General features: G+C 42.8%; 6 protein-coding genes and 2 long non-coding RNA genes across 31 annotated transcripts; all 8 read left to right on the top strand.

Annotated features, from left to right (window-relative positions):
* The first annotated feature begins 40,012 nt into the window (after positions 1-40,012).
* On the top strand, positions 40,013-131,716 carry SLC13A1 (solute carrier family 13 member 1). The gene is made up of 16 exons (XM_073341450.2): positions 40,013-40,103; positions 63,396-63,529; positions 79,794-79,922; positions 82,812-82,948; positions 86,534-86,721; positions 86,828-86,885; positions 86,974-87,022; positions 89,637-89,797; positions 93,791-93,910; positions 115,394-115,492; positions 115,588-115,689; positions 122,348-122,451; positions 124,326-124,435; positions 126,619-126,780; positions 128,162-128,299; positions 128,448-131,716. The coding sequence occupies exons 1-16, from the start codon at positions 40,013-40,015 to the stop codon at positions 128,589-128,591; spliced, it is 1,926 nt and encodes a 641-aa protein (XP_073197551.2). The 3' UTR covers positions 128,592-131,716.
* A 35,105-nt stretch (positions 131,717-166,821) lies between these two features.
* Positions 166,822-169,198, top strand: LOC144930119 (uncharacterized). Its single transcript, XR_013635210.1, has 2 exons — positions 166,822-167,374; positions 168,677-169,198. It is a non-coding gene; the product is annotated as an uncharacterized LOC144930119 (long non-coding RNA).
* Positions 169,199-173,230: 4,032 nt separating this feature from the next.
* LOC140905259 (uncharacterized) lies at positions 173,231-256,512 on the top strand. Its single transcript, XR_012156807.1, has 4 exons — positions 173,231-173,374; positions 178,384-178,899; positions 245,035-245,111; positions 256,384-256,512. It is a non-coding gene; the product is annotated as an uncharacterized LOC140905259 (long non-coding RNA).
* A 49,416-nt stretch (positions 256,513-305,928) lies between these two features.
* On the top strand, positions 305,929-899,845 carry CADPS2 (calcium dependent secretion activator 2). Of its 22 annotated transcripts, none has more exons than XM_073328206.2 (32): positions 305,933-306,623; positions 423,864-423,977; positions 491,020-491,352; positions 533,475-533,555; positions 558,519-558,755; positions 569,413-569,534; positions 616,975-617,086; positions 644,949-645,088; positions 706,918-706,984; positions 719,850-719,958; positions 720,887-721,090; positions 725,963-726,099; positions 730,164-730,351; positions 752,061-752,162; positions 759,950-760,013; positions 762,222-762,345; positions 765,389-765,409; positions 798,443-798,546; positions 800,089-800,097; positions 802,485-802,641; positions 827,380-827,521; positions 827,640-827,759; positions 834,227-834,382; positions 839,104-839,251; positions 840,350-840,364; positions 847,991-848,065; positions 855,355-855,438; positions 855,536-855,568; positions 871,042-871,149; positions 877,862-877,909; positions 892,745-892,849; positions 898,895-899,845. In XM_073328206.2, the coding sequence occupies exons 1-32, from the start codon at positions 306,273-306,275 to the stop codon at positions 899,063-899,065; spliced, it is 3,981 nt and encodes a 1,326-aa protein (XP_073184307.1). In that variant the 5' UTR covers positions 305,933-306,272; the 3' UTR covers positions 899,066-899,845. The 22 variants fall into 22 exon arrangements, with proteins under 22 accessions (XP_073184328.1, XP_073184326.1, XP_073184317.1 ...); XM_073328228.2 differs by lacking the exon at positions 305,933-306,623 and adding an exon at positions 328,386-328,403; XM_073328214.2 differs by lacking the exon at positions 533,475-533,555.
* Positions 473,568-474,758, top strand: RNF148 (ring finger protein 148). The gene has a single exon (XM_073342966.2). The coding sequence runs from the start codon at positions 473,646-473,648 to the stop codon at positions 474,756-474,758; it is 1,113 nt and encodes a 370-aa protein (XP_073199067.1). The 5' UTR covers positions 473,568-473,645.
* Positions 649,059-653,975, top strand: LOC144930118 (uncharacterized). Its single transcript, XM_078851146.1, has 2 exons — positions 649,059-649,330; positions 651,554-653,975. Exons 1-2 carry the CDS (start codon positions 649,073-649,075, stop codon positions 651,722-651,724), a joined length of 429 nt encoding a protein of 142 aa, XP_078707272.1. The 5' UTR covers positions 649,059-649,072; the 3' UTR covers positions 651,725-653,975.
* A 19,302-nt stretch (positions 899,846-919,147) lies between the features above and the next one.
* On the top strand, positions 919,148-921,644 carry FEZF1 (FEZ family zinc finger 1). Of its 2 annotated transcripts, XM_073331696.1 has the most exons (5): positions 919,148-919,570; positions 919,721-919,942; positions 920,069-920,203; positions 920,458-920,590; positions 921,205-921,644. In XM_073331696.1, exons 1-5 carry the CDS (start codon positions 919,148-919,150, stop codon positions 921,501-921,503), a joined length of 1,212 nt encoding a protein of 403 aa, XP_073187797.1. In that variant the 3' UTR covers positions 921,504-921,644. The 2 variants fall into 2 exon arrangements, with proteins under 2 accessions (XP_073187797.1, XP_073187788.1); XM_073331687.1 differs by having other exon boundaries at positions 919,148-919,942.
* A 72,285-nt stretch (positions 921,645-993,929) lies between these two features.
* On the top strand, positions 993,930-1,045,061 carry AASS (aminoadipate-semialdehyde synthase). Of its 2 annotated transcripts, XM_073328204.1 has the most exons (24): positions 993,930-994,067; positions 996,931-997,151; positions 1,002,648-1,002,824; positions 1,005,552-1,005,636; positions 1,006,358-1,006,425; positions 1,006,526-1,006,672; positions 1,012,209-1,012,287; positions 1,012,382-1,012,509; positions 1,012,690-1,012,838; positions 1,015,470-1,015,592; positions 1,015,740-1,015,851; positions 1,016,301-1,016,360; positions 1,016,455-1,016,522; positions 1,020,269-1,020,387; positions 1,023,937-1,024,066; positions 1,025,192-1,025,302; positions 1,026,501-1,026,609; positions 1,028,865-1,029,005; positions 1,030,803-1,030,970; positions 1,033,451-1,033,546; positions 1,035,847-1,035,962; positions 1,038,560-1,038,648; positions 1,042,649-1,042,825; positions 1,044,564-1,045,061. In XM_073328204.1, exons 2-24 carry the CDS (start codon positions 996,939-996,941, stop codon positions 1,044,680-1,044,682), a joined length of 2,784 nt encoding a protein of 927 aa, XP_073184305.1. In that variant the 5' UTR covers positions 993,930-994,067; positions 996,931-996,938; the 3' UTR covers positions 1,044,683-1,045,061. The 2 variants fall into 2 exon arrangements, with proteins under 2 accessions (XP_073184305.1, XP_073184306.1); XM_073328205.2 differs by lacking the exon at positions 1,033,451-1,033,546.
* The last annotated feature ends 9,527 nt before the right edge of the window (positions 1,045,062-1,054,588 follow it).

Below are 1,054,588 nucleotides of genomic sequence, written 5' to 3'. Positions count from 1 at the left end.
CAAATCTGGACAATGAAATACTTCCTGAGAAAGGGAACCTTACTCCTGGCAACACTGATAATTCTGACAGCTGTTACCCATTTGTTCACAGTTTTCTGAGTTAGTCTACACTGAGATTAAAAAGCCACTGGCATCGAGTCTCAGAGCCCAGGTCAGCTGACTCAGGCTTGCAGGGCTCAGGGTGAGGGGCTAAAAGTTGCAGTGTAGATGATTGGGTAGGTGATTGGACGTGGGGCAGGATCCCAGGCTCTGCAAGGTGGGTCTCAGCCCAGGCTCCAGCCCAAGCCCCAATGTCTACACTGCAGTTTTATAGCCTTGTAGCCCAAGACCCATGAGCCCGAGGCAGCTAACCCAGGCAAGCCACGGTTCTTTCATCCCACTGTACATGTACCCTTAGAGGCCTGAGGTGAAGCCAATGGCAGTCATGATTCTAGCCAGCCATTAGAAAGAACAGTAAGAACTTTCAGCAGATTCATTATTCTTGGGGAGAGGAGGAGGTTGGGTGCTTGTTTTTGTTTTTTTTAAAAAGACATTTCCATGGTATTTTGGAGATAATCTTAGAAAACAAAGGGTTTATTGAGAAATTGTCTATTGAAACTTCTCAAGTCTCCTTTAAAGTTTTTTCCCTTAAGTATAGAGAATATCACAAAAAAGATATTAATTACGCAAGAGGCAAAAAGGTGAAGTTTTTGATGACAATTGACATGTATTTTATTTTGGCAGTGTGAGTAACAGCTGGGAAAGTGGTAGAGATACATAAATGAAGTGGAAGCATGTTTTGAAAATGTTTACATTTTTAAAAAAGACAGCATTATTCAGACTACCCTTCAGAGATGGCAGGAGCTTTACAGAAACGCAACTTCTGAATTATTGCTAGAAACTAAAGTTAAATGGGAATGGAATATTTAAAAATGAATATTGGAAACGGAGATTAAAATAACGTTACCCTGTCATCTGCAAAATATGCTTTTTGTCATATTTGAAGAAAAAAATTAGTTTGGGGTTGGTAAAAGCCAATGAGAGTTTGGTGCCTGATTCCCATTTCAATTTTAATGGGATTTGGCTGCCTAACTCCCTTAAACGCCTTTGAAAATTCCAGCCTTAAAAGAGACCTGCAAAGGATTTGTTGAAAATTGAAAACCTATTTGTAGGGTTCCAAAAGGGGAATCTTTCTTGCTGTTGTTCAGAAATATGTCAAGCCATTTATTGTAGAAAAATGCAAATGTGTGTATCTCTGAGGATTCCTAGATAGTCTCTTTGGTTTCAAAAACAGATCTCTTAGGAGAACCTTCAGCATATAGTGAAAAACTGTGGGATCATTACATACATCGGCATTACCAAATGCAGTTAGCACCTGGTTGAAGGTGCAACATAATCACTCTAGATCAATTGTGTCTTGTTAGCAGACTTCTCCTGAGAAAACCAGACAAGTATACACTAAATAAATAATAGACTAAGGCCATGTCTACACTGCACTTTCGTCGTTAAAACTTCCATAGCTCAGGGGTATGAAAATAACCCTCCCCTGCATGACGTAAGTTTTAACGATGAAAAGCACCAGTGTGGACAGCGCATTGTCACTGGGAGATGCTCTCCTGGTGATGAAGCTACCACCCCTCGTTCGACTACATTGTACACCTTACAATGGCGCGGCTACAGCTCTAAGGTGCGCAATGTAGACATAACCTAAATCAAGTGACCTTGGAAAGTTTTTCAAAATCTAATGTTATATAATGTTGTATCACAATGAATAGTGGTGGTCTAGGGCTAGTCTTTACTAGAAAATTAGATCTTGTTAGAATGCCAACCCTGAATGTTAAACTCAACACAATGTTAAACTCAACCTTGCAGTCAGTGTAGACAGTACCAGTTATGTTTAACATTGACTCAGCTGGCTGCAAGTAACTTCCTTAACATTCTCCCTTTTGAGCTGTCAAGTTGTAGCATTGCAGTGACTATGAAAATGAGATAACATTATGTTAATGCTGTAGTTTGTCTACATGAGGAGGCTCTTGTGAAGTAAGCTGGGGTGTGAATTTAAAGCCCAAGAGCTATTCTACACTAGCTCCTCTGTTGACACTCTTAAACCAAATTGAGTACCTTTTAGTGAATTCACTTAATCCACTTCCAAAATAAGTGGATTAAGACTGAGCTGAATGCTTGTACAATTCATAAAGATATTGTGCCTTCTCTCCAGGTGTGGTAAATGAAGGGGGTGGGGAGTAGCTCCCTTTTATGGACCCAGCCAGCCAGTTAGCTATAAAATTCCTCTTAATAGCTGTTCTCTACTTGCTTTATCTGTAAAGGGTTAAAAGTCTCACTGCGATGCAGAGGTAAAAAGAAGTGAGTGGGCACCTGGCCAAAAGAGCCAATGGGAAGGCTAGAACTTTTTAAAATTGAAACAAGACTTCCCTTTTGTCTGTCTGTTGTTCTCAGGGAGAAGCAGACACAGAGCAATTATGCTATAAGAAACTTGGGGCCAGGTATGAAAAATCATCAGTATCACATCTAGAAACTACTCATTTAAAATCCCAGATATGTAAGTAGGTTAGGAAATGTCTAGGAAGATGCAAGTAGGTTTATCTCTTTTTATTTCTTTATGGCTTGTGGACTCCTCTGTGCTAACCCCAAATCATAGAATCATAGAATATCAGGGTTGGAAGGGACCTCAGGAGGTCATCTAGTCCAACCCCCTGCTCAAACCAGAACCAATGCTTTTGTTTTGCTTGTAACCTTTAAGCTGGACCTCAAGAACATTATTCTTGATTCTTAATCCTTGTAAGTTTTTTTTAATCTAGCAATAGCCTGAGTTTCCAGATGTTTTCTTTCTTTTTGCTTTTAATAAAATTTACCTTTTTTTAAGAACAGGATTGGATTTTTGTGTCCTAAGAGATTTGTGCACATGTTGCTTAATTAGCTGGTGGCAACAGCTGATTTACTTTGTTTTTCTTTCTCAGCTCTTCCCCAGAGGGGTGAGGGTGAAAGGGCTTGAAGGTATCCCACAGGAAGGAATACCCAAGTGCACCTTCCTGGGTTCTCAAAGGGGTTTTGCACTTGGGTGGTGGCAGCATCTACCCATCCAAGGTCAGAGTAAAGCTGGAACCTTGGAAGTTTAATAAAAGCCCAGAGTGGCCAGTATTAATTTTTAGAATCCTTGCGGGCCCCCACTTCCTGCACTCAAAGTGCCAGAGTGGGGAATCAGCCTTGACACCAGGCAACCTGACTACTGAGTACATTGCTAAATATTACAAAAGCCACTTGTCTTCAGTGAGAACTAATTCCATGGCAAGTTTGATGTCTGAATGCATAACATTTTTAATACTCACATCATACTCTAAAACAGAGCAACTAATTTTCTTGTAACTTTCCACAGAAATATTTGTTTTTGGTCTTAGAATAAACATGGAAAATTATTTGCAATAAAGAATTTTTTAAAGAAAGTTATGATGGTAAAAATAAATTAGTGCATTAACACTTTCATTCTTTTGTGGTGGTTTTGATATTACTTGTGTAACAGAGAATGCACCCCCTGTCATGTGATAGGAGTCTAAACTTTTGTAACCGCGGCCTATGTCATATGACAGGAGCCAGGAAATAAAGAACAGTCTCTTACTAGCAATTCTGTGTTTCACATCTTTATTATATTGAATAAGGAGTAAACTAAATCTCTGGCAAAAGAGTGGAAAATGAATCCTCCTGAATACAAGGAAGGAAAGGTTGCAGTGCTTACAGATTTTCCTAGAAGCAAATGGCATTGCAGAGAAACCGAAGAGGGTGAAATCCTCCACACTGCTTCAAGGGGCAGATCCAGCAGCATTGGAGACCTACATTGAATTCTCACAGGAGCAAAAGGCGACTGCAAATTATCATTTAAAACTTAGAAGTGTAATGTGCTTTTGTCCATACAAGAATATCACTTGAGGATTGCAAGTTTTCTTTGCAAGAAACAGGCTGCTGGGTGACATCACGGAAAATTGGAAGTAACCTTTTTTAAAACAAATTCATATAAATTTGGACTATTTAGAGACAAAATTATTGGTGGTATAACTGATAAGCAGGGTAGAGCAAGATAATTATGAAAAACTGACTTTGCTGTGAAAACAAGTTTGTCATGTTTTTTACTTAAAACCAACAAGAGGTTGGAACAGACTTTGCTCTGTACAGGCTCGGTTATTATGGGGCCCTACACAGCAGTGTAGGGAAATGAGAGTGTAAGCTCTTTCCCTACCTTACCGTCACCAGCAAAGCATAATAGGCTTGCCCAGAGTGGAGCCTGGGACTGGGGACAGAGCAGACTCCCAGATCGGTGCCTAACAGTCACAGTTCCTTGGAACGTCTCCTAGGCTGGCACTGTTAATAAGGAAATTCCAGCAACATAGTATATCTGATGGCAACATTAATACACGAGGGGACAACTTTTTTGCCAAGTAACATTCATGTCGATAAAGTGGCAGGTATATCAGGTGCATCCCAGGCCTACATATTTCTGGTTGCATAAAACAGCTTAGCGCCAATTCATACTGTTTCCACTTACTTGTGAAAACATGCCCATTTTGGCATGCCTCCAGTAAAAGAAAAGTTTAGACTTATCTGGAGGACAGGAGCTCCTGAATCTGATCCAAAGCTCATTGAAATCAATGGAAGATTTTTCTGTTGACTTTAATAGGCACTAGATCAAATCCTTAGAAAGTTTGTGTATATAGATAGTTATAGATATGGGGGGGGTGTATAAACAGGTATCTTTTAAAAAATAATAGAAGTTAGAAGTTTTTCTTTAAAATATATAAATAGTTGAAGGTTTAAGTAAAAAATAATAGAAATCAGCAGAGATTAAAATAGTTATTTTAAATTATTAAAAAAAAAGAAAATTACAATAACCCAATTTAAAAAAATCATACAGAATCAAAAACAGGCAAAGATCAAAAAATAAAAATATTAAGGGGGAGGCAATGTGTCCTAAGGGCTAGAGCACTGTACTGAGACTCAGGAGAACTACATTCTATTCTTGGCTCTGCCACTGGCCTGCTGGGTGACCTTGGGCAAGACACTTCACTTCTCTAGCTTGGTTTTCCCATCTGTAAAATGGGAATAATGATACTGACCTCTTTTGAGATCCACTGGTGACAAATGCTATATTTATGATTAAAAATAAAACAAAGAAATAGAAATAGATAGTTTAAAATTTTAAACATAGCAATTGAAAGTGGGGAAAGTCCCCAGGCCCAATGACTTCCACTGCTGAATTATATAGATGCTTCCTTGCCCTCTGTCTGACAAGAGTCTTGAAATGTTGGAGTCGCTTGTGGAGATCAACCTTCCTTTTATGCTCAGGGAAGGCCTAACATCAGTTAAACCAGGAAGATATACCACACCATGTTCCAATTACAGGCCAATTTCACATTAATAGTGATGTCAGATTACTGGCAGAAGTTCTGGCAATGAGACTGGAGAAGGCTTTGAGCTCTATCCTGCATCCTGGTCAAGCTAGGTTTGATAGAGGCCATTGTGATTCCAGTAGCCTTTGACAACTTATTGATAGTGTAGCAGTCAAATATGATCATCCCAAACCAACAGGCCGTTTTAGCATTGGCTAGAAAAGGCTTTGGATAGTGTAGACTGGAGGTATATGTGTTACCCTACAAAATGTAGGTTTACCCTACAAAAATTTGGATTTGGACCCAACTTCAGACCCTGGATCCTCTCATATTACAGCCAACCTCTCATATTACAGCCAACCATGTGACCATGGAAACCTTCAGGGATACTAAGCAAGACTGCCTGCTGTCTCCATTACATTTTGATTTGGCTCTTGAGCCCCTGGCAATAGCAAAACTGGTTCATCCAGATATCTGAGGCATATATGTTGGTTCCACAGAGTATGAAGTGAGGGCCAGATGCCCTTTTGTATATTTCCAAACCAGAAACCGATATTGCAGCCCTCCTATCACTATTTCAAAAATCTGGAGCAATATCTGATTACAAAATAAATTGGGAAAAATTGGAACTGTTGGAAATCTCCCAGTTGTCAGGTAGTGGGGCTTTTTCTCAGTGGAATTTCTATATGAAAATTTATGTTATTAAGTACCTAGGCATAAAAGTACCAAGAAACATTACCAAACTAGTGAACTTAGATCCTGTACTCTCCCAAATAATTAGTGATACAAATAAGTGGAATCTTCTCATCCTGAGCCTGTGGGGAAGGGATAATACAATAAAAATGAATTTTCTGCCTAGGCTCCTCTATATTCTAAGCAGCCTACCTCTATATGTCTCTCCTTATTTTAGAAAATGTAATAACATTATTAGAGCCTTTCTGTTGGGGCCTGGTCAGTGCCCACAAGTATCACTTAAAATATAGCTCCCTATAGCCAAGGGGAGCTTTGGGTTCCCAGACCTATAAAATTACTGTTATGCTTTTAGCATGTCACACATGTAAAATTGGTTTCAGCATGCTAACACTCTTATTCCCACCTGGGTAGAAAATGGATACATATGAATGTATCCAAGTCTCCCTAAAGCTCTGATCAATTCCTCTTTTTTTCCAGTTGAGAAAAATAAGGTGCCTACAGCAGTGGGTCTGCAAAGGATCTAGACTGTCTGAGCAAAAAGGGACAAATTTCATCCTTGCCATCATGCAGAAGCACCTAGTTGGGGTAACCCAGACTTGTAAAATGGGGGCGGGGGGGGGAGGAATCTATAATTTGGAAGAAATGTCTGAACAAGGGCATCATATGGATTTCCCAATTAGTCAAGGATGAAGTCTCTTTTCTAATACTAAAGCAACGATATAACCTGCCACCCTCATGGAGTAGTAGTATATACAACTAAGACACTTGCTAATGTATCAGTTTGGTCTGGATGCCTTAGGACTTCCAGAGGCCCCAGAGCTACTGGGAAGCTTGGAAATGCTTCATAAACTCCCCAGGCCCATGTCCACTATGTGTGCTTTAGTAAGAACTCTATGGGTTTGGAGTTCTTCATTAAAGCATTGGAAGGGGAATTATCAGAGCCTTTGAAAGAACCCCAACGGCAGAGCATATTATAGAATGTTAACTAACCATGCTTCTGTGGATCTCAGGCTATGCCTGACACAGCAAAAGAGTCTATTGAAAATGAATTGGATGACACAGAAGTTGTACGAGATGTGGGCCTGAAAATAGTGCTTGACTTCAAGCAATCAAATCTCAGCTGAAAATTATATCCTAGGTTATGTACCTACTACTATGGATTCACCTCCATCACAAAGACTAGGGTTTCTGCAGGATGCAATGATTACCAAGCATGTGATTTTACAAAAATGGAGGAGCACGCTTATGCTAAGAATAGAACAGTGGTATTCTGACCTGTCTGAGTTAGCAGCAAAAGAAAGAATAGCATATCACCATAGAGAGCAATTATGTCAATTTGAAGAAATTTGGACCCCATTTCTTGATACATTTGGCTAAATAATGCTGACATAGCTCAACTAATGCCAGACTTCTCTTCCACATGACTTCTCTGCTTTTTCCCGCCTTCCCTCTTCCTCCTCGTCTCCTCTTCCCTTTTTTGACTATTTGTGTATGCCTTTTGTTTGCTTGCTTGCTTGTTTTTAGCCCCACCTTAACATGTTATGTCTGTGTAATACTGTCTGATTTTGTAGTTTCTGGTCTTGCAGCTTTGATGAGCTGTAAAGTTGTAATGCATAATCTTATTGGCTAGCCTGTGAAATGTGGGATATTGGGAAACTATTATGAGGTGTCGACCCACACAAGAGGCAAATTAGGCCAGTTAACCTATAGGCAGAATTTGGAGGAAAACCAGGGAGTGGTAAGGCCTAACTCGCTAATGAAGTCCGGCTGTGGGGGGCAGAGCTAGACTGTGTTTATGAAGCCAGGAAGCTGGCAACAGAAAAGGGGCTACAGGGAAGTCATCTGCTGTCACTCTCTGAGAGATGTATTTGAGGCTACAGGGTTCAGTAGTCTGTAGTTATTCCCTGGGAGGAGGGAGTTTGAGCTGGTACACCTGGGAGGGAACCAGAAGCTGTAAGAAGGAGTCCAGGGAAGGAGCACCAGGGTCTGAGGGAAAGCAGATCACAGTTGCCAGGTAGAGGGTCCCTGGACAGGAACCCAGAAGTGGTGGGCAGGCCCAGGTTCCCCTATTGACCACTGGGGAAATGGCACGATCAGTGCAGTGCTGGAGACTACCTGAGACTGTTTGTGCAAAAGGACTTTGGTGCCCCCTGGAAGGGGAAACCACATAGTGACCTGGCGGTAGGCTAAGTCACAAAGAAGAAGCTGCAGTTGCTGGAACAAGAGAGGGGCTGCAGAGAGAGGAAGAGATAGAGTATAACTGCATCCACAGAAAGGGTCATAGGCCTGGCAGATCTAATCCCCAGAACTGCCAGAAGGTGGCGCAGTCCTAGCAGTGAGTAGAGTCCCCTCTCACAGTAACACAGACAAGCTGTAAGTCACTTACCGTTTTTGCACTTTTTGTTGTTTTTCTTATGAAAATCAGTAAACAATCACAAATAATAACAATTGCGTGGGATTACTCACATGCTTAAAGTTAAGCAGATGCTAAAGGAAGATCTGCCGGCTCATCAGCTTCCCATCCTTTCTGCCAGGAGAAGAGGAGTCTGATTGCAGCTGTAAGTTCCCCTTTTCCCTCTGGGTAGAGTGTGAGATAAATAATACCGTAATGAACTAGCTAGCTCATCACTGGGCACCAATGCAACATCCATAATCTTTCCAGGACAGGCAAAATAGACTCTCAGGTCAGTAGGAGACCGAGGCTGTGTGAGAACAGGAGTAGCAGATTGGAGGCAGCTACCTGGAAGCCAGTTGCTAGGCGAAGGTCAGGCACTGAGGAGCTGTAACAGGACAGCCGAGAGATGGACAGAGACAACCTTCAGGTTGCTGACAAGAGGCCAGCAGTCGCCTCAGTGAGAGGATACAGGGCTGCAGCTTGCATGAAGATGGTCAGTGTTACTTAGAATGTAGTTCTCTGGGGGCAGAGACTGTCTTTGTTCTGTGTTTGTACAGTCCCTAGCACAATGGGGTCCTGGTCCAAGACTGGGGCTCATAGGTGCTATGATAATACAAATAACAAATAATAATAAGTGTCTAGGGAGTACACATGAGACTCTGTTACCTTCAAACCCCTACCTTCAAACCCCTGGACTGGACTGCCCTTAGGCAGGAACCACCCTAGCTATTTTGCCAGACAGGACAGAAAATGTTTTCAGGGTCCCCCTGGAGCTGTTGAACCAAAAGAAAAAAAAAAGCCCCCAAACAAAAAATATAGACAGCCAATTATACAAGAGCAGAGCAAAACAAAACAAGGTGGGCGGGCGGGGGGAAGCTCGGTATGGTGCTCCCTGGAAGTTGCCATGGCCTCCCACCCCGAACCAGCCCTATCTCTTGGGGCCTCATTGGGAGCTAGTGGGTTTCTCCTCATTGTTGAAGCCTCTGAACAACTGAGCCTCTGTGTTTAGGGTGTTTGCACCTTTATTTCTGGCAGCCCTAGTAAAAGAGTTCTGTTACGTGCTTGGACTAGGTGGGTGTTCATAGGCCGTAGTCTGTAGAGCCTCATGCTTAGAGAGCGTATTGTACTGACCTCCAAACTTTTGGGACACAGAGCACACATTGTAAATCCCTGGCATGTCACAGTCCTCACAGCCACACTTTGCAGTGGGCTCTGCGATTACAATGCAAACTAGATTTCATGCAACTTCTTTCTTGGAATGGCTTAAAACTAGAGCTGACTGAAAAACAGAACACATTTTTGTGGAAAATGCGGTGTTCTTTTTTTGTCAATAAACTTGAAAATGTTTCAACCAGCTAAACTGATTGCCCGTGGTGTTTCAAAATCTTCTAAGGAAGGAACCCAGACCCCTTTGTTATTATACTGATAACGATTCTCCATTCAGAACAATTCATTCCACACTAGAACCTGCTACTAACATGGGCAGAGATGAAAGGGATAATTCTTTAGAACTGAGATTTCGTAAAATGAAAAGCCTGAAAAAATTACCAGAAAAGAGTTGCAAGACATTGCCAAGAGGTGGTTCCCTACTGTTCTGGTATGTAAGTGCAGTCTCTCTCACTTTACCTGTTTGGGCCCATTGCTTTCTTAATATCCGTCCTGCGTGGGTAGAAGGAGATTTTACTTCAGGCACAGTCCAAGAAAGAAGCACCTGCTCTTGATTTCCTGTTGATAAAGTTACTTGAAGCTTAGAGCCCATACATATATGCTGGGATTTTACAACTTCACTGAGACTTTCCATCTGCTTGCTGTTTGAATATAGGTTCCTAACTCTTGATTGGATGGACATCTCTATGGATCCAGTTTCTGGTATGTTTTTGAATTCTCATTATTGAAAGTAGTTGGAGTTTTAAGAACTCACATAGACCCAATCAATTTTATTATTTGTCAAAAATTATTTACCTGAATTCTTATCTTTTTTTCCCTTTTGCAAAGCTGTACCTAGCAATGTGGGAGCCCAGTGGAAGCAAGCTAAACCAATTTCCAGCCTGCTTTAATACTCCTTTAACTAAACAAAAAACAGCCACATTGATTAACAGCATAATGCTAATGTTGCCCTTGAACTACCTGTGCAATTCCCATTGACATAAATGGGAATTCAGTGAGCAGCATAAACACTTATGTAAAATACTTTTGTAAAGGAAGGGAGAATTAAATATATATGCATTTTTCTTATGCAATAATAATAATGCTTAATCCTTATATACTGTTTTTCATTAATAGCTCTCAAAGCAATACATAAGCATCATTGTTTCTATTCTATTGACGAGGTAACTGAGTCACAAAAATTGGTTAAGTGACTCGCCCAGGGTCACACAGCAAGGCGTAGAACCAGGAACAGAACCTAACTCCTACTTCAGCATCCTTTCTTCTGACTTCTTGAACATCATACTTAACAATACCTTCAAAGCGGATCTTGATGGAACAAAGACTTCGGATTCAGAATGTTTAGACTCTACATGACTAGAATACATTTCTGTTGCCTATGTCATTTAGAGCAGCCTCAAAGTTGCTCTAATTTATGCTTGGCTGCAAAGACCCTTGTGAGCCCTTCACATCTGAGATGATCCAGAGGGTAATGCACTCAAGCCATGGCCCTCTCCCACCCCCAGCATACCCTTATGCCATGTGCTGCAAGAAATTGGGGCAACATAGATCCATGTTTTCAGGGTTTTCAACCCTCTTATACTCCTAAAGCAGTGTAAAGGGGCTGGGATACAACCAGGATGAGATTAAGGCAATCCAGGTCTCTAAGGACACTGATATTCCCTGGGTCCCACGGCTTTACTCTCCAGCTTATTATGATAGTGACAGGGGGTCCCATCCCCTGAGAGTGGCAGAGTTGTCAGCATTTGTAATCCCTTTCTTCCCAGGAGGGGAGCAAGAGCCCACTCCCTTCATGGTAACATCTGGAGGGTCTCTCTCCCTTACTAGAAAGGCAAATGTGGCAGTAAATGAGTAAGGGGTCTTGGGTCTCACTCCAGTGAGCTAGATAGGGAAACTTGCACCTCTTAGAGCTATTGTTTCAGGTTGTCTGCAGATGTCACTGCATTGGTTACATGGAGGTGTGACCAAAAGCACCCCTATATTCACACGCTACACATTATTGTAATAATCTTTGTGCAAAATACGCCTTGTGAGATATCATCTAAAACTAGCAACACACTGATTATTAATATTCTTGTGAAATGCATATTAAGAGTTATGGAACGTAAACTGAAATTATGATTACATTGTGTTTACCAGACAAATCTGGGGAGTGAGTAAACCAGTTTCTCAAAGACAAAGGACAAGGTGATGCCTTTAGCCAGGTGTCATCAAAGGTAATTGGCAATTACATGTCAATTGGCCACTATTTGGCAAGGACGAGGGGCAGGAACAGATTGATCTGCATTTTAGCAAACAACAGCATGGAACCTCTTTCACCTGGAGACTTCATGTCTCCTTTCTCACAGCTGGAATGAACTTCATTTAGGGCAATCCACAGGAAAATCCATTTCAAACGGTAACTAAGTTATAAAAGCGAGAGGGCAAAACCCTCCTAATTCATCTCTCTTTCACCTAAGAAGGCAAAGGAACCTGCCCTTTGACTTTGGGGAAGATCCTGACCTGGGAATTTGGTTAGCCATGTTGCTGGGAATGTGTGGTAAGGATTTTACCTTCAACCAAGTCTAGATTGTTAAGTTTTAGCTGCTAGAAAGCATTTTATCATTTTCTCTTGTAACTGTTTCTGACTTTAATACCTGTACCCACTTAAGATCTCTCTCTCTTTTTAGTTAAACTGTTTTGTTTTTAATCTAAACAGGGGTTCTCAAACTGGGAGTTGGGACCCCTCAGGGGGTCATGAGATTATTACATGGGGGGTCACAAACTGTCAGCCTTTAACCCAAGCCCCTCTTTGCCTCCAGCATTTATAATGGTATTAAATATATTAAAAAGTGGTTTTAATTTAAAAGGGGGGGGTCACACTCAAAGGCTTGTTATGTGAAAGGGTTCACCAGTACAAAAGTTTGAGAACCACTGATCTAAATAATCCAGTGTGGTGTTTAAACTGAACCACTTGGTAATTCCAAATAAAGTAGCAAACTGTTGCATATTGACTGTTTACAAGAGCAACACACCTTTAATATCTAAACTGTCCAGGGGAGGGCTGGAGAGTGCAGAACACATGTTTCTGGGAAAATTCGGGACTGGGGAGAGTGTAGCGTCACCTTACCAGTGGTTAACCAAGGCTGGTAGAGACCAGTGGAAGTCTGGTATTGCAGGCAGGCTCCTGAATCCAAAGCATTGAACCAGGGCTGTCTGTACATACCAAAGGTGGGCAAACTATGGCCTGCGGGCCACATCCGGCCCATGGGACCGTCCTGCCTGGCCCCTGAGCTCCTGGCCCAGGAGGCTGTCCCCTCTCTCCCGCAGCCAGGCCGCCGCACGGCGCAATGCTCTGGGCGGCGGGGCTGCAGAGCCCAGCCTGACCCAGTGCTCTGTCCTGATGCAGCCGTGCTGCCAGACACCGGCGCTCCAGGCAGTGCGGTAAGGAGGCAGGGGGCGGGGGTTGGATAGAGGGCAGGGGATTTCGGGGCGTGGTCAGGTGCATGGATAGGGGTTGGGGCGGTCAGAGGGCGGGGAACCAGGGTTGAATGGGGGCATGTGTCCCAGGGGGGCAGTCAGGAAGGAGAGGAGGGGTTGTATGGGGCGGTGAGGGGTGGTCAGGGGACAGGGAGAAGGGGGAGTGGATGGGGCAGTCAGGAAGGGGGGGGGTTGAATGGGGTGGTGTGGGGCAGTTAGGGGCGAGGGGTCTGGGGGCGGTCAGGCAGAAAGGGGGGTTGAATGGGGTGGTGTGGGGCAGTTAGGGGCGAGGGGTCCAGGGGCGGTCAGGGAGAAAGGGTGGTTGGATGGGGCAGGGGTCCCAGGGGGGCAGTCAGGAAGGAGCGGGGGTTGATGGGGCGTCCGGGGACAGTTGGGGCAGGAAGTCCGGGGGCAGTAAGGGGACCGAGAGCGCGGGGGGGTGAATGTAGCAGGGGTCCCCAGGGGGCCGTCAGGGAACAGGGGGGGTTGGATGGGGCAGGAGTCCCGGGGGGGCTGTCAGGGGGTGAGAAGTGGGGGGGTCAGATGGGACCGGGGGCCGGGCCTTGTCTGGCTGTTAGGGGAGGCACAGCCTCCCCTAACTGGGCCTCCATACAATTTCAGAAACCCAATGCAGCCCTCAGGCCAAAAAGTTTGCCCGTTCCTGATATAGACATTAAGGGCATGCTTATTGCTGCCCATGGACAGCCTAAGCAGAGAGTGTCAGTGGTGAGACATCATAAGGCACTCAGGGTTACAGGGTAAAAGGTGACGTAACTCTTTACCAGTCTGAGTTGCCCCCCAGAACTTTGCAGCAGGTCAGGGTTTTTAAACGCTCTCTAGCTCTCACAATTATGAGTGAAGTGTCAGAGTTTGCACTGACTTGCACTGACTTTTTGCTAGAAGCTGGGAATGAGTGACAGGGGATGGATCACTTGATGATTACCTGTTCTGTTCATTCCCTTTGGGGCACCTGGCATTGGCCACTGTCAGAAGACAGGATACTGGGCTAGATGGAACTTTGCTCTGACCCAGTATGGCCGTTCTTAAGTACATCCCCACTGACTTCCCTGGGGATGCTTTGGGTGTATGTGAGGGCAAAATTTAGCCCTTAATGTTTTATTGCCTTCTATTGACTTACATACTGCGCTTGCAGCTAAATATTGAGATATAGATACTTAAAGGGAGAAAATGCTTTTTTTAAAATAGAGAGAGGGACATTATTGTACCAGGTTTGTCTGGGAACAGAAAGCTTCCACCTGTTGCAATATTAGTCTGGGCCTGATTCTGCTCTAGGTGCATGTGCAGATCTCCCACTGAAGTCAAAGGAAACTTTGAGTGGGGGTTGATAGCAGGACTAAGCATAGTTTGGATAAGAACTACAGAATGACTATTCAGATTTCCCATTGCAGGACACTTAAACTTCTTCCTAGATTAAGAGATCACATAAATCACAGTGTGTGGATTACAAGAGAGACTAATGCATGTGCATGTGCCATGAGAAGTCTCCCTGCTGCTTGTTGTAAAGCCACTGATTAATTCCCAGGAGCTAATTACTCTTATCACAATATCAGACAAGTTAAGGACACCCGTTAGTCACATTGCTGTCTTTATCTGAGATAGACAAAGGCTTCACTTCAAGGATTAGGCATGACTGTGCATGTTGTTCATTAAGCAAAATTTGTATCTTATCTAATAAGCAATGCACATACCACAACACTAGGACTGAATTCCACTGCTATGCTACTTGATTGTCATTTGGAAAACTTCTTATTGCAACACCAACACTGTGAAGAGAAAGCATATGACCATCAAAATTACTGGCAAAAATGTAAGCCAAAAATGATATTATAGTATATTGGGTCCAAATCAGAGGACCTTGCTACAGATCTTCATCTGAGTTCTAATTGTATGGTTATAAATTACATATAGGTATGCAAGGGCGTTAAGAACATAGAGGAGGAATGAAGTCCGCATGTTAGAGTTCTAAGCAAAAATATTCTATTATTATTACTTATTTGTTAAGCAGCAACAATGCTTAACAAATTTGTTGCTGCACAAGACATGAGAAGATCCAGTCTCCACCCTGCGGTGCTTTCAGTTTAACCAACCATCTTAAATACATTTAATGTTATGAAACAAAAATATACTTATGTAGGAACTCCGTATCTTGATATATTGTTGAGTGAGATGGCAATTGTGACATGATACCTTCCATTAATACAGGGCCTTTCATCCATAAAGATTCCAAAAAACTTTGCAAACCATAGATGGTGAAATCACTTCAGCTGTCACTGGAGTGCAGCTACTTCTTGGGCAGAACATAACATATTGTTTATCAGCATGCAGTAACACTAGGCAGTAGTTTACGACATAGGGTGAATACAGAATGCTGCTGAGACCATATTGGGAATACAGGCAGGAAGAATTTGGCCAAGATACTAGGGCTAACACTTTCGAAAATGCCATAGTTTTTCTGTGAGAAGAATTTTGGTTATGTCTGCAGCTCAGTGGTTCAGCAATGACTCAGGGAGAAGTGCCAGTCCCCAGCACACCTTCCTACAGCAGCTACTTGTTTTTTAGAGATATGCCATGAAATCACTAACCAAACCCAACTCTGCTTAACTTGTAAATTCACAGCTGCAGCTGGTATGGCGGGAGACCATGAAGTCAGGGCCTAACTTTAGTCTTTTAGGCTCACCACATAAGGAAGCTCTTGTAACCACTGCTTATTTGTCAACAATTTAGCAGTGTAACTGAAGGGAGGAGTGGCTGGATATAGCCCTAGTTTTTTGTGTTATGGAAATTGCTGTGCCTCTTATTTGTATGCATTGTAGAGGAATTCTGATACTGAAAAGTGAGCACAATTCCAACTTCCTTTTACCCAGGTAGGTGTGGTTTGAAAATCAGAAACAGGAAAACTGTGCAATATGCAGGGAAGAATGGCTGTGTTTGATCTTCATTTTACATGCAAAATGCTAAGAAAGTGTGTTTTAAAAAACAACAGCTTCCAGTGAAAAAAAGGAAATGCAGTAATCATTTATTTCTTCCCCTTTTCCGTTCCCTTTCTATAGGAGCATAGAAGCTGTCTGCTTTTCAGCCCAAATAAATCAGGAAAATGTAGCTATTTTCAAACACCGGGAATGGTTCTGGCCTTGAAAACTTAAATCTGTATGGCTGAGTTTGGTGTTAAATGGAGCATAAGAATAAAGTCAAGCTTTTTAAACAGCTCGTTTTTGTTCTTCATAAAGCATCTACTTTCACAGGAAAGTGATCAAGGTAGTGTTTGTTCTTGGGAAACAGTTATCTTTGTCTCACCATGAGGAATCAGTGATGTCCCACCTTGCATTTATCTTGCTGCTCACGTTCCTGGGGAACAAGGTGCACACCCGTGCAGTTGCAGATCCAGCAGTTGCGGCACGGTAGCCATTTGCTCAAATGTTGTGACTCCTAAGTAAACACTTACAATGACACTCTCCTCTTTAGAGGGGGTGGGGCCCACCCTGTTTCACACTAGACAAGAGAGCTGGTCCTGTGGCTGGGTGTGGAGCATACTCATGCTTCACTTTGACCCCTTCTGCACATGAAGGCCACAACCACGTCCTAAGGCTCAGATTCTGCCCCTCTTCTTTAGTGATTCCAATGTGACAACTACTCGGCATGTGTTGGGTGTGGCAGAATCGGGCTCCAAATGACTGCAATGGCCAAAACTCCAACTTCTTTGTATACAATAAGGCTGCACCTTCAAGCTTGTCCTTCCTGTTTGTTTACAAGCTAACCACATTGCTCAGAGCAGTTGGAAAATGGAGAGCAGATCTGAGAGCAGCCTAAGTACCATTTCCAGTCCCTTTGCACAGGGAAAAGCAGCTTATTTGTTTGGGAAATAGAGGTCATAATGCTTAACTTGTGATATTTCAGTCATTTCTATGGCAACAGACTCTGATAACAAACAGGACTTCACTGCACGATCAAATAATAGCTTGCAAAATGGAAAATACAATTCAAAAAGTTACCAGGGACACTATGAAGTTCCTCTTTAAAATGTGCTTATTGCTGTAGCTCTTAACATTCGGATTTTGTCTCTGTTAATTAACTATGTTAATGTCTTCAGTGAAGTAATTGTTGCTCTGGTGAGTGATTACAAACAAATCAGCACAGATTTCTTGCAGTTCCCAATGCAAACGAGCTGCACACATATTATATGATTACAGAGACTGTCCAGGCACTGCTTCCCGCCCTCTCATCCCCCAGCATAACATCATCCAAAGAGGAGCCAAAATGTTTGATACCTCAAACACAAGGACTGTACAGAGACCAGTATACAAAGTGGGTATTTTGAATCACATCATTCCTTTAGGTGATACTGCAAAAGCAAAACTTCTGCGAAAGAGATCATAGAACAGACAAGACTTTTTCTGGCCAGCATTACTGCATTGTTTGCAAAAGATCTGCCTCTTGGAGGCTGAGTATCCTAGAGGCTGTAGCCTAGCATGGCTACAGGCAAGGTTGCTATTTGTGAGGCACAATATGTAAAATAAAGTCAATGTTTCAAACTTCTAACTCCCCATACGCACCATGTCCCCTCCTAAGGTGAGCATCTCTGTTGCTACCATCATAAGTGGCATCATGGCACCCACATCATGCTGTGCCTAGGGAAACTGAAATCTCAACATTTTGCTTTGTTCAGAAAGAAAATTATTCCAATGTTTGTGTGCGTGAAATTGGTATTTGTGGGGTTGGTTTTTTTGTTTTGTTTTTGCCCAGCTGTGTTAACAATTAATGCTACATGTAACAACTCGCTGGAGCTACAGTCAGTGCATATTCCAGCAGTCAGCGTCCATGACAACAAAACGAAAAGAGATAGGAATTCCACCTGGGTGATCTCCCTTCAATATTTGAAAAGGTCTCTAGTCCAAAGAGGATTTTCATGTGTTAGGCGTCTTTGAGCATGCAGAATTAGCTGCGGGCAGGTGAACGTGGTAAACGGATGCATTGTGACATCGTGCATATAGGGGGAAAGCAGTACTTCTTGCAGCCATGGGCCTGGTCCAAAACGAATTCATGTCAATGGGAATCTTTCCATTGACTTCCATGGGTTCTGGATCAGGTCTATATAAGAAAAGTAGCATAGCACATTGCAGGACAGACTGAGCTGTGGGTTGCAAAATACACAGCCCATTAACAATCCTCTGAACGCTGCTCTGGTTAAAGGTACACTTCTCACATTCTCTCTGAACTAGGTCTTATGTTTGGTTTTACTCTTTCCAAAATGGCCAGGGGGCAGGGCGAGACGCTAATTTACACCTCAGAGTTTTGTTATGCTCTGTGTGTGCCTTTTTCTGTTTCACTAGCTCACTCAGGTATGCAGAGAAAAGGGAAACTTGGACCAGATGTCTAAATCCCTCCAGTCCTTCAAGTCCTGTAAAAGAAAGCTGGATGGAGCTAAAGTGAGGCTGCTTCCCTGGAAACAAATGGTTCTTCTGATTCATTTTCTTTTCTCACCATCTCTCTAATTAGCCAGAAATTTTCTCCAACACTATCGGCAACAAAATATGCTAAAGGAAGGAAAATTGATTTCCATTTTAAAGTGCAAACAGCTTGCAAATGGCAGAACAGTGAGTGAATTTTCAGTGCAGCCAACTGGGCAAGCAGCTCAGTGAAAGGAAGCTGATCTTTTTAAAGTTTAACGAAGTGCATTGCTAGAAAAGGAGGACTTGTGGCACATTAGAGACTAACACATTTATTTGAGCATGAGCTTTCATGAGCTACAGCTCACTTCATCGGATGCACGATGTAGCTCACGAAAGCTTATGCTCAAATAAATTGGTCAGTCTCTAAGGTGCCACAAGTCCTCCTCTTCTTTTTGCAAATACAGACTAACACGGCTGCTACTCTGAAATATTGCTAGAAGTGCATCACATAGGCTTATCAATTATTACTACTTGGAAAGTATTTTTCCTATCCTCTGCTGCCATAACCCTCACCCCAGTGGATAGTGAATGGCTAACCAGATCTATTCATCTTTTTTCATTTTATATTTTGTCTCTTACTTTCAGTATGTCTCTGTCCATTTCTAAGCCTGCTAGTGAAAATGAATGAAATTACCCTTCTGTGTGTCTGTTCTCATTAGGCAAGTCTGGAGCACATTAATAGAAGCTCTTTCGTTCTCTCCCTCATTCAATGGCTGCAGCACATTGAAAGGGCTGATAATGAGACATTTCAGCTCCCTCATTTGTGCTAGTGTACATTCTCCCACTAATCCCTCAGATAGCTCTGCATTCCCCTTCCTTGGGCTTCAATCCTAATCCTGGTCCAGAGTGGCTGCGGAAATATGGAAATGAACTTGCTGCTGTTCATCACTATAATTGTGCCTAAGTATGCAATCTCATTCTCTGTTTTGAGTAGCCACAATTTATACAGTAGGTGACACAATGGAAGTATGGGAGAGGCTTTAATCTCATTTTCAGTGCTGGGGTATTGTAGAAATCGGTACAATAATTGTAATAAGTTTTCTCCACACTGGTTGGCCCAGTGTGGAGATAGGTGTCACTGTCTCATATTCATATCTCCGTGTTTTATGTGTTTTTCCTTTACATTATTATTGTTGCTGTTTTAATTTACTGTATGCATGAATCCGTGTTGACCAAGAACAAAAAATGCACCTAGGCTTTTTCACCTCTGTTAAGGAAAAGTTAGCACATGTGACTCCATTTTGGTTTGGGGCCCACCATTGTCTAAAAGCAAGCACATCATGCACCAGGAGGAGTGTTCCTTAGATACTGCATTCCTGTGAAAATCCTCCTCCTTGTCTCCAGCTTGCCTTGACTCCTGGTATCTGTTCTTTGTCTGTCTCTAACTCCCTATCTCCTGGCCTTTGACGTGAGGCCTCCCATCCTGATAATAAAAGTTACTGATGCATGGCTTTAGGACCATGCTGTGTAATTAACATACTAGTTTAGCATGAGGAATGCACCAAGCAGGGATAGGTGATAGATAAGAAAAGGGTTTGTTTATTGGCTAAGGTTTCAGATGCACAAGGGCAACATGCTTTGCTAAAAGGTATATAACCTTTGTATAATCTGTATTCGGGATCCCCTCCTGGCTAGTAGGGGGTCACCATGCTCGAGCATAATAAACTTAGTGTTTTTTGGGAACTCTGCAGTTGTGGACTTTATGTGCCTCAGCCTAGATTTGAACTGTGCGTGACCTACCAGGTATAGTTCGCGGCAGTTGTGTGCGTGTCCTACCAGGTATAATTCGCAGCAGGACAAGGAGGAGGATTTTCACAGGAATGCAGTATCTAAGGAACACTCCTCCTGGTGCATGATGTGCTTGCTTTTAGACAATGGTGGGCCCCAAACCAAAATGGAGTCACATGTGCTAACTTTTCCTTAACAGTCCTCCCTTTTTTTTTTTTGTACGTCAGTAAGCTATATCGGGGCTGAGTAACCGCGATGCAGGGTTAGCAGTTGCCGATAGCACATACCACAACATTGTAGGCATACAAAAAATAACACAAAAGCAATAACAGCCAAAAGGATGAAATACAAAATACACCGTCCCCAAGCCCCCACATCTGGTAGCCATGAGGTGAGCCAGTTCCAGACCTCCTGGAACCCAGTGCTGGTATTGTTGAGGCTGGCATGGTGGAATAGGGCTGCCTGCTGCATGAGGATGTGGATATTAGTTTTCACCCTGTGCTGCTGATTTACAAATACACAACAGCTTGAGTTAACTAGAGCACAAACTGGTTTGCAAAGAGATAATTCAGGGCTAGGTGGTTTTGCAATGTAGTTTGGGAAGGCTGAGTTACTTCAATTTGAAAGGCAGATAAGGCATCTGCAGTTGCATTTGCCATTAATTTTAAAGCAGCTGAAATGTTAACTATAGCTTTCTCTAGCTCGCTTACTTCTAACCATGGCAGAAACCATCACGCAAAGGAGTGAAAGCCTCTGGGCCGTTGAGAAAGGGGGTTTAAAGGAATACTTCCTCGGTCCCTTCATACTAGATTGCGGATCTCTCCCTGGGTCAGGGTCTGGTGTACTGTCACGGCGGGTACTATAGCCCCTAAGGTACATGTACAACACCAGTTTGCTGGGAGAACTTTATAGGCTGGGTGATTGCATAACCAATACCAACCAGACCCCTCGGGGACTGGCCATGGGGTCCTGGAGTAGGTGGAGGGGCCTCCCGCACCAGAGCTGATTTGGGTGGTGTCCTTGCACCCCACAAAATTTCTTACAAAAACTGTGTTTTTTATGCCCTTACGTCGTGACACATAAAGCATAATTACCCTGGGCCACCATATCAATAGACCATATTTGGATTGTAACATTCCAGTTAAATGTAGTGTTTGCCCATAGCTTAGTTTGGAGTGTTCGATTAAGGGGAATAGGTACCCCTACCAACGGGACATCCTGACCCAAATATGTGGGGGTATGAATACAAATTCAACACTGCGTTTGATTTACACCCTGTTTGATAGCGCGGGTTAAATTCAAGAAGCTATTGCCCTCCCATCCTTGTACCAGACTTGGGAATAGGGAGAAGAACCCCCCAGGCAAACCATAGCAATGTCGGCATTCTCCTCTATACCATACAAAAAACAACACCACCAATGTTAGTCCGATAAACAGGAACACAAGAAGTCCTGGTGGGCTGTAAAGGTTCCAATAGCTGGAAAGCTTAGTCCATGGGTTGGTCGTGGTGTTCATTTGTGAAGTGGCTTGTCCAATGGCTTGTCAGGGTTAGGTGGGGTCCCAGCGCCAACTTAACGTAGCTATGATGGATACAGGAACCTTTACTTGCAAAGGAGTGGTGGCAGATGGTGGGAGTAATGTTCATGGCAGTAAGGCGTTTTTGGTATTTATACTTGCCCACAAGCACAGATTCCAGCCCCTGGAATAAACCCACCCCACCACTTCACTCCACATTCCCAAGAATACATTCTGCAACTCCCTTCCTGCCAATGTACAATGCTCCGTCTTTGCCACCAAGGCCAATTTTCAGTGCCTTTTGCAGTCAGGAATCCTTGGATCTTGGTGGTTTCAGCAGAGCAGGCGTTCCTTCTTTTCTCTTGGAACAGTCATGGTTTTGCATTATACAGGGGAGAGGTTACTAGCACGTCACCCTGTAGTGCTTTGGTTTCTTTAGCAAATACTGAATGCAGGTTAGCTCTGTCAGTGGACAAGGGAGAGGTTACTAGCACTTCACCTTCTCCTTTTCTTTGCTGTCCAAAAGGAAGAAAGAAAAAAAAAAACCAGAAGGAGGCACAGGCTGATTAGTAGTCAAAGTGAAGTCATCTTGAGGTGGAGGGGTCTTTTTTGCAGTAAGAAGCATGGGTTCAGGCAGTCAATTCTTGGCACTTTACAGCGGTGTTGGTAGTTAGCAGGACTTAATAAGGGCCTTTCCAGCATGGGGCCAGAGTAATCTTTTGTTGATGGACCTTTATGTAGACCCAGTTACTTGGTTTTAACAAATGGCAGGTTTGCTCAGGATTCTTGAAGCAGGACTCTTTTCATCTGTAAATACAGAGACCTAACACATTTCATTAATGTCTGGCAATGTGTTGCAGATCTCACAGCTGCTTGGGCACATTCAAGCCCCCCTCTTTCTTGGCTGTTAGCCAAATCCTAGCTGTGAGTAGTGTCCTTGGGCAGGCCAGCATCTTGTCTTTGGACCAAGCCTGCCAGCTACAGCGTTGAATTAGCTCGTCCTCTGTTTTATTTCTCTTCCCCTTCTTGGCTTTTATTAACCTGCAAAGGAAACTTTCACTTTCCACTCACACACCTTTGTTTAAAAATGAACACATGTACATTGCTTATTATACAGCACTTTAGTCTTATTGTTTAATGTATGCCACATACACCCTTGTAGGAAAATGACTTTATTACAGAGCTTTGGAGCAACAAGCCAGGACAAGCACACCCACTTTTGAGGAGTCCACTTGGTACAACCTCTGGTGTCCAATAGCTTTCCTCCCTTCCCAGCCCTCTGGCTAGAAATTTGAGGTAGCCAGAAGGATCTCATGTATAATATGGGGAGTGGGTTAATCTTTCATGTCATTGCTTTCAAAGACTGATGGTGTGTGAATTTTAACAACAATTTTTTTCAATTAAAAGATCTGGCCAATGACATTTTTTTTAAACTTTTAAACTTACTTAAACTTTAGTATATCACATTTTTCTGATATTATCCAAACACTTTGTATTCCAAGTTGAATAAAACAAATATCTGCATTTTGATTTAACCCTTTTATTTAGTTTTAAACTAAACTGTCCTATGAAAAATTAAACACAGCAATTCTGGCCACAAGACAAACACCACAAGACAGGACACATAGAACTCAGAACAGAATTCCTATTGTACCAGTAAATTTATGATATGTTGAATTGCTTTTTAGCTGGCATCAGTTTTCTTTGATTTTCTGAAAGACAAAAAGAACATAGATCTACCCCTTCTGGGCAGTTAGTCATTGCTTAAAATATTTTCTTTTTATACAAATACCCTTGTTAATTGCAGGCAAAACAGAGGAATTACGCATATTTTCTTGTATTTGTTTCATAGGCAGCCCAGGTTTTAGCGGCTTCTACCTTATTAGTTAGGCAATTTACATTAAAACAAATGCTTTCTGGCTTGCCTTTGGATTCACAGCTTAAAGATTCTTACTTTAAAAAGGGCACAATAAACTTTGACAGCAGGAGTTAAAAGTAAAAGGCAATCAAAAGTCTGGTAAACACACAGTGACCTGAAAAGGAAGACTCCACCTACTGTAGCCTCTTGAAGCCTAACAAGATATTAATTAAGTAGCACTGTATAATTGCATTCCCTTGGAAAAGGGTCCATTTTCCTCAAAATGGCTGCAAAGAAACCAAGAATTGTTTTTTCCCAGTATTTCACAAAGTTTAACTGCTTAATTTTTTTCAGCAACTACAGAGTTAACTTCTCACTTTTCTTTCTTAAATCACTTGCTTATCTCCCAGAACGACACCCAGATAACTTAGATTTTACCATTCCAAGTATTATTCCCGGATTTACGTTTCCCATTCCTGTAATTATTTACTCCTCCTTTTTCACTATGACCTCCAAGTTTTTAACCTGTTTTCCAATCTCTCTATCTGTTGCCTGCCTGCTTGGGCCCGATCCTGTTTTTTTTCTCTGAACTGTCCCTTCCATGAGCACCAGCTTTGTTTCACTACGAGTTTAACAAGGAGGGTGGGCTACTTAACTAGCCCCCCAGCCCTCCTGGTCTCTTCTCTTAAATATTCTCACTCACAAGGGCTACCCGAGTGCTCCCCCGTGAGGCTTGTCACCTGGACAGAACACACGGCCAATTGGCAAGTAAGGAGGTGACGGGCATAAGTCAGAAAGCGGAGGGTAAGCCGGAGGAGGAGCAGAAGCAGGCGTAGCACAGAGCGGGGCTGGAGACCCCTGAGATGAATAAGAAAAGGAGGAGGAAAGAGGACGTCCTTTCGCATGCGCATAAGCCCAGTTGTCCCACACATACCAATAATGCATCTGGGCTGGAGCTTTGTTCTCCAGCCTTTTCCTAAGCACTGTTAATTTTTCCCCAGCAAAGGAACCATCCAGTGGCCATTCGAAAGGTGTTTGAGTTGTTAGTGCTGGCCACTCAACCTTGAACAAGATTACAGCTTCTTTTTTTTTAACCTAATGCATGGGTACCAGAAATATTCCCCCAATTCTCGAGAATTTCAGCCAAAGGGGTCCCCTTACTTACACTCTGCCCAGAACCCATATTGGGCTACCAAAAGGACACCAAATGTGCCACCTTATCGCCTAAGCGACGGCTCACACCCCTCCTCCTTGGAGTTTTCAAAGGTGAACTCACCCTATGCCGGCTGGAGCTGTCCGAGAGGAGGAGTGTAGTCTGGATTGTTGGGGCAAGCCTAGAGTCCCTTCGTGGTCGCCAAAACTGTTACAAATTACACCTGGTAGGACATGCACACAAATGCTACGAATTACACCTGGTAGGTCACGCACAGTTCGAATCTAGGCTGAGGCACATAAACAAAGTCCACAACTGCAGAGTTCCCAAAAAACACCAAGTTTATTATGCTCGAGCATGGTGACCCCCTACTAGCCAGGAGGGGACCCCGAATACAGATTATACAAAGGTTATATACCTTTTAGCAAAGCATGTTGCCCTTGTGCATCGGAAACCTTAGCCAATAAACAAACCCTTTTCTTATCTATCACCTATCCCTGCTTGGTGCATTCCTCGTGCTAAACTAGTATGTTAATTACAAAGCATAGTCCTAAAGCCATGCATCAGTAACTTTTATTATCAGGATGGGAGGCCTCACGTCAAAGGCCAGGAGATAGGGAGTTAGAGACAGACAAAGAACAGATACCAGGAGTCAAGGCAGGCTGGAGACAAGGAGGAGGATTTTCACAGGAATGCAGTATCTAAGGAACACTCCTCCTGGTGCATGATGTGCTTGCTTTTAGACAGTGGTGGGCCCCAAACCAAAATGGAGTCACATGTGCTAACTTTTCCTTAACACCTCTCAAAAAGTTAGTTTCTTAGGTTTTCAAAATAACAAGAATTTGAGAACACCAGGGTCATGTGAGACAGGGGAAAGAGTATTATCTGAAAGTTAGAACTGGAGTCAGGAGATCAGGATTACATTCACTACAAATGATCTACTGTGTGATCTTGGGAAAGTCACTTAGGATCAAATTTTCAAGAGGCCTCTAATTTTGGGTACAGTTTTCAACACCTAGAGCAGGCCTTCACAACTCATAAAGCGACGAGGGCCATATTACTCCAAAGAAAAGAGCTGAGGTCCGAAACCCCCCAGCCCCGCTGAAACCCCCCCATCCCAGCGCCGCCTGGCCCCACCGAAACAACCCCCTGCCCCCGCGCCACCTGCCCTGTGGAAACAAACCCTCCTTCCTCAGCACCGCCCTGCCGAAACAGCTGTGGGCCGAAAAGGAAGGTCGGGGGAGGGGTAATACTTTAAGAATTTTTCAATTAAAGCAAACAGTTTTTTTAATTTTAATTTTTTTAATGAATCATGGAAAAATGAAAAACACCTGTTCCGTTGAAAGAAAACATTTGTACTTTTCATAATTACCTTGCAAACTTAATGAGAGATGGTACATCTCTCTTCGGCAACAAGCTTGTCGTATTTGGGGGTCATATTTGAAGTGGATATTTTCATAATGTCTTCCAAATGGTCGTCAGTCAGAGAAGAACTTTGCTTGTTTTTATTCATGTTCATGATGGAAAATGCTTGTTCACATGTGTAAATGCTTCCAAAAATGCTGAACGTTTGCAGTGCAACTTGATAAGATTCTTGTATTTTTCATTGTCCAGACTTTTGTAGAAGTCTTGCAGGCTGCTTTCTCTGTGCTTATTTCGGTAAGCTGCCGAACATTGAAGTTCAATAACCTCCAACTGCAAATCTAGTGGCACTTCCTCTGGATCCACAGAAAAGGGATATTCAATCAGCTTCAACTGGATGTCGTCTTCTTTAGACAAAGTAAGTCTTCTGTCAAATTCTTCAATCAAAAGATTAATGTGCTTTGCGTATTTTTTTTCTTCTAACGGCGTGTTTGTGCTGAGGGATATGCTATGCACAAGTGGTAAAGTGACACATTTCGCCTTTTGGCAGCTGACTTCTGAAAAGTTTCAGTTTCATTTTGAAAGCTTTCACTGCTGCACACATTTGAAATATAAGTTGATTTTTTTCCCTGAAGTTGAATGTTGAGATAATTCAGGTGTGCTGTAATATCACAAAAGAAAAAGAGATCTTGATTCCAGGGACTCATTTTCAAGCTCTGGGAGTTTTATTGGCCTATTTTCTAGGAATTTTGCTACCTCGTCTTTCAAAGCAATGAAACACTGGAGCACTCTTCCTCGACTCAACCACCTCACTTCCATACAGTAGATAAAGTTGCTGCACTCGGGGTCTACCCCTTCAAGAAAAGCTCAAAATGTCCTATGTTTTAATCCTCTAGAACGGATGTAGTTTACAATGGAAACTACCACTGACATTACATGCTCAAATTTTAAGACTTTGCTACACAAAGCCTGCTGATATATAATGCAGTGATGTTTGGTGATTTGTCTCCCAAAAATTCTTCAAGAAGAGTAACTGCTCCAACATTTTTTCTGCACATATCTGAAGCACCATCCGTACAAATGACCACCAAGTTTGTGAAATCTAATCTCTATTTATCATTCATACACTTTATCACTTTACTGGAGATTTCTTTTCCAGTTGTGCGACCTGTCATAGAGCACATGTTCTTCAGTAATTTCAAAGTTTTTATCAATACCTCTAATAAAAATAAGAATTTGAGCAGTGTCTTTTAAATCGCTGCTTTCATCCATAGCTAGGGAGTAAAAGCAGAATTCACTGACTCTCTGCTTTAACTGGTCACTTAGATTGGTGGAAAAGTCAGCTATTCTTCTCTGTACAGTCATGCGTGATAGACTGACATTCTCAAATATTCCCCTCTTCTCTGGACATAACTCAGATACAGCCATCGATACTTTTTTAAAAACTCGCCTTCTGTGAAGCATTTCTCAGCAGCAGCAATTTCCTTAGAAATTTGAAAGCTTACTTTAGTAATCGTATCGTTCTCAGTGCTCACTTTCTAGAAAATTTGCTGTTCTTCACAAAGGTTTTTCGCTAAATTGGCTGCTTTAATTATTTTTCATTTGGGTTCAATTTGGCGAGATTGGGATGTTTAGTTTCAAAGTTCCGCCAAAGGTTGTATTCTTTTGGAACAGCTAATGTTTCGCTACACACGAGGCACAGTATTTTGTCTTTGGAAACAGTACATAAGTATTTATTCGTCCATTCAGTGTTAAAAACTCTGTGCTCTGATTCTATTTTTCTCTTTTTCTTTTCTCTCATAGTATCCATTATGAAGCTCTAGATTGTATTGAATAAATTCACACACAAGGGAAACACTCTCAGTCACACACAAAGAGAAGAGAGATCTTACGGCACATGGCACACTAACAAGGCACTGATGGTGTGTGTAAGCCTGTAGAGGGGGAAAGAAACGGCGTGCATAGGGTGACCAGATCACAGCAGTAAAATAGGACCCCCCCCCATCCTCGCTCAGCCCCACCATCACACCCCTCTTCACCCCCTAGCCCCTGCTGGCTTGCTGCGTCCCTCCTAGTCAATCCCCCACCCACCACTCGCCTCCTTTCATCTCCTCCCTCCCCTGCCAGAAACCTGCATGCCCGCCCCTAGATCCCCTGCTGGCTCACTGCTTGCCCTTTTCGCCCACCCGCCACTTGCCCACCCGCTTGCCCCCAGCTCGCCGCTCGCCCCCTCGCCTTCCCCAAGTATAAAGCCTCATTCAAAGACCCAAGGGTCACTTTATTCCTGCACACAGCAATCAATCCAATGCACTTGTAGATAAATCTCTGCATTATGCATTTTTGTATAACTTTTATATGACTTTGTATTGAACCTTGGTACTATGTTATAGCAGGCCCCTAAGGTAGTATAATTAAGGTAAAAGAAAAATGTATTCTAGAAGTAGAATAAGATCTCCCCTTCCCCCCTCCCCACTTTATAATCAATTGCCCTGTTGAATGAATGAGGTGTGAATGAGGAAGGCGTGGAAGGCAGGCACCTCCAGACAGCTGCAACCCTTGGAGAGCAAAAGTGGATGGGAATCTGGGAGGCAGTGACCATGAGTTGGTTGAGTTCAGGATCCTGACACAGGGAAGAAAGGTAAGCAGCAGAATACGGACCCTGGACTTCAGGAAAGCAGACTTCGACTCCCTCAGGGAACTGATGGGTAGGATCCCCTGGGGGAATAACATGAAGGGGAAAGGAGTCCAGGAGAGCTGGCTGTATTTCAAGGAATCCCTATTGAGGTTACAGAGACAAACCATCCCGATGTGTAGAAAGAATAGTAAATATGTCAGGCGACCAGCTTCGTTTAACGGTGAAATCCTTGCGGATCTTAAACATAAAAAAGAAGCTTACAAGAAGTGGAAGATTGGACAAATGACCAGGGAAGAGTATAAAAATACTGCTCGGGCATGTAGGAATGAAATCAGGAGGGCCAAATCACACCTGGAGCTGCAGCTAGCAAGAGATGTTAAGAGAAATAAGAAGGGTTTCTTCAGGTATGTTGGCAACAAGAAGAAAGCCAAGGAAAGTGTGGGCCCCTTACTAAATGAGGGAGGCAATATCCTAGTGACAGAGGATGTGGAAAAAGCTAATGTACTCAATACTTTTTTTGCCTCTGTCTTCACGAACAAGGTCAGCTCCCAGACTGCTGCGCTGGGCATCACAGCATGGGGAGTAGGTGGCCAGCCCTCTGTGGAGAAAGAGGTGGTTAGGGACTATTTAGAAAAGCTGGACGTGCACAAGTCCATGGGGCCGGACGCATTGCATCCGAGAGTGCTGAAGGAATTGGCGGCTGTGATTGCAGAGCCCTTGGCCATTATCTTTGAAAACTCGTGGCGAACCGGGGAAGTCCCGGATGACTGGAAAAAGGCTATTGTAGTGCCAATCTTTAAAAAAGGGAAGAAAGAGGATACTGGGAACTACAGGCCAGTCAGCCTCACCTCAGTCCCTGGAAAAATCATGGAGCAGGTCCTCAAAGAATCAATCCTGGAGCACTTACACGAGAGAAAAGTGATCAGGAACAGTCAGCATGGATTCACCAAGGGAAGGTCATGCCTGACTAATCTAATCGCCTTCTATGATGAGATTACTGGTTCTGTGGATGAAGGGAAAGCAGTGGATGTATTGTTTCTTGACTTTAGCAAAGCTTTTGACACTGTCTCCCACAGTATTCTTGTCAGCAAGTTAAAGAAGTATGGGCTGGATGAATGCACTATAAGGTGGGTAGAAAGTTGGCTAGATTGTCGGGCTCAACGGGTAGTGATCAATGGCTCCATGTCTAGTTGGCAGCCGGTATCAAGTGGAGTGCCCTAAGGGTCGGTCCTGGGGCCGGTTTTGTTCAATATCTTCATTAATGATCTGGAGGATGGTGTGGATTGCACTCTCAGCAAATTTGTGGATGATACTAAACTAGGAGCAGTGGTAGATATGCTGGAGGGCAGGGATAGGATACAGAGGGACCTAGACAAATTGGAGGATTGGGCCAAAAGAAATCTGATGAGGTTCAACAAGGATAAGTGCAGGGTCCTGCACTTAGGATGGAAGAACCCAATGCACCGTTACAGACTAGGGACCGAATGGCTAGGCAGCAGTTCTGCGGAAAAGGACCTAGGGGTGACAGTGGACGAGAAGCTGGATATGAGTCAACAGTGTGCCCTTGTTGCCAAGAAGGCCAATGGCATTTTGGGATGTATAAGTAGGGGCATAGCCAGCAGATCGAGGAACGTGATCGTCCCCCTGTATTGGACATTGGTGAGGCCTCATCTGGAGTACTGTGTCCAGTTTTGGACCCCGCACTGCAAGAAGGATGTGGATAAATTGGAGAGAGTCCAGTGAAGGGCAACAAAAATGATTAGGGGTCTGGAACACATGAGTTATGAGGAGAGGCTGAGGGAACTGGGATTGTTTAGTCTGCAGAAGAGAAGAATGAGGGGGGATTTGATAGCTGCTTTCAACTACCTGAGAGATGGTTCCAAGAGGATGGTTCTAGACTATTCTCAGTGGTAGAAGAGGACAGGACAAGGAGTCTCAAGTTGCAGTGGGGGAGGTTTAGGTTGTATATTAGGAAAAACTTTTTCACTAGGAGGGTGGTGAAACACTGGAATGCGTTACCTAGGGAGGTAGTAGAATCTCCTTCCTTAGAAGTTTTTAAGGTCAGGCTTGACAAAGCCCTGGCTGGGATGATTTAATTGGGGATTGGCCCTGATTTGAGCAGGGGGTTGGACTAGATGACCTCCTGAGGTCCCTTCCAACCGTGATATTCTATGATTCTATGAGAGGTGATGGGAGCCAAGGACAATCAAACTTGTCAAGGACAACCTAGCACAATCAAACTTGTCAAGTGGGCTGACTAGAGAAGAGCAGACATACTGACCGCCTCGGGGGTTAGAAGCAAGCACTTTCCTTTGGCAACACCCTCTTTGCAGCATTGGGACAACCCCCAGCCCACACCAACACACACAGTCCCAGATTTTGAATCTGGGAGATTTGCATAAGAGGGAAGCTGCTATAAAAGTGAAGTGTCTTGCAAAGAACCCTAGGTTTCATCTTGTCAACATCGGAGCATCGATCTGGATCGGCAGAAGCCCGGCTCCACCCCTCCCCCATCTAACTCACCTGGCCGATGAAGTTAAGGGGAGCAACTCGTTGGTAACAACAGCAAGACGGAGTGTGTTTGTGTGTGTGTATGTGAGTGCATGAGTGTGATATTTATATCATATGCACATGATAGTGTTCATTATTACATGTAGTACTAATAAATGTGGCGTTTTGCCTTATTCCCCCTGAAAAGATCCTGTACAGTACTTTAAGTACAACACAGTAACAAAAATTAAAATACTGAAAATGGATGCCCCCTCCAGCCACCAACTCGCCGCTTGCCGCCTCAGCCCCCCACCTACCCCCCAGCCACTGGCCTCTTCACCACCCCACCCGCCGGCTGGGTGTGGAGTGCTTACCTGGGGAAGCTCCTGTTTGGTGCTCAGGATTGGGGTGGGGATGTGGGGAGGTGCAGGGGTCAGGGCAGGGGGCTGGGGGTGTGTGAGGGGGTGCAGAGGACTGGGGGGTGTGAGGGGGGTTCAGAAGTCAGGGCAGGGGGCTGGGGAGGTGTGAGGGGGTTCAGGGGTCAGGTCAGGGCAGGGGGCTTGGGGTGTGTGAGGGGGGCGCAGGGGGCTGGGGTCGTGGGGTGCTCACGGCAGGGGCTGGAGGGGGTATACCCCGATTCCAGCCCCTCCCCCAAGGCCATGCTCTCTCCTCCTCCTCCTCCCCCTCCCCAGAGCAGCAAGCATGCTGAGGGTCCGCTCTTCCCCCTCCCTCCTGCCGGCAAGCAGCGGCAGGGAGAGGGGGAGGGGAGGGAATGTAGCATGCTGGGTAAGAGGCGGGGGAGGAGCTTGGCTGCCAGCAGAGCCCGGCCGCAGCAGGAGCCCCAGCTGCCGGCAGCATCAAGCTTCTGCCCCCACAGGAGAGAGGAGGGGGACAGAGAAGAGCGGACCAGGCTGGGGCCCCTTTGTACCCGTGGGCCTGGCACCAGTGGCACCATGGTAAATCCGATATTGCCGCCACTGCCCGCCCTGCTCGGCTCGCCAGCCCCCCACCTCCACCTCGCCTCCCGCCGCTGGCTTGCCTCCTCAGTCCCCCTCCCCCGCCGCCAGCTCACCTGCCCCCTGCCACTGGCCTCTTCACCACCAGCCATTGGCTTGCCCCACCCTGCTGCTTGCCTACACCCCCCGCGGGCCGCACAGTGAGCCCACGGGGGCCGCATGTTGGGCTTAGAGCTTGATTCTAGGAAGTGCTGCGTACCCGCCAACCCCGTGGAAGTCTAGAAGAAGTGCAGACGCTCAGCTCCTTTGACAAGCAGGCTGCTTGGGCTTGACTTTTCTTGACTTAGGCACTCCAGTTTCACTCGGCTTCAGTAGGAGTTGTGGATGCAGAGTCCCTCTGAAAATCAAGTCCTAGATAGTCCTCACACGGGGCAGCAGTTGCTTTAGCACGGTTGTTTGAGCATTGGCCTGCTAAATCCAGGGTTGTGGAGTTCAATCCTTGAGGGGGCCATTTAGTGATCTGGGGCAAAAATTGGGGATTGGTCCTGCTTTGAGCAGGGGGTTGGACTAGATGACCTCCTGAGGTCCCTTCCAACCCTGCTATTCTATTATATCTAGTGTTGGTAGTGTGGCCAACTTTTGAATGTGTGAAGACCGGACACTGAGCACTGGAATAGAGTGACCAGATGTCCCAATTTTATAGGGACAGTCCTGATTTTTGGGTCTTTTTCTTATATAGGCTCCTATTACCTCCCCATCCCAATTTTTTACATTTGCTGTCTGGTCACCCTATGCTGGAACCTCTCCTGCCTGCTCTGGCTCTTTCCATCGAGGCCCCGCCTCTTGCTTCTCTTCCCACCCCCACTGTCACTTGTTGCTTGCTCCACCTCCCTCCCCCGGCCAACTGAGCAGAGATGAGGGGGTGAGTGGGGCAGGGGAGCAGGAGCCGTGCTTGGGGTAAGAAAGGGAAGCCATCAGCACCCCTACCACTGGATCCATTCCTAAATGCTCCTCCAGGCTCCAGCAGCAGCTGCTGCTCTTCCTGCCCCCCAGTGGCAAAGGCCAGTTACTGCAGGTAACCAGACTTCTCGTGTCCAGTCAGCACTGCTGACTGGACACTGTCAGGGTCCATTTTTTATTGGACTTTCCAGTCAAAAACCAGACACCTGGCAACCCGTATTGGGCACCCAAAAGTTGAGGCACCCACAATTACAAGCCAATTTTGAAAATTTGGACCCTCCTCTCTCTCTTTCTGCCACAGGGTATATCTGTACTTGTAGCTGGGGGTGTGCTTCCCAGTTTGAGGAGACCTCCTTGTGCTAGCTCTCATCAAGCTAGCACCCCAAAAATAGTAGTGCGTCCACAGTAGCATAGACAGTGGTGAGGGGCTAGCTGCTCTGAGTACAAACCTGTCAGGACCCTGTGGATATGTACTCAAGTTTCTAGCCCATGCCACTATTGCTAGTGTCAGTGTTACCAGAGCTACAATGCTATTTTTAGTGTGCTAGCTTGATGAGCGCTAGCATGAGTATGTCTCCTCAAGCTGGGAATCACACCCGAAGCTCGAAGTGTAGACATACTTCTGTGACCACATCAGTATAATGGAAGCAGTGGCACTTAACCATTTCTGGGAAGCACCTGGAGATAGGTGAATAATGCTAAAGAACTGCAAAGTATTTTATGCTGTCATTTGATAACTGAACATCCACTTTTCTGAGCCAGAAGTTCTTTCTGTTTGTGCTATTGGCACAGATGTTGCTTTAGAGTTAAATTGAAAACTGCAGCTGAAGTCTAGGTCAAATGTTGCTTAAACCCTTTTTCTTTTGGATACAAAGGGTTGTCCTAATACACTGTTCATACTGGTGCCAAACTGGGAGTACTTTAGTTGAAGTTGATGGAATTACATTCTTGTAAAACTGGTTGGAGTGAGAGGAGTGTCACGCCTGAGATGCCCAGTTTTGCTGCACCTCCAGCAATGTGTGGTGGATTGCAGATGCCTAGTACAGGGGAGATACAATTTCAGTTGGAATTTTTAAGCGCTACGTAATTCATGGAAGGGGAAAAAATGGGAAAGTAGTCAACTCAAAAGTAACAGGGTCAAATCTTCTGTGCCTGACTCAAGTGAATGACTTCAGTGGGACTGCAGATGTGAGTATGAGGAGCAGGATTTGATCCTTACGGCTTCAAATGGACAGCACGCTAGGCATGAATTTGCAATGTGGTACACAGCAGCCAAAAGGCCAATGTAACTTTGGGCTATAGACACTGAAGCACCAAATCACAGAAGAGGCAGATGTAAGCCCCTCTCTTTACAGTTCAGGTGAAACTGCACCAATAGTTAAGAGGTACCTAAAGATACCAGAACAGCTTTTAGTAGGAGTAGGTAAAATTTTTCTAGAAACAGCTTACAGTACTCTAAATGGCTCATGTAAAAATGAATTTATTTGAAATTGTTCTCTGCATTCACTCACTTTTGCATAATGACAGGCATGCTGTTCCTATCACTTCCATATAATTATGGTGAAAATTTACAAAGCAGAGCATAGGATTTAGATACCCATATATTGTCATACAGTTATAAGTCTGTTAAGCATTTCTCTGCTAGGAAGAGCTCTTGCAACTTGTCCATTGATGCCATGCTAGTAAAAATTAAACAGCTGGAAAATAACATTTGTTTTCTTTTCCAAAATCCAGGTTATTTAGGAGAAAGCAGTGTCCTTATGGGCGGCGGGTTCATTTGCATGAAAAAATGTTAAGGTATTTGGGAGTGATAAATCTACAGCGTTATTTATTTTTGGCTGCTCTTGAGAAAACCTAAGTGAACCTCGCAAGTTCTTCGTAAGGTTAATTTTTTGTGTGACTTTATTTGCTGAAGGTTCCACATGGCTCCATCTGTGAAGCATCTGGAAAAGGCAGGTGCCCTGCCATTTAAAATGGTTGGCAAAGTACTGGCATTTTAGCATCTTAGCTTGTCACTTCATCACTTTGCATAATGGCAGCAGCATGATGATAGGCACCCAAAGGACAAATTGCCAGATTTCTTTTACAAAGAGGTATTGAAAGTTAGACTCCCAAGTCCATATTCAGGCATCTAAATAAATGGCCTGTTTAATCTCTAGAAAGCGTGTTAATGTGCAATAACAAGCAATGAGCAATTTTTCATCTCAAGAGCAGGTATGAATTTCCTTGCTTTCAACATATTTTCACTTCAGTAAACCAGTTTATTGAAGAATCTGAGGGCAAACTCCTAACAAAAGAGCTTGTTCCCATCAACAATACTGATTTAAGAGCTGTGAATAATGTTACATTTCTTTTAAGACAGACGACTGATAATTACCAATATGTTTTAGGTTCCACATGTGAGATCACTCTTTAAACATCCACAATACCTTTATTAAAACAATACAATAAAAATACAGAATAACTACTTGATCTTTTAATACTTCCTTTAAAAACAGGCATGCAGTGCCAATTTCAGATCCAGAGCTAGGGCACCCCAAATTTTAGGGATCCACAGAGATTCTATTTGAAAAATTTGAGTTTGGATTTTAAAAAGCCTGAAAATCCAATTTGTTCACATCCTTTCTGTAGTGGGGGGCCCAAAACTGGACGCAATACTCCAGATGTGGCCTCACCGGTGCTGAACAGAGAGGAATAATCACTTCCCTCGATCTGCTGGCAATGCTCCTACTAATGCAGCCCAGTATGCCACTAGCCTTCTTGGCAACAAGGGCACACTGCTGACTTATATCCAGCTTCTCATCCACTGTAATCCCCAAATCCTTTTCTGCAGAACTGCTGCTTAGCCAGGCAGTCCCCAGCCTGTAACAGAGCATGGGATTCTTCCGTCCTCAGTGAAGGACTCTGTACTTGTCCTTGTTGAACCTCATCAGATTTCTTTTGGCCCAACCTTCCAATTTGTCTAGGTCACTCTGGACCCTATCCCTACCCTCCAGTGCATCTACCTCTCCCCCCCATCTTGTGTCATCCGCGAACTTGCTGAGGGTGCAATTCATGCCATCCTCCAGATCATTAATGAAGATGTTGAACAAAATCATCCCCAGAACCGACCCCTGGTGCACTCCGCTTGATACCGGCTGCTAAGTAGACATTGAGCCGTTGATCACTATTCATTGAACCCAACAATCTAGCCAGCTTTCTGTCCACCATTAATCCAATCCCTACTTTTTTAACTTGCTAGCAAGAATACTGCGGGAAACCATATGAAAAGCTTTGCTAAAGTCAAGACATATCACATCCACCCTTTTCCCCATATCCACAGTGCCAGTTATCTCATCATAGAAGACGATCTGGTTGGTCAGGCATGACTTGCCCTTGGTGAATCCATGTTGACTGTTCCTCATCACCTTCCTCTCCTCCAAGTGGTTCAAAATGGTTTCCTTGAGGACCTGCTCCATGATTTTTCCAGGGACTGAGGTGAGGCTGACTGGTCTGTTTCTTTGCTTCCTCCTCTCAAGAGTTACACTCAGCTCCTTCCCCTGGTTTTCTCTGCCTCCAGCACACACACAGCCTGCCACCAACAGCTTAGCCCCTGATTTTACAACCAGAGAAACTCCTGAGTCCACATGGCTTAGCTCTGACCTGACCCATGGTCTAATGCCTCAAGTGGTAGCCACACAGCCCTCAGCTATTTCTGCCACAGAAGGGGCTTGATTGCCCCTTCTGGTGAATCTGAAATAGAGTGCTTAAGTACACCCAGGAGGTCTGTGATTGTCTTTGGATCCAAGACCCACTACTGGCAGCCATTCACTCTTTTCTGCATAACAATATTAAATGGTGTAGTTTGAAAAACATGAAATCTCAATGTCAAAGAGTAGCAAATGTACCCAGATAGGGACAAAGCAGCATCACTTGCCCCATAACCTCAGCCATGCGGAACGCAATGCCATCCACAGCCTCAGAAACAACTCTGACATCATAATCAAAAAGGCTGACAAAGGAGGTGCTGTTGTCGTCATGAATAGGTCGGAATATGAACAAGAGGCTGCTCGGCAGCTCTCCAACACGAGTTTCTACAAGCCATTACCCTCTGATCCCACTGAGAGTTACCAAAAGCAACTACAGCATTTGCTCAAGAAACTTCCTGAAAAAGCACAAGATCAAATCCGCACAGACACACCCCTGGAACCCCGACCTGGGATATTCTATCTACTACCCAAGATCCATAAACCTGGAAATCCTGGGCGCCCCATCATCTCAGGCATTGGCACCCTGACAGCAGGATTGTCTGGCTATGTAGACTCCCTCCTCAGGCCCTACGCTACCAGCACTCCCAGCTACCTTCGAGACACCACTGACTTCCTGAGGAAACTACAATCCATCGGTGATCTTCCTGATAACACCATCCTGGCCACTATGGATGTAGAAGCCCTCTACACCAACATTCCACACAAAGATGGACTACAAGCCGTCAAGAACACTATCCCCGATAATGTCACGGCTAACCTGGTGGCTGAACTTTGTGACTTTGTCCTTACCCATAACTACTTCACATTTGGGGACAATGTATACCTTCAGATCAGCGGCACTGCTATGGGTACCCGCATGGCCCCACAGTATGCCAACATTTTTATGGCTGATTTAGAACAACGCTTCCTCAGCTCTCGTCCCCTAAAGCCCCTACTCTACTTGCGCTATATTGATGACATCTTCATCATCTGGACCCATGGAAAAGAAGCCCTTGAGGAATTCCACCATGATTTCAACAATTTCCATCCCACCACCAACCTCAGCCTGGTCCAGTCCACACAAGAGATCCACTTCCTGGACACTACAGTGCTAATAAACAATGGTCACATAAACACCACCCTATACCGGAAACCTACTGACCGCTATTCCTACCTGCATGCCTCCAGCTTTCACCCTGACCACACCACACGATCCATCGTCTACAGCCAAGCTCTGCGATACAACCGCATTTGCTCCAACCCCTCAGACAGAGACAAACACCTACAAGATCTCTGTCAAGCTTTCTTACAACTACAATACCCACCTGCAGAAGTAAAGAAACAGATTGATAGAGCCAGAAGAGTTCCCAGAAGTTACCTACTACAGGACAGGCCTAACAAAGAAAATAACAGAACGCCACTAGCCGTCACCTTCAGCCCCCAACTAAAACCCCTCCAACGCATTATTAAGGATCTACAACCTATCCTAAAGGATGACCCAACACTCTCACAAATCTTGGGAGACAGGCCAGTCCTTGCCTACAGACAGCCCCGCAACCTGAAGCAAATACTCACCAACAACCACATACCACACAACAGAACCACTAACCCAGGAACTTATCCTTGCAACAAAGCCCGTTGCCAACTGTGCCCACATATCTATTCAGGGGACACCATCACAGGGCCTAATAACATCAGCCACACTATCAGAGGCTCGTTCACCTGCACATCCACCAATGTGATATATGCCATCATGTGCCAGCAATGCCCCTCTGCCATGTACATTGGTCAAACTGGACAGTCTCTACGTAAAAGAATAAATGGACACAAATCAGATGTCAAGAATTATAACATTCATAAACCAGTCGGAGAACACTTCAATCTCTCTGGTCACACGATCACAGACATGAAGGTCGCTATCTTAAAACAAAAAAACTTCAAATCCAGACTCCAGCGAGAAACTGCTGAATTGGAATTCATTTGCAAATTGGATACTATTAATTTAGGCTTAAATAGAGACTTGGAGTGGCTAAGTCATTATGCAAGGTAGCCTGTTTCCTCTTGTTTTTTCCTACCCCCCCCCCCCAGATGTTCTGGTTTAACTTGGATTTTAACTTGAAGAGTGGTCAGTTTGGATGAGCTGTTACCAGCAGGAGAGTGAGTTTGTGTGTGTATGGGGGTGGGGGGGATGTGAGAACCTGGATTTATGCAGGAAATAGCCCAGCTTAATTGTCATGCACATTGTGTAAAGAGTTATCACTTTGGATGGGCTATCACCAGCAGGAGAGTGAATTTGTGTGGGGGGGTGGAGGGTGAGAAAACCTGGATTTGTGCTGGAAATCACTTTAGATAAGCTATTACCAGGAGGACAGTGGGGTGGGAATAGGTATTGTTTCATATTCTCTGTGTATATATAAAGCCTGCTGCAGTTTCCACGATATGCATCTGAAGAAGTGAGCTGTAGCTCACGAAAGCTTATGCTCTAATAAATTGGTTAGTCTCTAAGGTGCCACAAGTCCTCCTTTTCTCTCTGCTGTTAGTTAATCTGGCTACAAATGCTGGCACAGTAGTTGTTTGTGCTGTCCAAAACCAAGTGTAAGAAGATTAACCAAATTAGTTCCAACAATAAAGGGCACGTTGACCAGACTCATTTTACTATGTTCTGGGAGAACAACGGGGTCTAATGTCAAGATTTTCACAGAGGAAAGCCAATAGTAGTACTTTAAATGTCACCACACTGCAGTAGGATAATACCTATTTGAATTTACTTTCAATAGATTGTCAACACACTTATACCTCTCACATTAGCACAGCACTGCACTGAAGTTAATCCTTCCTTCAGTATCTCTATCACTTTTTACTGAGTGTGTCTGTGACCCATTAACCCGTTAATGTCTACTGGCAAGGGGGTTACAAGAATATCTGAATGCTCATATGTACATTCTGGGTCACCAAAGAATGTCACGGGAGGGAGGTCTTAAATGAAAGCAAGCGTCACACTGGTCATTGTGATATCACTGTGAAATGTGCGTACAGATACTATGTAAGAAGTTCCGAATGTATACTGAAAATGGGTCTTAGATTCTTTATCACAGAAGAGGTGGAGAAACAGGTTTCCTGTCAGACAAAAGATGTTTATTCACCTGTCTCACCATCGGCAGGTAAATTAAGCATTGTAAGCCAACATAATGGTGGCACATTTACATAGAAAGTTTAGGTCAACAAGGAAGAGCACACTGTGGGACAGGAGAACTTTATCTTGAGATACACTTCAGTGGTTTGCTGTTTGGGGAACAGAGAAGACACACTGTCATCTGCACTTAAGTAGTAAATGGTCAGCATGTTTACATTCATGAAAATGGGCTCTCTGCCTACCTTGGTGGAAGATGCTGCAAAAGACTTTGGTGAGATACTGACTGCTCTAGTTTGGTGACTGCTTTAGACAGTAGGTTGGCCTGTTAAGTTTAATCTCTAGAAAGCGTGTTATGATTTTGTTTTATACATAACCCTTCCCCCATCCTTTATCCTAGCTCACCATCTTTTGAATCATTGTTAATAAACGTATTGCTGTTTACACTATTATAATGATGTGCTGTGATATTACGTGCTGCTGATCCTGAGTGGAATCAGACAAGCTGGTGAGTACATTGTTCCTTTGGGACAGCAGACCTGGTATTTCTGTGAGTGTTCAGTAGATAAAGGGCTGAACACTATTTGGGGGAAAGTTTCAAGGGGATTTGGGGTTTACGTATTGTTAACCTGCAAGGCAAAGTATGGGCTGGCACAGTGTAGAGGAGACTGCTTGTGTGGCTAACACGCGGTTGGTGTCAGATCTAACACCCAATTAAGCACAAGCAAGTCCCCCTTTTGCTGGAGGCACGGGGGGAGGGGGGGTTACAAGGTGACTAACAGTCCTGGGTATTCCAAGACTGTCACAGTGTCCTACCTGCCTTTCCATGCAATACACATAATCCCTTACTAATTTTTCTCATTTTATGATTCAAATGTCCCTCCTGATTGAAAGTCTTTAAGTCTATTGATAATTCAACCACCTCTTAAGTAAAACAGATGCATATAGAAAACACAATTCAATTTCCAACTCTGCCACTGACTATGCAGACCTTGTGCAAGCCATTTAATTTCACTGTGCCTCAGTTGTTCATGTGTAAAATGGAGATAATAAACCCCACCCTTTGATTGTCTTGTGTATAAGCTCTTTGAGACATTTAATGTTTTTAGTAGGTGTATTAAAAGCACCCACAAAAATGGGCCCCCATCTCAGCTGGGGACGATTGTAATAATTGGAGCCATGCAGGCCTACTTTAATTGTTAGCCTAACTGGTGAAAAGTGGGTAACATTTCATTAAATTAATACACCAGGCCTCCAGGCCATACCATAATACAAATAATAAATATTAGTATCCATCTTAAGATGAGTGTGTTATGTGTGACAGTATGGTGACCACATCCGTCTCAGTTATTTTTCCTACTTTCTTACGTGGCATATACATCTCCTTTGGTTGTAATGTAAGAAACTATAATGGGATAGATAGCTTGAGTCAGATCTTGGGCCTTTCTTGCACCCCTTTAACCTGCCATTTTGGAATTTCTCTGGCATAGTGGGCCATGCCCCTGCATTCCCCGTTACTCTCCCATCAAGGTGTGAGCAAAGCAGAAGTGTCAGGATAATCTCTGACTGCAGACAGCTTCTTTGTGACTGTTTGTAACCCAGTCTAATTTAGGGTAGCCCTGAGGCTGCTTTACATTATGCCAAAGGCTGCCTTGGCCCCAGCCAGCCCCAGGTTGGGGAAAAGCTAAAGTGTCTTAAACCTACCTTCTCCCCTCCTGAGCTGAGTCAAGGAGTAGCTGGTGGCGATTGTTGTGATTTTAGAAACCTAACTACGCAAAATGTTCACAACAGAACTTGAAACCACATAAAACTTGTCTAGTTTTGTGACAAAACTCAGACCAGGTACACTGAAATTCACTGAAATTCACAATTTTCTTTTTCTTGAGCAGCAGTGAAGCGACTGTACCCTGCATGAGGAAAGTTGAAGAAGTGAAGAAGGTGTTGCTCCAGTGGTTTAGTCAGACAGAAAGCTGGCAAGTGCCCATCATTGTAAAAATCCAGCAATTCAGCAGGAGTTAGGGCTTTCAGATTCAATAAAACTAAGAATCCATGTTGTACTGAGACTAGAAAGACAATCGTGGCACAATTGTGTGGCCTATACAGATGATGTGGAAATGGTATTTCCTACTTAGAAAACACAGAGCCAGCTAATGGACTAGGGTATCATGGTTTATTTTAAGAATTTTAATGACTCCCTTGTCCTTCATTGTGTCATGAGCATTTTAGATGCAGACAGTGATGAACAAGCAGTTACGCTGGCAAAGACTTTGACCCCACTTGACTTGATGCACCTGAAAAAGAAGACATGGAGCCATAGGAACAACAGCCACAACTGCCAAATGTTACACGCTGTCAGCTTTCACAGTTCTTTGTCATATGTCAAAATCTGGAAAAGACAGATTTCTGATAAAAGGTATTTACGTTCCTCAGATTTCAACCTTTATGTAGACATTCAGTATCAGCACTTACCCCAATGTCAAAAGGAGGAAATGGATTCAGAATTGTGTGCGCCAAGTGGAAAACAGAAAAGTTTCAGATGAAGGACACAAAGGTGATTGACGTCACAGCAGTGAATCAAACTCTTCAAATCAAACACACCCCAGGCTACTCAAGGCTGTAAGATTAATCACATGCATAAATGTTTTCAGGATTAGAGCCTAGGTTTCCTCTTGGCTTTATGCAGTTTAAATGGCTTAGATGGGTTGCAATCTTATAACATTTTCTATCAAATCTAAATGGTCATTTGTGTGAAGAGTGTGTGAAAATAGGCACACAAATCCATGTCTATTTTTGCATACTGTTAAAAAAAATTAGGCCCATAATGTTTAATTGCTCTCTAACTCACAGTTCCCCTTGTGTGGTTGCCTAATGATTAAATATATTAACCTTCACTATAAAACATGTAGGAATATTGATCTATCAGCGTGTCTTTGGTCATACATTGTAGTAAGGCTCCATTTATAAATATTTAATCAAGACTTGCTGATTAATAGATGTGATAAGCATGAGTAGTATGTGTTATAGATGTTTATAAACACATCAGTAGAAGATGTTATTGATTGTTGTAAACCAGTGATATTCTGACTCAGCCTCACGAGCGCAAATGGCTCTTTAATGGTTCTCCTGTGGCTCTTTGCTATACATGGTATTAAAACACTGTGATTTATTATTAACCAGTCAGGATGCTTTCACTATATGATTAACCATTTGTAGTTAATAAGAATAATACTTGGTCAGTCATTTTGCTGTGAGAATAACATACATATGTACATGAAAACTAAATATTTCCTCTGTCATACTGTTTAAATATAAATATGTAATACTATAATAAATGAAACAATGAATTCACACTAATGTGGCTCATTTAGTGTTGATGGCTAATTTGGCTCCTGAACCACTGAGGTCTGAGTATCACTGTTATAAACCAAGCTATTGGACACTAACAATCTATAAACAATTCATTAAAACATCATCATTAACCCTTTATAAAACTATTTATAAAATGGAACCTTAATAGCAGGACTGAATCTTCTATAGCAACACATCACCAAAGTATCTCAAATGCTTTATATAAAAAATCGTGTTTGTACCTAAATTATCACACCTTTTGCTCTTTCTGTATTTTCACATCAAATAAAAATATACAGTAGTTCCCTGCTCATAAATTTGCCAGGTCTGGTAGTGAAACTGTTTCAGGTTCTGTGAGCAAGGCACTATTGATAGGAAAGGTTCAGTTCAACTGACCCAGGGCCAGGAAACTGAACATAACTGAAAACGAGAGGGATTACTATTGTGAATCTCCATTCTAACTTTTAAATGAATTTGCTGGTTTGTGATGCTTGTTTGATGTATTTGTGCCTCCTTTGTGTTTGCTATTCGTGAATAGGCTAGTGAATGTGTTTATATAGAAATGTTTGTGAAAACAGCAAACAATGGAAAATATCTGCAGAAAGTGAGTTATAAATTAGCAAATGCTCGTATTTGCAACCTCTGTACAAATTCAGAGGAAACAGGTAACAGAAGCAGACCATTGTAACACATGTATCTATTCACAGCTAACCACACACTTTGAATTTCAAATATCAAATGCTCACAACAAACTGCTTGCAAACTACACATCAAAATTGTCTGCTAAGGGAGACTTAAGCAGTGTTAAAGCAGCAATTAACTGAGGCTAAACTATTTTTCCATTTGCCATCATTATTGCATTTTGTTTTCATTACATTTAGCATCTGTATTGGAATGAATGGAGCTTAGGGAGAATGGTGATTCGCAAATAAAATGATTATCACCATGACTGTGACTTATTACCATCCTGAATAAATAAATAAAGTTCAGATACAGATATGAGTGTCTTCCCCAACCACAAAGAGCTGCTGCAGATGGACATGGGCTTTCCCAAAGTGTGGGGGTGTGATTCAGGCCCAGGATTTTATTTCAGCTCCTCCCTATTCTTATTGGCTCCCTTGGAATTTCAGTCTGCAGGAGAATACTGAATCGTATACATGTGAGCAGAGCACACATGCAGGCAGCCATGTGCTCTGCCTCTGTGGGTCTGAAGTGAATTACCACCCAGAATCCTGTATCCTGTTCCCTACTCCGTACCTCCTCCCACTGCTGCAAGCCCTCAGGACCCACTGAAGCCAAGTGTACTGCAACCTCCAGGAGCTAGAGGAGCTTCAACTCCATGAGCAATCCCCAGTGACAGCTGGAGGTACAGCACTATACAGGCTACAGCACATAGCTGATAGTTGTAGTGTGACTGTTTCGCCTTTAATGATCAACCTCCCCTGGGTTTCAATGAGAACACCTCTCTGTATCTCTGGCATGAAAATATTTAGGAAAAAAATAGACTAAGGGTCAGCACCCTGAACCCCTTTAATTTAATGGCAAAATCTTATTGGTTTCAATTTGACCACAATTTAACTCTAAGGCTCCAATCCTGCCGCATTCAAGTCAATGGGAGTTTTCCCATTGATTTCAAAATGATATAGAACCAGGGACTAACTTGCTTGTTGAAAGGGGCTGGAAAGCAGAACCTGGTCAGTGATGTGCTCTGGCATAAGAACAGTATGACTTTCCCTGATGTCAAAGTAACCTAACGGCTCTCTAGTGAAGGACAGAGCTTCTGATGTTTACTGTCCCAAACAGTTCACAGCAAAACTGGTGTAACTTATTCAGGCTACTCAGTACTGGAGTACACCAAACCCCTATGGTGCCAGGTGCATCGCACCTTGGAGGCAATCACTGTAGATGCTCTAGCAGGCAGGCCTTGTAGGTTCTAGCCCGGGTGGGACCCAATAACCACTCAGATGCATGGCTAAGGGAAAGGGCATTTTACTAGGCCTGTCAGGAAAGGAAGGGTAGCAAATACCTTAGGTACAGAGACTTTAAACAGTTACAGTTCACAGTGAGTAAGGGCAATTGCTGTTTAATTCCCTGGGGGGGGAGGTCCAGGAGAGACCGAGGGCTCTTCAGGCCTTGTGCCTCGGTCTCTAGTCAAGCAAATAAGAGTTTGTGGGTTTCCAGTTAAGGGCTCAGTTAATGTTTCTCTTTGTGGCCCCTCTGCACTGGCTCTCTGCCTTGCTGCTGCTGCTCCCCCATAAGTCCCTCACACACCTTCCTCCAACTGTGATGTCCGGCAGTCACAGCCTGTTCCACATAAGGCTCTGCCTACAGTTCCTGGAGAATCTACTCTGTATCCAGCTTATGGCTTGCCATGTAGCTGCCACTCTCAAACTCAGTCCAGCCACTTCCTGGTTCGGGACCTTTCTCTTTACCTGGCCAGGAACAAGGTGTGTGCAATTGGGAGAGGGCTGATGGGAGTTGTAGCCCCCTGCTTAGCAGCTCCATTACACTGGAACTCATTTTAGGATTTTGTACAATTGTGCAATTGCATTGCAGACTCTCAGGCAGTTTCACAAACACCTCAGCCATTTTGCCATCCTTCTGCAAGCCTGGCAACAAAGGTCACAAAATGCCCTGATTTTTTCCCCCAGTTTTGCAAAGTAGAAATAAAATAAATAACCATCTCTTGCTTGAGACAAAAACTCTTCAAACTGAAGTGAGGATGAATGATTTAGGGTTTTTTTTGCACAATGCCAAAATAAACTCAGTTCTCTTTATGTACAAAATATATGCCTAGTTGTGCTGTACCTTTGCTATTACAAAAACATAGCTAGTCCTCTAGCCAAATATGACTTGGATCTCATAACTCAATGCACCTTATGTAATACTTTTGAGACCCAAAGCCTGTAATGGGACAGGACCGATGCTGAAGACCTTTTACTCACTATTCTCTTTCTATTTTTTAAATTCACCTGATTTCAAATTATTAGTTAAAGCACCTTTTTGTATTTCCTGTAGTGAGGCACACTAAAAGAAATCCGTTCACTTTCTAATTGTTTTTGGCATTCTAAATTAATACTACTTTAGCAAAATTGTACACAGAGACCAGTACAATACGTTATGTTCATTCATTGTGACAGCAACAAAAACAACTAAGCCGCAAACAAGATGATACTATATGGATCACGGCTTTCAATATGCCTAATCCAGAATATTTCCTTATAGTGACAGTTTGTTTGCACAATAGCTTAGATTGGTTCAGACGACACATTATATTTCTCATATCACCAGTCTCATAGAAATCCAAAATTAGAAACAGACCTCTAATCTGGTGGTGGTATAAGAATTGCCATTATTCTTTGACATGTTTTCCCAACCAGGGAAAGCTGTGATTTCTAAAAAATGGTTTTGAAATCAAGGGCACCATAGCATTTTCTCACCTCCTTCAACACTGGCTGTACAGCAGAGATTGGTCAATTGTAACAATCAAGACACACTCATAACAATACTTTTATCCCAGGTTCCTAAGGCACTTTATCAAGCTAAGCATTATTATCCCCATTTTATACATGGGGGGAAACGAGATACAGGCTGGTTAAGTGACTTGCCCTAAATCACACAATTAATGACAGGCTGTTTTTTTATTCTATTTTTAAGTAAAATTTATGAGCAGGGAACTACTGTATATTTTTATTTGATGTGAAAATACAGAAAGAGCAAAAGGTGTGATAACTTAGGTACAAACACGATTTTTTATATAAAGCATTTGAGATACTTTGGTGATGTGTTGCTATAGAAGATTCAGTCTTGCTATTAAGGTTCCATTTTATAAATAGTTTTATAAAGGGTTAATGATGATGTTTTAATGAATTGTTTATAGATTGTTAGTGTCCAATTGCTTGGTTTATAACAGTGATACTCAGACCTCAGTGGTTCAGGAGCCAAATTAGCCATCAACACTAAATGAGCCACATTAGTGTGAATTCATTGTTTCATTTATTATAGTATTACATATTTATATTTAAACAGTATGACAGAGGAAATATTTAGTTTTCATGTACATACGTATGTTATTCTCACAGCAAAATGACTGACCAAGTATTATTTTTATTAACTACAAATGGTTAATTATATAGTGAAAGCATCCTGACTGGTTAATAATAAATCACAGTGTTTTAATACCATATATAGCAAAGAGCCACAGGAGAACCATTAAAGAGCCATTTGCGCTCGTGAGGCTGAGTCAGAATATCACTGGTTTACAACAATCAATAACATCTTCTACTGATGTGTTTATAACCATCTATAGCACATACTACTCATGCTTATCACATCTGTTAATCAGCAAGTCTTGATTGACTATTTAGAAAAGCTGGACGTGCACAAGTCCATGGGGCTGGACGAGTTGCATCCGAGAGTGCTGAAGGAATTGGCGGCTGTGATTGCAGAGCCATTGGCCATTATCTTTGAAAACTCGTGGCGAACGGGGGAAGTCCCGGATGACTGGAAAAAGGCTAATGTAGTGCCAATCTTTAAAAAAGGGAAGAAGGAGGATCCTGGGAACTACAGGCCAGTCAGCCTCACCTCAGTCCCTGGAAAAATCATGGAGCAGGTCCTCAAAGAATCAATCCTGAAGCACTTGCATGAGAGGAAGGTGATCAGGAACAGCCAGCATGGATTCACCAAGGGAAGGTCATGCCTGACTAATCTAATCGCCTTTTATGATGAGATTACTGGTTCTGTGGATGAAGGGAAAGCAGTGGATGTATTGTTTCTTGACTTTCGCAAAGCTTTTGACACGGTCTCCCACAATATTCTTGTCAGCAAGTTAAGGAAGTATGGGCTGGATGAATGCACTATAAGGTGGGTAGAAAGCTGGCTAGATTGTCGGGCTCAACGGGTAGTGATCAATGGCTCCATGTCTAGTTGGCAGCCGGTGTCAAGTGGAGTGCCCCAGGGGTCGGTCCTGGGGCCGGTTTTGTTCAATATCTTCATAAATGATCTGGAGGATGGTGTAGATTGCACTCTCAGCAAATTTGCGGATGATACTAAACTGGGAGGAGTGGTAGATACGCTGGAGGGGAGGGATAGGATACAGAAGGACCTAGACAAATTGGAGGATTGGGCCAAAAGAAATCTGATGAGGTTCAATAAGGATAAGTGCAGGGTCCTGCACTTAGGACGGAAGAATCCAATGCACCGCTACAGACTAGGGGCCGAATGGCTAGGCAGCAGTTCTGCGGAAAAGGACCTAGGGGTGACAGTGGACGAGAAGCTGGATATTAGTCAGCAGTGTGCCCTTGTTGCCAAGAAGGCCAATGGCATTTTGGGATGTATAAGTAGGGGCATAGCGAGCAGATCGAGGGACGTGATCGTTCCCCTCTATTCGACATTGGTGAGGCCTCATCTGGAGTACTGTGTCCAGTTTTGGGCCCCACACTACAAGAAGGATGTGGATAAATTGGAGAGAGTCCAGCGAAGGGCAACAAAAATGATTAGGGGTCTAGAACACATGACTTATGAGGAGAGGCTGAGGGAGCTGGGATTGTTTAGTCTGCAGAAGAGAAGAATGAGGGGGGATTTGATAGCTGCTTTCAACTACCTGAAAGGGGGTTCCAAAGAGGATGGCTCTAGACTGTTCTCAATGGTAGCAGATGACAGAACGAGGAGTAATGGTCTCAAGTTGCAGTGGGGGAGGTTTAGATTGGATATTAGGAAAAACTTTTTCACAATGAGGGTGGTGAAACACTGGAATGCGTTACTTAGGGAGGTGGTAGAATCTCCTTCCTTAGAGGTTTTTAAGGTCAGGCTTGACAAAGCCCTGGCTGGGATGATTTAACTGGGAATTGGTCCTGCTTCGAGCAGGGGGTTGGACTAGATGACTTCTGGGGTCCCTTCCAAACCCTGATATTCTATGATTCTATGATTCTATGATTAAATATTTATAAATGGAGCCTTACTACAATGTATGACCAAAGACACGCTGATAGATCAATATTCCTACATGGTTTATAGTGAAGGTTAATATATTTAATCATTAGGCAACCACACAAGGGGAATTGTGAGTTAGAGAGCAATTAAACATTATGGGCCTAATTTTTTTTAACAGTATGCAAAAATAGACATGGATTTGTGTGCCTATTTTCACACACCCTTCACACAAATGACCATTTAGATTTGATAGAAAATGTTATAAGATTGCAACCCATCTAAGCCATTTAAACTGCATAAAGCCAAGAGGAAACCTAGGCTCTAATCCTGAAAACATTTATGCATGTGATTAATCTTACAGCCTTGAGTAGCCTGGGGTGTGTTTGATTTGAAGAGTTTGATTCACTGCTGTGACGTCAATCACCTTTGTGTCCTTCATCTGAAACTTTTCTGTTTTCCACTTGGCGCACACAATTCTGAATCCATTTCCTCCTTTTGACATTGGGGTAAGTGCTGATACTGAATGTCTACATAAAGGTTGAAATCTGAGGAACGTAAATACCTTTTATCAGAAATCTGTCTTTTCCAGATTTTGACATATGACAAAGAACTGTGAAAGCTGACAGCGTGTAACATTTGGCAGTTGTGGCTGTTGTTCCTATGGCTCCATGCCTTCTTTTTCAGGTGCATCAAGTCAAGTGGGGTCAAAGTCTTTGCCAGCGTAACTGCTTGTTCATCACTGTCTGCATCTAAAATGCTCATGACACAATGAAGGACAAGGGAGTCATTACAATTCTTAAAATAAACCATGATACCCTAGTCCATTAGCTAGCTCTGTGTTTTCTAAGTAGGAAATACCATTTCCACATCATCTGTATAGGCCACACAATTGTGCCACGATTGTCTTTCTAGTCTCAGTACAACATGGATTCTTAGTTTTATTGAATCTGAAAGCCCTAACTCCTGCTGAATTGCTGGATTTTTACAATGATGGGCACTTGCCAGCTTTCTGTCTGACTAAACCACTGGAGCAACACCTTCTTCACTTCTTCAACTTTCCTCATGCAGGGTACAGTCGCTTCACTGCTGCTCAAGAAAAAGAAAATTGTGAATTTCAGTGAATTTCAGTGTACCTGGTCTGAGTTTTGTCACAAAACTAGACAAGTTTTATGTGGTTTCAAGTTCTGTTGTGAACATTTTGCGTAGTTAGGTTTCTAAAATCACAACAATCGCCACCAGCTACTCCTTGACTCAGCTCAGGAGGGGAGAAGGTAGGTTTAAGACACTTTAGCTTTTCCCCAACCTGGGGCTGGCTGGGGCCAAGGCAGCCTTTGGCATAATGTAAAGCAGCCTCAGGGCTACCCTAAATTAGACTGGGTTACAAACAGTCACAAAGAAGCTGTCTGCAGTCAGAGATTATCCTGACACTTCTGCTTTGCTCACACCTCGATGGGAGAGTAACGGGGAATGCAGGGGCATGGCCCACTATGCCAGAGAAATTCCAAAATGGCAGGTTAAAGGGGTGTAAGAAAGGCCCAAGATCTGACTCAAGCTATCTATCCCATTATAATTTCTTACATTACAACCAAAGGAGATGTATATGCCACGTAAGAAAGTAGGAAAAATAACTGAGACGGATGTGGTCACCATACTGTCACACATAACACACTCATCTTAAGATGGATACTAATATTTATTATTTGTATTATGGTATGGCCTGGAGGCCTGGTGTATTAATTTAATGAAATGTTACCCACTTTTCACCAGTTAGGCTAACAATTAAAGTAGGCCTGCATGACTCCAATTATTACAATCGTCCCCAGCTGAGATGGGGGCCCATTTTTGTGGGTGCTTTTAATACACCTACTAAAAACATTAAATGTCTCAAAGAGCTTATACACAAGACAATCAAAGGGTGGGGTTTATTATCTCCATTTTACACATGAACAACTGAGGCACAGTGAAATTAAATGGCTTGCACAAGGTCTGCATAGTCAGTGGCAGAGTTGGAAATTGAATTGTGTTTTCTATATGCATCTGTTTTACTTAAGAGGTGGTTGAATTATCAATAGACTTAAAGACTTTCAATCAGGAGGGACATTTGAATCATAAAATGAGAAAAATTAGTAAGGGATTATGTGTATTGCATGGAAAGGCAGGTAGGACACTGTGACAGTCTTGGAATACCCAGGACTGTTAGTCACCTTGTAACCCCCCCTCCCCCCATGCCTCCAGCAAAAGGGGGACTTGCTTGTGCTTAATTGGGTGTTAGATCTGACACCACCCGCGTGTTAGCCACACAAGCAGTCTCCTCTACACTGTGCCAGCCCATACTTTGCCTTGCAGGTTAACAATACGTAAACCCCAAATCCCCTTGAAACTTTCCCCCAAATAGTGTTCAGCCCTTTATCTACTGAACACTCACAGAAATACCAGGTCTGCTGTCCCAAAGGAACAATGTACTCACCAGCTTGTCTGATTCCACTCAGGATCAGCAGCACGTAATATCACAGCACATCGTTATAATAGTGTAAACAGCAATACGTTTATTAACAATGATTCAAAAGATGGTGAGCTAGGATAAAGGATGGGGGAAGGGTTATGTATAAAACAAAATCATAACACGCTTTCTAGAGATTAAACTTAACAGGCCAACCTACTGTCTAAAGCAGTCGTATCTCACCAAAGTCTTTTGCAGCATCTTCCACCAAGGTAGGCAGAGAGCCCATTTTCATGAATGTAAACATGCTGACCATTTACTACTTAAGTGCAGATGACAGGGTGTCTTCTCTGTTCCCCAAACAGCAAACCACTGAAGTGTATCTCAAGATAAAGTTCTCCTGTCCCACAGTGTGCTCTTCCTTGTTGACCTAAACTTTCTATGTAAATGTGCCACCATTATGTTGGCTTACAATGCTTAATTTACCTGCCGATGGTGAGACAGGTGAATAAACATATTTTGTCTGACAGGAAACCTGTTTCTCCACCTCTTCTGTGATAAAGAATCTAAGACCCATTTTCAGTATACATTCGGAACTTCTTACATAGTATCTGTACGCACGATTTCACAGTGATATCACAATGACCAGTGTGACGCTTGCTTTCATTTAAGACCTCCCTCCCGTGACATTCTTTGGTGACCCAGAATGTACATATGAGCATTCAGATATTCTTGTAACCCCCTTGCCAGTAGACATTAACGGGTTAATGGGTCACAGACACACTCAGTAAAAAGTGATAGAGATACTGAAGGAAGGATTAACTTCAGTGCAGTGCTGTGCTAATGTGAGAGGTATAAGTGTGTTGACAATCTATTGAAAGTAAATTCAAATAGGTATTATCCTACTGCAGTGTGGTGACATTTAAAGTACTACTATTGGCTTTCCTCTGTGAAAATCTTGACATTAGACCCCGTTGTTCTCCCAGAACATAGTAAAATGAGTCTGGTCAACGTGCCCTTTATTGTTGGAACTAATTTGGTTAATCTTCTTACACTTGGTTTTGGACAGCACAAACAACTACTGTGCCAGCATTTGTAGCCAGATTAACTAACAGCAGAGAATGTCCCTATCTGGGTACATTTGCTTCTCTTTGACATTGAGATTTCATGTTTTTCAAACTACACCATTTAATATTGTTATGCAGAAAAGAGTGAATGGCTGCCAGTAGTGGGTCTTGGATCCAAAGACAATCACAGACCTCCTGGGTGTACTTAAGCACTCTATTTCAGATTCACCAGAAGGGGCAATCAAGCCCCTTCCGTGGCAGAAATAGCTGAGGGCTGTGTGGCTACCACTTGAGGCATTAGACCATGGGTCAGGTCAGAGCTAAGCCATGTGGACTCAGGAGTTTCTCTGGTTGTAAAATCAGGGGCTAAGCTGTTGGTGGCAGGCTGTGTGTGTGCTGGAGGCAGAGAAAACCAGGGGAAGGAGCTGAGTGTAACTCTTGAGAGGAGGAAGCAAAGAAACAGACCGGTCAGCCTCACCTCAGTCCCTGGAAAAATCATGGAGCAGGTCCTCAAGGAAACCATTTTGAACCACTTGGAGGAGAGGAAGGTGATGAGGAACAGTCAACATGGATTCACCAAGGGCAAGTCATGCCTGACCAACCAGATTGTCTTCTATGATGAGATAACTGGCACTGTGGATATGGGGAAAAGGGTGGATGTGATATGTCTTGACTTTAGCAAAGCTTTTCATATGGTTTCCCGCAGTATTCTTGCTAGCAAGTTAAAAAAGTAGGGATTGGATTAATGGTGGACAGAAAGCTGGCTAGATTGTTGGGTTCAATGAATAGTGATCAATGGCTCAATGTCTACTTAGCAGCCGGTATCAAGCGGAGTGCCCCATGGGTCGGTTCTGGGGATGATTTTGTTCAACATCTTCATTAATGATCTGGAGGATGGCATGAATTGCACCCTCAGCAAGTTCGCGGATGACACAAGATGGGGGGGAGAGGTAGATGCACTGGAGGGTAGGGATAGGGTCCAGAGTGACCTAGACAAATTGGAAGGTTGGGCCAAAAGAAATCTGATGAGGTTCAACAAGGACAAGTACAGAGTCCTTCACTTAGGACGGAAGAATCCCATGCTCTGTTACAGGCTGGGGACTGCCTGGCTAAGCAGCAGTTCTGCAGAAAAGGATTTGGGGATTACAGTGGATGAGAAGCTGGATATAAGTCAGCAGTGTGCCCTTGTTGCCAAGAAGGCTAGTGGCATACTGGGCTGCATTAGTAGGAGCATTGCCAGCAGATCGAGGGAAGTGATTATTCCTCTCTGTTCAGCACCGGTGAGGCCACATCTGGAGTATTGCGTCCAGTTTTGGGCCCCCCACTACAGAAAGGATGTGAACAAATTGGATTTTCAGGCTTTTTAAAATCCAAACTCAAATTTTTCAAATAGAATCTCTGTGGATCCCTAAAATTTGGGGTGCCCTAGCTCTGGATCTGAAATTGGCACTGCATGCCTGTTTTTAAAGGAAGTATTAAAAGATCAAGTAGTTATTCTGTATTTTTATTGTATTGTTTTAATAAATGTATTGTGGATGTTTAAAGAGTGATCTCACATGTGGAACCTAAAACATATTGGTAATTATCAGTCGTCTGTCTTAAAAGAAATGTAACATTATTCACAGCTCTTAAATCAGTATTGTTGATGGGAACAAGCTCTTTTGTTAGGAGTTTGCCCTCAGATTCTTCAATAAACTGGTTTACTGAAGTGAAAATATGTTGAAAGCAAGGAAATTCATACCTGCTCTTGAGATGAAAAATTGCTCATTGCTTGTTATTGCACATTAAGGGGTTTGCTCCAGAAGCTGGTGAGACTTCTTGTAAGGTGACTGGTTACAAATATTCTAGTCATGCAAATGAAACTATTTGTTAATAAGTCTGCTTTAACTCTATGAACACTAGACCATTTTACATTGGCTGATTTTCATCACTTAAGTATCAGCAATTTTGAAAAGTATTTCTCAAGAGTTCCCCCCCCCCCCCGGCACTTGACCTCTCCTTCAAGTTCTTTTTGTGGAAGTTTGAAACTATAATCTCCTTCAAAATCCAGTTTCTCGCTCAACTAGTGTGGCAGGAGACTTCAGTGCTGACCATAAAAGCCACAACTTGCTATGTATTAATAATTTGGTAACTTTCAAAAATATCAGAGTTAATTCCTCCAGTAACAGGTTTCAAACTTCCTACCAGGGACCTTGGAATTCTGAATGTTCCAAAGAAATTTTATTAACAATGTAACTACTCCTAAATAATTTTTTAATTGGCACACACACACTCACACACACATTGAAATTTGACTAGAAGATTTCAGCCACACAATTCCCATTAATTTCAATAGGAGTTGTGTGAATAGATCCCCTCGTATAAGTTTGAAAATTTCCAACAGTAATTTAAAGTTGAACTACCAATGTCTTGGTGGTTACTAATTTACCCACCAAGAAAGATATAATGAGACTCATTTGCTGAAACTTTTTGAATAATTTGTTTATTGATTCAATGTTGTTAACTTGATTCAATTTTGCTGTTTGACTAAGATCAATTGAGTATTCTTCCTCAATATTCTTTATCCCCATGGGTTTCTGAGAGAGGAAGCTGATTAACTGATTGTGCTGAATATTAATCATTCCAAGGTATTAGCTCAGAGTTGTGTCCAATTAATATTGTACCCTGATATAATATAAATTGATCTAACAACTCAGATAAAGCCAGTATGGATATATTTGAATTAATCATGAACCTTATTTTGTCATTAAGATGCAATTGATGCTGCCTAAAAGTATGGCTTATGCTGCCTAAATTAACTATGATCACTTGAAATAATTGCAGTGGTTAAGTGCTCTAACACTAATATGAACCAATGATGAGCTGCTGTAAATAGTTCCCCTTTCTGGTGACTCGTCTCAACAGAAATTGATCCAATATAATGCTACCGACTCATATTCTTGTTGATGGATGACTGTACAAAACAGATTTCATTTTAATGAAGGAGATCCCCTCTGGAATAAATAGTGCCATATTACATAATCAGAAGCTTTTTCTGCCATCCAATAAGATTGTAGCTGTAAGTGAATTCAAAGGGTGCACTCACTTTGAGATTACAGAATGATGCCGATTTTAAAGGAAGCCTAGGGCAGCAGAGAAACCTGTTAAAAGATTCTTCAATGCAGCCCCTAGAAGGTGGGCTGTGGAGAATGCTGCACCCAGGGCAGCCTGGAAGGAAGGCTGTAGGGATGCCTGCTGACCAGGAAAGGAATAGGTGGTACCTGGAAGAGCCAACCAAGAATAATGGAATCTCACAGTGCTGAATCACAGCATAGGGCATGCGGGCACACACTTTTTAACAACACTGTAAAGCACCTCACAACTTTATAAAAGGAGACTTGTAAAAAACAAACAAAATCATAAAGGTCTAAAAGCAGCGTTCTTTACTAATGTAAAACATCTACTGAATTCAGTGGGAGTTGTGTGAATAAGGTGAGGAGGATTTGGCTATAAAGGATAAGTGCATCCAGGGGAATCTGGGCAACCACCTGGCAATAAGAACACAATTAGGTACATATCACACAGGAAGAGAAACAGTGTTAAGGATTTAATCTAAAAAAATGAGGAAAAGCCGGGTTAGGATTATCAGTGTTTGTCAGCTGTAGCCTACGGTGCCTGGGCATTGTAGTGCATGCAATAAGTAACACCATGCAATCTTAAACTGGTGTAGTCATGAAGGACGTTGGCTGATATATAATAGTTTAGGAATACTTGATCTGTATTAATTCAGAGACTGTATGTGACTGGGTCAGGGGAAATGTTTACTGTGTGACTATTTAGAGATGTACTGTATGGAATGGTTATTTTAATGGCAGGACTGTTACTGAAGCAGGAGGACCACACAGGCTAGGTCTGTGCTGATGCACACACTTGAGTCCTGGACCACGTACATGCTCACGCACACTCCCCTTCCCCACCGCAAGTGTCCATCTTATGCTGTGCTGGACATGGGTTTTACACTGTGCATACACGTATATCTGCATCCACTCTGCCACTGTTGTTATCACCCCTGAAATTGTATGGTGTAGCCCAGGGTTCTGTGCAGACAGGGAGACATTCTAGGAACCACTTTCCTATGCAGTATTGATGCTGACCCTCTCAATCAAATATTTACGATGGCAGTTCCTGATGACTTTGCCCCTCACTGTAATTCCCTGCTAAACTGGGTGGAAGAAATGCAGAAATAGGATGGTGCTCTGTTTCCCCAATTGCTTCTTATCATGGGACAAATGGTTATACAGTGGAGTATGTGGATAGCATTTGGGCTGAATTTTCTGACATGTTGAAGATGGATAACCAGGAGGGTCAATGACAACTCATTCAGTTCACATGGAACAGATATGGCGAATCCCACTGTATGCCCATGGTTGGACCATCGCTTCTGGTGCAGGAGAACCAGATGGGTTCACCTCAGTCTGGAAACCTGGGATGAGTAGCAGGGGTGTCAGAACTTCCCAGTGAGGAAACAGAGCTTCGTAGTGTGGTGAAGTCCTGGTGGGCTTGCTGAGTAATCACAGTTGGTGGACAGGGGGCCTGTAGCCCAGTACCCTGGTCTAAAGGTGGGAGAATCACATGATTCCAATGCAGAGATGTGAACGCTCAAGGCCTGAGCCCTGAGAGGGGTGCACTCCGACTTATAAAGGGGGTCAGAGATACTTCTAACCCCCAACCATGACCATAGCATCCAGGCATGAGAGGAATTCCATGCCTGAGAAAATTAAAAAGGAGCTTTCACACAGTCTGGAGTGGCTCACAACTGTGAGTGCCTACCTCAGGGCAGACTGTCAGAGGGCAGAGACCCCAAACTGGTGATGTGTTCTATAATTAGATTTCACCAAGCCAGTAACAAATGTGAACTCCTGGATCACTCTAAGACTTACCGTGGAGTCACAGACAGTCCTCTTAGCCTCTCCAGTCTATCTTGCCACCCAGACAAACTGGACTTTGTGATAAAAGGTCACTTAAACCAAAAATCAAATCAGATTTAAGTTTCTTTCGGTCCCAAGATACCAGTCACTTACCCCAAGACAATGCTGGCAGCCAATGTTGTCGTAAACTCACTAAAGGTTTATTAGCTAAGCAAAGGAAAGGAGAGTTATTGAGAAGTTAAAGGAGGTAAAATATATATACAGGTGAGTCTCAGTTTATAATTCCAAATAATAGCAGAGATGTAATAATCTGCCAGTTTCCCAAAACTGTCTCAGGAGTACCCAGAATAACTCTGGGGATGGGCTCTAATGTGGACTTTTCCTTTGCATGTGGAATGCACGTTGAGTCTCTGACCTCAGGTCATCACAATAGTCATTTGCTTTGGACTTAGCACCTTTTTTGATAAAGTCCTTCATTAGCATTCCCCAAGGCTTCTTTGATGTCTGAGTTATTTAGTTACAGGGGTATTTACAATGTGCATGTTTGGTATTACATTATGACGGCAACAGATAAGTGAAAACAACTCACGGAACATCCCATTAGTTTTATTGGAATGTCTGCGAGGGGAGGGCTCCTGCCTCATACTGGGAATGAGGGGCGATCAACAGGTTATCTCAAGTGCTTATATACAAATGCACAAAGCCTTGGAAACAAGCAGGGAGAACTGGAGGTCCTGGTGATGTCAAGGAACTATGACGTGATTGGAATAACAGAGACTTGGTGGGATAACTCACATGACTGGAGTACTGTTATGGATGGTTATAAACTGTTCAGGAAGCACAGGCAGGGCAGAAAAGGTGAGGGAGTAGCACTGTATGTAAGGGAGCAGTATGACTGCTCAGAGCTCCGGTACGAAACTGCAGAAAAACCTGAGTGTCTCTGGATTAAGTTTAGAAGTGCGTGCAACAAGAGTGATGTAGTGGTGGGAGTCTGCTATAGACCACCGGACCAGGGGGATGAGGTAGATGAGGCTTTCTTCCGGCAGCTCACGGAAGCTACTAGATCGCATGCCCTGATTCTCATGGGTGACTTTAATTTTCCTGATATCTGCTGGGAGAGCAATACAGCGGTGCAAAGACAATCCAGGAAGTTTTTGGAAAGCGTAGGGGACAATTTACTGGCGCAAGTGCTAGAGGAGCCAACTAGGGGGGGCGCTTTTCTTGACCTGCTGCTCACAAACCGGGTAGAATTAGTGGGGGAAGCAAAAGTGGATGGGAATCTGGGAGGCAGTGACCATGAGTTGGTTGAGTTCAGGATCCTGACGCAGGGAAGAAAGGTAAGCAGCAGGATACGGACCCTGGAGTTCAGAAAAGCAGACTTTGACTCCCTCAGGGAACTGATGGCCAGGATCCCCTGGGGGACTAACTTGAAGGGGAAAGGAGTCCAGGAGAGCTGGCTGTATTTCAAGGAATCCCTGTTGAGGTTACAGGGACAAACCATCCCGATGAGTCGAAAGAATAGTAAATATGGCAGGCGACCAGCTTGGCTTAATGGTGAAATCCTAGCGGATCTTAAACATAAAAAAGAAGCTTACAAGAAGTGTAAGGTTGGACATATGACCAGGGAAGAGTATAAAAATATTGCTCGGGCATGTAGGAATGATATCAGGAGGGCCAAATCGCACCTGGAGCTGCAGCTAGCCAGAGATGTCAAGAGTAACAAGAAGGGTTTCTTCAGGTATGTTGGCAACAAGAAGAAAGCCAAGGAAAGTGTGGGCCCCTTACTGAATGAGGGAGGTAACCTAGTGACAGAGGATGTGGAAAAAGCTAATGTACTCAATGCTTTTTTTGCCTCTGTTTTCACTAACAAGGTCAGCTCCCAGACTGCTGCGCTGGGCATCACAAAATGGGGAAGAGATGGCCAGCCCTCTGTGGAGATAAAGGTAGTTAGGGACTATTTAGAAAAGTTGGACGTGCACAAGTCCATGGGGCCGGACGAGTTGCATCCGAGAGTGCTGAAGGAATTGGCGGCTGTGATTGCAGAGCCATTGGCCATTATCTTTGAAAACTCGTGGCGAACCGGGGAAGTCCCGGATGACTGGAAAAAGGCTAATGTAGTGCCAATCTTTAAAAAAGGGAAGAAGGAGGATCCTGGGAACTACAGGCCAGTCAGCCTCACCTCAGTCCCTGGAAAAATCATGGAGCAGGTCCTCAAAGAATCAATCCTGAAGCACTTGCATGAGAGGAAAGTGATCAGGAACAGCCAGCATGGATTCAGCAAGGGAAGGTCATGCCTGACTAATCTAATCGCCTTTTATGATGAGATTACTGGTTCTGTGGATGAAGGGAAAGCAGTGGATGTATTGTTTCTTGACTTTTGCAAAGCTTTTGACACGGTCTCCCACAGTATTCTTGTCAGCAAGTTAAGGAAGTATGGGCTGGATGAATGCACTATAAGGTGGGTAGAAAGCTGGCTAGATTGTCGGGCTCAACGGGTAGTGATCAATGGCTCCATGTCTAGTTGGCAGCCGGTATCAAGTGGAGTGCCCCAAGGGTCGGTCCTGGGGCCGGTTTTGTTCAATATCTTCATAAATGATCTGGAGGATGGTGTAGATTGCACTCTCAGCAAATTTGCGGATGATACTAAACTGGGAGGAGTGGTAGATACGCTGGAGGGGAGGGATAGGATACAGAAGGACCTAGACAAATTGGAGGATTGGGCCAAAAGAAATCTGATGAGGTTCAATAAGGATAAGTGCAGGGTCCTGCACTTAGGACGGAAGAACCCAATGCACAGCTACAGACTAGGGACCGAATGGCTAGGCAGCAGTTCTGCGGAAAAGGACCTAGGGGTGACAGTGGACGAGAAGCTGGATATGAGTCAGCAGTGTGCCCTTGTTGCCAAAAAGGCCAATGGCATTTTGGGATGTATAAGTAGGGGCATAGCGAGCAGATCTAGGGACGTGATCGTTCCCCTCTATTCGACATTGGTGAGGCCTCATCTGGAGTACCGTGTCCAGTTTTGGGCCCCACACTACAAGAAGGATGTGGATAAATTGGAGAGAGTCCAGCGAAGGGCAACAAAAATGATTAGGGGTCTGGAACACATGACTTATGAGGAGAGGCTGAGGGAGCTGGGATTGTTTAGCCTGCAGAAGAGAAGAATGAGGGGGGATTTGATAGCTGCTTTCGACTACCTGAAAGGGGGTTCCAAAGAGGATGGCTCTAGACTGTTCTCAATGGTAGCAGATGACAGAACGAGGAGTAATGGTCTCAAGTTGCAGTGGGGGAGGTTTAGATTGGATATTAGGAAAAACTTTTTCACTAAGAGGGTGGTGAAATACTGGAATGCATTACCTAGGGAGGTGGTAGAATCTCCTTCCTTAGAGGTTTTTAAGGTCAGGCTTGACAAAGCCCTGGCTGGGATGATTTAACTGGGAATTGGTCCTGCTTCGAGCAGGGGGTTGGACTAGATGACCTTCTGGGGTCCCTTCCAACCCTGATATTCTATGATTCTATGATTCTATGATTATTAAGTTTAAACACGCAAAACACTAATTGCTTTGATCTATACTTATACACAAGGGAATTGACCTGAGTACACTCTGACATGACCTGGTCACCCAGCTTCACAGGAGCCATAAAATGTATTGTAATCAATAGCTCACAAAGCTTCCAATTTTCTTCTTACTGTAAGATTTTTAAAATGCAAAATGTTTTGTTAATGAACTATGCTACAAGAACACTGTTCTGGAATATATTGGATGCAAGCCAACTATTTTACAGTCAGCAATAGAGGTCATAGCTAAGCATAAAATATAAGTGTTTTCCCCCCACTCTATGGAGAAGTGGACCACAGGGTCACATGAAGAAAGTGGAGCTTCATGTGGTTTCTGTGAGCTGCTTCTTCAAAGGCTGCCAATGGACTCTCCTATGCTGCTATCTCTTTCCCAGTTGCTTTGCAGCTCTTGAATGTAAGTTCAGTCACAGAAGTCCTAGAATAGCTGGAAGGGAAAATAGAAAATTACAATCCACTAGCAGCCCTAAGAAAATCAAGCTAAAGAGATCATAGGAACCTGTACAAACTAAATGTTTTTAGTGGCACCTCTGCCGAGACCTAAACCCATGTTTTCTTGTCCAGATTCCTAAATCACATTTCATTAAAATCTTATAGAGTTGTTTCTTCCGGTTGTTCTGCATGTTGGTTTTTATTTTTATTTATTGATTTAATTTTATTGTTTTGCAATCTAATTACATTCTCCATGATGGAATTCTGCTGGGGTCAGAAGTGATTATTCATCAGGAGGGAATCAGAAAAAGGGAAAACGATAAACGTGTAGGTTTAAAGTGTATCAGATTGCATCCCCCTTAGTAGGTATGTGCATACATATGTATTAAATCCTGCAGCTGGCCAGAGAGTCATTTCTCACCCCATGTTGCTTATGAGTTCAGAAAGGGGAGCTCTTGAATACATGGAAAGAAAAGTGGATAGTCCTGTCTGCCACTACAGTGGCTATATCCTAGAGATGCCATGGCCTTTGTCCAATATCCATTGCTTCTGACCCTCCCTTTGTTATTCAGAGAACTGACTCCTCATCAAGGCCCAGCACATTGCCATCTCCTCTTCACATTACCTCTAATTTGATGGGAGGCATCATGGGCATCAATGAAGCGGGAGACATCCTGGCTCTGCTACTTGTCTGCTGTGCAGCCTCAAACGAGTCCCTCTAATTCTCTGTTTCCTCCTCTGTAAAAGGGAGATAATGATATTTACCTTCCTTGGTGATCTATGGATGAAAAGTGCTATTTAAGGGCTGAATATTATTAAATTCCAGCTGTCAATCACTCTGCGCAGCAAGTCGAGGAAATGAAAATGGATCGGTGGCAGTGGGAGCCTGGCAAAGCTTTTCTGAGCTGAGTGCATCTCTCACAGCACATACGAGGCCATGGGCCATTACAGTCAGAGATCTGACTCTCACTCCATTCTACTTTACATTTTGTAGGCATTTATTTTCAATTATGTCTTTCAAAAATGCCAGCTGATGTCCTGTTCATGCTAATGAACCCTGTTTTTTCATTAACAGTAAAGCTGTATTAGAAGTGCCATTGGTAGGTAAACAATTTTCTTCTTCCAGATCACACGTTTTCTGTGGTTCTTGTTAATTCCTGGGCTCCCTTTAAAACAGAGCAGGCTAGGCTTGAGCTTAACATAAATAAAATGTCAAGCATAGAATATAACCTGTCCTTGCAAGGGGCCACTCCTATAAGAGTGGGAGTATTCAGTTTCTATTCAGGTCAATGGTAGTTAAGAGCTTTCTCAACACCTTGCAGGATCTAGCTCTCTATTCCCTATTCCACTTATAGGAATATGTTACGGGTGGGGGCAGATAGTAATAAGAAAACTACTAAGCCTTAAACGCAGAGCACATTTGAAGCCTGAGGTTTACTGATGAACACCAGTCTTATCTTCCTAGTGTTAGTAAAGACACTAAAACAATAAAGAGCAAGATTTATTTTTAACTCAGCTTGACTAATCAGTCTGTTGCAAAGGCTAAAGGTGATAGTTTAGACAGAGAAATATTAATCAGTCAACTATTTATAGGCCATCTGATTTTTTTTTTTTTTGGTAGTTTCTACCAGAAAACTGAGCCGCCAGCTCTCAGCAATGAAAATTTTCAGTCAGCTTTGGGTCTACCGAAGGTTCCTACTGATTCTCTTCACTCCACTGCTTTTACTTCCATTACCACTCATCATTCGAACCAAAGTAAGTGAACTGATGCTATAGGCAATTATTATATACTGTATGTCTGTGTGAGTTTCCCACATCCTTTCAGAATGGCCAGATTCTCAAATATGCTTGCATCAGGGATTATTTTCTTCACATTGCAGTGTTTTTACAGAAATATATAAAACAGAACAAGTTTAATGTAAAAAGCAAAGTGAAAATTATTTCTGAAACCGTTTATATCTATTTTCTCTGCTTAAGCTGAGCTGGCTAAGAGATTTCTCACTAACATTGGGAACTGGACATCCAAATCACATTGCCTGTTCGGAAAATTCCACCCTGTTTGGTTTGTTTTAATTTTGGACACAATGAAGTTGCCCAATCTATTTGCAATATATTATACAATATAGATGAACTAAAAAGAGGGAAACATGGGGTTTTGCCCTTTATTTTGTTTCTTCCTGATGTATAAAGAAGATCTCTGTGTTTCATTTTTTAAAAAGGAAAGTTCTGCTTCTTCTTTACCTTAGAAATATCAGAAGTATCAATTTTCTTGTCTAACCTGGAGGTCTCTTTTGAAGACTGGAGAACTGGAGTAGGAGCTGTTGCATTCCTTATTTGAATAGGATGGACTGGTGAAAAAATGTTTCACAGGCCTGTCCCAAAATGTTAAGTACAGATCTGAGCTATTCCACAAAATCTGCAGCAGACCATGCTCATCAGTCCCTCCTTACTGCACTCATAGGCCTGCCCCTAAGCCCATGTTCCTGGAGCCCAATGAAGAGGTTTGCTACAGAGCAAGTGCCCCTGCTCCACTTGACAGGTTTCACTGGCTCATATGTGTAGAAAGAAGAAAAGGGAAGAATTTGGTCTTAGACCTAGGCAGGCTGGACATGTCTTCCTATAAAAGTGGAATTCCTTATGTTTGTCCATTACTGTAGTTACCTTTAACCTTTAACTTTTCCCTTCAACTGGTATCTTTTCCCCTGTTCTGCACTTGTTCTCAAGTGTGTCTGCCTGAATCTTTCAGATAAAATTTGCAGCAAGTATTTTTAAAGGGAAAAAATGCTTTGTATGATCTAACAGCAAAAGCCAAATTTACATTTAAGAAAATGTCTAATTGTTGCACATAAGATCAGTGCTTTAGATTACAGTCCTTGCATTTACTGAGCATCTAGGACACAACTGAATTTGTCCCTGGCCATTCTTGTGTAATCAAGACATTTGTTAGAAGTCAAAAATAATGTCAATAAAAAGATTTTTCCCTGAGCAGTAAAGTGATCTGAATTTTATGGGTATGCTAAATGTATTTTTAATCAGTCCATCTATCACTAATCAAAGCAGGAATGTATTGATTTGAATTGTTTCTTGTTCTCCATCAAAGGAAGGAAAGTATGTCTTTCAAGGTTAAAAATGTATAAACTGAGACACTGCTTTTAAAATGAAAGAGATAGCAATAGATAAATGGGGCCAACTTCTCTGCTGATATAAACTGGCACAGATCCAATTACTTCTCTGCTGGTGCAAGTGAGTGCTGCTCCATTGAATTTGGCCCATGGCCCAAACCACTGGATCCAATTCAAACCAATGGAAATGCCAGTGGAACAACACTGGGTTAAATTAAGAATCTGAGTTTGAATATGTCAGTATTAAAAGTGAGATCATGGCTGGCCCTGTGCAAAGGCACGAGTGTAAAAGGGGGCACCAAACCTTCTGTGCTTGTGCACACTTGCCCAGAGGCCAGTGGCAATGTGTCTGGGGAATGCAGAGAGTGCAGGTGGGTAGCACGGCCAGCCAGAGGCACTGGAACTAGGGGTGCTGAAGATGCGGCAGCAGCCGAATGCATGGCTTCCTTCACATACAGGGTTTACAGTTTTGTTCAATGGCTTTTAGCATCCCCATTATAAAAAATCCTCCAGTGTCTCCACTGCCAGCAGTATTGCTATGCAAGAGGGATGAGGAGGGGGCAGGAGTGTCCAAAGTCCATATTCTCTCCCCACCACCCAGCTGAGCTGGCCAGTTGCTGTCGGGACTTAAAGCGTCTAATGGTGGTTGAAATGATAGCAATGTGCTAGCAACCACTTTTAAAGTTTTTTAAAAACCCACCTCACTGTATTTCAGCTAATCTTAACTGCAAGAGCTGAGATCTATATTAAAGAAAACATCTAATTGTTGTGTCATCACTGCTGATGCTAATGGGCATCCTTCCTGACAGGCTGTTTTAGGAAGCCAAAGTTTGCCTGGACATGCACACTCAGCCAGCTTTCCTTCTCTGACATAGGGCTCAATGTTAGGAATGGAGCACACTGGTAGGGCAATGTGCTGCTGCCCGTGCTGTACCTGTTTGGTGGGTCAAAAGTAGGGCTTCAAGCAACAGGACTGACAATCCAGGACACTTTTATTTTTAATGACAGGTTTCAGAGTAACAGCCATGTTAGTCTGTATCCACAAAAAGAACAGGAGTACTTGTGGCACCTTAGAGACAAACAAATTTATTAGAGCATAAGCTTTCGTGGGCTACAGCCCACTTCATCGGATTCATAGATTGGAACATATAGTAAGAAGATAGATAGATATAGATATAGATGATCTATATACATAGAAGTTGGAAGTTGCCATACAAACTGTGAGAGGCTAATTAGTTAAGATAAGCTATTATCAGCAGGAGAAAAAAACTTTTGTAGTGATAATCAAGATGGCCCTTTAGACAGTTGACAAGAAGGTGTGAGGATACTTAATTTAAGGAAATAGATTCAATCTGTGTAATGACCCAGCCACTCCCAGTCTCTATTCAAATCCAAGTTAATGGTTATCTAGTTTGCATATTAATTCAAGCTCAGCAGTTTCTCGTTGGAGTCTGTTTTTGAAGCTTTTCTGTTGCAAAATTGCCACCCTTAAATCTTTCACTGAGAGGCCAGAGAGGTTGAAGCGTTCTCCTACAGATTTTTGAATGTTATGATTCCTGATGTCAGATTTGTGTCCATTTATTCTTTTGCATAGAGACTGTCCGGTTTGGCCAATGAATATGGCAGAGGGACATTGCTGGCACATGATGGCAAATATCACATTGGTAGATGTGCAGGTGAACGAGCCCATGATGCCGTGGCTAATGTGATTAGGTCCTATGATGGTCCTGCTTTGAGCAGGGGGTTGGACTAGATGGCCTCCTGAGGTCCCTTCCAACCCTGATATTCTATGATTCTATGGTGTCACTTGAATAAATATGTGGGCAGAGTTGGCATCGGGCTTTGTTGCAAGGATAGGTTCCTGGGTTAGTGTTTTTGTTGTGTGGTGTGTGGTTGCTGGAGAATATTTGCTTCAGGCTGTCTGTGTTACGAATTATACCTGATAGGACACGCACACAACAGCTGCGAATTACACCTGGTAGGACACGCACACAAATGCTATGAATTACACCTGGTAGGACATGCACACAAATGCTACGAATTATACCTGATAGGTCACGCATAGTTCGAATCTAGGCTGAGGCACATAAACAAAGTCCACAACTGCAGAGTTCCCAAAAAACACCAAGTTTATTATGCTCGAGCATGGTGACCCCCTGCTAGCCAGGAGGGGACCCCGAATACAGATTATACAAAGGTTATATACCTTTTAGCAAAGCATGTTGCCCTCGTGCATCGGAAACCTTAGCCAATAAACAAACCCTTTTCTTATCTACCACCTATCCCTGCTTGGTGCATTCCTCGTGCTAAACTAGTATGTTAATTACACAGCATGGTCCTAAAGCGATGCATCAGTAACTTTTATTATCATATCAAAGGCCAGGAGACAGGGAGTTAGGGACAGACAAAGAACAGATACCAGGAGTCAAGGCAGGCTGGAGACAAGGAGGAGGATTTTCACAGGAATGCAGTATCTAAAGAACACTCCTCCTGGAGCATGATGTGTTTGCTTTTAGACAATGGCCCCAAACCAAAATGGAGTCACATGTGCTAACTTTTCCTTAACATCTGTAAGCGAAGACTGGTCTGTCTCCCAAGATTTGTGAGAGTGAGGGCTCATTTTTCAGGATAGGCTGTAAATCTTTGATGATGTGCTGGAGAGGTTTAAATTGGGGGCTGAAGGTGACATCTAATGGCGTTCTGTTATTTTCTTTGTTGGGCCTGCCCTGTAGTAGGTGACTTCTGGGTACTCTTCTGGCTCTGTCAATCTGTTTCTTCACTTCAGCAGATGGGTATTGTAGTTTTAAAAGTGCTTGATAGAGATCTTGTAGGTGTTTGTCTCTGTCTGAGGGGTTGGAGCAAATGCGGTTGTATCTTTGAGCTTGGCTGTAAACAATGGATCGTGTGGTGTGTCCTGGATGGAAGCTGGAGGCATGTAGGTAAGTATAGCGGTCAGTAGGTTTCCAGTATAGGGTGGTGTTTATGTGACCATCGCTTATTACCACAGAAGTGTCCAAGAAATGGACCGCTTGTGTGGATTGGTCTAGGCTGAGGTTGACGGTGGGATGGAAATCGTTGAAATCATGGTGGAATTCCTCAAGGGCTTCTTTTCCATGGGTCCAGATGATGAAGATGTCATCAGTGTAGTGCAAGTAGAGTAGGGACATTAGGGGATGAGAGCTGAGGAAGCGTTTTTCTAAGTCAGCCATAAAAATGTTAGCATACTGTGGGGCCATGCAGGTACCCATAGCAATGCCGCTGACTTGAAGGTATACATTGTCCCCAAATGTGAAATAGTTGTGGGTGAGGACAAAGTCACAAAGGTCAGCCACCAGGTTTGCCGTGACATTATCAGGGATACTGTTCCTGATAGCTTGTAGTCCATCTTTGTGTGGAATGTTGGTGTAGAGGGCTTCTACAGGATGGTGTTTTCACAACTAAAACCTCTCCAGCGCGTCATCAAAGATTTACAACCTATCCTGAAAAATGATCCCTCACTCTCACAGATCTTTGGTACTGGTGCAACCGCTGCTGGAATACTGTGTCCAATTCTGGTGCTCACAATTCAAGAATGATGTTGATAAGCTGGAGAGGGTTTAGAGAAGAGCCAGGAGAATGATTAAAGGATTAGAAAACATGCCTTATTAGATAGACTCAAGGAGTTCAGTCTATACAGTGTAACAAAGAGAGAGCTGAGACGTAACTTGATTAGAGTCTATAAGTACCTGCATGGGGAATAAATATTTAATAATGGGCTCTTCAATCTAGCAGAGAAAGTTATGACACGATCCAATGGCTGGAAGTTAAAACTAGACAAATTCAGATGAGAAATAAGGTATAAATTTTTAACTGTGAAAGTAATTAATCATTGGAACAATTTACCAAGGGTCATGGTGGATCCTTCATCACTGGCCCTTTTTAAATCAGGACTGGATGTTTTCCTAAAAAAATATGCTCCAGGAATTTTCTGGGGGAAGTGCTATGGCTCATGCTAAACAGGAGGTCAGACTAGATAATGTGACAGGGTCGAACGGGATGGCTACAGGTGAGTAATAGAAGGTGGATATGTTAGCCCCAGGTTAAGTAGGTCCCTTTTCCCTGGGTAAGGTAACAGGGAAGGGTCCAGAACAATCAGGAACCTTCTGGAGACAATTAAGGCAGGCTAATCAGGGCATCTGGGTTTAAAAAGGAGCTCACTTCAGTTTGTAGTGCGCGTGTAAGGAGTGGGGAGCAAGAGGCGCAAGGAGCTGAGAGTGAGAATGCATAATGTTGGAGGACTGAGGAGTACAAGCATTATCAGACACCAGGAGGAAGGTCCTATGGTGAGGATAAAGAATGTTTTGGGAGGAAGCCATGGGGAAGTAGCCCAGGGAGTTGTAGCTGTCGCACAACTGTTCCAGGAGGCACTCTAGACAGCTGCATTCCACAGGGCCCTGGGCTGGAACCCGGAGTAGAGGGCAGGCCCAGGTTCCCCCCAAACCTCCCAACTCCTGGTCAGACACAGGAGGAGTTGACCTGGACTGTGGGTTCACGAAAATGGCCAAACTGAGGGCTGCCGTGGCGAGCAAATCCGCCAATAAGTGCAAGACCCACCAAGGTAGAGGAGGAACTTTGTCACAATAATAATTTCTGGCCTTGGAATTTATGAATCTATGAAGTCTCAACTCTGAAGTCTCATAATAAGTGTTAATATTGGTAATGCTTGCACCGCTGATCGTTTTAGCAGAATAATCCAGGTGGTCCCTCTGTATTGTTGTTGGATGAAGTAAGGTGTAGTTTTGTAGGGGTGGCAAATGAAGAATTCAACCCTGCATCCACTCCCAAATTTAGGCCCCTATTCAGCAAAGTACTTATGAGTGTGCTGAACTTCGTGAGTAGGCTCATTGATTGCAATGAGTTAATTTAAGCATGCGCTCAATTATCTTACTGAATCAGGATTTTAAAGAGCAGATGCACCCGCTCACCAGTATCAAAGGCTTCAGTTCCTTTGTAGCTACAAAAACAAAACCTTCCCACATCTCCCTGAGTGTCAGAAGCCTCAGCAATCACCTCTCCTGGTGTCAAAACCCCTAGATTCCAAGCAGCACTTTTGATAATGTTGTCATGCATTTTTTCAATAAAAAAATCTGTAGGATGTAGATAGATGCCTAGGATTACCTTCAGCCAATTATTATTACCCCATAGTGTTTGGCATAACTTTACAGGATGTTAATTTCTTGATATTTCTCTTTCTGCCTGCTAATAGACTAAAAAGCAAACTATTCTTGTGTGTAAGACTGAAGTTCAGAGCAAATGCTAAATCACTTCCCTTGTTGAACATATGAGAATTTTAGGACAAAATCCTGTCCTTATCTGAGGGAGCTGAGGTGAGGAAGCAGAGCAGTATTGATCATAATACATCCAATACAAAAGCTACCCTGCAGTTGCCAGGCAGGTTGGCTCAATGGGGACTATCATTTGCCTCCTTTTGCTGCTGCCGTCATTGTCCTCTAGGCACCATGGCCTACCTCTGCTTGTCTAACTCAAAGTGAGTTCTCTGGAACGTCGCTTCACTGGTACTACTTATGTAAGGGGAGTTAGCCCTATGTGTTTGAGCTGTTATGCTTTCTGTTCACTTGTCTGAACTATGCTGTAAGCTCTTCAAGGAAGGGACTGTGTCTTCACTACATTGATGTAGCACATGTACATTTCTGGCACTAGTACGAATAATAATAATAATAGTAATAAAAGAAGAATGTGTTGCAATATCTGCAAGTACTTTTGCATGGTGTAAAGAAGCCTGACCTAGTCTTGTATCCAAGTGTCGGGCCAAGTCTAGACCAGGGTATGTAGACTCTGAGTCTGATTCTCATTTACAATAAGGCCCCTTTACACCACTCCGACTGTGTAAATAGAATATAAAGTGGGGAGTAAAATATAATGATTCAAAATATTTGTATAGCAGTGAGTGGCAGATCTTACGACAGTCCTGGCTTTTGCGGGACTATCCCACTTTGACCCCCACCCCCAGACTCTCTGTCCTGGCTGAAGTGAAACATTCCTATATTCAGAATCACCTGAGATTGGGGCGGAAGGAGGAAATGGGGCAATTTGCTCTGGGACCCACTGTGACATTCTATACCTTGGGGGATAAGGGGGATCCTGGAACCCCCTTATTCCTCTTTTTTATATAATTGTGATCTTACACATAAAGCATGCCTTGTAAGGTATCAGGTTATGATCTGAGGTTATGATCTGCTGAAAGTCATTTCTCTATTCATATATGTGTATCATGAATACATATGAAGTTATGAGAAATGTGTTGTATGGTGGTCTCTAAAACATGCTGTAAGTTCGGGAATCAGCCAGATATTAGATCCCCAAAGGCAACAGCAAGGAAAGTAGCTAACACCCAGGTGCAGCGTCAATCAACCCACCAACAGCCATTGTCTTGCAAGGGAGCTACAATGCAATGACTCACCTGCATAAGGCCACACCAGGGGAATTGCTCAACCTTGCCTGGAGACTCAGCAATGCCCACCAGACATGCCTGGACTTGTGATCTATAAGCACATGGGACTGAGTATATAAAAGAGACACAGTGGTCACATGCTGGGCCTTTCTCCATCACCCACCTACGTTGCAAGCAACAAGGACACTCTGAAGGCTCCAACTGAGGGGACTGGCCCAGATTGCAAGGGTGAAATCTGTATATTAAGGACTGCAATATCCAGTGGGGTGAGAAAAACTGCTTAGTCTAGTTGTTACTCAGCCTAATAGGTTTGAGAGTTTAGACTGTGTGATTATATTTTATTTCTTTTGTTAACTGACTCTGACTTTTTGCCTATCACTTAATATCACTTAAAATCTATGTTTTATAGTCAATAAACTTCTTTAGCTTTTTATCTTTACCTGTGAGTTTGTCTGAAGTGTGTGGCAAATCGGCTCAGGTTTTGCAAAGGCTGGTGTATATCCACTTTCCATTGATGAAGTGGTAAACCAATTGATAAATTTTCACTGCTCATCTTGAGCAGTGCAAGACGGTAAATTCCTGAGGTACAAGGCTGGGAGCTGGGGGGATTTGGCTGGTGCCTTTCTCTGTGTGATTCATGAGTGGCTCTAGGAACATTCATGCAATCTAGCTGGGTGTGGGGGCTCCACATGCTGTTGTGCTGAGTGATCACAGCTCCTGGAGGGGTTTGCTGCTGGTCACTAGCAAAGCACTGTGAGATACAGCCCAGACTGGAGAGAGTTCAGGGGGCACAGTAGTCTCACAGTCCCAGGCTGCACCCCAGGGATTCTGTCACACCCCCATTAAAGATGGCCCCCAAACGAAGTGGCATTGTGACCTGGCACACAGGGTAGCAGCGCCACTCAGGTTTGGCCCAGCGGCCCTTCCATTGCTATCTACGGTGAAGTAGACGGGGCAAATCTGAGTGGCGCTGCATCTTGCTTTAGCCCCTTGAAATGTTGGGAAGTATGCAATAGTGACAAGGTGCCCGCCTCATGGGCCACAGCCCCATTATGCTAGGCACATAACAAGAAAAAACTCCCTGCCCTGAAGAGTTTTCAATCTAAGCAACAATCTACATTTACAGTCTCAGTAAATGTAATTTTTACCCACTTTAAGGGCCCTTTGTACTTCCTGTGTAGGGCAAAGGGGCCTAAGTGTAAACAAGAATCAGGGGCTCTGACTTCAATGGTAAAAAATGTTATCATATTAAATAAAATCTTGCTCTGACATGACCCATGTCTTCAATTTCAGGTCAGGTTACCTACATTTTAGTATAAATAAATATAATATAAAGATACCATATCAAGATCACAAGGTGACCTACAAATATAGTGAAAGATTATAGCAGGGATCATTTTTGATTTTTTACTTATGTGACAGGGTTGGGCCAAATGGCTAGAGGAGAGTAACAGAAGGCAGATATATTAGCCCCAGGTTAAGTAGGTCCCTTTTCCCTGGGTAAGGTAACAGGGAAGGGTCCAGAACAATCAGGAACCTTCTGGAGACAATTAAGACAGACAGGCTGATTAGAACACCTGCAGCCAATCAAGAAGCTGCTAGAATCAATTAAGGCAGGCTAATCAGGGCACCTGGGTTTAAAAAGGAGCTCACTTCAGTTTGTGGTGTGCATGTAAGGAGCTGGGAGCAAGAGGCACTAGGAGATGAGGGTGAGAACGCATACTGTTAGAGGACTGTGGAGTACAAGCATTATCAGACACCAGGAGGAAGGTCCTATGGTGAGGATAAAGAATGTGTTGGGTGGAGGCCAAGGGGAAGTAGCCCAGGGAGTTGTAGCTGTCGCACAACTGTTCCAGGAGGCACTCTAGACAGCTGCATTCCACAGGGCCCTGGGCTGGAACCCGGAGTAGAGGGCAGGCCCAGGTTCCCCCCAAACCTCCCAACTCGTGGTCAGACACAAGAGGAGTTGACCTGGACTGTGAGTTCACGAAAATAGCCAAACTGAGGGCTGCCGTGAAGCTCCAAAGCGAGCAAATCTGCCAATAAGCGCAAGACCCACCAAGGTAGAGGAGGACCTTTGTCACAACTGGTATCAGTGGTGGGATTTGGTGTACACAGCGTGGCGGAAGAAGGAGGGTGTTTGGGGGAAAAAAAAAGGGGAGAGGGTCTATTTTTATTTTTTTTCACCACAATGGAGGAGGTAGTGCGGGCACTGATACAAGCCACGGCTGCCCAGCAGGAGTCTACCCGTGTCCAGGCAGTTGCCCAACAGGAGGCAGTACGGCTGCAGCAAGAGACTAATCGCTTGCTGATGGACCAGGCTGCTCAAGACTGGGCTATGTTGTGGGAACTGGTAAACCAGGTAAAGGCCCTTACAGAGCTGAACTGTGGCTATGATGGGACGCAGATCATGCGGGCCAGCAATTGGCTGCAGAAAATGACACAGCAGGATGATGTAGAGGCATACCTCCTGGCCTTTCAGAAGACAGCCCTGTGGGAGGCTTGGCCCTGAGGACAGTGGTCTGGCATCCTCGCTCCATTCCTGTGTGGGGAGGCCCCAAAGGCCTACTATGATTTGCCTGAAGAGGCTGCGGCAGAGTACCCCCAGCTAAAAGCAGAAATCCAGATCTGGGTGTTGGATCATATTAAAGAAGTTCTGTATTAAAATCACAAATGAATTTGATTCCCCATAGTTTAAATTCCAGGGTATTACTAATTAAGAGGTCTCTTGGTGTTTGGTACTGTTTCTCTCCCTCTATGTGTGAAACCTGCAAGCTGCTAATTGTGTTAGTACATTCTAAGACAGAGTCTGTTCTCAAAGCAATTCTTTGTAACGACAACTACTCACACAGAGAGAGACTCAAAGCAATACTCTGTAACAGAAACAGCACCCAGAGACTCCCCGCCCTTTTGTTGTATTCATCTTGCTTTGTTAACAATTGTGATTAAAATAGAGATAGAGGATGTATGTGGATGGATGCTCGGTGTGGATAATAACTGAATGATCAGGGAGGTGCCAGCCTAAGAATCCAGTGTCCATCGGCTGAAGAAGGCGTCAAGTGGAAATAACCAGAGGACCCCCGGAGGGCAGACTGGAATCCACCCAACAGCCTCAAGAATGGGAGAACCAAAGAACAAGATAACATCTGGCAGCACGGAGCCATCAGGAATGTGCCATCTGCTGATTGATTCGGCAACAGCATGATGAAGCAATTCCCATAGACTGGCATAGGAAGAAATTCCTATAAAAATGGACTCTAGAAAGTGAGAACTTTGGGGTCTGATTCTGCAAACCAACTTCCAGGAGCATCAGATGAGCATCTGACAAGGTCCTGCTCCCTCTTCATGTCCAGGCCACCTGGGCAGTGGCTTGGCATGAGCAACTCTAAGGCTGGCAACTATGATAACAACCTTGCAGAACCTGTGTGTGTGTGTGTGTGTGTGTGTGTATGAATGAATGTGTGAATAAATATGAAATTGAATGGAATGTTATAGCTATAACTAACTGCTTACTATGATTCTTTCTGTATTCACAATAAATGTGGCATTTTGCCTTTTTCCCTTTAATAAGATGCTGCTGGTTTTTATTTTATTGGTATAACATGGGGTAATGACCTCAGTGCAGGCCCAGCGATATCATGAGTGGAGGTACCAGGAAAACAAAACCCCACGGTCCCAATTATATGACCTCATCCATCTCACACGAAAGTGGTTACGAACTGAGTCCCAGAGTCCGGAGGAAATACTAGAGGTTCTGGTCATCGACTGGTACATGAGAGGACTACCGCCAGACCTTCGTGCCTGGGTAAGCCAGAGGGTCGCTCTCGTAGGTAGGTGGACCCGAGCAGCTGAGAAGGATGTTACCCAGGAGGGAGAAGCACCCGAGTCTGACCCACACCCTAACGCCTCAGAACCAGTAGAGGCAACAGAGACTGGCCCCCTAGATCTCGGGCAGAGTAGCCCCGGGAGAGGAAATTTTGGATGGGACTAGGCTGAAGACCCAAGGTATGACAACATTAGGAAGGAGGTGACCGAAATAGATGGGGTCCCTGTGGAAGGGAAAACCCAGAGACCAGGACCCTACTTCATAATGAAGAAGAATCTCTTATACCGGGTTGCACCAGTACAGGGGCAGAAGGTACAGAAGATCCTAGTACCTCAAAAACACCAGAATGCTGTTTTAAGTCTGGCCTATAGTCATCTTTGGGGGGGGGCATTTGGGGGTAGAGAAGACCCTGGCTCGGGTCCTGCGACTATTCTTCTGGCCTGGAGTACATGAAGAAGTGCAGAGGTACTGTGCATCCTGCCCGGAGTGTCAGCTGCACAGTCCCCGTCCCCACTTGAGGGCACCTTTAGAACCCCTTCCCATCATAGAGGTCCCCTTTGAGAGAATATCCATGGACCTAGTGGGACCCCTGGAGAAGACAGTCCTGGCCACCAATATATGTTTGTCGTTCTGGATTATGCTACTCACTACCCAGAAGCCGTCCTCCTGCGGAACACGACCTCTAAAACGATAGCTAAAGAGTTGGTGGGGATCTTTGCCCGAGTGGGGCTACCAAAGGAGATATTAACAGACCAAGGTACCCCATTTATGTCGAAGCTAATGAAGGACCTGTGTATGCTGCTCCATATATATACCCTGAGAATTTCAGTCTATCATCTGCAGACTGATGGGCTGGTAGAAAGGTTTAACCGAACCCTCAAGGCAATGATAAGGAAAGTGGTAAGTCAGGATGGGAAGGATTGGGACACCCTACTACCCTACCTTATCTTTGCAATCTGGGAGGTACCTCAGGCCTCAACTGGGTTTTCCCCCTTTGAATTATTATACGGACGCCACCCCCGTGGTATACTAGATATCGCAAAAGAAATCTGGGAAGAGGAACCCAATGAGGGGAGAAATATAATTGACCATGTTTTGCAGATGCGAGAACGGATAGCCTGGGTCATTCCTATTGTACAGGAACATTTGGAAAAGGCGCAGGAGGCCCAGTGAACCCATTACAATCACCAGGCAAAAGTCCGACAGTTCCAACCAGGGGATCGGGTGATGGTGTTGGTACCCACGGCAGAAAGCAAGCTTTTGGCCCAATGGCAGGGACCCTATGAGGTGGTTGAACCCATGGGGGAAGTAACCTACAAGGTGCGGCAGCCAGGACTCCAGAAACAAGAACAAATTTATCACATTAACCTCTTAAAGCCTTGGCACCAACGAGAGGTGTGTGTAGTGGCCCAAGAGACCCCGATCCAGGGAAATAATATGCAGGAGCAGATCAGGATATCCACTGATCTGATGCCAAACCAGGAGAAGGAGGTAACTGAGATGATCAACCGATACCAGGATGTGTTTTCAATCAAACCAGGTCGGACCACCGAAGCATATCACCACATTATCACAGACCCTTTAAGGTAACTTTAAGACCCTATTGGGTCCCAGCGGCAAAAAGGGAGATCAAGGCAGAGCTAAAAAGGACGTTGGAGCTGGGATTCATTGAAGAGTCCCATAGTCAGTGGTCAAGCCCGATTGTGTTGCTGCCCAAACCCGATGGCACCACTAGATTTTGTAATGACTTTCGCCGGCTGAATGAGATATCCAGATTCGATGCATACCCCGTATCGACGAGTTAGTTGACCGCCTGGGCAATGCCAGATTTTTGACCACCCTTGATTTAACAAAGGGATACTGGCAGATTCCCCTTGCCAAAGATGTGAAAGAAAAGATGACATTCTCTACACCAGAGGGTCTGTTTCAATATACTGTCCTTCCTTTTGGACTGCATGGGGCACCTGCCACCTTCCAGTGTCTTATGGAAAAGCTCCTATGGCCCCATACCAGTTATGCAGCGGCATACCTGGATGATGTGATTATTCACACCCCCGACTGGGAAACCCACTTAGAAAAGGTGGAAGTGATTCTGGACATGCTAAGATGGGCTGGCCTCACAGCCAACCCAGCAGAGGCTAAATACCTTGGCTACATTGTAGGAAGGGACATGATCAAGCCCCAACTAAACAAACTAGAGGCTACCCAAAATTGTCCCCGGCTGAATCAGAAAAAGCAGGTCCGGGTATTCCTGGGGGTGGTGGGGTACTACCGACGATTTAATCCCATTTTCCTACCAGAGCGAGTCCCCTGACAGACCTGATAAAAACCCGGGGTCCAGACATAGTGAAGTGGAAAGATGCCACAGAGAAAGTATTCATAAATGATCTGGAGGATGGTGTGGATTGCACTCTCAGCAAATTTGCGGATGATACTAAACTGGGAGGAGTGGTAGATACGCTGGAGGGCAGGGATAGGATACAGAGGGACCTAGACAAATTGGAGGATTGGGCCAAAAGAAATCTGATGAGGTTCAACAAGGATAAGTGCAGGGTCCTGCACTTAGGACGGAAGAACCCAATGCACAGCTACAGACTAGGGACCGAATGGCTAGGCAGCAGTTCTGCGGAAAAGGACCTAGGGGTGACAGTGGACGAGAAGCTGGATATGAGTCAGCAGTGTGCCCTTGTTGCCAAGAAGGCCAATGGCATTTTGGGATGTATAAGTAGGGGCATAGCGAGCAGATCTAGGGACGTGATCGTCCCCCTGTATTCGACATTGGTGAGGCCTCATCTGGAGTACTGTGTCCAGTTTTGGGCCCCACACTACAAGAAGGATGTGGATAAATTGGAGAGAGTCCAGCGAAGGGCAACAAAAATGATTAGAGGTCTGGAACACATGACTTATGAGGAGAGGCTGAGGGAACTGGGATTGTTTAGTCTGCAGAAGAGAAGAATGAGGGGGGATTTGATAGCTGCTTTCAACTACCTGAGAGGTGGTTCCAGAGAGGATGGTTCTAGACTATTCTCAGTGGTAGAAGAGGACAGGACAAGGAGTAATGGTCTCAAGTTGCAGTGGGGGAGGTTTAGGTTGGATATTAGGAAAAGCTTTTTCACTAGGAGGGTGGTGAGACACTGGAATGCATTACCTAGGGAGGTGGTAGAATCTCCTTCCTTAGAAGTTTTTAAGGTCAGGCTTGACAAAGCCCTGGCTGGGATGATTTAATTGAGGATTGGTCCTGCTTTGAGCAGGGGGTTGGACTAGATGACCTCCTGAGGTCCCTTCCAATCCTGATATTCTATGATTCTATTCACGGATCTACAGAGAGCCCTCTGCAGTAACCCCATGCTTATAGCCCCAGACTTCAACAAAGAATTCATTTTACAAACAGATGCATCTGAAGTAGGATTGGGAGCTGTCCTATCGCAGACAGTCGGAGATGAAGAACACCCAATCCTCTATCTCAGCAGGAAACTCCTCCCAAGAGAGCAGAAGTTTGCTGTGGTTGAAAGAGTGCCTCGCTGTGAAATGGGCCATGGACACACTACGTTATTACCTTCTCGGACGACAGTTTACCCTTGTGACCGACCATGCACCCCTGCAGTGGATACAGCGAAATAAAGAGAGGAATGCAATGGTGACCAGATGGTTCCTGTCCCTACAACCTTTCCAATTCACCATACAACACCAGGCTGGAAGCCACCTTAGCAATGCAGATGGCTTGTCACGATTACACTACCTGACGTCTCAAGTTGCCTAACCCCAAAGTGTTGAGCGGCGGGGGGGGGGGGGGAGAAATATGTGACAGGGTTGGGGCAGATGGCTACAGGAGAGTAATAGAAGGCAGATATATTAGCCCCAGGTTAAGTAGGTCCCTTTTCCCTGGGTAAGGTAACAGGGAATGGTCCAGAACAATCAGGAACCTTCTGGAGACAATTAAGACAGACGGGCTGATTAGAACACCTGCAGCCAATCAAGAAGCTGCTAGAATCAATTAAGGCAGGCTAATCAGGGCACCTGGGTTTAAAAAGAAGCTCACTTCTCTTTGTGGTGTGCGTGTAAGGAGCAGGGAGTAAGAGGTGCTAGGAGCTGAGAGTGAGAACGCGGACTGTTAGAGGACTGAGGAGTACAAGCATTATCAGACACCAGGAGGAAGGTCCTATGGTGAGGATAAAGAATGTGTTGGGTGGAGGCCATGGGAAAGTAGCCCAGGGAGTTGTAGCTGTCGCACAGCTGTTCCAGGAGGCACTCTAGACAGCTGCATTCCACAGGGCCCTGGGCTGGAACCCGGAGTAGAGCGTGGGCCCGGTTTCCTCCCAACTCGTGGTCAGACACAGGAGGAGTTGACCTGGACTGTGGGTTCATGAAAACGGCCAAACTAAGGGCTGCTGTGAAGCTGCAAGGCGAGCAAATCCGCCAATAAGCGCAAGACCCACCAAGGTAGAGGAAGAACTTTGTCACACTTAAACTAAATGTATGAAGTAATTTCAGGCCAGCAACTTCTGAGGCTTGAATGGCTCTATTGACTTCAGTGGGCTTTGGATTGGTCCCCTATACAACTGTAGGATTGTTTGCCAGATGAAGCCAATCTTGTTTTTAATGATGTCTTGTGTATTCTAGGAAGCAGAATGTGCATACACGCTGTTTGTGGTTGCGATCTTTTGGCTCACAGAAGTTCTGCCACTGGCTGTTTCAGCTTTACTTCCTGCCTTAATGTTCCCATTGTTTGGTATTATGGCATCCAAGGAGGTAACCTTCCTCTTCTTCCCCATCTTCTTACGCTTCACATATTATATAGCCATAAACTGTGGAATCCCCAAAGAAAGAACTGGCGTAATGCTGCAATTTCATCAGCTGTTTTTACTATGTGTTTCTGCAGCATCTATCACAATGGGACCTCAAGCTCAGGACTACTCGCATGCTCAAAGTTAAGCACACAGCTTAAGTGTTTTTCTGGACCGAGATATATTCAATTGGTTCCATCTCATGCTCAAACCTGCAGCAGAAGCCAGCACAAATTATTGCAGGCATCATCTCCTAGCCAAAGTTGTCTCATCTGTGAAATGGGGATAATAAAATGTATCTCCCTTTGCAAAGTGCTTTGAGATCAATAGATGAAAAAGTGCTATGGACATGCAAAGTGTTATTAATGTTACACTACATTACATCAGAAATATGACATGCTAAGAGCCCAATAACGCCTACCTTGATATCAGTGGGAATAGATACCAGTTGATTTCAAACCAGAAAAATATTTAAACATGTGAACAGTCCTGAGCTTGAGGCACCATTGTGACAGGCACTGTAGGATCATGTCCTAAATCCTTATATCTCAAAGTGTTTGCTATGGAGAGGTAGCTGGATGAATTAAAGATCAAATGGACTAATGCAGCAGGTTTTCACCTTTAGCTTAGTTCATATGTGAAATGTGCTTGATGATCTTAGGCTGCTTACATCATTAACCTTATTATTACGACTGTCAAACGATTAAAAAAATTAATCGCGATTAATTGCGTGATTAAAAAAATTAATCATGATTAATCACAGGATTAATCGTGCTGTTAAACAATAATAGAATACCATTTATTTAAATATTTTGGATGTTTTCTACATTTTCAAATATATTGATTTCAGTTACAATACAGAATACAAAGTGTACAGTGCTCACTTTATATTTATTTTTTATTACAAATATTTGCACTGTGAAAAATAAAAGAAATAGTAAAAAGAAAAGGAGTACTTGTGGCACCTTAGAGACTAACAAATTTATCTGAGCATAAGCTTTCGTGAGCTACAGCTCACTTCGAAAGCTTGTGCTCAAATAAATTTGTTAGTCTCTAAGATGCCACAAGTACTCCTTTTCTTTTTGAGAACACAGACTAACACGGCTGCTATTCTGAAACCTGTCAAAAGAAATAGTATTTTTCAGTTCACCTAATACTGTACTGTAGTGCAATCTCTTTATCATGAAAGTTGAATTTACAAATGTAGAATTATGTACGAAAAATAACTGCATTCAAATGTAAAACTTTAGAGCCTACAAGTCCACTCAGTCCTACTTCTTGTTCAGCCAATCACTCAGACAAACAAGTCTGGTTACAATTTGAAGGAGATAATGCTGCCCAATTCTTGTTTACAATGTCACCTGAAAGTGAAAACAGGCATTTGCATGGCACTGTTGTAGCTGGTGCCGGAAGATATTTTTGTGCCAGATGCACTAAAGATTCATATATCCTTTCATGCTTCAACCACCATTCCAGAGGGCATGCGTCCATGATAATGATGGGTTCTGCTTGATAACTATCGAAAGCAGTGCAGACCAACGCATGTTCACTTTCATTATCTGAGTCAGATGCAACCAGCAGAAGGTTGATTTTCTTTTTTGGTGGTTCGAGTTCTGTAGTTTCTGCATCTGAGTGTTGCTCTTTTAAGACTTCTGAAAGCATGCTCCACACCTCGTCCCTCCCAGATTTTGGATACCACTTCAGATTCTTGTCAAGTGCTGTAACTATTTTTAGAAATCTCACATTGGTACCTTCTTTGCACTTTGTGAAATCTGCTGTGAAAGTGTTATTAAAACGAACATGTGCTGGGTCACCAACCAAGACTTCTATAATATGAAATATATGGCAGAATGTAGGTAAAACAGAACAGAAGAGTTCAGTCACAAATTTCTCCCCCAAGGAGTTCAGTCACAAATTTAATTAGCATATTCTTTTTTTAACAAGCATCATCAGCATGGAAGCATGTCTTCTCGAATGGTGGCCGAAGCATGAAGGGGCATATGAATATTTAGCATATCTGGCATGTAAATACCTTGCAACACTGGCTACAAAAGTGCCATGCGAACACCCTGTTCTCACTTTCAGGTGACATTGTAAACAAGAAGTGGTCAGCATTATCTCCTTCAAATTGTAACCAAACTTGTTTGTCTGAGTGATTGGCTGAACAAGAAGTAGGACTGAGTGGACTTGTAGGCTCTAAAGTTTTACATTTGAATGCAGTTATTTTTCGTACATTTCGTACATTTCGTACACTGTTTTGTTTTTAGTGCAGTTATGTAACAAAAAAAATCTACATTTGTAAGTTACACTTTCACAATAAAGAGATTGCACTACAGTACTTGCAGGAGGTAAATTGAAAAATACTATTTCTTTTGTTTACCATTTTTACAGTGCAAATATTTGTAATAAAAATAATATAAAATGAGCATTGTACACTTTGAATTCTGTCTGGTAACAGAAATCAATATGTTTGAAAATGTAGAAAAACCTCCAAAAATATTTAATACATTTCAATTGGTATTCTATTGTTTAACGGTGAGATTAATCTTGGTTAATTTTTTAAATCGTGATTAATTTTTTTGAGTTAATCGCCTGAGTTAAATGCAATTAATTGACAGCCTTACTTATCCTCTTTCTTCCATTGTTTCACACCTATTTAACTCCATGTACCCAGTGATTCACATGGATTTAAGCGATAACACTGACCTAATTAAAACAAAATGGGACCTTTCCAGCACATTTTTCAATGCATGCCTTAACTTGTTTCTACTGAGGCTGATATTTTTTATTTGGTCATATTAAAAATGATAGCTAAAAAGCACCTGTTTCATTAAGAAATTGTTTTTGATTTCAGGTGGCGTCTGCTTATTTCAAAGATTTTCATTTGCTATTAACTGGAGTAATTTGTTTGGCCACATCAATAGAAAAATGGAATTTGCACAAGAGAATTGCTTTGAAAATGGTGATGATGGTGGGTGTGAACCCTGCATGGTATGTACTAAATACTACATTGGAATATGGTAATGCTCATGAAAAACTTGGTAGTACAGAAATAATTGCCTACAGAGGGGTAGTGTTTTGTTCCAGGCACCTTTTGCTGCTGAAATAAAATGAAAATATGTGAAATGCTTTGATTGAACTATAGTAGGTGAAACATTATTCTTTTGCTGAAATTCTAATTATAGGGATAGGTAGGGTATGAATGAGTTCTATTTCTAATGCCTCTGATATTCACAATAACTAGTAATATTCAGAACAAATATATTATGAATTTGTGAATGTATTTAAGACTCATATTTCTTAATGATTGATTGTAAAGCCCACAACTGAAGAGTCATGTAACATGCTTATTATTAGTAATTTGTATTTCAGAAGTACTTGCAGTGTTCTGGGCACTTTCAAAATCTACTGTAAGACAGTCCTCAACCCTAATAGTTCACAGTTTAAGGTAGGGAGGACAATAAGAAAGGTGGAGGAGAAGGGGGAAAACATACAAAAAGAAAATTGAGAGCCTCAGCTCTCTAGACCGAGCCTCCTCTTTGCCATTATCTGTGAAGAAAGCAGGTACCAAACAGAACTGAACTTCTCCAACTCAGGCTATGTCTACACTACTGTACCACTGCAGCTGCACCATTGTAAGGTCTCCTGTGTAGCCGCTCTATGCCAGCATGAGAGAGCTCTTCCACTGGCATAATTAGACCATCCCCAATGAGTGGCAATAGCTACATCAGCGGGAGATGCTCTTCCACTGACATAGCACTGTCTACACTAGCACTTTTGTCAGTGTAAATTTTGTTGGTCAGGGGTGTGGGGTTTTTGTTGGTCAGGGGTGTGGGTGTAGTCATAGCCTCAGAATGGTCAGATGATGCGGTGAAGGAACTGAAAATACTCATCACACATTCATCTCTTGATAATGAGCTAGCGATATCATATGAAGTGAATACGCTACCCTTGGCTTCTGAACAAGAAGGCTCTGGGTGAAGTAGAGGCCTCCATCAGCATCTCAGTAAGACTGGACAGGAAATGTGCTGTGTCAGTCTGGCTCCCCAGAATATGAGATTCTCATAATCTTACTTTAAGAAACAGACGTTAAAAGCTAGACGTTAAAAGGCCAGACAAAAAGAAGTCAGATATTAGTGGTGGAAAATGCCTATTAGATCATCTAATCTCTCCTTCTGGCAGTGCAGAATTATCCCTATTCTCCAATGCTTTGTCTGCCTTAGTTTTCAATAATTTCTTAAATGGGCCTTCCACCACTTCCTTTAATAACTATTCTCTTCCCTGACAGGTTTTATTATTAGAAAAATCTTCCTGCTATTCTACATTTTACTGTGTTCAGTTTTCTCCCATTACTCTTAACTACCCTCCTTGAGCCCCCTCAAGAATTCTATTCCTTCCTTGATGTTCATGCCCTTCAAATATTTGTACCGAGCTTTTGTATCTTCCCCTCCTCATTGGTTAGCCAAGCTTTGCACATTAGCTATTTTAATCTTTCCTAATCACTCACACTCGCCAGTCCTTTCATCTTGGCTGAAGTCTAGTAACCTGGCAGATGACCTGAATGCTGTGCTGAGGACTCGGCTGGGTAGCCCCCTGTGCAGTTATGGAGAAAGGAATCCTGCCCTCAAGCTGGAGGTAGACATTCCACAGGCAATACTGAAACCGTGAGGATTGCAGCAGTTCTGCCCTGACCCCACCCCACCGCTAAACCACCACCTCCTCTTGAGAAAGTTCTAAGTAGTGGAGGTTCCTCGAGCCTCACCTTCAGCCCCATCCAGCTCATGCCCAACTCTCACATGCCTTCTGCAAACTACCAGGCACAAGCTTTCTGTGCTGAGCTCTCTGTTCCTCTGAGCAGCAGCCTGCACCCGAGCCCTGCCCTTGCATATAGGAACCACAGCAGTTTCTCTGACAGGGAAGACTATAAAGCCACAGAAGTGAAAGCTGTGTTTGCCCATTTTTTCTTCTTCCCTAAATCCCCTCCAGTTTTGTACTATGTATTTTGCATTTCAAATACAGCTTTTTAGATGCAGTGTCACAAGTAAAATACAGAGAAGCCTACAACCTTGATAGTTTGAGATGTAGTACCACCACTTCGTATGCAGGCCAAAATCATACAGGGTGGAGATGCTTTCTTAGTCAACCAGGCTAGCTGTTTAAATGATCAGTTGTGACATCTGTGCACCATCTGACCTGGAGTTCAGGTTAGAACTGTGCCCTAGACCTCAACACAGACGAGAGGTGAAATCCTGGTCTCATTTAAGTCAATGGGAGTTTTGGCATTGACTTCAATGGAGCCAGGATTTCATTCAAGAATTCAACAGACAGTAGGCTCCATCCTCAGGTCTGGCCAAGCTGCACTGTGCTTTGGTTTTCTTGGCATCCAGAAAGGCCCCTGAGGGCCATGAACAGCTTCGCATGGCATACCTTAGAATAGCCTTGAGGCTACTCTAAATTACACTCATGACTGGGCCACTCCCTTGTTGGCCCCAAGATTAGTAAAAAAACACAGAGATCGCATAGAGTAACCTTTGCACCTCACCACCTCACCACCAATTGCACCGTATTTCACTTCCAGCTGAGGATGTAGCCCACAGGGACGAATTGCGTGAGTAAGGCAAACAGGGTTTTCCTCTCATTGTTATATGGCAAAAGGGTATTAGCTTTATTATTCGTTATAAATGAAGCCGTCATCCAAGATTTCATACAAAACCTCACTTGAAATACTGCGGCTGGAACAGATTAGGAAAAATTGAGGTTGAACAGGTTAGGACATGCTCTGTTATTTTTTAGATCAGTGAATCATCAGCTCTTAATCACTGGAACTACTGGGAATAGGTTAATTCTCCAATGTATTGAATGATCCTTTGAACATCTGACCATCAAATGTATTAAGTTAATAAGAAATTGTTTCAAAGCAGCTGTCAGTGAATGTCTTCTTTTTCTTTATTTCTTACAGTTGCTGCTAGCTCTGTTAAGGTTGTATGTTTTTCCAGTATAAAAAAAATCTGTTACCAGAGCTTTTGGTCTTCCTCAAAGCCACTCCTCTTCCCCCATTCAAATGCCTCCTGGTCCTGGAGACCCACTTCTCACACAACTCCTACAAGAGACTAACTGAAGATCTAATCCAAAGCCCTGTGAGGTCCATGAGTGTCATTCTAGTGTTTGGGATTAGACTGTAAATTAGCAAGTTCTACAGTCAAAAAAGTACAACTCTGTATTATCACAGCTATTAAAAATGGGCAGAAATACAAGCAGAGAGAGCATCTACTTGTCCAGGGCCGGAATTTAGCCCACTCATTTTTTTTTGTGTCTCTATCATGAAAAAGGACTTCTATTTTTAAATGAAAATGTTGCCTTTAGTCATTAGGGAGAGCAATTTGTGTGAATAACTCTTCTTTAATATATTAAAAAAATCACAATCAAATCAACAGCCCTTAACACTGGTGTTTTTTATCGTCCCAATTTTTATGCCGAAAAAGTTATGCTTTTGTATTGAATTGGATGCTGATAGCAGAGGTTAATGGAACAGTAATAGACTGGAACAGTCAAAGACTGAAGTATTTCTCATTTCAGGCTTACGCTGGGTTTCATGATTAGCTGTGGCTTCTTGTCTATGTGGCTTAGCAACACCTCTACTGCTGCTATGGTGATGCCAATTGTAGAGGCTGTAGCTCAGCAGATCATGGGTGCCGAAGCAGAAGTCGATGCCTTGGAGATGAATTATGCAACTGGATCCACCAATGAGGCATTGGAACTTGATGGTGTGCATAGATACAGTTTTGATATTCATCCACCCTCATTCTTCAGTTTGAAAGTGACCAGCTAAATTGCAGTATTTATCTTTCTAATTCCACTAATATTTTACAGAAAGTGTTAATGACTGTGAAGATAGTGACTGGAAAGAGAAAACAAAAGAAGTTCATGGGTACAATTTATGGATTTCATCATTCATATTTTAAGAATTTGTTTAAGCAAAATAGTTCTTTTATTACAGTAAGGAATTTTTTTTCCAGATACAACAATGGTGAGGGTCACACTGTGTGCAAGATTGAAAAGGAAAAGGTATTTAAGATGCGATTATTTTGAGAAAAAAAATCATGCAGTTAGTACATGCTAATTAACATAATTTTAACCTAGCCATCTAATCTAGTTTTTACATAGCACCTCTCACTGTTATCTAAATGTTTATATTTTTATATGTACACATATATACGTAGATATTTAAATACACATTACATGCACATAAGAAGTGGAAGACTGGACTTTTGAAATGACCAGGGAGAAGTATAAAAACATTGCTCGGGCATGCAGGAGTGAAATCAGGAAGGCCAAATCACACTTGGAGTTGCAGGTAGCAAGAGATGCTAAGAGTAACAAGAAGGATCTCTTCAGGTATGTTAGCAACAAGAAGAAAGTCAAGGAAAGTGTGGGCCCCTTACTGAATGATGGAGGCAACCTAATGACAGAGGATGCGGAAAAAGCTAATGTACTCAGTGTTTTTTTTTGCCTGTGTCTTCACAAACAAGGTCAGCTCCCAGACTGCTGCACTGGGCAGCACAGCTTGGGGAGGAGGTGATGAGCCCTCTGTGGAGAAAGAAGTGGTTCAGGACTATTTAGAAAAGCTGGACGAACACAAGTCCATGGGGCTGGATGCGCTGCATCCGAGGGTGCTAAAGGAGTTGGTGTTTGTGGTTGCAGATCCATTGGCCATTATCTCTGAAAACTCATGGTGATTGGGGGAGGTCCTGGAAGACTGGAAAAAGGCTAATGTAGTGCCCATCTTTAACAAAGGGAAGAAGGAGTCCAATCAGCCTCACCTCAGTCCCTGGAAAAATCAAGGAGCAGGTCCTCAAGGAATCAATTTTGAAGCACTTAGAGGAGAGGAAAGTGATCAGGAACAGTCAGCATGGATTCACCAAGGGCAAGGCATGCCTGACTAATCTAATTGCCTTCTATGATGCGATAACTGGCTCTGTGGATGAGGGGAAAGCAGTGGACGTGTTATTCCTTGACTTTAGCAAAGCTTTTGACATGGTCTCCCACAGTATTCTTGCCAGCAAGTTAAAGAAGTATGGGCTGGATAAATGGACTATAAGGTGGATAGAAAGCTGGCTAGATCATTGGGCTCAATGGGTAGTGATCAATGGCTCCATGTCTAGTTGGCAGCTGGTGTCAAGTGGAGTGCTGCAAGGGTCGGTCCTTGGGCCGGTTTTGTTCAATATCTTCATTAATGATCTGGAGGGTGGTGTGGATTGCACCCTCAGCAAGTTTGCAGATGACACTAAACTGGGAGGAGAGGTAGATACGCTGGAGGGGAGGGATAGGATACAGAGGGCCCTAGACAAATTAGAGGATTGGGCCAAAAGAAATCTGATGAGGTTCAATAAGGACAAGTGCAGAGTCCTGCACTTAGGACGGAAGAATCCCATGCACCGCTACCGACTAGGGACCGAATGGCTAGGCAGCAGTTCTAAGGAGGAATTTTAGCTCCACCCACAATAGAATAAATTAGTACATTCCACCAAAAGGCAACCAGTGCACATCACCATCCAGTCAGGATTTCCCAGAATTTGAAATGTCTGTGGGCCAAATCCTGAAGTTATTAATCAGTTATTACTCATCCTTGTTCTGGACTATTAATTTCAGTGGGAATTTTACCTGTGTAAGGACTGAGAAAAACTAGAGAAAAACTCTTCTCTGTAATATTTCTATTACCATAGTTAGAGCCCTACCAAATTCATGGCCATGAAAAAAAAAAAGTCATGGACCATTAAATCTGGTCTCCCCCTGTGAAATCTGGTCTTTTTGTGTGCTTGTACCCGATACTATACCGATTTCACAGGGGAGACCAGAGCTTCTCAAATTGGAGGTCCTGACTCAAAAGGGGGTTGAAAGGTTATTTTTGGGAGGATTGTGATATTGCCACCCTTTCATCTGCACTGCTGGCTTCAGAGCTGGGTCGCTGGAGAGCAGGGACTATTGGCCAGGCACCCAGCTCTGAAGGCAGTGCCCTGCCAGCAGCAGCACAGAAGAGTGACAATACCCCATCCCATGCCACCCTTACTTCTGCGCTGCTGCCTTCAGAGCTAGACGGCTGGAGAGTGGCAGCTGCTAACTGAGGGCCCAGTTCTGCAGGCAGTAGCACAGAAATAAGGGTGGCAATACCATACAATCCTTACTTCTGCACTGCTGCTGGGGGTGGCTCTGCCGTCAGAGCTGGGATCCTGGCCCCTGACTGCCGCTCTCCAGCTGCCCAGCTCTGAAGGCAGCGCCGCTACTTGCAGCAGTGCAGAAGTAAGGATAGTGATATCGCAGCCCCCCCTACAATAACCTGGCAACCCCACCCCCAACTCCTTTTTGGGTCAGGACCCCTACAATTACAACACCATGAAATTTCAGATTTAAATAGCTGAAATCATGAAATTTACTATTTTTAAAATCCCATGACTGTGAAATTGACCAAAATGGATGGTAAATTTGGTAGGGCCCTAACCATAGTCCTAGGCACCAACAAATGCTGCATATGACAATACTCCTAGCAAATGAAAGAGCCCTGTGGAATGCTGGGAAATACTGAAAGCTGGTTGCTTCTTAAAGACACTGTTTTTTATGTAGAGTTTATGATGTCAGATGAACCTTTCTCATACATTAATCAATGTGTATTCTTATTGAGCAGAATCTGCCCCCAGCTGAGACAGGAAGGAAATACAGAAACCAGAAAGACCAGATGATGTGCAAAATGATGTGCTTGTGTATTGCTTATTCTTCTACCATTGGAGGGTTGACTACAATCACAGGAACATCAACAAATTTGATTTTTGCTGAGCAGTTCAATACGTAAGAGATACCAAGTTATTTCTGTACCTGTTACCCAGAAGTCCAGATACTACTTTTTGTACTCTTAGCTGGTTCCCCCCAAGTGTGTTATAGTCTGCAGTTTTATACTATGACTTGGCAATGCCTGGCATCATGATTTTGTTGTTTTCCCATAAGACATACAATGAAATTCCATGATGATATCTGATTTGCATACATGCAGTTGCACTAGGGAAGGTAGCAAGGACTCATTCTACAAATGCAAAATGACAGCCAGACTTCTGTCATCCTTCCTCAAATTGAATAATACTTTACTCTTTGAATTTTCCCATTGAAACAAGTGGGTTTATTTGAGGAGTTAGGTACCACTCCGTGTAAATACTGATAACCAATGGCACAATTTCTGGCCCTAAGAGACGTTTGCTCATTCCTAAATAGAATTGGAGCTAAGTTTTTATTGCCTTTTAATTCCAAAGCAGCTGTGACAGCACCATTTTATCTCCCTGATACTAATTTGGGATCTCTTTGAGTGATATCAATGATAATTTTGTCAGTTTCACTTTGTGTCCCAAATGTCTCTAATGGGCTAATGTGATTTCTAAGTAGTAGGAATAATGTCTGACTGCCCCCTATGTTTTGTTAAAACTGGCATAATTGAAAATTGAGCTTTTACAGAACTTTTACCGTCATTTAGATTAAAAAAAACAACAGACAAACAAACCAAAACAGCTAAGGCTCCAGCTAAGGTCTATTTCCTCGTCTCCATCATCACAATGGGACTTAAAATCAGTTTTATATTTGGACACGGCACATTCTGCTGCTGTGAGGGAACCACCTGCTTTCTCAGCCTCTAGGATAGAAAGAAACATGTTGGAGTGGAGCCAAAGTGCACTGCCCTTTTTTGCTCCTGTGCCAACTGTTCCAATTAGCATAATTTAGAGCAGACCTGTGGCTACTCTAACTTGTACTATGGGGTAGTTTGGTCCCCAGCTCGTCCTAGGTAGATCACAGCCAATTCCTGCTCTTGCTCACAGCTGAGGATTCAGCCCTAATGCTGATTTTCCATTCATTTGCACCAGTCTGAAGACAGTGTTTTCAAACCCTAAAACCTGTTTAATAGATTGTAAAATCAAATCTGTAGCACACAGTGGAAGTCATAAATAGTCTAAGAGTTTTCATCTAAAAGCTCCTTTTTCATTTGTATAAAACTTTTCTCAAACTTTAATCTTTTAAGACTGAAATTTTCTGGGTCTGCTCTCTGACCAAGCATGTGTATTTTTTAGTTTGGACATTTTGAGGAAAAAAGTCCAACCATTTTCAAGAAGAGTTTGGGAAAGAATATGGTTGACACTACTAAAAATAAATTAATGAAAAAAAATTGTACAATGTTTTATGAGCAGCTCTGGCACCAAAGCAGGAGGGTAGGTAGGTAGATTTGGCATGGAGACACTCTGAACATGTGACTTTCATTCTTCATTGTTCCAACAGCATGAATCATACTCCACATATGTGTACTATTTTTCTAACAATAAGAGTTTGATAAATAATGATCTCCTGTCATTGTAATGGCTTTGAAAGTGGGTATAAGTAAGCTGTGTGGAATATGAGATTTGACTAAAACATTTGAAACCCTTCTCATTCAGAACCAGTGTGTGACCCTTGCTGCATACTCAGGCAGGGAAGTAAGGAGGCGTAAACATTCTTTTCATTCCCCTGTGCTTGCTACTTGTAACACTCATAGCAATGCGGAGACGAGAGCAGCCACTGATGGGTTGCTGCTACCCTTCCAGTGCCAGTGATCAGGGATGGGAGGTGGGGAGTGGAGAGTTGGCTCTTACCCCACAATACACTGGCCACCACAGCTGAACTGGTACGGGAAGGAGGGGGAGAAGCAAACTGCACTAGGAAAAGGTCTGGTGCAGATCACTTCTCCCATGGAGCAGTGGGGAAAGTAGGAACCAAATTATAACACAGAGTCTGCTTGTGGGGCAACACAATGACATGCTGCCCCTTTTGCAGAGTAGATTGAGATTGCAGTGTAGCCCTTAATGCACAGGGCTGTCTGAATGAGACTGAGCCCTGCAGGAAGGACCTTTGTAAGTCTGTAGGGGTTCCTGCAAATTTCCAGAAATCTGTAGCAACAGCTAAGTGCTCATGCATTTAATGTACAATCACTTAACTGATTCTGCTAGGAACCAGTTTCTTCCAGCAGCCTAGGAGGTCCCCAAGACACTGGGAGTTAGGGACAGGCATTGCCATCTTTCATCTCCTTCAGGTGGAAGGAAACTGGCTCAAAGCCTATCTTCCAACTCCCCTAGACTTGAGCAGTCTTTCCAAGTGTGTGTAAGCAGCGTTGTTCCCCATCCATCCTAGGAAAACAGTATAGATACACATCATCCAGTTTTACATCCTTCAGTGCATTTACTAATCATAAATCTCAAGCTTTATTTCTCCTCAACCTTAGCTTGGCTGTTCCCAGGGTTTTCACTGCATACTTTTTTTTGTCTAAATGCTTAGTTTCCTCTGCTCCAAGAGAGGCTCCAAACCCATTTATATCCTGATGGAAGTTAACTGAATTGCCCCACTAGTATGACCTGTCTACAGATCTTTGCACTATACTGTCATGGACAATTCGAAAACCTGATAACAGGATGATTCTGCAAAGGAGCCTTTCATCCTTATGCAGGGTTCTAGAGTTGGCCACTTTGTTACAGTACAGTTAAAATAGCATTGTGGCGTTTCATATTCATTGTGTCTCAGTGATTTCAATATCAAATGCAAGTTGAGTTTGTAAGTAAAGAGAGTCTTTCAGCTGGTGGTTGTCCCAAGACCCACTTTTAAGGCAGATTACCAAATGCAGAGGAAAGCCACAGAAAGGGTGATGAAGCCTTAAATTTCATTAACTTTTTGTAGGCTTGGGTTGATGTGCTACCCACAGATTACTCCTTATCCAACTACAAATGCCTGGTCCCAGGGAGGGGCATCTGGAGATGGTGCCACAGAGGAGGTTGACTCCTGCCCCTACAGCTCAACAGGGATGATCCTGCAGAGGGGAACCTCTGTTTTCCTTCTGTTTGGCCCACTGAAAATTCCCTAGATTATTGCAAACATAGTCAGGTAATTGACTTTGACCCGTCCATAAACTCCACAAGGAAGAGTCAGGCCGTATCCAGAATTAATCATATAAATGCTTAAGAATGTTCTAAAAATAATAAAAACACATTAGTAAGTGTTGGTCCCAGTTGGTCTCCATCTCCTGCAACAGCCAGTCCTTTTCTTTCAGAAAATCCCACAACAACTCTACTTTCCTTAGAGGTCTGCAGGTGGGGGGTCTTTGTGGCTGGGTGGCCCTTTGACTTGAAAACCTGCATGGTGGGTTCAGATTATATGGGGCCACAATGAGATCGCAGGGCTCCACCCACTTGTCCCACAGGTTCCAACCCAGCAAATGTTCTTGGACATTTTATGAGCAATTATATTGTTATTAAATGTGCACTGGCCCTTTCCCTCCAATTCTTGCCTTCCCATCTCCATTGCCCATCTTAGAGCCGTAAGGCCCTATCTTCCTCCACCACTACCCCTTCTCAGAGAAAGGCCCTTCCTTCTCTTCCTCCCATCTCCTCTTGCCCCAGAGTCCTAATGGCCCTTCCTCCTTCACCGCCATCCCCATGAGGAGCCTTTACCACAGAGTAGATATTTAATTCTTTCAATCCAGTGAGCAATGGAGTCTTCTGTTGCTGCTCTGATATTCAGTGCTCATGGCATGAGGGTTGGACACAGAGGTATGAGCAGCCCAGTTACTTTAATGGCCATTATCATCATGGGACAGGATGGGAGAGTGAGGTGAGAGCAGGCCATTGACAGTCTCTGGCTGAAGATTCCTGCTTCACTGGAGGCAGCTGATAGCAGCAGCCTTCCCCAAGTATTCCTGCTGCAGCAGAGCCTGATGGCATTTTACATATGGTTTGATTACTCTTGCAATGCCTAATTTAAGCCTATTTTATTTTCATTCAGACGCTACCCAGGTTGCCAGTGCATCAATTTTGGGTCCTGGTTTGTACTTTGCATCCCCATCACTACTATCATGATGTTGCTCTCCTGGGTCTGGCTCCAATGGCTTTTCCTTGGTTTCAAGTGAGTAAATGTTAAAAGATATTCTATACAGATCAAAAAGAATATCATATCTATATCTAATGCACACACTGTAGAATGGTGACCATTTATTGTCCTTTCAGTGTCAAATAGCACAAATGAGTTCTCTGGAAGTGCTGGGAATTCACACTGCCAGTCGTTGTGGCTTCTCTGAACTGTCCAACAGGACACCACAGGAAAACTTATTCAAGGATCCATTTTGTAAAATATGTTGTACATTTCTATAGAATATACACACACCATTAGTAGAGAGTATCTGAGAGAAGAATTCAGATTTTACAGTTTGTGGTCCAAATCTTGATGATATTGAAATAACAGTACTTTCCTGGCTGATTTCAATGAGGCCAGCATTTGACCCTATGTTTGAACAATGTTTATCTAACAAACTTGATGAGCAGACTGATATATTATATTTAGAGAAAAATACAATAGTTCCTGTTCACAGATATTCCTGTTTGTGTTTTTTGAGTGGGTTTGCTTCACTCCTGAGTTTTGTGCTTCAAGTTTTTGGATAGAATGACAGTTCTTTGGGCCCAATTCTCAATTGCCTTGCACTCTGGATACTTATTTACAGCTGTATGAAGTAGGTGTTCAAAAGTATGAAAAATGGAGCCAGGCTAATTTAGTGTGAAATGCTTCCCATATAGCATTTGCTTTCCACGGGTATAAATGGCTGCTTAAGGTGCAGACAGTGGAAAATTTGGCCCTCTATATTTAATGTTAAATAGAAGCATCTTAAGTTTCCTTCTCACTCCACTGATAGTTTAAACTTTAACATTTCATTTTTCTAGACCATTTTGACAGTGTTCTTATTAACACTGTGGAGTAGCTCACCGCAAAAGAGTGTGAATTGAAAGCCAAAATTGTTAATCTTGTCCCCTGTGAAAGATGCTACAGAACACCCTGATTAATGTGCTGGCTAGTTACACAGTAAAAACTTTCCCATTAGAAAAGAAGGCAATGTATTAACAGGAGAGAGTCTGATTCAGCAAAGACATAGATGACTTCCCTTAATTAGATGGATACATTGTGTGCTTAATTTGTTCCTTTGTGTAAGTACTGCCCTTCCTGGGCAAACAAGCCAATTTGACTTTTCAGGCCTTTGTTCTTTCTGATAGAAATACTATGATGAATAATACTGTACAGTCATAAGGATGATTGTCTAAAACATGAACTTCCCATGTTCTGACATGAGGTGGCTCTTAGCTATAGATATTTATTGGTAGACACACCAGTACTCCAGTCTTATGTGCCTTTTGTTGTTATTAATATCATTTCTTTGATGGCAGAGCCTAGAGCCCTACTTATGCTGGGTTCTGCATAAGCATATAGCAAGACACAGTGCCCGCCTCAAGTAGTTTACAATCTAAATAGAATAACAAAGAGTGGGATGGGACAGAGAGAGGCAGAAGTAAAGTGACTTGCCTAAGGCCATATCTTGGCCCACATCTTGTTATATTTGGAACCAGCAGAAAAGGAGATAGACATAGGCACAGAGATTTGACTGAACCAGCGATCTCTGTTGTGCTGGCTCTCTTGTTCAGGCTGCAAAACTGAAACTAACATGAAAGTGAGGCTTTGCACTGGGGTGGGGAGAATGCTCAAGCATTTCAAGGGACAGGACATCACATTCTTCCAACCTACTATAAAAACTTTCCAAACACACATGCATTATCATTCACATGACTAAAAATAAGCACTATATTACCTGACTAAGAGTTGTGGGTGGACTACAGCAGACTCTTAAAATGCAAGGGATTATTCTGTCCTGGAATAGCAACTCACTAACTGAACAGGTTAAGTGGTTTTCTCACTCTCCTGGGACAATGTGGTGATGGTGGTGCAGCAGAGTTCTGAATAACAGGAGCAGTCGGTGGCAAGGGATCAGCTGCATCTAGTATGGAATCAGCTGGATCGGGTACCACATTTTTTTTTCTGATGAGTCATCAAAACTAAGAGTTGCAAGAGAAGGAGGCTCAGTTAGAGGAACAAAAAGTCCTACTGGAACATCCCTGGACTCTGGTACTCATCAGGACTGAAACTGGTCCATGTTATTTCCATAAAATACTACTGGATAGTCCTACCATGAACAAAACAGGTCCTGTGCATTTTACAAGTTCTCCAACTGTAATTGCAATTCTACACTAAGGGTAAGTCTACACTATACAATTAGGTCGAATTTATAGAAGTCGATTTTTTAGCAAGCGATTTTATACAGTCAATTGTGTGTGTCCCCGCTAAGCGCGTTAAGTTGGCCGAGTGCTTCCACAGTACCGTGGCTAGCGTCGACTCACAGAGCGGTGCACTATGGGTAGCTATCCCACACTTCCCACAGTCTCCGCCGCCCATTGAAATTCTGGGTTGACCTCCCAATGCCTGATGGGGCAAAAACGTTGTCATGCGTGGTTTTGGGTACATGTCGTCAGTTGCCCCTCCCTCCGTGAAAGCAACAGCAGACAATCATTTTGCGCCTTTTTTCCGTGCGGGCGCCATACTGCTTTCAGCAGACGGTGCAGTAGGACTGCTAACCATCATTGAATGACTGCTTTTGCTGCCACTCTGCTCTCCTGATGCTATGAATCCACCTCGCAGCTCCTCTATATGACTGTCATCATCCACCACTTCCACTGCCACTCTGCTCTCCTGGTGGTCTCGCAGGGCCGCTTCTGCTGCCTCTCTGCTCAGCTGCTCCTGTCTTGCCATAACACAGCAAACATGCAGCCCACTCGTCTGTTGTGGCCTGGCAGCAGACGTTGCAGTAGGTCTGCAAAACTGGTCATCCAACCACCGCTTCCCCTGCAACTCTGCTCTCCTGCAGATGCCATACCACGGCAAGCCTGGAGCCCACTCAGATCACCACGGCAGTTATGAGCATTGTGAACACCTCACGCATTATCATGCAGGATATGCAGAACCAGAACCTGCAAAAGCAGGTGAGGAGGCGATGGCAGCACAGTGACAAAAGTGATGAGGACATGCACACAGACTTCTCTCAAAGCACGGGCCCCGGCAATTTGGCCATCCTGGTGGCAATGGGTCAGGCTCATGCCATGGAACGCTGATTCTGGGCCCGGGAAACAAGCACAGACTGGTGGGACTGCATAATCTTGCAGGTATGGGATGATTCCCAGTGGCTGCGAAACTTTTGCATGCGTAAGGGCACTTTCATGGAACTTTGACTTGCTTTCCCCTGCCCTGAAGTGCAAGAATACCAAGATGAGAGCAGCCCTCACAGTTCACAAGCGAGTGGTGATAGCCCTCTGGAAGCTTGCAACGCCAGACAGCTCCCGTCAGTTGGGAATCAATTTGGAGTGAGCGAATCTACTGTGGGGGCTGCTGTGATCCAAGTAGCCAACGCAATCACTGAGCTGCTGCTATCAACAGTAGTGACTCTGGGAAATGTGCAGGTCATAGTGGATGGCTTTGCTGCAATGGGATTCCCTAACTGTGGTGGGGCAATAGACGCAATGCATATCCTTATCTTGGGACTGGGCCACCAAGGCAGCCAGTACATAAACCTCAAGGGGTACTTTTCAATGGTGCTGCAAGCTCTGGTGAATCACAAGTGACGTTTCACCAGCATCAACGTGGGATGGCCGGGAAAGTACATGACGCTCGAATCTTCAGGAACTCTGGTCTGTTTGAACAGCTGCATCAAGGGACTTACTTTCCAGACCAGAAAATAACATTGGGGATGTTGAAATGCCGATAGTTATCCTTGGGGACGCAGCCTACCCTTTAGTGCCATGGCTCATGAAGCCGTACACAGGCACCCTGGATAGTAGTCAGGAGCTGTTCAACTACAGGCTGAGCAAGTGCAGAATGGTGGTAGAATGTGCATTTGGACATTTAAAAGAGCACTGGTGCAGCTTACTGACTCGGTTAGACCTCAGCGAAACTAATATTCCCACTGTTGTTACTGCTTGCTGTGTGCTCCACAATATCTGTGAGAGTAAGGGGGAGACGTTTATGGCGGGGTGGGAGGTTGAGGCAAATCGCCTGGCCACTGATTACGTGCAGCCAGACACCAGGACGGTTAGAAGAGCAGAGCAGGGTGTGCTGCGCATCAGAGAGGCTTTAAAAACCAGTTTCGTGGCTGACCAGGCTACAGTGTGACAGTTCTGTTTGTTTCTCCTTGATGAAAACCCGCCCCCTTGGTTCACTCTGCTTCCTTGTAAGCCAACCGCCCTCCTCTCCCCCTTTCGATCACTGCTTTCAGAGGCAATAAAGTCATTGTTGTTTCAAATTCATGCATTCTTTATTAATTAGTCACACAAATAGGGGGATAACTACCAAGGTAGCCCGGGAGGGGTGGGGGAGGAGGAAAACACTGGGTGGGGTGGGGGAGGAGGGAAGGACAAGGCTGCACTGCACTTCAAATCTTATTGAATGCCATCCTTCTGTTGCTTGTGCAGTCCTCTGGGGTGGAGTAGTTGGGTACCCAGAGGGAGCCCCCTCCCCCCCGCGTTTTTGGGCATATGGGTGAGGAGGCTATGGAACTTGGGGAGGAGGGCGGTTGGTTACACAGGGGCTGCAGTGGCGGTCTGTGCCTTTCCTGCACCTCAACCATACACCAGAGCATATCAGTTTGAATCTCCAGTAGCTTCAGCATTGCATCCTGCCTCCTTTCATCATGTTGCCGCCACCTTTCCTCTTGATCCCGCCACCTCTCCTGTTGCTCCCACCACTTGTCCTCTCATGCATCCCTCCTGTCCTCGTGTTCATTTTGTGCTTTCCTGGACTCTGCCGTTGTCTGCCACCATGCATTGTGGTGGGCTCTTTCAGTTTGGGTGGACTGCATGAGCTCAGAGAACATTTCATCGCAAGTGCGTTTTTTTCGCCTTCTTATCTGTGCTAGCCTCAGGGATGGAGATGCTAGTCACAGTGTTGAAACATTTGCAGCTGCAGGAGGAAAAAAAGGGAGATTAAAATTGAAAAAGACACATTGGCCATTTAAAAGGAGAGGCTGATGTTTTCGGGTTAACGTGCAGCATAAACCCAACTAAACTCCCACACACACCCAATTCTCTGGGATGATCGCTTCACCCCTCCCCCCACCGCATGGCTAACAGCAGGGATGACTTCTTTTCAGCCACAGGCAAACAACCCAGCAGGAACAGCTACCTCTGAATGTCCCCTTAATAAAATTCCCCTATTTCAACCAGGTGACCATGAATGATATCACTTTCCTGAGGATAACACGGAGAGATAAAGAATGGATGTTGCTTGAATGACAGCAAACACTGGGACCACACGCTGCCATGCTTTGTTATGCAATGATTCCAGAATACGTGCTACTGGCCTGCTGTGGTAAAGTGTCCTACCATGGAGGACGCAATGAGGCTGCCCTCCCCAGAAACTTTTTGCAAAGGCTTTGGGAGTACCTCCAGGACAGCTTCATTGAGATGTCCCTGGAGGATTTCTGCTCCATCCCCAGACACGTTAACAGACTTTTCCAGTCCTGTACTGGCCACGAACGCATCCCAATTCTTCAGGGCAAATTAATCACTAAACACGCTTGCTTTTAAACCGTATATTATATTTACAAAGGTACACTCACCAGAGGTGCCTTCTCCACCTTCAAGGTACAGGAGCCCGGGTTGGGAGGGTACTGTCTCCAGGGTGATAAACAGTTCCTGGCTGTTGGGGAGAATGGTTTCTCTGCTTGCCTGGTGTGCACTATCTTCAACCTCCCCCTCCTCATCATCTTCCTCATCCCCAAAATCCTCATCTCTTTTGCATGAGACTCCTTTGCAGGAGTTCACATACAAGTGTGGGGTAGTTGTAAGGGCACCCCCAGGAATTACATGCAGCTCATCATAGAAGCAGCATGTCTGGGGCTCTGACCCTGAGCGAGCATTTGCATCTTGGGTTTTTTGGTAGGCTTGCCTGAGCTCCTTAAGTTTCACATGGCACTGCTGCTGGTCCCCGTTATGGCCTCTGTCCTTCATGCCCTTGGAGATTTTTTCAAATATTTTGGCATTTTGTCTTTGGAATGGAGTTCTGATAGCACAGATTCATCTCCCCATACAGCGATCAGATCCAGTACCTCCCGTTCGGGCCATGCTGGAGCTCTTTTGCGATTCTGGGACTCCATGGTCACCTCTGCTGATGAGATCTGCATGGTCACCTGTGCTGATCAGCTTGCCATGCTGGCCAAACAGGAAATGAAATTCAAAAGTTTGCGGGGCTTTTCCTGTCTACATGGCCAGTGCATCCGAGTTGTCAGTGCTGTCGAGAATGGTCACAATGGAGCACTGTGGGATAGCTCCTGGAGGTCAATACCGTCAAATTGCATCCACACTAACCCAAATTCGACCCAGCGATTTCGATTTCAGCTGTAATCCTGTCGTTGGGGAGGAGTACAGAAATCGATTTTAAGAGCCCATTAAGTTGACAAAAATGGCTTCATTGTGTGGACAGGTGCAGGGTTAAATCGATCTAACGCTGCTAAATTCGACCTAAACTTGTAGTGTAGTCCAGGGCTAAGTCTCCAACTTGAAAACAGTGGTGACGAGTCTCATATGATTGATCAATTTGCATAGTTTGGAATTTGGCTACACATGAAGCAATTTCAGGACGTAGCAGGTTCCAACAGGTACACAAATATTGCTTCAAGAAAAGAGGTGCAGGTGATTCCTGGGTAGTAGCATGTGGAGGGTTCCTGGAGAGAAGCTAGAAATTGTCCAATTTCTGCTGATGACTTAAAATAGATTTGTTAGCTTTTAAGGCATTCTTAAGTATTTACCTAAAGCATTCTGCTAGTCGATTTGTAGCAGGATAGTATGGTGCAGAGCATATGTGCTGAATTTTAATTGAAGCTAGGAACCTGTGAAATTCTTCAGAACAGAACTGAGGTTCAATGTCACTCACCAACTGTACCAGTAAACTAAACTTGCTAAACAAACTACAGATATGTCCAATGGTCTTAGTGACTGTTGTAGAAGTCATTCTGAAAACTTCTGGCCATTTTGAACATGCAATCTTCTAAAGGTCCAGCAAAGTCCACATGAATATATATTCAAGAAGTCTGAGGCCACGACCAAGGCTGTAGATGAGATGGGTCAGGATCATGCTGAATTTGCTTACACATAGTACAGCACTTTACATTCCTCTCAATAGCTTTGTCAGTCCCCAGCCACCAGATATGACTCCAGACTATGGTCTTCATCCATACAATGCCAAAATCACCTTCATTAAGAGCTTTCAAAACCTGACCCTGAAGTGCTTTTGGAACATTCACTCACATTCTCCATAAAATGCAACTATGATTCACAGATAATTCATATTGACGTGATATGAATTGTATAAACTGGGGATTATTTTGATCCAATGCCATACCCTGTAGTACCATTCCCTTCATAAGCAAAAACACATTATCCTTAGCAGTTTCTTTGTGGATGTCTGTGCTAGTGATGAGTAACCTATCCTTCAAATTGAGATAGAACACTTCATCTGAGGATACTGGTCTGCATGTAAAACTGGATTCAGCATTGCGTTGAGATCTCCACAAATTTGGACTGAGCCTTCCTTCTTGAACACTGGTACAATAGATGTAGCCCACGCACTGTGTGAAACCAATAACAAGACTCCAATGTTCACTAAACAGTCCAAATCAGCTTCTACTAGAGGCTTCAGAGCATAAGACATAACTCTGGGGTTGCAATATTATGGTTGGCTGTCAGACTTAACAGTGAGCTTCACTGACATGTTGCTTTGTCCAAAGATTTTGAAACAGAGCTTGAAGTGTCTGTCCAGTATTTCTTGAAGATTTTGAAGTGCTTTGGTGATCGCCTTGATATCAGTTCAATTCACTTTGAGCATCTCAAGCCAAGATCTGCTAAATAATGGTGGATACTTTTGTTCAGTCACATACAAGGGTAAAACAACTGATAGTCCATATAATTGAACTTTTACCTGGAGTATCCCTTTTAGGACTAACATTTCAAAACCATGGATGTTTCTTCTTGTGGAACTTGTGACAAAGTCTGGTGATAGGTGGATGCAGAAATCAATGAGACAGCAGCTCCCCCGTATTAAGCTGAATTCTTGTAGGAACTCCTTCTATCAAGGGTGTGACCCAGATCCCATCTTTGACTCCATCTTCAGATAACACATGCAGTGCTAGGCCTTGATCAGTGTCACTACAGCTCTTGTCTTTTTCTACATTATGAATTCCCAACTTCCATCCTTTCTTAGGTTCAGTTGTCACAGGTGTCTTTTATGTATGTTTACTCTGTTACTAGTTGTTGAACTGTGCGACAGATCATGTTGATGTGTCCCTCCTTCTGCAAGTGACTTGGTGTGCCCAGCAGTCCTTTTCAGCAAGCACAGTTTGTGCAAACTGCCACATGGAAATTCCTTATGCTTCTGTGGTCCTCTGTCTTGCTGATTCAGGAGATGAACTTTTCAGTGCAGGCTAAATTGCAGAGTGAAGGAACAGAATATGGACACCGTGTAGAATCAAGCACGTGGGTTTATTATGCACAGCACTGGCGGAGTGTCACCTTGCTTATTAGGCTCAGAGACACTGCCAAACAATTGATTACAATACATTCTATGGATTTTCCATGGGTGGAGGGAAATGACTTGGTAGGCAGTCCCAGACCCCTGGATAGGTCCAACAGCAAGACAAGATAAGCACACTAGCCAATAGTCAAAGATTACATAATGTTTTCGCCCATGGTTTCAGGTTAACACATGACACTTAATTAGTACACAGGTAAAGCAAAAGGACAAATTAAAAGTATATAGCAATAAAGATTGTCTTTTAGTTGTTCATTTGTATTTCTAAGGTAGGCACTGGCAATGGCTTGGAGGAGAGGTGCACATCTGTGAGAGGGAGGATATCATATCTCATACTGACATGTTTGAACCTCTTCCATAAACTCAAGGCTGGTGTGTAGGAAGGCACTTCTTCTACAGAAGAAACAGGGCCCCCTTTCATTCCTTTGGTCTGTTTGCAACTTTGAGATAAAGCCCCCAATTATAATTTCCACCTGGCTTCTTGCTGACCAAGCTTATCTTAGCAAAAAGCAAGGTTGTCCTTTGTTTGTTCTGCTTCTTAGCTAATATTGTTCACTATTTGCTAGACCTCTGTCTTCTTGAGCAAACTCTGGATTTTGCGCCTGTATGGGCCATCACCTGAGATGGCACTGACCATAATCATCGCTTTAACCTCCACTGCCTGGTTTCATGCCTTCGAGTACTTCAAATTGGTCTGATCCACAGTTTCCTCTATCAGGTTGTATCTCAGACAGCCTTCCTCAATATGCCTCTGGGTCTCAGCCACCAACTCCTTGATCTTCGCCTGCAGGGCCTGTAGACCTTCCTCTAGACACTTACTGCCATAGTGCCATTCCGGATCCCATGTTAGGTTACCCGTCATTGGCGGAGTACTGTGGAGCCGCGTCCCATCAACGGTCAGGGTCGCCCTTCGGGGTACTGTCATGCACACCGATGGATGTCTCGAGGGGCAGGGCTTTCCATTTAGCTCGATGGAGTGGTTCTGGGCAGTCACACACCAATAGGTACTGTTCATTTGGACCAGCTCCGTGTGCACCAGTTTCTCAGTGATGGCCACTTCGAACCTAGACAGATTCGTTAGAATATTATATGGGCTTGTACACAGAATTTCCTTATCAGAGTGGGTGCAACATTCACTAGGATACAATGCTCTCCCAGTGACCTCGGAGTATGCAACGCCTTCTATCTTAATAACATGACCCCTCCTCCATACTGGCAAGGAGGTCACCATCCTGGCTCGCTGGAAATTAGGGATGCCCAGAGGTACCAGAAGGTTAAAGAGTATACTGTGACCTGTCCAAACTGGTCTTTGGACTCTCATTGATTCTCTGTTTCCCCATGCCCACGGAGGGGTACTGGGGAGATAGGGTCCCACCACTTCCATAAGGGCTGGGTGGATCCAGCCATCAAGGAGATCGTGTGGTGATGGCCAAAGTTTGTCCTGCTCTCCAACAACTCTCTTCCAGTGCCTTTATTTTGGTACCATTTATCAGCAGGGTGGTGACTTCTTTACCCAGGTATTTTGTTATATCTAATGAGGTGGACAGAGGTTGACAGATACAGAGGTTGACAGATCCTTTAAACTGTCTAGGATCAATCGACTGGCCTTATTAGTATCCAGTCCTCCCCAGGCATTAGAGATTACAGCATCTGCCAACCTTGACTCAAGTTGATCCCTCTTCTCAGCTTTGCGTGCTATGTTATAGGTGTTGCCAAAAGAATTACCTGCACCAACGCATCCTGCAATGGTATCTAGTAACCCCCTTTTCTGTCTAGTTAAGCGGTCACCAATTTGGTTTGTTAGGCTAGTAATATTTCTACTCATTTGAGGCCTGACCTTTGCACACTGTCTGTTCGCTTCCTCTAATGGAATATGCCCCTCGACCCTGTAGGTGTGGAATACTACCGAGGTGAGGACCGGTAGTGCTGGTCCTATCATTACCAATCCTGGTTCTGGAACAGGGATTTGTTCAGGGCATGACACACAGTCAGGTGGTTCCACTCTGTATCTGATAACTTGGTTGTTACCAGTCATGGACATTCTAATTTGGGCCATCGTTTAACGACGTTTGCCATGCCTTTGGGGTTACCTCGGTCCATGCTTTAAGTGGTAAGCCCTATCCTGAATCAGCAGGCCCAACCTTCACAGGTACCATGTCAGTATAATTGGCACATGATCTTTCATGAGTGTTTGGTTTCTTTTGCACAAAATCCCGCACAAATTCCAGTACCGAGGTCTATGTGTTTCCTCCCAAGCCATCGTGGCAATATGCCATGTAATTGTGTTCAAATGAGGGATAGCCCAGGACTTTGAGTCCCCTTCACTAGTAGTATGCAGCTGTCCCCCTTTAAAGGTGATCCGGACACTGGTTGCATTAAGTATAGACACTGTCCCTCTAAGAGGGCTACAACATCATCTAAGGCTGTCACCCTGCTCAAAGGGGTAGCTCATGCACTTCCATGATTCCTTCCAAATGCCTCCATAAAACTCCATAATCTCTGGCACCTGCCACCAGCGAATAACTGGGCAGTCAGCTGTTATTAAAATTGTGATGTTACTAGTCTTCCTATTGTTATGAGCATCAGTGTATGATTTTATTTGGACCTTTTTACGTCCCACTGTGTGCTCATGTCCTAACCATAGTGCCACCTTTACCTCTGGCCAGAGCTGTTTATTGACCACTGCACGTGTTTTGCAAAAGCTAAGTGTTTCCTTAGCGTGGCAGTTGAAGCGAAGCAAACTCGGAGGACTGGGGTTAGTGACCCACTCCCCGTCCTCCTTTTCACATGGCACACTATTTGCGTCCTTCCTCATGCACCACAGGGACAGCAGAAGCCACAGCAGGAGCCTCCCCATGGTCACTCTGGTTGCCCTGGTCACCCTTCAGTCCTTCCTCTTCCACTTCCTCTTGTTCACCTGTGGAGACACCTGTGGAAACATTGTTAATATTGACAGTTGCTGTTTGAAACAATTTTAACTGATTTTGGTGCCTCCAAAAAGTTCCCAATTTGTCCCCAACCTTTGCATGTGTATTAGTAGTCAGAAGGACCCTCATAGGGCCTTGCCACCTTGGCTTTAAAATTCCTTTAACTTCTGGGTAAATACAGCACCTTACCAAAACCCCAACTTCAAATGCAGGTTTGTCCAAACTGCTGTTAACATCCAGCTGGGTTTGATTTTCTTTCACTTGGTTGTATAAATCCTTTAACTCTCTTTCCAGTGCCCTGATGTAATTCTACAGCCTGTCTGCAAAAAGCCCCAACCCCTCCCGCAGGGAGGATCACATTACTAGGCATTCTCATTGCTCTTCCTGTCATTAGCTCAAAGGGTGTCAGCTGAGTCAGCCTGTTTGGGCTTCCTCTGAGCCGATACAATTCAGCAGGGAGCATACAAGCCCACCTGTTCCCTGTGTCCAGTACTGCTTTTGTTAAGGCTGCTTTTATTGTTCTATTCATTCTTTCCACCATTCCTGAGCTTTCAGGGTGGTATGGTATATGGAATCCTTGCTTTATTTCTAGTGCCTTACATGCCTTTTTCATTACTCACCCTGTAAAGTGAGTTCCTTGGTCAGATTCTATTGACAATGGCAGACCCCATCTGGGTGTTATTTTTTCTGCTAGGATCTGAGCCACTGTTGTGGCAGTACAGTTCTTAGTGGGGAATGCCTCTACCCATCGGGTAAAAGTGTCAATAATTACCAAGATATAAGTGAACCCCCTGCTTTGTGGCAAGGGTCCAGTAAAATCAATTTGCAGATTTGCAGAGGCAGGTCCCTCTGGCCGTGGCTGGTGATTCAAGGGTACTTTTTTCCTTCTCCCCACATTAACTTGTGTGCATCACACATCTTTTGAGAAATTGTTCCAGGGCAGCCCTCATTTGTCTCCACCCCAGATGAGCTGGAGAGTGGATGGCACGGAGCAGCAGAGCCTATATGCACTCTGGGGCTACCAGCTTCCCCCTGCCCCCCCCTCCCCCTCGGCCCATATCAGAGGTGATTTTTATACACACAGCCTTGTTCTTCCAATTTACTTTTCTCTTCTGGGCTTACGGTTGCATATAGTTTTTTTTAAATTCAACTCTTCCTCTGGTACTGTAGCTGCACAGACCTTAATAGGACTTGCATGTGCAACTTCTTTAGCACATTTATCTGCCCAGTAATTTCCTTTTTGTTCCTCACTTGAGATTTTATGTGCTTTTATCTTTACTACTGCCAGTTCTGATGGTAGTTTGACAGCTTCTGCTAGTCTTTGAACTGCCTCCATATTATTGATGGGCTTGCAGGTTGTTGTTATAAAACCTCTTCGTGACCACTCATCCATGTAATCATGCACTACTCCGAATGCATATCTGCTGTCTGTATACACAGTGAGCCTTTTGCCCTCCCCCACTCTCAGAGCTTCAGCGAGAGCTGTCAGCTCTGCCTCTTGTGCTGACTTGGATCCATCCAGCTGTCCTGACGCTGTCACTGTTCCGTCACCAAGCTCCACTGCCCATCCGGTGTGTGGCACTCCATTTTCATACTTTCTTGATCCATCTACATACAAAACTATATCTGGATTCTCTAATGGTCCTTCCTTAACTTTTCCCAAAACTTCATCTGCCCTATCTATGAGACACTCGTGGAGGGATAGCTCAATGGTTTGAGTATTGGCCTGCTAAACGCAGGGTTGTGAGTTCAGTCCTTGAGGGGGCCATTTAGGGATCTGGGGCAGAAATTGGGGATTGGTCCTGCTTTGAGCAGGGGGTTGGACTAGATGACCTCCTGAGGTCCCTTCCAAGCCAGGTTTCAGAGTAACAGCCGTGTTAGTCTGTATTCGCAAAAAGAAAAGGAGTACTTGTGGCACCTTAGAGACTAACCAATTTATTTGAGCATGAGCTTTCGTGAGCTACAGCTCACTTCATCGGATGCATACCGTGGAAACTGCAGCAGACTTTATATACACACAGAGAATATGAAACAATACCTCCTCCCACCCCACTGTCCTGCTGGTAATAGCTTATCTAAAGTGATCATCAGGTTGGGCCATTTCCAGCACAAATCCAGGTTTTCTCACCCTCCAACCCCCCACACAAATTCACTCTCCTGCTGGTGATAGCCCATCCAAAGTGACAACTCTTTACACAATGTGCATGATAATCAAGTTGGGCCATTTCCTGCACAAATCCAGGTTCTCTCACCCCCTCACCCCCCTCCCAAAAACCACACACACAAACTCACTATCCTGCTGGTAATAGCTCATCCAAAGTGACCACTCTCCCTACAATGTGCATGATAATCAAGGTGGGCCATTTCCAGCACAAATCCAGGTTTTCTCACACACCCCCCCACCCCCATACACACACAAACTCACTCTCCTGCTGGTAATAGCTCATCCAAACTGACCACTCTCCAAGTTTAAATCCAAGTTAAACCAGAACATCTGGGGGGGGGGGGGTAGGAAAAAACAAAGGGAAATAGGCTACCTTGCATAATGACTTAGCCACTCCCAGTCTCTATTTAAGCCTAAATTAATAGTATCCAATTTGCAAATGAATTCCAATTCAGCAGTTTCTCGCTGGAGTCTGGATTTGAAGTTTTTTTGTTTTAAGATAGCGACCTTCATGTCTGTGATTGCATGACCAGAGAGATTGAAGTGTTCTCCGACTGGTTTATGAATGTTATAATTCTTGACATCTGATTTGTGTCCATTTATTCTTTTACGTAAAGACTGTCCAGTTTGACCAATGTAAATGGCAGAGGGGCATTGCTGGCACATGATGGCATATATCACATTGGTGGATGTGCAGGTGAACGAGCCTCTGATAGTGTGGCTGATGTTATTAGGCCCTGTGATGGTGTCCCCTGAATAGATATGTGGGCACAATTGGCAACGGGCTTTGTTGCAAGGATAAGTTCCTGGGTTATTATTATGGATCATTATGCAAGGTAGCCTATTTCCCCTTGTTTTTTCCTACCACCCCCCCCCCCCCCAGATGTTCTGGTTTAACTTGGATTTAAACTTGGAGAGTGGTCAGTTTGGATGAGCTATTACCAGCAGGAGAGTGAGTTTGTGTGTGTATGGGGGTGGGGGGTGTGTGTGAGAAAACCTGGATTTGTGCTGGAAATGGCCCACCTTGATTATCATACACATTGTAGGGAGAGTGGTCACTTTGGATGAGCTATTACCAGCAGGATAGTGAGTTTGTGTGTGTGGTTTTTGGGAGGGGGGTGGGGGGGATGTGAGAAAACCTGGATTTGTGCAGGAAATGGCCCAACTTGATTATCATGCACATTGTGTAAAGAGTTGTCACTTTGGATGGGCTATCACCAGCAGGAGAGTGAATTTGTGTGCGGGGGGGTGGAGGGTGAGAAAACCTGGATTTGTGCTGGAAATGGCCCAACCTGATAATCACTTTAGATAAGCTATTACCAGCAGGACAGTGGGGTGGGAGGAGGTATTGTTTCATATTCTCTGTGTGTATATAAAGTCTGCTGCAGTTTCCACGGCATGCATCCGATGAAGTGAGCTGTAGCTCACGAAAGCTCATGCTCAAATAAATTGGTTAGTCTCTAAGGTGCCACAAGTACTCCTTTCCTTCCAAGCCAGATATTCTATGATCTATGACCTCTCCTTCTATGTTCAGGTATTCAGCTACATTTATTCCCTTGTCCCTTACTATAGAGAAGTTGGGGTTTTGCAAACACAATATGGATTCCCACTGACTCCTCCGGGCAACTGTTACAGATCTTAGCCACCCTGTATTAAGGAGATCAGTAAGTGTGTATGTAGCACTAATTTCCCCGTGAGGGTGTATGATTCACAAGCTTTTACCGCGCACAGTAGAACAATCCAGAGCTGCTACACACTCCCTAGTCCCTGGGATACAGGGGGTCTTAAGGTAGATAGGTATGGACTGCTTGTCACCTGTCTCAGTACAGCTGAGTATTGAGCCTCCCTGCAGCTGCAGTAAAGGTGGAACGGCTTTCCCATATCAGGTAAGCCCAGGCTGGGGGTGGAGGCTAAAGCCTGTTTTATCTTTATAAATGCCTTCTCTTGTTCTGTGCCGCATATTACTGACTCATTTTCAGGCTTTCCCCCTCTAGTGAGGTTTTGAATCAGTTCCGCCATCTCTGAGTACTCCAGTATATATCTTCTACAGTAATTAAGGAGTCCCAATACCTTCCAGACTTCCTTAACTGTCCGTGGTCTTTTTAACTCTCGAATTGCCTTTTTTCTAACTCCCTGTGCTATGTCATGCCCTAGATATAAAACATGCTGCTGCTGCTGTAACTGAGCTTTCCTCGCGCTTAATTTAAATCCAACCTCACTCATCCAGTCTGTTTAGGGTTTTTAAATGGTCCTTTTCATTTGAACTGGCAATTAGCAAGTCATCTACATGCTACAGGATCACTGTGTCCCCCTCCAAGGGTACTTGTGCTATTATTTCTGCCATTGCCGTGTGGAAGATGGAGGGAGAATTATGGAACCCCGGAGGTACTCGGGTCCAAGTGTACTGCTGGTCTCCCACTGCAAATTTCTCCTGACTCTCCTTTGCAAGGAGAATACTCCAGAATCCATTAGCTATATCCAGGACTGAGAATACTGAGTGTCCTGGTTTTAGCAAATTAAGGATGGTGGCAGGGCTTGCCACAATAGGATATGCCTTTGGAGTCACCCGGTTGAGGTGGGTGTAGGCTATAGTTAACCTCCAGGTCCCGCCTGGCTTCCGGATGGGCCAAATTGGGGAGTTAGTTGTGGAGGTGTTTTTTTAATTACCCCTCTAGATTCCAAATTAGTGATTATATTTTGAACTGCCTCTAAGGCTTCTGGTATAATTGGGTACTGCCTGTGGACTTTATGAGTTGGTCCTTTTACAGTTACAGGCTTCATGTTTACTAGCCCACAATCTTGTTTATTTGTTGCCCACACTTCAGGGTGAAGGGAACACAGTGTTTTTACTGGACTCCCCCCTCCCCCCCCCCACTCTGGTATTATTGCTTTACTACTGGCAACCATGGCTATATTTTGAGATAATCTCTCCTGTTTGGATCCTCCAGCCCTTTCAGTGCAGCTAGCTCTGGGGTTGATTACTCCCCTGAGCTCCTTAAGGAGATCTAAGCCGCAAATTGTCTCCCTGCTCGGGGCAAACCCAGATTTGACTGACTGTGACCATATCTTCAAATTCTATTTCTACTGGCTGTCTTAGGGTTGCTTTTAATCTTCCCCCTCCCGCCACTTCAATCCATATGGATCCAAGGTGAAGGGGAGATCTTGGCTGGTTATCAATACCGAGGCTCCTGTGTCTATTAACATACTGCATGGTTGGCCCCCCCACTGGGGTCGTCTTCAGTTCCAGCCCCAGAGGCCACTGATACCTATTTGCTAACCAGGAATTTGAGCAACTCCTGCATATGTTTATCCTTTTCCTGTTCTTGGGTGCTAGTTGTATCAGTTTTATTCTGCTTGTTCAGCCACTGACTTTTCTCACCCGCCCCCCCCACCCGGGGGGGAGGGGTGGAAGCAGCTTTCTTTTAGGTAGCCGCTCCTTTTACAATTACTGCATGTTTTGATTTTTTTATCTTTACGGTCACGTGCCAAATGTCCAGGCTTATTGCAAGTGAAGCAGATGGTGGTTCTGACTGCATGAACTGTTGCAACTTCCTCAGAGGGGATGGTTGTTGCTACCTTTCTTTTTTTCCTGTTATCTACTTCTGTGGCCCATTTCATTACTGCTGAGTATGTCTGTCCCACTGAGATGCCTAATGCCAGGACTGCTTGTTGGTCTGCAGACAGCCCTTCCTTTAGAATTTAGCATCATGGTCTCGGGATGTTAAATTCTCAAGACCTGAAAAAGCTCGAAATGCATTTCATTTCTTTTCAGCATAGGACATGGCAGACTCCCCTTTCTGCTGAACCACTGATTGCAAAGCCCCCCAGTTACTGGTCTGGGCTCCTAGAGCAGCAGTGAATTCCTGAATTCTATTACAGTGCCTGCATCTGGGTTTGGAATTCCTGCTGGTTCTTCAGCCAATCCCCTCCCGCAGGGCTGGGGCTATGATCTTCAGCCCAGTGCCCCGTCTTCCATTTATCGTCTAAGTTGTCCCACACATCCCTGGGGCATTTGACTTGACCAGGATGTGAACATCCTTCCTATGGAGGCCGTGTATTTCAGTAAGGCCATCCAGCTTGTCCCAGAACTCAGTGTTTTTGTTATCGCTTTTGAGTTTGGGTAAATCAGACAACAGTGCCTGTTTTTCCTGGGGGGGGGGGGGGGGGTGAAGGGATGGTAGATTTCAGTAGTTTCTGTCCTGAGTCCCCTTACTTGTTCACCCTCCACCTTAACATTTCTGAACCTTCTTAGCTGTGTTTTGATTCGAGCCATACACTGTACTTGCTGGGGCAATTAATCCTTGTGGTGCCCCTTCATTAGCTCTCTGGGGGCTTAAATTTGGCCTTTCACATGAAATAATGTATGGAGGGGGGTTCTGTTCCTCCCCTTTGTCTTGTGCTGCTGAGTTTTCCCACAGAGAGTTAATCAGTGGCGCCCTTGTTGGGCTTGGCTGACAAATGCCGGGAGTGGGCTCTCCCCCTTCTGCTCTGGGCGTGTGTCCCAGGCATGGTGAATGTAGTTCTTTTGTTCTGGGATCTTTCCAATTTCCTGCCAATTACATGGTTTAAAGCACAAACTCTTATCCTTCACAACCTGATTCTCAGATTTTAAAGTTGCAATTTCTCTTTCTTTTAGGTTGAGTATATCCAATATCACTATTACTGCCTTGTCTGTTTTGTTACTTTTCTGATTATTCCACCAAGTAACCAGATCTGCCTTTGGTCCGGCAGTGGAATAGTTTGGTTTTTTAGCTGCTGTTTGTCGGGTTTTGACATGTTTACACTCCAAATATTCTCGAGGGCTGATTATCGCCTCTCCTTTTGATGCCATGGGCTTTTACTCACCCTGGCTGCTGACCTTGTTTGGAATGTACATCTTCCCTCTTATTTCTGTGGTCTCAATCTCCACAAATGTCAGCCTTAATGGGGATTTATGTTTCCCCTTTTGAATACTGTGGTCTAAATCTCCACACTGACAGCTTTGATGGGGATGTACCTTGCCGGCCTTATTGGAGACTTGTGCTATTCGAAGGCATGTACATCACATGCCGAGGGTTGGGGGAGGCACTCCCCTAGGGCTTGCAATGTTATGTGCAATGAGGAAATGGGACCACCAGTTTGTACTGCCTACCGCTCGCGTACCCAGCCAGTCCTGGGCTTAACTCATAGCCAATCGCTTGCTGGTGGTTTGTCCAAGTCCTCTGTAACACACCCCTTAATTTAAACAGTACATAACCCTCTTGCACATGTCTCCCCTCCCAACTGGTACCTTTATTAACCCCTCTGTTTATACTACCCGTGTCTAGGTTCCTTTGCACTTAAATTTAAAAAGTGAGAACAAGATGTGTCTGAAAGGGGATAAGAGACTTCTATCCCTGGCCTAATGAAGTGGTAAATTAAACATACTCACCTCGTTTGGGATTTCAGTCTCAGTTCCTCAATCAGTTCACAAGCTTGCATCCCGGATGAGCCCCCATCTGAAGGAACAGAATATGGACACCGTGTAGAATCAAGCATGTGGGTTTATTACGCACAGTGCTGGCGGAGTGTCACCTTGCTTATTAGGCTCAGAGACACTGCCAAACAATTGATTAAATACATTCTATGGATTTTCCATGGGCGGAGGGAAATGACAGGGTAGGCATCCCAGACCCCTGGATAGGTCCAACAGCAAGACAAGATAAGCACAGTAGCCAATAGTCAAAGATTACATAATGTTTTCGCCCATGGTTTCAGGTTAACACATGACACTTAATTAGTACAGAGGTGTTTTCCTTTAAACAATATATAGAGTATGTTAGTATAAAATATATATGTTGAATTCTGATTTGGGATCCATAGGAATGAAGTAGCTCCCCTGATTGTCCGACAGGTACACACCTAGGAGTTAAAGCAAAAGGACAAATGAAAAATATATAGCAATAAAGATTGTCTTTTAGTTGTTCATTTGTGTTTCTAAGGTAGGCACTGGCAATGGCTTGGAGGAGAGGTGCACATCTGTGAGAGGGAGGATATCATATCTCATACTGACATGTCTGAACCTCTTCCATAAACTCAAGGCTGGTGTGTAGGAAGGCACCACTTCTACAGAAGAAACAGGGCCCCTTTCTTTCCTTTGGTCTGTTTGCAACTTTGAGATAAAGCCCCCAATTATAATTTCCACCTGGCTTCTTGCTGACCAAGCTTATCTTAGCAAAAAGCAAGGTTGTCCTTTGTTTCTTCTGTTCTTAGCTAATATTGTTCACTATTTGCTAGGCCTCTGTCTTCTTGACCAAGCTCTGGATTTGGGGCCTGTAAAAAGAGCTGACACAGTCTATATAGCAGGTTGTAACATAAACAGCATATGGATTTTATCCCTTCACAGAGAATCCCATCTCTGTGGTTTCCATTGCAACTGCTACATCAACAGCCTTTCTGAATGTAACCTCTGTTACAGCCAGTAACTTCATTCTAATGTGGTCATTGTGTAACCCAGAAACTAACTGGTCATGCAGGGCATCACTTAATGTTTCTCCAAACTGACAATGCTCTGACAACTTCCTGAGAGCGGCAACAAACTGTGCTACTGACTGTCCACTTCCCTGATGTCACTGATGAAACCACTATCATTCAGCTATCATCAATGGGATAGAAGAAAAATATTCCTGCATTGCTGCAGTAATTGCAGCATACATGGCAGTTCTGGGCATAGTTGGAGACACAGCAGTCCATATGGCGTCACTGTCAGTAAGGTTGAAATTCTTTGTCCATCTGGAATGGTGTTGCAGGTTACAAATTGCTCAGAATGTTTGAGGTACATCACCCATTATTCACCAATATTGCCCATAAAAGCTGCCTTTTTACTGCTCTCCTGTAGAACTTCGCACCTCCTGGACTTCTCTTCCATGGGGAAATTCTTTCTTTACCTTTTCCCCCCGCCCCCAATCGTACACTATCTTCTCTGGATCACCCTCTGCTGGCTGTGTTCTTATACTGCAAAATTCAAAATTCTTCCTTTGGCTGCATTTGGGCTCCCTCTGCTGATTATAGACGCTGTAGTGCAGGCTAAAGGCTGTTTGCCTGCCTGCTTGCACCTGGTCAACAAAGATGGCTGCTTGCTTCTACTTCACTGTCTTGTTTGAACAGCTCCTTTGTTCTGCTTCTAATTGCCTACTTCCCCCTCTGTAGCTAACTAGTTCCCAGGAACAAAAGTCTGTTACCCTGTGCCTCTAGGTGAACTTTGTTCCCCTTTCACAGTATTATCTGCTCACTCTTTCTCTTTGTTGTTCAGGTAATGGGAGCACTGGACGCTCATGGGATATAAATCCTGTGTGACCAATGTTATATTTCTGGACCCAGCAGAGAAGGAGAGAGTCACAGACACAGAGGGAACTGATAGAAAGACAGCTGTTTGCTGTGCTGTCAAAACTGAAACTAACACAAAAGTGAGGTTTTCCACTGCAGAGAGCAGAGTGCTCAAACATTTAAAGGGACAGTACATTACAGGAATAGTTCCCAGGGCTCTTCATTTCCCAGTCCAGTGCCTTAGCCACTAGACCACGATGCATCCTTATAGAACCTAGTGATGTAGGTTGCCTCCTCTCCCTTAATGACAAGCCTGAGTGTTGGGGTATATTTTGCTACTGCTTCTGCCAAGCTCCCATGCATTTGTGTAGACTCCAATCTGCTCAGGTTACTCCAAATCAGTATTGTAAAGTTCAGACTATGCACAATGAAATAGGAGATAATGAGCACTGGCTGGTAGAACTGAAATCTTAGCCTAGTAAATTGGTACAATTAGCTGGACAGGTTGGGATCTGTGACTATCCTGTAAGAATAACACTCCATTATTGTTGACTTACATTCCAGTTTCAAAGAAATGTTCCGATGTGGCAAGGAAAAAACAGCCAGAGAACAGGCCTCAGCACAGGTGATTAAAGAGGAGTATACAAAGCTTGGGCCAATAAGGTAACAGAGACGGCAAAACACCAGGCCATTTCAAAACAAGCACAGATTTAAATTTAAGGAAATCCAGACACTAACAAATTGTGCTTTTGCTGCAGCTACCCAGAAATCACTACCCTTGTCCTGTTCATTTTAATGGCCCTCTTGTGGTTTACCAGAGAACCTGGATTCATCCCTGGATGGTTTTCTCTTTTTCCTCAGTAAGTAAAACAGCTGAAATACCAACAATGACTGTACTGTATTTAATTAAGAGTATGTCTTCACCACCCGCCAGATCGGTGGGCAGCGATCGATCCAGCGGGGATCGATTTATCGCGTCTAGTCTAGATGCGATAAATCGACCCCCCGAGCGCTCTCCCGTCAACTCCTGTACTCCAGCGCAGGCGGAGTCGACGGGGGAGTAACAGCAGTCGACTCACGGCGGCGAAGACACCACGGTAAGTCAATCTAAGTACGTCGACATCAGCTACGTTATTCATATAGCTGAAGTTGCGTAACTCAGATCAATCCCCCTCCCCCCGCAATGTAGACCAGGGCTAAGTGTTTGCATTTTCTTCCAGATTTAAAGTGAACTTTAGTAGTTGGAAAGGCCGTAGACTGACAGCAGTGGAAATCTGTGTTTATCTACAAAATGGGTACAGCACAGGCACCAATATTATTTCTTTATACCGTATTGAAAATGTAAAAAGAAAAGGAGTACTTGTGGCACCTTAGAGACTAACCAATTTATTTGAGCATGAGCTTTCGTGAGCTACAGCTCACTTCATCAGATGACAACTAGTACTAAAATGGACTAATTTTACAGAACAAATTCAAGGACATGGTGGACATTTGAGGCGCTTCAGTCTACTTTCAGATATGCCCAGTGAGTGAGACTGACTAAGGGGATGGGGATTTTGTAGTTAACTGAGAAATGAGATTAGTTATGAGTGGACACATCTTGGTGGTTCTTTTGAGTATGTAAAAATGTGCTTTGTTTACATTAACTCGCTGCTTATCAGCAATGCAGAGAAATGGGGTTTTAGGGTGGATTCGAATGCAGAGAGGGGTTGTGATTTGGTGAATAACCAATGAGATGACCAAACCCAAACAAGTACAGCAAGCTTCTCCAGACTCTTCCCACCTTCCAGCTGAACCTGGAGGAAATACCTCCAGGAGGAAAAGGTATTTCAGTTTCCATGTTCTTTCAGTCCTTAGCCTCTCTGCTGAAACTCCAAACAGTGGTGTCAGATGTGATGTAGACAACCACCTACTAGGAATTCAATTGAAAGCACCACCTTATTTCAGTCAAAACAGAAAACAAACCTCTTGAACCATCATGACCAGTGTGTTACTTAAATGGAATAACTACATGTACATAAGACCTGTGCCCCTTTCTCACCTTCCCCTTCCTTTTTGCCTGCATGCAGTGTTATTTTAGTCATGTCAATCCCAGGATATTAGAGAGTCAAGGTGGGTAAGGTAATATCTGTTACTGGACCAACTTCTGTTGGTGAGAGAGAAACTTTCAAGCTTACACAGTGTTCTTCTTCAGATCTGGGAAACTAACTCAGGGCAGGTCTACACGGTGCAGCTGTACCACTGTAGCACTTAAGTGAAGTCTCTCCTGTTGGCATAATTAATCCACCTCCCTAAGAGGCAGCAGCAATGTCGATAGTAGAAGCTCTCCTTTCGTCACAGCACTGTCTACGCAGAGGGGTAGGCAGTTAGGTCAGTATAATTACATCACTCAGGGGTATAGATTTTTCACGCTCTAAGCGACATAATTATACCCATATAAGTCTGTAATGTAGACCTGGCCACAGAATGTCACAGCTGAAAACAAGGTGGAACAAATTGTTTACCACCTGTAGTTAGTACATTTCGAGGGACCATTCATGGTGAAGTGGCCCATTAACACCTCGCCAGTTGGGGAGGGGGCTGTTTATGGCTTATTACAACAATCTATAATCCACTAACAACTCCCCTGAGCTGCTTTACCTTCCCCCCTCCCCATTTCTTTTCTCCCTCTGACTGGAGGGGTGTTAATGGGCCACTTTAACCACCTTGTTTTTCTTTTTGCTGGTTATGTCTTCCATTTGGATTCGAAGGTGTTGGGGGCAAGGATCTGTCCTTTTGAAGTTTTTCTGTGAAGCAACTAGCATACTTGTGTGTGTCATAAAATAATAAATATCAATAACTTCATGCAGACCATAATGCAGCCACCAAATAGTGCATCTTTTGGTTATTTCTGGGCTTGGAAGGAATCCATCTGGCAATCTACATTAAAATGTCCTATAACACTTTACCTGATGCCCTCCATCCACTCCTCCCTGTCCTACCTCACTCTTACATCGACTCCATAGTTTCCACACACAACTCTATCTTTTCATCCATTCTCAGGTATTGTTGCACTTCTCTCAAACAGCTGTATTTATCCCACACATGCCCAGGCTTGGCTCACTCCTTGCATCTTCTTTGTCTGCTGCTGCTTGTGTGTCCTGAATGACTCTTGAGAAAATCCAGAAACTAGTTCTGCATGATTCCTCCACACAAGTGCATTCTCTGCTTTCAACGCCCTCCTCAACCTGCAATATCTGACTCACTTCTTCTTCCAAAAAAAAAATCAATGTGAGCTGGTGTAAAACAATCCCCCTCTCTCTGCCCCATTTCCCACAGCCTGCCATTTTCTCCTCCTTTAGCATGATCTCTGGTTCTAAAGTGTCCAACCTCCTCTCATTTGCATGTCCTTCAATCCAGTTCTGTCTCCTGATCTTCTCAACTCCTCCCTTTTCATCACCCTTCATCTCATTCTCTCAAAAAGCCTGTATTGACCCCACTTGCTTATCCAGGTATCACCCCATCTTCCTCTTCTTCTTTTTTTAAATTTCTTGGGCACTTCATCAATAACTCAACTCCATTCTTACCCTTCTTGGTCTGTCAGCTGCCTTTGACATTTTGATCACTTCACTATACTGAAAACTCTCCTCCCCAAGCTCACTATTTTCTCATCTCTTCTGGTTCTATTCCTACCTCCCTAACCAATTCTTCTGCATATCCTCTTGTAGCTCCTCCTCCTCCTCCTCTTCGACTCTCCAGATGTCTGTTGTTGTTCCCCCTGGAGCCTGTCCTTGGCCCCACTCTTCTCTCTCTATATATATCCTCTCCTTGGGCAAACCTCACTCTGCTAGCTTTAAATACTATCTATAATGACGCCCAGATCTATATCTCTATCTCAGCTGGGATAGTAAGTTCTCTCATTACTGTCTATAAATACACACACACACACACACTCAGTCACTTGCTTTCCCAAAACATACACCGGGAGGGTATCATAAGGAATAATTAGTTAATGGTTGTAACTCTTTGAAAAAGTAAAGTGTTAAGTAGAGTTATTTTGTGACACCCAAAGAAAGATCATCAGTTTATCCTGATCGGTATAAAGCATCTTGGAGTTTTAAAATTGTTTTTTTATCTTTTAAACATATTTCTTCAAACAGTAGCAAAAATGCAAAAAAAAAAAAAAAAAAAACCTATCCCCACAGCAACGATAGAAGAGCTTCTGATCTTGCTCTTGCTCTTGAAGCAACATCTTTTTAAAGAAGATTTTAAAGTGCTGAGCTAATCAAGCACTCAGCCAATCAAGCAATCAAGCTGCCTTGACCATGCCTACCTGCTTTAAAATAGCATGTAATGTTCATATAGCACCACTGAATGACCTATCCCTGATACTAAAAAAGCAATTGTAAACAGCTTGTTAAAGGTGCACACACTGATATGTTCCTATATTATCTTCTCTGTTTGTTGTTTATCAAACTATCTTGATCTTAAAAAGAGATAAGTGGAGTGTAACTATACTATTCACTATTTACAGGTACTGCACAAGTGTGTTACTTGCGGCTGTCCTTTAATGTTTTCATTTGGAATAGAATGCAAACATGTGTCATTTCACATTAGGCTAAATCATGATCTCTGTGTGTATATAATATCTGCTGCAGTTTCCACGGTGTGCATCTGATGAAGTGAGCTGTAGCTCACGAAAGCTCATGCTCAAATAAATTGGTTAGTCTCTAAGGTGCCACAAGTACTCCTTTTCTTTTTGTGAATACAGACTAACACGGCTGTTACTCTGAAACCTGTCATTGTATTGTATGATAGCTGAACTAACCTGCTGAAATACAAAGCCTGTACTTCTTTACAATGAAAGCATAAGAAATAACATGTCTTGCTATTCAGTATTCTTCTTGTTATAATTAATTAATTGTGTAATAATTTCCATAAAAATGAGCAGTTATATTCTTATTCTTACAGTCCTCCTTAGATTTATCATAAATATAGTTTTGTCCAAGTTTTGTACATTGCAGTTTCAGAAGGGAGTTGAGAATTTGTTCAGGGGGTTGAATTACTTTCTTTTTAATATAATAATGTACTGTGGAGTGTGTGCAAGGATGACATATATTGATTATATTTTATTATTCAGTTCTAATATTAGGCCATCTACATGCATTTCTGGAAGGTGTTCAGAGACCACAGTGATGAATGTGGGACAAGAACCTGAATAGAATCATTCACATTAGGTTGCCACTGGGCCTATTTCCCAGAATTGCTTCAGATCAGCCCATTGTGAGATTTCCTTACAGGACAGTACTGAGCTGATATATGGGGCAATTATTTTTATAGGACCTCATGCTGATACATATTTTGTATCCAGGTATCACAAGTCAGACAAATAGGTGCTTAAAAATCCTATATTTCAATACACAGTGATCTTTGGAAAACTACAATTAGAGAGACACCCATGCCCATCAGGCCAAACAGCAGTGACAGCTGCCATTTTTTAATTCCAGTTCAGGTATTGTTCTCCTTTTAAATCCATTTCTGTGTATGCAATATTGTCCCAAGAGCAGATTTTCCAGGAATAATGCAATTGCATCAGAAAATCTAATTCTGTAACCTCACTATTGTTCACAGATGTGTCTGCTTCCTGGACATGGTAGTTGTAGGCATTATATCATTACAAGCCGAATCCTACATTCCAGTACAACTCCCAGTGAGTTCATACCAGAGTGCAGAATAGGATCCTCCTATAAATTTCTGCTTGGAATACCAGGGAGTATGTGGCTGTGTCAGGGGTGAAAGTAACTTAAAGGACTTACCGGTACTCCAGAGTCCTGAGCAGGGGTGTGTGGCCTCGACCGGAAGAGGTGTGGCCTCAACAGGAGGAGGCGGGACTGGGCCCTTTAAATCAAGATTTAAAGGCCCCAGGGCTCCGGCTGCGGCTGGGAGCCCTGGGGCCTTTAAATCACCCCCAGAGCTATCAGCTGCAGAGGCGGCTGGGAACCCCGGGGCTCAGGGGTGATTTAAAGGGCCCCGGGCTCCGGCCACCGCTGCAGCAGAGCTCCGGGCCCTTTAAATCACTGCCGGAGCCCTGCCGCCGCTACCCCAGGGGCTCGGACGGCAGTTTAAAGGGGCTGGGGAAGCTGGTCCGGTCCGGCTTACTTTCTCCTCTGGGCTGTGCTAGGAACTGATGAAGCTACTGGGAAAGCTGAGCAATATTGTCACATGAGTATTGTACATGCGGCCATAAGGATATTGCAGTAGCAGGGGCATTAATGTGTCCTACATATTTCTAAAAATAATAGCTTGCAAAAACAAATCTTTTCCGCGGTAGCAGACAACAGAACAAAAATATGTTTAAAGCACACTCCCAGCATTTATGGACCATTCCTTTTTTTACATCCTTAAGAAGCTAGCTAGCAACATTCCTTTCACATGAGAGTTCGTGGGACAAAATTAGTTTTAGAAGAGCTATGAGGTGGCTTCAGTGCAATATTCATATTAAAATGTCTTTGAGTTTCACTCAGCACTGTTAATAAATCTAGGATTCCCTAGGTTGCCCTGTTGGATTATACAATGTTATAAAGTGTAAGAAAGTGTGATGTTTTATTCCAAGGAAATAGCTAACATAATATAAAACCTAAGGGCCAAATTATTTCTGGAACATACTAAATCAGGATAGGATCAGAAATATGTGGAAATGTGGCATGATGCTGCAAGGAAAAATACTCTGTATCAATCCAAAAATAAGGAGATCCCAGGGGCCCTTCACAAAAAAAAAAAAAAAAAAAAAAAACCACTAACAAGACATTGGCTCGGATCCTTCTCGCTCAAGCAAAATTCTCATTCTACTTAATGGGAGTTTTAGCTGAGTAAGAAGTGCAGAATTGTACACAATCGACTAGATCTTTGCCTGTGCCTGAGAAGCACACAGCATAAATTGGGTGAGTATTTGTGTGTTAAGGTGGTATAAAGTTCACCTTTTATTCCTCTGATCCTGAGCCTGCTCTGTGCTGAGCTGATCCCCTGTAGTAAACAGAGCAGTGTAAGGGCTACTCTGATTTGCACCACTTGTAGACAGTTCCAAGGAGCTGAAAATGCACCAAGAGATAAGTGCGGCATAGGGGCACCCCACACTCTATGGTTATGCCTCCTACGGTGGCAGCAGAGAGAGGTTGTCATAAAAGGCTCCATGTCATCTCTAGATCATGAGAGGATCCCCCTTTGGGCAGGAATGATCTTCCTGGGACAAGTTACATTGGCTCTATTGCTAGATTCTACCACTGGGAGAAGTGCAAAGCAACTATATTACACCCAAGAATCTGGCCATTTTTTGTGTGGAAATGGGAATCTTTAAGTACCATATAACTACAGATTTGTAAACTTGATAGAATGCGACAAATTACTGTACAGTCACATGCAGACTAAAAGGTTTAGTATTTATAATATTGTTATATAATATTTCTACAGAATATTTATTTTTCCTGGAGCTGTATATCCTTTATTCTTTCTTTACTAAATATGCATTTAATCTCTCCTTAGATACCCAGGTTTTGCTACAGATTCAACAGCTGCCTTAATAATTGGCCTCCTCTTCTTCATTATTCCAGCAAAAACTTTGTCTAAGACTTCAAATGGAGAAAACAGTTGGGTATATTTTTATTGGAGCTTTGCTAGAGCAAGGACTGTAGGTGACCCTATGTGAATATAATTCAGTGTTTGGTCTAGGAAATCTATCAGGTATTTAAGCCCAACAGGTACAGATTTTGTTAAATAAAAAGAAAAGTGTATAGAGGGTGGGAGTTGTTAGAAAAACTTGATAGAAATAGAAAAATGTTCATGATATCAATTCAAATAGTTTTTGTTCCCATTTAAACTTCCCCCTGCAGTGCTAGAAACCATAACACAAGAGCACTGAGTTAACTCCTGAGATCTAGGGCTTGTCTTCACTACTGGGGTAATTCAGCCTAAATTACGCTACTCCATCTATGTGAATAACGTATCTGGAGTCGACGTAGTGTAGGTTGACTTACCTCGGAGTCTTCACTGCACTGCATCAACGGGAGACCCTCTCTGGTCGACTTCCCTTATTCTTCTCGAGGAGCTGGAGTACCAGAGTTGACCGGAGAGCGCTCTGCCGTTGATTTAGCATGTCTTCACTAGACCTGCTAAATTGACACCCATTGCATCGATTGCAGCAGTGTCAATCTCCCTGGTAATGATGACAAACCTTCAGAAAGCAAAATTGACCTATGAAGAGAAAGTGATACTGAGCTTCATTTCAGTGTCCAAAGCGAGTGAAAACCAAATAGAACAAATTAAAAATAGCTGGATAAGTGGCGAGAAGTACATTTGATTGTTAAAATTCTTTGGGCCAGATTTTGTTCAGTTTCACTCATGTAAATCCAGATTAACTCCATGTAACACTGAATGTTACTTTACATATTATTGTTGCTATGGTACATAAACTAGCTACATGTGTTCATAAAAAGGGTTCACTGATATGTGCATATATGGGCCGGATTCTCATTTACAATAAGGTGGCTTTACATAGCTTTGGCAGTGGAAAGAGGTTTTTAAAAGGACATATTGGAAAGGGGCCTTGAAATTTACACTTGCTTTAAGGCTCACTTACACTGGTAGAGTTGTGTAAAGTCTCTGTAGCGTAAATGAGAATCAGAATTGTATATATATACTTTTTCCTAGGTAAAAAGTGGGGGATTTTTTTGTGGGAGTGTTATTGGTTTGCGGGGGGGTTTTCTTTTCTCACTAGGGGACTAATTCTGCCACCATCACAATGAGTAGTACCTTAGCAGAAAATTAATTCCTTGCCAAGGAAATCAAGTGATAATACTTGCAGAGTAAGAACAGACTCAGTGTAAGGGCAGCAGAAGTTCACTCTAAGTAGGATCACTCTTAGTGATCCAAAGCCCATTGAATTCAGTGGAAAGCTTTCCATTGACTTCAGTGGGCTTTGGATTAGACACTAAAGTTTGTTTTTTAACAAAATATTTTCAGCTGTTATTTAGATTAACCTTAGGAAAATATAAAATGGTGAATGAGTCTATTTTCATTCCCTTCTTCTGTTTTAGAAAGTAATTTACCTAGATTAGAATATGACCTGAGTTTAAATTCTGTATGTACTCAAAACTCCTACTATATCAGTAGATTTTTTAGATGAACAAGGAATACAAGATCAGACCTTAAATGTGTCTCAGTGAAGCCCAGAATTTACACTGCAATCTGTTTAAATAGAGTAGCCATCTTGCTGCATTAGTCTCATCAATAGCTATCTTTCATAAGGGGGCAGCCTCTCAGCTGGTGTAAAGTATCATGGCTCCACTGAAGTCAATGGCGTAATGACAATTCACAGCTGCAAAGGGTCTGCCCCAGAAAGTTCAAGATGATCAGAAGAAAAGCCTTCCTAATTTGATGATAAAGATTAGTCTTTAAATATTTCACTTGTGTATCTGGAGAAAAGCTGTATCAAGAGGTCTTTTAAAAACTTTTTTTCCCCTAGCTGTTTTTGATTACACTCCGCTGATTACTTGGAAGGAATTTCAGTCATGCATGCCCTGGGAGATAATGATTCTTGTTGGTGGAGGTTTTGCACTGGCAGAGGGCTGTGAGGTAATGCAATTTCTACAAGATTCTGAACAATTAACATGACCTGTGCCAAGACAAACACAGACTAATGGCATATTCAAGTTTCAGAGTGATAGCTGTGTTAGTCTGTATCAGCAAAAACAACGAGAAGTCCTTGTGGCACCTTAGAGACTAACAAATTTATTTGGGCATAAGCTTTCATGGGCTAACACCCACCTCATCAGATGCATGGAGTGGAAAACACAGTAGGGAGGTATAAATACACAGCATATGAAAAGATGGGAGTTGCCTTACCAAGTGGCGGGTCAGTACTAACAGGTCAATTCAATTAAGGTGGAGGTGGGCTATTCTCAACAGTTGACAAGAAGGGGTGGAAATCACTTTTCTCGTGCTAATGAGGCCAGTGTAATCAAGGTGGACCATTTCAAACAGTTGACAAGAAGGTGTGACTATCATCAGGGGGAAATTAGTTTTTGTAGTGACCCATCCACTCCCAGTCTTTATTCAGGCCTAATTTGATGGTGTCCAGTTTGCAAATTAATTCCTGTTCTGCAGTTTCTCACTGGAGTCTGTTTTTGAAGGGTTTTTTTGAAGAATTGCCACTTTTAAGTCTGTTATTGAGGTTATTCAAGGTTATGATGTCATTTTACCAGTGTATCTTGCTAACGATTAAACCTGAAACATGGAAATGCAGAGAAGATTCAAGAATATTCAGATAGGACACTAAAAAAAACAGAGTCAAGCCTCAATTAACAGACTTCATAAATTATATGCATGAAGCTAGTAACATCTAAGTCTTTGTGCACAGAAGTTTGACATAAAGACTTACTTGCTGAATTTCACTGTATATAAATGACTCCCAGTTAATCCAAAACCTTTGTTATCTGAACAGTTGTATTTTTCTGCTGTTGAGGGAAAAAAATCTAAAGGCAAGCAATGAACTGGAGAAAAAATACAAATATTTTGGTCAGTGAAGTCATTTCAAAATCTTTTAATCCTGTCGCAGATTTGTATTACTTGTTGTTGTTACTGTGGTAGCCATTAGGGATCCAAAGAGGGATTTAGTACATCTTCCCATTGTACTACAAACTATACAAACAAATAACATGACTCCAGAAAGAAGATTTGAATTTTGGTCTCCCACATCCAAGGTTTGGCAAGAAACTGTGAGTGAGACAGACTCTGTGGCTGTTAGGGTACTCATTTTGGATGAGAGAGGCCCAAGTTCAAGCCCTACTCCACTGGTTAGTTAATTAATTATACATAATAGAACAGCTTCAACAGGAGAGATTGAGAGGTACCCATCCCAGTATAGCTCAGTGGCTAAGGCAGTCTCCCTATAGTATAGGCTAGAGCTGAGTTTAAATTCTTCTCAACATCAGGTAGAGAGGAGAACTGAACCTGGGTCACCTAAAGCCTGAGTGAGTGCCCCAACCACCAGGCTAAAAGTTATGAGAGCTCTGACTCCAGCCCAAAAAACTGAAAGGTTTCTCAGTTGAAACTATACAGTGAAAACACAAATTCACAGATAGTGTCGGGTTGCCCAAAACTGCATTTTTCAGTGAATAAACTATTTGCCAAAAAAATTCTCCCATCTTTATTCTGCATGGGTGGAGCTCCCATGTAGAGCAGCACTGATTTATCCCATAACTAAGGGGAGCGGGATTTGGTCCTAGAGCTTGTCCAGGAACATAAGAACGGCCATACTGGGTCAAACCCGAGGTCCATCTAGCCCAGTATCCTGTCTTCCAACAGCAGCCAATGCCAGGTGTCCCAGAGGGAATGAACAGAACAGGTAATCATCAAGTGATCCATCCCCTGTTACCCATTCCCAGCTTCTAGCAAACAGGGGCTAGGGACACCATCCCTGCTCATCCTGGCTAATAACCATTGAGTGACCTATACTCCATGAATTTATCTAGTTCTTTTTTGAGCAGACTAAAAACATTTGAGGTTGTCTCTGTAAACATCTGTGAGGTATAAACATTGCAGTATAGTTTCTCATTTCTTCTCATAAGCCAATGTCTTGATATGAGAGCACTGCAATAAAAACACATGGTAGGATGAAGTATATTTTATAATCTGTTATCTCTAACTATACAAATATGCCACATATTAATAAGTGAATAAACTTCATTAATACTGTGTTGGTTACATTTTTCATTCAATAATTGTTGTGTCATAATAATATCCTATTCCTTATTCAGGTTTCAAAACTATCAGCTTGGATAGGAAGTAAAATAACCCCTCTGGGATCATTACCAATTTGGTTGATCATCCTAATATCGTGTCTGATTGTCACCTCAGTAACAGAAGTGGCCAGCAATCCAGCTACCATCACTATATTCTTGCCTATATTAGCACCTTTGGTGAGTACCCTATCTAGGTCTGTTTTAACCTTCATGTTCCTTGCTCTATGCAAGAAAAATACACTATATAATTGTAATGTGTCTATAAACTCACACACACACCATGCAGCTGCCAATAATGGAAGCAGGCACCCACAGCTGCAACCAGTAGAGAAAACAAAGCCTGCTATAAAGGGGAGAGTACAGAGCCAGAAGGGGAGGTAGAAAGTCCTGGGTTAGCAAAGGGGTGACAGTCCTGTGCCAGGCTGCCTTCAAGAAAAGGTAAGGAGACTATAAGGCCTAAAATTGAGGGACTGGTAGACCTAATTGAAGGTGAGGGTCCAGGAACTGACCTGACTGAGAAACAAAGTAAGGTGGTCAGTCAGGAGAAGCTGAGACCCCTCAAGAGACTACCCCAAGAAACAGTGACAATGATATATAATAGACTTTCAAAGCATGGGTGCCATCAGTGTAAAAACTGAGCTGGTCAAAGAAATAGTTAAAACAAACAAAAAACATGATTTTTAATTTTTTTTCAAAATTTTGATGGACTTTTGAATGCTTTGAAATCAAAAAATCCCCAACAATCTCTATATCTTGTTTTTTAAAAAGGAAGCGTTTCAAAGAAAATTTCTGGAAGAGGGTTCTATCACAATTGAAATTTTTGAGAAAACGTTTTGTTGAAAAATCAAAAGTCAAAATCTTTGACAAGTTCAATCTGAAAAACAGTAGTAAGCCAACTGAGAGTTCCTGAATATGTATTTCCCACTTCCTCAATCACTTCTCCCACTGTCAATCACTGTCCTCCTGATCAAGTACTGGGGGAATGGCATAAAGTTCATCCTCTCCTTCCTTTTACCATCTGCACCCTCTCTGTTCTCTACTCTTCCTCCTCCTATGTAACCTACTATGTTCAGCTCCCCCTCTTCTCATCTTGCCTGGCTCCCCCATCCTCTATAATTATCTTCTTCTCCCACTGCCCCAGTCACGTTACTTAACTTCCTGAATCCCTTCACTAGCTTCCTGTCTTTTACCACATTCAAATTCAAGTTCATCACGCTCTCTTTCAAAGCTCTTCCTGCAACTGTTGCATTGTATCTGCTAGAATGCAAACACTCTGATGCAGGGGCCCTTGTTTTAGTCTGTGGTTCATAAAACACTGTGTATTTTCTATGCTAATGTTTAATTATAATTACAAGAAGTATTATAATATAATCATGCTGCAATTATAATATTTTGTTACACAATATAAACAAATAAGTTGTTCTTTAGAAGATTGTTCCTTTGTATTTGAACAAGTTATTCAGTTCATTCATGCACTTGTATTATTGTAGCAAGTAAGTATTTGTAGGTACGTGTCCCTGGAAATCTGTTATTTCTCATTATCTTTACCATCTGGCAGGCTGAAGCTATTCATGTGAATCCACTTTATATTTTGATACCTGCTACACTGTGTACTTCATTTGCATTCCTGCTTCCGGTAGCAAATCCACCCAATGCCATTGTATTTTCATATGGTCATTTGAACGTTATTGAAATGGTGAGTTATTAACAAAAATTCCATAACATCCAGTGTTGCTCTCTGATAATCACACTAATGCTGCTGTCTGATTTTGCCATTTTGGAAATTTTCTTCAAAAGTGCTTAGTTTTCCTGATACCAACTTTTGATTTTTATTATTACTCTAGGTGAAGGCTGGTTTGGGTGTTAATGTCATCGGAGTTGCTGTAGTTATGCTTGCAGTCACAACATGGGCAGTGCCCCTGTTAGATCTTCACACATATCCAAGTTGGGCACCAGATCTTTCCACTGTGAATAACACAGGGCCGTAAAAACTGTCTGGCAAGGTTTTTGTGGGGTTTTTTACTATTATTTGGTGAGTTAGTAGTAATGCAAAATACACCACAATAATGATAGTGATCTATATTTCCCAGTCCCAGGGACTGATGATCTGCTGATCCTAATCAGGAATAATGTTATCCAAATATGGACCTTGCAAGCACCATCAAGCTTCAATGTGTTTCTTATCCAGGTCATCTTATTCAGATTTTACTTGTACATGTTGTCGAGTACCATCTATAAATGTGCACATTATTTATAATTGCCAAATTGGCCCTGTTCTTGGGGTCATAAAATAACAGGAGCTATCTATTTTAACATTTTAAATGTTGTAGGAACATTTGCTGCTGGTCTGTAGAACACACTGTATATTTTTTTCCAAGTCATAAAATTTTTGATGATGATGATTACAAATGAAAGGTCAGGTTGGGGATTGTCTGAACAATCCATTCACGGCCCTGTCCATACATCTGATCTTGTAGGAAAAGTACAACCCGTGGAGAGCTGCCTGGGCATTTATACTACCCGCTTTTCTGTCAATGTTTCTCTGGCCATCCCCTCACTATCTGCAAGGAGAATCATTCAGACCCCAGTTCTGGAAAGCAATGAAGCATTTATTTAAATCTATCCCTGTCCAGGACTGCACTTAAGCCAGGGGTTCTCACAACATATTTTTTGGTGGCCTCAGAGTGCAGCTGGTGGCTGCAACTCTTGCTGGTGGCCACACTGACACTTTTCCCTAAAATACTTAATTAATTTTAGGAAAAACAAATAAATATGCATGTATACACATCCAGATCATGCAATTTATTTACGTAGGATTTTTTTTTCAGACTCAATAAAAATAATGCTGTGTAAAGTGATATTTGTGTGTTTGTTAATATCACTTTTCACAGAAAGTCCTGGCAAGTTAAGACCTGGATGGAGGGCTGGGGGATGAGGCAGCAGAGGCCAGTGGCGATGGATGGGGGGGCCCCACCACCGCGTGGTTGGAGGTGTGGGTCAGCACCTGGGGCTGGGGGTCAGTGCCCTGGCCCAGCACCCACTGGAGCCCAGGGTCATTGCTCGCAGTTGCATGGCTAGGGCCAGGGATTGGCGCCCAGGGCCAGGGATTAGCACCCACTGCCATGCAGCTGGGGGTTGGCACCTGCTGCTGTGCGACCAGGGCTGTGGGTCGGCACCCAGGGTCAGCGTTTGGGGTCCGTGCCCACTGCTGCACAGAGGGGGCTAGGAGTCAGTGTCCTGGGCCAACACCCACTGGAGCCAGCTGCTGTGCAATGGGGACTGGAGGTTGATATCTAGGGCCAGCACCTGCCAGAGCCTGGGGTTGGTGTCTGCTGCTGCGTGACCAGGGCTGGGGATTTGCACTAGGGGCTGGGGATCGGTCGCCATGGCCAGCACCTGCCGGAACCCAGGATCGACGTCCAGGAGCAGTGCAGGGGTCAGCAGCCAGGGCTGGGGGTCAGAGCGCACAGCCAGGGTTTGACTGCCAGCAGGTTTGGAACTGGCACTTGGGGTCTGCACCTGCTGTCGCACTGGGGATCTGTACCCAGGGCCGGCAACTGCTGGAGCTCAGGGTCATCATGACTTAAGCATTTGCTTAAAGTTAAGGACATACGTTAGAGTTGTCCTAGATAGAGATGCTCTCCTGAATTGGAGCCTATAAGAGTGAAGAATAAACCCTATCAGAATAATTCTCTGCTCAGTACCTGTCAAAACAATAGATGCATTCTTTAGATTAATACACAGTATATAGTCCTGGAGAGTTAAAATTCAACTCTCTTTAACAAGTTAATATCCCCTTCGGGATAGGTATAATTTTAAGCTTCCTAGACTGTATTAATGTTAGAAACCTTAAAAAAGCCCATGTGATTGAAGAGGAAGTTTACAGTTAAAAGCTGTTTAGAGATAATTTACATTGTTATAGTGTGTTTTGCAGATTAAGAGCTATGACATTCTCCTCTTACAGTAGTTACTGAGTTATGTGTACCATCATCCAAGTGTTAGACTCAAGTCTGCATGCCTGAGATCAGGTCCACCTTTGTGGCTGCCTTACAAACAGTGTAAACCCTAGTGGGAAGGGACGATAGGAGTGTTTTCCCCCTGGGGAACCTCACAAAAATAAGATTGGTGTCTCTTCAGGCAATCCCAGGGAGCAAAATTTTACAAAGATATTTTCTTGGCAAGTTTGAAGAAAGAGGACATATTTTCTTCTGCTATGGAAAACATGAAGTAAGCAAACCTCTTGTGCCTTTGCCACAATGAATGTGATATCCTTAGTTATCCAGTCTTTGCAATCCCAAGGATATCTATTGTCTTATTTCTGGGGCATCTAAATATTGCCCAACCAAGGCAATTTGCTTATTGCTTACAACCCAGTGTTGTAATGTTGATACAGCAGCACTGATTGAAATTGTCATCTTGAATATGGCATTGTGGCCCACTGAGTTTTAGTCCCAGCAAGCAATTATCGAATCAGAATGGAGCTCCTGGAGCTTGCATGCTCGGGTACCTGTATTCTCCCCATCTTTATTAAAGAAAATGCTGACTAGTTATATTTTGCCAGCCCCTTAACAGTTAATACAACTGTTTCATTATAAAACTGAGGTTTAGTTTGTACAGTAGAACTGTCAGTTAGCTTTACTGCTGTTTTATTTAGAGGCTTTTAATGATCCCATTGACAGCATAAAAAAAGCATCCAAGTAAACTGGAGACAAGTTTAAACATTTCAGGAAAGGATGTACTCTTAAAAGTTATTTTTTATGAACAGATTGCACTTGAAGTGAATAGTTTGCAGGGGGCAGGAGGGAGAAGTGAGAGTTGTACAGAAAATATAAACTGCAGTGATTTGTTCTATTTTTGGATATTTTAAAGTGTGTTGCAGAGGACACTTCCCAATGCCTCCTGACATGCATTCCTCCTACTCTACCATGTTCTGATTCTGGCCTGAAAGGGCCTTCAGAGAGTTCATGTTCTTTATGATTAGGCTTGGAAGGATTAGATTTTTACTGGCAAATGTCAGTAAATATCGATTTCACTGTACACACACAAACTGAAGAAAAAATATTTCCATCAATGATGATTGAAATTTACTGATAGCAAAGTAACAAAAATGCTGCTTGAGAACTTATTTGTTTGATTTAAAGATATTTACCTTGTATATTTTGTCATGTGATGTCAACAATTTGTGTGTTAATGGTTATAAAGCTTTAACTTTTTGAATCTCAGTGTCTAATTTCATTAAATGTCTGACCCCCCCCCCTATTTTCTGATCCCCCTAAAATTTCCTGCAGGTGGGAAAATTTAAATAAACATTACAAAAACTTAACCCATAATTTTGAGCAACTGAAAATTTAAATTGAAAAAAAATGCTTACAAATTAATAGATTTTGTCAAAATTATAAAAAAAAATCAAATTCTGCCAAACTTATTTAATATAAGGTATTTCTCTACATGATCACTAACCATAAGGGAATATCATACTTTGGATGATATGGAGGAGGTATTGGGTGTATTACAAAATATAGTCCTAATTTAAACTTATAAAAATAGTAATATTTGCTATAAATTTTCATAGAATCATAGACTATCAGGGTTGGAAGGGACCTCAGGAGGTCATCTAGGCCAACCCCCTGCTCAAAGCAGTACCAATCCCCAATTAAATCATCCCAGTCAGGGCTTTTGTCAAGCCTGACCTTAAAAACTTCTAAGGAAGGAGATTCTACCACCTCCCTAGGTAACGCATTCCAGTGTTTCACCACCCTCCTAGTGAAAAAGTTTTTCCTAATATCCAACCTAAACCTCCCCCACTGCAACTTGAGACTCCTTGTCCTGTCCTCTTCTACCACTGAGAATAGTCTAGAACCATCCTCTTTGGAACCACCGCTCAGGTAGCTGAAAGCAGCTATCAAATCCCCCCCTTATTCTTCTCTTCTGCAGACTAAACAATCCCAGTTCCCTCAGCCTCTCCTCATAAGTCATGTGTTCCAGACCCCTAATCATTTTTGTTACCCTTCGCTGGACTCTCTCCAATTTTTCCACATCCTTCTTGTAGTGTGGGGCCCAAAACTGCACACAGTACTCCAGGTGAGGCCTCACCAATGTCGAATAGAGGGGAATGATCACGTCCCTCGATCTGCTGGCTATGCCCCTACTTATACATCCCAAAATGCCATTGGCCTTCCTGGCAACAAGGGCACACTGTTGACTCATATCCAGCTTCTCGTCCACTGTTACCCCTAGGTCCTTTTCCGCAGAACTGCTGCCTAGCCATTCGGTCCCTAGTCTGTAGCGGTGCATTGGATTCTTCCGTCCTAAGTGCAGGACCATGCACTTATCCTTGTTGAACCTCATCAAATTTCTTTTGGCCCAATTCTCCAATTTGTCTAGATCCCTCTGTATCCTATCCCTACCTGCCACCGTATCTACCACTCCTCCTAGTTTAGTATCATCTGCAAATTTACTGAGAGTGCAATCCACACCATCCTCCAGATCATTTATGAAGATATTGAACAAAACCGGACCCAGGACTGACCCTTGGGGCACTCCACTTGATACCGGCTGCCATCTAGACATGGAGCCATTGATCACTACCTGTTGAGCCCAACAATCTAGCCAACTTTCTACCCACCTTATAGTGCATTCATCCAGCCCATACTTCTTTAACTTGCTGACAAGAATACTGTGGGAGACCATGTCAAAAGCTTTGCTAAAGTCAAGAAACAATACATCCACTGCTTTCCCTTCATCCACAGAACCAGTAATCTCATCATAGAAGGTGATTAGATTAGTCAGGCATGACCTTCCCTTGGTGAATCCATGTTGACTGTTCCTGATCACTTTCCTCTCCTCTAAGTGCTTCAGAATTGATTCCTTGAGGACCTGCTCCATGATTTTTCCGGGGACTGAGGTGAGGCTGACTGCCCTGTAGTTCCCAGAATCCTCCTTCTTCCCTTTTTTAAAGATGGGCACAACATTAGCCTTTTTCCAGTCGTCCGGGACTTCGCCCGATTGCCATGAGTTTTCAAAGATAATGGCCAATGGCTCTGCAATCACAGCCGCCAACGCCTTTAGCACTATTTTCAAAATGAAATGCAATGCTGTGAGTGGGTTGATTTTTATTCTTATCAATATTTTAATTATTGTATCACATGACAGTAGTGACAGCTAAAATGAGCACAATTTTCATTAAAAGAATGTTATCCTTTCATGAGTAAAGGAGTGGGTGGTTGAGTGAATGTGGGATTCCTGTGACTGAACCACTGTTAAACTTTTTTTAAAAAACTAAGGAAATTAGCAGACAAACCAGCTTTGTTAACTTTCAGACATAACATTAACGTTTTTTTGAAAAATCTTTTAAAGAATATTTCAGTTAAAATATATCAGCATATGCGCAATGTGCCCAGCCATTTGATGGCGTCATCATCAGCTAGGTGGAGCACTGGTAGCCCGCTGTTGAAATAAGTCAGTGGGCACTCCTCAAGGATATGCAACATAGTCTGAAATTGACCACAGCTGCATCGTGAGTCATTAGAAAAACCCCATTTAAAGAGATTGGCTGCACAGTTGCCCTGTCCTGTTCGAAACCAGGTCAGAGATGACCACAAGGTTTTGATCTACCAAGGCACCTGTAGACAGATAGTTGGGTCAATGATCATAGAATCATAAAATATCAGGGTTTGAAGGGACCTCAGGAGGTCATCTAGTCCAACCCTCTGCTCAAAGCAGGACCAATCTGCAACTAAACGATGAGAGAGTGATTAACAACACTCATCGCTGATAGCTCGTTGAGCCAAGCACATTCCACTGTCCTGTCATGTGGTGGCATAAATGACCATAAAGGCATCTAGAAGACAGGCAAGTTGGTGGGTGGTTAAAAAGGTCTGCCTATAAAGGCAGGTCGCTATTCTCATGGATCTTGGCCAGCAGAATAACAGAGGCCTTCTCATGGCGAATATGGGACAGTGCTGTGTTATTAAGGATCAGTAGCCATTGCAATGGCAGCATTGTCTGTAAAGTCCTGGTAACAATATGCATAGCTTTGTTAAGCTTTATCTCAGCCAGTCTTGTGTGAGGCAAGCAACACCAGACAGGAGCACAGTACTCTGCTGTTGAATAGCAGGGAGCAAGGGCTGGTGTTCTAAGCATCCAGGCCAGTGGTTCTCAACCCGAGGGCTGCTTGCAGCCCAAACACCACACAGCTGCAGTCCATGTGACATCCTCAGGGCCATACATGTAGTATATGTATTGTGTGGATGCAACCCACATAACACAGAGAGAGCTGCCTATGTGGTCCATAAAGGTAAATAGGTTGAAAACCACTGGTCCAGGTGCTCACACTCCAGATTGAACTGACCAATTTTCTGAGCAGGTTATTCCAAGTGCTGACTTTGGCTACCATCTGTCTCAAGTGGTTGTGGTCCATTAATGATCAATGTCACACTGAGGTAAACCAGGTTTGGATCATGCTGCAGGTATTGGCCATTGAGGAAAACATTTAACTTGTGGCTTGCACTTGCATTATGCAGATGAAATACACTAGAAACTGTCTTGGAAAATCTTGGCTGCAGGCCAATAGTCTGCCATGAGCTTCATATCATCATGATAGTTAGTTGTCAGTTAAAATGACACATGCTTAAATGCATGGAAATTCAAAAATGTTTTACACTAAAACCAAAACCTCAGTAACAATAGAGAAGCATAATTAGGATTATCCTAGCAATCTGGACTACGCCTCCCTCTAATCTAACATTTGGAAAAGAAACTGGATAGTTTGCAGATGTAGAACTGATAATGTTAACCACAAAGTATTGGTTCTAAAGGGTTAAGAATAGAGGGAAAATAGAAATACAAAATGTTAGGCTCCACAGGTTGGGTTGATTCATCTCTGACAGGCTGCATGGGGCACTATTCCAATTGCCAAAGGAAAATGTCCTCTTTATTTGTCACTTGTGCATTAGTTATTTATGGCTTTATCCAGAGGATGTATACGGTTTGGCAAATGGTCAAAATTATTCTTAACAATTGACCAATATGATGAATATATTAAATATTTTTAATGCTTCAGGCATAAATGAATATAAAAATGAATGTGTTTTCGTTTTCCATTAATGTGTATAAGTAGAATGTTTTAGCAAATAAGTAACATTTAGGATATGTAATATAATTACTATTTACTAGTGGCCCCAATCCTACACCTGAGGAATTCAGTGGGAATTTTGCTTTTTACTTCAATAGGCGTAGGGTCAGGCCTTTGTTTTGCTATTTTTATTGATGTTCAGTATTTAATTTATCCTTCCCTCACTTTATTTCTTGGAGGTATGTGTTCAAATGATCAGAAAATACAAATCAAATACTTCAAGGAACTTCAGCTCATCTTGCCTGCACACCCACCTAATGCATACCCTGAGCTGCAGCTAAGGAGCACTCAGCACAGTGGCTCAAAACAGAGAGAGGGTGCAAAACCACCTTTATGTTCCCTCAGTCTTTTGAGAATCCAAATGCCAAGCTGACCCTAGTGTCAAGTACAACAGTCTGAAGGCTGCTGCAACTTATGCCCAATTGCCAACGGCCCCTGGATACCATTACAACAGTTGGTGACAGCTGGAGTGCATGGTCTCTCACCACCCTCGTGTTTCCTTTTCCACCCTCTTGCACTAGTAGCCAGGAGTAGAGAGTGTAGCAATCACTATAGCAGCTCTAGACCACAGAAGAATTCCCCCATGTAGGGGAAATCCTTCAGTGGCCAGATCTGCCAGGTTTGGAGCTTCTTTGTGCCGTTGGAGCAGCACTAAGAAGCCCCAAAGTACTGAAGCATCAGGAAAATCATACAATATTAATGATTGAGGGAAATACCACAATAAATTATCCACCTGTGTGTGTAAAGTTGACTAAATATTTAGTCTCTTTTTGACCAATATACATAGAATTGCTTTTTAGTGCTATCTTTTCCCCCACTGTTCTTGGAAGTTATTGTATGTTTTCAGTTTACCTGTGTAATGTACAATTACTGTATGACAGTGCTATACCTTCACATGGTTAAATCTTACTTGTAAAAGTAATATTTGCCAAATGTTGTACAGAGAAACCTATGTTAAGTGTTCATTTAATGGGTCCTGATCTGTGAAGGAAGGCAGTCTTTTGACAAAGGTGACTGAGAATTTAAAATACCTTCTATTGTCATAATATTTCAGAATCAATGCAGGAAAGGACCATCATGGATAAAGCTAAAGGAAATCTCATTAGGGAATAAATTATAGGTATTTAACAACAACAAAAGCCCTGCTTAGCTTATAAAATACTTTCAGACGCAAATGCTGAAGTACTCATATTTTTATTGTTAGTGAAATGTAAATACTTAACAAAAAAAGTTTTTAAAATATATATAAAGTCACTTGTAGCTGAAACACTTGTCTTTCTACTAGGCATCTTGTTGAGAGGTGAAATAAAGATGGAACGCTTTTCCATCATCTGCAGTCGGGGGTTCAGTATAAAAGGTTAAAGCAATCCATATATCTACATGAAATGCAATCTCCGGTACACTGGGTACCTTTCCAGTGCCCACTAAAGTCAGGGAGAATCTTTCCAGAGACTTCAGCAGACATTGGTTTGGGTGGCAGCTCCTGGATTAAGCCCACTCTGTGCCATGGGTGCATGGAAGTCCAAGTCAGTTCACCTGGTCTCTTAGGAACTACTATATCTGGGCCCAGTTCTGAATCGCTTTAGAGGGCTTGTCTATATAAGTAGCTTAATATACATACCCCTAAACAGTCAATCCACCGCTGAACCCAAGAGACAGATTCCAGGTTAGTGAATTTCCTATTATAAGAATACAAATTTTAGACAAGAAAAAAAGTCTATAGTAAAGTATGTGGGGTGATCGCTTAAGACAGGTGGATTTTAAAACAGGTTTCAAAGTAATTTATCACCCTGAGGAACTCTTTCTTCAGTATACAAGGCATCTCCAAGGTTCATGGGGGCTTTTTACAAGGAATATTTATACTACTTATACTTATAACTGTTTGAATCCGCAGTAGTGGAATAAGAACAGGAGTACTTGTGGCACCTTAGAGACTAACCAATTTATTTGAGCATAGCTTTCGTGAGCTACCCGAAAACTTATGCTCAAATAAATTGGTTACTCTCTAAGGTGCCACAGGTACTCCTTTTCTTTTTTCAGAGTAGCAGCCTCGTTAGTCTGTATCCACAAAAAGAACACGAGTACTTGTGGCACCTTAGAGACTAACAAATTTATTAGAGCACAAGCTTTCGTGGGCTACAGCCCACTTCATTGGATGCATAGAATGGAACATATAGTAAGATAGATATATACATACAGATAAGTTGGAAGTTACCATACAAACTGTGAGAGGCTAATTAGTTAAGATGAGCTATTATCAGCAGGAGAAAAAAACTTTTGTACTGATAATCAAGATGGCCCATTTAGACAGTTGACAAGAAGGTGTGAGGACACTTAACTTAAGGAAATAGATTCAATATGTGTAATGACCCAGCCACTCCCAGTCTCTGTTCAAACCCAGGTTAATGGTATCTAGTTTGCATATTAATTCAAGTTATTTCTCCCCCTACTGTTCTTCACATGTTCTTGTCAACTGCTGGAAATGGCCCACCTTGATTATCACTGCAAAAGGAAAAAGAAAAGGAGTACTAGTGGCACCTTAGAGACAAACCAATTTATTTGAGCATAAGCTTTCGTGAGCTACAAGTGAGCTGTAGCTCACGAAAGGTTATTCTCAAATAAATTGGTTCGTCTCTAAGGTGCCACTAGTACTCCTTTTCTTTTTGCGAATACAGACTAACACGGCTGTTACTCTGAACACTACAAAAGGGTTTTTTCCCCCTCCCCCCTCACCTGCTGGTAATAGCTCACCTTACCTCATCACTCTTGTTACAGTGGGTATGGTAACACCCATTGTTTCTTGTTCTCTGCGTATATAAAATCTCCCCTCTGTATTTTCTACTGAATGCATCCGATGAAGTGAGCTGTAGCTCACGAAAGCTTATGATCAAATAAATTTGTTAGTCTCTAAGGTGCCACTAGTCCTCCTTTTCTTTTTTACATATAAAAGTGTGTGCAAAGAGTTCCTGCTCTCCTAAATAAGCTGTCTGAATAATTGGCTTTTATCCTCTATAGCATCTTGCAAGAATCTACTTGTTACTGCCATACACTTAAAGCATTTAGAAAGGTTTGATAAGCTAAAGCCGGCAGTTTGAAGCTTTGTTGTCCTCTAAAAATGGCAGTGATCCAGATACAAGATTGAGACCCCTTTTGTTGACATCCTTGATTGACTTGAAAAGATTGGTTTGCATAGCACTAGAAAAGCCACATGCTTGTCTCTTTCTTTTTTCAGATGTCACGTGCTTTGTTCAGGTGCTATGATAACGTATCAAAGGAGGAGAAAATGGGTGGCATAGAAAATACTATAATTTGCAATGTTCGTACTGCAAAAGCAGGTGGAGCTGTGTGCATGTTGTGAACCATTCATCCATTCCAACCAAGTGTTAACCCTTTCCTGTTTGCATTGTACAGTCCCAGGGAAGCAGTTATAGTTTGCACAACACTGGCTTATGATTCCTTCCAATATTTCATGAGTAATTGTCGCGGGGTAGTCACCCACTCCAGAAAGGGTTACAGCCAGCCCTGGGAGAGGGCTGGGGCTGTGAGCCAAAGGCTAGGCTGATGGGGAAGGCAGCCACAGCTGGGGCCACACCCCAATAGGCCTCAGCTGGCCCTAAAGAAGGCTGTAAGCCAGGAGCTCAGAAAGTCTCTCTCTAGTTGTGAAGAGAGAAGGGCCTGGCTGCTTGGGAGCTCACCAGGGTACCTAGAGTGAAGCAGGGCTGGGGAGCTCCAGGCTGGAAAACCCCCAGCCTGCAGGCCTTGCTGAAGGCCTAAAGCAGGTGCTGGAGTTGCAGAGGGGCAGCCCAAGGTTAGGCAAAGGCAGCAGGTCCCAAACCCTCCTTGCCGATGATGAGTGGTACAGACTGGAGTCCGCCCCAGTGTACGGTAACTAGATGAGGACTGGCAGTAGCTGCTGAGGCAAGGTAGGGATAGAGGGTGTGGATTCCCCGGGGAGGGGAGACCCAGACTGTGGGAGTACTGCAAGGGGCAGAACCCTGATGTAGAGGGGCACCAGGGTCCGGGAAGGACACGGGGGGCCTGAAGCAAGCAGGACACCAGCCTGCAGAGGGCGCTCCGGAGGCTAGAGAGCTAATTCCCAGGATGAGCAGTGGGAGGCGCTGCGCCGGTGAGTCACGCCTTGCTACAGTAATATACTGAAAGCACTGACCCCGAAAGAGCTAATTGTGAGGAGCTCTTTGTACAATACTGCCTTATATCCAGTACCTTTTAGTCCAAAGCAGAGCAGCCAATGTCACTACCCCGACAACTGCACTGGCCGTCACTCACAAGTCTTGTTTTACGCTTCCTTCACCATTGCTGCATTGGGGGGGAAATGTAGTGCATGACGCTGACAGAACTCTGTGAGGATCATAATGTGAAGTTGGAGAGAAGCGGAATGTCTCTTCATCACAGCTATGACTGGGACATATGGCAGGTACCCTACTGCCTCTCCTGTTTAATGTGAAACCTCCATATACTATCTACATCCTCTCCCAAGCCAGCACAGCACGGGAGTTTGGGACAGGTGGGAAGCGCATAGTGAATCTTGGGCCATCTAGTGTGTGATCTTGTCTGCAAAGGTGAACAATACAAGCTGCTTTACCAGAAGCTGTGCTTATATCCTTGGATGTACATAACCGTAGAATACATTACTATGAAAGGAGATGTTTCCTGACTCCAGCTGATGTTCATTTTATGCCAAGAATCATGATAGCTCTTCAGATGTTATCTCAGCCAGAGAGACTGCACATTAATAAATGTCTAATCCTATTTGGAAACTACTAGAAATTTTTTACTTCAGGTGGTTAGCAGTAGTGGAAAAGTAAAAATCAATAGTACTATCCACTGCCAGATATTGTAAAGTGCTAGGAAGTATCATAGGAAAGGAAAAGCATTGTATGTGATGGAAACAAATAAGACTAGAAACCGATTATGGACAAAGTAATGGAAGATTTCAACTACTTAGACATAAGCTCAGATATAAAACAAATCCTACTTGTCTTACATGAGTAGTCTCAATAAGCCAATTTCATTCCAGATGTAAGTCCTTTCCATGAGACTATTCAAGATCCTGATCTATATTCTACTGAAACCTATGGCAGTCTTACAACTGACATTAATGGGAAGTGGATCAGGTCAGTGCTGGATTAAGGCACAGACACTACAGAACTGTACATAAGGCCCTGACTTCTGGAGTCATTTGATTACGTCGGAATCTAAGCTTTCATTTCAAAACAGAATAGTATCTAGCCCTCGTGTTTACAAAGAATAGCTTGGAAATGTGATGTATGCCTGAGTCTGCAGACAGCCTGCAGTAATAGCTCGGGTGGGGGGGACGGTGAATAGCCCCATGCATCACAATGAAGTGTTAACTCCAATGTACAATGTACATTGCTCTGGGAGTCCCTGCCACCCCAGCAAAGGGCTCTATGTGTGGCAGGAGGAGAAGAGTGAAGTGGGCTCACTCCACTCAACCAAATGAATACATCCTGGCTGCTGGGGGTAAATACTACGGATTCCCTGCTGCCATCCCTGAAGTGGGAGAGGGGACGCCTGCTGATGCAGCTCCTGAGAGGAGGAACCCTGTTGCCGCTGCTGGGAGAGAAGAAGGAGGGCCCATGCTTGTGTCCCAGCAAGTCAGGAGAGGAGGAGGACATAGAAAAAAGAAAGTACTATCTGGGAGGAGTTATGACGTGACTAGGTTTCCAGGATTGCCTACATTCAGTCCTGGATGAGACATCAAGTGAGTAAGGCAAGTAGCATTTCATTTGTTAAGGGCAATGAATAAATTTTAGGGCTATGAGAAACTTACAAGTTTTTAACCATCATTTCTGAATGTCTGTGGGAGCAAATCCAAACTCATTTCCAAATCTATTGAGAAACAAGAAAAAATGGAAGAGGTGCCATTCATCGAAGTCATTAATCCTAAATAAATTACTAAAAAAACAACACTTTCCTAATCTTGGTGTTTTTTGTTTTTCACTGGGGATAAAACTAACTCCATGCACATCAGGCTCTGTGTTGGTGAAATCTTCAGACTGGAGCCAGGTTGTGGAGCTGTTGTACAGCCTTTCTAGTCTATAGGCCTCTCTGTCATCACCTGTAACTAGAGCGGCTTGAAATTTTTCACATTAAAGGCTTTTCTGCAGACAAAAGATTTTTTCTTAAAGTCACATTTTTTGTGCAAATTGTCAGCACTGAAATTTTCCATTTTTCCTAAAAGTTTGTGATTTTTTTTACCCATTTTTTAAAAATCAAAATTTGTATAAAAATTATTGAACATTTTTGTTTACCAAAAATACAATTTTTGGTAAATGAAACTGTTTGATAAGGATTCTAAAGATAATTTTGATTTTAAAAAGCCATAAGAATGTCAAGGAAACTTTCACAAAACCCAGAAACAGTTTAGAAATGTCCCACAAAACTTTTTCAAACACTTCTACTCATAACATGATATCCCAGTTCCACTTATGCAGGGTTGGCACAAAGACTGTGCTTTTAAAAGTGTTTGATTACACAATTTAGCACCTGTCACAATTTTTGTTTTTGATATTAGCAGGGGTTGAAAAAGTATTGCTCCAAGTGGCAAAAAACTGACTTCAACAGTAATTTGGATGTTACAATTCTAACCTTGGACCTAAGTAACAAGTGGGGAATAGGTGTGTTCCTTAAACTCTCTCCTTCCCTGCTCAGCACAACGTTAATATGGCTGCCACATCTCCTTTCATTATGACATTCCCTGGCAGTCATTATGCCAACAAAAGCAATCAGTGTTCAAATGACTAATGTGAATGGTCACTTTGTATTCAACAAAGGAATGTGGAATGGACAAGGTACATCAAGTATCTGCTCCAAGAGGACATCTATTTTAGCCCAACTTCAGTAGGGTGGCCTGTGATGCTGTACAATCTGTACTAGTGCATCATTGGGTGCAGACCTGCAAACTCCTAAGCATTTTTGCTGAAGTCAATGGGAACTGAAGGCAGGTAGAAAATCTTGGAGGAGCAGGATGAGGTTTGTAAGTCAATGAACTGGTGCAAAAAACATTGAAGAGATGAAGTAATTCAGCCTCCAGAGTTAACTTCTGTTCCTTCAGCAATCAAGAAACAACAAAGGGTAAAATGTTCAGAAGGTCTCGCATGACTTCGGAGCCTAAGTCCCATTTCAGAAAGTGACATAAATACTTACTTAAATAGTCAGTGGGAGAGAGAGAATGAGTGACTCTATAGCCTAGTTGTTTATGTTCTCACCTAGAAGCCGCAGGCCCTGTTCCAAGAAGTTTGTAATTATGTTATACAAAATGGAACAGCTTCAAGAGGAGAGGTAGTGACCCCCCCTTAGAATACACATAGCCCAGTGGTTAGGGCACTCACCTGGGAAATCTGGCTTCAAGTCCCTGCTCCACATCAGGTAGAGGGAGAATTTGAACCATGGTCTCCCACATCCTGGGTGAGTCCTCAAACCACTGGGGTAAAAGGGTGGCCTCTCAATTTTCTGTGAAAAGGAGCTGACCTGGCTTGAACACCTAACTCCAGAAGAGTATTCATACCCATGAATCCTCAGCACAAGGAGTTACCTAACTCCCTTTGGGGGACAGAGCCTAAGCTCCACCCTTCTCCTCATTATTTCCTACTGACTAGTTTAGGTGGCTCCCAACTCAGCATGCTGGTTTCTGTGAATCCCATTCTCATGCACCTAACTTTCCCCATGCATTGTACAGGGAGGTTGGGTGCCTAACTCAGGGCTGTGGATTCCAGTCCGTAGCAGGGCCCTTCTACTTAAGCATTGCAACACTGAGTCTAAAGGCTTATCTCCACAAACATTTAGTTAGCAGCAAGCTGGGATGTGAATCTACCCTGCACTATCCTGCATGCACTAACTGTCGATGTGGACCCAGCTGACACACATTAACAGTATGTTAATGCTCTTTGATTAGTCCCATTTCAATGAGGACAAGATCAAAGTGCATTAACAAACGGTTCATGTGCATCACTGGGGCTAAGTGGACAGTTAGTCCGTGCCAAATGACTGCTACTTCATAACCCAGTTTGCCTCAAACTAACTGCCCATGTAGACAAGCCATAAGTCCCCTTTGTAGATCTAGCCCTTCGAAGCTTAAGCCTAATTGAAAATCAATAGGATTTAGGCTCTGAAGTGGGAAATTAGGCTTCCAAATCAATTAGGTGCTTTTGAAAATGTGACCCTAAATCACAAGTTGGTCTCTGTTTTTATTTACCATTCCCTTTCTATGGATTGTGGCCATATGGCTAAGGTTGTTGCTTTGCCTAACCTGGCTTCCTTTCCTTTGGGCCATCTGCACTGGAGGAATTTTGCTGACAAGAAAACAAAGAGCATGCGTTTACTAAGCACAGATATATGTACATAGGGTTTTTTTATCGCTTCATGCATTTCTGCTTCAGAATGAACCTCTTTATTGTAACGTTTATCTGAGAGAATACAGAGGAAGCCCTTTGAATAGCTGAGCAGAAACTAAAAGGTAATCCACCTAAAATGCAATAACGTGGTAATTTTGTGTATTTTATTTCTGAAGAATTCCACATTTATGCTTGCTTTGGGAGCTTTAATAGAGCTTGATGAAGTGTCCACAGTCTCCAAGAGACAGGCAACAGCATCTAAATTATTTAAGAGAGCATCTGCAGCATTATAATGACTACTAACCCATCTCTGGGAATAAAGGTCAGCAAATGTATTAGGGTCTTTGTGCATTGCTTTACTGACATTTTCCAGTGCCTTCCCCACAGTTTTTTAAAAAAGAGAAACAGAATAAAATGCAAACACTGATTTAATGGCAATCTCTGCCCCAATTTCATGCTTCGAGTTGCTTAGTGATAGTCAAGAATAGTTGGCTCTAAATGATAAGAATGTAATGAAGACTGGTAAACTGGAGAAAGATGTTTTTTAATTTTTTTTAATTTGTCATGGCATTATCTACTCACACTATGCAATTGAAATATGCAACAATATTCAGTTACCCATTAATAAATTAAACTCCAGAACCTACTTATTGAATTATTGGCCAGCTCACACTCAGCCAAAGAGAGAGAGAGAGAGACCATTATCGGCTGTGCAGTCTAGTGGGGAGAGGAAAGGCAGTGAGCAAGGAAACATGGGGTTCTCTTCTCTACCCTATCACTGATTCACTTTGTAAGTCTTTAGGAAAACTAAGGCCGAGGGAATCTATCTGTACCAACTCTGAATCTGATCCTGCTGCCTCTGGTAACAATGGCAAAACTCCCACTCACTTTCTTGTAAGATGATCCTGGAGACTAACAGAAAAAGTTACTAAGTATTATTAGTGTTAGAATTAATATCTTCAAGTCGGTAATGGAAAAAGGAAATCCAGGAGAAAGAATTGTACATTTCTGGGATTTATAAAGCCTTTAGGCAAGTGCCTGAAACCTTCACTGCAAACATTTGTTGAAGTTAGTAACATATATGTCTAATATACATTCTTGGCTGCTGAGATAGGGCAAGTCATGAGCAAATAATTGGTTTTGGTTCAGGGGCCAAACAGAAAATTAAAAAATATGGTCTGGTTCATTCAAATTGAAACAAATATTTTCATCTAATCAAAAAAACACACACACAAAACTATATTTGTCAGCTGACTGAAAAAAAATTTAATTGTTTTTTTCAGTTCAGTCTTTTTGAGTGTTTTTCACCTTCTTTTTTTCAGTTGTCCAAGTTTGTCTTGAAATGGCATTTTAATTTCAAAAACTCAAAGCAAAACATTTCAAAATGAAATGTTTTGAACTGGTTGAAACAAAATGTTTTGACTCTTTTGAACATTTTTCCTATTGCAACTATTTGCCAAATTCAGGAGTTTTGAGAAAACTCCTTCCGCCCCTCCCAAAATGCATTTTTTGGCAAATAAATAAATAAATAAATAAAAAGCAATTTGTAGAAAATTTTTTGCCCAACAGTAGTCATTAGGTCACACCAGCCTCCCGATATGGTGAAGCAATCACTTTACCCACAAATGAAATGCAGCCAATGCCCAGGTGGAACATGGCAGCTTCTTACCAGCAAAGAGTAACACTTACGTAATTGATTAAAGCAGAAAGAAGAATAGCATATCCATTTGAAAATGTAGTGAGACTGTTGGTGGGCAGAGGGTAATTCCTCAAACTGGAACTTGGGCGGGATACTAGAGATGAAAGGCTTATGCCTGCAAGACCTTTGGAAGATGCAAATCATTAGACAATCGCTAAGAGCAGCAAGTGGGGGCTGTGTTACTAATAGGCAGATTGTGGAGATGGTATAATTTCCATGAGGTCAAAGCTGCACACTGTTGGAATTGATTGCATGGTTGTCATGGAATCAATAAATCAAAATACAGGATCCAACAGACACTGTCCAAAAGCCTACACACCCCAGGAATTTTAGGTGTTCAAAATCCAAATCCAGCTCTAAATGTCACGGCTTCAGTCCTTAAATGCCACCATTATTAATCAAAGAACCCTAAAAATGTAGGGCTGGAAAGGACCACGAGAGATCATTTAGTCCATTCTCCTCAGGCAGGAGACAGGACCAAATAAACCTAGCTCATCTTTGACAGAAATTTGTTCAACCTGTTCTTAAAAACCTCCAATGATGGGGATTCCAAAAACTTCCTGGAAGCCTACTCCAGAGCTTAACTATCCTTATAGTTAGAAAGTTTCTCCTAATATCTAATCTAAATCTCCCTTGCTTCAAATTAAGCTGAATACTTCTTGTCCTACCTTTAGGGACATGGAGAACAATTACTCACTGTCCTTTATAACAGCTCTGAAGAGGAAGACTGTCTCCCACTCAGTCTTCTCAAGACTGAACAGTGTTTTTAACCTTTCTTCATAGATCAGGTTTTCTAAACTTTTTATCATTTTTGTTGCTCTCCTCCAATTTGTCCACATCTTTCCTAATTGTGGCGCCCAGAATTGGACATGGTACTTTGGTTGAGGCCTCATCAGAGCTGAGTAAACCAAGAGAATTACCTCCCAGGTTTTATATTCAACACTCCCGTTAATACACCCCAAAACAATATTAGCTTTTATTACACCTGCATCACATTGTTGACTCATGTTCAATTTGTGATCCATTATAACCCACAGATCCTTTTGAACAATACTACTGCCTAGCCAGTTATTCCCCATTTTGTAGTTGTGTATTTGATTTTTCCCTTCTTAAGTGCAGTAACCACACACTATTGAGTATCATTCCAAGAACAAATAACTAATGAGCTTGTTGGGTCAGTGCAGCTGGACATTCCTGCCCCGGCCTAACAGTCTGATAATTTGAATGGGTTTTACATAGAAATAAAAGTGTGAGGCAGCCTATTTAACACACATGGAGTTGCATGCACACAGTGCAAGAGAGTGAGATGGATTCTGTGGTGCTTCTGTATGAATGCTTCTGTACAGAAACACATCATAGTTAGGGCCCTACTAAATTCATGGTCCATTCTGGTCAATTTCACAGTCACAGGATTTTAAAAATTGTAAATTTCATGAGTTCAGCTATTTAAATCAGCAATTTCACAGTGCTGTAATTGTAAGGGTCCTGACCCAAAGAGGCATTGTGGGGGGGTTGCAAGGTTATTATATGTGGGGGGGATTCTGGTAATGCGATCCTTACTTTTTTGCTGCTGCTGGCAGCAGCACTGCCTTCAGAGCTGGGCGGCCAGAGAGTGGTGGCTGCTGGCCGGGAGACCAGCTCTGAAGGCAGAGCTGCCGCCATCAGTTGCGCAGAAGTAAGGTTGGCATGGTATGGTATTTCCACCCTTATTTCTGTGCTACTGCCTGCAGAGCTGGGCCCTGGGTCAGCAGCCACCACTCTCTGGGTGGCGTGGTATGTCATTGCCACCCTTACTTCTGCACTGCTGCTGGCAGGGCACTGCCTTCAGAGTTGGGCATTTGGCCAACAGCCACTGGTCTCTGGCTACCCAGCTCTGAAGGCCGCACAGAAATAAGAGTGGCAATACTGTGACCCCCTTAAAATAATTTTGTGACCCCACCCCCGCAACTCCCTTTTGGATCAGGACACCCAATTTAAGAAACACTTGTCTCCCCTGTGAAATCTGTATAGCATAGAGTAAAAGCACCCAAAAGACCAGTTTTTGTGGGGGGAGACCAGATTTCATGGCTGTGAATTTGGTGGGTCCCTAATCATAGTGGCGTCTGAGTATTCAATCTGTCACTAGCTGAATACTATATTGATTATTTGGACATACTGCCCCAAGGTGAGAATATAGATGCTGCTTGAAGAGCCATCAGTTAAAATATGTTAAGACTCCAGCTGAGAAGTTTGTAGAGAACCTGAACATTTCCTATGATGGGTCCAGCAGCAGTAAAGGCAGTTAAGGGTAACTGTGTACTATATTCTGAATTTATTTCCCTGTGTAAACAATATTCTTCCTTGAGTATGTGTCAGTATGAAGCCCAGGATAAGTGCGTATGCACCTTGTGTGTATGGATCGAAGTCACTGAAACAGTGGTGTCCACATGTGCACATACCCTGTGCCTTCTCATGCTGCTGAGGAAGGGCATAAAGGGCAAAGCAGCCACAACCCTCCCTCGGTTCCCTCTTACTGCCCCATAGCAGCCATGGAACCCCGGGAGTGGCCGACCCGCTACTCTCCTAAGAGACTTCACAGAGGTTTTTCAACAACTTTTTGTGATGAAAATTCATCTTCACACTCATGTTTCCTTAAATATGACATTTTAAAAAAAAAGATTGCCCCAGCTCACTTCTCTGCAGGGATCCCCATTGCGGGGCATGGGCTGAGGCTGGTAGCTGAAATCCGCCCTGGTGTCATGCCAAAGGATCAGATTGGAGTCGGTGAGCTGTGCTGAGTCAAAGGCCCAATGGAGGTTGGGGCAGTGGATCAGTAGCAGGACAAGAGGCCAGAAGTGAGACAGGAGAACTTGGAACCCAGAGCCAGGAGTGTGAGGTATCTGGAAACATAGCGGGGTCTATCTGCAACCATGGGCCAGGACCCACCTAGTTGCACAGACAGCCTCCAGGTATTTCCTCCAGGCCCTAACTATCAGGCCTAAGCCAATCGGGAGACTCAGTAGGCACCACCAATCAGGGCCTCCCCCATGAGTGAAGCATGAGCCCACAGGGCTCCTAGGCTGCTGTTCCTTGTGCTACCAGAGGGGTGGAATGGCAGCATGGAGATGGCAGCCAACTGGGAGCCCGGAGACACGGGTTAAGGAACCGCAGATCCGCACACTTCCTTTATAGTGGGCTGACATGCTTCACACCAACCACCATGTCTAATGGCAGGCATCAGGGTTCAAGTCCTGCCCATCTTGCATATTCTGCCTCAGGGAGACCTACATCCCAGGTAGGTGTTCTGGGTGTACGTCATTCTCCACAAGAGCCTGCAAATCAAGGGAAGCTCAGCTTAAGTTATACCTGCTAGAGCAGGCCACGTGAGTCACTTTGGATCCAGAGGTGATGGTAACTACCAGAGCAGGCCCATAAAATCCATCATTGGCCAGTGTTCCCTCAAGCAGCTAGGGATCAGGCAGTGGAAAGAAGGCAAAAAAGAGGTCAACTAAGCCAACACTGGCAACTTCCACACTGGCCATCTTGTAACCAGGAACCTCAGCAATAAAACCAGTAGCTATTCTCCTGGAAAAGAGCAACATTGAGAGACAGAGAGAGTGCAAACAAGGCTCCAGCCCAGGAGGACAGACCCAGAAAAAGGGCTTGTAACATCATTCTCCCAAGGACAGAGCTTCCACCAAAACAGAGAGGCACAGGGTGAAATGAGACCCAGGACTGATATCCATATCTGAGTCTCACAGAGGGCTGAGATACACCCTGGAGGACTCTATGTCTGCTCTGGAGACACTGTCTGCACTGAAGCAATGACCAGTTCCTGGGCAGATACTGGTATCATATCACAGTGCCACCACTGAAAAAAGAAATCTACTCATCCTCACCTATACCATCCTACTCCTTTTCTCCAGCATCAAGTAGAGACCTGTCTCCTTTAACTTCAGAGCATGACCACGGGGCGGGTAATAGGGGTCCCTCATTTAGAGCTCCACCTCAGCCAGGGCATGAGTGGCACTGGGCCAACCAGCTTCAATCACCCAGAAGCCAGCAACAACCCGGCACACTTCCTGAGCAGACAATCCCTAACCAATCATGAGTGGTTGCTGTGGAGCTCCATTATAAAACTGATATTCCTGCATTGGGTAACCCCTATGATAGACTTATTTGCCACTGACAATGCCAAGTACCAGAAAGTTTGTTACAGAGAGGGTCTAGCTGCACCAATACAAGTCCCTCATGTAGACCAGGCCTAAGCTACACTGGTGCAGCTGGCTACCTGGCAATTAATAGATGGCGACAGGACAAATCACCAGCATAAGCAAGGCTCTAACATCTGAGATAGGGTGACCAGACGTCCCGATAAAATCAGGACTGTCCGATATTTAGTTGTTTGTCCTGCATCCCGACTGATGTACGGTTGAGATGCCATTTGTCCCTATATTTTGCTTCGGTGGCACTCCGGCTTTTTTTTTTTTTGCTCGGGGCGGCAAAAAACCTAGAGCAGGCCTTCGTGGGGGGCGGTGAGCATGTGGCTGCCCCCTATGTGTCCCGACATTTTGTTCTTGTCATCTGGTCACCCTAAGCTGAGAACAGAGCCAATGAAAAAACCAAAAGAATGAGCCTGTGTAGAAGTTACCTAGAATTTAGCAATTTCCTTCACCCCTCCAGATTAGGGAATGACGTCTCAAAACCCTGTCAAAATTCTCTGCAGATCTCTGGCTCTTGGCTAGGAAAAAAGATTTTTTCCTGGATGTTGACATTATGAGGGACAACGTGGGTGAGATAATATCTTTTATTGGACCAACTTCCGTTGGTGAAAGAGATGAGCTTTCGAGCTACACAGATGTCATGGTTAGGGATAGTGTTACAGTGATGTGATAGCAGCATGCGTTTAGCCTGTAAATTTAAAATTACTTAGAACAGCTTTGACTAAGGCCACTGTTTTTTAAAATAGCATTTGCTTGTTTTCATAGCATCAGTTGTTTATTGGAATGTTCTCTCCCATCCCCAAAGAAAGGTTTCTGCGTGTGTCATATGGACCTTTTAGATTCATGTCATTATTCAGGGCTGACGTCTATTGTGTAGAGCACACAATGTGAAAAACGCACACACACAAAGGTGAAACTCTTCTTATGATGGTGTCTGCCCAGGAGCTGAGATTTCCTGGTCAGTCGTGAAGATCTGCTGGATCAGTAATATAATATCCCCAAAGCACATTTTGAAGTCAGGTGTTGCTGGTTATTAACAAAGGCTAAAGTGTCTTTAAAGACCCAATTTGTATATGAAGAAGGAAAGGCAGACACCTTTTTTCTCCGCTCTGTGGAAGAGAGGGGACAGAGCCAGAAGCTCTATAAGCAAATGTTGTTCCTGGAGGGCTCACTCAGAGGAGAATGTATATCAGCTCCTGAGTCTGGTGTTGGTAAGTCTTATGAAGTTTAATTTTTATCTATCCAAAGTGGAGCTTTCCAATACCCCAATTTAATTCTCTAGCTCGGTTTTTGGTAATGCAGTTTCTGTATATTCCATTTTAATTTCTCTTTTGTTTTGCTTCATGACATTGGCCTTGTAAATAGTGGTAAAAACGCCATAGTTAGCATTTGCTTTGGTTGCAACTTATTTAAGAGGTGTCCTCTCAAAGCATCTCTGAGGACATGTCTACACTGCAGCTGCGAGCATGCTTCCCGAACTCGCATGCTAAAAATAGCCATGTAGCTGGGGGCGTCACATCGGCAGTGGCTTGGGCTATTCACCCGAGTACATATGCAGGAGGTATTGGCAGATTTGTACTCAGGTGGCTAGCCCAAGCTGTCGCTCATGCTACCCGTGGCCACGCTTCTATTTTGGTGTGCTAGCTAGTGTGGCTGTCTACCCGAGCAGGGGAGCACACTCCCAGGTGCATGTAGATCCCTTAGAGGCACCTTACCCAGGTGGAACCAGACCATTATGAAAGGGCTGTCCTGAATGACCTCATTAGCTGGGCAGTCAAGAGAGAATTTAAGAAACAAGCCTCAGAATATGGCTTAAGCAATTGGTCCCATTCCAAGACTAACCAAAGGCTTTGCCACAGGGGTGAACCATGGGTTTCTCCTAGAACTCCAGGCTGATTTATACGGGCAAACATTTGATGGAAACAATATCAAGGTATCTCATAGATTTTTTTAAGGCCAGAAGAGATAATTATGATCATCTGCTCCGAAGTCTTGTATAACACAGGCCATAGAATTTCACCCAGCAATATCGGTGACACTGGCAACTCCATCGTCCAGGAAAGAGCTTAAAAAATAGCACTACCCTGGATGAGCACAGAGCCATGGCAAAGGAGGAGCTTCATTATAAATACATTAAAAGTTCTCTTTGTGGGGTATTTTTGTTCCAAGCCATTTAAACTGAAGTTGGGTTGCATAATGACCTTTTACTTCAAAAAGGAAAGGTGGGGGGGTGTGGAATCCTAAATATTAATTGAAAATGGTGGCATTTAGGGGGAGTAAATGGCAGATATGAAAATCAAATAATATTTGTATAATGGGGGAAAAGAACCAATCATATATTCATCACTGGAATTCATCACTAGAGCTTCTTATCTAACAAGATATGGCTGAATTCTTGTAAAAGTAGCAATAAAAGATTGACCTCATAGAGAATGGCCAAAAGATGCATGTTAGTTCTTCTTTTCATTCTCCGCTCCCCTTCTTTATCAAATGCAGCTATTTATTTTTTAAGGAAGAAATGGATTATTACAGGGTTTCTCAAACTGGGGGTTGGGACCCCTCAGGGTGCCATGAGGTTATTACATGGGGGGTCACGATTTGTCAGCCTCTACCCCAAACCCTGCTTTGCCTCCAGCATTTGTAATGGTATTAAATATATAAAAAAGTGTTTTTAATCTATAAAGGGGGTGCACTCAGAGGCTTGCTATGTGAAAGGGGTCACCAGTACAAAAGTTTGAGAATCACTGGATTATTACTTACCTGAATGTTAAACTGTAGAAAGAACAAGAATTTCACTATAAAAATCAGCATTTAAAAGTGGGGGGAAATTGCTGATATCTTTCCTTAAAATATATCGATAAAGTAAATGCTTGTGTTTTAGAATGAATAATGTATGGGTTTCTCTAAGAAGTAGCAGAGTGACAGTATAAGGGATAACATTCCTCTGGAGTCGGACCTACAGCGAGCTAACTGGCTGATTAGCCCCATCTGCTGCACCTGAGAAAAGAGCTGAAAACTTAACTGTCGGGTCCTCATGAAAGAGGGCAGCAGGAAGTGGAGGGTAGAGATTGTCACACTCTCCAGAAAGTAGAGGGGCCAGGAGTTGTGCCTCCATGGACAGGAGCTACAGCAGAGAGGAATTATTCTAGAAACCAAACAGATGGAAGGGAGACAGTGCAAAGTCCTTTATTATGGAGGCTCTGAGGTAAGAGCCAGGAAATTTTGGGATTGCTGGAGTTACTGGTGTGAGAGGCAGACTTGGGGAAGAGTCTGCTCAACCTGCACAGACTTTGAGGGAGGAGTCTGTGTGGCTTTGATTTGTTTTGTTAAGAAGGCTTAAAATAAAAACCAACTAATCCTGTTGGAAACTGGTTCCCGGGATTCTGTGAGAGAGCTACCGACAGAATTACCCCAGGGAGTGAGCTACCGACAGAATTACGCCAGGGAGTGAGCTAGCTCAGTAAGGGCAAAACCAGATCCAGCAGGATGAGGGTGCCAGAAGATAGGCTCCAATCCTTTTCCAATAGGCAGTACTGTATATAGAGTTTGCTGCAGTAGTTATCAAAATGCTAATTATTGGCATCAATCCTACAAGACTCTGGCTCCAGTCCAGTAAACCATGTGCTTAAAATTAAGTCTGTGCTTAAGTGCTTTGCTGGATCTGTTTCTTGCCATCCTCGGGGTGTCTGAGAAAGAAGCCACTTTTGCATAGCAGACAACCAGTTTCTTTTTTTTTTCTTTTTTCTTTTTTTTTTTGAATGTGTAACTTGAAAAAATATTTTTACACTTTATACTGGTAAAACACTAAGGAAAGCCTTTATAAATGATATGTCAAGGTTTAATGAATTGGGTCCACAGGAAACTAAGATTTGTTTCTATTTACTACACCAACTAGCACAAGCTGTACAGAATCTTCAGCACATCCTGTGTCAGAGGACTCGAAAAACACATTTCAGAATTACCAGGAGAGTACATATGAAACCAGAGCTTGAAAGTGGGATGGCCTGACAGGCCCTTCAAAATGGAGATAAGGATGGAAGCGTAAGTTGGTGGTGGGGGATGTGAGCAAATGCCTTTTGCACTGGCGTTCTACATTTTACAAGAATTTAAAGGGCAGGCCTTTTCAGGTCAATCTAAATGTAAATAAACATAAGAGTTCTCCACATGGCTACTAGGGTTCTCAAAGGGACGTTTTAATGAATATTTTTTGTCTGTATTTCAGTAAGTATTGTAAACATATTAAAAGGGGTGAAAATGTGGGCAGGCAGTCTATCAGGAACCCTTCTCTGGGATTCCTTCTGAGATTTATTACCAGTGGTAGCATTACAGCTTTTTACCTGATAAATACTGTCCTTCTTTTACTTTTCTTGACTCCAGCAGCCTCCTATCTAATCTCCACTGGCTCTAGACTTATAGTGAGAGGTCGGCTCCCAACCCTGGATGTTCTGTGATCCTGTGAAAACTTCCCCACAGCCTCATGCTTCCAGAGCCTTTCCTCACTGCCAAAGTCTCCCCCTGTGGCAGGGGAAGGGCACCAATAGTGGGAAGCTGCCAGACCCTTTCTCCGCTGCTGGAGTGTTTCGCTGTGGTGAGGAAAGGCTCCAGCAGCAGGGAGCTGCCAGAACCTGTCCTCAAGGGCTCCCCCTGCAAGAGCCTTTCCCCACTGACGGTCTTTTCCTGCAGCAGAGAAAGGCTCCAGCAGCAGGGAGGCAGCAGGACACTACACAGCTTAAAATAGAAGCATAGTGGGGGAGGCATGTCTTGAGAGATTAGAGAGCCATGTAAGGTAAGTACTCTAGTACATACCCATGCCCTTCAGGCATGCCTTAATTTTATACACCTCACGATCTGCACTGCTATATATATACCTGTGCTACGGGCTACACATGTACATACACCACATGCCACCAAAAGAAGCATATGCGATGGGTACATCTTTTGGCTGTGTCATGTATAAATGCATATAGCCCCAGAGCATGGGCGTATACATATCCGTGTAGACGGTGAGGCCAGGCTTAGGTGAGTAGAGTAAAGACACGCCTGAAGTGCGTGGGTGTGCACTGGAGTGCCTACCCTACACAGCTCTCTACTCGCCCCAGCTGCGCCTCCTCATCTGTGCTGTTATTTTTAGCAGTGCAGTGTCTTACTGCCTCCCTGCAGCTGGAGCCTTTCCCTACCACAGGGAAAGACTCCAGGTTCTTCATTGTATTAGAATCATAGACTTTAAGGTCAGAAGGGACCATCATGATCGTCTAGTCTGACCTCCTACACAATACAGGCCACGGAATCTCACCCACCAACTCCTGTAACAAACCCCTAAATTATGTCTGAGCTATTGAAGTCCTCAAATCATGGTTTAAAGACTTCAAGGTGTGGAGAATCCTCCAGCAAGTGACCCGTGCCCCATGCTGCAGAGGAAGGCGAAAAACCCCAAGGGCCTCTGCCAATCTGCCCTGGGGGAAAATTCCTTCCCGACCCCAAATATGGGGATCAGCTAAACCCTGAACATGTGGGCAAGACTCACCAGCCACAAACCCAGGAAAGAATTCTCTGTAGTAATTCAGATCCCTCCCCATCTAACATCCCATCACAGGCCATTGGGCATATCTTCCGCTAGTAGTAGAAGATCAATTAATTGCCAAAATTAGGCTAGCCCATCATATCATCTCCTCCATAAATTTATCAAGCTTTGTCTTGAAGCCAGATATTTTCCTCCTTCCCCCTGTTCCTCTTTAACAGTCTCTCTGTGTGATTTTCATTTCTACTCCCCCCTGCTCCATTTTTTTTGTCTACTCCTCTTTGTGCGGTTCTCTCCTAGTCACTGAACAAACCCAGTATAATTTCATACTTTCAATTTTATTATTTCATTTCATATACTTGCATAAGCAGTATGTTAAATGAATGTTATTTAAGTTACAAAATCAAATGCTCAAAAGTTACGAAATGCCAGATTTATGGTTGCCTGTGAAACCGTAATTTGGCCTATTTCTGCATTCATCCAATGTGCTGAATGAAGTAGGATCCTAGAGAAAAAGTAGTTTGTGGTGGTGTAATTAAAGACTGTATCATAATGCATATGCATGAAAGTGAAATTGAGGTTGCACCAGCACACAAGTGAGAGAAGGGAGATGGTAACTTTTTTTAATTCTTTACAACTCAGCTAAATGTGAATGGAATTTCACGTGACAAAGAAGAGTCACTTCTGGAGTCTGACGGCTTTTCCTCAGCTGAATATGAAAGGCCTACTGCTAACAATGTAGGTGTTTAATGTTTCTCAGAGAAAAGCTTGCAGGAATCTTTTAAAATGGAAAGTTGTAGGCAATCTAAATAAAGGGTTTCTAACAACTGCTTTCATGATATTATACAAATTACGTTAAAATATTTTAAGGTAGCAAACTTGACAAAATAATACATGATTGTGTAATTATGACTGTACCATAGTATATATGCATAAGGGGGTAGAATTAAGGTTGCACAGATAATCATAATTCTGGTGTTTCCTAACTTTTCACTTTATTTGCACTTTGCAATCTTAATGTTCCTAGAACAGTATTTTGTACTTTCCTAGGCTTAACAAAAAAAGTTCACTGAAAAAACCAGAGATTCCATGATGTGGCATCATATTGGCTCACTACATGGTTCATCAGGAAGGTTGGAACCTTTAGATCCACCACAGAGACTTCTGCCACTTGAGCTAACAGAATAACCAGTAGCCGTTATGGATTGTCATCTTCTATGTGGACCAGCACTAGAGGGAGATGAGAGACTCACTTTGCCATGGACAGGTGTCTGCTGACTGCAATGGAACTGAGTTTTGCTCCAGGCTTTGGAGGGGAGTGTTCCTTAGTGAATACAGACTCTCCTGCCCATTTTCCCCTCCCCTCCCCGCCCCAAGCTTGACTCCTTCTCCCCTACCCCTCCAACCTGTCCACATCCCCAGTCTTGCCTCTTCCCCACCAGTAGCTTCTTGTCCCAGTCCTATTCTCGTTGCCTTCCCAGTCTTCATTTCTCAGTTTTCTCATCCCAGTTCTAGTCTCCTTGCCCATCCAGTTCTATTTACCCACTCCAGGCTTGCTATCCAAACCCCAGCGACCCAGCCAGTCCGAGTTTTCCCCAACCAGCTCCTTGTCCGATCTATCTCTCCACATCCTTCCCACTGGCTGCCAGTCATAGGCTCCCTTCCTGGGCTTCTCACCTTATCTGAATCTTTCTCTCTACTCCTTTCCTGGTCCTTGTCCCAGTCCCTTTGCCAAGTTAGTCCCAGTTCTCCATCTCGTTAGATCTGTTTCCTCTCCTCACTGCCTATGCTTCCCTTCATGCTGGTTCCTAGTCCCACTACCCCTTAGCTCCTCATCCAGTCTTAGTGTCGCCCCTGCTCCCTCCAACCAACTGACTTGGGTCCCCCTTCTTTCTCTCACTGGCTTTCAGACACCCTTGTTTCACTCCTCAACCCCCAACCCCGGCTCCCAGTCCCCTTGCCAAACCAGTCCTGGTTTCTCTTACTCTTTATTACAGTCCGGTCCCATTCCTTGTCCCAATCTACTCTTTTCACGTCTCCCGGTCTGGCTTTTGTCCCCACCGCACTTGACTCAGACAGCATTCTCTTGCACGCTATCTGGGTGACAGCAGGGGGGTCATTGAGCAGACAGGAAACATTGGCCCTACTCTGGCCTAGAGCAGCCATTACAGAGAAAGTTCCTTACTGTGAATTCCCCAGGGGGCATAATGCTGGTAAGTTAGCTCTTACACCTTCTTTTTTCTGCAGCATGCATGTTGTGGATGAGGAGAGTAGGGAGGAGGAGTGGCTGCAGTTCAATGCGCTCTGGCAATTTTCAACTGGCATATGGTCCCTTACAGGGCCATTGCCAGCCAGTGCAAATTAGAGCATCCTGAGCCAGGGATTTACAGAGAATCAGGGAGGCCCTTTGGGAAGCAGCAGACAAAATTATGCCTGTATGTTTGCCTCAACAATGTGGTCCAGTAACTTTGTTCATCTAAGTGATGCATCACAGCCTTCAGTATAGGAAATCTTTTTAGTTTGCTCCAGTTCCAGAAATCAGACATGAGAAATGTAGTGAATGGGCAATATTCAAAACCACATTGTGGCATCTGGTTCTGAACATCACTCAACTGATTCTGATTGGTAAGGGCATTTAAACAGAAGGAGGGAGGAGACTCATTACTAATTGCTCTACAAGTAAAAAAGAAAATAGCTGCTGCAACTGCAGACAAAACACTATGAAATTGTATTTTAATACTTTTGTGACACTAAAGGAGAACATTAAAATGCTTTTATATGAAAGAAACTGTCAGTCTGAGAAATCTCATTTTTTCTTAATACAATTGTGTAACTATCTTGTTTCCCTAATATTTACCCTACAGTTTATTTCACTATAGACATAAATTATGCTGGTAGCTGGAGAGCTCTTAACAAGTGAAAGTGACACAGACAGGAAGACTATCTCATCAGTTCTTTTCTCCCCAGAACTCATGGCTCTCATTTTAAGTCATATCACATTAATTTATTTTTCTTTCACAAATTATTTTTAGTCCAAGTTCCTTCAGATTGATGTGTGAAGTTATAAAACAAGACAGGTGCATGAACTCCATCCCTTACTTTTCGGTGGTATGTCTGAACATTTTACCAGTGGAGAAAACTGCCGGCAGTGAGATTTCTGCAGCAGGATTTTGCAGTACCTCTTAGGAAGGATGTTTGTACGATTAATAATGGTTGTTGGAAATTCAGGATATGAATCAGCCTCTCTATCCTGTTGATTGGCTCTGATTCATTATGCCAAGAAAAACAATGTAGTTTTGAAAATCACTAGTAATGATTTAAAGCCACATTCTTGTGATAGGTAATAACTATAGTCCAAGAGAAAGGAAGCTTCTGTTTGGAGCTGATTAAATATACTAACTGATATCACATGCTAAGGTATTACAGTTCTTTGGACAAGTGACTTCCGCTTCTTATGCCTGAATTAATTTAGCTGTTAAATGACAGGCATAATCACTGGGAATGGAATGTTCCCAATCAGAAAAACCCCTCATTGTGTTGATGTGCAACCTAGTATAAACGCAGAACCCTGTCTGACAAATAGATCCTGCCTTTATGCTGAATTACCTTGAGTCAATAATAGATCTGTGACTGAACTCCACAAAGTAGGTATTTTTTGAGCAGTCTTTGACCACAGCAATTTATGTCTGTTTTCCCCTTGGAAATAAGATTTATTTGGAGTAAAGTAGGATGTAAACATTCCATTAGCCTCCTGACATACAGTTTCATTGTCCCTTTCTCTTACCTTTTTATCCATGGAAACTTTCCTAGTCGTTCTTAGCTACTGACTCCTGTGGCTTCTGCTGCATACACGCTGACTCCTTAATTAAAATTGCATGCCAGGAAGTAACTGCCAGCTGAATCCATCCCTCCTACTGTTGCATTCTGTCAGCTCAGGGATATTTTGGTGGGGGGGAAGGGGAATGTCAGTGGCTGTCTCTGAAACTAAATTTTGGAAACTGGAAAATGTATGTTGTGTGAAGATTAAATCAGGAAAATATCATAGCTTATTACACAACAAAAATGACTATTGTGAAGGTATAGAGTATTTTCTGAATTATGAATATGCAAAAGAACATCAGGGGAAAAATAATAAGATGCTAACCTGATGGCTGATCTTGTGAAATCTTCCCACTAGAAGCAGTACTATCCACTTTGACTCTTTCTATATTCTATCTTTGGACCTCCTGTATATTGGTAGTACCTTAAATATCAGGTGGCCAGCACAGAACACAGAATTCCAGAGGAGAGGATACAGCTAATTTATATAATGGCATTAGGGTATTTTCTATCCTGTTGGGTAGCCATTCTGTCTGTTTCCTCTCCTTTTCTTTTTCTGTGATCATCACGCCACATTGATAGGAGGTTTTTTTCATTTGAGTGTCTATGACTATATTGAGGTCTTAACTGTAGACATTCAGGATAAGTTAGAACTGAGCAATGTGTTTTAAGTAGATCAAAATGACTCCTTCCACTGTGAACTACCTTTCATTCTGCCTCTGTCTCTCGTCTGCATTCCGTTCCCTACATTCCTCCCATTTTGCTCTGTGAATCCATCATGCCCTGTGTTCCCCATTCTGTCTCCCCCCACATTCATCTGGTAGGATAGACAACCGGGGTGGCAGGCTTGTTAATTTTTGGTGATGCCCAGAACGGGTCCAAGTCCTGCCCCCCCCCCCCCACCACCACCACCACACACACACACCTGCCTTGTAAGCTGATAGATATTTTTTTAAATAGTGTAAAAATGGACTGTAAGAATTTAACGGTTTCCCTATATTGCACAATATCACTAAGAATATCAACTTCATTAATACTCTTTTGAATACGGAAACAACCAAGTACTCTTGGATCAATAACCCTCAAAAGCAAATACTTTCTAAAATTAAAACAAAATGTAGCCCCTTCTTTTGCGATGTTCTTCAGGAGGCAGCAAACCCTTTTCATCGTTGTTTGATGGGGCTGCCCCTTCCCCAGAGTGGGGAAGAAGTGGTGACCGCAGGCAAGGGGACAAGACTCCAGGAAGCCCCCTCTGAGTTGTCTCCCGGTGAGTGCTGGGTTGGAGAGCTGCCCCGCCCTCCCTCCACAGGCACAGCAGCCTCCTCAGCCTGTCGCCAGCGCTGCTCCCTTTGTTGTAGCCAGCAGCGGCCAGCAAGGGAGCGCAGCGGAGTGGCAGGGCAGCTGTCCAGGGCACAGGCAGGTATGCTCTGGGGAAGGCGTGTGAGGGCGGCAGGCGGAGCCGGTGGAGAGACCCAGCTGTGAACATTGGTGGAGTTGGGCCCCCAGGCCCTGAATATTGCTGGAGCACGGGCCCAGAGGGCCTAAATGACTCATCGCCCCTGTAGACTAATGGATTCTTCTGTGTCCACCTCCCTGTTCGGCTGGAAGCTCTGATCGTTGGCTTGGGTCTAGATAGAATATGGAGCACTTAATCTGGGAGCATAATGGAGTTAAATCTCATTCCGTGGCTTATACAAGCCTGCCACCCCTGGTTGTCTGTCCTATCAGGTGGATGTAGCCCATTCCCAACAGTTGACAAGAATGGGTGAATATCCCCAGAGGGAAAATTTTATTTTTTGTAGTGACCCTGCCACTCGCAGTCTTTATTCAGGCCTAATAAGATGGTGTCAAGACTGGGAGTGGCTGGGTCACTACAACAAATAATTTTCCCTCTGGGGATATTCACCCATTCTTGTCAACTTTTGAGAATGGGCCACATCCACCCTAATTGAATTGGCCTTGTTAGCACTGACCCCCAACTTGGTAAGGCAACTCACATCTTTTCATGTGCTGTATATTTATACCTGCTTACTGTATTTTCCACTCCATGCATCTGATGGAGTGTAAGCATTTAACAGCTTTATATCCCACAAAAGCTTATGCCCAAATAAACTTGTTAGTCTCTAAGGTGCCACAAGGGTTCCTCATTGTTTTTGCTGATACAGACTAACACGGCTACCAAGCAAGGCACTGAATTGAGCCATATGAAGTGGAAATCCATCAACTTCATGAAAAAACTCATGCAAATACAGACAGACATCATCTTCCTTTCCAAATGCAAACAGATGGACATCATACCAAAAGGACTGAAGGTAAAAAATCCATTACAATCAACATACCACACAGACTATGGTGAGAGATTGTGCCACACACTCTCAAAGAAACTGCAGAACCTCCAGATCAACATCCGATACAGCAAACAGGAAAAGATCAAGAATGAGCTCTCAAAACTGGAGACTCTCATAAAAAAACAACCTTCCACACAAACTTCCTTGTGGCTGGACTTTAAAAAAACTAGACAAGCCATTTACAACTTTGCTTCTCTACAGAGGAAAGGGGACACTAAAGTATCTAAACTCCTACATGCCACAAGGGGCCACAACAGTGGTACCCTTAACTCACCCAAAAATATTGTTTATCTATACTCTTAGGACAGACTCTTCTGCTAGGCTATCTCAGGGCCTCTCCTTCTGCCCCACCATCCCCATGAACATGATACACTTCTGCAGTGACCTGGAATCCTAATTTCTCCATCTCTGACTCAAGGAATATTTCCTCCACACCACTGAACAGCACACTAACCCACAGAAACCTTCTTCATCTTGTAGAGTTGGTTGGGATTCTGCATGGACTCCTCCTGATGGTTGAAACCACAGACTGGACTTCTACATAGTGTTTCCGCTGATGTGCATGAACTGAAACTGTGGAAAAGCAGCATCATTTGCCCCATAACCTCAGCCATGCAGAACACAACTCCATCCACAGCCTCAGAAACCACTCTGACATTATAATCAAAAAGGCTGGTGCTGTAGTCAGGGTATGAACAAGAGGCTGCTAGGCAACTCTCTGACACCACATTCTACAGGCCATTACCCTCTGATCCCACTGCGGGGTACCAAAAGAAACTGCACCATCTTCTCAAGAAACTCCCTGAAGAAGCACAGGAACAAATCTACACAGACACACCCCTAGAGCAGCAACAAGGGGTATTCTATCTGCTACCCAAGGTCCATAAAACTGGGAATCCTGGACACCCCATCGTCTTGGGCATTGACACCCTGACTGCAGGATTGTCTGGCTATGTGGACTCTTTCCTCAGGCCTTACGCTACCAGCACTCCCAGCTATCTTCAAGACACCACTGACTTCCTGAGGAAACTACAATCCATTGATCTTCCAGAAAACACCATCCTAGCCACTATGGATGTAGAAGCCCTCTACACCAACATTCCACACAAAGATGAACTACAGGCTGTTAGGAACGGTATCCCCAATAATGACACAGCAAACCTGTTGGCTGAGCTTTGACTTTGTCCTCACCCACAACTATTTCAGATCTGGGGATTATTTATACCTTCAAGTCAGTGGCACTTCTATGGGTACCTGCATGCCCCCACAGTATGCCAACATTTTTATGGCTGACTTAGAACAATGCTTCCTCAGCTCTCGTCCCCTAGCGCCCCTACTCTACTTGTGCTACATTGATGACATTTTCATCATCTGGACCCATGTGAAGGAAGCCCTTGAGGAATTCCACCAGGATTTCAACAATTCAACCCACCATCAACCTCAGCCTCTTGACCCACACAAGAGATCCACTTCCTGGACACTACAGTGCTAATAAGCAATGGTCACATAAACACCACGGTATACCGGAAACCTACTGACCGCTATACTTACCTACATGCCTCCAGCTTTCATCCAGACCACATCAGATGATCCTTGTCTACAGCCAAGCCCTAAGATACAACCGCATTGTCTCTGTCTGAGGGATTGGAGCAAAACACCTACAGGATCTCTATCAGGCATTCTTAAAACTACAATACCCACCTGGGGAAGTGAAGAAACAGACTGACAGAGCCAGAAGGGTACCCAGAAGTCCCCTACTACAGGACAGGCCCAACAAAGAAAGTAACAGAATGCCACTAGCCGTCACCTACAGCCCCCAACTAAAACCTCTCCAGCACATCATCAAGGATCTACAACCTATCCTGAGGGATGATCCCTCACACTCTCAGACCTTGGGAGACAGGCCACTCCTCGCTTATAGACAGCCCCCCAACCTGAAGCAAATACTCACCAGCAACTACACACAACAAAACAGAAACACTAACCCAGGAACCAACCCCTGCAACAAACCCCTTTGCCAACTCTGTTTACATATCTATTCAAGGGACACCATCATAGGACCCAACCACATCAGCCACACCATCAAGGGCTCATTCACCTGCACATCTACCAATATTGTATGTGCCAGCAATGTCCCTCTGCCATGCACATTGGCCAAACCGGACAGTCTCTATGCAAAAGAATAAATGGACACAAATCAGACATCAAGAATTTTAACATTCAAAAACCAGTAGGAGAGCACTTCAATCTCCCTGGACACTCAATAACGGACTTAAAAGTGGCCATTCGTCAACAAAAAAAAAAACCTCTAAAAACAGACTTCAACAAGAAACTGCAGAACTGGAATTATTTTGCAAATTTGACACCATCAAATTAGGCCTGAATAAAGACTGGAAGTGGCTGGGTCACTACAAAAAATAATTTCCCCTCTGTTGATACTCACCTTTTTGTCAACTGCTGGGAATGAGCCAGATCCACCTTGATTGAATTGACCTTATTAGCACTGACTCCCCACTCGGTAAGGCAACTCCCATCTTTTCATGTGCTGTGTATTTATACCTGCCTACTGTATTTTCCACTCCTGATTAAGTGGGTGTTATCCCATGAAAGCTTAAGCCCAAATAAATTTGTTAGTCTCTAAGGTGCCACAAGAACTCGTAGTTGTTTTTACTGATACAGACTAACATGGCTACCACTCTGAAACCTATCTCCATCCAGGAAAGCACTACTAGACACATTGTCACACTGATCCTTGCCTGTGTCGCAGTCTCACATCGCTGTACAAGGCACGCAGCTAATCAAATACTGGCATGGTGGGGAGCATCTGGTCTTTGTGCACAAGCATTTGATTAACTAAAGGATTGATTCGGGAGCACATGGTACTTCACGCATTCCAAGACCTATCCATGCCCAGTAGGGGAGGGTAGTTTTGGATGTGCACAATCATCCCAGAGCCATTCTATTGCTTAATAATTTGCCCTCTTGACGGTAGATTTAAATGCACGTCTTGGTGGTGGCAATTTTTCTCCAGTTGTCTGCTTTTTGGAGAACATCCACCAACATAGCTCTGCAAGTGTTGTAATGTTGGTCTTCAAATAGTAAACTTGGCATGTGATTGCCTCTAGTGCCTTTATGACACCGTTGGTAACTGTATCAGCCATTCTGGGCACCTTCAGAGTGAGAAGAGAGTCTTTTGACGCTGAATCAAATGCTTTCCAGTAAGATAACTTTGGTCTTTCAGCCAATCTTCCAGTTGTGTCACATCCTGAAAGGGTGTGGAAACCTGGCAGTGCAGTGATATTTTAATAGTCCAAGTAATAGGAATGTATCTCTTAGGAATATACAGCAAAGATGTTCCCCAGCAGCAGGCACAAAAACAGAATCTTGACGAAGTCTTGGGTAGCGTTTCATAGACCGCACTAAAACATCTGTGTCTTGTGCAAAAATCTAGAGTTTAGTAGCTCCTCTCTTTGTGGTATTGATGACATGTAAGATCATTTTAGTGTCATAGAATTATAGAATATCAGGGTTGGAAGGGACTTCAGGAGGTCATCTAGTTCAACCCCCTGCTCAAAGCAGGACCGATCCCCAATTAAATCATCCCAGCCAGGGCTTTGTCAAGCCTGACCTTAAAAACCTCTAAGGAAGGAGATTCTACCACCTCCCTAGGTAACGCATTCCAGTGTTTCACCACCCTCCTAGTGAAAAAGTTTTTCCTAATATCCAATATAAACCTCCCCCACTGCAACTTGAGACCATTACTCCTTGTTCTGTCATCTGCTACCACTGAGAACAGTCTAGAGGCATCCTCTTTGGAACCCCCTTTCAGGTAGTTGAAAGCAGCTATCAAATCCCCCCTCATTCTTCTCTTCCGTAGACTAAACATCCCCAGTTCCCTCAGCCTCTCCTCATAACTCATGTGTTCCAGTCCCCTAATCATTTTTGTTGCCCTCCGCTGGACTCTTTCCAATTTTTCCACATCCTTCTTGTAGTGTGGGGCCCAAAACTGGACACAGTACTCCAGATGAGGCCTCACCAGTGTTGAATAGAGGGGAACGATCACGTCCCTCGATCTACTGGCAATGCCCCTACTTATATGCCATTGGCCTTGGCAACAAGGGCACACTGTTGACTCATATCCAGCTTCTCGTCCACTGTAACCACTAGGTCCTTTTCCACAGAACTGCTGCCGAGCCATTCGGTCCCTAGTCTGTAGGGGTGCATTGGATTCTTCCGTCCTAAGTGCAGAACTCTGCACTTGTCCTTGTTGAACCTCATCAGATTTCTTTTGGCCCAATCCTCCAATTTGTCTAGGTCCCTCTGTATCCTATCCCTACCCGCCAGCGTATCTACCACTCCTCCCAGTTTAGTGTCATCTGCAAACTTGCTGAGGGTGCAATCCACACCATCCTCCAGATCATTAATGAAGATATTGAACAAAACTGGCCCCAGGACCAACCCTTGGGGCACTCCACTTGATACCGGCTGCCAACTAGACATGGAGCCATTGATCAGTACCCATTGAGCCCAACAATCTAGCCAGCTTTCTATCCACCTTATAGTCCATTCATCCAGCCCATACTTCTTTAACTTGCTGGCAAGAATACTGTGGGAGACTGTATCAAAAGCTTTGCTAAAGTCAAGGAACAACACGTCCAGTGCTTTTCCCTCATCCACAGAGCCAGTTATCTCGTCATAGAAGGCAATTAGATTAGTCAAGCATGACTTGCCCTTGGTGAATCCATGCTGACTGTTCCTGATCACTTTCCTCTCCTCTAAGTGCTTCAGAATTGATTCCTTGAGGACCTGCCCCATGATTTTTCCAGGGACTGAAGTGAGGCTGACTGGCCTGAAGTTCCCAGGATCCTCCTTCTCCCCTTTTTTAAAGATGGGCACTACATTAGCCTGACTTAGGGAAACTATGTCAGCTGACTTTGTTACGAATTATACCTGACAGGTCACGCACACAAACTGCTGCGAATTATACCCGATAGGTCACACACAGGAACTGCTACGAATTATACGCAATAGGTCACGCACAGTTCGAGTCTAGGCTGAGGCACACGAACAAAGTCCACAACTAACGAGTTCCGAAAGATACTAAGTTTATTACGCTTGAGCGTGGTGCCCCCCTGCTAATCAGGAGGGGACCCCTAATGCAGGTTATACAGAGATTATATACCTTTTAGCAAAGCATGTTGCCCTCATGCATCGGAAACCTTAGCCAATAGACAAACCCTTCCCTTATTTACCACCTATTTCTGCTACGTTCATTCCTTGTGCTAAACCATTACTTCAACTACACAACATGGTCCTAAAGCAATGCACCAGTAGCCTTTCTTATCAGGATGGGAGGCTCACATCAAGGCCAGGAGGCAGGGAGTTAGGAACAGACAAAGAACAAAAACCGGAGTCACAGACAGGCTGGTAACAAGGGGGCGGGGAGGTTCACAGGAATGCAGTATCTAAGGAACACTCCTCCTGGTGCATGGTGTGCTTGCTTTTAGACAATGGTGGGCCCCAAACCAAAATGGAGTCACATATACTAACTTATCCTTAACAACTTAGGGAAACTATGAAGAAACTCCACTGAACAGTAAGAGGCAACAACTTCATCATGCCCTGCAATGACAAAATTCTTCAAGCAATTTGAATGCTGGAGCATTTTTCCTGCAAGGTATGCATTTAATTCATCCTTTGTGGGAATATGTGACAGTAGCTTCTTCATTATAACATTGGAGATGTCTGTGGAGCCAATGATTTTTGTACTGGACAAGTGCAATACCATAGAGTCTCTTCTTTCTGGTAATATTTTTAATTGAGTCCTGTGCATACCTGTCAGACATTAGGTGACCTTTTTCATAGGTCCAGTATTTTCTCGGTAGCCTCATAATGAAGTGTTCTGCTAAGATTTGGCTGGTGAGTTTCTGATTAGCTAGAGCTTGTACCTCAGCTATACCATCTATGACTGCTGCTCTGAAAGGCCTTGGGCATAAGATACTGGTCACACTGTCAGTAGATACTGGCTTAGGAAGACCAAACAAGATGTGGAATAGTTTGCTTTTCAACTGGCTCATATGCATTGTTCCATTCCATTTGAACATTGATCATGTACCATGGAGAACTCTCATGGAGAGCTCTTACTTTCTCAAAGTCTCACCTTGATCAACATCACACTGAGATCTGGACGCTATCAGGAGACCAGCAAACAATAATCTGTCTGCAGTTACCTCTCTAACAGTCCCTGTCACCTTCACTCTGACTTTCTGCTTTGTATTTGAGCACAGGTTTAGCATGTTCATCTTGACTGCAGCCCATACATTTATGGAGACTGAAATGCATGATTGGTAGTAGGGGAACCCGAGCCCTCCCATTCCTCCTCCTGCTTGCCCAGAAACCAATCAGGTGTGCACCCTGGGCCAGGATGTCACCTACCCTACTTCCTAGGTTACTTCCTACTGCATCCCTGCCTCACCAGAGGCATGATGAAGGCCTGGCCAACAGCCTTCAATGTGTCCCCTCAGAAGGGAGACAGGAGGATCCCCTCCCTCCTAATGAACCGATGTTTTGCTGTCTCTTCTGTGTTGACTAGCAGCTCTGAATTGAAGCTTAGTTTAGGACAGTGCGGGGATCCTACTGGATTTCTGCAGGAACTACAAGGGCAGGTCTGCTCCCTGGTGCTGACTGAGCTGTCCTGTGCTCTTTTAAGCTCCCCCTCCATTTAGAAAACATCCAGAAAATGCAGCTGGGCAGATCCTCCTGTGACCAGACCAGCTCCTCAACCCTCTGTTGCCCAGCTTAAGGTTTGTACACCCCATCATAGGAATTCATCCCACCCATGCTTAATGTTTTGTTTGAAATTCAATGGAGTTCTGGGGCTGTTGCGAAAAACTCGGGAAGAGCATTTGGATGCTGGGTTATGCCCGCCCAGCCACCCACCCACTCCAACAACTTTAACTGCTCTTTTTTTGTGTTCTAGGGCTTCAACTGAACCAAGTGCACAGAAGGGAAATGTTGACCTTTTAACAACCCAATTCCTTTTAGAAATTCTTGCCATGAGTCTGGGTCAGACTTTTCTGTGCCTCTTATTTCTGGGAGGCACTAGGCAATCATCACTGAAGAGTTAGTGAAATACTTTTTTGCTTTAGATTTAACCAAATCTTCAGGTGCTGCAAAGGTTCAAATTCTAATTAGCAGTCCTAACAGATTGAGTAAAGAGCAGCAAAGACTCAACCATCTTCATGCATTGCTGCACCATCCTGAAAGTGGATTTTGTTGCAGATTCAAGCTCATTGAATTGCTTGATCTGTTCTGTGATATTGCAGCTCTCCATTGTAGGCAATTGAGTTGTCTACGAGTTCAGTGAGGGTGGAGTGTACACCGGATGTGTGGAACTGTTCTTTCAAGTCCTGTACTCTTTTTAGGAAATGATTCCAAACACTTCAGTTCGCTGTTCAAAGAAGAAATATTGTGGCATAATAAACAAAGCTGATAACCAATACTGCTGACCTGTTTCTTTTCTGCCAATGATGGCAAATCAGCTTGAGGCACTCCTTCCATGTATAGTAATCTGTGACATTCAAAACATTAATCAGGTTTCGTGTTGTGAGCATTAACTGACACAGTACTGTCAGTTGCAGACCACAATTTAACTTTTGTGAGGGCTGTACGTTACACATGCCTGTGTTTATAATAAAGTTGATTTTTTTTAAACTTTTTATACATTTTTGAATATATAGCAATGTAATTGTTCTAGGTTTGTTGTGTTAGGTACCATGGTGTTTGCAGGAGAAAGGGCTTTCAAATGGTACCAAACTTGACCCTTTTCTGATGACATTATCAACATTTCCTCCAATGGAGAGAACTGGGATTTAGGGGGAAGGGAGGCAGTCCCCACACCAGTCCACAGAAGGTGACACCATTATCATTATGATTCTGTGGATTTTTACAGATCAAATGACACCTGACTTACCTGTATATCACTAATTTGCACACAGAGTTACATATGCTCCCAGACTGAGTGGGAGCAGAGAAAGTAGCAGGCTGGTTTTAATCCAGCAATGTTGAGCCCTGGTAGTGAAGAGGAGGAAGTGAGGGATAACCCTGGTTGCCTGCAGCTTCAGTGGATGCATAAGAATACAGCATGCAAGTGAGCAGGTGTGATGGGGAGGGAGAGTCAATAGCACCAATCTCACATGAGGTGTGTAAAACTTGGCAGCACTGCAGGTCTAGGCAGTGGGAAGAAAGGGACTGGTTGTAGATGTTTACTCTCAGGTAAAACAGTTATGTGTCCCTGAAAATAGGAAAGTCCCAGGGAAGGAGACTAAGAATTCAAATCCTCCACCAGAGAGAGAAGAGGGCAGGCAGACAAAAGCTCCTCCTGTCCTTCCAGGAAACTAGTCAAAATATTTGTATTCCCCAGCTTGTCTGTTTCCCTTTGTAAGTCATGTGCTCTTTGAAAGCTCTCCAGAGAGCTGTGAGGCTCCAAGAGAGGCAGGTACCTTCTGCTCTGAATCCCTTCTGTCTTACTGCTGCCTGTATGGTCCCAAAAGTCATCTTGGGTGAAAAGAAAGCAAGGTATTTCATTAGCTTCTTGGTTGTAAAATGAAGAAAAGAAAAGGGGAGCAGGGGAAGGAAGAGAGATGGGGCTCTTTATTCTCTATATTATATTACGTTTTCTAAATGAACAGGCAGAGGAAGGGCTTTTCTTCAAGGCTGTATAGAGTAGCCTTGATCATGTGAAGACTTTGTTGTCTTGAGGAAAATTGAGTCTCTGAAACCTGTTTAGCCTTGACATGATGAAACCTCATGTTTTATAGCTTCCTATACAATTTCACCATTGATTTATTTTTAAAAAACATTGTTTCCCCTAGGAGGTTTCTTGGGTTTTCTTTTTTTTTACCAAAGCACAGAGAAGCAAAAAAAGCAAAGTTAAGAATCCAGCTCTTCTGAGACAATATTAAATTCAGGTTTCTTATTCAAAACTGCCATGGAGGAATGTAAGACAAATATCATACAATGGTCAAGACTCAGTGCTAATACTGTGACACTTTGGCAGTTCAACCATACCCAGGAAGGGGTTGTGTCCCTGCCTGCCCTGTAACCGTGGGTGCTTCTGTGCTGTGTAGATTTGGCTCAGAGCCCTGCCACCAGCAGCCTGCTTACAGCACAGTGATCTCACCTTGGCTTCCACCAGCCTGGATCTACCTTGCAAGGTGACCTCCAGTCCTGAGTGTATCCAAAATCGCCTCCTCTTCAGTGCTCAGGGCTTTGCACTGTAGCATACTCAAAGCCTTGGCTGCTTCTTTTTCTAGAGGTACACAGCACCAGCCTGTTAGTTTGGCTGAGGATTTTAGTCTTCAGTTTGAAACACTGCCCTGAGATGGTTGTGTAACAAATAAGATTGTTATTAATAAAAAACAGATATTTAAGTAATCTAAAGTAGAAGGAATTGGGATACAAATGGTTACAGACGAACACAAATAAAAATACACTTCTAAGACTAAAACCTAACTTAACACACTAAAGTCTTTTGTTCAGAATAATATTCTCACCACAGTTGTTCTTCCAGCATGGCTGGCCAGTCTTTGGCCAGCATCCACCACAGAGCTCAAAGCATTGGGTTTCTTTGTCTCCTCAAATGAAAGATGCCAAAGGAGCTTTCTCTCTACTTGTATTCTCAATGTTTCTTTGTTTTCAAAGTCAAGATGCCCTCCTAGAGGCTCAGCTTGTCATATCTACTAGGGAGCAGATGCCACGTTAATATTTGCAGTCTGCTCCCCACATCATGATAGTTACGTGGTGTGACACAGGGCCAGAAAGGGTTCCACAACTTGCAGGCTAATTAACCCAGATTAACCTTTAGAGACATATTAGGAGATAATGTTTGTGTTTTTGTGAGTTTACCTATATATGGTTAGAGGTTGATAATATAATCAAACAGTTCCTGTCTATTGCTGTATTCTGGTAATTCAGAGATCAAAAGGAGATATTAACATTTTTAGTGAACTGTGATTGTAGTGATATCAGTATCTTCATTTCTCTTTTGAAGTATATAGCAAACTACCTGTAAATGGCAACAGATGGGCAATTGCCTTATGTTACTCCATAATTACTTGTGTATATGTAACCCTTCTGCCCGTCAGAGTCAGCAGCAACAAGGGCCGGGTTTAGTATCTAGGGGTTCCATTCCAATAACACAATACAAAACTGGCTCGAGCCCCCACCCAGTGACCTGGGACAAATATATACCACCCCCGCTGGGTGTCTCCAAGAGGCAATACTTCCTCTCTCGCAAGCACAGAGTCTGAGTGTAGCAAAAGCCTTTTAATAACAGAGAGAAACAATGTGGCATTATATTGGGGAAACACCACCAACAGGATTCATAACACAACCCATGAACAAAAACCCACCCCAAGCAAATCGGGGCATGTCCTTTCCCTTTGGCTCTTGAGTCCAGCAACCCAAAATCACCCAAAGTCCCAAAAGTCCAACAACCCAAAAGTCTCTGTCCCTGGTCAGGGCAGCCCCAGAGTTCAAAAGTTTATCTGCAGAGTTTTACCTCCCAACCTGGGTGGAGATGGGGGTGGTTAAGGGGCACCTTACATGGTCCAAAGTTGATTGCCCCACCTCTCCATAGGGCTCCTCTCCGCTTTGCTTCACCAGCCGTCCCACAAATCGCTCCGCTCTGCCAGCCACCCCCATGAGCTGCTCCAGTCATCCAACTAACTGCTCTGCTCCACCAGCCGCTCTGCTCTGCCAGTCATCCCGCCAACAGTTCTGCTCCACCAGCCACTCCACTCTGCCAGCCATCCCGCAAACTGCTCTGCCAGTCATCCCGCCAACAGTTCTGCTCCACCAGCCACTCCACTCTGCCAGCCATCCCGCAAACTGCTCCGCAATATATCTTCAGGCTCCCCAGCTACTTAACACAACACTCAGTGATTTCAGCTCTTAGTAAGTTTAGCTCTTTTGTGATTTCAGCTTGTAGTAGGGGTGCCTCACTGTTGGTGTACCATTGGCCCAAAGTGAATTCAACTCAGCAACTAGACTTCTAATGGAATCAAAATTAGCTCTGATATTCCACAGTGAAGAGAGGAGGAAGTGTAATTAGCATGTAAGGCCCTCACCAGGCAGGCCATACCACCAAGTATTAATACCTATCCCTAGCCTCTCTCTCTCTCTTCACTGGGTTTTGGAACCTATGACCCTTGCCTAGCGAATGCTGCTTCGTTGATGGTGAGTCCCTCCATCATAACAAAAGGCCAAGTACAGTTCCACTGTCCTTGATTCACATAATCAGGATAATAACAGTTTATACCTGCCCCAATAACAGAAAAACTGGGGCTCCTGCAGCAGCCAAAGTGACCATCTAGGCAGGGTGGCTGTGCCTATGCAAATGAGATCAGCCCCTGAAGTTCTTTTCCACAACCCATCATGACTCACCACCAGATGTCAGGGTAGAGCTCATCCTGACTCTGCTTACATATACATAGGACATAGGAGGTCTACTTCAAAGCTCTTGAGCAACAAGATTGAGGTATCCAGTTCCATTCTGGATCACCCTGATATTGAACGTTGGGCTGAACCTATGGGACTAATTCTGAAAGAATGCTTCCTCAACTCTGAAGCTCACCATCTCTACTATGAAACTGAACAAAGAACTCTCTTCATGTCCGTATGTATCTTTTAACCAATACAGTCTCTTTTCTTTTTAAATAAATTTTAGTTTAGTTAATAAGAATTGGCTATAAGCATGTATTTGGGTAAGATCTGAAATATTCATTAACATGGAAGGTAATGTGTCTGATCCTTTGGGATTGATAGAACTTTTTATTTGATGAACAAGATTGTCAGTAATCCTCATCCTATTTGATTTGGCTATCTGGGTGGGAGCCCAAAGGCTGGGTTGCTTTAAGGGAATTGTATGTCTGACTTCTAGGTAACTAGTAAGGTATTATAGAAGCTGTTTTGTTGCTGGCTTGGTGAATCTAAGTGTTAGAATAATCACTAGTCTTGGGGATTGTCTGCCCCATTCTTTGCAGTTTGCCCTAATTGAGCAATCTCAGCATGGCGCCCCAGAACCCCAGTCACAGGTGGCTATCTCCCCCACTCACTAATGTGATAGCTTTTTTTACCTTGCATGTATATGTGCTTTTCAATGTTTTAGGTCACACCTGGCTTAATTTACACTGGAGACACAGTCAAGCCTGGGAAACATTTCTTTGTCTAGGGCATGGTGACTTAAGCCCTATTTGCCAAACAGATTAAGAACACATTTCTGGCATGTGACTTTTCATATCTCACCTGTATGTACACCATACAGAAACAGTAATGACCAGTGTGTTACCAGTTTGCATATGACAACTTACGTGATACCTTTTTAGATACAGATTATGACAACAGTGAGTGGGGGTATGATGAGCTGGTCAGGCCAGCTGAGATTCACTGCTAGGTACCAGGGAGCCCCTTGCCATCTGGCTTTGGGGTGTTGTTAGAGCCAACCCACCCTCCTTACAAAGCTGCAGAAGGGCTAGCCCCTCGCTGATCTGTAGGTAACAGGTCAGAATCCTCTTTCCTGGGCAGTGCATCGGCCACCATATTTTCTTCCCCTTTATATGTACAACTTCCACGTCGTATTCTTGAAGTGGTATGATCCATTATACCAGCTTGGGTCTGTGCAGCCAAACCAATGGAGAGTGGTCAGTTGAGACCCTGAATTTCTTGTTTAAAGAGATTGCCCACACTATGGTATAACATTCTTTCTCTACGGCAGTATTTTTTTTTAATCAGTTTCTTGCTTCAGAAAGCAATGGGGTGATTTTTGTTACTTTCCCCTGACTGCATCAGTACAGCATCTAAACCAATGTCTGATGCATCTATATAGAATTCAAATATCTTGTCAGAATCTGAACTGGCCAGAACAGGGTTTAAAATGTATTATCCGTGAGTATCCATAATTCCTCAGAGTATTAGTATTTCACAATGATATTAATCACCAGTTTTATAGTACAGTAATTGTGTAGGCAATCAGTTGATTCAATTGCTTATTCTTTGGGGTTCAGACCCCTGTTCTCCCCTTTCGGGGGGAGGGTCTGGACTCTGTCACACACATCGAAATGCTCTTAATATAGTACCTGCTCTTTGTGTTTGTCAACTTCAAAGTACTATCGAAGCAAATAGATGCAGCTTCAAAGCCACTCGGCTTCTAGGTCCAAGAGTCATCAATATTTAAATGACAAAAGCATCCCTTCAGTTTCATGCTGCTTCAATAAGCAGAAGCAGATATATTGTCAGCAGAGCTCTGATCAGTGAAAATTCTAAAATAAATAGCTCTGTGTTGCAAGCCACTATAAATGCATTTACAGTTGGTTTGAACACCCTGAGATTAAAGGGAACTGAGAACTAGACCTCCCTACTTTCAGGTAATTTCTGATCTACCATCTCCTCTAATCAGGATACCTAAGACATCATCATTTTGCTACTCAGTTTTTTATGCCAAATTCCTGACTCCTAAAGAGAGGTGACACTGTAGTCAAACAGACGGCTGGAGAGCATAGCACTTGCAATTGATGCACTTATCCCCTGTCTCATGTTTCTAGAATAGGAACATCTTTGGATCTATACTCCTATTTCCTCAAACATAGAGTGAAATCCTGACCCCACTGAAGTCAATGGTAAAATTCCCTTTGACGTTCGCAAAGCCAGTACTTCACCTGCATTTTGGTTCTGATTGTCTTTGGTTAATTATTTGTCTAATATTAAAATATGCATGACCATAAAATCAAGACAACCGCACAGCTATATTTTAAACACTCCCCATGTAGATTACATACTATTAATGGTATGAATCCATTAATAGTTCAAATTCACTTAGACCTTCCGTTTTTAAATTAAAACTGAAAAAAGAGCCCTACCACACCCAAAACATGAAAATATAAAATGAATAAAAACAAACATGAAAAATAATCCTAGAACTTGCTTTTGTATTTTTTCCTCAGAGGGCATCCAGGACCATTGGAATGCAAATTCAAAACATACTGGAAACCAATCTGTTTATATGAGCCAGCAACGCTATCTCTGGCTCCTATCTGTATTTTTGCTCTGATTTTTCTATACTTACTGTTTGTTGAATAAAACCGACCATACCTGTTTACAATCTACTTTTTGGGTCCACTCCAAGATCCTTTGTTCAGAAGTTTGACTAGACTCGAACATTCTTTTCTTGAAATTTCAGTGAGGAAAAAGGAGCAGAAAGGGGGGGTGGGAATTCTGCCAAATAACTAAATACATTGTATTTTTAAAAATGTTTTGAAAACTAATCATGGTTGCTAAGTAAAAACAATGTTACTTAGCCTTTTATATCACTGATGAAACTCAAATACGCAAAAACAAGAAAGCGAATAGCTATGGATTTCTGAAAGCCATTGTTTTGTTGTGGGAATTTCCCAGGCCTGTGTGTGAATGTTTGCTGGTTGTTTGGGTTTTTATAACCCCTTTCACTTTTTCTTTTATAAAATTTTAAATGTACGGGCTGGAGAGAATCACTAGCTGATTAAATTAAAGAAGGTGGTGCTGGCCAAATTGATCATGACTGGGACTCAACATCCACATTCACATATGAGCTTTGAAACTGCCAGTGAATACTTACTTTCTACAAGCCTACATCGCCCCTGGGGCCCCTAGACACTCACCAGGCTGCTGTGCTTGGAGCCCAACAGATTTGATCCATGAGCTTTTAAACTTGCTGAGATTGAGCAGAGTTTAGAAATTCCCTCTGGCTTTGAATTTCTAGGCACACTCCTGGGGTGCAGATCCTTCATCTAGCCCCCCGTCCTGCGAGCTGAGACCCTGCAGTCCAGCTGCCTAGACCTTGAGATTAGTACCAGGTCCCCCAATAGTTTAAACACACCCCTCAGAGTTCCTACCCTATTGGTGCTCTGGTTTATAGTCAACCCTTCAAGGGCGTGTGACAGCTGAAATACCTAACACAGAGATTTTGCAAAAGGGATTTATAAAACAATTACTTTTTACTTTATGTAAGGGGACTGTTGGCCCCTTACTTAAACTCAGTGGGGGGGGGAGGGTTTCGGTCGGCTAGCTCCTAGTACCAAAAGGAACGGTCGAGGGGAAATCAGGACCCTGAGACTGACAATCCCCAGGAACACTGCGGAGAGGCCAATGCTGCAGGTCAGCCTGATTGATGACAGGGTGGGCAGGCTAATTAGGGAGTCAGGAGGCTGGGGGGTGGGGGGTCCTGTCCTCTGGGTGAGCTGTAATTGCCTGGGTCAGACAGAGTGGAGCCGAGCTATGGAGAGAGCAAGGGTCCAAACTGAGCTGGGGAGCAGGGCTGTGCCATCCACAGAGAATCAGAGGCACAGCCCAGGGGGAGTAGATCTGTGCTGGGAGTAGAACTGCAGCAACAAGAGCCAGAGAAGCAGCCCAGGGAGCAGGTCAGTGCTGGGAGCAGAGCCACAGAAGCAGCCCTGAGAGCAGAGTTGTTCTGGGAGGAGAACTGCAACAACCAGAGCCAGAGGGGCCAGAAATTGCAGCCCAGGGGGCTGGTGGAAGAGTGGAGCGGGAGCTGGGGCTGGAGGAGTCCAGAGCTAGGTGCGGTGAGCTGCTGGGTAGAGTGAGGGGGGATCCTGGACAGTGGGCCCAGCCAAGGGAGTTGCCCCCAACCAAGAGGACTTGCAGGCCAGACTTGGAGGGGGATCATAACCCCAACGCGGGGCCTGCCACCCAAAGCCTGAGGGTGTGTGGCCACTGCCAGAGCAAATGTCTGACCCGCAGCGTCCCTGCAGCACAGCCAGGGTCTGAGAAGGAGGCCTGGGACTTGTGAGGAACAGACTGTGAACTGCCCTGACATTCCAGAGATGCTGGTTATGGTGTCCCCATGCCACAGAGAGGGGTTATGTGTTTTCCTTTAACCTTTCCCATTTTTTTCCTTATTTTTTTTAATTGATTGCTGTTTAATAAATTGTATTTTCTTTGAACTGTATGTAATGATCAGTGGGTCAGGGAAGTGTCGAGTGCGGAGAGAGCACCCCAGAGTGGGGACACCCTAGCCCCTGCCCTAAGTGACCATGATAAGGTTGGGGGTTGAGTCCCCAGGAATCCTGGGCCCAGCCTTCTTGTGGTTACGAGGACTCTGCCACACAGGAGAGTGGAAGGGGAGCCCTCGAGGTCAGGCAGGCATCTGGGTAAAGGAAGTGGGAGCGAGGACTCGGATCCTTTCACTAGTCCATTTCACCGGGGTAGTGTATAAACCAGGAAATGTCCCCACAGGCCTATTCCCCCGCTTACATTTAGATAGCATGAAAGATATACAGATCAAGACTAAAACACTAGAACACTCATATGTCATCCCTGCCTCAGTTTCCTCATCACTCTGGAGTGTTCTTTGGGACTTGGGAAAGTGGCCTCTAAGGAGTCCAGATCTCCTTCTTCCCCTACCCTAGTTTATATAGTTTCTCCTATGGAACATGGAGTGTCTCTTGTCTCTTCTCCATCTCTCTAAAATGGCTGGTGAGATAATCTATCTATTATAACTTCCAATCCCCTTTGTCAAGTGACCCCCTGATCATCATCATCAGATGATCAAAGTCCCCCACCTGGTAATTCATTGCTTAGTTACTGGATGGACTGATTTTTCTTGATTCTGTCATGGTGCTTCCCTTTTAACAGGAGATATAGCCCTGCATCACGAGCGTTGGAATTTCATCCCAGACTGGAGGTAAAAAGACAACAGAGAAGGGAAACAAGCCCCAGAGTCTAAATGGAGTTTGCAGTGTAAGACTGATACACATAAAGTCTCCAGTATGAAACTGAAGTCGTAAGATCTACATAGACAGATTCCACAGCCTGTGACATAAGTATTTCAAATGCATGCAACACCAGATTTTTGTCTGTGAAAATCTCAGGGTATCACACACCCAAATCCTTGGTTCACAGAGAATTAAGAATTAAATCCCTTACATCAACTATCTCTTTGCCGACCCAGTGAACCCTAAATTCTCCAGCTTTGGTTCACCCTTTTATCAGGACCTTTCCAAGCATGCTTTGTGCTTTTTTCAGCATGGGAGAGACTACAAGTTGCTGTCAAAAAGGTGACAATTTTCCATCTGACTGCTTGCTTTGTCTTTTGCTTTCTATACAAAACTGCTGCAGGACCCCCTCTCCCCTTTTTGTTCCTTTCACCTGGTAAGTTCTTTAGATTCTTTTATGTACTGTCCTGTTTGCCCCCTCTCTCATTCCTGGTGAGGTGGTACACCCTAACTAACAGCTTTCTTCTATAAATTGCCCTGTTAGTTGTTGGCATCAGTAATGTTTGTATATGTTTTTGTTTGGGGAGGAGGCCTTCGGAGATGGGAGTGGAGTGGAGGGAGGAAATATAGGATATGTTGTACAACTCTATGTTACAAGAACCAAAAGTACTTAGTCTTATGATGAAGCTCCCCATGGCTATCCACATGGAAGAGAGTAGTAATCCTGCAGAAAAGGGGTAAACTTCTCAAAGGAATTGAACTAAATCTATGCAGCACTTCCATAAACCATTGGGCTGATCTTCTATGTCAATTCCATATGATTTGAGGCTCTACAGGAATTTGGAAGCTCAGTCAGTCAAAGCTAGGGAGCATGTATAGTTCAGAAACCTATATTGTTTCCAGCACCAAAACCCTTCAAAAGTTATTGACACTCAGACCATCTTAAGCTTCTGATCTAAGGCTTCTGTACCCCTGAGAAGGAGGCTAGTTCAGACCACTGTCTGCAGCAGTGAGGAGAGAGGCTGGCAGTCTCCAGCTGGGAAAGGGATGAACAACCCGAAAAAGCAGCTGTCATCTTTTCAAGTCTTAAACAACTATAAACCAGTACGTTATAATACAGGAGACTCCGGGCTTGTCTACACTTACAGCACTGCAGTGGAACAGCTGTAGCTCTTAGTGAAGATGGTACCTACGCTGATGGGAGAGCTTCTCCCATTGGTATAGGTACATCACCTCGCCAAGAAGTGGTAGCTATGTTGATGGGAGCTATCCCCTTACCATAGCATTGTCTACACTGGGAGTTCAGTGAGGTGGTAGTTCAGAAAATCCACACCCTTGAGTGACACGGTTATAAGTTTGTAGTGTAGACCAGGGCTACCCTGTTCACGAATGCAAAATAATTTAACAATTTCTAAGTAGGACAGGTCTGACTCCTCTCAGACCTCCAACTCAGGTGGTTGCAATGTACACGTCTCCCATAGGCGGAGAAATGATGGAAGTAGAGCTGCTAGGGAATTCAGAATGGGAATTTTTTTTATGTCAGGAATGTTTTTGCAGGAAGGAAAAAACATTTCCCACCCAGCTCTAAATGAAAGCCTGATGGTAGATACCTAGTCTCAAAGATAAGCTAATATAATAATAATGCTATGTATATCTCCAATGCTGTGGCACCATCTTTCTTAAACACTGGGACTCAGTTCTTTCGTTATCTAATGGCTTTGTACTGTAGTGGAAGGTGATTAAAACTGTTCTATTGACCCGGTGCTGTACAGAAATTCACCCTCGGAGTTTAAACCTCTGGAGAAAAATCTGTCTTTTGAAGACTATTTGAAGAGGCGTGCTTGATGAATGTGCGGTGCAACAGGAACCCAGATACTGAACAGTTTGCCTAACCCTCTGTTCAGTAGAATTCTCTCTCTTATCAACTGCTTTGTTTAATCCCAGAGACATATGTTGAGATGATTACATGTAACCTGAAAATGGTGTGACTACTCAGACTGCCCTTCCACACCTACCTCTTTTATCCATAGTGGAGTTCACTACATCAGCCTTTGCAGAGACAGGCAGGCCCTTATGTGCACAGAAATGTAGCTCTGGCTACAATTACTAACAAGTAAAAGTATTTTAATTCTAATAAAACACAAAATGAAATTAACCCAAGATTATCGATGGGAAGCCTTTAAAGTGATTGTGCTCTTCACGTTATCGCTAGCCTTAAAAACACTAAAAGTCAAATTGATTCTGACTGGATTCACAAACAAGAGAGTGATATCAATTTGCTATACACAGCTATATGGGAATTTGGGAGAATGCCAGAGCACAGGTATGTTACTAGATGCCTTCTGTTTAGTAAACATTTTACATTTAAAGCAAAACAGAATTGACATGAAACAGAGACAAAAATGACAGGTTTCAGAGTAACAGCCGTGTTAGTCTGTATTCACAAAAAGAAAAGGAGGACTTGTGGCACCTTAGAGACTAACCAATTTATTTGAGCATAAGCTTTCGTGAGCTACAGCTCACTTCATCGGATGCATACTGTGGAAACTGCAGAAGACATTATATACACAGAGACCATGAAACAATACCTCCTCCCATCCCACTCTCCTGCTGGTAATAGCTTATCTAAAGTGATCACTCTCCTTACAATGTGTATGATAATCAAGTTGGGCCATTTCCAGCACAAATCCAGGTTTTCTCACCCTCCGCTCCCCCCCCTCAAACTCACTCTCCTGCTGGTAACAAAAAAACTTCAAATCCAGACTCCAGCGAGAAACTGCTGAATTGGAATTCATTTGCAAATTGGATACTATTAATTCAGGCTTAAATAGAGACTGGGAGTGGCTAAGTCATTATGCAAGGTAGCCTATTTCCCCTTGTTTTTTCCTACCCCCCCCCCCAGACGTTCTTGTTAAACCCTGGATTTGTGCTGGAAATGGCCCACCTTGATAATCATACACATTGTAAGGAAAGTGGTCAGTTTGGATGAGCTATTACCAGCAGGAGAGCGAGTTTGTGTGTGTGTGTGTGTGGTGGGCGGGGGGGGGGGGGGAGGGTGAGAAAACCTGGATTTGTGCTGGAAATGGCCCACCTTGATTATCATGCACATTGTAGGGAGAGTGGTCACTTTGGATGGGCTATTACCAGCAGGAGAGTGAGTTTGTCTGTGTGGTTTTTGGAGGGGGGGTGGGGGTGAGAAAACCTGGATTTGTGCTGGAAATGGCCCACCTTGATTATCATACACATTGTAAAGAGAGTGGTCACTTTGGATGGGCTATTACCAGCAGGAGAGTGAGTTTGGGGGGGGGGGGGGCAGAGGGTGAGAAAACCTGGATTTGTGCTGGAAATGGCCCAACTTGATTATCATACACATTGTAAGGAGAGTGATCACTTTAGATAAGCTATTACCAGCAGGAGAGTGGGATGGGAGGAGGTATTGTTTCATGGTCTCTGTGTATATAATGTCTTCTGCAGTTTCCACAGTATGCATCCAATGAAGTGAGCTGTAGCTCACGAAAGCTTATGCTCAAATAAATTGGTTAGTCTCTAAGGTGCCACAAGTACTCCTTTTCTTTTTAGAGACAAAAAGGACCATCTGATTTGGTTAATAAAGCAGACAGAAATGTCAAGGGTAACCCTTCAAATTGAATTAGATAATGGACACTTTACTTCAGACCCCAAAGGCATCAGTGAATGAATTTTCCATTATTCTGATTTCTATACACAACTAGCCAAAGCACTGATGGTTCAAGCTCTGAGGTTTTGTTACAATCACTAGATCTTCCGAACGTTGACAGAGAGCTGGCCTTGCAGCTAGAGGGGACCATGGCAAGAAAAAATTCAGGCATTTAAAAATGTATACAAAATAATAAACCACCAGGGCTGGAGGGCTTCCCAAATAATTTTCATTAGAAAATTATCAAGGTTCTAGCTGAGATAATCAGCTTTGCACTACAAGAATTAATCCCACAAGTGCCTACATATAGCACGTATCTCCTTCTCTTCTATTAACCTAATAAAGATCTTTGGAAATGCTTTGCTTACTGGCCTATACATTTCAACTGAGATGTGAAGAGTCTAGCTAAAACTCTCATATATTCTCAATTTGAACCACCCCACCAATCCAGGTTTACTTGTTTTGCAGGTGAGAACATTTAAGATATTTAGGTTTGGCCCTAGGCTCCTGCTGCTACTAGTGTCCAGCTCCTTTCCCGACTCTAGTAATTGGCTTATATCCGTTTATAGTTTTAAGGCTACCTTTACAAGGAAAAGGGCTAGTGAATCACTTTTTTAATCCTAATTTCATTTGTAGTTTCCCCTAAAAGCAGGAGGACCCAAGGCACTGGGCTTCACCAAGCCCAGCAGCCAGCTTTGTGTTTAATTAATGCTTAATTTTATATTGACATGACCGTGATATGGGAAGACATCCTACGCACACTCTTAAGGATAGTTTAATTTTTTTCACTTTTGCCATTTTAGAGTGAGTAACTTGTAGTTCCTTTCAGAAGACAAGTTCAGTTTACCAGAATGATTGTCAGTATCTAGCACCATAGCTGAGGAAAGAGATCAAGGGCACCATGCAGCATGGAAGGGAAGAGAGAGGAGTTGCTATCCAGCGGGGAGTGGGTATGCCACACCGTGTTCCAGATCCAAGTGCATGCCAATCAAATTATTCGTAGTGCACTGAAAAATGTGTGCCCTCAAACACTAGTTTATATCCGTTGCGAAGAAGAGATATTGAATGATACTTCCGTACTACTGAGGGGGGTGGGGGAAAGTCAGTGTATCTACAGAACAACCTTAATCTTTTCCCTTTAATATGTTAGCTTAAATTGCCTTTTGTTACACTTACTACACTGGATCGATTTCTTCTCTATATGTAAACTAAAATGTAGCTCTTTATACATATCTGTAACAGAGGAGGATCCCATATGAGCAGGTATGTCAAATAACATTTGATTTAATTGACAGAGCATCATGGCTATTAGGCAGCTCAAACAGAGGCCAGAGGATGGGGTAGACAGGATGATTTAATCATTTACCCATGGCCTGTCAGAACAGAAGAGAAGCCTTCAGTTCTGTATCCATTAGCATTTCAATAAAGCATGTGACAGCATATTTGCTTCTAAAAACCATAAATGTTAAGGTCTGCCTAAGTCCTTAGAAGACCCCTATAAAGACTTCCACAGTGCAATAGATAAATGAAGGCCCCCATAGAGATTAATGTTTTTTTGCATAAATATGCCCTTTGGCTTTACAAATACCTTTTCAGGATAAATGGCTTTGTACATTTCAATGCATCAAAGTCAAAGGGACTAGTCAGCTCTTCCAAGGAGAAAAATCTTATTCTTTATACTTGAATGCATGAAAAATAAAATTCTGTATTGACTCAAATGTAGTGTGTGATCCAGACTTTTTATTTGCCTCTATTATTGCTAAATAACTAATTATTCCTGATCTAAACCATTTTCTCAAAATAGAAAAGACATCCTTTGATTTGTGGATTCACTGGATAAAGTTAATCTTTCTGTACCCGTGCTGATTCTTTCAGAGGTTTGGGGAGGCTGTTTGTGCTCGTGTATCAATCGATATTTTTCTCTCACAGAAATTTCAATCCAGGTTTAAGTGTGATTAAGTTAAGCTTTGAAACAAGATGCCCAGTGGTATTTTCAGAAGCAGAGGTTGCGTTCATATTCCTAGAAACTACATTACTGTAGCATGTCTTTTGAAAACTTCAAGTAATTTCCTGTCATTTGCTCAATTCAGTACATCATCTCAATTCTCAACTATGATTATCCTTTGAATGTAGGCCTAGCACTCTGCATCCCTGTTTGTCAGGTGTTGAGGTTTGTAAGCAGAGTCTGAATGAGCTCTCCCCTGATATCTAGTGGTGAGCTGTCGAAAAGGACTTCAGGAGCTGATTTTGTTTGCATGGACGTACCCACCCTGCTTAGGTGCTCAGTATGATGGGGTTGCTTGCCCAAATGATCACTTGTTCCTGGTGCTGGATCCCCAGTCTCCTTGTTATTGGGGAAGGAGTAATAAAGAGTTGTTATCCTTGTTGTGTGAACCAAGGGCAGCAGAACTGTACCTGGCATACCCTGATGGAGGTACTCACCCTCAACTCTGGTACTTGCTAGACAGGGGACAAAGCCCAGTGAGAGAAGGTGGGGCTAGGTACTTGTACTTGAAGGTGTGGGCCCTCTTTAAAGGTCCTAGACACCATCTGACCCTTCTCTCTCCAAGGTATAATAAAAGAGCTAATTGAGGGTCTTTTGTGACACACTGCAGAGCTGAAATCACGGATACCTAGGTCTATTAGACTTACTTTGGGATAGTCTTTGGCTCCCCCACTAAAAGCTGAAATCACCGAGAGCTATGTTAAGTGGGGGGCCCTGAAGATATCTTGGAGAGTGGCCAGCAGGGTGGCTGGTGGACAGGTGCAGCAAGTGGCTGGTGGAGAGGTGCAGCCAGCAGGGCGGCTGGTGGAAAGGTGCAGCAAGTGGCCAGCAGGGAGCTCTGGTGGAGAGGCGCGGCAAGTTGCCAGCAGGGTGGCTGGCAGCGAGGGCCAGAGCAGAGCCATGCAGAGAGGCGCAGCAATCTGCCGTTGGGGCGACGAGCAAGTGCCCAAGCAGCGGAGCATGTAAGGTGCTTCCTTACCCCACCCCCTCTTTCCACCCAAGGTGGGAGGTGAACTCCGCGAATGAACCTCTGAACTCTGGGGCTGCACTGGAAAAGGACAGCAACTGTGAGTGGGGTGAAGAGAAGGGATGGGTACATTAAAGGGATTTTTGGGTTGCTGGATTTAAGAACCTGAGGGGAAAAGGACTCTTCCCAACTTACTCGGGGGTGGGTCTTTTGCTCATGGTTTATGTTTATGAACCCTAGTTGTGGTGTTTTCCCAAATTAATGCTGAGTGAATTCCCTCCTTTTATTAAAAGTTTTTGCTACAGAGGTTGTGATTGTGAGAGGGGAAGTATTGCCTCTTAGAGGGCTGGTGTGTAATTGTCCCAGATCACTGGGTGTGGGCTCGAGCCAGTTTTGTGTTGTATTGTTGAAATAGAACCCCTAGATATTGAACCTGGCCCCTCTTGCTGCTAGCTCCACCTGGCAGAAGGGTTACATATGCAAACAGGAGATGTGCGAGACTGGCCACCTTTCTATAAGTATCATCTTTCTGCTTTGACTACCTAAATGTTTTCATATTTTCCTTTTTGTAAATCCTGTATACTCTTTGAGCCAAATTTGCTCTCACTCATACCAACCAAAATCAATGGGGATATGTGGATGAAAAGTGGGGGAGTGAAATTTGGCCCTATGTCCCAATACTGTCAAAGGATTAATAATTAACAGTTGGTGTCAGAATGCCTCTCTGGATCTTATGGGAGCCTATTTGATCCAGTGGGTAGGGCAATAAACTAAGGCTACATCTGTACTTGTAGCAGGTGGTGTGATTCCCAGCTTCAGAAGATATACTTGTGCTTGCTCTCATTGAGCTAGTGGCTAAAAATAATGTAGCCATGGTAACACAGGCAGTGGCAAATGGTGGTATGGGTTAACTGCCATGAGTATTTACCTATGGAGGGTTCGTACCCGGGGCCAGTTAGCCTGTGCCACCTACTGGAGCTACACCACTACTTCTAGTGTACTAGGTCAATGACAGCTAACGTATGTTTACTCAAGCTGGGAATCACACCCCTAGCTCCAAGGGTAGACCTAGCCTAAGAGTTAGGAGATGTGGCTTCTTTTCCTGGCCTTGGGCATGTCACCTCCCTGGGTCTCAGTTTCTGTAAACTGGACATAATACTTATCTTCCTTTGTAAAGCACTTCAGTGCTTTTCATCCATGGATGTCAGAAAGAGCTAAAAAGTCTTTATTGCTGCATCTCATCTTCTTCTCCAAACTGCATTTTATGCTAAACCAAAAACCTAATCAGAAGTTCAGCATTATCCTTGGCCCATCATGTTTCTATGGTTACAAAGTCTGCATCTTTCATCTTCGGAGCCCAGCAAGAATTCACCCATTGTAAGATTGCCTTGCCCTGCCTCCATGACCCACCCTTATCAAGGATTGATTATCACGTTGCTGTTCTGCAAGCCTCATTCTGTCATGCACTGAAATCATTTCTGAATTAGCCTGCCTGCCTTTTGGTCAGAGAATTTGAACACAAAGCAATATTTTTTCAGTAGTAGCCAGAGTTGCCATCATTAATGATAAAAATGTTGGAAGGGATATCAAACCTGGGGCTTCAGAGTTTAAACCAGTCTCTACCTATTAGAGGTCAAGAGGAGGTCTAATGTTAAGGGACAGTTTTTCCCTCATATGCTTTCTGTGGGGTTCTTACACCCCTTCCTAAGTGGGCCACTGTCAGAGACAGGATGATGGATTAGATGGACATTGGATCCAATCCCATATGGAAACTCCTATGTTCCAGTATTACTTAATTATTCTGTACAGTGATGTATGAATCACTAGAAGGCAATAAAGCTGCTCTCTCTCAACCACCGCTGTGAACATCTGTGTTAAAAAGGTCTGGTTAAGGTATTTGTTTAAGATTCACTTAAACTCCCTCGGGTATTGGAATTAGAGCTAGGCAAATTTTTGGGGACATAGTTTATTCTCGGAAAAAATACAGTTTTTGGTCAATGAGAAACTATTTGTGAATTTGACACAAATTCACCGAATACTTCTGACAAAAAGAAATGTGTTCAGCCTAGATTCACAAAGGCACCGCTTACAAAATGAGAAGGGGATGTTTCACCATTTCAGCACACAATGGGCTTTTTGTTGACTTTTCTGATTCAGTGAAAATTCAGAAGATGTTTAGATTTGGTTCACTTCAAACCACTTGGGTTTTTTTGGTTTTTCAGACCTGGCAGCAAACCAGAAGAACAATTATTCCCCCAGCTCTAATAGCAAAGCCCATCGTTTCTGAGTCTGAAATCAGAAGATGGCGGCTATCAAGCCCATTCCCCATCGTCGCCAGAGCTCCTGTGTATTCCTAATTTGCAATTCCTTTCTTTCAAACATCTGGGGATTTTAGCTGTAGTGTCAGTGCAAATTACCACATAATAGCTCAAAGATGGCTTGATGTGTTGATCTACTCACTGTGACTTCCTCACAGCATGCTTAAAGGATGGTAACCTGCACTGCTACTCTGAGAGCTGGTAGCTGTGGCTCTTAGAAGATTGCTATTGCTGTTTTATGATGCTTCCAGCTCTCTTCTGTTTGGGGAGAAAAGCTCTGAGATCCCCATGTTCCAGCGAACTGGGCTGCCTGCTGATCCAGAACTTCTAGACTTTATTCTAAATGTGCCCATTTGGAGTTGTCTAAATGAGAGCCTGCCTACTGTGATCACATCTCTGTGACACAGAATAATTATAGACGGATTCCTTCTTCCTGATTTCTCAGTGATCTTTTTTTTTCTTGACAAAAAAAGTTCTATCTTAAGTATTATTTCTGAGTTTATTTCCAGCATGAGTGCTAGCCACTTTGGGTGATGCACCACAGAGGAGTAAGGTGGTGTAAGGCACCCCCACGTCATTGGTAACAGCATGCAAGAGGAAGGCAGCCTCTGTGAGGCTGCTACTCCCCCTCCTGTGCAGGGGGTGGAAAGTGGGCAGAGAATAGGTTGAGCTGTCACTCCACCTTCTCCTCCCAAAGCCTGTGACAGATGTTAGTCATATCACTTAATGCACTACTAGAAGATGTGATGATGAGGGCTGTGTACAAACCTATATAGAACAAACCTGTCAGAGTATCTGAGCGAGCATGCCAGGGGAAGTAATCCTGAGTAGAAATAGGACTGACTCAGATTGCTTACACACACACACACACACATGCACACACACCCTATCTTCACAGCTTTAGGGGAACCACATTCTTTCTTTGACTATTAAGGTAATAGTTTCAAAAGTACCAAAGTGACTTAGGAGCTGAAGTCCCATTTTTAAAGTAATTTAGGACTAGATTTTCAAAGGCATTTTGTGCCTAAAGATGCAGATAAGCACCTACAGAGATTTTCAGAAGCACCCAAGCTGGGTAGGTGCCTAACTTCCATTTGCTTAGGTGCTTTTGAAAATCCTACAAGACACATATCTGCATCTTTAGACATGTAAATGCCTTTAAAAATCTAGCCCTTGGAAGACTAAATCCCATTTCATAAGTGATTTAGGCACCTAGAAGCCTAATTCTCATTGAAAGTCAAGACCTATTGACTTTCAATGAGAATTAGGGTCATGCATGCATAGATTGTGTTTGAAAATGGGATTTAGGTGCCTGTGTTTTTTAGGCACTTTTTAAACTTTACCCTAAGACAAAACCTGGTTCCAGACCTGCTTCTGGGACAGCATAGCAATGAGCTGTGTTGTGCTCAGAGCTTGTGGTAAAGCCAGCATAGTGCTAAATTTACAAAATCCCCATGATGCGACTTAAAATGTATTTCTTTTTTATTTAGATGGCTATACATAAATGCAAGGGGGATGGGGAACAAACAGGAAGAACTGGAAGTCAGTACACATGCTAACTTTTTACTTTGGCATCACTGTCTGACTGGGTGGGATAAATCTCATTGCTGGAATATTGATATAAAGGGCTATAGTTTGTTCATTAAAGACAGGCAGGGAAAAAAGGGAGAAGTTGTTGCATTATACATCAAGAATATACGTGTTCTGAGGTCCAGAAGGAGATAAGAGCCAGACCACTTGAAAGTCTCCGGGTGAAGCTAAAAGGGGGGAGAATGAGGGATAATGTCATGGTAGGTGTCTACTATAGACCACCAAATCAAGAGGAGGAGGTGGATAAGGCATTTCGAGAACAAATAACGGAAATAGCCAAAACACAAGACCTGGTAGTAATGGAGGACTTTACTTGCCAGATATGCATTGGAAAAGTAATACAGCACAACACAAAACCTCCAGTAAGTTCTTGGACTGTACTGGGGATGACAACTTGTTTCAGAAGATAGAGGAAGAAACTAGTGGGACATCCATTTTGGACTTGATTCTAACTAACGGGGAAATTGGTTGTAAATGTGAAGGTAAAAGGCAATTTGGGTGAAAGTGATCACAAAATGATAGATTTCATGATTCTAAGAAAAGGAAGAAGTGAAAGCAGCAGAATAAAAAGAAGACTTTAACAAATTCAGAGATGTGATAGGAAGAAAATCTAAGGAAAAAAGGAATTCAAGAGAGCTGGCAATTTCTCAGAGGCAATATTAGTGGCACAACAGCATCCTGATGGAAAGGAAAGATAGAATCATAGAATACCAGGGTTGGAAGGGACCCCAGAAGGTCATCTAGTCCAACCCCCTGCTCGAAGCAGGACCAATTCCCAGTTAAATCATCCCAGCCAGGGCTTTGTCAAGCCTGACCTTAAAAACCTCTAAGGAAGGAGATTCTACCACCTCCCTAGGTAACGCATTCCAGTGTTTCACCACCCTCTTAGTGAAAAAGTTTTTCCTAATATCCAATCTAAACCTCCCCCACTGCAACTTGAGACCATTACTCCTCGTTCTGTCATCTGCTACCATTGAGAACAGTCTAGAGCCATCCTCTTTGGAACCCCCTTTCAGGTAGTTGAAAGCAGCTATCAAATCCCCCCTCATTCTTCTCTTCTGCAGGCTAAACAATCCCAGCTCCCTCAGCCTCTCCTCATAACTCATGTGTTCCAGTCCCCTAATCATTTTTGTTGCCCTTCGCTGGACTCTCTCCAATTTATCCACATCCTTCTTGTAGTGTGGGGCCCAAAACTGGACACAGTACTCCAGATGAGGCCTCACCAATGTTGAATAGAGGGGAACGATCACATCCCTCGATCTGCTCGCTATGCCCCTACTTATACATCCCAAAAATGCCATTGGCCTTCTTGGCAACAAGGGCACACTGCTGACTCATATCCAGCTTCTCGTCCACTGTCACCCCTAGGTCCTTTTCCGCAGAACTGCTGCCTAGCAGCAGATAGGAACAGTAGATAGGAAAAATAGGAAGCGTCAATAGGAAGAGGCTGGACCAGGAACTATTTAATCACCTGACAATCAAAAAGGAATCTTTTAGAAAAGTGGAAACATGGACAAATTGCTAAGGATGAGTACAAAAGAATAGCACAAGCACATAGGGGCAAAATCAGAAAGGGTAAGGGCTTCTTTACATGGAGACACTCAGAAAAATTAATCCAAATTAACTACAGGTGTAAATTTAAAGTGGATTAATCAAACTGCATTAAACCCCTGTGTGGACCCTCTCATTCAGAATTAAAGTGGCCTGAATTCGGTGTATCTTAATTCACTGTGGAAGTGAAGACAAGCCCTGTGCATACAAGCCCGAGTAGGCACAAAATGAGTTACATTTAGCAAGGGACATAAATGTTCTATAATAACATTAGGAACAAGAGGAAAAGTGTAGGTGCTACATTATTTAGTGGAGAAGGTGAGCTAATAATGGGTGACATCAAGAAGAGCTGATGTGTGTTTAATGCCTATTTTGCTGCAGTCTTCACTAAAAAAGTTATTTGTGATCAGATTCTTAACACAATCAACATTAACAAGGGGGAAGGAACACAAGCCAGAATGGGAAAAGGAACAGGTTAAAGAATATTTAGATATGTTAGATGTATTCAAGACAGCAGGGCCTGATGAAATTCACCTTAGGGCACTTAAGGAAATTGCTTTTGCTATCTCAGAAAGATTAGCAATTATATTTGAGAACTCATGGAGGATGGGTGAGGTCTCAAAGAGAAGGAAAAGGACAAACATAGTACTATGTTTAGCAAGGGGAACAAAACGGATCTGGGGAATTATAGACCAGCCAGCCTAATCTGATATCTGAAAAGATACTGGAACAAATTAACAATCAGTTTGTAAGCACCTAGAGGATAACAGGGTAAGTAGTAGCCAACATGGATTTGTCAAGAACGAATAATGCCAAACCAACCTAATCACTTTCCTTGACAGGGTTACTGACCTGGTAGATGCGGGGGCGGGAAGTAGTAGATGTGATATATCTTGATTTTAATAAGGTTTTTGACACAGTCCCACATTACATTCTCATAAGCAAGCTAGGGAAATATGGTCTAGAAGAAATTACTAGAAGGTGGGTGCATAACTGGTTGAAAAAATTATACTCGAAGAGTAGTTATCAATGGTTCACCGTCAAACTGGGAGTATGTATCTCATGCTGTCCCGCAGGAGTCTGTCCTGGGTCTGGCACTATTCAATATTATAAATAATGACTTGGATAATGGAGTGGAGAATATGCTTATAAAATTTGCAGATGACACCAAGGTGGGAGGGGTTGCAAGCACTTTCAGAACAGAATTAGAGTTCAAAATGACCTTGACAAATTGGAGAATTGGTCTGAAATCAACAAGATGAAATTCAATAAAGACAAGTGCAAAGTACTATACTTAGGCAGGAAAAATCAAATGCACATATACAAAATAAACAACTGGCTAGGCAGTAATACCGCAGAAAAGTATTTGGGGTTATAGTGGATCACTAATTGAATATGAGCTAACAATGTGATGCAATAGCAAAAAAAGCTATTATCATTCTGGGGTGTATTGACAGCAGTGTCATATGTAAGACACTGAAGGTAATGTCCCCCTCTACTCAGCATCAGTGTGGTGTCAGCAGGAGTATCGTATCCAGTTTTGAGCTCCACACTTTTACAAAAATGAGGGAAAAATTGGAGACAGTCCAGAGCAGAGTAACAAAAATGATAAAAGGTTTAGAAAATCTGACCTAAGAAGGAAGATTTTAAAAATTGGGAATGTTAAGTTTTGAGAAAAGGAGATTGATGGGGGACCTGATAACAGTCTTCAAATATGTTATGAACTGTTATAAACAGGACTGTGAGTAAGTGTTCTCCAAGTATTCACCCAAGAGTTCTGAAGGAACTCAAATGTGAAATTGTAGGACTACTAACTGTCATCTGTAACCTATCATTTAAATCAAATGACTGGAGGATAGCTAATGTGATGCCAATTTTTAAAAGGGGCTCCAGAGGTGACCCCAACAATTACAGGCAGGTAAGCCTGACTTCAGTACTGGGCAAACTGGTTGAAACTATAGTAAAGAACAAAATTGTCACACACATAGATGAACATAATTTGTTGGGGAATAGTCAACCTGGTTTTTGTAAACGGAAATCATGATTCACCACTCTACTAGAATTCTTTGAGGAGGTCAACAAGCATGTGGACAAGGGGATCTAGTGGATATAGTGTATTTAGATTTTCAGAAAGCCATTGACAAGGTCCCTTACCAAAGGCTCTTAAACAAAGTAAGCAGTCATGGGATAAGAGGGAAGGTGCTCTCCTGGACTGGTAACTGGTTAAAAGATAGGAAACTAAGGGTAGGAATAAATGGTCAGTTTTCAGAATGGAGAGGTGTAAATAGTGCTTGGCCCAGTCCTATTTAACATATTCATGAATGATCTGGAAAAAGGGGTAAACAGTGAGGTGGCAAAATTTGCAGATGATACAAAACTACTCAAGATAGTTAAGTCCCAGGCAGACTTTGAAGAGCTACAAAAGGATCTCTCAAAACTGGGTGAGTGGATATCAAATGTTGATAAATGCAAAGTAATGCATGTTAGAAAACATAATTCCAACTATACATATAAAATAATGGGGTCTAAATTAACTGTTACCACTCAAGAAAGAGATCTTGGGGTCATTGTGGATAGTTCTCTGAAAACTTCCACTCAATGTGCAGTGGTAGTCAAAAAGCAAACAGAATGTTGGAAATCATTAAGAAAGGGATAGATAATAAGACAGAAAATGTCAGCCTCTATATAAATCCATGGTACACCCACATCTTGAATACTGTGTGCAGATGTGGTTGCCTCATCTCAAAAAAGATATATTGGACTGGGAAAAAGGTTCAGAAAAGGGCAACAAAAATGATTAGGGGTATGGAACGGCTTCCGTATGAGGAGAGATTAATAAGACCTGGACTTTTCAGCTTGGAAAAGAGACGACGAAGGGGGGATACAATAGAGGTCTGTAAAATCATGACTGGTGTGGAGAAAGTAAATAAGGAAGGGTTATTTACTCCTTCTCATAACACAAGAACTAGGGGCCACCAAATGAAATTAATAGGCAGCAGGTTTAAAACAAACAAAAGGAAGTATTTTTTCACACAATGGACAGTCAACCTGTGGAACTCCTTGCCAGAGGATGTTGTGAAGGCCAAGATTAATACAGGGTTCAAAAAAGAACTAGATAAAATCACGGAGGATAGGTCCATCAATGGCTATTAGCCAGGATGGGCGGGGATGGTGTCCCTAGCCTCTGTTTGCCAGAAGCTCGGAATGGGCGACAGGAGATGGATCTAGAGTGATCAGGTAGTAGATGTGAAAAATTGGGATGGGGTGGGGGGTAAAAGGTGCCTATATAAGAAAAAGCCCCGAATATTGGGACTGTCCCTATAAAATTGGGACATCTGGTCACCCTAGATGGATCACTTGATGATTACCTGTTCTGTTCATTCCCTCTAGGGCACTTAGCATTGTCCACTGTCGGAAGACAGGTTTCAGAGTAGCAGCCATGTTAATCTGTATCCGCAAAAAGAAAAGGAGTACTTGTGGCACCTCAGAGACGAACAAATTTATTTGAGCATAAGCTTTCGTAAGCTACAGCTCACTTCATCGGATGCACTCAGTGGAAAATACAGTGGGGAGATTTATATATACAGAGAACATGAAACAATGGGTGTTACCATACACACTGTAACAAGAGTGATCAGGTAATTACCAGCAGGACAGCGGGGGAGGGGGGGCCTTTTGTAGTGATAATCAAGGTGGGCCATTTCCAGCAGTTGAGAAGAACATCTGAGGAACAGTGTGGGGTGGGGGGGAATAAACGTGGGGAAATACTTTTACTTTGAGTAATGACCCATCCACTCCCAGTCTTTATTCAAACCTAAATTAATTGTATCCAGTTTGCAAATGAATTCCAATTCAACAGTCTCTCATTGGAGTCTGTTTTTGAAGTTTTTTTGTTGAAGAATTGCCACTTTTAGGTCTGTAATCGAGTGACCAAAGAGATTGAAGTGTTCTCCGACTGGTTTTTGAATGTTATAATTCTTGAAGTCTGATTTGTGTCCATTTATTCTTTTACGTAGAGACTGTCCAGTTTGGCCAATGTACATGGCAGAGGGGCATTGCTGGCACATGATGGCATAGATCACATTGGTAGATGTGCAGGTGAACGAGCCTCTGATAGTGTGGCTGATGTGATTAGGCCCTATGATGGTGTCCCCTGAATAGCTATGTGGACACAGTTGGCAACGGGCTTTGTTGCAAGGAGAGGTTCCTGGGTTAGTGGTTCTGTTGTGTGGTGTGTGGTTGCTGGTGAGTATTTGCTTCAGGTTGGGGGGCTGTCTGTAAGCAAGGACTGGCCTGTCTCCCAAGATCTGTCAGAGTGTTGGGTCATCCTTCAGGATAGGTTGTAGACCCTTGATGATGCGTTGGAGAGCTGAAGGTGATGGCTAGTGGTAATCTGTTATTTTCTTTGTTGGCCCTGTCCAGTAGTAGGTAACTTCTGGGTACTCTTCTGGCTCTTTCAATCTGTTTCTTCACTTCAGCAGGTGGGTATTGTAGTTGTAAGAATGCTTGATAGAGATCTTGTAGGTGTTGGTCTCTGTCTGAGGGATTGGAGCAAATGTGGTTGTATCGAAGAGCTTGGCTGTAGACAATGGATCATGTGGTGTGGTCTGGATGAAAGCTGGAGGCATGTAGGTAGGCATAGCGGTCAGTAGGTTTCCGGTATAGGGTGGTGTTTATGTGACCATCGCTTATTAACACCATAGTGTCCAGGAAGTGGATCTCTTGTGTGGACTAGTGTTGGATCATATTAATGAAGTTCTGTATTAAAATCACAAATGAATTTGATTCCCCATAGTTTAAATTCCAGGGTATTACTAATTAAGAGGTCTCTTGGTTTTTGGTACTGTTTCTCTCCCTCTACGTGTGAAACTTGCAAGCTGCTAATTGCGTGAGTACATTCTAAGACAGAGTCTGTTCTCAAAGCTATTCTTTGTAACAACAACTACTCACACAGAGAGAGACTCAAAGCAATACTCTGTAACAATAGAAACAGCACCCAGAGACTCCCCGCCCTTTTGTTGTATTCATCTCGCTTTGTTAACAATTGTGATTAAAATAGAGATAGAGGATGTATGTGGATGGATGCTTGGTGTGGAAAATAACTGAATGATCAGGGAGGGGCCAGCCTAAGAATCCAGTGTCCATCGGCTGAAGAAGGTGTCAAGTGGAAATAACCAGAGGACCCCCGGAGGGCAGACTGGAATCCACCCAACAGCCTCAAGAATGGGAGAACCAAAGAACAAGATAACATCTGGCAGCACGGAGCCATCAGGAATGTGACGTCTGCTGATTGATTCGGCAACGGCATGATGAAGCAATTCCCATAGACTAACATAGGAAGAAATTCCTATAAAAATGGACTCTAGAAAGTGAGAACTTTGGGGTCTGATTCTGCAAACCAACTTCCAGGAGCATCAGATGTGTGTCTGACAAGGCCCTGCTCCCTCCTCATGTCCTGGCCACCTGGCCAGTGGCTTGGCATGAGCAACTCTAAGGCTGGTAACTGTGATAACAACCTTGCAGAACCTGTGTGTGTGTGTTTGTATAATGAATATGTGAATAAATATGAGATTGAATGGAATGTTATAGCTATAACTAACTGCTTACTATGATTCTTTCTGTATTCACAATAAATGTGGTATTTTGCCTTTTCCCCTTTAATAAGATCCTGCTGGTTTTTATTTTATTGGTATAACACTAGTTCAGCCTGAGGTTGATGGCGGGATGGAAATTGTTGATATCATGGTGGAATTCCTCAAGGGTTTCTTTTCCATGGGTCCAGCTCATGAAGATGTCATTAATGTAGCGCAAGTAGAGGAGGGGCATTAGGAGACGAGAGCTGAGGAAGCGTTGTTCTAAGTCAGCCATAAAAATGTTGGCATACTATGGGGCCATGCAGGTACCCATAGCAGTGCCGCTGATTTGAAGGTATACATTGTCCCCAAATGTGAAATAGTTATGGGTGAGGACAAAGTCACAAAGTTCAGCCACCAGGTTTGCCGTGACATTATCGGGGATACTGTTCCTGACGGCTTGTAGTCCATCTTTATGTGGAATGTTGGTGTAGAGGGCTTCTACATCCATAGTGGCTAGGATGGTAGACAGGATACTGGGCTAGATGGACCTTTGGTCTAACCTAGTATGACCGTTCTTATGTTCTTATGTCCACTGAATGCAGGACAAGAAGAAATCCGCTTAATCTTCAGCAAGGGAAATTTAGGTTAGTTATTAGGGAAAACTTTCTATCTGTAAGGGTAGTTAGGCATTTTAGTAAGCTTCCAAGGAAGGTTGTGGAATCCCCCATCAATGGAGGCTTTTTAAAACAGGTTGGACAAACACCTGTCAGGGATAGTTTAGATATATTTGGTCCTGCCACAGCACAGGGGCTAAATTAAATGACTTCTTAAGGTCCCTACCATCCCTACATTTCTTTAATATTTTGGGATATTCCTTCAGTGAAACAATATTAGTGTGAAGAAATTAACAGTGAGGCTTTGGTGAGCTCTAGTTCTGTTGTTAGTGCAAAGGTCTAACTGAACAGAATCTAGCAGAACCAGAATGCCATGAATTCCAGAGGTGGATTAAATAGAACACACATAAGGGAATAGAAGTACCATTCCTGCAAGTACTGCTAAGCTTCAAAACAGCTAGGTGGCCAGAGTGTGAGAGACTCACAATTGTCACTATTAATCATAACAGTGTGATACCAGTTTGCAATGTCAGGAGAGAAAGGAGGAGGGAGGGACATGATAAACTGTTCTCATTATCATAGCGCGGAGAGACAGACCATAGATAATGTGGTACCAGAGTTCACTAACTAGTAAACCAATAGAAAAAATGAGGGAGAATTAATGCTATAGACTGACTCTGCGAGCCCAGAGATGTTATGGTTTTGCTATAGTCTTTACCTGGAAACATAAACACCTTGCTGTGAAAGAAAGCTAAATGAGAGGCCTTCGTTTGTTCTGGCAATAGGGTAGGACAGGAGAGCTGAGGAGTCAGCACTATATCACTCCCCTAAATAGAGTCTCATGAGCTACTGGCACAAAGGTAGCAGCTATACCTGCTCTAATTATCACATATTTAGAGAGCCCTGAAGACCTTAGAAATGCTGCAGGGCCAGGAGAGGAACTCCACTGCTGCACACTTTAAGATGTGTACAGGAATGGAACCTCACTTTCATTGGCTTCCTAGGATCAGCAGGAAAAGAGCTGTCCTCTTGCATGCCTTGGGACAAAGATATGGGGCAGGCATCTGCCAGGTTGTACTCTGAAGTCCCAGCAAAGCTGGAACCTTCCTTCCACACAGTTTGGCTCTACAAGTTCCAGGCACTTTTATTTCTCCATCAAAAGCGCTGACACCCAAAATTTACATCATCACTGTTTTGATGCATAACATGTTAAATTATTTGACAGATGCTGATATCTAACTGTCAGCTTCCCCAGCATAATGAAACTAATTAATTACTTTGTTCTTTTTTTGTATTTAAGCCAGGCTCTGTATGCCTTTGTTTAGCTCTAAGTTTGTCTAAAAGATCAAGTGCTGAAACAAAACTCTCTGAAAGTTATAGGGATCTGAAAAAAAATTAGACACTGGGCCTAAAATTTTATTTAAAAAGAGTCCAGGTGGGTGAGGTAATATCTTTCACTGGACCAAATTCTGTTGCTGAGAGAGACAAGCATTCAATCTTATGCAGAGCTCTTCTTCAGGTCTGGGACATATACTCCATGTCACAGCTAATTGCACAGTGGAACAGATTGTTTCACATAAGACGTTAACTCATATTTTAAGGGACCATACAAGGTGAGACTGAGTTAGTTTCCCAGACCTGAAAAAGAGCTCTGTGTAAGCTCAAAACTTGTCTCTCTCACCAACAGAAATTGGTCCAATAAAAGATATTACTCCAACTACCTTGTCTCTCTAATATCCTGGGACCAGGGCAGTTACAACAACACTGCATGTTTAATAAGAGTCATTTTTAACTCCTTTGGATTCTTGGAGTAGTGAGACATTTTCTCAGAATTTTGCAGAAAAATGTGGGTTACATCTCAACTGGTGTAAGTCAGCACTGTTCTGTTGGCTTGACACTGATTTACACCAGCTGACTTTACCCTCAGAGTCAATGGTGTCATTTTGGTTATGGTTAAGATTTGTTTTTATGCCTTACAAAAGGTTTAAATATGCTTTTAACTGGAAAAACTGAACCCATTTTGACCATGAAGTATTTGCTAATTAACACATTTACTTCATAATTAACACATTCACCAAATATGTCAAGACTGGCTTGTCAGCATTTTGAATTTTCTAAGTACAAAAGAAGGGGATGTAACAGATCATTGCAATTTGCTGAAATGGGCATCCTGTTAAGATTATTGGAAGATGAAGACCCTTGGGGAACCTCAGTCCCACTTAATTCTAAACCTGATAATCAGATAGTTCAACCTTCTTCTAAAGAAATGAATCATCTTAGATGATAAAAATTAATTTAAAATAAAAGTTACTCATTCTGGGAAATGGGCTATTGAAACAACACAGACAAAATCTTTCAAACGTCAGGTCTTCTGTCTTCAAAGAAGCAAATTAATGTCTGATCTGATCACAGCCATTCTTCGGGCCTAATATTCCCCCACTATCCTCTCCCTGAAAATAATCAGGAGACCCAAATATTGGAAGTTGTTCTATGAATGCACCTCTGCGTCTGCACTGAATCCCTTTGGCATCAATGGTCCATCAAGGCAGAATCATTTGCAGGATCTGGGCCATAGCAACTATGTCTTCTCTACTGCCTTGGAAATAGGCAACTGGCAAATGTCACGAAAAACACACAATATGCACAGCTAGAAATTCTAAGGGCTGAATCCTTCTTGCCTTATACACAGGGATAATCATTTGACATTAGGAGTCTCAGAGTCTCTTCCTACTACAGTCTGAAAGTCTTTTGATGCTAATATTTGCATTTATTTGACATTTAATCTAAGTACTTTCTCAAAGTCTCAGGTGTAATTTATTACATCTTCCTTGGAGGTTATTTTTACGTTATACAGTGGTTTGATTTTATTTTTTCATTTAATGCACTAAAAATACAAGCAACAGGTCCTGCGGATATTTCACATCATTGTATGTGGGGCACTTGCAGTGTGAAAATTGATTTTTGGAGTGTGGACCTTCACTAAATCTTGACCAAGAAATTTGGACCTTGACAAAAAATAATTGACTACTACTGGCCTCAGGTTGTATACTAGAGAATTCGTTAAAATCTATTAAGTTTATGGGATAGTCCTGAGATCTTGAAAAATAAAATATTGAATACTTCTCATAATTAAACAACACAACAAATATTTAAACAAAACAAATAGAGAACATCAATATATATTTTTTAAATCAAGGCTTCTAAAAGAAGCTCCTGCAGCTGTCCCATGGAGGTCCCTTCTTGCCAGCTGAAGCCATTGTGTGCACATGTAGTCTGGTATTTAAAATGCTGTCCCAGTATTGCCCACATTTGCAGAATTAAATTGGGTCCTATTTTCAAAATGTTTCCAGACTTTGCTAAAAAAAATGAAAAGCTCCACATCATTCATTTGCTCTTGCTACAGGTCACCTACTTTACATCACTCTGAGTGTAAAACCCACCTGTACAATATCCCTACAAGTTGGGTGGAGTGGCAATGATCAGTGCCCCAGTGCTAGAGAGGTTGGACCCATGTGGTGAGAAGGGATATAATGTTCCTTTGAAAATGGGGTTTGTTTGGTTTTTTTTGGGTTTTTTTGGTTTTTTTTTTTTAACTCAAACATCCAAGCAGATCCGAAGAGGCTCATTCTGCCTGCAGGATTGGCATGGCTCTAGTACAGAGGTTATTTCAAAGGACTTGTCACTTGGAGGCTTATTGGTTCTAAAGAAGGATAACTTGCAACTCACTGTCTGACCCTGGCGAGTCCTTGGATGTCTTTTCTCTGCTGTCAATATAGCTTTATAACTCAGCATATCTTTCATTTATAATAATATAGCATGAGGTGCATCCAAAGGAATGAAGTGAGACCACATTGTCTAAAAATTCCAACAAACTTTCACAACTCTCACACAGCAGCACCTGCCTCTCCTAAAGCTGGCAGCAGGCAACACCATCCTTCAAAACATCTTTGTTTCAGTTCCCATTCCCCAGCATTCCTCCCAAGCCACACCCACCTGCAGTCCAATTAATGAGGGAGAAAATGCCTGTTACAGGATTATTAAAATATTATTTTTGTAATGCAGTAGATAATGAGGATTAAAATAGATGAGAAGACTTAATGTTTGAAATGAGATCTCTTTTTACCTCCTTCCCTGAGCTCTGTATTCCACATCCCTAGCTACGATGCAAGAGACAGGTTGAACTTCCTTTTGATTTTTTTTTAAGTGACTGTAAAAATACAGAACCTTTATTCTCCATAGATCTTTCATTCTGAATATAGTATATATGCTCACTTTGGAGCCAGAAGCAAGTTTTTACTCTGTTTTACTTTCGTTAGCAGTGCAGAACCAGCCCAGCGGTGGGAGAATTAGCTGGATTCTATTCTGACTCTGGTATCAACAACATATTAACTATATTCGAGCTGGAGAGAGAAATTCTGCCCTTGGCTCCCCATTGATGACGCCACAGTGGCAGGAACTATGTAAGCAAATGGATTGAATGGATCGATAAGCCTGTATAACCCTATTACACAGGAAACAGAGTAGAATCTAGCTCACTCTCTCATGCATCAACAGAATTGTTGACTAAATTCCAACAGCAAAAGCTTTATTTTTAGTCATGCATAAACCAGAAGGAACCTAACCTGAATTTCAGAATCCGGACAGAGTTTGTAGGTTTAGCAGTTATCAAAAATGTTAGTTTTTGTATGGAGTTCTGGAGACAATGCCATTTTTTTCAGAGGTAGCACTTCTGTATGTTGGTTGGCACAGTGGAGAGTGGAAAGAGCTGGAAGTGAGCAGTTATTCCTAATCACCAGCCATTAAGAACTTATGTGACTGTATACATATGCATATTTCTATGGACTTTGATCTTTGCAACACCTAGCCCAGGAACTAGTAATCTTCTGGTTAACCCTAAATTTAAATGTCTTGCATTGCTACAGGGGCTGAATATACAACACAGCAAATTGAAGGACTGACATCCTATCAGTAGATGTAGCTTAAGATTACAGTTACCGTTGTATTGAACTGCAAGACACCAGTCTGAGTTGTGGATACACCTTTTTGTTTTGCCCAGGGAACTGGGAATCTGATCTGTATTACCTTAACAACAAATCTCAACTCCATGCTATTACACCATGCAACAGACTACACAAACTAATTGTACTAAATGTTGCTCTTAAACATTAAACAGGATAAAGGAATTTGAGGCGCAAGTGGTGTTCTCGTCCATCCTCCCTGTGGAAGGAAAAGGCCAGGGTAGAGACCGTTGAATTGTGGAAGTCAACGAATGGCTACACAGGGGGTGTCAGAGAGAAGGCTTTGGATTCTTTGACCATGGGATGGTGTTCCAAGAAGGAGGAGTGCTAGGCAGAGGCGGGCTCCACCTAACGAAGAGAGGGAAGAGCATCTTCGCAAGCAGGCTGGTTAACCTAGTGAAGAGGGCTTTAAACTAGGTTCACTGGGGGAAGGACACCAAAGCCCTGAGGTAAGTGGAGAAGTGGGATACTGGGAGGAAGCACAAGCAGGAGAGTGCAAGGGGGAGGGCTCCTGCCTCATACTGAGAAAGCGGAACGATCAGTGAGTTATCTGAAGTGCCTATACACAAATGCAAGAAGCCCCGGGAAACAAGCAGGGAGGACTGGAAGTCCTGGCACAGTCAAGGAATTATGATGTGATTGCAATAACAGAGACTTGGTGGGATAACTCACATGACTGGAGTACTGTCATGGATGGATATAAACTGCTCAGGAAGGACAGACAGGGCAGAAAAGGTGAGGGAGTTGCACTGTATGTAAGAGAGTAGTATGACTGCTCAGAGCTCCAGTATGAAACTGCAGGAAAATCCTTAGATTCTCTGGATTAAGATTAGAAGTGTGAGCAACAAGGGTAATGTTGTGGTGGGAGTCTGCTATAGACCACCAAACCAGGGGGATGAGGTGAACGAGGCTTTCTTCTAGCAACTAACAGAAGTTACTAGATCACAGGCCCTGGTTCTCATGGGAGACTTCAATCATCCTGATATCTGCTGGAAGAGCAATATAGCGGTGCACAGACAATCCAGGAAGTTTTTGGAAAGTGTACGGGACAATTTCCTGGTGCAAGTGCTGGAGGAACCAACTAGGGGCAGAGCTCTTCTTGACCTCCTGCGCACAAACCGGGAAGAATTAGTAGGGGAAGCAAAAGTGGATGGGAACCTGGGAGGCAGTGACCATAAGATGGTCGAGTTCAGGATCAGGAAGAAAGGAGAGCAGCAGAATACGGACCCTAGACTTCAGAAAAGCAGACTTTGACTCCCTCCTGGAACTGATGAGCAGGATCCCCTGGGAGAATAACATGAGGGGGAAAGGAGTCCAAGAGAACTGGCTGTATTTTAAATAATCCTTATTGAGGTTACAGGGACAAACCATCCCGATATGGCAGGCAACCAGCTTGGTTTAACAGTGAAATCCTTGCTGAACTTAAACACAAAAAAGAAGCTTACAAGAAGTGGAAGATTGGACAAATGACCAGGGAGGAGTATAAAAACATTGGTCAGGCATGCAGGAGTGAAATCAGAAATGCCAAACTATACTTGCAGTTGCAGATAGGAAGAGATGTTAAGAGTAACAAGAAGGGTTTCTACAGGTATGTTAGCAATAAGAACAAAGTCAAGGAAAGTGGGGGCCCCTTACTGAATGAAGGAGGTAACCTATTGACAGAGGATGTGGAAAAAGCTAATGCACTCAATGCTTTTTTTGCCTCTGTCTTCACGAACAAGCTCAGCTCCCACTGGACAGCACAGCATGGGGAGGAGGTGACCAGCCCTCTGTGGAGAAAGAAGTGGTTCGGGACTATTTAGAAAAGCTGGACAAACACAAGCCCATGAGGCCGGATGCGCTGCATCCGAGAGTGCTAAAGGAGTTGGCGAATGTGATTGCAGAGCCATTGGCCATTATCTCTGAAAACTCATGACGATCAGGGGAGGTCCCAGACCACTGGAAAAAGGCTAATGTAGTGCCCATCTTTAAAAAAGGGAAGAAGGAGGATCCTGGGAACTACAGGCCAGTCAGCCTCACCTCAGTCCCTGGAAAAATCATGGAGCAGGTCCTCAAGGAATCAATTCTGAAGCACTTACAGGAGAGGAAAGTGATCAGGAATAGTCAGCATGGATTTACCAAGGGCAAGTCATGCCTGACTAATCTAATTGCCTTCTGTGACGAGAAAACTGGCTCTGTGGATGAGGGGAAAGCAGTGATCGTGTTATTCCTTGACTTTAGAAAAGCTTTTGATACAGTCTCCCACAGTATTCTTGCCAGCAAGTTAAAGAAGTATGGGCTGGATGAATGGACTATAAGGTGGATAGAAAGCTGGCTAGATCGTCGGGCTCAATGGGTAGTGATCAAAGGTTCCATGTCTAGTTGGCAGCCGGTATCAAGTGGAGTGCCCCAAGGGTCGGTCTTGGGGCCGGTTTTGTTCAGTATCTTCATTAATGATCTGGAGGATGGCGTGGATTGCACCCTTAGCAAGTTTGCAGATTACACTAAACTGGTAGGAGTGATAGATATGCTGGAGGGTAGGGATAGGATACAGAGGGACCTAGACAAATTAGAGGATTGGGCCAAAAGAAATCTGATGAGGTTCAACAAGGACAAGTGCAGAGTCCTGTACTTAGGACGGAAAAATCCAATGCACCGCTACAGACTAGGGACCGAATGGCTAGGCAGCAGTTCTGCAGAAAAGGACCTAGGGGTTACAGTGGACGAGAATCTGGATATGAGTCAACAGTGTGCCCTTGTTGCCAAGAAGGTTAATGGCATTTTGGGCTGTATAAGTAGGGGCATTGCCAGCAGACCGAGGGATGTGATCATTCCCCTTTATTTGACATTGGTGAGGCCTCATTTGGAGTACTGTGTCCAGTTTTGGGCCCCACACTACAAGAAGGATGCGGAAATATTGGAAAGAGTCCAGCGGAGGGCAACAAAAATAATTAGGGGACTGGAACACATGACTTATGAGGAGAGGCTGAGGGAACTGGGAGTGTTTAGTCTGCAGAAGAGAAGAATGAGGGGGGATTTGATAGCTGCTTTCAACTACCTGAAAGGGGGTTCCAAAGAGGATGGATCTAGACTGTTCTCAGTGGTAGCAGATGACAGAACAAGGAGTAATGGTCTCAAGTTGCAGTGGGGGAGGTTTAGGTTGGATATTAGGAAAAACTTTTTCACTAGGAGGGTGGTGAAGCACTGGAATGCGTTACCTAAGGAGGTGGTGGAATCTCCTTCCTTTGAGGTTTTTAAGGTCAGGCTTGACAAAGCCCTGGCTGGGATGATTTAGTTGGTGTTGGTCCTGCTTTGAGCAGGGGGTTGGACTAAATGACCTCCTGAGGGCCCTTCCAACCCTGATATTCTATGTGACAAAGTTCCTGCTCTACCTTGGTGGGTCTTGCGTTTATTGGCAGATTTGCTCGCCTTGGAGCTTCATGGCAGCCCTCAGCTTGGCCATTTTTCTGAACCCACGGTCCAGGTCGACTCCTCCTGTGTCTGACCAGGAGTTGGGAGGATTGGGGGGGAACCCGAGCCAGCCCTCTACTCCGGGTTCCAGCCCAGGGCCCTGTGGAAGGCAGCTGTCTAGAGTGCCTCCTGGAACAGCTGTGCGACAGCTACAACTCCCTGGGCTACTTCCCCATGGCCTCCTCCCAACACATTCTTTATCCTCACCATAGGACCTTCGTCCTGGTGTCTGATAATGCTTGTACACCTCAGTCCTCCAACAGTCCATGTTCTCACTCTCAGCTCCTGGTGCCTCTTGCTCCCAACTCCTCACACGCACACCACAAACTGAAGTGAGCTCCTTTTGAAAACCCAGGTGCCCTGATTAGCCTTCCTTAATTGATTCTAGTTGCTTCTTGATTGGCTGCCGGTGTTCTAATCTGCCTGTCTTAATTGTCTCCAGAAGGTTCCTGATTGTTCTGGAACCGCCCCTGTTGGGAAACGGAACGTCCTTTGCTTGCTCCTTAGCTATCTGCTTTCTATTCTTTTCTAAAGCCCCCTGGCCTGGATTTTTCTTACTTTTTGAACCTGCCTTAGTTTTCCCCTCCGACCGGGCCAGACACTTTGTTTTGGTTTGATTTTTGTTATTTTTTTCCTTCTTGCCGTTTATGTGCTGGTCGGCCTCCAGCTTGCCGCTAGCACCCCCCCCCACGCCTGCTTTCGGGCGCAGCTATTTGCCTCAGCTGAACCCACCGGAGGAGTGGGGGGAAGATTGCCGATTTTGCTATCCGGAGGGGGGAGTGGAAACCCCCAGACCCAGCCATTTTGCTGGCAGCTCGGACTTTACTTCTTATCTTTCAGCATGCCGGAAGCCTTGGAACACAGCCAACACAGTTGGAGAAGAAGATTTCAGAAGACAGGAGAAATAACCCAGGGAAGCTACAAATTATCGTGAAGGGGGCCGTAAGACTGAGTAATTTTCTGAATTACACTCTCGTGGGGGGGGGAGTTTGACTGTGGTTTACTTGCGTTAGTAGCGGCACAGGGGGTGTGGCGCGGAGCCCCCCCCGATCCATCCGTGCCCCTAACCCCCCCCACCATTACTACGACTGTCACGGCCCCCCCGCCGTCCGTCCCTGCTGGCAACCTGCCATCTGCCTTCGGATCCAGCTGTTCGCTTTGAACTTTGCCTTTCGGACCGGACATAACAGCCGACCAACCAAGACTCTTTGGACAAACATGTGTGGGTCTGCACCCCCTCCCCCCCGGATTGCTTATCCCACAGCTTGCCCCAATTACTGGACCCCGATTTTGTTTTTCCCCCCCTCCCAGTCCAACCCCCTCGGCATTCCCCCACCCTGCCTGCAGCCCAGTGGGGAGGAGCGGTTACTCTGCTTCCCCCTCCCTCCTCCTCCTTCCGGTGTCTCCCCGTCTCTCCCTGCTCACAATGCCGGGGAATGAGAGGGGCAAGGCCCCTCCAACAAAATCAGTTGTCCCTCCCCCACCGCCCCCCCGCCCGACCCCCAAGGTCCCCCCCCACCACTATTGTTAAGATACTTGCCACCCCTCCGCTGGGGCACCAGCGGCAGGAGGCACCAGGGTGATTACTGCTGCTGCTGCGCCCACCACCTCCCCAGATTCTAGGACCCCCCCCAGCTGGCCGGAAGGGCCAGGGCGGGAAGAAAGGAAAGGGCCCAGCTAAAACCACTAAACCCTCCATGGCAGGGGCTCCCCCCACCGCTGTGGCCTCATCTTCGACCGTGGCGCCCCGCCCTGCGTTTCCCTCCCCCAGCTCTGCGATTGTCCCCCGGCCTCCAGGACGTATGCCCGGGCGGTGACGGGCTCCCCCCTGCCTGCCGCCTCATCATCTCGCCCACCCCCTGCCTCCGCTACCATCACCAGCGGCCGGGGCCCTTTCCCCGCCTTCACCAGGAGGCAGGGTGTCCGTTGCCTCCTGGTGCCCGCCTTGCCCCACGTGGAGACATACGTGCAGGCGTTGGCGAAGGTGGTAGGACCCACGGCTATTGTGGCAGCCTCCAAGATGTATGGGAAGGTCGTTTTTTTCTTAGCTTCGGAGGCTGCCGTCCAGGAGGCGGTGGAGAGGGGCCTGGCGGTGGTGGGGGTGTTTGTCCCCCTAGAGCCGCTAGAAGACCTGGGTGTTCGCCTCGTCCTCACCTCCGTTCCTCCCTTCTTACCCAATGTTGCCCTGTTACCCACTCTCTCCACCCTGGGGAAACTTGTCTCTGTCATCAGCCCTCTCCCGTTGGGCTGCAAGGACCCCACCCTCCATCACGTCCTTTCATTCCGCCGGCAAGTGCAGCTTCTACCGCCGGCGGGGGCGCGTGACGGAGAGGCGCTTGAGGGGTCTTTCCTAGTCCCCTACCAGGGAGCCCGCTATCGGGTCTTTTACTCCACTGGAGAGGCCCGGTGCTACCTCTGCCGCTCAGCAGGGCATGTCCGCAGAGACTGCCCTTTGGCCCGGGGGGGAGGGGCACCCGAGACCCCCGAGACCCGGCAGGACATTGGCCCTGTTGTTGCCGACGCCCCTGGCCGCCCAGCACCTGAAACCAACCCTCCTCCTACTCGACCCATCGCTGCTCCCATCCGGGCCCAAGAGATACCTTCCCTACAACGCCCGGGCGAGCAAGGGAGTTCCACCCTTGCTATTACCAATCCAGCAGAGCCTATGGAGGAGGGTGTGGCAAGGATATTACCGGGTACAGGAGAGGGCCTGCCCCAAGGAGAACCCCCCGCCCCTCATGCTGCCTCACCGCTACCCCCCCAAACCCCTGAACCATCGCCTCCGCCCCCCGACACGACCCCTGCTAACCAACCCCCAGATGACACTATGGAGGGCTGGACCCTAGTCCAGGGGAAGCGAGGCAAGCGGAAGGCTCGAGCTCCGCTGCATCCATCCAACGCGGAAGCCCCCCGGAAGACCAGGAAAGGAGGCACTGATATTGAGCCTCCCGCTACGGCCACGAGTGAGATCCATCCGCTGGTGTCGGGAGGGGAAGGCGGACTGACATTGGAGGGCAGAATCCCCCCTCCACAGGAGACCCTCCCCTCCGAGACTCCTGAGGATGCCCCTTCTGCCTGGATACCACCCAAACTCCCTGCGGACCCCGAGGCGACCGTTGAGGCGGGCCCTAGAGGACAGGCCCCCGGGGTAGCAGGAGCTGGCCTCTCCTCCATGTATGCGGAGATTGAGGCCCTAGATTTGACCCCGGTCACCCAGGGAGAGGATGATCTACCACCAGCTGACCTCGAGCTGGGCAACCTTACCCCAGCCCCCCTTTCCCCATGCTCCCTCCCCCTAATTGCCTTCCTGGGCGAGCACCCTGCAGAAGGTGGTCCACCACCTGATGCCATGGCTGCCAAGACCACCACGGAGCCAGCGCCTAGCATTATTGGGAGCCCCCTCCCTTACCCCTTAACCCTTGACTCTGCTCAGGAGGCACTTTCCTTTAGCTGCTTGCCTCCTGAACCCCAGAGCCTTACCCCTGCCCCCACCCCTGTCCCTGCCCAAGTCCCCTCCTCCTGCAATGCTAATGCCGCCCCTGGGGTTATTTCCTTTCCACCTTTCGCAGATTCCCCCCAGGGAGCAGTCTTTGCACTTTCTAGTCGCGACCCATTAGGAGTTGCAATTTTTTCCCTGCCATCCCCCTCCACCCCAAGGCGTGAAATGAATTTAATAACCCCAGCCTGTCAGACGCCCCGTCGGTGGTCCACACCCTGTTTACCCACCTTAGCGGACCACGAGGCTGTATTAAGAGTCCCACCAGGGAACACCCCGGAAATTGTAACCCCACCCCCCCATGAGCTGCGGCATGCACTACAGAAGTTCCTAGAACACACCCGTGGCACCCGCAGTAGGGTACAGCTGGCTCTTCAGCTATGGGGGGACTTTGACCAAATCCTCCAGGCCACAAGGGCCCTTATACAGGAGGGCAGGGGGCAAGGAAGGCGCGGTGCTGCGGCCTACGAGCGAGCCCGCGGCTTCCGACACGATCTACTCATCCACGGGATGGGTCACGGGTTGCTGCGCAACCTGCCGGGGGCCCTGAACAACCCCGCCAACAAGAAACCCCCACCCCCCCAGCCCTCCGCATGACGCCTCTTATTATTGCGACCCTGAATACCAGGGGCTGTAGGATGGCTCTCCGCAGGTCCCAGGTGCTCTCTTACCTTCGGGAAGGGGGGTACTCTGTAGTTTTCCTGCAGGAGACCCATACAGACCCGACCGCCGAGGACAGGTGGCGGCTGGAGAGGGGGGACGGGGTATACTTTAGCAACTTCACGACTTGGCAAGCTGGAGTGGCGACCCTGTTCTCCCCCAACCTACGGCCTGAGGTGCTAGGGGTCAATGAGGCCGTGCCGGGCCACCTGCTGCACCTTCGAGTCTGTATGGAGGGGCTCGTGGTCAATCTTGTTAACATCTATGCCCCGCAACTGAGCTCAAGGCGGCCACAATTCTATCAGCGGGTGTCCGACTTTCTCGACACCCTAGATTCACACGAGTGCCTGGTCCTGGGAGGGGACTTTAACACCACCCTTGAGGAATGGGACCGCTGAGGGGCCGAGCCGAGCCCGGCCGCCGCGAATATTCTCCGAGGGATAGTTGAACATCACTCCCTAGTGGACGTCTGGCATGATCATCACCCAGATGACACTTCCACGTTCACTTTTGTCCGGGTGGAGGCCCATCGGTCACACCACTCTCAGTTGGACCGTATTTACTTATCCCATTTCCATCTTTCACAGGCCCACTCCTCCGCCATTCGGCCAGCCCCATTCTCCGACCATCATTTAGTCACCGTAACGGTCTCCCTCCGTGCAGAGAGACCGGGGCCGGCCTATTGACACTTTAACAACAGCCTGTTGGAGGACGAGAGCTTCGTGATGTCCTTCCGGGAGTTTTGGCTGGCCTGGCGAGAGCAGTGGCGTGCCTTTCCCTCGGTGCGGCGATGTTGGGATCTCGGGAAGGTGCTCACCAAGCTCTTCTGCCGTGACTACACTCGGGGCACCAGCTGATGGCGAAATGCGGCGATAGAGCACATTGGAACGGGAGGTCTTAGAGATGGAGAGGCGCCTGGCCGCCAACCCCGAGGACCCGTCCCTCTGCGGAGCATGCCGGGAGAAGCGGGAGGAGCTCCAGGCCCTCGAGGACCACCGGGCCCAAGGTGCCTTCATTCGGTCCCGCATCCGCCTCCTTCGGGAGATGGACTGCGGCTCCCGCTTCTTCTATGTCCTGGAGAAAACGAGGGGGGGCCAAGAAACACGTCACCTGCCTTCTTGCAGAAGACGGCACCCCCCTCACGGATCCGGAGGAGATGTGTGGGAAGGCCCGTGACTTCTACACAAGCCTTTTCTCCCTGAATCCGACCGATCCTGGCGCTTGCGGGGTGCTCTGGGAGGAACTCCCCACGGTCAGCGTGGGTGACCGAGACCGGCTAGAGCTGCCTCTCACCCTGGCCGAGTTCTCGGAAGCCCTCCGTCGCATGCCCACCAATAAATCTCCGGGCATGGATGGGCTGACCGTGGAGTTTTACCGCACGTTTTGGGACATCCTCGGCCCAGCCCTAGTCACCGTCTGGGCTGAGTCCTTGCAGAGAGGGGTCCTCCCTCTGTCGTGCAGGCGAGCGGTGCTCGCCTTGCTGCCGAAGAAGGGGGACCTCCGCGATTTACGAAAGTGGCGTCCCGTCTCACTCCTTAGCACGGATTACAAAATCGTAGCGAAAGCAATCTCGCTGCGGCTAGGGTCCATGATGGCGGACATGATCCACCCAGACCAGACCTATACTGTCCCGGGTCGCAGCATTTTTGACAACCTATTTCTAGTCTGAGACCTTTTGGAACTCGGGCGGAGAGATGGTCTGTCGTTCGCCCTCCTGTGTCTTGATCAGGAGAAGGCATTCGATAGAGTAGACCATGGGTACTGAGCACTCTGTAGTCTGAGTAGTCTGAGCACTCTGCAGGTGTTTGGATTCAGACCTCAGTTTGTGAGTTTTCTCCGGGTGCTGTATGCCTCCCCGGAGTGTTTGGTTAGGCTCAACTGGACCCTGACTGAACCGGTCAGCTTCGGGCGAGGAGTGCGGCATGGGTGCCCTCTCTCGGGCCAGTTGTACGCTCTGGCGATTGAGCCTTTCCTCTGTCTCCTCCGCAGGAGGATGACAGGGTTGGTGCTGCGGGAGCCGGAGCTGCGGCTGGTCCTGTTGGCATACGCCGATGATGTACTCCTCGTAGTCCAGGACCCGGGCGACTTGGCGCGAGTGGAGGCATGCCAGGCCATCTATTCAGCAGCCTCCTCCGCCCGAGTCAACTGGGTCAAGAGCTCTGGCTTGGCGGTGGGGGACTGGGGGCAGGTAAGCTCCCTCCCACCTGCGCTTCAGACCATCCGGTGGAGTGCGGGTCCACTGCTATATCTCGGCGTTTACCTTTCCGCCATGCACCCTTCCCCGCCGGAGAACTGGCAAAATTTAGAGGGCGGGGTGATAGAGCGGATCCGGAAATGGACGAGGCTACTCCGATGTCTCTCCCTCCGAGGGAGAGCACTGGTGCTTAACCAACTAGTCCTGTCCACGCTCTGGTACCGGCTCAACACCCTGGCCCCGGCCCCGGGTTTCCTGACCCACCTCCGGAGATTGATTGATTCTAGAGTTCTTCTGGTCAGGAATGCACTGGGCCCCTGTTGGAGTTCTTCATCTACCCCTGAAGGAAAGAGGGCAGGACCTGAAGTGTCTGTACACTCAGGTCCACGTTTTCAGCCTCCAGGCCCTGCAGAGGCTCTTTTATAGTGCAAGTAGTTCGGCGTGGAGCATACTGGCGCACACCTTCCTGCGCCGCTTCCAAGGGCTCCGATACAACTGGCAGCTCTTTTATCTTTGTCTGAGAGGTTTTCCGCGAGACCTCCTCCGGACCTGGAAACTGTTTCTAACGACCAGATCCGTGGAGGCCACCGTGGGAGCAGATCTCCTCACGGATCCCCTGCTACACAATCCCCAACTCCGTGTGCAGGTGGCGGAGTCCCGCTCGGTGTGCCAGAGGTTGGTCCTGGAGGAAGTCACGAGGGTCAGAGACCTCCTGGACTACGACCGGAGAGATTGGCTGGATCCCCTGACACTCGCGCGGCGCATGGGGCTCTCCAGCCCTCGTACCCCCCGGAGCGTACTTCAGGAGGTGAAGACCGCCTTGATCCCCGCTGCTCGGGCTTATGTCAACTGAGCCTTGCGTGAGGGCGCACTCCGCCCATCCTCTACCCCAGGCCCACCGGACCCTTCCATTGGGCCCCTACCCTGCCGATACCAACAAACCCCTCACCCTTTCACTGCAAGCCAGCTGCATGAACTGCAGCCGGTCAGTTTTCAAATCGCACCACGGAATTATTTATACACACTCACGCTTCACACCCTTCACGCCCACACCCTGGTGTCTGCCCCGATACAAAGTGGCGGGACTTCCTGCCACCCTTGGAGGGTGAGCAACCTCGGTGGGCCAGCCTGTATTCCACCTTGGTCCTGAGGCCCGTCGGGGACATCAGTTGGTGGCTCCTTCACGGAGCTGTGAGCACGGGCGTGTTTCTGACACGGTTTACCCCCATCCTGGATACTTGCCCTTTTTGTAATGTGAGGGAAACCCTGGTGCACGTATATCTAGAGTGTGCCAGATTGCAGCCCCTTTTCCAGCTCCTCACAAATATTCTATTGCGCTTTTGACTTCATTTCTCCCCTCACCTTTTTATCTATACACTCCCCATTCGTGGCCCCACAAAATCGCGAGACCTCCTGGTTAACCTCCTCCTAGCCTTGGCTAAAACAGCCATTTATAAAACCAGAGAGGGGAGGTTGGCCCATGAAGCGTCCTGCGATTGTAGGGCCTTTTTCCGATCCTCAGTACATTCACGTATCCGGGCAGAGTTCCTCTGGGCGGCGTCCACTGACTCCCTTGATGCCTTCGAGGAGCGGTGGGCGCTATCCGGGGTTCTCTGCTCGGTGACCCCGTCCGGTTCCCTCCGTCTGACCCTTTGATTGAGGGGAAGAGCGAGAGACGCCAGCCCCAGCCGTTGCCGCTGTAGATAGCATCATTACTGTCATCTAGGAGGGGTCCTATAATACATGGGTGTCTACCCCCCCCACCCCACAGCCGTGCCCATCTTGCCGGGCACTCTCAGGAGAGGGATAATCGGTGACACTGGGTGCGGCACTAGGTAACTCGAGGGGGTGGAAGACCACGAGTGTCGAGGAAGCCCCCCCGCTCTAGGCCACCAGGTAACTCAGGAGGGTGGAAGACCACGAGTGTCGAGGAAGATGCCCCTGCTCTGGGCCCAGGCTAGCCTGAACACTTCTCCCTCCTGAAAGCTGCTGTGTTATACCTTCTGTTTGCACTGTTTTGTTGCATAGTTTGTTTTGTTTTCTTTGGTAATTCTTTGTAAGTGTTACAAATAAAATTCTTTTCTGTTTCAAAAAACAAAAAAAAAACCTTCCCTGTTACCTTACCCAGGGAAAAGGGACCTACTTAGCCTGCTCTTCTGCTGCTGCCCTCTGGCCTGGGCTTTCCTTGCTTTTCCCCCTGCTTTCAGCTTCCCTCCCAACCGGGCCAGATGCTCTCCCCCCTTTCTTTTCTTTTTGTTGTTTTTTTTTCTTTCTCCACTGTTGCTAGAGTGCTGGCCAGCTGCCGGCCGGCTGTTAGGCCCTCCCACCCCCCCGTCTGCCCTCAGATGCTGCTGCCACTCCAGCTGAACCCCCCCTCTCCCGAGAGAGGGGGGACCTGCCAGCTCGCTTCCCCGGATGGGGGGAGTGGAAGGACCCAATCCCCAGACCCAGCCGCTTGCTGTTTGTCTGCGGACCCGTCTCCGGCTGAGAGAATTTCTCATCATCCGCTCCAGCATCCCTGGAATACGAAAAAGAAAGCCCGGAACAGACAGAGAAACAGCCGTCTACTGGAGGAACACCGCCCGGGGAATCTACAAATTGCTGTGGAGGGGGCCCAAGACTGAGTAACTTTCTAACTGTGCTCTCGTGTGGGGGGAGGCCTTGACTGTGTCATGACTGTGTTTGTAGGGGGTGTGACACGGAGCTGCCCCCCGATCCATCTGTGTCCTCCCAACCCCAACACTACTATCCTCATCACTGCCCCCTCCATCGTCATTGCTGGCTGTTTAACATCTGCCTCTGGACTCAGCTGCTCGCCCTGATTCCACCGTGTGGGCCAGAAGCACCAGCCAACCAAACAGGACTCTCTGGACAAGCGTACGGTGGTTCATGTGCCCGCCCCCCTAAACTGCCCATCCCACAGCCTGTCCCTTTTTACCTGACCCCAACTCCTGTTAACCACCTTCCACCGCCCCCGCTGGGGCATCGGCAATGGAGACCACCGCCACTGCCATGCCCACCGCCTCCCCAGATTCTAGGGGAGCCCCCCCAGCCGGAGGGAAAGGCCAGCACAAGAAGAAGGGGAAGGGCCCCGCTAAAACCACCAGGCCCTTTGTGGCAGGGGCCACCCCCACTGCTACAGCCCCGTCACCGACTACAGCGTCCCTCCCCACTGACCTCTCCACCGGCTCTGCGGATGTCCCTCCCTCACCTCCCAGGACATATGCCCGGGCGGCGGCAGTCCCCCCGCCTGCCACCTCATCATCTCTCCCGCCCACCGCCTCCGCCACCATTAACAGCGGCCGGGGCCCCTTCCCCACCATGACAAGGAAGCATGGTGTCCGATGCCTCCTGGTGCCCGCCTCGCCCCATGTGGAGACCTACGTGTGGGCATTGGCAAGGGTGGTGGGGCCCTCAGCCATTGTGGTGGCCTCCAAAATGTATGGGAAGGTCATCTTCTTCTTAGCATCAGAGGCTGCTGCCCAGGAGGCAGTGGAGAGGGACCTGGCGGTGGGGGGGGTTGTCCCCCTAGAGCCGCTGGAGGACCTGGGTGTCCGCCTGCTCCTGACCTCTGTCCCTCCTTTTCTTCCCAATGCTGCCCTGTTACCCGCCCTTTCCACCCTGGGGAAACCTGTTTCTGTCATCAGCTGCAAGGACCCCACCCTCCGTTGGGCTGCAAGGACCCCACCCTCCGTCTCATCTTTTCCTTCCGCCGGCAAGTGCAGCTTCTACTGCCGTCGGCGGCGTGTGACGGAGAGGCGCTCGAGGGGTCCTTCCTAGTCCCCCACAAGGGGGCCCATTACCAGGTGTATTTCTCCACTGGGGAAGCCCGGTGCTACCTCTGCTGGGTGTCAGGGCATGTCCGGAGGGACTGCCCCTTAGCCTGGCAAGGAGGGACACCTGGGATCAGGACATCAGCCCCATCATTGCCGACGCCCCTGGCCGCCCGATACCTGAACCCGCGCCCCCTCCTCTTTGGACCACCACTTCTCCCGCTCAGGCCCAAAGGGCACCTCCCCTACAATGCCTAGACGAGCGGGAGAGCCCCGCCCTCACTGCTGACAATCTGGCGGGGCCTATGGAGGAGGGTGTGGCAGAGATACTACCAAGCATGGGAGAAAGCCTGCCCCAGGGAGAATCCTCCCTCCCTTATGCCACCCCACCATCCCCCCACAAGTCCCTGAGCCATCGCCTTTACCCCCTGATACGACCCCTGTTAACCAGCCCCCAGATGATGCCATGGAGGGCTGGGCCCTAGTCCAGGGGAAGCGAGGCAAGCGGAAGGCTCGAGCTCATCTACCTGAGGCGGAGGTCTCCTGGAAGACCAGGAAGGGGGGCACCGATGCCAAACCTTCCGTTTTGTCCATGAGTGCATCCCATTCACCGGTGTCAGCTGGGAAAGACGTGGTAGCACCGGAAGGTAGTGTCTCCCCTCCACGGGAGACCCTCCCCTCCGAGACCCTTGAGGAAGCCCCTTCTGTCCTGACACTACCCGAAGCCCCCGTGAACCCCAAGGCAACCGTTGTGGTGGGTGCCAGCGGGGAGAACCCCGGGGCGACAGAAAGTGTCCTCTCCTCCATGTTCGAGGAGATTGAGGCCCTAGATCTGACCCCGGTCGCCCAGGGGGAGGACGACCTTTTGCCATCAAACCTCGATTTGGGTGACCTCACTCCACCCCTCTTTTCCCCATGCTCCCTCCCGCTAACTGCTGCTTCTGCTCCCACCTCCGGGGAGCCCCTGGACTCCTCCATCAACCCGGCTGCTGATGGCACCCTGCTGACGACCACTGAGCCTGCTCAGGTGACAGCCGGCGCCACGCGGCCGGGACACGAGCCGCCAGGGGCACCCCTCGTTGGTGCGGAGCAATCGATTTCCTTCCCGGGCGGTGGCCCAACAGAAGATAATCCACCTCCTGATGCTGTGGCCGCTAAATCCACCATAGAGCCCACGCCCGGTATCACTGAGAGCTCCCTCCCCACCCCCTTAACCCTCAAGCCTGATTGGGAGGTGCCACCATCCAGCTGCTTGCCTCCTGAAACCCAGAACCTCGCCTCTGCCCCTGCCCCTGCCCCTGCCCCTACCCCTATCCAGTCTACCTCCTGCGATGTTATCGCCGCCACCGGGGCTGTCTCCTTACCTTTTCCAACCGATGACCCCCAGGGAGCAGCCTTTGTGTTTTCCTGCTCCGACCCATTAGGGGCTGTTATTTTCCCTTCACCACCCCCTATCGCCCCAGGGCTTGAGGCAGGCCTAGAAGCTCCAGCCCATCAGGCACCCTGTCGGGGGTCTGCACCCTGCTTGCCCGTTTTAGTGGGCCACGGGGCTGCACCAAGGGCCCCGCCGGAGAACAACCGGGAAACCGTAACCCTACCCCCCCAGGAGCTGCAAGGAGAGCTGCGGAAGTTTTTAGAGGATGTCCGTGGCTCCCGCAACAAGGTACAGCTTGCTCTCCAGAGATGGGGGGATTTTTTTCAAATCCTCTGGGCCACAAGGGCCCTCATGGGGGAAGGTAAAGAGATGGGGAAGCAGGATGCCGCGGCCTCCTGGCGGGTCCGCGTCTTCCGTGACCAATTACTCACCTACGGGATGGGTCAAGGACTGTTGCATGGCCCGCTGGGGGATATGAGCGTCCCTGCCATTGAGGATCCCCTCCGGCCCTCCCCATGACACCTCTCACCATTGCAACGTTGAACACCCAGGGCTGTAGGATGGCTCTCCGCAGGTCCCAGGTGCTCTCCTTCCTTCGGGAGGGAGGATACTGTGTGATTTTCCTGCAGGAGACCCATACGGATCCGACCGCCGAAGATAGTTGGCGGCTGGAGTGGGGGGACAGGGTCTACTTTAGCCATTCCATGATTCGGCAGGCTGGAGTGGCGACCCTGTTCTCCCCCTACCTAGAGCCCAAGGTGCTAGGGGTCGCCGAGGCCATGCAGGGTCTCCTGCTGCATCTCCAGGTCCTGCTGCATCTCCAGGTCGTGGTTAACCTCATTAACGTCTATGCCCTGACATCGGGCCCAGAGCGGCTGCAATTCTATCAGCAGGCGTCCGCCTTCCTCGGCACCTTAGATTCTCACGAGTGCCTGGTCTTGGGGGGGTTTTTAATACCACCCTCGAGGAGTGAGACCGCTCGGGGACCAAGCAGTGTCCGGCCACCGCAGACACCCTCCGGGACATAGTTGAACATCACTCCTTAGTGGACATCTGGTGTGACCACCACCCGGATAACACTTCCACGTTCACCTTTGTCTGGGCGGAAGCCCATTGGTCGAGCCACTCCTGGTTGGACCGCATTTATTTATCACGCTTCCATCTCTCATGAGCCCACTCCTCCAGCATTCAGCTGGCCCCATTTTCTGACCATCACCTAGCCACCGTGACAGCCTCCCTCTGTGCGGAGAGGCCGGGGCCGGCCTACTGGCATTTTTACAACAGCCTGTTGGAGGATGAAAGCTTCGTGACATCCTTCCAGGAATTCTGGCTGGCCTGGCAAGGGCAGTGGCTTGCCTTTCCCTCAGCATGGCGATGGTGGGACCTGGGGAAGGTGCGCACCCGGCTTTTCTGCCACGACTACACCTGGGGCACCAGCCAACGGAGAAATGCGGTGATAGAGCAGTTGGAATGGGAGGTCTTAGAGCTGGAGAGGCATCTGGCCGCCAGCCCCGAAGACCTGTTCCTCTGCAGAGCATGCCGGGAGAAGCGGGAGGAGCTCCGGGCCCTCGAGGACCATCGGGCCCGGGGACCCTTTGTTCGATCCCGCATCCGCCTCCTTCGGGAGATGGATCAGGGCTCCCACTTCTTCTATGCCCTGGAGAAAACGAAGGGGGTCAAGAAACACATCACTTGCCTCCTGGCAGAAGACGGCACCCCCCTCACGGAACCAGCAGAGATGTGCGGGAGGGCCCGAGCCTTCTACGTAAGTCTTTTCTCCCTGGATCCGACCGACCCTAGCGCTTGCAGAGTGCTTTGGGAGGAGCTCCCTTTGGTCAGCGCGAGCAACCAAGACCAGCTAGACTTTCCTCTCACTCTGGCCGAGTTTTCGGAAGCCCTCCATCGTATGCCCACTAATAAGTCTCCAGGCATGGACGGGCTGACCGTGGAGTTCTACTGTGTGTTTTGGGACATCCTCGGCCCAGACCTAGTCACCGTCTGGGCCGAGTCTCTGCAGAGTGGGGTCCTCCCTCTTTCATGCAGGCGAGCTGTGCTCACCTTATTGCCGAAGAAGGGGGACCTCCGCGATTTATGAAATTGGCGTCCCGTCTCGCTCCTCAGCACAGACTACAAAATCGTAGTGAAAGCAATGTCGCTGCTGCTAGGGTCTGTGCTGGTGGACGTGATCCACCCAGACCAGACCTACACCATCCTGGACCTCAGTATCTTTGATAACCTATTTCTGGTTCGGGACCTTTTGGAACTCGGGCGTAGAGATGGTCTGTCGTTCGCTCTCCTGTCCCTAGATCACGAGAAGGCGTTCGATAGCGTGGACCACGGGTGCCTCCTGAGCACTCTGCAGGCATTTGGCTTCGTACTGCAGTTTGTGGGTTTTCTCCGGGTGCTGTATGCTTCCGCAGAGTGTCTGGTTAAGCTCAACTGGACCCTGACCGAACCAGTCAGCTTCAGGCAAGGAGTACGGCGGGGTGCCCCCTCTGGGGCCAGCTGTATGCTCTGGCGATCAAGCTCTTCCTCTGTCTCCTCCGCAGGAGGTTGACAGGGTTGGTGCTGTGGGAGTCAGAGCTGCGGCTGTCCTGTTGGCGTACGCTGATGACGTGCTCCCTGTGATCCAGGACCCCGGCGACTTGGCCTGGGTGGAGGCTTGCCAGACCATCTATTCGGCAGCCTCCTCTGCCCGGGTCAACTGGGTCAAGAGCTCTGGCTTGGCGGTAGGAGACTGGCAGCAGGCAAGCTCCCTCCCACCCGCGCTTCAGACCATCTGGTGGAACGTGGGTCCGCTGCTCTACCTCGGCGTTTACCTTTCTGCCACGCATCCCTCTCCGCCGGAGAACTGGGAAAATTTAGAGGGTGGGGTGATAGAGCGGCTCTGGAAATGGACGGGACTGCTCCAATGTCTCTCCCTGCAAGGGAGAGTGCTGGTGCTTAATCAACTAGTCCTGTCCATGCTCTGGTACTGGCTCAACACCCTGGTCCCGGCCCCGGGTTTCCTGACAAACCTCCGGACATCGATTCTGGGGTTCTTTTGGTGGGGAACACACTGGACTCCTGTAGGGGTTCTTCATCTACCCCTGAAGGAAGGAGGACAGGGCCTGAAGTGTCTGTACACTCAGGTCCATGTCTTCCACATCCAGGCCCTACAGAGGCTCCTCCATGGTGCAGGCAGTTTGGCGTGGAGCACACTGGCGCACGCCATCCTGCGCCGCATCCGAGGGCTCCAATATGACCGGCAGCTCTTTTATCTCCATCTGGGAGGTCTTCCGTGAGACCTCTCGGGGCTGCCGGTCTTCTACCAGGACCTCCTCCGGACTTGGAAACTGTTTTTAATGACCAGGTCCGTGGCGGCCACCGAGGGGGTAGATCTCCTTGCGGAGCCCCTGCTACACAACCCCAGCTCTGTGTGCAGGTGGCGGAGTCCCGCTCGGTGCACCAGAGCTTGATCCTGGCAGAAGTCACGAGAGTTGGAGACCTCCTGGACTACAACCAGGGAGACTGGCTGGATCCCCTGACACTCGCCTGGTGCATGGGGCTCTCCAGACCTCGCACCCCCCGGCTCATACTTCAGGAGGCGAAGGCCGCTTTGCCGCCCGCTGCTCGAGCTTACCTTGACCGGGTCCTGCTCGAGGGCACGCCCCGCCCACCCTCTACCCCAGGCCCGCCGGACCTTTTTAATTGGACCCCTGCCCCGCAGACCCAATCGACCCCCTCACCCCTTCACTGCGAGCCGGCTGCATGAACTGCAGCCAGTACACTTCCAAACCACACCAAGCAAACATCTATACACGCTTGTGCTCCACACCCTTCACGCCCTCACCATAGTGTCCTGCCCCGACACAAAGTGGCGAGACCTTCTGCCACCTTTGGAGGGTGAGCAGCCCCGGTGGGCCAGCCTATATTCCACCTTGGTTCCGAGGCCCGTCGGGGACATCAGTTGGCGGCTCCTTCACGGAGCTGTGAGCACGGGCATGTACTTGGTGCGGTTCACCCCCATCCCAGATACCTGTCCCTTTTGTGGTGTGAGGGAAACCCTGGTGCACGTATATTTGGAGTGTGCCAGGCTGCAGCCCCTGTTCCAGCTCCTCACAAATCTCCTATTATGTTTTTGGTTGCATTTTTCCGCTCACCTTTTTATTTATGCATTCCCCATCCGTGGCCTCACAAAGTCGTGGGATCTCCTAGTTAACCTCCTCCTGGTCCTGGCTAAAATGGCCATCTATAAAACCAGAGAGAGGAGGTTGGCCAATGGAGTTTCCTGTGACTGTGAGGCCGTTTTCCGATCCTCAGTACATTCACGTATCCGGGCGGAGTTCCTCTGAGCGGCGTCCTCCGACTCCCTTGATGCTTTTAAGGAGCGGTGGGCGCTGTCTGAGGTTCTCTGCTTGGTGTCCTCGTCTGGGTCCCTTTGTCTGACCCTTTGATTGGGGGAGAGAGTAAGGGACCCCAGCCGCAGCCATTGCTGCTGCGGACACCACCACCTTAGAAGGGTCCTTTCACACGTGGGTGCATGTGCCTCCCGCCCCCAGACTGTCCACCCCACAGCCTGCCCCTCTTGTTGGGTGCTTTCAGAGGAGGGAATTGTTGGTGACACTCGGGTGTGGCGCCAGGTAACTTGAGGGGGTGGAAGACCACGAGAGTCGAGGAAGCCCCCCGCTCTGGGCCCAGGCAAGCTTGAACACTTCCCTACCCTGAAGCTAATGAGAAAACAATTGTGATTGGTTGCTGTGTTACACATTGCATATGCTGCTGTTTTTACTTTGTAAGTGTGTTATGCAAATAAAAACATCTTTTGCTTCAAAAAATTACTCTCCTATAGCCATCTGGCCTGACCCTGTCACATCTATGATTCTATGAAAAGGAATTGTTGTGCTTAAAAAATGTCTGTGGTAAGCCTTTGAATATTTTCTTAACTTGTTTTATACTGTGTCCAAAATGGCAATGGAAGATAGCATTTTAAATAACAAGGAGATTTTTTGGGGAACTTCTTTAATATGCAAAAAGAAAAGGAGTACTTGTGGCACCTTAGAGACTAACCAATTTATTTGAGCATAAGCTTTTGTGAGCTACAGCTCATTTCATGTAGCTCACGAAAGCTTATGCTCAAATAAATTGGTTAGTCTCTAAGGTGCCACAAGTACTCCTTTTCTTTTTGCGAATACAGACTAACACGGCTGTTACTCTGAAAGCTTTCTTTAATATGCTTGAATTCAATTAACAGCAACAGATACAATCCAACATGACCTTCTGTACCATATTGGGCTCTCATCTGAAAATGGTACACAAATTTGTCATTTGTCTAAAAACTGGACTGGAGGGCTTACAGGTGCAGAAACAGGGGAGAGAGACATTTAATTCCAGGTCATTAGTTAAAATCCTGCCCTTAAGAGGCCAAGAGCCATTGTCATCCCTTGGCTGTTAGTGAAATTAGTTGATTGCGTCAGTCCAGTTGTGAACATATCTGGTATTACTTTGCATCTTTGTTGGCAATTCCAAAAGAAAGGCTAGAGACTGAATGGGTTGGCCTACTGTCATGTCCTTAGCATTACTCCCTTCAAAACAGGGTGGATAGAGACACACTGGCAGTGTGGAGAAATCAACAGAATAGTTACATCACAAAACATTTCACTTCCCCAAGCTGTGAATCTGACTCCTTTATATAAAGCACTAAAATTCACCCCGAAAGACGAAAACTGGGCTTTAAAATAAATGTATTATTTGAAAGAGAAAGTTTTTACCACTCTGTAGCTACAAAATGTTAACCCCTTACTACTGGGTTCTCTTAATCTAGGCAGTTATTTTGTAGGTATAAAAATACATATGTTAACGAGACCTTGGCATCCCATCAGCCACAGAATTACAAACTGGAGCAGTATCAGACATTTCAGCATTTAATGAACTTAAAAAGTTTTAAATCACTGCAGCTGCTTGTAATACAAACATAATCAATAAAAGGGAGACACCCACCAACAATTTGTGTCTATTTTTTAAATTATGTACATGTAATTACCATATTATGCAAAATTAAGTGTGGTACAAATGCTACTTTTTGTAGTTTCATCAAGCAACTTGTCAAGGAATTGATACACTGTGCAGAAAATAGTCCAACAAAACAAATTTATTTATCTGAACACACAATGTCAATTCATATAAATTCAAGAAACTCTAAAACCGTGAATTACTAACTGTTTATGCTTGAGACCTCTGTCACAGCTCATGCAATCTGTAAAGCTTCTGTAATAAATAGTTTTGCCAAATGCTCATTATAACTTTTCCTCTCATCTTAGAAACAGAGCTTTGGTCAACTAGCCCCCAAAGTTTTGGAAAACAGATCCAGAATTTTCAACACTAACATCATTAGACCAATGGTGGACCCTGGAGCTTTGGTGGTCCGTGGAGAGGTGTCTGGTGAAATGGTGCTGGCTTTCTTCTTTGTTTCCAGTTGCTAAATTATACTAAAAGTAGCTAGATATACATTAAATACTTTCCTAATTTAACTTCCTACGTAATTCATGGGCGTAGTTAGCATAGAGGTTATGTCATAGTGACTCAGAGGGGAGATGGTCCAAAAGACACTCCTTATTAAAATGTGGTCTATGCTAGGGAAACACTGGAACATCCTGGTCTTAGACTAATATCATTAGTGTTCTGTGAAAGAGCACTTTAAATATACTGTCCTAACTATCTTTCACAAAATGAGCACATTAATCATTTTTTACAAAGCCTTTGACACAGTTTAATGGGGACTGTCAGAAAAGCAAATGACAGCATTCCCAAAGCAACATTCAGTGATAGATGATAAAGCAAACCTTTATCTTATTGTGGTTTTAATCTTGTGGTAAGATGGGGTATTATTTTCCCACACTGTAATCTTGTGATGAGCTCATCTTCCTCTGATAAGAATAGTATTGGCTTTTTAATGTGTACCACTGTATTGGGAGATCATTAAGGAACACTTCCTGTAGGAGCTATACTCAGTGAGGGTGACAATGAATTGGTACAAAATTAACAGCCTAACTTGGTGTTAGCAGGCATTGTGTTGTTGGAGGTGCTGTTTTTCAGATGTCAAACCAAAGTCATGCTACTTTAAAGACTTTCCTGACACTCTTTGTGGACATGATCCAAACCTCATTGAAGTGAATGGATAGGCTACCATTGCTTGACTTCAATGGGCTTTGTCTCTGGCCCTGAAAGAACAGCAGTGTTAATTCCCTTTTTCTGGCCTAGTTCCATCTTGGACTTCTACCATAGGCGTAGAATAGACATGATATAAGTACCTAAAGAGAGTTTAAATTCAACTGGAAAAAGTGTTCTTCACTTCCTTTCGTAAACTCCATATTGTGTTGCTTGCTGTGCGCTGTTTCATTGGTAATGAAGTGACCATGATTCATACTTTGGGTGAGTTTATTTATAAAATAATCTGGGGTCAAAGGCGCTATACAACTATATATCATTAATAACAGTTCTTGAAGGCAGATATGGGACTCCGCCCTGAGACATGTGGAGCACGCTGGCCTTGATCCAGCAAAGCACTTAAGCAGGTGCTTAAAGTTAAGCGTAAGAGTAATCCTTTTAGCTTCAGCGAAACTACTCAGATGTTTAAAGTTAAGCACATTGTGACGGGTTTCCCCCCAGGGTGCCACCTGGAACTAGGGTGCCACAGAGCCCTCTGACCCACCAGCCCGGACTGCCTCTCACACCGTGCTGGTGTGACAAGTTGCAAAGCCCTCAAAGCTTGCATTTTCAGCAGCATTCACACAGGTAGGGACATACCCAGCTGCAGTTACATGCAGGCTCTCTAACCAGCAGCCTCCCAGCCTAGGACCCCAGAGTGGTACCATCCTGCCCTGGTCAAATCTAGCCAGTATATGGGTTTAACAACGGGTCTGCCTCTTCCTCAATGTGAAGAGGACTATGCACTCTTGTGGTAACCAAGCTGAGATTTTCCCCAGACACCTTAGTCAAACGCTCACTGGTTTGGATTAAAACATAACATAAGTTTATTAACTACAAAGGGATAGATTTTTAGTGATTATAAGTGATAGCAAACAGATCAAAGCAGATTACCTGGTAAATAAACAAAACCACAAACTTTTTGGATCACACACCCCCAGGGCCAGCTCTAGGGAAGCAAAAAGAAAAAAAAAAAAAGAGCGGCCGCTGGTGTGTCATCAAAGATGGAGCGGGGGAGAGCCGAGCTGCCTCCGGCGTGCTGCGGGAGAATCAAAGGTCCAGGAGCGCTGCTGCCACCATGCCAGCAGCGCTCCTTCGGCGGCACTCCTCCTGCCACGCACCCCCAGGGATGGTCTTGCGCGCCCCTGGGGTGCGCATACGCCACTTTGGAGACCACTGCAGTAGATAGGTAGGATATGAATTAGCAAATTCTCGCCCTGAGTGACAAACAGGCTGGCAGATTCTCAAGGCACAAGCTATCTTGGCTTTCCCAGGTTTTCATACACGGGCTAAAAATCCTCTAGCCTGGAACCATCACTTCCTACAGTTCAGTCTTTATTCCTCAGGTGTTTCCAGGTGTAGTGTTGTAGGGCGAATGAGGTATCATCATGATGTCATTGTCCCCCTTTTCAGTCTTCTTCCCACTTGCTGGAAATCTCTTTTGCTGTGACCTGAATCAAACAGTTCCCATTGTATAATGCTATCTCTGAGAGGTTTCTGTTGTACACAGTTCCTGGGGTAATCCTTGTGCTTGCGTGCATTTCCTCAATAAGCCATTAGCATTGTTTGGCCTTTTTACTGTTGTACATGAAAGGCTGCTTGTGGGTGTTTACAATCTCACAACATGTTTCAGTAACACACACATAGCCAAACTTCATAACTTTACATACGACGATAGCACATACAATCCAATGAGATATTAATGTCTATCAGATCAAGAGTTTTAGAATGATACCTCACAAAGCATACTTTGTACAAAACATATCCTAATTATATGACAGTGGTTAATATTGGAGTGCCAGGGTGTCACACACACGTTTAAGTACTTTGCTGGATCAGGACCAGAATGCTCAGAAACATGACGGGTCAAGCCCTTTATGCTTAATTTTCTTTCATTCTAGAACGTTTCCATTTTGGTAGATTCTCCAGACATGGCTATGTCAGAGCAACACTCTCACACTGTTAGGCAGGGACAGCAGCTGTGTTCTGTAGTCCAGAATAAGCATGAGGGCTCCTGTGTCTTCAGTCTGTCATGTTGGCAGGAATGTGCTGGTGTCACGCAGGAATCCTTCCTATCACCTTCAGAATATTGAGGATGGCCAAATGACCACCTGAGTGGAGCATAAACATTAGGGATAAACCACCTTTCTTTCCATGCAACAAAAGATTATTTCAGCTTCTAAGTGTGGCTTGCAAGCTGCTTTATAACTATGAGCTAATTTAAACTTCTTATGTTTTGGCTAAGATTAGCTCATGAAGTGACATTTAAATTTCATTTGCTAGCTGTAATTTTGCTGTGCAGAATGTTGCAGATAAGAGAAAATGGCAGATTATGTAAATAACCATTTATAAAAACAGCAGCTTTTTTCATTCCATTGTCTTGAACATCTTACCCAAATTGCCTTATGCATGTTTTTCATTTTAAATATGCACTACTAATACCAGAGGCTTTGCTGAAACAAATATTTCCAAGTTGCACCCATATACCAAAGAGAAGAGTTGTCTTAAACTAAAAGGCTACAGAAATCCAACCATTTGGCCAGACTCCAAATAAATAATCTTCCCAAATGAAGGACATGAAATACAAAAAACCCATCTGCTATATGTAGCAATAGCATTAAAAAGGTGCAAGAAGTGACATTTGAAGCAAAACTACTGGCCAGCATAGAGCAAGCCACATCAAAAACGTTGCCTATCAGATCATTTTTGAGCCTGCAGAGGGGCAGTTAACCCTGCTCCTGAGGAAAAAGGTAGGCTGATTGAGGAAGCAGCCACAGCTGTGGCCACACCCAATCAGCCCACAATTGGCCCTAATATAAGGGCTAAGGGAGGAGTTGTAGCCACTGTGGCATGGTGGGTTTAGGGGGTTGGAGGTTCCTCTGGGAGGGGAGACCTGGAGTGTGAAGGTACTGCTGGGGACAGAAACCCAAAGTAGAGGGGCACCAGGGTCTGGGAGAAACACGGGGCCTGAGGCAGGAGAGACACTGTCTAGCAGGGGGCGCTTCAAGTGCTGGAATCAAGGTAATTCCTGGACGAACAGCAGGAGGCGCAGGGAGGGTGATTCTGCAATCTGCTACAGAGCCTTTTCAATTTATGGCGGTGAGACCTTGACATGGATTGTCTATCTGAAGCTTCATAAAAGTCCTAGTCCTGTACTCTGCCTCATTCCATACTGCAAGAAATCACAATTTGACTCTTTTTGTGCAAGGACTGTGCTTACATACAAATAAGCATTGTCATTTAGTAAAGCACTATAAGAATTGGAAAAGCATTTGTTCTCTGTCAAGGACAAGGCTTTTCAAATCATGTTTGGAAGAAAAACCTGTGAAGGATAACAAAATATGATTTCCTCCTTGTTAATAAAGTCCTCTGAGGTTTTTTTGTTTGTTTGTTTTTTAAAAAAAAAAGATGGATGTGATGTGGCTGGAAGATGAAGCTGAGGGCCAGAGAGAACATTGGAGAAAAGGGGGGAAAAGATTTAAAGAGGCAGTAACTCAAACCAGTATGTTCAGTAAGGGTGGAGTATCTCCCTGGCTTTAACCCTACTGTTCCATCTCCAGCAGTGGTGGCATTAGGCTTATGTGACCTATTCCAATGCATGGGGCATCACCCTTCCAGGGGCACCCAGGCCATACTTGCATGCTAGCCTGGCCAGGCAGAATGGCATCCCTGACTCTACTTCTGTAGGGCAAGGAAAGTGTTGTTGGCACTGTTGGGGCCTGATCTGGAGTCCAATGAAGTCAACTGGGAGTCTAATTTGATTACAATGGATTTTGGATGAGACCTATTCTACTTGTCTGGCTATTCCAAAGGAAGCTAATGTCAAAGTTTGCATGTCGTAGCAAAGGAAAAATAGATGAGACATGTAAAGGATAAATATGCCCTAATTATATAGGTGGTACATTATATACATATGGTATAAAACAGGACAAAGTTTAGCATCACTGAAAAGAGGAAAATGGAGTGAGATGAATTTGGTTCAAGATGATGTAAGCAGAGTCAGGATGAGCTCTACCCTGACATCTTATGGTGAATTGTGGCAAGTTGCAGAAAAGAACTTCAGGGGCTGATCTTGTTTGCATAGGCACACCCACCCCGCCTAGCATGAGCCCACAGCAGCCCAAATGGTCACTTTGGCTGCTGTGGGATCCCCAGTTTCTCTGTTATTGGGGCAGGAAGAATAAAGTGTTGTTACCCTGATTATGGGAATCAAGGACAGTGGAACTGTTTTATGACAGAGGGATTTGCCATCAACTAAGTAGCACTCGCTAGACAGGGGACATGGGTTCCAATTCCCAGTGAATGGAGAGAGGCTGGGGCAGGCATTTGTACTTGGTGGTGTGGGCCTCTTTTGAGGGCCTGAAACACGAATTAGTACCACCACATATCCTCCTCTCTCCACTGTGGAATATCAGAGCTAATTTTGATTCTATTAGGAGTCTAGTTACAGGCTGCTGAGCTGAATTCGCTTTGGGCCAATGGTGCACCAGCACTGAGGCCCCCCTACTACAAGCTGAAATCACTAAAGAGCTAAAATTACTAAGAGTTGAAATGACTGAGTGCTGTGTTAAGTAGTGGGGGGCCTGAAGATATATTGCTGAGCTGCTGGTGGAGCGGAGCAGCTCGCAGTGGAGGCTGCAGCAGAACCCCATGGAGAGGCGGGGCAGTCGGCCTTGGACGGCATAAGGTGCCCCTTAACACCCCACACACTTCCACCGAGGCTTGGAGGTAAAACTCTGCAGATAAACTTTTGAACTCTGGGACAGAGATTTTTGGGTTGTGGGACTTTGGGTGATTTTTTGGGTTGCGTGACTCAAGAACCAAAGGGAGAGGACACGGCCCAATTTGCTGGGGTGGGTCTTTGCTCATGGTTTGGTTTATGAACCCTCGTTGTGGTGTTTTCCCAATTTAATGCTGATGTTTATCTCATGTTATTAAAGATTTTCTGCTACACCGAGACTCTGTGCTTGCGAGAGGGGAAGTATTGCCTCTTTGAGGCACCCAAGGGGGTGTGTAAGATTTTCCCAGGTAACTGGGTGGGGGCTCAAGCCGGTTTTGCATTGCGTTGCTGAGAGGGAACCCCTATGTACTGAACCCAGCCCTTGCTGCTATCAACTTGGCCTGGCAGAAGGGTTACAATGATATCACTCAAATCCATATATAATTACCATTTATTTTACGCGTTTAACATTTTTTTTATTTTAAATTTTTTCTGCTTGAACACAGTAGATAGTTTGATAGGCCTCTTACAAAAGATATGGGAAGAAGACAAATTCCAGATGAGTAGAAAAGGAGTCATGTCGTGAATCTGCCAAAGAAAGGAAACATCTGGTCAGTGTAAGAACTTGAGGGGCATTCAGTTGCTGTCTATCCCAAGTAAGGTATTATATATATCATTCCAGACAGAATAAAGAAAGCAGTAGATTCAAGGTTCTGACAAGAACAAGCAGAGTGGAGACAGGACAAATCATGTATAGATCAAATAGCAACCCTATATATCATCACAGAACTGCAAATCAACTGACAGTCACTGCTGTATGTGGATTTGTTCTTGTTTTGTTTTTAAGATTTCCAAAGAGCCTTTAATGCAGTGGACAGCACAGTTTATGGAAGTTGCTATGTTATGGTTTCACCCCAGAAATCTGTGAACACCATTCGGAGCTTCTTTGAAAATAGGAGCAAAGTGACTAAGTCATTTGAGGTTACTACAGGCATCTGACAAGGATGTCTTATGTTACTCATGATCTTTTTACTGGTGGTGGATTGGATAATGAGACCACAGAACAACCAACGGGCAATTCTTTCACACAGAATTCTGAGGACCTTGACTTTGCAGATGACATCAACTTGCTATCCCGTACACAAAGACATAGAATCCAAAACAAATGGTCTCCAGGCCTATGCATAATTAGTAAGGTAGAAAATCAGCACTGAGAAAACTAAAGCCCTTAAAATCAACACTCACATTTCCTGCCCTTCTTCTCTCCCCCCTGCCCCCCCATAGGCTTCAGAGCCTGAGCTCCAGCGCAAGCAGCAATCATACACAGCTATTTTTAGTGCAGTAGCATGAGCCCAAGTCTGTCAGTCTGGACTGGGAGGCTCACTGCCATGGTTTGTGTAGATGTACCCAAAGATAAAAGCAGGAGATTTGCAGAGATGGAAGGCAATGGTGAAGGCTCTATATTCCACATGGAATAAAGAGGCATAAGACAGTGAGGGCGAGAGAGAGATTTTAGGCTAGTATCTGAAAGCCCGCGCTGTTGCACATGTGTAATTGGTCAAGTCACATGTATAAAATAAGCCAAAAATGGGGACTCTTGTTTCCATGTGCTGTGTTGTACTGAGCAGTATTGCTGTTTGTACACGTTCAAAGTTTATACACAGAACTGTCCTTGGTTTGAGGCACCAACCACCTCTTAGCTACCCCACACAGCTGTCACTCCCATTGTCTATGATCAACTGTCCCATTCCAACCACAGCTGCCAACTTTCATGTGGTAAATAAGCACCCTGACTTTCACAATAAGCAAAAATCAAGCTAGTCCCATTTCAAAACAAGGCCAAAACAAGCCAATCCCTAAGAACCCCCCACACTCTGTGACTAAATTTCCTCCCGGTGTGCAGTCTGGGACTATGGTGGGCTTGCTGTGCACCCCAACTCTTCCTCCTTCCCCCACCACCTTGCCCCTACTTGCTGGGAGCTGATCAAAAAAAAAGAAGCTACAAGCCAAAAACTAGCCAACAAGCCAATTAATCCAAAACCACACCCAATTTCTGTGGGTCGTTCCCCCCTCCCCCCCACGGGTTTGGCATGTCTCATTCCATTTGCCCTAGAACTTTTGGACTCCAATGTTCCACCTGGTTCTTATAGGACCCAGTGATGGCTGAACTTGGTGCCTCAGGACAGAAAGTGCCTTGGAAAAATTTGCCTGTAACAGAGTGACATTCCTAGAATCTTCTTATACAGATTACATGCAGAGTTTTTCCAAGACACTTTCTGTTCAAAATATTTTCATTAGAGCTAAGATATAGGTAAGTTGATTCTAACACATATTTTATTAGAATTTTGCAGAAACATTGTTTTTTAAATACAAATAAATATGTTTAAATTTTAGATAAAAGTATTTTATAAACACACTATATGCATATAAGGGAAGATGCAGAACACCAAAGTAGCTTAAAGCCAGCATAAAATCCTATGGATGAGTGTTGTACAGCTATCTCCATAACAGACCAATGATGGTGTCTCTGTGCTCTGAAAAATAATTTGATTTGGGCTGTAATCTGTAAATTATGAATATTCATTTAACATGGATATGATGAGCCTGATTAAAGAAGTGTGTGTGTGTGGAGAGAGAGAGAAGGGGTAGAAAGGGTCAGTTTGAGATGCATTAAATTTTATCTGAGATTCATAAAATAAGGATGTGGATGTAGTGTATCCTAGTTTGCATGGAGATGAATATTCTGAAAGGAGCGCACAAGTTTCCTATGGGCAAACATAGATTACTATTAGAATGGGTTCTTACTGTGGTATAAGACAACAAAACGTTGAGTAACTCCCGTTCTAAAAGTATGATCAGGCTCAAGAATGTATGGGCCAAATTCTGGGGCCTTATACGTTCACAGAGTAGAGCTGCGTAGCTGCTTGGACTCTGCAGCTGTTGAAGACCATGTGGATCCTGACTATGGGATTGCCACATATATTACCAGTTTCTTTTGGCACCTCCCAAGCCAGAAAGAAGAAAAGATCTCTGCTGTAAGGAGTTTCCAAACCCAAATTACACTGGATGTAATGAGGAGGAAATAAAACAGTTGGGGGAGGAGAAAATGGAGGTAACATCAATAAGATTGTGATCACGCATTAAGGGCAAGTAAAAGGCACAGTATAGTAAAAGGGATGGACCTCTTCTTTCTTTTGTCAGGGAGGAGGAGATAAATGGCTATCTTAAAGGAAGCTGGTTAGTTTTCAGTAGATGTGGTGGGAGAAATGGGTCTTGTGGGACTGAATGAGAAGGAGGAGCCTTGGTGATCGGCTCATGGAAGGTATTCTAGGTGTCACAGCGTGTGGAGGGGGAAAAAACTCAAACATGTTTGTGAGAGACTTGGTGGAATGGGATATTTAGGCTGGCTTTGTTGATGGAGCACGAGAGACATGGGGCAATGCAGAAAGAGAATGTCAGCTAAATATGGGAAGGCAGAGTTAGGCAGGGTGTTGAAAGTGAGGACAATAAGTTTAAACTTAATGCAGAAGAAAAGGAAGAGACGGTGCAGGGAATCAAAGATGGGGCAATGTTGTCAGCTCGATAGGCAAAGGCATATGATTTCACCATCAGCATTTTGAATGGACTGAAGAAGGCAATGTGGGTGTCGGAGCCAGGAAAGGAGGAGGTTACAGTATTCAGGACAGGAAATGATGAGGACATGATGAGTTTTTCCTGTCTGAATAGGCAGAAATGGTTGGATATTAAAGATGCTGTGGAGGAAGAAGCAGAAGGATTTGGCCACCACCAGGATGTGTGAGATGAATGAAAGAGATGAGCCAATGATATGTTAAATGGTTGAGATATAGAGGAGGAATGACCAACAAGATGGAAGAACCAGGAGAGGACAAAAGCCAAAGAAAGACTGAACTTCTAGAAGAGGAGTGTAATCAGCCATGTAAAAAACAGCTCAGAGAACAAGGAGGATGAGGATGCCATGTAGGTTCTGAGATTTGACCAGGAAGACACCAGTGGAACCCATTATTGAGAGTGGTTTCAGTGGAAAGCACAGAAAGTAGATGGATAGAAGGGGACCTAGGATGGAGTTAGGGCTAGATTTTCAGAAGTGCTGAGCACCCATAATTTTTAATTTAAATAAATGTTCAGCACCTCTGAACATCAGGTCCAAGATGTCTCAAGTCAGGCACCCAAAACTAGTGGTCAGTTTTGAAAATTTGGGCACAGACACCTCCTCAAGGAAGTCTTACTATGACTGAATAAATGGGTAGTGCAGAAAAAAATAGTGAAGAGACTGCATGAAACAGGTGTTTTAAATGGTGCTTTTAGGAGGAAACTGATTTTAAACTTTCGATTTTGGGACTATTTCCTGCATTTCTGTGCACAATACATTAAATAATTTCTGTATCCATATAATGTTACTAGTGCAGCAATCGGCTACAATGTAAAGGAATAAAGATGTATTTATTGTTTAACGATCAACACAAATCTCTTTAAAAGAAGAAAAACCACTACACTTACATTTCTAATTTCTGCTCTTTGCCGTGAGAGTGAGACCCAGCCTGTATGCCAAGGGTCTGATTCTGATCTTACACTGACTTTCCCCCAGAGTAATTCCGTTGTCTTTAGTCCTGATTTACACTCATGTAAATCTGAAAAGAATCATGACCCTTGTCTTTCATCCCACTTCTACATACAAAATGGGGTGACTCATGTCAAGCAACACCAAGCCCTCCAGCCACTGTAAAGTAAGCTCTGAAGGGGAGTCCCATCTCATTAGCTTCTCAACTGGAAGCTATAGAGGTTTCAAGGGTGAGGTCAATAAAATGAAGGAAGGTGGGAATCCTAATAACTCTGACAAAGGTGCAGCGACTGTCTTGCTTACTCTCCACATCTTTCAGATCTAGCAACAGTAAGTTGCTGTGATGGAAGCTGTTAAACAAAGGACTGGTATAAATCAGAGGAAAAGTAAAAGAATTATAATCTTCCTTTGATTGCAGTTTTATTACATTTCACTGAACTGCAGTACAACATAAAGATATCCGAATGGTGTTGGCCTATTAAGTTGTCTAAAATTTGTATATGTCTAGTGCTTTCTTCATTACATATTAACAGTTACAATATTTTAACATAGCAAAGTTGAATCAACATAGAATTTTCTCTGCTGAACATAAATTCTACTGGAAAGCACTTACCTACACATGGATCCATATGGGAATCATTGTGCTGCTTTGCTGTAATAAACAGAGGTGTGCGCCTGCCCACATGTCAGGAATCGCTAATGCAATGGACTCCATGTAATGAAGAATTATAATGGTGACTGCCATTGCTTTAAAAAGCATTCAGATCTCAGGGGGAGGGATATCTCAGTGGTTTGAGCATTAGCCTACTAAACCCAAGGTTGTGAGTTCAATCCTTGAGGGGGCCATTTAGGGATCAGGGCAAAAATTGGGGATTGGTCTTGCTTTGAGCTGGGGGTTGGACTAGATGACCTCCTGAGGTCCCTTCCAACCCTGATATTCTATGATTCTAAAGGAAAATTCAATCCTAAAACATCTCTGAAATGCTTGTGGTGATTCACTGGCATAGCTATAATGGTGCAAGCGATCATGCCAGGGCCCATGAGGTTATGGAGGCCCAAGCAGCAGAGGAGCAGGAAGTGGTTCCCTGCCAGGCTGCTAAGGAAGTGCTCCCAGCTTCTCTCCAGAGGCTCCCTGCCTCCAGCCTGGGTAAGACTGTGGCCATACTCAGGCTCTGCCCAGCCCAGAGCTGCTCTTCACAGCACTGCTGCCCTGGACTCTCACAGCAGCTGATGCTTCAACAGCAAGGGCTTCATGTGGAAAGCTGTGGGGGAAGACTGAGGGATGCAGTGATTGCTGGTGGCTAGGCAGGGTGTGTGGGCTGGGCTGGAATAAGGGTATGCAGTGCGGGGGGCCAGGTGAGCAGTGCCTGAGTCCCATTGTGGCTGAGCTGAATGGCTCCAGGGGAAGTGTTGCAGGTGGTGTGGTCCTCAGCCCTGGGGAGTGAGGAAAAGGGAGCCAGCGGAGGGGTCCCCTAACCTATTCTTGTACCAGGGCCCTCTGGGGCCTTGTTATGCCACTGTGGGTGCCTGTTCACAAATTCATAACAGAGAGCTGACTCAGCCTAATTGCAAAAGGAATTCGAATGTATAAGAAAATGTATGTGAGGCCTAAAGTGATGGATTAATATACAAACTAAAGGCTAGATTTTCATTCTGATATTTTTAGCTCCTGCTAACTGGTTCAGCAGATAGCAAAACATGAACTTGAGTCTCCGGCAGAAGAGCTTGACACTTTGAGGAATGAAAAGTGAGCTAAATAGAGTCATTATAGAAATCCCTCTGGTAAATTTACAGGGGGAAAAAGTTGAAGCCAGATGCTTCTATTAACTGGCTTGTCCAATTTAGAAAGTGAGAACCAGTTCCTGATCTAATTTTCACCCTTGTAAATCCAAAGTTGCCAACATCAGTGAAGTTGCTACAGATTTGCACCGTTGTTACTGAGATCAGACTCTGTCTTCAAGCTTTCAATTGTCTAAAAGGTGAAAAGAAACTTGAATGAACTTAAATTGAATTAGGTGCAGTGACAACAGATTTGATAACATCAATATTTTGTCTGTTGATGTTGTTTTTAATATTCCAGGCAAGCAGGTAGATTTTTATAATGTTCTGTGTGGGTGCCTCCAAAATCTCTCCCTATTTTGCATTCACTGAAAGAGGTGTTGCTTTTACATATCTGCAGATGACGACAGTGCCAGAAAGGATATCAAAGCACCAGGTAAACAGCATTTTACAACAGTATGGTACAATTTCTTCTTTCAGTGTATTGAGACCAAGGTAGAGTGACCATATGTCCCATTCTGGCCGGGGCAGTTCGGTTTTTAAGCCCTGTCCCAGCCATCCCAAAAACTGGGCATGTGTCCCCTTTGCTCTTGACAAATGCCCAGGTTTGCCAAAAAAAGTGGGGTGCGACCTTTAGCAGGGCACAGAGGAACATGCAGGGGGCAACACCAGCCCCATGTGAGGAAAGGGAAGGCTCGGGTCAGCAGCTTGGGCTAGGCAGCCCTGCCCGGGTGGGTTGGCGGGCAGCTCGGGCCGACGGCAAGTGGGCCGAGGGGGATGAGTGGCACAGGTCAACCTGGCATGGTGGGGAGGGGTCAGCAGCACGGGCCAGGAGGATGAACGGCTCAGGCCAGAGCAGTGGAAGAGGAGTCAGTGGCATGAGCCAGGAGGGTGAGCAGCGCGGGCCGGGGAGGGCGGGGGGGGCGAGCGGCTAGAGCCAACCCTACATGTGGGGAGGTGGAGGCCTTTGGCTAGCCCAAGGCAGTGTCCTGTTTTCCCTTTTGGGAAATATGGTCACCCAACATCAAGGCTAGCTTCTCTAGGAGAAGCCCCCAATGCTGAAGCCTAGAATTAGCATGGAATTAGGTGGAGTAGTCTAGTGGTTCTCAGATTTTCTGAAAGCGAGGAACTGTTTTCTAATAAGAAGGCGTGGGGAGGAATATCCATCACATTCTCAGAACTGTATAGGACTTTCTAAAGAAATTGCTCTCAAGCTAAAGGACATTTCTTTGTATAGCAATTTTTCTTGGGGATTTTCTTTGATACTTTTCTTTTCATATTTATATTCTATTCCCTATGGTTTGGGCAAAGGCTGAGATATGTCCTTGTGTGAGTTGACAGTGGCTTTTCTGCTGCCTTCATTTATTGGCTAGCTACAGTAATTTGTTTCCTATAGATTATTTTGATGCCAGTGGGTGGTCACCATTTTGGGCTAGATTGTGCCCTAACTTCTAGGCCAGCATGCAGGCTGGCATGTAACTGCATTGCTTCAGAGGGAGCGATGGGAAAGTATTGTGACTTAAGCAGTATGTGTACACTACAACCAGAGGTGTGACTGCAGCATGTCTAGACATACCCAAGCTAGCTTTGATCTAGCTAGCTTGAGTAACCATAGCAGTGAAGCTGCTGCAGCGTGGACAGCGGCACAGGTGACCTGTCTGAATACATACCCAAGGTCATGGGCAGACCTCACTGCTGTTATTTAAGCTAGTCAAATTAAAACTAGAGCAGGTGTGTCTACAGTCACAGCTCTGATTGCAGTAGACAATTCCTTCCCTAGTTTCTCTATGCTCAGGAGTTAGGGGAGTAGTTACTGCAGTCCTTTACAGAGTGCAGGTTACTTCCTCCACCTTGTGCTGACTCAGTCCTTCCAGGCCAACTTTGATACATTGGGAGTGGAGCCAAGACTCCATCCACTTCCCACGCCTTTCCACTCCCTACATGTTTTAAGCCTCCATACATCCCTGAAAACCCATGTAAAGGCAAGTAGCAATTTTGCCCTATGGGATTTTTAAGCCTAACTTTGAGAGTGCCAAGAACTCTTGTATAGATGTGTTTTAAATATCGTTTACAACTAAAGAAATAATAATAAGCTCCAACGTGCAGTGTCCATTTCAGTGTTGCACAAACATGAACATAAAAATACTTTTTTGTTGTAATAACCAAGGCATGACAATAATTGAAAATGAGTGCAGGAAAAAGTGGGATGAATTCAAGCTAAATATGGGTCAGAGAGATTATTTGCATGTATAGAAGACTGAAAACAGTTACATAATATTGGCATTCATATATTTGCTAAGATACTAAATGGAACAAAGAACAGTATGTTTCTAAACAAAGCAAAATAAAACATAAATTGATTGGCGGTTAAGAAGGATTATAGTTTTGTTGTATTCTAACCTAGTGGAACACTACCCTTGATCACAGTCTGCATGTTGGATTAGTAAACATTTGACAATATTTACATTTACAAATTCCCCTATTGAACTAAACACTAGTAACCTTTATGATATACATCATTATTTCCAAGACTGAATTTCCACAGCAAAGCCTGTGGACATTAACAAGGCCTTTAAACCAATTAAAATACAATTAAAAAAATCCATTGTGCACATCTAGAAAGATTTAAGGGCATGGGCCTGAGATGTGCTGAGCACCCACAACCGTCATTGACTTAATTTCTCAGGATCAGTCGCTAAGAAACTAAATTTTCTTATCTCTAGAACTCCTCAGTGATGTATCCAGTCCATGCACAATAATGCAATAAAATGTTACTTTTAAAAGGCCCAATCCTTCTCCTCATGCAAAATTCCCATTGATTTTAATGGCACAGGATTAGATCCATCTAGCACTTTTTGTCCCAAACTATGTCATAAACAGTGTATAATCAGGGATCACTTTATACACTTTACCTGCAGCCAAGTCTGAAGTACAACCTAGCAACAGTTTAACAGCAAATACAATTACAAAACAGTTGAGGACAAGAAGCAAGACAAATACCATAGCCAATTAAAACGGGAGGGGAAACTTAGGAGTTCAACATATGATTACCCAAACTGAAGCACCGTTGTTAAAATCCTTGCTTTTGAGAAAGTGCCATAGTGTATTTTGTAAAGAGTTGTAAAATATTCTACTCCAGTCCTGAACACATTCACATGATCAGCCTTTGGTTCAAAGCTGACTTCTATTTACGAACCTATTGTGTCCACTACAACCAGAGGTGTGACTGCAGCATGGCTAGGCATACCCAAGCTAGCTTTGATCTAGCTAGCTCGAGTAACCATAGCAGTGAAGCTGCTGCAGCGTGGACAGAAGCACAGGCCACCTGCTTGAGTACACACCCAAGGTCATGGGCAGACTTCACTGCTGTTATTTAAGCTAGTCAAATTAAAACTAGAGCAGGTGTGTCTACACAAACATAGTCAAGTCTGTGAGCTCTTGGTTAAAGCTGAACACACACTTTTTTGCTCTGTCTGAATATCCCTGAACATTCTGAATTTGCTGCTCACCAGTGTATATTTGTGATTATAGTTTTTGGCTGAGAAACGTCCCATGATATAGTATGGCTGCTAGCTCCACTTGCATTCCCTAGTGGAAATACCCCAGATGAGAATTTCCAGTTGGTTGCAACTGGCCAAACTAGGTTATGGAACAAAACCATGATCTATAGTTCTACTGGTTTCTGGAGTTACTCCTCCCCCAGTTTAAACCAGTAGAGACCAGTAGACCACCTGAAAAATTCTAACGGATTTCTGGCAAATAAGCTAACTGATGGGAACACATGGGGAATTGAACTTTGCTGGCTGGTTCACAAGGAGAATGAGGCACTGAAGACCAATTTCATTCAAACCCAAATCTTGGGGACTTGCAAACTGATGTGATTCATACCAGTTCTGACTACAAATGCTTTCAAATCAGACCCTTGAGTCGCACACCTGAAACTTCGGAGAAATTGGAATCTCAACCCAGATCAGGATTCAAATTCCCCATATGCATAATGGGGTCCTATATGTCTAATGGACCCTGAATGTGAACAATCCTCAATTTTGGGGAGATTAATATCCGCCTTTATTATTATTAAATTTGTATTACAGTTGTGCCTCGAGACCTCAGCCAGCCCTGGGCCCAATTGTGCTAGACACTGTACAAACACACGAAGATGTTCCCTATGTTGAAGAGCTCATAATTTAAATAGGCAAGACAAAGGACGGGAGACAGTAAGTGTTATTATCCCCATTACAGATAGAGAACTGAAACGCAGAGAATGACTTCTCTGAGGTCACACAAGAAGTCTGTGGCACAGTCAGGAACTGGAGTCGGGTATCCTGTATCCCAGGACTTCATCCACAAGACAATCCTTCTGCCACTAAGCCTAAAAACTGTAGTTCTGGCATGAAAGAAATGCAGATGTTTCAAACCAGCCCTGGAAGGGCTTGCAGAGCAATAATAGTCAATGCTCACAAGAAATAAAGTCTTTTGCTTAATCTATAATCCAAGAGGCAGCACCTCCAGCAGCATAGTGCCCTTTCATACTATGTTTGGGCACTAGTTCAGGACCAAATCAGAGGGGAGAACACTACCTATTAGATTTCCAGCAGCACTTACAACAACAACTGTGCATTCCTTAGAGCAAGGGTTGGCAACCTTCCAGAAGTGGTGTGCCGAGTCTTCATTTATTCACTCTAATTTAAGGTTTCGCGTGCCAGTAATACATTTTAACATTTTTAGAAGGTCTCTTTCTAGAATTCTTTAATATATAACTAAACTATTGTTGTATGTAAAGTAAATAAGATTTTTAAAATGTTTAGGAAACTTCATTTAAAATTAAATTAAAATGCAGAGCCCCCCGGACCGGTGGCCAGGACCCGGGCAGTGTGAGTGCCACTGAAAATCAGCTCGCGTGCCGCCTTTGGCACGCGTGCCATAGGTTGCCTACCCCTGCCTTAGAGGATCCACATCTAAACCTGACCCTGCTAAACCTGTGAGATCTGATGAGCTCACAGACTGAGGTGGCACCGCAGCAGGAAAAACAAGCAACGTACGATATTACAGAAATAGGAAATGGAACACATTGTAGTCAGATCAGCCGCTAGTTTATAGAGAGTACAAGAGTAAATCAACAATACTTTCTAGTCAGCCTTAAGTCTTTAGGCTTATAATATAAAATATTATTAGATTATTTGCCAACACAGAGAGGAGCAGCTCTTGCTTCGACTCAGATCTGAGCTCACTTCCTTACTTTTGATTATGACTGTCCTCTACCAGAACCAGGATTTTTTTCTGCACTTATAAAACCTTTGTAAGACTCATCCCCTGGACTTTTCTTGGGAAACTGCAACCAAAATATACCCAATAAAAATACCAAATTGATTAGCACCAGAAAAATGCAATTTCTGAATTGTCTTGCTTAGGACTATATGTTTTGCTGTCAGATAAATGAACTTTACCTGCATCTAAAAACAAAATAAATTATTAATACCATTTATATATATTCTGTTATGTTATCTAAGAACTGTATTTGAATGTGAACAACCCTCAAAATATATTTCTAGCTGACACTGTAGAACAAGACTGGGCATATGTGTCATTAAGTTAAGGGCTTAGATTTTTGCAGGTATTTTAGGAATGGAGAAACCACACACGTACTTCCTTCCATCAACACTGACAGCTTTCATTAATGTTAGTGATTTGTTCATAGCCATTCTTTACCCAAGTCCCTGAGGCAAGTGACAGGCTCCACTAAGAAGAATGAGGTCCTTACCAAAAAATGATCCATCACGAAAAGTTAAACACTTAAGGGCCATATCCTCTGCTAAGTGTAAATGGCTGTAGCTCAACTGATATCAATGTAGCTGCACTGATTTACACCAGCTGATGATCTGGCCCCTTAAGAACAAGATACAGAAACTCAGATTTTCTATTGATATGTATAGAGATAGTCTACATGAGCATTTTTTAATCTGTTCCCCTGCATGGTACAGAATGGGATTATCTCGTCAGTTATTACACACATGTTGAGGGGGAAATAGAGGGGTATTTTTAGGGTTTTTTACCCTTTGATTTTAGAGACTCTCTCTCTCTCGTTCCTATTCTATACTAATGAAGAAATATCAGTCTTTAGGGAGATTTAAACTTCTAGGGTCTTACCCTGTAAAGCCCTCCAGACAAGAAATCCCACTGAACTCAATGGGTTCTGCTAGCAACATCAGGTCTTCCGTTTAATTTGATTTTGTATCACAGGCCTTATGAAAAGAGATCTAGTGAGCATTCATCTGCTATGTATGTAAAGTATTTCATTCTCCCACGAACTTCGGTAGTACTTTAAAAATTCTTTTTTCTTTAGCTGCTTTTGTCTCACTGTATCCCAGGGTCTTAACTTGTGCAGAACTGTCAGATCGCTTGCTCCCCATCCCACCTGCTCATCAAACACTCATTCAGGGACTCTCACTGTCTTTAGCCAATTGGCAATTATTAGCTGCCACCCAGTGACCTTCCCATTGTGACATCCCATTCATTAGAAGGAATACTCTAGATTCATGGCTAGCTTGTTAAAAATCTATTTGTTTTAAATAAGCAGCAGTCTATACCCCTTACTGGACTTCAGGAGTCTTGAATGTTAGCAGAGTCTCGGTATTATAACGTAACAGTCTTTAAAGTAACCTCACAATCTCATCCTCAGTGACTTCATTTTCCATGTTTATGACACCCAACTCCTCAGCTGTACATTTTCTTGCCCTCAGCTCTTCTTTAAAGCTGATTCAACTGTCCCACTCACCAAAAGAGCTGTTCACCTGACTTGATGTTCACCAAGCACTGCTCTTTCTCTGAGCTCTCTGTTGATGAATTCCCACTCTCTGACCTTCACCTGGTCACATTCAGCATTGTTGATCAGCCCCTCTCTGTCTCATGGCCTGTCATCACTTGGCCTTTCCATGACCTCCAGTCCATCAACACTAATGACTGCTTGTCTTCTCTCAGTCTTCTCCTCCCTATCCTCTCTTCCCTTTCTTCCATCTTTATGGTTGTAATTCTTTCCTTGCTTCATTCTCCTTCACCCCTGGACATTTTTGACCCTCTTTCCCACTGCAAGGTCTGCCCTACCAACCCCCAGTCCACGCTCACTCCCAACATCTTTTCTGATGTTCCAGGTCTCATGCTGTGGAGTGTCCCTAGTGGAAATCCCATGACCAGGCTGACTTCCTCCATTACAAATTTGTTCTCACCTCCTTCAGTTCTGCCATCTGCCTAGCTAAACAACTCTACTACTCCAACTTAATTGAATCACCTAAGCCATGATCCCAGCCACCTTTTTGACACCTTTGACTCACTCCTCAAACCCTCCCCTCCTCTTGGTTCTGCACATAATCTTACTAATTTCTTCCAAGAGAATATTGACAAAATACGACTAATCTTACCCCTCCCCTGTGCTGGCCTTTACTTCCCCTTTTCCCTCCTATAACTTTATCCCTCCTGCTTCCCTACAAATGCAGAAGTTTCTCATCTGTTCTACTCTTCTAACTCCTCTTTTTGCCCCAGTGACCCAAACCCAACCGATCCCATCTTCTGATCTCCCTCATGCGCACTCTCATCCCTACCCTTATGCTGTTCTTTAACCTCTCACTCTCTTCTGGCTCTTTCCCCTCACAAGACAAAAATTTTTTTAGTCTCTCCCATCTTAAAAAAAACCAACACACTTTGACCCCACTTGCCTCTCCAGCTGCTGCCCCATCTCTCTTCTCCTTTTCATCTATAAGCTCATTGAATATTCTGTCTTCAAACACTCTCTGGAGTTCCTTTCCTCCAATTCCATCCTAGACCCCCTCAGTTATGGCATCCACCCCTTTCACTCCACTGAAAGCGCTTTTGCCAAAGTCTCTAATGACCTCTTCCTAGCCAAAGCTCAGAATTAGTTCTCTATCCTCCATTCTTGACCTGTTAACTGCCTTTACACAGTCAACCATGCTCTTCTTCTTGAAATCTTGTCCTCCCTTGTCTGCTGGAAATCTGGCCTCTCCCAGTTCTCCTCCTGTCACTTTAATCACTCTTTCTGTGGATCCTTGGGAGGATCCTCCTTTCCCTTCTTCAGCTTTCTTTTCAGCTTTCACAGTTCTTTGTCTTTGTTCCCCTTCTCTTTTTCCTCTACACCTTCTGTCAAGGTTCCTCCCCCACTCTGAACTCTAGGGTACAGATGTGGGGACCTGCATGAAAACCTCCTAAGCTTACTTTTACCAGCTTAGGTTAAAACTTCCCCAAGGTACAAATTAATTTTATCTTTTGTCCTTGGAATAACCACTGCCACCACCAAACTCTAACTGGGTTTACTGGGAAATGTAGTTTGGACACATCTTTCCCCCCAAAATCCTCCCAACCCTTGCACCCCACTTCCTGGGAAAGGTTTGGTAAAAATCCTCACCAATTTGCATAGGTGACCACAGACCCAAACCCTTGGATCTGAGAATAATGCAAAAGCATTCAGTTTTCTTACAAGAAGACTTTTAATAGAAATAGAAGTAAATAGGAGTAAAGGAATCACCCCTGTAAAATCAGGATGGTAGGTACCTTACAGGGTAATTAGATTCAAAACATAGAGAATCCCTCTAGGCAAAACCTTAAGTTACAAAAAAGACACACAGATAGAAATAGTCATTCTATTCAGCACAATTCTTTTCTCAGCCATTTAAAGAAATCATAATCTAACGCATACCTAGCCAGATTACTTACTAAAAGTTCTAAGACTCCATTCCTGTTCTATCCCCGGCAAAGGAGCATATCAACAGACCCAGACCCTTTGTTTCTCTCCCTCCTCCCAGCTTTTGAAAGCATCTTGTCTCCTCATTGGTCATTTTGGTCAGGTGCCAGCGAGGTTACCTTTAGCTTCTTAACCCTTTACAGGTGAGAGGATTTTTCCTCTGGCCAGGAGGGATTTTAAAGGGGTTTATCCTTCCCTTTATATTTATGACACCTTCTCTCTGGATAATAAAATCCACAAACACAAATTCAGTTGCCATCTCTATGCTGATGACTCACAGATCTATCTCTCAACCCCAGACCTGTCTCTTTCCATCCAAACTATAATCTCAATCCACCTCTCTGACATCTCCTCATGGAAGTCTAGCTGCTAAATCAAGCTCAACATGACTAAAACAGAGTGCTTAATTTTTCCATCCTAGCCCACCCCCTCTATTCCTTTTTTCAGTCACTATGGACAGCACCACCATCCTGCCTGTCATTCAGGCCCATAACTTGGGCATCATCTTTGGCTCAGACCTCTCTCTAGGTCCTCACATCCAGACTATCTCTAAATCTTGCAGATCTTTCTTCATAAAACCTCTAAGGTATGAACTTTCCTGTCCACCCACACAGCTAAAACTCTTGTCCAGCCTGTCATCATCTCACATCTCAGTTATTACAAAGTCCTTCTCTCTGGCCTTAACAAGTTCAATCTTGCCCTGCTCATATCCACTCAGAATGCTGCTGCAAAGATCATTTTCCTAGCTCACAGCTTTGACCATGTCACCCCTCTCTTCGAATCCCTCTCCTGCCTCAAACATAAGTTGCTTGTATTCACTTTCAAGGCATTCATGGCCTTTCCACACCCTATCTATCCTCTCTAATTCAGTATTGAAAAGCCACCTCCTACTTCCAATCAGTCCATGATGCCATCCTTGTTAAATTTTCAAACAAAAACCTTTGTTCTTTTTCCCATGCTTCCCCTCATGCTTGTGTGAAGCTCCCCATAAACATCCTCCAAACAACCTCAATATCTTCCTTCCAAACCCTCCTGAAAATTTTTCTTTGCTGTTATGCCTACGAAAAACTTGAAAATGCTCCCCACCACCACCACATCTATTGTCTCTTGTTTTATACTGTACTTAGATTATAAACTCTTTGGGGCAGGGATTGTCTTGTTTTGTATTTATGCAGTGCCTAGCAAAATGGGGTCCTGGTCAACAACTAGGGCACCTAGGTTTTATGGTAATACAAATAACAACAACTGTTTAAAGAAATAGGGCTAAATTTGCTCTGTTATACTGTTTAATTTTAGGGTAACACCACTGGCTTCTGTAGAATTACTCTGGATTTACACCAGTGGAAAAGAGAGCAGGATTCAGCCCATGTACGGTAGGTCACTTTTTTACCTGCATAGCATTGTACTGATTAAAATATGGTTTTACACCATGAAAGATGGTTGTAGTAGGTCCCTTTGTTTTCTTAATGTATGTTATTTAACAGAAGAAAAATGAAAAGCTATCAGTTAAGCACAGGTGTCCTTCCTTACTTAAGTGTTCAGATAAAGACCTAATAAAATGAGCTACATCATTTAATGATATAAATAGTTATCTGTGCTGATAACATTAACTCATATGATCCTAGCTGTGTGGCTCTTTCATAGTCTCTTCTATTTTCAACATTTCAGACTTTTTGGAGTTATCAGTGTATCTTTGCTTAGTACGCTTAACAGAGCCCTGTTCTATGGTCTACTAAAGCTTTTATCACAATCATCACTGTATGCTCTTAAACAAAATTACAAAACAAAGTGACAAACTAGGGCAAGAAAACAACATAAGGTTATGTGTGATATAGCGAGATAAATGCAATAGTCTCCAGGTCTATTTTCTGCTCTGGATATAAACAAAACAACGTTAAACATAAAAAATCCTTCACCTGTGCATACAAAGAATATGTGATTTTGCCAGGGATCATTCTTTTGCATTTGAAGAAATGAAATCTGTGCAGTAGGGTCAAGGAGGAAGAGATTCCTTTATACAGACTTTTAAGAGTAAATTTCCATTGTGTTTTGCTGAGTTGCAGCCAGTGACATTGACTGACTGAGTCACATGTTTAAAAGCCTATGTAATGCTTTGTAACTTTAATTCCATTAATGTCATGGTGGACAGGTTTAAGGCCAGCACCTAAGGGTTGAAAAAAAACAAAAACAAATATGGTTTGTCTGAAGCCAGCTCAGTCCTAAAAGAACTGCAATTTGTGACAGATCCTGCATAGGAACAATTTACAACCCCCCAAATCATGAGTCAGGCAACATCAAAAAGATTGCAATATATGTTCATACAACTAGCCCAAGTATGCTATAAAAGATTCATCCAACAGGTTACTAGATGGCACTGTTGCTCAGTACAGCTGCAACAAAGACTAAATTTCCTTGTCAATAAAAGGCCCAAGTCCTCAGCAGGCATTCTGAGTTTGGATCTATCCCTAACAAAAAGTCAATTGTGCCTCTATTTAGAATGCATATAAAAGAAAGGAAAGTTATTTTGAACATGCATTTAAATAAGAGAGACTTTGACTCTTTTCCAAAAGTGTTTTTAATTTTTTTTTAAATATTTTTAGGTAAATATACATGAAAGCTACATAGATAGGCAGACAAGTTTTTGGTGTGGTTTTATGTAAAACCAAGTACCCACCAGTACAAAATTGGTGCATTAGTGCTCAATAACAAAGCAAACTTTTAATGTATTTAAATAGATTCTGTGCCATATTTATTATTCTGATAGCTGTCTTGGAAATGTTCTCATCAGCTAAATGCTCTAATTCATTACAGATTTTGAGCTAAAGCCAAGTTGCAGTAGTGATGACAGTTATATTAAAAATACTTTTTTTCACGTAAATGTCAATTTTTTTAGACAACTGATAAGTTAATTTGAATATGACTGATTGTCCAAGAGAGTGCCATTGGGGTGTCCATGGCTCACAGAAAGATACCAGTCAAATTCCGAGTGTGACAAAAGGTAAACCAATGGATAGTAGGTGCAAACAGATACACCACTAACAAATATTTGATTAGTAAAATGATGAGCTTTTCAGGGACCTGCTTAACCAAGAACAATGCTGTCTGGCAGCAGCATGGCCAGGATTTAGCTCTGCAGTGATAATGACATTGGGTAAGATTCTATGCTACATCTCAAATATGGGCAGCACAGATCTCCCAACCCACATAAGGTACTGAGATGGGTTTAAGACACCTTAGTGCCCTCCCCATCCTGGACTGTTTTGGGGACTGGAGGGACCCCTTCTCTACACTTACCAGAGGATTGATGCATCGGTGATCAATTTAGTGGGTCTAGTGAAGACCAGCTAAACCGACCACCGATCACTCTCCTGTCGACTCCGATACTCACTGGATCAAGAAGAGTAAGGGGAGTCGATGGGAGTGTAAGGCGAGTCTCCCGTTGACATCGCGTAATGTGGACCCTGCAGTAAGTAGATCTAAGCTACATCAATTCATGTAACTCAAACTGTGTAGCTATTCACGTAACTCAAATTGTGTAGCTTAGATCGACTTTTCCTTTTAGTGTAGACAAGGCATTAGACTGTGCTGGGAGCCAGTCCAAGTTACAGCAACCTTTCCCTGAGCTGCGCTCTGGGCTGCAGCACTTTCTGGAATGTCAAAGCACTGCAAGCTGCACTCCTTCCCTGGCACACCCTCTGTGCCAACATTGGGTAAGGTGTCCTCAGAAGGCAGACTTCTGGCTGTCTTTCACAGTTCCTGCGGCAGGGAAATTCTTCCCTGGTCTAATATTGGGCTTTTAGGGCCCTTTTATGCCTTTTCATCCTTTTTACCTGCCATAAGGGGTCAGGGCAGTGGGTGAGTATCTCTCCTTTTGCATTTTTATATATCACTTTCCAGCCAAATAGAGCGAGAAGCACTCTACAACTTTTCCTGAACTGATGCTTAAAGGTCTCCAAATAGTAACCACTTTGTCCCCCACTGAAGCACGGCCAACTCTGAGGATAATTGTGACAGTAGTTTAATAATGTACATCAGCACTACATGAAAATATAGGATAGTTATTGAAGAATAGCATATGCAGTGGAAACTGAAGGTAGGATTTAGGACTAGATTGTAATTACAATACTGAACATGAGATTGTTCGAAGACAGCTGTGTTAACCCTCCCGCGCGCACACACTTTTCTCAAACATAGGATCTGTCATGACAAGTGGTCAGTGTTATGGATTTGGAGCTGTCTGTACTAATTTATGAATACTGTATCTTGACTGGGTTATTGTGATGTTTACTGTATTCATATATTGAGTTCATTTAACAACAGAATTGTCAGGAAGTACACCCAGAAAGGATCCAGATATATGCTTCATAGCAAACACTTGAGTGACAATTCAAGAGCCATTCACTTTGATGCCCTGGCTCTGCCCCCCATAAAGCTCATTAAACTAGTTTTGGGCATGAAGTCCAAGCCCTGGAAACTGAGAAGAAAGAATTTTGGCTGGATTTAAAGACAGGGATTCAAGCGTAAGTGGAGAGAGCATTAAAGAGAAGACTGAGACCCAGCCCCACAGAGGTTGGGGTATAGAGTAAGATAGGCCAATCTAGGACTCTAGGTAAGAGGGACATGCATGAAGACCTTTTGTTGTTTTATAAATCCTTAAGTTACACTTTGTTCCTACTTTTAAAAATATACTGTAGCTATTTTTAAGAAAACTGTTTTGATTAACTGTAATGCACTGGTCACTGAAGGGAATAACTGCAGGTGCCTGAATCCAGTCCAACCTGCAGGATAAGTTCAATACACAGGATGCTATAGCGTAGGACCCAGTCTAAAAGTGGAGAACTGCATTGTTCCACCCCCTATGAAAAGTAATAGCTTGAGGCCTGAGAACAAAGGAAGTGCACTGGAAAGACCAGAGAGGGGTCAGAGGAGTAGCCTGTAACCATGACAGTTAGGACTTGGTTGTATAATCTCCCTGGAAAGGAAGCACCCCTGCACCAGCACAATGCTCAGTATTCCCAACCCCCCAGATCATGAGTCAGGCTCTAAAATCACAAGATTGGCTTAATAATCATGAGATTTTTTTAAAAAATGGATAAATTTTGAGGGGGGTTTTCCCATTTGCTTTTTGAGCTTTTAGAGTGCACTTAGATCATGTTTTCAAGACTTTTTTCTGCAATCAGCAGGGTTAGAAACTTATTCTTTTTAAAAAAAAATGAAATCTGAGATTCTCACTTAATCATGTGAATCTAGACACTATCGCTTTAAGAACACCAAATAGCATGGCACACAATAAAATTATGTGTTGCTAACACTGAGTGTGCTGGTTCAGTACAGATGGGGGGAATGAATGTTACCCTCTGAATTATCAACTCAGCTTTTCTTCTGCCATGGTTTTCTCTAGAGAACTTCTATCCAAGCACTGCTACAGCCCAGCCCTGCCTTGCTTACCAGTTCTGACAAGACCACAGCTTGAGGTGATATGAATTGAGGGGGTTGGACTAGATGACCTTCTGGGGTCCCTTCCAACCCTGATATTCTATGATTCTATGAATGCAGACAATAGACAAAAACAGAGTTGTGGCCATGATGATTGGCTGAAACACCCAGGCCTATAAGTGTCTGATAACAACACAGTACAGTCTTTTCTGCATGGCAGTTCTGTGTTAAGCAAAGTTGTCTCACTGCTCTTGCTCAATAAGAGGCTGTGTGCACAAATCAAAGCAAAGCTGTAGCAAAATTATACAATGAATGCGTAAGCAATTAGGAGGTGCAGAAAGCTTCAGCAGCTAGGAAAGCCGTAGCCATACAAGACATTGCAGCAAAGAAAAATAAGGGTAAAGAAGCCTTGGGGCATTCGCATCCTAAGATCAGACAGAACTCTTAACTTATTCTTCTAGCATTTGCAGAATTTATTGGGGACGATGGAGGCAAATGACTTATACACAACACTTTCTGGCTGATCTTAAAAGCAAGAGATTTTAAAAAAGAGCACCACACGAACTTTCATGTGTGACCTTATATCTGTTGCTCACTTGATTGACTTGTCAGCGAGGGAACACCCCCCCACACACACACACACACAAATACACACATACTGAAAGGACTTTCAAGAGCATATTCAATGGGGTGTACTGATGTCAGTCTCAACATGGCAAATGGCTGGGCATAAACAGAGACCCTGCTCTGCAGAAAGGCTTGATGTGGAGCACCTAATAAGATATCCCTCACTGACTGGAAAAAAAGGAGATTTCATCCCCTTTAAGAACAATGATTGTTCTGGACAAGGTTCTGTGGACCAACTACTACAGAAGCTAATTTTAGCTAAAGCAAGCCCTCTGGATGTTCAGCAGAAATTTCTTAAGGTAGAAGGAAATTAAGGTGGGAAACAGGCTCCCAAGTGCAGCAATTGTATCCATCATGAACACCATGTATGTGTGTGAGATTTGAGATATATAAATTGGACAAGCTGTAGCAGAAAATGACAGTACAGATATAAATGCTATAGACAGAAAAGGTATTCCTTGAGAAACCACCTATCCGCCTTCTGTACTGAAATTTTACAATTGCAACCTTGTAACCTAAGGCAGTATTCACAGCAAATATATAAATTACAGTGCAATACAATTTATTTTATATAGTGTCTTTTCATACAAATGCTCTCCAAAAATGCTTTTCCACACTAAATAACACCATTACAAAGTCAATAGATGAAGTTAGAGAAAACAGAGGGAGTGATTAAGTGATATATGTAAAGAAAGCTTGTCATAAACTATGTGTGGGTAGGAAATGTTGTAAAGGTATGAAACTAATATCCTGACTGAAGATATTATACAGATTCATAGATTTTAATAGCTAACTAAGATGGGAAACCACAGAAGTGGTTAACTGTTACTGTATGCCCTAGCAGCTCACTAATGAGTTGGATTAACAGCTGAGTGCTTGAAGGTATGTAAGTGAAAACAAACAGAGGCTTCAAAACTAGATGAGATTTGATTCCTGGTGGTTGAGAGAGAGGATTACTGAAATCAGATGAGTTTCCTTTTGTAAAGCAAAACAGCTATAGTGAGGGATGGTACCCCTAACATGGATCCTCCAGACAAACCCTCAACCTCAGAGTGTTTTTAATTGGCACATGGATAGGGTGGTAAAAGGGTACATGATTTGGTATGACAACCTAAGCATGTGCCCTTAAGAAATTATTTTAAAATGTATGGAGAGAAGTTAAGACTTAGGGCCTGATCTACAACACCTTGTAGCTTGCGTAGTGATTTATACCTGTGCAAAGTGAATGTATAATAATAAAATCTGAATTCTCCACTAATATACACCTGTATTAATTTTGTGCTGCTTTTTCCCAGACATAAATAACCACACAATGTGTAAGCTAATAGAGAATTAGGACAAGACTCCCTCAGCTGTTGGTACAGGGAAGAATGGAAGAATCAGTCAAAGGAAAATTGGCTGGCTCAGGGTTGAACACAGCTTTAGATTTAGTGTTGTTCTATACTTGTGAGTTATAAATTGCACATTGCTCATACTGTCTAATATCCCTACTCAAGAGTATACCTACTTATCAACCAAATAGCCTAGGATACAGTGTCCTGTATTTTATGGCCATTTATTTTACTTCCAATGAGGAAATAACCCATACCTGAAGTCTCTTGGAAACTGAGGTATGCAAGAAAGAAACAAAAAGGTCAAGATAGACTAGAAGAAATGTGAGGGGGAAATTGCTAGTATGCGTATGTTCCTCTGGTGTTATTACAGTGTCTTCTAAACCCAAATTGAGAACCTCTGCTTTAAATCCTTTGTGTAAACAAATACTAGTCTCTACTTTTATTTATTTATTTTTAAGCTGAAAACATGTTCAGGCTGAATCATAGAATATTAGGATTGGAAGGGACCTCAGGAGGTCATCTAGTCCAACCCCGTGCTCAAAGCAGGACCAATCCTCAATTTATGCCACAAATCCCTAAATGGCCCCCTCAAGGATTGAACTCACAACGCTGGGTTTAGCAGGCCAATGCTCAAACCACTGAGCTATCCCTCCCCAAAGACCTTGGGGATTCCGTAATTGTACAAAACTTTAATAACTTTTCAAAACGTTTTCCGTGTTTCCAAGCCTCTTTGGACACAAATAAAATACAAATCATCATATTCAAAATTCATGCAGCCATGCAAAACATTTGAAATTGGATTCTCCACCTAATTAATGGGCAAAATCTATGTATTTATCATAAGAGATTTTTAGCCTGCATCAGTGTAGATAACTAAGCACTGGTCCAAGTGCTGCACTTAAGCTTATTTCCCTCTAACGTTCTGATTCAGGAAAACACTTAGCATGTGCTTAAATCCATCCCTCTTCAAGACCTCATTTAAGCAAGTGCTTAACTTTAGGTATGTGCTTAAATCCCATTGACTTCAATGGGACATAATTGCATGCCTAAGTGCCATCTGAATAGAGATCAGGGCCTACAATAGTATTTTTCTTGTACGTCTTAACTTCTATAATTGTGTTATATGCACTTAAAGGTCACACAGTCTTTCAAATACAGGTAATCTCATTTTAGCCAAGTTACATAGACAAAACACTGTTTTCAACTACATACCCTTGCAAAATAATGAGTTGTTAATGGCCTTTAATAATAATCTTGCAGATTCAAACTATACCAGCTATTTCCCAATTTTAATAGTAGCCAGAGATGGAGAGATTAAAGTTAGACACCCTGGCAGTGTATGAATCACAGGCCATTCTTATCTAATTCTGCATTAAAAGCCTGACCACCTACAGCCCAATATTAAATCATCAGGCTTGTACTTTCCTTAGCAGAATACATAATGAAATACAATACGTTACCAAAAAGAAAAAGAGTACTTGTGGCACCTTAGAGACTAACCAATTTATTTGAGCATAAGCTTTCGTGAGCTACAGTTCATCATTTCAACAACTAAATCAGATTTTACAATGAAAATGTAATTGTATCTCATAGGTCTCATAGTGGTGAAGTATTACATTTATCAATAGCAGTTGATACGAGATGGTTCAAATTAAATTGGACTGCTGCAAACAATGGGATTCTTCAGAGGTTGTCCGTGACTAAATCTGTTTTCCATTCCAGTTGGACCAAGAGATTATTCATTATATTGCAGAATAATCATCACGTCTGGTGACTTCAAGCAACCTCAGTGATGGGCAGGTTAAATTAAAAAATAACCAACTTAACTGAAATGCATATCTTAATTAAACAAAGAAAAGTTAACACACAAGAAACTTCTGCTGAAGTCAAGGGGCCTGACTGAAAGCCACAGAAGTCAATGACAAGACACCCATTGACTTCATTTGTATTTGGACAGACCCAAGGTCCTACATACTTTGTATAAATGTTAGATAGTTGTCAGAGCAGGGGCTGATCTCACATATCATTATGTATGTGCTGGAAGAGCTAGATACAAAAGGAATGATTTTATGTTAATGACCAAGGGCTAGATGTTGCCTTCCACAGCATAGTGCAGAGGAGAGCAAAGGAAAAGAAATACTAGCAGACAGGAGAAAAACTCGTGAAAGGAGAAGTTCAGAGCATATTGCATATGCGTCCTTTCCCCAGCCTGCACTACTCCATACCCATAAGCATTGTACAGGATTTTGGGCCTGGCAAGGGAGTATCCAGCCTATTTGTAGAAATCCTTATGGATGTTTAGTGAGCTCAGTGCAGTCCCATACCTCTTCCAGCTCAAGGAGAGGATGAGGGCAGTGTGTGGTTAAGACACTGGGAGCACTCTTGAGCTGGCAATGCATATGACCAGCATTGACCATGCATATGACTCTTGAGCTGCTATGCATATGACAAGTAAGCCGCAGAGAGGAAGCACATCATCTGGGGCTCCTGAGAGACACAGGTCTAGGACTTGTATGCAGTGCTGTTGTAGCTGTGTTGGTCCCAGGATATTAGAGAGACAAAGTGGGTGAGGTAATACCTTTTGTTGGACCAACTTCTGTTGGGAAGAGTGACTAGCTTTTGAGCTTACACGGAGCTCTTCTTGAGGTCTTCAGGAAATATTTCCCAGACCTGAAGAAGAGGTCTGTGTAGCTTGAAAGCTTGTCTCTCTCGCCAACAGAAGTTGGTCCAATAAAAGGTATTACCTCACTCCCCACCTTGTCTCTCTCCTGAGTCTTTGCAATTATCCCTCTTCACATGGCTACTAACCCCATCCCTCTTGAAGGAAATGCTGCCATTTCTTCTGTACAGTCAAGCTCACAAAGCTTTTAGTTTGCTTTTTACAGGAGAGGGGGTAATACAGGGCTGAGAGTATCTAACCACTCTCTAGTAAAAACAACAGATACAAGTCAGTGAGATACACAGTAACCATATTACTGTTTTAAATAACTGTTTCATTTAACTTCCAATAATAATTAAAAATAAAACAAGAGACATCTGAATCTGCAATCAATATTATGTGCTTGTAAATTTCTATTCTGTAAGTGTTCTTGGCAAGTTTCGCTGTTTACAACTTTTTAAAAACCCACAATGCTGGGGGGAAAAATACCCAAGATTTTTTTCCTTCTAGAGCTAGACTGCTAGCCAATTCCTCCTTGCAGAGACTTCCAGATGGCTTTGAGCTAGTTCCAAAACCAACTGTCCAATTCCTAGATGCCTCTTTTGACAATGTTGTTTATCTTCATTTGTGTACTTTCAGAGTATTCCTGTGGTGAGATTTATAGCCTAGATCATCCCATCCCATAAGAAAACCTATGTGAGCAAGCAAAGACTGGAGGAAGGAAATTGGAAGTTCACCTCATGGGGTTCCCCCCACTTCTTCACGGGGAGGGGTGAGGTTGGATGGCTGGATGAGGTTTGCCACCCATATGGCAGAAGCAAAGGGATTCAGTTCCCAAGCCCCACAGATCTCCTAAAATAAGAACATCTTAGGATTCATTGGAGGGCAATCCAAGTGAAGCTCTTACCTCTGTCTTGACACCAGGACATAGCCTCCAAGGACTCTCTAGCTTTTGACCATCCTTGGACCTTTCATAATTCCATAGTACAAGAAGGCTCAGCTTAGAAGTTAATATAGTCTCAGGATATGTTAACTTCTGAGCAGATTCCCCACAGAAGTCAGTGGGGGGATGATCTGAGTTCCCAGACCCTCACCCAATTCACCACATAGGAATTCAGGAAACTAGGAAGCGTCAATTGATGCCACAGATGCAGCTGCTTGGAGAGGGACCCTATATTTACTTAAGGAAATAGCAATATATTTATAGTTTTAGGCCAGGCTATTTAAAGTGGGCTTGTCCTGGCCTTCCATTTTTGTGGGTGTATTTGCATCTTCAATTCATACAAGGTGCCGATCCTGGTATTTTTCAGTCTAAAGGCATGTCTACACTGCACACTTTGTACAGCTGCAAATAGAATACACACGCTGCACGTCCACCTAGACTGGCTATAAATCATAGGCGCTGACTCTGTGGGTGCTCTGATGCTCTGGAGCAACCAAAGACAAAAAATAGTGGGTGGTCAGCACTCACCAGCCACAGCCATTTGGCAGCGCTGCCCCCGATCAGCCGTTTGGCAGCGCCGCCCCCCATGAGCTAACTGAGGGCACTGCCAAAGAAGCTGTTTGGCAGCTTGGGGAGAGGGTGGAGAGCGGCGGGCAGGCAGGCGCCTGGGGGTGGGGATGGAGTGGGGGCAGGAAAAGGTGGAGCAAGGGTGGGGGAGGGGGCGGGGCAAGAAGAGGCAGAGCAAGGGAGGGGCCTCGGGGAAAACTAGAAGTCAGCACCTATGGTATAAACAACAGTGCAGATGGTGAGGCACTGCTTTGGTGAGTAAAGAAGCATCTGAAACCTGTGGGGATGTCCCTGCATCACTCTCTACAGGCCTAGCAATGCCTCCCCCCATCTAACCTGCTATTTTTAGCGGTGTAGTGTCCCACTGCTGGAGTCTCTCCCCAGTACAGGCATCTTCATCACAGGGAAAAGGTTCAGCAACAGGGAAAGGCTCTGGCAGTGAGGAAAGGCTCCAGCAGCTCTCCATGGCTGGAGCCTTACCCCACTGCCTCCCATTGGCCAAAGCCTTTTATGGACACATGTAGCTACACACTGCAGTGTGGATGCAGCTTGCTTTTCACTGTGGAGTATAACTGTACATACCCAACATGTTGCTGACACTCTAGACATTGCCTAAGTAACTGATTTGATGGTGTAATCAGGAATTTAGCTAAATGGCAGAATTGTGTCCATAAGTAATTGCAGGTGCTAAATTGGATGCAGAAAAGAAGGAACAGCACTGAAATTCTGTCCCTAATGTAGCTACCATTTTATGGTAGCAATTGTCATGCATCCATTGTCATTTGATTGTATTAGTCCTACAGTCCGAATTCATAATTGACTCCTCAGTAAGAAGAGAGTAGCTAGCTAGGAGGAATGCATACTGGACACTTAAAGCTCCTACAGGCTTTGTGCCTGGCTCAAGCACAATGCCTCTGGGAGCTCCTGATGGGAAAGTGCACCATTACACTTTTTCCTACTGTGCAGCTATGGCTTAAAGCCACAATTTAGCCCGCAAAGTCTATTTTTGATTAAACAGAGGTCCAGAACACACCTAGCCATAATGAAATATTTTTCTTCCTTTTTTTTTTATTTCCCAGGGACACGCGTGAGTCATGCACTGGGCCAGACCTTCAGCTGATGGAAATCAGCATCATTGACTTCAGTGGAGCATCTATTCATTTCCACCAGCTACGGATCTGGCTCAATGTATGCCAAGGTAGAAAATAGGTCACATGGGTCAAACTAAGACCTTTTAAAATGTCTATATACATAAAAGATACCTTAAAAATAAACAACTTCAGTACATGTCCAATTACTTGTTGTGTGTTTTATTTTTTAGGGACAGTCATTTCTTGCTGTGGCCAAAATATCTCAAACATGTGCCCTCTGTGGGAACAGCAGCTTTTCTCTAATTCTCTATCAAATAGAAATGTTGGGCTGGAAGGGATGTCAAGAAAAAGTCGCCAAGTCCAGCCTATTCAGACAATAATAATGTATATCTCTTACAGCATGATTGAATTTTTTTGTTTGTAAAAAATCAAAGTGGATTAATCCAATCTGGAAGAATTAAAGACCTTACTCTTCTTGCTCTTTTTCCTTATACTGCTGATCTATAGGGCTATGGGTATGTTTTAAAAGCCCATCAAGGTAAGTACCTCTCTTATGCAAAGTTTGACGATGGGGAAATGATGGATTGAAAGAACAATTTTACTCTGAAACTTAACTCGCTACCAAAAAAGAAATAAATTTTTAAAAGTGACGTCATGGATTTCCATGATTATTGTGTCTCAATGTCTTCCAAATCAAATTTCTCAGTTTACAAGTAAATAGATGGTTTTTCTAACTGCTAGCCCTGGAAACTCAAGCTGGGATCTGAGAATCAAGCTGTGATCCTTTTCGCTTCTGCCTAATTGCTTAATACTAAAGTTTCTGCAGGCCAAATTCTGACTCAGTTACATCTGTGCAGCTTCAATGGTTTGCAAGAGTGTAGGGAGCAGAAGGGAGAAGATAGAGAAATGAAAGGAGAGATGTAGACGGGGGCAAAGTGATGTAGGGCTTTGTATATGAGGCTCAATTTGATGCAGTAAGGGGCAGCAGGCTACTGTAGGGAATCAGAGGACCATAATGTGTTTGTCATGTCTAGAGATGAAGATGATTTTAGAAGCATAATTTTAGACAGACTGGAGTGTGTATAGAGAGCATCAGGGTGAGAGACAATCTTGCCTTGGGCAAGGGTATTAATAGAGGGTAAAGAGTATATTTTGGTAACACTAAAGAGGAAGAAACTACAGAAATTATAAAGAGGTTTGACTTGGGGGAAAGAGCAGAGCCAGTAATTAGGGAATATGGCCATAATTTGATATAGTACCTGAGGAATATTTGCCCTGAACTCAGATATTATATATTTCATTTGTCATTATATGTCAGCCCTTTCAATTATAGTAATAGGACTGTATGGACTGTCTTTAGTGGTTAATTTAACATTTGAAATAGTTATGTGTTTTTTTTAATCAAAGACTTTCTGTACCTCGTGGATAAAAGTAATTGGCTTGAGCACAGAAGGCAGCAGTTTCATTTTGGTTGCTATGACCCTGGGCGGCCTTCAATGCTAACTGGCAGAGGGCACACCATACCATACCATCAGGCCTGACATACTCATTGCCCCCAACATACTGTTGTCATAATCTGTAGCTAAAAGGGGTCACGTAAAGTGTCAAAATTGTGCAGGCCCTAAAAATCATTGTGTAACATATATACGGGGTGTGTATAAAGAATTATTCATGTGTGCTGGAAAGATGTTTGTAAAATGCATTTGGCAGGCTACACATAAAGCCCAGCCTGCCCTAGACAAAGGAATATGTATTTACTTGTCTGACCAGCTTGATCACAGAGGACAATGAAATGTACATTTATATATGACGTAAACAAAACAATCAAGGTAACAAGTGTGGGAGATGACTGCTTAACCATTATGATGAGGCATGGAGTCTGCACCCCCAGGAAGCCTTTCTGGCTCTTGAAACAGAAACAATGAACTTTGGGAGAATGTAACGGAGGCACAGAGACATTTGAGTCATCCATCACTTAGGGGATTAAGGGGTGCAGCACCTTTTGATTTCATGAAAAGTGGATCTTCTTGACCTGGGAGGCAAAGGAAACTGACTATAAGTGAAAAACCTACTTATACAAAGATTGTAACTTGCTGAAATTAAGTTTTAGTCACTAGAGGACGTTTTGTTTTGTTTACTTGTAACTATACCTGTCTCATTCTAACTTATTATCATTTAAATCTTTGTTCTTTGTTCAAAACTTATTCTTGTATTTTTTATAAAACTATCTCAGTGCTGTGTATTAAACTGGAAAGAGTCCCCAGCTAACCTAACAGACTGATGTACATATTGTCTCTCTGGAGGCAGTGAACTTTATAACTTCTGTGAGTGTTCGGTGACAGGGATTGGACACTGCAGAAAGACATCCTGGGAGAACTCAGGAGTTGGGGTTCACTGGTTGTTACCTGCAAGGCAAGGTTTGAACTGGCAGAGTCCTGTAGATTTTGCTAGCAAGACAGAAAGCTAGTGTGTCTGGGAGCTGACACAGAGCTTAGCAACAGCAAAACTCCCAGTTGCTGAGACTGAGGGGTAGCAATGACTCACAGCTCTGGGTACCCCAAGAGAAGCATCACAGTTGTATCAGGCGTTCATTTAAAATTTGGTTTTCAATGAGACCTACTGATGAAAAGCACTAGATAAGACCTAGCTATTATTGCTATTATCATCATCTCAAAGTGATATGAGTGAATACATGTGGTGTATTCTTTTTTTCATGTGGTGCCAATTATTATAAAGGGAATTAAACATATTTAATGCTGACAAATGCAAGGTAAAACACACTCGAAGGAATAAACTGATCCACTCACCTATACTGCTCGGTTCTAAATTAACTGTAACCATTCAGAAAATAGACTTCAGCATCACCGTGAACAGCTCATTGCAAACTTCTGCTCCGTGTGCAGCAGCAGTTAAAAAAGCAATCAAGATGTTAGGATAAATGAAGAATGGGATAAAAGTGAGACTGCAAGTAGAATCATGTCATTCTCTGAATTGATGGAATAATAGCTATGGTTCTGATCTCCCTATCTGCAAAAAAGATACAGCAGAAACAGAGGAGGTTTAGAGATGGACATTGAGAATGATTAGGAAAAGGGAGGTGGAAAAGATTAGCACTGTTTACAGAAGAGTCAAGTAAAAGAGGACATGGTACAAGTATTCAAAATACTGAATGGTACATTTCTTTTAAAAATGTATTATTTATTTATTTATTCTATACTTACAATAGAAATGCACCCATCCCAGTCTCTCAGCACTCTTCACAATGTCTTTACAATATACACTTCAATGGATTCTAATCTACTTCCTAGATTACAGTGCTGGCAACAGGGAATATGTAACGAAGATAATTTAAACCAATCCTGTGGCAGAATCTCTATCCAAGTCTCTCCTCATTACTCGCACTCTCACCTGCCTCCTGCCCCCTTATGAGCCATTGCCACATAGGTGTAGCTTGGTATAGATGTAATTGAAAATAATGTTTACTAGGAATCTATAAAAGGATTGGTTCATCAAATCAACATGTACTTGCAACCACTAGGTGAACTGATGGCATGGGCATAAGTGCCAGTAATATGCAGATGACATGCAGCTTTACCTATCCTTCAACACATAAAACCATACCACCACCACAAAGATAGCTTAGTGATGGGAGGAGATCAGCTCAGGATGAAGAACCGCTGGCTGAAGCTGAACCCAAGCAAAACAGAGGTGATACTGGTGGACAGAGGAAAGCATTTTGAAGCATTTGCAGTCACAATTCAGTTTCCTTGGTTGAAGGTACACACCAACAATTGGTCAATTCAGGCTGTAGTTTAGGAATGCTCTTGTATTGCTTGCAGACACTAAGATCTTACATAGCAGCACCCACAAATAATGCTTCTACCATCTACAGTTAACAAGGGGACTCGTCATCCTGATGAACAACGACCTGGCAACAATTATTCAAGCCTTTGTAACCTCCCACCTGGACTACAGCAATACAATAAAGCTGGGCATGAAGCCATTAGCTCTTAGGAAATTCCAGTTACTACAGTACATTGCAGTGCATCTTCTCAACAACACAGATTACCATGAGCACATCAAACCTGTTCTCTGCTCTCTACACTGGCTTCCCATATAACATTGAGTCAAGTTCATAGTCTTGGTCCTTATCTTCATGGCATGGGCATGGGCAAGTGGGGGCACAGAACTCCGGCCCCAGGGCTGCGGAGAGAGGGAGGGAGATCCAGCTCTACCAGTACCAGGGCCACAGCGGGGAGAGGCAGCTTCTCTGGCCGCCAGGGGAGAGCCAGCTCCACCGGCCCTGTGGCCGTTATAAGTGGGAGAGCCAGCTCCTCAGCCCCAGGCCAGGGCAGGAGATGATAGTTCCTCTGGCCCTGGGGCCGCGGTGGGAGGGAGAGCCAGCTCCACTGACACTGGGGCCATGATGGGGAAAGGCAGCTCCTCCAGCTGCAGGGGGAGAGGGAGGAAGAGGCAGCTCCTCTGGCCATGGGGGGCACAGAAAGTGCCTCTCCAAAAGCGGCCAGATTTTTATTTCTTTGCACACTGCTGCTTCAAGGCACTCTATAGCCTCAGCCCAGCATATCTAAAAGGTCACCTAAAGTTCCAGGATGAAGACCATGACTAACAACTCCACTTCTCAGGCACAATGGAACTTTTTACCATCAGGTAAGACAGAGCTTTCTCAGGGGCCAGTTCAAGACTATGTAATGAACTCCCACAGGAACTAAGGACCATTGCAAGCCCCACCAACTTCTGCTGTAGGTGCAAGGAGCGCTTCTTTAACTTGCCTTCTCCAACTTACATACATAGCAACATGTACATCAAACAAATGTGAACCTAAACCCAACACCCTATCAAAACAAAACACTATGGTGCAAATGTAATTCTTTCTCTGGGGAGTGGATGATAGAAAGAACAAACCACAAGTGACGGATGTTAGACATGCAGCATTGTTATGGTAATATTGGTCTCAGGATATTAGAAAGACAAGGTAGGTGAGGTATATCTTTTAATCTCAAGTAACACCTGAGGAAGAGCTCTGTGTAGCTCAGAAGCTTGTCTCTCTCACCACCAGAAATTGGGGAGGGCTAAGAAAGCAGCAGAGGGAGTTTGCTGAGAGAGTTGAAGAAGGCTGAATTCCAGCTAGAAAGAGCTGGGAGTGGCTGCTGAATAAAAAGCAAACTGGGACAGAAGAAGAGCTCCAGGACTGGCTGAAGATGCTAGAGCTGAGTATGAGCTTTTGTGTTGTGCTGATGGATTTTATTTTAGGACTTTGAGAATCACTATAAACTGTTATTAAACCAGCCTCAGGCACCAGTGCTGTTAACCACAAGAAAGCTTGGGTGGAGTTTATTAAGGAGCCCTGAGAGAAGAGAAAACTCACAGGCCTCTAAAAAGCCACCTTTGGCCAGCAAGGGGTGTTTCAAGGTGAGCACACCTTTTACAGGGTTATAGAATGACATGTTTTAATGCTAATCCATCTACCAAGTGATGGGAATAAAGATATTTCCTTTACAGCCAAGTTATTAGAAAAATAAAGTGCTGTATGTATACACTACTAAGTTTTTCACAAGGAACTGAGGTGAAGGACTTCAGATTTATACTTGACCCTTTTGTGGGCATAGGCACCAACTCCATGAGTGCTCTGGGGCTCAAGCACCCACCAAAAAAGTAGAGGGTGCTCAACACCCACAGGGCTGCATTAATCTTTTGTGAGCCCTGGTATCTGGACTGTGGCCCTGCCCCATGGCCCTGCCCATGCTCCACCTCAAGGCCGCACTCCTGCTTGGCCTATTCTAACCCCCCCCCCCACACACACACACACTCCCCCGAGGCCCCACCTGCCACTCTCACAGGGGGGAGTGGGTGGAGAGGCGCACCCACCGGCAAAAACAAAAGTCAGTCCCTGTGTGTGGGGGTATGCCTGAGCATGAATCTGGTACGCTAAAAGCCCCAGTGACTTCCAGTTCTTTAGACCAACTTTTGATCTGTTTCATCGTGCCTTTCTGTAGGAGCTAGTTGGCACCCTCTGCCCAAACACCCCCAAGCTTTACCTATACTAAGCCCAGAGAGAGGTTGGATGTGACCTTTTAATTTTTATATTCATTCTTCATACTGCAAAAGAGAAATTATTCACAGGCCCTAGATCCTCTGTACCAGAATAGCATACAGTTTTCTAGTATTTTGACTTTTGACATTTCTAAACTAAATTTCTTCAACCATATCAAAGCTACTAGTCCTTCTTGACTATCATGTCCTGAAAGGCTTACGTTTTTAAAAGAACATGGTTTTGTCTACATGTGCATGGAACAGCTTTTTCACATTAAACTTAAAAAAAACTTCAATGGAGTGTATATAGAGAGAATACTCCACTCTACTGTGAAACATTTTAAATGCTTACCTAGATACCGTGGTATTAGGTTTGCTAGAAATATAGATGGATTGAATGCTCCAACATACCTCATTTTTCTGCAACTTCCTTAAAATCAATTTTGCTCTAAAATTAGTCATGGAAATTTCTTTCTTTAAGTAGTGCTTTTTTTTTTCTTTAAGTATCCCTTTAAACGTCAGTCATAATCAGTCTTCTCACAAAATTTCCAGATGACAGTTTTATCTGAAGCAATCTGCTATCTCAAGTACCTCTCTCTGAAAAGCCCAGTGAGGATCAAGTGCATTTATTACATTCTGATGCAACTTCCAGTGCAAGTTCTATTTACTTTTTATCTAATAGTGTATCAAATATTTTACCTTGTAACTATTGATGCAGTGATTGCAAAACTACTATTCAACAGGGAAAAAAACTAGCTGTTACAAAACAACTGTGGAGTGTTTGACTGTTTTAAGATCTGTCATAATGCTGACAAACTGGCACAATAAATTCTGCGTATGTCTTTACTAACCAGCAATTCAGCAAAGCCACTTTCTGCTGTTTTAGTCGTTTGTCAGGCTAAAGTCCATAAAAAAACAGTTCCCAGTTTGGGTTTCCAATGAAACTCGTGAATATATAAAATAGCAGCCTCCAGTCAGCCCCCCTGCACTATTTCTGGCACTTCATTAACATATGCTAAATGTCACTGAATCGCTCTGTGCTAGTCATACTTTACCTGTCACAGGCCAACCATGACACTGAAAGAAAATGCAGGGGGGGGGAGAGAAATCCTCTTCTCATTAGTTTTCCTTACCAGCAAAAATCTAAGCCCTCTGTAAGCCAGTGGTCCTATGGGATGCAGCTCTTTTGTATTTTGTTCTAATTGTTTGCTTTAGAGTAGTTTTGCTTTAGATACACAGGATCAGATTCTGCCTTCATATATATGCGTGTGAGATGGGGTATACCTGCTCTGCACCGGACAAGAAGGGGTTAACCCCATACTGTGGGCTGAGGAAACCACACCCCCTTGCCTCTGCTAGGGAGGTGCCAGTTGGAACCACAACATAAAAGGGAGCAGCCGAGCTCAGTCTGCCTGGACTGCTGAGAAGAGAGGATGTGCGTTGCAGACTCCTATCCGGGAGCTGTTGGAGCCCTGCGTTGCAGAGGCCAGGCATGCCAAGACCAAGGCTGCAGTGATGAGCAGCCAAAATCTTAACAACCGGTTCCCTATAAAAAGTTCCGGTTTAAGGGATGTGCCCCAGTATGTATTTTTTTACCAGTAGGGTTACCATACGTCCATATTTTCCCATAATTCCTCCTAGACGGCGATTTAAGAACCAAAAAGTATGACATATCTGGGAAAATAGGCTCCTATTACCCCCCACCCCCGTCCTGATTTTTCACACTTGCTGTCTGGTCACCCTAGGGTGTGCACATGCGTGGGTCCCAGCTGCTCCCTGCCCCCCTCATTGAAGCAGGTGTGCAGGGTTACTGTCCTGGGAACTGCAGGGCCCCAGTGGATGTGGGGCCAGCTGCAGACGGTGGCATGGGCCAGGGCTAGCTGGAGGCAGGGGGTGCGGGGCTGGCTGGAGGCAGGGCAGGGGGTTGCGGGGCTGGCTGGAGGCAGGGGTTGCGGGGCTGGCTGCTTCGGGCAGGGCTGCAGGGGGGTGTAGCAGGGGTTGGCTGGAGACGAGGGGTGTGGGGCTGGCTAGATTCGGGCAGGGCAGGGGGGTGCAGCAGGGGCTGACTGCAGGCAGGGCAGGGGGCTGGCTGTTGGCAGGGGCTGGCTGCGGGCACGGGGTGCGGGGCTGGCTGCAGGCAGGGGCTGGCTGCAGGCAGAGGGTGCGGGGGTGGCTGGAGGTGGGGCTGGCTGCAGGCAGGGGGCGCAGGGTGGGCTGGCTGCGGGCAGGGGGCGCGGGGCTGGCTGGCAGCAGACAGGGGCTGGCTGTGGGCAGGGGATGCAGGGGTGGCTGGAGGCAGGGGCTGGCTGCGGGCAGGGGGTGCAGGGGTGGCTGGAGGCAGGGGCTGGCTGCGAGCAGGGGGTGCAGGGGTGGCTGGAGGCAGGGGCTGGTGTGGGCAGGGGGTGGCTGGACACAGGGCAGGGGGCACGGGGCGGGCTGGCTGCGGGCAGGGGCTGGCTGTGGGCAGGGGTGGCTGGACAGAGGGCAGGGGGTGCGGCAGGGGCTGGCTGCGGGCAGAGGGTGCGGGGGGGATGGCTGGAGGCAGGGGCTGGCTGCAGGCAGGGGGTGCGGGGGTGGCTGGAGGCAGGGCAGGGGGTGCAGCAGGGACTGGCTGCAGGCAGGGTGTGCGGGGGGGGGTGGCTGGAGGCAGGGGCTGGCTGCAGGCAGGGTGGTGGGTGCTCACGGGGAGAGCGGCTCGGAGCAGCCTGAGCAGCAGGACACAGCCCAGGTCCAGCAGAGCAGCCGGGGAGCCACCAGGCAGCAGCGGGAGCCCCAGGGCCAGGGGTCAGGGGAGCAGCAGCAGCAACAGGGCTTGTGTCCAGGGCCAGGCGGCAGCCCACATGGCTCCTGCAGCGCAGCGCCCCCGGTGGCCGGAGGAGGAATTACATCACTTCCGGGCCGGAGCCCATCAAAGCCTCCGCGCCCCCTGCAGGGAAGCGGGTTAACAACCGGTTCTAAAACTGCTTCAAAATTTAACAACCAGTTCGTGCGAACCAGTGCGAACTGGCTCCAGCTCACCACTGCCTGGTAGCCATGCTGGCACATGAGAAGGAGTCATCAGAAGCTTCACCTGTTGGCTACCCCAGAGAATCCAAGGACAGAGCAGGAAGACAGGGTTGGAAGTAGCCCAGGGGAACCAGACATTGATCTAGTTGTGGAACTGGCAACAGAGTCAGCATATTTTTGGAGGAATCCCTGCTGACTCAGTAGCAGATACATTTGACACTTCTAGGGCTTTGGGCTGGGACCCGGTGGAGTAGAGAGAGCCTGTCTGCCATCCCACCCCATGCCTGGCACCTATGCCATACTACCCCGATCAGAAGGGCAGTCCTATTAATTTCAGCCCCTTGGGGCAGACCGCCCCATCCCGAAGGGTGGCTCTATTGACTGTGTCCATTAGGCCATGCTGCCCTGCACAGAGGAGCAGCCCTATTGACTCTCGCCACTCAGCCACACCGTCATGCACAGAGGAGGGCAGTCCCATTGGCTCTAGCCACTCAGCCGTACTGTGTTGCACAGAGGAGAGGGTCCCATTGGCTCTAGTCAATTGGCTGTACCACCCTGCATTGACTGGCCATTAGGCCATACTACCCTGAACCTAAAGACAGTCCCTCCTGACCATTAAGCTATGCTGCCCTGAGAGGAGGAGTGGTCCCTTGGACTTGGCCGCAGGGCCATATTGTCCCTATGTGGCAACAGGGTATACTTACCCTGTGACAACATATCATTGAATTCACTAGTGTTACTCTGGATTTAGATTCCTGTAACTTTGGGAAGAATTTGGCCCTCAGGCAATTGTTCAAATGTTGAGAGCAGAATTTGGTTCATATTATTCAAGTATCTCCACTTTATACATCACACTTTACATGTGTCCCGTTCAGCTGAGTCCCACTAATATGCCACTATATTAAATGCTGATGTATTAGTTTCGATGGAATATATGGACCCAAAGAGTGAAAGGTATTAGCATAATCCAGTTGTTGTTTAACACTTAACAGTTTTAAACAAGGTTCAGGGTTTGAGATCTTAGCCTGCTTAATACCATGGCAAACACACCATTAAAAATTCTTTTTACCTCGAAGATACAGAAGGGGAAATAGTAAAAGGATTGAAATATGAAGTGTTAAATGAGGTTTCACGGGCAGCATGGCTCCTACTGTAGCTATACTGACAGGGCAGAGGGGCCAGCAGAACTGCAGCCACACCCCCAGGATGATGACTGTCTCCGTATGGAAGGAAGTTCTCTTAAACCCCTTCATGATCTGGGACCCAGTTACCCAAGTGTATGCCTACACAGCCTGCAGGAGCAAGCCTCCAAGCCTGGGTCGATAGGCTAGCAGGACTCATGCTATCATTTATACAAAGAGCTGTGTTGACAGAGCTTTGAAGTTTTAGCTCAGGCTGGGGCTTATGTTCTGAAACCCACCCAGAGCGCTCGTGCAAGCCGCACTCTCCTGAGTCTGTCAGCCCAGGCTGGGATGCTCATTCCTGCAAGCTACGTAGACGTCCCCTAAGACTCTTAAACTTTGCCTCTCTTTGGGTATGTTTACACTGTATTTTAAAATCCGCAGCAGTGAATCTCAGAGCCCAGACTCTGGCTCATTCTATAGTGCCATAAACATCTGTGTGGATGCTGCACCTCAGGTTGGAACTCAGGCTCTGAAAGCTGGGAAGGGGGGGTGGGTTTCAGAACCTGAGCTCCAGCCCAAGCCATAACGTCCACAGTGCTGTTTTTTAGTATCGTAGCACAAGCCTGAGCACACAGATCCAGGCTCTGAGACTTGCTACAGTGGGTTTTCAAATGCAGTGGAGACATACTGTTTTAGGTCTTGTTACAGGCTTTGAGCTTAGATGAGTCATTTGTGTCAGTAACCATCCTGCCAGGTGGAGTTGGCAGCAACCAAGGCCAGGTTTGGTGGCTAAGGGTTTGCTTAACAACACTCAAGCCCCCACCTAGTAATCTGGGAAAAGTAAACACCACCTTTGGGTGTCTCTAAGAGACAATACTTCCCATTTCACAAGCACTGAGTCCATGTACAACAAAATAAAACCTTTATTAGAAGGGAAAAGGGAACCAGCATTAATTTGGAAAAACACCACAACTCAAAGCCATGGGCACGTAGACAAATACCCTTCCCACAATATGTTGGGCAGTGTCCTTTGCCTCAGTTTCTCACCCCACAGTGGGAAAGTCCAATAAACAAATGTCCCTTTAAGACATCACTCCCCTCTCCCTCTGTTGCACACCCCTCACAATTGCTGTCCTTGGTTAGTGAAGACCCGGAGTTCACAGGTGCATTCATGGGGTTCACCTCCCAACCCTGTGCAGGATAGGGAATTGTGTGACTTTGCATTGGGAATAAGGAGGGAGGCTGTAGCTAGCTAAGTGGGGAGGTTATCACTCTGTGTGGATTTGTAGAGAGGGGCAGAAGAGGGTGCTGGAGGGGGTTGTGTGGGAAAGTTTACTGTCACCAAAGATGACCAGGAGTACCCAAGACTCACTGCAGGACTCCGCTTAGGATTCCTGAACTCTTGAGTCTCTATCCTTGGCCTCTATCCTTTTATATTGTGGTACCACTGGGCCAATGTTGGATGTGACCCTGTTTAACCAATCCCCCTATCTTATCACCCTGTTGTTTTTCTCCATTCATTCCTCTGTAAATAAATATTTCACTTTCTTACATTCATTATACTAATCCAGGGTGTGTGCATGTATTTACACTGGGGGGGGGGGTTTGGAACAGGCCCCCTGGGCTGGGAAGGGAGTTTCCCTGCTGCAGTCCTGTGTCTGCCTTTTCTTGACCGGAGCCACCCGCAGCATGGAGTCTATCTTGGATATGAGGACACTATAGTTACATGAAGATGTATTTATAAATCAGTCCAGTAACTCAGACATTTTAGGATTCTGAAAGAGTTTGTCTCCATATTCATTTCTTAATGGGTCTACTTAGTTTTGAATTATCTAAATCTAACAGTTTGTTAAAATGAAAAACTGAAAGCCAAGGGTATTTTGGCACTGCCAAAGACATAGCTTTTACCCCGGATTCACCCTTGCTACTGAAATGTACCATCTTAAGACATTATGTGAGTACTTTGCTTTGTTGATGTGTTACACCATCTAATATATCAAATAAATGAGGTATCAAGTGGCATTATACTAACACAGTACATCAACAGAGTACTGTCTCTATAATCATGTCTTGCATCACTACACTGAGAAGCAATCAGTGTTACTCAAATGATGGCACTATGAAAAGGAAGAAATTCCAGAAGCCGATTTACAAAAATTTACAGGATTCAAACATAGTGACAGCAGCTCTTATATGATACCAGGTAGAAGTGCTGGCCTTAAATTAGCACACATGTCTTGTCCTGTAACTAGGACATCAGATTAACAACCCTGCACTTCTAGTCTCTTTCTCTCCCGTTCTCTCTTTCTCATACACATTCTCTCTCTCTCTCTCTCTCTCTCTCTCTCTCTCTCTCTCGCTCTTCAATTTATGTCAGTTCTACTGATACAACTAATGTTTCCTTCTTTCCCACCTTGGTATTTTAAATTTCTTACTAAAACAAATTTATTTGGGAAGAGGGACATTGTATCAGCATTTATTATCAACTATGCTTTCTACATCGTTGTTTTTCCTTAACCCCTAAGTAACACTAATAACAATAAAAGTAGAGTTCATGTTTGCACTTTGTATCTCACCAAAAAGAATGAATATTTGCAAGCTGAGGCCCAGACAGTGCCATATGTTGGAAAACCCTACCATGGGGCTAGACGTCTTACCTTGTAGAGTTTCCTATGTATCATCTCGTTAACTGTGGCGCTAACCCTCACGCATGCACAAACTAGTAAGAGGGTTGGCCTTTAAAGGCCGTTCTGGGATGTATTAACAGAAATGTTGTAAACAAAACATGAGAAGTAATTCTTCCATTGTACTCAGCACTGATAAGTCCTCAACTGAAATAGTGTCCAGTTCTGGGTGCCATGGGTCAGAAAAGATGTGAACATATTGGAGAAAGTCCAGAGGAAAGGAACAAAGATGGTTAAATGTCTAGAAAATATGACCTATGAGGAAAGATTAAAAAAAAAATTGGGTTTGTTTAGTCTGGAGAAAAGTGACAGGGGACATGATAACAGTCTTCAAGTACATAAAAGGTTGTTATAAAGAGGAGGGTGATAAATTGCTCTCCCTAACCACTGAGGACAGGACAAGAAGTAATGGGCTTAAATTGCAGCAAGGGAGATTTAGGATAGACATTAGGAAAAACTTCCTGACTGTCAGCATAGTTAAGCACTGGAACAAATTGCCTTGGAAGGTTGTGAAATCTCCATTATTGGAGGATTTTAAGAACAGGTTAGACAAACACCTGTCATAGAGTGACCAGGCAGCAAATGTGAAAAATCGGGACAGCAGGTGGGAGGTAAAAGAAGCCTATATAAGGAAAAGACCCAAAAATCGGGGCTGTCCCTATAAAATCGGGACATCTGGTCACCCTAACCTGTCAGGGATTGTCTAGATAATACTTAGTCCTGTCTCTGTGCAGGGGACTGGACTAGATGACCTAAATTTCTGATTCTGTTATTACTGATATGATATGACAGGGGAGCTATAAATTCCTGATTAGTCAGAGGGAAAACTCACAGGGTTGCAGGGTGAGGGAAACAATTGGTAAGGATTTATCTTACATGGGAAATTGCAGCATCAGAGGGGGATGATGTTGCATAGTGAATGTGGTGTGTTTAGCTATGTAAACGTGGGATGTTATGACTCTCTCTCCTGTACACAGGACCACTTTATCTGATGGTGGCAGTACTCATGTGGCTGTTACATACTAAGCGCTCACTCTTTCTCTCTCTTGCACAGAAGATTATATGCATCCTTTTCTTATTTTCCTTTATCTCACATAAGCTCCACACTGATATAACATGTTTTGCTCTTTGAGAACAGAAAACATATAGCCCCAGCTTCCCCTTCCCCAGCCCCCAAAACAAGCCAGCCCCAAAGCCATGGAGGATGCTTTTGTAGGATTTCAGGGGAGAAGGATGATGCTTTTTATGCATTTCCTTTCCTTGTGTACCAGCTACTATTGACCCATGTATGTTCTGTTCTATGTAGGTTCTTATACTGCACTCATCACTGTACTATCTGAGTGCCTTCCAGTAGTGTGTTAAGCAACATGTCTACACATCTGTCATGCGTTTGTTCTCTCATTCTCTCCTGGGGGAAGAAGCATGTGCAGAGAAGTGCCTTGTTTTGGTAGGTCTTGTTTGTTTTACATTTGTATAAATATGCCTGTTGCTGTGTGTTTGTGTTAGTGAAGATGAGGTCAAAGAAATGCGCCTTGCACTTGGAGCAGAAAGTGGTGAGGTTTGTGATGTTCCATAGTTCTTGGGGAAGTTCATTCCACAGTCTTGGATTGTCCCCCTGAAGAAGGTTCTAGGTCCTACACAGACAAGCTTTACTCTCATTGCTGAGAGAGTGGTTGGGCAGGAAAAGTGAAGTTGTCAACCAAACTCTTCATCCTGGAGCTTTAGATGGTCTTTTAAGTGTCCTCGACCCAGACCTTGGAACACTTTCATGCTAAGAATCAATACCTTGAACTTTATTTGAAATTCTCTGGGAAGCCAGTGTAAAGAGTCGAGGACAGGTGTGATGTGCTCATGGTAGTCTGTGTTGCTGGGGAGATGCATTGCAACATTCTGTACTGGTTGGAATTTTCCCAAACGTTGCAGGCTTCATGGACAAGTATATTGCATTGCTGTTAGAGGTAATGAAGGCATGAATAAATGAATCCAGGCCTTTGTCCATTTTTGTGTTCCTTCCCAGCCATAGGTGCTTCCCAGTGGGATGATTTGGCTCTGACTCGGTTTAAATACTTTCAGAAGTAAATGCATAAGTGAGCTGGATTTTATTGTGACCTGGAGCTTAAGCTGATCTGGGGGAGAGGAAAATGTGTATGGAAAACTGCACTGATAAGTTAGTACATAGCCCCAGGTTATGCTGTAAACATGTTTTTTACAAATGTTTTAGATAAAATATTGACGTTTTGGAAAATGCTGTCTATATTGACAGTTATTGGCATGGCATTCATGCAGATATTAATTAAGATGACACAATGTAAAAAAGCAATGAGAAAGTAGAATATATTTAATTGTGGTAAAAGGGTCGATTTTATGTTAATTAATATAAGGGGCACTATTATAATTGATTATAAAAAGGATAGCATGCTAATTTTAGATTGGGCGTGGCCATCTATCATCCAGGTACCTTTAAAGAAAGGATTATATCCATTCTTCTCATTTAGGGACCGATCACCCCAAATGCATCATTTCATCTTAGAATGTGAGTACCAATGCAGTGTATTTGTTTCACTAACTGTTTCATATTTCATATTAAATATATTTTTTAATTTCATCACTCACTGTGTCATTCACAGTCTTCCACTAAATTAAATTGTCTGTAACTGCCTTGGCGGCTCAAACCTTAAATAAATCAGTTTGGTTTTATTCCTTATTTTGACCATTTAATTGGGAACACATAAATCAAAGGCTACATGGCCCAGAGACAGACAGCTGGGTGCTGTGCCAGTCATGGGGTTGTGAGGGGAGTTAATTACTGATAGATATTCCACTGAAAAATCTACGAGTATCAGAGGCATAATACTGTAATTTGCTGCCCTTTCAACTCCTCCTCTTCTAGTTGCCCTTTCCTCAAAAAATCCCCCAAAGCCACGCGTTAGCTGCACATTACATTTCTGCTGTCTTGGGGGGCGGAAGGGCGGGGTGTTGTGATGATACCTCAGCCGTGTTTCTCTCCCACCTTTTGCACTCCTGAACAGATGTGGCCATTATCTGTGTCACATCCGTTCCTCTGTGCTTCACACCTTTAAGTAAAACCTCTAGGGTGCAATTTTTTCCACTTTGTCAAAGTGAATGACTAGATGATCCTTTAAGACCATCACAAGTCTTTAGCAGAAATAGATGCAGTAAAATTTAACTATGAAAGGGAGCTGCTGCTAGCTCATAGAATGTCAGCTGAAACTAACATTTCAGCTAGTTTTCAGATTTACAGCCATGAACCAAATCTTGAACAAAGATCCTATGACTAATATTCCAATACATGTAAATTAACATATTGGAATGATTTTGAAACCAACATTTGCAATCTGCCTGCCAAAAAAAATGTCACCAACCCTCAGATTATAACAAGAGCATTTAGCTACAAATGCAACATACATTTTATTTTTCAATCCAAATGACTCTGGTCAAATTAAAGATACAGCACCATCTTATGGATATTTCTGTATAAATTAATGAATGTAACAGTTTCTCTATTTGTAAACAAAGTTTAACAGTTTAAGCGTTCTCTGTCCTACAGAATGTAATATACTAGCATTATCAATCACTCGGCACTTTTTAATTATATTAGAAATCTCAATTAACTTCAGGAATGAGAGATGTGGGGGATAGTCTTGAAATTTTTACTCAGGCACATTTCCCATTTGGAGTCATGAAGCACATGGCGATAGTGTCATACAACATACTCAAAAATCATGAAACAAGCCTCAAAAACACATGAGATGGGTTTAGAAATCATGAGGTTTTCTTTTTTTAAATGATAAGGTTTGGGGTTCATTTTATTTTTCTTCTGGTTTCTGGGCTATTTAGGTGCACTTGGGGTCATGTTTCCAAGCTTTTCTCTGTAACCAAAAGGGCTAGAAACTTCCTTTTTATTACATGGAAGTTGAGAGTCTCTCCTAATCACCTAATTCCAGGAGTTGGGGCTTTAAGAAAAACACCAGATATCATGAATCACAATAAAATTGTCAGTGTTGTCATCACCACAATGGGTTTGATTCTCATTTGCATTAAGCGCTGCCCCCACAGGAGGTGTAAATGTAATTTACTTTCACTTTAAAGTCCTTTTAAAAGCCCAAAGTGTTGTAAATGAGAATCAGGCCTACATTGCTTCCTTTTATTGACTGTACTAAAAATGATTTGAGTCAAGCTTGATATTATGTGAATTACTTATAAAATGGTAATTTATTCATACAGCTTCTTGTCTCGCAAACAATATATCAGCTTAGTTTATCTTTGTTTTGCCAAGATGGTTTATAGCATGTCATTTAAAAAAAAAAAAAAAAGCATGACAGACAAGTTAAGGCCCTAATTCTGCAACTGAGTCCTTGTAGGCTGACCCTTACAGTGACATCATATTCAATTAAAGTCAGTGGGGCTCTGCATGAGCTCCAGGGTCTCCCCTTTTCAATCTGATTACAGGGTCAGGTGCTAAGTCCCAAATTCAGGAAAGCATCCATGTTAAGGAAAGCACCTAAGCAGGTGTTTAACTTTAAACTTGTGCTTAAGTCTCAATAAATTCAAAGGCTATTATGGAACATGTTTAAAGGGACGATGTGCGCAAGTGCTTTCCTAAATAGGGATAAACTTACTGAAATGCTTAAGAAAATGTTTTCCTTAGTCTGGACCTAAACAAGTATGTGTGTGTGTGTGTGCATATACATACATAATTAATTTAGATTTAAAATAATAAAAAATACATCTATCCAAGGCTCTAGGGATCCTAACAAACCCATAACAATATAATGAAATCCCAGCATTAAAGTAATCATTTAATTGCAGCCAGATACCTACAGAAACTCCTTTCCTGGCAAGCATACTCTCAGGCCTCTCCAAACAACCTATCAAACATATGTCTTTTGCAGCATGTCTGGGACGTCACTACATTTGGGCTATTCTGGACTAGGGCAGGAGCCATTCTAGAGTCTTGGAACCCTCAGAAAGAACATCCTGCCAGCCAACCCCTCTTTCATAATGACATAGGCTGGTCCCATACATAAAAGTTTAGGACTTTTCAGTCATAACCAACACCTTAAACGCCACTCAGAGATGGATAGGCAGCCAGTGCAGATCCCAGAGCACTGGTGTCATCTGCTCCCAGCCAATAAGTGAGCCACAACTTTCTGCGCCAGCTTCTGTCTCCAAATGGTTTTAAGGAGTAGCTTCATGTAGAGCACATTACAGTAGTCTAATCTTGAGGGAACAAAACCCTGAATAACACTGGCAAGCTCCACATAGAAAAGGAAGGGTTGCAACTTCCTAGCCAAATGCAGATGGTAAAAAGCTGTAATATGATTAAACAGCATCAGTGGGGGAGGGTCTAAAATCACACCTGAGCTGAAAACTCTCAAACAATAGAGGATGTACCCACACAATTAAAGAGGCTGTTATTACCTCCACCATCTCCCCTGGCTGCTTACTCCAACCTGCCATTGCAAAGAAATGAAGAAACAGAAAGTGATCTAAATTAAAGTATTGATTGCAGGATACAGGGCAGTGTGAATAAATAACATTAGTATGTGTTAGTCACATTAGGAATGAGCATAACTCAAATAATTTTATACATTTAATATGAGGAAGCAATGTATTATTAATTATAAGTTAAATATTTCATGTAGTCTTAATAATCCTATATTGAATCAAATGTCCTAATCTTATATTCAACTGACTTCAAATTAGTTGCTGTAAAAATCTTAATAAAATTAAACTTGGTACAGATTTCATTAAAATAATTTGTTTAGTAAATGTTTGGATCAGTTGAAATATCTATTTTACATAAAGGCTTATGAAACGAATATAAAATGTGAACTGTGCTTTTAGCACTGTTTACTTTTGAGGCACATGTACATATTTTTGAACAGATTACAAATCTGGTATATGTTCATAGTTCCCCTTTCAGCATATTGCCCACCAGAATCTCTGCCATTGTCTATGCCTATATTGGAGGTAGAAACCGAGGCTCAGATGTTGAATGGTAATTTAGGCACCTAACTCCCATTGGCTTCAATGGGAGTTAGGCATCTAAACACTGTTAAGGCTCTGGGCCCAAAATCCAAGCTGTCTTTAATAATAAATAAAATAATAATAATATAATATAATACTCAATAGTGTATTGCAGATGTGATTGCAGAGCCATTGGCCATTATCTTTGAAAACTCATGGCGATCGGGGGAATTCCCGGAAGACTGGAAAAAGGCTAATATAGTGCCAATCTTTAAAAAAGGGAAGAAGGAGGATCCTGGGAACTACAGGCCGGTCAGCCTCACCTCAGTCACCGGAAAAATCATGGAGCATGTCCTCAAGGAATCAATTCTGAAGCACTTAGAGGAGAGGAAAGTGATCAGGAACAGTCAGCATGGATTCACCAAGGGAAAGTCATGCCTGAGTAATCTAATTGCCTTCTATGATGAGATAACTGGCTCTGTGGATGAAGGGAAAGCAGTGGACATGTTATTCCTCAACTTTAGCAAAGCTTTTGACACGGTCTCCCACAGTATTCTTCTCAGCAAGTTAAAGAAGTATGGGCTGGATGGATGCACTACAAGGTGGGTAGAAAGTTGGCTAGATTGTCGGGCTCAACGGATAGTAATCAATGGCTCCATGTCTAGTTGGCAGCCAATATCTAGCGGAGTGCCCCAAGGGTCGGTCCTGGGGCCGGTTTTGTTCAATATCTTCATTAATGATCTGGAGGATGGTGTGGATTGCACCTTCAGCAAGTTTGCGGATGACACTAAACTGGGAGGAGTGGTAGATACGCTGGAGGGTAGGGATAGGATACAGAGGGACATAGACAAATTGGAGGATTGGGCCAAAAGAAATCTGATGAGGTTCAACAAGGACAAGTGCAGAGTCCTGCACTTAGGACGGAAGAATCCAATGCACTGCTACAGACTAGGGACCGAATGGCTAGGCAGCAGTTCTGCAGAGAAGGACCTAGGGGTGACAGTGGACGAGAATCTGGATATGAGTCAACAGTGTGTCCTTGTTGCCAAGAAGGCCAATGGCATTTTGGGGTGTATAAGTAGGGGCATTGCCAGCAGATCGAGGGATGTGATCATCCCCTCTATTCAACATTGGTGAGGCCTCATCTGCAGTACTGTGTCCAGTTTTGGGCCCCACACTACAAGAAGGATATGGAGAAATTGGAGACAGTCCAGCGAAGGGCAACAAAAATGATTAGGGGTCTGGAACACATGACTTATGAGGAGAGGCTGAGGGAACTGGGATTGTTTAGTCTATGGAAGAGAAGAATGAGGGGGGATTTGATAGCTGCTTTTAACTACCTGAAAGGTGGATCCAAAGAGGATGGATCTAGACTATTCTCAGTGATAGCAGATGACAGGACAAGGAGTAATTGTCTCAAGTTGCAGTGGGGGAGATTTGGGTTGGATATTAGGAAAAACTTTTTCACAAGGAGGGTGGTGAAACACTGGAATGCGTTACCTAGGGAGGTGGTGGAATCTTCTTCCTTAGAAGTTTTTAAGGTCAGGCTTGACATAGCCCTGGCTGGGATGATTTAGTTAGGACTGGTCCTGCTCTGGGCAGGGGGTTGGACTAGATGACCTCCAGAGGTCCCTTCCAACTCTGATATTCTATGATTCTATGATTTAGGACAAACTCCCTACCAAGTGACTAGGACAGTGCAAAAATACTAGCAGTGGAAAGATCATAAAGGGCTGATGTGGCATTACTGGATAGGGAGATTCCACATGGGACCAAAAGCAGGACTGCCAACCCCGAGTGCTCAAAAATCATGAGTCGGGCTCCCAAAAATCATGAGATTGGCTTCAGAATCATTAGGTTTTTAAAAAATAAATCAATAAATGTTGGACTCTTTGACTTCTGGTTTCTGGGCCATGAGGGTGCCCTTGCTTCATGGTTTCAAGCTTTTCTCTGCAAGTAAGAGGTCTGGAAATTTTGAGGTCTTTTTAAATAAAAGCTGAGATTCTTATGCAATCTATTGATTCTAGGAGCTGGATGCTAAGGAAAACACCAGCTATCATGAGCCTCACGGTAAAATTGCATGGGTTGGCAATGCTGTAGCAGTGGACCATAACCGTCCACTTTTGAAAAAGAGAGGATTTTTTTCAATTGCCTCTTAAAAGTAAATTGAGGGTGGCTGAGATAGTGTGCACAGCAGGAGAGTGAGCTGTACAAACTTAAACGTGATCACCAGTTGACCAAAGGCATGGTGATGAACCCCACAAATGTGGAGGTTGGATACCTACCAGGGCAAGGCTCAAAGTCTTGAATGCCCACTCCATGTAAGTGCTTTACAAACCACTAAGGCCAGTTTAAATAAAACCAGAAGAAAGGTTTGGACCACAGCTGATACAAGTCTTGCCATGAAACGTGTGTGATGGACAATGACTCCAAGGCCCTTAACTTGGTTTGCCACATCTGAAAATGCTCCCTTCAGTAAGTGGGGTGTAAAGGAGAGAAAGCATCATAATAATGATGATTCCAGCCACAAGCCAGGCTTCCCTCTTCCCCAGGCTGAAACTGAGGATAATCTGATATATCCAACCAGTAACTCTGTCCAATGGCCCTGCAGCACAGAGCCTGTTGAGAGAGACTCCTATTGACTTTAGTATCCTTTGGATCCGGTCTGGACAGTTGCAGGATCTACATTCAAAAGATGTACAACTGTGTATCATTAGAATGCTGTAAAAAATAGGCAGGGATAAACTAGATTAGCATATTGTATTTAGTAAGAGCGCTATTCATACATAGTGGATTTCTGCCTGTATCCATATCTTTTATCATCTTTCTTCGGGCACTAGGACAGGTGAGCTGTTTGCACGGTATTCAGCTAGAACAAAATCGATTACAAACCCATCTTGTACGCAAGCATCTGAGCAAGGTTTGAATGACCAACTACTTAAAATGCAGATTTCAAATATGGCCACAGGGATTCCTTTTGTTTTGACCATATGTTGCAAGAGAACTGCCAAAGTGTGTACAATCACTTACATTTCTTTACAAAACAGAAAACGTCATCACGCCTTCAGGGTCAGGAACAAGCTGGCTTCATTGCATACAATGAGAAGGTCTGTTCATATCAGCAGTGCTCTTTTTGTTTCCAGTTCTGATTCTATAAAAGTAGTTGTACATGTTCATCATCCTTGGGTACTGGGCAGGGCCGCCCTTAGTGGTGGGTGGGCTGGGCCACAGCCCAGGGTGCCATGCTCCCACCCACCTGAGCTGCTGACAGCCAGCAAGGCTTATAGGCAGCCAGGCAGCATCCTTTCTAGAGAGATATTGAACCATCCTATAGAATTCTATAACAGGGATATGATTTTCCAATAAATATCACAGAACAGTCCAAAAGCTCAAATTGGTTGTGTCCATGTGTGTTTCGGTTGCTAAGAACTCAGTTAAATAATATTTTATTTTAAAAATCAATACAAATCTTTAAATAAATGTAATTAACAGGTATGTGGTTGTGATGGTGTCCCCAGGGTGCAACCTGGACTGTGGGATCACTGAACCCTCTGTGCCACCAACCTGGGGTATCCCTCTCACGCTGTAATTCTGTGTCAAACCACAAACCTCTGGCAGGTACTGCACTTACACAGACATCCACAGGCAGGGACACACCCAATTAAGTTACATGAATGCTTTCTCAGTCACGCCTGAACCAACAATAGGGAGGATCCAGACAATTCCCCCCCAGTTCCCCAGCCTTGCACCCCACAACTGTACCATCTTGCCCTGGTCAGAAGCCTGGCCAGTGTAAGTTCATTACCCAGTCCGCCCCTCCTCGATGTGGAGAGGACACACACTAGCCTTTGTAAACTGAGCTAAGATTTCCCAAGCACATCAACCAAAACACACTGTTTTAGGTAAAATATAGAACAGATTTATTAACTACAGAAAGATAGATTGTAAATGATTCTACATAGCAGGCATATAAATCAGAGTTGGTTACTTCAGAAACAAGAATAAATTCAGAGTCTCAGCTCTACAAACTAAACAGGATTTGAATCAAGAAGTGTCTTACCCTGATAGATGGTACAAACAGGTCACAGATCCTTGATACACTGGCTGGGACTCTTTTCCCAGCCTGGGACCACCCTCCCTCAGTTCAAAGGCTTTGTCCTCCAGATGTAGAGTTGTGGGGGGATTGAGGCCAAGTGATGATGTCACTTCCCCTCTTTTATAGTTTCTCCCAGCTTGCTGGAAAGATCTTTGCTGTGAGGTGGGTTAGTCACTCCCCATTGGTCAAGCAGTCTCCATTGTCTACAGTTCCTGGGATAGTGGATCCTTTCTTTGATGGGTGTTGATGAGTCATTAACCGCTGTCCGGCTACTCCATTGTTGTACCTTAAAGGTTGGTTGTGGGTGTTCCCAACCTCACAACATATTTCAGTAACACACACATAGCAAAATTTCATAATGTCATATACAAAGATAGCACATACAACCCAACAAAATACTAATGTTCAACAGACCAAGACTTTTAAAATGATACCTCACAAGGTATACTTTGTACAAAACATATCAATGACAGAAGTGAATATGGAGGTTCTAGGGTGCTACTCTGAGGTACAGAGTGTCACAATGGTCACGATGGCCATTATGTAAACTCTTATTTAATAGACTATGGTAAAACAGTAACTGTTACATTTATTTTCCATTTGTGGACTTCGCTAACTCAGCTGCCCATTAATCCATTCTGAGACTAATTCAAAGATTCTCAGTCTCCTTAAAGCTAACTGGACACTAGACCTCTAGGCATTTTCGTAACTCCTTCCAGCCAATTAGGACAGGGAAGGGCTGGCTGAATTGACTGTAGGCTCGTCACCTTGCTTTTGACAGAAATATTTCTAATAGAAATGTGTATTAGAATATTGTTAGACAGTTTTTAAAAAACGCATTAGTGCTACTTTTCCAGTCCCTCCACTGTAACCACGGATTGCTTTAATTATCACAACTCAAGATCCTTAAAGCAACCCAGAATTTCATGCAAGGGATACAAGGAATAGCACCAATCTGTAAGTTTCTAATTTTTCAAAGAAGCCTTTTTTCCCTTGCTATTTGATGGTGTGATGTAAATTTTAATTTGGTCTTTTCGTAATAACCTGTTAATTGCACTGAGGCTCCACTATTTTTGTGTAGCGTAATCATCCTTAATCTGTACCTCTGAAAACTTTATATCGTGACACGTTATTATGCATTCTCTCTTGTATGTATGCGTGTGCACGCATACACACACACACACCCCTGAGCTTCAAAGTTTGGATCTGTGTATAGGGTTGTTTGGATCCTCTTTAATAAATAAAGTCATTTTTCACAGGTACTGCATGGAAGGTGAATTTGGGGCCTAAGAGGTTAGTGATTCTTTAAATATGAGTTACTATGCCACTGGAATACTGAAAGGAAATAATCCCCAAAAAGTTATGAGTGTGGGAGAACAGTCTGTTTGATATCTGGAATCATTTGCAAGATCCAGAAAGGACACAAATCATAAATAGAAAGTATGATTTATTTTCTTGTATTGTGCACAGTATATAGGGACCAAATTCTGCTCTCAGCCGTACTAGTGTAAAATCCACTGAAAGTCAATAGTAGTTGCACCCCATGCAGCTGAAAAAATTGTTTTGGCCTTATATAAGGGCCAAATGCTTTCTTCTAGTGAGTCAAACTTGCAGAACCCAGCTCAGAAGGCATAGGAGGCTTGACAGGAGCAAGTGTTGTCTCCATAGCATTCCCTTGGCTTTGCCCCAACCTTGCAAAAACTATTCTGTAAGGTTCCAGCTGCAACCCTGTGGAATAAAAGTACTCAATTTACTGCATAGGGATATTCCGTTGCAGTGTTCCACAGGAGTGCCCAGAGTTTGCAGCGGTCAGGGAAACACTCGGGAGCATGGCTTCTTTAGGATCATGGCTGTCAGGGTGCAACAGCAGGCAAAAGGTGGGGGATCAGGGGATCATGTGGTGCCAAGGGGCCTCTGCACAAATGTGAATCCCTTGCAATGCAAGGGGTTAGGGACTCAAACCCTTTGCCATTTACTTTGGTGGGGAGGAGAAGGAAATCCCTTCTCTTCAATAGAAGAATTAAGAGAAAGCTCTGTGAATATTTACCCAGGGATTTCTACTCCCTGCAGGGCATTTCTGTGAAGAGGAGCATTGGTCTACAGTTTATTAAGATAAACAGGTGAATAAGGCGACGTGCCATTCTAATCATCAAGGAAAGCTCTTTATTTAATTTATTTATTTATTTGTGTCAAGCACATTGAAGTACCTGCTCCAGCACATTATCCTTTTGTAACCATGACGCTGCCTTGCTGCCAAACCAAGGATGCTAATTCTTTTGCACTGGTCACACCTATTTCTTGACTCCTTTTCATTACCAACAATCCAGCTATTTGATTCTGTACAGAAATACCAAAACCAATTGAAATGTCAATTTCCTATTGTTGGCCAATATATGCTAGCTAGCAAATATATATTTATATAATATAAATATGTATTATCCTCACCATATATATAGTAGTATGATAATCTTGTTTATATGAATGTATCATCTTTGTATCATGAGTTATAAACACGTGTCATATACCTGTACCATGCGTTATAAACATGTGTGATATACCTGTGTTTCTGGATGACACTCCCAGACAGATTGGCATCAGCACTATCCAGCCTTCTTAATGGCCCATTCAAGGGCAATCAGATGTACAATGAACACATTGCCCTGGTCTACACTAGGACTTTAGGTCGAATTTAGCAACGTTAAATCGATTTAAACCTGCACCCGTCCACACAGTGAAGCCCTTTATTTCGACTTAAAGGGCTCTTAAAATCGATTTCCTTACTCCACCCCTGACAAGTGGATTAGCGCTTAAATCGACGTTCCCGGCTCGAATTTGGGGTACTGTGGACACAATTCGATGGTATTGGCCTCCGGGAGCTATCCCAGAGTGCTCCATTCTGACCGCTCTGGACAGCACTCTCAACTCAGATGCACTGGCCAGGTAGACAGGAAAAGAACCGCAAACTTTTGAATCTCATTTCCTGTTTGGCCAGCGTGGCAAGCTGCAGGTGACCATGCAGAGCTCATCAGCACAGGTGACCATGATGGAGTCCCAGAATCGCAAAAGAGCTCCAGCATGGACCGAACGGGAGGTACGGGATCTGATCGCTGTTTGGGGAGAGGAATCCGTGCTATCAGAACTCCGTTCCAGTTTTCGAAATGCCAAAACCTTTGTAAAAATCTCCCAGGGCATGAAGGACAGAGGCCATAACAGGGACCCGAAGCAGTGCCGCGTGAAACTGAAGGAGCTGAGGCAAGCCTACCAGAAAACCAGAGAGGCGAACAGCCGCTCTGGGTCAGAGCCCCAAACATGCCGCTTCTATGATGAGCTGCATGCCATTTTAGGGGGTTCAGCCACCACTACCCCAGCCGTGTTGTTTGACTCCTTCAATGGAGATGGAGGCAATACAGAAGCAGGTTTTGGGGACGAAGAAGATGATGATGAGGAGGAGGTTGTAGATAGCTCACAGCAAGCAAGCAGAGAAACCGGTTTTCCCGATAGCCAGGAACTGTTTCTCACCCTAGACCTGGAGCCAGTACCCCCCGAACCCACCCAAGGCTGCCTCCTGGACCCAGCAGGCGGAGAAGGGACCTCTGGTGAGTGTACCTTTTAAAATGCTATACATGGTTTAAAAGCAAGCATGTGAAAGGATTACTTTGCCCTGGCATTTGCGGTTCTCCTAGATGTAGTCCTAAAGCCTTTGCAAAAGGTTTCTGGGGAGGGCAGCCTTATTTCGTCCTTCATGGTAGGACACTTTACCACTCCAGGCCAGTAACACGTACTCGGGAATCACTGTAGAACAAAGCATTGCAGTGTATGTTTGCTGGCATTCAACCAAAATCCGTTCTTTATCTCTCTGTGTTATCCTCAGGAGAGTGAGATATAATTCATGGTCACCTGGTTGAAATAGAGTGCTTTTCTTCAGGGACACTCAGAGGTGCCCGTTCCTGCTGGGCTGTTTGCCTGTGGCTGAACAGAAATGTTCCCCGCTGTTAGCCACAGGGAGGGGGGAAGGTTGAGGGGGTAGTCACGCGGTGGGAGGAGGCAAAATGCGACCTTGTAACGAAAGCACATGTGCTATGTATGTAATGTTAACAGCAAGGTTTACCCTGAAAGACTGTAGCGACTGTTTTATAAAATGTGTCTTTTTAAATACCGCTGTCCCTTTTTTTTAATCCACCAGCTGCATGTGTTTCAATGATCACAGGATCTTCTCCTTCCCAGAGGCTAGTGAAGCTTAGAAAGAAAAAAAAACGCACTCGTGATGAAATGTTCTCCGAGCTCATGCTGTCCTCCCACACTGACAGAGCACAGACGAATGCGTGGAGGCAAATAATGTCAGAGTGCAGGAAAGCACAAAATGACCGGGAGGAGAGGTGGAGGGCTGAAGAGAGTAAGTGGCGGGCTGAAGAGAGTAAGTGGTGGGCTGAAGACAGGGCTGAAGCTCAAATGTGGCGGCAGCGTGATGAGAGGAGGCAGGATTCAATGCTGAGGCTGCTGCAGGACCAAACCAGAATGCTCCAGTGTATGGTTGAGCTGCAGCAAAGGCAGCTGTAGCACAGACTGCCACTGCTGCCCCTCTGTAACCAACCGCCCTCCTCCCCAAGTTCCATAGCCTCCACAACCAGACGCCCAAGAACGCGGTGGGGGGGCCTCCGGCCAACCAGCCACTCCACCACAGAGGATTGCCCAAAAAAAAGAAGGCTGTCATTCAATAAATTTTAAAGTTGTAAACTTTTAAAGTGCTGTGCTTAAAGTGCTGTGTGGCATTTTCCTTCCCTCCTCCACCACCCCTCCTGGGCTACCTTGGTAGTCATCTCCCTATTTGTGTGATGAATGAATAACGAATGCATGACTGTGAAGCAGCAATGACTTTATTGCCTCTGCAAGCGGTGATTAAAGGGAGGAGGGGAGGGTGGTTAGCTTACAGGGAAGTAGAGTGAACCAAGGGGCGGGGGGTTTCATCAAGGAGAAACAAACAGAACTTTCACAGCGTAGCCTGGCCAGTCATGAAACTGGTTTTCAAAGCTTCTCTGATGCGTACCGCGCCCTCCTGTGCTCTTCTAACCGCCCTGGTGTCTGGCTGCGCGTAACCAGCAGCTAGGCGATTTGCCTCAGCCTCCCACCCCGCCATAAATGTCTCCCCCTTACTCTCACAGATATTGTGGAGCACACAGCAAGCAGTAATAACAGTGGGAATATTGGTTTCGCTGAGGTCTAAGCGAGTCAGTAAACTGCGCCAGCGCGCCTTTAAACGTCCAAATGCACATTCTACCACCATTCTGCACTTGCTCAGCCTGTAGTTGAACAGCTCCTGACTACTGTCCAGGCTGCCTGTGTACGGCTTCATGAGCCATGGCATTAAGGGGTAGGCTGGGTCCCCAAGGATACATATAGGCATTTCAACATCCCCAACAGTTATTTTCTGGTCTGGGAATAAAGTCCCTTCCTGCAGCTTTTGAAACAGACCAGAGTTCCTGAAGATGCGAGCGTCATGCACCTTTCCCGGCCATCCCACGTTGATGTTGGTGAAACGTCCCTTGTGATCCACCAGAGCTTGCAGCACTATCGAAAAGTACCCCTTGCGGTTTATGTACTCGGCGGCTTGGTGCTCCGGTGCCAAGATAGGGATATGGGTTCCGTCTATAGCCCCACCACAGTTAGGGAATCCCATTGCAGCAAAGCCATCCACTATGACCTGCACATTTCCCAGGGTCACTACCCTTGATATCAGCAGATCTTTGATTGCGTGAGCTACTTGCATAACAGCAGCCCCCACAGTAGATTTGCCCACTCCAAATTGATTCCCAACTGACCGGTAGCTGTCTGGCGTTGCAAGCTTCCACAGGGCTATCGCCACTCGCTTCTCAACTGTGAGGGCTGCTCTCATCCTGGTATTCATGCGCTTCAGGGCAGGGGAAAGCAAGTCACAAAGTTCCATGAAAGTGCCCTTACGCATGCGAAAGTTTCGCAGCCACTGGGAATCGTCCCAGACCTGCAACACTATGCGGTCCCACCAGTCTGTGCTTGTTTCCCGAGCCCAGAATCGGCGTTCCACAGCATGAACCTGCCCCATTAGCACCATGATGCATGCATTGTCAGGGCCCATGCTTTCAGAGAAATCTGTGTCCATGTCCTGATCATTCACGGGACCGCGCTGACGTCGCCTCCTCGCCCGGTATCGCGTTGCCATGTTCTGGTGCTGCATATACTGCTGGATAATGCGTGTGGTGGTTGATGTGCTCCTAATTGCCAAAATGAGCTCAGCGGCCTCCATGCTTGCCTTGGTATGGCGTCCGCACAGAAAAAAGGCGCGGAACGATTGTCTGCCGTTGCTCTGACGGAGGGAGGGGCGACTGACGACACGGCTTACAGGGTTGGCTTCAGGGAGCTAAAATCAACAAAGGGTGTGCCTGTACATCAAGGAGTATTTCAGGCAGGACTGCACGGAGGGTTCCAATAAGAAATGGTGCACCAAAGTTATCGTTGTTATTGGAACAAGGAGGTTAGCCTGGCCTCTGATTGATACATGGCTAGATTTACCTCGCTGCGCCTTCTCTGTGAGTGACTGCAGTGTGATCTAGACAGGGGAGGAGGAAAATGAGTACAAAACAAATCTGGTCTATTTCTTGTTCTGACCCACTCCATCTATCTTTTACATCTTTGGCTGGCAGCAGACGGTGCAGAAGGACTGCATGCCATCCACATCTCATGGCTGCTTGGCAGAAGATGGTACAGTACGACTGCTAGCCATCTTCATCTCTTGCCTGCCTGGCATAAGATGGTACAATACGACTGCTAGCAATCCTCATCTCTTGCCTGCCTGGCAGAAGATGGTACAGTACGACTGCTAGCAGTCCGTATCGCCTGCCCGCTCACCATAAGACGGTTCAATAGGACTGCAGGACTAAAGAGAATGACCTGGTCAAGTCACTCCAAATTTAGTCCCTGCGCCCATGTCTGCCCAGGCGCTCCCAGCCGACGTGGCCAGGAGCACCTCGGACACGACGAGGACGACTACCAGTCGTATTGCACCGTCTGCTGCCAGAAGGCAATGGGTTGCTGCTACTGTGCAGCAAAGCCGTACCGCGTCTGCCAGCACCCAGGAGACATAGGGTGACGGTTACCTGAGCTGGCTCCATGCTTGCCGTGGTATGGTGTCTGCACAGGTAACTCATGAAAAAAGGCGCGAAACGATTGTCTGCCCTTGCTTTCACGGAGGGAGGGAGGGAACGGGGGCCTGACGACACGTACCCAGAACCACCCGCGACAATGTTTTAGCCCCATCAGAGTGCTCCATTGTGAGTGCTCTGGACAGCACTCTCAGATGCCCGATTGTTTGCCATTGCTCTGACGCTGGGAGGGGCGCTTACAGGGTTGGCTTCAGGGAGCTAAAATCAACAAAGGGGGTGGCTTTACATCAAGGAGTATTTCAGGCAGGACTTCACAGAGGGTTCCAATAAGAAATGGTGCACCTAAGTTATCGTTGTTATTGGAACAAGGAGGTTAGCCTGGCCTCTGATTGATACATGGCTAGATTTACCTCGCTGCACCTTCTCTGTAAGTGACTGCAGTGTGATCTAGAAGAATGAGTCCCCTAGACAGGGGAGTGGGGGAAGCAAATCTGGTCTATTTCTTGTTTTGATCCACTCCATCTATCTTTTACATCTTTGGCTGGCAGCAGACGGTGCAGAAGGACTGCATGCCATCCACATCTCATGGCTGCTCGGCAGAAGATGGTACAGTACGACTGCTAGCAGTCCGTATCGCCTGCCCGCTCACCATAAGACAGTTCAATAGGACTGACTGCAGGACTAAAGAGAATGACCTGCTCAAGTCACTCCAAATTTAGTCCCTGCGCCCATGTCTGCCCAGGCGCTCCTGATCGACCTCACAGAGGCGACCAGGAGCACCTCAGACATGACGATGACGGCTACCAGTCGTACTGTACCGTCTGCTGCCACAAGGCAAGGGGTTGCTGCTACTGTGTAGCAATGCCGTACCGCGTCTGCCAGCATCCAGGAGACATAGGGTGACGGTTACCTGAGCGGGCTCCATGCTTGCCGTGGTATGGCGTCTGCACAGGTAACTCAGGAAAAAAGGCGCGAAATGATTGTCTGCCCTTGCTTTCACGGGGGGAGGGAGGGTGGGAACGGGGGCCTGACGATATGTACCCAGAACCACCCGCGACAATGTTTTAGCCCCATCAGGCATTGGGATATCAACCCAGAATTCCAATGGGCAGCGGAGACTGCGGGAACTGTGGGATAGCTACCCACAGTGCAACGCTCCGGAAGTCGACGCTTGCCTCGGTACTGTGGAAGCGCTCCGCCGAGTTAATGCACTTAATGCACTTAGAGCATTTTCTGTGGGGACACACACACTCGAATATATAAAACCGATTTAAAAAAAACCGACTTCTATAAATTCGACCTAATTTCGTAGTGTAGACATACCCATTGAGACAAGTTAGCAGTTAAAAGTCATAGTCATTCTGCCTATGAATCAGCGGACATGTCGGGAAATGCCTGTGGACAGAGGTCTCCAAGTGCTTTTCCTTGCCCATGTTCTGTGAGCTTGTGTTTGTGACAGGGGGTGTACAGACCCTAGACTTCAGAAAAGCAGACTTAGTCTCCCTTAGGGAGCTGATGGGCAGGATCCCCTGGGAGACTAATATGAGGAGGGAAAGGAGTCCAGGAGAGTTGACTGTATTTTAAAGAAGTCTTATTGGGGGTGCAGGAACAAACCATACTGATGTGCAAAAAGAACAGCAAATATGGCAGGCGACCAGGTTGGCTTAACAGTGAAATCTTGGGGGAGCTTAAACTCGAAAAGGAAGCTTACAAGAAGTGGAAATTTTGACAGATGACTAGGGAGGAGCACAAAAATATTGCTCGAGCATGCAGGGGAGTAATCAGGAAGGCCAACTCACACCTGTAGTTGCAGCTAGCAAGGGTGGTTAAGAAAGGGTAATAAGAAGGGTTTCTACAGGTATGTTAGCAACAAGAAGAAGGTCAGGGAAAGTGTGGACCCCCTACTGAATGCGGGAGGCAACCTAGTGACAGAGGATGTGGAAAAAGCTAATGTACTCAATGGTTTTTTTGCCTTGGTATTCACAGACAAGGTCAGCTCCCAGACTGCTGCACTGGGCAACACAGTCTGAGGGGAGGAGGTGAGCATCCCTCAGTGATGAAAGAACAGGTTAAGGACTATTTAGAAAAGCTGGACATGCACAAGTCCATGGGTCCAGATCTAATGCACCCGAGGGTGCTGAGGGAGTTGGCTGATGTGATTGCAGACCATTGGCATGATCTTTGAAAACTCGTGGCAATCGGGGGAGGTCCCAAATGATTGGAAAAAGGCAAATATAATGCCCATATTTAAAAAAGGAAAGAGAGAGAACCCGGGGAAACTACAGACCGGTCAGCCTCACCTCAGTCCCTGGAAAAATCATGGAGCATGTCCTCAAGGAATCAATTCTGAAGCACTTAGAGGAGAGGAAAGTGATCAGGGACAGTCAGCATGGATTCACCAAGGGAAAGTTATGCCTGATTAATCTAATTGCCTTCTATGACACGATAACTGGCTCTGTGGATGAGGGGAAAGCAGTGGACTTGTTGTTCCTTGACTTGAGCAAAGCTTTTGACATGGTCTCCCACAGTATTCTTGCCAGCAAGTTAAAGAAGTATGGGCTGGATGAATGGACTATAAGGTGGATAGAAACCTGGCTAGATTGTCGGGCTCAATGGGTAATGATCAATGGCTCCAAGTTGGCAGCCGGTATCAAGTGGAGTGCCCCAAGGGTCGGTCCTTGGGCCGGTTTTGTTCAATATCTTCATTAATGATCTGGAGGATGGTGTGGATTGCACCCTCAGCAAGTTTGCAGATGACACTAAACTGGGAGGAGAGGTAGATATGCTGGAGGGTAGGGATAGGATACAGAGGGACATAGACAAATTAGAGGATTGGGCCAAAAGAAATCTGATGAGGTTCAACAAGGACAAGTGCAGAGTCCTGCACTTAGGACGGAAGAATCCCATGCACCGCTACAGACTAGGGACCAAATGGCTCGGCAGCAGTTCTGCAGAAAAGGACCTAGGGGTTACAGTGGATGAGAAGCTGGATATGACTCAACAGTGTGCCCTTGTTGCCAAGAAGGCCAATGGCACTTTGGGATGTATAAGTAGGGGCATTGCCAGCAGATCGAGGGATGTGATCGTTCCCCTCTGTTCAACATTGGTGAGGCCTCATCTGCAGTACTGTGTCCAGTTTTGGGACCCACACTACAAGAAGGATGTGGAAAAATTGGAAAACGTCCAGCGGAGGGCAACAAAAATGATTAGGGGACTGGAACACATGAGTTATGAGGAGAGGCTGAGGGAACTGGGATTATTTAGTCTGTGGAAGAGAAGAATGAGGGGGGATTTGATAGCTGCTTTCGACTACCTGAAAGGGGGTTCCAAAGAGGATGGATTTAGACTGTTCTCAGTGGTAGCAGATGACAGAACAAGGAGTAATGGTCTCAAGTTTCAGTGGGGGAGGTTTAGGTTGGATATTAGGAAAAACTTTTTCACTAAGAGGGTGGTAAAACACTGGAATGCGTTACCTAGGGAGGTGGTGGAATCTCCTTCCTTAGAAGTTTTTAAGGTCAGGCTTGACAAAGCCCTGGCTGGGATGATTTAGTTGGAGATTGGTCCTGCTTTGAGCAGGGGGTTGGATTAGATGACCTCCTGAGGTACCTTTCAACCCTGATATTCTATGATTCTATGATTAATTGCATCCTCAGCAAGTTCGCAGATGACACTAAGCTGGGGGAAGAGGTAGATATGCTGGAGGGTAGGGACAGGGTCCAGAATGACCTCAACAAATTGGAGGATTGGGCGAAAAGAAATCTGATGAGGTACAACAAGGACAAGTGCAGAGTCCTGCACTTAGGAAGGAAGAATCCCGCTACAGCCTTGGGACTGACTGGCTAAGCAGCAGTTCTGCAGAAAAGGACCTGGGTATTACAGTGGACGAGAAGCTGATATGAGGCTGCAGTGTGCCCTTGTTGCCAAGAAGGCCATATTGGGCTGTATTAGTAGGAACATTGCCAGCAGATCGAGGGAAGTGATTATTCCCCTCTACTCCGCACTGGTGAGGCCACGCCTGGAGTATTGCGTCCAGTTTTGGTCTCCTCCCTCTACGGAAGGGATGTGGACAAATTGGAGAGAGTCCAGCAGAAGGCAACAAAAATTATTAGGGGGCTGGGGCAAATGACTTACGAGGAGAGGCTGAGGGAACTGGTGTTATTTTGTCTCCAGAAGAGAAGAGTGAGGGGAGATTTGACAGCAGCCTTCAACTACCTGAAGGAGGGTTCCAAAGAGGATGAAGCTGTTCTCAGTGGTGGCAGATGACCGAACAAGGAGCAATGGTCTCAAGTTGCAGTGGGGGAGATCTAAGTTGGATATTAGGAAACACTATTTCACTAGGAGGGTGGTGAAGTACTGAAATGGGTTACCTAGGGAGGTGGTGGAATCTCCATCCTTAGAGGTTTAAGGCCCGGCTTGACAAAGCCCTGGCTGGAATGATTTAGTGGGGCTTGGTCCTGCTTTTGAGCAGGGGATTGGACTACATGATCTCTTGAGGTCTCTTCCAACCCTAATATTCTATTATTCTATTCTAAGCCACATGGCAAAGGATTAGGGTTGCCAGGTGTCCGGTTTTCGAATACCTGATCGAAAAGGGACCCTGGTGGCTCCAGTCAGCACCAGTAACCAGGCTGTTAAAAGTCAGGATGGTGGTGCTGGCAGGCTCCCTACCTGGCGCCACACGGCTCCCTGGAAGCAGTGACAAGTCCCTCGGCTCCTAGGAATAAGGGTGGCCAGGGGGCTCAGTGTGCTGTCCCCACCCTGAACGCCATCTCCACAGCTCCCTTTGGCCAGGAACTGCGGCTAATGGGAGCTGTGCAGGTGGCACCTGTGGACGGAGGTATCATGCAGAGCCACCTTGCTATGCTTCCGCATAGGAGCCAAGGGACTTGTCACCACTTCCAGGGAGCCACCTGAGGTAAATGTTGTCTGGACCCCTCACCCCTCATCCCATTCTGCACCCCAATCCCCTGCACCAGCTCTGAGCCCCCTCCAGCACCCAAACACCCACCCAGAGTTCCCACCCCCTGAACCCTCTCCTGCACCTAAACTCTGAGCCTGCACTCCAACTCACTGCCCCAGCCTGGAACCCCCTCCTACACCCTGAAACCCTCATTTCTGGCCCCACCCCAGAGGCGACACCCCTAGCCTAGAGCCCATACACCCTCCCACACCCTACCCCCTGACTTAGCCTGGAGTCCCCACACATACTCTGAATCCCTCAGTCCCCTCCTGCACCCCAAATCCCTCATCCTCGGCCTCACCCTGGAGCCTGCACCCCCAGTCCTGTCAACTTCTCAGTAAGTTTTAAAGTCAGTAGTCTTGCCATGAATATTCACTTTCACTCTCCAGGCAGGCTTTACGTCATCACAAGTGGTAGATCCCAGAAACAATGGCTCTTGACCGTCTGTAATCGGTGTCAATTACCTGACTAATGTGGCAAACAGCTGCAAAATGTCCATATTCCATACATTTATTATACTGTGTGCCTCTGGCTGGACATGCAGCATAATCTCTTGGATATAATTTTTCTACACCTAGTGCATGTAGGGTAGAATTTTTATCCCTCTGAGCCTGGGAGTTCTCTCTCCATGCCTCAGTGGGTTTATGATAATGACTTTTCACTCTCAAAGATTTCAGGTTTTTCAAGTTGCTCTTGTCTTTTGTTCTGTTGTTTGACTAATTCTGACTGCCTTGCTATCTGTATAGCTGTGGCTAGGCTTAAATCTCTCTTCACTTGTAGCTTCTATGAAAGGTTTCTATTTGATAATACAATAACAAACCTCACTCTGATGTTCATGTTTCACATTTCCCATATTACAGTTTTAAGCCAATGTATGCAGAGCTTTTGTAAAACTTTCAACATTTTCCTCTAGTTCCGGAATTCTCTAATGAAAACATGCTCTTTCATAAACCATATTTCTCTGGAGTATAAGCTATGCATCAAACATAGCCATGAACCTTCCATAGTCATCTTTGTGACGGTCTTTAGTAATGTCAAAGGATTTAAAGATATGCTCTGTTTTCTTCCCCATAGCATAAATTAAAGATACCTTCATAGCTTCCATTTTTGTGATGTTTGTTTGCAATAGAAAATCTTGCAAAATATTGTTTCCAATCTGTCTATTCTAAAGATTTATCAATGCTGATGTCCTTTGGGCAATGAAGAGCGGCATGTTGATGAGGTCCTGCAACCTTTATTGCTTTGTCTCTTTTGTCTGCAACCTTTATTGTTGTTTTATTTTTCTACTTCTCTTCTTAGTTTACTCCTGACACCATGTCATATTCTTCTGTGTCAGATGTAGACTGGGCACAGAGTTTGCTTATATACACCAGCTGTGTTCATCATAAGATCCTTTAATGCTCTGCCAGGTATGGCTGAGGCTAGTTTTTAAAAAGGTATTTCATACACAGTGCCACCTGGTGGCTGAACAGTATATACAGTTTAACATTCCATTACAGACAATCCCCAGCTGAAGCAGGAACAAAGGGATCTGTTGCATGGGGAAAGGGCAAGGTTTGGGGAGCTTTTCACAGGTATGCATTAGAGCCACTGGATTTGCAGCTATAAAAATCTGTTGGGCCTTGCCCATCAGAGTAAGGCACAGGAGCTGCAACTTCTGGTTAGTCATGTAAGCAGAGTTGTCATAGCCTTATTGGTCCCAGGATATTAGAAAGATAAGGTGGGTGAAGCAATATCTTTTATTGGACCAAATTCTGTTGTGAGAGAGAGAAGCTTTCCAGGTTTCACAGAGCTCTACTTCAGGTCTGGGAAATGTACTCAGTGTCACAGCTAAATACAAGGTGGAACAGATTATTAGCATAAGTAGTTGACACATATTTCACGGGACCATTCAAGGTGAAGTGAACCATTAAGACGCCTCCAGTCACAGGAGCTGAAGTTTTTCCTTTGCATTCTAAAAGACTTCTTTGATGGGTTATTTAGTTACAGGGATATACACAATGTAAATGTTTGCTATTACAATAGGACACAAGTGAAAACAATGCAAGTAACATTCCACTAATTTTTATGATGTTTAAACACCCAATACATGTATACCTTTAACAATCTCTTTGATCTACACAAGAGTATTGACCTGAATACATTCTGGCATGACCTGGTCAGCCAGTGTCACACAATCCTCAAACCACTCACCACACAAAGGGCCAACTTCCTCCAGGATGCAACTGACTTCCTCCACAAACTCTGCAACATTAACAACTTCCCTCAGAACACCATCCTTGCCACCATAGATGTCACTTCGCCAGTACACAGCAACATCCCTCACAATGATGGCATAGTTGCCTGCCTCAAATGTTTATAAGACAATGGACAATTCTCAGATATCCTCTACAAACACATCACCAAATTCATCCATTTCATCCTTAGCCATAACAATTTACTTTCAACAACACTTCCCCCAACCATGGGAACAGCCATGGATACTAGGATGGCTCCCCAATATTCCAGCCTCTTCATGGGCCACCCTGAAGAAGAATTTCTGAGCAAATGCACCATGAAATCAATGATATACCCAAGATACATTGATGATAGTTTCATCTTCTGGACAGATGACTTAAACTGCCACATACATTTCAACCAAAACTTTAACAACCACCACCCATCCATTAAACTCTCTCTAGGACACTACCACACTAGCGTCAACTTCCTGCACAGCAGAGCCATAACTAGGCATTTTAATGCCCTGGCAAAGCAAGCATATTTGCCCTCCCTAGAGGCAATGTTGGGTGGGGGTTGTGTAACAGTACTGCCATGGTGCCTCCTGCTGGTCGTGCTGGAATTAGCTCTCTTGGACCACCAGGTGCCTTTAACTAGTGGTGTCTCATTCGCCATTACTTCCACTTCCTCCACCGTCTCCACCATCTGGAACCGCATCGCTCCCAGACTGCGATGTCCTCTTTGGGACACAGCCCTCTGGCTGTGCCCTAGCCCACTGTCTTCCCCCATTTCGGGGGACAGCGGTCCTCAGTCCTACCACTTGCCTCAGCAGCCAACTGCAGTCTCTAGTCTAGCCTCTGGCTTCAGGGGCAAACTGCAGTCTGGATTTAGGCCACTCTCCTCATTGGCAAGTAGGGGTAAAGTGAGGGGGGACCCAGGCCCATCCACTACTCTGGGTCCCGGCCCAGGGACCCTATAGCTGGCAGCCACTTACTGCTCCTCCTCCTATTCCCGCTGCCTACTTTCCCTGGGCCACTTCCCCCATAGTCCTAGCACCTTCCCTGCCTCTTGCTTCAGGACCTCAGTCTGGCCATGGTCAGCCAAGAGCTCCCCTATTGCTCTGCGACCGTGCCCAGCACTGCAGTATCCCTAGTGTTCCTCAGTAAATAATCCTTCCCTTTGCCCGCTAGGAATAGACTTCCCCTTGCTCTGCTGAGCAGCCCTTTACATATGGGCTGCTTCAGCAAGCCTTCTCCTGTTTGGCTCTCCCAATAAACCGTTTCCTGATTGGATGGTTTCTGTGCAGCCTCTCCGAGGCTCTCCGAGGTTTGTTGCAGGGGTTGGTTTCTGGGTTAGTGTTTCTGTTGTGTGGTGTGTAGTTGCTGGTGAGTATTTGCTTCAGCTCTCCGAGGCTGCCGTAACCCTTCTCCTGCCTGTGTGGGTCAGCCGCCCCACTACATATCCCTCCCCCCCAGATTTCTGCCTTCCATTTTGCTCAGAGGTTTTCAAACTGTGGCCTACTGCCAGGAGGCAGTGGATTGGAATCTGGAGCCACCCAGCCTGCTCAGGGATGGCATGGCAGCTGGGCTTTGTGGGCAGGGGCTGGATCCAGGAGGTGTTGCTGGCTGGCACCAGGCTCCTTCAAGGGAGAGGCAAGAGTGTGTCAGGGGTGCAGTTCAGAGCTGTGATGCCCGCCCTGCTCGAAGAGCCCCTGGCCATGCAGAGATGGCTTGGCTTGGGGAGTGGGGCAGGGAGGGCTGCTGGGCGGGCAGTCAGCCAGCCAGCCAGCACCCTGACTCCCACAGCACAGAGAGACGTCTGATTGAAACAGATTGACAGAGTCAGAAGAGTACCCAGATGTCACCTACTACAGGACAGGCCAGTTGTTGGGGACACTGGGCATGGCCACTAGGTAACTCGAGGGGATGGAAGACCACGAGTGTCGATGAAGCCCCCTTGCACTAGGCCCAGGTGTCCTTGGCCCCCCCACCTGGAGACACTCGCAGCAGTTATGCTGAGGGTCTGCAACAATATGTTGCAGAGTCAGACTGCCTGAAACTAAACAAGGTCAAACAGGGCAGATATGGAAGAACAATGCTGAATAAAGCAGCTTTATGAATAGTTTAACAAATAATACAGAGAACAAGGGAACTAGCTGGTAACTGGATTGGCTGGCTATATGGATACTTAGGGCAGCTTGCTATTCGATAAGTATGCTGAAGAAAGGATGTATAAAAGCCTGTGTAACTTCCTACTCTGTGTACAGGATTTGAGATTCTAATCTCCCTGTACCTTTTTGAAGCTTCAAATAAACTTTTCTGCTTCTCCACCCCGTTGTGATTATTGAGTGAAGCACACTGGGTAATGAACCCCTGCTGTTGTTTTGCTTCTCAGCACTGGGTGCCGGCAACAGGCCCAACAAAGAAAATAACAGAACGCCACTAGCCGTCACCTTCAGCCCCCAACTAAAACCTCTCCAGCGCATCATCAAGGGTCTACAACCTATCCTGAAGAACAATCCCTCACTCTCACAGATCTTGGGAGACAGGCCAGTCCTTGCTTACAGACAGCTCCCAAAACTGAAGCAAATACTCACCAGCAACTACACACCACACAGCAGAACCACTAACCCAGGAACCTATCCTTGCAACAAAGCCCGTTGCCAACTGTGCCCACATATCTATTCAGGGGACACCATCACAGGGCCTAATCACATCAGCCACACTATCAGAGGCTCGTTCACCTGCACATCCACCAATGTGATATATGCCATCATGTGCCAGCAATGCCCTTCTGCCATGTACATTGGCCAAACTGGACAGTCTCTACATAAAAGAATAAATGGACACAAATCAGATGTTAAGAATTATAACATTCAAAAACCAGTCAGAGAACACTTCAATCTCCCTGGTCACTCGATTACAGACCTAAAAGTGGCAATTCTTCAACACAAAAACTTCAAAAACAGACTCCAATGAGAAACTGCTGAATTGGAATGAATTTGCAAACTGGATACCATTAAATTAGGCTTGAATAAAGACTGGGAGTGGATGGGTCATTGCACAAAGTAAAACTATTTCCCCATGCTTATTTTCCCCCCTACTGTTACTCACAACTTTTTTCAGAGTAGCAGCCGTGTTAGTCTGTATCCACAAAAAGAAAAGGAGGACTTGTGGCACCTTACAGACTAACAAATTTATTTGAGTATAAGCTTTTGTGAGCTACAGCTCACTTCACCGGATGCATGCAGTGGAAAATATAGTGGGGAGATTTTATATACACAGAGAACATGAAACAATGGGTGTTACCATATACACTGTAACGAGAGTGATCAGGTAAGGTGAGCTATTACCAGCAGGGGGGTGGAGGGGAGAAGGAAAAAAAAAACCCTTTAGTAGTGATAATCAAGGTGGACCATTTCCAGCAGTTGACAAGAACGCGTGAGGAACAGTAGGGAGGGAGGAAAATAAACATGGGGAAATAGTTTTACTTTGTGTAATGACACATCCACTCCCAGTCTTTATTCAAACCTACGTTAATTGTGTCCAGTTTGCAAATTAATTGTGTCCAGTTTGCAAAAGACTGGGAGTGGATGTGTCATTACACAAAGTAAAACTATTTCCCCATGTTTATTCCAACCCCCTTACGGTTCCTCACATGTTCTTGTCAACTGCTGGAAATGGCCCACCTTGATTATCACTGCAAAAGGTTTTTTGTTTGTTTGTTTGCTTGTCCCACCCCCCCCCCCTTTGCTGGTAATAGCTCACCTTACCTGATCACTCTTGTTACAGTGTGTATGGTAACACACATTGTTTCATGTTCTCTGTATATATAAAATCTCCCCACTATATTTTCCACTGCATGCATCCGATGAAGTGAGCTGTAGCTCACAAAAGCTTATGCTCAAATAAATTTTTTAGTCTCTAAGGTGCCACAAGTACTCCTTTTCTTTTCACATCTTCTTGTCAACTGTTGGAAATGGGCCATCAGGATTATCACTACAAAAGGTTTTTTTCTCCTGCTGATAATAACTCACCTTAACTGATTACTTTCGTTATAGTTGGTATGGCAACACCCATTTTTTCATATTCTCTGTGTATATATATATACATACATATATATATATATATATATATATATATATATATATATATATATATATATATATATCTTCTTATTGTATTTTCCATTGCATGCATCCGATAAAGTGGGTATTAGCCCACGAAAGCTTATGCTCTAATAAATTTGTTAGTCTCTAAGGTGCCACAAGTACTCCTCGTTGTTTTTGTTGAACTCACGGTATGTATGCTGCTATTCAAGGCCTGCTGCTACATTTCTGTTGTTCCTCCTGTTATGTTTGTTCACAATGTTGCTGATCCAACTGGTTCATGGTTATTACATGCTTTGATTGACAATATACCTGTGTGTACTGCTTCATTTTTTTATTTAGTTTTGGGATTGTGGTTCTGTGGTACATCACAGCATAAGAAGAAACCACAGCCACAAACTCAGATTGTGTACTTTAGGATGGATTTGACCTAAGGCCCAGACCCACAAAGATATTTAGACTCTTAACTTCCACTGATTTCAATGAAAGTTAGGCTCAGATCCACAAAGGTATTTAGGCTAAGTGATTGCCCAATTAAAGTGAAATCCACAATACATGCTGCATCAGCCATTCATGAATATGGTGACTCAATCCTGCAACTTTTGCTCTGATATTAGCAGACTACAATACTATCAACCCTGAGCATTCAAAAATCATGAGTCAGGTCCCCCTAATTATGAGACTGACTTCAAAATTATGAGAATTTAAAAAGAATAAATGTTGAGTTTTTTCTATTTTTCTCTCTCCAATTTTGAGCCTTCTGGGGGCACTTGCTTCATGTTTTCAAACTTTTCTCCACACACATGAGGGCACAACTATACTTTTTGTCTAAAATACAAAAGCTGAGATTCTCATACCATCATTTAATTGTAGCAGCTGGGACTTTAAGAAAAACACCAAATATTACAAGAACTGGCAAGTGGGGTTGTGTGTGTGGTGTTTAGATGTTGCTTGTAATTATTAGAATTGGGAGCACTGGCTGTTGGGAGTCTGAAAGGACAGGAAATAGGGAGGAGGAGGGAGGAGTTGAGAGGCTGGGAGAGAGCTATAGAGGGTGCAGCAGCAGCTTGGTAAAGAGGTTTCCACTTTGAAAATAAAGTCCTGTTGAAGCTTGTTAGTACCTTGCCTGGTTGATACAACAGTGTGCTAGATGGAGGAGCTTGTGATGATATACTCACAATACTAGTAGTTGTGTCCGTATCTTCTGTGTCTGCTTGTCCTGGTCTATGCAATATAACAAGTCCATCTTAAGGACAAAATGGGGGTATAGCCGTGCCCTCAGAGGATCCACCTCTTTGTTGTCTATCACTGCTACCTGTATGAAAACCTGGCTCAAAGTCTCATAATTTCTTTGCTCCACATGGAAATCTGAGAATCCTGTTAGCTTCTCTGGGTCCAGTTGCAGAGGGAGCATTTTATTTGGGCCCATGGAAGGCCCTTCTTTAGTGTCTTCTGTATTGACTACGGAGTCTGTGATTTCCATTATGCCTAAGGAGGGGATCACCTTTCTCACCTTCCTCCACTCTTTTCTTTCTATCCTCTTTTGTCTCTGGAATGTTTTCCTTTTAGCCAGGAAGTAAGTAGGTCGCATTGTTAAAAGGGAACAGGATCCCTAACTTTTCTTCTGGGATGTATACCTTGGGCTCCTGCATTAAAGGAAGTACCTGTAAGAGTTCAGGGAAATACATCCAGTCTCAGCCTGATATCATGGGGTAAGGAAGATCCGGAGACACACAGACTTTCATCCAGTCTTGGTTCCAATCAACAGTCAATTGTATTGTCCTGCAGAGATACTGTAAAATATTTCCATGGATACATTTAAGAGGGATTTCCCCTTTCTTGAGTTACCCTATTGCTGCAATTACCCACACCTAGACAAATCTCTGGTTAGACATGAGTCTAGAAGGGCTAGTGTCTTTTGACTACTCATTTCTACCAGAATTGTGACTTTCCCTGGAACATTTTTGGGGATTTTATTTTCTCCTGTCCAGACTTGCCCAAAATTACTCCTCTATGTAGGGGCAGTAGTAAAACCTGTATCCCTGCTATCCACAGGAGAAACAGGATATCGAATCTGTCCCTTGTCTTCTAGCAGCTGGATCTTCCTCATTCCAAGCTTCACTGGGCCCTTGTTCCTGTTTAGCCTTGGGGTGAAGGGCTGGTGAGGTACTTAATGTCATGGGCCTGCTGTCTTGGGGAAATCTTACCCACAGAACCTGAGTCGGCTACCTGTCACCTAGCCTGCCCACCAACCAGTCAGTTGCCAATATTCCCTTGGGATTTACCCAATATGGGCCACCACCACTGTTGGATACCCAGTCCGTTTCCTTCTCTAATGTATGAGCAGCAGCTACTTCTGCAGCAGATTGAGTGCCCGTGTAGCCCTCCATGAGGTGGGTGGCATCACGTAGGGTTACTGGTTGGTGTCTGCAGACCTACAGATGGAGGGATCTGTACAAACTGCTCCATAACTATGTGTTCTACTATCTGGGGTCCCATTTAAGACTCTGGCTTTAATTAACAAAAGCACACGTCTTTGGACAACCACCCTTGGCCATGCTTTGGTGGGGAACACTCTTGGCAAAAGCGCTGATGGTAGATATCTTTATCCAGACCTAGCCAGTCCAATATGACCACCTTTACTTGTTCCTAGACCTGGACTGCCACATCATCAAGACCTCCCATATGCTACTTAGGCTTCCCCAATGAGGAGTGGAGGAAGCCAGATTGCCCTCTGGGCTGGAGGTCATTGACAGGCTGGGGCCACCCGTTCAAAAGTTACCAAGAAGACTTTGGGTCATCGTCTCTCATCATCTTGCAAAGCATTAGGCTCTAAGTGGTTCCCTGAATTATGGAGGATACATTCTCTTTAGGGGCAGGACCCTGAGGAGTAGCAGCTGGTACTAGTTCCGCCAGCCATTGTAATAACAGTTGCTGATGTGATACCATTGGTTTGAACAGTTGTTGCTGTTTCTTTTTCTGTAATGCTTGTGAGTCATCCAGCTACTTCAGGGGCTGATTCACCTCCACAGCTCTCTTGTGTATATATAAAAGAAAAGGGAAACAAAGTTATGTTTGTTTTTCATTTAAAGCTTCCCTTTTCTGCAGGGACAGTAAAAATCCACCCCACTTCTTGTACCACATCCTCAACTGCTCTTGGAGCAGTCTCTCTAGGGGTCCCAGCTTTTTCCTAACTGGTCCCCTTCAATTTATCTGCCAATTTATTAAACCAGTCCATAAACTCAATTGAGGTTAAGAGTTTATCAGCCCTTAAACTCCAGGACTTGTAGTCTTCTTTTGTCTCCTTGTTGGTTTCTCAGAAGCAGCTCTGCATAGTGCTGTTGCCCCTCTGGTATCCCAACCGCCTCTTATAGCTGGGTGTGGGTGCATATCTCCATGTCTGGTCTGGCGTTCTGGCAACTGCATGGGGGTGTGGTCAGCTGATTGCCTGTAAGCAGGGTAGACTCTGATCTCCCTTCTGCCTGTGCTCAATATGGCATTTGTTAAGGTCATTACAGTCTCATATTGCTGCTCAGTAGATAGAACCAGAACTGTAACTAGTGATAATTCTTTAAAATAAATCACAGTGTAAATTATGAAAATTAGAACATTTAAAGGAGCCGGGGGGTGGGGGGAGGCTACTATTAGATAAACATGACCTGAAAATAAACCTGTGAGGTCAGCAGGAAGTAGAGAACAAAACAGGTTAGGTTAGATTACATTGATAAGGAGTTGCAAAAGTTGTTGCCTTGCCAAGAGCTACTCATGCAGCCTAAGGGAAGATTCACTTCATTTTCTAGGTGTTAAAAAGCATTAAAGAAAACTAAGCTATTTTTCCCCTCACAAAAGATACAGGCAGGAAATAGAACAAAATCAATCCTACTGCTAAACAAGAAGTGTGTTGTAATCCACTGTATGATAATACAGTATGAACAACCTAAGATTAATATGGCAGTAGTTGGTATTATAGATTTAGGACCAAATCCTGCAGTGCTGATGCAAGTAAAACTCCAACTGCAGGATTTGGGCCCTATGTTAAAACGAAAAAACACACCTCAGTAAAATGGAATTCTTGTGGACCTTTGGATGTGCATAATAGCTCCCCTGATGGAAGCAGAATTTGCCTGGAATGGTCATGGTCCACTGAGATGTCATGGTACTCAAAGAGTTAAGAAAACATAACATATCACTGATTTCTACAAACCTGAATGGACTAACTGGAGTATATATACCAGAAATGACTCTTATTTATGACTTTAAAACCTGAAGGTTTCCTACCTGCTATATATACACTGGACTAGTGAAAGATCATAATGTTTCACATAATTTACTTATCTTCTGATGCCCTATGACCTCTTAAGTCAAAGGAAGCAACAAGTTTGGTCCTAAAAGCATAAAGGACCAAAACAGGTTAGATTGTATGCACCTTGGGGCAGGGACCCTCTCATCCTCTCTGTTTAGCACCATGCATGCTGATGGTGCTCAATAAATAAAAAAGGGTTGTGTTCCTGTTCCTTCAGCTCTGAGTCTGTGGAATGCAGTACCTTTTGAGCTGAAAAATGCCTTGGACCAGGAATCTGTTAAAAAGAACTCAAAAGATATTTTTATTTGTAAACACATTTTGCATGGTAGCATGATTTGATTTTCTTTTTAAAATGTCATCGGTGGTAAGTAGAGATGGGACCAAGCTGTGAAGTTCAGATATGAATCCAAATTTTCCCCAAAATTTTTAAATCTAGGCCTTTAATAGAAATAGACCTCAGCCACAACGTTTGAATCCAGACTCTCAAAGCCTAAAGGAGTTCTGGTTTGGGCCCATCTCTGTTTCATAGTAGTACCTGTATTGTCTTTGTGAAGCACTTAGAATGATGGAAATAGGAGCTGATGATGATCTAACTCTAAAGTTGGGTAGGACAGACTTCTGTCAGTTTCTTGGCTCAGGTAAGTAACTAGAATGCCAGCCACCTCAAGGATAGGCCCATGTCAGACATGGGGAACTAAGGTACAGAGAGGTTGTGACTTGCCCAAAGTCACCCAGTAAGTCTATAGCATAACAAGGGCATGAACCCAGTCTCCCATGTATTAGGCTTGTGTCCTAACTACCAGACCATCCTCCCTGTCAGAATGACAGATGTCAGTCACAAAAATGTAAATTACAATAACATATTTTCATGAGACACCTGCAAACCTGAGTATACATATAGTAGTTCCCATGGAGAAAACTGGTGCATACACGAATAAATCTGGTCTTTCAGTACTAATGGTTGTGTTTGTCATGGCCCTGGCTAGGCTGCCCTTGCTGAGATTCTTTTCCAGTCCATGTGCACCCCTTTCAAGTAACTGTCCCAGGCCTCCACTCTTCTTTGGCATGGGATCCCGCAATCTAACCATTCTCTGAGTGACGCTCTGAGTTACACACCCTGGTTGCCAACCATGATACCTAGAAGGCCCAACAGGCTTGGCACCTGCAGGAATTTCCCTTCAGAAGCATGGGTACAGTAGCAGTATACAGTGACACAGAAGCAGCCTTCTTCAAAACAAAGTATGATCTATTTTGCCAAAAGGTGTGTAGCACTCAGACAAATGGATTTAAAACAACAAAGAGGATTTAAACAAATGGATTTAAAACAACAAAGAGACATACACATACTGTCTTACCTATGCTTGGCATCCCCCCCAAGCTACTAAAAGACATAACTTAGTGTAGGTGCCTCCCATTCTCTTGAGGACCACAAGTTACAATTTGCTTGCTGCAGACCCTGACTCTCCATCAGTCTGTGTCAGCCTGCAGCAGCTGACCTCTCTTAGGGCAGATCTCAGTGCCTTGAATTCTGGTCTCCACATTCTCAGCCTTGGCAAAACAGCCATGTAACCAGGATTGGGACCGAGGAGTTGACTCTTCACAGCTGTTAATAGGATGCTCCTTATCTAGGCCATTGTGTTATCTTTCCTGCTTGATTACCCTAACAGCTCCCTGTTGCTCTAACTCCATAGCAAGCAACTCATTATAAACACAGAGAGGCACGACCAATATTTGTAAAAATAATACAAATGTTTCCTAGTTCTCCTCAGATATCTTAACTCTGAACATCTGAGAACAAAAGAGCCTATATCAGTCTATAATAGCTGCAGATGCAGGCCCGGGTTAACCAATGTGCAGTAGGTCACTTACACTGGACCCCCATCTCAGGTCACCAGTTTTTTGTGGGTGGTGATGTGACCTGGCACACGGGGTTGCAACACTGCTCAGGATTGGCTTGGCTGCCCCCTCTGTCATGAGGGGGGCAGCTAGGCTAACTCTGAGTGAATGGCATTGCAACCTAGCACCTGGGGTCACAGTACCACTCAGGACAAATTTGAGAGAAGATGGGAGGCCCCCAATTTCCACAAGCATAGGGCTCCAAAATTCTTTAATCTGGCACTGTGCAGTTGCTTACTGTACTGGTAGCACACTCAAGTTTAATGTAATATGGCAGCTTCTATGTCTATGAATAGGCTAGCTAATCCTGCAAATAATTGCTTAAATATAATCCAGTGTATGCATAGGACCATCAAATAAATGTGGAGTACAAGGGAAATATTACTATCTAACAATAAAACATTTTTAAAAGGACAATAGTATTTACTGACAATTATATATATTCCTTTAAGGGCAACAGGAGTAGTTCAGTCTCCAGGGCCCCTGCAGTTCTTGGTTTCTATACTGAGTTTGTTGATTAGAGCAAAGGAAGGTGCTGAGTTTACAAAGTGGGAGCTGGAATTAAACTGTGGTATACTCATCTCATAGAAGGGCCACCAAACATCCATTTAATAGAAACAACCTTCAGTCCCTACAGTGAAAGGCTGTGTAGTCTATATCAATATCATGTGGCCTCCAGTCCTCCAATAAGTCAATTTAAGAAGGAATCCTTAATGTAGGTTACCTTCAACTCCAAGAGGGGGAAGTCACACACACTTTGCCAAGAGGTTACACACCTATCACTGTTGAGCCACACTGGTAGGTAGGGATCCAAAACAGCAAGTATTCAACGTTTTTGAAGGTGCTATTTGTTCCCCAGAATATAGGCTAAAAAAAGTCTCTATCTGTTAAGGTTGGGAAGAAAACCTCAAAAATGATGAACCTTGATAGAACTCATGCAATAGACCAGTAGTGCTGAGAGGTGTGAACTGCTCCCTTCATGTCAGTGAAATGCTAAGTCAGATTTAAATCATAAATTTAAATGTCACCACTGTTAAATATTTCATTCCTCAGCAAAGAAAGGAGAGGGAGGGTCACAGATCAACACAAGTTACTATGAGGGATGTCTCCTTTTGTTGCCACAACCATGTAGCTCTTTGACAGATTTATTATTCCCCACCCACCCTTTGAGAAGGAGACACTACACACTCAAGGCACCTAGCAAAGCACAAAACCATCATTCAAGCCCCCTAGAAGGGGAGCTAAGCACCAGGAAGCCAGTGGAGCCCTAGCAGCAGCCCAGTGAATGGTATCTTGAACATTGCACAACCCACTGTGAGAGGTATCTCATTTTGGCTGTTTGCCGAGGCAGTTTATTTTATGGGTGTAGTCTAGCGTGCATTTCCCTAATCTGACCCATTTGGCCGCGCTGGGTGTTCAGGAAGCTAAAGAGGAGATGTCATTCACCTGGGAAGTTCAAATGGATTCCTTCACCACCACTAGATCCACACATTTTAAGAAAAAAAACCTCAGTTAAATTTCTGATTATATGCAAATGATCGTATTAACCAACTTGCATATTGTTTCCATGATAGCGATTAAGTTGTTCCCAATTCCCCCCCCCCCCCCCCCGGGAAAGTGGCAACGCTCAACTGGATCCCAGTGCTGGATCCGGGGTTTGGTGGGACTGTTGGGCAAAGATGCATCAGGGCTGGGATTTCGGTTTTGTGGCGGAGCAGGAGCGGCGGTATTCTCTACTCAGACAGCGGACCGGGGGGGAGGCAAAAGTTGGCTGGATCCCTGTTTTGAGGCAGGGTTTTTCGTGGCGCAACCGGAGCGGCGGGACCCAGGTGGCGGCAGCTTTCCTCTGTCTTGGTTTCCCAGCGGGAGCCAGACAGCGCTTGGGCGGGCCAGGGAGGGAGCGAGCGAGCGAGCGAGCGAGCGAGGGAGCGGGCGGGCGGGCGGGCGGCAGGCAGCGGCGCTCCGGGCTAGCGCGGAGGGGAGGCCGGAGCGGAGCGCGCCGAGCCCCATTAACATTCCGTTCCACGTGGTGCTTGTTGTGGGCGCTCCAGGTTCCCCACCGGCGCGCCGTGGCGCCGGCGGGCGGAGCCTGCCCCCGTCGCTCGGGGAGAAGTGACAGGCTGGCCGGGGCTCTGATAGGAGCCGGCCGGAGCAATTCCCAAGGCAACCCAAGCTCGACCCCCTTCCCAGGCCCCGCCCCCTCCCTGGCGGCGGCGGCGGCCGCGGTGGGAACTGGTCGGGGAGTAAAACTCGACGTGTCCGGAAAGGTGCGCGCCGCTTTCCCTTTCGCTCCGCGCCCGCAGGCACCATGCTGGACCCGTCCTCCAGCGAAGAGGAGTCCGACGAGGTGCTGGAAGAGGAGAGGCGGGAGGTGCTGGTGGCGGCGGCCGGGGGCTGCAGCGGCAGCTTGCCGCGAGCCCTGCCGGCTCCCACCCGGGAGCCCCGCGCGAGGGAGCCGGGGCGCCAGGGCAGCGGCCCCGCCAGACCGGCGAGCCCCAGCCCTTCGGTGCTGAGCGAGGGCAGGGAGGAGCGGGAGAGGCTGCAGAAAGAGGAGAGGGAGAAGCGGCTCCGGCTGCAGCTGTATGTGTTCATCGTGAGGTGCATCGCGTACCCGTTCAACGCCAAGCAGCCCACGGACATGGCCCGGAGGCAGCAGAAGGTGAGTCGCCGCAGGCACCGGTCCCACCAGCCGCCCTCCCTCCCCCCTTCCCACTTCCTGCCTGGCCGCTGGGCACTGCCCGCTCCGCCCCTGCTCTGTCTGCGCTTCATGGTCCGCGAGCTTTGGGTTTGTTTTCTGCAATGCGACCCCTATCTCGGTGGCAGCAGCAGCGGCAGCTGATCGGCGCCTGCAGCCTGAGCCCGGCGTGCCTGCTCAGTCCGGGTGCAATCCCCGGGATCCCGCTACACGTCTCTGAAGTGCCATAAAGTATTACAGCGCCCGTAACTTCTTCTGAGCACGCCCGAGACCGGGATTGTGGGCCGTCGGCTGCCCACCTTTCATCCGAGTCTCTGCATTGATCGGTTCAGTAGTGAAGTGTTTTTGTGTCAGTTGGTCACACCGCACTGCTGAGAGTAATTTCCAGCTCACTAGCAGAGCATAGAGAAGCCTGTTCAGACACTACCATATTCTAGGCTGGGCACATCTCTGGTTCCTTCAACAGGTATCTCTTTAATAGGCGTTTGTTTAATGAGCCTCCAAACGTTTGGGAGGAAGAAAATGCAGTCGTTCAACAGAGTGATTGATTTTCACAGATGTTTCTGCAAAGGGAATCAATTTCTTGTATTTTATGTCCATGTTAATAGGATTATCTTTGCAGCAGATACTCCCAAAAGTAGAAAGAAAAGGAGGACTTGTGGCACCTTAGAGACTAACAAATTTACTTGAGCATAAGCTTTTGTGAGCTATAGCTCACTTCATCGGATGCTCCACTGAATGCATCTGATGAAGTGAGCTGTAGCTCACAAAAGCTTATGCTCAAGTAAATTTGTTAGTCTCTGAGGTGTCACAAGTCCTCCTTTTCTTTCTACTTTTGGGAGTAACAAATTTATTTGAGCATAAGCTTTCGTGAGCTACAGCTCACTTCATCAGATGCATTCAGTGGAGCATCCGATGAAGTGAGCTATAGCTCACAAAAGCTTATGCTCAATAAATTTTAGTCTCTAAGGTGCCACAAGTCCTCCTTTTCTTTTTGCGAATACAGACTAACACGGCTGCCACTCTGAAACCTGTCACTAAAGTAGGTTCCACAGTGCATTTTTAAAAGCAGCATGGCACTAGTGGCGTGTAGAAACGAGCAGAAGAAAATTTCTTTACAAATTCTAAGTTTTCAGGGTGACAGTTAAATACACCTGCATTGTCAAATGTGGGCATATAGAATCATTTTACAGAAAAAAAACTAATAATGGAAGACTTGTTAGAAGTACTAATTCAGCAGGGTATGATAGATGTCCTCCTTTGAGAGGCAAAACAGATGTGACAATGACATTAAACTCTGAAAGGTTTTTCATGCAAAAAATAATGTTCTGACCAAATACATCTAAAGATAAATCACGGATCTAATACAAAGGAGAATTGTTTGGTGAATGAGACAATCTGGCTATTTTGTTTCAGTGATTATTACTAAATGCAGACTCAAGATAAGGAGAAACAGTGTCTTAACAACTCAGAGAACCAATAACATGCGGTTGTTTGCTCTACCTTTAATAAAAGGCAAAGTTTCATTTGCTGTGCAATATATTTGGGGCAGGCTCCCAAGAGAGTGTGTTACTCTATGCTTTTAGATTTTTCAGGAGCTCAAAAATACTCAGTTACTGAAAAGTTTATTTTAAAATTTGAAATCTTTTCATTTTGTGCTTGGTTCTGTAAATATCACATAATCAGTTTCTAGAAAGATACTAAACAAACTCCTATTAATGACTTCTCTAGTGGCAAATGCAGAGAATCTTTTTAAATTCAATCTCCAGACAGAATACTTTTGATTCTGACTCTTGATCTTTTTGAGTATGTAAGGGCTATTGGGAAAGAAAATTGTCTGGGTATTGACTTTTACATAGATTCAAATCTTCATATATTTCAGAATGTATTTATTTTTAATTCACAAAATGGTTTGAATTACACTTGGTTTGTTGCTGTGAAGACTAGTAAACTGTTAAAGTGTTTACTGTTTTAGGGACATGTAGGGTGCCAGCATGAATGTGACTGATATAGGTGATGGCAGATTGTCACAAAAATCCAGTAGGCACGAACGTAATGTGAAGATAGTAACAGCAACAACAAAACAGCATATTGTAGTAGTTCTTTTATTACATTTTACTTATTTAAACAGAGAAACCCATGGTCAAGATTTTTCAAAAACAAGTGCCTAAAGTTAGGCTCCTAAATCCATATTTAGGACCTAAATAAGTGGCCTGATTTTTCCAAAATGCTAAGCACCCAGCTGTTGCTATTGGCTACAACCCTTAAATTCACTAAGTATTTTCATGGTAATGATCCAAGGTAGTACCATGTACATGGTGTTAATAAAGGTGTGTGAAAGAGGATCTGGAGGATTTCTGAGGTCAGTATAGGGCACTTATTGGTGTTGCAACCAGTGTAAAAGTGTGACACTTGCTCAATTAATGATTAGCCATTGACCTGTAAATCACCCAAACTGACATCTCCTCTCAAATCAAATGCCACTACCTGCAATTTTCACTTCTAAGTGACACGTGACATTCAGTCGTTAAAATGGGACAAATTTTCATTTGCTTTAAGAATTTAACTGTGGAACTAGAATGATGTTTTATGTTTTTAATCAGGCTGAAAAACCTAGTAAGAAAGAAAAACATGTCATTTTTCAGTGTCCATAACTGTTAGAAGTAAGCAACTATCAGCTGTTGTTGTTGTAATAATCTAGTAAAAGTAACGTTCTTAAAAATACTGTAGATCTGTTAGGCGTCAGCTGCTCAGCTAGAATGTTTTATTTAGCAGGAATTGTCTGAAGTGTAAACACACCTGTTTTCAGTACATGCCTCGTGATCATTTATAGTGCTGTCGGGAAGGTAACAGAAAGCAATATCCCGCTTTGTACCAGGGACGAATTTCAGGTTTAGCCATACACTCTGTAATTTCAAATTGCAAATCTACTTAAATCATTCATTTAATTTATCATTCATTACTTAGATTGCAGTAGGAACTACAGTGTTCTAGGTGTTTTCCAAATATGAAAGTCCTAGACCCTGCCACAAACAAAACCCATAATTTGAAATAATCTGAATTTTTGTCTATTTCAAAATTAGCTTTTTAAAACTTCATATGTATAAACTTTACTCTTTTCATATAATAACTACTCAAAGATTATTTAGCTATATCTTGATGATTTTCTTAGATTTTATTTCTTGCCCACAAAATGTTTAGTTATTTGTGCACTTGACAATTAAACATCTTCTTGAACTCTTTGGATATTGATAACTCGTATATTAATCAGAGCCACTAGACAACTAGGAATGTTATTTTAAAAACAGAGTATTGGATAACCTATATGAAAATTGCATTGATCTACTACATATTTTATTATTTGGATTATATAGTAAATTGGGCTGCTTTTTTATGCGTGAGGCCAGCTACTATAGACAGTTCCTGCTGTATGTGTTCGTTTCTCCTCCTGGTACACAAACTAATTACCCATACTTGTTAACAATAGGTAGGGGTTTGCTTACCTTACTCTTTCTCTACCCCCCTATACCTTCTTCCTACCCATTCTATAACATTCTCCATAATGCGTTAAGTAATCTCTTTAAGGTAAGTTGTCTCAGGAAGCTTCACTTCCAGATGCGTGGCTCTGTCTCACGTTCCCTTGTCACATTTGGAGGATATTCTGACTTCTGGCCTCATAGATCTTAAATAATGGGGTATCTGAAATCAAAAAACATTTTAAAAAGTGAACATCATGCTTATGCAAAGCTCCACAACTGGTATGTTCTGGGTAGCGAGTATGCAAGATCCTGCCAATGTGCCTCAGCCCTGACTAAGAGATTCATAGATTATTTTAAGGTTAGAAGGAACAATTGTAATCAAAACAGGTATCGTGCCCATTTTACAAATGGGCACAGACCATCTAAGTGACATGCCTAAGGTGAAACAGGAAATCTGTGGTGCGGTTGAAAAATGAACCAAGATTTTTCAAGTCCCAGTACAGTTCCTCAACTGCAAGATCGGCCTTCCGCCCTACCACATCTAAGGGTTAAAGTCTCTTATTCACATTTATTTAATCCTTGAACTCTGTTATACAGACGTTTAGTGTTACTTGTAATTATAATTTCTGTGGTCCTGTTCGCAGGGAACTGGACTGAGACCACCTCATTGGGTCGTTTGACACAGACCACTAAATAGTTCATGTGGTGTCCACTGGTGGTCACTAATGATTGGGAAGGATTTGAAATAGTGACCTACATGTGGAAAAACTCAAAATTCCAGCACCATCTCAGTCTTCCCAAAGACCAGATCTCTTGATGCTGTGCATTATCAGTGATGTTTTTGCTTGCAGACTTCTAGCAGTCTTGCTGATAAATTATCTAACCTCTTTTTAGTTTATTAGGCTTTGATCATTTATTTTTTTTCTGCTAATTCAGTATTCATATGTTGCTGAACAAATACTGCAAGATGTGCCAGACTGCTGCTTTTTGTTACGTGGAATATATTATCCAGTAGGGAATGTGATTGAAACCACATATTAAACTACAACCTCAGTCTGAACAGAAACAATATCTGTGAGGAGTTGGCTTATTTTTTTTAAAACCAATGCATTGATCTCTATGATAACCTGAGACCTCAATGCTTAATTTTATAGGCTGAGTTGTATTAATGAATTCAAACGTTTTTTAACTGTGATTTTAGCATTTACTCTACTTTCCCCTTATATTATAAGAAAAGTATCCAGCTCATTTCTGAAGCTCAGAAAACAAGAAATAAAAACAAGTATTAGAGTATTTTATACAAGAATTTCCATATTGGCTCAGATTAGTTGTTCACTTAATCCAGTAACCTGCTTTTGACTATAAATTACTGTAATTTCATCCCTTAATTTTATTTAAGCACAAGATATGTAAGAAAAATAGTTGCTAAATAGACATTAAAATTAATCTACAGGATTATGCATAACTAAAAATGTGTGAAATCTGACCCAAGGTGGAATCCTGCCACCCTATCCTTTTATTGACTTTTCTTTTGCTTGAGACAAAAGTTAAAACAATGGTCAAATGTGCTGAAATGGCTTAAGCATTAAATTGGAGGCTATCTAGCACAGACAGGTAGGAAGTCCTCAAGGGATCAGGGCAGGGGAACACCCTTCTGGGCTCCGTAGATATTTTGTCATGGGAATATACATGCTGAGTGATGAAAAACCTTCCACGTAAACTTCCAGGGTAGATCCACGTTTATTGTGGAAGAGGAAATGAAATAATGAAAAGATGCAGCGGTGGTTGCTGCAATACATTGTTGTCTGTCATCGTACTTAACACCGTTGTAGCATCAAAGCATCTTCAAGTATTTGTGGATTTATACTCCCCTTTGAGAGAGGGTAGGGTTATTACTTTCACTTTACAGATGTGGAACTGAAGAACAGAGAGACTAAGTTATTTTTCTCAAGTTGACACACTAAGTCTTCAGCAGAGTCAGAGTTGAATCTAGGCCTCCTGAGTATCAATGCAGTGCCTTAACCAGAAGACCATCATTCCAGTGGATATTGTGCGAACGTTCAACAACATGCTTCTCCAGATGTCTTGGAATGTTAATGTCACCAGTGTACATAAGTGTACTGAGGGTGGCATTCTATTTTCTATGAGCAATAAAGCCTGGTCTAAAACAAGTTGTGATTTTGTTCTTTGTTCCTGAGAATCCAATGAAGTGTATGCTGGTGTCTTTCTTCTCACCCCCACCCTCCAAAATACAGCTGATTCAATTTATATTTGGAAAGCTCATAGAGTAAAGCGTGTAAACAGAAATGGATTGTTCTGTAAACTGTTTTCACTCTAGAAAGAATTTTGTTTGTGAACATGCACACTCAGTGAGTTAGGGGATTAGATTGTGCCCTGAGGATTACATTCTGAACTACTTGAGTGGTGAAAGGTTGTGACAATTATAGTGCTCAGTTTTATTCATGGACTATATGCCAGAGGAATGCTCTCTATCTGAGTGACACATCAGGAGGAGGGTTCCTAAGTAAATGGAGGATGACAATTCAGTGCCTGAAAGGATATCAAACCACTGCTTTTTTCTTCCATATTTATAATTTTACTTTAATATGTACATACAGTAGAAATCCAAGAATGGGGGAAGAATTGAAAAATAAATCAATAAAAAACCTACCAAAAGAGAAATATTTCTAAGCATGATATGAAGTCATATAACACCAAGATTTAATTAAACTATGCCTTTAACTGATTATAAAGAATGGACACTAAAACTAAAACCAGAACTAAATCGGTCTAACATCTGAATCAGAAGAAGCAAAAAGAAAACTATTTCAAGTAATAAATGACTGACATTTCATATTTTTCACTTGCAAATAGGAGGGTGGGGTATAACCAAACAAACCCACAAATGAGTACATCAGAAACATTACCATTCAAAGCTGAGAATAATGGAATTCAATAATTCATTTTCATATGAATCCTACTAGCTTCCTTTTGCCTGTTTTTTCATTTTTCTAGGATTTTATCAATGGTAGAAAAGTTGATCATAAGTTATAATAATAAAAACCTCCAAGCAACTATCAGGAAAAATTTAGCAAGAAACAAAACCATTGTGTCCATCCCCAGGGAACACACTGTATTGTCATATTTCTTTTCGGCCTGTTTTGCCCAAGCAATATCTGGAAATACATCTGTTTTTCTTCCCCTGTTACAAACTATCTCCTGGATGCTTCTGGGACTCCTTCATATGATGGTCTGACCAAAGTAAAGGTAAATGTGGAAGTACCCCACAAAGCCAATTCTGATGAAGATTCCAGGGGTATTTCAGAAGAAGTAGTACATTGCAAAGAATTCTCACACTCCCTGCCAAGGCAGATCAAACTTAATCAGAAATGGTTTCTATCAAGAGAGGTAAAATGGAACATTGATCTTCTCCCCCCCATACCCTCAAGGAGAGCTAACACTCCCAAATTACAGCTCTTAAAATGATTTTCTACCATGTCTTTTTTTTTTTTTTTTCTGATGAAACTCAGGCTTATCCTTTACAAGCAACCTAAGGCCCTGTCTTGATGGGCAAAGTGTTTGTTTTACTTTCAGTTATCATACATATATCCAGTTAGCATGCCATGATTTGATAAGCCCTTTGAATGCCCAAGATGTGGGCTAACAGAGCTTCACATGTGTTTAAAAGGCTATTCAATTGTGTTCTGCTAACATTATTGAAAAATTCACCCTTTTTGTCCATCAGAAAAGGCTTTGGGGTTTTAGATTTTTTTTTTTTTACCTTAGACTTGTCTGTGCTAGTAAAATTACCCATTGAGGGTGATGGATGTTGGCCATGGCTGAGGTTGAAGAAATATTGAAAGCTGTTTTATAGCAAGTGAAGCCAGTGACAAGCAGTGTCCAGCACTATTTCAGAGAATGGTGATTAAAGCAGTTAAACTGTCAGTTAAAACTGCTGTCTTGTTTATCCAACTCAGCCTCAACCAGATGTGCCTTAGTCAAAAGTTTATAATAGTCTAGTTAGTTAGTACTCATTAGGCCTCTGGCGTTTAAGGCAGCAACGAAGCTTCTCCACTCCTCTATGTTTCTGGCAAGTCTTTCAATGGTTCCCCAGTCTTTCAGTGGTGTCCCAGGTTTTTCAGCTCAGCTTCCTCAGTTCTTCGCCATGTTTTTGGGCAACCTCATTTTCGCTTGCTTTCAGGTGTCCATCTTTTTGCTACTCTGGTGATGGAATCAATTTCCATCCGAAGCAGATGGCCAATCCATCTTCAGCGCCTCCTGGTAATGATGGTGCTCATATTTTTCTTGGCTGCACTATGTGAATAAGTCTAGGTTTGACATCCTTCATATCTTTTGACCCAGAAGAATTTTTCTGAGGCAGATTGTATGAAATAAAGACAGTTTGGACATGTTGTATTTTGTCATTTCCCAGCATTCTGCCCTATAAAGTAGTGTTGAAAGTACTCAGCTCTGATAAATCTTGAGTTTGATTTTGGTGTTATATTTTTATGATTTCTAGACTGTGTATAATAGTCTAAGGTGCTGAAACCTAAGCAATGTATTTGCCTTATCAGATTCAGAGTGGTAGTCCTGGCTAGCTGGAAGATTGGCAACAACTGTATGTTTTACTTGCATGATTGCAAGCTTTTTATTTTGGCCAATTTCTGCCTTTTTATGTTGAATAATACCTTTGTGTTTTTTGTTTACCCCACCCCTGTTTTGGGATAAATCTCATCAGCTCTGTTTGCTTTGCCTAACACTCTGTTCTGAGCGGGGCTGGGGTGGTGGGGAGAGGAGGGAAGAGAACTTCACAGGTTCTCTACAGGTGGCTGATCAGAGCACTGTCAGGAAGACAGCATGGGGAGCCCAGTAACTGTCACAATCTCTGCAGGGCTACTGGGAGGGAATTGGCTAGCTGCTTTGCTCTTTTCCCATATTCAGAAAGTTATTCCTGCCCTTCCATTATTTTGTATGTGGGTGTGCGTGCTTTCTTTCCTGCCACAGCAAGCTACCTGATGCCTGGGGAAGCATGGGTGCTGTGTTCTGTTCTCCTCACCCACTTCCATCCAGTGTTCTTTGACAGGACTTAAAATGTGTTGGGGGATGGGGCGGGAAATACCTGCTATGACACAACCACTCCCACTCCATCCAACCTCTTGCAATTTAAACAACTAAAACATTTGTGTACTGTATTTAGTTGTAGACTGTTGTCAACCAGTGCAGCAAAAATCCATTTGTTGAATGTCATTTGACTAATTTCACTTGTATTTATTGAATGTTATATTAGCTGAATAACATTTGACTAGCTCTTAAAAAAAAAAAAATTGTGACTAATATATTTTGGTGAATACTAGCCAGTCATCCCTCCATCTTCCTGGCTTTTGGTATGTCTTTTTTCCCTTCCTGATTTCACTCCGTTCTTCCATAATAGATGATCGTACTTAAGGTTCTGATTTTTGGTTTTAACTGATAAATGCTGATAAAGCACCCACAATACAGAAAAAATTAAAATTGTTTATCCAGTAAACTTGTATCTAAGGGCTTGTCTACACAGAGCAGTAATGCGGACTACGGAGGGTGATTTCTAAAGCATATTAACGTGTTGCTCATTAATTTGTTGATGTAGGCCCTGGTGGTGTGCACTAAATATTTCCTGGTGTGCTTTAACATAGTGCTGCCTGAAACAGTGCTACGTTAAAGCGCATTAGAGATTACAGTAGTATATATTTCAGAGTAGCAGCCGTGTTGGTCTGTATCTGCAAAAAGAAAAGGAGTACTTGTGGCACCTTAGAGACTAACAAATTTATTAGAGCATAAGCTTTCGTGGGCTACAGCCCACTTTGTCGGATGCATAGAATGGAACATACAGTAAGAAGATATATATATACACACACACACACAAAACATGAAAAGATGGAGTAAGAGGCTAATTATATATAGCTCATCTTAATAGAACAGAGGGAGGGTGCTGGATGCTGTCCTTTGACTCTGTTCTGGAACTCTATTATTCATTAATATGAAGCTCAGGCTCGTGTGTCTAATGGATTTTTAGCCCTCTGCCCAGCTCTGGCTTCTGGGAGAGAAAAGAGTATTCTCTCTCCTCACTCTCTGGTTCCCATATAGTCTCCTGTTGCTAGAAGGGAATGTGGGAGGAGTCTTTGCAATGTGACCCTTCCCAAAGTCTCTTGGTTGCTGTGATGGGCTTGAGTCTACTACTCCAACCTTACCTGGGTTTTCTGGCTATTGTGGGAAGGTGTCTGTGCTGAACTACCCTGACCTTGGTGTGTTTTGGGGACTAGCGCCTGCTTCTGCCTGGAAATGCTAAAAGCATATTGAAATTGACCAAATTCTTGTCATTCTCACTTGTTCCCACAGTGTCCTGAACAACAGCTGTGGAAAAAGGACAGGACTCTTGTCAGTTTCCTCTCTGATGCAGTTTGGGGAGAAGTGTGAGGTGCATCAGAGGCAGTAGAGTTGCTTGCAGTACAACACATTGCATCAGTTTATGCCCAAGTTCACAGTTCGAAGGTTGTTAGTCATAAGGGCTAGAGGCTTAAAAAAAATAGAGATTTTTAGATTCTGTTGAAGTTGATAGCACTTGCCTGAAAGAGCTTATTACATACTCCCGGCAATTTTAAGTTCTGCTATTTGTGTTATAACTGTAAGAGACCCAGTTCAGCACAGAATAAGTGAATGCTTAACTTTAAGCATGTAAGTCCAAGAAGATGTTTAAGTGCTTTGCTGAATTGGGGCCACAATGAGAATTTGTTGGAGGGGGTATGAGAAACAAAACTATATTTACTCAGTTGTAAGTTTGTAATAAATAATGTGTTGGTTTAAAAAAAATCAGAAGGGCAATTGTGCAAAACCTTTTGCACTATTTTGTTTGCATCTTTTTTTCTTGAAAATTTATTGTCTGTATTTGGGAGTCTTTCCATTAAAGCCAATGGAATTTTAATCAGACTCCATGACATTCCCTTTCCAAAAAAGTGAGATCAATGAGTACAGTAATAAACCTTTATCATTATGGTGATTAAGAGATAAGTAGGGTGGGCATAGGTCATGAAAGGCCTTGAAAGTGAAGACAAGCAATTTGCTTGATGTCCTAGAGAATGGGGAAACAGATAGGGATCCAAAGGCTGACATGGTCAAAGTGATGGGTTAGGAAAATGATCCTAGCAGCACTATTCTGAATGGGTATGAACAGGGCAAGGTTGCATTTATCAAGGCCACAGAGAAGGATGTAGCAATAATTGAGATTTGAGATGACAGCCTGGATTAAAGTTTTAGCTGTGTGAATGGATAGGAAAAGTCATGTTTTAAAGATGTTATGCAGACAAAATCTGCAAGATTTGGACCTAGCCTGGATGTGAGGCTCTAGACTAGAGAGATATCTGAGTTGAAGATAATGCCCAAGTTGTGGGCCTGAGTGATAGGCAGATTCTTGTGTTGTGCTCAGTGATCAAGAAAGGAGGAGAGAGGTGGGCCTGGGTGGAAAGATTAGTTTTAGTCATGTTGAACTTGAGCTGATGGCTAGACATCCACTAGATCAGGGGTGGTCAAACTTTTGGCCCAAGGGCCACATCTGGGTATGGAAATTGTATGGCGGGCCATGAATGCTCACGAAATTGGGGTTGGGGTGAGAGTTCCGGCTGGGGGTGCGGGCTCTGGGGTGGGACTGAGGATTAGGAGTGTAGGATGCAGGAGGGTGCTTCGGGCTGGGACTGAGGGGTTTGGAGGGCGGGAAGGGGATCAGGGCTGGGGCAGGGGGTTGGGGCGTGAGAGGAGGTCAGAGGTGCAGGTTCTGGGGGGCACTTACCTCAAGCAGCTCCCAGAAGCAGCGGCATGTCCCCCCTCTGGCTCCTACGCTGAGGCGTGGCCAGGTGGTGCTGTGCGCTGCCCCATCCGCAGCTGCCGCCCCTGCGTATTCTATTGGCCAATGGGGCGGGGCAGGTGCGGAGTCCCCTGACTGCCCCTATGCGTAGGAGCTGGAGGAGGGACGTGTTGCTGTGTCCGGGAGCCGCACGGAGCCATGTCATGCACGAAGCAGGGCAAGTCCCCTGCCAGAGTGGAATAAGCCCCAGACCCCGCTCCCTAGTAGGAGCTCGAGGGCCAGACTGAAACATCTGACATGCTAAACATGGCCTGCAGGCTGTAGCTTGCCCACCCCTGAACTAGATGTAAGGGAGATAAGCCGAGATTTTAATTTGGACAGAAAGACCGTTCTAGAGTACAGAGGTAGATCTGTGTTTCATCAGCATAGATATGGTAGGTTTCAGAGTTTCTTTTTATAGATACGGTAGTTAAATTTGTGCTTATGGATAAAATTACCAGAGAGAGGAAACAGAAGGGGACCCAGGATAGAGCCATGTGAAACACCACTGAAAGTGGGAGGGGGTATAAGGAGGATCCTAAGGAGTCATTAGAGAGGAAGGAGGAGAACCAAGAAAGGACAGAGTCACAGAAGTCAAGGGAGGATGAGATTTCAAGAAGAAGATATGATAGATATGTGTAGCGCCCCCTCTCCACCTGGTTACCTCCTTTAATGCCAATCCGCTTACAGGTTTTGATGGACAGGTCTGGGTTCTTTTGGATCCCGCCACCCACTCCGCGGGGTGTATCTTTTCTTTTTTACCTAGGAAATTATTTGGCGGTGCCTCCACCCCCCTCGCTCCTTCCTGGCAGGGTCACCAGGGCAGCTTGGGCGGAAAATTCTAACTACAGAGTAATCCCCACTTACTTGCCAGATAGTTGGAGACTTCCAAGAAATAACACATAAAAATATATTCAACACAATTATTATTAAACAGGAGACAAATACAACATAACAGGGTAAAACACTATTTTTAGGGTCACTGGTGCCCATGCTGCAAATACCCATGACTTGATGTAGCAAATGTAAAATTACTGTCCTGTTGGTATGCGTACTTTGCTGGGGCCTTTGATGACCTATAACCACAAAATTCTTCTCTGCAGTGGTTTAGCAGCATGGCTGATTGGGTTCAGTACAGCCCAAAGGACTCAAGTGGGAGAAGGTGGTAAATCCATCCACCGGTGTAATGTGCAGCAGGTTTTAAAATCCTCAAATCCTTACTCCCTGGCTTGAGGACACAGTTCAGGGAGTAGGGGGTCCCCAGAATAAATTCTCTAACTAAACGATGGTACACTCACAAACTCCATGAATGATCCTCAGGTTCGAAGATGACTCTGGACTCCTCGGTCACTGCAGAGGGGCTGCTCTCTGCTGGTAGGGATCCTCCTCAGGCAGGAATCAAGCTGTGTCGGTCCCAGGATTTCCCCTCACCACAAAGGGGTGCAGGGCTCAAGGTGTAGGTTACACAACTACACTAACATCCAATCGGTAGCCTCCTAGCCCAGCCTCCAGTCACACACTCAGCAGGCAGCTTCCTTGGACTAGCAAACAGAGCAGAGCTGACTATGTGGTGACTGGTCTCACCTAGGGAGCTGGAGGGTGAACTCAGCCTGGCTGGGAAGTTTCCCAGCAAACTCTACAAATTGGGAATCAGTGGGGAAGGAAAAAACCCAGCTGAGAGATCTGTTGTCAGGTCCCTAGAGGCCTGTTCTCAGGGGGAACCCAGCATGCAGGCCTGGGACTCACCAGCTCCCCACACAGCCAGTCCTGCCCTTTTCCTGGCTGGCTCCAGACTGACTACCAAATGGCTTCTCCCTGGGAGGGCCTCTCACTCCCTGTTGGTTGCTGGGCGGACTCTGAGTCCGCCTTGGCTCCCCCTCCCTACCAGGGACAGCGTGCCTCTCCCTGAGCTGCCAGCAGACAGAGTTCCAGGAATCTATGTAATCTCCTTGGAGATTACATATGATGGTGTCATAAATATGAAGGGAAGGGTAAACACCTTTTAAAATCCCTCCTGGCCAGAGGAAAAACCCTTTCACCTGTAAAGGGTTAAGAAGCTAGGATAACCTTGCTGGCACCTGACCAAAATGACCAATGAGGAAACAACATATTTTCAAAGCTGGGGGGTGGGAGAGACAAAAAGGCTTTCTGTGTCTGTGTGATGCCTTTGCTGGGAACAGAAAAGGAATGGAGTCTTAGAACTTAGTAAGTAATCTAGCTAGATATGCGTTAGATTCTGTTTTGTTTAAATGGCTGATAAAACAGCTGTGCTGAATGGAATGTATATTCCTGTGTTTGTCTTTTTGTAACTTAAGGTTTTGCCTAGAGGGATTCTCTGTGTTTTGAATCTGATTACCCTGTAAGGTATTTACCATCCTGATTTTACAGAGGTGATTCTTTTACTTTTTTTCTTCAATTAAAATTCTTCTTTTAAGAACCTGATTGCTTTTTTCATTGTTCTTAAGATTCAAGTGTTTGGGTCTGTGTTCACCTATACAAATTGGTGAGGATTTTTATCAAGCCTTCCCCAGGAAAGGGGGTGTAGGGTTTGGGGAGGATTCTGGGGGGAAAGATGTTTCCAAGCGGGCTCTTTCTCGGTTATATATCTGTTAGACACTTGGTGGTGGCAGCAATAAAGTCCAAGGGCAAAAGGTGAAATAGTTTGTACCTTGGGGAAGTTTTAACCGAAGCTGGTAAAAATAAGGTTAGGGAGTTTTCATGCAGGTCCCCACATCTGTATCCTAGATTTCAGAGTGGGGAAGGAACCTTGACAGACGGGTTTCAGAGTTTTAGTCTCTAAGGTGCCACAAGTACTCCTTTTCTTTATATGATAGATGGGCTCATAATTGGCTTACAGGTCAAGGGGAATAAGGGAATATTAGTTCTGAGCTTTGGCTAGGAAGAGGTCATTAAAGACTTTGACAGGAGTGGTTTTCAGTGGAGTGGAAGGGAGGTGGGGAAAGCCAGATTGGAGAGGATCTAGCCTAGAATTGGAGGACAGGAACTTTAGATAGTGATTGTAAACAATGTCTTCAATAAGCTTAGAGATGAAAGGTAGGTGGGGTGATAGCTGGAAAGGCAAGTAGGGTCAAGGCTGGGGTTTTTAAGGTGGGAGAGTCTAAAGTATACTTGTATTGTGAAAGGAAAAGAGCCAGAGGATAGTGAGAGATTAAGGAGAAAAGTGAGGGAGTGGATGTGAGGGAGATGGGCTGGAATCACTGGGGCAAGTGGAGGAGTTAGGAGTAAAGTAAATAAGAAACATCCACATCTGTGGTGGGGAAAGGGAAGGGCAGTTGTATTTAGTTAGTGTCCTCTTGGAGAAAATGAGCAAAATCCTCTGTAGAGAAAGAAGTGGAGGTGGGAGGAGGGGAGGGTCCAAGATGTCAAAAAGGCAGCTGGGGTTGCAACCAGGGGATTAGATTAAGTTGGAGTTGTAGGGTAGTTTAGCTAGGAGTATGGCAGAACTGAAAGAAGGAGGCAAGAATGTAATGAAGGAGGTGACTCTGCGTGTAAGGTTTCCAGCAGGTCTGCTCCACAGCATGAGAACTGGAGTGGAGAAAGTGGATGTTGGGGCTGAGCCAGAACTGGGGGTTGGCAGGTGGTTGCAATGGGGAAGACAGGCAAAAGAATCAAGAGAGGAGGAGAGTGAAGCATGAAGAGAATAAACGACCATATCAATGAAAGAGAGGGTAGGGATGAGAGGGCTGAGAACAGACGAGAAGTCGTTAATGCTGATGGACTGGGGTTCATGGAAAGGACAAGCGAAAGGGCTTAAGGAGTAGGGGGTTGGTGAGTGATGCTGAATGAGACCACCAAGTGATGGTTGGAGAGGAGGAGCTCAGCAAGAAAGAGATCAGAGAGACCAGTGCTTGATGAAGACTAAGTCAAGCGGATGGCCCTTTTTGGTGGATGGGACAGTTTAACCAGGGATGCAGAAGGAATAAAGAGGAGGGCGAGGACTCCATGGCCTGATAAACTGAGCCAGCAGAGCAAAAGTTTCCCAGCAGCTGGGGAGGGGTGGGGAGCTGTCAGGCTGGGGCAGGATTTGTGCTTCAGGGAGAAAGGGCAGGGAAGCTGCTGCAGAGAGGGGAGGGAAACAGGGGGCATGTTATGGTGGGATCTTTTCTATCTAGAACTTCCTGGCTAGAGCTTGATGTGGGGGGATCAGCAGCTCCTTCCAGCTGTGTCTGAAACACAGGAATCGAGGAGGATAAGGTGGAGGCAGTTTCCAGACCTAGTGAGATGCCTAGTGACTAAAAGTCCTGCCTCCCTTAATTTGTTGTTTCACACTTCGCATGAAATAGTTTGGATGTCTGGACTTTTTGTACCTTAGAGGTGGTAACCTTAGAGGAGATGTGCGGGTTGGCATGGGTCATCAACATGGAAGTTCAGGTCCCCAAGAATGAGTGTGGGAGACTGGGAGGAGAGGCACATAGTTTTTATGGTACTATAGTGTACTCTTGCAAAATAATGTACCCTTTAACTGCTTGTGTGATAACGGGATGACTTTTGTGCTTTCATTAAAAGTATAAATGAACATCTCCAGGCAACATGTGCCAAATATTTATTTTGAAAGCTGTTGCTCAAGAGAGCCCCCAGCTTGTCCTTAGTTGTTCTCTATCCCTTCATTAATTTTGAATTACATATTCAGAGGCCGCAAAGCAAGGTTCCAGAGGCTGTTTCCTTGTACAAAAATGTCATAATATTGTCTTTCTATTGGAACTGTTTGGCATATCAAATATGCATTGTGTTAAAATATTGGACAGGTCCTTTATTGTGATCTCCTTACAGATGAGTTGCTAGCAAGACAAAGAAACAAAAATAAAAAGCAGACTAGTTTTGGGTGGGTCTGGAACTTGCTGTGTTACTCCACTAAATCTGATCTTGCTTGATTTTAGGTTTTCACTTCATAGAGGAGAGTTTCTCTTCCTCCTGGGTTGGTTTTTCAGAGTAGCAAAGATTGAGAAAATATCTGGAAATCAAAAATAAGCTGTATTTATGAGCTTAGGCCAGATCATGCAGTCCTACTGAGATCAAACTCCTATTGAAATCAGTGGGTGTTTGCCCTGAGTGAAGACTGTAGGAAGTCCTTTATTACTAACTACTAATACAACTCAGTTCTCAGTCTGGTATAGGTTCAGAAAGTCACTGAGATATGATGGCATCAATTATTGTTTGATACAAGGTAAATCTTTCTAGTGTGCTTCACCATTTAAAGCAAAAGTTAATAGAAAGCTGTTATACAGATAATATTGGAGTGTGGAGGAGGGAGGGAAGGTGAGAGAGAGAGAGAGAGTCATGTGCATTCCAGGACAGAGTCTATTTTCAGAAGCATGTAACTTTTAGAAAGATAACAAGCATAAGAAATAGGTACTCTGTCTGAAGATTGTTTCCCCTTCCTCGAAAAACTGCGTTAAATTTCTTGTGTTTTATTATCCAAGCATTTATCAAAGTTTGTATAACAAGGTGTTAATTTTTCCAGCTGCTTATTTTTGTACTCTCTTTAAATCAGGAGCACCTTACATTGTAAAGTTTAAATGTACCATGGACTTTGGCCTCCATTACTTTGACATGTTTGAAGAAATGCCCATTAGGTATAACTAAGCTAGAATTATTTGAAAATCACCTACTGGGCCCTATAATTTCCCGTCATGTTTTTAAGCATCTGCCATCAGGGTAGGAGGTGAAGTGTTCCAGATACACCATAGCATCATTGCTGCAGCTCCCTACGTTGAGAGAGGTGCAGGTGCATTGGTTTAATGAATTGGGCGTTCAAACAAATACACAGCTATACGAATGCCTCTTGATCAGTAGTTCTCAGGCTGCTTGCGGCCCAATGGCACACACTGCAGCCCATGTGACATCTTCTGGGCCATACAGGTAGTATATATATTGTGCGGATGCGGCCCACATAGCACATAAATAGCTGTATATGCAGTCTACAATGGTAAGTAGTTTGAGAACCACTACTCTAGATAGTCATTATATTTAATTTTTATTTTGGCCTTCCATGATGTCTGAGCTCAAAAGGTAGAGAAATATGCCCCTCTGGCCAAAACCTTGAGAGCTAAGGGTTACCAGGTCCAGACACATGCACTGATAGTTGGTGCTTTAGGCGCATGATACCCCAGTAACGAACTAGTGCTGAGAGAATGCGGAATTGGTCAATGCTCGGCTGATGCAGCAACTTATAGTGTCAGACGCCATCAGGTGGTCGAGGGACATCTACACAGAACACATCACTGGACATTGGCAATACCATGAGGGATGAGCTAGAGTGCCAATGAGAAGCACAGTCAGGAAAGTAACAAATACTTTCCTCTTGGATTGTATTTTCTAAATGGACAAGCAACCTAATTCTCAATTACTGAGGGACAGTCTCTACTCATTGATATATTTTGCTTTCCACAACCAAATCTCTGTACAACTTTTCATGAGTGATGTACCCGAGTATTCGGATTCTAATATCTAAACATTTAGGTGAATAGTATTAAATCTATTCACCTAAATTTGGGTTATTGCTGATTATGTACTCTATGTATCATATGACTTTAAAAACAAACTGTATTTGAGGATAATCTAAGCACTATACCCAGATGTGCAGACGCTTTTCCCAGCCTATGTTTTATATAATGTTTTTAACATTAGTTTTAATAAAATTTTTAGTGTTTAAGAAGACTGCTAAGAAGGATCACCCAGTGCTCTTTGTTCGGAACTGATGTCATAAGAGGTTTGCTTTATTTCCCATCTGTATCTGTTGGTAGACAAAGTTATACCCACTTGTCTGGCTGGCATAATTTGAGTTCTTCAAAGTTTTTTTTTTTTAATCAGTTAATAAATTACCATTTACAAGTTTCAGGCTAAAGAGGCTTTCTTTTGACCTGTTCAACCAGACAAAGTGGTGAGATTAGATTCATGTTCAGCAGCCGTACATATCCCCCAAACACGCCCAGTACTAGATGATACTGTGGCAAAAGACCAACAGCTTTTGGCATTATTGTTAATGTGTACCCAGTCATAGCATTGCTGTGAACTTGCTTTGACTGTAATTTTTGTCAGCTAAACTTCCTTGAAAAGTTCAGTTTTGAGTGTTCTAATAAGCCAGAGCTTCCTCTGGCATTCTGCCAGAGATTGTTTGCCAAGTTTCTAAGTGGAGGGTAAGAAGCATCTGTTGGGTCAAGCATTGAATTGACCTCAGGACCATTTAATTTCCAGGACATGCAGATTTTAATATAGAATGCCTTTTGAGTTATGTTTTGTGAATTTTTATTATATTTTTGAGCACTGTTTGAATGGGCCTTCTGCACATAATATATGTAAAAAAAAAGCCATAATTAGGAAAATTAATTGAAAAAAAACCTACAAATATTCCAGATTTTTAACCATTTTTAAAACCTGTATGTGTACATATACATACATTTTACATAATAAAATAATGAAACCTCCGCACTTGTTTACTGTAGTCTTTCTAATCTCTTCTCCCTGAAATTCCCCATGTTTTGTGTGACCTGCTTTTATCTTTGTAATACATCACAACTTCATAACTGTTCAAAATATAACATTGTTATGACTTTAACTTATCTTTATGTCCTGTACTTAACACTTTAATTCAAGTGCCTCACAATTTCTGGAAATTACAAAGGGTTTTATGTTTCCTTCCAGTTTCCAACTGGGAGGGCTTTCTTTTTTTTTAAGTATTATTTATTACTGTAGGAAAGCTAGCTCACAGAAGTGAGTGAGGTCTGTCATTCTGATAGTTGTGGAAGTGATGCCCACAGTTGGGGTACAGGTAGCTGCCAAGAAAGCAATGTCCATGTTCTCCAGAGTCTTAACCATACTGCAATTAAAAGATATAGTGCCAAAAGTGAAATCTCTGCAAGCTGGAAACTTTTTAAAGATACCATAACAGAGGCTCAAACTAAAGATATACCTCGAATTAAAAAACATAGTAAGAGAACCAAAAAAGTGCTATCGTGGCTAAACAACAAAGTAAAAGAAGCAGTGAGAGGCGAAAAGGTATCCCTTAAGAAGTGGAAGTTAAATCCTAGTGAGGAAAATAGAAAGGAGCACAGACCCTGGTGAATGAAGTGTAAAAATATAATTAGGAAGGCCAAAAAGGAATTTGAAGAACAGCTAGCCAAAGACTTAAAAAGTAACAGCAATTTTTTTTTAAGTATATCAGAATCAAGAAGCCCCCTAAACTACCAGTGGGGTGACTGGATGACCAGGGTGCTAAAGGAGCACTCAAGAGTGATAAGACCATTATGGAGAGGCTAAATGAATTATTTGCAAAGATATTCACTGAAGACGATGTGAGGGAGATTCCCAAACCTGAGCCATTCTTTTTAGGTGACAGATCTGAGGAACTGTCCCAGATTGAGGTGTCAATAGAGGAGGCTTTGGAACAAATTGATAAACTAAACAGTAATAAGTCACCAGGACCAGATGGTATTCACCCAAGAGTTCTGAAGGAACTCTAATGTGAAATAGCAGAACTATTAAATGTGGTATGTAACCTATCATTTAAATCCACTTCTGTACCAAATGACTGGAGGATAGCTAATGTGACACCAATTTTTAAAAAGGACTCGAGAGGCGATCTCCGCAATTACAGGCTGGTAAGGCTAACATCAGTACCGGGCAAACTATTTGAAACTATAGTAAAGAACAGAATTATCAGACACATAGCTGTACATGATTTGCTGGGGAAGAGTCAACGTGGTTTTTGTAAAGGGAAATCATGCCTCACCAATTTACTAGAAATCTTTGAGGGCATCAGCAAAAATGTGGACAAGGGTGATCCAGTGCATATAGTGTACGTAGATTTTTAGAAGGCCTTTGACAAGGTCCCTCACCAAAAGCTCTTAAGCAAAGTAAGTTGTCAAGGGATAAAAGGGAAGATGCTCTCATTCATCAGTAACTAGTTAAAAGATAGGAAACAAAGGGTAGGAATAAATGGTAAATAGTGGTGTCCCCTGTGGGTCTGTATTGGGACCAGACTGTTCAGCATATTCATAAACGATCTGGAAAAAGGGGTAAAGAGTGAGGTGGCAAAATTTGCAGATGATTCAAAACTACCCAAGATAGTTACGTCCTAAGCAGACTGTGAAGAGCTACAAAGGGATCTCACAAAACTGGGTGACTGGGCAACAAAGTGGCAGATTAAATTGAATGTTGATGAATACAAAGTAATGCACATTGGAAAACATAATCCCTACTCTATCTATAAAATGATGTGGTCTACATTAGCTGTTATCACCCAAAAAGGACATCTTGGAGTCATTGTGGATAGTTCTCTGAAAACATCCATTCAGTGTGCACTGGCAGTCAAAAAATGTTGGGAATCTTTAGGAAATGGATAGATAAGATAGAAAATATCATGTCTATATAAATCTGTGTTATACCCACATCTTGTGCAGATGTGGTCGCCCCATCTCAAAAAAAGATGTATTGGAAAAGGTACAAAGAGAAGGGCAACAAAAATGATTAGGGGTATGGAACAGCTTCCAGATGAAGTGAGATTAGTAAAACTGGGACTTTTCAGCTTGGGAAAGAGACAGCTAAGGGGGGATATGATGGAGGTCTATAAAATCATGACTGGTGTGGAGAAAGTAATTAAGGAAGTGTTATTTACTCCTTCTCATAACACAAGAACTAGGAGTCACAAAATGAAATTAATAGGCAGCAGGTTTAAAACAAAAGGAAGTACTTCTTCACACAATAGTCAACCTGTGGAACTCTTTGCCAGAGGATGTTGTGAAGGCCAAGACTATAACAGATCTTGGCCTTCACAACAAAAGACCTAGATAAATTCATAGAGGATAGGTCCATCAATGGCTATTGTCTCTAACCTCTGTTTGCCAGAAGCTGGGGATGGGCGACAGGGGATGGATCACTTGATTACCTGTTCTGTTCATTCCCTCTGGGGCATCTGGCATGGGCCACTGTTGGAAGACAGGATATTGGACTAGATGGAACTTTGGTCTGACCCAGTATGGCCGTTCTTATCTCATAACTCATTCACCACCTATCAGACTGTCAGAGGGTGGCCCCAACTGGAATGCTTTCTGTAACAGGCCCTGGCACGCCAGGCACACCTGACTGAGTTTTCCTCCTTCTGAGTGCCCAGAAATAGACCATCTCTCTTGACACAATAATACCTTCCTTTGGCCTGGTTTATTATAAACGTTATTCAAATAGTCTGTCACAATAGTCCCAAAACATAGCCCATATCCCCTCCAGTGCCTGTAGTCCTTATAACCCCTCTCTTCCTAGCTGGAGCCATCACAGCCTCTCTGCTAGGAGCATCCTTGCGTGGTGAGCATCCCTCACTCTCGCTGACCCTCTTGCTGTTCCTCTGGGTCCAGCTCTCAGCCCTGGACATATCAGTGGGTAAGTTCCTCAATTCTCTCTACTGCTACTGCTGCCTTCAGCCTCTCCCGTGTCCCAAACATACATGCTCCTAGCCAATTCCTCCCTCTTCCCAGGGAGGGCAGAAGCTCTCCCCAGAGATGACCACCATCACCTCCTCCAATCGCCTGACTTTTCTTGACTGACATACTAAGTCTCTCTCTCACTGGGCCTCTCCCTGATCTTTTATAGTCCCCTGTTGCTGCCCTGCCCTCTTAATTGGCCCAGTTGGGAGCACTTGCTGTGGCACAGGTGAGTTGGATGTGCCTTAATCACAGGCACCAGCCACCCTGTGACAGACAGTCTGCAAGATCCAATATGCTTGAAATATCTGGCATTTTTGCTGGATCATGCTGTCTGTCTGATGGTACCACAAAGGCAGGCAGTGTCCCTATGAAGGGGGAGAGAGATTATTTTTCTAAATACTCTGTAGCCTAGGGGAAAGTGCCCTGAGCTGGGAGCCAGGAGAATGAGTTCATATCTCAGCTCTGCTGGCTGTTTGTTTTTCCTTGCGCTTCAGAGTCCTTATTACTGACAATGGCCTTTCACCCCAAATGTAAAAGGTGGTCAGGTATTAGCCTCCTTCCCCCATTTTACAAATAAATTTGTAATAAAAACAGAGAAATTGCACCAGATCACTTGAGGCAAAATTGGAAATAGAATGTGGGTCTCTAATATGGTAGACCTAAATGTTATCCACTTAGCAATGCTGTCTTTTTTCACACTGAAGTGCCAAATCTATGTCCTTTGGTTATCCCATATCTAACCACTACTCCATAGACCCGACCCATGGCTATTGATACAACCAAGGAGTCCTGATCTTCAATATTGTACTGCAGCCTAATAAATAGGTGTGTAACCTAAAAGCAAAGTGTGTGTTGACTTCCTCTAAAGTTGCTGGCCTGTAGAGAGGTTAGCAGTTACTCCTTAACCCAAGCGATAAAGGTCTGTGCTGAAGCTCTGAAGAGCCAAGGTTCAAACCCTGCTGTGACCCATGGGCAGGGTTGAACATGACCGAACTACTTTTTCCTGTTTGCTTTTTCCAAAATTGGTTTATTTGCACAGTGAAGAAACATCTTTAAAACGGACATTATAGTTTATAAACCATTATAATCTGTAAATGATGCTGCAATACACAACAAAATACAGGCCTTCTGTCATTCTGTTGTCTGTCACACCTTTTTGATTGCTGATGTCAGGAATTGGTAGGTTAAGAGAGACTCCACCTATGGAAAGAGTTTGTGAGGAGGTTTCAAAATGTCATAAAAATCCTAAACTTCCTTTTTCTAAAGCTGAACACTCAATTTATGTTTAGAAGAATAGATTGCCACAAAGTTTCTGCTGAAATGGTGTCTGAGTCCCACATCTTTATCTCTGGAAGTGATACAATGGCAAATTTCTTTCAGAGCAGATTGGGAGAAAAAGGAAAGTGTGTTTCCATGGACTCATGACAAAGAAAATGTGGGGCATTCATCAGAACGGCTGGGAGTTTTCCTTTTCCCGCTCTCTGTTCCCAACTCTTCCCCCCACCCCTCTGAAAAAAATAGGCACAAGGTGCAGGGTCGGGGAGTGGGAAGGTATTCTCACAAACAAGAAGAATCTTAGACAACCTGGTGTGGGGGATAAGAGAAGAAATACAACAACCTTGAGCTTGTTTGTCTGTCTGTCTGTTTGAAGGACTGTGTGCTGTGGCTGGCAGTTGGAAGCTGTGAGCTTCTAAACAAGAAATCTAGAAGCCTTGAAATCTAGAAGCCTCTGTTCGTTGGCTGAGCCTTAGTCGTGGGCGGAGCTATCAAGAATGCCAGGGCTTTATAAAGCAGTGAGCAAGCGACCAGGGGCTGCTAACAGGAAGTTTTGAGAGGGAGTATGGAAGGGGAGTGGAAAGGGGGTGAGGTACACTTGCCATTCTTTAAATCCGTTAAACTATAATCAGAACGTCTTGATTTAAACAAAAACCCTATGACTAACCTAGGTAGCTGTAGGAGAGAATGCAGGTAGAAGCCCAGCAGCAGAGTGCGGGCTATCCTGTTTATTGCACTCAGCGTAGAATGTACGTTTACCTGTCCTGTGGGTGGGTGGCGTATGTGCGCATTCAGTGCAAGGAGCTCCTGGCCCTCAGAGACCGTGTACGGGCTTTGGAGGCCAGGGTGGCGGAGCTGGAGGAGCTAAGGGAGGCAGAGAGGTATGTTGATGAGGCTTTCTGGAACACAGTAGATTTGTCTCACCTCTGGTCAGACAGCCCCAGCGCCGTTAAGGAGGATGAAAGGCCCAGAGAAGGAGAGCAGTCAATGGGAGAAGAGGGAAACCTGCCCATAGTCGGGACCTCCTTCCAGATGATGTTGGGGAGGGAACTCCAGTCATTAGGAAAAGGCAAGTGTTAGTAATGGGAGATTTGATCATTAGAAACCTAGATAGCTGGGTTTGTGATGACTGGGAGAACCGTATGGTGACTTGTCTGCCTGGTGCGAAGGTTGCGGATCTCTCGAGGCATCTAGATAGACTTGTGTAGTGCTGGGGAGGAGCGGGTGGTCGTGGTACATGTAGTTACCAGTGACATAGGGAAGGGTAGGAGAGACATACTGGAGGCCAAATTTAGGCTGCTCGGAAAGAGACTGAAATCCAGGACCTCTATTGTGGCATTCTCAGAAATGCTTCCAGTTCCACACACAGGGCCAGGTAGGCAGGCAAAGCTTCAGAGTCTCAATGTGTGGATGAGACGATGGTATAGAGAGGAGGGGTTTAGATTTATTAGGAACTGGGGAAACTTTTGGGATAGGGGGTGCCTGTACATGAAGGATGGGCTCCACCTAAACCAAAGGTGGATCCAGACGACTGGCACTTAACATTAAAAAGGTTGCCGAGCAGTTTTTAAACTAAGAGATGGGGGAAAGCCAATTGCTGCAGTGGCGCACGTGGATCAGACAGAGACTTCTCTTCGAGGAGAGTCTATTGATAGAGATTCTCTAGGTTTTAATCAAGAGGAGAGGATGGAAGAGGATAAAGTATGGGCCAGATCAAACGAGAAACATTTACATGAAAAAGAATCTGACATATCAGAAAAGGGCAGACAAATAAACAGTGACAAGTTCTTAAAGTGGTTGTACACAAATGCTAGAAGTCTAAATAATAAGATGAGTGAACTAGTGTGCCCCATGTTAAAGGAGGATATTGATATAACAGGGATCACAGAAACCTGGTGGAGTGAGGACAATCAATGGGACACAATCATTCCGGGGTACAAAATATATTGGAAGGACAGAACAGGTCATGCAGGGGAGTGGCACTATATGTGAAAGAATGTAGAATCAAGTGAAATAAAAATCTTAAATGAATTCACATGTTCCATAGAATCTCTCTGGATAGTAATTCCATGCTCTAATAAGAATATAACGGGAGGGATCTATTATTGACCACATGTCCAGGACAGTGATAGTGACTATGAAATGCTAAGGGAGATTAGAGAGGCTATCAAAATAAAGAACTCAGTAATAGTGGGGGATTTCAATTATCCCCATATTGGCTAGAGACAAAATTTGTCGATATTTTAGATGACTGCTTCTTGGAGCAGCTGGTACAGGAACCCACAAGGGGAGAGGCAACTCTCGATTTAGTCCTGAGTGGAGTGTAGGATCTGGTCCAAGAGGTAACTATTTCCAAGTGGTCCTGTTATAGTGACCATAATATATTAACATTTAACATTCCTGTGGTGGGAAGAACACCTCAACAGCCCAACATAGTGGCATTTAATTTCAGAAAGGGGAACTATGCAAAAGTGAGGAGGTTAGTTAAACAGAAATTAAAAGGTACAGTGACTAGAGTGAAATCCCTGCAAGCTGAATGGACACTTTTAAAGAAGCCATAATGTATACCTGTCAAGGTTCCTCCCCCACTCTGAACTCTAGGGTACAGATGTGGGGACCTGCATGAAAAACCTCCTAAGCTTATCTTTACCAGCTTAGGTCAAAACTTCCCCAAGGTACAAAATATTACCCCCGTTATCCTTGGAATGGCCGCTACCACCACCAAACTAATACTGGTTACTGGGGAAGAGCTGTTTGGACGCGTCCTTCCCCCCAAAATACTTCCCAAAACCTTGCACCCCACTTCCTGGACAAGGTTTGGTAAAAAGCCTCACCAATTCGCCTAGGTGACTACAGACCCAGACCCTTGGATCTTAAGAACAATGAACAATCCTCCCAACACTTGCACTCCCCCTTTCCTGGGAAATGTTGGATAAAAAGCCTCACCAATTTGCATAGGTGACCACAGACCCAAACCCTTGGATCTGAGAACAATGAAAAAGCATTCAGTGTTTTACAAGAAGACTTTTAATAAAAAATAGAAGTAAATAGAAATAAAGAAATCCCCCCTGTAAAATCAGGATGGTAGATATCTTACAGGGTAATTAGATTCAAAAACATAGAGAACCCCTCTAGGCAAAACCTTAAGTTACAAAAAAGATACACAGACAGAAATAGTTATTCTATTCAGCACAATTCTTTTCTCAGCCATTTAAAGAAATCATAATCTAACACATACCTAGCTAGATTACTTACTAAAAGTTCTAAGGCTCCATTCCTGTTCTGTCCCTGGCCAAGACGACTACAGACAGACACACAAACCCTTTGTTTCTCTCCCTCCTCCCAGCTTTTGAAAGTATCTTGTCTCCTCATTGGTCATTTTGGTCAGGTGCCAGCGAGGTTACCTTTAGCTTCTTAACCCTTTACAGGTGAGAGGAGCTTTCCCCTGGCCAGGAGGGATTTCAAAGGGGTTTACCCTTCCCTTTATATTTATGACACGCCCCCCAAATCTCAGCTAGGGTGAAACACTGGCTGGGATTTCTTCCTGGAGCTCTAGGAAAACAGAGTTAATAAGACACATGCATCTCTAAATATACTACCAAGTACATAAAGACTAACAATATTTTCCACATCTCAAGGACGATTTTAACCAGTTGATTCTGGGAAACTTTCACGGGAGAGTGCATCAGTCACTTTGTTAGAAGCTCCTGAGATGTGTTGGATGTCGAAATCAAAATCTTGGAGAGCTAAACTCCACCGAAGAAGTTTTCTGTTAGTTTCTTTGACGGTGTGAAGCCACTTTAGTGCAGCATGGTCGGTTTGCAGGTGGAAACGCCGTCCCCAAACATATGGGCGTAGCTTTTCCAGAGCGTAGACAATGGCATAACATTCTTTTTCAGTGACTGACCAGTTGCTTTCCCTCTCAGACAGTTTTTTGCTGAGAAACACTACAGGGTGGAATTCTTGATCAGGTCCTTTCTGCATTAAAACTGCTCCCACACCACGCTCGGATGCATCTGTGGTTACTAGGAACGGTTTGTCAAAGTCTGGGGCCCTTAGTACAGGGTCAGACATGAGTGTCGCTTTAAGCTTGTTAAAGGCCTTCTGACACCTTCCGGTCCACTGAACAGCATTTGGCTGTTTCTTTTTGGTTAGGTCTGTCAGTGGGGCAGCGATTTGGCTGTAGTGCGGTACAAATCGTCTGTAATAACCGGCCAAGCCTAAGAAGGATTGAACCTGTTTCTTTGACTTTGGGACAGGCCACTTTTGGATAGCATCCACTTTGGCCTGTAGGGGGCTGATAGTTCCTTGACCCACCTGGTGTCCAAGGTAAGTCACTCTGTTTAGGCCTATTTGACACTTCTTAGCCTTAACAGTTAGTCCTGCCTCCCTTATGCGCTCAAGGACTTTTTGTAGATGTTCCAGGTGGTCTGCCCAGGAATCCGAAAATATGGCCACATCGTCAAGGTAGGCGACTGCATATTCTCCTAATCCCACTAGGAGACCATCTACAAGTCTTTGGAAAGTGGCGGGTGCATTTCGCAGCCCGAAAGGGAGTACATTAAATTCATACAGCCCGAGATGTGTGATGAAGGCTGACCTTTCCTTGGCAGATTCATCTAGCGGTACCTGCCAGTACCCCTTGGTTAAGTCCAAGGTAGAGATGAACTGGGCCCTTCCCAGTTTCTCTAATAGTTCATCTGTGCGTGGCATGGGATAGTTGTCTGGGCGAGTTACAGCATTTAGCTTACGGTAGTCCACGCAAAAACGTATTTCCCCATCTGGTTTGGGAACTAGAACCACTGGAGATGCCCATGCACTTTCAGAGGGGCGGATTACACCCATATGTAACATATCCTGGATCTCCCGTTCTATAGCAGTTTTAGCTTGAGGAGACACCCGGTAAGGGTGGACCCTAATTGGGTGAGCATTACCTGTGTCAATGGAGTGGTATGCCCGTTCAGTCAGTCCTGGGGTGGCTGAGAACGTTGGCGCGTAGCTAGTGCACAGCTCCTGGATCTGCTGTCGCTGCATACGCCCAAGGGTCATGGAGAGGTTCACCTCTTCCACACCACCAGCACATTTCCCTTCGTAGTAAACACCTTCAGGCCACTCAGCGTCGTCTCCTCCCTGGGCTGTAAACTGACAAACCTTTAATTCTCTGGAATAAAAGGGCTTTAGAGAATTAATATGGTACACCTTAGGCTTTCGGTTGGAGGTGGGGAATGCTATGAGATAATTAACAGCTCCCAGGCGCTCCTGGACCACGAATGGCCCTTCCCACGATGCTTCCATTTTATGGGCCTGGAGCGCCTTTAAGACCATGACCTGGTCTCCTACTTTGAAGGAACGCTCTCTGGCATTTTTATCATACCAGGCTTTTTGCTCTTTTTGAGCATCCTGTAAGTTTTCTCTAGCAAGGGCTAAAGAGGTTCGGAGGGTGTTTTGTAGGTTGGTTACAAAGTCCAGAATGTTAGTTCCTGGAGAAGGTGTAAATCCCTCCCATTGCTGCTTCACCAACTGCAATGGCCCCTTAACCTCACGGCCATATACAAGTTCAAATGGGGAAAACCCTAAACTGGGATGTGGTACAGCTCTGTAGGCAAAGAGCAACTGCTGCAATACTAGGTCCCAATCATTGGAGTGCTCATTTACGAATTTACGTATCATGGCCCCCAAAGTTCCATTAAACTTCTCCACCATGCCATTTGTTTGATGATGGTAAGGAGTGGCAACCAAGTGATTTACCCCATGAGCTTCCCAAAGGTTTTTCATAGTTCCTGCCAGGAAATTAGTCCCTGCATCTGTGAGGATGTCGGAGGGCCAACCTACCCTGGCAAAAATGTCTGCTAGTGCCTGGCACACACTTTTAGCCCTGGTGTTGCTTAGAGCTACTGCTTCCGGCCATCGGGTGGCAAAATCCATGAAAGTCAGTATGTACTGCTTTCCTCTGGGTGTCTTTTTCGGAAAAGGACCCAGAATATCCACAGCTACTCGCTGAAATGGAACTTCAATGATGGGGAGTGGCTGGAGAGGAGCTTTGACCTGGTCTTGGGGTTTTCCCACTCTTTGGCACACCTCACAAGACTGGACATAGGTAGAAACATCCTTGCCCATTCCCTCCCAGTGGAATGACCCCCCCAAACGGTCTTTGGTCCTGTTCACCCCAGCATGGCCACTAGGGTGATCATGGGCTAAGCTCAAGAGCTTGGCCCGGTATTTAGTTGGAACTACCAACTGTCTCTGAGGATGCCAGTCTTCCTGGTGTCCCCCAGAAAGAGTTTCCTTGTATAAAAGTCCTCTTTCTACAACAAACCTGGATCGATTAGAAGATCTGAGAGGCGGTGGGTTGCTCCGTGCCGCCGTCCAAGCTCTCTGGAGGCTTTCATCTGCTTCCTGTTCGGTCTGGAACTGTTCCCTTGATCCTGGAGACATCAGTTCCTCATGGGATTGTGGACCTAGGCTTGGTCCCTCTGGAAGCGATATAGGGGATGGAGCTGTTTCTGTTGACTGTGAACCGCTCTCCGCTGGTGCACTATGTTGGGATTCAGGCTCCGGCTGAGCCTCTTGTGTAGGGTTATCGGCTGCTGCCAGTTCAGGTTCGGTGGGGCCCTCTGGTGTTGAGGTTGCAAGTACTGGATTCAGTGCTGACACGGGGTCTGGTGTTGGTTGTTCGGCTGGTTCCGGTTCTGGGACTGGTTCCGTCTGGGTCTCTGGGACTGGATCCACTACTGCTGTTGCAGACATTGGCCTGGGGTCCAGGTCCATCACCTCTGACTGGGTCCTGATAGAAGTTTCCGGAACAGAGCTAGGCCTCACGGCTTGTTTAGCCTGGTTGCGGGTGACCATTCCCACCCTCTTGGCCTGCTTCACATGATTGGCCAAGTCTTCCCCCAACAGCATGGGGATGGGATAATCATCATAGACTGCAAAAGTCCACATTCCTGACCAGCCCTTGTACTGGACAGGCAACTTGGCTGTAGGCAAATTGAAAGAGTTGGACTTGAAGGGTTGAATCGTCACTTGGATCTCTGGGTTGATTAAATTGGGGTCCACTAAGGAAGCATGGATAGCTGACACTTGTGCTCCGGTGTCCCTCCACGCGGTGACCTTCTTCCCGCCCACACTCACAGTTTCCCTCCGCTCCAAGGGTATCTGGGAGGTATCTGGGCCTGTGGACCTCTGGTGTGATTCCGGTGCAATGAACTGTAATCTGTTGGGGTTCTTGGGGCAGTTGGCCTTTACATGCCCCAGCTCGTTACACTTAAAACATCGTCCAGCTGACGGGTCACTGGGACGAGGAGGGTTGCTGGAGAACGGGGTGGTGGGACGATAAGGGGTCTGGAGGGTTCTTTGGGAGGTAGGTGGGGCTTTGGGCGGCCCCCGGTAATAGGGTGTGGTCTGGGGTGGTCCCTTCTGGTCTCCGCTCCAACTGCGACCAGTTTTCTTCTTCTCTGCCACCTCCACCCATCTGGCTCCAATCTCTCCTGCCTCGATTACAGTTTTGGGTTTCCCATCTAGGATGTATCTTTCTATTTCCTCAGGAACACCCTCTAAGAATTGTTCCATTTGCATTAGGAAGGGCAAATTTACTGGAGATTCAACACTTGCTCCTGATATCCAGGCATCCCAATGTTTCACAATGTGGTAGGCATGTCGGGTAAATGACATGTCTGGTTTCCACCTTAGGGCTCGGAACCTCCGACGAGACTGCTCGGGTGTTATCCCCATTCTGACTCTCGCCTTGGATTTAAACAGTTCATACTTGTTCATGTGTTCTCTAGGCATTTCAGCTGCCACCTCAGCTAAGGGTCCACTGAGCTGCGGCCTCAGCTCTACCATGTATTGGTCAGTAGAGATGTTGTACCCAAGGCAGGCCCTTTCGAAGTTTTCTAAGAAGGCCTCGGTATCATCACCTGCCTTGTAGGTGGGGAACTTTCTGGGATGGGAAGTGGTACCTGGAGAAGGATTGTTAGGGTTTGTTGGTATGTTCTGCTGGGCCTTTATTCTCTCCATCTCCTCCACATGCTTCCTCGCCTCCATTTCCCTCTTGTGGGCAGCCTCCTGTACCTCCTTCTCCAGCCGCATGAGTTCTATCTGTCTTTCATGTTCCCTTTGTTTTTCCTCAGCCTGAAATTTGGCTAATTCCAGCTGTAGTCGAGCTGAGGATTTGGTCATTCTAACCTCTCTGTTTTTAACTAACTTTACACCCGAGGTTTAGAAATAAACAAACAAAACTTGGCTGTAAAATTTTGCTGTGCTGGAATAGAATACCTATTCTCTGATAGTGATTGTCAGCCTACAGAAAAAGACAATTCCCTTGTCTCTGCTCTGGGCCCAAATTAAAGCAAAAAACCTCCAACTACTTGGAAACCTGCTTACCCAGCCCAAAGAAAAAAAAAATTTCTTTTCAAACCTGTGCTCCTTGTAAAACAAAAAAAAAATCAAAATCCTAAAAAAAACCCTGCCACTTTTGTCTCCAGGCAAATGGGTAGAGCACACACCCCCTATTTACTTTTAGGAAGAAAAGAAAAAAAAAACAAACCTCTGGGTTGGAAGACTGTGAATTTCCCTGCAGGAGTTAAGTACCCTGCCTCCAGGCAAATGAAACCTGCAATTCACAAGATAATCCCCTTTTGTCTCTGCTTGGCCACAAAGCAGAGAGAAACCAAGCTGCTTTCAGTTTCAAAGCTGCCTTCTGGACTTCCTAAAAATTCCTTTTTAAAATCTGTATTTCTAGTTCAAAAAATCTCAACTGGATCTCAAAATGATTTCAGGTTAATCCCACCACTGTGCCACCATGTCAAGGTTCCTCCCCCACTCTGAACTCTAGGGTACAGATGTGGGGACCTGCATGAAAAACCTCCTAAGCTTATCTTTACCAGCTTAGGTCAAAACTTCCCCAAGGTACAAAATATTACCCCCGTTATCCTTGGAATGGCCGCTACCACCACCAAACTAATACTGGTTACTGGGGAAGAGCTGTTTGGACGCGTCCTTCCCCCCAAAATACTTCCCAAAACCTTGCACCCCACTTCCTGGACAAGGTTTGGTAAAAAGCCTCACCAATTCGCCTAGGTGACTACAGACCCAGACCCTTGGATCTTAAGAACAATGAACAATCCTCCCAACACTTGCACTCCCCCTTTCCTGGGAAATGTTGGATAAAAAGCCTCACCAATTTGCATAGGTGACCACAGACCCAAACCCTTGGATCTGAGAACAATGAAAAAGCATTCAGTGTTTTACAAGAAGACTTTTAATAAAAAATAGAAGTAAATAGAAATAAAGAAATCCCCCCTGTAAAATCAGGATGGTAGATATCTTACAGGGTAATTAGATTCAAAAACATAGAGAACCCCTCTAGGCAAAACCTTAAGTTACAAAAAAGATACACAGACAGAAATAGTTATTCTATTCAGCACAATTCTTTTCTCAGCCATTTAAAGAAATCATAATCTAACACATACCTAGCTAGATTACTTACTAAAAGTTCTAAGGCTCCATTCCTGTTCTGTCCCTGGCCAAGACGACTACAGACAGACACACAAACCCTTTGTTTCTCTCCCTCCTCCCAGCTTTTGAAAGTATCTTGTCTCCTCATTGGTCATTTTGGTCAGGTGCCAGCGAGGTTACCTTTAGCTTCTTAACCCTTTACAGGTGAGAGGAGCTTTCCCCTGGCCAGGAGGGATTTCAAAGGGGTTTACCCTTCCCTTTATATTTATGACAATACCCCAAATTAAAAAACACAGTAAAAGAACTAAAAAAGAACTACCATGGCTTAACAACCATGTGAAAGAAGCAGTGAGAGATAAAAAGGCATCTTTTAAAAAGTGGAAGTCAGATCCTAGTGAGGTAAATAGAAAGGAGCATAAACACTGCCAAATTACGCATAAAAATGTAATAAGAAAAGCCAAAAAGGAGTTTGAAGAACATCTAGCCAAAAACTCAAAAGGTAATAACAAAATGTTTAAGTACATCAGAAGCAGGAAGCCTGGTAAACAACCAGTGGGGCCCCTGGACAATCGGGATACAAAAGGAGCACTTAAAGACGATAAAGTCATTGCGGAGAAACTAAATGAGTTCTTTGCTTCAGTCTTCACAGCTGAGGATGTTAGGGAGATTCCAAAACCTGAGCTGTCTTGGGACATGTACCATGGGACCCTGCCCCCTGCTCCAGAGCTTGGCATACAGCCTCCCCTGCCCCCGCTGCTTCTCCTCCCCCCAGCCTGGCCAGCCACGCTGTCCCTCCCACCAGAGCCTGGCACACAGGGTCCCCCCCGAACCTCCAGCACCAACAGGCCCCTGCCTCCCCACCCCGGGGCAGAGCCCCCCCAGGCAGCACATGGAGCCCCCTCCCCGGCAGTCCGAGCCTTGCCCCGCCCCCACAGCTCGGGCACCCAGCGCTCCCCCCGGGAGGAGCCAGGGCTGGGGACGGGGCTGGCACATGCAGAGGGAGAGGCGGGGGGAGAGCAATCAGAGCAGGGGGGCGACCCCAAGCCCGCCTCCGCCCAGCCGCCTCCCATCTGTGAGCTTGTCGCCACTCATCCCGCCGGAACCCTTTTTGGCTCCCCCAAATCTTGGCGCCCTAGGCGGCCGCCTAGTTCACCTAGTGGTTACACTGGCCCTGGGACAAGGGGGATCCAGTGGACATAGTGCACTTAGATGTCCAGAACGTCTTTGACAAGGTTCCTCACCAAAGACTCTTATGTAAATTAAGTTGTCATGGGATAAGAGGGAAGCTCCTATCACGGATTGACATCTGGTTAAAAGACAGGGAACAGAGGGTAGGAATAAATGGTAAATTTTCAGAATGGAGAGGGGTAACCGGTGGTGTTCCCCAAGGGTCAGCCCTAGGACCAATCCTATTCAACTTATTCATAAATGATCTGGAGAAAGGGGTAAACAGTGAGGTGGCAAAGTTTGAAGATGATACTAAACTGCTCAAGATAGTTAAGACTAAAGCAGACTGTGAAGAACTTCAGAAAGATCTCACAAAACTAAGTGATTGGGCAACAAAATGGCAAATGAAATTTAATTTAGATAAATGTAAAGTAATGCAGACTGGAAAAAATAACCTCAACTATACATACAATATGATGGAAGCTAATTTAGCTACAAGTAATCAGGAAAAAGATTTGGGAGTCATCATGGATAGTTCTCTGAAGACATCCACGCAGTGTGCAGCGGCAGTCAAAAAAGCAAATGGGATGTTAAGAATTGTTAAAAAAGGGATAGAGAATAAGATGGAGAATATCTTATTGCCCTTATATAAATCCATGGTACGCCCACATCTTGAATACTGCATACAGATGTGGTCCTCTAATCTCAAAAACGATATACTGGCATTAGAAAAGGTTCAGAAAAGGACAACTAAAATGATTAGGGGTTTGGAACGGGTCCCATATGAGGAGAGGTTAAAGAGGCTAGGACTTTTCAGCTCGGAAAAGAGGAGACTAAGGGGGGATATGATAGAGGTATATAAAATCATGAATGGTGTGGAGAAAGCGAATAAAGAACAAGTAAATAATTTTTTCCCATAATATAAGAACTAGGGACCACCAAATGAAATTAGGGGGCAGCAGGTTTAAAACAAATAAAAGGAAGGTCTTCTTTACACAGCGCACAGTCAACCTATGGAATTCCTTGCCTGAGGAGGTAGTGAAGGCTAGGATTATAATAGGGTTTAAAAGAGAACTGGATAAATTCATGGAGGTTAAGTCCATTAATGGCTATTAGCCAGGATGGGTAAGGAATGGTGTCCCTAGCCTCTGTTTGTCAGAGGGTGGAGATGGATGTCAGGAGAGAGATCACTTGATCATTACCTGTTAGGTTCACTCCCTCTGGGGCACCTGGCATTGGCCACTGTCGGTAGACAGGATACTGGGCTGGATGGACCTTTGGTCTGACAGAGTATGGCCACTCTTATGTTCTTAACCACTCCTTCCATGAGATAGGTAATTTGGTTGAAGACAGGTAGGGCTGGATGGGAGCAGATCTTGTTCCACCTTGTAGTGTTCTAATACAGATACTGAGGAAAGAGTTTTAATCTGAGAAAGAGCCTAAGGATCCTAGAGATCCTTACTGTCCTCCAAATAAAGGACACCAAAAGGCAGAAGATTCTGGGTAAGTGGTGTAAGATGGAGCGTTTGGGTTTTGTGGAACACTGATCTACCTTCTGTGGGGAGAGAGGACTGTATAGTTTGGATGGCCTCCATCTCAGTAGAAGGGGAATCAATCTCTTCAGGATCAGGCTGTTTAGAGTTGTCAGGAGAGTGTTGAACTCATAACAAAACGGGAAGATAAAAAGGGCAAAGATAGGAGCATTCAGTTAGTGTAAAATGGAGATACTGAGGACAAAATTAATCAAGAAACCAGGGGACATGAAGAGAAGAAATTATTGAATTGCCTATATAGCAATGCTAGCAACCTGGGTAACAAACAGGAGAAATTTAATTTATTCTCATAAATGAGAAATTCCTTCTAGTTGGTATTACTACAACGTGGTGGTATGATTCATGTGATTTAGGATGTTAAGATCAATGGTTATAACTTCCTTCGGCAAGATCTAGTGGGCAAAAGGGGAGGTGGAGTGAACTTTGTCAAAAATGACATTACCTTTTTCTGAGTCACTGACAACTCAGAAGAAAATAATCTTTGATCCATAAGCATTCGTGTTCTAACAGAACACGGATCATCTAACACAAGATGGGTTATTAGTTGGTGTTTCTTCTACAGACCACCAAATCACCGGGGCACAGGATGACTGGCTCCATAAGCCCCTATCAGTAATGTGTAGGTAAAAACTGTGTGATCATTGGGGACTTCAGTTTCAGTGACGTATGCTGGAGGTGTCATGCTGCCAGCACTAAAACAGCCTCAGAATTTCTAAATATTATAGATGAGTTTCTTAACTATCAGAGTGATCAGGTAAGGTGAGCTATTACCAGCACCGGGGGGTGGGGGGGATCTTTGGAAGTGATAATCAAGGTGGGCCATAGAAAAGGTTCCCCTCCCCCCCCCTCCACTCTCCTGCTGGTAAAGCTCACCTTACCTGATCACTCTCATTACAGTGTGTATGGTAACACGCATTGTTTCATGTTCTCTGTGTATATAAATCTCCCCACTGTATTTTCCACTGAATGCATCCGATGAAGTGAGCTGTTGCTCATGAAAACTTTTGCTCAAATAAATTTGTTAATCTCTAAGGTGCCACAAGTACTCCTTTTCTTTTTGCGGATACAGACTAACACGGCTGCTACTCTGAAACTTAACTATCAGTGTTTCATCAAACCCAGGGGAAATCTGTATTAGACCTTGTTTTGACAGATAGAATAATTGCTCACCAAACTAAAAATTTATGGTAGGTTAGGTATGGGTGATCATGACTTGATCACAATTGTAAACCAGTAATATATATGCTTGGTGCTTAAGACCTGTTTTCGCCAAGCTGAAAACAATTATGAGCTATTTCAGCTGGGAAGAAAATGTGAATGATGATTGGGAATTGTTTAAGAGCATTTAACTAGATACCCAAAAGCCACAATCAATAAAGAAGTTAAAATACAACCTGGTTTAGATGGGAAATGAAGGCATCTATTTAAAAAAAAGGAAAAAAAAAAGGACATTGATAGTAATAAAAATAAATAAGAGGCTAGGAAATGTAGAAAACAGAGAAGGAAAGCAAACGGATGCAAGGAGAAATCTATGGCAAGCAGAGGTAAGGAAAATAAGAAGGAGATTTTGAAGTACATAAGGAACAAAAAGAATCCTAACAATGGTATTGGTCCATTGCTAAATAGAAATGATAGAATTATTAATAATAATGGAGAAAAGGCAGATGTGTTCAATAAATATTTCTGTTCTATATTTGTGTGTGTGTGTGGGGGGTGGAGAACGATAACGATGTAGTCATATCAGATGATGACACATTCCCATTCCACTAAACAGCAGCTACAAAAGTTAGATATTTTAAATCAGCAGGTCTGGGTAACTTGCATCCAGGTGTTTCAAAAGAGCTGGGTGAGGAGCTCACTGGACTGTTAATGTTGGGTTTTCAATAAGTGCTGGAACACTGGGGAAGTAAGAAAGCTAATGTTATGCCACTATTTAAAAAGGGTGAATGGGATGACCCTGGTAATTATAGGTCTGTCAGTCTGATATTGATCCCTGGCAAGATAATGGAGTGGCTGATATGGGCCTCAATTCCTAAAGAATTAAAGGAAGGTAATATAATTAATGCAATCAACATAGGTTTATAGAAAATAGATCCTGTCCAACTAACTTATCTCTTTTTATGAGATTACAGGCTGTGATGGGGGAAAAACTGTGGGTTTGTTTAATCTTTTCTTCTATCCACTTTAGAGAAATATTGAGTAAGAGGAAGGAAATTTCAAGCATGTATGCTTTTGAGATGAAGGGCTGCCATTTGTTGGCCATGGGGCTAGATGTTAAACAGATCAGATGAACTCCACTCATAGCTTAATATGCTTCCTTTCCCACAGGACTTTTCTCTCCTCATTTTGTGTGTGTGTTTTTCCTTTTGCTCTTGCACTGATTGCCAAGCGGAAGCTGCTCCTCTTTCTCCTGATTCATGTTTGTACAGAGTACGGAAAAGGGTCAGGATGAAGCTTCTCGCTCGGCTATCTTTAGAGGAGGGAGGGAAGTGCCTGATACAAGAGTGTTGTTTCTCTGACTGGATATACTTGCTCCCTGCAAATACAAATTTCTAGGAGTTTCTTTCATGGTAGATTTTAAATAGATGGTGATCATGGTCATTGGGTTTTTTTGGTCTGCTCTCCCCCCACTCCCACTGGGAATCATGGTTCCTCCCCTTCTCTCTCCACAAATCATTTCTCTGTTAACACATTTTTCATGAAGCTTGTCTTTCCTGGCTATTATTTGTGGGATGGGGGGTGGGGGAAAACCCTGGTAGGCTGCTCAGCTGACATCCTTTGTTGTCTTCAAGACATTCAGCATGGTCTCGGCCACCTTTGGCCCTTTATAACCCAATCATAGAATCACATAGGTTTTTCTCTTTTAACACACCTCTTAGGCGCCTGTTCAGCTTTCTTTACTCAGGCAAAACTTTCATTCATTTCAGTGGGAGCTTCCCTGAGTATGTGGTGTATTAAGTACAAATGTGGTGTGGTGATTATGTACCCATGCAGAGAGCCTCTAGCTTTCAGAATATATTCACATTTTAAAAATGTGTGGCCACTTGTCATGTCCTAAGTACAGTAGCTGGGATTTGGAGAGAACTGTTTCACTTTACTGTTGAATTTCACTTTGTGCAAAGCATCTTTTGATCAATTTGTTACTGTTAGCCTTCAGTCTTGAGCATTCTGTCTGAGCTAGTTATTAGTGAATTATATTCTATGATGTGGTCTAATTCCCACTGAATAACTTTTCTGTATTAGCGGCAAAGAGTCCTGTGGCACCTTATAGACTAACAGACATATTGGAGGATAAGCTTTCGTGGGTGAATACTCACTTCGTCGGATGCATGTAGTGGAAATTTCCAGAGGCAGGTATAAATATGCAAGCAAGAATCAAGCTAGGGATAAGGAGGTTAGTTCAGTCAGGGAGGATGAGGCCCTCTTCTAGCAGTTGAGGTGTGAACACCAAGGGAGGAGAAACTGCTTTTGTAGTTGGCGAGCCATTCACAGTCTTTGTTTAATCCTGAGCTGATGGTGTCAAATTTGCAAATGAACTGAAGCTCAACAGTTTCTCTTTGAAGTGTGGTCCTGAAGTTTTTTTTTTGCTGCAGGATGGCTACCTTTAAGTCTGCTATTGTGTGTCCAGGGAGGTTGAGGTGTTCTCCTACAGGTTTTTGTATATTACCATTCCTAATATCTGATTTGTGTCCTGTATTGTTTTCCATTCATGTTTTCCTTCCATTGTCATCCTCTCTCTTTGCGTACTTTAACTTTTACTTTTACTTTATAGCTTTTCAGAATGAATATCTGTGAATCATGCTTTGAAGTGAAATACTGATAATTGCATTATGGTACACTGTGAAATAACTATGTGTGGGGCTGTTGCATGAGCCCTTTACGTGTTAGACTTTCCTGCAAAGAATGATAGCATGCTGCATGTGATCAGGGATAAAAAATAAGGTGCTGAGAAATTTCAACATTTCATTTAAAGGGCTTATTTCTGAATAGGCTTGCCAGTGGCAAGCTAAGGGAGAAAATTGGATCGTTTATTTATTCAAGTGAAATACTAATAATTTAATAAATTGTAGAACTAGAAATTTGATGTAAATTAGTTTTTGCTACATTCACAGATATGAAAAATCAGATGTTAATTTTCAGAGATTTTTATTTCTAGCAGTAGGGAAGTGGCAGTGCTCCCCTGCAGAGCCTGGAGAAGTGACAATGTTGCTAGGGTGTCAGCCTCATAGTATTTAAATAGGTGGTGAAATAAACAATCCTAGAGAATATGTACTATTCCATTCCATTGCAAAATGTCTGACTATTCAGCAGTAAGCAGCAAGAGTTTAAAAAGATTTTGCTGTTTTAAAACATTCAAATATTGTTGAGAGATTAATAATTAAGGCCTGAAAAAACATTCTCAAGCATGGACCATTGTATCTGCTCTGTGACCCATTGACTTCATTGGGACTGCATGCAGGAATAAGAGTCAATGCCGGTAGATTGCCTTATAGATACAGACTTTCAGAGGGGAATAATTCAGTGAAATGAGGGAAGAGAGTGGTGGTTTACATTCTTGTTTGGGAGTCAGGGAAAATGTAATGGTAACTGTTCGCTTAGGACTTGTTTTTCACAATAGCTATATTGTAACTATGGATGATGGAATGCAGCTACTGAGCTTCCCTAAAATGGTTTGCAGCAGTACATTTCTCCCTGCTTTTTAATGAAATAATATCTGTAATGTAATCTAAATATTATAATTTTGGTAATTAGTTTCCAAGAGAAAATTCTTCTCAGCTATGCTTGCTATCAGTGATGAGTAACTAGTCTGGTATCAAATTACTTGCTGAAACTGCTACCTAAACCTTTGAGCATCGTAGGGGCATTTTTAAATACTCCTTGTAGCATGAAAAAGCAGCATTAATATATTATCACTGTGTTAATATTTTATAGTTGGATTGACATTTATATCTGACACTTTTTTATGAGCTATCTGTTTTCTAACACATAATTTGGTAACTGCAGACTGACTCTCTTTTAGTGAGCAATTCATTTTCAGTGACTTTCTGTGGTTTTTAAACATTTTATTACTCAGATGGAACTTGTTCCTGGTCAGTCTAAAGTGCAGTTGGAAGGACCTTGGGAAGGGTTTCCTGTCCACTTGATTAGAGATTGGTAGCTGCAAGGCAGACCTTTTTAGAAACAGGTTTTCAAGGAGGTGGGATGGAGTTTTTGGAGTCTCAATGCAGAAGGGAGAGAAGGAGAGAAATATTTGCTTTGTGCAATGTCCAATAAGTTTTAAAGTGCCTCTGTGTATTTCTTCAACACAGCACCATTTAATTGTTAAATTACATTTGGATTAGCAGACAACAGGGCCCTGTATTTTAATAGTATTTACCAGCTACTGTAAGTGCACATTGCACTTTCATAGATTTTTAAAGCCAGAAGGAACCATTATGATCTGCCAGTCTGATCTCATCAAAAAGACAAGTTACCAGCCCTGAGAAACTCAACATTTAATTCAAACCAATACTCTGTGTAACTTTAGCGACCTCGTGGCCAAGATGGAGTCTGCTCTGCAGGCAGCTCTGGCCAAGAGACAGTGGCGCAGGAATGCAGCAGGAAAAATTCCTTCCACCCTAGGGGTACCTGTTCCAAGCCCCCCAGAGTGAACATGCACACCCACAGGAAAAGTACAATGGTATCATAAAGGGAGATATTTATTTACAGAGGGATGAGAGGAGAAAAACAACAAGGGGAAATGTAGGGGGAGCAGTAGAACAGGGTTGCATCCAAACCAAGGCCCCACAGGTCCAGTGGTAGCACAGTCTGAAAGGGCAGACACTGAGCAATGTGTCTGCACACACAGCTCAGGAGTCCTGAGCAGAGTTCTAGTTCAATGGTGAGTCTTGGGTGCTCCTGGTCATCTTTGGTGCCAGTGAACTTTCCCCAACAAACCCCTCCGGTGCCCTCTTCTGCCGCTCTCTGCAAAGCCACACAGAGCAACAACCTCCACACTTAACTAAGTAGCAGCCTCCCTCCTTATTCCCAATGCAGAGGTACAAGCTCCAGTACTCACAGCTCCATGCAGCTCTGAGCAGCAGTGATACTGGGTCCAGCTCCGGCCTGTCCTTCTCGGGCAATTCCTCCCTGGCACAGTGCTCCTCCTGGCTCCTGTCCTGGGGTGTCCCCGATCGGCCGCCCTGTCCTTCCCAGGCTTCAGGCACGTTCTCTGCTGCTTCACTTTGTCCAGGGCCTCCCAGCTGCAGCCCTTCTCTCCCTGGGCTCCATAGCCACACCCCCAAGTTTCCCTCCTTTCTCTCACTGCTCCCCCTCCCCAATAGGAAAAAGATTTAAAGGGACCATGCTCTCTAAACCCCAAGGGGTTACACTCTTCTCCCCCTCCAAAAAAAGAAATAATCCTTGATGTCCCCATCAGGGTGGGCAGCTCTACACCATGGATCCCCAGCAGGAGACCCAGGGCCCGCATTCGTCAGGAGCATTTCCATTATTCATCCTACAGGACCCCAAGGGGTGGAACAGGTTTCCCATGAGGCAACTCGCCCCTGGTGGCACCCCAGAGATCTGTAGGTCACTGGGTTCCCCTAAATGATCATACATCAGCACACACCTGGGCTTCCCTTCCCTAGAGGAATGTCCAGGCTGGCTGTCGGGTATTGGCTGAGGTGACACCACCTGCAGTACAGGGTTCTCTGCCTGCACCGAACCTTCCTCATCATGTTCTTGGGAGGTCCCCAATCGGCAGCCCTGTCCTTCCCAGGCGTCAGGCAGGTTCTCTCCTTCACTTTGTCCTGGCTGCAGCCCTTCTCTCCCCTGGGCTCCAGAGCCACACCCCGAATCATAGAATCATAGAATATCAGGGTTGGAAGGGACCTCAGGAGGTCATCTAGTCCAACCCCCTGCTCAAAGCAGGACCAATCCCCAATTTTTGACCCAAATGGCCCCCTCAAGGATTGAACCCACAACCCTGGGTTTAGCAGGCCAATGCTCAAACCACTGAGCTATCCCTCCCCCCAAGTTTCCCGAGTTTCCCTTCTTTCTCTCACTGCTCCCTCTCCCCAATAGGAAAAAGCTTTAAAGGGGCCATGCTCTCTAAACTCCAAGGGCTTACATCTGCATAGGACAACAATTCAAATGCACAATATTGTGGAGACATTTTGGTGAGGGGATCCATGGAAAACTGTAGCTCTGTAGATACTAAAACATACTATATTAAAACATGCCTGATTTAAGGTTCTATTTGCAACACCCCCATGAGGTAGGTGGGTATTACTCCCATTTTACAGATGGGTAATTGAAACACAGAAGTGGTAATGACTTATTGAAGAGTGCACAGTTCCATATGGAAATTAGAACTAAAGAGTTCCCATCTCCCAGCTCTGTGTATATGATGCTGCATCTAACTACTTTTTTATCTGAATAGCTATATTAGAGCTAAACCTGGGAACACCATAACAAAAATCTTCATGTAATTTTGTACTGTAAGTGCTCAAACACATCATATTGTGCCTTATCTGCCAAGTGTCTTAAATCGTAGACACATTCAAACCTGTACATTTCTTCAGGTTGGTAGGCCTGTTACAGTTTGTCCATCATGTGGCTCATGCACATGGCATATTGCCATTTTCCCCCTTAAAGCCATTGATAAATAGGTAAAAAGCTGACAGTATTTCTTCACAAGCTGGGGAAGAATCCACCTTGGATAAATGGGTTCTAAAGTCAAGATAAGAGCAAGTTCTTCGATGTTGATAAATGCAAAATAACGTACTCTGGAGGAAAAAATACAATGTACTGGTGTATCTTAAAGGGTTCTAAACTAACTGTAACAACTAGAGAAAGGAACCTGGGCTTCATTGGTGGCAGCTCCATGAAGACCATGGCTCTGTGTGCAGCTACTGTCATAAAAGGTAATAAGATGTTAAGATGCATAGAGAATTGGATGAAGAATAAAACAAAAATAGTATACACATTTATATAAATAAGTGGTGTAGCTGCATCTGGAATACTGTTTGTAGTTCTGGTCACCCCATTCCAAAAAAGGATATTGCATAACTGGAGGGAGTTCAGAGAGAGAATTAGAATGATTAGGAGCATGGAAAACTCTCATATGAGGAAAGTAGAAAGATTTGGATTGTTCACCTTAGGAAGTGACATGATAAGAGTATATCAAATAGAGAAGGTTGATTGAGACCTTAGGTTCTCCCAGTCTCATAATACAAGAACGAGGAGACATTTACTGAAATTAAAAGGTGGGAAATTTAAAACTGATAAAAGGAAAGTCTACTTTATACAAGTATAGTTAAACTGTAGAACTTATTGCCAGGAATGTAACAAGATTCAAAATGGATTGGATATTTATATGGCTATCAAGAGTATCCAGAGTTATAAAAATTAATCAAAAATGTTGGAAGGGCTATTAAACCTCATGCTTCAGGATTTAAATCAATCTCTAACTATTAAATCAGGATGAAACCTATTGTGGAGGCAGACTGCCCACACCTGCCTACACCTTCTTCTGAAGCATCTGGTACTGGCCAGTGTCAGAAATCTGATACTGGACTAGATGGACCACAGGTCTGATCCAGCATATTAGTTCCTATGAATCCGCAGGTGGCCTAGCTGGAGCAGCTAAGAGAGCTTCATGCAGTGCTGTGATGTTCATTTCAGATGCCCATATCTTAGATTAAGTTGTAAAGAAAATAAGTGTAAGTGGTAAAGTAGCAGGCACTGGGGTGTACCTTAAATAGCAAAGGGACAGAAGGTTCTATGTGTAGCAGGAAAGGCACCTAACAAAGGGTCAGATAAGAGTTCCTTTGTGGATTCTAAACAGCAGGACAGTACCTTGAAGCAGATGTGCAATCGAGTGGGAAGGCAGTGCTGAGTTCAGAGCACCAGGGATATGTGCCAGACCTGAAGGGGCACACTTAGGACACAGGCTGTTGTGTGATCCATCAGTTTCCTTCATCTTCAGTCCTAGACATCATCTGTAAAATGTAACGCTGTTCTGCAAAATAATGTTATGCTCGTTGCATACCAGTTACCTGCAAAATTCACAGGATACACTTGCTAGAATATTCTTTGAAGGAAAGAAGATCCTTTGCTTGGAGTGGAAGTGAAGTATCAAGCTTACCTGGTTATTAGCAGACAAAGGTTCAGTTGTCCTTTCCAGGGAATGGTTAGCTAAGATTAGCATTTCCATTTCTGAAGACCGAGATTGGGGTAATGTTCTCTCTCCTTTGCTGTGTGCAGAATAAATGAATGACTGAGTTCAAGTATGAAACCTGTGAATGCAGTCTTCCCCTGCTACTCTTTTCTCTCCCTCGTTCCATCTATGGTTTCATTCATTCCTTTCTCCCTCCCCACTGACACATTTTCATCTTCATCCCATAATGCACACTACTTATTGTCTCCTCTCCATTGCTCCTCCTTTCACTTTCTCTTGCCCTTTCTTCTTCTCTCCATACGCATACCCTCTCCCTCACTTTCACTATTTATGTAGGGGGAGAGAAAGCCAAATGAGAGGAAAAAGACTTGGGGGGTGGGGAGAAGAAAATGGCCAGAAGAAGGGGGAATCTGGTGTCCCCTCCGCTGTGATTCCAGGCACCCTCTGCTAGCAAGGTGTATGGCTTAGAGGGGAGTGAGTGTGTGTGTGTGTGTGGGAGGGTGTCTTAAGAGCTGCTGAACGTAAACACTGACATGAAGGGTTAGTTTGGACCTAGCAAACTCTCATTTATTTTACCCTCTGTTGAAGAGATCCACCAAATTGCATTACATAGCTGATCAGTTAATCATTAAAGACTGTTACTGCATGTGGCAGTAAACTAACTTGGAAGTAACAAAGGACTTAAGTGTGTTCCTTGAGCAAAGTCAGATCCTGGTGAAAGGAAAGCGGTGTACTGAAGACTAGGCATATCACAGATATCAGCCCTAGGCCATATTCTAAAATATAAACTTCTTTCTGTGCTGTGTAGCTGTCTGTCCAGAATTACGTCATCTGTGTAATCAAAATGACTGAAACTGTACATGTATCCTATCCCAGCTGTTCTTGAGGTCTATTTAGATAATTTGTGTTTGGTTATGCTAGGCGTGTACATTTAAAGCCATAGAAATCTCTCCCCCATTCCCACCTGCCTGCTTAGCTTTATGGATGGAGAATAACATTACATGGCTATAAATCAGGTGGGTATAGATAACTTGATTCTTCTCTCTCTTAAACAGATGCATCTCTGACTTCAGGGTGTAAATCGAGTAAAAGATTCTCTTTAAAAATTCATTCTTTACAGCAGTTGGTCACCAAAGCAATACAGTGTGATTAAATATGACTGTGGTGTCTGAAATGCTTGTAGATGGTCATGGTTCAAAATAGGGGGTTAGGAGAGAGAGTGTGTGTGTACACAAATATATAAAGAACAATGACCATGTACACTATGTTTTTAAAGTTTGCTTCATGTTCTTTGCTTAATTGTTTTTGTTGAAGGAGCATTGTTACCTATGTGGTTTTTGTAAACCTCAATAAATGCATTTTTAACAACTTGTCTGACAAAGTTAATTCAGGTATAGCTCATGCCGTTTTTGGGTTAAAAAACGGGGTCCACCACCCCGTTCTATTAATTCATAACAAAATCAAACCAAAATATATTTCCTGGCTTACGGATCTTTCATTAACCGCAGTTACCCCTGGTATCAAAGTAGAAGCACTATTTATCCCTGACCCTCTTCCCTTGACCATTTGGGCACTTTTGCAAGGGCAAAGTCTGTGGTGGCCCACAATTCTGAGAGATAATGTTCCCAGTTCCCGCTCCTATTTCTCCCTTGGCCTCATAGATGTCATGCAAAGTACAGATGGCATTTATCACATGAGGCACCAAATTATGAGACATCTCCATCCTTTTCATAAGGCACTGCCATCTCCCTTTCAGCCTTCCAAAAACACACTCAAGTGACAAACTTTACCCTGAGCAGTTTTAAACTTTTCCTTTCTCTTGGCCAAGGATCCATTGTCAGGCTTCATAAGCCACTAAAGAAGAGGGTAAGCTGAGTCTCCCAGAATGAGAGGAGGAATCCTTAATTCTGTTAATGTCCACAGTGTTCTGAAGAACAAAAGTTCCCTTAGTCATTTCAGCAAACAGGCATGAGCTGCTAAATATCCTTAAATCATGGACCTTTCCAGACCAGCCCACATTAATACTGGCAAGTCTTTTGGCTCATCACTAGGGGCCTTGCAGCACCATGGAAATATCCTGTTCTGTTAATAATTAAGGCTATGTTTTAGTCACAGATATTTTTAGTAAAAGTCATGGACAGGTCACGAGCCGTGAATTTTTGTTTACTGCCCGTGACCTGTCCATGACTTTTACTAAAAATACCTGTGACTAAAATTTGGGTGGGGGACTGTGGGGTAGCGCAGTCCAGGGGTGCCGCAGGTGCTGGGGGAGGTGGCCTGGGACCCCCACTGTGGTTGGCAGGGCTGGCATGGGCTCTCTACCTGTCTCCACGTCCCTGCAGCTCCTAGGTGCCTCGGGCAGCCCCTGAGCCAGCACCAGATGCTGCAGAAGTCACAGAGATCATGGAAAATCATGAAATCCATTACTTTCTGTGACAGACTCACGGTCTTATTGATAATAAATGCTTTGGAGTGAGGGGGGGCAAAGAATAGGCATCTCTGTCCCCTCAGTAGCCCCTGTATAGTTTGGGAGTCCCTTTCATGCAAAGCGGTCAGTACCCTCCTGCGCACAGCCAAGCTTTATGACCTGGCACAGCTGCACCCTCCTCATAGCATTGCCAGCCTCTGACAACAGCCCTGACAGCTGATCTACCAACACCAAACTGGTTAGCCACTGACTGGTAGCAATTGAGGGTGGCGGGGTTCCATATGTTGATGGCCACACACTTCTCCATGTTGAGGGGAATTCTCATGTTAGTCTTCTGATGTTAGTCTTCTGCAGCTAAGGGATGAGTTCTGCACAGATTTGCTTAGTCACCTTGAAGTTCTGCTGCCATTGCTGATCCATCCTGGTTTTGCGTCACTGCCCTTTCTCATCAGCTACTGTTAGTTGGTCAAGCCCAGAGATGGTGCTCCACAGAGTAAAGATGCTCCATGCTGCAGAAGTAACTGTTCAATTTCATCCTTATTCTTCTCCATTAGCTGTATCATAAACATACAGCTAAGAGTAGCATAAAATCCCTCCTGTACCTGTAAATAGTTAAGAAGCTCAGATAACCTGGTTGGCACCTGACCAAGGACCAATAAGGGGAGAAGATACTTTCAAATCTGTGGGGGAAGGTTTTTGTTTTGGCTTTTGTTGTTGTTCTCTTGGGAGACAAAGAGAGAGACCAAGTAAGTAATCCAGCTCTTACTGAATGATACATCTAATATTACAGAAATAGTAAGTACTAGCAAGGAAATGCTTTAGAGTATCTCTTGTTTTTAGCTTGTGAATTTTCCCTATGCTTAGAGGGAGGTTTATCCCTGTTTTTTGTAACTTTAAAATTTCGCCTAGAGGGGAATCCTCTGTGTTTTGAATCTGATTAGCCTGTAAAATTACCTTCCATCCTGGTTTTACAGAGGTGCTTCTTTTACTTTTTTTTCTTTTTAATAAAGTTCTGGGCGTTTTTTAAGAATCTGATTGGCTTTAGTGTCCTAAAAACCCAGGGATTTGGTCTGTGCTCACCTGTACCAATTGGTGAGGATATTATTCTCAAGCCTCCCCAGGAAAGGGGGTGAAGAGGCTTGGGGGGAATATTTTGGGGAACAGGAACTCCAAGTGGTTCTTTTCCTTGCATCTTTGTCTAACTCACTTGGTGGTGGCAGCGAATACCGTCCAAGGACAAGAAGGGATTTGTGCCTTGGGGAAGTTTTAACCGAAGCTGGTAGAAATAAGCTTAGGGGGTCTTTCATGCGGGTCCCCACATCTGTACCCCAGAGTTCAGAGTAGGGAGGGAACCCTGACAATCTGTATCGCTGCAGCATCAACAACCGTATGAAACTGCAGAGCAGCATCCATGCATCTGTGTGACTCAAAATGCATTTGCATTATTCTGTTCATAATAATGACTGTGATGACTACAGCACTCAGTACTGGGTCATCTACACTGCCTCACACCAGTTTGAAAATGGTGCTGGCAACATGAGTGAATGTCAGGAGAGGAATCATGGAAGTTGGTTAGTTTGGCCCCAAGTCCCAGAATTCCTGTGGTTTCCAGTATGCATCCCAAATGCACAGTGCAAAAAAATCAGAGCATACATGTAGAGCATCGCACCATAAGACATCTGGCCAGAATGCTGACGGTAAATTCAAACTAATAGAGCTGCATAAATGCAATGATTAACTGTGAGAAACTGAAGTGTGTACTTTATAATATCGCTTCATTTTAGAGCAAGTAAGTTGAGGCTCATCCGTCCCTCTGATCACTAGCCTGTGCTGCTCATCCACATGGGTACTAATGATACTGCCAGGTAAGACCCTGAGCAGATCAGTAGTTGACTACAAGGTGAAGGAGTCGGGGATGTTGATGGTATCATCACCCATCTTCCCGGTTCAGGGTAAGGCCCTAAGCAGGGACACGCACATTCTGAAGATGAATGCATGGCTGCACAGGAGGGCTTTGGTTTCCTTGACCAAGGGAATGAAGTTTGCTGGGAAGAGATGAGGTGCATCTGACCAAAAAGGGGAAGAAAATCTTCCAATGTAGCGAGGGGGGCTTTAAACTAGGTTCACAGGTTGCAGGTAGCCAAAGCCTACAAGTAGGCATAAAAAAGTGGCCTTGACCAAAGGCTAGGATCTGCAGGGAAAATGGAAGATTACAATAGAGTCGTAGGAGCAGAAAGAGGGAAAACAGTGGGGGAAATCTGCCCAACATCTTAGATATCACTGTACAAATGCAAGGAATCTAGGGGAATAATCAGAAAGAGCTGGAAATTTTAGTACATAAAATAAAACAGGACTTAATTGGCATGATTGAGAGTTGGTGGGATAAATCTCATGTCTGGAATATTGGTTTAGAGGGGATAGCTTGTTCAGGAAGGACGGGCAAGGAAAAAAGGGAGGAGGTGTTGCATTTTACATCAAGAATGTATATGCTTGTTCAAAGGATGTAGGAGGCAAACCAATTGAAAGTTTCTGAATGAAGGAAAAAAAACAGGGGTAACATGGTTGGGGTCTACTATAGGCCACCAAATCACAGAGGGGAGATGGATGAAGCATTTCTAGAAATAATAGAAATAGCCAAAACATAAGTCCTGGTAATAGTGGGGACTTTAACTACCCAGATACCTGTTGGAAGAGTAATACATCAATACACGCACCAATAAGTTCATAGAGTGTATTGGGGACAACTTCTTGTTCCAGAAGATAGAGGAAGTAACTCACAAGACAACCATTTTAGACTTGATTCTGATTAACAGGGAAAAATTGGTTGTGAAGGCAATTTGAGTGCAAGTGATCATAAATTGATGGATTTCATGATTCTAAGTCAAAGAAGGAGTGAGAGCAGCAGAATAAGGATGTTGGACATAACCCTCCTCCCCCCCGTCCCCCAGACTTCAACAACTTGGAGAAGTGTTAGGTAAGGTCCCATGGGAAGAATATCTAAGGGAAAAAGGGCTTCAAGGGAGCTGGCAGTTTCTCAGAGACAATATTAAATAAAGGCACAGCAGCAAGCTGTCCGGATGCAAGGGAAAGACAGGAAGTAAGGGGCCAATATAGCTCCACCAGGAGCTCTTTAATGAGCTGAAAATCAGAGGAATCGCTCACAAGAGGAAACATGGACAAATTGCCAAGGATTAGTACAAAAGATTAGCACAAGTGTGTCAGGACAAAATCAGAAAGACTAAGGATTTGCTTACAGAGGGACACTCAAGAAATTTAATCTGTATTAACTCAAGGTTTAAATTAAAAATGGATAAGTTAAATTGCATTCCACACATGGTGTGGAAACTCTCATTCAGAATTAAAGTGGCCTTAATTTGGTTTATTTTACTTCGCTTTGGAAGTGAAGACAAACCCCATGTAGACAAACCGTATTAGGTGCAAAATGAGTTACACCCAGCAAGGGACATAAAAGGCAATAAGAACAGGAGTACTTTTAGCACCTTAGAGACTAATAAATTTTTTATTAGAGCATAAGCTTTCGTGGGCTACAGCCCGCTTCATTGGATGCATAGAATGGAACATATAGTAAGAAGATATATATATATATATATATATATATATATATATATATATATATATATATATAAATGAGTTTTTTCATGATTTTCATTCCATACAGCTAAATTCAGTGCCTCGCATAATGACAGGTTTCAGAGTAGCAGCCGTGTTAGTCTGTATCCACAAAAAGAAGAGGAGTACTATTTTGCCTTCATTAAAAAGTTCATGGTGACCACATGCTTAACAACTTAATATTAACAACAAGGGGGAAGGAACACAAGCCAGAATAGGGAAAGAACAGGTTAAAGAATATTTAGGGTAAGTTAGATGTCTTCAAGTCAGCAGAACCTGATTAAATTCATCCTAGGAACTTAAGGAACTAGCTGAAACAATTTCAGAATGATTCGCAATTATCTTCGAGAACTCATGGAGGACAGTCCCATAGAACGGGAGAAGAGCAAATATGGTACCTATCTTTTAAAAAGTGGAACATATTGGATCCAGGGAATTACAGACCAGTCAGCATAACTTCAATTCCTGGAAAGATACTGGAACAATTTATTAATAAGTTTGTAAGCACCTAGAGGATAATTGGGTAAAAAGTAGTTGCCAACATGGATTTGTCAAGAATAATTCATGCCAAACCAACCTAATTTCTTTCTTTGGTTACTGGTCTGGTGGCTGGGGAAGCAGTGGATGATTTTAGGAAGGCTTTTGACACAGACTCACATGAGATTCTCATAAGCAAACCAGGGAACTGGGGACTTCATGAAATTGGTGGGGTGCCCAAATGGTTGAAAGGCCATACTTGGAGTATTTATCAGTGGTTTGCTATCAAACTGGGAGGATGCAGCTAATGGGGTCTTATAGGGATCTGTCCTGAGTCCAGTACTAGTCAACATTTTCATTAATGACGTGGCTAGTAGGGTGGAGAATATGCTTATAAAATCTGAAGATGATACCAAGATGGGAGGGGTTGTAAATACTCTGGGTGACAGGATTAAAATTCAAAATGACCTTGATAAATTGGATAATTTTGTTTGAAATCAACATGGTACAATTCAATAAAGACAAATTCAATGCTCTACACTTAAGAAGAAATACTGAAATGCACAAATACAAAATAGGGAATAACTGACTAGGTAGTATAACCGCAGAAATGGATCTCTGCGTTATAGTGGGTTACAAATTGAATATTAGTGAACAATATGATACAATTGTGAAGAGGCTAATTCTGGGGGGTATTAATTAAAATGTCATGGGAGGTGTCACGGTTCCCTTCCCATTCTGAACTCCTTGGATGAGTACTGCTGCCACCATCAAGTGAATTAGACAAAGATTCAGGAAAAGGACCACTTGGAGTTCCTGTTTCCCCAAAATATTCCCCCAAGCCCTCCACTCCCTTTCCTGGGGTGGCTTGAGAATAATCTACCAAAGAGATAGGTAAAGAAGGTGAGCATAGACCAGACCCTTGGGTTTTTAGGACACTAAAACCCCATCAGAGTCTTGAAAAACAGAACTTTATTATAAATTTAAAAAAAAGTAAAAGAAGCATCTCTGTAAAATCAGGATGGAAGGTAATTTTACAGGGTAATAAGATTTAAAACATAGAGGATTCCCCTCTAGGCAAAACTCAGTTACAAAAAACAGGGATAAACCATGACCTGGTCCCCTAGTTGGAAGTAATGCTCTCTGGCATGTTTATCATACCAGACTTTTTGCTCTTCCTGAGCACCTTTTAGGTTTTCTCTAGCAAGGGCTAAAGAGGTTCGGTGGGTGTTTTGTAGGTTGTTTACAAAGTCCAGAATGTTAGTTCCTGGAGAAGGCATAAACCCCTTCCATTGCTGTTTCACCAGCTGTAATGGCCCTTTAACCTCGTGGCCATACACAAGTTCAAATGGTGAAAAACCTAAACTGGGATGTGGTACAGCTCTGTAGGCAAAGAGCAACTGCTGCAACAATAGGTCCCAATCATTGGAGTGCTCATTTACGAATTTACGTACCATGGCCCCCAAAGTTCCATTAAACTTCTTCACCAGGCCATTTGTTTGATGGTGGTAAGCGGTGGAACCAAGTGGTTCACCCCATGAGCTTCCAACAGGCTTTTCATGGTTCCTGCCAGGAAATTAGTTCCTGAATCTGTAAGTATGTCGGAGGGCCAACCTACCCTGGCAAAAATGTCTGTTAATTCCTGGCACACGCTTTTAGCCCTGGTGTTGCTTAGGGCTACTGCTTCTGGCCATTGGGTGGCAAAATCCATGAAAGTAGGTATGTACTACTTTACTCTGGGTGTCTTTTCCAGAAAAGGACCCAGAATATCCACAGCTACTCGCTGAAAGAGAACCTCAATTATACGGAGTGGCTGTAGAGGGGCTTTGACCTGGTCTTGGGGTTTTCCCCACTCTTTGGCACACCTCACAAGATCAGACATTAGTAGAAATGTTGTTGCCCATTCCCTCCCAGTGGAATGACTTCCCCAAGCGGTCTTTGGTCCTGTTCACCCCAGCATGACCACGAGGATGATCGTGGGCTAAACTCAAGAGCTTTACCCGGTACTTAGTTGGAACTACCAACTGTCTTTGAGGATGCCAGTCCTCCTGTGTTACCCAGGATTCTTTCAACCCAAAGCTCTTGGTAACTTTTACTCTGTGCGAGGTGGTGTCAGGAAATAAATCAGGGGAGACACAGCCGTCCAACCGATAGATGCCTGGCACAAACAGGACAACACGAGTGCTTTCACTTAAAGCTAAACTTTACTTCATCTCAAGCACTTATACACACGTCCGCAACAGGTTAGTAGAATACCCCCAACCCTTGATAATTACCAAACCTGAGTGTGGCTCTCGTGTGGCACAGGAGCAGCCCGTCTGCCGGTGGGGAACACAAGATGAATCCGGAGGGAGAGTCCCACCACCTCAAACTTTTTCCCCTTATTTATACATTAGTAATACAATGACATGTCCCTTAAAGCAAACTTGTTAAGTAAGCAGTTTCAATGGTCAAGCGAGAGGTTCCTTCTGATTATCGATGAACCAGGTGTGGGTTTTTCCAGAGTTTTCAGCCTTGAGGCCCCAATAGACATTCCTGGGGCACATCCTGCTCTTCTAAAATGCGTGTATCAGCAACTTCAATACAATTCTTATCAAGAAGGATGCGGGGTCCAGCTGTCCTTTCTCCCAAAACCCTCCCTCCCCTTCTGCCTTTGTTAAACTGAGCCTGCTGACTTGGCTAATTTACAGCCTGCTGACTTGGCTGCTTTTAGCAATAAGCTATAGTGGTTTCAGGCACTTTACTGGTTTGTCAAAGTCTCCCCATATACCTGGTGCCCACCAGAAAGAGTTTTCTTGTATAACAGTCCTCTTTCTACAACAAACCGGGATCAATTAGAAGAGCTGAGAGGCGGTGGGTTGTTCCGTGCTGCCGTTTAAGCTCCCTGGAGGCTTTCATCTGCCTCCTGCTCGGCCTGGAACTGTTCCTTGATGCTGGAGACATCAGTTCCTCACTGGATTGTGAACTTGGCTTTGTCCCTCTGGAAGCGATGGAGGTGATGGGGCTATTTCCGTTGACTGTGAACCGCTCTCCGCTGGTGCACTATGTTGGGGTTCAGGCTCCGGTTGAGCCTCTTGTGTAGGTTTATCTGCTGTTGCCAGGGCAGGCTCGGTGGTGCCCTCTGGCATTGGAGTTGTAGATGGGGTTGCAAGCGCTGGATTCACTGCGGGCAATGGTTCTGGGGCTGGTTGCTCTGCCAGTTCCAGTTCTGGGCCTGACTCTGGCTGGGTCTCTGGTAACACAGATTGGACCCTTGTAGAAGGCTCAGGAACAGAGCTAGGAGTGAAGGTTTGCTTAGCCTGGCTGTGGGTGACCATTCCCACCCTCTTGGCTAGCTTCACATGGTGGGCCAAGTCTTTCCCCAGCAGCATGGGAATGGGATAATCATCATAGACTGCAAAAGTCCGCATTCATGACCAGCCCTTGTACTGGACGGGCACCTTGGCTGTTAGGCAAATCAAAAGAGTTTGACTTGAAGGGTTGAATTGTCACTTGGGCCTCTGGGTTGATGAATTTGGGGTCCACTAATGATTGGTGGATAGCAGACACCTGTGCTCCAATGTCCCGCCACGCGATAACCTTCTTCCCACCCACACTCAGTTTCCCTTCACTCTGAGGGTATCTGGGAGGCATCTGGGCCTGAGGACCTTTGGTGTGACCCCTGTGCAATGAACTGTAGTCTGTTGGGGTTCTTGGGGCAGTTGGCCTTTACATGCCCCAGCTTGTTACATTTAAAACATAGCCCAGCTGACTGGTCATTGGGGCGAGGTGGGTTGCTGGAGAATGGTGTGGTGGGACGCTAAAGTGTCTGGGGTTTTCCTTAGGGTGTAGTTGGGGCCTTGGGCTGCCCCCGGTGTTAGGGTGTGGTCTCTGGGCGGATACAAGAAGGGATACCCTAACTGCGACCAGAGTTGTTCCTCTCTGCTGCCTCCACCCATTTAGTTCCGATTTGCCCTGCCTCTGACGGTCTGGGACTGCTCGTAGTGATCAGCAGAAGAAGCAAGACTTTCTGCTGAGTCCATGTTCTTACCCCATAAACACTGTTTTATATCATCATTGGTCATAGACAGGAATTGCTCCTGTATAAACAAATCACACATCCCTTCAAAGCTAGTTGCACCCCTTCCTTCGACCCATTTATCTAACAGATCCTTCATCTGGTTTACATAAGCCACATTACTTAGTCCAGCCCCTCCCTTAAGGGCTCTAAATTTTTACTTGGTAAGTTTCAGGTGTAATTTGAAATTGTTTCAAAACCAAATCCTTAAATTTACCATAGTCAGAAGCATCCTCAATAGGCGTCTTGTTGAATATGTCTAGAGCTCTTCCAGTCAATTTTGCTACCAATGTGGTCATCTTGTGATCTTCAGGAATTGCATGGAGTGTGCACAATCTCTCAAATGTGATGAAATATTCAGCAATATCACAGGATTCCTCATACTGTGGACATAGTCGCTCCCATTTGTGGATTATTGGGGAAGGATTGTTAGGGTTGTCCGGTAGACCCATTTTAGCCCTTTCCATATCTACAGCTCTAACTCTGTATCGAAGCGTTTCAACTCTGCCTCCAAGCATTTTTGCGTTCATTTCCATCTCCAAGCGTTTTGCCTCTGCCTTCGCTTCCAAGTGCTTTAAGGCCATTCGCCTTTCATGTTCTTTCTGTCTCTCTCCAGCTTCAAATCTGGCTAATTCTAGTTTTTCTCTGGACATCACTTTCTGTCATCCTAGCCTTCCTGCGCTTAGCTAACCCGAGAGCTAGAAAGAAGAAAAAAAAAAGGGGGGGGGGAAAAACCAAAACCAGTTTGTGAATTCCTTGCTGTAACTTAACTCCTCTGCCTTCAGGCAAAGAAAATAAACTCCAGCTGCTCTCAGCTTTAAAAAAAACCAACCAAACAAAAAACAAAATAACCCTCCCTGCTTTCCAAGCAGCCAAAAGAAGAAACAAAGTCCATTTAATATCCTGAGGTTTGTGCTTCTGGTTCCAAATGATCCCACTGCTCTGCCGCCATGCCAGGGTTCCCTCCCCACTCTGAACTCTGGGGTTCAGATGTGGGGACCCGCATGAAAGTCCCCCTAAGCTTATTTCTACCAGCTTAGGTTAAAAACTTCCCCAAGGCACAAATCCTTTCCTGTCCTTGGATGAGTACTGCTGCCACCATCAAGTGAATTAGACAAAGATTCAGGAAAAGGACCACTTGGAGTTCCTGTTTCCCCAAAATATTCCCCCAAGCCCTCCACTCCCTTTCCTGGGGCGGCTTGAGAATAATCTACCAAAGAGGTAGGTAAAGAAGGTGAGCATAGACCAGACCCTTGGGTTTTTAGGACACTAAAACCCCATCAGAGTCTTGAAAAACAGAACTTTATTATAAATTAAAAAAAAGTAAAAGAAGCATCTCTGTAAAATCAGGATGGAAGGTAATTTTACAGGGTAATAAGATTTAAAACATAGAGGATTCCCCTCTAGGCAAAACTCAGTTACAAAAAACAGGGATAAACCTCCCTCTTAGCACAGGCAAAATTCACAAGCTAAAATCTAATGCATTTCCTTCCTATTACTTACAATTTGTAATCTTAGATGCTTAGTTGAGGTATGGCTTTAGGAGATGTATTTTCCCTGCCCTGGTTCCTTGCTGACCCAGAGAGAACACAAAGAAAACACAAAACAAAAACCTTCCCCCACAGATTTGAAAGTATCTTTTCCCCTTTTTGGTCAGATGCCAACCAGGTTATCTAAGCGTCTTAACCCTTCACAGGTAAAGGAGGGATTTTATGCTACCCTTAGCTGTATGTTTATGACAGGAAGTAATTGTCGAAATCTGGTGAGGCCAATTCTGGACACCACACTTTAAGAAAGAGGTGAACAAACTGTAGAGAGTCCAGAGGACAGCAACAAAAATGATAAAAGATTTAGAAAACCTGACCTATGAGGAATGGTTTAAAAAAACTGCATATATTTAGTCTCGAGAAAAGAGTGGCAAGGGACCTGATAACGGTTTTCAGAGATGTTAAGGGCTATTATAAAAAGGACGGTGATTGATTGTTGTCCATGTCCATAGAAGGTAGGACAAGAAGCATACAGCTTGATTTGCAGCAAGGGAGGTTTGGGTTAGATATTAGGAAAAACTTCTTAACTTGAAGGATAGTTAAGTACTGGAATAGGTTTCAAGGAAGTTGTGGAATCCCCATAATTGGAGGTTTCTAAGAACAGGTTAGATAAACACCTGTCAGGTGTGGTCTAGGTTTGCTTGGCCCTGCCTTAGCAGAGAGGACTATAATTAATATCCTTTCGAGGTCCTTTCCAGCTCTATCAGGGGCGGGCAAACTTTTTGGCCTGAGGGTCACTTCGGGTTTCCGAAATTGTATGGAGGGCTGGTTAGGGGAGGCTGTACCTTCCCGAACGCCAGGCATGGCCCCCTCCCGCCCCCAGGACTCCTGCCCCATCTCCCCCCCCCCGCTTCCTGTCCCCTGACCGCCCCTGGACCCCCTCCCCTGACTGCCCCCCGCCACCCCATCCAACCCCCCTCTCATTCCTGACTGCCCCCCCGGAACCCCTGCCCCTGACTGCCACCTGCCGCCACATCTAACCCCCCCCTTCCTGACTACCCCCCTGGGACCCCTGTCCCCATTCAACCCCCCTGTTCCCCACCCTCTGGGCCGTGCCGTCCAGAGCACCAGGACAGGCAGCCGCGCTGCCCGGCTGGAGCCAGCCACGCCACCGCGCAGCACAGAGCACTGAGTCAGGCTGTGGGCTCTGCAGCTGAGCTGCTGCCCAGAGCATTGCGCCAGCAGTGCAATGAGCTGAGGCTGCGGGGGAAGGGGAAAAGCAGGGGAGGGGCCGGGGGCTAGCCTCCCGGGCTAGGATCTCAGGGGCTGGGCAGAAAGGTCCCGTAGGCCGGAGTTTGCCCACCTCTGAGCTATATGATTCTGTGAAACTACATGACTGTAACATCACCATGTAGACATGCCTGAGTGCGTTTGAGACACCTGAGGTTTGTTGGAGATTTTGCTTTTGTGCATACAGAATGGAATACCCTGCCAAATCAAAACTATCTTTCTTGAAAGCAGACCTCATTTTCAGAGGTGTAATGCTTGGGCTTATTGGGGACTGGATGCATCAGATTGTTGCTGGTGATCTACAGAGCTGGTCACCAGTGTAATCCTGTCCAACTCAGCAGAGATTAAAAATTGTCTCCTGTGTAATGGAAGTTTTTTTAGCTCTTTATGAGATATTTAGTGGGTAGTAGTTCCAGGTCGCACATCACACACACACTTCAGTGTGTTGCTCAAACAGAGAACTGTGATCCCTGACAGTCAGGAAAGGCAGCTGGATGGAGGGGGGTGCAAGAGGTTGAAAGTTTTGGTACAGTGTAAAACCAAGAAGATCTCTCTTCCCGCGCACCCTTATCCATTCAGGTCAAGTATTCTCTGTTAACCTCATGAAACACAAATACATTATATAGGCTTATTGTTGTCATTGGTTATGTCTGCATAATAACTAGACACCCATGGCTGGCCTGTGCCAGCTGTCTCAGGCTGTGGGGCTTTTTCATTGCTGTGTAGATGACCTAGAAGTCTACACAGTAATGAAACAGCCCCATGACCACGAGTCGGCTGGCGTGGGCCTGCCACAGGTGTCTGGTTGCTCTGTAGACATACCCAGTTGACACATTTATTTAGTCCTTTACAGTAAATGTAAAGGAGTCATTAATTTTTTGACTTCAGATACGGAGGTTGCCAGCCTGAAAGCACTGAGAAACCCTTCTCTAGACTGTAAGCTCTTCAGGGTAAGGACTGTCTCTCAATATGTTTGTACGGTTACTGATACAATAGAGCCTGTTCTGATTGAGTCCTCTTAGCATACATCTCCTGCAGGAGGGGCCAGAGTTGTATTACTTGTGACAAATTATGAGAGCTGGCAGCACTATAATTATCACACATACATGCTGTAAAAGAAGGTCAGGGGAGTTAGAAATAGTTCCAAAAACATGGCTTAATATCTTTTTTAATCTCATGTTTTTGGAGGAACTTTACCATGATTTTTGAACTTTTGGGGTTGGCATAAGTGGTCCCTGGAGAAGGAAAGTGGATAACTTAATTCTGAAAGGGTCAAACCCAGCTTTCAGGCTAAAGCTTAACAAATTTGATATTGGGGTAATTCCACAAAGAACATCTGACTCCTCCCTAGCCAAAGGGCTTCCACAGTGTTGGTGGAAGGGGTGATAATGCTGTGGAGCTGTCCCTCCTAGTTGGTGCTCCCTCTCTTGTTGGCTTCTTATCCCCTCTGCTTGAGGAAGCAGAAAGCATATCCGCAATGTTGCCAACTCGTGTGATTTTGAGAAAAATCTTGACTCTCTTGAGAAATTTAATGTATTTTGAAGTCCCAGCTCCTGGAGACCAGTGATTATATGAGAATCTCAGCTTTCATTTAAAAAATTTATATTTGGCTGCCTTGTTTTCTGAGCCTTCAGGGTGCACTGGAGTTATGTTCCCATGCTTTTCTCTGCAATCCTAAAACAAACAAGAAGAACCTGAAATTGAATTTCTTTTAATTGCATGATTTTTAATCCAATCTCATGTTTTGTGTGTGTGGGAGGGCTGCCTTGTGATGTTGAACATTTGAACTATACTGTGTAGAAAAGGTAGTTTTTATTTTCTAAAAGATACCTACTGTGAACTGATGTAGTATCTTTTAGAGTGCATCAACAGGGTCTGGAATTAGAGTGCAGCACTTCAGAGCATTCTACAGTTGAGATCCCTGTGGTTTGCATTGCTGCACTGTGTAGACAAGCCCTAAGGGAGGAAGGGGGAATTTCTTTTTATTTCAGTAAAATTACAACCAAGACAACATTTATTTTTATTTCTCAGCCTCTATGTCAGCTTCTCAAGCCAGCTCGCACATTAATAAAGAGCCAGGTTGGATTCCCCACAGTTTGAATTGTCATAATAAGTGGGTGGTCTTCAGTGGATCAGGTTTATTGGTGTCAGGTGATGAATAATTATAGGAGGTAAAAGACAAAGCCAAAACTGTGATCTTACTTTAGAGAGGGGAAATATAAACTGTCAGACTCACATAATAGAATACACCTGGCACCCCATACTTTATTTTAGCAGCTAATTTATTGTTTGTACGAACCATGTCTTGCTGTAGTTGATCCCTTCCTTTCATTGCCAGAGTTGCGACTGCTGTTACTCCATCTGGAACTACTGAAGTACACTGAATCCTATCTTCTGTTGCTCTGAGGACTGTACACATTTTATCACTATTACACAAGTTCTTAATGATTGGGGCTATAATCCCCTGCTTGAATTTCTGGTCACGAAGGCTATGGTTAGGTTTTTGTGCAGAGAGTTCTTGATCTGCTCAGTCCCTGCATATGTAAAAAGCTGACACCCAACTGTTTCAGGCCCTCTGAGAATGTACTTGAGTTTATGTGGGACTTATAATACCTTATACAGCCTGGGGATTTTTAATGTAACCTGTGTTTATCTTCACCATGACTCCTCGTCAAATCCATTACAGGTTGATCATCTGAAGAGGTTAACTTTTGGGGTATAATGTAGAATATTTTTCTTTCTAAGAAGGAATAGAAAATTGCTTTCCTAAAGAACTGGGAAGCCAGTGCTCAAAAAACACAGAAAAGCCTTGCTGAATAAGACTTCTTAATGTACACAACATTTTAAGCATATTAATTTGACTAAAAGAAAGCTGTTACTGATGCTTTTCATGAACCTTGGTTTGTGCAGATCTGTCTCTGTGTGCCTAGTAATTTCCTGTATAAAAAAAAAAAATGTACTTGCTGTGGATAAGTCATTCTGTGATGCTGGGTTTACTACTTCTCTTACCCTTGTATGAAGCCTTTATTGGCTTCTGTTTAGATGGAATATAATAGAGTAGGAGACTACAGAAATTACTACAGTGACCCTGCCAGTCTACATCCACAGTGTGATGCCCTGAAAGCTGAACTGCTTTGGATTCCACCGTAGGATATTGAATTTCATCCGGATTTGAAGCCAAACTTAACCTTTGGGGAGACTGAATTCCAACTTCTATTCTCATTACTAGCAATGGCTCAGTTGGCTCTGACTCCAGCAATAGGCTGTAATTATTTAAACTGGATTCTTGAAAAAGAGTAACAGGCACACAATGGGAATAATGTAAAATTTCTCTTGGTTTGCCACTCCTTTTGTTTGCCTCACATCTGAGACTGAATTTGTGCTGGAGAACATATGAAAGCCTTTCCATCAGTTTTTCCCTCTCATTAAAAAAAAAAAAAAAAAGTAACTATTTTCTGCATGTTGCCTATTAGCACAGACTGCAGCTGTCTTCCATCATAGGAGTCTAATGTAGATAAAAGATGGATGCAGCTTAATCCTTCTTAATCCTGCAGAGATACTTGTGATCAATTAACAGCTCAGAGGGTCAGAAATATTGCCTTGCCCAAAGTCCTATAGTGCAGTGGTTTTCAGACTTTTTTTCTGGGGACCCAGTTGAAGAAAATTGATGCCCGTGACTCTGCGGAGCTGGGGATGAGGGGTTTGGGGTGTGGGAGGGGCTCAGGGCTGGGGTGCAGGGGTGAGGGCTGTGGGGTGGGGCTGGGAATGAGGGGTTCAGGGTGTGGGAGGGGGCTCTGGGTTGGGAGAGGGGGTCAGGGCTCTGGGCTGGGGGTGCAGGCTCTAGGGTGAGGCCGGGATGAGGGGTTTGGGGTACAGGAGGGGCTCTGGGTTTGTGGAGGGGTTCAGGGCTGGGGCAGGGGATTGGGGCATGGGGTTGGGGCACGGACTTATATCGGGTAGCATCCTGTCCGCAGTTTTCTTAATACAATACTACAGATGTCAAATAGATACTCTCCTTGTTACGGATCTACTTCAGGATTAAATTAGGTATTCACTGTAAGAAGGTCCATATATTTCAGTAAGAACTTGACGTTTTGTATACTTTTGGCCCAGTGTTACATGAACAAAGTGCTTATTTTTAAGAAGGGATAGTGCTTAGAAAATGGCAGTGTATTATGTTGGAGGAAAAAAAATTGAATATGTTTATTGGCACTGTGTACACTTTAAACAGGCCTTTTTTCCTTACTGAGGTATTAACTATGGTTTCCTTGTAATCCTGTTAGCTTCATCAGCTTTTTTTTACTTAATGGCTATGCAGTAGTATGCAAATGGAGCATGTAAAAATAGAGACAAAACCTGAACTGATAAATCTGTGTAGTACTTGAAGGATAATCCTAAATATTTCACAAGAAATAAATAGCTAAGTTACCTTTGCCTTTTTATACTATACACTTCTTGTTCCTCCTCCATGCTGCCTGGGCACCAGCAGGGAGGTCATTGAAACGACAGGAGAGTGAGTCTCCTTGCACCCAGTTCCAATGCCCAGCCTGGAACAGCAATTACAAGGCAAGTCTGGTTTCACCCCTGTAGTCCTGGGCTAAATCCTGTTTAGTTGCTTTGTGGGATGGTGCAATGCATGCACAGGCCAGTCACGCACAGAAGCTGTGAGAGGCTGGAACATGCTCAGCATGAATGGAATTTTGGGGGGTTTTAGGTGTTAACATCTAAGAAGTCTCTAAAGAGCACGTGCAAACTAATTTTTTCCCCCCAAAGGCTCTTGGCCAAATTTGGGCAGATTTTACAGGATGGTAAAAGGCACATTGCTGACACACAGGCCAATCCTTGCCAAATTTCAAATCCATGCTTCAAAGCATGTATTGATAGAGCTGTTCAAAAAAAAAAAGGGTTGCCAGAATTTAGCTCAGGCTTTTTTCTTTAGCCTTGTTTGTGTAAGCAGCTGAACCGTTTTGGCTGACTGTTTCCACAACATATTCATGTTTCCACAGAATATCTGCCCAAATGGTCAAAGTTTGGCAAATTTATAAATACCTTTAAACATGATCTTAGAATGCAAAGTGTTAATAATTGTTGCTGCCAGCATTGTGTGTAATACTTTAGCTTTCTATGTATCCTAGTAAAACCTGGAGCATATTTATTTACAGCATGAGTTATGTGTTTTCACAACAGGGTGAATGACTATTCAGCGCTCTCCTTTATATCCACTTGATACGTCAGCGGATAAATAAGTCTTGATAACTCTGTAGGTTGCATTTTTAAACCCCTTCCCCTTCTGTTTTCAAATTTAATTAAGTTTTTGTTTCTATGGGTTTGGGTTAGATTTCTTGACTGAATTTTATACATTTTTATTTTACTGGGAGACAGGTAGGGAGTCAAAGTAGTATTAAATCTGATGCCACAATATTCTTTGTCTTCATTGTCTCTTTTAGAAAACAAACAGACAAGCAGTATAAAAAATGCAGGGGGAAAAGAATACCAGGCTGGAGAGAGGGCGGGATTTTAAATCTTTTATTTTTTTCAACAAAGGCTTGAAACAACATTTTAAAAAAAAAATCATGGGAAGTACGGAATACATTTTGTAATGTATAAAGGTGGTTAGCTTAATATATTGTTACAGTTTTCATGGTTTGTTATGGCTTTGGTGCTGACTACAGCTTGTTTTTCTGATTTTAATATTGGAGAAATTTGAAAAATGGCCAAATCCTGCCTGCTTTACTTATGCATGAGACCTGACCCTGATAAGTGCAGACTTATCCCAGCTCCTGTTAAGCACCTCAGCACCTTGTAGGAACTCAGCCACAAGTAGACTGCTGGTATTTGGCATGGACCTAAGTTTTATGTAAGGGTTAAGAGCAACACCTTCCTTCCTGCTTTCAGACTGGGCGGAGGGGAAGGGGGAACTACAGTGTGTGTCGGCACCCTCCTCCACAACTTTCAGCCACTACCTGGATGGGAGGGAGCAGTTGGAGGCTGCTGTACCAGGTGTCTGTGTCCAGCAGCTGGGTGGGGAGGTGGGGGCTCCTCTATTTCACTGCTGGGCTGGCAGAAGCTTCTGTCTGGCACTCCCCTTGGCTTCCTTTCAGCCTGTCCCTTCCCCACCCTCTCTGAGTACAAAGCAGGGGTGGCTCACAGGGCTGAGCTGGCAGCAGAGACACTGAGCTGCTGATGCCCTGTTCTGCAGTGGTAGCTTTTGCTGCTGCCCCACGTCCTCCCTCTACCTGCCCTTGAACCAGGTTTGGGTGTGAGCTGGTGCCATGAGGAGAGCAGCTTAAGGGAAAGGAATCAGGAACCCAGCCTGGTTGGGGGCGTGTTCAGTGCTCAAGCATAGAAAGAGCCCAGGGAGGGGCGACACCATGGTAAGAGGCAGGGATAACTCTACAGTTGAAGAAATACACTGCTTGAGGCACCTCAGTAGGTGGATGCTGTTTCCTACTGGCTATCATTTTGTGCTCTAGAGAGCCATGGTTCTCAACCAGGAGTATGTAGAGCTCTTCTGGGGGTACATCATATTTAGATATTTGCCTAGTTTTACAAGTGGCTTCATAAAAAGCACTAACGAAGCCAGTACAAACTAAGGCCTTGTCTGCACTGCTGCTTTACAGCACTGAAACTTTCTCGCTTAGGGGTGTGAAAAAACGACTCCCTGAGCAATGCAAGTTTCAGTGCTGTAAAGTGGCAGTGTAGACAGTGCACCAGCGCTGGAAGCTATTCCCCTTGTGTGGGTGGGTTTTTTTGTGTATATATATTTTTTTTACAGCTCTCTCCCTGGGCTGGTGCCATGACTACACAGCCACGTTAAAGCACTGCAGCGACAGCTCTTTAAGTTGGTAGTGAAGACACCCTAAAATTGTACACAGACAGTGACTTGTTTCTACTGTTCTATATACTGTACACTGAGATGTAAGTACAGTATTTATATTCAGGTTGATTTATTTTATAATTTATGGTAAAAATGAGGAAGTAAGCAGTTGTTCAGTAATAGTGTGCTATGACTCCTTTGTATTTTTATGTCTGATTTTTTGTAAACAAGTAGTTTTTAAGTGAGGGGAAACTTGGGGTATGCAAGACAAATCAGACTCCTGAAAAAGGGTACAGTAGTCTGGAAAAATTGGGAACCACGCTCTAGAGACAGGGCTGGATTAAGGCAAACTTGGACCCTAAGCACATCCAAAAAAATTGGAGTTCTCTTATGAAAATGATGGTTTTCCAATGCACATCGCTTCTCACTTGAAGAAAAATATAATCTTTAAATTATGAGTAACTATTTAAAATAATAAGCTATTTTCTTGCATATATTCCAAAACACTTTTAGAAGAGTTTAAATGTTAGAATAATTCCAATTAATTTTCACGAACAGAAACGATTAACTGTATATTCGTTATTTAATGTAGCCACTTATTCCCTCTCTCCTTAATTCTCCCTTTCTCTTCTCCTGTTCATGACTCTGTCTCATTTCACACTGCCCAGTGACTAGAACAGTCACTTCCTAACTGTGAATCAAATAAGCTTCTTTATTCCATCAAGTTCTGTCTCAAAAGTTCCCTATTTCCTGTTAGCTTTCCACTGCTAAGGAAAAGAAAGGAAGTTTGACAAAATTATATCTAGAGTTTTCGATCCTCACATCTCAGAAATAATTGATTCATATCCTTCAGTATTCTCGCAGAAGATTTTTTTTCCTTTTTGTTTCTCTTCCTGTCTTAGGGTTTTGTCATTTCTTATTGTTCACAGTAAACTGGTGCCCTGTCCTACAGCTTTTAGTCCTCTGAGTCAATAGGAGACTCTTATCACTAAGGGTTGAAGGATTAGGTTCCAAGACTCTAAACTCCTTGGAGCTAGCTGGCATTTGGTTCTCTGTCAAGTGTCATGCACATCTGTCATTTTATAAATAAGAGGTGAGCCTGCTACTTGTGATATGAACTTCCCCAAAATTCAAGGTGGTGTAGGTTCTGTCCATTTAAAAATAAATAGTATATTTTTCCCTTGAAAGTTCCTCAGTATTAGTACTTGTAGCATTCCTTGTGTGTGTGTGTGTGTGTGACTCTCTTCAGGTGAATTTATTTTAAACACTGAACATTTGGCTCATCTTTAAAAGTTTGCATATATATGCCGGCTCTGACTTTCATCTTTCAAGCAAGTTGAGTGTAAAGAATACTGATAGAGATAATTAACTGGCACTTCCCTGTAAGATAATAGTTTTTGGGCTTTATAGCTGCTTAATACTGAAACCTGGAAAAATGAAAAGTGATAGGGTCTTAATCCTTTTGTGCTGTTCCTTCCTAATGCATCCATTGTTTGTGCTGGACTTCACATCAGGAAATTGACTACTGGCACCAAGGAGTTTAAGTAACAACTGACCTTCATGAAATCCAAAGACTACAGAAGAGACACAGTAGGCTCTCTGAGATTGCAGTTCTAGTTGTTTAACATCAGTTTGAATCATGGTACAGCATGACAACATGCAATCTGCTACTTCTTTTTAAGTTGCAAAAATAAAATAAAAAGCTTAGTGGAACTAGATCAGATACACTTACATATTGCATGAATTGGGGGCAAGGACTGTTACTTTAAGTTTTTGTACAGTATTTAGTGCAATGGGGTCCTGACATACTTGTTCTTGCACCTCTATCACAATATAAATGTTAGAATTCATGGTTGTGAATGAAATTGTAAACCTCTTGTATCACTACATTTGTGCAACAGTGCTTGAGCAGAATTTCTTTAGCAAAAATATTACAGGGTAGTAAAAAAATTCTATCTCTAAGACCATGGTACATGCAGTGCCAATTCTTGCAAAATTTATTACAAAGCAGCATGATTTTGCCCTGTGCTGCAAGGGCTCTCATGGAAACATCATAACCTTTTGGTTTCATGTAGTTTTGGAGGGGGAGAGGAAAAAAGTGAGGCCAACCAACCACATGTAAACCCTGATCCTTTGTGGAATATGCACTGAGCTGCCAGTCAGGAGACCATGAATTGTAGTCCCAGCTCTTCCACTGAATGTTGTTAATATATCTTAGTTAGAATCCTTTGTATTAACCAAGGCCACATATCATACTTTAGGGGGGTAACTACCATTCACATTTTATAGCTAGAGTAACTGAGAGCTTGCATAAAGTCACTTCAGGCAGAGTTAGGAATAGAACTCAGGTCTCCAATATAACCGATTATTCTCACCTACTTTGCCACAGTGCCTCAGAAAGAACGCTCCAAATTATGTGTGTGTGTAACCTATGCTGATACAGCTTGGTTCTGTCACCATCTAGTCTAATGGCTAGACCTTATGTAAAGGGTTGACTCTTCTGTTTTGTCTCTGCTAACAGACATGATTTTTTTAATTCTTTGATAGAGGCATATGCTTTTACATTCTAGCTTCATTTCCCATAGAAGAGTTAAACAGGGGTGTGTTTTATGCTTGACTGTGTTGTCTGTCACCGTGAGGCTACACTCTGCTCCGAGAAACAGAATCAAGAATTCTGATGCGCAAGATTCAGTGCTGTCCCAAGTTCCACTGCTGCCTCAAAAATACTTTGTGTAACCCACTTGCAAAGTGTATGTGGTGCTGGTAGAGGATAACTTTTCCTGTAGCAGTTACTATCATAACTGCAGTGGAAGAGGTCTGAGCTGTGGATCTGAAGGTTGTGGGCTCAAACCCTGATGAGGATCCAAGTGGTGGTGAAAAAAATTGTGTAAAAGCTAATGCAAGGACTCTGGAGTAATTGTTGGAATGATTTTTACACTCTATTTAGAAGTGGGTTTGACTGTTGTATTAATGTGTTGATCTGTTTTTAGTGTCTGTATATTGGTTAGTGGGATTTGTCCCTTGGCTAGGCTACTTTATTGTTGAATATGTTTTGAGGCTGACAGCAGTGCATAGTGCTCTGTATGTACAGAGAGGGGAAGACCCAGCCAGCGTAAGCATTAGAAGGTCAGAACTTGATGTAATATCCTGATTTTTCCAGAAAGGGAGCTTCATTCTCAAAGATGTAATCTTAACACTTTCTGGGACTACATACCTCAGGACATAGCTAATGAGCTGCAGAACCTTTTATTTAATAGGCAATACATTTGTGAGAGTTGGTAACACTGTAATTGTCTCTACTAACAGCTGCCCCTGTGAAAAGTTGTGGTAGGTCAGCAGTAAGGTTGCACTGAGGCTAATGAAGGGGAAATTACTTATCTTGTATTTCTGCTTTTTGGAAGATATCTTCTTGCAAGACTCTTGGTCACCCATGTGCCTCCCCTCAGTCTGGATATTTTGTTTTGGGGTTGGTGTTTTTTCTGCCTACATAGCTGAATATTTTATCTTTTCCCTTGAAAAAAGGAATGGTCAGTTGACTGCACCGGACAAATGGCTCTTTTGACCTCGCTCCCCTCACTGATTTGCACTCAGAGGGGCTGAATAAGTGTAGCTAAGGGCATTTTTTTAAGACAGTAGGGAGCAAAGAAGAAGAATTTGGCACTGTCAAACAAGAGACTCTCTACCCCACCATAGGTTGTATGGTGGTAGATGTAACACATGCTACATCCTCTGCATTGGTTTCTGATCTGCAGTTTCTGTAGTAATCAAGTAATCATGTTGCTGATGGAGTAGGTCCCACAAAAGGTAACTCTAATGGAAATGATCTGAATAGCATTTTCTGACGAAAGTACACGGCTGCCTTTCTTTCCTGTATGTATGCACACATCTCAGGTCGGTAGCGCTTACTTCACAGTACGCAATCATGACAGATACAGGCTTCGCTAACATTTACCTTTAACACTTCAGCTGGCTATCAAGTATATTAAACTTTCTCACCTCTAAAAATAACCATATAAGTGCCCTCTCTGAGACTCTTGGTTACCCTATGCCTTTTTATGTAATTTGCAGTATGTCTACACGGGCAGAGTTACATCGCCGGCAGTTACAGTGCCGCTCAGAGAGTGCTGAAGGGAAACTGCTGTTGTGTGTTCACACTGTCAGCTGTCTTTGCTTGTGTTCATGCTTGTGGCACTTGCAGCGGTATTCGGAGTGGTGTACTCTGGGCAGCTATCCCACAGAGTATTTCTTCCTCTTCTGCCACTAAGAGTTGTGGGAAGATGGAGGGGGTTCGCAGGGCATCCTGGGTTCTGACCCAATGCCCCATGATGCATTGCTTAGCATCCCAGCAATCCCTGTGCTTCCATCTGCATTTGGCGCCATCTTTCAACGGTTTGTGTACTGCGCGCTCTGCCTCTTCGGTCTGCAGGAATGGATCCTGCACTGTTGACCAGTATGCTGCTTGCTCTCACTAACACATTATGTGTGGCAGTGGAGTTATTTCTTAAACTACAAAAGCAAAAGGAGTTCAACGTTGATCTCGCCATGCATAGTAGCTATGACACGAGATTGCTTGTGGCATTCACGGAGGTGCTGACCACAGTGGGTCACCGCTTTTGGGCTCGGGAAACGAGCACTGAGTGGTGGGATCACATCATGATGCACGTCTGGAATGACGAGCAGTGCCTGCAGAACTGTCAGGTGAGGAAAGTCACATCCATGGGACTGTGTGATGAGCTCGCCCCAGCCCTGTGGTGCAAGGACATGAGAATGAGAGCTGCCCTGTTGTTGGAGAAGCGTGTGGTGATTGCACCATGGAAGCTGGCTACACCAGATGGCTACTGATCGGTCGCTAACCAGTTCGGAGTGGGAAAGGCTACCGTTGGACTCGTGTTGACGGAAGTCTGCAGGTCCATTAATGGCATCCTGCTGCGAAACAGTGACTCTGGGTAACATGCGTGACGTTGTGGATGACTTTGCACAAATGGGCTTCCCTAACTACAGAGGGGTGATAGATGGCACGCATATTCCAATTCTGGCACCAGACCACCTAGCCACTGAGTATGTTAATCGGAAGGGATATTTCTCTATGGTTCTCCAGGTGCTTGTGGATCACCGTGGGTGTTTCATGGACACTAACGCAGGCTGGTCCAGAAAGGTGCATGATGCACACATCTTTCAGAACGCTGGCCTGTTCAGGAAGTTGCAACCAAGGACTTTCTTCCCAGATCAGCAGATCACCGTAGGGGAAGTTGAAATGTCCATTGTGATCCTGGGAGACCCTGCCTACCTCTTAATGCCATGGCTTATGAAGCCGTACATGGGGATCCTTGACCACAGCAAGGAGCGATTCAACAAAAGGATGAGCAAGTGCAGAATAACTGCTGAGTGTGCTTTTGGCTGTTTAAAGGCCCGCTTGTGTGGCCTATATGGGAGGCTGGACCTGGCCGATGACAATATTCCTGTGCTTATAGCCTTGTGCTGTACGCTCCATAATATATGTGAAGGGAAGGGTGAAAGCTTCACTCAGGGCTGGACTGCTGAGGCTCAGTGCCCGGAGGCTGAATTTGAACAGCCAGAGACCAAGGCTATTAGAGGGGCGCAGCACAGGCCCATAAGGATCAGGGATCCCTTGAGGCAGCAATTTGAAGCTGAAAGCCACTAATATTTGTTGCTGTGCTCAGGAGTACCATGCTTGTAATGCTAGGAGGTGACTGTGATTAGTGCAGACAATGCACTATGAAGGTTTAAGAAAATTGCCTGTTGCTTTGCGGGGCTCTGTTTGATTTCAATTAATGGAATAAAGATTGCTTTCAAACCAAAACAATTCTTTTATTAAAAAAACAACCAAGGAGGAGAGAGACAAAAAAAGCCCCACATCAGCACTCTGGGAGATGGGGAAGGGAGGGTCCCAGGAGGCGGTGGTATCCCGGGAGGGTTAAAGATTTGTGTATGTCCAGGTATCATATGCAACCTTGTTCTTTGGAGTACAGTGCTGCGGGTACTGTATTTCAGCAGGGCTAAACTGCAGAGGGACGGGTGTTGAGAGCAGTGAGTCCTGGGACTCCACAGGGCTGGACTGTGATGGGGGAGGAGTAGAATGCAGCGGGTACAGACTGGAGCCAGGAGGTTGATAAGAGTGTGCTGGTGGTGTCTGGGGGGCTGTCATAAATATAAATGGAAGGGTAACCACCTTTCTGTATACAGAACTATAAAATCCCTCCTGGCCAGAGGCAAAACCCTTTCACCTGTAAAGGGTTAAGAAGCTAAGATAACCTTGCTGGCAACTGACCAAAATGACCAATGAGGAGACAAGATACTTTCAAAGCTGGACTGGGGGGACGGACGGATGGACGGACAAAGGGTCTGTCTGTTTGTGTGATGCTTTTGCCGGGAACAGATCAGGAATGCAGCTCAGAACTCCTATCAAAAGTTAGTAAATCTAGCTAGAAATGCGTTAGATTTTCTTTTGTTAAATGGTTGGTAAAATAGGCTGTGCTGAATGGAATGTATATTCCTGTTTTTTGTCTTTTTGTAACTTAAGGTTATGCCTAGAGGGATTCTCTTTGTTTTGAATCTGATTACCCTGTAAGGTATTTACCATCCCGATTTTACAGAGGTGATTCTTTTACCTTTTCTTTAATTAAAATTCTTCTTTTAAGATCCTGATTGCTTTTTCATTGTTCTTGAGATCCAAGTGTTTGGGTCTGTGTTCACCTATGCAAATTGGTGAGGATTTTTATCAAGCCTTCCCCAGGAAAGGGGGTGTAGGGCTTGGGGGGATATTTTGGGGGGGAAGATGTCTCCAAGTGGACTCTTTCCCTGTTCTTTGTTTAACACGCTTGGTGGTGGCAGCATAGGGTTCAAGGACAAGGCAAAGTTTGTTCCTTGAGGAAGTTTTTAACCTAAGCTGGTAAGAATAAGCTTAGGGGGTTTTTCATGCAGGTCCCCACATCTGTACCCTAGAGTTCAGAGTGGGGAAGGAAACTTGACATGGGTGCATGGGAAAGAGTTTTGCGACAGAGGCTGCAGGGGAGGGTGGGCGCAGAGCTGCTCAGTTTGCAGTGATGGTAGCACCTGGAGCATGTCTGCTTGGCACTCTATAACGTTTAAGAGCTGCTCCGTGGCTTTGTTCTGGCATGCTGCATTCTTCTTTCGGTGCCTCTTCTCGCTGTCCCGCCACTCCTTCAATTCTTGTTTTTCGGCCGTGGAGTGCATCATGATATCACACAGAAAGTCCTGTTTAGTTCTTCGTGGCCGCTTTCTAATTCTGCGCAGCTGTTCAGACGGCGATAACAAAGAGGGAGGCTCCCCCCCCCCCCCAGTGATGGCAGAGTGGTGTAGGAAAGCTCCCTTAATGAGGCAAGAAACAAAGCGGTTCTGCCAAAGAACCTGCGGCAGCGGATTGCCCAGTATCTCCATGAGAGTTTCCTGGAGATCTGAGGCAGATTCTCGTGAAATGAGGGAGTCAATCAACACCTTGTTCCGCCGCTCAGACTAGGCATGTGTTGGTACGTGCATCATACAGACACAAGCTTGCTTTCTGCAACCCGCCTGCCCACAACAACTCGCTTCAGCGATTCCGTAAATCAAAGCCACTTACCAGGGGCCTCCTCTCTTGTTTGCGCTTCGCCAAGCTCCGACAGCTGTGACTAGCTAGCCTCCTCCGGGGTAGAGAAGAGCTCCTGGCTGTATGCATCTCTAATCTCCAAGTTGTCTTCTGCTTCTGGGTTACCCTCCCTCTCCACATCCTCGTCCAAGATTTCCTCCTCCTGGCTTTGTCCACTTTTGACTGTCACGCGAGCCACCGAACTATCCACAGTGGCCTTCAAGTGGAGGTGGGTTCGCCACCGAGTATCGCGTCCAGCTCTTTGTAGAACCGGCAGCTCATGGGCACAGCACCAGAGCAGTAGTTTGCCTCACGTGCCTTGTGGTAGGCCATCCTCAGATACTTCACTTTGACCCTGCACTGCAGTGTGTCCCGGTCATGGCCCCTTTCTGTCATGCATCGTGAAATCTGTCTGTAGGTATTCTAATTCCTATGGCTAGAGTGCAGCTGGGACTGGACAGCCTCCTCTCCCCAAATGCTGATGAGGTCCAGCAGCTCGGCAGCTCCAAACCGAGGATTGCCTGGTGCGTGGAGCAGGCATGGTCCCCTGGAAAGATGTGCTGAGACCACTGCATGCCTCACGGAGCAAACGGGAAGGGGGCTTTCAAAATTCCCAAGGAATTTAAGGGGTGGGGCTCGTGGTTGGTCACCTGAGAGCAGAGCAGTGGAGTTCAAATGGATGATCAGAGAGGCGAGAACAGGCGTTTTGGGACACCTCCTGGAGGCCAGTTGCAGCGCTGTAATCGACCAGGGCGTCTACACTGGCACCGTGGCGCTGTAGCCCCTATGCAGAAAGCTGTACGCCTCTCGTTGGGGTGGCTTTTTTTACAGCACTGCAACTGCACAGTTTGTGCACACTAAGTGGCTTGGCAGTGTGTACACCTTGGGAGTTGCACCACAGAAAGCTGCTTTACTGCACAGAAACTTGCAGTGTAGACAAGTCCAGAGATTTGGGGGGTGGGAGGAAGGAAAATTTGTATGTAACATTCCACAATTTGCCCTTCAGGAAGAAAATAAAATTTGAAGTTTCCCAAATACATCAGACTTGGGCTCAATTATCAATATAGTTTTACTTCAGGGGTTATTCTTCCTTCAATAAGCAAATGGAGTTGCATGTGTTTATCGTGGTAGAGCAGAACTGTAATGGTAAATAACATGACAGGTTGCACATACAATATGTAGGGATAGTAACTCTAGGCAATCACCCTGGGGAATAGATGAGGGGAGAGAGGAGCTAGCAGCTAAACCTACTCTGCGGATCAAGAGGAAATAGATATGTTGGTTCATGACAAGACGCACGAATGTTGTGCTAAACCCTAAAATTGGCGGTTGAGAAAGGAACATTAGTAAGCAGAGGAGAAAAAACAACAAAAATAGATTTTAGAAATGATTAAATGAATAATTCTCCAAGGTAGTTGATGAATTATCTCCCCGTTCAGCAGTGCCTGGTAGTACAGTGTAATAAAATCAAGGACATGCAGCAGTTCCTGTGTCCAAATATAATATGTTTCTCCAACAAAGTAAACTAATAACGTGATCTGTTAATGACTGTAGTAAGAGACCCATCACATTACGAATGGACACATTAGCATTTAGCCAGTACAAAAGTAACACAAATCCATATTGAAAAAGGAAAAGAAAAAAATGCACATCAACCACATTTTTATTAGCCTTTTGCATAAGTTTGTACTACTATGTTCCATTTCCCCCTTCCCATCAATGTGCGTGCTTGCAAGCAAGTCCTTCGAGTGGATTATTTTTAAGTAAGAGTATTAATATTGCTTGTCCTTAAGTTAAGACTTTTTTGTTTTTCTGGGAGCTACGTACTCATTAGCATAAACAATTCTACAAAAGTCACAGCAGTGGCCATGGCTGTTAATCTTCAATGTGGTGATCAGCTTCAATAAATCCATGCTGGCAATTTAAAAATATTAATTCTTTGAGCATTGATTCTGTATATTCCTACTTTTGGGATATGCATCTCCTCTAGTCAAAAAGCTTTGGGAACGTCTAGAACAGCAGCAGTTGCTGGGAAGGCCTCGTGGCTCAGGCTTGGTCTACACTAGGAACTTATGTCGATATAATTGTGGCTCAGGGGTGTGGGAAGTCCACACCCTGAGCGACATAGTTTTACTGATCTAACCCTCTGTGTAGACAGGACTTCTCTTGTTGACATAGCTACTGCCTCTCGGGGAGGTGGAGTACTTATGCTGACAGAAGAAGCTCTCCCGTAGGTGTAAGTCTTTGCTAAGCATTCATTCCTGGAGTATTTTGTTTAATTTTTTGCTAAACTTTAATTGTGTTGTGTTGGTTGGTGTATTATTTTGTTGTTAATATTAAAACTGTCATTTAGCATACAGGCTTTTTTAAACGGGTTTCATATGTTTGCACCATAGTCACAAGTTGGTCTCTGCCCCAGGAATGCGATGGCTAAATCAGGATTTTACCACTGACTTTAGCAGGATCAGGATTCCATCCCTAGTTTTTAAGTTATTATTTATTGTTTATATCATCTAGGAGCTCTAATCATGAACGAAGGACCTCTTTTATTTAAGGTAACGGAGGCAGATGATCATTGTTTAATTTTCTTTGGTGAAGGAATTTCCCCCTACAGTGCTCTTCATGCTTTGCTCTTTCACCTTGAGCTTGATGGGACAGGAAGATTTGGCTGCAAACTTTCCTGTTGAGGGAGGCAGTGAAATTTGGATTAGAATCTTATCAAGGTCAAAGAACCAAGTAGGCCTCTGCTAGGACAGATAAGTCTCGTCCTCAGACATGATTCCCTGGGCACCGAAGAATCCAACTCCTTCCAGAATTTCCAGGATCAGAGCATCAATATTGTCCAATTTGCTGTAGGATAAAACCTTACCATAAACAGTATTTTGAGCTCTTGTGTAATAGTGCAGGCCACAAAAACTTGCTGAAGAGATGGAGAGAGGGGAAGAGTTGTAGGGGAGCTTCAGTAAATACTAGTTCTTTAAGCAGAATCTGTTTTGGGGTCCAAATTTTGTCTTAATTTATGTTTGTGCAGCTGAGTTCTGCTTAAGTCAGGGGAGATGTGTATGTTGACTTAGCGGGATCTCTAGGGACTCATCACCTCTGAAAAATCAAGCCACTTATTTAGATGCCTAAATTAAGCACTCAGGGTTGTAAAATATGGCATAATGAACCTCCTGTTACTCAGCTTGGGGTAACTGTATTCTTTGCGAGGTAGTGTTAGGGACAAATCAAAGGGGGGGTGGGGACAGCGCATCTGTCTGATTGAAGATTGGCACAAGCCCCAAGTGTTTTCATCTTAATTTACAATTTTATTAGATCCCAAGCACACACAAATATGCAAAAGGGTTAGAGTGCCCTCAAACAATAGTTACCCATGGATCTCGAGTGGACAAAGTGGCCAGCCATCCCCCTGTGACTGGGGATTCCAAGAGATGTCCAGAAGGTCAAATCCAAAAATCACTCATACCTCTTTCCCTTTTTATGCTCCAAATGTTACATAGCTTGTCAATCACCAATAACCGCTGAACAAGCAGTTTGTTAAGCAAGAAGTTTCAAGCCCTTTGCAAAAACTCATCTGTATAACCGAGTCTGCAGTCTCATGGAACTGACATACATACACCAGAAGTCAAATATAGATAGACTTCCTGTCTTTCCAAGACTGCATACTTCAGCAGTTTGAAAAAAGCAAGACAAGATAGAACAGGATCATGCTCAATTCTTGTGGTCACTCCTCCTCTCCTGGCCTGTCCAGTCAATATGCTAAGGCTGTTACAAAGGCCTTACGGGTGCTTTTAGCTATAGGCATAATAATTGATATTACAGTACTGGCAGTGGCCTAGGCATTCTGTTATGCTCCCAGTGTCTCCTCTAGAGTACATCTAGTCATCTTGCTTCTCTTCCCCTTGAGATTTCATATCTTCTTTTCTAACTCCCCCCACGGCATATTATGTCTCTGCCCTAAACACTGCCAGAATGGTGACCAAAAAAGCAGTGGTAAATTGAAGGTCTGGTGAGAGTTTATGTTCTGGTATGTTGCTAATCATTAGGATGAGAAACAACTATGTACCAATGAAAAGCTGAAACCCCCAGTCTTATAGATTAATTCATTTTTACTTATGTCAGTTTTCAAGATATTGGGCATTAAAATCCTATCTGATCTGATCATCAACTTGCTTTATGTTCCCATTTAAATTCATACTGATTTTAACAGTTGATATACTGTAAACTGCTAAAGTTGGTGATTAATGTTTTACATCTAAGGCTGTCTCTTTTGTGTGTGGGGGGCGGTAGTAACCCTATTTTTCAAGGAGAAAAATGGCAATATATTTTTTGGGCAACATTAACTTTTATATTCACAGTTTTGTAACAAGTATCAACCAACCAATGTTTACATGTTGCTAGAAATCTTTCAGTGTATAAGAGAGAAGCAAAGAAAGCTTATAATTTGGGCTTCTGTTTTTTTTTGTTTTGTTTATTTCATTATTAGGGTTTGATTAGCGATTTGTGAGTTCTATGTAGATGTTCAAAAATAGGGGGATTTGGGAGCCTTCTCTTTATTTATACATGTAGTATGTTTCAAACAGCACTGTAGTAAAGTGCACTAGGGAATCTTTAGTGCGTGCCAGCAGGGTCTACACAGATCAATTAATGTGCAGCATGATAGTGTGCTTTAGAAATCACACTCTTGTAGTCCGCATTGCTTCTCTGTGAGACCAGCCTTTTAGATACAAGCTAGAGAGCAGGGATATCGCCTATATAAATAAACTGCACAAATTGAGTAAATATTTCTGCTGTTTGTTAGATAAATACAGATTTTTTTTTGTATCAAGGTTTTTTTATTGGTGTTTATCAGTTAAAAGCTAAAATCAGAAGCCATACTTATAATATTAAAAAAATGGTGTAGAGGAAGTGAATTCTGCACTGTTTACCCTTTCTCATGGTAAAAGAACCAAGAGGGTGTTCAGCCACTAAAATAATGTCAGAATTCAATTGCGGAGAACAAAAGTAAGATAATGATTGGAATGGAGTTATATCTTATGACATATCAGGGCTAATAGATCTTTGGATGAGTACAGATACCTTCAGAGATAGTAAAGATTTCAAATACTGGGCCTGGACAGGTGACCTTCTCTAATAGTGTATACATGTGGGATTTATAAATGTATAATTCTTGAATTATCCCTAAGCATTCTATTAGAATGATCTGTGTTAAATAATGCACTGGTTTTGTATTACAAATTAAAACTTGCAAACATTTAGGCATGAATAACTTTATATATGTGAATAGTCATCCTGTTGAGTTCATGGGGCTATAAGTGTTTGCGGGATTCGGGCCTCAATTTTTTCAATTCACTTTTGAATTCATATTGTTTTGAGTAGATCTGGAAAGAATTGTTTATTCTGAAGCAAAAGTAAATCAGTTGATGTACTAACTTCTAATATTACCTTTTAGTGATTGGAAGGAGAATAAACACTTTGAGAAAAAGTTTAGATCGTGGACTGAAGTATGTTATGTACTCAAAATTTATATCTGATTAATTCCTTCTCTTAGGGTAACCTCCCTGCACTGTCGGATTGAGGGAATTCATTAACTAATTATTGTAACTGTTTTACAGTTAGCTTAAATACCTTTAATGAGTCTTTTCAAACAAATTGATCGTCAGTGTCTTTTCCTTCTTTTAATGAGGGCCATAATGACTTCAGTTTTCCTCCAATTTCCTGTAAAGAGATTTGTGAAGTGTTCTTGCCATAGCAATCTTAAAAGAAGTGTTTGGGTTAATAACATAGAACTTAAACCACTTAGGTTAGCAGCTAGATCTCTTTTAAGATTGGCTTTTTGTTTGTTTAACCTTTCCCTTGAGACTGAACTTCATTTTGGAAATGTGTAAACAGGGTCACCCCGTTATAAAAGGGAGTAGAACAAATTAGACCAGATTTCTTGCAGTTCTTTAAATGTTTTCTAAACCATGAGAAGAAAAAAAGTACACTCCTGAGTAATTAAACTTCATGGGGTGTGTTTATCACTAATATAATCAGGTTTTGGAACTGAACAACCCACCACTTTTTCGCTTAATAAAGGTTATTGCTGTATTCATTGTATTAGGGTAGCATCCTTGTAAGTTTTATTGACCTAATTAGAACATCTGCTTCCTCTATAACACTTTAGTTGTCTGAATAGGCAACATCTGAAATGTTCTTTAAGCAACTGGGTGTCAGAGTAGCAACCGTGTTAGTCTGTATTCGCAAAAAGAAAAGGAGTACTTGTGGCACCTTAGAGACTAACCAATTTATTTGAGCATAAGCTTTCATGAGCCACGGCTCACTTCATCGGATGCATGTGAGCTGTGGCTCACGAAAGCTTATGCTCAAATAAATTGGTTAGTCTCTAAGGTGCCACAAGTACTCTTTTTCTTTTTGCAACTGGGTGTGTGAACTAGACAAATGCCCAAATGGGTGCATTACAAAGGCCAGCCATAGATAAGGTGCTTTTCTCAGTGTTTGTGATAACTTACTTACATGTTCAGTGTGTGTATATGCAGATTAAAAGAAAGCTACTTGGGTTGCGAAGTCAGGGAGTTGAAAGTTAGACAATGCCAGATTCAAAGTTGCTTGTTCAGCCTGAATGCTGCCCTTTTGAACATCCATCCTGTACACAGAATGAGGCAGGGGTCCTATGGAAAAAGTAGTTTGTGATCGTGTAACTAACGACTATCATAATGCAAATGCACAAGTGGACTGAACTAAGATTGGAACATTAACCTTACATTTTATCATTTCCTGATTTTTGAGTATCTGGCTTTGCAACCTAAATGTTCTTTTAATGTATATTTTTTTAAATATAATTTCCAATTTTTTAATATGAAAATTGTAAAAAAAATTTCTATTTATTATCATTTTAACTCCCCTTCTCTATCATGCATCATCAGCAGGGTTTGAACCCTGAACCTTCCTTGCTGCGTCACAAACTTCTACTGTTTGGGCTTCGGGACTATCTTCATTAGCTGGCAGTAGAAGACTTGCATTCCAGACTGGAGATGGGCCACTAGTGATGTGCAGGATCTGGGATAGTGATTGTAGGAGATAGGGAGTCTGGACAGTCTCTTCTCTCCCAACTTCTCCACCCCCAGCTGCTACAACTCCTCCCTAGGTGTTCCTACTTCATTGTGTGTTGCTGCAGCTGATTTGGCTGTGATCGGGCCTGGTTCTTTAACAAGTTGAAGTCCATGTAATTATTTTGAGAGGGTGCCAAAATTTTCCTGAGCATTGCGTGCAAGGGAAGAGAAACGGCAATTTTTCAAATGCTTATAACTCTGTTAAACTGAATGAAATTAGATAGATCAAGCAAAAGTCATGTCTCCAAACCCTGGGCTGTGTCTTTGATTTTTGAAACCCGGCTGCAAACAGTGGAGGTGTCCAGGAGTTCTGGGGGGAAAAATGGTTTTGTAATGAAAACTTTAGACAACCTAAATACAGGGATCACTGCCAGCTTCCTCTGTACTGATATTGTTCAAAAAGTGTTAAAGATGTTAAAATAATTAATCAGTATAGGTAATATTGGAGATATTCTTTTTCACTATGCAAAGGATTAAAAAAACTGCAGTCCTCCTAGTGCACTATTAAGTTGAATTAATAGTCAGATGGTTCATCACTCAAATGTCGAATCTAGAAAATAGGGACTACGTTGCCTTATCTGCAAGGCAGCTTACAGAACTCAGGAACAGATTCTGATCTCAACTGCAGTTGTTCTGGAAGTAGCAGCAGTATTTAATTTATTAATTTTTGTTATGTACTACAATAATGGGCACCATTTAAGTATCTGAGTACCTCACAATCTTTTAAATGTATTTATCCTCACAACACTGATGTGAGATAGAAAAACATAATCTCTGTTTTTACGGATGGGAAACTGAGGCACGGCAAGGCTTGTTGACTTCTCCGTGGTCACACAGATAGTTCATGGTGGAGCTGGGATTTGAATTTAGGTCTTCCAAGTCCTATGCTGGTGCCCTAACCACCATACCACTCCTCCTGGACAAGCTTACTGCCGAGGGAGATGCAAGAAACCCTGAGAGGGGAAGTTTCTTCTTTACCCTCCTTTTTTGGAGGTTGACTTGTGCCAAGAAGCACAAGAGTTTGTGCGCCTTGAAGCATGATGGTTTACTTTCTGTGAATGGATAATTGTGTTGATTTCTGTAGGTGGTGAAGTAGAAGTGGGGAGTAATTGGAACAGAGCAGTAATATCAGCAGTCAGAGAGTGGCTATAGTGTTTCTGTACCTTAACTTCTTGGCTGGTAGAGTTTTCTGCAAGTGAACTTGGAATTTCAGGTCTAGCAGTCACTACCAATAGTGCTGGATCCTGAGGGCCTTTCCAAGGTGAGTCTCAGTGCTTCTACAACTTTTGTCTCCTTCCTAGCAGCGTAGTAGCTAACAGCACTACCATCTGGAGGCTGCTTTGGTAATTCTGGACATCAGGGCCTCCACCAGCATGAAAACACAAAACTGGGGCTGTGGCCAAAGAAGCCACCACTATCAAAAGCTAGTTTTCATCAAAGAGCACAGGACACTCTGACTCCTGAAGCTTTATTTATTTATCTTCCCTGCTCCTGCATTGGGATTCTGGCCTGGAGAGGCAAGCTTTCTGCCTTTCTATGAAAATAAAATCTACAAAACCATTTCCTAATAATCATTTGTCACTACTGCCTTCTCCTACATGCCAATGATTAGGGAGTTCTGCAGCTGTCTAGGTACCTGGTGTACCACTTATCACCAGCTGATTGCCACCTCCCTCTTTCTTACTTCCCCAATGCAAGTCATAATGGGAAGAAACAAACTAAGGAACACCAATCAGTGCCTGAAAGAAATCACCAGAATGCTTCTTAAAATCCAGTAAAAGCAACAAACAGCTTTCCCATGCAAGGCCAAAAACAGACAAATACCCGGGGGCTTCAGCCTCATGCTGATCTCTGTACGTTCAGTGGTGGTCAGATACTTCACTGTCTTACAGTCTTCCCTCTGATGAATTGCCCATCCTGACTTGCATCACAGAAATTTGGCTGAAGCACAGGCCCGGTGCTTGCTCCCCATTTCCCCTCAAGCTGCTTTCTATGGTACAGAATTGGACTCCAGAAATGCTCTCACAGGGTTGATTGTAGGAAAAGTTCATTTAAAATGAAATCTTTTGTGCATCCACTTACTCCTTGAGTCCAGAGAGAAAAACAGTTTGGCTAATCTGCAAATCTACAGACATCCAAAGCTTTCCAGAGAAGATGGTAGAAATGCAGTCTCATATGGTGACTCAAGTTCCCAAGACTCCATTTTCCTTGGAGACTTGAATGTACATGCAATGCCTCTAATAGAACAACACCAAAACTCCTATTTGATATCTGTCCTAGGATACTCAGAAGGATAGTGGGACAGAAATAACTGGATAATTTGGTTCACTGGTGGTTTCAAAAGAATCCTTTGGCTCAGCTTGAACTGAATTAAAAAAAAATGCTGAAATCCTTTGGCAAATTGAAAGGTCCATTTTGGGTCAAACAAAACTTGTCATTCAACCCAAAATGCTTTGTTTCTGGGCATTTTGAAAGGTGGGGGTGGTAGCAGTGGTGGTGTCTAGCTTAGCTTTTAGCATGGTAGTTGGGGCACTCATCTTGAATGTGAGAGACCCAGATTTAAATCCCCTCTCTTTCTCATGTGGAGCAGGGATTTGAACTTTTGTCTCCCCATCCCTGCTGAGTTTCCCTAACCACTAAGCTAAAAGGTATAAGTTGGGCACCTCCTCCTCCGGCTGTTTTGCGAACTAGCCCCCCCACCCCCCGTGTTTTTTTTTTTCTTTTGCTAAAATTATTCTGTCAATTTATGCCAAATTCTCATATAGTTTCAGGTTGAACAAAACGAAATTTTTTGGCAAATCAGCTATTTGTCTGACAACTTTTGTCCAGCTCTACTCAGAAATTGTCTCCAGACCTGCACTCAACAGGTAACACCCTGGAATGATTCCTCAGCCTGGGTGCAGATATAAACACAAGAACTGCCTCCTTGTTCTGGTCAGAGCTCTTCTTTTGTGTGGAAATCTGAATTCTCCCTGTCACCAGATAAGCAGCAGCTATCAGTCCTCCTCCAAAAACTCCTAGATTCTGCCAAATTCCAACCTTAATCCTGGGCTCTGTTTTCATGATTGCTCAAAAATAAAGATAGGCTGTCATAAATATAAAGGGAAGGGTAAACCCCTTTGAAATCCCTCTTGGCCAGGGGAAAGCTCCTCTCACCTGTAAAGGGTTAAGAAGCTAAAGGTAACCTCGCTGGCACCTGACCAAAATGACCAATGAGGAGACAAGATACTTTCAAAAGCTGGGAGGAGGGAGAGAAACAAAGGGTCTGTGTCTGTCTGTATGCTGGTTTCTGCCAGGGATAGACCAGGAATGGAGCCTTAGAACTTTTAGTAAGTAATCTAGCTAGGTATGTGTTAGATTATGATTTCTTTAAATGGCTGAGAAAAGAATTGTGCTGAATAGAATAACTATTTCTGTCTGTGTATCTCTTTTGTAACTTAAGCTTTTGCCTAGAGGGGTTCTCTATGGTTTTGAATCTAATTACCCTGTAAGATATCTACCATCCTGATTTTACAGGGGGGATTTCTTTATTTCTATTTACTTCTATTTTTTATTAAAAGTCTTCTTGTAAGAAACTGAATGCTTTTTCATTGTTCTCAGATCCAAGGGTTTGGGTCTGTGGTCACCTATGCAAATTCGTGAGGCTTTTTATCCAACATTTCCCAGGAAAGGGGGGGTGCAAGTGTTGGGAGGATTGTTCATCGTTCTTAAGATCCAAGGGTCTGGGTCTGTAGTCACCTAGGCAAATTGGTGAGGCTTTTTACCAAACCTTGTCCAGGAAGTGGGGTGCAGGGTTTTGGGAAGTATTTTGGGGGGAAAGACGCGTCCAAACAGCTCTTCCCCAGTAACCAGTATTAGTTTGGTGGTGGTAGCGGCCAGTCCAAGGACAACGGGGGGAATATTTTGTACCTTGGGGAAGTTTTGACCTAAGCTGGTAAAGATAAGCTTAGGAGGTCTTTTCATGCAGGTCCCCACATCTGTACCCTAGAGTTCAGAGTGGGGGAGGAACCTTGACATAGGCCAAGAGAGAAATGGGCTGAAGACTGAAAGAGAAGTAGGCTAAAAGTGTGTATGGAGATGTATAGGGGGCAAGAGGAAAGGAGTTATGAGAGGTAACACATAAGACTGAAGCTTGTAATTGAGGGGAATGGAGAAATGGGTCATTCTGTCCTATCACGGGCCTCATTTAATGTCTAGAATGAAAACTGCACAGCAGTGTTTATCTTCCTGCCTACTGTTTTTTTTACTGATCTCTAAATCTAATTATTAGGTCCAGTTGTTCCTTAAGGTTAAGTCCTGCTGCTTTCCTGTTGTGTTCAGCCTTTTAATTAAAACTTCTTTGGATGTTGTGAGACTGCAGTTTGGAAGTTGCTACTATCTTTCCTCCTCCTTTTTTTCCTTTGTGTTGAAAAAGACACCACCAAAATATAGGAAAAGTAGTAATGCAGTGCATGTTGTTGAATTAATATGAAAACTAACTTAAAATATATCCCCCGGTTCCCCTCACGGTATCCAACCTGAGCTAGTTTCTGTAGGTATGCTAAGGCCTTTTGCTAAAGGTACTTTGTGGGGGTGAACACCATGTTTTAAGTGCAAAACTGAACTCAACCTAAATTATGGAGTCACCACCCTAATAAGCCCTAGAACACTTAAAAATTCTGTATCTAATAGTTGAATGTTTTGGAGCCACTTAGAATACGTCTATACGGGGATAAAAGACCTGTAGCATGGCAGTGGCTGGCCTGGGTCAATGGACTTTGGCTTGAGCTGTGGTGCTAAAAATTGCTGCGTAGACATTTGGGTTTGGGCTGGAACCCGAGCTCTGGTATCCTCCCCTCCTCACAGAGTCCCAGAGCTCAGGCTCCAGGCTGAGTCTGAACATCTACCCAGCAATTTTTTAACCCCGAGTCAGCTGACCTGGGCCAGTGGTGGGTTTTTTACACCTGTGTAGACACACCCTGACTGTTCCACTACTTGTCTTGAGTGACAGTAGCAATCAATCCGTCTGTACAATTTTGATATACTCACTCCCAACGTGGTTGCCATAATCCTCTCCCCACCCGCAACTCTTTCTGCATTAGTTAGAAACCGTCATGATGTTCACTTACGGTTGTTCATTGTTTGTGTGGGGAAACTTTGCTTCTTGTACAACAAAAAACAGAACTAAAATCCCATGAGATAAAAGCAGTGTGGTGAATATGGAACCCCCTTTTTGATTCATTATACTAGGGCCTGTTTGTGTGCATTGCTCGGCTTATATTGGATGTTTGATGGGAATTGTGAAGAAGGAAACAGGACAGCTTGACTTCTTTGACTTCACCACCACAATCTTTTCTTTTGCTACACCTGGAACTAGACATTTGAACATAAAGGACATTTTTAAAAATAAGGGCTTTCTAGCATGATAGTAATACCTAGCTCTTAAAAATGCAAAGATATGTCTGTTACTAGACAGTCTCCCTTCCAACTCACATAGCTTAGTCCAGCTGAATAGGGCTAGTCAAAATATTTTTGTCAGCTTTTTTGACAGAAAGTCATTTTGAACTAAATGAAAATGTTCACAAAAATAATTAATTTTATTTGAAAACAATTTTCCCTATGAGAAAATCTAAAATGAATCACAAACTTTTTTGTTTTGGCTTTCGAAAACCTGAAAAAGTTCTGGTGTCAACTTTACTTTTCTTTCTTCCTGGGATCCTCAAACCTGATGCTAGGCCATTTTTGTGTATTACTGTGAATACTCAGGATTTCAGAAGTTATGATGGCAACATTTTATATGAAAGAGGGCTCTCACCTGAAACAATAATTTCTGGTATGGGCCTTTACCAAAGACCTAAAGAGAACTTGATAACATTGGTAAATTGAGAAGAGTTCACTGATGATGTTTCTACATTTCATAAATTTAGGCATGAATTTCAACATGACTAAGTGAAAGTGTTCCCAAGGGGGCTTTATTGGGTGTTCAGGGAGAGGAATTAACTAGCTTACCTAGGCAGGATATGACTACTCCCAACCCTAAGGCTGTAATTGCGGGTGCCATCTCTGTGTGTTTCCTGAAATCCTTTGTGTTGCTCTTACCATGCATTTCTCTTTTTTTTTGTGTACCATTCTGGTGTAGAGCTGAGTGCCTCTTTGTCCAGCAGATGCAGAGAAGTGTCATGTGCTTGCTTCACAGCTGCCCATTTCCCGTGCAGTGAAACTGGTTATTCTGGTGCCTTGAGACTTTCTGCTGCCTTTAAGCAGCTGGGTGTGTTTCACTGATGTATAATTTTCCCATGTCTGAAGGCTGAGGTAAAAACTGGTATCTTATCCAAGCAGAAACTGAAAAAAGTAATATGCTGTGTAGAGTGGCTTGCCAGTTTTAGGTGTCATTAGGATCTATTGAATTTGATCAATGGCACGAATGTTTTCCATGATTCATTTGTTCCCACTTGCTCCCCATAAAAAGGTTTTCAGGGATGCATCAGAAGGAAAAACTGGGGAAAAAAATCTTTGTTCTTGAACCCTTTTCCCTTTCATAACTTCTTCTTTCCTTCACCATGAAAGCAAAGAAACAACTAGAATGATGATATGTATGTATGTACAAGTGTGCATACACACTCATGTAATGGAAGCTTCCTATAAAAAGAAGCCACTAGGAAAGGTAAACTACTAGTTTAAAAAGTGAAAAAGTGATTGACTTTTTATAATGTCTTGTAGCTTTCTCCTGGGGACAAGTACAAGAGAAGCATAATTCAAAACACAGCTGGGGAAAAAGGCATTTTTTAATTGGGTCTTCTGTTTTTTTTGTTTTTTTTTGTTTGTGTTTTGAGCCAGAATAAGCATCTTGAAATATAGCTGTCCTGTGCTTTCTCAGCCGTAATTTAAGTAAAATTAATAGCTAATTAGCATCAGAATTGCTTATTGTATCTACAGGAACACAAATATCTTTCAGCAGGTATTTAGTTGTTCTTAGGTAGTCTCTCTCTCTCTATAGATTTTATGCTCCTTCCTTCTGTGTACCATGCAAATGGTACTGTATTCACTGTATTTTCTTTAAATTTCCTACTTTGTATGATACTATGTGCTATTTGCTGTTTTCTGTTATCTAGTTGTTTTTAATTTGAAATGTAACTCTTCTATATTATTTATTTTAATCTTGATTTCACTCGTGTATTTTCCAGTGTACATAGGTTATTAAATGAAAAAAGAAAAGGAGTACTTGTGGCACCTTCGAGACTAACACATTTATTTGAGCCTAAGCTTTCGTGAGCTGGCTCACGAAAGCTTAGGCTCAAATAAATGTGTTAGTCTCGAAGGTGCCACAAGTACTCCTTTTCTTTTTGTGGATACAGACTAACACAGCTGCTACTCTGAAACCTTTACTAAACGAGTGTATCCTGGAGCACTGAATCAACCCAGTTCACTTTTCAAACTTTAATGTAGTCTCTGTGGCAAACTAATTAGGGACTAATTAGGCAACGTATTGATACCAGTACTTGATCTGATTCTTGGCAGTACATTAATCTGAGATAGTTACTAAGTCCTGCTCTGTCCTTTGAATAAAGCGTAAAGTATTTAATTTGTATTATAAAATCTACTGGAACTTTGAGCACAAAGTCCTGCTTTCTGATAGGTTTAGTATGCTGGTCATTAACTGCTAGAAGAAGACTGTTGCTAGTTTAAAAACAAACAAACATCACAACTACCAAATACATCTCAGCTCTGTGTCTTGAAATGTAACAGATGCAGGGAATAATAGGAAATTAATATATTATTATGAGTTGGACATTTCCTGAAAGCTCGAGTGATTGATCTGAGAGTCAATTGACCATTGTGCCTGATCCTGAATGAAGATTGTTACAGTGACACTTCTGCGTCTAGTTGAAGGACCACTATTCCCTTTATCCTTAATGGCTTGGCAGGTGACAAGCTATGACTGTTGCTTACCATGCAAAACATGATGGCTTCATTCATATCATGTCCCTTCCACCTCTGCCCGTCTTTTGTCCATCTGTTGTATCTTTTCTGAAACAAGATTGCACAAGGGGGCCTCATGTTATAATATTTTTTTAAAATTTACAGTCATCCACTTCTTTCCAAAACTTATCCAAATGTTTGTACGCTGGTGTGTATATTTTAATAAGCTGTACATTTGACATGCCAAAGCAGTGGAGAGAGAGAGAGATCTCACAAAAACAGCAAGCTCAAATAAGTCAAAAATGTATGAAATGTGCCCTCTGTGTGGAAAACACTATATAATTTGTTTGGGCATCTCAAAAATGAATGGTGTGCAGACCATATAGATTCCGTTCTTGTTTACGAAAACATACTTGTATTCATGTGAACTAACCTGATATCTCTAACTTAATGTTTTTTGTATTTATAGTTTATGCCTGTGAGAATGCTTTGATATTTTTCTTAAACTAGTGTATAGGCTGCTAAATAAGGGATAAAAAGTAAAACGTTTGTATATATTCTTTTAACTATATTACAAAAGAGATAATATTTTTAGCAGGACTGTAGTCTTTCCAGTAATGTAGCTATGCTACTTTATTGCAGAACAGTTGGATGTACTTTTATTGACTGTATTCTCTTAATCCATAATACAATAAAGATGTAACCCTTTTATTGTCTGTGGTTTGTTCATCTGGTTTGGAGTGTGGGTTAGCAATGCATCTTGCATTGTGCAAAGTCATGTTTGAGTTGGCAGACATTTAATCTGCCTTTCTTTGTGATGATCATTCCTTTTTAGTATTCAGTTCGTGGAAGAAAATGTGATATACGGGAATTGTCTGCTGTCTTACAGACTGATTCAGCCATTTATTTCTGTTTCTTAAGGTATGAAACACTGCAATAAAAGTATTTCCTTTACCAAAAATGATTTTGCATAGAAATGCACATTAATCATAATTGTTCACTTTTTAAAAAACTGGCATATGAAAAATATAGTAAAGGAAAAAATATAAATACTGTATATTAACTGAGCTTCTATTTTATATTTTTAATTTATTCTTCAGAGTACATTTTACTAGTATTTTAAGGCTTTAAAGTTATGCATTAGTGTACTTGCAGAAATGCAAATATAAATTTTATATTTAGCAAGGAGAGATTCTTAATATTGCGAAAATCTCAGTTACAATAGATGTTTTGTGAAAAAAGCTAAATATTTTCATCACTACTTGACATGATGGAAATATTTAAGTAGGAATTAAATGATGCTGTTGAGACCAGAAATTCTTGTGAGATTGGCAGAATGTTTTTTTAAAAGTATGAAGCATTGCTCTCTAGCTGGTGGTCCTGTTCAGTTACACAAGAGAGCTGTATAGGAAATGGGCTTCGAGTATGCAACTGTAAAACTAATTTTAGATTTCAGGGAAACAACAACATTTAAGAAGTTAAAGAATATGGGGCTAAGTCTTATTGAGTCCAGAGAATATGCATGCAAGAGTGTTAAATAACCTAGAAAACAAACTTACTACCTTGTCAATTTTTTTTAAGGTTTCAGAGGAACAGCCGTGTTAGTCTGTATTCGCAAAAAGAAAAGGAGTACTTGTGGCACCTTAGAGACTAACCAATTTATTTGAGCATGAGCTCACGAAAGCTCATGCTCAAATAAATTGGTTAGTCTCTAAGGTGCCACAAGTACTCCTTTTCTTTTTGCGAATTTTTTTTAAGTAATAGAAAACTGAAGTACCTGAATCAGGGGTGCTGGAAAAGAGGGGAGCCAAAGGGCCATGCCCCCCACTTTTAAAAGGTGGGAGGAGTGGTACTAGGTGACCCTAAAGGTGACACTAAACTGGGAGGAGTGGTAGATACGCTGGAGGGTAGGGATAGGATACAGAGGGACCTAGACAAATTAGAGGATTGGGCCAAAAGAAATCTGATGAGGTTCAACAAGGACAAGTGCGCTTAGGATGGAAGAATCCCATGCACTGCTACAGACTAGGGACCGAGTGGCTAGGCAGCAGTTCTGCAGAAAAGGACCTAGGGGTTACAGTGGACGAGAAGTTGGATATGTGTCAACAGTGTGCCCTTGTTGCCAAGAAGGTTAACGGCATTTTGGGCTGTATAAGTAGGAGCATTGCCAGCAGATCGAGGGACGTGATTGTTCCCCTCTATTCGTTTGGAGTACTGTGTCCAGTTTTGGGCCCCACACTACAAGAAGGATGTGAAAAAATTGGAAAGAGTCTAGCGGAGGGCAACAAAAATGATTAGGGGGCTGGAACACATGACTTATGAGGAGAGGTTGGGGGAACTGGGATTGTTTAGTCTGCGGAAGAGAAGAATGAGGGGGGATTTGATAGCTGCTTTCAACTACCTGAACGGGGGTTCTAAAGAGGATGGATCTTGACTGTTCTCAGTGGTAGTAGATGACAGAACAAGGGGTAATGGTCTCAAGTTGCAGTGGGGGAGGTTTAGGTTGGATGGTAGGAAAAACTTTTTTTCATTAGGAGGGTGGTGAAGCACTGGAATGGGTTACCTAGGGAGGTGGTGGAACCTTCTTCCTTAGAGGTTTTTAAGGTCAGGCTTGACAAAGCCCTGGCTGGGATGATTTAATTGGGGATTGGTCCTGCTCTGAGCAGGGGGTTGAGCTAGATGACCTCCTGAGGTCCCTTCCAACCCTGATATTCTATGATTCTAGGACTATGCCCGCCCACTTTTTAACTGTCTGTAAGGACAAGCGATGGAGTGTGGCGTGGGAGTGGGACTCGGGGTGGCGCGGGTGGGTGGGTTCGGGCACCGGTGACCCCTCTACTGTTAGGACGCTTTTGCCGCCCCTGACCTGAATACAGAAGGAAAAGAAAACGTTGCACTCATTTTGGCCGGTACTATCCCATAATTGTCTAACTTCTTTTCCTTATGAAATAATTCAACAAATTACTAATTGGAGAAGGGGGAGAAATCACACAACATTTAGAAGATAGTGGAACCATGATCATTAAGCAACATGAGACAAATTCAGAACCAAAAAGATAGTCTCTGCCTTAGAGTTTACAATCTAAGTAGAAGACAAGAGGTGAATACAACAGACAGGAGCACTAGGTAAATATGAGACCAAACTGGTCACCTTGAAAAGCAGCGGTCACAGCGCACAAACTTCCTAATCACTGTCTGGTATTTTTAAGCATTATGGCAGAGGACTGTCTTTTAAGAAGAGACTTGAAGGAGAACAAAGAGGTGGTTGCTTGTATCTTTATGGGGAATGCTTCCTAGGATTCTGAGTGTGTGTGAAAGTGCTTGTTTGAAATTTTAACAAGTGATGAAGCTTGGCCCCATTGGAAAGTAGAGGCAGGGATCAATTTCTTAATAGTATGTGTAAGGGGACTGTTGCCCCCTTACTAACATTCAGTGGGGGCGTTTTAGTTGTTAGCTCCCAGTACTAAAAGGGGGAAAGGTCGATGGGGAATCAGGACCCTGAGATTGACAGCCCCCAGGAACAATGGGGAGAGGCCAATGCTCCAGGTCAGCCTGAATGACAGGGGGGGCAGGCTAATCAGGGAGTCAGGGGGCCAGGGAGGTACCGTCCTCCGTGTGAGCTGGAATTGCCTGGGTCAGACAGAGTGGGGCCGAGCTAAGGAGAAAGCAGGGGCCTGAGCTGAGCTGAGGTGCAGAGCTGGGCCAGATCCGGAGGGACCAGAAAAGCAGCCCAGAGAGAGTGCAGACCCTGTCCTGGGAGCAGAGCGGCAGCCCCAAAGCCAGAGGCCCAGCCCAGAGAGAGCAGACTTGCCATGGGAGCAGAGCTGCAGCAGCCAGAGCCAGAGGGGCCAGAAAAGCAGCCCAGGAAGCAGGTCAGTGCTGGGAGCAGAGTCACAGAAGCAGCCTGCAGAGCAGACCTGTCCTGGGAGCAGAGCTGCAGCAACCAGAGGCAGAGTGGCCAGAGAAGTAGCCCAGGGAGCTGGAGGCAGAGCAGCAGCAGTGCAGAGACAGAGTGGTGGAGCTGGGCTGGAGCAGTCCGGAGCTGGGTGTGGTGAGCAGCTGGGGAGAGCGAGGGGGACCCTGGGCAGTGGGCCCAGCACAGGGAGACGCCTCAGTCAAGGGGCTCTGCAGGCCAGGCTTGGATCATAACCCCGACAGGGCGGGGGCGATACTGGGAAGAAGGGCCCTACCACTTAGAGCCTGAGAGCGTGTGGCCACCACCAGAGCAAGTGTCCAACCCACAGCATCCCTGCAGCAAAGCCAGGGCCTGAGAAGGCCTGGGACTTACAAGGAACAGACTGTGAACTGCCCTGACGTTCCAGAGACACTGTTTGTGATGTTCCCTGCCACAGAGCAGGGTGATGTTTCCTTTAACTTTCCCATTTTTCCTTATTCTTTTTAAAGCTAATTGTTGATTAAATAACTTGCATTTGCTTTAACTTGTATGTAAGGGTCAGTGGGTCAGAGAATTGCCCAGTGCAGAGAGAGTACCCCGGAGTGGGGACACCCTAGCCCCTGTCCCAGGTGACCACAGCAGGGTTGGAGGTCGAGCCCCCCAGGAATCCTGGGCCCAGCCTTGTTGGGGTTACAAGGACTCTGCCAGACAGGAGAGTGGAAGGGGAGCCCTCAAGGGCAGGGGAGCCACTGGGTAAAGGAACTGGGAGCGAGGACTCAGATCCTTTTGCTAGACCACTTCACCGGGGTAGTGCAGAAGCCAGGGAAGTTCCCCACAATAGCGGGACTAATTCCCTGCTTACATATGTAAAGGATGATAAATAAAGCAGGAATAGGTTGTGAATACAAGTAGTTTGTGTTTTAGACCATAGAGCTCGGGGAGCCAGTGTAGGGCTTCAAAGAGAAAGGTGAAATGGCTGAAGCAACAGTTTGGGAACATGATCTACAGAGCAGTGTATTTAATTGATGGAGGTTGCAGTAGTTGATGTGAGATTTGGGCCTGGATGAGAGATTTGGATGTGTGGCCTGAGAGGAAACGCTGGATTGTAGAGTTGTTCTGCAGGAAGAAGCAGCAAGATTTAGACATTGCTAGATAGGAAGATCTAGAGAGAGGGTTGAGTTGAAGATAAAGCCTAGATTAGGCCTGAGTGACAGGGAGGAGGAATGGTGTCCACGGTAAATGAGGAAGGAGGGAGAGGAGAGATTAAGAGCTCTGTTTTGGCCATGTTGAGTTTAAATTGAAGGCTGGACATCCAGAAGGAGTTGCCTGAATAACAGGCTGAGATTTTAACTTGGACTTGTCTTCTCCTGTGGAAGGTAAATCTGAGATTCATCTGCATAGAGATGTTAGTTGAACTAGTGTTTGTGAATGAGATCCTTCTCTGTATCTCCTCATTGGGGAAAGAGGAGAGGGGGCCGAAGATGGAGCCCTATAGACTCTCCTCCTGTGAGTTGGAGGGAGGATGATAGTGATTAGAGGGGTAGGAGGAGAATCAGGAGAGGACTGAAACATCAAAGTTGGGGGGAAATGAGATTTCAGGAAAAATAGTGTGGTTGATTGTATCAAAGGTTTGAAGAAGATGAGGATGAAATACTGATTTGGCTTTGTCCAAAAGAAGTAATTATAGACCTTAATGAGAGCTATTTACATGGAACTTGGAAGGTGGATTGGAGAGGGCCTAGGGTGGAATTGGAGGAGAGGAACTCCAAACAGAGGTGGAGGTGGCATGCTCAGTGAGCTTAGAGAGACTGCATTAGTAGTAGAGGAAAGTGAGGTCAAGGGTGGGATTTTTATGGTGGGAGAGACTAAGGTATGTTTGTATTTTGAGAGGAAGGAGCTTGTGGAGAGTACAAGGTTGAGGAGAAAGGTAAGGGAAGGAATGAGTGTATGGGTCAGGGGAGATCAGGAGATGCATGGAGTCACTGAGGCACGGGCGTGGGTTGGAGGGGAGAACAAATGTGAAGTTATTCTTTCCTGGCCCTAATGCAGGAGGGACTGAGGGGCATGGACAACGGGGTGGATAAGCAGGGGAATGGGCCCCTCACAGAACTCCTCCCCCTGGACCCAGGACAGGGAGAGTGAGCTCTGTGGCGGGGAGAGCGAGCTCTTCCAGCCTCTTCAAAAGCAGCGAAATTTAAATTTCTGTGCACATCCCTAGGGACTGGTGTAGCAATGGAGGGGAGAAAAGAAAGGGCGAATGATACACCAGACTTATTTGTCAACTTTTTATAATAAAATTACAAAAAGAAGGGAAGGCAGTAGATTCAGTGTTTGCATTTTAGTAAAGTATTGATTGCATCATGAAATCTTACACTCAAAATTAATTCCAATCAGCTGTCAGATGAACAGTTGTGCAATAAAAACAGGTTGAAGATCCGTAACCAAAAGGTTATGAAAAAATGGATGGCTAAGTATCAAATTGCATTTAGGTAGGTGTCTAGCAGGGACCCAGAAAAATCTCTGTTGGATTAATTCTTTAATGAGCTAGAAAAGAGTAAACAATATAGAATGAAATTCACAGTTCATAATTGAGAAGAGCTGTGAACATGAATAACACAAATGGATGTCAAAAGATCAGAAAGAGGGGGAAAAAGGTAGTTTTAAACTTAGTTTAATGTAAACTAATCATATGAGGAAAATATCCAAAATGCAAATTTCTGGACTTTTTCAAGTTTCTTCCTCCCACTGATTATTTGCAGTGTGAAAAGTTACCAGAACAAAGGGAAAAAAAAAAACGCAAAAACCACCCAACCAAACCCCACAACACACACAGCAGCAACTAGAGCCCTTGATAGAATGATTTAGCGGGAAAATATAAAAATCCAAATATTGATGGTTTGGCAAAGAGATGACCAGGTGGGGGGAACATGAGTTCACAAAGCTTTGAAGGATGTGAACATCAAGGAGGGGGAGAAATTAATTAGCAGACTAAAAGGAGACAAACAGAAGTAACAGGGTAAAATTACAGTAAGAAAGTGAAAAGTCAGGCTGAGTGTCGAGAAAATCTTAATAACAATAAGATCTATTAGCTGCAAAATAATCTGCCAGAGTTAGTGGTGGTGTGAATCCCATCGCGTGGCGCATTTAAAATTGGCCTGGCCATGGTTTATATTTGACACATTTTCAGATTTGTTTAATTTTTGTGGGGTTTTTTTGTGGGGGTTTATTCTCTAGGCTCTAAAAGTTAAGTTATTTAAGACAAAAGTTATTTAAGACATAGGGAAATAATAAATTCAATAGCATTAACATAACATTTCTTCTATCATCTCTTAAAATCCTTAAAGTTCTAAGGTTCAGAAATATATCTGGAATGTGACAATTGTATACTTGGAGTTATAAAGACACCATTTCTTTCCATGTTTATAATGTCTTGTAACCTACAGTTCTCTAGTGACATTCATTTTCCTGGAAAGATGGTCCAATTTACAGTGGTTACTAAATATACTTTATCTGTTACTATTCATAAGATATTGTAGGAGATGTCAGCAAGAATTATATGGTGTTTGTGCTGTGTGAAAAGTTTGCATACTAAACTAGCACTTCTACAGAAGAGGAAATAGTAATCATATAATTAATATGACCTAGATGATCCCATGCTAAGTACTTGATCCTATTCTCAGTTATGTGGATGAGCATGGCCACATATCTTGTAAAATTTTGCTATTGTGTCAGTATGCAGTAGCCAGTTACACTGGTATGCCTCACTGTATGTCTGAATCTGAGGATAGGACTGAGTCCTATAAATTTAGACAAGTGACAAAACACACTTGTGTGATTATAACACGTTTTCATAGAATCAAAGAATATCAGGGTTGGAAGGGACCTCAGGAGGTCATCTAGTCCAACCCCCTGCTCAACGCAGGACCAATCCCGAATTTTTGCCCCATATCCCTAAATGGCCCCCTCAAGGATTGAACTCACAACCCTGGGTTTAGCGGGCCAAAGCTCAAACCACTGAGCTATCCCTCCCCCCTACATCATAGACATTCCAAAATAAAAGCACAGATAATTTTGAACTAGTCTTTTTTGTTCAGTTCAAGGAAGGGAAATTTATTGGGAGCATTAATTAAGATTGCAACCAAGTTCTATTGTAAAACCTATTTTTAGGCTCTGTCTTCCCCTGTACTTTTGGTTATGAAAATTATTTAGGCTGGATGAATTCCAGATTTATTCTGCTGCAAAGGCTGAAGAATACTGATTCATATAAGGCCGGAGGGACTGTTATGATCTAGTCTAGTCTTCTGACTAACACAGGCCATAAAAATTCACCCAATAAATTACTGCATCAGGCCCATATTGTCTGAGCTAGAGCATATCCTTTATCAAGACATCCAGTTTTGATTTAAAGATGTCAAGTGAAGGGCTTGACATGGGCACAGGTTTGTACCAGAAGATAGCATTGCAGGGTTGGTGCCTAAATGTGCATATTACATTTGTGTTGGGGGAGTTAAATGATCAGTCTTTTGGAACCTGGGGTCGATGGCAACTACTGGGAAAGTGAACAGGGAAAATATATTGGCATTTTAGTCCACATAAAGAAGGTAGTTGGAGTAGAGGCTTTTCTGTCTCATAATAGAATTGTGGATAAGGTTAGGGTGGTTTTTCAGGGTTAGATATGGCAAATAAGAAGAGCCAGCCATATATGATCTCTTGACCATAGTGAGAAGTTGACCTGAAGAGGGTCAAGTCTATGGTCAGTATATGGAGGGGAGGGACAAAATCACGTGTTTGGGAACATTGACCCTACATCTTTTTGTTCCAGGAGTAAGTTGACTAGTACCCTCCTCCCATTCTTCCCTGTTCTTTTAAAAGGCGTATACCCCTTCATGTCCCCTCACCTTCCTCATGCAGATGCACAACCAGGCCAGTGGCTCCATCCTCACTCTCATTGGTATCAAGTGTGGGACAGAGGGATCTGGTGTCCATCTCACACCCCGAGCCTTGGGGAGGGGAAGTACAACTAGGATGCACTAGGGGTGACAGTGGACGAGAAGCTGGATATGAGTCAGCAGTGTGCCCTTGTTGCCAAGAAGGCCAATGGCATTTTGGGATGTATAAGTAGGGGCATAGCGAGCAGATCGAGGGACGTGATCGTCCCCCTCTATTCGACATTGGTGAGGCCTCACCTGGAGTACTGTGTCCAGTTTTGGGCCCCACACTACAAGAAGGATGTGGATAAATTGGAGAGAGTCCAGCGAAGGGCAACAAAAATGATTAGGGGTCTGGAACACATGAGTTATGAGGCGAGGCTGAGGGAACTGGGATTGTTTAGTCTGCAGAAGAGAAGAATGAGGGGGGATTTGATAGCTGCTTTCAACTACCTGAGAGGTGGTTCCAGAGAGGATGGTTCTAGACTATTCTCAGTGGTAGAAGAGGACAGGTCAAGGAGTAATGGTCTCAAGTTGCAGTGGGGGAGGTTTAGGTTGGATATTAGGAAAAACTTTTTCACTAGGAGGGTGGTGAAACCCTGGAATGCGTTACCTAGGGAGGTGGTAGAATCTCCTTCCTTAGAAGTTTTTAAGGTCAGGCTTGACAAAGCCCTGGCTGGGATGATTTAATTGGTGATTGGTCCTGCTTTGAGCAGGGGGTTGGACTAGATGACCTCCTGAGGTCCCTTCCAACCCTGATATTCTATGATGCTTCCCAGCCCCCTAACCAGATATGGGGACTGTTTAGTTTCACCCAAGGAGGGTGGCAGGACAAGTGTTCTGATTGAGGCTCCTCTTATTTATTTTTTTTCTATTCTAAGGTTGATGTAAGGTGAGCAGAGTATTGATCAGAGCGCCTGCTCTGCATCCAAAGACTGCCTCCTTACCCTCTGCTAAATACATAGTTCCTTCCCTTTGTCATATTCTCCAACCTGAGTCCCCCTAGAGTTGCCACCCCTCCCAGTTTCACTGGGAGTCTCCCGTAATTACGCCCTATCTCCTGGAGGCTACTGAAGCCAAACTGGGAGATTTTAGGTGCTGGAAGTCCCGCGGCACAGTGGGGCTAAGGCAGGCTCCCTGCGTGCCCTGGATCTGCACCATTCCTAAAAGCAGCTGGCACGTCCCTGCGGCCCCTGGGAGGCGGGGCAGGCAGCTCCACGTGCTGCCCCCGCCCCCAGCACCGACTCTGCAGCTCCCATTGGATGAGAACTGTGAGTGTTTTGGTTTGTGTGATTAGACAGTTGGCAACCGTAACTCCCCTGCACTGAATTCTTTCTGCTCCCTCAGATCCTCCCTGCTCGCTCAGCAGCCTGCTGTTCACCAAGGTTGAATTTTCATTTCCCTTGGGCGAACAAATGAGTGGGAGTTTTTTCAACCCTGGGCAAGATTCTGATGTATGGACAATAATGTGATGTTGACCTGGAAAGTGCTGTGTGAGCCACGTAGTGGGTTATGGCCCTTGAAGACTTATCACCCATATTGGAAACATTTAGGGAGAAAAATGTGTGTAAGAGAGTGTTTGATCTATTGGTTGAGATTGGATGGGAATACATGAGGAGAAGTGTCTTTTTATTTTTATTTTTTGAAAGTGCAATAAGATCTTTAAGAGATTATTGAGTCTTGCAGTTCATACAAACACGTCTTCTTCAACTTTGGGTTGCTTTTTGTGTGTGTAGCATCTCTTGGTCCATAGATATCCTTTGTCAAAATCCTTGGACCTAAAAAAGTGAGAATTTGGCCCTTCCCAGGATCATCTTTTTCTGTCTTCCTGGTCACTTCTGGTATCTCTCAGATACTTCTGAGTCACACTTTTACAGGATTTTTTCCCAGCGTGCTGATCTGATAGCAGACAGTTTAGATTTTCTAAACAATATGGCCATGACTTAAGCTAGACGTAACCACATTTATTTAATAGTTTCCTTTTTGTTGTACCACACTGATAGTAACACATACACTGTTGTATAGCTTCTGTGATGTATGTTTAGTATGAGTTTCTATGTTTCCGCCCCTATTCTTTGTGCTGGCAAACAACTTTTTCTTTTTTTGGTAGAGAATGTTTCTGTGTTTAATGTCAATGTATTTTCATAAATCCCAGTTGAAACAATTCTTTATGAAAAATAGTCTAAAGGTCAATGCATGGAAACTGACGTCATAAAGGATTAGGTTAATAGAACTAGTAAATCTGATTCCCTGCGCTCCTAAGTGCCCAGGAGAACTTCTCATATTCATTTTCTGATCTTGCTCTGCAGCAACCAAATGATTTTTGTGCAGGGGACCCCTCTTCTGCTCACTTCTACAGACCAAAAAACAAACTCAGCCATGCTGCCATGAGTCTATGTAGCACTGGCACTGTAATAGTTACAGCAGATAAAGAATATTTAAAAGGACAGCTTTGATATAGTGATGGTACATGATATAGTGACATTCCCAGAAGCATCTCTGTTCTTATTGTAGAAACAAACAAATGCAAGCTAAGATACAACTGTTCCCAAACACCGGGTTCCAGCTTCTGATAACTATTTTTTTTAGCCAAACCCCTAGCCCTTAGAAAGGTGGAAATTTAGCCCTTTCTCACAATTATCCCCCTCCCTCCCGTGACTGTAGTTACACTCACACTCTCACACACCAGTCCTGGAATGGTCAAACAGAATCCAGGCAATTCTTCTTTCAGGAATCTCAGCCCAACACTGATGCCTGATTCCCAGACAGCAATTCTGCCTTGAGAATGTCTCCAATTAGAGATGAAGGCAGAGAGCAAACTCTCCTGCTGCTTGCCACAGTGTGTCTTTTTGAAGACCATTGTCTCTACAATAACCTTACCTAATTCAAAAACACACAGTATTTCTTCCCAAGACTGAACATGGACTCACAACCTAAGAAAAACTGAAGACCATCATACTACACCTATACATTTCCTTAAGTTTTACCTTTCTTATTCATGAGGAGATGGCACATGTGCACAAAAGCTAGTTTCAAGACACTTTCACGACCTCACACTATGAAATCAGCATTTCATTTATGTAGGAGTTTTGCAGGGAGACAAGGAAGAGATTCTTTAAAAATATAAATACCCTATCAAACAACCAGAAAGACCGTTCATATCACGTTCCCTTGAGTTCCTTATTTCCTGGTTGTACCCTTGTCCAGCAGTTGGTAGGGCCTGCTTCTCAGAATGCTTTTTCTCCCTTTGTAAAATCTTAGTTTCTATCCTCCTCATAACCTCCTCTGCTGCCCCCAATGAATATGAATTACCTGGTATTTTATGGCACCTTAGAGACTAACAAGGTGCCAGAAGTACTCCTTTTCTTTTTGCGGATACAGACTAACACGGCTGCTACTCTGAAACCTGGTATTTTATGAGACTGTCTTCATTGCTTTATAAATTGGCTGCTAGAGGGCACTGAAGAAGCAATTCTTTCTCTGCAAGTTCAACTGTTATTACACATACCACTTGTGGCTTCTGCTAACTGCGGAATCTAAAGATCTGTTTAAAAAATAAATAAATAAAAACCTTTGTCTCTACCAGTGGCATTTCTGAGTGCTGCTGTTGAGAATCCTGGGTATATCTCTTGGAGGGTTTGACAAAATGTCTTCCATGTTGTAGAGAGGTGCCCTAGATATGGGATTGAATGTCTAATTATTTGACAGTGGAACAGGGTGGCAGAGCAGTAGGAGAATAGGTGGCACTTCATAGTCATCCATGTTGAATTGTCTGTGGAACAACACTAATGTAAAAACATTTAGATACTCACATTAAACATTAGATCAAGTTGTTAAAATCTAGTATTTCTTTAAAATTTGCTAAATTATTGCATCCTGCATGACTAAATAGATATGTGATGGTGATATTTGACTGGCAGCCTTTAATGTTATTCCAAACCCAATGTTCTTTGAGGTTTTTTTTTTAAACCACAGTTAAAATAGGCACGTGATAGCAATATATTTACCTGTCAAATCATTTACAAAACCTAAGCACTTAAAGCAAGGAAAAGACATAAATCTTATGCTATTATACAGGATGGATTTGTTTTAAATCAAATGGATTTAAATGATGATTTAAATCACTAGTCAGGAAGAATTGATTTAATCACAGATTTCTACATAAAAGTGCATTCTTGTTGGTTGTTATAATCTTAATACATATTATTTTAGGTAGAGGAACTTCATTAAAATATTCCCAAACTGGGTCTCTCTTATGGCCTGCTGCCATTACAGGTTTTCCCTTCTAGTGAGAGAATGGTATCGTAGAGCTCAAATCAGTGAAGGCTACACTCAGAAAGACCTCAAAACTTCTGGAATATGCTGCTCAAACAGTTTCACTTTTGTTTCTACTGCCTGTCCCTCCCATCTCAAATTTATCTCCAGACTTCTCTAGATGAATGTCTAGTTGGCAGCCGGTGTCAAGTGGAGTGCCCCAGGGGTCGGTCCTGGGGCCGGTTTTGTTCAATATCTTCATAAATGATCTGGAGGATGGTGTGGATTGCACTCTCAGCAAATTTGCGGATGATACTAAACTGGGAGGAGTGGTAGATACGCTGGAGGGGAGGGATAGGATACAGAGGGACATAGACAAATTGGAGGATTGGGCCAAAAGAAATCTGATGAGGTTCAATAAGGATAAGTACAGGGTCCTGCACTTAGGACGGAAAAACCCAATGCACAGCTACAGACTAGAGACCGAATGGCTAGGCAGCAGTTCTGCGGAAAAGGACCTAGGGGTGACAGTGGACGAGAAGCTGGGTATGAGTCAGCAGTGTGCCCTTGTTGCCAAGAAGGCCAATGGCATTTTGGGATGTATAAGTAGGGGCATAGCGAGCAGATCGAGGGACGTGATTGTCCTCCTCTATTTGACATTGGTGAGGCCTCATCTGGAGTACTGTGTCCAGTTTTGGGCCCCACACTACAAGAAGGATGTGGATAAATTGGAGAGAGTCTAGCGAAGGGCAACAAAAATGATTAGGGGTCTGGAACACATGAGTTATGAGGCGAGGCTGAGGGAACTGGGATTGTTTAGTCTGCAGAAGAGAAGAATGAGGGGGGATTTGATAGCTGCTTTCAACTACCTGAGAGGTGGTTCCAGAGAGGATGGTTCTAGACTATTCTCAGTGGTAGAAGAGGACAGGTCAAGGAGTAATGGTCTCAAGTTGCAGTGGGGGAGGTTTAGGTTGGATATTAGGAAAAACTTTTTCACTAGGAGGGTGGTGAAACCCTGGAATGCGTTACCTAGGGAGGTGGTAGAATCTTCTTCCTTAGAGGTTTTTAAGGTCAGGCTTGACAAAGCCCTGGCTGGGATGATTTAATTGGTGATTGGTCCTGCTTTGAGCAGGGAGTTGGACTAGATGACTTCCTGAGGTCCCCTCCAACCCTGATATTCTATGATTCTATGGCCTGTTTTTCCTCTTTTTGAAAGGGAGGCTGGCAGGATAGAAGGCAGGAACTCCATGATGGAATGAGTGGGGTAATTCAGGCAATTGTCTGGGAGAGAGGAGTTTCCTGTCTCATTCTCTGAGCAGTAGGTGAAAGAGAGCTAAAGAAACCAGGCAGCAAGCATGGTATTGCCTGTAGGTAGTAGTTGTAGTGAAGTCTTCACTACTTGAACTTGAGGTGATGCCTTTTGTAATCAATCAGCTGGTTTCTGAGTGTGTCTGTATCTTTCCATTAGCACTTTAGGATAATATTTCAAAGAAATACATTTAAAAAATCATGTAAAAAGTAAAGGACAGACATTTTTTTAAAGATCAGAGCATGATTAATATCGGAGTATGATCCTTTGCATGATCACTGCTGAAGTGTGGGACAATGTTCCCTATATTGGTCTGATACAGGAGAGGGAATATTAGATTCCATATACAGTATTCCCCTTAAAATGGTTGTTCCGGGGCATTATCCTGTCCTGCCCTTCAAAATCAGCAGGAGGGTCCCTCCATTCCTTGATTTTAAATTGGAATCAATTAACTCTTTACAAAATAAAGCCAAACAAAACCAAGTTGGAGAAAATAGTTTGTGAGCGTGTAACCGAAGACTGCAGACAAGGAGACTAAATTAAGAGTGCCCAAGCAACCTTAACTCTGGCATTTTTTAACTTTTGAGCGCTTGACTTTCCAACTTCTATGTACTTTTAATGCAGATTTTGTGTGTGCAATTTCCTATGTTTTTCAGGGACCGTATTTGTTCTGTGTTTGTACAGCAACTGGCACAATGGGGTCCTGGTTTGTGACCAATCTTGGGAGCTATTGTAATACAAATAACTGAAAAAAAAATCCATCTTGTTGCAACATCTTGACACTGATGTGGGTCATCACCTCGGTTGGACCCTTTAGATGCCTGACACAAACTTCTGCCGCTTGAGTTGATGGAGTAAGAGATAGCAATAGTAGGTTGTCATCCTCTGTGTGGACCAGCATTAGAGGAGAATGGGAGACCATGCCCGTGGGCTTCAAAGATATTTGCTGGTATCAAAGGAATCATGAGACTTGGTGTCATAAATATAAAGGGAAGGGTAAACCCCTTTAAAATCCCTCCTGGCCAGAGGAAAAATCCTCTCACCTGTAAAGGGTTAAGAAGCTAAAGGTAACCTCGCTGGCACCTGACCAAAATGACCAATGAGGAGACAAGATACTTTCAAAAGCTGGGAGGAGGGAGAGAAACAAAGGGTCTGTGTCTGTCTGTGTGCTGCTTTTGCCGGGGATAGAACAGGAATGGAGTCTTAGAACTTTTAGTAAGTAATCTAGCTAGGTATGTGTTAGATTGATTTCTTTCAATGGCTGAGAAAAGAACTGTGCTGAATAGAATGACTATTCCTGTCTGTGTGTCTTTTTTGTAACTGAAGGTTTTGCCTAGAGGGATTCTCTATGTTTTGAATCTAATTACCCTGTAAGGTATCTACCATCCTGATTTTACAGAGGGGATTCCTTTACTTCTATTAAAAGTTTTCTTGTAAGAAAACTGAATGTTTTTTCATTGTTCTCAGATCCAAGGGTTTGGGTCTGTGGTCACCTATGCAAATTGGTGAGGATTTTTACCAAACCTTCCCCAGGAAGTGGGGTGCAAGGGTTGGGAGGATTTTGGGGGAAAGACGTGTCCAAACTACGTTTCCCAGTAAACCCAGTTAAAGTTTGGTGGTGGCAGTGGAAATTCCAAGGGCAAAGGATAAAATTAATTTGTACCTTGGGGAAGTTTTAACCTAAGCTGGTAAAAGTAAGCTTAGGAGGTTTTCATGCAGGTCCCCACATCTGTACCCTAGAGTTCAGAGTGGGGAAGGAACCTTCACACTTGGGTTCCATTCTAGACTCTGGAAGGGAATGTATTCTAGTGGACAGATTCTTCTGGGCACTCACTCCAAGCTTGACCCTTCTATCCCTATTGTCTCCAGCATGTCCGAGTCTGGTCTCTTCACCTAGCTGGTCTCAATCTACACTCGTTAGGCTTCTCATCCCAGTCTTCTTCCCCAGCAAGTCTTAATCTCATGCCTTCAAATTCCCTGCCCCAGCCTTCCCTCTCCCTCAACATTCTCCCAGTCTTAATGTCTGGCTGTTCCCAATCCCTCTGCACCCTCACATCACATGCTCCTCATTCAATCTGTGTCTCTCCTGCCCTCCACCCCACCCCCCGTCTGCCCTCTGGTAGCCACTTTGCCAATACTCCTCATCCCCACTGGCTCCCAGTAATAATCTTCCTCCCTGGATGCCTTCTCCAGTATCAGTACCCCCACTCCTCCTGACTCCTTGTCCTAGTCTCTTTTCCCAACCATTGCTCGTTCTCTCCCACTTCCCCCAGCTTCTCATCAGATAGGTCTCCTGTTCCTCTTTGCCTCCTTACCCTGCCGCACTGTATCTCAGTTCTAGTCTCATTGCCCAGTTTGTCCGAATCTCCTTCATGACTCCTCATCTGATCTCATATCTGTCCCCACTCCCCACTGTTCCCTGGGACCTGTTTCCCTCCTTGGCTCCCAGATCCCAATCTCCTTGCTCAGTCAGTCTCACCCCTCTGATCTCAACCTGTTCCTTCCCTCCCACCAGCTTCTTGTCCCAATCTACTCTGCCACATCCCTCTACAGGTCCAACCCTTGTCCCCTCTGCATTCACATCAGGCAGGTTCCTCCTTCACCCTGTCTTGGTTCCCTAGAGAAGTATGTGTATATGGGGGTGTCACTGAGAGTACAGGAGAGACTGTCTCCCTCTCTCAGTACAGGTGCCTGGACCAGACATGGTCCACAGCAACCTAGAACTGCCATTGCAAGGAAAGTCCTGCTCAGCCCCAGGTTTGGAGCATCCATAGTGTGGAGGGAATCTTTGGGGGAATTTATCTGCTAAAATCTAAGGCCTGGTCTACAGTACGTGGTTATTTTGGAATTAGCCAAGTTAATTCGAAATAAAACTGATTCTGTGCACATGAATCCAATTCTTAAAGGACTCTTTAATCCGATTTCTGTACTCCACCTCAGCAAGTGGAGTAGCGCTAAAATTGAGATCGCAGTTCGGGTTACAGGTACTGTGGACGCAATTAGACGTTATTGGCCTCCGGGAGCTATCCCAGAATGCTCCCTTGTGACCACTCTGGACAACACTCTCAACTCCGATGCACTAGCCAGGTAGGCAGTAAAAGCCCCGGGAACTTTTGAATTTCATTTCCTGTTTGGTCACCATCAGCACAGGTGACTATCAGCAGACTCCACCATCATAGGTGACCATGCAGAGTCCACCATCACAAGAGACCACGCAGTCCCGGATTCGCAAACAGGCTCCAGCATGGTCCAAATGTGAGGTACTGGATCTCATTGCATGTTGGGGAGACGAATCTGTTATGGCAGAACTACGTTCCAAAAAAAGAAATGCAAATACATACGTTAAAGTTTCCAGGGCCATGACGGAAAGAGGCTACTCCAGAGACACAGAACAGTGTCGTACAAAAATCAAGGAGCTCAGGCAAATGTACCAAAAAGCCAGGGAGGTGAACGGGCGCTCTGGGTCACAGCCCCATACATGCTGCTTCTACCGTGAGCTGCATGCAATTATGGGGAGTGATGCCACCAATACCCCACCACTGTCCATGGACACCTGCAAGGGGGGAGTTGCATCGAACGAGGAGGATGAGTTATTGGAGGATAAAGAGGAAGAGGAGGACAGTGCACAGGCGGCAAGTGGGGGAATCCGTTTTCCCCCCTAGCCAGGAACTATTCTTAACGCTGGACCCAATACCTCCCCCCACTCCCAATGTGAGCTCCCGGACCATGACCCTGGAGAAGGCACTTCTGGTGAGTGAGAGCCTGATCGGAGCCACACAGTGCGGGGGGAGGGGTGAGGGGAAACCCAGCCATGCTGGGCTGTTCGCGTTTAGTTTAAAGGGCGCATCCCTGCTCAGAGCCTCATCAGAGCCATACGATCGGTGTGTGTGGGTGGGGTGGGGTGAGGGTGGGCGGTTGTGAAGCGATCATCCCAGAGAGCCTGCAGGCCCTCCTTTTATATGGCAAACCCACCAGGCATTGCTTGCTATGGGAAAGGGGGCCTGGCAGTTTGAAAGCATTGAAGTGAATGCGGAAGAAGCAGAACCCCACATGCCCCTAAGGCTTACCATGGCTGACTGCAAGCTGAATTCTGTTGCTCGGCCACGTGTGATGGCTTACTCACACTGAAGTGGCAGGCACTACAGTATAAGAGGCAAAATGCGACCTTGTGCAGAAAGAACATGTGCTGTTTACTGTGAATTGCCTGTTTCACTGAGAAAGTGTCCCCTTTGTTCTCTAAAATGTATCTTTTAAAATACTACCCTCCCTTTTTCTCCTCCCGCAGGTGCAAATGTTTCAACATGGCCCCTATCTACTGCGTCCCGGAGGGTGGTCCAGATTAGAAGGCGAAAAAAATGAACTCGGGATGACATGTTTGCCAAGCTCATGCAGTCCTCCCGCACTGATAGGGACCAGCTGAATGTGTGGAGACAAACAGTTGTGGAGTGCCGTAAAGCGTTAAATGAAAATGAAGAGAGGAGGGACTTATGCAATGAGAGCAGGCAGGATGCTGTGGTCAAGCTTATGGGGGAGCAAACTGACATGCTCTGCTGTATGGTGTATCTAATGCAGGAAAGGCAGCAAGACCACAGACTGCCGCTGTAGCCCCTGTATAACTGCCCTCCCTTCTCCCCAAGTTCCATAGCCTCCTCACCTAGACGCCCAAGAACATGGGATGTGGGGGAGGGCTACGGGGACCCACACACTCAACCCCAGAGGATTGCACAAGCAGCAGAAAGCTGGCATATCCGAAATTTTGATTTGGTTTCTGGATTTGTCCGTCCTTCTCTCCTCCTCCACCCTCCTCCCAAGTACACCCTCCTCCCCTGGTCTACCTTCTGATTTCTCTCAATGTGTTGTGCAAGAAATAATAAAGAATGGTTTTTAAACAATTGTGACTTTATTTCCTTTCATATATATAGGGGGCAGGTAACTTTAAGAGAAACAAACACAACTGTCACACTGTACCCTGGCCTGTCATGAAACCGGCTTTCAAAGCTTCTCTGATGCACAGCGCTCCCTGTTGCGCTCTTCTAATGGCCCTGTTGTCTGGTTGTGCGAAATTGGCCACCAGGTAAGTTGCCTTAACCTCCCACCCGCCATAAACGTCTCCCCCTTACTCTCACAGATGTTGAGACACAACAAGCAGCAATTACAACTGGAATATTGATTGTGCTGAGATCTAACCGAGTCAGTAAACTGCGCCAGCACACTTTCAAATGTCCAAAAGCACATTCTACCACCATTCTGTATTTGCTCAGCCGATAGCTGAACTGCTCCTTACTACTGTCCAGGGTGCCTGTGTACGGTTTCATGAGCCGTTGCATTAAGGGGTAGGCTGGGTCCCCGAGGATTACCATTGGCATTTCAACATCCCCAACAGTAATTTTCTGGTCTGGGAAGTAAGTCCCTTCCTGCAGCTCTTCAAACAGACCAGAGTTCCTGAAGATGTGAGCATCATGCACCTTTCCGAGCGATCCCATGTTGATGTTGGTGAAACGTCCCTTGTGATCCACCAGAACTTGCAGCACCATTGAAAGTACCCCTTGCGGTTTATGTACTGGCCGCCCCGGTGTTTTGGAGCCAAGATAGGGATATGCGTTCAGTCTATCACCCCGCCGCAGTTAGGGAACCCCAGCACATTAAAGCTATCCACAATGGTCTGCACATTTCCCAAAGTCACTACCCTTGATAGCAGCTGGTCAATGATTGCGTTGGCTACTTGCAGCACAGCAGCCCACACAGTAGATTTGCCCACTCCAAACTGATTCCTGACTGACCGGTAGCTGTCGGGCGTTGCGAGCTTCCACAGGGCTATGGCCACTCGCTTCTCAGTTGTGAGGGCTGTTCTTATTTTGGTGTCTTTGCGCTTCAGGGCAGGGGACAGCAAGTCACAAAGTTCCATGAAAGTGGCCCTACACATACGAAAGTTTTGCAGCCACTGGGACTCATCCAATACCCGCAACAGTATGCGGTCCCACCAGTCTGTGCTCGTTTCCCGGGCCCAGAATCGGCGTTCCATGGCATGAAACTAGCCCAACACCACTATGATCTCCCAATCGTCGCATGCCATGCTTCTAGTAACGTCTGTGTCCATGTCCTCATCGCTATCGTAATCGCGCTGTCGTCACTTCCTCGCCCAGTTTTGCAGGTACTGCACATGCTGCTGGATAATGCATGAGGTATTTACAATGGTCAAAACTGCAGTGGAGATCTGAGCGGACTCCATGCTTTCCGCGCTATGGCACAGGTAATCCTGGAAAAAGGACACGAAACATAGGAGAGCAGAGTGGCAGCAGAAGAGGTGCGGTTTGGTTCACGATAGCTGAAAAAAGGCGGGAAATGGTTGTCTTCTGTAGCTTTCATGGAGGCGGGAGTCCAGGACAGACAACATGGAGAAGCTCAGTAGCGCGGCAAGAGCGGGAGAGCAGAGTTGGTGGCGGAAGCGGTCGATGAGGAAGAGAAAGAGTAGATAATTATGAGATTACATAGAAAGATGAGAGGAAATGCGAGGTGGATTCATAGTACCAGGAGAGAAGCGGTGCACCCTTTTGCACAGTCTGCTGAAAGCAGTATGGCGTCTGCATGCCAAAAAGGCACAAAACGTTTGTCTTCCGTAGCTTTCATGGTGGGAGGAGTGACTGACGACACACACCCAGAAACACTCGCAAGAATGTTTTTGCCCCATGTTGCACTGGGAGCTTAACCCAGAATTCCAGTGAGCGGCGGGGACTGCAGGAACTGTGGGATAGCTACCCACAGTGCACTGCTCTGACATTCGATGCTTGCCTTGGTACTGTGGATACACTCTGCTGAATTCATGCGCTTTAGTTGGGGAAACACAAGGCTGAATGTATAAAATCGCTTCCGAAAATTCAAATAGAATAATTTCGTACTGTAGACATACCCTAAGTCTCTAGGCATCTGTAAACTGTGTCTTGATTTTTTTTCCCCTAAAGGTTTGGTTAAATTTGGGCTGATTTCCACAGGGTTGGCAAAAGGCATATTCCTGACACAAAGGTCACCCACTGCCAAATTTCAAGTCCCGGATCCAAAGCATGGGGATGGTAAAGCTTTTCAAATAAAAGGTCACCAGAATTTAAAGCTGGCAAAACAATGTCTTTGTTTCCTACTCTAGGTCTTGGAAATGGCTGAACTGTTTGGGCTGAAATTTTTTGGGAAAAAAAAAAATCAGCCTGAGACAGACACTCAACATGGACAACTTCAGCCCAAACATGAATCTATAAGTGACTGAAAAATTGGTTTTCTAATGGGAAGTGTCAAGGAACATAAATAAGTGGTGCTACCAGCCCCACCTATGTTAAAATGTTACAAGAATAGTACACATACTGTAACTATTGAGGAAAGTTGTCTTTTTGCTGTTCTTTTCAGTCAAAATTAAAAAGAAATATTGTCTGTAGCTCTAAATAGAGCAAGAACACACATTTCCATTTATTTTCTTCTGCAAAAATCCATGTGCTAGCGGTGAGAAAATATTCTGATTTTTTTTTTTTACTTGGTGTTTGGGAATGGAGATTAAGTAATACTGTGTGATGATAATACAGGCCACAAATTCATAGACACTTACAAGTTGTATTAAGTACAGTTTTGAGTCTTGCAAATGTATAGTATAATTGCTGTTTCTTTAATATGTCTGTCTAAATTTGCCACAAGATGGCAGTGTTTCAGAAGATTATTTTCATCTTGCCAGGTCTTTGGTTTTCAAAATTTCGGATGTACAGAATTAGCCATAGCATATGTTTATACCATATAATTTTGTGTGTGTACGCGAGCGAGAGAGAGATGGCTAGCATTTTAAAATTCAGAAATCCATATTACTTTTGTGTCAGTTAGTTTTTTGTGCTATGATTTATGCCTTTGGATACCTGCAGCTTCAGCATTTTGGGGGGGATGTATTGATCTGCTCCTCCTACACAGCCAATTAGAAGCAAATCAGAATGTCCAAAAAGAGTTGTTGATATAAACTTAGGGTATGATCCCTCAAAGCCTTACTTTGTAATTTGGTGAAAATGTTGGCAGACATTGGTAACTGGACATGAGGTAGGAATGCCTCAAGGTTTTCAGATACAGAATGATGTTAGATTGTGAAGGCTTTGAAATGGGATGGATAGTTTTAAAATAAATTCTACATTAGAGTATTTGTTTAAACAAATTTAAATTGATTTCTTTATAAAACTGTATTTTAGTAAAGGAGTTTAGTTTATTAAAGAGTTTTTAAAATGTAGCAGCTGAAAACTTTTTACATTTTTTTTAAATAGAAGATGTTATGCAATGAAACTAGCTCTATTTGTACTAACATGTCTATGCAATGTAAAATTAGTAATGTAACTTGGATAAAAAAAGAAAGATGTTCAGCTATGCTTTCTAAAGATGTGTTTTCCTCCCTTGATATTTTCTGACTAAAAGACAAGGTATAAAGAGTAATAATAATCATTTTAAAAAAAGTAAATTGCTCATTTACTGGATATCAAGTTTTACAGCAAAACTTTATATAATAAGAATTAAACTTCAAGGTGGCTAATCCTCTTTCCAGGAAATTTGTTCCTCCCTTATCTTGACTCTGCCTCTTGCAGAATAAATAAACTGAAGCCCAGAATAGCTGGAGTTCAGCTGTGAAGCAGTGGTTACTATTGTTGATTATATGTGTAACATTTACAGTGTGGGCACAGTACAGAGAATCATGACGACAGTCCATTCTTTCAGGATCTTAAAATTGAAGCAGACAGTGTACAACTGAAGCAGGTGGGTGGGATGTGACAAAAACACTGACTCTGAAGTTTATTGCATGTCTCATTAATTCTTGGATTTTTGTTTGGGGGTGTGGGAGTAAAGACTTTTCAATCACCTAGTTTAGTAATTCTGAGTAGAACTACGAACTCAAAAAGAACTGTTTTAAGGTGGAGCGTAAGGGAGCATGGCAGACCAGGTAAAAAGGAGATGGTCCACATGTGAGAGCAAGATTAAGGAGAGGAGTAGGTATGCGGCTTGTGCAGAGTAAAGGGGACAGGGATAACAGAAAGATACCTTTGGGCCAGTTTGTATAAATTCTTGAAAGAAAGGACAGAGGAGCTTAAATTTGCTGTGGAAAGTGAGAGGAAGCCAATGAAGGGGATTGAAGAGGTGGTTGGATGACTTTAAAAGCTGCCTTTTGAAGAGATGGTGACCTCTCCAGAAGTGTACGGGGCATATAGCCACGCTTTGCTACATAGTTCCATCCATCCTCTCCTCCCCTCTGTGCCACTTAAACTGTTGATTGACATGGAACCCCTTTATTCCTTGGGGCAGCAGCCCATGGGACTCTTTGGCAGCAGAGTCTGAGCAGGATCACAGTGCCTCTGGCAGATCTTCCCCAGATTTTCAGTTTTGGGGGGTCAAACATCTTGCCACTCATATGGTTGGAGGAGACCTCACTTTCCTGGCAGAAACTGGAAGAAATCCCCACAAGTTTCAAGCACTGATGTAAAAATAACACATGTAAAGAAGCATCAGGCCATTCATTTATTAAAGTGCAAAGGTTTAAGAGTGCATCTCTATACTGCCTGAGTGAGGGGAAGGATGTAATAAAAACAGCAATAAAACCTTTAATTTTGCTGAATCTCACTTTCACCTTATGTTCCTTTCATTTATCTCTTCCCCCCCTTTGCTGAGTGCTTCTCCTCACCCCCTCTTTCTGTTATAGTTAAAAAAATAATCTTTCGAGTATGTTCATTAGTATATGCTAATGAGGGTCTTCAAAATGAACAACAGAAAAGACAGACGGGGAGGGGGAGCATACAGCAATCTCAGTAGCCTGAGGTGTGTACTGTGACTGAGGAAACCTTCAACAGTATGGGACAATAAAAATGTTTGGTTTTTTTGGCAGCTGGCCCAATTGCATCTCTACAAGTCAAATCAGTTAGATCTATTAAAATATGCTTAACGTGTAGTCATTCTCTGGGTGCTATGTGCAGTCTGTTGTAATTTTCCATTTGAAATTATTTTCTGTCACGTTGGCAGTAGTTTTTTTATTTCCTCAAACCTCAAAATTCCACAGTGAAATGCAAGTAATTTAAGTACAATCTAACAGTCCTCAAATGTTACTCTTCCCTCTCAAACTATTGTCTAGAATATTTATAACTTGCTTTTTTCTATTCATTGTTTAAAAAAATTAAAAGGCAATCCAGTATTTTAAACTAGGAACATCAGAGCTGAGAAAGCCAGAAATAAATTCATGTTGCAGTATTTCATCCATAATTTTCTGGTTGATATGTCGGTAATATACAGGTAAATCACATAGAATACAGTCTGTAAGCAGGAAAAACATTTTCATAATTGCTCTGGCAGACAACCCTCATATTCTAATAGCAGACAGATGAATATTCCCTAGAATGGATTAGCTATTTTCCTAGCAGTGCTACGTTGTCCGACTAGGGAAATGGTTAGTTATCTTTAATCCCCTGCATAATAAATGCATACATTCAGATAAAAACTCACATCATCAGGTGTGCTTTGTATTTTCCGCTGTCTCAGCTTCTTTCAATTTCTGTAGGAAAAACTTTGACCTAAGAAATGCATAACATTAGATGAGGGATGATGGTTGTCTTCCCTAGGAAAGAAATAAAAACCAGGAGGCCTGAATCAGTTAACGTTTGTGAAGTAAAATATAAAGTATTAGGATCAGACACATTTGTCAACTCATGATATGGATATCTTTAGGATGTGGTAGGGAAGAAAGGAAAACAGCAGAATACGGACCCTGGACTTCAGAAAAGCAGAGTTTGACTCTCTCCGGGAACTGATGGGCAGGATCCCCTGGGAGAATAACATGACGGGGAAAGGAGTCCAGGAGAGCTGGCTGTATTTTAAAGAATCCTTATTGTGGTTACAGGGACAAACCATCCCGATGTGTAGAAAGAATAGTAAATATGGCAGGCGACCAGCTTGGCTTAACAGTGAAATCCTTGCTGATCTTAAACACAAAAAAGAGGCTTACAAGAAGTGGAAGCTTGGACAAATGACCAGGGATGAGTATATAAATATTGCTTGGGCATGTAGGAATGAAATCAGGAAGGCTAAATCACACCTGGAGTTGCAGCTAGCGAGGGATGTTAAGAGTAACAAGAAGGGTTTCTTCAGGTATGTTGGCAACAAGAAGAAAGCCAAGGAAAGCGTGGGCCCCTTACTGAATGGGGGAGTCAACCTAGTGACAGAGGATGTGGAAAAAGCTAATGTACTCAATGCTTTTTTTTGCCTCTATCTTCACGAACAAAAGGTCAGCTCCCAGATTACTGCACTGGGCAGCACAGCATGGGGAGGAGGTGGCCAGCCCTCTGTGAAGGAAGAAGTGGTTCGGGACTATTTAGAAAAATTGGACGTGCACAAGTCCATGGGGCCGGATGCGTTGCATCCAAGAGTGCTAAAGGAATTGGCGGATGTGATTGCAGAGCCATTGGCCATCATCTCTGAAAACTCATGGCAATCCGGGGAAGTCCCGGAAGACTGAAAAAGGCTAATGTAGTGCCAATCTTTAAAAAAGGGAAGGAGGAGGATCCTGGGAACTACAGGCCGGTCAGACTCACCTCAGTCCCTGGAAAAATCATGGAGCATGTCCACAAGGAATCAATTCTGAAGCACTTAGAGGAGAGGAAAGTGATCAGGAACAGTCAGCATGGATTCACCAAGGGAAAGTCATGCCTGACTAATCTAATCGCCTTCTATGATGAGATAACTGGCTCTGTGGATGAAGGGAAAGCAATGGACATGTTATTCCTCAACTTTAGCAAAGCTTTTGACATGGTCTCCCACAGTATTCTTGTCAGCAAGTTAAAGAAGTATGGGCTGGATGGATGCACTACAAGGTGGGTAGAAAGTTGGCTAGATTGTCGGGCTCAACGGGTAGTGATCAATGGCTCCATGTCTAGATGGCAGCCGGTATCAAGTGGAGTGCCCCAAGGGTCGGTCCTGGGGCCGGTTTTTTTCAATATCTTCATAAATGATCTGGAGGATGGTGTGGATTGCACCTTCAGCAAGTTTGTGGATGACACTAAACTGGGAGGAGTGGTAGATAACGCTGGAGGGTAGGGATAGGATACAGAGGGACCTAGACAAATTGGAGGATTGGGCCAAAAGAAATCTGATGATGTTCAACAAGGACAAGTGCAGAGTCCTGCACTTAGGACGGAAGAATCCAATGCACCGCTACAGACTAGAGACCGAATGGCTAGGCAGCAGTTCTGCAGAGAAGGACCTAGGGGTGACAGTGGACGAGAAGCTGGATATGAGTCAACAGTGTGCCCTTGTTGCCAAGAAGGCCAATGGCATTTTGGGATGTATATGTAGGGGCATTGCCAGCAGATCGAGGGACGTGATTGTTCCCCTCTATTCGACATTGGTGAGGCCTCACCTGGAGTACTGTGTCCAGTTTTGGGCACCACACTACAAGAAAGATGTGGAGAAATTAGAGAGAGTCCAGCGAAGGGCAACAAAAATTATTAGGGGTCTGGAAAACATGACTTATGAGGAGAGGCTGAGGGAACTGGGATTGTTTAGTCTACGGAAGAGAAGAATGAGGGGGGATTTGATAGCTGCTTTCAACTACCTGAAAGGGGATTCCAAAGAGGATGGATCTAGACTATTCTTAGTGATAGCAGATGACAGGACAAGGAGTAATGGTCTCAAGTTGCATTGGGGGAGATGTAGGTTGGATATTAGGAAAAACTTTTTCACAAGGAGGGTGGTGAAACGCTGGAATGCGTTACCTAGGGAGGTGGTGGAATCCCCTTCCTTAGAAGTTTTTAAGGTCAGGCTTGACAAAGCCGTGGTGGGATGATTTAGTTGGGATTGGTCCTGCTCTGGGCAGGGGTTGGACTAGATGGCCTCCAGAGGTCCCTTCCAACTCTGATATTCTATGATTCTGTGGTACTACAGATATACCAGTGAGTCAAGTGAAACAAATATTTGTATTACTGAGTAGTAGGTGTGATTTGAAACACAGGCTAGAGATATTAAAAACCTGCAAGTATTGTGTTGGGAAGCATGTGAAGCACTGTATAATCACACACACATGTAAATGTGCTGCAAACTTTTCCAAAAGTCTTTGTGGTCTGAGATGAAGCCCCCCTTTCCCTCCCCCCGCCCTTGTTTGCATAGACTTCCACTAAAGTTTATATCCTGCTGCTAATCAGTGAATATTTTTTCTAGCTGTAATCATTGTCAGTTTTCTGTAGTTAGCTTACCCTTTTTTCCAAGTGTGCATCGTTCTCAGCTTTGAATTGGCTCCTCCCTCTTTTCTATATACACTACTCTTTTTTCGGATTTGTTCCATTTAGAAATCAATACAATATTTGCTAAGTTTGTGTTGTCATTTTTTGTTGCAGAACAACAAATAGCTTTTATATATAATTTGGAGGTGAATTTTGTAGTAAATTGCTGCAGGTTTCAGCATACAAGTCATAGAGGCATATGGCTGTTTAAAAGTTTGAGGAATCTTGTCATGCTATAGCTTGTTAAGCCTCATCTCCAGTAAAGGAATTGAAAATTCTCATTTATACTATCTCTGGTAGAAGTTCTTTGTAAAATTCCTTAAATTATACACAACATTAATAAGATGAGCAGAGTTTTGTTCTCTCATTTACACTGTTGCAACTCCAGGGACCTCAGCGGGTATGTCTGTACTGCATTGTAAACCTGGATCTGTAGCACTCAGGCTTGTGAAATCCACACTGAGCTGCTGATGCTGGAGTTAGTGAGTATGTGGTGATGCAGCAATTAATTGGGTATCAATCAAATCACTCTGTGTTGTTCCAGTGTTTTGCAGTTGGTTGCTCTCACTTGAGGTAGGCTAGCTTGAGTGGAGTAACTCGAGTGTACTAACTCAAGCTAACTTTGGCAGTTAAAGGCAAGCCCTAAATGAAACACGCAAAATCTAAATATTGTAATTTTTTTTTGTCTTCTTAGGAAAGTGGTCCAAAATGGAAACCTTTTTTTCCTGCTGAGTATTTTGCCAGTCATTGTTGTTTAGTAATTTCTAGCACTGTCATGTGAGGTTTTGGATATTTCAGTATTGGCTAAACGAGAAGTTGGCAATAGTTAGAAAAAAACTTCTGCAATAAATGATTCTGCGTGACATAAGTGTGGTACACTGCACAGTACATCCATTAGCAAGCATTATCTTTTGGACTACAAAGTATTTGTGTTAGTTACTTAACAAACCATGGCTGCATACTTGCTTAACAAAGCAAGGGTCAAAAGGCTGACTTTCTTTCAGTCAGCAGTGTTTGAATATTTTAATTATGAACTTTGAGTAGAAAGTTAATCACGATTAATCACTGTTTTAATCACACTGTTAATAGAATACCAATTGAAATTTATTAAATATTTTGGATTGTTTTCTACTTTTTCATATGCATTGTATTCTGTGCTGTAATTGCAATTAAAGTGTCTATTTTTTTTACAAATATTTGCACTGTAAAAATGATAAAAGAAATAGTATTTTTCAATTCACCTCATACAAGTACTATTGTGCAATCTTTGTCGTGAAGTGCAATTTACAAATGTAGATTTTTTTTGTTACATAACTGCACTCAAAAACAAAACAATGTAAAATTTCAGAGCCTACAAGTCCACTCCTTGTTCAGCCAATTGCTAAGACAAACAAGTTTGTTTACATTTACAGGAGATAATGCTGCCCACTTCTTAATTACAATGTCACCTGAAAGTGAGAACAGGCATTTGCATGGCACTACCGTTTTGTAGCCAGCGTTGCAAGTTATTCACGTGCCAGATATGCTAAACATTCATATGCCCCTTCATGCTTTGGCCACCATTCCAGAGGACATTCTTCCATGCTGATGACACTCTCTTTAAAAAAAAAAAAAAAAAAAAAAAGCGTTAATTAAATTTGTGACTGAACTCCTTGGGGGAGAATTCTATGTCCTGTGCTCTGTTTTACCTGCATTCTGCCATATATTTCATGTTATAGCAGTCTCGGATGATAACCCAGCACATGTTGTTCGTTTTAAGAAGACTTTCACTGTAGATTTGACAAAACACAAAGAAGGTACCAATGTGAGATTTCTAAAGATAGCTACAGCCCTCAACCCAAGGTTTAAGAATCTGAAGTGGCAAAATCTGCAGATGATACAAAACTACTCAAGATAGTGAAGTCCCAGGCAGACTGCAAAGAGCTACAGAAGGTCACTCAGTTTTCAGCCTTCTTTGAATTCTGAGAGTAAACCAAGGGTTGTTCATTGAGGCAACTGCCATGCTGAGGGTCCAGTTGCTATTGCTGAACTATCGGAACTGCCACAAGGGGAGATTCCCCCCCACCCTCACACGTTCTGACCAACCAGCATCAGTGCATGCACATGAGAGATACACCAGTGCTGGTGGTATCATGCTAAGTCTCTACTTCTGTACTTGGTGAATGTCTGAGAGCTGCTGCAGTTTGCCTATTTCTCCTGTCAGTCCCTGTCTGCTCTGCCTGGACTTCAAAGAACCAGTACTTTGAGGGAGCCCATTTCTATTCTAATCCCTGCCCCAAAAAGGACAGTATTTTGATGTTGGAAAAGATTTTCATGGTGACACTAATTGCGTTTACCTTTTTCTCCCACAGCTCAACAGACAGCAATTACAGATACTTAAGGAGCGTTTCCAGGCCTTCCTGAACGGAGAGACGCAAATTGTAGCAGATGAAGCATTTTGCAATGCAGTGAGAAGTTATTATGAGGCAAGTTGAACACATTGTTTTCTGTGCTGTTTTAAAAGTTTAGTTCACAAGACTGTTCTTTTAAAATAATCCATTTACATGGAAGGAATTGTAAGGTTCCAAGCCTGTGAGCTCGCAAACCTCCTGAAAACATTTTCTATACCACTTTGCAATTTAAAAAATTTAAATCCACTGCCTGGGCATTAGAGATAAACTGAACTGGAAAATGTCCACTTCTTTTGGGAAAACAAAACAAAAAAACCCTGGTGCTAAAAAATCTTTCTGGCAATGGTTGATAAAACTGGGTACTGCTATCTTTATCGCCATATGTCTAAATTACTCCCTTTTAATCAAGGTTTCAGCTGTAAATTACCATCTTGAGATACATGTCCCCTAGCCTTTTAAATTTTTAGGGACAATAGAGAATATCTTAGGGACAGACTGCTCTTTTTTTCTTCGAGAAGGAATAATGCTGCCAACGCAGCTATGCCAAGTCCCTTGAATTCAGCTTGTGACTTCCAAGGGATTCTGTGTGGTTAACACCGCCAGCACCAGTTTTCACATGTGCTCTATAATTGCTTAAGGGAGATGCCCTTTTCTGGGGAAGATAAAAATGTCCCTCTGATATCATAGGTAACACGTAACTGGGGAATATATTCCTTACACTGTGAAGAAAGCAGCCACTGTGAATACAGCGTTTATCTATATAACAAAAAAACTCAAATTTGTTCAGCATATCATCAAGGCTGCACATTTAAACTTGATTTAGTTATTTCTTTAGAGTTGTTTGCTTCCTAATTTCACTGTATTGCTTTGTTCTTTTTCAGATTACTCTCATTTTCTTTTAGCATATTATTCCTTCTTATTTCCTACTGATGTACTTCATTTATTGGGCAAAGACATTTCTTGATGCAGAAAGAATTATATCTGCTAATAGTGTTATGGATTGTTACATTTTGTGCTGAACAACAAATTTAGATTAAGCAGCTTGTCTCCAAAGCTTGGGAAGTGTGTCAGGATTCAGGGTGAGAGGTTCTCCTTTGCACCAAGTCATGGAGAAGAAAGTGTGTTAGCAGTGGAGAGACAGAAAGAGCCCGCATTTGTGAAGAGGTTGGGGAAGGCCATAGTTATCAAGGTTAGAAGCCTGGTTGACAAGGTGGATATTGGGAAGCCTGAAACGTTGTTAACGGTGGTAGGCAAATAGGTAAGGGGAGGCATTTGAGGCAACTAAAAAGTAGATATGATACTGGATAGATGGAGAAGTGAGGAGTAGGAGGCAAGATTTAGGAGCAATTGTGTGTAAGTGATTGATGATCCAATCACCCAATAGCAGGGTGATTTAATAGTACAGTTTTTACCATTTGTTCAGCTCTTATGTTCAAAGTGTTAAGATAAGGCAGGGGTTCTCAAACTGGGGGTTGGGACCCCTCAGGGGGTCGCAAGGTTATTACATGGGGGGGTCATGAGCCTCCACCCCAAACCCCGCTTTGCTCCAAGCATTTATAATGGTGTTAAATATATAAAAAAGTGTTTTTTATGTGTAAGGGGGGTCGCACTCAGAGGCTTGCTGCGTGAAAGGCGTCACTAGTACAAAAGTCTGAGAACCTCTGACATAAGGAGCCCCAGAAGAAAATAGTGAAGGAGTATTTGGGTAAGAAAAGAACCAGAAGAATACACCAACATAGAACCCCAAATAGAAGGCAGCAGATTAAGAAGAATTAGTACTGAAAAGCATTAGACATGGACTGTCTAGTCTTCTACTTCCCTGTGGCATTAAATCAGTCTCTCTAGCTTAGTGGTGGCCAGAAAGAGAGTCATGATGGACTGACAGATTTCTGGTGCTAAAACTGCAATGATAAAATCAAGGGAGAGAATTGTTCATTTTAAGGATTCTTTCTCATCTAGACATTTTTGGTGTTCAGCTAGCAACTAGAATAATTGCATCCTCAAAAGTGGGAAACAATTGCATGCATCCATAAATTTCTGGCATTTTTGATCTCTTGGAAGACTTTTCTTTTCTCGACCTCTTTCACTTATGACAGCTATGCTCTTGAGGAACACTAGAATTGTCTGCTTCCAAAATATGGCTTGTGTATGCCAGAGATGAGGCTTTTTGGGTGGCTGACTGATGACTGTGGAATTAGCATCTGCAAGAATGCAGAGCAAGCATGAATCTGAACTCCTTTAAGACTAATGCAGAGCTGCTTTGACAAAGTCTTCACACGCTGCACAATATTTAAAGAAAAAAATTCACTAAAAGCCTTTTCTGAGATGAAGGAAGAGAACAAAAGTCAAGAATATGTTATATGTCTGAATTGCTTTTTAACTTACTAAGGTGCTAACTTACCTGAATGGGGATCATGATACAAATACCTAATTAGAAAATCTTGACAGTTGATTAAACTTACTTGTTGTTCAGACTATATTGACTCATATAGAAGCTACTCTGCCCTTTCCAAAACTCAGTTTAATATAATGAGGATCATGGCCTAATAAAAATAAGGCCATGTATGGAGTGGAAGATCTCAGTTTTTCAGCTGTGTTACTTAGTATCCTCTCTTAGCTCTGGTAGGATAGCTGGAACATTTGTACACAATGCTCTTTCTCAAACGTTGGAATTTCAAATGACTTCCCTCTAGAGGTGGTCTTGGACCTAATTTTGAAGCCCGGCATGAACCCCAGTAGATTACACCCAATTCTGAGGGTGTGGAGCTGTTTCATACTTGACCTCCTCTGAAAAGCTCCCCAAATAAAATAATCCTAAACATATATGGTTCAAATTAAGGGCTTGTCTACACAAACAATTGATTCATTGCAAGATGGGGGTGAATCTACCCCGCATTAGTCTGTGGTAGACTAACTGTCCTTGAGCACCCTGTTCACGTGGACACTAACAGTTCATAAATGTGCTTTGATCTAGTCCTATTTCAAAAAAGACTATATCAAAGTGCATTAAGGAACAGTTAATGAGCACCAACAGGGTCAATGTGGACAGTTAGTCTGCAGCAGGTTAGTGTGGGGAGATTCACACCCCATCCCAGCTTGCCGCAAGCTGGTGGTTTGTGTAGACAAGCTGAAAGGCACATTCTGAACAACCCCAGTAATGTGCACTTTCTGGTCTGAGTGGCAACACACTTGTGATAGCTAGACTGAGATTATAATTACGATATGGTCAGGGGATACTCTCATTAGCTGTGCTATCATAATGGGGTTGCCCACAGTAAGCAATATTATCCTCTTGGCTTCCAACTCCAAGAAGAAAGGCCTTCCCCAAGGCATATCTTAACTATAATGAGCAAATTTCTTAGCCTTTAGAAACTGCCTTCCATAGAAAAAAAAACAAAAACAGTACAGACTATGGATATAAGCAAAGACAATGGAAAATATATCCTGATAAGTCATCTCAGGTTTTTTCTTCTTCAGCTTTATATTTACTGAGGTTAAAAAAAAAGTATGTGAACAGTCCCCAAGACTCCTCATTTATTAAAAATTGAGATTAATTTAACATTCAAACAGCAAAGTGAATGGTCAACATAAATATTAAACTAAGACAGCAGCCTTTAATAACTATATGATTTCCAGAGATCATGCAGTGTCTATCTTCTTTCAATAATATGTAATCCAAAAAGTCTTTACTGATCTGTGATAAATATAATTTTAGCCTTAGTCAAGTTAAACTGGATAGGTAAAATTATTAAATCCCTCTTAACAGAAGCCAAAATCATTAATAAAAAAGCTGTTCTACAAAATATCATTTAAGAAAAGAACAGAGTCACTGGTTGATGGCTTGAGGACAGGCATCCACTGGGCAATCATCCTTTAAGACAATGCTATTCAAAGTGGTGTCCATCGGCTGACAGTCCGCAGTGCCTGGGACCTGAGGCAGCGCATTCTGCTCGCGCTGGCTCTGCTCTGCTCCCCGTGCACTGCTCCGGCTCATGCTGGCTCAACCCTGGCTGCTGCCACAGCAGCTGCCAGCGACTCTGCCGCGGTCGTTGCCATTGGCCGGGTCGCCCCCCCACACCCTTATGCCGCGGAGAGGGAGAGGCGCTGCTCGAGCTGCAGCGTGTGTGTGTGTGTGTTTCCGGCACGTTGTGCCATCCATTCACGCTGCTCCCTGCCCAGCCCCGAGCAGACAAAGCCCACGGACACAGTAATAAGGAGAAGACTCATTAATCTCTGGCAATTTCTTGGATTTGGCTGCCACCCCCTCTCCCCCCCATCCCCCAAAGGTAGCCCCTTGATGTTGGAAGACAGTTTAGCGCAGGTTTGGGGAGAGGAGGATTAATTATTATTGTTGGTGGTGTTCCGTGAAATTTGACAGCATCTGCACTGATCAGCAGAGCTGGTGGAGGAAAAAGACACTGCAGCAGGTTGTCAGGTGGCAGCAGATAAGCCTCCTAAAAGTCTGCCAACTCTTATTATATTCATTATATTGTTTCCGATAGAAATTAATATGACTACAAATGTTCAAATAATATTTTCTTGGATTGTAAACTAATAAGTCATTTTATACCAGATGCACAGCCTTTCAGTCAGTCTTCAATGTATTTAAATGGGAACATCTCCGCGAGTACGCCACACTCCCATTCCAATTAATATAGTGAAGAATGTTAGTTTTTCTGATCTGATGTGCTATGTGCCTATGCGAATATGATAATAATATGGTACCAGTCCCTGGCACATTGGAAAAAAAATTGCCGGTCTGCCACATCAGATAGTTTGAGAAGCACTGCTTTAAGACACACTGAAGTTCCTCTTGCTGCTGGCAGGCATACATAGCACACTTCTAGCCAACATGGCCAGCGCTGTGTTCCTTCCACCAGTTAGTTCAATGTATCCTGTTCATTTTCCATTGTAGCTGTCTGTGGTGAATACCGCTGTACTTCATCATCTTCTAGTCTATCGCCATCATGTAGATGCTCCCATTCAACAAAGTCATTCAGTGCTTTTATGGCAGCTGTAGGGAGATTTTCAATGTTGCCTTGCTTTACAGGGTCTGCTCTGCCTCCTTTCCGGGCCAGCTCTAGGTTTTTTGCCGCCCCAAGCACAAAAAAAAAAAAAAAAAAAAAAAAAGGCCAGAACGCCGCCCCTTGAAAAGTGCCGCCCCAAGCATGTGCTTGGTTTGCTGGTGCCGAGAGCCGGCCCTGCCTCTTTTGATTAGTCTGCACGCTTTGGAGTTAACTTGGCATTCATTGCATTCAAAATGGATTACATTTAGGCCAGAGAAGTCATTCTATCTTGTGTAGGTCATGTGTTTCCACTTTTTTTTAAATTAGGCACTTATAGTGTCATTGCCGGGGCAATAGCACTGTGAGTGGCTAGTTTAAAAAAAAAAAGTGGAAACACAAGACCTACATAAGACAGCTGCTTGCACTGGAGTATCTGAAGACACTGTGCATATCTTAGGGTAAAGCTTCACTCACATGGGATGATTAACAGACAGACAAAAAGGAAGTTGGATGAGGTCTTTAGGAACAACGTGACAATGTCGTGGCAGTGCACAATGAAAAAAAATGAAAGTAAGGAAGGACTCTTGTTGCAAACAAACACTGTCTTGTTGCAAACAATAGCACTGTAATCAGACCCTGCATCTGTTAAACTCAGAGCTTGTCTACATCAGGTTTTAGTTTGTGGCAAGCTGGGTTCCTACAGCCCCCTTTCAGCAAAGAGCGTCGGCTAGTCTCCGAGAGAATGGCACTGCATACTCTGTCGCTTCAGGTGAGGTGATCGGATCGGTCAGTGGCTCATCAGACCATCCTTAGGCAGTAAAGCGGAAACCAGAGGAAAGAAGTTGAGGGAAACACATTTGTACAAGGAAGATGTACAGAGGATGTCTACGACCCTCTCACAACCTCCTTCAGCAAAGAGCATCAGCTAGTGCCGCATACTCTATCGCATCAGGTGAGATGCAAGACCAGTCAGTGGTCCTAGCCTATGACCTTCCCCACAACCCCCTTTAGCAAAGAGCGTTGGCTAGAGCCGCATACTCTATTGCCTCAGGCGAGATGTAGGATCAGTCAATGGCCAAAAGAATTAGGGTTGTCCAAGGACACAAAATAGGGATACGCATTCCTTGCCTCAGACGGGGCCCATTTTGCCGGTCAAGCCATGCAGAAATGGCCCGTCTTGGCAAGGGCTTTTACCGCCCTTCTCCATTGGGGCCACAGAGCTTGCCTTAGAGACACCTCTGGTATGCATCCGATGAAGTGAGCTGTAGCTCACGAAAGCTCATGCTCAAATAAATTGGTTAGTCTCTAAGGTGCCACAAGTACTCCTTTTCTTAGAGGGCTCTGGGCGTCTTTCTGTGACTCTTGCTTTCACACTGGCACAGAGCTGTTTGACAATAAAGTTCAGATCCAGCACGCAACTCACCCAATTCCAGAGCCTACAGTCAGTTCTCCACCGAAAACCCAATATAGAGATTTAAAAAGGTGTCTTACCTTTCACATGGCACCTTGGGTTCGGAGGGAGATGGCCTGCAGTCCTCTAGTCATGGATGGTATATGGTGGATGCCGGACGAGTCCCCAAATTGTTGTGGAAAACGAGTCACACCATCTGTTTGGTTCAAACAGTCTGAGGCCTTTATTGAATACAAGCTTGCAGGGAGAGGGAGACAGAGATGGTCACACACAGGTGCCACCCTGGTCTCTCTCTGCCCTGCCCCTATAATACCAGTTTTATATAGGTCCAAATCCAAGCATTTCCTTATTAGTTATTTTTCACCACTCAAGCATTATTAATAAAGCCTTATAAGGAGATAATGGAAAGACAGTTTCATAATTAGCACAGTGCTGACACACCTTGTTGTTATCAAGATCTGCGGTTTGCTGTGGCAGCGTTTTGAATAGGGACTTTTGCAGGGTGGAGGGTGCATATAATGGACAGCTAGGGACTCTTCTGGAGGCCCTTTGGTTCTTTTCTAGTTAGAGATTGGCCTAGTCCATTACCTGGGTCAAGTGCCACAGCCCAGCATATGTAAATGCTTTTAGGGATTTCTAGGAAATGCATTAACTCAATTTTTCATTTTATTTATCATACTAATCTACCTTTGTTTTCACCTTTCTTCTAACCCTGTTCTATGTAATTGTGAATCTTTGTGTCTTGGTCTCTGCATAATTAAAATTGTATCCAGGGCTTTATTAGAAGCCTGATCTGATTTTGTCACTTCCACCCTTAATATATCGTTGGATAGAAAAAAAGTGTGTGTTTGTGCACGCGCGCTTACTCTCAGGGCTATAGTAGAATTTTTATGGAAAATTCCATTACATTCATTGAGTCCAGATTCTAGTCTGCTTAGAACATCAGTTGGTGATTTTAGATAAGAAGTAAAAATCAATCATATGGCAATTTATTATGAGTAATTATATTGGACACACTAAGAGTAAAATTTAAGTGGGAAAGTGATTATTGAAATACAGTATTCCTTTGCATATTTTAGTCCAATTAGTTCAGACAAAAGCCAGCTCAGTAAAACAGTAGGCACAGATTCACGCTCTTAAACTTGAGACGTGGTGGTTGGAAAGCATCTAGCATAAGACCTGTATTCAGAGGTCCAGCACAAGACCTATATGCACCACTTAAGCTATATTTTGAAAACTTAAGTGATTCATATAAGCCTTGTGCTAGCGTTCTGCGCAGGAGTAGTTTTTTACTCTTGGTTGTATTTAATCTCAGAAAGAATACATAAATAGGTGACAAGAATGTCTGAAATGTGACATTGAGACTGGTGACTTGAGTCATATTTTCTGGAACTAACTGGTTATTCAGAAGTTCTGGATTGCAGTAAGAACTACTGTAGATGTTGTAGAGATTCAAGGTTTACTACAACCACAGGTTTGTATTATTAATGATATTTTCAAATATTGCCTGGACAGATGTAAAAACAAATGACCCGGAATGTCCTTAGCAGTAGCTAAGAATTTTTAAAAGGCAGAGTTTGTACTGGCTGATTTTTTGTTTATATTCCTTTAAAATAGCCTTTTGCTATTTTTTGAAGTCTGGAGCCCTAAATGTTAATGGTAGTAAAACAACAATGTGATGCTGTAGCTAAGAGGGCTAATGTGATCCTTGGATGTATAAGCAGGGGACTATCTAGTAGGAATAGATAAGTGGTGTTTTTTCTTTCCCTGGCATTAGTGAGGCTATTTATTGGAATAATGTGTCCTCTTATAATGTCCATAGTGGAATATAGCATGTCCCTTTCTGATATCCACACTTCCAAAAAGGATGGTGACAGATTGAAAAGGATTCAGAGAAGAGCTACAAGAATGATTAAAGATCTGGGAAACTTGGCTTATAATGAGCCTGAAAAAGTACAGTATATTTAGTTTATTCAAGAGAAAATTAAGAGGTGGCTTGATCTGTATACAAGTTCCTAAAATGGGGTAGAGATTTCTGATAGTAAAAGGCTCTTTAATTTATCAGAAGTTATAATAAGATGCAGTAGTTGGAAGCTGAAGCTAGACAAATTCAGACTAGAAATAAAGTGCAATTATTTTTAACATGGAAGATAAATAACCTTGGGAATAATTTACCTAGGGTAGATTCTCTATCACTTGAAGTGTTTTAAGATTAGATATCTTTCTAAAAGCTATGCTCTATCTCAAACAGAAGTTATGAGCTTGATGCCAAGAATCACTTGGTGATATTTTATGGCATGTATTATCAAAAGGTCAGACTAGATGATAACAGTGGTCCCTTAAGGCCTTAAAATCCATTAATCTATGTATAAGCTGGGTGATTTTAGTCTTTGTAACTGTCTAGTAAAAAATCTATAACAGATGCAGTAAAATAAATGACAGCAAAGGTTTTTATAATTCATTATAGGAATTTGTATAGATATGCTGAAAAATCTTAAAGCGAAAAAGGTTGATGGCTTGAATTAAACTATTAACTGATTTACCACGTGTGTGGACAAAATCATTACAAGTCTGAAAATTGAATACCGCAGTTCCATTAATTTTTTTCCCAACAAGGTGAAGAAATCTATATTATCAGTCTTACGAAACTGATCATTTGAGTTGATCTCTTCTTTTGTGTGCACAAAAAGGAGAATGTATGTATTAATTTTACATTCTCTGGCAGCAAGAATGCAAGGAAATTTAATGGGAAATGTTTGTCAGAACTTACTCTAAAATTTCTGTGTAATCATGAAACTAAACTCTGCAAGGAATTACTGGAAAATGTGAGTTTTCCTCTAGGTGTATGAGGTGGTTTGTTTAAAAGATTCAGTACTAAATTACCAGAGTTTAATATGTTGGAACTTAGAGATGATCTTGTTAATATTTTTTTTTTAAATTTACCATTATGAAATAACTCAGTCATTCTATTGTGTTAAGGCTTGGAGTCAAATTCAGAATTGGTGGAACATCACTAGAGTTGCATCTGTTTGTGTAAAGTCTGAATTTGGTCTTGAATATCAATTATTGAGCACAATTGTTTTTGACCATTGTATTGTTAACTTTAGGTGTATATTCTTTTGATACCAGAAAGCTTAGAAATTTTGTCTCAAATTGTCCAAGTGCACTAATTTATTGCTATTTGATCATACAAAATTGTTGTATCTAAGCATAAAATTTCAAGTTTTTTCAAATAAATGTACACCCAGTGAGACATTGAACACCTACTGCAGTGTGTGTGCGTGTGTGTGTGTGTGAGAGAGAGAGAGATATGACATAGGTGTGTTTAAGTAGTACACAAGTCATGCTGACCCACTGGACAAGGGTGAATTTTGTGTTATAAGAATTATTCTTTAAAATTGCCAGTGCAAGTAAACTTGACACCGTTTATTGCAATTTATTAGAATCATATTTTCTAGCAATCATTTTCTTTTTCTTAGACTTGATTACTGTTTGTTTTATTTCTAACATTTTACTTCAGTAGTTTAGGAGCCAAAAGGGTGCAGTCAGGCTTCAGGATTGTATCAACACATAATAAGAGAGAGTTTGCTCTGAAGAGTAGACTTTTTTTTTTTAAGTGTGTGTGTCTGTGTGTGCGGGGGGGGGGGGGGGGAGACAACTTTGACTCCAAGTGATGAGGATAATTGCAGATGTACATGTTAGTTCCATTTCTTCCTTACATCTTTCCTTCCTTCCTTTTTAATTAATATTGGATCATATTGCATAAAAACCCTATATTAAAAGATCGTTAAGGTTACAAAGTCAAGAACTCAAACATTAGGAAATACTAGAATTATGGTTACCTGTGCGACTTCAGTTTAAGCCCCTGGTATAATGCATTATGTTAGTCTTTTATGACGTGATCATGTATTATTCCCAGAGGATGCCTGCCTCATTCAGTGCACAGGATGGATAGTGCACACTGAGCAGCTACTTAATAATGGTTTTTATCCTCATCTTTCAGTATGTGCCCCCAGGCTTTATTTACTGTGTGTCCACTGAATAGAGGATTCTGGACTTTTTTCAGAGTACTTAGCATTTTTATAGCACGTCATATGTTCAGATAATTCCCATTGGTTGAGGTTGCTGTTGTGAGTGCTCAGCACATCTACAGCTCTTATGTTGGTAATCCAGAAAATCCAGGAGCTCACAGTAGTCACCTGGGGAAAATTTGGTTTAAGTGATTTGGCAGAGCAGGGGTAGAATCCAGGACTACAATGGGGATTTCCTCTACCTTAATCACAAGACCACCCTTTTTCTTCCTGCACTCCCTTGACTTATTCGTCACACACCTTCCAACTACTGCAGTAAGTAAGGCAAGGGTCCTAAAGGCAACACCCTTCTTCATTACCCAAAACCCTGAATCCTCACTGACATGCTGTGCACTGAATGAGGGAGGGGCCTGTGGGACAGAAGTACATGATCCTGTAATAACAGACCATACCACAATGCATATGCAGAGGAGGCTGAATTAAGGTTGCACAGGCAGTATTCATTCTGGCATTCTTTAACTTTTGAGTGATTGACTTTGCAATCTTAATAATGTTCTTATACCGTAGTGTAATGTAGTTTCTTCAGTGTTTAAAAAATTAAACCAAAAAACTACAAATTCCCTCACATAAAACCATTTTGTTTCCTCACATGCCACTGGCTTATACAATCCCTTGTGGACAACAGGGGAACAGACAATTCACCAAGACTCCTGCGTTCAATTCCATGTTCTGGAGGAGAGTTTCCTTTCTCTTTACTTTCAGTTCCATTTTCTGGTACCATAGCAGCCTCCATCAGCCAAGAAGAGTAATTGCAGGAAAAGTTTTGCTCCACACTGGGCTGGAGAGTGCTCAGTAGAGATGGCATGTAGCAGAGTGAATGCCCCGTTAAGGATAATAAGAACTAGTGGTCAGTTTAATCAAGTTATATGCAGATCACACCAGCTCACTAGGGGCAGGTTAGAGTTGGTAGCTAAACTAGTTGTTTGGTAACTAAATTGTTTAAGGATTCTGAGCATGCTTCAGCCTAGAGCTGCAGGGGCTGAGCAGGACTTTTCCTACAACTGGTGCCCCTAGTGCTGTGGGCCACTGGGCAGCAAAACTGAAAGTAGGGAGATGCTTTTCAGTGTTGCTCCTGCTTTTGCACAGGCAAGCTTAATTCTGGCACTTCCTAAATTTTGGGTGTTTGATTTTGCAAACTTAATGAGCAAGCAAGAGAGAGGGGATGGACTTCTAAAATTATTTATCTTCAAATTTCCTTCCTCTTCTTTCCATTACTAAGTTTCAATAATATTTTAGTACAGATTGTATTGATTTTTTTTCTTTCTATTCCTTTAGATAATATAATTTGGCAACTTGGTAAAGAATATTCAGAGAAAAGTCATGAGATTGAATCTTAGATACATTTATGACTACAGAACAAGTAACTCATAGTATTTATGTATAACTTCACTTCTAGTTGCTCTTACCTTGTTGTTGCATTGTTCATGGAGTCTTTCTGTGGAATGGTGTTAACTCTGAATTTCCCTGTATATTCCACACATCATAACTGGCTAAGGATAACTGGACTCTTTTCTGCTTTCATGGGCTGAATATCCTACCTTAACTCAAATGCATGATGATCCAAGATATTCGGAGATCAGGCTGGAGAATCAAAATCAATTTGCTATATGGTAGTGCAGAGTATGATCACTAGGCTATTAAATCTGTTGAGTCTGTTCTGGCATTGGTGTTTTTCTATTATCATTGTTAAATTGACTGAGAATGTTATACAGCTGCTTTATCCATATTATGGGTATAATTGTAACAAACTTATTTCAAACTTTTAAATGCAGTGGCTGAAATAAACCCATTATTACACTATAACTTTATCTATCCCTGGATTTGCAAGTGATGTGTTCTGGTTGGAAGAGAGCAGGAGAACTTGCTTACTGAATGAAATGAACAATTTCTCCGAATGCTTGTAGTTTAAATTGTTATTTTTCACCTTTTGTACAGGTACTTGCCCTGGCAGAATTTGGAAGTCTCTCACAAATCGGACACGATAGTGTGGAAGTAATTAATTTGCGTAGTCAGATACTTTACTACTTCGTAAGCAATAGAATAAATTGCTCACTTATTCATGACATTAATTCTGCTTGTCTTCTAATCAGAATACACCAGTTACAAACCAAAGAATGGCTCAAAATGTTATGCATCAATGGACTTAATCTTCATGTTTTAAATTATTTTTCTACTTATCCCCTGCTGTTTTGTTGTGGATTTTTCCCCCCAGAAAACCGTTTATCTGGACTTTGGTTTTGCACTGTTAACAATTTGCACTGAGAGACTAGGAATACGCACACTTATTTGTAGTAAATATTTTTCTGGACAATTAAAGTTGATAAGCTTGTATTTTAACCAGCACAATGTTGATATGGGAATATATTAACAAAATATCACTGGGGCAGAAATACTGAAGGCTTCAGAAATATTCTAGGTACTGATTGACTTTTTATTATTAATTGTATTAATGTTCCACCTAGGAGCCCTCATCATGGATTGGAACCCCATTGATTGGAACCCCATTGTGCTAGGCACTGAACAAACTCAGAAAAGATTATAATTCTGAAGCACTGGATGGCCAAAGGCCACATCATTCCCTTCCTCACAGAAAAGGCAGAGGGAGGAGGAATAAATATTCATCTTGCTCAACAAGAATTTTGGCAATATTAAAAATGGTGGTAGCTCTCAACGCCACACTCCCCCCCCCCCCGCTTCCCCCCACTCCCAACGGGAAGGTGGAGTTTGCAGATTTGAAATAATTCTTCAAAGAGCTTTGACATGTATGGTAATATACTCACATCTATCTCATACTCTTCATTTTGAGTCTAGATGATCCTAAAAACCCCCAAAACTATTGGGGAGGAAGGAGGACCATCATCATTCTACTTTGTCCTTTGAGTGATTGTTTATGTGCCCATTCCACTGATAGCATGCATGCGCCTCAGGTGGTGGAGATCAGAGTTTTTGGCCAGCAGAACTAATAGGGTGTGTGTTTGCTCTCCAGGCTTTGTGTTCTGTTCTGAGGGCATATAAGCGTGAACTGAACCCACTGCCATTCAGTTCTTCTCACCACCTCACAGCTTAGAGACAGAATCCAAGATACCACCAGCCTTCCAGATAGCTGCAAAGCTACATATTTAGTGTTAGTAGTTGAATAGTCATTGGTTCGGTTGCCTGTTATAGCCTTTATTGGTTGTTTGCTATGGTGTTTCCTGTTTCACTCAGGTTTAAACACTGCCCCTTGTGTGAGGGAGTTAACTGAGTTTCAGGTGAACACTTTGTGTCTCTATTGTCTGGAAGAGATGCACATACTGAGGAAATGTGCGACTTGTAAATCCTTCAACCCAGAGCTAGGAAGGGCAGGGAGGCCCAACTTCAGGTCTTCCTAATGACAAAATCAATAAGACCAGCTTTCCAGCCAAGCTGTCTTGTACAAGGGCCTTCTGTACCCAAGAGCATCAGTGTGGGCTTTTGACATGGAGAGCTCTGACTTCAATCCTGACTGCAACAATGGTGTCATCATCAGACTGCAGAGAGCTGGAAGTCCCAAGGGTAGGCCGGTCACCAGGGCTTCCTCTAAGAGGAAGATCTCCCTGTGCACTGTACATCATCTTAAACCTCATAGCCCAGAATGGCTCCTGCTGAACCTTAGACCCAAGCTGGCTCCAGCCACATGGCACCGAAACTCAGCACTTCAGGAAAGACTATTGTGACCCAAATATCCCTTAATGCCAACTGACAAGGAGGTTACAAGAATATTCTGATTCTGGTGTGTACATTCAGGTTCACCAAAGAATGTCATGTGAGGTCTTAAATGAAAACTTGGGTCATACTAGTCATTGATATCATTGTGAAATGTATGTACAGATACTATGTAAGAAGTTATGTATGTATACTGAAATATGTTCTTAGATTGTGTCACAGCAGAGGTGGAGAAACAGGTTTTTGTTAGACAAAAGATGTTTGTTCGCCTGTCATTGTCAGATGTAAATTAAGCATTGTAATCTAACACAATGAATGCACATTTCCATATGAAGTTATCAAAGAGATGTAAAGTCAACAGGGAAGAGCACACAGGAAAACAAGCGATGGATGTTTGTGGGAATTATACTGTCTCTGCATACAGAAAGTGAACTCTGTGTGTACTGTAATGACCCGATGACACACCCTAGAAGCTCCTTTTTTAAATAAATCCATGATATTCACTTGTTTACTTGTCTTCTGCCTCTTTCTCATAAAGAAAGATATTGTGACCCACAGAAACTGGTCTGTTGGTTTTCTACACCCTGTCTACTGGGGACATATCGGACAATGCCTGTGTGGCTGTACTGGGGACCGTGATTGGCTCAGTGCATCCCTGGTCCTAGGGAACAGCTCTACTGTCAAAAAAACTGCTTCCTCCATGGCACTATGTGCTCAGGTGCTCCAGCCACCCTTGCTGTTTCTGGCACAGCCAAGGACAGAGGAGGCAGCAATAGAAGAACAAACACTGGAAGGTTATCTGCTTACATCAGTAACCCTTTCCTTCTTGTCCCTGGATGAGCCTGTAGTACCATGTCGTGGGGTAGGCACACCCCGTCACGGGGTGCCAGGTCATGTAGGGTCAGGGTGAAGGCGATTCTGGAGCCTCCGCTAATGACCCTTACTATAACATGGGGTAGTATTACTTAGTAACTAGAGTCAGTAAGCGGCCCTTACTATTAGGGCCACATGCTCCAATGGCCAGGGTAAGTGAGTGGCCCTTCCCATCAGGGCTGCGTGGCCCAATGGCGAGGGTCAGTGAAGTAGCCCACCTTTGTGAGATTGCGTGGCTGGTTGGCCTGTGGTGGGAGCGTCGCCCCAGGTAAGGGGACTCAGGCCTTCCTTGCTCCTCCGAGCCCCAGCCCAGGGCCCTGGCAGTGCTGGGGGTACTCACCACTGAGTCAGTGGGGATCCTCCTGAAACATGCTGACCAGTCCCCTGGTTCACTCACTGGTGGAGAGTTCAAGTCCCCTGGGCTGCTTCTTACCCTTTCCCCCTCATTGAAACTCCCCAGGTTTCTGGGGTCCTCAAATGGCTGGACTCCCACTGGTGCCGTCCTTTCTCTGGGCTCGTCGGGCAGCCTAGAGTCTCCAGTCAGGATCTTTGTGAGTCATAGTCCTGTAGTCAGGATTTGTAGCAACTCCTTGCAGGGAGCTTGCAGCCTGTGTCCTTCCCCGCCAGCAGCCTCCCCAGACTGAGCTGGGCAGCTACCTTTTATATACTGCCTCCAGGCTTAGCATGCTCACAGGGTTGGAGGGGTGAGGCTTTCTCAGCCTGCAAAGCAGAGTTAGCCCTTTCAGGGCTAGTGCGGGGTAGTTATGCCCTGTCACATACCACCCACTACTCCACAAATGAATGATTATAAGGGTTTCCAGAACTTATTAGAAGGATGTCTCTGGCCCTCCAAATTCTTTTTGAGGAGGTCTAAGAACTGGCCCATACATTTGAGGAGCCTTGGAGCACAACCGCCGAAAAGAAGGTTGCCCTCCCAGTTAATGAGGCCATGATGGATCATACTAGAACTGTGTGCAGGCACCTGCCTCAGCACCACCTACATCTCGCTGGGTAGATAGTAAATACCAGGTGCTTTCTAAGGGAGCAAAATTCTTTTATATACACCCTATCCCATTATATGTCACTGCAGCAAATAAAAAGGCAGGACAATTTAGGTCCACATTAAAAGACAGAGAGGAAAGAGATTAGATTTATTTGGCTAAGAAGTCTACTCTCCGGCATGCCTAGAAGCTAATTATCAGGCCTTACTGGCCAGATAAGATGTTTTGTTTTCATTAGAAATTGCTGGCCTTCATGGACAATATTCCCAGTGACGCTCGTGAACAATTTATGTCACTGGTGCTGGCTACAAGTTTTCCCTCAGTAAACAAGTCTCCGAGTGGCACTGAATGCAGTGCATACTGTTGCCAGATCAGCGGCAACGATAATGGCTGTCATATGCGCCTATCCTCGTGGTTTCAGGGATCAGGCTTCCCCAGAGAAGTACAAGCCACGGTGAAAGATCTGACCTTTAAAGAAGCTTAATTGCTCAGCTCTTAAACCAGTGAGGACCTCCACATACTGAAGACCTCATGAGTTACCTTGTGTTCCCTCAGTTTGCGCACCAGTTTCTTAAATAAAAGAAACAAGGCAATATTGTTTACATAGGCTACCCAGTCGTACTTTTGCCAGAGGTATTTAGAGACTGACCCGGCTCACTTCAACCCCCCAAATCTTTGCAGTCCCAGAAACATTCATTTTGATGGAATGGTTGAGAGATGTGTCCTGTCCCCACCAACTCTGGAAACTGATAACCTCTTCTTTGGGAATTGCTTGGCTCATTTCAGACACATTCAGTCACTTATCACTGTAGCCTAATGAGCCATGGATACGATTACAAATGGCTACTTCATCCAGTTTTCTGCAGTGCCTATTCCCAACCTTCCTCCCCATCCCTTTTCAGGGACCCTTCTCAAGAGGTCCTCATGCTTCACTCTCTCAGAGTAATAGAGTAGATCCCTGCGCCTTATAGGGGGAAGGGATTCTACAGTAACTGTTCATTCCAAAGAAAATGGAAGAATGGTGACCCCTCCTAGACTAGTGAAACCCCAACACCTTTGTTCACAAACTGAAGTTCCAGTTGGTCATCCTATTGTTGATAATTCCAACTACTCCAGAGTCAGGAGGCTGGTTCACATCTCAATCTTCAGGATGGATTCTTCCACATCTCCATCATTCCACCCCATAGGAAGTACCTGAGCTTTATAGTACAGCAGAACCATTACCAATAATGAGCTCCACTCTTCACCCTCTCCACAGTGCCAAGAGTATTCACCAGGGTGTTATCAGTAGTGTCATCTTACTTGAAAAGGCACAACATTGCACCAGCTAATCATCAAGATACTGGGGAAAATCTCCTCATCAGGCCTCTGAGGCAGTCTGCATCATGCTTGGTCTTTTCAGGACATTTGAGCTAAAAGTCAACTTTAACTTCAGTTGAAAGGAACGAGTTCATTGAAGTGATCCTAGACTCTACCACATCCAGGCGTTACCTACCGAAGGACAGATTCATGAGTGTCTGCTTTGATTCATACGTTCAGAAAGAAACCCAAACACCGATGTGAGGCCATGCCTTGCCCTAATAGGCCACGTGGTCTCACGCAAATTCATGATACTGCATTCCAGACTCCAGTTCTGATGCTTGCAGGATTAGCTGAAGTCAGTCTCTGCACCCTCCAAACATCTCCTGGATGTATCCCTCACCATCCCAGACACTGTCCTCTTGTCACTGAAATGGTGCAAGGAACTACTGAATGCATGCAGAGGGCTCCCATTCAGAGCACTTCTACCTTCCAAGACCATTGTCATAGAGATATCTCTGCAGGGATGGGGAGCCCACATGGGAGAACTAACAGTTCATGGCAAGTGGTCCCTGACGGAGAGGAGAATGCAAATCAACCTCCTGGAACTCAGAGCCATACAGAAGGGCTGCAAGTCCTGTCTCCATTTAATATCTGGAAAGTCTATCCAAATCGTGACAGGCAACATGACTACAATGCTTCACATCAACAAGCAGGATGGAACCATGTCCTTCTTACTCTGTCAGGAGGTAGCCAAACTCTGAAATTTGATCAAACATCAAATATACCTAGTGGCAATACACTTACCTAGATTGCAGAACATAGTAGCAGGCACTTTCTCCCAAATCATGAGTGAGAGATCAAAGCCAGGATCCTAGTAGACATCCCACAACAGTCCTCTTTGCCTCTAAACCCAACTGCAAATGTCAGAGATTCTGCTCAAGAGGACGGAGGAGTCCGGGATCCATAGCAGATACGTTCCTAATACCATAGTCAGGCAGTCTGATGTACGCTTATCCTTTGTCCTCATTAGTCCCCAAAGTGTTCTGCAAACTCAAACAAGACTCAGCCAAGCTGATCCTTATCTCTCCATCATGGTTGAGACCGTTCTGTTGATTCTGACTCTAACCCTATTTTCAGACCTACTGACATAGAATCAAGGACAGCTTCTATACCAGAATCTAGCATCTCTGTACCTCACTGCATGGAGACTGATGATGGAGCAGACCTGCTCTTCCGCAGTTAGGGAGGTTGTGATAAACAGTAGAAGAGACTCAACAAGACAAAGTTACCCATCAAAATCGACAAGGTTTTCTAGTTGGTGCCAACGAAAATTGTTAATCCCACTTCACTCCCCAGTCCTGCATATTTCTTACTATTTACTAGAACCCCCAAATGGAGAATCTGTCCCTCAGCTTGCAAAGTGCACTTGGCAGTGATCTTGGTTCACCTCCCACCAGTGGAGGATCTCATGGTCTTTGCTCATTTGACGGTGACTAGATTCTTGAAAGTCCTGATAAAATATTCCCACCCATCAAAGAAGAAACTCCCCCATGGGGCTTGAACCTAGTTCTCACAACTCTCGGGGGGCTATCTTTTGAGCCCATGGCCACCTGTTCCCTACTGTACTGGTGAATGAAAATGGCTTTTTGGTAGCTATAACTCCAGCCTGAAGAGTAGAAGAGATTCCAGCATTAATATCTGACCCACCATGTGCAGCTTTCCATGTTGAATAAGGTATCAATGAGAACACAGTCTAAATTCTTTCTGAAGGTAGTTATAGAATTTCTCCTTAACCAACCAATATACTCCCTGGTATTTTCCCAAAACACCCTACATCCAAATCTGAGGCAATGATACATACTTTGGATATGAGGAGAGCTTGGCCTACTACCCGAATAGAACAGAGCCTTTCAAAACATTGCCAGGATTGTTTGTGTCCATTGGGCAAAGAATCAAAAGCTCTGCACTGGCCACAATTAAGACACATTCCACTAGCACTTAAGCAACAGCACTCAAACTTACCAATATCAGGTGTTTGTAAGGCAGCTACTTGGGCACCGATCTACATGTTTTTTCCACATTGTCTTGATGGAGAGCCTCTCAATCTGATGCTGTGTTTAGTAAAGCTGTCCTTCAATCACTATTTAGTTAAGTTACACAGAGCTCCCACTTCCTTAACAGGATAACTGCTTGGGAGACACCATCTCTGGAATGGGCGTATGGACAGTCACTCAAAGGACAAAGGAAAGTTGCATAGTGTGCCTAGTATTCAGAGTTCTTAAATATGTGTTGTCCATATACACATTCCACAGTGACCCTACCATCTCCTCTACCTTGGAGCCCTCTTCTAAGGGGTTCTGCAGTAAGAAGGAACTGAATTGTGGTGCGTATGCCTTGCCCTGATATGCCTTCTCAGTAGAGCACGAGGACTGGAGAGCACATGCATGCGCTATGGGTACTGTTGAGCAAAAAGACTCTGCTGTCCACCACATGAGACATATGTGCACCATCAGTGGAATGTGTATATGGACAACACGTCTCGAAGGATTCTAGTTACTGTACATAAGTAACTGTCTTGCTTTCATCAACCTGCACACTTGGTCCCTTAGGCAGTTTGCTAGCTTCGTATTCTAGTCAGAAGAAAGCATGTGGCACCAAACTAGTAGTACTCTACCTCAGAATAAAGAAGAGGAGGACTGTGGCACCTTAGAGACGAACCAATTTATTCGAGCATGAGCGTTCGTGGGCTACAGCTCGCTTCGAAAGCTCATGCTCTAATAAATTGGTCAGTCTCTAAGGTGCCACAGTCCTCCTTTTCTTTTTACGGATACAGACTAACACGGCTGCTACTCTGATACCTCAGAATAGAAGAACAAGAGAAAATTTCCACTGACATTCTGTGAATTAGCTGCAAGTAGCTGTTAAACTCTGTGAATCCAGATCTTTGCAACCAGTATTTCTGTGAAGGCTGTGGACTTCCATCAGCCCAGATCTTTGGATTCTGAAACCGACCTGGATACGTCAGGAAACCACAGTTGTGCTATTATGATACATTTTAAAAAAATAGTCTTTACCATTCAAGGTGATAAGTAAAAAACAGCTAAGGAGTTTCTTGAGAAAAGAAAGGTGGTGATTTTTCTGTATCATCATACTGGATAATAGTCCATTTTTGGACTGGTATTTATCTTAAGTGTTGTTTCATTCAGTCATAGATTTCTACTTTGGAGAGAAAACAATGTTAATTTACATATTTTGATTGAAATTCTATGATAAAATCTTACTTGGATAGAAAGATTTACCTCTCAAATCCCTAGAGATGTGTGACCTGTCGACCTCTTTTAAACTTTGAAGTAAACTTTGAAAAAACAGATTTTTTTTCCTGGCGAATTGATAATCCCTAAGTAAACCAAGCTATGCAGCATGTGTCAGTAAGGGATAAAAAAGGTCAACAAATTCATAGTTGGAATCCAGACACTAGTAATGTGAAGTGAGGTATTGCATTCACATTGATCTCTCTTGATCAAATTGTATTTGTTTTCTATTATTAACCTTATCAGAGAACAAATTCTTATATCAGAATAGCTGTTCCTCTGTGGTAGAGGAGCCCTGGCAATAATATTGTAAATACTTTCTTTGTGGTTATTTTCAAACTTTGTTACATTTAAATTTCCCATCACTCTGCTGTAAAGAGCAAACTGGGAAATCAGATTCTTCACCAGTTTCTATTCTCTGAAGTAACCATTCTAATGCTATAGAGAGGGTTGTTCCTATTTCATGTTCCCTGTAAAGGCTATTACCACATCCATTGAACAGGAAAGAGCCTTCTTTACTACTAACACTAGGCCTAATGTCCCTGCTCATTTAATTTTATTTTTGTTGAGATATAACTTAAAACCACATAATAAGAGAAAATTAATTATCCAGCCTATTTAAGTTTGTAAATACCATTGCTTAGAGCACCTCTATTTAGTTAGCAATAGCTACTTCATTAAGGAAACTGTCTGACTGTCTGATAGCCCTTGCCATCAGACAGTTTTCTTTAATTTCCTAGTTTAACTTTTCCTTTATTAACTTAAGCTTGTTGCTTAGCTCATTGTTTTCTGTGTAAATAGTATATTTCCTTTCCTTACTTTATTACCCTTTAAGTGTTTATCTGAGGCTATCATGTGCCTACTTACCATGTGAAAAAGGCTTAATACATAAAGTTCCATTAACCTGTCCTACTAAATCATTAATCTCAAGTTTTTATTATTTTGGTTGTCCTCTTTTGAACCTCAATAAAATTTTTTCTCTTTTTCAAGTGAAGGTTTCTAAAATGGCAAAGTAGTACTGATGCGGTTTAACACTTTAACCTATAGAGTTGCATTATATCTTAGAATCATAGAATATCAAGGTTGGAAGGGACCTCAGGAGGTCATCGAGTCCAACCCCCTGCTCCAAGCAGGACCAATCCCCGCTTTTTGTCCCGGATCCCTAAACAGCCCCCTCAAGGATTGAACTCACAACCCTGGGTTTAGCAGGCCAATGTTCAAACCACTGAGCTATTCCTCCCATAGAATCATAGAATATCAGGGTTGGAAGGGACCCCAGAAGGTCATCTAGTTCAACCCCCTGCTCAAAGCAGGACCAATTCCCAGTTAAATCATCCCAGCCAGGGCTTTGTCAAGCCTGACCTTAAAAACCTCTAAGGAAGGAGATTCTACCACCTCCCTAGGTAACGCATTCCAGTGTTTCACCACCCTCTTAGTGAAAAAGTTTTTCCTAATATCCAATCTAAACCTCCCCCACTGCAACTTGAGACCATTACTCCTCGTTCTATCATCTGCTACCATTGAGAACAGTCTAGAGCCATCCTCTTTGGAACCCCCTTTCAGGTAGTTGAAAGCAGCTATCAAATCCCCCCTCATTCTTCTCTTCTGCAGGCTAAACAAGCCCACCTCCCTCAGCCTCTCCTCATAACTCATGTGTTCCAGTCCCCTAATCATTTTTGTTGCCCTTCGCTGGACTCTCTCCAATTTATCCACATCCTTCTTGAAGTGTGGGGCCCAAAACTGGACACAATACTCCAGATGAGGCCTCACCAATGTCGAATAGAGGGGAACGATCACATCCCTCGATCTGCTCGCTATGCCCCTTCTTATACATCCCAAAATGCCATTGGCCTTCTTGGCAACAAGGGCACACTGCTGACTCATATCCAGCTTCTCATCCACTGTCACCCCTAGGTCCTTTTCCGCAGAACTGCTGCCTAGCCATTCGGTCCCTAGTCTGTAGCTGTGCATTGGGTTCTTCCGTCCTAAGTGCAGGACCCTGCACTTATCCTTATTGAACCTCATCAGATTTCTTTTGGCCCAATCCTCCAATTTGTCTAGGTCCTTCTGTATCCTATCCCTCCCCTCCAGCGTATCTACCACTCCTCCCAGTTTAGTATCATCCGCAAATTTGCTGAGAGTGCAATCCACACCATCCTCCAGATCATTTATGAAGATATTGAACAAAACTGGCCCCAGGACCGACCCTTGGGGTACTCCACTTGATACCGGCTGCCAACTAGACATGGAGCCATTGATCACTACCCGTTGAGCCCGACAATCTAGCCAGCTTTCTACCCACCTTGTAGTGCATTCATCCAGCCCATACTTCCTCAACTTGCTGACAAGAATACTGTGGGAGACCGTGTTAAAAGCTTTGCTAAAGTCAAGAAACAATACATCCACTGCTTTCCCTTCATCCACAGAACCAGTAATCTCATCATAAAAGGCGATTAGATTAGTCAGGCATGACCTTCCCTTGGTGAATCCATGCTGGCTGTTCCTGATCACTTTCCTCTCATGCAAGTGCTTCAGGATTGATTCTTTGAGGACCTGCTCCATGATTTTTCCAGGGACTGAAGTGAGGCTGACTGGCCTGTAGTTCCCAGGATCCTCCTTCTTCCCTTTTTTAAAGATTGGCACTACATTAGCCTTTTTCCAGTCATCCGGGACTTCCCCGGTTCGCCACGAGTTTTCAAAGATAATGGCCAATGGCTCTGCAATCACAGCCGCCAATTCCTTCAGCACTCTCGGATGCAACTCGTCTGGCCCCATGGACTTGTGCACGTCCAGCTTTTCTAAATAGTCCCTAACCACCTCTATCTCCACAGAGGGCTGGCCATCTCTTCCCCATACTGTGCTGCCCAGTGCAGTAGTCTGGGAGCTGACCTTGTTCGTGAAGACAGAGGCAAAGAAAGCATTGAGTACATTAGCTCTTTCCACATCCTCTGTCACTAGGTTGCCTCCCTCATTCAGTAAGGGGCCCACACATTCCTTGGCTTTCTTCTTGTTGCCAACATACCTGAAGAAACCCTTCTTGTTACTCTTGACATGTCTGGCTAGCTGCAGCTCCAGGTGCGATTTGGCCCTCCTGATAACATTCCTACATGCCCGAGCAATATTTTTATACTCTTCCCTGGTCATATGTCCAACCTTCCACTTCTTGTAAGCTTCTTTTTTATGTTATCCCCTTATCCTGTAGTTGATCCCTCTGTATAAACATTGGATATTCATTTTTTATTGCTCCTGGGGTAATTCTGCACCACTGCGCATGCACAGAATTCATGGGTCGTACAGAATTTTTTCTTCTGCAGAAAATACATTCTGCCTGAAAGGTGCTACAGTTACACCTTTCATCCATGACGGGCCCTATGGTGCCAGAACAGAGCAGCCGCTCCCGGGCAGCCGCTCTCTGAGCTGTGGTTAGGGAAGAGAAAGAGGCTGCCTTCCTCACAGCACTCCGCCTGTGGGGCCAGGTTAGGAGGAACAGAGTATGAGGGAATAGACAATGTGGGGCAAATGGGGCTGTTGGGGATCACAGACTGGGGTTCAGAAGGACTAGTGGGTGGGGGACAGACTAGGTAGAGGAGGCTGAATGGGAATGGGGGTGCAGGGACACATGCGGAAGAGGGAAGGAAGGGTGGCTGAGTGGGGGTGCAAGGACACGTGGATTGGGGGGTGCAGAGACACATGGGGACAAGGACAGATGTGTCTGACTGAGAAGAGCTAAAGCTCAGCTGGGGTCCGCCAGGGTCTGCATGGTGGAGGCTCTCTGACAATCCCTCCCCATCCAAAAAAACCCTCTGTTCCGTATTTCTCCCACCCACATCCAACAACCCTCCAAGTCCACACTAAGGTTCCTTCCCATCAATGACTTCCCTCTCTCTCAGCTCCTCTGTTATCCCTGATTCCTCCAAACCTTTCTGTGGTTTCTGAAGGGTGCAAGAAATACATTACTGTATTGTAGTTTAAAGGCATTTATTACTCAGAGTTCTGTATTAAAATGCCTAGTAAGAAATCTATTTGTCGGAAACATTTCCTCAATCTTTTTGTTGTCTGTATGGTTACAGACATAGATGCTGATAGATATTTTGAAATAAATTACCAAAATAATTGAAACTGATATAATTATATTGTTGTTTTGACAAATATGCAGAATTTTAAAATATTGTGCACAGAATTTTTAATTTGTTTGGTGCAGAATTCCCCCAGGAGCATTTATGTGTGGACAAAAATAACCCAAGTAGGAGACTGTTCAGTATGGGTATTGAATTGCTGTAAGTACAGTGTGCCTTTGGAACAGTAAGTTATTTCTAAGTGGACCAAAATACTATAGTGCTAGAGATTGCTTTTGGTACTAAGGACTCTTCTACACAAATACTTAGTCCATGGGAAGCTGAGGTGTGAATCTATCCCACAATGGCCTCTTACACTGACTTTCAATGTGGATCCTACTGATGCGCTCTGACAGTTGCTTAGTGCGCTTGAAGTGAACAGTTGGTAAGGGGTATAGCCACACCTTAGTTTGCTGTGGACTAAGGCCTCGTCTACACTACAAAGTTAGGTTGGCTTAACTACATCGCTCAGGGCTGTGAAAAATTTCATGTATAATGTAATTAAGCCAGCGTAAGCCCCAGTGTAGATGCTGCTAGGTTGATGGAAGAGTTCTTCCGTTGACCTAACTGCCACCTCTCGGAGAAGTGAATTTACTACAATGATGGAAGAAATCTCTTCTGTTGCTGTAGTATGTGTCTATACTAGAAATGCTACAGCAGCATTTCTAATGTAGACATACCCTGAATATGTAGAGCTTAATTCTGCACAGCATTGCTTATAGACTGTGTAGATTGAATAAAATGTCCTTTTCTCTCCCCCGCCCCACAAAAAAGGAAAAAGTGACAGGTGAGTGAGGTGTGCATGGCAGCCTGATCCCGCATGAAAGAGCTTTGCTATTTCACTCTGTTATTTCTGTTTAGTAACAGAAGAATGTCCAAAAAGGGGAGTGTGTATCTATGCACTTCCATTTGTATGCTGAAGGTTTCCCAAACATGCATATTCTACATCCACACACCATCTTTCTAGTACAGACTCTTGCTAATAAGGGTGTCACCACATAAAAGGCTTCACTCTTAAAATGTTTAAGGCTTGTCACTCAGTGGGGTAGGCTACATGTAGGCCAGTATTCTCATACTAAAGTGCCAGGTCATCTAAAACTATTTTTAGGTACTCAGGGCTACTGTGTGTCACACATCTTGCAGGACTTTCCCATAAGTGGCAGCCTTGTCATGCCTGCCCACATTCCAGTCCTTTTTTGAGTTTATAATTATTTGAAGCTTTAATTATTGGTTGAGTTTTCTATTCTTCTTGCTTTAAGTTTGTAAATTGGGTTTTCTAAAATGTTTCAGCTTTAGCATCTATTTTCTCAAATTACATGTGTCTGATTTTTTTCTTTCATTTGGTGCTTGTTTTATTGATTGGCATGATTGTTCAAATTTGTCCATGCTCTCTTAAATTCTTTGACTTCTCATAGTCTAATTGTGACAAATATTCACAGTAAATAAAATGTTGTTGTATTCATCATCTACTGGATAGTGATTTGTGTGCATAGTCTTCCAAATTATGCAAAGTAAGTTCTCGTTTTCTTTGTTATGGAGTTAAGTTTTTTTTCAAACCTCATTTTCTTCTTGATTGTTTAAAAAAAACAACCCTAGATATTTTCGAGTGCCTTTCCTACTATATTTTATGCTCTTCCTTTAAACATGCCTTCACCACTTCTTGTCTTAACTATTCTAATTCCTTCTTTGATAGTCTTCCTACATCCCTCTTTTTTTAGCTCCAGGCATTTCAGAATTCTGGAAAAGAAGTATTTTGATACATTGCATGTAGCAATACATTACAAGTATTTTGCATATTACTGCCCCTCATCTTCATTGTTTTCCAAGTCATCGCTGAATCCAGTTCTACCTCTACAACTCAAAATTTTTCCGTAGGTTTGCTCTATATAAATATCTTGTACTATATTAAATCTTTTTTTACTAATGTAACCATCCAGTTCTCCATTGTTGCACTCTCCTTGCAATTGCTGGAATGTATTATGGCATGCACAGAATAATAAAATGTACGGAGATTTACATGTTGTTCCAAGTATGCAGGCTTTACTGTAGATGCTTGTTTTTTTGTTACTCTAGGATTCTTTTTTTCAAATGTTGTTTGCAGTTACTACCTTGGTTTAGTAGTGCATCTATTCCACACTGAGAATACACCCTTCACCTAACTTGAAGCGAATTCTGAAACTTGAACACTTTTTAGTTGATTGCAAAAAAGGACTAACCAATTTTTTAAGGGAAAGCAAGTAAACATCATACTTGCTTAAGTTCAAATACAGCTGACAAGATCTTTCTTTAAGCTACTAAAAAAATCCAAACCAAACAAAAACTATTCATTTTTGAGATAAGACCACACCTGTGAAATTCCCATACAAAAGGACATTGTTGAGAGAACTTGTGACTAAGTAAAATGAACTACAATTGCCTTCTTAAACTTACTACATTGTGATGGCGATTACCAGAATAAAGTGATTGTAAATGTGAAACCAATCGATTAAAACATAACAGAGGAACATAGCAATGTTCAGATACCTGTGCAGCAAATTTTTGCAGGGGCTGACCTTTCTTCAATCTTTTCTTCTAGCATTAAAATGTATATATTGTGTGCTTTTTCTTTGTCCAGAAGTTTATCTCCAAAGCTTTTTCTTTGTGGGGAGGAGGAGAGTTTTAATTAAACTGAAAACTGAGGTTTAGAATGAAAATGTCATTTTTTGCTGCTTTAACAAAGTTATTTGCAGTTACTAACCTTTTCTGCCTCTGCATTTTACTTGTGCTGTGGGGGGAGCAGAAGTGACACCGAATACAAACATCTCTCTTGTGCTCACTGATCCTCTGTTCTAACAAGTATAAACATGTTCAGCTGTCAAAAGACAATCTAAGAAAAAACCCCAGGGTCTTAGTCTCTAAAATAATCTACACAGTTGTTATAATGTGGAATCTTGTTTAAAGAAGATGAAAAAAAAATTCTGGATCTGAGATTTTAAATTTTATTTCTGTTAATTGTAGGTGTTACCTTTCTCCTCCCTCCCATCCCCTCAGTCATGCTTCAGTACTTTATAGATGACGAGGGATTATAATTGAATTTAAAATCACATTCCCTTTATTTCTCTTTCCTTGTAACCCCATTTCCCCTGTTCAAGTACCTTCTTCTCGCCTTGATTGTATGAGGCTTCTCTTCTTCCTTCTTGGGACTTAAGCCTTATGGGAAATAAACCTGTTAATATGATTTTTGTCTCAAGACCCCTTGCACTCTCACTGCCTCCCCAGATGGTTGCTACCACAGTTCATTTTGATGCTTACTTCTCTGTCTTTCCTCCTACGTGGTAATGGAGAACCAGTACCTGGGCACAGCAATTACTTGGGAAGTAAAGAACATACCAGGCAGGTAGTGGGTTGAGTAGTCACAAAGTGGTGAGGACCCCTAATGAGCAGGACAGGGAGAGAAGTCCTCACCCTACTAATCTCTCTGTGGATGTTGTATAAGTGTGGATCCCAGTGTAGGTGCGCATGCATCTCATGTTGTGAGATCAATTTTTGTAATAGTAGTGTCAGAGTGGCACAACAAAATGGTCTTTGTCCATGAGTGTGCCTTTTGTTGATTTTTGGGTGCAAGGCCTACTTGTCCACCTCTCTACAACTCCGGAGGCAAATTATCAGGCGTTCGCAGAATATAATTTAGTTACGTGTGAGTGAGTGACTCTTTCATGCAAAAAATACTACAGGTCTTTAGGGAAAAGTTGAAAGGCACATCCTAAGAAGATCAGATGAGGGCCGGATCAGCCCTGCAGGCATACACAGTTGCCAGCTGTTAGCATCTGGAATACCAAGGAAGATCCAGAACATCATTCACACCTCTCATTGAAGGAAATGGAGCTCTTCAGCAAAAGAACTGACTAAGCATTCTACTCCTTAACAGCCCCCAACTAAAACCTCTCCAACGCATCATCAAGGATCTACAACGTATCCTGAAGGATGACCCATCACTCTCACAGATCTTGGGAGACAGGCCAGTCCTTGCTTACAGACAGCCCGCCAACCCGAAGCAAATACTCACCAGCAAACACACAACAAAAACACTAACCCAGGAACCTATCCTTGCAACAAAGCCCGTTACCAACTGTGTCCACATATCTATTCAGGGGACACCATCATAGGGCCTAATCACATCAGCCACACTGTCAGAGGCTCGTTCACCTGCACATCTACCAATGTGATCTATGCCATCATGTGCCAGCAATGCCCCTCTGCCATGTACATTGGTCAAACTGGACAGTCTCTACGTAAAAGAATAAATGGACACAAATCAGACGTCAAGAATTGTAACATTCAAAAACCAGTCGGAGAACACTTCAGTCTCTCTGGTCACGTGATTACAGACCTAAAAGTGGCAATTCTTCAACAAAAAAACGTCAAAAACAGACTTCAAAAACGAGAGACTGCTGAATTGGAATTAATTTGCAAGCTGGATACAATTAACTTAGGTTTGAATAAAGACTGGGAGTGGATGTGTCATTACACAAAGTAAAACTATTTCCCTTGTTTATTTCCCCTCCTACTGTTCTTGTAAAGTGCTGGAAATGGCCCACCTTGATTATCACTACAAAAGGTTCCCCCCCTCTCCACTGCTCTCCTGCTGGTAATAGCTCACCTTTCCTGTTCACTCTTGTTACAGTCTGTATGGTAACACCCATTGTTTCATGTTCTTTATGTGTATAAAATCTCCCCACTATATTTTCCACTGTATGCATCCGATGAGATGAGCTGTAGTTCATGAAAGTTTATACTCTAATAAATTTGTTAGTTTCTAAGGTGCCACAAGTCCTCCTTTTCTTTTTAAGGCTCACCCTGTGATCACCGTGGATCTGCACACCAACCTTCTACAAGAAGCTCTATAGGTATCAGCCTCAATAGAAACAGTAGGTTCATCCATAGTCTCAGGGTAGACAGCCAGAGTCCCCATTGCAAAAATTATCATGATACTCCAGGAAATACCTGTCATTTGCTTCTCTCACCCACCCAACTCCATCAAGATAGCAGATTTGACTAGAGGTGTCAGGAGCCACACTGAAAATGATCAGAAGCCAGTCTTCAGGAGCTGCCTTGTCCTGTTCCCTTGGCTTGGTATATGTCATGTCACCATGGACATATCTGCCCATGGTTATCCCATTTATTTCTATGGCCTTCTCTGTACTTCTTCAGAGACCCTTCTGACAAAAACCTGTTGCAGAAACTAGCCTTATTGCTTCAACTGAGAGGCATAGAAGAGATTCCTTAGGAGTACAGGGGAAGAGGCTTCCACTCCCAGTATTTCCTTATCCCAAAAAAGAAAAGAGGTTTTCATCCTGTCCTAGATCTGATTTGATTGAAAAAATACATATGCTGCCTCAGATTCAGAATGGTTATGCTTGCCTCCATCATTCTATCTCTTCAGATGCAAGACTGGTTTGTGAGTCTTGCCTTGCAAGACGCATAATTTCACGTAGCTGTGCACCCTCCCCACAGGAAAAGAAATACTTGATATTCACAGTGGGACCAAATCATTACTAGTACAGGGTACTGCCATTTGGACTCTTCACAGCACCAAGGGTATTTATGAAATGCCTAGTAGTGGCAGCAGCACACCTGAGGAGGCAGGGCACCACGTATACCCCTACCAGGACAAATAACTGATCAAAGGCTGATTGCAGTGTGAATTGAGGATGGTGAGCCTTTAGTGCAGGGATGGCCAAACTGTGGCTCGTGAGCCACATGCAGCTCTTTTATCGTTAAAGTGCGGCTCACAGAGCCCCCCCGCCCACTCACATTCTCCACCTCCCAGACTGGAGGTGGGGGAGATTAGGACCTCTGCCTTGTAGCAGAGTGGTGGGGAAGGGGCTTTTGCTCAGTGGGGAGGGGAGTCTTGGGGTTTCAGCCCGATGGGGTGTAGCTGCCGGGGCTTGGGGCTTCAGCAGGAGAGGGGCTGAAGCCCTGAGCCCCGAGAGGTGTGCTCTGGCTCTTGAACTTCTAAAGTTTGTCATATGCAGCTCAGTGGGTCACTAAGTTTGGCCACCCCTGGTCTAGCGTGTTCTATCCCTATTTGCCTGGCTGGGCTTACTAGTGAACTAAAAAAAATAGCCATTCACACCATCTCATATAATACAGTTCATAGGAGCCATGATAGACTCTAGATCAGAAAAGTCATACGTGCCTGAGGACAGATTGCACTTGTAACAAGCACTCGTCCTCCAACTTAATTCAAAACAACTAGGAGAGTAGGGGATTGTCTCACAGTATTAGTCTGCATGTCATTGTGCAAGAATGTGATGCCACTTGACAAACTTCACTTGCAGCCCCTCTAACTCTGGCTCAGGCCAGTCTATTCTGCAGCAAGTCATCAAATAAACAGGAAAATTTCATTTCCCCAGTACATCGTTGTAGAGCTTGCTTGGTTGTTGGACCCCACAAATGCATGATGAAAGGCGCACTTTTCAGTCTTCTCTGACAAACGTGCTAATCATGGACATGTCAGGGACAGCCTGGGGAGCTCACTTGGGTCACTGACAGATTCAAGGAACTTGGTCCCTGCGTGATATGGAGTTGCACAGGAATGTCCTAGAGCTCAGAGTCATCAGAGTGGCCTGTGTAGCATTTCTGCCTGTCCTCTGGAATTCAGTCTTCACAGACGTCATTGCAGCTATACATTTCAGAAACAAACAAGAGGCACCTATTCCTTGCCCTTGTGTGTGAAGGCTATCAAGTTTTGGACTGGTGCGATCAGAACAGTGTGACCCTGAGGGCTCTTCACCTTCCAGGAATCAGAAACAACTTGATGGATTTTTTGAGCAAGTAGACATTGAGTAATCACAATGGTCCTTGCACAGATCTAACAAAGGACCAATATTTCATCATTTGTGCTCCCTATAGGGTATTTTCTTCAGATTAACAGCCGTGTTAGTCTGTATTCGCAAAAAGAAAAGGAGTACTTGTGGCACCTTAGAGACTAACCAATTTATTTGAGCATGAGCGTTCGTGAGCTACAGCTCACTTCATCGGATGCATACCGTGGAAACTGCAGCAGACTTTATATATACACAGAGAATATGAAACAATACCTCCTCCCACCCCACTGTCCTGCTGGTAATAGCTTATCTAAAGTGATCATCAGGTTGGGCCATTTCCAGCACAAATCCAGGTTTTCTCACCCTCCACCCCCCCACACAAATTCACTCTCCTGCTGGTGATAGCCCATCCAAAGTGACAACTCTTTACACAACGTGCATGATAATCAAGTTGGGCCATTTCCTGCACAAATCCAGGTTCTCTCACCCCCTCACCCCCCTCCCAAAAACCCCACACACAAACTCACTATCCTGCTGGTAATAGCTCATCCAAAGTGACCATTCTCCCTACAATGTGCATGATAATCAAGGTGGGCCATTTCCAGCACAAATCCAGGTTTTCTCACATCCCCCCCACCCCCATACACACACAAACTCACTCTCCTGCTGGTAATAGCTCATCCAAACGGACCACTCTCCAAGTTTAAATCCAAGTTAAACCAGAACATGAGGGGGGGAGGAAAAAACAAGAGGAAATAGGCTACCTTGCATAATGACAGCCACTCCCAGTCTCTATTTAAGCCTAAATTAATAGTATCCAATTTGCAAATGAATTCCAATTCAGCAGTTTCTCGCTGGAGTCTGGATTTGAAGTTTTTTTGTTTTAAGATAGCGACCTTCATGTCTGTGATTGCGTGACCAGAGAGATTGAAGTGTTCTCCAACTGGTTTATGAATGTTATAATTCTTGACATCTGATTTGTGTCCATTTATTCTTTTACGTAGAGACTGTCCAGTTTGACCAATGTACATGGCAGAGGGGCATTGCTGGCACATGATGGCATATATCACATTGGTGGATGTGCAGGTGAATGAGCCGATACAGTTCTGTGGTGACCTAGAATCCTATTTTCGACGTCTCCGACTCAAGGAATATTTCCAAAATACCTCTGAACAACATACTAATCCACAGAGGTCTCCCTACCAACACTACAGAAAGAGGGATTCTAGGTGGACTCCTCCTGAAGGTCGAAACAGCAGACTGGACTTCTACATAGAGTGCTTCCGCCGACGTGCACGGGCTGAAATTGTGGAAAAGCAGCATCACTTGCCCCATAACCTCAGCCATGCGGAACGCAATGCCATCCACAGCCTCAGAAACAACTCTGACATCATAATCAAAAAGGCTGACAAAGGAGGTGCTGTTGTCGTCATGAATAGGTCGGAATATGAACAAGAGGCTGCTCGGCAGCTCTCCAACACGAGTTTCTACAAGCCATTACCCTCTGATCCCACTGAGAGTTACCAAAAGCAACTACAGCATTTGCTCAAGAAACTTCCTGAAAAAGCACAAGATCAAATCCGCACAGACACACCCCTGGAACCCCGACCTGGGATATTCTATCTACTACCCAAGATCCATAAACCTGGAAATCCTGGGCGCCCCATCATCTCAGGCATTGGCACCCTGACAGCAGGATTGTCTGGCTATGTAGACTCCCTCCTCAGGCCCTACACTACCAGCACTCCCAGCTACCTTCGAGACACCACTGACTTCCTGAGGAAACTTCAATCCATCGGTGATCTTCCTGATAACACCATCCTGGCCACTATGGATGTAGAAGCCCTCTACACCAACATTCCACACAAAGATGGACTACAAGCCGTCAGGAACACTATCCCCGATAATGTCACGGCTAACCTGGTGGCTGAACTTCGTGACTTTGTCCTTACCCATAACTATTTCACATTTGGGGACAATGCATACCTTCAGATCAGCGGCACTGCTATGGGTACCCGCATGGCCCCACAGTATGCCAACATTTTTATGGCTGATTTAGAACAACGCTTCCTCAGCTCTCATCCCCTAAAGCCCCTACTCTACTTGCGCTATATTGATGACATCTTCATCATCTGGACCCATGGAAAAGAAGCCCTTGAGGAATTCCACCATGATTTCAACAATTTCCACCCCACCACCAACCTCAGCCTGGTCCAGTCCACACAAGAGATCCACTTCCTGGACACTACAGTGCTAATAAACAATGGTCACATAAACACCACCCTATACCGGAAACCTACTGACCGCTATTCCTACCTACATGCCTCCAGCTTTCACCCTGACCACACCACACAATCCATCGTCTACAGCCAAGCTCTGCGATACAACCGCATTTGCTCCAACCCCTCAGACAGAGACAAACACCTACAAGATCTCTGTCAAGCTTTCTTACAACTACAATACCCACCTGCAGAAGTAAAGAAACAGATTGATAGAGCCAGAAGAGTTCCCAGAAGTTACCTACTACAGGACAGGCCTAACAAAGAAAATAACAGAACGCCACTAGCCGTCACCTTCAGCCCCCAACTAAAACCCCTCCAACGCATTATTAAGGATCTACAACCTATCCTAAAGGATGACCCAACACTCTCACAAATCTTGGGAGACAGGCCAGTCCTTGCCTACAGACAGCCCTGCAACCTGAAGCAAATACTCACCAACAACCACATACCACACAACAGAACCACTAACCCAGGAACTTATCCTTGCAACAAAGCCCGTTGCCAATTGTGCCCACATATCTATTCAGGGGACACCATCACAGGGCCTAATAACATCAGCCACACTATCAGAGGCTCGTTCAGCTGCACATCCACCAATGTGATATATGCCATCATGTGCCAGCAATGCCCCTCTGCCATGTACATTGGTCAAACTGGACAGTCTCTACGTAAAAGAATAAATGGACACAAATCAGATGTCAAGAATTATAACATTCATAAACCAGTCGGAGAACACTTCAATCTCTCTGGTCACGCAATCACAGACATGAAGGTCGCTATCTTAAAACAAAAAAACTTCAAATCCAGACTCCAGCGAGAAACTGCTGAATTGGAATTCATTTGCAAATTGGATACTATTAATTTAGGCTTAAATAGAGACTGGGAGTGGCTAAGTCATTATGCAAGGTAGCCTATTTCCTCTTGTTTTTTCCTACCTCCCTCCCCCCCAGATGTTCTGGTTTAACTTGAATTTAAACTTGGAGAGTGTTCAGTTTGGATGAGCTATTACCAGCAGGAGAGTGAGTTTGTGTGTGTGGTTTTTGGGAGGGGGGTGAGGGGGTGAGAGAACCTGGATTTGTGCAGGAAATGGCCCAACTTGATTATCATGCACATTGTGTAAAGAGTTGTCACTTTGGATGGGCTATCACCAGCAGGAGAGTGAATTTGTGTGGGGGGTGGAGGGTGAGAAAACCTGGATTTGTGCTGGAAATGGCCCAACCTGATGATCACTTTAGATAAGCTATTACCAGCAGGACAGTGGGGTGGGAAGAGGTATTGTTTCATATTCTCTGTGTATATATAAAGTCTGCTGCAGTTTCCACGGTATGCATCCGATGAAGTGAGCTGTAGCTCACAAAAGCTCATGCTCAAATAAATTGGTTAGTCTCTAAGGTGCCACAAGTACTCCTTTTCTAGATGGTATTGTTTGTCAAAACTTGATTCATGAGAGAACCGAGTCCAGGGTGGCTGTTTGGAGTAAAGATCACCTGTTCAAAAGAGGTACATGAGGTATTGCTGAACAGTAGAAAGGTGTTGACATATCTGCAGAAGTGGAAGAGCTTTTACACTGGTGTACCCTTTCAGCATTTGTCTTTTGTTGACTCTTCCTTATCTGATGTCTAGGATTACCTTTTGGGTTTGAAGAATTCAGACCTTTCTCTGAGTTGTTAAAGTCCATTTAGCAGCCGTTTCCAGTTGAAGAGCTTTCAGTGTTTACTCACCCCACCATTTCCTGGTTAATCAGGGGATTAGCTAGCCTTTTCCCACATCTAAGGGAACCTACCCCTTCATGGAACTTGAACTTGATCTTCAATTCTCTAGTGAAGCCTCCTTTGAGCCACTAGCTAAATGTTCCCTTCTCCATTTGTCCATGAAAACTGTCTCTAGTGACTATCACCTCTTCTAGAAGAATCAGTGAGCTGGGGCTCTAACAGTGATTTCTTTTATCCACTCTCCTATAGAATGGAAGCTTTAGCTTTTTGGCATCCCATGAGGGAAATTATGGAGCTCTCAGCTAGTTTTAATTAGGAAACAAACCTGGTCCTGACCTTTTTTGATCTTAACTGAAATACGAGGTGGTGTCACTGGGAGAAATGGGAATCCCGTGTCCAGGCTCTCATAAGATTTCAGAGAGATGTCACTGATTTCTTCTTTTGCCCTGGATTTGAAAAATATGTTTGCATTGTTTTTATTACATTTAAAATAAAACTGTTTTACTAAATGGGTTATTTAATAATTGGAGGCTTTATTTTTCATTTCTTTTGTAACACATGGTGTAAATGAAGCAGAAACTGGAGAGTTGAGGCTAAATGTTTTTTAATAGGAGTAGATGAAATATAATGGAACAATCATTTAATGCATACAGAATTTTAATAAACCAAACTTACATAAGCCAGTTTTCATTAAAATAATTTGACCTGGTGAAAGCCAGTGGTCATATTTTACAAAACTGAAGTCTATTTCATGTACTTACTAGACGATGCAAGGAAATCGTGTACCTTTTGTAAACCGTATTTGACAAAGAAACTATAAATGGCTTAAGTAAATCACCACGTACTAATGCAAGTAGCAGCTTATTCATACCAGGGTTAAGGAGAAGAGAGGAATTGCTGATATCGGAGCTAAAAGTTTGATTCAAACTGAAACCAAATGTATTTTGTTTGGATAAGTATCCTGTCTCACTTCTGCTAATTGTTCCCCTACTTTTGCTAAGATTCATCTTGTGATCTAGTCATACCTGATGATGGTCGCCAGGGGCGGAGATGCTTTTGGTTCCATTTTGCCCAGGCTCCTGAGCAGGGCTGACTCTGCTTCCACCACAGGCATGGATGATCTGCTACTGGGGGAAGAGAGCGTGGCTTGGCCCCTTGTTGGTCACTGGCTGTGGGAAGCTGAGCGGCCTAGGCAGTTTTGACCATAGCTGTAGTGCGGGGGCGCCGGAATGGGAGGGCCAAGGGCCCTGCCCTTCCACTTTTTACCTGCCTTAAGGGTGAACGGGCTGGAGGGAGGGGGAAGCACTAGGTTATCAACCTGCTTAGCCTGGGCTACTTCCTACCTGTGTCTTGTGGGCAGGCAGGCAGGCTCTGCTTAGGCTGCAGCTTCCAGCCCCAGCTCCAAGGGCAGCAGATGAGTAGTCCCCTTCTGGGCAGAGGGAGCTCAGCTAGTGGGGGGTGGAGAGGATAGAGTGACAGGGAAAGGGGAGAGGAACGAGTAGGGGCTGGTGCCTCGGGGGAAGAGGCGGAGCAGAGGGAGGTTCTGGCGCTCCTGTAGTAGTGTCCAGTTTTGAGAAATTGGAAAGTTGGCAACCCTACTCTCTTTCCCTCTTCTCTCTTGCTCTGTTTCCCTTCACCCCTTCCCTTCAGTGTCCTCTCTGCTTTCACTTTTTGCTTCATGTAGCTTATCCCCTTAGATAAACCCTCCCCAAAAATAAAATTGTGCAAATAACATGATGTTTGCAGCCATCACATTGTTCATTCTGCTGGTGTGTTATATCCCTTCCCTGGTTCTGTGTCTGTCTTGTCTATTTGGATTGTTTGCTCTTTGAGGCAGGGACTGTCTACTATTGTGTTTGTGCGGGGCCTAGCCCAGTGGGAGCCCTGTTCTTGATTGGTCCTTATGCACTACCGTAATAAACATAATAATAATAATTTTCCAGATCTTTTCTTCCATGTTGGGCAACCTTGTACCAGACTTCCCTTGTGCCTGCAGCAAGTACCTGACTCACTTTACCTTATTCAAATCCCTTCCTTCCAATTATTATTCTGGAACACGTTCCTTGTCTCAATGTTTCTTCTTAGATTCTATTGGCTGAGTAACACTTCGTTCCTTTGTTTATTCCCTGATTTACATCCTGATTTCTAATGACCTGAGTGTGATGAGCTCTTTAGATTACTTTCTCAAGTGGCAATGTTGACTCAATCTGTAAGCTCTGTGCACTGTCAACAACATTGGTTACAAATATCTTGCAGCTGTTTACTAACTAGCCTAATTATTTAATTACAGAAGCATAGATTACAATGTACCCTGCACATTGTAATATATGCTCAAGTATCGTCCGGTTATATTCCATATAGCTATAATGGAAGAGTGAGAAGGAGCCATTTTGATTATAAGGGATCATGATAATAAGGAGGCCTCTGGTTGTGTGTCAAAATTGACACCAAAAAAATCTCATGAGGATTATTTTGGCTTTTCAAGGCAACACATAGAGAAGTGATCTCTATTTAAACATGGCAAAAATAACCCTCACAGTATGACCTATGTGTGTTAGAGGCTAGCAGATGGATGATAAAAAAAAATACTTTCAAATACTCTGGAACAGAATTTAGTTACAATTTATTATAACTACTTAGGTCACTGTTAATCGGATTTTTAGATAAATGGGAAATAACTTTTCAGAGTAGTGTAGAAGAAGCTGTAATAAAAATGAAAAATCTCACACATTAGCTGAAGTACAATTATAAATTGAGTGGAATAATAGAAAATAAAAAGCACTTGAAATTACTCTGGCTATTTAAAGCTTTAGGACAGAGGAAAGGAAACCAGTCTGGGTCAATGACATGAATCTGTTAGAAGGCCCTTTCTCTACAGACGCTTTGCAAAAGCAGCATTGCACCAACTGCCTTCAGCTACCTCCTTATCTCAGCCTGCCTTCATATTCTTCCGCTTCCAGACCCTTTTATTTCAAAATCTGCCTGAATGTACAACATGAAAGGACTAAAAAAGTAGTTTTATTGGTAGGCATGCTTCAAACGATCATGACAATGATGGATCAAAGCTGTTACTATATAGTTTAGCTATAGGGAAGTCTGCAGTAAAGTTATCATCCATGCCATTTGTATGTTTGCCGGTGTCTTGGTGCAGTTAAATTTTTTGGGGAAAATATAATGGCAGGAAAATATAATTGCAGAAATATATTTGTTTTGGAATGATGCATTAAAACATAATTTTGAAAGGTCTAGAACTTACTGTAGTTCAGTGAATTTTTAATATTTTCTAAAAATTTAATAGCTCTAAAGGGAGAGCGAACTATGACTAAGAAGTCTCAAAATTGCTATTAAAGCTATACGAACCTTGACACATAATTGGAAAGCAGAAAAATAGTCTAATTTATAAAAGTTTGCACTTTGCATACTAAAATCTAGAGGGATTAAACTGCAGTCCAAATGTTCATTAATCTTCCCATTGAAGCGTTGCTGTCTGAAGTGCAGCTGGGTTATTATTAAATCTGAAGAAGGATTTAAGATTCAGAATGCATTTTGAAGCTATTATGTATATTATAACTTTTCCACCATCATTTTGAATTGATCACCCTTGTGAAAAATCAATCAAGGAAAATGTGGAGTTGCTTTTTCACACATAAAGATTACTTTTTAGAACAGGGGGAAAAAGGGGTTGTGTGTGTTTGATTAAAAAGTTGACATTTTGAGCAAGTTGTGTTGGAATAACCTTATCCATGCTTTCTGTAATGAAAACTAGCTGTAGGAAGTAGGATTGTAAAACTATTTAAAAAAAAATTAATCATGAGTTTAAAAAAAATTAGTTACGATTAATTGAAGTTTTAATCATACTTTAGCGCCTACAAATCAAAGCATGAAAGGACATGTGAATGTTTAGCATATCTGGCACGTAAATACCTTGCAACACTGACTACAATAGTGCCATGCGAGCTGCTGTTCTCACTTTCAGGCGACCTTGTAAATAAGAAGTGGGCAGCATTATCTACCGTAAATGTTTGTCTTAGCGGTTGACTGAACAAGAAATAGGACTGAGTGAACTTGTAGGTACTGAAGTTTTACATTGTTTTGTTTTTGAGTGCAATTATGTTAAAAAAAAATCTACATTTGTAAATTGCACTTTCACGATAGAAATTGCACTACGGTACTTGTATGAGATGAATTGAAAAAATACTATTTTATCATTTTTACAGCACAAATATATATAATCAAAACTAATAATATAAAGTGAGCACTATACACTTTGTATTCTGTGTTGTAAATTAAATCACTATATTTGAAGATGTGGAAAAACATCCAAAAATATTTATAATTTAAATTGGTTTTCTATTATTGCTTAAAGTGATTAAAACTGTGATTGATTGTGACTATTTTTTAATATAGTTAATTTGTTTTGCATTAATCACATACATTAACAGTAATTAATAGACAGCCCTAGTAGGAAGGAGATGGGGTTCAAGAGGGGGGTGGCAGCCCAGCCCAGGAAAAAAAAAGGCAGGGACGTATTTTCATTTTTGTGTGTGTAATTCTTAACCAAGCCACTATTGATTCAAGACTTCTTGTTCCTTCATCCTGTATTTTCCAGTGCAGTCTCTGTGTCTTTTAGATTTTAAGCTCTTTGAGGTAGGGACTGTCTATAGATCTGTATTTTCTACAGCACCAAGCACACTGTTGGCACTAGACAAATAGTACTAATCAAACTTTCTAATGATATATTATTGATTATAAACTCAGATCAGCTTGCTAGATCTTCAGTCTTCTTTCCCCCTCTAAATTGTTGAACTGTTTTACCATTTTAGAGACTATTTTTCTTTTTAAAGGTATTTTTCTTCTAAAAAGGGTGCATGCAGATAGATGATAATAATTAAAACACTCCTTCCTTATTTGACTTTTATGTTTCTGTGTTTATCTTTTGTCTCTCTTTTCTTCATCAGCCTTTCCCCGTTTGCACTTCCCTATTTCCCGGCCCACTTAGTCTATTTTCCCCTTCCACAACCATTCTACTGCTCTCCTGTCCTCTGCCATCTGCCATTTTGGTCCTCATTGTCTACAAATTCCCCTGCTTGGTGGGGAGTGTGGTCCTCCTGTGTCACCCAGACACTGTTCCTCAGATCAACAGTGGGGAATGGTGCGTAGGGAAGTCATTTCTTTTTTCCTTTGGCATGGGGAATCTTCTATCCTTGGCCTTGTGGATCTTTCCTCCTCTCCCCCACAAACACCCCCATCCAACCCTTCCTCCCAAAAAGAGCCCCAGACCAAAAACCACCACGATCATGTTTCTTGGAATAAAAAAAAAACCCTTCCTTGGTAGGAAGGGGAAGTATCCTTTTATCTTTGACTGTTCCGGCCTTCCGAAACCCAAATTCTCTCTCTTTCTCTCCTCCCCGCCCCACCCATCCTGAGGGTTATGGTAGGAGTGATAATATATTATAGTGAAAAGTGAGAGGCAGCATAGTCTAGTGGATTTCAGGATGTGAGTTCTTATCCAGAGTCTGTCAATTACATTTGGTATGTCCATGGGCAAATCATTCGTAACACTGTAAAGTCTCTGAGAGAAGGACCATGTTCTTCTGTATTTTCTCTGAAGTATCTAGTACTCATGGAAGCTGCAAAAGCAAACCACAGAATATGATCTTTGGAGTACTATTGGAATTGTTAGTGTGGGGTGTTTTTGTTTTTTGTTTAAAAGAACTGATGCAGAAAGAATAAGAGAATTTTTGACCTTGCAGGAAATTTTTTTCATTGGATTGTCACTATTCTTTGTATCCCTTTTGCAAGTAATCTGAAACACATTGGGACTTGTCCTTTGGCCGTATTGTTGCTCTTCATGTGTTGCTTCCTAGAGTATCAGTTATGCATCGTATTGTTTGTCTGTAGAGTATCTTATAACTTTTTAGCCTTAACAGAAATATATTTTCTACAGCAAATGTGCCAAATTCTAATGGGATAACAAATCTGTTGTGGTGTAAAAGTCGTGGCCATTCCAGTGCTCAAGAAGGCTTTCATTTTCATCTCCAAGGGAAACCTAAGAGCAATACGCACCCCAACTTTATCAGAATTGCACTTCAATACAAAACCTTAACAGTGACCTCCATAACGTTAAGGCAAAATAAGTTCCTATAGATATATTGAATATACTTCAATAGCACAGGTATAGGTGTGAGGTTTTTTGCAGGAGTGGTGGGTGAAATTCTGTGGCCTGCGTTGTGCAGGAGGTCAGACTAGATGATCATAATGGTCCCTTCTGACCTAAATATCTATGAATCTATGTGACAGTCAGATGTACTGATCTGTTGATACAAAAGCATATGAGATCACTAATAACATTTTGCATTGGAGTTCGGATTTGATCAACCTGGGATATGTGTTGCTTTTGGGCATCTTTTGGAGATGAAAGCCTTATGGAACACTGGAGTGTGCTGTCGACAGTGTTGTAGGCAGTATGAAGGTAGAAAGGAATGAATTTCCATTGTTTTAAGTGTTGAGGTGGATGAAGTGTATAGCCCCATTAAAGTCAATGGCAAACTGGGATTTCATCCTCTCTGTTTCCAGCGCTCATGTCAGGAAAATGAGAGTAGTGGGCCTATAATACTTCATCTGTCTCAGGGAGGTTTGTGTGCCCTTCATTGGGCTGTGGAGAATGGAAGGAAGCAACCACACTTTTTGGGTTCACATATGCACATACTACTACACCTCTACACCGATATAATGCGGTCCTCGGGAGCCAAAAAATCTGACCGTGTTATAGGTGAAACCGCATTATATCGAACTTGCTGATGATCCACTGGAGTGCGCAACCCCGCCCCCCAGAGTGCCCCTCTTTACCGCATTATATCCGAATTCGTGTTATATCGGGTTGGGTTATATCTGGGTAGAGGTGTATATACACCCAAATACTTAAGTGCACACTGCTTTTTGTGGAGAAATGTTAAAGCATCCTTTATATGCTCTCTGGGTTCCTTTTTGCTATCAATAACAGTGTTGTTCACTTTGGCCTGTAGTGTATAACAATATTAGGTAATTGAGACTATTACAGAGCACGAGTACTTACAAACAACCTTAACAGAATTTCCAGATTCTTCTATGATACTATTAAACTTCACAGCTTTCTTCGTAGTTCTGCAAACTCATTTTTAACAAAAAGTAAGAAATTTCTCCTTCTCCAAAGTAATTACTAAGGTTGAAAGTATATTGGTTGAGCGGTGTGGGGAAGGTTACACGGGGGCTTATGCTAACGTAAATAATGGAATTAAGTCTCCAAGGATTTTAATTTGGCACTTTCCAGGGATGCTAAATTAATTGGGGAAAAAAGACACACCTTTTTCTCTCCACTCCTTTCCCAATAAGCAACACATATTTTCAAAGTACTGGGTTGGGGTTTTTACCTACACAGCTTTCATTAAGCCTAATGAGAGTTGTACAGTGGAAACACAGCATAACTTAGAACATGTATTAATGTTTCAGGGTTTTACTGAACCTTTTTTACTGGTATGAGGAGAGACGGTATTATGGATTAAATTTTTAACGGGGCTTCACTCTGTTTCTCTCTGCCTGCATGATTTTTGAGTGCTCATATACACAGGCTATATAATTTACATGTGCAAAAGCCCTCTGAATAAGTAATGTGTTGAAAATTTTGATCTCTTTTGGTCCTCAAACATCCAAATATGTATGATTTCAAAATAGAGATATAGTAGGGTGTTTTTTCAGACTAATAGCTACTAACCCGCATTGGGGAAAAATAGCTACTGCAAGAGAACTTTGACAACGAAAAAAATACTTGCAGTGAAAGGATCTTTATATTTCAAGCAAAATTAACCCTGTATGACACCATTGACAAATGTGCTGAGACTTGCATGGTTTCCATTTTACACTCGAGTAGAGCAAAAATGAGAACCACAAGTCACTCTGGGGAAACATTTAATGAAGAGGAATAATCTTTTCTCCTACCACAAACTTAACCGTGGTTTTGTTTGGTAAATAACTGTAAAATTTGGGTCCCACATCCAGGGATGGACTATCCTGGGAGATCAGAGTATAAAACACTAATTTTTAACAATCATATTTATTTTGTGCAGAAATGATTTTTTTAAAAGAGCTACTCACCTTCCTGTCCAATGGCAATTAGGGAGCTCCCTTGCAAGTGGAATGAAAATCCTATTGGTTTTAAACAAACTATTTGTTTTAAACAAAATTGCTTTCATTTTAAAAAAAAGATTGTTTCCAGTTATCTGTTGTTGCAGAAATTGCCTTTTGTAGTGTATGGATGTAATGCATTCTTTCTGAGTCTGCCAGATACAGTTTCAGCGTGTTTCAGGGCTGGCTCTAGGTTTTTTGCCGTCCCAAGTGCAAAAAACCACAACCCTCAGAGAGCGCAACTTCTGAAGCAAAAAAAACCCAAAAACAAACAACAACAAAAAAAACCACCCGGAATGCCGCCCCTGGAATTCTGCCACCCCAAGCACATGCTTGGTTTGCTGGTGACTTGAGCCGGTTGTGGCATGTTTTGATGCTCATCACTTTCACAAGTATTAAATATAACATTTAATAAGATTCTGGTCATCTTTAATGCTGATTTTTAGATCCCCGAATAACTTGGAAATAGACCTGATTCTTGTCAACTTGGGAAAGCTGTGAGCACCAGCAGAGAGGCAGTAAACTGGGGCAGTTCAAGGGGACCATAATAACACACCTGCTTCTTAATTTTCTTAGCTCTCCAGCTCTGTTTTAATCAGTAGAACTCAAGGTGCTTTACAAAGGGAGGTCAGTTGCATTACCCATTCTACAGATGGGGAAACCGAGGCACAGGAAGGTGAAATCGCTTGCCCATGGTCACCCAGCAGACCAATCACAGAGCTGGGAATAGAACCCTGGGCTTCTGAGCCTCAGTCTAGTGCTCTGTCCTCTAGGCATACTGAGCTCCCTCATCTTACTCTTGTTTCAAGTACCAGCCATAACACTGGTGGGGGTAGATCAGAAAGCCAGAATAACATACTTCTGAATATCTTTTCTTTGGAATGTTCCACATAATTTTATTCAGATCTCATAAACTAGCATCTCTTTTCATAAATTACATTGATAGCAAGTATTACAAAATTAGAATGGAAAACCATTTGTCTTGGCAGCAGCAACAGGAATATTCACTGTTGGGGAGTAGCATATGTAAAACTAACAGCAAACTGCCTGTGCACTCAAAAAACATCCTTTGATTTCTTGTTTCCTCTTTTTGTTTCCTCATATTTATTTTTCGCTAATTGCTTTTTCCTGGTCTCTCTCTAGCTGTCTGTCTTGTGATTCTCTTTTCCTTTTGAAGTTTTTCTCTCTTTTTCAAATTCCTTCTCCTTTTTCTTCCTTTTTTGGTCTGTCTCATTTTTCTTCCCCCTCTTTCCTTTTAATTTTATTGGAACCCTTTCACTCAATGTGTGAATCCCTCATCTTTCTTACCCTCTTTTCCCCCAGTTTTCCCCTCTCATACTAATCTGGACCCCCATTTTTCCAGTGTCTCTTTGCAGACCTGCTTTTCCCATTATCTCTTTCTATATGCTTTGGTGCATCTCCCCTTGTTTCTTATGTGCTTCCTTTTACTTCCAATTTCCTCGTATGGTTGTGGGGGGCCCTTTGACCAGCCTGTTGCGTTCTCCCCCAGCTCTGTCTCAGTTCACTTCCTAGCTCTGTCTTTTAGTCAGTCTGAGACATCGCTATTGAAGGAAGTTGTCAGGAAGACTTTAGAGGTCAGAGTAGCACACAGAGGAATTGGAGAGACCATCACAAAGCTGATGACTGATGGGGAGGGATTTTTGCCTAAACGTAGGGGAGCACTAGTCCCACAGAGGAGAGATGTTCACTCGTTATTCCTCGGCCCTTGCCAGTGGTAGAACCCAATAGCTTTCCTGTTGAGTTCTTTGTCTTCAATGTTGCTAAGCATTCTTGAGTTAAGTAATAGATTTCCAGATCTTCCAGAGAAATCAGGGTGTAGCATAGTAGTGCTTTCTCTCTCTACAGCCAAGGGAATGTCCTGTGAAAAACGTAATCCAAGCATACTTTTGCAAATGTTTCTTTTCCCAAATAGATGCAGTTGGATCTAATCAGAGGGCAACAAGTATTTCTACAGTTTTGCTCCAGAGGTGGAAGTAGTTTTGGTTCCTTGATAGGGTTGCCAACTTTTTAATTGCACAAAACTGAACACCCTTGCCCCATCTCTACCTGAGGCCCCAACCCTGCCTTCTCTGAGCCCCGCCCCCTGCACACTCTGTCCCCTCCTTCCTCTGTTGCTCACTCTCTCCAACCCTTGCTAATTTTCACAAGGCTGGGGCATATTCCCTCTATTTTTTTCCATCCATATGTGGAATAAATGTTATGTGCACTGAACTGTGTGCCGATGTGCACCACCAGTAGAAACAAAAAAAACTATATATATATTGTGACAGGGTCAGGCCATATGGCTATAGGAGAGTAATAGAAAGCAGACATATTAGCCCAAGGGCAAAGTAGGTCCTTTTTCCCTGGGTAAGGTAATAGGGAAGGTTTCAGAACAATCAGGAACCTTCTGGAGACAATTAAGACAGGCTGATTAGAACACTGCAGCCAATCAAGAAGCTGCTAGAATCAATTAAGGCAGGCTAATCAGGGCATCTGGGTTTTAAAAAGGAGCTCACTTCAGTTTGTGGTGTGCGTGTTTGAGGAGCTGGGAGCAAGAGGCACTAGGAGCTGAGAGTGAGAACGCGGACTGTTGGAGTAGAAGGCGGTCCCAGGTTCCCCGCAAACCTCCCAACTCCTGGTCAGACACAGGAGGAGTTGTCCTGGACTGTGGGTTCATGAAAATGGCCAAACTGAGGGCTGCTGTGAAGCTCCAAGATGAGCAAATCTGCCAGTAAGCACAAGATCCACCAAGGTAGAGGAGGAACTTTGTCTCTCTCTCTCTCTGTTTAAAAACTTACCATAGGGATAATTACTCCAGACAGGACAGGTTAGGCATTTTAGAACTCACTACTCAAAAGAATTAAATTTAAGTGTAAGAGAAATAAAAATTATGAAATGCATAGACCAGTCAAAACACTAAAATAACACACTTTAAAAGAATAAAATTACAGAGAATATATGTGCATTGCAGAAAGTTCAAAGAAGTAACAACAATAATAATACAAGTATGTGTTGGGAGGTGAGTGTGAAAAAGACTGTGTGTGAGAGAGAGAGAGAGAGAGACACACACACAGAGAAACTGTGTGTGTGCTTGCTGCTGGGGAAAGCTGTGCGCTGTCTCTTTAAGACACTCACTGAAAGCTCTCCTGCTCTGTCCTGAGCCCTGTTATCTCCCCTCCCCTGCTCTGTGGAGGTGGGGTACATGGGCGGGGGATGGGGGGGGGAGAGAGAGAGAGAGAGAGACTGTGTGAGGTGGCTGCTGGGGAAATCTCAGAAACAGTGCACTGTCTCTTTAAGAAAGACACTCAGCCACTCACCATTCAGACCTTACACTGTAACAGCTCCCAGTCCTCCTGAGCCAGGCTGTATCTCCTCTGCCCTGCTCTGTGGAGATGGGGTACAGGGGCGGCGGCAGGGGGACACCCTGACATCAGCACTCTCCTCCCACCCCATCCCCTGCTCTGCATATCCAGCAGGAGGGTCCCAGGAGCAGCTGCAGGATGGAGCAATGTGGGGGAAGGGGCACCTGAACACAAATCAGCTGGGAGGCACTTAAATCTCTCCTGCATGGCTGCCCAAGTCTGCAGCTTACAGGGAACACGGCTGGGCAGGAGGTTGGGGTGCAGGCTTTGGGGTGGGTCAGGGATGACGGTTTTGGGGTGTAGGAGAGGGCTCTGGGCTGGGGGATGGAGCCTAGGGGTTCGGTGTGTGGGAAGTGGCTCTGGGCTGAGGCAGGGGGTTGGGGTGTAGAAAGGGTAATGGGCTCTGGGCCAGGGTGCGGGCTCTGGGGTGAGGCCAGAAATGAGGGGTTCAGGGTGTGGGAGGGGGTTCTGGGCTAGGGCAGGGGGTTGGGGTGCAGGTTCTGGGAGGGAGTTTGGGTGCGGGAGGGGGTGTGGATGCAGGAGGGGACTCAGCTGGGTTGCGGGAGGGGGTGTGCAGGAGAGGGTGAGGGATGTGGGCTCACAGCAGCTCTTACCTCAGGGAGCTCCCTGGGAGCAGTGACATGTCCCTCGGCTCCTAGGCGGAGGCGCGGCTAGACAGCTCTGTGTGCTGCCTCAGCCCATGGGCGCTGCCCCCGCAGCTCCCACTGACCGCGTTTCCCAGGCAACGGGAGCGGCAGAGCCAGTGCTCGGGGCAGCACGCGGAGTCCCTCTCTCCTCCGCCTAGGAGACAAGGGACTTGTCGCCTCTTCTGGGGAGCTGTGTGGAACCAAGTAGGGAGCCTGCCAGCCCTGCCAACTGGACTTTTAATAGCCCAGTCCAAGGTGCTGACCAGAGCCATCAGGGTCCCTTTTCGACCGGGTATTCTGGTCGACAGCTGGCAACCCTATTCCTTAACTGTCTTATTACCACTTAGATCTTTACCAAAGGATTTGTATCTGCATTTCCTCTGATACCAGTGGAGTTCCGGGAACTTTAAAGTTCTTCGAGGAGCGTCCCTGTGGGTGCTCCACTTTAGGTGTCTTGGCACATTGCGCTTATAATTGAAGATTTACAGTAGCAGTGTCTCGGTTGGCTGCGCACGCATGGCGTCTCACCACACTCCGAGCGGCTACCTAGCATGCGCAGCCAACCGACCCCCAGTTCCTTCTTTACTGCTCTTGGCTTGAGTCGGAGCAACAGCAGCATCCCTTCTACTTTGTAGAAAGTTTATATTCCTTTCTTTTTATTTTATCTTCTCTCTTCTAGTTAACTTCGGTTACCATTACTTTTAGTTTCTTCCATAATTTAAAAAAAAAATCAGGGTAGTTTTTTCACCTCCCGCCTCTGGCAGGCCTCCACCAATGACTGCTTAAACACGGGCTCCCCAGTTTCTCTCCAGAGCTGGACCTTCCTCAGGCATGCCTGGTTCCCCTGGATTTAAATGCTGCCTGACATGCAGGCTATCTATACCTGTTTCAGATGGCCACGCTCAGTGGGTCCGCCGTCTCAGAGAGACCCATATTCCTCAAAAGTGTCCTCATTGTAAAAAAACTGACTGTCAGGACGCTAAAGGCCAGGGACCACCAGTATTACTCGTGATGGAGAAATCCCTCAGGCCAACCTCCAATCCAGATTCCAGGACGCCTCCTGGCCAATGGTCACCAGCAGCAGCCTCAGACAAGGGCTCTACTACCAAGACTGCTTTGAAGAACCCTATCACTAAAAGGCGACCAAACACCCGTTTCAGTCATTGCTACAGCGAGACCTGCCTAAAAAGAAACTGTCTCCTGGCAAAAATTCTGCCCCGGTACCGATGACACCAAGAGCCTCGGACCGCGAGGCACCGGGAATGTCCGGTACTGAGATTTCCCAAGGAGCCAAGGACCCGGTACGGGCAGGTTCTCAGTCGGGTGAGCTATCTAAAGCCAAGCTCCTTAGCTTGGCACCGACCATGAAGAAGATTGTCTCGGCACCGCCTGCTGTAATGGCGCCACCTGCTGCACATATACAGCTCAGCAAGACCTCGGCACCAACAGTTCTGACCCTCTCCTCTCAGATTGCGCTGCCATTCCTGGCACCGAGCTTCCTGATACTGCAACTTTTCCCTAGATAGGCAGACCTGTCAGTTTCTTCTACACCAGGGACCCCACTATTCGGTACCAATGCTACCGCAGCGAGGCCCGGACCAAGCCAGACCATCACCCCAGGGGCTTCGGTGCCACCTTCTTCCAGTGATGATGTTGAGGAGGATGACCCAGGACTATGTAGAGAACTAAATCAGTATTTTAGTGGTTTTAGCAAGTACAATTACAGGTATGCAAATGAGTTAGTCCTTGTTAATATGTTGGCTCATGAGCATCTGATGTCACAATCCCATTACCTAACAGTGAGCTGTTTATTATTATTTTGAAATCAGCCTTTTAACTTTTTTTTAAAGCTATATTTTCCCTCTTCTGTTTGTAAGAAACACACTAGCAGACTGTCAAAATGCAGGAGACCAGTGGAAGTTATTCTGTTTTTACAGGCTTTTAGTGTTTTATTCTCTTTAACTGTTCTTAACTATGATAATTTTTGTTTTGTTTTACTGGTTATGTAATTTTTTGGCTGAGAAAGGAATGAAGTTGCTTGGGACTAGTGCTTGGAGAAGAGAGGACAAATCGTCCTGGTTGCTGTGTCTTGGTGTCTTTCTGGTGCTGAGTCTGCATGTCTCCCGAGCCAATGCCTTTTGGGTTGCTCATCTGAACATATCATTTCAAATAGGGAACAAGACTGTATGGGAGTTAGCTGACAATGGAGTTTTTGGAAAAAACTCCCCATTGCAGAAGGTGTCTGGAGTGGTGGTGCCACCAGAGGGAATGAACCAAATTGCCTGCAACCCTTTAACAAACTTCAGCAGGCCTGTAAACTCTGAGAGCTGGATAGCCCTCATTAAGAGGGGACACTGTACCTTCACAAAGAAAATAAATGTGGCAGCAGAGAGAGGAGCAGTTGGCGTGATTATCTATAACCATCCAGGTACAGGAAATGGAGTATTTCCTATGATGTACCTGGGTTCAGAAGATATTGTTGCAATTATGATTGGCAATCTGAAAGGTGTGGACATTTTACACTTGATACAGAATGGCATCCAAGTAATAATAGCAATAGAAGTAGGAAAACGCTATGGTTCCTGGATGAATCATTACTGGGGGTCGCTTCTCATCTGCACATGGGTAACGGTGGCCTATTTTACCTTTTACTGTGCTGGAAGGCTAAGGATAGCAAGAACTCATATCAGGAGATGCCAACAATTAACAGATGTCAAGAAAGCTATTGGTCAACTTGAGCTTCGCATATTAAAAGAGAGTGACAAGGAAGCCAAAACAGATGCAGAGAACTGTGTAGTGTGTCTGGAAGTATACAAGCCCAAAGACGTAGTGCGCATTTTAAGATGCAGACATATTTTCCATAGGAAGTGCATTGACCCTTGGCTGCTGAAGCACAGAACATGCCCCGTGTGCAAATATGACATTCTCAAAGCTAGGGAAACTGAGCTGCCTGTTAAAAATGAAGCAGAGTCTTTACAAGCTGTAGTGCCAAATGAAGCTCCTAACACCACTTTACTTAATGAAGAAGATAATCATAATGAATATGTGTTAGTACAAGGTGCAGAGAGACCATCTGTGGATGAATAACTTCCTTCACAGATGGATAATCAAACCATTTCTTTGGTCCTTCATGTTGCTTCACCTTGATCACCTAGTTTGTAAAGGTCAAAATTAAACTTATATTCTTGAAATAAATTCCGAAATTCTGTCAGCATAAATTTTGAACTCTTTTTGCTAATTTCAATAATGCTCTGAAATGTAGAACGGATGAACGTGAATGAACTTGGCAAGTATTTCTATGATAATGAGTACTTTTTATGTGACACTTTTTGGCAACTTAAATGTCACCGTTTATACTTTCTATATAAAAATAGTTAGGAAAACTTTGTCCTGAAAAAGAATTAAATTGTCTCTGTAGCTTATTACATATGAAAAATTTCAGTCTTTACTTTACCGGATGGAGTAGAACACATCTGTGTGTTTTTGTGCAGTAGCCTGGTATGGCAAAGATATACAACTTTTCATTTTAATATATGGATATCACATCCTTTTGGTTAAATTATACCTTCCTAGCTAGGTAAAACACATGATTTTAAAACCAGTTAGGTTTTTTTTTTTTTACATCTGCTACTTTGATTTAAATTGTATTTCCTATTCTCAGTCTTTTTTCTGTTGAGGTAGGGGTTTGGAGGGCACTGCTCAGATGAGGTGGGAGACAGGAGACCAGAGAAGCATTGAGGCAGCATTGGGCAGAGTTATAGTTTCTGTTGGGAGTCTGCTTAGGTTTAAGGAACACTTCTTCCCTTTTTCTCTTCCCCGCTCCCTCCCACCCCCAACTTTTATCCTTCAAAGACTCAGGAGAGAACGAGAGAAACTGATCGTTGATACTGATTTACTTGCTACATATGTAAATTGTCCACACAGCTGATTCTACCATTGTACTAATACAATATATTGTTTCCTTGTCCTCCCTCCCGTGCCCACATGTTTGTGTCTCCATCAGTTACATATTTTCTTGTCTCTTAGAATAGATTGTAAGCTCTCTGGGGGCATGGACTGTAATTTCTTACATTGTACAGAGCCTGCTAGCACAATAGACCCATGGAGCCCTGATGTGATGGAGATCTCTATGTGCTACTGTAACCCATGCCTGGTTGGTGTGGTGCTCTGTCCCCCTTTAGTGGCACCTAGCCCAGCTAGAGATTGATGAGTCTGCTACAGCCTTGGCTAAGAGCCATGTGGCTTTTAGCTCATGCAGTAGAGGCTCGTATGCCAAGCTTCAGAGGTCCCAGGTTTGATGCTGATGACTGGGATCTGTCGGCATTACAGTACAAAGAATAAATAATGAGAATTATGCTGCCACCTTGCCATTTCTTAGAGTACAGGAGGATTAGAGGAAGGAGCCTTTAATTCCCCAGCTTCTTCCACATCTTCTTCCTATGGCTACTGCACTAGCATAATACACTTACTGGTTCCTCACCTGCTCTTTTCACCTAGACACGCATGATGGAGAAAAGGGACAAGCAACCGCATAAGAAAATAAAAATCACCATACTGGAGGAGTCTGGAGGTCCATCTAATCCAGTATCCAGTCTCTGACAATAGTCAGGAGCACATCTCCAGAGGAAGGTGTAAGGATGCTGCAGCAGGCAAATGTGGGATAATCTGCCCCCTCCCCCACATTAAATCTCATCCTAATATCTAAATTGAGATTAGTTTAAACCAAGAAGCATAAGGTTGATATCCTTTCTAAAATGTTGTGTTACTAATTATAACTGGATCGTCTTTATCCATAGAAGTGTACTATTCCTTTTTCAGTCTTGCTAAATTCTTGGTCTCAATGATTTGTTTGGGAATGACTTCCAAAGTCTAATTGCACGTTTTTTGAAAAAGCAGTTATTTTTATTGGCTTTGAATTTGCCGCCTTTTAGTTTCATTAAAGATTGTCTTGTTGCTGTGTTATGAGATAGGGAGAATAAATGTTCCCAATGTAACTTCTCTACACAATTAATTCTTTTCTTTTTAACATATCTCCTCTTGTTCGTCTCCTTTCCATGATAAACAATCCCACTCTTTTTAGTCTGTTTTCCATAATGGGGCCTTTTCAAACAAACAAAAACCATAAGTAAGGGGGAAAATAACTTCAGCTGAATGGCAGACAGTCTAATTTTACATAATTGAACAAGATGCTTAAAATAATATCAAAGATATTTAAGGTAACAAACAATAAAAGTTTGCGTTTGTTTTGCACAAGTCCTAAAGTAATGAGAGAATGGTTCCAGTGTTGTTTGCAAGTTCACTTTCTCAAAATTTATTGCAGGGTTTTTTTTTTTACCTGTTAATAAGGAGTTTGTAAAACACATGGGACGAATTTCAAATGTTTGCATAAGTAAGTGCAACACCAATTGGTCAGGGCTGAATTTGTCTTATTAGGTGATTTGGCTCACTAAGTGGATTGATGTTTGGGTAAGGGAGACCAAAGAAAATGTTTAAAGTCGCAAATGTAGCACTATTACAATTTATCAGCTGTAATACTTTAGTAATACCCTGATCTGAGGAAACTAGTAAATATTGGTATTTTGTAGATACAGTGGGTAGATATTTATCATTAATAGGGTTTAGCTACACAGAAGCCTGCTGGAGGGAGGCCACAATAATACAAAATGGAAGCAGTGAGTTTTTTTTTTTTTTAAAAAAAGTGAAAAGAAAACTTAAATTATAAGTTTACATGATATTGTGGTCTAATGGGTTTTTGTATCTTACAAACTGGTTAAATATTATTGAAATTACAGTTGCTGAAATTGAGATAATGTAAATTAAATTGTTTAGTAAATTGGCTTTCTAATCTTTTAAGTAGAAAAAAGGGTACTTTGTCATCAAAATCTCTTAATGTTCATGCACAGCCATGTGGACTTCATTAAATTCAGTATTAAGTTTAGTGAATACTACAGTGTTTTCATGTTTGAGTGGCAAGTCCTAGGTCCAGTAAAAAACACAAACAAACAAAAAACCTCCCCCCACCACACAACCACTTGTTTGGGTATGTATTTTACATTTTTCAATGCTAGCTTTTCTTAGTCCATAGGAACGTTACTTAAAAGATAAATGTGTTACACAGCTCCATTCTTGTAAGCTGTTTACTCATTCCATTATTTTTTTAATTCAAAAAGTGAATTATTAGATTTTATTTGAAGGATAATTGATAAGAATAATTGATCCAGTGCTATAAGACTACTGTGAAGTGTTCCAAACCTATCATAGCAGCAAGATTAATCCATAAGTTTATTCACAATGATTAGGCTAAAGGAAACTTTTTAAAGGAAATTATTTCAATAGATAAAAAATGGTAATTTCTGCAGCTGTAACAGACGATGCACTTGTGGCCAATTTTACGATAGTTAGGTTAAGCCCATGCTTGAGCCCATCTCATTTAGTGAGGAGGATATGGAAAAGAGTATTGTATCGATAGAAGGTTATTGTCTAAGTTTGTGTGTTGACCCAGGAGTCGTTTCCAGGATTGAGATTGGTGATCCATTTAAATACTTATACATTTTGGTGATTTATGGATTGTAGCAAATGCAAGGGGACTAAACTCAGTAAGGGTTTTTTTTGGAGGGCAAACTCCCAGTGCCCAAAAAAAGGGGAAGGGTCGATGGGAAATCAGGACCCTGAGACTGACAGTCCCCAGGAACAATGGGGAGAAGCAAATGCTCCAGGTCAGCCTGATAGACAGGGTGGGCAGGCTAATCAGGGAGTCAGGAGACCAGGGAAGTCCCGTCCTCCGTGTGAGCTGGAATTGCCTGGGGCAGACAGAGTGGGGCAGAGCTAAGGAGAGAGCAGGGGCCCAAGCTGAGCTGGGGAGCAGAACTGTGCCAGATCCAGAGGGGCCAGAGATGCAGCCCAGGGAGCAGATCCTGTGCTGGGAGCAGAGCTGCAGCCACAGAGACAGAGGGGCCAGAGAAGCAGCCCAAGGGGCTGGAGGCAGAGCCAGTAGCATCATCAGTGCTGAGGCAGAGTGGAGCTGGAGCTAGAGCCAGGTGTGGTGAGCAACTGGGGCCAGCCAAGGGGGGATCCTGGGCAAAAGGTCGAGCGCAGAAAGACCCCCCCCCAGCCAAGGGCTCTTGCATGCCAGACTGGGAGGGGATTTTAACCCGATGGGGGGCTGACGCTGGGAAGAAGGGTCCCACCACCCAAAGCCCAGAAGTGTGTGGCCACCACCAGAGCAAGTGTCCAACCCGCAGCATCCCTGCAGCACAGCCAGGGCCTGAGAAGAAGGCCTGGGACTTACAAGGGACAGACTGTGAATTGCCCTGACATTACAGAAACACTGTTTGTGATGTTGCCTGCCACTGAGCGGGGTGGTCTGTTTTCCTTTAACCTTTCCCATTTTTCCTTACCATTAATTTAATTAGCAATTAACTTAAAAAGAGAATATTTGCTTTAAATTGTATGTAATGATCAGTGGTTCAGGGAAGTGTTCAGTGCACAGAGAGTACCCCAGAGTGGGGACACCCTAGCCCCTGTCCTAGGTGACCACAGCAAGGTTGGAGGTCGAGCCCCCCAGGAATCCTGGGCCCAGCCTTGTTGGGGTTACAAGGACTCTGCCAGACAGGAAAGTGGTAAGGCTGCCCTTGAGGACAGGGAGGCCTCTGGGTAAAGGAAGTGGGAGCAAGGACTCAGATCCTTCTGCTAGCCCACTTCACCAGGGTAGTGCAGAAGCCAGGAAAGTTCCCCACAATAGCGGGACCATTCCCCTGCTTACACAAAGTCAGGAGAGCTCCTCAGGAAAGGAAGCTGGCCTCTTGTCATCAGTCTGTTCCGATTGCATCCTATATGCCAGCCAGGCACTCTGATCTCCCCAGCATCAGATGCTTTGACACCAGCGGTCATGTGGGGTTTTTATGTCTGTGGATGAGGTCCATGTTAGGTCTCCACTGTCCCACTGACTTCAGTCTGACAGCCTATATGCTGAGTGGGTAAATATGGTAGACTGGGATTGTTCTGGGGAAGTGAAAAATGTTTTGGTATAGAACAAGAAATCTTTCACAACAAAGTTCTATGCCCCAACCTGAACAGGCAGAAGGTATCTTAAAAGGCTACTACTGGCTGACCCATCTAGTGCAGTGTTCCATAGAAATAAACTGATCCTTTGTCTTCACCCATTGCTCCTGGAGGGTGGTTTTACTGTACTGGTACAGCTTTGCTGGTGTAGCTGCATCCACATTAGGAGTGCTAGCTGGTATACTGGTAAAGCACTACCACTGAGGTTTCCGTGTTTCACTTAGATTAATCCATGAATGTTTCTTATCTCCAAGCCCTGGTAGCTACCTTGCTAAGGCTAGGTTATGTAGTTTAGCTAGTTAGAACTAAGCCTAGTTTTAAATACAAGAACAATAGGGGGAAAAATCTTCTGTAAACTTACTGTTAAACACATTCTTTAAACCAATGCACTAATTATCAAAATGAACAACCTGATTTAGGGAGAGGATTGGGTTTCATGTATGCCCTAGTCTGCAGGAATGAAAGTGAAGGACTGGGGTGCTTATAACAATGGCTATGGAAATGGGTGCTGGCAAGAAAGTGTATGCAATGAGATCTAAAGTCTATACCTTGTAGAGATGAGTAAAGTATGAACCCAGACCACGGGAGTGCAGAAATTCAGCCAGGAGGCTCCCTGAAGAGTGGCTTGGGTACTGTGGAATGGTGATAGATGGAGTAATGGAACCATTCCAGCTACGATGTCAGTGCTGTCTAACTTCACTGCAGCACAACATCCTTCGGACAGCGGGGTTTACTATAAGATTTCATGAAATTTTTTTTAAGCAAGGAAATCCAGGCACAAAAACTTAACAGGCGCTATAAGTTTCAGGAGAAAAACCGCAACAAACACAATAGAAAGCATGGAATTTTGCATTTAAAGTGAAATGAATCATATGCCTTCAATACAAGGAACAAGAATCTCTTAATGTCTTTTTAATGCATTGCATTGTCATATTTATAGTACATATGGTATATTTCACTCTTAACTGTGAAATTCCCTTCCTTTGTAGTTTTTCTGTCACAAACATAATATTTTGTAAATATAGCCTTTATGTATGAATGTTCCTGGTTTTTTATTCATTTTTATCTTAAGACGGTTTTCTCCAAAGTATGTGATAAGCTGTTTATATTAAGGATGTTGTGATTTATTTATTTTCAATGACTTCTATAGGGAAATTATCATTCATTAAGAGTCTATCCTGAGGCTGGATGGAGGCATTAAAGAAGTCAGATCAGTTCCTTCTCAGTAGATACATATGAACTTTCGATGGTGTGCAAATTGTACCCTGAAGTTTCGTGTCTTTGTAACATCTTTGTAATCCACTCTAATAATGTGTCATGTATTTGCTGAATTAAATACCTTGAAATATTTTGTGTTGTAATATAAATACAACTTATAGTAAAGGTGATTTTAGAGGATAGGGTGTTGATGCATCTTCCTTTCCCTATTAAATTTTCATACAATTAACATTTCAAAAGTTGATATATTCTTTTTTACTGCATAAGCATGTTTACCTTTGTTTAATTTGATTGATAGAAAATAATTTTGAGTTAATCTATAGTCAACATGCTTTATAAAGCATAGGGACAAGCTCCAAAGCAGATTTTATTAATGTACTACTTTTAAACGTTTTACTCCTGGGGGAATTCTGCACAACTGCACATAGGCAGAATTTTGTCCCCCGCAGATTTCTTTGCTTCCCCACAGAAAAATGACTTTCTGACAGGGAAGCAAAGGGAAGCCACAAGAGCGTTCATGTGACCCTCCCCAGCAGCATGTTTCTGGTGTCCAGGGCAGCCGGCAGAGAGGTAAATCAATGTGGAGCAGGGGGCGGGACTGGGGAAGACCCAGCTGGTGGCTCCTACCCTGCGGCATGTTCAGCTGCTAGTCCCCGGCTGGGCTGGGGAGGATGAGACTTCCTCTTCCCCTACAACATACCTGGGGCTGAGTTCGACTCACCCCCAGATTTCTCCCTCGGCTGCAGGAAGCTCTGCAAACTCCCCATGCCACTTCCTGCACCCATTGCTCTTCAGCTGCAGGGGGAGGGATCCCTGTACAGGGATCTGCTCCCCCATCCTCCCAGCCCCCATGCATCCAGATCCCCTCATTCCTGCCAAGCCTCACCCCCACACTGAGAACCTCCCCACAATGACCCCCACTCCTCCTGTACCCGGACCACCTGAACAAGCCACCTGCACCCTCACCCCACAGAGTTGCAACCAGCTGCACCTGGATCCCTTCCACACTAAGCCCCCCAAACCCAGACCCCCGCTGAGCTCTATCGCCCCCCACACCCAGACCCCCCCGCTGAACCCCAACCACCTTCACCCTCCTGCAGAGTCCCATTACTGTTGCACCCAGAACCCTCCCGCAACAAGCCCCTGTGCATCCAGATCCACCCCCATACTGAGCTGCCTGCACCCAGTTTGCCACACACACAAACCTCTCAACCCACACATGGCTCTCCTCACACTAACCCCCTACACACTTGGATCCTGTCTTGCTGAGCCTGCCTGCCCACACCTAGTGCACCTGGCATGGAGGGGCAGTCCCCGGGGTGTTTCTGGGGCAGGCCCGGTCCTTGCACTGTGTCAGGGTAGAGTGTAGCCTCACTGCTGAGTCCGTGTCCCGGGGGGGAGCGGCACAGTGATCTCCCATCTTTTTGCAGCCAGTGGCCTGTGCTCCCCAATGCCATGCTGGAGCCTCCACATTTATTTGACAAATACAATTTGCAGAATTTTAAAATATTGTGTGCAGATTTTTTTTTTGGCACAGAATTTTTAATTTTTTTGGCTCAGAATGCCCTCAGGAGTATAAAATGCACTCTGTTGCTGAAAACTTATGTTGTATCATATGACTGAAAAACAGTGTTTTTGCAGTTATCACAACTCCTTGCTGTCTCACCCAACACGAATGTGACAAAATCTTGCTGAATGATGGCACCATGAATTGCACTATTGCTCCAGTCTCAAGCAGATCAGTGAGTGAAGGTCACAGCAAAGCATTCCAACAGTCTGCTAGAGAATCCAGGATTTACAAACTGCTCTGGAAGTTTACAGATAGAAAAATATAGCCTGTTGCAGAAGCCAAGGAAAGTGCTACATGAATGGTTGACCTGCTCTTTTATTTAACCTGAAATCATGGACTCAAATCATATGCCCCAGATGTTGTGAACAGTGGAGGAGTATCCTCTTTGTCTAGCCAAAGGTTTACCTTCGATCTGCTGCGTGGGAGAGCCCTGGGCTCTATGGAAGACATCAAAGCTAGATTAAAGGGAGGGATGTTTGCTTTTCCCTGTGCAATTGTTCTTTTCTCCTCCAGACTGTATAATAAAATTTCCAAGGTGCTTCATAAACTCAAAGTACTATAAAAACATTTATGCAAGCATTAATCTTCACAGTATACTTCTGAGGTACCTAAGTAGTAGTAGTATCCCCTTTTGCAGCTAGAGCAACTAAAAGCAAGAGGCTAATGGCTTGATTTACAGACCTTCTGAGTACCCGAAAATTTTGTTGAAGTCAGTGGGAGGTGCAGATACATACCATCTTTTGAAAATCACACCCCGTGTGTCTTGCTCAAAGTATGACAGAGCGTAAGTCTCAAAACCAGGATTAGAATTCAGATCTCCTGACTTCCAGGTCTTTGCTTAGTCCAGTATGTCAGTGACCTTAGGCAAGTCACTTACCTTCTTATTGTCTCCAAGTGACTTGGTGTCATAGATCTGGTCAGGATCCCTGCTGGCAGTGGCTCACCAGACTGCTGGGAGGGGACCGAGCCACTGGATCCCATGTGTTTTAGGCCACTGGAGTCTGAACTCAGCCCAGGACTGTCCATATTTTGTGGCCCCAAGGCACATTTTCTGTCTATCATCCCCTTCTCGGAGCTATAACCTTGTGGCCAAGCTGCCTAGCCCCTGGGCTGAGTGCTGGTCCCTCAGAATTCCCTTGTAGTTTAAATATACCCTCTCCCAGAACTCCACCCAAACCTTTTGGTTTACCTCTTCAAGGAGCCATATGGTAGGCCACATTGCTCTTTACTTAATCAAGCAAGATGTACACAGATCTATACAAAAGTAATAACCCCAAGGCACGTTTCCTCACCATTGCAGAGTGTTCTTTGGGCTGGGGTCTGGGTCGTCTTTGAGATGGAGGATCCTTCCCCTGCAGCTGCATTACTTCCCTTCTGTCACATGGAGCCGTTCTCCCTAGGTCTAACCTTAGCCAGTCCATCCACTTCCCCACTCCTGCTCAAACTTCCTTTGTGTTTCTCTGTGAGTCCTTTTATAAACTTTTGTTTTGCTCGCCTGTCTTTGTCCTTTTCTGATAACTTTCCACTGCTCTCCATTCTCCCCCTCCCTTCATGCAGCAAGAGGAAGTATCTTCTCCAAACTCAAGCAGCCCCACTGTCTCAGGGTACTTTACCTTGAATAGATGGTTATTGAGTTCTAAGTATTCACTTCCCGCCCCCTGCCTTGTCCCTGGTTTGGCAGAGACGTGATGTAACCCTTCCTGCTCATGGTGGATACACACTGACAAAAGGGCTTCATGATACATCTGCTTTCGTAATAACTTCATAATATCAAACAGGATTCATGAGTTCACTCCAAATTATCCCACTTGGCTAGGTATTTAAACTTGAGACTTGGAGTCAGGAAATCTGGAGTTCTGATCCTGGTTTTGAGACTGACTTGCTGTGTGATTTTAGACAAGTCACTTAACATCTCTGATCACCAGTTTTGTAGCTGCAAAATGTGGGCAGTGATACTGCTACTCCTTTTGACCCAAACAGTTATCCAGTATTTGGAGTCTGTTGGGTTATTTTAATTGGGAGGAGAAATTGATAATAGTCATGTATTTCTTTGAGATAATCTTGTTTATTTATAAGAACGTACCAAGTCCTGTTTCCCTGAACACAGTAGGAATCGAACACAAGATGGATTCCTTGCTCAATATTCCAAGCCTCTTTTTCCAAACCACACTCTACCCAAAAAGTGCACACTTTCTCTCTTATCTTTCTCTCAGTGTCATGTTACAAATGTTTTGCTGGCTGTTGGTGGCTTTCTGTCTACTTCTGTGGTGTTTCTGCTACTTCTGTCTCTCACACAGTTCCACCAAACAATACCCAGCAAACCCCCTACACCCAAATAGTTCAGTTTCTGACCCACCTTGCATGTGGTTTTGGTCATGGCTCTTGCTTGTCTATCTTACTCGAAAAGGAGCTTAACTGCTCCTCACATTTATCCTGAAGAAGGGGTAGCTATTGCACCCCCCCAGCTTCAGTGAAATTTCACCCAACATAACAAACATTGTGAGGCATTACTAATAACGTTTGCAAAGTACTACAGTGAATTAGTAGGCATAATTAAGGCCACTCAGTGGCAGAAATGAGAATGGAATTTGGAAGTTCCTGATTCATTTACCAGCCTATGATGCTTCTAGAAACAATTGACATGCATTGAGAATTTGCAAGCCAATATTTGATCAAAAAGGTGTTGTTTGACTTTTCAAATGCTTCAGAAAATGTCATCTCAAAATGTTATAATAAAACAAAACATTGGGGTTATGAAATTGTATGGAATAACATGGTAAAATATTTTGCACCATTCCCCTCCCCCCCCATTTCTTCTTCTTCTTATTCCTAGGGGCTCTGTTGAGTTAGGTGCTGTGCAAAGAGAGGAGAAAGGGATAGTTCCTTCCCCAAAGAGTATAGGGTCTAAGTAGACAAGACAGGCAAAGGAGGGGATAGCGTGAAGAGTATGATGATCTACCAATTTTTTTCATTAGTTGTACTTAGCTGCATTGGAAGTAAACAGTGATATGAAACCTTTGATAAGATTGATTCATGGTATGTCACTAGTCCATCTGTGTCTGAATCTATTTTGTAAGCCCTGCATGCTAGTGTGGTGGAAGATCTATTGTTGTGATACAGAATACAAAAGAGAGAAAGTGGAGCATAAGCTACATGAGCCCTTCTTAGTTTCTTAAATAATCATTTGACTACTTTGTTTTCACTGAGGATGCTGTAAGAAATAAATTACATACAGACAGTCCCCGGGTTATGCAAGACCCGATTTATGCAAATTTGCATTTATGGAGAAAGTTCCGTCAGCTAGAAATAGGAGGGTTTTTTTTTCTTTTTGGTTTTGCATAATGTTCAGGTATATGTTTCTGACTTATGCAAAATTCGAGTTACGCAAGGCTTTCCGGAATGGAACGATTGCGTAAGTTTGGGAACATCTGTAGTTTTAATTGCAAAGTATTTTAACAAGAAAACAACAGAATGCACTTGCACCAATTTGTGTTAGTAAAGTTCACTGCATCAGGGAATTTCTGACCATATGTTTTGTTCTGAAATTAGATTCTAATTTTTCTTTTGAACAATGTGTTGAGGAAATTAAACTAGTAAATCATCTATGCCCATGCCAGCTCCTAGTTTTATGCACTAGGAAACGCATCTGATATATATCGATAGCTATAAAAGAAGTGATTAAACAGATAACCCGTTTAATCAAAAATGTAATCCTTAGGTATAGGAAAAAAATCTTTTAACCCAAGTTTTGATCATGGCTCTTTTAGTCCCAGATAATCTACAGGTTACAAGACAGTAAGGGTCATTATGACATTTGGAAGGTTAAATAATTAAATTAATCTTTAAAATATATTGTAGAAGTTGCTCAAATCACTGAGCATCAACACCTCCCTAACACATCCTGCTTGGCCTTCTCTGTTTCTTTTTTCACTCTTCTTTGTTGACATGTACAGTCCAAATTTTTATTTTGCACATGGTATGAAATAATTACGGCTGTCAAGCTATTGAAAAAATTAATCACGATTAATCGCATTGTTAAACAATAACAGAATACCGTTTATTTAAATATTTTGGATGTTTTTTACATTTTACATTTTCAAATATATTAATTTCAATTACAACACAGAATACAAAGTGTACGGTGCTCACTTTATATTTATTTTTGATTTACAAATATTTGCACTGTAAAAAACAAAATAAATAGTATATTTCAATTAATGTAATACAAGTACTGTAGTGCAATCTCTTTGTAATGAAAGTTGAACTTACACATGTAGACTTATGTGCAAAAAATAACGGAATTCAAAAACAAAAAATGTAAACTTTAGAGCCTACAAGTCCACTCAGTCCTACTTCTTGTTCAGCCAAATGCTAACACAGGTTTGTTTACATTTACGGGAGATACTGCTGACTGCTTCTTATTTATAGTGTCACCTGAAAGTGAGAACAGGAGTTTGCATGGTACTGTTGTAGCTGGTGATGCAAGATATTTACGCGCCAGATGCGCTAAAGATTCATATGTCCCTTCATGCTTCAACCTCCATTCCAGAAGTCATGCATCCATGCTGATGACGGGTTCTGCTCGATGATGATCCAAAGCAGAGCAGACCAACGCACGCTCATTTTCATCATCTGAGTCAGATGCCACCAGCAGAAGGTTGATTTTCTTTTTTTGTGGTTCGGGTTCTGTAGTTTCTGCGTTGGAGTGTTGCTCTTTTAAGACTTCTGAAAGCATCCTTCACATTGTCATCCCTCTCAGATTTTGAAATTCAGATTCTTAAACCTTGGGTCGAGTGCTGTATCTATACTTAGAAATCTCACATTGGTACCTTCTTTGCATTTTGTCAAATCTGCAGTGAAAGCGTTCTTAAAATGAACATGTGCTGGGTCATCATCCAAGACTACTATAACATGAAATATATGGCAGAATGCAGGTAAAACAGAACAGGAGACATATAATTCTCCCCCAACGAGTTCAAGTCACAAATTTAATTAATGCATTATTTTTTTAATGAGCATCACCAACATGACCTCTGGAAAGGTGACCGAAGCATGAAGGGGCATACAAAGGTGTTGAGCATATCTGGCCCGTAAATACCTTGCAACGCTGGCTACAAAAGTGCCATGCAAACGCGTGTTCTCACTTTCAGGTGACACTGTAAATAAGAAGCAGTCAGCAGTATCTCCCGTAAATGTAAACAAACTTGTTTGTCTTAGTATTTGGCTGAACAAGAAGTAGGACTGAGAAGACTTGTAGGCTCAAAAGTTTTACATTGTTTTGTTTTTGAGTGAAGTTATGTAACAAACAAAAATCTACATTTGGAAGTTACATTTTCACGATAGAGATTGCACTATAGTACTCGTATGATGCGAATTGAAAAATACTGTTTCTTTTGTTATTTTTTTCAGTGCAAATATTTGTAGTAAAAATAATATAAAGTGAGCAGAGTACACTTTGTATTCTGTGTTGTAATACAAATCAATATATTTGAAAAAGTAGAAAAACATCCAAAAATATTTAATAAATTTCATTTGGTATTCTGTTGTTTTAACAGTGCGATTAATCACGATTCCTTTTTTTAATCACAATTAATTTTTTTTGAGTTAATCGCGTGAGTTAACTGCGATTAATCGACAGCCCAAGAAATAATGTTTTTAAGTTGTTGGATAGATGCACTGTCCTCGTGCATGTGGAGGAAGGTGGAATCTCTAATAACAGCAGGCATGTCTACACTTTGAGTTGGGGATGTGATTCAAGGAGACATACCCGCACTAGTTCTGATTGATCTAGCATACTAAATTAGAGTGTAGCTGGAGCAGCATGAGTGGCAGGAGGGGCCAGCCGCCTGGAGTACCTTCCAGACATCTCAGATGGGTACATACTTGAGGCGGCTAACCCTTCCTGCTACTTGCGCTGCTGCAGTTTCACTCTGTTGTTAGTGTACTAACTTGAGCTGGGAATTACAACCCCAGCTTGAAGTGTAGACATACCCTGTATGTTGTTGTCATCTTTCATTTGTATTCTGATAGTGCTCACAATGTGCTAGGTGCTGTCCAAACACACTGAAAGACAGTTTGTCCTTTAAAAAGCTTCCAGCCTACGTAGGCAAACTATGTTCAAAAGGTGGAGGAGAGGGGTACAATCAAAATGTATGCATTTTCTTTTTTTTCTTAGATATCAGCTATGTCTGAATGCCTCTTTTCCTGTGTGTTACAGTTATTAGTGGGACAATTTCTTGCAGACATGGTGGTAGAAATAAGTCTTAAAGAGAGTTTCTAAAGAGCTGAACAAAAGTAGCCATTCAGATTAATTCCATACATAAGAAGTGGCTTAGAGGAATGTATGAATACCGTTTATTTAAATTTTAAAAACTTATACAACACTAATAAAACTTCATTAATTATTTACTAATATTTGTTTTTGCAGTTACCTTATATTGGCCTCGTATCTTCTAATGTGTTGGACTTTTAAACAGAGAATCTTGCAGTATGTCACCTAAGTTTATGCAACATTAACTCCACTGTTCTCTCTTCTGGTACTCCCAACCATCCTGTGTTAGCACTGATCATCTTATTCCCTTCAGTATTGTTACTTGCCCACCTCATGGTTTTCTCTGATCCTTGGACTTCTTATTGTTATCTGGGAAGATAACTGGAACAAATTATTAAACAATCACTTTGTAAATACCTAGAGCATAACAGGTTTATGAGGAATAACCAGCATGGATCTGTGAAGAACAAATCATGCCAAACCAACCTAATTTCCTGTTTCACAGGTTATTGACTTAGTGGATGGGGGGAAGCAGTAGACATGATGTATCTTGATTTTAGACACATCCCACATGACGTTCTCATAAGCAACACAGAGAAATTCAGTCTAGATTAAATTACTGTAAAGTGGATGAACAACAGGTTGAAAGACTGTACTCAGTGTAATTATCAATGATTCATTGTCAAATGGGAGGGCGTCTCTAGTGGGATCATGCAGGAGTCTGTCTTGGGTCGTAACTATTCAATATTTTCATTAGTGACTTGGATAGTAGAGTGAAGAGTGTGCTTATAAAATTGGTAAGTGACACCAAGCCAAGAGGTGTTGGAAGCACTTTTGGAGACAGGATTAAAATTCAAAATGACCTTGACAAATTGGAGAATTGGCCTGAATTCAATAATGATAACTACAAGTACTGTACTTAGGAAGGAGAAATCAGATGCACAGCTACAGAATGGGGAATAATTGGCTAGGAGGTAATACTAATGAAAAGGATCTGTGGGTTGTAGTGGAGTACAAATTGAGGATGAGTCGCCAGTGTGATGCAATTTCAAAAAAGGCTAATATTCTGTGGCATATTAACAGGACTGTTGTATGTAAGACACAGGAGGTTATTGTCCTGCTCTACTTGGCGTTGGTGAGGTCTCACCTAGAGTACTATTTCCAATTCTGGGTGCCCCACTTTAGGAAAGATGTGGAGAAATTGGAGTGAATCCAGAGGAGATAAAAGGTTTAGAAAAACTTGACCTATGAGGAAAGGTTAAAAAAACAGCTCACGTTTGGTTTTGAGAAAAGAAGACTGAGGAGGGATCTGATTAGTCTTCAAATATGTTAAGGGCTATTGTAAACGGAACAATGATCAGTTATTTCCCTTGTCCATTGAAGGTAGGACAAGAAATAATGGGGGTAATCTGTAGCAAGGGAGATTTAGGTTAGATATTAGAAAAACTTTCTCACTATAAAGATAGTTAAGCACAGGCATAGGTTTCTAAGTGTGGTTGTTGGATCCCCATCACTGGAGGTTTTTAAGAGCAGGTTGGACAAACATCCATCAGGCATGGTCTAGGTTTACTCAGGGGGCTGGACTTGATGACTTCTCGAAGTCCCTTCCAAACCTACATTTCTATGATTCTGTGAAGCACCTGCTCCGCTCAATCTCAACTCTTATAACACTGTTGTTCCACTTCCATCCTACTATTGAGTCTATACTGTTGCAAAATTTGCTGAGGGCTGCATTTTCCTCCAATGGTGTTTCAAAAAATAATGGACTTAAAAAAAAAAAAGTCTCACTTAAATATATTTATCTTCAGGAGGAATTGATCATTTTAGACTCCCCCTGCCAACATGAACCATAGATGTTGGGAGACTGTATATTTTCATAAATATTTACAGTTCATTTTAGATTTCCCTTATGGCCATAGAGGAAAGAGGAAGTCTTGTAGATAACAGTTTTAAATTAACTTTTTGCACATTCAGAAGAATGTAATTTGTCTATAGTAATTCTGTGTAGAGTTTCATATAAGGTTGTTGGGTTCTTTTATTAATTGAAGCCATTAACTTGTAAAAAATACATTTCTTTATGATAAACGTAACAATTTTTGCATGTGTAATTTACATTATAAAGCCATTTTTCATAGTAGCACAATGCTAGTCTGTAATTTCTATACACTAGGGTATTCAATTTTTATGCCCATACCTAACTGTGTTTTTTTTGTTTTTTGTTTTAAAAGGTTTTTCTCAAGAGTGACCGAGTTGCCAGAATGGTTCACAGTGGAGGATGCTCTGCAAATGACTTTAGAGATGTTTTTAAGAAAAATATAGAAAAAAGGGTCCGAAGTTTGCCAGAAATTGATGGATTAAGCAAAGAGACAGTGTTAAGCTCTTGGATAGCCAAATATGATGCCATATGCAAGGGAGAAGAGGACTTGTGCAAACAGCCCAATAGGATGGCATTAAGTGCTGTATCAGAACTTATTCTGAGCAAAGAACAGCTGTATGAAATGTTTCAACAGATTCTAGGGATCAAAAAATTGGAACACCAGTTGATGTATAATGCCTGCCAAGTAAGTAATTGGTCTTGCTCAGTTCTGTAGCATTCAAAGCCTTTGCACCCGAAATGCCAAATCTTGTCTCCACACCCTCCATCAGTGCAGCAGACCCTAATCACAGCAGAATCATGTAGTTCTATTGTATGGCATCCCATGTCTACAGAGAGGCCTCACAAGGAGACTACACCCTGCGCATGGTAGCTTTAGAGTGGCTTCTTTATTAAAAAGAAAAATCATTAATGATCCAAAAATCTATTGATACATTTTAAAATCTTGCTGCTGCAGTGATTTGGGTGATGGTAGAACATGGTATGGTTGATATATTTTTAATAATGGCCTCTCCATGGCAGCATGGGAAATGCGGGCAAGGGGGAGGAATTTGAGGCTAGGTGGGCAAGGAGCATAGTGAATGGGAATGTAACTACGCTGACCCTATAATGAAATTTTGTGTGCATTGGAGCTTGGTGGCCTTCTTGCTACTAACTCCAATGAGCTGAGTTAGCATCTTCTTTGCTGTTCTGCACTGTGGAAGAAGAATGATTCTCCCCAAACCATTAATAGAACCAGAGCAAAGACAGTTTAATCAGGATTTGATCTAAATCAATTACAAAATAAACAACCTACTAGTACAGCAGAACCCTGTTTGTCCGATCTAATTGGGACCTGGGCCATATCCGATAATAAAAAATCGGATAAACTGGCGAATGGAAGAGTGTGAGGCTGCAGCACCATCTAGCGGCTACAGGAGAGATTACCTGCTTCTGAATTTGCATGCACTGGTTGTTTGGTTAACACAAGAACTGGATAATGGAGCGTCAGATAAACAGGGTTCTACTGTAATATAGAATGTATTGCCATAAAACCTGTAGACTGCTAAAATGTTCTTGTAGCTATAACCTTGCTATTTTTCTCAAAAGCATCATAGAACTATTTTAGAATGAAAAAGTACTGTAATTACTAAATCTGTTCCTTCATAAGACATCAGCTATCTCACTGCAACCACCACCACTACCAAAGTAAATATAAATTAATTAAACTTATTTACTTACGTAGCTGGCTGATCTTGTCTTAACAATGGTGTGACTGTAAATTCGCCATTACTTGACCTTTTAATGCAAAAAATGATGGTGGCTGTATTGATACCTTGTCCAAATTATTTGTTTATAACATCAAGAAAAGTTAAATCCTTAAAAGGCATCCTATTATCTAACTTTTCCATATGACTTTCCTACATATTTTTGGCTGTTTTGCACTTCGTTGTTTAGGCTAAGCACTTTTTTTTTGTGCTTTTTATTTGTGCACAAGTTTTTATTTTTTCACATCACTGCGCTTAACCTTAATGGAACAGATCAGTAGGTATTTATACAGTGCAATCAATACAAATCCAGATAATTGTATAATTTCAGGAGTGGTCAGATTAAACTCCATAAAATAACACTTCTGGAGACCTTCCATCCAATGATCACCAAGCACTTTGCTATTATTAATGAATGAACACTTAGAAGCTCACTTTTAACTGGATATAATTATGCCATTAGGAAAAACTGAAACACAGATGTCTGCTTGCCAAAGGTCACACAGCAAGTTGAGGTAGAGCTGGGAACTGAACCCAGATCACCTGAGTCCTAGGCCTATACGTCAACGACTAGACCAGTGGTTCTTAACCTTTCCAGACTGCTGTACCCCTTTCAGGAGTCTGATTTGTCTTGCTTACCCCCAAGCTACATCTCACTTAAAAACTACTTGCTTACAAAATCAGACATAAAAATACAAGTGTACAAAATACATCACACTATTACTGAAAAATTGCTCAGTCTCTTGTTTTGTCTGTATAAAATTTTAGTTTGTACTGACTGCATGAGTGCTTTTTATGTAGCCTATGATAAAACTAGGCAAATACCTAGATGGGTGGCCGTGCCCCCCGGAAGATGTCTGTGTACCCCCAGGGGTACACACATCCTGGTTGAGAACCATGGGACTAGACTGTGCTTCAGACTTTTTTTCCCCCATGCTGTATGTGGCAGGCCAGTGTACACCAACAGGACCATATCAGCACATGGGGAAATGAGAAATCCTGAATTTTATTGACTACTAAATTTGCACAGTGGATTGACATAAAATTATACAACAAAATTGTTCCTGTCACTGAAACATTTGCAGTGTTGAGTGACTCTCACACTCTCAGCTTTTCTCTCGGATGGAACACTCTAATGTTTGTATTCTGGCTATATTGAGGGTGTCTCATTTTCAGTTCCAGCTGCTTGTCCATAAAATAAAATTACTTCTCAGGAAATAGAGGTTTAAGTGAAAAGAGGTTGAAATTATTCCATAATTGTATTTGTCCTCTTTGCCCCCTCCCCATCCTTCTTCCCTTGGTCTTTTCCTCCTCCATGCATGTACCCACCAGAGGACAACTAGCTTTGTGACATTCTCCCCAATTCACATGGGGAAGTTGCATGGGACTGACTTCTGAGGGCATGAAGATCACAAGCAAAGGTAGAAAATGTTTTGCAAAAGGGATATTTAACATCACATAAAATGTTAATAAATCAGTTCTATTATTCTACAAATAGACAGCCATAGCTGTAATAGAGACCCTGTAGAAATAGTCTTTAAAGACTATTAGAATTGCATTTTATTTTCATTTCCACTTTCTTTTCCTAGGTGGCTCCTGATGTTTTTAGGTCCCACTTTCCTTTTCCTTGTAGACAGCCAAATTCTGCCATTACGTTTATTAAATCCAGAGTACCTCTACTGAAGTAAATGATATTGCTATGGATTTATACTGTCGTAACAGGGACGAATATGTCTGTAGAGCTATGAAGAGTGGATTTTGGTTGTTAGAAACTGAAAATAGTTGCGCTAGCACAACCTAATGGTTATGCCCAAAGGCATTCCTTTGATTTAGTGGAGGAATTTTGATAGAATTATGGAAGTTAGGCTAATAGAGGTTTTCCAGCTCTATCGAGTCCAGTGGTTTTCAGTCCATTTTTGGTCTGTGACCTGCAAAATGACTAAAAATACTGATCATATTCCACAGTCCTAGTGCTGTGAACTTCTGGTATGGGGAGCTGGTGCTATGGAGTGGAATGGGACTTTCCCCTCCTCCTTACCTGCACAGTGCTGAGTTCTGCAGGTTGGGAATCCTACTACGCCTCCTTGGAGCACTTCTTTACCTGTCCCAGAGCCAAGCCATTGTGGGTACCCATTCGGGGGTGAGGAACAGAGCAATTGCCAGTTTGGGTAGAGGATTGAAGCAACACACAGCAAGCCAGAAGGAGTGGTGAAGGAGAGAACTACTTCAAACCCATTCCTGACCACTTTCACTATTGTTCGTAGTTTTCCAAGGATTTCGTTGCCTTTAACCAGGGGAGTGCAACCCATAGGATATCTCCTGGTGACTGCTTCCAGGTGGCAGCCCACCTGTTGAGCCACATTGATCCAGTTCATCCTCCTGACAGTACAGGATTGTTCCAAGCAGCATACTTTGTGTAATGCTTTGTGCGGTCCAGTTCAAGCAGTTAGGTTTCCGCTTCTCTCTTTGGGAGATTATTCCATAGTCTAATATCATAAATTTCAGTTTTCACAGCAAGTGTACCACAGGCAGCTAGTGACCTGTTCCTTATGTATTTAATGGTAGTTTTTGACCGAGAAAGCCCTCACATCCCAATATAGCTAAGAAGTGTTATTTGTTTTCTACTTCCCTGTATTTTCAGGGTATTCACAGAATGGGAGCAAAAGTAAAGTGAAAAATTAAAGTAAAGCAAAATTACATTCCAGACAGCACCTACTGTTTACATGCCTATCCCCACTCCATGTTCTTTTATTTCCCTTAGCCATGACTTTTTAGATTTACAGATAGTGACAATCAATACTATCCAGGAGGAGAGGAAACAGCCAGAGAGGTGAGAAACCAAACAGATGTTAAAACTGAATTTTTGATAGAGGTTTTGATGAGTCAGCTTCTGGTTTCTGCTTCTGACAGATTTGGAGTCTGAAATGAAATCCTGAGTGAGTTTATTCATCCTTTGTGAAAAACAACCATCACTCTCACAAATCTGTATAATTACAATTTGTGCAGAGAGTTGTAAGTTATTTGTCCTCCTTTTTGTACTTCCAGTCCCTTTGGAAACACCAGGCTACAGAATATATCTTTGAGGGGAAAACTGTCCTACAGTTAAGCTGCTAGTTGTCAGGCCCATTGATGTGGGTAACAGTAAGTAGTGCTGCCTACCAACCTCTGTTCACTGTCTCCCATGCAGATCCTCTGCAAGTTTTGCAGCAGCTGCCTGTGTTAGGCAGGAGTACAGAAAGCAGCTGTTCTCTTTGCTTTGCTGCAGGCTTCCAGCAGCGCCACTACTGGTTGCCTGCAGTATTGTGCCCCACCTCCTCAAAAATGGAGCTTCCTCCTTCTCATCCTTGTTCAGGGGAGTTCAGCATCTCTAGGGATGCTGCTTCTCACTGACGGGTAAAGTGAAACTCACCAGCCATCGCAAGTTGAGGTGGGAAAAATGGGAGAAGGAATATGGCTGTGGAATATGTTGGGCCCTCAGCTTTCCCTGCAGTAGATGAAGTAGCAGGAGTACCTGACAGGAGAAGGGGAAGTTTTGCCTCTCTGTGTCTTCTAACTCAGTTCTGCCTCCTCGCCAATTCCCCTTTTCCTCAGGGGGGAAGAAGAGGACCTCCACTGCCAGTTTGAAAGGGAGAGGGGATTGAAGTGCATCGGGTATTTCAGAGGACCAGTTGGTTCACGTGTAGGAGGTAAAATTGATGCTTTGTTTCTCTTTCCATATGGTCCTCTGCTTCACAGCCCTCAACCAAATGGTCCTTTTCCTCCCCTCTGAAAAATGTTGATATAACTGATGCAATTTCCTCCATTTTAGAACATTTTAAACTTGCAAGAGCCGAGTTATGGTCTGTTAAGAATTAACAAATACACACTGAAGCCAGGGTTTGAACTGGGGAGAATAGGAGGCGAGGCTGTGAGATTCTTCTAAGCTCTGTCCACAAAATATGTTCAGCTTGAGTCTTCAAAATGTGATGCTGCTTACAGTAAATTGCGCAGATAGTAAAAATATAATTGTGTGTGACGCTTGTCTTTATTAGCTGTTTGAGCCTGAGCGCCTCTTGGTGTGGCTTGCGTATGCACATGGGCTCTGCGAGACTGTTGGGTTTGGCTTTTTGTGGAGGGGAGCTGTAGCATCTCCCAAATACCACCCATGTGTGGCACCAAAATGAGATGTCAGTCTCAGGGAATTGTGCAGATCTGTAATACCCTCCGCGCCTTGCTATCAAGAGGAATGAAATCATTAACATCTTTGCTTCAGTTATACTCTCTTAAGAGTTTTGAGGTTTCTTTGCAGCCATAACAGCTAGAGACTTAATTTTAAAAACATGAATGCTGAGATCCTGGAGAATAAGATAGTAGTTTTCAGAGATGCCGGTATGGTGTCTGGGTCTGTATTTGCTATACACCAAAGCCACTACAACGAACATGCTCCGTCAATCAGAGCAAGTTCTCTTTTCTCCTGTTTGTAAAGACATTAGGATCCTGTGCACATTTCCCATTTATGAGCAGAGCTGCTGAGCCCCCTTGTCCCACATAAGCATGTCCCCTGACATCGATATCAGCCAGGAATGTGTGTTTTATTGCAGTAGTTTGGCAACAAACTTTCGATATAACAATGTGTCATATTTTTACCTGCTGTGTTTCCTGAACTGTCTTCTCACCCTTCTTTTCTCTTTTGCCTATCTTTGTTCCTTAACTTTTCAGTCTCCTGTGTCTCATTTTTTGTCTTCCTTTTCTCATCTATAAGTCCCCCTTTCCCCCCTCATATATTTGTTTCTGTTTTTCCCCCTGTTGACTCCTTTTATCTTTCATGCTACATTTTTGTACAGGATGAATGAGGCATGGGAGATCTGGGGTGAAAATTTCACCCTAGCTTAATAGCCCTTGTATATTGCTGCAGTGGCATTCCAGGGCATCCCAGCAGCCAGCCAGGAGAGAATACCTCAGTTCAATGCATAGGACCTCTGTAGCCTGCTGTGCACATGCCGCCACTACAGGTCCCCTGCACAAGGGGCATGATAGGGTGAGAGAGGATGGGCCTGTAATGCCATGTTCTGTGATGATTCTCAGTAGTGTTGCTGCCCATAGGCACCCTGCAATAGGATGCTATAACCTGTGCTACCTAGGTTACATCAGATGCAGGGCTGCTGGAACAATTTGTTTAGTGGGCGTGCTGAGAGCCATTGAACCAAACTGTAAACCCTGAATATGATAGAAACCACCGCAAGGCAGGAGGTGCGGCAGCACCTACAGTACCCCTAGTTCCAGCACCTATGGTCAGGTGCCATTTCAGCCCCAAGAGTAGCTCAGAAGTGGGAGGGTACAAAGATGGCACCCGTGCTTGTGAGTTGGACTTGGGAGTCTGCTCCTAAGTATGTGTTGAGAAGGGGAATAATCTGCTTAATTTAACAAAACACACACAAAAAAATCCAAACTCTTAGTCAGCGTAGCTTTTATGATTATTTTATTGGTGTTTCTGTGACTGCTTTCAGGACTTGGGGGTTTTGGTGCATATTTAGTGTTTCAAATGAACATTACCAGTTTGAAATCTCGTGTTTCAGAAAGAGTTCTTTCCAATATTGCACCTGCCCGCTAATTCCTTCTGCCAATTTACAATCACATTTTCCTATTTTTAAAGATGTTTATCTTCTCTTTTGCTATGAAACACCTACACAAGCAATGAGGGAAACTGACTACACAAGGAACTTGTGAAAATGATTATATGTAGCTAAAACTACACTACTAACTGATAAAATACCAAAAAAAAATCTCTAATCTCTCACTTCTAAAGATCATAGGTGTTTCTTGTAACAATAGGGGGCAAAAATATTAGATGAAGTAGTCTCTTTTAATAGAATATAGTTTACCAGTGACAACTTTTTAGAATTCCAAGGTCAGCTTCCAGTGGGAATATATAGTATTTTTTTTACCTCCCCACTAGGACTGGGCATTTGACTGGTCCAAAAATGGTTGACTGGTCAAACATTGATTAAATATTATGAAATAATATAAAAAAGTTCACATATTTTAAAATATGAATTCATTAGAATAGTAACAAAAGGAAGATTTTATGGGCTGCAATAGGTTTAACCTTAGATACTTATTTCTAATTACCCCCCAAATTTACATGAGTTATTTTAACTCAGAAAAAATGCAAAACATAATGAAATGCAGTTTTAAAAGATGAAAGAATAATTATTACCTTTTTAAGCTATGTTAGGTTGGCATTTAAATGTGAACTTTATTCAAGACTGCACAGTTACAAAAGAAAAGAATCAGGGAAAGGTGTTGCGGGGGTTAATTGCTGTCAAGGTTCCTCCCCCACTCTGAACTCTAGGGTACAGATGTGGGGACCTGCATGAAAAACCTCCTAAGCTTATCTTTACCAGCTTAGGTCAAAACTTCCCCAAGGTACAAAATATTACACCCGTTATCCTTGGACTGGCCGCTACCACCACCAAACTAATACTGGTTACTGGGGAAGAGCTGTTTGGACGCGTCCTTCCCCCCAAAATACTTCCCAAAACCTTGCACCCCACTTCCTGGACAAGGTTTGGTAAAAAGCCTCACCAATTTGCCTAGGTGACTACAGACCCAGACCCTTGGATCTTAAGAACAATGAACAATCCTCCCAACACTTGCACCCCCCCCCCTTTCCTGGGAAATGTTGGATAAAAAGCCTCACCAATTTGCATAGGTGACCACAGACCCAAACCCTTGGATCTGAGAATAATGAAAAAGCATTCAGTGTTTTACAAGAAGACTTTTAATAAAAAATAGAAGTAAATAGAAATAAAGAAATCCCCCCTGTAAAATCAGGATGGTAGATATCTTACAGGGTAATTAGATTAAAAAACATAGAGAACCCCTCTAGGCAAAACCTTAAGTTACAAAAAAGATACACAGACAGAAATAGTTATTCTATTCAGCACAATTCTTTTCTCAGCCATTTAAAGAAATCATAATCTAACACATACCTAGCTAGATTACTTACTAAAAGTTCTAAGGCTCCATTCCTGGTCTATCCCTGGCAGAAACCAGCATACAGACAGACACAGACCCTTTGTTTCTCTCCCTCCTCCCAGCTTTTGAAAGTATCTTGTCTCCTCATTGGTCATTTTGGTCAGGTGCCAGCGAGGTTACCTTTAGCTTCTTAACCCTTTACAGGTGAGAGGAGCTTTCCCCTGGCCAGGAGGGATTTCAAAGGGGTTTACCCTTCCCTTTATATTTATGACACGCCCCCCAAATCTCAGCTAGGGTGAAACACTGGCTGGGATTTCTTCCTGGAGCTCTAGGAAAAACAGAATTAATAAGACACATGCATCTCTAAATATACTACCAAGTACATAAAGACTAACAATATTTTCCACATCTCAAGGACGATTTTAACCAGTTGATTCTGGGAAACTTTCACGGGAGAGTGCATCAGCCACTTTGTTAGAAGCTCCTGAGATGTGTTGGATGTCGAAATCAAAATCTTGGAGAGCTAAACTCCACCGAAGAAGTTTTTTGTTAGTTTCCTTGACGGTGTGAAGCCACTTCAGTGCAGCATGGTCGGTTTGCAGGTGGAAACGCCGTCCCCAAACCTATGGGCGTAGCTTTTCCAGAGCGTAGACAATGGCATAACATTCTTTTTCAGTGACTGACCAGTTGCTTTCCCTCTCAGACAGTTTTTTGCTGAGAAACACTACAGGGTGGAATTCTTGATCAGGTCCTTTCTGCATTAAAACTGCTCCCACACCACGCTCGGATGCATCTGTGGTTACTAGGAATGGTTTGTCAAAGTCTGGGGCCCTTAGTACAGGGTCAGACATGAGTGTCGCTTTAAGCTTGTTAAAGGCCTTCTGACACTTTCCGGTCTACTGAACAGCATTTGGCTGTTTCTTTTTGGTTAGGTCTGTCAGTGGGGCAGCGATTTGGCTGTAGTGCGGTACAAATCGTCTGTAATAACCGGCCAAGCCTAAGAAGGATTGAACCTGTTTCCTTGACTTTGGGACAGGCCACTTTTGGATAGCATCCACTTTGGCCTGTAGGGGACTGATAGTTCCTTGACCCACCTGGTGTCCAAGGTAAGTCACTCTGTTTAGGCCTATTTGACACTTCTTAGCCTTAACAGTTAGTCCTGCCTCCCTTATGCGCTCAAGGACTTTTTGTAGATGTTCCAGGTGGTCTGCCCAGGAATCCGAAAATATGGCCACATCGTCAAGGTAGGCGACTGCATATTCTCCTAATCCCGCTAGGAGACCATCTACAAGTCTTTGGAAAGTGGCGGGTGCATTTCGCAGCCCGAAAGGGAGTACATTAAATTCATACAGCCCGAGATGTGTGATGAAGGCTGACCTTTCCTTGGCAGATTCATCTAGCGGTACCTGCCAGTACCCCTTGGTTAAGTCCAAGGTAGAGATGAACTGGGCCCGTCCCAGTTTCTCTAATAGTTCATCTGTGCGTGGCATTGGATAGTTGTCGGGGCGAGTTACAGCATTTAGCTTACGGTAGTCCACGCAAAAACGTATTTCCCCATCTGGTTTGGGAACTAGAACCGCTGGAGATGCCCATGCACTTTCAGAGGGGCGGATTACACCCATCTGTAACATATCCTGGATCTCCCGTTCTATAGCAGTTTTAGCTTGAGGAGACACCCGGTAAGGGTGGACCCTAATTGGGTGAGCATTACCTGTGTCAATGGAGTGGTATGCCCGTTCAGTCAGTCCTGGGGTGGCTGAGAACGTTGGCGCGTAGCTAGTGCACAGCTCCTGGATCTGCTGTCGCTGCATACGCCCAAGGGTCATGGAGAGGTTCACCTCTTCCACACCACCAGCACATTTCCCTTCGTAGTAGACACCTTCAGGCCACTCAGCGTCGTCTCCTCCCTGGGCTGTAAACTGACAAACCTTTAATTCTCTGGAATAAAAGGGCTTTAGAGAATTAATATGGTACACCTTAGGCTTCCGGTTGGAGGTGGGGAATGCTATGAGATAATTAACAGCTCCCAGGCGCTCCTGGACCGTGAATGGCCCTTCCCACGATGCTTCCATTTTATGGGCCTGGAGCGCCCTTAAGACCATGACCTGGTCTCCTACTTTGAAGGAACGCTCTCTGGCATGTTTATCATACCAGGCTTTTTGCTCTTTTTGAGCATCCTGTAAGTTTTCTTTAGCAAGGGCTAAAGAGGTTCGGAGGGTGTTTTGTAGGTTGGTTACAAAGTCCAGAATGTTAGTTCCTGGAGAAGGTGTAAATCTCTCCCATTGCTGCTTCACCAACTGCAATGGCCCCTTAACCTCACGGCCATATACAAGTTCAAATGGGGAAAACCCTAAACTGGGATGTGGTACAGCTCTGTAGGCAAAGAGCAACTGCTGCAATACTAGGTCCCAATCATTGGAGTGCTCATTTACGAATTTACGTATCATGGCCCCCAAAGTTTCATTAAACTTCTCCACCATGCCATTTGTTTGATGGTGGTAAGGAGTGGCAACCAAGTGATTTACCCCATGAGCTTCCCAAAGGTTTTTCATAGTTCCTGCCAGGAAATTAGTCCCTGCATCTGTGAGGATGTCGGAGGGCCAACCTACCCTGGCAAAAATGTCTGCTAGTGCCTGGCACACACTTTTAGCCCTGGTGTTGCTTAGAGCTACTGCTTCCGGCCATCGGGTAGCAAAATCCATGAAAGTCAGTATGTACTGCTTTCCTCTGGGTGTCTTTTTCGGAAAAGGACCCAGAATATCCACAGCTACTCGCTGAAATGGAACTTCAGTGATGGGGAGTGGCTGGAGAGGGGCTTTGACCTGGTCTTGGGGTTTTCCCACTCTTTGGCACACCTCACAAGACTGGACATAGGTAGAAACATCCTTGCCCATTCCCTCCCAGTGGAATGACCCCCCCAAACGGTCTTTGGTCCTGTTCACCCCAGCATGGCCACTAGGGTGATCATGGGCTAAGCTCAAGAGCTTGGCCCGGTATTTAGTTGGAACTACCAACTGTCTCTGAGGATGCCAGTCTTCCTGGTGTCCACCAGAAAGAGTTTCCTTGTATAAAAGTCCTCTTTCTACAACAAACCTGGATCGATTAGAAGAGCTGAGAGGCGGTGGGTTGCTCCGTGCCGCCGTCCAAGCTTTCTGGAGGCTTTCATCTGCTTCCTGTTCGGTCTGGAACTGTTCCCTTGATGCTGGAGACATCAGTTCCTCATTGGATTGGGGACCTAGGCTTGGTCCCTCTGGAAGCGATATAGGGGATGGAGCTGTTTCTGTTGACTGTGAACCGCTCTCCGCTGGTGCACTATGTTGGGATTCAGGCTCCGGCTGAGCCTCTTGTGTAGGGTTATCGGCTGCTGCCAGTTCAGGTTCAGTGGGGCCCTCTGGTGTTGAGGTTGCAAGTACTGGATTCAGTGCTGGCACGGGGTTTGGTGTTGGTTGTTCGGCTGGTTCCGGTTCTGGGACTGGTTCCGTCTGGGTCTCTGGGACTGGATCCACTACTGCTGTTGCAGACATTGGCCTGGGGTCCAGGTCCAGCACCTCTGACCGGGTCCTGATAGAAGTTTCCGGAACAGAGCTAGGCCTCACGACTTGTTTAGCCTGGCTGCGGGGGACCGTTCCCACCCTCTTGGCCTGCTTCACATGCTTGGCCAAGTCTTCCCCCAACAGCATGGGGATGGGATAATCATCATAGACTGCAAAAGTCCACATTCCTGACCAGCCCTTGTACTGGACAGGCAACTTGGCTGTAGGCAAATTGAAAGAGTTGGACTTGAAGGGTTGAATCGTCACTTGGATCTCTGGGTTGATTAAATTGGGGTCCACTAAGGAAGCATGGATAGCTGACACTTGTGCTCCGGTGTCCCTCTACGCGGTGACCTTCTTCCCGCCCACACTCACAGTTTCCCTCCGCTCCAAGGGTATCTGGGAGGTATCTGGGTCTGTGGACCTCTGGTGTGATTCCGGTGCAATGAACTGTAATCTGTTGGGGTTCTTGGGGCAGTTGGCCTTTACATGCCCCAGCTCGTTACACTTAAAACATCGTCCAGCTGACGGGTCACTGGGGCGAGGAGGGTTGCTGGAGAACGGGGTGGTGGGACGATAAGGGGTCTGGAGGGTTCTTTGGGAGGTAGGTGGGGCTTTGGGCGTCCCCCGGTAATAGGGTGTGGTCTGGGGTGGTCCCTTCTGGTCTCCGCTCCAACTGCAACCAGTTTTCTTCTTCTCTGCCACCTCCACCCATCTGGCTCCAATCTCTCCTGCCTCAATTACAGTTTTGGGTTTCCCATCTAGGATGTATCTTTCTATTTCCTCAGGAACACCCTCTAAGAATTGTTCCATTTGCATTAGGAAGGGCAAATTTACTGGAGATTCAACACTTGCTCCTGATATCCAGGCATCCCAATGTTTCACAATGTGGTAGGCATGTCGGGTAAATGACATGTCTGGTTTCCACCTTAGGGCTCTGAACCTCCGACGAGACTGCTCGGGTGTTATCCCCATTCTGACTCTCGCCTTGGATTTAAACAGTTCATACTTGTTCATGTGTTCTTTAGGCATTTCAGCTGCCACCTCAGCTAAGGGTCCACTGAGCTGCGGCCTCAGCTCTACCATGTATTGGTCAGTAGAGATGATGTACCCAAGGCAGGCCCTTTCGAAGTTTTCTAGGAAGGCCTCAGTATCATCGCCTGCCTTGTAGGTGGGGAACTTTCTGGGATGGGAAGTGGTACTTGGAGAAGGATTACTAGGGTTTGTTGGGATATTCTGCTGAGCCTTTATCTTCTCCATCTCCTCCACATACTTCCTCTCTTTTTCCTTCTCCTCCAGTTCTTTGTCCCTCGCTTCCATAGCTCTCCTGTGAGCAGCTGCTTGGTGTTGTTCTGCCTCCCTTTCTTGTTCCTTCTTCAGCTGCATGAGTTCTATCTGTCTTTCATGTTCCCTTTGTCTTTCCTCAGCCTGAAATTTGGCTAATTCGAGCTGTAGTCGAGCCGCGGATTTTGCCATTCTAACCTCTCTGTTTTTAACTAACTTTACACCCGAGGTTTAGAAATAAACAAACAAAACTTGGCTGTAAAATTTTGCTGTGCTGGAATAGAATACCTATTGTCTGATAGTGATTGTCAGCCTACAGAAAAAGACAATTCCCTTGTCTCTGCTCTGGGCCCAAATTAAAGCAAAAACCCTCCAACTACTTGGAAACCTGCTTACCCAGCCCAAAGAAAAAAAAATTCCTTTTTAAATCTGTGCTCCTGGTAAAACAAAAAAAATCAAAATCCTAAAAAAAAAAACCCTGCCACTTTTGTCTCCAGGCAAATGGGTAGAGCACACCCCCCTATTTACTTTTAGGAAGAAAAGAAAAAAAAAAAACTCTGGGTTGGAAGACTGTGAATTTCCCTGCAGGAGTTAAGTACCCTGCCTCCAGGCAAAGAAAACCTGTAATTCACAAGATAATCCCCTTTTGTCTCTGCTTGGCCACAAAGCAGAGAGAAACCAAGCTGCTTTCAGTTTCAAAGCTGCTTTCTGGACTTCCTAAAAATTCCTTTTTAAAATCTGTATTTCTAGTTCAAAAAATCTCAACTGGATCTCAAAATGATTTCAGGTTAATCCCACCACTGTACCACCATGTCAAGGTTCCTCCCCCACTCTGAACTCTAGGGTACAGATGTGGGGACCTGCATGAAAAACCTCCTAAGCTTATCGTTACCAGCTTAGGTCAAAACTTCCCCAAGGTACAAAATATTACACCCGTTATCCTTGGACTGGCCGCTACCACCACCAAACTAATACTGGTTACTGGGGAAGAGCTGTTTGGACGCATCCTTCCCCCCAAAATACTTCCCAAAACCTTGCACCCCACTTCCTGGACAAGGTTTGGTAAAAAGCCTCACCAATTTGCCTAGGTGACTACAGACCCAGACCCTTGGATCTTAAGAACAATGAACAATCCTCCCAACACTTGCACCCCCCGCCCTTTCCTGGGAAATGTTGGATAAAAAGCCTCACCAATTTGCATAGGTGACCACAGACCCAAACCCTTGGATCTGAGAACAATGAAAAAGCATTCAGTGTTTTACAAGAAGACTTTTAATAAAAAATAGAAGTAAATAGAAATAAAGAAATCCCCCCTGTAAAATCAGGATGGTAGATACCTTACAGGGTAATTAGATTAAAAAACATAGAGAACCCCTCTAGGCAAAACCTTAAGTTACAAAAAAGATACACAGACAGAAATAGTTATTCTATTCAGCACAATTCTTTTCTCAGCCATTTAAAGAAATCATAATCTAACACATACCTAGCTAGATTACTTACTAAAAGTTCTAAGGCTCCATTCCTGGTCTATCCCTGGCAGAAATCAGCATACAGACAGACACAGACCCTTTGTTTCTCTCCCTCCTCCCAGCTTTTGAAAGTATCTTGTCTCCTCATTGGTCATTTTGGTCAGGTGCCAGCGAGGTTACCTTTAGCTTCTTAACCCTTTACAGGTGAGAGGAGCTTTCCCCTGGCCAGGAGGGATTTCAAAGGGGTTTACCCTTCCCTTTATATTTATGACAATTGCTCTGATAGTTTTGTTTGTAAGGGAGAGGCTTAATGGCTAAGCATCTTTCTCTTTGTGTTGGGGGAAGAGGTTTAATGACTGAATCCTTCATTCCCTCCCCCCCACAATTTCTTTGTTTGCTTAGTCAGTTTAGATTGTAAGCTCTTTGGGGCAGGAACCATGTCCTTTAATTTATTTAATGTGCTTTGTAAACTGCCATGTACCTCGATGGCCTGGTATACAAATAAAGATATAAATACATACATACATAAATACAATGTTTGTTCAAGATCAGTCAAGGTGCTCAATTTTCGATTAGGTCACCTTTTGCCAAACAGGTGGCATTAGCATGTAGTGTAACATGAGTGATCAAGACAATTAAGTAGGGTTGAAGACCGATGGGACCATGATAAAATCAAAAAAGTAGAACACCAGCTACAGCAAAGTACTCTTGTTGGAATATTTGACCATGGTCAAATAGGCCATCAACTGACATTATTTTACTGGTCAATTGACTGACTTGCCAAGCCTACTCCCCATAGCTTCTTTACTTTTGTTTCCCAAGCTACAGGTCGCTACAAAGTTTGTAAGTTATAGCAATCTAGTGTACGTTATATGGGAGAACCAAAAATGCTGGCTTCAGACATTCTAAAGATGATATTTACAGGCTTCTATGGAAATTTCCCAGGTTACATTTCTGTAATTATTTAAGATGAGTTCTAGACCGGGGCTAGCTGTTAGGAAACAGGAATTAAACTCTCAGAGTTTAGTTGAAGTTTGACCACATATGGAGGAAACTGGATTTAGATTTTCAGCTTGGTCTCTGAGCTTTATAGAAGAAATGGAAATCTAGGAATCTTTAGATCCTTCAGAGCCACAACAAGGCACATCTGTGGTGTAGAAGGCTTCCAGTTTGTGCAGCAGAAATGTAAGAGACAACATAACCATAGCAACAAAATATAATTTGAGAGTCTCATTGAGAAAATATCCATAGGGTTACCATATGTCTGGGTTTTCCCAGACGTGGCCTCTTTTTTGATCCGTGACCCTCTCTATCCAGATAGAATTTTCAAATAAGAAGCTATTTCTGGGGTTTTTGCAGAGCAGACGTTGCAGTTCAGAAAGGGTCCCGATTGGTCCCTCCCTTGCATCTGCATCTGATTGGTCTCTTGCAACTGCCAGGATCTTACCCACTCAGGCCCTGACTCCGAGCCCAGGGGAGGGGGAGAGCCCTGCAGGGAAGCGCTGACTGCCTGCTGTCGTTGTATCCAGGGTCTGTGCCAGCTACTCTGCCACCATGACAGGGGGCAACACTGCCCCCCAAGTTAATGAATGGGATTAATTCAAAACAAATTAATGTGTAATTTTTTTAAGAGAGTTAATCGCACACGGCCAGGTGGGAGGGAGGCACCAGTTGTGGCAGTGAGCAGGACAAGAGACTCCATAATATCCAGATCAGACGTGCAGATTACTGGAATGCCTCCCGAATCCTCAGAGCCGGTCTTGCACCCCCTCCCCCTGCGATAATCCATTGATTTGTTTTACATGGGGGGAGAGTAAGGGCAATCGCCAGCAGCTGCAAGGACACAAAGCAGGGAAAGGGTGCTTTGGAGCCTCTGCTGCAGGACCCCCCCCATGCCCCCTCAGGTGACTCCAGGGGCCTCCCGCCCCACTGCATTAATTGATAGTGACCCAGTCCCATAGTCTGTGGGCAATTTGGGAGACCCTGTTAAACACCTTCCAAGGAAGAGAGAGGAGCCCAGCCACTGCCGCCTACACCGTCCCCTCCCTGCTGGACGAGGCTAGCTTTAGGAATGGGTGAGAGAGGCCACCCTTCAGGGTGCCGGTCACAGGGGGGGACGGCTGCGTGCCTCTGGGGCAGGGGTGCCCCTCCTCCCACTACCCTGCTCTACTGCTGTTTCCGTCCCCCATGGAGCCACCCTGGCTAACCTACTCTGGACTGATTAAAACTGTGATTAATCACAACTTCTTTTTTATCTCATGATTAATCACGATTCATTTTTTAAAATCGTTTGACAGCCCTAATTGGCTCAAATTGTGAATTTATTAAAAATAAGTCATGGTTTCAAACTAAAATATTTAAGCTACCCAGGACCTCAAGGTAATTTGCATGTATAATGTTACTTGAATATATGGCACTGAGAGTTCTCTGTGGTAGCCAAGTCTCTCCGCTTCATTTTTCTGTTTCTTCACACTCTGCATGGTGATACTCAGTTTAGTTCAGTACACACAACATAATTTTGGCTCCAATTCACTCCATCAGAATGCAGCTTGGACATACTGTTGAGTGGTAGCCATGGGGAGTCAGGTGCAGCCCTGATCCTCAGCCAACCCAGCCCTGGTGGAAGGGAGAATAACCAGGGTCTGCTCTAACTTCTACCACTAGTGTAAACATAATGTAACAGAGTTTGTGCCAGCAGAGGGATTGGCCATTGTGCAGCTCTGCTTCATGCCACTCCGAAGATTCCACCTCCTCCCCTGTATATTTGGGTTTGTAGGAGCAGCTGGTGTATGCAGTGAAGTTGACAGACTGGGAAATGGAGGCCTTCACATCAAATACTCACCAGCAACCACACAACAGAACCACTAACCCAGGAACCTATCCTTGCAACAAAGCCCGTTGCCAACTGTGTCCACATATCTATTCAGGAGACACCATCATAGGGCCTAATTACATCAGCCACACTATCAGAGGCTCGTTCACCTGCGCATCTACCAATGTGTTCTATGTCATCATGTGCCAGCAATGCCCCTCTGCCATGTACATTGGTCAAATTGGAGAGTCTCTACATAAAAGAATAAATGGACACAAATCAGATGTCAAGAATTATAACATTCAAAAACCAGTCGGAGAACACTTCAATCTCTTTGGTCACTCGATTACAGACCTAAAAGTGGCAGTTCTTCAACAAAAAAACTTCAAAAACAGATGCCAACGAGAGACTGCTGAATTGGAATTAATTTGCAAATGGGATACAATTAACTTAGGCTTGAATAAAGACTGGGAGTGGATGGGTCATTACACAAAGTAAAACTATTTCCCCATGTTTATTCCCGCCCCCCACCCTACTGTTCCTCAGACGTTCTTGTAAAGTGCTGGAAATGGCCCACCTTGATTATCAGTATAAAAGGTTTCTCCCCCCCCCCCCCGCTGGTAATAGCTCACCTTAAGTGATCACTCTCGTTACAGTGTGTATGGTAACACCCATTGTTTCATGTTCTCTATGTATATAAATCTCCCCACTGTATTTTCCACTGAATGCATCTGATGAAGTGAGCTGTAGCTCACGAAAGCTTATGCTCAAATAAATTTGTTAGTCTCTAAAATGCCACAAGTACTCCTTTTTTCTTCATATCTAGTTACCCCTTGCCTTTTTGTCTTTGGGTTAACCTCCACAGATCTCAGAGTAGCCGCCATGTTAGTCTGTATCCGCAAAAAGAACAGGAGTACTTGTGGCACCTTAGAGACTAACCAATTTATTAGTGTTCCTGTTCTTTCTCCACAGATCTGTTACAATGGGTACTTCAGCCTGTTTGCTTCTTGGGAGCAAACTCAGACCTGCCAGGCAGCAGGGGAATGCCTTGTCTCCTGAAATTTCTATACCTTCAGACTGGTCTGTGGCTCAGCCAGACCTCCCTGCTGCAGAGCTTTTCTGAGGAATATTCCAAACTTTATTTTGAATGTTTAGAGTAGGAATTTGGTTGAATGACATCTGTCAAATTCCCATCCATGTCCCAGGGCTGCATATGGCTTTTGGGGGACATTATCGTCTCGGCTCTTCTTCCCTTTCTGAGGCATTTACTGCAGCTGGTGCTCCTGAAGGCTTCAGGGCAGAGCAAGGCCAAGAAAAGCCAGTCTGTCTCCTGCTCCCCCACCTTATCGAGCATCTCATTAGGGATTTTGGCTGGCTGCGTGGGCAGAGCGTGGTTTTCTTGTCAACCCAGTCTGGGCAGGGTTTCCCCAGCAGGAGGGGAGCCAAGGGCAGGATTGAAGATGCCAGCTCTGCTAGGCAAGATGCAGGCCTGGCTTTTGGCTAGGAAGGAATGGAAAAGAATGGTTCAGGGCGACTGCTCCCTCCCTTCCCTCCTAACTCATTGGAGTGAAGTCAGAAGACCAGCACACCAGCGAGAAGTTTGCAGCTGAGTCCCCATAGCATGCACCAGCTACCATGCCTCTGATTGCAAAGCTCAGCTTCCTCTTCCTCCTCCTCTGCTTCCCAATGGGTCACAGATGGAGGGTGTTGGACACAGCATGGACACGCCTGTGCCAGAGAATGCGGTAAGGGGCTTTTGGCCCAAGTATCTTCCTTTGCTGCCACTTCTATAACAGAACTCCCCTTCCACCACCCTCCACCCCCTGGGGATCCCTACTCATCTCGAAGACTGAAACCTCCAGAGGAAACACAGACTTATCTGGCCCATGTGGATGCCATGCAACAGAGAGGAGTGGAGCTTCTGGGACAGCCTGTTCTTGAGTCCCAGGTGAATAGCTCCTTGAGAAACCGAGAAGGAACCCATCTGAGGGAGGGGAGACAAATGAGTTCAGTCTCTTTGTGCATGTGGACATCACTAGCCACTTGAAATATTTTCAGAGCAATCTTCAAGCCCAATTTTCCTCCACCCTCTGAAGCAGTATTAAGGGGATAAACTCCAAGGAAACTAAACAGTGTTGTTTCCCCTTCTCACTTTCAGAGATAATCCTGAATGCCCGATTTCCCTACTCCCCTGCACAGGGTGCAGCAGGACAGATCAATGCAGAAAAGATCAGGCCCTAGGTGTGCCAATTCCTCACCTCGTGTCCGGTCTGAAACATCCAAATAAGTTCCTAAAAGAGGCTTATCTTCAAAGCATTATCACTTTACCATCCTCAGACAATGCTTATGCTTCATATGGATGAGAGCCTTTTTCTTTTCCTAATTTTGATCATTATCATTTGATTTTCCAGGGTCTCTCTCCATGTAGTAGTAGTGGCTTTAAGGAAGAGGGAAATTCACTTATCTTTTCCTAGACAACTTTTCTGTCAGGGCTTTCAGAGAGAAAGCTGAAGCAAACACAGCGATATGGATCCTGCAGTATCTTTGATTCAGAACAAATAAAGACAACATAGTGCTAGGGGAGTTGATCATAGGCTTGGACTGAGGATGGGTACAATCAGATACGAGGTGTCATGTCAGAAGGATGTTAACAGAAGATGAAAGTGGCCATAATGGAAAACAAATGGAGTCACAGAAACAAAAATCTAAGTCTTATAGGAGCTTATTGGGAATTTTGGTCTCAGGCACAGGCAAGCTTCAATGATCCAGAGTTCCTTTGATAGCTGTGCACTAACTCTGAGTATTCCCTCCACATCTCTTTCTATCTCATCTGTTGGCAGATGACTATCTCTAATTTGTATATTCTTTCCTCCCACAACTGGTGAAAGCAGTGAATCAGATTTATTTATTGATTTGATTGATTTAAAGGGATTTTCCTGATTCAGTTCAGGGAACATCTACCAGAAAGAGAGCACTGGCATCCACCAGCCAGAACAACTCTGTTCATTCATTCTTTCATGTGTGTTTGTTCAGAATGGCATTCCTCACAATTATTGTCCTGCTTTTAAAAAAGTAATTTTGTTTCTAGAATATTTGCCCAGAAGCTGTATCTTTAAATTTAAACTAAATGTAAATGATTATTTCATTTCAACTAAATATGAACTCCCTCCTTCTGTGTAAGGCTTTGTTATTTAGATATGGTTTGTTTTTTCACTCTGTGAAATCTGAAAACAACTTAGTTAATGAAACATTTGCATGTTGAAAAAGTATAATAAATTGGAAGTTTAACTAAAGATAAACTGTCCTCTTGAATTTTAAGGTTCTTACCTAATTAAGTGACAGCCAGATACAATTATTTGGGGTAAATTATCAGTGTGACATTCAACGTGCTTTTGCATACTGAATACAGTGTTCGTTAACATTTATTGCCCTAATTACATAGATTCACTTTGCTTTCAACACTCAAGAGGAAATCTAATCAATAATTAACGCTTACTGAGAGAAACATTTTACATAATATTTTGAAAATGAAATATTATTTCTTCTGAGGCAAGCCCTCAAATTTGTGTTCACTTTATAACTGAAGTCACTGTGGAACAATCAAGTGATGGTTATCTGTCTTTATGTTACAGAAAGAGTTCATTTGTAAAATTCCAGCTGGGAGAATTCCTGAAAGAGTTAATGTTATAGGACAAAAAAAACCCAACCTTGTTCGGTGGGAGTTTGCATGTATGCAAGTCCCTGGTCATGGAGTGTCTTTGGATATGCTATAATTGTTTTATAGAGTCTTATAAATACCTAAGATAATTGTCTTTACAATGGACTCCTTTCTCCAAAGGTGTCACTTGTCACAGACTCCCATCTATTCTTCTAGAGTGAAATGGATGGCGAAACACCGATCACTTTAAAATTCCGTGGCATTCCATTATTCTTCCCCGGCTATGACAGTGAGCCCTAGTGCCTCAACAGTCAGTTTCTTTCTTAGCATTGATGCAGTAGAAGCTGCCAGATGCTGAGGTGTTGCTGTGTGAAAAAATGAAATCACTTGCTTTTTCATTCTTTGCTAGTATTTGGCTGTTGGATTTATGAGTGTGACTAGTCTATATTAGGAGCAATGTAAGGGTTTTTTATTTGACTTACAAAACAATGAGTTCTGTGGTAAGCTCAAAGAGGATAAGAATGGCTGGAAGTTATACAATAATAAATAATATTTGGGGCTGATGCTGTTTTTCTTTCCTGTTTTTCGTGTAGTAGCAAGAGCCATGGTCTTTCCTGGTTTCTGCTTCTTCACTGGGAAAAACAAAGCCTAGCCGAATCTATCCTTTTCGTAGCACTTGGTTGTAGAAATTCATGCCTTTCTATTTTGTATTTCTGAACTGTAGGGGAGGTAGAATGAGATTTTGATCAAGTTGATGTTTAAATCCTCTTTCCATCTGGCAAATGATTTTATCTCTGTCTCTAAATTGGACAGTATACTCCCACAGTTCTGGGGAAACAGACCAGTGAGAAGAGTGGGGGAAGAGCCTAGTACTTATGGGAGTATTTGGATGGTATCAGGTTTTGAATTCTGTCTGAGAAAGCACTTATAGCAACTCTTCCATATATTCAGCAGGTTTCTTCAGTTGATCTGTTTGCTACTGAAATCTTATGTGTTTTTATTAAAAAATGCAAGTTACTTTAGTTGTGGTTTCTTGAACATTTCTTTTCCATTTCCATATTTTTTTTTCTGAGTGTTCCATATGTTTGATTTTTTCATATTGATTCCATATGTTTGATCCTTTGCAGGTGACACCAACATTCCCATCTGTAGTTTCTCCTAGTGGTATTTTGTTGACGAGAGAAATGTTTCTTCCTGTACGTCTGTCATCTGTATGGTACCTGGGTGCTACTTTTCTGATCTATTGTTGCCCAGTAGTTCCTCCAGGAATATAGTGATGGTTCATAGCAGACTGATTTAGTTTGAAGCAAGTTCTCAGCCTGCATCTTAGCTGTCAAGTAGTCTCCTAAACCTCAGTGTTGACAAAGTAGTGTGGCTTTTGTTTTCTTCATGGTAACCATTTTTCATTTTGGCCTTAGTAGGTATCTTTCATCAGGAACCACCAGTACTGTACTTTAGATCTTTTATGTAAATTCTCTTAACATTTTTCTGCAAAATCTCACGTCTAAGACTTAAGACTTGTAATATAATTAGCCAAAATGCCTTTCGGTTAAATTTTTCTAATGGGCACTTGATATCTGTTCAGGGATAAAATATTAGGTAGCAAACTTTGAACAAATCAATGTGTTCAGTCATCCTCTCATTTACCATTTAGTAATCTCAGAAATCTTAACATTTTTGGTTTGGGCTTGATTCTTTAGTATTTTGTTTCTCTTTTACCCAAATATTTAATTTTTCCTTTATGGCAAGGTCAGTGATGTTTGTTTTATACTTCTATTTTTTTCCTCTTTTTTTCTTTTCTTTTTCAGTTCCTATATCTCTCCTTTTGCTAATAAATATACTCTTTACCTGTTTATTGTAATGGAGAAATTATTTTTGTTTTTAGCAGATTTCTATCAGTACACACCCACTTTGTTCAACCATTCATTATTGCTCCCTTACCGTCCCTAATCGGAAGATTTTAACTTTGAAAGATGAATCTGTCTTTTGAAATGCATTTCACGTGGGAGCACTCCTGTACCAGCTGTAAAATATATTCACTGGATGTTTCTTCAGTGTTGCCAACTATCACAATGTTATTGGAAGTCTCAGGGTAACTGGTGGTTTTTTTCCTGAAAGCCCCAGCTCCTGGATTCATGGTAGTATATGAGAATCTTAGTTTTCATGTTTAATAAATGTAAATTTGTAGCCCTCATAGTTGAGAGAAAAGTTTGAAAATGCAAAAAGCTGAAAGTAAATAAAAGGAACCCAACTTTTATTTTATTTTTTTTATACTCCCATGCGTTGTTGGGGCCTGACTTGTGATTTTTGAATATTTGGGACTGGCAATGCTGGTAAATATGGGCTTTCTCTGTTACTATAGTATTTGCATTTTACTTGTGTAAAGCGTGTGTGTGGCTGTATCTGGAACTGATCTTAACTCCGTCAGTACCTGAATAAGCTTATACAAGGTATGTTCAGATAAGTAGAACATGTACACTATGGCATATATTATAGGGGCTGATATTTTGTACTCTACATCTGAGTCCCAGAGTTACTGGCACAGGACATATGGGTAATTCATCCTTGTATGCACGCTACGCAAAATGTCGGGCACTAAAAAGCCCTGATATTTTAGTGTCCATTGGCCATCCAAGTTTCCATTGCTCTCTTCCCCTCTCCCTTTTGCCCTAAGCCTTTGTCCCCCAGTCTTTCTCCTGGCCAGGTGGACAGAAGCAACATACTTCAGCATCTTCCCTTTGGGACACTAAAACTTAGGCAGGGGTTAGGCTTTGGCTTTTGATCTGTACTATCATTTTTCAGAAGTAGAGTGAGCTCAGGAGACAAAAGGATGAGAGGTTGGAAGCTCACTGGTTGTCGTGCTATTCAGCCCATACTGGCAGGTTTCCCTTGCTCTGTCTGTTTGCAGCTCATGCCCACTTTCAAATGTGGGTTTTGGAGTTGTGTCTTAACAGTGGCTTCTTTAAATCTGTGCACACTGTGTTTCATCAAGGAGGATAGCCTGCTTTGCAGGTGACAGGTTTTGCAGCCGTTATTCACACAGACAGGGCAATAATTTAAGCTCCATTCTTCTAATAGCCTAATTTGTCTTTTCTTCTCTTCTGCTCCCAGGACAATTTCTGATTGGTTGTTCTTTGGTCAGATCTGCCTATGAAGAAGAGCTATGTATCTGTGCTGTGCCAGTGGAATACGGAACCCAGAAAGGAATTAGCATTGCAAATGTTTCCTTTCTCATGGTTTTGAGAACTTGGCATTTACCAGGAAAACCAGGATTTTTAAAAATATATCGTATACCTTTTATTTTATGGAGATCATCATCATTTGGAAGGAATTTCTCTTCACAACATTTGAATTAGACAAATAGGAAGATGGCCTTGATACATGCTAGTTTTGAATGCATAATATATCAGCAAAAATGCAAGTGAAAGATAAAAGTAGAGTGTTTTATAGGTGACAAAGTGAACAATGCAGATTTTACAATAAAACACAATTTAAAATGCATCCATTTCATGCATTTATAGCATGGACTTGTGGTAATGGAATGGCCTGTGCAGCTAGATAACTCGTTGGGTTACTTAGTCTTTTATTTTCTTTCAAATTTTCCTTGTTAACTATACAGCTTCAAAATCCATCCTCTATCATCATCATCCTTTGGCGGAGAATCTGCAAGCATTAGAGTGCTTTATCTAATAATTTAAGATGTTGTTTGTCACAGTCTTTACTCCCAGAAACTTTGCTCATCACTCACTATAACACAGATTGAAATTTTTAATGGATAGCCAAGTTTTTTTGGCATGTCTTGAGCTCAAAGCAAGGGGATGATGGGCGCTCATAGGCAACGTCTTCATTGTAGAGTTAGTCCAGGTGATTTGCACTTGGGTTAGCCTAGCTGGGGTGTGAGCAACTACACTGCAAAGCCTGCACGAGTTGCTGTATCCATGTGTGTTGCTAGGACTTCTGGGGGCATGTCCCATGGTTCTTTGTGGTGCAGTGAGCTGAGCCACTCTGATTCTTTCCTAGTGAATTTTGGGAGAATTTACCACCAACCTGGGAGAAAGTGAAACCCAGGCTGTAACCTACTCCCCCAACTGTGCCAGCGAGCCTGGTTTGAAAGCACCACTTAACTCAGGTGAGATGTGTTTGTGTGTGGACAGAAAGGGAGTTAGCGGCAAGATCCAAATAAGTATCTGGGTGAGATCTACAGTGAAGACATAATCTAAGTCACTTTGGCTGTAATTCAAACAATCTCACGTTTCTCCCATCTATGTAAGCCCAGGCATTGGCAATGTGCCATAATTACTTAATGTTTATACAGTTCTTTGCAACAGGAAAAGCACTAGAAAAGTGTTATGTATTATTATTAAGAGATGTCATTAGTGAACTGGCTTGAAACATGTAGTATAAAAGGATTTCAGACACTGTTCCCTCTCATTTTTTCCATGCATGTGCGGAATGAATTTTGTTATGTGCACCAATATGGAGGTGATGTATGACACATCACCTCCATATTGGTGCACATAATAAAATTCATGTGGCGGGGGTAGTGCTGAGGGGTCTGGAGTGTTGGAGGGGCTCAGGGTTGGGGCAGAGGGTTGGGGTGTGGGTGGGTGAGAGCTCCAGCTGGGGGTGAGGGCTCTGGGGTGGGGCTAGGTATGAGGGGCTTGGGGTACAGGCTGCTACAGGGCTACGATGGGGAGGGAGGATTCCCCACAGCAGCACCTGGACTGGTGGGGAGGGGCACCTCTCCCCCGGCTGCAGCAGGTCTGGGGCTGGGTTGGGGCCAAGGGAGGAGCGCCTGTCCTCCAGCTGTGGCAGGTCTGCAGCTGGTTGGGGCCGGGGGAGGGGTGCCTCTCCCCTGGCCATGGCAGGTCCAGGGCTGGGCTGCGGCCGGCAGGGAGAGGCGCCTCTCACCGCCACAGCCTGAGCCCTATGCGGTGCTTAATCCGTGGAGTTTAGAGAGAACTTAGATTTCAGATATAGGTAGGGTAGAAAAAGGGCAAACTAATTAACAAAAAATTATTTTAAAAAAAATTTCAATTAATTTTTTTGAAAAGCTTTCCACCAGGTCTAGCATATAGTAGGGTACAATTCATCACTAACATCCCTTTGCTTTGCACCAGTTTATAGGTGCTTTGAATCACTGGAGTGGCAAAAAGCAGCCTGAACTTATGGGTAGATCTGCCCCATAGCATTTACATTATACTATTTATAAGACCAAACATGGAAAAACAGGAAAGACCCCAAAATCACATTTCTGCAAAGCTAATTAGTAGACTGGCCATGTGACTTTAGCTCAAGAAGAAAGTGAAAATATGCTTCATCAAATGAAATCTTTAGACCTCTGAGTGTCAAGAGGTCACAGCAGGACCAGCCCTAAACCAAATGGTGCCCCAGGCAAGGAACATTTTCGGTGTCTCTCCCCGCCCCCCCTTTGTTAAACTTTTGAATACTTTATTTTTTATTGCATTTATAGCCCATTTCACAACTTTGATGCATGATTTGCATGCATGATTTATCCATGTCATATAAGATGATAAATTTACACATTGGAATCTGTAAATCTGTATTTATTCATGCCATATATAAGCAAATAAAAAATTTCTCTAAGGTTATAGAAACTTTTTAATTTTAAAAGGTACTAATTTTGAAAGGTACTAAGCATCAAGAAATTGAACTCTGCACCAACATTTGGTGGGCTAGTATTAAATAGAGTTACAGTAGGTGACAACATTAGAATGTTTGTTAACCCTAATCCTTTAATTCAAAAGGTCGCTTTTCTTGCCTTTGCCCTCGGGAACTGAAGCACAGCATCAGAGAGATCCAATGACTGACCATTGGTATTTTCAAGTGATAAAATAGCAATTGATGTCAGTTTCTTGTTGGCCATCGTTGATCGAAGATATGTTTTAATAAGCCTGAGCTTCGAATAGCTGCGCCCATCTCTCACAACTGTGACTGGCAGCATGAGCGGAGTCATCAAAGCTATCCATGCATTAGGAAAAGTGGCCTTCATCTCTACATCATGAATGAATTGGAGAACTTGGAGTGGAAAGGGCTTCCGATGTGGCAAAATGTAATGGATGTTGTCGATTTTGACATAGAGGTCTTTGTCATTGACGTCTAAACATTCGCCATGTGTCAGCGTCTGGTGAAGGTCCATTCAATTGTTCGTGAGTGTTTTCCTGTCCACCGACAGCTTACTAAGGTCATACAACCCCCCGCCCCAGATCTTTTAATCGTACTTCATTTGTCCAAATCTTTCTTTGATGGGCACTCTAGCAGTGTCAACAAGCGAGCAAAAAACCCCTCCCTCTTGAATTTTTCTTCCGAGCTTCCTATCACCTCATCTCTGCCCTTGTAACCAAACTGTCTCTTTTTCTGATGAATACAAGTTTTATTGAAGACAAGCTCAGCTCCTAAGTTTCGCCATTTCTTTGGCAGCAGTGATGGCATCTTCAAATCTGTTGTCTCTGTAGACCTCAATGAAATCAAGCAGCTTCTCATCAAAGTAGGAGTGGTCATGATGTTCATTGAATTAATTGGAAATGCCTTGCTTACAACATTTACTTGGAACAGAATATCGTGCCAAAATACACGATTGAGACCAGAAATTTGAAGTCGGTAATCTGGTTTGCTAGACTTGGCACCTCATGTCAAATTCCAACATCTGCTTTATTTGAGTGCTCCAGTTCCATCAGGGTGTCGTAAACCTCAGTCATGTGGTACCTCACTGGCCTTACACTGTCAATTTGGCTCTCCTAGCAAGTGTCACTTGGCGGCTTCACAATCAGATTTGTAACATAGTCAGTGAGGATCTTCCACCTGATAGTTGATGCTGAAAACAGGATGTGTATCCTTAGCAATACTCTGAAGAGAGAGACTGAATCTAAAGATGATGATGATGCATCTGACACAACCAGGTTGAGGGAATGGCATCCACAAGACATGAAGAAAGCTGTTGGATTCAATACAATGTGTAGATGCCACTGTTTCTTCCCTTCATGTTTGCGCTATTGTTGTAGCCTTGGCCGCGGCAGTCCCAAAGCTTTATTTCATTCTCATTCAAAACACTCATAAACAGTTCTGTTAGGCCTTTTCTAGTTGAGTCATCCATAGACCTGAAGTGATAGTGTTTCTGTACTTGAATACAGTCATCCTCATCATCAATAAATCTTACTGTAAATAAATTCTTTTCACTGTGACTCGTGTCAGGAGTACAGCCTATTATTACGGTGTAGTACTTTGCTTTGCCGAACCGCATCAATATTTTATCAAGTGCTTTCCTTTCTGTAAGGTCAATCAATTTGTTTTGAATTGTTTTGCTGCAGTAATGATCCACAGTTTCTTTACGGACTACTCGATGTTGGTGCTCACGCATGACATCATCGTATTTCCCAAAGAACTCTACCAAATCGAGAAAATTACCATTATGTTCAGTGAACAACTTATCCGACGTGCCCCAGAAAGCCAAATTATTTGTTGCAAGGAAGAAGGTAATTGAGATCAGATGTTCAAGCATGTTCCTCTATGCTTGAACATCTGATCTATACATCTTGTATATATCTTGTCTGTGCATTTATTCAGCTTGAGCCTGGACTCGACCTCCATCCATTTGGAGTAGGCCATGTTGGTTAAGAGCATCAGCTAAATTATGTCAGCAATTGTACCAGAAAGCGCAAACAACATTTGGCATTCTTGTAAAATATTTTGCAATGAAAACAGAACACTTTGCCAGCTGATTTTGAGTAAACTAGTCAATGCCGATTCAGTTTCTCATCACTCTTGAGCACTCTTTCGCAGTGTGACTTTGAGAAGTGTCACTTCTGCTCATTTACAGGAAATGAAATATCCTTGATTTTGCCTGGCCCGTTCAAAATTTTATAATCAATATTGGCAGAGTTTAGAATCACTGGCCATAAAGCGGGATCTGATGTATAGATTTGTGGTGTGCAGTTTTTCTCACTGCTGTTTCGGTCATAATGTGAGGCTGATTCTTCTTTATCATTTCTCTCCTTTTCATGTAAACCAGATTTTTCTTTATTATCACTCTCCTTTGCGCCACCAGGAGAACTGGATGATTCTCCATTACTTTCCTCACATTTCCATTCTTTATCTTCAGGTAAATCTGCTAATTTGCAATTTTAAGCCTGGCAAAAGAAGTAACAGTATTTCTTTTACATTGTTGCATAGATAGGTGTTTGATAGATATCTCTGGTGTCTCATGAAATATGTCCTTTATTAGTCACTACTTACACTCCTCAAGTCTTAAAACACAAGTATACTTTCACAATTACAATAAAACAAGGTTCACAATATCGCAGCTGGGCTCTCACTTCACTTCAGTTTGTTCTTATATCTTGCCAACTGATTGGTAATGCCCCACCCTTTATATATCCATGAGAGCATGGCTGATCACATAGTAGGACAACATTTGAGGAAAATATAGATCTCAGAAACTCTGGAAGGTTCTAGAAGATTCTACAAAGGTCCAGAACATTTTAGGAGGTTAGTGAAAAATGAATCCAAATACAGAATACATGAAACATTTTTTCTTTAAACGTCCTTTTGTCGGTAACAACAAAAACAGCACTGTGAGCCTGACACCGTGCAAGCCCAGCACCACCAGTGGGTCACATGGGTTGCCTGCCCCTAAATCAGGCCTGAGGTCACAATATCTGGTAGCTAATAAGGAGAAAACATCGACCATTGTGATGTTTTCTATTTATACCCTCAAACCCCCTCCCTTCATTTCTCTAGATTAAAGATTAAAAAAATCATAATAAGGTGACCCTCTGGTTAACTCTTCTGATTAGTTAGTTTAGAATTATCTCCTCTTGGTGCCAGGACAGAAGAAGTTATATCACTTAATTACATTAGAGGTCTTTTAATTCCTTTTAGGGTTTAAGTATTCGGTGGTTCATTTGTGGCTGCAAATTTATTTGTTCTTCAATATATTCAGCATTAGTTATCACTTCGTTTCAGTTTAAGCATTTTGTCTGAACTTTTCACTCACTCCAGTCATTTTTTGGACGCAAACCATAGCCTTTTTATTCTAGTTTTAACTTTAGATATGCAGACTGAAGGTATCCAGAAAAAATAGAATAAAAATATCAAAATGACAAAAACAAAACAAAAAAAAACAGAAAAACCTATACTGCCACATTATTTCTGAGCCATTCCCTGTAGTTATATAATTTGCTAGTTTTATGTCAAATGAGTATTAATCTAATGAGCTGGTCAGCCGTTACAGCACTCGCAGATTATATATATTTAATTGATATTATAACTTTACCTAGAAAGACAAGAGAAATGTCAGGCACTGGAATTTCAAGTGTTACATTAAAAATATATGTACCAAACCCCAGAAAAATAATGAAAATCCTTTTTTAAAGATTTAAACCTTGTGTAGTATTTCAGGTATCATCCATTCACTCATGTACAAATACATCTACAAAACACATCCTGTTTGCTGACCAAGAAGAAAAGAAAGGTAGCAGCTGAACAAATCAGAAGTCAGCTTTGTATTGATTACTGCTGGGCTTTTGCTGCCTTTTAGACCCTCTCTTGAGCTGTTTGATAAATGCAATAAAGGTAAATAAATATAGTACCAGGTGTGTCTGTAGGGAGAACCTTATTGAATGGTTATTACAAGTATCTCATTAATTTACTACTTTCAGTAATACTATATTGTGTTTATTTAGATAGGGGATATTTCAGGTGTTGAATAGCATTGTAGATCTTTAGATGACAAATCTTTTTGAGTCTTTTACAAAATCATCCCGTGCTCATTCTATTAAAGAGAGTATCCTGTGACAGAATTATTCCCTGCTGATGTTGGTTTGTTGACCATATATAAATATAGCCTTTCTCAATATACTTTTTCAAAATGAGGAAATAAGTGCTTATAAAAGTGAGAGACTGATGTCTTTGGTGCCTCATTTAAGGTGGCGACAGGTGCTATGCAGTTCTAGCTATCTGTCTGACAATGGAATGCAACACTTACTTGGTGGGGTCAGTTATCTCATCAGTTGTATACATGCACCTTCCACTGACTACAGTGGGAGTGGTATATACACAACTGATGGGAAGAGTTGATCCCCTACTATCTCAATTCCATGCCTTTCTTGAGCAGAGACTGTCATTTTTGTGACAAGTGGCACAGTAGTTTAGTCATGTGGACAAATGACGACTGTGATGAAAAACAAATTTTGTCAGTGGCAGAGTGTTCACTAATTTTTGGACTTAAGGTTGTAGAACAAAGCCTTACCTATACTAGTAGCGTGATGAGGTATACATGCTGGGAAGTATGGCGTTTACCATTGTTTCAGAGCCTGCTGTTTCAGACTAGCTTTGAAAACTATTCACACATTTAAAAATAGATTGCCAATATTAGTAGGGCAAGATTTGGATTCCTCCTTTTTTTTGTATGATGCAAGACCTAAGTAATCTATGGGCAGAAGATCTGCATTTAAGAATACATTAATCAGAGAACAGAAAGATAGTGTGCCAGTATGCCAGCATTTATGAACAGTCCTGTGAAAACAAACCAATAAATACATGTGATAGAGGAAAAATCATTTAAGTGTGAAAGAAAATAGATTTCAATGTTAAGCTTCATTGTAATGGTTTAATTTTCCAACCTTCTCTTTTTATTGGATTTTTCCATCCAAAACCTGTTAGTTCCCAAGTTTTGAAAAGATCTTCATAATAGCAATAAATTATAGACCTGAAAAATACAACTGAAAGAAACATTGGAGACTTACAATTCAATATCTGACCACTTATGATTCTCTGGTTTCCTCCCCTCTATCCCTAAACAGACCACAGTGAGTGAATAAATATTTAAAATATTTGTTTCCAGTTCACAGTGTACATTTTTCATGTGAATCCCACATTGCATAATTAACATTTTCTGTGCATATGTGTCCATGTAAATGGAGAACTCAGTGCCTGGACTTTTACCTTATATAAAATCTGGGGAAAATAATGCAACTTCCCCCAAAAGATTTGGGATATGTTATGTGGTCCAATATGGAATTCTTCTACAAACTGTTTGCTCGGATTACCAGATTGGGACGAGGGAAACAATTGTTTGAGTTATGAGTCCTTGACTTTCTGGAACTTCATACAGCAGAAAAAGTATTTTAAATTCAGCTCAGGAAACAAAAGAAAAATGGAACCGCATGATTATGTCTAAAATGTTGGATTTGAGGGGCAACAACAGTGTCATGGACAGCACATGACAGAAAGGATCTTTTGCATAAATGAGTGAAAATTCATTTTCACTATTCAATTAAAGGGGAATGCCAGGGTCTGCTTAAATCCAAACAGGGAAATTGAAACAACTGATGCCATTCTCTCCTGTGCAAGGCTAGGGTAAGTAGCAAAGTAGTATGATGGAGCAAAGTAGTATTCCTTCCAGTCACTAGATCAGTGCTTCTCAAACTATCTGATGTGGGGGACCGGCAATTTTTTTTTTCCAATGTGCGCTCAGACCAGCAGCCGATGGCTTGCGGACCGGCAACGGTCCACAGACCACTACTTTGAGTAGCACTGCTCTAGATGACAAAATTCAACTGCAAAATACAGGAAGACCAGGCTTTAGGTTAGTTTTTAGGTTAGTTTTCAAATGTTTGGTTTGGCCACTGAAATGAAAAACTGGAAATCTACTTGAAAGATCCTGCTAATGCAGAATGCAGCTACCTATCTGTGTAATGAATTTGGCATGAATAATATTTGTATTGCGTCTGAGTCTGCTTAATAGTCCTGTTTACTTTGAAGTGTGATTCAGGATGTTGATGGCCTCTAAATCCTTTAGTAAATTGGAGCATAATTGTTTGAGAGAGCACCGATGCCACGGCTGTTAAGATCACTTTGGAGATTTTCTTCATTTCCAAAGCTTGAACAGTATATAGGTACAGGTCTTTCTCAGTAGAGTGGTTCTAGCTTTGGAATTGAAACTATCAAGCCTACATCTAGTACGTGTTGTAAAGGCCTTTTGGTTTTAGTGTCTGAATTTTTTTTTCCAGTTTTGTGCTCACTAATTAGTGTTTTAATCTCTCACCAAAGCACTTACCTGCCAGGGGAGTTGTCATTATAGAATTAGTAAAATAAATGTGTTCTTGTGGATTTTGATTGACATTTTCTTTCTTTTTAAACATTTTTCTGCAGGTTAATATTAATTCAATATGCTGACTTCTGCAGTCTTAATTGTATTTTTATGAGATATGGTTGAATAATATAGGCAAGTCGAGGACTTCTAAGATACTTTCAGGGCCCAGAAATTCTCACCATGGCAGGTTCCTGCATGCATACTTTTAAGCCAGGGTACAAGAGCATTCAGAGTTGCATACAGAACTTGGGCCTATGGATTAAGAGGGTCTAAGGGATGCTTTGAGTAAGAAATAAGATTTCATGTTTTGAAGCTTGAAATGTAGTGTTCTGGGGTAAGTCAGCTTAAAGATTCCAGACACAGCTTCTGAGAACTTTCTTTTTGGCACATGTTGAATATAAGGATTATATAACTCAGGCCAGTACAGTGCATGTAGTTGTTGACTAGTCTTGTTGTGTAGCTGCATGAATACTTGTCCTCAACAGGGTATTGGATATATGGTGTGAAATTTTCACCCCTGCTTCATATAGGTAAAGAGACCAGAGTGGCATAAAAGGGCCCCAGGAGAATTTCCCTGGCTGTCTCCTGAGGATCTCTGGCACAAGTGGCAGGCCAAAGGCATGGGTCGGGAACAAAAGGGGGTGGGACCACATCAGGTAGCACTGCAGAGGTTTTGGATAGCCCTGCTGCCTGTAGGCTGCAGGGCACAGCTTGCTGTAATTTAGCACCAAAAGGCTGCCAAAGTACACTAAAGACTACTCTGGCCACCAGAGCAGCCCAGAATCAGGAGAGCACAAATGTGGCTTACAGACAGCTTAGCACCACCTGCCCCCGACTGGCAAAATCTGTGCTGCACCTCACAAAATGTCACCCATAATATGGAAGAAAAAGGAAGAGGAACACTTGGTGGTTGTGATATACAAAACAGAAATGTATCCCTATAATTTCCAAAGCAGAAAATATTATTTCTGTATATGTACAGGTCCCAGTATTGTACCTCACTGTGGCTGCAAACCCTCCCGCACTCCACTGGTGGTGTGGGGTGGTGAGCCAGTGGCTCTGCCTCTGTTTCCCTCTTAATCTTGTCTTCTTCTGCTCCACCCGTCCTTCAACAGCTTCTGAGTTCAGGTGACAGCCCTCCAGTGATGTCATGTAACAGTCCCACCTCTTCGGGGTACCGAAAGTCCAAAATCAACACAAAGAAACAAACTTTTCTATGCCCTCAGAGAGGTCCTGGGTAGGCAGCATTGTTTCTCAGTTCCTGGCCCCAGCAACTTTTCTCTCCTACATTGAGAGTTCCAAGTCTTCTCTCCATCCCACCGTGCAACAAATGATCTGGGCTCTCCCATTTTAGCTCCTCCCTGGATGTTGGGTACCTGATTCAGGTGTCATGGGGAGGGAATGATTTGGCCCCCCACAGGCCATTAACTTGCTCCTGATTTGTGAGGTTTGTACGCCCCATCACATGCCTATTTTGTATAATTTAAAAATCATGCCTTTACAGTATTGGCCTTCTTTAAAGGTGATCTACAAAGCACTTTCAATGTTGTTCACTTTTTCAGCTTATGAAATTCATGATCTATGAAAAAAGAAAAGGAGTACTTGTGGCACCTTAGAGACTAACCAATTTATTTGCGCATAAGCTTTCGTGAGCTACAGCTCACTTTATCGGATGCATACTGTGGAAAGTTTAGAAGATCTTATTATATACACACAAAACATGAAAAATACCTCCTCCCACCCCACTCTCCTGCTGGTAATAGCTTATCTAAAGTGATCGCTCTCCTTACAATGTGTATGATAATCAAGTTGGGCCATTTCCAGCACAAATCCAGGTTTTCTCACCCCCCCCCCCCCCAAACTCACTCTTCTGCTGGTAATAGCTTATCCAAAGTGACCACTCTCCTTACATTGTGTATGATAATCAAGGTGGGCCATTTCCAGCACAAATCCAGGGTTTAACAAGAATGTCTGGGGGGGGGGTAGGAAAAAACAAGGGGAAATAAGCTACCTTGCATAATGACTAAGCCACTCCCAGTCTCTCTTCAAGCCTAAGTTAATTGTATCCAATTTGCAAATGAATTCCAATTCAGCAGTTTCTCGCTGGAGTCTGGATTTGAAGTTTTTTTGTTGTAAAATAGCGACTTTCATGTCTGGAATCGCGTGACCAGAGAGATTGAAGTGTTCTCCGACTGGTTTATGAATGTTATAATTCTTGACATCTGATTTGTGTCCATTTACTCTTTTACGTAGAGACTGTCCAGTTTGACCAATGTACATGGCAGAGGGGCATTGCTGGCACATGATGGCATATATCACATTGGTGGATGTGCAGGTGAACGAGCCTCTGATAGTGTGGCTGATGTTATTAGGCCCTGTGATGGTGTCCCCTGAATAGATATGTGGGCACAGTTGGCAACGGGCTTTGTTGCAAGGATAGGTTCCTGGGTTAGTGGTTCTGTTGTGTGGTATGTGGTTGCTGGTGAGTATTTGCTTCAGGTAGGGGGGCTGTCTGTAGGCAAGGACTGGCCTGTCTCCCAAGATTTGTGAGAGTGTTGGGTCATCCTTCAGGATAGGTTGTAGATCCTTAATAATGCGTTGGAGGGGTTTTAGTTGGGGGCTGAAGGTGATGGCTAGTGGCGTTCTGTTATTTTCTTTGTTAGTTCTGTCCTGTAGTAGGTGACTTCTGGGAAATCTTCTAGTTCTATCAATCTGTTTCTTCACTTCCGCAGGTGGGTATTGTAGTTGTAAGAATGCTTGATAGAGATCTTGTAGGTGTCTGTCTCTGTCTGAGGGGTTGGAGCAAATGCGGTTGTATCGCAGAGCTTGGCTGTAGACGATGGATCATGTGGTGTGGTCAGGGTGAAAGCTGGAGGCATGTAGGTAGGAATAGTGGTCAGTAGGTTTCCGTTATAGTGTGGTGTTTATGTGACCATCGTTTATTAGCACGGTAGTGTCCAGGAAGTGGATCTCTTGTGTGGACTGGACCTTACCTTCTTTTTTTCCCCCATAGATTCATTTTTGTCAGAATGCCTCTTTTCATGATTTTAAAATAGTGCTTGTAAGCCCCCTTCCTGACAACATGAGTGAGAGATTTAAGATTTAAACTATGCATCTAGCTTGATATTAGTTGTAGGCTTGGCAGAATTTTTATTTTTTATGACTTGATGGATAATAGTGATATTTATTTTTAAGCATTAGACAAAAGAAAAGTTTTAAAAGTTATTAGGACTTAAAATGTACATGCTAACATGTTAGAATATTTCATAAAAGCTTTGCAGGTCACCTTTATAATACACTTTTTATTTTTTAGCTGCAGACAGATTGAAGTGAAAGTACTATAGTTTACTTTAGAGCATCCTTCAGAGGGCCCTGAAGTTGTCTTTTGACCTAGGATTTCCTGTAAATGATGTATATTTTATTCTTCATCCAGAAGATATATAATTTTAAGGAAAAGATCCTGGTTATTTTTTTTTTTGCAAAGTTTGGAGATTGTCTGTATGTGTGAAAGGTCTTTCCTCATCCTCTTGTGTTTGTTTCAATACTACCAGTTGCACAATGTTTTTATTTGCCAAATCCAGCATATTTTCTGCACTTTGTGTAGGTTGGTTGTGAGAGGAGGTTAATTGGGTGGCATGGGAAAAGGAAGAATTAAGAACTGATTATGTACACAGAATTCCCTTTGAAATAATGGGAATTCTGTGTGTAGAGCTTGCAGGATCAGGACCCAGATCCTCAGGGTCCTGAGGGATCAGGGCCTAATTTTCACTGATGTCACCTTTGAGGATTTGGGCCTAGGCCATTAGGATGCAGTGCTATTGGAACCATATATTGCTACTATAGGAAATACTGATCCTGCTAAGTGCAAAGCTCCTTCTACGAGGTGTCGTACCCCTGAAACTTGTGATGGAGACCATGAGAGTGCAGGGCCTTTAGAAACTTGCAGGAGGATCTCTGCACCTTCCAGGATGAGGTCCATTATTAAGTGTAAAAATCTATAATAGTGCAAAGATTTCACATTCAAGTCAGAATGTAAAGGTTTTAGGGCTTGATCCCTGATGCTGAGCACTGCATCCCCATTCCCACAAAGCACTGACACATGTCGGAATGAGCACTCAGGCTCCATAGCAGCATTGAAATAAGTAAATTCTTAGAAAAAGAAATAAAATATTAAAGCAAAATACTTCATTTGGATATCATTTTATGCATCTGAAAATTGTAAATTTTATCATAATTTTAATCCAGAATTTAATCTGTAAGAAGGCAAAAACAAAAACAACCCCTCAAACAAACAAAGCAAGCCCAACAACCCCACTGTTAACACCTTTGAAGAACTAGACTCCTATTTTGATAAATAAAATTAGGAATTATGTACTTTACATATTAATTTGGGGTTAAATGAAAAGGAATTGTCTGATAAGACGTTGAAGAGTGATTTTTTCCCACTGTAACACTCCCATCTATCTGAAACAAAAGACTGATAAGAGTTTTTAAAAAAGAGTTTAATAGAAACCAGTTGAAGTATTTGGGAAAACTACACAGACTGGCCTTTATATAAACCTTTATTCTGCTTGTTTTGCATGTGCAAATAATTTGAGGGCGAAACCAATACTCTGTCCCCAGAGATGAGCTTTTACTGATGCCTCCTCCAGAAGTGCTCTTGATTAGGCATTGGCCTTTTGTGTTTTCTGGCTTATTTGAGAGTTGCTGATCCTTCTACAGTACATACTTAGCTGCTAAGTACTCCTGGCTCCTAAGCTTGAGAAATTCTAGGAAGATTGACAGTCTTTTCTGGGGTCAACGCACAACATTAGTAGTGTACTGCTCTTAGGCTGTGTCACTGCAAAGAGTTATGAACGTGCTTAACTTTACAGTTGAAGTCAATGGGACTGCTTGGTGTGTGTAAAGTTAAGCACATGCATAAATCTTGGCAGAATCAGGGCCTCACAGACCTAGTGTTGCCGGGAACAGGTATCTTTTTCTGAGTACTCCTACCTTTGGTGACCAGGAAAGGGGACAGTATGGAAAACCTGTATCTACATATTCCATGCCTACCATGTTTCTAAATGCTACATACTCACAGGACAGCCGTGAATCTGACCTTGGGCTTTTTCTTTACCCTCTCATTCCCAGGAGCAGTGCTGGACTCCATTTGTTGCTGGTAGAATGGAGGAATCAACCTTTCCCCCTCTCTAACATCATAAGAAGGCTTCTAAACTATTCTGCTGTGACTAGGATGGCCATTGAGCACATGCGCAGAATACCAGACATTCCGGACTTATGGGAGCGATGTTACACCACTCCTCCCTGCGTGATCCTGCCGCCACCATCATGACCTTGCATGAGGTCATGCTGGTGGGGACAGAGTGGTGCTGTCTTCAATATGGTGTCCTCCATCCCATGCAGTGTGATGCTCGACAAAACCATGTCCAGTTTTACATTCATACTGGACAGGGGACAAACCTTGAGGAAACAGAACTGTCCAGCTTAAAACGGAACACATGACCTGCCAAACTGTGACCTTTATTGCACCACAGTGGCTGACAACTTTTCCATGGTTGTATGCAATGATGTTGTAGCCATGACGGTTCCAGGATATTAGAGAGACAAGGTGGGTGACATAATATCTTTTATTGGATCAATTTCTGTTGGTGAGAGAGACAAGCTTTCGAGCCACACACAGCTCTTCTTCATGTCTTCTTGAGCTCTGTGTGGCTCGAAAGCTTGTCTCTCTCACCAAAAGAAGTTGATACAATAAAAGATACTACCTCAGTCACCATATGTCTCTAATTTTTCCCCTTGGCTATCAGACTGAAATGCCATAGTGGGAACCGTTGGCTACCTCAGGTAGGCACCTCTCAGCGGTATATAGCAGGATCCCGACTAGTCAGCATGGGAAGAAATGATTATTGGGGAATATTATGTGGCCCAGGAGCTGTCAGCCATTCAAAGAACATAGAAGCAAGTAATAGTGCTTTTTGATTGATGTGACAGAAATGAAAATGGACCCCAAAACTGCAGATGTGTTTAAAATACTTTGAATTCAGTCATTAATTTAGAATACATTTAAAGCTGCACATTTGTTATTTCACATTAACATGGAATTAAAAAGTTACAAGAAACTAATTTAACATCAATGAAATGCTCAGGGGGAAGAGCAAACTTTAATAATTATGGATGTGAAGAACTATAATTTTTGTCAGGTCAATATTCCCATTTGTATATAATTAAAATGTTTTAATTTCTTCTATGAATGATATTTGACATACTGTGTGTGTATAGGAACTCAAATGAACATCATGGAATTTAGTGCATTATCTCTTCCGCTTTAAGTTGTTCTTGCACTTTAGCCATATTTTTCACATAGTGCCATTTCCCTTTTGTGTCAAAATGCATGAACATATGTTAGGGTCCTTTAGGTAATAGAACAGTAAACAAAGGATATTTACAATCAGAACTGCAAATCATGCTGTCTTTGGATTTCAACCTTTAAAAACATGGGTGCTCATTCTGTAGACCTATGCTCCCTTTCTGTATTGTTTATGTACATAAACAAATAGGTAGTAAACTGATCAAGATGTTATGCTATTGATCTGACCTGTGGTTCTTACTCAGATAAACTCACATTGAAGCCAGTTTTGCCTAAGTAAGGGCTATTACAGCAGCATCTGCTTAATCAGAATGACCTCCATAAGTAGGTGGTCTTATCTGCCACTTAGGCAGAATTCCCAGTTATTGGAGGATGTAATTTCAATAGTAATGCTATCTATGGAGCTGAAGATGCAGAAACATAGACATTGCCATACTGGATCAGGATAGCCATCCATCTAATCTGGTATCCTGTCACTGACATTAGTTAGTACTAAATGCTTCAAAGGAAGGTCCAAGTAAAACCTGCAGTAGCCAGTTATTGTTTCTCCTAACTAGTCCCCTGCCCAATCAGTCCCAGTCTCCTCCTTGCTCCCAGTCCCAGTGTCCTGCAAAGCAAGTCTCAGTATTCCCTGCACTCCACTTCCCAGTTCCAGGTTCCCTCTCCCTTGATAGGTTCCTTGTTCCAATCTACTTACCCTGCCCCTCCTTTGCAGGTGTGACTCTTGTCCCCTCTGCATTTGAATCAGGCAGCTTCCTTCTCCACTCAGCTTGGGTCCAGCAGCAAGTCACAGAGTGCAGAAGAGCCTCCCTGTTCTTTGTTCAGGGACCCAGACCTTGCATGACCCTCATCAGCCCAAAGCTGCAATTGCAGGGAAAGTGCTGGTCAGCCTCAGGTTGGCGCATGCCCAGTGAAGACAATCTTAGGGAATTTAGCTACTAAAAATGACCATGTGTGAACTGAGATTATATTTCAAAGGTTTATAACTTGGCTTAATAATGTGGATAATCACATGGACAGCAAAAGACCTCCCTGCTCCAAAGCATGGAGCAATAGAGCTGTTCAAGGAAAAGATCATAAAAAAAAAAAATTAACACGGGCAAACAATATATTTTTCCTTAACTTCTTTCTTGGCAGTAACTGAACTGTTTGGGCTGAAATTTTTGGAAAAAAATTCAGTCTGAGGCAGACAGCTGGCATAGAAAATGTCACCCCAAATTGTTCAACTTTGGCAAAGTTATAAACAACTGAAAAGAGGGTCTAATAATGGGAAGTGTTGGGTAACCTTAATAATCAGTGCTATCAGCCCTGTCTATAATAATAATTAAAATACCTTTGCTCTTTTAAGAGATGGGAGAGAGAGGAAAATATATTGAAGAAAATGGAGTGAAAAGCTTAGACTGGAGAGAGACAAGCAATTGGCAAAAATAATTGACTGGCAGAAAGGATTTGTTGATGAGCATGTGAATAAAACTAGGAGGTCTGTTGAGAATGTCCAGGGGGGCATAACAGCATGTAGTAGAGAGGAGCAGGTAGCGAGAAAGCAAGGAGCAACTAAAGAATGTTTTGTCCCCAGATCGTACATACTTTGTGGTGGGCTTTGTAATCTGCATTGTCCAAGGAGCACAACGGTTTTAGCAGTTCATAGATGGAGATGTGGTCTCTAATGTAGCTTGGACCTGATCCATTAATTGTTTTAAGATTTTGGACCTAATCTTCAAACTGGCTATTATAACACCATTTGGCGAGACAGTAAGATATCATGGGTCTTGCTCTCTATATATGTTGATGATACCTGTCTGCATCTCTCATTCTCCTCTGATGCAATCACTGCCATGATGAGATGCCACAATGCTTACAAGAGATCAGCTTTTTGAATGAAGAGCAGCTGGCTCAAACTCAGCCCTGCCAAAACAAAAATGATCCTGGTTGGCCAGGGAGATGCTTTGAAGAACTAGCTGGGAAGCTGTCACTGTATCTAAAACTGAATGTGAAAACAACAGAAATACTCCCGCTGATGTAAAATGTGGCTACTTGTCTCCTCCATGGTTTAGGCTGCCATGAGCACATCACAGACAAGGCTCTACTCCCTCCAGTCATTCCCATAATAAAAACCAGCTGTTAAAAAGGTTCATGTGATTTTAAAATGTCATGGATGGTTCTATTTATGTAATCTTAGTCCTTCCTCACCTTCCCTGTTTTTTGTCTCTCTCACTTACTGTATCTATCTAAAATGTATACTGTAAGGTCCTTTGACAGTCCTGCATTCCATCTCCCATGAAGCACTTTTGGAAGTTATAACATCCTAATAATGAGGACAATATTGGGAAATTTTAATTGCAACTAATCTATATAAATCTCTTTGTATGTCAGAGCTCTAGTGGCTAATGCCTCCATGATAATTTGCATTTGTACTTGTCATGATACATTCAGTGTTCTTATAGCTGTGTTGGTTCTAGGATATTAGAGAGACAAGGTAGGTGAGGTAATATCTTTTATCTTTTGAGCTTACACAGAGCTGAAGAAGAGCTCTGTGTAAGCTTGAAAGATTGTCTCTCTCACCAACAGAAGTTGGTCCAATAAAATATTATATTAAATAAAATATAAATAATATTACCTCATCCACCTTGTCTCTCTAATGATGGTGTTTTGTCACAATTCACTGACAAATGGAAATTGCCTTGCATTTCTGATGAAAGTCAAACCTTTAATGTTTGCGTAGCATTTTAAACAGATAGAAACTATGTGAAGCTTTTCCGTTATTCCCTTATTTTGAAATGTATGATTTTTATTATAATTAAAACAGCCAATTACCATAGCTTGTCCCACATGATTAATTTTTGCATTTTGTGTGCTCTGTACCGAAGCTGGATAATGCAGATGAACAAGCAGCTCAGATCCGACGCGAACTAGATGGACGTCTACAAATGGCGGAACAAATGACAAAGGTAAATTATGATTGTCACTTTCATGACTGCAATTTTAAATGGTGTGTGTGAGTGCATGTGTACACGCCATATACCCTCCTGAATATTATAACCATTGATCCTTTTAAAAGAAAAAATAAGCAAATTAGGGCAGTTGTGCTGTGCAGCCGTTTGGAAGAACAGACTAGTTCCAGTCTAGTGCATTTGTCTGTCTGTCTGTCTGTCTGTCTCTCCTTTTTTATATATATATATATATATATATATATATATATATACACACACACATACAGAGAGAGAGAGGGAGACACCTTGATAAGTGATATATAGTGTGATCTGATTCTGCCATTGTCCGTGAACTCAATGGGAGAGAAAAGAAAGAGTGTGTGAAATTCATACACACATGAGTATGATATGGTATAAAATTTGTATCAGCATGAGTTTGGGATGGATTTTGGCATTACGAGTAGCAAAGCCATCAGAGAGTTGTGCAGGCCATCCTAAATGGAAGTGGATAGATTAAAGAGAATATTTTTTATAAATGTTTTAGAAAATTGGATCTATTTTAAACCAGACCAGAGTGCACCACTGACCTGTTAATGCGCATCAGCAGGGTCCATACGGACAATTAGTGAATGGCAAGCTAGTGCAGGGTAAATTTGCATGTCAGCTTGCTGTGAACTAAATGATTATGTAGACAAGGCCATATAATACTATGGCCCAGATCATGTCCTCCCATGTTAAAAACTGTGAGCGGAAGATAATGGGGAGTAAATCTCTGGCATTATTCATTAGGAGAGAACATCCCTAACTTTGTACCATAGGCCACATCACTCCATGGTTGGGGGCAGGATTTCCCAATTGCAGAAAGAGCCATATGAGCCTCTCCCAAACCTAGTATTCCCTGGGAGGCACTGGGCCATAAATAAGGAACTTCTATACTAGTTCTGTACTCTGGTGGCTCCCCAGCCCCTTGCTAGTGTAGCGCTAATGCATATCCCAATCATATATACGGTTTGCTCCATGTGTGTATTTAAAAACCCTTCTCCTCTTCTTCAGGTGCTTTCTCATGTCCGTTCCAAGTAGGTGTGTGCACGCCGCATGCACGGTCGTCGGAAGGTTTTCCCCGTAGCAGTACCCGTCGGGTCGGCTCTGGACCCCCTGAAGTCATGCCTTCATGGCAGTGTCTATAGGTTCCTGCCGAACCACCGCCTCCTCAGCTCCTTCTTAACGCCAGTGACGGTTGTGGAGCAGCTCTATTCTCTTGCAAGCGATCCACTACCGGACTTTTTCCTGTTGTACCTGTAAATAGTTAAAACTTAGTATTAGTTCCAGTAGTTTATAGTTAGCTAAGTTTTAGTTAGGGCTTTCCCCCACCACCTTTCCCTCCAAGGGACCAGGGCATGCCTCGGTCTCAAGGGTTCAAACCGTGCGGGTCCTGTCTGAAGCCTAAGCCAAAGGGAGACCCACATGACTGCTGCTTAAAGTGTTTGGGGAAGCCCATCAGACTGAGAAGTGCAAAATCTGCAGAAGGTTCCACCCTTGGACTAAGAAGGAGAGGGACTTTAGGGTGAAATTGCTCCTCATGGAGCCAGCCCTTTGTCCCCAGCCTGCACAGGTGGTATTCGACCCTAAGCCCAGCACTTCGGTGCGGAGTGCACCGGCCTCAGTAAGAGAGGCTGTGATGCCGTGAAAGGACTCGGGCTCCAGGGACCCTAAGCACCACCATTCCCCAGCGCAGAAGACCTCCTCCAGTGCAAGTGCCAGGCACCGCTCCCATTTGCCAGTGCCACACAAGAAAAAGACTGACAGAGGTTGCTCACCCACTAGAGTAGTAGAGCAAGGAGGCAACAGCAGGATGCATCCTGCACCGGGTCACCCTGTTCTGGCTCCGAATCAATCAGCACCGTCAACTCTGGCTTCACAGGGAGGTCCATCGAGTCCGTTTCTCATGGAATCCCTGGGGTGGGGTTGTCGGGTGGAGGAGTTAGACCTTCCCTCCACGCCAGACACCTTTGAGGCATGTAGGGACCTCATAGCGATGACGGTAGAGTCCCCCCACAGGCACCACAAAGAGGCACTGTGCCTTCTTAGGGAAAGCTGGCAATGATGCAGCACTCCTTGCCCTCACATTGGCACCGTTCCCCAGCACCATCTCGCTCTGCAACACCTTGGTCACTGAGGTCGGAGTCCTCATCTGACTCGGAGGAGGAGTTGTATGCGGCTAGGCGATGCTCCAGACAAGATGCTCCAGACAAGAGGAAGGGCAACCATTGACTATGAAGCCGTGGCCTCCACAGGGGCAGGTGCCTGCTCAGTGTCCCTTCTGGACCCCGTGGGCCTACCACCAAGCCCAAGAGCTGGAGTCCAGATCCTCGTCAGTGTTATTGGAGCATGGGCCCCTCCATCATCATCATTTGTAGCCCATGAACCTCCATGAGGCCAAGAGATGGGCACGCAGGCCTGCACTGAGACCACAGCAGGACTGGCACCGGGGCCAGTACCAGGATGTGTCGGTGCAGTGGGATCTCCTCAAGCTGGAGGGTCAGGAAGACCTGGTGCCTCTGAAGGCATCTTCCTTATCCTCCCCTGATGAAGCATTGGCGGGCACATCCACCACGCTTCCGGCCATGAACAACAGAGCCCACCAGGAGTTGCTCAGAAGGGTGACTCAAAATTTGAGCATGCAGGAAGAGGAGGTGTCGGAGGAGACCGACCCCATGGGTGACATTCTGGGGTGGCTTTTCCCCTCATTAAGACCATCCAGAATACTACTAAAGCACTGTGGCAAAAGCACGCCTCCCCTCCCCACACAGACAAAAGGGGTGGAGAGGAAGTATTTTGTGCCTTCAAAAGGGTATGAGTACCTGTGCATTCACCCTCAGCTGGGCACTCACTCAGGTTGCCAACGAAGAGGAAAGGCAAGGATAGTCGGGACCCACTCCTAAGTCCACGGAGGTGAAGAAGCTGGATCTCTTCGGTAGGAAAGTATATTCTACCAGGTGGGGGTGGGGGGTCCAGCTTCACAATCCCAACCAGCAGGCAGTCCTAAGCTGCTACAGTTTTAACTGTTGGACTATGTTGTCCAAATTCAAGGAGCTAGTTCCAGTGGACTCCCACTAGGAGTTTGCTGCTGTTCTTGAAAAAGGCAAGGTCATCGTGAGGACCTCCTTACAGGCCTCCCTAGATTCGGTGGACTCAGCAGCTCATACTTTGTCGGCAGTCGTAGCCCTGAGAAGGAGTTCATGGCTTCAGGTGTTGGGACTCCCGCACAAAGTCCATCAGACAATCCAGGACTTTCCTTTGACTGTTTAGGGCTTTTCTGGGAGCAAACAGACTCTAAGCTCCATAGTCTGAAAGACTCACGGGCAATACTAAAGTCCCTGGGGCTTCATATGCCAGACCTCCCGACAGAGGAAGCATTTTAAGCTGCATTTTACCCCTTGCTTCTACCCTGCCCCACCTACATAGGACTATAGCAAGAAGCAGGGCAGGAGTAATAGACGGAGATCCTTTCAGTTGAACTTGAACCAGGGCCTGGGTTCAGCGAAGCAGTCCTCAATCTGCAAGCCAAACTTGGAAGGTGGACATGGGGGGCAATGCACCAATGCAGATCCTGGATCCTTCCCCTCGCTTTGTAAATCATCTATCCCATTTCTACCATGCCTGGGCACAAATCACCTCAGACCAATGGGTCTTGAGCATGGTAGAATTGGGATATTCCCTCCAATTCTGTTCACTCCTTCCCCATCCCTCTTCAGGGACCCTTCTCACGAACAACTTCTCATGCAGGAGGTGCAAACACTCCTACAACTCGAGGTGGTAGAGGAGGTCCCTCTGGAGTTCAGGGGCAGAGGGTTCTGTTCCTTGAGATGTGGAAAATATTGTTAGTCTTTATGTACTTGGTAGTATATTTAGAGATGCATGTGTCTGAATAACTCTGTTTTTCCTAGAGTTCCAGGAAGAAATCCCAGCCAGTGTTTCACCCTAGCTGAGATTTGGGGGGCGTGTCATAAATATAAAGGGAAGGGTAAACCCCTTTAAAATCCCTCCTGGCCAAAGGAAAAATCCTCTCACCTGTAAAGGGTTAAGAAGCTAAAGGTAACCTCGCTGGCACCTGACCAAAATGACCAATGAGGAGACAAGATACTTTCAAAAGCTGGGAGGAGGGAGAGAAACAAAGGGTCTGTGTCTGTCGGTACGCTGCTTTTGCCGGGGATAGAACTGGAATGGAGTCTTAGAACTTTAGTAAGTAATCTAGCTAGGTATGCGTTAGATTATGATTTCTTTAAATGGCTGAGAAAAGAACTGTGCTGAATAGAATGACTATTCCTGTCTGTATGTCTTTTTTGTAACTTAAGGTTTTGCATAGAGGGATTCTCTATGTTTTGAATCTAATTACCCTGTAAGGTATCTACCATCCTGATTTTACAGAGGTGATTCCTTTACTTCTATTTCCTTCTATTTCTATTAAAAGTCTTCTTGTAAGAAAACTGAATGCCTTTTCATTGTTCTCAGATCCAAGGGTTTGGGTCTGTGGTCACCTATGCAAATTGGTGAGGATTTTTACCAAACCTTTCCCAGGAAGTGGGGTGCAAGGGTTGGGAGGATTTTGGGGGGAAAGACGTGTCCAAACTACGTTTCCCAGTAAACCCAGTTAGAGTTTGGTGGTGGCAGTGGATATTCCAAGGGCAAAGGATAAAATTAATTTGTACCTTGGGGAAGTTTTAACCTAAGCTGGTAAAAGTAAGCTTAGGAGGTTTTCATGCAGGTCCCCACATCTGTACCCTAGAGTTCAGAGTGGGGGAGGAACCTTGACAACAACACTCACTATCAATTTACAGTTCTCCCTTTCAGCCTCTCGGCGGCCCCTTGGATGTTCAGCAAATGCATGTTGGTTATGGCAGCTTTCCTGTGGAAGTGGCAACTGCAAGTATTTCTGTACCTAGATGACTGTCTAATCAAAAGCCGCTCCAAGGACAAAGTTGGAGGTTCATGTGAGCCTACTTCGGACAACATTCCACAGGCTTAGTCTGATACTGAACACTGTGAAATGGACCCTAGCCCTGACTCAGAGGATAGAGTTCATAGGAGGTCTCCTAGACTCTGGTCAAGCCAGGCATTTCTTCCGGAAACTTGCTTTCTCACCATGGGCGCCATCATAGAGGAACTCAGGCGATACCCTACCACTACGGTTCAAAATTTCCTGAAGCTGCTCGGCCATATGACCATTTGTACTTATGTAGTACAGCATGCCAGGTTGCGGCTCCGTCCCCTTTAGGCGTGGCTAGCCTCATTGTATAGGCTGAACCGAGACTGTCTAGACAAGTTGGTCACACTCTCTCCTCCAGTTATTGAGTTCTTCCGGAGGTGGCTTGACCTGCAAGTGTTGTGTGTGAGATTGACCTTCTCTGGGCCCCAACCTTCGCTGTCTCTAGTAACATACGTGTCGGAGATGGATTGGGAGGGCGGGGATGCACTTCGGAAGAATCAGTCTCTGGTCCCAAGCAGAACTTCTGCTGCACATCAATATAAGGGAACTATGTATCATTTGCTGTGCTTGCCAGATGTTACACATCTTCCCTCCAGATGGATTTGAATCAGTATTGACAAACAATACAACAGCAATTGTCATAAATGTAAAGGGAAGGGTAACCACCTTTCTGTATACAGTGCTATAAAATCCCTCCTGGCCAGAGGCAACATCCTGTTACCTGTAAAGGGTTAAGAAGCTCAGCTAACCTGGCTGGCACCTGACCCAAAGGACCAATAAGGGGACAAGATACTTTCAAATCTTGGGCGAGGAAGGCTTTTGTTTGTCCTCTTTGTTTATGTGATTGTTCTCTCTTGAGACTGAGAGAGGCCAGACAGAAATCCATCTTCTCCAACCCATCCTAATCCAAGTCTCCAATATTGCAACCAGTATAGGTAAGCCAGGCAAGGCAGATTAGTTTATCTTTTGTTTTATGTGAATTTTCCCTGTGTTAAGAGGGACGTTTATTTCTGGTTTCTGTAACTTTAAGGTTTTGCCCAGAGGTGGATCCTCTGTGTTTTGAATCTGAATACCCTGTAAAGTATTTTCCATCCTGATTTTACAGAGATGATTTTTACCTTTCTTTTCTTTAAATAAAATCTTTCTTTTAAGAACCTGACTGATTTTTCCATTGTTCCAAGATCCAGAGGTTTGGGTCTTTGACGATTTTGTAACCAATTGGTTCGGATATTATTCTCAAGCCTCCCCAGGAAAGGGGGTGTGTAGGGATTGAGGAGATATTTTTTCGGGGAAGACGTCTCCCAAGTGCTCTCTTTCCCTGTTCTTTGTTTAAAACGCTTGGTGGTGGCAGCATACTGTTCAAGGACAAGGCAAAGTTTGTACCTTGGGGAAGTTTTTAACCTAAGATGGTAAGAATAAGCTTAGGGGGGTCTTTCATGCAGGTCCCCACATCTGTATCCTAGAGTTCAGAGTGGGGAAGGAACCGTGACAGCAATGATCTATATAAACAGACAGGGTGGTACTCCCTCTTCTCCCCTGTGCCAGGAAGCCCTCAAGCTGTGGGACTTCTGCATTGCCCACTCCATACATCTGCAGGCATCTCACGTTCCAGACTCTCAGAACAAACTGGCCGATCATCTCAGCAGGTCTTTTCACAACCACGAGTGGTCCTTCCGCCTGGATGTCGCAATATCTTCCAAAGGTGGGAATTTCCCCAGACAGACTTGTTAGCAACACGGTGCAACAGGAAGTGTCAGCAGTTCTGTTCCTTCCTGAATCATGGCCTGGGCTTGCTCACAGACACCTTTCTCCTCCGTTGGAATAGGCACTTGCTGTATGCATTCCCGCCCTTCCTGCTCGTACGCAAGATCCTGCTGAAGGTCCGCAGAAAAGGAGCATCAATTATCTTGATAGCACCAGGATGGCCATGTCAACACTGGTTCACCATGCTTCTAGACCTGTCAGTGGACACATCCATAACACTTCCCCGGATCCCCAACTTGATCACACGGGGTCATGGTCCCCTCCAGCATCCCAATCTAGAGACTCTCCACCTCATGGCAAGGAAACTCCATGGATAAACCCCTTGGCGCTCACATGCTTAGACTCCGTTAGGGAGGTTCTTCTTGGCAGCAGGAAACCATCCATTCAAGCCACTTATCTGCCTAAGTGGAAGAGATTCTCAATTTGGTCACTGCAAAAAGACACTTTGCCATTACAGTCATTGATTCCTTTTATTCTGGATTATTTACTGTACCTAAACCAGCAAGGCCTGGCAGTGTCATCAATAAAGGTGTACCTGGCTGCCATCTTGGCTTTCCACCCCGGTTCTGCTGGCCGGTCAGTATTCGCTAACCCCAGGGTTGGCCACTTCCTCAAAGGACTAGATAGACTGTAATGTCAGGTAAGACAGCTGATTTCCCCCCCATGGAATCTCAATCTGCTGCGCTCAAGGCTAGTGGGCCCTCCTTTTGAGCCCATAGCAACATGTTCTTGCCTTTATCTTTCCTGGAAAGTGGCATTCCTAGTGGCTTTAACTTCAGCCAGGAGGGTGTTTGAGCTTAAGAGCTTGACGTCTGAGCCCCTTTATACTGTTTTTACAAGGACAAGGTCCAGCCTTCCTCCCAAAGATAGTTTCGCAAAATCATGCGGACCAGGACATTTTTCTTCCACTGTTCTTCCCTAAGCAACATGCTAGTAACCGTGAACAGATGCTCCACTCCCTGGATGTCAGACGAGCATTAACTTTTTACATTGAATGGACGAAGCTGTTTCTAAAGTCAATACAGTTTTTCATTGCAATTGCTGAGCGGATGAGGGGGCTGCCGGTGTCGTCCCAAAGGATCTTGTCATGGATTATGGCCTGTATCGGGGCATGCTACAATCTAGCAAAGACTCCTGCCCCAGCGTTGACAGTGCACTCCACAAGAACGCAGGCTTCCTCGGTGGCATGCCTGGCACAGGTTCCCATTCAAGGCATCTGCAGGGCAGCGACGTGGTCGTTGATCCACACCTTTACATGACACTACACGATTACTCAGCAGGCTAGAGATGATGCCACATTTGGTAGGGTGGTGCTGCAGTCTGTGATTCAGTGAACTTTGACCCCTCCTCCTGGGAACTGCTTCGGAGTCACCTAGTTGGAATTAACATGAGCAAGCACTTGAAGAAAAAAACAGTTACCTACCTTTCATAACTCTTGTTCTTCGAGATGTGTTGCTGATGTCCATTCCAAGACCCACCCACCTACCCCTCTGTTGGAGTACTCTGGCAAGAAGGGACTGAGGAGGTGGTGGGTCAGCAGGGACCTATATACACTGCCATGAAGGCGCGACTCCAGTGTGTTCCACAGCCGACCTGATAGATGCAGCTAGGGGAAAAACCTTCCGACGACTGTGCATGCAACGTACTTGGAATGGACATGAGCAACACATCTCAAAGAACAACAGTTACAAAAGGTAGGTAACCATTTTTTTCTTAGAGTCTCTCTGGTGGTGGCAGAATGCGGCCACTTCGGGACACCATGATGTTTTGTAGAATAGCAGAAGACAACTGTTTACTCCAGTCATGATGGGGGTTTTTTAATAGGGGAAGGAATGGAGAAGCAAAGATAATCCCTCTCAGGACTAGTTGGATGAAATCTGAATAATAATTCTGCTGGGTAAGCTTTCTAAAAAGTAAAGCTTACTTTTTGGATGATTAAAATTCATTTTAAAGGAAGTGAAAATGCTAATATGACTTCCACTAAAGTTTAGTTCCATTCCTCCTCTGCTCTGTTGCTACTCTAATTTCTTCCTTTACATAAGTGAATATTCTGGAAATATGTAGATTTTGCAATCTTTCTAAACAGGTTGGAAATGTCATGGCTTCTGTGTACCAAGGGCATGATTTTGCACAGAGCAAGGAAAATCCCAGCTGCCATTTTGGATATACTGCACAAGGGGTGAAGTTCCATGCCTCCTAGAATCTTCTAAATCTTTGTTTACAGTTATGGGAAGTCCTTTTACAAGGGCCTTTCCTTGTTGATAATCCTGCCTTTTCCTGTTGATAATCCATAAAAAATACCTGTTGCTGTAGATATGAGAGCCCCAGAGGTCACCCAAGAAATCAGGTGCTTCAAAATTAACAAAAAGAGGAAACATCATAAAAAGTTTTTATATTCTTGTTATAGTTCACAACTAGGAGATTTTATCTAGAAATCATTTCCACTTCATAAAGTGGTTTATAAAAATGGTTACTATTCTGTAGTTCAGACATTTCTAAAAGGAGTACAACTGTCACATTCTTCTGTACCAGATGTGGACTGGTCACAGAGCTTGCTTATACACACCAGCTGCATTCATCATAAAATCCTTTAATGCTCTGCCAGGTATGACTAAAGTTCCTTTAAATAATATCTTTTACACACAGTGCTATGTAGTGGCTGAACAATATACTACAGTTTAGCATTCCATTACATCTCCCCCTTTGAGTTCTACATTCTTATCCTTTACAATAAGTTCAGTACATATCAGTCTAAGTGTCTCTGAATTGTTCTGGTTTTTTAATTACATGACCTGAACACATAACACCTTGGATATCTAAGTGTCCATTAGTTGCAACGACTTGCTGTGATCACTTCGGAATCTTTGAGTTATCTTTTTGTTCTGCGTCTATCATCTATAGAGTTGACTTTGTTGATTGTTCTTTCTGAGGAACAAGCTGTAGATGTTGACTGTTTCGGTTGAACTCTCCACTATTGGTCACGATCACATGATCTGGGCATTGAATTCTTTTTCTATGCGACAGCTGGAGTTGTCCATATTTTTTTTCTATCCAATTTGACATGAACATGGTCACCAGAAGCTAGACCTGGCAGTTCTCTAAATGAATGATGTCTGTTGTAAAAATGTTTATAGGCTCTTTAGCTTTTTTTTATTGGATTTGGCTACTCTTTTCATGTCTGGCCACTTAAAAATAGATTCTTTTCCAAAGTTGGAACAGTAGTTCTGAGTGTGCTGGACTATATCCAGTAGCCGCCATTGGTGTTACTCTGTGACGCAAAAGAGCAAGGAATGGCTCTTCCTGCTGTAGGATTTTCTTGGCTGTCTGTACAGCTCTCTCAGCCTCTCTACTCACTTTTGGGTAATATGGGCTGCTATTAATATGACCAAAATCATATTTCGTTTGGAATGACTTAAATTCTCCTGCAGTACTTTGTGATCCATTGTCCATCACTAGTTGTTTTGGAATACCGTAGTGAGGAAAAGTGCACTTCAGGTTCTTGATAACACTGTGACATCCTATGTCTTTCAAGTACATTATTTCTATATCCTGGAAAAATAGTCCAGTATGACCAGGTAATACTGAATTTGCATAAATTTGCAGCTAGTCTTTTCCAAAGTCTCTCTGGTAAGGGTGTTTATATAGTATATGGCTCAGTATTGTCTCTTTTTTAGTTGATTTGCACTGGATCTTCTTTCAAAAGTGTAATATCAAATCCTCCATTGAGTTCTTCTGCCTTTCTCACTAGGCCCATTGTGGCTGCCACACTGTAACTGACAAGGTTGTTGGTCTGTGGTCCGTTGATCACATGCAGTCAGAATACATGGCTTTTGTCATTGTAAGTTGTTTCTGTAGTGAACTGGCAATGCAGTTCAGAATACCTCCCGGGCTAGTCAGAGCTGTGTCAGGAGACTTCTAGGGTTGAAGGTGATCGTAAGTCCCATCAGAGAGGGCTATGATGTCAGCTCCTGAGTCAATTTTAAAGTCAATAGTATTTCCATGAATATTCAGATTCACTCTCCAGGCAGGTTCTATGTCATCCTAAGTGATAGATCCCAGAAACAGTAGCTCTTGATTGTCCATAATAGGATTCAGCTACCTTACTGTTGCGGCAAACTGTTGAAACATGTCCATATTTCATGCATGCATTACACTGTGCACCTCTGGCTGGACATGCATCATCTCTTGGGATATGAGCATATAGTCTGGAATTTGTCCCTCTTAGCCTAGCAGTTCTCTCTCCTTGCCTCAGGGGTTTTATGATAATGACTTTTCACTTTCAAGTGTCTGTTTATAGTTTTCAAGCTAGTTTCCTTTTTGTTCTGTTCTTTGACTAATTCTGACAGCTTTGCTATTTTGTATAACTGTGGCTAGGGTTAAATCTCTCTTCACTTGTAGCTGATGTGAAAGGTTTTTATCAAGTAACCCAATAACTAGCCTGTCTGATATTTTCATGTTTTGCATTTCCAGAATCTCAGTTTTCAGCCAATATATGTAGAGCTCTTATAAAACATACAACATTTCCCTTGGTTCTTGAATTCTCTGCTGCAAAAAAAATGCTCTTTTATAAACCACATTTCTCTGGAGTATAAAGACATAGCCAGACTTAGCCAGAACTCTTTCACGGTCATGTTTGTGACTGAAATCCTTTGATTTTACAAAGACAATATATGCTCTGCTTGCTTCCCCATAGAATAAATTACAGAAAATACGTGTATATTGCCAATTTCTTTGTGGAGTTTGTTTGCAAAGCAAAATCTTGCAAAATTATTGTTTCCAGTCTGTCCATTGTGAATGTTTGTCAAAGCTGAAGTTCTCTGGGGCATTGAAGAGTAGCATGTTGATGAGGTCCTACAACTTTTGTTGCTTTGTTCTTTCAGTCTATAACCTTTGTTGATGTTTTTCTTCTGTTTCTGTTCTTACTTTATTTCTGACACCATGCCATGTTCTTCTGTATCAGATATGGACTTCTCACAGAGCTTGCTTATACACATGAGCTCTGTTCATCATAAGATACTTTAATGGTCTCCCAGATATGACTGAAGTTAGTTTAAAAATGGTATTGTTCACACAGTGCCACCTAGTGTCTGAACCGTATAAATACCATTTACCATTCCATTACAACAACATTTTAAGACTGGCTTCTTGCACTCAGATGAATTGTTTGTCATGTCAAGTATTCCCAGATAGCTTTTATTTTCGACAATCAAAATTAGGAATTATGGATTCTTTCCTTGACAGCTGTTTTTTTTTTTTACCAGCAGTGATCTAACTTAAAAAGAGTAACAGATCTACAGTTTTTGGTGATCAACATATATTTTTAAAGTTTCCCCAGCACATGGTATTTTAAAATCTGAACCATTTTTTCCTGTAAAATATCATATTCATTTTTATATTAGAGTTCATAATTCTACTGTCACACCTAGTGAATGCAAGAACGTTAGTGTTGATCTAGGATAGGATAGAGCAGGGGTGGGCAAACTTTTTGGCCCGAGGGTCACATCAGGGTGCAAAAGTGTATGGAGGACCGGGTAGGGAAGGCTGTGTGTCCCCAAACAGCCTGGCGCCTTCCTCCTATCCAACCCCTCCCACTCTCTACCCCCTGACTGCCCCCCTCAGAAATCCCAACCCATCCAACCCCCCCTGCTCCTTGTCCCCTGACTGCCCCCTCCCGGGACTCCCGCCCCCTGGGACCTTACCCCCTATCCAACCGCCCACTGTTCCCCATCCCCTGACCACCTCCCCCTCCCCCCAAATCTCCACCCCATCTAACTGTTCTCTGTCCCCTGACAGCCCCCTGGGACCCCCTGCCCGTTATGCACCCCGGTCCCCTTACCATGCTGCTCAGGGCAGCATGTCTGGCAGCTGCGCCGCCCAGCCAGAGCCAGATATGCTGCTGCGCTGCCCTGCATTAACGTGCAGCCCCGCCACCCAGAGCGCTGCCCACGCGGTGGCACGGCTGCAAGGAAGGCAGAACACTGGGAGAGGGGCCGGGGGTGAGCCTCCCTGGGCCAGGAGCTCAGGGGCAGGGCAGGACGGTCCTGCAGGCTGGATGTGGCCCGCGGGCTGTAGTTTGCCCACCTCTGGGATAGAGTCATTCAAGAAGACAAACTACAGTATGTTTATTATCTCTTTCCAGCTGACAGAGCTTAGAAACATATATCAAGTATATCTTGGTATAATGGATTTTTATCCATATTAGCAAATTATGCCACAGTTGAGAGAGCTTTTTGCTTTCCTGTAAATATTCACTTCACAATAAAAATTGTCCCATTAACAGCAGAATAAAAAGACACTCATATCATCTGATATTTGTTAGCCACAAGTTTGAGCTCTCTGTAGAGCATGTAAGTCACAGGAGTACTGCAGTAATGTTGAAATGCTAGTGCCAATATCCTGGCCAAACTCCAGCTCATGTAATCGTATCCAATGATTCAGTGATTGACTGTTCAGTTTCTTTCCTACTTTCAACTGCCTGTTATTTTTCAGTCTTCAAAATGAGCAAGCAAATATTGCATTTCAGTAATGGGTGAATTGATACTTGAGATTTAGAGACCAGTTCTGGACCTGCTTCCAGCTCCAATAGGTCACTCTGGCTGCATGCAGAGACCATAGAGGATCCACAAGCAGCTGGGGAAGAATTCCACCTGCACAGGAGCAATGTAGAGTTCATGTAAACGGCATTACAGTACCTCCCTTGCAGCCTGCAGTGTGCAGAGTGGGGTTGGGCAGGGGTGTGGAGGGGACTTACTGAATGCTATGGGGGTATTCTGGCAACTTGAGGGAAGGGTGCAAACTAAGCCCCATTAGCATAGATGACCCTCTCTCTTAACTGATGGCCTATTTTATATTTTTTCACTTTTCATTACCTATCCCAGTAAGAATGGAGTGACAAGTACTTTCACTTACTTTAATAGGTAGGCTGACGCATCTTAGGGGTGTGTGTATGTTTGTGTGTGTGAGAGAGAGATATCCTATCTGTGATCCAGGACTAGTCAAGTATCTCTCAGACATGAGGGAATGATACTCACCAATGATCAGAGAAGCACACACAGAAATAGAAATAAGAATTCCCTATAGCGCTTTTTAACATAGCTTATATCCCTATGAAAATAAGTAAATAAAAGCTGATAACCATAACATAACATTCACTGTACTTGGGGTTTTAGATTAAATGCTTTAATTTTTAAAAGTCTGTTTGTGTTTGTTTATTTTGACCTTAAGAAGAATGCACAGTTTAAGTTTCTTTAAGTTGCATTTTGACTTAGCCTTTACTTTCAAAAGTTTAGGGAGATAATTCCAGCCGTAGTCTGCATCATGTTTATCCATGGTCCCTTTCTCTAATAGCATAGGTTTGGACCAGTGGAAAATTTCTTTGACCTTATACATTGAGACACATTCTTTTTGGCAGTATTTGCTTCATAACAGGGCTTTATTAAACTTTTTTCTTTTAATTATTTTATTAGGTCTGCCCATGATTATAATACACGTTTATGAGCTAGGCCGATATAATTTAACAGGATCGTAGCTAATAGGGTTCAATATAAATTATTCTAAACAATCTACAGAGTCTAATAGAAAAATGTTTCTTATCTATAGAATGTTTAGATTAACCTGTGGAATTCAGTGGCCTGGGTATAATTCTCTATTAGATTCCATTGGATTTTTCCATAAGGGAACTTGTAAGATATGGGAGAAGACTACTTGAGATGTTTGTTCCGTTTCATTGCCACATACTATAGCCCTTTCCTTCCTGTTCAGTATCCTATGCTAATTAACAGATATTCATTTATTTTAGTATTTAGTAAACTAAAATACTTTGATCTTATTTCTCCCCCTCCACGTTTTTGTTTGTTTTTATATGCATGAAAATAGAAATAGTTCTGTTGAGTTTTGTAACTTCTCTGCCAGTTTCTTTCATTTATGTGAAGCTCACGTGGTGCGTCAAGATATATCAGACAGTGAAAATGCAACATGCTTTTCATTATAGCAAAGCTCAACTCATTTGTGACTTCACTTCAGTCCTTTCCATGAATCATAGAATCATAGAATATCAGGGTTGGAAGGGACCCCAGAAGGTCATCTAGTCCAACCCCCTGCTCAAAGCAGGACCAATTCCCAGTTAAATCATCCCAGCCAGGGCTTTGTCAAGCCTGACCTTAAAAACCTCTAAGGAAGGAGATTCTACCACCTCCCTAGGTAACGCATTCCAGTGTTTCACCACCCTCTTAGTGAAAAAGTTTTTCCTAATATCCAATCTAAACCTCCCCCACTGCAACTTGAGACCATTACTCCTCGTTCTGTCATCTGCTACCATTGAGAACAGTCTAGAGCCATCCTCTTTGGAACCCCCTTTCAGGTAGTTGAAAGCAGCTATCAAATCCCCCCTCATTCTTCTCTTCTGCAGGCTAAACAATCCCAGCTCCCTCAGCCTCTCCTCATAACTCATGTGTTCCAGTCCCCTAATCATTTTTGTTGCCCTTCGCTGGACTCTCTCCAATTTATCCACATCCTTCTTGAAGTGTGGGGCCCAAAACTGGACACAGTACTCCAGATGAGGCCTCACCAATGTCGAATAGAGGGGAACGATCACGTCCCTCGATCTGCTCGCTATGCCCCTACTTATACATCCCAAAATGCCATTGGCCTTCTTGGCAACAAGGGCACACTGCTGACTCATATCCAGCTTCTCGTCCACTGTCACCCCTAGGTCCTTTTCTGCAGAACTGCTGCCTAGCCATTCGGTCCCTAGTCTGTAGCTGTGCATTGGGTTCTTCCGTCCTAAGTGCAGGACCCTGCACTTATCCTTATTGAACCTCATCAGATTCCTTTTGGCCCAATCTTCCAATTGGTCTAGGTCCTTCTTTATCCTATCCCTCCCCTCCAGCATATCTACCACTCCTCCCAGTTTAGTATCATCCGCAAATTTGCTGAGAGTGCAATCCACACCATCCTCCAGATCATTTATGAAGATATTGAATAAAACCGGCCCCAGGACCGATCCTTGGGGCACTCCACTTGATACCGGCTGCCAACTAGACATGGAGCCATTGATCACTACCCGTTGAGCCCGACAATTTAGCCAGCTTTCTACCCACCTTATAGTGCATTCATCCAGCCCATACTTCCTTAACTTGCTGACAAGAATACTATGGGAGACCGTGTCAAAAGCTTTGCTAAAGTCAAGAAACAATACATCCACTGCTTTCCCTTCATCCACAGAACCAGTAATCTCATCATAAAAGGCGATTAGATTAGTCAGGCATGACCTTCCCTTGGTGAATCCATGCTGGCTGTTCCTGATCACTTTCCTCTCATGCAAGTGCTTCAGGATTGATTCTTTGAGGACCTGCTCCATGATTTTTCCAGGGACTGAGGTGAGGCTGACTGGCCTGTAGTTCCCAGGATCTTCCTTCTTCCCTTTTTTAAAGATTGGCACTACATTAGCCTTTTTCCAGTCATCCGGGACTTCCCCGGTTCGCCACGAGTTTTCAAAGATAATGGCCAGTGGCTCTGCAATCACAGCCGCCAATTCCTTCAGCACTCTCGGATGCAACTCGTCCGGCCCCATGGACTTGTGCACGTCCAGCTTTTCTAAATAGTCCCTAACCGCCTCTATCTCCACAGAGGGCTGGCCATCTCTTCCGCATTTTGTGATGCCCAGCGCAGCAGTCTGGGAGCTGACCTTGTTAGTGAAAACAGAGGCAAAAAAAGCATTGAGTACATTAGCTTTTTCCACATCCTCTGTCACTAGGTTGCCTCCCTCATTCAGTAAGGGGCCCACACATTCCTTGGCTTTCTTCTTGTTGCCAACATACCTGAAGAAACCCTTCTTGTTACTCTTGACATCTCTGGCTAGCTGCAGCTCCAGGTGCGATTTGGCCCTCCTGATAACATTCCTACATGCCCGAGCAATATTTTTATACTCTTCCCTGGTCATATGTCCAACCTTCCACTTCTTGTAAGCTTCTTTTTTATGTTTAAGATCTGCTAGGATTTCACCATTAAGCCAAGTTGGTCGCCTGCCATATTTACTATTCTTTCGACTCATCGGGATGGTTTGTCCCTGTAACCTCAACAGGGATTCCTTGAAATACAGCCAGCTCTCCTGGACTCCTTTCCCCTTCAAGTTAGTCCCCCAGGGGATCCTGGCCATCCGTTCCCTGAGGGAGTCGAAGTCTGCTTTCCTGAAGTCCAGGGTCCGTATCCTGCTGCTTACCTTTGTTCCCTGCGTCAGGATCCTGAACTCAACCAACTCATGGTCACTGCCTCCCAGATTCCCATCCACTTTTGCTTCCCCCACTAATTCTACCCGGTTTGTGAGCAGCAGGTCAAGAAAAGCACCCCCCCTAGTTGGCTCCTCTAGCACTTGCGCCAGGAAATTGTCCCCTACGCTTTCCAAAAACTTCCTGGATTGTCTATGCACCGCTGTATTGCTCTCCCAGCAGATATCAGGAAAATTAAAGTCACCCATGAGAATCAGGGCATGCGATCTAGTAGCTTCCGTGAGCTGCCGGAAGAAAGCCTCATCCACCTCATCCCCCTGGTCCGGTGGTCTATAGCAGACTCCCACCACTACATCACTCTTGTTGCACACACTTCTAAACTTAATCCAGAGACACTCAGGTTTTTCTGCAGTTTCGTACCGGAGCTCTGAGCAGTCATACTGCTCCCTTACATACAGTGCTACTCCCCCACCTTTTCTGCCCTGCCTGTCCTTCCTGAACAGTTTATAACCATCCATGACAGTACTCCAGTCATATGAGTTATCCCAGTAGGATGAGCTACTCAGTCATCCTGAATGAATTAAAATAAACACTTCAGAGGGGAGTTTAGTAAATAAATTAAAGGATAAATGTTTTGTTATTTTGACAACGTAATTAAGTTATCTTTATACATATCAAAATAACAGGTTTCAGAGTAGCAGCCATGTTAGTCTGTATCCGGAAAAAGAACAGGAGTACTTGTGGCACCTTCGAGACTAACAAATTTATTTGAGCATAAGCTTTCATGGGCTACAACCCACTTTATCAGATGTATGCAGTGGAAAATACAGTAGGACGATTTTATATACACTGAAAACATGAAACAACGGGTGTTACCATGCACACTATAACGAGAGTGATCAGTTAAGGTGAGCTATTATCAATAGGAGAGAAAAAAAACCTTTTGTAGTGATAATCAAGATGGGCCATTTCCAGCAGTTGACAAGAACGTGTGAGGAACAGTAGAGGGGAAAAATAAACATGGGGAAATAGTTTTACTTTGTGTAATGACCCATCCACTCCCAGTCTTTGTTCAAGCCTAATTTAATGGTGTCCAGTTTGCAAATTATTCCAATTCAGCAGTCTCTTGTTGGATTCTGTTTTTGAAGTTTTTTTGTTGTAATATTGCGACTTTTAGGTCTGTAATCGAGTGACCAGAGAGATTGAAGTGTCTCTGACTGGTTTTTGAATGTTATAATTCTTGACGTCTGATTTGTGTCCATTTATTCTTTTATGTAGAGACTGTCCGGTTTGGCCAGTGTACATGGCAGAGGGCAGTGCTGGCACATGATGGCATATGTCACATTGGTTACCAAAAGAAACTACACCATCTGCTCAAGAAACTCCCTGAAAAAGCACAAGAGCAAATCCGCACAGACACACCCCTAGAACCCTGAGCAGGGGTATTCTATCTGCTACCCATGATCCATAAACCTGGAAATCCTGGACACCCCATCATCTCAGGCATTGGCACCTTGACAGCAGGATTTTCTGACTATGTAGACTCCCTCCTCAGGCTCTATGCTACCAGCACTCCCAGCTATCTTCGAGACACACTGACTTCCTGAGGAAACTACAATCCATCGGCGATCTTCCTGAAAACACCATCCTGGCCACTATGGATGTAGAAGCCCTCTACACCAACATTCCACACAAAGATGGACTACAAGCCCAATAATGTCACGGCAAACCTGGTGGCTGAACTTTTTACTTTGTCCTCACCCATAACTATTTCACATTTGGGGACAATGTATACCTTCAAATCAGCGGCACTGCTATGGGTACCACATGGCCCCACAGTATGCCAACATTTTTATGGCTGACTTAAAAAACGCTTCCTCAGCTCTCATCCCCTAATGCCCCTACTCTACTTGTGCTACATTGATGACATCTTCATCATCTGGACCCATGGAAAAGAAGCTCTTGAGGAATTCCACCATGATTTCAACAATTTCTATCCCACCATCAACCTCAGCCTGGACCAGTCCACACAAGAGAGCCACTTCCTGGACACTACAGTGCTAATAAGTGATGGTCACATAAACACCACCCTATACCAGAAACCTACTGACCGTTATACTTACCTACAAGCCTCCAGCTTTCATCCAGCTCACACCACACGATCCATTGTCTACAGCCAAGCTCTACAATGCAACCACATTTGCTCCAACCCCTCAGACCGAGAAAAACACCTACAAGATCTCTATCAAACGTTCTTACATCTACAGTACCCACCTGCTGAACTGAAGAAACAGATTGACAGAATCAGAAGAGTACCCAGAAGTCACCTACTACAGGACATGCCCAACAAAGAAAGTAACAGAACGCCACTAGCCATCACCTTCAGCCCCCAACTAAAACCTCTCCAATGCATCATCAAGGATCTACAACCTATTCTGAAGGATAACCCATCACTCTCACAGATCTTGGGAGACAGGCCAGTCCTTGCTTACAGAAAGCCCCCCAACCTGAAGCAAATACTCACCAGCAACCACACAACAAAAACACTAACCTAGGAACCTATCCTTGCAACAAAGCCCGTTGCCAAATGTGTCCACTTATCTGTTCAGGGGACACCATCATAGGGCCTAATCACATCTGCCACACTATCAGAGGCTCGTTCACTTGCACATCTACCAATGTGATATATGCCATCATGTGCCAGCAATGCCCCCTGCCATGTACATTGGCCACACCGGACAGTCTGTACATAAAAGAATAAATGGACACAAATCAGATGTCAAGAATTATAACATTCAAAAACCAGTCAGAGAACACTTCAGTCTCTCTGGTCACTCAATTACAGAGCTAAAAGTCGCAATATTAGAACAAAAAAACTTCAAAAACAGACTTCAATGAGAGACTGCTGAATTGTAATTAATTTGTAAACTGGACAAACCATTAACTTAGGCTTGAATAAAGACTGGGAGTGGATGTGTCAGTAGACAAAGTAAAACTATTTCCCCATGTTTATTTTTCCCCCCTACTGTTCCTCACACGTTCTTGTCAGCTGCTGGAAATGGCCCATCTTGATTATCACTACAAAAGGTTTTTTTCCTTTCCTGCTGGTAATAGTTCACCTTAACTGATCGCTCTTGTTATAGTGTGCATGGGAACACCTGTTGTTTCATGTTCTCTGCGTATATAAAATTGTCCTACTGTATTTTCCACTGCATGCATCCGATGAAGTGGGCTGTAGCCCATGAAATCTTATGCTCAAATAAATTTGTTAGTCTATAAGGTGCCACAAGGTTTCAGAGTACTCCTGTTTTTATCAAAATAACAGTTACTGTTGTTTTTTATTTTTAACTGGTATGGTATGGAAAATATTGTATTGCTCCATATATCTGAAATGTGCTTGAGATCAGAAATAGTCAAATAAATGGGGATTGGGTGGTGTCACGTCATCTGGAGTGGCTGGGGAGCGTGAGTGTCAACCTCAGAGCAGGCTGTCTGTGAAAAAGCAGGGCAGACACCCCAAACTGGTTGTGTGCTCTATAATTAAATTTCTCCAACACAGCAACAAGTGTGAACTTTTAAAGCACTATGACAATCTTACCATGGAGTCACAGACCATTCCCTTGGGCATTCCAGTCTATCTTGCCACCCAGGCAAGCTGGAATATGTGATAGATGGTCACTTTACACCAAAAATCACGGTAATATTTAGGTAACTCACAGTCCCAAAGGACCAGTCACTTACCCAAGATCAACTCTACTCAGATCTCAAACCAAAGACAATGCCTGTAGCCAATCCTGGCTAAAGATTTATTAACTAAGAAAAGAAATGGGAGTAATTTACAAGGTTAAAACAGGAAACGCATGCGTGCACACACACACACACACACACACACACACACACACGAGTTACTGTCTTAGATTTACAAAAAGAAAAGGAGGACTTGTGGCACCTTAGAGACTAACCAATTTATTTGAGCATAAGCTTTCATGAGCTACAGCTCTCTTCATCGAATGAATAAAAGTGGAAAATGCAGTGAGGATGTTTTTATACACACAGACAATGAAAAAATGGGTGTTGATCACTTCAAAAGGTTTTCTCCCCCCCCCTCTCTCCTGCTGGTAAGAGTGATCACTTCAGATAAGCTGTTACTAGCAGGAGAGTGGGGTGGGGGGAGAAAACCTTTTGAAGTGATAAACACCCATTTTTTCATGGTCTGTGTGTATAAAAACATCCTCACTTCATTTTCCACTTTTATGCATCAGATGAAGTGAGCTGTAGCTTACGAAAGCTTATGCTCAAATAAATTGGTTAGTCTCTAAGGTGCCACAAGTACTCCTTTTCTTTTTACGAATACAGACTAACAGGGTTGCTACTCTGAAACCTATTACCAGCAGCGGGGGAGGGAAAGAAAACCTTTTGTAGTGATAATCAAGGTGGGTCATTTCCAGCGGTTAACAGGAACATCTGAGGAACAGTGGGGGGGGGGGAATATATAAGTTTCTATAATAAGCAGTTCTAGGTGTCCGTTAGGGATGACACATGATAAGCAGCATGGGGATTTCTTGCTTACGTTTAGGAATCTTTGCCCCTGAGAGTCCAGGCAGCATAAAGAGACCAAGTTTCTCTTTGACAGGGATTTTTATCCCCTTCACCTCAGATTCCAAGCTGATGGGATGAGTTCATGCACAGGTTTCCCCTTCCTGGAGTGGGTGAGGAATGTAATCAACAAGGTCTCTGTCCTTTGGTACTACACAATGCCTCATTGACTTTCCATGGGCCATCTTGTGTGCAAGACGAGCACTTTACCTTAATTAATGCTGCTTTTCCTGTTTGGTGAGTTACACAATTGCAGAGATTTACAATGCAAACATGCAATATAACTTTATACCATGGGATACAGATATTGTAAGTAGGATTAATACATGTGGCATCCCACAAGCGTTTCATAAAGTCTAAAAACATTCTTATAATGCTAATATCTGTTTTAACTAATTTTTATTTTAGTCAGACTGGAAAAGTTGTTTGTTTTGTTAACACCTATTTAACTTCATTACCTAGCATTTTGAATAAAGGAAGCCTTTTTTTTAATTAAGATTCAACACCTTTTCCTCTACAATTAAAGTGTTAGAGATGTATATTGTGAGCTCTGAGACTTCCTAGAAGTTCTCCAGCAAGAACAGGGAGGACCAAATATTATATTGTTTACTTTTCTATGTTTACAAAAAAATAAAGAAAGCAAATAACAAACTATTGTTGGGCTTTCTTTCTGTATCATAAAGACGCAAAAGAGGGCACATGCTCAGTTTCTTTTAGTAATCATTTGCAAGGCTTCTTTAAATTTGTTTTCTGTGAATATTCCTCATGGAAACTTGACTGGGTTTGTTATGCTCATCCTGTTAGGGAGCAGAAGCAATACCATGCTAGTAACCCTGTGCTGAGGCAGGACCAAGTAAACCTAGACCATCCCTGACAGGTATTTGTCTAACCTGTTCTTAAAAACTTCCAAGGGTGGGGATTTCACAAGCTCTCTTTGAAGCCTATTCCAGAGCCTAACTACATAGTTAGAAAGTTTTTCCTAATGTCTAACCTAACTCTCCCTTGCTGCAGATTAAGCCCATTACTTGTTGTCCTGCCTTCATTGGACATGGAGAGCAACTGATCACTATCCTCTTCATAACAAAGTTCCACCAAGCCAATAACATGGTCAAGGCTTGTCATTTTCATAGCAAATGTTACACAAGGGACTGATGTGGCCAGCATCACATCTGGCTGACTTTGACTTCCCTAACATAGTGGATCATGTTTCTTACAGACATGCAGCAGACAGACTACCTTCTCCACTGTCTCTCCTCTCCACAAGGCCCTGGAGTCTGACTTCCTGGGTCTGGTTCAAAAGTCTATTGAAACCACCCAGGTTCCAAGTGTGTCATCCTGAACTATCTCCTACTTCTCCTTCTAGTCTTTTCAACCTTTTCTTTCAGGATTCATCAGCATATCTTAATCTTGGGAGTCCATTTTTCCCACCTCATCTTGTTTTCCAGGTCGGAGGACCTCCCAGTCTCAGTTATCAAAAGTGGATGGCTTAAGAACATAATAAGAATGGCCATACTGGGTCAGACCAACAGTGGCCAGCGCCAGATGCTTCAGAGGGAGTAAACAGAAAGGGTACTTTATAGAGTGATCCACTTCTCACCCAGTAACTTGGGCTTGTTCCATTATGTTGCAGTAATCCTGATCATAGCCTTGATAATTACAGCCTACTGGGAGGCATTATCTTTGAGAAGATTTGGGCTTCATAAATCAACTACACCCCCACTTGGAGTTTGAAATATAATTGAGGGAAAAAAGAATGGAAACTTTATTGCTCTAAAATATCTGTAATAAATGTCAGCTATCACAATTTGTCACAACTTGACTTCTCCTGAAATGTATTATGAAAAAAACCATAGCCTATATACTGAAGATGCTAGACTATACTTTCATGAGATGGGGCAAGTGGGTAATACAGGGCTCCTTTGTCGAGTGCAGATTATCTAATCCAGAATAGAAGCTTATTGCACAATGCAAATTTACAAATGTGACTTGATTTGAAATATAGGCGCTGTTGTTGCCACCACTACTTTTGTTGCTAGTGAGAGTTAGTGGTGTATTAGACATTTGGAGATCACCCTGAAAATAATTGAGAGAAGTCTGGGTAAAAAAGTAAAGTAAGGATAGAAGAACAGAAGACATTTCTTTAAAAAGTAAAGAGGAAAGATCATTTAACACAATTGACTAATGTTCTATCTTTAACATTCTAAAACCTCCCACGTTACAGTCAGAATATTACTTGAGTTATCCTCCTAAGACATTTTTTTCATTTAATTGTGTAATCTATAATTTCAAAAGCATTGGGAAGGGCTTTGCTTAAAAACACTCTGAGTTTTAACTTGTTACAATTTTATTGCTGTCACAAAGCAAAAATCTGTTGTATACCTTTGACTGTTAGACTTGTACAAAATATTTCTGGTTGTAATTGGCTTTCCTTCTTGTGGTTGCCCTTAAACCATTCAAATCTTAAAATCTTTAAAATGTTACTTAACATTAGAATGGTATTTCCTTTACCTGGCATAAACATGGTCATCAGACCATGCATCAAGAGTCCTTAGTGTTATACTCGGTGATGCAATTGACTGAATGAGTGTCCTTGGGAGTGTCACTTAAGCTCTATGTGTTTCATCTATAAAACGGTACTCAAAATGCTTACCTGCATTTTTTTAAAGCACTTGAGATTTGTGAATGAAATCTGTTATTTAACTGCTAAGTGTTCCTGTTGTTTCTTATACATGGTATGGGTAGCAAAAAGCAATTGTAAACATTTTAAATGGCCATCGTTTTCAGCCTCCTTACTAGAAACAGGTAATGGGGAATTTTCTGTGGTTCAACAGAGAGATGCCTGTTTTTGCCAGCAAAAAATGAGTACAGTTAGATGACACATTTTTAAAGTCTTTCTGTGTCCAGATATGAAGAGTTTTTAATAGTAAAAGGACTACTGGACAATTGAATTTTGTGTCAGCTTGTCAGATATTAACAGTGAACATTAAAGGGATACAGTAAGTTGATGAATATACAAGTAGAGCAGAGAGACTGTGTAAGATGCATGCACATACTCACATTCTGAAATTAAGGTAGAATGAATTATTTGGCCTTGCCTCCTTTGAAAGATGCCCTTTAATCTCTCTTTCTCTGTAAGTACTCAAGAAGTTGCAATTTGGTTTAATCTGTTTGAAGTATTTGATGGAATTCAATTCACACTGTTTCTCGCTAAAGACAGCAATGTATTTAGGATAGATTTCCAAAGCCAAGTATTTGTAACGTGTAATCCTAGATAATCACTGAAGTTCAGATTTATATTTTAATTAACTATCTTTGGCTGAAAGCACATAGACAATTGATTAGTAAATTAAACTAAATTTATGGTATGACATAATTAATGACATTCTGAATTTTAAAAATATTTTCAAGGAAAGAAAATTTCCGAAGTTTGTAATGAAAGAAATGGAGAACATGTTTATAGAAGAGTTGCGGTCTTCAGTGAATTTGCTAATGGCAAATTTGGAAAGTCTTCCAGTGTCTAAAGGTGGCCCAGAATTTAAATTGCAGAAGTTAAAGCGATCACAGAATTCTGCTTTCTTGGACATAGGAGATGAAAATGAAATTCAGCTGTCAAAGTCAGATGTGGTGCTATCATTCACATTAGAGGTAAGTGAATATATCACGTAACATTTGTTGATTATTTAAATGATTCTAGAATATTATTTCTTATTACCTCCTTATGATTAGTCCTTCCCCAGTAGTTTTGTAGTTATATTTAGAATTTCATACTAATATGTTAAACAGCTAGACCATAATTTAATTTTCAATAATTAGGGTTTATGTGCAAACACATGTACATTTTCCCCTTTAAACTAAAAATAGGACTCAGGATCACTATGTTGTCAGGTGAGCTGTAGCCTAAAGGATGGCTTTGGTTAAGAAATAAGTAAACATTCGCTTTGGGGCCTAAATTAGCCCAAATGTAGAAGAGTATGAGAAACTGAAGTTGCTAGTGTGAAGAAAGTCAAAGATAACTTGGAGATAAGTTATGGGAAAGTACGAATCAGCAATGACATGATGTAGGGTTATGTTACCATTATGTTTGGTTATAACTGGTTTGAGCACAGTTTTCAATGGATGTTTTTTAAAATTGTATATGTTTTACTAAAATACCAGCTATATTGATAGTATGGGGGGACATTGGTGCAGATGTTAATTTAAGTAGTGTGAAAAGACAATAAGAAGGTGGAGGAAATATCATTATCATCGAGGCCAACTTAATGTTAATTAGGATTATAATGGAGCATAGAAGGTGTAGTTTTGCTAAATTGTGAGACAGTGCCTGTTAACATCCAAAGGGTACCATTAGGTTCTAGTGTTATATGGCTGTACTTCCTCTGTTATCAGTGGACTGATCCCCGCATTGATATACCATTTTGTCATTGAGTGTGAGTACAGTAGAACCTCAAAGATGCGAACACTAGAGTTACGGACTCACTGGTCAATCGGACACCATGTGGAACTGGAAGTAAGCAATCAGGCAGCAGCAGAGACCAAAAAAAAAAAAAAAAGTGAATACTGTATTGTGCCTGTGCTGCATCTTAAAGGTAGGCACTTTAGGGCTGCCTGTCACTTCCTCCACCGCCTACTCGCCACACATGGGGTGGGGAGCACAGCCACTCACAGGTAGGAGGTGAAGATGCTGACTTAGTTTCACAGGCACAGCTGTGAACCCCTGAGCCTGGAGAGCAGGAGCAGCGCTGGGGTCTGCTCTGCTTTCCTAAGCCATGGGCACAGTTCCCTCCCCTCCACCCCTGGAGGGAAGGGGACAAGTTTGCATGCTCAGTAAGAGCCGGGAAAGAAACTTCCCGAGCTCCTGCTTGAACCTGGCCTGGAGTGTTTGATGCTGGAGCCCAAGCTCCTGCCTGCATGCTGTGCTCTGGATGTGGTGCTATCATGAAGGAGCAGCTCAGTTTTAAAGGGCTACACTTCCTCACTTATCACCTTGCAGCCAGGGGGCTAGAACCAGCTGCCTGTTCCCACCCCCATTCGCCGGGCGGCCACTTTCAGGTGGAAGATGAAGATGCTAAAGTTTGCAGGCACAGCTGTGAGCCCCCCCCCCCGCCCCCTCCAAGCAGTCTGCCCTGAGGAGCATCCCATAACGTCTTGTTCAGAGTTATGAACGTTTCAGAGTTACGAACAACCTTCGTCACTGAGGTTCTACTGTATTATAATAGCATTTGTGTAAGTAGTAACTGAATGCCTGTTTGTTTAACTAATCATTTTTAAAAATAAAGTTTGATTGCATCATTGAAAGTATTGCCTTGTGGTCCTCTACTAAATAAATTTTCTGGAACCAACCTAGAGGTGTGAGTCTGAAAAATAAGTTGGGTTATTTCACTCTTATCTTTAACAACGTAATATTAATTGGGAACATTTTAATGTAAAAGTTACAAAATGTTACACTCTCTCTCCTTGTGACTGGCAACCTTGAATAAATTTCATGCTAATTTGTTAAATACACAGGAATACTGTTGACTATAATTAGGAATGAAAGTGAAGGTTATCTGATCAACTCTGGAATTCTTTTTAATCTGTCAGTCCATTTTGGCTTTCACTTCCTATCCTCCATTGTTTCAGCTCACCTGCATAGCTTCTCCAGAGATTAAGGGTCTTATCGTGTGGGAAAGTATTATCATATTTATTTTAGTGTGATTTCCCTGGGGAAAACTAGGAAGAGGCAAATCAGAAGTCTGCTTTTGTTTTTTCTTTCTTTTTTCCTTAATTTAATTATTTTTGCCTTAACTCTGCAACTATTAACACATAGTCTATCATCTGCCATGGACTCAAAGCTGTAGAAGTTCACAAACAAAGTATCCATTTTACTCAGCAGTAATATAAATAAATGTACAATTTACATCTTCCATGCTCATTATTAATATCATCAGGGAAGACAGTTTTTGAAATTAGCTGTTTTCTTGAGGAAAATCCAGGAATCTTTTTGAGAACACTCAGGAAGAATTGAAGGTCTTGATCCTGCAATCTGTTCCATATGGGCGCATTCTTGCACCCACATTGAGTCCAAAATACTGCAGTAGGCGAGCACGAGGACGTAAGATTTCAGGATCAGGGCTTATGGCTATTAATGCAAATCCTATACCAGGAAATACTAGCCTCTCCTTGTGACAGTAGTATGAGTAAAAAGAGGGACCAAAGTTTGTATTTGACATCTTTATATGTGCTGCATTTAGAGCGCATTCAGCTCATTTGAGAATAGGTACCTGGATAAACGAAAGTGCAACTTGGAATGTATTATTGTTTTAATTTTTTTAAGTAGCTTAAAATAAACTTAGAAGTATGCATATACTTCTTAAACAATTGTTCTTTTCTAAGCAATGTGTCTTTAAATAAAAAGCTTTCAGTGTTGTTATTGGGGGAGCTGGTAAGTGATCCTTATATTAAAGTTGCCTAATACTTCCCATTACAGCCCCTTCTTTTCAGTTGTTTATAATTTGGCTGCTTGGGCTAAAAATATTTCCCAAGTCATATATGTATGCCTGTAATCACAAACATTCCGAGCATCTTGGATTCATTGCTAATTGGCTATTTAAGTAAGTAGCTGGGATTTTATTTGCGTTATGTATACCCTTCATTTAGGAAGACTCACGCTTTTTCACAGAACATGAAATGTGTAAAATGTTCAAACATAAGTTAAGTTCCTAAATTGTTTTCAGAGATGTGATGAAAATTGGAGTTGTAGGTGGTCAGCACCTTTGAAAATGTCATTTTTTTAGGTGTTTGAAAACGTTAGCCTGTATTTTTAGGTAGGTTTAAATTTTGGGTCTGTGAACTGGGACAGACTGTGCTTCTTTAAGGAACTGCTCTTTATCAGAGCTGATTGAAAAACAGAACTTCTGCCCTGTGGGAAATTGCAGTATTTTGCCATTTGGATTTTATCTTAATTCAGGAAGCAAAGTCAAAATATCAAAACTTTTTGCAGAATAAGAAATTTGCATTTGGGAATGGTGAAATGATTCATTTTGACATTTTTGATTGAAAGTAAATGTTTTCCCTTCCCCTTTTGATGCTATCTCTCTCCCTGTGCATGAGCAACTGTGGTGCCCTGAGGGAGCTGAAGTTTCCTCTTTCCTCTCCGTTTGTTTCAGAATCAACAATTCCTGTGAAGCACTGCAGCTGCTCAACCACAGTGAGAGCGTGCAGTGCTTCCTGGGAGGTGAAGTCTGGCCAGGAGACTGGGACTGTATGGAGAATGAAAACAGGAGGGACATGGCACTACTATTCCCATGATGCATTGTAGTGGCTCAGGCAGAGGGAGAAATTCTGAAACTAAATATTTCTCATTTCAGGTCAGGTCTACTTTTACAACTGAAGCACATTTATATTCTTCATGGAAAATTTCAACAAATTTGATCTGTACTAGCAAAAAAATTTTGGTTTTGATTAAACCCTTTGAAATTTCCTTTGAAATTTTTTGACCATCCCTACCCTTTACCAATAATTCCATGTCTGTAATTGTTCCTATTTATTACTGTGGCTTCTAGAAGTCAACAGTTACAGTGCTTCCAAATCCTAAACTAAAATCTTCAACAATTCTCTGCTGTACCTATTGCATATACTTGACATGGCTTGATGACATTAGTAACTTATGGTTAGAAGTGAACTTTTGAAGAAATGCTTCAATCTACACTGACTAAATGTTTTAAATGATATTGTCTTCTGTACTGTGTACCACCTAAACTGTCAATTCTGAAGTCAGTAGACTAGACTTCAGAGCACAGTGATTAGTGGACACTAGTAACAGTTTTCTCTCAATTTTTTAAAGACTTTAATATGCTAATTCAGAACTGTCACAATTAAGGAAAAATGCTATGACCATTTTCTTTGCCATTACTGAGCCATAAAGTAAAATGCAAATGCACACTGTTCACATCGATACTGTACCTGAACTGATAGTAATAATTTATTTGAGATTGTTTAATGCAGGAGTTAACCTCTCAAGTTTCTTCCATTGGATTTATTTTTAATAAGATGCAAAATGATAGGAAGATTCTGATTGATCCATGCACAATGCAAAAACATGTCTAGCATTCTTGTAATGGCAGAATTTTTAAGAGCAATTTAAATCCTTAATTACTTGGAAAAGAACAAAAAGAGTAGGGCTTCCCCTCTACATGCAATATTCATATGTAAAAGGCTAACATTTTTTTTTAAAGAATAATAGTCCTTCATTCCATGCATCAAAAGAGCAGCAGTTCATCAGCTAGACAGGTACGTGAGTGGTTGTGTTAGTGGTAAAGTACATAAAATGAACGAGCCATTATATAAAACAATACATACCTCCCTTGTTTTCACCAAACCCACTTAAGAGAGTGAATGCAAAGCCTGAAAATAGTGCCATAAGTCTCCATAGCAAATGTTGGTTGTGTAGCTCCTACAATGCTTGGCATACACAGAAAATGTCCTATTTTATAAAAAGAGATTGATTTTTACCGAGTAGATGTTGAGAGTTTAATGGGAATGTCAAAAAAAGGCTTTCTGCAACTTTCTTTAGATTTCTAGAGATGGACACAAATTTTACACCATGAGGAAATATATTGAGATCAGCAGAATCACAACTACTAATACGTCTAAAAGATGCCCAGGGATGAGATGAAAAAGAAGAAATCAGATTTTCTTGTAAATGTTGTATGTGGAATGAATATAGTTTTTTCCACTAGAAACTTATCCATCTTAAACAATGAGGAGTCTGGTGGCACAGCTTGTTTTATCCAGCTTGTTTTAGTGAATTTACAAAGTTCTTGTAGCCTTTTCTGTCACTGACAGGCTCTGTACCAGTCAAGAGGCTACAGTTCATTTTTGACAAGTCAAAAAGTAGATTACTTTTCTGAAGTGTTATTGCATGGGGGTAGCATTTTTTCAGCATGGGAGACTTATATTTTAAATGCTGTGTTAAAAATCTGAAAGCCAGATTCTTGCCTGAGATCGATTCACGCACATCCTATTCACTTAAAGCTAAATCTCAAAGAAAAAAAAAGGGGGCGGGGGGGAAAGAAACTAAGTTGAAGCTGACATCATAGATTTTTTTAACTGAAGCATAGTGAACTTATTCCTCTGTATACACGACGCAGGAGATGGACAAAAACTGATCCACTCTCTAAAGTATGAAGTGGTATCCCTGAAGGAAAAGCAGGATTTTGCTAGTACTGCTGTATGCAGTTTATAATATCTGAATGCTGGCAAGTTGAGGACCTTAAAATATCCAGTCCATACTTCTGCAGGAAGTGGTTAAATTAGGGAATCTTTGTCTGAACAGCTATTTGAGAATTATGAAAGACAAAAAGAACATAGGGAATCTATTAATGCTATTTAAAGAATAAATCTAGGAAGCAGGTAATAAACTGGCTCTATATCTTGATTTCAACAGAGTGGAAGATATTGGGAACCAGCACTGTCTACAAGGATAGAAATGAGAAGGGATCACAACTGAAAATGATAAAGGGGTACAAACTGAGGCTAAGCAATGGGGAAATAATAAAGGAATGTAGCCAAAATGTTATATGTAGGTTAATGCAAACTTTGCTCTCTGCACAATTAAGATTCCAGATTTTTTTTTGGTCATCACAATGAGATATTCCCACAGGATAAAATGTAAATAGCTAGCAACTTTAAGTACAATGATTTCCTTAAAGAGACACTGTCACCTTTGAAATGGAATCCATTTTAAAAAAGCTAAAAGTCGTTTCAGGTACTTAGATCTGCCCTTTCATCATACTGCCAGTTCCTATCATTTTACAGCCACATTTTCCTACTTTTAAAATTTTTGTGCCTTCTCTGTGTCAGTTTGAAAGACCCACACGATTAAAAGTCACTATAGTGCAATAGGCTACACACAAAATGCTATCAGATTCACAAAGGAAACAAACAAAAAGTAGAATGAGTACTTCCCCTTTCATCTCTTTCATGGACAGTAATCTTAGTTATTCCACATCACAATAGCAGGTAAACAGCGTAATTCTGAAATACCGTTGTTGTTTTTCTTTGGGTCGTGTCACTGAAATACCGACCACTTCCCATGTTAACGGACATTTTTCTGCTTTCTAAGAGACTGGATGCTTTCCACGCTCTTTCTGCCCTTCAAAAATAAACACTAAGAGCAGGAGGGGTGTGTGTGTGTGTATGTTAAATGGCCTACATTAATCATCGAGGCAAATGTACTGTACAGTTTAGGAAACCTCTGAGACTATTCATACATCTATTCAAAGTTACTGCAACTGAGCATCATAAGCAATCTGGGTTGACTGTATTAAAATCACTGTTCAGTCAAGCATTCATTTCTGACTTGGATTATAATAATGTTTCATTCCAGAGTTTAGTATTTGTAAGCAGGCAATTTTTCATTGTATAGACATTTTCTATGCAGATGGTATCATCGTTTTATGAAACAGAGTGACTGTTTCACAAGTTGGAATTGTTATAAGAGGACCTTTTTACAACAGCTTGAAACAAAAATGATAGAAATAGTGGCAGAGGATGCCTTTTTAATATCTTGTCTGTTTCAGCTACTAAACAGGTATAGGAAAGGAATACAATACAAACAAATAGCACCTAGAAAGCTGTTTATCACCTAATGAGAATATGATGATTTCCTTTCACCTGGAATTGTCTTGACCCTTTAGTTTTCTGTTCCAAGCATCCAGAATTAATATCCAAGACAAAAGTACCTTCTAATTAAAATGGAAACTGAAGAAGAAAACAAAAACACATCAACATAGAAATGAGTCATCATAAGAGTTACATTCAACAGAGCTATTCATTTGGCATGAGAAAAGGAAGCATAGGTATTATTAGGTATCATAATGTTTCAGTGCCTCAACTAGAGATTATGAAATAATGTACTGAGCATGGAGATCACAAATGACAAGGATAGTCATTCATAAAGTTATGATGTAATTGTTGTTCTTTACAAAGCTCTGTAGATATTGGTGGTACTTTTCAGTTAAAAAAATGCTTCGAGTAGCCCAGTACCTGTCACCCCACATTGGGGTGACATCTTAGCTTTATCCATTTCACAATGCATGATGTTGTGTCATGGTGTTGGAGGCTTTATGGTACATTTTACCATTAGCTATGAGATCCCTTGCACTTTCCCCCCACATCCTTATCTTTAAAGGTGGGTTTTTGTAAGTGAATAGAAAGAAAAAAGCCGAAGTACAGATGTTACAGAGACAAGATGTGTGAGGCAATGTCTTTTTTGTTGGACCAATGTCTACTGGTGAAAGAAACAAGCTTTTAGGCTACACAGAGCTCTTCTTAGGTCTGGGAAAGGTAGTCAGAGTGTCACAGCTAAATACAAGGTGGAACAGATTGTTTAGCATAAGTAGTCAACCCGTATTGTAAGAAACTGTTCAATGTGAAGTGGCCCATTAACACATCTGCAGTCATCGGACAAGAAAGGGTGGGTGTGGTTAGTGGGGTACAGAGTGTTATAATGAGCCATAAATCCAGTGTCTTTATTAAGACCATGATTTTTACAGTCTAGCAAAGTTATGAATTTAAGCTCCCAGGTTTGTCTTTTGAAGGCATTGTGCAGGTTTCCTCTGAGGATGAGGACTGAGAGGTGAGATATAGAAATATTGTTTTGTGAAAGATGTTCGTCCACAGGTGCTAAGGGGTTTAAAAGTGATGAAAGACAAAAGCACCATATCACCTGTGGGTAAAATAAATGGTGAATAATCCTACATTCTCCTTCAGCTTTTTTAGGGACCACATCTAGGTGGGGATGGTCATAGGTCTGGCGTTGGTAACTCAAAAAGGTCCAGCCACTTGTTTAGCTGCAACCTCCAACTGTATTTTCCCTTGAATTATTTCCTTGTCCTTTAATAGATTTCACGTTTTTCTGCCCACACATGCAACCTCTCTGCTCATATGGGATCTCAAAATTTTCTGACACAGGTCTGCAAAGGAGTCATTATCCCCCTCCACTGCCCTGCCTCTAGAGCTTGAGGCCACCAGGCTTTTAGTTGTCCCATGAGCAGAGAGGGGACCTGTCACAGTAGTAGCCAGTGCTGCCTGGCCCTTGTGAGGCAGCTGGAGCCTGCTGGAGGCAAATCTTAGCAGCTGTCACGTGGCCCACAGCCTCCTCCAGGCTTCCAATCCCAAGCAGTAGCATCCCACTCCAGGGCTGTTGCCAGTGATCCTCCCTCAACTTGCGAGTGGGTGAGGGGGGCAAGGCTCTGACTCGCTGCTGTTGCAATGTGTTCCAGAGTCCCCCTGCAGTTTCTATTACCCAGCATGTTGCCTGAGGGGACAGATGAAGAAAACGTGTGTCTCTCTCTTTTCTGCTGCACTGACCTCTTCCTGAGCAAACAGAAAATCTGGGCTATTATCTTTGTGTTACAGAGCTGTAAAGAGGTAAACTGGAGCACAGAGAAAAGCTCAAAGCCACAGAAGAAATATGTGGTGCGGCTGTGAATAGAATCCAAGTCCTTTGACTCCCCGTCTTGTGCTTTAGTCACAAGAAATCTTTCCTCTCGTCATAATGCGTTATTGTCTGGTATCCATAATTGGTCTGAGTCTCTCATTATTGGGACAACTACTGTACTTTCTGTAAAGATTAGCTAATATTGAAAAATAACTACACTAACATAGTTTTCCAACTAGATTAGAATTTTGCATGTCAGTTCATAATACAGTAAAAATCAAGGGTATGCATTTTGTTTATAATATGTAATGTCATTTAGCATTAAGAGGAGCTGCACATATGGTTTGAGAGGAAAATATAACCTCAATTATTTAGAGTTTTGTTGCTTTACAGGGACATTTTCAGTTTAAAGATGACTTTTTTTGCTTTTATGGTACATTTTTGATGCTTAAAACTGAAAGTTCTGTATACATCTTGTTTGTTTTTCTACAACTCATTTTCATATGGAAGTGTTTATACAAATTGGAAGAGTTTGTGGACACATCCTGGGGCTTCCTATTTGTGTGCGTTGGTATGATGATATCACCATGCTTATGTGCCACTCTGGAAGCAATGAGAACTTGCTTCTTCACCATCTAAAGAAACTGCATATGATAGAGGGTGTTCATATCTATATTTTAGAGAAGTGAATATGAACAAATATGTCATGTTTTTTTAAATCAAGACACCTTTAAAGTGTTTCTTAAGTGAGTATATTAGTAGAACTGCTGGAGAAACTTTGGGTCAATTTATCCAATTTTTCACTTAGAAAGAAAAATGGAAAAAAGTTTAGACAATGTCTAAACATCGCGTTTCAACATTTTCCAAACAAAATGTTTGTTTTTTGTTTTGAAATGATTTCTGTTCTGAATTTTGTTTTATTTTATATTATATTTATAAGTTTAAAAAGTTAAAATTGAAACAAAATATTTGAACTTACCTGAAATGAAGTGAATTTTTTAAAATAATTTGCCTTTGCAGAATTTCAAAATTTTCTGTTTTCACTCCAATTTAGATTTGAAATCCTTTGAAAAACAGAACTTCTGTTCTCCACACAGCTCTAGTATTTAGCTGTCTGTTTGCAACATAACATTTTTGACCCTCTCCAGCAACAGTTAGATACTCTTTCTAGTAAACTGAAGAATATAGGCTTTTTTTTATGACAAAGGATAATGATTAACAACTAAAATAAAATTTTCATAAAAGATAAAACTCCATTTTTAGTTATATCTTCTGACACCAGAATTAATTAAGCAACCCTCTGGAAACTATCTATCCATTTTACAACAAGCAAATTACTAATACTTTTATAGTGTGACATATGTTCTTCATATCGTTTGTACCTCTTCTTTATTAAAGGCCTGATGTAATGCCCATTAAAGTTAATGGAAAGATTGATTGACTTTATGTGCATTGGATCAGCCCTTAAAACTCTGAAAACTATCTTTTTTATGAACACTTATTTCAGCATTTGCTTAAAAAATTGTAATGTGTTCTAGCATTTAGACCTCAATGTAAACACTAATTTTAAATGTAAGTACTTCACATCAATGTTTAGTTTATGATTGACATGAGAGATTTCAACAGGTACCCAAATAGAACCCTACTGAAGATTAATAGAGCACAAGGCATAACTTTACATTCTTTGTTCCTTAATTGCTATAGTATATATTACTTAAAGATTATAATAAGGGGAAAATATAAATTCATGTCTGTTTAGAGAGACTCAAATTAATTATTTGTTTTTCTGTGTTTGGCAGTTTAATACCACAATATCTGTGGTGTTTAATATTTTCTAAAGTCTGACACATAAATTGTTTTTGTTCCTTTCTTCTTGCTTAGATTGTTATAATGGAAGTGCAAGGTTTAAAGTCAGTAGCTCCCAATCGGATTGTTTACTGCACAATGGAAGTGGAAGGAGGAGAGAAACTTCAGACAGATCAGGCAGAAGCATCCAGGCCACAGTAAGCTCTTCTAAAATTGTTTTTTATTAAATATATTTTCTTCACAGTGTGGAAGACTCTACAAGAAGATTTGGAGAGACCTTTAAAAAGAATGAGACATTATAATAGTTGGTTGGTTTAGTATTTGAGCATTATAGTGATTTTCCTTGGAACAACAGTTGAACTCTTGTCCAATGTAGTGCGGAAATGTAACATATAACACACTATGCAGTGTGGCTGTAGCCATGTTGGTCTCAGGATATTAGAGAAACAGGGTGACTGAGGTAATTTCTTTTATTGGACCAACTTCTGTTGGTGAGAGAAACAAGCTTTTGAGCTACAGGACCTGAAGAAGAGCTCTGTGTAGCCTGAAAGCTTGTCTCTCTCACCAACAGAAGTTGGTCCAGTAAAAGATACTACCTCACCCACCTTGTCTCTCCAGTACAAAACAATAGTTAAATATAACAGAACAGGTAAACAAAACACTTGTAAACTGTGCAAAGGAAAAGATGCTTGTTAAAAAACATAATTAAAAATATGCTTTAAGTCTGTGTGAACAAAGCAATTGGAGGCTGTAGCATTGTGCTCTTTTCTGTATCGTCTGACAATGCAAACCTTTTTATATAAATTAGCCTGAGATAAGTTAATATGAAGGTGGCCTTGTGGAGTTCAGCTTGCACAACCAGTAGAAAATCAATACTCAGTAATCAATCCTCACAAAGCTTACTCACTGCTGAGCTTATTTTATTTTAAATGATAGGATTCACTTCTTTCATTTAATTTTTGAAGGAAATGGACTCAGAGGGGGAAAGTATCAAACCATTGTAGTTGAACTAGTCAGAGTTCCATAGAGGAAAAAAAATAAGTGTGGTTTTAGTAGATTTGTTGACCTTTGGCTGCATATTGACTTCACAAGCTTTTTCCTCTGTTAAAATGTCATTTGGAATCTCTTGCAGATACGTTTTCAGATAGATTGCGAGGGTTTTACCAGCACCTTTGTGTGTCTTGTGAAAAACAATTTCACAATTGCTCTCACTAATATTTCTAAAAGACAACTTAAACTCAGATGTGAAGGTGGCTTCAGTTCAACTCAAAACACAGATATAAAATTCCGTTAGGCCAAATTGTAAGCATGTAATTGTGATCGCGTGTCTCTTTTCTATAAAAAGTCAGTGAACTTTCTCCTTGCATTGTGCAGGAAACCTACCATACAGTTTTAGGCCCATGGCCTTTCTAGTCCAGCATCTTTCCTCTGATAGTGGCCCAATACCTAATGGTTCAGTGACAGCAAAAGGCAAAACCATCACCCCATCCAAAGTAATACATCTGGCCAATTTTACAGTTCTGTACATGGGTAGGACAAGGTGGAAAATGCAGTGCAATTGAATTTCATAACTGTTTCACAGTTAGAAATTTTACATTAAAGAAGTGCCATAGTGGATGAAGACAGGAGAAAATGAGAGTGATAAAGCACTGGTAATAGCAAGCACTGATGTGGGGAACACTTGTAGGTAGATCAGAACTAGAGGGTTTCAGGCTGCATATCTGAAACGTCTAAGTCAGTGAGTAGTGGAGAGGCAGGTGGCCAGATTCTTCTAGACAAATGTTATCAGGTGAACAGAGGAATAATCTCTGACAGGGAATGAGGAATTGAGAGATGTCCAGTACTATAGAATGGGGGTACAACTTCAAAAAGAAGAGAGGAGATTGTGGAGATATATGTGGGCACAGCCCTAGGCATTTGCAGATATTGTGACTGCAGGGTTACCATCAATAGAAACAACTCTTAAAGCTGATGTGTTTTTTGTGATCCTCTGAATGATCTGAGGAACCTTGTTTCATTGTAAGCAGGGGGACTTATATTGCATTGGGGCTGCCCAGGTGTGGTGCAATGAAAAGGAAAGAAAGACCCTAAGAAAGAGAGAGATTTTTGTAGTGTAACAGAGGGAGTTAAGAGGAGGCCATAGAGGAGGATGTTCAGGTAGTCAAAGCATGAAATTAACAAATTATATGTTTAGCCGCATGTGAGGAGGAGGAAGCTCTCTCCCTGGACTTGGAGGCCATTGATCTGGAGAATGTCTTTTCACGCATGTTGGCAGTATTTTAATATCAACAAAGTAAAAAAAGCAGCAAGAGCGAACATAAAAAACATTGTAAAAGCAAATAAGTAGCTTAGAGTTTAGCCAACATTTTAATTCAGTAGCTGACAGTTTGCCCCATGTCTCCACAATTACAAGTTAAAAAAGAATGAGATCGGCTTGTGTACACAAAATGGAATTGGGAAAGGTTTAAAAAAACAAACACATTAGTAACAGAATGGAACTGATGTGAAAGACAAAGGCCTTGTCTACACTGTTGCCACATAGTTCAGATTGTGAGGGTGCAAACTAGGGTGACCAGATGACAAGAACAAAATATCAGGGCACATGGGGGGGGCAGCCACAAGCCCCCACCAGAGCCGGCTCTAGGTTTTTTGCAGCCCCAAGCAAAAAAAAAAAAAAGAAAAGACAAAAGAGCCAGAGTGCCGCCGAAGCAAAATATCAGGACAAATGGCATCCTGACCATACATCACTAGGGACGAGGGACAAATAACTAAATATCGGGACAGTCCAGATTTTATCGGGATGTCTGGTCACCCTAGTGCAAACAGCAGTGTGCACCAAAGTGTTGTGCTGAAACATCCCCTTGTGAAAACTTGCGGGTGCCAACTAAAAGGTTCCTAGATCACATTAATGTAAACTCCCTTCAGTATTGTCTGTGTTTCCCTGATTCTTGGGGAAAAGAACCTTTTTGCCAAACAGTATCTAATATCTAAAGGTTTACTTATAAGAGAAAAGAAAGAGGTGAGAGTTAAAATGATCAAAGGAATCAAATACGTTCAATAATTGCAGGGTTCTTTGATCAGGTTTGAAGCAGTGATGTAATAAACTGCTAGCTTATTAAGTATCTGGTTGCTTCCAAAAGATTGGAAGATCCTCATTCCTTCGGTTAGAATGCTCCCATTAGTGTAGAGATCAGAGCAGGAAAGAGGCAAAATGGAGATGCTTCCAGGGCCTTTTATACTTTCTGCCATGTGGTGGGTCTGCTCTTAGTACAGTCAGTGGACAAGTACAGGCACAAGATGGTGTCCAATGTCACATGAGCTGGTCACATGCGCTTGCATGCTTCGATAAGTCATAGCAAGGGCCATTACCCATATTCTGGCTAGAACCTCCACAGGAAAGTCCATCAAGTGGGGATAAGCTTCTTCCATGGCCCATTGTGTTCGCTGGTGGGCCATCACCTTGAATAGTCCATTCACAATGTGCTGGCTAGACTGGATGTAAACTACCTTGTGGGTGTTACCACAGGAAGAAACACATTTAAAATACAGGTACATAGTTAATATTCATAATTTCAGACACAAAAATGATACATGCATACAAATAGGATAATCGTATTCAGCAAACCATAACTTTTCCATTGACACCTTACATGACATATTTTGTACAAGATTTGTTGCAATTATATTTCAGTGATAGCAACAATGATCTACATCAGTGGTTCTCAAACTTTTGTACTGGTTATCCCTTTCACGTAGCAAGCCTCTGAGTGTGACCCCCCCCCCCTTATAAACAAAAAACACTTTTTTATATATTTGACACCATTATAAATGCTGGATGCAAAGCGGGGCTTGGGGTTGAGGCTGACAGCTCACGATCCCCCATGTAATAACCTTGCAACCCCCTGTGGGGTCCTGACCCCAAGTTTGAGAACCCCTGATCTACGTGGTAATATTTTAATCATATAATGTCACAGTATGCTAGTATCAAATGCACACTGTATAAGATAGGTTTTCCTCTCTTTTAATAAGATATATAACTCTCCACACTATATATGCATTATAGTAGGGCAAGTGTTTAGCACTGATTCTAAAGTGCTAGATATCATGGGCATATGAACCTATGGCTTGCTAGGACCTAGTTTAAAAGGTATATTGCTTCCTCTCATGCCAGCCCTATTTAATTTTTATTACTGCCTGAGCAATATTTATTAATGCATTTCAACTGCTTCCAGCTTTTTAGCCCTTCAGAAAAGCCCACCAACATAGACAAAGACCTTTTCTGCCAGAGATCACTTAAGGAGTACCTTTAGAAGAGCTTTCTCCATTAAACCAACCTAAGCATGGCTTTATTGCTTTGATGCGATAGGGGTCCATTTGATGCGATAGGGGTCCAACGGTGTTTCCCAAACTTGGGACGCCGGTTGTTCAGGGAAAGCCCCTGGAGGGCTGGGCCGGTTTGTTTACCTGCCGCATCCGCAGGTTCAGTCGATCGCGGCTCCACTGGCTGCGGTTCGCTGCTCCAGGACAATGGGGGCTGAGGGAAGCAGATAGACAAAACGGCCCGGCCCGCCAGGGGCTTTCCCCGAACAGGCGGCATCCCAAGTTTGGGAAACACTGTTCTAGAATAACAAATATCCAACACTGATGTCATTTTTTTGCTGTTATAGACGTTGCTTTTCTTAGTTGAATGGAGTCTGTCTCAGCAATTTCTATATATTTTTTATCATAAATATTTATCATTCTGAATATTTAACAAAAATATGGAAAATGATTCCTTGAAAATAAATTATGGCTCATAAAGGAAGATTGTTATATTTAAGATTGAAGTAGATGTCCAGCTTTTAAACGTATCTTCGCTATTAAGCATATTTTTAGGGCTGTCAAGCGATTAAAAAGAGAATGTTAGAGCAAAATTTAGTATTTCTGGCACCCATATGACAAATCAGATGATCATTTTCGATCACCAGTTGCATGTATTAAGTAATATAAATCTATCGAAAGAGCTACAGTATATTAAAAAAAACATAAAGGGTGCACAATTAAGAACTCACAAATCAAAAACATCCTCAAATTAAGATTGCCTGTGCAAGGCTATTACTGACCCCTTGGATTCTGCAAAGTACTCTACCACCTTTAAATACATCATATTTCTCAAATACTACAATATGTATAGGCAAATAATTAGACATTGAATCATAATGCATACAAGGGTGCAGAATTAAGATTTCATGTGCAATCTTAAATTTGGATTTTCTTGACTCTAAGTACTTAACCATGAAAACATAACATTATTTAACATTGTTCTTTAGATGGCATTTCCTGGGATTTTTTCCCCCTTTAAAAAAAATACAGGGGTGTCTTGGGCATTTTCCAACTTTGAGTTCTGAATCATTCTTTTTGAAGCTTTTCTAACTCCACTATTTATTTTTTGTGGATTATTAATAATATGTAGTTGGTGGTATCCACAATGCTGTCGTCTGATTTTTGGTATGTGTGATGGTGAAGTAAAGTATGCGATGGAAGGGGAGCCAAACCTACATTTTAGTTTATCTGTTACATATGTGTATATTTGGTTTAACTGCACTACCTTAACTTGAGAAACTGTATTTCAGTATTATGTTAGCTTGTAGTCTTACAGTTTACTACTGTCATGTTTAACTTTGTCTTCCTGATTTTGTTTTTACACCTTTACTTTTCTGCCTCTGGAAGAAAAAAACTCTTAGGAATTTTAGAATCCAAAAAATTGCTGCTAGCTGAAATATTGTCAACTCCTGATGTGATTAGCTAGTTCCAGACGTCAAATTACAGTTTAAGTGCAGTAAAATCTATAGTCACCTACTGCTTTGAATTATATCAAAGCAGTGTTCTTCAGCTCACTGTACAGTTCAGGGTCTGTTGGCATCACAACTGATTTTCTTAAAAATGAGGCATAACAAATACCTAATTTTTAGTCATTTTATTGAAGTGATACTGAATCTAAAAGAGTCTCAGTCTTCATATCATGCAATTAATAATGCCATTAAGGTTATTTTAAGGGCAAAAGTTTCAAAAAGGTTCATCTGTGGTGAACAGGTAAAGTTGGACTTTTGAAGTCTAATGGGGTGTACTGTTACACTCCCAATAACATTATGTTCTTTGAAATGGCCTCTGCATGTTTCCACTTAAGGGAAGCACCTTTCTCTCTCCAAACTGCATCTTTGGGAACCTCTGTCAGGGGCGGGAGGAAGAGGTGGGAAATCTCTAAATCTTCAATGAGCACTGAACAATGTGCGGAATGAATTTTGTTATGTACACCAATATGGAGGTGATGTGTGACACATCACCTTCATATTGGTGTACATAACAAAATTCATGTGGTGGGGGTGGGGTCAAGAGGTTCGGAGTTTGAGAGGGGGCTCAGGGCTGGGGTACAGGATTATTGGGGTATGGAGGGGTGAGGGCTCCAGGGTGGGGTCGGGGATGAGGGGCTCAAGGCTGGGGCAGATGGTTGGGGTGCGGTATGGGGGTGAGGGATCCAGCTTAGTGTGCAGGCTCTGGGGTGGAGCAGGGTTGAGGGGTTTGGGGTGCAGACTGCCCAGGGGCTACGGCTGGGAGAGAGGACTCCCTGCAGATATCTCCCCCCACAGCAGCAGCACCTGGGTTTGGGTGGGGGTGGGGAGAGGTGCCTCTTCCTCGGCCGCAGCAGGTCTGGGGCAGGTCCGTGCTGGGGCCGGTGGGGAAAGGCACCTCTCCCTGCCTGAGCCCCTGCACAGGGCTTAACAGGCTGCTGTGCTGTTGTGCATCTTTGAGGGAACTTAGGCACTAAAGCTTCCTTGGTACCAAGAGGCTGTGTTCTGTAAAGTGAGCCTTTCCTTTCCTAGAACATGATGGTTTGTAGACAGATTCAGGTTTCAAAGCAATGGTTGGAGTTCCCCTTTCCCCATAGCATTGAGGGGCATAGGTGACTGTCCTGTGACAGGGATCCAAACTAGAACTATTTTCTGACACACTCAGTTCTCAGATGTGTCAAACCCATCCCTGTTGAGAATTGCAACATTGAAAATCCGTTTTAGGTCTGTGGCAGGCATGACATGTCTTTCTGTTTACTTCCAGCTAGGTGTGCAATTCTAGAATCCGGTTGGATTGTGTGGGGTTCAAAGGGGTAATTTTAAATTGTGTTGGGCACCAAGTTATTTTATCCCAAAAATTACTTAATATATTAATCTAGGGGAAAAATAAAAAAGGTAGGCCAGCTCTTACTAATTGTTTCTCTTACTGCCAGCTCAGGAGTATGGCTTTTACATAACTTAGGGGACACCATGCTCAGGACTAAGCAAAATAATCACAATTATTAACCTTGGCTATTTTAGTTATGGCATGGTATTTCACAATGGTTATATCTGAGCTATGAAAGTGCAGCAACCCCTCCCTTTAAACAAACCAAAGAGATTTTGGTGTGCTTCGATGTTCTTTTAGTGCTCTGTCCTTCAGTCAATTTCATATTACATTGGTCTTCTGTCTCCATCTCAACTTAGTTTGATTTAATGTGAAAATGCATACATATAATGGCTAGTGCATTGAAAATCTCAGTTCTGATATGAGTACAAAGCCGTAATCAGTATCCTTCTATTTGGGCTACATTTTCAGATTGTCTTTGCCAAATTAAATTCTCTGTTCACATAATACTTATTTAACACATTGAACTAAAATTATTCCATGCACTCAGGAAATGGGTGTCACACAGGTAGTGATCACCTGTGAAAATTTTGGTGTGACTTGCCCAGCATCACACTGGAACTCTGGTAGAGGCAGGGATAGAATCCAATTCTCCAGGGTAGCATTCAACTGCATAGCATGAAGCTGTCCTTTCTCTTCCACTGCCTCATTCACTGCACATCTTCTGACTTTTGCAACAAATGAAATAGGGATCCTACAGACAACAGCCTTCTTTACTACACACCCCTGATTAATCCCCAGAGAAGTTCCATACTGTGAAAGATGTCACAATTATTCTGTCTGTGCATCATACCATAAAGGAACATTCCAAGTACAGCAGCTGAGAACCAAGAACTTCTTGTATATATCATTTTATTTTTCAACTAGAAATATGTTTTCATAATGCTTTATGTACTCATAGTTCGGCACAAGCAATTAAAAAAAATCACCTAGCTACCAGATTACTCATTGAATGTGGTCTTGAATAGATTATAGAGAACAAAGATGACAAACAGATGTTAGATTAGGTTTACAAAATCATAAAAATGTACCAGACCAGGAGCAAAATATCTGTTCACGTAATACCCACCAACATATTCATGATCATGGGGAAAATATTTTATTTGGCATTAATAAAAAGGGCAAATAGCATGTGTGAAGTTGTTTTTAGGAGGAATTTGATGATGAAGACTAAGGCCCAGATTTTAAAATCAATAGGAATTGGGCATTTGGGTATTTTTAAAAATCCATCTAGGGTATCTGTCTTGATCTTTAGGTGATTAAATACGTTTATAAATATAGTCCTGTGTTCTTTAAGTTTCCAACCTGAGAACATGATATGTATTTTGTGAAACATTTTTTGTTAAAAGAGAGATATTTAACAAGAAATATTTTCAGATATTTTAAAAAGTTTTCTCTCTATCTCAGTAGATATATAAAGCTTAACTAACTGTAAAAATCTGATTTTACTTTTCACATTTTTTGCATGCTGATGCATAACATTTTCCATTTCACTCCATTTGTGATCATGTTTTTCTACTTGTTCCAATACCCTAGCACAATACTGATTTGCTTTAAGACACTACAGGGGAATGTTTATATAGAACAGCAAAATATAGAATAATAGAATTGTACAGGTGGTGGGGCCCTAGAAAGTGCTGAGGCAGGACTGAATATATCTAGACCATCCCTGACAGGTGATTTCTAACCTGTTCTTAAAAATCTCCAATGACAGGAATTCCACAACCTTGCTTGGAAGCCTATTTCAGTGCTTAGCTTTCCATATAGTTAGAAAGTTTTTCCTAATATCATAACAAAAGTTTTCTTTCTGCAGATTAAACTGATTACTTCTTGTCCTACCTTCAGTAGACATGGAGAACGATCAATCACCACCCTCTTTATGAAAGGCCTTGACATATTTGAAGACAGTGATCCAACCCTCCCTCAGTCTTTGTTTCTCAAGACTAACCAGGTCCAGTTTTTTACCTTTTCCTCATAGGTCAGATTTTCTAAATCTTCTATCATCTTTGTTGCTCTGCTCTGGACTTTCTCATATTTGTCCACATCTTTCTTAAAATATGGCACCCAGAACTGGATACAGTACTCCAGCTGAGGCCTCACCAATGCCAAGTAGAGCCGGACAATTATCTCCTGTGTCTTATGTATGACACTCCTGTTAACACACCCCAAAATTATATTAGCCTGTTTTGCAACTACATCACATTGTTAACTTCATTTAATTTGTGATCTACTATGAACCCCATATCCTTTTCAGCAGTACTACTATCTAGCTAGTTATTCCCCATTTTGTAATTGTACATTTGATTTTTCCTTCCTAAGTACTTTTTGCTTGTCTTTATTCAATTTCATCTTGATTTCAGACCAATTATCTAATTTGTTAACGTCTTTTTGAATTCCAATCCTTTCCTCATATATGCTTCCAACCCCCTTCCCCCAGATTGGTGCAATCTGCAAATATTATAAGCATATTCTCCACTCCATTATCCAAGTCATTAATGAAAATGTTGAATAGTAGCAGACCCAGGACGGACCCCTGTGCGACCCTACCAGATATGTCCACCCATTTGACAACAAAACATTGATAATTACACTTGGAATATGGTCTTTCAACCAGTTATGCATGCCCTTCATAGTAATTTCATCTAGACTCCATGTCCCTAGTTTTCTTATGATACTGTCATAAGAGAGTATCGAAAGTCTCACTAAAATCAAAATATATTACATCTACTGCTTCCCCCTTCCACTAGGCCAGGCACCCTGTCAAAGAAGGAAATTAGGCTGGTTTGGCATGACATGTTCTTGACAAATCCATGCTGGCTATTACTTATTACCCTACTATTCTCTGTGTGCTTTCAAATTGATTGTTTAATAAATTGTTCCAGTATCTTTCCAGGTATTGAAGTTAGGCTGGATGGTCTATAATTCCCTGGATCCTTTGTAAAAGATAGGTACTAAATTTGCCTTTTTGCAGTCCTTTAGGACCTCACCCATCCTCCATCAGTTCCTGAAGATAATCACTAAATAATAATTCAGCTAGTTCCTTAAGTACCCTATCCTGAATTTCATCAGGCACTGCTGACTTGAATGTATCTAACTTATCTAACTTACAACTACAATACATGCCTGCTGAAGTGAAGAAACAGACTGACAGAGCCAGAAGAGTACCCAGAGGTTACCTACTACAAGACAGGTGCAACAAAGAAAATAGCAGAACACCACTAGCCATCACCTTCAGCCCCCAACTGAAACCTCTCCAGCTCATCATCAAGGATCTACAACCTATCCTGAGGGACGACCCATCACTCTCACAGATCTTGGGAGACAGGCCAGTCCTTGCTTACAGACAGCCCCCTGAAGCAAATACTCACCAGCAACCACACAACAAAAACACTAACCCAGGAACCTATCCTTGCAACAAAGCCTGTTGCCAACTGTGTCCACATATCTATTCAGGGGACACCATCATAGGGCCTAATCACATCAGCCACACTATCAGAGGCTCGTTCACCTGCACATCTACCAATGTGATGTATGCCATCATGTGCCAACAGTGCCCCTGTGCCATGTACATTGGCCACACCGGACAGTCTGTACATAAAAGAATAAATGGACACAAATCAGACGTCAAGAATTATAACATTCAAAAACCAGTCGGAGAACACTTCAATCTCCCTGGTCACTCGATTACAGACCTAAAAGTGGCAATTCTTCAACAAAAAACTTCAGAAACAGACTCCAGCGAGAGACTGCTGAATTGGAATTAATTTGCAAACTGGATACCATTAAATTAGGCTTGAATAAAGACTGGGAGTGGATGGATCATTACACAAAGTAAAACTATTTCCCCCCTGTTTATTTCCCCCCCCCCCCGCCACTGTTCCTCAGACGTTCTTGTCAACTGCTGGAAATGGCCCACCTTGATTATCACTACTAAAGGTTTTTTTCCCCCTGCTCTCCTGCTGGTAATAGCTCACCTTACCTGATCACACTCGTTACACCATGTATTGTAACACCCATTGTTTCATGTTCTGTGTATATAAAATATCTCCACTGTATTTTCCACTGCATACATCCAATGAAGTGAGCTGTAGCTCACGAAAGCTTATGCTCAAATAAATTTGTTAGTCTCTAAGGTGCCACAAGTACTCCTTTTCTAACTTATCTAAACATTCTTTAATGTTTGCTTTCCCTATTTGAGCTTAACTTCTTTCTCCTAAAATGGCTCTCCCCTGGTTACATTTTTAGATGTGATTTCATTGAACTTGTTTTCGGAGCGCACAAAATAAGTTCATGTAAAACCCTCTTTAAAAAACAAATTATGAATTCCAGGAACATAATTATATAGATGTACCTTTGAATGATTTTTATGGGAAAATATACATATATTTATACATATATGTATAAATCTTTGTTTTGTAACTGGTGGTTCATTTGGACCCAGGTGGCTTTTAGTATAGCATCTACAAAGGTTAGTCAAATAAGCATTACATGTTTGAAAATAATTTGGGCTGTGAGTATTATCGGAGTGGTAGTGATCATGACATAGATAGTGTATATTCACTTTTAATAATTAATTTAGGTTCAGGTTTTTATATAACTTTCAACACTGTTCCTATTCTGTTTCTAAGCTGGTTTGGAGATAAATTATTGTATTTCTAAAGGGATACCTACCTTCATGGATCCCATTGTTTTTGGTTTTAGTAAAACTTTCCTTTCTGGATTGTCATGAGTGGGGTCAGTCATGGACAAGGGTTTAACAAATCACCCTTCAAAATTAAGATACTATGAACAGAGAAGCCGAATATACCTGTCTGGCATCCAGCTGTGAAGAGGAAAAAGGAAACTGAAATGAACTGATCCATCTTTTCTGAAACACCATTTTGTCCCAGCATATTTTGCTGGGCTCTGAACAGAAGGTGATGGAATACATTTTTATCACGTCTTCGTACCAAACTAACAGTGAATGAATTTCACAGAAGCTATATCGATTCAGTGGAGCGTTTAAGCCACAATTTTATTCAATTATGTCTTACCAATTGTTCAGTTTTTTAGAGGCAAGAAATAGCCACTAATCTGTTTGAGAATAGAGAAGAACAGTAATGATCAGGAGAGAGAGAGAGAGTGGGTCTCCGCAGTAATCAAGCTCCTACATTACATCGTATTCTGCCATTGATCATTATCCTGTAAAATACTCTTGTCTAAAAATGCTTTTTTTCCACACAGAATTTTTTCTTTTTCTGCCACTGGGAAATATAAGTACTTTTTGTATGTGCTTTTAAAAACAAAAAAGAAATCCTCTACTTTTATGATTTCCCCCTCTAGGTTTTTAGTTACCAAAATTATGGCTACTCAAAAGGAATTTTTACAGCTCTACTATAAAAGTGTAGTATTGTGTCATTCAACAATTTGGGTGTGTGGAGAAGGGAATTAATTAAAGTTCATAGAATCATAGAATATCAGGGTTGGAAGGGACCTCAGGAAGTCATCTAGTCCAACCCCCTGCTAAAAACAGGATCAATCCCCAATTAAATCATCCCAGCCAGGGCTATGTCAAGCATGACCTTAAAGACCTCTAAGGAAGAAGATTCCACCACCTCCCTTGATAACCCATTCCAGTGCTTCACTACCCTCCTACTGAAAAAGTTTTTGCTAATATCCAACCTAAATGTTCCCCATTGCAACTTGAGACTCCTTGTTCTGTCATCTGCTACCACTGAGAACAGTCTAGATCCATCCTCTTTAGAACCCCCTTTCAGGTAGTTGAAAGCAGCTATCAAATCCCCCTTCATTCTTTTCTTCTGCAGACTAAATAATCCCAGTTTGAAGGACAGGTTTCCACACCATGTGGAGTTAAGCGCAGGAGTTTATTTTGCACAGCACTGGCAGTGTTACTTTGCTTATTAGGCTTAGAGACACTGCAGAACAATTAATTACAATAGATTATATAGGGTGCTAATGGGGGAAGAGAAGCGACGGGGACGGGTTTTCCCAAGCCCCTGGATAGGTTTTAACAGCGAGACAAGATAAGCACAATAAGCCACTGGTCTAAAAAAATTACATAATGGCTCTGCCCAAGGCTTAAATTAACATATTGGTGACGCACAGGTAATTACCCCCAAACTATTTTTATTAACGTGTATAGGTTAAATCCTGATTTTGGGGTCCAGAGGAATGAGGTAGCAGCTTTCCTGGTTGACCAACAGGTACATTTCTAGAGATTTAAAGCAAAAAAGCAGTAAATTAGTACTTAACAATAACAATTGTTTGTAAGTTTACCCTTGCATTTTTGTGGGCTAGGATTAGCATGCATTACATTTAGTCCCTGCTCTTGACCCTAGGGTTTTTTAACTCGCCAGGTCAAATACAACATTTTAGAAGTTTTTAGGTTACTTCAGAGTTGCCGGTAAAATATTAACACCATCAGGAATGTTAGGATGGACACTTCCCACATAATTTGGCAAAATAGCACCCAGATTCATCCCCAGGGGATTTCATTACCTGAGATCGCATTGCCTATAATTATTGATTTAACCTCCACTGCCAGATTCCGTGCCTTAGATTACTTAACACTGGCCTGGTTCACAGTCTCCCCTATCCGAGTGTACCTCAGACAGCCTTTTCCAGTGTGTTTTTGGGCCTTGGCCATCAACTCCTTGAGCTTCGCCTGCAGAGCCAGAAGACCCTTCTTTAGATACTTACTGCCATAGTGCCATTCCAGATTTCATGCAAGGTAACCCATCATTGACGGAGTACAGTGGAGCCGTGTCCCATTAACAGTTGCTCTTCAGGGGACCATTATGCACATGGATGGATGTGTCGAGGGGCAGGGCTTTTCATTTAACTCGATGGAGTGGTTTTGGGCAGTTACACATCAGCTCCATGTGCACCAGTTTTTCAGTGACGGCCACCTCGAACCTAGACAAATTTGTTAGAACGCTATAAGGGCATATACATAGAATTTCCTTATTAGAGTGGGTGCAACATTCACTAGGGTACAATGCTTTTCTGAAGACCTCGGAATATTCAATGCTTTTTATTTTAGTAACATGACCTTTCCTCCATACTGGCAGGGAGGTTACCATTCTAGCTCGTTGTGAGTGTGGGATTTCCAGAGGCACTAGGAGACTGAAGATTATACTATGATCTGTCCAAACCGGTGTTTGGACTCTTACTGATTTTCTGTTTCCCCATTTCCATGGAGGGATACTGAGGAGATGGGGTTCCACCACTTCCATAAGGGCTGGGTGGACCTGGCCATTCAGGGGATTGGTTACAATTCCCTGTGTGGTGATGGCCAATGCTTGCCCTGCCCTTTAACAACTTTTTTTCAGTTCCTTTATTTTGGTACCATTTATTAACAGGCTGATAAATTTTTGACCCAAGTATTTTGTTATATTTAATGAGGTGGATATAGAGTTTGACAGATTCTTTAAACTGTTTAGGATTAGTTAACTGGCCCTATTAGTATCCAGTCTTCCCTTTTACATGGCATACTACTTGCATCCTTTATCATGCACCACTGGGGCAGCAGGAGCCACAGCAGGAATTTTCTTATAGTTACCCTTCAGTTCTTTTTCCTGTTTACCTGTGGAGATATTGTTAGTATTGGCAAGCACTGGTTTAAACAGTTTTAACTGATTTTGGTGCCTTTCAAATATTTTTATTTTTTTTCTAATTTTTAAATGCAGGTTTGTTCAAACTGCTGTTATTATTTAGCTGGGTTTTATTTATTTATTTTTTTACTTGCTTGCGTAGCTTTTTTTTTTTTAATTTATTGTTTAATACCTTAATGTAGTTCTGTAACCTGTCTGCGAAGGACCCAGAAAAATTAATCTGCAGATTATGCCGTGGTCCTTCTGGGCATGATTGATGGCTTAGGGGTACTTCTTTTTTTTTTACCCACATTTACTTGTGCACATATTACACATTTTTAAAGAAATTATAAGGCATGTTTTATGGCTGGCCACCACCAGTGCTTTAGTGCAGCTTTTATTTGCCTTCATCCCAGGTGAGCTGGGGAGTGGATGGCATGGGGCTGCAGAGCCCGTATGCACTTAAGGGCTACCAGCTCCTCCTCCCACCAGTCCCATACCAAAGGTGATTTTTATACACACAGCCTTGTTCCTTTAACTTGTGTTTTTGTTTTATTTTCTGTTTCTTGATTGAGATTTTATGATGTGCTTTTATTTTGACTACTGCTAGTTCTCATGGTAGTTGGACAACTTTTGTTAGGTTTTTAACTGCATTTATATTATTAATGGGTTTGCCAGTTGTTGTTCTAGAACCCCTGCGTGACCACACTTTCATGTAGTTATGCACTACTCCGAATGCATATCTGCTATCTGTGCACACCCTAGCCTTTTGCCTTCCCCCATCTTAGAGCTTCAGTGAGGGCTGTTAACTCTGCTTTTTGGTCTGATTTTGAACCATTCAGCTGACCTGACCCTATTACTGTTTCATTACTAACTACCACTGCTCATTCTGTATTTGCACTTTATTTTCGTACTGTCTTGACCCATCTACATACAGAATTATGTCTGGATTCTTTTAATGGCTCTTTCTTAACTCCTTTCCCTATCTATGAGACATGCGTGCACCTTTTCATTTATGTTCAGGTATTCAGCTACATTTATTTCTTTGTTGCTTACTATGGAGAAATTGGGGTTTTGCAGGTACTGTCACTGACTCCTCCAGGTTTCGGCACCAGTTAGCACAGCAACATATTGAGTCTTACTGTGGTTATAGTAAAGGGGGAACAGCTTTCCCAGGTCAGGTAAGCCCAAGCTGGGGGCGGAGGCTAAAGCTTGTTTTACTTTTATGAATGCCTCCTCTTGTTCTGTGCCCTATATTACTAACTTGTTTGCAAGTTTTCCCCATCTGGTAAGTTTTTGGATTGGTTTCATCGTCGCTGAGAACTCTGGTATGTATGTTCTGCAGTAATTAAGGAGTCCCAGCACTTTATGGACTTTCTTAACTGTAGGTGGTTTTTTAACTCTTGAATTGCCTGCTTGTGAATGAGACTATTTTGATTTTTGCCTTAAAACTAATTTTTTTAATATGGTTTTGTTACTTGAGGATGGTTGGGTTTCTTTTGTTTTGTTTTGTTTGTTTTTTTAACAGACTGGCATTTCTTGACATTTACCCTTCTGCAACATTTGTTTTTTGTAAATACCATTAAATGCCTATTAATTTTTTCTTTGAAAGACAAAAACAACATGTTTTTGCTCCTTTTGTGGTGGCAGGTGATTGCTTAAAATATCCCTTCCTTTTACGAATATTTTTGCTGATTGCATGCAAAACAGAGGAATTACCCCCCATACTTTCCTGTGTTTTATAGTCAGGCCAGGTTTTAATGTCTTTTACCTTTTAAGGGTTTAGGGGAAATTATTTTACTGTTCAGTTATTACATTAATGAGGTAGTGTACCTCAGTTTTTATATAGTAGACCAGGCATTTTTTTATCTGCAACTTCTTTATGCTGCCATTTATGGACAGATTTTTCCTTTTTTATTAGTTAGGTAATTTGCATTACCAAAGGCGCTTTTTGGCTTGCTTTTGGATTTAAAGCCATTAGCAGCTTAGAGACTCTGTTTTAAAAGGAACACAATTAACTTTCACCAGAGTTTTGATTACTTTTAGCTTTTAACTCCTGCTTTCAGAACACACAACAGTTTGAAAAAGAAAACACAACTTACTGTGGCTCCTTTTGATGTCCTAATAGGATTTTAATTAAGTAGCATGTTTTGTTTGCATTTTTTAACTCCTTTTACAATATACATTGCATATGTTTGGGGTTAAATGCACATTTTTTTCATAGTTTAACTTTTATAACATTATATTAACTATATTAATTTTTACATAAGGTGCAACTGTTTCTTTCGTGCTTACAGAGTTTTGTTTATGTACTCTTATTAACATGACAGTCTAATTACCTAGAGCCATCTTAAGGCTCAGTGTTTTTAACATTACTTTTTGTGTGTGTGTGTGTGTGTTTTGTTTTGTGCACCTTACCCCTGCTGTTGCTTTAGGGGAGCACTGTTTTTTAAGTTTTTTTATTTTTTTACTACAGCTTTTATTTGCTATTTTATTACCAAAAAATAAATTCAGATTTTTTTAAAAAAAAATTCTGGGTTTGATTGCCCTGATGTAGGCATAACTTTGGTTTTTATAAAGATATTAAACGGTATGAAGCATTGAGGTACCTTAAGGGTTAAATGCTAAATACTAGAGCTGAACAACACTAGTTATTTGTATTTGGCAAAAGTATTTAGTTTTGCAACTTTGAATGAAAGATTTAAATGGATTTTAGTGGTATTATTTTAAAACAAAACAAAACCCCAATTTATTTTAAACTTACAAAACAGAGGTTTTCAAACAGGAGTGTTGATTTAGGTTTTTAAGACCTTACATATTTACTTAATATACAAATTTTATACAGCTTTTTATATATTACATTTCTATACATTTGGGGGCAGTTAAGTTCCAATAGAAACCCTTTATGTTCTTTTAGCGAATTTGACTAAATTGTTCATAGTCAAATTATTTCAATCAGATTGTCTCTTTGCCTGCATTATTTACAGACATTCCTTTGGAAAAGGGCCCATTTTTTTTCAGAATGGCTGCAAAGAAAACAAGAATACTTTTTTATAACACTTTTTTTAAAAACATTTTTACGAAGTTTAATTGCTTAATTCCCTCCAGCCTCTGCAGAGTTAACTTTTCACTTTTTTTTTTTAAATTTTAAATCACTTGCTTATCTCCCAAAATGACACCTTTATGAACTCAGATTTCACCATTCCAAGTATTGTTCCAGGGATTTGAATTTCCCATTCCTGTACTTTGGGAAAAAAAATCTTCCCCAATGCAGAAGTTTTTAATATACAATAATGTTAGCAACAGGACAAACAACACAAGACAAAACATAAAACACAAACACAATTTTTGTTTTGACAGTAGATCCATGGTATTTTGGGTTGCTTTTTATTTGGTACCAGTTTTTTTTTGGTTTTTTGGTTTATGGTTTTTTTACTCCTGCCATTATGCCCTCAGGGCTTCCAACCTGTGTCACTTTGCTTATTAGGGTTAGAGACACTGCAGAACAATTAATTACAATAGATTATATAGGGTGCTCATTGGGCAGAGAGAAGCGACAGGATTGGGTTTTCCCAAGCCCCTGGATAGGTTTTAGCAGCGAGACAAGATAAGCACAATAAGCCACTGGTCTAAAAAATTACATAATGGCTCTGCCCAAGGCTTAAATTAACATATTGGTGACACACAGGTAATTACCCCCAAACTATGTTTATTAAAGTATATAGGTTAAATCCTAATTTTGGGGTCCAGGGGAATGAGGTAGCAGCTTTCCTGGCTGACCAACAGGTACATTTCTGGAGATTTAAAGCAAAAAAGCAGTAATTAGTACTTAACAATAACAATTGTTTGTAAGTTTACCCTGGCATTTTTGTGGGCTAGGATTAGCATACATTTGTAAGGGGAGGGTGTCATAACTCATGTCAATCATATTAGGCCTTTTTCCGAACTCTGCCTGGGATCTGAGAGGTATTGTACCACTGTCTTCTCTTTGCATTAGGGAATAACTGTGAGGCCTTTCTCAGCGCTTTATGTGTTTATAACTCGCGATAAGGACTCCCAGTTACATTTGGAGTTATGCTGACTTGAAACACACAAGGTTGTTTGTTTACCCCAGCTTTTTTTTAGCCATGTATTGTTTTTTGTTAGCTAGTTCTCATCCAGGCCTATATGGAAAGTTCTTAGCAAAAACTGAAGTTAAGATCTTACATCCACAGCAAATGGATTTTGGCCCTTCACAGTTCCCTCAGCTTCTCCTCATAAGTCATGTGCTCCAGACGCCTAATCATTTTTGTTGCCCTCCTCTGGACTCTTTCCAATTTTTCCACATCCTTCTTGTAGTGTGGGGCCCAAACGTTAGTTGTGAGGCCAGTAAATCTGTGTATTTAAAATAAAGATAATCCCTCTCCTTATCCAGAATATCTCTTGTGCTTGATTTCCTTACTCTTATACCCCTTTTCATGTTCCTCTTTGTGTGTTCTGCCTAATTCCCCACATGCCTGCATTTTGCTCACCCAACTTCTGACGACGTTCTGTGCGATTTTGCCTCGGAGTGAAATTGGCTCACGTCTGCCACTGATGTGCTGTTTGATAGCACTTTGGAGGTTGGAATAAAATTGAACAAAATAGTACAGCTACAGTGAGGCACAAGACAGGACACAAAGGAGATAAGAGTTGTACAGTTGCTAGGTTGTCCGTTCCAGGTAGGAAGCTTGACATTTCTTTAAAATTTGATGATCAACAAAATCTTTGTACACAGTCTGAAAATCAGTTTCATGCCTATATTCTATTTTTGAAATGGCAGATTATTTGGATTATCTTCCAACTGTCCCACTGACCCTCAGTTCCCAACAAAAATGGGCTGAAAAGAAGCTGGGAAAATTTAAGCCAAAATTGATAAGCTTCTAGAAATGGGCGATTAGTATGGAATTGCCATCTCCTCTTTAATTAAAACACTGCTATTATGATGCTTCAATCATTTCAGAATGAATATTCCATCCAAAACATATCATCATCACTAACTTGTGGCTATAATGACATTCAAGTTTTATTTTGAAGTTTTAAAACAGAATTTGGGCTGACCAAGTAGCTTAGAGGTGCATTTTTCATTCTTCTTCCAATGTCTCTTTCTCTTCAGGTTTGGAGGAATGTTGTGTAACCCACTGCTCAGTGTATGTAAGGTGTCCCTCTCTTTTCATGATCCCCAGAGGGATGAGAGTTTGTTTTTGGAGACCTTGACTCTTTAGTTCAAGCTAACCCACTGGGTTACAGTTGCATAGGTTGGAAATCACTTCTTGGAGAGGGGGAGTAAGATTGATTAATTTAACTCAACAGCAATCCCAGGGGTGAGTAGGCATCTGAAAATCTCCTTCAGGAATATTATTAACAGTAGAGCTGGTTGAGAATTTTTGATGCAATTTAGGGGAGGTGTCAGAAAATTCTGATTCATAAAAAGCAAAACCGAAATTTCCCATTTTGGAAAAAAACCTCAAAATTGTTGAAATGTCCCATGCATGCTTTCAAAATGAAAAGTTCTTTATTTTGTTCCAAACAAATTTTCTTTTTGAGGTCATTCATTATAATAAATAATAAAAGTTTGAAAAGGTTAAATTCAAAATGAAGCATTTAGAAATGAGGGAGGTCTAGGTTGCATATTAGGAAACACTGTTTCACTAGGAGAGTGGTGAAGCACTGGAATGGGTTACCTAGGGAGGTGGTGGAATCTCCATCCTTAGAGGTTTTTAAGGTCAGGCTTGACAAAGCCTTGGCTGGGGTGATTTAGTTGGTGTTGGTCCTGCTTTGAGCAAAGGATTAGACTAGATGACCTCCTGAGGTCTCTTCCAACCCTAATATTCTGTGGTTCTGTGATTCTAATTTATCAGAATGTTTTGATTGGCCTGATCTGATTTTCAGTTTGTGGAAAAATTTAGAGTTTCTGACTTTTCATCCCTATTCTGGATGGGAAAAATTCCCAAAAATTCTCCTGGGAGAGAAGCAAAACTTCTCCCCCCGGCTCTAATTAATAGGCCTTTCTCTGTCAGAAGGAGTATTGCAGCAATGTGTGAGACCTCAGGGATCAGGTGACTAACGTGTGTGTGCAAGGGGACCACATCCAGTGAGGATACAAAATGATCTCTTACCCCAGAGGAAAAACTACAAATTTTCTGTTTTATGATCTAAACTGCTAATTTCCTTTTATATACAAAAGTAAAAGTGCAGAAATTTAGTGTAGCTGCCAGCAAGCGTACTTGAAAGTTGCAGCAGATTTAGAGTAGGAGGGCAGTGGAAGCAAAAAGGTAGAACAGAGGAGGGTGAGAATAGCAGGAAGTAGGGAGACAAGTAATAATTATTTTAGAGCAGAAGTAATGGTGGGGACACTGGAAACCAGCAGCTCTTGAAATCTAATCCTGGTTCTGCCACTGATTTGCTGCTGTTAATTATTTATATTACTATAGCACTAGAAGCCCTAGACATGGGCCAGGACCTAATTGTGGTAGGTGCTGTACAAACACAGAATACAAATATGGTCCCTACCCCAAAGAGCTTACAATCTAAGTATTGTGTGAGTTTAGGCATGTCACTTCACTTGGTTGTCTGTTCTCCGCCCCTGCTTTAAAGTGCAATGATAATATTTATCAGTTTCACAGAGGTGTGGTGAGTTAATGTTTGTACAGCGTTTTGAAGACATGAAGCACTATGCACATGCTAATTATTGTTGTTGCTAAACATTATGGAAAAATAGCCTGCAGCAAAAGTATTCATAGGCTATCAGCTGTAACTTTAGTTTGACTTTAGCAAACAACTTGCTCTTGCTTCTTAAGGCTTGTGATGTCAAATAAAATGTAAGTAGAATCTTCTATTTATAGTGTTGGTGTACATTGTAAATTGTAGCCTCTGTATTATTTTCTATGGAGTAAACCTGAACTAATGCATTCACTTGCTCTGCACACATAGTTCTCTGTACATTTAAAGTCTCTTCCCTTTTCCTTTCTCTAGGACTAAGCCTATTATGTATAACTGTCACATTTTTCACTTTAAAGAAAAATAAACAATTTTATGGCATTTTATTTTTACAGATCAAATCTAGCTTTTGTTCAGCACCAGATTCACAATGTTTGTCTTTCAAAAAAATACACTACTTAATTGCTCTTAGTCTGATTAATAGCGCTAGAAGAAATGGTTGGTAATTAAGGCTTTTGCTCTGTTACTTCCTTTATTGATTATTATTATGTTGTTACATACAAAAAATTGCATTAAGATAAAAGGCCCTGATTTTCATTTATACTGTGGCCACTTTACACCATTCTAGTTGTGTAAAGGGGCCTTAAAACATGCATAAATATAATTTATTGTCGCTTCTCCAACCCTGCCTGTTGGGCTGAATTATTTTATATGAATCTCTAGCTTAATTCCATGCATGGGTCTGTCCTCATTTTTCTGCTGTGTCCATATCAAAGGCTCTTAAGCAAAGTGAGGAGTCATTGGATGGGCGGTAAGGTCCTCTCATAGATCGGTAACTGGTTAAAAGGTAGGAAACAAAGGGTAGGAATAAATTATTAGTTTTCACAATGGAAAGTGGCAAATAGTATAGTCCCCCAAGGATCTGTTTTGGGATGAATGCTGTTCAACATGTTCCAAAATGATTTGGAAAAAGGGGTAAACAGCGAGGTGGAAAAGTTTGCAGGTGATACAAAATTACTTCAGATAGTTAAGTCCAAAACTGACTGTGAAGAGTTGAAAAGGATCTCGCAAAACCGGGTGTCTTGGAACAAAGTGTCAGATGAAATTCAGTGTGGATAAATGCAAAGTAATGCACATTGGAAAACATAATCCCAATTAGCCGTACAAAACAATGGGGTCTATATAGGGCTTACAACTCAAGAAAGAGATCTTGGAGTCATTGTGGATACTTCTCTGAAAGCATCCTCAGAAAAGCTAATAGAATGTTAGGAATCATTAGGAAAGGGATAGTTAATAAGACAGAAAATATCATAATACCAATATATAAATCCATGGTATGCCCCACACCTTGAATACCGCATGCTGTTCTGGTGGCCCCATCTCAAAAAAAAAGATGCATTAGGATTGGAAAAAGTACAGAGAAGCGGAGCAAAACTTAGGGATATGGAAGAGCTTCCCTCTGACAAGCGATTAATAAGGCTGAGACTGCTCATGTAGGAAAAGAAACTACTAAGGGGGTCTATAACGATAGAGATCTATAAAATCATGAATGTTGTGGAAAAAGTGAATAAGGGGAAGTGTATTTACCCATTCCCATAACACAAGTATCGGGTCACATCAGGGTATGTTGTGAAGTTCAAAAGTATAACTGGGTTCAGAAAAGAATTAGATAAGTTCATGGAGGATAGGGCCATTAATGGCAAATAGCCAAGATGGTCAAGGATGTAACCTCATGTTCTGGGTGTACTTAAGCTTCTGACTGCCAGATGCTGAGACTGGATGGCAGGGGATGGATCACTGAATAACTGTTCTGTTTATTCTCTCTGGAGCATCTGGTACCAGCCGCTGTTGGAAGACAGGATACTGGAATAGGTGGACCACTGGTCTGACCTAGTATGGCCATACTTATCTTCTTTTTGGATATTTATAAATAAATTAAACAACATTAGAGAAAAATCCCTCCTTATTCCTATTCCTCATACCATGGTAGTGCCAATGGCATAGCATCTGAATGTTGGACTTAGTTTGGTTCCATTAAAAAATCATGCATATTTTTGCAGGTACCGAGTGGGGCTAGTGGTCTGTGATATACAGGAGGTCAGACTAGATGGTCTGGTAAGCCCTTCTGACTTTAAACTCTGTGACTTTATAATCTTTAATTACAATTTTACTTGTTTTACTAGAAACACCACAGATTATTAAAACTGGACACTTTTGAAAACAAAATTAATTTTCATCACTTGTGCAGTTTGTTTACTTTTTGCACTTTGTTCAGATTGGACAAAAAAAAATACTAGTCACTTTCTCTGTGACTACTGCATTGCTTGAGGTGCAAACCCAACAGGGTAGATTCTTTAGATCCTAACAAAAATAGGGTTCAGTGAAAATCATTGAACATATATTTATTGATATTATGATTTGTAAAACTTTTAAAAAATAAATTTGGGGCCTTAAACTATCTGATGAGAGAGGTATTATTTATAAGTATATGAAATGAATGGAATGCCAGGATATACAGAGTGTGGTAAATCAAATGACTAGTACCTTTTTGTTTAATTTATTGGCAACGAGGCATATTTTGAAAAATTGAGGTTCTATAACATGAAAAAAGGAATGCAGATGCACATCTTCTCTTGTGTAGGTATATGTGCAAACTCATTGCCCCAAAATCTCAGGAAGAAAGAGAAGACCCCAGCAATGTGGTTTAACTAGGCTGCAGCTTACTAAGTAATGCATCTGGGAACTATCTGGCAATAAGTCATCCAGTTCAGGTCATTCTTCCTTCTGTAATCCGTACCACTTGGGAGAGGGCTACCCTCAGCTCCTCCACTTCCATGCATTCACCTTGTTTTAGGACTGTCGATAGGACCCTACTGCCCTTTCCTGAAATGAGGGTTGAACATAAGGAGGAAAAAGGGGTTGTTGTACCAGACATTAGGAACCACAACCCTGTTGTCCATTTTCCTGAGGAGATGCAGTATCCTAATCCACTTTTAAATTCCAGTTTAACTGGGAACTGGCCCCTTATTGAACAAGTATCTGCACTGGGCACCTGCCAAGTTGCAACAATATGAATTTTACAAACTACCCACCAGGTTCCTGAGCTGTTGAGAGGGAGGTGGAAAACCCCCACACTATTTAGGCCAGTCTGGCAGTGAGGGAAAAATCCCTTCCCAGCTCCCAAAAGGTGACTAGCACGATGCCCACAGCAAGGCACCAATACCAGGTCTTACTCTTATCCCAAAGGGGGGGAGGGGAGACTTGGCTCCCAGGTGCAGAATGGGGTCCTAGGCAGGGGGAAGATCTTATAAGCCTTCACCTTGCAGGAGCCAATAGACTGCTCCCTTTTGTCCAGCCAAGGAGCCACCCCTACTCCTGCCAAAAGCCCATGAAGAGTAGAGCAAGAACTGGAGGATGAGTGAGAAATCAGAGGAGCAAAGGGTTTTCTTTCCTTGTTTGACCCAGATAAAGCCTTCCAACCTGAGAGGTTGTGGAGGGAAGGGATATACTTTGTGGTCAGTCCTCCACTTCCAGTTTTTAAAAAAGATATATATGTTGGCCCTAAATTTATTGTACTGACCTTTTCCTTATGATTATTATTTTATTGTTTTATTTTATTTTATTTTTACTCATTTGCATATATTGTTTGCAAAGGAGGTTGATGTATTTTCAGGGTGTGAAGAGGGCGATCCAATAGCTTTTTCCTCACTGCTACTAACCTTTCAGAGCTGCATATGCATTAAACTTACAGTGATTGACATATAGTAATTGCTTCATTCCAGAGTAATAGATTGCAGCATTTTGTCTCCAAGGCTCCCAGGTCTTCCTGTAAATATCACTTGGTATCTCAAATATTGTTACTTGCTCTAGCAAAAACATGAATTCACATCAGTATGTTTGACCATGTTTAAATCATTCTGTGTATTTTCATGTAAAATTTACAAAAAAATTAATATGATCTTAAAACCATTAAACAGTGTCAAATATAGATAGTGTATTTCACATAGTAAAGATTGTTTATTTTAAGAAGGGAATATTTGATAATTTTTTTTTTTGCATAAGAACTTTTCTGGCAATTTGTGCGAAACAGGAATAATTTGCAGCATATCCATATGAAAAATTGCAGTGAATGGGTTTCTTCAAGAAATAGTTGAGGCGTTTACAGTATTAAAAGCAATGCTGAAATCTTATGCTTTTTGGTTGTGTGTAAGCTTTAAGCATAAAATACTCAGATTCCTGAAGTAGGCATTACTTTTTAATGTTTATCATGTTTCCTTTTCACTTTTTGTTTTCCTTTCTGTTGCATTCTGTCATTTGATCCATGGTCTTTCCTTCCCAATAACTTGCCTGATAAAATGCTTCATCAAGAATGTTCATCAGCTGTGTTAGAAATAGTTTTTATGGAAAATTATTCAGTTTGGTTGCAGTGTGCACAGCTGATTGATAAATAGAAAAATGATTTTACTGCATGTGAAACAAAGTAGATATATGATAATTTAAATGCTGTGTCAGGAAAAGTGACTTTCTATTCTGTGACAGGATTTAGAAAACTAGGTATTGACACAGAAATATTCCTGTCTTTTGACAGTTTACTGGGAAAATGATGACAAAACACACACCAAGATATCTTCAGAAGCCTTGCATGTTTACTGGAAATCAGTTCTATTCCTCCTGCAAGGGGTCTTGCATATGGCAGTTGTTTGTATTTTCAACAATATGCTTGAGCAGCTGTGATTCACAGTATTAAGTGTCACACCTGCCTGAAGACCTCACAGGAGTATTATGAGGATAAATACATAAAAGATTGTAAAGCGATTTGAGGTCTGCTGAGGGAAAAGTGCTATTTAAGAAGTAAGTGGTATTGTTAATAATACTATGATGGCTCCTGCTGGAAACCAGACTAATCTAAGAGTATATAAGCCTCTGAGAGATTAGGTTGTTCAGATATATATTGCACAGAAAACCTAGAGACAGGAGGAAGGAAACTCAGGTTAGGGTCTGTTTCCTTAAGAATAAAGGAAAGAACCCTGCTCTGCTATGTTGAGAGTGGGGACCTTATAGTAGATTTTGGCACAGGAATTGGGGATTACCAGGCATCCTCTGCACAAATGAGGGAAGATGGAAGACACCCTGAATGCAGAACAAAGGCTGCATTAGCATGAATCCCTAGCTGCTGTCCAACAATGATCCCAAGCTGCTGTGCAAGAGAACTTGATGCAATTTATGAAGGAACAGCAGAACTTTATGCATTAGCAACAAGAGCAAGCTCCAGGCTGCAACACACAAGAGCCACAGGTCCAAAAGCAGCTGTTTCAGAGGCTTACCCTGATGCGCCTCAGAGGCAGACAGTAAATCCCAGGCCTTTCTTGGGAAAGCTGGTGTCAGAATTTGATCAAGAAGCTTACCTGCTCACATTCGAGCAAGATCAATGCAAGGAGTTGCTCTGGATTACCTGTTTGGCTTCTTTTCTGAAGGAAAGGAAGAAACTGTATATTGGGATCTGGATTAGAATGTTTCTTCAGATTGAGGCCATATACTCCACGATACATGGAGCAGGGATTAAATATTGGGGTGATATAGCTGTATGACAGTGAGGTGGGGATAGGATTTGGAGTCAAATCTTTTAACTTTAGTATGTAAATATTTTCTCTCTGTGAATTGGCAATAGAAATCTTACCTACCTCATAATGGTGTTGGGAGGTCTAATATTTGTAAAACAACATGTTATTCTTGCTTAAGTTACTGTATAAGTGCAAATGGTTGAGAATTTGAAAGTGGAAGGTACCTTGGGTGAAAGTGATCTTCAAATGATAGAGTTAATGAATCTAAGGAATGTTTGGAGGGAAAACAGCAAAATAAAGATAATGGATTTCAAGAGGGCAGACTTCAGCAAACTCGGGGAGTTGGTAGATAAGATCCCATGGGAAGTATGTCTGAGGGGAAAAACAGTTCGAGAGAGCTGGCAGTTTTTCAAAGAAACATTATTTAGAGTCACAAGAGTAAACTATCCCAGAGTGTAGGAAAGATAGGAAGTATGGCAAGAGACCACTGTGGCTTAACCAGGAGATCTTCAGTGAACTGAAACTCAAAAAATGAGTCCTACAAAAAATGGAAACTAGGTCAAATTACGAAGGATGAATATAAACAAACAACATAAGCTTGTAGGGATAAAATTAGAAAGGCCAAGGCACAAAATTAGATTAAACTAGCTAAAGACATAGAGTAACAAGAAAACATTCTACAAATACATTAGAAGCAAGAGGAAGACCAAAGACAGGGTCGACCCATTACTCAATGAGGGGGGTAAAGACAATAACAGAAATTGTGGAAATGTCAGAAGTACTAAATGACTTTATTGTTTCAGTTTTCACCAAAAAGGTTAGTGGTGATTGGACCTCTAACATAGTAAATGCCAGTGAAAATAAGGTGGAATCTGAGGCTAAAATAGGGAAAGAACAAGTTAAAAATTACTTAGACAAGTTAGATCTCTTCAAGTCAGCAGGGCCTGATGAAATACCTCCTAGAATATTCTAGGAGCTGACTGAGTAGATATCTGAGCCATTAGTGGTAATCTTTGAAAACTCATGGAAGACTGGAGAGATTCCAGAGAACTGGAAGAGGGCAAACATAGTGCCAATCTATAAAAAGGGGAATAAGAAAAACCCGGGAAATTACAGACCAGTCAGCTTGTCTTCGATACCTGGAAAGATAATAGAGCAAATAATCAAGCAATTAGTTTTCAAACATCTAGAAGATAATAAGGTGGTAAGTAACAGCTTTCTTCGATAGGATAACAAACCTTGTGGATAGGTGGGAAGCAGTAGATGTGGTACATCTTGACTTTAGTAAGGCTTTTGATACGGTCTCACATGACCTTCTCATAAACAAACTAGGGAAATACAACTTAGATGTAGCTACTATAATATGTGTGAACAGTTGGAAAACAGTTCCCAGAGAGTAGTTATCAATGGTTCACGGTCAAGCTGGAAGGGCCTATCAAATGGGGTCCCACAGGGATCAGTTCTGGGTCTGGTTCTGTTCAAAATTTTCATAAATGATTTAGATAATGGCATAGAGAGGACACTTATAAAGTTTGTGGATGATACCAAGCTGAGAGGGGTTGCAAGTGCTTTTGAGGATAGGATTAGAATTCAAAATGATCTGCACAAACTGGAGAAATTGTCTGAAGTAAATAACATGAAATTCAATAAGGACTAATGGAAAGTACTCCCCATAGAAAATGGGAAATGACTGCCTGGGAGGGAGTCCTGCAGAAAGGGATTGGGGGCCATAATGGATCACAAGCGAAATATTGGTCAACAGTGTAACAGTGTTGCAAAAAAAAGCAAACATCATTTTGGGATGTATTAGCAGGAGTGTTGTAAGCAAGATACAAGAAGTAATTCTTCCACTCTACTCCATGCTGATAAGGCCTCAGCTGGAGTATTGTGTCCAGTTCTGGCCGCCACATTTCAGGAAAGATATGGACAAATTGGAGAAAGTCCAAAGGAGAGCAACAAAAATGATGAAAGGTCTAGAAAACATGACCTATGAGGGAAGACTGAAAAAAATGGGTTAGTTTAGTCTGGAGAAGAGAGGACTTACAGGGGACGTAATTACAGTTTTCAAGTACATAAACAATTATTACAAGGAGGAGGGTGAAAAATTGTTCTTGTTAATTTATAAGGATAGGACAAGAAGAGAGAGGCTTAAATTGCAGCAAGGGAGGTTTAGGTTGGACATTAAGAAAAACTTTTTAACTGTCAGGGTAGTTAAGGACTGGAAGAAATTGCCTTGGGAGATTGTGGAATCTCCGTCATTGGAGGTTTTTAAGAATAGGTTAAACAAACACCTGTCAGGAATGGTCTAGTTATTATGTAGACCTGCCATGAGTGCAGGGGACAGGACTAAATGATCTATCAAGGTCTCTTCCAATCCTGCATTTCTGTGATTCTGTGAAATTATTATTATTTTATGTTCAATTTCTGCAGTCGAGGTTCTTGCTCCTTTTGAATGCAGTAGTTTTTCTATGCAAACGGAGTATTGGACATATGCATAATATATGTCACACGCACACACACACATACATATGTATATATGCCATATCCTCTCGTGCTTATCTGACGTTGACAGAGTTAATTCCTTTTTATAGATGGTACTAATCCATCCATACTAGGGTTGACTTTTTTTAATCTCAGGACCATGAAGACACTTCTGATGAATATTTTGCTTTTGGCATACACCAGATTGTACCCCTTGCCCTCCGATTCTCCAGAAAAAATCCTAGAGGAGAATAACTCTTGTCTCTTACAAATTAGTTGGTGATATATGGGCTAGCCAAAACACATTGCCCAAGACACCTTATTACTCTTATTACTTATCACTCTTCCCAGCTCAGAGGAAAAAAAGCCCATCTGGGGAATGATTCATTGCAGCAGCAGCAGCAAGACTGACAGAGGGTAACAGCAGGGAAAATTAACATGTTAATGATAACTTATAAACATGTTTGACAAGAGACAAACAAGACAGGTTTTTGGAAAGAAACTAGTAAAGTTTCCCAGTCCTGATATTCTTGAGAGCTGGCGGTGCATATAAATTATATGAATATGTAAAGTAATTTATAAATTGAAATAAGGAATTTTAATAATATGGTAATCAAGATTCACTCCATGGTAACTATAGTTGAGAGTTTGAGGTCATGAATTACTAGGTGTCGTGCAATCTATTTTTCACTGTCAAATTGAGCAGTTTTATATTGGCTTGAAGAGCAAACAGCCAAAGACATAAAGAAAGTAGAAAGAACTTTTAAGCATATCAGGCTTTGTCTACACTACAGGGAAAAGTCGATCTAATCTACGCAGTTTGTTACGTGAATAGTGTAACTCAAGTCGACGTAGCTTAGATCTCCTTACTACACTATTTGATGTCGATGGGAGACGCTCTCCCGTTGACTCCCCTTCCTCTTCACGATCTGGTGGAGTACAGGAGTCAACGGGAAAGCGATATTCGGTCAGTTTAGTGGGTCTTCACTAGACCTGCTAAATCGACTACCGATGCATCGATCACTGCACCTCAATCCCCCAGTAAGTGTAGACAAGCTCTCAGAAATATGAAACCAGCAAAAATGTTCAGTAAGCCCACTTGGCTGCCAGGCAGTAAAGTGCATAATTAAGGTAGATAAGGACATTACATTGAAGCGAAACAACTTATCTGCATAATATTTAACCACAGAGGGTGATGGGAGAAAAGCTACCCCGAAAGCTGCATTTTGCAAGTATATAATAGATTTGTACAAAAATGAATGGTATAGAGAAGGTCTTCACGGCACTCCAGCTTATTCTTTCTTGTAATACAAAAACAAGGTGACGCCTAATTAAACTCAAAGGTAACTATTTTAAAATTATTAAAATGAAACACTTTTTTATGCAATACATAGCTAATTTGTGGAAATCAGTGCCACAAACCATTAGTGAAGCAAAGAACTTAGTAAGATTTTTTTAAAATTACCAATGAATGAATAATATCACCCCTAGTAATCCTAGCTAAAATAAAAATATATAAGAAATATCAGCCTTCGTGCTTGTTGCCTGACCCTTTTTGAGGTTGATAATGTTTAGATTTCTGGCCAGTTGATCTGATAAGTGATAAGGTTCTTCCCCCAGAATGAGGCTACACCGAAATCACACCATGGAGTTCAGTATCTTGTGGGAATCTTGGGTGGATGACAAGGACATTCACACTGAGGACGAAGTAAAACCTTAGATACCTTTGTTAAAATAATGGATAAAGCTAGAAAATATCCAAGCCACATAACCCCAATCTTGTATTATCTCTATCTTATCTGTCATATCATTCTATGCATAAGCTCTTAGAATTGCATACTCTCACCCTTAGTTGAGGACCTGGTGGTAAGAGACAAAAGGACCAGCCCTGTGTCTGGCATGCAGTGTCTGATGGTCCAAGTCCCCCAGCGAATTGAAGGGTCAAGTAGAAAAGAAGCAGAGAGCAATGGAAGCGGCCCAGGAAAGAATAGCCCCAGACCAGGTGGTGACTGCGCTGTTATGGGGCATGAACATCGTCTGCTCATGCTCAGTCCTCCATGCCCATATTTAGCCTTTATACTAATATAATAGTGAGAGGGTACATATTCTATAGGTTAACATATTGATATGTGTAACTACCATTTCAGTGCATTATCATACCATCACCCCTTGCTTAAGCGGATTTGCAGTTATTACTTCCACGTTTCTTGCAATAGCACTTACTGGCACATTCTAACTCCTACCATTGAGCAAGCTCCTTATTTCTTCCCAAAATCTAAAGGTAACTGTTGATCTGGGCCATGGGTTATGGTCGACTTAACCACACTTATGCTAACTTAGGCTCCAGCTAATATCTTACAGGATACAGGCCTGTAGGCTTCTTGCGTTACAGCTTAACATTATAGAAGGTAAGCCAGTGAATATAATGGGGTAAACTCTCCCTATGAGCTACGTGCTGTAGGTCATAATCTAACCATAGACTTCCTGGGTTTAGGTAGAAACTTCCCTAGAGGCATATTCTTGAATAACTGTCTCTATTGGAGATTTCACAACTTTTTCTGAAGCATATGGTGGCGTAGCCCCTATTGGTGACTGTGTATGGGACTGTATTGTGAATCAGTGAGTGAACTATCATTCTACAGTGTCCATTCACCCCTTCTAGCAGTTCCCATCTCAGTTGTTTGTTTCAATAACATTATTGATGTAGTAATTTCACCTCTTTGCTTTATTATTTTTTGGACTCTGGAAATAGGAGACAGTGTTATGCTAATGTTTATGAAATGAACATCCAGGCAATTGATGATATAATTATATTAACATAGTACATTTATTTGTTACCTGTTTCAAATTCAATTAAGCTCCATGGTACAAACCTTCCCCCTCCCAAAAAAGGGGAAGCATTTAGAAAAAAAATTTACAAGCTGTAAAAACCTAAATAGGGACATGATAATGCAGCTATTATACAACCTCATGGATTTTTTTAACTCAGTTTTAGACAATTAAGGTGGTAATATCCTGTACTTTCCTAAATCTGAAACATTAACATTTGTTTTAGGTAGGTCAGGCACATATTTCTTTGCAGTAGCTGAGAGTTTTGTTTGGCGCTGAGCTCTGTTTTTGGTTGGTTTAATTGGTGGATTCAGGTGGTAAAAATGCCTTTTAAAATTGGCTAGTTGGTGGAGGGAGGTATAGCTCACTATACTTATCCCATTATTTTGTACTGTCCTCAATAACTTTTGGGTACTTGGAACCTTCATCTATATTCACAGCACTATCAGTATGATCTGTACCATGGAGAATGTAGCCTTTTATGAACTTCAAAAGTGGTGGTGATGATGCACAATACACACTGTTCAGAGAATGAAACCAGCATTTTTTCTGTGCTCTATTCTCCACTGACAAAGCAGAAAAATGTGAAGGTCTGCTGTAAATTGGCAGTAGTCTTCCACTGGACCGGTCTACAGATGGGATTTTTTAAATCCAAAACTCTTCTAGCTAACCATGATACATTTCCTGGCTTCAGTCTAAGTTAGTAATACATTAATATAAAAAGTATATCCTGATGTAGATGTATATGCACAAATGCAAGGAATACAGGGAATAAACTGAAAGTATTAGTACAGAAGCTAAAATATGATTTCATGGGTATCACCAAGACTTAAATCTCATGTCTAAAGTATTGGTAAAGGGGTATAGCTTGTTCAGAAAGGACAGGGCAAGGAAAAAAGGCATTAAATGTTACATTATATATCAAGAATATAATACATTTGTTCTGAGGTCTAGAAGGAGGTGAGAGGCAGACCAGTTGATAATCTCCAGGTGAAGTTAAAAGGAGTGGGGGGGAATAGGAGAAACATCATAGTCAGGGTCTACTAGAGATCACCACCTCAGGAGGAGAAGGAGGTGTATGAGGCATTTCTAGAACAAATAGCAGAAATATCCAAAACATAAGACCTGGTAGTAATGGGAAACTTAAACTATCCAGACATCTGGAAAACTAATACGGCAAAACACAATGTGTCCAGTAAGTTCTTGGAATGTATTGTGGACACTTGTCCTTTCAGAAAATGGAGGAAGTAACAAGGGGACAACCATTTTAGACTTGATTCTAACAGGGAGGAATTCATAGAATCATAGAATATCAGGGTTGGAAGGGACCCCTGAAGGTCATCTAGTCCAACCCCCTGCTCGAAGCAGGACCAATCCCCAGTTAAATCATCCCAGCCAGGGCTTTGTCAAGCCTGACCTTAAAAACCTCTAAGGAAGGAGATTCTACCACCTCCCTAAGTAACGCATTCCAGTGTTTCACCACCCTCTTAGTGAAAAAGTTTTTCCTAATATCCAATCTAAACCTCCCCCACTGCAACTTGAGACCATTACTCCTTGTTCTGTCATCTGCTACCATTGAAAACAGTCTAGAGCCATCTTCTTTGGAACCCCCTTTCAGGTAGTTGAAAGCAGCTATCAAATCCCCCCTCATTCTTCTCTTCTGCAGGCTAAACAATCCCAGCTCCCTCAGCCTCTCCTCATAAGTCATGTGTTCTAGACCCCTAATCATTTTTGTTGCCCTTCGCTGGACTCTCTCCAATTTATCCACATCCTTCTTGTAGTGTGGGGCCCAAAACTGGACACAGTACTCCAGATGAGGCCTCACCAATGTTGAATAGAGGGGAACGATCACATCCCTCGATCTGCTCGCTATGCCCCTACTTATACATCCCAAAATGCCATTGGCCTTCTTGGCAACAGGGGCACACTGCTGACTCATATCCAGCTTCTCGTCCACTGTCACCCCTAGGTCCTTTTCCGCAGAACTGCTGCCTAGCCATTCGGTCCCTAGTCTGTAGCGGTGCATTGGATTCTTCCATCCTAAGTGCAGGACCCTGCACTTTTCCTTATTGAACCTCATCAGATTTCTTTTGGCCCAATCGTCCAATTTGTCTAGGTCCTTCTTTATCCTATCCCTCCCCTCCAGCATATCTACCACTCCTCCCAGTTTAGTATCATCCGCAAATTTGCTGAGAGTGCAATCCACACCATCCTCCAGATCATTTATGAAGATATTGAACAAAACCGGCCCCAGGACCGACCCTTGGGGCACTCCACTTGATACCGGCTGCCAACTAGACATGGAGCCATTGATCACTACCCGTTGAGCCCGTTGAGTCTCACTACCCGTTGAGACTCACAATTGGTTGTGAGTCTGAAGGTAAAAGGCAGCTAGGCTGAAAGTAATCGTTAAATGATAGATTTCATGATTTTAAGGAACAGAAGGAGTGAAATAAGAACAATAGACTTTAATAGACTCAGAGAACTGATTGGTAAGGTCCCATGGGAAGAAAATCTGAATGAAAAGGGAGTTCAGGAGAGCTGACAGCTTCTCACAGACAATATTAAAGGCACAACAGCAAACTATCCCAATGTGAAGCGACGATAGGAAGAATAGTAAAAAGCCAATATGGCTCCTTCATGGGCTCTTTAATGACCTGAAAATCAAAAGGGAATCCTACAAAAACAGGAAGCAAATTGCTAAGAATGAGTAAAAAGACAGAAAATGAGTTACACCTAGCAAGGGACATAAAAGGCAACTAAAAAGGTTCTATAAATACATTAGGAAGAAGAAAAAGATGAAGGAAAGTGTACATCCACTATTATGTGGGGAAGGAGAGTGAATAATGGATGACATCAAGAAGGCTGAGGTGTTCAATGCCTATTTTGCTTCAATTTTCATTAAAAAGGTTAATGGTAACCAGATACTTAACACAATTAATGTTAACAACAGTGGGGGAAAGAACGCAACCCCAAATAGGAAAAGAATAAGTTAAAGAATATTTAGATAAGTTAGATATATTCAAGTAGGCAGGTTGAACCCTAGGGAGTTTAAGGAACTAGCTGAAGCAATCTTGGAACCATTAGCGACTAACTTTGAGAACTCAGAGGATGAGTGAGGTCCCGGAAGACTGGATAATGACAAACAGTGCCTGTCTTTAAAAAGGGGAACAAAGAAGACTCAGAGAATTAAAAACCAGTCAACCTCACTTCAGTATAGTACTGGAACAAGTTATTAAACAGTCAATTTGTAAGCACCTAGAGAATAATAGAGTAAGTAATAGCCAGCATGGATATGTCAAGAACAAGTCATGCCAAACTAACCTAATTTCCTTCTTTGACAGGGTTACTGGTCTAGTAGATAGTGGCAGAAGTTGTAGACATGACATGTCTTGATTTTATTAAGGCTTTTGACACAGTCCCATGTGACAGTTTCATAAGCAAACTAGGTAAATAGAGGCTAAATGAAATTACTATAAGGTGGGCACCTGACTACCATACTTAAGGTGTAGTTATCAATGTTATGCTGCCTAACTGGGAGGACATATCTTGTGGGGCCCCACAGGGTTTGTCATGAATCCTGTACTATTTAATATTTTCATTAATGACTGAATAATGGAGTGGAGAATATGTGTATACAATTTGAAGATGACAGTAAGCTGGGAGGGGTTGAATGCACTTTGGAGGACAGGATTAGAATTCAAAATGACCTTGACAAATGGGGAATTGTTCTGAATTCCAGTGCTACTGCCAAAAAGGATCTGGGGGCTATAGTGGATCATAAATTGAATATGAGCCAACAACGTCATGCAACTGCAAAAAAGGCTAGTATCGTTTGGGGATATATTAACAGGAGTGTCATATGTAAGACGCAGGAGGTAATTGTCCCACTCTACTTGGCACTGATGCATCCTCAGCTGGAGTACTGTGTCCAGTTCTGGATGCCACGCTTTAAAAAAGATGTAGACAGAGAGTTCAGAAGAGAACAACCAAAATGATAAAAGGTTTAGAAAACCTGACCTATAAGGAAAGGGTAAAAAAACTGGATATGTTTAGTCTTGAGAAATGAAGACTGATGGAGGACTGGATCATAGTCTACAAATATATTAAGGGCTGTTATAAAGAGAACGGTAATTGTTTGTTCTCCATGTCAACGTAAGATAGGACAAGAAATAATCAACTTAATCTGAAGCCAGGGAGATGTATGTTAGATATAAGGAATATACTTTCTAACGATAAGGCTCATTAAACACTGGAATAGGCTTTCAAGGGAGGTTGTGGAATCCTCATCACTGGAGGTTTTTAAGAAGAGGGTAGACAATCGCTTTTCAGGGATTTTCTATGTATACTTGGTTCTGCCTCAGCACAGGTGGCTGGGCTTGATGACCTCTTGAAGTCCTTTTTTGTCCTACTTATCTATTTATGAGTAGAGCCCTGTGCAGATACAAAATTTGTATCTGCATCCAATCTGCGATCCACAAACATGGTCTGCAGATGTAAAGTAGCAGATATAAACCAGATTTGCAGGGCTTTATCTAGGAGTCTATAATACTGTAATTCAAAATGCATAGTGTAATGGAAACTTTCATTCCTCCTTTGATAACTGGATCCTTGATATACATTGCCATTTTTGGGAGGAGCGAAACATGGAGTTTCTAGCAAGGAGTGTCTGTTTTGGCCACTTCTTTCCCCATAATTCTGGTTTATGAGACTATAAAAGGGGGAATGCCTCCAATAGCCCTTTAGTTCCTTCTAACCTCCAAAGGAGGAACAGCCCCAGTCCTCTTCAGCTGATTCCCTTTTTTGTCTTTTCGCTTCTCTTGGGCTGGTTTTGCTTTATTCCTGTCTGGGTTCTATTAATATGAGTGGTGATGTGGCTCGTGCTGTGAAGAGGATGAACTACAAGCCTTGTGATTCACTCTATGCTGTGATGTTGGTGATGGATAGTCATGGTCATTGTCTTCAGTGTCTGGAAGAAGGCCATCATTCTCATAGGTGTTCTCTATAACCTGCCTTCTTCAACAGAATCTCAAAAGATCAGGAGGGCTGCTTCAAACACCTTCTGGTGGAGGATGCTCTTAAGGCCCAGACAACAGAGTCTGGTAATGAGTGTCCAGCATAGTCAACACTGAAAGATATCTGAGTTCCAAAGAGGTGCTCACCATAAATGGCTTTTAGATCTGGTTAAAGAATTAGTCTGTACTTTCACTAGGTCAACAACAAGCATGAAGATCAGTGCCTGGAACACCTTTGTGCTTAATACTGCTAAGTGGTCTAAGGCTATTGACTCTGTCAGCTTCATGATGTACATTTTTTCATTCCTGGCCAGGAGAGAGAAGCAGAAGAAACACTTTGTCAACAGACCCTGTTGCTCCCATTTGAGATCAGGGAACGTGGAAAAGCATGGTGCCAAAACTAAGTCTTTCTCCAGGACTGTTTTGGTACCTCAAGAAAGGGGTGATGCCACAGTGTCCGCTCCATCAGTGCCAGTTTCTTTGGTACTGATTACTGTGGAGACTCCTCCAGCATTGTTTCCTGGCCATATATCTTTTTGGCATTGTGGGACCAGCCATGGCTTTGTTGGTAAAGCTGGATCTGTCATATTCCACAGTGGTCAGCCCCAGTAAAGCTCCTGCATGGGCCTCAAGCTCAAGATCTCATAGAAGCAAGACCAGTATTGTGGTTCCTGGACACAGAGGCTTTACCTCTCTAAAGGTGGCTCTCAGGGTGACATGTATTAACGGGAGTAGAATCACTTACTTCTATATTGCTGAGGGACCTTTCTTACAGCTTGTTTTGCAAAATGGTTGTCCCTGAGTATTTCTCATTATAGGAATCCCCAAAGAGGAGTGTGGATGGGGAAGGGAGGGGATACATATCTACAAGACAGACTGGTTGCAGATTTTCAATCAACCCATCAGTCTTGTTTCCTAGAGCCCCATGAAGCAGACACGATTCCCAAGAAGGTATGGGTGGGCCACGGGTTAGAATATTTGGACCATGCCATCAGAAGATGACATTGGCCTTTCTTACCCCTATTTTCATATCACTATCTGTCTCACTGGAAATATCTCCTTTTCTATGTCAGAGCATTACAAATACTGTCTTACCCTTTTGTTTTTCTATAGTGCTGATGTTTTTCACAAAATGCCAGTGTATTACTTGTACATTTGTGTCTACTTATATTTAGACGATCAGCTGACGAGAGCTCAGTCATTTCAAGGAGTGTCCTCTGCTGTGAAGAATGTACAAATGCTGTTCACGGTACTTAGGTCCTTTAGGGATGGATGTGATAGAAAAATCTGAATAGAGTAGAATAGAATTTTAGGCCTTGAGGCTTAATATAATCATATTTTTCTTGGCAGAAAACGTTGGATTTATCCTGAGCATTTTCCCGCCCAGCAGACAAGTCTCATACCATTCAGAAGACAATATGCTCTGAGAGCTGAGCCTCAGAGGAGTTGTGTAATTCTTCCTGTGGCTGTTAAATCTCATGGCTTTGTACTTCTGTGGCACCATTTACTGGGTTATGTCCTAGCCTGTGCAGGGCTGATTATGTATATCGTTCCGACCTTGGCATCATGGACAACTTAGCCATTCAGGCCTGAAGTATGGTAGGAGAAACATGCCAGTCAGAGAATTCCCTCCTCACCTTTCTCCTGAAGGTAGAGGGAGAGAGGGTGTGCTAACCTAAACTACAATCACGCTGTTCAAGGCTTGTGCATTCTGCAGAGACAAGGTGCCACATTTATGTGCTGCAGGTCTTTCCTCCCTCTGATCAGTTCCAAAGTTGTCCAAGTTTTGACGAATGTCACCATGGCGACAGATTACAGCAATCTCTTAGGAGGAGCCTGACTGAGATAGCCATGCCAAGAAGCTGTCTTGTCCTGAGAGTGGAGCATTTGCCATCAAATCATCCCAGTTCACGTACCAGGGAAAGATAATGTCCTAGCAGACTCCTAAAGCCCAAATTATGATTAGCAGCCTTAATGACCACTCAGGAACTCAGTTTAGCTAAGGGCTTGCTTACTATAGAACACTGGTAGCAATAGTGGAATGCCCATCTAATGTAGACAGGACCAGCAGTGTTTCACCACTCTGTTGTCTAACCATGGGAGATTTTGCAAATAAATCCAGTGTAGACAAAGCCTTTCGTGCAGATGAGGATAAGACCATGGTTCAGTCCATATCACCAAATTGTCCAAAGGGAATCATTTGATAGGTTTGTGGACTTGATTGTTGTCATCTGGCATGCATTCAGCCATCTGTGGAACTCCTCTTTCTAGTTCTAAATCAGACTCCAGAGTGTGTCATCATAATATCTATATCATGAAAGTAGGCAAAGCTGCTGCTTGAAGCTCTATCTTCACCATCACACATTATTTCTGAATTTGGCCCCTAGGTCTGAAGCCTAATTCAGCAGTGGGGGTCCTTCAAATCACTTTTCAACTAATACTCCAGAGATCCATCTCCAGGGGGGTCACTACTGCTTTTTAATCTTCCAATACTTGGGATCCATGTGAGACGCTTTTGAAAGAGGAAAAAAATGTTACTTCTATGGCAAATGTGGTCCTCTGAGATGACTGCCCATATGGATTAACACTTCCCATACATCTTCCCCATTTTTTGAGAGTCTCAGGCTAACAATTAGCTAAAGCTGAAGAAGTTAGTGGAAAGAACTGAAGGGAGTCTAGGCCACTTATTCATTAAAATTTATTATTTGTATTTGGGGAGTGTCCCACAGACCCCAGTCAGGATCGGTGCCCCATTGTGCTCTGTGCAGTACCAACAAATAGGAGAACACGGTCCCTGTTCTGAAGAAGCTGCAATCTAATTGGTAAGCCATGTACTCACTTTACCTTTGGAGCCCAGAGTAGGGGAGCTAAGTAACTCCAACAGACGTTGACTAGAAGCTTGTGAGTTTATTTCCATACATGTGCTTTTCTAAGAGCGAATCTCACAGAACTACAGACTCTATTGTAAGTAACCAGTTTTACTTCCAAGCATATTTGTGTTTAACATTTTCTCTGCTTCTACATTAATTTATGGTGCTTCTTGAAACTTATTTTTCTCCTGTGCTTTCTTCTCCAACAATGTAAATTAAGGGCTTAGTCCTTCAAATTTATCGGACGGGGAATGGTCTGGCAATCTTGTCTATAACTATATGCTCCCCCTCTTCTTTCACCTCAGCTTTATTCTTTATTCTCGCCTGACTGCACTGTTCAGAGTTCTGTCTTCTCAAGACTTTCCAGAAAGCATTACACAGAGTTAAACCTCAGAGCTGTTGTATTTAAAATCTTGATAAATGGATGTTAATAATCCCCAGTTAATTTTCAAAGAAAGAGTACTATACACTTTCTTAGTAAAGCAAACATTTAATGCACACAAAAAACATTGTATATAGTTAAGGTTAAAATTCTGTCACATGTATTTTCAGGAAAAGTCAAGGACAGGTCGAGGGCCATAAACAAAAATTCACAGAAGCCCATGATCTGTCCCTAACTTTTACTAAAAATACTCTAGGGGGAACTGACAGCTGGTCTAGCCTTGCCACTGCAGAAGTCATGGAGGTCCTGGAAAGTCACAGAATCCATGCCGTCCATGACAGAATTGTATGCTTATATATCCTATAAAACACTGTAAATAGTATTTGGAATAATATGAGTATCGTTTAAACAAACCTATGAGACAATAAATTTATTGGTGTTCCTTGTACAGACTTCCCCCTTTTTTGTTTCAGTTACAAACATTCAAACATAAGGTTTCCACATAACATTTTCCATGCTTTAGCAAACAAACATCAGAATACATTCTCCTCTGAGAATCTTCTCTCAGAGATGATTTCTCAGTCTTTATAGTGCGTGTTGGTGTATGTCCCCTGGACTTTTCAGATCTTGAGAAAGGGCACATCTCAGCCCTTCAGAACCCTGCTAGCAAACAAACAGTCTGGGGATCTCCACAGCTAGCAGAATTCCAACCCGTGGGTTAATAGCTGACAGGTCCTCTCAGCGTATGCTACACTGCAGCATAAGCCCACATTTAGTGAGACTTGAGACAGTGGACCCTGGGTTTGCAGACCTAGGGCCTGAGCGTCCACACTGCATATTGACCGGAGGTTAAGAATTTCTGGACCCAGACCCCAACCACATGGCTAAGGTTTCCACGCTACAATAAGTAGACCCAAGTCAAATCTCCATTTCCTGCCATGCCCCAGTCTTCCTGGCATCCCCCACACCTTGAACAGTGTGGGTAAACTTGACTGTCTGCCCTGAATGTTACAGTAAGTTGTAGCAGCCTGCAACATATCCTGCCGAGCTATGTTTTGGGTCTGTATGCTCCTAATAATCAGAGCCAGCAACATGGAAGAGTCACTATTTGCAGAGCTTCTTTTCCTTGCATTTTCACTCCTGTTTCAGCAAACAGGAAGAGCATCCATTAGACACTGGGAGACATTCCAGTGGCGGTTTCTGAGCTACTGAAGGCCCCTGGTGGAGGAGGAGAGCAATACAGACATGGATTAACAGCATTGGTTGCTGGTCTTGCAGCTCGGTGTAGCCACTTGTGTACTCTGCCTAGCTCAGCACTTCTGCAGCAGGGCCACAAGCACAGATTGGTGGGATCACATCATCCTGCAGGGTGACCAGCAGAACTTTTGCATGAAGAAAGCTACATTTCTGGAGCCTTGTGAGCAGCTTTCCCTGACCCTCCAGTGGCATGACACGTGCATGAGGGAAGCCATACTTACCCACAAACTGTCTAGAAGTTGGCTACCTCAGACTGCTACAGGTTTGTTGCTATTTGTTGCTAACCAGTTTGGCATTTGATAGTCAACAGTGAGTAAAGTGGTCATGGAGGTTTCAGAGGCCATCAGGTGTGTGATTTACCCAAAGATGGTGGGTGTAAACAATATATCTGAAGTAGTCATTGGTTTTGAGAGAACTGATTTTCCAAACTGCATTTGGGCCATTGTTGGGGCTCATGTACCCGTATTTGGGCATCCTCAAGGAGCACAAGTACGTAAACCACAAATGATACTGCTCCATTATTATGCAGGTCCTTGCGGACCATAGAGGCTGATTTATGGATGCCAGTATAGGCTGCACTGGAAAAATACATGATGCCAGGTTTTCTGCTGATCGAATGCCTACATTCATGGACAGACTGGGATGCTGTTACCACCAAATGACGTCATAAATGGAGTGACTGTCTCTGCTGTTCTCAATGGGGATGCTACTTATGAAACCATTTTGCCTTTGCTTATGAAACTATATCCTGATTTCATAGGACCTGGCAAAAGAAGCTTTAATTGCATTCTCAGCTGGTGCGGAATGGTTTCTGAATGTGCTTTTGACAAATTAAAACCCCATTGGAGATGTCTACAGACCCATCTGGATGCCAGTATCATCAGTGCTGTCCACATCACGGTAGCTTGCTGTGCTCTTTGTAATCTTTGTGAAGCCAGATGTGAACCATTTCCCCTTGTATGCATATATGACAGAGATGGGCAGCAGAATCGGTACCCTCAGCCAGAAAGTGCACCTACCACAGCTGGAGCTGGCCGTACCCAGGCAACAGAAGTCAGGGATGCTTTGTGTTCCCACATTATGGACTTGCAAGGGCCAGTGAAAGAGGGAGAATAGTATGTTTATGGATATGCTTGTGCAATTTTTATAGAACATGAGGTACTGTCACATCATGCAATGAAATGGTTGGGTAGGAAGAGTGATTGCCGTGCATTGTACCTATGTATGAATGAATGAATCAATCAATCAACATGAAGCACTTGTGAAAACTGAGAGAAGTGGAGGGGTCGATTGCCATGCAATATACTTAAGAACGAAAGACTGAATGACATGACTGCTTACGAAATTTTTTTTTGAGGGAGATTGTTAATTACATGCATTGTACTTGTGGATGAAAGGACTGCTTATGAACTGGGGGTTGAAGAGTTGATTGCTATGCATTGTGATTATGAATGAATAACATACCCACTGATGAAATGGGGGTGGGGTGAGAGTGGTAAGAACTGTGGATGTACGGTATGGGGTATATGTCTGTAACTATTGAGAACCGGTCTTTGTATATATCTTTCCAGTTGTTCCATAGCATGTATTTACCTTTATTATTTGAAATACACATTATATGATGTGATGCAATGATAGCAATAACATTTCTTAATAAAATAAAAAACTTTACTTTTGTGAAGGCTCCTATTGAGGAGCCTCTGAACCCTATCAGAGGTATTCAGATTAGACAGACGTCTGTGCACTGTTATGCTGACTTTGAAGGACTGCAGATCCCATAATGCAGTGGTAGATGCTCTCTGGGATAGGACTGAGCTTCCTGGGTCAGAGGGTACAGTGGGAGTGGCAGTCTCCATATTGTGGGCAGGGAGCTGGAACAGAGAGCTACTGTTCCCTTTGGAGCCTGGGCTGAGGGGAAGCTGTGACAGAACATAAAAACGATCATATTGGGTCAGAACAAAGGTCCATCTAGCCCAGTATCCTGTCTTCTGACAGTGGCCAATGCCAGGTGCTTCAGAAGGAATGAACAGAACAGGTAATCACCAAATGATCCATCCTCTGTCGCCCATTCTCAGCTTCTAGCAAACTGTGCTAGGGACACCATCCCTGCCCATGCTGGCTAATAGCCATTGATGGACCTATCCTCCATTAATTTATCTAGTTCTTTTTTGAACCCTGTTATAGTCTTGGCCTTCACAACATCCTTTGGCAAAGAGTTCCACAGGTTGACTGTGCGTTGTGTAAAGAAATACTTCGTTTTGTTTGTTTTAAACCTGTTGCCTGTTTATTTCATTTGTTGACCCCTAGTTCTTTTGTTATGAGAAGAGTAAATAACACTGCCTTATTTACTTTCTCCACACGTCATGATTTCTATCATAATCCCCTTTATTCGTCTCTTTTCCAAGCTGAAAAGTCCCAGTCTTTTTAATCTGTCCTCATACAGAAGCTGTTCCATTCCCCTAATAATTTTTGTTGCCCTTTCCTGAAACTTTTCCAATTCCAATATATCTTTTTTGAGATGGGGCAACCACATCTGCATGCAGTATTCAAGATGTCGGCGTATCATGGATTTATCTAGAGGTAATGTGATATTTTCTGTCTTATCATCTATCCCTTTCTTAATGATTCCCAACATTCTGTTAGCTTTTTTGACTGCCGCTGCACATTTGAGTGGATGTTTTCAGAGAACTATCCACAGTGACTCCAAGATCTATTTCTTGAGTGGTAACAGCTAATTTAGACCCCATCATTTTATATGTATAGTTGGGATTATATTTTTCCAGTGTGCATTACTTTGCATTTATCAACATTGAATTTCATCTGTCATTTTGTTGCCCAGTCACTCAGTTTTGTCGGACCCCTTTGTAACTCTTCACAGTCTGGGACTTAACTGTCTTGAATAGTTTTGTATCATCTGCAGATTTTGCCACCTCACTGTTTACCCCTTTTTCCAGATCATTTATGAATACGTTGAATAGTTCTGGTCCGAGTATAGACCCCTGGGGGATACCACTATTTATCTCTCTTCATTCTGAAAACTAACCATTTATTCCTACTCTTTGTTTCTTATCTTTTAACCAGTTACTGATTCATGAGAGGACCTTACCTCTTATCCCATGACAGCTCACTTTGCTTAAGAGCCTTTGGTGAGGGACCTTGTCAGAGAGTTTCTGAAAATCTAAGTACACTATATGCATTGGATCCCACTTGTCCACATGCTTGTTGACCCCCTCAAAGAATTCTAGTAGATTGCTGAAGCATGATTTCCTATTACAAAAACCACGTTGACTCTTCCCCAGCAAATCAAGCAGGGACTCCAAGCAGGGTCCCAGAATGTTCTGCAGCTTCTCCAGTGGCAAAGCTTCCTTGGGGACCAGTTTGAAAAAAAGAGTCAGTTTATCAGCCTGATCTGGCACTTGCTGGCTCCCCTCTATTGCTGTACTGGATTCAGGGATTAGAAGTCTGCCATCCTGGCTCGGTGCTAGTACCGGTTTTACAATGGCGCCAATGGGCCTGTAGGGCCGGGTCCACACTCAGAAGGGTCCGCTTGGCCTCTTTCCCTCCCCCCCGAGGCTCCGCCTGCTGCTCGCTCCTCTCTGCCCTCTCCCCCCATGCAAGCAATAGGTGGGGTCTTGGGGGGAAGAAGTTGACTTGGGGTGGGGTCTGAGGGCAGAGTGTGGGTGGGGCCTCGGGGGGAAGAGATTGGGTCGGGTCTTGGGGTGGGTGGAGCGGGGGGCCCACAAAACAATCATCCAGCCCTGCTCGGCACAGTACACAGCACCCAGTCAAACTCCTTGTCAAATGGGCAGGATGATAGGGAGTTCCTAGAAGAGTGGTTTTCATCCCTGGCTTTACGGTAGTCTGTGTTGAGCTGCTTAATCTGCTTCCTGCACCACTGACCCCGTGAATCCCCAACACTGCGAGCTTCTTTGCTGTTAGCTGATAGGTTATTCCTGGAACTCTTGCTAAAATCATACTGTTTACTCACCTTGCACCAGAGATTCATCAGTATCTGCCTGCAGCACACTTGCAAACGACCTCTTCATGTCAGGGGCCATTGCAAATGCAGGAGGAGGTTCACTGTGCTTGCAGCTCAGTGTCCTGAACAAAAGGGAAGGGTTAAATGCTGAGCAGCTGTACTTGAACCAGAGAGTTACTTCAGTTTCCTGGGAGTTGATTGGCCAGTCTTGGGATAGAAAGGACACAGGATACTGTCCCATGGGATTATGGGATAGAATTGGCAGATTCTCAGGAGCTGAATCTGGAGGGTCCGGGTCCGAGCTGCATCCACACTGCAAAACAATGGAGTTTAGGCCCAAATCCCCGTGGTGTCTGGGCTTTGAATCCTCCACCGTTGTGGTCCTGGGCCTGAATCAGATAGAATTGTGGGTAGACAGAAGGTGGGCTTGGACTTGAGCCTGAGTCTGAGCTTGAGTTTATATTGCAGTGTAAACATACCCTCAGTTGCTGGTGAAACAGAAATATGTAGCATGTATCCAAAGTGACACAGATTCCCCTAGATCTCTATAAGGTGCTCACTCTATAGAGCATTATCTTCTCTCCAGAAGTCAGCTTAGTCACAAACCCTCATCTTGCTAAGTGCTGCTCCATTCTCTCTCTTTTTCACAGAGACAAAATAGTTCAATGTAAGGTCCACAGGCTCTGTGGCCTCGAGGAGGAATAAATGCTCCCCACATCTCCCAAGCTCTCCCTCTAGATCCATAAAACACACCACAGTGGTCCAAACACTATCCTAATAGAGGGCATCCCTAGTTAAGTAAAGCTGAAATAGCACTGCACTGTATCCCAAGTGATAGAGGGATTGGGACCCAGCCCTCACAGCAGACACATTCCTTGGTCCTGTGTCAATCAGGGCTCTTTGTAACTCTGGTATTTATAACCTTGCCCCCAATCCTTGTTCTCTGATTGGTCCACTCTGAGAGGATGACTAGAATGTGACGTGCCAAGTGCGTTGCCCAAAATAAAAACTTTATGTACAGCCTCAGAAACAACTACTGATCATGTCTAGTACCTGCCACACCCTGTTCTGGAAGTTTCTGTATCCTTCTAAGTGAGTTGCCCTGCTGTTATCTCTTCAGGTATGCAAATACATGGCATATCCAGCTAATATCCATGCCTCCTCCCCACTGTTTCGCTACCTCTTTCCTGGAGAAACAAAGTCAAATGCTGCAGTATAAACCACCTGGGTTACACAAACACTCAGACAAGTGCTTAACTTTAAACAAGTGAATAGTTTCAAAGTTAAGCCCATGTATAAGTCTTCGCAGGATTGGGGCCCAATTTTACAATTGGGTGAATAACTTGAGAAATCAATTTAATTTTTACATGCCCAAGAGATTATATTAAACCTAATAATTTCAGTATATTTCAATAGAAGAATAAATGTGATCTTCTGCTTTGTTATACATAAGTCTGTCCACAAGCTTGATACTGCATTCTCCCAATAGGATATTGTTGCAATGCTTTGATTATGCCATCTGTCAAATTGTGATTTTAATTAAAAAATCATGTACAAAACCCACGTTCCATCACAAAGGAAGCCCAATTTTCAGTGTAGTCTTGGTAGCCAAATACAGCTGAAAATGTACAAAATGTTTTTTGCCTAAATATATAGTTCCACTATTTAAAAACTAGGCCCAAAGAGTAAAGTAACATGTATTCTACAGAACATTGCAAAGCTATTGTCCTAAAGCTTTAAAAAATAAAACCTAAATTCTGTTACTTTATTTATTACAGATGGGGAACTCAAGGGGACTTCACTACTACTCACCCTCGGCCTGTTGTCAAAGTAAAACTCTTTACAGAAAGCACTGGGGTCCTAGCCCTTGAAGATAAAGAATTAGGAAGGGTGAGTTTCGTTGCATTTACAAAATTAGAATACCGACGAAGCGCGTTGTGCAAACAAAGCTATAAGGTGTTCATTATAGCAGACCACCTGCTCCGCTATGGTTAAGGCTGATGCTTGCTTTCTGTTTAAAGGTGGGCTTTCTAAGTGCTCCCAAATCCATATTCTGACACAGATTGTCTCGAAATTTGCTGTGTCTCATGAGTTTCTGCATACTATTAGTGCTCCAAATTTAGGGTCATTTGAACAAGTGGTTTCCAAAATACAGGCCCCCCACCCCCCAAAAAAAATACCACAGCATTTTACAACATTTTTTGAAAACATTGATCCTCCCCGAACTAATTTCAGTTGCTCGGGATTTCTCTCAGCTAGGGCATGGCACTGATTGCCTCTTTGGGGCAGCAATACTGAAAAAGTTATTAAGAGTAAAGTTTGTAACTCTAGGTGGGTGGGTGCCAAAGTGATGTACCTAAAAGAGTGAAATGCACTATGTGCCTTTACAGAAGACTAGGGCTCTGTTGAAGCAAGACAGTTTCCAGACAATCTGTTGTCACACCAACTGGATGGCACAAATGACTATACTGCACTCATTGAACCTGAACTGCACCCATGAACTGGGATTTTGAGCCCTGCTATTTAGTTTTCAGAAAATGTGTTGTGCATGTTCCTTGTTCTTTGCCTGCCAGGGGCAGATATAGCCTCCCAATTCAATGAGTGAACTGACCTCTCCCGCTCAAATTCCATGCAGGAGCACCATTTCAGGTTTCAGTAGGGAGGCAACTTTCAGCAGGGGCCCAGGGACTTCTTAGACCCCTGGAGGTATGTCCATATGCAATAAAACATCTGTGGCTGGCCTCTGTCAGCTGACTCGGACTCTGGCTGCAGGGCTGTAAAATTGCAGTGTAGACATTCGGGCTTGGGCTGGAACCCGGGCTCTGGGATCCTTCCCCCTGATGGGGTCCCAAAGCCTGGGCTCTAACCCTAGCCCGAACTTCTACACTGCAGTTTTATAGCCCTGCAGCCTGAGCCTGAGTCAGCTGACACAAGCCAGTTGTGGGTGTTCTGTTGCAGTGTAAAGATACTCTGAAGCTCTTGGATTTTTTTAAAATGGCAGAGAACATTCTTATGCAAGAAATAACTTGGACAATCTTCTCCTTCAATTTTACACTTTGAGGCACGGATCTAAAATATACAGGGAAAAGAGAAGGAGGAGGGAGGAGTAATCTAGAAGACCCTGCACTTGGAACAACTTGGACCAAATGTGGGATACTTGAGAGGTTTGTCTTTGTCCCCACCCCACCTTTATGGGTGGCCCTGCCTGTATGAGTGCACATCCATGGACCCTAGCTAGAGCCACAGGATACATGATCATCATAAACTATTTTTCCAATTTCTGTGAGACAGACTGTTTACCAGATACAGGATCCAGAACATTCATAGGAAGATGAAAACACACTTTGCATGGTATAAGATACCAAATATCGTGTTCCAATAATGGACCACAGTTTGTTTCAGGACAGCTGTGGAAGTTCAATAAGGCCTGAGATTTTGATCACATATCATCACCAGGGTATCTTCAGAGAAACAGCAAAGTAGAATCAGCAGTAAAACTGCCAAGAAACTAATGACAAAAGCAAAAACTGCAGATGCTGCCCCATGCATAGCATAACAAGATCACAGGAATACTCCCTCGCAAGACCTAAATTCTAGTGCAGCCCAAAGGTTGATGAGCCGGAGAATGAAGACACTCTGACTGACAAGTGGGAAATCGTTAGAGCGTGGGTACTCAGGAGATGGGTGAATTATGGACAAACCAGCAAAAAAGACAAGTGTTTTATGACAATAGAGGTGCGAGAGATCTGCTATGTCTGGAGCTGGGTAACAAAGTGCACATGCAATCATTAACAAAAATGGGCCCATTCAAGTTTTAGCAAAAAGCTATAGTGGTTCAACCAGGAAACAAAAGATAATATCAAGTGCAAATGGACAATAGAGAGATAGTGAGGTGAAATCTTAGGCACTTCAGGAAAACAAAAGACAGTATGGACAACACAAGTCTTAGCATTCTAAAGCAGGAGAATCCTGAGCAGAGTCACTAGAAGTAGGTATACATATGTCAAGGGCATACGAGAGGAAATACAGGAGGAAGAAGGTATTTCAACAGAGGCTTCGGCAACACCAAACCTAGAGACAGTGGTTGACCAGACTGGTGGAAGACTGCATCAGGGAGGCACCAGTGAACCTAACTGTACTAGAGGAAAGTAGATTGTTAAAAGATCGGCTCATCTGAGGGATTTGGTGTGATGAGCTTCTTATACAGGTGCATAGCCAGACGAATTGATAAGATGTTGAACACAGTAACCGCAAGGATGGACAGTATCTGAAAGGTGTATGTTATTGTTGGGATGTTAGTTTTCTTTGAAAGAGAATGGATGTAACAATATGAAGGTTCTAGCATCATACTTCCAGGCATCATACTTTTTCCGTGGGGCAGCTGCTTGGAAGGGACACCTCCTGGTGAACTGTCTATGAAGCCAAGAGGCTGAAGAAACCATGTTATAAGTAGTTACAATAAAGCTGGGGTTTGTTGATTATCCTGGTCTTAGTGCAAGATCTTATATGGCAGATGATCCAGACACAACAAAGCATAAAACAGGAGCAGTGAGGGAGAATGGGGTGGGCTTAGGAACAGTACAGAGAGCGTGAGATTTGGAAGGATGAACGGAGGAGAGTTAGTGGTCGGAGGAGAGGGGAGGAATAGGGAGAAAGGGGTTTGGGGCTGCAGTGAAGGGAGAGAGATACATGGGATGGGTGATGGGGAAGCGATTAAAGGGAGGAGAGAGGGGTTGTGGTCTTGGGTCAGGTGAAGGGGGTAAGGATTAGTGGGAGGGGGAATGGGTGGCAGAGGAAGTGGGGGGGATTGTGGTGGGGGGATCTGTCAGTCCCATATTCTCTCCTCCAGTTAAGCTGCAGCACCCTCCCCTTCTCTCCTTGTCCTGGCTTGGCCACATATTGGTGGTAGGTTCACCATATTCACAGCCCCATCTCCCAAGGCCACATGTGGGTGTCAGAGAGGGGTGCACCTTGCACAAAGAGGAGTGGGGAGAATGGGGCAACAACAGCTCCCATCCTCTGGGAGTGCAGCCAGGATTGGGGGCCCTGCCCCTCTGGAAGGGTCTGAGCCCATCTCCCCAACACCCCACTGAGTACAACTGAGCAGTTCACACACCTCAGAGCTATTGTTTCAGGCTGTATCCATTTCCATAGAGTGTTGTCATTTAGCTAAGAACATCTAATTGAGATGAATGGGCCCATTCATGTCTCTCTGAGCATCCTACACTGCAGATGAATGCATACAGCCTTTTCTAGACCCAGATTTGGGGCAGGAACTCTGCATCTCCACTCATTTGCCCCTTCCTGTCTTCAGCTGGAAAATGCATTGCTCATGGGCCCAACCTCCCCCTTGTTTCTCCATGCTTACCAGGGGCCTTGAGTGGTAAGGAGGAGGGTGGAGCTAGTGTATGTGTGGGGAGTGGACATGTGAAGGGGGCTTGGAATAGCAGCAGTGAGGAGGGTGGGCTCAGAGAAATGGGCATGGTGGAGGACTTGGCGTGGGAGAGAGCTTGGGGAATATGAGGGATCCGAGCAGTGAGGGGGAATGTGTCAGGGGGAGTGTTGAAATAGTGCAGGGAACACTGAGTTGTTGGAAAGGTGGGGGTCAAAGCTGGGCAGTGGGGGATGTTGGGGAGGCTTTATCAGTCCCCAGTGTCTCCATGCTAAACCTTGCATTGTTATTGCATCTGGTTCCCAGATTTTCAGCCTGTGGGTCCCATGTCAGTGCCTGCCTCTCTGTGGGGAGGACAGTTGAGGTGGGTCACTGGGCTGTTCTAGACAGATAGACTAGAAACAAGGAGATGATGCAGTTAGTGAATGGACCAACGTGCAGCCATTGCATTCTGTGGCTGGGGTAATCATTGCCAAGAAACCAGAGACAGTGGAGCAGGACTGCTGGTCTGCAGCACATGAGGGTGCTAAGAAATTATTTACAAAAAAACAAGAAAAGTAAATGCTCTAACAGTTCATTAATGCAAAAAGAAAAGGAATACTTGTGGCACCTTAGAGACTTGAAGAATTGCCACTTTTAGGTCTGTAATCGAGTGACCAAAGAGATTGAAGTGTTCTCCGACTGGTTTTTGAATGTTGTAATTCTTGACGTCTGATTTTTGTCCATTTATTTTTTTATGTAGAGACTATCCAGGTGGACCAATGTACATGGCAGTGGGGCATTGCTGGCACATGATGGCATATATCATATTGGTAGATGTGCAGGTGAACAAGCCTCTGCTATTGTGGCTGATGTGATTAGGCCCTATGATGGTGTCCCCTGAATAGATATGTGGACACAGTTGGCAACGGGCTTTGTTGCAAGGATAGGTTCCTGGGTTAGTGTTTTTATTGTGTGATGTGTGGTTGCTGGTGAGTATTTGCTTCAGGGGGCTGTCTGTAAGCAAGGACTGGCCTGTCTCCCAAAATCTGTGAGACTGATGGGTCGTCCTTCAGGATAGGTTGTAGATCCTTGATGATGCGTTGGAGAGGTTTTAGTTGGGGGCTGAAGGTGATGGCTAGTGGCATTCTGTTATTTTCTTTGTTGGGCCTGTCCTGTAGTAGGTGACTTCTGGGTACTCTTCAGGCTCTGTCAGTCTGTTTCTTCACTTCAGCAGGTGGGTATTGTAGTTGTAAGAACTCTTGATAGAGATCTTGTAGGTGTTTGTCTCTGTCTGAGGGGTTGGAGCAAATGCAGTTGTATCATAGAGCTTGGCTGTAGACAATGGATTGTGTGGGGTGGTCTGGATGAAAGCTGGAGGCATGTAGATAAGTATAGTGGTCAGTAGGTTTCCCGTATAGGGTGGTGTTTATGTGACCATCGCTTATTAGCACTGTAGTGTCCAGGAAGTGGATCTCTTGTGTGGACCAGTCCAGGCTGAGGTTGATGGTGGGATGGAAATTGTTGAAATCATGGTGGAGTTCCTCAAGGGCTTCTTTTCCATGAGTCCAGATGATGAAGATGTCATCAGTGTAGCGCAAGTAAAGTAGGGGCATTAGGGGACGAGAGCTGAGGAAGCGTTGTTCTGAGTCAGCCATAAAAATGTTGGCATACTGTGGGGCCATGCGGGTACCCATAGCTAGCTTGTTTGATTCAATTGAGGATCAGCTCCTTTATAACATCACAGCGCTAAGATATATTTATAGTGAAAACAATATTAAATTTATTTTCAAAGGCTAAGATTAAGAGAGAGTGAGTAAGGATAATAATGGAACAGAAATGGTTACATATAAAACAAAAGGAAACAGGCTTCCTAAGTCTAAATTTAATTTTAACAGGCCAAACCCTTGTCTAAAGTAGTTTATCTCCCCTAAAGCAATCTCTGTATCTCCAACCAACATGGCTGAAATCCCTCTTTCATGAAAGCAAAAAGTGCTGTCCTTGTTGCTTCCTTAGTGAAGGATAAAGAAGTGTACTTTTGCCTGCTTCTTATATCCCCCCAGGTTCGTTGTTTTGTCTCCAGGGTCAGGATGTCCTCTCATGGTTTGTTCCCTGATGTGCTGACTTCATTGACTTCACATCCTCATGTTGTGACTTCTTATGCAAATGGCGCTTCCGTTGGGTTGGCTTACAATGCTTAAGTTATGGGAACCAAGGCAAAAGGTGAATAAGAAGTTGGGCCCTGCTGGTTGGAAGAGCAATTAGAGTTTCTTACAAAGATTTAATCATATAATTTGTGGTTGTTATAGTAGTTGTGTCAATGGATGCTATCGTACTAGAAAAAATAAATCTTGCTGAAATCAAAAGTCATTGCTGTCACCCTGAAGAGTAATTCAGTTATTCTGAATGACAAATTGCCCAGTGAAATATTGTTTTTCACTGACTAACAAGTGCTATTTTTGTTTTCTCACTGTGCAGAACTACGTTATGGTTGAGTCATCCATTTTATTATCCATGAAATATCATTACAGACGCTGTAGGTTAAAGGTTCAAATTTTGGAACCTGAATTTAGGCAGTTGACTCCTATAAAGATCATTGGGAGTTGCATGAATAAATCCTTCACAGGAAAATGTGAATACTTCCTTCGAAAATGTGTCCTCCTTACACAGAGTAGTCATCTCTTTGTATATCAGTAGCTAAAGTACATACATCCAATTATGGTTTTGGTTTTGCATCCTTGCCTATCCTGGCTAATAGCCATTGAGGGACATATCCTCCATGAACTTACCTAGTTCTTTTATGAACCCTGTTAGACTTGGCCTTCACAACATCCTCTGGCAAAAAGTTCCAGAGGTTGACTGTGCGTTGTGTGAGGAAATACTTCCTTTTGTTTGTTTTAAACTTGCTGCCTATTAATTTCATTGGGTGACCCCTAATTCTTGTGTTATGAGAAGGAGTAAATAACACTTCTTTATTTACTCTGTCCATACCAGTCATGATTTTATTGACCTCTATCATATCCCCCCTTAGTCATCTCTTTTCCAAACTGAAAAATCCCAATCCTATTAATCTCTCTCCATCTGGAAGCCTTTCCATATCCCTAATAATTTTTGTTGCCCTTTTCTATATCTTTTCTAATTCCTATATCTCTTTTTTGAGATTATATGGCAACTCCTTGTTACGACATAAAAAGGATAATGCTAAGCCTATTTAAAGAATATTTTTTCTTACAGTTACATTTAACATACATCTTTCAGACAGTTCTGAAGTAAGATTACCTGAGAAAAATGGTGAACTATAGCAAATGAAGAGAGCCATTTATTGTACAAGTTCAGTGACAATATTCCATTTGAAAAAAATGGGATTAAAATTGTATATTTGTATTAAACCATTTGCAGCTCTTCAAGCCAAGAATGGAACAAAATTAATAAAATGTGCTTCCAATAATCTGGTCAAGTATGATAAATCTTATATTTGTCACCTGCTTCCTGTTATATAAGGTGATATAATTTCAGTAAGATCATCTTTTCAAGACCAAATTCAGTACTTGCTCACGTCTCAGTCAGGCAAAAATCTGTTGAGATGTTGGACTGAAATATTAAAATATAAAAAGTTCCTGTCATGTTTCAGATATGATTTTTTTTTCCTTTGTGGGGAGAGATCATGTAAAGTTAAAGGGGAAAAAGGAAAGAAATATCAATTCAAGAATAGAAAAATAAACAAACAACCAAATGTCTTGCCACTCTAAAGACACACATAGCCTTCATTTAAACATGCATGTCTCACAGTTATCACCTTTTTCACTGTGACGCTGCCTGGAGTACCCAGGCCTTAGAGGCACCTCACCACTACCCGCCTTTAGCATCAAGCAGTCTTATCTTTGCTTGCTGTAGCTCAGCTCCATGAAACCAGCAGCCTCTGGCAATATAAGCACGGACTTCCTGGTTTTCTCAGACCTCAGTGTCTCTATTCAGGTTAACGATAGGCACACACCAACCCCTGAGTCCTTGGAGTGCTCTTTGCAGTTCGCAGCCCTTAACCACTGGATACTCTCAGAAATTACCAGGTTTGCTGTCCCTCAGGGGACAGTATACATACTAGCTTGTTTGATTCAATTGAGGATCAACTCCTTTATAACATAACAGCACTGAGATATATTTATAGTGACAACAATCATAAATTTATTGTCAAAGGCTAAGATTAAGAGAGAGTGAGTAAGGATAATAATGGAACAGAAATGGTTACATATAAAACAAAAGGAAACAGGCTTCCTAAGTCTAAATTTAATTTTAACAGGCCAAACCCTTGTCTAAAGTAGTTTATCTCCCCTAAAGCAATCTCTGTATCTCCAACCAACATGGCTGAAATCCCTCTTTCATGAAAGCAAAAAGTGCTGTCCTTGTTGCTTCCTTAGTGAAGGATAAAGAAGTGTACTTTTGCCTGCTTCTTATATCCCCCCAGATTCGTTGTTTTGTCTCCAGGGTCAGGATGTCCTCTCATGGTTTGTTCCCTGATGTGCTGACTTCATTGACTTCACATGATGAGCATACACATTTACTCAGTCCTTCCTACCAGAGATCCTGTGCTACTTTTTTTTTGTTCCATGCTTTGTCTATGAAGATGTTCAAACGTAATAATTCAAAGTGACAGCCATTGTGCTTGTTTCACACACATGTGAATACAATGTGGGAGCAGCAGGTGGTGTTTGATTAGATTTTTTTGAATATAAAGATAATTTAGTCTTGTTGCACTGATTATTCAATTAAGAGTGAAGAACTCTTGTCTTTTGAGCTGCTTGTCACATCCAAAGGCAGCCAGTAATAATTAGCTTTATAGCTATGCTTTTCATTAATACTGTTATTCTGTATTTGTTTTAAAGATCTCTTTCTGGGCAGGTACCCACACAATTTTCTAGTTTCTGAATGTTGACAACAGCAGGCACATAATTTATATGCTGTGATGTGTTGAAACAGCCTCCGAAAAAAGAAGTAGATTTTAAAACAGATTCCACACTTTGAATATGCTAAATTATGGTTCTCCGTTGTGGTAATGTGCTTCTCTATCAGGTGCTGAAATACTTGTTTTTTCCTTCCCAGCCTTCGTCTCAGTTTTTCTGTCTTTTCCAAGTCTTGGAGTACAGGTCCCATCCCCAGCACTCATTACAAGTGCAGTTCCACAGGTTTTTCCCTCATGCTCAGAAGCAGAGGTTTCCTGAGCAGCTCTGTCTGAGTCTCCTTTCTTCAGAAATGTTTAGCATTTGTCTTTCACTAGAGAGACCAATCCTTTGGGGAGCATGTGTAGGAAGGCTGGAATGCCCCTAGCTTAATGGTAGCTCTCCAGCCACTTCAGCAGTTGTATAGGGCTCAGGTGGCAGCATCCAAAGGCTCCCATTGCTACAGCTGGTCCCATGTACTGCCAGACCCCACCCCCTCTCATCACCTATATCGTTATTTTAGGGTCTTCTCAGCAGGTGCTTTGTGTGTCAGATATCGCAAATACACACACCATCTGTGGGGACTATTGTTTCAACTTTATGAATTTTATCTGTATGTTTGAGCCAGATCTTGAAATCATGGATACTTCAAAGACTGCTATACTGGGATGGGCCAGACAACATGGGCCTGGAGAATATTCATAGACCTTTGTGTCAATATGTATTATATGTATTTGTGTGTTCCTGGCTCACTGGGTGGATTTCATGGGGAATATGGAATCACTAGGTAAGTCATTAGTGCAAAATCCTAATACTGGTTATGCAATCAAGCCTTGACACTTTACTCCCTGGGGAAAGGAGTATTGACTAGTTTTACCTGTTTCAGAAGGCTTGGGAACAAAGGCTTTTGAGGTATAAAGGCTGAGTTTAAACAGACTCAGAGGGCTCTCATTTTGATCCTACAAACTGACATCAATGTTTAACCAAGGATCCAAACCCTGCTATGGTCTCCATAGGACTGATGGTGGTCCTCTGGTAAGCTTAAATATGCATTTAGACCGGTTATGACTATTATTATTTGTACTATACTAGCACCTGTTGTTTGTATATGTTTTCTGTGTAAGAATTTTGTTCTTAAATCAATGTACCTTGCTTTTTGAAAGCTGTCTAGTTACTGGTAAACCACTGGAAGTGCTCCTAGAGAAAAAAAGAGTGAAATGGCAGGTACTGAGCTAGGTCAGACCTGCTGGGATAGACGCAATAAATTGCAAGGTGGGGGTGGGAGGCTGCAGCCTAAACCCTGGTCAGGAGGGAAAGAGGACTTGGCTCCATGGCCACAGAAAGGTGATGGCAAGAGGCCTGAGACTTAAGGAGCATCCTTTGAGTAGACCATGGTGGGAGTCAGAGGTGCAGTTACCCCGAAACTATGACTCTCTGCGGTTTGCCATTTTCCCTGGCCTAGGTCATTTTTTTGTGCGGTTTCTGTTCTAGTATTATGACAGCTGGCAAGACTGAGATCACTCAGCAAGTAGGTAATATTGGTTATATGGAATCCCCACAAACTGCCTTGGTGACCAGGCTTCTGTTGGCCTGTTGTTCAAGGGAAGTCCGTGTGAGCTGTGCCCTTTCATTTCTCCACTTCAGCACCCCCCTATCTTTGTCTTTTGCTTTGCCTGAAAGCTTTCCCTCAGAATTTCTACCTGTGATAAGGTATTAAAACCCCAGACTGGGCAACACAGGATTAACAAGCTAATGTACGCTTGGGTGGCCCTACCCTGTCACATCTGCGAGAAGAGCTTAAAAATGAGACCCCCAGCTCATTTGATGGCAGACCAAGGAGGAGAACAAACCTTCAGTCCTTAGATCCTGGAGAGAGGGCTGGCTGAAGGCAGGTGCTCCTCAGATGACTGTTGCCTGAAAGCCCATCCCTGAAGGAAGGGAGGGCCCAATGCTGACTCACATTGAGAGGGAACTGTTCCTCTCTATTTCACTTGTGAGCTTAGCTTAGGGCCACAGTCCGACGAGTGCCCTATGAAGGAAGAGAATCTTAACCCAGCTTTGGGATGATTCATTTGTGTTAATTCCCCTTTTTGTTCTGTTCATTGACAGTCTGTCCTTTCTGGGATAATCTGGGGATAAGGCTTTTAGGACGAGAACCAGAGTCGGAAACCACCTGGACATCACAAAGCAGTGGCCTGGGTGAGAGCTGAAACCCTACCCAGAGTCTAGGGAGTGCCTTGGGCAAGGAACTTTGACACTAACCAACACTCACCCACAAGTGACTTACAACTTCAACAACTGTGAGGCCCAACTGGACTCCTCAGAGGATAAAATTATGCTCAGCAATCTCATTGAGGCATTCAAGGGCATTAGTTATTTACAACTTCCAGTCTTCTGAAGTTCAGTCATGTGGAATTGGTGAGACTGAAGCAGCTCAAAGTAGTCCCAAACTCTCTCATGCCATTGTGTGAGGGAAAAGAAGGCTTAAAGGGGGGCAGTGTATCCTAAAAAAGTGGACAAGAGTGTCTGATTAAGGGGACACAGCCAAAATCACCCTGAGAATATGCTCATTCAGTACATCCCCACATCGATTCCTGACCAAGGAGTTTTTTTGCAGGAATTAAAGCTACTCCCACGCCCAGGTGCTGAGGGAAGAAGTTAGTGGGAAGGAGTCTCACAATAATACACCTCCGTGAACCAGTTTCACTGACTCTGTCCCATTATCTGTATATTAAAAGTAATTTACCAAAGGGCATACTGGGAATGAAACTTCTTGTGCCTTTGTGCAGACAATGGTTTGGCCCAGTCACATGTATAATTCACTCAATTTGACAGTCATAGGTGCTATGTAACAATAGGCAAAAATATACAGTAAAACTTGCCCACACTCTTTGTTTTGTCTGAAATCCTTTTCTTTTTCAGTCATTAAATTGGTAAAACATAAGAGTAAGCCCTCTATAGCATGAATTATTCTGCTACATGATGAGAACTTCCAAAAGGATATACTTGAAAAGTCTCTCATACTTTTTGAAAATACCCTCCCTATATATCTCTAGCAGCTCCAGCTTCCCTCCCCCTATTCAGGCTACAGGACACAGGGCCCCTCTCCCTGCCTCCAAACACAAGAAGCTCCCAGCTGGGTGGACCCAGTCAGCCCCTGGGAAATTGCAAAGGAGTCGCTGGTGGTAGCTTGTGATCAGCTACAGTTCCATCTTTGAGGTCGGCAACACTGAGAAGCAGCCTGACTGAAGTGCAGAGGGCTGTGGGTTGCGGGGGGAGGGCAATAGATAGAGACAGGAATCCTGGAGAGAAGACTGGGGGCAGGGTCTCAGGGTGGGGGTTGTGGGAACACAGCATTTGGCTGGTCAAAGAGGCTGGGACTGGGAACGAGGGGTCAATATGATTCCACTTGGTGAAATTTCTGGTTTTCTAGTTTACTTTATAATTTTCTAGGTTTCTAAAACAAACTATGTTAAAATAATATTAAGTTTGCAAAGTAAAGAACGCAAAACTTAGGAAATGTCAGAATTAATATTGTCCGTGCAAATGTAATTTGGCCCCTTTGTGCGTGTGCATTATCATACAGCATGATCAGACTATTTTTCCACAGGACCCCTGCTTTATTCACAGGATGGAGCTGGACTGGGGATGAACTGGGGTGGTGTGAAAAAGGTGGTTGTAGTCTGGAGGATCCTATCGCATTTGTTGCAGAGGCTGGAAGGTGGTAGCTGAATGGGGCAAGGGACTATAGGAAAAGATGACATGGTCTCAAGGTTAAGGCAGTTGAATGCTGCTCTGGATAATTGGTTTTATCCCTGCCTCTGGCACAGGTTGCCTGTGTGATGCTTGGCAAGTCACTTAACCCATATTCTTCAGAGGTGGTCACAAACTGCGCTTCCTATTTTATGGGTGACCCTGGGGCTGAGCACTGACAGCTGCAACTGAAGCCCCTGGGAGCTCTGCTTTGTACATTGTATAAAGTGTTATATAACGCTACGGATTCTGAAAAATAAGGCCGTCATGGGCTCAAATTGAGTACCCAAAGTTAGTGGAAACTTTTGACCTAAATTTCTCCATGAGTCAGTTTCTCATCTGGAAAATGGGAAGAATTATACCGCTTTATTTCACAGGGCTGTAGTGAAAATAAATTAAATGATGTTTGTGAAAATACCACTGTAATGAGTGTCTTAGGCCAACCCTCAGCCTGGGCTTGGCTGTAGTCTATTTGAGTGTCTTGCCCCGGCTCCTCTAAGGGAGCCCCCTCTCCTGCACATTCTCTCTGTTCTCAAGAGGAATTCAGCTCACTCTTGTGGTCCTTTCTGAGTCCAATTACTTCCAGGTCCTGGCAGTGTACCCTGGGTTCCACCAGAGGTCACTGGCTGGGAGCAGCCCCACCTGTATCAGGCTTGTAGTGTCAGTCCCCAAAACAGGAAAGGCTAGCCACCGCCTCAGGCTGGGCTCCCCTCGCTACTTAAGCTCACTGGCGGCCCCTAGCAGCCGCTCTTCCTGGGCAGACTTCTCCCCCCACTTCTCTGTGGCGAGTTTAACCTTTTTAAGCTCCCCTTTTCCAGGTGGAGCATATTCTGCAGGTGCACCTAATTGCCAGTGCCTGAGTGTAGGAATGCTCGTTGGCCTTTCTATAAGTTGGATGCGGGTATGTCCCATCACTGTGAGCACCACAGTAAAGCCCTGAAGGAAAATAGTAACTGTATAGATTCAGAGCAGTTTTTGAATAATAAATAAGGCAGGGACACCCCTAAAGGCTGATGACAAAATTGACTGTGGAATAACTACTTATTCGATGAACATCATCCATTCTGAATGAGGCAGGGGTCCTGTTGAAAAAATAGTATGTGATTGTGTAATTATATGTATCATAATAGATATGCATAAGGGGGCTGAATTAACGTTGCATAGTCAACCTTAATTTTGGCATTTTCTCTTTAACAATTTATCTAGTATCTGGCCTAAATTGGGGCTTAGGTAAGGGCCAGTTGGCTGGGACTAAACTCAGATGTGATTGAGGTTATGCTTGTGGGCTGGGAGAAGCAACCAGAAGAAATGGCTCCCTTGATTGGGGAGTGTGCTTATAGTTTGTGTCTTGGGTGTGATGAATCTGCTGAAGAGTCCTTTTGAGGACTGCTGCCTCATTTGAAACCATGGCAGATGAAGTCAGGTGATGAGCTTGAGCTAACAATCCCTGGCTTAAACAGGAGACTACAGGTGGCAGGTGTTTTCAATGAAATGTCTTTGACTCTGAGGGTATGTCTTCGTTACCACATTAAAGCGCTACTGCTGTATAGTCATGGCACCAGTGCTGGAAGAGAGCTCTCCCAGTGCTCTAAAAAAACCACCCCTAGAAGGGAAGTAACTACCAGCACTGGGAGCGCGACTCCCAGCACTGGTGCACTCTCTACACTGCCACTTTACAGCGCTGAAATTTGCATCACTCGGGGTGTTTTTTCACAGTCCTGAGCGAGAATGTTTCAGCACTCTAAAGTGGCTGTGTAGACAAGGCCTGAAACACACTGCTTCCACCTTTGTTCTGGCAGATCAAGAGTTTAACCATTAGGGTATGCTGCATGGCTCAACTGTTCTTCCAGGCTTTCCAGAGGAAGTGGATTAAGGCTCGGGAAGGGATGGAACTTGCACACCCTGTTAAGTTTAGTGACTGAGGAAGAGTTGTTCTATTGGGTATAAATGATAACTTCTGTATTTGCTTTTATAATGTGGTTGACATTTTCTGAGTTGGGGATTTAGCCACATAGTTCAATTGCAATAGATAGTTGTGTGGCTACGTCCTCTAGTCGGCTGTGAAAATTTCAACGTGTGTTGTACCTAGAGCTTAGGAGGGAAACATTCTGCCTGTCAGTCACAAAAAGAAATAAAGTGTTTTGAGATCCTTGCATGGAAGAGAGTATTTAAGTGCAAAATATTGTATATCTGTGTGGGTTTTTTTAATTTTATTTTTTGTGATTTTTATCTCTGGAGAATATACGTTATGTGTATGATCAGAAGGAAAAGCATAAAAAGTGAGATTCTAACTTTTATTTTCTAGATCTTTAGAAAGATAAGGTGATTTAAAAAAAAGAGGGAGACTATTAATATGTGATACTTAACCCCTTGTGGCTTAGTTTAATTAAAAAGTCTGGCGTATTACTAGGATCATAAGATGACTGCATTTATCAGCAATATTCCAAGCAATAGTAGACTGAGACTGATGATTTGTCATGAGTCACCTGGCCCCATGCAACGCTCAAGGCCCAGTTTTGGCACTCAATTATATTATCATAAATAATGCATGCAGCTTTCATAATGAAGGTTACCTATCAGGTTATTTCTTTATGCTTCTCTTTAGAATTATGGTTTATAGTTTGTGTTACTGCTGACAGAATATATTTAAAAAGTAACATCAGTGAGAGTAAAAGGTGATTTGAAATCATTCTGCAACTGGAATTTGTGTGAAACTTGTAGAAGTACTGTGTATAGAAAAAAAGGATACTTACAGGTGTTTTCTACATCCATTAGTGAAGAGATGTAGGAGGTGATGACTTCTATTTGTAAGCAGATTATGGAAAATATAGCTAAATGATTAAAACCATGAAATGACATAACACTTTGAAAATAAACCTGTGACAAAACAATCTGGAAAGTTATTTGTTCACTAACATTGGAAATAATATTGTTTTACAAAACATATTACAATGGAAAACAATCTTTTTAATACAAAGAAAAGGAGTACTTGTGGCACCTTAGAGACTCACCAGTTTATTTGAGCATGAGCTTTCGTGAGCTACAGCTCACTTCATCGGATGCGTCGATGAAGCTGTAGCTCACAAAAGCTTATGCTCAAATAAATTGGTGAGTCTCTAAGGTGCCACAAGTACTCCTTTTCTTTTTGCAAATACAGACTAACATGGCTGCTACTCTGAAACCAATCTTTTTAATAATAGCATTCAACTGTTTTTCCTTTTCTTTCTCTCCTTGGCCATATGTCACCTTTATTTACAGTGACACAAAGTGCTGTATTAGAGCTATTGGATAAATTGACATGTATTTATTCTCATTTCTCATGGTTTTGTGCATCTTTAGACTTTAGTTCTTGATGTTCAGTTCAGAATGGTAGTCAGGTTCACCCATCTGTTCCAAAAGAGATCCTTGGATGCATGAAACTGCCCCCTTTTCTTCATTCTATTGCTTGAGATACACACATGCGCGCACACACGTGAACATGCGCACAAATATTTACATTGTGCTAAACTATTAAAACTTGGGAGGGAGAAGAAATCCCCATAAATACATTAATTTTTAGTTAAGGCTGCTGAGTGATGTAAAGCTTAATGATTAATCATTAATGATCTGGATGATGGGATGGATTGCACCCTCAGAAAGTATGCGGATGACACTAAGCCCAGGGGAGAGGTAGATACTCTGAAGGGTAGGGATAGGATCCAGAGTGACCTAGGCAAATTGAAGGTTTGGGCCAAAAGAAATCTGATGAGGGTCAACAAGGACAAGTGCAGAGTCCTGCACGTAGGACGGAAGAATCCCATGCACTGCTACAGGCTGGGGACCAACTGGCTAAGCAGCAGTTCTGCAGAAAAGGACCTGGAGATTACAGTGGACGAGAAGCTGGATATGAGTCAACAGTGTGCCCTTGTTGCCAAGAAGGCTAACGGCATATTGGGCTGCATTAGTAGGAGCACTGCCAGCAGATCGAGGGAAGTGATTATTCTCCTCTATTTGTCACTGGTGAGGCCACATCTGGAGCATTGTGTCCAGTTTTGGGCCCCCCACTGCAGTGGTCCTTCTCGAAGTTATTGCAGATTAGCAAAGGAAGGTGCCCTACCATGGAGGAAGAAACAAAGCTGCCATCCCTCAAAACTTTCAGGAGAGGATTGCAGAGCACCTCCATGGAAGTTTCATCGCGTTCTCTCAGGACAACACAAGGGACATCCCTGTGTTCATAAACAAACTGCTCCGCATGACCACCTCCCCACCTGACTCTACGGGGGAATGAAAAGCAGATAACTGTACCTCTCTTTGTTGTATCGCTACATCTTCTAATACTAGTAAATTAATGAAGAGTTGATAGCTGTGTGCATCATTGAAGTGGGAAATATATTTACACACTGACCTGAGGTTCCTTCCACTGTGTTGGTCTCACCCATGCTCGACTGCCAGGGCTGACTTGGTCTGCAGTGGAATCTCAAACAGGTCCTGGAGTCAGTCTGTGTTCTAGGTAGTTGAAACAGTGGTTGAAGTTAGACATAGGGTCAGGATGAGGCCGAGGGCAGTGTTGAAATCGGGGTCTGAGGGCAGGCCATGGCTGAGAACTGGGGTCAGTGTCTGTGGATAAGCCCCAACTCAGGATCACAGAGTAAGGAGGCAGGCCAAAGGTTGAAGCCAGTTAGAGAGTCAATCCTAGGGACTGGAGGTCAGGAGACATGCAGGGTTGGAGTGGGTCAGTAACAGGGCGGGAGCAGGGTCAGTGAAGGGCACAGACAAGATTGAAGCAGGCTAGAACAAGGCTCAGGCAAGCCTGGGGGCAGGCACAGAAACCGGATCAAGAGCGGGCTGGAAGCCTAGGGAATCTGTAAGATTGAGATAGCAGGTGGATTCTTGGCCAAGTAATGCTAATGCACAGAATAACTTGCAGTTCTGGCAGGGTCAGTGAAATGCCTGTGGGTCATCTGATCCATGCCCTGCTCAGAGAGAGGTTGCTGCAGCACGCCAGAGGGCTCTGCTTACAGGATAGATCGGTACAGCTCAGTTGATGTAGCATACCTCAGTGACAATGAGTCACTGCAGACTCTGATGGAGGGGTGAGTCTTGGCACCTATTGAGGTTCTGGGGATGGGTGACTGAGTTAGCGGTCCTGCTCTGCCTGTGGGTTTGCCTCGCACCTGGTTTGCAGCATAGCTGGACACCCCCGGTAGCATGTCCCCCGTCCTCCTCCTCCTACTCGCCCTCTCCTTCTTCCTCCTTCTAGCTGTCCGTGGCAATGGTCTGTGTCTTAGGCTCTTCAGAGGTATATGTGTGGCGGGGAGGTGGGGACGGTGCCTTTGCCAAGACTCTTCGTAAGAGCTGCCTGTCTTTGGCTCAGCACCAGATTGAATGTTGGCCTCCTTGGCCTTCTGGTATGTCTATCTCAGTTCTTTCATTTCATGCGGCATTGCTACTGATCCTTGTCATACCCCTTCTGCATCCCCCGTGCAATCTGTTTGTAGATGTCCACATTTCTACGGTTGGTCCGTAGCTGTGCCTGCACAGCCTCATCTCCCCACGGGCCCAGGAGATCCAATATCTCTTGTCTTCTCTAGGCCAGAGTATGTCTGGAGCACATAGCTGGCATGATAAGCTGGGCAGTTGCACACAACAATGGAGAGCTGCTAGGTGTGCTTGCCAAGCTGGGCAATCAGGAAAATGCATTTCAGAAATTTGAATTGACCTTAGTATGCTGACCATGACTCTATGCCATTCGGGGAGGTCGCCATAATATGGCACTTACATGGGTGAGAGATGAACTTAAGTATAGACACATGCACAAATAGGTTGATGCAAGATGGCTTAGGTTGACCTAACTTTGTAGTGTAGACCAGGCCTGAATGATGCATGGGTCCTGTTGAAAAAATAGTAGTGTGATCATGTAACTAAAAACTGTATCATAATGCATATGTACAAGGGAGCTGAATTAAAATTTCACAGGCAACTTTAACTCTGGCATTTCCTTACGTTTGAGTGCTTGACTTTGCAAGCTTAGTAATGTTCTTTTAGCACAGTTTTTTGAGTGTAATTATAATTATTACGTACTTTAAGGGGTTGGGCATCCTCATTAGAGGAAAACGTGAACACAAGACAGTGTTCTTTGTGTCCTGTATATGACTATGTGAAATGAAACATTAGTATTACTTGTAATAGATGAAACGTTAGTATTATTTGTATTAGATGGTTAATGTGACTTGAGATTTTGTCAGAGAGATGTAATGGGCATGAAATGGAGGACACTGGTGCTGTGGGATTGTTATTTGGTATAAAGGGCTTATGACATGAGGTTATGTGCATGCAATTGGCTAATGGACCATTTTCAAATTTCTTAACTTGTAGATTTATTTTTACCTCCCTCTAACCTCCTTGTTGAAGCATTGTGCTTTGGAAGAATGAGCATAGAGTCAGGAGGTCCAGAATTCTAATAACAGCTCTGCCATTGACTCACTGGGTGACCTTGGGGACATTGCTTTGCCTTCCCATCTCTGTTTCTTTATCTGTAATACACTGAGCCAGATCCTCAGCTGGTGTAAATCAGTGTGGCCCCATTGACTTCCACAGTGCTACGACAATGTATGCAATGTGATAATCGGACACATAGGGGTTAATAATTGTCTACCTCACCTACCTTGATAATTAATTAGCTAATATCCGTACATGCTTTGTACATATAAAGTGCTAGAAAAATGTTAAACATTATCACTAACATTCTTGGAATGCAATTTGTACAAGACTTGCCTCTCAGCAATCTGTACTTAAAGTTAACGTTTTATTGGCGGGGGGGAGGGGGTAAATGCAAATAGATCTTCTGTGCACATTTGGTACACAAGAACTTGTGCCAAAAAGAGATATGGGAAGAAAATTCTATCATCCTTTTTAAAATACAGACAGAAACTACCAGTACAAAAATTATGAATTAATGACACACTTGTCTATTTGTGTTTACGTCAACTTTAAAAAAATAAATAAAAACCTTGGAGAGAAAGAAATGTTGCTTGCAACTCATTAGGTCTGTTAATCTGTTTCATGACAGTAGTAACTATTGCCTGTAAAAGAGGGAAAAAATCAGACTATTATCTACTGTTTGGCATGAATGCCTAGATATATATGAAATCATAAAATGCAAGGATGGAGTAATAACGTTATTTACATAGTTTCTGCTTAAAAGGAAAAAACAACTAGAAACCATTTCCTATGCAATGGAACTCAAAGGCTTCTATATTCATGGAAGGGGGGGGAAGAATCAAGAATTACCTTTCTTGGAATTCTGTTAGTAAGCACAATGAGAGATTTAAAATTGTTAGAATGTAATAACCTTAAGCCTGAACACAGATACTTTGCTTAATATTCAGTGTGCTTTGTTTTGAATTAACGTTATTTTTTTATTTCAGACACACATGCATTGCAATTTAGGGTTACATTAAAAGATTTTGGGCTTTGGATATGTATTTAGAAGATGATTTTTATATTAAATAGAAATAATTTTGCTTCCTTAGGGGCCTCATTCTGAAAAATAATATTCATTTTTGAACAGTAGAAGCATCTATCTTAAGAACTAAAACTGAGATATACAGTCAGCTTACTAGCTCTTTAAAGGGAACTAAATCTACTTGACACCCCAAAGCAAGTCACTACTTCTAGTTTATTATGAAATGTGCACATTTCATAGACAGTATATGACGATATATCTTGATTTTTTTTTCTCTTTCACTAAAACAGTTGAGAAATAGGGAGGAACTGGTTAAGAATTTGAAAGTGGAAGGCAGCTTGGGTGAAAGAGATCATGAAATGATGAGTTCATGATTTTAAGGAATGGTAGGAGGGAAATCAGCACAATAAAGATAATGGATTTCAAGAAGCCAGACTTCAGCAAACTTGGGGAGTTGGTAGGTAAGATCCTATAGGAAGCAAGTCAAAGGGGAAAAACAGAGTTGGTATTTTTTCAAAGAGATATTATTAAGGGCACAAGAGCAAATTATCCCACTGGGTAGGAAAGATAGGAAGTAGGGCAAGAGACCACCATGGCTTAACCAGGAGATCTTCAATGATCTGAAACTCCAAAAAGAGTCCTACAAAAAGTGGAAACTAGGTCAAATTACAAAGGATGAATATAAACAAACAACAAAGCATGTAGGGACAAAATTAGAAAGGCCAAGGCACAAAATGAGAGTAAACTAGCTAGACACACAATGGGATACAAGAAAACATTCTACAAATACATTAGAAGCAAGAGGAAGACCAAAGACAGGGTGGGCCCGGTACTCAGTGGGGGGGGGGGGGTAATAACAGAAAATGTAGCAATAGCAGAAGTGCTAAACGAGGTTCATGTTTCATTTTTCACCAAAAAGTTTAGTAGCCATTGGACATCTAACTTAATGAATTCCAAGGAAAATGAGGTGGGCTCAGACGCTAAAACAGGGAAAGTGCATGTTAAAAATTATTTAAACAAGTTAGATGTCTTCAGTTCACCAGGGCCTGGTGAAATGCGTTCTAGAATCACAGGTGCCGAATTTCGAAAGTGTCAGGGGGGTGGTCAACCCCCATCTCTGCCCCAGGCCCTGCCCCATTCATACAATCATAGACTAGAATCATAGAATATCAGGGTTGGAAGGGACCTCAGGAGGTCATCTAGTCCAACCCCCTGCTCAAAGCAGGACCAATCCCCAACTAAATCATCCCAGCCAGGGCTTTGTCAAGCTTAACCTTAAAAACCTCTAAGGAAGGAGATTCCTCCACCTCCCTAGATAACCCATTCCAGTGCTTCACCACCCTCCTAGTGAAAAAGTTTTTCCTAATATCCAATCTAAACCTCCCCCACTGCAATTTGAGACCATTACTCCTCGTTCTGTCATCTGCTACCATTGAGAACAGTCTAGAGCCATCCTCTTTTGAACCCCTTTCAGGTAGTTGAAAGCAGCTATGAAATCCCCCCTCATTCTTCTCTTCTGCAGACTAAATAATCCCAATCCCCTCAGCTTCTCCTCATAAATCATGTGCTCCAGCCCCCTAATAATTTTTGTTGCCCTCCACTGGACTCTTTCCAATTTTTCCACATCCTTCTTATAGTGTGGGGCCCAAAACTGGACACAGTACTCCAGGCCTCACCAATGCCGAACAGAGGGGAATTATCACATCCTTCGATCTGCTGGCAGTGCTCCTACTTATACAGCCCAAAATGCCGTTAGCCTTCTTGGCAACAAGGGCACACTGTTGACTCATATCCAGCTTCTCATCCACTGTAATCCCTAGGTCCTTTTCTGCAGAACTGTTGCCGAGCCACTCGGTCCCTAGTCTGTAGCAGTGCATGGGATTCTTCCGTCCTAAGGGCAGGACTCTGCACTTGTCCTTGTTGAACCTCATCAGATTTCTTTTGGCCCAGTCCTCTAATTTGTCTAGGTTCCTCTGTATCCTGTCACTACCCTCCAGCATATCTACCACTCCTCCCAGTTTAGTGTCATCTGGAAACTTGCTGAGGGTGCAATCCACGCCATCCTCCAGATCATTAATGAAGATATTGAACAAAACTGGCCCCAGGACTGACTCTTGGGGCACTCCGCTTGATACCAGCTGCCAACTAGACATGAAGCTATTGATCACTACCCGTTGAACCCGACAATCTAGCCAGCTTTCTGTCCACCTTATAGTCCATTCATCCAGCCCATACTTCTTTAAGTTGCTGGCAAGAATACTGTGGGAGACCGTATCAAAAGCTTTGCTAAAATCAAGGAATAACAGGTCCACTGCTTTCCCCTCATCCACAGAGCCAGTTATCTTGTCATAGAAGGCAATTAGGTTAGTCAGGCATGACTTGCCCTTGGTGAATCCATGCTGACTGTTCCTGATCACTTTCCTCTCCTCTAAGTGCTTCAAAATTGATTCCTTGAGGACCTGCTCCATGATTTTTCCAGGGACTGAGGTAAGGCTGACTGTCCTGTAGTTCCTCAGATCCTCCTCCTTCCCATTTTTAAAGATGGACACCACATTAGCCTTTTTCCAGTCATCCGGGACCTCCCCCGATTGCCATGAGTTTTCAAAGATAATAGCCAATGGCTCTGCAATCACATCCGCCAACTCCTTTAGCACCCTCGGATACAGTGCATCCAGTCCAATGGACTTGTGCTCGTCCAGCTTTTCTAAATAGTCTTGAACCACTTCTTTCTCCACAGAGGGCTGGTCCCCATACTGTGCTGCCCAGTGCAGTAGTCTGGTAGTTAACCTTCTTTGTGAAGACAGAGGCAAAAAAAGCATTGAGTAGATTAGCTTTTTCCACATCCTCTGTCACTAGGTTGCCTCCCCCATTCAGCAAGGGGCCCACACTTTCCTTGACCACCTTCTTGTTGCTAAAATACCTGAAGAAACCTTTCTTGTTACTCTTAACATCCCTTGCTAGCTGCAAATCCAAGTGTGATTTGGCCTTCCTGATTTCACTCCTTCATTTTTGTACTCCTCCCTGGTCATTTGTCCAATCTTCCACTCCATCCCTTCCCCCAAAACCCCACCACTCCACCTTTTCCGGCCCCCACTCCACTGCTGCCCTGCCTCTTCCCACCCCTGCTCCACCCCCATCTCGCCTCTTCCCACCCAGTTCCACCCCTCCCAAGTGTGCCACATCGTTGCTCCTCCCCCCTCCCTCCCAGCCTCATGCATGCCACGAAACAGCTGATTGCAGCAGATATGAGGCACAGGGAGGGAAGAGGAGGCACTGATCTGCAGGGCCTGCTGGCAGGCAGGAGGTGCTGTGGGGATGGCGGGGGAGATGATGGGGAGCATATTTTCCCCATGGTGTTCCAGCCTCGGAGGACCCACGGAGTCGGGCGCCAATGCCTGGAATACTCAAGGTGCTGACTGAAGAGATATCTAAGCCACGAACAATTATCTTCGAACAGTCATGGAATACAGTGAGATTCCAGAGGACTGGAAATGGACAAATATAGTGCCAATCTATAAAAAGGGGAGTAAGGACAACCCAGGGAATTACAGACCAGTCAGTTTAATTTCAATACCCAGAAAGATAATGGAGCAAATAATTAAGCAATCAATTTGCAAACACTTAGAAGATAATAAAGTGATAACTAACAGTCAGCATGGATTTGTCAAGAACAAATTGTGTCAAATCAACCTAATAGCTTTCTCTGGTAGGGTAACAACCCATGTGGATGGGGGGGAAGTGGTAGCTGTGGTATATCTTGACTTTAGTAAGGCTTTTGATACTGTCTCGCATGACCCTTCTCATAAACAAACTGGGGAAATACAGCCTAGAATCTGATGGAGCGACTGTAAGGTGGGTGCATAACTGGTTGAAAAACTGTTCCCAAAGAGTAGTTATCAGTCATTCACAGTCAAGCTGTAAGGGCATATCAAGTGGGCTCCTGCAGGATGAGTTCTGGGTCCAGTTCTGTTCAGTTTCTTCATCAGTGATTTAGATAATGGCATAGACAGTACACTTATAAAGTTTGCGGATGATACCAAGCTGGGAGGAGTTGCAAGTGCTTTGGTGGTTAGGATTAAAATTCAAAATGATCGGACAAATTGGAGAAATGGTCTGAAGTTTATAGGATGAAATTCAGTAAGGACAAATGCAAAGTACTCCATTTAGGAAGGGACAATCAGTTACACACAAACAAAATGGAAAATGACTGCCTGGGAAGGAGCACTGTGGAAAGGGATCTGGGGGTCATAGTGGACCACAAGCTAAATATGAGTCAACAGTGTAACACTGTTGCAAAAAAAGCAAACATTCTGGGATGTATTAGCATGAGTGTTGTAAGTAAGATGCAAGAAGAAATTCTTCTGTTCTACTCCGCACTGATTAGGTCTCAACTGGAGTATTGTGTGCAGTTCTGGGTGCCACATTTCAGAAAAGATGTGAACAAATTGGAAAAGTCTAGAGAGCACAACAAAAATGATGAAAGGTTTAGAAAACATGACCTATGAGAGAAGATTGAAAAAATTTGTTTGTTTAGTCTGGAGAAGAGAAGACTGAGAGGGGATATAACAGTTTTCAAGTACATAAAAGGTTGTTACAAGAAGGAAGGAGAAAAATTGTTCTCCTTCACCTCTGAGGTTAGGACAAGAAGCAATGGGCTTAAATTGCAGCAAGGGTGGTTTAGGTTGGACATCAGGAAAAAATTCCTAACTCTCAGGGTGGTTAAGCACTGGAATAAATTGCCTAGGAAGGTTGTGGAATCTCCATCATTGGAGATTTTTTAGAGTAGGTGTCAAGGCTGATTCCCCACTCTGGCACTTTTGAGTGCAGAAGGTGGGAGCTTAAAAGGATTCTAAAAATTAATACTGCCCACTCCAGGCTAGTATTAAACTCCAAAGGTCACGGCTTGTCTCTGACCTTGAATGGGTAGATGCTCCCACCACTCAAGTGCAACCTTCCCCCCCCCTTTTGAGAACCCAGGAAGGAGCACTTGGGAATTCCTTCCTGTGGGGTACCCTCAAGCTCTTTCACCCCCCACTCCCCCACCCCCCCGCCGGGGAAGAGCTGAGAAAGAAAACAAAGTAAATCAGCAGTTGCCACCAGCTAATTAAACAACATATGCACAAACCTCTTAGGACACACACAAAAACCCCCAGTCCTGTTCTTAAAGAAGTTAAATTTTATTAAAAACAAAAAGAAAGAAAATACATTTGGAACTTAGGCTATTGCTAGAATTAAAAAGAGCAAATATAATAATTAAGCATCAAGAATGGTTTTCTTGAGGTCCAGCTTACAAGCAAAAGAAAAGCATTTGGAGGTTAGCACAGAGGAGTCGACAAGCCAATAAAAAATAAAAGAAATAACCCTAATCATGTCCTTCCTACACATTCCCTGATTTACTTGCATATCTGGGGTTCTAAGAAGTAGTTCTAGGTATGATCTGATGATTTTCCATACCTGGTTTAAAGCTTCTTATAACATTGCTGGTATGTGTCTCCTCTCTCCGGAGAACAACAGACAGACCAACCAAGAGAGAGATTTTTTTTCCAATTTTAAAAAGTTCTAGCCCTCCCATTGGCTCTTTTGGTCAGGTGCTCACTCACTTTCCTTTGCCTATGCATGCAGTCAGACTTTTTAACCCTTTACAGGTAAAGCAAGTAGAGAACAGCTACCAAGAGGGATTCTATAGCTAACTGGCTGGCTGGGTCTCCACAAAAGAGAACTACCCCCCCCCTTTCATTTATCACAGCAGGTTAGACAAACACTCATCAGGAATGTTCTAGATAATACTTAGTCCTGCCATGAGTGCAAGGGACTGGACTAGAAGACCTCTCGAGTTCCCTTCCAGTCCTACGATTGTATGAGTCTGTGATTACCAGAACTCATGATTCTGATTCTGCAAAGTACTAAGATAAAATGCTGTAAACTGGGGGCGTTCAACATCCCAGAGATTTAGGCCTCAGATACAGTACTATTGTAATGGTCTTAGCCGTGAAGGTATTCTTTACATTTACCTTTTCTTGGCGACTTGTACTCAAGTTCTCATTTTAACTTTCCCATATTACACAGAGGAGATATATAGATATACTTATGAAACCAGTTGTTTTAGATAACCTTTTCTCGTGAATCTTGTAGAACAGTGACACAGAAGAAGTAGATTGTTATTTTACTGGGTTGTGCTTTATTTTGAAATATTTCATTTCCTGGTGGTGATAGTCTGAACACACTGACTTGTCATGAGTCCCCTAGAGACATGTGATTTTGAAGTGTAATCCTGTTCAAGGGCTGTGGCCACAATGAGAATGGAGGAGGCTATGGTTATCTAATGTTATTCAGGTACTACATGGAGACTGCTTAATTGTAATTAGTAATAAATAAAGGATTTTTTAACAGTTTGGATCCAAGCTTCTGTTTAATTTGAAATAAAGATTTATTCATGTGGATGTATTCATGTAATTCATGTGGATGTATTGTTTCTTGACTTTAGCAAAGCTTTTGACACGGTCTCCCACAGTATTCTTGTCAGCAAGTTAAGGAAGTATGGGCTGGATGAATGCACTACAAGGTGGGTAGAAAGCTGGCTAGATTGTCGGGCTCAACGGGTAGTGATCAATGGCTCCATGTCTAGTTGGCAGCCGGTATCAAGTGGAGTGCCCCAAGGGTTGGTCCTGGGGCCGGTTTTGTTCAATATCTTCATAAATGATCTGGAGGATGGTGTGGATTGCACTCTCAGCAAATTTGCGGATGATACTAAACTGGGAGGAGTGGTAGATACGCTGGAGGGGAGGGATAGGATACAGAAGGACCTAGACAAATTGGAGGATTGGGCCAAAAGAAATCTGATGAGGTTCAATAAGGATAAGTGCAGGGTCCTGCACTTAGGACGGAAGAACCCAATGCACAGCTACAGACTAGGGACCGAATGGCTAGGCAGCAGTTCTGCGGAAAAGGACCTAGGGGTGACAGTGGACGAGAAGCTGGATATGAGTCAGCAGTGTGCCCTTGTTGCCAAGAAGGCCAATGGCATTTTGGGATGTATAAGTAGGGGCATAGCGAGCAGATCGAGGGATGTGATCGTTCCCCTCTATTCAACATTGGTGAGGCCTCATCTGGAGTACTGTGTCCAGTTTTGGGCCCCACACTACAAGAAGGATGTGGATAAATTGGAGAGAGTCCAGCGAAGGGCAACAAAAATGATTAGGGGACTGGAACACATGAGTTATGAGGAGAGGCTGAGGGAGCTGGGATTGTTTAGCCTGCAGAAGAGAAGAATGGGGGGATTTGATAGCTGCTTTCAACTACCTGAAAGGGGGTTCCAAAGAGGATGGCTCTAGACTGTTCTCAATGGTAGCAGATGACAGAACGAGGAGTAATGGTCTCAAGTTGCAGTGGGGGAGGTTTAGATTGGATATTAGGAAAAACTTTTTCACTAAGAGGGTGGTGAAACACTGGAATGCGTTACCTAGGGAGGTGGTAGAATCTCCTTCCTTAGAGGTTTTTAAGGTCAGGCTTGACAAAGCCCTGGCTGGGATGATTTAACTGGGAATTGGTCCTGCTTCGAGCAGGGGGTTGGACTAGATGACCTTCTGGGGTCCCTTCCAACCCTGATATGCTATGATTCTATGAATAGTTTACGTGGGTTGGACAGAGTGCTAGAGACATAACTGTAGTCTACTGCACTTGGAGCAAGATGGGCTAGACCTAATCGATCTCTTCCATCTCTAATTTCTGTGATATTACTGTGATTGATTTTCATTATTACCACTGACTGAATAATAAAAATGGTAAGAAACAGAGTATTACTCTTGTGTTCTCTCAAGTAATTAATTTCATTGCTGGAGAATGCTATCTATTGTATAATAGCATAGCACATTGTTTCAGTAGACATGTTCCCCGTGGAGTATTGAATGATGGAAGTGTCTAGGTGCCTGCTAATTGTACCTGAGCATTTCTCAACTGTCAGTTCTGCTGGTGCTTGTTGAGCTATTCATTTGGAATGAAGTAACACAGGAGGGAAACATGTTATCTGATGATATAAAAACACCCATTTGTCAGAAAATAAATGAATCTGCTTTGAAAACACATCTGTTGTGAGGAGATGGAATAAAATGGTTTATTAGCCATGTCTTGACTCTGACAACCCCTGTTGGAAAAGATACAATGAAGCTCTCAATCGGTCACAAGTCACCAAGTAAATTCTGGTAAGATTTTTGAGTCAGTACAATAAAAAAGTTCTTATTTTATATTTTACAGGTTATATTATATCCAACATCCAATAGCTCAAAGTCGCCTGAGTTGCATAAAATGATAGTCCCCAAAAACAGCCAGGACTCTGACTTGAAGATTAAACTGGCAGTGAGGATGGATAAACCACCCCACATGAAGCATTGTGGGTGAGTATGGAATTTTTGAATTCCTCTGCATGTTATTTAGTTCCAATATTATGTTCACATTTTTCCACTTGTAACTATAAGACAAAGTTGAGAAGCAGCACTGAAATGCACAACAGTTGCTGTAATATGGGAAGGTGCCATGTGCTGGCTTTATAAATAATTTGTACCCTGGACTAACATTTAATTCAAAGGATTCACTGGGATGTAAAGACAAATTTAAGAACGAATTCTAAGATGTCAGAGTGAAAAGTGCAATGCCATTTACAAAAAGCAGTTCTTGAATGTTAGGCTTAGAGTTAATAATGATTTTTAAAATACTTGTTATCTAGGTGGCACACAATTTCCATTAAAATAAAATAAATTTTGTATGTGAATGTGGTGCTATTTATAACACAAAAAGTTTGTCCTCTCATGTTCAATATTTCCGTTCAAGGGTATTTGCAGTATAGTACCAATTTAGGAACATTTCCCTGTTTTTATATCTTATATTAGAGCTATGTGTAATGGATTATAAAAAAAAATATGAAAACACGTGGCCAGCATCCCCCATCCCAACTGCAAAAATAATAATGTTTCCTGCAAAAGGAAAAGGCTTCAATTACAAGTGTTACAAAGTGTTCGGCAGGCATATTTTTTATCCTTCTACACAATGCAAACAAAAGGCAGAAGGTTTCCAGAAAAAGAACACCATTCTAGATTCTAATTGTTACTGTATAAATTAGCATTGAGTATGCTATTAAATTCTTCTGAAATAGTTCCTATTGTCTCTATTTTGCTTATTTCAGACAGGGCTGGTGTCGTCGCCTATTATTAAGGATTCCCCAGACTTCCTATTATATAACACAGTTTTCGGTTCCTTTTGACTTTGCTAAACTTTAACCGTATGGCCTGAAATTTTCCATGACCTGTGTCTGCCTCAGGATGGTTTTTTTGTGAAAATGTCAGCCCAAATGGTTCTGTTGTTTCAAAGAATGAGACTTGGGATTGGTAGGGCAAGGAGACTGGGACTGGTTGTTCAAGGGGACCGAGCTCAGGAGCCTGGGGCATTAGGGGAGAGATGCATTGGGTGAGGAGCTGGGAAGGGGGAACTGAGACTGGCTGGGCAAGGAGAGTATGATGGGATGAGAAGTCTGAGAATTGGAAACTGAGACTGGGTAGTCAAGGAGAATAGGACAGGGATAAGAAGCCAGGAGTGGGAAGTTGGGGAGCGAGGTTGGAGGGGACAGGGCAGAAGGGGTCAAGCTTCAGAGGGAGGGAAGGCAAAGGGACAGGCAGAAGTGAGTCTGTGCAGACTAGAAGACATTTCCATTCAGAACCTGTAATAGAACCCATGATTCCTGAGTTTCAATATTCTTCTGTTCTCAGAAAATATCTGTGAAACCAACTGGCAAAGTGTGTTTCCATCTCCCTTTAGTGCTTCCACCTACAGGATGATGATCTACTATTGAGATCAGTTACTCCATTAGCTCACATGGCTGGAGTCTGTGTGGTGGTCCAGATCTGCTGCTGTGGGTGTCAATATGATGCCACATGATGGAATTTCTTGGGAGGGTTTCAGGGTTTTGGTTTTTTTTAATAATTAGGGCATTATTAAAAAAAACATGTTAAAAGTAGGGATGTAAAACCAGTTAATCGGTAAGCATTAGGCTTCCCTGTTAACTGACATTAACCGTTAACCCCCAGCTGCACCAGCCAGCCCATGGCCGTGCCACGCCAAACCCAGCCATGTCGGCTGGACATCAGCCCCTGGCTACACCACTCTGGCCCCGGCCGTGCAGCGCCAAGTTCTGGCTATACTGGCCGGACCCCAGATCCTGGCTGCACTGGCCAGACTCCAGCCGTGCCCCACTAGCTGGCCAACTGACCCCAGCCCAAGCCCCTGTGTCGCCAGCCAGAGCAACCCCAGCCCCTCTCCCTTTAATCAGTTAACTTTTTAAATGATAGTATTTTAATAGTTTAAATGGTTTTATTTACATTTATATTTATATTTACATCCCTAGTTAAAAGAACATTAATAAGTTGGCAAATTCAAGCACTCAGGCAACTCTAATTTATTCCCTTCATGTGGATGCAATGTGATACACTGGATGGACCTCCTCTGGTGAAGGATTAGGTCTGTGTAGTAAAGAAGGGTGACATCTGTAGGACCTCTGCCTTTGTTGACAAAGTTGGAAAGTGTTTCGTGACTCAGGCTGGAGATTGCTGAAGTAGAAAGGAGGTTGTCATAGTTAAGGAACTTGAATACTGTGTTGGCAAATTAGATTCTAACCCTGCCTCTTCCACAGAGTTCCTGTGTGATTCTGGGCAAGTCACTTAAACCAGACTTTTCACATGTGGTCATTAATTTTGTGTTCCTGTTTCTCTGGGTGTCTGAACTGAGAAATCTGGGTCTGATCTGCAGAAGTGCTGAGGACTTACAATTGGAACTGAAATCTGTGGGAACAGTGTTTTGAACATAGGAGGTGCTCTGAAACGTCAGGTCCTGCGCGTTCAACTAGGGCATTACAAGTTAATGGATACTTTTGACCTTAATCTCTCCGTGCTTCAGTCCCCACTCTGTAAAATGAAAAAAATAAGACCTCTTCATCTCACAGGGATATTGTGAAGATAAATTCATTGATGTTTGTGAAGCACCACATACTATTGTTAGGAATACCATAGAATAGTAATTAATTTAATAATTCTGTTTTCTGAGCAGGTTTGACGAGTGTGCAGTAAATAAGGTCTAGAGCCATACATGCAACAGTGAGGAGAAAACCAAATATTGAATAGCTGCTTATTAAGTGATCAGTATCCATCCTCGGCACTGAATCAGAGAAGGGTCGGTAGGAAAACATATATGATTGTGTAATTAAAGACAGTTATCAGAAGGCATATGCACAAAGATAGTGCTATTATAAAGTGGGTGCATAACTGGTTGGAAAATCGTTCCTAGGGAGTAGTTATCAGTGGTTCACAGTCACGCTGGAAGGGCATAACGAGTGAGGTACCACAGGGATTGGTTCTGGGTCTGGTTCTGTTCAATATTTTCATCAATGATTTAGATAATGGCATAGAGAGTATACTTATAAAGTTTGTGGACGATACCAAGCTGGAAGGGGTTGCAAGTGCTTTGGAAGTTAGGATTAAAATTCAAAATGATCTGGACAAACTGGTCTGGAGAAATGGTCTGAAGTAAATAGGATGAAATTCAATAAGGACAAATGCAAAATACTCCACTTAGGAAGGAATAATCAGTTGCACGCGTACAAAATGGGAAATGACTGTCTGGGAAGGAGCACTGCGGAAAGGAATCTGGGGGTCATAGTGGATCACAAGCTAAATATGAGTCAACAGTGTAACACTGTTGCAAAAAAAGCAAACATCATTGTGGGATGTATTAGCAGGAGTATTGTAAGCAAGACACGAGAAGTAATTCTCACACTCCATGCTGATTAGGTCTCAACTGGAGTACTGTGTCCAGTTCTGGGCGCCACATTTCAGGAAAGGTGTGGACAAATTGGAGAAAGTCCAGAGAAGAGCAACAAAAATGATGAAAGGTCTAGAAAACATGACCTATGAAAGAAGATTGAAAACACTGGATTTGTTTAGTCTGGAGAAGAGAAGACTGAGGGTATGTCTACACTATGAAATTAGGTCGATTTTATAGAAGTCAATTTTTAGAAATCGATTTTATACAGTCAATTGTGTATGTCCCCACTAAGCGCATTAAGTCGGCGGAGTGCATCCTCGCTACCATGGCTAGCGTCGACTCTCAGAGCAGTGTGCTGTGGGAAACTTTCCCGCAGTCTCCGCTGCCCACTGGAATTCTGGGTTAAGCTCCCAATGCCTGATGGGGCAAAAACATTGTCTTGGGTGGTTCTGGGTACATTTAGTCAGTCTCCCCTGCCTCCCTCCCTTCCTCCCTCCGTGAAAGCAACGGCAGACAATCATTTCGCACCTTTTTTCCTGGGTTACCCATGCAGACACCATAGCACGGCAAGCATGAAGCCCGCTCAGCTCACCACTGCTGTTGCGAGCATTGTAAACACCTTGTACGTTATACTGCAGTATGTGCAGAACCTGGCTAAGAGACGGCAGCACAAGGACGATTGTGAGGAGGACGTGGACACAGACGTTCCTGAAAGCATGGGATGTGGCAACTGGGACATCATGGCAGCAGTGGGGCTGGTTGATAAAGTGGAACGCCGATTCTGGGCCCAGCAAACAAGCACAGACTGGTGGGACCGCATAGTCTTTCAGGTATGGGATGATTCCCAGTGGTTGCAAAACTTTCACATACGTAAGGCCACTTTCCTGGAACTCTGTGACTTGCTTTCCCCTTCCCTGAAGTGTAGGAATACCAAGATGAGAGCTGCCCTGACAGTTGAGAAGCAAGTGGCCATAGCCCTGTGGAAGCTTGCAACACCTGACTGCTACCGGTCAGTCGGGAATCAATTTGGAGTTGGCAAATCTACTGTGGGGACTGCAGTGATTCAAGTAGCCAATGCAATCACTGACGTTCTGCTATCAAGGGTAGTGACTCTGGGAAATGTGCAGGTCATAGTGGATGGCTTTGCTGCAATGGGTTTCCATTACAGTGGGGCGATAGGCGGAACCACCTTCCCAACCAGTACATAAACCGCAAAGTGTACTTTTCAATGGTGCTGCAAGCACTTGTAGATCACAAGGGATGTTTCACCGACATCAACGTGGCATGGCCAGGAAAGGTGCATGACGCTCACATCTTTAGAAACTCCGGGCTGTTTGAGCAACTGCAAGAAGGGATTTACTTCCCAGACCATAAAATTACTGTTGGGGATGTTGAAATGCCAATAGTTGTCCGTGGACCCACCCTACCACTTGCTCCCATGGCTCATGAAGTCATACACAGGCAGCCTGCACAGTAATAAGGAGCAGTTCAACTACAGGCTGAGCAAGTGCAGAATGGCAGTAGAATGTGTCTTTGGACATTTAAAAGCTCACTGGCTCTGTTTGCTGACTAGGTTAGACCTCAGCGCAACCCAACGTTCCCATTGTTATTGCTGCTTGCTGTGTGCTCCGCAATATCTGTGAGAGTAAGGGGGAGACATTTATGGCAGGGTGGGAGGTTGAGGCAAATTGCCTGGCTGCCAGTTTTGAACAGCCAGACACCAGGGCAATTAGAAGAGCCCAGGTAGGCACACTGCGCATCAGAGAGGCTTTGAAAACCAATTTTATGACTGACGAGGCTACGGTGTTACAGTTGTGTGTTTTTCCTTGATGCAAACCTGCCCCCTTTGTTGATTTTTATTCCCTATAAGCCAACCACCCTCCCCCCTTCAATCACAGCTGGCAAAGGAAATAAAGTCACTATTGTTTTGAAACCATGCATTCTTTCTTTATTAATTTAAAAAAAGGGGAGATAACTGATAAGGTAGCCCGGGTGGGGAGGGGGAGGAGGGAAGGACAAAGCCACATTGCTTATTGTAGCCACACGACAAATCAAAACTGTTTTGAATGCCAGCCTTCTGTTGCTTGGGCCATCCTCTGGAGTGGAGTGGCTGGGTGCCCGGAGCCTCCCCCCGCCCCCGTGTTCTTGGGCCTCTGGGTGAGGAGGATATGGAACTTGGGGAGGATGGCAGGTGGTTGTACAGTGGATGCAGCGGCGATCTGTGCTCTTGTTGGCTTTCCTGCCGCTTTACCAGACACCTGAACATGTCCGTTTGCTCCCCCATTAGCCTCAGCATTGCATCCTGCCTCTTCTCATCGCACTTACTTAATGCTTTCCTGGACTCTGCCACTGAATGCCTCCATGCATTCAGCTGTGCCCTATCAATGCAGGAGGACTGCATGAGCTCGGAAAACATGTCATCGCGAATGCGTTTTTTTTGCCTTCTAATCTGCGATATCCTCAGGGACGGAGATGACGGGGGAGCATAGAAACATTTGCACCTGCACAGGGGATAAAAAGGGAGCGTAAAATTTAAGATGATACATTTCCGAGAACAAAAGGGAGACTCTTTCACAGTGAATCAAGCAATTCACAGTGGACAGCACATGTGCTTTAGGTACAAGGTCGCATTTTACCTTTTATATTGAGCGCCTGCCGGTATGGTGACACATCACACATGGCTGGGCAACAGAATTTGGTTTCCAGGCAGCCAAGGTAAGCCAAAGGGTACGCAGGTTTGGCTTCTAATGCCTTCATAGCATGTGGTAATGTTTTCCAATTGCAGCACCGTCCTTTCTCATAGCAAGCAATGACGGTTGGGTTTGCCATTTAAAAGGAGCGGCTGCGGTTTTTGGGTGGATGTGCAGCGCACATCTCCCCCCACTCCTCTGCGTGGCTATTTGGGATGATCCCTTCATCCTCCCTCTGCTGCATGGCTTTTCTCAGGGATGATCCCTTTTAGCCAAGTGCAAACAGCCTAGCATGAACAGTCAGCCTAGCATGAACGGTGTCCTTTTACTGTTCCCTTACAAAAATTCTCCTATTTCAACCAGGTGACCATGAATGATATCACTATCCTGAGGCTAACACAGGAAGACATAGCCCTAATGTTGCTTGAATGCAACCAAAACCCAAGACTATTCGCTGCCGTGCTTTGTGCTGCAATGATTCCAGACTACTTGCTACTGGCTTGGCGTGGTAAAGTGTCCTACCACGGAGGATGAAATAAGGCAGCCCTCCCCAGAAACCTCCTGCAAAGGCTTTCAAAGTACCTCCAGGAGAGCTTCATGGAGATGTCCCTGGAGGATTCCCACTCCATCCCCAGACACGTTAACAGACTTTTCCAGTAGCTGTACTGGCTGCGAATGCATCCCAATTCTTCAGGGCAAATCAAACATTACACTACAGGGGTTAAAAGCAATTGTGTTTAGTTACAAATGTGCACTCACCAGAGGTGCCTTCTCTGCCTTCAGGGTCGGGGATCCCGCCTTGGGCGGGTATTGGCTCCAGGGTGATGAAGAGGTCCTGGCTGCCTGGGAGAACAGATTCACCACTTGCCTGCTGTGCATTCTCCTCCTCCTCATCCACAAAATCCTCCTCCATGTTGTGTGAGACTCCCGCCTTGCAGGTGTCCATGGACAGTGGTGAGGTAGTGGTAGGATCCCCCCCCTAGAATGCCATGCAGCTGACCATAGAAGCAACACGTATGGGACTCTGACCCAGAGCCACCGTTTGCCTCCTTTGTCTTTTGGTAGGCTTGCCTGAGCTCCTTGACTTTCATGTGGGACTGCTGTGTGTCCATCGTAGTCTCTGTCCATCATGCCCTGTGCGATCTTGGCATATATAGTAGCATTTCTTCTTTTTGATCGGCGTTCTGCCTGCACAGATTCTTCTCCCCATACAGCAATCAGATCCAGTGTCTCTCGTTCGCTCCATGCTGGAGCTCGTTTGCAATTCTAGGGGGACTGCATGATCACCTGTGCCGCTGAGCTGGCCACACTGACCAAACAGGGAATGAAATTCAAAAGTTCCTGGGGCTTTTCCTGTGTATCTGGCTAGTGCATCAGAGTTGAGAGTGCTGTCCAGAGCGGTCACATTGGAGCACTCTGGGATAGCTCCCGGAGGCCAATAACATCGATATGCATCCACACTACCCCAAATTCGACCCAGCAAGGTTGATTTTAGCGCTACTCCCCTCACTGAGGAGGAGTACAGAAGTCAATTTTAAGAGCCCTTTTGGTCAATGGAACAGGGTTGCTTGTGTAGACGCATTCATTATAAAATCGACCTAATGTGGCTAAATTCAACCTAACCCTGTAGTGTAGACCAGGGCTAACAGGGGACATAACACTTTTCAAGTACATAAAAGGTTTTTACAAGGAGGAGGGAGAAAAATTGTTCTTCTTAACCTGTGAGGATAGGACAAGAAGCAGTGGGGTTAAATTGCAGCAAGGGCGGTGTAGGTTGGACATTAGGAAAAACTTCCTAACTGTCAGAGTGGTTAAGCACTGGAATAAATTGCCTTGGGAGGTGGTGAGATTTTTAAGAGAAAGTTGGACAAACACCTATCAAGGATGGTCTAGATAATACTTAGTGCTGCCTTGAGTGCAGGGGACTGGACTAGATGACCTCTCGAGGTCACTTCCAGTTCTATGATTCTATGAAAGGGGCCAAATTAAGGTTCCACAGGCAACCTCAACTCTGGCATTTCCTAACTTTTGAGTGCTTGACTTTACAACTTTAATGAGGTTCTCTTAACATAGTTTTCTTGTTTGTAGTATAAAGTAAGAATGAGAACTAGAGATGGAAAATCAGTTTATTTTCTTGCAGTTGTCTCTCACTTGTTATCCCTGACCAATCTTTGAACTAGTTAACTTAGATTCTAACTACCAAATGTATAAGATTCATGTCGAATTTATTGGAGATAAGTGCATTATATGTTTTATGTAGTGCATTTCAACTGACGATCTCAAAACACTTTCATACTAGCTTTAGTATATACCTCTCCTAACCAGTTTGATACATTTTAATCATACTAATTTGACAGTTGGGAAAATAGATCCTAATGACAGTAATAGATATGGGGATTCCATAAATTTTGGTGAATTTAGCAGGTACAAATCAAGACTGTTGGAGGCATCAAGGCACTGCCATGGCCCAGGTTGATCTCTGGTTTACAATCACTTGTTCCCTGAGCAAGCTGTGAAGACTTCCCTGGGAATGGAACAGTTTCTGACTTTCTTCAGCTTTGGTTCCCTTGACTAATAAAGGGGATATGATGAAATGCTTCAAAGTCCATTCCAGTCCATAGTGCATATCTTGCATTTATATTTGATGGGTAGCGTCTCATTCCACAATTGCTCCCGTTTAAATTATAACATATTAAGAAGTTAAGTAATCAGTATTTTAGACTGCACTTTCTTCAAATCTTGCTCTTTCATTGGGTAGTCATAGTCATGATACATAGCGATACTCCTAACAATATTGTAAACTTTGAATAGTTTTGTTTATATGAATTGATTTTTTTTACAATAAAACTTAATAAAAATGCTCAAGTCTCAGGATTGCTGTGAATTTCATTTGCAATTATCCGCAACTCTGATGCTTTTAACTCACAAAAACCCAATGACTGTTGTTAGCTACATATTTTTGATAATAGTGTTTACGTTGGTACCATCAAAAAGCTGTGTTATAGTGTTACGCCAGTTAATAAAGTTTGTAAAGAACTTGTTTGAGAAAACACCCAGTGGTTCATCTATGAAACCCTCTGTAATAGGTTGAAAAGAATAAATGACAGTGATATAAGCTTGTAATAAGCTTAGCCTTCGGACTCATCTTTTTTTTTTTTTTTTTAAAGTCTTTCCTGAATGGATATTTGAAAGAGTGAAAGAAACCGAAGGGCATTTAAATCCCCCCCCCCCCTTTTTTACACACTTAATCCAAGCATTTGATGCCACACGCACATGTGTGCCTGGCCCTAACAAATGCTACTAGCTAGAAGGTTCTGTACAGTCTGAGGTGAATGCAACTCAGCAATGTGGATTTTTGAGGCAGTCTTCTTGAAGAACTCCAGATACTAGTAACTTATGAATTTCTTAAAATTCTTTTTTCCTGTCACTAAGAATCTGTATTTTGTATTCATGGAATGTGGCAACCTTCTACTTGCCAAAGGTTGTAGAGCCTTCTAGATAAAGTGTTGTCCCACCATTGCAAAGTACTGAGTTCATATTTTGCTAAAGTTTTACTTTTATTAAAGTAAACATATTATTAAAATGTTTCCATTATGATTTTAGATTTTCCAAAAACTTCTGAGCCGAAACGTATCATGTTAAAAAGCCTATTTCGAAAGCTGTGTAGCCATATGAAGATATGATAGCTAAATTAGAAAAGAGATTATACTGAAGACACAATGTGTGCCAATTTGGTCTTTCCCTTTCTAACTCATCACTTCATTGTGTGGGGTTGTGAACTAAAGGAGGCAGACACATCAGTCCTATTGTCTTACTTTGCTTAATAATGTAAGTAGTTTTCCCCTGTCTAATACGTTTTCTTTTAGTGTACATCATTACATGACTGAATAGATGGATTTGTAATTTGGATTATTTTTACAAGGGAAATATTTTGGATCAGTTGAATGATCTTTTAGCATAGCCTAGTGGCTAATAGAAGGTAGTGCTCTGTCGCTGTCAGTTTAGAATGAAAATAGGAAGTGAAGTTTTTTCAAATAACTTGTTCAAGAAATAAATGCAGAACAAATAATAATCAGTAGTCTCATCTAAAAGGAAAAAGAATAAAAACAAATGTAAAAAAGCAAAACCCAATCAGCATTATGTTTACAAAGCATTATTGCTTGAATTGGATATTGCATTTCTGTCTCAGCGCTCCAGAAATTTTTTCCAAGATACAGGAGGCAAAACTTTCACCCCCTAAATGTTTTGTTTTGCTTTTTCTTGAGATGTCCCTTATCAATTCTCCCATGTCTGTCTTGTTTTTTTTCCTGGATTCCTCTCTCATTCTACAGACTTTTGATTGTTGTTATTAATGCTGAATTTTAAAGAGGTTTCTTGGTCCTCTGTGTTTGTATGTGTGTAATTATATATAAAAACTGTGTGTGTATGTGTGTGTAAAACTCCCTCACTTTTTGTGTTATTAGCATTGGCCATATTGTTGCGGCTTGTTGCATCTTTGCTCTCATTTTTCTTTTGGGACATCTTTTAAAATTTATACTCTTCAGTAGTAAGAATTCTAGACAGATGATATCGTTGGAACATTACTTACCCTATCATTCTGCTTCTCTGAACATATCTTTCAGAATTGTCACTCACCAGCCCACCTCTTCTGTGTTTTGGATGTTGCCTTTCTGGAGGTGTATTTTCTCTTGCACCTTGTTTTTCATTATTTTCTGAGGCATTTTTGAACCTTATGAGGGTCATCTTGAATTTGTTAACCTTTTGAGAGAGCTGTCTATTCATGCAGTTAGAACTGACTGGAAAATTTGAAGTGCAACAGTTATGCTCAGCAACGGTAGCACCTGAGTTCTAGTACAAGATATGGTTCTCTTTCACATGCATACACATACTACTGCTGCCATGAAGGATCAAAAAATGTTAAAAGCTAGGGGAAATCTGCCAATCTCACTCCAAGGAACTAAGACCAGGGATGAAAATCTCATAACAAGTAGAATTAAAAGGTAAGTAATTTTATTGAACCCTTTGATGGTGCTTTTTGATCATAGATATACATGTACTTTGCAAAGGAAGGTAATATGATTAACTGTGTTTTACAGATGGGGATACTGAGGCACAGAGGTGACTGACAGAGTAAGTCAGTGGCAGAGCTGAGAAAAGATCTGAGGTCTCCTGATTTCTTTGCAGATGTTGGTGTGAAGAAAAAGAAATGTGGGACAATGGTTTTCATGGCTACCAGGCAGATCATGAGTCAACCCAGAAAAGCCTCATGGATGTTGAAGTTTCTCTGAACAATAATAATAGTATAATAATACCTATCTCTTATATAGTGCTTACCGAAGGTCACCTAGGTCCTAGCAGGCCAGTGGAATGAGCAGAAATACAATCATCTGGGTAACTTGAAGTCCAGCTGCGTGATCTAAACACAAGAATTATTCTCAATGTAACTGGTTTGAGACTGCTGCAAAATGAAACCACTCAAATGAATCCATTTTAAGAGTTGGCTACTCATTCTGAAATCAAATAGAAACAATACTGATACACCTTCCTGACCCATTCTCAGCACCATATGATCTGTATTCACAAACCCAAATAGAGACGTGTATTACTTCATATCACGTAATGAGACATGATTAATTTAAACCCAAAGTTTCAGGACTTTCTCTTGGCTATGACGAAGAGGGGTAAAGTAGAATTACGGTTGTTGAATCATCTGTTTATACAAACAAAGTTGCCTACCCAAAGGCAAATGACAAAATAAATAGAATTCAATTTCCAGGTAAGCAAAGACAGTCAGCAAAAATTCCTCTCTTAGGAACCAGAAGTTGTGTAGTAGTTGACTACATGACTACAACATGACTACAAAATGACAACATGACTACAAACATGACTACAACAACACAAAATATTTTGCATCCAGCATCTTCAATATCCCTTCCTAACACTTTAGAAGTTATTGTAATGTACCTGACATTCAATCTGTTTAATTCTCCATTCAGTTGCAAAGATTATTTTTCCACTATACTACTGGGAATACATTTCTCACTAATAAACAAACTTAACATTATTTCTGGGGGGAGGGGGGAGATATGAAAATTCTTTGCTCAAACTGAGGACAAAGAACCATTCAGTATCCATCTTTGTCAGTTCTCCCCCCCCCAGCCCCCCGACTTCGAAAATCTTCAAGCAAAACAAATGTAAAGAAAATACGTAATCAAATTTAACCCCTATTTAGGTGGTTTTAGGCAAGTGCGCAAGAATCAGGATATGGGCTTCGGTACCATTTCTGCTGGCTAAGTCACACGTTTTGAAACAATAATTCAAACCTTGCGTACTTAAGTGACCTGGGAGCCTATGTTTCATTAACTTTCAGTAAAACTTAGGTTCCTACCTTCTTAAGTAACCTGTGAAAATGGGACTTAGCCTCCTAAGTCACTTAGGTAGATCTATATTATGGCAGCATACAATGTACAGACACTGCATGCCCAGCTAGCACGGGTAGTAAGACTAGTGAAGACAGTGAGGCAGTGCTTAGGCGAGTAGAGTACTGTACATGCCTGAACCCTAGATTATATATCCCACATGGCTCTCTAGATACCCAGGCAGTGCCTCCCATGTCTACACTGCTGTTTTTAGCAGTGTAGTGTTGTACAGCCAGAGCCTTTGCCTCCCCACTGCCAGAGAACGTCCCTCACTGCAGTGAAAGGCTCCAGCACTGGGGAAAGGTTCCAGCAGTTCCCTGCTGCACCCCGGCCAGAACCTTTCATTGCTACATGTAATCTACACACTGCAATGAGTGTGCACACCGCCTGCCTTTCACTGCAGCATCTAGCTGCAGATACCCTACGCACAACCACAGGGTCTTAGATACATATGAAAATTTTACCCCAGGCCACTATGAGGTTTATGGGAATTTCACTTTCCTTATTATGCTGTCTTTCTGATACTTTTTTCCTCTCACTGGCATTACTATTGATCACGTATAGTTAAAATAGCATTTGGCTATGTAAGCAATTTATATGCAATGATAAAATAAATCATTTTTACTCAGTCTTTAAAAATGCAAATTCTATAGTAGAATTTCAATTAATTGCCATAAAAAAAATTCTGTCTGGGTTATGATAATAAGGTTCACTGTTAACAAATCAGCAAGTTATGTTTACTACTAACTTCCAATCGGTACATTAGGTTTGGTTTTTGTTCTGGGTTGAACTCTACAGTAGCAGGCATAGCACTTGATTTTTGTTTATATTTACATAGATACATAGCAGGCATAGCACTTGATTTTAATTATATTTACATAGATACATAGATATTAAGGTCAGAAGGGACCATTATGATCATCTAATCTGATCTTTTTTCCTGCACAATGCAGGCCACAGAATCTCACCCACCCACTCCTGCAATAAACCTCTCACCTATGTCTGAGTTTATTGAAGTCCTCAAATCATGGTTTAAAGACTTCAAGGAGCAGAGAATCCTCCAGCAAGTGACTCGTGCCCCATGCTATAGAGGAAGGCAAAAAACCTCCAGGGCCTTTTCCAATCTGCCCTGGAGGAAAATTCCTTCCCAACCCCAAATATGGCGATCAGCTGAACCCTGAGCATATGGGCAAGATTCACCAGCCAGATACCCAGGAAAGAATTCTCTGTAGTAACTCAGATCCCTCCCCATCTAACATCCCATCACAGGCCATTGGGCCTATTTACCATAAATATTTAAAGATCAATTAATAAAATCTATTTTATTGATAACTTGCTACTTTCATTATGACAGCATGAAAATATTGAACTCCAGACTGTCTCTCTAATTTTGCTTTGGAATTTCAGTCCATCAGTACTCCTATTTAAAGGTTGTAATTCTCATTTTCTGTTTACACGTTTTGGTAATTAATAGTTCTGAAAATAATTACTTTTTAATACAAAATTATTGATTTTTCTGGTTTCTAAAAAGTGAAGTTAATTAACATATGGTGGAAAGGTTAGACACGTACTCTGGATACTCAATTGCCATAAATGGTTAAGTAAGATAATCAGATCTGTCAGAGAATTGAGAGAGGAAGCTGCACTAGAGTCTATAAGTCAACCTCAAGCTTGTAGTCAGCCCTGGTTTCCAAGTTCAGTCCTGAGCAGGAAGTTGGTCTAACCAGAGCAGGGGAGAGTTGGAAGAGGAACAACTGTGAGAGGGAATAACTGGGTATTCTATCACTGAGACGGGAGGCAGAGGAGGAGGGGTAATGTATGAGGGTGGGGTGTGTACAAGAAACATTCAGTGCTTCCAGCTATGCCAGGTTCTATTGGGCAGTAGTGGTGCTACCTAAGTATTCAGTTTTGAATAGATTTTGAAACATTATGCATCTGATGCAGATTATCTGAATTTTGGCTGAATATCTGTTTGAAGTTGACTCTCAGTACATCCTCAAACATAATAGAGAAGATGTTTTGAAACAAATCCTTATTCCCAGATGAATTATATAGAGTTTCTACCTCTTTAGTAAGTAATATTGGGTGAGCCTCACATGGAAACCCCGGGAATTGTGAAAGATATTTTTCAACAGAAAACTGTTAACAAGTATTCTGAAATTAGTGGCAATGCATCTTTCTTACTAGATTCAGATATGGATGGTTGTATTTATTTTCCCCCAGAAACACTGCCACTCTGTGGAAAGCAGAAGGGTTGCTAGGGGGAATCTGAAGATGTTTTTGAGAATTCAGGGGTCTCAATGAAACTGAATATAACTGCCATAAATGTCTGTTAATGTTCCCAGGACTCCGAACCACTTGTCACTGATAAGTATTGAGATTTGTATGTAATATTGCAGAAAGTTAATAAATGATCTGTTGTTACTTACAGCCTCTGCTGCCCCTTGCATAATCTGTCTGGCACATAGTGTATTTATCTCATAACATTGCTTCTGGGCAGACATTCAAATTTCCACACAATAACATCAGAAAGATCAAATCCCTAAGTTTAGCTAAAATAAAATATGGCACATATTGTGCTTGTTTCTCAAGATATACATTTTCATTATGGAGCTAGTCCCGATCAGCATCTTCTCATGAGACATTTCTAAAACTTGTGGGGAGGATTATTAACATAAAGTTGCTAACTGATTATTTCTGTTGCCCTGAAAGAGACATACTTCCATAGCTGTAGTTTTCAGTTTCACAGGACCCTTTGCTGATATTTTCTTGCATAACATATCCTAGTGTGTTATCTAGAGAACTGCAAAAGTTTTCACCAAACAGATGTAAATTCAGTGATACACACCTGAGCTGAAATCTGCCTGCCAATGTCCAGCCCAAATAGCTGGTCTAGGCACTGGGAAAACATAGGAGAGAAGGAATCTCCACTGCTAGAGAAGTTCTCTCTAGGTCAGTGTTAAAGGCACATGGCCTTGCCCTGAAAAGGTTAGTTTAATTTTAGGGCTGTGACCCAACAAGTATGAGGGGTGGGCAGTAAGGGGGATGGGGTGTAGAGATAAGGGCTACAGCATTGCAATCACATGTTTACTAAGTTTAGGATGTGCCCATCTTGGTAGTTCAGAATTTGTGCTGAATAACTATTATTGTTGTAGACTCCCTGGTGGGCATCAAGGAAGAAGCAAGTTCTTAAGAAGGGATTTGAATGAGGAGAAGGTAATGTCTTGGTGGGCCAGGACTTGGGTAGTGTAGTGTTTCCTAGTAGCTGGAACATTGGACTGGGATTTGGGAGATATGGATTCTAGCCCCAGCTCTGCGAATATCAGGCTAGGTGATGTTGGGTAAGTCATTTCACCCCTATGTGCCTCAGTTTCCCCATTTGTAAAATGGGATAATGATATTTACCACCTTTGTAAAGCACTTTGAGATCTACAGATGCAAAGTGCTGTGTAGGAGGTAGGTGTTACTATGACTTGAATAGAGAGTGACATGCAAAAAGGCCCTGAGACATTTGACAGGGAAGCAGGCAAATGGTACACTGAAGCTGATATTATTGGTGGAGTGGATGAGATGTGATTGACAATGGCACACATCTAAAAACTTTCATCACAGAATTTTCTCTTTTATAGAGTGAAATTAAGTACTCAGAAGTATTTAAACATACTTTGTTATGACATAAGCCAACAAAAATTTAAAATATTTGAATGTAATGGTTTGTACTCCATCCTGAATACCTGTTCTTATTTTAATGCCTGGGTGTAAGTGGACCATTGGAAGTTGACATTAATACTGTATATTCTGGCTTTTGTCAGTTTTAGTAATCTTAACATTATTTATACATATATTTTCTTTTTAATTAATAGGTACTCCTCCGTACAATGATAACAGAGTGCCTCAGGGCACTACATCTAGTGTTGTATATTGATGAACTAGAGGATCAGGTGTATAGAAAAGTGAGAAAAATTGCCTATAACAAAATTATTTAGATTATTAAAGATTTAAGTAACTGGGCATCACAATGGCAGGTTAAATTCAACATACACAAGAAAAGGGAATTGGCAGTATACATTGGAAGAAGTTGTTCCAACCAGTCTTACACACGGGGTTTGTAAACTAGTTGCAGCCTCTCAGGAAAACTGGATAGTTCAGTGCACAACTGTCAGGGTTCCTTCCCCACTCTGAACTCCAGGGTACAGATGCGGGGACCTGCATGAAAACCTCCTAAGCTTACTTTTACCAGCTTAGGTTAAAACTTCCCCAAGGTACAAACTATTTTACCTTTTGCCCTTGGACTTTCGCTGCCTCCACCAAACATCTAACAGGGATATAATTTGGAAAGAGTCTGTTTGGAAACGTCTTTCCCCCCAAAATACTCCCAAACGTTACACCCCCTTTCCTGGGGAAGGTTTGATAAAAATCCTCACCAATTTGCATAGGTGACCACAGACCCAAACCCTTGGATCTTAAGAACGATGAAAAAGCATTCAGTTTCTTAAAAGAAGAATTTTAGTAGAAGAAAAAGTAAAAAGAATCGCCTCTGTAAAATCAGAATGGTAAATACCTTACAGGGTAATTAGATTCAAAACATAGAGAATCCCTCTAGGCAAAACCTTAAGTTACAAAAAGACACAAAAACAGGAATAGCCATTCCATTCAGCACAGCTTATTTTCTCAGCCATTTAAAGAAATCGGAATCTAACGCATCTCTAGCTAGATTACTTACTAAGTTCTAAGACTCCATTCCTGTCCCCGGCAAAAGCATCACACAGACAGATAAAAACTCTTTGTTTCTCCCCCCTCCAGCTTTGAAAGTATCTTGTCTCCTCATTGGTCATTGTGGTCAGGTGCCAGCGAGGTTATCCTAGCTTCTTAACCTTTTACAGGTGAAAGGGTTTTTCCTCTGGCCAGGAGGGATTTTAAAGGTGTTTACCCTTCCCTTCATATTTATGACAACAACTATGGTTAGAACTGCAAATAAGATGTTATTATTTTATTAAGAATAGTGTAGAAAAATAATGATGGAAAAGATTATTTGGGGTTTATATAGAACAATTATGTATTAATCTTGAATACGGTGTTCAGTTTGAAGTTACCTTATATCCCAAAAAGCTGTTGCAGAGCAAGAACAAATCCAATAATGGGCACTTAATACATATCTGTGTATCATTTCAAAAAATCTTCTATTAAAAGTTCTGAAAATAACCAGGGACAGAGTTTAAGAATATACAAGCTATTCCTATGCTAATTGACCTTTGAGGCTAGATGGCAGTCTTTCATTATCCCCTTCCCTCCCAGAATTATGGACAGATGGCGCACACGTGCTATTATTTTACAAGACAGGAATTTTGTTACATCAAGCAAAAAGAACTAGCACACCCTATTCTTTGGTAAATGCATAATTGTCTGACAACCATAACAATCTCAGAGTTCCTAAATAATACTGTTTTAAACTGTAAAACAGTTCTGTATATTAGTTAATCACAATCCTTCATTTATATTTATCTACTGTAAAACAGTTCTGTATATTAGTTAATCACAATCCTTCATTGATATTTATCTAGGTTCTTTTATACCACCTGTCACCATGGAATCTGAACACAACACAAAATAGATAAATAGTAGGTATATATTACTTCCCTGCACTATGAATTGTAAGTAAATTGGGGCTTTGGGACTAGGCAGTAAAAAGAGAAGGGACCTTCTCCAGCAGTTGATGCATGGGTTTTTCAGTCCTTCCCTCTTAGTAGTTCTTCCGACTAAAGTGGCCTCTGTATTCAACGGAGATAATGCTCAGAACAGAGAACCAGGGTGATGCTCACAGTGACCTGTGTTATCTAACAGCCTCAAGCTTCTACTTTCTATACCATTTGGAGCTTTTTTCGGGGTAGGAAGTCTTATTCTTAACTACAAGTTATAATAATCAAGCTCCAAGGTCATAAATTCATGGCTCGCCATAGTCAGCTCTGAGTCTGATAGTTTGGGCTACATTTTTCTGGCTAGCTACAGAGAGAAGGAGGCTTAATTTTCAGCCATGGCTATTTGAGCACCCAGTCACAGTGCGGGGGTCCAACAGGACACCAACACTATGAACTAATTTAGCAGGCTCTGGGCAGATGCTCTGGATAAAGAGATGTAATGTCAACAATTCTGTCTTTATTTACTTAAACATTCAGGGAGAAATTGCAATGCAAAATCAGCTTTTCTTCCTAAACCATTCTTTTCAAAAATAATATACATGGTAATTAGGTTGAAGCCAAAACATTCTCAGCTTTATTCACAAAGGTGTTAGTTTTGTCAAGTCAATTTCCTCAGTCAAACACATACATAAGAAGATATACTCATGAAAGGGAAGGAGAAGGGAATGGCAATAAAATAGATTCAGTGCAATATTTCTTTTTTATAGTCAAGTGGATGGTAGGTAGTGTTTGCCATTAGCTTCAGGCCAAAGTTCCTGGTACACCTTAGGACAGATTGGATCAGAGAGGAAGGTTTGCTTTTCAGATGGCTTTTTTATTTCTCTCCAAATAATGGAAATCAACAGAAAGATGATCAGGCAAAGACCAAACTCAAGACTCTGGGGTGTGTTAAATCCAAGAAACATCATGGTCTTATATTCAATAACCCTTACATCAAATAGACCTGTAACCTGCAGCAGTAAGAAGGAAAAGTACAGACACAGAGCAACCAAACTAAGCAACGAAAAAGCCCCCTCAGGATTGCTCGGGGTTTTATATTTTCTTAGTCCATGGAAAATTAACCAGGCTGTTTCAGAAGTCCTGTCCAGAGGTTTCCAATAGCATTAGCTCATAAATAGAGCAACCTGAGTACTGTCCCGAAACACGTTTGAATATCCAGTTCTCAGAGCAGAAGTTCCATCATACAGTGTGTTCCTCCTTCAGTTACTTTGGTTAGGGGTAACAAGCACTCTCAGAATTCTGGTGACAGGTGATTAGTTCATCAGGCCTTCACTCAATGTCAAATGTACACAATTGGAGGTTAGGCACACGCCCCACATGAGGGCCCCCCAAGGCCTGCCCACTGCCATAGTTCCACTTTCCCATGAGGTGTTAGTGATAAGGGCTGACCATGTGAACTGGCTGTTGGGCTGGTAGAGACCGGGGGGGCTGCCACCACTTCTCTTTGGGCAAGCTGGTACCTCCCCTGACCACAATTCCCATTCACTGTCTTCTGGTGGGTGAGGGTCTGTCCCAGAAGAGAGAGGATTCAGCTCCACCTCTCCTCCCTCGCCACCATCACTACCTGAATAAAGGACTCTGTATAGAGGATATCTGCCAACACCACCCTAGTGGAACCATATTGGGCTAGTGGCAATGAGGGCCCCCGCTCACAGAGCCCTCTGCTGGAGCAGTGTTAAGAGCAGACATGCAAAACCCATGAAAAAAATGCAGAAATTGGGCTTGCTTTTGGCTTAATTGGTTTGTGAGTTGCTTGTTGGCTAGTGTTTGGCTTGTAGCTTGTTGCTTCTTTTTTTGATTGGCTCCTGGCAAGCAGGGGCAAGGGGGAGTAAGCAGGAACAAAGGGCAAGAGGGGAAGAGAGTCAGGGGTGCACAGTGGGCCCAGCACAGTCCCAGACTGCATGCTGGAGGGATCTAGTCACATAGAGTGTTGGGGTTTTTAGGGATTGGCTTGTTTTGGCCTTGTTTTGAAATGGGATTAGCTTGATTTTTGGCTTATTGTGAAAGTTGGGGTGCTTATTTTCTGCATGAAAGTTGGCAACTGTAGTTAACAGCATGCTTCAGAGTTAACCCATTAAGATGAAGGGGGCAGTTCACACCTCTCAGAGCTGCTGTTTTAGGGTCTCCGAACACTCGGGCAGACACAACTGTATCTATTATAATCAGATCACATAATCAAGCTTCTTTTTGGGGGGAGAGGGCAAATAGGAGGGCTAGGAACATATTTTTTATTGTCCACAGTGAAAGCTGGGAGTCTGATGTCATTGTATGACTCCAGGAGTGGCGGCCCTAGGCACATGCCTGTTGTGCCTGTGCTCTACTCTTGTTTAGCGTTTGCAGGGTCTCTCTTTCACAGGTAGGCCTGGTCCATTGTTATGAAATTGTCTGCTACTAAACTGCTAACTCCACTTCCTGAAACTTGTAGGTATTCTGTGGAGGTCCCCCTTTCAAATACTGATTTAGCCTCACTCTGCTTGTCTGGTGAGTTCTGATGGTACCACAGCACAAGATGGTATGGTTTGATTTTAATTTACTTTAGAAGATGTGGCGTACGGACACATTGACATTAATATTTCTGCACATTTCATACAAGTATTGGTGGCCACACTGGTTTAAATTGTGTTAAATACTAGAATGATACATTGAAGGTATGTGCTAATGTGTTAATTCTGTCTTAGTATAAATGATTTTCATTCTATATATTTCTGCAAAATCAATTGACTGAAATCCATTACATTAAAAATGGAAAATTGAACTTCTTGACAAATGGTGCATTAAAATTACATTAATGATTGATTGGATAATGATGATGAGTTTAAATGCAAAATTGCTAGGGAAGGAAGAAGTAAAAGTGTTTATCCTGCTGCTAGATCCTCAGAGAACAGATTATAGCTATGAGCTTGATTTTTAATGCTTCCTACAGTAATTGCTAGTGAGGAGGCATGGGGGATCTTGGAGACCTTAGTAATATGCCACTGCCATTTTAATTGCCAAGAGAAGTATTACTAATTAAGGTGTCATTCTTCATTCATTCCAAAATAATTAGTCTGAAATATTTGCAAAAGCTGAGATATAAATTTAGATCCAAACTCACTTAGCTTAACCACAACAGACTTTATGTGAAAAAGATCTGTGGGTTAAGCAAGGTTAATATTAAAAAACCTGAAAATGTCATTTCTTTTCTTAGAATAATTTGATGCAATTATGTGATTTTCATGTTTTCATGACTTTTTTTAACTGAAGTAGCAGAACTGAGGATGATTTCAGAACTTTGCATAACCAAAGGACTGTGTTTAAAATGTGATTCTACTCCAGGATAAAAACAACTCTAAAAATGGCAATGTGGTGATTCATTTTTACTGTCTTTCAATGAAAAGTTGAATGCTTTTGAAAATCCTGTCTTTGAAGTCAAAATGAGTTCTTTCCTTCTTCTATATCATCGCAGAATAATCAAGTTTCACTTTTATTAGTACAGCCCCATTGTCCTCAGATTATGTTCTCAGTGACACCTGTTCAACCTCACTGCCTTCTGTGGGTTTATGCGAGTATAACTGATCACGCACAGAAGAGCTCACAGAAAAATATCCATATAGCCCCACTATTTTATCCTCCTTTGTATCCCAGTTTGATTCGCCTGTCCTGAAATACCTGTATATCTCTGCCAGATGATCACCAGGAGACGAGTTAATATTACTGCTACTTACAAATTTGCCTGGAAACTCTGTTATTAGAGTTATTGGAACAACATGCTCGTGTTGTTATGTTGCCTTGTCCTTCCTCCCTAATTTGTTTCATCCATCTGCTATGTCTTGCCTTTAAGGGTATGTCTATGCTGTAATTAAAAACCCGCGACTGGCCCATGCCAGCTGACCTGGGCTCATGGAGCTCCGGCTAAGGGGATGTTTAATTGCAGTGTAGAGGTTAGGGCTTGGGCTGGAGTCTGGGCTCTAAGACCCTGTGAGGTGGGAGGCTGCAGCCTGAGCCCCAATGTCTACTCCACAATTAAACAACCTCAAGCCCCAGGAGCCCAAGTCACCTCGGGTGTCTAACTGTAGTGTAGACATACCCATAGACTATAAACTGTTTAGGACTGTGACAAAGTTCCTGCGCTACCTTGGTGGGTCTTGTGCTTATTGGCGGATTTGCTCACCTTGGAGCTTCATGGCAGCCCTCAGCTTGGCCGTTTTTCTGAATTCACAGTCCTGGTCGACTCCTCCTGTGTCTGACCAGGAGTTGGGAGGATTTGGGAGGAACCAGGGCCCGCCCTCTACTCCGGGTTCCAGCCCAGGGCCCTGTGAAATGCAGCTGTCTAGAGTGCCTCCTGGAATGGCTGTGCGACAGCTACAACTCCCTGGGCTACTTCCCCATGGCCTCCTCCCAACACCTTCTTTATCCTCACCATAGGACCTTCCTTCTGATAATGCTTGTACATCTCAGTCCTCCAACAATCCACGTTCTCACTTTCAGCTCCTCGTGCCTCTTGCTCCCAGCTCCTCACACGCACACCACAAACTGAAATGCCCTGGAGCCAGGGTGCCCTGATTAGGTAGCACCAGGTGCCCTGATTAGCCTGCCTTAATTGATTCTAGCAGCTTCTTGATTGGCTGCAGGTGTTCTAATCAGCCTGTCTGAATTGTCTCCAGAAGGTTCCTGATTGTTCTGGAACCTTCCCAGGGAAAAGGGACCCACTTAACCTGGGGCTAATGTATCTGCCTTCTATTACTCTCGTATAGCCATCTGGCCTGACCCTGTCACAGGACATGGACTGTATTTTGGATTTTTTTTACTATTTATATGCACAGTACCTAGCACAATACAACCGTGCACTGGTTAGGGCCCCTAGTCTCCCCGATAATAAAAATAACATGCTAACAATGAGTGGCATTAAGTAAACATGCCTGTGTATGAGGAAAAAGGTAGGATAGAATCCAGCTTCCTCATTTTAAGCCTTGGAGAACTAACACAGCCAATAAGTGAAAATGTGCATTTGTCGTGGCCACACAGTAAGAAAGACAAGAGGCAATGGATGTGGTTTAATTAGGTCACAACTTTATTCACTTAACATATCTGAGAATAGCCGGTAATAAGTTATACAGTGCAGGTCATCTTTCTTTGCTTTAATCTTTTCCACCTATTTGGAAGTGCTCCTGTCAGCTCTCCTCTGTCTGAACCGGGTCCCAGCCCATCACTAGAATCCCACCATACTCCCATTGTATGATGGTTAAGGGAGAGTGGAAAAAACAAGGGTTTGTTTCCTTGTTGTTCCAGACGTTAGGAGCTCCAACCCCTCTTTTACCTGCTTCCTTACGGCAGTGGTTCTCAACCAGGGCTACATGTACCCCTGGGGTACGCAGAGGTCTTCCAGTAGAGTATATCAACTCATCTAGATGTTTGCCTAGTTTCACAACAGGCTACATAAAAAGCCCTAGCAAAGTCAGTACAAACTAAAATTCCATAAAGACAATGACTTGTTTATACTGCTCTATATACTATACACTGAAATGTAAGTACAATATTTATATTCCAGTTGATTTATTTTATAATTATATGGTAAAAATGAGAAAGTAAGCAATTTTGCAGTAATAGTGTGCTGTGACACTTTTGTATTTTTGATTTTGTAATTAAGTAGATTTTAGGTGAGGTGTAACTTAGGGGTACGCAAGAAAAATCAGACTCCTGAAAGAGGTACAGTAGTCCAGAAATCTTGAGAGCCACTCAGCTCTCTTCCCCTAATGCCCCTTCTCTACTTGCGCTACATTGATGACATCATCATCCGGACCCATGGAAAAGAAGCCCTTGAGGAATTCCACCATAATTTCAACAATTTCCATCGCACCATCAACCTCAGCCTGGACCAGTCCAAACAAGAGATCCATTTCCTGGACACTGCTGTGCTAATAAGCGATGATCACATAAACGCCACCCTGTACCGGAAACCTACTGACTGCTATGCCTACCTACATGCCTCCAGCTTTCATCCAGACCACACCACATGATCCATTGTCTACAGCCAAGCTCTACGATACAACTGCATTTGCTCCAACCCCTCAGACAGAGACAAACACCTACAAGATCTCTATCAAGCGTTCTTACAACTACAATACCCACCTGCTGAAGTGAAGAAACAGATTGACAGAGCCAGAAGAGCACCCAGAAGTTACCTACTACAGGACAGGCCCAACAAAGAAAATAACAGAATGCCACTAGCCATCACCTTCAGCCCTCAACTATAACCTCTCCAGCGCATCATCAAGGATCTACAACCTATCCTGAAGGACGACCCATCACTCTCACAGATCTTGGGAGACAGGCCAGTCCTTGCTTACAGACAGCTCCCCAACCTGAAGCAAATACTCACCAGCAACCACACACCACATGACAGAACCACTAACCCAGGAACCTCTCCTTGCAACAAAGCCCGTTGCCAACTGTGTCCACCTATCTATTCAGGGGACACCATCATAGGGCCTAATCACATCAGCCACACAATCAGAGGCTTGTTCACCGGCACATCTATCAATGTGATATATGCCATCATGTGTCAGCAATGCCCCTCTGCCATGTACATACAAACTGGACAGTCTCTACGTAAAAGAATAAATGGACATAAATCAGACGTCAAGAATTGTAACATTCAAAAACCAGTCGGAGAACACTTCAATCTCTTTTGTCACTCGATTACAGACCTGAAAGTGGAAATTCTTCAACAAAAAAACTTCAAAAACAGACTCCAGCGAGAGACTGCTGAATTGGAATTAATTTGCAAACTGGATACAATTAACTTAGGCTTGAATAAAGACTGGGAGTAGATGGGTCATTACACAAAGTAAAACTATTTCCCCATGTTTATGTCCCCCCTCCCCACCCCACATGTTCTTGTCAACTGCTGGAAATGGCCCACCTTGATTATCACTACAGAAGGTTCCCCTCCCCCCGGCCCTGTTCTCCTGATGGTAATAGCTCACCTTTCCTGATCACTCTTGTTACAGTCTGTATGGTAACACCCATTGTTTCATGCTCTCTGTGTATATAAATCTCCCCACTGTATTTTCCACTGCATGCATCCGATGAAGTAAGCTGTTGCTCACGAAAGCTTATGCTCAAATAAATTTGTTAGTCTCTAAGGTGTCACAGGTACTCCTTTTCTTTTTATCTTATGGAATGCCTCCCTTAAATCCACTTCCAGCTCCTGTTTATCAGGGAACCATATCCCCTCTGTAGTGAGTACCTGCACTGGACACCTGCTACCCACTATGTTGTGACATCTTGACCTAACCTACTTACTTACCTCACTGGATCTCTGACCTGTCATGGGGAGGGTAAAGGAAGCTACCACAATGCCAATAGGTGATAGAGTGGGTTCTTCTGATTAGTGATTGATGAGGGAGAGAGAGAGAATTCCCTCAAGAATGCATGGGCTATAAATATCCCCCACCCTGGCCGTGCACATGGTGGGTCAGTGCCCCTACCTGGTCTGTCCATTTTCTGTTCCCCCATCCTCTACCTCATAACCAAAACGCAATAAGAGCCCAGTCCCCTTTCCTTTCTGTTGGCCAGACAGAAATGCATGACATGAGGTGACCTCATTAACACAGTTGTAGAATCATAGGACTGGAAGGGACCTTGAGAGGTCTTCTAGTCCAGTCCCTTGCACTCAAGGCATGACTTAAGTATTATCTAGACCAGGGGTCTCAAACCCCTGGCCAGTGGGCTATCTGCGGCCCGAGAACCTCCTCAATGTGGCCCATGGGGCTCCAGCAGTTTTGGGGCTGGGTCTCTCCCTTGGCCCCGCCTGACGCCTCCAGGAGCGCCCCCACCCCCGTGCATCCCCCGGGTGATCTACAATGGCCCAAGGCTCTGTCCACCACCAGCAGCACAGCAGAGCTGAGCGGCTTCTGCCTGCTCGCTCCACGTGGCTGTCCCCGCCCCGAGGGCCCCTGTGGTGAATGGGAAGCTGCAGGGGCAGTGCCTGGGGGTAGCAGCCCACAGAGGCCCCCCAGCCCGCCCCGCCTTGGAGTCCCAGGTAAGCACTGCACCCCCCTCCCAGAGCCTGCACCCCCCACTCCCTCCCAATATACCACCTCCTGCCCCCAAAGTCCCTCCCAGAGCCTGCACCCCTCCTCCCTCCCAGAGCCTGTTAGCAGCACCCAAACTCCATCCCAGAGCCTGCACCCCAGACCTTCTCCCCCACCCAAACACCCTCCCAGAGCCTTAGGCAGGTAGGGGGTGGAGTTTTGGGGGGTGGTTTCTGGGCAGCATGAGTGACACTATTGGCCCGCTGGGAGGATTTGGGGGCTGACACTGGCCCTAAGGTAAATTGAGTTTGAGACCTTTGATCTACACCATCCCTGACGGGTATTTGTCTAACCTGCTCTTAAAAACCTTCAGTGGTGGAGATTCCACAATCTCCCTAGACAATTTATCCCAGTGTTTAACTACCCTGACAGTTCAGAAGTTTTTCCTAATATCCAACCTAACCTAACCTAACCTGCCCTTGCTGCAATTTAAGCCCATTGCTTCTTGTCCTATCCTCAGAGCTTAAGGAGAACAATTTTTCTCCCTTCTTGTAACAACATTTTATGTACTTGAAAACTGCTATCATGTCCACCCTCAGTCTTCTTTACTACAGACTAAACAAACAATTTTTCGGTCTTTCCTCATGGGTCATGTGTTCTAGACCTTTAATCATTTGTATTGCTCTTCTATAAACTTTCTCCATTTTGTCCACATCTTTTTTGAAACTGGAACTGGACACAGTACTCCAGTTGAGGCCAAATCAGACCGAGTAGAGTGGAAGAACTGCTTTTTGTGTCTTGCTTATAACACTCGTGCTAATACATCCCAGAATGATTTCTTTCTTTCTTGCAAGTGTTACACTGTTTATTTAGCTTCGGAGTTACTATGACCCACACATCCCTTTCTGAAGTAGTACTTCCTAGGCAGTCATTTCCCATTTTGTGTGTGTGCAATTGATTGTTCCTTCCTAAGTGGAGTACTTTGCACTTGTCCTTATTGAATTTCATCCTATTTTCTTCAGACCATTTCTCCAATTTATCCAGATCATTTTGAATTTTAATCCTATCCTCCAAAGCACTTGTAACCCCTCCCAGCTTGGTATCATCCATAAACATTGTAAGTGTCCTGTCTATGCCATTATCTAAATCATTGATGAAGAAATTGAACAGAACTGGTCTCAGAACTCATCCTGCAGTACCCCACTTGATATGTCCTTCCAGCTTGACTGTGAATGACTGATACTCTCTGGGATCAGTTTTCCGACCAATTATGCACCTACCTTATAGAAGTTCCATCAGATTCTAGGTTGTATTTCCCTAGTTTGTTTATGAGAAGGTTATGCAAGACATTAATAAAGTCAAGATATACCAAAGCTACCACTCCCCCACCCCCCTGCTCCACATGGCTTGTTACCCTGTCAAAGAAAGCTCCTCAGTTAGTTTGACATGATTTGTTCTTAGACAAATCCATGCTGACTGTTACTGATCATCTTTTTATCGTGTGGGTGTCAACAAATTGATTGCTTAATTATTTGCTCCGTTATCTTTCTGGGTACTGAAGTTAAGTTGACTGATATGTGATTTTCTGTGTTGTCCTTATTCCCCTTTTTATAGATTGGCACTATATTTGCCCTTTTCCAGTCCTCTGAAATCTCACCTGTGTTCCATGATTTTTTGAAGATAATTGCTAATGGCTCAGCTATCTTCTCATTCAGCTCCCTGAGTATTCTAGGATGTTTTTCATCAGGCCCTGGTTACTTGAAGTAATTTTTAACTTGTTCTTTCCCTATTTTAGCTCCTGATCCAATCTCGTTTTTACTAGCATTCACTGTGCTAGACGTCCAAACACTACTAATCTTTTTGGTGAAAACTGAAACAAAAAAGTAATTTAGCGCTTTTGACATTTCCACATTTTCAGTTATTCTGTTATTCTGTCTCCTCTCCCACCCCCACCAACCTCCTTTGAGTAATGGCTCTACCTTGTCCATGGTCTTCCTCTTGCTTTTAATGTATTTGAAGCAATTATTATTAATTATATGTCACTCTCAATATTCATTGCTAGCAGATCTGTTGAGTAAGGTGCCATTTTTACATTGACATTTTCCAGAGTAAAACCACACCTTGAACAAAAGGTTCTGTTATGATATTTTTATATGAGTGAAGTTTTAGTATGGATGTGCACATGGAAAAACAATGGGACATAGGCATCAAATGTGATTAAATGCATAGGCCAAAACTTTATTCAACAAGTCATAAATTGGGATAAGCCATCCTAAACTACTGGGTGGGGTTCTTCCAGAGTAGATCTCAAACCGGCACCAGTGGCTTGTGATGAGTTTATGAACTTGAGGGTGAGGGCTATGGTCATGCCCTCTCACCCTCAGCCCTGTCAAAGGACCCTGACCAGGTCCTTATCCCCTCCCTTCCTCCACCAAAAACTGTGCCAGACCCCTGCCCCCCACTGCCTCCCCCATGAAGGTACAAAATAAAAATCTAAACAAAAAGTTGTTTTGAAAGAAAAAATCAAAATGGACCCCTTTTGATGTTGTTGGAACTATTTTCCTTTTTTTCCCCCTTCCTTCAACTGAAATTTTGGTGAAATCGAAATGATAATACAAATTATTTTGATTTTGACAGAGCTGCATTTTCTGATAGAAAACTGTTCCATTTACTTTTTCTGGACAGCTATTTTCAACTTTAACCCTGCCCCCCATCCCAACCAAACTTCTCTGATGCCAAGAGAGAAGTGAAAAATCACCAGACGTTTGCTAATTTTTTTCAGACTCTGGATCGGGCGATTGGCTGAGCCCTGGATATCACAGAAGATCTAGCATTAAAGTTTAGGGTAGGACTGATAAAGGGAAGTAAAATATATTCACTCCCCTTCCCCCCCCCAGCTACCACTGGATGAAAGCCAATCACCTCTAAGCCAATCTTTGTGGCGGCTGTGATTGCAGAGCCATTGGCCATTATCTTTGAAAACTCCTGGCGAACGGGGGAAGTCCCGGATGACTGGAAAAAGGCTAATGTAGTGCCAATCTTTAAAAAAGGGAAGAAGGAGGATCCTGGGAACTACAGGCCAGTCAGCCTCACCTCAGTCCCCGGAAAAATCATGGAGCAGGTCCTCAAAGAATCAATCCTGAAGCACTTACATGAGAGGAAAGTGATCAGGAACAGCCAGCATGGATTCAGCAAGGGAAGGTCATGCCTGACTAATCTAATCGCCTTCTATGATGAGATTACTGGTTCTGTGGATGAAGGGAAAGCAGTGCATGTATTGTTTCTTGACTTTAGCAAAGCTTTTGACATGGTCTCCCACAGTATTCTTGTCAGCAAGTTAAAGAAATATGGGCTGGATGAATGCACTATAAGGTGGGTAGAAAGTTGGCTAGATTGTCGGGCTCAATGGGTAGTGATCAATGGCTCCATGTCTAGTTGGCAGCCGGTGTCAAGTGGAGTGCCCCAGGGGTCGGTCCTGGGGCCGGTTTTGTTCAATATCTTCATAAATGATCTGGAGGATGGTGTGGATTGCACTCTCAGCAAATTTGCGGATGATACTAAACTGGGAGGAGTGGTAGATACGCGGAGGGCAGGGATAGGATACAGCGGGACCTAGACAAATTGGAGGACTGGGCCAAAAGAAATCTGATGAGGTTCAATAAGGAAAAGTGCAGGGTCCTGCACTTAGGACGGAAGAACCCAATGCACCGCTACAGACTAGGGACCGAATGGCTAGGCAGCAATTCTGCGGAAAAGGACCTAGGGGTGACAGTGGACGAGAAGCTGGATATGAGTCAGCAGTGTGCCCTTGTTGCCAAGAAGGCCAATGGCATTTTGGGATGTATAAGTAGGGGCATAGTGAGCAGATCGAGGGACGTGATCGTCCCTCTCTATTCAACATTGGTGAGGCCTCATCTGGAGTACTGTGTCCAGTTTTGGGCCCCACACTACAAGAAGGATGTGGATAAATTGGAGAGAGTCCAGCGAAGGGCAACAAAAATGATTAGGGGTCTGGAACACATGACTTATGAGGAGAGGCTGAGGGAACTGGGATTGTTTAGTCTGCAGAAGAGAAGAATGAGGGGGGATTTGATAGCTGCTTTCAACTACCTGAGAGGTGGTTCCAGAGAGGATGGTTCTAGACTATTCTCAGTGGTAGAAGAGGATAGGACAAGGTGTAATGGTCTCAAGTTGCAGTGGGGGAGGTTTAGGTTGTATATTAGGAAAAACTTTTTCACTAGGAGGGTGGTGAAACACTGGAATGCGTTACCTAGGGAGGTGGTAGAATCTCCTTCCTTAGAAGTTTTTAAGGTCAGGCTTGACAAAGCCCTGGCTGGGATGATTTAATTGGGGATTGGTCCTGCTTTGAGCAGGGGGTTGGACTAGATGACCTCCTGAGGTCCCTTCCAACCCTGATATTCTATGATTCTATGATTCTATACCTACTGATTCAAAATATGACTTCCATAATCTTTTCAGAACAAAATCATATCTGTGCTTCAGTGCCATTATTTTTATACATATTACAGCATTGTACAATAGAGAATATTTTTTAAACTCTTCTATCATTTGAACTGTTTTTTAAATGTCATCTGAAAACTTCCCTCCTATGAGGTGTCTGTCAGTGTTAATGAAGAGGAAACTGGCTTTGACATTAGAGTGGCCTAATTACCATACCCATGACACAAGTATTCTTCATGGTTATTTCACCATGATGTGGGACTATCACAATAAGAACATTCTATTTATATATTATTATTATCTGTTATTCTGTTTATATATTAAGTATAATATCCATATTAACAATGAGGAGAGAGCGAGGTGATGCTGTGGTTATTTATTAGCCTTTCTCTTCAGGTGATCTGACTTGAATTCAGTATAGATCCTATGAAACATTTTGTATGGCATAACATTTAAATATCAGTTTCCCCACCTGACATTCACCCCAAATTACAAGTGGCTTTGTAGGACCTGGTATTCTTCTAATTTAGAGTTACTGTTAACTGCAGAGATATTTGCACTGTGCCACATCCTCACTTGCACTATCCATCAGTCACTTGCCCGAACATAAAATTCACCCAATTTGTGTTTCATGGAAAATAAACCCACCCAGAATCAAGCACACTAATTAAGTCAGGACAACAGCATTAATTTTAAAGATTGATGGTAATTCTTAATTACACATAATTCTCTCGGACTCAGAAAATAGTGGATCAGTTTACACACCATAGACCTGATGTTGCTTTTAGATATGTGGGCATACATCCTTCCATGTCTTGTGAAATTTGTTACTGCATTCGGCTCATAGTACCTCACAGTGCTACTGTACTCATGAACACTAGGACTAAAAGATACAGTGATATGACTAATAATTTCCTCGCTTTTTGTGATATTATGTGAGATTCTTAACAGTATTTTAACAATTATTTTAGTTCACTGTTATGGGTTTTATTTCCACAGTAATATAATTCCAGTGACATTATTTCATTCTCTTTAGACATGGTAACAGAGTCCCCATGGTCTTGTGCTGCTGTTGTTTTGTCAAATAGTGTGTTGATCACAGTGAAGTCCCTTTAGATAGTTCATATGGTGTTATATTCCAATGATGTTTTATTGGCAATCGCACACTGTAACATTTTCACAGGGTCCTCATGGAAATCTCACATCACAAAGTAATATATCGTGGTGGCATCACCTTGGTAATCTGGCAGTGCACTTCCCAACAGAAATATAATATAATTTCTCTGAAGTAATGCCATCAGAATGAGCTCTGTGCCATAAGTTCACACTGAAATGTGGCTTTTTTTCAAGTTACGATTGAACTATGCACACATACTTTTAAGAATTTTCTCAGCATATCTAAAGTCACCAGTCTAAAGGAAAATCTAGATTACAGTTTTAAATTGTTTTTACGTGTGTTTGTTTGTGCTTGTATATGTTCTCTATAATATTTTTTTGTCTCTGGGGCTGTGTTATGACAGGGCGAGGTTTTGTTCATAAATGAAAGGGGAAAGGTGAATGAAACAGTATAAAAAATCTTTTGTGGGCACTATCACAGAAGCAAGAGATAGAAATGACCGGTTCGATCTTCCTGCCATGCGTCTTTTAGGGACTGAGACATAGGGAATACTGGCAGGTAAATTCCTCTGGCAAGTGTGTTCCATTATTGAGCCAACCCCTGGTTCAGACAAACTTCCTCTGCTTTGTCAGATGGAAAATTCTGTGATAAACCATGGGAAGTTTGTCAGTCCAAAACTGCCATCTCCCACTGTTCTGATGCTGGGGAGAACAATCCAGTGGGGGGCGAGGGGAGAAGTACTGGGATTTTGGTGAAAGAAATGAGTGGAGGGTACTAGAATCAGTATTATCAATCAATGATCAGCACCCCAAATCATGATAATGGCTTAAAACCATGAGGTTTTTTCTTTTAAATCACTTTTTTCCCATATGCTCTTTGACCTTTGAGCTTTTAGGAGGGAGCCACTTTTCCCCAATCTGTGTGTGATAATTTTAGGTTCAAAATTCAAGGCAAAATGTGAGCTGTGCAGAAGAGGCTGCAGTATTTCAAGTAAGATTGTATCAGAGTAGCACAGAGAAGATCTATGAGCATATTTCCTTACTGTGTGGCATGTCGTCTGTGGGTATCTCCCCCCCCCGCCCCAGACTGTACTGGACTTTCTGACTGCCACTTCACATTGCACGTTCATGTTGAATACTTGTGGAAAAGTTTGTGAATTCTGAATGACCGTTCATTCAAATTCAAAAATTTGTACTGGAAATTATTTTGTTAGTCATTTAAAAGTTTCAGTCATCCAGTCAGAGCGCAGAGACAGTGATCCATATAATTTAGATGACCAATTACATGAGAAGAATGAATAATGAATAGAGAAGTTAAAGTGAAAAATTAATGAACCACCCATATCTTAAAAATTAGTCATCCAAACTATTCAGCAAATACTTACAAATTACAAATACATTCAAAGAAAATCAGAATTGATTTAGAAGCAAAAATGGATCTAGATTTATATTAAATATTTTTTCATAACAAATACTTCGACCAGCTGTAAATATGATATACTAAAATCCTAATATATTATCATAAATATATTACACCTATATTTCTTTCATCTACTAATTCTGTAATTTTACTATACAAAGCAATCCAATTTATCAGACAGAATATGCTGATGTATATCTAAGTGGAGAAGACCAACAACCTAACTTGCATATGTGACTGAATATCTATATATAAATATTTATAAACATCCAGATTAAATTTTGCATATCAAGTATCAACAGATGCATTTTAAAACAGCAGATATTCAAATTCCTAAATCAAATAGTTAATAGTTAATAATTCAAAGGCTGATCCTATGAATATGATGTAATAAAGTAGCAATGTATAGTACAGAGTTTACAATTTTATGACTTTATAGAATGTTTGAGCATAATTTTATCATGAATAGATACACTGGTTTTTTCATTGAACTACGTATGTTCTATTAAATGGAAAGTTTATGCTTTCTCTTGCACACCTAATATTTTTAATTGAATACCTGATTTCTATCACTAACAAATTAACATCTGCACTGTATGTATCTCTTATGCATATGGATACACTGATTAGAATTCTAAAGAAAAGCAGATACTAGAAAACAAAAAGACAGCATTGTGAAACATTTAGAGCCATACATTTTGATTACATATTGAGAAATGTTTAATTATCTTATTTCATTTAATTAGCCCCACTACTTGGGTCAATTGCTTTTTTTTATTAAGATGGCATGTTAGCAACTTTGTTAATTGGCATGAAATAGCATGTGACTCCACTGAATATTTTGTTTAAGTTTATAATTTTTTGTGTGGTTTTAGCTTTCCCCGAGATTTCTATTTATTTGAGCGAATCGCTTCAATAATTTGTACAATATCTGATCAAAGAGCTCCTTGGTTTGAAATTCAGCGTTCATTCTCCATTTGCTTCAGTATCATGAGACAAAATGACACTAAAGAATCCAGATGATTAGCTCTTAGTATGCATCTTTTAAAATTAGAGAGCATCTCTATCTCTTCCTTAGATACAAGAAAGACTTGTCCTTATTTCAAAAGATAACTATTTTGCTTTGTTTGTAAGCACTCTTTAACATTAAATATTTAAACGTTCATCTAGAAGAATTTTGGTGTTTAGTCTGTAATATTGTTACTCCGACTCTCACACCTCTCCAACACTGATGTTATCTGTTCAGCACTCCTGTTGTTGCTGTAAACCTGTAATTTATACTAGAACTGACTTTTATAACAAAGTGTAACAGGTTTAGTGCTTAGAGGACCCTTACTTTCTACTTAGGCCTGGAAGGATTAGATTTTTATTGGTAAATGTTGATTTCACTGTACGCACACAAATGGCCGAAAAAATATTTTCCATCAAAGGTAATCAAAAGTTACAGATAAGCTAAGTAAGAAAAATGCTTCTTGAGAGCATATTAGAATTTAGGGTTATTTACTTTGTATATTTTGACGTGATGTTGATAAGTTTTGTTTTGATGCTTAGAAAGCTTTAACTTTTTGAATCTGAACATCTACTGTCATTAAATAATTATTCGCAAAAAGAAAAGGAGTACTTGTGGCACCTTAGAGACTAACCAATTTATTTGAGCATAAGCTTTCGTGAGCTACAGCTCACTTCATCGGATGCATACTGTGGAAAGTGTAGAAGATCTTTTATACACACAAAGCATGAAAAAAAATACCTCCCCCCACCCCACTCTCCTGCTGGCAATAGCTTATCTAAAGTGATCACTCTCCTTACAATGTGTATGATAATCAAGGTGGGCCATTTCCAGCACAAATCCAGGTTATCATACACATTGTAAGGAGAGTGATCACTTTAGATAAATAAAGTTCATTTAGTGTCTCTGTACTTGAAAAAGAACTTCCTATACTCAGCTCAGTGTTGTTACTTTTGCCCTTTAAAAAATGAATTCAGACTATTATACTGGATACAGTTGCCTTTGAAATTTATTTCAGGTTTCCTGATTTTATAGCCCCCTGATTTTATGAAGGTCTTGGGTGACCTTCATAATATCAGGGCTAAAATGTTTTGCACTACAGCATGCAATATAAGTGTATGTAGGGTGACCAGATGTCCCGATTTTATAGGGACAGTCCCGATTTTGGGGTCTTTTTCTTATATAGGCTCCTATTGCCCCCCACCCCCATCCCAATTTTTTTCATTTGCTGTCTGGTCACCCTCAGTGTATGTTTCATACAATATATGGTCTTTCCCTTATTTGAAAATAAATGTATTATAATGGCATAATACTTAATGTGTATTCTCATGAGAATGTGAGTTGCAGGATAATAAGGCACACCATCGCCTTGAAATGTACTCCCTTTCAAAAATAAATTCAAAGTATTTTTCAGGGTTTACCCTTGGCCCTAAGTTTCCCTGTCAAAAAATTTTGGCTTTATAGTGACATGTTCCTATTTTAAATGTTTTTCTCTTCCTTGTTACTGTGTGACAGACCAAACATGGAAAACTGACTATATAGGGTAAACAGTAAACATCACTCTTCCCAAAGGTCTGTCAAATGCAGAAAATAAACTGAAAACTTTTTTTCTTATCTTTCCCTTTATAATAATCGTAATAGGTTGACTTGTAACAATAGCAAATAAAAAAATCAGACAGAAGTGTGATCTTTAAATTGATTGTGGTTTCCTTAAATATTATACAGAAGGGAAAATGAGAGTAGTTTTGAAGAGACTGTCATGATGTCCTAAGTGAAAAGTGTATTGAGGCTTTGTTTTAGTTGTGTACAAGAGTTTAGATTTGCTGGTCCGCCAGGTAGAAAACTGCACAATAAATAAAGTAGCTGTAACAATGATTATCTAATGGTAGCCCATCTAGGGCTTCACTTTTGGCAGAGGTTTCAGGCTATGTCTACATTGTCGCAGTAAGTCAACCTATGCTACGCAACTCCAGCTACGTAAATAACATAGCAGGAGTTGACGTACCTTAGGTCAAGTTACCGCGGGGGGTCAATGGGAGAAACTCGCCCGTCAACTTACCTTACTCTTCTCGTCGGGGACAGAGTACAGGGGTCAACTGGAGAGCACACTGCTGTCGATTTGGCGGGTCTTCACTAGACCCACTAAATCGACCGCTGGTGGATCGATCTCAGAGCGTCAATCCCGGCCGTAGTGTAGATGTAGCCTCAGTAAAGGACTTCTGATGGTACTGTTCCCCACAGAGTGGTGAGTCTAGATATGTCTGTTGTAACAGGATGAATTGCAAAGACAGATCTGCTCACCAGTATAAGTCCTTGTGCTGAGGGATTCCAAGGCAAGAGAGTAGGACAGAAAGAGACATAGGCATGAACATAGACAAAAAGTATGATGTACACTTGAGAGCTGACATCAAGTTACATTTCTGAAAAACAGAGCGGAATCTGGTTTAATCCTAAATTTGTCTGAGTGGCAAAATTTGTTATGTACTCTCAGTTATTATACAACAAATGAAATGCTTTATTGTGTTCACTCTCTTCTATGTCTGACTAAGATTACACTAGATTATACACATCAGGGCTACTTCAAGCCTGTAACCTTAACATCAGATTGCTGTGTATCAAGTAAGGATTGCTTAGTTCAAAATGCTAGGCCTAATTCACATCTGGTGTAAGCATATCAGTTGCAGCTCTGCCACATTAGGCCTGAAGTCAGTCTCTATCTGCCTTGTTGAATATATTGACATCCACAAGAGGGCAGCGTGGTTAAATTTTAAAGGAAAGAGGGGACAGGGAGACATTAAGCATTAATGATTTTTATATTTAAAAAGTCGTAAACTCATAATAAACATATTTAATTGTATGAAAGCATTGTTTTTCCTAGTCATCATAGATTAAGACATTACCTATTAATTGTGTATGTTTTTCTTTATATCTATTGGTTAATATGAATGAAAGTATCACAATATGAATGCCATCTGTTTCAGAAAAAGTTGCAAATATTTAAGATTATAATTTTTAAAGCCAAGTAGGGGATTTAGTTGCACAACTTCCATTAATTTCAATATGACTTCTTTGGCTAACTCTACTGGACTAAGTGCTCCCAGCCTGGGGATTGTGACCTTTAACAGGTGTCGGATGTGGGGGACCAACCTACCATTCCCATATTGCCAAACGGGAAGAGGTTCCTGCTTCCACAGGGGTTTGGAGGAGGGACGATCCAGGTATGTAAAAGGGAATCCTGATCTGGGAAATGTAGGCTTTTAAAATCTCAACCTAAAACCTGACTATTAGAAAACCATATAAATAAGATACATTTTAATAATTGGTGCCATTTAAAAGCTCTCTTGCCAAAACACCACAGTTTTCCAATTTACAATAATAAAAGGTGTGTTGTAATATGTTGCAATGTATGTGTATTTGCAAATTAGCCTCTTTATCAGGAATACATTTGTGGAACTTACAAATTGAATCTTATGAGTTATGTATTGTGTATTTCAGAGAGAAGCTGCATAGATCTGTATAGTGAAAGGGAACAATCCAACATTTTCCTTATTTTTATTTTATTTTGTTCTTTATCCTTTTATGTCCCTTTAGCTTTCATGGAAGTAGGCATCTATGGCAATATATATATATATATATTAGGAATATATATTTAAAAATATCAAAGTGAATATACCTTTAAGACTGTTTGTAGGGGTCCTTGCAATATTAAGCATTGTCCAGTAGATGGCCTTGATGTGTTCCATATTCCTGCAAGTGCTAGTATATCAATTTCTGTAGATCTGTTCGAGTTTAGGCACTGCAGTACAGGCACAGAGAAATTCACTTGAAGATTCTATGCAGCCTTCTCATACAGTAAAGAAAAGTGTTTGAAAATGATAAAATGCAAGTGATGTTATGGGTCGCATCTTTCTTATCTATCTGCTTTGTTTTTCCATATTACCCATCACTGCAGTGCAATATCTAAGGGCTGATAAGTGTAGTGCAACCTGTGACAATTTGGGGAATGTATGTAAACTTAGGAATGATGTTTGAAATTATGGACTCTGTATGTATCTCTTAAACTACTAACTCCATTTTGACTGCAAGGCTGATCAGGCTTCCCTGCTGGCTTTACCTCCATCTTGGATCAAAATTCCAAGCAATAGTGACAGGGGGCTAACAGTGGAGGGCTTGATGGTCCTCTGTTCCATGTGGAAGCACCTTGGAACAAAGAGTTGGCTACCTTCCAAAAGAACTAGTCTGCCGATATGGGCTGGTAACTAAGCAGTGGCACCTGGGGGTGGAATTGGTTACCTGATGAGGCTGATCAGTGGATCACCTGACAAAGGGGACTGGAAGTTATACATGAAAGGGTCTCTCATTGGCCATTTTTGAGAACCAAGGTCAAAGGAAGCTAGCTGTGGCAGACACAAGCACATGGAAGCTGGCTGTAGGAGAGAGAGACTCTCTGATTCTTCGAGTAGATGCAGTCATGTATTCCACTTTGAGGAGGGTGTGCATGCCTGTGCGCCCAGCACACTGGAACCAGAGAATTTTGCCTAACATTCCCTGTAGAGGGGTGGCGCTCACTCCTCATGGCTGAAGCTCCTCCCCTGGCTATATGAGGTGTCACTGCCCCAACCCCCGCTCCTTCAGTTTCTTCTTACTGCCCAGGGCTGGAGCTCTGGGTGGTTTTCACCTCACAATCCCTCTATTTTAATGACTTTTTGTAGTTGTATGTAGTTAATTAGTATCCTTAGTATACTGTTTGTTAGTTAGTTGTAGTTAAATGTTCTCTGATGATGCCCTCACCAGGGTTTAAACATTGCCCATTGTGTTGGGGAGCGATTCCCAGCAACAATCACCACACATGGTGCTTGCTGTGCCTACGCAGAGCCCCCATCAAGGAGTGGTGCTCAATTTTCAGATTACAAATGAACTCAAGTGATGAGAGATCTTTGTCTGAAGCAGCACCTGTTTGAACAGGCCATGCAGCCTGTTTTGGCACTGAGGCCCTCCTCAGATCAGAGGTCACCTTTGGGTTTGGAGAGTGCCGTCACTTCGCGTCCTGGAGCAGGTGCCTCTCCAAAGACATGGAGGAGTCATTCCCAGTCAAGTGTGCTGAGGACAAGGACACAAAACTGACTGACACTGCTCAAGATCCTGTGGGGCTCTTCTTTCTACTCTAGAAGAAGTGTGAATTGGCACAAAGTGAACGGTGGTGCTCAGAATGGAGCAGGTCAACTGCTCCCCAGTTGTCTGCAAGGAGGTCAGAGACCCCATACCATTGACTCCGGGTCTGGTGCCAAGCTGTCCATTGAGTCCGGTACCTGCAAGGGCAATGCCAGCACTGGCTGCTTCCACGCTGGCAGTGTATCAGGCACCAATGGGCCTCCTCTGCCTTTCTGTTCCTATCTTGCCACTTGTCTAGGACTTTGCCAAGGGCATCTTTTATAGCCCCATTGGCTGGGCAGGCCATTAAACCTGTTAGCACCATACCCTGAGGTTCACCTTTCAGTCAGTGGAAGTGTGTCAGGCTTGGCACAAGGCACTTCCTTGGCATCCCTACTGTCAGCACTGCAGATGTTATCATGACAGCACTCACATTGGAGGCATACTCAGTGCTGCCAGCACTGTTCCCACTGTCAGCGCCAGTCCCCTCTTCTTTCTGGGCTATGGACGAGTCAGACCGGCTCCTTGCACCCTCGGGGCTGGCACAACTTCTTTCCACTGAAGCTCAGGACTCCTTGGCATAGAGGTTGGGAGCCTCCTCCTTTCTCTCTCCATCAGCTGAGCCACATTGGGGACTGTTCATGCAGCACTACAGGTAACAGGACTGGTGCTCATCTCATGGTCGGGATGGGGGCCTCCTGACCCAGCACCTTTTGGCTATCTATGCCTTATCTGTACTAGTGGCCTCGATGGAATCCATGGGACTTTCCTCGGTTGTGGAGGGCCCACTTCTCTTCTTGCTCAAACGTGATATCACTGGCCAGGTCTGCAGTGGTGACAGTTGATCCACCACAGGCCTGGATACTGGTGAGTCTTGCCCTCGCAGAGCCTCCAGAGTCATCCCATCCAGGCCCATCAGTCCTGGAACGGGATCCAGCTCTGGCAGTTAACTGCTTCACCTTCATCTCTGGATGATTCCGCAGTGCCGGGTTCTTCCTTCCCTTTGGAACTGGAGGATTTCAAGGCATATCAGGACCTTTTGAAATGCCTGGCTGCCTCCCTCGGTATCCAAGTGGAGTTCCTGCAGGAGAACACCCATAAGTTGATATCCTGCAGCGCCTGCAGATAGCCCCGGGACAGTTGCCTTTCCTATTAACGATGAGCTCTTTAAGCCTGCTAAGGTTCTGGAGCATGCCTGTACTGCCTGCAGCGAAGCTCATGGAGAAGTGCTGCTTTGTCCCAGTGCAGGGATCTGAGGATTTTTATTCCCATCCGGCCCCAAATTCCCTGGTTGTAACTGCGGTGAATGATAGAGCCTGGTTGATCAGGTTTAAGTCCACCCCCAACGATAAGGATGCTAAACAATTGGACCTGATGTGCAGGAAGATTTACACTTAATCTTTGTTGTAGACATGAATTGCCAACCAACCAGCATTGCTGTCCAGGTACAATTAGATTGCTGTGTTTGAGTTCGCAGATCAGCTGCCCGAGGTCCCAAGAGAGAGGAATTTCAGAAATTTGTCATCAAAGGCTGCTTGGAGGCAAAGACATCATTGCAGTCCATGCTGCTGGACATCATGGATAATTCGGCCAGAGTGGTGGCCTCAGGAGTGACCATGAGGAGGGTTTCCTGGCTGCAGAATGTGGGCATTACTCCCAATGTTCAGCAGACCATAGACGATTTGCCCTTTGATGGCCAAGTACAGTTTTCAGACAAGATGGACAAGACTCTGAACTCCCTCAAGGACTCTAGAACTATTCTACCTTCCTTGGGGGCATACACGCCAGTGGTGCAAAGGAACCACTACAGCGGTCAGCAACAGCAGCAGTGTCATCCACAGTGCATGTCTGGGCAGTCTTTCCCTTTTGTGAAACAGCAGGACTACCCCAGAAAGGGCATAGGTCCCAGTGGAGGAGGCAGTCAGGTCTGGGGTTCAGTCAGTCCACATGCCCTGCCTCGGTGTCCCTCAAGCACCCATTTTCACACCTTGGTCCCGAGCAGTATTCCATCTGGTACTACTTTCTGCCCATCCTCTGCTGTCAGGATCCTTGGGGCTCAGTCATCACCGACAGCTGAGTCCTAAGTACCATCAGATCAGGTTATGCCATCCAATTCCTCCCTGTCCATCTTCAGGGACCCCATCACAAGATACTGCTGCTCAAGCAGGTTCGCTCTTCACTGACTTTGGGAGTGGTGGAACAGGTTCCCCCAGAACACCAGGATCATGGCTTCTATTCGTCGTACTTTCTGGTGCTCAAATCCAAGGGAGGGGTAAGACTCATGCTTGACCTTTGCCGCCTCAACAAATATCACATACATGAGGTATCAAGTGGTCACTCTATCAATTACTCTCCCCTTGATGTCTCAGAATGATTGGTTTGCTGCTCTGGACCTTTAAGCTGCCTACTTCCATGTGGCAATTTTGCCAGGTCTCAGATTTCCTTTGATTTGTTGTAGCAAAGCGCCATTTTCAGTATATGGTGCTCTCCTTTGCCCTCTCTTCTGCCCCTCGGATTTTTACCAAATGCATGGTCATGATGCAAGCAAATGCTAGGAAGAAGGGGATTCACATTTTCCTATATCTGAACCAACTAGCTGCTGAGGGGCAGGTTCAGAAAGGAAGTCCTTTCTCACATCAGTGGTATATTCTGCTTCTTTGAGTGTCTGGTTCTCATCCTAAAAACTGGGAAGCCAACTGTGGTTCCCACTCAGAAAATCAAGTTCATCAGGGCCCTAATAGACTCTGAGTTCAAGAGCATTTCTGAAAACTGACCATTTTCAGGCAATTTGCCACCTTTGCCTCAGTCTGCAGTATCAGTCTTCCACAACAGTTTAGATGTGCCTGAGGCTCTTGGACCCCATATCTGCCTACCCAACACACAAGTGGTCCAGTTTGTAAGGTTTGCCTTCTCCCCCTCCAAATATGGCTCAGGATGGTTTACCATCTTACTCTTCATCCCCTGGACAGATTGGTCTGTTTTCCTTAGCTGGCCCTGGACTCCTTGCAGTGGTGGACATGTCCAGGGAACATTTGCCAGGGCATTCCATTTGTCCAGCCCTTGCCAGCCAAGTCAGTTGTCACAGACACATTCCTGATGAGTTGAGGAGCACACCTGGGATTGCTGAAAGTCCAAGGTCTGTGGTCAGAAAAGGAGTCCCACTATCCATGTGCTGGAGCTTTGGCCATTTACAATGCACATCATGCTTTTCAGCACCATATCAAGGGTTCAGTGGTTCACAAACTTATCAAAAATACCATTGCAATGCATTTTGTGAACAAGCGAGGGGTATCACACTTCAGAGTGCTCTGCCAAAAGGTGATCAGATTGTGGCAGTTCTGCCTTGAGGAGAGCATTACTCCAATAGCCAACCACTTGCCAGGGCTCCAGAATCATCCCATGGACCATCTCAGAATCATCCCATGGACCATCTTTTCCCTAAGGCATGAGTGGTCTCTGAAGACAAGGTCACATTCACACCTTGAGGCATCCTGAAGATCAACCTATTTGCTAGGAGGGATAACAGGAAATGCCATCTGTTTTGCTCTCAAGGGGTTCTCAGTCTTGGCTCCCTGTCTGATGCTTTCCATCTCAGCTGGCAGTTGGCTCTCTTGTATGCTTTTCCTCCATTCCTGACCATCCCACAGGTCATCCTCAACCTTCTTGTACTATCAATTCAGTCTTCCATACTGCTTCCTTTCAATCCCAACCTGCTCACTCAGAATTACGGCTGCATCTTGCACCCCATGTTCAGCTCCCTGCATCTCATGATGTGGCTGCTTCATGGCTAAATGAAAAGGAAGAACAGTGTTCAGCAGCTGTTCAATGGGTCCTGCTCAGCAGTAGAAAGCCCTCTACCAGAGTGGCCTATTCAGTGAAATGGAAGTGGTTTTCGGTGTAGTCATTGGCCCACAGAATTCAACCAACTCTGCTTCTCCAGAGATCCTGGAGTACCGGTTGCACCTTCAGTCTTTGGGACTTCCACTAAGTTCAAGGAAAGTGCATCTGGCAGTGATATCGGCATTTCATCTCCCTATTCAGGGAAGATGAGTCTTCTCCAGTGCCATGATAGCAAGATCTTTAAAAGGGCTTCTTTGGTCTACATCCTCTGGTCTGAGAGCCTCTTTGGAACCTTAACATGATCCTAATGGCTTAAATGGGACCTTCCTTTGAGACCCTGACACCCTGCCCTTTTGATTTTTGTGTCAGAAGACTGCATTTCTGGCAATAATAACATCTGCAAGAAGAGTGTGAGAGTTGCAGGCTCTGATGGCAGAGCCTCCTTGTACACAGTTCTCCAAGGACAAAGTGACTTTATGACCACAGGCAAAATTTTTGTCTGAAGTGGTGTCTCAATTTCATCTGAACCAGTCAGTCTATCTACCTATATATTTTTCCTAAGCCACATTCATCTCCAGAAAACCAGCAGCTTCATGCATTGGAAGTTAGGTGATGCCTAGCCTTCTATCTGGACAGGACTAAACTTTTGTGCTTAGCCTCGCTTGTGTGTGTCATATGCAGACAGTGTGAAGGTTCAGGTGGTCTCTTCACAGACGATCTCTAAACAAATAACATCCAGTGCCAAGACTGCATATGAAACAAAAGCGCTGACTACGCGAGTGCTCCGGGGCTCAAACACCCATCGAAAAAATTAGGAGGTGCTCAGCACCCACAGGGCCAGATTAATCTTTTGCGGGCCCTGACATGCAGACTGTAGCCCTGCCCCTTCTTTGCCCTCTTCCCCCTGAGGCCCTATCCACCCCTTGCATTGGGGAGAAGGTGTGCAGAAGAGCTAGCAGATGGAAGGGTGGGGCAGAGAGGAACAAGTGGCAGGTGGGGCCTTGGGGGGAAGAGGTCAAATGGCAGAGCATGGGCGGGGCTTTGGGGGGGAAGAGGCTGAGCAGGGGCAGAGCCTCGGGGCAGAGCACGGGTGGAGTGGGGGGCGGGATCGTGGTCTAGGTGCCAGGACCCATTCTGCATGTGGGCCCAGCACCGTTGATTACATTTCAGAGTACCCCGATGCTAGGTCTCCCCTCCCAGCGGAACCCCCAACTCTCTCACCCACCTTGCCTCAGTGGCTACTGCCAGTCATCATCTAGCCCCCACTCACTGGGGCAAACTGCAGTCTGTCATGGCAACTTATCACTGGCAAGGAGATTGGACTAGCTGCCTCTGCCTATCTTTGGGCTGCAACTCACAGCCCCAATACCTGCATAGGCCTCTACCAAGGCCTCAGCCTGGGGAGTTGCCAGGGTGGAGCTCCCCAGCTCCTCTGGCGTTTCCCCAGCCCTGCTCTACTTCAGGTACCCTCTTCTCTCCGGCAGCTAGAGATCCTTCTCTCTCCACAGCTAGAGAGAGACTCCCAGATCCTCCCTGAGCTCTTATAACAGGGCCAGGTATGGCCTGATTGGGGTGTGGCTCCAGCTGTGGCTGCCTTCCCAATCAGCCTACCCTTTCTCCTTGTTTTTCAGGAGTGGGATAACTGTCCTGCTACAAACCCCTTATGGAAAAGTCCTAAATAGAAAGTTCTTTCTTACTGTCCCTTTTTTTTATTTTTGTTCCATTTAACAGAAAATGACCCACTTTCCTGATATTCTATAAGATTGTTGGAAAAAACTTCTAGGAAGACATAATTCTCTATTAAATTCAATACATTTGTAGAGTAATTTCTGTGGAACTTTGTTTTCATCTTACACGTTTCTATAGGACATTTCCAAGCGCAGTCTTCTAATTACATTTATGGTCATTATGTAAACTTCTTCACTGAAAGACTAAAAAGGTAAAATTATTGCTAAAGGATGGGATTTTTAAATGAGCCCAAGTGACATAGGTGCACATGCCCCATTGCTTCTTCATCATTTTTGAAAATTCCAACCATAATATCCTCTCTACGGCAGGGTTTCTCAAAATGTAGTTTGAAAAGAACTGACTGGTTATACTGTGAAGCTCTCCTCCTTGTTTCCATCCCCTAAGCTGCATTAAAAGACAGTCAACAATACAATAAATACTTCCCTAATGTACAGCTGTTGTTGCCACAGAGAGGTTACTCAACTGTGAATGGAAGGGTAGATGGTCAATGAGCGAACCTCTGTATTAAATGTGGACCACATTATGAAAAAGATTGAGAAATCCTACTTTATGGTAACAGACCATTAGACACTGCACTGGCATATGAGACCTGGATTCAGCCTCCAGTTCTGTTCCTTTGCTCTCCAAGCTGAAAGAGGCTGGAGTGTAATGGAAGCAGTGCACTCTGCTTTTGGAGTATAGACAGCATCTTGTGTCACTGCAGCACCTCTTTTGGCTGACTTAGAAGGGCCATTCATGAACTCCAAAGAGAGTTCCATTTAACTCTTGTAGCTGAAAAAAGCTTCCAAGGTATGAGGCCTCGTGCAGATTTGCATACAACCAAGGGGAAAATCAGAGAATTCACAGGAGACTGTAAGTTCAAAATATTTTCCCTTGGTCAAAAAAAAAAGTACCCTCCATTTTTATTTAGGAATTATTACGTTATGTTCTTTCATATTTCCAAAACTCGAGTGTGTATGTCATGTGAGGAAATCTGAGAAGAGTAGTAGTTTGTTGTTTCTATTATTATTATTTAGTAAATTTATAAATGGTAGTTATCCAGAGCAGATGGCTACACTACTTAAATTTCACCTAATCCCTATTTGGAGGTTTTCTTTCTCTCTCGGTCTCCCTCTCTATATTAGTATATATAGTAGATTCCACTAGCAACCCCTTGGTTATCAGCAAAAATTTGCTATTATCCAGCCATTGCTAATAAGTGGAAGGCAGGTTTGCAAGGCAACAGCCAGGGGAAGAAGCTCAGGGACATGCCTTCCCTGGCTGCAGTCTTGCAAACCTGCCTGCAGGGAAGGGAGCTGCAGCTCAGATGTCGGGGCCTCCTGTGAGTGCCGGGAGCCTGTGGGGCTGCACTGTACCTCTCCCTGCTCTCTCCAGGGGTCAGGGGTCAGCACATCCCGGCGCTTCCTTCCTTGCATGCGGTCCACCTGCAGGGCACAAACTGGAAAGCTCAGGGAGAGGTGCCGTGCAGCTCCAGCGTCTGGGCTGCAGCCCCCCTCTATGTTACTGCTCTCCCTACAGCCTCCCCTCCCAGCCTACCACCACCCCTTATCTCCTGCAGGTACATTTTTGCGGCTGCAACTTCAGAAGAGAGTGTTGGAATGAGCTGAGCACTGGCCAGAGATAGGTATGCAGGGCTGCAGCCAGGAAAGGCATGTCCCAGCACTTCCTTCCCTCTCTGCAGCCTCGCAAACCTGCCTGCAGGTAGGGACTTTCTTCCAAAAAAGTTGCTATTAAGTAGCATACTGTTGTCACTAATCTGAATCCCATTAACGTTGATGTTAATGGGGTGGGATTGGTTCCCAGCAATATGTTGCCTTTAACCAGAAGTTGCTAATATCAGGATTACTTTCAAGTGGAATCTACTGTAATATGGAAAGATGCAATATTTTTTGGTTGGCAGAGTTTGTATTCACTGGAAGCCCATCTTCATCGATTTGATTAATCTGGGTAACAAAAGGTACATCCAACTACTGAGACTTGTTAAATCTGTTATACCAGGAGTTCTTTACTTGTTCTGTACAGGAGTTCATATATTAGAGGAATATAATTCTATTTACTTTTGATGAAGACTTTTTCCCTATAAGGTTGGGCTGTCAACTTGAATGTCCTGGCTAAATTACAAGTAGGCAATTGCATTTTTGCTTGCCTAAAATTCTACTGTTTCATTTTTATATGGTTAGCTCTACTTGTTCTAGACCATTTTGTAGTATTGCTGTGAGTGATTTAAAGACTTTAACTGTAGGTGGAGTAAAGCTCATATATAAAGTTTGCCAAACATTTTGAAACCTTTCAAATAAAGGTACTCTAAAAATATAAATTATCATAATTAAAGTTCAGCCATGGTAGCAGCAGCAGGTTCACATGGCTATAATGTAGCTGTGATGTCATGGAGAATGGACTTTCATCTCAAACAGTCCCGTGTAAGTCTTCTTTCTTCATCAAGAGTCAGTATGGAAGGATTTAGGCTTCTTAAATCCCTTAAAACTGCATCTTCCAACCTCATCCCTGCCTGACATCGTGCTCTACTTTCTTCAGCCTCAGCTCTGTAAACCTTGTACAGAAGCATACTTTCTTCTGCACGTTGGACATGATTCCAGCATTGGAGTCGTCTTGTTTTTAAGTGCGGCCCAATTTGCTGGGATCATCTGAGTATCTCGTCTTTTGTGACAAACTCAAGCCAATGAATGTTAAGAATACGCTGTAACTTTTGACATTAGAAACTGTTACTTTTCTCTCCTCAGCAGTTTTTAGTGGTGTGTTTCTGCTCCATATAACAGAGTTGTCATCACCCAGTGCATTGATGGCATATCGTATCATATCGTAGTTGTCATACAGACATCCCACCACCCAAACAGATCTGATGAGTGATTTCTTCAGTTATGCAATCTCCTGCTGTCAAAAAACTATCTAGATAGTTAAAGCTATTCATCCATTTGACATCATTACCATCTACCTGCAGTATCAGAAGGCCGTTCCATTTTATGAGGCATGCATTGCTTTAGTTTTATCACCACTGATCTTAAGTACTATACATTCTGCAGTTTTTCTCAGCTCTTCCAGCATTAGCTGTAGATGGTCAGTAGTCTCTCCAAGCAAGGAAATGTCATCTGCATACTCAAGATCCTTTAAAGATAAATCTTTAATTTTCACACTTCCTACTTTGTCCTCAATCAGCTTTGTCATCAGATCATCTATTAGAACATTAAATGTAGGTGAAAGAATGCATCACTAGTATACTCCTGATTCTTCTGAAAACCAGTCTGTAAGACAGCTGTTGACCCTCACACAACTAAGTGTACCACGGTACTGTTCCTCCACTAGGTATGCTAAGTCCTCGGGCACCTCATGCTGGTGTAACTGAGTGCAAAGCAGCTGCAAAGTCTATAAATGAGATGTTAACTTCCTTTTCTCGGTTAAGTCATTTTTCAGTAACCTTGTGAAAGGCATATATAGCATTGTCGGTTGACCTGTATGGAAACCACACTGATTGTCTCTTATTTTAGGGCTGAGACAGTATTTCAACTGTTTGAACAGTATGATTGTAAACCCTTTCCTTGGAACTGACAGAAACATTCTTCCCCTGTAATTTGAGCAAGTTGATCAGTCTCTGTTGTTTAAGAAGAGATGATGCAGCTGCTTTTCCAGTCCTCTGGGGTGTGACCTGTTTCCCAGACTTTAAGATGACTCTATGAAGCCAGTGAACTAAATCCGGACTTCCATTCTTTAGCAGTTTTGCTGAAATGTTATCCAGGCTCGGTGCTTCATTATTTCGTAGCTGTTTGTCTGCAAGTATCAATTCCTCTAATGTCCCTGGCCTATTTTCTGCTGGGCTCATTTTTTTTTATGAAGTTGTAGTTCATATCTTGGTGGAGATCTATTCCTTAATTCAAAAAAAGTTGTGCATCGATGTCCTGGCTGTATTTTCCATATTTGTCCTTAGTTGGCAGAAACTGCAAGAGTGGGTGTCCAGTCCAGACATTTCCATGTGCACTTCTGGTGATGTCTTTTAGAAGCTCCCTCAGAGTGCTGCACCATACCATTCCACCACTGATTACCGTAATTCCTACGGTCCTCTTAACTGCTCATTCAAGATATTTCTTTTCCTCTATTGCCCATTTCTTCCTCCTCCTCCTTCACTAATTCACTGCTGATCTTCAAGTGCATCCAGTTTACATTGCACTTTTTGTCTTTCCCATAATTTGATGGCATCACCTGTAATCCAATGTTGCTTTTTGTATTTCTTAATCCTAGTTCTCCAGCAATCTTTGTAATAGAATCACAAAACGAAGTCCATTCTTCCTCTGTGGTAGACAGCAGGTCATTCTATATGGAATATTTAGAGAAATCACTACTGCATAACTACTTGTGATCGCTTTATCATGAAACTTATAAATACTGAAGTGTTTCAATAAGGTAGGAACCTCTCTCTGAAACATTATTAAGCAGAACAACACTGTTGCTGTTAGGAGTCAATGATCGGATTCTAGACCAAAATCAGCTCTCCTAAATACACATACATCCTGGATGCGTTTACTCAGGGGGTTCCAAACAAAAGTGTAATCCAATGTTTCATTGTTGCCCAATAGATATTGAAATGTATACTATACAATTCCTGTGCTGAAACCAGGTAACCCTTAAAAATAGTCCATGTGTGGAAGCAAATTCTAGCAGACACACACCATTACCTGACTTCTCATCCAATAAGCTGTATGGCCCCAGTATGCGTTCAAATCCAGTTTTATCATAACCAGTTCTTGCATTTATATCCTGAAATGACAATTTGATGTTGAAGTGATGTACGAGATACAATGTCATCTAACATAGCATTAAAAACAGCTCTTTCAACATCCAGCCTTACACTGTGTGGGGCGTATGCACTAATAACTACCTCACATCCTCCATTCAGACTGAAAATGGTGGCTATCAGGTGTGGAGAATAAGCTTGCCATGTAAGTAGTGCAGAATGCACATAGATCAGCACTCAACTTTTCCAATTCTTTAGTTGAGAGAGTGGTTTTTCCAACAACTTAATGATCGAATATTCCACAGACCATCCTCAGATACTGATATCATTGCAGAAGCAGACATATCGTCTTTATATCAGGTGCTTCCCCCCAGTCTGGTTTATGGAAGAACCATCATCATTGTGCATAGTAGAAGATTTAGATGAATCCCAAAGTTTGGTTCGATTCTGAATAGCAGATGAAGCTGCTGAAGTTTTATGTCCTTTTCTTCCATGTGTTGAAGCTGAGATGTTTTAGGGCAGATGGGGGCAAACTACGGCCGGTGGGCCACATCCGGCCCGCAGGACCCTTCCCTCTGGTCCCCGAGCTCCTGCCAGGGAGCGGGGTCAGGACAGGCTTGCGGAGGAGCCAGCCCAACTCCCCGGCAGCGCGGTGAGCGGGGTGGAGGCTAGCCCCTGGCTCCTCCCCTTCTGCTCCCCTCCCTTGCAGTCACAGTTCCCCCAGCACTTGGACAGCATGGTTGCAGCTCCGGCAGGGCGGCACGGCTACAGCACCACCAGACCTGGTGCTCCAGGGCGGCGCGGTCAGGAGGCAGGGGGAGTTCTGGGAGGGGGCGGGAGGCAAGGAGCAGGGGGTTGGTCAAGGGGCCTGGGCCCTGCTGCCGGGGATGGGGCAGAGCAATCCAGGGCCCCCCTCCACCCTCAGCATGCTTAGCCCCTGTCCTCAGCAGCCAAGCCCAGACAGGGAGCGAGCCCTGCCCAACTGCCAGGGAGAGCAGCCCAATGAGCAGGGGAAATGCACAGGAGAAGGACTGAGCCCCCCTTCTCCCCACCCCACAGGTAACATGGGGCGGGGAGAGCAGGAAGGGTTGGACGGGGGGTAGTCAGGGGGTGGGGAGCAGGAGAGGTTGGATAAAGACAGGGGTCCCGAGGGTGGTCAGGGGGTGGGGAGCAGGGGGGATTGGATAGGGGATGGGTGTCCTGGGGGGATGGTCGGGGCAGAGAGCAGGGGTGTTTGGATAGGATGGAGGAGTCCCGGGGGGCAGTCAGGGGCAGGGAGCAGAGGTGGGTGGGGTGGGGGTTCCGGTGGGTTGGATAGGGGGTGGGGCCAAGCCATGCCTTGCTGTTTGGGGAGGCATAGCCTCCCCCAGCCTTCCCCACCCAACCCTCCATACAATTTCTGTACCAAATGTGGCCCTAGGGCCAAAAAGTTTGCCAACCCCTGTTTTAGGGGTTGCCAGGCCATCACCCAATCTTCCCACTTCATCCCACCTTGGGACCAGCATGAGGAACCAGTAGTGTGGTTCAGACATAGTATACATCATTAGTTATTTTAAAAAAATAAATCCTATTTTATATTAGGACTGACTAAAATTAACAAAATCTAGTAAATTCAGAGTTAACTTTTGAACACAGATATTTTCCAGACAGCCAGCAAAGTACTGTGAGGATGTACAATATCTATATTTCTAATACCTGTAAACCTATTTCAATATATATAAAATCATACACACTTTTCAATTCATAGGTACAGGAAGTGCTGCTATTTGTATAGTACCAAGAGCAAGCTCAACTTACAAGCCAGTAGGAAGACCAGGTCCCTGCTCTGAGAGCTTAAATCTATACACATACAAAGAAGTGGGGAAAGGGAGCAATAGAAAGAGGCCTGATGGAATGGTGAAAGTTAAGCATTTGTTTAGTTCATGATTTTATTTGGATATTTTTCTATTGTGTCTTATTTATTCTGTGTGTGATTTTCAAGTGTCTGTTGGCATCTGTGTAATGAGAGGGCTGAGTGGGGTTTATAGGTCTTTGAAATTCAGGGGCTGACAGTCAGAACAAGACTGGAAGCAAGCAACTCTTGAATTCTAATTCCAGCTGTAACAGATTCCTTCTGTGGTCTTGAGCAGTTCACTAAAGTCTCTGTCTCAATTGCTGTCCCTGGAAAACTGAGAATTTAGTAGTACTTACCTACTTCCCTGGACCCTGGGGGTGTTTATGAGGAGTAATTATTTAATGTTTGTAAACCATTATTCAAATACCAAGTACTATTCTTGTTAAGGAAATAATGAGAGTTTTAGTTTAGAACTTTTTAGTTTAGAACTTTTTAGTTTCATTGATTTGTTTCAAAACTTTAATAATGTTTTAAAATAGGGTTTTTTAATTAATTTCCTTTTGTTTTTTATGTAAAAAATCTGATTACTAAGAATTTTAAAAATAATTACAGGATATCAGAACACACTGAACAAATATCTTTGTGCACAAATTGAGTTAAGCTCCTAGAATGATTTATTACTGTAACTTCTAACTTCAAAGTAGTGATGAAAGATGCCAGATACAGCAGAATTTGCCAACTGGTAGCACGCTCTGATGCAACTGCTCAGTATCATGACACACATTTAAAGAGAGTTGCTTGAAAGAAATAAAAAATACTGTGATACTTCTGTCAGGAAATTAAAATAAGAACATCTTGGACTCACTTAATCTTGTCAGTCCATAGCATGGAAGTGTGGAATTATACACATCTACTTATTTTATTACTTAATTTTACTTATAACTCATATTAAAAACGCTTATCCTGGATTAGAGATGCCTTTGATGTAATTAAGAGTAGAATTTTGTAAAGATAAAACTGGCAGCTTCCCTAAAACCAGCAGAAAAATATAACCAACTAGATATATCAAATGTAAACAATACCTCAGAAACATTCCACCACTTCTACCAGTACCTACCTGGCCTTCCCAAACCCTGGCTCAATAAAATTAGGCTATTTTGCATCAGGGAGGATCAGTGAATTCTAAAGCAGAGTGTCCATCATAGCCCTGGTCTACACTAGGAGGGGGGATCGATCTAAGTTACGCAACTTCAGCTACGTGAATAACGTAGCTTAAGTCGACGCACTTAGATCGACTTACTGTGGTGTCTTCACCTAGGTGAGTTGACTGCTGCCACTCCCCCGTCAACTCCACCTGCGCCTCTTGCAGCGCTGGAGTACAGGAGTCGTGGGAGAGCACTCGGGTCGATTTATCGCGTCTAGACTGGACGCGATAAATCTATCCCCACTGGATCGATCGCTGCCCACCGATGCAGCGGGTAGTGTAGACATACCCATATAGAGCACACCCTGTTCGTGGCTCCCATTCTTTTATACCCCACGGATTCTAAGGTTATGTCTGCACTTAAAACGCGACAGGGGCACAGTGGTTCTCCTGTCAGCATAGGTAATCCACCTCCCCAAGAGGCGGCATGTGGGTCCATTCTTCCATCAACCTAGCACTGTCTACACAGGCAGTTAGGCCAGTTTAACAACGTCGCTCAGGAGTGCATTTTTCACAACCCTGATTGATATGGTTAAACCTAATTTTCTAGGCCAGGCCTCAGCGGAGTTCCTTTGCTGACACAGGCACAGGGACAAAGAGATTCTCTCAAATAGGCAGGTCCCAAGCCATTTAAGACTTCGTAGGTCAAATTCAACTTTTCAGCAATAGCTTGAACTCAATTGGATCAGTTTAATGTGCTGCTTGTGAGATACACTACAGACTGGGTTGACTTAAGGGGTAGTCTTGCAGAGTGCACTGTAGTAGTCTAATCGAGAGGTGACAAAGTACTGGTGACTAATCAGGTTTGTATCCAAAAGAAGTGATCTGAATAGCCAAGCTCCGGAAGCTGAAGAAAGCTTTCCTTAGACATCACTGCTCTATGATTGTTCACCAATAATACCCCCATATTGAGAAGTAATAACAAAGGACAGGAACACAACTTCAAACACAGGGGCAAATGTAATCCTCTTTATATCTTCTGGTTGCTTCCTCAAACCTTACCTAAATTGAGTCCTCAACCAATAGCAGGAGCTGGATCAGATTTGATCGGGAAATAGTGGAGTGTCACCAGCCTAGTGAAAACACTTCTGTTCATGACAGGTTTCAGAGTAGCAGCCATGTTAGTCTGTATTCACAAAAAGAAAAGGAGTACTTGTGGCACCTTAGAGACTAACCAATTTATTTGAGCATAAGCTTTCGTGAGCTAAGTGAGCTGTAGCTCACGAAAGCTTATGCTCAAATAAATTTGTTAGTCTCTAAGGTGCCACAACTACTTCTGTTCATGGTTTCTCACCAGACCTCCCAACAGTTTCAAACACACATTGAACAAAAGGGATGAGGGGGATAAAAATAACTGTTCTGTCTTAATTTCTTATTGTCATGTCTCTATCATGGTTTTTCTTATAAATGTGTAATACAAAGCCTTTTACTAGGAAGTTAGATATTATGTGCATATTGTTCTGTTTCCTGTTGTTGGAACACTGCCCACATTTATGTTGTATACACACATACAAAGGATATCAATCACTTTTTTATTGTCTTGGGGGTCCTTTCAGAGTTGAAGAATGCTTTTTACCTTTAATGTGAATGCTCAGTTCATAAATTTAGTTGATTTTACAGTACTACATAGGTTCAATTACTAATTAACAAACCATAATAGTATTTATTTCGCAGCTGATGTGAGTCCAGTAATGCTTATTTAGTAGTGGTAAAATGCTGTTGGATGGTGCTATTAAGATGGTAAACAGACCTTTTCAGATAAAAATGTATGCAAGAATATACAGATCCTTAAGTGCACCCATATTAATCAAAATACTGTATGTACAATGAAATGGAAATAGAATGAAAAGGTGCTCAGAATAAATCACATTTTTCTGTCCATATTATGAGACTATTGCTCATTGGAATAAATAATACTATGTTCTCCCTCAGTTGTGATGCTTACATTACTTGACATTTCTCACGATTTCTGCATCCTTAGCAGTCATAATTACAATAGAAGTTTGGGATGATATTTTTTCATTTGTTGAAGGTTTATTTAGTTCTCTTTCTCAAGAGCACAGAAAGTACTGAAATCAATCTGAGAATGTTTACTACTAGAATTCTGATGACCCAGGTCATATTGTTGTCTTACATCAGTTGTGCCTCTCATCCTCAACTGAAGGCAAAAAAAATGGCTTAATCTCATGGGGTTAAATAAAAGAAGGAATGCAGTGCAGGGAAGATTCCTTTTATGCAAGCAACACAGAACTTGCAGTGATGACTGAAAGTGCCTGTGGGCATTTGGTCCCTATTGGTTCTCACATCAAATGCAATGATGCCCACAGATAGCCTGTATTGTTGTCAGTTAAATGGGATCATGAGTGTCTGAAAGGTGTTTGAGAATGAACTGAAAATCATTTTCACAAGTGGATGATTACTTCTGCCACATGTTAACCGAACTCTATCAGAATGGCCCAGTTTTTTGAGACTGCATTAATTGCTCCTTCAACCTTGACTGAGGTTTCTCTTCAAGAAAGCCCTTTGCTGGACTAAACTGCTATATGTATTGATTTTTCTTTCTGTATTTTTTCATTGTTTGTGATAAATGAAGCCTTGTAAAAGTAGAGGATTTATCATTCAAGATGTAAATTGATTGCTTCATTCCTTAGAATAAAAAGCTAGACTAAAAATGATCTGTGTTGAAGTAATAAGTCCTTTTCCCTTTTTTCCCAGCAGTGAATAGTTCCAGTATTCCACACACAATTAGAATTTTCAGCTATTCATTAGTGCTGATTTTTCATCAAAAACTAAATCCCTGAACTCTCACAGCATGAATTTAGTGCAAATAATCTGCCACCCTCTTTCATTTTTGACACATATGCCACCACATAACTGAAACTAAATTACAATATTTAACTGTTTTTGAACTTTTGTAATATGTGGATATGTACTTTGAAAAACCTTTAAGCTTATTGTATATAAAATTTTTTGTCAGATTTAGCAAAAACAGTTTTCGCATTGCAAATATTTCAGGAGTACAACATTCAGTAAATTTGTTTTATTTTCAGATAAAAGGATATTGACTGCCCTTACATTGTTATATAAATAAAATCAGCATCCATCACAGTTTTTATTTCATCCAGAAAATTAATTATAAAAATTCCATGAAATGTGTATTAATTCTATTTTTGTTGTTGGAAAATATACGGCAAGCAGTATAGAATAGATAGTTTTAATCTATTACTTTAATTGATTATAATACAGTTCTGAGTTCTACAGCTCAACTCTTTATGTGGATTGAAAATAAAAGGGAAATATAGCATGTTCGTTTGACAAAACAATTTTCAAGGCTATTATTAAAACAGCAAACTTTTAAGAAGGTTTTATTTTCTAAATAATTTTGTGTTGAATTTCAATCCCTATTATTATTAATACTACTAATGTTAATATATGTTCATATTGTCTTGTCTTATCTAAAGGCCCTGATTATGATTGGGGCTCCATTGTGCTAGCCTCAGATTACTGCCAAATTAAGAAAATGAACAAATATACAAAGGTTGAGGGAGCTGGACAATCAAATATATACATTGTTAATATATGTACATCTTTTATATTTGTGTGTTTGAAATTGTGTGATTACATAGATCAATAAATAACAACTTTTCCCAACTTGCCTTCAGCCTACCCATTGAACACTGGCAAATTTGTAATAGGTGTTGTAACAAAAGTGGATCTTGAGAAATAGAGCTGAAGGTGAAGCTATTTCGTAATAAGCAAAGTGTAACAGTACTTTTTCAGAGGCCTCCATCTAAATATGTAGCCAAATTGTAATAATTCAAGAATTACCTTTGACTGTCTCGATGGTGGAACCAGAATTAAAGAGAGCGAGAGAGAGTACATGTAGTAAATTGTACGATATTTTTAAGGAATATCATATCAGCTGTATCTGCATATGATTTTTTGGAGTTTTACACAAAATATGTTTCAGTGTTTCCCAAAGAGAGAGAGAATCTATGAGAGAATGACTGCTGTGTTTTTCAGTATGGCTGAAGATAATCAAAAGGGCATATACCCCAAGGTATAGTGTTAAGGGCATATTCTGTGCATGGAGTGATTGATCAGCATGTGTAAATGAATGAAGGTACACACGGGGATAGATTTAAGCAGCAAGCTGCAACTTTATTAACTGAGCGGAGGGCAGGGGTGCCCATATACCAGGCATTTAACTGGGTCCAGTGTGGGGTTACAGGGCTCCCACCATATAACTAATAACTAAGGGTAGACCCTCCTAAGCCTAGCCCCTATGATTCAGCTCACTTCTGAGCCCTCTTGGCCTCCCCCTGTATGAGAGTATAAAGGGTACAAAGAGGGACTTTGGTTTGCAAAGACTTCAGGTCTTCCCTTCTCCCAGAGGCACAAGGTCCGCCAGTGAAATCCCAGGTCTCTTTCACCCAGTGCTTAATTTGTAATGAAAGAGCTGCCGGAGCACAAGCAATTTTTTTACTTTCATAACTGATGTGGCAAACCTAGAGGTGCTGGGACTCAGCCCTGGTACAAATTAAGCATTGCTTTCACCTCTGGGATCTGTCCATTTTACCATTCTCCCCAGTGAGCCCTGGCCACAATTTGTGACAAACTAAAATTCCTATAAATTCCTAATATGAAATTTCCAAGTGCTACTCCACACAGAATGAATGTTTAACTCTTTATGATGCCACAGGAGTTTTCACATGTGGAATGAAGATATGACATAGCCCTGGGTAATTACTGAAATGTTCTACAGTAGGAAATAGCACTTCTGTTTACAGAAAGCCCTGGAAGAGGGATTAATAGTTTAAGATTATTGTTGTGTGTTTATAGTGATTTGTAAAACCAAATGCCATAAGGCTTTGCTTCTCTGTGTTAAATCCCCGCTTTGTGTCAATAGTGCTAATTTCTTTGTTACCTAATCCTATGTAAGAACAGCAGATTTTACAGTTAAATAGGCAGCGTTTTCCTCCCCCTTGCTCTCATTCCCCAGAGAAAGCTGGTATTTAACATCGTACTTACTAGAGGAATATAGGCTTTTTCCCCTATATTTTTAAACTGGTTTTGAGTTGATGGTAAATTTTGAGCATTGTGCCCATTTAAATGACAGTAATAAAAAAAGAGTATCGAAGAGAAGTTTTAATTGTAAACAACCATGTGGGAAGAGAAGTTTTAAAAAAAACAAAAAAAACCCACCACCTTTTTTCTTATAGAAAGACTTCATTCAGAGATCAAATGTTCATGGATCATCATACAATTAAGATGTCCTTTGTCATTTCTCCATGCTATGCTCATTTGGTCTCAGAGAAGACCTTTAGTGTGGGGTGTTCAATTTATGCTGCAACCCTAATGGATTCCAGGCCTACAACCAGCATTGCTGGGCATGAAAGGATTATCCTGGAGTCGGGGGATCCTCTGATGGTTATCCTTTGTAACCGTCTGAGTATGTCTACCCTGCAGTTAGGCAATTGTGGCTGGCCTGGGCCAGCCGACTTGGGCTGGTGGGACTCCATGTAAGGGGCTGTTTAACTACAGTGTAAACAGTCTGGGCTCAGGCTCTAGGACCGTGCAAGGTGGAAGGGTCATAGAGCTTGGGCTGCAGCCTGAGCCAGAAGATCTACATCAGTAGTTCTCAAACTTTTGTACTGGTGACCCCTTTCACATAGCAAGCCTCTGAGTGTGACAGCCCCCCCCCCCTTATAAATTAAAAACACATTTTTATATATTTAACACCATTATAAGTGTTTGAGGAAAAGCAGGGTTTGGGGTGGAGGCTGACAGCTCATGACCCCCCGAGGGGTACCAACCTCCAGTTTGAGAACCCCTGATCTACACAACAGTTAAACAGCCCTGCATCCTGAGTTCCAGTCAGCTGGCATGTGCTGGCTGCGGGTGCCTATTTGCAGTGTAGACATACACTAAGGGGCCACACCCAGCGGTAAGTGCACATGGTCAGGATGTTCCTGTATCTCAGCAATTTCCAGCTCTTTACTCCTAGCTGCTGTGTTGGCCCCAGGAGGCCACTGGCATCCAGTATGATTAAAGCATCACTCCTCTGAGTTATGCCAGAAGATTTGCTTGGCAGAAAGCGGGCTCAGGATTGAGAGATCACAAATCTCACCTGTGCACCCCCTTTCCTGAGCTGCTCTGTGGTCTCCTTTGTCCCCAGGGATGAGACCAATATTCTGTAGATGTTTTTGTTACTGTTCTTCAGACATTTCCATTCACACTTTTCCCTCCTGCAAACATGATCACTGAAAAGAAAGAAATTACAAGGGAGAAGAATGGGTATGTGTTGGCAAAAAAGAATAAATGTTCCAACCTAGGGGAAAGTGTTTGCCTCTTTTAAAGTATATATGAAAAGTAAAACAAGTCACATTACACATTAGAGTATGTTTCTGGCACTCCGTGTGGTAAATACATATATTATTGGCAAACACTAAAAATTCTCACATAAAACAGTTAAATATGTGCTCCCAGTATGCCCTTTCTCTGACAGGTCTGATTTACACCCCCAGTTTCTTAAACTTTCTTTTTATCAAATTCAAGATAATCCTACAATTGAGAGAAGATGGGAATTACACAGCAGGCTCTAGAGTGTTCAGCCAGAACACAATCACACAGCAGTCCTGCAAACAAACCTCTGGTACATAAACCAAATTGTCTGATCTCACTAGCACAAAAAAAACCACGGTGCTCAAATAAAGCAGAATTCTTACACATTTGTACCAGGGCATGAACTAAGGGAAGATAACGCCATGTTTTAATAATGAGGGGAGAGGTTCAGTGTGTGATATAACAAAATGATCACAGTCTGATTAAAAACAGTTGTGTCCTATACATTCTCAGTGGGCAAAAGTTATATCCTTCGCCTGTAATAACCATACAGTGCAAGAATCTGTTTAGAAACACAAGCGCATTTTCTTCTGTCCTCTGCAAAAGTGAGTGGAAGGAACGAGTTAGTGCCTGCACCTTACTGCTAACAGGGTGCAGAACACAGGGGATTGAGCCCAAAAAGACAGCAGAAACCAGAGATCCACAGGTTTCAGAGTAGCAGCCGTGTTAGTCTGTATCCACAAAAAGAAAAGGAGGACTTGTGGCACCTTAGAGACTAACCAATTTATCTGAGCATAAGGTTTCGTGAGCTACAGCTCACTTTATCCACAGGGAACCACAGTCCCAACCCCTTGGACCTCAAGCAGCTGTCCCCTCTATACTCCCATGCAGCAATGGCTGCATGTTAGAATCAGACCCTGTGCTATTGTGAACTCAGTGCTCCCATTACACTCTGTGCCTCTGTGGACAAGAGACATAGAATACACAGAGGAGAGTTAATGCTGTCTCTCATTTTTCTTGTAGAGCAGCTGATAGTTTGTAAAGTAACATACCTCTTAGCCCCTCCTTGACACTTTCTGTCCCATATCCCACCTTTCCTTAGTGAGGCATGGTCCACAGATCCTACAGTGAGTTTTCAGCCTTGCTTGAAGTTTTGGAGGCAGAACTAGCTCTGTCAGTCACCAGGAGGCCTTAGCCTCCACACTCGGAGGAAAAATCAGTGTTTCTCTACCTCCTTAACTGCAGGTAGACAGACCTTCTGCTGCAGAGCTTCAGGTTTGAAACCAGTCAGATTCTTGATACCATGATTCTCCTCAGTGCTTTAACCCAGGACTGTCAGTTTGCAGTGCTGTTTGCGCAGTCTCATGTGGGTCAAGGACACTTAAATACCACTTTTTGGTTGTCCTCAAACTCAAGGGAAAAGAGAAAGAGAAGTGCTCACCCATGTTTGGGACTGGAGTTCCCATCACTACGTCAGAAAAGGAAAATGCATGATCAAGAATCCAAAAATCTGTGACCCTGAGATGTCTACTATGGCACCATCAGTGCTGAGGGCTTTTCTCATTTTGCCAGTGATGTCGATGCCTAGGACTCTGGGTTTCTCTTCTATATCCTTATTTGTTGTGGGGCCTTCAGCACTTTCACCAGAGTTTATACCCTCTGAATATATGCTTTTCTGGGGAATGCTATCTGAGCCCAGCCCTATCAAATCCAGACACTGAATTGGAGTTTTGTACACGGGTTTTGTTCCATGAATTATACTAGTTATCCTCAGTTCAGTCTGGCAGGCTCATTGGGACAGCTCCTGGGCAGGGGTTGTGGTGTTCTCCCTCAGGTTCTACAAGGCACTCTCTCTCAGCTTTTCTGGGCTGTTGGGGACATTCATTTCAGACCACCACCTTTTGCCCTCTGACATTATGAGCAGGCTTGTCCTCCTCATGATTAGGAGTCTGACAATCATAAAATGAAAAAAACAGTTATAAAACTTGCTGCTAGTCTGCACCCTTCTGCTGCTCCTAAGATAACTACAGTGTTGCTCTTCCGCCCAGACTTCTACCAAAGTCTAGAATTCTCTGTCCCTGGGAACACGAAGTCTAGTTTTTTATTCTCTACACTAGGTGAATCTGTATTTGGGAACCACAGTTTTATTTACATTAAAGAGAATGAAGTCTTGTTTCCTTGATGGCAGTTTTATATTTGATCATCTTCCCGCATTGGCACTATGGTTGATGTTATACAAAACTTACCCACACTCAACCGTGTTGAAGAAGTAACAGCAAAAAATTAGAAATACAAAGTAAATCTGCACGGAGCAAAAAATGTGAGCCTGCAGTCTAATTCTTTGACAAAAACACACACTCGTGTGTGTGTGTAGCCATAAGTGTTCTAATTCGCTAAGTCATGTTTCTATTCTCTTTCCCTTTTTTTTTCAGTGTCAATTGCTTGCATAAAAGAGCCAAGCAGATTAGTCTTTTTAAATATCAATGCAATCAGTTTGTGTCTGTTTCTCATTATCATATTTTTAATTACAGTCTAATTTTGAGTGAAAAGGAATATTTACACACTTGCATTTTTAATGACTTGAATAAATAGAAGAGAAAATTACTTCTGTTTGGAGATGACTGCTTAATTTAAAGGAAGGATTGATAGTTGAATAATTGTTTTCATTGGCTCCTCTTTATATCACATTATTTATTCACAGATGACATTTTTTTAACTTGGCAGGTATTTATATGCTCTTGGACAGAAGGTTTGGAAAAGATGGAAAAAACGCTACTTTGTTCTTGTTCAGGTTAGTAGTTTCTTTGTCTGCCAAGTTTGGATGGTGAAGTTTCTGGAAATGTACTCTCAGAATGGTAAAATCTTACCTGTGATTCTGCAATGTTCAAGCAGCATATTCTCCTTTGTATATACATACCTTCAATTTATGTTCACAGAACTCTCCCAGATTTTTTAGCAGCATCATTATTTTTATTTATAATATGTTCAGAGAACAAAAGTGTGAGGGCATTTCACATACACATAGACCAGATCCTGCTCAGAAGAACTTCGGAATAAGAGTTCAATTTTAAAGACGCTATTGAGTGAAATTCTATGGTCTTGAACTATCCCATCAAGCATGGCCCTTTCTAACAGCATTCTGTTCAGTGAAAAAATTAAAAAATATTTGTAAAAAGTAAAATATATTTATCCTACCTGAATGAGCTAATTCAACTACTGTGTTCTGTATTTGAAATTAAATAAAAGTAACAAGGTACTACTATGTTATACTTTTTTGATGTTTTAGTTTTGTGTGTGTGGAGAGAGAGAGAGAGAGAATCCTTTCTATATTAGCCATTTAATTATAGAACTATGGGGTTAGAAGGGACCACAGGGATCATCTAGTGTAACCCTCTGCCAAGATACAGCATTTGTTGAGTCTAAACCATCCAAGACAGATGGCTATCCAGCCTCTTTTTGAAAACCTCCAGTGAAGGAGCTTCCACAACTCCCCTAAGTAGTTTGTTCCATTGTCCTAGTGCTTTTACAATTAGGACATTTTTCCTGAGATTTAATCTAAATCTGCAATTGTAGTTTGAACCCATTGCCTCTTGTCCTGCCCTCCGTGGCAAGAGAAGACAATTTTTCATTTAAACCAAATATGTGAATAATAATTTTGGAATAGAAATGCATATGCTTCTTACATGAGTTGTCAGACTGGAGCAATGAACAGCAATTTTAATTAGTGTTTAAAAAATCAGCATGCCCTCTGTGCATTCTCAGGATGATGATTGTTTTCAGGTCATGGTTGAAAATGTGATGTACTTTAGAGTCAGTTCTTCTCCTTTGTGTGTCCCTATTCTAACTGGCAGAAAGGTGCCGTGGTGATGATATGAATCTCCTTGAGTACGTGTTATTTATATTATTGGTGGGCCTGTGGGGAGTTCATCAGCCCAAGGATTTCTAAAACAGTGGATAATTATTTTACTGGAAACCCATCTCCTTGCTCTAGCATTCTGTCGTTCATCCACATTCAACTGCTCCCCTTTGTCACTCCCATTCTGAGAGTTTAAAGGACATTAAGCAGAATAATAACTATCCCAGACAAAATCCTTGTTCAAATTAAAATAAAAGTTGAAAGCACTTGGATCTGGTTTGGCTTCGATTGAAGTCAATGGCTTCAGTGGTGTGAAATCAAGCTCCACCCTATGACTTTAGGGTAAAAATCTTTATAAGAATGCACAGGCTCACTGGGGAAGAGGAGTAGGCACTTTAGTTAGGCTTGACAAGTTCTTCTGAGCCTCTTAAGGCTCCCAGGGGAGGTTTTAGGGCCCCTTATGAGCCTCCCAAGGCTTAGCGGGGTGGGGATGACGCTGATGTTGCTCTGTAAGGCTTGTGTATAGGCAGTGAACCTCTTAAAGTGCACAGAAGGGATGGAATGCCTCTCATCCTGCTGTTCCCCCATGCTTCCTTCCTGCAGCCCCCCTGTTCTACTGCCCTCTACCTCACAAAAAGGCTCTATTCTCTTCCTATTTGTGGACCTCCTAGACATGAAAGTCCTAGAAAGTGAGCACCTTAGCAGACCTAGGGGGGTGGATGGAGAGGTTGTGGAACCAACTAGGAGACCAGCTGAGTCCAATAAACTTAATTTTAATGATCTCCCACTTTCTGTTCTCCAGCTAGAATCGAGGGGAAAATCATTACAATAATTTTCTAACTGTGATGATCTTCTGCACTAGACACCAGCGCTTTATTTTGGCCCATATCAGTAAAGTTGGTGCATGATGTCAGCATGACAGAATCATAACATGAAGTAGCTACAAAAATCAACAAATTATATTATACAAAGATACTGTGTGAATTTAATATTAACTATACAGTCAGGCCCTGCTTATTGATGTGATCTATACATGCTACTTGTCTCATGTTATCAGTGCAAGTGAAAGATTTGAAATAAACATGTAACAATGCATATCAACCTGTTGTACTGATTCATTATTGACATTCTTGGTGATCCTCCCCTCTCTCTCTGTCTCTTTCATATCTGTTTGACTTACATCATTAAAGCACTAAGCACATAAAATTCAGTTATATGATAGATGCCTTCAACATGGTTTACACATGGTCTTGAATTATTCAAGTGTGACGTTAATGTGTAATGCTGTTGTGCAGGAAGCTGTTGTGAATGATGTGGGAGTGTGGTTACTCCCTTTTATTTAGAAAGTATACCTGTCTGAGAGGGAACAGTTTGATAGTATAGAATGGATACAACTGGCTTTTGAGTATTTGGAAATTCTAACTACTTCTGTTCTGTGATATAATTGTTTGTTTGTTCCTTTTAAAATCCAGTCACTTCTTTAGAAGGCTATCTATCCATCCTTCTTTTCAAACTGGAAAACGACAGGGGCACAATATCTTATATTTTAAAGAGGAAGAAAAAAGAGTCAGTTCTGATATTTTATCTTGCATACAATCTGGTAATATTTTCTTCTTCCAATAAGCCAAATAGAGAGACATTTCTGTTATAATTGTAATTCATTCCTAGTTGTTCTTTTCATCATTAAATGCCAGAAGTCCATCTGCCCAGATATTGGGGCTCTTGTTATCTCAGACATGTTGGCTAAATCTTGCTGTCTTTATGACCTGCCACAGAAATCCTTAGAAATTTTGACTGAGTAAGGGCTGCAAGATTTGGTCCTGTATATCTTAGCTATAAGACTTTCATGAAATAATTCATTTTTGAACCATGGACCTTACAGTTTGTTTTCAGTAAAAATGGGTTGGAAAGATTCTAAACGTGAAATACTTTGTCCTTTCCTGTTTTTAATTTACAGACAACACAAAATTACTTGACATGGTTAAGTCCAAACTGTGAGAAGTTACAAAGAGGTCTCACTAAACTTAGGTGACTGGGTAACAAAATGGCAGGTGAAATTCTGAGCTAATAACTGCAAAGTAATCCACATTTGAAAAAATAATCCCAGCTGTACAAAATGGTGGGGTCTAAATTAGTTGTTTCCACTCAGGAAAGATATTGAAGTCATCATGGATAGTCCTCTGAAATTGTCTGCTCAGTGAGCTGCAGCAGCAAAAAAAGCTAACAGAATGTTAGGAACTATTTGGAAAAGGATCAATAATAAAACAGAAAATATTATAGTGCCACTATATAAATCCATGGTATGCCCACACTTTGAATATTGAGGGCGGTTCTGGTTACCCAATTTTTAAAAAGATATATTACAATTGGAAAAGTTGTGGAGAAGAGCAACAAAATGATTAGTGGGATGAAACTGCTTTCATACAAGGAAAGATTAAAAAGACTGGGACTGTTCAGTTTAGAAATGAGACAATTAAGGGGGATATGATAGAGATCTACAAAATCATGAATGGAATAGCAAAAGTGAATAGGGAAGTGTTACTTACCCCTTCCCATAACACAAGAAGTAGGGGTCACACAATGAAATTAATAGGCAGCAGATTTAAAACATAAAAAGGACTTCTTCACACAATGCGTGATCAACCTGGAGAACTCTTTGCTGTGGGATATTGTGAAAGCCAAAAATATAACTGGTTTCAGAAAAGAATTAGCTAAGTTCATGGATGATAGGTCCACCAATGGCTATTAGCCAAGATGATCAGGGACAAAGTGCTTTGGGTGTCCCTATACCTCCATCTGCTAAAAACTGGTATTAGACGCCAGGGGATGGATCACTTGAAATTGCCCTGTTCTGTTACTCCCGCGGAAGTATCTGGCAGTGGCCACTGTCAGAAACAGGTCACTGATCTAGATGGCCATTCTTATATTCTTATGGTTAGAGTTAATATTTTACTACCAATGATCTCACCTACCAATTTCTAAATGTGGTGCTTGGACTTCCCTCTTCAGCCACCTAGGGATGAATTTGACACAGGACGAAGTATGTGATGTCTGTATGTCTAAAACTTCCTATATTGAGAAATAATTTGTAAGGCTCACTAACCTCTCTTCCTTAAGATCCACTTCCTCTATGATGCCTACAAGAAATCCATGAGCTGTGTTGACTTAGTTGTGTGGTAGTAGGGGATAGTTGGCCATCCTTACCGGGTGAGGAACTCTATCCTTGGAATTCTGAAAAAGATTTGAGCATTGTGGTGGATGATCAGCTGAACATGAACTCCCAGTGTGACACTTTCGCCAAAGGGCCTAGCACAATCTTTGGATGTACAAACAGGAGAATCTTGAGTAGGCTATGTTACCTCTGTGTTTGGCAATGGTGTGCCCACTACTGGAATACTGTGTCTAAATCTGGAGTCCACAATTCAAGAAGGATGTTGATAAATTGGAGAGGGTTCTGAGAAGAACCATGAGAATGATTAAAGGATTGGAAAACATGCCTTATAATGAGAGACTTGAAGAGTTCAATCTGTTTAACTTAACAAAGAGAAGACTAAGGGATGATTAGATCACAATTTATAGATATCTAGATGAGGAACAGAAATATGATAATAGAAGGCTTTACAGTCTAGCAGACAAAGGTATAATAAAATCCCGTGGCTGGAAGTTGAAGCTAGATAAATCCAAGCTAGAAACAAGACACAAATATTAACAGTGGGAGTAATTAACCATTGGAACAGTTTATGAGGGTTGTGGCAGGTTCTCTGTTACTACAAATCTTTAAATCAAGATTGGAAAAGATATGTTCCAATTCAAAAAGAAAAGAATTCAGGGAAGTCCTGTGGGCCTGTGTTAAGCAGGAGGTCAGACTAGATTATTGCAGTGGTCACGTTAGCTTTAAAATCTATGAATTTATGAACATTCAACCAAGCTATAAATATAAACTAGTAGCTTTAGTTTTGTATATATTGTTGTTGAGTTCTGTAGCTTTCTGTAGTCTCATCTCACCAACTCAGTCATGTATCCTAAGCTCTATCTCAAAAATGTAAGAAAAAGAGGAAGGTTCTTATATGCTCTTCAAGTTTCTCCGTGAACTAGCAGTACCCACACCCTATCTCCTGGGTAGGAGAATTCTGCAAGGGCATGAGCCACACAGGAGGTGCAAATTTTTTTGCATAGAGAGACATGGTGAGTAAGGTAATATCTTTTATTGGAGTAATTTCTTTTGGTGGAAGAGACAAGCTTTTGAGCCACGCAGAGCTCTTCTTCAGGTCTGGGAAAGGTACTCAGAGTATCGCAGCTAAAGGTGGAACAGGTTGTTTAGAGCTGTGACCTCTGGGGGTCCGCAGACTGTATCTAAAGGGTCTGGGAAAAGGTCATTGTTACCATAGAACAGTGGTTTACAGCCTCTGATCAGCGGATTCCTGGTGGTCCACAGACTATATCTAAGATTTCCAAAGGGGTCCGCACCTCCATTCCAAATTCGTTAGGGGTCCACAAATGAAAAAATGTTGAAAACCACTGGTTTAGAGTAAATAGTTGACATGTTCTAAGAGACCATTCAAAGTGAAGTGGCCAATTAATACCTTTGCAATCATAGGACAAACAAAGGGAGAGGGGAGGGTTAGTGGGTTACAGATTGTTATAATAAACCATAAATCCATTTCTGTATTAAGTCCATGGTTTTCAGTGACTAGCAAAGTTATGAATTAAAGCTCCTAGGCTCATCCTTTGAAGGTTTTGTGCAGGTTTCCTTTGAGGATGAAGATTGAGAGGTCAAATATGTAGTGATTGCTTTGTGAAAAGTGTTTGCCCACAGGTGATATGGTGTTTTTGTGTTTTATTATTTTCTGTGTGAGTTCATTCAAGAGCGTAGTGATTGTCTCATTTCACCCATGTAGCTGATATTGAGGCATGCAGTGCACTGGATGAAGTACGCTACCTGTTGTGATAGGCACATGTAGGACCCCTGGATCTTGAAAGATGAGTTGCGGGGGGTATTGGTAGCAGTGGGGTTATGTCTGCAGATTTTGTTGTTCTGGCAGGATCTTGTGCCACTTTGAGTTGCTGTGTCCTCGTCTGTGGGGACCTTGCTTCTGATGATGAGCGATGATGAGGTTGCGGGCTTGTATGAGGGCCAGAAGAGGGGATTCTGGAAGTATTTCAGGATGGGGTCCCCATCGACTATGTGTTGTAGTTGTTTAATGATAGCCCCATATCGGTCCCAGTGTAGGGTGGTAGGTGACAACTATGGGTGTGTGGTCAGAATGGTTTTTTTCCCATTATGAAGCAGGTTCTCGTGGGATATTTGGGTGGCCCATTCCATGATCTGACCTACTTCTCTGGAGGAGTGTCCTTGTTTGCTGAAGGCGGTTTTAAGTGAGTTAAGGTGTGTATCCTGAACTATCTCCTCGGAGCATATTCTGTGGTATCTGAGTGTCTGGCTGTAGATAACAGATTTTTTTGTGTGACTGGGGTGGTTACTAGATTGGTGAAGGGAGGTGTGGTGGTCCTGTGGGTGTCTTGTATATAGTTATTTGTAGGATTTCATTGTTGAAGTTGACTGTGGTGTCCAGGAGGTTGATCCTGGTGTGGGAGTGTTCTAGTTTGATGGGTGGTTAGTGGTTATTGACGTTTTGGTGGAAATCTGTGAGGGAGTTTAGGGTGTCTGTTCAGAGGATGAAAATATCATTGATGTGTCTCAGGTATAACATTGGTTTCATAGGGCATTAGTCCAGAAATTCGTCCTCAAGGTGGCCCTTGAAATCCTGGCCTCATAGATTTTATACATAAAAATGTGACAGTGCACTACAACAAAAGAAAGTGGGCGCACACTTTATAATCACAGAGCCCAGTGAGTGTTGATTTTGTAGATTTATTTTTAAATCTTTTTTCCTAGGAACTTTTACAATTTGAAAATATTTTAGATTAAATGTATAATTTTGCTTTACTATTATACTGTAAGAAGGATTTTTTATTAGCAGTACAGTATATTGTTGGGCTTGAGAGTATGATTGCATCAGTTAAATATCCAGTAAAACATAAGGGAAATAGGGTAACTAAAGAATTTATAGCAGGAGGTAACACCTGTGCCACCCTAATTCCAGCCCAAACAATCTGCCACCTTGTTGTGAGACAGCAAAGAGAATCTGTAGTGACCCAGATGGGAGTATAGGGAAGGGGACTGTGGCTCAGGTTCAGTCACAGTTTTCTGTGGTGGGGGGGGATCATTACTATAATTAGTACCAGTGGCTATTGACGAGTCTGTCTGTAAATGGCAATATGTGATTCATGAAAAAATATGTGGAAAAATAGCAAATGTGAGCTCAAAATTACATACCAGATGGGTACAGTTGTGGTGTGTTGTTCATATCCAAGTGAATACACAGCATTACTCTAGCTTGGAATGGTGAGGGAGGGTTTAACATATATTTAAAAGGGTAGCAGTGAACAAAAATAAGATATTTTTTCTTTCCTCCTTATTGTAAGCCCTTTTTAGTAGGGACTTGTCTCTTATTTGTTCTACTAAGCACCTTGCACACTTTTGACTGCTGCAAAAATAATTAACACTAATAACAATAACGTTGTGGCAGGAGCACGGATTCCTGATGAGACAAAAACTGATGCAACTAAAACAATGTTTTTGGAATATACATGAAAACCAAACACCTTCACTTCTTTAGCTGAGCAGATCAAGTTACCCAATTGTCCATCAATGATATTTCAATAATCATACATCAGCAGCCTTCATAGTTTATAGATTGTAATAGTCTTAATTAACTTTTATTTGTTTTTTATTATTTGGATTTATATAAACTATTATAGCGCCCACAGATTCAAATCAGGATCAGGGTCAAGTTTTGCTGAGCATTGTATAATACATAGGAAGACTTGGTCACCAACTCAAAAATCTTAAAATCTCATGGAAGACAAAACTCACTGGATGAGTGTAACAGACCGTAGGAAGGAAGGGTATGCAAGGAATGGGAGGTTAACATTGTTAATGTTACATAGGCTAACAGTTTGCACAACTTTAGGATTTTGAATCATGTATGTTATTCTTAAAACTATTTTAAATATTCCCTAGGAAACTATAATCCTCAAGCTCCCTTTATGATGTGGCTCTGTACCTGCCTGCTGATTATCCACTCTCTCCTATTAGGTTTTATATATACAGTGTCTACAAAACTATTTTCACAACTCCCTCAGACCATGGGCGCCCTCCATCCCTAGGGTTGTCTAATCGCGCAAACCCAAAAACCCTTGCTCCACCACTTCCCCGAGGCCATGCCCTGTCCCACCCCTTCTCTGAGGCCCCACCTCCCACTCATTCCATCCGTCCTCCCTTCGTTGCTCGCTCTCCTCCATCCTCACTCACTTTCACCAAGCTGGGGTAGGGGGTTGCGGTGTGGGAGAGGGTGTGGGCTGTGGGAGGGAGTTTGGGTGCAGCAGGGGGTGCAGGGTGCGGGCTCTGGGAGGGAGTTTTGGTGCAGGAGCAGGTGTGGGGTCGGGCTCTGAGAAGGAGTTTGGATGCAGGGTGCAGGCTCTGGGCTGAAGCAGGAGGTTGGGGTACAGGAGGGCGTGTGGGGTGCAAGCTCTGGGAGGGAGTTTGGGTGCAGGAGGGAGTGTGGGGTAGGGCTCTGGAAGGGAATTTGGGTGCGGCTCTAGGCTGGGGCAGAGGGTTGAAGTGCAGGGTGTGGGCTCTGGGAGGGAGTTTGGATGCAGGAGGGGGTGCGGGTTCTGGGCTGGGGCTGGGGTTTGGGGTGTGGGAGGGGGTGAGGAGGTCGGCACTTATCTCAGGCGGCTCCCGAAAGCGACCGGCACATCCCTCTGGCAGCGGCTCCTAGGTTCGGGGACAGGGGGTCTCCATGCGTCGCTGCCCACAGGTACCGCCCCCGCAGCTCCCATTTTCCACAGTTCCCAGCCAATGGGAGCTGTGGAGTCGACACTCAGGGTGGGGGCAGCACTTGGAAACCACCTGCCTCCCAGGGGCCACAGGGACGATGCCAGGCGCTTCTGGGAGCGGTGCTGAGGAGTAAGGGAGTAAGCGGGTAAGGGAGCCTGCCTTAGCCCTGCTGCCGTGTTGGCCTTTTAATGCCCCAAAATCTCCTGGTTTGGCTGAAGTAGCCTCCAGGAGATAGAGCATGATTTCAGGAGACTCCCAGCGAAACTGGGAGGGTTGGCAACCCTATCCATCTCTAATTACCAAACAGGTAATTGTCTGTTTGGGCCCTCAAGGTTTCCAAAGGTCAGAAAGTCCACGGATCAATTACGAAGTATATTCTCTCTGTAACTGTAGTCCTGGACCATGAAGGTACTGCCAAGATGTGCTCATTTCCACCTGGCAGTCAAGCTTTGAATGCTATACTCCACCTCCTAGAGTCTGGAACTGCTGAGAAGATATGGGAGACTGTTGGAGCCGTATGTCCCCCAAATCTTCCCTCTCTAATAGAGGTGGGGGTAGTGAAAACTTGTCTTTTCCCTTCCCCCTGCCTTCTGGTGGGGAATGCTTCACCTTATGGGCTGGGTTTCCTTTTAAAAATTGGTATACCTTGGTGAAATTGTTTTACAGACCATTTTCAGGTTTGTAATAAACAAAAACGTATAGTAGCTTTGCATTTTGTTATGAATAAACTTTAACATGCAAGCTAATTAAGCACGTGTATGAGACCCTGATATTTGGTTCTGTGGAAATTATGAGCTGCCGAGAACTCCAGTTACAGACAAGAAATTTACATTTCTTCCTACATAACAGTGCTTAATTTGTGCCAGAGCTTGCCCTGGTTGAGCCCCAGCACCTCTACGCTTGGCAGTTCATAGACCTGGCACTTCTGGGCTTGCTGCATGAGTTGTTAATGTAAAAAATTTGCTTGAGCCCTGGCACATCTTTCATTACAAATTAAGCAGTACAACCTAATATAGCTATTTAAGAAGATAGATCAGTTCTATTTTTATCTGAAAATATCTTTTCTCTAACTTCAGACTTCACATTTTTGACAGTTATTTTCTGAATTATCAGGGGAAACTTCCTTTAGCCCAATTACTTGAAAATGTATTTCACCACTTTTCCAGCTTTTGTTTATGAAGAAACAACAAAATGTATATTTTCATAAATTTGTAGATTCCAAGTCCAGAAGGGACCATTGTGATCATCTAACCTACCACAGGCCTTAGAAGTTCCACAAAATAATTTCTCAAATATATCTTTTAGAACAAAATCTAGTCTGGATTTAAAAGTAGTCAGTGGTGTAGAATGCACCACAACCCTTGGTAAATTGTTCCAGTTGTTCATTGCTCTCAAAATTATGCCTTATTTCCCATCTGAATTTGTCTAGATTCAACTTCCCGTCATTGGATCTTGTTATACCTTTCTCAACTATGTTAAAGAGCCTATTATTAAATATTTGTTCCCTATGCATGTTATTGTTCTGTTGTCCACAATGAGGGTTTTCCACCTTCCTGTTTAGCTTCTCATGTGGCCACTGACAGAGATAGGTAGCAGACTAAATGGACCATTGATGTAATCCAATGAGGCAATTCCTGTGTCCCCATGTTTTCTGAAAGATTTTCTATTATTTTATTCTCTTTGTTTTAGGATTTGAAAAAGTTTAGGTTTTATATATTTAAACAAAATATAAAACTTAACGTTGATTTTGAGAAATGTCCCTTTAGAAAAATGTAAGTAAAGCCAACAGACTATGTTGCACAGTCCTTAGGAGACCACCTTATGATGCAAATCGGTGCAGGAGATATTAGGAGTGAGCCTAGTACCAAGTAATTCACGATGTCTTCACAGGTGTACAGTAACTGCAGGAAAAAACTGGAATATAAACATTATCACAATTAGTTAATTACTAACTACCTTTATGATGCAAGTCATTGGTGTGATATTGTTATTTAAAGCTGCTAGTCTGAGAAGACCGATATGGATACAGAACAAACTGGATCAGCTGGTAAGAACAACATGTGTTTTAGCGTATAGCCAAATGCAGGAACATTCAGCTGGGGGTCCGTATCTTGGGATTTGGTGATGCTGAAAAGGACTTCAGTGTCATGGTAGATAACCAATTGAACGTGAGGTCCCAGTGCAATGCTGTAGCTAAGAGAGCAAATATGATCCTTGGGTGTATAAGCAAGTGAATATCAAGTAGAAGTAGAGAGGTGGTATTGTCTCTGAATATGGTATTAGTAGACCATCACTGTTATGTTGTCCCAGTTCTGGTGTCAACACTTCAGAAAGGATGTTGAAAAATTAAGGGGGTTCAGAAAAGAGCTGCAAGGATGATTTGCAGTCTGAAAAAACATGCCTTTTAGTTGAGAGACTTAAGTACAAAATATATTTAGATTATCCAGGAGAAAGTTAAATGACTTGATCCTGGTCTACAACTATCTGCATGGGGAAGAGTTCTTCTTATAGTAGATCTAGGCAGAAAAAGGCACAACAAGATCTAACAGTTGGAAACAGAAGCTAAATAAATTCAGGCTAGAAATAAAATGTAATTTTTTAGCCGTGAGGGTAATTAACTGTTGGAACAACTTACTTTGGGATGTGGTAGATTCTCTATCACCTGTAGTCTTTGTAAATCAAGACTCATTATTTTTCTAAATGATATGCATTAGCTCAGACAAAAATTATGGACTTTCTGCATAACTGGGTAAAGTTCTAAGGCTTGTGTGGTTCAGGAGGTCAGAATAGCTGATCATAATGGTCCCGTATGGCCTTAAAATCTGTGAATCTGTGTGAAAGAAAATTTTAACCATTTTGGCCAGATTCTGCCACCCTTACTTATGTTGAGCTCTACCTTACTCCTAGGGTAGTCCCATCTAAATTGATGGACCAAGCTTGAGGAGTGAGGTTGCTGTTCAGTGTGAGTAAAAGAATCTGGCTCTTATCCAGCATTTGCTGCTTATTTTAATATTTATAGATGTATCGGACTAAATTAAATAAATATTTTAAGTAACAGATAATATACAAAATTTGCATACAGAATCTCATATATGTACATATGCACTTTATAATTTAATTTATCCTTAGTTCATTTATGTGAAAAATTAAACAGCTGAAGGGTTGGTCTTGTGGTTAAGGTATTTGACTGGAACTCAGGATATTTAGGTTTTGTTCCTGCCTTACCATAGACTGCATTTGTGACACTGGATAAGTCATTAATCTTTTTGAGCCTAGTTCCCCATCTGTAAAATTGGATCATACTCCACTTATCTGTCTTGTTCATTTAGATTGTAACCTCTGCAGGCAGGGACTGTTCAGTTAACATGTGCATGTACCCCACCACAATGGGGCCAATCTTTTTGGGGGCCCTGACAGCTACTGTAAAACAACAAATAATAATTAAAACAATGCAGTACATTTTCAAAGCAGTGTACAGGAATTTAGCTACCCACATTCCATTATTATTATACTTTATATCAGAGCTTTCTTTCCCCAGCCCCATGTGAAACTTGGGTTCTCTTCTTCCCCATACTATATAGGTAGCTCTTACCTCTATTGATTAGGAGTGACCAGACTGCACACTCATTTATCTCCACTGGTTGATTGTGTGTCAGCAGTTTCTTTTCCACAAGGTAGTCTGCTTCTATTCTTTTGGCAACTGATCCTCTTGAGAGGATGATTTATGGCACTTTCTCACCCCCTCAGTTTGAGCATTTAAAAGATGTGAAGTAGCATTTCTTCTGCTTTCTGTATATGTGTCTTGTTATTTGTGTTGTATAACACCAGTCAATTGTCTGCTGGTATGTAAACCTATGAAATGCAATGTAACAAACCAAAACTCCTGTTCTTATTCAGGTAAGCCAGTACACATTTGCAATGTGCAGTTACAGAGAAAAGAAATCTGAGCCTCAGGAATTAATGCAGCTTGAAGGATACACTGTGGATTATACAGCTCCTCACACAGGTACTCTTCATGCTATTACAAAAGTCTTACAGAGTATGTACAATAGCAGATTCATTTTACTTTCTTATTATCTTTCATGTTTCTGTCAGTCAACAGGATAACGTTGATTTTCTGCCAGTGGCTGAAGGTTTTACAGTTACTACTCTGGGATTTTCAAGTGAGAAAATCATGCTTTAGAAATAAAGGAAGTTTGTTGAAAGAAAGAAAATCAAAAAATTCAAACTAAGGTGTCCAAAAGGTCACGGAGCCATTTGCACTAAAACAAAAACACACCTCTCAGGGAAACACAGTAAACCAATATCTTCCCCTTTCTTTTTATATTGTTAGTATTGATAGTAAAGATTGACAGACAGAGAACTCAGCAGGACTCTACTGAATGAAGTCTGTTAATCTAAACCCACAGACTTCAACATTGCAAGAGTTGGCATGGTCTAGTAAATTTACACCAGAATCAGAAGCCAGGAACTCATAGGTTATAATCCTGATTGAGCAAGTCAGTTAACATCTCTGCCTCAATTTCTGGACATGAAAATAGGAATGATCAAAATTACCTGCACACCAGAGATGTTGAGAGGCCTGATTAGTTTGTTTGTGCAGTGGTTTGTAGATGAAAAGTGATATATGAGTGCTCAGTATTATTATTATTATTTATTAGTCTCTCTCATTCTTGACTCCAATGGGGAACAGATTAGGATTTGGGATAATCTTTGCATGGCCTGTATATATTATGTCTACATACTACCATTTAATGGCTGTGCTGCAAGTTTTCTCATGCTTCTTGAGCACAAATACCTATTTAATTCATTTGATGATCTTAAAAATATTGGCATCCAGTTAGTTAATATACTAAATATGTATTTAATAGTCACATTAAAAATCACTGGTGCCATTGTGCACTAATAATTTATTTTGCAATCTATTTTTGCAGGTCTTCAGGGTGGTCAAATGTTTTTCAATGCTGTTAAAGAAGGAGATACGGTAATATTCGCCAGTGATGATGACCAGGATAGAATACTATGGGTTCAAGCAATGTACAGAGCAACAGGCCAGTCATATAAACCCATTCCTGCAAGTCAAGCACAGAAGATGAATCCAAAAGGAGGAAATGTCCACATGGAATTATCACAGCTGTGTAAGGTTTTGGGGTTTTTTGGTTCGCGTTTGGTTTTTAATAAGTGAAGCATGGAGTGGCTCCCTCAGGGAAGATTAAGCAGGAGTGATTCACAAGGAGGATGTTTCCTGATAGTTTGTTCTTAGCTGAAAGCTCTTTAACTCAGAGTATCATTAGCAACCAGAGAATGTCTGATTTGGAGGTCATTGTTGCTATTGTAAATTATGAAAATATAACAATTAACTGTATACGGGTTAAAGTTGAACCACATATTGCCATGGAGATAGCATCTGGTGTAGAATATATTTTTCTAAGTGTGAACCATTACAATGATCAATAGGAAAGCATTATTTTACCCTCATCAATCCATTAGCTTTATAATCTGCTTTTGTGTGCACCCAAATATATTATAAAAATATGTTAATACAAGCATAAGATAGAGAGGTGGATGGTCTAGATGGGCTGCAAGACTTCCATACATTCCCAGAGGTTACTAAATTATGTGTTAAATCTTCAAAGCATTCAGACAAGGCATGAAGGGGCTAGAAAGCACCAGAATATTTTAACATAGGCAAAACAACTTATTTTTCCCTAGCCTCGTTCTTGGAAATGGCTGAACCATTTCGGCTGAAGTTTTCCCCCAAAAAATACCAATCTGAGGCAGAAACCCGGCATATGCAATTTCATATGTTTCAAAGAGTTAAAGTTGTACAGAATTATAAGCAACTGGAATCAAAATCTTATAGTGGCAAGTGTTGAGCAACCTTAATATAGGCGATGCTACCAGTCTCTCATATAATCACACTCCCGCTGATGCAGCCCAAGTCATGCTGACTCTGCTGTCATATTCTGTTCGAAGTCACTGTGGGTTGAAGAGAAAAGCTAATTTCAAAGAAACGACACATGCTTTTACTGATTAATGCCTTGACTTAGCAAAGCACTTAAACATGTACTTTAGTCCATCCTGCTTGAGCAAACACTGAAACACATGCTTAACATTAAGCACATGCTGAATTTCCGTTGACTTCATATTAACAGCTGGGTGAAATCAGGAGTTATGGTTTTACTTTACTTCTATTTTTGCAAAGCCTATCCATAAGTAAGGTTGCTTCAAGTTAGGCACGTGCATAAGTGCTTTGCTGAATCTGGGTCTACTTCTTAAATTTAAAGATGGCTTTTCTCGAAACATATTAATTTAAAAAAAAAATTGGATATGAGCAGCTTTGAATAAATACCCACATATCTTTAGACCACAAAAGTTTAAAGCAATCTATTAGCAGACTTTTAAAATATTGGTATGTCTCATACTCTTTAACAGTTGCCCTATATCTACCGAAAGTCTTCTGTAATCTCGGGTTCCTTTATACTGTAATTCATCATTCTGATACCAGGTTTTATCAATATATACACAAATATTTTGTATAATAAAGGTGAACTGGGAAATATTTTGTTGGACATTTAAAACTCTTTTTAGAATATAAAGGGGAGGATTTAATTCTTATTTATTTTAAAAAATAAAACTTCACCTATTACTATATTTGAATTTGAATCATTAAAAAATGCCATAGTGACCCATGATAGTGCTTCATTTTCAGTCACTCCTAGCTTATTTTTATTTGTGAACCAGCTTCTTTTTTCCAAATGTGCCGGAAACCTTCACTGAAGACTAAGGGCCTGAATCAACTCCTGTTGAAATCAGTGAAGCCTTTTCATTGATTTTTAGTGAGAGTTAGACCAAGCCCTGTGGTCCATTAAATTAAACAATTAACCTGTTTATGGTTCCTGAACAGAAAAGGGCACGTTAATTTCACATGTACCTAATCCAGAGATGACGCAGATAGTATTGCTGGGGGGGGGTCAAACATGAACTGAAAATAAACAGGAGCAATTTCAGTCCTCCTTATGTTTTTTTCTCCATAAAGTCAAGGGAGTGAATAGAAGTTAAAAAGGAATTGCATTTTTATTATATCATTATGGTGGTCATGGTGTCATTTTTTTACCTTGGTGGGCAAACCAGAAAGTCTCAAACTCATTGCTTCAAGGATCTGATGGAGCAAATTTTTATTCTAAATAATGCTAAAATGTAGTGCTAATCACATTTTTAAACCACAGGCATAAAATATTTATCCCTGTCTTTTAATCTTCCAAACAAGTTCTTATGTTTTTAATTATGCAGTTCAGCTTTATTTTAGTGGGGAAAAGATGAACAGTTACTAGAGTGTAAACACTGTAAAGTAAATGGGATATTGTATGTGACACAAACTATTTTTATTATTATTATTATTTCCTGCTCACCTGTAGCTGGCAAAGGTAAGTTTTTAACTATTCTTTTCTTTTTTAAAATCTTGAGTGATATATTTATTGTTTGATATTAGTAACTTAAGGTTTTTTATTGACTTTTGAAGAAAAATATAAAATGCAAATATTGGTAGGAAATGGGCCTTAGGACTAAGTACCAATAAGTATGTATATCTGAAAACTTTGTTTTGGTTTTCCCAACTTATCCTGCATCTGGGTCTGCTATCACAGACTCCACTGATTTCAGTGGGACTTCATTCATGTTCAAGTGTCCATAATAATGCATCTGGATGTTAGGTCAAAGGCTTGTGTAACAACACACATGCCACTAATTTCAAATTAATTATCAAAAGAAATATTTACTTTTTTAAAAATAAGAAAAAAGATCTCATACCTGTAATTATGCAGAGAAGAATTAAGTCTCAAAAGCTTAAGCAAGCTGCTGCTGGGTACATGCTATGCACAAGAGACACAGCACAAAAGAACATTATGTATTCTTTTTTCTGTGACCTGCTGTAATGTTTTTTAAAAAAAGACTCAGTAAAGTAGATATTTATACCAGAAGCAATGCTTACTAAGAAATGCAGAAAAAATCTATGTATTACATTTATATGGATTGTGTCTGGGGAAATATTTCTATCGATGTAGAATATTTTGGAAACAATATTCAAAATAATTTCACAACATAGTTTAATACTTGGAATCAAATGTAATCTTGTTGATGCCCAAGTGTATCTCTTCAAATTAATATTTTAAATAAGTTTAAACTATTTACCACTTATATTTAAGAAAGGACACTTCAAATTACTGTGTGTGAAATACAGTCTAAGTTTGTGATTAATGGTAGGCCACTTGTATTCAGAAAACAAATGTTAATCTTTTTAAAAGGTGTTTAATCAGACATGCTGTTGCTTCTTAAATGCTAAGAAATAATATGCTGCTGTTTCTGTAGATGATCATCTTATACCTTAAATCATCAATGTACTGTCACACTGTTTATTTGCTACATCCACCTTGGTGAAATCTGTCACATGGATTTGACTCTTGATTTGACAATGCAAAGCCAAGTGATATGAATTAGTTGTGCATCTTTTCAAGATATGATGCTGCAGATCCTTCAGCTTGAATTAAATAATTCTTCCATCTACAAATACAGCTGAAAGTTGGACTTGACATGGATCAATATGATCTGGGGCTAAATTTCTAAATGTGACTGATTATGTTAGCATCATGCCCGCAGATCAATATTGAGTTTTATTATGAACCCGACTCTATAATTGGGTTTAATCAATAAACTTTTGTCTCCCTTTCTTTAGAAATTTTAGGTTTGTACCATGCAGTTATCAAAATTACATTTAGGATACATTTAGGATTCTAGTTTTCTAGTAACAAGCATAAAGAGACATATTTGAATTTAAAGGAACAAAGGCTGAGATCCTATTGTAAGGGAAAGTCAATTTTTAAGTTGATAGGACTGTTCACCCCAATATAGTCTATAGAATCTAGCAGAGCTAATGTGCTAATACATAACTAGTCCTTTTGGGCACTGTAAGGCTTTTTCTGTCCATACTTGGTAGATAATTCACATTGAGGACTTTGACAAAACATACCATTAATGAAAGCAATCATTAGAGCTTGTCTTTTGATAAACCCGCGGGGTTCAAAGGCGTTGAAAGATGCAATCTGTGAAGAACAATAAATTTGGGCCTTTGATTGAAGTGCCATTTGGAATGGCATGTTTTCTCTATGTATTTACACAAAAATACTGCTCCCTTTTTTCATTACTCTTTGCTTGGAGGTTGAAGAAGCTCTTTGCCATTACTACATTTAGGTTTGTCTCATTAAAAGCGGAGTACAAAAAGAAGGCTGGAAATGACCTAGCTCAACCCAATGTGTTCATTTCTGCTCCAGTTTGCCATTTGGGAAATGGGCTTCTAGCAATGGTGAATGTTTTCCATGAGTGTTACTTTGATGTGCAGTGGACATACTCTTTCCTACATCGATAAATAAATGCATAAACTTTTATTGCAATGGAGGAAGGCTATTTATTTGGTAATCTTACTAAAATTAGCAAGAGGGCCTCATGTAAACAAGAAACCCTAGAAATAAATTGTTTACACTCAAGAGTATTTTATAATCTGTGATGTTTAAAAAGGTACAATAAAAGAATCATACTGTCAGAATTATTTTAAATATCCTGTATTGCATTTGCAAATAGGTTTTCTAAACTGGGTTTGGTCAAGCACTGGTTTAATTCTGGGCCTTAGCTGGATCATTTATGTTTGATTGGAACAGTACAAGGAAAAAAGAGCTGTTTGTGCTGTCAGTTGCAGGCAACTTAATTACCCATTGTTACAGTTAATCTGTGTGGTGCCCAGATTTAAAAAAAAAAAATTCAATAAAACTATTTGCTAGATCAATTTAAGACAAGATTCTATAATTGGAGTCACCTGCATGCACCCGTTGATGTAATTCAGCCCTCAGTTTTTAATGCTTGCAAGAATCTTCTTCATTTTCTGAGAGCCATAGGCCATTAATTAAAAGAATATACATATACATGAACTGTACTGTATGGTTTTTCCTGTCTCTGAACAGATGCAGATCGTGCTCAGAAACATGGGATGGATGAGTTTATTTCTGCTAATCCCTGCAAGTTTGACCATGCTTCCCTCTTTAGACTACTTCAGAGGCAGACCTTGGATCATAGATTGAATGATTCCTATTCTTGTTTGGTGAGTACAAAATGGAATAAAAGAAATGAAAAAGTGAGAAATAGTTGTTAACAAAGTGGCCTTTTCTTCCTAACTCATTCAATAACTGTGCTTGTAGTTGGGATAAAGGATTCCAATCGATTGGCTTCAAATTTGAAAATTATACACTTGAAGACTACTGCTGTGCCACTCAATAAAGAACAGAATAGACCCAAACTGACTCTGAACTGTAGTTTATCAGCTCCTCTAGGGAGGGCTGAATAAAACAGAAGGCTTTAATAAAAATGGAAACCTCTGTGGTAGGATTTACTAACACCTGTACAGGCATTTTAAGGTACAAATTCAGCTTGCCAGATGTCAGACATTATGTCATCTATCTTGTAATTCTCTCTTCTGTCATGGACTAGGAAAGTTAAAAAAAACAAAGAATAGAATCAAAACCACAGGGGGAAAAGGCAATAGAATTATGGGGGTTTTAATCAGCTGAGCCAAAGTTCGCTCTATGAGCATAAAACCTGTATAAATTACATGCAATAATTGGTAGTTAGAAATATATTTTTAATTATTACAAGAAAACAGGAAAAATGTGATCACTCTGCCAAAATGAATGTTTTCCCCCCAAATCTGGAGTATTATTAATAGGGGAAATTGGGGTGAGAAAGTGTGTGTCAATATTTACTCTTCACATTTCACTGTTTATTTTATATTGCATTTTTGAGGTGGCTTTTCCTGTTTTGTTTTGTGTAATTTTTTTAAAGCTGTCCCTCTGATCCTGATTTAATTTAAAACAGTGACAGTCAGGAGTGACTACATGGAAGTTAGTGGAATTACACTGGTGTAAAAATGGTGTCATTAACATCAGAATCAGATCTCCTAACTTGTTAATGCCATATTTTTAACTTTAGGAGGTCTGGAGTTGTGATCAATTACTCTAGGCATCGAAGTTTGCTAGCACCTGCTCTTCAAAATTGTGAGCCCTCGCAAGTAAATACAACACTTTTTTTACTTTCATTTCCATTTAACTAACCAGTCAAGGTTGCCCAGATATAACAATGAACAGATTTCTATAGGTTATTTTGTACAATTTAAAAAATAACTTTTTTGATGGCACTTTCTTTCTTTTGAAACCCTTTTAAAATTACGGTTTTCTTTGGTAGTGTACCAACTATGTACAGAAAAAGTTAAAGGACTAATTTTGTGTCTGTGAGTTGTGCACTGAATCAAATGAAAAGGCCTGAAGGTACATCTGTACAAAGTAATTGGCACTCAAGAGGAAGTGGTTAGCTTTCTAACAGTGCATCAGGGTCAAAAATCTTTTTTATAATAATAATATGGTAAGACACTAAATATAACCTTGGACTCAAGAACTTTTAAAAAGAGTTTATGAAGGATATGCAGTGCTTTAGCAACCACAAAACAGGAGGATTTCTTATTGCTCTTTGTTATTTTAGCTTTTGTTAAACAGAATGTGCATGCAGAATGTTCTGTTTTCCTTGGAATATAAAAGAGAAATAAATCATCGTATTAACTCCCTCCCCTTTTTGTTTTAAAGAAATATTTTGAGGCTACTAACATGGGAACAGTTAATGCAAACAGAGCTATAGTTATATGTTTGGTGACTTTGCACTGAACATTTCAAATTTTATATACTGCAGATATTTTAAAAAATAAGTACCTCTTTACATTTCAATAAATTAAAATATAATTATCCACACATATGACTAAAAAAAACCTAAACCTTAATTTTTAAGAATGGGAATTATACATAGTCTTTGATTAAACCTATTACCAGCCCTAAACATCTTTAATTTACCACTTTTGTAAACAGTAGGAAGCTTTTTTGCAATTAGGCAATAAATGAAAACTGATTGCCATAAAATTATCTCGTTATCTAACAATATCTAGTGCATAGTTGTTTGCATAATTATATGTGTGCATATATACATATGAGTGTATGTGTGTGGACACATATTATGTAAAGATACACATTTTGTGACAAATTTGTTAAAGGGATAATGGGAAGATGATCTTCATGTAAAGGCTTTAATCAATTAAATGACACTCCTATTTCTTATATGGCTACTTTCTGATGTAAATATTCAGCAGGTCTACTGATGATGTACTGCTTTCTTTATTGATTAATCATAATTTTGTTTGATTTACATGGATATATAAATATTATAAAGCAAAAATCTTCATTAAAAGGTTCATTAAGATATGGGACTATATAATTAATACATTAATTTTGTTAATGTATAAGAAAAGTATCTTGTTGGTTAATAGTATCATTTTGATGAATTAGGGTATACTGAATCTATGGATACATTTAATCACCAGGATTCAATTAAACCTCTATTTCTCATTTCTTTGCCAGAATAATATGTTCTCTTTACTGAAAAATCTTTTTTACTGATACTTTAACATCAGATTTAGTAATATGAGTGCATAGCTGGACATTATTTTAAAATGTTGAGGGGTTGGGGTTTTTTGGGTGCCATCACAAAACTAGCTTTCCTCTAAAAACATTAAGGGTCTGATCCAAAGCCCATTGAAGGCAATGGAAAGATTCCCATTGACTTGAATGGGATTTGGATCGTGCTTTACGAGCTTTATTCTGGACAACTCTGTGTGATAACTGTGAGGAGCTGTCAGACAATAATCCTAAATTAAAGATGAGAGTCAGACTGAGAACATAGGGCCAAATTCCTTTCTGCTGTAACCCCATTGTCTTCAGTAAAGTTACACCATGGATGAGTTGGAACTATAATGTGAATATTTTTTCCAGGAGTCTTTCCTAAGGTTTTTGTTTCTATTTCATTTAAATTATCAATATCTAAGACCATTCAAGTATTCTGATTGTATAGGAAATAATTCAAAAGAGATGCTTTCAGATGCTAGACTACTATAATAATTTAATGACATCTAAAACTTTTTTGAAGCATTGGTCACTTACACCAAAAGATTTTTTTTCTTTTGTTTTTTTCAAATTGTCTTAATATTAAAGTTTAGTTTACACGTTCCTCAATGATCTCTTTTAATGATTAAAAAAGAAAAAAAGTGTCACTGTTAAAAGTTTTGCTATTTAAAAAGAAAAATATTATCTTACCACCACAGCCACAATCTTCTACCCCAATGTTTATATCTCTTTTTCTGTTGTATTTGGAGGTTTATTTTGACACCTTTCCCCAAATCATGAGATGAATCAGATGATTTTTTTTCTGAATCAGGAATCACATTCTTTGCAGTCTGAATTTGCTCAAAGAATATACAGGTTTCCTTCCCTCAAAGACATTCCTCTCCCCGCCCCCCATCTTCCTCAGTCGGTGCAATTTTGGGCTGATCATCTCAAATCCATTTCCAAAAGGCTCTCAGTGTTCCAGTCCAAGTAATGTACCAGAATGTCTGTTCATAATTGAAGGTCAAATCCTCCTCATCTTACTCACATGAGTAGTCCCATAAACTATCTAGTTGTATATCTTTTGAATAAATACAACACTATATATGTTGAAATGGTTATGCAGAAGCGTGTTATATAAGAAAGATGAACAAGCAGTCAAATTGTGGTTCATCTCTCTCAGATTAAGTATGCAGTCACAAAGAACTGGCCACCTGAAACTTGTCTTTTTAACCATCTTGCTAAAGGCACTATAACATTTGCTTCTAAAATTCTTTTTTTAGTTTATCATTCATTACATTAATAAATCCCAGCTCTTTGAGGTGTTTGTTATTAAATGTATGTTATAATTTGTCAGACAGTGACATTTTTATATTCTGTACAGGATCATGGACATATCAGTGCATTTTTTTCTGAGCTGTGTGGTTCACAGTAGTACTAAGGCTGAAGAACTGCAAAGAGTTACCCCATGACAGTCGCAGTTCTCAAGAGAACTATTGTTAGAGCCCAGCTCCTCTGATATATTTCCTACGTTATTAGCATCAACTTGATTAGTATGAAATGTTTATGTAATGCACACAAAAATGTTATTTGCTTTTGTTTCTCCTTTACTGGGTTGATTTAAAAGCAGAGCAATGAAGAGAAAAATCCTGATTAATTAAAAGAATGTATTTTTCCCATTCTCTTCCAGGGTTGGTTTAGTCCAGGCCAAGTCTTCGTATTAGATGAATACTGTGCTCGTTATGGTGTGAGAGGCTGTCACCGCCATCTCTGCTACCTTAATGAATTGATGGACCATTCAGAAAATGGTGCTGTCATTGACCCAACCTTGCTCCATTACAGCTTTGCATTCTGTGCTTCTCATGTTCATGGCAATAGGTAATTTAACATGAAAATACACAGTAAAACTAATGGCATTTGGCTGAATGGATAAAGGAAAAATATTTTACTTAGGTTATTGCACTCACCAGGTAGCAAAATTTTGTATTTGAAACAAGCAAATGAATCAGTTCATAAAAAGCTTCTTCGGTAGTTCTGGGTTTTTTTATGGAGCTTATAGAAAACATCATTTCCATTTTATTAAGCATGTTTTTCCATGTGTTGTGTCTGGGCCTTGAGTTTTTCTTCTGCATTCCCCATTTTGTGTTGCACTAGTGAGCTGATGTTTTGAATAAATAACCTGAGCTATCCTGGAACCCATTAAACTCCAGTGCTCCTTCCACATCCTGTAACATGTCAAGTTGTCTCTTTTGCTGAATTCTCCTTGAACCAGACACCGCAGGAAGACAGAGAAGACACTAGGAATGTGATTTAAGTAGGTGGTAGCTTTAGTAAGTAACATATCTGGCATTTCTCTGGCAGTACCTTGTCCAGAGCAAGTCACCCTTCCTTTGTAATCTGTTCCACCTGGTGGAGGGTTGCCATCAGCTCTCCACCCCATTAACGTGGTCCCAGCACTGTTGCTGGGACCCCACTCTCCTCCCCTCATACAACAGTTAAGCGGCCGGGGAAGAGAGGATTGTATGCACAGTGTGCTGGACATTAGGAGCCGCAACCACATTCCCCATCTTCTTTGGGAGATGCCTTCTCCTAATCCCCTTCCAATTCCAGTTGATCAGAAAACCAGACACCCTACTGAACTGCACTGGGCTCCTGTCAAGTTGAAAGAACAATTAATTTTACAACCTGCCCAGTGGGTCCCTGGGCTGCTGAGAGACAGGTGAATGAACTCCACAATACCCAGGCCAATCAGGCAGTGAGAGAAAAAATTCCTTCCGAGACCTAAAAAAGCAATTAGCATGATGCCCGCAGCAAGGCCTCAAAACCCAGCTCTTCTCCAATCCCAAGAGAGGCAGCTTTTCTTCCCACCAAAGGACGGCACCCCTGGGCAGGAAGAAGGGCTTATAAGTCGTTCCCTTGGGTTCTCCAACCAATCAGCCATAGAGCCCTGCTCCTTTGCACCCCCTCATAGACTTATCTTTAAAGGGGCCAAGGATTTCTTCCCCTGCCCAGACAAAGCCTCCCAACCTCTGAGGCTGCATGGGGCACAGGTGAGGATCAAGAGGGTAGGGCATTTGTGCACCTGAGGGATATGGAAAGGGGGAACAGGGGAATCAAGGGAAAAGCAATTTCCTTGGCTGTAAGGTGCAATGGAAAAATTCTCACCAAGTATCTGAGATGCTCTCCGGGTATCTTAACTAGCATGCTGACAAGCTAGGTAGATTTTCTGGCTTTTATTTACTAACCTCTTCTCTGTCAAACCATGTTTCTGTTGTCAACTCTTGAAGCATCTGGCAGCTCAAGTTAGTTTCTTGTAGAAGTCTGATTCTATGCAGTTTTCTCTCTAGATTTTTTTTATTAGTTGTGAATCTGACAAGACAAATAGTGATAATTGCGCAAACTTATTTCAAGTTTTCAAAAGCAAGGGAGATATATTTCTTTTTATTTATTAACTTAAGTGAAGGACAACAGTGCATGAAGTATGTGGAAAAATCTCTGGGAGCACATCATTTTGCACAGTGGTAAGCACTCGGTATGTATGTATTCCTTCTGTACAAATGCATGCTGTCTGAATAGCATTATGAGTGTTTTAGGTATAAAAGAATAGTGTTGAACAGAGCGGGTTTGACTAGTACTGAGACATTGTAAAAACATTGAAAAAAGAAAGAAGAAGAAAAAGAAAAGTAAGTCAAGGACAGAAACAGAGACACTCACTGAGGATGACAGACACACATACACAGATAATACATCCACTCATTCATCTACAGCACCACTAGGGAAGTGCAGGAAGAGAGAAAAAGAATTTCACAGACAATACACGATAGGCCAAAGTTCTAGGCTGATCTATGTTGTTATACGTCTTAGTTTTATAAATCACGCTGAGGAGGAGAAATACCACAGAGCCAAGACAAAGAGTTTTCATGCCCCAATTAAATCGTTTAGAAATGATGGATAAACAGTGAATTCAGAGATTTTTCTTTGGTTAGGAGGGCCTTAGACCTGCTACTAGCCTGGCAAAGACCATCTAAGATATACTAGCTTTGGAGTGGGGGAAATATAGAAATACCAGTCATGACTATAGTCAGTATACAAAGTAATCCCTGTTTCTTTTAGATACTAGTTTATTTCAGAGTGGCAAGCAACCTTAGTGACATCAGTCAAATGATCAGATGAAGATGTCTCTTTTTCTTCATGTTTTCTAACTTATTGTATGGCACCATAGTGATATAGATGGAGATAGATAGATATAGCTAGATATTGTGTGTGTGTATTCACTCTCCTCTCACTTCAAAAAAAGAAGCAAAAACAGGAATCCTGGCTGAATTCTTCAACCTATATTGCTAAGAGACAATGACAGTATTCACATAATAAAAATTTAACATTTTGCAACAACATGAAAGGATGTTGAAACAGAGTAAACCTTATGCAACAATTATATGCAAACACTAAAGAATATCATGAATGCGGTGGCCAAACTTTGAGATCAGCTACCATTTATACATACTTCAAGTATATCCATTTACTGCGCTACTTGGGAAACTTCAGCTTCAGAGCAAGATTTTCAACACTCTCACCCATTTTACTTGACTGGTATTAGATATTTCTCTGCATAATTATCAGATATCAGTTAATGGTAATACTGGATATATGTGTCTGTTATGGAAAATAACCTCTGAAAGGCTTGTTGACTCTCTTCTTGCTTTCTTTTACTTCTGTGTAAAACAAAAGGCCAAGAATGCATATTTAATATTTTTAAAATATGCATTGTGATTATAACTACTATTAGATATTTGTTGTACTCAGCCATGTATAAGAGAAAGCCTTACTCCCTTTATCTGGAGCTAAAACGCTATACAGATACAGTGTTATATTACACTACATTACATTCATTCCAGATGTTTGTGTGGGGGGGGGTATTTTATTTATTTGGTTGGTAACAAATAGCATTAAATCATCAGAGGGATTATGGAAGATCACTTCTTAATTCTCCGTTTCCCCTTTTTCTCCTTTTTTACCCTACTCAGAACCCCCAGGATTTCATTTATTGGTTAACTCCCTGGTTACCTGTTTTAAACTCTATGACAAAGGCACTATAGTGCTAACCTAGCAGAAACTTTCTTTGGAGCCCATCCATAGTAGAACTGAATCAGTCAGAAGATCAGCGCTCCAGGCTGGCCTGAGCCTGGATGTGAATGCAGAGAGGGCTCTCTAGTCACAGCTCTCCTCATGTCCAGGCAGAAGCAGGTATCAGCAGTCTCTGCCGCACGATACCTTCCGTTGCAGATGTCCTCCATGGGGTTGTAAATCTTTATGGGAGCAGGGAGCAGCCAGAGAGGAGGCAGGTTTGGGGGGAGATGCACATTGTTTTTCTTGCCTTTCAGACCCTTTTCTTTGCAATATCTCTGTGTGGAATCTGCTGAAAAGGTGATACAAATTCAGGCTGCCTAACATAACGATGAGGCATCCTCTGTACAATGGAATCCATCTTTAGCAATGGGACCTGAGGGACACAGTGGGGTGCTAGAACTGCATGGCTGGGGAGTTGATTCTGGTTTGTTGAAGAGGGCAAGCCCCATGTTCAGCTTCAATGATCTGGGGAAAAGCAAAGGGGAACGATGCAGAGTTTCTCCTCCATGTTCACAGGATATATCTGTGAGTGGGAGCATAGACCATTGGGCCTAAGCTTCAATTGACAGCCCTTGCAGAGATTCTTTCCTTTTCAGTTCCGCAGGGATGGGGGGGAGGGATAGCTCAGTGGTTTGAGCATTGGCCTGCTAAACCCAGGGTTGTGAGTTCAATCCTTGAGGGTGCCATTTAGGGATCTGGGGCAAAAATTGGGGATTGATCCTGCTTTGAGCAGGGGGTTGGACTAGATGACCTCCTGAGGTCCCTTCCAACCCTGATATTCTATGATTCTATGATGTTGATGCAGACAGGGAAGGATTCTACTGTCTGGAGCACATGCAGCTGGGCTCAACAACCTGTCGGACATAGCTGCTAGGAGCTAGAAGCAAGCAAGCAGTAGTAGTCTGGTAGGGGAGAGGTCAGGCTCAAGTAAGGAGGAAACTGTTCTCCTTATACCTCAAAAGGAGAGAACTTATTTCAAACCTTGCTTATACTCCTAAAAGGGATGCATTTTGGGCCAGATCCCAGGAGGTCCTGAGCACCTGCATGTGGTACAGGCTTCTGTGAAAACAGGTTCATTCCTTGTCAAGATTTTACATAACTGACTAGATTGTGGGTTTTGAACTGAAAAGAGGGGAGAACTGTGCTTATTATTAATAAATGTAATTTATTCATTAATTTTGTATTGCCGTAAGACCCGAGACACTCCTACCAGGATCAGGGCTCCACTGTGTTGAATGCTATACAAATACACATGGGAAGACATAGTCCCTGCCTCAAAGATTTTATAATCTAATTTCACTTCACCTGGAATGGTCCCTCAGGCGGTGTGTTAGCTACTTACACTAAACAATCTCTTCCACCTTGTATTTAGCTGTGACACTCTGAGTACCTATCCCAGACCGGAAGAAGAGCTCTGTAGCTCAAAAGCTTCTCTCTCACCAAAAGACGTTGGTCCAAAAAAATATATTCCCTCATTCACCTCGTCAGTCTAATGTAAGGCATGGTGCAGCAAGTGGTTGTGACAAATAGGCGGGAAGGGGAGGAGAGAAGAAAAGCATAATTGTAATATCAATGCACACAACAATGACTCTGAAGCAACTGATTTTTTTTCCTTTTTATCCTAAATAAAATGAGCTGCCCTTCTTCTGCCAAAGTACTGGGGAATTTTACAATACCTCTTCCTTCATTTTCTCTTCACAATCTGTTTCCTCGGGACTACTCTACTCTTCTTTGAGTTCTTGCTCATGTCTATTCCATTCTAGGTGTGTGCGTGCCCACGTGCACAGTTGTTGGGAGACTTTTACCTTCGTGGTATCCGTAGGGTTGGCTGTGGTGCCCTCTGGAGTCTGTACTCATGTGTCAGTATATCAGGCATCGCCGGCCCTACGCCCTCTCAGATCCTTCTTACCATCCATGGTGGTTGGTCGGTGCGCCTCTGTCCCTGGCCTCGCAAGTGGCCAGCGGTTTCTTTCCCTTTTGACTTTGTATTCCAGCTGTAAATAGTTTTGTTTATTGTAGATTAGTTAGTAAGTAGCTGTTAAGTACTGTAGTTAGTCAGGGTCCCAGCAGGGACTTTGCCCCAGGCAGGGCATGCCCCTGTCACTGGGTTTTAAGCCCTGCACTGACTGTAATAGGCCTACCTGTCAGTGATCCACATGACAGCTGTCTGAAGTGCCTGGGGGAAACCCATGTCAAAGAAAAGTGTCGCATCTGTAAGAACTTTCATCCCAGGACACAAAAAAAATGCGATATTCCCTTGAGGGCCCTCCTCAGGGAGGCCACTCTCCGCCCAGCCTCGGAGCTGTCCCACTCGGACACAACGCCCAGCACTTTGGCCTCGGTGCATAGCGCACCCCAAGCACTGGGCTCTACCTGGCACCGATCCCCTTTGCTGATGCCCAAGAAGATGTCTAAGAAGTGGGTCCTGGCACCGAGCAAGAGGCATTGGGTAAAGGACTCTGTTCAGGCTGCCCACCCATGCTGAAGCCACAAGGTCACACGTCCATGAGGGGACCTTTTACCCCCCCTAAGGGATCCGCCACCAACTCTGGGGAGTGGTAGGGGACCCAGCCTGATGGTGGAGTCAATGCCTTCCCATCTCCCGACGCCCAGAGAGCAAAGGACTCTCCTATCACAGTCAGCACCGCGTGCAGCGATGGACCCGGCAAAGACTCCCTACGAGGGCAAGCCAGCCAAGAAAGCCTCCCAGAAGGTGAGTGAATGCTGCAGAGCTCTTTGTCGCCACACTCCTGGTCTCTGCCCTCACGTCAAGACTCGCCCAGAGGGAACCGCCGGTCACTATATGATCGGTACCGGTCATCTACACGCTGACCCTCTCCACACCGACGATCACTGTCGCCTAAACCACAGGGATGTTCCCCAACATGGCGCCCCTCCCCCTACTCCCGGCACTGGTCTGCCTTCTCAAGGTGCCAAACTGAGGTGTCGACAGCCCCGCCATGGTCACTGGAGGAGAATTCCTCTGGCATGGAGAGGGAGTTCAGCCCTTCGCCAAGACAGCATCGTCATGTCTGGTCTCCTGAGGCTGTTGATGCCCCCATCTCACCAAATGTCAGTCACCACATTGGACAAGCACCAAACTGCACCAATGGCACTGGGCTTGGAGCACAAAGCACAAGCAGACGTGGAAGGACAGGTGCCCACCCCGAGAACCCCTTTCCCCACATGAGTTGGGTGGTTTAGTTGTCCTCATCCTCTCCACATGAGGCTGTGGCAGGACCCACTTGTGCTAGCCCACCAGATGACTTTAAGGAGCATCAAGCCCTGCTCTGAAGGGTGGCCACTAACTTAGGCCTAGAGGTAGAAGAGATGGCAGAGCAATCAGACACTTTAATATGCTCTCTGCATCCACCCCCACATGTGTCGTGCTCCTGGTGCACGAAGGGGTCCTGAAGATTGCCAAAGCCCTCTGGCAAACCCTGTCCTCAGTCCCACCCACTTCCAAGAGGACTGAGAAAAAGTTTTTTGTACCTACAAGGAGTTTGAATACTTATACACTCACCCGCCCCTGGGGTCGTTGGTTCTTTCAGCGGCCAACAAGACAAGCAAGGCCATTCTAGTTCCACCCCCAAAAATAAGGAGGCCAAGAGACTGTACGTTTTCAGGGGGGAAATATATTCCATGGCCAGTCTCCAATTCCGAGTCACGAGCCACCAGGCTCTTTTGGGGTGATATAATTTTTCCAAGGACACAGACAGTTCCTCCATTTTATGGTGGGCCATTTCCAGTTCCAGTGCTTCCCTTTGGCCTCTCCTCGCTACCGCAGGTATTTACAAAATGTATGGCCCCGATAGCCTCTTACCTGAGGCATCAGCGGGTCCATGTCTGTCCGTATCTTGACGATTGGCTCATCAAGGGCAGGTCATGGGATCAAGTGTAAAACAGTCTTGATCTAGTGCATTCCACCTATCGCGATCTGGGTCTGTTAGCAAACAAAAAGAAATGGACCCTCATACCAGTGCAACTAATAGAGTTTATTGGGGCAGTCCTCGACTCCACGCAGGCCAGAGTCTTCCTTACGGAGGCCCATTTCTGAGCAATATCGAATGTGATCTCCCATGTAAGGGGCCACTCGCTCACCACTGCCCGCACTTGCTTAAAGTTGCTAGGCCACATGGCTGCCTGTACTTATGTGGTCCGTTGTGCCCTGCTCCATCTCCGGCTGCTGCAGGCATGGTTGGCATCGGTCTACATCCCCAACAGGCACAACTTGGGCTTGGTAGTCAAGGTGCTGGACCACATCCAGTCATTACTGGCTTGTGGTTGGACCCCGCATCGGTGTTGCAGGGAGTTCCCTTCCTGACCCTGTCCCCATCACTAACTCTGGTTTCCAATGCCTCAGACCTGGGCTGGGGAGCCCACCTGGGTGAGCTCAGTACACAAGGCCACTGGTTGGGGATTCACCGCTCCCCCTACATAAATGTCAGGGATCTCAGGGCTGTTCTCTTGGCCTGACAGGTTTCTTGGTCCCACTTACAAGGCAAAGTGGTTCAAGTCCTGATGGACAACACCGCCATGATGTTTTATATCAACAAGCAAGGCAGAGCTAGGTTGTCAGCCCTCTGCCAGGAAGCCCTGAAGCTCTGGGACTTCTGTGTTCAGCATGCCATTCATCTCATGGTAACACACCTCCCCGGAATCAGGAATGTATTAGCAGATTGCCTCAGCAGAGCCTTCTCGTCTCACCATGAATGGTCAGTCCACCCCGAGGTGATCAGCAGGATCTTCCGAAAGTGGGGATTTTCCCAGGTGGACTTGTTCGCAATTCGTCAGAACAGGAAAGTCACCTTTTCTGCTCATTTCGGGGGATCAAAAGGTGATCCTTGTTCGACGCCTTCCTACTCCCATGGTCAGGGGCTCTAATGTACACTTTCTCACCAGTGTCTTTGTTTCACAGAGTCCGCATGAAGATCAAGTAGGACAAGGACAAGGTTATCCTGATGGCCCTGGGTTGGCCTCACCAACACTGGTTCGGCACACTGATGGTCCTGTAGGTGACAACCCCGATGCAGCTGCTCCTCTGGCAGGATCTCCTGTCCCAGAATCACGGCAGGCTCCTGCAGTCAAATCTAGCAGCGCTGCACCTAACAGCTTAGTTGCTGCATGGTTAACTGCTGAAGAGCAGGTGTGCTTGGCCTGCATCAGGCAGGTCCTACAGGGTAGCAGAAAGCCCTCCACTAGAGCAACCTATGTGGCCAAATTGAAACTATTCACATGCTGGGCCTCGGCCCAAGGGGTTAGGCCTGAGAAGGCCTCGCTACTGTAGATCCTGGACTACCTTATGCACCTCAAGTTCCAGGGCTTGTCCCTTTCATCAATGAAGGTCCATTTGGCTGCCATATCAGCCTTTCATCCTTCATTCCAGGGCAGGTCGGTCTTCGCTCATAACGTGACAGTCTGGTTCTTGAAAGGTCTGAAGCGACTTTACCCACAAGTCCAGGACCCAGTCCCTCTGTGGGACCTGAATCTGGTTCTTGTGCAGTTCATGGAAGCCGCCTTCGAGCAATTGGCATCCTGTTCCCTTCTTCTGTTCTCCTGGAAGGTGTCATTCCTGGTGGTGATAACTTCTGCCCAAAGGATCTCTGAGATTAAGGCACTTACTTCAGAGCTGCACTATATGGTGTTCTTCAAGGACAAGGTCCAGCTGCGAACACATCTGCCTTTCCTGCCCAAGGTGGTTTCGCAATTTCACATGAGCCAGGACATATTTTTGCCAGTCTTCATCCCAAAGCCTCATAAGTCTGAGGAGGAATGTAGGTTGCATTTCCTGGATGTAAGGAGACCGCTAGCCTTTTACATCAAGAGGATCACACCATTTCGCAAGTCGACGCAGCTGTTTGTCGCAGTGGCAGATAAGATGAAAGGTTGTCCAGTGTCCACCCAGAGAATCTCATCTTAGATCACCGCCTGCATATGATTTTGCTATGATCAGGCGAAGGTGCCTCCAACAGCGACTGTAACTGCCCACTCAACTAGAGCTCAAGCCTCATTGGCAGCCTTCCTGGCCCATGTGCCAATTCCAGATATCTACAGGGCTGCCACCTGGTCGTCCATTCACACATTCACATCTCACTACGCGCTTACCCAGCAAACCCAAGATGATGCTATCTTCAGTAGAGCAGTATTACAAGCCGCACGTCTGTAAACTCCAAGCCCACCCCAGGGATAGAGCTTGTGAGTCACCTAGAATGGAATCGACATAGCAAGCACTTGAAGAAAAAATGGTTACTTACCTTTCGTAACTGTTGTTCTTCAAGATGTGTTGCTCATGTCCATTCCATTTCCCGCCCCCCCCTAGTCCTCTGTTGGAGTTGCTGATAAGAAGGAACTGAGAAGGTATAGGGCTGGTAGCACCTGATATACTGACGCATGAGCACAGCACTCCAGAGAGCACCACAGCCAACTCTATGGATACCTCTAAGGCAGAAGTCTCCGACAACTGTGCATGTGGGCGCGCACACACCTAGAATGGAATGGACATGAGAAACAACACATCTCAAAGAAAAACAGTTATGAAAAGTAAGTAACCGTTTTTTCGGTGCTCCCAGTCAAGATCACTATCTCACAAGTGATTTTGTCTCACTGCTGTTATTATTCATGTTCATGTACTTCTGGTGTAAGTGAAATGGGCTGATTATGTAAATACAATATAATCCTGATGGTTGATATTTCAGTCTAAATAACAGCAGTGGGTGTTAAGCACAAGACAGAGATTTTGTTTTCTTCTCCATCATCTTCTTTCTGTCTGGTTCTCATGCTGTGACTTCCCATTCTGACCCTCTTGTTCTGAAATGGATGCTGGTGAGAAATACATGAAAGTGACTTCTTTCATCTGCTGAGCTGCAGGCAGAATTGAAACATTCAAATTTCAAAAATACCCCCCATTAGATCTCTGTCCCCCTCTCTCTCTTTTTCTTGAGAGCGAGCTGATGTGTCATGCATTCCTTATATGGATAGTGTAGGTGAAAAGCGTTTGACTGTAAACTTTGTAATTTCTCTCTACCTTGTTTTTGAAATTTTCAGCCCTTGTAAGAAATGGAATGAATCTGTAGCTATTGACTTCTACTGTACTTGACTAACTTGAAGAGGTATGCATGAGTATGTAAGAGAATTGCAGCTCTGTAGATCAACATGAATATCATATAGAAATTGAGAGAGTTGTGGGAGAGCCACTGCGTTAACTCACCTTCACTGTTAATTGATTTGTAACAGGAACCATTTATTGTGTTCATCCACCTCAAATCAAGTGACAATAGTAAGTATCACAGGAACTGTTGCTTTTTTCAAACTCTGATCCAGGAACTTTACTAAAATAAGGAAAACAATATTATCTCTAAAACTAATCTGTCTCTTTCCTTCACTCTGCTTCACTGTAGAGCTTCTGTTCAGAGCTTTCTCCTTCCCCTTCTACCTTGCTTCCTTCAAGATTTAAAGTAACAGGGCTTATAGCATGAAATCTCCTTCACCTTTTTTTTCAGCATAAACAATCTCTAGCAAGATTTAACAGAAAATGGTGCATTCAAATGAGGCAATAGCTTCACCTCTCATCCAAGTCTGATCATGATCGGGCATGATGGATAGTTTTGTCTTGTTGATTTACTTGGATTATCAAACTGAACGAAAGAGATTCCGGTTCAATGATCCTTCTCAGCTCTCCTCATGGAGGCTGTGGTATCAGAACCATTGCTAGTAGGACCATGTGTCAGTTCAACTGGGTTGGAACCACATTATGATGCTGCCTCTTTCTTCTGTACTGAATACCTTGATCACTCTCAATTTTGTAGAATCTTGAGCTGTAGCTGCATTCAGTGATAACAGCTGGTTTACTATATTTTTCCTCGTTCTGTTTTATTGAGATTGTCTCCTGGTTTAAGTCTGGGTAAGATGCAGGCTGCATTCTAACAGTTAAAGGAGGAAGACTGAGATCCGTTACATTATGGGCCGACCCTGCCAAATTCATGGCCATGAAAAACACGTCATGGACCGTGAAATCTGGTCTTTTGTGTGCTTTTACCCTTTAGTATACAGATTTCATGGGGGAGACCAGAGTTTCTCAAATTGGGGGTCCTGACCCGAAAGGAAGTTGCAGAGGGGTTACAAGGTTATTTTAGGGGGGATCATGGTATTGCCACCCTTACTTCTGCACTGCCTTCAGAGTTGGGCAGCCAAAGAGCGGGGGCGGCTGGCCAGGTGCCCAGCTCTGAAGGCAGCACCCCACCAGCAGCAGTGCAGAAGTAAGGGTGGCAATGCCGTACCATGGCATCCTTACTTCTGCACTGCTGCTGGCAGTGGCTCTGGCTTTAGAGCTGGGCTCCCGACCAGCAGCCGCCACTCTCTGGCCACCCAGCTCTGAAGGCAGCGCCAGCACCTGCAGCAGCAGAGAAGTAAGTGTAGCAGTACCACAACCCCCTACAATAGCCTTGCAACCCTCCCCCTACCCCACACATACACACACAACTCCTTTTTGGGTCAGGACCCCTACAATTACAACACCATGAAATTTCCGACTTCAGTAGTTGAAATTATGAAATTTAATATTTTAAAAATCCTATGACCAGGAAATTGACCAAATGCAGCATGAATTTGGTAGGGACCTAGTTATGAGGTTATTCAGGATGATTTACCTCTAAGGTTGGTAGAGTTCTTCTAATCTGACCACCGATATGCAGTTGGGCTTACTCTGGTGAGTGTTGTGGGGGTTACCCTATAGCTCAAGAGAGCTATCATCAATCCTGTTTGTTGTATATTTCTCTTAGCCATCTGTATGGCTCTCTTCACCAGTCCATTCCATTGGGGCTGATGGGGAATGGAAGTAATATGCTTGAAAATTTACGCTCTCCAGAAGCTTGGGAAGTCAGAGCTGGTGAATAGGTGGCCCATTGTCAGTAGCTGTTTGCAAGAATGTTGAAATGAGAAAAAATGTACTAGCTTTTCTATGATGTGATCTTGTGGGTCAAGGTGAGGTACAGAATTTCTACAAATTTAGAAAAATAGCCATTGACTGTTAGACAGATATGGTTTTTTTCTTCACAAGAAAATAGCTAGTGCTCTTCTTTTCTGAGGTCCATTGTGTAATGCTGGGAGCATGAGATATTCTTCACTTGTGTCCTTCGAGACTCTCATGATTCCCTCCTATGTTTTAGGTACTGCCCTATGCCCGGCCACCACTCCATCTTACCCAGTTTGTTTCTTCACTTGGGTAGCTGCAGGACTTGTACGGGGAGACTTTGGCAAACCAGTGAAGTGCCTGAAACCACTGTGGCTTATTGCTAAAAGCAGCCAAATCAGCAGGCTGTAAATTGGCCATTCAGCAGTCTCAGTTTAACCAAGTTGGGGGGCGGGGTTGAGTGCCACAGAGAGGGCAGCTTGACCCCCCGCGTCCTTCCTGATAAGAATTGTGTTGAAGTTGCTGATACAAGCATTTTAGAAGAGCAGGGTGTGCCCTAGGAATGTCTATTGGGGCCTCAAAGCTGAAAACTCTGGAAAAACCCACACCTGGTTCATCAATAATCAGAAGGAACCTCTCGCTTGGCCATTGAAACTGCTTACTTAACAAGTTTGCTTTAAGGGACATGTCATTCTATTACTCATATATAAATAAGGAGGAAAAGTTTGAGGTGGTGGGACTCTCTAGGACTGGACTCTCCCTCTGGATGCATCTTGTGTTCCCCACTGGCAGACGGGCTGCTGCTGTGTCACTTGAGAGCCACACTCAGCTTTGGTAATTATCAAGGGTTGGGGGTTGCTGACTAACCTGTTGCTGACGTGTGTATAAGTGCTTGAGACTAAGTAAAGTTTAGTTTTAAGTGAAAGCACTCTTGTGTTGTTCTGTTTGTGCCAGCCATCTATCGGTTGGACGGCCATTTCTCCCCGATTTATTTCCTGACACCACCTCACACAGAGTAAAAGTTACCAAGAGCTTTGGGTTGAAAGAACTCCAGGTAACAGACTGGCACCCTCTAGACCTTTCTGAATGCACACGTATGCTCCCCTTCTTTCAGTTTGATCTGCACTGGTTCTCCTTCTAGCAGTTCCTTTTCACAGAACGCATTCTGACTCCATTGTGTGGTTTATAAGGCCTGTCTCAATAGTTGTACTTTGGTCTAGAAAGCCATTTGTTGTGGTCTTGATTATAAAGGTGTCAAATACATGCTTGTAGTGTTCATAGTTAGTACAATCTTTGAATTGCCCAAGGTCACACAGTCTATGGTAGAGCAGGGAATTGAACCCTAATTTCCCAAGTCCCAGGCCAGCACCCAAATCACTGTTGCATCCTTTCTCTCTCTGATTATGTATTACCACCCATGATAAAGGCCAAATAAATGGCCTAATGAGCATTCAGATTATTCTACCATTCAACAACAACAACAATAGTGAAATGGGACAGGCTGGTGACTGAGTAATGGTGCTTTGAAAGACTATCCAGAAGATCTAGGTTGTGCTAGTTTCTCACTGTAAATGTTTTCCAGAGGCTGAGCCTTATGGAAAAGTGGAGACGCCTTTCTTCTGTCTTTCCTTTAACACAATGAATGGGTGATTATTTCATTTAAAAAACATTGACTCTTTATCACACCTATTCATTTAAAAAAAGGGGAAAAACAAGAGTCTCTTTGAGTTACAGAGAGAAAATATGTTGACTTCACCTATGGCATGAGGAAAAGCGTTATCCTATGATGTATTGTGCTGATGGTTTATAATGTGTCGAGATCTAAATCTGTCCTTACCAGGAAATTTACAGCTTAATATTTTTCAACACAATGAGCCAGGTCTGCTCCTAATAATTCTCAGAGAAATTGTCAGTGAAAAACATATTTACATGTAACAAGAAAACACTAAAACCAGATCTTGTATGTGTAATGTGGCATTTACTTTTTACACAATGAAATAACAGCTGCTAATACTTGATTATAATGAAGTCCTCTATACATTTTATAAGATGTCTTATGATTATTTTAGTTACCTATACCCTGCCTATATGTCAACATATGTCCTATGTAAAAAGTATTTTTTGCAACACATGCTTAGCCTTTGAACTGGAAGATGCTAATGAGTCGTATCTAAAATGTTCCCTTAAAAAGATCATGAAATTAACATGACCTATCTTCATAATCCATTCTATAGACCTCTAAAAATGGTCTTTTTCTTTTGCTTGTGAAAATAAAGGGTATGACCTGTAAGCAGATGTAGGAGCAGGCTGAGAAGCACATGCAACAGAAGGCTCTATTGTACAAATTTTCTTTTGTAAGGATGTTTAAAGTATAGTTAATATAAACACCAAAATGCTTGGTCTTCAAGTGCCTGCCGGTTAAAGGAGTGCTGAAATGCTGCACCCTAATTTGTTCTCTTCCTTCTGTGTGTTCTTCCTTATCTCACATGCCTACTTTTTGAGCATATAACGGCTTGCTTGTCTCAAACTCCTTTCACGTGTTCCTCAGATTCTGCTAGTCATTAATTAACAATGCTGAGCTTTGAAGGAAAATTCAGATATTAAAAGCTTGTTAAATGAATAACAGAATTCTCTTAATCAAAGCTGCAGACTTACTCTTTCTGTGACTTAAAGATAGGAAATTCATGTTTTTCACTTGCAGAATTGAAAACTGATCGGTTTTGTTTTGTTTTTTTTATTCTGAGCATCACTGTGCATGTTACATTTGAAAACAAGCATTCTTAGAAAGGGTTGAGGCTTTTTTTAGTGAATTTGTTTCTAACCAAAAATCTCAGGGGATGGGGGGGCGGGATTCTGAAATGTAATACACTATAAAAATCCACAGGTCAAATTAATGGCTCCATGTAAATATTATGCATTAATTTTTTTCTTGTCTTACAACTGTTATATTTTCTCTCTTTTGCTGGTACATTTTTGGCAGCACTGCTGTACCCATCTGCCCACATGGATTCAAATACAAATGTCAACTTGTGTATTCCTCCTTATCTCAATTTTTCTGTTTTCATCTATTTTGTTAAGGATAGAAAAGGTTCTATTTTTTTTAATATTTGGACATATGCAGGTCAGTAATATAAATTACTGTGCAGATGACCAGTATCACATAACACTTAAAAACAACTTCACCTGCGTTCAGTTGAAAACAAACATACATACACCCTATTATCACCTCTTTAGACAAAAGCCTGATTGAAGGTCAAGAGATTCACACTCTGTCAAACCAGCAGGAGAAGCTACTTCCAGAGTTGAGGGCCCTTCACCGAGAACATTCTGCCACCAGTCCTATGACATTTGTATCTAGGGACAGTAAGCTTAAGAGCCCCATTTGATCTCATATGCTGCAGCTATTCACAGGGGCCCCAGTCCTGCATTACACTCAGTGACTCCTGCAAATTACTTGGAGCATTTAACTCCTATTGACATAAGTATTTCACAGGAGGCTCTCCACACCTTACAGGATTGAGCCAAGTGAGAAATGATTGGGGTCAAGGAAATATCAGCACTCAAGGAAATCCCCAAAAGTACTGTGTGATCAATCACTTTTCTAAAGGCTGGGTAGAGTATGGGTAACAATTTGCAAGACTGTCAGAGTTTCTTTCTGCAAAAGAATGCTGGAATCTTCTTTTCTGCTAGCACATCATTGAACAGTCTCCCACTAGCAACAAAGCTGCTACCTCTCACTTGATTTTACTGACCATATGAACACAGGTCCAACTCACAGTAGGGTTTCAAACCTTTTGATATATCTAGAACCGGAGTGAGTGAAACTTGTTGAAAGATGAGCAGAGATGACATTTCATCTATACTCCCAGGAATTAATATATTCCAGCAGAAGCAGATGGGCCAGTCCGAATCCAACTGATCTGATCCTCAAAAATAAGTGGGAATTTTATGAGTGAGGGAAAGTATTATTTTTCAGTGATTCACCTAGCTGTACAGTACCAAAAGCATTTGTGGTGGATGAGATTTTGTGGTTGCTGTTTAGGAGGAAAGGAAAATCCAATTTGCCTCTTCGTGTAAGGGAAGAAGATGCTTAAGTGGTGGAAGGCCATAGGTGATCATCAGTAGAGTGGTCCACCAACTGTACAGTACTCTACTCTCATTTAGAGACTTCTGAAACTTACTTGGGTCCATCAGTTGCCATGGATGGACCAATGGAAGAGGTCCTAAACTGCAACCAGAAAAATGAACTGTGACTTGAAATTGAAAAATCAAGTCACCTGTATAACTTTTCCTTGGTTGGTAAGAGGGGGTCACAAATATTGCTATTAGTTCCAGAAGAGTGCTCAGGTGATTTATGGAACAGAAAAGCTTTAATTCTAATTGCCCTGTGCTACCAGGCCATATTAGCATGTTCCTGTGGGAGTGGACAACAAAATAACACTAAAACCATACATATAACTAGTTAAAAAATGTCAGTGCCATTTTGTTTTAATCTCGTTTTAACTTTGAAGCAAATGAAGAAAAAGATTTGGAGATGTAAAACAAGCATGTGTTTTGAAATCTGTTGTTTTTCTGTATTTTTAAGATAGAACTATCTTGGGGCCCAGTGGAATAGCCATTACTCTTGTGGGTGAGCAGTTACTTACAGGAGTAACAGAAACTGCACCTGAAAGTAAATGTTCACTAGTGTAAATCAGGTTATGCCTACCCTGCATTTAAACTCCTGCAGCTGGCCAGTGCCAGCTGACTCGGGTTCGCAGGGCTCGGGCTACGTCGCTGTTTAATTGCAGTGTAGACATTAGGGTTTGGGTTGCAGCCTCCCACCTCGCAGGGTCCTATAGCCTGGGCTCCAGTCTGATCCCGAATGTCTACACCACAACTAAACAGCCCCTTAGCCCGAGCCCCGCAAGCCTGAGTCAGCTAGCATGGGCCAGCTGCGGGTGTCTAATTGCAGTGTAGACATACCTTAAGGGGCTCGCTATTTGGCCCTCATTTGTATCTTTCTGGGACAATAACAGCTTTATATGCTATTCTGCCACAGTAATATTTAAGTGAAGCAAGAAAACCATGTTTCAAAGTTGGGGCTATTTTCGAAGAGCACATTTTGGAGATCTCAGTCATACCTTATTGTCTATTGTACACATTTTCTGACATCTTTTTGTGCTCTCCTTATTCTTCTTGCAGCACACTCAGTTCTGTCGAAACACTCACTGCAAATACATTTGGCAATTCTAAAAAATTTAGATATTGTCGGTGTAGTTCTGTGTGACAACAAACTCAGTGAAGTGACAGTTCCTTTGTATGTAGTGATTCTAGTCTTAGTGCAGGTTGACAGATGTGACATTCTCCTGGTTCACCTTTCTCACTTGTCATTATCTGCACCCCTGGCTCTTTCCTGTCACATATGTAACATGCCTCAGTGAGGTTTAATATGACAGAACTATTTACTTTATCACTCCAGAGCACAATCTCTCTTGACAATGAAATCAGACAGTGAAATTTACTCAAATTTGAGCACGTTCCATCTGTCAGGGGGCTGAGGCAAAGTGTCCGGGCATCCATCAAAAGAGAGAAGATAAGTTATTTGCTCTTTCACTTCAAATTTATATGATAGTATATTGATGTACATAGCTACACATACCTTCACCATATCAGATTTTTATTGCTGTCTTTGAAATAATTTAAAGAGTTCAGACATGTTTTCCTCCTTGACCTGACAGGTCACAAATATAAATGATTATGAGGGTAGGGAGTTGTTGCTTACAGCACATTATGTCATGACCAGGTAACAATCTATCACTTCTAGATTTAACGTTGGTTGAGAAAGTTAAGATCTGAGTTTCGCCAGTTGACCTTTCATTACTTTATTTGGTGGTTAGTTAAAATAATTAATAAATTTAAGTACTGACGTGTCTTTTTAAACATGCTGCACAGAGAAAAGTCATGAGTTTTATATGGCAGATGTATAATATTGGAAATGTTTACTTCAGGTTTCTGGAACTCTTCTGTATTACCTTTCATGCAATATTTTTAATGATATACATTTTAAGATCCTGATTCCGTAAAACATTCTTATTCAGGACAAGACTTGAGCATATGCTTAAATTTGCTGAGTGCTTGTATAGGATTGTATAGGATTAAAGCGTGTGCTTGTATAGGATTGGACTTAAACATTTACTTAAATATGTTCCAGAATGAAGACCAATATTCCTTGGGCCACATCACAATCTTCTTGTTCATTAGAATTTATTGAGAAACCAAATACATCAGATAACAATTTGACATTATAGTAATTGAATGTCTGTTTCTCTCTTTATTTGTTGTTTTTCTGACGTACTGTCTTTTGATGTTCACAAGCTGAAAATAGACTATTTAAATAGTAGATAACATTTTATTCACAAATCATGTGTAGTCTGTTTCCTTGCTAATTGCCAATCTCTTTAAATTTGTATTGTTTTAGAGCATATTGTTGCAAACCTTACTCCTGTGAGCAGTCATGCATAGTTCTATTAAAATCAAGCTCATTGACTCAGTAGGGTTACTTGCAGGAGTAGTAACATATTAAGTATTGGGCCCTTAATTTTTACCTTTTGTGCCTGATTTGGTTAAAAAATAAAAACAGCTTCCTTAGCATGAAAGCCTTGCTGAGGCATTTAAATCAAATATAATTTTTCAAAATTTATTCACAGCTTGTTTAGAAATACTATTTCAGTATTTTGATATACATGTCTGTCTGCATATAAAAAATAAATACATTGGAATGGATGCAACATTTTTAAAACTGAGATATACTTTATAGAAAACAAAGTATTGAGATATTTACAGTCTGAGCAAAATAGGAAATAATTATGAATATGATTTGTTAAAAAATAAATTACAGCCAACATGCCACATTTGTAGTGGTATCTCTGCACAGAAAATCCATTCCTTTCTCAATATGCTGTGGACTGACCATTTGAATTCATGGCCTAACTTCTTTTTATTAACAATAACAAGCCACAAGTATACTGGAGCTTAAATTAATTGCCAGTATTCTAAATGTCATCAGTTCTAATCATCTTGTTAATTCAATGCCCAGTATTATTTTAATTGTATCAGTTTTCCTTTTGACACTTTTTCATGAAGTAAATATAATATTTTATAAACACGCAGGCCTGCTCATTATAAAACATAATGGTGTCTACTGTCAGTGAGAGACGTAGAAAAATGATTATGCAGGTAAACTTTTTTTAATTGCTATGTACTTGCATTTAATATTCAGTATAGCTAATGTATTAATTATATTTCTATGGTGTAAAAGGAAGGTATATTATAATTTGTGTGTACACACCCTCACACAGAATATAACCACTTCTTCAGTTTTATCATTTCTATGTAGTTAGGATCGCTCATATATTCAAACTATGTCTCCAATCACTTATTTTGTCTTTGCATTTTTGAAGTGATGTTATTAGATAGCTGAGTTGCAAACTTAGGTGATTGTATATCCTTAGTTCCATTATGTGCCTGAATCAAAAAGGATTTATGTTACAGTGTATGTAAATAGCTGGGAAAACGTACACAGAAAATTGTACTGGAAAGATCAGACATTTTGAGTTCTGGACAAGACATCTAAGGTGACATTCACCTTGGTGTGGGTACAAGGCCCTCTGAATCACTCAAGTTTCATAGACAGGGTTTCGTGGGAGAGGAGGTACTGATTGAAAGATCACACCTGTGGCTCTGTGGAGCCTTGCATGCTGGAGAGGGGAACTCTTTGGTGGGTCATAGAGGGGTGGCTAGCTGGTAAACAAATAGAAATGAGAACAGGGTGGGGTGAGGATTGTTTGTTTTTGGGTTTTCCACCTTTTCTGAACTCAGAAGTGGCTTTTGAATGGATTTTGTTCAAACTTTCTAATAACTGGTTTGAAACAAATCATGAAATATTTCAAATAGAAGAGAGAATTTATCACAAAGTCATTAGTATATGAAAACGTAATTATAATGGAAGTTCTGATGTAACCTTGCCTACAGCAAGAGCTATTAGGGACTCACTAAAAAGAAAAGCTAGTAGAGACCAAAAATGCAAGGATATTCCTTAGTATTTTTGTTTATTGGAAATTTACTTGAGAATGTTGATCCCTGTATAAATTTGTTCACACCCAGGTTAAGTCTCTTAAGGAATCCAGTAATAATTATGCTTCCTCTGGTATATGAATGCTCTTTTCTTAAGGTGTGTATTCCTTCAACAATTCATAATAGACAAAATTTTACCATTGTGCAGAAAGCCAGCATAAGGTCTATACATTGCTTAAATTCCACTTAAGCCCTCCTGTGGGAACTTAAACAGTGCATAGATCTTGTACTGGCTCTCTGTACAGAGATGAATTTCACCCAGGCTATCAGCTATCAAAGCAAGACCTTTAGAGATGCAGTTGAACTAATGGTTTATTTTTATATCCGGTATTTGCCTGTATTTAAGAAGGGGTTTGTGTTACTTGGTAGGTGTTTTAAAATAAATGTATTAGAGTAATATTATTTTAACATAGCTTCCCCTTTTGCAAGTGCAAATTTGCACTTGTGGTTTAGCACCCATAAAATGGAATTATGGGTACGAGTCAGAGGCTCTGCACTTTGAAGTACTTGTTTTTCACCTGTAAAAAGGACTTAAAACATTCAAATATCAAGATTTGCACTGGCAGTTTAGTTGCAGGTGCAGATTTTGCAGGTCACTCACAGAAAGGGCACTTTTTAAAGGTTAATTATTAATTACTGAAAGTTGAATGAGGAAAAAAAATAGTTTGTTTTGAGAAAGGACCTCATTTGTTGCAGTCTCTTTTGCTGTATACCTGATCTTCCTCCAATGTTCTCATGCCTGCTCTGTCTTGTTCACTTGCTGCTTCTTGTCCATGTTGAGGGAGTTTCATGTGGTAGGTCTGACCCTAATTGGTGCTCATTCCCTCAGGAAGCTAGAGACGGGAAACTTTTTCATGGTGAGATGCTTTTCTGCATTGTCAGCCGCACAATGCCTCAGGGTGGGTACCTCCAAGGATCAGAGATTTGGATTTCAGAAGACTGGGCCTCAGTTTTGTACAGGAGTGCTCAGTTGAGTGCAAGGACAGGACCTAGCTGGGAAATGGATCAGAAAGACTGCCTGTGCTACCTTCTATTGGGTAAGCATGGGCGTTATTGGGAGGGGTCTTTATGATAGGGAAGCTGGAATGAAAGACTACAGGGAAATGGGAGCCGGATAAATAGTTAAGAATTTGAATTTCTAAGCTCTAGTCTAATTGATTTCTCAATATAAGTTTCAGCCTAGTTCTTTAACTATATACATACATTGCTTTGAAATAAACTCAGTAATAATGGAAAGGGGGCAAAGGCCAGGGAGAACTCTGGGTGTATGAATGGGATAAATGACAATGCGTACATTGAAGGATGTTGTTCAAACAAAACCCACTGTTAATTGATTAAAACATACCAAGACAGAAGACAGATTTAGTTTCTATGATTATGATTAACATGTGGAAGAAAATGTTGAACAAAAGATTAAATAACTATATCATATTACAGGCCTGATGGAATTGGAACAGTCTCAGTTGAAGAGAAAGAAAGGTTTGAGGAGACTAAAAACCGACTTTCTTCCCTTTTAGAAAACCAGATAAGCCACTTCAGGTGAGTGTATAATTCATTCAGTGCATATGAAGCTTCACTCAAAACGGTTTTGACATGGTGGTGTTCATTGTTGTGACTATGAATAAGACATAGCAAAGATAAAAGTTGTTATTTGAGGAAAAATTCAAGTCATAGTAAATATAACATAATACATTTATATTGGATGTCTTTCAAAAAGATACCATTTAATTTAATCACACGTTATTGGCCTGTAGTGTTCACTTATATAGCAGAGGAGACTAATTCCTTCCAATGTGGGAATCACTGGGTGAAATTCTATGGCTTCTGACCTCCTGCATAACAGACTAGATGACCATAGCAGTGCTTTTGGCCTTAAAACCTATGACTATAATTCTAGCTCATGATTAGCTGAAAAACTTCAAATGAAGATGAGTGAGTAAGCCGTACTGAAGTCTAGAATAGTGTTAATCAGTATGATCCATATGCAAACTGAGTGTCCTGATTAATTGCAGCTGAGTTAAGTTCAATTTTTTTTTAACCTTTGAGCTAATCAGATCCCATATGCAATATCTATTTCCTGACTGAACCCATCAGAGGTAAATATTTTTCTGGGTATCTAATCTGTCTTTACTAAACTTTATATTTTTTATGCATTTCCCCCCCATATCAGGCAATGTCTCTGCTCCCTAGTCCTCAATGAAGAGTTTGTCCATGCTGAGTTTCAAATTTTAGCCGTTTTTGTTGTTGCCCAGTTCAAAAACTTGATTTAGAATTAAATCACAAAGGAAAGAGTATTTTTTCTTCAAGTGATCATCTACAAGGATTCCAGTCTTGATCCACATGCACCCCATGCACACAAAATCAGATTCTTTTGGCCAGCAGTGTCCATTGAAGCTGCATCTGAGCCCTAGATGTCCTTGTGCCCCCGCCAGAACCTAGGGCACAAAGGATAGACCAGGCCCAACCAAGCCTTAGTTCCTTTTTGCCATTCATGGCAGCAAAACAGAATCCCTGAAGTATCCCACCAGCTTCTCTGCACACTGTGCTAGCTAGTGTTAGTTATTTGTTAGTCTTGGTGCTTTTGGCAACACACAAATGCACAAAATAAAGAAAGAAATTTTATTTTTTTTAGTCAAGTTCTGGATTTAGGCTAGAACACTCCCTGTACAGGTGTTCTAGTAGAATGTCAGAAGAGAAATCTCTGGGGTTTAAAACCTGCCCCTCATGTGAAGCTTCAATGCCACTTAATGATGGGCACTCTAGGTGCCCATTTTGTTTAGGAGAGGGACATGTTCCTGAATGATGTACCACATGTTACCCCTCCTTTGGGTGGACTTAGAAAGCCAGAGAAGCCTGCCTGAAATTGTTCCTCCTGTAGTGCCCTATGCAAACTCCTCAGACACCAAAAGGAAGGACACAGCTGAACCTCACTCCTCAGGTTGGTCCATCTCCATGGGTGCCCTGGTGAAACCAGATTCCACCCTGAACTCCCAGGCTCTGTAGACCAACAGGCCCCAATCATCACCCATCATTCCAGCTTCGATTACCTCTAAGGAGGTAGGAAGGAGCACTGCTCTAGAATTGAGCCAAGGCAGAAGACTCATAAGTCTTACTTATCTCACGCTCAACAGCCAAGGGGCAGCCAATAGCCTGAGAAGGGTCCCTCTGGCACCAGCTGTTAAGAGAGCACTGGTGGTACCCACTGAAACTGTGTACCACGTCTCTCTTGGTATTGAGCCTTCAGTATCTGGCATTTCTGCACAAGCAATCTCAGAAAAGTGTTCCTCAGTGCCCAGCTCATCAATAACTAGTGTGTTGTTACCCAGGGCATATACAGTACTGAGTGATTTATTTGTGAGCCTGGTACTGGACTCTCATCTTCTATGAGGTTGGGGGTGGTGATAACTAAGTGACCAGCTATTGAGTTTGTCAGTCGAGCAAGTAAAGGTGGAATCTCCAATATTGACTTCATCCTCTATCAGCTGAGGGAGCACAGCAGAGCCAGGGCACCTGTGACAGGACAGCCCCTCCCTTGGAAGAGGTATATTTTTAATCCCCTTGTGGGCATAGTAGGAACTCCTCTCCTACACACCCACCTTCCCCTCCTCATGTAGCACAACAGAACTCAGGAAGAGACTACTCTAAGGAGGGATCTGTAAGGGACAGCAGAAAATGACCTACGGTTCCCCCATGTGTCTGCCATACTCATATGAGCCCTGGCCCTATTGGACATCCTGGGGACTGCAGCCATATTCAGTCATCATCGGCTCCTTCTAGGCTTAGATTCCCCTCCCCTAAAAGGCAATATAGACCAACAGAGCCAGGTCAACGAGTGCAGCCTCAGATCCTGAAAAGATAGGAAGAGGGAGGCAATGAGGATGAGCATCTACAAGGAGAAGAATAATTTGTCCGTGCTGCGATCTCCTCATTCTCTCCCAACAAGGCAACAAATCTCTCAGTGTCTTCAAGACAACTTCATCAAGTATATGGCAGAGATTCTAGATATACCTCTGGAAGTGGTGCAGCAAAAACTTCTCAAACTCCTGCTCATCTTGCATTTTTCTATGCCTATAAATGAGGCACTGTTGAAACCTGTAAAAGACTTGTGGTGTATACGAGCATCCATTTTGGCCACATCAAAATGAGCTGACAGAGATATCAAATCCCTTCCAAGGGATTTGACTATTTTTATTCCCGCACAGTTCCAGGGTCTTCTGGTAGCTGCATTCCAAGAGATGCTGACACAAAAGAGTCCTTCCAATTCTATATCTAGGGAGAGAAACCCCAAGAAACTGGACCTGTTTGGATGCAAAGTCTGTTCATTATCAGTCTCCAGATGCATGTGGCTAATTTCCAAGTTCTTCTGACAAATGCAATTATATGAATTGGTACAACCTGTCTCATTTAGTGGGCATGCTATCTCAAGAGCATGAACTGGAGATAAACACCATCATATCCAAGGGACAGCTTATTGCCCACATGTCCTGACACGGCCAACACAGCAGAACATACTATGACTATATCAGTGACTGTGAGAATTTCTTTTTGGATCCAGTCTTCAGAGATTCCTAGGTTGATCCAAACAACAACTGAGGAATTGCCCTTTGAGAGCAACAAACTTTTTAATTCAAAGGCAGATGAGGCCATCCATCCTTTAAAGGACACTAGGGCAACTCTGTGTTCTCTGGGCCTCTGTGTTCCCACCCCAAGAAGGAAGCAAACAAGACCACCGGCCTCCTTTGGGCATAATTCTTCTCCCCACTGTTATCACCAGCTCCAAAGGACCTCAGCGCTGCCGAGAAGGAAGCAAAGGTTCCACTGATGATGAACCTCCACCTCTTCTTCCGCTGTCTCAGAATCTGGGTTTTACATCAAGCAGCCGGTATGATTCCATTGTCAAGATCCTGACAGTAATGCTCAAAGATCTCTTCCCTTCTACTTCCCCTTGCCTTCCTTTGGCAGCTTCCTCTTTTAGTTTAATTAATTTTGGACTCAGAACTTCTTAGACCAGTAGGTCCTGGAAATTGTAAACAAAGGCTACTCTATCCAATTCTTTGTACTCCTTACCCAACCCTTTTCAGGGACTCTTCTCACAACATACTGCCTTTTACAATATGAAGCAGTAGAAGAACTGGCCTTAGAGTTCTGAGACAGGGATATTTATTTTCATTACTTTTTCATCCCAAAGAAGAAAGGGATTTGGTGTTCCATTCTTGCTCTTCAGCATTTCAATAAATTCATCTGCCATTTTAAATTTAGGATAGTGATGCTAGCCTCCATAATTCCCTTATTAGAATCTGAAGACTGGGTCATAGGTATCTTGCAGGTCAAGAGCTATTTCCACATATCCATTCATCTGGCCCACAGGAAATAGCTCAGATTCCTAGTAGGAACCAGTGCAAGGTGCAAGCCCTTTGGTCTTTCCACAGCACTGAGGTTATTCACCAAATACTTGGCAGTCATGGCAGCTCATCTAAGCAGACAAGGAATCCAGGTCAACCCATCCCTCAATAATTATCTGATCTGAGTAATCTTAAATTCTTAACATTGCTGGACACTAAAAATCATGGTCTTGATAAAGGCAGTGTATTTATGGCTTATTACAACAACCTATAACCCTACATCCTATGATTGCAGAACTGTTAACAGGTCAGTTCACTTTGAATAGTCTTTTAGAATATGTGTTAACTACTTACACTGAACAATCTGTTCCACCTTGCATTTAGCTGTGACATCTGGCTTGTCATCATTGCAGGCTAAATCAGCACCACTGCGATTGATGCAGCAACGTCGATTTAGCAGGTGTGGTGAAGACTCAATAAGGTGATGGAGAGTATTCTGCCGTCGACTTCAGTATTCCACCTCAGTGAGAGGCGGAAGCTATGTCGACGGGATAGCGTCTTAACTAACATAACTTAGATCGACTTACCTCGTTAGTATAGACAAGGCCTCTGAGTACCTTTCCTAGACCTGAAGAAGAGCTCTGTGTAGCTTGAAAGCTCGTCTCTCTCACCAACAGAATTTGGTCCAATAAAAGATATTACCTCACCCACCTTGTCTGAGCTGAGTAAGATCACCTGAGTGGGTAATGAATTTCTTTGAAATAACCTTAAAGCTCTTTGCTACTCTGAGCATCAAACTTAACCTCAAAGGGCCCTGTCTTTTTACATTGACAGGACAAACTCATTCAGGAACACACCAAGAGTATGTCTACACGAGAGACCTTACAGTGGCAGAGCAGTACGGATGCAGCTGCACTGCTGTGAGATAGCTCGTGTTGCCTCTCTATGCCAATAGGAGAGAGCTCTCCCATTGACATAATTAAACTACCTCCAATGAGTGGCAGTAGCTATGTCAGCGGGAGAAACTCTCCTGCTTACATAGCGCTATGCACACTGCCAGTTATGCTGGTGAAACTTATGTTGCTCAGGGGTGTGTTTTTTCATGGCACAAGACTGTAGCATTTGTAGAGAGGGTTATCATAGAATAGAATATCAGGGTTGGAAGGGACCTCAGGAGGTTATCTAGTCCAGCCCGCTGCTCAAAGCAGGACCAATCCCCAACTAAATCATCCCAGCCAGGGCTTTGTCAAGCCTGACCTTAAAAACTTCTAAGGAAGGAGATTCCACCACCTCCCTAGGTAACGCATTCCAGTGTTTCACCACCTCCTAGTGAAAAAGTTTTTCCTAATATCCAACCTAAACCTCCCCCACTGCAACTTGAGACCATTACTCCTTGTTCTGTCATCAGCTACCACTGAGAACAGTCTAGATCCATCCTCTTTGGAACCCCTTTCAGGTAGTTGAAAGCAGTTATCAAATCCCCCCTCATTCTTCTCTTCCGCAGACTAAACAATCCCAGTTCCCTCAGCCTCTCCTCATAAGTCATGTGTTCCAGTCCTCTAATCATTTATAGGTCAGGAAAGGCCAGGTCTACACTAGCACTTGTCAGTAAAACTTCTGTTGCTCTCCTGTCAGCATAACGCAGCTACACAAGCTGTACCAACACAGCTGTACTGCTGTTCGCTCATAAGCATAGACATAGCCTAAGAGATTATCTGTGTAGGTCTCCAACTGTGTAAGGACATGTTATGAGTTAGCCAGGTTAGATCCACCTAGACACATTAGAGCTTGTTCCACTGCTGCCTATTTGAAAAATGTCCATGTTCCTGAAATCTACAGAGCAGCTACAAGGAACTTGTTCTGTACACTGACAAGCCACTATTCTCTGATAGAGGGTTTCAGACCAGATGCCTGCTTTGGAAGGGCTGTCCTGCAAGAAGTTTAAGTAGGACTCCCACTACTCATCCCCAAGCAAACAGACAATTATTTGTTAGTCACTAAGAGTGGAATCCAAGTGGGCAAGCACTCAAAGAAGAAAAACAGTTACTTACCCTACAGTAACTTTAGTTCTTTGACATACGTTGTCCGCATGGATTCCACAACCCACCCTTCTTCTCCTCTACAATAGAGTTCTACTTCTCTGGGACTGGGAATTGGCAAAGGAAATGAGGGACGGTTGGGCCTGCTCTGCCCTTTATGCCCACAGGTGGAAGAACAAGAGGACAGCTAGGGATCAAGTGCAGCCCCAACGAACACTGTTGGCCAACATAATCTGATCTCATTTACACGGGATGCAGGCCTACCAAGAGTGGAATCCATGTGGAGAACGTATCTCAAAGAACCACAGTTACTGTAAGTAACCGTTCTTCTTTTTCCATTATCCCATAATTTAAAAATAGCTGAAATATATCTCTTCAAACTCTCCTAAAAAGTTCACCTTTTGGCAAAGCATGGAAAAATGTAGCTGATTAAGTGAGTATTTTGGAAAAGTATGACTGCATGAAAATAGGTGGTTGTAATGGAAACTGTTTTGTAGCCTTAATTCTCGTGACTACTACAATACAGAACTGTAATTATTAATTAGAGCTCTCTATAGTTAGATCGTTCTCAGCATTGACTCAGGACTACGTGCATTTTAGCAGTGTTACGTTATTTACATATCATATGAAGGAAGCAACACTTTAGAACGTACCCAGTGGGATCTCTTGATTTGAAATGCTAAATGTAATCCAGGGATCAATAACATGTACTCATAAACTACGTCACCTACAGGTTAACAGGAGTAAACAATAGAAGAGACAATACATGGATTATGCAAATACTCTGAGAAGGTTTAAGAAGGAGGAGGCAAATACAACAGCCAAATGTGTATTTTATTTAAAGGTGGATTAAGGCTAAGGATTAAATCTGTTTTGCTAATTTGTTAATACCCCCAAGAGTTGCTAGCACAACAATAAGAAATAAGCAGAATGAAGAAGATAGTGTACTGGCACTATGTCTGCTGAAAAGATTTGTCTGACCTCATTTTCAGGGTTTTATTATGGGTTGGCCAAAGTGATTACTAAAATTCATTGGTCTGAATCCTTTTATTACTGGTAAAATGATGTTAGAAAATAAAGCAACCATTCTCATTATAATAATAATAATAATAATATTAAAAGAAATGTAGTTTCATGCAAATAATCTCAACAAAGTAGAAAATCCCTTTTTTGATTGGGGATATCCCAGCAAAATACAGGTTTCATAGATCGGATTAGGAAAGGGTATGATGTTCTGAGCTCTACAGACTTGAAGGAGTGGCAGGGGTATTTTTCAATCAGTTGAATTTATGGAATCTTTTCTTTTTTAATTAGTTAAGCACCAAAAGTGTTGTGGTGCTGTATGAGACGTAAGAGGTTTGTGTCCTGGGGATCTTCCAATTAAAGCCAATATAAAATGCATTCATATGTAATATAGTTATAACAAAAGAGGAAATATTAGAGGAAATTTGCACCCGTTTTAGCATTAATATTTTAAAAAGTGTAGATATCAGAGATTTTCTTCTGATTGCTAAACTGATATTAAAGCAGGATAGAACAGGTAAAATGCTACTTTACAGTGTCTTACTGCAATGTCTGCTAAAGTCATAAATGAAATCCCTTCTCAACACCATGGACACCTCTGACACCAAACTCAGAATATTTTTGTAAATACCATTCATAGTTTAATCACCATGACAGGTGCTTTTTTATCTTTTGGACTTTCAGAATCTTGGAGCTGAGGAAGAGGGGTTCAGATTTCATTTAATGTTATCCTATGTATTGGATTAATGAAAAGATTTAAAGGTGTCTTCTGTCAATATACAGTATACATGTACCTTGCACTAATGTAAATTAAGGGAATGATGTATGCACATTACATGTAAAATAAAATTCTTAATTTAGAAATTACACTCTTGGTAATGCGTCCTGTGTTTTGTTGTTTGTTTTTTGTTTTGTTTTTAAGATACTGTTTCCCTTTTGGACGTCCTGAAGGAGCTTTAAAAGCCACACTTTCATTACTTGAAAGGGTATGTTTTTTTAATGTTTTAATCCTGTTAGAGTACTTAATTTGTGTGTCCTATTATAAGTGTAACAGTGAGGACACCTGCACTTCTGTTTAGATACTGTTCTACTTGTTTCATTAATGCACTGCAACATTTTTCAACAATGACAGATAGTAGTCCAATCTAGAACATATTTACAGGAACTTCCCTGAAGTCATTGCAGTGATTCCCTATTTCTTTATAAATTGATGGCTATTGAGCACAACCTCTCAAATGAATCCTGGCCATGTGCCACCTGAGGCATATTGCACATATGCTTAACTTAACTTAAAAAAACCTCCATAAAATTGAAATAAACTCCCAGTAAGAGCAAAATTGAAGTCAATTTAAGAAGAAAAGGCAAAGGGCTAAAGTCAACCAAATTGGCATGGAGAGATGGAAATAAACTCTGGACCTACAAATCCCCTGCACTGGGCCATAAGAAAGACAAGCATTGTTAACAGCATCTATCCTGTCTTGGGAAAGAGGGGCTTTAAATTTTAGAAATGACTCCTTAGGAGTATATATATTTTATTTATATTTTAAGCTACTAAAAGCCAACATACCTGTATAGATTGAGTGACGTTGAAGTCACTGGCAAAGCTTCCATTGTCTGTCCACGCCAGAAGAGACAGAAGGCCATGGATGTGGTTTAACTAGGCCACAGTTTTATACACTTATAATATCTGGAAGTACCCTGCAATAAATTGTACAGAGCAGAGGTTGGCTCCCTGCTGATCCAGACATAGTAGCCCCAACCCCCCTTCATCAGCTTCGTTAAAGGGGGTCAAGAAAAGGAAGGGGGTCGCTCCCTAGTGGTGAGATGTAGGAGACCCAAAACCGCCATTACTCGGTTCCCATAAGGGATGTTTTCCTGCAAATCTTTTTCCAGTCCATTTCATCCAATAACTGTATCCCATTTATACCAAGTACCTGCACTGGTCATCCACCACAAGTTGTATGAATTTAAGTTGCGATAGTATAACCTAACCCCCTTACCCTACCCCACCTGTTCCCAGACCAGCAATGGGGAATGCAAAAAAACCCAAGCCTCTCTGGCAATGAGCGAAAAATTCCTTTCCAACCTTCTCAGGAAAAGGGGCAACTACCACAATAGTCACAGCAGCTCAGTACGGAACCCTGGTTCCGTATTGCCAACTATTGCCAACTTCAAGGGAAGTGGGGAGAGAGAAGGGGCTTCCAGCCCGATCTGGGTAAAGAGGGTCTCTCCATGGCTGCCTGGGCTATAAATACCCCCACCCCTCTTCTGATCAGCAGGAAGGGCAATGCAGTGACCTTGTCCTGACATGGCCCCATCTGCTTTCTACCCTTCCTGTCTGTCCCTGTAAACCTTCCCCCTTCTTCCCATCTGCTGTCAGAGAGCCCTTAAAGGGACAATGCTCCTTTTCTTCCAGCTAGTCAGACAAAGACCCACTCTCATAAAGGTTGCAGTGGGTATTTCATCCTCAGCCATTTTACTTGGTTACTACATTTTAAATGCCTTTAATTTTTTTTAAAAAGTATCGTGCTTTTTTTGAAAGGCTGTGTATGATCTAGCCTTCTGGTGCTCCAAAAATTCAATGAAAGTCTGGTACTTGTGCTGCCTAAAATAGCTAATCCTTTTTCACAAATTAGACCTGCTTAATTTTAATAAGCATATGCAGGAGGAAAACGAGTCAGTAATGGCAAGTCTTGATGCTGTGCTCTTCCAATATTTTTTTTATTTTTTTCATCTGTCAGTGAGTGCTATGCTCATGAAATTGCTGGATGCATTTCACTGGCAAAGGCTTAGCAAAGCACAGATAGGTGCTCCGCAAATTTTGCTCCTCGCGTCTCTAGCTGTGTACCTTAATCTAACCTTCAACACTTCTGGTATTCCAGTCTTGGTTCTCACTAGAACAGAAACTGACAATCATGCTGAATGGTGCCACGCTGTAGAGGTGGTCTTTTAGTGTGCATAAATAAGAACAAGAATGAAACCATCAAATTAATGCAACATAAATCAGGGTTTGAACTCAAATCTTCAGAGGCAAATAGCTAGTTTATTAACCAACTGTGCCATCTACTGAAATGCCTCTTCGATTTCTGCATTTATTAGCAAATCTAAAATAGCCATTGGTGTACATTCAGATTTTTCTCTTGGGCTTTAGGTAATGTGTGTAACCAGTGTGTGTATGTTTGTCTCTGGGAAAGGTTTTAATGAAAGATATTGCCACTCCCATACCAGCAGAAGAGGTGAAGAAAGTGGTTAGAAAATGTCTGGAGAAAGCTGCCTTGATCAATTACACGCGACTTACAGACTATGCCAAAATAGAAGGTTAGTACAGTGATCTACTGCCAAAGTGGCTGTAAAAGCCAGCAATGCCTATTAACTGAATATTCTGTGAGCAGCCTTTTCCCTTTCCTGAACAAATCTGTACCACAGCAAGGGGAAATGTCTCATTAAAATCTCAGCTGGTGAACTGTAGAGCTTTTTCCTATTCATTGCTTTAATATGCCTCCTGGGACCCTGCTTGAATGAAAGATCCAGACTTCATGTTTAAGTTATCCTTTGTTCTTATTTGATTTTCTTTAAGCCTAAAAGTGTGTTCATGGCTTCTTTTTAATTTCTCTTCGTATTCCTAATAATTAAATTATTGGCAGTACGTTCTTGCCATATCAGCAATAACAGTGCCCTGAAACTTGGAAACCAAGGTGATAGAGGCCTTATAAATACCATAGCCAAGCAGGCAAAGAGATAGCAGAGTAATTTTGTTTGTTGTTGTGATGTCTTATCATTGTCAGTCAGAGATGGAAAACTTACTGGTTTTAATATAGTGAGATGTAACAGTAAATTGTTGAAATATCAATTATCTTTAGATTATTTATAAAATGCAATAACAGAAGTAAGTATTATTTCTCATGATGATCTGCACTTTTTCTTTATTTACAATTTGTGTACATTTGGGGTAATGAGATTCCTCAGAATTGTTGCTAGTCATGGAGTAGTTTATGATGTGCAATGTTATTGTTCAACCTAAGGCTTGTATTACAGTAAGTCATAACATTGGGAAAAGTTTATGAAGCCATAAATGCAATAAAATTATTTTCAGAAAGCATAAGATAACAGTGTACCAGTCATCCATTGTATACTGGTACATAGTTAACTTTAGGATTAGGAAAAAGGTATGAAGGTCATTTTTAAAAAACATAGACAGTAGATGAGTTAGTTCAGCAGAAGAAAGACTATGACATGTGCTTAAGAGTTACATGTTATTACTAAACATTAAAATCTGTTTTAGTATAATTTTTAATAACATTCTAGAATTAAATACAGTAATGATATCAAAACCAAGTGAAATGAAAGGAGGCCAATGTTTGTAGAAGTATTATAATTTTTTTTTATTAATTCCAGCTCTGGTCAAACTCCCTGACAAACATGAGTTAACCAATCTCATGAGTGATTAACCAAAAAAGAGGGGAAAAAAGCGATCTCATCACTATAGCAACCAATATTATATAACAGCAGTAACAACGTGAAGCGACCTTAGTAACCAGTTTATCATAATTAATTATGATATCACGTTGTGTTAAAGCAAGAAGGATGAATATTAGTTTTTTTTTAAATGAGAGAGCCAAGATACCGCTTCTCCCTTAGCTTTGATAGTATGGATACTCATAATGGGGGACTTCTGCTGTTCAATAATCTTGAGCTTTTAGCAGAACTGTAAGAATAATAGGTATAAAAATTTAAAAAATAAATTAGACATCACTAAAGCCTGTGAAAGACTTAGAAACTTACTGATTTTAAGCTGGATGTAGAAACAGTTTATTTACAATAAAAAAAAACAGCATTGCACATATGTTCTCAATTTTATTCTGGAAAAGTGTGGGAATGCAATTCTCCTAAAGACCACATTCTGCACTTTAAACCACGCATATAATTCCCACTAAAGTAAACAGGAATTCCATGTGAGCAGAAATTTGGCCCACTATATATTTTGACTAAAGTGAATTTATTCGTGGTTTAGTAAGCCACTTCCCCATCTGATGCATAATTAGCTTGCTGTAAGTGCAAGGAATATAATGGAAAGCCCCAGCTACAGAAATCCATTTTTTAAATTTTTTATATATATATATATATATATATATATATACAATTACATAACATCAAGAAGAAATTTTTTTTTAAAGAAAAAGAGAGTGTATACATGTCCTAACTCCCTATAGGCACCAAAACCTCATATGACACATACCTTGTCCAATAGCTTGAGTTGTGTCTCTTTAGGTTGGTAGCAATCCTGGTCTGTCTGCATGTACTGAAGTGGAGGTCTGGGTCCCCATAACAATTAGTATAACTATTTTTATTACTTGCTTACTCCCTGCATGGGACAGTGGGAAGCATCTAAGCATTATGTAACCTGTACAGCATTCAAGATAATGAATTGTAATGAACACTTTGGTATTGGAACTGTTTCCTGATCAATTAATATTTCCACAGTCAACAAACCAGATTCAGTTAGTCAAACATCAGTGTACTCCATGTGCTCTAGTGGCTATATTGGCTATGTATAAATCAATAACAATGAAGTACAGAATAAAGCCACAAAGATGGTTATCATAATAATAGTAACATACAGTATTCTTATTCTGTGTTTTAGTGTTTTTTCTCTCACCAATTTCCCAAGCACAATATGGGATGGATATGCAGTCTCAGTCATTGGGCATAAACCAGAAAGAGAACCGTTCCTAAAATATAGTCAGATGGGAGTAGCAAATCAACAAGGACTACATAGACACACACACGCATTACACCCTCTATGGGAAAAGTTAGGTGATCTGTGAAAACTCAAACAGGACAATCTGGGATTAAGAAATATCCTGTAGTATTTGACATGAAAATGTACTATACATTTAAATACATGCTGAAAATAGAAAATGCCATTATCAACAAAATTTCAACATGAGTTCAGCTTATTTTAATCCTCTTTCATTTCCCCTTTTTTCTACCTCTTTTCCCCACATATCTCTTCATTACCAAAGAAGGAGGTCTGTTCAGAATATCATTATTAATGTGATCTGTTTTCGGATGAATAGCATGTGATTGATTACTTTTTTTGAATTGCTTAATGATATTGAATTTTAAAGCGAATTTTTCAGCGCCTGGCCTGCTTTTTTTCTTAAACTGATTTATGGTTGTCAGGTTTTTATCTGAAGAGCAACAAATGTAGTTTTCTGAATGCATACAGAAAAGTCAGTCAAAAATTTTAAATTGACGAGCACTGAAATGCCTGATTTGATATTTGTTCTGCTTTGATGGGGTTAAATTAAGCGCTATATTTTTCTCTGATGGTGTCTTAATTTTTTTTCTTACACTTTAGCAACAGCAGAGAAGGATCCAGGTGATTACTGTTTGTGTCTATGCATGATCGTACCATTGCTTTCAGTGTATATTAAAGTTAATTTAGTTTATTAGTTTATTTAAACAATCCCAGCATTTTGACCAGAACACAATAAAATATTACAGTTAAAGTTGTGCTTGGAGTATAGTCCGTGCATTGTTTGCCTATAGTGAAACATGCATGTGATGTGTATTATTTATTAACAATCTAGATTATTGTAAAATTCTGTAATTTCTGGAGTTTGACATAGTTTTGAGGATCATATTTTCATCACATTCTTCAAACAGAACATTTTGTTTAATTTGAAAAATATACACAGAGGAATTCATTAACAGCTTCTTTGGGTTTTTTTAACTGACTGAATTTATAATTAAAGGGACATTGTCCAATTACTTGAGACCCAGGTTTTCGGAGTATAAGCTTTTGTGAAACATAATGGGCTAAATCCTGAATTTGGCCCTCTGTTTTTACTCAGGGTTTACTCCGTTGAAATTAATAGAAGATGTCCTGGGTAAGGACCTTAATGTTTGGCACCATGTAAATGGAATGCTTTCCAATAAAACTTCAAGAAATAGAGGGAAAGATTAGTGGCGAAAAATTGTGTAAATGCAAAATATTCTCTTACATTGTTTGCAGTTGAAACGTGACAATATCTTTCTAATGTATGAGAATCAGAAAGTCAAACTTCTTAAAAACTACAGTGAAATTGACTAGTTTATTTTCATTCGTCCACGTGAACTCTCTAGATACTGGTGTTTTCTGCAATGTCCATTACCACCCCAATGGGTGCATGGAGTCTTCTGCTTTCTGCTTTGCCCAGTTTGTTTGTTAGGCATATGCACGCGCACACACACTGCATGCCCTAAAAATGGTCAGATTGGATTAGTTTAATCTCCTTTCAAAGCTAGTTCCACACTCAAATGCTCTCAGTAAAATGGCTAAGACGCCTTATTTCTGTCTCACATTTCATTCGGATCTTTGTAAACTGCACAGTTACGGAGGAGAGCAGCTGTCTTGAGAGGCCAAGGATGAAGATGTGGTTGCTGATATACCTGGGTCCTGACCTATTGATGACTTTTAAGATCAGAACCAGGAACTTGAACTAGCAACAGAAATCTTGTTCAGTCACTCTCCTGTTGGGAAGGGGGGAAAGGCCATGATTATTACCTAGATAAAGTGGTGGAATAAAAATGTTTGTTAAATCTTCAGTGTTCATGCCTAGTCTAAAAATGAGGCTCAGTGCATGTCTGGCTAGGAGAATGGCGCTGCCAACTCTTGAAATTTTATCATGAATCTTGTGTATTCTGCATTTTTCTTAAAGGTCCAGCTCCTAGAATTATGCAGTTTTATTCTAATCCCAGTTTTCATTTTAAAAAAAAAAGTAAAATTTCTAGTGCTCATGGCTACAGAGAAAGGCTTGAGAATACGAACTATAAAGGCTCAAAACCACCAGAAGGGAAATAAAGAGAACCCAAAATGTGTAGTTTTTAAAAAAATAAAAAATGGTAAGCTAAATTCATGATTTTGGGGGGCCTCACTCATGGTTTTTTGAATATTTAGGGTGGGCAATATTGGGTGTGGGTTTGCCTATGAGAAAGACATGGCTACCATGAGGTACCAAAGAACCGATGCTATGGTAATCGTAGTTCTATTTATATGGACACTAATTTCCCCAGACATGATTAATCTTGGGGATTCTGGCAGCATGATGGACAGTGAGTCTGTCTGTTCCTCTAGGAGCTCAGGAGAGTCCTCCTCTGGACTGTAATCCCTTGGTATCTTAGGTTTCTTTGCCTTGCAGACCAAATGGAGGCATTCAACAAATTTTGTTTCTGGACTGGGGCATCTTCTGCATCTGAGACTGAAGTGGAACAAGACTGATGTTTTGCCTCCCTTTGTCTTTCACTATGTCCACATTGGTGCACGTATTCAAGTCCAGGACTGTGTACATGCTCACACATGCTTCCCAAACCCATTCCAAGTGTCTACATTATGCTGTGCTTCACATGGGTATAACGCTGTGTACACATGTATACAGATGTCCACACTGCTGCTGCTGTTACATGTCTCAAGAGACCAGGTCATAGATGGTCTGGCCTAATGGTCGGAGCAGGAGTCAGGCCTAATCGTTGGAGCTGAGGGTCAGAACCAGATTACTTGGATTCAAGAAAGGCAGAAGCAGGGCTGGTTCCCAGACAGGAGCGAGGCTGGGACAGGACTGGAACAAGGCAGGATCTAGGCTGGAATGAGGCTGGGTGCAGTGCAGGAGCAAGGCAGGAGCAGGGCTTGGAGTGAGCTGAGCACAGGGAGGCAGAGAATCTCCTGGCGTGTGCATTGAGCAGCCGCTCATCCTCTGCAGCTGTTGGGCTTAAGAACAAGCCAACTGACTGCCTTAGCCAATCAGGTGGTTCTGCTGTAGCCTAGCAGTGCTCATTGGCTGCCTGATGACTAGGCAAGTGCATCTGCAGCCCTCATTCCTGACAATATGACATTAGCACTACCATTTTGAGCAGTATCCTAGAGTTCTGTGTGTCACAGGGAGACACTCTTGGAACCACATTACTGTGTGCTGTTGGTACTGTCCCCTGCCTTCACACGTTGGCTGATGGCAGTTCCTGATCACGTTGCCCTTCACTGTTATTTCCTGTCAAACTGAGTGGAAGATATGCAGCAATGGGATGATGATTTTGGTTCTGCTCCTGCTCTGTATTGTGGGACAAATAGTTATGCAGTGGAGTAGGCCCTTGGTGAGATACTGGATGGAATTTGGGCAGAACTTTCTGGCAAGTTGAAGATGGCTGACCTTGAGAGTCATGAATGCTGGTATTACCATAGTGTGCCTTTGGGTGGACTGTCACTTCTGGTTCAGGAGAAGCAGCACCCTGCAGTGGAATCACATTGTTTTCGAAACCTGGGATGACCAGCAGTGGCTTCAAAACTTCCCAGTGAGGAAGCAGATTTTCATGGAACTATGTGAAGCACATGCACCAAACCTCCAGCACCAGAACACTTGATTCAGGAAAGCCACGCCGGTCCAGAAGTAGGTGGCTATCGCCCGGTGGAAACTGGCAACACCAGAAAGCCATGGGTCCATTGCAAACCACGTTGGGGCAGGAAAATCCACCACTGGGGTTGTGGTTGTTCAGGTTTGCAAGGCAATTAACACTGTGATCTACCCAGGGATGGTTGCCATTAAAAAAGTTCCAGAAATAATAGCCAGGTTTGAGAAAATGAAGTTTCCAAAGTCTGCATGGACCATTGGTGGCACCCACATCCCAATACTTTGCCCATCACAAGGGGCAAGTGAGTATGTGACCCAAAAAGGTTACTATTCACTCATTTTGGAAGGCTTGGTGGACCACAGAGGCAGATTCGTGGATACCAACATGGGAAACTCTGTAAAGGTTCATGAAACCAGGGTGCTGAGGCAATTAGGATTGTACTTCAAAAAAGGAAGAAGGGACTTTATATTGTTCTGCACAGTTTGTCTGTGCCCACTGTTATTTTGAGGGACCCTGCATAGCTACTTCTAACTTGGCTCATGAAACCATACCCTGACATCAGTGACTCTGGAAAAAGAGTATTCAGTTACAAGCTCAGTGGTTGAAAAATGATCACGGTATATGCATATGGTAGGCTGAAATCTTGTTGGCGATGCCTATATACCCACCTGGATGCCAGTTTGGCAAATCCTGCTTGTATAATTGTCGCTTGCTGTGCATGCCATAACATGTGTGAGGGTAAAGGGTAGTGCTTCCATTCCGAGTGCACTCAGGATGAATCTGGATTACAAACTGTGGATAGACAGTCGGATCCCACCCACATACATCTGGTTCTGGCTCCCAGCCAGGAAGGGAAATCAGGGATGACATATGTGCACACATCTTGAAACAACAGAGAGGCAGAGGATAACATTTGCCTGTGCCAAGGGACATGGTCACACCTTGTATAGCTGCTGGAAATGCAGATGAGGGAACATTGATACTTGTGGAACTACATAGCTTTGTAAAGGTTTTGTTCCCCTGTGGCAGATTTGGGGGATGGGCACTTGGCAAGGTTCAGGGACTCATAGAGGCTCATAATTCCACTCCTGGATTCTATGGAGGTGGTCTCTCTGTTAGGGGTTTTATGTGTCAGTGGATGGAGATGTCTTGGGAGTCCTGCAGGCTCCATGTTCTCCTTGTGGTCACTTGTCTTGAAAGAGGGTCCTCTGACTCAGCAGCACCCTGGGCAGCAACTGGAGGAAAAGGAAGTGGTGGTGGTGGTTCATGGACAGGTGCAGTGGCCCTGGTAGTAGGTGAACCCCAAACCCTTTCGGCCACCAGTTCTGGGAGCATCTCCATTAGGGCATGCTCCTGTTCTCTGTGGTGTGTCTTTTGCTCCATGAACTGGTTCATCCATGTCTCTTCCTGCTAAAGAGTCCTCTTCTCCCACGCTCTGAGGAATTCAAACTGCTCCTGGTTTCTCTTGTCCATCCTTATGAGCAACTCACCCAGAGCAACTCCTTCTGCCTCTGCTGTCTCTGGGGTGCTGCTTCTGCCCTCCTGGTGGAATGGTGTCCCTCGCGGGAGCTGAAGTTCCTGCCAGTTTAAAAAGAAGGATAGCATTTTTTTCCTTTGGAAGAAGCTGAAAAAAAACAACATAACATAACTTTGCTAAGGCCTCAATTTTGATATTTTTCAGCATTCCAGGAATGCAACTGTTAGACTATCCTTGGTTCTCAGGCAATGATTGCATCCTATGAGGAAGGAGCAGAGTATACTAATGGTGAGATACAAGTACTACTATTTTTTAGAATGTTAAATTTTCATAGAATCTCAAAGAGGGTGTAAGCGGGGGTGGGGGGAGGACACGACATTTCTGACCAGGGGTTTTGTTACTAGTTAGTAATTTCTGTTTTAAAGACTGGCTAACATTTGGAGAATATAACAGCTTTCAAGGTACAAGAAAAGCAAAGAGAGGTGGCTTTCCAGCCCTGAGAAGAGATCCAGCAGTCATTGCCAGAGATGTTTCTGCTAATGGTCACCCTGCTATATATTACTGAATGGGCAGCTGTGAAGGTGGACCAAGCAGATTTGCACTGCCATTGAACTTCAAGACCCAGCTGAAGGTTCTTCTACATCAGAAATTTGCTGAAATATGCTTACAGGAGTGGGAGGCAATTCAACCAGAAAAGGACTCTGTTCTCATCTAGCATATGACGTTTCCATGCAAACAGAAATATGAACAATGAACACTGTCCACCTACCTCCAACCCCCAGCATCACCAGAAGATCCTGCCCCTATGCCTGTCTATCAGTAAAATAGAGAAAGAAAGAAAGAAAGAAAGAAAGAAAGAAAGATGCCCCAACTTTATTTGGTTGCCTGAAGTTTCAGATCTAGGCAAGCCCCTTCCCTCTCCATTGCAAAGGGACACCGCACTGTGTTTATCCAACTGCCAGACTAGTTCCTCTCCCACCTGACTTGTGCAGCAGGGCTTGGTGTGGCAAGGGGCCAGACGCCAGAGACAGGGATGGGTAATTGTGTAATCTTCCAAGGGAGAAAGGACTTCTGTGAGTAACTTTTCCTCAGACAACCACTGTTCCCTTCCCCTTCCCGGACTTAAGCCTCCCTCCACCTCAGCCCTCACTCCTCCGTTCCGTGGGGCTCTTGTTTGTAAGGGGACAGTAATATTGGGGGAAGGGAGAGGCACTGAAATTGTAATCTTCCAAGGGACAAAGACAATTGGGACTAACTTTAGACAAACAACTATAAGTTTTTTACAGCTGTCCCATCCCCAGCCTGGACCTTTCTACCCTTCCACCTGACAACGGGGCGGGGAGGAACCTTCATAGATTGGGTAAGGGTCAGGAAGAAAAAGGTTCAGTGCATTGTGGGAATGGGGATAGAGGACTATTGAAACTTGAGACATAGTACACGCCCCTTAGCCCCATCCACAGTGCAAACTGGCATGGGTATGGGCTGTGCCACACCCCTCAGGTATGCTAACTCACTCGCCCTGTGCTGGCCTTCAGACATTTGCTTCTGGGGTTTAGGTGTGGACGATAGGGGAGTTACGGTATGACTACAGGAATGGGCATGTGTACAGCCACTGTGTACCTTTTGTTTTGGGTAGTTCTGGAATCAGTCTTAGTTTGTGTTGTACTGAGTAGCCTGTTACGACTAGCTGGACTAGAACATGCTAGAAGTGTCATTAAACCACATCTCAGCGATGCAGACAAGTTTGGGTGTTCTGTCTAAAATCAGATGATGATTAGTGCTAGATTTATTGACAGCTGATCTCACATTCATCAGCAGATGGTTGTGTCTGCAATTTGGGAGGGAGGGAGTTCTTCAGGTTCCACTCTCTTGAAGGTTCCTTTTCTCCAACAACATAGCAGCACTCTTCGGTGCCTTATGGTCAGAGAGTTGGCAGTGTGGTCTGTGAAAGAGAAGTGTTTGTTTGACTAGTGGTCTGTGAAGGTGAGGGCATTTTCTGTGTGCATGTGTGCCTTTTAGTGTCTTTTTATTACATATATATACAGTACCTAGCACACCAGAACCTTGATCCTTGGAACCTTGAAGCACTACTGCAATATCAGTTATTGATATTGATATTGATATCAACAGCAACAGTGTGGGGGTTCTCTTGGTGATGTTCCCAGGATGAGGTCACTTTCCATTTGAGAAGAAGGCTTAGATGGTGATGGAAAGCTGTGTGAAGATGACTCTGGCTGGGGCTCCCTCTTGATGCTAGTGATGGAGTGAGGAAGACAGCTGCTACGAAGTGGGCTTCCCAGTTCTCCCGTCCCTTGGGGAGGAGAAGTTTCTGTAGCGCGTAAATAAACCGCATACTGTTGGTGAAAATTAAATTGGATTTTAAAATTCTTTCCGTTTTTATCATGTACATTTCAGTTCTACATCCATGGTATGCCCAAAATTCCCATTGACTTCTGTGGAAATGTTGGGTTCCCAGGAAATGCAAGATCTTTTCTCCAAGTTTATTGTTACAAACAAGTAAGGACATCTGTGTGTGTGTGTGTGTGTGTGTGTGTGTGCGCGTGCACATTATATATTATACATATATCTATTTTATAACTATATATTATAACATACAATGCGTATGTGTGTACTGTGACAAAGTTCCTCCTCTACCTTGGTGGGTCTTGCGCTTATTGGCAGATTTGCTCGCCTTGGAGCTTCACGGCAGCCCTCAGCTTGGCCATTTTTCTGAACCCACAGTCCAGGTCGACGACTCCTGTGTCTGACCAGGAGTTAGGAGGTTTGGGGGGAACCCAGACCCGCCCTCTACTCCGGGTTCCAGCCCGGGGCCCTGTGGAATACAGCTGTCTAGAGTGCCTCCTGGAACAGCTGTGCAACAGCTACAACTCCCTGGGCTACTTCCCTATGGCCTCCTCCCAACACCTTCTTTATCCTCACCATAGGACCTTCCTCCTGGTGTCTCATAATGCTTGTACACCTCAGTCCTCCAACAGTCCACGTTCTTACTCTCAGCTCCTTGTGCCTCTTGCGCCCAGCTCCTCACACTCACACCACAAACTGAAGTGAGCTCCTTTTTAAAACCCAGGTGCCCTAATTAGCCTGCCTTAATTGATTCTAGCAGCTTCTTGATTGGCTGCAGGTGTTCTAATCAGCCTGTCTTAATTGTCTCCAGAAGGTTCCTTATTGTTCTGGAACCTTCCCTGTTAGGAAACGGAACGTCTTTTGCTTGCTCCTCAGCTATTTGCTTTCTGTTCTTTCCTAAAGCCCCCTGGCCCGGATTTTTCTTACTTTTTGCACCTGCCTTAGTCCCCCCCTGACCGGGCCAGACGCTTTTTTGTTTTTTCTTTTCATTTTTTGTGTTTTTTTTCCGTCTACGTCCTTCGCCAGCCACCCCCCCCCCCCACGCCTGCTTTCGGGCGCAGCTATTTGCCTCAGCTGAGCCCCCGGAGGAGGGGGGGGAAGATTGCCGATTTTGCTGTCCGGAGGGGGGAGTGGAAACCCCCAGACCCAGCCGTTTCGCCAGCAGCTCGGACCTTATAGCATTCTTAACATACCGGAGGACTTGGAACACAGCCAACACGGCCGGAGACGGAGATTTCATCGGACAGAAGAAATAATATAAATCATCGTGACGGAGGCCATAAGACTGAGTAACTTTCTGAATTATACTCTCGTGGGGGGGAGTTTGACTGTGATTACTTGCGTTTGTGGCGGCACAGGGGGTGTGGCGTGGAGACCCCCACCCCCGATCCATCGGTGCCCCTACCCCCCCATCGTTATTACAACTGTCACGGCCCCCCCGCAGTCTGTCCCTGCTGGCAATCTGCCATCTCCCTTCGGATCCAGCTGTTTGCTTTGAACTTTGCCTTCCGGACCGGACCTAACAACCGACCAACCGAGACTCTTTGGACAAACGTGTGTGGGTCTGCACCCCCCCCGGATTGCTTATCCTACAATTTGCCCCTTTTACTGGACCCCGATTTTGTTCCCTCCTTCCTCCCAGCCCCCCTCCCTCGGCATTTTTTCCCTTCCCGTCCGCAGCCAGCGGAGGGAGGGGCTATTCTGCCTTCTCCCCTCCCCCCTTCTCCTTCCGGTGTCTCCCTGTCTCTCCCTGCTCACAATGGCGGGGAACGAGAGGGGCGAGACTGCTTTATTAAAATTAGTTGTCCCTTCCCCACCACCACCCCTGCCCAACCCCCAAGGTCCCCCCCCTACTACTATTGTTAAGGTACTTGCCACCCCCCCTGCTGGGGCACCGGTAGCAGGAGGCACCAGGGTGATTGCTGCTGCTGCACCCACCACCCCCCCAGATTCTAGGAAACCCCCCCCCCAGTTTGCAAGAAGGGCCAGGGCGGGTGGAAGGGAAAGGGCCCCGCTAAAACCACTGAGCCCTCCATGGCGGGAGCTGCCCCCACTGCTGCGGCCTCGTCATCAACCGTGGCGCCCCTCCCAGCGTTTCCCTCCACCAGCTCTGCGATTGTCCCTCCCCCGGCCCCCAGGACGTATGCCCGGGTGGCAGCGGGCTTCCCGCTGCCTGCCGCCTCGTCATCTCGCCCCCCCCCCCCCCGCCTCTGCCACCATCACCAGCGGCCGAGGCCCTTTCCCCGCCTTGACCAGGAAGCACGGCGTCCGTTGCCTCCTGGTGCCCGCCTCGCCCCACGTGGAGACATACGTGCAGGCATTGGCGAAGGTGGTAGGACCCACGGCTATTGTGGCGGCCTCCAAGATGTATGGGAAGGTCGTTTTCTTCTTAGCCTCGGAGGATGCCGCCCAGGAGGCGGTGGAGAGGGGCCTGACGGTAGGGGGGGTGTTTGTCCCCCTAGAACCGTTAGAAGACCTGGGCGTTCGCCTCGTCCTTACCTCCGTTCCTCCCTTCTTACCCAATGCTGCCCTGTTACCCGCTCTTTCCACCCTGGGGAAACTTGTTTCTGTCATCAGCCCTCTCCCGTTGGGCTGCAAGGACCCCACCCTCCGTCACATTTTTTCGTTCTGCCGGCAAGTGCAGCTTCTACCACCGGCAGGGGCGCGTGACGGAGAGGCACTTGAGGGGTCCTTTCTAGTCCCCTACGAGGGAGCCCGCTATCGGGTCTTTTATTCTACCGGAGAGGCCCGGTGCTACCTCTGCCGCTCAGCGGGGCATGTCCGCAGAGACTGCCCTTTGGCTCGGGGGGGAGGGGCACCCGAAACCCCCGAGACCCGGCAGGACATCGGCCCCGTTGCTGCCGACGCCCCTGGCTGCCCAGTACCTGAAACCAACCCTCCTCCTACTCGACCCATCGCTGCTCCCGTCCGGGCCCAAGAGATATCTTCCCTACAATGCCCGGGCGAGCAAGGGGTTTCCACCCTTGCTAGTACCAACCCAATAGAGCCCATGGAGGAGGGTGTGGCAAGGATATTATCGGGTATAAGAGAGGGCCCTCCCCAAGGAGAAGCCCCCGCCCCTTATGTTGCCCCACCGCTACCTCCCCGAACCCCTAAACCATCGCCTCCGCCCCCCGACACGACCCCTGCTAACCAACCCCCAGATGATGCTATGGAGGGCTGGACCCTAGTCCAGGGGAAGCGAGGCAAGCGGAAGGCTCGAGCTCCGCTGCATCCACCCGACGCGGAAGCCCCCCGGAAGACCAGGAAAGGAGGCACTGCTATCGAGCCTCCCGCCACGGCCGCGAGCGAGATCCATCCGCCGGTGTCGGGAGGGGAAGACGGACTGGCATTGGAGGGCAGAATCCCCCCTCCACGGGAAACCCTCCCCTCCGAGACTTCTGAGGACACCCCTTCTGCCTGGACGCTACCCGAACCCCCCGCAGACCCCGAGGCGGCCGTTGAGGCGGACCCTAGAGGAGAGGCCCCCGGGGTGGCAGGAGTTGGCCTCTCCTCCGTGTATGCGGAGATTGAGGCCCTAGATTTGACCCCGGTCACCCAGGGAGGGGATGATTTGCTGCCGGCTGGCCTCGAGCTGGGCAGCCTTACCCCAGCCTCCCTTTCCCCATGCTCCCTCCCCCTTTTTGCCTTTCCGGGTGAGCACCCTGCAGAAGGCGGTCCACCACCTGATGCCGTGACCGCTAAAACCACCATGGAGCCAGCACCTAGCATTCTTGGGAGCCCCTCCCCTTCCCCCTTAACCCTTGACTCTGCTCAGGAGGCACTTTCCTTTAGCTGCTCGCCTCCTGCACCCCAGAGCCTTACCCCTGCCCCTGCCCCCACCCCTGCCCCTGCCCAAGGTCCCTCCTCCTGCAATGTTAATGCCGCCCCTGGGGTTATTTCCTTTCCGCCTTTTGCAGACTCCCCCCAGGGAGCAGTCTTTGCACTTTCTAGTCGCGACCCGTTAGGAGTGGCAATTTTTCCCCTGCCATCCCCCTCCACCCCAAGGCGTGAAGTGAATTTAATAACCCCAGCCTGTCAGACGCCCCGTTGGTGGTCCGCACCCTGTCTACCTGCCTTAGCGGACCACGAGGCTGTATTAAGAGGCCCATCAGGGAATACCTTGGGAATTGTAACCCCACCCCCCCATGAGCTGCGGCATGCGCTACGGAAGTTCCTAGAGCACTCCCGTGGCGCCCGCGATAGGGCACAGCTGGCTCTTCGGCTATGGGGGGACTTTGATCAACTCCTCCAGGCCACAAAGGCCCTTATAAAGGAGGGCAGGGGGCAAGGAAAGCGCGGTGCTGCGGCCTACGAGCGAGCCCGCAGCTTCCGCAGCGATCTACTCACCTACGGGATGGGTCATGGGTTGCTGTGCAACCCGCCGGGGGCCCTGAACCCCCCCGCCAATACGAGACCCCCACCCCCCCAGCCCTCCGTATGACGCCTCTTATTATTGCGACCCTGAATACCAGGGGCTGTAGGATGGCTCTCCGCAGGTCCCAGGTGCTCTCTTACCTTCGGGAGGGGAGGTACTCTGTAGTTTTCCTGCAGGAGACCCATACAGACCCGGCCGCCGAGGACAGGTGGCGGCTGGAGTGGGGGGACGGGGTATACTTTAGCCACTTTGCGACCTGGCAGGCTGGAGTGGCAACCCTATTCTCCCCCAACCTACGGCCTGAGGTGCTAGGGGTCAATGAGGCCGTGCCGGGCCACGTGCTGCACCTTCGAGTCCGTATGGAGGGGCTCGTGGTTAATTTTGTTAACATCTATGCCCCGCAAATGAGCTCCAGGCGGCCACAATTTTATCAGCAGGTGTCCGACTTTCTCGGCACCCTGGATTCGCACGAGTGCCTGGTCCTGGGAGGGGACTTTAACACCACCCTCGAGGAACGGGACCGCTCAGGGGCCGAACCAAGTCCGGCCGCTGCGAATATTCTCCAAGGGATAGTTGACCATCATTCCCTAGTGGACATCTGGCGTGACCATCACCCAGATGACACCTCCACGTTTACCTTCGTCCGGGTGGAGGCCCATCGGTCACACCACTCTCGGTTGGACCGTATTTACTTATCCCGTTTCCATCTTTCACAGGCCCACTCCTCCGCCATTCGGCCGGCCCCATTCTCCGATCATCATTTAGTCGCTGTAACGGTTTCCCTCCGTGCAGAGAGACCGGGGCCGGCCTATTGGCACTTTAATAACAGCCTGTTGGAGGACGAGAGCTTTGTGATGTCCTTCCGGGAGTTTTGGTTGGCCTGGCGAGAGCAGTGGCGTGCCTTTCCCTCGGTGCGGCGATGGTGGGATCTCGGGAAGGTGCGCGCCAAGCTCTTCTGCCGTGACTACACTCGGGGCACCAGCCGACGGCGAAATGCGGCGATAGAGCAGCTGGAACGGGAGGTCTTAGAGATGGAGAGGCACCTGGCCGCCGATCCCGAGGACCCGTCCCTCTGCGGAGCGTGCCGGGAGAAGCGGGAGGAGCTCCGGGCCCTTGAGGACCACCGGGCCCGAGGTGCCTTCGTTCGATCCCGCATCCGCCTCCTTCGGGAGATGGACCGCGGCTCCCGCTTCTTCTATGCCCTGGAGAAAACGAGGGGGGCCAAGAAACACGTCACCTGCCTTCTTGCGGAAGACGGCACCCCCCTCACGGGTCCGGAGGAGATGTGTGGGAGGGCCCGTGACTTCTACACAAGCCTTTTCTCCCCGGACCCGACCGATCCTGACGCTTGCGAGGTGCTCTGGGAGGAACTCCCCACGGTCAGCGTGGGCGACCGAGACCGACTAGAGCTGCCTCTCACCCTGGCCGAGTTCTCGGAAGCCCTCCGTCGCATGCCCACCAATAAATCTCCGGGCATGGACGGGCTGACCGTGGAGTTTTACCGCGCGTTCTGGGACATTCTCGGCCCAGACCTAGTCACCGTCTGGGCTGAGTCCTTGCAGAGCGGGGTCCTCCCTCTGTCATGCAGGCGAGCGGTGCTCGCTTTGCTGCCGAAGAAGGGGGACCTCCGCGATTTACGAAATTGGCGTCCCGTCTCACTCCTTAGCACGGATTACAAAATCGTAGCGAAAGCAATCTCGCTGCGGCTAGGGTCCGTGATGGCGGACGTGGTCCACCCAGACCAGACCTATACTGTCCCGGGTCGCAGCATTTTTGACAACCTCTTTCTCGTCCGAGACCTTTTGGAACTCGGGCGGAGAGATGGTCTATCGTTCGCCCTCCTGTCTCTTGATCAGGAGAAGGCGTTTGATAGAGTAGACCATGGGTACCTCCTGAGCACTCTGCAGGCGTTTGGATTTGGACCTCAGTTTGTGAGTTTTCTCCGGGTGCTGTATGCCTCCGCGGAGTGTTTGGTTAGGCTCAACTGGACCCTGACTGAACCGGTCAGCTTCGGGCGAGGAGTGCGGCAGGGGTGCCCCCTCTCGGGCCAGTTGTATGCTCTGGCGATCGAGCCTTTCCTCTGTCTCCTCCGCAGGAGGATGACAGGGTTGGTGCTGCGGGAGCCGGAGCTGCGGCTGGTCCTGTCGGCGTACGCCGATGACGTACTTCTCGTGGTCCAGGACCCGGGCGACTTGGCGCGAGTGGAGGCATGCCAAGCCATCTATTCGGCAGCCTCCTCCGCCCGAGTCAACTGGGTCAAGAGCTCTGGCTTGGCGGTGGGGGACTGGCGGCAGGTGAGCTCCCTCCCACCCGCACTTCAGACCATCCGGTGGAGTGCGGGTCCACTGCTCTATCTCGGCGTTTACCTTTCCGCCACGCATCCTTCCCCGCTGGAGAACTGGCAAAATTTAGAGGGCGGGGTGATAGAGCGGATCCGGAGATGGACGAGGCTTCTTCGATGTCTCTCCCTCCGAGGGAGAGCACTGGTGCTTAACCAACTAGTCCTGTCCACGCTCTGGTACCGGCTCAACACCCTGGCCCCGGCCCCGGGTTTCCTGACCCATCTCCGGAGATTGATTCTAGAGTTCTTTTGGTCAGGAATGCACTGGGCCCCTGTTGGAGTTCTTCATCTACCCCTGAAGGAAGGAGGGCAGGGCCTGAAGTGTCTGTACACTCAGGTCCGCGTCTTCCGCCTCCAGGCCCTGCAGAGGCTCTTTTATAGTGCAAGTAGTTCGGCGTGGAGCATACTGGCGCACGCCTTCCTGCGCCGTTTCCAAGGGTTTCGATATGACCGGCAGCTCTTTTATCTTTCTCCGAGGGGTTTTCCGCGAGACCTCTCCGGGCTGCCGGTCTTCTACCAGGACCTCCTCCGGACCTGGAAATTGTTTCTAACAACTAGGTCCGTGGCGGCCACCGTGGGGGCAGATCTCCTCACGGAGCCCCTGCTACACAACCCCCAGCTCCGTGTGCAGGTGGCGGAGTCCCGCTTGGTGCGCCAGAGGTTGGTTCTGGCGGAAGTCACGAGGGTCGGAGACCTCCTGAACTACGGCCGGAGAGACTGGCTGGATCCCCTGATGCTCGCTCGGCGCATGGGGCTCTCCAGCCTTCGTACCCCCCGGCGCGTGCTTCAGGAGGTGAAGGCCGCCTTGACCCCCGCTGCTCGGGCTTATGTTAGCCGAGCCTTGTGCGAGGGCGCACCCCGCCCATCCCTTACCCCGGGCCCGCCGGACCTTTCCATCGGGCCCCCACCCCGTAGATCCCAACAAACCCCTCACCCTTTCACTGCAAGCCGGCTGCACGAACTGCAGCCGGTTAGCTTTCAAATTGCTCCACGGAAATACTTATATACACTTACGCTTCACACCCTTCACGCCCACACCCTGGTGTCCCGCCCCGATACAAAGTGGCGGGATCTCCTGCCACCTTTGGAGGGTGAGCAACCTCGGTGGGCCAGCCTGTATTCCACCCTGGTCCCAAGGCCCGTCGGGGACATCAGTTGGCGGCTCCTTCACGGAGCTGTGAGCACGGGCGTGTTTTTGACACGGTTTACCCCCATTCCGGACACTTGTCCTTTTTGTAATGTGAGGGAAACCCTGGCGCACGTGTATTTAGAGTGTGCCAGATTGCAGCCCCTTTTTCGGCTCCTCACAAATATTTTATTACGCTTCTGGCTTCATTTTTCCCCCCACCTTTTTATCTATACACTTCCCATTCGTGGCCCCACAAAGTCGCGGGATCTTCTGGTCAACCTCCTCCTAGCTTTGGCTAAAACAGCCATTTATAAAACCAGAGAGAGGAGGTTGGCCCATGAAGCGTCCTGCGATTGTGGGGCCGTTTTTCGATCCTCAGTACACTCACGTATCCGGGCGGAGTTCCTCTGGGCGGCGTCCACCGACTCCCTTGAAGCCTTCGAGGAGCGGTGGGCGCTGTCTGGGGTTCTCTGCTCGGTGACCCCGTCCGGTTCCCTCCGCCTGACCCTTTGACTGAGGGGCAGAGCGAGAGACGCCAGCCCCAGCCGTTGCCGCTGTGGATACCATCATTCCTGTCATCTAGGAGGGGTCTTATAATACATGGGTGTCTACCCCCCCTCCCTAACCTGCCCACCCCGCAGCCGTGCCCATCTTACCGGGCACTCTCAGGAGGGGGAGGATCGGTGACACTGGGCGCGGCACTGGGTAACTCGAGGGGGTGGAAGACCACGAGTGTCGAGGAAGCCCCCCCGCTCTAGGCCACCAGGTAACTCAGGAGGGTGGAAGACCACGAGTGTCGAGGAAGCCCCCCCGCTCTGGGCCCAGGCTAGCCTGAACACTTCTCCCTCCTGAAAGCTGCTGTGTTATACCTTCTGATTGCGTTGTTTTGTTGCATAGTTGTTTTGTTTCCTTTGGTAATTCTGTAAGCGTTACCAATAAATTTTCTTTCTGTTTCAAATAAAAAAAAAAAAAAAAAAAAAACCTTCCCTGTTACCTTACCCAGGAAAAAGGGACCTACTTAGCCTGTGGCTAATATATCTGCCTTCTATTACTCTCCTATAGCCATCTGGCCCGACCCTGTAACAGTACACACACACACGTACAAAGATTTCCTTACCTCTTTGTAACAACAACTTATGTATATATAAACTAATATATAAAATATATGTACTGTTATTACTGACAAACTGATTTCTAATTTTAAGTGAGGAATATAGAAAAATAGTACAAATGATTAAAAGAACTGAGCATCCTGTAGCACTCTAGCAGTGGTGACAAGTTATGCATAGTAGTTATATGATTAGAATGTGTTTATAGAGTGAATCCTTACGCCTTTGATTTACTTCTCTTTGCTGTACACCATTATGGTGTATGTTATTTGTTTTAAAGCCATATTTTCTTATGTGCACCAGACACTTACTGCTCTGACTTCTTATTCCTGCAAATCATTGATAAGAGCGATGTAAAATGATGACACGAAGGGAATGGAGAATAGTACAGGAATTGACTGAAACTATATGGTGTGTTTATTTCGTCATTATTTTTCTGTTTATCCCTCACTTTGGTTTTTTTGCACACTTTAAAATAAGTCCATTATCATCCAGCTAAGTCTTAGAGGATAGTGAATCTGTTCTTTGGATGCACTGGCAAATGAATATATTGTGGAATGAATATGAATAAAGCCCTTTGCTCACAGTGAAAAAAGAGTGATGCACAATGTTAGTAAGATCAATATTTTATTTTTCTGTTATATTTATAATTTAAATGCATAATTAAATTCACTTTTTTACAAAAAGGGTAGCTGTAAATAAATTGGACAATTTACAGGAATTGGTAAAATGACAATAAATACATTGTGATGAAAAAGCTTTTTGGATCCTGTGATCCACTTTTATCCAATGAAAATCACGAAAGGTCCTGAACAAGATGCAAATACTAAAGGATCTTGCATGTCTTCAATTCTAGATAGATGAATAGGCCCTGCACCTATTGTAGTGAATGACCAAACTGCTGTTCCCTTTGATGAAAACATGACTGGACCCATAATGTGTATTGGATTTATCCATAACATTGTATTTGACATAGTAGCTGAAGACAAGGGAAGAATATTTCTTAGTGATTATCGCTGACTTCTTAACTTATGCAACAGATTATACAGAGGTGAACATGCAAATTCTTTGTGTTATGAGAATCTTTTCTCAGCAGTGTGGTTGCCAGGTTCCCAGGTCTAACCCCCAAGTGCTCTCATTTTCACAGTGTCTCAGCTGAACTAAATTCAGAGTGTTTTCCCAGAAGACAGTAGTTAGGTTTTTGTTTTTTGTTTTGTTTTGTCTTTTTAATGGAAGATGTGGTGTAAGCTGAATTTACATAGACAGGATTTGTTTGCAGTCTGGATGATATTTTGCTTAGCATTCCTATATAGTTATAGGAATAGTTATATATATAAAACCCTGTCTGAATAAAAATGAACATTAATAATAGCCAACACACCAGATAACTTACTTATACCCTATGCCATTCTTTACAGCATGGGCTGCTGAAATTCTCAAAGCTGCAGATATTCTGTTCAGGCAGTATAATTACCATATTATAGTGAAAATAGCAGCAACCTCCATATTAAGGCTTTCTAACACTTCCCATTATAATTTTTTCTTCCAACAATTTTTAAGAGCTCTAATGCCTCCATGGTTTGCAGCAGAGACTTGACATTTTGCGGAGAGATGGTCCTGGAATCAAACACACATTTTGCCATTCCCATGAAAATGTCATGTTTCTGCAGAAGCAGCCTTAATTCTGGCATATCCTAACTTTTGAGTACTTGACTTTTTGCAACCTTAAAAACATTCTTCTAATGTAGTTTTTTTTGTATATAAATGTATATTTCTGAGGTAATTTTATTAATTAAGTCATATTAATAACCAGTAATATTTGGTGTATAACTTGATATACATTCTCTCTTTGTGTAGTAATAAACATATCTCTTTGATTAAGGTCTGAGGTATTTTTCAGATGAGTTTACTGTACTAGTTCGTAAACAGGGAGCTCATTCCAATGAACAGCGTGTAGAAATGTGCACTTCATCATCACCTTTTTCCTCCCTTTCAACCTCCATGCTGCTTAGGAAGAAGATGACCCTACTCACACACAATGAATAATGTTTCATTTACATTGTACTTATAATAAAGCAACCATTCATCACTTACCCCATTTATTCTCCCTCCTCGGAAATGAATATTTTTGCCCATAAAGTTATTTAAAACAGGACTAGATTAGGGGTAATAAACTCTACCTCCTAAACCACAGCTGCTCTTACTGACTCAGAGGCTGGATAGGAGCTTTTAATGTTAATTTTGTAAATAAATTACTCACTATTGGGAGTTGGGGAGGCTTAGTCTTTCTTATGAGTGCTACAGAGGTTGAGGATGTGGTACTAAGTTTCAAATGGTTGGGAAGCTGAAGGTGCCATATTTGTTGTGCGTATATGGATGTTTCTTGAGGGTGCAGGAGCCAATCAGATTGCAGAGATTTCCATGAAGTCTAGTTCTTTTATTTATTATATAAATTGGATCCTTTCTGCCAGTCGGATACCATTGTGATGGATGGGCTATAAGAACCTGAAGAGAATAAACTAGAAGAAAATCTTACCAAAGGCTCTGCAACTGTTCAAAAACATACCATATATAGCATGCACATATTATTCTTCAGCCAGTCAAAGTGCTGAGGTCTGAAGTAAGTGTGAACCCCATGCTACTGTGGGTTAGTAATAGAACAGCCTGTGTCTGCTTAATTTGAAATAAATTCACAGGTAATATATCATTAGAAACAAGTTTTCTAAAGGAAAGGAAACATGTAAATGCCCTCAAAGCTCACAAGGATCTATCTGAAGAAAAACAAGAACACTACAAACATTATTGAAATTGAGGAGGCAAGTAGAGAGTCACTTGTACGTGTGGTGAGAGGGCTTCATGGTGAGTTAAAGCTGTCAGTGCATGTTCATTGCACTGAATGAACAAAGAAAAATCAGTGACCTGCACAATCACATAACATCATGTTGTTGGACTCTTATTACTATGCAACTAAATGAAAATCAAATAAGAACATAAGAAAACACCCTCGTCCTCAGCTTATTCATATGGATCTAATCTTTGCTATGTTTATTTACATAGGGATTTATTCTATTGAAGTAAAATATTCTGCAGCCACCAGTGGAACAGTGTAGGTATTGCCAACCTCAAACATTCAGAATTGGCTTAAAAATTATGGGATTTTTTAAAATAATACATTTTGTATTCTTTTTTATTTGCCTTCCAGTTTTTGGATCTTCAGAGTTCACGTTTTGAAGCTTTTTCTCCAAAGTCATGAGTCCTAGGAACTTTTTTTTAATTGAGAGCTGAGATCCTCATGATTTGCATGTGACTCCAGGAACTGGGGCTCTAAAGAAATAATGATAATTAAGTTTTTAGTAGAATGTTTTAAGATCCTTGATTTACAAAACCCATTTAACTCTTAAGTAACAGTTATGGAATCATTGGTTAAAGCTCCCTAGTTAAGGTTGAGTTCCATTTTTCCTTAAAGCAGGAATTCATCCTCTTTTTTTTTGGTAAGGAAAATGTAGTGTATCCTTCTTAGATGAATAGTCCTTACTCTTTCAGTACAGAATTAATTTTCTGAGAATTTACAAGAAAGGCCATTAATTAGTTTGAGTTAAAACTAATTTAAAATTGGGTCCTTTAAGAAATTAGCATCTACAGCAGTTTTTACTTGGTTCCAAATGATCTTAACAATTAAATAACAGAGACACTTCAAACTTTCCAGATAGTTAAAATGAAATGAAGTCTTTTGAATAAACTATCTTTGAAGAAATTGGGCTGAAACTAAGCTAAGATGTTAATGATTGTGATGTCTAATTCTATAGGCTACAGACAGGCTCAGGTAACTCTTAAATGCACACATTGTGACATCACAGGTAACCCAAACACTTGTCATCTTTCCTACATGTGGATGCACAGTTCTGTTGGTTGTAGTGATTCAGAGAGAGAGACTGGATACATGAGTGAAGAGTTCTCATTGGTAGATGATTTGGCCTGGCTGTCACTGGTTCATAAAGATTCTGTGGCTGCATAATAGCTTGGGCATCAGTGCTTCAAAGGCTCCCCGTGGCACTGCTGTCATGGCTCCGCTGTTCACTGATGCAACACAATCAGGAGAACAGAGGAAGAATCACAAGGGGAGCCCTTCACGTAGTTCCAGTCTCACTAACACAGCTCTCTAAAGTAGTGAGTCAATTGCGTATGAGATTCACCAGTCTGTTTCAGCTGCTCTGGCAATGCAAAGCAGCTGTAAACCAATCTTAAGTGGACAGTGGGCTCTGGCAACCTTGTGCTGCTCTAATATACCAGTGAATCTACCCTTAAAAGTTATTTATAAAAATAGATTTAAGGTGGAGAATCCATGTCAGCAAATTGTTAGATATATTGCATGGTAATGTTATTTTGGGGGGTTAGAATTTTTAGTATTTGTGGATGGTATTTTTATTCATTTTTAAAAACTAAGGATATTCCTAGACAAAAAACTATGTGAAGATGTAGTTAAGTTTGAGAGCACATACCACTGACTTATGGAAAGAAATACACAGCTAAGGTTCCCAAAATAACCTTAACTCTGCCCTGTAGGGACATCATGCAATAAACATACAATTGTTTTATATCTTGCAGTACCAGATTAGATAAAACTGATTTTAACAATATTTTAGTTTTTTTCATATTTCCTGCCTCCCCTTTCTTCCCCTTCTGCCCCCCCCATTTGGCATCACTGCAAGACAGACTTAAGGTCATTTGGGTGCATTTCATATCCTGATATGTTTGGATTTATTTTAAGTGTAACTTTAACTCTGAATTTCTTGAGTTTAATGCATGGGTTTTGGGATAATTAAAAATTCCTGTAATGTTCTTCACCCTTAAATTATTGATATATACTCTCAACTTTAACTCCATACCATAGTTTTTTGTTAGGGAATATTATGTCTCTCCAACAAGGTTTTATAGTGTTGTGTAACAATGGACAAGTTATTTTCTCCATCTCTTCCTCTTTTTCCCACCCTGCCCTTTCTGTCGTGTATTTAAATTGTAAGCTCTTCAGGGCAAGGACTGTTTCATACTATTTGTTTGTACAGGGCCTAACACCATGCGTCCGCAGTCTTGGCTGTGACTTCAAGATCACTTCTATAAAATACAAAATAAATATCTGTTGCTTGGTCTTCATCTGTCTGAGGTGTCACATACTGTTTATCTTATGTATTAGTTAGTTGCTTTGTTAAATTATTCCTTTTCATTGAAAACTATAGGAGGAAAAACAAATTCATGTAGCTTAAGATATCCCCTTTTAATACAGTATAATTTTTTTGACAGTAGGTGGAGGTAGGGGCTGCCAGACACAGACAGACTGCTTTTTAAGTAGGCACATCCCAGCCTAGTATGAGTCAGGGGTAATGCTGGCGAAAGGAACCCATCTTAGAGTTTTGTATTGCCACTTATCACTGTACTATCTGAGTGTGACTCCCAGTTCCCTGCCTCAATCAACAAACCTTACTCCCTTCTCTTGTGATCTAGTGGCATTCCATGGAGTTCAAATCCTTTGAGACTTTTCACTCCTAAAGACATCCTGATACATACATCTGCAAAACATATAAAAAGAAAAAAACAGAGAAAATAATGTAAAATGATACATTATGGAATATAATCTTTGTCATGGCTGCTTTATGGACAAAAACAGCCCTCCAGATGATTGAAATAACTTTTTTTTTTTACATTAAATAACTTCTGATATAAACTAAGCATTTTCTTCCCCTAAGGTGGTAATGAAACACACACATGAAAATCCTCTTGAAGAAGCCCATTAAACAGGCAAACACTACTTGGAAGAGGTTCTCTTCTAGGTTCAACAAGGACAAGTGCAAAGCCCTACACTAGGAAGGAAGAATCTCATGCACCGCTACAGCCTGGGGACCAACTGGCTAAGCAGCAGTTCTGCAGAAAAGGACTTGGGGATTACAGTGGACGAGAAGCTGGATATGAGTCAGCACTGTGCCCTTGTTGCCAAGAAGGCCAACGGCATATTGGGCTGTATTTGTAGGAGCATTGCCAGCAGATCGAGGGAAGTGATTATTCCCCTCTATTTGGCACTGGTGAGGCCACACCTGGAGTACTGCATCCAGTTTTGTTCCCCACACTACAGAAGGGATGTGGACAAATTAGAGAGTTCAGTGGAGGGCAGCGAAAATGACTAGGGGGCTGGGGCACATGACTTACGAGGAGAGGCTGAGGGAACTGGGCTTATTTAGTCTGCAGAAGAGAAGAGTGATGGGGGATTTGATAGCAGCCTTTAACTACCTGAAGGGGAGTTCCAAAGAGGATGGAGCTAGGCTGTTCACGGTGGTGGTAGATGACAGAACAAGAAGCAATGGTCTCAAGTTGCAGTGGGGGAGGTCTAGGTTGGATATTAGGAAACACTGTTTCACTAGGAGGGTGGTGAAGTACTGGAATGGGTTACCTAGGGAGGTGGTGGAATCTCCATCCTTAGAGGTTTTTAAGGCCCGGCTTGACAAAGCCTTGGCTGGGATGATTTAATTGGTGTTGGTCCTGCTTTGAGCAGGGAATTGGACTAGATGACCTCCTGAGGTCTCTTCCAACCCTAATATTCTATGATTCTATGAGGCGAGAAGTGGCAAACGGGAGTTTTGGAGGGCATAGCTGCAGATCCTGTGTTTGGACGTAGAGGAACTTGGCAAGTTGTGTGTTTCATGCTTCTGGTTGTTCTCTGTGAAGGTTGGGTGGCTAAGCTGTGGGCCCCTGAACAGGCCAGATGAGAAAGGTCTGTTTCTTTGTGTCTCAGTAAGGCCCCCATGGGTCTGTGACCAAGCCTGGTGTTTGAAGTCTCTGAGCACGTGGTTAATCCCTCCCTCTTAACAAGGGGATTGAGCTGAGCTGTGAGGTTTAGTATTTGTTAGTTGCCAGGTGAGCTCCTGAATTGGTGCATAGGAGCTGCAAATGGAATTTTCTGAGGGAGTTGGTAGAAGGGACCACGGTGCCTTGTTTTAGGTGTTGTTCTACACCAGGCAGCCTTTGTGAATGACAAGAAACGAACTTCTTTGGCCCCCTTTAGATGTGCTATGTTTTCCTTTCTGCCCGAAGATGGAAGAAAGTTCTAGTGCACATAATGCTAATTGGTAGCTGGACTGGAGGAGAAGATACACAGTACTTAAAGAATACCTGGTCAAAAAGGGTCACAATACCAGCAAATACAATTTCTGCAATTCCAGCTGGGTTACTAAGCAGAGTTCTTTTGAGCCCTGCTTGCAGAACAAGTGTGTGGGGGAGGTTTTCTTAGACCATCACATTTGGAAATCATTGTCACGGATGCCACAAAGGGAAGGATTGGTGATGGGAGAACTGGAGAGAGTAGAAACTGAAGAAGTGAACTGGCAATTTGTGACCAAGAGGGAAAAGAGAGCCAGGAGGCATTCAACCTTGCTAGAATTATCAGATACTGAGCAAGTCAACTACAAGGGGCACCTGTCTTTGGGGAAACAGAACAGAAAGCTATGGGTAACATACCTGATGGACATCTTTGTGGTATGAAGCAAGCAGCTACCAAGAGAGGTTCTTCAACCTTTCTAGGAAGGCCAACAATTGTCATCAGCAACTTCACATTAAGAAACATGGACAGAGAATTCAGCAACTGGGACAAGAACAACAGTCTGTCTGGATGGATGGGATTATGAAATTTCCTGGCAGGTTTCCACAGGTGGTGATACACATTGGAACTAATAACTCAGCATCACCAGGATCACCAGCATCACCTATAGAGAGAATAGAAGACTTCAGAGATTTTTGAAAAGGAGATGAAGAAGAGGAAATTCCAAGTGATCCTCTCTGAGATCCTTCCAGTCCCATAAGCAGAAGAAGGGAGAAAATACTGTAAATGAACCCTTGGCTGTGCCTCTGGTGTGAAGTTGAAGATTTTGGTTTTGTGGAACGTTGAGTTGCATCCAAGTGGGAGTCGGGGATGTACAAATGGGATGACCTGCATCTCACAGGTATGGGGTAAACTTCTGAGTGGAGACTAAGTAAAGCAGCCCAGAGGGAGTCTAACAATGCAGGGGAGGGTGCATGTCACAAACAAATTGAACTGATTTGACAATGAATGTGAAGAGAAGAAATGATTCATTTACTTATATACCAATACTAGCAGTCTGGGTAACAAGCAAGATAAATTGGAAATTCTTATTGATTAGAAGAAAACTTAATATAATTACAGGTTTCAGAGTAACAGCCATTTTAGACTGTATTCGCAAAAAGAAAAGGAGTACTTGTGGCACCTTAGCGACTAACCAATTTATCTGAGCATAAGCTTGCATGAGCTACAGCTCCCTTCATCGGATGCATACTGTGGAAAGTACACAAGATCTTTTTATACACACAAACCATGAAAAAATGGGTGTTTAATCAAGGTGGGCCATTTCCAGCACAAATCCAGGGTTTAACAAGACTGTCTTGTTAAAGGGGCGGGGGGCGGGTAGGAAAAAACAAGGGGAAATAGGTTACCTTGCATAATGACTTAGCCACTCCCAGTCTCTATTCAAGCCTAAGTTAATTGTATCCAATTTGCAAATGAATTCCAATTCAACAGTCTCTCGCTGGAGTCTGGTTTTGAAGTTTTTCTGTTGTAATATCGCAACTTTCATATCTGTAATCGCGTGACCAGAGAGATTGAAGTGTTCTCCGACTGGTTAATGAATGTTATAATTCTTGACATCTGATTTGTGTCCATTTATTCTTTTACGTAGAGACTGTCCAGTTTGACCAATGTACATGGCAGAGGGGCATTGCTGGCACATGGTGGCATATATCAAATTGGTGGATGTGCAGGTGAACGAGCCTCTGATAATGTGGCTGATGTTATTAGGCCCTGTGATGGTGTCCCCTGAATAGATATGTGGATACAGTTGGCAACTGGCTTTGTTGCAAGGATAGGTTCCTGGGTTAGTGGTTCTGTTGTGTGGTATGTGGTTGCTGGTGAGTATTTGCTTCAGGTTGGGGGGCCCAGACGTTCTTGTTAAACCCTGGATTTGTGCTGGAAATGGCCCACCTTGATTATCATACACATTGTAAGGAGCGTGATCACTTTAGATAAGCTATTACCAACAGGAGAGTGGGTTTGTGGGGGGGGGGGGGAGAAAACCTGGATTTCTACTGGAAATGGCCCAACTTGATTATCATACATATTGTAAGGAGAGTGATCACTTTAGATAAGCTATTGCCAGCAGGAATGTGGGGTGGGGGGAGAGAAAACTTTTGTAGTGGTAAACACCCATTTTTTCATGGTTTGTGTGTATAAAAAGATCTTCTGTACTTTCCACAGTATGCATCCGATGAAGTGAGCTGTAGCTCATGCAAGCTTATGCTCAGATAAATTGGTTAGTCTCTCAGGTGCCACAAGTACTCCTTTTCTTTTTGCTTAATATAATTGACATTACTAAAACCTAGTGTGACAGTTTGCATGATTGGAATATTAAAAACACTGGTTATAGCTTGTTCAGGAAGGATAGAGCCAGGTACAAGAGGCCAAGGGTGGAACTCTACATTGAAAACACATTACCTGTTTTAGAGTTGTGGATAACTCAGAACCATAGAATTTTGAATGCACATGAATCAATGTGCTAACTAACAAAGCCCAGGAGGGAGTACTGGTTGGGAGGGTCTGTTACAGACCACCAAATCAAATGACAGAATAGGATGAACTACCTGGGAAGAAAGAAAATTTGTTTTGTTATTGGGGTTTCATTTTGGGAGACATATACTGTAGGTCTCATTCAGCCAGCAGTAAAACATCATTAGAGTTTCTAAAAGTTATAGATTATTTTCTAACCCAAGAGGTATTGCGCTCAACACAATGAAATTCTATTTTGGACCTTATTGTGATTAATAAAGCTGAATTAATCACCGGACCAGTGATTGTGAACTGATTAATGGGCAAACAGAGGAAACTGCTGACCAGTTGTATACATACTTGGTCCTTAAAAAGGACACAGTCGGGGCTGTGGTGTCGGTGGCCTGGCTTAGGTGTTAGCATTGGGCGTGGGCCAATGAATCAGGGCAGAAAGCCAGGAGATCAGAGTCAAGTGACAAATTGGAGGGCTGGAACCAAGAGATAGGTGTCAGGAGGCAGGCAGAGTCAGGACACCAGGAGGTCAGGAACAGGTGACAGAACCAGAGGGCGGGAACCAGAAGGCAGCTACCAAGAGTCAGGCTAGGTCAGGATCAGAATGCAGGAACAAGTAAACTGTAGTGTTGCTGTCCATGACAGGGTGGAGCCCAGTTATGTAGATAGCTTCCTGGTTCCCCTTCTGGCTGAAATAGGGCTGTGGGCCCAGCAGGAGTCTTGGAGCTCTCCCAATAAGATCATAGGGGCGAGGCTTGTGTCCCAGTTGAGCTTCCTGGGCCATGGTCCAGCTCCTATCTGTGAGCTGCCAGGTGGAGGACTGGAGTGTGATGACTTCCATGACCCCACAGATTCAGGCTCAAGGCCTGTGGGGCCTGACAGAGACACAGATTGATGGTGTGGTAAATAAGGATGCATGCAGGGCAGTCATACAGAGCAATCTGGATTGCTTGGTAAGATGGGCGTGTTCAAACAAAATGTGTTTTAATACAGCCAAATACAATGTTATACATCTAGGAACAAAGAATGCAGGCCATACATCCACAACGGAAAACAGTGGGAGGGGTGTAACAGTGGGAAGCAACATTCAACCTGTGCTCCCAGTGCAATACTTGGATGTATAAATGGGGGAATAGTGAGTAGGATTAGGGAGGTGATTTTACCTCTGTATATGACATTGGTGAGACCAATACTAGAATCCTGTGTCCAGTTCTGATGTCCACATTTTTAAAGGATATTGAAAAATTGGAGTGGGTGCAGAATAGAGCCACAAAAATGTTTTGAAAGCTGGAGAAAATGCCTTTCAGTGGGAGACTTAAAGAACTTAATCTACTTAGCTTATCGAAAAGAAGTTTTAGTAGTGACTCATTTACATCGGAAAAGTGCCTTCATAGGAAGAAAATACCAAGTTCTAAAGGGCTCCTTTAATTTAGCAGAGAAAGACATAACAATCACTAATGACTGGAAGCTGAAGCTAGACAAATTCAAATTAGAAATTAGGCACAATTGTTTAACAGTGAGGGTGATTAACCACTCAGACACACAGCTAAGGGAATTGGTATGGTCTCCATATCTTGATGTCTTCAAATCAGAACTCGATGCCTTTCAGGAAGATATGCTTTAACTAAATACAAGTGATACGTTAGTGAAATAGAAGTAAGATATTGGGTTCAATTCAGGGTAATTTGGTGAAGTTTAAAACCCTGTGATATACAGGAGGTCAGACTAGATGATCTAATGGTCCCTTCTGGCCTTAAACTCTGCATCTATGAAGTAGTCATCTTTTCATTTCAAAACCTAGGGATTAGTCAGTTTACTCCTGCCTCAGTTAGCACTGTTGGATTGTTTTCTATGTGACTCATTGATAATACATACTTGAGATGTCCTCCATTACTTCCAAAGCTTTTCTTTTTTTCTTCCGTGAGAAAGAGAAGTAGAAAACAGATGATTGATGGCTTTTGCTGTTTGTTTACTAAAATATGTCAACAGGTATACTTACTGACTTGCAGGAGCTTGTTTCCTGCGGTGTGGTGTTAATCTGAGCAGTGTAAATGTATCTTCAGAAACACCTTTACCGTTTGAGAGGAGACGAAGCATAATGAAGACTGACAGAACAGATTTCCATTTTTGTGTGTGGTGATTTTTGTTTGGTTGCTTTACAATGGTTATAAATATTCACATACAAAGAGCAGAATATTTTCCCAATATTCCTGAGGTATTAGAGCTTCCAAATAACAGCTGATTGTACAAATAGGGCCCATATCAAAAATGAAGAGGTATGTTCCCTTTGCTTGGGGGAAAAGCCTTTAAAATGTGGCTTATTGTTTTCTAATGCAGTGGTTTTCAACCTTTCCAGATGACTGTCCCCCTTTCAGGAGTCTGATTTGTCTTGCATATCCCAAGTTTCACCTCACTTAAAAGCTGCTTACTTACAAAATCAGACATAAACATACAAAAGTGTCACAGCACACTTAGTGAAAAATTACTTGCTTTCTTATTTTTACCATATAATTATAAAATAAATCAATTGGAATATAATATTGTACTTACATTTCAGTGTATAATATATAGAGCAGTAAAAACAAGTCATTGTATTGTACTGACTTCGCTAGTGGTTATTATGTAGCTTGTTGTAAAACTAGGCAAATATCTAGATGAGTTGATTTACCCTCTGGAACACCTCTGCGTGCCCCCACGGGTACACGTACCCCTGATTGAGAACCACTGTTCTAATGTACTAACTAAAGACAGATAACCCTTTATTTATTTGTACAGCCAACAAATGAAAGTGATTCCTCAGAAAGGCACATATCCAGTTAATTTGGGAAAAGGATAATTAGGCATGGGGACGAAAGAGTGGATTGTCCGGCAACATTTACAAAGTGGGAAGGTACCTTCTTTAGATGAACCAAAACACGTTGTTATGGTAATAGTACTTAGCATAGAGTTTTACATGAACGAGTGAAGTATTAACATTTGTATGTACAGTTCTGGAAAAAAAGTAACATGACAGCTGTGATTCACTTACATTTTGTAGGTGTCATTGTTTTAACTACTTAATATTTATGTCGAGGCCTCAGTCAGGATTGAAACCCCATTGCGCTAAGCATAGTTTGTGTTTGTACTGTGCTTCATGCAATGGGATTTCAGTCCTGATTCAGGCGTTTTAATATAAATGTTAAGTAGTTAAAATAATAACATCTACATAATGTAAGGTTTCAGAGTGGTAGCCATGTTAATCTGTATCAGCAAAAACAACGAGAAGTACTTGTGGCACCGTAGAGACTAACAAATTTATTTGGGCATAAGGTTTCATGGGCTGGGTTTTAGCCCACGAAAGCTTATGCCCAAATAAATTTGATAGTCTCTAAGGTGCCACAAGTACTCCTCATTGTTTTAACATAATGTAAGTGATTGGTAGCCATTTATTACATTCCTGTTTTAGAACTGTACATAAAAATATTAACACCTCACCATATTCATATTAAGGGCATAAAGAATTTAGCCTTTCATAAAACCATATACAAGATGTGGAGTGTAATCCTGGCCCTATAGAAGACAGCAGCAAAATGTATATTACTGCAACATGGCAGGATCTCACCCATAGTCATTGCCCTAGGGACTTTGCAATCTACAACAATTATTGTGTTATGTTAGGGCAGAATCAAACTGGTTTGTACGCTTGTCATTAAGAATTATTTTTATAAAAGGTCCTTGTGCAGAATTAATAAGGCTGGTGTGACAATTGTTCGTGTATCCTTACTTAGTAATTTCCATTCTTTTTAATATTTAGTACCATCTAGGAACATTAACTTTACATTAAGGCCATTAAGGACATATTATTTATATTAGCCCTAACACAGTAAGTGTAACGGTCATGTTTTTTCCAGGGATGAGGGTACCAACAGACAAGATTGTGAGCATAATTGCATCCAGATCTTGTTATTTTTTATTTTATTTTTGTATTCAGTTTAGATCAAGTAGCTTTTCATTCTTTGTAAATCATTGGTGGTAAGGTGAACTAATTAGCCAGTAGGAGATCAGGAATGGGAGTCAATTGTATAAATATTTGTACCCATCTTTACTATAAAGGAGAAGAATTATTATGATGATGTGTTAAAAACCGTGCATTTCGTCTGCATTCTGTTTCCACATTTGGACATATATGTCATTTTGTATGTCTTGTTTCTACATACAGACTTAGCTCTAGTGTGCTGCAAGGATTATTTTTGGGTTCTGTAAGCCCAGTTTAAATCAGTGTTATATTTGTATACTATAGAAGGTTAAATTAATGTATGAGTGAAGACAGTAAAATTAGTTTTGCACCAGTAATGCTAAGCTGTCCACTAAGCAGTACTTCTCAGAAGTTGTTCCAGATCCTTGTAGTCAATGTAGCACTTCAGATTATTACTCGGTAAACTCATTTGTTTCTTTTGGACCATATTGTCCTATTTCGTAGAGAAAGAGGTAGAAGGCAGCAAGCTCTATGTAAGACTCAGCAGTTTATTGCATAGCATTTCCCCTGAATCATCATGTTGAAAGAGGTGGGGCCGGCAGGCTGGGTTTGATCTTCTATGGGCATATCCCCATGAAACCTGCAGATGTCACAAGATTAGTCTAGATCTTGGGGCATAGACTGAGACCAAGCAAAGGCAAGGAGGTCCTAACTGGACCTGCTCACCTTGTGACATTAAAAGGAAATTTGGTGGGAGGCAGTCTACCCTCTCAACAAGAGAAAGTTGGTGGAGCCAACTATATACGACTAAGATTACAGTGCTGTCCTTGGGGCCCATTCAATTCCCACCAGGTAACTCTGGCCTCATTAACACTGCAAGATGGCCTTCGGTAATTGGCCCATCTGTTGAACCAGATAGGGTTTCCTTGCAAAAGCTAGGTTAGTGACAAAGAAATTCAGGGACCATCACGTTTAGAGTGTGACTTACTATTGTTTCACATGGGGGTGGAGCAGAATTCTGTTTAAAAAGCCTGTTGACTGGATGGAGCCCTCTATGTGGTTGTTTGTGTTCCTGTCCAGTGAGGAATGGAAGGGTTTGTTTGAAGGTTGTAGATGCATCTGTTTATCATTAACCATTGCCTGATACTTCTGTTTTCCTATATGCAATTTCAGTTTTCTTGACTGGACAACAGTGTTAAGTTACTCATGTTTCACCCTACTGTGCACAATTGATGTATGCAGTGGGATGTTAACATCTCTGATTCACAGCTCTTAGCTTTGGTGTGATGGCTCCTTTGAGTTTTAAGGAGCACTTCTTGCTGCAGTGTCTGTTCCAGTGGATAGTCCTTGCCAAGAATCAGGATGATAGTGAAAGACATGGGAATGGTTCATAGATGAATAGATGTTAAGGCCAGAAGGGAGCATTGTGATCACCAGGTCTGATCTCCTGCATAACACATGGCATAGGACTTTGTACATAGTCAGGAATCCTGGCAGCCAGGTAATTATTAGCCCTACAAGTACTTCTTGACTGTCTGTTTGGATGGGGAGCACACCCCTGAGATGGCCCATTTTTCATGAAGTCAGGGTCCTAATTGGGTGTAATTGTCTGTACCCCATGGAGGACCCAAAATAAGCCTTATTTCGAGCTGTCAGTCACTGTGCCCCAATAGGATTTAGGTCATGTGGACAGGTCTCAGAGCTGAAATCCCAGCAGACATTAGCAGTGGGGAATGTGTTGTGTTTAAACAGCAATTAATTAGTAGTTGTTGCAAAAACATATTTGCCTGTTTTGTAAGTTATGCATGGATAGTACTTTTTTTACAGTCAGCTTTAAATACATGGTTCCCGTACACTGGAGAACACTCATGGAAAATTGGGCCAAAATTGTATCTTGCATCTAGATAGTGTATTTCAGTCTTCCACTTTGTTCAGTATTAAGAGGCTTAGATTGGAGACGAAGCACAATCAATTAACAGTTAATGTTGCCTAAGTATTTCCATTCTAATATGTCTTTTTTCCATTGCTTTTAACTTTATCAGACTTTAACCTTTGATTCAGAAAAATGTCAGCCTTTTTTAAGTTTGAGAAGAGTAAGGAAAAATAGCACTTTTCCATTGTTAAAATGGTTGTAAAGAGCTCTGGCGTCCTTGTGTTTTGGGGTAGACACATGATATTTGGCAGGGGCATATGCCTTTCCACTGTCTGAAGAGATGTTTTGATCTGGCAGACTTGTAAGTGTTTAAAAAATACTTTGTGAACACAAGGCTAGGGGTTTTTTTGTTTTTCTTTAATAGACAACAAAGGCTTGTTGGTTGGTTGGCTGAGGTTTTTTTTCCTGTCAATCTACCATTGTTCTATAGCAGTGTACATACGTAAGTAAGAAAGAAACTTAGGTAGCATTTTCTGTCTGTGAAGATATGTATGGAACTTCACTCTCATGATGTCTGAACATGTGTATGGAATGAGGCAGAGCTCTTAAATGCTTGTGGAGTTCTCATCTTGTGTTACCTCCTTCAGAAAACTTCCAAAAACTCTCCTGCTCTGTGACCCATTCTATTTATAATGCATTGCTTTATATTTGAATTGTACTGTACTGCATTGTTTCCATCCCACATCTTTAAGATTGTTAGTCCTTAAAGGCAAGGACTTTGTTAACTGAGGAGGCTCACCTATCTCACAGCAATTAATACATTTAATAAATAATGCCTCATTCCTGGTGGAGATAGTGATATAGTCTGGTCAATATGTTTATTCTTACTGTGTTAACTTTTTCTTCAAATTGATTGTTAATTGTTCCTGTCTACCTAGATTTAATCTGATGGATATTATATTTGAAACTAAACTGAGTTTAATTGCACCACTTTTATGTTCTTTGCTGGGTTTGCTTTTTAATTCCATTCTGCAAAGCAACTTATCCTAGTTTCATATGTATTTTTTTTTCATTTATACTTGTTTTCTTTCATGTGTAGTTTTTATTGGGTACCTTGCAATCCTACTATAGCATCTTTTATTTCATAGTGCTAGTTTTCACTGCAGTGCTGAAAAGAACCTTCTGCTTCAATGAATGTTATTGAGGGGTGGAAGCGGTGGTAGAGGGATCCGTTAATTACATGATGTCGTTTTCTGTACTTTTCCGATTTTTAGATCAACTAAAATTTAGGCTCTGATTCAGATAAAACATGCCTGGAATTTAAACTGCAGCAAAAAGCATGAATCTTGCTAATGCCAGTAATGACTCATCTGGTGAGAATGGCATTGTATTGACAATACAATAAGAAAAAAAGTCTCTTGTGTCTGCTGTCTTTATATATCTGACCTTGGAGAGAATTGGAATTTTCTTGTTGCAGAAGTTGAGCATCTAATGTGTTGCTGCACCTCTTTATTCTCATGTATTAAATCAGAAAATGTTTGTAGTGGTCAGTAATTTCTTTGTGGATGATATATTTTCTGCAATCCATTGATGTGGCCATACAGTTGCATTCATTTACATTAAAAGAGTGTCCCTAAAATGTTGAATTGCTTATGATCAGGAAATTATTTCAGGGCAGTATTCCAGCTCTCTACTAGTACCATTCTCTGCTGTAAAATATAGTTTATTTTTCTGTATTTCTAGCTAAAATAATTTTGTCTTAAATATTTTTAATTTTTTATATGTGTGTGTATAGAGACCTTGAATCAAGCAACGCCTGCTAGAAAGCTGGAAGAGGTTCTTCACCTTGCAGAGCTCTGCATCGAAGTATTGCAGCAGAACGAAGAGCATCATGCAGAGGTGAGGGTATCTGCATTCACTATAGGGTAATGGTTCATACCTATTTTGTTTCTCCATGGTGTGAAGGAATTCTGTCAAGAAACATTCTAACTTTGGGTTCTGACAGACGTTTAAGGCAGTTCACATTTACAAAGAAAATGAGTGTTTTGAAGCTTAAGAATAGTGAAGTGAAATAAAACTCTACCTGAGTTCCCATGAATGACCTCCAGGTTTGGAAATTTCAGATTAAAGAGCATAACATCAATAACAGGCGATTAAATGGTATCGAAAACTTTCAGCCTTATACAGTTTTCCCTTCCAACTTTTTACCCCCGCACCAAAACAGAAAGGAAATATAACTTTAAACACTAGGTTTCATTGTGTCTTGTGCCAATTAATTTTAACTTTAAAAATAATGACTAGTGAATTAAATATTCACATTGGTATTATGGTTGTTTTGTGGGACTGATTCAACAACTATTTCTCTTTATCTATTTATTTAAAATGTCATTTTAAAATAGAAGAGGTAAATTCAATCAATTTCATATTTCTTACCCTCTCAAGTCTTTTTGTTCCTTGATTTATAAACTACAATGGACAAGCATTATAGCACCTTTTATCTCTAGGTAGTACCAAAAAAGAACAAATAGACCAAATACATAGAGATTTATATTATTAACATTAATATGATAATCTAGTTGTCTAAGATACAGTTTCTAGGATGTTCTTTAAAAAATCAGAGAATTATTTTCTGGAAAAGCATACAAAGAGGTAAACCTAGATTTTAATGTATATATAGTTATAAATATGATCATTCAAAACATCTGCTTTTAGCTCACACTGTGGAATCTAGTTTTTAGCTTACATCTGTCAAGTGTGAACTTGTTATGGATATTTTATTTTATACTGAAGAAACAGCTGCTTCAATAATTTGAAATTAATTCCCAGGAGATTTTATTCTACACTAGTATTACCACTGTGTTACACTGTAAATGATTACTTAATAAAACATATATATTTTTCTTTGTCTTTTGAGGATGTGTTAGAATATTAGACTTTAAAAACCAAAGGAATCTGATAAAATACCAATATGCAATACATTTTACTGTTTAAGAATTGTGTTTCTTAGTAATTAAATGTAATAATAAATAATGCTTTAAAATTCATTTTGCAAAAAGGTATATTCTATTCTTTTATCTGCCCAAATGAAAATCAGTCCTGCAAGAATACTGAATCTGTCAAATTCAAAACCAAAACTACTGTTTTTGCATCACTTCTTCCTTTTTTGTTTCCAAAAATAAATGTGCATTTCTAGTGAAAGTTTTATAAAATAAACAGAAGTGCAATATTAAAAGGTAAATGAAACAAAAAATACAAAAATTGTAAATATGCACCTCTTATCCCTATTCAAAATATAAACATATCACACTGAGCTGAGGTCATAACACTACAGAAATTATGATGGTGCAGTTAATGAAATGGATTAGTAGCCTCTAAAATTGTTTTAGTAGTATAACTTTTTTTTCTATTCCACAACACTTCCAAATTTATGGATTCCCACAGGCACGAGAGGTATGTGGTTCCTCACAAACAAGGCATCATTGTTTTTCACCATTTGTAGCATGGAGCTGTTACTGTGTCTTGAACATGTGTCATAAATTGTTCTGATCATTTCTGATTTTGTTTTGCCACATTTGTCTCTCTTTCTAGAATCTAAGAACTTCAGTCTTTCTTTAATCAGGTCAGATGTTTTTGTTCTCTTAGGATGTATATGACCAATCACTAATTACATTCAGCTTGTTTTCATATTGTTCATTCTGATGGAACAACATCTTAGTCCTGGTATATATTTTCCCATTCTTCTCCTCACTTGCTCCCAGACACTTCTGAGAGGGTCAAGAATATTTGTTTGGTTCACAGTGTCATTTGCAAAGGGGTTTAAAATGGGAATAGAATGGGCTGGCTTTCTAGATTTTGTGTGTGGGTGTGTGTGTGTGTGTGCTATATGTTCTGAAAAGAGTTTTGTTTGCTGGTCCCAAAGGGACACCTGCCAATGCCTGTATACTTTAAAAACAAGTAGCATGAAAGTGTTTTTTATTGTGGTAGGTTATTTTCTTGGGCTAGGAGGTTGTTTCCTTAATGAGCTCCCATTTATGCTCAACTCATCAGTCAGAGACTTCTTCTCATTACAGGAAAAGGAATCTATTTTAAATTCTTGCCAAAACAATTTGCAACAGATTCTGTATACTGTTCACTTCATTACCAGTCAGTATCCTTAAGGCCTGATATAATATATAATGTTGTAATAATATATAAACTGATAAGCAGTTTTCTGAGCACCTCCATTCCCATTAACTTCACTAGGAGCAGCAGGTACTTTCAGGGAGCACTCATTACCTCTCAGAAACCACTCTCCAGGTCGTCTTCTCTCCCATCATGTTGCAATCATTCCTTTCATAAAAAACCAAAACGCCATGTTAGGCTGTCATCAGGAAGTCCAGGATACAAGTAAACATTTATGACCACATTTTCAAAAGTGGAATCTAATTTTGGGCTCTTCAGTTCTAGACCTGAATTTCTAGAATTTTAGACCTCTAGGGCCCGATTTTCAGAAGTTCTTGAGCATGTGTTGTTGCCATTGACTTCAGTTGGAATTGTGGGTGCTCAGCCCCTCTGGTGATCAGGCCCTAGGTGTGTCCAATGTTGGCACTTCAAAAATGGAGGTGTTCAGAATTAGAGGTCACACTTGAAAATGGAGGCCTTACTATAACTCTTTTTTATTCAAGGTGACTGTATATTTCTCATCATCAGATGTTTGCAGTGACACTGAACAAAACTGTTGCAGCAGTGTTAGCTTGACACTAGTAGGAACTTTAAAGCCTGCTCTTTCACAGGCTCAGAATATTACTCGGCCTTTATCTTTACTTGCCAGTATCTCCATTTACCATTTCTCACTTTGATATAACATCCAACGCTGTACAATTCCTGTCATTCTTTTCCTTCTCCGCCAAGCACAGATGTAAATGCAGGAAGAAGATGCATGATGTGAATGTGGTGGAGTCCCTAATTTTGCCTGAACACAGCAACTTTTGAATGAATTTCCTCCCCAACCTCCATTCTTCTGAGCTAAGACCACCTAATGCACGAAACTTACACTCATGAAAGCAGTATTTTCCAAAACACTGTTAAATTAGGGGGAAAAGATGTTATAAACTAGAGATTATTGAATCTCCAGATATCTACCCATAACGCTTATTAAAGGAAATGGGAATTTATGCATTGTGAATGGCCTATCTTTTTAGGACAAAATAAGGATAAAAATGAAGATTTTGCGTCTATCAAAAATACAGATTTCAGAAGATATTATTATTAGCTATTAAAGTTTAAATCAAATTTCTTCTGATAATGAATGAGGACAAAATGCTTTTAAATATGTATTTGTTTAGAGAACATTTGACAAGAAATTAGGCTGATTTCTTATAACTTTAGAACTGAATTAAACCAAAATTAGAGTATGTTGTAATTTTCCAAAGATTGTCTTTAGACTTTCAGTTCTTCTGTTTTTCTCTCTCTCTCCCCCGCACCCCTCCCCCCTCTGGTTGGCAAAAACAGTTACAGTCAATGGAATGATATTCAGCTATTTAAAGGTTTATAGACAATCTGTTTGTTATTTTTCCCCTCTTATTGGCAGTAATTTGGGGTTTATTATTAGTGCTGCCTTTCCAACAAAATAATTTCTGGTTTTATTTTTTTCCCCTTGTTGACAAATGCGGTATATTTTTTAATACATGTCTATACATATAGGAATGCATTAACATTTATCACACATGGACTGTACATCACCCATGCATGATAAAAGACATAAAGTGACATATCCAAATACATTTGACCATATGTACCATACAGTAGCTCTTCTTTTTTGTGACTTGTGTTTACTAATTTTTTTTCTTACATTATAGGCTTTTGCTTGGTGGCCAGATTTATTAGCTGAACATGCAGAGAAATTTTGGTCTCTCTTTTCTGTCGATATGGATTCAGCACTGGAGGCACGACCTCAAGATTCCTGGGATACTTTCCCACTTTTCCAACTGCTTAATAACTTCCTAAGAAATGACAGTAAGATATTAAGGTTTTGTTGTTGTTGTTTATATGTGATTTTTTTTCTTTCAGTCTCCACACACTCCAGAAATTATGTTGTATTTCGATTTCCAGAGCAAAACAAAAGTTACAGTGCCCCTCTTTGCTATAAATATTTCTCTGCTGAGTTCCTCTGAAATTAAGCTATTACTCTTTATCCCACTCGATCCTTTACTGTATACTATACTTGAACCATATAGTATTGCATAAATTGCTTACCTCGAAAGCAGCATTATAAACACAGCATAGCACATTTTAATATTATTTTTAATACTAAGGCATTATATTTAAATAGGTCTGTATCAGTAAGTGTACTCTTATAATAAGTTTTCATTCCCATCACTGCTTTAATACCATTGATCATATTTATAAATGTATTGTAGACTTAGTATTAATTGGAGTTAGGCATATACATCAGACTGAAAGAGATTTTTAATTTACACCATTTGTATTTGCCCAAAACTGAGGACATATTGGTTATGAAATACAATGCTCTTGCTTTTATTTGTCTTGAGTGAGCTGGTTTTCCTTTTATAATAGCTAAATAATCTAATATGCAGATATTAAACATGATCTTTTGGGGGGTGATTTTACATGTGGAAATATACAGAGAATATCAATGAAACTTTAGAAAATGAAGTAAGTTAAATTAAAAAGCATAAGTTGTACTTTATTTTACATGCAGATTATTTTTCAAACATTTTAAGGCAACATTCAGAAAATAATTGATGTGCTGTTTTTAAATAGAAAGATAAAAGGCACAGTTTTCCTTCATTATTAAGGGAAGGCAAAATGCTGTTTTTATTCCATGTCTCAGTTCATTTCAAGCTTTAAATTTTTGTTTGTATTTACACGATTCATATGCTCAACAAACTAGTTTTTAAAATTATTTTCTGTTTATGTTATTATCAAGCATATAAAAACCAGTATCAGAATGTCCTTTATGGATTAAAGCTGCATGATTTAGGGGATTGGAAGTGGAATACTGGGACTTCCATTAAGAGATCAGAGGTGCTGCAACAACCCACATTGCTTATAACAGAGTACTGTTACCATCAGCTTCGGAGTGCCTGAGTGAAATAAGTAGGTGATCTCAGTGCAACCATAGGGGCATCCATATCGCAAAAAGAAGCATTGCAATTGGTGTTAGTCCCCTGGATGGCAGACTCCTCAGGATGCCAGAGGCTGAATAGACATGGCGCCTTAACTACCTTCTTATCCTAAAAGCTATTTAGAATTGAGAACTATTGGTACTGCAATGTAGGATCATATATTGCCTGGTCAGTATATGTTTTGTGGATAAGTAAAGGACTTTAGAGTCCAGTGTTGTCTGCGTCTTTTCATGAGTACTTAATTGTGTTTTCATTAATTGGCAGTTAGCAATATATTAAATGCTACACTCCTGTTGTGTAGTTGTCTTTTTACATGGGTTCCTTAGTGAGAGAAGATGTGTCTATTTTGTTACTGTTTTCTTTATTTTTGGTTGTGGTTTTGTGGAAGGTGCTGGAGGTTGCTCCCTTTGAAGTTCTCTAGGATAGGTACAGTGTAGACATCAGCAACAAAGACTTCCTAACTCTGCCATGTAAATGTGCTGAAACCTTAACTTCACAGGAACACTTGAAGTCGTGTAGGAGTAGTTTCCTCCTTGTGCCCATTTGATCCTTGGTGCCTGTGTTGAGACTGCCAACAAGGATTACAATCATAGTGCTGGATTTTGTGATGTGTAATTTTGTTAGGGTAGGGTTGTTTGAATCTTATTCAGCCAGTGGTATCTATAAACTTGGTATTGGGTTCCATTACAGCAAGTTAAGTTTCCGGAACCAATGGAAATGAAGCTTATTGCAGGATGATATTCTTGGCCTTCAGGCAGGGTTTGTGACAGCAGAGTTATAACTAACCCTCTTATTACACAACGTGGGCTGCCTTGCCTGCTGATTTCCAGAATAACACAAGCAATACAAACAACTCTAGCTCCACGCTTACATAAGAAAAGACTGTTGGAAGGCTACTGCTTGCTTTTTCTTCTCTGAAGAGATTAAATGGATAATTACTTTAAATCATTACTAAGGAAACAGTCTCAGTAAAGACATATTATTAAAACTGGAGGAAATCTTGTTTTCATGACAAAATAATTATCAGCAGGGTTGTAAAATGTAACTGAAAGAACAAGTAGTAGCAGCTACTCCAAGAAATAAATGCCACACCTGTATACTATTTTCCACAGTTCTCCTAATGGCAAAAGATATAGTAAGTGACCATTTCTGACAAGTGAAAGCCATCTGGAAAACTGTATCTTTTTTTTTTCCAGTGCTATTGAAAAGCAACCCCTGGAACTAGTCACCTTTTAATCGGTGGATATGCTAGCAAGTGGCAAATGACCATTCTCCCAGGAACAGATTCCCAAGTGAAACATACCATGATTCTTATTCTTTAATTAACAGCCCTTGCACATTGCTAGTACATTAAAGCTATTAGAAAGAACATGCCATGCTTCTAAAAATCAATCTCACAGGGTCTCCCTAAACGAATAATAAATATTCTAGCTTCCTCACTAAGTGAAAACCTATTCCCGAAGACTTTTGCCTTCCTAAAGATAGGCTCATAAAAATCTAAAAAGAGAGAAACTGGAATGTGGTCTCATGAGGATAAAAAGGCTAGTGTTAATAATTAACAGAGAAAGTGAAGTGGAGTCAAATTAGCCATAATAGAGCCCAGAGTGACTGACAAAGTCACCTCTCATTATCGAAAAACTCATTAGGAAATGAAGAGGTAGAAATCCCACTGGGTTATTCTCTCTCTGAGGCTGTATCAGAGATTATTTTTCAGATTTCTTTCAAATGAAGAACTGTTAGGTCACCATATTGCATATTAGGTTAATCTTCAACCTTTGAAATTTGGAGGGCTGACACCTGCATGTTATTCTATCTCAAGAGCCTTAAATGAGCTCTAAATCTGAGATGCAGGAATCAGTTTTCATATGAATCTGACATGTGTGAACTGCCAACAGTATAGAAATAATCTAACTAACAATTATAGCCTTTAAGCAGATCTTCATGCAAGATTATTTTTTATAAACATGACACTAAAATATGGTGCCAGAAAGACTACAGAAAAATGAATGTATAGTCTTTATAAATATACTGGTTTCAGAGTAACAGCCGTGTTAGTCTGTATTCGCAAAAAGAAAAGGAGTACTTGTGGCACCTTAGAGACTAACCAATTTATTTGAGCATGAGCTTTCGTGAGCTTCTTACCCTACAAACTTTATCCATTTTTTGAGTTTCTTCTGTAGAACACAAGGTGCTACACAAATTCAAGCAAAATGCATCAAAGCACAGCGGCCATTAACTTAGCAAAAAGCAGAAAAGAGAAAAATTCCTCGTGTTGTTGTTCTGCACAGAGTAAAAGAGAAGCAAATTAAGTTTTCTCTTTTTGTCTTGCTTCTTGATAAGAATAGGTAGCAGATAATATTTTTTGGTCTACCCTTGGTATGAACATGCAGAGTTCAATCCTCAGCTGTATCCAGTAAGCATTAGGTACCACTGAAGACTGCATCTGCAAAGAGGCTATTTGAGCCCCAAGTCCCAGGGCCAAATCTACACCAGCACCTATGTAGTTTACAGCAGCTGCAGGTTGGCTTTAAACTACTCTCGCTGGTTATGGACCTGAGGTTCTGGTACGCGAGTGAGAACTTGCCAGAGCACAGTGATTCTCCAGTGTGCCCCTTCTTTCTAGGCCCCTAAGCCATGGAGTGAAAGAGATGGCCAGTTATTCAGAACCCCAGGCTGGCCAGCTTTCCTGGCTCTTTCTACTGCCAAAGTGCAAAGCCCAGGATCTGGCTCACAGTCTTAGTACTGTTGCTTTGAAAGCCTTCTTTGCAGTTCTTGCTTTCTGCGTGGAATGGCCTTTCTGCACCTGCCCATCTAATTTCCGATCTCAACCAAAAGCCTATATTTTTGTCTCTATATAGCTTAATTTCTCCCTCTCTCTATTGTATTTTTAAGTATTTACTTGTATAAATTATTTTAGGACATGATTTGTATGAAAGAAGCTATCTAAAATAAAGTTGCACTGTGCGTGCTATTGTATATATGTCTTCAGTTTAATTGAGGGATTGTATAGCATAAAAATACAGGAGAAGACTCATTATAAGAACATTATGCAATAAAATGTTCTGAAAATATAGGTAGATAGTTTATAAATGTGTCCAGAAAATCATGTTGGAAACTCATTAAGAAATATCAATTTCCTTATAATTAACCTCCTATAGTGTGTGCTGTGGAGACATCACAGAATTATCTTTTATTCTACAGCATGCCATATTAACACAGGAAAGAAAACTGAGAAAAAATTATTAACAGTTGTAACATTTTAATGTACTGGACAAAATGCTTCTCTCCCTCCCAACACCCCCCCTCCACCCTTCCACCTTATTATTATTATGTAGTTCAAACAGGATTGAATTTCCTAGAACAGTCAGCATATATGAACATTCAATATAAAAGGCAGAGCACGTAGCACAAATGTGTCCATTCTAAAGGAATTCCATCTGCATTTGTGTATAATTGTTGCATTGTGTGTGTGTGCAGTTGAAACTTGGGAAGTTTGTTTTCCGTTCATGGGTAATTTCTTTTTTGTATATTTTTTTAAGCTTGAACAAAACAATATTTTCAAAAATGAAGACTGGAAAGATGTCCTGTCTTCCCATTATACAAAAATGTTGAACTTTTTTGAACACTGTATAATAGATGGTTAAAATTACCATTTGGCCCAGTGAAAATAGACATTTGGCAGATGTTCTTTTCAGTGATCTGGTAAATTGGCTGTGAATAGTCAAAGTGTAAAGATTTGAACAATATACTTTGCACATCTGCACTGAATTTTGTCACAAAATCTCTTAATGATCTGCTGGGATTCTGTTGGTTCTGCGCATGTGAACATAGCTTTGGAAAGTCTGTCAGCTCTGCTGTGTCTTTTTGTATAATTAGAGAAAGTGTACAGGGAGGGAGGCAGAGTGCAAATGAGCCTTGTATAGGTAAGAGCGCATATGAGAGGGGGTTGGATTCCCAAGGAGGTCTGGTTCTTTTCATACAATACATTTGGAGTATATATGGAAGGGGGCAGGACTGGAAAGATGTTCATACGATGCAACTCCTACTTTTGCATATTTGACTGTACACAGCATTCTGTTGTCTGACAGATAGTTATATATATTGTGAGATTTTCTTTTTAAAACATGACAGAAATTCCATTTTTTAAAAAAATAATAAAGATACAGATCATAATAAAATTAGGATTTCCTGTGCAGCCTGAGCTCTGCTTATAGTCTTTCATAACATGTTTACTACTATATTTTCTGCAAGACCACTGCCGGACTTCAGGTATTTTCTCAGCTCTTACCCATTGTTTTATATTTAATGCTAACAACTGTAGAAAAGAAAGTAGTACTGATCCTTCAAATTTATTAGTCATAATAATAATAATGCCTAGTGTAAATTTAGAACCTTTCATCCAGAGCTCAAAGCACCTTATAAAGAACTATAATTATCATTATTTTACAGATGGAGAAACTGAGGCACAGAATAATGAGTTGACATGCTCAAGGTCACTTATCAGGGTAGAAACTGAGCTGGGAATAGAACCTATATCTTCCATCTTATGTATCTATTTATTTTTGCATGGTCTGTGTAAACTATAGTTTGAAACCCTACATTTTAGTGCATCTTTATTAAGCTTCTCCTACCTGCCTGGCTTATTCCAGTCATGGGCATATACTATGGGACCATATTTGGTTTTTTGTTCCCATTTGATATAGTTGATAGGCTGTCTACTTTTGTGCTTAGTACCTCAAAAAAGCTGTGAATAGATCTCTCTTTATTTCGGATGATTTCACCATGAATAGATCTCTCTTGGTTTCATCATCTGCTAGCACAGGTTGCTACCTCCAGATCATGTGTAAGCATGAAGAGAGGTTATATTTGGTTTATTTGGGGAAGGGGTTAGGCATTTTGGAAGAATGTAAAAATTGTCTCACCTTTCAATTAGTTTCCTTCCCAAGAAATCTCTCTCTGATCCAAGGTCCCATTTAATCCTAGCTGCATCTCTCTCTCCTTTCTGGCATCACTCAATGTATTGTTGCCTGGCATTATTGCTGCATTACTTGCTGACACAGGCACTTTTCCAGATTAGTGGAAACTAGGAAAGCTGTGCTGTTAACTCATGTGGTCTCTAGGCAAGTAAGTGCTCCCCATAAAGTATTGCTCAATGAAAATATCTGTAAAGCTGCTCTGAGTAAACCTTACAACCCCAGTGGGCAATATGACCGCAGCCAACTTAAAAAAGGCCACACACTGAGGGCTTGCTTCCTGATGTATGTTGTCATAATGGCTGTTGTTGGTTAAAGGAATAATGCTAGAACATTCTTATTAGTCCAAATGGAGGGACAGGAAAAGCTCGCACTCATGCCTCAGGCTACACGTCCTTTAAAAAAAAGGGCATTGACAATGCACAACTGTCTGTTGTGTGATTGTGAGTGGAATGTACATTGGCATGTGGGTATCTGTAAGAAAGGAAGCATAGATTTACACAGAAAATGTTATTGATGAGAACATGCTAGTATAGCTGAGGTTGTGTCAGCATTTCTACATGAAACATTGAAGCCCATGTTTCATGAGGGGCTATCATTCATCACAAAATACTTGGGATGTGCAAGAACTTGGCATGTAACATCTCCATGTGTGAGACAAACCAGTTCAATCATTTTTAAGTCAGGTGGATTTTTTTTAATAGTGGCATTATGAATAAAGAAGCTTTTGAGCCTTTAAACCTAACTTTATGGAGTGCCTATATATGATTGAACACAACTTGAAGTGGTGTCAGGTTAAAAATACAACAGCACCCCAACTGTTCTAAATCAGTTCCATGCCAACTACATGTTTACACAATATATCATGTCGAACTGAGTAATTTATTTGAAAAAAAAATCAGTCACATGCAGTTATCCATTATAACCCAGTTGCTGTGTTTGGCTTTGGCAATTAACATTGTCCATTAATCTCAAACTCCTTCCTATGTAGACATCATAAAAGGATGGATTAAAGACCTTCAAATCTTCCCAGTTGTCAAGGTTCCGTCCCCACTCTGAACTCTAGGGTACAGATGTGAGGACCTGCATGAAAACCTCCTAAGCTTACTTTTACCAGCTAAGGTTGAAACTTCCCCAAGGTACAAATTATTTTACCCTTTGCCCTTGGACTTCCACTGCCACCACCAAACATTTATCTGGGTTTATTTTTATTAGGAAAGCGTTGTTTGGAAACGTCTTTCCCCCCAAAATCCTCCCAACCCTTGCACCCCACTTCCTGGGGAAGGTTTGATAAAAATCCTCACCAATTTGCGTAGGTGAACACAGACCCAAACCCTTGGATCTTAAGAACAATGAAAAAGCATTCCGTTTCTGAAAAGAAGGATTTTAATAGAAGTAAAAAGTAAAAAAGAATCACCTCTGTAAAATCAGGATGGTAAATACCTTACAGGGCAATTATATTCAAAACATAGAGAATCCCTCTAGGCAAAACCTTAAGTTACCAAAAGACACACAGACAAGAATATCCATTCTATTCAGCACAGCTTAATTTCTCAGCCATTTAAAGAAATCATAATCTAACGCATATCTAGCTAGATTACTTACTAAATTCTAAGACTCCATTCCTGTTCTGTCCCTGGCAAAAGCATCACACACACAGACTCTTTGTTTTTCCCTCCCCCTCCCCCCAACTTTTGAAAGTATCTTGTCTCCTCATCGGTCATTTTGGTCAGGTGCCAGCAAGGTTATCCTTGCTTCTTAACCCTTTACAGGTGAGAGGATTTTTCCTCTGGCTAGGAGGGATTTTAAAGGGGTTTACCCTTCCCTTTATGTTTATGACAGCAGTGCTTCTGGTATTTGCTTGGGGTTCTTTTTATTTGTAGTGAATTTTTAGTGCCCTGCAAGCTCTCTGCTTTTGCCCTAGAGCTCTACCTAATTGCTTGCTAATTCTCCGATGTTTAACCCAGGTGAAAGCTGTCCATTGCTGAAGGTTTTGGGGGATCAGCTATTGGGTACTCTGCCAAGGAGAGTGACTGCTTTTGTCCTCTGAAAGATGGGGCTAGGATAGGGTTTCTTTTTGAAGGAGCAAGTTCTACCTCACCTCAACTTCCTCTCACAAGAATTTTGACCCTTTGGGGTACCTTCCAACATACCCAATTTACCCTCACTGGTAGGAGCCAATACATCAGTTGGTAACTGCTTGCGCAAGTCATGTGAGGTATAGTTGGGGAGAGTAGGACCAGTGAAGCTGGCAAGACAGGGGAGATGGACAAGTAGTGTGAGTCTCTCTCTGATAGGTTTCAGAGTGGCAGCCGTGTTAGTCTGTATTCGCAAAAAGAAAAGGAGTACTTGTGGCACCTTAGAGACTAACAAATTTATTTGAGCATAAGCTTTCGTGAGCTACAGCTTACTTCATCGGATGCATTCGATTAAGTGAGCTGTAGCTCACAAAAGCTTATGCTCAAATAAATTTGTTAGTCTCTAAGGTGCCACAAGTACTCCTCCTCTCTCTGATGTTGCTGTGGGTAAGGAGGAGAGGCAGCTCTTCCCACATGTAACAGAGGGAGGGAGCAAGGGATGGTTATGTATGTGGGAAGGTCTTCATTTGAGAGGGGAGCGAGAAGGAAGGTATGACTTCTATTGTTTATTTTCTTTACTCTAGTAAAACTACAACAAAGTCATCTGCTGTCTCAGAAGGGGAACGGTAGTGGCCATCTTTAAGGGTAAAAAAAAATAACTCATGAGAAATTGTGGCAGACATCATTGTGTGCACCATTGTTAGTTATTGGAAATTAATAACGGAATCTGCAGTAACAGGTTAACAGAACAAAAGAAGAAGAAAGTAATACATTAAATAAAAGTTTGAAAGAAAATTATATAATAATACAAGAAGGAAAAAAATAAGAATCACAAAAAAACAAAACAGCAGATTGGCATGGATGTGAACAAAATGTTGGTATTTAATACCCATGACAATGAAGTAGTTGATTGGTTATGGTAGAAATGGATAAGCAGATTCAGAAATCTGTTGGTGGCACTAAATATTAAAAATCTAAAATGACAAGTTGTACATCTGCTACAGTATGTGGGTGAGGAGATAAATCAGATTTGTGATTCACTGACCAGCACAATGCCTCACTGAGAAGATGATCTCCTTGAAAAAGTCATTATTGTTGTTACTGATCATTTCTCTCTCTGAAACAGTGTGTGATGTTTGAAGTGCTTGTTTTCAGGCAAGTGGAGCAATAATTTGAAGCCTGACCTGTGTATGATAGATCTATAATACCAACTGGCACTCCCATGAGAGTTTTCTGACTTGGATTTTAAAGTCTTTAGGACCAAATCCTAGAGTTCTTATACCAGGAAAAATTCCCAGTTAATGGAAATCTATCCTGAGTATAAGGATTCAGATATTTTGGCCCATGCCTGATAAAAATTAGCTATAGTACCATAACCTTCCTTTTAGTTCAGAGCTGTACTTTTGGGTCACTAAAATTTAATGCTGATCATTGATTAAATAGTTCTATAGGAAATTTCAGGCAAAAGAGTTACTTGGGTTCCCAAAACTCCTGCTGGCTGAGTGAGCATTTTAGATGCACAAGAATTCTTGAGTGAGCCTTTTGTTTTGCTTAATCTTTTAAATAGGAATTTAATTGTGGTCTCATTAGCACAGGGTAAGAGAATTTTAAAAGTTTCTTTGTCCTTAAAATACATTTAGGTCAAATGTGAAGCCTGTTTCCACTAATACATCTACAAAAATCATGGTTACATCCCTTTGCACATGCAGACAGATTCCTGTGTGAATGAGAAGATACACTAGCAGATTTTGCCAATGTGTGAATAACAGCTGAGCCATTTAAAGGTTTGAAAACATAGTATTCTTCATAGAAAATTACAAAAATGCAATATAAGCTGTCTTTCTTCTTTCCAGTTTACTGGACCATTTTCAACAGCCACACATAGAACACTGATCCCTAAGTTCATTTTCTTGTTGAACCCTACCATAGGTGCTGGAACCAGGGGTGCTGGGGGTACTGCCACACTCCCTGGCTTGAAGTGGTTTCCATTATATACAGGGTTTACAGTTTGGTTCAATGGCTCTCAGCACCCCCACTACAAAAATTGTTCCAGTGCCCCGAATCCTACTTATTTTTAATACTGTTAATTAAAAATACAATACAATTATTATAATCAATTATCATCCGTTTACAGTAACATGGAATAAGAAAGCATATATGCCAGCAGGGCCTGATGAGGCCTTCTTAGAGAATCCATTGCGGTGGCAGGATAATTTTTAGACTATCTGCAAAAATAGGACAATTTTAGTCGGTGGGAGAGAGGTTGACATTAAGTTGCATCATTCTTCCTTCCTTTCAGTTCTGCAGAGGCCCTTTCTTTGTGCATGCGTGCAGGGTATGTGTGTGGGGGGGTTCTGTTTGTGAAACTCATACAATTTTCCTGTCCCTTTTCTTCAGAGGATGGCTTAACTCCACTGACTTTAGAGTTATTCCTGATTTACACTGTTGTAAGTGAGATCAGAATCAGCCCCTCATAATTCTTATCCTACATGAGCAATGTAGTCTGTTTCCCCTGTTCTGGAGGTGAAGCCTTATTCCAGTGCTGCAGTATTGTTTACATTGCAATAGCTAATGCTATTTGAAACTGGTCTTGCGATCACTGGTTATATTTTACTATATTTAGAACATTCAAGAAGGATAAGGTAAAAGTAGCTTTTATTTTTAATTTCAGTATTCCTTGGATCTTCCTTAGGATTTTCCTGCTCCCAAAATCAGCTTTGGAAGAGTACATATGAAGTATTTCTGTTTTGTCTTTTTTACTCTGGTACGTCATTTTTGTGGTGTTGTGCTATGTGAATGTAGGATGGTTTCATGCACAGAGAATGTGGGATGGGTGAATTGACTAGAAAAAGGAGAATGGCTTGAAGATAAGTGCTAGGATTACTCTTTCCTTGGACAAAGTTTCCTTATTTTAAGCTCTTTTGACAAATCCCTTTAACTCTCATTGAATGAGTCCTATTTACTTAAAGTGGAAACAGTAACTTACAATCAGCATGTGATTTTTGGCCGTCTATTGCCAGATCTGTTGTGCAAAGAGGCAGCATGCTAGGATTTTATTATGGATTATCTTCCAAACTGATCTAGCACTGTTGCTTAGTTGGATGATGATATTAGTTTTAAATTAGGTCAGTCTATTTGGTCATACTGGAACTCTGAACAGCTTTTGATACAAGCAGCCAAGTAAATAGGACTCATTCAGTTGTTACTTTGGCAAATGAGAGACTTTGCTGGTGTGTCTGTAGCTGCCCTCTAGTGGTTCCACTCATACCTATAATATAGGAGCAAGTCAGTACTTGATGGTCAATTGCACGACATCCCTGAGGAATTTGCAGTGTGGCATTCCTATAAGGAACTCTCTTGTCTTCCATCTTGTTTGATGTACAGGTGATACCTTTTGGTAAGCTCATTTCTAACCATTGGGTAGGGTCTTATCAGTATGCTGATGATCCTCAGCATTATACCGCTTGTCCCATGGCCCTGCTAGTCTATTCTCTGCCCTGGAGGAATGCTTGAATGAATTCTCTAGAGGGATACATCAGAGCTGCCATGTCCTCAACCCTGGGAAAATAAAAGGCTTACTGCTGTGTTAACAGTATGAGAAAGCTCACTCCTCTTTCATGTCCCCACTTGTAGAAAGATTTGTTTGGAGGTAGAGTCATGTTAAAAATCTTGGCATCACTTTACACAATTCTTTTCCCGACAAAGCCAAGCATTGGCTTGATATGAAAATGGGGTTTTTCAGTTGCACAATTTGTACTTGCTGTGCCCTTTCTAATCCCATTGCAGCCTCACAATATCCTCACAACACATGTCCTCCTGCCCATGAGGCTTGATTACTGTAATTCTATCTGAGCAGGGCATGCAGCAGAGCATCTCTACAGCTTGTTCAGAAAGCAGTGGCATGCTTGCTCACCCATTCAAGCAACTGTGATTATATTATGCCAGCCTTGCATTGTCTGCATTGACTGCCAATTAATGTTGATTTAAAACTGGCACTGTTGTTTTTTAAAGGTCTCAACAGTGTTGGGCTTGTCTTGCTCAAGATCTCCTCCTTGAAAATTATTCTGGTAGATATTCTGAACCGCCCATCTTTTATGTCTCAGGCTAGTGATCAATTTTTTGTTGTTGGGGTAATCCTTGGGCTTCATACCTGCTATCTGTATGTATTAGGCACCATTGGGTTAGTATATAATCCCTTTCTTCTGTATTATTATGGATCACAGTTATGCTGATTTTAAAAATATACAAACACAAAAAGCTTACAGTCTGCTTTTAAGTGATTCTAGAATGGGCATCAAATTTGATACCAAATATAAAAATAATTATGCTGAAGCTAAGTAGTTAAAAATTATTAGCACTTCTAAAAATAATACTTTGCACAGCTTAGCAAGGAGGGGAATGCAAGGGTGGTTAATTATATCTGTCCTTTTTAAAGAAAATAAGTATTGTCTTCTGATGGTTGAAACAACAAATTGCGTCCAGACACTCAGCAGCAGTGACACCCCCTGATGCTGCTGGCAGCAATGGGAGAGGGGCGGCATATCCTCCTGTGCAGAAGCCCCCACCTGTTCCAGATGTACTCCACCAAAGGATTTCCCAAGAGGAGTATTCCTTTGAGAAGGCCCCAACATCCTCCAGGGAGGAAAGAGCAGTGGTGGTAGTTCTAGTAGTAATAATCACACTGCCTGTTCGTTATATAGCACTTTTCGTCAGGAGATCTCACAGTGCATCGTAATGGTCTGTGAGGTAGAGCTGTGCTATGTATCCCTATTTTACAGACAAGTAACTGAGGCACAGAATAAGGCCTGGTCTATACTACAAAGTTATGCAGACGTAAGCAGCCTTGCATCAACCTAGTTGTGCAGGTGTCTGCACGTAAAATTTGTCTCCCACTAGTGTAAGTGCCCCGTTTTGGCAACACAGTAACCTCACCTCCCCGAAGGGCATTGAGCCAGGGTCAATGTATTGAGGTTGACACAATGCCAAGGTAGACACTGCATTAGCTGTGTTGATCCTAACAGTCCTTCGGTAGCTGTCCCACAATGCCTGAGGCTGGTCACAACTGTGAACTCTACCATGCAGGGCTCATAGAGACCAGAAGCCTTCCCCCCTACCCTCTTTGAGACTCCAAGATTTTTTGAAATGCCTTTTCCTGATTGCCAAGCTTAGCGAGCACACCTAGCAGCTCTCCACTGTTGTGTGCATCCTGGCTACACATTTCAGATGCGCTCTGGCTTGGAATAGACAGGGGATGCTGGAGATGAGGCTGTGCAGGCACAGCCATGGACCAGTCATGGAAGTGTGGACATCAATGAGCAGATTGCACAGGGGATGCAAGAGAAGGACAACAATGGAGATCAGCAGCAGTGCTGCCCGAAAGCAAAGGAAGTGCAGCAGGTATACCAGAAGGCCAGGGAGGCCAACAGTCAACTTGGTGCTGAGCCGCAGACCTGTCATTTTTACAAAGAGCTGCTGCCATATTTGGTGGAGACCCCAGCAGCACCCCACAGAGCATCATGCATACCTCAAAGGAACCCGAAACACAGACCTCCTCATCCTCACGCCAGGGGAAGAGGATGAGGAGGAGCATGGGGGACATGTGACTGGGGGTACAGCTATGCCGCAAACCAGGATCTGTTTGAGGCTCTACCACAGTCCAGTCAGTTCTGGCAATCAAGCACGGGAAAGTCCGCTGTGGGGGAAGGAACCTCGGGTAAGTGTGTAAATGTATTTCTCGTACAAAGATATACTGATGGTGCCCCCAACTTAGCAAGACACAGCTACTGACTTTTAATTAATTTACTCATACTAGAGAGGTAGTGCTACAACAAAGAGAGAGATAGCGTTATCTGCTTTTCATTCCCTAGAACTGTTAGCTGGGGGTGGCCATGTTGAGCAGTTTGTTTATGTAGTTTGTCCCTTGAATCTTCCTGAGAGATCTGGATGAAACTTCCATGGAGATACTCTGCAATCTTCTCCCGAAGGTTTCTAGGGATGGCAGCCTTATTTCTTCCTCCGTCGTAGGATGCTTCCCCATGCCAGTCTGCCATAACTTTAGCAGGCACCATTGCAATAAACAGGGAAGTGGCACGTGAACCCAAGCAGCTGCGGGACACCAGCAGCCACTGTGTTCTCCATGATATCAGCTAAAATCACCACCATCTGTGGAAAATTGTACCACTATTTAGTGCCATTGCCTAATACTCAGTTTCATGCAACTGAGCAATTCCCTCCGCATTTCACTCACCCTGGTAGGCGAAAGTCAGCATGGCTGGTGCTGTGAAGGGTGCCATGCACAAGCACTCCAAAGCAGAAGTGCCAATAAGCATGTCTTGTTTAGAGGAGCAAGGGAAGGGAGTTCTGAATCTTGACTTTTGCTTTTTATCGTGACTATACTGACAATGATACCTCTGTCTGTTTTAGTAGTAGCTGCTGTGGTTGCAGCCTTGAGGGTTTCCCCCTGCACACCCAGGGACTGCCTGCTCCAGATAATGAAAAGAAGAGATCTTGAGAAGAAATGTTCAGCAAAATCTTGCAAACCAGTGCTGCATTGGAACGTGAGCAGAGGACCTGGAGGGTGAATATTTCAGATTGTATGGAGAAGGAAAGAGCGGACAGGAGAAAGGCACTGGAATCCCTGCAGAAAAAGGAGAGGGAGATACACCAAGGCATAATGGGGCTTCTCCAGCAACAAACACAGATGCTTCAGACTCCTGCGGATGTACAGATTGACAATCCCGGGCTCACTTCCCTTTGCAGTCTATGGGGAACTCCATTATAGCACCTCCCTGCACCCACTCACTCAATGTTCCCCATGGCATCAGGGGACTCATACTGATACTTACCACTCCACACCAGGATGTTCTTTCCCATTTAGTTCTGTGTTACATCTGGACCAGCAGAGAAGGAGATACACATTTAAGTACAGCAAGTTGCCGTGGAAACTTTTTATTGTTCTTGTAGCAAAACTGAAACTAACACGAAAGTGAGGCTTTGCACTGGGGAGGGAGGAGCGTGCAAACATATAAAGGAACAGAACAGATTCCTCCACCCTACTTTAAAAAACTTCCTACATATATATACATTATCATTTACGCGGTTGACATGAAACACTATATAACCTAGCTAAAAGTTGAGGGTGGACTGTTGCAGACTCTCAAATTGCACAGGATTATTCTGCCCTGGAATAGCAACTCACTAACTGAACAATTTATAAATTCAGACACACAACTAGTTTTCGCATTCTCTTGGGATAATGTGTGATGGCAATGTGTCCTGAACAAGAGGAACACTCGGTGCTATGGAATCAACTGGATCTGGTATCAAAGTTTCTTCCAACAAGTCATTGAAATTAGGAGTTGTAACAGAAGGAGGTTCGATCAGAGGAACAGAAAGTCCTACTGGAACATCCCTGGACTCCGGTACTAGTCGAGGCTGCAAATGGTCAATATGTCATTTCCATAAAATACCATCAGACAGTTTTACCACGAATGAAACAGGTCCCATCCATTTTACATGTTCTCCAGTACCCATTTCACTCCACATCTGTAGTTTCAAGTCCACACCAAGTCTCCTACTTGAAAAAAAGTGATGACAAGTCTCATGTAGTTGATCGATTTGCATAGATTGGGAAGTCGCTACATGTGAAGCAATTTCAGGATGTAGCAGGTCCCAACAAGCACACAAAGATCACTTCAAGAAAAGAGTTGCAGGTGACTGTATGGTAGTAGCATGTGATGTGTTCCTGTAGACAAGGAAGAAATTGTCCACTTTCTGCTGACAATTCAAAATAGATTTATTAGCTCTTAAGGTATGTTTAAGTGTCTGTACAAAGTGTCCATTTGTAGCAGGGTGGTAAGGAGCTGAAGGTACATGCTGAATTCCATTTGAAGCTAGGAACCTCTGAAATTCTTCAGAAAAGAATTAAAGTCCATTGTCACTCACCAACTGTAATGGTAAACCAAATTGGCTAAACAAGGTACAAAGATGTCCAAAGATCTTAGCAGCTTGGGCACAGAAACCGAAACAACCCTATCAGTCTCTGGAGACAATCCATCCAGGATGGGGCTGGGCAACACTGGCTGAGCAGTGTGAAGAAGTTGCTTCCTGTGCCATATTTGATCAGTATATAGCTGGCACTAACCTAGGCCTTTCAGCCTAGAAGTCTTAGAAGTCTTTCTGAAAACTTCTGGCCATTTTGAATGAGCATCAACTACAATGAAAATAATATAACCTTCTAAAGATCTGGCAAAGTTCACATGAATATGTATCCAAGGAGTCTGAGGCCATGACCAAGGATGTAGATGAACTGAGCCAGGATTGTGCTGAATTTAGTGACATTAGTATACTTCACCTGTCTGTCAATATCTTTGTCGATCCCCAGCCACCAGGCATGACTCTGGGCTGCGGCCTTCATCAGTACAATGCCAACATGACCTCTAAAACCTGAGATTGAAATGATTTTGGAACAGTCACTCACATTCCCCATAAAATACAGCTATGATTTATAGATAATTCACATTGATGTGACAGAAACTGTGTAAACCTGATTCTTATGATACAGCACTATACTGTGTAGCACCATTCCTTTCACAAGAGAAGGCGCACCATCCTTCGTCATTTCTTTGTTGATTTCTGTGCTAGTGATGGGCAACCTATACATCAAATGGAGACAGAACACTTTATCTGCAGTTTCTTTGGGTTGACTAGAGCTTAGGCATGACAGCCCATCAGCATTGCCGTGCTTGAGTCCCTTTATGGAATTGAATAATGTAAGAATGACCTGAAAGTAGCCATGTCATTGTTGCATACAAGCAGCAGCTAATGATAAATTGCATCTTTTGGTCCAAAAATTGAAAGTAATGGTGATGAGCCATCAGCAAGGTAAAATGTCTATCATACAAATAGATATGGAACTTTAGAATTCTGAAGATAATGCTTAGAGCTTCCCACTCTGCACATAGTTCTTCTCAAGAGTAGTGACTGTTTGTGATGCAAAGGCAATTGGTTTCTCCATGCCATGAGGAAAAATGTGGAAAAGATCTGCTCCCACATATCATGAAGTATAACATGCCAATTGTAGTGGTAGCAAAGCATCAAAATGCATAAGAACCTCGGCTGATGTCAACAGTTTCTTTGCTTCCTTAAATGCACAATCACACTCTTTAGCCCATTTCCATTTTTTCTTTGTTTGTAACAGCTCATGTAAAGATGCCAAGACTGTTGCCAGATTAGGCAGGAATATACAATAGTAGTTAAGCAGTCCTAAGAATGAAGCAACTGTGATACATTCTCGGGCAATGGCACTTCAAGAACGACCCTTCTCTTTCTCTGGCAATTTCATTAAGTCTGTGGTGTCAATTACATGTCCAGGGTATTCAACTGAAGGTTTGAAAAATTCACATTTGTCTTGACATACTTCCAATTCATGATCTTTCAAATATTGCAAAACAGCATCCACATTTCGAAGATGATCCTCTTGATCCTTTTCTGTAATATGGATGTCATCCAAATAGCATTGAACTCCATTCAATGCCATCAGGATCTCATCCATGGCTTTCTGAAACAGGACCAGTGACAATGTGATACTGAAAGGTGACCCGTTATAACAAAATAAGCCTTTTTACATGTTGATTGTGAGATATTTACAAGATGCTGGATCAATCTCCATTTGTCAGTATGTACTGAGCCAACCCAATTTATTGAAACAAATAAACCTTCAGTATGAGTTAGTGGGATACTGGTCTGCACATAAAACTAGATTCAGCATCACTTTGAAATCGCCACAACTTTGGACTGAGCCTTCCTTCTTGATCACTAGCATGATGGGTGTAGCCCACTCCCTACGTGAAACCAGTGACAAGACTTCAGTGTTCACTAAACAGTCCTAATCAACTTCTACCAGAGGCTTTAGATTGTAAGGCATAACTCTGGGCTTGCAATATTTTGGCTGGCTGTCAGAATTAACAGTGAGCTTCACTGACACGTTGCTTATCTGTCCAAGCTCTTTTTCAAAAACTTGGAAGTGTCTGCCCAGTATTTTTGGAAGCTTTCAAGGTGCTTTCCTGATTGCCTTGATCTTGGTCCAATTCTCCTTGAGCTTCTCAAGCCAAGGTTTACCAAATAATGGTGGATACTTTTGTTCAATCACATACAAGAGTAATACAACTGATTCTTCATCTAGGTTAATTTCCACCTGGACTATCCCTTTTGGTACCTACTTCTTTCTGGTATATTCCTTCGCGGATACCAAATTTGTATCCATATCCGATCCACAAAAATGGTCTGAGGATATCCTCAGATTTTCAGGGCTCTAGGTGTCAATCTTCAAAAATGTGGAGGTTTCTTCCAGAGAAACTTGTGACAATGTCCGGTGATAGGTAGATGCGGACATCAGTGAAACAACAGCTCCAATATCAAGCTCCATTCTTGTAGGAACTCCTTCAATCAACAGTGTAACCCACGTGCCATCTCTCACTCCAGCTTCTGATAACATGTATGGTGTTAGGTCTTGGTAGTGTCACTAGAGGTTTTGTCTTTTTCTGCATTATGAATTCTCAACTGCCATCCTGTTCTTAGGTTCAGTCTTCACAGATGTCTTCTTGGATGTATCGTTGCTGGTCATTGAACTGTTTGGCAGGTCACAACAATATGTCTTTTCAACTGGCACTGTCTCCAAATGACCTGGTCTGCCCAGCAACCTTTCTCAGCATGCAATTTGTGCACACTGGCCACATGGAAATTCCTTACATTCTCTATCTCGCCATCTCATAAAATGAACTCAGTTCATGCTAAATTTTTCTCTGCAGTTTCCTTTGCGACTGCTACTTCATGTGATGTGGTATAACACTGGGGAGTAAGGGTTAAGGAGCAGTTCTGGACCCAGAAAGCCATGCCTGGTCATCCTGTTGGGCATGCTTACAATGGGTGCTGAGCTCAAATAGGAGCAGCTCAGCTCAGTCTAGGCAGACACGGTGCAGGCTCCTGCCGAGAAGCCGCTGGGGCCCCAGGTGGCTGGGATCAGGCCCCATGGCCAAGCCACCGCAGGCGCTTCAACAGCAGAGGACAGCAATGATGATCCCAACCGAGAGAGGAAGAGCCTCCAGATCTTAACCAAAGAGGACTCCCGGGGGAACTCAGAAGCAAACCAGTGGCACCAGCAGAGGAACTGAAGTTGGGATAGGAAGTGGCCCAGGGAGCAGGCATAGGATACCCACCTCCTAGGTCACATAGTTTGAATTAGTGTTTCATTGGGCCCTGGGTTGGAACCCAATGGAGCAGAGCGGGCCCAGGTTCCCATACCCCCAGCTACTGATTCTCGCCACTGGGCGATACAGACACTGACTTTAGCTGCTAGGCGTTGTGGCTATTGACTCCAGCCACTGGGCAATGGGGCTCAACTCTCACCCCTGGGGGACGCGGTTATTGATTCTCGCCACTGGGTGATGCAACTGATGACTCTTGCCATGACTAGGTGGTACTGCCAAGCACAGACACCAACCATCCCAACACGTCAACTGTCTTCTTGAATGTAAATGCTGATACAAACAATAACTTCTTCTGGATCTTGATATTGCATAATCCAGAGACAAATTGGTCATGCAGGACATCACTTAATATTTGTCCAAACTGACAGTGCTCTGACAACTTCCTTAGAGCAGCAGCAAACTGCTCCTGACGCTCCACTTCCCCGATATCATTCTGTTTTCGTTAATGGGGTAGGAGAAAAATGTTCCTGCGCTGGTGCAGTAATTGTGATGTACATGGCAGTTCCAGGTACAGTCGGAGAGACAATAGGTCACACTTGTCCATGTGCCTTTGGGACCCATCGCTGTCAACAAAGTTGAAACTCACTGTCCATTTAAATGGTGTTGTGGGTTATAAACTGCTCAAAGTGTTCAAGGTACACCTTCCATGATTCGCGTTTTTTGTCGAAAATTGCCCACCAAAGTTGCCACTTCTCTACTTTCCTGTTAGACTTCACACCTCCTGGACTACTTCTCTGCCACAGGGAAACTGTTTTTTGTTAGTGCAGAAAGACAAACAAATGAACAATCTGCCTCCTCTGGCTGTGTGCAGACTGCAGAATTTTTCCTATGGATGTACTTGGGCTCCCTCTGCTGGCTGTACATCCCCTGTGCAGGCTAAGTTGTTTGCCTGCTTGCACGTGGTCAGCCAATAGGGCTGCCTACTTCCCTCTCAGTGCTTTGTTTGCAGTAGCTCCAGGCAGCAACCTATCCCTTTGTTCTGTCTTTACTGTGAGTTCCCCCTCTCTCTGTGTCTGGTTCATGATGTCCCAGCAGCAAAAGCAGCCATCTGTCTCCTTGTGCCTCTAGGTGAACTCTCCCCCTCTTTTTATAATATTCTTTGCTTACTTTTTCTTCTTGGTCAGGCACAGGCAGCGTAGGACACTCATGGGACAGAAATCCTTCACCACCAAATGTTCTGTCTGCACCCAGCTGAGAAGGAGATGCAGACACAGAGGAGCTCCACAGCTCACTGCTGTCAAAACTATTGTTCTGGCAGCAAAAGTGAAACTAACATGAAAGTGAGGCTTTGCACTGTGGGGGGAGTGCTCAAATATTTAAAGGAACAGGACATCATAGAATCATAGAATATCACAGTTGGAAGGGACCTCAGGAGGTCATCAAGTCCAACCCCCTGCTCAAAGCAGGACTGATCCCCAATTTTTGTCCCAGATCCCAAATGGCCCCCTCAAGACATCACATTCTGTTCTGTTAATTTATTAAGTTTTTAATATATTTGCTTGTAAGTAGCACCGATTTTTAACACTGATTTTGTTACTCAATAAAATTCTATTCTGTGGGAAATAGTTCATCTTTATTAGTTCACAACATATGCTGCAGACTGCCTTGCAGTACTGAATGCACCCACTTACTTGTTATTGTACAGTGTGACATAATTCATTCAGTAATAAATACAGTGTAATAATCATAAATGTACAGCAAGACCCACAAAATTAAGAGGTGCATCGACAGTTTTGTATTCACAGATGGCACCAAGCACCACACAATTCCTAACAGGCCCCAGAACTGCAGGCCAAGTACAGCACAGTCCACCACAGTACATTACAATGGCACACTGTTAAAATGCTCTCAAGGCCTCCCTCAGCCATATAGCTCCACACTGAGATCTTCTAATTGCCCTTGCGTCTGGCTGTTCAAACTCAGCAGACAGCTGCTCCGCCTCTGCCCTTCACCCCAGAAGCAACTTTTCCCACTTTACCTCACAGGTATTATGCAGGATGCAGCACTAGAGCCCTGCAGATCCATGGATATCCGCTTTACATCCACAGATACGTGCAGCCCGGATGCAGTTCTTTGTTTCTCATCTTTGCAAATTGGATGCAGATCCAATTTTTTTTTTCTGCACAGGGCTCAGAGTAATGGTACTCAATGGAGGGCTGCAGTTTCAGGGGGCTGCCCATGGGGCTGAACCCCAAGCCCTGGTGCCCCCTACAGGGCTAAAGCCCAGAGTCCCGAGCCCTGGCACCCTCCTTTGGAGGGAGTGCCAGGGCTCTAGACTTTAGCTCCATGGGGGACTCAGGGCACCAAGCCTCAGCCCCATGGTGGGCTCGGGGTTTGGGGCTTCTGCCCTATGGGGCCACGGCCCTCCTGAAACAGGCTCGCGGCCCCCTATAGGGCCAGAGATGCCCAGTTGAGGACCACTGTTCTAGAGGGTGCTGGTGTGGGTGCGAATGCAGATACATATAAAAGGTGGAGTGCAGATCGTGGGTCAGATACAATTTAATTACCGTGGATGCAGATTGGATGCTGATCCAAATTTTTGTATCTGGGCAGGACTCTACACAGCAGGCAGCTATAACCATTGGGATATTTTTCCTAGAGATCCAATCTTGTGAGTAAACAATGCCATCATCTCTTCAGTCTTCTAAAAGTACACTAACATGTCATTCTGCACCTGCTGAGCCAATAGCTGAATCTCTCCTTGTTGCTGTCAAGTTGGTCAGTGGACAGCTTCATGAGCTTCAACATCCCCAATGGTGATCCACCAATTGGAAAAGAAAGTCCTTTCTTGCAGCTTTCCGAACAGTACTGTGTTCTTAAAGATATGGCTCTCCTAACCAGCCAAAACTAGTGTTGGTGAAGTGTCTCTGATGATCTCCAGTGTTTGCATAACTATAGGAAAGTAACCCTTTCTGTTAATATACTCTTGGGCAAGGTGGACTGGTGTCAAAATAGGACTCTGCATGCTGTCTATCACTCCATCGCAGTTCAGGAACCCCACTGCTATAGATCCATCCACTGTGTCTTGCATATTTCTGAGTCACAATTAATGGCCCTGCGCACTTGGATGACAACTCACCAGTAGCAATCCGATGTTGCAATCATCGCTCACTCCTCTGCTGTCAGTGCAGCTCTCATTCTGGTGTCCCTGCTTTGAGGCCCAGATGTTGTGCTCCACCATTTGCTGCTTCTCCGTCAATGCCACCAAAAACCTGGAGTTGGTTTTCACTGTCCCACAGCAATCTGTCCTCAATTAAACTGTCATGTTCCCCACTTTTCAGAGTAACAGCCGTGTTAGTCTATATTCGCAAAAAGAAAAGGAGTACTTGTGGCACCTTAGAGACTAACCAATTTATTTGAGCATAAGCTTTCGTGAGCTACAGCTCACTTCATCGGATGCATACTGTGGAAAGCACAGAAGATCTTTTTATACACACAAACCATGAAAAAATGGGTGTTTACCACTACAAAAGGTTTTCTCTCCCCCCACCCCACTCTCCTGCTGGTAATAGCTTATCTAAAGTGATCACCACTGATGCAGTTTTTCTTGCGGCTCTGCAAACACCAGAGGATTGTGCATCCTGTGCTTGCAACAGTCAGGACAATAGTGCAGAGCTGTGGCAGTTCCATGCGTCTGTCAGAGGCCGACGACTCCAGCCCCAACTTCAAAGCACTGTCTACAGAGCTATTTTTAGGGTGCTAACATGACCCCTGGGAGGCTTGCACCCGTGGGCTTCAAATCGCTGTGTAGACATGCCCTGCTAGGTCAGTAGTTCCAGACTGGCCCTGACCTCGCAGAGACTTAAGCATGTATTTAACTTTCCACACACACTCACATACATAAAGTTTAAAATATGTGTAAGTCTTGCAGGATCAGGGCCGGGTGAGCTGCTTTATGGGGTCTGGAGATAGACAGGGTGTGGGGAGCAGGATCAGTGAACACTGTGGTGAGCAATGAACATCACGTTCACAGATACAGACCACAGACAAACCATAAATGATCATGGCTTTTTGCCTTCTTGTCCCCTGCAGGAACCCACCCCGTCTCCCTGAGCAGTACAGAACAAGTGATCATACTTCTGGGTCCCCTACCCTGGGACAGAGGGAAGTATAAATAGATGATGGGGACCCAAACCCAGAGGGAGTTGTGGGGATTGTTTCTATATATTATGTACATTTAATTATATTGGTGATATAGAGATTTTTAAAAGGAACTAACAACCACAAGTAGCAGGATGGTTGGGGATAGTCTGTTTGGGAAGGGGATAATCTATATGGAAGAAGCAAACAAACTCAAATAAAACAATATAAGAATAACAGTGAGCCAAAGCGCACCACCTTGCTGTGGAAGGATATTAAGGGAGCACAGGAGAGGATAAGGATTTTTTTTAAAATTCAGAATCTTCTAGTGGAGCATATTGTTAGCGTGTGTCCCACTAGTCTTCTGCATAATATTAATCATCACACGCATTCTCTCTTGCACCACCTGCTATTGTTTGTCACACTCATTGCTTCTCGTCTTGAATTGTATTGGAAGCTTCTTGTAGCAGGCACCATGTGTGCCTATGTGTATGCATACAGCCTGGCAAAATTTGACACCAATCTTGGTTGCAGCCTTTGGGCTGTAGTGTAATATAAATAACAAATAATAACGGAATATTATTTCATTACTACTAGTGTTTATACTTGTTTTGTTTGTTGTCTTTGCATCCAAGTATTCTATCAAGGCAATATAATTATTAAGCCCCGATTCAGCAAATCCCTTAAGCACAATCTTAAATCCATCCCTATTTGGCCTAAATTTCATGATAGTGAAAGTTAAGCACATGCTTAAGTGCGTTGCCGAATTGAGGCCTAATTCTGTATGTGTGTAGAGCATTCAGTACTTATCATTTATAATACAAGAGTATGATCTGTGAATGAGCAAACATACTATTTTCCAAGTCAGTCACACTATGTAGAAGAAACTACCTGATATAAAACAAGAATGACTGGAATGGCTAACTTCAGCCTTGGTATAAACAGTCACTATTATGTTGTCTTCCTCATGTAAACAATAGTTACTGAAAAATAAAACTAATCTAAACTTAAGAAAAGCCCTTAGGAATTTTTCTGACATGGTATTCATTACAGAGGTTGGGTCATGCTATCACTGCTCTTAGAACTACATATATATATATACATACATACACACCAGAACATTTTAAGAGATTTCTTTTGCTATAGCTAATTAAATCGGATCACAGCCTGTTGAGTAATTGAGAATTGTTTTTGTTTGTTTTTAAAGTACTTTTGTGCAATGGACAGTTTCACAAGCACTTGCAAGAAATTTTTGTTCCCTTGGTCGTCCGCTATGTCGATCTCATGGAATCATCTATTGCCCAGTCCATTCATAGAGGTCTTGAACAAGAGTCCTGGCAGCCTGTCAAGTAAGTGTTTATAGAAGGGCTAACCTACCTATATCTTTATACCCAATTTGCTTTAATCCTCTATTGTCCTGTAAGTTCTATTTTTTATTGTATTCCTACATTGTTTATTTCTTCACAGGAGCATCACCAACAGTCTTCCCAATGTAGCTCTTCCGAAAGTTCCAAGTTTCCCTCTTAATCTTCCACAGATACCTAGCTTTTCTGCACCAACTTGGATGGCTTCTTTATATGATTCCACGTGTGTATTCTTCACTGATCTTCTGACTGTACGTCAGCTCTGCATGGCCTTGCTGGTGTCCTGTCTGGTGATATTTGGATTGCATGGTGTTTAGGATTGTGTAGTTGGAAACAATAATTTCTCAGTTGTGAGCCAAGCATGGAATGTCAGTGCGTGGTGCATTTTTAGTGCATAAAAATACAGCAATGTTATAGCTAATATCTCACTTAAAATCAACTTGGCAAAGGTTTGTTGTGGTACAGTTAACAGTCTAAATGCCATAACTGCTCTTCTTATTCAGTTAATAAGCAGGGGAGAAAAATTAAAATCATTGTTCTTAGACCATGTTTTCATAAACTACAATAGCTCTTCATGTTTTCACATGAATGTGACTAATTCATTGCATGTGCAAAATGGTTCAGAAAACAGTTTCAACATTTGTTTGCAAGATTCCAGTTAGATTTAAAAATTCTCAATCTTAACGGGAAACTAAAGATTAGTATGTCCAAAATTTGACCTGCATTAGTTTCTTTTTGTGTTTTTTTTTTCACCATGCTTCTTGGTTTTTTTTAATGGAGCCAGTAGCCCATGCCCAGTTGATCAATCCCAAAATAACATACTGAAGCTTTGTGTGTCTACCTGTTTGTGTATGAGTATGGATGTGCATGCACAGTTGAGGAAAATAGTTTTGGGTAAAGAAACATGTTTCACTTATAAGTTTTCAAAAGAGGGGGTTTTGTAGAAGCAACAACAGAAGATATTTTTAAATTTTGAAAACTAATCTTGACAATATCCTTTAAAGCTAAAGATAATTTAATGTTTTGGAAAACAAGGGGGTTTTTTTGTTTTGTTTTGTTTGTTTGTTTGTTTGTTTGTTTTTACAAGCAGATGTCTAAATCCATTATCACACATGAAGTTCTGTGTTTGTGATAAGAATTACGTAGCCAAGTGTATTGAGTAATGTGTCTACAGACTTTTGGCACTTGTTCATTAGCTGTAATGGGATTTGTTCTTTCTGGCTCCCCTAAGGAATTGTCAACCTTTTTCTTCCCCATCCTTAGGCTTTTACACCCTTTGTTTTGACTGTAACACTGCAAGTTTGCACCTACATACTTTTGCCTTTATAAATCATTATTCCAGCTTTGAATCACAACTCAGTGGTGTTTTGCCCTTCAAAACTCTTCCGACCTGCTTATTCCTGTCCTTTGAAGGTTACTGTCTTAAACAGTGTCCTCCACACTTTACACTTTCTTGAGACTTAATGTTCTTAACTGTGGTCTTCTAACAATCTGCACTTATAGCACTTCTGCCCCGTAAAAATGAATTTTAATTTGCATTTTACATATGTGGACATGAGTTGGAGGTTTTTACACACAGATGTTTTCCCCTGGGAAAATATATATAGTAGGTTCCCCAAATTACTGATATTAAGGACTGGTTGTATTATAGGCAGGGCTGCCAAACACTTTGTATTATAAGACTCTGTCTTTAGTTACTTATAACTTTGCCACCTGTAACTGACTGGGTTGAAATTTTCCATGTTGGTTGTCTGCATCAGGCTAAGTTTCTTCAGAAAATTTCAGCCAAAAGGGTTCAGCCATTCTGAGAATGGAGGAAGGGGCAGATACGTTGTTTTGCCTATGTTAAAAAATATTCTGATGATCTTTTCTTCAAGCAGTTGTAGTACCTTAAGACTTTAGAGCAGGAACTTGTAATTTGGCAGGGGGTGGCCTTAGTGTGAGGGGTGTGCCTTTTGCCATCCCCATGGAAACTCACCCAAATTTAGTCACGTTGTAAGCCTTTACCCAGAAATCCTAATTCTGGCATTTCCTAAGCTTAATAATGTCCTCTTAATGTAATTTATCTGTTTGTTTATTTATAATTTTGCATAATCTTTGTAATAAAAATGAGTGAGAGAGGGAGTGTTATTAAAGATGTACAAGTGCCATAGGGCCAATTCTATCATCGGCTGCACCGGCGTGTAACTATTTGAAGAGGATATAAAGGAGAGTCCTCCTATTTGTAATATCTCAGGGTAGCTGCCACAATGATGCACAAGAGTGCTCAGCAAAGGATGAATAACATGCCAACTCTCACATCCAGTTCGCCAGGGCAGCATTCAGCTAGTACATGTGCTGCCATCCCCAAGTGCTTGTAGGCAGTGGCTAGAGTGCCGCTTCTGCTGAAAGGAACAGTAACAAACAGCCCACCAGGCATTGTACAAGCTCACTGAGACATCTTGCTTAGCAGCTTCAGTATGCTTCCAGGGCTGTCTGCACAGCTGCCTGCCAGCCAGCCACTGTCCCTTCTACCCCGGTAGCATTGTTCTTTGTAAGGGCATGAGTTAATTTAGAATATTCAGTTTCAAGATAAGTGACTCAGATCGTGTTTGAGAGAGAGCAGATTACAGTGAATAACATGTTCTTCACTGTGGCCTCTGTATGTGTATTCCCACTTGTGGGGCATACCCACCCGCATCTGGTGCCATGGCACATTCTAGTAAAATAGCATCTGCTGGGACATCGTCTGGGGTGTGAAGTCCTTTTTGTATGCCTTTCAGAAACCAGTGATTGATGTTATCTTTCTAATCCATTGATGGCTGATATGGAAATGAAATTCCATTCAAAACCGCTGCATTCAAAATTGTAGATGGCAGGCATTCAGTGGAATTCAGATCACATTTTTTGATTAATTCCTTTAAAGTTATTGCAAAAGCTGGCCATTTTAGCCATTTTTATAGTTAATTGTTTTCAGTGGCTGGAGATTTCGTTATACAATGAGGAGTTAAAACACATCAGAAACTATGATTTAACTGAGTTATTTTTAAATATTTTCGAAGAATGTCAAGTCATCTATCTAGTTGACCATAGCCTTTTTGTTTTATGAAGTGACAAGAAATGGTTTCATATTCTAGCATACATTGCTAACATCCAAGTCCCGGTCATAAAGCTGTTGTTCCCAATTCAGCAAAGCACTGAAGCACATGTTTAAGTCCAGCCCTTTCAACAAAGCAGTTAAGCACTTGCCAAATGCTTAGCTGAATAAGGATGGGTTTAAGCATGTAGTTCGGTTAAGCATGTGCTTAAGTGCTTTGCTGAAGTGGGGTTATTGATATTGAAATTATTTTCCTCTCTGTGACTAATAATTTACACTTACTTTTTTGAGCATTACCATAAAACTTTGTATACAGGCCATGTTAAATCACTGTAGCTGTTCTGTTGCTATTTCCATTGACAAGTTATTTTTTCTCTTTAATGTGTGTCTAGGAACACTAAATGTGTACTCTTCTCTGTCTTTACACTGTCACAAGAACATCATTACTGTGTTTTCAGTTGTTTTTGCTGGTTCTATAATTTAATGGTACATTTGGGGCATTGCATGTTAAGGTTAGGGAGATATTAAGAGAGTAAAGTGCTGTGTGTAGTAGTCAGTATTTTGCTTGATTGGTCCCATGAGAAGTTAACTCAGAGGACACCTTGGCTAGACGTGCAGAACACTGTGAATTATCGTCAGATTCAGCAAAGGAAAACATGCTGAAAGGTTGAGAGGGCTGGGACGGTGTGTTTGGGGGAGGGGAGGTAGAAGCTTTTAATTAACCAGAATGGGAGTTTTTCTTACAATCTACTTGTTAATTAAAATTCGTTACTCTAAACCTAATTTTTATTTCCTTTCCGTTTTGAATCTTTACTCTTTTACAAGTTTTGAGCCTAGCTTTTAAGTTGGATTTATGGCTTGTTTTGATTATACCAGTGTTCCATTTATAAATTATTTTCTCTGTTACATACGTAATAGATGTTCCACAGTCACTGTAATCATCACCACTGGCAGAAGCAGCTACAACCCCATGGAGTTAGGGCCACTTCTTACGCTAGCAATGAATTTGACTCTCAGTATGTGAGTCATTGTTTTGTGGAGTTTTTCCTATGTACAGTGCTCAGTCAATTCACTGCTTAATAACAATTAATTCTTTTCTCCTACACCAAGATATGCCTGGTGCAGGAAAAGGGAGGAACCTCAAGGAGCTGGTTACAGTTCCTTGAATCTCAATCTGCTCCAGCAGTATTAGATCCCAGTGTACAAAGTGCAAATCAATTTAAGAATGTTCTTGACTTTAAGCAGGTATGTACTGATTTACTGGACCAAGTGCTTTACTGGATTAAGATCAGAGTGCAGAATCATGCCCAAATAAAGTATATACCATTGTACAAATAATCTTAGTCTGTCAGTGTAAAATCATAATCCTCCAGAGTAATTTACTGTAATAGTTAATAATAATCAAATGACAGATGTGTGGTTTTGGAATACACTATTTCTTTCTGTTGTCACAGCTCCTTTTATGTCAGTAGTATACAATATTAGTCTATATCTTTAAGAAAAATGGTTCTGAATGTCGTTGTGCAATATATAACTAAATAATAAATAAGAATGGTGGTTCAGAAGCATATAAAAAACAAGAAATGTTTATTACGGAGCTTCTCTCAAATTTCAAGAACCAGTGGCTATTATTATAATTATTATAATTGTAAAACCTTATTTGGCTATGTAATGAAACCAGTTTAAGTGGACACCAGGGAGCGAACGTGCATAAGAATACATTGACAATATTTGAGAGCACATGATTCCTCCTGAGTCTTAGAGGATTCCATTTAGTTTGGAGTCCTGTTAAGCAGAAATATGATTTAAAGAGAACAAAATTAAAATGCATAAAATCCCTGCAGATCAAATAGAGAGAAGTGATTATCACATTTGGTAAATAAATGTGCTTTACTTTCAGATAGGCACTCTCATCAAAGTCAATATACATTGAGACTTTGTACGAAAATATGTTAGTGTATTTATGCGCACACCCGCATCTTGTTTTTTAGTTAGTACACTCTCTCCACATCTTTCTCATCCATACCAGTTGACTATCTTATTTTGTGATCTAAGTTTGTATATAATGTAACATATATAAGGACAAACTCACTACCAGGGAATATGGGAGATATCTGATAACCATGTAGAGTTATTTCATTCGTCTGTAAGGAAGAATCCTACCCTAGCAGGACGGTGGACTCTTGTTTTTCTTATATTAAAAAACTATTGCCACTGTGTAAATAAGGGCTTTATGTTCAGTGCAAGGGAAGGGTCTTTGCCTCAAAATGCTTGCAATCTAAACAGGCAACATACACACAGAAGATGGGGTTGAGGATGGAACCTAGTCAGCCCAACAGGTCTTTGGTCTCCTGAGATCTTGTTGTTCTGTTTCAAGGGTGTAACAGGGAGGTATAACTAAGAGTTACTGAATGTTATTAAGCAGGAACATGTAGGCAGAATATCATGAGTCTCCCTAATGGTGAAATCTACTAAACTGTGGACTGTCAGTGTAAGGAACGTGGGGAAGCATCAATACTTGAGTCATTTAAAAATGGAGAAGACAGAGCCACTAGCAAATTACTGTAGGTAACAATCCAACTTCATTAGGTAGATATTTTAGGCCTTTTCCATCTCTAATTTTTTTGGCCCTGATCCCTCTCAGTCCTGAGTGCACTCAACTCCCATTGACTCATTCAGTGGGAGTTGAAGGCATGCAACCCCTTCATGATTATGGCCTTTTGTTATGAGAATATAGGAAGGAAAATGGCAATACTTATAAATTAAAATGCTGAGTCAAGGCTGCTATACTAAATTTTTGTCACTTTTGCTCCTGAAGTATGTTGAAATCTGTTACTTGGAATGTTAATGTGGATAGCATTATGACTCTCAGTATAGCAGTTCAGGCTTTGGAGCATAGGCACATTATTAGCACACTTGGAGGAGTTCATTCCGGCTGAATATTGTAATGGTATCACAGTAATTAATGATGAGCAGATGTATATATTAAAACCTATGAGTTGGTCAGGAGGGAGAGTTTTAAAATTGTGGCAACCGCAAATGACATAGAGACATTTTCTTCTTTTGTTCTGCTCATGTTAAGTTTATTAACATTAATGTGAGTTCTGTTTTTCCTTGCTTTGGAGATCTTCTGTACTACTTCCCTCAGTGGGAGTTAATCTGCATGTGTCAAGAGAGTATCTGTCTGTGTGTGGCTCTTCTACTACACTACACTTCTTCAGTACTATGGGAGGTCTACCCACCCGTGCTGTGAGAGCAAGCAAATATATGTGCAAAGTGTTCACTGTCGTTAAAAAGTTCTTTCTTAAATAAAACTCCTTCTGCCCATATTTTTCTTCTCTTCTCTTGAATTTGGGTTGCTTCACTTCCCTCTCCCACCTCCATGATACCAGGGTTGAACTCATGTACTTGTTTCACCCCTTAGGGAAGTCATATTAAATCAAAAGGACAGGACTTTCACAACCACTCTAATGCTCTTGGAACAACACCCAACTGTGTTGTGGGAGCTACGTGTGAGAAGTGAACTGGAAGGAGGGGAGGACTCTACTTCTGCAAGTTATTCTGTGTGTTTTTTTCATATGTCCTATAAATTTATCTTCTGTTTTTCTTAATAGCAATGGTTCAGCTACATCAGAAGATCTTTTCTGGAAACTTGATGCACTGCAGATGTTTGTTTTCGATCTGCACTGGCCAGAACCAGAATTTGCCCATCATTTAGAGCAGAGACTTAAACTTATGGCCAGTGATATGATAGAAGCCTGCGTCAAAAGGTACAGTTATATTTTGAAATTGTCTGTTAAAAGTTGTAACACATTTGGACATGAACATCCATGAAATGTTAATGAGAACATCTAGATGTGTGGTATCCATGTAGAATCCTACTGCAAAGATCCTAGCCCATCGCTTTGACCATGTCATTCTTTTCTTTGCATCACTCACCGACTCCCTCTTCTCTATCGCATCAAACATAAGCTGCTTGCCTTCACTTTTAAGGTCCTCAACGTCCTGTTCCTATCTTACCTATTGTCTGTCATTCACTATTGAGATGTTAAATCCCACCTCCATTTGGTCCATGATACCAGTCTCTGTCACCCACTTCTTTGATTTTCATACAAGTACCCTTATGCTTTCTCCCATATTACCTGTCATGCTTGGGAGGCGTTCCCCACAAAGCCACCTCATTAACCTCCTTTAAAACCCTGCTTTTCCATGATTCCTACAGAAAGCTTGACAATGATGTGCTAAGACCGCTGTCTATCGCACTGACCAAATTGCCTCATTGGTTCATTGTACCCACCCCAAACCCCATCTGTCTGTCTGTATCCATCTGGTGTCTCTTGTTTTATACTTAGATTGTAAGGTCTTTGGGCCAGGGCCAGGCTTTTTGTTCTGTGGAGTTTTTTTTACAGCGCTGAGCACAATGGGGTCCTGATCTATGGGTGGGACTCTAAGCGTTATGATAAAACAAATAATAAACAATAGGGCTATTTTGGGAGCCTGCAAAGACCACAGATCCCACTTTTGATCCTGAAGCATAAAGCTATTATAAGATGGGTGCTTTTTATTTTTTAAAGTGAGTTTCTGGCCCTATTCCTTTCAAAGGTAGGTTTGAACATGTAAACATAAATTAATGTAAACCGATCACTGGGATGAAAGTTTGTCACATGGATTTTTACTGAACAGTACAGGTTATTCACGACTTATCAATAATCATACCACCCAGGATTAGCCTTTGGGATTCATGAAACCCATATTCAGATATTCTTCAATTTTGGGGGTGACCCTATACCAATTTAAAACTGGGGGGGGCCTGTGCCACCTGGGATACTGCTAATAGCACTTGGTCAGCTACAGTCTCTCTTGGCTCCCTGTTGGCTACTTGAATGTCTCTTCTGATGAGTAGTTAGTGGGTCTCTAGGCTCAAGGAAGGGTGGCTACAAAGTATAAAAGGCAGTATTGTTTTGTAGACTACTACGCACAGATCTGAGAGCAAGAGACTTCTGCATTCCAGTCTTGGCTCTGACATTGACTCTGTGGCTTTCATCAAACAATGTAACCTCTTCGCCTCAGTATCCCCATATGTAGAATTGGGATAATAATACTGAAATGCATCACCCGGGGGTTATAATGACTAAGTAGCCACTGTTTGTAAAACACAATTATATAAGTGCTGAAATTCACTAGTATGTACACAGATCCCTCACAGATCTGGGTTGTAGTTTGAGACTGTCCTAATAAATTATCTTGCTGACCTTCCTCTGAATTGAATCCTAAGGCTCTCACTCTGCGTAGCGGCAAGATCATAGTGGTTTGGTATATATGTTAATGGAAGAAGGTTTGAGAAATACTTTTTGAAGGCCACCCAAAAGTCCTAAAAAATCATCTGCATATTATCAAAGTCAAGTGAGGTGCCAAATGCTGTATTGATAGCAGATTGTACTGAGATGTACACTTCAAAATGATAGAACAGTGCAAGTACATTTCAAACTTGCTAAAGGATCTACAGAATATGGTTTCAGGCATCTTAAAGATATATCACAATATCCTTGCTGCTAAATATAAGCATAAGCTAAATGTTGTTTATACATTTTATATAACTCCTAAAAATATAACTGATAAATTATGATAAATGTTATCTAGATATATCTAACTAGAGCTAGGTTGAAAAACAAAAATCTAATTTCATTAAAAAAGTAAAATGTCAAAGTTGTTTTAATTTTGATGTATTTGAAAAGGACCCATTTTTGATTTTATAAAAATTTGACATGATATTTTTAATATTTCTTTAAAGATCAACAATAACATTATCAAAATGGTTGTTGACATTTTTGTTTGTTGAAACAATATGAAAAAAACAATTATTAAAAAAACAATTTTTCTGCAAACAAAACAATTTGATAACCATTTTTCTGGTGTTTTTTAAAAAAAATTGTAAAAAAAAAAGCCTGAATGATTATGAAAAACAATTTTTTGACAAGGTAGATCAACAATCAATTGAAAAATACTGAACAGCTCTTAGTGCTGATCATAGTGGTTGAGATTTCAAAAGCCTAAACTTTTCCTGTACAATAGTTTGCACAAATTGGTATTTAGAGTGGCAAATAAACAATCACTAACTCAGGTACCTATTTCTGTGTTCATTTGCTGATTTCTCAGACAGAAATATGGGGGTTCACATGTGAAATGAGCCCAGATGCAAATTTTGTGGCTGCAACTTGAAAACCCACATTTGAAAAGAAACCTTTTTTATGGCCAATTTTTAAGTCTGTGTTACTGCCTTCAAAGTGATAGGAAGATTTAAAACCATATGTCTAGTCTTGTTTGACAAGAAGGAACCTGAGATAAGTGGCCTAAAAGCAAATTGTTTCACTTATCACTCCTTCCGTATCTAACTAAAAATCAACTCTTAGAAGATTTGCATTCAAAAATTATTGGTAGAAGAGAAATCTTTTGACACTGTAAATGAATGAATTACATCTGTGGTCCTGAAAACATGTTCCACCACAAAGTGCAGGTGGTTCAAGATTATTGACTGCCAATGTGAAATTGTGGCTTGCTGGTTAAAGAGCATGGAACTTACAGAATGCCTAATAAGCTACTATGGGTAGAAAATACTTCAAGCTCTAGTGTCATTGGAGAAAATTAGCAAAGCTGCTTATCACCTCAAATTTACCACTTATCCAAATATGAAGGCTTATCCTCTGTACTGCTTCATCATGGTGGCAGAACAATATCCACAATCTTCAACTATTGTATTTCTACTTGGAAACCTAAAACCATTCCAAGTGATTTCAAGAATGCAGTTATTATTTTTATAAAAAGAAGAACAGATCATAGTGTGGAACTTCCTGAAGGTCCACTCTTTCATCTGTTTGTGGTAAAGCTCCATCAAAAGTCCTTCCCAATCATCTCTTACATACAACTGTATTCCTACCCAAGAGTCAGTGTGTTTTCTTCATTGGTCAGTGTACCAGGGAAATTACTTTTACTCACTGCTGACTCCAACAAATGTCATGAGATCAATATCAGCTGCTTCACAAGGCTTTTATGGACTCAGCCAGGTGACCCGTTATATAAAAGAGGCATATTCTGAACAATCCCACAAAAAACACTATCATATGAATGAATTTGTCATCATCTGTTTATTCCAACAACATATATCTGGAATGCTATCTGTAAGCAAGTTGGGCCTAGTATGTTCAGAACTTTAAAGAAAAGCATTTTTATAGCAAATCGGAACTGGATCAGGTAATAGTAGCGAAGTACTGGTGCACTGCTGTCATTACAAGTGGTCTCTGTTAGGACGCAAGCTGCCACATGATGAATCAGCTACAGCTTTTGAGTTGGCTTTTCACTTCGGCGTCAGGTACTGTAGAGCTTGTTGCAATAGGCAAATCTGAAAATGTCAAAGGCCTGATTATGAGATCTAGACTTATTTTTTATCAAATCAGGAAGACTGATGGCTTCCAGGTGCATTGGGTTAATAAGATTCTCAGAAACAACTCATATGGCTAAGTCTTTAACATGAAAATTGCTGTCCTTCGGTAAATTCATCTCCAATGGAGTAGGAACTTTATTCAGTAGCCCTCTGTGTGCCCACCATAGGGCACATTCTAATTCAGCTATGTAAAGTTTCACCTCAGCATGAGTTTCCATGTGCAAGACACCCGTAAATGGTCCCAAAACAGCAATAACATTGCAGCTGACACATGAGAAATCTTGTCACTCTCTCAAATCAAATGGAGAATCATATGAGGAAAGTTTTTTGGGGAGAGATGAATTGAAACTTTTAGGCTGATTTATACAAACTGTTATAATGATTATAAGAATTATATTTCTCTAGTAGCGTAGATGTTTGATTTAGCCGTCATTTTACATTTGTATAAAATAGGCCTGATTCTGATCTCACAATAAATTTTCTCTGATGTAACTCTACTGACTGCAGTGATTTTGCTCTGGATTTACACCAGCATGAGACGAGAGCCAGATCTTTGTGTATCTATCTTTGTTTTAATATGAAAGGAAATAATTTAACTCACTTTTTTCTTTATTAAAGATTGGGTTTTTTTAATTAAAGCTGTAAGAGCATTTTTGAGTCATATGTATCAGAAGTGGTATCCTAACATGACAGATTAGCTGTTACGTTTTAATGCAGAAGATCCAAATATTTCTTTGAGCTTTATATTTTTACTGCTTGAAACTTGTTCACAGATAATGGATTAGGAAGCATATTGTTAAATGTATTATGTTTTTGCCTACCAGTCATTATTTAGCTAAATCAAAGCAGAATTTTGAGATTACTTTCGTGTTCTACTGAACAGATGAATATTTTACTCTACTTCTTGTAGTATTGTGTTCCTACATGCTTCCACCTGGTGCTCACAGACTTAATTTTTAAATTAACACATTTAGTGAGATTTTTGCTTTTACATGTCAGTTGTCTGGAATTATGACAAACTTTCATGTTGTGAATTCATGTTTAAATAAATAGAACAAGAATTGCATTTGAACTCAAGCTGCAAAAGACAAACAAATCAATGGACTTGCGTATTCCTGCCTCCGTGTGTACGATGTTTAACGTTTTAGTTGATGCCAAAAAGCAAACTGCTAAACTCTGCATTCTGGATGGTGGGCAAGAGGTAGGTGGAATTGTGTACGTTTAGATTAATCAGGGGTGTCTAGCACTGTGGACTGTCTTTACTAGATTGATTAAAATAGCTTTGTTTTTTATTCGTGTATTTTGTCTTCTGAAATGTGTCACATAGTTTTAATTTTGTTTATATAAGTATCTGAGTATCACTGAGGGTGCAAACTGTCCCCCATTATTCCATCCAAATGGACAGAGGAAAGTCCATAATTTTTCTGTGTTCAGGGAGACACCAGGAGGGATTTTGCACTATCCATCCCAGAGCTTCTCCTGAGTTGCATCTAAAAACCAACCTTGTTTATGACAGCATCTTAATAGCACAACTGAGCCAAAGCATCATTCTTTATAGTAACCTGTTCATCTGATTAGATTTATATTTAATTGGTTCTTTTAATGCTCTGGCTGGCGTTTGCACCTACAAGTGCACAAGAAAAATGTTAACTAGAGGAGAGAATCATTGAGTACAATTGTTAACCTTTAACTTTTGCTCTTCCAGAACCTGTGTAGAGGCCATTGTTTGGGTGCTGTACAAATGGGGCTGTAGAGAGAGACTCTATGACGGGGCAATGGCCATGCTTTTTGAGTGGATGTATATCCATACTTGGCTACTCCCCCATCCCTTTGTACATAGAATACTCCCACTCTTGTCCGGAATAATCTGTGCAGTGGTGAGGGGGCAATAGTGGTCTCTAGGCCATCCGGAATACTGATGCACAATTAATACTGCTTTTGCACTGTTGATGTACATGGGTGCGGGTGGGGGTGTAATTTTGTTTGTTTGGGTTTTCGTGGGGGAGGGAAACCAATTGTCAGAATTTGACACCAACAATTATTCCTGCCTTGTGCAGAAATATATATATATAATCACACCATTGTTACAGGCAGTTTTATTTTTATTTTATTCATTTCTGTTGATTGCCCTTTTCTGTTGTCTTGGTGGGCATGCTTGCTCCTCATTTCCTTAGCTCATCTATTTAAGTTAGCATTTTAGCCATAATTAATTTTGCATTTTAATGAAATGTTCATCATTTTCCTGTTCTTCCCCCTGTTATCTGCTTTTTCTACTTTGATTTTCCATGATTTGATCCAGTTTGCTGGTCAGTGGGTAAGTGCCTTTCATTTTAGAAACTACTTGTTCTTTGTGAATTGTCTATATTCAATGCTTGTTATAAACTAGCTATTACTGTTCCTGCTCATTCAGCAACATGGGCTGGAGGGACTTCCTCTGCTGTTTGAACTTGTTAGGCAGTGATCAGTCACCATCACCAAATTTCTTCTCACCCCATCCAGCTGAAATCTCTCTTCAGGCTGGTTCCAGAAATTTCTTCTGTTTATCTTCTGCCCTGCTACAGGCAGATGCCTTCAGATCCTCCTGGAGCAGAACACACAAGAATGGGCAGGAAGTACTCTGAGCATGGCTGTGCAGTGGTACTGTGACTTGTTCTTGGTGCCACAGTTGTTATGTCTCTCTTGGCAGCCAGTATCTAGCAAAGTGCCCCAGGGGTCAGTCCCGGGGCCGGTTTTCTTCAACATTTTTATTAATGATCTGGATGATGGGATGAACTGCACCCTCAGCAAGTTCGCAGATGACACTAAGCTAGGGGGAGAGGTAGATACACTGGAGGGTAGGGATAGGCTCCAGAGTGACCTAGACAAATTGGAGGATTGGGCCAAAAGAAATCTGATGAGGTTCAACAAGGACAAGTGCAGAGTTGTGCACTTAGGAAGGAAGACTCCCATGCACTGCGACAGCCTGGGGCCCGACTGGCTAAGCAGCAGTTCTGCAGAAAAGGACCTGGAGATTACAGTGGACGAGAAGCTGAATATGAGTCAGGAGTGTGCCCTTGTTGCAAAGAAGGCCAACAGCATATTGGGCTGTAATAGTAGGAGCAGATCGAGGGAAGTGATTATTCCCCTCCATTCAGCACTGGTGAGGCCACATCTGGAGTATTGTGTCCTGTTTTGGTCCCCCCACTACAGAAGGGATGTGGACGAGAGAGAGTCCAGCGGAGGGCAACGAAAATGATTAGGGGGCTGGGGCACGGGATTTACAAGGAGAGGCTGAGGGAACTGGGCTTATTCAGTCTGCAGAAGAGAAGAGTGAGGGGGGATTTGATAGCAGCCTTAACTACCTGAAGGTGGGTTCCAAAGAGGATGGAACTAGGCTGTTCTCAGTGGCAGATGACAGAACAAGAAGCAATGGTCTCAAGTTGAAGTGGGGGAGGTCTAGTTTGGATATTAGGAAACACTATTTCACTAGGAGGGTGGTGAAGCACTGGAATGGGTTACCTAGGGAGGTGGTGGAATCTCCATCCTTAGAGATTTTTAAGGCCCAGCTTGACAAAGCCCTGGCTGGGATGATTTAGTTGGAGTTGGTCCTACTTTGAGCAGGGGATTGGACTAGATGACCTCTCGAGGTCTCTTCCAACCCTATCATTCTATGATTCTTGCTCCCTTTCAAGACTGACTGAGTCGGACAGCTTTGGAATCTCCCTCACCTCTCAGGGGAGGCAGAAGAGCACGTCAACACAAGACCAATAGCATCAGAGCCAACCCCAGAGACTCCAGCACCGCTTCACCTCAGCCCATAGTAGTGAGTCCACCTCTACCCCTACTTGTTTTTCAGGCAATGTCCTGAGAATAGGCTTCCCACTTCCTCCTCAGGGAAGGCAGCACTTCCATGAAGGCCTTTCACATAGAAGGTAAACAGCCCCACTATCTCGATCCATTCCATTCCACTTCCCTTCTCAGGGCAGGAACACTTAAAGAGGGCCTCCTGCATTGCCAGCCAAATACTCTCAAAGCCATCAGAGCTTCAGTCCTTGCCAAAGGGCTCTTCAGAAATCTTCCTGTGCCGCTCCCATGTGGCACTGCAGTCTCTAGAGCTCCAGTCTCCCTTCATCATCCCCTCTCAGCAGCAGCATAGGGAACTATCTCAGGTTCTTACTCTGAAAGCATGAGACTTCCTTCATAGGGCCTAATCACATCAGCCACACTATCAGAGGCTCGTTCACCTGCACATCCACCAATGTGATATATGCCATCATGTGCCAGCAATGCCCCTCTGCCATGTACATTGGTCAAAGTGGACAGTCTCTACGTAAAAGAATAAATGGACACAAATCAGATGTCAAGAATTATAACATTCAAAAACAAGTCGGAGAACACTTCAATCTCTTTGGTCACTCGATTACAGACCTAAAAGTGGCAATTCTTCAACAAAAAAACTTCAAAAACAGACTCCAACGAGAGACTCCTGAATTGGAATTAATTTGCAAACTGGATACAATTAACTTAGGCTTGAATAAAGATTGGGAGTGGACGGGTCATTACACAAAGTAAAACTATTTCGCCATGTTTATTCCCTCCCCCTCCCTCAGCTGTTCCTCAGACGTTCTTGTCAACTGCTGGAAATGGCCCACCTTGATTATCACTACAAAAGTTTTTTTTTCTCTCCTGCTGGTAATAGCTCACCTTACTGATCACTCTCCTTACAGTGTGTATGGTAACACCCATTGTTTCATGTTCTCTATGTATATAAATCTCCCCACTGTATTTTCCTCTGAATGCATCCAATGAAGTGAGCTGTAGCTCACGAAAGCGTATGTTCAAATAAATTTGTTAGTCTCTAAGTGCCACAAGTCCTCTTTTTCTCATTACCCTGTCATTCTTGTAAAGGACTGAAGGCAGACATTCTTCTTCAACTATTCCTTAAACTGGGAAAACTGAATAGTGGAGTGTATTGAGGCTAATGCTTCTTAATATATTTATTAATGGTGGGCAGCAAGTTCGGATGAACTTCGTCAATGACTCCATGGTAATTTTGATTAGTACAATCCAAAAAGGATTCTGATTAACTCGAGAAGGATTAAAACACTTCATGTGGCTTGGCAGTAAAAGACCAGAGGAAATGTAATATAAATACACACTGGCAATAGTAGTTTAAACTCATAAAGTGGTGGGATATTGATTTCCAAGAACCTCCAAGGAAAAAGACTTGGGATTCACCGGTGATAACAATAAAAATATTAGTCCAACGTGCTTCAACAGTTTAATAAAAACCAAATAGGATACTTGGGTGCACCTAAATGGAACAGAAAATAATACAGAGTATAATATAATATTGAACAAGATGTGGTCAGGTATAGCTTCAAAATGTAAACTCATCATCACAAGAATTGGAAAAGAATTCCTCTCTTTTCCAAATGCAGTAATGCACAGGTGGCCAAGTGCAGTATGAGTATATTTTAGGGCTGTCGATTAATCACAGTTAACTCATATGATTTAAAAAAAATTAATCATGATTTTAAAAAAATCACGATTAATGACCCTGTTAAACGGTAGAATACCAATTGAAATTTATTAAATATTTTGGGATGTTTTTCTACATTTTCAAATATATTGATTTCTATTACAACCCAGAATACAAAGTTTACAGTGCTTACTTTATATTATTATTTTTATTACCAATATTTGCACTGTAGAAACGATAAAAAAAAGTATTTTTCAATTCACTTCATACAAGTACGGTAGTGCAATCTCTTTATCGTGAAACTGTAACTTACAAATGTAAATTTTTTTTGTTACATAACTCCACTCAAAAACAAAACAGTGTAAAACTTTAGACTCTACAAGTCCATTCAGTCCTACTTCTTGTTCAGCTAACTGCTAAGACAGACAAGTTTGTTTACACTTACAGGAGATAATGCTGCCCGCTTCTTATTTACAATGTCACCTGAAAGTGAGAACAGGCATCTGCACAGCACTGTTGTAGCCAGTGTGCAAGGTATTTACATGCCAGATATGCTAAACATAAGTATGCCCCTTCATGCTTCGACCACCATTCCAGAGGACATGCTTCCATGCTGATGATGCTCATTAAAAAAAAAATTGTTAATTAAATTTGTGACTGAACTCCTTGGGGGAGAATTGTACATCTCCTGTTCTGTTTTACCTGCATTCTGCCATATAGTTCATGTTATAGCAGTCTCGGATGATGACTCAGCACATGTTCTTCGTTTTAAGAACACTTTCACAGCAGATTTGACAAAATGCAAAGAAGGTACCAATGTGAGATTTCTAAAAATAGCTATAGCACTTGACCCAAGGTTTAAGAATCGGAAGTGCTATCCATAATCTGAGAGGGACAAGGTCTGGTGTATGCTTTCAGAACTCTTTAAAGCTCTTTTCTGATGCAGAAACTACAGAATCCGAACCACCAAAAAAGAAAATCAACCTTTTGCAGGTGGCATCTGACTCCGATGATGAAAATGAATATGCGTCGGTTGGCACTGCTTTGGATGGTTATCAAGCAGAACCTGTCATCAGCTTCTACGCATGTCCTGTGGAATGGTGGTTGAAGCATGAAGCATGAAAGGTTGAAGCATGAAGGGACACATCTTTAGCACATCTGGCACGTAAATATCTTGCAACACTGGCTACAACAGTGCCATGCGAACGCCTGTTCTCACTTTCAGGTGACATTGTAAACAAGAAGCGTGCAGCATTATCTCCTGCAAATTGTAACCAAACTTGTTTGTCTGAGCAATTGGCTGGACAAGAAGTAGGAGTGAGTGCACTTGTAGGCTCTAAAGTTTTACATTGTTTTATTTTTGAATGCAGTTATTTTTTGTACATAATTCTATATTTGTAAGTTCAACTATTATGATAAAGAGTGTGCACTACAGGACTTGTATTAGGTGAATTGAAAAATACTGTTTTGTTTTTTACAGTGCAAATATTTGTAATAAAAATAAATATAAAGTGAGCACTTTGTATTCTGTGGTGTAATTGAAATCAATATCTTTGAAAATGTAGAAAACATCCAAAAATATTTCAGTAAATGGTATTCTATTATTGTTTAACAGTGAGATTAATCTCCCTATTAACTGTGATTAATTTTTTTAATCGAGCAATTAATCACAATTTTTTTTATCACTTGACAGCCCTAGTATTTTTGTCTTCCTCCCCAGCATGAGGTTATTATCACTGTTAGAGTCAGCCACACCTGAAGGACCAGTGGTCTGGTCCAGAAAGGGAAATCTTATATGTTCTTAGCTCATGGTAAGTTCACCACTGCTGAAAATAGTCTCCCCATTGACACTCTATAGACCTCCTTTGGCTGCAGCTGATCACATTTTTTGAGAAGAAAATATCCCAGAGCCTTTGGGATGCCACATTCTGCAATGTCTCCTTCAGGGATCTCAGGAATGATGCTAGGAGATTTTCTTCATAGAATATCAGGGTTGGAAGGGACCTCAGAAGGTCATCTAGACCAACCCCATTGCTCAAAGCAGGACCAATTCCTCTCCCCCCCCCCCCGTTTTTTGGCCCCAAATCCCTAAATGGCACCCTCAAGGGCTGAACTCACAACCCTGGGTTTAGCAGGCTAATGCTCAAACCACTGAGCTATCACTCCCCCAGTGCTCAATTTAGTTCAGTTCTGTAAATTGCTTTGTCTACCCTCCCAGCCCCTAAATGAACAATACATCAGCCAAGGAAGAATTTTAAAATGACTAAAGGTGTGTTATTTTTCTGACTTTCAATTCCTTCATCTATTCAGAGAGAATCATTTATACTATCCATTGGTCTCACAAGGGCGAGTTTAGAGAGGTGGAGGCCAAACGTTGCCATAAATATCTCTTCTAGATAATTTCAGAAACTGTACTGTTGGGCAAGGATCATGCATGCAGCATTGCCAACACTCACAGTTTTATTACAAGTTTATAGTGTTTGATGTTTCTCTTGAAGCTCCAGCTTCAAATGATTACATGAGAACCCCAGCTTTAAAAAAACAAAAAAAGTTTATAGCCCTCATGGTTGCAGAGAAAAACTTGAAAACATTAACCTTAAAAGTTCCAAACCAGGAAGCAAATAAAATAATCCCAGTTTTTATTAAAAAATATCTCATTCTCTGAAAATCTTGTATCATGATTTTTGAACATTTGGGGTTGCCTGAACTCCCTTCTCTCAACTCATTCCTATGAGAGTTACTTTAGCCTGCAATAGATTAACTCCCAATTCCTGCAAAATCATAGGTAATCAGGATAGCGGTGGGACAGGAGAATGGAGGGAAATGAAAATATAAGGATTTGGGGCATTAGAAGTGGAGGTAATTTGCATGAACTTTTGGGTAACTCTGCAACTGTCAGCGGTGGCACTAAAGTTGAGGCGATATGGGGTGACATCTGTGAGAAATCAATTTTTGGATACTTCTGCTGGAGAGGCAGGATCCACTGTCTGCTGGGATTGCATAACAACAAAAGACACAGATTATTTTGGCTGAATTGGGCCCTTAAAGTGTCAACAAAATTTTATGCTGTTCAAAAAATTAATAATTTCCCCCTTGGATGTAGGACAAAGGCCAGCAACTTGTCCATACTGCAGCCACAGAAAGCTTCTCTGTGTATTTGCATTAGGTTCATTCACTCTTCAGAGTGAATGAGGTGTGCATTGAGATCTTCATGAGCTATATATTCAATTATATGCATTTTAAAGGGAGAATTTTTTTAAAAATATTGATTCAACATGCAATAAAAAGTACTTGGGGCATTGAGAAGTTACATAACATACACCTATGCTACTTTAATTCGAATGCAGATACTGTAAGTATTTATTGTTTGGAAAATCATTTCCTGAGCATATTAAGCAGATCCAATTTAATGTTTTGATTTGTATGGAAACTTTGAGACAGAAGAAAAATGGCCTTCAAAAACTTACATCTTAGAAAACTATTCATCCGGCAGCTGCTACGCTAGGCTAATATTTATGTTGACCTCAGTACTTTTACTCCAAGCATTATGTTATTAGCTGTTCCAAGTAGCCTTGAATTATCAAGATAGGGTTAGTCTTTACAAGTCACATTTTCTGTGAAGTGGCTATTGAGGACAATCTTTGCTGTCAGATAAATGTTTTTAAAGGAAGAATTACTATTTAAATTGATGTCCCTTCACAGCAGAATAGAAGTTCTAGCTCCTGTTAATTTCAGGATGGAGCTCTGTAGTATTATCCAAAGAAAGCATAAAAGTCTTTCAGGTTTATTTTAAATAGCACCTACTTAAAAACATCTTTTTCCGTGAAAAAGCAGGAAAAAAAGCTTTGAAGAATGAGGACTGTTTTATTATGCCTTCTGTGGACTATTAATTTGTTACCATCTATTCAGCTTTGTTGATGAAATTTTAATTTTGTCCTTGCTTGAGCGTAATGTAAGGTTTGTATAAACTGCAGCTCACTAAGCTGACAAAAAGGCCCTTTTAGGATGAACAATTGGGAGCTCATTTTATTTCTAGAGGACATTTAAAATAACTTATGAATGAGAGTTGTCAGACATGAAATGCTGTATTAATTAAATCTTTTTCTAGTCCTTTTGCTTCTCCAGCTATACCAACCCTTTAGAAAAAAAAAATACATGGCCACCTTAATTATAGAGGAGAAGACAAAAAGTATCCTTCACATTCCTTCGCCTGAATAAGAATAAGAACTCAATTCATCTAAATAATAACCCCATTAGCTGCTTAACTCAACAGTGTACATGGGAAAATTTTCAGCACAAAATGTAAGAAAGTGTTGATTGGGTGGATCGTTTTCAATGTTTTGTTCTTCTGATGTTCAAAATGATAATTTTAAGTGAATCTGATCTGTCAGGGTTAGCAGCTTTGTACCATTTATGACTTATGACAAAAGTGTTGTGTTCGTATACACACTAATGCTTTCTTTGTCTTTTAAAACGCAGCAACAATACCATTCAAAAATAGATGACTTGATTGAAGAAACTGTTAAAGAAATTATTTCACTTCTTGTTTCAAAGGTAAACATATTTCGATTTTGATTTGTTTTAGAATGGCAAACACATTTTAAATCACGGGTTGTCAAAAATGTCCTTAAACAGAATGCATTTCATTCTGTATTTTCTACAATGAGATTGGACAAATATGATTCGTAAATAGCGATCACCCAAGTTATTATGAATGTTACAGAATTTAATTGATTAGACTCTCACCTGGAGAAAGCTTTCTGAGTAGTTTGCTAATCAGAGTAGTTTCTCTTTTGTTTATATTGCAGCTCCTTCATGGCTACTGGCAGCCAGTAGCACCAACACCTTTGAGTATATTAACATTGTATCTCTGAGTATGTTAACATTGTCTTTATTAATTGTGTCTTTATTTCCTTACTTGTTTCATTGAGTACATGAAGAAAACTTTCTGTCCATTTTTAAGTACTATTTAAATCACTTTTCAATTTAGAGATGGGCCACACAAAAAATCTGAATAGCATTTTTGTTTACTTTTTCTTCATCCTAAATACTTAGAGGATGTTTTTAAGTGCAGCAAGATTAAATCATATTTTTATTATTGTGGCACCACTTAGGATCCTAGAGTGCTTCACAAAATACACAGTAGGAGGGGAAAAAAACCCTCAACCACAGACAATTCCAAGAGTAGTAAAGAAAGTAGCAAATAATATTGGGAAAGTATATAGCTTTTAAAATAAATGTTCTCCTGTTTTAAATACAACATCTGTGCACTTTAAACAATTAATGCATTCCAGAGATGTCAGCTTTTCAAGATTAGGATAAAAGATTTATAAGTATGTGGTGCCTTAATTGATTAATGAGGAACCAAGAAAGAATATTATACAGACCTCCATTATGACTTTGTCTTCTCTTGTTCACAACTTCCTGAATTTTTTTCCCTTTTAACCAACATCTCTCATAATTGGGCATAAGCCGATGGACTTTTTTTGGAAATTTGAGCAAAATTTGATCACCCTTGGCTGGATTATGAGAAGGCACAAAAAATATAATTTTTCTTTTGTAAAGAGATTTAAATATTTTGGATGCATATATAATTTTGAAATGAACTTTACAATTTGAAGCATTACATGCAGTTAGTCCTCACTGAGGACTCATCTCTTCAGTAAATGTATGTATGTAAACAGAGAGAGAAAGAGAACTCCCATAAAAGTAATTCTTCCTTAAATTAAAGTGTATTTAATATTTGAGACTAGGTGGTGGGCATATGGAACAGAGTCAGAAGCTGAGATGGCAATATTTGTTGTGGACATATGGAAGGAGAGTTCTGAGTAACGTAGCCAATCAAAGCAGAAAAATTTGCAAAATCAGTGTTTATTTTAAAGAAAGTGTATTGAGGCTGCAGGCAGCACAACTGGATTCTGGGAGTTGTATTTCTTGGATTATACTTCCATTCTGAAATGAACTGATGGCCAAAAGTCTGCCAAGGAAGTAGTCATTTGAAGCTGATGGGGAAGTGACACCTCTAACGTTGTGTCTACATTAGCCTTTTTGGGGATAACTCCCACTAGGCACTGTCATTGGTGTATCTCCACCAGCAGTAGCAATGATGGGAGCGCTATTTTAGACGGGCTACAGGCGTGTTTACCACTGTATCATTGATGCCCCTGGAAATACATTGGTGGTAGTGCAGCAGAGGGTGATTTCCCATAAAATGTTTAGTGTAGACAAGGTATCAAAGGGTAATGTAGCACCCCAGAGAAGAAGGAAAGAAGACTCTCACACAACCTCCCATTAAAAATTTTCCTGTAACTTCTTACAAGATATTCAAGGCCACTGCCTCAGGCTTCAGCTATAAAGAGAATAAGCTATTGTATAAAAAGACATTTATTATTATAGTTAGCAAATGTGACAAGAGAAATTCTCAAAATCATGGAAAGAGTATTTGGATTTATGTGTAAGAGGAAAATTTGCTTTAGTAAGAAAGTTCGTCCTAAGTTTGAAAGTTAAATATTTAACTACTTTTCATTTTAAAACATTTAATGCGCTAGCATGATATTTATTCCTGGAAACTATGTTTAAAATATTCTAGTATGCAAAGTATTTAAAACATTGTGGAATTTAGAGTTGTTCGTTCCTTTATTTATACTCGTTACAGAAGTTTGAAATAAGATTTTCTTTCCCACAGATTTTGTCTTTTTTTTTGTTGACAAATTACTTACTATTTTGATGGGGCAGAAATTAGCATAGCTGGTTTTCTTTACCAAGAGTTTCTATTTGCATTGCGCCTTCTGATGACAAAACAGAAGCATAACGGATAATATTCCCACAGCTATGAAAATAATGTTAGCTTACAGGAAAGTGAGCTGAGAACAGTGACTATTGATTTTCTCTAGTTTCTCAACAATGCTGAAGTGGTTTAAGGTGCACGCACACGCCCACATCATTAGACATTTGGATCCCAATTTTTAGCTACTCTTTCACTAAACCTAAATCTGTGTACATAAATAGTGTACTTGGGTATGTAATAACCCCACCTACATGAACAAATATCTTATGATGAGGTGGCTGGACACTTATGCTCCTGATCTGATACTAAGGTTGTGGATACTTTGTGTGATTTCAACCTAGCCATCTGGTAGAGGTTCCACCACAGCAACCTCCATTAGGTCACACTTTGATGAGTTTAGCCCATGAACTATAAAAAAAAGCTAAGAATGTAAAATGTAAAAGTTACATTCACAGGACATTAGCAAATAGGTTACGCTGCAAGTTTGACCTTATTTAGGCCCTGATTCAACAAGGTACTTAGGTATGTGCTTAAGTCCATTCTTACATAAAAATGGTTTACATGCAGTTGGTTATTTATTTATTATTTTTATTTATTGTGTTATAGTAGCAAATAGGAGCCCCAGTCATGGACAAGGAGCTGTACAAATATAGAACAAAAAGAGAGTTCCTCCCCTAAAAAGTTTACAATCTAAGTATAAGCCAAGAAATAACAGACAATGTTGGTCAGCAGTGGCCTCAACACACCAGCATCCTAACTGTTAAATGCTTTGCAGAACTGGAGCTGTAAAACCAAAATGAAATAATGATAGAAATATTTAGCACTTACGTAGCATTTTTCATGTTGAAGACATCATAGAAATAATAACTAATCAACCTGTTGCGTTGGAGAGTCTCCACTAATGCACAAGCAACATTTTGGGGCTCACCTACTTGCCTTGCAAAAACCCCTATTTGTGCATGACATAAGTGTATATCACAGGCCAAAAAAGGGACCTGGCATGGGCAGTTAGGGGATCTACTGATTCACTGGTTTTACAGACTCCCTCCAATTAACTTCCTGGAGCCCTGGAAGAAGATAAAGATACCGTCCCACCCTTCCAGGCGTCAAATCTATACAGGACAGCAGCTGAAACAATTGCCTCCCTTTTGCAAGGGTGACTCCAGCAGAGGACAAGGAGCTTTGCACCAGTTTTGCTGAATATAGCCCCATCATTCCTAACTCCCCAGCAAAAATTACGTTCAAATGGATTTAAGGTTGAGAGTGCATATTTGCTTTGTTTTAAATTTAACCTTAACTCTTGAGATTTTCTTGGTATATAAAGCAGTTTTTTTCAGGGGGGATAATTACAGCATCTCTGTGATGTATTTTACTCCACTTTACCGATATGTACTTTCAATCTTAGCTCCATTTTAACATATTTTTGGCTGGGAATTGCCTTAGGTTTTTTTTTATTGTTAAAAGTCTCATACATGAACATGAAACAAGAAACCCAAAGAGAATATGCCATTTTATTTTTCTGATTATTTGAAGGTATGAAATATCAATCTTAAATCATTGTTTTCAAGTAGACTGAGGCCACAGGCTGCACACAGTTAAGGCTACCTCCTTTAAAAATAGCCCCAGCCTGCTATTGTTTCCAATTTGATTGAAAGAGAGACGTGCTCAGGAAAAATAGTCACCTCAAAATCTCAGGAGGCAAAGAACAACACTATGAGGAGCAGGTGAATGAAAATTGTGGCCGTCTTTGCTAAGGATAGCCTGAGGCTTCTTTTCCTTTGAGAACAATGGGAGATGGTGGCCATTTTGAAAGAGAGCAGATAGTCACATTGGAACATCATTCTTCAGACTCTACTGAAGGAGAAATTTTCAGTTATAAAGGATAATGGCAAAGATGACCACTAAACATTTTAAAAAACCTTTTAATATAGCTAATATGCACAAGATTTCAGTTGAATATAAACTACGTGAGAAGTTTGAAGTCTATGTTGTTCCATTTTTAAGGTAGTATGAGACAAAAAAGGTCCAAAACAGGTTGCTCAATTTCTTAAAGGTCATATTTTTAATTAATTTTGGCCCTAACCTATTTAATGGGTTTACTTGTAAATTATTAAAAAATTAATTCTATTTTGTAAAAGAAAGTGTTGTAATTTTGGGAAGTATATGCTGTATTTTTCATAATTAACAAAGATGTTGAATCCCCTTTTTTAAGTGCAAAACTCATCCTTAATTATGGAACAGCGACCAGCATCTCCATAATGTGGAGATGGGCTGCCTTTCATGATTTTCCAGCAACAGTCATGAATTCCTAATATGTTGTCCTGACAGCATAACCTGGCAGATCTTTAAGATTGCTTACTTCAATTGCTGTTGCAATTAGATATGAAGGGAATTTTTAGATACATTTTACTGCAGCATTGATACTGTTACAGGATGCTGAAGCCTAGGAAACTGGGGGGAAGCATTCTTTGTGATTGGCTGATCACTGAAAGCCCAGCTATCTCTTCCTGTTGGAATACAGAGCTTAGATGCCCAGTGAGATCAGCAAATTGTATTGGTTGCTTCCATTCCAAGGGACAAAGAGTGAAGATTCAAAGCAAAGTTGATATATCATTGTTGTTCTTAGTCAGCAAGAACCAACAGCTGTCGTTATAACATCCATATTCTTTTATGTACTGGATCCAAAGATGGTATTAATTAATCACACTATTTTGAGTTATCACCAGTGTATTATATTTTTAACAGGGAAATAAACCTTGTTGCTTAGAATATTTACCTTTTACTGTTTGCTTTTATCTGTAATGATTTCCTTCAGAAATGAAAAGGATGCTGATACCTTTTTATTTCAATGAGATTTCATGTAGTAAAGATTAAATTGCTAATTTCACAAACAAGATTTACCATGCTAAAATGTTAAACAAATCACATGAATAATACAGAGCAGTGAAACAAAGCAATCTCAGCGTCTCATCCTGACAACCCCAGAAGACCTGAAAATGCAAAGTATACCCAGAAGTATTTATATAGTCCCTCAGGTCTATGTAGAGAGATCACAGGAAACAGCTAAAGACACAATCACCAGCCTCATAACTAAGCCTTGTATTTAACTTGATTTCTTTGGGATTTCAATGCATTCTTTTAATATACTCATTTTAATAACATGTTAGTGTTGAAAACATGGGCCTGGTGTTTGTTTCTGAGATCAGTCCCTCCAGCAATGGGTCTTTTCAGAATAGTATTGACTAACATTTTGCAGAAAGAATCCTTCTGAATAAGATGAGTATTGCAAGAGTACTGCAGTGTGCAAGCAATGGTTACTCACTGGCATGTAATAGCAAGGCAGAGAACTGGCATCCCATGTAAGGCCAGGACCCTGATTATACCCAGAGCAGAGAAAAAACCAACTTCCATCCCCTCTAGTAGCCCAATGCATTTGTAATCCAAATACAGCTCTTGGATCCTACAGTGATGATAAATCATTTATAAATGTGAATGAATAGATTAGGTGATGAGTGTAGTTCTGCACTTACTCTTGCTCTTTGAACTGTTGGAAGCAGGTTTTATTATAAGGTGATGCTCTCAGTTTCTCATAGGGAGAAGGGAAGGTGACACTGTTGTGACACCGTGATACTGCCCATTAACAGCATGCCAGATGGAATTTTGTCCTGTCCTCACACTCATAAAGTGCTACTCCTTGGTTCTGAGAATGAGTTTTTGGCAGCAGACAGTTACTTTTTACAATATTCTTTACATATGTCATGAGGCAACTAACATATACCAGTGAGCATGCACGTATGCAATAATTAACCAGTAATGAGCTACATTGTGTGTGTATTTTTTTCTCAACAATTGTTACATTTTCTTTTTTTCTTGTATGTGATGTCATAAATGACATGATCAACTAAATGGAACACACAAAGGTGGAGGGTTTGGTTTAAGTTAATTTTTTTCATAACCTTTGTAAACATTATGCCCACAATTTGCATGCAGGACTCAGTGTTTGGCAAAGGTGGCTTTATGCTATGACTATGCCATGGCACTCATAGAATCACAGGTGCCAGATCCACCAGGTTTATGGTCTCTTTCCAATTGCAGAGTGGAGCAAAGTGGTCACAGTAGATCCAAGATTCAGGCCTTATATTTTCTGATTCTTAGCTGGTTCTTCAGTAGCAGTTCAGTAACAAACACTGTCCCTAGAGCAGTGCTGACGTAATCAGTGGTGCTAATACACAAACCAGGGAAATCAGCTTTGGTTAATTTCATCTCCCTTTTAAACGTTAGAAAAATATTGAATGTCAGAACATTTAAACTTAACAGTTGCACTTGATCCTTAATTCTTACCACTGTGCCACTTTAAAAACAATTTCCAACAGCAGCATGAATGAAGTTTCCATGGCTGCCCATAACTTGCTACTTCCTTTTGTGCCACTTTCTGAAATGTGGTCTTAAAAAAGTAATAAAAGTGTTTGTATTTCTGTATAAAGGCATAGTGGGTGCACACATTTTTTTAACCACACGTTCTAGAGGTAATAAAGTTGTATAAGGTAGAAAGCCATTCTTTAGAAGTGGGGTTTTGTTTTTTGTTGGTTGGTTGGCTTTCCCCCCCTATTTCTGAGTTATTGGAAGCAGTGACTTCCATCAGTTTTGTTTATAGATGAAACTGAGTACTTCCTATGACTTCGCTCATTGAGAGATGGACACAATTATCAGATTTTCAGGCTACAGTGTTCTGTTACAGAGTGCAAACAGGAGAAGTTATTCACTTTCCCATCCTTAATAATTAACATGACACTGTATGTATATAAATATTTATACTGTGTCTTTGTGTAGTTTCAAAAAAAGAAAAGGAGTACTTGTGGCACCTTGGAGACTGACAGATTTATTTGAGCATAAGCTTTCGTGAGCTACAGCTGATGCATCCGATGAAGTAAGCTGTAGCTCACGAAAGCTTATGCTCAGATAAATTGGTTAGTCTCTAAGGTGCCACAAGTCCTCCTTTTCTTTTTGCGAATACAGACTAACACGGCTGTTACTCTGAAACCTGTCATTTGTGTAGTTTGTTTCAGTGCTAGAAGGTGTGCTGTCTAAACTATCAAGGTATGATGAAGGCACATTCTTCTCATCAATACTTTCATTCACTGTAAGTATATGAACTATTAACCAACTATTAATTTTTAAACTACACATAATCATTAACACTTATAGTATTTGTTTCTTATTTTTAATTTTTTTTAAAGGTGAAAGCAGCTGCAAAATATGTTGATGTTCCTGTAAGTATGACTTTTTTTAAAATTTCACTTGTTTCTAGTCTTAGGCACAATCCACAAATAGATGTCGTTTTTCTTAGTTTGTATTTTTCATTGCTGTCATTATGATCTCTCATAGAAGTTCACTATAGCTTTACTCAGAGTAGTTAAACAGTCGCCACAACCCTTAGAGGGCATCTCATTTCCCTCTCGCAACAGCTAACTCTCAAAGCAAAGCTTAGAAAGGTTATTCTCAATGCACTTTTTCAGTTGTGGGAAGACTGAGAATTGTAACCTAGAAACTCAATCTTAGGGGACATTTCATCATTTGGATATATTGTTTGTACGTGTACGATCAGTTACACTTAAACAATTGGATGCTGTATGTACAAGCATCATCCTCAGATATCACTGTTGATAAATTCCTTACTTGTAAACAAAAGCCTGATCCTACAGCCATTATTCAGATGATTAACCCTTATTTATGTCTGCAGCTCTATTGGGGCTACATGCAACATACATGAGTAAGGTTCCGTCTGTGAGTAAGGGATGTTGATTGAGCTTTGCTTAATGTAGAAACAAAAGTCAACTGCTCTATTTATTATCCATTAAATATATTTTAAATATTTTTTTCCAAACAAGCATAAAAGTTATCTGAGAAACTATTAAACTAATTTAAATTAATGACCCTCCATTCTTTTACAAGGCTCTATGTTACTTATAACTTAGATCCCTCTGATAGAATTCTTAGACAATCTTGGCTGCCAAACATAGCAATAAATGTGATTAGCCTAATTTTAATAATACCTCTTTTTAAATGGTTTGTCCTTATTGATGCTTATAAGAAATACAAGTTACAGAAGAACTGCAAATATATCTGAAGTTGCAGGTAGAAATCCTTTAAACAATTTTCTACCCCAAAAATCTAATGCCTGCAAGTCAGTTTGTACAATAATTCATAAAATTAAAAAGCAAATAACACCGCCCCTCAAAAAAAAAAGAAACCCCAACCCAGAAAACCTAAATAAAAGGAAAATCCTTACCAAACTTGTGGAACCGTTTTCAGTTAATTCATTACCTTTGTCTTATATTTATGTCTAACTTGCACATACTATAACAAATTATGACTTTTATCCCTTAATATTATTTCTTGGTGTTTATTTTGTTTGGCTGGATATGTTTTCTTTTTCTGAATCTTAGAAGTACCCTCCATGTTTTATCGAAAACATGCAACTTGCCTTCCATTCAAAATGATGACCTCAGACCAAATCCAGTTTAAACACAGTTTATGCTGGCAATATTTCATGCTTGGGGAATGCCTAAATAAGATTTTTGGAAAGGTACTTCAAAAGCTAGGCAAATGCCTGTGGAAGATGTCTTTAAAAAATTAGACATTCATATACTTCTGTTAGATCAAATGAAAAGAGCTCCTATTTATTTAGACTAGATATGGCAAAGAGATTTCAAAAGCTCTCAGCATTGGCCTAACTCTGCTCCCATTGAAGTCAATGGTAAAACTCTCATTGACTTCAATTTGAGTAGAGTGGGGACAAGGCTGAGCACTTCTGAATCCCACTCTTCATGTTCAGAATGTGATTGGTTAAAAAAGTGGCATGAGGCTTACAAGGCAACCAGAAATGCTGCTTTAAGCTTGATGTCATTTCAAATATATAATAAATTGAATTCTGTTTGGGGGCCAAATTCACCCCCCAACCTGCACAGTCACAGCTAAACCAGTGTGGTTCCAGTAGGCCCCGGGGTAGGGCCAGGATTTGCACCCTAAGGTGACTATATACTGCCAAGTGTGGGGGATGAGCTGAGGGAAGAGCCAAAAGAGAGTCCATTGCATTCCCCACTCCATGGATCAGATTGACCAGCTATCATCCTACACGAAGCAGGAGCAGCACGGACTACTGTAGCCCGTAGGTGAATCTACATGGCAGAACACAAATCCCTCCATTATAGTGCTATATCTTTTATAGACACCACAGGAATTACCTCTGGTCAAATGTCTTGCAGCGGGGGTGATATGTAAAGCTCAGAATGGCCATTTAGCCTCCTCAGCGTCTGTGTGAGCACTGCAGCTGACAGAAAGTGAAATCTTTGAAAAGCGACATTACATGTGAACGGACGACGTTTTAAAGACTACTGGGTAGTTTGCCAGCAGGGAGTTTGTTGCACCAGGAAAGCCAGTGAGGAGACTATTGTAATTCCCAGGAGACTTGAAGGATTAATGAGTGGAAGCATTTATAGACGGGCCTTTCCCCTACCAATTAACGAGCCTTGGTTCTATACCACCCCTCTCTGGTCCTTATAGGGTAAGAGCTGTGTGGCCTGAGCATACAGTGGTCTTTCAATGCCATGCTTGGGGGCTATTGCAGGCAACTGTAAATTTGAGCCCTGAGGCGTCTCTAACTTACACCAATGGCCAGATCAGCCTCCGGAAGTGCAGGGACTAGGGGAGCACAAATGCAGCATGAAAACACCTTTGTCACCTTTCACCCTTAGGGCCAGTGCTGATCACAACAGAGATAGACCTCTCTCCTGAATGGTTCACCAGTTTCAGAAGATGAACACATGGTGCTTGACAACCTCAAGTGCCTGCCTTTCAGGCGTGCGGTTGTGTGACTTCATTTTGGGGAGTCTATGTATCAATCTGTGCTTTCATTAAAAAAGAAAATCTAGTACTTTAGGTTGCAAGGATTGCTCTGAAAATGTGACTGATCATTAGGACCCCAATTCAGGAAAGTATCCCTCTTCAGGATAATGCTTAAACATGTGCCTCACTTTGATCGTATGCTTAAGTCCAACTGAAGTCATTAGTGCTGTTCCGAATAGGGGCCTAGCACTGAGCGTCTCAGGACAAGAGTTCAAATGTTGTGAACTATGCACATTCCCCAGCACAATAAACTGGGCTATGCCTCTTCTGCAGCTTGAGGCTGGTGGTGACCTGAGGATTCCCCTCCACCTTTATAATTTCATACACATACATTTATATTATCGGTGGTGTTTGGGTTGTTTAGCCCATTTAGTTGACCCTCCCCCCAAATCCTAAGACTGGCTCTGTACCTAGTGATGTCCATGAGAAGCTGCTGCCACTGATATATCAGGATGGAGGCAGACCTGTTGGTCTGCAGTTAAAGCCATCGAGAACAGCAGAACTGAAAAAGCCAGAGAGAAGCATGAGCAAAGAAAACAGGCCGTGGTAAAAACATGTGGCCAGGTCTGCCCGACATGCGGACACATCTGTGGATCCCACATTGGTTTACGTTCACACAAGAAGACTCACTGAAACAAACTGACACTCATACGTCAGCTACGACGGGATACTCCAAGAAAGCAGCAAACACGCCACACACAGTGATATGATCACAGCTGATAGAGGTTGGGTAAGTTTGGGAACAGGGGTCCCAAAATTTGATGAATAGGCCCACTCTACATACCAACTCTGGCCTACTAGAGTTGACTGGAACTGGATATGTTTGCATTATAAATTTAAGGGTACCTACTTATAATTATCTACTAAATTGGTAGAGAGGATTAACAAAGCTGGTAATAAGACTCCAGCAATGATAAATCAGTGCAACATTTTACTTTCCCAGCTTGTGCTCCATTATATAGTCAGACACTAAGTTTTCTGAACGTTCAGGTTTCATTTGAATAACATTCCAAGCAAACTGAACCCTTAGCAATAGGTGCTATTTTGCAGTCTTTTTCTGCACTGCTTCACATTGTCTTAAGAAATTAGACACAGTGTTCTTACTTTTGCTTTGCTATTTAAGCTAAGTGAAAGTAGTTTATAATCTATTGCATGGGTAACATATTGGTCCCATTCAGGCATTTGCTAAATTTGCAGAGTTATCTTTAACAGCTGAGTTGTCGTTGAAGAAGTTGTAAAGAAAGAGCTGAGAAATCCAGTGATGCAGTGATAGGCTAGAAGGCTTTCTTCCAGATGTTCCTTTACTTTTTCCTTCTCTTTAGCATTTCTGCTACTACTCATCCTATTTTCTGTGGTCCAGGCTCCAACCTTCAGTTCTTTCCTATGTGACACATTGAGGTCCAAATACTAAACTGTATATATTTAGTTGCCTTTGAAATTTGTGTAAGTAGCTTATCAAGCACTCTTTGAAATCAGTATATTATTATGATGCTTATATGGTTTTTATTTGTTTTATTGTACCTCTTGCATATGTGATTGTAGCTGCTTTGGGACGCTAAAATACCTGACTCCCTGTTTGTGATATAGTTGTCTGCCTTTGACATCAAGTCAACATTAAGAAATGTTAGCAAAATAATTCTGCATTCTCTCCTGTGCACTACTGATGTGCTGAGGTCTTAACTTCTAGCTTTGAGTTGTACATCTTCAGCAATCTCCTGATTGCCAGTCTGTTCTTCCAGTCATTCAGCTTTTCAAGAATAAAATATAACCCAACCAAACCCTTTTCATCCCTACCAACCATGAACCATATCCTTTTACATTCCTGCTTAAACCAACAACAACAAAAATTATTCTCTCCATTTTAGAAAGCCTTTTTCAAAGGAGGGAGCATCTTGTCACAGGGAATTTGCATTTGGAAGCACTGAACATCTGTAGTATGTGACTATTACAAAGAAATGGGTCATGGGCATGGTATCAGTGCACTAGCTAAAGCAACAGCAAAAAGATGTGCTGAAGGCCCTGGACTCAGAATAGTAGCAGCACTGATAGCAGTTTATGATTTTTATTAATAATTATTAAAAATAATTAGCATACATTATTTGTATTTGCTTCTGGTAGCACCCAGAACATGCTATGCTCTTTTTCTGACATAAAGGAAAGTGCAGTGCTTGTTCTGAAGAAGTTGCCATCTAAAAAGACAAAGAAATAGATGGGGAAATGGATGCAACGCATAAATAAGGTGCTGAAGGGTGGAATTTTCTGTCTTGATAATACTGTGTTTTTATAGCAGAATACTTGGGGCTTGTGTGGGTTAGTTTCTTTTTTTATGAGGGGGTCTGTAGTTGTTTTAAGAAATATAGACTCTCTACCAGTTCACGCAACTTTGCTATGATTGGTTGGTTAGTTACTCTTAAAGCCCTGGGCAAACATTAGAAGATCTGGGAGAATTAGAATAATGCTGGCTGTTCTTTTGCTGTCTTTTTTCCAATGAAGTGGTTTGTACATACAGTGAAGTTGTTAAGGAGTACCAGCAGAGGCAGTGACAGAACACAGAAAGAAAAGTATATAGTTATCCTTGATAATGGAGTAACAGCCTGATTTTCTAATCTGCGTACACAATTGTGTGTGCTAAATTGTACATGCAATTTCTCATCACGTAAATCAAGTAATTGTGGACAAAAATGTTCAGCTACACATTTGCTTGGGCACTTGTATATGCAATTACCCAGTTTGCACATACAAACACCATAATTACATGCCCAAAATGGGCAAGCAGTTGTATGCATACGTTTGTGCTCACCATTCAGAAACTCAAACTCAGTTTAGGGGAGCACATATTGAAGCCAGTGATCTGTGTCAGTCTTTCAGAGGGTACAGTGGAAGCTTCCTCTTCTTCCCCATACCCAGGGTCTGTGCCGGGTGAATACAGCACACTACGGGAGCCTGGTGCTGGACTAGCACAGTTCTTGGCCTCCCCACACAGAATTTTCCTTTAGACAAGGGTATATCGAGAGGACGGAGGTCTTGCACCTTCTTATCTCTCTTGTGTATTGTCAGCCCAGTGTGGCCGAAAATTATTCAGTTTCACCCAATGGATATAAGTGGTGTAATTGTTATAGGTCTGTGAACCCTGAGGTGCTGGAACTAGGGATGTGGCAGCATCCACTGGCTTGAAGTGGTTTCCATCATGTTCAGGGTTTACAGTTTGGGTCAATGGCTCTCAGCACTCCCACTATACAAATTGTTCCAGCACCCCTGCATGAACCTTAGGAGCTAATACACGTCGTGGTCTACCAGACATTTTATTTATTTCCATATATGTTTTGTTTAACTGCTTCAGTGCTTCATTTAGCTAATTTTAAGAGCTAAAACATTTTTGTGGAAAATCAGTGTATCATTGACATAGTGCCATTAATTTTTAAGCAGAATCTTCTAAAGATTTCAGTGGATGTCTCTGCTTTTAAATTGGTAGCACAGGACAGCCCTTAATCCCAAATTCATGTGTTCTGCTAAATAATTTCTCCTGCTTGACACACACAAACCTGGAAATATGTCCCTTCTATTTTGAAATCCGTTTATATGAATGATTGTAGAGTCTGAAGGTAAAGCTTTAGTGTGCAGTGAGATACTGAGCAAGCTCATTGCAGTCTCTCTTTAAACCTGTCATACTTTTGGGGATAACAGGCAAGTGGAGATTTGAAGCATGACCACTCCAGTCAGCAAGAAAGTTAAAATAATATAAATCAAATATATTTCTTTGCAAAAACAGGGTTTAAAAATGGATTTTGCCATGGCAGCTGCAGCTTGCTGAAGACCCCTTGCACTAGAGAATTAAAAGTCTGATCCTGGTAATACTTGTACTCCTGAGTAGCACCGCGGGTAGGACTACTCACACCCATAAGATTATGCATGTGCACAAGTGGCTGCTGGACTGGGGCCTAAGGTTTGTCTGACAGCATTCTTTTCAAATTTCCCCCAATGCCCGGTTGCCTGTTGCTCTCCAAAAGGAAGGGTGAGGGATCAGGACCTCTATTCCTTGGTTTTCCCATTTAAACAAAATCATTTTCTTAAATACAACAATCATATAGGGGCGCAGCACTATCTTGCAAACTAATTAAGTATACAGCTAATATAGCATTCTGCTTAACTGTCCAGTCTGAAGTGTGAGAGTGGAGGGGGGGAAATGAAGACCTTGTAGGGGGTTCCAAGGGTATCTACCCCAATAATTTTTTTAATTGCTGCCATTTGGTGCCATCTGGTCATTTCCAAAGCCAAACAATGATGAGTAAGGCTGTGAGTCTGTCACGGAGGTCATAGAAGTCATGGATTGCGTGGCTTTCCATGACCTCCATGACTTTTGCAGCTGCTGGTGCTGGCTCAGGGGCTGCCCAAGCCGGGCAGCCCCTGGGCCAGCAGCAGCAGTTTGGGTGTGTGGGAAAGGGCTCAGGGCTAGGGGCAGGGGATTGGAGGATGCTGGGGGGCGGGGCTCCCACTGGCATGGCCCTGAAGCTCCTAGGTGGTGGAGGGGCTGGGGGAGCTCCCCGGGCCTGCAGGCCTCACCCCTGCAGCTTCCATGGGCTGTGGTTCCCAGCCAATGGGAGCTGCAGCAGCCAGCACTTGTGCCCCTCTGCCACCTAGGCGCTGCAGGGATGCGGAGCTGGGTAGGGAGCCCCTGTCAGCCCTGCCAACCCTCCCCTCCACAGCACCCGCGGGGGTCCTGGGCCACCTCCCCCAGCACCCATGCTGTCCCCTCTCCCAAGCAACCACGTAACCCCTCCCCCCTGCTTTGGTCCCAGGTATTTTTAGTAAAAGTCATGGACAGGTCATGGGCTGTGAATTTTTGTTTACTGCCCGTGACCTGTCCATGACTTTTACTAAAAATACCCGTGACTAAAATGTAGCCTTAAAGATGAGTACCAGGGATAAGTCACTTCTGGCAGTGATATTTAACTATGTCTAGAGAGGAGTGATTTCCTTCAAAGTCAGGGAACTCACCCCAATCTTCTCTTCAGTGTAGTGGTGGAATGTTAACATGAGGCTCCCATATTCCTCCCCAGAGCCCCTTCCCGCTCCTGGCTGCTTTTCAGCTAAGTGCTTCAGTTGAAAATGCCTTCCTTCAGTCAAAAAAGTACTCAAATATGAATTACAATGAAATCAGGAGAATTCTGGTCTTGGATAGGTATAGTATGAAGTCCATTTTAAGCGCCTGAGGAATGAACGCTTTCATGATACCAATCCCTATAAAACTAACTTTTTTCTCAGTAACACCAGAAACATGGGTATGTTTAATATGCTCTGCTAAGTAACAGTCTCTTCTGAATGATGAAGTGAGAATAAACATAACTTAACATTTACAAATACGTGTGGTTTCTACTGAGGTTGTGACAAGCTGTTCCATTGTAGAAGCAGAACACAACAACCAAGCTATATCTCTCCAACCATAGGGAAACATTAGGAGGAGTAGCACTTGTTGAACCTTTCATCTGTAAACATTTGAACTCTCAGAAATTAAGACAATATGGCATTACTTTTGATTTGTTGCTGCAGGCGAGCTTTTCTAGGGGAAAAGACATGTGCTTTCATATTAAGTCAATTATAATGTAGCTTCTGGATACTCTTTGAAACTGGAAGAGTGTATTTATAAATTTGTCTCCTTGTTAAATAGGCACCATGACAATGTTTTTCTGGAGTACTGTTAACCTCTAGTGAAAGGTTAAGCAGCTTCTTCTGTATCTAAATCTGTTGCTCTGAAAAAATGACTGTGGAGTTGAAACCACCTACCAGTGAATGGTAAAAGAAACGACCTGCACCTGTGGGATTAGGTGTAGCAGCAGGAAGTAAGAGCACTTGCAGCATATAATTAACAAGGAATTTTTTTATCTTTTTTTTTTAAACAGCATGTTCATCTTGCCAGGTTAACTAGTGATTAACCCTAGAAAGAATCTGTTGAAGCCTACACCCTTGTTTAAACTCAATCACTTGCCAATGTATTCAGTTACTTGTGTAACCAATGACATAGTAACCCTATTAAAAATATTTCATTTCCTGGTATTTCATTTGATGTCTTTGTCTTTCTAGTCTTTCTATTAATTTCTTTGTGACTTTCTCTTTCAATCTCTGATAATTCAAAACATGCTGCCTACTGTTCTGAATTAAATAAACAATAGTACAGTAACTTTTCTCTTTCCTAAAATATGGTTATTCCTTTCCTGTAAGATGTCAGACCATTAAAAAACTTTATGCTTATTCAGTTAAGTTTACTAGGCTAAATTCTGCTCTCAGTTGCATGTGGGTAGCTCCCTTCCATTGACTTCAGTAGGAGTTTCATACAAGGAGAACTTGATATTTCTGGTATAAAAGTGCTCACAGTTATAATCTATTTGATATTCATAACAGTCTGCTGAAATGTCCATTGCTATATAGCTTGTTATAGTTACTTTAAATACAACTTAGTATCCGTTTGTCATTTAAGTCTCTGATTGCTAATGAGACTTAATCTTTTTCTCACATTTTCAAATTTGATATTCATCTTGTTTTCCTAAATATAAAAATCCAAAATAAGAGAATGATGATATATATTGGTATAAATGGCTCAACTTAAAGAAGTCATCCCTATGAAAAAAGAAAACTTTTCTATTTGTTAAAAACACAGTTTACAGTGACATATCCTGTTTTGTCACTTGTTTACAATATATATTTTTCTTTCACACATTTGAAGAAGGCCAAATAAATGAAATATTCCCAGTATAGGGAGACAGTGAAGTATATATTTTATTACTAATTTAGTCAAATTTGTTTAAAGTGTGTATCCCAAATGACATGCAATAAAGGGACAGCTTGTAATGGCTTCAATGAGTTCATGAATCAGTGTGCCATAGCTTTTAAAACAGAGAGACCTACCATGAAGGAACATTGGACGAGTTATAATCTTCCTTATCCAGACACATTTGTACAGTAAGTAGAAACTGTTAGAAGGAAAATTACATTTTTTCAGTAATTTATCAGAAATAATTGTCCTACACACACATTAAAAAAGGATAGTGTTTTTAAGAACTGTAATTGTAATGGGTAAATGTCACAGCTGTTGCAGTTACTCTTACTTGTGTATATTCTTTTAATGATTAGAGTCTCATGCCACAAGCTACATGAAAATATATTCACTAGGTGTGAAATTCCCATATGTCACAGCTTCAAGAATAGGTAAACATCTCAAAGAAAAATAAAGAGTTGATGCTAATGGGAAATGTTATTTTTTCTAGTTTTGACTGTTTTCAGGACAAACATTTCTTTGCTTAACTTAGTGAAAGCAAAATTCGCATGCAACATAGAAATGTTAGAGGTTAACATTTCAATGGGAGACTTGTGTGTATTTTGAAAAATTATCCCCAAGAACAATAATGAGTCCCTAATTTGATAGATTTTTTTTTCAGTTTACAGATTTCAAAATATTTTCCCATTGTCATGCCAAATCAGAACCATTTTTATTTCTGTCTCATGCATATCAGGACTCAGCAAGTTCCTAAGGTTTGCTGAAATATTTTTCTAACAATCTTAAATAGGTATACTGAATGAAAGTATATAGTTTTGTATTATAGGTTATGAATATCCTTCACATAGTGATTCAGTTTCTAAACTGATGAGATGTGATTGGAACAAATGTCTAAGAATAGGTCTTTTGTGCGAACTGCAAAAATAGAATTGTGCTTCCCAAATGCCCTTCATTTTGGACATGATCCTGCAAGGTGCTGTGTCCTCAACTCTCATTGAAATCTATTCATGCTGAAGTCACTCACAACTAGAGCTGGTCAGAAAATGGAATTTCCATCCCACGGGAAAGTCCAACATTTTGAAATTTCTTTCATCCTGAATCAGGGCAAAAAGCTGACATTTTGAAATTTACCATGGGATGGAAATTCTGAAATGTTGATTTTTGAAATATCAAAATGATCTTATGGAAATGTTCGTTTTAATAATGTTGAAACAAGAGGTAAAATATTACATAATTTTTAAAAAATTATGTCAGAGTGAAATGAAACAAGAAAGTGGAAAAATAAAGTAATGAGAAAGTACAAACAAAATACTCCATATTGATTCAAATGTTTTCAAAATTTGTGCATTGAAAATTTTCTTGGAATCTACACATTCCTGTGAAACATTTGTTTCAACAAAACAGAGTTTTCCAGTAGAAAACTGTTCTGTTGAAAAATTTTCAACCAGCTATACTCAGAACTCTGTAGACCCAAATTTAAATCCTGATCCTTCTTTCCTTTAAGATCTATACATGGATAGTTCTATATAAATGCTAAGTGTTTGTGGGGTTTTCTTGCACACACAAAACAAAGTGTGCAAAGAACTGCCAGTATTTCACAGGGAATTTTGGATGTGCAAGGAATGTTACATCAGGGTGTATGTGATAATTTCTTCTGTTACATTTTCTCTTTCATATTATGATATATTGGAAAATGAAGTCCTAGACCCTGTTATTTATGCAAAAGTAGTAAATTCCATATATAATAGTGAATCCCTTATTCTGGGTTGTCTTCCCAGATTTGTTCCTTGGTAGATTCAGTGAAAGGAGTTGTTCTAACAAAGAGTGTCTGATTTTGTTAATGGTCTTGAGGGGCTGGATAATTGGACTTCTGAGTGGTGAATATTCTCAAATGTTGCATCCTGTTATTGTGGTAGATGTCACTGGGATCTTAGCTGCCGTTTCTGAAAATACAGCAGGTTCTCTGTGCTAGGGCTGGTCTACTCTATTGCGCTACATTGGCACAACTGTGCTGCTCTAGCACGTCTGGTGAAGACTCGCTATGCTGACAGGAGAGCACTCTCCTGTCGGCATAATTATTCCACCTTAGCAAGAGGTGGGAGAAGCTATGTTGGCGGGAGATCTTCTTCCTCCAACATAGCACAGCGTAGACACTGCTGTAAGTCGATGTAACTTACGTTGCTCGGGGGGTGGCTTTTTCACACCGCTGGGTGACTTGACATACATTGACTTAGGCAGTAGTGTAGACAAGCCCTGGGAGTCCTACTGCCTTTGTGCACAAACACAATTATACCCCTCTTCTAATAAAGTACATGATAATAAGGTCTGGTAAAAACATAATTCCATACAACGATAGCATAATAAAATAGCCATGTTTTTGAAATCTTCTGTATAGGTATTTTTGAATATATAAATGGGTTTACATATAATCCTTTAAAATATGCTAAATATCATACTTTAAAGATGTGTTAAAGACAGATTCTGATGTATGCTGTGGTCATTGTGCTGCTCTGGCAATAACAGCCCCGGGAAGCTGTTACAGACCGGTATAAGTTAAAGCTGTTTGCGGCTGCTTTAATGTATTCCAGGAAATGAAAAGGTGGCATACACTCACCTCCCTCCCCCACCGCTGAGGTTGTACACTGAGCAAAGCTCAGCCAGACCTAAGGATTGGAGCGCGAGTGCTTTAGAAACTTTTTTTTGTGTTAAGACGTATTATCAGATAAATAATATAACATTCAGTACCATCATCTGATCTATATCAGTGGTTTTCAAACTTTTTTTCTAGGGACCCATTTGAAGAAAATTGATGCCCATGACCCAGTGGAGCTGGGGATGAGGGGTTAGGGGTGTGGGAGGGGCTCAGGGCTGGGGCAGAGGTTTGGGGTTTGGGGGTGAGGGCTGCAGGGTAGGGCTGGGAATGAGGAGTTCAGGGAGTGGGAGGGGGCTCTGGGTAGGGGGTTGGGGTGCAGAAGGGGATCAGGGCTGGGGGGTGCAGGCTCTGGGGTGGGACTGGGGATGAGGGGTTTGGGGTGAAGGAAGGGGTTCTGGTTTGGGGGCCTCAGGGCTGGGGCAGGGGATTGGGGCACAGAGTTGGGGCATGGACTTACCTCAGGTGGCTCCCAGTCAGTGGCGCAGCAGGGTGCAGATGCAGGCTTCCCTCCTGTCCTGACACCCTGGACTGCACTGCACCCCAGAAGCAGCCAGCAGCGGGTCCCACTACTAGGCGGAGGCGCGCAAGTGGCTTTGTGTGACTCTCGCCCAGAGGCACCGTCCCACCCCCAGCTCCCATTGCCCAGTTCCCGGCCAGTGGGAGTGCAGAGGCCGTGCTTGGGGTGGGGACAGCGAGCAGAGCCCTGTGGCTCCCCTGCCTAGAAGCTGGACCTGCTGCTGGCCCCTTTCAGGGCCCAGTGCGGTGTCGGAAAAGGTAGGCGCAAGCCTGCCTTAGCTGGGCAGCAGTGCCAACGGGACTTTTAACATCCCGGTCAGCGATGCTGACAAAAGCAAGGCGACCCAGTGCCTGACATGCCGCGACCCAATACTGGGTCACAACCCACGGATTGAAAAACACTGATCTATATCATCATAACCGTTGTCCTTCAGTTGCATACTATAAACATCATAAAATATTATTTTTTGACAAATTATACTTTTAGACTGAAACTAACCCAAGAGTGGTGCATTTGCTGAAGGCTGTCCATACTCCTTCAACCCTTTTTTAGCTCACCTTCAAGGAGGCTCCTATCTGGTTTCAGTAGTGCAATATGGACAGTGGGTTGTCTGGGGAGGGTCTAATGGAAACACATTTAAGGATACCACACTTTAGCAGCCACCATTCCAGCTAGAGTGGAATAGACATGGAAAGACAGCCTAGCCTACCTACATCCTGCCTTTGGGCTGTGGTATGTGAATTCAATCTCTTCAGCCCCCATGCAAAGCCTGAAGAATTTTGGCTTGATGCAGGGAGGGGAATATTTCACCATTAGCAAACATTTCCAGGAGCAGTGACCATCCTTTCTGTTTTCCCATATATCGTTACAAAGCTCCATCCGTAGTCATCCCCTTTGCTCATTATACCAGCGCAAAGGCATGGGGAAGACGGGATTAGATTTTAGTATCTGTCAAGGTTCCTCCCCCACTCTGAACTCTAGGGTACAGATGTGGGGACCTGCATGAAAAACCTCCTAAGCTTATCTTTACCAGCTTAGGTCAAAACTTCCCCAAGGTACAAAATATTACCCCCGTTGTCCTTGGACTGGCCGCTACCACCACCAAACTAATACTGGTTACTGGGGAAGAGCTGTTTGGACGCGTCCTTCCCCCCAAAATACTTCCCAAAACCTTGCACCCCACTTCCTGGACAAGGTTTGGTAAAAAGCCTCACCAATTTGCCTAGGTGACTACAGACCCAGACCCTTGGATCTTAAGAACAATGAATAATCCTCCCAACACTTGTACCCCCCCTTTCCTGGGAAATGTTGGATAAAAAGCCTCACCAATTTGCATAGGTGACCACAGACCCAAACCCTTGGATCTGAGAACAATGAAAAAGCATTCAGTTTCTTACAAGAAGACTTTTAATAAAAATAGAAGTAAATAGAAATAAAGAAATCCCCCCTGTAAAATCAGGATGGTAGATATCTTACAGGGTAATTAGATTAAAAAACATAGAGAACCCCTCTAGGCAAAACCTTAAGTTACAAAAAAGATACACAGACAGAAATAGTTATTCTATTCAGCACAATTCTTTTCTCACCCATTTAAAGAAATCATAATCTAACACATACCTAGCTAGATTACTTACTAAAAGTTCTAAGACTCCATTCCTGGTCTATCACCGACAAAGACCAGCATATAGACAGACTATAGACAGACACACAGACCCTTTGTTTCTCTCCCTCCTCCCAGCTTTTGAAAGTATCTTGTCTCCTCATTGGTCATTTTGGTCAGGTGCCAGCGAGGTTACCTTTAGCTTCTTAACCCTTTACAGGTGAGAGGAGCTTTCCCCTGGCCAGGAGGGATTTCAAAGGGGTTTACCCTTCCCTTTATATTTATGACAGTATCACACTAGCTTTATACGCTATTATAACTCAACTGACTTCAGTGGAGATACTGCTAATTTTTATCAGCTGTGAGATCAGAATCAGGCCAAGGTGTGTAGATATTTATTAACAAACCTGAGCCTCTGACAGTTTGGATCCCCAAAGTTCATACTGCTCTCAATTACACCTTGGAACCAGAATATGTCTGAAGGAGTGCAAAGGGGATCTAAAGCCACCTTTGTGCTCCTTAATCTCTATGAGTTGTCATATGCTCAGCAAACGAATATCTGGACCAGTATCAAGGAAGTGGTGTATGAGGGCTTCAGCAACATGAGATTCTGTGGTTTTTTTCTGATTTTTAATTTGATGTATCATTTTGATTTATGTGGCCATCTTTTTAGTTTCATATCTAATATACATACTTTTCTATATTCAATTATTGACATTAGATATATAAAATGTGTATGTATTTGTATACCCACATGCAAGTTGTCATCTTTCATAAGTTTATGGACATAAATTACTTTAAATATTATGGGAGTATGTTCTCCCTGCTTTGTTTGCATCCACTTTCCCTTAGTGCTGATAGAAGCTGTACATGCAGATCAAGAGGAGTATATATCCTGACATTTTACCTTCATTGTTAACCAGTTCATAAGTATTAGTGCCTCTGTATTTCAGAACTTCCAAAGGGTATATCCAGCAAGCAATACCGAAAACACTAAGGGTGAAATCTGGATTCCTTTGAGCTCAATGGAAGTTTTGCTGTGAATATCAGTGGAACTAGGATTTCACCCTAAATGTGTATCAGTGTATGTAGATGGCTAAAAATGTTCATGAAATTACAATAGGAATTATTAATATTGAATCCTGCTTTACTATGGCATCTGATTCAAAGTTCATAGCAACTTTAATTAAAACAGTTTTTACATATTTACATCATTTTTCAATATTAATAATCTCACAATCTTAAAATAACCTCTTTCTAGGTGAGTTACAGTTTTCTTATGGTCTCTCTCTTCCGCAGAAACCGGGAATGGATCTAGCAGACACCTACATTACATTTGTTCGGCAAAACCAGGATATACTGCGAGAAAAGGTCAATGAGGAAATGTATATAGAAAAGTTGTTTGATGTAAGTAACTACCCTTGCAAGGCGTGCTGGCATCATGGTTACATCTCAAAGGGATAAGTTGCATTTTGATTGCATTCAGCATGTAGGTCAGGATGCTTTTCCCTGTGCCTATTTTGTTCTGCTTTTTTTTATTTATTTCTGCTAATAAAGATAGCCTTAATTGTATGCATTTCCTGCATGAGAGCTGTCTGTGTTGGAATGAGTAAATCAAAAGTTTTATAAGATTAATATTTTAACTAGTCTATCATTTTATCATTGTGTGATATGCAACTTCATTTTATTCCACCTTTTGATTTTGAAGTAAAGTGCCATGAACAGAATTGTATTGTAATGGATGTTCTTAGTGTATGGAGACACAGTTGGAAAGGTATTTTCCCTAAATAACAATTCTTATATCTTATTCTTCAGATAAAGTAAGAAAACAAATGAACTATGCGACATTCCTCCAGATCTCTAACAGCTGTTTTTATTGAGTGACTTTTGGAACTTAGCTTACTGTAAATTTAGTCCAAAATTTTCAAATATATAAAATCCTAAAGTTAGCCTAATGCTTATTTAGGCACAGGACTCATATTTTCAAAACTGCACCCATCTCCTGTTGACCTCACATTTCAAGTGAGCTTCTCATCCTCACCATTAAGACCCTGCACACCACTCCTGCCCATGTCATCACACACACTTTCTTTACTCACTCCCCAATCTCTCTATAACCGCTCCCTTTGCTTCTTAATGGCCTCATCGTCCAAATCCCTCCTTACGCAAGCCTCATCCACAAAGCCCTGCAGCCACACTCTGTCTGGATATCTCCACTGCTTCAGGCATCGACCATCACTGTGTTGTCTGTGTCTCTGAACTAGAAGCTTTATGAGGTGGTCATGTCTTATATGTGTTGAAAGTACCAAGCCCATAAAAATGGTAATAAAATCTAAATTCCTTTGTTACATGTCTGAAATCTGGATCAGGAGACCAATCACTTCTGATTATATGGGAATCTGAACAGAGAAAGTAATCCTGTGTCTTTGAGACAGCTTAATACAGTCCGTTACAATACTGTTTCTGAAATGTTATATTCACTTTGAAATGTATTTATTTGTGTACCATCTACTCAGCATTTTACAGAGCTTTTCTGGCAGTTTCATTTAATTATGTTACTGCAAATGTTTTCATAACAGCAATTCACAGCCTCTAGTGTGACACTTCAGTTGTGGCAGTTGTAGAAGGTCCTGTAACATAGACTCGCAGCCATGATATGTCATGTCAGTGTTTGTTGTTTGTTAGATTAGCTGGTCAAAATGAGACTTATCTCTTTTACTTTATATTTCCAGACATTCCTAGGCAGTTTTACAATAAAAGTATCATCTGTTTTAATAAGCTAAGTGTTAATATGTGTGAAAAGAAAGATTTTATAAAAGCTTTGATGCCCTGCAGGGGTAGAAAAATTATCATCCATCCAGCTGGCGCTTTCACAAAGCACTAAAACTGTGTTAGCAACTTCTGCTTCAGTTTGGTATTACACTGAGTCTGCAAGCATATGTTTCATTTTCAAGTTTCCTGGTGTGTGTGTGTCTGTTTTGGGGAGGGGAGAAGAGATAGGGGAGTTTTTTTCTTGCTTAAGTTGTAATTTTCTGAAACTTAATAGATGTCTAGGGCCAAATCCAACTCTCATTGGAGTCAATGGTAGGCTTTCTATTAGCTTTAACGGAAATTGAATCACACCCTTTGTCTCTAACACTAGTTTTCAGGCAGAAAAAAATGTATTCAAGGTACTCTCTTTCACACCATCCACTTACATCTTTGCCTTTCTTTGTATATGCATGAGAGATGAAGTGGTGTCATATTGAAATAAATCAGAAAGACGTTATTACAAGCATGAACGTTATGGGATATTACATTCACTTCGTATAACAAGGAGCCAAATCCGGCTCAGTTACACTGATGTAAATCTAGAATAACCCATAGAATGCAGCTTGCCTTCAATGAGATTACTTTGGATTTACAGCAGTATAACTGAGAGTAGGATTAAGTTATGGTTATTAGTGTCAGTAATTTAGCAAAGACTACGTAACCTTTGTATATACAATCTATTAAGTTGTATTTTTATGGAAGGATTAAAATGAGTTGTAATTAACTTTTTAATTGGCTGTCTCAAGCCATTTATTTCTGACTACAGTTGCAGATTGTTTTACTACTGAAATATTTTTTAATTTTCATCAGATGAGAAACTGGCAGGTGGGGGAAGGGAGAATATGCCAATACATGTTTGTTTCTGAAAGGGAAAAACCCCTTTGGAATAGAGTAAAACCTCAGTAGCTAATGACCCAGGGAGTCTTGTAGCTATTCTGTGTTCCAGCAGATACAGATGCAAATTTGAACAGGACAGAGCCCTGGGTATATTACGGTTATTTTTTATTTAATATGAAAATTTATCATTCAAAATTTCTTGTGTATAGTCATAGGTCTCATTCACTACTGCATTGCTTCAGTTTTATGCTGATGCAATTCCACTGAAATCATTTATTTCAGTGAAGTTACACTGGGATAAAACTGGAATAATGCAGTGGTGAATTGGGCCAAATATATCTAGGTTTCTGCCTATACCATACAAAGCAAACACTTGCTACCATTTATATTTCTATGATGCAACAGGGTGCAGTACATAATTAGTAAAATCATGCTGATAAACATCCTCTTGCATTTATAAGATGATTAAAAATGAGTTGCTGAGAAGTTTTGTCTAGTGAAGATGTCTTTTAAATAGCTTCATGTAAAATTAAAAATAATTTTAAAAATAATGGTTAATCGGTATATTTAAATCAAGATGTATCTATTAAGGCTTAAGTTCTTTGAACCATTATCTGCTTTCAGTGAAGGCCCTCAGAGTGGTTCTTGGTGAACTGGAGAATTAAATACTTAAACAGAATTACAGTAGCATAATTCCCTTGTTAAAACATTCCATTAGGCAATTGGCTTGGGAAGCCCTGAATAAACATTGAGAGTTTCCCATTTATCCAAGCACAAACTTTACACATGCAAATAATTTAAATGCACCCTGTATCCAGTAATATAAAATAAACTTTCTTCTAGGGTCTGATCTTATACCATTAAAGTCAATGGGAACAGGAGTGGGCCCTTAAAAAAGCATTTCTCAGTAGCCAGTGTGGTTGAACTTAGATACATGTTCTGTTTTGAATTGTTAAGATAAGATGAATAGCTCTGTGTTTCATGTGCACTTTTAATTGGCATTAGACTTATTCAATGAGAAGCTAGTGTGTGTAGATCAAAACTGAAATTGGATTACATTAAATTTTCACACATCAAAGAATTGTGCTTCTATGTAAAATACACTGCTGAGTGATCCAAATTCTTCCTTTTTCTGCTAAAGTAACTCTTTCAAACACCTCTTTTGGTAGCTTATCAGTTTGATGTATTTCTTATAATTGTGCAATAAACACAGATGTGTATCTGAAAACAGAAAAGTTGACCTTAGGCTTTTTTCAAAAATATTCCTGTTCCCATTCTCCAACGAGGCCTATGGTATAGATTATATTTGCATTGAGATGTCTCCTGTTGAAAGGCTTCCAGTTTAAGCAACTATATGATTTTGTTCTGATTTTGTCAAGGTCACATTAGTAGTAAATTTGTCTAAGTAAACAATTTCCATTTTAAGTAACAGAGGAAACTTTAAGACAAAAGAAAGCCAGTAAAGCCATGTAGGTCTACCCATTATTTTAGGTTAAAATTTGGGCCTCTCTTTCTCTTAAAAATAAAACAAAACAAAAAATGCACACACACACAACATAAACAAAAAACCCACAACCCAACAATAACCACCTTTATTTTTTCATTATTGAAATAATAATACATGCGTGTTACCACATGCATACCTATGTACATAAATCAGAGGGGTAGCCATGTTAGTCTGGATCTGTAAAAGCAGCAAAGAGTCCTGTGGCACCTTATAGACTAACAGACGTATTGAAGCATGAGCTTTCGTAAGTGAATACCCACTTCGTCGGATGCATGTAGTGGAAATTTCCAGAGGCAGGTATAAATATGCAAGCAAGAATCAGGCTAGGGATAATGAACTTAGTTCAATCAGGGAGGATGAGGCCCTCTTCTAGCAGTATTCACCCACGAATGCTTATGCTTCAATAGGTCTGTTAGTCTATAAGGTGCCACAGGACTCTTTGCCGCCATGTACATAAAATGAACACCATTAAAAAGTCAGTATTTGCCAACAGTTAATCTCACTGTGATAAGTTAGATGATACAGTGTACTAACTATTAGCAAATGTGAACTTTGGCCCTGACCCTGCCAACTCTTACTTACTTGCTTAACTTTTGGTACGTGATTCGTAGATTCCAAGGCCACAAGAGACCATTGAGATCATCTAGATTGACCTGTCTAACACAGGCCATAGAACTTCCCCAAAATAGTCCCTACAGCATAAATCATAGAAATCTAGGGCTGGAAGATTTGGAGGTCATCTAATCCAGCCCCCTGTACTGAGGCAGGACCAATTATATCAGACCGTTCCAGACAGGTATTTGTCTAACCTGTCCTCCAGTGATGAGGATTCCAAAACCTCCCTTGGAAGTGTAGTCCAGTGTTTAACTATTCATATAGTTTAAAAGTTTTTCCTATTATCTGATCTAAATCTCTCTCACTACACATTAAGCTGATTACTTCTTGCCCTACCTTCAGTGGACATGGAGAACAATTGATCACCACCCTCTTTGTAACAGCCCTTAGAATATTTGAAGTGTGTTATCAGGTCTGCCTTCAGTCTTCTTTTCTTAAGACTAAACATGCCCAGTTTTTTTTAACCTTTCTTCAGAGGTCAGGTTTGCTAAACTTTGTATCATTTTTGTTGCTCTCCTCTGGACTCTCTCCAATTTGTCCACATCTTTCTTAAAGTGTGGTGCCCAGGGCCAACCTTACAGATGGGTGACAGGGGTGACTGCACAAGGCGCCATGGTCAGGGGCTGCCGTGATCAAGAGGCAAGGAATGGCGTGGGTCTAGGGTGCAAGGCTGTGGAAGGGAGCTCAGGGCAATGGGTGGGGGAGAGGCAGCAGGGCCCAGGGGTGATGAGAGAGGGTGGGGGAGCCCAGGGAAGCAGCAGGGGCCAAGGGGGATGAGTGGGGAGCCTGGGGGAGGGGGGCAGCAGGAGTGAGGGGGGATGGGTGAGGAGCCCATGGAGGTAGCGGGGTCCAGGGGCACCAAAATATAAGTTTGCCCAGGGTACCATTTTCCCAAAGGCTGGCCCTGGTGGTGCCAAAGATTAGACACTCTACTCCAGTTGAGGCCTCCCCAATACTGAGTAGAATCCTGTGTGTTACATGTGACACTCCTGTTAATACACCTCAGTATAATATTAGCCTTTTTTGCCACTATATCACATTGTTGGCTCATATTCAAGTTGTGATCCACTATAACCCCCAGATCCTTTTCTGCAGTACTACTGCCTAACCAGTTATTCCCCATTTGGTATTTGTGCTTTGGATTTTTCCTTCCTAAATGTAGTACTTTGTGCTTCTCTTCATTAAATTTCATCTTGCTGATTTTAGACAAATTCTCCAATTTATCAAGATCATTTTGAAATCTAAGCCTGTCCTCCAAAGTGCTATCCAGTATTGATTTTAAGATAGCCAGTGATGGAGAATCCACGACGACGTTGGCAAATTGTTCCAATGGTTAATTGCCCTCACTGTTAAAAATTGATGCCATATTTCCAGTCTCAGTTTTGCGAGCTTCAGCTTCTAGGCACTGGATTGTGTCATACCTTTCGCTGTTGGACTGAAGAGCCCATTATCAAATATTTGTTTCCTATGTAGGTACTTATAGACTGTAATCAAGTCATCCCTTAACCTTCTCTTTGTTAAGCTGAATAGATTGAGCTCCTTGAGTCTATCACTGTAAGGCATGCTTTCTAATTTTTTATTCGCTTTCCTGGCCCCTCTCTGAACCCTGTCCAATTTATCAATATCCTTCTTAAATTGTGGACACCAGAACTGGATACAGTATTCCACCAGTGCCAAATACAGAGGTAAAATAATCTCTATACTTCTTCTCAAGATTCCCCTGTCTATGCATCCTAGGATTGCATTAACTCTTTTTGCCATTGGCCACAGAGTTGCACTGGGAGCTCATGTTCAGCTGATTATCCACCACAATCCCCAAATGTTTTTCAAAGTCACTGCTTCCCAGGATAGAGTCCCCCCATCCTGTAAGTAAGGCCTTTATATGGCCTACAGCCCAACTGAATTCAGTGGGACTGCTCACGTGTCTATAGGTGAGCACATTCCTAAGTGTTTGCAACATCATGGCCTTATTATGCTGGTCACTGTATATGTATGCATGAACACTTACAATGATTAGAGGAATAGAAATGAAGGGTAAAGCACTCATACAGTATTCTTTGAAATTTAGAAACACTGGGATTTATTACATATAACATACAATGTTTCAGCTTTTCCCAGCTTTCCATAGCCTATATTATTTGTATTCTGTTGTGCTTTTGTATTTGAGATGTTCAAATATAAGCCATTAACTTTGTTGACCTGTCATAACCAGTCATTCTATTTATTTTTAATTTTTTCTGTCAAAAGAAACTGATTGATCACATTATTTTGGTTATAATGTCAACACGCTGAACTGAATACTAATCATGTTTCCATGTCATAACCATTATTTTCCTTTTCCATTAGTAGAAAGGGATGGATGATATAAGTTCATTGATGTACTTGAGGCTGTTTGAGGTAATAGTTTATTTCTAAAGATTGTTATGTCATGTATGTCATTATGTGCTGAAGGGTGGATATGAAGTGCTTGTTTAATTCACGTGTGTTTGTTATGTCTGCTAGTATCTAGAAGCAAACAATTTATTGGCCAATTCAGCTGCATGTTTTCATATAGCATTTATAATAATTTGAAAGAATGATCCCTAGTTAAAAACGTGTGTTTCTCCTTAGTAAATAAAAAATAATTTATTTTCCTGGTGACATTTGCTAGAGTAAGAATGTGTTTTAGGTGTGAGTTTTGAGTTTTCTATTGTACTGGTTTGTTCTCGATGTTGTCCATGTCTGTCTCAGAAAGCAACATTAATGTAGTATTTAGCAGTGTTTTTCTAGCAAAATTTAATGTCTCATTTTGAAAAAATTACACATTCTCAAATTACTACCTGTCAAGTTAGTTTTAGTTAATAATCATCATTGTCAAAGTTAAGTAATGATTTGCAAGTGTAAGATTTTATAAAAAGGTTTACTTTTGATCTAGGTTATATGCCAAGATAACTCTGACAAGTTGAAACTAGGTGTGGACTGGTTAAAGGCCTTGACTTGACTCTAAAGCTGTATGTGAATTAAAATCTGCGAAACTTGAGAGGAGCGTACCTAATTACCTAAAAGAAACTCAACAAGCAAATGTATTGTAGCTTGTTGATCTTCTTATTTCTTTGAGAATTCAGAATAATCTTCAAGAAATATGTAGACTTCTTGCTCAGATTCTTGAAATGTGATCGCAGAAGAACACAATTGTCATTTGGCACAAACCCAGAATTACACATCTTTGCATGATGCACCTGGACATATGTGGCAGGTCTGGTAGAATCAGCTAATTAACAACACAGGCTTAAACAGGCACCTCATCTGGCAGTGTAGTTAGTTGCCTGATGGTGCTCAGCAGGATTTGGTAGTGCTTTTTATTTTTCTATCCTAATGGTCTGCTGCCCACCTAATTTTGCCTTATTGTCAGCCACTACTTACCGCAGCTTGAGGCCCTCCCAGGAGGCTGAATTACTATCAAAGGATTAGGGAGATGTAGCCTTGCAGCTCTGACATTTCTGATTACTTGTCTATGCCAGAACGCTAATTAGCTGTGACTAATTAAGAAAAATGTTCCTGCCATAGAAAACCATTTCAAAGAACTGAGAAGTAGAAAAGCAATTCAAAAGCTGAGCAGTGCTCAGATTTGCCGATGCTCTTTAGATTTCCACCAGAGCCTTAACTCAACTTTAATTGTGCCTAATATTTAAAAAAAAAAAAAAAAAAGCCCTCCATATGTGAATTGATCTCAGTTTTTCTCTTGAACTGGAAGAATGTTTGTCTCCTTAAAACAGTTTGTAGTATCACTTTTCCTTCCAGTGAAAAAAAGAACAAATATTTTTATTTTTCAGGCACTTTTACCAAACATTGAATATGAATGAAGATGTTTTGTGCACACACACATGCATACATACACAAGCTATCAGTATCTTGCAAATATGTTATTTAAAGTCCACTGCAGTGTAGTTATTTTTTTCTAAATAATTTTCCCCACTCTTTTTTAAGATGAGAAGGTCTATAGAAAAGAAATAGACCATTTAAAATCTGGTAAAGATAATCCAGTATGATTTTATAAAGAATAGAGGAACATTTTTACCCAGATTTTATTGAAAAGCAGAGAGCTCAGTCTAGCACTGATCCAACAAAGCTCACTGCTATTGAAATCAATGGAACTACTCACATGCTTAAAGTTAAGCATGTGGTTAGCAAGATCAGGACCAATGTGCACAGTAACTTGCAGGTGGAATCCACTGTGAGCATTTTTAAGAGTTTAATGGACTGTTTTTCTATAGAAGAATTCTTGCAAGTAATTCCTTTGGCTCTTTCTGACTATTATGACCTGGGCCTTAGCATGGTGGGTAGTCCAGTGTGGTCCTAAATTTTCCCCACCTCTTCATTTTGAAGATGCTTTTCCTTAAGTCCTTGATGCCTCCATCTTGGATCTTATTATTGTCACCCTCCTTTACCAGCATGAGAAGACATGGGAATGATTTCGCCTCAGGGGTTGTATGTGCCATAATTCAGTCAGTGTGTTGCGCTCATGGGCTAGGTCTACACTACAAACTAGCGGTGTGATTCCCAGGCCATGTACGCTCAGTGGGAGCTAGAGCAAGTATAAATAGCAGTGTAGTTGAAGTAGCATGGACAGCATCAGCCCAGGTTAGCCACGCCAATCACAAACCCGTCTGAACCCTCTGGGTATGTTCGCGGCATGGCTGAACCATGCTGCTGCCACTGCCCGAGTAACTGCAGCTACACTGCTATTTATACTCACACTAGCTCTCAACGAGCTAGCACGACTATGTCTAGACAAGCTGGGAATCACACCCCTTGCTTGTAGTGTAGATACAGCCATGGAGTTGATGCGTGCCGCTTATTCCTCACAAGCTTAACTGTGTCATTTGCATGACTCCTCTAAACTGCTGCAGTTTGGGGAGCAAGAGTCTCTGAGCTAGATGCTAGGAAAGAATTGAGATCTGTACAATAGCTGAAAAAACAAGAAACAGGGAAATGAAGTCATTTTCTCAACAGTGCCAACTCTTCTGCTTTTATCATGAGTTTCATATTATTTAGAGTTTCTCCAGCTCCTGGTTTCAACTGATTACTTGCGAATCTCGACTTTCACTTAAAAAAGAAAAAGTACATTTCTAAGCCTTATGGTGGCGGAGAAAGTCTTGAAAATGTGAATCCTAAAGATTCAAAAACCAGAAGTCAAATTTTAAAAAATCCTAACCCGGATTATTTTGTAAAATCTCATTTTTAAGACAACCTCATGATTTTTGGGAGTCTGACTCATGATTTGTAAATGCCTGCGGTTGGCAATCTTTTACTAGAAATATTTATGGTGCCCACTGTTTATTTAGACTTCTTTTAAATGCACCTATCCATCCACGCCTGTGCATCAAGAAAAATAACCAATCTGAGCAAACAGTGAACTCCTCCCAACACCTAGTCAAGATTAAATCCCTTAACCCTTTTGTCCCACTAGGACTATGTGCAAATAAGCAGCTTGTTACACGTATTTTATCTTTTATCTAGATGGCTTGAAAAGTGTCTGGTACCTTAATGAAATTTATGGGACACTTACAAGTTTACACATATAAACCAGCACTGAAACATTAGATGAGGCTGTTGGTAAGTGATAACTGTGCCTACAGCTGTCACATTCTGTGCAGTCAAGGAAAATCAATAGGGATTGTGCCATTTGCATTGTCTTATCTAATATTTGTTCACCATGAAGTGCCAGGCACAAGCACCACCTAGAGCATGTTGATTTCTTGATGTAGTGTAATCCACACACACAGAGTCAGCAGATGAAACTCGTCGCTTCTGGAACCATACCATGCAGGTTTGGTGTTTTTGACTTGTGTCTCATCTGGGTCATGCTCGCTACAAAGCAACAACAACAACCCTATGTGTAAATATTCACAAACAGAAACATAACTGTATTATTCACCATGTAAAGAAGCTGCCAAGAATGAGGGCACCCAGTGAGAGTGCTCTGGTTTTATGAGAATTGGTATACAGCAGCAGAAATAGGGTGTTCCTTTGTAAATCAGAATAGTCTAATGAGAAGAAGCTGCAAGCTATCTGAAACAATTTGTGAAGTTAGTAAACATCAGTAGTAAGTGCTGCTTGTCTGATCCTACAGTGCTGAATTCAGTGAGAGCTTTGCCACTGATTTCCATGAGCATAGGGGTCACATGTATGAATTCAGGATTTCTTTCAACCAAGAGAAGGGCCTCGTTTTTAGTGTTCCCTCATATATCTATGTATCTTTTCATAGGACTCAGGCTTAACACCTGTCCTTCACTTTTCACTGTGCACACTACGCACATATGTAAAAATATGCAAACCAAATTGTAAAAACACAGAAGAGAAGTTCATGGAGAAGTTCAAGGTGGGTTGAAAAGAATGCAGGTGTGTGAAATGGAAAAGATGTGCGCATCAGAGTTGAAAAGAACTAAACCAGGAGTTATGTCATAGAAACAACATCCAGATTAAAGAGACAAGCATTTTTAAAATGCTCTAATCTAAACATATTTGCCTAACTTCAGATGTAAATTGAGAGCTTCCTTTGTAAGGGGCAATGCCACCAGGCCTGAAAATAAGCCATTTTAGGATCTGAGCATTACTTATTTATGTCCTTAACTTTACACATTAGCAGTTCCATTGGCTTTGATGGATGACTCACAATGGTAATGTTAAGCTGGTGCATAAGTGTTTGTGGGACTAGGACATTAGTGATGGGGATAGCATGAAGTAATTTTAAACAGTGGCCTTTCACCTTTTATTTATTTATTTTGGGGATTTGTGTTGGCTTAAGCTCAAGAAACGTTAACTGACTGGTCTCATTCTGTTCTTTGGTGAACATTGGTCTATATCATAGAACCACAACGTACAGCAGAGCACACAAATATGGCATGACTGGTAGTAGGTGCTCAAGGAAGCCCTAGTACTGTGATAGCATAGAGCAGTGCAGTTTAAGAATGAAGGGCATGGGCAGAGGTGAGGGGTGGGGGAGAAGCTATATGTTCCAATGCCATTACTCTCTCACTTTAATAAGCCCTACATTAGCACACAATATTTAAAATAAAGATAACATAACAGATGTCCAGGTCTGGATGGAAGATTTGTGTATAGATAATTTTGCAAAACCCCACTTCAGTCTGCATCTATCGTATGTGAGGAAGGCAGAAGGGAGATGCAGATGATAAAAGTTGCAATTACAACATTACCAAAATGTTGCAAACAAATTATTTTGGAATTTTATATCTGTCTCTGAGATAGCAATGTCGTATACAGTATGTGGATGGATGGTTACTGTATATCATGTATTGAACATTTACATTTGTTATGAATGACAGTACTTCCACAGTTATGTAGCCTCCAACCCTGAGCTCAGTTTAAAATAAAAAAACTTGACTTTTCTTCAGAAAAACAATCCCCATGAAATGGAACATGCCATATCTCATTCTATGACAGAGTTTTTCTAGGATGTTTGGAAAAAATCAGAAAAATAATTTTAAAGCTGTGGGATTTAAAAGTTTCCCCCTCAGTGACATATTTTTTAAAATGATCCTAACAGTTTTTGGCTCTTCCTATCCCCAAAATGGCTCAGCCAACAAACTCCAAATTTGTTTGGTAATGTTGGCCATGTGGATTCTGTGGTTTGGGTGAGTAGTTTTGTTGGGTTTGTAGTTTTGCAAGGGAGGTGTTGGTGGCTCGATTACAAAAGTGGATAATATGAACCCCTCACTAAAGTAGGCAGGAAAGAGACTAATTAGGGGATCATTCAAGTAGGGGTATAAATAAAGGCATAGGAAGGCAGGAGGAGGAGCCCTGAGGGGAAAAGGAAGTGTTCTTCCTTCTAAGTACAGGCCAGAATACAAGAGGAAAGCTGATCACCTTGCTGTAAGGAGAGAATAGACTTTGTGAAGTAATAAAGGTCTGTTTGTCACTTTACCAGGCTGAAAAAAGTCCCATCCTGATTCCCTTTTCAATGGGTTTGGGCAGAGAATAGATCTGCAGAGTTATCAGTGCCATAAAGTGGCCGGCTGCAGTATTGTTCTTCCTCACTCCTCCCTTCCTGTTACCTGTGGATACAGTTTAGGCTGTACAGAGCAATTATTTACATACACACACTCTGCAATGCTCTAAATTTTTTCCAAATATTAGAGGGAGAGATTTGAGGTGGAGGATATGCGGATGAGCAGGAGTCCAGGAGGAGGCCTGTAGAAGTGGGGACGTGAGTTTCAAGGGGAATAGACTGGGTGACCTAGAACTGTGCTACTATTTGTTGGATTAGGGTGTCTGTGGGAGGAAGAAGAATATGAGAGGACAGGAGACTGGCGGAGCATGCAGTGGGGAAAGAAGGGGAAGTGCAGGGAGCCAGGGGTATAGAAAAGGGTGCAGGGGACTGGGGGAGGCATAGAAAATGGATGCAGGATACTTGAGTAGGAAGGTGTACAGGAATTGGCTAGAATGGGGTACAGGAATTGGGATGGGGAAATGGAGAGTTTATCCATGATAAATTTTAAATATTTAAAATTTTCTAGATAGAAAACTTTAAGCACTTAGTTTACAGTGTAGATAAAAAGCTCCATTCCCTTCCACTGTCCTCTAACCCCATGATCCACACAGATACAACTCCAGACACACACAACTCCACATGCACTGGGCCTCATAAAATGTTACAGTAAGGATCCCCTTCTGTGGACCTTATTTCCCAGATTTAAATTTATGATTTATAAAATTTATAAAAAACAAATAGTGGAAATTCCCCCCCCCCAAATATTCATTACAAGAAGGTTTTATGGTTGAAAGTGTGTTTCAATGGAGTCTAGTTGGCACCCAAAACCAAGATTATACATCTCGTCACAAAATTGTGAACCTCAAACTCACACGTCTACAAATTAACAATTACAGGATTCACCCAGTTTCTTTATGCTCATACAATCCTTCATCATTATCATTCCATCAGATTTACACCTCCGCCTGACATTAATTTTGCCCTCCCCAAAAGCGTCTGATATGTATGCCGATGTCAAAATAACAAATGACTGGAGATCAGTAAATCTTGATTATTTTATTTATTGAAGGGACCCATTTCCAACATATTACTACAGCGTTATTCACTACAGAAAAACTTCTTGTTATCGGATACACAATATAGTTAATGTAGTTATAAAATACAACTTATCAGGCTTTCCTACAGTCGCATAAACCTAAAACACCATACAATCAATGGACATTATATTACCAAATTACACCAGTCATTCATTAAAATATTATTTTACCCCTTCATCATATCACACTGTGAAATATCTGATGACATATCTTAATAAACCTTTTGAACTATATTATTTTTTGAATCTTTACTACACAATGAAAATAACATACAAAATCAACGCATCCAGCAGCATATTTCCATTACACAACAAAACGAGTTGGCCATACTAACTCCATTGGGTGTGTAAAAGAGGGAGGGTGATAGTGAGTGACGAAGGATTGTATGGCAGATGGTTATTGGCTATTCCTTAACTGATCATTTCTATACAGTTAATAATATTTGTTTTTTTAACATATTGATTTTTTTAAAAGAATCAATTGAAATGCACCTTCAAATGTAACACTTTTGTGTGGGTGTGTGTATCTCAATTCTGGCAACTTAATTCCAGTACTATCTGCAAATTCATATTTGCAAATATCACTTCTCTGTACACTCAGTGTTCTATAAAATGTGTGCAGCATAAAAATGCCACCGGATTCTAAAAATGTTTCAAACTAAAAGGTGAGGCTCCATACACTGTTTACCTGAAGCAATTACTTTTTAAAGAATTCTGTGTAGAGTAATTACTGGTTTACCAAGATAAAAATAAAGTTCCAGGAGCAGCAATAAAAATATTCTAGTTACTCCTCTAATAAAGAACAGACAGTTTTTTTAGAGTAAAATAAAATTAAAAGTCGCATATTTAAAGACTGTTCCTGCAGTTGCTTAATACGATGAGGAGTCGCTACTCATGTTACTAAGCCCTATGTCTAGTAGAAAGCGTTTACCAGATTGGGCCATTAGAACCAAATGCTGATCCCACCTGCATCCACAGCATGGAGTCCACCAGAACTTCAGGGCTTGGCTTTGTTCCACAGCTGCCTACACAGCTGTGGAACAAATAATAATCACATGCGGACTACCCCTACCCTCACATACACACACACACACACACACTCTCTCTCTCTCACCTCAAGAACAGTTCTACAGAGGGATCTGTTGTTGCCTGTCCCCCATGCTCTCTGCTGAGGAGCAGAGGCACTCTGCATATGTAGTATCTCCCTAATTCCATAAGAGTTAGCTAGTGGAATTCCCCACCCCTCCTAGCTGTCAGGTAGTAACCAAGAAGAGTGAATGGGTCTTGTAGTCCAAGATGGGAATCTTCAGGCGGATATCTCTGAAAAAGAGCTGTCCCCCTAGAATGAAAGTGGACAAAGCTCCCTCAGCCACACATGCCAATTACTTTTGGAGGGAACAGATTCTTCACACAATGCACAGTCAACCTGTGGAACTCTTTGCCAGAGGATGTTGTGAAGGCCAAGACTCTAACAGGGTTCAAAAGAGAGAGAGATAAATTCATGGAGGATAGGTCCATCAATGGCTATTAGCCAGGATGGGCTGGGATGGTGTCGCTAGCTTGTGTTTGCCAGAAACTGGGAACAGGCAATGGGATGGATCACTTGATGATTATCTGTTCTGTTCATTCCCTCTGAAGCACCTGGCATTGGCCACTGTTGAAAGACAGGATACGGGGCTAGATGGACTTTGGTCTGATCCAGTGTGGCTGTTCTTATGTTCTTATTCCCTCCCCATCAGCTCCTCTCTCCCTTGGGCCAGCAAGTTGGAGATCTGGGCCTAGTCTCTCTTCCCCAGGGCAGTTCCATTGGGTTACTGTTGCAGTAATCAGGAAGGTGAGAGGGGCAGGATCTGCAGAAGCCGCTTAGAGAAGATGAAGCTTATGTGTGTGAAAGGTCCAGTTCCCGCAGTCTGTTCCAAGGTCTCCTGGAGACCATTAACCTTCCTTCTTCACCAGGACCACCTGTTGCCAAGATAAGTTAGGCTGCTGAGGAGAGACCATACATTGAATCATAGAAATATAGGGCTGGAAGGGATCTCAAGAGGTTGTCCAGTCCATCCCCTTGGTCTGAGGCAGGACCAAGAATACCTAGATCATCCCTGATAGGTGTTTGTCTAACCTGTTCTTAGAAACTTCCAGTGGTGAGGATTCCACAGCCTCCAGAGGTAACCTATTCCAGTGTTTAACTCATAATCCAACACAGCTGCAACATAAAGTTGGGACATGGCTTGGTCCGTGAAACACAAACCTGCAATCCTCCCTTAGGAATTACTCTCACTGAAGCCAATAGTTTTGTCTGAGGAAGGGCTGAGGTATCAAGCCCAGACTTGGATAACTTCATATTTATCCTGCTTCCATATTTGTGCAATGAAGTGGAGAGCTGAGTATCATATAGATGTGCTTTGGCATTAGAGAAAATATGTTTTAGTTAAATGATTTTGTGGCACCCTGACTGAAGAGCTTAGAAATATAAATTAAATTATCTGTAGATATAATGTAGCTTTACAAGTTAAGGAAAGCTATTGACACTCAAAATGCAACATAAACAATAGCAGATTGTTACCAGTTAACAGGCCACTTCACTGTTTAAGGGTTCTGTTCCTCGTCACCCATTCCCAGCTTTTGGCAAACAGAGCTTGTGACGTCAGATTTTGAAAAAATTAACAGACCAAGATGTATAAAAGTAGGCATCCCAATGTGTTTGCAGTCACCAAGATAATTGGCCTGATTTTTCAGAGGTGCCGAGCATCTACAACATTCATTGAAAACAATAACTCTGGAAATCCGGCCACTTATCTAGATGTACGCATACGGAGTTAAGTGTCTAACTTCACTACCCAAATAAGAAAACATTTGCCATAATTCCTAAGCCCAAAAAGTGTCCTTAAAGATACAATAATAATAATAATTAATACTTAGGTCTTGTATAGCAGTTTCATCAGTAGATCTCAAAGACCTCTACAAAGTAAGTCAATATCATTATCCCTATTTTATAGCTGGGGAAATATAGAATGATTGAAACATTAGGTAACTAAACAGATCTTTCTGTCTATTGAAAATGTCCATATTATTTAATGTCCCTATTTATTTTTTTATAATTTGCATTTTTTAAACCTAACTTCATTATTCTTTTGATGATTTAACTTTTTTTCTGAAGTGTTAAAAGCACTTAGCATACCATTAGTGCTATGCATCTAAATAATAATATATTTTGATACAGGTGCTATAGTATTCTAAACACACTAATATTTATTTTACACTGGCAGTTTAGCTTTCACTGTCTTAACATACAGTCTTTGTGGAAAGTATAATCTCTGCTATTGTTCCTATTGAGACAAGTGTAGCTGGAGGAGGTAAAAACCTATCATTGTTTGTACAGCACCAATTCCTAATCAATAAGAAGCTAAACACATCAGTAGAAAAAATATTACAGCTTTGTTTCCACGAAATGTTACAATTTTTTTTCTCTCATCTTCATCAAAAGCAGCATTCTTGACAGTGCCCATTTGCCAGGAATAGCCAAGATATAGAAACCCTATGGAGCCTTGTGATTCAGATTTAGGAATATCAGACCTAGAAGGTCTAAGGCATTGTGTATTAGTATGTATTGAGTCCTCATTCCAGGTGGCAAACAGCTGCACCTTTTTATAAAACTTCAAAAATATATCTGAAGTGCTTGCTTTCAGAAGATAAGTGTTATATTTAATTGAATAATTCTCAAAACATTATAGATTAGGCAAGAAAAAGGATTGTGAATATTTCATATATTTGTTTTGTATTTCCAGTAGTCAACAGAATAATGAAATTCCTTAACTACTTCTCTTTAACTTGCATGAAGAAAGCACGGTATGTTGCTAAATCTCTTTTCACCAGCACTGCCGAGAAACAACTTTAATCCTTGTTAGAAAATTGCAGAGTCTGGGGCTGACAAAGAGCTCATGATTGTTCTATTGTGAGTGCTCCTGGGCCCTGAGAGTGGAGCCCTTTACAGCTGCATGGATCCAGCCTGGCTCAGCTGTACTATTTAGGAGAGGAGGTTTGTCAATTTCTATTGACAATGGAGAGAGTTTTTCAGTGCCTATAGCAGTGCTGAACACAGTTGGGGATCAATGCCAGCCATTCAAGCTGCACCCTCTTTCATTGCTTTGGTTTGTTAATTCAAGACTAAAGGTCCACTGAGGGGGTTTAGGGTGTTTAAGAAAGCTGATGAACTGTTTAAGAAAGCTGATGAACTGAGAGCGTTTATAGCCCTGGTGTGGCAATTTCCATAGTCAGTGGCATCTATTGGCACAGAGGGAGTTGTGTCCTTGTTGACCCTCTTGTTATTAAAAATGCACAAGTACTGCGCTTCTCAATATTTCAACACTCTTTCATTGTCAGTACCACCTTCTGAGCCCTTCAGCTTGTTGCTTGCTCTAAAGATCTTCTTAGATTGGGTTTGAAAACTTCACCTTAAACACTAGATTAGACTGATGTTCTGTTTTCCGTGCTCCTGTTGATTTGTTGAACCTTCCCAGGGCTGGAAAGCAAGTAGCAGCTTGATGGGGAGACAGGCTGCTAATATGATTTACCAGCCTACAGTCATGCACAATAAGTGTGAATAAATACAGGGGTCTCACAAAGTCAACCCTAGCCTTTCCTTTTCTCTTATTTTTACTTTAAAAGAGATATCTCTGGAAAATTGAAGTGAGTAATGCATGCCGTTACAGGAGCTGGATGAACCATGAATAAGAAAAAACTAACATATTTTTCTTAAAGTGGTTGGCTGCTGTCATGTACTGATGTGAAAAAATATATAATATTCCCTTACTGCTTTATGTCTGCACAGACCACAGCAAAGAATAAGCCACTAATACTGTATCGTTGACATCTGCAAGTGTCTTACTGCGTTTCCAGTGTCATTGTTAGAAAAGGGGAAAAGTGCATTTTTACCAGTTAAAAAGGAACTGTTTTTATTTAAAAATTTTGAAAGCTAAAGTCCATTATCTGACTGCTAACGGTTGCAAGTGAGTTTGCAACAGATCTTCCAAATGACACATTTGGTGCATACTCTGCCAGTAAACTATACTGATGATGGTCAAAATGCATGGCCTGCTTTCCAACCCCCTCTGAGTTTGTAGCACTCTGCTTTTTTTTAACACCATTTAAAAAAACAGAAAAAGGGAAACATTCATCTTAGATAGTCTAGAAGAAATTCCTTAAATGCCCAAAGTCTGTGGAGTAGAGGCCAGAAAGTAACAGGAATTCTGTCTACCAAGGCGAGGCGGGAGGGGAGAGACCCTGAAATTCTTGTAAAAATTCTATAACAATTCTGGCTTCAAAATTTAAATGTCATTTTCCATATAGTGCTTTTTAAATGTTTTCTTCATGTGTTTTGATATATAATATCTTATAATACTGCTTAATGGTAATTTCACTGAACTATTTTCCTGTATATGGTTAGCTTGTTAAAACTAGGCTAACCATTTTTCAGTGATCTTGATTTTAACACTTTACCATTTTTGTGTTAATAATTATAAAAAATGCTTTTTTGCCCTAGTGTATTGATTATCCTATTTATACAATGGAGGGACAAAGTTAATTTTTATTTGCCTCTCAAATATTGCCTGAGCAGCATTTATTCTTTAATTTCCAGATTTAGCTGGACTAATGTGAAGCAGTGATTTTAGTTTCTTGGCTGTGTTTTCAATGTGTCTGTCTTATTGGGGTGATGTAATGAATTTGAATTCCATGGCAGTTTTCATTTACGTATCTGGATTTTTTTGAAAATACACACATTTTGAGAGAATGAGACAGGTTCTGTTCTTAATTTTCCTTCTACAATTCCATTAATTTCAATAGTGTTACACAAGGATAACCAGTCACAGAACTTATCACAGTGTCTGCAGCTTGCTCGTTCATTCCTTACCAATTATCTCAATACAACCCCCTTAGCAGAAGTAAATTGTAGCCCATGTTATACAGGTTTTTCTCATGGAATAATATTCATTTCCTGAAAATTCATTGATAGAATCATGTTCTGTATCTCTCCCCTATGCAAGATTAAGATGTGTAGCACCTAACCAACAAGAGGATAGATTAGGTCCATCTTGTTGCAAAGAACAGTAGAGGGTTCAGAGAGAATGCATGTCTATATGAGATTTCAAGTTTATCATGTCATCAGAGTCCAGCAAGTGAATTCACATATATGCTATTTGTTATAGTACATGACAATCATCCTGTGTCAGCCTTTACTTGAATAAGACCCCATTATCCATTATTTTAAAAAAATGTGAAGAAATTATAATGAAAACCCTAAAATAAGCATGTGACTAATAAAAGAAAAGAAACTCTATTAAGGAATGTCTTTCAGTGATCCGGAGCAATGTTCCATGGATACCAAATCAACCCTACATAATATTAAACAAATCAAGTTATTTCATTTTATGAGATTTGTATGGCCACATGCATTTTATTCATGGTTTGTTCAGTTCAATATAATAATAAATTAATAGGAATACGTTTGATAAAAAGTAAAATTAATTTATTTCCTGTGATATGTAATTAAAATACCTTTTATCAATATTAAACAAAATTGTTAAAGCAACCTTAATAAATACATATGAAAATCTTACTTTTAATCATTACAAACATTTCTTAAAGCTGATTGCTAATCACTTCTGAGTCTAGATTTATTTTATTTACTATAAAGAAAAAGAATGTAAATATGTATCCAATATATGCATAAAAAGCTTGTTACAGAAGGCTGGCATTATTGGTACAAAGAGTGCTACTTTTATCATTAGTTAGATAATATCCAGAAACCACACTGTGTTAGATCTTTCAATATATTTTTAATTGGGCTTACAATATTCAGAGAGTGCTAAAGCTGCATACAGTAGCCATCCTTTGAACTTTGTTAATATATGCACCTTGTATCGTATGCTGCATTTTAAAACATAAAGACGCAATGTTTCTCTCTTTACATATCTGTGTATGTTGTAAGGGGACAGGAAATTACAACAGGAAAGGATTTAAGCCTCCTCCCTGTGGGAGAGAGACTATAAATAAGGATGAGACATGAACTCTCTCAAAGTGTAATCTCTTATTCTTAAAATGAAACAAGCCCCTTCCTTTTTTATACTTTGACTGAATGACATCTGGTTAGTAATTTACATGAGAGGGAATAAAACTACTACAGCGTCTTGTAAAAACTCTGTTAACTTTAGTTAATTTTAATGCAACTTGGTGCTCTGTCTTGGACTCTTGTATATTTGAGCTGGACGTGATTTTTATGATAAAATGAGAACCAACTACAGTAAGATTGTTTTTGCAATATCTATTCATAAAGCTTTGAGTGAAAATGTTTACAGACATGCCTAGCATGCAAAAGGAAAAAAAGATATTTTGTAATATAGTTGGTAACAAATGGAAGGCAAAATCCTGAAAAGCTTACTTCTTTTATTGTCTGTTTCTGGTTTTACTGAAGTAAAACTCCCATGGACTTTGGGATGATTTCCCGAAGTCAGGAGTGAGTAAAAACAGAATAAGGACTTCAGGATTTTTGGCTCATCGTTGATGCCCTTATCCTGTATTAGATGTTGTTTTCTTGTTTGGTATGGAAACCCTGAAGCAAGGCAAAATCTTTCTTTAAAGCTAATCTTACTGCATTTTCCCCTACTGTTTCAGCAGTCAGTTCGTTCATATGTGTGTTTAATAACCATTCTTACTGACAGATAGCACAGTGCAAAACACTATTTCACATTAATTTGTTACAACTCAAAGACACAAATTAGCGTAGAGAGTGCTAATTAATGTAAAACAGTCCAGGAATAGGTGTAGTTTTACTTCTATATATTTTTTGCGAGGGGGAGGCAGCTCCAGTCAGATCAATAGGGCTGTGCTTGGGAGGGCAAATTCGGCCCCTGCCTGAGGTTTGCAGTTGGGGGCGGGGTGGGGGGCAATGCCCCTCTTCCCATCCCTAAATTACACCCATTAGTCTAGGTCAAGTTAGTTGATTTCCTAGCACCACACGCAATTCTCTTAACAGAAAATTATATCACTGATGACTTCGAGGGCTGATCTATGGTCATTACCTCTCATTACTAAATATGGTAAATGAATACTTCAGAGTTGTTTTGTCTTTTCTCACCCTTCTTTCTAGCAATGGTACAGCAGTTCCATGAAAGTCATATGTATGTGGCTGGCCGATAGATTAGACCTTCAGCTTCACGTCTACCAGCTGAAGACTCTCATCAAGATAGTCAAGGTAAACAAAAATATATTTGAATTAGGGCATTAGAGAGAAAAGTGAGGGATAGTTAATAGAAAATAAACTACTATAGATAAACATGGGTCACTGTGCAAATCCAGACATGTATAGTAAAGCAAGTTGCAACTTTTTATCAGGGTTTCATCCCCCTTTGGTTACCTGTGAGTATGGGGATGGGGGAAGTATGTTTCAAAATGCTTATCTTGATTTGCAGGAAGAAAGACAGGCAATGAATGTGATTTAATTAGGCCACTTTATTCACTTAACTATCTCGGAAAAGTTGGTAATAAATCGTACAGTGCAGGTCATCTTTCTTTCCTTAACCATTTCCACCTATTTGGAAGCACTGCCCACAGGCTTCCCCCATCTGAACCTGATCTCAGCCCGTTCTCACCACCGTCCTCTCAACTGAGGGAGTTAAATGGGGCTGGAAAAAAGATAAGGCATTAGGAGCTCCAACCCTACTTTTACCAACTTCCTTAGGGGATGCCTCCCCCTAAACCAGTGGTGGGCAACTTGTGGCTCGCGGGCCACACACAGCCCATCAGGGTAATCCGCTGGCGGGCTGCTAGACAGTTCGTTTACATTTGCATGGCTGCCCGCAGCTTCCAGTGGCTGCGGTTCACCGTTCCCAGCCAATGGGAGCTGCAGGAAGCGGCACAGTCCACAGGGACATGCTGATTACCCTGATGGGCCACAGGTTGCCCACCACTGCCCTAAACCCACTTCCAGCTCCTGTTTATCAGGGAACCATATCCCCTCTGTAATAAGTACCTGCACTGGACACCTACCACACCTACTACCTACCAAATTGTGATATCTAGACCTACCCTCATTACCTACCTCACCAGGTCCCTGACCTGCTACAGGGAAGGTGGAAAAAACTCATTCGACTTCAGCCTATCTGGCAGTGAGGGGAAAATTCCTTGCCAGCCCCAAATGAAAAAAGGCAACTAGTGCAAGCCCACAGAAGATCATAAAATCTGCTTCTATTCTGATCCGCTGGGTTGGAGGGTAGATGCTACTGATCAGTGATTGAGAGAGAGAAAGCCTTCTGGAATGCAGCAGGGGCATGAATACTCTCCCCTTCCCCTGGTGCACATGATGAGACAGTGACCCTCCCTGGCCCGGCCTCTTCCTGTTTCCCCCTTGGCTCCACTCAGATGAGTCTGTCCTCCTTCTCCTCTCCCTCATAACCCAGATGCAGTACAGATGCTTAAAAGAGCTCTGTCCTCTTTTTCCTTCTGCCTAGACAAAGAGTTATTGCATTCAGTTGCAGTGAACACCTTTCCCTGAATGAGTAGTTACTGTCCACTGTAACCTCACTACAGAGGAATCAACTGATCAGTTACAGTGAATAAATATGTTGACTGCATTATGTCTACCATCTCAATTACAAATCCTTACCTGGAACAGACTGGAGCAATTTGTATAGGGACTGCTGAAAGCTGCTATTTTTATCTTGACAATTACAATAACACACTTACCCCGTTTTTTCCCTGCCCTCAAGAAAGTGGATGGTAACTGTTTTTTAATTATTTTTTCTATTTCATTATCTATTGTGATGTATTAGGTTCAGTGTGGAGAACACTGTACACATATTGGATAGAATTTCCTAATTTTTCTTCGGCCAGATAGAGCACCAGTAGAATTAGGAACAAAGGAAATGCCATATTGAATGAGACCAGTGGTCTTTTCAGTCCAGTGTCCTATCACTGACTGTAGCTAATGCCAAATGCTTCAGAGGAAAGTGCAAAAATCCTACATTACATAATTATTGGATAACCTGCCCTCTTGGAAAGTTTCTTTCTAACCCCCATCAGTGAGAAACTGGCTTATACCTCGAGTCAGAGGAATCTGTGTCCTTTTCCAAACTTTTTAAATCCTTACTATTGTAGTTCTGAATGTTCTTGTTATCCATAGGTCTGATAAGAAGTTGTTGGTCTCAATGATAACCTTTTCCCCAAATTATCGTGTTGTACAGTTAAAGTCATGGCTGTAACATCAGGGCAAATTCTTCTCTTGAACGCTAGAGTTACATTTGGAATTTTCATTGTAAACTGGAAAAATGATCAAATATGGCCCACCGGGCCATCCAAGTTCAGTTTTGCCATCTTAGAGCCAGGTCCTGCACTATTGGTTTCCATGGAACCAATTTCCTTTCAGGCCACTGGCTGGTGACAGCATAGTCAAGACACACTGTAAGTGGTGACTCCAATGAGAGCCCCCTCGTGGAATTCAACGTTTTTCTCAAGGAAGGACAACAGTGGAAACATGACCTGCTCTCCTCCAGGGCTAAAGTGCTGATGGAATACAAGAAGTGCACACAGTGAGAGTTAAAGGCAAAATTATACAAGTGAGGAGCTTCTGGACAACTTGACCACCGGACCATAGAGTCCAAAAGATTTACCTAATCGGACACTTAACGAGTGACTGGTGCACTGTGAGTCAATAGATGCCAGTACTGTTGTCTACATTAAAACTACAGAGTGACACAGTGGTTACCCTTGCTTAGAGGAAGTACAGTGAACACCTGTGCAAAACTGGTAGCAACTTTGCAGCTAGACATGTGGAGTGTTATGGGCATGTGAGAGAGGGTTCCAAAGTTGGTTTAAATGTCTATGGCCTCTAGTGTAGAAGAGGTCCTAAAATCCCATCTGGGTCACTTTACATCTATCTGTATAAACAAATTCTGGAGAAAGAGCTATGTAAGTTGTTCGAAGGCTCTGAACTACCATCATAAGAATGAGAGTTTAATCTTACACACTTCGGAAAAGATGCCAAGAGGAAACCTTGTTGTATTTTATAAGTACCTAAAAAAGGATCACAAAGTCTTTAAAAAGATTGGTATGAGCTAAACAGCCACAGAACACATGGACACTCCTGGAAATTTAAAAGGAAAGAAACTGGATTTAAGTAAATGAAAAGGCTTTTGTCTTGGAAGGTCATCAAAGCTTGGAATTCAAGAAAAAAGGCTGCTACTTGGACACTAGTGATACCTTTGACTATAAATGAGAATAAGTGACAATTACTTGGTAGTACATAATTACTTGTATTGTTTTATTTATACAGTACCATCAGTTTGCACAGAGCTGTATGCTAAGTGAGGTATGCCAGATCTCTGCCTCCATATGCTAAATTCATGGCAAGCACAATAGAGCACCTGAACGTGCACACAGAGGGGAAAAATGTACTCTGAAGGATAAGAAATATTCTTTCCCCAGCTAGCCAGCAGAGGCTACCCTAGGAGAAATACTAATAAAATACTAAAACTCCCAAATTAGCAAGAGATGCTTTAGATATGTAACTGCTTTTAGCAATAACAGCAGTTGTACCATCGAAGGCCACTACACTGAACTGAAAATATATCAATGGGCCTGATGCTGAAGTCTATCATGAGGCAAAAGTTCTGCTGAAATCAATGGGAGGTTTGTCTGGATAATGGTTGCAAAATCAATCTTTAAAAGTCATGTAAAAGGAGAATTCTGAAAAAGTGTGAAAATCCTACTGTATATACAGTAGTGAAATATAGTGAGTGACTGTATCCAGAGTTACAGCGTTTTCTATTTGTTCTCCCATAATTGTTTCCTCGTTTAAAGGAAAAGTGCACCCACGTTGCTCAAATCCACAGTATAAAAATCCACAAGGTAACCCACAAACTCTAAAATGTGGGGACTTGGAGCATAGGTTAAAGTTTTTAATTAAAATGGATATTTCTGAGCTTTGTACTTGCACAAGCAATATCAGGCCTTGAGGGTGTCATGAAAGAAGGTTATAGTGGATGTGGGACATAAATCAAGTGATTGGAAAGGAAGCATAGAGTGCATGAAGTAGGAAGGGTCATAAGCAGAGATGGAAGAGATAGGAGCAGTGATGGAGTTCTGGAGAGATCTGAAAGTGATGAGTAGAACTTTGATCTCAGTGTGGTTCAGAACACAGCTTAAAGTAGCACTGACTTAAAGGATTTCCTTCAGGGAGCGTGCTATACCTATGTTCTGTTGAGTGCAGTGGCTACCAATTCATTTCCAGATGCAATTCAGGGTAAGAGAGAGAGGGTGCAGCAGTTGAAATCAGCTGAGATGATCAAACTGATATGTTCATTTTGGGGCTAAGAACAGAGCCATCTCAGTAGAAGGTCTTCAACTCTGGAACTTATTCCCTCTTTGATCCAACAGAGAAACAACTGTGATGTTCAGGGCAGGCTGCAGACCTCATCAGTTAACCCAGGAATAGTCTAAGGGAGTTGGTTAAGGACGGGTTCCCTGGAAATACAGGGTCCTTATTGGGATTGCTTTGATTACCCTGAGTTATAGTTACTTTATTGTTGATTTTATTGCACTGAAATGTCAGTGCATCTACAAGAGATTATTCAATAGGCATATAATATGAATGCAAAAATATTAAATCTGGATTGAGAATCAGTAGGAGTGATTTAGTCAGAGCATTGGAAGAATGAAAAACTTGATAGCTGTGTTTTGGATGGACTGGAGGCAGAATCAATGAGATAGGGAAAAGTCAGCAAAATGGATCCATATGGGAAATTAACAGGCAGTGGTCAAAGTAGACAAAGTAGTAGGGAATTGTGGGGCTTTAGTCCTTTCCTGGTCCTCTTCTCCTATAGCTTTTTCCATGCACATTGTAAGCCCAAACCAGTGCTACCAGAAAACATGGCAGAGTATGAGTGTGTTGGATTTTCACTACTGCAGTGCTGCCTGCCTGCTTTTAGACATCATCACTGAATAATGTCTTCTTGCCCAACATAGAAAGTCAAATGAAACAGTAGCCTCTGCTGTGTCATGGCAAATCAATGCATCAGGGAAACAAAACCTTGAGAAGTGAACAAAGGGAAGGATATGTAGATGATTTGCAATTTAAGTGAGCATTTACTCTGGCTTTTTTTTTTTAAGCAGTGACCATAGAAACTGTTATGTCACAGAATACAGAACACATCTTAAAACTTGTTTTTGAAAGTATTTTCATAAACACCTGGTTTATAATGCAGAGATAACTGCAAAATAAATTATATTACGAGGAAAGAGTGCAGGTGTTGAGATATTCTGCTGGATGGTAAACAGTAGCTGTAACCAAATATAATTGAGTATACAACTGTAGACTTCTCAGTTTCAAAATGCTGTACTCTTAAGACTGATTTCACAGAATTATGCCAAATTGTTTAGACATTCACAAAGCTCTTTGTCAGTTTATCTCTGAATGAATGAGGGGACTACAGAGTTACTGTGAAATATGCACTGAGTGAAGTCTGGAAGCTTAACACAAAACACACCATCTTAAAGGAATGGTTTTTTAAATTGGGGACAGTGGACCCTTTTCTGGTGTCTATAGAATGAAACAATTTAACATTGTCTATGCTAATGCAGTTTTGCAAAAATTACCCAAAGTTAGACAACAGGCTGTTAACACCTCTGTCCACTTCCATGGTTGCTACCACTAGTGAAAGCTGGACCACTGCAAGAGATCAAAGTGTAAAGAAGGTCTTTGGGAACCAAGTATTTAGGGGATTATTGTATTGGGAGGGAACAGACCCATGAAAGGCGATCTTTCTTTCAAAGTGGTGCACAAGAGGAAAAAGTTGATAACTACCTTAAAGAAATAATTGCTAATATATCTTGGTAACATGAACTATTTAATGTTTCTAGTAGGTGGCTTATTATCACTTCACATCTCTCCTGACTTGCACAAGTTCTCAAACGATTATGACAATAAGTTGCTTATATGGACACACAGCCTGGTTTTGGTGGTTGTGTTCTGTGGCCCAAATTTTCAAAAGTGATTAGTGATTTTGGGTGCCTTGTATTTTGGAGGGTTATCTTGAGATTTTTAAAAGGCCTAATTCTCGGAAAGTGCTGAGCTCTGACTCAAAAGTGAAAGCACCAGCACCACTTAAAAGGATAGGCCTGTATTTTTAAAAGGAGTAAAACTATTCTAATAATTGTATAATTGGGCACTTTATGCAGTGACTATGCATGGGCTTCTTGGGAAAATCCAATGGTGCATTTAGAATGTTCTCTCTTCTTGCTACAGAAAACCTACCGAGATTTCAGACTGCAGGGTGTGTTGGAAGGAACACTGAATAGTAAAACCTATGATACCATTCACAGCCGTCTTAAAGTAGAGGAGGCCACAGTCTCAGTCACTGATGGGGGAGGACTTCAGGGTATCACCATGAAAGACAGCGATGAAGAAGAAGGATGATAGTGAGATATTTCACCTAGAAGGTCAACACTAAATGTTTGTTTTGTAACTTGTCCTTGTATTTGCATTTATAGTTTTGCTTTACCCACTCGAGTACCAAAAATGTAATTCATTCCACTTTTTTAAATCTGAAAGCAGAATTATTGGGAGCAAAAGTGCCAAGAATTTTTTGAGGACAATGATTTTAGCATATTTCAATGTATAGCTTTGCTTAGAACTGTGAGAGTGTTGGCATGGAGTTTGAGTTTCCCTTGTGATTATGTTTCTTTACCTTTTGTTAGAGTTACCATTTGTTCCTGTTACTCCATCAAATAGTGATGTCCTGTGCAGAAAACAAGATGTGTGCCTCCATAATACACAATTATACAGGAAATCATTCTTGGACTAATTCAGTGCCCTTGTTTAAAAAACAGTGTATTTTCAGGATTACACTTTACATATTTTTTCTTGTTTTGTACTTAATTTTTCATTATTGTGTGATGTGTGTTAAAAACTTAAATCTTGGTTCACAGTGCTTTGAGTTTGGTGTATAAATAAGAAGACTCCAGGGATGACAAAATGCACATACGCTACTTACTTACTGTGTCTTCTATTTCCCTACATTCATCTTGCAAGTTTAAGGATATCTCATCAGGTTGGATGTCAGTAAGCTTGCCATCAGTGTTTCTATTTCTATGTGAAATTTTGCAGGCAATAAGAACACATTTTGTCATGACCGTGTCTGTATCTAAGTTTGTATAGAATTCTAAAATTAAAAGATGTTTTCAGTATTTCAAATCATTCAAACTGTCACCTAGTTTTTCTTGTAAAAACAGATAAGCTATTTCTCAATGCTTGTATTTGATAACCTGCTTTGTATGAGCCCAGGGCTGTGTTCTGTAAACAAACTCCCATATTCCCATGCCTTTGATGTGAGTTTGACAGAATCAGACAAGGTTGTCTCAAAATTTGCTGTTTCTATTAAAAAAAAATACCACAGTGTTTATTTTCAGAGAAGGTGTATGAATCTTCGTATGGATGGGATCCAGAGGAATTCTGAAAGAGCAATATCAGAAGGAGGAGTGGAAAGAAGTTACTGAAGTTCCCATTGACACTAAATGTCTGTGCTTAATTTAACAGAGCAAAGTGTTTTTTTCTCATAGAACAATTCAAAAAGAGTGCAGCTTACATGAAGTTTCCTTGCGGTGACAGTTGTGGAACTTCACAAGGGTTCTGGAAGGGCAAAGGGCCTGATGAATTGAAAAGTTTTAGAGCGTTAAGAATGTTTTTAAGAATTGGTTTTTAAGTGTGAACAAGGGCAGGCAGGTTACACTTCTGCATAGCTCAGCTACTTAGAAAAGAAAATGACAATTACTCCCTGCCGCACTCCTGGCACCCAAACCGAAAAGGAGTTTGTTTCAATGAAATAGAGGGAAAGATCAAACATCATTTTCTGTTGAAAACCATCCATATCCTGCCTCTTCACAGGGGCCAGGAGCGGCAAAGTTTTCCAGGTCCTGTGCCTCCTGGTCTGCCTTCCCAGATTGTCCCTGCTCAATCGCCTTTAGTTGTCATGGCCCCGACCCCGTCAGCAAAGGGGATTTCATTTGCTGCTGCTGTAGCAAGGAAGTGCTCGTGCGAAGTGCATTAGTGGTTCCCCCGGCCTCAGAGGATTAAAGCCTCCACCCTGCCTGTGGGGAGAGCCGCTGCTGGGCGCGCGCACTTTGCCAAAGGGAAGGAGGAGCTTTACTGGGCTTTGGGGGGAATTTTTCCAAATTCTCCGCTGAAGCTGCTGCTGCTGTTTGCATCCCGTTCCCTTCGCCCGGCGGAGCAGCGCCCTGCGGAGGGGGAGGGAAGGGAGCGGGACAGGCAGCCGCCGGCCCCCGGGTGAGATGAGCGGGGCTGGAGAGAGAAGCAGGAGGAGAGCGCTGGCGCTCCCAGGCTGCTCGGAACCGCTCCCGAAGGGGATGCGGTGGGATTGGCGGCCCAGGCCCGTGGCCAGCTCCTAACCGCAGTCCCACCCCGCGCTGGGGGGGACGGGCCAAACCCCGCGGAGCCGCCCCCCCCCCCGGCCCAAAAAACCTTCTGAAACAGAGCGGCCCTCGCAGCCGTGGCCCCGGGGGACACTTCGCTCCGCGAGGCGCGCAAGCTTCCGCCGAGCAAATACGCCACGCGCGGCTGCGTGGGGGTTTGGGCACCCTTCGCTATTTGGAGCTGAAGCGCTAAATCGGTGGCGTTTGTACCAACGTCCCTTTTGCAGCAACCGGTCAAGCTCTATTTTATAATCGCCTAGTCCCCCGTACGTAGTAATCTCCCAGATCGTCTTTCGGTCTCGTCTCATCTCCCTCCTCCCGGTCACCGTCCGGCCCAAAAAGCTCGGGCGCCCTGTGAAACTCACGGTGCAGCCATCTCCTTTGCCGCATGGCGAAGGCCGAGCTCGCTGCAGCGCTCGCCCCTAAGGACCCCTGGCTTCTCGGCACGCGCGGCACGAACCTCACAGCGAATGGCGGGCTCCTTCCCGGGGCAAACTAGAGATGCCCGGGGACGAGGGGCGCCCAGCGGGCTGTGTCGGGAGAGAGCTGGGAAACGTCTCCTCCTCAAACGAGACAGCAGCTGCCCTGGCAATGGTGGCCAGCGTTTAATCCCCCCAAAACTCTCAACTTTCCTCGGGAATAACGGGCCAAATCCAGACTCGGCCGGCTGGATCGGTCAGAGACCAGAGTAAATTGGCCTCCCTCGTGGGTGGAGGAGGAGGGGGGGGGGCTATTGTGGGGAAGTCTGTAGCGCCACGAGGTGTTTTTTGGATCCCTTGGACAAACGACGAGCGCTGTGCGTGCACTTGAATACGCCGGGGCCAAAGTCTCTGGGAGCTGCGAGTGAGCGGCTTTCGCTGGTGTTCTGCCCCCGTGGCTGCAAATTGCCTTCCCGGGCTGGACAACTGCACGTTTAGTGAATCCCTTGGCTCGCGAGGAGAGCTCCAGAGCCGCCCTGGGGGTTTGCCGAGCTGCTTGGGTATTGATGGGCCTGCATCGCACCTTGCAGCCCAGCAGAGGCGAGTTGCAAGGCCAGGGCAGCGGGAGAGTTCAGGGAAATCCCCAGCGTTTTGTTGGCTATTGAGGCTGCGCTGCTATTCATGAGCAGGACAGAGTGACAAGTGCGGGTCTGTGGGTCTTTCTTTTCTTAACGGTGCCCGGTGGGGCTATTTAGTCCTGCACCAGACTCAACAAAACAGTATACAAAGAGGGTCGACCCTCTTCAAACCTACTCAAAAGAGGAAAGGTTGTTCCACTGGGAGCCATTCAAAGCAGCGTAGCCAGAATATGCATGTGGTTTGAGGAGAGCCTAATTTCCGTGTAAACCTAACCATCCAGCCCCCTATCTTGTTCACAACAGGCAGAGCAGTCCCATTTCTCCGGTTTGAACGAGAGATTCCCAGTACATAAGGAAGGAAACTGCAATCCCAAAATGTGTGGGGCTTCTAGACCCATTTCAGAGTAACAGCCCTGTTAGTCTGTATTGGCAAAAAGAAAAGGAGGACTTGTGGCACCAACAGGAGAGTGGGTTTGTGGGGGGAGGGGGGGGAGAAAACCTGGATTTGTGCTGGAAATGGCCCACCTTGATTATCATACACATTGTAAGGAGAGTGATCACTTTACATAAGCTATTACCAGAAGGAGAGTGGGGTGGGGGGAGAGAAAACCCTTTGTAGTGATAAACACCCATTTTTTCATGGTTTGTGTGTATAAAAACATCTTTTGTATTTTCCACAGTATGCACCGGGTGAAGTGAGCTGTAGCTCAGGAAAGCTTATGCTCAAATAAATTGGTTAGTCTCTAAGGTGCCACAAGTCCTCCTTTTCTTCTAGACCCAGTAACTTTGGTTTGGTATGAGGGGATTTGGTCAGGGTGTTCTTGCATTTTGCAACTACCAAAGGACTGCAAGGTTTTCTCAAAGGTACGGAATAAAAATTCAGCTTGGTAAGCAAAGAGAGCCTGTGACTGCTTCGAGCTCAAAGGAAATTGCAGGGGCTGGAAACCTGAAAAGACGGGAGACAGGAGGGAAATCAAGGAACCGGTTCTGGAGGATTTTTGAGTAGCAACAAGTTGACCAGGAAGGTTTAAAAGCTCAGAAACCAACGCTGACTCCTTTAGTGATGATATCCGAGGAAAAATCAGGATGTGAGTTTTGTCTCTTATCCTGGGGTTTGGAGTTAAAGGCCTTAGCTTTCCCTTGAAGAGCAGAGGGAAAATAACGTTATTAATTCATGCAACCATCGTTTCCCATAGATTCGTTTTTCAATGTAAGTAGACGATGGCTGGGTTCAGATGACGCCCTGTTCCTATCCGGAGAGTCGTGATGTTGCCGAGAGAGCAGAGCGCACTAAACCGGTTCCAGTTGTTAATGTGCTGCTAATAAACAAAAGCCGAAGGAGCACACGTGTTTTCCAGAAGGACTCCTGCTCTGTTTGCTTCCTGAATGTAGGACTGCACTTGATTAACTGTGTGGATCCTACTGAGGGAAGGAGCGGGCACATGAATACTGCCAGAAGCCGGGGAAGCACGGTTTCAAAAGGAAAGCAGCACCAGAAGGTAAATGAAGTGGAAAATAATAGGGTTGCTTCTCCTCGCTGGTAATACGTCTGCACTCAGTCCTTTTTAATTCCCTGGGTGTTTGTTGGACTCGGGTTAATAATTGTGGCATACTGTATTCTATTGGCAAAATGTACCCACCTGCATAGGACTCCCTCTCTTGTTGAGTCGTCAAGGCACCACCTCACTGTTACGCTTGAACTTACTTTTTAAAGTAATTCATTGAAAGAGTCTGGATCTGGTGCTTTGAGATCTGTGGAGATGTGACCCCCGCCTATGGCCCCCCACCCGCTGGTGCATGGAAGCCTGCAGCATCTGAGGAGATGAGGCGGGAGGGGATACCAACCAGCTCAGCATAACAGCCTAAAACGAGAGCCTTCCCTATGTCTACACCATGAAATTAGGTCGAATTTATAGAAATTGATTTTTTTAGGAAGCGATTTTATGCAGTCGATTTTGTGTGTCCCCACTAAGTGCATTAAGTCAGCGGAGTGCGTCCACACTACCGTGGCTAGCGTCCACTCATGGAGCAGTGCACTGTGGGTAGCTACCCCACAGTTCCCACAGTCTCCACTGCCCATTGGAATTCTGGGTTGAGCTCCCAATGCCTGATGGGGCAAAAACATTGTCGCGGGTGGTTTTGGGTACATGTCATCAGTCGCCCCTCCCTCCGTGAAAGCAACAGCAGACAATCGTTTCGTGCCTTTTTTCCATGCAGACGCCATACTGCTGTCAGCAGACAGTGCACTAGGACTGCTAATCGTCATCATCCACCACTTCCGCTGCAACTCTGCTCTCCTGCTCTTGTCTCAATAGCAAATTTCTCTATGTTGGCTGTCATGGGCTCCCGCTTCCACTGCAACTCTGCTCTCCTGCTCTCATGAATCCACCTCGCGGGTCCTCTCGTTGTTCTATATAAATATCTATTCTCGTGGCATCCATGTCAGCCACCGCTTCCACTGCAACTCTGATCTTCTGCTCTCCTGCAGAGGCTATACCACGGCAACCATGGCGCCCGCTCAGATCACCACGGCAGTTATGAGCATTGTAAACACCTCGCGCATTATCCTGCAGTATGTTCAGAACCAGAACCTGCAAAAGCAGGCGAGGAGGTGATGGCAGCGCAGTGACGATAGCGATGAGGACATGGACACAGACTTCTCTCAAAGCACGGGCCCCAGCAATTTGGACATCCTGGTGGCAATGGAGCAGGCTCATGCCATGGAATGCCAATTCTGGGCCTGGGAAACAAGCACAGACTGGTGGGACCGCATAGTGTTGCAGGTCTGGGATGATTCCCAGTGGCTGTGAAACTTTTGCATGCGTAAGGGCACTTCCATGGAACTTTGTGAGTTGCTTTCCCCTGCCCTGAAGCACAGGAATACCAAGATGAGAGCAGCCCTCAAAGTTCACAAGCGAGTGGTGATAGTCCTCTGGAAGCTTGCAACACCAGACAGCTACCGGTCAGTCGGGAATCAATTTGGAGTGGGTAAATCTACTGTGGGGGCTGCTGTGATCCAAGAAGCCAACGCAATCACTGAGCTGCTGATAATAAGGGTAGTGACTCTGGGAAATGTGCAGGTCATAATGATGCAATAGGATTCCCTAACTGTGGTGGGGTAATAGATGGAATGCATATTCCTATCTTAGGACCAGAGCACCTTGGCAGCCAGTACGTAAACCGCAAGGGGTACTTTTCAATGGTGCTGCAAGCACTGGTGGATCACAAGGGACGTTTCACCAACATCAGCATGGGATGGCTGGGAAAGGTGCATGACGCTCGAATCTTCAGGAACTCTGGTCTGTTTGAACAGCTACAGGAAGAGACTTACTTTCCAGACCAGAAAATAGCCATTGGGGATGTTGAAATGCCGATAGTTATCCTTGGGGACCCAGCCTACCCCTTAGTGCCATGGCTCATGAAGCCGTACACAGGCACCCTGGACAGTAGTCAGAAGCTGTTCAACTACAGGCTGAGCAAGTGCAGAATGGTGGTAGAATGTGCATTTGGATGTTTAAAAGTGCACTGGTGCAGTTTACTGACTCAGTTAGACCTCAGCAAAACCAATATTCCCATTGTTATTACTGAGAGTAACAGGGGGAGACGTTTATGGCAGGGTGGGAGGTTGAGGCAAATCACCTGGTGGCCGATTATGCGCAGCCAGACACCAGGATGATTAGAAGAGCACCTGGGCACCCTGCGCATCAGAGAAGCTTTGAAAAGCAGTTTAATGACTGGCCAGGCTACAGTGTGACAGTTCTGTTTGTTTCTCCTTGATGAAAACCCGCCCCCTTGGTTCACTCTACTTCCTCATAAGCCAGCCGACCTCCCCCATTCGATCACTGCTTGCGGAGGCAATAAAGTCATTGTTGTTTCAAATTCATGCATTCTTTATTAATTCATCACACAAATAGGGGGATAACTGCCAAGGTAGTCCAGGAGGGATAGGGCAGGAGGGTAGCACTGGGTGGGGTGGTGGAGGAGGGAAGGACACACTGCACTTCAAAACTTATTGAATGGCAATCTTCTGTTGCTTGGGCAGTCCTCTGGGGTGGAGTGGTTGGGTTCCCGGAGGGGGGGCCCCCCTGCATTCTTGGGCATCTGGGTGAGGAGGCTATGGAACTTGGGGAGGAGGGCGGTTGGTTACACAGGGGCTGCAGTGGCGGTCTGTGCTCCTGCTGCCTTTCCTGCCGCTCAACCGTACACTGGAGCATATCAGTTTGATCCTACGGTAGCCTCAGCATTGCATCCTGCCTTCTCTCATCACGCTGCCGTCACCTATTATCTTGCTCCTGCCACCTCCCCTCTCGTGCGTCCCTCCTGTCCTCACGTTCATTTTGTGCTTTCCTGGACTCTGCCATTGTTTTCTTCCATGCATTCTGCTGAGCTCTTTCAGTGCGGGAGGACTGCATGAGCTCAGAGAACATTTCATTATGAGTGTGTGTTTTTCGCCTTCTTATCTGCGCTAGCCTCTGGGACGGAGATGATAGGGGGAGTGTTGAAACATTTGCAGCTGCAGGAGGGAAAAAGGGAGAGTAGTATTTAAAAAGACACGTTTTAAAGAACAATGGGTAGACTCTTTCATGGTGAACCAAGCTGTTAACATTACAAAGCACACGTGCTTTTGGTACAAGGTCGTCCCCCCCCCCCCCCCCACAATTCTCTGGGATGATCACTTCACCCCTCCCCCCACCACGTGGCTAACAGCGGGGATGATTTCTTTTCAGCCACAGGCAAACAGCCCAGCAGGAACAGCCACCTCTGAATGTCCCCTTAATAAAATTCCCCTATTTCAACTAGGTGACCATGAATGATATCACTCTCCTGAGGATAACACAGAGAGATAAAGAATGGATGTTGCTTGAATGCCAGCAAACACCGGGACCATACGCTGCCATGCTTTGTTATGCAATGATTCCAGCCTACGTGCTACTGGCCTGGCGTGGTAAAGTGTCCTACCATGGTAGGATGGAATAAGACTGCCCTCTCCAGAAACCTTTTGCAAAGGCTTTGGGAGTACCTCCAGGAGAGCATCATTGAGATGTCCCTGGAGGATTTCCACTCCATCCCCAGACACGTTAACAGGCTTTTCCAGTAGCTATACTGGCCGCAAATGCATCCCAAGTTTTCAGGGCAAATTAATTATTAAACACGCTTGCTTTTAAACCCTGTATTATATTTACAAAGGTACACTCACCAGAGGTGCCTTCACCGCCTTCAAGGTCCGGGAGCCTGCCTTGGGAGGGTTTTGGCTCCAGGGTGATAAACAGTTCCTGGCTGTCGGGGAGAACTGTTTCATCATCATCATCTTCCCCGTCCGCAAAATCCTCATCCCTGTTGTGTGAGACTCCCCCCTTGCAGGAGGCCACGTACAGGGGTGGGGTAGTGGTAGGGGAACCAGCTAGAATTGCATGCAGCTCATCATAGCAGCTGCATGTCTGGGGCTCTGACCCGGAGCAGCCATTTGCCTCTTTGGTTTTTTGGTAGGCTTGCCAGAGCTCCTTACTTTTCACGCAGCACTGCTGCGGATCCCTGTTATAGCCTCTGTCCATTGTGCCCTTGGAGATTTTTTCAAATTATTTTGGCATTTCATCTTTTGGAATGGAGTTCTGATAGCACGGATTCATCTCCCCATACAGCGATCAGATCCAGTACCTCCTGTTTGGTCCATGCTGGAGCACTTTTGCGATTCTGGAACTGCATGGTCACTTGTGCTGATGAGCTCTGCATGGTCACCTCTGCTGATGACCTCACCACGGTGGCCAAACAGGAAATGAAATTCCAAAGTTCCAGGTGCTTTTCCTGTGTACCTGGCTAGTGCATCTGAGTTGAAAGTGCTGTCCAGAGCAGTCACAATGGAGCACTCTGGGATAGCTCCCAAAGGCCAATACCATTGAATTGCATCCACACTACCCTAAATTTGACTTGGCAATGTCAATTTCAGCGCTAATCCCCTTGTCAGGGTGGAGTACAGAAATCAATTTTAAGAGCCCTGTAAGTCAACAAAAATGGCTTCGTTGTGTTGACAGGTACAGGGTTAAATCGATCTAATATTGCTAAATTCGACCTAAACTTGTAGTGTAGACCAGGGTCAAGGTACACAGGGAGCCGAAGGTTCATCCATGACATGCTACATCCCGATGGAACGCCCGAAGAAGCCGTCGGGCTAATCCGGCTTGAATAGTGTAGACAGAAGGCCAAACTCTTTTTAGAAACTTTCTCAAGGCCCTGAGCCACAGCTGGTTGAAGCAAAGGGTAGGCTTTCTATTGGATCAGGTGCAGATCCATGAACAAGTCTTCCTCATTCCTTTCCCGCTGCCTTCAAGATGCCAGGCCTCTCCTCCCACACCTTCCTGAGACCCTGCTGTAGGTGACACCACTGGGAAGGATGACTGGAGAGACCGGATGTAGAGTTTGGGGCTGAATCGGCCCCAATGTATGTGTGTAGTTGGAGTGGGGAGGAGGAGAGGGAAAGCTAACCTTTATTTCCCCCAATGAAATTATCAGAGACAAACTCTGTGAAGTTGCCAAGTATTTCTCCTCCAGCAGGCTCCTGTGTGGGAGGGATGGAACTGACCCTACACTGCTGAAGTGAGATATTCAGCAGCCTATCTAATCGTGCTCAGGTGTAGAAGTCAAGAAGGTGGCATGGATCCAGTGATCTAGATGAAGTCGTGTAGTGCTTCCAGTGCTGAGTTGTTCTGGTATATCTGTCTGCATGCTCAGGGGAAGCTGCTGTCCTCCTGCCCCTCTATTTTATTGTTTGGGCACAGTGACTTTCTTCACAGTGGATGTGAGAAGCATTTTTCAGAGAAGGAGAGAGGGTAGAAAGTAAAATCAAAAGCATTCCTTTTGTTTAGTTGACAGGAGAATAATGAGATCTAACTCTGGAAGCTGAAGTTAGAAACACTGAAACTGGAAAGGCTTTTTTAACTGAAGGGGAAGGGGCCTTTGGAACAGCTTATCAACGCATGGGGTAACTTCTCCATCACTTGGAGTCTTTACATCAGATGCTCTAGTTCAATCACAGGTTCTTATTGAACTCACGGATGCTCACTTCATGCAGGACAGGTTAATAATTCCCTCCCCTGGAGGAATCACCAGGTGAAATGCTATGGTTTTTTTATGCGGAAGGTCAGACTAGATGACCATCTATGGTCTGGCCTTAAAATTGATGAACCCTAGTGTGTTGAAGACAGTTTGAGTTTCCTAAGAGGTCTCCTCATATGTTCTGCTTGACCCCCAACACTGCCCTCCTTCAGTTTTAAAGCCAAACGCCTTATTAATGGCAAAAGAGGGCTCACTTTTATATCAGAGATAACCTGTATCAATGATACCAAACGGCGCTTTGAACAGAGACAACCAAATGGGCTTGTATCTGTGAAAAGGTTATAAAACCATTAACTAGAGTCAGATTGCAAAGGGCAACTGCAAGGTAAGAAGGTTGTTATCGGGACCCCAGCACCACATCCTCAGGCGGTCACAGGAGCTGTGTAGTTAGCACTGGCTGCATTAATAGCACTTTGGAGAGGGTAATTTCATAGTTTAGTCATCCAGATCTTTTGCTAGTAGCTGATCATTGATATGGATTATCAAGTGAAGCAAAATGTTGGAATTTGTATTCGGAGATTCCTCTAATAGGTCAGCTACTGCTTCCATGAAACTCCTTCGAGCTCAATGGGAAGGGCATGGGGCCCTGTATTTTAGTCTGCATTTTCAAATGTTCATTACAGACACGCAGAAATGTTTTATGAACTCAGTGCAGAGGAAACGGAGGACTTCCTGGGCCGTCCTTGAGAGTGAGCAGAATTCTTTTCATACCCGGGGTCTTTTGCACCAGTGAATTCCACAGAGCCTTGCTACTGATGCAGGGAAGTTGAAATTGCACCACAGCAAGTGACTAGTTAGCTCAAATTACTGATGGCTCCTAAAACTTAGCCTCTGACCCCAACAGCCTCAGAGAAGCCAGGTGCTGTGTTTTGATGTGTAATAGGGAAGATCCGGCCCGAGCCCCCAATTCAGCGAGGAGACTCAATCAGGTGCCTGATGTTAACAAGTCCCAGGGACGCCAAAAGTTGGGGTGCTGAAGTACCGTGCTGACCTGGGGCCCGAGAATCCAACCCAGACTAACGCTTCAGTCTCCCCAGGCCTTCAGAGCGCTTTTTAGAAAGGTTGAAAGAAAGTTGCCCGGCCCGGGCCCATTGCTCCCACACCGATGCTGATGCTGCCCCCCCAGCTAGAATTGTGGGGCCGTCCCCCGTGCCTCGGGGCTGCGCCACCTTAAGACTTGTTAGGAAAGTAGCTCACAGGCCGTGGGAGAAAGGAAAGAGCTTAACAACGTGCGGGTGACCATAACGCGGAGCCCTTAGAAAAGAGACAATAACCGTGTCCGCGAGCCTGCAGAGGTCCCCCTGTTCCGTGCTTCGTTGCATCAGGAGGGTTTTCGTCACGGGCTTAACTGTGTCCAGTCCCAAGGAGCCCAGCGCACGCTGCGGCCCAGATCACAGGTTTGCCCGTCCACACACCGCGGGGATCGGGGCGAACGGGAGAGCGCGGGGGATGCCGCCGCTTCGGGGCCCCGGCGGCTTTTCTTTGCCAGGTACCGCTTGTCCCCGCCGCCTGACCCGCGCAGCCAGGGCGACAGGGAATGGGAGCCAGATGGGCAAGTTCAGGGCTAAGCCTATGAAGGTGTAACCCGGGGGTGGGGCGCCCCCCCCGAACGAAGCGAAGCCGCTTGCAAATCAAAGCGGTGTGATCCTGCCCCGAGCGGCTGTTCCCTTTCTGCGGCTCCACTGCGCCGCTTCCAATCCCTCCCCTCTCCCATTCACACGTGAGAGGAGCCAAGGGGGGAAAGGCAGGGAAGGATCGAGCTTGTGGGCAGCCGAAGCTGCCCTTCTCTTTCACAGCTACAGCTGGGGCATTACCGCCAGCTCAAACAAGAAGGGAAGGTGGAGCCGGCCGTGCCAACGCCGGGCACCGCTCCAAGGAGGAAGGTGGGCAAGGAGCCGCGCAGAGAGAGCGGGGCGTCGGGGTCACTCTGGGCCGCTGTGTCTCTATTATGTAGATTCTAGAGGGACGGGAAATGGCCAGGATGGAAATAGCCGGGAGGGCTAGGCTGGCATGACACGCGGCTCCGCTGTCCGTGCTCTGGGGTGAGATGGTTACACAGCAGCCTCGGGTACACGGAGACCACACTTCATGCAGGGCCCGATCCGAAGCAGCCTGAAGGGAAGGGGTGTCCTTTTAATGAGCCCCAGAGAGAGAAGCGATCTGAGCACCGGAGTGCAAGTTAGACGCTACTGAGCTCTCACTCTGCCACCGACTCCCTTTGTGGCCTGGGACCTTAACCTTGCTGCCTCAGTTTCCCCCACCTGTAAATGGGACTCACTGGACTGACCGGGTTAGTTCGTTGGTTTGGAGGATGAGCGGACAGCGTTTGGAACGGCTAGAACCCCATAGTGTTGCCCGTTTCACCACGCATGACGGTTGACCTAAAAAGCCCACTCCCTGTGTTTATAAACCTTATTAGAGAGAACCCCACATGTGTGCATTACTCCTTGTACAGATAATACACCCGGAAAGGAATAGATTCCTCTTTGTCACCTGGCCCTCCTCTTGCCCTGACATTGGTGATGTTCCCTCGCTCATTTACACGAAAATCCGTGACTTCTTTGGAAAGCGGACTTCATAATGGCCCAAGAGTCGATCATTAGATTGTTATCCCAGTTTATTTCAGTACAAGGCAGTCATTTAGACTCTTCCCGGATGGTTTATGGGTGTATTTGCCGAGACACTTAAAAACTAAGCCACTTGAATCCAGAAATTAAATCCCCGTTGAAACCTTGGCTCTTCTATTGCAATAGTTGAAATCGCTTGGCCATGAGTTTGTCGATGGGAAAGGAAGCAGGCATGAAAGGCCTGTCACCGGGTTAGATAGCCAGCTAGCATCAGGTGTTTTAGAAGTGTCCAGCGAAAAGACGTACGAAGAAGAGACTCTGGGGCGTTTTGGTGACATAGGGCCTGATCCAAAGACCATGCAGTCAAGGAAAAGTCTTTTAGGCTTTGAATCAGGCCCACCGAAAAGGATCCTTAAATGTTTCCATTCTAAGAGCCCTAGGTAGGATTTGATCCCACTCCATCAAATCAAATTCTGTAATGACAGTCCACAGCCGCATCAATAACACTCTGCCCAAAAAGCCAGCACAAGCATAGTAACGAAGATTGACTAAAAGTTGTTTCTGACAGCTACCTGTATATAACAAACACGATAAAACGGATGTGTGAACAATGAGCCAATTTTTTTGGCCAAAACGAGTCTATAATAATTTTGTTTAATCGAAAGTTTAACAAGCAAATAAAAAATTGCAACTCAGACAGATGGGGGGGGGGGAAACAACAACAGCGAATTATTTCCCAAAGACAGAAAGTTGAGACTATTTTCTGCACATAGATGGAAATTCTCTTATGGTTCCTTGTACTCACCAAAGAATATTTCAAATGTCCAATATTGTAAATTGCGGCTAGCAATTTTCCTCCGACTTCCACTGACATTAAAAAAAATGATTTGGGGCTTTTGGCTTAATTTCCCCCAGAATGAGCCTTCCAACTTTCTTCCACCACCAGTGTTGTAATTCAGCCTGAACGGGCAGCAAATTGAGAGACTAGCAAACTTTTCCCTGTCTAAATGGGTCAGCTGCCGGCTCTGGCCAAGGCACACAACCTCCTCCCTTTTCGGTGCTGTTGAGACGTGATAGTGCTGAGAAGCAACGTGGAGACGCCAACGGGACTTGTCAGGAGAGCAGGATTTTGCGGCGGGATTGGATTCAGCCCGGGACAGGTCGTGTAGCACCGTTTCTATTTAACCCCGTGAAGCGGAGTAACAGGAAGGCACGTACTTCCTAGCTGTGCCTGGCCAGCGGGCAGCTTGGGAAGTAGAACTCTTGCACTTTGCCGCAGTTCACCGTTTAGCCAAACTTTCTCCCAGTCCCACCTCCCAGTGCGCTAGAAGAAAACAGAAGCAAAGAGAGGTTTCAGAGTAGCAGCCCTGTTAGTGAGCTGTAGCTCAGGAAAGCTTATGCTCAAATAAATTGGTTAGTCTCTAAGGTGCCAAAAGTCCTCCTTTTGTAGAAGCCAAGAGAATTATTCCCGACGCTACTCAGCGCGCATAAACGACATGGATTGCCTGATCCAGCGAGCGTGACACGTTCCTGTGCCGGGAATTTGGCTCCGCATTTGTTGAACTGGAAAGGAACAAGCGGGAAAGTGTCATTCATAGCCCCAGTTGCTGCCTTTTGGCCCCTCCCAGCCACTTTTACCAAGGGCCCTTCGGAGCTGATGACAACCGCTGGGCCCCCTCACAGGCAGACTGATTAGATTAGACGTGATTGCTGTATGCTTAAGCAGACCGGGTGCGTGTAATACGGGGAGCTGGGAGCGCTGCTCCAGGGTCACTTGTCATTATAATTATGTGCGATTAAAGGATTTATACCTGAAAAGTTTTAATTTGCACCCGCTTACTTGGTTGTCCTGGCGGGTGGTAGCCTGCGTGGAGTTTGCACGGGTGTAAAATAGAGCAGCAAACACATTGGTTTGGTTTTGGTTCAGACAACGTTGTTTTTTGCTGGCGGATTCACTAAAAAAGACGGTTTATTTTAAAATAACAATGTCATCATCCTTGCCATGGACTAATATATATTGCTGGGGAGAAAAAATAAACCACCGAGTTAAGCAGCTCATGATGCCTAAATGTCCTACGCGACCAAAAAATCCTACATCGACCTTCCTTCAGCACATAGCATGGATACTTCAGAAATGAACCCTGCTGATTTCCAAAGGACTTTGCTGCTACCATCATATCATAACAGCTCCATTCATTATTGTACTGGCTCGTGAAGTATGTCAATGGCTAGCTTCTCACTCCGCCAGATCAGGGCAGTAGGGAACAACAATTCACTACGGAAGAGGAATGCAACTTAGAGTCCTGCCAAAAGGTTGTTGACTGGAGCGGTTACAACTGAACTTGTTCCAGTAAAATTACACTGGGTCCTGTGGCTCTGATCCTCAACCAGAGGTCTATGTTCCCCTCTTCTTTTTGGGGGAAATCCTTTATATAAACCATTTCTCGTTTGTATTTTAGCGAGACATTCATTTAAAAAAAATTAACTCTAATAGATCACAACAATAACAACAACCAGGGGCTAATTTCCCTATTGAAAAAGCCATGGCAGTGCCGGGCTAATTTACTCCATTGTGTCCAGGTATGTCAAATTGCACGGTGTAGAGTATAAAGCGCTATTCTGGCAGTACAACAGAGCCGTGTAGGGGACGGAGTGGCAGTTTTTGCTCTGGATTTCCTGGCTTTTGTTTGGGGGGCAAATCACCCCTTTAACAATGCTGGATTGTAAAGATGTGATCCTGGTGATTGATTGATTGACTGATTGATTAGCTAATATGAACAAAGCAGTGACCGTAAACGAATCAAAGCGACTAAAAATAATAATCGGGCACAGAGGAAGCCGCCAGAGTCCTTCAATGAAGCAGGCAGGAGTATTGTCTGTAACCTCCTTGCTTCTTTCCTAGATCGCCCAGAAACATAATCCCGAATAAAACACGCTAGATTCCCGTCGCCTTCTCCTCCTGTAGCTAATCTGCAGCAAGTGAAAGAAGCTTGTTGTCTTTATCCAGATCCGAGGATGAAATGCAGCCTGTTCCTAGGGGGACTGTGAAACACGTCCAGGAGAAGATTAATACACGCAGCAGAAGGTTGGAGAAATTCTCATGCTTTTCAATTAATTTTTTACTTAAAAACGCAATGGAATTTATGTGTTTTATTACGAAGGAAGAAATGAAAGATTAAGGTTTAGGCGGTATTTTACATTGCTGTAATCGCCTTTGGGTTCAGATTGGAGTAATCTTGCCCACGAGATTAATTCGCCTGTGGCTCGGATTTAAACGCGCGTAGAGATATGTCATGAGAATAATGCAAGTGAGCAATATCAAGAACATAGTTTAGGAGCGAATGAAATGCAAAACCGATTACGGGGGGAAAGAGAACAGCACCTTTCCCAGACCGGATACGAAATTATTGTTCGGCGCTCAAACTTTTGCCCTTAATTCCTCAGAAGGTTTTTAACTCTGGGGAGGTCACCTGGGGTCTGCTACTTCCCCAGGCAGAACAGACCAGACTTCCCTCTCCAGGACAACCCACTCACCCCTTGAACGTCTCTGGAGAGAAGGGCCAGAGATTGGAAAAAAGAAAGGCAAACAAATGGTGAAACACCCCAGTTAGAAGACAGCCGAAAACGCCCTTTGAAAATAGAAGCAGGCAAGCTGTCACTCTGACCACCGCGAATCATTTCAGGAATACCTCCCTTCAGCGCCAGCTGTTCTGTTGGAGAGGCGCTCGTAGTTTACAGACCCTCGTCTAATATCGCTAGAAAACCGAGACCCTGAGTGAAATGCAAGGTCCGGGACAGGAGCAGAAAAAATCGTTACGCTGCTTTAAGAGCGTAACTAGATTTTCAGCAATTTTTGCACTCGCAAAAGTCCCTTCTCTCAAACAGAGGCTGAGCCTGCCAAGAGATCCGTGCCTCTGTTTATTAAGTTGGCTTGCACACAAGTTTTCAGCTACACTAGATACAGAGGGGAAAATATCCATTAACAAATAATGAATAATCAAGATTTCCAAAGCTCCCTCTTTACCACTTCAGCGTTAAGAAGGCCAGTATTATCCTAATGGACGGGCTGTAATTGCTGCTTTGGGATATTTACACTGCTCAAATGACATTACATATATGTTACTTTCCAACACATGTCAAAAAGTCAATCCCAAAAAGACCAGTTAAAAGTAACCTGTTAACCTACCAAGTGGGTGGGATTTGAAGCCTCCAAACCCACCCCGTAATAATTCCTTTCTTTCCTATCAGCTAAGAGGAAATTTGTCGAGATCAAATTTAATGTAAATTGTTCGGAAGCAGGAAACTCCGCTAGAATAGGCACGAAATAGACCCGGGAGGTTTACACGCGAGAAAACGAAGATCTCTCAAATTGGACCACGTGACCCCCGCACAGGTTCGGGATCCCTAATCTGATTTTATTTGTGTCCCTGTCAAACTCACTCAGACGCAGTGTTTGCAGTTTCTCTGGTGCGCCTTAAAATCCCTGCCCCGCCGCTGGAGGAGTCCCTGGGCTTTCGGTGCCAAGGCAGGAAGCAGCAGGTAAGAAGAGGGCCCCGCCTATGGGAACCTGATCAGCGCTTAAAAGGCAGCAATTAGAGTCTTAACCGCGACCCATCTGCCGCGGGACCTCTCGCCCTTTGTCTGCGCCCAGGAGGGAGCAGCGCCCAGCGGGAGAGGAAAGAGGACAAACGTGGAGCTCTGCCGGGCACCCTCAAGTCTGTGTCACCCAAACCCCGGCTCGCCGAACCCCCAGCTCGTCCCTTCTGTTGGCCCAGCCCTTGCTCTCCAGCCCTTGCTCAGCCCCCCACTTGCCACTACTTCAGCGGCCCCAGGCATCTCCCCACACCGCTGCCCACCACTCACAAGCCTCCCCCCGCAGGACTCCGAGGCCTTGGGGCTTTTGTCCCCGCCAAAGGGGCTCTGATCCCGCGCTATGGGGGAGGTTTGCATGAGCGGGGTCGCACGCCCAGCTGTGCTCCCAGGGCAGGGGTCACAGGCTGGTGCCCTGGGAAGGGACGGGATCCCGCCCCCCAGGGCCCATGTTGCTTCGCCAGCCTGAAGCAAAGCTGAACTATGAGCCCTGGATCAGTCTGTCCCTGCCCGCCCCATGGTCCTGGGGGAGCCCACCCTCAGCCACCCGTGCATCCGGGGCAGGGAGACCTCCCACTGCCAGCATGCCTAGAAGGGCCCGCCCTCCCAGGAGGCCTGCTGGAATCGCCACCCACTTCACCGCCCCACCGACTGCGGGCTGCCAGGGAAGAGGGGCCCTGGGTACCTGGCTCTCCAGATGTCTGCTCCACTGGGAGAGGCGGATCCACCCTTCTCTGCCCCGGAGGGGGCGGCGAATCAGCCCCTTGTCCAGCTTCTTCTCCCCTGCACAGTGCAGGGGAGGCCGTCGGGGCTGGATCCGGACGGGCTTTTGTAGGGTTTCTAGCAGGGCGTTACCCTGCCCGGACTCCCAGGTGGGTGTAGGGCGACCTCTCCCTGCCAGCCTGACCCCATTTCGGGCGCCTCCATTGGAGCCCGCTGGAGTCTTCCCCCTTAAAAAGGTCCAGGGCCTTGGTCCATCCCTCTGCGCCTGCTTCCGTGGGCCCAGAGAAGGGCTTGCTGTGGTGGGGGGAGCTGGCATTGTGGGCTGGCTATTGGTGCCCCCTAGCTGCCCCCTTTCGCCAGCCTGAAATGCGGAGACTGGAGGGAGCCAGTATGGGCGACATCCCCCAGCCGGCTGTGCCCGGGCTGGACTCTTCCTCGCCTCCCACGTGTGTCAAAGGCCCTTGGGAGCGGCCAGGCACGGAGACGCTCACGGGGAACATGCAACAGGCACCTCCGGGCGGTGCAAAAGGGGCGGCTGCTCGGCCACATCCACCCCCCTCCCAGGGCCCCAGAAAGCGTCAGCAGCCCAGGAGGCGGGGGAGGGGACCTACCTGCCCAATGCAGTGGGGGCCCCATTCACGGCAATGTCCCTGCCCAGGCGCACATGCAGCCTGTTGCTTCGCTGCCTGTAGCCGAGAGGGACTGTAGGCAGATTGGTCAGGAACTGCAGGCCTCTCTCGTTATATAATGCCCGCCAGTGGCCGGGGCAGACGGGAATAACTGACACTTGCTTTAGCGGTAGATTATCATGTCTGCAAAATGAATAGATCGGCCACAAAAGTAAAAATAAATTGATGGCAACCTCCTCCTCCTCCTCCAGCCACGCTGCCTTGCTGCTGTGCTTTGACTGTAAACAAGCGGAGCAAGGAGCCTGGCTCCCTCTATGCATACAGGGTTCTCCCGTCAGGATTAAGGCCTCTAGGCACTGCTGAAACACACCGAGAGTGTGTGTATGCATATATATAAAGTATCGGTTTGGGCAAGCTCTTCCTCCTTCCTCCAGATTGTGATTCAACTTTTGGTTATTCGGTCTCAACTCGGCTTGGCCCCAGTGGTTTCTGTCTAGCCATTTGCGTTTCAGTTCTGGAGTGATCGGATCTGGGGCAAGGTCCAGCCCCGTTGCTTGGCTGTCTTTTCCAAAAGACCAAAGCCCTCCAAGCCGTGGCGTCAGCCCCCGACCAGCGCCTGCCAGAAGGGCAGCGGCCTCAGAGCGTCCAACCCCCCCCCCCCGCCTCCTTCCCCACGCCAGAGCCTAGGCTGGAAAGTGGCAAGGAAACAATCAGCTTCCCCCAGAGCCGCTTCTCCTGCCGCTGCCCGCTCGCCCGCAAATTGGGCTCTGTTTCCTTATTTAGCACGTGGACAATGATTTTATTTGCTGTCACTTAGAGCCAAACAAGAACATTGATGTCGGTTCAGCTTGGCCTCTAAAGCCTGGCGAAACAGATTGCGAATAATAATAAAGAAGAGAGGGAGGGGGCGTGCGAGGGGGAAGGGGGGAGAGAGACACCTCCTTCTCCTGGAGGGGGAGACTGCGTCTCCAATGAAAAGTAGTCGCTTACTAGGGGAGTTGGGAGGGGGGGTGTATGGGGGGGACTTTTCCTGTTGACTGTTGGAAGCGAATTGAGCAATTATCTAGTTTACCTTCTCCTCTTGGAAGTTAACGATTGGCGAGATCTTGGCTGCGTTATTGACACAACACTTTCTATTGATAGAAGTAAGCAGCGATTGTCCTTAAGTCACTGGTGCGCCAAAGTAACCTGTGATGGGCTGGCATGAGTCCACTGGACCGGGAAGGCTGGTTCCGCCGGCGGAGGCTCTAATGATGCTGGTGGCGGCGACGGTGCTGGTCTCCCTCCTTGCAGATCAGTGACCAGAAAAAGGGGGAGAGTGGGGAGAGAGAGAGGGGGGAAAAAAGAGGCGTCTACCAAAGCGGCTCAGACAGGCGAACAAATGCAAGCCAGCCATGGACAATAGTAGCCACCACACGGCGACCAAAATCTTAGCAACTTCTCCAGGCAGAGAGAGCCTGTCTGCTCGAAGCAACATGATCAGCACTTCTAAACCCCTGGCTTTCTCCATCGAGCGAATCATGGCCAGGACTCCAGAGCCGAAGTCCATTCCGGTGCCGCCCTTCCTCCAAGGATCCGTGCCCAAAGGAGACCCCAAACACTCGTTGCATCTCAACTCCTCCATCCCCTGCATGATCCCCTTTGTCCCGGTGGCGTACGACCCCCTCCCCAAAGCGGGGGTGGCCGGATCGGAAGCCAGGAAGGCTCACTTGGACTCCTCTGCCTCCCCCTTCAGCTGCGGCGATCTACTGAACTGTGCCCTGAGCCTAAAAGGCGATTTCTCCCGCGACGCCCTGCCCCTGCAGCAGTACAAACTGGTGAGACCGCGAGTGGTCAACCACTCCTCTTTCCACGCCATGGGAGCGCTGTGTTACTTCAACCGCGGCGACGGCCCTTGTCACCCGTCGTCCAGCGTCAACATCCACCCGGTGGCTTCTTATTTCCTCAGCTCGCCTTTGCACCCGCAGCCCAAGGCGTACCTGGCGGAGAGAAACAAACTGGTGCTCCCGTCCGTGGAAAAGTACCCTTCCGGAGTGGCCTTTAAAGACTTATCGCAGGCTCAGCTCCAGCACTACATGAAAGAAAGTGCCCAGATCCTATCGGAAAAAATCGCGTTCAAGAGCTCGGAGTTCAGCCGGAGCTCTCCCAGCAGCAAGCCCAAAGTTTTCACGTGTGAAGTTTGCGGGAAGGCAAGTAACTAACTTCCTTTGCTCGCATAAAGTTTCGATCCATTTGTCTGCTCCCGTTTTAGAACTATCACCCCCCCCAGTTGCTTTATGATTCTAATTGTTTTTTTTTCTGATTTAACTTTCAAGGTATTTAATGCACATTATAATTTAACTCGCCACATGCCAGTCCACACAGGAGCCAGACCCTTTGTTTGCAAAGTTTGTGGCAAGGGCTTCAGACAAGCAAGCACTCTCTGCCGGCACAAGATCATACACACCCAGGTGAATATCTCTCACGCCTATTGCACTGCGTATTTCCACCTGGTTTTGCTGATCCGATCCGACAAAAAAAAAAAAGAAAAAAGAAAACTATTAAAACGGGGTCATTTGGTCGGGAGGCGTTTGTTTTTGTTTTCGTTCGTTTTTTAAACAGGCTTTGCGTCGGTTTCACGTCTCTAGAAAGCCACAGATTTCCAAGCACTGGAAAGCGCTTTGCCAAGCACTTCAATATTTGCTTTTGTTTTGTTTCCTTATAGGAAAAGCCTCACAAGTGTAACCAGTGCGGCAAAGCGTTTAACCGGAGTTCCACTTTAAACACACACACCCGAATCCATGCCGGCTACAAACCTTTTGTTTGTGAATTTTGTGGCAAAGGATTTCATCAAAAAGGTACAAAGTCTCAAACCCCTTCTTGTTGTTCTCCTCAGAATCCCACCCCTAGTAGGTAAACAATCAAAACAATTTGCAGGAGGGCTTGCTTTATTATTTATTCATTATTATTTTATTTTATTTTAAACCCTTGGCTCAGTTTTAACCCGGAGATCAACTTTTTATGTTGAATACTCGGTATCTGAAGTGTCCGATTTAAGCTTGTAGAGGAGTGGAAAAAAGAGAACTTTCGGGGTTTTTTTCACATTGCAAGATGCAATTTCCAACCTACTTGAATTCCCCCACCCCAAATGCAATTTGTTACTGTTCATCTTTTTGCTCAGTGTGAGAATCTTTGTTTAATATTAATCTTGGATTCTAGTAATCCTCATGCTATCGTTTAGAATTTTTTACAATACTTGTTCTGTGTGGTTTATAAATCTGGTTTTATTCAGCGCTTTACCGTGTGGTTCTAACAATCAATTTCCTAACCGGAATATTGTGAGTGGGTGGTTTGAGTTGTGTTTTAGTTAAAAACGATCAATTGACAATTTCATCTTGAGCTGGGGTTTGGGGATAGGGCAAAGCGCTCTCCCCGGTGTAGCGTCTGTGACCCTTGACTTGTCTGTTCCCAGGTAATTACAAAAACCACAAACTGACCCACAGCGGCGAGAAGCAGTTCAAGTGCAATATCTGCAACAAGGCTTTCCATCAGGTGTACAACCTGACCTTCCACATGCACACCCACAACGACAAGAAGCCCTTCACCTGCCCCACCTGCGGCAAGGGCTTCTGCAGGAACTTTGATCTCAAGAAGCACGTCCGCAAGCTGCACGACAGCGCCCTGGGACTGCCGCGAGCCCCTGCCGAGCCGGGGCCTGACCAGGAGCTACAGCCGCCGGGCCCGCTGCTGCAACAGCCGCACCATCCGTGAGGGAACTGCGAGCCCGGAGCTCCGCCGGTCCTACTGGCGAGGAAAGCAACCCAGAGCCCCGCGTTGCAACCATCCGCCTGCTTCTTTGCATGCACCTGTTAAGCGGTTTTGTGTATTACGCTCTACTTGGCCACTAACATTGATGGACTGGTCGTTTCCTTCTTTTTGTTGTTGTTGGGTTGTTTTGTTTTGTTTTCTTTCTTTCAAGACTCGCTTTTTTTAACATCTCAGGGTTAGAGATGGTTTAAAAAAAAAAAAAAAGCCAAGCCAATTTCTGCTGTATTTATTGGGATCTGTATTATCCGAGCCGGGAATGCTGCACCAATTAATTATTTCGATGTGTGTGTGTGTGTGTATATGTATGTATTGGTTCTGCCCTGTCTTCGGTGCCCGCTGGTTGTCCCTTCTTGATAGCTCCCCTCCTTCCCCCCCCCTCCCCTGAATATCGTATCTTTATGGCCAGAGCTGGTTCACTATGTACGGATTTGAATTTCAGTTTGATTCTTGCACGTGGAAAATGAATTCGTTGACCTGGTGGAAATAAATACTTGGAGCGTGATGATTGAATCATCAAGGGCGCATTAGCTATTTACATTATTCAGCTACCAGACCAATGATCCTATTAAAGAGCTGTGATCCCACCATACCGCTTCCTAATGTATTGATAAGGAAAGGCTGGGGGCGGGCGGATGATAGGTAATACCAACAGCGAGGGGCTGTGTGTGTGTATTTATGTTTAAGCAAAAGGGAAGATGGATGGAAATCAAAACTGTGGCTGATGCCAGGTCCTTGAAATGCTCCAAGTGTTAATCAGCAGCTCTGCTGTGAGCTTAGGCGCTGGTGTTTTCTGACTGCAAACCTCTCCTGTTTTCTTGCCAAAACACTGAAACAACTGCTAAAGACTTTAATTAAGAGGGGGTAATTAGCTTGGATTTATCAAAGCCGGGTTGTTAGAAGCTGCCAATCCAGCCTTAAAAACTAAGCACGCTCCTCCCGGTCGTTGCCTAGAAAGAAAGCGGGGTGGGAGAATGGATGAGCCCGGGAAGGAGATCTTATTTTATGTAATTATTTTAAACCTCTCCTGTGCCAAAACAAAATTAACCTCCCCCCAATCGGGTGCTATCCTCAGCCATTAGTAAAAGCAGCATCTGTAAGGGGCTTCTTTTGCTACTATTATTTATTCGCCTCCTCCCCAAAAGAGATGGGAGCCGCACGCTGTGCTCAGAGCCAGGCCGGCCGCGGCCCGGCTGCCCCACGTAACCCTCTCCCAGAGCGGGGGGAGTTCGGGGCTCGCCTCTGGGACGCCTTGTTTAGCATGAAATAGACAAACTCGCCGGGAACATCTTTTCCAGAGGGCGAGGGCAGTGGGCAGCAAAATGGATGCGGGCGAAGCCGAGCAGAGGCGCCAGCTGTGAACCAGCCTCATGTGCCCTTAGCCGCTTCTTCGCCCTCCGCTTGAAGCGTTTCAGAGCCGTTGTCCGCATCTGAATTTCGGGTCGTGTTGTACTTCAGAAAGGAAGGGCTTGGAACGGTCCCCTTCCGTGTCCCCCCCCCCACGCCCACCCGAAGGGGGCCGAGCTGAAGTTACACCGAATGGGTTTACACCGAGCTGAGGTTACACCGAATGGGTTTACACCGAGCTGAGGTTACACCGTCTGCTGCGCACTGCACCTCGGCAGGACGGTGTCTGACACCCACGGCCGCGCGTGGGACGGCAATGTACCGACCGGGCGGAGAGCCGATCGAGAGGAGCAGAGCCTAAGGGGTTCCGATGCTCTCCGGGAGACAAGGCGGGAGACTAGCGAGCATTGCCTGGGCACGGACAGAGGGCACAAGGGCTACGACTGTGTGGCCGCAGGCACCAGGGAGGAATTTCAGGGAGCGTGCGAACTAAACAGATCCCCGACAAATGATCAGCTCTTGGGACGTTACAGCCGCTCAGTCACGACCTTCGCGTCCCGGCAGACCCCTGGAGGTACGTGTCTCCCAGCTGCGTGGTACGTTGTGTTCTGAGCAAATATTTGGACAATTCAGGTTTCTTTCCCGAGCTTAGAGGATACAATGCTTCTGGCCCATGAACGCAGATCTCCAGGTCCTGGCTGCGAAGTTCTCAAAGGGATCACACGATCACACCCAGCTCTTCCCTGTGTTTCCAGGATCTGGACTGGCGTCCGGATCCCGGCTCTGTAGAAGGGGTCTGCAGCGGAAGCGAGTCGAGCTGGTTGTAGGGACAGGCCTAGGAGGTCAGGTCAGGCGAAACAGCAGTTTGTCGTTTTGTAAACCATGAGCGGTCCCTTTGTCGTGGTGCGCTGGGGAATGGGCTGTTTGATACGAATCTGTAGAATGGGCATAAACTTTAAACAGACTTCGTTTGTCTAAATATGTGTTGGAAAGTGCTGTAAACGTGGAAGTAGTCTCCCTTTCACATACCTGAGGTTAGCCATTGGGGCTTTAAGAGAAGATTTTATTTGTAGAATAAACAAATCGGTTGAGGTGCAAAACAACGCATCTGAAAGGGCAGCTAAGGTTGCTTGCAGAATCGCTTTCCATTTTCTCCCCAAACTCAGATCCTATGGTGAGATGCCTGAACATTGGATGGCGCCCTGAATGAAATGGGTATGAGAATACTAACTAATACACTGGCGATGGAGCAGTTAGATCCCCCCCCAACCACCACTTTCTTTTTACCCAGTATACCAATGGTATGGTGGGCTGGCGGAAATGGAGAGAAGGGAGACTGTTTAATCGGGTCAGAGTGCTGGTGGTTTTGTAGGTCAGAACAAAAAGAGACGGAAACAAAAACTACAGGTGGATTTAGTTTGCCCGAACATTTGTTAAATCATAGTAAAGATAAGGCGACCGGGAAAGAGGCAGACACCAGAGTATTGCCCCAAAGTGCAATTTGTATGGAAGGCACGTTTGCTCAGGTCTGTGTACGAACTGGATTAGAAAGTCTGACCCAAGAATTCTGAGAATATTAGGGGCGGGCGGGGAGAGGATTTGGGGTGTATCCCAATTCCCCTTCTAACCAAGAGCCGCCTACTGCGCAGGAGAGAAACGGGAGTCAGGACTGGAGCCTGTCGGCGGGCGGGCGGGCGGGGAGGGTTTGGGTTCAGCTCCCTCGGTCGGGATTCCCTGTCTTTGCGGGTGCGCTTCAGGGGCCACTCAGTCTTCCGCTGACCAGTGTCTCCCCGCAGACGGAAGGAAGGAGGCGGGCCCGAGTGGCTGATCGGCAAAGTAGAAGGGGTTCAAAGTAGAAGGGGCCAGGCAGCTCCGGAGTTCTCCGCGGCGTTGGCTCTGGGGCGGCACTGTGCAGCCTGGCTGCCCTCTATTGCCCTCTCGCCGCCTCTCCTGCGGGGTCACCGCGCCTCTCTTGTATATCAAAGCAGTTTCAGGCAAAACGCCCGATGCTTGTGCCGTGGAAACCGACGGAAGTTTGGCGCCCATGGGAGCCGGATCGGAGCCGGCCCCGCTGCGTGCGGGGAGTGAAGGGAGAGATCAGCTGGCAGCCGCGAGTAGCAAGGTTCAGCTTTCACACCTGTTGTTCTTCATCGTCCGTGTGAGGCGCGCCTGGTGCCCTTCTGATAAAGTCCTCTCCTCTGGAGACCTCAATAGAAAAAAAAAGGAAGAAACGAAACACGGCCGAGGCGCAGGGAGCCTGCTAAGGTCGTAGTCAGTCCGCGATCCGCAGTCGCCTGTGTAGGAGCCTGGGGAAAGGAGAGTTTCAATCGGCAGCAGGGCTGAACTGACGGAGCAGAGCTGGCTGGGGAAATCCGAGCAAAGGCCGATGTTAAACACTGACTAGTGTGGCTGGGTTTCACACACAGGAGCACTGGCCGTTGCCCACTCTTCACCTAGATTTCCAAACTGCCCCCTAAACACTCAGGACTAAGGACTAGGAAGAGGGGCAAAAACCATGGCGCCCTTCCGGGTGACTTTGATGTGAGGGTGGAGATGGGGGGAGGGTTCATCTCCGAGGCATTTGTAGTCCTATCGGTCTTGAATCTGACCTGTTGTAAGATTTGTGTGTGCTATAAATGACCAGAGTGGCAAAATGGGAAGCCCCCCACCCCCCGCCCAGTTTCAGCTGCGCTACAGTGGCGCTTCAGTGTGGACGCTCTGGGTGAGGTTCTCCCATCCCTGTAGTAAATCCAGCTCCCCAGAGGAGGTAGCTAGGTCCCCAAGAATTCTTCCCTGGCCCTAGCACTGTCTACACACCCCTGAGCAACATACCTGGGTGGCGCCAACATTTTAGTGTAGACCTGGCCTCTGAGTTACCAGAGGGTAGTTAAATACCACGGTCCAAAGCAGAACAAGCAAACGCCAAACAGCCACAACCCAATCCCCTTTCGTTCAAAAGGAAACTATGGAGGAGTTGAGCCTCAACAAGCTGTTTGGAAGTAGCCAAGTGCCTGACAGCCCATGTGCATGTGCAGTAATCACCTCTCAGGACATTTCCAGGAGTCATCAGGTCCCTCCTGCAAATCGTTTAGAGTTCAGCAGGGACAAACTGCAGCTGAGATGTGTGAGGGTGGGGACACCCATCACTCATCACATTCTTAGGGGTATAGAACGGCTTCCCTATGAGGAGAGATTAATAAGGCTAGGACTTTTCATCTTGGAAAAGAGGAGACTAAGGGGGGGATATGATAGAGGTCTATAAAATCATGAGTGGTATAGAGGAAGTAAATAAGGAAGTGTTATTTACTCCTTCTCATAATACAAGAACAAGGGGCCACCAAATGAGATTAATAGGTAGCAGGTTTAAAACAAACACAAGAAAGTATTTTTTCACGCAGGGCACTGTCAACCTCTGGAACTCCTTTCCAGAGGGTGTTGGGAAGGCCAATACTATAACAGGGTTCAAAAGGGAGCTAGATAGATTCATGGAAGATAGGTCCATCAATGGTTATTAGCCAGGATAGGCAGGAATGGTGTCCCTAGCCTCTGTTTGCCAGAAGCTGGGATTGAGTGACAGGGCATGGATCATTTGATGATAACCTGTCTGTTCATTCCCTTTGGGGCACCCTCAAAGTGGCTACTGTCAGAGGACAGGATACTGGGCTTGATGGACCTTTGGCCTGATCCAATATGGCCGTTCTTATGTTCTTAACCCCTGTGCATGTCTGGGTTACCTAGGCCTAGGCGGTCCAGCAACCTAGTAATGAAGCCCCTGCTTGACTGAACTAGATTGAAATGAAAGATTTAGCGCGTTTGTTTCCCCGGCCTATATTATCACATGATACCAATGATGTTGGTAGTAAACTTTTAAAATGTCCATTGACTGGACTTCACCAGTCGTTAGAGAGACTAGTGGGTGAGGTAACATGTTTTATTGGACCAACATCTGTTGGGAAGAGAAATGAGCTTTGGAGTTTCAACAGAGTTCTTCTCCAGTTCTGGGAAAGATTTCCTGCAGAAGAGCTCCAAAGCTTGTCTCTCTCCCCAACAGAAGTTGGTCCAATACAAGAAATTACCTCACCTACACTGTCTCTCTAATATCCTGGGACCAACACGTCTACAACAACACTGCATCCATCAAAGTATCCAGTACGGTTTCCTTGCCTATCACTGGCACACTGGGGTGACAGAACAGTATTACAACGATGTGATGCGAATGCAAATCTGCGGAGAATCTGTTATCACCTGAGGGATGAATTTAAATGATGCCTGCACTGTAAATCTGTTCTCACCACCCTGTGATGTGGGGAAAGGGGAGAAGGGAAGCCAATAGTTACTGGGATAACACTACTGAAAAGGAAATCGCTCTCCTCCCTCCCCAAGGGCCACCTTGCAGTATTGGGACTACTGCACCCACTACTAACGCTCTGCTCGTTCTGCAAAGAGAAGGGTCCAGCCCCCTTTCGCCAAGCCGGCTCTCAGGCAGGCTTTATCTGTTGAATACCCAAAATTGCACCAAAAATTGATCACTAGGAAAGATATCAACACCCTGGATCGGAGTCTCATAACGAGGCTTTCTGCAGAAGGAGCTGAAAAGTTCCCTTATCAGCTGAAAAATGCCGATACAGTTTCCGGAGGAGCAACATCTATTCAGATACCCCCTTTGGTTTGCTATCAGAGTTGTATTTGTATAACTCCACTTCTGCAGTTATGTGGTGAACTCCTGGCCCTGTGACTTCAATAGGGCCAGGATTTCATCCATATGCCTATCCATATGCTCTAGGCTCCCTGGACATTACTGAAAAGCACAACCAAATTAATGCCCAGGAATTAAAACGAAGCAGTTTAATTCACTAAAATTCACTGCCAGCAAAGCAAGCAGCTCAGAAACTGAAGTTTTCCTACAGTTCCTCCACTAATTCCTAATTTGTTACCATTCCTCCCTGATTCCTGTGTGAAAAAGCAAACTTTACGGTGCAGAAGCAAGTGAGTTATCTGCATGAACGAGGGAGACTACATCTTGCCCAAAAGCTTTAAGGCAGCCAAAGCCCAGACTATAGAAGAGCTGATCCATCCCTCTATCTATCCAGTTGTTTGTCAATCTATGATACTCATAATCCCTCCATTATTGTAGTATCCCAGTGCTGCACATCTTTAATGTATTTATCCTCACAACACTCTTGTGAGGTAGGGAAGTGCTATTATTCCCATTTTGCAGATCGGGAACTGAGGCACAGAGATACTAAATGGTTTAGGAATATGATACTGGAAAGGACCTCCTGGGTCATCACATCCAGTGCCATGCTAGGACAGGCAACCTTATTGTATAATCCTATTAATAAATGTATCAAGCTACATCTTACAACTAGATAGTGTGTTCCCTCTTTGTGACTATTGGAAACCTTCTCTAGACCCTCACTCCGCTGAGGGTTAGAAACCTTTTTCTAGTTTTTGGCCTTAATTTGCCCAAATCACATAAGAATGGACATACTGGATCATACCAATGGGCCATCTAGCCCGGCATCTTGTCTTCTGACAGTGACTGCTTCTGAGGGAATCATAGAATCATAGGGCTGGAAGGGATGTCGAGAGGTCATCTAATCCAGTCCCATGCACTCATGGCAGGACTAAGTATTATCTAGACCATCCCTGACAGGTGTTTGTCTAACATGTACTTAAAAATCTCCAATGATGGAGATTCCACAACCTCCCTAGGCAATTTATTCCAGTGCTTAACCACCCTGACAGGAAGTTTTTCCTAATGTTCAATCTTAACCTTCCTTACTGCAATTTAAGACCATTACTTCTTGTCCTAGCCTAAGAGATTAAGAAGAACAGTCCTTGTCCCTCCTCCTTGTACCAACCTTTTATGTACTTGAATGAACAGTTACAGTGGGTTTTCAAGTGATCCATCTTCTTTCATCCAGTCACAGCTTCTGGCAGTTGGAGGTTTAGGGATACCCAGAGCATGAGATTATGTCCCTGACTAATCAGGCAAATAGCCTGGCTAATAGTTGGCTAATAGCCATTTATGGACCTATCCTCCATGAATTTATGTAATTTCTTTTTTGACCTGGGTTAGTCTTTTGGCCTTAATAACATCCCTTGGCAACAAGTACCACAGGTTTACTGTGCATTGCGTGAAGTACTTCCTTTTGTTTGTTTAAAACCTGCTGCTTATTAATTGCCTTGGGTGTCCCCTAGTTCTCGAATTCTATGATGAGGTAAATAAAACTTCTGTAGTCACTTTATCCAGCCCATTCAGGATTTTAAAGCCTTCTGCCATCCCCTCCCATAGTCATCTCTGTCCGAAACTAAACCATCACAGTCTTTTTTAATTTCTCTTCACATGGAAGCTGTTCCATACCCTTAATGATTTTTGTTGTCCTTCTCTTTTCCAATTTTAATATAGCTTTTTCCGAGCTGTGACGACCAGAACTGCACACAGTATTCAAGGTGTAGCCATACCAGGGATTTATATAGTGGCACTATGACATTTTTGTTTTATTTATCTCCCTTTCCTAATGGTTCCTAACGTTCTTCTAGCTTTTTTGACTGCCACTGCACACTGAGTGGATGTTTTCAGAGAACTATCCGCAATGATGCTAAGATCTCATTCTTGAGGGTTAACAGGTAATTTAGATCCCCATCATTTTGTATATATAGCTGGGATTGTTTCTTCCAATGTTCATTACTGTCCACATATCAACACGGAATTTCATCTGCCGTTTTGTTGCCCAGTCACCCAGTTTAACCAGATCCCTTTGTAATGCTTTGCAGTTAGCTTTGGTCTTAACTATCTTGAGTAATTTTGTATCATCGGCACATTTTTCCACTTCACTGTTCATTCCCTTTTCCAGATCACTTATGAATATGTTGAACAGCACTGGTCCGCATATGAATCTTTGGACTTCCCTCCCCCGCACTATTTAGTTCTCTCCATTGTGAAAACTGGAGGGAGAAGGGCTAGCTGCCTACAAGGAAGGTACCTGAACAGGAGCAGTGCTGGGGAATAGGGCAAGGGAACTGGGGAGCTCCTGCCTGGTAAAACCCCAGGCTGCAGGCCTTGGTGAAGGCCTACATAGGTACTGGGGCTGCAGAGGGGCAGCTCGGGATAGGAAGAGGCAGCTGGTCCTACCCCATTGCCAATGATTAGTGGCCATTACAGACTGCAGTCTGCCCCAGTGAGCGGGAGCTAGATAATGACTGGCGGTAGCCACTGAGGCAAGGTGGGTTTAGAGGGTTGGCTGTTTCCCTGGGAGGGGAAACCCAAAGTGTGGGGGTACTGCTGGGGGCAGAACTCTGAGGTAAAGGGCACTGGCATCTGGAAGGGACATGGGGGCCTAAGGCAGGTAAGACACTGGCCAGTAGAGGGTGCTCCGAAGCTGGAGTTAACCTAATTCCCTGGATGACCAGCAGGAGGTGCTGTGCCGGTGAGTCATCGACCTCCCTACAGACGCCTAAAGAATTCTAATAGGCATTATTTCTCTTTCAAAAAGCCATGTTGACTCTTCCCCGACATATTGTATTCATCTATGTGTCTGATAATTCTGTTCTTTACTATAGTTTCAACCAATTTGCCTGGTACTGAAGTTAGGCTCACTGCCTCTTAATTGCCAGGATCGCCTCTGGAGTTTTTTCTGAATGCCTGAAAATAGGCATTACGTTAGCTAGCCTCCAGTCTTCTGGTACAAAGGCTGATTTAAGCCTTTAGTTTATATACCACAGTTAGTAGTTCTGCAATTTCATATTTGAGTTACTTCATAACTTTTGAGTAAATACTATCTAGTCCTGGTGACTTATTACACTTACATTTTTCAATTTGTTCCAAAACCTCCTTTACTGACACTTCAATCTGGGAAGGGGTATGCAGCCTAAAAAGTTTGAAAACCCATGCTCTACAGTGAAGACGGATGCAAAGAATTCATATAGAGTCACTGCAATGGCCTTGTCTTCCTGGAGTGCTCCTTTAGACCTTGATTGTCCAGTGTCCCCACTGACTGTTTGGCAGGATTTCTGCTTTTGTTGTGCTTAAAAATAATTGCTGTTAGTTTTTGTGTCTTTAGCTAGTTGCTCTTCAAATTTTTTCTTGGCCTGCCTTATTATACTTTTATACTTGCCTTGCCAGAGTTTATGCTCCTTTCTATTTTCCTCACTAGGATCTGACTTCCAATATCTAAACAGTGCCTTTTTGCCTCTAATCACCTCTTTTACTCTGTTGTCCAGCCATGGTGGCATTTATTTTTGGTTCTCTTACTGGATTTTTTTTAATGGGGGAGGAAGGGGGTATACATTTAGTTTGAGCCTCTATTATGATGTTTTAAAATAGTCTCCATACAGTTTGCAGGCATTTAACCTTTGCAGGCATGTTCCTTTTAATTTCTGTTTAACTAGCGTCCTCATTTTTGTGTCATTCCGCTTTTTGAAATTAAATGCTACGGTGATGGGTTTCTTTGGCATTTTTCCCTCTACAAGAATGTTCAATTTAATTATATTGTGTTAGCTATTACCAAGTGGTTCAGCTATATTCACGGCTTGGACAAGGTCCTGTGCTCGACTAAGGACTAAATGCAGAATTGCCTCTCTGTTTGTGGGTTCTAGGACAAGCTGCTCCATTTCCAGCTGGCGGGAGAGGAGAAACCAGTGTCTGTATTTATGGACCAGCATAGATGGAATATTGCAGGTGTCTCGGAGGAATACAGGACGACACAGTAGCTCTGCTGTCCAAAGATCAGCTCCATTGTGTGCAGAGACTGGAGTCTGTAAGGTGTGACTTCATATAATTTATTATTATTATTCTTTCAATACATTTATTTCGTGGGCCTCCTTGGCTTAGATTACCTGCAAAAACACTTCCCAAGAATAAGAGGCAGAACGCACCATAGCCTCTGGGGGTACATCTACACAGCACATTAAAGCTGGGCTCTGACTTAGGTTTAAACCCAAGCCCCTCTTCTGTCCAAACAGAAATCAGCCTGACTCGGACCAGGAACCTCCTCTGGACTTGGGCCTGCAGGAACTGCTTTGACCTTGGGTGGGTCAGAACCCAAGTCTGCTGTGATGTGGGTCAAAGCCCAGGCATTTTGCAGTATGGATGCAGCTCCAGTCCAAGTCACTAGACTCAGTTCTGTAGAGTCTGCCAACTCTATCCCCAAATCCCTTGGGGCTATGCTTCCTGGCATTTCCATCCCAATACCTCCCACTCACTTCCCAGAAAACAAAAGGAAGCTCCTGGTTCGAATGCACCCTGCTCAGCATTTAACTCTTTATTTCCTCATGGACTGCTCAACCGGAAACACAGTCAATCCACATGCGTATTAGCTATGGCCAGCACTAAGGAGAAATCCTGCATCAGGTGCCCTGCTAGCTGGCCAGAGGAACACAGCCTGATTCTGGAAAACCACTGTTGTGAGGCGAGGAAGATGTTTGACTTCAGCAAGAGCACAAGAAATGATCATGCTTACAAAGCTATAACCGAGCAGCTGATGGCACTGGGAATCTATCGAATAGCAGAACAATACAGACAGCAAATCAAGCAGCTGAAGACAGACTACTGCAAAGTCAAGGATGCTAATGGAACCTCTGGGAACTCCCCATCTTCTTGTCTCTTTTATAAGGAATTCCACCAGGTACTGGGAGCTGTAGTGCGCACCAGGGCCAATCAAAAGGGGAGTGGAGGGGGTGTCAGGAGGGCCATTTGGCTGGGGCCTCAAATTTAGACACTTGTTTATTTTTTGGCAAATAAGAGATGTGATTTGGTAAAAGAAATAATTTTTTTGCACAGAAAAAGGCTAGAAAAGCATCTGTTAAATAAAAAAATATTCAAATTATGTCTCGCTCTTTTTTGGTGCCTAATTTTGTTTTCATGTATCATCATTTTTTATTTTTATTATGGCTAGGGGTTTCAAAAGCTGGAAGTGGCCTGGGCCTCTCTGGACGTCTGAGAGGGCCTGGTGAGCGCTGAGCTGATGCATGGCATCTACAGAGCAGGGATAATTTTCCAATCCCAGGCAGCTCCAGAGACCAGCCAGCCACCAGAAGATGGACCAGAAGTGACCCTGGTACTGATAACCAAAGGGCTATGCTGCCGAACCAACTTCAGCACATCCTGTGGCCATACTCAGAGACGCAGTTTAGGGAGAGCCCTGGGGAGCAGCCAGCAGCAGAACTGGCATCCGAGCAAGTGACAGAGCCAGTAAGTTTTAGCAGCTATGTTTGTTGTTATTAATGGATGAGATGGATTTCTGGCTTATGGCCCTACTAAACTGTTAATACAAGCTGAAGTTTTAGTGTACTTCTTTTCAGTGCAGAATCCACATCATTCCCCCCACGCCTTCTCCCTTCCCCCACAACCCCATGTGGGATTTAAAATGGACACAGTGAAAAGAGGGAAGTGGTTAAACATGCAGTTATTATGACATTTTTACCAGTTACTCACTGATTGTTGTAAATATGGGTCGAGGCTCCACAATTCATAGCCTCATGTACCCCTCCCATGTATTACAACACACCTCAGAAATCAGCCATATTTGCACTATTCCAGGCTACCTGTGAACTGAGTCTCCAAAAAATCTGGCTGTTATTAGTCCAAACAAAGCCAGAGTGTGTATTTGGTCCATACATGGCTTTAATAAATGAGTCCAGATTACAGTTGCAGGTGGCAGTCTGTGTGTGCTAAGAGTCAGTCGGGTCTGTGCATGGATATTGGGTGCTTGTAAACAGGCTGTACTATGTCTCTATGCTAAACCAGCATCTTTGGTTTTTACCATGAATTTCCACCCATTGCTGGCTGGTTATGAAAGTGTACTTCTCATGGAACAGGAATTCAAGATGGTCAGTTACGTTGAAGGGCAGGGCATAGTTATTAGAGCTGCCTCTGTAACTGACAAGCCCCCTACATTCAGAGATGTGCTGGTGGGTCGCTAGACCCCTAAATGTCTCCTTAACACACATTGATGGCCATCCTCTGCTGGCCTGGAACAGAAGTTCAGGTTTGCACTCTGGGACTATCAGAATGTCAATGTTCTCCAGAGCTTGCCCAGCCTGAAAGGATTGAAAAAACATAGCTCGTGACTAAATTACTCATAGGTCTCCTCTTCCACTGAAAAAAGAATGAAGGGAATATAAAAATCATTTCAGTTGAATTTGTATGGATAGCTTACCGTGATGGCTTCAGTGCTGCTCCAAGGATGTCTGAAGTGGACACTGGATTTTGTGTGAATTAAATTGAATTAAAGCAACCCCTTTGTTAGGGTGGACAATGTAATTCTTTTTTATCATGGTCAGACAATAATGTGCTCTTTCTTTTCCCCTCCAAGGCCTTTCACCTCTGCAGGGAAAATACTGGGGACGCGGACCCACTTACTCTACGCAAAGAGAAGTTGAGTCCAAGATGAGCTGATGGGAGAGATCCTAAATAAAACAATCAGCAGACAGAGGTTCAGAAGGATCAAATGGAGTATCAAAAGAATAACAATGAAAGAAGAGTGGAAAGAGAGACAGAGGCTGCACAGTATGAGAAGATATTGATGGACAGATTCATGAAGCATGACTGCAAGTTGAGGGAGGAAGACAGAGTGCAACAGAAGGAGCTGTATGAGCAACTACTTGTGCTTATGGCCACCAGACTGCAGGCTCCACAAACACCTGCAGTGCTTGCTCCAGTGCCATGCCCTGAGTCTCCTCCATGCTATCAAGTCCTGCAGACTATGCACCCTTTGGACAATTCAGGTGGTGCCTGGACTGTGTCACAGGCAATGATATGTCACAGGCACATGGAATGGACAAATGTACCCTGTGTATTCAGCGACTCCAAGCCTACACCTGCAAAACACGCCAGAAAGGCCAAGGAGAACAGTGGGACAGGGACACTCAGGGATAGCAGGACATGACATTTGGGAACAAGCACCTTTCACTATTTTGGCACTGAGTTTGTTTATTATATTAGATGTTTTGATAGTTGGGAAACCATGTTGATGGCTCCAGTTGCAGGGAGCATGTGGACCGAAAATGGCTTGGCTGGATGTGTTGGCAGGCTAAAACCACCCAAAACACTTCTGGACAACTCCTGCGTGATGGACAGACAAGTTCTCCCACAAGGAACCAAGCTCTAGAGGAGCACCAGCTGGCAAGGGTGGTAGGAATCCTGGGATATGATGATATATGCTCTCAGAAGCTGAAGTTCTGTGTAGTATAGTATGGACACACCAGCATGCTTGTGAGGCCTGGGTTTCCAATGCAGTGTGGATGCTCAAGCACAGGATTGGAAACACCAAGATCTGGGTTTAGTGTGCAGTGTGTAGGCATAGCCTGTAACATCACAGCATTACGCGGGTCAGAGAGAGGGAAACCTTGCCAAAAGGCTGGGTGCTAGAATACTGAAACTGGCAGTCAGCGAAAAGCTTGGACAAAGTGATGTATCTTATAGTACTTCCTGAATGTGACCAGGTTCAGGCTTACGTGTATTTCTGGTGGGAACAAATTTCACTGGTAAGGTCTTGACATCAGGAGTATTCCGCCCTGGCTGCCTCATGCTTTGTGACACTAAATTTATTCCTTCTGGATTAATAGAACTTTTGAGGTGGGTTAGAGTAGGTGAGGCTGTCTATGAGGTGTCTGGGCCATAAGCCATCTAGAGATTTATAAATGGTTGGCTGCAGTTTGCCTTTCCCCTGCAAAAAGTCTACAGCCAATGCAGAGCTAAGGGCTATATCTTCACTGACTAAAGAGGTATGTTTTACCATGAGATAGTTAATGCACATTAGCTATCTAGCTGATCAGGCATAGTGGAGACCAGGCACTTAAGTTTTATGATGAGGTAAACTAGGTGAGGTCAACTAAGCCTGGGCAGGGAATATCGCACTGGATCTACTGTGGCATAAACACTACAAGCATCTTGTCCCCATTTAAGATTTTATGGGTGAGATAATAAGCAGACCTTCATATCTGTGAAAACAAAGATTAGGTGTAATGTTCTCTTGCCAGTCTCTCCTGCTCAGAATGTGACCAGCCTGTTTGGCATTACCTGAAGCTTCTTGGCCTGCAAGGTTAGTCTCAGGTAAAGTGTGTTGTCTAGCTTAGTGATGAAAGGGGCTATGATCCTAGTGAAATCTGCATGTGAGAGGAAGGTACATTATTTCTTAGCCACCCAACACTTAAAACTGTTACTGGAGCCCCTTGGCAGCAATAATATTAGGAGACATTTTAGATTGTGAACAACTTTGACAGTGGGTGGACAGATGTCAGAGGCTGAAGGAACAGTTATCTCTGCTGGTTCATCAGAATGCTCCTCCCTGGCAATCAGCATCATCTCCATCTTATCCAAATTGAGTCTGACATTCTGAGAGCAGCTGGGTCTGATGGAATAAAGATGAAGAGCAGAACATCAGGACATTTGTAGATAGACTCATAGATTCCAAGTTGTGGTGCGTCTTTTTCTTTCTCTGTCCATTTCACCAATGTTAGTCAGGCGCAGAGGCAGAATTTTCAATGGTTTCCATGGTTCTCATCTTCCTTTGCGTGGAAACATTGTATGATAGGTGAGAACATAGTCAATTTCCAGTTGAATTGCCTCCCAGTCCTATAAGCATATTTCAGCAAATTTGTGGTGTAGCAGAAACTCCAGCTGGGTCTTGAGGTTCAACAGCAGTGCAAACCTTCATAGCTGACCAAATCCCTCCATTCAGCATTATGTAGAGGGGTGACCATTAGCAGAAACAGCTCTCTGGCATAGATTGCTGGATTTTCTCCACAGGACTGGAAAGCCACCTCTCTCTTCCATTCTTGCTCTTTGAAAACTGCTCTGTTCTCCGAGTGTTGGTTAGTCTTTAAAGAAGAAATTGGAAACTGGTAACCTAGCTCCTGGAAGGAACTGCTATATCCCACCACTACCAACCCTTGAGACTTTAAGAAAATTTAATTTTTTAAAAAAACAATAGCCCTTGCTCCTTCCTCGTGGGATGCAAAAGTTGTCTGAGAACCAATGATATTCTAACAGTCGCAAACCTGGAATGCTGAAAAGTATCAAAATTTGGCTTTCCACAGCAGTTATGTGTGGGGATTTCTCAGCTTCTTCCAAAGTAAAAAAAAAAATATAAGGCAATACTTGTCTTCTAAGTTGCAGGACCTTCATCTCCTGAGAGGGAAACCATTCCACCAGGAGAATGGGAGAATCACTCCAAAGATAGCAGAGAAAGATGGAGAATGACTCTGGAGGACTTGCTCAAAGACATGGACCGGAGGAACCAGGAGCAGTTTGAGTTCTTCAGGGTATGGGACGATTGGTCTCTTTAGCAGGAAGAGACAATGATGAACTGGTTCATGGCACAGGACACATACCTTAAAGAAGGAGGGCATGCCCACAGAGAATGGGGGCATGCCCTAATGGAGAAGCCCATCGAACTGGTGACTGAATGAGTTTGTGGTCTGCCTGCTGTTATGGCCACTGCACCTGTCCATGAACTTCCACTATTTCCTCCAGCTGCTTCCCAAGGTGCAGCTGAGGTGGAGAACCCAACCCTTGGAGCAATTGAGAGGAGCCTGAAGGACTGTTGGGACTACACCCTCAACTGGCATCTGAAATCCCTCACAAGGGGACCTCTCTGTGCACCCAGGAGAGGAACAATGAGCCTGTTGTAGTCCCTGAACCCCACCAAGTGCTTACTCCCCAACCTTGCACAGGAGACATTCCCAGTTGTTCCCCAGAACAATTTTCCACAATTGTTCCGCCTTGTCAGGGGGAGGGAATGGCAATGAGACAGGTTCAGAGACATTAACGTTTGGCCGTTGTTCACAGATGCAGTCCTGTTATGTTTTGTTTGTTCACATTCCCTTTTAAAAATAATTGTTCCCCAAAATATGTTCAATGTACTAGTTTTAATAAATGTTACAGTCTCCTTGACTTGTGTGTGGACCTTTCTTCCTGAGTAGGAAGAACATAAGTTGTTTTCAAGTTCGGGATTGGGCCCCATGACTCGCAGCACTTGAAATTGAATGGATAGAACTGTCTGGTGCCATGATACTGCAAACACTTTTCTATCCATCCCACACCCACAATGCCCACCCCCAGGATAGGAAATATCGGAAGTCCCAAGGAGACAGGGGAGGGATGGGGAAGCATTGTTGTGTGCTTACAGAAAGCACTGGTCATTTTAAAAGCATCAGAACTCACAACACAGAATATGGAAAGATAAATGTCTTTATGATTTGGTTCATATACAGAACAACAAAACACAATTAAAGTAACAATACAGGCACCTTGGGAAGCAGGCCAGTCTTCATTTACAGACAGCCCCCCCCAACCTGAAGCAACTACTCACCAGCAACTCCACACCACACCACAGAAATACTAACCCAGGAACCAATCCCTGCAACAAACCCTGTTGCCTACTCTGTCCCCATGTCTACTCTTGTGAAACCATCATTGGACCCAACCACATCAGCCACACCATCAGGGGCTCATTCACCTGCACATCTACCAATGTGATCTATGCCATCATATGCTAGCAATGCCCCTCTGCCATGTACATTGGTCAAACTGGACAGTCTCTATGTAAAAGAATAAACTGACACAAATAAGACCTCAGGAATGGTAACAGTAGCAGAACACTTCAATCTCCCTGAACATTCAATAACAGATTTAAAAGTAGCCATCTTGCCACAAAAATACTTCAAAAACAGACTTAAAAGAGAAACTGGAGAGCTACAATTCATTTGCAAACTTAACACCATTAATTTGGGCTTGAATAGGGACTGGGTGTGGCTGGCTCACTATAGAATCAATTTTCCTCCCTTGGTACTGACACCTCTTCATCAATTATTGGGAGTGGACCACAGCCACCCTGATTGAATTGGCCCTGTCATCATTGCTAGTTCTCCATTTGTCAGGTAACTCTCTTCTTTTCGTGTGCCAGTATATTTATGCTTGTATCTATAATTTTCACTGTATGCATCTGAAGAAGTGTTTTTTTTACCCACGAAAGCTTATAAATATATCTGTTAGTCTCTAAGGTGCCACCGGACTCCTCGTTGTTTATACAGGTACCTGCCACTATTCAGTGATTAAACTGACCCTCCTTTCCCTGGACTTCCAAAATCTTGACCAGTTTCAACTTTGGGGTTACTGCTCCAGAACAGCTGCAGTTAGCACCACTACCAATGAACAGTGAAAAAAAGAATGGGTGAACCTCTTTCCCACCAAACCAAACATTGATGAGCTTGTTAAGAGCAATCATGTGCTCCTGATAACAGAGGTTTATAAACAAGTGTGAACATTACAGAAAAAAGCATTGCGTAATGACCTCATTACAACTAGGACATCACCCTCCATAGCATAAACCCAACCCTTAAAGTGTTAACCCAGTGGAAACACCCTGTTATAATTGTTTGCAGTGGGTGAATAGTCACAGGAATGAATGGCTAGTGCTATCACCTACAGGGGAACAAAATCCTCAGGAAGCTATTTAGCCATGCAAGTGTTTTTTTCTAGCAACTGCCCAGGATGTGAAGATGTCCCTCAGCATAAACAGAGATCACCCTATGCCTCCCTTCTGTTCCAAGAGGTGTACACATATGGCATCCCTAATTTTGCCCACTGTGAATCAAGACCAGAGTGTACGTGGGTGGGATCCAACTGCCTGTACAAATTTGGTAAACAAGACTCATCCTGTGCCCATTCTGGACTGAAGCACTCCTCTTTACCCTCACAAACATTATGGACTGTGCAGCAGATGATAATTATATGAATGGCCTTAACCACATTGGCATCCAGACCATTGTATAGGCAGCAACAACAAGATTTCACCCTATCGCATACTCACTCTACAACCATTGGGTAGCTATTGAGTTTGTAATTGAATTCCCTTTTTTCCAAAGTCATTGATGTCAGGGAAGAGTTTTATGAGTCAAGTTCAGAGGGGGTATGCAGGGTCCCTCAAAATAACAGCTGGACCAGACACACCGGAAGAACCATATCATTTGTGGGGAATAAATGCCCTTCTTCCCCCTTGAAGTACAATCCCAATCGCCTCAGCACCCTGGTGTCATGATACATTCCAATGTTTCTCCTGTTGGTAGTCATGTATCTGCCACTGAATACCTTGCAGAACAAGTGGATAGTAAAATTTTTGGTTCATATATCTACTTTCCCCTTTTGGCGGGCAAAGTATTGGGGTGTGGTTACCATCAATAGCCCCTGCACAGTTCAGAAAACCCACCCTCTCAAATTTATTATTTCCAGAACTTTGCTTATGGCAACCACCTGTGGGTAGATAACAGTGTTAATTGCCTCACAACCCTGCACCCAAAACCCTCTTCTTCACGTTTATGGAATTGAGTGGTCTGTCTCTGGTGGTTTCCTAAAAGTGCCTCACAAAGTTCCATGAAGGTCTGTTTCCTCATTGGGAAGTTCTGAAGTCTCTGCTCGTCATCCCAAGTTTCCAAAATGATGTGTTGGTTCTCCTGTGCCAGAAACAACAATCCACCCATGACGATACCAGCAGTTACCATATCTGTACCATGGGAACTGAATGAATTGTTATCCCCCCTCAAGGTCCGCCATCTTCAGCATATCAGAAAGCTCTCCCCAAAGTCCATCCTGCAGCTCATCTAGCACCTGCTCCACCACATAACTAGCTGTTCTGCAGTAAGGAGAAGGGGCAGAATCAGATCATCATTCACTTACACCATGGCTTCCATTCAATTTGGTGGGGAGAGCAGCAAGTAGGAATTGCCATCAGCAACAGGTATGTGAAGGCAGGGGACAGTACCAACAACACACAGCAATGTGATTCCTAGAGTGTCTCTCTCTGATGCACAGAGCCCTGGGATGCTGCCTCTGAAATGATAGTGCTAATGTCGTGTAACAACAATGCCAATGTGGACGTGGGTATAGACTTTTAGCTAGCATTATACCCATGTCCAGCATACCATAAGTGGACACTCAGTGCAGATATTGGGAACTTGTGCAAGCATGTACATGGCCTAGTACTCCAGTATGCATGCCAGTGTAGTCATACCCATAGAATCCCTCCGGGGACTTGAAAGAAGTAATCTCAAGCAGTCATTAATATTTCTTTTAAAATAATAATAATTAAACAAGATGGACTCCTAGAGTACAAACTATTTATTTAGGTTGTATAACACCATAGGTAGCAATTACTTTCCCCTAGGTTTAACCAGAGAAAGCAAGCAAGCCAGCCCCTTGTTAGCTTTCCCCTATACTTATCAATTTAGTGGGAGGCATATTTTGGCTTTTTAAAAGGACCCCGTAAAGAAATTACATAGCATGTAGGTAATAATCTGGGCACATATCTTGTGATTTTTTAAATTGTTTGTTAAAGTTTATCAAAAATAATATAATATACACAGAATAAAATAAAATATAGAAATTATTTGAATCTGTTCACTGAATTATGAAATCAGCCAATACAAAATTTAGAACTAGTTTCTTTATTCACATCCATGCAGCCCTATTAGAGCAAATGGTATTGTTAGGGATGTAGCGAGAAGAATTTGGCCAATTTTTTTTTATTTGCTCTTGAATAAATATGCTAACCATTGCTAGTTACTGAGGCTAATGTTGGCAAATGTGTGACAATGATGGAGAACTGGTACTGATTTTATATAGCCTCCTGTTTTGAAGTTGCTTCTTGGCAGACATCATTGGCTTTATGGTCGAAGAAGGAAATCTAGATGATAATAGGGCAAACTATAGATCTGAAAAGACTAATATAGATCTGAAAAGACTAATAATGATACTGGTTATTGAGTTGTGAAGGCCAAGACTATAATAGGGTTCAAAAAAGAACCAGATAAATTCACGGAGGATAGGTCCATCAATGGCTATTAGCCAAGATGGGCAGGGATGGTGTCCCTAGCCTCTGTTTGCCTCAGACTGGGAGTGGGCGGCAGAGGATGGATCTCTTGGTCAGGGCCGTCCTTACCCATACGCAAAGCACGCAGCTGCGTAGGGCACCAGGAACTTTGGGGCAAATTTCCTGGTGCCCTGCGCAGCTGTGTGATGCTCCAGGACCTGCTCCAGCGCTTTCCCAGCCCTGCCCCCACTCCCCTGAAGATTGCCGCCAGGCCTGACCCTGCAGTCACCGCATGGTAAGTGGAACGACCTGGCCCCAGCCTGCTCCGCTCCCCTGGCTCCCAGCCACGCTGCCAGCAAGTGCTGTGGGGCGGTTCCCCCCAAGCCTGGGGAGCCAGGGGAGCAGAGTAGCCCGGGGCCCCAGGCCTCCGCAGCGGGGGGTGGGTGGGTCTGTGTAGGGCCCGAGGCCTCCACGGGGAGGGGTTGGGGAGCTGGCCCCAGGCCTCCACCGGGGAGAGCGGGGGGGGCTGGCCCCAGGCCTCCATGGGGGATGGGGGATGGCCACTTCCTGCGGGAAGTCGAGTGACCCGGCCCCAGCCTGCTCCACTCCCCTGGCTCCCAGGCTTGGGGGGAGAGGGGAACTGCCCCCCAGCACTCACCGGAGGCGTGGCTAGGAGCCAGGGGAGCAGAGCAGGCTGGGGCCGGGTCACTCCACTTTCCGCAGGAAGTGGCCAGCCCCAGTCCCCCACGGAGGTCTGGGGCCAGCCCCCCTGCTCTCCCCCATGGAGGCCTGGGCCCCCCTGCCCCCGGGGAGGGGGCTGCATAGGGCACCAAAATAGCTAGGAATGGCCCTGCACTTGGTGATTGCCTGTTCTGTTCATTCTCTCTGGCAATGGCCACTGTCGGAAGACAGGATCCTGGGCTGGATGGACCTTTGGTCTGCCCCAGTATGGCTGTTCTTCTGTTCTTATATGTGGATTAAGGCTTTCTTTTCTGCGGCACCATCATCTTTTGGCGTTACAAAAGTTATGCCAAACCAGGGACGTCTAACCTCCACCCTCTGATCCCATTTGCTCTCTGGGCAGTCCTGTCAGTCCTGGAATGATGTTTGGCTCACATGTCAGAAATGCAGTGTATGGACACATATGATCCAAAAATATTCAGTAACACATATTCAGTAACACAGTACCGTAAACAGAGTCATATTCATAACAGAGCTTCCAGCCATTCAGAGCTGACGCTCCATGAAGACTGTGGGCTGAATTCTCAGCAATGCCAAATTCTTGTGCGTTGGAGGGTCTACGTCTACTTCGAACTTGGAGATAGCTGTGGGTCAGACTGACTCTTGATGTAAAGTAGAGTGGCCACAGGGCAGCTCTAATTTATGCTGGCAAAGGAGCAAGTTAATACTGCTCTTACAGAGGATGATGCTGGGTAAGGCACTAAGCCCTGATCATATCCACCTTGTCTACAGAGTTTCTAAAATGGCATCATTTCTCCAGGAACAGACAGTAGCAGTTTTCTCATGTTTTATACTCACTTCAGAGGCTTATGTGTAACTGGCAACCCTTTTTCGTCCAATGCATGCCATGCTCCAGATGGGATAAGTAGGCCGCAAATCACCTTGCCTTTCTGTGCCTCAATTTCCCCTTCTGTAAAGTTGGGATAATATTATTTACTAACACAAAATGATGTTGTTTTAGGCCCTGTATAAACTTAGGCCAGGCCTACGCTACAGACCTATATTGGTATAACTGCGTCGCTCATGGGGTGTGAAAAATCTACACCCCTGAGCAACATAATCATACCAACCTAAACCTCCCCACCCCAGTGCTATGTCAATGGGGAGCTTCTCTCGAGGCGCTGGATTAACTACACTGATGGGAGAAGATCTTGCCCATCAGTGTAGTAGTGTCTTCACTGAAGTGCTGCAATGCTGTATGTGAAGACAAGCTCATAGAAGTAGGCATGATCTCTGTCCTGAAGGTCTTACAATCTCAGAAAGAACCTGGAGGGTATTTTTAGAGCCAAGGCTGCTTGTCTGGGCAACTATAGCTGCTGCAGACAATGTTGAAGCAGGAGTCCTGTGTCTGGAAGCTAGTGCTATTGGGTAAACAAAAATGCTCTGGACCCTCTGGTTAGAAAAAATAACTGCGCAGGAAGGAGACAATTGACTACGAGGAATCTGTATATTGTTATTTGTTTAAAAAGGGAAACACATGACCAAATATTAATTTGCATTACTTCATTTGGCTGAATTGCTGAAACTTCTTAAATATTTTGGAGTAAGCAGGAAACTAGCGTTTATTTTGTTTGGTTTTGAAATGGTACTTTATTGAAAGTAGCAGTTCATCATGACACCAGCCGTTTCCTAGGCTTACTGATAACAAAATCAACACAAATAGCATTTCAAGATAGGCTTTTAAAGTAATAAAACATTTGCTTGAATTTGCCTTGATATGTAAACTTGACTATATAAAATCTCCCCCTGTTTGTTTGTTCACCCACCTGTTGCAATTTGTTTCAGACTAGCCTTATAAACTCCCTGGGGCAAGGACTGTCTCTTACTAGATCTGTACAGCATCTAGAACAATGGGGCCCTAAATTGGTTGGGGCATTTAAAAACTGGTGCTAACATAATAATTTTCCAGTAACTACATCATTATATGTTCTTATATGAGCAGAATTTTTAGCAAGTTTATATAGTCAGCACGCTTTTTACTTGAGGCTCAACCAATTCCCATTAAAGTCAATGGAAAAATGTCTATTGATGTCAGTGGAAGCTGAACTGGATAGCCGAACCAGATGGTTTCCGGGATAGATAATTTATCCTACTTTACAAGACATCTGGGAAAGTGAAATAGGTTTTTGGTCCTTTCTCTATCATTCCTCATAGTTCTCCAAGCAGTCTGAAACAATGTATCCCAATCAATATGGGTGGTCTGTTGGGCCCTATCTTCCATATTACAAACTTTTACTTTTTCATTGTTGTTATAATCTGAGTTATACAAGTACCATATGCTATTTCTTTGCAGTAGTGGAGTATCAATATGCAGTAGAGAGAAATTTACTGTATTACTTACATGTAAAGTTTTCAGTCACATTTTTAAGAGGTTAGCTAATAATGAATAAAATGGGTGTTTTATTAAAAGGGTGATTTTTAGTGGGAATTAAAATATTAAGTTTTGCTACTGACTTCAGTAGGGGCAGAATTGGGTCTAGGAATACATATATTTTTGAAAAGGAATAGTATGCATATTTCAAAAGTTTAATATCCTGGTGGATAAGGAGTTAAACCTAATAAAACAACCATATGAAGACGTGACATGATAAATTACAATTAAGCAAAATTTGAAAATGAGGAAACCAGTACATTGCAGGCCAAATATTCCCTGGCAGTCTCTAAAATTACAGGTGCAGTTTTACATGTGCAAATGCTTAGGGTCTCTTTCAGAATTTGTCCCTGAACCTGTATAGTACAGCCAATGCTGGCACTTTGAAGTCAATGAGTATTTTGCAGAGTCAGGACATTATTATACTTATGAAAGGACAGAACATTCTGTGATGAATAGGTATGCAGTGTAAAGGCTCTGTAGATATATATACCATGCAATCAGCCATGTATGCACAGTGTGATACTTCTGTTAATTGCAACAGCTGTAGTAGAGAACTAAGGCAGCAGCTTCTCATTCAGGTCTAAACAAATTAAAGCTAAATTTACAATGAATCCATCTGAAGAAGCTGAGTGTTGCTTTTATGGGTCATTAGCTATTAGCACTATTAGCAGTGTAAAAAGGTTGTTAATGAACTTACTATATATCACACAGCCTATTACTCAATCTGAGAAACAGATTAAAAAAATGAGACTTTATATGTGATCTAGGAGTTTGGTGTTAACTCAAGTGCTTTCATTTTTTATATCCTGTTAGAAAAACATGTCAGTGTTCATATCTGTTAATTTATACAATTCAAGGTCCAGGTCAAAGTTCACTTAGAACTCTGTATGTAAGTATGATGTGCTGTGTTTTCTTTTTCTTCTTTGTTGTTGTTTTCTCAAATCAGAACATGATCTTCTTGCAATCTCTAATAAGAAAATACTTAAATGTTCAATATATTCACCTAATAGCCCAGAATGGATTATGATATTGGCTACTTCAATCTTGAAATCTTCTTCACACCAGTGTAGGGAATTGTTGTCAAGGAGAACAGATGGAATGCAAAATTGTGAGTTTTTTAATCCAAATCTGACTACTAATTCCATTTTCTTGTATCTGATCATATTAAAAACAAAAGTGGGTCATAACAAGATGCTCTTTAAATTATACACTCTTTTAGTTAAAAAAGGACATACTTCTTGCAGTGGACCTTGGGAGATGTGGGCACTGGATTTGGCTGTAATGCTGGCTAACACGTGGCAGATCACTCCCTTTATGGAAGAAGTAATATGAGCTCGTTAGACTTTTGCAATGGAATTACACTGATCATGGCTGAGATCTCAGCCCAACACAAAGAAACTTGGTTCAGAAAACCAGACAAAGGGGAAAATCTTGATTGTTAAAGTCATTCACAGCTCTGTTGTCTGTGTGACATCTGATATAGAGAGCAATTATTGTCTGTGGCTGGTAAATAGGAGGCAAACAATTCAAATTCAGTGGGAAAACCCAAGATTATAATTCGTTTGCCTCTCTTTTTTCCATTTGCATAAATAGCTGATTCACATGTGCAAAAGGGAAGTTAATATACTGTTGATTATTTTTGTTGTGGTAGCCCTCTAAATTCCCAAACGGGTACTGTACAATCTGTTCCGGGCACTGTACAAACACACACAGAAGGCATGTTCCCTGTCCTGAAAAGTCTATAATGAAAGGTCCTGATCCCTCCAGAGAATTGTGGGGCAGATGCTTGCGCCTGCATGGAATCCCATTCAAGTGAGATTCTGAGTGCAGGACCAGACTGAAAAAAATAACTGATGGTAAGGCCTGGTCTACACCACGGGGTTAGGTCAAATTTAGTCGTGTTAGGTCGATTTAAAAATGACTGCGTCCACACAACCAACCCCGTTCCGTCGACCTAAAAGGCTCTTAAAATCTACTTCTGTACTCCTCCCTGAAGAGGGGAGTAGTGCTAAAATTGACCTTGCTGGGTTGAATTTGGGGTAGTGTGGATACAAATCGATGGTATTGGCTTCCAGGAGCCATCCCAGAGTGCTCCATTGTGACCACACTGGACAGCACTTTGAACTCCGATGCACTAGCAAGGTAACTGCAGGAAAAGCCCTGGTAACTTTTGAATTTAATTTCCTGTTTGGTCAGCATGGCGAACTCAGCAGCACTCAGCAGCACAGGTGACCATGCAGTCCCCCCAGAATCATAGAGCGTTGAATGTTTCTTTGCTCCCCCTATCGTCTCCGTCCCTGAGGTTATCGCAGATTAGAAGGCGAAAAAAACGCACTCGCAATGACATATTTTCCGAGCTCATGCAGTCTTCCTGCACTGATAGGGCACAGCTTAATGCATAGAGGCATTCAGTGGCAGAGGCCAGGAAAGAATTAAATGAGCGCAAAGAGCAGAAGCAGGACGCTATGTTGAGACTAATGGGAGAGCAAATGGACATGATGAAGCGTCTGTTGGGGGAGCAAACGGACATGATAAAGCGTCTATTGGAGCTGCAGGAAAGCCAACAAGAGCACAGACCCCCCACTGCATCCACTGTATAACTGCCTACTCTCCTTCCCATGTTCCACAGCCTCCTCAACCAGATGCTCAAGAACATGGTGGTGGGGGGAGGCTCCAGGTACCCAGCCACTCCACTCCAGAGGATGGCCCAAGCAACAGAAGGCTGGCATTCAAACAGTTTGATCTTTAGTGTGGCTACAATAATCAATGTGGCCTTGTCCTTCCCTCCTCCCCCACCCCACCAGGAGCTACCTTGTCCATTATCTCTTTTTTTTTAATTAATAAAGAAAGAATGCATGGTTTCAAAACAGTAATGACTTTATTTCCTTTGCCAGCTGTGATTGAAGGGGGGAGGGTGGTTGGCTTACAGGGAATTAAAATCAACAAAGTGGGCTGGTTTGCATCAAGGAGAAACACTGTCACACTGAAGCCTGGTCAGTCATGAAATTGGTTTTCAAAGCCTCTCAGATGCGCAGCATGCCTTGTTGTGGTCTTCTAGTTGCTCTGGTGTCTGGCTGCTCAAAATTGGATGCCAGGCAATTTGCCTCAACCTCCCACCCCACCATAAATGTCTCCCCCTTACTCTCACAGATATTATGGAGCACACAGCAAGCAGCAATAACAATGGGAATGTTGGTTGCGCTGAGGTCTGACTTAGTCAGCAAACAGCACCAGCGAGCTTTTAAACGTCCAAAGGCATATTCTATCACCATTCTGCACTTGCTCAGCCTATAGTTGAATGGCTCTTTACTACTGTCCAGGCTTCATAAGCCATGGGAGCAAGGGGTAGGCTGGGGTAGGTGCTACCGTGCGGTGCTGCTGGTTGGGAGAGCAGCCTGAGATAGAAGCCTCCAGCTCGCATGATATTCCAGGCAGGACTGAATCTCCATAAGATGAAACTTAAAGAAGAAAATGACCTGGAGTCTCTGGCTCCCATTGGGTGCTCTAAGAGGACAATAGCCATGTCTTTCTCACCAAGGTCAGCCAGGAGTACCCAGGAGACATACGATGGCTATCAGTCCTACTGCACCATCTGCCACAAAGGCAAGGAGCTGCTGCTGTGTAGCAATGCAGTACTGTGTCTGCCAGCAGCACCCAGGAGACGTATGGTGATGGTGAGCTGAGTGGGCTCCATGCTTGCCGTGGTATGGCGTCTGCACGGGTAACCCAGGAAAAAAGGCCCGAAACAATTGTCTGCCATTGCTTTCAAGGTGGGGGTGGGGGGCCTGATGACATGTACCCAAAACCACCCACAACAATGTTTTTGCCCCATGAGGCATTGGGAGCTTAACCCAGAATTCCAATGGGCAGCGGAGACTGCGGGAACTGTGGGATAGCTACCCACAGTGCACCGCTCTGTAAGTTGATGCTAGCCACGGTAGTGAGGACACACTCTGTCGACTTAATGCGCTTAGTGTGGACATACGCAATCAACTGTATAAAATTGGTTTCTAAAAATCGACTTCTATAAAATTGACCTAATTTCGTAGTGTAGACATACCCTGAGGCTGAAGGTCTGTGAGCCACTATTTCCATAAAAAATGATGAGATGTGGCTACCTTAACCTTCATTGAGATGCAGTAATAGTGTCTTGTTATCTGGTGATAATGCCACCACAGATATGCCATCTCTACAGGGCAAAGAGAAAGTAAGTTAAAGATGGCGGGCCAGAGTCCTGGCACTCTTGGGCTGCTTGCACTGCATTGTTGATGCAAAGCACCCATAAACACAAATGAACTGGTGAGTTAAACTGTATTTTTAGATACTTTGGGTCACTGAGGAGCACAACACAACCAGAGTTTACTAGTGACTCTGGCCGAACAGTTCAATTTGGACAAAATGTTATACATTCCAACTCCAGCAAATAAAAAAAGGGGAAACTTAAGGCTTGTCTGCACAGGGAAATTAGTGTAAAAAAAGCTCGGGTGTGAATTTAAAGCATATCAGCCACCTCACCCAAAGCTGTGTGTGGACACTCTGATGCCACACTAAGGCCTTGTCAACACTACACAGTTTTGTCGACAAAAGTCAGCTCTTGTATACACAAAAATGCTCCTCCAGCCAATTTAAATTCCCTGATATAAATAAATTAATAAATATGAAAAAAATAAATAAATTCCCTGACAAAATAAAACCACCTCGACAAGCGGCATAGAGCTTTCTGCGACATAGTTAGAATGATGCAGTGTCAGAGTAGACAGTGCCCTTGCTTATGTCACCCTAATTGGCCTCCAGGAGGTGTCCCACAATGCACATCATAACTGCTCTGGTCAGAAGTTTGAACTCCGCTGCGCTTCAGGTACACAGGCATATGTCCCTCTCCTGTTTAAAAGCCCAGGAATTTTTGAAATATCTCTTCCTGTTTTCTTGACATGGACTGTTCTCACAGCATCTTCCCAGCTGACCATGCTGGCGTTCTGCAACAGACACACTCCCACATGGAGTACACTGGAGCTGTTGGATCTGCGGAGACGGAAGGTTGTGCAACCACAGAGTCTCTCAAGCTGTAGGAGCTTTGATATCCATGGCCAGATTGCTCATGGCATGCAGGAGCACAAAAGGGACACACAGCAGTGCTGTGCTAAGGCCAAGGAGCTGAGGCAGGCATACCAGAAGGCAAGGGAGGGCAACCATCACTTTGGTGCAGAGCTGCAAACATGCCACTTCTATGAGGAGCTGCACACCATCCTCAGTGGTGACCCCACCGCCACTGCCAAGAGCCCTGTGGATACTTCAGGGGGACTAGAGGTAACTGCCAGTTCAGTCAACAATGAGGACAAAGTGGTGGATGAGGAAGTGGAGTTGGAGGAGGATGTGGGACATGTGACAGGGTTGGCTGGTGGTGTGCCAAACCAGGACCTATTTTCGACTCTGGAGGGGTCTAGCTAGCCCCAGCACTATGGTTCTGGTGCTCATGAAGCAGGAAAGGCAATCTCTGGTAAGCATGCACTTTGGTTTGATACTGCACAGTCATATGGTAGGGGAGGGATAAGGGATAGAAATTGCCAACAGAGTCTATGCAGCTACGCAGTGGGAGCCTGGTGGAAAAGTTTGTTACTGTACACCAGGTTGCATAGAGATCTCTAGGAAACTTTTGTGTAGGTACTCTGCAATTCTTTGCCGAAGGTTCCTTTGTACAGCTGCCTTGCTTCCCCCGCTGTAGGAAACTTTACTGTGCCAACTGGCAATTATTTCTGCAGAGACCAAAGTAGCACACAGGCAAGCAGCAATTGGACCCAGTATGAAGCTACACACATGCAGGAGATGCACCCTTGCATCCTGGATTACCCTCAGGAGTGAGATCTCGGGTTCAATTACCCCAGTCTGTAGAAAAGTGTGCAATATTCAGAATACTCTCCCTAGGCGCATGTAGTCATAGGAGCTGACTCCATGAGTTCTGTGGGGCTGGAGCACCCACAGAAAAGAAATAGTGGGTGCTCAGCACACACCGGCAACTCGACGGATCAGCTCTTCCCCCTCTCCCCCCAGCCCTCCTGCCCGCCAGTGGGTCCTGCTGATCAGCTCCTCCCTGATGGGGTGGGATGCAGTGTTGGGGCAGGGGCGGGAAGAGGTGGGGTGAGGGTGAGGACTTGGGGGAAGAGGTGGAGTGGGGAACTGGGGAACTGGAGAGGTGGAGTGGGGAACTGGGGAAGTCAGAACTTCTGCATGTAGTGACCCTCTTCGGAAACTACCTAGACCCTTCATTCCTTCTTGCCCATTCCCTCTTCCCATCCCCCACCCTGCCCAACTCACCATATTTGGACTCTCACTTAGCTGTGTGTTAGCAAAGGGACAGTGAGAAAAAGGTGTATGTGACTTTTGTGATTCATGGCTTTGAGTACACTCCCAGTATTGTCTCTGTTCATTGTTTCCTTGGCTTTTGCAGATGTGCCCTTGAGGACAACCCCTACACACTGGCGGAGTGCCTCTATCAGACAAGGAGGTGAACCAGGAGGAGTAAGGAGGATATGTTTAGAGAAGTGCTGCAGTCAACAGATGCAGCACATAGCCAAACAAGAGCATGGAGGGAGACAATTAATGAAAAACTCAGGCTGGATAGCCTCGAAAGGAGACATGGGCAGAAGAGGATGATAGATGGACAGGAGTGGATGATAAAGCTACTGGAGGGACAGGCAGAGATGCTCAAGTCCCTCATAGTGCTACAATCTGAGCGCATGTATGCATGACTCCCCCTGCAACCAATACAGAACACCATTCCATGCCCTCCACAAACACCCCCAACAGATTCCTTGCATGTTCACATTCCATCGCAACACCCCTTGCAATCCACCCCTAGAGACTGGTTTCATGATGAAAGCTGGAGTTACACACAGGTATGAGAGCATGAACCGAGAGACTGCTCCTCATTGCCATGTCCCCTGTTGGCAACAACAACAAAAAATATATTTTATCTTTTAATTAAAGTCTAGAATTTGAAACAAAATGAGTCTTTATTTGTATCATGCTCATGGTAGTTGCTGTTAAAATTCAAACACAGTGGCTATAGGCAGGAACATTTGCACACTACAATTAAAGCTCAGGGAGCAAGCATTACAGGGGTCATTTAAGGGAGCAAATAAACATTGCCTGACTGAATGCATCACATAAAGACACATTACTGGTCCTCATAGTCAAAATGCTCCTTCAGATCCTGCCTGATTCTAATAGCCACCGCTGAGCCCCTCTAATTGCCCTGGTATCTGGCTGCTCAAACTCAGCGCTCCACCCTGGGAAAACTCCCCCCACTTCGCTTCACAAATGTTATGCAGAGCAAAGCAGGCTGCTTTGACCTTTGGAATATTTTCCTCATTGAGGTCTAACCTGCCAAAAAGGCAGTGCCAGTGACCTTTTAAAATCCAACAATCATTCGGGAGCAAGTGGTAGGTGGGATCTCCCAGGATCACTATGGGCATTTGCACATCACCCAGTGGAATCTTCTGGTCTGGAAAGAAAGTCCCAGTGTGCAGCTTTCTAAACAGTCCTGTGTTCCTAAAGATGCATACATTATGAACTTTCCCTGACCAGCCCTCAATGATGTCAGTGAAACAGGCCTGGTGATCCATTAGTGCCCCCAAGACCTTGGAGAAATAGCCCTTTCAGTTGATGTACTCTGTTGTAAGATGGTCTGGGGCCAAAATTGGGATATGCATGCCATCTATTGCCCCACTGCAGTTAGGGAATCCCACTGCTGCAAAGCCATCAATTATTTTCTGCTCATTACCCAGAGTCACAGTCTTTCATAGCAGGAGGCAATTAATGGCCTTGCATGCTTGCCTCACCGCAACCCTCACCGCAGACTTTCCAACTCCAAACAGACTCACGATTGACCAGTAGTAGTCCGGATTTGCCATACAGCACTTGCCACTCGCTTTTCCACTGCGCGGGCAGCTCTCACTCTGGTGTGCTTATGCCGCAGGGCAGGGGTGAGCGCCACACATAGTTTCAAGAAAGTGGCTTTGTGCATCCAAAAATTCAGCAGCCACTGCTCGTCATCCCATACGTGAATCATGATGTGATTGCACCACTCAGTGCTTGTTTCTCGAGCCCAGTATTGATGGCCCACTCTATGCAGCTGCTTTGTGAATACCAGAAGCAATCTTGAGTTGTTTCTTTCCATTGCACACCACAGATTCATTTTCTGTTTCCCAGCTCATAAAATATTTCTGGACCAGCCATAATGTTCATAATGTTCCTCACCAGACTGGTCAGCAGTACAGGATCAGTGCTTTCCATCGGAGATGGTGGGCTTACAATTTACAGAGGCTGTTAAAAAACAGCATGAAACGAAGTCAGAAGCCCATGGAATATTGGGATAGAAAGAACTGCATCATGGGATGGTAAGCACATCCCCATGATGCACTGCGCTCCATTCCATATCTCCCAGTGGCAGAGAATGGCGAGTTGCACAATGGGATAGCTACCCATGATGCAATGCTCTCTCTGTGGATGCAAGAGCACCGACAGTGAACACACTCTGCCGACACGAGGAGCACTGTCTGGACGTGCACAATTGATGTAATTAAAGAAGCTTATGTTCATTGATGTAACTTAAGTTGACTTAATTCTGTAGTGTAGACAAAGCCTAAGACTGCCTTTGTGCACTTTAGTGTAATACACTTCCACAGTGTAGGAGTAGCTGGTGAGCACTATCTATTCTGCTCTAGGTACTCTGGGATTTTTCCCTGTATAGACAAGCCTTTAGTGTTAATATGCTTATACTAATTTCTTTGCTTTTATCTTGTATACTTTCCCTTGGCATCAAATAATTTGGAACCAGGACAGATTATCAGGTTAGGAGGTCAATAAACCATAGTGTCAAGGTTCCATAAATACTCAGTGGCAAAGACGAAGTCCAAATGTGGGATTTAATGTGTGACAAAGAGCCAAAAATGTGGGATGCAAACATTTATTCCTGCAGAAACTCAGAGATTGTGGGAGATGCATTCCTTTAGGGTGAATCTTTCTCTGTCTGATGAGTCTTTATATCTGATGTAAATAATTTTCAATAATAAAATGGAGGGGACACAAAATGTGTGTGGAATAGAGATGACTTTGGGACTAACTTGATTGCTAACCTTTTGAAATGTAGGTAATTTGAGAGGTATGTTCACATGACACGTCATAACAGCTCTGTTGACAGGAGGAGCTGTTACTGAAGGGTAAGGAGGAATGTATTTTATAAAAATAATGCATAATCCACTATACCACTATTGTAGTTTAGTACTATACAGAATAAACAGCCTTATGAACAGTAGTTACTGTGAAGGCATAACCAAAAGCTGGTTTTCTAATATTAATGACACGTGTGGTTTAATTTTTATTTTGAATAAAAAAGCCATGGCTAAATTATAGTGTATTAGCCTTATGTACAGGGGAAATCTGGATTCAAATGAGATTAGCTCACACATGAAAAATGAGTTTGATTGTCACAGCCTAGCTCCTAAGGCAAGTTTGTCTACAAAATAAATCCCATTCAATTCAGCACCACTGGTAATCTCTGGGCAGAATTGCATGGGTGTTGTGTAGGCCAGGGCTGAGCTGTATTGGCAGAGCATCTGTAAGTAAAGAAACAGGCACTGTGCCAGGCTCAAGCCAGTGTTCTAATCCCTTGAGTGGGTGTAAAAAGCACCAAGTTAAGAGGGGATTGGGAGGAAGCTATAGTGTTCTGAGTTTCCTTGGTCTATGTGAGAAATAGGGAAATGTTCTCATCTCTTAAGCTCTTTTCTCTGGTAAAAGCATGACTGGAGGCTCCTACTGCTGAGTGCTGATGAAAATTGAAGTCCTGGTGAGCAGCTTAGGCACTGGACTAAGCCTCAGGAGATGAGTTCAATTTCTGGTTCTCCTATAAATTTCCTCTGTGACCTTGGGCAAGTTATATGGGGGAAATCTTTAAAAAAGTGGTCAGCTCCCAGCCACTTGCAATCCTCCCTACTCTCAGTGGGACCTTCTGAATGCTGGGCAGCACCTAATTAGGAACCAAGCTCTTCTGAAAATCTGGCTATTTACCTGGAGGAGGAGAAGCAGGTTGCCTGCAGTGAGACACCTTGAGTCCTGGCCTGGTAGAACAGGTAGCCAGGAGTTTTTTAAGAAGCTTCTCTACCATTTCGGGGGAGGGATAGCTCAGTGGTTTGAGCATTAGCCTGCTAAACCCAGGATTGTGAGTTCAATCCTTGAGGGGGCCATTTGGGATCTGGGGCAAAAATTGGGGATTGGTCCTGCTTTGAGCAGGGGGGTGGACTAGATGACCTCCTGAGGTCCCTTCCAACCCTGATATTCTATGATTCATCTTCCCCGCTGCTTGCTGAGGAGTGGTCTTACACACAGTGTTAGGCCCCAAAGTAAGGGCCAAAAGAATAACTCTCCTCTGGCAGGAGCTCTTCACTGTTAGCCAGGCCAAAAACTGAAGAGAAGTTATATTTAGAAAGGTTACGTGAAGCAAAAAAGATTGTTTTGCTGAATTTGGAAGCAAGTGCCTAACTATTTCCAGGCAGGTGGCCAAGTAAGCCAGGAACATCATTACAGGGCATAAAGGTCAGTTCCTTTTTCAGCTTTAGATGGCTACCAATCTCTCCTGAGTGCAAACAGCACCCATCAGTGAAGACTTATAGACACACACTTGTTAGAGCAACATCAGAACATTAATCAACCTATTGCCCTGTTAAGCAATACTTTCCTTTAGGTATGTCTGCACTTTGGGCCGAAATGTGTGATTTCCAGCTCAAGGACCCAAACCTGTGCTAGCTCAGTTGAACTTGCATGGGTACGTCTCTTTGAGTTGGAAATGATGCCTCTAGTTTGAATTGCAGACACACCCTTAGGGCCTGGCTACACTGGAAAGTTCAAAGCACTGTTGCGGGAGCACTCCCGTGGCAGCGCTTTGAAGTGTGAGTGTGGTCGTGCGCGAGCGCTGGGAGAGAGCTCTCTCAGCGCTCCTGGTAATCCACCTCCACGAGGGGATTAGCTCCAAGTGCTGGGAGCGCGGTTCCCAGTGCTCAAAGCCTGTCCACACTAGCGCTTTAAAGTGCTCTGATTTGCTGCGCTCAGGGGGGTGATTTTTCACCCCCCTGAGCCAGCAAGTTAGAGAGCTATAAAATGTAAGTGTAGCCAAGCCCTAAGTCTCAAATTAAGAAAATGAGCATGCATGCATGCACATAAACATGTGCATCCACATTATGGACTGAAGGAATTACATTTAGAGCATTTTAGAAAACAGATATTTTTCCAGTGAAATTTCGAGATGTTTGTCTCCTTTAATTTGGAAATGTGGAATTATATGCGTGCCACGCTTCATCTCAGAGTGAAATTTAAGGTACAGAGCTAAGCCTCTAAATATGAGATTTAGAATGGCAATATTGACAGATATTTGACCACACAAATGTTATTAGGCGCTGCTATTGAGACTGTGCTTGGCAGATGAGAAGTCTCAAGTTTGAGACAAACACATCTCCTAAATCGTATGACTACCACCAAAAAAATGTGTGGTCATAAGATCAGAAAAGAATGGTTTGGAAAGGCATTTGGTAAATAAAAGCTTGTACAAATAAATTGGGAATTATGGCAAATATCTTACACACTTTTCTAAGCTTGATAGGAAGGTATGTGTCATAAATATAAAGGGAAGGGTAACCACCTTTCTGTATACAGTGCTATAAAATCCCTCCTGGCCAGAGGCAAAACCTTTCACCTGTAAAGGGTTAAGAAGCTACGGTAACCTTGCTGGCACCTGACCCAAAATGACCAATGAGGGGTCAAGATACTTTCAGATCTGGAGGTGAGGGGGGAGGGGAGAAGAGGGGAGGGAGGGAACAAAGGGTTCTGTCTGTCTGTGTGATGCTTTTGCCAGGAACAGATCAGGAATGCAGCCTTACAATTCCTGTTAAGTTAGTAAGTAATCTAGCTAGAACATGCGTTAGATTTTCTTTTGTTTAATGGCTGGTAAAATAAGCTGTGTCTTTTTGTAATTTAAGGTTTTTGCGCCTAGAGGGATTCTCTGTGTTTTGAATCTGATTACCCTGTAAGATATTTACCATCCTGATTTTACAGAGGTGATTCTTTTACCTTTTCTTTAATTAAAATTCTTCTTTTAAGAACCTGATTGATTTTTCATTGTTCTTAAGATCCAAAGGTTTGGGTCTGTGTTCACCTGTACCAATTGGTGAGGATTCTTATCAAGCCTTCCCCAGGAAAGGGCGTGTAGGGCTTGAGGGGATATTTTGTGGGAAGACGTCTCCAAGTGGGCTCTTTCCCTGTTCTTTGTTTAAAATGCTTGGTGGTGGCAGCATAGGGTTCAAGGACAAGGCAAAGTTTGTACCTTGGGGAAGTCTAAGCTGGTAAGAATAAGCTTCGGGGGTCTTTCATGCAGGTCCTCACATCTGTACCCTAGAGTTCAGAGTGGGGAAGGAACCTTGACAGTATGTAATAAGGAATATAGAGAAGAGAGAGTCACAGTTGGACAGATAGAAAAACTACGTCAGGATGTGATTCACTGTAGCAACTTGCATAAAACTTGGAGGGAGGAGCAGAGGTTGCAGGAGGGAAGAGTTTGGAGGAGGCACCAGGAACTGGCACAGTTTGTACCTGGTTAGAACGCTAACTACAGTTGCAGCATCTCTGTAGATAATTCTCTTAACAAAAAGAAAAGGAGGACTTGTGGCACCTTAGAGACTAACAAATATATTTGAGCATAAGCTTTCGTGAGCTACAGCTCACTTGATCGGATGCATTCAGTCGAAAACTCTCTTGACAAAGAGTCAATTAAATTTTACAAGCTTAGAATCCTCTCATGTTATTACCCAGCATGAGGTACTTTGAAACATTTTCCAAAAAGTGATTCAGCTTTATGAAGGTTGAAAAAGCTCCAAGAACTATGTTAACTGGCCTTGTGCAATGTAGAAGTCAAATTGATTTTCACTTAATCAGACCCCTAGTGCTTATGATACACTGAATAGAATTAATACTGAAACATCCCGGGAAATAAAGATTTCTAATAAATAATATGTTTACTCTTCAAATACTGAGTTTAATGGAATTGGATCAGAAATATAAGGCTACCGAAAGGAGAGGATGATATACCATTGAATAGTAATTTAAATATTGAACAATAGAAAATTCAAAGGTCAGGAAAAAACTGGGGCTGATATTCAGCCCTTAACATATTGCCCACTATTTTGTCCCCATTTACATGGACATAGTTTATTCTAAAGTCAGTGAGAGTTTCAGCCATGTGACTGGAGGCTGAATTTATCCCAATATGTTGAATTTCAGAACAGAGTAATAATAAAAGATTAATTTTTTGTTGCTTTGGGACATAGTTCAAGCAACTAAAAAAAATAAAATAAAATAAAGGTGTGTGTGTCAGAATGCACATTTAGTGGGTCATGGCCAAACAGGATAGTTCTAAGCCACTGTAATGGATTAAATTTGATCCTTATAATGAACTCCAGACATTTAAATATAGTATTTATTTATTCAACAGTTTGTAATTGCTCAGCAGGAGTCACTGATCTTGATTAACTTTTCCTGACCAGTTCCTCCAAATTGTGTTGCTGCTCAGCCATTGTTTTAAGCTGAGGTTTAAAAAACAAAATTTGGTGCCATCAAGTGGAAATATTCTGTACTGCTGAGCAGAAGTGTCAAAGTGGCAGGGCGCAGTTTTGAGCAAACATATTGGCACTTAAGAATATTGTGCTGTGAACATTTTCTTCTCCCTATGCACACCTCCCACCCCCTTCCAAAAGATACAGAAATATTCCCAACTGTTCACAGACTTTAGGTGCTAAAATGCTTCTCTTTTGCACAGGCAAAATGTGTGTAATCTTTTCCCATCTCTTCTTTACTGGACAATCACATTTATTGTGGTCATTGTAAGGAGAAAATCCGTTTCCATTATTTTGTGATTTCCATTATGTAACCCTGACATTATTGCCCCTAAACACTAATCTATTGCTAGATTATACTCCATTGTAGAATGTTATTTGTTTTTAAAAAGAACAGGAGGACTTGTGGCACCTTAGAGACTAACACATTTATTTGAGTATCGGAAGTGAGCTGTAGCTCATGAAAGCTTATGCTCAAACAAATGTGTTAGTCTCTAAGGTGCCACAAGTCCTCCTGTTCTTTTTGCGGTTACAGACCAACACAGCTGCTACTCTGAAACCTATTTTTTTAGTGATTTCTCCAAATTTTCAGACAGTTAGCAATTACTAGTGTTTGATGATCTAGTTCCAGTTTTGGAGTATTGAAAGTGATTTTCTTTGGCTTCCCATGTGAAATTCCCTATCAGGCAGAAATGCTGTGATATCGGTAGGGTCAACCATATGGGTTTGTATTATACTCATAAACTGCTGACGTGTACTCTCCAGCTTAACCCTATTTTAACCTAGTTTTTGTCTGCAAACTGAGTCACAGATAGAGGTTGAAAAGCCCTATTAGATTACTCAGCCTATGTCCCTGCCAGTGCAGATTTGGTCCCTACAGTACATTGCCTCGTTTGTTGTCGAATCCAGTTTTAAATATCCCAAGAGATGGCATTTTCACTATTTCCCTTGAGAAACAATTTGATATTCTCATTTATTTCACTGTCAGGAAGCTTTCAGACTAAATTTTACCATTCTTAATTCTATCCCATCACTAATAGTTAACATCCCAAAATATTGTATTAAATTATAGTTAAGGTTACACAAGTGTATTTCCTAACAACACAATCACTATAAAAATCAAGGAAATCAACAGTGAACAACATTAACATCCACTCCAATCTTAATTCATATGCCTTCCTATACAAACATCATAATACCTAAGTGCACTGGCAGAGTCTTGAACTCTACAAACTCTTTTTCACTTCCTAGATACAATCATGAGAATGTGCATGTCTAGTTCCTTAAAAATCTCCTTTGTTGCTGATATGCATTAGCACATGTTCGGAGGGGCAAGACAAAGATATCAAAGTAAAACCACCTTTTTACTGTCATGACCTGGACTTGGGCAGTCAGGCCTAATGTCAAAGTCCAGGGGCCTAGGATGGAAGTTAGAAACTGGGACGGTGTCTAAAAGCAGTAGGCTGAGTTCGGGACTTGGATCAGAGTCCTAGTACTGATGCTAAGGGACAGGAATGGAGCCAGGATTCTAGGGGCAAAACTAGGGCCTATAGCCAAAGTCCGAGTTCAAATGATGAATCCTGGGGCCAAAGCTGTAGTCAGAGTTCAAGCACCAAAGCCTATCAAAGCCAGAGTCAGAATCCAAGTACCAAAGCTAGGGGTCAGGACTGGAGTCAGAGTTCAAGGGTAGAAGCTGAGGGTCTGATCTGGGGTTGAAGCATGGGAGTGAGCCGACAGGCAGGTCCACCACTACAGCTAGCAGGCATGTCCACCTCACTGCGCAAACAGTTCCTGGAACTCCTCCTGGGCTTAAATAGAATACCTGGACCAGTCAGGGGCCACAAGAGAAGCCCAGGCTTCCCAGGTGATACTTCCTGTGGCATTTATCTCCACAGGATCTGTGTGGCAGTACATGTGCCCATACCAGGGTTGCTGGGTAGAGGCCTTGGCCATTTGGCAGACCTGGCTTCTAGTGCCGTCCCTGCAGAACCTCACATTTGCTTTCTGTATTCTGGGGCTCAGTTCCTGGTATAAGTTACAGAAGCCTCAAAGGCTGCTCTAATTAATGCTCATGTCCTTAGCCCCCCTGTTAGTGCTGGGATTAATGGTAGCTCAGTGGACTTCAGTCATGCCCTTGACACTCCCCTCCTCTCACATGCCCAAAATTTGCCTTCTGTGCCAGGGAGTAAGGCTGGTGTAGAGCCTTTACAGTTCTACATCAGTCATGGTCTCTTCCTGCACAAAGGGTGTTCCCAAGAGGGATGGTTACACGCATTTTGAGGCCCCTTTACAGGGTTCTTACACCTCAGAGTGGTGTAAATGAGAATTAGGCCCACTATGTCCTGAAGGAGTGGTGTGTCAGTACTAGAAACACTGACTCCATCAAGAATATAGTCTTCTGCAAGTATATTTCCAGGAAAGAGAGACAGACACACATTAAATATGTGGGTGCGTTAGGGATTATGGCAGATAGATGTGACTAGCTGTTATAAAATTCCTTCATGTGGTATATTTAGACATGTCATTATTTTGCTTCTGCTTTCTGTATGCTGCATCTTGAAATCTTTAGGGGCCTTACTGTCTGGAAAGTATGTGCCTTTTTGCATGGAAATCATAAAATCCCACCACATCCAACATACAATTGTCTCCCCAATGACATCAATTGGACTTTTGCTATTGATTTAACCTGAAATGGGATCAGGAGGATCCTAATTGTGGGAGTGAGGGATTACTATTCATGGTTACTTTGAATAAAATGAGAGACTTTTTTGCTTCTTATTGGTCGGTACTAAGCTACGTTGTATCATATACCTTGATTCAAACATACCATAAGCATCTCTTTTATTATTTTATTGGTCATAATAGTTTTTAAGTTGGAGAGTGCATATTGATTTTCTCCATTTTAGAACCTCGTTCATAGATGGCCACTTCCATGTGTTCTGTTGAGTATTGTCAGAACTATAGCTAATTTGAATTTCACACCCTATATTTAGATAATCCGCCCATAATTAAGAAAATTGGTTAGGTGACTGGATGACTTTATAATGACTTAATAGCATTGATTTGTAAACCCAAGGAGAATTTTCTTTGGTGAGTTCTAATATCCTCATTTTCTTTTAAAAGAAAATTGTTAAATATTTTGCTGATATCAAAAAAATCTGAAAAAGCCTGTTCAACTCACTACTACTGTCTGAAGCTCAGGGTTGGTAATTCTGGTTTATTGTCTTCTGTTTTATTATTGTTTCTTCTGTTCAAGAAGCAAAATCAAGGTAATGGTTTAGCGCTAGACTTTTGTTGCTATGGAACTGTTCATTATCTTATAACATGTGATGCACAAACCAGAGACACAAAGATTTGATTTCATAAACATAATATGATCTCTTTAATCCTTGCATGGCTGTTGGATCACTCATATAGAATTGTAGTTTGCAGAAAATTTTTTATTCACCAAATGGCTGTGCTGGGTACATTCTTTCTTTTAAAAGATTTTAAAACACATTAAACACATTCTTTCATTTAAAAGATTTTAAAAAGCATATGTGTGTGTGTATACATTAGATGTATATTTACACACATCTTTTGCCCCAATTATAGGAATATTAATACTCTGATCATAATATATAAATCATATTACATTTTGGGATTCATAGATTTTCTACTCATAAGGTCACAGATTTGGAGCTGCTGTGTAATAATTTATGACTGCAGTATGTTGGCCTGGTTGCTGTGGTGTTTTCTGTATGACCATATTGGTTTAACTCCACAGCACTCTGTCTGGAAAAACAGGCAGGAAGAAGAAGAATGGTTCAGGCTAAGCCCCCTCTCAGCAAATACTAAATAGTTGTTCAAGAATAATGCCAGAATTATTAGCTTTCATGATTTTCCCTCTTCTCCAGCCAACCTACAAAACTGGTTGTACCGGGACAGGGAAAGCCTGTGAACATAGAAGGATGAAAGGACTCTTGACAGCTTATTAAGGCATACTCAAGAGAGAGGCAATTTTTCTGAAGAAACAAACTGAGACACAGGACCCCGACAGAGGTGTCTGAAGAAGTTAGGCCTGCCTCAGTTATCATCAGGGATAGCTAAGAACTTTAGGTAAGACAGATGTGTAAATGGTTTGGTGTTTAAAATCCTTTTTCTCCAAATGTTTTGTTCCCATTGTTACAACAAACACTTTTGTTTTAAGAAGGCAGTCTCTCTCTGATCACTGTAAACCACTGGTCACAGACTCCTGATGGGGAGAACCGCAGGTGCCCAGACTTAGTCAGACCTGCAGCATGAGAACAGAGGTTACGCAAAACAAAGCACTGTGGACCATGGCCTGATCTAAGAAGTGGGAGAATTGTGAAATTCCATCCCAGTATAGGTAAAGTCATGAGGCCTGAGACCTGAGGGAGTGCTCTCAGAATGACCAGAAAGGGCACAGAGGTGTAGTTAGCCCTGTAAACATAACAGGTATATTTTTAGGAACCTCTCCAAATTTTAAAGAAATAAAAGTGAAAATTGAATAGTAATTAAAGTCCAGATTTCTCTGTGTATGTTTCTCCCTCTTTCTACCTCACCCCCCAAAATAATGCACACACATAGAGTTTTCATCTTCTTAATGAAAGTGTGTGTTTAGAAGTATTTAACATAGCCATTTGGTGAATAAAACATTTGGGGTAAAAAAGTCCTCATGCATTTTTCACTTTTACAGTAAATTGGCCCAAATAAAAACTTTTGATCTGAATAAACCCAAACTTTGGGAGACCTGGACCCAGGCCTTCTTTTTGTGAGTCTGGGCCATCTTTACAGTTTGCCTAAATTAATATAAACTAGGCCGTGTTTTTAACCTTTATATACTTTATGTGGTCTTGCATTTTGCTGGACCATCTGGTATGAAATACCATAGTCAGTGAGTGTTGTTGTGTACACACATACTGTGTAAAGAGATTTGCATATTATATCTGATTGGCTTAGAGGTCAATACTACATTTACTTAAACTCAGGCAGCCAATCAGGATGCAAATTGGTCAGCGTTATTGGTCAGTGTTGTGGAAAAGCAGCATCACTTGCCCCACAACCTCAGCCGTGCAGAACACAATGCCAGTCATAGCCTCAGAAACAACTCTGACATCATGATCAAAAAGGCTGACAAAGGAGGTGCTGTTGTCATCATGAATAGGTCAGAATATGAACAAGAGGCTGCTCGGCAGTTCTCCAACACCACTTTCTACAAGCCATTATCCTCTGATCCCACTGAGAGTTACCAAAAGAAACTACAGCATTTGCTCAAGAAACTCCCTGAAAAATCACAAGATCAAATCCGCACAGACACACCCCTGGAACCCCGACCTGGGATATTCTATCTACTACCCAAGATCCATAAACCTGGAAATCCTGGGCGCCCCATCATCTCAGGCATTGGCACCCTGACAGCAGGATTGTCTGGCTATGTAGACTCCCTCCTCAGGCCCTACGCTACCAGCACTCCCAGCTACCTTCGAGACACCACTGACTTCCTGAGGAAACTACAATCCATCGGTGATCTTCCTGATAACACCATCCTGGCCACTGTGGATGTAGAAGCCCTCTACACCAACATTCCACACAAAGATGGACTACAAGCCATCAAGAACACTATCCCTGATAATGTCACGGCTAACCTGGTGGCTGAACTTTGTGACTTTGTCCTTACACATAACTATTTTATATTTGGGGACAATGTATACCTTCAAATCAGCGGCACTGCTATGGGTACCCGCATGGCCCCACAGTATGCCAACATTTTTATGGCTGACTTAGAACAACGCTTCCTCAGCTCTCATCCCCTAACGCCCCTACTCTGCTTGCGCTATATTGATGACATCTTCATCATCTGGACCCATGGAAAAGAAGCTCTTGAGGAATTCCACCATGATTTCAACAATTTCCATCCCACCATCAACCTCAGCCTGGTCCAGTCCACACAAGAGATCCACTTCTTGGACACTACAGTGCTGATAAACGATGGTCACATAAACACCACCCTATACCGGAAACCTACTGACTGCTATTCCTACCAACATGCCTCCAGCTTTCACCCAGACCACACCACACGATCCATTGTCTACAGCCAAGCTCTGCGATACTGTTGGGAACACTGGGGCATGGCCACTAGGTAACTCGAGGGGATGGAAGACCACGAGTGTCGATGAAGCCCCCTTGCACTAGGCCCCGGTGACCTTGGCCCCCCCTCCTGCCTGGAGGCACTCGCAGCAGCTCTGCGTACTAGGCCCAAGTGTCCTTGGCCCCCCTGCCTGGAGGCACACACAGCAGTTATGCTGAGAATCTGCAACAGTATGTTGCAGAGTCAGATTGCCTGAAACTAAGCAAGGCCAAACAGGGGAGATATGGAAGAACAATGCTGAATAAAGCAGCTTTATGTATAGTTTAACAAATGATACAGAGAATCAGGGAACTAGCTGGGAACTGGATTGGCTGGCTATATGGATACTTGGGACAGCTTGCTATTGGATAAGTATGCTGGGAAAAAGGATGTATAAAAGCCCGTGTAACTTCCTGCTCTGTTGTGCAGGATTTGAGATTTTATTCTCCCTGTACCTTTTTGCAGCTGCAAATAAACTTTTCTGCTTCTCCACCCCGTTGTGATTATTGGGTGCAGCACACTGGGTAACGAACCAACTCAAGCTGTTGTTCAGCCTCTCGGCACTGGGTGCCGGCAACAATACAACCGCATTTGCTCCAACCCCTCAGACAGAGACCAACACCTACAAGATCTCTATCAAGCATTCTTACAATTACAATACCCACCTGCGGAAGTGAAGAAACAGATTGATAGAGCCAGAAGAGTTCCCAGAAGTCACCTACTACAGGACAGGCCTAACAAAGAAAATAACAGAACGCCACTAGCCGTCACCTTCAGCCCCCAACTAAAACCCCTCCAACGCATTATTAAGGATCTACAACCTATCCTGAAGGATGACCCATCACACTCACAAATCTTGGGAGACAGGCCAGTCCTTGCCTACAGACAGCCCCCCAACCTGAAGCGAATACTCACCAGCAACCACATACCACACAACAGAACCACTAACCCAGGAACCTATCCTTGCAACAAAGCCCATTGCCAACTGTGCCCACATATCTATTCAGGGGACACCATCACAGGGCCTAATAACATCAGCCACACTATCAGAGGCTCGTTCACCAGCACATCTACCAATGTGATATGTGCCAGCAATGCCCCTCTGTCATGTACATTGGTCAAACTGGACAATCTCTACGTAAAAGAATAAATGGACACAAATCAGATGTCAAGAATTATAACATTCATAAACCAGTCGGAGAAGACTTCAATCTCTCTGGTCACTCGATTTCTGATCTAAAAGTGACTATTCTTCAACAAAAAAACCTCGAAAACAGACTCCAACGAGAGACTGCTGAATTGGAATTAATTTGCAAATTGGATACAATTAACTTAGGCTTGAATAGAGACTGGGAGTGGCTAAGTCATTATGCAAGGTAACCTATTTCCCCTTGTTTTCCTAACCCACCCCCTCCCCCTTCCTCAGACATTCTTGGATTTGTGCTGGAAATGGCCCACCTTGATTATCATACACATTGTAAGGAGAGTGATCACTTTACATAAGCTATTACCAGCAGGAGAGTGGGGTGGGGGAAGAGAAAACCTTTTGTAGTGATAAACACCCATTTTTTCATGATTTGTGTGTATAAAAACAAACATCTTCTGTACTTTCCACAGTATGCGTCCGATGAAGTGAGCTGTAGCTCACGAAAGCTTATGCTCAGATAAATTGATTAGTCTCTAAGGTGCCACAAGCACTCCTTTTCTTTTTGCGAATACCGACTAACACGACTGTTACTCTGAAACCTGTCATTCCAGACCTCGGTACTGTTCACATCTGAGGAAGGAAACTGAAGAAGCCTACTAATTCACTAGATGGCTCTTTCCATCCAGTCATGTTCCAGGATATTTTTGTTGTATGTAGTAAGAGAAATTAGGAGTACAAAAGATATATTAGGTCATCTGTTGCCTATCCCCTCTTGCAAGGCAAGCTTTCTCCCTCTAATTTAATCTTGGGTTCAGTTCACTTTAAAGCTGAACTGCTAAGGAAAAAGGAAACTGGAGTTAAACACACATTTCAGTGCTGAAGGCCCCCACTAACCACATTGCAGGTTTCTTCACAGAAATAAGTTTTAATTAATCTTTTCCAAATGTAACCCCCTGGGAGTTTAGATAGCAGGGCCCTTTTAAAATCTTGTCCTATGGCAGAGGAAGTGCTGTTTGTTCCAGGAGGAGGAGAGTGGAGAGAGGGAGAGCGACAGGGTGTGTGTGACTGTAGTGCCAAGCAGTAGGGCCTACAGTGAACAGGCCCTCATGTAGTGAAACAACTGAGAATGAGCCCAAAGCCTGGGAGGGACAGAGCAGACAATGGGGATTGTCCCAGGATAGGAGCCAGGAAGGGTGACCACTTGCCAGGTGTCAGGTTTTCAACTATGATGTCTGTTTGAAAAGGGAACCTGGCAGGCTGACCGGACACTAAACGTCCGGTTGCCTGCAGTAACCAGCCTCAGCCCCAAGGGGGGTGGGAAGAGCAGCAGCTGGGGCTGGAGCCTGAAGGAGCAGCTCTGTTTAGCAGGTGTTGCTCTCCCCCTCCTCCCCCAAGCCTGATGGAGAGAACTGGCTGGTTCCCAGACTGGGCTCCAAAGTAGGTACTGGTGCTGTCCGGGGTAGGGTGTAACCTGTCTGCCCGCCCGCCCGCTGGGCCCCAATTTCCCCACCCTGGCCCCTCACTCTGGGGACCCGCACTGCCCTACCATGCCCCGATTTTCCCACCCCAGCCCCTTGCTCCAGGGACCAACCCCCCCACTCCGCTGTGCCCCAATTTCCCCACCCCAGCCCCTCACTCTAGGGACTGACCCCTGATGTGCCCCAATTGGGCAGGCAGGCCAGCCGGCAAGCTCCACATCAGCTCCTCCCAGCCCAGCTCTGCAGGTGGCAGGTGAGTCCCAAGGGATGGTGGAGTGAGCAATGGGGGCGGGGCTGGAGAGTGAACGACAGAGAGGGGAACAGGTGGGACAGGGGGCGGGGCCTCTGACAAAGAGATCGGGTAGGGGTGGGGCTTCAGGGGAAAGGGCAGGGCATGGGTGTTCAGTTTTCAGGGTTTAGAAAGTTGGCAAACCTAGAGCCAGGAGAAGCACCGTGAGAAGGACAAACTGGAGCCGGACCCAGTATCACTGTCTCCAAGAGCTGTATGGGGCTGTGAGTACTGGGGCTTGTGACTTTGCATTGGGACTAAGGCGGGAGGCTGTAGCTAGTGAAGTGGGGAGGTTGTTGCTCTGTGTGAGTTTGCAGAGAGGGGCAGAAGAGGACACCAGAGGGGTTTCTTGGGGAAAGTTTACTGGCATTGAAGATGACTAGGAGCACCCAAGACTCACTGCTGAACTGGAACTCTGCCTAGGATTCCTGAACTATGAGTCTAGATGCATTGGTTGGCCTCTATCCTTTTATACTGTGGTTCCTGTAGGTCCTCAGGTTGGATGTAACCTTGTTTAACTGCTCCCCCTATCTTATCACCCTGTTGTTTTTCTCTATTCATGTCTCTATAAATAAATATTTCTCTTTACTATATTCATTGTAGTATTCCGGTGTGCGTGCGCGTTTACTCTGGGTGGGGGTTGAAACAGCTTCCGCTGGGGCAGAAGAGAGTTTCCTTGCTGTATTGCTGCACATGCCATTATTTTGCCAGAGTCACCTGCAAAGTGGATTCCATCTTGGCCAGGAGGGTGGTATAGTTACACAAAGATATCCCAGAATGTCATATCATGAAACTCAGAAGTCACATTGTCAACAGACAAAGGCAACCCATGGCATTTGTGGTGTCCCACAATGATGTATTCAGGGTTATCATCAGTGAACCTAGAAATAGAAAGAGGATTTTACTAAGGAGGAAAAATTATATATCTATCTATATCTATATAGTTATCTCTATCTATCTATTGATATAAAAGTTTAGTTAAAATTTTCATAGATTCATAGATATTTAGGTCAGAAGGAACCATTATGATCATCTAGTCTGACTTCCTGCACACGCAGGCCACAGAATTTCACCCACCACTCCTGCAAAAAACCTCACACCTATATCTGTGTTATTGAAGTCCTCAAATCATAGTTTAAAGACTTCAAGGAGCAGAGACTCCTCCAGCAAGTGACTCGTGCCCCATGCTACAGAAGAAGGCAAAAAACCTCCAGGGCCTCTTCCCAACCCCAAATATGGCGATCAGCTAAACCCTGAGCATATGGGCAAGATTCATCAGCCAGATACTACAGAAAATTCTTTCCTGGGTAACTCAGATCCCACCCCATCTAATATCCCGTCACAGGCCATTGGGCCTATTTTCCATAAATATTTAATTACCAAAACCATGTTATTCCATCATACCATTTCCTCCATAAACTTATCGAGTTTAATCTTAAAGCCAGATAGATCTTTTGCCCCCACTGCTTCCCTTGGAAGACTATTCCAAAACTTCACTCCTCTGATGGTTAGAAACCTTCGTCTAATTTCTAGTCTAAATTTCCTGATGGCCAATTTATATCCATTTGTTCTTGTGTCCACATTGGTACTGAACTTAAATAATTCCTCTCCCTCTCCGGTATTTATCCCTCTGATATATTTATAGAGAGCAATCAGATCTCCCCTCAACCTTCTTTTAGTTAGGCTAAACAAGCCAAGCTCCTTGAGTCTCCTTTCATAAGACAAGTTTTCCATTCCTCGGATCATCCTAGCAGCCCTTCTCTGTACCTGTTCCAGTTTGAATTCATCCTTCTTAAACATGGGAGACCAGAACTGCACACAGTATTTAAATTTAATTCTGTTCCAAATTGGCTCCCCTGAGCTTGGTTAGTGTGTAGGGCCTGTCAGCACATGCATTACATATTTAACCCCATTTTCATTTTTGCTTTGTAATCACCTTTAAATGATCTATGATTTTAGAGGCTTCAAAAATAATCTGGCTCAAGAAGTCCAGTGTAGGAAAGAGCAAGAGACTGATAGGAAGACCTGAACTTTAACCCTGGTTTTGACACTGATTTACTGTGTGATTTTAGGCAAGTCTCAATCTGTCTGGGAATAGATGACAGATCACTTGATGTTTACCTGCTCTGTTCATTCCCTCTGGGGCACCTGGCATTGGCCACTGTTGGAAGACAGGATACTGGGCCAGATGAACCTTTGGTCTAACCCAACATGGCCATTCTTATATTCTTATGTCTCAGTTTTATCATCTGTAAAATGGAGATAATACACAATTCTCACCACACTGTTGTTAGGAAAATAAGTTGTTAGTCAATTACTTCAGTGACTTGAAGATGGAAAGCGCCAAATAAGTGAAAAGTGTTGCTGTTTTTGTTTTGGTTCCTCTATAAGAGATCAGCAACTTCTGACTGAGACATGTGGCAAGTGGCTGAGATAAGGCAGGGAGAACCATTATTTATTGAAAGAGCTTCATAAGTAAGGTTGTAGTTTTAATGCATCTATGGCATAATTGCTTAATGGACTCTTTAAGCTCTAAATCTTTATTCTTTCAGGGAAAAGCCAAGGTTTTGATTATATTCACACTAAGGATCAATATATAATAGAAGTTTAGTATTGACTTGAGAGCCCTACTAATGTGAATATGGACAAGCCTAATTCTTCGAACCCAGGAAAGATTCTCAATGCATTTATATTTCTCATAGACCCCAGGCTCACCCACTTATCCTTACTTTTGTAAGATGCCAGAATGTGTAAATGTTGTAAATCTAGTCGGAGAGATTCCTGTTTATTAACCATAGATGGGATTCAGCTAATGAAGCCTTCTTTGGAACTGCCAAATCTCTTTCTTGTGCTTTTGCACTGCCAGATTGTTTTGTTACACAGCAAGCTGACCTTTCGTCAGGAGAGCTGTGCTGTGTGAGATATAGGACAAAAATATTTTCAGAATGGAGGCCCTGAAAACTATTTCATTTGCACAATAAATTAGGCTAATTTGTATCCATAAAGCACTGCAGTGGCTTGCAATTATCCAAGTACTATATTCTTAACATGAGCCAGTTTGTTAATTGGATTTAATTATTTCATAGGTTGCAATTTTCAATTAAAATGATTTGCATTGCAATTTAAAAATATTTTGGAAAGATTTTAGTATTTAAGGGTACAAATGAAAATTGAATTCCAAACATGTATTTTTGGGAGAAGATGCTGCAAACAACTTAATGTGCATTGTTTTATGAGCATGGATGTACATGATGCTACAGCAATATTCAGTATCTACAAGTGTGACTAGATCCATGCCAACTGTTAGTTTAGTGGCCATTACTGAAGAGTACAGAGCCATTTCTGACGGTACCTGAAGCCCTGTGGATCCCAGTTTCCCCTGTTGGGCAAGACAATGCATTGTAATAGAGATTCCCTACCTGACTAGCAATGTGTTCTGTAATGGCTACTATTCTGATGTGAACTCTGTATTCACAGTGGTAGTCAACAGCTGCCACAGGTAGTTGCTTTGAAATAAAATGTCATATTTTTCAATAACCTCATTCTGATTAAAGTCCCGAAAGCTTTGTGGAAGCCACTTGATCTTTGCAGAACGAAACAAGAATTAAAACGGAAAATAAAGTCTGCTTGGTAAAGACATATTTTGTAGAAAAAGTCTTTTCAGGATGTTGATTATTCTGTTCATTTGAGACATGGGGTGAAATCCTGGTCCTATTAAAGCCAATGGGAATTTTGCCATAGATATCAATGTGGCAGGATTTCACCCTTGATATTTTAAGAAGAAAATCTGCTAAGTCTACCACTGACTGGGTGCTCAGGGGAGCTAAACATTACTATAACAGAAGCCAGCACCGTCCTATTTGTGCTGAGTCAAAAGCATTCCATTTGACTGAGAACTAACCCTTATAGTTGGGGACTTTCATAGAAGAGTATAGAAATGTAAATATTTTATAGAAATGTAATGTTGGAAGGCACCTCCAGAGGTCAGCTAGTACAGTAGTTCTCAAAGTCGGTCTGCTGCTTGTTCAGGGAAAGCCCCTGGCAGGCTGGACCGGTTTGTTTACCTGTCACATCCGCAGGTTCGGCTGATCGCGGCTCCCCCTTGCTGCGGTTCACTGCTCCAGGCCAATGGGGGCTGCGGAAAGGGCGGCCAGCACATCCCTTGGCCTGTGCCACTTCCCGCAGCCCCCATTGACCTGGAGTGGCAAACCGCGGCCAGTGGGAGCCGCGATCAGCCGAACCTGTGAATGCGGCAGGTAAACAAACCGGTCCAGCCCACCAGGGGCTTTCCCTTAAAAGCGGCGGGCCGGCTTTGAGAACCACTGATCTAGTACATCCGCTTCTTCCCTTTCCCACCCCCCAGGTCAAGTAAACCTAGAATATCCGTGACAGGTGTTTATCGAACCTGTTCTTAAAAAACCTCCATTGACATGGATTCCACAACCTCCCATGGTAACCAGTATTTAACTACCCTTGTAGTTAGAAAGTTTTTCGGAATATCTAACCTAAATCTCCCTTCATGAAGATAAATCTGATTACTGCTGGCTTGCTCTTCAGTGGACATTGAGAACAATTGATCATTGTCCTCTTTATAAACAGCCCTTAACATATTTGAAGATTGTTATTGGGTTCTCCCTCAGTCTTCTTTTCTCAAGACTAAAAATTACCTTTTTTAACCTTTCTTCATAAATCAGATTTTTTAAAACCTTTTATCATTCTTGTTGCTCTCCTCTGGACTCCTTCCAGTTTATCCACATCTTTCTTAAAGTGTGGTGCCCAAAACTGGACACAATACTCCAAGTGAGGCCTCACCAGTGCTGAGTAAAGCGAAGCAAATACTTTCTGTGCCTTAGATATGACACTCCAGTTAGTATACCCCCAACTGATACGTGCCTTTCTCACAACTGCATCACACTGTTGGTTCATATGCTGTTTGTGATCCATTACAACCCTCAAGTCCTTTTCAGAAGTACTATTCTGGAGCATTATTCCCCATTTTGTAGTTCTGCATTTGATTTTTCCTTCCTAAAGTTCGCACCTATCTTTATTGAATTTCATCTCCTTGATTTCAGACCAATTCTCCAATTTATCAAAGTAATTTTAGATTTTGAATTCTAATCCAAAGTGCTTGCAACTCCTCTCAGCCTGCAAATTTTATAAGCATACTGTCAGGAAACCGGGTTGTAGGCAGTCTAGCCTAGTGGTCAGAATAGAAGTCAGGCCTAGTGCTTGGAGCACCAGAGTCCAAGTCCAAATGCCAGAGCCATGGGACAAGACAGAGTGAGAGCCAGAAATTGGAGCTGAAGGTCAGAAGCATATTACCTGGAATCAGGAAAGGCAGGAACAGGGCTGGTTCCAAGGCAGGAGTGAGGCTAGGAAAGAACTGGAACAAGGCTAGTTGCAGGGCAGGGTCTAGGCTGGAGCAATGCAGAAGCAAGGCAGGAGTAGGGCTTGGAGTAAAGTGAGCACAGAGAGACAGAGAATCTGTGTGTGTGTGTTGAGCAGCCAGTGAGCTGCTCCTGCTGCTGAACTTAGGAACAGGCCTGCTAGCTTCCTCAGCCAATCAGGTGGGGCAGTCTGTCAGGTGACCTAGCTGATGTGGCCCAGTTGTTCTTTTTAGGCCATCAAGAGACACACCTGCAGGGCCTTATTCCTGATAGCAATCCTCCTCCTCAAATGTCCAATTTCTTGGGGTGGTCTCTGTAATGGCCCGCAATGGATCTGGGGCATGGAGGTGATTTACCCTTTCCCAGGGCTGTTCATCCAAGCCATAACCCTCCCAGTCAACCAAGTGTTGGAGGTGTCCTCTAACAAGTCAGGAATCAAGGATTTGCCAGACTATGCACTCATCATGCCCTTGGATTGTTACAGGAGGAGACACCAGGCTAGAACGGCATTCTCAGTGTATGGATTCAGAAGGGAGGCAGGAGTGAGGCTGAGACAAGACTCGAACAAGGCTGGGAGCAGGGCTTGGAGCAAGGCGAGCACAGGGAAGCAGAGAATCCATGGGCATGTGCACTGAGCAGCCAGCAAGTTACTGCGGCTCCTGAGCTTAAGAACAGGCTCTGTAGTTTCTTCTGCCAATCAGATGGGGAGGTCTATCATATAACCTAGATGATGCGGGCCAGCTGGGCTCGTTAGGCCATCATAAGACTGAGCAAGTGCAGCTTCAGGCCCTTATCTCTGACACATACTCTCCATTCCATTACCCAAGTCATTAATGAAAATGTTGAACAGTACAGAACCCAGGACAGACTTTGAGTACAGTTTTACAATCAACTGTGCACCCACCTAATAGTAATTTCATCTAGATCACATTCCATGATAGATGGACTCACAGTCCACCTCAATCAGAAGGTGTCTCTTACAGAAAACAGCTACAGCTACACACCAACTGGCTCCCTCAAAGCCTGAATTCCGTCTGTGTTTCCTTTGTTTCCCAGGGACCACATCCTCTCTGTCTGGAACTCTGTACAGCACGCAGACTGCTAGTGGCTGAATAATATAGTAAGAAAACTTATCTTTAGGGCAGAGGTAAAAATAAGCCGGTCTGGTCTGGTACTGCGTACCGGCAAGAGCCGGTACACAGTTGACCGTACCGGCAGGGGGCAGCTTTCCCAGGCTGGAAATTTAAAAGGGCCCTGGGCTCCAGGCAGCAGCCAGAGCCGCGGACCCTTTAAATTGCTGCCAGAGCCCCGCTGCTGGAGCCCTTGGGTAGCAACCATGAGCCCCGAGGCTCCGGCGGTGATTTAAAGGGCCAGGGGCTCCACTGTGGCAGTGGTGCCCAGGAGCCCCGGGCCCTTTAAATCGCTGCTGGAGCCCCGAGGCTCCAAAGACCCTGCCCCTTCTGGTTGAGGCTCCACCCCCTGCTCAGGACCCTGGCTCTGCATACTGGTAAGTCCCTTAAGTTACTTTCACCCCTGCTTTAGGGGTTAGCACTTCTGCCCTCCTTACAGCTTCTTGCTGCTACTCTAGTCAGTTTGATAATCTATAGTAAATAATGTCCCATCTGGTTGTAGAAGATCAGTCTGAATTAATCATAGTCATGTAACAATAGACAATGGTCTCCAATCAGGAGTATTAAATATCCAGAATCTCCTGAACATCTCGTCCTGATTATCACTCCTGGAACAGCCCAACACTGTAATGTAACACTGCTTCTCCATCAGACCCAGAAATGACAAAGGCTGTAAAGAATCTCCATGCCCTGGAAACAAGGATTTTCTTCACACCAAGATCTCTCAGAGCTGCATAACTCTCTAAAAATCCTCTCTACATGCATAGAACTTTTGATTAGTGAGCACTGCTGAGAAGTTGCCACTCCAGAGAGGAATGATGGTCTAGTGGTAAAGGCTCTAGTCTAGGACTTAGGAGAACAAGTCTGCTTTTCCACAGACTTTCTGTGTGACCTTAGGCAAATCACTTAGCTTCTATGCACCTCAGTTCCCCTTCTGCAAAGTGTGGAAAATAGCACTTTGCTACCTCACAGGGATGTTGTGGGGATAAATATATTCCACATTGTGAGGTTATCTGGTACTATGTTAATAGGGGCAATATAAGTACCTAAGATATATAGATGCCGAACAAGGTCATATAGAGTATTTCCAAGGGTCTTAAAAGCTAGGAAGCCCAGAGTCAGAAATAATGTAAAGTAGAGTTGGTTTGGTTCATTTCTTGCAATAAATTCACCAGTAACTGGTTTATTTTCCAATTCATTCTGTTTATAGACAAAGTGGTTACTAAAATACTTTCATTAGTTTAATGAAGACCAGGCTATGCTAGGATACAGCTGACTTGTTTGTTTTAGTCATGTACCCTCTTTCTAGTAAATATAATACATAAATAATCATTTACTCTTATAAAAGAGCAGAAAACTAGGAGCAACCCTTAACATTGTAGCTCTTTCAGTTTCATGGGTGACTTAACCTCCGAGGTCACACACTAATTATGCTTTTTGAAAGACGAATGTTAATGTTTCAGCTACATTTTGTACGTAGATAAGATAAACACTAAAGAATTTTGCCTGCATTAGGCACTTTCATTCTTGCCTAGCCTACTATTTATATCTTATTCTCTGATCAAATAACCTTTAAAAAGTCTATTATTAAATATAATTTAGAATCACGAGTGCAAGAAAATGAGGCTGGTGTAATTGTCTCAAAATTCACTATTTGGTTCACACGCCCTTGTAATTCAGAATGTAATTGTCCTTATTTAGGTTGTTTTGGGGAGCAATAACAACAAAGTAGAATAAATTATGCCTTTTCTAAAAGGTGTGGACATAATTATGTACCATACACTACCTAATTAATAGAACTTCATACCCTTTAAATCTAGGTGCAATGCTTTGTATCTGCTTTATTAAGCATGCAAAGTGGAAATTAGATTCTGGAGGACATACGTGTGAGGTCCTTTTGAAATAGCAATGGGAGGATTGTTCTTTCCCATGATAAAATCTGTGGGACTGGAATAAAAGCTAAGAGAGACTCCTTATGCCACAGAGTATGGAGAAGGTGGGGTTCTCCCACTCTAACAGGGTGAGATAAAAATTCATCCCCAAATCTTGCGAATACCAGAGAATCTACAGAATACAAGTCATCCATCTTGAGGTGTTGTGCCTACATACAAGCTCTGGAGACCTGGATTTCCTTTCTCAGGAAATCTCCATAGGGCTGTTGTGCAGTATGATATGCTTCCTCTGGCCCCATCTAACTTGGGCCTACCTGCTCCTCGTCCTGGGCTCTTCCCCCAGGATGTATTTCAGCTGCATGGAGGGCTCCCTGCATGGTCCTTAGAAGGTGGGAAATCTTGGCTTGCATTCCACCATGAGCCTTTCTGCAAACCAAGTCTGAATTTTGAGTTTATAACAAAACCAGAAATCAGGGAGATTTTACTTGGCGTCAGATTTTATTGCCCAAGTTCTGTACAGCTCTTGTAACAATAAAGAAATAGGTTGGTTTGAAGTTTCTGTTTCTAACCTATTAAATCTAATTAATGCATTTGGACACCTCTTGGGATAGAAAATCAATTAGGAAAAGTCGGGCATAAGCAAACATGCTTATAAGGGAATCTATGATCATTGGTATTTTAGATGGCAACACAAATTTATGAAATATTTAGGGATAACTCATCCCCAAAGAGATGGAAAATCTGGTAAAAATTAATCTAGCATCCATCTTCCCCAGGGAGTGAGAGAATCTTAACCCCTTTGTCACTATTCCTCAGTTTTATTTTAGGAAAATGAACAAAAATGTTAAAATATTTCTCTGGGGTGGGCGCGAGGCCAATACTGACATTTTGTAAATGGCAACCCCCAATCGCACACAATGGAGGCTTCCTTTTCCACGGTTTGTATCATTATCATTCAGCTTTTATCCTTAGCCAGTCAGCTCTGTGGCTCCAAAATGCAATAGAGCAGACCCCCTCCTGGCTGCTGGTGGAACAGGTGTTGGTCCATCCCCTCCCACAGGCAGGAATACTGGGTTCAGCCTATTACAGTTTTGATCATCAAATATTCCATACAATATTCGCTACCAAACAAGGGCCAGTTTGGCTAGAAAATTTCTGCTGTTCCAAAAGCTCCAACAACAGTACAATCTATCTGGCCCAGTGGCGTGGTGCTATTTGCAATTTAAGATCTCTTGAAGGATGAATTTGGCCCTGATGCACTGGGAATACCAGAGACTCCAAAATTGTTATTGACGTGGAGGGAGATCTATAAATTCACCCAACCATTTATAGCCTTTACAACTTCCTTACCCAGAAGATCCTTGCTAATTTAGATTACCAGTGCCAAGCCTGAAATAAAGATTTGTCTATCTCCTTGAACCCTAGCCAATGGGGAAATCCCTTGCAAAACATTAAAAACTCAAATTTTGATCTCTAATTAAGGCTGATCCAACAGAAAAGTATATTTCATTCACACTGGTCCCCACATAGGTTACAGTGCATGGGCCTTACCCAAACAGACTGCTGCCATAGGTGTGGATCTCCTAGAGCTACAGTGGCTCACATGTCCCAGGATACAATCTTTTTGGCTAGGAGTAGGTAGGAGTATTAATATGATAATGGATACCTTCCTAAAAATTACTTCCTAGAACTGTGTTTTGGGATATATCCTGTCCTCTTTGAAACACTCCAGCTCATGGAGAGCGTAATTTTTTAGAATAGTGCTTGCAGAGAAATGACTCATATTGCTTACAGGGAAGAGCAGACTGCCTCCGCAGATGGAAGCTTGGCACAGCAACTTGGCTGACCTGGAACTAAAGAGTAAGTAATGTTTCGGAGAAGAGGGACCTCAAAACATTTGAAAAGATTTGGTTTAACTTTTTATAAACCTTTGGTTAATTCCTGGTGGATGGAAATCAAAATGTCACTTTCCTCTCCCCTCCCTACCTCTTTCCTTCCTTTCTCATTCCTTTGCTTTTTTTTTTCCTTTTTGTCTTTCTTTCTGTTCTCCCCTTATTTTGGGAGAAAATATCAATATAATAATAATAGTAAAAAAATTAGCCTTGTTGATTTAGTTTAAACTAATTTAAATTCAAACTCCAGAATAACTGATCAACTTGTGAGAGATTTTTGTGCATTTACAGTATTTAACAGAACTATATAGAATTGCTAAAGAGCTCAAAAACCAAAGGGGGAACCCCCCCCGCCACTGCAGTAATGCCAGCTTTGAATGGAACACAAAGCAATGAGTAGCAAGTGCTCTTTAAAACCTGCTTTTCAGCTCTGCAGTTACTGAGGACATGCCTACATGTGCAGCGCTGTAGTGGTAAAGAAGACACTCTATGTCAACAGGAGAGAGCTCTCTCTTTGGCATAATCAAACCACCTCTGTGAATGGCAGAAGTTCTGTTGGTGTGAGAAGCTCTCCCACTGACATAGCGCTGTGCACACGAGCGCTTATGTTGATGTAACTTATGTCGCTGAGGGGGTGGTTTATTCACACCCCCGAGTGACATAAATTATGCCAACATGAGCTGTAGTGTAGACATAGCCTAAGTCATTGCTACTTTTGATCCCTTTTGTTTCCATGAATTTTCATTTGTTCATTCTCCTTGCAGCTTGTGTTCCTGTGTGAGTGACACAATTATAAATAAAATAGCTATAGAAATAAGAGGAAACTGGCTGACCTGCTGGTTTGAGTATAAGGCATTTGTGACCAATCTACCTAGGTTCATGGCCCATAACACTGTAATATTTGATGGCCTTACCAATGTTAATACATGTATCCCCCCAACATCCCTGTGAGATGGGGAAGTGCTATTATCCTCAGTTTAACAGATAGGGAACTGAGTCAGAGAGAGATTGAAGTGACTTGCCCAAGATCACATTGGAAATTAGTAATACAAGCTGAGATGTGAACTCCAATTTTCAGGATCTTTACCAAACTTCCTTTGGGGAAGGAGACGAAGGTGGAAGAGTGTTAATAAATTTATTGTGACAAACTACATTCTAAAGAGGGTGAGGAAATCGATGAGAGGAACTAGAGTTAGTCCTGAGTAAAAAGTCTTATTGAACCAAACCAACACTATAATAGTAAGATCAGGTATAACACAAATTTAAACTTGTCTTTACCTGTGATCATGTTGTGAGTACTTCTGATACAAAGAAAGTATCAGAAATAAAGGGACATAGGAGTCAACCTCATCTCTAATGATTTATAGATCTTGCTACTAGAATTGCAGGAAATAGGAAAGGCAGTTCCCAAGCTTATTCAGTCCTTACCCTCTACTAACACAATTCTCAGTTGTGATGATGGTTGTTGTGATGTGGTTTCATAACCATAAAGTTTGTATTGCTATTCTCCAGTTGCCTATCAGAGAGATGGTAAGACCAATACAATCAGTACAGTAGCACAGACCAGATGATCGTAGTGGTCCCTTCTGGCCTTAAAAATCTCTGAATACCTTAACTTAAAGTAAATGCACAGGTATCGTTTTGCTCTGTGTTCATACAGCATCTAGCACAATGACTAGGGCTGCTGCATACTATGTTAATAGACATACATAGTGTAACCTTTCTGCCCGTCAGAGTTGGCAGCAACAAGGGCCGGGTTCAATATCTAGGGGTTCCATTCCAATAACACAATGCAAACCGGCTCGAGCCCCCACCCAGTGACCTGGGACAAATATATACCACCCCCGCTGGGTGCCTCCAAGAGGCAATACTTCCCCTCTCGCAAGCACATAGTCTGAGTGTAGCAAAAGTCTTTTAATAACAGAGAGAAACAATGTGGCATTATGTTGGGGAAACACCACCAACAGGATTCATAACACAATCCATGAGCAAAAAAAACCCCACCCCAGGCAAATTGGGGCATGCCCTTTTCCCTTTGGTTCTTGAGTCCAGCAACCCCAAATCACCCAAAGTCCCAAAAGTCCAATGCCCCAAAAGTCTCTGTCCCTGGTCAGGGCAGCCCCAGAGTTCGAAAGTTTATCTGCGGAGCTTTACCTCCCAACCTGGGTGGAAATGGGACGGGGGTAAGAGGCACCTTACGTGATCTGAAGCTGACCGCTCCATAGCGGCGCTCCACTCCGCCAGCCGCCCCACAAACTCCTTCGCTCAGCTCCACGGCCCACAAGCAGCTCCTGCCATCCACACACTGCGCCGCGTCGAACTGCTTCACCAGCCGTCCCCCAAACTGCTCCACAATATATCTTCAGGCTCCCCCACTACCTAACACAACACTCAGTGATTTCAGCTCTTAGGTGAATTCAGCTTATAGTAGGGGAGCCCCAGTGCTGGTGCACTGTCAGCCCAAAGTGAGCTCAGCAGCCTATAACTAGACTTCTAATGAAATCAAAATTAGCTCTGATATTCCACAGTGGAGAGAGGAGGAAGTGCAATCAGCATGTAAGGCCCTCACCAAGGGGCCCATGCCACCAAATATTAATACTTGTCCCCAGCCTCTCTCCATTCACACAGTTTTGGAACCCATGACCCTTGCCTAGCGAGTGCTACTTAGTTGATGGTGAATCCCTCCATCATAACAAAAGGCCACGTACAGTTCCAAGCACAGTTCCCATAATCAGGGTAATAACAATTTATTCTTCCTGCCCCAATAACAGAGACACTGGTGATCCCACAGCAGCCAAAGTGACCACTTGGGCAGCTATGGTCTCATTCTAGGCGTGGTGAGTGTGCCTATGCAAATGAGATCGGCCCCTGAAGTTCTTTTCCACAACTTGCCACACCTCACCACCAGATGTCAGGGTGGAGCTCATCCTGACACTGCTTACATCAGTAATAACCAATAATTTAAATATCAGGAATGTCAGCAGATACTCCTATTGTTAGACTAGGAATGGGCTAATTAAGAAGATTCAGTTTGCACCCTATTTATCCTGCCTCTATCATCAGGTGTTTTAAGTAGTGACAGAAAACTGACAAATGGATAGGGTGAAAACGAATGAGATTTATTAACAAACAAGTGATTTACTAAACAATGACCCCAACGTAACTATAACAAGACATAAAACACCTCGGTTGTCAACACAAACTCAAATGTGGGCCTGAAGTCCTGATCATTGATTCCCACACGATGGGTAGGATAGGAACAATGAAAAGGGTTAATACATCACCATGCCATGCAGGGAAGGAGGACACTGGCACACTGGAGGGAGAGATGAACTGGAACCCTGGACACTGATGGACAGGAGAGTGGAAACACAGGAGGGTCTTCACACAGGTAAGCAGCTGATGTCTTCTGTCTTTAGGGCTTCTGCTCTTGATACGTCATTGTGCGTGTGACAATGCAGATGTTAATCGATCACTTAGCTGGAATAGCAGGTGAGTGCAAGCAATGCGATACTGGCATGCAATGGAAAGGCAGCCAGATAGACCTAGGTAGGGAAGTAGGTGGTAATCTCACAGATACAGGCCTACCTCTGGGGAGAGCAGTCTGTCATGGGCACTGGTCTGTCACTAGGATGGACAGCCCTGAGGGACCCGTGAACCAGATTTTATAACCTGCTGTCTCTAGGCAGATTATGTGGTCACCTGACCTTCACTTTTCCTGCCTTATGGGGAAAGGGCGCCAAATCCTTCATGAAGAAGGAGACTCAAAATGGAGGCCAACAACATTTGAAAAAAAAACAAGATGGCCAGGTAAGGGCAAGGTGATAAAAACAGAATAAAACAGAATTCCCTTACATATTCCCCTCCTTGGTGACTTTTTAGGCCTGGCTACATTTGTCACCACACCTGTATTGCTTACACTTCAGGTAGGCTGGGATGCCAGGAGCTATTAATGACCCTTCGCACTTTAGCCTTCACCCATCCAATGGTTGCTATGACTGAAATAATAATAATAACTTTCACAATTAAAATAACAATAAAAGGATGAATAAGTGTGTTCCATGCTTCTGTCAATTCAGTGGGACTGACAAAAAAACTTTCCCACCAGTGTGCAAATCTGGAATTTTTCAGCACCCTTTTAAGGATTTTCTTGATTTGCTCTGTAGAGTGATGCACTGTGAGTGTTAGGTCTTTACCTTGCTTTACTAAATCTTTTACATGATTCTCTAGCACAGGTGCTGTACCAATTGTTTTAGCACATCAGCGTTCACTCCAAGGTTGACAGGGTCAATGTGCTGGTACAAATTATAAAATAACCGAATATTTTCACATTCATTTTCTCTGAAACAAAGGTAACATCACATCCCTGGATGGCAAGTACAAAACAAACAGAGATTTACATGTGGGTCATTAACAGTGGTGTAAAGAAATGTACAATGAACTCTTTATATCTAATTCTTATACAAATGCAATTGCTGTTCACTACCACCAGCTCAGATTGGTTACCTGTTTGTAGTTGCAGGTCATAGTGGCAGCTTCCCCAGTTTGGGCTCAGACAGATATGTGGTCCTTCATACACATCTGTGGTACAGATGTATCCACTATTAGGCTCCCAGACACAAGCATCTAAATTAACACTATGGTACTCTTACTTGATTTTAAGCGCCCATTTTGGGATGTTCACAGGTATCATGATTGACTGATTAATGTTAATCCTGAGTGGAATGAGAGGATAAACCCAATTTGTTCTGGCATTATAAATGGTTAGTGTGTAGGTAGTTACCTTCTTTGAATCTGAATCATAGCTGAAATCCAGCAGTTTCCACCAAGCGTGGTGCTCCTTTTCAAAGGGTGATACATCCTTTAACATTAAATTTCTTATCTTCTTAGGAATGATGCCTTGGAAATCCTATCCTAAGGATCCCACTTGCCACTCCTTGCAGCCATGCCTGCACTTGAATACAGGTAAGTGCCCAAAATGCATTGGCTTGTAATGTGCCTATGGCATCTATTATCTTTTCCTGGTTCTGTTTCTGGGTATTATACCAGGTCTGCATGGTGCTGACTATGTCATAGTCTAAATCACTGATTTTATTCAGTGATGTTGTAAGAGGCTGGTCTAAAGATGACATATCATGGCCTACATTACTGATTCTTTGGGCTAGAATGCTAGCACTTAATGCATTAACCACTCCCAAGCCAGCTCCCACTCCGCCTAAGACTTTGGCTGTTAAATCCCTCTTGGTCTTAGCCCTGGTCTACACTATGAATTTAGGTCGAATTTAGCAGTGTTAGATCAATTAAACCCTCCATCCATCCACATGACGAAGCCATTTTTGTCGACTTAAAGGGCTCTTAAAATTGATTTCTGTACTCCTCCCCGACGAGGGGATTAGCGCTGAAATCGACATTGCCGGGTCGAGTTTGGGGTAGTGTGGATGCAATTCAATGGTATTGGCCTCCGGGAGCTATCCCAGAGTGTTCCATTGTGACCGCTCTAGATAGCACTTTCAACTCAGATGCACTAGCCAGGTACGCAGGAAAAGCACCTGGAACTTTTGAATTTCATTTCCTGTTTGGCCAGCGTGGTGAGGTCATCAGCAGAGGTGACCATGCAGAGCTCATCAGCACAAGTGACCATGCAGTCCCAGAATCGCAAAAGAGCTCCAGCATGGACCAAACGGGAGGTACTGGATCTGATCACTGTATGGGGAGATGAATCCGTGCTATCAGAACTCTGTTCCAAAAGATGAAATGCCAAAATATTTGAAAAAATCTCCAAGGGCACGATGGACAGAGGCTACAACAGGGATCCACAGCAGTGCTGCTTGAAAAGTAAGGAGCTCTGGCAAGCCTACCAAAAAAACCAAAGAGGAGAATGGCCGCTCCGGGTCAGAGCCCCAGACATACCGCTTCTATGATGAGCTGCATGCAGTTCTAGGGGGTGCCCTACCACTACCGCACCCCTGTCCATGGACACCTGCAAGGGGGGAGTCTCACGCAACAGGGATGAGGAAGATGAAGAGGATAGCGCACAGCAGGCAAGCGTAGAAACCACTCTCCCTGGCAGCCAGGAGCTGTTTATCACCCTGGAGCCAATACCCTCCCAAGGCGGGCTCCTGGACCATGAAGCCGGAGAAGGCACCTCTGGTGAGTGTACCTTTGAAGAAGCTGAAAGATGGGGGCTTACCATGGCTGCCTGCAAGCCGAATTCTGTTGCCCGGCCCTGTGTGTGTGATCTCTCACACCAAACCGCAGGCCCTCAATACAAGAGGCAAAATGCGACCTTGTCCCGAAAGCGCGTGCGCTATGTAATGTTAACAGCTTGGTTCCCCGTGAAAGTTGTTGTAACTTGTGCTGGAGCTTCTTAATTTTTCCCTGCCAGTCTGAGCGCTCCACCCACTGGCTTTGACTGGAACAAAGCTCTTTCATCAGCTCCCTGGAGGCAGCTTGGGATTCTTCCTGCTTCACATTCAGTGAGTGGATCTCTTTCTCTTCCTTAGCTAAGAGATCATGCAGGTCCTGCACCTGCAAATCTGGCCTGTTGATCTGCGCAACATATCCTCTGTTTTGGGACTCTAACCCTTCCACCCAGCTTTTCTATCTCAGTGTTCTTAGCTTTGATTTGGTCTTTCAGTTGGGCTACTCGGACTCCCTGTGTGTTGCAGTGCCCATTCAGTTCCCTACACACTTTACAGAGCCCATAAATCAGAGCCCTCTTTTTCTCTTTCTTGCGGGGCTTGAGCTTGTCCTGCACAAATCCTTCCCATTTTCTATTCAACATTGTCAAGTTTCCTCACCCACTCTGAACTCTAGGGTACAGATGGGGGGACCTGCATGAAAAACCTCCTAAGCTTATCTTTACCAGCTTAGGTCAAAACTTCCCCAAGGTACAAAATATTCCACCCGTTGTCCTTGGACTGGCCGCTACCACCACCAAACTAATACTGGTTACTGGGGAAGAGCTGTTTGGACGCGTCCTTCCCCCCAAAATACTTCCCAAAACCTTGCACCCCACTTCCTGGACAAGGTTTGGTAAAAAGCCTCACCAATTTGCCTAGGTGACTACAGACCCAGACCCTTGGATCTTAAGAACAATGAACAATCCTCCCAACACTTGCACCCCCCCTTTCCTGGGAAATGTTGGATAAAAAGCCTCACCAATTTGCATAGGTGACCACAGACCCAAACCCTTGGATCTGAGAACAATGAAAAAGCATTCAGTGTTTTACAAGAAGACTTTTAATAAAAAATAGAAGTAAATAGAAATAAAGAAATCCCCCCTGTAAAATCAGGATGGTAGATATCTTACAGGGTAATTAGATTCAAAAACATAGAGAAACCCTCTAGGCAAAACCTTAAGTTACAAAAAAGATACACAGACAGAAATAGTTATTCTATTCAGCACAATTCTTTTCTCAGCCATTTAAGGAAATCATAATCTAACACATACCTAGCTAGATTACTTACTAAAAGTTCTAAGGCTCCATTCCTGGTCTATCCCTGGCAGAAACCAGCAGACAGACAGACACAGACCCTTTGTTTCTCTCCCTCCTCCCAGCTTTTGAAAGTATCTTGTCTCCTCATTGGTCATTTTGGTCAGGTGCCAGCGAGGTTACCTTTAGCTTCTTAACCCTTTACAGGTGAGAGGAGCTTTCCCCTGGCCAGGAGGGATTTCAAAGGGGTTTACCCTTCCCTTTATATTTATGACAAACATGGTGAAAGCATCTCCTCCCTCGAGCAGCCCCTCTGCCCAAGGATTTTTTCCCTTCCCAAATAATTCACACAAAAATCAACGGAAACTTTATTTAACACCAGCAGGCACCCAGATTCACCATAGGTCCGAGTGCTCATCCTGCCTGCTGTTCTGATCGCAAGCATGTGGGACCCCAGGCACTTAAGCCTGCCATGGAAGTCTTTTCTGGGCAACAGCACTCGTGACATGCCCGACGATGGTCGGCATGTGTCAGAAGCAATTCAAGTTTCTCTCAGTAGCAGTTTGGCTGTTTCACACAGACTGGGTTAGGACATGCAATAATGAGCCAGGCCGGCTTCGCCACCAGTGCCTGTTCCAATAAATTTACAAAACTGCTACTCTCTACAGAGCTGGGCTTTGCTGCAGTCTGTATGGAGCTGGGCCCTCTCCGCAGTCCACTGAGCTTACTAGCCGCAGTCTGTCTACTTGCTCTCCTGACACCCTGGTCAGAGATCCCCCTGGTTTCAGACCAGCGGTAAAGATCTCTAACAAGTATAGTTCTCCCGCAGTGCACAAGGCTGCAGCCCAATCAATGGGTGTTGGGCCCAACACAGTGGCACACAAAGCCACACCGGAGGAAGAGAATATCCTCTCCCTCACAGCATACAAGGCTGTCAACATGCTCTGGTACACAAGGCCGTAAGACGCCCTTCCTGGCTACAGGCCAGGCAGAGAGTCGGTGGCTGAATAGCCCCTTCATTCCCGGTACTCAAGACTGGAGGCTCCTCCTAGGTGCTAGCTAGGCAGGAAAGCCCAGTGGCACACAGGCCACACTTTAGTAGGACACAACGACTTGCAAGGTCGCCGGCACACAAGGTCTACCGGCTCTCAGCACTGCTCCGGCACTCACAGAACAGTGACCCACCCACACAGCCTGTGGGCCGCTAGTTGACAGAGCCAAGTAGATTATAATTACACATAAATTACAATTTAAAACAAAAAGGGGTTCCTGCTGCGGTCGCCAAATTATATTAGCCTAGGAATGGGCTAATTAAGAAGATTCAGGTTGCATACTTCTTATCCCACCTCTATCATCAGCCCAAAGCTTGCACCCCTCACCCCTCCTGCACCCCTACCCCTTGCCCCAGCCCAGAGCCTGCACCCAGCACCCAAACTCCACCCCAGAGTCTGCACCCCAGACCCCTCTCCCCCCACTCAAACTCCCTCCCAGAGCCCAACCTCTCACCCCTTCTGCACCCAAACACCCTCCCAGAGCCTGCACCCTGCACCTCTACTGTTCCCTAATCCCCTGCTTCAGCCCAGGGCCTGCATCCCAGACCTCCTCCCCCCACCCAAACTTCCTCCCAGAGCCTTAGGGAGGTGGGGGTGGAGTTTTGGGGGGGCGGGCTCTGGGCGTTCTGGGCACCACCAAAATTTCTACAAACCTGCCGACCCTGGGGTAGGATACGAACAATAAAAAGGGTTAATACATGTCACGCAGGGAAGTAGACACCGGCACACCAGAGGAAGAGACGAACTGGAATCCTGGACACTGATGGACAGGAGACCGGAAACACAGGAACACAGGAGAGTCTTCACACAGGTAAGCAACTGATGTCTTCTGTCTTCAGGTCTTTAGGTCTTCTGCTCTTGACACGTTGTCGTGTGAGCGGCAATGCAGACGTTAATTGGTCACTTAGCTGGAATAGCAGGTGAGTGCAAGCAATGCGATACTGGCATGCAATGGAAAGGCAGCTAGATAGATCTAGGTAGGGAACTAGGTGGTAATCTCACAGATACAGGCCTACCTCTGGGGAGAGCAGTCTGTCTTGGGCACTGGGTCTGTCACTAGGATGAACAGCCCTGAGGGATGGGTGAACCAGCCTTTTATAACCCACTGTCTCTAGGCAGATTATGTGGCCACCTGACCTTCACTTTTCCCGCCTTACAGGGAAAAGGGCGCCAAATCCTTTATGCAGAAGGGGACTCAAAATGGAGGCCAACAACAATATTTGAAAAAAACAAGATGGCCATGTAAGGGCAAGATGATAAAAACAGAATAAAACAGAATTCCCTTACACTATAGGGCCTGATTTTGATCCCAGTTACATTTGTATAAAGTCAATGGAGTTGCATTGGTATAAGTGAGATCAATTTGCAAAAACAAAACTTTTACAAAACACTAACTCTAGTTCTCCTGTCATCCTTTCCTAGACATGTCAAAAAGATTTGCACAATGAATTTATTACCACCCAGCCTCTTTATCATGTAATTTAGTCCCCAATCAACTTGCCTGAGAGATTGCTCTTTGTAACCTAAATACTTGACCTATAACTGCTTGCTAACTGAAGGTTTATCTCTTAGAGCTCTGATATAGTTGGGCCACAATATCAGTGGAAATGATCAAAGCCAGCCACATCCTTCAAAAATTACAACAGTATGTGATAACTAAGACATAAAGTCCTATAGTTTGCAATATGCTGTGTTAGTGAGGGCTATTTTCCCTTTAACAAGGGTACATTTAACAGGGCCTTGTATGAAGTAAAGGGCTAGTCTACACACAGTTTTTGTATGGCTTTATCTATATTGGTTTGGAAACCAATATAGGTAAAGCGGCACAAATTACTAGTGTGGAAGCAGTTATGTCAATATAAAGGTCCTTATACCAATATAGCTTATTCCCATAACACACCTTTATAACAGTCTGTGTCCACACAAGGCGTTTCAACCACTTTAACTATATCAGTATAAAATATAACTAACTTGAATAGTTAAATCACTATAAAAACCGTGTGTTGCCCATGGCATGATAGGTCTCTGGCAGAGTTTAATCCACTCTAGTAGTGTAATAGGAATTGTATAGTATGCTTGTAACTAGTTTGGGAGCCCTCTAGTGGCCTCACTTGCCTTTTGGCACCTTAGAGACTAACCAATTTATTTGAGCATAAGCTTTTGTGAGCTACAGCTCACTTCATCGGATGCATCCAATGAAGTGAGCTGTAGCTCACGAAAGCTTATGCTCAAATAAACTGGTTAGTCTCTAAGGTGTCACAAGTACTCCTTTTCTTTTTGCGAATACAGACTAACATGGCTGCTTCTCTGAAACCTGTCACTTGCCTTTTGTTATTGTAGCCATCAGACTCCTTCCAGAGCTGCAGTGTCATACTTAGGGCTCCTGTCAGGTTGCCCTCCCCCTCAGTTTCCTGTTCCCTGGTGGGAGGGGGAAGCCGCCCAGCGCTTCTTGCCCCAGGGAAGCAGGATCTGGCTGCCCTGCCTTCTTCCTCCCTTCTCCCTCCCTGCAAGGAGAGGGGCAGCCTTGTCAATTTCAGGGCTCCACGCTGGGAGCAGGGGGTGGGGGGCGGGAAGCGGCCCTGGCTTCTCACCCCAGCTCCCAGCTGGGAGCAGGGACCAGCTGCCAAGGCTTCTCGTCCTGGCTGCGGGGCGGAGGTGTGTCCAGCTGCCCAAGCTCTTCAGGAGAGTGGGGTGCGAGGGGGGGGGGGGCAGCTGAAATCTAGCTGCCTGGTTTTCTTGTCAATTTCACAGTTCCTGCTGTAAAATTGACAAGACAACCAACAGCCAATGTAAGTAACATAGTTTCTACGCAGATACTGTGTCACCCTAACTATACTGACATAAGCCCTCTACCTCTTGTGGAGATGGAGTTATTATATCGGTGTAGTAGGGTATTTCAATTGGTGGGAGCAAGACTGTAGTGTAGACACTGACACAATTAGTTCAACGTAAGCTGCCTCATGTTGACCTAAGTGTAATGTGGACCAGGCCTTAGTTTTTCATAGTGTATGTCTACCCTTACAATGCTACAGTAACAAGGCTGCAGTGGTTCAGTGTAGTTCTCCCGTCACTATAGGTAATCCATCTCCCCAAGAGGAGGTAGTTAGGTTGATGGAAGAATTCTTCTGTTGACCTAGCGTTGTCTACACCGGGGTTAGGTTGCCATAGCTACGTCTCTTCAGATTTTTCACACCCTGCAGAAATGTAACTATGCTTATGTAAGTTTTCAGTGTAGTCCAGCCTATAGAGCAGGGGTGGGCAAACTTTCTGGCCTGAGGGCCACATCGGGTTTCCGAAACTGTATGGAGGGCCAGGTGGGTAAGGCTGTGCCTCCCCAAACAGCCTGGCCCCCGCCCCCTATCTGCCCCTTCCTGCTCCCTGACTGCCCCGCTCAGAACTCCCTACCCATCCAAACCCCCCTGCTCCCTGACTTCCCCGACCCCATTCACACCCCTGCCCCCTGACAGGCCCCCCAGGACTCCCACACCTATCCAACCCCTCCTGCTCCCTGTCCCCTGACTGCCCCCCTGGATTCTCTGCCCCTTATCCAGCCTCCCTGCTCCCCACCCCCTTACCATGCTACTCAGAGCACCAGGACTGGCAGCCGCACTGCCCAGAGCACTGGTGGCATGGTGAGCTGAGGCTGCGGGGGAGGAGGGACAACAGGGGAGGGGCCGGGGGCTAGCCTCCTCAACTGGCAGCTCAAGGGCCACGCGGGCCGTAGTTTGCCCACCTCTGCCATTGAGTCTGTCATAAATATAAAGGGAAGGATAACCAACTTCCTGTATACAGTGCTATAAAATCCCTCCTGGCCAGAGGCAAAACCCTTTCACCTGTAAAGGGTTAAGAAGCTAAGATAACCTCGCTGGCACCTAACCCAAAATGACCAATGACGGGACAAGATACTTTCAAATCTGGAGGGGGGGAACAAAGGGTTTGTCTGTCTGTGTGATGCTTTTGCCGGGAACAGATCAGGAATGCAGCCTTACAACTCCTGTTAAGTTAGTAAGTAACCTATCTAGAAATGTGTTAAATTTCCTTTTGTTTAATGGCTGGTAAAATAAGCTGTGCTGGATGGAATGTATATTCCTGTTTTTGTGTCTTTTTGTAACTTAAGGATTTGCCTAACGGGAATCTCTATGTTTTAAATCTAATTACCCTGTGAGGTATTTACCATCCTAATTTTACAGAGATGATTCATTTACCTTTCCTTTAATTAAAATTCTTCTTTTAAAAACCTGATTGATTTTTCATTGTTCTTAAAATCCAAGGTTTGGGTCTGTGTTCACCTGTACAAATTGGTGAGAATTCTTATCAAGCCTTCCCCAGAAAAGGGAGTGTAGGGCTTGGGGGGATATTTTGGGGAAAGACATCTCCAAGTGGGCTCTTTCCCTGTTCTTTGTTTAAAACGCTTGGTGGTGGCAGCATATGGTTCAAGAACAAGGCAAAGTTTGTACCTTGGGGAAGTTTTTAACCTAAGCTGGTAAAAATAAGTTTAGGGGATCTTTCATGCAGGTCCCCACATCTGTACCCTAGAGTTCAGAGTGGAGAAGGAACCTTGACATGGTGGTAGAGTGGTGGGATCATTTTAAACCAGAGATCATTTTAAACCAGAAGCACAGCAGGATTTTAAAAGTTTTTGTAAAAGGTGATTGCAGCTCTAGATTCTGTCTCTCTGCCTGGGGGACAGAGCAGCAGGCATAACAAAAGGATTTTTCTGTAGGCTGAGAACAGCTATCAGAGAAAAATGTATCATGTTACAGCACAGCAACATTTTACAAGCCAGTTTTTGATTTGTTTTGTTTTGTTTCTAACTCTCGGATGTAAAGTTAGTTAAAAAAAAGAGGTTAGGATGACAGACTGCACTGTTCAACAGAAGCTGGAATTAGCCAGATTTGAGGCAGAGGAAAAACAAAAGAAACACGAAAGACGGGTAGAACTCAGACAGATGGAAATGGAGGCAAAAAAAAAAAAAAGAAATGGAGGCCAAAGAAAAAAAAAGGGAGACTGCCCACAGGAGAGAAATGGAGGCAAAGGAAAAAGAAAAGGAGGAGAAGGAAAAAGAGAGGAAGCATGCACTGGAGATGGAGAAGGCAAAGGCTCAGCAGAATATACTGAATAACCCTAACAATCCTTCTCCAACAATCCACAAATGGGAGTGACTATGTCCACATTATCATAGAATATCAGGGTTGGAAGGGACCTCAGGAGGTCATCTAGTCCAACCCCCTGCTCAAAGCAGGAACAATCCCCAATTTTTGCCCCAGATCCCTAAATGGCCCCCTCAAGGACTGAACTCACAACCCTGGGTTTAGCAGGCCAATGCTCAAACCACTGAGCTATCCCTCCCCCCCGATGAAGCCAGTGATATTGCTGAATATTTTCTCACCTTTGCACACTCCATCAAATTCCTGAAGCTCACAAGATGACCACATTGGTTGCAAAATTGACTGGAAGAGCTCTGGACATATTCAATAAGATGCCTATTGAGGAGGCTTCTGACTACAATAAATTCAAAGATTTGGTTTTAAAACAATTTCAAGTTACACCTGAAACTTACAGAGTAAAATTTAGAGCCCTTAAGAGAGTGGCTGATGCACTCTCCCGTAAAAGTTTCCCAAAATCAACTGGTTAAAATCGTCCTTAAAATGTATAAAATATTGTTAGTCTTTATACAGTTAGTAGTATATTTAAAGGCGCATGTGTCTTATTAACTCTGTTTATAAAGCTCCAAAAAGAAATCACAGCCAGTGTTTCACCGTATCTGTGATTTGGGGGGCGTGTCATAAATATAAAGGGAAGGGTAACCACCTTTCTGTATACAGTGCTATAAAATCCCTCCTGGCCAAAGGCAAAACCCTTTCACCTGTAAAGGGTTAAGAAGCTAAAATAACCTCTCTGGCACCTAACCCAAAATGACCAATAAAGGAACAAAATACTTCCAAATCTGGAGTGGGGGTGAACAACGGGTTTGTCTGTCTGTATAATGCTTTTGCCGAAAACAAATAAAAAATGCAGCCTTACAACTTCTGTTAAGTTAGTAAGTAATCAAGCTAAAAATGCGTTAAATTTCCATTTGTTTAATGGCTGGTAAAATAAGCTGTGCTGGATGGAATGTATATTCCTGTTTTTGTGTCTTTTTGTAACTTAAGGATTTGCCTAATGGGAATCTCTATGTTTTAAATCTAATTACCTTGTGAGGTATTTACCATCCTAATTTTACAAAGGTGATTCTTTTACTTTTTCTTTAAAATTCTTCTTTTAAAAACCTAATTAATTTTTCATTGTTCTTAAAATCCAAGGGTTTGGGTCTGTGTTCACCTATACAAATTGGTGAGAATTCTTATCAAGCCTTCCCCAGAAAAGGGCGTGTAGGGCTTGGGGGAATATTTGGGGGAAAGACATCTCCAAGTGGGCTCTTTCCCTGTTCTTTGTTTAAAACGCTTGGTGGTGGCAGCATACGGTTCAAGAACAAGGCAAAGTTTGTACCTTGGGGAAGTTTTTAACCTAAGCTGGTAAAAATAAGCTTAGGGGGTCTTTCATGCAGGTCTCCACATCTGTACCCTAAAGTTCAGAGTGGGGAAGAAACCTTCACAGAGTCATAGATTCAGTGGCCAGAAAGGACCCGTTCTGATCATCTAGTCCTACTTCCTGTGTAACACGGGCCCTAGAACTTCTGCAAAATAATTCCTAAGGCAGATCTTTAAGAAAAAAAATTCCAATCTTGAATTAAAAATTGTCACTGATGGAAAATGCACCACAATTCTCGGGAAATTGTTCATAAATTGTTCTAATGGTTACTTTCTGTCACTGTTAAAAAATTACACCTTAGGTAGGCCTATGTATTTGTATATAGTTAAACACTGTTATTTGGCATCCAACTGTGTAACTTAAGGATTTTGTTTTATTACTAACGTTGTGTAGAGAGCAAAGATACTGTACTGCCATTCCTTATTTTAGTGGGTGGAGAAAAGGGGAAATTAAAGAGCTCTGAGTTACTTGTCATTGAGGAGGAGGGGGATACACAAGGATTTTGTCAGCTGGGGAAGGGCTGGGATGCTTTTCAGAGGCAGAGATATGTTGATCCTTCCATGTCCTATCTGCCTTGCCAATGCCCATCCCCCATTACCGTACAATTTATGTTAAAAATACAATGTTGACACCCATTTTATTAATGCGTTTCTAGTCTCCCAGATCCACACGGTGTTTTCCCTGTCCCAGTGACTCTCGTATTCCAGACGCCTCTGAGTCATTTCGGGGAAGGGGAGCTCCGCTCTCTCCGCCATCCCCCGGACTGTCATGTATGGCAGATCCCGGCAGCATTGCGGGGTGTGCAGTCGGCGTGGCCAGTAGGATCCCTGCGAGCCCATTGATTGTCCGTATCTGGGAGCGTTCCCGTGACCTTGTGCAAGTCCCCTTGGAGAGCCAGGGCCCCGCAGCAGAACATTCCGGGAAATCTCCCCCGCCCCAGCCAAAGCAGGAGCACACACGAGAGGCGAGTTCGGGGGGTGTGTGTGGCGGAGAGACGAGACGTCACCAATAACGTCACGCCTGGGGACCTTTTGCGATTGGCGGAAAGGGAAGGTTGTACCCCGAAGGTCACACGCGATTGGCTGCCGGCGGGGGGCTGCATCCCTTCTTTCCCCTACATTCTGTACGTAGCCTCGCTGGGCAGCCCCTGCCTTCCTTTGCGCAATCCCAGAGCCGGCGGCTCCCTTCTCCCGTGTAAACCCCCGCTCCGCTGCCAGGTGGGTGCCGCGCTTCGCGCGTGGGCTGGGCTCTGCGTCTCCTGCAGTGGGGTCCTGCTGTAGCAGCAGGCGGCGGAGGTTTCCGTGGGGGGCCTCCAGGCCGCGCGTGGAGCTGTGCCTGCTGCTGGGTCTGGGCTGGACCTTGGAGGCCGCTGCGGCCCGGGTCAGTGCGGGACAGCGGGCTGGGCTGTGGGAGTCGCTCCCAGTGATTCCGCCCCCCTCGGGGATGTCCCTCTCTGCCTCCGAGCCCAGGCGGTGCCGTCCCGCCGTGGTGGGTCGGGCAGAACGGCCTGGCTTTCAGCTCCCTCCCTCCCCGCTCCTCGGTACAGCTGGATTCTCGAGGACAAGTTTGCATCTTCGTTTCTGGCAACAAAGTAGCCACGTTCGTCCCTGGTGGTGATCCCTGCAGCGAGCCTGGATTTTCCAGCTCGTGAGGTCTTTTCTGGCCAGTAATTTAGACTGTCAGGGAGCAATGCATCAGAGAGAAAGCTGTGAAGGAGATTAAATGCTCCTTTTAGCTGCATCTCTAGATCAGGAGTTACCTGCCGCCCTGTTCTAACATGGGGGAAACAAGTTTGGATCACATCATATGTCTGGTTTCAGAGTAGCAGCCCTGTTAGTCTGTATTCGCAAAAAGAAAAGGAGGACTTGCGGCACCTTAGAGACTAACCAATTTATTTGAGAATAAGCTTTCGTGAGCTACAGCTCACTTCATCGGACACATCATATGTCTGTTAGGAAAGAACTATTCGTGACCTCTGGCAAAGGTGTACGTGAATCTGAAAGTCACCATTGTTTTAAAAAATCCTCGGGGGCGGGGGGAAATATAAAACCCATCTATCTGCAATTGCTTCAAGTAATAATTAAGATAAGTATAACTGAAGGAGATTGGGGGAAAATATTTTTCTATATCTTCACTTTGCATTGGGTACCTGGCAGAATTCTTAAGTTTTTTAACTAGTTGTTAAAGATGCAGCTGGAAAAACAGAAATTGGCAGTAGGTTTCAGGCAGGTATTGATACATGGGATTGTTTAATTTCAAAACTAAATGCTTTGAATAATCATTTAAAAAAATTTAAAACTCATACCAACTTCATCAGTTTGTGGCACTAAAACTACCATTAGAAGAAAAGCCACATATTCAGTATGCCTTAAAAATTGCTGTCAATTTAAAAATATGTTGTAAATGTACTATCTTTAACATAATTAATGCAGCTAAGATTATTAAAAGTAAGAATTTTTTTAAAACCCATCTTGCCAATCTTCGTATGTCTTGTACTTCTTTCAGTAAGGCCAGTGAAAATCAATGAGGTCAGTTTTGCTCTAAGACTTTAATAGTGTTTGAGTTTCAAAGGCTTCTGGGAATGTTTGTTTACAAGCACCTATTTTTATTGGAACTCAGAAAGTTTCCACACTGTTTTCTTTTGGTCTGAGGTTTTATAAAATCTTGTTTTCAGGCCAAATTTAAGGTGACAGTGTCCCTTTAATAGACCAAATGTCAAAAATACAAAGCACTGTACAAATGGGAAAGAAGATTTTTGCATGCTAACTCTTCTGTCCCTATCCCTATCCCCATGTGACCCATCCCTTATCCCCATGTGACCCATAATCAGCCAGTTAGTTTTTTGTACAAGTGGGCCTTCAGCAGGAAGGATGGTGTGCTTGCTGGCATTCTGCTCATAGGAAGGTGCTATGGAAGAATGTAAGTGAGAACTAAAAGATCATTACACATTGCATTTCGAAGTAGCTTTCTCTGATACTGTAGGATGCTCACTATTTATTTCTTGCTATTGCTCTGATCTTGCAAAGATTTACAGGGTTCAGAGTAGCAGCCATGTTAGTCTGTATCCACAAAAAGAAAAGAAGTACTTGTGGCACCTTAGAGACTAACAAATTTATTTGAGCATAAGCCTTCGTGAGCTACAGCTCACTTCATCGGATTTACAGACACTCCTAACTTGAAGTCCATGAGCAGTCCCACTGAGTTTAAAGGGCCTTTGTATGCTTAGTTAGATATGTGCATAGGTCTTTGCAAAACCGGGGTCTAAGAGCTAGATTTTCAAAGATGTTTAAATACAGATAGGCATCTAGACCAGATCCTCAAAGGTATTCAGGCATCTAAGTACGTTTTGAGGATCTGGACCTTCGTGGGGTTTTCAAAAGTGCGTAGGCACCTAGCTCACAGTGATTTAAATTTAAATAGGGATTGGGTGCCTAGGCATGCTTCTGTAAGTACCTTTAAAGAAACGGCCCAAGGGCATTTGTCATTGATCATGTAGAACTCTTAACTGTACTTTATTGCTTTTTTATGAGTTAATCTCTTTTTTTATCACTATGCCAAGTGATAAGGAAGATATTTATAAGGTGGGGGGCTGATACATTTTTGGCTCTTGCATATTTATACTGGTGACTCAGTCTAACTGGCATTTTTGCTTAAGCCTCCAGCACTGATCACAAGTACAATAACTAGAATTAAAAAAATATACCTTGCACATGAGTAAAAACCTTTTGATACACCGATACTGGTGGTTTGATTTTTGTGAAGTAACCTAGCCAAAGCAAAGAGAAAATGAGACTTTGTAATGTTCTCTTACTATTTCAGCTGTGGTTTACATTAGAGAGCTTATGTTTGGTAATGAAAGTAAATTCAGATTTCTCTTGCACAGGAAATCTGGGAATATTAGTATTGTTAATCAGAAAATTGTGATAATTATTGCTGGTGTTACGATCATTGTAGTGATTAGTTGAGTATGTTTTACAACAGATTTTTAAAGAGACGTGAACTTCTTGTACAAACAAAGTGGTTTCTAAGCACCTTTACAAGCCTGGTATCATTTAACTACTTTGTCTTTGCTGCCATCAGGTTTTATTATGCTACGAGCATTCAGAAATCCAACTGGTAAGTGTGGGGTCCACCTTTTAAAGTGCCGTCACCATCATAAACCTGTACTGGCAATCAGGAGGGAAGACGTTAGTGCTTGGGAAAGAAGAGCACCTCTAGCACCAAAGCATGTTAAGGAGCTAACAAATTTGGGATACAAAGTCTTAGTACAGCCATCAAACCGGAGAGCCATCCATGAAAAGGTAAGTTCTGCTGTGGTTCCCATTTAGAAGAACGAAATGTAACATTGGTTTACTTAATTATGGTACTACAGCATTAAAGGATGTAAATAATAGTGAACATATGTTATTATCTACTTCGTTATTTATTACAAAAGGGGGTCATTCTTTCCCACTGACAAAAGCAATGGGAATCATTGGCTAGATCTGTAAGTATCCCAATATTGATGCCTATTCATAGTTCTTTGTTTTTAGGTCTGTCCTGCCCTCCCTCAGCCGCACTGCCTTCTCTTGTCTAAATTCTCAATAGTTCTTTGCATAGGAACTTTGGGGTTTTATAAAAAGAAAAGGAGTACTTGTGGCACCTTAGAGACTAACCAATTTATTTGAGCATAAGCTTTTGTGAGCTACAGCTTACTTCATCGGATGCATAAAGTGGATGCATACACAGAGATCATGCAAAAATGGGTGTTTACCATACACATTGTAAGGAGAGTGATCACTTAAGATGAGCTATTACCAGCAGGAGAGTGCGGTGGGGGGAGAGAAAACCTTTTGAAGTGATAATCAGGGTGGGCCATTTCCAGCACATTTCCAGGAGTTAACAAGAACCTCTGAGGAACAGTTGAGGGGGGGGGGGGAGGAATAAACAAGGGGAAATAGTTTTACTTTGTATAATGACTCAACCACTCCCAGTCTCTATTCAAGCCTAAGTTAATTGTATCCAATTTGCAAATTAATTCCAATTCAGCAGTCTCTTGTTGAGTCTGTTTTCGAAGTTTTTTTGTTGAAGAATAGTCACTTTTAGATCAGAAATCGAGTGACCAGAAAGATTGAAGTCTTCTCCGACTGGTTTATGAATATTATAAATCTTGACATCTGATTTGTGTCCATTTATTTTTTTACGTAGAGACTGTCCAGTTTGACCAATGTACATGGCAGAGGGGCATTGCTGGCACATGATGGCATAAATGTTGGCATACTGTGGGGCCATGCGGGCCATTACCCTCTGATCCCACTGAGGGTTACCAAAAGAAACTACAGCATTTGCTCAAGAAACTCCCTGAAAAAGCACAAGAACAAATCCGCACAGACACATCCCTGGAACCCGGAACTGGGGTATTCTATCTGCTACCCAAGATCCATAAACCTGGAAATCCTGGGCGCCCCATCATCTCAGGCATTGGCACCCTGACAGCAGGATTGTCTGGCTATGTAGACTCCCTCCTCAGGCCCTACGCTACCAGCACTCCCAGCTATCTTCAAGACACCACTGACTTCCTGAGGAAACTACAATCCATCGGTGATCTTCCTGAAAACACCATCCTGGCCACTATGGATGTAGAAGCCCTCTACACCAACATTCCACAAAAAGATTGACTACAAGTTGTCAGGAACAGTATCCCTGATAATGTCACGGCAAACCTGGTGGGTGAGCTTTGTGGTTTTGTCCTCACCCATAACTATTTCACATTTGGGGACAATGTATACCTTCAAATCAGCGGCACTGCTATGGGTACCCGCATGGTCCCACAGTATGCCAACATTTTTATGGCTGACTTAGAACAACGCTTACTCAGCTCTTGTCCCCTAACGCCCCTACTCTACTTGCGCTATATTGATGACATCTTCATCATCTGGACCCATGGAAAAGAAGCTCTTGAGGAATTCCACTATGATTTCAACAATTTCTATCCCACCATCAACCTCAGCCTGGTCCAGTCCACACAAGAGATCCACTTCCTGGACACTACAGTGCTGATAAACGATGGTCACATAAACACCACCCTATACCGGAAACCTACTGACCGCTGTTCCTACCTTCATGCCTCCAGCTTTCACCCAGACCACACCACACAATCCATTGTCTACGGTCAAGCTCTATGATACAACTGCATTTTCTCCAAGCCCTCAGACAGAGACCAACACAAGATCTCTATCAAGCATTCCTACAACTACAATACCCACCTGCGGAAGTGAAGAAACAGATTGACAGAGCCAGAAGAGTTCCCAGAAGTTACCTACTACAGGACAGGCCCAACAAAGAAAATAACAGAACGCCACTAGCCATCACCTTCAGCCCCCAACTAATACCTCTCCAACGCATGATCAAGGATCTACTACCTATCCTGAAGGACGACCCATCACTCTCACAGATCTTGGGAGGCAGGCCAGTCCTTGCTTACAGACAGCCCCCCAACCTGAAGCAAATAGTCACCAGCAACCACACACCACAGAACCACTAACCCAGGAACCTATCCTTACAACAAAGCCCGTTGCCAACTGTGCCCACATATCTATTCAGGGGACACCATCATAGGGCCTAATCACATCAGCCACATTATCAGAGGCTCGTTCACCTGCACATCTACCAATGTGATCTATGCCATCATGTGCCAGCAATGCCCCTCTGCCATGTACATTGGTCAAACTGGACAATCTCTACGTAAAAGAATAAATGGACACAAATCAGATGTCAAGAATTATAACATTCATAAACCAGTCGGAGAAGACTTCAATCTCTCTGGTCACTTGATTTCTGATCTAAAAGTGACCATTCTTCAACAAAAAAACTTCGAAAACAGACTTCAATGAGAGACTGCTGAATTGGAATTAATTTGCAAATTGGATACAAGTAACTTAGGCTTGAATAGAGACTGGGAGTGGTTGAGTCATTATACAAAGTAAAACTATTTCTCCTTGTTTATTCCTCCCCCCCTCAACTGTTCCTCAGATGTTCTTGTTAACTCCTTGTTCTCTCCCCTCACCCCACTCTCCTGCTGGTAACAACTCATCTTGAGTGATCACTCTCCTTACAATGTGTATGGTAAACACCCATTTTTGCATGATCTGTGTGTATATAAATCTCCTCACTGTATTTTCCACTTTATGCATCTGATGAAGTGAGCTGTAGCTCACAAAAGCTTATGCTCAAATAAATTGGTTAGTCTCTAAGGTGCCACAAGTACTCCTTTTCTTTTTGCCAATACAGACTAACATGGCTGCTACTCTGAAACCTTTGGGGTTTTATGTAATTCATGATGTCCCATATAACTGTGTTTTTGTCTTCTTTTTTTCCTTGCTGCCTGAATTCAGGCAGAATATTTCCGCTGATGCTGTGTGTAGCTGTGACAGAAAAGGTGTGCCCCTCCCAACCCCCTCCGGCACCCGATCCGACTAATTCATCTGAGTTATATTGAAATGATTGCAAAGCCCTGTTAAGTTGCAGGCCACCATGTTTGAAGCCTTGCTAGCTGGCTGTATTGTAGTCACGCTAGCCTGACTCTTAATGAGGCATTTGTGTTAAGCTAACGCAGTTGTGAGATATACCCTTTTTACTTATCAAGTCAGGGTCTGAGAGTGGGAGGAATATATTTGAGGCGAAAAAACCAAAAGACAACCTACTGTCCAGTCTTTAAGGATTTGTACTCTAACCAGATGTTTTAAGTAACAACCACATTTACACCAAAGATAACTTACTTTGTGTAAATCTATTGATTTTTGTTATGCTAATGTTCAGCCTGGTCCCACTGTCACTTGAAGTCAATGGGAGTTGTCAAGGTTCCCTCCCCACTGTGAACTCTAGGATACAGATGTGGGGACCCACATGAAAGATCCCCCTAAGCTTATTTCTACCAGCTTAGGTTAAAACTTCCCCAAGGCACAAGTTCTTTGCCCTGAGTCGGTATGCTGCCACCACCAAGTGATTTATTAAAGAATCAGGGAAAGGATCACTGGGAGTTCCTAGTTCCCCCAAAATATCCCCCCAAGCCCTTGCACCCCCTTTCCTGTGGAGGCTTGAGAATAATATCCTAACCAACTGGTTACAGAGTGATCACAGAACCAAACCCCTGGGTCTTAGGACAATGGAGAAAAGAAGGATTTTAATTAAAAAAAAAAAAGGGGGGGGGGTTTAAAATCACCTCTGTAAAATCAGGATGGAAAACTTTATAGGGTAACAAAAGATTCAAAAACACAGCAGAACTTCCACTAGGCTTAGTTTCAAAGTTACAGAAAACAGGAATAAACGTCCCTCCAGTAAAGGAAAAATTCACCAGCAGAACAAAAGATAATGTAACATGCCTCGCCTGGCTTTTACTCTCAATTTTTGTAATATGAGAGACTTCTAGGATGGTTTATAGGAGAATGCATTTTCTGACCTGATGTTTCTCTGCTTCCCAAGAGAACACACAAAACAAAGCCTTCTCTCCCCCCACCCCAAGATTTGAAAGTATCTTCATTCCTCATTGGTCCTTTTGATCAGGTGTCAACCAGGTTATTTGAGCTTCTTAACCCTTTACAGGTAAGGAGGAATTCTAGGCTATCCTTAGCTGTATGGTTATCATGCTGCTTCCACTGAAGTTGATGACAGAAGTCTTGCCATCAACTTCAGTGGAAGCAGCATGATAAGGCACAGAGATGGGAGCAGAAGCCCTAGCTTCTGTAACCCACTGTATGACTGTGGACAAACAACCCAATTTCTGTGTCTTAGTTTCTCCATCTTACAATGGGGATTGTGATGTTTTACCCACTTTTGAAGGAATGAAAACCTCCACAGTCTATTTATTATTAGTAATAAGATGGTCTGAATTCTGCCCCCAGGGACAATCCTATGCAATCCCAATGAAATAATGTAGTGTGACTGGGATCTAAGGGGGGGGCACACTGAGATTGCTCAATTAGGGCAAACTGCAAAGAATGGGGAAGACAGTCCCCCAAACTGGTTATTCTAATATTTAGATTCACAGACCCAGCAACAAAACTGCTTCTACAATACCTTACTGGTTACCCAGAAGCCAAAAATACAGTTCCCTTAAAGCAACTGAACCTTGAGCTCCCACCCAGGCAGCCAAGTCAAATATAATGAGGATTACTGAAAATCCTGTTCATCATATAAAAACAATGCCATACAAATGCCTATCTCACTTCAGGTAACATTATAAACAAGAAGTGGGCAGCATTATCTCCTCCCGCAAATGTAAGCAAACTTGTTAGTCTGTGATTGGCTGAACAAGAAGTAGGACTGAGTGGACTTGTAGGCGCTAAAGTTTTACATTGTTTTGTTTTTGAATGTTAGGTTCTTTTTGTACATAATTCTACATTTGTAAATTCAACTTTCATGATCGAGATTGCACTACAGTAATTGTACTAGGTGAATTTGAAATACGATTTTCTTTTGGTTTTTACAGTGCAAATATTTATAATAAAAATATAAAGTGAGCACTGTACATTTTATATTCTGTTGTAATTGAAATAAATATATTTGAAAATGTAGAAAGCATCCAAAATATTTAAATAAATGGTATTCTATTGTTTAACAGCATGATTAATCGCAATTAATTTTACTCTCTTGACAGCCCTAATAGAAATCCAAGCTCTTCACTCTTAAATAAGCTTGTTTAGTAACAGGCCTTGACTTGTTTCTGTATCTTTCTGCTTCATAAGTTCTTTTAAGACCTCCTTTGTTTTTTCTGCATTACTGTTGAAGAATGAAAGTGTTTCTTAATGCTCTGTTTACAGGAATATATAAAAGCAGGTGGCATTATTCAGGAAGATATTTCTGAGGCATCTCTAATTGCGGGAGTGAAGAGACCTCCAGAGGATAAATTAATTCCCAAAAAGAACTATGCATTCTTCTCTCACACTATTAAAGCCCAAGAGGCAAACATGTCTCTACTGGATGAAATTCTAAGACAGGTAAATATTTTAGTAAGAAAGATCAGTGACCGTTACCACAAGGTAATAAACAGGATTAAACATAGAAGTGCAATGGACGTAAGTATTCATAGATATTTGAGCTTGCTTTTTATGATACACTAATAGAAAGTCTGTACTCTCCGCAGTTGTTGTTTTAAGAGATGCATTTAATTTTTTAAGCTGTTTATATTGATTCTCTTAAGCTACAATATGGAAGTAGTCAAGAGGGTATTGTATATCCAAACACCAGCTATAGGGTATCTACAGCACATCCCTTAGCTATGGGTTAGAACACATTGCTGCATCGCAGCATTTATATTGTAGGCTTCTATTTTTATTCCTGAGGGAAATAAAAATTTTGCACACAATATTTAAAAATTCTACAAATTTTATTGGTCAATAAATAAATAAATGTGGAGGCTTTAGCATGGCAGTGCGGAGCACAGGCCACTGGCTGCACAGAAGTGGGAGATCACCCTGCAGCCCCAGTCCCAGGACGTGGACCTGGCAATGAGACTGCACTTGACCCTGACACAGCACAAGGGCTGGGCCTGCCCCAGAAACCCTCTGGTGCCCTGTCCCCCATGCCAGGTGCAGGAGGTGCCGGCAGGCAGGCTCAGACCGGCAGGATCCAAGTGTGGAGGGCTTAGTGTGGAGGATCCAGGTGTGGGGTGAGAGGGATCTGTGTGGGGCAATCTGGGTGCAGGTGGCTCAGTGGGGGGTCCAAGTGCAGGTGGTTCTGGATGAAGAGGGGCTTGTTGTGGGCTTCAGGGGCATGGGACTTTTCAGAGGGCTTCAGGCAAAGGTGGTTGGGGCTCAGCGGGGGGGTGGGTCTGGATGTGTGGGGCTTAGCATGGGGGTTGGGTGCTGGGGGGGTGGGGCTTTGTAGGTGTGGGGGTCCAGATGCAACTGGTTGGGGCTCTGGGTTGTGGCTTGTCAGGGTGGAGGTTTGAGTATGGAGAGTTCAGTGGGGGGTGGTCTGAGGGGTGGGAGTCCAGACGCGGGGGTTGGGGCTCAGCGGGGGAGGTTATGGGTTTGGGGCTTTTGGTGCAGGCGGGTCTAGGTATGGCGGGGTCCAGATGCTTGGGGTTGGGCAGATGGGGGAGCAGCTTCTCAAACAGTGACCCCTCCCCCTGTGGCTGAGGAACGATGGGGATGAGAAGCTGTGTGCGTTTGCGCGCAGAGCTTCCTGCAGCTGGGGGAGGTTTCTGGCCCTGGCCCGTCCTTCCAGGGGAAGAAGTAGTCCCGGCCCCCAGCCTAGCTGGGACTAGCAGCTGAGCCCAGCACAGGGTATGAGCCAGTAGTCGGGGCATCCTCAGCATTTCTTTCTTTCCCCACCCCAGTTATGCAGTTGTTTACCTCTCTGCCAGCTGCTCTGGGCACCCGAAACAATGCGCCTGCACTGCTGGGGACGGGGTGAGTGATTGCTCGTGCAGCTTCCCTTTGCTTCCCTGTCAGAAAGTCATTTTTCTGAGGGGAAGCAAAGAAATCTGCAGGGGACATGAATTCTGCATGCATGTAGTGATGCAGAATTCCCTCAGGAGTATATTTTGATATTTATAACTGGGCTTTAAACATTCATTTTAGGCTGAAATTGCCATTCCTGGCCTCAGTCAGGGACTTAATTATCCCTCTTTACTTGTTGTTTATATGATGCAAAGCGCTCAACTTGAAACTGATAGTCTTGGCTATAATACACTTTGAAAAGCTGCTTAAGTGCTGTATATGCTTTCCTAAGAGATATTCTCACGGTTAAAGAATATGGCTCTGATTCTGACCTTTCTTGCCAGAGTAAATTGTGAGGAGAAAAAAGATTGAAGTCCGTGTAACTGTACTTCAAAACATGATATTGATATCCAGTCTAAAGGGTCTGGTGTGCAGTCCTCATGTGACTGACTATCCCAAAGAAGCTAATTCTGCCTGATTAGGAATTGCAAAATTTGGCTCTTTGCATGTTTCATAACATTGGGTAAAATCCTGGCCTCATGGAAGTTTTGCCACTTATTTCACTGGGACCAGGATTTCATCCTCTGTTTGTTCAGTACATTGATTTGAGCAACTAGTTGTCCCCGAGAACAGAGGTCATCTGTCTGCAAAGAGCATGGGCAATAAAAGTGCAAGTGTCTCCCAACAAGCCACAACCTTGATCTTCCAACTTTTTTGGGGAGAGGGTGCATGGATACTGGAATCAGATGTAACATTTACTCTTGTCTCACTTCTGAGATTGACAATGAGTGTCTTATTTGTGAGGCGGCAAATATCCAATTAGGACTGAATCACCCTGCCATTTGGTCAGGATGCTGCTGTTTGTGGGTTATGACGTCTGGGTCAGATCCTCATCTGGTGTCAGTCAGTGTAGCTCTGTTCCTGAGCTGCTGATTTATACCAGATGAAGATCTGCCCCTCTGGGTTCCTCGAAGATGGTCATGTTTCGTTTCAGTGATCTGCTGATTGCTGTACTAACATTTTTATTTCTTAACTTAAAAGTGTTATGGAGACTCTGGTTATAAACCAAGCAAGCCAAAAATCAACATGTTCTTAAAAAACACTTTTTTTTTTTTCCTACAGTTGAAAACTCAGTCCTGTGCATGTGTGTGTTTCATGCACAAAACATGGCAGAAGGTGCATATAAAAGTAGTTCCCAGAGAAGCAGTTATATCCTTGATTTTGCTGTTTAAAATCAAACTTTTAGTGAAAACATAAAAGCAACTTTTTATGTATTTTCAGGAAATTCGATTGATTGACTATGAGAAAATGGTTGATCACAGAGGAATACGAGTGGTAGCTTTCGGACAGTGGGCTGGTGTAGCAGGTATAGTGCACTATACAATAAGTAGGCCTAGGACTAATAATGCTTCACCTTTTCAGTTTACATTAACTTCCTGAGAGTCCAGGCCTGTGGTGCTTTCTGTAGCTGCTGTGCAGCTCCTGAGAATCTCTTTCTAGTCTGTTCCTAATTCCCGGCACACAGTATAGTCAGCGTCCTGAGGATTCTCCCTAACTCCATTATTTTACTTCATATTAAGTCCCACCTATCTATACAGAAGCAGTATTTCTCTTGCCAGGAGAGTAGATACTCCACCTCACTGGAAGGAGAATCAGTGACCTTAGGCCAACAGAATATGTGCTCTAGAAAGAAATGTCTGTCACCCTCCCTGTGAGCCAAAGTGTGTGGTGAAGTACAACACACGTGCTAATCAGCCCTCTTTTTTTTGTGACATGGTCCTGATAGCTTTGTATTAAAGTATTTATTGTTTTTCCACTGTACCTCCAAAAAGCTCACTACTCTTCAGTGGAATTTAGCAGTGTGGGCTTTTTTTCCTCCCCCTCCCCACATGGTTGTTCTCTCCTTTCCCCTCCCCACCAAAAAGAGAAAATATATTGGCATGTTTGAGGGATGCCAAATGGAGGACTGAGATCCAAGTCTGCTACTGAACCTGTTTTATCTTGAGTCCAGGAAGATCTTGGGTATCAGTCACTGTAGATCCTATATGTCCATTCTTAATTATATTAACTGTGTAATTCTGAAATAGGAATGATCAATATTTTACATGGAATGGGATTACGATTTCTTGCCCTGGGACATCACACTCCTTTCATGGTAGGATTTTTACATAATATCACTTGAACATTTTAGTAAAAAGAAATATCATGGGCTCTGGACAAACACATTGATAAGAACCCTTTGTGTCTGGTTTCAGCACATTGGTATGGCTCATAACTACAGGAACAGCAGCCAGGCTGTGCAGGCAGTGCGGGATGCTGGCTATGAAATCTCTCTGGGTTTGATGCCAAAGTCGATTGGACCCTTAACATTTGTGTTTACAGGCACTGGTAACGTTTCTAAGGTAAGATGCCTTCCCTCCCACCAATGTAATACTCGTTTTTGATGTATCTTTTTACCTAAGTCCTATTTCTGAATCTTGTACGCATCAGACTCACTGTATGCAATTTCATGATAGATTTAATTTGTGCACTACTCTTGCTTCTAGGCTTTTTGCCATGGTATGATATGAATTCCCAGTTACCCTAGACTTGTGCTTGTAGAAGAGCTATGATACTGGTTACTAGTCATGAATCATATAAACTAGGCTGCACTGTCAAGGACAGCTGCTCCTCACCCCCTTAAATGCTATAGAATGGTTAAGGATGACTATGTGGGAGAACTTCTGTTTGCTTTATCGGTCTGTATGTATTATTCTTCAAAGAAGGTTAGACTTACACATTATTTATGTGGTGTAAGACTTGATGTTACTCTACCTAAAGGATGGATGGTTGATCCAATGGATGGGTTACGCTCTCCACTACTCCTGAGATGCAGGCATTCACAGAAGCTCTTTGCCTTTTGGGGCTGGGTGGTGGCAGAGTGCAGCCTCCATTACATTCACGCACCCATTTAACATACATCCTTAGGCAAGAGACTACTAGCCTGCTGTTGGCTGCAGTGAGCAACTGATGTGGAACCTGGTTGATGGTCTGTTAGGAGAAGCTAATGAGCATGTGCTAAAGTGAAATGTCAGCTCAGAATCAGCAGTGAAACTCCTTTCTGGGGTCAACCAAGCCTCAGAGACAGCATAATCCTGCAGGCCATCCTCCATGAAACAGAAGAAGAGCCAAAGGAGAATATCGGTTGTCCCACCTGTTAGGATATAGATATTCAGGCCTGTCTGTAAAGGCCTATAATTTAAGAATTTAGGTATGTTTATCATTTTAGCTAGTTATAAGGGTATAAAAGAGAGAATCAAAATCAGTGTCTGCCTGTGTGAGGGCCTTCGCTCACAGCGACAGTCTGAGGCCCTGTTCCTAAGCTAGGGCCTTTGACTAAGCAGTGGGAGCAGCCATAAGCTGGAAAGCGTTCGGTCGTGTCCTTGCACATTTCAAACCAGTCATATTGAAATAAGGCAATCTGGGGCTGTTAGAAAGGTGATCTGACCTATCACCTCCAGAGAAAGGGAAGAGCCTAGAAGATGTAAAAGGAAATTTAGTTTGATAGATTTCTGTTTGGTCAGAACTCCCTTATCAATAGACGTAGTTGGTTTCAGAGTAGCAGCCATGTTGGTCTGTATTTGCAGAAAGAAAAGGAGTACTTGTGGTATCTTAGAGACTAACAAATTTATTTGAGTATAAGCTTTCATGAGCTACAGCTCGCTTCATCGGATGCATAGTTGGGAAACCTAGTTGGAAAACCCTTATGTCTTTATAGATGTAGTTGTGAAATCCTCACTTCTGTATTGTTTTGTCATTATAGTTCCCATTTTGCTGTTGTTTGTTTGCATGGTCTCTGGTTCTGTAATTGTTTCTGTCTGCTGTATAATTAATTTTGCTGGGTGTAAACTAATTAAGGTGGTGGGATATAATTGGTTAGCTAATCATGTTACAATATGTTAGGATTGGTTAGGTAAATTTCAGTAAAATGATTGGTTAAGGTATAGCTGAGAATATTATTATATAAATTAGGGGCAAACCGGAAGTAATTTGGGATTCAAAAATAGGGAAAAAGAAACTTGGATTTAAGCTTGCTGGAAGTTTACCCCAATAAGCATTGAAGCACCTTCGGACTTTGGGTATTGTTGCCCTCTGTTCACGCGAAAAGAACCAGAGAAGTGGGAGGGTGAAGGACTAAGCCCTCTAACACCACCTGCCATAGGAAGAAGTGTCAAAAGAATAGCTGCTGCCATTCAGGAAAAAGAGGAGGGTCCAGAAGAGGATTAGATGCTGACAACATTTGTGTACCCAGAGCAGACTTTCCCAGTCACCTGCTACTCCCCTGGTTTACTAACCTAGCACAGGCCCTTCCCAGCTGCATACATTCTTCTTCTTTCTTTTCTTCTACAATTTGCCTATGATTTTATCTACTCCAACCCCAATCTGGAAAGGCTTTGATACCTGCACCTCTTCCCAGCTGAACCTAGATGCAATCTCCTGTGCCCCCCCATCCCCCCAATCATTGTCTGGGAGCTGTGGATATTCCTGCTCAGAAGAGAATCCTCTGCTGGTTAGATACTCCTAGGGGAATTCTGCGCCACTGTGCATGCACAGAATTCATGTCCCCCACAGATTTCTTTGCTTTTCTGACGGAAGCAAAGGGAAGCTGCAAGAGCAGTCATGCACTGCTCCCTAGCTGCGTAGGTACGTTGTTTTAGGCACCTGGAGCAGCCAGCGGAGAGGTCAATCACCGCAGGGCTGGGGATACCCCAGCCAGTGTCTCCTACCCTGAGCTGGGATCATCTGGGCTGGAGGCAGAAAAGGATGGGACTTCCTCTTCCCCTGCAAGGAGTGGCTGGGGCTGTGTCAGACCCACCCCTAGAAACCTCCCCCAGCTGCAGGAAGCTCAGCATCCTTCCCTGCTTCCTGCCCCCTCAGCTGCGGGGGAAGGGGTCACTGTATGAGGAGCTGCTCCCCCATCTGCCCAACCCCCATGCATCCAGACCTCCCAGACCCAGATACCTCTGCCGAGCCTCACCCCATACACCGATAACCCCCCTGAATTCCATCCCATTGAACCCCATCCCCTGCATCTGGAGCCCCCTGCACTCAGACACCCTGCCTGCAGACTTCCACCCCTGCACCCAGACCCCCCCCACCACTGAGCTCTCTGCACTCAAACCCCTACCCTGACGAGCCCCACCACCCTGAGCCCCCAGGCCACTGATCCCCCAATGAGCTGTACCCAAACCCCTCTGCTGAGTCCCAACCACTTTCACCTGGAAGCCCCTGCAGAGTCCCATTGCACCTGGAACCCCTGCAACAAGCCTCTGTGCATCCAGATCCCCCCCATACCTAGACCTCCCCCTCCACTGAGCTGTCTGTATCCAGATTGTCCCACACAGAATCCTCTCGCCCCGCACCTGGATTCCCCCCCCCCCCACTGAGCCCCTCCACACTTGGATCCTGCCTGGGTGAGCCTGCCTGCCCCACACCTGGTGTGCCTGGCTCAGAGGGGCAGGGCCCCAGGGTGTTTCTGAGGCAGGGCCAGGCCTTATGCTGTGTTAAGGTCAGGTGCAACCTGAGCACTGAGTGTTTGTTCCTGGGGTTGGGGGTGGGGAGGCTTCAGGGTGATCTCCCATTTTCATGCAGCCAGTGGTCTGTGCTCCCCACTGCCATGCTGGAGCCTATGTATTCATTTATTGACAAATAAAATGTAGAGAATTTTAAAATATTGTGTTTAGAATTTTTAATTTTTTGGTGCAGAATGCTGTCAGGAGTAGTTAGAGGAGCCACACTGATGGGATGAAGCTTTTGAGGTCTGTGCGGGAGGGGTAAGAAACCTATTGGTAAGGATTAAATTGAGATGTATGATCAGGGATCAGGTGTCCTAGAGGGAATTAGAGAGAGAGTGTGTGAGAGATGCATGAAAACTCCTTTCTCTTCATGTGTCAGTATAATAATGCCTGCATCCTTAATTTTCACTCCATGCATCTGAAGAAGTAGGGTTTTTTTACTCACAAAAGCTTATGGCCAAATAAATCCGTTAGTCTTTAAGGTGCCACTGGATTTCTCATTTTTCCAGACGAAGTCTTTAGCAATAATGGGCTGTAACTTTCCAATGTGGATTTTAGGCCATTTGCCATAGTTTGGGTGTAATTTGGACTTGATATGTTACCTGCACAAAATTCTGTTACTGTTACACTGTAGGGTGCCCATCTTTACCCTGTTCCTAGGGCTCAGGCATAACCTTGTTAATTTAGGCACCCACCCTCACCCTTCTGTGGACTCAGTGCATAACCTTACACTCTGCAGGTTTTCAGGGTCTTTTACCAGTGAAAAAGCCTTACACAGTAATATCCTACTTACACAGTAAGCCTTACACAGTAATATCCTACCTCTATTTATTATCAATTACCAAAACAGAATGCACACATTAACCATATAATGCTCACCACTCCCAGTAAGGCAGATGAATTTTTCTTGATGGCCAGTCAGGAACAGGTCATCTGGGGAACTCCAGCTTCTGCACGCTGTCATTAGCAGAATGTTGGGGCTGGCAGCTCTGATCTTGGGGCTGTGTCCTGGAGTTGGTTCCCAAGAACTTCCTTTTGGATCCTAGTTTATATAGTGAAACTTGAGTCCTGCTTAGCTGTCATTTAACCAATCATTTTACTAAAGTATTACTGAACAGTGTTCTAACCAATCCTATCATTGTAAAACAATTCTCTAACCCCACCACCTTAATTGATTTTTTTTTTTACACCTAGCTAAGTATGTAACAGACAGAAACAATTAAAGAACCAGAAAGAGACCATACAGATAAACAGTAGCGAAGTGGGGACCATAAAGACAAAACAATAAAGAAGTAGGGATTTCACAACCACAACCTGATAAATGATTTCTTGCCAGACAGAATGCCATCAGACTAAGTTTTCTTTAACCATCTTAAGATTTGTTTCCTTGTCTGGTGATGGTGGATACTGTTAGGACAGGATCGCCTTCTTACCAGTCTGGTATTACATTGTTTTAACGTAATTCAGATGGAATGTGATGATGAGACTTCCTGCTTCTTAGCTCATGGCGGCTGCTCTCCTAATATGACTGCAGACAACGGCCTCAGACCTTACAATGTGGCTACAGGAAAAGGCTGTATCCTCACAGGTGTTTTGTGATGAAAATCCCAATCAAAGGGACTTGTGGAAAGGTCTATATGGATGGTAAAGAACCTTCTGAAAAAGACTTTAAACAGTGGGGGTGATTTGCATAAAGCTTCATTGGTTTAACTGAAGAACATCTGTATCAACTTTAATCTAGCTAGCATGGGTACCGATAGGAGTGTAGTGGTGGTAGCCTGCACTGAAGCCTGTGCCATCAGCCAGAGTAGGGACCCTGGAGCTGAGAGCAACCACGCTTCAAAATAACAGTTGAGTTTCACAGAGCAATTGGGTTAGCTGCTGCTGACTTATAACTCAAGCTGTTGCATCCCTTTGCCTTATTAGCTCAAGCTTCCGCAACACTGGAATGTCAACAGACCCCCTGCTCTACTGTCTGACCCCCAATGGGCTAGCTAGCTAGAGTTAAAAGAACCACTTACCTGAAGTTAGAGAGAGTTGCGTGTGGATGGGAGTCGAATTAGGGGTAATATTTAAGTTCTAACTCAAGTTAACAATGCTCTGAAGACACATCTGGTGACTTTTTGTTTTTCGTTCACTAAGCTAAAATGAACACTTTCTCATGTTACACAGTAAACCAGATTTCAGGGAGGTACTTGGCACATGTGGATTAGTATGTATCTCTATAGAGACAGTGTAATCTGGCAGAACTGGCAAGACCTATTGAAAATGAGCCCTTGTGAACATTCTGTGAATGCAGTAATAATTTTCTTTCTGCAATTTTTCAATATCCTATACTCTTTGCTGATGTCCACGTGATTCTGAGTCATATTTTTATCTGCAGGGTGCCCAAGAAGTGTTCAATGAACTCCCTTGTGAGTTTGTGGAGCCACATGAACTGAGGGAGGTTTCCAAATCTGGAGGTAATGCTAAGGCACAAGTGTGATAAGCTTTAGAATCTCTTTGACCAACAGTATTGCTTCTTAAATAACTGACTTTCTCCTCTTTTTATTGCAGACCTTAGGAAAGTATATGGGACAGTGTTAAGTCGTCACCACCATCTTGTAAGGAAGACCGATGGGGTGTATGATCCAGAGGAATACGACAAATGTCCAGAACTCTACACTTCTCGTTTTAATACTGATGTGAGCGTTGTTGCTGTTCTCTCAGTACAAGGTTTTCCAAATACTGCTGATAGCAAATACTGTTCCACGTTCTATGTAGTTAGGGTATCACTTGTCTATAAGGCTAGATGAAATGCAAGTCCCCTTGACTATCAATAACATCCATGTGAGACCTTCTAGAATTTGTGACTTTCTTTGCAGATTGCACCGTACACTACTTGTTTGATTAATGGAATATACTGGGAGCAACACACCCCTCGCTTGTTAAATCGACATGATGCAAAAAAGTTGCTGGCTCCGATTAAACCTTCTGCTGCTGCAACTGAGGGTTGTCCAGAATTACCACACAAGTAAGGCACCTTTGATTGGTAGTAATAATTTATTCTCTAACATTCTAATTAAGTAATAAGGATCAGTGGTTTCAGCAAAGCATTGAATAAATACATTGACAGTCTCTGAGAGAAACTTAGGAGCAGAACCCAACCCATCCTGCTCTCTTTTCCCACATGCTTCCCTATTTCTGTTTCCTTTTGGAATTTGTACATCCCAGTTACAAATGTCATTAATTTCTACTATTGACAAATGGCAGATTTGTAAATTAAGTTAACCCTGCACGTGCTTCTCTCCCTGGGGAAAGGCTGGGAGAATAAATGTGACAGATGTTGTGGTGTGTGTGTGCAGGTTTAATAAATTATGATATCAAATACATCAGCTGAGTTAGTTAAGACAACAATAAATACTTAATAGAGTGCTATACAGAAAAGGAAACATACATTGCAAATTTGAGACTGGTGAACTGTGTCCCCTCCCCCCCAACCTGAGTTCACTTGCGACTAACTCCCTAAAACTCATCTCTAATATACTGTTCAGAACAAAGAAAAAAATCTTTTTTCATGCTTGACCTTGTTTAAGAATCAATAAACCAATGATAATTGTAACCAATTTTATCATTATTAGGACAATACGTAACCACAACTAGCTCTTAAGGCTTAGATGTTAATCCATACTTTAATATTTTGCTGATAAATTGATTATAGAACACATCTGCTGTACCACATGTTCCTTGTCCATTTTGTCAATTACTGAGTATTTATGGTCCTCCCTTATCAATGACATAATTTTGTCCATTACAACATACATCTATAATAGTAGGAATCTCTTTATATACTACTTGTGCTCACAGAAGAGACAAAGAAAATAAACTTTTGACCATGGTCTCTTTTTCATGGTGTCTGGTTTACGTAATTGATAAGCTAAAGACCTCTCTTTATCTACTAATTTTATCATTTTAAAAAAAAAATCTATAACCAAGTCATTCTAGAAATAGTCTGTTACGCTTATCAGGAATTGCAGTCTTTCAATAGATTATTTTATTAATGATAGAAAACACCTGCCCCATGTCCGTTACAAGTAGTTCCTTTCTGGACATAAGAACATAAGAATGGCCATACTGGGTCAGGCCAATGGTCCGTTTAGCCCAGTATCCTGTCTTCAGACAGTGGCTGATGCCAGATGCTTCCACTCCCAGCTTCTAGCAGAGAGAGGCTTAAGACACCCAGAGCATGGGATTGCATCCCTGAGCATTTTGGCTAATAGCCATTTATGAACCTGTCCTCCATGAACTCCGCTAATTCTTTTTTTGAACCCAGTTAGTTTTGGCCTTCACAACAACCCTGTGCACTGTGTGAAGTAGTACTTCCTTTTGTTTGTTTTTAAACCTGCTGGCTGGTAATTTAGTTAGGCGACCCCTGGTTCTTGTGTTATGTGAAGGAGGAAATAATATTTCCTATTCGCTTTTTCCACACCATTCATGATTTTGTAGACCTCTATCATATTTCCCTAAAGTAGTCTCTTTTCTAAGCTGAATAGTCTCTGTTTTAGTTTCTCCTTGTATGGACTGTTTCATACCCCAAATCATTTTGTTAGCTTTAACTGCTGCTGTATGTTGAGTGGATGTTTTCAGAGGTGTCCCTAACCTCTGTTTGTCAGAGCTGGGAATGGGAGACAGCACATGGTTCACTTGATGATTACCTGTTCTGTTCATTCCCTCTAGGGTACCTGGCATTGGCCACTGTCAGAAGACAGGATACTGGGCTAGATGGACCTTTGGTCTGACCTAGTATGGCCATTCTTATGTTCTTAACTATCCACAATAACTCCAAGATCTTTCTTGAGTGGTAACAGCTAATTTAGATCAAATCATTTTGTATGTATAGCTAGGATTGTTTTCCAATGTGCGTTACTTTGCAGTTATCAACATTTGATTTCATCTGCCAATTTGTTGCCCAATCACCTAGTTTTGGGAGATCCCTTTGTAACTCAAGTCCAAAGCAGACTGCCATCTTGAGTAATTTTGTATTGTCAGCAAACTTTTTACCACCCGATTGTTCACCTCCTTTCCCAGATAGGTTTCAGAGTAACAGCCGTGTTAGTCTGTATTCGCAAAAAGAAAAGGAGTACTTGTGGCACCTTAGTCTCTAAGGTGCCACAAGTACTCCTTTTCTTTCCCAGATAGTTTATGAATATGCTGTACAGAATAGGTCTCAGTACCGATCCTTGGGGCACCCTGTTGTTTACCTCTTTTTATTATGAAAACTGACCATTTATTCCTACCGTTGGTTTCTTCTCATTTTAACCAGTTCTGAACCATGAGAGGGCCTTCCTCCTTATCCCATGACTGCTTAGTTTGCTTAAGAGCCTTTGGTGAGGGACCTTGTCAAAGGCTTTCTGAAAGTCCAAGTACACTATACCTAGTGGATCACCCCACATACTTGTTGATCCACTCCAAGCATTCCAGTAAATTGATGAGGCTTGATTTCCCTTTAGAAAAGCCATGTTGACTTTTCCCCAACATATTTTATTTATCTGTGTCTGATAAGTCTGGTTGAAACTCTTGTAAAGAACAATCTTCTGATCTTTTGTAACTATTCTTATTTATGTTTTGGATGACTTTGTTTATTGTTTTTATTTAATTACTTTAGACTTATGGCAATATGTGACATTTCAGCAGACACTGGAGGATCCATAGAATTTATGACAGAGTGTACAACAATTGACAGTCCATTTTGTATGTATGACGCTGACCAGCATATTATTCATGGCAGGTGGGAGAACCTTTAATTTGCACTGTACTTTTTGTTTGAATATCCTATTCTACTCAAACCACTATATAAAGTCATGCTTTTGAAACATGACCGCTAAAGATGTGACAAAGAAAATGTGACATGGAATCATAATGTTGTCTCTTCCAGCGTGGAAGGCTTTGGGATTCTGATGTGTTCCATTGACAACTTACCAGCACAGCTTCCTATAGAAGCAACAGAATACTTTGGAGACATGCTCTTCGCTTATGTTGAAGAGATGGTAAGGCCTTGTGTATTCAGTGACAGACTGAAGGTTTGAACTTAAACTTTGATTGCATTATGTGGCTCTTCTGGTCTGCCGTATATAGATTTAAAAAATCTGCTGTAGAACATAACTGAATCAGTCTGAAAAATCACTGCTCCACAGTGTCTGAGGTAAAATTTCCAAAGGCACCGAAGTCCCATTTTCAAAAGTGAAAGTTAATGGGAATGAAAGTCACTTGAAACAATTAATTATATGGGTCAGGAGAATTTCAGGTTTCAGAGATTATTTTATGTGCAATTCCTGCATGTATTTTAATATACCTTAAAACCTGGACAGTTTCCTTCTTTTATTATTTATTTATTTTTTTTTAATGAAGCAAATTTTTCCAGAGGATTTATCTCTGAAAGTTCTCTGAAAATTTGTGGGAAATAAAATGCTCAGACTGAAATCCTTCATCTCCACAGCTGTTGTCTGATGGCTCACAGCCTCTTGAAAGCCAGAATTATTCACCTGTTGTACGAGATGTAAGTCTTTCAAGCTATTTCCATTCCTCTTCTGACCTAGATATGTAAAGTTCAGACGTAGGAAAAGTAATTTTATGTTTCATATACTTTGTAGGCAGTGATTGCGTCCAATGGTTCATTGACTGATAAGTATAAATATATCCAGAAATTGAGGGAAAGCAGGTAATGTATAGTGTGGTTTAAGTTTCTCATTGTCTTGGTTCCTGTGACTCAGGTTTTAAATAACCATGCTTGCCTTCTACCTTCCTTTTTTCATTTATTTTAACTGTTGGTGGAATTCAGCTGTATTACATTATGTGGTTAAATGTATCCTGAGTTGAATCTCCCCACTGTGTCTAACCCCATTAGCATATATTACTAATTTAATGCTGAACCTGAGGAAAAAGCAAGGGTAACAAATGTGTGCCTTGTTAATAATCAGGATTTCTCAGACAGAAAATAATTGCATGCTAACCCTATTATTTCCTCCTTGCACCTTCCAAACATGCAACGCTAGCTTATTTAGGGGTGGCTGGGCTCTGAGGACCAGTAATATAATTTTGCAGACTTCTAGTTTTAGTACTATAGACTTGTAGTTCTCGCCCTCAGGAAGAGGTGGTTCTCTTGCCCCACTGATCTGCAGCATTATTCTGTGACTGGGGTGTATTCAGGATTCTTCATAAAGGTCTCTGACTTGTACTATGCCCATTACTTGAGGTACCATTCTATCCTTGTCATGTCTATTTTATCTTGCAGTGGTAAAAATGAATGGAGCAGATGGGGTTAGCTTCATTCACTTAATGTACAATTTCCCTTCCCGCCACTTCAGTTATTCCTAGTAACTAACACATTTTATTTTTATTCTTTTTACAGAGTAGCGTTGATTTGGCAGTGATTAACTCCGTCTTTGTGGTTTTTGGCTAGTTGTGGCTGGAGCACATATAATAAAGAAAATAGAAAAACACAAAGGAAATAAATATAGATTTAAGCACTAGGTACATTCATGGAAATTAAAAACAATATAATCTGTCATTTTCCTCATTTACTTAACATCTGGGCTGCAGAAATGTAAAATATAATGGTCCAGATAATTAATAGTGAATCCCTCTGAGGATATTAGGAAAATTCTGTTTTAAATGAAGACTAATTATTTACAGGACTTACTGCACCCTTTTCTTTAGTAGTGGAGCAAGTCATTTGCTTCTGGAAAACCAAAGCTTACCACAGAGTTTTTGGTATATGCTGTTATGGTGGACAACCTTAGCCAGTTGTCTTCACGAACATACCTTCTTATTCCTGGCACAGGATTGTGGCCTCTTTTTTGACACCCTTCTTAGCGCACACTAGACCATGCAACAGGTTATTAAGAAGCTGAAATCCCTTTGGAAAAGGGTCAACTTGTGGGTAGACTTTTTTGATCTTTCTGCAAAACAGCATATTGTGCCTAAAGGAAGAGTGGTACTCACTAATGCCAGAGCCTTTTCTCTGATGCCTTCCCTTTGGATTTCTTTGGAACTAATGCAAATGAACTTACTGTTTAAAATGTGATGGTATACCCAAAGAGGGGAGAAGGTTTGATGGCTTGTTATACCCTTCTCCATAATTTCTTCACAACTGCATGGCTTATGCTGGTTATATGTTCCTCTTGCACAACTGCAAACGGCACATTTCTTTAACTAACCTGAATGTCCAAAGTGCTGTACAAAGATTACTTAATTGAACCACTCCCATGTATGTTTGTGATGAGCAATAGTTCATATGTTCTTTTCTGGAATATAAAAACTTTGCTGCAATTATTGGTGTAACAAAAATGTCTCTTAACAGCTTGTAATGGACAAACACAAGTACAGGCAGGGATCAGCCAATCCCAGTTTGGTTAAACTCTTGCCATTGGACAGTTAGAGCTAGAGATCGGTGTGTTTAGAAGCTTGATATTGCAAAAGCCATTTCTTCTGCAAGGAGTCTTTCCTCTGTTGCAGCACTGGTGGTACAATCTACTTTACCCCTCTTTGCATGTCTGTATGTACGCATCTGGTGTAGGCATGGAATATGTGACAAAGTCATCACTCTTTCTCTATGGGTCTGAGAGTAGTATTCTGAGTGAGGAGGATCTTTCATCAGAACTGATGATGGGGCTGTTGGAGGAAAGATTCTTTGTCCTACCATGCCAAAAGATCGACAAAGTGATATTTAGCAGGTGTTGGTGGTTCGTGAAGTAATGCTGGGACTGTTGTCAAATCTGGGACCATGTGTACAAGCAGGTTTTATTATGTAGGTGATATCTGCCTATATAGGTTCCCATGATGCCCTGAAGTGACTCTGGCATAATCTGTCCAAAGTTGGCCTCTCAATTTAGAGGTCACTGATGATGGCAGGAGCTAGGCACAATCTGGAAACTTACAATGTTAGTTCAAGATGATACAATCAGATCGTTAGCCCTGAAGTGGTCCAGTTGTTTTTGAACTAGAGTAAATGATGGATTCCTTTTTGATTTGAAGACTTCAAGTTAGATTTGAGAACTTCTGTAACTCAGACAGAGGTTGTGGGCCTATTGCAGGACTGGACGGGTGAGGTTCTCTTGCAATGTGCAAAAGTTTGTATTCGATGATCATGATGATCCTTACTGGCCTTAAAGTTTTTTTGTCTGTGACCAAATTCACAGTCCATTTGAGTCAATTTCACGGTCATAGGATTTTAAAAATCATAAATTTCATGATTTCAGCTATTTAAATCTGAAATTTCACAGTGTTGTAAATTGTAGGGGTCCTGACTCAAAAAGGAGTGTGGGGGGGGTTGCAAGGTTATTGTAGGGGGGCTTGCAGTACTGCTACACTTGCTTCCGCACTGCTGCTGGTAGCGGCGATGCCTTCAGAGCTGGGCAGCTGGAGAGCAGCATCTATTGGCCGGGAGCCCAGCTCTGAAGGCAGAGCTGCCGTCAGCAGCAGTGCAGAAGTCAGGATCGCATGGTATGGTATTGCCACCCTTACTTCTGCACTGCTGCCTGCGGAGCTGAGCCCTCAGTCAGCAGCCACCTGCAGAGCTAGGCCCTCAGTCCGCAGCCTAGCTCTGAAAGCAGAAGCAAGGGTGGTATGGTATGGTATTGCCACCCTTCTGCACTGCTGCTGGCCGGGCACTGCCTTCAGATCTGGGTAGTTTATTTCTGCACTGCTGCTCTCTGGCTGCCCAGCTCTGAAGGCAGCACACAAGTAAGGGTGGCAATACCACAACCCCCTTAAAATAACCTTGTGACCACTGTTCCCTCTAAGCTGTGCATGTGTGCATGCGCACACAGATCCTAAACCCCAGGCACAAAAATTTGCACAGAAGCACAACAATTTGCGCAGAATTTTTTTGTGCTCATGGCCTGTCAAAAATTAGAGGGAACATTGCTTGTGACCTCCCCCCCCTTTTTGGTCAGGATGTCCAATTTGAGAAATACTGGTCTCCCCTGTGAAATTTATATAGTATAGGGTAAAAGCACACAAAAAGACCAGATTTCATGGCGGGAGACCAGTTTTCATGGTCCATGACACGTTTTTCATGGCTGTGAATTTGGTAGAGCCCTATCTATGAGGTTGGACTAGTTTGGCTGAGAAAAATTCAGTGACTTCTGAGGAAGAATGAGAAGTAGCAGCTACTGCAGCTGCTGGAGGACCAATGGAACGGGTTGGCTGATGTGACCCTTTTTGAGGCTGGATGTAGACATTTTAGTCCGCTTTCCCTGAAGTAGGAGTTGTGCAATAGAAATTTTGGAAAAGCTTAGGGAAGTGACGTACTTTGGCTAGAAAATCAGGCCGCAGAACTTAAAGTTCTTCCTGAAGTGAGCGCTTGGTTTATAAACTTGCTAAAACATGCTGACTTGACATTGGCTTCAGCCGGCTGCTGTTTGCTTATCCTGTATGTTTTAATTTTGATTATAACCCCTCTAGGGAATACTCACGGTCACTGACCAAGGATAAGAAGAGGGTCTTGTTACTTGGATCTGGCTATGTTTCTGGCCCTGTGATAGAATACCTCACTAGAGATCCCAATGTAGAAATCACAGCAGGTACGTGAAAGCAAGCAAGCCCTTAAGTATTAAAGAACTGTATTAAGCTTCAAGTGTGTGTACTGTGTATTGAAATAATTTATTTTGTACCAGCATGGCAGCACACTAAAAACTTTTATTTAAAAGCATATGAAGTGTGCTATGGGAAACTGAAGATATATTCTACGTTTGTAACTACTGTGGACCTCATTCAAAAAATTATTCTGTAGCTTTAAGAACACCTTAAAGAGACACCAACTTGAAAATCACATTGCTATCTGAAAATATTTTACCTACTTCTTGTTACAAGTAGTGCCTAGGAAGAGACTACAGAGAATATTTCTTTCTTTTCAGCTTGTTTGCTTCCTGCATCTGACAGTATTTCATGCATAGTCAGTTTCATTCTTTCCTTGACAGTCAGCTGCATTTTCTGTCATGCAAAAGCATGATGACACCACTTTTTTTATGTGCTTCTCTGGGGTGGAGGCTCTCATGAACTGTCTTTCCTCTTCTCTACAAGCATGTGTTTACAACAATGGTAGCAAAGCTGAAACCAAATGGACAGCAGGCAGGCGTACGCACAGACATCGGGGGAAAGTGAGAGGAAGTTTGGCCAGGTGTGTTTTGCTGTCAGTCATGTCCAAAACAACCTTCCAGTCACCACCAGGAGAATGAGGATTTTTTTTTTTTAAAGTCAGAATATACTCATTAATGTCTGCTCCATCAGGGAATGGGTTCTCTTGAAATTAGTCCACTTAAAAATTATAGTTGACATGTCCCTCTTAAGAAGAGCTAATGAGGTGCGTGTATATAAGAAATATCTCTCATGATCCTTCTTTGCCCACCTGTGCTACCTATCCCACCTTGTTTGGCACCCTTTGCTGTGGTAGTGGTGGCTGAATTACAGTAGAATGTAGCGAACCCAGCTGAGTTGGAGACTCTATCGCAGTAGGCATTGTGCAAACACCCAGTAAGAGACAGGCCTTGTTCTTAAGAGCTTGCAGTTTAAATAGACTACAGATAAAGGGTGGAAGGTGAAACAGATGCATGGAGAGGTGAAGTGACTAGTTTACTATTACACCGCAGTTCAGTAGCAGAGTCAGGAATAAACTTGTGCCTCCTGACTCCCAGTCCAGCACCTCTACCCACTAGATCATGCTGCTTTTCCATTCTGTTTTATACAGTAAACTCTTTGGTGCAAGGACCCTTTATTTTATTAATGTTGCATATGGTATAATGCTGTATGAATAATTAAAATAAACGCCACTTGTTTAAATTCCTAATTTGTCTAATATGTGTAGACCTAAACCTACAAATAAATACATCTTTCAAATAACACATTCTTACTTATCAGCCTATAGATACAGTGTTTCTCCTGCAAGCTGATGAGATTGTGAATACTAAAGCATTGTAATGATTACAGCTCTCTGATTCCATCATCTGTTGCAGGAGAAACAGACCCCTGAACCCAGTTCCTGGTATTTCAGTTTACTTTTCAGGCCTGTGAACCTGTTGATGACCAAAGGACTACTCCACATGGGTAGGGGTTGTGTAACTGGCCCCATCTCACAACATTAAGACAAGTTTTATAGTGTTGTCCACTAAATTGACAAGAAGATAAATCCGTGTCCAGAGGTTCATAGTTCTAGCGTTGTATGTGAGACTGTGTTGGGAATGGCGGAGCAGAATGCTTCATCCACCTAGATCCTCTTCTTTCAGGCTTTTCTGTGTTTGATCCTCTTGACTTTTCCTCCAGCAGTTTCTCCACTGACTCTTTATCTCAGAACAGGTACTGTTTGCCTGCATGAGTTCATGGTAGTTTTGGCTGGTCATAGCGTAGCTAGTTGCTGGTATATTTTCTGGCAATACCCTTTTATTCTATTCCTCCCACCTCTTGTCCTAGTGCATTATCAGGATTAATATTCCAGAGGAAAAATACTTTGAGATCCCATCAGCGTCTCTCTTGTGAATTGTGACCAAGATTTTCTCAGTCCTGAATATCCCCATTGTAGTTCTGCCTCCCCATGTGGCTTTTCCTTACATTCTGTGTAAGAATCCCTTAAGCATTTTTGTCTAATTGATCATCTTTTGGATCCAGTTCCAGCACCCTTCTAATGATGAAGGGAATTAGACTGTCCCCTTATCAGCAGTCCACTCGCTATTTTTCAATTTTTTAAAAATTTCTGATGTTTCTAGGTGCCTTTTTTTTTTCTAGTAAAAATATTAAGAGACTATGTGTGAGTGATTTATATTGAGGCTCCAGCCCTCCTCATGGAACCATATCTTAATCTTCATTTGAATCTATTCCCTCCTCCATCAGTTCTACCTGAGTGACTAGATTAGATATCTTGGGACATGCCTGGGAGTTGGTTTTGTGCCCTGTCTACACTATAACTACAACTGTGTTTTGTTTTTCAATCTGTTTGTCACTCCCATCTGACCCAGGTATGAAAAAACCCATTGAGTTGTGTCCACACAGCAACCTTTTTTACACACAACACAACCATGTTTCTGTGTCCTGCATCCACCACACTTCCTAATGGTGTTTGGTGCATCCTTGGTAAATGTGGGCAGCTATTCCATAATGCCTAAGCACAGGACAGAGGGCCTGCCTGTGAGGCAGTGCACTCAGCAATGTCCTGCTGCACAGAGTTGGGACAAAGGAGGGCTGGCCAAACCAGTGTTGCAGGCACAGTTTCAGATGCTGTGCCAAGATAGTGTGCTGAATTGCTGACCATAAGATCAACTTGTACTAGTCTTGGCTGCTGGTGAGGACAAAACGCTGTCAACAGCCACAGTTATTAACCATGTTTTGTGTGATTGGAGCCTACAGCGTCACTGACTGATTAGAGACGCTTTAAGGTGTGGGAGGAAGGGTAGCAGTTTTCACTTCACCTGGCTAATGTTGGTGCCCCACGAGGACTCAGAGAGAGACCTTCAGTCTCTCCTGATTCCTACAATAACCTGCTCGATCGTACTCGAGACAGCAGATAAGGCTGCTAAGAAGAGAAGAACGTCAAAATAAATAAAGAACAGGAAGGAATAAAACAGAGTTCTTAAATGCTGTTAATTTCCTGTTCTCATTCTGCAGTTTCCCTTAGTGGATCACTGTTTCTCAAGGTAACTATACTGTAGCTTGACATGAGCAACGCACTAGAAAATGAAGAAAAAAAGTCAAGACATGGGACACTTACACCTGTTTATCTTTCAAGTGTGCTCCTTTTTTTCTCTCCTTTCTGTGCAACTGCTTACTTAAAGAAAGATGGATGTGGAGTGTAGTTGTGTATTTGCGAAGGAACCCATGCAACAAGTGCCAGTGAATGGAGTTTGATGCACGATGACTAGGTTATTCTGCAAAAAGAAAAGGAGGACTTGTGGCACCTTAGAGACTAACAAATTTATTTGAGCATAAGCTTTCGTGAGCTACAGCTCACTGTTATTCTGCTAGTTTGAACCAGTGTGGAGGGTGTAGTTGGGGTTTTTACCTTGATACTTTGGGGAATGGGTTTGGGAGGGAAGTAAGAATAATTTTCACTTGTGTAACAGTTGAAATTCATACTTTTTAAACAGCATCCATCATGAAGGAGCAACTTGGCCAGCTGACCAAGAAATACAACAATGTTACTTCTGTTCATGTGGATATCATTAAGCAGGAGGATAAACTGTCCTCCTTGGTGAAGAAACACGACCTTGTGATCAGGTCAGAATGCTGATTAAAACACAGAGGGTTTGATCCTGAGATTTGCTAGGGTTCCTTTACATTTCTTCAGTGGCACAAGTCACCTGTGTAGTTGCCGTTAAATTGCTACTGGGGATTCCACCAAGGTACGGAGAATCACTGGGTGATGTAAAGCCAGCATAGTCCTCCCCCCCCCCCCCAACTCACAGCACTTGGGGAAGGGGTGGAGATGAAGTGTGTTGGGGGGCAGATAGTGACTAGCCACATCCCCATCTCTCTGCACACAAGAGTACCAGGAGTGTATCTAATGCAGTGTAATCTCTTCTTTGTTGTTAAAGAGGCATGATAACTTTGAGGCAAGATTTTCTGTTCTGGCTCTCTGTTCAGCTCCTTCGTGGGCATGCAGTGTTAATTGCACAAACATTTGTGCCTACTTGGGGGACAGAATTCACCCACAAAGCCATCACCTGTATGTGCAAGTTACGTTGTAAACACATACGGTCATTGGTGCTTGCTAAATTGCATGCGCATGTACAGAGGCCAAATTCGGAAAATTTGGCCATTACTGTCAAATGCTTGAAGAGTAAAAGGTTTCCTTTCTGAGCATTAAAACTATCATTAAAGTAGGGATGGAAACTGCTTTATAGTGCTTGCCATTGGGTCCCCCTCACTGAACTTGTCCTGAGTGATACCTCCTTTTCAGGCATCCTGTGCCCTTCTAGAGATGGTTTAGCAGGACTTTTAATGAAAGCTTCTTCCAAGACAGCATTCTACTTTGAATCTGTTAAACGTTTAGCACACCAGTGTAGAATGTGGTACTGGGAAAGAGGGCCCGGTTCTGTTTTCACAAAGGTGGCACTGAAAGCTGGGGGCTGCAAAGGGTTGAGAGAATTTGAACTCACTCCTCTGCTGCCCTGCATTTTGTACAGTCACTTGCAGCAGTTCCAAGTGCATGTAAAACAGTGTCATTCCGCTTTGGTAGGAATTCACGCCCACTTGCATTAGTGTAAAAACTGCATTCAGATCAGTGACGGAGGCCCCTTGTGTTAATAGACCTCATCTAGATAAACTTTTTGCAAATTTTCTTCCAGTGAAAACACCAGCAACTAGTCAGATTTTGTCATACAATTTTTCTTTTGTTCATAGCTTGCTGCCTTACTCAGCACATCCTTTAGTTGCTAAGAAGTGCATTGACAGCAAAGTAAACTTAGTGACAGCCAGCTACCTAACACCAGCTATGAAAGAACTCCAAGAAAGGTAGGTCAAAAGATCAGTAATGAGATGTGACTTCTTTCTTAGGTACCTACATGGCCCCGTTACCATATTATTCAAATGCCCCACAACAGTTAATGTATTTATGCGCTCAGTGTCTCCTGACTCACTATTATCTGCATTCTACAGATGGAACGGAATCCAAGAGACTAAGGCCCAGATCCTCAGATATGTAGGCACTTAGCCCTCATTGAAAGATGGGTTAAAGCAGTGGTCACCAACCCATTGATTGCGATTGACTGGTCAATCCTGGAGCCTCTGCCAGTTGGTCATGGTCTCCTTGCTGCTAAAAGTCTGGTGGCGCAGCAGGGCTCAGAAGTGGCTGGCTGCTGGCATGTCTTTGCAGCCCCTGGTGTGGGGGTAGGTGTCTCCATGTGTTGCCCCTACCCCCAGCACCATCCCCGCAGCTCTCATTGGCTGGGAACTGGCCAATGGGAGCTGTGGGGGCGGTGTTTGCGGGGTATGGGCAGCTCATGGAGACCTGCTGTCCCCCTTCCCCTCTAGGGGCCGCGGAGACATGCCAGCAGCCAGCCGCTTATGGGAGCGGCGTGGGGCCATGGCAGGCATGCCACCTGCCTGAGCCCCGCTGTGACGCTGGCCGGGAGCCGCCTGGGGTAAGCGCCTCCCGGCTGGAGCCTGCACCTCACCCCCCTCACTCCCCGCACCCTTGTCCCAGCCTGGAGCCCCTTCCTGGACCCAATCTCTCTCTCTCGCTCTCTCTCTCCCCCCAGAGCTTGCACCCCTGCCCCAGGCTCAGCCCAGAGCCCCCTCCCACACTCAGAACCCCTCAGCCGCAGCCCAGAGCCTGCACCCCCTCCCACGCCCCAACACCCTGCCCCAGCCTGGTGAAAGTGAGTGAGGGTGGGGGAGAGTGAGTGATGGAGGGAGGGGGAGAATGGAGTGAGCGGGGTGGGGTCTTGGGGAAGAGGCAGGGCTTCAGGGAAGGACCAGGGTAGATCCTGGGTTGATCTTAAATTCACAATGTGATCTTGTGCGTAAAAAGGTTGGCGACCACTGGGTTAAAGGCTCATACCCCCATTTCCCAGGCTCAGTACAGAATCTGTTCTAGCATTTCTAGTTTGTCCATGGCTGACCATGGATATCATGGGCCTATCGCTTGTCAAGTTAGACTTCAGGAATATTGTGCAATATTCTGACAATACCGTGTGTTTTATTATTTTAGTGTAGAAGCTGCTGGTATTACGGTTATCAGTGAAATAGGTTTGGATCCTGGCCTCGATCATATGTTGGCAATGGACTGTATTGATAAGGCGAAAGATGTAGGCGCTACGGTAAGGTGATGGATGAGTTGCACATGCATAGTTTTGTCAAAGCTATATTAACAAAACTGTCATTCCTTCAGCAAGAACCTGTCTTTGCTACTGTTCGGTAACTTACTGTCTCTAGAGGCCTTCAGTCAATGGTGCCCAGAACTTGGATTGCATGATGATGCTAAATGCGAGTACAAAGTGCATTGGCACTCCCCTTGTGATGTCTGCACAGAGGGTTAAACTGAGTTACATCACTAGAATAGCTGTGTAGCTGTGCTTTAAACTAGAAGTATAATGCCAGTGAATAACTTACATTTTTAAAATGAATGAATCTGACTAATTGGCTTAATTACGTTGCCTCAGACAAATAGTATTTAACATCGTGCCATTTATCATAAGCTTTTAAGGTGGTACGGCTTTTACTCTGGAAAGGACTTCGCCACTTGTTTGCTGCAGGCTCAGATGGAAGCATATGGGCCACTTGTTTTTGGAGGAAGTGTTTCCTAGAGAACAGTGGCCATAAGGGTCACTAGTGAATATTGTTTTTCTATTTTAAAAATCAACCTTTTTTTTCTTTCCTCCTGAACAGAAGAGCCATGAATGATCTGGAAAATGCTCTATACCTGCTGCAACTTCCTCAGTGCTAGAGCCATAGTTTTGTTAAACTTAAAGTAACAGCTGTGAATTTTCATAATTATCCATATCTAGCTCCTGGGTCTATATGCACATCAACGAATCCCTTTCATTTTGGCTCACTTTAAAGCCTACAAAGCCTCTTGCTCGTAGTTTCCATTTGGTGACTCGGGAGGACTGAGTCAGCTCTTCTCAGGCAACCTGCCAGTGCCGGTCCTTCTGGGCCAGAGAAGTCCCTGCTGAATAAAGCAGGATGCTCTTTCTCCTCAGGCTGAGCATGCTGTCTCTCCATTGTCCCAGCATTCTGCCGCGGGTGAGAGATCAGAATGGGGGTTCTTATTTGGCTATCTGACTCAGTAGTCAGATTTCAGAGTAACAGCCGTGTTAGTCTGTATTCGCAAAAAGAAAAGGAGTACTTGTGGCACCTTAGAGACTAACCAATTTATTAGAGCATAAGCTTTCGTGAGCTACAGCTCACTTCATCAGATGCATATCGTGGAAACTGTAGCAGACTTTATATATACACAGAGAATATGTTGCATTTGGAAAGGAAGATGATGTCTGTCTGTATCTGTACAAGTTTTTTCATGCAGTTGATAGATTTCCACTCCATATGGCTAAATGCAGTGCCTTGCATAATGACAGGTTTCAGAGTAACAGCCGTGTTAGTCTGTATTCGCAAAAAGAAAAGGAGTACTTGTGGCACCTTAGAGACTAACCAATTTATTAGAGCATAAGCTTTCGTGAGCTACAGCTCACTTCATCAGATGCATATCGTGGAAACTGTAGCAGACTTTATATATACGGATCCTCACCTTTGAGTCACCTGGCCAGATGGCGTGAGGGTAAATTAGCTAAACTCCATTGGCTGCAATGGATCTGGCCTAATATTTTCTTATCTATAATGCTTGTGAAATGTGCAAGATTGACAGCATTGTCAACTAAATTCCTCTACCAGCACATAAATACCTCCATAAACAAAGGCAGTCCCAGTGGTCTCTCAAAGCCCTGCTAATCTGCCTCAAGCTTTCCACAGAAGGGAAAGGGTAGCAAAGGGTAGCTAGTCACCAGGCCCAATTAGTTTTTGGCTTGTTGGCTCAGATTTACCACCAGGATGCCCCAAGCAGTGGTCTCAGTACAATTTCTATTGCTAAGCCAACAAATTGTGTCATGAGTTCTGCTAAATAACTGTTGGATGCTACTGTTCCATTGATGTGAGTGGTGCTTCACTGGAATGAATTTGCCCCATTATATATTGCATTGTTCATCTGTGACCTCTTCCAGATGGGAGCTGAAGGGGACAGCTCCTCAGGTGGTGTAAATGGACAGTTCAAGCAGTTGCAGTCAATGGAGTGATGACCGTTTACACCAGCTGTGGTTCTGCCCCAATACCTTCAGAGATGAAAGTCCCATGAATAAACTTGCTCTGTGGCCTGTTATATGTGAAAATCATAAATATTTTTGGCACTGTTGGCATAAAATAGTCTCAGTTCTTTGCCTAATTCAGGCCTTCTGAGGAATGATTTACTAAACACAGGTAACTGAGTGTTGCAGGTGGTGATTGATTCCTTTTGCTAGCTGGATGATGCTGTAGATCTTTTTCTGATCATATGCGACTTGTGGATTTATTTTTATATTTGCAGGTTATATCGTACACTTCCTTCTGCGGTGGCCTGCCAGCTCCTGAATATTCTGCTAATCCTCTGCGATACAAATTCAGTTGGAGTCCACAGGGTGTTTTATTGAATACAGTTCAATCTGCCACATATTTAAAAGATGGAGAGGTGAAGTAATCCTGATTCTTCTATTTAAACACAAGCAGAGAAGATGGTATTAGGCTGAAGAGGAAACTGGGATTTGTGAGCTGTTGCATTATTTTTAAGCTACTGACAGATACATAAACTGCGTTTAAGTAATTGTCACTCTGTCACCTGTTATCTTTAGGCATAAAGTGACATGCCTCCTTGCTACTATCAGGCTAATATTTGCAGAGGTCTGAGGGCAGCGAAGAGGGATGGGCTTGTGACTAAGGCACTGGACTGGGATGGAGATCTGGGTTCAGGCCCCAACCCTGCCACTTAACCCTGTTAAGTCACTTTGATCTCCTTGTGCTCATTTCCTCCCTGTAAAAGAGGGATGAAGAGGCTTCCTTTCTCCTAATTTTTGTCTCTCGTCTGTCTAGATTGTGAATTCTTTGAGGGCAGGGACTGCCTCTTACTCTTTGTACAGTGCCTAGAACAATCCCTGATCTCCTTTGTAGGGGTGGGAGAGGTGCCTGGATGGTCCCATAATACCAGTGCTAAAAAGTAGTAATAACTGATGCTGTGCCTTGTTGCACTGGGGGTGGTCAGCATCTCATTGGGTATTGCATGAGCCCTTATTGTAATAAAAGGCAAAATTCCATATCACATCAATAGTAATACTTTGTAAAATGGCCACAGAAATATTCACTACTAGGAGGAACCCTGGCATGAGATTGACTCGTTCAAGGGAACACAGCAAGACAGCGTCATTGCCAGATTTAGAAATCTGAGTTTCTGGCTTCCAAGCCTGTGCTTGTTCCTCTGGCCCACTCCACTTTGCTCAGATAAACTACTGATGGGTGCACCACTAAGTGTCCAGAGGTTCAGTCAGTATATAGGCATCCCAGAGTGTGGATGATTATCCAAACCCCTTGGATCTCCAAAGAGGCTTTCTTGTGACAATTCAGGGTTTCATTGTTCCAGCTACCATGCAAAATGAATTGTGAACTGGATTTTTATGTGGAAAAAAATAAATTGGTCCAAATTTCAAAGGAAGGCCATGTGGGTAGATGGAGAAGTGTTTGTTTAATTACGTGCTGGTTCACCCATTGCTAGTTGAAGTTAGATCATGGATGTCAAGGATTTGTTATGAAAGGCTCTGTGGGTCTCTTGGTAAATGCAGCAATTCTCCTCCTTGCCCCCAAATCCATAGTTCTCTTTGACTGTGTGGGCTTTCCTCCACATGTGTCTTAAGCAACACACACAATAAATTCCTGTGGCATGGCTGCAGGCTTTGCTGCTACGGATGGCTTTTGAGTAGGAAACGTCGCCGCCTTGCTTAGAAACCACAAAAGGAATTGGTGTTGATGCAGATCGGTGCTTCAGTTGCTTGAAGAAAGCAGGGTTCAAGGTTTTAGGGATGATAATGGAATTAGTCATCCCATTCTTTTCTTCTTTTTTAACAGGGTATTCTGTACATTTGCTTGCTTTTTAGTGGCAACTGAAGATGTTCATGGGTGCAGATGCTATATCTAGGGCACATGGTGGAGAGTGATTACTGTAATCTTAAAACAAACCAATCCCTCTTCCCCACAAAACTTAAATTTTCGAAAGGCAAGTTAGTCAAGGGCCAGATCTTATCTGTCTTACACTGGTGTAAATCAGTGAAGTTATTCCAGATTCTCACTGATGTGAGATCAGAATTGGGTCCCTTGTTACTGAGTATAAAGCATAGCACAAATCTGCAATAGGCATTGAAAATAGAAATGTTCTTTTGAATAAACAACCTAAAATACAGTGCACTTACGTGCCTATTTTTATTTTTTTTACAATCCTTAGATTGTTAATATTCCAGCTGGAGGAGCTTTGCTTGATTCTGTTGCTGTCATGGATTTTTTCCCAGGATTAAATTTGGAAGGTTTTCCCAACAGGGACAGTACAAAATATGCTGAACCATATGGTATTCAGTCAGCCCACACCTTGATAAGAGGCACCTTAAGGTATAAGGTAAGATCTTAGATATTTTCTAGGTTTTTTTAAAATTAAAGTCTTGTTCAAATTAGACAAATTTTTAATAGTGTGAATTGAAGGGATACTGTCAATCTGTCACATTTTCAGTGATAACTTTTAACCTGCTATTGTTACAAGTAATACCTGTGATTGCTATAGCCAAAAGGGACCCAAAAAATTCAGTTTTTGCTTTTCTTTGTGGATATGACTGCACTTTGCTGTGTCCAAGAAGCAAGAATAATTTTTCCCTGTTTCCCTATTTAACTATTCAATTTGCATGGGTTTCTGAACCCCCAACAGCGTGGGGGAGAAATGTTTTAGGAAATTGGCAGGGATGGTTCCTGAAACTTGTATTTTTTGATGAAATTCTGAAGAAAAACTGTCATCTTGCACAAAACAAAATAATAATAATAAGAAGAAGCACTCTCTGGCCAACTCTCTTAAAAACACATGGAAGATTAGAGCTAGTTTTTGTGAATGATAAGAGTAATTTGATGTCTCCTTCTTCCTCTTTTACTCATCTTCCTCTGAGGTGAAGCTTTTGCCACGGGGATTTGTTTTTGGCATTTTGTGGACATGAATGAGGAGGTGTGGTGTGAAATTTTTTTTATCATGAAAATTCCACTGTATTATATTCCAAAAGGATTGAGTTGGTCCCTTTCTGTCTTTGTGCAAAAGCAGGTGGCAGAGATGGCTCAAGGAATTAGTGAAGGATATATTGGAACCTTCTAGTCCAAGTATGGTTTATATTGGTCAGAAGCTCTAATAATATGCTAAAGGCCTGTGTGAAATGACTTTGTTACAGTAGGTACTGTGGTTATTAGGTACTTTTAAATGCTAAATGATGGTTGGTCTAAATCTAGTTCCTAGTAGATAAGTGTGAACTTAAATAAACTAAAAAATATCCACCATTTAGCTGGCATGAATTGGTATTCTCAGCTGTGAGGTGAAGATATGAATGGCCATGGAGACTGTACTACCTTCTTATCTCAAGGAGTTGGTCCCTCCATTTTAGGACTGAAATACATTGGCAGGGTTTTGTAGGGGAGCTTGTAGCATTGCTTTTTTTCTTTTTTCTTTTAAATCTGTCCTGTGGGTATCGAGTGGACTTCAACCTGAGCATAAACTTTTTTAAAATGAACGTAAGGCCTTGTCTACACACAAGTTGCACTGACAGTTATATCAGAGCAATCCCATTATATGGACATGAAAACTGGTTTAAGAGTGGCTTATCTGGATCTAAGCTTAAGTAGGTAAGGAATTAAGTCATATAACAGAAATGTCTGGATTGGTCTCTATGGGTACATCTACACTACAGTAAAAACAAACAAACTGTAGCACTGATTCTCAAAGGCTGAATCAACTGACTTTAGCTCACTGGGATTGGACTGCAGGGCTAAATATTGCATGTAGATGTCTTGACTGGAGTCCAGGTTCTGAAACCCCTCAAGGGGAGTGGGGTCTCGGAGCCTGAATGAGCCCTGCGAGCGCAAGTCACCTGACTCAGGCCAGTAACAGCCATGGCATTGTCTTTATTGCAGTGTAGACCTTCCCTTTGACCACAGAACATGTGTGCCCGTGTGATTTCTCTGTGCCAGCCACCGTGGAGGCTGTTCTAAATGAAATTAGCCCTTTGTGGGAGTGTATTTTATTGTTAACCTGGGTTCTTGTCTTTCCTGCATCCTGTGCTGTCTACATAATAATTAATGTCCCATTGCTTTGAAGAATTGACAAATGGAGCAGCATTTTGTTTATGAAGTCTTTTAATGTCGGAGAATCAAGAAGCAGTAGTTGGGTTTTTTGTTTTGTTTTTTTTTTTAAATGAAAACCTTCAAATAAAACATGCTTTTAAAAGAAAGGGGGAGGAGGGGGAAAAAAAAAGCCAACTCAAATCAGTCAGGAGATTTTTATTGCAAAGGCCAAACAACCTTGACAGTGTCCCTTAGAATGCATTCCACTTCTGTGCTGTTTGCAGCTCTGATATTTTTGGAGGAGGAGTGACCATATGTTTGTACCCTAGGCATTCTGAGCCCAAATCTGATTTTACTTACTGTGGTGTAAACCAGGAGTTAATCCACTGATGTCTGTGCATGTACTGATGTAAAATTTGGGGTGTATGAGCTCAGAATCAGGTCCTTTGTCTTTAATTTAGCTATTGGCCAGCTGAACAATTGTGACAAGCTTTCCTTTGGAAAGGTACTAGTCAGCTGAACCCTTTAATTTGTTGAACTGATGCTGCTTGCGGGGGAAGGGATAGCTATTTCTTCTACAGTTAAAGAGCATATTGAAAGGAGTGAGGAAGGCAGTGAGGTTAAACCCCCTTTGGCATCACATCTGACTGTTGCAGTCTTCCCATGTGTGTAATATTAATCATGGCTTTGTTTGTCCTTGTCTGACTGTAGTCCAAGTATGTAAATATTCACCTGAGCATCAACTTGGACTGCGCAGCATTTATAGCCACTTTTGTTTTGTTTTAGGGGTATTCGAAAGCTGTGGGAGGCTTTGTAAAATTAGGTTTAATAAACCCAGATCCATATCCTTTGCTTAGCTCAACGGCACCACCTATAACCTGGGTAAGTGTGTAGGATTTTATTTGGTTTTCTGCTTTCCTTCATTCCATTAATCTTTTTCTGTTTGTCAGGTTGGGGATTTGCTTTTTTTCCTGGGAAGCCTGTGTTGCGTTCTGTTCCTCCCTCCCCCTCCCCCCCCCTTGTGTGTGTGTGTGTGTGTGTGTGTGTGTGTGTAAGGAGGTTGAATTCTTAATGGCCTTTATTGCTCATAATTCAGCTCTCACTGGCCACTGACACTTGGCCACAGTTGGAAGAGCGGATACTGGGCTAAATGGACCTTTGGTCTGACCCAGTGTGGCTGTTCTTATGCTCTCAAAACCAGAGGCTTCTCAGCATGCATTTTATTTCCTCAAGATACAGCGCCCCGCCTGTGCCAAGGCATTGCTTTTACAAGCCTTTTCTGATGCAGGTTGCTCATATGAATACATGAGAATATCCATCAAGGAAATTAAAAATATGCACAAGGATATATAGAATGAAAATTCTCAAGTCCTACCCTCCTCCTCTGCTGTCTTCCTTTCCACCAGTTTTGCAAATTCTTCTCTTGTTCTTACGTTTACATGTAGTTTTTCTCCTAGATGTTTCTCCTGATATTTGTCTTCTGCAAACTGCCACCCAAGGTTCAGAAACTCAGCTGGTGTAAATCACCATAGCTCCATTGAGGTCACGGGGACTACACTGATTACTCTAGCTAAGGGACTGGTCTACAGTGTATTTTTCCTTTGTTCAAGGCTGCCTGTGAATGTAGGACAGGGTCAACTGGGGATGGGGGTAGCTAAGAAGGATACAATTAGAGGCTTGACCTCTGAGAGTGTCTATGCTGCAATTAAAAAGCTGTGGCTTGCCTAAGCCAGCTGACTGGGGCTCAGGCTAAGGGGCTGTTTTAATTGTGGTGTAGACATTTGGGCATGGGCTGGAGCATGGACTCTAGGACCCTATGAGGTGAGAGGGTCCTAGAGCTCAGGCTGCAGCCCGAGCCAAAGTGTCTATACCACAATTAAACTGTCCTTCGCCTGAGCCCCGCAAACCCAAGTCAGCTGGCATAGGCCAGCTGCAGGTGGCTTATTGCAGTGTAGACTTCCTAAAAGCCCAGAATCTAGCCTGGCTGAAAATTTTTCTTGTAAACTATTTTTTTATGGAAAATCAGTTTGTGACCAAACCCTCCCCATCCACAAATGTCCACTTTCTGCAGTGAACATGACTCCAGGATCTGGGGCTTTAAGGAAAACTCCAACAGTCATAGGATTCGCAATAGCATGAGAAATGGCAACACTGCCATTTCAATGAATTTTATCCACGTGTATTAACCATGACAGAGCTGTCCTCTTCTATGACTCCTTAAGAATTTTTCCTTTTATTTCATTTCTCTAGTACAATCTTCTAGGTCATGGCTTGAGGCTTGCTGCTGAACTGTCTTTGTAACTGCCAGATGACACTTGCTTCATACATGCAATCCTGCTTTACATGTATCACCTTATTATATTTTTGGAAGAACATGGAGCAAGCAATAATTAGCATTACTGAAAAATACATTCAGTCCCTAAGATGTGTATGAAAGTTACAGGAAGGGATTTTTTGGTAAACATTTGTAAGATGACTAAAATCAGGGCTGTTGGCAGGCTGCTGCTATTCTGTCCTTTTTTCCCCTTCCTTTTGTAAATTGAAGTGTCTACCCCTTAGGCGACTGATGCAGCGTTTCTGGCCTTCTGATGACCTGCCCCCCTTGCTCACCTCACCAGTCCATTTCCTCCCTTCTTCCAAATGGGATTCCCCTGGCTCTCACCTGCTTTAAGAACCCCCCAACCAAGCAGAGAACCTCTGGCTCCTCTGACACTTGGTCTCTGACATTTGCCACCAGTTCAACATAAAGCAGTTCTGGGTTCGGTGTTGTCCTCCCCCACTTTGTGTTTGTTCACATTCCCATGCCCCACTTCCCTTGCTGAGCAAGGGGGCAGGACCAAGCAGAGACAGGTAGTTCAGAAAGAGTGCTGGCTGGCAAGACTGTCCGTGTGTGTGTCTGTGTGTGTGCACGTGCGAACACGCACAGCCCACCCCCTCTCTCGCTCCATGCAGCATGGAGAAGGGGCAATTGGCTCTCGCTGCACTTTAGAATTTTGACCTACCCTTGCTTTGCTGGAAGCACAGACCTTCTTCTCTTCTCTCCCTCAAACCCTAGAGATTCACTTGTCATCAGTGACCTGCACCTTTAGTTAGCTAGTTTCCTAAAACTTCATCCCAGGGATATGAGAAGAGGTCCCAGGCCTGCAGGTGGTAACTTGCTATTTGAATTTTTTTGTAACTAGAAAGAGCTGATGTGTAAGCTGCTTGGACTCAAACCTTCTGCCGAATCTGATGTCCTGAGAGACGCAATCTACAGCAAACTGGAACAGGACAACAGTCAGCTGGAAGCAGTGGAATGGTAGGAGATTCCAGTCATGATTCTTTATTATTATTTTATTTTATTATTTTTAATAAAGCCTTTCTAGAAACCAAGTATGTAGCCCAGAACAGGAATGTTAGGGTTTACTAGACATATTCATTCAGAGCTTTATTCTAAACTTTACTTTTAAACCTGTTGTTTGATGATTGTGACAAACGTTTGGGAAGGCCTGATCCTGCAGTTGTTACACATGTGGACGTGTTGCATGGGGATAGGCTGCAGAACAGAGCTCCCTTTTATTAACCTTCTAGAAAACAGAAGTTTGACCCTAGAGATCAAATATTTAGGAACATTCTGTTGCGTTCCTTGCATTGCAGTTAATCAGATAGTTGATTGACACAGTGATGATTTTGCATCCCACTAACAATGCTATGATCTAATGGAGAGGTCTTCTAGAACTACAAGGATGCATTGAAGTTTAAAAAAAAAAAGTATAATTTCAGACAGCAAAAATTTGTCCCCTACCACCACCTTTTGGAGGGCTAGGGAACTGAGACTCAATCCTCGCAATGATGTGTTTGCTGAAATATGGTGCTATAGAAAATAGAAATCAGACGAAACGTCCACTTCAGCTCTGTTAGTGTGACTTTGGTTTGATTCTGTTTGTATAATTGGTGCCCCTTCTCCCCCCCCCCCCCCCACGTGTGTGTATGGGAGTTAATGGTTTTTTTAATGGTTTTTAACAGGGACTAGTGCTTTTATGTAGCTATCTGTTTAGTTGTATGCTTTTTGTTAAAAAAATTAATAAAGTCATAAAGAAGCCCACACACATCTTGAGGGATGTATGTGGGGGTGAGGGTTAATGGAATCCAGTATTTGCCAATGCAACGCCATTCACAAAGTATTTCCTAGCATCTTCTCAGCAGAGCACTGTGTCACCTGGGTTCATATACTCTGCTCTGTTTCTTTGCAAAATATATCTTAACCTTTGTCAATGATAAAATTAGTAATGTCTGATTTCATGGTGACACCAGAGAGCAAGGTGAGGAAGCACAGTGGCTAGGATATGGTACTAGCAACCAGGAGAACTTAATCTCTTCCTGCTCTGCTGATGACATGCTGAGTCATGTTCAGGAAGTCGCTCCTCTTCTGTGCCTGCATTTTTTCTCCACTGACACAGGGATGATATGTAGCATGTTTCTAATTTGTAGATTGGACAGTGCTTTGCTAAGATGTTAGAAGTCTTGTTTATTGCTGCAGTGTGACCTAGTATTACATCTACTGTGTAGACCATGCATATGGATGAATTTTTTTGCTGGAATTAATCCTAGAGATGCTTTGCGCTTCTGTCCTGCTGAGTCGCAGGGTGGGTTGATTTTAAATCAGTGAGCAGGAAACCTCGATTTAAATGATCAATGTTCATCTAGTTTTGCATTTGTATCTTTTTCCTAAAGGTTCATTCTCCTTGGTTGGTATTGCTATTAATATATGTTGATTTGTGGTAGAACTCATACACAAATACACAAAAACAAAACAATTTTTAAAATGCTGTGTTAACTAGAACTAAAGTGTTGTGGATACATAAGCAAAAAAAGGTTATCAAAAATGTTTCGCATTTAAAACTAACTGATTTACTAAACAAAGAAACTTCCGTTAGTAAATTGATGAATTGTTTCTAGTCACCATGGGCCAGCTTTTTGAAGATATTTAGGTGCCTGAAGATGCAGATAGGTGCCAATTGGTGTTTTCAAAACTGAGCAGGTTAAGTGCCTAACCCCTTGAAATCTGTGGGGGTTAGATGCCTTCCCTGCTCAGATTTATTTATTTATTGAAAATACCCCAAGGTATCTATTTTTTTAGTTACCTAGATAGCTTTGAAAATCTGGCTGCATGTCCTTCAAGATTTTAGAATTTGTAGATCTTCTCTCCCACCTGGTTTTTATTTCTAGATGGGAAGAGGAAAAACAAGCTTTCCTGTTCTTTGTTGTCCCCCCCCCCCGTCCCCCCAACTTCTAATTGGTTTCTCAGCTTTGAATGAATTGATTTAACTGAACAAAATATTCTCTCTGCTCCTGCTAGCTAAACTGAACCTAAATGTAATTAAGGCAAAAGTTTTTCTGCACAACCAACGGAAAGTGCTTACATTTGGAAAAATGTAAATACCAGCATTCACTCCACTGGAAAGGCTGAAAATAGATTTTTCTTTCTTAAAATTGTGGTGTGCATGTACAGTATAGCTTGAGTTGACCTCAAAAGTTAAAGATGTTTTCCCCCGAGTCTCTATAATTAATCAAGTACCACTCTTTAACTCATTTAAAATTTTGAGGAGGACTCACTGATTTTAATATATTCTAGTAAGTTTAGGCCTTCACATGAGTTGTTATAATTTCAAATTTAATTTTAAACAGGTTTATTTCTCAAAAGGAAAAAAATAAATTATCTGTTTAAATCACTTTTTTTTTATCCACCCTGTTGCGCTTTCGGTTACATAGATACAGGGTCAAAATTCTACATGATGTCCTATTGCTCCTCTCCCAGAATTGCACACTAAGGGCCTTGTCCCTCACTTTGTGGATTGTAGAATGTAACTTTCAGAGGAAAGCAATGATCTCATTCTGTCATCTTTCTCTCACCAGGTTAGGGTTACTTGGAGATGAGCCAGTTCCTATAGCAGACTCCATTGTGGGGGCTCTTGCCAAGCACATGGAGCTGAAGCTGCCCTTTGGTATGTGAGCCTGCATTATTTCACATTTGAACTGAGGTCTTGCCTACACACACTCAAGAAAATTTAAAGTAGATTGTTAAACCACATCAAACCCTCTGTGTGGAGGATCTCAGGCCTGGTCTTCACTAGGATATTCGGTCAATCTCACTATCTTGCTCATGGGTGTCAAAAATCCACATCTCTGAGTGATGCAGTTAAACCGACCTAACCCCTGGGGTAGACAGCGCTGGGTTGATGGGAGAATTCTCCCATCAACCTAGCTACGCCCTTTCAGGGAGGTGGATTATCTATGCCAGTGGTCACCAACCAGTCAATTGCAATCGACTGATTGATTGATCCTAGAGGATCTCCCAGTTGATTGTGATCTCTGGTGGTGCAGTGTGGCTGCTGCGAAAGCAGACTCACTACCCTGGTCCCACGCCATTCCCAGAAGTGGCCAGCGCGGCCCTGGGGGCAGTGGGGCAGGGATCTCCCTCTGCACGCTGCTCCTGCCTGCAAGCACCGCCCCTGCAGCTCCCATTGACCGGGAGAGCTGCGGGGGCAGTGCTTGCTGAGAGGGGCAGTGCGTGGAGTCACTTGCCCTCTCCACCCACAAGGGGCCACAGGTGCTTGTTGGCCTCTTCTGGGAGCGGTGTGGGGCCAGAGTATGCAGGTACCCTGCCTTAGCCTCACCGTGCCGCCGACTGGGAGCTGCCGGAGTAAGTGCTGCATGGCGGGAGGCTGCACCCCAGCCCTGAGCCCCCTCCTGGAGCCAGCACCCCATACCACCTCCTGCACCTCTATACTCTGCCCCAGCCCAGAGCCCCCTCCTGCACCCAAACTCCCTCCTAGAGCTTGCACCCACTCCTGCACCCCTGCCCCAGGCTCAGCCCAGAGCCCCCTCCCACACTGCGAACCCCTACCCCAGTCTGGTGAAAGTGAGTGAGGTGGGGGAGAGTGAGCAACGGGGAGGGGGGATGGAGTGAGCGGGGTGGGGCTTTGGGGAAGGGGCGGGGCCTCAGGGAAGGGGCGGGGTAGATCTTGGGTTGCCCTTAGATTCAAAAAGTGATCTTGGGCATAAAAAGATTGGAGACCACTGATCTATGCCAATGGGAGAATCCCTCCCGTCGGCGTAGGTTGCATCTTGACTCTGCTGCTGCAATTTTTAAGTGTACACGTGCCCTTATTCAGAATTAAACTGAATTAAGGACACTTTTTATCTTAATTCACGGAGTGAAAGAATAAGTGAACTGAGCTAAACCAAAGTAAGGTCACTGTAATTCTGTGTGGATGCTCTTATTCAGGGGTTTAGTGCAGTTTAAGTAATCCAATATAAACTCACACCTTTAGTTAATTCAGATTAATTTTCCTGAGTGTCTTTATGTAGACAAGTCCTGAAACATGCTTTATTATTTCTCCCTATTGAAGGCAAACATGAGAAAGTCAAGCGAGATTGCTAACAAAGAGCATAGTTCAGTGTTGACCCCCGCTTGGCTGTTGCTTAACCCTGTAGATGTCTAAACTCATGAGCTACCAAATTTTAGCTGTAAAAGTCATCTAGGTGCCTAAGTTTCTGCTTCAGGGTATGTGCCTGCCACATCTAAGCCCCAGTGCAGTCCTCAAACCAGGTGGATATAGGCAGATGGAACACCTGTCTTGTCTGCTGGGCCTGATCCAATGAGGTGCTCAGAGCACACCTAACTACATGGAACAGCCAGGTCGAGGAGGAGGGGCATAGGAGGATGACCTCCCTTGTAACTTTTAGCCCAGTGGTACTCACCTGGGACCCAGTTTCAGTTTCTTGCTTTCCTTGATGAGGAGAAGGAACATGAAAAGAGGTATCCCACCTCTCAAGTGTGTGCCTTAACCACTAGACTATGGGATATTCTAATGTGGGGTGCTTTGTCGCTCCTGTGGAAGCTGTTCCACATGGTATGAATATAGTTTGGATGACAAAGAGAGTGAGAAGGCCAGATAACTGAGATGTGTGAACAGCTCTGTTCATCTCAATGGATGTTCTCCTCTCCCCTTTCTGCCTTCCTCTGTCCCATTTCCCCACCCCTCCCCACAGTGTCTATGCTTGTGAGCCTCTGTTATGTACCAAGCCATGCCCATTCGTAGCTCCTCCTCCCAGTCCCAGCATTGTTTGGCACAAACATGCCTGTTCTCAGCTCCCCACCCAGAGGGACGGTCCTCCCCAGGTCCTGAGTGACATGGGACGGGAGCAGAATCTGGGAAATGGGCTCAGACTGCCAAGAGTGGGGATGATGGAGAGGGGTTTGGAACCCCCACAGGGGCAAGACACCCCAGATCCTGGTTCATATGATGGAAGGGCACCCCCAGAAAACTTAGTCCTTCTATATCAGCTGTACTACTCAAGGCATGTTTCCCAAAAGTATAAAAAACCCTTCAACAGAGGCAGAGAGTAACAACATGCTCAGTGATCATTCTCAGATTTTTGCCATGCTTAGAGTTCAAATTCACAATGCATGGGTGCAGCTCGGGTTCAGTGGCCACAGTGTTTCCCTTTGAAGGCTCAAACTCTGCTTCAACAAAGCTCTAATCTTGCTGCACGTCCCATTTCAAATTTTTTGGTTGCAGCTGTTTTCTTCACTTAACCCTGAATAACTTCTTCAATATACATCCCCCACCCCAAGGGGCAGTGAGTGCCATGCCCCATGTGCTAAATCCCATGTGACTGAGATCAGTTTGGGGTGGATCAGAGCCATAGTTTGAGCCCCAGGTGTGGGTTTAAAAACAAACAAACAAACAAAAAAAACCCAGAAGAATTTTAGAATGATCCAAGTTTGCACCAGCTAACACTATTCAGCACCTCCGTGAGGCAGAGTAAATTTCAAGACAGTCTGAGTCTTGTGCATTTTAAGCATGTGGATTTTAAAGCACATAAAGTAGGCCTTAACAGAGAGCAGTGATGAACGGTAACTCCACTCTAACAGAAATTAGTGTTGTACTTAGTAAATTGTTTGTTCTGTGTATACAGCTGATCCAAAGGTTTGTGCTGTGGAAAAAGTAAAGCAGTGTGGGCCTGAACCTGCAAAGCACATAACATGAGCAGTCCCATTGAAGCAAACGGGATTGTACATGTTTTGAGATAAGCACACGCTAAAGTGCTTTGCAGAATCAGGACCAGAGAGCTCAGAATCATGCTGGATCAAGACTAATCACAGTATCCATTCTATGTCCATTTTATGGATGGCTAAACAGACATGTGAAATAACCCAAGGTGGGAATATTAATAATTCTGCCATATAAAGATGCATCTTCAGAACAAGAACTATGTTATAAAATGGAGTACTTTTGGCACCTTAGAGACTAACCAATTTATTTGAGCATGAGCTTTCGTGAGCTACAGCTCACTTCATCGGATGCATACCGTGGAAACTGCAGCAGACTTTATATATGCACAGAGAATATGAAACAATACCTCCTTCCACCCCACTGTCCTGCTGGTAATAGCTTATCTAAAGTGATCATCAGGTTGGGCCATTTCCTAAAATGGTTAGCTGGTCAAATGGCCATATTAGCCCAGAACCATTGTGGGTTAATTTTCTGCTTCTCCAAGGGTTCCGTGACTGGGTTTACATAGCCAAGTACAGTGTGCCTTTTACCACTGATGTAGCTAACCCTTTGTTACATGGCTTTTCAATTAATATCATGGGACTGATTCTGATCTCACTTATGCTGATGTGAATAAGGAAAGTCTCCAGTGAAGTCCAAGTAAGTTCAATAGGACCGATGCGCCAAATCTCCATATTACAGAACTGTTATCATTCTAAATGGGTTTATTTTATATACGAAATGTTCAGGATGAGGCGCTTAGCACTGGCAGGTGGCTGTTTGGGTTAATCAGAAATAAGAGCCTAAAACAGAACACACACTTGATTTGTCAGCTCACGGGCCTGCAGCTGATCTTCTCCTTGTGTGCACAGTGCCTAGCACAATTGAGCGCTTCATAACCATAATAGAAATGATATATAATAATCTAGGTTTGTCTCTTTAGGTGCTGGAGAACGAGATATGATCATTATGAGAAATGAAATAGGTATCAGGCACCCATCTGGCCATTTGGAAGATAAATTCATCAGTCTGGTTGTGTACGGTGATGATAAAGGATATTCTTCAATGGCTAAAACTGTAGGGTACCCCACAGCTATTGCTGCTAGGATGGTTCTAGATGGTAAGTGCCTATTCATCCTATACTATGACTATACAATTATTGGTTTAGGGAATTGCTTCACACCTTTCTTTGTGTTCGGCTACCTCTAGAAAACGTAGAATGCGCACGCATGGCTTGTCTACACTGGCACTTTGCCGCGCTGTGACGTGCTCGCTCAGGGGTGTGAAAAGAGCACCACAAGTTTCGGCGCTGTAAAACGCCAGTGTAGACAGAGCACTAGTGCTGGGAGCCGCGCCTCTTGTGGAGGTGGCTTTAGTGCTGCCAGGGTAGACTAGCCCATAGTTTATATAAACCACCTTTAGAAAGTCTTGAATTGTTCCTGTGTCATCTTAAATTGATTTTTTTTTTTTTAAATTTCCATTTTTGGGTGTGGATATGTTAGTGATTTTCTTAAATTACTTTGTCACTGATTAGATTTTAAAATCTAAACCGTACCAAAGGCATGTTAATGATACTTATTAATGACTAACATCTACATAGAAGCTTTCATCCGAAGGTCCCAAAGTGCTTTTCTGCCTTTGAAAAATGATCTACAAAGTATGGGTTAAGAGTGAAAACTCCATGACATTTTTAGTCCCCTCCTAATCTTTATGCTGAATGGTCTTAGGGCCCACTGCTGAAACCCCAGAATAACTCTATACGAACTAAAATACAAATCTAGCCGTGCAGACCGATTCCTGATTTGATTTTCAGGGATCATGTTAAAGGAGAGATGGGAGGGATGTTAGATCATTTTGAGGAATGGGAGCTACTCTTTCTCCGTAACCAAAATCTTCCCTAAAATCACAACAAAAAAATCACTGTCCTTGTTCTCTATCTATCGCTGCTTTCCAGTGTGATCATGTGCATGCAGAGAAGGAGGGGAGCATTACTTTTCCAAGATGCTCTATCCTTGCCTCTCCTCTGAGAATTATACTCTCTCCTCTCAAGACTGTGATCCTACTCATTCTGTGGCTTACAAGGAGATTGCTGAACCACAAAGGGCCAAATTCTGCATCTACTCCCATGAGTAATTTTGCCAATCAATGGGGCTAGTTGTGTGAGTAGAAGTTACTCAGCATGACTAAGGACTACAGAGTCTGAGCCAAGGTATTCAGAGGCTTCAGCTCACTTGCAAAATTTTAACTATCCTTAAAGGATTTTGACTATTGTTACTAAATTACTATTTTTGCCAGGGAAGAGCAGCCTTTGACATGGCAAATAAACTTCTGTTGCATTGAACAGAGAGAGATCCTGACTCACAACAGGCTAAAGGCAGACAAAGCTAGATGCTCTCATCTGCACCCTCTGAATCATTTAACTTTTGAGGCCTGCATTAAAGTTAACCAATCAGACTGTACATGTAAATAAGCACATGCTTATTGGTTGTAGCCACCTCTACGCCATTCCACACATTCAGATCTCCGTTCCTTTATTGGCTAATTGGAAATTAAGAAAAATTTTCTGAGTCTGATTTCACCTTGCTTTTTTTAGTTTGGTTTAAAAGGAAACAAATTGTTACACGCCTGACACTCATGGCCAAAATGGAAAGTCTTCCACATGTTTTCTTGGATCCGTTCGAAATGTGTATACCAATACATATGACAAGTTCCGTTTTTAGTATCTCTCGAAATTGACTTTTACCTCCAGGCAGCATCAATACTTTACCTAACAGGTTAATAAATCCTGATATACACTGCAACAGAAATTAGTATATGCACATTAGTCTAAATATGTAATTTCCTTTTTTATCTTTCAGGTGAAATTGATGCCAAAGGTATGGTAATTCCATTGAGGAAGAATATCTATGCACCAATACTTGAGCGCATTAGAGCAGAAGGCATTGTATATAGTACCCAAAGCATTATCAGACAATAACTGACAACAAGAGATTGAGCTTGATTTTTTTTGTTGTTGTTGTTAAAGGATCTTAATTTTGGCTTCCCGTTTTATGTACACAATTGTGGGCCCACTACTGAGCGTGCCTACAGATTGCAGCACAAATGATGCCCTTTGTAAAATTATCTACCTGCATTTATGTGGGCCTAATGAATATTTAGATGTATAAATGGTATCACTTTTCTCTTCCAAACTGAGGGGGCTGTTCAATAAACTAATTGGCTCTGCCCAGGTCACATCATAAAGTGCCCAAAGCCTTTTGCCATCAACATAGCTTACAATGCATTATTACACTGTATAATACATTAATGATGTATTAGTACTATACACTTTGCTAATAAAGGAAGATATCTAAGGAGATTTTAAACACGGTGTATATTTTTAGAACATGAGAGCATGTTATTGGCAGAAGCATGGAACTCTATTGTAGGAAAAATCTCAGGGTTAGGCCCACAAAAGGATTTAGGGCCATAACTGCCACTTTAGGTGCCTAAATCAAAAATTTAGATCCTCTGATCCCCATGCAGCTGCCACCTAACTCTGTACATGCCAAAAATCCTATGGCACATAAATTGCTTTTGGTAAAGTTCCCATGGTGCCTAAAAATATGTCTGAATATGCAAATAGCTGCCTTAGTCTAGGTGCCCCAGTGCCACTGGGGCTTAGGCATGAGCTAGGCATTTTCCACCTGTTTCTCCTGCAATAAGAGTCCCAATATGGTAGCTGTTCTCAGAAGCACATTCTCTCTGGCCTGATGTGCAGGGGTGTGCACAAGGCCGGGCAAGCAGGGGCATGGGCCCCCCAGTCAGCAGGGGCACAGAACTCCTCCAGCACCAGGGCTGCAGTGGCGGGGAGAGCCAGCTGCTTTAGGCTGGAGAGCAAGCTCCTGCTGGAGCTGGGATGGGGGAGGGAGAGAGGAAAAAACGAGCCGGGGGAGTGGGGAGGGGAAGGAAATGGGGAGCCGGAGCTGGCAGGGGGTGGGGTGGAGAGACCAGTGAGCTCCTGTCGGGGTGGGGGCGGCACAGGAGGTTATAAGAAAGGAACAGCTCCTCCTCCTTTTTTGCTTGCCGCAGGAAAGGGCTTAGGTATCTAACTCTAGGAAAGGGATCGTGCCTGTGAATTCAAAACTGAGAGAGGTGCCTGGAGTTTCTTTGAGGGGTAGGAGTTGAACTATACCCCCTCATCATCGTTTCCTATTGGCTAGCTTACATGACTCCCCACTCAGCATGCTGGCTTTTGTGGATTCCATTCTTAGGCACCTAACCCTCCCCATGCATTGTATAGGGAGCATGGGTACATAACTTAGCTATGGAAGTCACTAGGTAGCAGGGTGCCTAAAATGTTAATCACTGTGATGCTTAACATTTAAATCCCCTTTGTGGACCTAGCCCTTAAGTGTATATTAATATGACAGAAGTAAGTCTGGTTAATGAGTTCCAACCAGTTATTAACTTTAAACATCGTCTTGGTCTAAGTCGTTGACAAATTTATACCAAAGTCATTACCAGAAGCAGAACTAAATACTGAATTTGCATCTCGGTACCAAGAAAATGTTGATCATGTAAAATAAATGAATAATATTTTTGTACATCTCAGAGTAATATGAAAGCAATTATAATTTCAGAAAGTCTAGCTCGCTAGCGCATTCAACCATGTGAAATCTTGAAATGTCAGTCTTTAAATATAAAATCTGCATTTTCATATCTGCCAGATCTGTGCCTCTTGGAGATCGGAATAAATATACAAGTTAATAGAGTGCTTTAAAAAAACAAACAAAAAAACCCACACCAAAACCCATGTTTCTAGTTACTGAATAGAAGCTTATTATACAGTGGATTAATAACTATAACATGTATTGCTTTTTTTTTTTTTTACTTTCTTTCCAGTTAAAGGGCATGCAGTGGCATATAAAAGTACTCTACGCTTGGGATTAGCAAGGGCATTTAGGTTGTAAATATAGTGCAGTTAAAATGTCATTTGGAGAAAAACTCTTAAGTCTGTTTACTTTTGAATTACTCTTTCCACTTGGCCTAGCAGAATAATATAATTACAAGTGTAAAAGAAATTAGATTCTGTGGTGCGCAAGGCCTTAAGATATTCTAGGCAGAGAAGTGTAAATCCAGGATGTACTAATGTTTTTACACTGGTCTGTGAGTGCATTCTCCTTCTTCTCTGCCTTGTCCTAGAACACATTGTGAAAACATTCATCCAATATGTTAATCAGTTAGGACTTCCACAGAGCAGTGTCTGGCCTGTAAAACTGTCCTTTCTTCTTGTAATACTGACCATTGATTCTAGAAGTCTGCCTGCTTTCCTTCTTGGTTCTTCCCCACTGCACCCTTCTCCCTAGTTTACTATGTCACAGCCCTGAGAGGCTGGGCTACTAGAGGGAATTTTTGGTTTTGGCAGCTTGTCCAATAGTAGGAATCAGCTGCAAGCATAGATGAAGTTCATGATTAGAGGTAAAAATAAACTATTTTCACAGGAGTTAGATGTACTAGGTGCAGTATTTAATAAGATGATGGTTGGCACAAAGCTGAGGATGGAAGGTGGTAGAGGAAGGAAGCAGAAAGTAAGGGATGGTAGAAAAAGTCCAAGGGTCAAATAAAGAGGTGTCTAGGGAGGGATTTAGTAGTGGAACTACTTCATGATCCCAACTCTTGATTCTGTTAGGTTCTATTAGATGATCAGGATAAATGGATGAAATCCTGACCCCATGAAGGCAATGGGAAAACTCCCATTGGCTTCAACAGGACTGGGATTTCACCCAAGAACTTTATCTAGAACCCCCGCACCCACTAAACCATGCATTCATTTCCCCCCATGACAGAAAGCAAGTGCACTAAGAAAATGGGGTTTGAGTTTTTGTTTTTATTTTTTTTAAATACTGATTTCTGAGCAGGAGAGGAGGAACCACTCTGGTGTTTCCTTCAAGAACTACCTCTGCTCCCTTCGAAGGGATATGAGAGAAGATATTGCTATTTCCCAGCACTTGGGTTGTGTCTTTTCTGCTAGGCCATTTTTTGAAACCCAAAAGCCACTGAAACTTTCTTTCTGAAGACTGTAGACTTGCCTTTAAAGTAATAGGGAGAGTGCTGAAATTTGTATCAGCTGATGCATAGTACTTAAAGAAAAAATACTGGATTTAAACAAACCACTTTGTGTGGAGTGAACATAGCTTTTTGCTTTTTAAATATGGGGACTTCTGATGTTGGATTATTTTGTATACAACATGGATTTCTACATGTAGAATTGATAGCTGTCCAGGGCTTCTCTTGTGAAGTTTTCAATACACAATAAATGTCTTTTGAAGCTGAGTTTATACTTGCCTCCTTTTTGTTTTTGCATGAATCACAAAATATATTGTGGTGGCTGCAGAAACTAATCTCCCTGAACACATCGGGGTGTCCAGAAGCTGTTGTCTAAACTAGACTCCAGGGTGAAATTCTGGCCCTGTTGAAGTCAATGGCACAACTCCCATTTGACTTTAGAGGAGCCAGGGTTTTCCCCAGAGGCTCTGATTCTGCAGACTTCAATGGGGCTCTGCATGAGTACAGGGGTCTGCCTATATGCAGCAGTGGGTGAGATCAGGGCCGCTATCAAGATGCATAAAAACTCAACCACACAAACATTAGAAACCCAGAAAATGCACAGTTGTACTTTCCACACCCCCACAACTGTAACTGTACCTCTGTAGAGCTGGCAATGGGGACTAAACCCCCATACTTAACACCACCTGCCATTTTCTACACCCCCTCATTTTCAACTCCAAATCTGCTGTCCTAGCTTCACACTTCCATGGACCCGTACTGCTCCTTGAGCGGGGGCGTACCAGCAGAGGGTAGGACGATTGGCTGCCTTGTCTAGATGTACGGATTCTGCTTTAACTATACTGGTACAGTTAAAGTGGTACAGCCCTGTCTTCCTGCACTGTGGATGCCGTTGTACCTGTATAGCTTACTTTCGTAAAGGAAGGGGAATAAGGTATACTTCTGTAATGCACCTTCAAACTGCCTCCACAACAGGGCTTGTTCTAGTATAGCTATTTTGTGTGGTGGGTTTTTTCCTTTTTTAAATGCTAGTACAAAACCTGTGTAGAGCAACCCTTTGCTGAAGGATAAGGTAATGGAATCTTACTGAGAGATTCCTTTGATTCGGGATTAGAGAATTTAAAACACAATTTCTTTAGAGTAGCAGCTGTGTTAGTCTGTATCCGTAAAAAGAAAAGGAGGACTTTTGGCACCTTAGAGACTAACAAATTTATCAGCACATAAGCTTTCATGAGCTACAGATCACTTCATTGAATGCATAAAGTGGAAAATATAGTGGGGAGATCTTGCATACACAGAGAACATGAAACAATGGGTGTTACCATACAGACTGTAACAAGAGCGATCAGGAAAGGTGAGCTATTACCAGCAGGAGAGCGAGGAGACGAGGGATGGGACCTTTTGTAGTGATAATCAAGGTGGGCCATTTCCAGCAGTTTACAAGGACAGTAGGAGGGGAAATAAACAAGGGGAAATAGTTTTACTTTGTGTAACGACACATCCACTCCCAGTCTTTATTCAAGCCTAAGTTAATTGTATCTACTTGGAAAATTAATTCCAATTCAGCAGTGTTTCATTGGAGTCTGTTTTTGAAGTTTTTTTGTTGAAGAATTGCCACTTTTAGGTCTGTAATCGAGTGACCAGGGAGATTGAAGTGTTCTCTGACTGGTTTTTGTAGAGCTTGGCTGTAGACAATGGATTGTGTGGTGTGGTCTGGATGAAAGCTGGAGGCATGTAGGTAAGTATAGTTGTCAGTAGGTTTCTGGTATAGGGAAACACCACCCTATACTGGAAACCTACTGACGACTATACTTACCTACATGCCTCCAGCTTTCACCCACACCACACGATCCATTGTCTATAGCCAAGCTCTATGATACAATCACATTTACTCCAACCCCTCAGATAGAGACAAACACCTGCAAGATCTCTATCAAGCGTTATTACAATGACAGTACCCACCTGCTGAAGTGAAGAAACAGATTGACAGAGCCAGAAGAGTACCCAGAAGTTACCTACTACAGGACAGGCCCAACAAAGAAAATAACAGAATGCCATTAGCCATCACCTTCAGCCCCCAACTAAAACCTCTCCAACACGTCATCAAGGATCTAAAACCTATCCTGAAGGACGACCCATCACTCTCACAGATCTTGGGAGACAGGCCAATCCTTGCTTACAGACAGCCCCACAACCTGAAGCAAATACTCACCAGCAACCACACACCAAACAACAAGAACACTAACCCAGGAACCTATCCTTACAACAAAGCTTGTTGCCAACTGTGTCCACATATCTATTCAGGGGACATCATCATAGGGCCTAATCACATCAGCTACACTATCAGAGGCTCGTTCACCTGGACATCTACCAATGTGATCTATGCCATCATGTGCCAGCAATGCCCCTCTGCCATGTACATTGGCCAAACTGGACAGTCTCTACGTAAAAGAATACATGGATACAAATCAGAAGTCAAGAATTATAACAGTCAAAAACCACTTCAATCTCTTTGGTCACTTGATTACAGACCTAAAAGTGGCAATTCTTCAACAAAAAAACTTCAAAAACAGACTCCAACAAAAGACTGCTGCATTGGAATTAATTTGCAAAGTGGATACAATTAACTTAGGCTTGAATAAAGACTGAGAGTGGATGTGTCATTACACAAAGTAAAACTATTTCCCCTCCTACTGTCCTTGTAAACTACTGGAAATAGCCCACCTTGATTATCACTACAAAAAGTCCCATCCCCTGTCTCCCCCCCACTCTCCTGCTTTAATAGCTCACCTTTCCTGATCGCTCCTGTTACAGTCTGTATGGTAACACCTATTGTTTCATGTTCTCTGTGTATGCAAGATCTCCCCACTATATTTTCCACTTTATGCATCCAATGAAGTGATCTGTAGCTCACGAAAGCTTATGTGCTGATAAATTTGTTAGTCTCTAAGGTGCCATAAGTACTCCTTTTCTTTTTACAATTTCTTTAGTTTCCCTTTCTCCTTTAATTTTACTACTGCTCCTCTTGACCCTTGAGCTGGCTGAGAATATCAGGGTTGGAAGGGACCTCAGGAGGTCATCTAGTCCAGCCCCCTGCTCGAAGCAGGACCAATCCCCATCTAAATCATTGCAGGCAGGGCTTTGTCAAGGCTGACCTTAAAAACTTCTGAGGAAGGAGATTCCACCCCCCCCCCCTCAGGTAACGCATTCCACTGCTTCACCACCCTCCTAGTGAAAAAGCTTTTCCTAATATCCAACCTAAACCTCCTACACTGTAAGATGAGACCATTACTCCTCGTTCTGTCATCTGCTACCACTGAAACCAGTCTAGATCCATCCTCTTTGGAACCCCCTTTCAGGAAGTTGAAAGCAGCTATCAAATCCCCCCTCATTCTTCTCTTCTGCAAACTAAACAATCCCAGTTCCCTCAGCCTCTCTGCATAAGTCATGTGTTCCAGTCCCCTAATCATTTTTGTTGCCCTCCGCTGGACGTTTTCCATTTTTTTCACATCCTTCTTGTAGCGTGGGGCCCAAAACTGGACACAGTACTCCAGATGAGGCCTCACCAATGTCAAATAGAGGGGAACGATCATGTCCCTCGATCTGCTGGCAATGCTCCTACGTATACATCCCAAAGTGCCATTGGCCTTCTTGGCAACAAGGGCACACTGTTGACTCATATCCAACTTCTCGTCCACTGTAACGCCTAGGTCCTTTTCTGCAGAACTGCTGCCTAGCCATTCAGTCCTTAGTCTGTAGCGGTGCAAGGGATTCTTCCATCCTAAGTGCAGGACTCTGCACTTGTCCTTGTTGCACCTCATCAGATTTCTTTTGGCCCAATCCTCTAATTTGTCTAGGTCCCTCTGTATCCTATCCCTACCCTCCAGCATATCTACCTCTCCTCCCAGTTTAGTGAGGGAGAGAAGGCTATAACAGTGTGATCTGCCTCAAGAACCCCTTAGCAAGATAATCAAAGAGGCAGAGTTCCGATCAGGGGGTTTTGGTGTGGGGAGCATGACATTAACTGTATTTCTGAATTTTTTTTTAATGGGTAGGTAGTTAAGTATTTTTCCTTGTTCAAATGAAAGGTGTAAAACACTTACTTGTAAAAAGTCTAGGCTGGTGGACTGCTAGACTGATACTAAGGTGGTTTAATGAGTGTAAATGAAATGGTTCCATGATTACTGAGCATCACAAAAGTAATCTCAATGGCAATACATATATATTCCATCTAAATTTTCCCCCACACTCTATTAAGGTTGCAAAGTGAAGCACTCAACCATTAGGAGATGCCAGTGTCAAGATGGCCCTTGCACCCTTAATTTAGCCCCTTCCCCCATACATTATGTTATGGTCCAGTCTTTAATTAGATGATCTCACACTTTCCCCACCTTCCTCTCCCTCTGCACCTATTAACCTCCTCACCCCTAGCTACACCCTCCCGGCACCTGGGTCCTGTCTCCCTCCCCCGCAACTTTAGGAATGTGCCCATACACACTCCTCTGGCCACTGCTGCTCCCATCCACTGTCCCAGCTTCCTCTGTGTACCTATCAAAACTCCACCCCGTCCTCGCTGCCCTTATTCACTGGTCTTTCTTTTCTGGCTCTTGCCCTAACGCTGCACCTATCTACTCTCCCAGCTTCCTAACTCTTCCATTCACCCCTTCCCCAGGGCTCTTTATTTTCTCTAGCCCCCTGGCTCCTGCTCCCCACATTCCTCAAACCTCTGCTTTCCAGTCAGTCTGCTGCTGCCTTCTCCAGGTTGCTTGGGCTCTCAATAACAAGAACCTTGGGCGTGCAGGAACGAGTGTCACCCTGAGTTCAGTTCCTATGCGTGTCACCACTGCAGCCCTGCACAATGGGGAGATGCCGTTGCAGGGAAAGTCCTTCTTCAACCCCTGCAGGAAAATGCCAGGGGAAGCTTCAGAGCATTTAACTGTCAAATGCTAACAAGGCTCTGCATGTTCAGAGCTAACAGTGTGGCCAAATTTGGGTGAAGTGTTAGGTGGATAGCTAACACCAGGATAATGTCTCTGCCAAATAGCAAGCCCTTGCACCCAATATTGGAGGTGGTAGAGTTCCTTAACAAAATGAGTAAGAATTTCTTTGGACACGAGCAAAACACCCTTTCTTCTCTCTGTGTGTCCCACTCTCCCTGTCCCCCAACCATCTTATTCTCAGGAATGGCTGGCCAGTTATCTTGAGGGAGCCACCCAGAATGAAAAATGTCTGCCCAGACAGTAAAGTTATAAGCAACGGAAACCAGGGTCTTATAAAGCCAAGGAGCAGGCAGCTGTAACCATTACACATGGTTGAGAGCCTTAGTTTATGGCAATTGTTATTGTGTCTTTAGAGCAGTTACAAGTGATACATAAATGACACCTGTAAAAGTTTTCCTTATATATGCAGTCACAATAATAAATGCTGTATTTTCAGGAGTTGGGAGTGTTGCTGGTGAATGTATGTTTATTTGGGCCATTTAGGTGGGTCTTCTTAGCAGGAAACCTGTTAAGCATAGCATGACATACACAGGTTTAAAAAAACCAAAAAAACCAAAAAAGCCTTAAATTGACATTTTGTTGAGTTAGTTGGAGACTAGCAGTCTGTCCCTAACATCTTTTCCCCACTTGACCCAATTTACAAAGACAGGATCTGTCTTTTGAGACTATAGCCTGGATTATAAGAAAAAAATTAAGTAAAAGATGGCCTTTGTCTGAGAATTACTTGCCAGCTCTATTTGGGAACTGACACGCATTTATTAAAATCAATAATCCATCACAGGTTGAAGATTAGGGAAGATTTCTTATGATTCTTAATTTTTTTCCATATCAGAACCAGTATGTGTTGCTAAAGAGATTATCCTAAGGACTTATGTTTTAAATAACTTGTCAGGCATGCTAAGATGATGAATATGATTGCAGACATCAGTGGAAAAAATCTTGGAATACCACTTGCTTCCTTGGATTATTATTTTAAAATGGACAGTGTTTCTTTCAAACTAGTTTTGTAGTTTGAAAGAAATACTGATTTCAAGGGTGAATTTTCAAAATAGGACCTTTCAGTTTTGCTTTTAGTCTGAGTTAGATTTAAGAGCTACAGGAGAGTGTATTTACCTATAAACCGTTTTGTGTACTTGGATTATATATAACTATTTTTAAGTGGAAGAGGTGGGGTAAAAATACTATCAGACATTGTCAGGGGAAAAAAGCCTGACACTGTGTTGGGTTATGGTCCAGTTTTCCTAGCACAAAAGCTGGAGCAGACGCAGGCTTTAGGGTTACTTGTGCTGTTGCCTTGAATCAAACTGTGTGCTGATATTATGGTGAGGAGAGCAAATATAAAGTAAGAGGATTAGGGAATGGGGTTTGGGAAACAGCCATAAGATCAAAATTAACCTCACTGGCACTTGCATCCCAGGGGATTAAGAGAAGAAAAAGTATTTTGTCTGTTTATGTTCTGTGTTGTTGGAACAGAAGAAGAGAGCCTTAAATTCCATTGCTGCCCTGTTTGAACTATTTATGCAAAGGTTTCAAGCACTTGAGTGCTTTGCAAGAAGTAGAATCCAGTTGCCTAGGCCCCTTAGAGGAATATGTCTTCTGGCAAAGAAGGAACATCCTACTTCTTTAAAATACAGCTCAGCTGAGGGTTGCAAAGATGCAATTTATGGAGTTTTACAATGTTATAAATTAATGTGTATTTTTGTGGGCGTGATCAGGTACAATATACATGGAACTCTTTTGGTTTATCAAATGAAGAGAAAATATGCAAACTACAGAGTATCTGTACAAACATAAGTTTTAAAAACCAAATCTAAACTTTTTCTGACATTCAACAT

Source organism: Lepidochelys kempii, chromosome 1 (assembly GCF_965140285.1).
Source record: "Lepidochelys kempii isolate rLepKem1 chromosome 1, rLepKem1.hap1, whole genome shotgun sequence".
Taxonomy (NCBI): domain Eukaryota; kingdom Metazoa; phylum Chordata; order Testudines; family Cheloniidae; genus Lepidochelys; species Lepidochelys kempii.
This window is presented reverse-complemented; position numbering and strand designations above follow the sequence as displayed.

Excerpts from the sequence above, each read along its gene's own strand:
- FEZF1 (XM_073331687.1), top strand. The coding sequence starts at position 919,148 with ATGGACAATAGTAGCCACCACACGGCGACCAAAATCTTAGCAACTTCT. Across the intron at positions 919,943-920,068 it reads CGTGTGAAGTTTGCGGGAAG|GTATTTAATGCACATTATAA; the intron begins GCAAGTAACTAA and ends TTAACTTTCAAG. Across the intron at positions 920,204-920,457 it reads ACAAGATCATACACACCCAG|GAAAAGCCTCACAAGTGTAA; the intron begins GTGAATATCTCT and ends GTTTCCTTATAG.
- CADPS2 (XM_073328206.2), top strand. The coding sequence starts at position 306,273 with ATGCTGGACCCGTCCTCCAGCGAAGAGGAGTCCGACGAGGTGCTGGAA. Across the intron at positions 306,624-423,863 it reads TGGCCCGGAGGCAGCAGAAG|CTCAACAGACAGCAATTACA; the intron begins GTGAGTCGCCGC and ends TTTCTCCCACAG. Across the intron at positions 423,978-491,019 it reads CAGTGAGAAGTTATTATGAG|GTTTTTCTCAAGAGTGACCG; the intron begins GCAAGTTGAACA and ends TTGTTTTAAAAG.
- RNF148 (XM_073342966.2), top strand. The coding sequence starts at position 473,646 with ATGATAATTTTTGTTTTGTTTTACTGGTTATGTAATTTTTTGGCTGAG.
- AASS (XM_073328204.1), top strand. The coding sequence starts at position 996,939 with ATGCTACGAGCATTCAGAAATCCAACTGGTAAGTGTGGGGTCCACCTT. Across the intron at positions 1,012,510-1,012,689 it reads CTTCTCGTTTTAATACTGAT|ATTGCACCGTACACTACTTG; the intron begins GTGAGCGTTGTT and ends CTTTCTTTGCAG. Across the intron at positions 1,020,388-1,023,936 it reads CAATGTAGAAATCACAGCAG|CATCCATCATGAAGGAGCAA; the intron begins GTACGTGAAAGC and ends CTTTTTAAACAG.
- SLC13A1 (XM_073341450.2), top strand. The coding sequence starts at position 40,013 with ATGGGTCTTAGATTCTTTATCACAGAAGAGGTGGAGAAACAGGTTTCC. Across the intron at positions 63,530-79,793 it reads CACTCATCATTCGAACCAAA|GAAGCAGAATGTGCATACAC; the intron begins GTAAGTGAACTG and ends TGTGTATTCTAG. Across the intron at positions 93,911-115,393 it reads TGGCTTTTCCTTGGTTTCAA|TTTCAAAGAAATGTTCCGAT; the intron begins GTGAGTAAATGT and ends CTTACATTCCAG.
- LOC144930118 (XM_078851146.1), top strand. The coding sequence starts at position 649,073 with ATGAAGCCCGCTCAGCTCACCACTGCTGTTGCGAGCATTGTAAACACC. Across the intron at positions 649,331-651,553 it reads GGGACCGCATAGTCTTTCAG|GTGACCATGAATGATATCAC; the intron begins GTATGGGATGAT and ends TATTTCAACCAG.